The sequence below is a fragment of the Puma concolor genome, chromosome B3 (genome assembly GCF_028749965.1).
Source record: "Puma concolor isolate L17-30 chromosome B3, mPumCon1.1.hap2, whole genome shotgun sequence".
In the NCBI taxonomy this organism is placed as follows: Eukaryota; Metazoa; Chordata; class Mammalia; order Carnivora; family Felidae; genus Puma; species Puma concolor.
The window spans coordinates 79,403,516-80,311,787 of record NC_141672.1 but is presented as its reverse complement, the minus strand read 5'-3'; the positions used below and the strand labels follow the sequence as shown (position 1 = coordinate 80,311,787).

The 908,272-nt window shown below is 42.1% G+C and overlaps 5 protein-coding genes, 3 long non-coding RNA genes and 1 pseudogene across 8 annotated transcripts; 3 read left to right on the top strand and 6 right to left on the bottom strand.

The window, feature by feature from the left end:
* Window positions 1-30,909: 30,909 nt before the first annotated feature.
* On the bottom strand, window positions 30,910-39,778 carry LOC112856413 (transmembrane and coiled-coil domain-containing protein 5B-like). Its single transcript, XM_086708498.1, has 12 exons — window positions 39,596-39,778; window positions 38,740-38,784; window positions 37,627-37,776; window positions 37,199-37,316; window positions 36,823-36,873; window positions 36,226-36,294; window positions 34,861-34,917; window positions 34,313-34,372; window positions 33,422-33,486; window positions 32,704-32,779; window positions 32,373-32,416; window positions 30,910-31,302 (listed from the first exon to the last, which is right to left on the bottom strand). Exons 2-12 carry the CDS (start codon window positions 38,772-38,774, stop codon window positions 31,104-31,106), a joined length of 924 nt encoding a protein of 307 aa, XP_086564624.1. The 5' UTR covers window positions 38,775-38,784; window positions 39,596-39,778; the 3' UTR covers window positions 30,910-31,103.
* A 34,858-nt stretch (window positions 39,779-74,636) lies between these two features.
* Window positions 74,637-88,239, bottom strand: LOC147580154 (uncharacterized). The gene is made up of 3 exons (XR_015251889.1): window positions 87,539-88,239; window positions 85,360-85,529; window positions 74,637-75,136 (listed from the first exon to the last, which is right to left on the bottom strand). It is a non-coding gene; the product is annotated as an uncharacterized LOC147580154 (long non-coding RNA).
* An 8,710-nt stretch (window positions 88,240-96,949) lies between these two features.
* Window positions 96,950-627,682, top strand: RYR3 (ryanodine receptor 3). The gene is given in 105 exon segments (XM_086710284.1): window positions 96,950-97,228; window positions 264,494-264,613; window positions 296,539-296,646; window positions 326,147-326,221; window positions 328,503-328,581; window positions 332,381-332,493; window positions 333,368-333,467; window positions 337,325-337,418; window positions 342,268-342,342; window positions 344,940-345,096; window positions 356,070-356,243; window positions 360,240-360,361; window positions 371,682-371,850; window positions 373,256-373,391; window positions 376,586-376,681; window positions 378,690-378,808; window positions 385,949-386,082; window positions 388,566-388,807; window positions 398,340-398,532; window positions 409,630-409,846; window positions 414,825-414,929; window positions 416,764-416,867; window positions 417,134-417,217; window positions 418,886-419,045; window positions 420,412-420,559; window positions 421,433-421,602; window positions 421,604-421,638; window positions 422,222-422,259; window positions 422,262-422,396; window positions 430,197-430,405; window positions 432,313-432,488; window positions 433,854-433,890; window positions 435,617-435,780; window positions 439,089-439,254; window positions 444,690-444,776; window positions 445,109-445,335; window positions 447,026-447,821; window positions 449,934-450,134; window positions 455,509-455,611; window positions 457,187-457,324; window positions 475,604-475,877; window positions 478,920-479,034; window positions 480,699-480,828; window positions 481,943-482,046; window positions 485,404-485,539; window positions 495,904-496,084; window positions 497,501-497,609; window positions 500,130-500,250; window positions 507,362-507,531; window positions 509,919-510,139; window positions 512,564-512,654; window positions 514,279-514,419; window positions 515,645-515,808; window positions 517,886-517,964; window positions 521,890-521,979; window positions 522,987-523,133; window positions 523,343-523,405; window positions 524,823-524,898; window positions 525,018-525,141; window positions 527,895-528,010; window positions 528,555-528,622; window positions 529,559-529,680; window positions 534,634-534,683; window positions 535,276-535,336; window positions 538,046-538,284; window positions 539,914-539,995; window positions 549,051-549,181; window positions 555,729-556,049; window positions 558,365-558,605; window positions 565,838-565,925; window positions 566,034-566,126; window positions 573,096-573,266; window positions 574,245-574,304; window positions 575,832-575,963; window positions 576,957-577,069; window positions 579,864-579,960; window positions 581,552-581,658; window positions 582,080-582,131; window positions 583,116-583,172; window positions 584,354-584,453; window positions 584,605-584,684; window positions 586,723-586,799; window positions 589,889-589,962; window positions 590,211-590,228; window positions 590,665-590,745; window positions 591,222-591,310; window positions 592,966-593,094; window positions 596,120-596,224; window positions 597,968-598,049; window positions 598,701-600,028; window positions 602,293-602,351; window positions 603,260-603,431; window positions 604,718-604,804; window positions 606,239-606,439; window positions 609,524-609,654; window positions 614,504-614,546; window positions 615,305-615,432; window positions 615,846-615,906; window positions 616,187-616,333; window positions 619,907-620,041; window positions 621,328-621,484; window positions 622,568-622,632; window positions 623,248-623,348; window positions 625,380-625,431; window positions 626,734-627,682. Coding segments are annotated over 105 exon segments (14,592 nt in total). The 5' UTR covers window positions 96,950-97,177; the 3' UTR covers window positions 626,830-627,682.
* Window positions 321,537-322,829, bottom strand: LOC147580153 (uncharacterized). The gene is made up of 2 exons (XR_015252557.1): window positions 322,666-322,829; window positions 321,537-322,095 (listed from the first exon to the last, which is right to left on the bottom strand). It is a non-coding gene; the product is annotated as an uncharacterized LOC147580153 (long non-coding RNA).
* A 121-nt stretch (window positions 627,683-627,803) lies between the features above and the next one.
* On the bottom strand, window positions 627,804-839,258 carry AVEN (apoptosis and caspase activation inhibitor). Its single transcript, XM_086708546.1, has 7 exons — window positions 839,179-839,258; window positions 834,148-834,610; window positions 785,652-785,829; window positions 634,095-634,165; window positions 632,186-632,281; window positions 629,061-629,412; window positions 627,804-628,286 (listed from the first exon to the last, which is right to left on the bottom strand). Exons 1-7 carry the CDS (start codon window positions 839,256-839,258, stop codon window positions 628,171-628,173), a joined length of 1,356 nt encoding a protein of 451 aa, XP_086564672.1. The 3' UTR covers window positions 627,804-628,170.
* On the top strand, window positions 754,225-851,280 carry CHRM5 (cholinergic receptor muscarinic 5). The gene is made up of 2 exons (XM_025919584.2): window positions 754,225-755,144; window positions 849,424-851,280. Exon 2 carries the CDS (start codon window positions 849,505-849,507, stop codon window positions 851,101-851,103), a length of 1,599 nt encoding a protein of 532 aa, XP_025775369.1. The 5' UTR covers window positions 754,225-755,144; window positions 849,424-849,504; the 3' UTR covers window positions 851,104-851,280.
* LOC147580152 (lupus La protein homolog pseudogene) lies at window positions 778,122-779,286 on the top strand (annotated as a pseudogene).
* On the bottom strand, window positions 850,054-865,260 carry LOC147580151 (uncharacterized). Its single transcript, XR_015252556.1, has 3 exons — window positions 863,850-865,260; window positions 854,530-854,630; window positions 850,054-850,151 (listed from the first exon to the last, which is right to left on the bottom strand). It is a non-coding gene; the product is annotated as an uncharacterized LOC147580151 (long non-coding RNA).
* A 3,240-nt stretch (window positions 865,261-868,500) lies between these two features.
* On the bottom strand, window positions 868,501-885,234 carry EMC7 (ER membrane protein complex subunit 7). Its single transcript, XM_086710283.1, has 5 exons — window positions 884,947-885,234; window positions 879,187-879,306; window positions 874,340-874,478; window positions 872,989-873,069; window positions 868,501-868,964 (listed from the first exon to the last, which is right to left on the bottom strand). The coding sequence occupies exons 1-5, from the start codon at window positions 885,177-885,179 to the stop codon at window positions 868,812-868,814; spliced, it is 726 nt and encodes a 241-aa protein (XP_086566409.1). The 5' UTR covers window positions 885,180-885,234; the 3' UTR covers window positions 868,501-868,811.
* Window positions 885,235-908,272: the final 23,038 nt, after the last annotated feature.

The window sequence follows — 908,272 nt, the reverse complement described above, 5'->3', positions numbered from 1 at the left end:
CCAAATGGGTAGGCAAACAAGGGCATTGCCTTTAATCTGCTCCCTGATAGGTGCAAATTTTATGTTTCTCTTACTTTAGAAATCTACCCTGAACAGATTCTGGTTTCAAATAATAAATAAACATGGGGGGAAAATAGGAAGGTATTTTAAAGTGCTTTTTCCCCTCAATTTTTTCTGGAAATAATAAGCTTATGGAAACTGATTTATTCCTACTTATAATATTCCCCAAACACTGCTAGGCACTTTATATGTAGTTATCTTATTCAATCCGCACATCTACCTTATGTAAATTCCACCTTATTGATTAGAAAACTGGGGCTCAGATCAAGTAGTTGTCCCAGGGCTACACTATTAGGAGCAGGTCAATACTAGGTCAGTACTTTTGTTTAAAGCACATCACTGTCAATTAGAAGAACTAACGTAACTCATTTCTTTTAAGTTTTGTCTGTTTGTTTTGCTCCTGAAAAACTGTCCTAGAGGGACCTGGTTCCCACAATAGTGACTTCTTGAAACTGACTGCAGAAACACTTCTAAGAGTGAAGCATCGCCCCTGCAATGTGTTAGGAGCAATTGTTAAGTCAGTTTTGCTCATACAGACGAGCTGTGATTTGATATTGATGGGAAGTATCTAAGTTTTTCCAGGGCTTAAGTCTAACTAGATTTTAATTGGTGTAGGAATCTTTTAAAGTAAACCGACAAAATAATATCACGGCCATAAGAGTTTAGTCCTAGAGGGAAAAAAAGGGGATGATAATCCAAAGCAGCTCTCTGAAGAGATTCATAAATGCTGTCATGAGCTTGAATCAAACCTGGACGTATGCACTTACTGTAAGGTTGGGAGGGAGGAATATGTAGGTTTAGAGGGGAAGAAGAAGAAGAAAACTTTTCCCAAAGAGGCTATTTATAAAGACAAAATATAAATAAGCTAAAGGTTACAGATCAATACAAAGGTGCACACTAATTAACAGGTTAGTGGTGTAGGCATTTAGGGTTACAGGTGCTTCTCATGTAATAAATAGTTACTAAGGGCCTAATATATGTTGGATGCTGTACTAGACTCTGGGGATATTCATTTCAATAAAGCCCATTTTCTGACCTCAATGAAGCACAGCTAGTTGAGAACACAAATCTGGATCAGGCTTGAAGACATCACTTTATAAACATAATTGCTAGTCTTCACAGCTACCCAGTATGATCTGTATTATCCCCATTTCACAGATGAGAAAACTCAGATGAGAAAGAACAGTAAGTCACTTGAGTTTTCCCAGTTAAGGAAAAGTCTTAATCCCAAATCCTTCTGACCCAGAAGCCCCCGTTGAGGCAGACCACCATGCTGCCTTCCTACTGGAAGAAGCTGTCTCTGCTGTCTCTCATAATCCGAACAGAAATGCACCCCTCTCTAAAATATATGATGCAATGCCTATGAATTTTAAAATCCTGAATTCAGTCAGTTTGTTTATCAAAGTACCCTACTTTTTCACTGGAACCAAGAAAATATAAAAGATGGTTCCTGCCATCCACTGTGGTTTACCTTTTCACCCCTCTACTGCCTTGCATCTGTTAAGTGATCTGCTTTGTTTAATTGAATCTCTGTCCTTCCCTGAGGTGGGCGATTTCAGTGTGTGACCTAGAAAATCAAAAGATGTGTGTAAAACTGAAGCAGAGAACACACACACACACACACACACACACACACACACACACACATTTTGGTAGTTCCATTTGGAATAACTCTAATCCGGGTTGGAAAAGAGATAGGATGTGGCCCATGGCCCACCTTCCCATTGTGTGACCGTTCAGAAGCAAGGAGTTGCTTTTACCCAAGAGCTGATGCCAGGGAACAGGTTCTGTAGAACCTGTCAGGGAGAGACCAGCGTCAGTAAAAATAGGGACTAGACACTGAGTGAATTCTGGGAGTGTGAAGGGAAGACAGATAAGAAGAACACCCCGGTGAGCGTCCCAGGGGAATGGACTTTGCTCTCCCACAGAGAAGGACTAGGCTCTGACAGAATATGACAGCATAACACATAATTCTAGAAATGGCCCAACGTTTAATCACACTCATGAGTTACATCCCCAGCTCAAATCACCTTAACCAACCTGGACCTCAGTGTATCATCTACCACGGATGCAGGACGACAAAATTATCCCAGAACGCCTGCCACAGGACCACTACTGTTGATGTTCCTCTGTGTTCCTACTGAGCTAAATATATACATGCAAATCTCCAGGATAGATTTTTGTATTTATTTCAACCCTCAGAAAAACAGTCTGTGGGAGAGAAAGGCTGTTCACAGGAGACATTCAACATGAAACCAATGATCACATCCCTCTGAAATGTAGGACACTGGGAGCAAACCTAATCTCCAAGATATTTCCACCTCATTTGCCCTCAGCTGTGTAATCAGCTTTTCATCTCAACGTCAGATGAATGCAACTTGCCTGCTGCCACATTTGTCCTAATATAGAGCTATCCTATCAATCAGGAGCTACTCCTCACCCACGAATTTCCTGAAAATACTTAGTGGCAAAATCCCGATCTCTGCAGCATATCCAGGGATCCAAGACACAGAGAAACAAGGCTCTGTGCTGCAACTTTGTCATTTATGTGGGCTCACAGCCTGGGAAAAGATAAATCAGGCCATGGAAAAGTCAGCACTTAAATAACAATGGAAAATACTTACTCAAGTCACCAAAATGGTACTTCTTCAGATGGAGGGGGCTCAGTCTCTTCTGAGGTACCACCCTTATTTATTTATTCCCCAACCCATTCCGAAAAGGTTTTTAAATGACAAATTATCCTTGTGACATTACCACGTGTAGGTGAGCGTTGTGGAGGCTGGTAAAATGTTTGCAGACTGACAAGATTTTTTTTTTTAACTTGCCTACAGAAGTATTAAAAATATCTTAAATACCACCTGAAGCACCATATGGAGACATTACTCTCGCTTAGCTACAACCATAATTGCATTTGTGCTGTCAGTTTATAGGAAGAAAGCAAGTACTTGAGTGTCAGGATGAAACCATTAACTCACTCATTAATTCCCTGAGAACGCTTAGGTTTGACTCAACAGGAAAAGTCAGAATGACTATAGTTCTCTTGAATATAGGGGAGTGACTTGTGAGGGTTTCTTGCCAGGAGATCTTTCCTCCCACACAACAGCGGAACTCGAATTCAGGAAAATCCCACCGTCTTGTCATTAGCTGGCAAGGCAGGCTTGGTACGCAGCTTTGTCAAAGGGTCTTTTGCTGAGTCATGAAAGCCACCAGGCTATACCCCTTGGGGCAGGAGGGAGATAACAGCAGGAGTCAATCACCTGCTTTGTGGCGAATAACCCAAAGGTGATGGGCAGGGAAAAATTCTCCCATCTGGGGCAGAGTTTCAGACAATGCAGCCTAATCCTGTTCCATGGCAGAAACTAGCCTAGGAAGGTAGCAGTCAGAAGATTCAGTGCCAAAGACAGCAGGCTCTGCAGAGAACAGCTGCAGCCTCAAAGGAAGGAAAAAAACCATTTTTTTTTATGATTTTCTTTTTATTATAAGAGAATCACATGATCATTGTAGAGTGAAAAATACAAGAAAGGCACAGGAGAAAATAAAATTGACTGTAATCTCACCATTCATTTGTTTAATCAGCAAGTATTTCTTGTGCTTCTTTCAAATACCAGACCCATTTTTAGGCACTGGGAATGGAAAGGTGAACATACACTTGCTCTCTTTGAGCTTATAGCGCACAAAGGGAGACAGATGAATAGTACAATCACACAAAGGAGAATATCGTAATTTACTAGGCTAAGCGCTCCATGGAAAGGAATGCAGTCCCTAAAAGCAGAGTATAAGGGAACCTGTCCAGACTTAGGAAGTGGGGGCAGAGGAGTAGTGGTCTGAGAAGACTTCTTGAGGAGGTGACATTTAAACTGAGATCTGAGAGTTGAGCAGAAATAGATTATTCAGAAGAGGGATGAAGAGTCACTGGGAAAAAAAAGGAACAGAAAGAACAACATTGTGCAGGCTCCCTGGCAGAAGGGAACATGGACTGTGTTGAAGAACTGGGAGAAACCAGTGTGAATAGACTCAGAGCTAGAAGGAGAGGGTGGGACGGGAGACCAGGGAGGTAGGCAGGGCCAGCCTGCACAGGGCATTGTTGACCTTTATGCAAGTCCTTCATATATTTTATGTATATGTGTACATCATATGTGTGTATATATACAACGTGTGTATATAGAAGGTGTGTGTGTGTTCGCGTGTGTGCATGTGTACATGCATAGTTTAATCACTGCCATCAAACTGTCACATTTCCCTCCAGAAAGTATGCACCAGTTTGTACCCTTGCACTATATGGGGGTCAGGTACACTTCATCTTCAACAACATTCATTATCCTTTTTTAAACTTCAATGTTTGGCAAAAAGTATAGTATTTAAGTTTTCATTCAAGAGTGAACAAATATTTTTCACTTGCTTCATGGAGAGTATGACTGTCCTCTCAGTAAAATAAGTATGATATTTTTAATGTCAGTTAAAGGGAGCTGAAATAGCCCCTCCATTGGAGATACCTCTTTCAAAGATTCCACCTGGGTACCTACTGTTCCCTGCTCCTCATCCTTTTTAGCCATTAGTCTTAGTTTATATTAATGCATGAGATACATTTCCTATCTATGTGGCCAATCACATAGGACAGCCCCGAGGGAAAGAGAGAGTCAGCTAAGACTTGTTGAGAAGGGAGAAAAGGGTCGAGGTCTAGGGCTTGATGGAAAACAGGCCAGTCTGAGGTAAGGAATAGTGGGACCCAAATCAAGGACCTCACGAGGAGGCTCCATGCCAAGAAGAAAAGGATGACGAGTGGGAAAGTGGGACATCAAAGAGAAACGATTTGAACACAGGTTTGACAGCTTCACCATTTGGCCTTGGGAGGGCTGTGTTCACTAGCCTGCATCATCTGCACAGAATTTCTGGCCTCCCTTCTATCCTCACGTCTCTTCTGCACAAACAGATCTTGATCTCAGAAGATCAAGACCGTGATTGAGGGTGTGTGAGGGCTTCAGGCATATGTGGTGTCCCCTGGGACCGAAATCTGCATCTGTGTGGAGGTCTGAGGAGGTACACGAATGGGGCAGGGAGGTTGACCTATTTCCACCCACTGGTGCACCAGGATCTGGATAGCAAGGGTGAGGAGAGAGTGCAGAGAGCTCGCTGCAACAACACTGGAGTAGTTTAACTTGAGAACTTTAAGAAAGGATGAATCGAGAGATTGGAAGCACACTATGCCTTGAATTCTACATACATTTCACTATATAATCTATCTGCCCATAGATTTGCACCATACAAACATGCTAAAGTGGGTTTCCTAGATAAGTTTCCGGTTCTGGCTGACCAAAGGGGTTGGGGAACCCAAACACATTCTCTCTTCTGGTCAACACTGGATTCCTCTTGTTTTGTCTGGCTCATGTTCTGTAAATGAACTTCTGTGGGTCTCAGCTCCATATTTAATGGCATGTCCTAGTCTACATGGGGGTGGAACCTGTGCAGTCTCTTAGGGCCCTGAGGGTGGAAGATCCCCACACTTTTTTTGCTGCTCTCCTGTCACTGTCTTGAAGTTCTTAACTTTTCAACAAGAGACCCAGCATTTTCATTTTGCAGCAGGTCCCATAAATCTTGTAGTGATCCTAGCCATCTCCCATTCCCAAGAGTTGTTTCCAATATTGAAATGTTTGAGATTTCACAGTATAATATTTTGGTTAGGAGAATATATTTGGAGCAAGACAGACCAGGGTTCACAGCTTAGTTCTGCCACTTCCTAACAGTGTGATTTTCAAGATACAGAATTTCTCTGAACTTCAGTTTCCTCATCTGTGCCCACTTCCTAATTTCATTTTTCTGGTTTTTAAAAATTTCATTGTAGAGGCACCTGGGTGGCTCAGTTGGTTATGCATCCAACTTTAGCTCAGGTCACGATCTCGCAGTTTATGAGTTTGAGCCCCGCGTCAGGCTCTGTGCTGACAGCTTAGAGCCTGGAGCCTGCTTCGGATTCTGTGTCTCCCTCTCTCTCTGTCCCTAACCCACTCACATTCTGTCTCTGTCTCTCTCAAAAAAAAACATTAAAATTTTTTTTTAAATTTCATTGTAGCAAACACTTAGCACTCTATTGGCACAATGCATGACATACCACCAGTAGATGATTATGCTGTACCCATTTTACTTTTATTGTATGTATTTTGCTATTTAATGAAGACTTTGCTTCTTCTCTCCAATATAAGCAGCAAAATACTTGCCGCTAATTACATGGTAACAGCTAGTCTAATTGTGTGGTCCTTCAGATGGCCATCTGTCTCTGTCTCCATACTCTGCACACCTTTTCATCTGGTCAGTGGTTGTTGAATTTGTTCACGTTGCCTTCTTCTCCTATAGCATTTTGCAATCTGTTTGTGGCCATGGGATGATAGTTTTTATTCTGCCACTTTAGGCAGAAAGAATAACTCCCAGATTTGGATCTGGACAAAAAATGGCTTCTGAACTCCCAAATCACTCCTAATCTGCTTCATGCACACCCCATGACAGTTTCCATGTAACGCCATCAAGCATTTGTCTTACCCACAGCAATGTAGCAGTATTTTAATTACCACTTCATATCCCAGAATATATAAGCTCAGATGTAGAAGCTTCATTTAAAACACACACATGGGTGTGCATGCGCGCGTGCACACACACACAGCACAGGTAAATGAATAAAAATAGATCAAACTAGAAAGCAAAAAGGGCAGCCAGAATGTATTGGAGGTAGTATATTGATGTCTGAAACTCACACTACAATGCATTAAAATTAAGAGGGGCTCATGGATGGGTAGAGGGATAGATGGATAAATATGTGATAAAGCAAATAAGCCAAATGCTTCCTATAGAAACTAGCTGATGAGTATATAAGTATTCACTGTATAATTCTTTCTTCTTTTTTATACATTTAAATTTTTTTGAAAAAAATTTTAATGTTTATTTTTGAGAGAGAGACAGAGACAGAGTGTGAGCAGGGGAGGGGCAGAGAGAAAGGAAGACACAGAATCTGAAGTGAGCTCCAGGCTCTGAGCCATTAGCACAGAGCCTGATGAAGGGCTTGAACTCATGGACCATGAGATCACGACCTGAGCCGGAGTCAGACACTTAACCAAGTGAACCACCACCACACCCCTGTACATTTAAAAAAAATTTTTTTAAATGTTGTTCAGGAAAGTCTAGTCTTCTAAAAATCAGGAAATGTAATAAAATCCAGGTTTTTGTCTTCCTTTAGAAATCTAAATTCTGGCAATACTGAACCTACATTCCAACAAATGGTTGGGGCTAAGTAGCAGCTGCTTTTCCACAGGCATTAGACCACTAGGCTCCACATCCCTACCATCTCCTGTTCTATTGCCCTAGGTGCCTCCTGAGTCACTCATTTCAGTTTCCTACCCAACTCTCACAGGCATTTGCATTGCAACCTCTTTTTTAAAATATGCATGTGTCAGTGGATTGATTATGGAATGATTCACTCTGTAAAAGTATTCTTCGCAAATTCCTTATCCAGAGAATTTTTACATGAGGCTTTTAATGTTCTCCTTCAGCAGATCTATAAATCTCCTAAAATTAAATGTACATGAAAAAAAAAATTGTGCCTGTGTCCTTATGCTTATTTTTCTGGAAAGGTAGCCCATAGCCATCAAAATAATTAAGAACCAACCTAAGTTAAGGAGCTATAATATATAATATACTTTGTTGAGGAAAGGTTAGTCTGCTAAAAATCAGGAAATGTAATAAAATCCAGATTTTTGTCTTCCTTTAGAAATCTAAATTCTGGCAATACTGAACCTACATTCCAGCAAATGGTTGGGGCTAAGTAGCAGCTTCCTTTTCCACGGGTATGAGACCACTAGGCTCCACATCCCTACCATCTCCTGTTCTATTGCCCCAGGTGTCCCCTGAGTTGGTTTCCTACCCAACTCTCGATAAATTTTATATATATATATATGTGTGTACACACATATATATATAAATAATACATAAAATATGTTTTAAATTATTCAGATTAAAAATCTTTTAACATTTATTTATTTTTGAGAGACAGAGTATGAGCAGGAGAGGAGCAGAGAAAGAAGGAGACACAGAATCTGAAGCAGGCTCCACACTCCAACTTGTGAGCACAGAACCCAATGTGGGGCTCAAACTCACAAACCAAGAGATCCTGAGCTGAGCCGGAGTCAGATACTTAACTGACTGAGCCACCCAGGGCCCCCTAAACTATTCAGATTTTTAACAATTCCATATACACATAACCAGTCAGGTACACGGTTACTTTGGGACCCACATTATTCTGGAAAATAAGATACCTGTGTACCTCTTCTTGAACCAGAACCACTCAGGGATCTGAATGTGTAAGCACAAGTGAGCGAGTGAGTGCATGTGTGTCTAGAAGGTGAGATTCACTGAAGATGAGGGACCAGCACATATAGAGTTCCAAGATGCTGTCTGTGATCCCAGCATTAGAAGTTTAGTTCATGTGCATACACAAGGGCTGGTGGTCTCCAGGAAGCTCCACATCTTCTATGTACATGTCTCCAATAGAACAAAGTGACTTGGTGAATTATGTCTTGGACGCTAATGGTTTCAACACTGTCTCTCTCTCCACTTAAGCCCTGTCTCTAAAAACGGCCAATAGTATCTTGCTTCTCTCCAAAACCTGATCCCAGGATTTCCTGAATTTGTATAGATAGTGACAATTTATTATTCTGTCAGTGCTTGCTCACTTATCTTTCCCTCCCTTCAAGAATGTAAGAAGAGATAGTGGTTAAATTCAGTTAACTTTGCTTTTTTTATAGGCAATTATTCTTGTATCAGTTTGCCTGACTTTTCCATAATTCTGAGTGAACACAAACACAAGTTAGAAATGGATTTAATTCAACAAACATGTACTGTGAACCTACCATACTTTGTGCAATGTGCTAGTCTCTGGGGCTAAGCAAATATGACTCAGTCCCTACATTCAAAGAACATTTGCTGTGGACACTATTGACTTGATATTTGTGTAAGTTACCCAAAAAAGTCCTTAAGGTTATATAATTTTAGAAACCAATGGGGTGCCTGGCTGGCGGAGTCAAAATAGCATGCGACTCTTGATCTCGGGGTCATGAGTTTGAGCCCCATGTTGTGTGTAGAGATAAATAAGTAAAACTTTAAAAAAAAGAAAGAAACCAAAGTTTTTTTCTGGGAGTTCTTGTATGGATTAGGAAACCTTAATTTATTGGTCCTACGATTTTTGCCTTTCAGAAGTTTCCCTAATCTCTTTTCTCCAGAGTTAGCCACACTTAACTTGATCTCAGGAATATTCCTCCCAGCCAACAGGATGTTCAGGCAGCTGGGACCATAAGAGTTTCTCTGACTTGGTGAGTGTGGGAGGCAAGGCACAGAATGAGGGGCATGTCCAGGGGCAAAGCAAACATCAGAGTCAAGTAGAGGTCTCCTGGAGGCATCAGTCAAAGGTCCTGGGCAGGAAGTAGAAAGTGATGAGGAATCAAGAGCAAGATGTAAAGTAGAGGTACCTGGATGGAGGGCTAAGTGGAAATCTAGACAGATAGTTTTAGGTACTTCAGAAGCTGCTCATAAGGAAAAGAGAATTGTTAGGGTTTGTGGCACATTTATATGTAGATAGTTTTCTAGACCTTCAAGTACCCCCCCAATCAGTCATTAATATTTGTCATCTCTTCATTACCAGAACATGAGTGCTTTAAGATTAGTTATATCATTTGATCTTTATCACCTCCTTAAAACTCAGAGAGAAAATCTGAGATAAGGCCACAAAACTTATCTGAGATAAGGGTAGAGGTCTTTCATTTCAAGATCAGGGTTCAATCCACTATACTACAGCTATGCCCAAACAAGTATTAACGTGCTTTGGGGCCAAGGCTCCTGGGATTTTTCTCTTTGGTGCTAATCCTGGTTTTTTAGGGACCAGAATACTCATTAAAGTCCTTCCATGGGGCACCTGGGTGGCTCAGTCGGTTGAGCATCTGACTTCGGCTCAGGTCATGATCTCACGGTCCATGGGTTCGAGCCCTGCGTCGGGCTCTGTGCTGACAGCTCAGAGCCTGGAGCCTGTTTCAGATTCTGTGTCTCCCTCTCTCTCTGACCCACCCCCGTTCATGCTCTGTCTCTCTCTGTCTCAAAAATAAATAAAACATTTAAAAAAAAATTTAAAAAGTCCTTCCAGGTTGCCCTCTTCTTGTTTTTGCTTACTGCTTTAGTAACTCAACTTCACCTCAGATAACATCAGCAGATACCACTTGTACTCAGTGGATTTTTGGATGGATTTCGCAACAGTCCTTCCTTAAGACAAGCTGCTCAGTTAAGTTTTTCTCATTTAACACAGAAGCATCTACTGCCTGGATACCAGAGTCATGTGAGGTGTGAGGATGCTCCTAGCCAGAAAGAAGGCAATGCTACCTACTGAGCTGGACCTTATGATTCCCTGTGGAATAGGGAAAACAGGAACAAGAGCAAGGCACACCTAATGGGAACCTGATTCTAGACCTTCCCATCTATACTTGTTACTGGGCACTGCCGCCTTTAAGCCAGCAGGTGGCTTCGCTCTCTGTTGCAGTCAGAGTGTGTTCCTAAAATGTTGACGGGCCAGCTGTTTTACTAAATGTGATCATTAACAAAAATGCAATTATTTTGTGGCATCATCTCTTAAGTACTATACCTCAAAGGACTAAAACAAGCTCACACCTGGCATGGAGGTAGCACTAAGGTGACCAGATGTCTCTGCTAATCACTGGATTTATTCTCTTACTTGGTCTACTCACCTGGCACCTGTGCTGGCAGACAGGCTCATTGGCTCCTGGCCAGGGAGCACATGAACTGAACAACCCTATCTTAATTCTAGTATATGAGAGGGAGAGAAGAGATTAATACATAAGAAGACAGTCTTAACCCTTAGAATCTCCTTTCCTTTATTTTAGAGATTTGCATAACATTGGTTTAAGGTAGCTTTCTGCAATTTGTTTATCCTGATTATTTAAACTATAAAACAAGGATAGAGACTTAAGACTCGATTTTGATATAAAATATATTTAAATTCAAGAAAACAGGAGAGGTGGAGAGGAAGCTCCTTGTTTTGTTTCATTCTTTCAATAATTTCCCTCAATAAGCTAATTAATTGGCTTATCTTTGGCCAATTAAAGAGATTAAGCTAACGTAAAAGGGTTTTACAACCTGAGTTCTTGGAAGAAATGACTGGGGAGGCTTATGAGTTTTTAAAAAAACCCACATTAACAAATGACATTTACATAAAGTTAATAGCAGGCTGAAATTTCCTAAAAATAAACCTCTTTTGTATATGTATAGATATAAAGTCCCATCACTGAGCTTTTACCACTAGGCAAAAATTTTTATTTTAATTTTTTTATTATCTTTTTAAAGATTTTATTTTATTAAAAAAAATTTTAATGCTTATTTTTGAGAGAAAGAGAGACAGAGTGTGAGTGGGGAAGGGGGCAGAGAGAGAGGGAGACACAGAATCCTAAGCAGGCTCCAGACTCTGAGCTGTCAGCACAGAGCCTGACGCAGGGCTCGAACTCACAAACCGTGAGATCATGACCAGACACTTATCAGACTGAGCCACCCAGGCACCCCTAAAGATTTTATTGTTGAGTAATCTCTACACACAACATGGGGCTTGTACTCCCAACCCCAAGACCAAGGGTCATGTGCTCTACCGACTGAGCCAGCCAGACACCCCCAAGAGTTTTTATTCTGATGGTCAGGATCACTCCCTCTTCCTTTCCCTTTATCTTCATAATAATGTCTAAGAGGAGATGCTACATGTTTGAGCTCTCAGGAGCCTGGGATCTGCCTAGAGATAAGCCTGACAGATGTGCACGTTCAGTCCCAAGGCCTAGGGTTTAGACCACACCAACAATCCCTGATGGAGCTGATCTAGCAAATCCAGTTGAAATTTAAATCAGGTGGTCCAAATCCTTCACAAACCAGATTCTGGAGATGGCCCCAAATTGCTAATCTGAAATAAAGTCACTTGGGCCAGAATGATAAACTTCAGAGGACTCAAATTAGTGGAGCTATGTTCAATTCTGTGTTGTTTTTGTGCTTGGTTTCCTTTTTTGAAAAATGTTTTTTTAATTGTAGTAAAAAGAAAAACCCTGAGGGGTGCCTGGATGGCTGAGCCACTTCAGCATCTGACTCTTGATTTTGGCTCAGGTCATGATCTCATGGGTTTGTGAGATCTGAACCCTGAGTCTGGCTCCGAGCTGATACCACGGAGCATGCTTGTGATTCTCTCTCTCCCTGTCTTTCTCTGCCTTTCCCCTTCTCTCTCTCTCTCTCTCTCTCTCTCTCTCTCTTTCTCTCTCTCTCTCTCTCTCATTCTCTCTCTGTGTCAAAATAAATAAATAAATTTAAAAAAGAAAAAAAACCCTGAATAATTTTAGATCAGTAATTATGGATTGTACTAAGGCATAGACCCTGAACATTGGTTTAAAGTGGGAAGAGGTTTAGGGAGGGACAATCTTACCGTGTCAACAAAAGCATTTCCCAGTACCCTCCAGAACCAATGTTCTCATCCAGAGAGCCTGAGAAAATGGCCCCTCAATTAAGATTAATATCAGAGCACATAAAGGATCATGGTTTCATTGAGTATTCAATTATAAGGAAACTCTCTGGTTGAGAATGCCTTCTCAATCGTATAAAGATGTTGACATTCAAGAGTAAGGGGCAAGAAAAAGTATGGACTAGATCAATTTATAAGAGCAGAGTGGAAAGGATCCCTGTCATTTGTGTGGTTGGAAAGGAAATCCAAGAAAAAGGAGCTGGTGGTTGGGTTTGAAAGTACTGTGTGTATGTTTTTATATAACCTTCAGATTAGATCATAGATCACAAAAGATCTCATTTTAGTTGTCGGGGGAAGTCAGTCAAAACGACTGACAGCCCATTCCTTTGACTTTGACTTTGGAATCATGCTGGAAAATTTTTTTTTCCAGTTTTGTTTATCCACTTGTTTCCCTTTGAATTTTTAGGTAAGCGGCATGTGATGAAGATTTACCTTCTTAGCCACATTTGTAATTCTTTCTCTGTACCTCACTCTTACACATTGTGTTTTCAGAAATGTGACTACATTTTGGTTTACTTTAGCCATTTCATCAAGCCCTCTTGCTCAACTATAGACCCCCAAAATTAAAGCCAGAAATAGACAAGACTGCTTAACTCATGTTGTAGCTAAAACCCATTGTGCTCATTTCTTATTGTCCTTTCTTGAGGCATTGACAAAGATGTTCTGCAATGACTGAAACATTCCAACCAGCAGACCATAAAAGCCCTAATAGCAACAGAATGCCTAGACGACCACCTCCTACACTTCCCCTTCCCTGCCCATGATCGTGGGCTGAACACAAACCGACCCCATGCATGATCAGTGTTTTCTGCCCGCTCACTTGCACATACCCACCTGAACCTCTCCCGTAACCTCTGGGTGTCCATCTTGTTGGTGGAGAAGTCGATTGTCAAGGCTTGAGCCTGCCACCTCCCCCATCTGCTTGCACTGGAAATACATTTCTCCCTTTCTCTTTTCCAAACTCTCATCCATTGAGTTATTGTCTTCTCTTGTGACAAGATTATCCGAGTTTTTTCAACAACAGCGTTGGCACACCCAGCCAAGGGCTATGCTCCAGACTTGTCCCCCGCCTCAGGGTTCCTGGGTTTGAGTAGTTGGCTTCAGCAGCATCACAGCTTACCCATTCATTTCCTGACTTAGCAACTGTGATAGATCATTCAGTAAGACTACTTTCATATTTCATACTTAGGCGGTATTAAAAAGAATAATTTTCTATAACAAATTTATTCAAAGACTTCTAGTTCTTATTTTCTTTACATTTGATCTAGAAATAAATCAAACACTCCAGAGTTTTCATTTTCCTGGAGCTTAATATCAAGTCTCTTAGTGCTAATGAAAGATCTATACCCCTGACTATAAATCTTTGTCTCCTCCATTTACCTTCCCTGAATTTTAACTGGGATTCAATTTAATCATGAATAAGAACATGATCACTAATTATGGCTAATGTTTGTTGAAAACTACTATCTGCCAGACACTATAGTTACTGGAAGAGGTGATCTGCTCTGCGCATGCCTGTGTGTTCTTGCTAAGTGTGGCAAGAACTCAAGGCTCTGCCTTGGGGGATCTAGACAACCAAGGCAAATGAGCAGGAGGCTCTCGCTACTGCTTTTGCCCTGGGTCATAAACTTCTTTGTTTCTGGCCCAGGAGTCCATGTCTTTTGCTAGCATCCTGTGGCAGGCCAAACTGTTAGTTTGTAAGTAGAGTAAAATTACAGAGCCAGCCTGCAGAGTTCCTAACAGTGTTTTGTATGTTGACTATCACATTTAATCTTCACAGAGCCCCTATGAAATTCTTACCCCACACCTTTCTGGTTACCATACTATCCTTCATCACTAAGTCACTAAGTGACCCCACGGTCAGTTCTCTTGTCAGAACCTCTACTCCATGTGCTTTCCCTGCAACCACCAGCCAAAACCCACAAGCCAGACCAATCCCAGTTAACCCTCTCTGTGCCTGTGCTGTTGAGAGCAGTCTCTTCATCTGTAGTCACTGAGATTCACAACATACAGCCTCAGCTGAGCCACCTTCACTCTGTCCTGAAAGCACTTCATCTGACTCATTGACTTTGGTGTCCTACCTCACAGGAAGCATAGAAATTCCCGGGAAGTAACTCCATCAACTCCCCTACACACACACACCCTGAATGGTATGTTTATGAACATGGCCCCCTAACCTCTTTCCTTAAAAACCCAAACAATTCAAGTGAAATGCTTCCCCCCCAAACCATGCCTTTGATCTAGTCTCTGTCCATCTACCAGCAGTGCAGTTATGCTTGAATTCTCCTCAGTCATCCTCAGTCATAAACATTCTCAAGTCTCTTTCCTCAGGACTCCCCCAGGATGTTGTACATCTGAAACTAATGTAACATGGGTCATTTGTACTTCAGTCAAAACAAACAAACAAAAAGACTCCCCTAGGATCTCTTCCTCCATTTCTCTCCTTTCCACAGCCAACCTTGCTCCTCCCTACCTCTACTCCTCCTCCGGGCTTCTCATCCATTGCATCACAGAAGTGCTCTGGCAAAATTCAACTACGATCTCCTAACTGCCCAGTCCAGTGGATCACTTTCATCTCCACACATCAAAGTGAGAGACAAAAGTTTATCAGGACCAGGGAGGAGCAGGGCTGGGTTGTTTGATCCTGGTTGAGGGACAGCCAGGTACAAGTAACCTTTCAGGGAGCAGCCATGAGAATCAATACCCTGTTCTCACTTTCCTTGCTCTTTATGTCGTATAGGTGCTCATATTGGCTGGTCCTCACTTACTGGCCCAGCCAGCTCTACTGGTCCAGAGGAGCTCTACTGACACCATTCATACAAGCTAACTTCCAGAGCAGGTACAAGAGGGTGATAGCTGACTTGGAGGGCAGGTAGAGGACAAACAGTATAACCCAGTACTGCGTACTGTCTGAGACGATCTTAGTAAGCCATAAACCACTTAATTTTTCTCTTGGAGACAAGAAAAGAGAAGGCAGCATATATAGCAATCAAAATATGGCACATGGGGCACCTGGGTGGCTCAGTCAGTTATGTGTCTAACTCTTGGTTTCAGCTCAGGACATGATCTCAGAGCTTGTAAGTTCAAGCCCCACATCTGGCTGTGCGCTGATGGTATGGAGCCTCCTTGGGATTTCTTCTCTCCCTCTCTCTCTACCCCTCCCCCACTTGTTCTCTCTCTCTCTCTCTCTCTCTCTCTCTCTCTCTCTCTCTCTCTTTCTCTCTCTCTCAAAATAGACAAATAAACCTTAAAAAAAAAACTCATGGCACAGAACCTAAAATTACAGATGAAATAAGCAACTTTAGGTTTTCTCCGTGAACACAGGCAAAACACTTTTTTATTTTTATTTTTTTACAATTTTTTTTTAAATTTTTTTTTCAATGTTTATTTATTTTTGGGACAGAGAGAAACAGAGCATGAAGGGGGGAGGGGCAGAGAGAGAGGGAGACACAGAATCGGAAACAGGCTCCAGGCTCTGAGCCATCAGCCCAGAGCCTGACACGGGGCTCGAACTCCCGGACCGCGAGATCGTGACCTGGCTGAAGTTGGACGCTCAACTGACTGCGCCACCCAGGCGCCCCTTGTTGGATAATTTTCTGTGGAGGCAAGAGTACAGCAAATTGTTTTCAGTTTGAGTTTAACTTACTTGGGTAATTTTGAGATACTTCAGGATATTTTCATTGTGTGCTTGTGTATGCTGGGTAGTATATAGATAGCATTGAAATCACTGATGTTTAATTTTGTTAAAAACTTATATATTATATTAAAGTGTAAGGCTCAAATATTCCTTGGATCCATGACTTCCCTTGGCTGTACTCTGTATTTAATCATTTGGCAACCCCTTTCCCCACGTAGTCTGCCAAGGACAGACACCAAATGTAAGAGTGAAAGGTCCTTGAAGATTATTGAGTTTGACACCAAAATTTTACAGATAAGACTAAGATCCAAAGATGCCACAGGAATTACACAAGGCCAAGCAGCAGTTATTAGGAGAGACTAAACAAAAATTCAAGTTCCCATAACACTTAGTTTGCTGTCATTACTATGTCCCCAAATTTGCATGGGGCCACTCACAATGTGGACCAAAGTTTCCCTTGAATGCTTGCCCATTGCTCAGAGACCCATTCAGCTGGAAGCATCATAGACAGGTGCCCACAGCACAGTGCTGAGCATTCAGGCACCTGTGTCAGAACTGGTCTCAGACCCAACAGCATGTGAGCCCTTGGGCAAGCCCTTTTTTTCCATCTGGGCCTAAATTTCCCCTTCTGAAAAAAAAAGTGGTTGGGAGGGGAGGAGAAGAGGAAAGTTAGAACAAAAAATTCCTAAGGTCTCATTCATACCTAATTGTGGATAAGTGCTAAACAAAAACTTGGGTTACTCCTGTGGAAATTTGTTTTATGAAAATAATGATGTGGTTGTCTTATATCTGGAGGGCATTTTAAATCTCTGCAGATATTCGGGATGCCTGGGTGACTGAGTCAGTTAAGCATCCGACTCTAGTGTTGGCTCAGATGATGATCTCACAGTTTGTGGAATTGAGCCCCATGTCAGGCTCTGTGCTCACAGCATGGAGCCTGCTTGGGATTCTCGCTCTCCTCTCTCTCTCTCTCTCTCTCTGTCCCTCCTTTTCTTGCTCTCTATCAAAATAAATAAACTTAAAAAAATAAATCTTTGCAGATATTCAAGGAGATTCCTAAGAATTACAATTTATCATCTAAGTAGATTATGTTCTTGTTTCTAAAAGAGAAACACTTATTGGACTTTAATAACATCAGATTAGGATCACCAAAGATACATCCTGCTTTCAAAGTAAACACATTTCCACCCAGATTTTAGTGACCTCCAGGACTAAGAGAGAAGGAACTGGCTTTGAATTAATTATGTCTATTTTCCCATATGGAGAAAAATGATAGAAAGAATTATGTGCCCACGCCCTTCAAGAAGCAGATACTAAAATGTGATTAAACGTGCAAAAATGTTATTAGGTGACACGCATATGAGACAAAATGGGGAGGGAGCCAGAAAAAGTTGGGAGAACAATCAGACTATGACGTCAGTTTGACTACAACTAAAGGATGAGGGAAGGAAAGTTGGGTAAAAGCATCCTAGACTGCCAGGCAGTCCAAGAGAGGTTCTGCAAGGACATCAGGAGTGCTTGAACCAACCTTGGCCATCAGAACAGTCCTTTCTCCAGAAACAGACTTGCCTTAGTCTTATGTGTGCAGGACAAGAGGATAGAGTATGGAAATCCATTCAGAGCTTGCACCCTTGATTTATTAGGTTCTCTTTATTAAAGTCTTTGAGAAACATTCTCAAGGCCTCCATAAATTTCTATTCCTTTGACTTTTTAATATCTCAGGAAGTGTCAGCTCTAGGTCCCAGTTATTATTTTACTGGTCTTCTCTATAGGTGCACTGTAAAAAGAATATGAATTCTAATTCCATAATTCCCACTTAACCTTCTAGAATTAACTTTTTCCATATGTAATGTTGACTTTCTTCATTGGTCTATTTTTTTTTTATTACTCTAAAACATGACTGAAAGAACTTTGTAGAAAAATGCATAAGAATGGGTGAGGCTACAGAAATTGTCACAAATATATTCTCACTTATTTGGTGAGTTAGAAGGGAGTAAGTATTAAGACAATATTTTCCTTCATGTCTTGAGAGCTGGGCCTGGCCTGATATATCCCAAATTCTAGGAACCACCAAGGGTATAAGATAGAGAAGACTCGTGGGAATGGTTGGAAAGAACACTGTCCATACTTCTAGAACAGTTCACATGTCCACACTTGTGCCCGGCCCTCCCAAGTGTCAGTTTCAGTTCTCTTCATACTAGAAACATTGTCGAAAGGGTGTTAGAGCCTCTTGTCTAAACTTCTACTATTCTTGTGCCATACCCCTTCTGCTCTGGGATGGACTTTGCCTTATTTTGGAGAACTTCCTGCCAATTGCAGGAAATGTCCATGCTCTCATGCAGTTAGTTATGTTCAAATTTGAAATCTAGAATCCTCCTCTGTATTTAAAGAAAGTTGCTTCCTCCAGTTTTTCTCTGTTAAATGCCTGGTGCCAGTTTTTTGTCACTAGAGAAATGTGTTGCAAATGGATATAAGCCAATTTGGTCACGCAGACTCTCTTAGGTTCTTTTGTAGCAACAACAACAACAACAACAACAACAACAACAACAACAAATATAGTAGTTACTAAGAAGTTGGAAGTGGTCATGGATTAGCAATCCTCAGTGGCTGGAAACAGAACGAATTTGGAATCAAGCCTTAAGTTCCATACATATGGTATAGCCTGTATACCTCATTGGATTCCTATACTCTCTGTTCATGCATGAATAGGGAGTATATTAAAAATATTTTGGCCAGTCTGCCCAACTGCATACCCTTAATTTTACCAGTAAGAGCCAGTTTCCTAACATTCAGACATACTAACTAGCCATTAATTTTGTAGATACAACTCATTTTGAAATTCATTTCATCACCCAAGCTTCTAGTATCCATTGAGTGATAGATACGAGAAGTGCATGTAGTTGTTGCCTTTAGAGCATAGGCTTTCTTATTCGATGCTAGCTGACCCTCAAGGCCAGCTGCATTCATGTTTGGAGTACCAGCTGAAGCTGGACTACAGACACATGATATCATACCACCCATGCTGAAGTATCCCAAGGATATTCACAGACATTGTATTCAGATGATTTCTCTTTCTCTTTATGGGACCCTAGGGCTCTTCTTTGTGTCAGCACCTCTGCCTGCTGCAGGGGTGTGAGTTGGCCTTAATATACTCAAGCTGTTGACAAGGAATGCTTCCCCTCCCTGACCTCTCTGTCTCCCCCCACCTCATTCTCCTCCCAGCACCACTCTGAGCAAAGCCAGTTAATTTGGCTTTGAGGCCTTGGCCCTTGCTCTTCTCCTTGGGAGTGCTTTTCTCTTGGCTCCTTGCATACCTAGCTCCTTTAGTTCTCAACATGAATGCCACCTCAACAGATCAACCTTTCCAGTGTACCCCATCTAATTCAGCTGACCCTTCTCCTGTTATCTTTTATGACATCACCCGGAGTGTTTCCTATATATTGTCTTTCATATGTTTTAATTTTTTTGTTGTATATTGTCTTGTTACTAGTTTGTTGTTTTGTTCCATATCCATTGTCTTGTTTTGTTTTACGGGCCAAGAGGTCAGGCACTGCCTTGTTTACTACTGTTGCCTTGGTGACTAGAGTAGCACTTGCACATAGTAGATGTTCATTAAATGTTTGCTGAAGGAACATATATGGTGTCACCAACACTGGGCATGAGATATGGACTGTATGGTCTTTCTCAGGTAACAGTGTTAAACACTTGTCTTACTGGAGTCAGGGTTCTCCTATCCATTTCAGGTCCCAAAGGCATCTTTGGGGACTTCAAAAAAAAAATATTCCTTTACATATCACTAGACATTTCATCCTTCAGTCCTAACAAACTCCCTCCCTTCCTGCCTGCTAGAGTAGGATTGCACAGCCTATCATGCTGGATAGGTCTTGCTCTACCATTCATCTTAAGTTTTTGTGCCAGTTACAGACTACTGACGCTGAGCTTCAAATTCATCCTTTTTTTGCCTGCTCTGTGAAAATGGATCATGGCTCCACAAATACTTTTCCTTTATCCTTTGTCAGTTGGCCAAATGTTAAGCTTTGTTAATAGAGGACAGTGGAGAGACATTGCAGGGGGAAAGGCTTTTGCATCCTGGTTCCTGGTTTGCTATGCACAGATTCACTAGAGCCAAGTAATCTTGTAGAATGTCTACTTTCCAAAGGCTGTAGACAGGAGGCACTGGATAAATATTATAGTAGAATAGCCCTAAGTTCCTAAACTTAAATCCTATCACAAGAATTCAGGACCCAATAGAACTGTCATGTTAGGGAGACCTTACGACAAATCATTTGTTAACAAAGTTTCTTCTAACTTGTCAAAATATATTGACATTTTGGCAGAGAATGTGTGCTCCTGGTTTTTCTAAAAAATTGTTCAATTTGTAAATAGCTCAGTTCATTAAATTTTTTTTTCAACGTTTTTATTTATTTTTGGGACAGAGAGAGACAGAGCATGAACGGGGGAGGGGCAGAGAGAGAGGGAGACACAGAATCGGAAACAGGCTCCAGGCTCCGAGCCACCAGCCCAGAGCCCGACGCGGGGCTCGAACTCACGGACCGCGAGATCGTGACCTGGCTGAAGTCGGACGCTTAACCGGCTGCGCCACCCAGGCGCCCCTATAGCTTAGTTCATTAAAAGGTATCTGTTAAGAGCCCCTATGCCAGAAGTCTTCCATTGGGCAATTACAAAAGAAAATGAGATAAATCAGAGCTAAAGCCCTTCAACAAAAGTAGAACAATTATAAGTAACATAGTAAGTGCAAAGGGACACATTGCATCCAGGAACAGATGAATGGATAAACAAAATGTGGTATAAACATGATATGAAATATTTTTCATCCTTAAAATGCATTTTTAATTTTTTTTTTATTTTTGAGAGAGAGCACATGAGCAGGGGACAGAGAGAGAATCTTAAGCAGGATCCACACTCAGCGTGGAGCCTGACATGGGGCTTGATCCTACAACCCTAAGATCATGACCTGAGCTGAAATCAAGAGTTGGATGCTTAACCCTTTGAGCCACCCAGGTGCCCCTATTATTCATCCTTAAAAAGGAATGAATGAACTTGAGGACATTGTGCTAAGTGAAGTAAGCCAGACACAAAAGGATCTGTATGATTCCACTTATGTCAGGTATCTAGAGTAGTCAAATTCAGAGAGACAAATAGTAGAATGATGGTTGTCAGAGGCTGAGAGGAGGAAAGAGTGGGAAATTATTGTTAAATGGGTACAGAGTTCAGTTGGGAAAGATGAAAACATTCTGGAGATGAATAGGGTTGATGGTTGAAAAACACTGTGAATATATGTTTTAAATAATGTTTATTTATTTATTTTGAGAGAGAGAGAGAGAGAGGGAAGAGGAAAGAGAGAGACACAGAGAGAGAGCGAGCATGGGGGAGGGGCAGAGAGAGTGGGGGACAGAGGATCTGAAGCCAGCTGTGTGCTGACAGCAAAAACCCAATGCCAGGCTCCAACTCACAAACCGTGAGATCATGATCTGAGTCAAAGTCAGGTACTTAATCAACTGAGCCACCCAAGCGCCCCAACACTATGAATATACTTAATGCCACTGAATTAATACACTTAAAAATGATTAAAATAGTAAACTTTATGTTATATATGTTTTAATGCAATAAATAAATTAAAAAGTGACATATTCCAAAGTGAATACATAAATGAGCATCTTGCCCTGACCCCTTCCACTTCCAACAACCCACATACACCCCACCCTGCCTGAATCTTGTAGATCTTGTGCACATCATCCTTTCTGCTCTGAAACACACACACACACACACACACACACACACACACACACACACATACAACTCCATCATTCCAGAATTGTGTTATTTTACCAAATAGGCAGATTACCCACATGCTTTAAGGCAGTGTTGTCCGATAGCAATAGAACATGAGACACATTGTAGTTTTAAATCTTTAGAAGCCACATTAAAAAGGAAAAAGAAAAAAGTAAAATTAATCTAATGTAATCCTATTTAATCCAACAAATCCAAACAATTATCAGTTTAATGTGTAATCAATATAGAAAAATTTTCTATATTTAACTTTCTTTTATTGATCATACTAAGTCTAAGGCATTTGACACCTCCTTCCCATCTCCTTTTGGACTAGGCATATGTCACTAGTGGCTACCGTACTGGGCAGTGCGGCTTTAAGGACTCCAGAGAAGAATTTCTTTTAAGTAAAACATGTTTTAAAGAATTTAACACTTGGGGCGCCTGGGTGGCCCAGTCGGTTAAGCGTCCGACTTCTGTTCAGGTCATGCTCTCACAGTTCGTGGGTTTAAGCCCCATGTCAGGCTCTGGGCTGATAGGCCAGAGCCTGGAGCCTTCTTCAAAAATTCTGTGTCTCCCTCTCTCTCTGCCCCTCCCCTGCTCTCACTTTGTCACTGAGTCTCTCAAAAATAAATAAACATTAAAAAAATTTTAAAAAAAAGAATTTAACACTTGATTTTTCTACAAGGCAATGTAGGAGTTATCACATGGAAGATTGTGTCTCATTTTGTGATTTTTGACTTAGAATTAGAAATGGTGTGTGTTAAAAAAAAAAAAAAAAGAAATGGTGTGTGTTGATGACATGTTGTTTAATCAGCAGTGTCTTTTTTTCCACGTGGCACCTAATATAATGGCGCATGCTATAATTAGTGACATTCTGATTCTAAGAAATACCAATCTTACCCCTCAGAGATTCTGGTTCTTCCTCCATGAAAGGGGTAATAAAGGACCTATAGAACAAGGATGTTGGGAAGACTAAGTAAGATAATGTGTGTAAAATGTTTAGCAGCTTTTAGAGGCTGTGTGTGTTTCTTGTCTCACAGCCCCCTTCCATCTTCCATTTCTTTGACTTCTGCGTCTGGCTTCATATCTCCTCCAACTCTGACTCCTTCCATTCTCGTTCACTTGTAACAACCCTTGTGATTACATTGGGCCCACTCAGAAAATACAGGATAATCTCTCCATCTCAAGATCTTTAACTTTACCACATTTACAGGCTTTCCTATGAGGTATATATTTACAGGCTCCAGAGATTAGGATGTGGATACCTTGGCAGGGCCATTCTTCTTCCTCCCACATCTGGAAAGGGGCAAGTTGTTGCTTTACCTGATCTCTATACTCTTTCCATGGAATAGAAAGGACCCAATATGCTAAAGAGACTTATCTTATCAAGGCAAAGGAGGTAAGAACAAATGTAAACCCAAAGATTTGGAAATTTGCCAAAGCAGTTATAGATAACGAAGAAAGGACAAGCAGAATGGGAGCTTTCGTATTGAAGTGAAACTCTCTTCTTACGTAGAAATGTCCCTGCCTCTCCTCATTTATTTACCCAATTTGCAAATAAGCACCCCCCGCCCCCCGCTGTCTCATCTTTGCCCAAAGAGTCTGGAGGTTACTGTAAACACTTTTAGAGCTAGTTGTTCTCAGCCTTGGCTGTTTACTGGAATCATCTGTGGTGCGGAGTTGGGAGGAACCAGGGACATTTCAAAAACGTCAGTGCCCCTAAATGAAATCAATCTGGGATTAGGGCCCAGGCACCAAGATCTTCAAATATCCCCGGTGACTCTAATGTATTGCTAAGACTGACACTCTCTGGTGTAAAGGAAATAACTGGATTCCTCTTCCACAGGCCCTCAAAATGTTCTTTCTCTTTTCACTTCCTTTACTAAATAATGTGCCACTTTGGTCTGAGTATTTCTGGGAATCACCGGCCTTGAATTTTAAATTTAGGAAGTTTAACCTAGAAGGGTGCTGGAGGAGGTCATCAAGAGGACTCGACCACTAATGACACATGTGCTGCACTGGGCAGTGGGTGGCTCCTTGCTGCCCCGTCCTTGGAATGTGCTTTCCACCTGCTTTCCCTGCAGTAGAAGCTGCCTCAAGGACGTCACTTTGAAAGAGCCATGTGTTGTTGAGATCATCTGGATGTGGTATTTCACAGAACCTGCTTCAGGTCTCTATACAAACTTTTAAGATTCTGGCTAGCAGTCACCTATGGATCTGGAGTGACTTGACTCTTCAGTCTTTCCTTGCCCTCTGTGTATGAGGGTCAATTTGCAAACCAATAAAGGGCCCTCAGGATTATCTGGTACACTCTTCTTCTAATCCCCAGAAATCTAATCCATTGGAGGTACAAGTTTATTGAATCCATCTTGAACTTTCTTGCGTACCAAATGTAAGTGAATAATTAACAATGTCTCTTCAACAATCAGTAATCAAGGAAGCTGCTCTTAAGATTTTCTCTCCTGGGAGAATTTTCTTTCAATATTCAAAGGATTTGTGTAACTCTGTCCTCTCCCTGGGCAGTTTAGATTTTGTAAAAGCCTGGGGGAGTTTTGGGATTATCATTCCGCCCCTCCCTTCAGTTAGGAAGCTCTTCCTCCTGCATCTTCACGGATTGAAATGCCATCTCTCTGTTAGTGTTTATATCAAGTGACACCTCCCCCATTAGCTCCTTCCTGTCCTTGATGTAATCTTTTTTGAGCCTCCTTGGCACTCTGTATCCTCTTATTGGTAGTACCTTCATTCTTTACATTAGAGTTACTGAGCACTTTCTTTTTCCCTTGCTAATAGGTTATAAACTCTTTCAAAGTAGGAATTATATAATGAAATGCACAATTGTGTTGTGTTGTGCCTATTTTTCCTAGCACAGTAGCGCAGGCAGGAGGGACATTAAAATTTGGTGAATTGAATTTTTTTTCTTGTAAGGTTGGTCAACAGTAATCTTCCCAGTAAGGCAAGGAGAAGAGATAGGTTTCCCATTTCATAGGAAGTCACTGGTACATTAGGCTCCAGGCTCATGTAGACTCATCAGTTTCCTAGATCAGAGATACTAACACCATGCCTGAAGAGGTGGGTGGACGTTTCAACACCTACTCTCAGATTTACCTCTTATTTCCAGACTGCAACACTGAGTGTGACCTGTAGAAAGTTTAAACTGCCATGTGGTTTTGTTTAAAGTTGAGTGCCAATGTAATTCTAGGTTAAACTGGCCTGGAAGGTAAGGAATCTCTTAGCCACCTACATTTGCAGCAGGAAAATTCCAGCAAAAGGAAGGATCCATAGCCAGGAAATCCATTCCCTTTGCCATTAAACCCTCTTCGACTTTCCCCTTCTGCCATGCTGCCCTGTCCTTCACTGCCCGATTCAATCCATCCCATCTCATCACCCCCAAATTGTCATTCTCTTCATAACTGCCAAAACTCACTGTCTTTGCATTTTCATTCTTCCGTGACTTAGCTCAGTGGGGCTGAAAAATTCAGGATCTAAAAAGCTTCCAGTTAGACCCAGGTTTCACCAACCTGCCAACAAACCTCCCAGAAGATAAATCCTGGCCCCAAGCAGAGGGCAGTCTCCTACAGACTGCTGGCAAAGGGTAGACAGCCCCACGTTTGGGCAGCTTTGCCAGCTAAGAGCCATGAGGAGAGCAGAGAAGCCTTCTACTTGCTCAAGCAAATGGAGGGAGCAGTGCCTCTCCATCCATGGTCTTTGCCACAGAGCCAGCAGCTCTTGAGCTTGGGGACCGAAGCTTTCAGGATTCAAACCCCTCGATTCCCAGAGTGACCAACTGATGCCATTCTTCCAAGCTGGCACCCACACACAGGGGCTGATGACCATGATATCAAGGCAAGGATTTCAATATGTGGAATGTGGGGAAAAGACCCACTATGAACGTTTCAACTGAGCTTTACAGAAGAGCAACCTGCAGGGGACAGTGGCACCCCTGGGATGGGTTGGAGTCCCTCTAGGTCCAATTTTATAATGGTAACAGCTGTAACATGAGAGTGACATGGCTACATGTGAGAATTGAAGCTTTTATATAGGATTCTCAAGACCCCTTCAGGCAAAGCTGCTCTAATAATTACTTAAGTTTCCCTACTCCTCCCTCAATTCAACACCCTCACCTACCTGCAGGTGACTGTGGCCTTAATATTTCAGCAGCCCCCCAATAAAATCCAGTTCTCCCACCTTGTATTCATACGAAGGTATAAAGGACCCATAATGCCTTAAGGCATTATCCAAAGCATTTTTAATTTTAATTGGAATCATGAAACTAGAAATATAATTAAGCTCCAAAGTAAAATTTCACATGGTGAATGGAATGATACTTGATCTCTAGAGTAACTTTAGGAAAATACGTAGCTGATTACAATTAACTGATTCAATAGTTCAACTAATTAGGAAGACTAATATTGGATTGGGAGATGACTTTGAGGGTCTTTATTACATCTGAGACATGAAAGGCAACTGTCCTGGGGGAGTCAAGAGGTGGCCCCTGAGCCCTGGCTCTGCGATTTGCTAACTGGATAATCTCAGGCCATTCACCAAACTATGAAATGAAGACCATATCTAGCAATGTCTGCAATATAGTAGATGATCAATATATGTTGTGCTATTGATAGTTCTGAGCTCCAATTAAGTCAGCATTTATATTTCAGAGGAGCTTCAGAGTTACGTCTAACCTTGATGTTGAGTGCTAGAATCTGCCACAAAATCAAGAGTCTTTGAGAGCATGGTTCGTTGCTTATTTCTTGAACTATTCCTCCTTCACCTCTGCCTTCCAGTACATTTATTGTGCAGTGCCTGGCACATACTAGGAACTCAGTAAATGTTTGTTGATTGAAGCCTTTAAACCAAACTTCTTTACGCATTCTTAAGCAACCTCTTAAGAAACCATCTGAAGATGGTAAGAATTACAGGAGTATCACCCACTGAGACTCCTGACAAGAAAAAGTGATGAAAGCACTTCCAGTTTCCAGGTGGATCCCCTGGGAAAGAGGAAAGGCCAGGAAAGGGCTAAGATGGCTGTAAGGGCTGAAGCCTGACCAGCTTGGAGAAGGCTATTCGAGGGCTATTTCTCACTTATGCAAGGATGTGGGTGGAGTAGTCCATAGAATCAAAATATGTCAGCACAAATGATCTTAGAAAGCGTGCAGAAATCAACTGTCGGCCCAGAAAACGTATGTGGCTTGTATAAAATTAGATAAGTAACAGAAAGACCAGGACCAGGATCCAAGGCTTGACTCCATATTCAGTGCTTTTTTTCAAGACAACACTGGGGTTTGCAAAAAGATATTACAAAGTGCATTTTTTACAAAAGACATTTCCACTGCTGTGTTTGGAACAGGAGACATGAAAGAGATAGGCCCCTCCTTAGGGCATGGGGTATAATATTAATAGATAAGAGTACTGTTTCACATCAGCCCTCTCTATCAAGGAAATTGATCTTTCCCATGATAAAAAGGATAGCCTGAAACAGTTAACAGGTAATTAAGTTTTAAGATAGGTGAGAAGATATAAGGAGGGTACCTAATCCATTTAATTGAATTCAAGCCTCTAGACCCAAAGAAATTCCATTTCAGAATACTGAAAGAATTTGAAGCTGTAGTAACAGGCTCCTGGGCGAGAGAATGATTAGCTACCTTAAAGGAAGGGTTAACTAGCTGCCTGGGGTCAATAATTATTACAAGGCCAAAGGAGATTTCATACCCAAGCCTCTCTGCTTCAGCAGTTTCTACTCTACCAGGTGTCTCTGGCACCTAAAGGGGCTAATCAATTCCTTCATAGAATCAGGGTTTTGAATGAAGCAACCAAACCAAAAAAAAAAAAAAAAAAAGTAATTGAGCACATGGTAAATCCTGCATTTAGTATTATCTTTTAATCTGTGCAAATACAAAACAAAGGCGATGTAGAGTAAGAATAATTCATGTTCAAAAAGGTTAAGGATCTTGGTTGACTCCAAGTACATATCTTTGTCTGTTACAGCTGCCAAAATGGTTAGTGAACTCTCAGGAAGCAGTAACTGTTCAGAATAAATAGGGCCACTGTACTTTGTCAGTCAGACCTCATCTGTAGTATTCTGTTCAGCTCGGTAGGTAGGTGTCCAGGGGAGGGTATCTAAGATAATACAATTCTAGAAGCCATGTCATGTGACTGCTTAAAGGACCTGGGAATGTTCTTTTGGAAAACAGAAGGCTGTTCAATTTTGGTGACTAAAATATGACAGAAACCATTATTTTTACTGTGTAGCTTTATAAGAACTAAGATAAACTACTAGGTAAAGACAAACTTTTCTCATATAAGGAAAAGGAAACTCACATTAGTTAAATACCCACCATGCACCCCTTGTTATACTAGGTGCTTTGTATTATTTTGTTAAAATCTTTCAGAACTTGATGGCTATCTGGGAGGTGGTAAACTCCCAGTTGCTGGAAGTCAGACGTCCAGGCCACCACTGCTCACTTAAGGCAGCAGTAACCCCTTTTCTCCTTCCCAGACTTGGGAATGCCATCTAGGCCCTTCTGGAGCCAGTGTCCTGGTTGGAGGGAGGCTCTCTGGGTGGCAAAAAAGACCACTGGTGCTTCTGCAACATAGATTTCTAACACAACTTCAAGGTTCCAAATCCCCACTGGATCGCTGACTGTAAGTATGGGCCTACTATGTCCTTATTTTCCCAAGTTCAGATTTCCTAGCCAGTCTTGAATATTAGGATGCTCCCAGGTCTGTCTAGGATGTATCTGTGGGAAGGACTTGGTGCTTGAGGAGAGCCTAGGAGTTCCATGAACTTATGAGGGATTGCGTGACTGGAGACTGCTCAGGAAGTAATACTCTGGCTATGCATTTCTTGGCCAACTGCAGCTATTTTCTTTTCTTTTTTTTTTTTTTTAATTTTTTTTTCAACGTATTTATTTATTTTTGGGACAGAGAGAGACAGAGCATGAACGGGGGAGGGGCAGAGAGAGAGGGAGACACAGAATCGGAAACAGGCTCCAGGCTCCGAGCCATCAGCCCAGAGCCTGACGCGGGGCTCGAACTCACGGACCGCGAGATCGTGACCTGGCTGAAGTCGGACGCCTAACCGACTGCGCCACCCAGGCGCCCCTGCAGCTATTTTCTTCACGTACACCTATAGTCATAGAATCATCCAAATACTGAAACCCTCCAGCCTAAGGAATCCTTCTGGCCAATAAATGGTATCAGCCAAGGTACTGGCAGGAACCAGAATTCAACTGGAAGGATTCCAATAAAGAGTTTAATGGAGGGACCATTACAAAGATATGAGCATGGAATCAGCAGAGGAACTTCAAATGCACACTCCAACCTCAAGGCTGTGTACTTGGCTGTCTCCCTATCAGCCATGCGACACCACCACCCCTCCCCACTCTGGACATCCACACGGCTTCTTCATTTTGTTCAGGTCTTGGCCATTAATGGGACTTTCTCAAGTGAGCATTGCAGCTGCTGCTCCCCATAACTCCCTTCCTCCTCCCCCACCTAACTTTCTATAGCACCCAATATCTCATATTTCTATATTTTATATTCTATATATTCTGTATATAAATATATATTATATATATTTTAAAATATATAAAATTTTATATAAAATTATATAAATTTATATTTTATATAATTTATATATTATATAATTTTATATAAAATTATAAAATATATATTTTATGTATATTTATATATATTAAAATATATTCTATATTTTAATTATTTACTATTTACCTCTACTCACTAGAATGGGGGCAGAGATTTTTGTATTTTATTCATTGCTATAACCCCAGTGCCTAGAGCACTACTTTGTCCAAGGAAGAAGATCAATAAGTATTTGTTTAATTAGGGAATGCTAATTGGACCTACTAGACCTCATAAAGAGAATTGTCCCAAAGTGACAACTGATCCATTTTCTGCTTCAACTCGCTGATCATGCTCCTGCCCTTTTTGGAGACGCCCGCTGAAATGCAAAGAGCTTTTATATGGCCACAAGAGGGTGCTGTTGATCAGTTTTTCATTTTTTAGGAGCCAGTCTGAGACCATTCACCCTCTCCTCCCCAGACCTCAAAAAGAAAAGGTGGGACAGGGTCAGGTCTATAGTCAAAGCAAACATACAGAGTATCTCTTCCATCCCAACATTGCCCTGCAAATGAAGTTCAGTTAAAGCCTGTATCAAGAATGGTCTTGAAAGGACAAGCGGTCACCAAAAAGCAAGAGCCTGAGGACTGCATACAAGAAAGGAGATGCCAAAGGCACGAGAGGAACGTGAGGAAGAAGGTAGGTGTAGCTGTCTCAGGTCCGGAGGGATCGGAGGAGACATTATGGGTGAGACGGCATTTGAATGAGGATTTGAATGACAGGTAGGTGCAAAATCGTGTTTGGCTGATTTTATACACTACTTTCATAGGTCACTTGAACTTTAGGGTAATTTTCTTCTCAATTGAGAATGAGTAACTGTGTGTGTACATGAAAAAAAAAAAGAGGTCAGCTTTCCAGGACATCCCACTCCTATAATATATAGCATAATATAAAAATAAAAGAGCTTTAGGAAGGACAATGTGTTGTTAAACTATGGAATGAAAGCAAGCCTTATATTCACCTCCTGATTTCTTGTTGAAGGGCCTTTGTGCCCACCCCAGAGGGAGTGTAGAATGTCACAAATGAAGGCATGATTTTTTTCTCTGTTTTCTTTAATATGGAGCAGAGAATGGAAGTACTGGTGGAGGGGAGTTTCTTAACTCTGAGTGCAACTTTTCTCAAAACGCTGGTGGAAACTGAATGTCTTAAGGAGGCCCCCAGACTCACAGACCAAATTCACAGACCCAACACAGTGAACTCTTGTCAAACATATTCTTTATTTGAAAGAGAGCCACTCCAAAGGGAAAGTAAGGGAAGAGAATGAAATGAAGAGGTCAGATGTTCAAGTCAAGGTTCCCACTTCCTTCTTGTCCCATCCTTGCTTGACACGGGACCGCAGCCATGTCCCCCTCTCCACTGGGTGTGGTGTGGAGCCCCCCACATCACTTCCGACTAATGTGGTAGAACTTCTTCCACCTCTAGAGTGAGGAAGGGAAGTAAGACCTCCCTCAGCCTCTTCAGGGTGTCCCTGCTGATTACCATGGGTAGGGCATCCACAAGAAGGTCTGGGTTCGTGTACTGCAGGTGGAAAAGCACATAGCCCAGCAGCCTAATGAAGATCATGACCATGAAGACACCACACCTGAAATGTCTGCAAAGAGACATTCTTGGTTAGTGTGGGGGAAAGAGACAGCCCACGATCCAACTATAGGAGGTGAAGCTTACACTCATAAATAACTGGTGAATTGCTTTCTTTGGGAAAAACTGATGGGGAATGGAGACACAGAGGATGAGGGTAGGGGATAGGTGATGGCAGAAAAAGATTGATGTAGCAGTTAGGAATTTCATATGGCTCTCCTGATAAGTAAGCCCTCCAACAGAATAGATGTCCATATAGAAAAGCTGGAGATGCAAAAGGAGATTTTCCAGGTACTACATATGAGGCAGGCCTTTTGGGGTTGTCAGAAAATGTTCAGGACTGTCACACATGACCGGTGGCCTTCTTCAGGTCTACTATAGTAAGCCCATTCTAGAACTTGAAATGGGATTGGACATCTCTGATATTAACATCCAGGCAAAATCATTAGGACAGGTTTTTCTTTCAAGTGTCAAAAGAGACCAAGCTAAACAATACAAGTGTGCATGTGTGTGTGTTTTCTTGTGTGCTCCCAAGAAAATTTTGCACTGAAATCTAAGGACTTCAGTCTTCAACTACATTGAAATGTCATAAATTGAAGCTCTTCCTTAAAGTGTCACATGGAACATTTCAGAGTTAGTCTCCTTGTTTCAAAAATTAAAAAAGAAATGGCACAGAGGGTTCAGGTGACTTTTGTTTTCTAAAATTTTACAGTCTACAGCAAGAGAACTGAGAAAATTAATGCACCCTGAACTGTTGTTCCAGCAAAGAGTATAGGAGAGATTATTAGGTTCAGGACCTGGAAAATAGAAAGGGGTCATATCAAGGACCATAAGAACAGGAATTCAAAGTAAAATGCAACCTGCAGTGTTCATCTTGAAGAAATAGCTTCTTTTTCGACCCACCGAGTTCTGCATAACCTGGTATTGAGGAAGGAAGGAAGGGCTGGAAGAAATTTGGAACTGCCTGATGTTTTCTGGTTGGTGGGTGTATTTACCCTTGTTCCTTCTGTCCTGACCAAGTCACTCACTTCTACAGAGTGAATGGAGCCTAGACTAGCTAAAAATCAAGATTCTACCACTTACCTGTACCAAAAGATTCTCTTCTGTTTCTTAATGATGGTCTTCTCCTATGGGAAGCAATAAAAGCCACAGCTGTGCCTGTCCATGTAGTCACAGAGAGGCAGTGTAGTGGGGTGACTAAGAGCCACCCAGGAGTCAGGGGTCAGGCTACCTGGATCTGAATCCTGACTGCCACTTCCTAGCTGCCGTAAGTGTAGCACAAGGTACCAAGCTTCATTATGTCCTAACTCTAGGTTTGTTAAAAAGGGGAAGGGATGTGGGGAGCAGGGAGAGAGAAACCAGGGGAGGAAGGGATAAAAAAAAAAAACTCCAGTTTGGGACACGGAAGACATACCATGTTGCTTTGGATGGTCTCTACCAGAATTGACCCAGGTTTCAGTATTTGGGAGGAGTTGTTCTGGGCTTTGAATCTGGGTGAAAAAGATCAGATCCAGGAATGATATTATATAATCTGAGAGACTGGTGAAAGGTGCTTTTCTAAGTCATACAATATCTATGATTTATTTCCTAGATTCTTGATAACATTCACAGTGTTCAACATTCAAAACTCATTAACTGTTCAACATACAAAGAACCAGAGAAATGTCCATTTTCAAGAAAAAAGACAATCAATGAAAAATAACCCTGTCATAACTCTGATGTTGGGTTGAAACTGCAAAGTCTCACACATGTATGGTTACCTGACTTATAAAACAAGGCACCACTGAAAATGACGTTCTCTGAAATAAATGGTGCTGGGTCATTTGGCTATCCACACAGAAAAACGTGATCTTGATCTCTACCCCACACTATAGATAAAAAAACAAATTCCAGATGAATGCAAATCTAAGTGTAAAAGGTAAAATAGTAAAAAAAATTCTAGGGCAAAGCATAGAAAAATAGTTTTATGACCTAAAGAAAGCACTAAGCAAAGAATAAAAACAACAACAACAACAAAAAAAAAACCACACACACACACACACACACACAAACCCCAAAAACTGGCTTGAGAAACATTTTGCCCTTCAAAGACATCCTGGGGACTTATCAGGGACATCATTTTCTAAACTTACACTTCTTTTTCAAGAAGAAGCACCTCTTTTTCCTTTTCCATCTGTCTCAGAATTTCCTGGTATTTCTTCCCATGGAAATAAAAAAAATTGTAATGAAGAATTCCCCTATATTTCAGTGCAATGTCACTGACGATTCTCCTAAGACTAACTCCTAATATTCCAAATGGTGCATGCATGAGTGTACACACACAAGTAGGGAAATGTTCTAATAAAAGTTGGGAGATACTGTGATTAGATGGATATGGATATATGTATACATATATACATATATGTATATACACACACCATATACATATATATGTATATATATGTATATATGCACACACACACATATACACATGGACATACATACTGTAGCTAGATGGATATATATATATATATATATATATATATATACACACACACACACACACACACACAAACACACATACATACTGTGGTTAGATATCTAGAATATATATATATACACATATATATATATATATGTGTGTGTGTATATATATATGTGTGTGTGTATATATATATATATATATATATATATATATATACACACACACATTCTCTTTGGATTCTGCTTGTATTCAAATCCCATCTCTGATGGTTACTAGTTGTGTTTCCATAGCACATTACCTAACTCCTCTAAACCCGTGTCCTCTTGATCATAATAATATCATCCCCATAGTTTTACTGGACAAGTTACCGGAGAAAAATACCGTATGTGCCAGTGCCTGACACAAAGTAAATCCTTAACATACACCTGTTTTGTTAGGGTTTCTATTGTATAAAAGGCATTCTTCCCTGTGGCAGATTTTATCCTAATGAGAAATTAAGGAGTCCACGGCTTTGGAGAAATTCTGCTTCTACTCTGACTTGCCCTTGCAGGTAGTATACCTTTATGTAGAGGGCCTGGTCCTCACAGACCTGATGCAAAGATTGGTAGTCGCCCTCTATCTAGAAAGAAAAGAAAATTAACAAATCTCATCAGAACCAAGCCTAGGCTGCTCCCTGGGACCCTAACTGGTACACTGGACATTTGTTACCTAGCAACCTGTTCCTTTAAGGGAAAACAAGCACATCACAGAGCAGTGATCTCATCACTCATGAGCAGGAATGGTGTAATTTTGAGGGGAAAAAAATGGTTTTCCCAGGTTGTTGAATGCCTATCAGGTAAAACAGGAGAAGTCTCAGGACACTTAAGTTTGGAATTCGACAATAGTATTCTGAGTATTAGAGGTAAAAGGATGTTTAAGAAATGGTAAAAGCAGTACTTCTAATATAAGCTCTCTTTCCCTACACCTGCATGTGAATCAGAAATTCGTCTGCTGGATGTTCTTATTCCTCCCCATCCTCTGCCTCAAGCTGTCCTATTTCTAAGATCTTTGGGTTTCTCTCCCATTTATATCCTGGACAAAAACTCAGTGAGGAGACATTGCCTCTACCTTGAGCAGTTCCTTCTCTTGCTTTGCACAGGATTCTGTTGACTTTTGTAGCCTCACCTGGAACACAGCAGAAAGTTAATAGCATTCTTTTATGGAAGGCAAGTGGGTAATGGTCACCCTCTATCCAAACCAGCAGAAAATATGATAAAAATGACTATCATATATTGAGGGATTGAGGACATATTATAGCAAACTAGGATGGACACTATCGGCAGCCCTATTTGACACATGAGGAGACAAAATCAAGGAGAAATTAAGTGCTTAACTTTAATCATTTTAATTTTTTTAAGTTTTATTTTTTATTTATTGTGTGTGTGTGAGAGAGAGAGAGACAGAGACAGAGAGCAAATAGGGGAGGGGCAGAGAGAGACAGAATCCCAAGCAGGCTCTGTGCTATAAGGACAGAACCTGATGTGGGGCTCTAACTCATGAACCAATTGAGAGTCGAGTGCTTAACTGACTGAGCCACCCAGGAGCTCCAAGTGCTTAACTTTAAAAGTCACCCAGTGGCAGAGCTGACATTTAAGCATCGGTCATCTGACCACCCTGTCTCTGAGCCTTACCATCCTCCTTCCTCTAGCCCCGCTGACCAAAGCTCCCTGGCCTCTTTCTCCTCTTTCTCCATAGGGAGTACTCACATGCTGTCTGAATCACAGAGCAAAAGAGAAAAACTGGGCAGTAGGGCTCTGGTATGGTGGTCTCAGCTAAATTGCCATATTTGCCACATAAATCTGCAGAAAGCTTCCCAATAGGGTTTCTGTTCTCTATTGGGCATCCACTTCATGCATTCACTCAACAAATATTGTGCATCTAATATGTGACAGGCACTGTTCGAGGAACTGGAGAAACAGGAGTGAATGACATAGACAAAAACGTTTGCCTTCATTGGGTTTATCCTCTAATAGAAGAGAAACATAAAGTAAATTTTAAAAATAAAACCTTTTTGGCCTATGAGCCATGGGTTGGAAAATGAATTAGGATTATTGACAATCTCTATATAATTATGGAAATCAGCATTCTTATCCTACTTGAACATCTATATCTGTGTGTCATTTAGATCCTAAACTTCTTGGGAGTCCTGATGTGCATTCAGAACATGTGCTCTGTTGACTGATGGGTGACGAGCTCTCTGGAGCAACTTCCTCTGCTTGGATGACATTGCAGTGAACTCTGCAGTTACTTGACTAATTATGTTGTGAATGTCCCATAAGCCATGAAGTAAAGTAGAGGGGACAGAAGACATTGGCACCTCTGATAAGCACACAGACATACTTGGCCTGGGAGAGTCCTTGAAAGGAGTTCGTCCCCAAACCTAGAATTGACACACATCTCCCAGAAAATCCCTAGGTTTGTTTCTCTACTCACCTTCAGTTCTACCAACATCTGCTTTAGGGCTTCTTTATCAAGGCCAGTGTTCTTAGCTCTCCTTGAAATCTGAAATACCATTCCCAAAATTGTGGACTGAGTGACACAGACCTAAAAATCTGGGATAGTGGCAGACTTTGGGGTCTCAAGGCTAGGGAATGGCAGTTAATTAACTTAGATCTCAGAAGCTTGATAGAAGAGTGTCTCCTTCTTGCTATGGGAGCTGTCTGACTCCAGGCTACTTGGATATACCTTTCTGTTCCCATAAGCCATGAACATGGCTGCACAAGGAGGCAAGGAGGAAGAGAGGGAGGGGAAAGGGGGGGGGCAGAATCCTTTGGATATGGGGGAGGAGGGAAAAATCTTTTCTCCTTCCACAGTCCCTTAGCTCTCTCACCAGATCTGTAATCCCAGGGAACAAATGGGGCTGTGAATCAAAGAGACTCACTAAGAGATTCAGTATGTGGCAGAGGGGAGGGAACACACACATTTAGCTGGTTGCACCTTCTGGTCTTTCTGACTGAGGGGTTCAGGAGTTCAGATGATTCTGTCCGGATTCCTAAGAAATGAGCCTCTTTCAAGGGTGGCCCACCTTACCTTCTTCTGAAGCTCCACCACCTTCCTGCCTAGAACCTTGTTGCTTTTTTCCTGTGGAAAGGAAGAGGTAATGGGGATAAACCAACTCTACTCTGGTACTTTCCCCTTCCCCCTTCTCTAAAATAGAGCTTAAGGATAAGTGCATAGAGGGGGAAAATTGCACTCTGGCCCCACTCAGAGGATCTGGGAACAAAGCCTGGGCCTGGGGCCCCCATGCCAAGCACTTCATTCTCAGAGCAAGAGCACTCTCTTAAACAGCTGTGATTTCTCCAGACAGAAACAACCATAGATGATGATCCTCTGGGAAAGAGAGAGAGAGCAGTGGCAGACTGCAAGCGAAATGCATCACATGATCCTTTTCTAGACACCTCCTTACCAGCTTTGCTGTCTCTGATTTCAGGTTCCTCAGGGCTTCCTCCTTCTCAGATACAATATGGTTCAACTCCTCCCTCTCGTTGGCTTGTCCTAGTGACAGGGCAATCTCTCTTTCCAGACTGAAAAACAGTCACCCAAGTGTGGATCAGTCATAAGGAAGCTGCCAGCACCCTAGCCTAGGAGGCCACTGCCAAGGTCTCAGGGAACCAGAGAGATTGCCAAATGCACTGGCAATTCAACGTCAGCCTGATGTGGAAACATAATGCAAACATCTATACATAAAGGCTTCTGGGGGCGTCACAGTTCATGCTTCAGAATTTAACACACCAAGATTTACCGAGAAAAAAGGAAACCTTCCTCCCACCTTCTTTATTCCAAGGGCCATTCAGTTGAGGAGAAGCCCTTGCCTCACCAACTGCAGAGCCTGACCTTTGAATAGCTTCTTCTTTCTCTTGAATTTTTCTGAGAAGAACCTGATTTGCCTCATCCAGTCTCTGCAGGTCCTTTTCAAGGTCTAAGTTCAGGTAGCCAAGGTTTTGTTTTGTGACTTTTAATTTCGGTATTTCCATCATCTCCTGCCTATAGGAAAATTGTCTTAATTACTGAACTCAGGACAGGAAAACAGAGGGGCTCTGGGAAGATTTCCCTGGTAATCTCATTTATCCTCCCATCTTCTGGTGTTACTATGTCTAAGCAGCCCTGTGTTGTAATTTTCCATGATAAATTGATTTCTACAGTGTTTTGCATAAAATAAGTTCCTGGAGTCAAATCACAGTTTAATTTTAAATATTATAAATGGAACCCATTTAAACACAAAGCTTTTAAAAGGCAGAATATTTTTTTTTTCATACAGGTAACTATGCTCCAACTTATTTAAAAAAATCTTATTTAGAGTGTGCAGAATCTAAGATATACCTATAAAGCATATAAATATCTGTGAGGGAGAGGAATTTCTTCAGTTCCCTTTTGTTACAGGGAGTTTATTTTCTACCCCACTCAAGTAGGCACACGGACTGGGTGGGGAGCAGGGATGGGAGTGGATCCTTTCTCCAAATAAGACTGGTTTGCTTTTTGAGTCATTAACCATTTTTTTTTATTTTTTTTTTAACGTTTATTTATTTTTGAGACAGAGACAGAGCATGAACGGGGGATGGGCAGAGAGAGAGGGAGACACAGAATCGGAAGCAGGCTCCAGGCTCTGAGCCATTAGCCCAGAGCCCGACGCGGGGCTCGAACTCACGGACCATGAGATCGTGACCTGAGCTGAAGTCGGAGGCTTAACCAACTGAGCCACCCAGGCACCCCTCATTAACCATTTCTAAAAACCCCATCATAGTATGAGGAAGTCCAAAGATCTGAAACCAAAGCCTTTTCTCCCCAGGAAGCCCCCGCCCCATCTCCCTCCCTCCCATCCAGGTTTGAGGAGATAATGTCCTGCACAATGGAGGTTTTCTTCCTTACTGGATTGCTGCAGAGACCCTTCCATTGCAGATCCCCTACTGAACGTTTTAAATTATTATTATTATTATCCTCATTACTTACACGTCATCCAGTGGGTCCTGTCCAACTTCTTCCATTGTGGGTTTCCTAAAATGTTAACACAAACATTTATTACAGAAACATAGCCCCTAATGTTCAACATTGTAACATTGCCCCACACGGGCCCAGGAGGGAGCAGGCAAAAGTTTGACCAGGCAAGACAGAGCCAAGAAGAGACCCATGCCTTCTAGACCCCCCTGCTTTCCTGGATTACTAAATTCCAGTAATTCAGATTGTGTTTTAACTTAAAATTGCCTAAACAAATCCCCCAAGAGCACAGAAATTTTTCTGTTTTCACAATTTTTCACATTTTGGCTACCTTTCCCTTTCTTGGACTACATTTTTCCAGTCACAGTTAAAGCACTAAAAGTACTCAAGCATAGGTCTAATGGCAAATGCACTGAGAGTTTATTTCTAACCCAGAACTCCAGGAAAACTTGGAGGAAAAATTGATAGAGAAGAGCCAGAGGGTGCCATAAAGCTGGCTGCCTGAAATTTATGTCTATTGCCATCCTAGTTCTAACAAGCTCTATTGGTTCTCAGGGATGGTGTCTCCTAACGATTGCCCCAAAAACGAAAGTTCAGGACCGAAACCAATCTAAGAAAAGTAGAGTTCCAAATTCCCCTCTCCTTTCATGCTCCATCTTCTCTTCCCTTCCCTTCCCTTCCCTTTCCTTCCCTTCCCTTCCCTTCCCTTCCCTTCTCTTCTCTTCTCTCTAAAGCTTTTTGGCTTTAATTCTCTTTGTAATGCCTTCTCCTACCTCCTTCCCCTTTCATAGCCATCCTGCATTTTCATTTTTTTAACTACTGTCTTGACACACAAGGCATGCCAGCCTTTGATGATGTCCTCTAAACTCACCGTTCTCTTCCCAAACGAGGTTTCTTCAGTTCCCACTGAGATCTCCAACTGATTGTCAGAACTTTCAGAAAAGGTATGTCCTTGCTGATTGGGTTCTCCCCATATCACCAGACCCATCCTCTCCAGTAGGGTGGGGCAGCATGTCATAGTGGGTAGGGATAGGGGGTGGCCATAGCTCAACATCACCCCTGTAGGCAGCATGGGAGCAGAGTTCAGAACTTCAGGGCAGTTTCAATCTCTTCCTACACAGCAATAAGATCTAGGAACACATTTCTGGACACGGGGTAAATCCCTGTGAAATGGGAATCAGCTCTATGGAACACATTTTTTCCTTCCCCCAAACCCCTGGGCCTCGTGGAAGTTGAGATCACTCTCATTTCTTTTCCTTCATCAACTCCTTGTGATACATGTGAGGGCTGCTGCGCCCAAATCCAAATTATGCCTTTCTCTTTAATGCATCCAAGGGCTACAGGGTAGAAATGCTTGAGAGCAGGCCAGGAGGAATCAGAGATGGCTTACCTATGGGCCAGGAAAGCTCTCACTCCCACTGAATTGGATTCTTGGAGCTGCAAAACAAACTCCTTTATTTTCCCTCAAATGGCACTGCCAAGACATTGGGAACAAAAGGTCTGATGTTTCAAAGATGGAGTATAGGGAGGTACAGCAGGACGAAGGAAAGGGGAGTGTTGGGTCTGGAGACTTGAGTCCACTGCCTACTCCTTCAGAATTCCCTCCTCATTTTCTGTAAGTTACTGGAGCCCTGGATGGGATTTCCCACACCAGTGTCACTCTACTAAGCAATTCTGGATTCTCTGAGAGAGAAGAGGCAGTGTACAGAATTGGAGGTCAGTGAAGGTGTGTACTTGCACTTCAGATCTGTCCATTTCTGTCCCTTACACTCAATTGACTCCTCCATGATGTAAATGTAACCTTTTCCAGCTGCATCGTACTAATCTCCAGTCCCTGGAAAGGCCTTATAGAACAGAACATACCACCGTGTCTCCAAGAAATATCTCCCATGCAATATCTGTCATAATCTTATCCATCCTTCTCAGCTCGCTTCAAATGCTGCTTCTACACTTTCCCAGATACCAAGCCCCCAGTCCATCAGAATTAATCCCTCCAACCTCTGTTCTCCTCTTTTGGTATTTTATATTGTTTCTAGGAATGTGCATTACTGGTGTTTATCCCACAATTAGGCTGTAAACCCCTTGAGAGAGTGTATTTTAATCGGAGCCATTCTGATTTCCCTCCTCAGCTGAGCTCCAGGAGAACCATTTACACATAATTCAAAGGGAACGGTGCCCCTTGGAGTTGTTCAAGAAGAGGGCGGCTTAGAAAATGGAGAGTGGAAGGTAGGCTGAGTTAGGGACAGAAAGCACCTGAGTTTCATTCTGTCCTGGCACTTCACAGTTGTGTTACCTTAGGCAAGTTACTTGATCTCCCTGAGCCCAAGTCTTTTGACCTGTGAGATGGGCATTACTCCTACTTCACAAAGTTGTGGTGGAGATTAAATGAAATAATATACGTGAAGCTCTTAAACCAGTGTGGCACTCAGGAGCACTTAATTCTCATCTGTTCTCCAACACTGTGCATGCTCCATTTTTCTGTCTCATATTACCTTTGCACATGGAATGATGCCAAATGATTTTAGAATAAATGAATGAATGAAGGACTCATTGCACTCCCTTTATCTAGAACAGGTGTTATCCTCCCTTTTCTTACACCTGAGAGATTCTCAACTGTACATCCTGATTAGCACACTGTTATTAACAGCACAGTGCACCATAGCAGAATTCTCAACAGAGGGCCATGCCCCCCCCATGAGGCTGATCTACAATCATCAGGGATGTAACTCGAAAGCTCCTGCCAAACGTCCCAGGGCAGTAGTTGCCTTGGCTGGAGAACCACTGATGAAGAACATATTCTCTACACCAAACTGCCACTCCCTTTTCCGTAAAGACACTGCACAAATTCCCCCTCTCCATGATCTCTTCCAACATGAACGCTTCTTAGCTTATTGCTCTAAGTAGACCACATGCACTTTGGAAGTGACTGTGTTTGCCTTTTTGCTTTGACACTAAGAAGCGAAAACACATTTGAAGCCTCAAATTTTCGTGACTATACTAGTCATCGTGGCCTTAGTCCTATTCCCTTAGTCCTAGTCTCCTATTCATTTTTCAAGTAGTGCTGATATTAAGTTATTTTCCACTATTTTGTGTTAAATCTATAGTTCCAGATGATACAGATGTAAGTAAACATAAATATGGACTTAGGAATATAAATACTAGCAAATAGATAAAGATCTGAGAGGGCTAGTGTGTTTGGGTGGCATGGATAAGAACATTGGCTATGGAATCAGACCGAATTGACTTTGAATACCTGCTCCACCACTTCCCAGATGTGAGGTCTTCTTGGACAAGTTACTCAACCCCTTGGCCTTCAAGTTTCGAATTAAGAAAGTGTATTTGGATCATTCTGTGGCATATAAGATACTTTGAAAGTGTGGGTCTCCATAGATATAAACTTGTTTTTTTCTCCCACACCCCTAGATATAAACTTTTAAGAGTAGGCACCATGTTTCTTTTTCCTTGGTTAATCTCCATGCAGTGTATAATCCGTGTACGTGAAACACTCACTGTGAATATATACCGAAGTACTTTCTTCCTTGATATAGTTCCATTCACGTTTTCCTAGCAAATAGAAAGAAAATATCATGTGTCAGGATGACAAAGACTTTTTAACACCTCTTGTTTTTAAAATAAGTCTAAAAACAATCAGCTCTTTGGATTTCCTATGGCCCTCCCTTACACCTAGCAGTTACTCTGGTAATGGCTCACCAGGGAGCTCTAAGCTTCAGGCTTAAGTAAACAAAGATTTGATGGCTTCTATTTACTGTTTTGAGTTCCGACTTTCTATTCTCAACAGCTTAGTTTTATTGAGAACAGCTCCTTTTTTTCTTCCAGTACCTGAGGCTATAGAGGAGACCTATGCTAATTTACATGCCTGCAGAATTCAGTCTTAACCTTTTCATTAGAAATCCCACAAGTCAGAAGGGTTTGTGTTATTATGTTATTTTCGTTTTCTACAAATATCACATCATGGCAAGACAAATTGTTGCAGTGTCAGGAATTAACTCTGTTTTCTGATTAAGAAGAATTAGTTTTCAATCAGTGGGTTGTATATCTGGAAGAAGACAAAAATTTAGATTTAATATGTGTTTTAAAGACCTTACATTCTTTGCTTTCCATACAAATATGTAAAAAATTTAATCTTTTGAGACTTAAAAAAAATTTTTTTAATTTATTTTTGGGAGAGAGAGAGAGCACGCACAAGTGCATGCACGCAAGCGGGGGAGGGGCAGAGAGAGGGGGATAGAGGATCTGAAGGGGGTTCTGCTCTGACAGCAGTGAGCCCAACAAGAGGCTGGAACTCAGGAGCCATGAGATCATGACCTGAGCTGAAGTCGGGCTCAACTGACCAAATCACCCGGGCGCCCCTAATCTTTTGAGATTTAGTTGAGAGCCATTTATTTTGCATTTTGTATAACATTAAGACTAAGTTGTCAATCAAAACTAATAGATAAAATAAAAATTTCCTACATCATAAGAGAGAGTTGTTTAGAAAGTAACAGAACTGTACAATTGGTCATCAAAGGTTGTAATACTTGGGTGGAAATATAATGAGTGGCATCATCATCAAAAAAGAAAAATATCCCTTTCAACCCACCATGATAAAAAAAAAAAAAACTTTTCTCATGATATCCTTACTATCTGGGATAGGTATACCTACTAAGAATTCCTGGATTATTTGTAAGACACTGAGTCATTTAAGATAAAAATAATGACAACATAGGATTCTTGAAAACTCTAAAACCTGCTTTATACTCTGTAATGCAACCTATGATAGGGTGTGTTGAAAGTTTTGCTGGTGTACTGCTTTTTGTATTCATTGGATTCACTGAAAAAATGAACAATTCAGTTAGTTTTAGGTGTGGTCTAGTAATTTATGTTCAGCAACAAGACCTTTTTAACAACAAAATAATTCATATGTAAGCAATAATCATATACACTGTCGGCAGGATGCAAATTGGCACAATAACCATGGAAAACAATTTAGAGAAAACATCCACTTTGGCAAAACCACTTATGGAAAACTGTAAATGGCAGAACAGAACACGCACCCATCCTACTCGCCAGTAATCTCACTACACAGCATACTCTAAAAAGAAAACCTCTTGCACATATACCCCTGGAGAGAATGTACAATAATTTTTACACAGCAGTGTTAATAGCAAAACACTAGAAGCAATCCAAATGTCCAACAACAGTAGAATGGAGAAAGAAGTTGTGTTATACAGCAGAGGAAATAATTTACTATTATACTCAATAACATTGTTGAATCCCCTGAACATAATAGTATAGACTTTTTTTAGTTTATTTTATTTTGAGAGACAAAGAGAGTGAGTGAGCAGGGCAGGGACAGAGAGAGAGAGAGAAGGAAAGAGAATCCCAAGCAGGCTCCTCGGGGCTCGAACTCACCAACCGCGAGACAGTGACTTGGGCGGAAACCAAGAGTCCAACACTTAACGGACTCAGCCACCCAGGCACCCCTAAACACAATATTGACCAAAAGAGGCAGAATGTATGCATTCTAAATTGAGATATATAAAGTTCAAGGTAGATTAGATTAAACAATGTATCTTAGAATACATATATAGGTAATAAATCTGTTAAGAGAAGCAAGGCAATAATTTTCATAAAATTTTCAATAGTGGTTAATATTCTGGAGAAGAGAAGGGATGAGATCAGGATAGGGTACAGAAGGCTTTTTGAGTATATTTTGCTTTCTAGCCTGGGTACATGAGTGTTGACTAGTTATTAGTCCTTAAACCCTCCACATGTGTTTTTATATTATGCTTATGCTATACTTCACAAGAAAGCATACAGAGGAAAGACAGCTGGGTTTGGGGTCCTGATGGCCGAGGTCCCTATAGCCCCAGGGGATATTCACAGTTAACAGCTGAAGAAAGAGGGTTAGCCCTTCAGCAAAAGGCAGTCCCCTGACAGACTTTTCCCCTTAATCCAAATCTAGTGCTGATCTGTTGAAGCAATCACTCTGGATTTGCCAAAATGGGAAGATAATGGCAGGCATGGCTTTAAGCAGAAATAGGAAGGGGCACATTTCCAATGGGGGGATGAAAGCCACTTGGTTCTGAGGTTTAGAATTTGCAAATTGCCAGTGAGGGGTCTCATATCTGCCAGAGACATGTTAGGCTTGACCCACACTTGTTTATAATTTCTTTTAAGTTTTTATTTATTTTGAGAGAGAGAGAGAGAGTGAGCATGAGCAAGCAGGGAAGGGGCAGAGAGAGAGGGAGAGATTGAGAATTCCAAGCTCCTCTGAGAGTGGAGCTCCAACTCACAAACCAGTGAGATCACGACCTGAGCCAAAACCAAGACTCGGACACTTAACTGATGGTGAAAGGGCGGGCCTACGCCAGCCGACTCCATCTTGTTCTGTGTCCTTCACCTTGACCACACCTCCTCCCCTTGAGTAACCCCCCTCACCTGCCTAACAGGACTCGGACCCTTCCCCAGGACCCTTCCCCAGCCAATCGGCTGAGGCCATAGCCATTACCTCACCAACTGCCCCCAGGCCCCAATAAAACCTTTGTCCTTTTGAAACTTGCTCTTTCCCTGGTATCTTACCGCTGCATCGGTGCAGGTAGGGGATTGAGCTCGAGCTAGCTCGAATAAAGGCTCTTTGCTTTTGCATCGGACTCAGCTCCCTAGTGGTCTTTGGGGATCATGAATTCTGGGCATAACATTTGGGGGCTCGTCCGGGATCCCCAAGAACCCCAGGGACCCCCGACCCGGAGAGCCTGACTGGCCATGGTTAGTGTCTGTTTGTTCTGTCTTTTCTGTGTGAGCTCATTTCTGGAATTCTGGTAGTGCCCGACGCAGTCTAAGTGGACGCACTGGAGGACCACGGGCCGGGAGTTTCGGAAGACGTTCCGATTCTCCCTTCTGGAGGGACGTGGAATCCCCTCAAAGGTCTGAGACGAGGCGGGTCGCTCCTGCTGGTCGGCGTGAAGCCGTCGTCTTTGGAGGGACGTGGAATCCCCTCATCGGTTTTGGAGGGACGTGGAATCCCCTCATCGGTTTTGGAGGGACATGGAATCCCCTCAAAGGTCTAAGCTAGCTTGCAGTTTTGCTTCCATGGAGTTGGAAGACTTTCCAGGGGCCCTCTGTTTGTCTGTTTTTGTGTTTCTCTGTTTTGTTCTGTGGACTTACTGGACGGACGTTATGGGACAGACTCAGACTACTCCTCTAAGTATTATGATTGATCACTTTAAGGATGTGAGGGGAAGAGCTAACAACCTCAGTGTGGAAGTCCGAAAGGGTCGGTTGCAGTTTTTTTGTTCTAGCGAGTGGCCAACTTTCAATGTCGGATGGCCACCAGAGGGGACCTTCGACCTCCCTACCATCCACCGAGTCAGGAGTATCATCTCTCAGCCTAAGGCGGGCCATCTTGATCAGCTCCCTTACATTATCACTTGGCAGGACCTTGTAGAAGACCCACCCTCTTGGCTTAAGCCCTTCCTAACCCTGCTCCCTCCGGAGCCAAAACCCATTCTTGCTTTGCAGGAGACAGAGAAGAGGAAAAGTCTTACCCAGCCTTCAGCACCCCTCTACCCTGTCCTACAGGGGGGTACTGAAGAAGAATTAATTTTTCCTCCCCCGTATAACCCCTCTAGGATGCCGGAAGAACACCATCCTCCCCCTCCGGGGGAGGCAGACGCTGTTCCGAGAGCGGGAGGCGGAAACGCTCCAGGGGGAAGCCCGCCCTTTACCAGACAAAGGGCTCAGAGGGGGCAATCCGCCTCCGCCGCCGACTCCACTATTCTGCCCCTGCGAGCCACCGGACCCCCAGACGCGGAGGGGAATCAGCCCCATCACTATTGGCCTTTCGCCACTAGTGACCTCTACAATTGGAAAGCTCAGAATCCTAAGTTTTCCGAGAAACCGGCAGGGCTTATTGATTTATTAGACTCTGTTCTTTTTACCCATCAGCCCACGTGGGATGATTGCCAGCAGCTTTTGCAGGTCCTGTTCACGACTGAAGAAAGAGAAAGAATCCTCAGTGGGGCCCGGAAACTAGTTCCAGGCGCAGACGGAAATCCCACCACCAACCAGGCTCAGATAGATGCCTCCTTCCCCTTAACTCGGCCCCAGTGGGATTTCAACACGGCAGAAGGTAAGGAGAGGCTCCGGGTCTACTGCCAGACTCTAATGGGGGGTCTCCGAATGGCTGCTAGAAAGCCAACCAATTTGGCCAAGGTAGGAAATGTACAACAGGGAAAAGATGAATCTCCGGCTGCCTTTTTAGAACGGATCATGGAGGCATTCCGTACCTACACCCCCATGGATCCAGAGGCTCCAGAAAGCAAGGCAGCTGTTCTCATGGCCTTTGTAAACCAATCGGCCATAGACATTAGGAGAAAATTACAGAAAATAGATAGACTAGGAGAAAAAAGTCTGCAGGACTTACTGGTGGTAGCCGAAAAGGTATATAATAACCGGGAGCCTCCTGAGGACAAGCAGGCTCGCGCCATGGCAGCTGCCAGCAGTAAGCAGACTCGAGACCTGGCCAGAATACTACTAGCTACCACTGCTGACTTCCCCGAGGAACGAGACCGCCGTCTCCGGCAGCTGGCAGACGACACAAGAAAAGGTAAAAGCACCAAGGGGGGGAAGCAGAGGCTGCAGAAGGATCAGTGCGCATACTGCAAGGAGATAGGGCATTGGGCCCGAGATTGTCCAAAAAGAGCTGGCAGGAAGGGAAGCAAGACTGATCGAGTAAAAGTCCTAGAGCTGGACGAACTAAGTGATTAGGGGAGTCAGGGTTCGGACCCTCTCCCCGAACCCAGGGTAACTCTTAAAGTGGAGGGGACCCCTATTGACTTCCTTGTTGACACCGGAGCACAACATTCGGTCCTCCGCACCCCACAAGGAAAACTAGCCAGCAAGAAGTCCTGGGTACAAGGGGCAACTGGTATGAGCCAATATTCATGGACTACCCGAAGAACAGTAGATTTGGGAACGGGCCGGGTATCCCACTCCTTTATGGTAATACCAGAATGCCCCTACCCACTGTTAGGACGGGACTTACTGACCAAGATTGGAGCTCAGATAACTTTCAGACAAGGGGGGGCCTCAGGTCACCGATGGCAAGAGCCACCCCATCCAGGTCCTGACCATGAAACTGGAGGATGAATACCTCCTCCACCAGGAGGCGCTCCTGAGAGAGGATAATATAGACAGATGGCTACGAGAATTCCCCTCGGTTTGGGCAGAGACAGGGGGGATGGGACTAGCCGCTCACAGGACCCCAGTCCTGGTAGAGCTCAAGCCAGGAGAGAGTCCGGTAAGGATCAAATAATACCCCATGTCTCAGGAGGCCTGGAAGGGGATCCAGCCACACATCCGGAGACTATGAAGCCTAGGGGTACTAGTTCCTTGCCAGTCTGCCTGGAACACCCCCCTACTGCCGGTCAAAAAGCCTCACACAAATGACTACTGACCGGTACAAGACCTCCGGGAAGTAAATAAGAGGGTCATGGACATACACCCAACTGTTCCCAACCCATATACTCTCTTGAGCTCCTTGGCGCCCTCCAGGGTCTGGTATACTATACTAGATTTAAAGGACGCCTTCTTCAGTCTGCCGTTGGCACCCCAGAGCCAACCCTTGTTCGCCTTCGAGTGGCATGATCCGGAGGAGGGCTACAATGGGCAACTCACCTGGACACGGCTACCTCAGGGATTCAAAAATTCACCCACCATCTTCGACGAGGCACTACACGAGGACCTGGTATTTACAGACACCTTCTCTGGCTGGGTGGAGGCATACCCAACCAAGCATGAAACGGCTCAGACAGTGGCTAAGAAGCTACTAGAAGACATCTTACTCAGGTATGGTTTTCCTGCCATGGTAGGATCAGACAATGGACCAGCTTTTATCTCGCAGGTAACACAGGCAGTAGCCAAGGCGATGGGGGCAAACTGGAAATTACATTGTGCTTATAGGCCCCAGAGCTCAGGACAGGTAGAAAGAATGAATAGAACCCTAAAAGAGACCCTTACCAAATTAACCATGGAGACTGGCGGGGACTGGGTGACTCTCCTACCGTACGCCCTTTACCGGGTTAGAAACACTCCTTACACTCTGGGTTTTACTCCCTACGAGATCATGTTTGGCAGGCCACCCCCTGTTATTCCCAGCCTTCAAGCTGAACTTATTGCTGAGTTTAAAGATCAAGAACTTTTTCTTTCCTTGAGCGGGCTCCAGAGGGCGCACGAGGACATTTGGCCGCGCCTCCGTGCCATCTACGAGGCTGGCCCGATCCCGACACCTCATCAGTACAGGCCGGGATACTGGGTCTACGTCAAGAGGCACCACCGAGAGACTCTCGAGCCGCCCTGGAAGGGACCCTACATCGTGGTGTTGACAACCCCCACCGCTCTCAAGGTAGACGGCATTGCGACCTGGGTCCATCACACCCACGCTCAGCCAGCGGACCCCTCCTCGATCCGGAAGGACGTTGTCACGCGATGGGCCATCAGTCGGGACCAACACAACCCGCTCAAGCTCAAGCTACAGTGCATTTGACCTACCTAATATTGGTAACTCTGTTAACTGCTTGTCATTGCTCATGCTGCCGGGAGTCCCCACGCCCCCCAAAACATCACCTGGCAGATCATAGACACCAGCTTGGGGACAATACTTAATCAGACGTCCCAGAGCCACCCCAGGGACACTTGGTTCCCAGAACTTTGCATAAACCTCCAAACTCTGTTCCCCTTGTCACCATAAATGCAGCCGGTCCCATGATTGGGTCCCTAAGCTACATGACAAGGGGGGAATGAAAGGGTCGGCCTACGCCAGCTGACTCCATCTTGTTCTGTGTCCTTCACCTTGACCACACCTCCTCCCCTTGAGTAACCCCCCCTCACCTGCCTAACAGGACTCGGACCCTTCCCCAGGACCCTTCCCCAGCCAATCGGCTGAGGCCATAGCCATTACCTCACCAACTGCCCCCAGGCCCCAATAAAACCTTTGTCCTTTTGAAACTTGCTCTCTTTCCCTGGTATCTTACCGCTGCGTCGGTGCAGGTAGGGGATTGAGCTCGAGCTAGCTCAAATAAAGGCTCTTTGCTTTTGCATCGGACTCGGCTCCCTAGTGGTCTTTGGGGATCATGAATTCTGGGCATAACAATGGAACCACCCAGGCACCCCTATAATTTTTTTGTTAGTTGCCAACAACTTTAAAACAGGAGATTTTGTGTGAAAATCTTGAATTTCAGTTCCTCTCAAAAGCTCAAATATGATAGCATTGGCTCTATAGTTAGATAGAATGTTCACTCTCCAGTTCAGGACTGTCCCCATCAGTCCCTATTGGTTTATACTCAAGTTGCTCATTTACATTAATCCATCTCTGAAGGCTTGGGCAACACCTGACTTGTGGGTTCTGTGAGCGACATGAAAATGTGGTCCTTTTGCTTCTAGAGCTCCAGAAATAAGACTGGGCATGGCAAAGGCCAAGGGAATGCCTGTGGAGACTGGGCCCTAAGTTACAGGTCCCTGAAGCAGCAATGAGGGCCCCTAGGGCCAGCCTGCAAAGATCTGGTAGGGAGGGGCCGGGTCCAGTGGGTGTGGCCAGGGGAGCCCCATGGCTGTCTCTTGGGGCCTCACAGCAGCCTGTACCGGAAGAATGTTGTTAGGGTAAAGAACAACAGTTAACACTTCTCTCTGGCTTTTTCTGGATGATGGAAGCTCAGGATCCTAGTATAACACAAGAGGTGGATGGCAATGGGAGGAAGCCACAGAAATAAAGTGATACTGGGCATCTCATTGCTCTTGAAAAGGTGAGTTCAGAAAGAGATCTGACTTGATAAAGAAAAAGAAATATCTGTTTTGCATTTTGATTATAGTGAAAATGTTCATTCCTGCCTTTTATGTGGTGTTTTACGACTTCCTATTTTGATGGGAGTGAAAAAAGTTAACATATAAACATGTCCCGCCTCTTTCTCTCCTCCCATTCAAGACAGTGACTCTTAGGTTTGCTAATTCTCCTCGCTTTCCTCACCCTCCATTTCTTTTTAACAGCCCCTGTCCTTGCACATGTGTAGGAAATAAAGCAAACTGAGCTTATAACAAACAGCTGGGAGAGGGGAGGAGAGGAAAAGTGGCTGTGGCTAGGGTTGGTGGGGGAGACCAGGAGGCAGCAGGACTGGTGAATCAGTGGGTCCTATCCTTCCTGGAGGGAGCCAGGGGTGAGTACGAACTTTGTGGTAGTTCGTACAGAAAGGTAGCAGTGGGGGTTGCTTGTCGTGAAATAAGTAGGATGCCCTTAATATTTAAAATTTTTAGTATTTGGGGTTCCTGAGCGACTCAGTTGGTTAAGCGTCTGACTCTTGATCTCTACTCAGGTCATGATCTCATGGTTCGTGGGATTGAGCCTGCGTTAGGCCCTGTGCTGACAGTGAGGAGCCTGCTTGGGATTGTCTCTATCTCCCTCCCTCCCTCCCTCAAAAAGATAAATGTAAAAAATAAAATTAAAATTAAAGAATAATATTTTTAGTATTTATGACAGGGTAAGATTGGAATGGCTATTGGGTAGATTGGGAGAGGGGAGACTGAAATCTCAACCTGATGCTGGTACTGAGAGGAAAAAGGATGATGAGGATTTTGGACTCAGGGTTACTCTGTAGCCTGGATTCTCCAGAGTGAATGGGGGACTTAAGTTAGACGGGAGGGGCCTGTCCACCTTTAGAACTAGGCAGGTGAAGGAACGGATTGTAATGGAACTGACAAGATTTGGGCAAAGGCCTGAATCCAAAGGGGGTCAGCAAGGATGCTCATTTCTATACTGCCTACAGGGGTGGGAGGCTCTCCTGGTTGGGAAGAAAATCAGATGAAGGCAGGGAAACCCTGTACTTCATTGCTGCTGGGATCACTAAAAGGTCCTCACTATTTTAGGGAGGGTATTTCGTTAAACGTTTTCCATTCATTTGCCTAACGTGGCCATGCCTCACTGCTGAATGGTGGGGATGTATTTATAAAAACAAATGTTGATTTTTATGATTGCCATAATGTCCATCAAGCCACTCTAAGTATTGGAATTCAAATATATTCAAATTAAACTCATTTAAATTCAATGCATATTTGCATAATGCCTATTGTTTATATAGTATTTGAATCTTGCCAATGTGCCAACAGTGCTCTTTATAGCATTTTTCCTAACTCTAGGATCCATTCCAGGATCACACACGGCATTTAGTTGTCATGTCTCTTTAGTTCTCTTTTACATGAAACAATTCTGCCTTCTTTTGTCTTTAATGACATCAATGTTCTGAAAAGTATAAGTCAAGCGTTGCATGGAATGTTCTCCATAGTACCTAATATATACCCTACATATAATCTTCTTAAGACTAAGAAAGATACAGAGAGAAAGAGAGACAATCTTAGTGTTCAAGGGACCTGTGAAATTATTTCCACAATGCTTAATTCTAAAAAAAGTAAACTAATCTACAGGCTAACTTACAATTAATTTTTAAAAGAGCAATTCAGACATTACATTTTCATTAGGCAGTTGCTTCCTAAAGAATGGTTTGGAGGGGGGCTGAAGTATATGTATTCAGAAGGTTCCATGAAAGAATCAGAAGCCTGAAGGCTGGGAGAACTTGGATAGAGAGAACGCAGGGTGTCAAGTACCTTATGAACAGGGTGCCTCTCAGTGGCAAATTACATTTTCCGAAGATGACCATAATAATCGCTCTTTCTAGGACCCAGCCACACCTTTATCAAGTGAGAAGTCCCAGTCTCTTCTTCTTTGAATTTGGCTGAACTTGTGACTGTTTCCATAAATAGAATGCCATGGAAGTGACACTGAGTGACTTCCTAGGCTAGAAATGGCCATGCAGCTTCTGCCTGGTTCCCTTGGAATTTAGCCACCATGCTTTGAGGAAGCCCAAGCAGCCCATGGAAAGCAATCAAAACATCGGGCCTCTGGGCCTGGCTGAGCTCCTTGGCAGTAGCCAATACCAACTTTCCAGCTATGTGAGTAAGAAATCTTCAAGGTAAGTCCTCTGGCCCCCAGTTGTACAGCCCTAGTTAAACTATGGAGAACAGAGTTTCTACTCCCACTGGGCCCTGCCCAAGTTGTAGATTTGTGTGAAAAAATATATAGCTGTTTTAAGCATCTAAGTTTGGGATGTGGTTTGTTGTTACATAGCTATTGATAATCAGAATGTTGTCAGTCAGTGGTCACATGAGGATGAAGCAAGAAACCAGGAGTGAGGTGCTCAGAATTCTTTTATTTATTCGTTTACTTATGTATGTATGTATTTATTTACTTACATATTTATTTAATTATTTAATTTTTTAAGAAGTTTATTTATGTTGAAAGAGAGCGGAAGAGGGACAGAAAGAAAGGGAGAGAGAGAATCCCAAGCAGACTCCACACTGCCAGCGCAGAGCTCGAACCCACAAACAATGAGATCATGACCTGAGCCGAAGTCAAGAGTCAGACACTTAACCTACTGAGCCACCCAGGTGCCCCTGAGAATCCTTTTAGATACAAAACAAAAACAGTGTTCTAGTTCATGGATACCACAATAGAAGGGACCCAATCAGAAGAAGTTAAACAGAGGTCTCTTTACATATACTGACTGGATGGACCGCATAAACAAGAAAGAGCAGTCACACTTGAAAGGTTCCAGCTTAAAAACTGTCATAGTAGGCTCCAAGCAGGGCTCCAAAGAGTTTTGCTGGATCAGCCCTTCAACCTCCTGCACTCTATCCTAGTCCTTCACAGTAAAGACCATATCCCACCTTTGTTCTGCTTCTCTGCTTTATAGTAACAATCATCAGGCCACTCCCTGCCTTGCCCTGAGTACTCAACTCCCAAGTAATTGAAACTAAGGCTTTTGAAAAGTGAAATGCACAGCAAGAGCCTCTACAGTATAGACCCAGGGTCAGCAAGGACAGTCATAGCCATTGTGCTTAAGACCAGCCCAACTCCACAAGAGTCACTGAGCAAAGAACCCAATCGTGAGTCTATCTCATGAAAATAAGAGCTACTATATGATAAAGACTTCCCAAACGTGGGTTAGGATTTTCTCCCATAGGTGGCTAGTGGTCCCTTGACAGCCATAGAAAGAGCCTAAAATTTGTTAGCAACTCTTTTTCCTTTTCTCAAGTACATGTAGGGTGTAGTTGGAAGACTCAATTGCAGTTGATAAGCTGTAATTAGGGACTTATGATTTCCCTAGAGTTTAGGGCCAACAGCTACAGAATCTTATTAGAAAATTTAATTAATGTATTTCCATTAGATTTTCATTTACTAGGGAGGGGGGGAGGGGGGGACCAGAACAGTGATGAAAGGATTTTTATAGAAATGAAAAAAGTTAGGTAAATTACCATTTTTAAAGCCTCATTACAACAGAAAAACACACTTTTAATGCAATCTTGTTCAGTTGAATGAGTAAAAATGCTTCTCTGTACTTTTTCTAAAATTGCCTTTCCTCTTCCTAGGTTTTTTTTTTTAATTTTTTTTTTCAACGTTTATTTATTTTTGGGACAGAGAGAGACAGAGCATGAACGGGGGAGGGACAGAGAGAGAGGGAGACACAGAATCGGAAACAGGCTCCAGGCTCTGAGCCATCAGCCCAGAGCCCAACGCGGGGCTCGAACTCACGGAGCGCGAGATCGTGACCTGGCTGAAGTCGGACGCTTAACCGACTGCACCACCCAGGCGCCCCATCCTCTTCCTAGGTTTAAAACAAATTAAGACTCAAAAAGATATTCCAGCTTTAGTGAAATTAGTTCATCATGGATTGGGAAAGATACAATCTTGATTATAAAGGGCAAATGGAACAAAGAATACCATGGCTAAGAGACAACATTAATGTCTGATTACTCAAAGGATGAATAATATCTCACATAATTTTGTCCATTATAATAGACATGACTGTACTAAAATATATCCCCACCATTCTACCAAGATGACAAAAATTCTACAAATAAAGATTCATCAATTTTCAGTAACCCTTTTTTGCAACCTGTTAAAATATTATTATTTCTAGAGAGAGTACCATATCAGTTATGATCAGTTATTACAGTTTTATCTCAGACCTTTTGAAATAAAGAATTGCTGCCTTGGAAAGCTGTGGCAAATGTCCTGGGTGAAGGAGGATGCAGGACAGATACATTTTGATGTGAAAAGGAGTGTAATAGTTTTTCAGGAAAGCCGGTCTTTATGGGATGAAACAGAGGCATGAAAGTGGAAGTTGAAGAACAGTCTTAAATTACTTTCCAGGGTTAACCTTCATCTTTAACGATAGGAGGAGAATAAACTAGGTTATGATTTCTTAAAAATAATTACTGAGGGGCACCTGGGTGGCTCAGTCAGTTAAGCTTCTGACTTCAGCTCAGGTCATGATGTCATGGCTCATGAGTTCAGGCCCCATGTTGGGCACTGGGCTGACAGCTCAGAGCCTGGAACCTGCTTCCGATTCTGTCTCTGTCTCTCTGCCCCTCCCCCGCTCGTACTCTGTCTCTGTCTCTCTCTCTCTCTTTCTCTCAAAAGTAAATAAACATTAAAAAAGTAATAATTACTGAGTTGAACGTAATGAAAGTTCACCTCTTCCCTATCTCAAAGTCCTTCTGCACTTCTTTCCCTGACAGCAAACATCTAATCTTGTCTCAAGGTTTAGCTCCTCAGTGAAGCCTTCTTTGAACCTCCAACCCCTAGAGCAATTACCCCATCTTTAATCGCACAGTATTTTGTATATACTTCCTCACAAATGTATAACCCCTGGTAGTACATGAGCCCCTAGAGTTTTGACAGTCTCTGAACAGAAGGGTGTCTAAAGGTTAAGAGATGAAAGAAGAATTGTCGCACCTGTAATTTCTGTGCAATGGGAGAATTCTTTTCCAATTCAAAAGCAACCCATATGTTATTTTTTCCTACGGAGGCTTCAGGAACATTCAGAATAGAGACGGATAGAAAACATCAGCAGTATGCAAATCGAGGCCCTATTCCTAGTTAATGAGTATATATTGGCAAGCATTTTGCTAAACTCACTTAACAAAGCAAATCTCCTAAGAAGTACAATTGGTGGGGAACCTGTTACATAAAATCTGACCTATACATTTACAAATCAAAAATCAGAATCTCCGAAATTGGCAACAAGTACCCTGATACAAGGAAATAGACTTTAAGACCAGACCAGTATGGTCTGAGCATGGTCCCTGAGTAGGGAGAAGAAGAGTCCAGAGCGGAAGAGAAATAATTTACTAATTTGTAGTAAGGATATATTGAAATTTAATCCTTAAACACCATGATATAGCATTTTAACTTTGTCCCTTTACTGATCTACTATGAAGCCATACTCAACTGAACAGTAAACTATTGTTTTTGTTCATCAATGTGAGTTCAGGCAGTCTAGAGCCTTTAATTAATTTTACAAAAAGTAGAAATAATCTCTCAACTATTATCAGAAATAGCTATCGCAATCAATTCAACCTATTTAAAATTTCAAAGGTAATCAATATCCAGGTTATCAGAATGAGTCCACCAGGTAAGAATTTTTCCTTACAGAATTTCTTCTTAACAAGGCATATTTCTGTCTGAGTGAGCTCCCTAATTTTGTATTCTCAATTACTAACATGGTGACTGACATAATAGGCATTAAATAAGTATTTGTTGTAGGAATAAGTGGAAAGGGGTGGCCATAGCTCCCTTCAGGTAAATCCCAAAGGCAAAATAGTTGAATTTTTTCATGGTGCATACAAAATCTATCTTGCTCTTAATGAAAAATGTCATAAATAAAACTATTAGTATAAAAACGACTTATATTAAATAGAAGTGAGGGGTTCTTTGGGTTTTTTTTTTTTTTTTTGCTTTTTCTTTTGCTCACGTCCTCACATCAGTATGTGAACCAAACAATGTGAGTGCTATCTTTTTTTTTTTTTTATAGCGAACAGGGTTTCTGTAAGTAAAAAAAAAAAAAGAAAAAAAGTGTTCTTTAAGAGAGATGGATCTAAATGGTGTCAGCTAAATTGCTTCCAATTTAGCTTGAAATCCAGAAAATAGATGGTAATGAAGAGAAAGGATATGGATTTTTAGTTCATGCAAAAGAGCGCTCTTCTCCAAAGGTACATCAGGTCAAGTTGGCATGCCTTATTTATAAAAATTATGATCGTTGTATCTAGACCAAAGTGAGCCCAAAAAACCCACACCTTTTTCAAACCAAATTCAGATTTCTTTGGGTTGATGTCTCAAAACTGGAATCTGAATGTGGGTGGGGGGGGGCTCTTAGTGTCAGAACTGCTCTAAGCTATGGAGCACTACCTTTCCTCATGTATCCCTCCAGAACCAGAAAATAGATATTTCCTTTTCTGATAAAGACATACACCAAAGTCATAGTTACTGCTCAAAATTGGGAAGATGGTACAAACATTATTTTAATTAACGCTTGGCAGCTATGTGTGGTTACACATATTTTTGATTAAAGTATTTGGAACTACACTGAATGTCAACACAATCAGCAGCTGTCACCATTTATATTTACATCAAGGTAAAATTGTAAGTCTGGGACCACAGAAAAACAATGAATAGGGACAGAAAAGAAAATACTTTTTATTAATTGGTAAATTGAGTTGTACACAGAAATGTCTTCTCAAGTTAGAATCAGAGAAGTGGTTCGTGCAAACATGATCAGTTTAAAAGACCAAAATGCTAAATATCCCAATTTTCTTTAACTTGTTTAAAATAGCGTCTTTCATTTTTTTTTTTCTCTAAAAAAAGGTCCCAGTCTCTACCACCATATTTGTCATTCTTATGCAATGCTTTTGGACAGTGATGCCAAGTAATAAAATAGTTCTTGAGCTAGAACCAGAAGTATGCTAGCTTGGGGGAAGTCTAACTGGATTCAATCCAAGAGGCAGAAGGGCCCAGAAATGGCCTGTTAGTTGTAGATGGAACGTCTGCCTCCTGCCATACCATCTGACTGGTGGAGAGAGGGCTGGGTCAACTTTCAGACTTTAATTCTCTGATACTGAGTTAGGAGGACTAAGACGAATCATAAGGATACACAAAAATCAACCCTTGAAGGTCTTTGGGATCTAAGGTGAGTCTATTGGCCACATACTCCTTGCTTTTGCTCTCAGCTAGTGAGGCTTGCCTCTCATGATGTCTCGCTTTACTGGGCATATCTATTTAATTTCATCAGATTGTCCCCTTATTTATAAATGAGGAGGCGGGTTTTATTGCACAGGGCTCTTATAAGGATTAATGAGTTAATGCAAGCACTTAGAGCAAGGGTGCACTGCTTTCATCTATCAATTCTTCTTCTCTCCTCAATGTGATCCCCTTTCTGTAAACCTCCTACACTCCCTGCCATCCTCACTCTCAGCTGATGACTTGTTTCCTCCTTCACTGTGAACCCACAAGCAATCAGAGAACATCCATAATACGCTCCCACCACTGCCCCAACTCAGTCATCAGCGTCTGTGCCTCCCCTCCTGGCATCATGGACGTCTTTCTGTAAGCCCTCTCCTCTCTTCTGTACAGGGACACCACACCAGGATTGTTCCTCATTCTTCCCTGGTCCTTGTTTCTCTAGTGCATTGTGCCCATCGGCATACAAACTGTAATTTCTCCTATCATGAACAAATAAAAAGACTGTCTCTTGACTCCACATCCATCTGGTTACTACCCCATTTACCTCTTTCCCTTTAGAGCAAAGCCTCTTTCCCTTTAGAGCAAGAATGGTCTATTGCATTTTTTTTAAGTTTATTTATTTTTGAGAGAGAGAGAGAGACAGAGACAGAGAGAGAGAGAGAGAGAGAGCGCGCGCTTGAGCTGGGGAGGGGCAGAGAGAGAGATAGAGAAACAGAATCCAACCAAAGCAGACTCCAGGCTCTGAGCTGTCAGCACGGGCCTGATGCGGGGCTCAAACCCATGAACCAGGAGATCACGTCCTGAGCCAAAGTCAGACACTTCACCGAGTCACCCAGGTGCCCTGGTCTATTGCATTTTCAATTCTTCTCCTCTCTTCCTATCTTGAAACCATTCCCATCAAGCTCTCATTCCCCCAGCTCTCCACCAAAGCTGCTGTTAATAATTTTGCAGCACCAAACCCAGTGGTCTCCCATGGCCTGTGTGTGTCATCAGGCACGGTCGATCCCTCTGCTTCTCCTTCACCTTGGCATCCCAGCCTCGGTTTGCTCCGCCTCACTGGGCTCTCATGCTGAGTTTCTGATGTGAGCTTTCCTTCATCTCCCAGCTCTCTGACTGCCTTCCATCTTATATGCTGGCAGTTCTCGATGTATGGCAGCAGGACAGTTATCTCCACTTTTACATCCAATAGGCACCGCAGACTTAATATATCCAAACTGAGCCCCCAAGTTTCCTCCCACTGCCTGCTTCTCCCACAGTTTTCCTGTCACAGGAAATGGCAACTTTATTCTTCTTCTTGCTCTATTGACCTTGACTCCTCTCTTTCTCTGAACCCTACTTCCAACCTGTCAGTAAATCCCAATAGCTCTACTTTTAAAACGTATCCCAAACTTGCCAACCAGTTTTCGCAATTTCCGAGACTACTGCTTCAGTCTGAGTCACGATTGCCTTTAATCTGGAGTATGGCATTAGGTTCCCATCTGCCCAGGGCTCCAGTGGTCTGAGCCAGAGGCACCTTGTTGAAAGGAAATCAGAACGTGTCACTCTTTTACTTCCCACACCCAGAGGCTTCCCATTTCACTGTAGAGTAAAAACTAAAGTCATTACAGTGACCTATAAAAAAGGACCCAACACCAACTGGCCCTTCCTTCCACCCATTACCCTCCGCCTTCCTCCTATCCAGCCATTGTGGCTGCTCAGGGCCTTAGCACTTAATATTTCCTCTGCCCAGAATGCTCCCCCCAACCCAGATATCCATGTGGCTCACTCTCTAACCTTTCTGTGGTGTTTGTTCAAGTGTCACCTTTGTTCAGAAGCCTTCCTGGCTGTTGTGCTTAAAATCCTACTCTCCACTAGCCTAGCCCCCTTTCCTGCCTTGTTACTCTCCATATCATTGACCAGCATTTATATACTATTTATTTTACTTGTTTAAAAAAATTATTTGCTTCCACATAAGAATGGAAGTTTCATGAGAGCAGGTAGTTTGTTTGTTTATGTCTATGTCTCCAGTGTGTAGAAAAGTTCTTGGAACAACGTGGGCACTCAAATATTCAAACAGTGATTGATGACATGTAGATAAATGGTCCCTAAATACCAGCAGTAATTATCACCTTGCTCTAGACTGACCAGTTCTGCTTTCTTGAGCAGGAGACAGCTCATGAGGAATTTCCATTATAAGAGAACACAAGCTATGCAAACTCAAACTCACAGTTTTTGCCACGGTGGGACTTTTTTTCCTAATTTAAATTCAAGTTAGTTAGCATACAGTATGGTCTTGGCTTCAGGAGTAGAACCCAGTGATTCATCTCTTACATATGACACCCAGTGGTCATCCAGAAGAGTGCCCTCTTTAATGCCCATCACCCATTTAACCCATCCCCCCCACCAACCTCCCCTCCAGCAACCCTCAGTCTGTTTTTCTTGTGGAGCACACCTCAGGCTGCTCAGACTGCTGCTGTCCTATTTTGCACATCACAGTCTTCCCGAGAACGTGTTGAACTACGAGCTCTGCTTTCCCTCTCTGCCCTGTCCCCGGTTCCTCTCCCACAGCTGGGATCTACCCCAGGTTGAGGATGGGGGGACTAGGGCTGCTGTGCTCAGAAAAGATCAGAACAATTGACGAAAACAGAAGAGTCTGGAAGAATCACCACCAGTGTAGTAGTTGTCTCTAAGAGGGTATTTTTAATTTATGTCTTTTGCTTGTATGAGTTTTCTGAATTAAGCAAATAGAAGGAGGGGCACCTGGGTGGCTCAGTCAGTGAAGCATCCAACTCTTGATTGCAGCTCAGGTCATGATCTCATGGTTTGTGGGTTCAAACCCCACATCAGGCTCTGTGCAGAGCCTGCTTGGTATTCTCTCTCTCCCTCTCCCTCTGCTCCTCCCCTGCTCTCTCTCTCAAAATAAATAAATAAACTTTAAAAAATTTAATTAAAAAAACAGAAGGAGAAGGGTTGAAACTTTGTTTTATATAAATGAGAAAGAAAAGTTAGATTCAGAGATTATTTTTTTAAAATTTTTTCTCATGTTTATTTACTTTTGAGAGACAGAGAGAGACAGAACACGAGCAGGCGAGGGACAGAGAGAAAGGGAGACATAGAATCGGAAGCAGGCTCCAGGCTCTGAGCTGTCAGCACAGAGCCAGATGCAGGGCTTGAACCCACAAATCTTGAGATCATGACCTGAGCCGAAGACAGACACTTAACTGACTCAGCCACCCAGGCGCCCCAGATATAGAGATTCGTACATCAGCAGTGTGTCTTCAAAATGTGCAGCATAGAAAGTGCCCCCTGCCCCAAGAGTGGGCCCTACTGACCTGGGGGCAGCTGTGTCCCCAGAGAGGGGCTGAGATACATCCATCACCAGTGGGCATTAGGTTCACCCAGCTAGTTCCACTTGGTGTAATGCCATGATTACCACACAACATTTTGATAATAGTGCAGTATCCCAGGAAAATCGCCTGTAGGGAGAGGGTGCACTCACCAAACATGAGCATCCATCTTCCTGGTACTTAGATTTTCTTCGTTCAAAATTAATATGGTTCTGAAGATGATGATCTTTTTTTCAGATCTTGGCTGACCCTTAAAGTCATCCCATTCAAAAATCCACCTTCAGTCTGGCTAATGTGCTTGCGCTCACATGTCCTTGGGGGGATGCCCGCCCTGTGTCTCACCTGGTTGTGAGAAGCAGATCTGAATTTCATTAAACAACTGTAACCAATGACTGGGGTTCCTACAGAAAATCGAATATTTTGTTGAAAACTATGGTAGGCAATAGAAGGAAGACTCCACCAAAGGAAGCGAGCGTGCCTTGTATTGACAGTGTTGAAACCTCACTTTGGTGGATGGCTGCGTGTTAAACATTTATTCCGTGGCTCCAGCTGCAAATTTTAATCTTCTCCTTCTGGGAGAGTGAATGACACGATTTGTGCCTGGCAATGTCTCTGCAACTCTATTTGCCTAAAACCCTCCTGGGGAGCTTATTTAAATCGGAATCCCAGGCCCCAGTCTCAGACTCTGATTTTGAGCATCCTCAGAGAGGGGCCCTAAGCAGACCTCATTTGGTACTCTGTTCTGTACTTGCAAATCCAGGAAGGCTCAGCCCTTCCCCTTGTTCTGCTTTCCTAGTTCATTTCCGCTTTTTCCCCTCTGATCTCTGGCCTATTTGTCCTGCAGCCTCCCCTGCTCTTAGGGGCTGTGTCTGCCAGGTCTTCTGCACTAAGCTCAGGCTACCTTCTTTGGTCCAGCCTTCCTCCTCAGAGCCCATAGTTTGTGATCATCCTGTCCTAACCTGAGGCCCCCACCAGAATGAGAATAGTGGTTGGGAGCCACTGACATAGGCGACTATATTCGCTTTCAGAGTCCAGAAAAGAAATTTTTTTTTAAATCTGCGTTTTAAAATAAGAGCCCCAGGGGGCGCCTGGGTGGCGCAGTCGGTTAAGCGTCCGACTTCAGCCAGGTCACGATCTCGCGGTCCGGGAGTTCGAGCCCAGTGTCAGGCCGTGGGCTGATGGCTCGGAGCCTGTTTCCGATTCTGTGTCTCCCTCTCTCTCTGCCCCTCCCCCGTTCATGCTCTGTCTCTCTCTGTCCCAAAAAATAAATAAAAAACGTTGAAAAAAAATTCTTTAAAATAAGAGCCCCAGGATGTTATGATATACTGTTTGAGGAAAGAGAGTAGGAGCTCTTTGAGTCACACTTTGAGAAACCTTTTTAAGGGTAGTGTGTGCATTTTTCAAACTACAGTCCACTAGTGGATCATGGCATCAACTTAATGGGTTGCTACTAGCATTTAAAAAAATAAAAAAATTAAAAATTAAAAAAGAGAAAAAACATAATGGACTATGACAAAACAGAATAGATCAAAGTAAAGTACATCACAGGAAATTTAAATGTATTTCTTATTACGGGTTGCAGTTAAAAAAATTAAAAAGACCCTGGTTTAAAAGATAGACTCATTGGGGCACCTGGGTGGTTCAGTCAGTTGAGCATCTGACTTTGGCTCAGGTCATGATCTCACAGTTGATGAGTTTGAGCCCATATCAGGCTCTGTGCTAGCAGCTCAGAGCCTGGAGCCTGCTTTGGATTCTGTGTCTCCCTCTCTCTCTGCCCCTCCCCTGCTGATGCTCTGTCTCTGTCTCTCTCTCTCAAAAACAGAAACATTTAAAAATAAAAAATAAAAGATAGACTCAGAAATCAGCATGGACATTCATCATCAGATGTTGATTTTGCCTTCCATACTGAAAAAGTAGGGGCTTTTGTGTTATGACCTGTGTTATGACCATACACTCTGTTGGGCCAGTGGTATCTCAAGTTCAGTGCATGGTTTGCTGTTGCTGTGCTGATTTTGACAGTGGGTCTTTCCCATTGCAATTCCCCAACAAACATGGCCTTCTTATTTTCTAAGCTATGTGGAGACTTAATTAGATACGGCTATAGACCCCCCCTTCATTTAAATAATATTTATTCAAAGATTAACTTGTAGCATTTTCGATTTAATTCCTTAATGTAACAGCGGAGAGAAATAAAAATCTGCCTAACTTTAACTATTTGTCAAATCATTCAGAAAGGATTTATAGGTGATCAAAAGGCCCAGATAACCTGCATTTCTTATCTCGGCATTGGGGCTGCAAAGGAGGGATGAGAATGGGCAGTGTGTCTTACTAAGTAGCTAGTGTGATGGCCCCTTGCACCTGAGTGTCCCTGTTCATTCCCTACTATCAAGTGTCGTAATTAAATATATACATAAATTATGTATTATATGATAGTATATAGTAGATATATAATTACATAACTTTATCTAGACAAATTGATATAATCGATTTATTGTCACTTTTTTTTTTAAGTCTGATACTCTATGGCCTCCTGCCTTTAAGCAACCTTGAAGTTCATTGTACCACATGAGAAAAAGATTAAAACTGCATTTTAAAAACTGGGCCAGTTGAATTTCAAATGTGGGGTGATTTGCTTAAGCAATTTAGTAAATTCAAAAGTCTTAAAAGCAAAATTTTATGGAAATAGAGAAGGGATTTCTAAATTCCAGAGTGCTCTTCTTTAACAGATCAGTGGCTGCTGATCTTAGAGTCTTAGATGGGGAAGCCCTGTGAGACAAGATAGAGAAGTGATAAGCCTGAGTGTTTCAACATCTTCTTCAGGTTTGGGGAGGGATGAAAGGGAGTCAAGTCCAGAGGCATTTTCTTCTTTTCTGTAGCCCAAGCCTTGAGCAAGTGGAAGTGTGGGAACATTCAGGTAGGTACTGAGGCATCCACAATCCTGGGGTTTAGGGCTGCTTCCCAGGGAGAAGCCTAGAGGAGGCTGTTGGCTTCTTGGGGAGCCGTGCCTCACTGCTTGGCTCTACACCCAACATGGCAGCAGAGTGATGGAGCAGAGTGAGCTGACTGGTCAGGCAAGCATGGGGCCATGCTCGGGGCTCCCAGCTGGCCCCATCTTGCCTTCAGAGATGCCTACGTGCCCTGCTGAAGGGAGGGGAAGTGCTGAGGGAGCCGGGGCATCAGCAGGACGAAGAACTCCTATGCGAGGGGTCTTCATGAAGCATCTGGGACCACAGATTCCAGGGGATGGGTACCAGGACATGACTTGAAAAGGCCTGGGATGGGCCACACCACACAGTGATTCACAGTTAAGGGTGCAGATCAGACAAGCCACACTATAGCAGAAACCAGCAAGCCTCCAGAGGACATCCACTGCAGGAACCCAGTAGGCTGTCTCACACAACCCTTAGGAAGGAGAAGAGGTGTAGAGAATCTCTCTGGAAGGCTGAGAGTTTATCCAGGGGGACTGAGTCATTCAAAATCCATGATCTATGCCAGCCATGCTAAGAAACTGAACTTTGAATAATCTGATTGCTTAACTAAAAGGAGATTGTTTAAACCGCAAGAGACAGAAATTTTAATTAGCAAGTTAATTAGTAAGTGTTTCTGGTACCTAGTGAGGGTTTAGGCTTATAGAAAATTAACTACATGTTCTTTGTATGTAGAAGGATATAGTTTGTGTGATTTGTAACCCTGCTACATTAGCTGAATAAATACATCTGAAACCCCAAGGAAAGTTCTTTTCTTCAGTTATGCTTTGCTTACAAACTGCTTAGTCAGGGAGGCAAAAGGCTGGGTGGACCCAAACTACCCAAATCTCACTGCCTTCCCCATCCATAAGCTCAGGCATCACCATCACCCTTTAAGTTTATGCCATGTGGAGGTACCCCTCACCCCTTAGTGAGAATTTCTGGACCTCTTTCTCTTTCCTAACTCCTAAGGATGAAACAATAAGGACATGTACCATCTTCCATAACTAGAAGTCCAGAGGCTTCAAGCTTGTTGGTTTCAGTGGTTCAACCATGCTACTAGAGCCCTGGTTTTGTTCCATCTCTCTGATCTGTTATCATTAGTGTTCTCTTAATTTTCAGACTGGTAGAGATGACTGAGGCAACTCCAAGAGTGACATGCAGACATAACAATGTCTTGAAGAAGTGAGACAGTTTCTTCCTGTGTTTTCCCTAAAGCCTTCAGCCGACTCCTTCGATTCTCATCCACAGAATTTGGTCACTTAGGCTATTCCTAGCCAAATGCTGGCAAGGGTGACAGAATTACAAAGGTGAAGGTAGTTAAACTACCTTCAATAAAATTGGTATTGCGGGATGAGCAACAAATATCCACTACCCCTTCCTCATTCTACTGGCTCCAGCAATGGATGATTAATTTCTTCAATATCCCTTGTGGTCTTCGATATATTCTTGGGGGAGAGGTCCCCCAGCCTCTTCTAAAGCCTTCCAGCTGTTAGTATTACACCACTGGCCTCGTTGAAGCTTCTGGAGCTGAGAAGAGAGAGGGAGGAGCGTTAAGTTCCGAGGGTAGGGCAGGGAAGGAACGCCACTGAGGAGGTCAGACTCCAGGAAGCAGCTTGCAATGTTTGTTTGTTTGTTTTCAATATCATAGTCTTTTAAAAAGAAAGAAAAAGGCAGGGAGCCTGGGTGGCTCAGTCGGTTAAGTGTCCGACTTCGACTCAGGTCATGATCTCATGGTCCATGGGTTCGAGCCCTGTGTCGGGCTCTGTGCTGACAGCTCAGAGCCTGGAACCTGTTTCATATTCTGTGTCTCCCTTCTTCTCTGCCCCTCCCCTGTTCATGCTCTGTCTCTCTCTGTCTCAAAAATAAATAAACGTAAAAAAAGAAAGAAAGAAAAAGGCATCTCCCAATGTGGGTGCTATTCTTCCACTTTTGACGCTTCTCGTACCAAAAGAGTGTCTGCCTCCTGGTCTGGATTCACATCACAAAGCTGTCTCCTCTTAACTTCCATTGTCCTGGCCCAATTTAGTTTCAAGTTTTGATTTTTCCTCACCAGCTTGGCTGACGCTGGTTGCTGATAGGGTCAAACTGTTCCACTAACTGTTCGATATTTACCTGGGTAGAAGATGCAAAGGCTGAAGCAATGGGCAGGAAGGAAGTGGGAGCTGCTGGCAAGTGAGGACTGCAGATCTCAGCTCAGGAGGAAGGAGACTCAGCAGTCAGTGCAGTTCCTAAGTTCCAGGCTGGGTGGGGCTTGCCTGAGGTCTCACTGGTGTTTGAACTGCAGTAATTTGGAATAGAATGGATCAGGCCTTTCATTTTATTTTCACAGAGTACGGCTCACTTCATAGCGACAAAACTCCAATATAGTCAATTGGTCAACTATCATTTTAAAAGGTTTTTGTTCAATGTTTACTTATTTCTTTTGAGAGAGAGAGAGAGAGAGAGAGAGAGAGAGAGAGAATCCCAAGCACGCTTCTAACTCAGCACAGAACCCAATGTGGGGCTCGATCTCACAACCATAAGATCATGACCTGAGCCAAAATTAAGAGTCAGACACTTAACCAACTGAGCCACCACATACCCCATTTTGTACTTTTTTAAAAATGTTTTTTTATTTATTTTGAGAGAGAGAGAGAGAGAGAGCAAGAGAGCAAAAAGGGAAAGGGCAGAGAGAGAGCAACTATCATTTTAGTTCCAATGACATAGGTACAAAATATAAGCTCCACAGAAGGTACATACATTAATGTAATGATCAGAAGAAAATATTCACAAAAATTATTTTTTTCTAGTTAATAATGTAAAACCTGTACTGTACTGAAAAATTGTAAAATACAACAACACCCCAAGAATAAAATAGCAGTAACTCCAGGGCCACCAGTGCTAATAAACTGCTTTGTCTTAGTCTGGTAATTTTTCTGTATGTGTAAATTTTCCCTTAATACCTACCTGCACAGACACACACACACACACACACACACACACACACACACACACACATGTATGAGTATTCTATGGATTGGGAACACACTACATACCATTTTATAAATTGCTTTTTTCACTTAAAAGTATATCATGAACCCTTTCCCATTTCATTATTTTTCCAGACAAGTACTATTTTTTTTCTTAATAACTCTTAGTCATCATGATGAATACATTATACTGGGGAGAACTGCAGGGAAAGCTGGAGGGAACAACAGAGACCAAATCTTGCTCGCTTACCTTGCCTACAGATGAGGACATAATAACGTGATTTGTGTTAAGTACACACAGAAATTAGTGAAAAAGGGGCGCCTAGGTGGCTCAGTCTGATGTCAGCTCAGGTCATGATCTCACCATTAGTGGGTTTGAACCCCACATCGGGCTCTGTGCTAACAGCTCAGAGCCTGGAGCCTGCTTCAGATTCTGTGTCTCCCTCTCTCTCTGTTCCTCCCTCCCTCCCTCTCACTCTCTCTCTCTCTCTCTCTCAAAAATAAACATATATTTAAAAAAAAAAAAAAAGAAAGAAAAGAAATTAGTGGGAAAAGAAAAACAGACTAGAGCCTAGACCTGTAAGCTTCTAGTTTCCATTCTAACAAACTGTTAGGTCCGCCTACTCACATCTTCTCAAATTTTCTAAACTTTTATCCAAAATTAGAACCACTCACCTGCAATCAGCAATAGCTGTAGACCATTTTGTTTTCCCAGAGAAACGGCCTTCGATTGGGTGTCTGATAGAGGATCCTCTTCACAAGTTTTTCTTTGTGGGAGGCTCTTGGTCCAATTATGTCTCCTAGACCCCCTGGGGATCACTGTGAATCCTGGGTGCATACAGGCCCCTTTCTGCCAGGCTTCACACCCAGTGCCCAGCCCAACACGGGATTTGAACTCATGACCCTGAGATCAAGGCCTGAGCTGAGATCAAGAGTCAGATGCTCAATAGACTGAGCCACCCAGGTGCCCCTGAATCTGCACTGTCTTCATCCTTCTTTCTTCCCCAGGCCTTTGCTGCTATCCACTGCAATAGATGGGAAGAACCACCACACATACAAAGAGTCATCCTGTGACCAGGGAACACCAGTGAGAAAGACACATTTAGAGAACCCAAGATGAAGTCTGTGGCCATGCATGCGGAATTTGTCCAAAACCTTGACCTCAACTTTAAGAGCCACCAACCATCTGACTTAAGGTAGCTCAATGTTCTTCCTTTCAGAATAATATATGACAAGTATTTTTATTTCGTAATCGTGATTGTAATGCAGATTTCCCTGATATAGATATCTAGCTGGAGTTACTCATTTAACAAATACACATGCCAGGCGCAAAGGAGCCAGTGGTGCACCAGACAGACACGGCACCTGCCTTCATGGATTTGGAGCCAGTGAGTGAGGATTCTTCTTTCTAAACAGATGGGTACAAAGTAGCATCATAGAGGCCATGCATGACAGGAATGGGTAGAGGATGCTGTCATAGCACCAGAGAGGACACTAAAACCAAATTGGGGAGGAGGAGTTGGTGAGGGAAAGTCTCCCAGAGGATGGTTTCTAAGCTGAGACTAGAAGGACCGGAAGGAGTTGGCTAACAAAGAAAGCACAGGTTGGAGATATAGGGGAGATAGGACAGTGGGGAGAATGGCACATGCAAACTGATGAGAGTGGATGCTAAGCCAGTTTGCTGTGCTTAACGAGGCCATGGAGGACTGCTTTTGTGTTTACAAATGTTCACCGCAGCCCAGCCCTGCCCCCACCCTTTCTTTCTTTTTGCTTTCCTTCCCTTTCTTTCTTTCTTTCTTTCTTTCTTTCTTTCTTTCTTTCTTTCTATTTTTGAGAGAGAGAGAGAGAGAACCAGTAGGGGAGGGGCAGAGAGAAAAGGAGATGGAGGATCTGAAGCAGGTTCCACCCTGACAGCAGAGAACCTGATGTGGGGCTCGAATTCATGAACTGTGAGATCATGACCTGAGCCAAAGTTGGATGCTTAACCAACTGAGCCACCCAGGCGCCCCCACCCTTTTAAACCCTGATGTGAAACATGGAGGTCTTGTCACTTAGTAGACATTCAACTGAACAGAGTTTCAGTTTTGATATATTTTACCGGTAACATTCCTAATAAGTTTGGCTGTACGTTGACAATTAGATACCACTAACTTGAGAGCTTTTTTCAATCGAGGTATATTTGACAGATGCTGTTAGTTTCAGGTGTACAATATAATGATTCAGTATTTGTACATATTATGAAATGATCACCACAATGAGTCTACTTAACATCCATCACCACATACAGTTATATACCTTTTTTGCTTGTGATTAGAACTTTTACGATCTACTCTCTTAGCATCTTTCAAATGTACAATATATTATCAGCTATAGTCACCATGCTATACATTCTATCCCCATGACTTATTTATCTTATAATTGGAAGTTTCTACCTTTTACTCCCTTCATTCATTTCTCCTACCCCCACTGCCCCCCAATGGCAAGCACCAATCTGTTCTCTGTGTCTAGGAACTAGGGTGTTTATTTGTTTTTATTTCTTTTTAATTTCACATATAAGTGAGATCGTATGATTGTCTTTCTCTAACTTATTTCACTTAGCATTATGCTCTCAAGGTCCATCCATGTTGTTGCAAATGGCAAGATTTCCGTCTTTTTTATGGCTGAATAATATTTCATTGTATATATACCACCTCTTTATCCATTTATGCATCAGTGGACACTTAGACTAATGTTGACTATTGTAAATCATGTTGCAGTGAACGTGGGGGTGCATGTATCTTTTCAAGTTAGTGCTTTCATTTTGTTCAGATAAATATCCAAAAGTGGAATTGCTGGATCATATGGTAGTTCTATTTTTAATTTTTTGAGGAACCTCCATAGTGTTTTCCAGTGTGGCTGCACCAATTTATACTCCCACCAACAGAGCACAAGTGTTCCTTTTCACCACGTCCTCATAAACAATTTTTATCTCTGCTATTTTTGATAGTAGCCACTCTAACAGGAGTAGGGTGATATTTTGTGGTTTTGATTTGCATTTCCCGTATGATTAGTGATGTTGAGCACCTTTTCATATATCTGTGGAACTATTTTTTCATAAAACAATTCTATTCGGATAGCCAAATGCAGATTTAAAAGAAAATTCCAGCAATTACTTTGATCTCTATCTACTACACTACTAAGATGTCCTATGGTGTACGGGAATACTTGCTACCAGGCTTTTTGTTTTTTTCTTCTATATTCTTTTGTTTGTTTATTTATTTTGAGAGAGAGAGAGAGAGAGCGCGCGCGCACACAAGCAGGAGAAGAGCAGAGAAAGAGAGAATCCCAAGCAAGCTCTGTATTGTAAGTGCGGAGCCTGACATGGGGCTCGATCCTGTGAATCGTGAGATCGTGACCCGAGCTGAAATCAAGAGTCAGACGCTTAACCAACTGAACCACTCAGGTGCAGACTTTTGTCTCCTCTCTTCCCATCAATAGGTCAGCTGTTCCTTCTCACTACTCCTTTCCTCCTCCAATCAGGTGTATGGTTGAAAACCACATAACCATATTTGTTGCAAGTGTATGTAATATCAAAGCATGCAGTTTTTGAGTGAGGAACTGTCCTCCGCATAATACATTTCTACTCTTAGGCATCAATTGTGGGAAAATTTATGATCTTCACCATTTCCAATCATATTTCACTCCTTTTTAATTGTGTTGTAAAGAGGACAGCTTTCTAAATAACTGAATTTCACATAGATAAGAACCTTTGTGTTCTGAACACTGCCCACCTTGTGCCTATTTCCTAATCTGTGGGCCTGAAGACACCAGTGGGGATACAAGTACAAGGGGATAGCCACTATGGGTCAGACTTATAGGTAGGGTGACCAGAAACCATATGATCTATGGAGGAAAGGAGTATTGACAGTTCGGACAGTTCTTTTATTTCTAAATGCCTCACTGTACATTTTCCTAAAAGAAGAACATTCTCAAACATAACCATGATATATGGGGAGGCCAGAGACCAGAAAAGTCAGGGTTCAGTTCTGAAGAAGGCTCCAGAAGCATCAGACTCAACAGCAGAGTGAAAAGCTACAAACCAAACAGACAAGAGACAAATAATTATTCATCACTTTTTGTTGTGGTTATGATGCGTAACAAATGGCCCCCAAACTTATTTACAACAATAAACCTCTATTTCTCTATCATATGTTTGTTGGGCCAACTGTGGCTCTGCTTTGGTTTGGCTGGGCTTGATAGGGCTTGTGTAGACTGGGGCGTGGGGTTTGGGTCCACATGGAACAGGCTGAGAGAGCAGTCATTATCTAAGGCATGTGGTTCTGGCAGAGGTTGGAAGGACAAGAAGCAAAAGCAGACACAGGTGATGCCTCTGCTTAGAACTTGCACATGTCATTTCCTCCACATGGCCCAGCCCAGAGTCAATGAGTGGGGAAGTCCACTTGGTGAACAAAGGTGGGAAGGAGGAATTGTAAACAAATAATATCTTCTACCACAATAGTTGATAAGAGAAGAAACTTGTTGGGAAGAGCAAAAAGGATGGATGCTTAACATTTCAGGATGTGAAAGCACAGACAAGAGGGCAGCTCCCGGAAGCTCCAGGCACATGCGTGACCTGATAATGACACAGAGCTGAGCAGGATTCCAAGCTCAATGAGAGGACTGTGCGTCCCAGCAGGTAGGGCAGCCCAGCCCAGAGCCTGCAGTCTTCTGAAAGTGAATCTCACCACTACGGGGCTTGCTTTTTACCTTTCAGCATTCAGCACTTTTTCATCTTCATCAAGCACTAATGTGATTCTTTTCTGGCTGGTTGCACAAATAAAAATTTACCAGCTGGGCCACAATTAAATTTAATTAGATACTTCAACAACAACAAAAAATGTTCAACTTACCTATTACATGTTCAACCAGTCTATCTTAGTCCATGTTTTTCCATTCATGCTTCTTTCCTGAAATTATCGTTTTTATTTTGAAATCTTATCAGTAATTCTACACCATGATCATTAACCAAATGTTTCCAACTATGAAGGTGATGTCATTCACTCTGGCACTTTGACTTGAAAAATCCAAGTAGTCTGAGCTCCTGTATCATACCTACTGAGTTGCCAAATACAGGAACCTTTACCTGTTGAATGCCTCTTGCTTCCATCTTCCGTCTATTCCTGCCACCACTTGGTGCTTATCACCTCTCACCTTGGGAGCCTCATAAGCAGTTACTACACTCCATCACTACATTATGAGTTTTATTTTTTCTTTTAACTTTATCTTGACATAAATTTTGATCTGTAGAAAAGTTGTAAGAAAAATACAAAGAATTCCAGAATACCTTTCACCTGGGTTCCCCAAATATTAAAATTTAATCACATTTCTGTTTCATTCTCTCTCTCTAAATAGGTAGGTGGGAACACACACACACACACACACACACACACACACACACACACACTATACATGTGTGTAGCAGTATACACATTACACGTACATGTACATGTCTATATATCCTCATTTCTGAACCGTTTGACAGTTCAGATATATGTCCTTTTATTTCTAAATGCCTCAGTGTACCTTTTCCCAAAAGAAGAATATTCTCAAGCATAACCATGATATAATTATTGAAATCTGGAATTCCATTGACACAATACTATTTTCTAATGTATGGACCTTACTTAGATTTTTGCCAATTATCCCAACAATTCCCTTAGCGCTAAAAAAAAATCCCCAAATCACCTGTTGCATTCAGTTGTCATGTTTATTTAGTTTACTTTGGAATAATTTGTCTTTGTCATTCATGGCAGTAATAATTTAAAGTATACAGGCCAGTAATTTTATACAGTACTCCTCACTTGGAGTTTGATGCTTTCTCACTATTAATATAACTCTTTTTAAAGCTCCAAGCTGGCCAGGAAAATACCTTTAGTCACTGCCTGTTACATCCCCAGGAAAGTTCATATTCTCTGGCCTCAAGGATCTGACTGCTCCTCTCTCCAATCTGACTTTTTATACCACAGCCACACTGGACTACATAGTCTAATATCATCTCTGTCTTAAGATGTTCCTTCATACTGGATCGTTCTCTCCACTCCCATCTCCCCAGTTGATATATACCCTTCACTGTTTCCCCAGAGTGAATGCAAATATCACCTGAAACTGTCCATATTTTTTCCCCAGTCATAGAACCATTGTCTCCCTTTATGGGACTTCTTTTGGCTTTCTTTGAGTTTTATGTTATCCCCAGCAAAATTAGGATGGATTATGAAACACAAGTCTATGAACACTTAGAAAAAAAAAAGGAAGGAAGCAATCACCAGAAGCCAGCTTCTCGCAGTGACGGCAAGCTCTATCAGCATAATCTCATCCCCTTCTGTGATAAGGTCATAGGACTAAAGACTCACGGAAATAATAGAGGCATCCCCAACTGAGCAAGGTATGTGACCAAGACTTACACTGTGAACAAGGTGTAGAAATATAAGCAGCTTATTACTGTTGACATACAGATTCCTGGCCTCTGGAGCTCTCCTCCCCCTAAATGTTGAGCCACTGATCCCCCAACAATAGGTTCAGCCTTACTCGGAGGCTATCAGGGGATCTAGTCTGGGTCACACTTGTGGCCTGTCCAGCTCTGTATCTGCTGCCTTTTTAGTCTGCTTTCTTGCTTCTGAAACCAAGTCCCCACTAGGTATCCAAGTTCTGGTAACTAGACCCAGTTCTTACTGGCTTTCTATACTGTACTACTTATCTTTGTTGCATTCTTGATCTTTTATTAACTCTAACACCACGCATCGATTCTACTATATCTTCCCCTGGGAATTGGAGTCCTGCCCATGAACTTGACCAACACTTTTCACGAGATCATAGATTGTTTTCCTGGTGCTAAATGTTCCCCTGGATTTGCAAATATCTGCCCTACCGCTCTGCCCATTCACCTTTTAGATCAAGGCCATTACATTAGGTAGTTCTCATTTTTTGCCTTTCCCACTTGATTACTTGATTATTGTCTGTTAACATGATTTCCAGATACTGGCTGATACTTGACTGGGTTCTTTCTAGCATTGACGTGCAGATCTGCCTTCTGATGCCAGGCTTCCCCTTTGGCAGGTGTGCTTTTATATGTGGATCCTTTCCAAGTTATCCTAACCTGCCATTCCTGGCCATAAATAGCCATGCTAGCTCTCATTACTGCAGAGTGTTAGCTAATTAAACAACCATATGTGTGGGCTGTTGATTGCTGGATCAGTGTCAATTTGGCAGGACACCTCTAGAGAATACTGAAGGGCTCTGGATTTGGTGCTACACGTCAACCATTTATTTTAATTTTTTTCAATCAAGGACTAGGAGGAAGGTAGAAAAAATGTTCATCACATTTTGCAGTATCTGTAGCCTGGGGAAACACTGAATATAGACCTTTGATACTTTAAGAATATTCTAAGACTACTATAAAAGAAACACTGAATATAGACCTTTGATACTTTAAGAATATTCTAAGACTACTATAAAAGGGGAAAGCAAAGAATATAAATATTAAAACTGATCAATGTAAAGACCTTTACTTAGGTTCTAAACAAAATTTCTCAAGTACAGGAGAGGAAAAATCTGGCTTACAGTGATTTATAGTTGACAGGCCAGCAACACAGAACTACAAGTAGCTCCTTTTTACACGAGCTGCTTCTTATCCTCTGGGGCTTCACTTGACTTTTCTCTTCTGTCTTAGAAAGTCCTTCCCCATTCCTTCCATCTGCTCAACTCTTTTGTATCCTATGAGACTACTGCCTTCCCTAGGGGCTTTGGTCCTCTTCTGTGGCCCCTGTGTGTTCTCCGTCATTGTATTAACCACGTTATGTAAGAGGTAGATGGCCTATGTCCATCTCCCAAAGGAGCTGCGAGAACTCTGATATCTGGACATAGGTCTTCTTCATCTTTGATAGCTAGTGCTTGGCCCAGAGCATGGCACATAGTAAATGTTGATTAAGTAAAGATGCTGGAACAGGCTTTGTCCTCCTAATACTTTCCTCTTCTTCTTGGGGCTCACCCCTGGAAGACAAAAAATTGGTTCAAGTTACCTCTCTGGATTCCACCTCTGAAACTTTTTTTTATCCTCGCCTGTTCCTTATGGAAGCCATTTCAATATGGATCTAGATTTTTATCTCAATTTACTCCTTAGATATTAAGTTTCTAAATTTCTCTTGCTTTCTGGCCTGCACTCATCTAGGACTTCTATTTTGATTTTCTCCTTAGCCTGGGTTCCCAAACCCAGAACAGGAACCAGCCTGTTTACTCCTCTGCCCACATGCCCAGATTCTGTCTGGAGACCCATTAAGTGCAAGAGGCATTTCCTTAACTAGCGCTCCCTTGTCCCTGTCTCCCCACCATCACAGACCATGCTTCCCCTGGCCAGGATGATGGCTGGAACAGCAAGAACTAGGGCTTTAGTTGACTTTAAGTATAATATAGATGCTACAAAAGCACATACTTTTGTATAATTCATTAGTAGAAGTATAACAAATATCATGAGATAAAGTAGCCCCATTATACTCCAGATCCAATATGGGCATCATATATACAGATAATAAAAATATAATCTAAAGAAAGCAAACCAGAATGCAGAAAGATTTTCAGTGCCTCTCTGGGAGAACATACAACCTAGGGGAAGATTTATATATATATATATATATATATATATATATATATATATATATATATATATAAATGTGTATACACATCTCTATGACCTTAACACCCTTTATATAGTATTATATACTCTGTGTATATGTGTGTGTATAATATATATATATATATATATATATATATAATGCTATATATAGTTTAATATATATATGCTAAGTATTAAGAAAAGATCCTGGATGCCAAATAGTCTATTGAGCATTTATATACTAGGAGAGAAGCTGGACTACATAATTTCTAAGCTCTCTCTACTATCTGAAATTCCAATCCTATGAACTTCCAGAGTAGCCATTTCAGCCTGTTTTCTATATTTATACATGTAGTTTTCTGATTGGTCCTACTATACGACAAACTGCTTGCATACAGGGATATTACCTCCTAATCACCGTTGCTACTCTTATGAGGTTAAATACTTAATATACAGATTTGCTCCATAGATATCTGATGAATAAATGGATAGGTGGATGGATGGGTGCAACAAACAAAAGCATGTGGGTTCTTTAAGGAGGTTTTCTGTGATCTTAAGAAATCCTTTGACTTTTTTCCTCTAATTAATAAAATGGACATTAACTAACAGCCCTACTGGTTTGCAATGCCAGAGGAAATAGCTAATGTATGAATTTAAAGATACCGGAAATACAAAAATATTAGGCAAAACATCGTAAGAGTACTCCATCAATGAATCTTTGTTCCTGTTTCAAATCTCATTAAAATTTGACTTTCTGGGACGCCTGGGTGGCTCAGTCGGTTAAGTGTCTGACTTCAGCTCAGGTCACGATCTCGTGGCTCATGAGTTCGAGCCCTGCGTCGGGCTCTGTGTTGTCAGCTCAGAGCCTGGAGCCTGCTTCAGATTCTGTGTCTCCCTCTCTCTCTGCCCCTCCCCCACTTGCGCTCTGTCTCTGTCTCTCGAAAATAAGTAAAAACTTCAAAAAAAATTTTTTAAATGAATAACGGTTAAAAATTAAAAACAGGTTTTTTTTAATCCCCCCCCCCAAATATAGAGTTTTATAGCAGACATTTAAGGCTCAGATGCATTTTTATCTTAGATTAATTTTTTTAGACTATGCCACATTCCTTGTAAGAAATCTTTATGGGGCCATAAAACCTTTTTGTGGCATGCATTAGAACATATTAACTGAATAATATAACTTTAGTTATATTACCTAAATTCAATGAGATAAATGAAAAATGTGTACTTCATTAATTATCAGCAACAATAGCATAAACACATTCTTATTAAGAGTCAAAGCAAGGGGTGCCTGAGTGGCTCAGTCGGTTAAGTGTCCGACTTCAGCTCAGGTCATGATCTCACTGTTGGTGGGTTCAGGCCCCACTTCGGGCTCTGTGCTGACAGCTCAGAGCCTGGAGCCTGCTTCATATTCTATCTCCCTCTCTCTCTGCCCCTCCCCCACGTGCACTCTGTCTCTCTTTGTCTCTCAAAAATAAATGTTAAAAAATTAAAAAAAAAAGAGTCAAAAAGCAAGACGTAATTCAATTTTTTAAGAGTGATATGAGTTTGTGCTTGTCATGGACATCTTTTGAGTTATCTGCCCCCACCCCCATCCTATCCACCGTATTCACAGCTCCAGTTGTATAGACCTGTGTGAGTCCCTGACCAAAACTGGATTCATTTCATCACAGACTCTTTCTCCAAAATCTGAGCTTGAAATTAGCTGTGAGGCTCTTTCCTCATAGCAGTGCCCATAACATGTTAACCTCAATGCTTACTTTTGCCATATTTCCCACTGTCTTCCAAATAATCAGAGGAAAATTTCCCTATGCATTTGCTATTTTTATAATTATCTTTATATTGTGTATGTACATATTATTGAGTCTATGCTGATTACAGTCTCCTGGAGAGAATTAATATTGAGTTAATATTAATTTCATTAATATTTGGGTTACAAGTTATGTTGGAGGTGGTTTAAGAAAAATAACAGCAAATTTGTTTTAAGACTATTGGGGTATCTAGTGAAATCCAAAAACACACAGCCAGATAATGACAGTATCAAGATTAGAATAATGTTTATTGATTAATCTTGTTGCTTGGACAATTACTGAAACTCTATTACTAAATTTTTTTTCTTTTCTCTTGAACATAGTCGTTCAATTAATCTCAGTAATACAGAATCCCTATTAAAGACACCTCTTTTGATATAGTATTGCAGTAAATATTCCTTAAGTTCTTCAAGATCCCAAATTGCTTTTTGAACTCTTTGCAAGAAATTAAACAGGAACCATAATTAGATGCTTATGATTTCTTCGTTCTGCAAAGTTGTGAGTTTGTATTTGTTCTATGTGAAAGCGCTGTAGAACAGAATACTGAACTTCTATCGTAGAGGTAACAGAAGATACACTTTGTGAGAAGAAAGATTAGCTCCATGCCACCAGAGGGCGATCTAACCTAATTTTGTAGAGGTGTGAATCTCAGGAAGGGCGATTTAGAATCTGGAGTGAGCTCCAAATTGCTGAAAACATATACTTAGAACAAGAACATATACTTAGAAAATTAAAATAAGCATGCCCACAATCTCCCACTTTTTCCTGTTCGTACTTCATTGTTTCTAAAAATCCAGTTTCATTCATTAAGAACTTATTTACTGTTCACTACGCGCGTGACATTTTATTTCTCATCGTGATTATTTTTAATCCCCGCTATTGCCTCATTGCTGTCGGAGGTAATAACATAACAGAAGTGCTTCTTTAGGTAAAAAGATTATGTAGAAAATAACTCATGACAGTGTTTGAAACTCACTGCGTGGAATTGTAGGTGGCCCTGCACCGTTCCTAACATACAGGCCCCCAGGTGGGGAGCCTGTCCGTAGAGGCAGGCTTGATTTCAGGGTTGTGAGTTCAAGCCCCACATTGAGTGTAGAGCTTACTGGGGAAAAAAAATTCACTGAAGCACGTGTTCCATTAGCTTCCCTGTTTCCCTCCCCACTGTTGTTACAGCAAGAGTTCTGATAGTATTACCCAAATTCCTACCAGACAAGTAGAAAGCCATTTCCTCCTTCTTTGTCAGCTAGTAATGGAAACAGCCTATGAAACAAAACGTGTTGTTATACCCTTTCCTGGGCATTTTGCTCTTCTGGTGAAATAATCTGCATTCTTTTTAGCTTCTTTGCAGAAGAACTTTTCTAGCATTTTGGCACCATCTTCTAGAACAAGTGGATTGGTCCAAGACATTTTCAGCACACTCTTGTCCCAACCCCCTGCATTAGTCTGCCTCTTGTGGTGCCAAGTACATCACTGGTTAAGTGGCAGGTGTTTTCTTGTTTACTTTGGTTTTAATTCAAGCCTATCCCAGAGCCAACCATTCAATCAGAATTCATGCTGCTCTCTGTTCCTTCAGCGGCACGTGAAAGCAGTCCCCAAACCCTTCTCCAGACAAACATCCTATCACTCCCTGAAATCTGCCCTTTGATTCTCAAATGCAGCTACTGGGCAAGTCACAGTCCCCTCCCTGCTGAAAGATCTTTTTTGGGCCTATGGCTGGCACAGCCCAGCTTGCAGGGGCCTGAGAGGGGGGAGCCTTTGAAGTTAGGTGGCTACTGTCCTCGGCCGGTGCACATCGCACACAGCATTCATCCCTAATAATATCTCATGAAGACAATCTTTCCTGGGAAACAAATCAGGCAGCCGCTCCAGTCTATGTGATAGGCTTCCAAGCCATGTGTCACACTGCAAATATGTGCGCATCAAGGGGTATGTTTTCCTGGCTCCAGACCTGAAAACAAACTCTGTCCCAAGACTTAGTCAGCAGCCCAAGGACCCATAGCAAACAGACACAGTGCCCGGTCAAACCCATGCACTTTCTGCTCCAGCCAGAGAAGCACCTATTCAAGCACAAATTGGATCTTGCTGGAATGAAGGGGGATTTTGCAAATTCATACACAGCAGGTCAAAGTGGAAGCACGTTTTCTTTAGTAAATGAGTGGTCGACCTCTCCTTCCTCCTTTTCCTCCAACTTCAGGCTTTTTCTGAGAATGAAAAAGAAACAAAACAAGATCTGTTTTTTCCTTTCCCATTCTCAGCAAGGACTGCGGGAAACAATAGGTCTCTCTAGTGCTTAGCATATTAAATATTAACTACCAAATAAGAACAGAAAGTCCCTTTCCCAGCCCCGCTTTTCTGCCTAATACAAAGAAATATTAGCTATCTAATAGTAGTTAGCCATATTTTGTAGGTCTTTTGTTGTGCTGGGCACCCATGATAAGGACTTGCTATACATCACATCATTTAATTTTGACCACAACCATTTCAAGTCCTATTACTATTATTCCCATTATACAGATAGGGAAACTGAGGCTGACAGAGCAAATAGGAAATTTGCTCCAAATCTCACAGCCAGTAAGATGAGCTCTGACTCAGTGCTTGGAACCATACTCTAGTCTGGACTTAAAGGCTGTACTCAAATATAACATGTGTACAAGTAGTACCTTGAGTTCTATACTGTCAGTCACTTATCCATAGTTCCTCTAAGATCCCAGGCTATAAAGCTGCAATCCTATCCTGCCTGTTTCTCTAACCAAAGGAAAACATCAGAATCTCCTGGACTCAGTGACTCCATGGGCTAATAAGGAAAGGCTCCAGGCTCCAGGTCTCCCAAACTGTTTGGGTTCTAGCCCTTGAGATTGACAGTACGCTTCTTGAGCGATGTGGCAGATATCTCCTTATTCTAAATTAATACTTCTTGCAGAACTGAAGATTAATAAAAATCAGTCAGTAAACTTTACAGAGTGTGTTTTGTGTGCTCATGGTCCTGCTGGGCTCTGTAGAAGATCATAAGGAATATGAAAATGACCTCTGATGTGGGTTTGGCGACTAGCAAATGGGACAGACTTGAGGTTGCATGTCACTCTAAATTGTTCCAAATTCCTAGGGCAACCAGTCACCCCTAGAGGCACATTGTGCTTCATGGTCCAGAAGAAACATAATCAATGATCCTTAGCAACAGTTTCTTAAGCATTTTTAAGGTTTTAGGATTCCTTATACTCTTTTTTTTTTTTTTAACTTTTTTGGATACTTTATTTATTTTTGAGAGAGACAGAGAGAAAGTGAGAGCAGGGTGGGGGGGAGCAGAGAGAGAAGGAGACACAGAATCTGAAACCTCTCCAGGCTCTAAGCTGTCAGCACAGAGACTGATGCAGGGCTCAAACTCACAAACTGTGAGATCATGACATCGGCTAAAGACAGACCCTTAACTGACTGAGCCACCCAGGTGCCCCAGATTCTTCCTCACACTCTTAAAAATTGAAGACACAAAGAGCTTTTGTTTATGTAGATGATGTCTGATGATCATATTAGAAATTAAAACATAGAATTTTAAAGTTATTTATTAAATCTATAGTTATTTTGAAGTAACAATAATATCCTCATTGCGTGTAGCATATTTTATGAAAAATAACTACATATTTATGAAAAATAACTACAAATTAGTGAGAAAAATGGCATTGTTTTACATTTTTTCAAATCTCTCTAATGGATGGATGACTTAGAAGAGAACATGATTCTTGTGTCTGCTTCTTCGTTTGTAATCTGTTGTGATATGTTGTCTTGATTGAAGTATATGAAGAAAATACAGTCTTATACAGCTATGTAGCTGGAAAAGGAGGACCTAGCAGACCCCGTGAAAGTATTTTGGGACCCTCTAGGGGTCCTCAGACCACACTTTGAGATCAGTGATCTTTATGTAGAGTACGGGCACAGGTGGCTTGCACGGCTTAGCGTCTGTCTGAGACCACGTTTGGGTACAGGCACAGAAATGTAGTATAACTGTGTGTAGCCAATTAGGCAGATACCCAAGTTAAAGGATTTAAGAATCAAGTATAGATGCTCCTGCCTCAAAGTATTTCCCTTTCACTAACCCTTCCTAGGCCAAGGGATTCAATATACACCTGAAACTAATATAACACAGTACATCAACCATGCTGGAATTAAAATAAAATTTTAAAATATAAATAAAGCAAAAAAAAAAAAGACATTGAATGCTCCTGTTTACATGTAAATTCATCAATCAATCATCCTTAAAAATTTTTTTTTTAATGTTTATTTATTTTTGAGACAGAGAGAGACAGAGCATGAATGGGGGAGGGTCAGAGAGAGGGAGACACAGAATCTGAAATAGGCTCCAGGCTCTGAGCTATCAGCACAGAGCCCAACGTGGGGCTTGAACTCACGGACCGTGAGATCATGACCCGAGCTGAAGTCGGATGCTTAACTGACTGAGCCACCCAGGCACCCCTCATCAATCATCCTTTAAATAAACCTATATTAAGTGGCATAAATGTGCAAGTCTCAGAGCTAGGAACATAAATGTGAATCAAACAGAATAATAGAACACTTCTAGCAAATAGTTCCCTAAGAGAATGGAAAACATGACAAGTTAAGTTTTGATGGGACAGGAAGAATGGCTGGAAAAGTCTGAAGAGGATATTATTGAGGACTATTTCAGGCCATAGCGGTGGCCAGCATGGTATTACTTGAGGGACATCCATAATTTTCATCTAGAAAAAAAAAGTACCTCTGAAAATTCATTTCTTAAAGTTACTCGATTCTTCTTTTAACATGAAAATTCACTTCTCTGAGCTATTCAATTCTTTTATACTTCCCTCTCCCAACTGCTATAAAGATCGTTGTCAGAACTCTTGGACATTCCCACCTATGTCATTCAGGATCCTGCCAGACAAAAAGAATCAGTATGTTCTGTATTTCTTTACATATCTAGATTTAGATTTAAATTTATACACACATACATGCATATATGCACATACATATATATATGCATATATATTTATATTAATAAATATCATACGGGTGCCTGGGTCGCTCAGTTAGTTGAGTGTCCAACTCTTAATTTTGGCTCAGGTCATGATCCCAGGGTTGAGCCCCCAGTTGGGCTCCTTGCTGAGCATGAAGACTGCTTAAGATTCTCTCTCTCCTTCTCTCTCTCTCCCTCTGTCCTTCCCTTGCTTGTGCATGTGTGCATGCACTCAAATAAGTAAATATACACATATTTATATAAATGCATTTAAAGATTGATTTATGTACTTGTGGGAGCTAGGCAAGTCCTAAATCTGTAGGGCACACTGTCAGGACAAGAAAGCTGGAAACTCTCAGACAAGAGCTAGTGTTATAGACCACAGGCAAAATTTCTTCTTCTGCTAGGAAATCTTTTTCAACAGATTGCATCAGACCTTCTCAGATTATCCAGGATAATCTCCTTTACATACAGTCAACTGATTGTAGATCTCAGTCACATCTGCAAAATACCTTCACAACAACACCCTGGATTAGTGTTTGATTAAACAACTGGGTACTATCACCTAGGCAAGTTGACACAAAAAACTGACCATCATACCACCTTATTGTGAATTTGTTTGATGGACTCTTCCTTCCTAAAAACTTTTTTTTATAATTCTCTTATTAAAAATTTTTTTAATGTTTATTTTAGAGAGAGACAGAGCGCAAGCAGGGGAGGAGCAGAGAAAGTGGGAGACAGAGAATCCAAAGCAGGCTCCAGGCTCTGAGCTGTCAGGACTGAGCCCAACGTGGAGCTCGAACCCATGGACTGGGAGATCATGACTTGAGCTGAAGTTGGACGCTTAACTGACTGAGCTACCCAGGGCCGCCCCCCCCCATCCTAAAACCTTTTTTTTTTTTTTTTTAATTTTTTTTTTCAACGTTTATTTATTTTTGGGACAGAGAGAGAGCATGAACGGGCGAGGGGCAGAGAGAGAGGGAGACACAGAATCGGAAACAGGCTCCAGGCTCTGAGCCATCAGCCCAGAGCCTGACGCGGGGCTCGAACTCCCGGACCGCGAGATCGTGACCTGGCTGAAGTCGGACGCTTAACCGACTGCGCCACCCAGGAGCCCCCTAAAATCTTTTTATAAATTAAAATAGAAACACAACCTAGAGACTAAGAAGGATCAAGGATAGAGAGAAGTACAGAGCAATAAGAAGATAGGAAGAGAAAGCTGGTCCAGTGGGACAGGACTGGAGGAGAGACCAGTATGAAAGTGGAGACATACAAAACATACCACAGGGAGACATACAAAATCATAGAGGGAAAGACAAAGGACAAGAGGGGGAGGAGGGAAGAGTGACTTCCTGAGGTAAGCTGTTCTCATTGCTAACTTTAAAGTAGGAATTTAAAAAAATAATTATGATTCACAACTCTCATTTTCCTCACACTTACAGTTAATGCCATAGCTATGAGAGATTTCCAGGGAAGGAAATATAACTCTAGAGGCTCAAGTGATTTGAAACCAATTAACTCTAGATCCTGGCTAGAGCTGGCCTCTGGGCTAGAACTTCCCCAGCCCTACACTCTTATACTCTTTGTTGAGATAGATTGAGGTCTTCTGAATTTAACCATAGAGAAAATGTGTGAGCTCTCTCGTCTCTTGGTTAAGGTCATATCCGACTGTGTGGGAGGCATCCTTTAAGATGGCCCCCAGTGATCCTGCCCTCTGCATTCACGACTTTTGTATTATCTACTCCTGAGTATGAGTTGGACTTGGTGACTCACTTTTAATTGACTGAATATGGCAGTGATGGGATGTCACTTCTGTGATTAGGTTATAAGAAACTGTGACTTCCATCTTGGTAGCACTTTTGAATCTCTCTCTGAATCTTTTTGTTTACTTGTTCTAATGAGGCAAGCAATCATGTTGTAAGCTTCCCTATGGAGAAGCCCATGTGCAAGGAACTCAGGACAAGGAACTCCTCACAAAGGAGCTAAAGCATCAGTCTAACAACCCACCAAGAACTGAAACCTGTCAATAAATATATAAGAGATGTTGGGAGTGGAGCCTTCTCTCGTAAAGCCTCGGTACTAGCTGCCTTGCTTACATCCTGAATGCAGCCTGTGAGAGACCTTGAGTCAGAAGATCTTGCTAAGCCAAATTCAGATTCCTGCATCACAGAACTATGAGATAATAAGTATAGTTTTAAGTCACCAAGTTTTGGGATAATTTGTTACACTGTAACGGGTAACTAATATATACGGCCTGAGTTTAAATGCTACCATTTATTAGCTTTGTGACCTTGGGCAAGTAACTTGAACTCTATGTCTCAGCTAACTGGTTTGTAAAATGTAGACAATAAGAATAATACTGACTGCGTAGAACTACTCTCAGTCTAAATGATTTAATATATATAAACAGCCAAAGAGTGCCTAGCACACAATAAGTGTTAGCTGGCTACTGCTACTTTTTCTATCATCATCATCATCATCATCATCATCATAAGTTTAGGGAAGGATCACTGTGTATATTCCTCTAGAGAAACATGCATTGTCACCATCAGGCAATTGAGACTAATTGCTGTCCCTTAGGGAGCTGGCCTTAAATTTTCAATGTTAACTTCCCAAGCTCCTGCTAGCTTCATGCACTTCTAAATTTGGAATAGCACGTCCACATACACAGGTGGTCCCAGGGAGCCCAGTGCCTCACCGAGCCCAGAATATCCTACAAGATCTGAAGTATTTGGGAAATGTCTTCCACAGCCTTCTTTTCATATTTGATCCCTTTCATCATGATGCGATATTACCCCAGGATTTTAAACACCTGGTCATGGAGTTATCTGCTGAGACGTGGAGAACACCTCTGGTTTCAGGGATTGGTGAGCCATCACTTAAAAAAATCCTGAGCAAAGGCTGCATCTGCTGTGATCAATTCCAGAATCTTGAAGAGCCTTTTCTCTGAGGATGTTGACTGGGGTGGGTGGAGCGGGGTGTCTGCAAAAGGAAAGACCAAATTAAAGGGTCATTATTGATCATCTCCCTTTTCTTACATGTAGATGAAGGATAATATTTTACCCTCTCTACCTCTCTAAGCTGTCTTATTAGGAATGAATGAATGTATCTAACATACCTGTTATAGCAAAAGGAAGCTTCGAGTAATGAATACCTTTGATTTAAAAAAAACCTGCCAAATGGGGACAGATGGAATGTTGGGTACTAAATAAGGGTTGCAATTTTGCAGAAATGGGGCTGAACTCCGATCTCCAGGAATTCTTCCACTCCTAGAGATCCAAGAATGCCACAAATGCACCATCTGTTGGCCACGGTAAGAAAGCTGTCACTCAAATGGATTTCAATTTATTCCCTTTTGTCCCTTCCCAATTTGTTTTCCATAAGCTTGCAGCAGCTGCTGGGATAAATGTAGCGTTAGAAAGAGTTCTCATAGCTGTGTTGACACTAAGGGAGACTAGACAGCCTATAAATACAAGTGCTTGGGATCAGTGTGCAAGATCTGATTTGATGACCCCAAATTTAAAGCAATTAAGAGCTCTTTTTCTTTGCTTGAACCGTAGGCATCAAAGCATAGTGATTTGGTCTAGATTTGAAATCAGATACACTAGGGTGCCAATCCAAGTTTAGCCTCCTCACCTCTAAAATGGTGACAAAAACACCTACCTCACAAAGTTGTTGTAGCTATTATTATGATATTAGACACAGTGTTTAAAATGCACGGTCAGTGAAGCATTTGAGAGATTGAAAGCTGTATCTGCCTGGGAGTGGTAGTTTTAGGAGACGGGCATCACCACTAGCAAAATCACTTTGCAATTGCAGGATAACTGAGGGATTGTGTTAAGCAGGGGGCCTGGCCCCCAGGCCTTCACCATTGACAGCCAGCATCTAGATCAGGGAAACTCTTGGACTCAATCAGTTTATTGCTACCTCCGGGAAATTCTACCATGGCTGTGTTCTTTTAATTGAAAACTAATCATCCTATAAGGCTTAGTTTAATCCTATGTAATCCAATCAATGGAGCCTATTCTGATTGTCCCAGCCAATTGCAATCTCACTTCTCCAAACAACTTCCGCTCCAATTTACTGGATACTTAGTAAGTCCTAACCTCCTTTATCAATTTCGTTATAGTCCCAAGCTTATAGTTTGTGTCTAAAACTAAGTTGCAGTTCCTTGAGGATAGAAGTGGATTTTTACCTTCTTCCATTCATTCCCAGTAGTAGGCTATGAACTGTGATCAAAAACTACTCTGTGGATCTCTGAGATTCCGTAGGGGTGATTCAGGTACGTCACCTAGGATGAGAGAACTGGCTTCCCAGTGCCAAATCCTGGGCCCATAATCCCTTCTCCCTCCAGTCAGCTTCAGCCAGAAGAGCCTGGCTTTCATCTGTTTGGCCTTCTGACTTCAGTGATGATGATGATAGTATATTTATTGAGCACAGACAAGGTCCTCATGTATCTCCTTGGGCCCTACCACTGTGGGGTACTTGCCAGCCAGGTTTCCAAATGCCTGAGGGCTTTCTCTGGCAGCCAGAGCAGGTGGAAGGACCAGAGAAGTCACACCCCTGTGAACAGCCTTCAACCACTGACTAGAGATGGTATGAAAATACCCCAGCTTCCTTATCATTCTGGGAGTGACTCTGAGGTGGGTGTTCCTCACGGGCTCCCAGAGTTCGCTTATTAGATCAGGCTCCACTTTCTCTTAGTGGTAACTGGTTTGATAACTTACCTCTTGATGGCTTTCCCTTCCCTTCCCTGCCTCACTTCCCCATTATAAGTATTTCCAGGGATCATCTCCCAAATCCTTGTTTCAGGGTCTGCTTCTGGGGAAACCAGACATGAACTCAGCATCTGTTCATTACCGATCATGATTCTAAAAGCTTTACAGATATTGACTCCTTCAATCCTTCAGCCACCCTATTAACTTTTTTATTCATTTTATTTTCATTTTGCATATAAGGAACTGGAGGCAAGGCAACGTTAATTGTATTACCTGAGTTTACAAAGTTAATATGTGTTGGTGGCAGGACTCAAAGCACAGGTTTCCCTGATGAAGAGAGTGAAATTTGTTGATCCAGGTAGATATGCTGCCCATTGAGTAAGAATCACAGCTTCCTCCGGAAGGCCTTGGCAAAGCTCCTTTTCTTTCATTAACTCCTGAATCCTGTCTTTGCTTTTAAATGTTTTAAGTCTGGACAACTTAGAGGTGACTTTTTATTGGAGATGTTACTTGTTTCTTCCAATACCGAGCTCAGTTTGGAGGCCAGAGGAGGGGCAGTGCAACAGGGAGAAGCAGTGTGTCCTCGTATCTTGACCGAGTGGCACTCATCATTTCTGCTGGTTCCCTTGCCGGTGTCACTGTTCCCAGGAATTGCTCCTGAATGGTACCTATAACAGGGATGGGGGAGGGGGGAGGGAGAGATAGGGAGAGAGAGGGAGAGAGAGACAAGTCAGGAGAAGAAGTCAGGTGGTGTGGAGAAGGACGGTTAGTAGAGAAGGCCCTAACTTGTGTAATGAATTCTGTTCTAGTCATGTTGTATTTGAAGAAGTGGTGACACACAGTTGGAAATATTCAGCATGTAGTTAGGAAAGTGACTTTGGAACTTGGAAGAGTTGATAAAATGATGTGGGCTTAGAAGTGGTGGTGGGTGAGGTGGGAGTCATAGGAGAGGAGAAAAATTGAGCTGATGGAGAATGAAAGTCTAAGGATGGAATCTTAGGGAATGTCGATGTCTGATGTCGGAATGAGGAAGGGAAGTCGTCAAGGGAGGCAGAGACGTAGAAGGAGAGCCAGGATGGTACTCCCCAAGAATGGGCCCCAAGGATGTCAGTAGTCCCAAGCAATAGTTACTAATCAACAGGGCGAAATACCTCAAGGGTCAACTTGGAGAACAAGGACCAAAATGAAAATGTAGTGCTCAGGATGTGTCTCCTAACCTTTGAGGCCAGAGACTAGAATGTAGAGGTAGAAACTAAGAAGAAGAATGGTATGGAAAATGAGAAATGCAGTGTGTAAGTCATACAATTTAGTGAATCAATCTTTTACTTTTGTGAAGGGTATTCTAGAATCACCACAAAATATGGGCTCCACCAGTCCCCAAACTTCTGTTTAAATGTATAATAGATGTTTAATGAGGAATCTTTATGAGTGACCTCAATTTTAACTTTCTGGTTTCTTTTTTCTTTTTTTTATTTGTTTGTTGTTATTGGCTTTAAAGACTACTGAATAATCCCTTAGGGAACAAGTTCTTTAACTAGTCACTAGAGAATCTCCTCACATGTATTGTTGCTTTTTAAAAGAATTAGACCATAGCACTTAATATCACAACTTGATAGAAGATAGCATAATTATATTTGATGATTAAGAAGATACTCCGGGATCTTTCTGTACCTCTGGGCCATTACCCTGAATTCCATTACAAAGAAGTCAGAGAAAATAAATACTAGATGAGGAGCCAGGATATCTGGGCTTTAGTCCCAGCTTTCATTAATTTAGTTTACCTCAGAGAGCCTCAGTTTCCTCATCCTAAAATGAGATTGCCTTTATTGGTGATTCTCAAACCAGTACTGATCTCTGATGATGTTTTCATCTCCTTCAGAGCAAAGGAAGGAGGGAAGGAGAGAGAGAGAGAGAGACACACATTATGTAGTGAGTTATTAAAAAAGTCAAATTTGTTTATTTTTAATTCTAAGACTTGTCCTTTCTACTGGTATGTTAAAATGGCCTTATCTTTTATAAAACAATGGTCATGGGCATTAGCAGTTGGATTTTTTTACATGTTTATTTATTTATTTATTTATTTTTTGAGAGAGATAGAGCACCAGCAGGGGAGGGGCAGAGAGTAAGGGAGAGAGAGAGAATCCAAAGCAGGCTCTGCCCTTTCAGCGCAGAGCCCATCTCTGGGCTTGAACTCACAAACCATGAGATCATGACCAGAGCTGAAGTCAAGAGGCAGATACTTAACTGACTGAGCCACCCAGGCACCCCAGCAGTTGGATTTTTAATGTGCTCAAACAGCAACATAAAAAACCAGCAATCTCCTGGTACTGCAGAACATTTTCTCTCAATTTTTACTGGTCCATGGACTCACTGGTCTCAAATGCTATTTCCTCTTCAATTCTAGATTGAACGTAGCAGGTAGAGTTTGGGATGAACACCCGGTGTTGTATAGAAGCGATGATTCACGGGAATCTACCCCCCAAACCAAGAGCACACTGTATACACTGTATGTTAGCTAACTTGACAATAAATTATATTAAGAAAAAAAGTCTGACTTTTATTTGGATCTCAGGTGAGAGTAACAGGTTCCTCAGCAGCACTGCCTGTCTCCCCAGCTCTTATTAGAATCTGGGGGCGTCCTGCCGTACTTGTCAGCCGGAGTGACATATTGCACAGGGATTTCAAACATAGAGCTCACATTCCAGGACAGTGGAGTTCTGAATGCCAACAGGAAATTGTGCATCCTGGCAGTGTAGTGAGAAAGAAGCTGTGCTTTGTTAAATTCCTTAAATCATTTTAAAGGAAATTTTACCAGCTCAGAGATACTGGAAATGAGATCTGCTCAGAACAGCCTGTAGAGACAAACTGAACCCAGGGTTGGCCGTAGAAACATACTCGAGAACCAGAAGAAACATTTTTTACCTAAATTGTTACCTACGGAAATGTGGGTCTTACCCTGGCACCTGAAATAAATGACACCAATCTCCATTCATTTCCTTCCCACTATAAACCCGCCTATTTCAGCAGGACTATTAAAACTGTAGCGGGTCAGAGCAAATTGTTGCTAGCAGCAGCTTCAATAAATCTGTGCCTCTGAACTGCAGGAAAAATTAAAATGCAGAAATTAGAAATCAAAGGCATTGAGTTTAGTGTGAGAATTATCTGATTAACTATACTTTCATAATCCCCTAGATCTCAATCTCATAATGCCCTAGGGAAAACCTGAGGCAGGTGGGCACTGACAGTTCCACCTTCCAAAGGAAGGCATGAATTTCAATGTGCCATAGCAACAGAATACATTTCTCATTAAAGATGCAGACATAATACAGCTCAGAATAAAACTTCCTAGGAAACAAACACCAAAAAGCAGTATTGGTGTTCACAGTTAACTTGCAATGCATGAGACATGCCTAAAATGTTTTCTTATTGGGGCAGGAAATTGTTTCCTGAAATCAGGGTCATTGTGGCTTTTTGGGGGGAGTTAAGGCCTCAGGAAAAGTCAAATGAGAATGAAACTTTAAGAGAGGCAGGAGCATAGACAGACCCGAAGGGCAGGCATTGGAAACCAGTACAAAGGAGGAGGAGGAAGGGACGATCTTCAAGAGCTATCTCAGGATTTTGCACTGAGCACTTTTACACTAAGTCATTTAATCGCTATTTTATATCACTAAGTCATTTAATTCTTAAAATAACCTAGTGAAGCAGGTATTTTAACCCCCATTTTACAGAAGATGAAATAGGCTCTGAGAGTTGAAACCACTTGCTTGGGGTCAGGCAATCCTTGAATTGTAGAGTCTTATCCAGGACTCAAATCCTCATCTATCTCATGTTGACCTTTGCGCTATACAATAAGCTCGAGAGGTTAAACAGGCATTGACCTGGAGGTAATTGCAAATGAGCCACCCTACTGCTTGGTGGCTTAATCTATTGTTTCAACAAACTGGTCCCTGTGGAGACACCTAGGAGATGAATTATCTCCCTGTATGCACCTCATGGAGATCTGCCTCCCAGGCTTTTGCTAACACTCAGAAGCTGCCCCTCCTTCAGTGGTTTTGTTTCAGGAGCCTTTCACCAGGGTGTTGTATTAACTTTGACCTTATTATGTAATCTTCCTATCTTAAGGTGTCAGGAAAAAAAGAGACATTTCTATGTGTTTGGCTGCAGGAGGTATATCCTTAGCTGTGGATCCTTGCCTGTGTTAAGTGTTGCTATGTCTGTGACTTTTATGAGAGCTAAATGGATAACATCAAGAAAATAAAAATGTCTTCTTGTACCTGTCCCCTCCCTAATGAAGAAAGGAATTCAAGTCTTTTTTGGTATGGCTTCCATTTCACTGGACCAAAGAGATACATCGATTTAGTAGTTTTATTGCAAAGATCTTGGGAACTAATGATAATGATTTCTTAACATTAAAAAAAAAAAAGACTTCTGTAAGTGTGTATGCCATCCTTCCCTGTTGGTACCAAATCAAAAGCAGGTGTCCTTTTAAGAATTATTTCTGTTCATGAGCTTGGCTGGTGACAGTATTTTCTCACCCTATCACCAGTAACAGAGCTAACAATTTAAATGCTTGAATACCTGAAGAAAAGGAACAGAAAGGTGGTTTTTTTTTTTTTCTAATGGAAAAATAAATCTTCAGTCAATATATGGATAGTACTTATGGATATGGTAATGTGTCAAAAAAGATGGCGGCTAGCAGAGGTCAGCTCCTTCACCTCTACAGTTCTTCCATCATTGCCTTTTATTTTATTCATTTATTTATTTTTTTAACGTTTATTTGTTTTTGAGACAGAGAGAGACAGAGCATGAATGGGGGAGGGTCAGAGAGAGGGAGACTCAGAATCTGAAACAGGCTCCAGGCTCTGAGCTGTCAGCACAGAGCCCGATGCAGGGCTCCAACTCACGGACTGCAAGATCACGACCTGAGCCAAAGTCAGACGCTTAACCGACTGAGCCACCCAGGCACCCCAATCATTGCCTTTTATACTTCCCCTAAGTGGAGCCTAAGTCAAGGCAGACCAAAGTCATGAGCGCGATTAACCGAAGAAATGTGTTTTCAGCAAATAGATGACTGCTGTTATTAGGAGGTGAAGCTGAAAGGGATATTGAAGACAGATTCAGTGTTGTGTATAGTCCAACAAGATGGGTAAAGCTTATCTTGATCAGCTGTGGACTCTTAACTTATATGTCTCCAAGCATGGTAGATCTCAGTGAGTGACCAGGCTCAGGCTTGCCTTACAAATGGCTAAACCAGCAAAGGTTTGAAATTCTTGGCCAGAGTGAAGTGGCCAGGGTCTTTGGCCAGCAAATAGAGTGAAGCTAACTGGCCCTCCTGGAATTGAGTACACAACCCTAGCCTCATTAACACCGCTTGGGCAATTGACCACCATTAGAAAGCATAGCAAATGACATACTGAATTATGTGACCATGGCCTCTTTAGTATTTTTAAAACTGTATCAATCTTGCTGGTAAAAGACCTATAAGAAGCCCTGTTATGTGAGAAAATCCTCAGGACCAAATACTTCACTTGAGAATCTGCCAGAGGGGAAATAAACACGAGTTTTATTTCAGTAATAAGGCTTCTGATTTTTGTCAAGCCTTTAAGAATTATATATGGGAAAGGTATAGAAGTGCTGAAAAGATAAAAACGAAAAATTTCTAGTTTGGCCCCATAGGCATAAGGTTGTTATTATGTGCTTCCCAGCTGCTGTTGATATTGGCCGCACAGCACCCCAATGTTCAAACGCTGTTGGTTGGCAGGGCTGGCTTGGAACAACTCAAGCATCTCAAAAGTATTTTATTGCTCTGTGGGCACCTTACTAAAGGTGATGGCTGATGGCTAATGGCTGATGTCTTTCTCTATCAGAGAAAGTGTTTGAAACCTGGGAGGCTTGTTTTTTTCCCCGATTGGCCTATAGTAGCTGCTATATCCACTAAGACCTAATGTCCATCTATGAAGAATAACTCACTTTTGGAGAAACTCAATTTAAAATACAGGGTGTGGGGATGCTGGGTGGCTCAGTCAGTTAAGCTTCCAACTTTGGCTCAGGTCATGATCTCACAGTTTGTGGGCTCAAGCCCCGCATCGGGCTCTGTGCTGACAGCTCTGAGCCTGGAGCCTGCTTTGGATGCTGTGTCTCCCTCTCTCTCTGCCCCTCCCCTGCTCACACTCTCTGTCTCTCTGTCTCTCAAAAATAAATAAATGTTAAAAAAAAATGCAGGGTATGGAGGAGTAAACCTGATATGTGGGGGACATAGGGTGGTGGGGAGGGGGTGTATGAATCTGACTTTCCCCCCATACCGTCCTAGAAGCAAGGTGGTCCAGTGTAAAAAGTACCGAAAAGTATTAGGCTTGGACTCAGGCAATCCAAGTCTGGATGCCAGCTCTGTCACTTACCAGATGTGTAAGTTTAGGCAAGTAACTTAACCTTAGTTTATTCTGTCCTAGACTTGATGGGAGAACTAATAAAAAAACAAACATCAAAGTCTAGTGTCTGAAATCTATCTACCAACCTACCTACCTGTCTTCTCTCTCTTTCCTTTCTTCACACTCCTTCAGCATTTAGTTATCTATCCCTGAGGTCAAGGATTTTGGCTGTCATAATCAGTGTTTAATCTGCAGACCTGGATGAATTGAATCCTAAGGTGGTGAAATAATTTGATTACCCGACTACAGCATAATTATTGATGATTTTGGGGGGGAATCTTAGAGAATGGAAGAGGATTTCACATAGAGGTGAATGTCAACTTTCGCCACACTTTAAACTGAAACCGTAGGGTGAGAAACTATAGGCTGAGCCCCAGAATAAATCCTGGACTGGGTAATTAAGCAGCTCCCTTTTGAGCACACCAAAGAAGTGCAAGGATCACCAGGAATCCAAGTAGATGTATCATGGTGTTATATACTTCTGTTCCATTTCCTTTTTTGGTGGAGTTGTTTGACTGATAAAGCAAGTAGTATCCCATCTATGTATCTTGGTTTCAGTAGAGTATGTGAAAAAGGCTTTTGTAGTCTCCTCATGAACAAGAAGATATTTGAGCTGCAAAATAATATATTTAGAAAAGTTCTTTACCTCTTGAATAATCATAAACAAAAATATAAAATGACCGGAGATGGGATCTAGTGGTATGCCAAAAGTACACCACATCATAGTTTAGTGATAATTAGCACTCTGGATGGCATAATATAGATTCGAAAATATCTTTTTTTAGAAGTTTTTTATTTGGGGGCGCCTGGGTGGCTCAGTCGGTTAAGCGTCCAATTTCAGCTCAGGTCATGATCTCGCGGTCTGTGAGTTCGAGCCCCGCGTCAGGCTCTGGGCTGATGGCTCAAGAGCCTGGAGCCTGCTTCCGATTCTGTGTCTCCCTCTCTCTCTGCCCCTCCCCCATTCATGCTCTGTCTCTCTCTGTCCCAAAAATAAATAAACGTTAAAAAAAAAAAAAAAAAAAGTTTTTTATTTGTCTTGAGAGAGAACGAGAGAGAGAGTGAGCAGGGGAGGGAGGAAAAGAGGGAGAGAGAGGATCCCAAGCAGTCTCCGTACCATCAGCACAGAGCCTAACATGGGGCTCGAACTCATGAACCGTGAGTCTTGACCTCAGCTGAATTCAAGAGTCAGGCGCTTGACTGGCTGAGCCACCCAGGTGGCCCTAGATTCAAAAATATTTTAAAGGACCAGATAGGGACAGGAGTTACTAAAATAAATTAAGAAGAAATATTTTTTAAAGTTGATACTTAAGTACTCGGACATGGCCAAGACAGGAGAGGTTTGCGTTAGGGGTTCATGTGGGAGAGAAAACAAAACAAAACACAAAAGCTCTAGAAATTCTAGTTAAACATAATCCTAATAGGTACCATTGGTGCTGTTTCTTTTTTTTTTTTTTCAACGTTTATCCGTCTTTGGGACAGAGAGAGACAGAGCATAAACGGGCGAGGGGCAGAGAGAGAGGGAGACACAGAATCGGAAACAGGCTCCAGGCTCCGAGCCATCAGCCCAGAGCCTGACGCAGGGCTCGAACTCACAGACCGCGAGATCGTGACCTGGCCGAAGTCGGACGCTTAACCGACTGCGCCACCCAGGCGCCCCCCCGTTGGTGCTGTTTCAAAGCCAGTCGGCTATGAGGCAGCGTGTACAGATTGTCCAAAAACAAGAGGAGAGCACTGCAATCTAGGAAGAAGAAGACAAACTGGAATGCTCATGCATTAACGATAATTGGGCTCTGAAAACCATGCCACAGGTAATGGTGAGGGGGAAGAGGGTGCAGCCAGAAGAAGGGAAGTGGGTGGTAGGTTACAGAAGGGACCATGACATGTGCCCTCCCATAGGTGGAGGGCTACAGTGTGCCGAGGGTTTGAATGATTCTGGGCAGGCTTCAGGAGAGGTGTGAGGGCCAAGATGGAGCTCTAGAAGGAAGCAGTTTGGGTACAATTTAAGAAAAACATGATTTTTCTTAGCACTTCTTGTTTTTTTTTGAAGATGTTAAAGATATCTCTACACCCGACATGGGACTCAAACTCACAACCCCAACGTTAAGAGTCTCATGATCCACGGACTGAGCCAGTCAGGTGTCCCACCATTTCTGATGTCCAGTAGGAAATGTGGGACTGGAGCTCAGAAAAGGTCTTTTAGGCAGAACCAAAAGAGAGGTCATCCGCAAGGCAGCTATGAAATCCGTTAGGGTCTCTAGTGTCCTCTGCTACTGTCAGCCCAGAATTGTCACCCATACATCTTCTGGTTACTCTTCATCCTAGGTCTGGATCTCTTCCTAGAGCCCCTTCTCTTGAATACTTCCCTTACCCTGGAGCTTCCTGGCCAGCAGACAGAAGGTGGCACCCTGTACCCTCAGCTTTAGCCAGGATCAATCCTACAGCCCCCAACCCTGGAAAACCACCCAAGGCTGGGTGGCATGTCAGCAGCCCAAGGACCTGGAAGAGGCGTATATTCCTCTATCCCTTTTAGAGTCCACAAGACTGCACCCTAAAGTGTACATGAGGGCTTGGCAAAGAGGAAGGGTTCTGATGCCACCTGACCTCTGAATTTCGAATGGAATGGGGAGCCCCAGAAGCTTCCTGAGGTACAGGGAGCCCTTAATCTGTCGAGCAATAATAGGGGGGTAGTAAAATGTACTCATTAGATTTGAAGAGGAGAAGGGGCTCTCTCAAGGTGAGGAAAGGGCTGTCCAAGGAGTTGCAAACTTTGTTACGAATGGACAGCCACCCTCCATCCTCACTGCACCGTCTCTCTCCCTGCCTCTCTTTAGATTGTAGGCACACCTCTCTCTGCCGTCCTCGGTTGGGGGTCCGAACAACACACTGGGGTTGGAGCAACGCATTCGTGTCCCAAACACAGACACACACGCACACACGCGCACGCACACACACGCGAGGGCAAAGTGGGCATAGCGAGAGGGCTCTGACGCCCAGTCTCACTCAGCATGCTGGAGCTAAGCAACTGGCCTTTGTTTGTGAATCGGAGCAGGGTAGGGGGCACCCTCTCGTCGCTGCGGAGCGCGCGCCTTGGCTGGGCGCGCGGCGCGGTGCGGCGGTGTGCGGGGGAGGCCCCACCGCACCCCACCCCCCGGGTCCCGGCGCCGCCCCCGCCCGCTCCGCGCGCTGGGCGCTGCGCTCTCCGCCCGGCCCGCGGCCGCCGCGCACTTGGCTGGGGCGAGAGGCGAAGAGGGGTAGGCGGGCTGCTTGGTTGGCGTTGGCGCTCTGCAGTGCAGTGGAGTGTTAGCCCAGCTCCCTATATGGTCGGGGATTAGCTCGGCGCTGCTGAGGCTGAGCCAGGAGCGGGAGGAGGAGGAGGAAGAGGAGGAGGAGGAGAAAGAGCGCAGCAGCAGCCAGCGCACGCCGAGCGGCTGCTGGGGGAAGCAGAGGCGCCGGAGGCTGGGGCACCGCCGACGCCTCGGGAGCCATGGCCGAAGGGGGAGAAGGAGGCGAGGACGAGATCCAGTTCCTGAGGACTGTGAGTCTCCGCGGCGGGGGCGAGCTGGCGGGCAGGTGGGGAGGAGCGCGGAGCGGGGCGAGGAGGGGCTGCGCTGCGCCGGGTGCCCTATGCCGGGTGCAGGTGCCCGGCGCGTTCTCCGCACCCGCTGGCTGCAGAGGCGGACCAGCCACCCACCCGCGGGGCCGGCAGCGTTAGTGTGGGAAGGGGCACCTTCTCTTGCCTGCCCCTACTTCCCCTACCGCCACCCCCACCCCAGACCTCCACCTCCACCTCTACTGCTGTCCAGGCAACTTGCTACTTGATCCGAAACCTTTGATGCCCAAACTTCCAGCCAGGGTTTGCTCGTGTTTGCCCTAACCTGGAGAATCAGAAGTGGAAGATCTCGCCCCAGAGTCGGTCCGCTCTTCCCCCCACCCCCGCAACACTCCGCCCCAGCCCCCTGCCTCTTCCGAGGTGCCCCCACGCACCCGGGAACCGCCGGAAAGATTCAGCGGGGTAGGGGCGAGCGTGGGGAGCCGAGTGCGAGAAGCAGGCGCAGGCGCTCGGTCCCACTCCTGGTATCACTCGGAAGGGAATTCACCCAGCGCTACCCCTGGCACGTTAAGCCCCGAACCGGCAGCTGCTGCTGGAGCGTTACTTGACTGCCCAGAGTGTAGGAGCCGCGGCTTCTGCTGCCTGCTCTCCCGAGCCCCGCAGGACGGGGAAACCCCGGTCTGTGGCTCCGCGTCACTCAGGTCCCCTTCCTGGCACCGGAGGGCGCTGCTCCGCCCCAGATTTTAGGGGAAGTGGCTGGGGGGCGGGGATCTATTGTAGCCACATCAACCTTGCCCCTTAGGAGTTAACTGAAAGGCTTGCAAGGCGGACTACAGCTGGGAGGTGTGGGGGGCATTGAGGTGCGTCCCAGCTCCGATTTCAGCCAGGTGACCTTGAGCAAGTCGCATAATCCGCCCTTCCTTGCCTCAGTTTCCTCTTGTGTAAAATGGAGAAAATATAACCAGCGTTTCAGGGTGATAAGGATTAAATGAGATACCAAATGTCATAATGTTTTGCAAACTGTAAATTGCTCCGTAAGTGTTAGATCATTTTAAATGCGCTGTCTAGCTCTCAGGAATTACAATGAAATTCTTTCTTTCCCTCTCCCTCTCTCCTTCTCTTTAAGTGCCCCCCTTCTGACCTGGTGTCTGAAGATCACAGCTTAGGTCTTGTCCCTCTTTTGGACCATTCCCTCCCCTTTTCCAAAGCCCTTGACTTTCTCTTCCAAACATGGTTCCTCTATCAGGGCTGGGAGTCTCATTTGGGAGACTTAAAGGGACCCACCTCCCTACTAACGCTACCTTCTGATATTACAGAATGAGCCGTTTCTTCATCCTGGATCCAGACCCCCTCCTCATCTCTCACACTGCATTCAAGAGCTCAAGACGGCTTCACATTTGGCCGCTTCTCACAGCCCTTTTGTTGTAAAGCTGCCCGTTCCTTCCAAAACCCTGTGGAATCCCCAAGCTTTCCTTCTAACAGGTGTCCTTGATGTTAGCTGGGTGATACCTCCTGTACTCCGTGTATTGTGTCCTCCTCAATCAGTTGTTTCTTCTGCTTGCTATTAATGATCTTGTAGACGTTGCTGACTGAAGAAATCCCCTTCTGACAGATTGGGTCAGTGTGGAATAGAGGGCTGAGAGGGTCGAGGTGAAATCCTGGTGGTTTTCTTGAGATCTCCTCCCTCTGTGTTTCTCGTGGCTTCTGTGGTCACCTTCCCTGATATTTCTTCTCCATCAGGCGGTGTAAGTGGGATTTTTTTTTGGTATGCCTATGACCAAGACTTACTGTAGAGCAATGGTTCTTAAATTGTGTATGTCGTGGGTGTCCTGCCCCAGAGATGAGAGCAGTTGGGCTCTTTTTAATGCCTATTCGTGGCCTCCTGCAGGGTTCAAGGACCCAGGTTAAGAACCTCTATTGCAGATGCACTGCATGTCAGTTATGGCTTCCAGGGAGAGCTGGAAGTAACCATGGGAGTGAGTGACTTCACATGTGGCATTATTATTCCTCCTAGTAATCGCCTGGAGTGTTTTTTAGGCGTGTTCTTCAGTGACCCTGTGAACATCTTCATCTGTGGTTTATTGGGGGGGGGGGGAATAGGCGATGAAACTGAGATACAGGAAATCAGGTAACTTGGCCATGGTTGCCCAGAGAGTTACTAATGCTCGTCATTACATAACGTTCACTTAAATCCCCACCAGAGCCTGGTGTTGAGCACTACTCCAGAGGCTGTGGTCTTCAGAATGTACTGCCACTGGAACTCCTGCTTTCTGACCTGTGACACTCTTCTCTATATATCCATGAATTAGACACAGTTATTTCTGCAAAACTGATCACCGTCAGTTTTAATTCGCACAGAATTTTGACTGCCTTTAGGGGAGTCAGGAATCCCAGGGCTGAGCTAGAAGTGGGATTTTCTCACCTTTGAACATGCCTGGGTTTGAACTCCCCCACCTACCTTTACCTTAGAGTTTGCTGTGTTTCCCAAAACAATATCTTTTTTTTTTTTTTATTTTTTATTTTTTTTTTAAAAATTTTTTTTTCAACGTTTATTTATTTTTGGGACAGAGAGAGACAGAGCATGAATGGGGGAGGGGCAGAGAGAGAGGGAGACACAGAATCGGAAACAGGCTCCAGGCTCTGAGCCATCAGCCCAGAGCCCGACGCGGGGCTCGAACTCACAGACCGTGAGATCGTGACCTGGCTGAAGTCGGACGCTTAACCGACTGCGCCACCCAGGCGCCCCTAAAACAATATCTTTTAAAGCATTTTGGCCACTTGTCAGTCATGTAATACCTCCTAACCTTCATTTGTCCTGGACCAGAACGTGGTTGATATTTGATGATGGAGAAGAATCCTATGTTTGCAACCAAGAACTTGAGGATTGCCATTCCAGACAGCAGAGGCTTTTAAACCTACTTTAAAAAAATAGACCATGGGGCGCCTGGGTGGCTCAGTCAGTTAAGCGTCCGACTTCAGCTCAGGTCATGATCTCACAGTTCATTAGTTTGAGCCCCACCTCGGCTCTCTGCTGTCTGCAAAGAGCCCACTTTGGATCCTCTGTACCCTTCTCTCTGCTTCTCCCCCATTGGTTCTCTCTCTCTTTCTCTCTAAATAAATAAACTTAAAAAAAATAGACCAAAGAATAGCACTGTATTGAGGGTCTGTCAAGTTGTTGGTGGTTATGGTATCTTGTTTATTATGATAGTGACAAAAATAAAAGCAGCCGGAGCTATCAGTAACATGAAATGGGCCAGGATCACTGCAGTGATCACAATAGGTGTGTGTACTGGGGCTTTGGACACTTGCTAGGAGGTGGTGTTCACGTTCGCTGCATCCTCTGGTACATCTGAAGCCCATTCTCTCCGAGGTAGGGACAGTCCCTACACAAGGGGTTTGGAAGTGCAAGCACATCACGTAAACTAAATGCTCTTGCACCCCAAACCTTAACCTGGCTGTGTAAAACTACATATCCTCTTTGGCCTTCTAAAATCATTGGCAGTCATTCAAGTCAATGAGAGAGAGAGAGTCAGCCAGACCGATAGCCGAAGAATTTTCTTTAAGGCTAAAAATTTCCCTGCCGCTGCTGCTGGCAGTGGCATCATCCTGCCTTCCGATTGCTCTTGCTGACGTCGCCGGTGTCACTGACGTGGCTCCGAAGCTGCTCAGAAGGAGATAGACCTGCCAGCCACTCATCTGAAAGCAAGAAGTTACAGTTAGAGAGGAGTGACAATTGCCGTATCTCCAGACGGTTGGAGCGGCTGGCTCTATACCAGGCTCAGAGAGTGCCAGGGAGTAGCTGTTCTCTGCTCCCCCACCTCCCTTTGGCTACGGTTTCCATTGAAAAAGAAAGAAAGAAAGACCTCCGCACCTCAGCTTGTTGTTTTAAAAACCCCACAGCCTTCTCCTTGCTGGCCCCCTCGCCACCACAGAGTTAACTGAAACAGAACTCAAAGTGAGGGAGACCAGTGTTTCCATGAGTTTCAATTAAAGATTGGTCATAGATGCCTCATTTAGCCCTCCTTGTAGAAAGTTGTCCTCTGTCTAAATTTGCAGCTCTCGAGGGACAGGAGAAGGCATTTGTGCTGAAGATCAAGACAGCTCATGTGGTCTGGGCTCCTCCCTACGGGGTGACTAGGACAGATCCCTGAATTTGAGCTGTGGCACCAAGTGTGAGCCCAAGTCCCTCCACAGCACCTTGTCCCAGGTTGGGAGGACTGTGAACCTGCGCTTGGTGGTTTATAGCTTCTGGCTTGTTTCTCCCCTCGGTAGAGTCCATTCCCGGGGCCACTGCGTGATGCCACTGTCTTGCTTTCAGGAGCTTTCTCTCGAGGAGGGAGGTAGACATGCATGACTTCTTCCTTCCAGCACAGCGTCTCAGGGTGACAGTGAGTAGTAATGGAGGGAGCGTTAGAATGCAGACCCAGATACCCAGGCCTATGCTGTTGGTGAGCAGAGCTGGGCTCTCCTGCTGAGTTGGGTTTGATGTTTAAAATGACAGAATTCAGACTATCCTCACAGTCTGGGCCTTCTTGCGTCACTTCCCACATTCCCAGTCTCTTTCCCCTTGGCTCTGGAGAGCTGATCTTATTAAGGAGCTGTAGCGGAATGGCTGGACACCTAGTGTCACCTCCTTTCCAGGGAAATGCCCCAGGGCGGGGGGTGGTGTGTATGAAAAGGAAGCAAGGTCCTTCCCTCAAAGAAATGAACTTGCATCAGAAAGGCTGCATCCTCACCAAGGGGTGGCTCCCACCCACGAGGTACTGATTGCCCACAGCCAGGGGTTGTCCTGAGGGATCTGAAGCTGCTGAACTCCAGGGTCACGAGGTGATGGTGACTGTGAACTTGGAAATACTTGGAATGTGTTGCAGCCTGTGCAAGAGGAGTGAGACCAAGAACAGGTGTGCAGTTGAAGGTGTGACTAAAGGAAGAAAGGTGTTTCTGACGTCTGTGCGTATTTTGTCTTATGCTGATATGATTGGTAACAGGATAAAGACACTTCAGTGCAATACGTTTTTCAAACAATTCATTCCTTTCCCATTATTAGAGAAAAAACAAATATATTTGTCCCGTTCCTTAGGACTGATCTGAGGGGAAAAAAGTGTTGAAAAAAGGATGGGAGGAGTTTATCTGGAGATTAAAATACTATGATAATTATTTTCGAAGGGTTTGTATCAAAGTAGATCTTATTATGTCTGTCTGTATTTATTTGTCTCTTTTGCTTGTTTTGTGATCATTTGTTTCCACTCCTTCCTGGGAAGGATTTTTTAATGTCCTAATTCAGTTTTTCCTTTACCTTACTACTTAAAGAGTTTTGAGTTCAGAAGCCACATTTTCTAATGGCTTGGGATCCTTTTGAACGATTCTTACCAATATCATTGTATAGGCAGAAGAGGTCCTGTGTCTTCAGAAAGCAGTACTTTAGCTCATTTCCCACCCTTCCACAGCCTTGTAAAGCCTTCTCGATTATAGCTCGGTCTTTAAGCTACCCTTGATACAAGATTTATCCAGTAGGAGTGAAATGTAATAAAACATGAAAAAAACTGAGCATAGAAGCAGGAATTCTTAATTCCAGACAAAGCTCACTGTGACCTTGAGTGAGTCATTTAAGAAAACAGGTTTCATTTCCACCACTGTATGGAGATAGAATCTGGTTTCATGGCTTCACAGAAGTGGAATGAAAGGCGTTGGTAATCCTAGCAATACCCCAAATGAGAGACAAGGGTGTGTTTTGTAGGACATCATCATCGTGTGTCTCTTGCATAGGACATCAGCCCTACTTGTGACCAGATCTTGTTGAAAAAGCAACTCATTTTCTCTTTCTCTATGATGCCCCCTTGCCACAGGTCTCACCCTCTTCTCAGAGTTGTTACACTGTCTCCAGTGTTGGCTCAGCCCCAGTGAAAGCAAACACCAACTTACCTCAAGTTATTTGACTAAAAGGCTTGATTGAGAAGGCAAGTCATTTGGTGCAAGAGCCTTCAAAAGGCCAGGCAGGCCCCCAGGATTGCGGCCACCAGACAGAACACTCAGTTATTTTTTGCCCTCTCAGAAAATTACCAAAGCTACGACTTCCCACAGGACCACCTTTTATTATTGAATTCCATTTCTCTTCCTTTCAAAGCTACCTTCCTCCTTCTCCCCTCCCTTCTTCCTTTCCCCCAGAGCGTTGGGACCAGCTTTTCTATGAAGCCAGCCCTGCTTTTCCTCTGGATTTTGCTGCTTCAGTCACGTCTGTTTGGGGACTCAGGGCGGTTGGAAAGTTCCTTTTGGCCGCACCTGGATGAAGCAGATGCTTTTGTGGTGGGAGCCCAGCCAATGCTGAGGCTGCCGGGTACCACTTCTCCCCAGGGAGCCACGTCCAGTCTTCGTGGCTCTGGTGTCCTCTCAGCCATCTTCTTGTTCGGAAGCCGATGGGGTATTTTAGGGACAAAGACATTTCTAGCCACTGCAGTTTCCTTTGCTTCCGTGAGTTTTGCCATCATAGCACCTCTTCAGTTCAGAGACAGGGAGGAAAAAGTGCTGGCACCTTGGTCCTGACCCTGCTCCTGGGAGGAGCCCTGGGAGGTGCCAAGATGATTTTCCCCCCTCTTTATGTCATTTCTGATTCCCGATTGTTAGAAAACAAAGTTCAGATCGGCTCTGAGCCTGATGATGCAGTATTCAAAAATAAAAGCTGTGCCTCCTCTCCTCACATGCACCTCTCCCCCTCTCTAGCCCGGAGCACATTGCTGACGCTACAGGAATACACCGGGCTGTTGTCCTTTTCGGCGGGTCGCAGCCCTGCAGGTAGGAGGCACTGAGACACAAGGCTTCCCCCTTTTTTCTTTCACCTTCTACCTCGTTAGGCAGTGGGCTCCTTCTTGATCTCCGGTCTCCCAGCCCCCACAGGGGCTTGTCTACTTGAGGAGGTCTTCTTTTTGTTGGATTCCATGCCCAAGAAGAAGGAAAGCAAGCATTGTATCTTCAAGTCAGATTACAGAGAGATTCAGAAATTTCGCTCAACATGAGCCATCTCCTCTGGGGTGACAGCTGCTTGCTGCTGCTTACTTGAGGAGTGCAGAGGAGTCAGGAGAGAGCTCTGGAGACAGAGCGGCTGCTGCCTGTGCAGAGTCTCGCAGGCCATCAACAGTTTTTCTACGGAGTTCCGTTTATGTGTGGTTTTATGCTGCAGGAACCAACCAGCGTGATGAGCAAGGCAGCACAGTTTTAGAGGAAGCACGAGACTGAAAATCTGGGTTGGTGTCAGTGTGGACATGACCCACGTACAGAAGGCTTGCTTTCTTAGTCTGTCTTTGGAATGAGGCATTCACTCAAGAAATGCCCTCTATCAAAATACTGAAATGCAAAATTGTGAGCTCAGCGGGTACCATTAATGATTAGCATCATTAACAGCCAAGCAGAGCCAGTTCCTGAAGGAATGGGAATTGGATCAGTGAAAGATGAGAGCATCTGGGAACATTACTGAGAGGGACAAGCCTGAGTGAACATGCACTGGGTCTTGGGAAGCCCTGAGTAGGCGGAGGAAGCATTAGGGCACAGGAGTCTGGACTCTGGGGCTGCTGGCACAGAAATGCTCCTCTTTATCCACTTATGGCTTCTGATCAGAGGAGAGGAAGCTTTGAGTTACAGGAGACAAAGTGGCCAACCTTAGGCTAGGCATTGGAGAGAGCACTACTTGCAACCAGGACTGGTGTACGAAATACTTTGTTTTTCATAGTTCAGAATCAGAGGCAATGGTTAGAATAAGAAAGTCTCAGATTTTTATGAGGTGACTCTCCATCAAAGTGAGAGCTAAGGTGCCACCCTCCTGAAGTAGAAAAGCGTTCAAGGGACAAAAGTCCGTTATCCATGATCGTGTTTGTTGATAGGTTGCTCATCATTATCCCAAGCAAATGCCGCAGAGTTCCTGAAACCAGTTTAGACCAGTTCCTACTGCAAAAAAGGGAGGATGCCAAGGAGAGCTGCCTGTCTCCCAGTAAGAGCAAATAGAAAAGGCTCTTCCTGGAAGGTCCATGCTTCTCAACAGACCAGTGGCAGGGCCTGGCATTTCGTCTCTGATAATTTCACAGTTGAGTTCTCTAATGGGCTTGAGCAGAGAGAGCTAGTCAATGGGACTACGGGAAGAAATGGAAAGTTCTCCATCCCTGGCACATAAATGTGCACGCTGTAAGAAGTATCGATTGGGGGGGGCGCCTGGGTGGCGCAGTCGGTTAAGCGTCCGACTTCAGCCAGGTCACGATCTCGCGGTCCGTGAGTTCGAGCCCCACGTCAGGCTCTGGGCTGATGGCTCGGAGCCTGGAGCCTGTTTCCGATTCTGTGTCTCCCTCTCTCTCTGCCCCTCCCCCGTTCATGCTCTGTCTCTCTCTGTCCCCAAAATAAATAAACGTTGAAAAAAAAATTAAAAAAAAAAAAAAGAAGTATCGATTGGGACAGCTGTACTCTCTGCTGTGGACCAGATCCAGACTTTAAATAATGCTAGAACAATGCAGGGGATCCAGTGGGCCACAACTGCACATTGAACCAAGAGCTGAATCCCGAAGGTCAAGTCAAAATAGAGCAGCTACTCCTGGAGGAGTGTGAGCCCCTTGTGAGCCCTTGCATCTGTCTGTGAACATCATTGTCTGTCATTCAGGACACGTGGCTGTTGTTCTGAACTATAGCAGTGATCCACCCTCAAGTCGACCTCTCTTCTGTCTAGGCTGGCCAGAAAAGGGGAGTCCAAGAATAAACCATAGCAGTATCTTGAACGAATCTCATTTCTTTGCAAGAGGGATTTTAAGATGAAAAACATAACAGAGTACACCGCTGTCCAGTGGGTAAACTCAGAGCTAAAGCATTTGCTCTGTTTGGTGGCATTTCTGTCACCAGATGCTGTAGGATTGTCTGCCCTTCCCTGGGTTTTAGTTCATCCATTTATCAAGGCATGGTGATAATGATTATATCTCAGGGATGCCTTGAAACTAGGATTGAAGGGACTCTGGGTCTCCTCTAGGAAAATGAGGTATGTATATATGGAGGGAGTGGCTTGGAATGAAAGTTGCCTTGTTGCCCAATTACCTTAAAAGGTTTCTATCAACCTAAAGTGGGAGCCATAGACTATACACTCCAGGAATACAAGGGCTTTAAATTCAGTCTGTTCTGAATCCCCAGGTATCTTAACATCACAGGGCTCACAATCTTAAACACTTTGGGGGCCAGGCAGGTAACTAAATTTGTGAATCAGTCTTTATTTGCAAAGAGAGGTGGGCCTGATGTACACATTCAGGTAAAAAATTCTTGAACACTTCCAGCCAAGCAAAATACCCCTGCAGCAGGATTGTGAGCTGCTCGCCAGCTTGCAGGCGTGGATGAACCCTCACATTTTAAGTGAATAAGCTGCCCAGGATGCATGAATATTTTTATGAGTAGGATCAGGCTCACAATACACATCAAGGTCCTTGGATGAGAATGTCAACATAAAAGACAGTGTATCATTTATCACAGTGCATAAAAGACAGATGGGCAGGAAGATAAATTAATAGGCTTAATAAATGATAGACTTGATCATCAAAATGAATTCAGATTGTGCTAGCCTTTAAAAACCCTTTAAAATGATCACATGGATATAGATATCATGAAATTTGAAGTAAGCAGGGTATCCCCTCAACATTTATTGACCAGCTACTCACTGGCCCTGACCACGTTGCTGGCCTTTACATAGATGAATAAGAAAGATATCTTAACGTTTATTGTCTCCATTGCTGGAGGTCACGAGGGGGCTCAGTCTTGTTTTGAGGTAGCAAGGGTATCAGTCATTTCAGATGAATGTATAACAATTAATTTAAGTTTTCTGTAACTCCATGGTACTAAAGTAACTCTTACTAAAATGTGTGACCTTGGGGAGTTTCGTAACTTCTGTGCCTGTTTCCTCATGTGTTAAATGTGAGTGATAATAGTGTCTGTCCCAGACGGTTGTTGTGGGGATTAAATGTGTTAATCTGTGTTAGGTGCCTGGAAGAGTGCCCAGCATCTATTAAGCCCTCAACAAATATTAGCTACTAATACTGTCCCAACAAACAGCATCAGCATTGACATTAGGCACACTAGCTATTCCAAATGTCATTGCATGTTCATTTTATTAAAAAAATTTGTTTTAATGTTTATTCATTTTTGAGAGACAGAGACAGAGCGCAGGTGGGGGAGGGGCAGAGAGAGAGGGAGACACAGAATCCGAAGCAGGCTCCAGGCTCTGAGCTGTCAGCACAGAGCCCGATGTGGTGCTCGAACTCACAAACTGCGAGATCATGACCTGAGCCGAAGTCGGACGCTCAACCGACTGAGCCACTCAGGCTCCCATTGCACGTTCATCTTAGAGTTGAAAAGTACAAAAGGACAATGCCCTGTGATCATTCTGTGGTCTTGATTCCTGGCATCCTGCTTACCTATAATATGATCAGGCCTTGTGACTAGCAGTGAACCTGGAATGGACATGGCCTCAGGAGCACAGATGGATGGGTCATTTCTTAAGTGCCTACTTTGCAAAGCCTCTTGTTACAAGTGAATGGGCAACATGATTTTTGGAGACTCCTAAACACAGACAACTCGTCCTTGGTTTGGGGAGATTTTTTTCTTCAACATATGTTTTATTTATTTATTTTATTTTATTTTTTTAATTTTTTTTAATGTTTATTTATTTTTGAGACAGAGACAGAGCATGAACGGGGGAGGGTCAGAGAGAGAGGGAGACACAGAATCCGAAGCAGGCTCCAGGCTCTGAGCTGTCAGCACAGAGCCCGACGCGGGGCTCAAACTCACAGACCGTGAGATCATGACATGAGCCGAAGTCGGACGCTTAACCAACTGAGCCACCCAGGCGCCCCTACAACATATGTTTTAAATGTGGAAATATGCCTTTCTGAGAATTCACTGTATTTTCAGCAATACAAGGTCATCCCACTATAAGGATCTGGCTCTGCACCTTCTCGATCCCTTCTCATGACTAAGGATGCAAAGCATGAACCTAAAGTAAAGCTTGATTCTTGTTACATCCTTTGGTGTCCTCTTCTCTGCAGGGTCCTGTTATGGGGAGTGGTCCAATCCTCTGCGTCTCACCTTTCCTATCAAACATTATTCCCATCTTTTCTTTCTCTGCTTTCCATGGAATTAAATTGGATAATGTTGGCTATGTAATCCCTATTAACAGTTTTCCTTCCCTGGATGAGAGTATATGTTTACCTGGTTAAAATACTCTACTTCTTGTCAGTGACAGGTGTATAGGATGTCTACGCACATGGGCTGGCTAATGGCACCTTCGTTTTGACTAGATAATATCACCCTAGTTGGCTCTTTGTTTTCACTCAAAAAGAAGATCCCAATAACTGAAAACTTAACTGGGCGAAGTAGTTGGGAAATTTAATTAAAAGAATTAAAGCAACATTTCCCCAAATAATAGAGAATGGTTGGGCTTTTGAGTTCCTTAAAGTAAGGAAGCGATTGTTCTTGGTGTTTAATCATGGTGTTTGAACAGCAATATATTTCACTTTTTTAGTTGTGAATAAAAACTAAACTGTATGGATGATCTATTTCATATACTCCAGCCTCAGTTTTTTAATATATAGAATGGTAGAAATCATAACTAATTCTCAGGGAGGGGTCAGGATGAAATGACCAGACTCCAAGATTCTCCAGAGCAAGGCCATATTTTATTACTATTCACTGCCTCCTTCCCTGTAAAATCTGATAATGTCTGGCACTTGACGATGTCCTCAGAAATCATACTTTATAAAGTATAAAATGCTGTAAAGATGTTGCACGTGCATATTAAAAACTGGGCAACAGTGAAGTCTGATTATGTATATAGAGAGCTCACTATTATAATCAAATAAATTTAAGATCAAAGTTATTGTGAATTATTTAATTTTATACATAAATATTATTGTACTGGCTCATAATTAGGCATAATTGTACAATTCACATAAATGACTATAATTAGTATAAATTGTGCCTAGCCAGATCAATCTTTTAAAAAAAAAAAGATGTAAAAAAACTGAGTATCGTAGTTCTTTCTCTCCTTACTGACCCTAAACTTGATGGTTTCTCTGGTACCGCATACCATTTTTAGATCACCACCTGTAGTGTCTGTTAAGAGAGTGGTTAAGAGCTCAGAGTAAGATCATGATGTGAATTCTGTATTTGTCATTTATAAGCTATTAAACTGTCAGGACAGTTTCCTCATCTCTAAAATGGGGATATTACTAGCTTCTCACGGAGCTGTTGAGATAGTTAAATATGGTGATGTTTGTGGAACTGTCATGAGCACAGAACCTACTCATACTGTGCGTATTTTGTTTTCCGTGCTATACTCTGCGATTTGACATAGTGCGTATTTTAATGGTAGGTCCTACTGCCCAGTGGCTGGGACTCCTTTTGCCATGGCCCCGGCACCCGTGCTCAGCCACTGCTTCAACCAGCCACCTGGGATCCCGCAGCAGCTGCTGTTTCATGATAGGGGAACTGTTTAGGGGGTAGAAGATGTGCTTAAAACTGTTTGTTTACTACAATTTCTAACTCAATTAATTGGAAAAAATCGAAATAGCTCTTCCACCTGCTCTTCGGAAGACTTAGCCAAATGAAACCCTGTGGGTGTGCATGTGTTTGTGCTTGATTTTCTGAACACGTGAATGAAAAGGTTGCAGTCCCAAGTCTCGCTTTTAACGAAAAACAGGAACCTGCGCCTGACCCCCAGCTGTTCGGTAGATGATGGCAAATATGTTGACCGATCCCCAGGTTTTGCTCTGGTCTCAGGTTGTGCTAAGTGCATGGTATTCATGGTCATGTCCTGATGAGGCCTTCAGAATACACATAGGAAGGCAAATATCTCACAAAGCCAGGGAGGCTCCTAGGTCTAGTCTAAACTGCTAAAATCAAATGAAAATTAAAAAGCGGGTTCACTAGGGGCACCTGGGTGGCTCAGTCAGTTAAGTGTCTGACTCTTGGTTTTAGCTCAGGTCATGATCTCACAGTTCGTGGGTTCGAGCCTTGCGAAGGGCTCTGTGCTGACAGCACGGAGCCTGCTTGGGATTCTCTCTCTCCCTCTATCTCTGCCCCTCCCCTGTTCTTTCTCTCTCTCTCTCAAAATAAATATATAAATAGACTTAAAATTTTTTTAAAAAGCAGGTTTACTGGGGTTGTAGAGTCAAAGAAATTTAGGGTTAACCTCTCTCTAGCCCATAAGTTTGGTATAATATGTCATTGGGGAAAGTGTGATCCTTTTGCTCCAGACATCCTTCTCAACATATGACAAGGTACATGGAATCCCTGACATTCAAAATACTCCTGGAGATTAAGGCATTATCTCCAAGGCAAACATATTGTCTGGGGGTGGGGGAGTGGATTTAGATGTTGCTGTACGTGCTCCTGGATTATCAAATTGTCCAGGAATAACACCTTGATCTGGTAATGTGGCATTCAGGGTTGAAAGATAAGGAATGGTCGCTAGGGCACTGGCAGGTTCAGTGCCCCAGTAGGTTACTTTGGATTTCCTAGAGAAATAGAAAAAGAGAGGATACATTAAAAAAAAAAAAAAAAAGGCACCTAAAGGATAAATATAAGGAAAAAGAGGCTAAGCATCACTAATTTCATAAGTTTCACCCCTTGTTATTTTGTAGATGCCAGTATCTTAGATGGAACTCAGTGTGTTTCATTAAAGAGGAGTGATTCTACACTGATGTAGGCAAAATGTGTGTCATCACGAAAATAAACCCAATGTTACCATGGAATCATCCAGGCTGGGGGATACGGGGACTAATGTCTCAGTTTCTGACCTCAGTGGCTCATATGAAGTCAGCCCATGAACACTGAGAAATAAGAATGGCCCTGCCATCACACACATGTGTGCCTGACTCTCAGGACCAAACATACACATGGGACATATCTGGGTCCTTCTGGAAATAGAAAGTGGATATGGGACGATGCCATACATGTGAAACACATATGTGCTCTATATATCTTTGATGCCAGTTTGCTAATTATTGATATTTTTGTAGTTTTTGTGTTTCTAGATGTTTGCAAAATGATGCTTATTTGAGAAACAAGAGGTTATTTTGATGTTGTTCCGCCTTAGGAAAGATTTGTTATGTTTTAAAATCTCTAATCTGTACCAGGTACAGACCAGTAACCACTCCATATGCCCCTTTATTTCCGTGAGATTCTTGAGTGCTATCAACAGCACATACCAGCTTCCTCTACTGGCATGTGAACCTGCAGATTTAAAGCAAAACTTAGCCAGTGTTAACATCTGCAGATGTTTCTGCAAATGAAAGAAAGTCATTTTATTACTAGTTCAAATTACTGGATAACTCAAGATTGATTTTTGTTTGGCTTTGTACTTTATGACTTTCATGTCGCTCATCTTGTTTTTACTTTTATTATCCCTGTTTCTTCTTAGTGCTTGTCCTCCTTTAAAACCTCCTTCTGAACCTTCTTTGGAAATTTCCTTCTGTAGGTCCCAAATAGGACTGTGATGAGGTTCCTCTTTCTTTCTTTATATGAGTGTATTGAGGATTATTTGTTTTGTTTTGTTTTGTTTTTCAGTGTCTGAAATCTGAGCTAAATCAGAGCTAATCCCTTTCTAACAGAATCATGAGACATTTATAGCTAGGTAGGGACCTGTGACAATCATCTATTAATTTTTGTTTTAGGAAACTGAGATCCTGTGTGTTATCCATTCATTCCTTTACCCAACAGGCATTTGTTGAGTGCTTACTATGTGAAAGACACATGCTAGGGGCTGGAGAAGATTTAAGGTGAATTAAAGACACAGTCCTCTTCTCAAGGATCTTCAAGTGTAATAGGGCAGTTTGGACATCTAAAGAATTAACAGTAAGATAGGACAAAGGATGTGTTAAATAAAGGTAAAAGTTACAAACCCTGGAAGGGATAGTTAATTTTGACTAGGAGTCAAGGAAAATTTGAAAATAGGGAACACTTGAACTGGGTGGGTTCCATAAGGTGTTGGTAGATGGGAAATGGAGTTAAAAGGGCATTTCAGATACAAGGATCATCATAAAGCAAAACCCAGTGTGTGAGAGTCTGTGACGTGTTCAGGGAACTATAAAGGCTGGAACATAGGGGTTACATGGAAGGCTTTTGGGAGATGAGACTGGAAAACTTTCTTGGGAGCAAGTCAAGATGATCTGGCCTTTTTTCTTTAGGTGATGGAGAGCTAGCTAACGTACATATAATTTATCCTAAAGATTTCCAAAGATATGCTTATGTTAATTTAGTGCAGCAAGGTTTTGGTAAAGTAGAATATATAGGTTCTGTAAGGATGCTTTTGCATTGTTTTTTTCAGTTCACAGTTGCATGTCTGATGACTTGAGAATCTAGGTGGCCCTTTAAGGACAAACACAGCCCACTTGAGCAACTGCATGTATGCAGACTAGACCCCAGATGCGTGAGACCATTGGTGAGGCAGAACATCCACTGATGGGAAACTGGCCTGGCCCCAGAATGGAAATAAAGAAGGGTCTCATGTTGCACCTAAACCTGTCTTCATGGGATGAGGACTATTCCGCAGCTACAAAAGGTGATTTACTTTGGCTCAGGCCAGGTGGTTTGAGATGACATTAAAAGAAATAGGTACTTCAGGAACATCTAGAAAATAGAAACTGATTAGCCCTGAAGGGCACTTAAAGGCTTTATGGAGGACTGTGGCTGTTAAGTATCAGCGGTGTCCCTTATACCTCAGACTGTTAAACTTTGGCCCCTGCATTCCTGCCAAAGGCCATGGCTTGTCCGTGGAGCACACAAGCCCCTTAAAGGCACAGTGGTAATATGGTGCAACACTTTCTTGAATAGACGTCACAGACCTTACTACCCTGGTTCTTGCCCTTTTGTGACTTACCATTTGGTCACATCCAATACTGAGGAGAAACAGAAGATAGAATTCAAATCAGCACATTTAGATTATTTGTTTAAAATTTTGCTAAAAGTTTAGTGAGGAACATGACTGCAAAATAATTGATAATTGTTGTGGTCTGAACTAAATAATCTGGTACTTGATCATATTGTGCAAATTTTGTTTTGTGGTACATAAATCTCCCTTTCTCCACAAGACTGAATAGCTCTCAGGGGGCAAGGTCTTCTTTATATAGTTAGTTTGATTTCTCAGGATTCCAATCAGTGCTGCTTCACATACACAGTGGCACAGTGATTTCTTGAGTGATTGTATATACACACACATACACACACGACATCTTTTTTATCCATTCATCTAGACAGTGTGAACTTCTGATGGAACTGAGTCTTTTTCCATAAACTCAGGGATTTGGGGTTTTTATTATTATTTCTGGTGTATCTCTAATGGCCAACATAGCACAGCCTATGGCATGTTCTGAATAAACCTTTATAGAACAACCTAATAAAGCAGAATGGAGAAAACAGGAGGAAACCTAAGTTTATGTGAAATCTGATACCTTGTGTTTTAACTAAACTCCACCTCTGGTGTCCACCTGTGTGGTATTATCAATTTCCCTGTGTGGGGTGTGATCACAGCTCTGTCCATAACTGCACTTATCTTTCTAGGATGTTTCTTCTATCTCTTTTCAGACTTACCATTGTTCCCTTGTAGATCTGCTTAATGAAGAGGGCCATCCAGCATAGCATCTTTTTTGTTCCCAGTCCTCAGTTATCCCTTCTTACATTCCTTTCTTCAGGTCTCAGGTCCTATACTTCACCTTCAGGTGAGCCCTCTCTCTCACTACTCTACATGGGGTCCTTGAAGTGAATGCCCCAGATAATATTCTCTTTGCTTTCATCAAGAGCTTCATATAGTTTTGCATATATGTGGTTATGAGTAAACCTATTTCCCATGTTTCAGTTAAGATTAATCTGTAGCCTTCTTTTCCAGATGTTACAGAGGTGTAATTGTCATCTTGGACTTTGGTTTGTGGATCTAATGTTGCCATTCCGATGCCTGAATTGCTTTACAGCTTTTTGTAAACCAAGATCTGGCATCCATTCAGATACATCTAACCCCGTAAGACTGCTTTCTTTCCCTCCTCCTTCTCATGCTTACATATTCTCTCTCCCTTCATCCCTTGGTCGCTTATTTTACATTTTTTTCTCTCTCTCTCCCTTGTTTTCAGATGCTTCTCCCTTCCCTCATTTCTAGCTTTCTTTTTCCAATCTTTCTCTGGAAATATCTGTAAGTACAGGTAGAGTTTAGCCCTGGAATAACCATGTAGGCCAGCAGAGCTCCATGAAAGGACACACAAGGTCAGAGCAGTCCCAGTTGTTCCCTGAATTGGCTTTGTGTAGCTGCCTACCAGATCTGGTCTACAAGCTCAGAGGTGGTCTCCTGCCTCCTCATCTTTCCCATGCCCACTCCCTCCCCTTGAGATTTCTGGAAGATGTGTCAAGCTCATGGGCTGGTAATTTTTTTTTCTCTAGCGTTAAGAGCTGTTATGTAATTCTAGACTCGATTTCCATGAATGGGTCAGCATCAAATATTGAACTTCAGCCCCTAAGAAACTAACATTTTTATGTCCCCAGGGAAGTCACTCACTGAGGGACATGAGTGATGCTAATAAAAGTTCCAAACGATTTATATAAAAACTAGAAAGTCAGGCTTCAAATTTACCGGGAGAATGTACTTGGCTCAAACTATTATATATGCAGGGTTTTAAAATTCATTAAGCTGTTTGATGAGTGAAGAATTGATGATGACAAAAGGAAATTGATGTTTCTGAGAGGACATTTGCATCAGGCTCTTTCATTTTAGTGTAGAAGTATTCCACTTTGGTGCATTTTGATCGGAAGCAGAGCATGCATTGTATATTAGAAGCTGGAGCCACACTCATAAATGCTTGTTCTCCAGCTCTGAATATTCTCAGTATTCCTTAACATCAAAATATTTTGCCATCACAACAGTATCTGTTTCTTACAGTTTGACAAATGGTAGTCTTTTTTTTTTATTCTGATCTTCTGCCCTTTTTTAATCAGATTTTTTTTCTGTCGAGTTGTGTGGGTTCTGTATATATTTTAGATATTAGCCCCTTATCAGATATGTGATTTATAAATATTTTCTGTCATTCTGCACGGTACCTTTTCCTTTTGTTGATGATTTCCTTTGCTGTGTGGGAGCTTTTTAGTTTGATGTAGTCCCACTTGTTTATTTTTGCTTTTACTGCTTTTACTTTGTGTCAGATTCAGAAAATCATTGCCAAGACCTATGTCAAATAACTTACTGCCTGTGTTTTCTTCTAGGAGTTTTATGGCTTTAGGTATTAAGTTCAAGTCTTTAGTCCATTTTGAGTTAATTTTTTTGTGTATGGTGTGAGACAGTGGTCCAGTTTCATTCTTTTGCATTTATCGAACACCATTTATCAAAGAGACTGTCCTTTCCCCCTTATATAGTCTTGGCTCCTTTGTCATAAATTAATTGACTGTATATGTATGGGTTTTCTTCTGGGCCCTCCATTCTGTTCCATTGATCTGTGTGTCTGTTTTTTATGTTTTAATTACTATAGCTTTGTAATGTAGGTTGAAAACAGAAAGCATGTTGCCTCCAGTTTTGTTCTTCTTTCTCAAGATTGCTTTGGCTATTCAGGGTCTTTTATGGCATCTTTGTGCTTTAATATGCCTGTTTGGGTTTTGGCTTTATTTTGGGTAGAGGAGGGTACATTTGATTTAGTGCATTCAGATTCACCAGTCTTCTATAATGGCAGAGACCTCACCTCCGTTCCGGGCACCTGCCCTCCCGGAGCAGAGCACTTAAGTGACAGAGACTTTTGAAGTTTTATGAGAAGAGTTGAGAGAACCTATTTTAAAGGTTGGTGTTCAAGGTTTTCAGCCTCTTTATCCTACTGCATTTTTTTTAATACATTAGAGTTAATTTTTTTTTTTCTAGACATACACACTTTGGAACCTTTGGAAGAATAATCTTTTAAAATTGATTCACTCTCCTTCAAATATGTTTTATAATGTTCTTGAGACTGGTGTCACATTGGGTTGTCCCCTAACTCAAATAAATAAAATGCAATAAAATGTTTACTGAAAACGCACATACACACAGATATTCTTGATGCTTAGGACCTTAGTGTACCTTCACACAGTTAAGGCAAAGTAACCTGTCCTGAAATTCATCTCACCTCTTATCTTATAGCTGTTTTAATTTGCTGATGTTCTTATAAAGTAGATCATTAGCTAATTCCACATTTAGGAAGATGTACTGAAGCATAGTCTGGTTTAATTAAGTAATTTTTGGTAGCAAATTAGAAATAGACTCTTAACTAGAAAATAAAATAGACTCTTAATAGTTTAACTAGTTGGTAGCAAATTAGAAACAGACTCGTAGTTTCCTTGATTCACCTAGTGATGACAGTGCTTCTAGCTATTTTGCTGTGACAAAAAATACACACAGACAATATATATTTATACGTTAAATATAGTAATTATGTAATTTTGAATAGCTATATACCTAAATAATTCTGCTATGAAAAAACACGTATACAACATACATTTATATTTACATATTGAGTGCCAAAAATAAGATGTCCGGTGAAATGATCTTTCAAGAACAAAAACTAAATAAAAACCTTTATAGACAAAACAACTCTAAGAAAGTTTGCCACCAACAGGACTTAACTAAAGGATGTGTGGTATGAGAAATAAAAATGATTCCAGAAGGGGGGTCTGAGAAGAAAGAAGAAATGGTGAGAAAAACAAAATGAAAGTAAAACAAAGAAAAATGGTGAGCAAGTCTGTGTGAAACAATGACATTAAGTTTTCTGATTCCAACTTGATATGTATCCAAAATTTTGAGCAATAATAGCATATAAATCAGGAAGAAGGTGATTGATGATAAAGAAGTCATCCTTTTATTCTTGTAGGAGGGTAAAGGTATTAATTTTACATTTTCAGTTAAATATGCAAGTTAAAATTCCTAAATTTGCCTGCAAATAAAGGAAAGAAAACCTCTGTGAAAGAAGAAAAAAAATGTAGTGGGGAAAATGTCAGTTAATCTAAAAGAAGACAAATTAGAAATACAAAATCAGATGCTCAAAATAATCCAGATCTAGCAATAGTTACAATCAATCAAATGGCCTTACCATCCAGTTAAAGTCAGAGATTCTCAGAGAGATACATAAACAAAAACAAAAACTCAATTATATATAATTTTTGAGAGACATACTTAAGTCACAGAAACAGTTTAAACAAAAATATTATCAGAAATGAGGGGCGCCTGAGTAGCTCGTTGGGTAAGTGTCCAACTCTTGATCTCTGCTTAGATCATGATCTCAAGGTTTGTGATTTCAAGCCCTGTGTCAGGCTCTGCATTGACAGTGGGCGGGGGGGGGGTCTGCCTCAGATTCTGTCTCTCCTTCTCTCTACCCTTCCTCCCTCCCTCTCTCTCTCAAAATAAATAAACTTAAAAAAATATTATAAAAAATGAATAGTGACACTGCTTATCTTCATATGAAATCAGTTCACCTGGAAGTTGTAAAAGATTTAATTGGTGTATTAATAAAGCCAAAATGGTCTGACTACAGGGGAAACTGATAAATCTACTAGAAGACTTTAACACTTTTCTCAATAATTCATTGATTAAGCAATCAGTAAGAATCTAAAAGATTTGAAAGATACAAGTAATAAGACACTACATCCAACAACTACAGAATACATATTATTTTCAAGCTCACGTTAAAAAATTTCAAAGGTGATCATGTACTAGACCAGGAGTAAAAATTTCTAAAAAATTTAGAAAATCAGTATCATACAAAGCTACTCTCTCACCAGAGAACAATTTGGCTTAGAAATCAGTCACCAACAGATGACCTTGGAAAAAAACCCACATGTTTGGAAATTTAAGGAACACACTTTCTAAATGACCTGTGAATCAAAGAAATCATACTGGATCTGAGAAAACACTAAGTTCAGAAGAGTTATGAAAATACTAACAGCAAAATTCATGGGGTACAACTTAAGCAATACTTAGAGAAAAATCTATATCCTTCAAGCAGAGGCTAGCAAACTTTTTCTGTAAAGGAATAGTAAAATGTCACTATTTACCATCACAAACGTGGCACCAAAACTCAGCTTTGCTCCTGTAGCACAAAAGCAGCCGTGGACAATATGAAAACGAATGGCTGTGACCGTGCTCTAATAAAACTTTACTTACAAAAAATTCTTGGACCACTTTTGGTTTGCTGACCTCTGCCTTAATGACTGATAATAGAAGAAGAGCATGGTTGTGGTAAATGACTAATCATCTCACTTAAGAGCTTACAAAACAAAAAAGCAGAATAAACCTAGCAAAAGGAAGCGGAAGGAAATGATAAAGACAAGAGGAGAAATAAATAAAGAATCTGTAAAACAAAGCCAAAATCTGATTATTTTAAAAGACTGCTTTAGTCTGGGTGCTCTGGAAAGCAGAACCTTGGGTAAGGTCTGAGGTCTCTAGTACTTTTGTATTTGGGAGGTACAAGCCCAGGGCCAGGAGAGATTAAAAAAGAGTAGCAGAAGCTCAGTGAACTGTCCAAGGGTAGAGCATGTTGCCCATTAGCACATTCGCTCGGCCGTCATCTGGGTTTGACAGGGGAGGGGGTTGGTATCCAGCATAGGTGGGCTGTGTGTAAGAGCCAGAGAGAGAAACCTGGTCAAGAGAATCTAAGAATGCACATGAAGCTTGTGTTGCAATACTGATAATGAGGCTTCTCACCATCCGGAAAGACTGTTGTAACACAGAAGAGAAGGCATGAGTAAACAATATGAGAAATATCACTACTGAATCTCTGATACGGCAGGATTTAAAAGATAAGAAATTATGAACCACTTTGTGCCAAGAATTTTGAAAACTTAGGTGCTAGGTCAAATTCTTAACAGAGTGTAAATTGTCCAAACCGATTCAAGAAGAAAAAGAAAATTCGGTTGCTTCTGTAAAGTATTAAATGAAATGAATCAGTGTATTAAAAATTTTCTTCTAAAGACCCAGGGTTTAGGTAATTTTTGTAGGCAAATTCTACAACAACTACAAACAAATCAAACAACTAATTATTGTAATCTTGCAAAGTCTTTTATTTATTTATTTTTATTTTTATTTTTTTATTTTTTTATTTTTGGGACAGAGAGAGACAGAGCATGAATGGGGGAGGGGCAGAGAGAGAGGGAGACACAGAATCGGAAACAGGCTCCAGGCTCCGAGCCATCAGCCCAAAGCCTGACGCGGGGCTCGAACTCACGGACCGCGAGATCGTGACCTGGCTGAAGTCGGACGCTTAACCGACCGCGCCATCCTGGCGCCCCTGCAAAGTCTTTTAAAAGAGCATGAAGAGGGGCGCCTGGGTGGCGCAGTCAGTTAAGTGTCCGACTTCAGCTCAGGTCATGATTTCGTGGTTTGTGAGTTTGAGCCCTGCGTCAGCCTCCATGCTGACAGCTTGGAGCCTGGAGCCTACTTCAGATTCTGTGTCTCCCTGTCTCTCTGTTCCTCCCCTGCTCACACTCTGTCTCTCTGTCTCTGTCTCTCTCTCTCAATAAATAAATAAAATAAAATAAAAGAGCGTGAAGAGTAGAATGCTCCCCAATGGATATATGAGGCCAGTACAACCTTTCCACCAAAATCACTCAAAGATTATTTAAGAAAGGAAAACTACCAAGTTCACCTTTCAGTATAGATGCAAAATCCTAAGCAAAATATCTTCAGACTGAATTTACCGATCCATAAAAAAGTTAGCACATCATGACTTTCTGTTGGTATAGCTGCTTTGGAAAACAACCTAGCATTGCCTGTTAACATGGGACAGTTGAAAGTACACATACCCTGGGGCACAGCAGATCATCTAGGTACAGCCTCTGCACTCATGCGTGGACTCATGTGTTCAAGCATGTTCATAATACAAAGCAACTGCAAACAACCCACACACCCGTCAACAATAGAATGAAAAACGTGTGCTTACCATATGTATATTCATATACATTTGTAGAGAACAGTGAAATGAATTACCTACAGTTACCTGCAACAATGTGAGTAAATGTGAACATAATGGTGAGAAAAAAGGAAGTCTTTAAAACCTACAAACATTTGGTTTCTCTTAAAAACAAGCAAAACTAAACAATATATTATTTATGGGTGCATATGCAGGTAGCACAACAATAAAGGAAAGCAAGAGACTGGCTGGAACACCGGCAAAGTGAGTATGGCCACTACCTCTGGCAGATGGAGGAGGGGAGGTGGGGGGAAGAGGGCTTCCTGGGTGAAGGAGCAGGCCAAGGGCAGGACTGGAGAGGCATGCTGCCAGTCAGTCTGTAGAGCTGCTGGGGTGTGGCCGAGGGCCAGACTGGAAGGGCAGATAAGACCAGGAAGAGCCTTGTCTGAGATCTTTGAAGGGAAGATTTATGACCATATTTTGGAGAGGATTTTGCAAGAGTGAGGCCAGTGACCAGAGGACTGGTGATAAGCCTTCAGGTTTAGTCCAGGTAAGAGATGATACAAGTGTCATAGAAAATAGTGGCAGTCAGAGAAGAGACAGAGGACTTGAAAGGTACCTTAGAGACCGAATGAACAGGACGGGGTTCTATCTGATGGATATGGGAGATGAGGGAATAAGAGAAAGTCAAAGGTAGGTGGCTCAATCAGTTAAGCATCTGACTCTTGATTTTGGCTCAGGTCACGATCTCACAGTTTGTGAGATGGAGCCCCGCATCTGGCTCTGTGCTGACAGCCTGGAGCCTGCTTGGGATTCTCTGTCTCCCTCTCTCTCTGCTCCTCCCCCACTCTCTCTCTGTCTCTGTCAAAACTAAATAAGTAAACATTAACAAAAACTTAAATAATAAAAGTCAAAGGTGACCTCAGGGATTCCAGGCAGCATAATCAGAGGGATTATCTGAGCCACAGAGCACCAGAGGTGGACTGTTTTTGTGGCCCAATGGAGAAGAGGAAAGAAAGATGACAGGCTGGGCTTGAGGTATGTTTGAAGCCCTTTTATTCAGAGTGGGTCTGTCCAGAGAGCATTTGGCCACTGCTCTTCCTAGAGACCCATCCCAGGACTACTGGCTGTTCTTCTGGAAAGACAAACAATACTCTCCCTGTGTTACTCAGTCTTCCTTAGCTTCCTCCCATTTAGCGGCTCCTTTGAACCCTTATTATGGAGGCTCTCACATCACCATGGCAAAACCATTATACAGGCTGCAGCTTCAGGGAACTTACACTCTGAGCGGTGTCTGACCTGTGCACGTCGTCAGGGGCTTGAGCCGACGGGACAGCCAGCCCCTCCTGGAGGTTCACTTGTTTCTTTAGGTGTTGGAGGCTTGTTTCAGAATTCGAAACTCACTTAATTAAAATAAAATATTCCTGTCCAGAGAATCAGAAGATCTGATGTAATGGTCTGCCAGGGCTGTAAAATACCACAGCCTGGGTGGCTGAAATGGCAAAAATTTATTTCTCACAGTTGTGGAGGCTAGAAGTGCAAGATCAGGGTGTCGACAGGTTTGGCTTCTCTGAGGCGTCTCTCCCGGGCTTGCAGATGGCCATCTCCTTGCTGTGTCCTCACATGGCCTTTCCTTTGTATGCACACATTCCTGGTGTCTCTTCCTCTTCTTATAAGGACACTAGGCATGTTGGATTAGGATCCCACCCCTATGATCTTATTTAATCTTAATGACGTCTTTAATGCTCTGTCTCCAAATACAGTCACATTGGGGGTTTGGTCTTCAGCATATGAATTTGAAGGGAGGAAATAATTCAGTCCATGACATCTGAGTTCTGTATTTTTTTAAAAAAAAATTTTAACGTTTATTTGTTTTTAAGAGATAGAACACACATGTGAGTGGGGGAGGGACAGAGAGAGAGAGGGAGACACAGAATCTGAACCAGACTCCAGGCTCCCAGCTGTCAGCATGGAGCCTGATGCGGGGCTTGAACTCATGGACCCTAAGATCATGACCTGAGCCAAAGTCAGATGCCTAACTGACTGAGCCACCCAGGCACCCCCATGATGTCTGAGTTCTAATCAAGACACTAGAGGTCTGAGCTTGGGCAAGTGACTTTTCCTGCACTCCTGTAGTCCTCTACTAAAAATGAACGTGTAAGGGCTAGAACATCCATAAACAATAGGATGTATTAAAATCACTTGTGTGGCTTTTTGAACCAGATGCTGAGCCCCATCTCCAGAGTTTCTGATTCAGTGGATTGGGGTGAGTGAGACTTGGCATGCAAACAAGTTTCTAGGCGCTGCTGCTGCTCTGGGGACCACACTTTGAGAACCACTGGAAAAGCACGATCTAACTACAGCCCTTTTAGCTTTAACACTGTATGATGATCCTGTGGTAAAATCTTACAGCCTTTCTCAAATGGGGTTCCTCATCTGAACCATGCAACCTGGAAATTGATCTGAGTGGCTGTTTTCTCAATTCTAAAGGTGGTATATAACTAGTACCAATCTAGATGCATAGGAAGGGATACATTTTCACAGGGAAGGGATGTCTTAGATCACTAAAGCTCACTTCTCTGTGGAAACCCTGTTGAAAAGGCTGATACCGGAAGCCCAAGCATGCTGAAAGGAATCCAGTGATGAATTTCACTTCCTCGGTGTGATGTCCACAGTCTGTAGGAGGGCTGTAACCCTGTCACTGCTTTCTGTCCAAAAAGGATTTTAAAAAATCAAAAGATGTTAGAGCCCTTAACTATAGAGAACAAACTGATGGTTACCAGGCGGGAGGTAGTAGGGGGGATGGATTAAATATGTGATGGGGGGCACCTGGCTGGCTCAGTCAGAAGAGCACGTGACTCTTGATCTTGGGGTTCTGAGTTTGAGCCCCACGTTGGGTATAGAGATTACTTAGAAATCAAATCTTAAAAAACTACGTGATGGGGATTAAGGAGGGCACTTGTGATGAGCACCGGGTGTTGTATGAAGTGTTGAATCACTATATTGTACACCTGAAATTAAGTACTACACTGTATGTTAAAGTGGAATTTAAATAAAATCTTAAAAAAAAAAAGACGTTAGAGCTCAAAGAGATTGTAAGTCCTTTCTAGACCAGAGTCATAACTTTTTCGGAGGAGGAAACTGGGGTTTCAGGATGATCTGCCCAAAGCCACACAGCAATTTAGTGGCAGTGCTGGAACAAGAATTTAGGTCTAAGACTCACTCACCTGGCCAGTCCAGGGGCTCTGTACCTCCTTAGCATGATAAACAACTGATTCAGTGGGGGAGGTAAGAGAATCGACAAGGGACTGGATGGGCAGGATGTTTGCTTTTCAGTGGAGCAGCAGGGCTGACCCCCACAGCTGCCAGGGGTGGATTACTTCAGCATTTAGAAAGGGCGGCATATGTTACATAAGCGCTCCTGCCGGGAGCCTTCACTGACTTCTGGCCCCTGCCGGCTGTAAGTTTCTCTGGTCTGGGGTTTAGAAAAGGATTTGTTGCATGGACTCAAAACTCAGGTTTTATGAATTGGGGGGAAAAATACAAGACGATGCCCGCTGCACCCATAAAAGAAATTTGTTTGCCTATTGAAAGTTGAGACGTGTTCATTCTTCTCAGCTGAATGGGGATTTAGTGTTAATTTCTTATATAAGATCTCAGCCCTGGATGGCAGTTGACCTTTGCATATCTGCTTTGAACCAGTTGATATCCACGGAGCAAGGAGTGAAAAATGTATTCACAGGTGAAGTTTCCATAACCTGCAATAGTTTAATAAGTCATTTTCAAGGAAAGCAAGTCTGTAGTTGCATGCACACTAAACATGTGATAAACAAGTGATCTTGTTTATTGTGGTTAAAGCCAATTTGTATCATTTTCCTCTTTCAGAGTTTTCCTTCCCCAGGATTCAAAATCCAGAAACAAAGATGCTTCTCTTTAGAATTGCATGATATTTGTTTGTTTGTTTGTTTGTTTGTTTGTTTATAGTTTGCTCCAGCTACCTGAGTTTATTTCTCGGATTTCTGGGTCACATTGCTATTGTAAACGAACTGTGAATTTCACAGCCATGTTCTGAGACTTAACCTCAAAATCATTTCTGAAGGAAAAAGGCATTTCTTATTGATATCAAGCTCATAGCTCAGAAGTTTTGTTCAAACTCTGTCCCCTCGGTCCCTCCTTATAGATAATGTTGGCGGACAAATTGCCATCTGTGATGAGGTATCTAGGTACAGTCTCTCATCTCCTGACGTTCTAAAGGGGGAGAAGTAAATAAAAGGCCTTGAACAAAACAGAGTTGGTTGTTTTTAATGTTCTGTCTTGCTCCAGTTAATTAAGACAGAAATGAACATTCACAGCAGAGCTCTTTTTGATAATTGAAATGAGAAATTGGAATCAGGGAGCCTGATTTTCTTATCTTCTCACCACCAGAAAGCAGCCATGAGCCAATATATGGCCCTGTATTTATTAGGAGTACAGTATTTTGCAACATGGTCATGGGGTAAGTAAAGAGAATCTGTTTCCATAGGTCCTCTGAAAATTATGAGTTCCTTAAAAGCATAGAGGTGGCTCTTTGCTCCCCCCACAGGCTCCCAGTTTTCCTAATCTGCCCTCTGTTGTCAGATGCAAAATAAAAACCTTTATCTTTTATTCATTTTCTCTTTTACAGTCCTAAAAACACCCCCGTTTGTGTCTCTCTTTGTACTGTCTACTTTGTGGTACCTCCTGCTGAATCACACAAGAGAGTTTATTTCTTGCTTCCCCCAATCCCTCATTTGACTTTCCAGATGCTCACACTTGCCAGTCTTTTGAATTTTCCAGCCCTTTCCATCTCTAGAGTGATTTGTGATCACCGTTGCCTATTTTTCACTGTCTCAAAGAAAGAGATTGTTCCTATCAGTGGAAAAACATCTCTTTTCCTTCAGTATTATTTCCTATCTGCACATCTTGATATTTTCAGAATAGTTTGCCGTGCCTTATTATACTCAGTCCCCATTGTTTGGATTCCATTTTTCAGAACAAGTACGTTAAGGACTGAGTGAGAGGTGATCCATTCCAGGAATGGAAGCAGGTTTTTGCTTGGGTCGCTGATTATGTAGCCCAATTGCAGACAGCTTGACCACTTAGTGATTCAGAAAGATGTTTTGGGTGCTTGCAGTTTTCCTGTATAGTAGTAATTCTTGACCCTCCCTGGCTTTGGAGCGGTGATTAGTAGAATGGAGAAAGGTTAAGAATTCCAAAGATGGCAGCTTCTGGCAGTCTTATTTGAAGATTCAGAAACTTCCGCACTGGAGGAGAAGTCCTGAAATGCTGTTGCAAGCTTAAATTCAAAATCGTGCATTCACTTGCTGGAATTTTTGTTGTTGCTCTTTGCAAAGCAGCATTACTGCAGAGTAACGAGAAGTTACCGGTCTGTGTGACCCAAAGAATGCAAGCTCTTTGCTCTCAGCTCCAATTCATCCTATAAACCTGCATTGAAAAAGGAAACTTCCCTGTTGTCTTCATTGAACAGCTTTCACTTAGCACCAAAATCTGCCCGATGGTTGAACAAATGTGTTTTGGTAACACTGACTTGAGTAACGAAGGGTCATTTCTTACCACAAAGTATTTTCCAGTATTGACCAGTTGACGGTTTAAGTCCATATCGCCTTATCCACACAGGCAGGTGTTCCCTAATAAAGCTTTCAGTTCATTTGCTTGTTTTCTGTATTAATTCTTAGCAAAGGACTTTTTTTTTTTCCTGAAAGAAATTTTGGAAACAGCCAGTTCATATAGAAAAAAACTGTGTTTATTTTCTCAGGCAGAGTGTTTTTTCTAGGTGGTTCTTAAGGCTACTGCCTACAGAATGTTTCTCAAATATTTCCATTTGACTGTTAGAGACTGGTTCTGGGTGAAAAAACTCTTGATGAATATAACAATATAAACATTTTGAAGATGGTTTCTTTTAGACAAAAGGATCTATTTTCAGTTCATTCTACTTTCAGTTGCATTATTGAATCTCCAGCCACTACAGACCTGAAGTGGTTGGGACAGAGATGTGAGTCGATATATAAAATAAGAGACCAAAACATAAAAGTCACTTAATAAGTATAATTGAAAAGCCCTGGGCTTAGGCATGAGTACTCATATGGGATGGCAGAAGTCCTGCTGCTCTAGCTTGTTCTCAGAATTTTATTGCTGCAATCTACAATCCTTTATTGGTCGGAAAGAGGAGTTCAAAGATGTGAAATAATTTTCCCAAATTTGCACAGCTGATAAACAGCACAAGTGGAAACAGCACTCGTGTATCTTGGTTTTGAATCCATCGCTTTTTTACAAGTTCAGTATGAAGTTTATATGTGACACAGACTCAGGTAAAAGAGCAGGGCTGACTTCACCTACCTGCTCTCAGCAATCCATTTCAGCAATCGATGAATATTAATCGAGTAGCCACCCCACATGATAGGCATTGTGCTAGGCACAGCATTAAAACGGCTATTTGGGATATCGTTGAATGGCTATTCTGTACTTTTAAGGCAGCATTTAGAATTTCTTTTGGACATATCAAAAAACTCCTAAGAATATAATGGCTGTCACAAGGCAGTGCTGTCTCTGTGTCTAGGCCGGGCATAACCACCAGGGACTCAATGGAGCATTTCTACAATTAATGGAGGGCTAAGTGAGATGCCTTTAAGGTTCTTTGCAGCTCAGAAGTCCTGTGGTTCTTGGAAAAGTGAATGTTTTCATGACAGAGTGTTAGATACGGATTGAACACAGGAGAAAGTGGTGTGTAACTTAGGTCAATCATAGGGCTAAGGAGAGAGCCTCAGACTTCACTCTGTCCTGCATGGGCCCAGCCTGGGTCCTGGCAGAACTCGAAGGGGAAGGGAACACAACTCAGCCCTGAATTGCCAGCACCTTATTGCCTCAGGCCACATGATATTCAAGAGGAAATACACAATTTTTAGTATTGAAAAATTTTCTTTTTTCTTTTTAAAAAATTTTTTTAATGTTTATTTATTTTTGAGACAGAGGGAGACAGAGCATGAATGGGGGAGGGGCATAGACAGACGGAGACATAGAATCTGAAACAGGCTCCCGGCTCTGAGCTGTCAGCACAGAGCCCGACATGGGACTCGAACCCATGAACCGTGAGATCATGACTTGAGCCGAAGTCGGACACTTAACCGACTGAGCCACCCAGGCGTCCCGAAAATTTTTCTTTTTTAAAAAATATTTATTTATTTGTTTTTGAGGGAGAGAGAGCGCATGTGCATGCGTGCACGCAAGAGGCAGAGAAAGAGGGAGAGACAGAATCCCAAGCAAGCTCTGCATTGTCAGCACAGAGCCCGACGCAGGGCTTGAACTCATGAACCGTGAGATCATGACCTGAACTGAGATCAAGAGTCGGTTGCTTAACCAACTGAGCCACCCAGGCCCCCCTGAAAAAATTTCAAATTACGAAATTAATGTGCTCTGTTTACAAAAGTTTAAACATTACAAAAATCCGTATGTAAGAGTAAAAATCCTTTATCATACAACCCCTCCGTAGTTTGGATTTATATGGAAGTGCATTTTGGAGTACTTTTCTCCAGTTTCCTTTGAATATATTAACATATGACATTTCTTAATAAAAATCCAATTATATTACACTTAGTTTGTAACTTTTTAAAACTTCTCTTAGATATTTTTCATGTTAGTAGATTTATCTTAAAAAGACTATATAGCATTCTATTGAATGGGCTTATCATAATATTAAACTACTACATTTTTTCTATTTATTTTTTAAAAGTTGTATTTATTTTTGAGAGAGAGAGAGAGAGAGAGAGAGAGAGAGAGAGTAAAATCATGGGAAGGGCAGAGAGAGAGAGAGGGAGAGAGAGAAAATCCCAAGCAGGCTCCACACTGTTAACACAGAGCCCTATGTAGGGGTCGATCTCATGGAGGGTGAGATCATGATCTGAGCTGAAATCAAGAGTCAGACACTTAAGTGACTGAGCCACCCAGGCGCCCCTTTTTTCTATTTCTAAAACAGTATTATACCAACCTCTAAAGGATATTGACCTTTCTGTTTAAGATAAAAGTGACAGGTGATTCTTGGAATATAAGAAAGAAAACAAAAAAACCCTGTGTGTGTGTGTGTGTGTGTGTGTGTGTGTGTGTGTGTGTGTGTGTCGGGGTGAGGGAGACGTAGCTGATCATATGATCATATGATCATATTCTATTGTCCTTATATACTGACTTCAGTGGTTTCACAACAATGCCATTGAAATGAAGGGGGAATATTCTCTCCTAATTATTTGCCTGAATCTTTATATATTTGTTAAGTTTATTTATTTAGTTTGAAAGAGAGAGAACACGAGTGGGGTAGGGCAGAGAGAGAAGGTGAGAGAATTCCAAGCAGGCTCCACACTGTCAATGCAGAGCCCCACGTGGGGCTCAAAATCACAAGCTGTGAGATCATGACTTGAGCTGAGATCAACAGTCAGAGGCTTAACTGACTGAGCCACCCAGGCACCCCCATTTGCCTGAATCTTTAAATGGCACTTGCACCGAAAGTGTGGCAGTAACCCATGGACCTCAAGGCTGGGAACCCCAGAAGCATTTGTGAGAGTGAAGCATAGTGGCTTCACCCCTTAACTTGAATAGCTGTAGCCAGGGAAATATGTCACGTATTGATACCCACACATAAGAGTCTACTTGCTTTTAACTGCTTTAGAACTCCAAAGTTCTTCCAAGTGCCCTGTTTGCAGTGGTATCTGGCCGTAACGAGAAATCCTGTTGACATCAGAAAAACTGGTAAGCAAGGTTCTCCTGTGACCTTCTCTTCGTAGGACGCCAGAAAGAGCAAGTGGCAGCCAACATAATTGCGTTGCTTTCTTTGTGAAGGTGCTACAAAATAGCACATTAGAACACAAATCAGTGTTGTTGAGTTTTTGTTTGTATTGGTAAGCTTTATTTTTTGGAAGAGTTTTAGAATTACAAAACACATTGAGCAGGTGATAGTACAGTGTTCCCGTATGACTCCCTCCTCCTGGCCACGGTTTTCCCTCTTATTAACATCTTACGTTACTATGGTCCATTTATCAAAAGTCATGAACCGATATGGATACATTATTATTTAAGAAAAATTTTTTTAATCTTTATTCATTTTTGAGAGAGAGAGCATGAGTGGGGGAGGGGCAGAGAGAGAGAGGGAGACACAGAATCTGAAGCAGGCTCCAGGCTCCCAGCTGTCAGAGCTCGAACTCGTGAACCGTGAAATCGTGACCTGAGTCAAAGTTGGGTGCCCCACTGACTGGGCCACCCAGGTGCTCCTGGATACATTATTATTAACTAATGTCCACAGTTTGTTTATATCTTCTTGGTTTTAAACTAATGTCCTCTTTCTGTACCAGGGTTCCATCTAGGAGCCCACATTGAATTTGGTTATCATGTCTCCTTAGGCTCCTCTGGGCTGTGACAGTTTCTCAGACTTACTCTGTTTTTGATGACCTTGACAATTTTGAGGAGTACTCATCAGGTATGCTGTGGAATGTCCCTCTCCTGGAATTTGGCTGATGTTTCTTTCATGATTAGGCGGGGGTTCTGGGTCTGGGGGAGGAGAATCAAAGACGCAAAGTACCATTTTCATCACATTAGAACAAAGATACATGCTGTCAATGTAATTTATGACTCTTGGTGCCGACCTTGATCACCGGGCTTATGGAGCGTTTGTCAGGTTTTTCCACAGTAAACTATGCAGAGCCCACATTTAAGGAGTAGGGGGTTATGTTCTACCTCCTTGAGAGTAGAATAGCTACATACATTATTTGGAAGTGTTCTGCATGAGAGTTGTCTCTTTTCACCCTTTATTAATTTAGTCACTCATTTATGTAACACAGTGCGGAATCATGGATATGTACTTTATACTTTGCATTCCAATCTACTATGACTTTATTTTGTTGCTCATAGTGCTCCAGCTTTGGCCACTGGGGGCTCTTTCTTTTGGCTACTGTATCTCTTTGACATATCTCCCTCATTTTTTTTTTCTAGCACTTCCTTATCTCCTGGCACCAGCAGGTGCTCCAAACTCATCTTATATCTTCCCTGGCCTAGTCCAAGAATCAGCCATTTCTCCTTGATTAGAGCATGGTGTTACAAACCAAGTTCTAGGTGCTGGTTTGCCTGTTGCTACCGGCGTGGTGTTTATTTCAGGTCCTTTTTTACTGACAGAGCAAAAAAATATATATGTGTGTATACTAAGCTTTGGATGTACCTATATCTCTAACCTGTATGTAGTAATCTATATTTATATTAATTTCAACATGAGTGCTTATTGATGTCTCCAAATCCATCACCACTTGGATCTTTCCAGGCTCTCCCCTTGCTTATCTTTAAATTTCACTCCCACAGTGAGAAACCTGCCTCCCACCACCCACCATCCATTGACTTAATGGTTCAGCTTCAGGTTCTGTCTTCAGTCTTCAGTCCAGTCTAGGGCAGTATCACGGTTGTTAATCCATACCTTAAGCCACTTAATTAACTTGAACAATTTAATCAACTGGAGTACAGCGCGACGTGCAGTTCATTTTGCCTTTAGTCTTACAGACGTCATTCATTTCCAAGTTATGTAGTTTAGCATCTTTTTCTCACTCCTTTCAGCGAGGTTGTTTCATACATTTGTAATATGCTTAGATTCTCTTGTCATTGTCTTCAGTCCTCCCTGATGTTTTTTGGTCTCCTAAATGACTTTTTTAATGTGTGTGCATTAAAGTTCACTTTTTGTGCTGTGAATTTTAGTGGGTTTTGACAGCTGCATCATGCCATATATCTACTATTATAGTCCCATGCAGAACAGGTTCATCATCCTAAAATTGCCATGGGTGTCATCCCTCTTCTTCTCCCTCTGAACCCCTGGCAATCGGTGATCTCAGTGGGTCCACAGTTTTGCCTTTTCCAGAAGGTTTTATAGTTAGAATCTCACAGTACGTAGCCTTTTCATACTGGCTTCTCTCACTTAGCAATATGCATTTAAGAGTCTGCCATATCTTTTTGTGACTTGATAGCTTGTTTCTTTTTTCGGAGAATAACATGCCATGGGAGAATAACATGCCATGGGATGCGTGTATCCCAGTTTGTTTATCCATTCACCCACTGAAGGACATCTTGGTTGCTTCTAGTTCTGGCAATTATGACCAAAGCTGCCATAAATAATATTCACGTGCAAGTTTTTGTGTAGACATAAAGCTTCTACTTAATTGGGTAAATACCTGAGAGTGTAAATGCTGGATCATATGGTAAAACTATGTTTATTTTGTAAGAAGCTGCCAAATGGTCTTCCAAAGTGGCTTTACCATGTTTGCCTTCCCAGCAGCAGTGAAGGAGTGTTCCCATTGCTCCACATCTTTGTCAGCATTTGGTATCGCCAGGGTTCTGGATGTTGGCCGTTTTAAAGGTTTGTAGTGCTATCTCATTGTTGTTTTAATTTGCATTTCCTATGGCTTGGCACTCTTGCCAGCATTTGGGGTGTGTGTGTGTGTGTGTTTTCTGGATTTAGCTATTCTAATAGGTGCAGGATGACATCTCATTATTGTTTTAATTTGCAGTTCTTTTTTGTTTGAGAGAGAGATAGAAAGTGTGTGTGTGTGTGTGTGTGTGTGTGTGTGTGTGTGTGTGTGTGTAAGGGGCAGAGGGAGAGGAAGAAAGAGAAGCTTAAGCAGGTTCTATCTCCCTGTGCAGAGCCCAGACTTGGGACTCTATCTCAGAACTGTGAGATCATGACCTGAGTTGAAATCAAGAGTTGGATGCTTAAGGATGCTTAACTGAGTGAGCCACCCAGGCACCCCAGTTTGCAGTTCTTTTTTTTTAAGTTTATTTATTTTGAGAGACACGGGGGTGGGGGGTGGGGGGAGGGAGAGAGAGAGAATTCTACGCAGGCCCCTCACTGTCAACACAGAGCCTGATACTGGGTTCGATCCCATAACTCTGGGATCATGACCTGAGTCGAAATCAAGAGCTAGACGCTTAACCAACTGAGCCACTCAGGTACCCCCCAGTTTGTAATTCTTAACGACAAATGTTGTTGAGCATCTTTTCATATGCTTTTTGCCATCTGTATATCTTCTTTAGATGGCTATTCAGATTTTTCACCCATTTTTAATATGCTTTTTCTTATTATTGAGTTTTAAGAGTTCTAAAGTCTTATGTGTTTTGCAAAATTTTTCTACCATCCTGTGGCTTGTTTTTTCATCCTAACAGTGTCTTTCATGTGTTGTTAGTTTTATCACGATTTTCTTTACTCTCAGTGAGTAGCTTTAGGGTTGAAACCTTCTGGTGGTAGACAAGATCCGTTGTTCTGATACGGCCAGTGCTTTCTTCTTCCCTTCCTATTTTGATAACTGTTGGTCTAGATTCTCACTGCTGCACACCATACTTTGGAGCCTCTCTTTGTTGACTTAACTAGATTGAAGCTGTGGGGAGGTACTTGCATAAAACCTTTGGAGATTTGGGGCTTAGTTTTGGCTCTGTTTATTTTATTACCAACTATGTAGCTTTAAAAAGGTAGTGGTACTATATATCTCTGTGCCTTAGTTACTTTGGATCGTATACTCTTTAAGCTAATAGTGCATGAGATATTATTAAAGCAAAAGCTTTAATGTCAAAGTATTTGATTACTCTCAGTGAGTTCAAAGTTGGCTACTACAATTAGCTTTTAAAGCAGAAGCCTATTCCAGGGTGCTCAGTGGGTTAAGCGTCCGACTCTTGATCTCAGCTCACGTCATGATCTCACAGTTCGTGGGTTCCAGCCCCATATCGGGCTCTGTGCTTACTGTGCCGAGCTTGCTAGGGATTCTGTCTCTCCCTCTCTCTCTCTGCCCCTCCCCTGCTCATGTTCTCTCCCCCCACCTCTCTCTCTCTCTCTCTCACACACACACACACACACACAATCAATAAATAAACTTAAAACAAATTTTAAAGCAGAAGCCTATTCCCACTTCTGTTTATTCATGGTGGTGATTTAGAGAGTCAATGTTAAAGCTTTAACTGGATCATTTCTAGAAAATATGTAGAAGCAATTCCAGATGTCTCACTTATAATGTATCAGGAATTTGTGGGCCTGCTTGCTCTTCTCTTAGTAAATAACATATACTATATAGGCTTTGAAATCTTCCCTAGACCTAACATAAGCTCTTCTTTTGAAAGTGCTTCCCCCAAATGAAGAACCTACTGTACAAGGCCTTCTTTTGGTATTTGTTACATCAAGTAGAAAGATTTAGAGCAGCAAATCCAATGTTGTTTCATCTTTTTCACTCCCCTAAGGTATATGGGTGTATTTTTTATTTAGTCTGAATTTCGGTGAGAATAGCCTAAATTGGCTGGAGGGAAATAGGAGTGTAGAACCAAGTCCCCTTTTTGCCGGGGTAAGATATTTCTGTTACTCCATTTGCCAAGGGAAGCAACCGAAAGATTTTAAGGATGATATTGATGTGATTTGATTCATTTTTTGAAGAGATTATTCTTGACAGTGTGTCCAGGAGAAATTTTAGGGTGACAAGAGTGGAAACCAGGGAATGTTATTAGGGAGTTACTGACAGGAAAAGCTGGAAAATAGCTTGAACCAGGTGGTGGCAGTGGAGTTGGAGAGAAGGCATCAGAGCTAAAGCGTATTTGGGGGGCAGAGCTGAGTAGACTTGCTGATGGACTGAACCTGACTGGGGGGTAAGTCAGTGAACCACACTGGTTTGCCCAAGACTGTCCCTGTCTTAGGCTGGGTCAGTCTGGTCAGGGATGATCCGCTCTTTAAAGTCAGGGATTGGATTCACATAACATGAAGGTTCTCCGTAGTTCTAAAGTTCTTTGCTGCGGTGATTCTGTGTATAACTCCTGCACAGGAATTTTCTCCGCCATTAATAGAAGATCTAAGGCAAGCTTGGTGTTTTTTTTTTTTTTTCTGGCAGGACCAGGGTAGGCACCTCAGAAGAAGGCATCCCCTCTAGAATAACACATCCCATTCTTATAATGTCTATGTGGAAAAGAGTTCTTTCCTGGTAGGGGAGATTTAGCTTCTATAAAAGAAATAATTTTCTAACTTTATAGCCTTGGGAAATGGAAAGCGGTGACTCCTCCCTCTGAAAGGACTTTGAAAAGCAGGTTGGCTGTCCTTTAATCTGAAGGCTACCCAGAGTCAAAGGAAAGGTGGACATGACCTCCTGACTCCTGACGTCACCTTTATGACTCTGGCAAATGGTTTGATTTCTACAACAAAAGGAGCTGGCATATGTAAAATTTAATGAGTGTTTGCTGTCACTGCCCAAGATAAATATTTACCCTCCGGTTTTCTCAGATACAGGTGGCCTCACTGAGAATGCCTTAGAGATGCATTTGACCTTGCAGCTGTTAAATTCAGCCTCTCTGCAGCACCTGCCAAGCAACCGTGTGCAAAGGAACCGTGTAATAAGATGCCCATTTGTTAGTGTTCCTATCCACTCAGTTCTGATTCTCTCTTTGGAATTGGGCCTGCCCCTCCCCACTTCTGCTATAGCAGTTGCCTCCTATTTGCTTTGCGTTCTGCAAACTGTACACATTAGGTGCAAACATTTTGACTAATGTCACACATAAAGCCTTGAACCAACCCATGGAGAAATATCAAGAGTCTTTTCAAATCCTGTAAATGAGAGCATCTTTACAAAAAAGAAAAACCTGCTAAGTGTCAAGTATCAATTCGTAATGCAGTTCTTGACTTCTTTTTATTCAGGAATTGCCAGTCCTTTCATCTCCTTTGCAAACTGCTCTGGGATTGATGTAATCAGCTTTCTGAGCCTGGCGGGAGGTTGTGGCATAGGAGTAGGGGTAGGAAGTATAGCTTCCCTCTAGTTCTCTCACATACTCTCTATAAGAGAAGAAAATCTTTCTTTTAAGGAATTGTTTCTTAAAGCTTATCTGGAAGCATACCCTTTCCTGTGATCCCCAAGTTCCTTAGCAACTCGCAAATAAAGTAGTTGGACTTCATTGGCCAGTCTATGACGGAGCCACCTTTCAAAGCATTCATCGTGTACCCTGACAGCCAAGGTCATGTCATTAGCTGCTTTGGGCAGGCTTGTCATCCTTAGATCTTCCAAATGAAGCATGGCATTAGGGAAGATTGTGTTTTCAATATTTAATTACGAAGGTTTCTAACTTGCAATCATTCACTGGCAAGAAGAATAAGGCTTGTGATTTTAATAATAGCTGATATTTATTTAGCATCATATGCTACCTCATTTACAAGCTTCCTACCAGTCCTATCAGGCATATATTCTCATATCTACTGAATAGATGAGGAAACTGAGGTTCAGAAACTTTAAGGTATTTGTGCAGGCTCACATTGCTGATAAGCATTGCTCCTGCAGTGGGTACCATAGGGCAATCAAAGCCATGATGTTTATCTTCAGGCTTCTCTTCTGGCATATTTTCTAATGGAATCGTTTTTAATGTTTATTTATTTTTGAGAGAGAGAGAGGGAGAGAGAGAATGAATGGGGGAGGGGAAGACAGAGAGAGGGAGACAGAATAGGAAGCAGGCTCCAGGCTCCAAGCTGTCTGCAAAGAGCCAGGCGTGGGGCTCAACCTCATGACCTGGGCTGAAGTCGGGTGCTTAACTGACTGAAACACCCAGGTGCCCCTCCTCATGGAATCTTAAAGAACGAACCTTGAGTCCAGTTGGGGAACATCCAGGGTGTCTAGACCTCTCAGGCTGGTGTTGCTCCCACTGTGGCAGCCCTTTATCACTTGAGCTTCCAGGGGGAAATGGCTGCCTCCCACCCCTGGTCTCCTGGTCTGGGCTGCACTGACGCCAGTGACACTCATCTGCATGCAGAGGGGGAGAGCTTGGTGTCTCCCAGCCCCTACATTGTCCAACTCCCCGCTACATCACCTAGCGCAGTTATTGGACTTTCTCCCCTTCTTTCTTTAAGATCCTTCATTTATTCAAAACTGTTACTAAGAGTCTACTTTATGCAGGACCCTGTTGTAGATACCATGAGGAAAACAAAAGGATAAGACCTTCAGCTAGGACATTCAGATGGAGATGCTCGGCAGATAGAGAGCAGAGTTGTATTTGAATTTGGAAGATAGATAAGGACCATGAGTATAGATTTCTGAGTCATGCATTTAATGAGGCTCGAGGAAGCTAAGTAAAGCAGCATGGTTTCTCAGAAAGAGCCTGGAATTTGAAGGGAGAAGGTCTGTGTTAAGAGTCTCATTTCTGCCTCCTACAAGATGCTTGACCTCTGGCAATCTATATAACCTCAACAAAACCCAAGATCCTTTATCTCATAAAACAGAAGAGCTCTCCTCCCTACTTTACAGCATTGTCACAAGGATAGCGATGAAGTATTCTGACATACTTTGTGATGTGCTATCAAAATTTCAGTTGTTATGATTGTTACTGTTGTATAAACAAGGGAGGAAAACAAAAGTACGTGGGGGTGGATTCATGTTGAATTGACACCTGGTTTACTGGCCGCCACTTTGGAGGTAGGCTCAGAAGTCGGAATTTGAATCCGTCCTTTCCCTATAGACATAGGCAGTGGCACAGATGCAAGAAACAAATGATAGTTAAGAACATATCAAGATAAATAAAATTAGGTATAGAAAAGGGTTAAGTCATTTACTCTGAATCTTGGTTTCTTCCTCACTAAAATGGAAATTATTATATATACACATCATATTTTTATTTTGGGTATTAAATGAGATTTAGAAAATACACACAAAGCTCCTCACCATAGGTGCCAGCACAGTATAACCATGCAAGAAGTCAGCCCCGTGGCTACTGAGAAGCAGCCTAGTATTATGGACTCAAGTTATCTACCCTCTTCTCCCTCTTTTATGTGTAGGTGGTTTATTCTGACAGTGGCTGGCACACAGCATCCAATACATGGCAGGTATCATTGACAAGAAGTTTGTATAACGAGCTAGTAGTGGAGTTGAAACCCAGGGAAGCTAAATATTTAGCCGGATGAGACTGAGTGGGAATTTTCTATCTGTTTTCTTCCATTAGTCGGGACCAGTTATCTAGACTGGTGGGGTGTTAGGGCCTGCTTCTTACCATGCTGTTAGCCAGCAGAGCTGGAGACGAAGGACCTAGAGAAGACAGGTGAACCTGGAATTGCCATAGGTGAGCTATTTATAGGCAAAGGTGAGAAGGAGAAGCAAAAATCAGATAACTTTGCTGGACAACATTGTGTAGGGAAAAGGAGAGATCAGTTCATTTCACTCACAGGCATGCCTTGGAGATGCAATGGGTTCTAGACCACCACTGTAAAGCAAATATGGCAATGAAGTGAATATTGCAGTAAAGCAAGCCAATAAAGTTTTTGGTTTTCCAGTGCATATGAACGTTATGTTGACACTATATTATAGTCTGGTAAGTGTGCAATAGCATTATGTCTAAAAGAAATGCATATAATTTAAAATACTTTATTGCTAAAAAATGCTAACCTGAGCTTTTGTAAAAATATTTTTAAAAATTTGTTAAAAGTTTTATTTATTTATTTATTTATTTATTTATTTATTTATTTAGAGGGAGAGAGAGAGAGAGAGAGAGAGAGAGAAAGAGAATGAGCAGGGTTAGGGCAGAGAGAGAGAGAGAGAGGGAGAATCCCAAGCAGGACTCTCAGTGCACTCTTAGTGTGGAGCCTGATTTGGGGCTTGAACTCACAAACTGTGGGATCGTGACCTGAGTCGGAATCAAGAGTCAGATGCTTAACTTACTGAGCCACCCAGGTGCCCCCATCATGTGACCTTTTAGTGAGTCTTAATCTTTTTGCTGGTGGAGGGTCTTACTTCGATGTTGATGGCTATTGACTGATCAGGGCGATGGTTGCCGAAGGTTGAGGTGGCTGTGGCAATTTCTTAAAATAAGACAACCATAAAATATGCCACATCGACTGACTCTTCCTTTCATGAATAGTTTCTCTGTAGCACGTGATGCTGTTTGATAGAACTTTATCCACAGTACAACTTCTTCCAAAATTGGAGTCAATCCTCCCAAGCCCTCCTGCTTCTTTATCAACTAAGTTTATGGAATATTCTAAATTCTTTGCTGTCATTTCAACAGTCTTCAGAACATCTTTACCAGGAGTAGATAGATTCCATCTCAAAAAACCAAGGGGGCGCCTGGGTGGCTCAGTTGGTTAAATGTCTGACTTCGGTTCAGGTCCTGATCTCGCAGTCCGTGAGTTCGAGCCCCGCGTCGGGCTCTGTGCTGACAGCTCAAAGCCTGGAGCCTGTTTCAGATTCTGTGTCTCCCTCTCTCTCTCTGACCCTCCCCCACTCATACTCTATCTCTCTCTGTCTCAAAAATGAATAAACGTTAAAAAAAATTAAAAAAAGAAACCACTATCTTTGCTCATCTTTAAGAAGTAACTCCTCATCCATTAAAACTCGATCATGAGATTCCAGCAATTCAGTCCCATCTTCAGGCTCCACTTCTGATTATCTTGCTGTTTCCACCACATCTGCAGCTACTTTCTCCACTGATGTCTTGACCCCTCAAAGTCATCCATGAGAGTTGGAATCCACTTCTTCCAAACTTATGTTGACATTTTGAGCTCTTCCTATGGATCACAAATGTTCTTAATGGCATCTAGAATGGCGAATCGTTTCCAGAAGGTTTCAATTTACTTTGCCCAGATCCTCAGAGAAATCACTGTCTATGACATGTATAGCTTTATAAAATGTATTTGTTAACAAATAAGACTCGAAAGTTGAAATGGCTCTTTGATCCATGGGCTGCAGAATGGATGTGTGTTGGCAGGCATTATAACAACATTCATGTCGTTGTATATCTCCATCAGAGCTCTTGAGTGACCAGGTGCATTGTCAATGAGCAGTAACATTTTGAAAGAAATCTTTGTTTCTGAGCAGTAGGTCTCAACAGTGGGCTTAAAATATGCAGTAAATCATGCTGTAAACAGATGTGCCATCATCCAGGCTTTGTTGTTCCATTTATAGAATACAGGCAGAGTAGATTCAGCATAAATTTTCAGGGTCTTGGGATTACTCAGAATGGTAAAAGAACATTGGCTTCAACTGGAAGTCACTAGCTGCATTAGCTCCTAACAAGAAAGTCCACCTGTCCTTTGAGGCTTTGAAGCCAGACGTGGACTTCTCATCTCTAACTAGAAAAGTCGAGATGGCATCTTCTTCCAATATAAGGCTGCTTTTCTACATGGTCTGTTGCTTGGTGTAGCCACCTTCATTACTGATCTTAGCTAGCTCTTCTGGATGATGTGCTCTGGCTTCTGCATTAGCACTTGCTGCTTCACCTTGTACTTTTCTGTTATGGAGATGGCTTCTTTCCTTAAATCTCATGAACGAACCTCTACTAGCTTCAGAATTTTCTTCTGCAGGTTCCTCACCTCTCTCAGCCTTCATAGAATTGAAGACAGTTAAGACCTTGCTCTGAATTAGGCTTTGGCTTAAGGGAATGGCTTGATCTTCCATCCAGACCACTAAAACTCTCCTCATATTAGTGATGTTTTGCTTTCTTAACATTTGTGAGTTCATTTGAGGAGCACTTTTAATCTCCTCCAAGAACTTTTCCTTCGCAGTCACAACTTGGCTGACTGTTTGGCACAAGAAGCTTAGCTTTTGGCCTATCTTGGCCTTTGACATGTGTCCCTCACTAAGCTGAATCATTTCTAGCTTTTGATTTAATGTGAACGATGTGTGACTTTCCTTTTACTTGAACACTTAGAGGCCATTGTGGGGTTATGAATTGTCCAGATTTCAGTATTGTTGTGTCTCGCAGAATAGGGAGGCCCAAGGAGAGGGAGAGAGATGGGGGAACGGCCAGTCGGTGGAGCGGTCAGAACACACACACATTAAGTCTGCGGGCTTATATGGGCACAGTTTGTGGTGTCCAGAACAATGACAGTAGTACCATCAAAGATCACTGATCACAGATCACCATGATAAATATACTAGTAATGAAAAAGTTTGAAATATTGTAAGAATTCCCAAAGTGTAATGGCTGCGTGAAGTGAGCCAGTGCTGTTGGAAAAACGGTGCCCATAGACTTCCTCAAGACAGAGTTGTCATAGACCTTCAGTTTGAAAAAAGAAAACAAAAAACAAAAACAAACACACACAAAAACCCCCACAATATCTGCAAAGCTCAATAAAGCGAAGCACAAAGTAACGGGGTGTGCCTGTGCAATCAAAATAATAATAAATTCATGGGCTTATGGATTCATTAACTTCAGTAAACGTTATAGTTAGGTTGTCAAACAACCAAAGTTTTAACTCCAAAGCAATAATTAGAATGATGGATTGTTATAAGTCACAGTTGATCAAAAATAGTTTATAAAAGCTATTGTTACAAGTTTATGTAAGGAGTCTTTTGTGTTCATTATATAAGAAGTACTAGGATCTTTCTGGGGGGCTTACTATTAGCAAATCTGAGAATGTTTTTGTTAAAATCTGGTAACTGCTTATTTCTGAAATTTAAATGCATGCAATAGGCCACTGGACTTAAACTGAATAATAAATGGTAAACATATCAATAATCTATAAACCTAGTCTGTTTCATTTTATTTTTATTTGAGAGAAAGAGAGGGAGAGAGCACACGAGCAGGGGAGGGGCAGAGAGAGAGAGAGAGAGAGAGAGAGAGAGAGAATCTAAGCAGGTTCCATGCTCAGTGTGAAGGCTGAGATGGGGACTCGATCCTGCGACCCTGGGATCTTGACCTGAGCCAAAAATCAAGAGTCAGATTCTTAACTGACTGAGTCACCCAGGCGCCCCTTATTTTATTTCATAATGTCTGCCTAAAAAGAGCATTCATATTTATAAATAAATTTAGAAAATTCAGAATTCATTTATGAATATTTTAATAACCTCTCCTTTTACTAACTTTTAGTTGCCATTTTATTTTATTTTTATTATTATTTTCTTAATGTTCATTTATTTTTGAGACAGAGAGCATAAGCAGGGGAGAGGCAGAAGAGAGGGGGACAGAGGCTCCAAAGCAGGCTCTGTGCTAACAGCAGAGAGCCCAGTTACAGGGCTCGAACTCCTGAACTGATCATGACCTGAACCAAAGTGGGATCAGTTAACTGACTGAGCCACCCGCGCAGCCATTTTTTTTTTTTTTCAACGTTTATTTATTTTTTGGGACAGAGAGAGACAGAGCATGAATGGGTGAGGGGCAGAGAGAGAGGGAGACACAGAATCGGAAACCGGCTCCAGGCTCCGAGCCATCAGCCCAGAGCCCGACGCGGGGCTCGAACTCACGGACCGCGAGATCGTGACCTGGCTGAAGTCGGACGCTTAACCGACTGCGCCACCCAGGCGCCCCCCGCGCAGCCATTTTAATTACCGTTTAAGAACAAACATGCAGTGCTGTCCGCATCTCCACTCCTCCCTATCACCATTGAATCAGATCGTGTTTTGGGTCTTCAGATGAGAAGTATCTTACAAGAAACTTGTGTTGGACCAGATGGGAAACTTCACTGGAAAGAAGGCTGTGTCCAAGCTGTTTTTACACCAATGCAGCCGGTAAGCGATATTTGAAACTGCCAGGGGCAAAAGACTGCACAACATCAAGGGACACTTTGCTTCTGACTACTTTCCTTTTATGCCCGCAGTTAAAGTAATGGAAAGAGGATGCAGTCAGGCTGGGTCCAGATCCTGGCTGAGTGACCACTGACAGCTTAGAAATCTGCTCTGAGCCCTGCTTTCTTCCTTGGTAAAATGCAGATGATAATGCTGACTTCATGGATTAACTCCACGGTGGATCAAGCTACCAGGCCCCCAGAAAGTGCCACGTGGGGCGCAAGCATGGCCCTTGTGCTGGGCACGCCAGGGGTTGGGGCACTACTGTGATCTGCTACCTGTGGTCTCCGTCTCTAGCAGCAGAAGGAAAACATGCCCAGGGTTTCTTTACTGGCAAATTCTCTCCGCTTCTATTTGGCTTACTTAAAATTTGACAGTATCTCTAGCTGACCCATAAAGAGAAGGCTTTACAAGGTTGAAATGCATCAAATTCAGTCCTGTCTCCACAAATAAAACTCTTTGTTGTGCTAATGTGAAAAAAAAGGCAGCAGAAACGTGGTGACTTGCTTGATTCAGCCCAGGACTGAGATGGAGCTGGAGTCCTGAATTCCTGCCCCCAAGTAATATTCACAAGAATTTTTACCTAGTCTCCTTGTTAATGACTTTTGAAGCAAGGGCAATGGCATCGTAGGGAAACAGGAATTGTTTTAACTTAATTTTAACACTTTGGGAAATTTTGCTTCCCAGCCCCTTTGCAAGTAATTAAACTTGTGAAAATAGGACCCACTCACAGCCCTTTGGCCAAAAAGAATGAAATGCTTCCTTCTCCCAAGGGATGAGGGCTGTTCTTTTACCACACAGCAGGGATAGGAGGGATAGTCGTAGCTCGCTGGCTGAGTACTTAATTACGGGCCAGGTGCTATTCTCAGCACTTCTCAGGGGCTTAGAATATTCTAAGCGCATTTCTGTTTTCCATAGGATATTCTAAGTACTATTTATTCTAAGCGCTGTTTCAGGTGCTTTGAGTATCCTAAGTATTTTTCAGGTATTTTGAGTGTACGAGGCACTTTTCAGGTTTTTTTCTCAGAACTACCCTATGAAGTAGATACTCTCTGTTCCCCAAATTCACCCTGACCACCTTCGCCGTCACACCTCAGTCCAGGTCACTGTCCCCTCTTGTTTGGTTACCGCAGTCCTCATAATTGCTGTCTTTACTCACTCGTCTCTCTTCTACACAGAGTGAACAGCTTGATGCTTTTATTTTTATTTTTATCATTTATTTATTTATTTATTTTTAAAGTTCACTTATTTATTTTGAGAGAGAGATGCGATGTGAGTGGGGGAGAGACAGAGAGAATGAGAGAGAGAGACTCCCAAGCAGGTTCCGCACTGCCAGCACAGAGCCCGATGTGGGGCTCGAACCCACGGAACCAGGAGGTCATGACCCAAGCCAAAACCAAGAGTCAGAAGCTCAACCGACTGAGCCACCCAGGCCCCCAGCCTGATGCTTTTAAAACATAAATCAGATCATGTCACATCATTTACCCTCTCCGTAAAAGAAGACAAAATAACGACAGCGAACAAAAGCCACCACTCAGGAAATGAAATGAACATATTTCATTCCAAATTCCTCGCATAGTCCTCAAAGCCCCTGCAGGATCAAGTCTTCAGTCTTCCCCTCTCAGCCTTGCTCACTTGGCTTCAGCCACAGAACCTTCCCAGACACAGTGCCCAACCACCCAACACAGCTCTGTACTTGGGATGCTCGTCCCCAGATGTCCTCCCTCTCCCCCGCTTCTCCTTGTTCTCCTTCTCTCTCTTTATTTCCCTTCACTGAAGGCTCTGCTCAGATGTCTCTTCAGAGAGGCCTTCTCTGACTCGCTATCTCAAATAGTGTCTCTGTCCCTCTCTATGCCTTTACCCTGCTTTATTTTGCTTACGGTGTTCATCACAATGAAGTGAATCTATTTTTATGCATTGATTATTTGTCTCCTCTCTTTAGAAAGTAAGCTTAACTTAATAAAACAGATGAACACAGGGGAAGGGAAGGAAAAGTAAGATAAAAACACAGAGGGAGGCAAACCATAAGAGACTCTTAAATACAGAAAACAAACTGAGGCTTGCTGGAGGGGAGGTGTGTGGGAGGATGGATTAAATGGGTGATGGGCATTATAAGGAGGGCACTTGTTGGGATGAGCACTGGGTATTGTATGTAAGAGATGAATCACTGGGTTCTATTCCTGAAGCCAAGACTATATTGTAAACTAACTTGAATTTAAATTTTTTAAAAAAGGCAATAAACTTAATGAGAGCAAGGACTTGGTTATGTTCATTATTGTATCTCAGTGCCTAGAACAGTACTTAGCACATGGCAGTGCTGCATGTAAATAAACTTCACTGAGATGTTATTTAAATACACTAAAAGGTACCCATTTATTTTTTATTTTTATTTTCTTTGTTTCATGTTGTTTTACAGTTCTTTTTTTTAAAAAAATATAATTTATTATCAAATTGGCTAACATACAGTATGTAAAGTGTGCTCTTGGTTTTGGGGGTAGATTCCCATGGTTCATTGCTTACATACAACACCCAGTGCTCATCCCAACAAGTGCCCTCCTCAATGCCCATCACCCATTTTCCCCTCTTCCCCCCCACCAACCCCAACAACCGTCAATTTGTTCTGTATTTAAGAGTCTCTTACGGTTTGCCTCCTTTCTTCTCTAACTATTTTCCCTTCTTTCCTTCCCCCATGGTCTTCTGTTAAGTTTCTCAAGATTCACATATGAGTGAAAACATATGATATCTGTCTTTCTCTGACTGACTTATTTCACTCAGCATAATACCCTCAGTTCCATCCATGTGGCTGCAAATAGCATGATTTCATTCTTTCTGAAAATGTACCCACTTAAACGAATAGTTTGATGAGTTTTGACACATGTATAAACCTCTGTAACCACTACTACAATCATGAGATAAAACAGTTCTTCTTGCCCCTTTGCAGTAAATCCCTGCCCACTGCCCCACTCTAGCCCCAGTCGATCTCGATCTCTTTTCTATCATTATAGTTAAAGTTTGTTTGTCTTTTCTATAATTTCATATAAATAGAATCCTACAGTATGTACTCTTTTGTGTCTGGTTACTTTTCTCAGTGCAATGATACAAATGTAAACCACGGATTCACCTGTGTTATTGTGTGTCCCAGTAGTTTGTTTCTTTCTATTACTGACAAGTATTGCATTAAATGGATGTACCATACTTTGTCAGCTCACCTGATGATGGATATATGGGCCGTTTACTGTCCTTGGCGGTGATGAATAAAGCTGTTATGAACATTGATGTACAAGTCTTCTTGAGGATATATACTTTCAGTTCTCTTTTGTAAATATCTAAGAGTGGCTTCACATACTGCAAAACCTTGGTTTGTGAGCATAATTAGTTCCGGAAGGAAACATGCTTGTAATCCAAAGCACTTGTATATCAAAGTGAATTTCCCTGTAAGAAATAATGGAAACTCAGATGATTTGTTCCACAACCCAAAATATTCGTATTCAAAAATTATTATAATACTGTAGTATTATACAAAACAATAAAATACAAAATATAAAGAAAAATAACCGATTAACCTACACTTACCTTTGAAAATCTTTGTGGCTGGTGTGAGGGAGACAGGAGAGAGGAGGGTTACTGTGTAGGACGACTTTCACTGTCACTAACGGTATCACTGCTATCTGTTGGCTCAATGGAATTTTTTCCTCTATGGGGGCCACTGTATATGCTTGCATGGATGTTGGCTACAGTACAATATTCATAAACTCTTGTTATATACCGTATTTAATGTAACTGGCAATAAGGCAGCAGAGGAAAGGGTCTGTATCTGCAGGCAGATTGACCTAGAATGAAGCAAAGCATTCCTAAGCTTACTCTTATATGGAAAAGCAAAGGACTGTCCATAGGTACTGACCAAAAAATGGAATAGTGCCAGTTGGGGGCATCTTCCAACATTCTGAAAAATCACTGATTTCTGCCAAACATCTTGCCCTGAGACCGAGCATTGAACATGGGAGACCATCACCCACAATTCTGCAGCAAGAGAGAAAGTGAGAGAGAGAGAGAGAGAAGAACGATTGGCTCAGTTGTGATCATGTGATGTTCCGTGTCACATATTATTCGTATTGCAAGACATTCCTCATTTATCAAGTTAAAATTTATTAGAAATGCTTGCTCATCTTACAGAACACTCACAGAACAAGTTCCTCACAATCCAAGGTTTTACTGTATTTGAATGAGTTTTACAAATGCGAATTGGGACCTTAGAGAAGATAAATGACCTTCCCAAGAACACATACTCGGTGAGTAGTGGAGCTGGGGTTTGCACGTGGGTTGTTCAACTCCAAAGTGCCTAAGTTTTGAGTCTTTCCTTGAAGGTTTCTATAGCTCAAGGCAGCTAAAGAGTCTCATATATGCCTCAGAGTGGCCAGCTCTCTGCTCTTGGGGACAGAACAGTAGAATGGGGTTGGGCCAGGGTTGGACACCCACTTTCCTCCTTGATTCCCTTCTTTCTCGACTCCCCTTCCTGCTTCTTGCCCCAGATTCTCTGAGCATAGAGCACTAGTGGTTGTACTGAGGGAAAAGCTGCTGTAGAGCATCTGTTCTACTTGGAGGACATGGCATGCTCCCCACGAGCTGGAGGCTTCTTAGCCTGTGCACACTTGGGACCCACAGTGCTCACGGACTTGGTTGCAGGTTGTCAGCTGGGCTGGTGTAACTTTGCTACTGCACCTTGCATGTATGTGGTGAGAAATAGACACTAGATCCGGGTTCTCCTATTTGGTAAAGAAGCCATTTTCTTTCTCCCCTGGGACTCTCCCCTGGGTGCTTGCTAAACAAGTAACATGGAAGTATTATAGAGGATAGAATCCCTCAGCAAGCTACAGTCTAATTGGAAGGGGGATGAGCAAGTATACGCTAATGCAGTTTTTGTAAGAACATTACTGGAATAAAACCAGCCGCCCACGCATGGTTTTTCTCCATTCTAGTAGCGTGGGAATTACTTGGCGGAAGCAGCAGGCTAGAGTTCAGGGAAGAGGGTGAGGAAGAATGAATATTGGGCATGTTCACAGTTACACCTTTTGAGGAGTGGAGCCAGAATGGAGAAAGGTGAAAGAAACTTTCTTTCGGCCGGTGTATGAGCTGGTGGTACCCAGTTCCCAGTATGTGAGCAACAATCACGGGGTAGGTTAAAAACACAGATTTCCAAAACCTACCCTCAGTGATTTGGAGTGAATCAATCTGGGATGGGGCCCAGGAATCTGCATTGTAGCATTTCCCAGATGCTTTGAATGTTTGTTGTTAGGGAACCAGGCTTTAGAGAAGGAGCATCTTCCTTGTGAGCAGTGTTCCGTGGAAGCCATGAGGTATCTACCCAACAAAACCCAGCTGAGGCACGTTGGTTCCAGAGGTGGGGCCATCTGGCCACTGCTATCTCTTCACAGCCAGGCCTGACATTCTTTGGGCCACCTCCACAGTATTCCATGGGAGGGGAACCCGACAGGTTAATGTTGTGTTATTTAGAACCTGTTACTCCTGCCTCTTGCGGTGTGTCACCTTTTATTTTTTGTACCGAATGCTCTAGAACTCTGGTAAGTGAGAACTCTCTTTGGCATGTGTTATTGGATTTCTTGTTTGGTGTTTTTGTCTTCTGTTCTGTCTAGTCTCACTGTGTTCCAAAATGAACAGCCTGATGTTTCCCTTCTCCTCTACGTCGTAGAGTTGTTGGAGGGATGAAATGAGATGATGCTTGTGAAGCTTTGAGAACAGAGCCTGGCACACATAACTGCTCAATAAATGCTAGTTGTCATCGTCATCATCATCGTCAATCATTTCATGAGCATAAACCTGCACATTTGTATAAATATGTACATATGTCTAAACCCTGTGTTCAAATGCCTTTGTGGGCCCCAGCATGCTTGTTAATGGAGCCTAACGCTTAGCCTGGCAGCCAAGGCTGACCTCAGCCTTCCTGGCCAATGTTAGTTGTCTCTTTCACCCATACAGTGTTTTAATTGAGTGGAATTTCTCAATGTTCCCTCCGCTGCTTTTCCATGTGTCTTCTTCCACTAGACTTCGTGCCCTCCCTGGAACATCACACTCTGTGACCATCCTTCAGTGTCTAAGACCGGACATCAGAATCATCCCCTCCCCTCCAAATTTCCCCAACCAGTATTAATATTTTCTTCCTGTGAAATGTCAGGGTATTACCTGTAGAGTTTATCTCACTTCCCTTATGCCATTGATACTTTCTACCTTGTGAGAGAATCAGAGAATAAAGGCCATGGCTTTAGGACAGGGTGTGAACTGGATACTTCTTTGTGTCCTCGTCCTGTCCTAACTGCCCCTTCCCCAACACAATGATCCACATGTGATGGCATCTCCATGCACACTGGTTCAGTGAATAAATGGAAATATAGCGCACATTGTAAGGGTGCTGTGTTTATCAGTCAGCCTGAGGCAGCAGAGAGAAAGTGTGCAGCTTATGTAGTGACCGCCGTCTGTGTTCATCTCTTTCTCTGTTGCAGAGAGGCTTGCTTAGCCAGTGGGGTCTCTGGTCCCAGGTTTCTCTTTTATTCCCCCTCCTTCCTTCCAATTAAAACGTCTTGGTTCTGTGTCAGATTATTGGCTTGCTAACGTTTGATAACTAATTGTTACGAGTATGCTAAAGGTGAATAACAGCTCGGGGGCTCTCTCTTGCATTTTAACCGATACAGATTTCGAGTGCCCCATTTTAGGGTCCAGGAGATCTTTTGGCTGGCGGATTCTAGCTTGTGGCATGAGGGCCCCTGGGATATGGCAGCAGTTACTATGGTGAGTTTTCAAATCCACATGTGTACTAAGGTGTGTGTGCTGCTTATATAAGAACAAATACATTCTCTTGAGATATTGGTATTGGTATTTTTTCACATAGATGTAGGCATTACTGTGATGCATAAAAGGGCATTGTTTAAAAGAATTGCTGAATACATCACTTTTTGTCAGTTTGCATTTTCTAAATCATGAAATGTTAGCTTAAAAATTACTAGTACGTGTTGGGGCACCTGGGTGGCTCAGTCAGTTAAGCGCCGACTTAGGCTCAAGTCATGATCTCACAGTTATTGAGTTCGAGCCCCGCACTGGGCTCTGTGCTGGACAGCTCGAGGCCTGGAGCCTGTTTTGGATACTGTGTCTCCCTCTGTCTCTCTGCCCCTCCCCCGCTTGTGGTCTCTGTCTCTCTCTCACGAAAATAAAATAAACATTCAAAAAATTAAAAATAATTACTAGTCCATGTTGAACCTAAGTAATTCTTGTTAAAAGAGAGGTTATTACACTTAAAATCTCTACACTGTGTTGTCCAGTTTGGTAGCCACCAGCCACATATAGCTATTGGACACTTGGGAGTATGGCTGGTGCAATTAAGGAATGATATTCTAATTTTTATTTAAGTTTATTTATTTTTGAGAGGTGGGGGGAGAGAGGCAGAGAGAGAGGGAGAGAGAGAATCCCAAGCTGATTCTTCTCTTGGAGCCCGATGCCGGGCTCAATCCCAGGACCGTGAGATCATGACCTGAGCCGAAACCAAGAGGCAGGCGCCCCAGGAACGGAATTTTAAATTTTATTTAATTAATTTATTTTTTTAAATAGAACTTATTGTCAAGTTCGCTAACATACAGTGTATCCAGTGTGCTCTTGGTTGTGGGGGTAGATTCCCATGATTCATCGCTTCCATACAACACCCAGTGCTCAATCTGACAAGTGCCCTCCTCAATGCCCATCACCCATTTTCCCCTCTCTCCTGCCCCTCCACCATCAACCTTCAGTTTGTTCTCTGTATTTAAGATTCTCTTATAGTTTGCCTCCCTCTCTGTTTAAAACTATTTTTTCCCCTTCCCTTCCCCTCTGGTCTTCTGTTAAGTTTCTCCAATTCCACATATGAGTGAAAACATATGATATCTGTCTTTCTCTGACTGACTTATTTCATTTTGTATAATACCCTTCAGTTCCATCCAGGTTGTGCAAGTGGCAGGATTTCATTCTTTCTCATTGCTAGGTAGTATTCCATTGTGTAAATAAACCACATCTTTATCCATTTATCAGTTAATGGACAATTTGGGCTCTTTCCATAATTTGGCTGATTTTAAAACTAATACTGGATCTGGCCATTGGAAAAATTTTAAAGTATGTTTGGAAGAGCTTGGATATAAGAATCTACTTTTTCAACTGTAAATACAGATCACGTATTTCTGATGAAAATATAGCATCTGAATGAAAATATATGGTAAGTGGGAACTGTACACCAGATTTCAAAGAATTAGTATAAAAATGTGTAGTATCTCACAGTAACTTCTTACATTGATCACATGCTGAAATGATAATATTTTGGATATATTGGGTAAAAATAAAATGTTACTGAAGTTAATTTCACCTGTCTCTTTCTACTTTTCTTAATGTGGCTACTAGAAAATTTACATGTATGGTTGCTGTTATATTTTTGTGGACAGTGCATCACTACACCATGTCTCTCAGTGGTTAACTGATTCTTCTCAGCATAAACCTGTACCCTCTCCTTATTCTCTGTATTTCATATAGAGCAAAGGGGATCTATGATTACCTGAAAACAAGTGATTAAGCAAAATTACTTCCTTCTCTGCACAACTCATGAGCACATCGTTACAGGATCCCTGTGTTTCCCATCTGTATCTTTCCTCTAAATCTTCATTGTAACCAGATCATGATTTTTGTTAGCAGCTTGTGAAACCATGGGCGTAAGACTGGGAGAAATGCAAGATAGAATAGCATTGGGAGACTTCAAATATTTGGCCCTGTATAGGCAGACTCATTCATCTAGAGAACAGAGTGCCAGCAGACAACGCATTGATGTGCATTGCTGTAAAAGTCATTTCCTAAGATATAGAAGAAGTGATGAGGCGGACAGAATTCTGTCCAACAAGGAAGACCCAGAATGATGAGCTGGAGAAGAATGCATTACAGAAGAAAGTGAATCTATCCGTAGAGTTCATCAGAACAAAATTAAAGAAGACTAGGCAGAGGGACCCCTAGACTTGAGCACGGCAGACTTCAGAAACGTCAGAAAAAGCAGTAGATGTGACTCCATAGCATCCAACTCTAGCAGGAAAGAGGGTTCAGTAATGTTAGGGAGGTCTTAAAAAGTAACTCAAAAGGACAAAGCTGTAGGTATTCTGCTTTCTGATTTCAAATTATAATACTACCAAGAAAGTACACTATACTACAAACTACAGTCATCAAAATAGTATGGTACTGGCATAAAAACGGACACATAAATCAGTGGAAGAGAACAGAGAGCCCAGAAATAAACCCACACATATGGTCAATTAATTTATGACAAAGAAGACAAGAATATACAATAGGGGATGGACAGTCTCTTCAATAAATGGTGTTGGGAAGACTGGACATTCATGCAAAACAATGAAACTGGACCACTGTCTTACACCATGCCCCAAAATTAACTCAAAGTGGATTAAAGACTTGAATGTAAGACCCAAAACCATAAAACTCCTAGAAGAACATGTAAGTGGTAAGCTTCTTGACATTTGTCTTAGTTTTTTTTTTTTTTTTTTTTTTTTGTATCTGACCCCAAAGGCAAGGAAAATAAAGCAAAAATAAACACACGGGACTACATGAAACCAAAAAGTTTCTGTACAACCTAGAAAACCATCCACAAAATGAAAAAGCGACTTACTGAATGGGAGAAAATTTTTGCAAATCATGATCTCATAAAAGATTAATATGCAAACTATATAAAAAACTCATGCAATTCAATAACAAAAGATAATCTGATTAAAAAAGGGCAGAGGATCTGAATAAACACTTTTCCAAAGAAGATACACAAATGGCCAATAAGCACATGAAAAGATGTTCCACATCACCAATCATCAAGGAAATGCAAATCAAAATCACACTGAGATCACCTCACAGTACTCAGAATGGCTGTTACCAAAAAGTTAAGAAATAACGAGTGTTGGCATGGATATGAAGGGAAAGGAACCCTCATGCACTGTTGGTGGGAATATAAATTGGTGCAACCATTATGGAAAACAGTATGAAAAGGGAAAAGTTAAAAGTAGAAGTACCATATGATCCAGGAATTCCACTTATGTGTATCTATCTGAAGAACATAAAAACATTAATTTGAAAAGATATATGCACCCTCATGTTCATTAAAGCCTTATTTAGAGTAGCCCAGGTATGCAAACAACCTGTGTCTATTGACACATGAATAGATAAAGAAGATGTGGTATACATATACAATGGAATACTACTTAGCCATAACAAAGAATGAAATCTTGCCATCTGCAAAAATATGGATGGATCTTGAGGATATTATGTTAAGTAAAATAAGTCAGTTAGAGAAAGACAGATACTGAATCTAAAAAACAAAACAAACACACCAAATGAAACCCAGACTCATAGGTACATAGAGTAGTGCTCGCCAGAGGGGAGGGGATTGGGGGAGAGTGAAATGGGTGAAGGGGAGTCAAGAAGAACAAACATCCAGTTATAAAATAAATAAGTCATGGGGATGTAACGTACAGCATGGGGAAACAGTACTATTGTATTAACTTTGTATGGTGACAGATGGTAAGCAGACTTACTGTGGTGATGAGTTCCCAATGTATACAAATGTTGAATTGGGATGTTGTACACATGAAACAAATATAATATTGTATATCAATTACACCTCAGTTAAAAAAAGTAATTCAGTCACCTGCAAATGAACTCAACAAGGAAGAAAAGGAAAATTTTAAGAAAAATTAAGAAATATATCTTCTTTATTTCATTATTGAGATCATTTGTAATTGAACTATGAATGCTTAGGGAGCTTTCTCAAGAGCTAAGAGACAAAGAGAGCACGTACTAAAGATGGACAGAAGGACATGTATGACAGAGTAACAGCAATGCGTAAGAACGGTACCCAAAAGGCTGAGGGTTTAGGTCAGCTGATGCTGGTGAAAAATAATGGCAACCTTAGAAGCTATTTTAGTTAGGTTGGTGCAGAAGGAATAAGGAGGGACAGTCTGTATAGACCTCCTCCTTGGCGCCACGGTGCTTATCTTTGTCTTAAGACTGAGAGAATGAACATTAATAACAGAAATTGAGAGTTCATGGATTCTAACCTGGATGAATTATATCCTATGTGATCAAGAAACAGTTGGTGAGATCACTGAATTTTCTATAGAATCTTAATAGATTGGAAGGACAAGAAAGGCACCCAAGACTGGGGAAGAGAGATAAGAGTTTCCAGATGTACAAAAGAAGGAAGTAGACGATAAAGATTCTAGGTTAATGAGTTCTATATCAATTCCATGCAGTTCTTTAGTATAGATTATGAAAAGGTTGGTTTGTGAAAATTAGAAAAAGTTATCAGTGGTAAGTAGGAGCCAGTTTATGTTTACCCAAAATAAGTCATCTCAGAGAAGTTGATTTTCCTTAAATTTTAATATTTGGGTAGTATTTCACATATATATTTACAGTTTATAAAGCATTTACTAAGGTCTCTTATGAAAGTATTGTGAAGCAGACTGAGAAATGTAAAGTGAATGATATCAGAATTGTGTTTGTAGCTAATGCCCATAAATAAAGGACATGGATCCTGGGCTGCAAACAGTTTGATCAATGAATTAGGTAAAGTTTTAAAAAGCATGCTTTTCAATTTGTAGATGTCATGAAACTTTCAGGAATAACTAATATATTGGATGGCAAAATTAAAAAATAAAGATCTTGACAGTTGGGAATAATGGGCCTCATCTAAGAAGATAAATTTATATATGAATTAATGTGGGGCCCTGCACTTAGTTTCAAAAAACCTAAGAGAACCAGCAGCAGAAGTACATGTGAATAAGACTTAGTGGTTTTATTTTATTTTATTTTATTTTATTTTATTTTATTTTATTTTATTTTATTTTATTTTATTTTATTTTATTTTTATGTTTTTATTTTATTTTTAAGACAGAGAGAGAGCATGAGTGGGTATGGAGCAGAGAGAGAGACACAGAATCTGAAGCAGGCTCTAGGCTCTGAGCTGTCAGCACAGAGCCCGACACGGGGCTCAAACTCAGGAAATGTGAGATCATGACCTTTGCTGAAGTTGGATGCTCAACCGACTGAGCCACCCGGGCGCCCCAAGACTTAGCAGTTTTAAATGGACAGTAAATTCAGTGAGTCAACATTGTGGTGTGTCTGATGAAGAGCTGATGTGAACAATTAGATAGACACAAACTGGGGGAGGGGTTGCTAGGAAAATGACTGGATGTTGAACAGCCTGAACACTGAGAGCTACAGGAAACCATTAGATCCATGGGAGTCTGGAGCCTGGAGCTACATAGTAGATGGTGTTAATGACTTAAAATACGAGAGAGTTTTGCTCTATGAGAGATTTGCTATTCATGGTCCAAATGGGGCACAGTAGGGCTCATTGGTAGGAAATGAGGGAGATGGATTTGAACCCCCCCAAAAGGAAGCATTTTTATTTTTCTTTTCTTTTTAATTTTTTAAATATTTATTTTTGAGAGAGAGAGAGAGAGAGAGAGCGCAAACTGGGAAGGGGCAGAGAAAGGGAGACACAGAATCTGAAGCAGGCTCCAGGCTCTGAGCTGTCAGCACAGACACAGAGCCTGATGTAGCTTGAACCCATGAACCGTGAGATAATGACCTGAGCCGAAGTTGGACGCCCAACCAGCTGAGCCACCCAGGCACCCCAGGAAGCATTTTTCGAATAGCTAAGATGGAGTGGATTATCATAGGAGGAAACAAGCCCCCAAAATCTTCAGAGGGATGCAAGGGTATCTGGATGACGATGGGTCTTTCTGATACCAGAGAGGTCATTCTAGCACTGGGAGTGTAACATTTTATTCCTTCATTCATTTGAATGCTACTGGAGACATTGCAGATAACCTAAGATCTGTGAAAAATAAATAACACACATGATTGTTATTTTTGTAAGTAAATTAGTTTCAGCAGCCAGAGGCTATCATACCTCCTAGTGGTGATCCTCATCAAATCAGAAAACATGTAGTTTATTTACTACCATATGTTAAATTCTGTCACAATGCATTTCTGAAGAAAGTTCAGAAAGTATACAGAAAATAAATAGCCACGAAAGAACTGTGGAAACTTTATCTCCTTTGAATTCTCCCTTTTCCCATTCTCTCCCTTTTTACCTCTGTACTTCCCGGCCTCTGTCCTTTACCCCTGGATAATCTTTTTCTGACTCTGTTCACCTTCAGACCTTTTTGTCCAGTTGATTTTAGTTTATTTTAAAAATTATTGGGGTGACTGGGTGGCCCAGAATGTTAAGCACCGAACTCTTGATTTCAGTTCTCATGGTTGGTGGGACTGAGCCCTGCGTCGGGCTCTGTGCTGAACAGCGTGGAGCCTGCTTAGGAATCTCTCTCTCTCTGCCCCTCCCCCTGTCTCTCAAAATAAATAAACATTAAAAAAAAGAAAAAAGTTCTTTATTTTGAGCTCAAAAATTTAAAAAATGTTTTTTAAAGTTTAAGGTGTACAACATGATGATTTTGATACATGTGTATATTGCAAAATGATTACCATAATAAGGTTAATTAACACCTCCATTTCCTCACATAACAGCCATTTCTTTGTGGGTGCGTTGATAACACGAGCTACTCTGTTAACCGCTTTCAAGTATGTAGTACAGTATTGTTCACCATAGTTATAGGCTATACATTAGATCCCCAGAACTTATTCATCTTATAGCTGAAAGGTATAACCTTTGACCAACATCTCCCCATTATCCCCACCTCCTAGCCCCTGGTAACCACTATTCTACTATCTTTGTATAAGTTTGGCTTTTTTAGATTCCACATATAAGTGAATCTCATATATATATACACCACATTATGTTTTATCCATTTATCCATTGACTGACGCTGAGGTGATTACCATATCTTGGCTAGAGTGAATAATGCTGCAATAAACATGGGGGTGCAGATATCTCTTTGAGGCAGTGATTTCATCTTCTTTGGATATGTACTCAGAAGTGGGATTTCTGGATCATATGGTAGTTCTGGTTTTAATTTTCTGAGGAACCACCATACTGTTTTCCGTAGTGACTCAGTCAATTTACATTCCCGCCAACGATTCATAAAAGTTCCCTGTTTTCCACATCCTCGCCTACACTTGCTATCTTGTCTCTCTTTTTTAAGAATTCCAGTATAGTTAACACAGAGTGTTATATTAGTTTCAGATATACAATATAGTGTCTTAGCAATTCTATATATCACCTTGTGCTCATCACAAGTGCCCTCCTTAATCCCCATCATCTATCTAACCCATCTCCTCACCTTTCTCCCCTCTGGTAACCATCAGTTTGTTCTCTGTAGTGAAGATCTGCTTCTTACAGGACACCTGGGTGACTCAGTTGGTTAAACTTCTGACTTTGGCTGCAGTCATGATTTCAGGGTTTGTGATATCAAGCCCCACATCAGACTGTGCACCGACGGCACAGAGCCTGCCTGGAATTCTCTTTATTCCCCTCCCCTACTCACACACATACGTTTTCTTTCTCTCAAAATAAATAAACATTTTTTAAAAAGCATCTGTTTCTTGCTTTGCCTCTCTTTTTTTCCCCCCTATGTTCATTTGTTTGGTTTCTTAAATTCCACATATGAGTGAGATCCTATGTTATTTGTCTTTATCTGACTGACTTATTTTGCTTAACATTGTATCTTCCAACTCCATCCATGTTACTGCAAATGGCAAGGTTTCATTCTTTTTTATGGCCAAATAATATTCCATTATATATATATATATATATATATATATATATATATATATATATATATACACGCCACTCTTCTTCATCCGTTCATCTATTGATGGACACTTGGGCTGCTTCCATCATTTGGCTATTGTAACTAATACTTCCATAAACATAAGGGTGCGTGTATTTCTTTGAATTAGTGTTTTTGTATTTGGGGGTTCAATACCCCATAGTACAATTACTGAATTGTAGGGTAGTTCTATCTTTAACTTTTTGAGGAACCTCCACAGAGGCTGCATCAGTTTGCATTGCCACCAACAGTGCAACAGGGTTCCTTTTTCTCCACATCCTTGCCAACATTTGTTGTTTCTTGTCTTTTTGGTAATAGCCATTCTGACAGGTGTGAGGTAATATCTCATTGTGGTTTTGATTTGTATTTCCCTGATGATTAATGATGTTGAGCACCTTTTCATGTTCCTGTTGGTCATTTGTTTGTCTTTGGAAAAATGTCTATTCAGATCTTCTACTCGTTTTTAAACAGATTATTATTATTATTAATATTACTTTGCTATTGAATTGAATGCATTTCTTATACATTTTGGATATTAACTCCTTATCAAGTAGATGCTTTGCAAATATTTTCTCCAGTCCACAGGTTTCCTTTCCATTTTTTTGATTGTTTCTTTTGTGGCCCAGAAGCTTTTTAGTTTGATATAGTCCCACTTGTTGATTTTTGCTTTTATTGCTTATGTTTTTGGTGTCATATCCAAATATCATTGCCAAGACAAATAACAAGGAAACCTTTCCCTGTGTTTTCTTCTAGTAGTTTTATAGTTTGAGATTTTACATTTAAGTCTTTAATCCATTTCAGGTTAATTATTATTAGTGGTGTAAGGTAGGGCCCCAATCTCATTCTTTTGCATATGTATATCCAGTTTTCCTAGCACCTGTTTATTGAAGAGACTGTCCTTTCCCTCACTGAGTGTTGTATATCCCTTGACAAATGTTAGTTGATTGTGTATGCAAGATTTTTAACCTGGGATCTTGATTATGTTCCATTGGTCTTTATGTCTGTTCTTATGCCAGTACCATACTGTTTTGATTACTATAACTTTGTAATATAACTTGAAATCAGGAATTGTGATGCCTCCATATTTGTTCTTATTTCTCAGTATTGTTTTGGCTATTCAGATCTTTTGTGGGTCTATACGAATTTTGGGATTTTCTATTTCTGTGAAAAATGTCATTAAAATTTTGTTAGGGATTGCATTGAATCTATACATGGCTTTTGGATATGGGTATTTTACCAATATTCTTCTACCCATGCACACGGATATCTTTCCATTTATTTGTCTTCATGAATTTCTTTCATCATTGTCTTGTAATTTTCAGTGTATAGATCTTTCATCTCCTTGGTTAAATTTATTTCTAAGAACTTCATTATTTTTGATGCTAATGTAAATGGGGTTGTTTTCTTTCTTTATTTTTCAGGTATTTCATTGTTAGTGTATACTAATACCACTGAGTTTTGCATATTAATTTTGTATCCTACAGCTCTACTGAATTCATTGATTAGTTCTAACAGTTTTTTGGTAGGGTCTTTAGGATTTTCTTTATATAAGATCATATCTGCAGTGACAATTTTACTTCTTCCTTTCCAATTTGAATGGATTACATTTCTTTTTCTTGTCTAATTGCTCTGGATAGGACTTCTAGTAGTATGTTGAATAGAAATGGTGAGAATGGGCACTCTTGTCTTGTTCCTGTTCTTAGCAGGAAAGCTTCAAACTTTTCAGTGTTGAGTTTGATGTTAGCTATGGATTTGTGGTATACAGCCTTTATTATGTTGAGGTACATTCTTCTTATACCCAATTTGTTGAGAATTTTAATCATGAAAGGATGTTGAATTTTATCAAGTGCTTTTTCTTCATCTATTGAGATAATCATATTATTTTTATCTCTTATTTCATTAATGTGGTATATCACATTATTGATTTATGTATGTTCAATCTTCCTTGCACCCCAGGGATAAATACCACTTGATCATGGTGTTTGATTCTTTTAGTGTATTATTAAATTTGATTTGATAGTATTTTGTTGAAAATTTGTGTATCTATATTCATCCAGGATATTGGCCTATAGTTTTCTTGTTCTTATCTGGCTTTACTATCAGTGTAATGTTAGCCTTGTAAAATGAGTTTGGGACTATTCTTCCTCTTTAACTTTTTGTAAGAGTTTGTTGGAGTCCTTGGGTGGGCAGGTCTGGTGTCTCAGCCAGCAGGTAGGTAGACCTGATGCTTAGGTACATGGGGTCAGGCTTGGAGACTGTGATCACTGGAGTGTACTTGGCATTTGGGTTTCTAGTGATGGGCCCAGGTCTGCATGGGAAGACCTGAATCCTGGGTATCTAGAGGCTGGTCTGATACTAGGACAGACCAGGAGCCGGTTTCCCAGGACCCAGTCTGCAGGGCTAGTCTGGTGCTAGAGCAGACAGGGAGACTAGGTCCATGGAATCTAGTTGGAGTTCAGTTCTGTGGGGGCTAATCTGGCAGGAGCCTCGGGCCACAGTGGTAAGACCAGCACTTGGCCCATCTGGGAGCCTGTATTCACAGATGCCCACTTGGAGCCTAGGTTTGTAGGAGCTGATTGGGAACCTGAAGCCATAAGAGCTGCCTGTGAAATCGGGCCAGTGCTGGGATGTGTGGGGCCTGGATTCAAACGAACATACTGGGAGCCACTTAGGGTCTCAAGAGTTAACCTGGCGATAGGGTGGGCCAGTGCTGGTGTCTGCAGTGAAATCAGGCACCCACTTCATTTTCTTCTACAGAGAGGGCATCTTCTCTCAGTGCTGGGCTGCCCAGGCATGGGGGAGGGTGTAATGTGAATCTATCTTTCCTACCCTCCTCAATGTGTTTTTTTTTTCTTATTTCTGTGCTTTATCCAAGTGCTCACCTGGAATCCTTAGATCTTGTGAAGATATTTTTGTTCAAATTAACGTTTCAGGGATGGGAGAGGTGTTTTAAATGTCTATACCACCATTTTGCTGATATTGCTTAAGTTGAATTAATTTAAAGGGTGGGGAACTCTGATTGAATTACTAAAACGATCTGAGCAATATGACATGCTACAACAAATACAGCTCTTCCAGTCATGAGAACATGTATGCAGAATAACCCTGTGGTAAGAAGAAAGAGAAAACAAAGCTTTGGCTGCATGAGGACCATCTTTGATGAGCACAATTCCTGGTTTGGTACTAAGGTTGTCAGTAAAGGGGATTTGCTGTTAACAAGTTAAACAATGCCTGCGTATGCCATGATTTAAAAACAAAACAAAACTAAGCCCTTTTCTTATGTATAAGTACAATATTATCAAGTTCTGACTGCTTCCGTATCCCTGAAACCATGTACCCAGTAGTGATGTCGGTAGATCTGAGGAAAACACATTCCCTTAAGTTCCTAGACTCTGTATGTTGTAAGCAACCCCGGGGATTTCCCAGTCAGGCTCACCATTTTGGAGATGGGAAAATGAAGGCTGACTTGTATAAAGTTGTGTGGCTTCTCTGCGGGGAATGATCTTCCACATTGGAAGCTTTCCTTCACTTTGTTGATAGGACATATTTTCCATAATACATGTATTCAAGGATCGTTAGGAGTATAGGTGGGAAGGGGAAAGATACATTGCTCTGTGCCAGATACTACTTTACACGCATGACTTGTATGAAGTTATTTAATCTTTAAACTGAACTCCAGTTACATTCATATTTTGTTTTCTGCCAATAAATGACAAAAACCCTTTAACTTTGCTCAGGCTGCCTAATCATCCCCTTTGGAGATCCAGCCTCGCTACCATTTCACAAAGATAAATCACAAAAAGACATGAGGAACTCAGCATAAGGAACAAATTCCTACTGAGTTTGAATTACCTCAGCTCATCCAAATATATAAGTCGGTCTAGATTCTGGGTCATGTCCTGGTTTTGCAGCTTGAGAGTGAGAGTGTGGTCTCCCTTTTCCAATGTTCTTCCTCTCTCTCTCTTTCCCTGCCGGCTCTTTATCCTGAGGCCTGGCTGACCACTTTGCATCTCTCCCTTGAACGTCTGCAAGCCCTGTAGCTAAGAGGGGAGCCAGCCTCCACTTGCCATGGTCCCCATGTTTTCTGTGCAGCCCACATCTGCTGCCTGCTTGGTGTTTGAGGCATTCGTGAGGGCGTCTAGCTGTGACCACAGGAAGTGGTGAGATGGATAGATAAACTTCCTGGTCCCATGTTAGTGGTGTTCAGTTCAGAGATCTTGTTCATTATAAAATGGCTGCACTACCCCAGTGAGAGACATCACTCCCTGGAGAAACGCAGTGTGTTTCCTGTTCTACCGCGCGGAACACCGTCTCCACAGCATTCTGCCCTCAGCAGTGGCTCAGCTCCTTTGGCATGGAGAGCAGTGGCAGGAAGCCTCTATCTGGTAGTGGTGGGTCTAGTGCCTGGAGACCTGAGACACAGGCCTTAAGGCCCAAACTTGCAGCAAGGTCGAATAGAGAAGATTTAAATCTGAAGGAATGCAGGGTCCTGAAAGCTTTACCTTCCTCGATCCACCTCTGAATAAGGGGCCTTTTAGCCATCATCAGGAACATTTCCCAAGGTTTGCACGGGGGTGGGGCTGAGTGAGCTCTTGCTTCCCACTGGCACTGTTAGAAGGTCCCTCCCCACTGTTAGCAACCATTTTCTGCTGAGTCGTAATATGTATTGCTCTGTTTCGATACTACTTTGCACATTGGAATTGTGTAAAATTGTTTAATCCTTAAAATAACTCTATAATCCCAAGTTTGCATAAAAGGAAACCAAATCATTGAAAAGTTAAGTCATTTGCCAAAGGAAGTGGCCAAACCAGGCAGTCTGGCTCCAGAACTGAGTCCTAACCACTGTATTCTGCTGTCCCAGCATAGACCTTGTTCGTTTCCTCCTTCCAGTATACTCCTTCCCATGCTCCAAACCCAGCCACTCTCCGGTCCATTAAGTACCACTGGTATGCTTCCACCTCTGTGTCTGTGTTCACTTTCTTGTCCTGGATGCCCTTCATTCTCTCCCTGTTTGTTAAAATATGTTCATCATCCATGGCTGAGCTCAGATGCTGCCTTCATCCATGAAGCCTACCCTTCTCCCTCCGGCTGTAATACCTATCCTACCTTGGTGCTCGAGGAGGACTTTTAGCACAGAATCCTATTTGTTACCTTCATGGCAAGCATCACTTTGTAATCCCTTATCTATCAGCCTGTCTATCGATCTATCTATTGATCAATCTAACAATTGATCTATCGATCTATCATCTCCATCATCATTTATCTGTAATCTCTCATCTATTGCTCATGTGTCTTCCTACCCTAGTCTATAAAGGAAGGCATCCTGTTTATTTTTCTTATCACTGGATACTCAGAACTCCTTAAGAGAGCTTAGACTCAAATATTTTTTGGGTAAATAGGTAAAGAAATGAACAGACATTTGTACCTTTCCTTTAGTAGCTGTCACATTCTGCTTTATATATTAGCTCTCTTTGTGAAGTGTTTCTCTGCCAAACTTGACTATGAGCCCATTGGGCTCTAAGACAGTATCTTGTTCATCCCAGCATCCATCCCATACCTGATGGAATGTGCCTAGCACAGAGAAAGGGCTCATCCGAGTATGTTTTTCACTTGGGTTGAAGGGGCCTCATGGCACTTTCAGTCATCACACTGCCATTTATTTGAATATTTCCAACAGTGTTTGAAAATGCATCTTTTTTCCCCCCTTGTAGGAGCCTTGGTACCATGGCAACCAAATTGGTTTGACTTGGAAGTGTGTCTTAGGAGCTGAAGGCTTTTCCTTCTACCTGCTGCTCTAAAAACCATGCACGGAGACACTTTCCAAAAATGGCTGTTGTTTCCATCTGAGCAGATTTGAGTAGGTAGAACCCTTCACTCTGCACCCTCTGACATGGTTTCCAACTGGTCTCTCCACCTCCACCTCTCACCCTGTTACTGATGAGCTATTTTGAGGCCTGTAATCATGATGTCAGAAAACCAATAGCGATCATTCCCATGGTACCCTCTTTGGCTCAGAACTCCAAAGTCCAGAACCGTAATACCAGATGTGCTGAGAAAAGCAGCTGGCAAACTGTGCTGCTTGCCGACAGGACCCAGCTGGCCATAAAGAGTGCTCTCAGTTCTTGGCTGTGGTTCTCGTCTTTCACATAGGTAGTCACTAGTATGGTCCAGATGCAAAATAAACTTATTGGAGTTGTTACATGTGCCTGGTCTTCCATTTTCCAGTGGGGCATTTTATGGGAATTGTCGTGCCAGGCTGTTGGCAAGCGAGACTGTGAGCCAGGATGGAGATAGTCAAGTAAAGCAAGTCGAACAAAGCATCCAGAGGAACCAGAGGGGGATCTGGAGCCAAGGCCAAGTCTAGGTTCAAGGCAACTGTAGACAGGCAGGGAAGGTGGACGTCAGACGCTGGAGATGAAGATAACTCCTAACAAGAGTAGTAGCTTTTAGAGAGGGTGCTTTGCCGTACTGTCTACCATCTACATCCTAGGGAATTATGGGCCCTAGCATACAAGCACCGTGAGGCAGGGATTTTGTTTTGCTTTGTCTCCTGTTTGATCCCTAGCTCCAAGAACAGTTGCTGGCGCATGGAGGGTGCTCAGGAAATATTGGATCCGCGAATAAATGAATCTAGGAGAGATAGTTTTCTTTTATTTAATATTATTTTGCAATTTGTTTATCAAAAACAATCACACACATTGTCTCACGTGTGTGCAGCAGCTCTTTGGGGGAGTATATTGTCCTGTGTTATGAATGGGGGAACAGGCAGGGAGTTAAAAGGGCCGAGGCACAGAGGTTGCTCAGCTGGAAAGTGGCCTTGCGGGCCTTCAGTTTCAAGTCCAGAGCTCCTTCTGCTGCTTGGAGTCGGTTGCCTCTCAGCAGACAAGACACTGGGGACGTGGAGAGCAGAGACCTTGCTGCCATCAAGCAGGAGTACTCCCCCCCCCTCCCCCCCCCCCCCCCCCCCCCCCCCCCGCCCGGGAACCAGTGATTGATCCTCCAACTCGGGCAGCACAAAGCTGGAAATGCAGCAACTCCTGAAACCTCAAGGGCTGTGACTAGCTCCGTCCAGGTTCTAGATTCTGGCAATGAATGTGCCGCCTGCAGTGAGGTGAGGTGGGGAGCTTGCGGAGGGTCAGTGAGCTGAGCCAGCATGCTGGTTGGCTCTCTGCAGCCCTCCTGAGCATTGGCCAGATTGTTTGCTGGGCATTTCTGCCAAGAAGCTGAGGCCTGGAGGGCTTCGGTCGAGGCTTACTCACCATAGCCAACTAGGCACTGGCCTTCTCGAACCTTCTCTGCCAATGGCAGTCGACACTTGTTGATGTTCGTTCTGTGCCAGGCACTGTGTTCGCTGCTTCGCATGAGTTGTTATTCCCTTCCATCTTCACAGCAATGCCGCGAAGAGATACCATTGCCATTCCCAGTCTGAAGGTGTCACTGCCTCAAGAGCGGGGCTTTGTCCGCTCTGCCCTGTCACAGTTTAAACAGGGTGAAGGTCCTCCCCTCATCACGAAGAACCTGCCTTTCACGTCGTGTCTGCTGCTTTTCCCCAGACACTGACGGGCCCAGGCAGTACCTCACACGCACCCTTTCACTCTCTTCTTTTCCTCATCACTAGGCCTGTGCTAACCTCCCACCCATGAGGCTCTCTCCTTTTTGTCTCTTCTCATGATTTAAACCTCCGCTCAAGTTTCAACTCCTAATTGGCCTTCCCGACTACTCCGGTCTGTGTTAAATTGTGCCTTTTCCAAAATCATAAGAATTTTAACTTAACACATTAGATGCCCACGCCTTAGTCACCGTCCCTGTGTTTACATGGGCACCCCATCTGGATTATGCATCCTTTGCAGGACAGACGCTGGCTTGGTCTGCTCAGGCTGCCATAACAAAATGCCATAAACTGTGCGGATTTAAAAATGGACCTTTTTTCACAAAGCTCTGGAGGCTGGAAGTTCAAGATCAGGGTGCCAGAATGGTTGGTTTCCAGAGAGCCTTCTTCCTGGCTTGCAGACAGCCGTCTTATGGCCACGTCCTCACATGATGGGCAGGGGATGGGGGGACAAGGGAGAAAGAGGGAGAGAGAGAGAGAGAGAGAGAGAGGGAGAGAGAGAGCACAAGCTTTTGGTGTCTCTTCTCATAGGGGCGCAGATCTCATCAAAAGAGCCCCAGCCTCATGACTGCATCTAAACTTCCTTATGCCTCCAAAGCCTCCTAATACCATCACAATGGGGAGTGAGGGCTTCCACATGAATTTTGGGGGACATTGTTGTCAATAGCAGACCTGACCTCATACTTCTCATGAAGGTCATAGTATCTTTCTGCCATTGCTTTTATCAGCGAATTTACTGAGTGACCCATTCGCTTGCAGTTAGTTTCCCAGGGATCGTGGGTTTATGCCGATCATGTTGGTCTTCCCCTTCCTGGTCTCTTTTGAATTCACCAATCAGCGTCTGCAGGTGGCTGACTGAGAGAGTCCTGTTCCTCCCCTTCTGTCTTAGGAATACGTCTCCACGTAGTGTTCTTAGATCCCTACTTGTTTCTTTTTCTGCTATCTCTGTATAAATGCCGGAGAAGATCCAGACCATGTGCTGTATTCATTCCTAGTTCACCTACCAGAGGACAGACTTTCAACAAGTGCTTTAACCTCTTTGAACCTTATTTCTGGGTCTGTACAATGGACTTACTACCTATTTCATAAGGCTGCTGTGAAGTCCAACTGAAATAAAGCATGCAAAGAGCCTGGTACAGTAAATGATCTCCCTTTTTTATTTTTTAATTTTTTTTATTGTGGAAAAATAACAGCAGTGGTGATGTACCATACTGAGTGGAATCTCAATATGTGTTTCTAGGCATTTGTCAGATTCTGATGCAATAGTTGCTCTGTGTTTTGTTTTGTTTTTTCCAGGATAAGTTTCCAGGAGCTGACTTGCTTTTTATATTCTTATGTGTTTTAAATGACACAGAATCCAAGTAAAAAGTGTCACAGTGCTCAGTTCTGTGGCAGACCACAATTAAATCGCATGCCCTTGAATAGGTCCAGAATGATTAAACTGAGGGCCGTCAGTAGTGAACGTGGTGAGGAAAAGGCAGCGCGCAGCTCTCGTGGCTCCGTGAAGGCGTAGTTGGCCTTGGGATTGGCACAGAGACTGAGACAGGGAACGGTGTTTTTCCGGACGGGGCGCCCACCCCTGTGAGCTGTGGGGCGCTACCTTCGCAGCAGTGGCCTTCACTCTCAGAGCAGAGTACATCCTGAAGTGCCCTAACAGCTTAATTGATAAGCAGCTTAAATGGTTTGAGAGGCTGAAAACAACATTTCTTTTAAAAATAGCTGAAAGTTCTGACATTACAACCTTTAAAATACAATACGCATCTCAGGGGGATTGAGGAAACAGCAAGGGATTTGGTCCTACTTAGTATCTGTTTCTGACTCCCCAGTACGGAGGGATTAACTCGACGCATGCCTTTTCCCTAACAGCTGCCAGTATTTATGATATTTTGTAAAAGTACAAGACAGATAAAATAGAAGTTAAAACCATTTTTTAAATATGCCAAAGTAGGAAAAGACAGAGACCAGCAACTATCAAGAGTAATTGAAATGTATAGAAAATTACAGAAATCTTATTTTACTTGATGCTGTAAACCACCTTCCTCTTGTACAATGCCTTGAATCAGATTCTGTCTGAAAACAAAATTGGCTGGTTTAATTTATCTTTGTATTTTCTCTGTTAACTCTCCAGTGGAGAAGCTGATCAGTAGCGAAATGTTGAAAACATAACTAGAGGGAAGAAGATAAGTAACAACAACAACAAAAAAAAAAAAAAAAAAAAAGGAGAGAGAAACCAGTTAATTTCAGATCCTGAGCCCCCAGTATCTGAATAATTGACTCTCAACTATGCTAGGTGCCCAGCTGACTGACATGTAACTAGTTCTAAGCTCATCCCTCATTTAGCCAGTGGCTTCCATAGCACCTGCCCTTCTCTATGATTATATATAGTATATATACTATATTACACACACAGCTGCATCCCATCCTTTATGAGTCATGGTCAGTGCTGTCTGTCTTCTTTGCTTCAAGCAGCCCCTAATAAAGAGAAGTGGAAAATATCCGCACATAATGGCATCAAGAAAGATTTCTCACGCACCAGCTCAAACATGCCCCTTTGGGACTCTTTGAATTTGTATCTGCTGGCCTGAATTGAATCTCACTGGGGTTTAAAAAAAATCCACAGCAAAACTGTACCAAATGAAATGGTAGTGTTATAATTGAGAGCAAGTGAAGTATATTACACTAAACAGCCAGTGAAGAGAAATGTAATTGTGATAGCATGTGTTCAGAGCATTTTGGAAGTGTTCCGGAGCCCTTGAGAATATTCAGCAGCTGCTCTCTGTTGCTCTATGGCCATGACCTGAGGTGGGCTTTACCCAGCCTAAATCAAAGCTTGCAACTTGGGTGCCACTTGTTTCTAAACCAGACCAAAGCAAAACAACAACAAAAAACAACCCAAAAAACAAATGCTGCTGTTATTTTTAAAAAATATCTTGCATATTCATTATAATGATCGCATTCTTTAAATTTTTTTTTCAACGTTTTTAATTTATTTTTGGGACAGAGAGAGACAGCATGAACGGGGGAGGGGCAGAGAGAGAGGGAGACACAGAATCGGAAACAGGCTCCAGGCTCTGAGCCATCAGCCCAGAGCCCGACGCGGGGCTCGAACTCATGGACCGCGAGATCGTGACCTGGCTGAAGTCGGACGCTTAACCGACTGCGCCACCCAGGCGCCCCTATAATGATCACATTTTTAAAAGCACAGCTATTTTTTTTTAATTCAAGTAAGAAATATTTTATCAAATATGTGTCAGAAGCCAATAGTGTCTATGGAGAGGATCCAGCCTTTGGAATCGGAGTTGGGTTTGACTCCTCGGTTTTTCACTTGTTGGCTCTATGAATGTGGATAATTTACAGAATTTCTGTCTGTTTTCTCATCTGTAAAATGTGGGTAATAATACCTACTTTTAAGGGATTGTTATGTTTAAGTGACATAATGTATATGCTGTAGACTGGATATGTGTTCGCCCAGAATTCCTGTGTCCCCACCTAACTCCCAGTGTAGATGGCGTGGGGAGGTGGAGCCTTTGGGACCTGATTAGATGATGAGGGTGGGGTCATCGTGAATGGGATTGGTGCTCTTATAAAAGAGATCCCAGAGCGCTTCTTCCTTCCTTCCACGTGTGAGGTTAACAGCAAGAACGAGGTCGTCTGTGGACCAAGAAACGGGCTCTCACCAGCCACCAGGTCTGCCAGCCCCTTGATCTTAGATTTCCCAGCCTTGGAACTGTGAGAAATAGATTTCTGTTGTTTAGTAGCCACCCATTTGATGGTATTCTGTTATAGCATCCCAAACAAAGACTGCAAGCAAAGTATTTAGAACAGCGCTTGGCCTGTGGTCAGCACTGAAGAAAGGGCTATTGTTGTTACTGCTGTTATCACTGTGAAGTCTTCCCTGGTCTGGGGCTGGAAGAGAGGTTGATTCCTTAGTTGTAAAATAGTGAGATGGAGAGTACACGAGGAAGGAAGCTCTCGAAGAACCTTAAAGCTCCTAAGAGGAGGGAAATTCAGCCAGGTAAAGTGCAGGAAAGAATGAAAGGAGAGGGGCAGAGTTCCAGGGGAAGCCAAGGAGGGAGGTCTCAGGGCTTGAGACTTGAAGACAGGAGTTGTGTTAATAACCACTCTTTGAATCCCCTGCAGTGGATTGACCATCTCGAGAGCCCTGCACACATGTGGGGGTGAGGGAACAAGCTCAGATGCAAGACAAACATTATTTTTTATTGAGATATCTTCGTGAAGTGAAAAGCATAGAGCTTTGGCGTATGGTTTGATGAGTTTTGATCACTGCTTATACCTATGTAACCATTCTAATGAGGATATGAAACATTTCTCTCTACCCAGAAAACTCATTTTTGCCACTTTTTGGGCAACTTCCCCCTCCCTGCTGCAGAGACCACAACTTTCCCATCTCTAGTATCAGAGTTTTACCAGATCTGGTATTTCATAAAAATAGAATCTTGCCATATGCATTTTTACGTGTCTGGCTCCTTTGGCTCAACTTGATGGTTTTAAGATCAGCATCCACGGCATTGGTTGCCGTTGCTTTTAGTTGCCATTGGTTGGTTGCTTTTAGTTGCTGAGTAGTAGTCTTTGTATGATTATCTCACAGTGTGTTCATTCTCTGGTGGACGTTTGGGTTTCCATTGTGGGGCTGTCAAGAATTTGTCTACTACACGCACTTGTGACTAAATGTTTTTGTGAGCATATGTTTCATTTCTCATGGGATAACCCTTCATAGTTGTTCCAAACTGAGGCAGAGAGGGCGGGTCATTGTATCCCCAATCCATTGTTTCTCTGAGGGAAACATCTGAGGAAAGACTCAGCTGTGAGCCACAACTGTCAGCACCTGCAGCTGGGAGAATGAGGGTCTTGGTTTGATGTAGGGAACCCAGATGGTATACCACAGCATTTGCTCTCCTTATCTAAAAAATTCTCTTCTACTCCAATGTCCTGTTTTCTCCTAGAAGTTCTGTGGTTATTTTACATTTATGTCTATGATTCACCTCAGATTTATTTTTGTATATAGAGTGAGGAGTTGAAGTTCTTTTTTTTTTTCTTACATGTAAGCAGTTCTAGCAGCATTGGTTGAAAAGACTTTCCTTTCCCTATTGAATGTCTTGGTGCCTTTGTTGAAAATCAATTGACCACGTATGTGTGGGTCTATTTTTGGACGCTCTATTGTGTTTCATTGATCTATTTATCCTTACATGAGGTAGTGTTTTGAAAGAAATCTGGCAGAAACCACATTACCCTTTTAGATCAAGAAACTGATTTGGTAGTGTAGGGAGCCAAGGAAAGCGGTATGGAGCATGCAGGTTCATTTAGGCAGATGTAGACAATAAGGGGCCCTATAATTAAAACCTGAAGTAAATTACATGGTATGTGCTCAGAACTGGCTAGGCTCAGCCATAGTTAAAAGCCAATCTTGAAATCTTACTGACTTAACCCTATAGAAGTTTATTTCTTCCTCACATCACCATCTGGTGTGAGTTGAGTAGCACTTCTGAGCAGCTCTTCTGTAAGCAATGACTAGGACACCTGGGCTGCTTCTATCTTAAAACTAAGCTATCTGGAACTTACACCTTCTAAGGTTCCCTGGACAGGGAAGAGGAAGCTGGAAGGACTGCACGAGATACTTAAGTGTCCAGCCTAGACGTGCTCACGTCATTTCCACGCCTATCTAATGACCCCCACACAGTCACATGACCCAACCTAACTGCAGGGAAGGCTGGGACATGTAGTCTTTGGTTGATGAACATACTGTGTCTGCTGCAGGTGATCCTGGGCAGTGAGAAATTGGGACTGAGGGCAAGGTGGAGTTTGGTCATTGTGAGAGGCTTTATAGTAGAGCTATTAAATGTATGCTCTAGAGCTGGATTCCTCTAGGTTCAAACCCATCGCTGCCCCATTACTACATGAATGACCTTGAGCATGTCATATACATTACCTGACACCTCAGGTTCTTCATCTATAAAATGTGATGGACAATAATACTTAAAGGGTTGCCGTGAGAATTTGAAGAATTCATATACATAAAATATAGCATATACTTTTGCATACTGTTTGTCACAGAATAAGCATAAATTATGGTTATTATCATGTGCATTCATAGAGGACTGTAGGAATTACTTGGAAGGGTTTAGATCTAGGGGAGTGGTCTACCTCAGCTTCTCCCCGCTGCTACCTTTCAGTACTTTGCTCCGCAGATCCTGGGAACTCTTGGAGGAACCAGAACATCAAAACAGACAACTCTGTGCCCCCTCTGCTTTATACTTGTAAGTGTTATTTCCTGTGAGAAATGTCAAGTGGTCAGAAGCCATCCATAGCAGACTTTTTAAAGGCTTTCTAGTCCCGGGCACCTTGGGTTGTAGGTATTTTAAAGCTTTCTCTTCATCTGTGACAGAGGATAAGTGGTTGGTGATACAGCTGGTTTGCAGTGGCTTCTGATGAAACCCATTGTGTAAATGAGAAGCAGATGAGGAGGGAATACCTAGTGTTGCTTTATGGAATAAACTAGAAAGATGTTTTGTAACTAAGTAGTTGTTGGACTTGTCAGAAGCATTAGAACAGAAAGTGAAAGAAAATGTTTTACTATTACATTTAATCCAAGTGGAAGTTTTGTCCTGGTTATGGCAAAGGTTTCCTTCTCTTCTGACTGTGGGTAAACTACCCCTGTGGAGGTCCATCTCTCCACACCCGTAAGAGAGAGATGGTAAAAGACAGCAAATCCTGACAGTCTTGTGGTCAGGAAAAAGAACAAGCACTTCTAGTTACTGCTTGGTAATCAGATAAAACTGGAGAAATGCTTGCCTGTGTCCTTGTAAAACGCTATGGTTGTCAAGAATTTGAAAGATTGCATTATTCCAAAAATGGAAGTGACACGTGACTATTGATGACTAGTCTGTTCCTTATTAGAGTCTAAAAGGAATGGAATTGAAGGGCCATGCTGGGGGTATTGGATAGAAAAGACACTAAAATCTGTGGTCTGTTTATTAAAAACCTTGTCCTTATTTTAATTAAAAAATTTTTTTTAAGTTTATTTATTTTGAGAGAGAGCATGCAGGAGCTTGAGCGGGGGAGGTGCAGGGAGAGAGGGAGAATCCTAATCAGGCTCCACACTGTCAGCACAGAGCCGGATGTGGGGCTCAAAGGAACCATGAGATCATGACCTGAGCCGAAATCCAGAGTTGGAGGATTAATGGAATGTGCCACCCGGATGCCCCAAGTTTTGTCATTATTCTGTTAACGAAGTCCACTTGACTTGAACTGTCCTGCTGTTCTAGACTTCATTGCTCTTCAGTGTGTTACTCACCCAATGGAACTTCTAAGTCAAGAAGAGTGGTACTGAGCTGGAGTCCTGGAGTTTTCCGATTTGCACACTGGTGACTTCTCTCCCTGAAGACCTTCTATAATGGTAACCTAGCACCCCCAGGTTTGGCAGGGGGGACTGACCAGAGTGTATGCTTTCGGAGGCAAGAGGTAGAACTTGAGATGGAGGTACTTAAGTAAGTGCCTATCACTCGTTCCAGGGAAATCCTCACAGCATTCTATTTTAAGGCATTTTCTGGCAGGGAGCATTTATCTTTGACTTCTAAAATTCGTTTAGGCGCGGGAGGCTGCACTAGAGAAGGCTGAGCGATTAACTACTAGGGTGATAAGCACTATAGAATTTTCTAGGGAGAGGGCTCAAGATAGTATACGCCACATTGTATGGAGTATCAGAATGCTGGGGAGACCGCTCCTGTTCCTTGGGCTTCATTCATCTTGTGCCCTGGGCCACCCACTTTTACATGCATTGTCGAGCCATACCCTGTGCAGTGTCTGACAGTTGGTACAGGTTGTATGGTATTCCTCTGGAAAACAGGTATTTCTTTGAAGCCTGCGAAGCGGCACATGTACACTTAAGCTCAGTCTTACAGAGATCCAAGATTGTCTTGAGCCTGAAAGCTGTCTGTTGATCAGTTCTGCTCATCTTAGCATCATGCCAATGAAGACTTGATAGCCAGATGCTTAATAGAGCCAGTGTTTTAGGAAGAAGTGGCTTATTCATGGTTTATCAAATCTGTGCTATTCCCCATGATTTTGACCCTTAGGATTTATGTATGAGCCTTCCTCACCTTGTAAGGATCACATATCTCCTAAATTGTTTCCAGCTTCCAGTGTTCTTTCTTCAGCCTGCAGTTTATCAGACCAATCTTCCAAAACTTTGTGAACCTTGAAAGTGTTTGCTGTACACAGCTCAGCAGAGGTCCCTTACTGTCCAGATGGAGTCCACCTCCTTAGTTCACTAAGCTCACAATGCACCGACATGTCCAACCTCTTCCTATTAATCTTACAATACTAGAGAGACAAGTGATCAGAAAAATGTCCAAGGCCCATGTGGTACAGATCTAGGAGGCAGATGTATAGGAGTGATGTGATTTGCTCTGTGTTAGACTGGCAGTTGTCACTAGAACCCTGGGAATAGAAGCTCCAGGAGGTCAGAAATTTTTATTTTGCTTACTGCTTTGTCACCAGTGCCCAGAACAGCCAGAGATTCAATAAATATTGATTGAATTAATTTATGAAGGAGCCAGGCTTAGACCACCAGTCGCCAAAACCTTGGTCCAGCCCTCTTTCCACCTCCCTGCTCTCCTCTGCAGACCTCAGCTACCGTAGCTTGATTGACCTCCAGATGTTTGCTCATAGCACCTTTTCTACCCTGATGGTTCCTCTCGGTGTAATTTCTCCTTCAAGGCTCAGGGCAGTTCTGTCACTCCTCAATATCATTGAGAGCCCCAGACCTCAGCTTCTGTTTGTCAGTTGGCCTCCTGTGGTACCTGTAGAACTCATGGATCACTTAATCCAGGCTGCTGTGTGTTGATGTTTGTCTCCCATGAGCACACTCCTGCTTGCCCACCTCCGTACTCTCTGTCTCATAGGAGCTCTGTTCATTGGTGGTGAGTGTGGCACTGCCATGGAGGGTCCTACTCCATGACTTTCCTTCAGGCTCTTAGAGGCCTCATTCCATTTTCTTTCCAAGTCTCTATTATTTTGCTTTGTTATAGGTCTTCCTTCATCTGTCTCATGTCTTGAGTGCTGGGGCAGGTATCACGATGATTTCCAGACTGCATGGAACACAACGTAGCACAGGAATCAAATGAGTTCAGAAGGGGGAAGGAGGAGCATCAGAATTAGAATAAAATTTGAGTACCTTTAAAAGAGGAGTTGGAGTTGGCCAGACGAAGAAGGGCAGAGAGGACATGACCGGAAGATGTAACCTAGCAGGACCGTGTTTTTGGAAACTGCAAGTAGCTTGGTGTGGCCAGAAGGAAGGCTACATGTGGGGAAGTGGAGCAAATGAAACAAAATATGTAGGCAGCAGCCAGTTCCTAAAGAACTTGTCTCCCAAGTATTTCGACTTGATTTTGCATTCATGGCAATTTTGAGAGTAAAAGACAAAAATTCAACATAAATCTCCACAGAAAGGTGCTAATTAAATAAATCATAGTTGATATGCTCAGTGGAATACCATGCAAAGGAATATAGGTCTATATGTGTTTATAGGATATAATCTTCAACATAAGTAAAAACACTAAAATTATATGTGTGTATTATGTGTGCACACACATAGAAAAAATTTATGATGCATAAACTTTTAATAGTAGGAACTCAGGATCTAGAAAGAGTGAAAAACTGACTCCTTATTGTATATCCTTTGGTAATACTTAAACATTTAAACTTGCATCGGTATTACCTTGACTTAAAAAAAATTAGTTATAACGAGCAGATTTAAAAAAATTTTTTTTAAATGTTTATTTCTGAGATAGAGACAGAGCATGAGTGGGGGAGGGGCAGAGAGAGAGGGAGACACAGAATCAGAAGCAGGCTACTGGCTCTGAGCTGTCAGCACAGAGCCCGACGTGGGGCTCGAAGTCACAAACCGTGAGATCATGACCTGTGGTGAAGTTGGTTGCTCAACTGAGCCACCCAGGCGCCCCAAACATGAGTGGGTTTTTGAACCTAGAACCTAGAAGCACTTGCCACGTCCAAAAGATTTTCAGTAAGGAGGTGATGTGATCACATAATGAAAAGATGTCAGGACAATAGTGGGGAAAGGAGATGCAAGAAGTACCTGATGGAGGCAGGAGGACCAGCAGTGGTTGGAAGATCTTGCAGGAATCCCAGGGGATGGGGATGTAGCCGCGGGGTCAAGATCAGGTAGGATGGAAAAGGAGAATATATGAGCACGTCTGAAACTCTAGGACATGCACAGAAGAGAAGAGATGAGTGTAGAGTGGCCGCCAGGTTCATATTAAGGGAACTGGCTACCTGCTGTCGCTGGAGAGGGAACATAGGAAGATGAGCCCCCCTCCCCTGCCGCCAAATGGATGCAGTTTTGAGAGCTGTCACAGTTTTGGGATATGTCACATATCCTAACTAGTATTATTTGACTAAGAGGACTGATGGTCCCTGTTGGTGTTTTCCAAAGATTGCCCTCTAGATTTCACACCTGATACCATGGGTTAACAGGAAGCATTTTCATGGAATCTACTGTGTCTAAGTCTTGCCTTCCAAACTGTGCACATCTACCTAAGCCTCTAGTTGTGTGGCCCCAAATCAGAAAAACCAAAGCAACTTTTTCACTGTGCCCCTGTTGATGCAGAAGTAAGTTGTGTCTCCTATGTCTTAAATCATGGTCTTGCTTGACAGTCTTCCATTGTGCATGTGTGGGATACAGTTTTTAGACGCGGACTGAAGAACGATGGCTTGGCTGTTTGTACTTTTTTTTTTTTTTTAAACCTTCAGAGAGCCCACCAGTCTCAGTCATCTGCCTCTCTAGGCACTTGAAAAGGGTAGAGTGAGGGAAAGGCCCATTAGTGTACCAAATAATGCAGGCCATGGGCATCAGGATGAGTTTTGCCTGAATTATGTGAATAATTCTCTGAATCCTGTGATTGTGGACACAAATTAACTACTTTGCATTTGTTTTGACTAATGATTTTCTAAAGGTTGATTGGGATTGATTTCTAGTAAGCATTTATTTATTTATTTTTTTTTTAATTTTTTTTTTCAACATTTACTTATTTTTGGGACAGAGAGAGACAGAGCATGAATGGGGGAGGGGCAGAGAGAGAGGGAGACACAGAATCGGAAACAGGCTCCAGGCTTAGAGCCATCAGCCCAGAGCCTGACGCGGGGCTCGAACTCCCGGACCGCGAGATCGTGACCTGGCTGAAGTCGGACGCTCAACCGACTGCGCCACCCAGTTGCCCCTCTAGTAAGCATTTAAAGGTAAAGGGGAACTGTGGAAGGAATAGTAAACTATGACTATATACATTAGCCTTTTCCCCCCTCCCCACTTAGATGGTACCCACAGGCATAGAAAGAAGAAAGCTACATTGTTCTCTGGGAAATCTGATGTAAAACTAGTTGTTGAGCTATTTCCTTATTTCCCTTCCTTTTCCTCTGTGCTAAGGGTTGTTTATTTTCTGGATTTGTACAACACTTGCCATTTTACTCACAGAAGTGAGAGACTATGTGATTAGTTAATAAGTGTTTATTGATTACTTCTGGGCCTCTTGGCAGAATTGAGTTAGAGCCAGGTGCTCAATGGTAATTTTTTTTTTCCTTGTAGAAGATGAAGAAATCTGTTCTCTTTGCTAACAACAGTGGCAATGGAAATATTCTTTTTTTTATCCCTATAAATGCCAGGATACTTAAGCTTGGCTGATTATTTGTAGCTGAATGATGAGCTGTGTGATTCAAGTCCTCTTGTTGTGTAGCTGCCTCTACTGCTACTTTTACGTATTCAGAGAGGAGACCTTGAAAGTAAAAAGTGCCTCCCTGTCTTCCCATATCCCAAACCAAACCTCAGTGTGAGTTTAAAATCTGAATGGCAAAGCAGAAATACTTAGCTTCTATGGTAATACCGTTTGGGGGTAGGAATGACTTGCCTTTACGTCAACAATTTGCAAGAAATGTGGTGACACCAGTGCCCTCTTCTGTCTCTAAAAACGTCTGCTTTTGTAAAACAAAAAACCTATTTCTCCAGCAACAGAGAATTCATGGATTTAAAACAGAAATCCTTAGAAGAATCTTTGTACCTTCTATGTTAATTTTTCTAAGTCGGTGGCATTTCATTTTATTCACATAGCTTGAAATTCTGTCCCTTGCTACACCACCCCCCTTGCTTGCTTGATACCTTCCTAGAAGAAGATAGGAATAAAGAATCCTGATCAGTTTCTGCAACTCCTTGACCCTTCATTCCTTGCTGCCTCTGTTTTCTCGTGATTACAACCATTTCCAAATACAGAACCACTGGTAGGGTGTCAGGAAACCCATCCTCTTGGGGAGAAAGGTTTCTGTGAATGCACAATATTAATATTGACTCTTGTCATATCTCAAACTGATAAGTGTCATGAACCAGTACACTCAAGTCCAGTTGGAATCCTACTAGCCTGGGCTGAGATGCTAATTACTAAAAAGGTAATGGGCTGGATCCCAGTGCTTCTGCTCCAGCTCGCTGTCAGGTTTTTGTCTTGTTGTTTGTTTAAATCATCTTAACAATTTTAAAAGATACAGATCAGTATTAAGTATATTCCCAGAGTTGTGCAACCATATCCTGAAAGTTTGCATCATGTAGAACTAAAACGCTATACCCATTAAACAACAATCCTCATTTCTTCCTCCTCTCAGCCTCTAGCAACCAGTGTTCTACTTTGTTTCTGTGGATTTGACTCCCTACCTTATATAAGTGGAATCCTACAGGATGTCTTTGTAACTGGCTTATTTCATTTGTGTAATGCATCAGGATTCATTCATGTTGTAGCATGTGTCAGAATTTTCCTTTTTAAAGATTGAATAATATTCTGTGTGTATATATTCCACGTTTTGTGTATCCATTCATCCATAGATGGACACTTACATTGCTTCTACCTTTTGGCCATGGTGAATGCTATGAATATGAATTTACAGATAACTCTTCCAGACCCTGCTTTCAATTCTTCGGGTATATATCCAGAAATGGAATAGTTGGATCATAAGATAAGTTTAATTTTTGAGGAATCACATACTGTTTTTCTTTTGACCTTTTTTTAAATTTAAAAATTTGTGGGGCGCCTGGGTGGCGCAGTCGGTTGGGCGTCCGACTTCAGCCAGGTCACGATCTCGCGGTCCGTGAGTTCGAGCCCCGCGTCGGGCTCTGGGCTGATGGCTCGGAGCCTGGAGCCTGTTTCCGATTCTGTGTCTCCCTCTCTCTCTGCCCCTCCCCCGTTCATGCTCTGTCTCTCTCTGTCCCAAAGATAAATAAACGTTGAAAAAAAAAAATTTAAAAATTTGTTTAATGTTTATTTTGAGAGAGAGAAAGTAAGTGAGCCTGGGAGGGGCAGGGGGGCATGGAGAGAGAATCCCAAGCAGACTCTATGCTGTCAGCACAAAGCCCAGCATGGGACTCAATCCCACAAACTGAGATCATGACTTAAGCTGAAATCAAGAGTCAGAAGCTTAACTGACTAAGCCACCCAGGCGCTCCCGCATACTGTTTCCCATGGGAGCTGTGCCATTTTACATTCCCACCGATAGCGCACGAGCATCTCAATCTCTCCATAGTTTTGCCAATACTTGTTATTTTCTGTTTGTTGATAGTAGACATCCTGAAGATCTGAAGTGACTGTAAGCTTCTTACTGCTTAATTCTTACATGAGTAAGCAAGGATAACCAGATATTTGAAGAAAATCTGAGGGGGAAAAAAAGATGAATAGACAGGTAAAATGGCCTCATAGAAAACAGAAATAGGGGCGCCTGGGTGGCGCAGTCGGTTAAGCGCCGACTTCAGCCAGGTCCCGATCTCCCGGTCCGTGAGTTCGAGCCCCACGTCGGGCTCTGGGCTGATGGCTCAGAGCCTGGAGCCTGTTTCCGATTCTGTGTCTCCCTCTCTCTCTGCCCCTCCCCCGTTCATGCTCTCTCTCTGTCCCAAAAATAAACGTTGAAAAAAAATTAAAAAAGAAAACAGAAATAAAGAATGAGAGAGCAGGTATTTGTTTTTTTTTCCCCAGTGATTCTCAGGAAAGTGGCAATAGATAATGCATCCATAAAACAAGACGATCTAACAAAAGGAACAAACAACATTTAACGTGACTTGATCTAAAAAAAATACTGAAAGTGTTAAAAATAATGTTAAGGTGATTTCTTATAAAATAAAGAGATACATTGGTGGAAAATAGGAGATATAAAGATAAATGCTGGAGGATAAATCCAGCAGAATCAGGAAGAGCAGAGACAAGAGAGGGGAGAAAACTATCAAAATATTTTCAGAAAATTTGCTAAAATTGGGGAGCCAGAAGAAAAGGATTCACTGAATGTCCAGCACAAATGAATAAGACATGGTTTACAGAGAAAATACACTGTTTCTGAGAATTTTGAAAACCTGGAAGAGAAGTTTCTATGAGCCTCTTAAGGAAGAAAACAAAACATAAAAGCAGGCCACCCACAAAGGAACAAGAATCATAGCAACAAGGGATGTAATACTTTAATAGAATAAAATTTCAAGTGAAAAGTATTTTCCATTTAGATTTCTCTGTTAGCAAAACTATCACGCAAGTGTAAATGTACAATGCAGATACTTTGAGATAAGCTCTGAGAGGAAGAAAAAAAAAAGGTAGAATCTTGGAAATAATAATTTCAACCTAAGAATGTAATAAAGAGTCCCAGGATGACAGCTAGGTTGTACTGACTGGTAGCAATTAGTCATTATTGGAGCAGGAGAAAATAGTGCTTTAGGAAGAAGGTATCCAAGTAGGGATAGTTAGAGGAATGAGTTTCCACAGATACATTACTACTTTAGATTCCTTAGACAATATAAGAATGTGATACAATCGCAAGAGAGAAAACGAAAGACAACTAGAAATATAAAAAGCCTTACAGAAAGGAAATATAATCATGCTGTATCATTTAGCTCTAAGAGTGGACAGTATTTATGGAGTCATCATTATATAGATAACTATTGATTTCAGCTTTTAGAATTATAGACAAAGCATGGAAGACAGTCGTGGCTACAGAACCTCATGTGAAAGGTCTCAATCTTACACGTAGAAGCATACATATAAACAACAGCAGTTCAGAATCAGAAGCTGGGGAGAAGTGGAAGGGGAGGATAAAGGTACCAGAACTGTTCATTCTCAGGATAGCAAGTAAAGTATTACCTGTAGCAGGTGGACAATGAATGGAGAGACCAGGTGTCTCATGACACAGAAAAAATCTAAAATACTTAATAGATAATATCTAAAATGAGAAATAGTGTGCTTACTGAAATGCAGATAATCAGAAAAATTTAAAACAAGAACACTTACATAAAAATGGCTGCTACTGGGGAATAAAAACAGCTGCGATATGATAAGGTAGGGGCTGTAACATTTTATTATAAATCCCTCCTTTACTTTTAGTTTATTTTTAATGTTTGTTTTTTTGAGAGAGAAAAAGAGCGTGAGCAGGGGAGGGACAGAAAGAGAGGGAGACACAGAATCTGAAGTAGGCTTTAGGCTTCAAGCTGTCCTCAGAGCCCGATGTGGGGCTCGAACCAATGAGCTGTGAGATCCTGACCTAAGCTGAAGTTGCAGGCTTAACCGACTGAGCCACCCAGGTGCTCCTTGACTACTTGATTTTAACCAATGCATATAATTGTTTAAAATGAATAGTTTTTAACAGACATGTATGAAAACTATCCTACATATGTTTAAACATCTGAAAATAGATCTACAGTAGGATTATAATTTTCATAAAATATACATAGAGGCCTAAAGGTACTATGCAGACAAAATAGGTATTTTGTGTGAAATTGTGAATGATTCTCTTTGTAAAATTTTATTTAATGTTTATACATTGCTCTTTCAAGGATACAGTTTAGTATTTATGGGTTATTATCAGATGCAGCTGTTTTACCTTTCAGAAATATTTATGAAAATGTAGTGTGACAGTGAATTATATGAGAAAATAGGATCCTATAAATATACTGCCTTGGCATTAAGAAAGGTCACTTTGGCTATAAAAGAGTTACAATGAAGAGGGCCATTTATTTAGGGTTTGCTGATCAGCTTGCAATTTCTCTCATTTCAGATATGTAAGTTATCGCTGAAAACACAGTTTATGTTTGTGGTGAATGGATTTTATGTCACTAGATGAGTTGGCTTTATTGCTGGAAATCTGTACTTTTATTCCAAGCAAAGTCTCACTGTGAGAGCCCGAAGAGGTGATCTAATGTGCTTTTCAAAGGACAACAGTCACTAAGGATAGCTTATTTGTACTGTTTGAAACTTGCAAAATAAGTTTTTTGGTGAGCTTGTTCTTCTGGCTGGGCCACGACAGGCTTCAATGTCTGCACAATTGGGGGTGCCTTAATCTGAGCTACTTGTTTTTTAATGTTTATTTTTGAGAGAAAGAGAATGAATGTGAGCAGGGGAGGGGCAGAGAGAGAGGGAGACACAGAATCCAAAGCAGGCTCCAGGCTCTGAGCTGTCAGCACAGAGTCTGATGCGAGGCTCGAACTCACGAACCGTGAGATCATGACCTGAGCCAAAGTCAGATGCTTAACTGATTGAGCCACCCAGGTACCCCTATCCGAACTACATAACACTGACTTCTCCAAACCATTCAAGGGACCAAGTTTCTGTAGAAGAGAATTTATATAAAGCTTTCTACTAAGTTGCTTATCTTTATTTCTGGATCTTATGATAGTGAAAATAAATGAAAATTTAGTCCATTCATCTTCACAACTTCTCATTCCCCCGGGGTGGTAGGTGTTCAGAAAAGAATGAACACAGCAGACCTCTGGCCTTCTTTAGAAGGACCTACTTGCAAGCCTGGCCTGGGGCTGGCATTTGAATTTGGCATTTAACATTCTCTAAGGGGTAAGAGTAGTCTGAGGTGTCTAGACTGTTTGCACAAACAACGTGATTATACAGAACGCTTGTCTACTTCTGGGAATCTAGAATAGTACATGGCTAGGCAGAGGGTGCTGTGTGACCATACCCCACTAAACACCGTGGGTACTGAGTCTCTATTGGGATCCCTGGGAAGAAGTTACACATATTATTGCACTGTTAGTTGCCCGAGAAAGAATCACACTCATGTGTATCCCCTCAGAAGAGGGAGAGATACAAGGAAGCCTGGCATTGATTTCTCTGCCTCTGTCTTTTCCTTTTATGATCCAACTGTGTGTTTTTACTGTGTGGCTGTAATAAATCCTGGACTAGAGTACAAGTATATGCTGAATCCCATGAATCCTTCTAGTGAATTTCTCATTATGGGTGCGTGGTGATCTTTGGGACCAGAAGGAAAATAAGTTAATCATTCCCCTTGTCTCTCATCCCTCCTTAACCACCCATGTCTCTTTCCCACCACAGTATCAAAGATTTAAGAATAGTTCTCAAACAAAGAACTCTTCTAACAAAGCACTAGAAGTCCAACTGTTCTGACCTGGTATGCCTCCGCTGAGGGTACTTTTCATTAGCCAACTAATTTTACTTTTGAATAATGTTAACATTTCCTGTTTTTAAACTTTATTTTAGAGAGCAAGACAGCATGTTCTCAAGATTGGGGGAGAGGGGCAGAGGGGGAGAGAGGATGTGAGCAGGGGAGGGGGCAAGGGGGGGTGGGGAAAGAGAAACTTAAACAGGCTCCATGTTCAGTATGGAGCCCAATGTGAGGCTCGATCCCATGACTCTGGGATAATGATGTGAGCCAAAATCAAGAGTTGGGCACTCAACCAAGTGAGCCACGCAGGAGCCCTGAAATTTCCTGGTTCTAGATGCAATTTAAACTTTAAAAAGAGTTGGTTACTTTTACTTATTTTGAGAGAGACAGGGACTGCATGAGCAGGGGACAGGTTGGGGGGTGGGAGAGAATCCCAAGTAGGCTCCACGCTGCCATCCCAGAGCCCGATGTGGGGCTTGAACTCACAAACAGCAAGATCATGACCTGAGCTGAAAACAAAGAGATGCTTAACCGACTGAGCCACTCAGGTGTCCCTAAATGTAACTAAATTTTTGAGGGCTGGCCCAAACAGGTAGAATTGATTAGCCATTAAAGGAGTTAAGTAATAGTGTGTCAAGTTTTTCTTTTAACTCCCAGGTGAAATTACGTAGTCCTTTCAGTTTCTTAGGATCCTTGGAACAATTTGATGACTCATAAGGGATTGGAAGAGGGAGCCAAGCTTGTTGACATACTCCGGTCCCATTTGTTATCTCTGTGCAGCACTGTTTCTTTAAGCCTCAAGGCTTTTATAAATGCAGTTTCCTCTGCCTGGGACAGTATTTCGCGCACTCTTTACCTTGTGCACTCCTACCCACCCTTTAGCCTTTGGCTGAAAGCTGCTTCCCAAAGGGAACTCTTCTCACAGACGTAAATAGGTCTCCTTATACACTCTGGTTGTGTTCTGCACGTGGTCTTGATAGCATCCATCAATTAGATTCTAACTTGTTAGAGGACCATCTCCTTTGTTAGACTATAAATTTGATGAGAAAAAGATGGTGTCTGCCTTGTTAACAGTTGCAGCTCTAGAACCTAGGACAGAGCCAGGCTCAAAAAACAGAACAAAACTAAAACCCTCTCTGTTGAATAAAGGAATGAAGACCCTTCATCTCATTGCATTGGGGAACCTTTTTGGTCTCATTGCACGTGTCATTGTCTTAGGTTAGATTGACCCACGAGCATGTCTTGGCGAGGTTGGAGTACAAGTCGTTCCTTGGGAAGGTGATCGCAGGGAGTGTTGGCAGGGGGTGGGGAACTAGCAGACATGGCCAGGAAGACAACCCAGGGAGAATGAACAGCTGCCCTGTGGGCAGTTGGGACTCTGTCCTGCTTAGGGCCTCAGATACTGCATAGCACAGGACTCAGGTATTCTGAGAGGTGAGGAATTGGATATTTATTCACTAATTTCCCTTCTGTCTTGTTGGAAGGCTTCTCCCTGGATCATTAACTCCCTGATACTCCTAGTCTTTTCCACATGAGGCCTTAGCAGGCTCCTGTGGCGAGGTGAGTTTCTTAGGCAAAATCTCAGCCTCCACTGGGATGATGTTGAGGGGATAGGAGCCGGCTGCCGACAGCATCTGCTATAGTCAGAAACCCAACTGGATGAAAATGAAGCAAAGAGAATTTGTAATTGTGTCCTATGTTGAAAATAGAAGGAAAAAATAAAACCATATATATAGATGCAGTTGTTGCCCAAGTATGTTTCAGGACTGTGCAAGAGCAGTGAATTGCACAACATGTAGCGGTGGTGGTGGGAAAAATGTTGCCTACAGTCAGAAACTGAAAACAGGCTCTTTTAAGGACCCTGGGTGGGTGGCTGGTAACACCTGACCTCTACCACGGGGAGCCATCTCCATCAAGAGGGGGGATCCTGGCAGCTTTTGTCTCGGACTGTGTGGTTTTGCAGTTGCTTACGTGTTTTCAGGAAACGATTCTGCTAGGTGGGTATTAACAGGTAGAACCTAATAGCTGACCTGACTCAAGGGACTGAAACTCTCCAGGAACGAAAGAAAACGGGAATATTGTATCATAGTCGTTGCTTGTTTTCAGAAGTTTAGCATAAATATCAAGTGAACTTTCTCCATACCCACTAACCTTCCCGTTTTCTTCCTGTGGCAGCATTGTTCTAAAGATGACGGGAACCATGATGAGAACCTGCATAACACATGTGAAAATGCACCATTCTTTAAGCTGGTTCTGGGAAGAAGGAACCATAGAATAAAAACAGAAGGAGAAAAGAAGAAAAATTTGTTGTTCATAGGGAGGGAAGCAGTTACATATTTTGAGAATTTAATAATGAGCCCATTCAAACCAATTATGGTTGAGGTATGATATGAGACCTTTAACATGAGGTGATTGGTAGGACTCAGGATTAGGAATTCTCCATAACATATTTTAGGTGTGGCACTTTTCCAGTCTGGCTGTTCTCCGAGCCTCTGTTGGCCACTGGTACAGGATGATAAGCTTGAATTCCAAACCAGGCAAGCTCACTATCTTGGATCCTTAGAGCACACCATATGGCTTTTCCTTGATGGTTTCCTCATCTATCCCAGGGAAAGACACCACTACAGAGCAAGAGACATTGCTAAATGTGCTAGACGTGTGCTAGACACAATGTTAGTTCAGTGTAGTATCTCCTACTACACATAGCAACCCTAGCGATAGATGTTGCAATCCCCTTTTCAGATGAGGAAACTGAGACACACAGATCAGCTCCTAGTAACTGGCAGAGCCAGACTCTTACTAATTCCAAAATTTGTGCCTTTGTCTTACTTCCTGTGGTGCAGGTCACCTCTCCATTTTCCTGTGACTTTGGAAAATCAGTTGAAGTGTTATTAGCCTCCTTTGCCACATTGGGAATGTGGAAGGCCACACGTTGAACACTGCAAGGCAGTATCCCCTACCCAGAGCAAAACATCCCTTTATGTGAGCACGGTGGCGACCCTACAATGGGCTGAGACAGTGGACAATAAAGGCATTACAACACACACAGAGTTTTTACTGTTGTTCAACATTGTTTAAGATATTTTCTAGAGAGCTCAAAAGAGACATGGGCACGTCAGAGCATGTAGTAATCTGGGTCCAGTGGTCAGAGAGAGACACAATTGATACTTTATTTTCCAACTTCCCAGGCAGTTTAGGGGGCCCACATTACAGATTGTTTTTTTTTAAGCCTGGGGTGCAGGGTGGGGGTTGGGAGAAACCTTGGTTTTTTTCCATCCTCACTTTGGCTGCTGAGCTGATTTTCTTCTTAGTGTCTCTTTGGGGTGTCATCCTGTGAAGCGAACTGTGATTTCAGCGGACAAATTCTTGTCTTCATTGCATGAGATCCTTAGCTGAAGCTGCAAACTAATTTGATCCTGAAACGATGCTGTATAGAAAAGCTCATCTTTGAATCTCTGGGGCTTCCACCAACCAAAGATGGGCTGATTCTGTTTTTTTGCAAGTCAAGCTAATTTTCAAATAATGTAGCAACCAGGTAGGGCAATAACATGAGGGAGAGAAATTGATTTTGAAAGCCAATTTTGAGAGATTAATGGAAATAAATTTGGAATTTGAAAGGGAGGGAGAGGCAGACTGCTAGTAGCCCGCTAGTCATGAGAAATTGTAGAAAATACTGTTGTCTGGGTCTCAGAAGTCCTGGTTTAACTGCTATGGTGTGGGGGGTGCAGCTTTGGCATTGGGATTTTCCAAGCTCCCCAGAGTTTCAGCACCCCTGGGCTAGAAAACAGATGTTCTCCAAGGATTGTGTCATTGAGATAATTTTTGGAGGAAAAACAAGAAGTTTTGCTCAAATGCATAAAGCAGGGGGCTTTAAGTTCTGATGGTGAGAAACTACTGTTTACCCTCATAGCTGTGCACATATCAAGGTGTGACTTTTCATGTTGGTCACAAACATGAGGATCTAGCTCAAGCCGTTACCTCCAGCAGTGGATGGATAATGGGAAGGTACTTCTAATGCAGAGATGATATTTTTGTTTGCTTCTTTCTCAGATGTTGCTCCTGGAGCACTGCTGTGTTTGTGATAGTTTCTTTAAAAACGAAACTTCGAAATGGAACCCATCCAAGGCCCTTTTATCTCCAACAGCTGCTGCATAATGCAAAGCACAGAGGTAGTTCGACAGTGAGCATTTCTGAATGTCAGGCTGGGCTCTCTGCTGACTGACAGGCAAACCCAGAAAGACTGGCGGAGCATAAAATTTGAGCTGGTGATAGAATCCAGGCCGGGCTCAGTGACTGATGGGCTGCCAGTGACACAGGCAGGAGTTCTGCTAAGTCTTTCCTCTGTAGCTGGAGCCCCACGTTTGTCAGAGATCCTAGAAATCCTATCTGGCCGCTGTGTGTGGTGCCCAACACGGACGTGGTTCACTTGGAGGATCCCGCCTGTTGCATCTCCTCTGGTTAGCCGAGTGATTTATCTTGGGGACAGCTTGCCTTGCAAAGGAGTTCATATCTGTCCCACTGGGGCCTGTCCCCTGTGGATGTCTGGCCTGAATGAGGGAAAGCGAGACTCTGTCCACCTGTGTTGTCATTCAGGGACTCAGACACGGAGCACTGAAGACTTTTCCATGGACTCTGGAGGGATGCAGATGTGATCTGAAGTGTTCTTCTAGTCTGCTCTTGACCCGCTTGAGTAATTCTGAAAGCTGGACTTTGGTCCAGAGCAGTGCATGCACTTGAAATGCCCTGCACGGGCCTTTTGGGGACTGCACTCGTTCAGGTTAAAAGTCAGAAAGTAGCCAGGTGCATGGGGAGTGGCGCACCTTCTAACCCCTTCTGTGTTTTGTGGCTGGCACCTTTTGTGGCATGTTCTATCTCTCAGTGGGCACAGTCACGGTTTTCACCTCCAAGGTCTTCCTCTGGCTTCTGCCTCCCTGAGAGCCATTGCACTTGCTTGTTGGTAAAGCGGTGGGACTTTATCACAAGCTCTGCAACTCAACCCCTGAGCTCCTCTCCCTCCAGGGCAGAGGTCACATGGTCAGCTGGATGACACAGGAGTGAGACAGGCCAGTGTAAGAAACCCTAGGTGTGCAGTGGGGACCATAGGAAAATGGAAGACTGGTGACCCACCTACAGGGAACACTTGCCACTCTGCTCCAGATGGTTGTTGCTGAGAAGGCATTTGAGACCAGAGAGATTCAAGAGACACTGTAAATGCAGAATATGACATGAAATCTTCTGATTTCCTATTTGTTGACAACAAACTCAGGTTTTTAAAACTCTGAGACAGACAGAAACTTCGGTGCATCACATGGGGTCTGGGACTGCCATTTGTGATCTCTCTCAGAAGCAGCTGCTTTCTCTGCCTTTGGATATCTCTAGTCCCCAACCCCCACTCCTCAGTTCTCTCTCCACCCATCAGTTCTATACATGAACACGTATGAGGGATCTAGCCCCAGTGTTTGGGCTCACTGTTGTCAGTGAGATCACAGATGATCTGAGTCTAGAGTCCTAGGGAGATTTTTGCCTTTCACCAATAGATAACTCATCCCACAGGAAAGAACACTTAGGCACCTTCCCCCTTCAGTCCCTTTTATAGACTTGGAAACCCAGAAGAGTAATGCTTGCATGGCCAAAAACACAAACCAGTCTCTTTCTTTCCTTGGTGAAGAAACTAAGCCTGATACAGTGTATGAATACTATTGTAATAGGGGAAGGAATAGTATCTGCAGAAAAATTGGAGCTTATATATCAAGGGAAGGGAACATAATACGTTTGATTCTGTGATCTGTCAAGAGCCTGATATATCAAATATAATATCTGTATAATTATCTCGATTCATTCTCTAGTGTCCCATCAAGATAAAATCCTCAACTTGGGACTTTAAAAAGAATGATCCTTTAAAAGATTAAAGTAGCTTTGAGTAGCGATAAAATGGAATCGGTGATCAAACTCCCAACAAATACAAGTTCAGTACCAGATGGCTTGACAGCTGAATTCTACCAAACATTTAAAGAAGAGTTAATACCTATTACTCTCCAACTATTCAAAAAAAAAAACTGAAGAGGAAGGAAAGCTTCCAGATTCATTCCATGAGGCAGGCATTACCCTGATACCAAAACCAGATAAAGACACTACAAGAAAGAGAGAACTATAGGCTAATATCTCTGATGAGCATAGTTGTGAAAATCCTCAACAAAATATTAGCAAACTGGATCCAATAATACATTGAAAACAGTCATTCACCGCGATCACATGGATTTATTCCAGGGATGCAAGAGTGGTTCAGTATTGGCAAATCAATCGATGTTATACATCACATCAGTAAGAGAAAGGATAAGAACCATACGAACATCTCAATACATGCAGAAAAAGCATTTGACAAAAATGCAACATCCGTTCATGATAAAAACTTTCAACAAAGTAGGTTTAGAGGAAAAAAGTAGCCTTAATGAAAATGCGAGACAGTGTTTAGAAACTGTTGAAGTACCTTTTTTGAAAATACTTGTTTTTTCAGAGATGTATAGATAATTTAGGAGGGGTCAAAGCAAAGGTGACAGGTTTATGTAATTAGAAACTGTCATTCATCCACAGACTTGATGGCTGCCAAGGGTACTGTACCTTAGTGTAGCAGCAGTGAGAGGAACTTGTAATTGTAACTCTGATAGCTTTACTGTTGAGAACTTAAGTTGTCAACTCTGTGAATGGTGTTTGGCAATAGCACAGTCAGAAAATTGGGGCTTGGGGTCAAAGGGGTTAACAAGTAGGTCACTAAAGACTCGATAGTGCTATCCTGGCAGAAGGGCTTCAGGTGGTAGATTGATTTTTAGTAGTTTCACTTTGTGTTAAACAAGAGATTTCTCTGTGCATTGATTTCGGGGAGAGGGATTTTCTCCATGCGGTTCTCACGCAGGCAGCCGGGGCTTTGGTCGACTTGCGTGGGAGTGAGTGGGTAACAGCATTAGGAGCCCTGAAAAGCACTGAGACCACAGAGCACAGTGGGCCTGGACCACCCGCTCTGGAGTGAGAGCCCCAGGGACCACCCCCTGGAGGGGATCAGAGATGGTGCAGACTTGACCCATATGCCTATCTCCAAGGACTGTGAAGCCTGGCCCAGAGGGGCCTTGCTCACACAGGTGGGTATAGGCGTCTCTGGTGGCCAAGGTACCTGGGTTCTGTGGGGACTGTCACCTGCCCACAGCATACTAAGAATAGACCTTCTAGGTTGTGCTAACCTCTCTTGGTTTTCTAGGTTGAAGGTTTAGTTTCCCGAACTGTAGCATTATATGTAAATCCAGAATCACGAGGCTTCATGGTAAAGAGTATAGGCTTAGAACCCATCATTATACCTGGTGCCAAATCCTAGTGTCACCTTTGACCAGGGACCTCCTCTTTCTAGGTCTTTCTTTGCCTGAGAAATAGAGCCACACTGTGGTGAGACTTACGTGACACTGTTTGTATTTGCTCATTAGTTAATTTACAGACATTTACAGTGCTATTAAGATCTGCGTTGTTAAAATGTAATAAATCAGTTGATCTGGAACTAAGCTCACTCTCTGTGTGTTCAAAAGGATACCCTGAATTGATTCTGGGCCACAGCTGCTTTACCTGTCCCTTCCCAGCCCCACAGGCAAGGAGAAAAGTGACATAGCAGATCCTAAAGTAAACCTGAAAGAAAGCTGTATCTATGGCGATTGCTGGTTACAACTGTAGCTATAGAGATAGGTGTATATACACATATGTACACATTACATGTACAATCAAATCCGAAGGCTTTTAAATTTCTAAAATGAAGTAGGACAAACAGAAAAGTGCACATACCGTAACAGCTCAATGAATTACCAAAGTCTATACCCCACCCAGTTTGAGAAATTAATGATCAGAATTACCAGAATCCCTCGTGTTACCCTTTCTTTCCCCTCACCTTCTTATGCCATCCCCTAAGTAAAACTCTAACCTGCCTTGTTAACACCATGGAGAAGTTTTGTGTGTTTCTGAACTTCATTCAACTAGAATTGGGTATGTATTCTTTTGTGTCTGAATTCTTCCATACAGAGTTAAATTTGTGAGACTCAAACACATTAAGGCAGGTCTTAACACTAAGGTAACCATAGGTAGTTGTTGATAGTTCACCTTTTCACTCTTGAAAGTGTATTGATTTGAGCAATAAATTGAATGAGCAGCCCTACCTCCCACCAAGGCAAAGAGGTAAAACTTCCTCCCACACACCCTATGGGTTGCCCTTTTGCAACTTCTTTTCCTCTAAAGCCCACTCCCAGTGATGAAGGTAATTGATTGGCCCTCACAATGTTGTGTTCATCCACTGGGGGAAAGCAGGTGGGGCTCTGAGACATTTCCCTTTCTGGAGGTCTGTGACAGCTATGGAGGGCTGAGTTCTGTCACTAATCAGACCTTCCTTCATGGAGACTGTTGGCTTTCCTGGGGATCTGTGCAGAACAAGGTAAGGGAAAGGGGCAATTTTGTAAGATGCTGGAGTAAGGGTGCTTGATTTTCTTAACCTTAAAAAAAGGCTTCCATAGTAAGGCTCCTGAATTGGCCTCCAATGGGGAGTGGTATTGCTAAGTTACCGTTCAAAGGGTGTTCTTGGATTTTTAGTATCCTTTTCTTCCTTCTGATCTCTGAGCTACTCATTTCAGTCAGTCATAATCACCTAAAGCAAAGGCACCGTGGGAAGGTACCTTCTAAATAAATGATTTGCAAGGCCAGCAGCATGCCTTCAAAACTCACTGTCCTCTGGTTACCCTGAAATAACAGTTGGCTCTCCAAGAGATATTTTCTGATTATCAGGACATGTTAAAGGTATTAACAACCTCAGGCCAAATATGAACTAATGCTTTTCTTATCTACACCATGTGAAAGGTATGTCCCTAGAGAATCTCATTTAACAAGTTGGTTGCTCAGCTATTACGAGGTTTTAAAAATAGTTCTGCCTTGTTGGGACAACCATTCTCCATTGCCCCCACCCCCATCTCTGGCAAACACCAATCTGTTCTCTATTTTTTTAGATACTTTATATAAGAGAGCTCATACAGTATTTGTTTTTATGACTTTATCTAACCTAATGCCCTCAAAGATCCATCATGTTATTGCAAATGGCAAGATTTCATTCTTTTTTATGGTTGCATAATATTTCATTGTGTGTGTGTATATATGTGTATATATATATATATATATATATATATATATATATATATCAATTTGATCCATTCATCTATTGATGGACACCTAGGAAAGTGCTTCCTATATTACATTCATAGAGCAGTTTTAACTCCTAAGGATCATTCAGAAAATTAATTTTATCTTTGCAATAATGTCCTTGGTTAGGATGAATATAACTTTCTTGTCTCAGGTGTCTGATTTCACAAGTGCACTAAACATATTGTATACATTTAAGCCATCTGGTAAAAATCCTACAACAGGCCTTCAAAAGATTGTATTTAGCTCTTTCTACCCCCCGAGCTGAACATTATATGGCCATTTAAATGATGCTGTAGAAATCCTGGAAACTCTAGAATTTCTGACCTGTAGCATAGTTTTTTATATGGAAAAATGTTCATAACATTTAATTGAGAAAATGGGTTACAAAGAGTTATGTTCTGTGTGATGTTGCGTGGAAAATAAGATTGACCTGTTTCTTTAAGACAAATTATTTTCCATTGTTAAATCTTTTTGACAAAAAGATACATCTTATGTGTTCCACTCTGATAATTTATTATAAGGATAAATCATATTTGATAGCATCTTGTAATTAATTATGATCTCTCTTTTCCTCTTTCTCAAAGCTATGTCTCAATCACTTAAAGAATGTCTACCAAAATGTTAACAGTGATTATCTCTGGGTTGGGGACTGTAGTGATTTAATTTTATTTTTTTATCCTTTGTGTTTTCCAAATTTTCTAAGTGAACATTAATTTCAACAGTGCCTTTTTAAAAAGATGCAAGGCCCAAGTTTATCCTCATAGAGAAAGATGAAGTTCTTCCCCATGATTATTATAAAGTAGTAGATGGAGAAACAAAACATCTACAAAAATGGTCTGCAGAAATGGTTAAAGGTATTTAGGGAGAGTTTGGCTTCAGGGACAGGGAATAGAAATTAGTTTAAATGTTGTATTTCAAGCATGTTTTCTTGGTTGGAGATACTTACCTATAGAATATCAGGAAAGAGCTTATAAGACCCTACTAAATTCATACTTGACTCTGTGGTTGATGGATTCACAAGTGTTACCATAAGAGAACAAGGAGACCATAACAGTTTGCATTTTATAGATGAGTAACGGCAGTAAATAGCACCAATGAAGTGGTACGATGAGTAAATGAAAATGGAATTTAGTTCCTAATTTGATTTTCATTCCCCAAAGCTTGAAGGTATGTAGGAGGCCTTCATAAACCAGTCGCATCAAACCTGAGAGAAGTGCGACCAGTTGTATTGTGTTGGTCATACTTGCCGTGCATACTTGTAACTTCTTTTCTGTTTCTTTTCTGTACAGTCTGCCTTGGGTCAATATCTTTTATTCATCAGCTTCACCCAGACCTCTACTTTCGTGCCTGATTCATGTTGGAAATCTAGACAGACTGTTGTTTTTGTTAATACTAGGCTGAACTTGACATGTTAAACAGCTTTGCTAGACTTAGGCCACCAGCTGTGAGGATGATCCATTCGGTATAAATCCTGCACAGACTAAGAGCAGTCAGTTAGAACTGCCTTTAGGCGGGGGGGGGGGGGGGGGGGGGTGCCCTGGGGACAACTACTCAAGGACTCAGAAGACTCACTGCTGAGATATCAAGTTTGTGTTCTGTCTTGGTAGGACTTGGTGCTGTTGGTTGGTATGAAATCATATGCCTGATAGGGCCGAGACTAATTAGGTTGACCATGGTGTCAGCTGCAGAGATGAGGGCAGTTGGTGAGCTTACCACAGATAGATATGGGTGGGCAGTGCTGGCCTCGGCCGTGAGCTTGCCATAAGTGAACAAGTCCACCATGAATGACAAGACCCAGGATTATTGAATGGCATTTCACTTTGGTGTTTTATTTTAGATTGTGTGTTTATTGTGCAGCAGTCTAGAAATGAGTGAGTGGCCAGGATGGCTGATTTGGACATGAGGAATCTTAAAGACTTCGTTTCTGAACCAGGACTCTATAAAGAGGTTTGAAACCCAGTAACTGATGAAAGAGCTTTTTAGCATGTTTTAACTATTGATGTTGGTATATTCTTGATAACTGTGCATAGGTAGCCAATTAAACCAGTTTGTGATAGCGCGTTTTCTTTTTTTAAACTTGGAGCCAGTATCTTTAACAAAATATTTGGGTTTCTGAAAATAAGCAAATTTAAACTCTAAATAGGATATATGTTTAAAACCATGAAGCTAACTCAAGACTGCACTGAGAAATGCTGACTTTTGTTTTTTTTTTTTTTTTTTTTTACTGTTGGTGGATGTCAGATGTTTTTAGCAATCAGAGATGAATTGAAATACTTTATAAGTGTCAACAGTACCTTCTATCTAGTAATGTATATGCCTGATATATATTAAATATAAACATCCTTAGTCTATGAATATGTATACATGTATGCAAGAAATGAAGATGTGAGTCTTTGAGTGTGTGTAGGCTTGATGAAATCTCTGAAGATTCTTCTAGGTCAATTGTAAATTTCACCGTAGAATAAGAATTCTGTGACAACAGAACTCTCGGTAAACATGTATGCTACGTTGTTTTAAATTAGTGTACTTTGATAAAATATAAAATGAATCATTTTTCTTAGCAAAGTAAATAGTTATAATTTTGGATCCCATCAGCTTTGTAGCTACTAATTCAAGTATTGCTGTGTATCCATAACCTACCAACGCTGAAAATAAATGGTTAAGCAGAAACTACCTATAATCAAGTCCATTGTTTCTCTGATTTCTTCAAAATACCTTTACCTATCATTCCGTTTGGCCAAGTTCTCTAAATAAATTCTGGATGGTTTCCAAATTAAAACCAGAAGAGAGAGACTTAGCCAGCCAACATTTTAGAGGAGCTGTAAAAAAAATAAATGCAATTGCCAAAACACATATGGAATATCTTGTCAACTCAAGAGACAAGCAGTTATTTTGTATGGATATTCCTCCCTTGTAATAGCAGACCACATGTTCCTGTTTTTTCACAAGTGTTTGCCTTTCCCTTTCAGGGGTGATGTGGTAGTGAAATAACTGTTAGCTTGCATCTGGAGCGGTGCCTTTTATTAGTAGATATGATGACAGGATGTAAAATCAAAATATTGCTGGCGCTGTTGTTTGTCACATAGACTGTTGACTATAAATGATGAAACATATTGGTTATCTTTAAAGGGAAAGAACTCATTTGGGGTACCTGGGTGGCTGAGTCAGTTAAGCCTCCGTCTTTGGCTCAGGTTGTGATCTTGCTGTTTGTGGATTTGAGCCCTGCGTGGGGCTCTGTGCTGAGAGCTCAGAGCCTGGAGCCTGCCTTGGATTCTGTGTCTCCCTCTCTCTCTGCCCCTCCCCTGCTCATGCTCTCTCTCTGTCTCTGGCTCTCTCTTTCTCTCAAAAATAAACAGACATTAAAAAAAAGGGAAAGAACTCATTCACTGAACATTTACATGTTTGTGTGCTCGTTTAATTTTCATAGTAATTCTAAATGGTAAATATTTACCCATTCTTAATCAGTTAAAATAATGGGCCTCAGAGCTGCTAAGGAACTTGGCCAAGGTCACACAGATAGGGGTGGCTGTTATCTGAAACTATAAGTGTATCTGATCTCAAAGCTCAGGTTCCTTGGGCTAGACCATTCTCTTTAGCCATCTGGTTGTTCCTGGCACAATTACTGTTATTGAAATAGTTAATTCGCACAATTAACATACCAACAAAATGGAAACTTACTTATGGAAGGTGTTAGCTACTATAACAAAGTCTTAACACAAATGGAAAATAATTAAAAGTTCATAATAAATTCATAATGTATGAACAGGACTGAAACTGATTTTTGAAAACTGTAGGCTAATTTTTGTTCTTTCTTAGAGTGTATACTTTTCATCAGCACTTCTAATATTTATGTTGAAAATCTTTTTGTGTGTGTGTGTGTTTTTTTGGGGGGGTGGTTTTTTAAGCTTATTTTGAGAGAGACAGAGACAGTTTGAGTAGGGGAGGGGCAGAGAGAGAGGGAGACAGAGAATCCCAAGCAGGTTTTGCACGGTCAGTGTGGAGCCTGATGTGGGGCTCAAACCCATGAAAACGTGAGATCACGACCTGATGCAAAACCAAGAATTGTAACTGACTGAGCCACACAGGCACCCCTGTTTTTTGTGGGTTTTTTTTGTTTTTTGTTTTTTGACGTCTGGTACCCTAGGAGCTATCTCTTGGGAAAACTTGGAAGCAGAATGAGAGGAGTATGAATCCTTAAGTTAAATTACCTGAGTTTATATCCTGGGTCTGCCACTAGCTGTGTGATCTTTGCGCAAGTGGCAATGTTTCCACATGCCTCAGTTGTTTCATTTGGAAGGTAAGAGCAATGTTACTTCTAGCTTGTTCAGAAAGCCCCAGTGAGATGATGTTTATGGACATACTTAAATACATAGTGTTCTCTGAATCAACGGTGGTTTTTCTTGTACATGTTTGACAAAAAATTTGGTCATCTTGGGTGAGTATTTTTAGGTTGGGAGGTAGCTTAGCAGTCTGAGCAAGCAGCCATGGCTGGTTTTCATTCCTTAAGGCCATGGTCCTGGCATCGGGGACAGTGGCTCTAAACCAGTCTCCTGATACACTAAGTATGTGGCATGGTTTAACTGGGTGAGATGTGACCTTATAAACTGTCTTGTGTCCACTCTCTAGGGATGTTCCTTAGGCCTTTTCGCTGAGTTATTTGGCTATGATTATGGGCCAAAAATAAGATTCTGGGACTCTGGGAGGTTTATCTTGGTTTTCATTGTAGAAAGAAATAGGGCTGAGCAAATCTGGAGAGCCATGAGATCTCTTTGGTATGCAGATATATTCTTTTAACCTGTGTATATTATATGTCACGTACATTCTCTTGTAGACAGCATAGCGGTCAGCTCATTTGACAGACCAATGCTTCTCTGACACTGACAAATATGTAAGGCCTGTGGGTAGTAATGAGGTGTGTTAATGGTGTTCATTCAGTTTCAAATGCTAGAAACCCAACTCAAATAAGCTTATAAAAAGGGAAATTTATTTGCTCATGTAACCGAATAGTCCAGTTGACAGGGTTGGCTTCAGTCCGAGTTGATCTGAAGATTTAGATGATATCATCAGGACTTTGCTTCCCTTGGTTGACTCTACTGTCCTCTGTTACACATTTAGGCAGATTCTCACTTTGGGGGCAGGGAGGCCTACGAATGGCTCCAGGCCCATAGCATCCCTACCACTGTCCATCCTGGATAAAAGAATGTGTGTCTCTCTTCTCAAGTATTCATAGTCTGAAAAGCACCCTTGGTGGCCTCGTTTAGGTCATGTGTTCACCCTTGAACTAAGCAGTGTACCTAGAAGGATATGTTACTCTGGCAGTTTACCCTGAGTTACCTGCTCACTACTGTCGCTGGAAAGGGGATACAATGGTAGCAGGGGGTTGGGATAGAAAGAGCATCAGTGATTCATCAGAGCACATTCTGTGCTTTGTCATGGATATATGGAAAAAATCTCATTGGATACCAAAGAAATGCTTTCTTTCTTTTTTTTTTTTTTTTTAAGTGTTTATTTTTGAGAGAGTACAAGTGGGGGACGAGCAAAGAGAGGGAGAGAGAGGATCCCAAGCAGGCTTTGTGCTGACAGCAGCGAGCCTGATGTGGGGCTTGAACTCAGGAACAGCAAGTTGGTGACCTGAGCTGAAGTCAGATGCCCAACTGACTTTCTGCCCAGGTGCCCCCAAAGAAATGCTTCCTTATCACTACCTTCTCTGCTTGGATAGGTGATAGAGGAGGAAAGAGCTTCAAAGAGTGGATCAACTGGTGACAGACTACCTCCCTTTAGGCCAGACACTGGGACCTTCGGACGTTCCGGCTCCCTCTCAGGAATCCTCCAACTGTTTTTCCTCACCTCTGCCCTCATTCAGCTTCCATAAAAATCTCTGTGATCTGTTCATATCAGCCTGACACTGAAAGCGTTGAGAAAATGAGATTTAATTGCCTCCCAAGAACATGGACACTGGAGATTTTTTCAAAGAAAATCTTTTAAGAGTCAAGGAATAAAAAATTACCATGAAACGGTGGACAGAGGCTCTCTGTTTGGTGGTCAGGCAGCCCTGCCCTGCAAATCCTCAAATAATGCAGTCAGTGTAGCCACCTTGTCTGCTTCAGGCAATAGTCTCCAGCTCTGTGTTCTGACGAATCAATTTGGAAATAGCTGAAAGTTTGCTGTCAGGTGGAGGCACTCCGGGTGCAATGGTGAATAACCTTGGGCCAGTCCATTGATGCCCTCAACAAATGTTCACTGCATTCCAAATATATGTCAGGTTTGAGTCTAGGTTCTGAGGCTACATCAATGAACAAAGTAAAGTTCGTGCCCTATTATATATTCTAGGACAGGAGAGAGAATGATAATAAATAAGCCAGGAAATCTGTATGTCAGAAGAGGAATGGAACAAACTATTGAGGAGAGGCTGTGCATGAGGCCAAGAGGAAGCCTCCCAGGACAAAGAACTGATAGGAGAGAGAGAGAGGGTGCCTTAGAGATACCTGCAGAGAGAATTTGAGATAGAAAGAACAGGAAGTATGAGGTCCTGCGCTGGGTTGTGTTTGGTGTGACAGAGGAACAGCAGGTATGGTAGTGGGCCTCGGAGGCCACGGTGGGGACTTTGGCTGATACTCTGAGGGAGATGGGAAGGCACTGAAGAGGTGACCTGCCATTTCACCTGGTACCAATCCTGTGGTGGTTAACTGTGATTTTGTGTCATTAGATGAAGTTGGATAGCTTTAGAAACCTTGATCCAGGGAAGTGGAAGAGAGTAAGATACAATTGGTGGAGTCTGTAGAAAACGAGCTTAGAATCTGGAGAAAGGCATTTACTCCTCATGTGGCCATTGGATGTCAGATGAGTCATGCATTGTTACATGGGTACCATCTGAGTTGTTCCTGCAGAGTGTGTATTCTTTTTCGTCCCTTTCATTTTTTTTAATGTTTATTAATTTCAAGAGAGAGTGAGAGAGAGAGAGCAAGCACATGTGCACAAGTGGGGAAGGGGCAGAGAGAGAGAGAGAGAGAGAGGGAGAGGGAGAAAATCCCAAGCGGGCTCCATACTGCCAGCACAGAGCCCCGATGAAGGGCTCAAACTCATGAACCACAAGATCGTGACCTGAGCCAAAACCAAGAGTCAAACACTTAACCAACTGAACCACCCAGGCGCCCCTTCTTTTTCCCCTTTCTTTCACTCAAGAGAGTCAAACCTGGTAGTGTTATTCTATGTAGCATTGCTTTGAACTAGAATTGCCAGATTAAAAAAAAAAAAAAAAAAAGAAAGAAAAAAAAGAAACCCAGTTAAGCTTGGATTTCAAATAAACAACTTTTAAGTACATCCCAGATGCTGCCTCCCATCCTATATTTTATCCGGTGAGCCTACTGGGCAGAACATAAACTTTAATATTTCAGGTATAGACCTCAGTTGCTGCTTCTGTAGAATGAAAAATGGATTTTTAGGATTTTTAGTCATCTACTCAGTTATCTATGCCTGGAACAATGCTCCTTACAAATGTGACCAAAATCCACTCCTTGCATGGTTAAAAAAAAAAAAAAAAGGTAAACATCACTTTTTCATAATGCAACTGTGGTTCACTTTCTGATTACTTTGATTACTAACCAGTGGCCTTTCTGTCTGTAAACACTGAGACAGGCAGAGAATTTCCAGTTACCCAGTTGACTTGGCCAATGGACCAGGTAACTGTATTCTACTTAGAAATACGGGACAGGCCTTCCTGTTGAGAAAACCGTGCAGTGTCCCCTTTTTGGATCTCTGTCCTCTCTGGCACTCTGTCCTTTGAACACTGCCACTGTGGTCTCTCCAGATTGTCAGCTCTGTCTCCTTTACTCAGACTCCCCTGGACTCCCCTCCCCATGCTGTGGGCAGGAAGCTGGGCCAGCTGTATGGCTCTCTCTCCCTTCATTAACTGATGCCCTATGTCTTGAAAACCATTGTTTCATATACAGTATTTTGTCCTACTTTGCTGTTGCAGGCAGAAGGGAAAATCTGGTCCTTTAATTCCATCTTTATTTCCAAGTTAGGAGTTTCTCACTCCTGGAATTATAGTTACGACTAAAAAAAACAGATGAATGAAGACCCACCTCTGGGAGGAAATCAAGAATTTATCTTGTAGGTTGAAAAAGCTTGGAATGGAGAAGTATAACCTGAGAGACTGCTTAAAGAGCCAGGGCCCAGTGATCCTGGGATTCAAATCATGTCCCTGCTAGTTGAGACAGTCCAAAGAAGGTATAAACCCCCCAAATACAGAAATCAAGTTAAAACAGATGGTCTTTCCTTTTTTCTTTTCCGTTGTTTGACTTTGAACCTGGAAAAATTGTACATCTCACCGCATAAACACAATCTGGGGCTCTGTGTACAGTGATAAATGATACAAGAGGGACTGTCTCGTATAATGCAGTCACGTGGGGAATGCATGTCACAACACCGATTACGCAGATATTTGGGCCTGACCTGCTAGCTCATCAGACTCGGTGGCATTACAGCTCCTCATGTATTTTTAAATAACTGAACCACGATGCTTTGCTTCTTCAGAACATTTGACTGGAGGGACTCAACGCTCCCTAATTTGGAATCCTTGGAGATGAACTGAAATGAACAGGCAGCTACCCTCCATGGTAGAAATTAATTATTCACTATGTGTCAAAATGTTGAAAATGATTTGTTACCAGTTTAGACAAACTTTTGGTCACTGAAGTTCATCTTCGTTATTCAAACACAAGATCAGCTGTCTGTAATGGGTCTGAGAGGAAAAACTTACCAGGTGAAGAAAGCCCAGGACTCAGAAAGCAACAAGTAGTCTGTGTACTTGGCTGCCTTATTTTCGTCTAATTGTCAGGGAGAGTTGGAATTCAGTGTAGACCTCTCAGAGAAATGCTCCACTGTGAATTCTTTCAACTTGAGAGTGCTAGGAATGGCGTGGGCTCTGCACAGCATGGCCGTGGGTGGAGGGAGCAGTGGGATACCATTGCCACTCTCTGTCCCTGGCTTACAAGCTGGCTTCCTGTGGGTGCATCACTTCTCAGCCCCCTATGCCAGGGTTTTTCTTGCTCTGGCTGTTAGAAAATGTGCTTCCCTAGAGCTGAAGTTGTCTAGCGGAGCCCCTGAGAAAAGCTACAAGATAAGCAGACGAAACTTAAATAATAGATCGTCATGGTGTCTACACAAAGCTCAGCCATCACCTTGGCCTCTTTGCACTATTAAGGGATGCAGGCAAATATGTTGCCTGCCTTTAAGAGTTACGAAGGGAAGGGGTGCCTGGCTGGCTCAGTAGGTAGAGCACTCAACTCGTGATCTCGGGGTTGTAGGTTCGAGCCCCACGTTGCCTGTGGAGGTTACTTAAAAAGAATTAGGAAAGCAGGTGTTTGTAGCTGCAAGTATCCAAGCAAACAGATGTGTACATTGCATTCAGATGTACATAGTGAGAGAAGTTCATGTGACCACATGCAGCCATGAGAAGGAATGAGATAAAAGATTGGTTACACAGGATACATGCAGGGGGATGATGCAGCACCACCTGTTCTCTGGGCACGCTCTGTCATCAAAATGATCATTTTCTAGTTATTTACTAATTGGACAGAGCCGCCCAAATCTGAATCACATCAACTTCGCCTCTAGAGTGTATCTCCCTTACTGCTCACACACAAAAGACCTTGGGGGGTAGCAGTGGTTCCATGCTTTCTGAGAGGCTGAGTCTTCACTCGAAAACCATGGTTTTGTGCAGGTCTCTTCTCTTTGTACAGTGAGGATTTTTCCATCACCTTGGCAATAAGCATTGAGAAATAGGGAGAAAACTATCAGAGGCTTGGCAAATGTATGGCCTGTCCTGTCTTTTGCATGTTTTCTGTAGTAATCAGCTCCACGAAGACATTTGAGGGCCAAATTAACCCCCAGGAAAGAATTTGTCACAGTTGCCTGCCAAGAAATCTCATATTACTGTGAATGGAATATCAAATTTATGTTTCCTGTGTGTCAGCTACACCTGCTGTTGCCACTCACTGGGCTCCTTAGTGGATAGTTTCGGAGTTACTAGAATAGTCACTTAGGCAAATAGATTATGAATGTGATTGTTGACATGAAATGGATCCATTTCCTTTCAGACACAGTTATGGGCTGGTGGAGGACATGGTTTCTGGTGAAGGAATGCACCTTTTCCATTTAACAGCCCCTTTGGCCAAGGCTGGGAAGGCCACGGGTGGTTCTGGGCACTGACTTGCTGGTGACCTCTTCCAAATGCCAGAGGTATGTTCCCAAGCTGGATCTGGTCTTTGATGCCATTCCTCCAAGGGGACTGAGCTGACAGCAGAACCCCCAGCTCTCTTTAGGGCTTTGGAAGAGGCAGCAGGTGGTGGTATGTGGGTTTTCATCAAATTACTTGGTTATCACCAGTAGGATCACTTTGTAGCCACCCCAACCAACTATCCACGTTTGTTGGCAGAAGTCTCCTTGCCCTCCGGGGAAAGGAGAGGAAAGCCTTCAGGGCCTAGAGTCTGTCACCAGGGCTCAAGAGGATGGGACTCAAGGCTTTTCTTGTGCTACAGTGGATGCCTGGGTTTGGTAGTATCTCTGAAGCTGAGCAGTGTGGCTAAATCCAGCTCCTGCTCCACAGATGCATTTTCAGAACTGTCCTCCGGCTTGCCTGTTTCACACCCTCCCACTTTGGCAGCTTCCTGTTTGCAAACAGATTTGCTTGTTAAATGGAGAAAACCAAGTGTGTATGCATTTGTGTCAGGAAAAGGAGGAGGAAAGCCAGTCTTCCTGGAGGAAGGCAGCTGGGGTTGTCTTGATCAGGAGTATGGGATTCTGTTCAAGGAAGGAAGATTCCTTGGGGCGCCTGGGTGGCTCAGTGGGTTAAGTGTCTGATTCTTGGTTTCTGCTCAGCTCATGATGTCATGGTTTTGTGAATTCGAGCCCCACATCGGGCTCCAATCTGACAGTGTGGAGTCTGCTTGGGGTTCTCTGTGTCCCTCTCTGTCTGCCCCTCCTCCACTTGCTCTGTCTCTCTCAAAATAAATAAACTTTAAAAAATAGAAGATTGCATAGGCTGTTTCTCCATCTTTTATTTTTTTAATTTTATTATTTTTTTTAATTTAGAGAGCTGAGCAGGGGAGAGGGGCAGAGGGGGAGAGCAAGAATCCCAGGTAAGTTCCATGCTCAGCACGGAACCCAACGTGGGGCTCAATCCAATGATGAGGCAGTTATAACCTGAGCTGAAATTTAAGAGTCAGACACTCAACCAACTAAGCTACTCAGGCACCCTTGGTTTTTCCATCGTTTAATTGCTGTGCTCTTTTGAGGATAGGAATCATCTGCCCATCTCTGAATCTGAAAGACAAGCGTAACATCTTGATAATTAGGATTTTTCAATAGCAATGATTTTTTTTTGTATATAAAATGACTCTTTTGAAGAAAAAATGAGGCATTCTTTTACCTCTTGAATTCTGGCATTTTTGCTTTTGGGAGCGGTCTTAATAAACCCTTTAAGAAAAGTAAGGTGTAGCTTGCTTTTCCCAGGAAACTTGGTTAAAGCACATTTGTATTGTCCAAAATATCTTCTCACTGATGTAGAGGATTTGCAGAAGATTTATGTCTTGGGCGAGAGTTCATCGTATTTTAGCCATCTTCTCCAAGGATGAACATTAGATGCTATAGCAAGTGTGATTTCCAAATGCACATGAACTTTGAAACCAGAGTAGAGAACTGTTAATTCCTAGTGGAGGAGCCATGCTATTTGATAGATGAGATAGTCTTCTATTAAAAATAATCATCACAGTGCAGTATGTTAAGTGCTGTAATAGAGGAGTGTACACATGCTTTGGAAGCACAGAAGATAGCAGAGCGGGAATGACCACCTCAAGCCAGGGAGTGGGGAAGGCATTTGGACTAGACTTGAAAAGAAAAGTAAAAATATAACAGGTGGAGAAAATGGGAACCACATATTCCAGGTATTGAGAAAAGTGTGAAGGAAGACAGAAAGACATGAAAGAGCTGGGAAAAGAGGGTTCTAGCAGAGTTGAGTATGGCCAGAGGTGAAAACAAGCACAGAAAGATGATACTGGAAAGATAGTTGGAGAAACCGGACTTGACCCTATAGGATATGGCCTATAAGATAAGCTAGTCTAGAGAAGTACTTCATGGAAGGTTTTTGAACAGAAGTGATGTCAAATTTGTGTTTAAGTTTATTTTATTTTGAGGGAGAGAGAGCATGAGAGTGGGGAGGGGTGTGGAGAGAGAGGGAGAGAGAGAATCCCAAGCAGGTTCCATGTTGTCAGCACAGAGCCCAGTGGGGGGCTCAAATTCATGAACCGTGAGATCACAACCTGAGCTGAAATCCAAAGTCAGATGCTCAACCGACTAAACCACCCGGGTACCCCAGATTTGTGTTTTAAAAATTTTTTTTTTTCAACGTTTATTTATTTTTGGGACAGAGAGAGACACAGAGCATGAACAGGGGAGGGGCAGAGAGAGAGGGAGACACAGAATCGGAAACAGGCTCCAGGCTCTGAGCCATCAGCCCAGAGCCCGACGCGGGGCTCGAACTCACGGACCGCGAGATCGTGACCTGGCTGAAGTCGGACGCTTAACCGACTGCGCCACCCAGGCGCCCCCAGATTTGTGTTTTAAAACAACTAGCTCTAGGAGTGCCTGGGTGGCTCACTTGGTTAAGTGTCTGACTTCAGCTCAGGACGTGATCTTACCGTTCATGGGTTCAAGCCTCCTGTTGGGCTCTGTGCTGATAGCTCAGAGCCTGGAGCTTGCTTTGGATTCTGTGTCTCCCTCTCTGTCTCCCCCTCCCCCACTTATACTCTGTCTCTTTCTCAAAAATAAACCTTAAAAAAAAAACCTAGCTCTAAAAGCAGTATAACTTTCCAAGAAACACAAAGACAGAAGTTCTGCCCAGGAAAATCAGGCATAAGGTCATTGTCAAAAGACATGAGGGCCTTAACTTCAGACAATGGGAGTAGGGATCAGACAAGGGGACACATTCACCAAGTATCCAGATGGTACAAAAAATAAGGTCTGGAAACTGAGTTGCTTTTGGGGAATCTGGGGAATCTGCTGGCATAGCGAGGGCAGAAGCCAGAATGCAATGAGTGAATGGAAGTGTGTGAGTGAATGGAAATAAAGAAGAGGCAGCTGTCAGAATAGATGGCTGTTTATTTACAGCAGGTTGAAAATGCAGGGAGACAGAAGGACGAGTAGCCTTTGGTGGGAGCACATGGGGGTGGGACATAGTCACCCTGCTGCATGTGTTTCATAGCGAGGGAAACTCGGGCTTACGGTGGGCAGGAGGGAAGGATCAAGGAGAGAGGGAAGAGCAAGGGGATAATTAGTGGGGGAAGGTTCCTGAGGAGATATGAGCAGGGGCTGGAAATCTGCAGCTAAAGGAAAGAAGTCAAATCTGAAAAAGCCACCGTGGAGAAATTGAGGTTGCCGAAACCTTCTGTTCTACCTCTTTTGGTAACAGGGCACGGCCAACTTGAAATTCTTCATCTTGGAACAAGCATCTTAGAGGTTTAAGTCTTGTTTCTGCTGGCTGTCCACTTTGCTAGACTAGGTGGGGAATCCATTTGAAGTAGGAAAGTTGGTATCGGCCATTGGAGATGGGCTCTCCATCATGAAGCAAACGCCTGGATGTTGGAATCCACTGACTATAATTATAAACATGAAGCTCCTGTACTCCCCACCCCACTTTTTAAAAATCTGTGGGCTGTCCTTTAGACTTGTTGGAAAATCTGTAAGGAAATGAAATGTCTTGATGGAGAAGGGCTCTCTCAAACTTAATGGAAAGAGTAGCTTTACCTGACAGTATGACCATGTAAAAGACAACCTTGTGGCTTGATTTACTTGCTCTCTAAAACTTAGGCATTAGAACGGATTATTGCCAAGGCTCCTTTTAATTTTAAGATTCCGTGGGGGCATGGTTCTAAGTTGAATTGGTGCCCATTCAATCAACGAGACGTGAAACAAAGAAAAAGTGATACAGCATGTGCTCACTGGTGAAGAAGCTGGTGTCGATGGACTACATATGTATAAAGTCCCCATGTCACTACTAGGCATCTGCAGCACAAGGACATTTTGCCTGCATAAGCAGTGTTATGCTTCAACTCAGAATATATGCCAAGCACACTTGAGAACTTTCATATTTTGCAGCTGAAGTACAACACAGCTGGCCTCCTAAATGATTGAAAGTCCTTCACTCCACCAGAAAAATTAAAATTAAAAGACTGTTATGGTGCCTCTAAGAGAACGGAGAAGCAACCTATAATTATGAATTTATCAGACAATAGGTGACTTTCCACAGTGATCCTTAATGTAGTACCCTAATCGTGCTTTCTCCTTTGGAGAATCCATCCCTGTTCTCAAGAATTTGAGTAGCATGGAGGATGGAAAAGGAGAAACGGATGTGTTGCTCATCCATTAGGGCTGAAATAAGAAAATGTAATGGGTTTCCCTTACCTGCATCTGGGCAACCGATAGAAGAATCAGAGTGTCAGGGAGGTGGGTGTTCAGCAGGTGACCTGGGTGTCTCAAGCTCAGGGCCCTGTGTATATGTCTCCACAGGGCTTAATCCATTCCTGTGTGTGTAACATTACTTAATTGGTGTTGAGGTTGGGCTAATATTTTTATATTGACATAGAAGAACAAGGCAGATCTGTTGATTTCTTGTAGGGCATTCTTTTCAGAGTCATGGTACCTTCACATCTCTTCTTATTCTTGGAACATAATAAGGTGTGGTTTATCATCTTCATTTTATTTATAAGTGAAAACACAAGTCCATTTCAACAAAAATGATCAGGGCAGGTGGAGTGCTGGAATCAGGACTCTGAATGGACAGCATGTTTTTATCCTTCTCTTTAGAAAGAAAGAAAAATCAAAAAAATTAAACTGATGTTTGAGCTGTTTACATAGGTTTGTTTTTTTTTGTTTTTTGGTTTTTTTTTGTTTTTTTTTTTTTGGTACCTTGTAAGAAAGGAATCTGTTTGGTTTTGGTGAGGCCCCATGATGAAATATTCCCAGATAGAAGAAATTTAAAAAGCAAATATATTCTGGATTGATTCCTACCATTGGTAAAATGGAATCCTACACTGCCTATGGCCTGTATGTTGCAAAATGGTAAGCTGTCATGCTCGGGGCATTTTTAAGTACCTGTGTTGTGCCAGGAAGTTAGTGTGCTGGAGATTGAGGGTATCAGCTGAATAATATAATAAATGACCTATCCCCCTATCATGGTGAACAACAGATATAGCCCCTGTTGTCACAGCTTACAGTTGAGTGGGAGACAGAAGAAAGTGAACAGAAGATTCAAATTCTATGAAATAAGCTATGATTGCAGTAGTATGTCATGGGAACAAAGGAGGAGTCCCTAACCTCTTGGGAATAGTGCTTTGTTACGGAGAATTGCCTTGAAAAGGAGACTAGAAGACTAATGGTTTAGCCAGGGAAAACAACACAAATGGGTTGGGGAGGTCGAGAGGAGGCACTCAGGTGCTGTTCCCTCTGTGCAGAACATAGATCTGGCAGTTAGCAAGATCCAAGTGAGCTGGAGGAGAAACATAGTGAGAGCTGATGTTCCAGTGACCATGGCTCCTGGTGAGATGGGGGTGAGGCAGAGGCTAGGTAGGGCCATGCTGTGTCAGGCACGCAGAAGGGCCTACACATGGCAGTCTCTCTGAGCAGAGCTGCTCTGGGTCAGTCACTGTGGGTCTAATGATAGGTTGGAAGGAGATAAGACTAAAGGCTAAGGGACCAGCTTGGAGTTAGTTCACACTCCAGTTTAAAAATCAAGACATGGGGCGCCTGGGTGGCTCAGTCGGTTGAGCGTCCAACTTCGGCTCAGGTCATGATCTCACAGTCTGTGGGTTCGAGCCCCGCATCAGGCTCTGTGCTGACCACTTGCTCAGAGCCTGGAGCCTGCTTTAGATTCTGTGTGTCCTCTCTCTGCCCCTCCCCCGCTCACACTTTGTCTCACTCTGTTTCTCAAAAATAAATAAATGTAAAAATCAAGACATGGGGGTGCCTGGGTGGTTCAGTCAGTTAAGGGTCCAACTCTTGGTTTTGGCTCAGGTCATGATCTCGTGGTTTTGTGGGTTCGAGTCCCTCATCGGGCTCTGCGCTGCCAATGTGGAGACTGCTTGGGATTCTCTCTCCTTCTGCCCACCACCCCCACCCACATTCTCTGCCTCCCTCAAATAAAAAATAAATTAAAACAAAAACAAAAACAAAAAAAACTCAAGGCCTGACTAGGAGAAGGGTGTTGAGGTAGAAGTAATCTGGGTGGTTTGGGAAATACTTACCAGGGCTTGGTCACTGGATATGGAGGCAAAGGCCAAGGAGGGGAGCTTTGAGGATGAGGTCTGAGTTTCTGGTTCTGCAAGCCAAGTAAGTGTGAGAGAAGAACTCTGGAGGAGTAGCTTTGAGGGATGACAGAAGACTATGAGTTGCTTTTTGACACCTCTGAATTGTCGGTGAGAAGTTGACAGATACCAAGGAAGCTGTGGATGTAGGGACCAAAAGCCCAGTACAGAGATCTAGGTTTGAGATGAAGCTCTGAGCCTTCAGCTGAGGAATCCAAGCCTTTGGACTGAGGGGATGAAGTTCCCCAGACACAGAGTGGAGAGTGGATGGAGCAGAGGACGTAGGGGAGAACCCTAAGGCATGTACCAGACAAGGGAAGGGGAGAGGGAACAGGGCACCAGAGGAGATTGAAAAGGCGCTTCGAGGCCAGTCACAAAAGGACAAATCCTGTATGATTCCACTTACACGAAATGGTCACAGTAGGCGAATGCCCAGTGACAGCAGATAGGTTAGTGGTTGCTAACCACTGGGGCTGGGGAGAAGTGACTGCTAATAGGCATGGCGTTTCTTTTTGAGGTGATGAAACTCTTCTAAGAGTGGATGGTAGTGAGAGTTGCACAATTTCTGTGAACATATGGGAAACCGCTGAATTGTCCACTTGGAAAGGCTGACTGGTATGGCATGTGAATTATATCTCAATAAAGCTGACCTGTAAAAAAAGGAGCTTCCATAAATCCAACACCTTAATTACAGGAGAGCTAGGGCTGGAGGGGGGAATTATAAATAGGTGTCAGCTTTCTCTTCCTTATTTCTAAGGTCTTCAGTGATCAGGCTGAGCCCATCCACTTGACAGAATTGCTGGTGCCCAGAAGATTATGCTTACAATTCAATAAATTAAAAACAGAGCAACATGAGAAGGACATCTCATTTTGAAACCAGAAGGCTGTGAAAAGTCTTTTCCTTGGTACAATAAACACAATGCGGTGACTACGTAAAAGGACTTGGAGGCAAGCAAGGCTTTGAATTACCATCATTTTTCACATCCATCCTGAGAGAATAGTGTTATCTTTTTTATTTTGTATTTACAGAATAAACAGAACCTATTCTTGCAAAAATGGCAATTTAAAAACTTCTAAGCCAAGGAGGTTTTTTTGTTGTTGTTGTTTTTTCCATAATTGCTTCTATGGGCTTGGCCTCAGCCTTCAGTCTCTCTGGGACCCCACTGAGTTGCACTCTACTTGTTTGTTTTTTTTTTCCAATCTCCCAGAGCTCCCCAGGGAGCTAACATGGATCAATTAAATGGAATGGATGCAAGGAGAATCCAGTCCAGCCAATAGGGAGAGCAGATATATGGACAGCAGATTTGGGAGAGCCAAACTTGTGACTCAATCTTAGTAATTAGTAAAGTAGGAGTTCCTAGCCCTTACATTAGTAAGGATTGTTTTTTAGTAGTACTATTTTTTTTTTTTTGGCAAACTTTTCAAATATAAAAGATTTGTATGAATGCTATGAGAACTGGGAACACAGAGGCTCAGAGGAATGAATAACAGTCCCAGGTTCACACATGGGATTAAGTCAGGGAGCCAGAGTTGAAACGCAGGGCTGGAGCTCTCCTGGCCTCACCATCTTTTTTTTTCCCCCAAAGGGTCTGGCCTTTGGATGTGAGAGATGGGGAGCATCTGAGTGAAGACTTAGAAATTGGACTTGCTGAAGGGCATGTGTGAGCCTTAGGACTGGCCAAGCCACGTCCTTCTGAAATGAGCATGTTAAAAAGCCTCTTTGAGGTTGTGTTGAAATGTGACATGACCTTTAGGTAAAATTCTTAGCTAGGCCATTGGGGACTCAATCACAGCACAGTCCAGCTTTTTTCTTTTTGGAATGCCTCTGAAGACCAGCAAGGTTCCTGCTGCAGTGTCAAGTGGTACCTTGATGAGAGAAGACCCAGGACTCCAGTCATTTCCAAGTGCTGGGCAGGGGCCTGGGCTGTCATAATGAAGCAATGGTGTAGGTTTCCCCTTAGCTTGTTGATAAAAAGACATTCCAGAAAGGCAGAAGGACAGCATTTTGATATTCATCCCTAATTCTCTGTTCTACAGTGGATCCAGCATGCTGGTAATAATAGAGTCTTGATAGCAAGACAAGAGTAGCACAAGGGAGGTAGAAACTCAGTAAATATATCTTCAGTAGTGAGTCCTGTCTAATCAGGTCAGGGGTACTAAGCAGACTCCAACTTACAAGTGGTCAGAAGTTTACTTTAAAGCTGGCTGTTAGAGATACAGAATGAGTTTTCCAAAAGAAATAATGATATAAATGGAAGTTGTAGATAATAAAAATTGAATAGATCTGGAATTAGCTGAATGGCAAAAGGGGAAATCTGTGGAGTGCAGCAACCAGACAGTCTTGGAGGGGAGAAAGAAAGAGGTAGCTGTGAAGAGGTCTTCATATAACCACCATTCCAGCCATAAAGAAGTAAGCCTGGACAGTAGCATTCCTAATGTTGGAATTATCAGTCCCGAAGGACTAAATGCTCACTTTTAATTAAACTCATGAAGCCCTAATCATGCTGATCAAACTCATCAATCAGTATCAGTTGGCTAACCTTTTTTTAAGAAACCTATCTTTCTGGTGACAGGAAGATCCCATATTGATATCCATTACAGCAGTTAGGTAGAGCATTAGAATAACCCAGTTATCAGATGTATTCAGAAGCAGAACCAAAAATTTGGTAGATTTTAAAGGAGTTACATAGCCGCATAAAATGTGGAAGGTCTGTTTGAAAACAGGTATATTTAGTGACAAAAAGAATCAGAGTACCCACCACTTGAGGTTAGTAGTCGTGGGTGATGACCAACACTTTTATTCTTCGCCTTAAGATTTTGTTTCCCTTCACTGCAATGCATCTTCAGTGCATCTTTATGATGGGGCAATTCTGTTTCACTTGGAGCACATTTTCAATAAATTGATTTTCAGTTGCCTTCTCAGAAAACTTCCTCAGGTTCCAAATGGTGTGGACTTTGGACAGTCTCACGGGTGTGGGTGGTCCTTTCCAGGCTTTCTGATTTTGATTGTTTTATTTTTTACATAATATATGGTATTCATACTGAAATTTGGTGTCCATTGAAGGATATTAGAGAAGCACCGATGAGTGACTGACTGCTCCTTAGAATTTGGGGGATCAGAGTCTCTACTCCCTAGCTAAGTGCTGGACTCACTGTCTTTCCCATTTTTTAAAACACCACTTATGGAATACTAGTGTCTGCAGAGAGCAATAAAATGGCATATTTGTTGTCAACAGAATAATGGTAGAATATAGACATGCAGATAAGCAATTAGACTATTAAAATTTCTATTGCAGAAGGATAAATAAAGAGTTAATGGACCACGGGTGGAGGAGCCTCAGGAGTCTGGGGAAAGCTTCATGGAAATGAAATTTGAAGGGAGACTGATTAGGCTTTGGAGAGATGAAAGGTGAGTTGGGGGAGTGAGTCTTTTCGAAGCACATGGAACAGCATGGGAAAACAGGAATGGGAGAACTTGGAACGTTCTGGGGCTGAAGAATAAAGTTCTAGAGAGCAACAACAATGTGAGAGATGAGCTTGGGCTTGGACAGGTAAGTAGGAACCAGATCAGGAAAAAACCTTGTATTCTCTGTAAAATAGTTTAAATACTAGTCTGTACGCGGTAGGAAGCCACTGAATTATTTTGAATAGCACACTTGAAAAGCCTCTTGTTCTCCATTCATTTGTCTATGTTGTCATCCTTACCTAGGACAGGAATTAAGTTGGATATAGATCTTCTAGGTAAGAAAGGTTGCATTTATTCCCTCTGGCAATAGTAAAAGAAACTCTGAACATTAGTTTCCCCCCATCTTTGAGGGGAAATTGTTTATTGTGGGTGGGTGTGTGGGTGTGTATGCGCGTGTGTATCATAGAATTTATCGTTTTAACTATTCAAAAAATTTTTTAATGTTTATTTTTGAGAGAGACAGATAGAATGTGAGTGGGTTGGGGCAGAGAGAGAGGGAGGCACAGAATCTGAAGCAGGCTTCAGGCTCCGAGCTGTCAGCACAGAGCCTGACATGGGGCTCGAACTCACGAGCTGTGAGATCATGACTTGAGCTGAAGTCCGACGCTCAACCAACTGAGCCACCCAGGCGCCCCTATCATTTTAACTGTTTCTAAGTGTAAAAGTCTGTGGCATTAAGTGTTTTGACAATGTTGTATGACCATTCTCATTTTGTATTTTCAAAGCTTTTTTGTTACCCCAAGTAGACTTTCTGTAACCATTAAGCAAAAACTCTCCCCCCATCCCCATCCCCTGATAACCTATTTCCTGTATCTATGAATTCACTGCTTCTACATATTTCATACAAACGGAATCATACAATCTTTGTCCTTTCGTGTATGGCTGATTTTACTTAGAATTCTTCCAAGGTTCATCTGTGTTGGAACATGTATTCTTTTTTATAACTGAATAATACTCCATTGTATGCATGTACCACATTATGTCCATTCATCTGTTGAGAGATACCTGGGTTGTTTCTACCTTTTGGCTGTTGTGAATCATGCTAAAGTGAACATTGACCTACAAATATTTGTTTGAATTTTTGCTTTCATTTCTTTTGAGTATATACCTGAAAGGGGAATTGCTGGGTCATATAATAATCCTATGTTTAACATTTTGAGGAACGACCAAAAGGTTTTCCATAGTGGCTGCATTCTCACTAGTAATCTACAAGGGTTCTAATTTCTTCACGTTCTTGCTAACACTTGTTATTTTCCTTCTGTTGTTGCTGTTGTATTATTATAGCCATCCTAGTGGGTGGGAAGCAGAATCGCATTGTGGTTTCATGCACACTAGGTTTGGGATACACAAAAGTGTTTTTTAGTGCGTAATACCAAGCTTTGAAGACCCTTTTGTTCATGAGGCTTCTTAAAATAGGTATTTCTGGTTTTTCCATACAAAATGATGTTTGATCGTAGACTTAGGTTTCCAAGGTAAGGCTTATAGTTGCATTCTTTCAAGTTTTTAGAGTAAGCGAATCTTTGATTCTGCAATACTCTCTAATGAATGCAGGATCAATTTACTGAAACTGCAGTTCCCAGCTTTCTCAGTATGACTGGCTATGCAAGTTCCGCTTTCCTTGCCCTGGTTCAGACCTTCCTTGTCTCTGGGCTGGTGTAGGGCCATGGCTATGATCTCCCCTTCTCATTCTAAGAGTGCACACATCACAATCAGACCCTGTTTGGAGTCCCAGCTTGCCACTACTAGCCATGACATCTCAGATGAGTCCTTTAATCTCACTAAACCCTTTGTCCATGCCCGTAAAATAGTGCCTACTTGACTGGCCTATTGTAAGGACAACGCACGTCGAACCATTAATACATTAGTACCATGCGTGGTACACAGAGCATGCTCAGTAATTATTAACTTGGGCTCCTATTACTCAGCCTACGGACTTACCGCTCCGAAAACTGGACGATGGAACTCCTCTTCTTGAACTACTCTGGATTTTTACTTTACCAAAACAAAGTTCAGCTGTTTGGCAGTTAGTCCTTTGCAGTCCAAGTTACTAGCTTTATCTGCTGCCTTACCCCTTCCCCTTGCCTGCCTGAGCCACCAGCCAGTATAGACCAGACACATTCATGTGACCAACTTCATGCCTGCTCTTTCCCTCTGCCTGATTGAACCTCATATAAGGAACTTGTCCTTGACTTGAATGCCTATGGGAAAACCCCTTTCCTGTGAAGCCCTGCCTGGTATGCCAAGCTGAGTTGTGGCTCCCACATCACTGTTACAGCAATTGTCACAAGGATGACAATCTGCTGTCACAAAGATGTTTTTGCATTGGTCCCCTCTTATCTCGTTATCTATATCATACATACTGTGGGGGCTCAATCAAAATGTAAATAGGGAATTACTTAACCTACACACGTCACTTACAGAAACCAGCCCTGCTCCCTGTTGTGTAGCTTAACGTGGTTGGTTAGGATTGTGGGTAGAATTTCTGCATCTTAAAAGTTTCCTGTCTTTTCATGTGATCATACGGTAATTGGAAGAGACGCCTTAAGAGTGAACCATGGCTGAATCTTACTTGCTGCTGTTGGTCTCGACAGTGTATTATTTATTCAACAACTCTATTGAATACCCAGTTTCTGTAAGTCACTTAATAGTCCCCGTAAGGGAGATAGAGAATTGCTTGAGATGTTTCTGTTAATGAGGCTCTCAGGATGAATGTTCTTGCTTATCCTGTGGCTTTGAGGAATGTAAAATCTAGTAGGAGGAATTGTGGTCTCTGTTTTCTGGAAAGGCCTTAGGAAACTGTGACTCCTCATACCATCATTTTATTTCCAAAATAACTCCTCCTTCTTGGTTTGTATATGGGGCCACTTGTAGTCCTGAGTCAGCTCCTTGAATTTCTGGTGAAATTTGAAACTAGAGAGACCAGAGAAATTCTGCTGCTTGCAAAGAAGTCCAGAGGGGGGTCACAGCAGGAAGCAGTTCAGAAGGAAACATTCAACAAAATAACCCTGTGCTGGTGACAGTCTGCAGAGGGTTTTCTGACTCTCACTGTTTGGTCTCAAGTTGTGCTAGCTTGAGACGCACAATTTGGTCTTTTCTTTTCTTTTTCCTCTTTAAAGAAAATGTGTTGCTGTGTTCCCTCATTGTTTATAACCTGCCTCCCCATCTCTCTGAATGTATAATAAAAGCTACAAATTCAGTAGCATTCTTCTGGAAGGGGGAAGAAGTGTGAGTCAGGAGAAAAGTTAAAGCAAAAAGCTTAGACTAAGCATTCTTTTTAAAATTAGACATAAAACTTTGTTCTGAGCTTCTTGACAGTTAAGGCAAAAGAGAATAATAAAGTAACAGGAACTGAATTAACATTTTGGAATACTATGATTTCCAATCTTTGAAATTACTTAGTTGGAATTTTTTCTTTTATCTTATGAAAATGTGGCAATTGTAGGCATCCACTGTGGACCTTTATATGCTTTAGCCTTGCTTCGAGATTTGAGGTGATGTTGGATGTTGGAAGTAAGGATGGGCTTTTTGTTCCTGAGTTTGAATGATTGTAGGCTACAGGCACTGTTCCACATTTTTTAGTCATTAAAAATGTTGCCCCTGGAGGTGCCTGGTTGCGTCAGTTGGTTAAGCATCTGATTCTTGCTTTCAGCTCAGGTCATGATCTCACGGTTCATGGGTTTAGGGTGGAGCCTGCTTGGGATTCTCTCTCCTCCACTCTGTCTTCCCTCCTCCATTTGTTTATGAGCTCTTACTCTCATAAATAAATACAACTTAAGAAAAAACAAAAGTTGCCCCTGGAAGTGGCACCTTGCCTGCCTCTTACTGTTAACAGTGCACTTTTTGTACTAAAGGCAGCTTAGTAGGTACAAAAATGACACAAAGGTTGCATGCTTATTAAAGGCTTTTATATGTATCTAATTGTATTCAACCATCCCAATGACCCTCTACTGTCTCCTTATCATCCACAATTAACAAGGATAAAACTGAGACTCATAGGAGTTGAGTAAATTAGCAGCTGACTGGTGGCAGAACCAGGATTGGAAACCCAGTCCTGGGATCCTCAAGTCTCATTTTTTAAAAATGCATTTATTTAAATTCAAGTTAGTTAACATATATAGTGTAGTATTGGTTTCAGGAGTAGAATTTAGTGATTGATTTCTTACATGTTACACCCAGTGCTCATGCCAACAAGTGCCCTACCTACCCTCCAGCAACCCTCAGTTTATTCTCTGTATTTAAGAGTCTCTTATGGTTTGCCTCCTTCCCTTGATTTTATCTTATTTTTCCTTCTGTCCTCCTATGTTCATCTGTTTAGTTTCTTAAATTCCACGCATGAGTGAAATCCTAGGATTTTTGTCTTTGACTGGCTTATTTTGCTTAGCGTAATACCCTCTAGTTCCATACATGTTGTTGCAAATGGCAACATGTCATTCTTTTTTATTGCCGAGGAATATTCCATCATGTGTATCTATACCACACCTTCTTTATTCATTCATCAGTAGATGGACATTTGCTCCCTTTCCATAATTTGGCTATTGAGGGGCACATGTACCTCAGTGTTTATCGTAGAGCTATCATTTTTGAAAATTCAATCATGTTCAACAATTACTTGCTGGGTTCCATAGTTGCTGGCTAGATAGTGCCTCTGATGGATATAAGGGTCCAGAGGAGAATATCCAGCAAATTACTGAACTTGAGTGTTTTTTTTAATGTTTTTATTCTTTTTGAGACAGAGAGAGACAGAGCATGAGCAGGGGAAGGGCAGGGAGAGAGGGAGAGAGAGCAGGCTCCAGGCTCTGAGCTGTCAGCACAGAGCCTGATGCAGGGCTTGAACTCAAAGACCATGAGATCATGACCTGAGCTGAAGTCAGACGCTTAACCGACTGAGCCACCCAGGTGCCCCTAAACTTGAGTGTTTTAAGTGTATGGTTATGTGAGTCAGTAGGTGTCCATTATACAAGTGCAGTAGTATCAAAATTTAATATTATACTCTCTTGAATTTAGCCCTAATCTCATTTTACAGAGCAATATCATAAAATATTTCTGATTAAGGATTTTAAAACATTCAACTATGATGATGAGTAGTTAGCAACAGAGAATTCCTGCTCATAGCTACAATTTTGTGTGTTTGAGTATTGTCTTTATGACTAGTATTCTTTTTTCCTTGAAAAATACATTTTTGGGTAAGGACATAAAAAAAACCCTTATATTTTATTTTCTGAAACTGAATATTGAATGGTAGTGGGTCACTGAAAGTTTATTCATGGCTCTCTGAAATGAACGCTTAGCCGTCAGCTACACATCTCCAGATGGGACCAGCCAGCAATCAGCGGCATCACAATGAAAGACAGAGGTAGAAAGGAAACAGGTCCGGATTCACTACTCTAAAACATGAAACTGCAGCCTGACATTAAAGAAGTATCATGGCTGCATATCCGTCCCCTTTTCCTGATAGTCATTCTGGATAGGAGCTCTGATCCCAAGGAAGTAGCACAGGGCAAGTCTTGAGTAGACCAGAAATGCTCACGTAGGAAATGCTGTCTTGGTGAAACCTTTCTGAAATCCCCTCCCCTTCCAGTCAAAGAGGTCTCTTCCTCAGCACCTCTCCCTTGTCAACCTCAGCCATCAGCTGTAATATGCTGCCATATATTGTCCATTGTCTTTGTAGAGTTTGTTGCTTGAGGGACAGATTGATGTCTTTGTCTTGCAGTAGTAGAAGACCATCTTGATATTCTTGAATAACGTGAAATTTCTAGGTGAGCCTGTTGTTCATCAGGCAGTCGGAACTGTGGTACGTTTCCTTCTTCCCATACATCTCTTTCCATCTCTTGTGCTGCATTAGAGTAAATAAGCTGGTTGCATATGAAATGACACTTGACACGTGAGCACTTGGTAATTAATAATGTTGGACACTATATCAGGTTTAACCAGCTCTGCTCCAAGAAAGATCCTACTTCCCCTTAACTTTATGAAAATTGTCTTTTTGTGTGTAGAAATGGAGATGTATATTTTGAAGCTTTTAATCCGTACCCAAATATCTTGAATGAACAAAAACCTTCTTTATTGCTGAATAAACACCAAAAACAAAACATCTCAAATCTATATATCTAGTCTTCATACATCCATTTTAAGGCAAAATACAATGCCCACGTGGAAGCAAAGCCTTTAAGTTTATTCAGGGATATTTCTCCTTTCCTTGAGAGGAAGATGAACAGAAGAACTTCTCAGATACATTCCAGTTCTAAGACTATTTGATTTCTTATTGTTTTTTAGCATTCACCCAATCAGACTAAATTAAGTCATTTTTTTTCATGACTTGATTTTTAAACATGAATAATAATGAGTTGTAGATTAGAGGAAGTATTTTAATAAAAAAGTCAAGAGTTGTTAATATGATTCTGTAGCATACCATGTTAGGTTTTTAAGTTTTTTTTAATTGAGATATAATCAACATATATTACTTTCAAGTGTACCACGAGTCACTGTATGTATATATTATGAAGTGATCACCAGAATACGTCAGTTTAATTGCTACACATAGTTACAATGTTTTTCTTGGGTGATAACTGTTAAGAACTACCCTCCTAACAACTTTGATTTATACAATATAGTATCAACTATAACCACCATGTTGTATATTATCTCCTATGACTTATTTGATAACTGGAAGTTGGTACCTTTTGACCACCTTTACTCATTTTGCCCATACTTTTGCAACATCTATCAGTGCTTTTGTATTTATGAGTAGTTTTGTTTAAAATGCCACATAGCAGTGAGATCATCCAGTATTTGTTTTTCTCCCTCTGATTTCACTTAGCATAATGCTAAGGTCCATCCATGTTGTTGCAACTGGAAAGATTGCCTTCTTTGTTAGGGCTAAATTGTATTCCATGGTATATATGTCACCTATTCTTTATTTATCCATGATGCTTAGGTTGCTTCCTTGTCTTGGCTATTAAAAATAATACTGCAGTAAGCATGGGGGTACAGGAAACATTTCAAATTAGTGTATTTGTTTCCTTTGGGTAAATATCCAGAAGTAGAATAACTGGATCGTATGGTAGTTCTAATTTTAAGTTGTTGAGGATCCTCCCTACTGTTTTCCATAGTGGCTCCACCAATTTACATTCCCACAAACGGTGCACAAGGGTTCTGTTTTCTTGACATCCTTGCCAACACATGTGATCTTTTGTCTTGTTGATAATAGCACCTCACACCTGTTAAAATGTCTATCTCATTATGGTTTTGATTTACATTACCCTGAGGATTACTGATGTCGAGCACCTTTCCATGAACCTGTTGACTTTCTGTATGTCTCCTTTGGAAAAATGTCTCTACCCATGTTATTAATTGGATTATTTGGGGTTTTTTGCTGTTGAGTTGTCTGAGTTCTTTATATATTTCGGTTATTGAACCCCTTAAAAGATAGGATTTGCAAATATTTTCTCCCATTCTTGGGTTGTCTTTTCATTTTGTTAATGGTTTCTTTGCTGTGCAGAGTGTTTTAGTTTGGTACAGTTCCTCTTGAGTATTTTGTAAATTCTAGTGTCTTTGCTTTTGATGTTAGGTCCAAAAAATAATCACCAAGATGGATGTCAGGAAGCTTACCATTTATGTTTTCCAGGAGTTTGATTTCATGTCTTACATGAAAGATTTTAATCCATTTTAAGTTAGTTTTTGTGTGTGGTATAAGAGATCTAGTTTGATCCATTTAACTGTGACTGTTCAGTTTTCTCAGGACCATTTATTGAAGAGACTCTCCTTGCCCCCATAGTATAGTCTTGGCTTTTTAGTCATAGATTTAATTGATCATGTATGTGTGATTTTATTTCTGGATTCTCTATTCTTTTTCATTGGTCTGTTTTTATGCCAATACCCTACTTCTCTGATTACTATAGCTTTGTAATATAGTTTGAAGTCAGGAGACACGGTGCCTCCAGTTTTATTCTTTCTCAGGATTGTTTTAGCTATTCAAGGTGTTCTGTGGTTCTGTATAAATTCTAGGATTATTTTTTCTATTTCTGTGAAAAATGCCATTGGGGTTTTTTTTTTTTTTTTAATTTTCAACGTTTATTTATTTTTGGGACAGAGAGAGACAGAGCATGAACGGAGGAGGGGCAGAGAGAGAGGGAGACACAGAATCGGCAACAGGCTCCAGGCTCTGAGCCATCAGCCCAGAGCCTGACGCGGGGCTCGAACTCACGGACCGCGAGATCGTGACCTGGCTGAAGTCGGACGCTTAACCGACTGCGCCACCCAGGCGCCTGCCATTGGGGTTTTGATAGGGATTGCATTGAATCTGTATACTGTTTTGCTAGTATGGACATTTTAACAATATTCTTCCAATCGATTGAATACTGTATCTTTTAATTTATTTGTGTTGTCTTCAGTTCTTTGATCAGTGTCTTAGGGTTTTCAGTGTACAGATCTTCTGTGTTCTTGGTGAAATTTATTCACGTGTATTTTTTTCTGGAATTGTTTTCTTAATTTCTTTCTGATAGTTCATTATCAGCATATAGAAATTTAACTGATATTGTATATTAATTTTGTATCCTGCAACTTTATTAAATCTGTTTATTACTTCTGGTAGTGTTTTGGTGAAGTCTTGAGGGTTTTCTATATATAATATCATGTCATCTGCAAATATAACAGCTTCACTTCTGATCTGGATGCCTTTTATTTATTTTTCTTGCCTAATTCCTCTTGCTAGGACTTCCAGTACTGTGTTGAATAAAAGTGGCAAGAGTGGGCATCCTTTCCTTATTCCTGATCTTAAAGGAAAAGCTTTCAGCTTTTGACTGTTACATATGATGTTAGATATGGGTTTGTCATATATACATAGCCTTTATGATGTTGAGGTACCTTTCCTCTATACCTACGTTCTTGAGTTTTTTTTTAAAAAAACATAAATGGATGTTGAACCTTGGCAAATGCTTTTTCTGCATCTGCCGAGATGATTATACTTTTTATCCATTTTTTTTAATGCTATCACATTGATAATTTGCACATATTAAACCATCCTTCCATTCCTGGAATAAATCCCACTCACACGATCCTCTTTTTTTTTTTTTTTTTTTAATTTTTACAAATATTTATTTATTTTTTGAGAGAGTGAGAGAGAGGCAGCATGAGAGGGGCAGAGGTAGAGAGAGAAGGAGACACAGAATCCAAAGCAGGCTCCAGGCTGAGGCTGTCAGCACAGAGCCGGACGCGGGGCCCCAACTCCCGAACCATGAGATCTTGACCTGAGCTGAAGTTGGACGCTTACCCAACTGAGCCACCCAGGCGCCCCTCACACGATCCTCTTAATGTATTGTTGAATTCAGTTTGCTAATATTTTGAGAATTTTTACATCTGTATTCATCAGGAATATTGGCTTGTATTTTTTCTGTAGTGTCCTTGTCTGGTTTTGGCATTAGGGTAATGCTAGCCTTATAAAATAAGTTTGGAAATGTCTACCCTCTATTTTTTGGAAGAGTTTGGTAAGGATTGGCATTAATTTTTCTTTGAATATTTGTTAGAATTTATAGGTGAAGCCACCTAGTCCTGGGCTAAAGTCTTATAAATAACTGAGCTTATAGGGCCCCATACCTGACTGCAATTTGAATATCTGGTGACTTATATTCCTTTAAGCTGTTGAAATTCTTTTATTGTTGAAGCTTGAGAATTTCAAGAGCATCATCTCTATAAGAACCTTGTCTTTCAGTCATCAGAACGGTCAGTGGCTCCACCATCTTGAGAAATAAACAAATACTTTACGTTTGGGGATGGGACACTGCAGGAGTTTGTTTTTCCTTTTCCCCCACTCTGATCCTTCTTGTTTTCTACATTCCCATAGAATAATTGTTGAAACAGGTAATATAAGAGGCCTGGGAAGCTAATCTTTCAAAGTGACTAAGTGTTTCTAAGAGTTATACCACCAGGGACCCCAAAGAAGTTACAATTTTATTTATGCTCAGTTACTATGGATTAATGTGGAAGTTTGCAAGGAAGACAGAAAAAAGCAAAGCTTTTTTTTTCAGCCCAGTGAGTACACCATCTTAGTGAAGTATTGTAAGCACTAAGAGTTGTCATATAGCTCAAAAAGATTTAAATATTTTCTTGTAAACTACCTTCCTTGCAATAATAAATCGAGCCTCTTCTGAGAAAGGTTTAAAAATCAGAGATAATAAATTGCAGGATGTAGTGCTACGGGATTAGCCTTTCTTCCTCTTAGCTTCTGGGAGCCAACCCTGATGATCAGTTTTGAGCTTTTAATGTTGCTGTCTAATTTACTGGTTAAAATGTGCCATTGATGTCACTAATGGTTTCATTGTGCTTTAATGAAGCTGTTTGAAGAGAAGAAACACTCCTCAGAACTATGAACGCTTTCCCAACACTACATCCCCTCTCAAAACACTATTTTAAGGGACTTCCTCCTTTGTACATTTTCCTTAAATTGATTTATTGAGAACTTTTTGAGGATGTGTAGAAAAATCACAAAAATCCAATGAATAATTTAGAAAGCTATGTATTGACTGAGTACCTATGACAGTTGGCTTTGGAAGGACAGAAAGCTCCGTTAAATATTGTATGACATAAATAAGATTGCTTTTGAAAAGATGGTTCATTATTAGGGTTTCCTTCAGGAAATAGCATGAGACAAAGACATTTCTGTGGCTCTCTACAACACCCTCGGCCAGAAGTTGTATGAAGCACATAAGGCCTTCAGGCTGGATACACCTAGGGTTGGTCTAAGAGAGGGGCACATGGGCAAATGAATGAGTGAGGTTTCCCACCAGTGTCAGGAAAAACAAGGAAGGGGGAGGCATAGATGTGTTGAGAGCTGTGCCTGCTAGAAAGCTCATCAACTGCTGGCAGCCTGAGAAGACAGTATCAATTACTTTCTTACGTCTTCATTTTCTTAGACCCACCTTCCCTATTCCTGCCTAGAAAAATGGTTCAACTGAGAGGTCCAGAAAAGAGTAGGTCAAAGTGAGCTGCCTTAAATAAAACTGTTGGCGATGCCACAAGTAGGTGGGAATAGGGGTTCACTGGGCCTCTCATGCATGGCTGGTAGGACTGAATTGCTGCAGCCCTTTAGAAGGTGAGGTGCAAGTATCTATCCAACCATGCGTTTCTACTTCAGTGTACTTGGCAGGAGGTAAGCATAAGAGTGTCCATTACCAGAGCACCTAGATGGCTCAGTTGGTTGGACGTCTAGCTCTTGATTTCAGCTCAGGTCATGATCTTGGTGTTGTGAGATCAAGTCCCATGTCAAACTCAGTGCTGAATGTGGAGTCTGCTTGAGATTCATTCATTTATTCATTCATTCATTCATTTATTCATTCATTCTCTCTCTCTCCCCCCTACCCACCTCTCCCCTGCTCATGTGCATGCTCTCTTAAGAAAAAAAAAGGCTATTACCAAATAACAGAGGTACTTAGAGGTACTTTAATACCTTCAGAGGTTAACTATGAAGCAGTGAAAGGGAATGAGCTATATCTGTTGCAGCCCAGCACAGTAGAATCTCCAAGATGTGCTGAGTGTGTGTGGGGGGATGGTGGGAGTTGACAAATATGTCTTTTATGAGCTACCACATAGTTTCTGTATGTATACATATCATATATGATACATATAGGACACATATATACATATCATAGATATCATATATGTGACACATATATATATCACATATATGACATATATCATATATATCACATATATATGTATATGTAAGTTTCATTTACGTATAGTCACACATAGATGGGAGCATATGTATATGTGTGTATAGGTATGTCTGAGAGGAAGCAAACCCATTTCTTACTTTTGGGAAGAGAGCGATAGGAATGGAAAATGACAGCGTTTTCTGAAATGCCAAAAAGATTTAAGTATGTGTTCGTGTATCACTGATCTAATTTAAAGCTTAAAACAAAAAGCATTGCCCCTTCTGTGGTGGGACTGGGAAATGTGTGGGGCCAGGGAAGGTTTTTGCATTATCAGTGGTCAGTCAGCATATTTTAGATAACAAACAACTTGACTTACTGGACATAGGATTTCTTTGTACTGCTATGTACAAGTTACCCTCGCTCAGAATGCTTGTCCTTGCCTGCAGATCTGGCTCCTTGTAAAATGCTAATGTAACAGCTGGTTGTGGTTTACCTCATAGGTGCCTCACAAATATTAATTACGCAGTTTCAGATGAGCCTAAGTTCATGTTCTCTTCATGGCTGAATGAGTTTGTAGAGAAAGCCAAGATGAGTGTCACAAGTAGTCGCCTTGAGGATCATAAAAATCATACGGTGCTGATGTAAAAAGAGGACTAGAACAGCCAGAAGAAAGCCAAGTGTCTGCTTTTAGTTACGGAACAGCTTGATACCTTCGGAGCACAAAAGATATTATTGAACTACATAAATGTAGTTTTCAAAACAATACACCTACGTTTAACCTGCCAACCCTCTTCCTGTCCCCGCATCATCTGTTGGAGGAAAATTGCTGTTCCAAGGTTTTTCTTCCCTCTGGGCTATTAAAGCTTCCTGTCACTTAAGATCACCCCTCCTGAGCTTTGTAACAATGCTGCATTTAAGTCGGGTTTTCAGGTGACTGTGGAACTAGTCTTACGATAGTCAACCATCTCGCCTCAGTTTTTCATCATGTTGACCACTTATATTCTACTAGATGTGAAGCTCTTTATAGTTCTGATAATCCCACTTGGAACTGATTAGTTTTGCAATGTCTAGCTTATATCAAGTGAAGATAGAAAAATCCATAGAATTCCAACTCTTTGGCCTAAATTAATCTTGTCTTATAACCCTGGAAAAAATGCCTATCATGTTTGCTGCATCAGTTTATTGATCAACACTTTCACTTGGTTTGTCTATTGCCCCAAACCTGTATTGACCTTTGTCTTTATCAGTCTTGGACCCATGCAAACACTGGGGAGGAAGAAGATAGGAGACCTTCTAAGTCCTTGCTATCTGCTGTATAGATGAGGGTTTTATGTTGTGTATACTCAGGTGTGTGTTCTGTTAGTGTGTATAGAGCATAAAACTGCCACTTGGGACTGGACCCAGGAGCCTCCCCACCACAACCACCACCACTACCCCCTCCCTCACCCCACACACACTGCTCATCTCACTCTCTTCTATAGGACATCCATTGTTACAGAAGAGCATCCTTGTGTAAGTTTTTTTAAGACCCAAGTATCAGGTTCACCTGGGTGGCTCAGTTGATTAAGCATCTAACTCTTGATCTCAGCTTAGGTCTTGATCTCAGGCTTGTGAGTTCAAGCCCTGCATTGGGCTCTGTGTTGGGTTGTGAAGCCTACTTAAAAAAAAAAAAAAAAAAAAAAAAGACCTAAGTATCTAAGTCAGGCATGTCTTCCCCAAATCCTTCATTCCATTACTAAACCATGAGTGCACATTTGGAGTTACCTAAAGATATTTTCATCCCTTTTTTCACTTTACGTATTAAGTGCCAAAGCTTGTCTCAGATACTATGTGCTGGACATAAAAGATGAAAAGGAAGTAAAGGTACTCTCAAAGAGTTTAAAAAACAACAGGGAAGATTGATGTGTAGAGAAATAAATGCAGTGATGAGTAAGGGCAAGAAGAGGTAAGAAGTTACTTTTATGTATTCTGTAGCATCTTTTGGAGTAATGAGTTTCACATGATTACTCTATAAAAAAAATTCTTGTGGGGCGCCTGGGTGGCGCAGTCGGTTAAGCGTCCGACTTCAGCCAGGTCACGATCTCGTGGTCCGCGAGTTCGAGCCCCGCGTCGGGCTCTGGCCTGATGGCTCAGAGCCTGGAGCCTGTTTCCGATTCTGTGTCTCCCTCTCTCTCTACCCCTCCCCCGTTCATGCTCTGTCTCTCTCTGTCCCAAAAATAAATAAACGTTGAAAAAAAAAATTAAAAAAAAAAATTCTTGTATTTTAAAAATAAAATGAACATGGGTGAAGAGGCACCAAACTTAGTAGCTGAGTACATTGCAGGCTGTCCATCTATGTTGATTTCCCCCTCCTTCTCTCATGCTTTAAAATGTCTCATTCACACCTTTGGAGAAGTTGGTATATTTCAGTCATATTCCTCTTGAAATCTTAGTTTCCGGATGAGCAAACTCTTGTGTTTCATTATGAACACAACCACATCCCCTTGATCACTATACTTAATCTTCTTGAATCTTTTCCAGATGAATTCGTTTTCAAGTGCAACAATTTTAACTGCACACAGTGTACCATATGTTATCCAAGCACCCTTGTTATCCAGAATTACTAGATAATACTTTGTGCCTTTTCTGATGATAGTTGACATTTTGTTGGCTATTTTTCTAGGCAATACCGCACTGGGTCAATGTCTTTAGAAATAGTTTGTGTTGTCATCAAGTCCTCTTTTTTTTTTTTTTTTTAATTTTTTTTTCAACGTTTATTTATTTATTTTTGGGACAGAGAGAGACAGAGCATGAACGGGGGAGGGGCAGAGAGAGAGGGAGACACAGAATCGGAAACAGGCTCCAGGCTCTGAGCCATCGGCCCAGAGCCTGACGCGGGGCTCGAACTCACGGACCGCGAGATCGTGACCTGGCTGAAGTCGGCCGCTTAACCGACTGCGCCACCCAGGCGCCCCTCAAGTCCTCTTTTAAAAAAATGTTTTTTAAATGCTAATTTATTTTTGAGAGAGAGAGACAGAGTGTGAGCAGAGGAGGGCAGAGAGAGGGAGACACAGAATTCGAAGCAGGCTCCAGGCTCGGAGCTGTCAACAGAGCCTGATGCAGGGCTCAAACTCACAAACCGAGAGATCATGACCTGAGCTGAAGTCAGACACTTCACTGACAGAGCCACCCAGGCGCCCCATCAAGTCCTCTTTTCTAAGTTGTGCCAGAGAGAAAGCTCATCAGGCAGTTGGTCGAATATGGATTATTTTTTCAGTAAAAATACTGTCTTGTGCTCCCCCATGGTGAAATTCACTACTTGTTTGTTGATCGTTTGCCAGGCACAGCTTCAGAAGTTGGTTCTGCAAATCACCTCCGATGTATTGTAGGTGCGGTGCTTAGAGCTTATTTTAGCTGGGGGAGCTCTGTGTCATCTGCACATAGAGATCTCAGAGTATACCTCAGAAGGTGTTGGAATTCAGTTGAATCCGTTTATTCTTGATCATATTTCCATGTCCCTAAAGCCATCTCCTCTGATAACAGAAGAGCAGTGACCAATTTCATGGCAAGATTTTTGAAAGCAGGATTTGATGTAGAACCTTGGCAATTTTACAAAACACTGTATTCATATAAAAATAAATAGTACCTGTCTGTGAGGTACAAAAAATAAAAAGGAACACGTCTTTGCTATTCAGCTAAAGCAACAAGACATTATAAATAACTGAGTGTCTCTTCCCAATTGTATTCCTCTCCCTTCTCTTTGGTGATAACCTCTGACCAAATAACTCTATTTGTCATTTCTCTTTAGGGTTTGCTACATATATATTTCTCTAAACACATTACTGTTTATTAAAACATTATTTTTTTCCTTTTTAAAATTTTCATATAAATGGTATCACACTCCATACTCTACTGGAACTTTATTGAGCGTTTCATTTATGCTGAGATATATATATCATCGTTCCTATTAGTTATCAACTGTTCTGTGGTATTCCAATGCATACTTTTATCACAGTGATTTTATTCTGTCAGAGAGTTTGGGATTGTGTGTGTGTGTGTGTGTGTGTGTGTGTGTGTGTGTGTGCATGCACACTATTTCAAAACTGTGCTACTATACGCATGCTTGTATGTGGGAGAGAATTTCTACAGTGTTTATATTTAGAGGTGAGATTGATGGGTCAGATAAGCTGTGTGCATCTTTATCGGTATCATACAATGCCAAATTGTATTGCAGAGTGGGGCTTATACCAATTTACATTTGCACCATCAATGTCTAAATCCTCCTTATTCTATGTCCTTGCTATACTGGTTTTCTTAGAGTTTTTTTTTTTTTTTTTTTTTTTCAAATCTGATAGAATGAAATGGTGTCACATTGTGTCCTTAATTTTTATTAGCATTGAGGTTGGGCATCTTTTTCGTATATATATCAGACATCTGTGTTCCCTTCTTCTTTGGAATTGCTGCTCGTGGATTTTTCCTATTTTTGTACTGGGTTACTTTAGTTTCTAAATAGTTTGTAAGCGTTCTTACAGAGTACATTATGATTGTTATGCTGTTGGTTATATGTTACAATGATCTCCCAATTTTTGGCTTGTCTTGTTATTTTATCTGTCTTTTGATGAAGCTGTATTTTTTTTAATTTTTAAATAATTTTTTTTTAATTTTTTTTTTCAACGTTTATTTATTTTTGGGACAGAGAGAGACAGAGCATGAACGGGGGAGGGGCAGAGAGAGAGAAGGAGACACAGAATCGGAAACAGGCTCCAGGCTCTGAGCCATCAGCCCAGAGCCCGACGCGGGGCTCGAACTCCCGGACCGCGAGATCGTGACCTGGCTGAAGTCGGACGCTTAACCGACTGCGCCACCCAGGCGCCCCATTAATTTTAATGCAGTCTGATGTATTAGTCTTTAAAGATATGTGATCTTTCAATTTTTCCTTATGTAAGTGATCGTTACTTACATTGTGGTAGCTACATTATGGGCTTCCAGTTACATAATGAGTAAGTCACAGAAATAGAAGGCACGGCATAAGGAATAGCCAATAACATTTTAATAGCATTACGTGGTGACAAACAGTAGGTACACTTGGGGTGAGCATAGCATGACAGATAAACTTGTTGAATCACTGTGTTGTACACCTGAGACTAATGTAATGTGTGTCAACTAACTCGGTTTTTTTTAAGCTTAAAAAAATAATCCCTGGAATTGCTGTTGTTGAGTTCTGAAGTGAGGAATCCAGTCTGTTCAGGTGGCTAACCATTTGGCTTGGCATCACTGATTGTAATGATTGATACTTGGACCTCTGTCAATATCAAGATTGTGTGTATGTGTGAGTTAACGTTCTGTTTGATTATAAGGAATAGACTATATTCCCTGTTAAACAGGATGTGTTTGATCTAGTAAGTAGTCTGGGGAAAGTAGTTGAGGCTGGCAAGCCATTTAAAAGGATCGTCAAGGTCCTGAACTGCTTTTATGTGACAACTCTGCCATCCTTAACATTTTCCTTGTGGTTACAAGAGGGCTGCTGATGTCCAGGCATTGTATCTATGTTGAAGTCAGGAAGAAGAGCGGGAACTGTAAACCTGATCTTTTTAATTCATTCCCTTGTAATTTTTCAGGAAGAGAAAATTTCCCTGATGATTTATGCCTAAATCATACCATATAAAACTGTTAAATACGCCACCCTTAGCTAAAAGGAGGCTAGGGATTAGAGTGTTTGGGTAGCCTCCACTACGGACAAAAGCAAGAGGGATGGGGTTGAAATAAGTACTGAATGAACCAACTCACAGGATCTGCCAGTGGTCTATTCCATTGGTCTGTACTTTTCCATTGGTCTAGATGCTTATCTCAGCCCCAGCACCACATTCTCTTAGTAGAAGGTTTTGTTTTGTTTTTTTTTAGAGAGCGTGCTAATTGGGGAGAGGGACAGAGGGAGAGAAAGAATCCCAAGAAGGCTCCACACACAGCACAGAGCCCAACACAGGGCTTGATCCTGTGACCCTGAGATCATGACCTGAGCCAAAATCAAGAGCTGGACTCTCAACTGAGTAACCCAGGTGCCCCTACTAGAACTTCTTAAAAGAGTGTTTTTGTGTGGTAGGGCAAGTCTTCCTCCCTTATTCACTATTATTCTTCTTGTAAGTGTCTTAGCTATTACTCTTTTATCTTCCATACATATAATTTTTTGAATTAGCTTATCAGGTTAAACACACACTTGCTGCTTATTGTTGCACTGTAGTGCATTTATAGATCAATTTGAGGACATTGACATTTTTAACATTCTCTTTTTTATCTTTGATCATGGTCCATTTATTCAGGGCTTTTTTAATGTCTGTAAGGCTTATGATTTTCTCCTGAAATTGATAGATCTAAAAACATAACTAAAAGAATGGAATCGATAGCACATTACCCTTTATGTCAGATAAATATACACCCTTGCCCATAAAACAGTAAACTACACTCTCCAAGGACTTACACAAACAAAAGGATACAAATAAAACAAACTAGAAGGTCTTTTCTGTGGGTGCTCTGAAATTGAAGTAGGAATGCAAGTGATCGGATCACGTGTTGATTTACGGTCAAGAAGTGAAGCTCAACGTTCAAAATTAAAATACAGCTCCTTTAATCTTTCGGTATTATGTTCCCCCCTCCCCCTCTTATTATATCTTCTTGTTTTATTTATTTTTGATTTTTTGAATTTTTATTTTTGGAGAGAGAGAGAGCACACAAGCAGGGGAGGGGCAGAGAGAGAGGGAGACACAGAATCCAAAGCAGGTACCAGGCTCCTAGCTGTCGGCACAGAGCCCTACGCAGGGCTCGAACTCACAAACTGAAAGGTCATAACATGAGCCAAAGTCAGATGCTAAACCGACGGAGCCACCTAGGCACCCCTCTTCTTGTTTCATTTAAATCTTCTTGGTTTTGTAACCCTTTACAACTGGGATATAGGAATACTTTTTGCCTTCTTGGATGTTGATCTTAGAACTAGCTACCTTGTGAAATTCTCAATAGTTCTCTTTGGATTCATGTGGGATTTCTATGCAAGAAGTTATATACACTGCAAATAATGGATTTTGTAAAGTTTTTATTTAAATTCTGATTAATATACAGTATAATATTAGTTTCAGGTGTACAATATAGGGATTCAGCACTTCATACAACATCTGGTGCTCATCACAAGTGCGTTCATTAATCCCCATCACCTATTTGACCCATCTCTCCATCCACCTGGTAACCATCAGTTCTCTATAGTTGAGAGTCTGTTTCCTGGTTTCCCTCTTTTTCTTTATTCCCCTTGGCTCCTTGGTTTTCTTTCATAAATTCCACATATGAGTGAAATGGTGTGGTCATTGTTTTTCTCTGACTTAATTCACTTAGAGTAATACTCTGTAGCTCCTCCCAGGTCATTGCAAATGGAAAGATTTCATTTTTTTTTTTATGGCTGAGTAATATTCCATTGTGTGATATATTTACCGCTTCTTTATCCATTCATTAGTCAGTAGACACTTGGGCTGTTTCCATAATTTGGCCATTGTAGATAATGCTGGACAACTTTTTTATACACAAGAGTAAATTCAAAATGGATTAAAGACCTGGATATGAGATATGAAACTGTAAAAATCCTAGAGGAGAACAAAGTCCTTAACCTCTTAGAGGCAATGTCTCCTGAGGCAAGGGAAAACAAAAACAAAAATAAACTATTGGGACTTCATCAAAATAAAAAGCTTCTGCTCAACAAAGGAAACAATCAATGAAACTTAAGTCAGCCTATGGAATAGAGAAGATATTTGCAAATGAAATATCTCATAAAAGGTTAGTATCCAAAATATATAAAGAACTTAAAAATTCAACACCCAAAAACAAATAATCCAATTTAAAAATGGACAACAGACATGAAGAGACATTTTTCCGAAGAAGGCATCCAGATGGCTAACACACAATGAAAAGATGCTCAACATCATAGATTAGGAAAATATAAATCAAAACTACAATGAGGTATCACCTTACACGTGCCAGAATGGCTAAAATCACCACCACCAGACACAGCAGGTGTTAGTGAGGGTGTGCAGAAAGGAGAACTCTCTTGTACTATTGATGGGAATGCAAACTGGGGCAGTCAGTCTGGAAAACGTTTTTGTCTTTTGCTGTATTTTACTGCACAATGTTGAATAATGATAGTGGTTATACAGGACTAGTTTTAATTTTCTTAAAGAAATCCTTTCAGTGTTTTATCATTGAATATGACTTAAGCAAGTTCCCTTCACTTGCTAGTCTACTAGAGGTTTTGTTTGTTTTTTGTGAGTTGATATTCCAATGCTTTTTCTACATCGATAAAGATCATCATATGGTTTTTCTATTCCATTAATGTGATTGAGTACATAAATATACTTTCTGATGTTATACCCAACTTAAAATTGTTGGAATGTGCTCTATTATTATTATCATCATTTATCTTTTTCTCTACTGGATTCAGTTTGCAGTTATTCTTTTTTAATTGATGCTAATGAATGAGAGTAGTCTTTATCTTTTCCTATGTTCTTTTTTAAATATTTTTTTTTAACATTTTTTATTTTTATTTTTGGGACAGAGAGAGACAGAGCATGAACGGGGGAAGGGCAGAGAGGGAGGGAGACACAGAATCGGAAACACGCTCCAGGCTCCGAGCCATCAGCCCAGAGCCTGACGCGGGGCTCGAACTCACGGACCGCGAGATCGTGACCTGGCTGAAGTCGGACGCTTAACCGACTGTGCCACCCAGGCGCCCCTCTTTTCCTATGTTCTTATGTGGTTTTATTTATTTAGATTATTGAAGTATAATTGATAATGTTAGGTTCAGGTATACAATACAGTGATTTGGTAATTCTGTGCATTACTCAATGCTCACCACGATAAGTGGAGCCACTATTTGTTTCATGCAATGTTCCCTATGCTATACTTTGAATCTCTGTGGCTTATTTTATAACTGGAAGTTTGGGCCTCTTAATCCACTTGATTTCACCAATCCCCCCACGTGGCTGCCCTCTGGCAACTACCAGTTTTCCATATGTAAGGGTCTGTTTTTTAGTTGGTTCATTTGTTTTTTAGATTTCACGTGTAAGTGAAATGATATGGTTTTGTCTTTCGTTGTCTGACTTATTTCATTTAGCATAACACCCTCTAGGTCCATCCATATTGTTGCACATAGAAAGATCTCACTGTTTTTTATGGCCGAGTGATATTCCTGTGTGTGTGTGTGTGTGTGTCTGAGGTTGGACTAGCTCAGTGGTTCTCAATCAGGGGTGCTTTTACCCACCAGGGGACAGTTGGCAATGTCTGGAGATGGTTTTGGTTGTTGCAATGGGCATGTTAGTAGTGCTACTGGCATCTGCTGTAGAAGCAGGAGAAGGTGGTGAACATCCTACAACACACAGGACAGCCCTGATAACAAAGAATTATCTGATCCTAAATATCATTCATGAGGACTTTAAAACGTGTAGGTATCAGAGTGATTCTCCAACATAGCCTCTCCATGTATCTTTTGGGTTTCTTTTTAAATATTCTAAAATTCCAGGTTCCATCCCTATTAGATTCTGTTTCAACTTGGCAGAGCCCTAAAATCTGAATTTTTCAACATGCAGATGAATGTGATGTAGATGGTCCATGATATTCACCTTGAGAAGTACTGAATAGACCTAGTGAGAGCGTTTTATTTTTTTTGTTAGTGTTTATTTTTGAGAGAGAGGGAGAGAAAGAGAGAGACAGAGCATGAGTAGTGGGGGAGGGGCAGAGAGAGAGAGGGAGACACAGAATCCAAAGCAGGCTCCAGGCTCTGAGCTGTGCCCACAGAGCTTGACATGGGGCTCGAACCCATCAACCATGAGATCATAACCTGAGCTGAAGTCGGTTGCTTAACTGACAGAGCCACCCAGGCTCCCCCTAGTGAGAGCATTTTAATAAATGCACTTTACCAAGTACATAGAAGGCAAAAAAGGAAAGGAAGTTAGGAGAGCTGCAAACAAACAAGTGCCCAGAGCTCTGAATTCAGGGGCAGGCCGACTTGTCCCTGGCTTGTTCTGGTGGTGGTAACAAGGATTTCTCAAGTTACTTGCCCTTGTGTAGCAGTGGTTTCTTCCCCTTGTTACACGCATTGCACAGCTGAATGGTTTCTGTCATTATCAAGCACTTTGTGCTCAGCCAGCCACATCTTCAGGGTCACTTCAGTGGTGAGGGTCTGCCATCATTCTGGGCAGGCTGTGAACAAAGCTGAGTGCTATGGATTAAATTTATAGTACTCTTCACCGAATTGATTTATTGCAATCGTGCTACAGTTAGGGTTAAGAATACCTAGCAGAAATTGCACACCATTTTATTCTCTGTTTGCCACAGTGTTCATTCTGGCTTTCTGACTATCTGTTTCAGCAATGGCATTAACAAATGTCATTTGGACCGAAAATCCATTGGTAGGGATCATCTTTGTATAAAAGGTGTTTTGACTAGTACTTCTGTAGCACTTAAAAATTTCCAGGAACATAGCAAATGATTTAATTTGTACAAAAAACTGAAGAGTAGGTGCCATTACTATATTTTTTAGGTGAGGAAATAGAGGCAAAGCGAGAGAAGTAATTTTCCGATGGTCACACAAGCTCATACAAATGGAAACTCAAACCCACACATTTTGTTGGTTCCTGAGCCCATGCTCTCAGCCACTTGACCAAACCAGCTCTCTCATATCTTCTCAAAACTTTGTAATCATAGAATTAATTTTTTCAAAAATGCCTTGCTATAGAAGTTCATTGTTTAAAGACTTTTGCTTTTGGGGCACTTGGGTGGCTCAGTTGGTTGAGCATCTGACTCTTGGCTTTGGGTAAGGTCATGATCTCCTGGTTCATGGATTGTGAGCTCCATGTCAGGCTCTGTGCTGACAGGGCAGAGCCTGCTTGGGATTCTTTATCTTTTCTCTCTCTCTGTCTCTCCCCTGCTCACAGTCACTCTCTCTTTTTCTGTCAAAAATAAATAAACCTAAAAAACATAAAGACTTCCTCCACCTTTGACCGTGCTGCTTTATACATTAGTGCTTTCATTGCTTCTAAAACTTCTTTTTTTTAGTTTCAAAGGAGAATTAGATTTAAGGATTTCAGTGTGAGATGGTGTTCTGTGATGCTTCTGACTGAACTAAATAGGGCAGTGAGTTTACAAAGAAGTGACATTTGATAATAGTGATTCTGATAAGAAAGACAATTAGCACCAGAGCTTATAACCACCTGACTATATCAGCAGGTTGCACATGGCTTGGAAATGTCATATTTTACTTATTTCCTTTTTTTTTTTTTTTTTCAACGTTTATTTATTTTTGGGACAGAGAGAGACAGAGCATGAACGGGGGAGGGGCAGAGAGAGAGGGGGACACAGAATCAGAAACAGGCTCCAGGCTCTGAGCCATCAGCCCAGAGCCCGACGCGGGGCTCGAACTCACGGACCGCGAGATCGTGACCTGGCTGAAGTCGGACGCTTAACCGACTGCGCCACCCAGGCGCCCCAACTTATTTCCTTTTCTTAAGCCAAATAGGTTTTAGACGGAAGTTTCAACCATAGTAATAATGTATCTGGAGGTCACGTATCCACTATCTGTGGACATTTAAAATGTAATAATTGGTAATCTAATAATAAGCAAAAGCCTCTGAACAGGCAAAATAGATGTCACAAAGCCAAAACACTAAATTCACATATTTATTCACTGAAAAGGGCCATAATCAAAGTGTATTTGTCCTTAAGTCAAAATTGTTCTGATTGCTTTGGTAGTTAGGATTTCTAGACCACAGCACATTAGAAGGTGGGAGAAAGGAGGGGAATTACAAGCTGTATAAACAAAAGCAAAATATTTCTAGTTGACAGCTAGAAAATGAACCAAACTCTGTAAGTCAGAAAAATTCAAAGGGTGATGCCCTTGAGCTGTTGAAATAGGCCACCAGACACATTAAGGGCACAAAATAATAATTTAACTTGATTACAGTGAGCCTTTGTTATTAACAGTGGGCTAAATTATGTTCAGTATGGGCTGTTTAACAAAGCAAAAGTTTATAATTGACTTGAAAAGATATTAACCCATTTTTTTCCCCTGAGAAATTAGATAGAGACCAGCTCCTGATGATAATGAGACCATATCACATCAAAAGTGTTACTTACCTAAAGTGGGAAAGAAGGTTTTGACATTAAGAGGAGTAATTGTCAAGTCCTTTATTGTTTTTAGAAGACCTGGAGACCCCAGACTCTGGAATTGATGGAGCAGACACAAAAGAAACATGTCCAGCTTACTCATTCATTCAGGAATTCACTGCATATGCCTCAACCATCTGCACACAGTAGTGGGATACTCTTAATTATATTTTCCTTAGGATTCCTTTTTTTTTTCCTGCCTTCATTTAGCTCCTGTTATCATCTTTGGTGATTTCAGCATCTGTGTTGACAGTTCACCTGGGGTTCCACATAGGACAGCTTGAAAGATCTGTTCCATCCAACACACGACAGTTCCTGGAGGAGGCCCCCATCATATGCAATTGAGTTATGTTATACCCTGTGGGTTATATTGCAGTGATGATTGCAAGGTGCCCGGTGTGCCTGAAATGAATTTGAGGACTTTGTGGTTACCACTTCTTGAAATTAAATTTTTAGTCTAGAGAACCAACTGGGGATTCACAATAATAAAATTCTGGTGGGAGTTGTGTTCTATTTCATGAGCTACTAATGGGGTCTCTGCTCAAAGCTGAGTCCAGGAGGCAATCACAGACTCAGTATAGACAGCTAAGTGACACTAATTATTTGGCCATGTGAGCGGGAAGCTTGTTAGAACAGGAAGTTTTCTTAGCAGCCGCCCCTCAAATTAGCCCATCTGCATTTTAATTTGCTTTGTGAAAATCAGAAAAATTAAAAGTGATTCTTATTTTGCTAATTGCAATTTCAGAGCAGTAGGAGAATACCTCATTATGCCGGGTTCAGTGTGAAACAGCCATGGTCCCCACTCCGAGGTCACGTTTGTTTGGGGACTACTTACAGAGCGCTGGCCATGTGCAGAGTGTGGTAGGAGGTGGAGGGATGAAGAAGACACCTCCCTGCCCTCACGGAGCTCACTTTGCAATGGGGAAGAGCCAAACGAGAAGGCACGTGCATAGATGGACTGTGGCAGGTGCTCTGAAATTCTGTTGGTGGGGGAGAGAGGGTAAAGGGGAGGGAGTCTCAGCACTTCGGTTCCAGCCTCATATCCAAGTGGTGGGTGAGCCAGCCACATGCAGGAGCTAGCAGAAGAGCCTTATGGGCAGAGAGAAGGGTCAGTTCAGAAGCCCTGAAAGGAGGAAAGGCTTGTCACTTTCAAGGACATAAGGCCAGTGTGTGTGTGTCCCAGTGAATGACAGTTGAGGTAGAGATGAAAACAGTGGATGGCTCATGTTGGGCCTTGGAGAACAAGACAAGGGGTTTCCAGTTTTTCTCAGAATAAATCCAGAGTCTTGAAGTGTGGTTAGCAGAGAAGAGGGATGATCTTTTATGTCTTGAAAGGATTCCATTTGACTGCTGAGATGTCAACCAGGCTGGAGAGCAGAAGGGAGTAGGGAGGTGAATGAAGAAGCTGTTGACATGGTCAGAGCAGAGGTGGGAGAGCTTGGGCCTGAGTGGGCAGCGAGGGTGCCGTGACATGGGAAGACAGGGTGTGTTTGGAGGTGGCAGCGATAGGAGCTTCTGAGGGACTGATAGAGGGGTGAGGGGAAGGTGGAATCAAGAATGAACTTTGGAGGGATACCTGGGTGGCTCAGTCAGTTAAGCATCTGACTTGGGCTCAGGTCAGGATCTCACAGTTAGTGGGTTCGAGCCCTGCGTTGGGCTCTGTGCTGTCACCTCAGAGCCTGGAGCCTGCTTCAGATTCTGTTTCCCTCTCTGCCCCTCCCACACTCACGCTCACTCTCTCTCAACCTCTCTCTCTCTCAAAAATAAACATTAAAATTAAAAAAAAAATAAACCTTGCATAAAGAGGATTAAGAGTATACTTATGAAATGTGCTGAGTAACGTATAGAGTTATGGAATCACTATATTGTCACCTGAAACTAATATAGCACCGTTAATTATGCCCCAATTAAAAAAACTAGTATTAGGTTTGAGGTTTGAATAACTGGGTGAATGGTGTTATTTGCAGTATTGACAAAGACAGTAAGAAATGAAAAGGTTAGTCTTTGGCCTATTCACATTGAAATGCTTATTAGCCATCTGAGGAGAGAAATACATCTTATTTTTCCTGATTGAAGTCCCCTCTAGGGAAGGTAGCAGACACGTGGTGGGCCTAGGGTTTAGTAAACATCATTAAAGTACAGAGACCCTGCCTCTGTCTTTCGGTCTCAGATAATGTGAATTCCCGTCTTTGCTTATCTCGTTTTGCCACAAGAATAAATACACACACACACACACGTGCGCGTGCACACAGACAGGAAAGCCCTTTTGAGACTTAAGAAATTCAAGGGAAGAATTCAATGAGTATTGTCTTGATACGAGTTAAAAATCAACTTCATCCTTATTTGGTACTGGGATACTGGATTTATACATTTCACAGCCAAAGAAGAAATTTGGTGTATTTTTTGTGCTGTCATAAATAACATTATAAAGTGTTTTAAGTTATATAATGAAGATGAGCCTTGAGATTCTGAAGGTTCTAGGGCCCTGAGGCACCTTATTAAGGAGATGTTGTAGATGTGTTTCCCTTAAGCCCAGTACACGAACTCTGAGGAGTGGCTTCAGTGTTGTTGTCCAGAGTAGGGTTTTTAGTGGAGCTAGTTTCTCAATATTCTCACTCGTAATTATTTTCTGTGTGAGAGCTTTCTAGAATGTGAACTAATAATCTTTTTCTGGAACCTGGAGAAAAATGCCTTTAATTTCTATTGCCCTCACTAACTTCTATTTTCCTGACTTGTTCAAATTCGTGTTCTCATGAGGACTGGGTGAAAGAGATTGGAGTAAAAAAAAAAATTCTGTTTAAATTTAAGACCTAAGAAAACTCAAGCATTTCTCTGCCAGATATGGAAGCTTTATAATAAAGGCCAATGTCACTTTATATGGGTGGAAATTAGTGTAAAGGTAGACATACTATGTTTGTATTAGTTTGCTACGGCTGCTGTAACAAAGGACTACTGACCCAGGTAGCTCAAAGAAAGTACGTTACTTTCTCATGGTTGCAGGCTGGGGCTTTGAGATCAAAATGTCACCAGGGTTGGTTTCTAATGAGGTCTCTCTCCTTGGCTTATAGATGACTGTCTTCATCCAGTGCCTTCACATGACTTCTGCTCTGTGCTTGTCTGTGTCCTGATCTCCTCTTCTTATAAGGAGACCAGTCATATTAGATTGAGGGCCAACCTAATGACCCCATATTTAACCTCAGTAACCCCTTTAAAGGTTCTTTCTCGTAGTGACATTCTGAGGTACTGGGGGTCAAGACTTAAACATGAATTTGGGGGGAACACAATTAAGCTCATCAAAGTATTTCAATCATATTAACCCCCCCCCCCCCAAAACTCTAATGTGGAAGCTTCCAGCCTTTCTTTTAGTATCTTAATGTTTTTAACCACTGTTGACTCCCCTCCACCCCCTGTACTGGTGCATAGGTCTTGTGGTACATACCCATGCCTCCTGTCCTGCCCTCCCTCTGATCTCGCACACAGCATCAGAGAGATTGGATCCCCAATCTCAATGTTCCTTTAGTGGTGTCCCATTTTCTAGGAGATAAGATTTAAATTCTGTGGGATGGTCTTTTGTGTTCTAATCCCCACTGTTCTTTATTCCTCCCAGATTTGCTTCCTAAGCGCCAATCATGAAGTGTTGATGCTTTTTTTTTTTATTATTTTTTTAAATTTTTTTTTCAACGTTTATTTATTTTTGGGACAGAGAGAGACAGAGCATGAACGGGGGAGGGGCAGAGAGAGGGAGACACAGAATCGGAAACAGGCTCCAGGCTCTGAGCCATCAGCCCAGAGCCCGACGCGGGACTCGAACTCCCGGACCGCGAGATCGTGACCTGGCTGAAGTCGAATGCTTAACCGACTGCGCCGCCCAGGCGCCCCGTGTTGATGCTTTTCAAAGATGTCTGGTTCCACATTGACTTCTTTGCCAGGAGCGCCCTTCGCTGTCTAACTCACTTTGGAGATGGCAAGTTGTGCGGTGCCTTCGTGACTCTGCTTTGCTGCCTCCTGCTCTGAGAAAGCTTTTCTGCTCCGTCTCCAACAAATGGAGTTGATCACACTCTTTAATTCACCTTATTTTACTTCTCACCCTGTACCATGGTTCTTTACTTTCGTCTCTAACTTTGACTAGAATGAGAGGAACGAGGTCAAGAATGGTGTTTTTTAACTTTGTACTCTGGTGTTTAGCCTAGCATGTAGTGAGTGCTCAATAAATAAGGAGATGAAGGATACATAGATGTTAATATTAGCTTGCAAACAACTTACATATTTCACATAGCATCAGTATAGGTAATCTGTTCATTGCTTGGAACTTGATACTATTTTAAATTCCCATATTCTTATTAGCTTCACACAGAGAACCCCCTGAGTTCATCCAACCAGTAGCCACTGGGGTGACTAGGTGATGATAACAGGGTACAAATGATCAGTAGTCTTCAGAACTGGAACTGAATATCCTGTTAATTGTAGGTCAGATGCACTATCATTGCCTGCAAGGGCTTCCCTCTCCATCCCATGTCCATTTACAAGGGGCTTTCTTCAGAGCAATGTTGGGCTCTTGGACTCCTTAAGACGTCAAGGTTATATTTTGTGGGGCTTTCTGGTCAATGCAGACAGTCAAAAGTAAAGCTGCATTGTCCAATATGGTAGTTACTGGCCGTATGTAGGTATTTAAATTTAAATGAACTAAAATAAAATTAAGAAGTCAGTTCCTCAGGCTAACCACATTTCAAGTACTCAGTAGCCACACATGTCTCCTGGTTGCTGTATTGAACACAGATTATAGAACACTACCGTCATCACAGAAAGTTCTTTTGTTCAACATGGCTCTAAAGCTCAGATCACAACTTTCTGTTGTTATCTACTTCAGTAGGTAATAATCATAATAAGTACTGTTTAGTATGCACTCACCATGAGTTATACTCTCTATAAAATCTCACTTTGAGTATGTGGAAGCAAAGGCTCAGTGAATTAAGTTATTTGCTCAAGATCCCCAAATTAAAAAGTATCAAAGGTAGGGTAATTATGCAAATATGTTTTATTTCGTTTTGTTTTTTTAAAGAAATTACTAACTTAATTGATGAAAATTGTCCTGCATTATAGTTTCAACTTGGATATCTTTGACAGAGGAATTAAATAGGACAGAGCTAATCCTGTGAAGAGGTTGTATCTCCTCCTAAGCTGGTTTCAGGTTCCTGCCTCCCATCTTCTCTTGGTTCCCGTTGCCTGGAGGTGGCTGAATCTTCCACAGAGAGACTCTCTGCCTGTGGGCACCGCCTCTCAGGGAAGCAGAATTCTTCCCAGCTGCTAACCACAGGAGAAAGTGGAGCCAGTTTTCTATCCTGACATTTCTTTTAGAAGGAAAGGTTTGAATTTTAGCATTGCCTTTTGCCCCTCCTCCTCTTCCTTACCCAAGTCGTGTTTAATTGGGACTAAGAATAGATAAGACTCAACAGCAGACCCTTCCCTCTAGGCAACCCGGTGCACCATTGAAAAGATGCACCGGTTGAGCACAAAAAGAACCTTGAAAGACTTAAGGAGGCCAATCTTTTATTCATGTTTCTAGGTGAGTTATAAAACATCCTGACCAGGGGAGACTATTGTAGACTTTCTAGAGGAAGAGATGAATATTTTTGAAGAAGGGAACACAGAAGGAACATTGCAAGTGAGATTTGAAAGTGGCTGAACAGTGATGAAATAAGGAATTTACATAAAATTCTGGTCACGGATAAGTATTTCCACAATGATAAAGTAATGAGGGATCTTTTGCCGAGAGAGCAAAGGTGAGGTTTATCTAGAAATCAAAACACAATTTTTTGTGTGTGTTCTTACTGCCCCAGTGTAGTTAGACTTTTAAAGTAAAGCAAAGAAGAGAGTAAGGGAGCCAAGGTCTTGAAGAAGCTGATTCTGGGCCTCATTAGTTGACAGAGGTGATGACACTTTTGTGACAGACCAGAGCCTGAGGACAAAGGGCTTTATCTTGGTTGCCCATTCCAGTTGATTGCAGGTGGCTGCCTGGAGTGTGAGGAGAGAAACACAAGGATGGATGATCCACACCTCCCATGGGTCCAGAAAGGGAAGTGGTGGGGGCACCTGGGTGGCTCAGTCACATCACGTCCAACTCTTGATTTTGTCTCAGGTGATGATCTCATGGTTTTTGAGTTCGAGTCCCGCATTGGGCTCCATGCTGCCAGTGCAGAGCCTGCTTGGGATTCTCTCTCTTTCTCTCTCTCTCTCTGAAATAAACTTTTAAAAAAGGGGGGAGGAGGTAATAGTGGTACAAATGTCAGGTATTTGTGACTCTAGGGCCTGACATGAATATCCTGAGGCATTTCAGTGCTCAGAACTTGTAATTTAGAGTAATGAGTTACCTGTTGATGTGTAATAAAGTACCCCAAACTTAGTGGTTTCAAACATCGGTTATGATCTCCCAGTTTCTGTGGGTCAAGAATCTGGATGCAGCTTAGCGGAGTTTGCTGGTTCAGGGTCTCTCTCAAGCTGAATCGAGGTGTCATCAGGGGCTGTAGTCATTTCAGTGTTGGACTGAGGGAGGATCACTTCCAAGGTGACTGACCTGGCTGTTAGCAGTGACTGGCCTTTGTGAACTGTTGGCAACAGATAGCGGTTCCTGACCACATGAATCTCTCTATATGGGGCAGCTGGTGTCCACCAGAAAGAGCAAGGGAGGATGCATAACATGGAAGCTCCAGTCTCTTTGTGACCTAATCTTGGAAGTGACATCACACTGGGTTTTGCTGTATTCTTTTTGTCAGAATGAGGCCACTAGGTCTAGCCATGTTCAGGGGGCAGGCAGGGATTATACAGGGGTGTGAATCACTGGAGGCCATTGGAGAGGTTGTCTGTGGCATAACATACCGTGAGTGGGGGAAGGTTATTGAACACATGACAGAAATACATTTGTTTTCTTGGTAACCTATTTCAAATGTAGCCGTGCCATGTGTTGTAAAAATAACTCCCATGCCCTAATGAAACCTGGAAGAATCTCGACAGTTTCCTGAGGTTTAATCAGATTGCTTTTTGTGATAACACTGGAAGCATGGACGTTTTGACTGTGTGTGTAGGAGTAGATCCGTAACTCCAGAGCTCAAATCTTCGTTCCAAAGACTGACTGGCTGTTCCTGCTGGAGTGAAGGGAAGGTATTCAGCCAGAGGGAAGCATCAAGACAAATTCTGGGAGGAGAGTGACAAAAGGGAGTTGAGGAAATGGAACCGGTTCTGAATGAGGTGGGAGAACATCCAGAAGTATGTTTAAAACTATTTTGAATTTTTGCTTGGGGCAGTTCTACCGGTCCCTCCTAGGGAGCAAATTATCCACAAATTAGTCATTTCCTTCCTCTCAATCCATATTCCACTGCCCTTATTGTGACTGAAGCATGGATACCCAGAGAGAAGATAAGGCTGCAGCCCTGAGCTGGTTCTGTGGACATCTTAGCAGGAACACTCTTCAAAGGGAAGAATTCCGGGGGCATCACTGGCCGTGCCCCCACCCAAGCAGAGGCTAGTAAGTTCAGGTGTCTGATCACGAATCTGAGATTCTGAGATGCCCTTCTGCACAAAGAGCACGTCCTGGGAAATAATTAGTTCTTGAGTCCATTGGCTGTACTTGATTTGGGAAAACAAGAGCCTGATCGCGAGTTTATAATGCATAATTGATTCCTAAGGCTAGATCGGAGGCAGAGAGGGGAGGGACTGGATGCCACCAAGCCCCAAGTCACGTTTGCTGTGGCTGTGCAGGCAGCAAAAACACTCCATCTCCTGCCCTCGTCTCAGGCTGCCCCGTGTCAAATGTTTCTGCGGATCAGTTTACAGAGCCCAGGGTGCTGAGACAGAACCATGGGGAGCAGGGTGGCATTGTCTACTAGTGGACAGAGCTCTCGTCCTCCCTAGTCTTTGTTTGAATACAGCATCCACTTACGGACTACATGTGTAGTCTTTATTCAGACTGCTGAGCCTGCAGGATCCTTATCTCTACAGAAGCACTCAGTCCAGGCTCCCTGATTGTCCTGCCAAGCAGAAATTTGGGTCATGCCCAGTTCACATGCACGTGTAGATGGCAGGAAGGAAAAGGATTCCAGAACGCATGCTCTGAACCACAGGAAACAGAGTACTCAGCATCTCCTACTCCAGTCCTTCTTACTGCCCCAAGATAGAAGGCCTACTTAGTGACTCTCCAGCTTACAGCCTCCAGTACCTATTCCCATCCCCTCTGATGTTTGCAGTGGTCTCCAAAACAAGCAGAAATAAGATGCCCTGTGGCTCTTATTGGAGACACATGGAGGTGGCTGAAAGTAAGGGGGTGACTTTTCCCCTCCATCCATTCCAGCAGAACCTAATTCTGATTTCGTCACACTCCACCACTGTGTGACTTTGGATAAATGGCGTATGCTTTGAGCCTTCTTGGTTTCTCATCTGTAATATGCATATGAGTTTATTGTCAGTATTGAATGACTTAGTATTTATAAAGTGCCTGACATAGAACTGGTACATATTAGACACTCAGTAAATAGGGCTTCATTTTTTTTTTTGCCCCAGCAGATAGCAATGGCCATCAGTCATTACCTGTATTTAGTCTTGCACCCTCTACTCCTCTTGCTTACTCCCCACCCTCATATACCAGCCCATTTGCCTGGTAGAGGCTTTAATACATAAACTGAATGGAGAGAGTGCCCACTGGCCGCATAGCTCTGTTGGAAGTTGTCAAGATTGTCAGAAAAGAGGAGCCCACGTTAAAAAAAAAAAAAAAAAAAAAGAAAGAAAAAAAACACTAGAGAAAAATGCACTGCACGTCAGATTTGTTGAGGTGGACAAGCAGGTTATGTTAACTGCAGGATTATTAATGCATCTGCGGCATCTGTAGGGGCCTGCCAGCTTTTGGATGGAAGCATTGAGAAGATCTAGAAGCCAGAGGTCAAGTGTGGAGAGGAACTGGAGGTGACACAGCAAGCATGATAGGGCCGGGAAAACTGGGAGATTAAAAAACAAAGGCCAAGATTTGGGATCAGCAGTATTTGTTATGATTGTACTGTTTCACAGTTCATAGAATGCATGTACATGCACGATTGTGTTACTTCCAATAGCAGTCTCTGACTTGGACATTATTAACTTTGTTTTGTAAATAAGGCCCATAAAAGGAAGGATTTACCCAAAGCTGTGCAGCCAGTGAGGAATCTAATTAGTACTCACTGGGGACTTTGGAATTTGTTTTTAGTTCCTCTTCTGTTAAATAGCCACCACAGACTTAGGCTGTCCAGGGCGCTCAATGTCTGGTGGAAGGACAGGAAAGGACGTCTACTCCAGCAACCAACTAGAACTTGAGAGATGGGCAGAAGTTGGGGTCCTAGCTCACATTTATTTGCCTATTTCCCAGTACTAGAACTGGTTTCAAAGAATGGGAAAGATCCAGCCTTTAGGTGGAGTAAATAGGCAGGCTTGTTTGTGGGGTATGGGTCGGGGCAGAAGGTAAATGGAACAGTTTGTGCCTTTTCATTTGGGTCAGTCTTCGTGATCACCCAGCGTGTTGACCATTTATTAAAGGACAGAAACAAGACATTTTCCTTTAACTTAAACCTTCCAAAAGTAGGGATGATAGAATGGGTTTGGGTTAGTAATCTGTTGGAATTTTATATTGTTTAGGTTTAAAGGAGCATCTCATTTGTCACAAAAGCAACTAACATCACCCCCCTTCCCCCATTGAATCAGCTCAAGTTCTCTTTCTAAATCATAGCTGTAACTTTGGAGACATCAATGAAATATATGTGAAGATCAAACAATTCTATTGTTACAAGGAAACATAAGCAAGTGAATGCTGATTATTCTTAAAGGGCTTCTTAAATAATAGTATTTTGTTAATATTATAGTTATCTAGTGAATGTTATTTGCAACTATGGTTTCAGGGATTTTATATTTAGTAACTCATTTAACCTCAAACAATGCATAAAAAAATTACTGTTCCCATTTCACAAGCAAAAAAAAAAAAAAAAAAATTGAGGCAAGAAGTTAATAAAGCTTGTCAAAGACTACATAGCTAGATGCAGGGACAAGATTCCAACCCAGCCCATCTGATTTCAGAAACTGGTACTCTTCACCACTCTTCTGGAATGGATTTATATGAAAATTGAAATAGTGAAATCAATCAATGCACAAGACAGACTTAAAAAAAAATCTTAATGCTTTAGCCATAATTACATAAAAACCTCCAGCAATGGGTTAGTGCCAATAGAGGTTTTATCTTTCCAAATGTGTAACTTGTAAGATAAAATCTCCATTGTAGCAAAGCCAACAGCACTCTAACTCTATCTTCTTCCCCCCTCTTCGAAGACTCCAGTGAGGTTGGCTGCTATTGAACCAACATTCTTAGGGGCTGCAACTTGAATTGTGGGTTATAGCTTCAAAAGAGAATATACTGAAGCAACAAGTTGTATTTCTAAGCTCTACATAAACTAAAACCTTTATTAGAACATCCATTTGTCAACTCAGATTGAGGCCTAAGAAGGTTAAGTGTCCCCTTAAAGCAAGATTTACAGAAAAACAAATCTTAACTATGATTTAGATAGCTTTTAGGCATTCTTTATCCATTTATCGCTGATCCTTGCCCAGATGCAGCTGATTCCATAAGATTTTTCCAGCTTTGCTAGTGGTTACCTTTAGCTATTTGGGGACTTTTATATATTGCTCCTCTAGAGCAATCTCCCCATGAAAATTCTGGCATGGCATGTGGTAGAAAGAGACAACATCTGCTTCCATAATTGCCTGGGTGAGAAAGTTCTCCATAGCTATTGCTTGTCCATAAAACAAAAGTCTAAAGTGGGACACAGGACATCTCTGTAGGTTTTATGCAAAAAGGGCCAAGTGGTATAGTATAAAGAGTAGCAATTTAGCTTCCCTAAAAATAAATATCTTATGCAGATGTTGACTAAGCTGTCATACCACAAATGCCATTGTACTTGGAAAACGAGCAGGTGCTGTTGCATTGTCTTTGTGTTCTGCAATAGTGAACACACGGGTTTCAGTTCATGACCTTTTTAATCAGAAAAAAAGAAATGTTGTCTCTAAAGGAAGTATTAGCCTCAGAGGAGCAAACATAGGGTGAACCCAGACTACACAACAAATGGTTAACCCTTTGACTCAGTCGGAGAAGAACAGTGAGTCAGACACAGACTTCCCTTTTCACCGGGTCCTTTCTGAGGATCCACACTTAAATGACTGGCTCATTTTGAAATGGGAGTTGCTGGGTTCATGTCAGGCTGAGACTTGGCGGGGGGGGGGGGGCGGGGGGGGATGGTGCGGAGAGGAGAGTGGAATTAACCCTGAAAATTGGCAAATGCTCAAAATCTGAACAGGCCTAGTGAGAATTGGACTGGAGGCCAGAGAACATCCCCCCTTGGTCTATTCCCTCAGTTCTTTCTGAGGTTGAAAGTTCAGCTGGCAAAGAACTAAGAAGATACTGGAGTACTGGAAAACAGGGCTCCCAACATCAAGGAGCTTCCAGTCAAGAGAAGACTTGAAGGGTAAGAAACAGGAGTTACATGGTTGCTGAGAACTCTCAAATCAAATTATCCAGAGAAGGTTATTGAGGCACTTGCTGGTAAGACTTTGTTTAAGCCAGCCTGTTACTTCTTCACTTGTAAAGTTGGCCTTTTTTTCCCACCTGCTTTCCCATCCATTGTCCTGGCATAACAAATAAAGACTAGGAAGTGGTGACTATACTTGTATAACACACCGAGTTTAACTTAAAACCCTGGGCCAGCTAAGCTCAGCCATCCACTGAGAAGGCATTTCCTGGGTACCCCCTAGGTGCAAGGTTTTGCTCTAGGCACACAGATGGATCGGACATAGTCTCCATCTTCAGGAATCTTATAACCAGCAGAGGGAGGCAGACAAAACTACAGTTGGGGTACAGGCTAGTAAATGTAGTGCCAGAGGCATGCAAGGAGTACTATGGAAGCATAGTGGGATAAGGGAGAGCTTTCCAGAGGAGATGACATGTGTGATGTCTTAGAAAATGAGGAGTGTGATAGAGAAAGTCACTCTAGGCCAACTAAAGGCTCAGACGTCAGTGTAAAACATGGTCCATGAGCAGGTAGCTCCAGGGGGCTGAAGTTTAGTGTTTGGGTGAAGGTTGGTGAGGGAAGGTAGGAACCAAGACTATAGAGAAGAGGGCAGATGGGGGGGGGGGTGGGCCTTGAACGCCACAGAATCTGAAAGTTCTGGAGAGACCACTGGAGAGCTTTAAGGAACGGAGTGAACTGCTCAGAGCTCTTCTGGGGATGTCACTCTGAAAGCATGGAGGGTTAATGGAGAAGAGTGGCACAGAAGTCCAAGTGTGCTAAGTAAGCTACTATAGTAATCCTAGGGGTATGAACTGAGGCAAGAGCAGTGGAAATAGGGAAGAAAAGAAAATTCTGAGTGGATATAGAAGGGAGAGGAACTGTGGATGGCTTCAAGGCTTCTGCCAGCGGGTGTGTGGGTGAATAATGGCACCTGCCCCCCATGCAGGGAATGCAGAAGTAATAAGTCTGAGAAAGGAGAGATAGCAAGATGAGTTTTAGATAGATTGCAGTGTGTCAGGGACATCCAAACAGAGGTGATGACCAGCAGCCGTCATTTTAACATAGGGGACTGGTCTCAGGAAAGACTGAGGAGTCACCAGTGAAAGAAGTATGGGTTGAAACCGATGAGTTGGATACAGTCACTTGGTGAATACTCTGAGCAGAGCAGAGGCCTGAGGACAGAGTCTGAGGACTGCCAACTCACAAGTCTTATGGGGGGCTGAATGACAGGTGAGAAGATTGGACATCAGCTGGGAGTGTGATGCCTTAGAAGCCCAAAGAGAAGATTGTTACCAGAAAAATGAAGAGATTCGTGATATCCATTACCACACAAAGAGGTCAAGAAAGACAAGGTCGGAACATATTCCCTAGATATGACAAATTGGAGGTTGCTGGTGACCTAAAGTGAAAGCAGTTGGCTGCAGGAGCAGAGATAATATCATGCATCATTGATCAAATGGATGAACCCTTGTCACATTGTCACACGGACAGACCCCAAGAATCCTGGGTATTGGTTCTAGAGAAAAGTAATAGGCAAAGCTATTTACCTTGTTAAAGAGCAGCAGAAATACTTTACTGCCTGTTTATTTGCACATAATGCCATGCTAAACAGTAGAAGGAGAATTAAACACAGTTTATGCATTCATGGAGCTCAAGCTCTTTAGTGCACAAGTATCAAGACTCTTACATTGGGTAAATTGACCAAAAATAATCTTTTTTTAAATGGCTATTTCCATAGAGCATGTTCTTACAGAATTCTAATCACAAGATGCTTTCAACATCCCAGAGAAGATTGTTCTGTATTCTGTTTGTAAAGAAGCTATAATCCAATCTTGATAATTTATGGTGGTGGTTAACCCTTGGTTTTCTTAAGTTCTTTCTCATAGCTCATTTCAATTTCTGCTGCTATATTTTTAGGGCTAGCCTGTCTCATTCCGACTTCAGTGGATAACAGATGGTTGCCATCTTCCATATATCAGCCCTTCTCATATTTGCAGATGAATAATAAATTTCCTTTCTGCTCGGAACTCCCTAGGCTACTTAGCTCTGATAAGGCCTAAAGAATTGATCTTGCAGAATACAAGAGGATTTCCTCATTAGTGGACAGACTGTTGATAAGCAGAGCAGGCAAGCACATGACAGAGGAGGTTTTTAATGAGAAAGAGAAGTGTGGAAAATACTAGTACATCATTTAGTTGGCTTTTAGGGTATTTTTTGGTGCTTTACGTGTGAATTTCTGCCCTGATAAGGAGAGGGGTTTGAACTTCTGTCTTGATGTTTGCATGGATGAATTCCCAAGAGGTTTGGATTCAGTCAATCCCAAAGTGCTTTTCCCCCAAACTTTCTGTGATTCCATGTAGACCATTTTTCCTTCCCTTATCTTGGTTCAGAGGTGTATTTTGCACAGGAGAACCTGATAATGGCAAGGCAGGAAGAGTGAGGTCATGAACCCTTGCTTTGGATTTTGCTGGTAGAGATGGATACTGCTTTTGGTTATTGCTAGTGTGATCTGCTCTGTATGGTTTTAGTGAAGGCTGACTCAGAAATCATCAAAGCCACAATTAGGTGCAACTGTAGGATAAAATACAGGCCTTTCTGTATCATCGATCTGCTTTATACAAAAGGAACAGATACTGATGTTTAATTCTAAATTGACTCAGGTTACAACCTAAAGTTGTAAAAGGTAAGGCTCTTAATCCCTGAAGCCATAAACGTTACATAGTGACTCAAATTTTGCTTGTGTTCAACACATGGGTGACTACCTATAGATTAGCATGATTTCAAATTTTTATTTGGAATACGTTTACTTGTAAGTCACATGAGTTATTTAACATTGTGGGATACCAACCATACCCATTCCCCACATTTGGAAAGAAGACTACAGTTGTTTTCCCTGTTTCCAGCTAGAACATCTGTGCCAAGGATAAAGTCAGATTGAAACATAAGAACTTTGGGGCATTGTTTAGGGGTTCTGACTCCTCCCATTGAGAAGGAAATGTACTATTGTAGAGATGGAAAGACTTTGATTTCCCACCACGATCTGCCTCTCCACAGCTATGAAAAGGTCCCTTGTACATTTTGAGACCTCTTTGTCCTGGCTGTGAAGCACTTCATGGAACATGAAAAGTGTTTCTCATTCAAAATAGCTTTACATGCTGTTCTTTGAAGTTACCAGAAAGTCATTCAGCCTTGTCATGAAAAGGTTTGGGAGTGGGCTGGAGAAAGGAAAGGAAGGACCCACAAGTACTCTAACATAGATAGTGCTGGGTACATAGAGAACACTCAATAACTTACTAATTGGCTACTTTGGCGTTTTAAACTCAGATTCCCTAATTTTAGAGAAGTCTGTAAGATACTAGTTTTTCTTGGTGATTGATTTATAGCTGATAGATTGTCTTCTTAGTCCCTGTATTCAAATCCCACAAAGCAATATTATAAAGGCCTAGAGAAAAAAAAAAAAAAAAAAAGAATTGTGCCATGTTCTAGAGGAGCACACCTAGTGAGGGACCCACAGATAGTAGCCTTTGGTGATTGGAGGGTCTTGGATCAGCAGTGATTTAGTCTTTGGATCCTTGATTAAAAGAAAACGAGAACCACAACAATTGATTGTTCCCCACTTACTTACCCTCTGTTATATCTAAAACTCCATTCTTTTCTCTTGTGATTCCAGACCTGTATCAGAGTGTGTGTCAGCCTCCTCTGGCCCCCCAGCTATCCCCTCTGCCTGGAGTCTGTGGAGGTCTCCATCTTCACGGTGCATCAGTCACCCAGAGAGACCTTCCATACCTGCACCCAGCACCCTTCCCTAGAGATTCCCATCATTTGGACTAGAGTAGGACTCAGGAATCAGTATATTTTATAAGTACTTCATATGATTCTTGTGTCATATATGCTTGAGCCCCACTGCTTTACAGCGGAGTTAGATTTGGTTTTTTTTTCCTATAGACTCCTCAAAATAAGAGATACCCAGGAAAAAATGGTAACATAAAAATGAGTTGTTTCCTCCTTTCTTTCTCACCAAGCCCAGCAGAACTTTGTGCCTTGGGTTTCTGGGGCTTCCTTTTGCCCTGAAGTGATCTAACACTTATTTCCCAAAGTCTCTTGGAGGTGAAAATCTGGGTGGTCCTAGTTGGGGATGGGCCCTGAGGGTTGGACAGGATGAGGCTAAGAGACCAAACCTAGGGAAGTCTTATTTCAGAGGCAGCAGGGAAGGGCATTATAGGGGGCTTCATAGGTAGCCGAGATCTGCAACCCTGTTCATATACTCGTACACAGGAGATGGTAGGATGATGAACGTCAAGATGCTGGAGCTGAAACACCAAGATCTTGGGGACCACAGTCTCTGTGGCTAAGAAGGGTAAAAAGTAGAAGATACCTGCCATCAAATGGACCACACATGCTTGGATAATGAACATATTAATAGCCATCTTGATGGGCTTGAAGACCAGCTGCTTTACTCCAAACTTTATGGACTGTATAAATCTCCTTAGATTATTATACAGACCCGAGAAGGGGAAAACTTTCCTAGCTGTGACTGAGATTGAAATGATTGTATGTAGGGATTCAGAACCATTACTATATTTAGAAAAAAAGCCAATATGGAATTTTTTTCATCTAAGGGATATGGAATAAATTTTAGTCTCTGTAACAATAGGAATCAAGCAGTGAGGCTCAAATAGATTGACTGATCCCATCTCCTATGCTTTTAATTTTATTGGGTTTTCATTAGATTTTTTAATTTTTTTTAACGTTTATTTATTTTTGAGACAGAGAGAGACAGAGCATGAACAGGGGAAGGTCAGAGAGAGAGGGAGACACAGAATCTGAAGCAGGCTCCAGGCTCTGAGCTGTCAGCGCAGAGCCCAACGCGGGGCTCGAACTCATGTACCGTGAGATCATGACCTGAGCCGAAGTCGGACGCCCAACCGACTGAGCCACCCAGGCACCCCTGGATTTTGGTTTGGCAAAGAACTCCGAGGGATTTTGCTGCAGGAGGGCATTGCATTTTATAGGCCTGTTCATAGAATGAGGGCGTTCTAGGATTTTTATGACAGGGCTTAGGGGCAGCAGTGTGGTAGTGCACGGAGGTGGGGGTAGTTAGTACCTGGTGGACAGAGAGAGTGGTCCTGGGGCTTGAAGTTGTATTTTCACTTGACAGAAGATCAAGAAACAGATGGTATTTTATTTAAGAAAGAGGCAACTACCCTTCAATTAAAGCCTTCCAGCTGTAACACCTACCCCTTTCCAGCCCCAATAAGGTGAGAAATTGAAAAAGCAGCACCGGCAACAGGAGTGGTGTCAACTATGAAGGTACTGAAATGCTTTCTTCACAAAGGAGCCTTGATACAGTGGGGGAAAACTTGGGTTTTGGAGACATACAGAACTGGATTTAAATCCTCACTTCACTAGCTTTGATGCATTTTTGTATTCCCAGGACCTGGCAGTGCATGACATATAATAGACCATAACAATGAATACTTAATAAATGAATGAATAATGGATGCCCAAAAGAAATAACTGTCTGACTCTGGGCAGTTTCTTAACCTGTGTGCCTGCGCTTAAGTGTCATCACCTGTAGAATGGGTATACTGAGAGGTAGAGGAGATTTTTGAGGCTTGTATGAACTACAAAGTATATAAACCAGTGCCTGGTGGAGCTTCCTTATATTTAAGTTGTCTTCTAGCCATACACCTTCCCTAGTGCTATAGTTTCACAGATTTGCGATAGGAAGAGCGTTGCTGAATTGAAATCCTGAAGTGTGGGAAATTGTTGCACACAGTAGCCAAATTTCACCTCAGATTTGACTCTGAGAAATAAAGGCTGAACCCTGCCACCAGGGGATGTGTCAAGGAGAATTCCTGTTTCGAGAAACAGGCTTTGCTTGGCTTTCACAGGTCCTCTGTTTCTTCGTGAAGTGTGTCTTAGGATCCCAAACAGTGTCTGGTTTTTGTTTTTGTTTTTAATTGAAGTATAATTAACATGCAGTGTTATATTAGTTTCAGGTATACAACATGATTCAACACTTCTATTCATGACTCCATGCTTGCCATATTATAATATTATTGGCTATATTCTCTATGCTATACCTTTCATCTTCATGACTTAGGTGCTCTGGGGATTCGTACCTCTTAATCCCCTTTATTTCACTCATCCTCCCATCCACTTGCCCTCTGACAACCACCAATTTGTTCTCTGTATTTAAGTCTGGTTTTTGCTGGTTTCTTTGTTCGCTTGTGTTTTTTAGATTGTACATACATGTGAAATCGTATGGTATTTGTCTTCCGCTGACTTATTTCACTTATGACAATACCTTCTAGGTCCACCCATGTTCTTGTAAATGGCAAGATTTCATTATTTTTTATGGCTGCATAATATTCCATTGTGTAGATACACCACATCTTCTTTATTCATCTATTGATGGACATTTGGGCCTCTTCCATATCTTGGCTGTTGTAAATAATGCCGCAATAAATATAGGGGTGCATATATCTTTTTGAATCAGTGCTTTTGTTTTCTTTGGGTAAATACCCAGTAGTGGAATTCCTGGATCATAGGGTATTTCTGTTTTTAAATTTTTGAGGAGCCTCCATATTGTTTTCTAGTGATTCTACCAATTTACATTCCCATCAACAGTGCATGGGGGTTCCTTTTTTCTCCACATCCTCACCAACACTTACCTTTACTTGTTGATTCTAGCCATTCTGAGAGGTATGAGGTAATACCTCATTGTGGTTTCGATTTTCACTTCCCTGCGGATAAGTGATGTTGAGCATCTTTTCATGTGTCTGTTGGCCATCTGTATGTCTTTGGAAAACTGTCTATTCAGTTATCTATTCATTTTTAATTGGATTATTTGATTTTTGATGTTGAGTTGTAGAAGTTCTTTATATATTTTGGATATTAACGTCTTAACAGGTGTATCATTTGCAAATATCTTCTCCCAGTCGATAGACTGCCTTTTTGTTTTGTTGATGGTTTCTTTTACTGTGCAAAAGCTTTTAATTTTGATGTAGTCCCAATAGGAATTTTAGCTTTTGTTTCCCTTGCCTGAGGAGACCTATCTAGAAAAATGTTGCTAAGACTGATGTCAAACTATTGCCTATGTTTTCTGCTACCAGTTTTAAGTTTCAGATCTCACATTTAGGTCTTTAATCCACTTTAATCCACTTTGAGTTTATTTTTGTATATGACGTCAGAAAATGGTCCAGTTTCATTCTTTTGCATGTAGCTGCCCAGTTTTCCCAGCATTGTTTATAGAAAAGACTGTCTTTTCCCCATTGTGTATTCTTGCCTTCTTTTGACATAAATTAATTGACCATATAAGTGTAGGTATCTTTCTGACAGTGTCTGGTTTTGATTCCTGACTGTTGGGTACTCTTGGTCTACAGCTTTTTACTCAGATTTGACCCAATGTTTTGATCCACTATTTGTCCTAAACTTCATTATTTTAACTTGACGCATTTGTGACATGTTTGCCCCATATGGTAGGTATTAAGGATACAACACAAACAAGATGGAGATGAGAAGGATGTAATTCTTGGCTTCAAAACAGAAAATTTCTGTTAAGGGGATTTAGATCAGAAATCCAAGAGTTACAGTGCAGAGAAGTAGTTTCTGATAGTTTCTGATAGAAACATACACTAATCATGGGACAGAAAAAATATCAGGGAGGAAAGAGAAATAGCTCAAACATCCCTGAGTTCTTGTCTCTGTCTCACTCAGGTTCTTCTGGTCCTGGATTATATCATGTCTGCAAACCACTGCCACTGAAAACCCATTTGAGTCAATGTATATTACAGGATAGTCATCCACTTAGAATGGGAACTCCAGAAAGGTAGATGTGTGGCCTGTCTTGTTCATCACTGTACCCCAGTCCATGAAACAGAGGCTGACACACTAATAGGCACACAAATATTTCTTGAGTGAATTTATGACTTAATCCTGAATGGAGCTGGGAGAAATTGATGGGTTCATTTTCTCTCTCTCTCTCTATGTCTCTTTCCCTTCCTTCCTTCTTTCCTTCCTTCCTCCCTCCCTCCCTCCCTCTCTTCCTCTCTTCCTGTCTTACTGAAAGTAGTCCTGGATAGTTCATAGGGCTTTAGCACCATTAAATTATGAAAACACTTCTTTTGCTTTTAAGTGACCTATTTTCAAAGACTTGTCTATCTAAATGTCAGCCCATAAATTTCATTACAATCTACTAACTTTATCAAGCATCCTTTCTGAAAAAGGCACAGTGTTCCCTAGCTATTAGATTTTGTATGGAAATTGCTAGATGCTTTGTCGTTGCTTTTGGATTTTACAACATCTCCAGTAAATTGGATTGATTATGCACACAAGAGTGTTTGTGTCCTTCACGTTGGCTATTTTAGTGTCATTTACTTTTGCTAAAAATCTTAAAGGGGAAAATTCCAGAAAGTAGCATAAGAAAGCATTATGCTAGTAGAAACAATCTCCCTGTTTAGTTTATTTCCCTAAACCAAAAGCAGACAGTACTGTGGCCCTCACCCCTCATCCTAGATGCTATTAGAAGATCTAACAAGTGGTGGGCTACAAGTGGGTGGGCTGTCATGGGTGAGTTGCAAGACCCAGGGAAGGTGTTATACCTCAGTTCAGAAGCTGAAGATCCAAGAATCAATGATATAAAAAAAGGAAATTAAAGAATAGATCTAATAACATAAAAATGTGGCTTATATTGCATGGTTTGTCCAGGTCTCAGTAGTGCCATGGTAGAATCAGAATTGGATGCCCTTTGCATGGTTCTCAGGTTACAGTGCTCAGACTGCATGAGGATGGAGACACAGAGCAAACTCATCAGTGTCTATAATGTAAACATGGGAAGTTGAAGTGTCCTGGTTAGATCCCCTTTTTAATATTAGGTTCAGATCAGTGTTGGTTCCAGAGACCTATACTTTGCTACAGTAACTGTATTACCAACCCTTGCTACACCTCTTAGGTTAGACGCTGAACACCATGTTTGCTTTAGTATTCTAGCTTGTTCCCATTCATATTTTACCCTGGCTGATGTGCCTAAAGAAGAAAAGAAACCAAAGATGTAAGGGCATGCACCTGGGTATGGTCACCCACCCAGTGTGTTCTCACTGGGTGGGAGAGAAGTATTCAAAATACCAACATTGCACATAAAATTTTATAGAAAACCTCCCTGTGAAATTTCCTTGGTACCAACTAGATCATTATTTTTCTGTCCTATGAGAATAGGTAAGTGTTAATAATTGGCCATTATTTCTAGACAAACATGTCACAGGTCATTGCATTCTTCCATGTCTAATAGCAGCATGATCTGTCTGAGAGGGAATTAAATCCCTGTGTAAACCCTGGTGCCTGCTTGTCCCACTAATCAATGTAGAGAAAGGCTTCCGCCTTTGCCCTTTTCCTGTAAGTTCCAGAAAGACCAACCCTTGGGTGACACTGAATAGATTTTACAGTCAAGCTCCAAACTCTGCCTTCTCAGCAATGAGAAAAGTTATGAAGAGCAAGCAGAATACGCCTTCCAGTTGCTGGAGCAGAAGGGGCCCTGGAGGCTGCAGGTGACTCTTTGGCTTGTCAGTCCCCAACATAAGCAAACAATTCCAGCTGAGTCTGAGGACTGTTAGATCACTTCCTATAAAGCAACAGAAGGGTGCAATGAAGTCGTAAGTTCTTGTGTCTAATATGAAACAATATGACTAGGCTGTCATTTAGTGACCATTGGAGCGCCTACCATGTACTGGGCACTTTTCCAGGCACTGGAGATGCATTGAGGAGAAAAACTGTGTCTAAGAGATACGGTTCATTACATTCTAACGAAGGAGGAGACAACTAAGAAATATATATTCTTAGGTAGGCAGTGCTTGCTGGCCAAGAAGGCAGATGAAGCAAGATGGGAAGCGCAGAGTGGGATTGAGGTTGTAATTATATATTGGGTAATTAGGGAAGGCCCCTCTGATGAGAAGACACTGAACAGACACCTGAAGGAAGTGAGGGTGGGAGGTCTGCAAACCTCTGGGAGAAGAGCATTCTGGGCAAAGGAAAGAGCAAGCACAAAGCGTGTGAGGGAAGGTCATGCTTCAAGAGTTGGGGCTCTTCCAAGGAGGCTAGTGTGGCTGAAAGTGAGCAAGCAAAGGGTGATAGAGAGGTTGTTGGAAGGTGTTAGCCCCTCATAGGCCACAGTAAGAATTCTGCCTTTTTCCTGAATAAGACAGTAAATCGCCGGAGGGTTTTGAGGAATGGAGTGACATATCTCAGGTTTTAAAAACCTCTATCTGGGGGCAGAGAAGAGGTGTAGAGAAGAGATGGGAAACAGGAGTGGTGACTGCAATAATCATGACAAGAAATGATGGCCTGAGCCTGGTGGTCCAGTTGGATCCATCCTGAAGGTAGAATGGGTAGGATTAGTTGCTGATGTGGATGTGAGGTGAAAGAAGAAAAAAAAAGGAATCAATAGGACTCCAAGATTTTTTATATATTTTTTTGAGAAGGGGGAGGGGCAGAAAGAGGGGACAGATGATCTGAAGCAGGCTCTGTGCTGACGGTAGGGAGCCCAATGTGGGGTTTGAACTTACGAACCATGAGATCACGACTTGAGCTGGGACCAAGAGTCGGACACTCAACCTACTGAACCACCTGGGCACTCTGGACTCCGTTATTTTTATTTTATTTTTTACATATAGTATGTTAAAAAGGACTTTATTTTTATACTTCAAATGCTCTACATTAATAAAAGTAGTAATTATCCTGTTTTATTTTTTTTTCAATTTTCAAAATGCTGAGGAGAGCACCTCATGGTAGAAATACCCCTTTGTAGTAGTTAAGAACAGCTATCATCTAGAAAGTGCAGATATTTTTGTTGACTTTACCTACTGATTTATTTTCTTGCCTGAGACCCTAAAGAAGAAGTTGCCATGTCCCGAGACAGACAAGACTTTGGGAAGGACATTCTCAGGGGAGATGATTAGGAGTTGGATTTTGGAGATACTAGAGCAACTGGAGATACAAGCTAGAGTTCAGAGGAGAAATCTAAGCTGGTGGTGATATGAACTTGGGAGTCATTCATGTACTGATGGTTTTAAAAGCCATGTAATCAAATGGGATCACAAAGGAAGAGAGTGCCGGTAAAGAGGGAAACTCCAAGGAACACCCTGTGAGCCCTGCTGGTAGTGGCGGAGAGGGGAGGGCAGGATGCTAGCCCAGGAGACTGAGGAAGATCTGCTAGTGAATAGAGGGGAAAACCAAAAGAGAGTCTACCCTATGAACCAAATGAATAAAGTATTCAAAGAAGGAAGGAATGATAAACTATATCAACTTTCTCTCTTTGGATCCCAAGATTTCCATTTTACTGCATTTTGCAGCAATCAGTGAGTAGTAAGGAATGAGAGATGGGAACCATCCCTAATTTTTGAGAGATTGGAAAAACAATGGGGATTTTCAAAAGTGTAATCATACTACAACAAAAACAGACCACAGCAACAGAAAAACCCTAGAAGGGTTGTCTCTAGGGACACGATATAATGTCAGCTTCTGTGAGTTGGACATTGGACTTGTTAGCCTCCTCCCTCAGTCTATAACCTTTAGATGCATAATTTTTAAAATGGGATTAAAAATACGTGTATGTCTCATGGGGCCATTGTGGAAGCAGGATATCATAGTTCCTTCTATATGCTCCCCACTATTTCCTTGTTGGCATTCTAGACTATATACAAGTAAAGAAATGCAGAAGGATTTTTATGTGAATTTTTTATGCATCAGCAATTTTGTTAATGCTGTTGTTTTCAAACTATGTGATTTGTCCACTAAATTCACAAATAATTGTACTTTTCTACTCTGTGCCAGGCACTATGAAGGGCACTGAGGATTCATAGGGAGATGAGACATTCCTGCCTTCAAGGAGGTTAGAATCTAAGGAAGTAAATAGAGTGATTGATGTTTAGGACATACAGTAGACCACCAGTGCCATTAATCCTTGTGAAATAATTTAGGGATGGTCTCATCATTCCAAAAGCCTACTTACTTTTCACTGAAGAGATGCTGTAGGGGTAAAGCCTGAGAATGAGCTCTCTCACCCATGTCTGCATATATTTAGTAGGTGGTTTGTTTCCTAACATAGTGTCTGATATTCAAGATGAGTGGCTAGGACACATCTTCCTCTTTAAAGCAATGAATAAATGGTTATGGATTTTCCTCTGCAGTAATATCTGCACTTAAATGTGGACCATGAAATCTGCTGGACTGCGCTCCGTCCCATGCGCTCTTTGCTCACGAGCTTCTTGGTATCAGTGATGTGCCCATCTAACTATAGGGCTGTCATCAGCTGCCTAATGATCTACCGTAAATAGAGCTGTCAGCCATTTTGTTTTGTCCCAAAGAGTTCTCTGCAAATGACCCAGGGAGAAGAGGGAGAGCCAAGGTGCCCCCAGCCATCAACACAGACTCCAAACAAGGTTGTCATGACCCTTGGACCAGGAGCCAAGGGTATAAGAAAGAAGCAGTAGAGATAGAATAGGCAAGCTCCATTCATTTTCAAATTCAAGGTTCTTTAGCTAGAGGAGTATAGAAAGAAACTTACTTTGTCAGAAATGACCTGTGATAACATGAAATTTAAGCAAAGAGAGCCAAAGGCTGTATATCCTTGTTCAGGGACAATCACTCAACACCACCACAGACTGAATCTATGACAGGAATAGCTGGCGCTTATGAACTGCATAACTTGGAAGGATGCTGACATATGATATACCTTGGATTTTAATCATTCTTCCCCCTATGTTACAAGTTTGGGGATGACGTACATTCCTTCCAGTGTTAAGTCATGGAGCACAGAAAAATTTTGTTTTATTTGAATTTTAGGTCTCTGGCTATTCTCTATGGCATCGTGCTCTGTGATGTGGTTACTTGTCAACATTGTATGGCCATGTGAGAGGGCTGGTGGCTGGGAGTTACCTATTTTTATCAACAGGATCACCACGGGCCTTAGAGTCAGGGATAGGTGAATTCAGACCTGTTACTAAGGTCAGTCTCTTGGGAGACTGTTGGGCATTATGGTAAATAGGACAGCCTCCTGATTCAGATAATCCTAAGGTTCAAGGTCAAAATCTATTATTTACATGCTGTGTGGTATTAGGCAAATTAATTATCCTCTCTGTGCTTTAATATCTTTATCTACAAATGGAATATTAGTATCTTCTTTACAGGATGGTTGTAAGGACTTAACTGAGATGCTGTGACATGGTGGCACCTAATGACTGCTCCTTAAATATTCACTTCTTAAAATTGCCAGATTCCTCTGATCTTTGGTTTCCTCATTCTTAAAATGGTCATGTTGTTGTTAATAATCTAGGGGGAAATCTCAGCAGTGTGTCTGGTATGGAATGAATAGTTGATATTTTTATCAATAGAAAAGTGACCTTTTCTGGAATAATTATTGTTACATGGGTGAGAGTAGAGAAATCTTTTTTAAATCTGATTCCATATCTTGATCAGTCAACATGTTTTTACCAAACACATTATGTTCCCAGCCTATATGGGGAAACAGTTTTCTGTGCTTTTATAATTTAGATTACAAGGTAAAAAACACATACATTGAATAAATCATAACGGGATGTATATTGTGCATAAGGCACTATGCTAGCAAGTATCCTGGTAGATATAAATACGAACCAGACATGGACCTTGCCTTCAAAGGGGTTCAGAGCCAGCTGTGAGAGAGATGGGAGAGAAAGCATGGATGCATCCTGCCTGGATTGGGTACCAGACTCTACCCCTCACCACCATGAGACCATAGGCAAGTTACTTGACTACCCTGTGTAGGGCTCCTCATTTGTGACATGCCGGTGAAAACAGTACCTACACCATAGTGTTGGGGTGAAGTAAGCTTTATTACTCATAAAGCACAGTGTCAGTCATACAGTCCGATATCAGTAAATGTTAGCCATTTCAAAATATAGAGTCGGGGATAACCGTGCATGTAAACAAACATAAGGCAAGAGTATGGTGATATTGCTATGGAAATTTGGATGGAGGAGAGATTACTTAGACTTCATAAAAGAATGTGGCATTTAAGCTAAACTTGGGAGAATAGGCAATATATGAACGTGGAAAAATGGCAAATCAGGGCAGCTTTAGAGTTAGTGATTGTGTAAGAATATGAGGGTAGACAGGTGAAGGAACTCTACAGGGAAGAAGTTGGGGGAAAAAGGTCAGAAAGTGAAGGTCCTCATATGCTGGCTCAAGGAGTTTGTATTTGCTACATTGACAGTGGAGAGAGAGAGCCATTATAGATTTTCAACAGACAAATGGTAAGGTCAGAGCTATGCCTCTAGAAGTAGATCAGAGGAAGAATGCTCTGAGTTGTCTTCATCTCTAGACCTCCAGTCTGTCCTTTCTCTGGCCCATTTGCTGTAGGACAGGCAGGAGGGAAGACTCAGACAGGAGGTGGTGATATTTGGGCCTGGGTTGCCAAGAGGTTGTATGTGTCACTAACAAACATGGACAACATAAAAGGATGCGTAGGCTGGAAATGTACCTTTTGGTTCATTGGGACATGTCGGTTTGCAGTGTTGAGCATGAGTATTTGGATAAAGTCAGGGATAAGTGGAGGTTTGGAACCTTAGAGTGCCACCAGGTTGGAGATACAGATGGTTCAACTACTAATCAGAATAAAACTGGAAGCCTGAAGAATGGATGGGATTGCTAAGCAAAGATGATGAGGACCAGTCCTTAGGTGATCCCTATGTGAAGGAATACCAGGAGAAAGTGGACATAGGAAGGTTCCATCAGAAAGACAGGAGAACACAGTTGATTAAATGAACAGAAGAGTTTCAAGGAGGAGAACTTCAGGGATGCTGGACAAGACTTACTTGAGAGATGGGAAGGCAGTAGGAATGGAGGAGAGATGAGGGTGGAGACAGAGAAAAGAACTTACCTGCGAGGGAAGCGAGCAGAGACCTTTTGACATAGTGGAAAGCCAGAGATGCTTATGTGATCTTTGGTATTTCTTGGGGACTTAAGACAGGTCCACCCCTCATCCTTAAGTTGAGAGGCTAGGTCTAAAAAGTCTTTTCATTACTGATTATTATGCCCTCTGACCTAACCCTTCTTTCCTCTTTATTTTATCTCTTTGTCTTATAGATGGCGGGGGGGGGGGGGGGGGAGAGGTGATTTGATCGTGACTGAGTTGAATCTGTTGTGAGTTCTACAAAGAGGGGAGATGTTATGATCTTGTTCCAGTGAAAGCAGAGTTCAAACAAGCCAAAAATGTATTACTGGAAAAAGAATCCCATAAGTTGATAGTAGAACAAAACCCCAGAGTTGTGTTACTTTCTTATTCAAAAAATCCTTTCTCTTCCTGGTGAAGAGGAAGAGAAGGCAGGGCTCTCTAGGAATTGGGAATCGGAAGTTTTGGTGAGGGAAAGCAAGAACAATGAACATAAGAGAACGAGAAAGCAAGAAAGAGAGGCTTGGGTTCATAGAGCCAGATAGTCTGGTTCAGAGTAAGATAGTCTAGTTCTGGATTTTAGAATAGGAACTGTTGTAGGTTTTGACAAGGAGTGTTACGCATAGCGTGTTACTGAAACTGTGCAAGTAATTAGGTCAAGGTGTTCACTTGAAAGAGATTATCCGCGTGAACCTTGAAATTAGTTGATATGATGGCTCAGGTGGCAGGGAGAAAGGCCAGGAGCTGGCCTTTCAGACATCAGCTCCACTACTCCAGTATTAACCGATCTTGTCTTGTAAAACTAGGTATGCTCTGCAGTATCCTGGCAGAATGCTTTGTCATTGGATGGTAGTCAAAAATGTGTATTGAATTCATACAAAAATGATCAGACTTTGTGATGGTCGTTAAGAATCAGATAAAGGTGGGAGAATTAAGTAGGATATTGATAGATGACTTGAGAATGTGGAGATTGGCTGTCACATATCTCGAAATTGAAGAGTTTTGGACCTGAGTAGGAGAGCGATTATCTGAATTTGGCATTGAGGGATGGGAGGGGAGTTACAAGAAGATGGAAGAATTCGCAGCCTCCAGTGAGTGACAGGGAGTTCCTTGGAAACGGTACCTTCTGTAAATACCCAGATTTGATTTAAAGCAAAGGGACAAAGGGAGAGAGGTAATGGGAGAAGAGAATGTACATCGGTACAGGAAGGAGTCAACTAGGGAGGGCTGGTAACTGGAGGGGCTGTGCTCTGTGTTTAGGGCATAGAAGATGTGATGTGATGGGTTGAATTAACTTGTGGTTCTGAATGAAACTTGGGTGCAAAGATGACAGTGTCGGGTACTCGAAGGCTCAGGATGTTGGTCTGATGGAGGTTTGTGGAGAATGGTAGGTGCCGCCTGGAATGAAGGCAGGTACAAGCCAGGTCAGCACGGAGCGTCCGGTTCCAGACAGCATGTGGGAAAAAAGGAAAGCTTTGGGACAACAGTAAACTTGGCTTAGAGCCCCACACCCATCTGTGTGGCATGCAGAGTGCGGACCTAGGAAAATGTTTGTGCCAAGTGCTCCTCAGCAGACAGCTGTTGAGCCAGGGCAAGGTTTTTTTATTGCATTAGCTGACTGGCAGCCTAGCTTATGAGGATGTGAGTTATAGAACAGGGAAGTTTCAGAAGACAGAGAGGCAGCTAATGCCAAGTCAAGCTAAGGTGGTTTGGGCACGTTGGAGTGGAAAGGGCATGGGAAATAAGGTCATGCAGAGACGTACTTTCAACTCAGGTCGAAGAGAAAATTCTGTCGGCTTGTACCAGCTCATGAAAAGTCTAGTCCTTAACACACACCTGTGATTTCTAAATGACTATTGTTTGCTTGGCAAATGGTATGTAGGTGGGAGATATTTAAATATTTCTCAGTAGGGGGTCCTCTCGACATTTGGGACAGAAAAATTAGGTGTTTTGAGGACTGCTTCTTGAAGTACAGACCACGTTAAGTTTCATGACCCATTTTGGAATGCGCATAGTGTCCCTCAGTGATTTTGACAATTAAGAGTACTCCCTTGTTGCCTGTGCCAGTGGGGAGGATGTGATCACCTCCTCCCCCCGAGGATCTGTGGGAGACTCCAGCTGGGGGAAAACTTGTTTGTCTTCAGAGATTTCACCGAATCCACATTCTGAGAGTAGTGCCATCCTGGAGTTCTGTTCTGCTTCAATTCAAGTGAAGACCATGAATTCTGACTGCACTCTAAGCGGAGGCTTTTTATTAGTGACTCAATTTAATGACGAACAGTGACATTCCAGTGCCAGTAGAAGTGTGAAACTTTTTTTCCCCTCCATATTCTTTTCATATGTCTGTGATTTGTGGCTTCTTATAGTTTCCTATAGCTTCTGACCAATCTCTGGGCACCAGCAGTCCTCTTTTGTGGGATCTCTTACTATTCGATCTCTTTATCTTCCCATCAGGTAGAAGGATTTTATTTTTCCACATGACTATGCACATCGCAGACCCCTTTTCAGAAAAGCTGTTTCTGTTTAATCTGACTGTCCAATACTCTGGGACAAACACTAAAATCGGGGGACACGGGGGTGAGACCGGGCAACTGGAGAGCAGTTGCTAAGGAGGAAGCTTCAAGTGGCCTTCCTCTGGTTACTCCTTTAACATAACCACACCTGCAAATATTTTTGATGTTTGCAATCCAACATTGAGTGGTGGGAGAGAGTGGGGACATAGACTAACAGATTGGAGAAACTGTAAGGAAAATGATTTCCTCTCAGCCTCGGTCAGGACTGTGCGAGAGGTGAGCATGTTAGTGTAAATAGAGGTTGGCCTCATTTCTAGACCATCAACAAGAGGGATGCCATCCAAACAAGGCCTCTGAAATTTCAGCAGGGTTGCTTCTGAGAGTGATACATAGGAGGGAGGTCCCCTCCTTAAGGAATTCAGAGTGGCTCCTCTACTTGACCTTCAGCTCCTCCCTCCAATCTCAAGCTTCAAGGCTTCTCTTGAGCTTCCTTTCCCATATGTCTGAAACCCATTTCCTGTCACCCTCCATAGCTTCCTTCTGTCATCTCTGGCAAATGTGTTACCCACTACATGGGCCCCCCTCCCCCAACAACATGTCTCTTGCTTCCTCCAAGCCTCATACACAACGGACTTGCCCTGCATGAACCCCACCTCCGTCTGATCTCTGCTGTTGTCTCTGTTCCCCCTCAGTCTCATCTCAATTTTCTGTTCTTATTATGTATTTGGAGATGGCTTAGATTTACTTTCATGTCCGTTCACGTGTTGGAATTGGCTGCTCAGCCGGATTGTGTGCATTTCCTGCACCTCAGAAGCGAGGCTCGTGCTCTAGATGTGTGGGGTACACGCGTTCCACGTACATGTACCTGCACCCACTGACCCCACCCCAGAGTTCAGAGTACTCAGGGGAGGTGTTCAGTACTGCCATATGTTCTCCTTTTCTGTATCATGCTCAAAAGTATGTGCCTCTCGGTGTACATGATGACGATATAGCAGGGTGACTTGGGGACCTGGTTCCACATGGGAAGGCAGTCCCTCATTCACTAGCACGTGTGTCTCTGTTCTGCCGGCAGGAGGATGAAGTGGTTCTCCAGTGCATCGCAAACATTCACAAGGAGCAGAGGAAGTTCTGCCTAGCAGCCGAGGGCCTGGGAAACCGCCTGTGCTTCCTGGAACCCACTTCAGAAGCCAAGGTAGGATTGATTGCCTGCCCTGCACCTTCTCCCTTGACCTCCCAGGCAGTCATTTAGGGGAAGGAGCTGCAGGGAGAGGAGGTTGAGAGTGATGAGGAAGAAGGTAGAAAGAAAGGACGCATTTGTTTTTCAGATGGGAAGCAGATCGGAAGTAAAATGTGACTCTTCCCAGCCCAGGAACAATAGGAATCCAGAGCAGCGAAGAATTAGTGGTGCCTTGTCTGTCTGTGTTCCCCAGGACACCAGTGATGCTTTGAGGTCACTGTCACAGAAGAGGTTCTTTTCATATTCCCAGAACACCTTTTTGTATTGTTAATTCCTAAAGGTCCTCAGTGCGGGTTTTGTACTCTGAGCTGTCATTTATGGCTACCAGGACTCCCAGGTGCTTGGGCCTGAGCTTCACGGGAAGCCCACTGCTCTCAGTTCAGACTGCGCTGAGCTCCTGCGATCGTTACCCCTGCCTGCCCACTGTGACCTGGGGGCAGAGAGGAGTGTTTGCTCTAGTCCCTGCCTGCGTGGTGGCATGTAATATCATGTCTCTTCAGCCAAACCTTTTCTTCCTCCAGTTTCAGACTGTCTGTACTTTTCGTGATCTGTCAAGTATATCCATGTGCTCAGCAAGATCACCATACTTGGCGGTCCTGGCCAGACCTTTAGATCAGTCAGGGTTCTCCAGAGAAACAGAACCAGTGGGATCTCTCCCTTTCTCTCGATGGGTGGGTGGATGGAGAGATGATGGATTTAAGATATTGCCTCACGCAATTATTGGGTCTGGTAAGTCTAAAATCTATACATCAAGTCAGTAGGGTTGAAACTCAGGGAGAAGTTGATGCTGTCTTGCAGAATATCTCTTCTCCAGGAAACCTCGGTTTTTATTTTTAAAGCCTTTAAAAGATGGCGTGAGGCCCACCCACATGATCAAGGGTCATCACCTTAACTTGAAGTCAACTGATTATAGATGTTAATCACATCTATCAAATACCTTCACATCAATGCCTGGATTGGTGTTTGGTTAAATAACAGAGTACTATGGTCTAGCCAAGCTGACATACAGCTAACCATCTTACCCTCCTCACAGAGCCATTTTTTTAAAACAGAAAATGGTTACTATATTTTCCAGTAGGCCCACCGGATTAGCATGCTGTTTCTCCACATGAACATCTACAACACAGACATGCATGGTGTGGCTGAACACCAGATGTGCACTGTGAAGGCAGCATGTCCCAGAAGCCCCTGTGCTCTCCATCACTGTTTTGCCCTCCCAGGGAGGTCACCAATCCCTGAGTTCAAACATCGATCAGTGACATGTGTGACCAGTGCCAAAAGGACAGAGTCCCATTAAAATAAGTGGCAGAGAGAAAAGGAAGATGTTTTTATCTTTTTTAAAGGCATTAGACTGGATTTCCCTGAGGTCTTTTCTCATTTGCTTTTGTCCTTAGCTAGATATTTTTCTTTTCATTCCCAGCCGTCTGGGATAATAGGAAGATGACTAGATTAGAAGTCAAGAAGTTAATCCTCAACCACTAGCTAGTCATGTGACTACGGGCAAGTCACCCAACCTTGCTTTCCGTTTCCTCATCTGCCAGATGAGGTACGTCCTGGTGCAGTGGAACGAGCATTGGCCTAAACTGAAAACCAGTGGTCTCATTTTCTAGTCATCCACTGAGTGGGTCATGGGGCAGTGGTTTGGGGCACAGGTTCTGGAGCCAGACTGTCAGAGTTGGAGTCCTGTCTCTCACCACATACCAGCTAAGCCGGGATCTTGGCCAAGGTACTTGACCTTTCTGTGCTTAGTTTCTGCACCTGCTTAATGAGAATTTAATAGTAACTACCTAAAGAGGTTTTTCTTAGGATTAAATGAGTTAATACCTAAGAAGTGCATAGCACACTCTCTATAACTATTGACTCCTCATTGACTATTATGATTGAACCTTGTCTAAACCAGATGAAAAACTATATATCCTAACCCGGGAATATTTTGTATCGCCCAGGAATAAAAATAACCCATACCACGCATAAATGCATTTGAGGATGAGAAAATGTCCTTCCTAACACCCACTTGACTAAGTGTCCTTATTTTAATTTTTCGTTTTAAATTTAAAACAAGGTAATAAGACTGAAAAAGAGATGTAACAAATCATAATTTACTCATCTTGTCACAACTATTTTCATTTGTTTTTCATTCAGCCTCTGTTCACATGCCACCTGTATGTTTTCAGAGTTGTACTCAGAGTTGACGTGTAAGCATTCTGCTTTTTTTTTCCTTTAACATTTTAGCCAGTTCCATAAAGCTATGTGGTCTCCATGGTTTAAAAAAAAAAAAAAAAGTATGTGGTTTTGTTAGTTTTTTTGCTTTTTAGAGTAAATATCCAGGAGAAAAATTAATGGTGTTAGGAGGATGAGCAGTATTAAACTACTTTCCCCAAAGGGTATACCAGTTGTCACAGTTGACATGCCCACTATCATAGCATGAATATGTGTCTCTTGTATATACAGTATGAGGAAACTGCATCGTGAGTGCTTCTCAAAAAAACAGGGTCGAGTTCATGGAAAGGATAAAGTCTTTAGAACTTCATGTCCCCATTCCTGGGAGGTGCCTGCTGGCCGCCATTTTCTGTGGCTTCAGTCTTTCCCGCAGTCAGCTACAGCTGTGCACACTGCTTCTGACCTGTCCCCTCCCTTTTCACTAAATATTTCCTCTGATTCTCTACTATCCACTTTCACAACCACCTTTGCTATTCTTAGGTTCTCAGAAGCTAACATAGGTGGTGCAGTGAAATGAGAAGGTGTATTCCCAAGCCTGGCACTGAGCAGGAGGCACACACCTCAAACAGCACTCTTATCACCAGCTACAGAGCCACCAGTGACCTTGGCATTCCCAGTCAAGGGTATTTCAAGCTAGGTGAGCCACAGAGAGATAAAATTGAGATAAATTCTAAGGAGAAGATACACCTCTAAGAAAGAAGAGATGAGATAAGGTTCTCAAAAGGTATTCTTAATGTACAAGCCCTACGAAAAGGAGGTCACATTGAAACAGGGGTGAGAGAGTAGATGAATGGGAAGCAAAAGTACACCAACACTTGCTGTAGACATGGAGACTGTTGAACACTTGGGAGAGCGCTTGTAACTTTCTGTTTGCCGTGGCCCACTCTTCTTTGAAGGTCTCTTGAAACTGCAAATGTCAACAGATGGAAGCACTGTTAATCCACTTCCCTTCCAAAGATGCACAGCTCCAGGAATTAAAAGGTGTCCTCCCTGTTTTACAAGAAAGGTTTCAGAATTATAACCAGAAACCAGGAAACATGGAAAGGAAATGTTGCTTCTTTATTTGATCAGTAACAGCAAATGCTTATTGAGTGCTATTTTTAAGTGGAAAACGTATTCCCAGGAATTTACTACTTTTCCTCTCATCCATATTATCTATTTTGTATCTACAGCATTAGCTGGGGAAAGGGGATCTTACTTGGTTTAAGTTAACATCCAAACTCATAAAACTCACACACTGCTTGGCACCAGTATGTGCATTAGGGCAGGAACTACTGCTTGCCTTCTGGGAAGTGTCAGGCACACCTGTGGGAATCCTTGCTGCTGAATCCTCCACCCAAGATGAGGCCAAGTGCAAAGAGATGAGGTCCACTTCAGGCAGATATGAGAGTTACCATGGCTCACAAGCCTCATGGACCACAGGAGCCAGTGTTTCTTGTAACAACTCCACAGGCATGGCTTTTGGGAGCCCCACAAAGGACACCACCTCCCAGCTATAAGTCTTTACACTTGGGGAATTGCAAAGATATAGCTTCCTACATCGGGTAATGGTGTCTTCTCAGTACAGACTCAGGCTGCCAGTCAGGGATCATTTTCACTGTAAGCAATGTTCCCTAGTGGCATAATTCACGTATCAGTTTTACCAGGTTGTCCAAGAACAAAACTGGACAGTTAAGTGAAGGTCAAATTCTCATGCAAAAGGAAAAAAACAATTTAATAAGCTTTATCCCATAGTATTCTTCATTGATGGCAGTTACTTCATGACTGTGGCCTTGTCGGATGTGTCTGGAACCCCAACACCTTTCCAAATCCTCACTCCGACCTTCCTTAAATATATAGGTCATCAAAAAATAAGAAGAATGTGAGCACTTTTTGGTTAAGATCGATTTGAACACACCAAGCTTTGTTTCACTGATTTTAATGAGGATGAAACACAAATTGCTGAGGGGAAACTTACCCTAGTGCCTTTTTTTTTTTTTTTTTTTTTTACTTTTTTAGAGAGCGAGCAGGGGAGGGGAAGAGGGGGAGAGAGAATCTTAAGCAGGCTTCATGCCAGTGGGGCTCAAGCTCACAACCATTAGATCATGACCTGAGCCTAAATCAATAGTCCCATGCTTAACCAACTGAGCCACCCAGGTGCCCCACCCTAGTGCCCTTTCAAAGTCAGTGACCTAGCCAAAGTCTTCAGACACTCCGTGTCTCAGAATGAAGTTGTGCCTCTCTGTTGGGTAACAATGGCCTCTCTTACCATGGTTTATTCAAAATGAAAAATCCAATTTCAAATCCAATTTTCAAACTGAAAATTTCCAGGGGAAATTTTAAGCCTATTGTTTCCCACCCCCTCTTTTGAAAAGGAAGAATAGTCTGCTCTGGTTTCTGCAAAGTTGGATAGGCTCTAAAGACCCAGGATTAAACATCTGTGATTGTGCAAACATCATTATGTAGATGGCATAAATGAAGAGAGAATTCTAGGCTAAAAATAGTTTATTTTCTACTATTTTTATTATCTTGAGCTCAGAATAGATTTACTGTTTACTTCTAAACAACTAAGCCTGTGCAAATTTGCAGAGAGTGAGGCTCACCCTGAGGTTGTACACTTTTCTTTGAACTTCTGATTGATCTTTTAGAGGGTAGTATTCTCTATGGACTTAAGATCTTATGAAAAGCCAAACTATTACAAAACATGCTTTAAAAACTTTGTTATGTAATAGAGACTTATAGGTGAAAGATGTGATCTTTTTGTTTGACATTTATCAGGCATCGTGTGCTATATGCCATGTACTACAATGGGTGCTTACATGGTCTCATTTAATTTTTATATCTCTATGGAGCAAATATTGATTTCATTTATGGAGAGGAAAGATACAAGAATTTAGACAAAGTTACGTAAATTCCTGAAGATGATTCATTCTAAACTTGAATCACTACTTCTGTAGTACTCAGCAATAAAGAATATCACAGATCCAACTTAAGGATAAAGAAGCCATATTTCTCCATGTGGTTAGATTTTAAGACTACCTGGGCAGATCTCCATACCCCCTCCCACAACTTTCATGCATCTGTCCTCTGAATGCCTGACATTCCAAAGTTAGAAATACGTATTTTGTTTAAATCAAATAGGAACTATTAAAATGCAAATGTTCTGAGAGAGCACATGAAGCAATATTAGATTTCTAGAGGTAATTTTTTTTTAGTATAAATGGCATAATCAGATATTTTCTTGAAATTAAGTTGTTGGAGGAATAAAGCAGATGACTGAGTGCCTCTGTATTGGGATATAAGGCATAGAAACACTGTGAATGTGGGATCGAACATCTACAGCATTGAATTGCAATAGTTTACCTCCCCTCCACCAGGCTCTTAGCACTGAAGATTGTGGTTGAGACAGTGGTTAAGAAATATGACCTTGGGCCATGGAGAAAGATTGCCTGGGCTGGTAATTCAGGCTCCACCGCTTAACAGCTGTCTGACTATGGTTCAATGAGTTTACCTTAACCTGCCTCAGTTTCCTCTGCTTGAAAACGGTAATCATCTCATAGGATTGTTATGAGGATTCAGTTACATGGGTTCCCAATTGTAAGGTACTTATAACAGTGCCTGACATACCCCCAAGTGCTTTTTAGGCAATAGCTTTTATTATCCCAAGTATAGATTCAGACATAAATTAGGTCCCCAAGAAGTATTGTTTGACTGAATTAAGTTACCCACATATTGAATTACTTAAATATTTCTTTTATTTTTATTTTAATTCCAGTATAGTGAACATACAGTATTGTATTTGTTCTAGGTGTACAATATAGTGATTTCGACAAGTCTATAAATTACTCGGTGCCCATCATAAGTGTACTCTTAATCTCCTTTACCCTCCACCCCCCGTAACTATCGATTTGTTGTCTATAGTGAAGAGTCTGTTTTTGGTTTGTTTTTTTAACTTCTTAAACTCCACATGTGAGTGAAATCATATGTTATTTGTCTTTCTCTGACTTATTTAATTTAGCATTATACTCTTTAGCTCTATCCACATTGTTGCAAATGGCCAAGATTTCATTTTTTGTGTGTGTGGATAATAAACCTTTGTATATAAATACCACAGTGTCTTTATCCATTCATCTATTGATGAACACTTGGGCTGCTTCCATAACTGGCTATTGTAAATAAGGCTGCAGTAAACATAGGGGTGCACATAGCTTTTCGAATGAGTGTTATCATTTTCTTTGGGTAAACACCCAGTAGTGGAATTGCTGGATCATATGGTGATTCTATTTTTAATTTTTTGAGGAGTCTCCATACTGTTCTCCACAGTAACTGTACCAATTTACATTCCTGCCAACAGTGCATAAGTGTTCCTTTTTCTCCACATCCTCCTAACACTTGTTGTTTCTTCTTGTGTTTTTGATTTTAGCCATTCTGACAGGTGTGAGTTCTATATCATGGTTTTGATTTGCATTTCCCTGCTGATGAGTTATGTTGAACATTTTTTCATATGTCTGTTGGCCATCTGTATGCCTTCAGACTAATGTCTGTTCATGTCTTCTGCCCATTTTTACTGCATTTGGTGTTTTGGTATTGAGTTGTTGAAGTTCTTTATTTTTGGATAGTAACCCTTTACTGAATATGTCATTTGCAAACAACTTCTCCCATTCAGTAGGTTATCTTTTCATTTCATTGTTTGCTCTGCTGTGCAGAAGCTTTTTATTTTGATGTAGTTCCAATAGTTTATTTTTGCTTTGGTTTCCCTTGCCACAGGAGGCTTATCTAGAAAAATGTTGCCACAGCTGATGTCAGAAAAGTTACTGCCTGTGTTCTCTTCTAGGATTTTTATGGTTTCAGGTCTCACATTCAGGTTTTTAATCCATTTGAGTTTACTTTTGTGTATAGCATGAGAATAAATATTTCAAAGGCCTGGATTTGAGGATCAGCAGGACATTTATGACCATTAAAGTGAAATATTAATGAGAGTCAGAGTGAGTAAGTGAGATGAAAAGGATTAAGTAATGAGTGGTTAGTTTTTAAATTTTTTTTTTTTCAACGTTTATTTATTTTATTTTTGGGACAGAGAGAGACAGAGCATGAACGGGGGAGGGGCAGAGAGAGAGGGAGACACAGAATCAGAAACAGGCTCCAGGCTCCGAGCCATCAGCCCAGAGCCTGACGCGGGGCTCGAACTCCCGGACCGCGAGATCGTGACCTGGCTGAAGTCGGACGCTTAACCGACTGCGCCACCCAGGCGCCCCATGAGTGGTTAGTTTTTAAAAAAAATAAGGTGAATCAGTGAGATGTAGATTTTTATTGTTATTAACTTCTAATTTAATTCTGATATGATCAAAAAACATGTTCTGTAGATTTGAATTCTTGGAAATTTATTAGGACTGTTTTATGGCCTAGCATATGGTCTATCTTAATATTCTATGTGTTGTACTTTCAACAAGTGTGCTGGATAGTGTTTTATGAATGTTAAGATGGTTGACCATGGTGTTCAAATCTTCTGTATCCTTACTGAGTTGTATTTATAAGTTCTACCAATTACTGAGATAGAGGTGTTAAAAGCTATGAGAATTTGTCTATGTCTCCCTTTAGTTCTGTCAGTTTTGTTTCATATATTTTAAAGCTCTCTTAGGTGTGTGTGTGTGTGTGTGTATGATTTTTATTTTCTTGGTGAAATGATCATTTGTCATTATCAAATGTTCCTGTTTATCCTTTATGTAATTGTATACTTTGATATTAACATAGTCATAAACTTTCTTATACTTTTTGTATGATCTATCTTTTTGTTTTCAGTTCTTTTATGTCTTTATATCTTTATATTTGAGGCATGTCCCTTATAAATAGCATATAGTTAATATGATGCTCCTCCCCCTTTCTGCAATCTCTGCTGTTTTATTGGAGTGTTCAGTTCACTTACATTTATTGGAATAATTGATAGTGTTGGGATTTGGTCTACCATCTTACTATTTGTTTCCTTTTGTCTTTTGTGTTTTTTATTCTTTTCATCTTTTTATGCCTTATTTAGGATAAATCAAATATTTTTGTTATCCTATTTTGTCTCCTCTCGGCTTTTTAGCTCTTCTTCTATGTATTATTTTTTAGTCATTAAGGATTACAATTCAAGTCCTCAGCTTCTTGGAGTCTCTTTTGATTAATATTATTCCACTTAACTTTTATCCTTTGTGCTATTATTGTCATGCGTTTTATTTTTACAAGTTATATAATATGCACTACTTTATTTTTGTTTCAAAGAGTCAGTTGTCTCTTAAGGAAATTAAGGAAAGGAAAAAATAGTATTTTATATACTCCTATATTCACCATTTTCAGTGCTTTTTTTTTTTTTTCCAGTCTTCTAGATCCAAATTCCCTTCTGGTAGCATTTTCCTGAAGCCTGAGGAATGTCCTTTATCATTTCTTGTAGTACAGGTCTGCTGATGACAAACTCTCCAGCTTTTTTTCTCTGACAATGTCTTTATTTTGTCCCTATTTCTGAAGGATATTTTTCTCTGTGAAATCCTGGTTTGATTTTTTTTTTTCTTTTATCACTAGTAAAGATGGTGTTTTACTGTCTTCCAATCTCCTTTGATTTTTAAATGAAAAGTTAGCTATTCTTCTTAGGATTCCTCCATTTGTAGTAAGTTTTTTTTTTTTCTGGCAGGTTTTAGTAATTTTATCTTTGATTATAAGCATGTTGAATTCAAAAGCACTGTAAGACATCCAAGAAGAAATAGGCATCTGACTATATAAAACAGAAGTTCAGAAAAGAAGCTGGGATTAATCTTTACAAAAATTCAGAGCATCTTTGTTTTTCAGTTTGAATGGTTACGTATGAGGGTGGTTTTCTTTGCATTTGTCCTGCCTGGGTTTTGCTAACCTTGATAGATCTTTTGGTGGTGGTTGTATTTGTTTTTAATAATATTTGGAAATTTGGGGGGCATTCTTTGTTAAAATGTTTTTTCTGCCACATTTACTCTTTCTGGAATATTCCAATTACTTATAAATTAAACTGTTTCATGTTGTTCCATAGGTCACTAAAATGGCTGGTTTCCAACTATTTTCCTCCCTGTGCTTCACTTTGAATATTTCCTACTGGCTTGTCTTTATTTTAACTGATACTCTTATTAATAAAAATGTCCCATTGACTCCCTCCAGTGAATTTTTTTTCAGATAATGTATATTTTAATTATAAAATTTCTCTTCATTCATTTCTAAGTTTTAACATAGTAACCTAAAATTCTTTTTCCATTGTTTCTGGTTTTTCCCTATAAGTTAATGTATTTCTAATAGTTATTTTAAATACTAGACTACTAATGCGAATATCTGGGTTCTCTGTGGGTCTATTCCTACTAACTGAGCTTTCTCTTGATTAGGAGTCACATTTTCCTATTTATTTTGATGTCTAGTAATTTTATTCTAAAGATTGTAGATGCTATTTTGTAGTTGTTACCATTTGTATTCTTCCCCTGAAGAGTATTGCATTTTATTCTAGCAGACAGTTAAATTACTGGTGGAGTTCCTTGATATTGTAGAGGCTTAGTCTATTTTGGTTTTGCTTTTAGTTCTAGAATATAGCCTTTGGTCTTGAGATGTAGCCCTTCTGGGTTTTCATGAAAATCCTGGAGTGTTTCCTAACCCCTTCTAAGTAGCAAGACTTGAACACCAAATTCTGAACTTTAAAACTGGGTAGCTGCTGAAACCTTCACCCATTTTTAGCATTCCAGCTGTTGCCTTCCCTTGGATACTTGAAATGCTGCCCTGTACAGTTGAGTTGGCCAAAAATCTGTATGCTGATTTTGGGTTTTCATCTATAGCAGTTCTGTTCTTTCCAGCATTCTTCTTGTCAATTTCTTTATATTCTGAGAGCCCAAACTCGGGCCTCTGGCTCCATAGCAGCTTTTTTTCCTGAGATCTGTCCCCCATGAAACCTATGAACAGGGGAGTACTCGCAGGGGAAAATTTAATGAAATGTGGATATCACTTAATGGGCTTTCCATCTTTCAAGAGTCCTATTCCTTCCAGCTTTAGGTTGCTCTCCAGTGCCTTTAAGCAATTTTTTTAAAAAATTTTTGTTCAGAATTTATAATAGCTATTGTTAGGAGGGTTATTCTGCTGTAAGCTTCTCCACTCTTACCTGAACCAGAACCTCATCATTTAGTGTTCACTACTCTTTGAGCAGTTGAATGTTAAAAAGAAGAAGAGAAAATAGTGTTAAAGCAGAATCTAGGATCGAGGGATGTTTCCACACTGAGAAACACAAGCATGTTTCTAGTCAAAGAAGCAGGTGGCTCTAGAGAAAGAGACTGAGGTTGCAAAAGATGGCGAAGAGATGGCACTATTAGTGAGGGGATTAAATTGAGTGTAGCTTTGGTATATGCAAAAGAAAAGAGGAGGCAAGAGGATTTTGAAGTAGCAAGGACAGGAGATGAATGTGAAGGGGTCTCTTGTTAGACGAAAACATGAACTTATAAGGGCTGATAAAATTGAATTCAGGCTAACAGAATGTATAGGATGACTAAAGAATCAAGGTGGGAATAGTCAAGTGTCACTCCAGAGCTACTGGCTTTAGCTGCTTGTAGATGGCATGTTATTTAGTGAAAGGAATTTATGTGAAAAGGAATAAGTTAGGACAGAGGGTGGTGGTGGAGCTTATGAACTAAGGTTTGGACATGTTGAATTCAAAGGGCCAGTAAGAGACACAAAAAACTTTGATAGGCATCTGGACACATGGATCAGGACTTCAGAAGGGAGGTTGGGATGGAGATATTATTTAAGAGATACTGGCTTAAGGGGTGCCTGGGTGGCTCAGTCAGTTAAATGTCCAATTTCGGCTCAGGTCATGATCTTGTGGTTTGTGGGTTTGAGCCCCATATCTGCTGAAAGCTCAGACCCTGGAGTCAACTTCAGATTCTGTGTCTCCCTCTCTCTATGCCACTTCCTTGCTCTCTCTCTCTCTCTCTCTCTCTCTCTCAAAAATAAGCATTAAAAAAAAAGAGAGATACTGGCATACGGTTAGTAAACCAAGCTATAACAGTGAGTGGAAATTAGGTGGATTAAGAAGTGGGAAGGCCCAGAAAATGTCAATATTTAAAAGTGAGTAGAGAAAGAGTAACATCACATAGAATGAGAAGGAGCATCCTGTGAGCTCATTGGAAAAACAGGCATATGTGATGTCTGTGCCACAGAAAACACTTGCAGTGTCAAGAAAGGGGCATAGTCAATAGGGTAGAACGCCACCTGGAGGTCAAGTAATATAAGGATGGAATGTGTCCATGAGATGTGACCTGGAGGCCAGCAGCAGTCTCTGTGAGCGTTCTTTCAATGTAGTGATGAAGGCAGAAGCCAATTTAGAGGAAATGAAGAGTAAGATGGAAATTAGAAAACAAAGGCAGCTCATGCAGATTATCTCTAAAAGAGAGATAGTGATAGCTGGAGAGGATTGGAGGATGGAGGGAGTTGTGTAATGGGAAAGACATAAGCGTGTATGAACTTCAGTGGAGGAGGAGGAGGGGATACAGAGGAGGGAGGGGTTGGTCTGCTGTGAAAAATGCTCGTATAGTGGAAAAGGCTGGTGTTAAGGACAGAGGAGGAACTCACTTTGAAGTAAAGGAAGAACTTCTGTGCCATTAAATAGGAAGGAAGAAGGCAGGGATGAGAGTAGATTTGTAGATTTTATGCATTTGGAAAGTGAGCTGCCTGGAGATGAGCGTAGGATTGCTGAGCAGTGTGTGGGCCCAGCACTGGGGGGCCAGTTGAAGTTGGTGACCATGAATTTTTTTTGCCATCGATAATCGTTATATTATCCTCTTCCGCAGTCCTTAGCAGTCCCAGCACAGGCAAGAAAAAAGAGGAGAGTTAATTCAGCCAGGGTCAAAGTGTTGCAGGTAAGTGTGATAAATGACAAAGGGATAAGAGAGTCTGGGAGGCTAGCCAATGAAATCTTGGAATTTAAGCTGAATGGTAGTGAAAAGAAATAAGAAGAAATAAAGACCGTAATGAGAGCAGCTGAGTGAATAAGAAAGCACACTGGAAGATAAATGCTATGTTAGAGGTTTCAGAGCAGAGTGGTTTGGTTGAAAACATGATTCCTGTGTCTGACCATGAGAGACAGTGGCTGAATTAGAGTATAGAAGATCATTGGTAAGAAGGAAGCAAAATAACTGAGAGGCCATAATAGATGATAGATTATTCATATAATACATTAGTTTTCTATGGCTGCTGTAGCAAATTACCACACAATAGGTGGTGTGAAATAACATAATTTATTCTCTTTAGCTCTGGAGGCTCAAATCTGAAGTCAGGTTTTGGCAGAGCCATAAGCCCTCCAAAGCCTCTGTGGGAGCATCCCTCTTTGCCCATTCCAGTTTCTGGTAGCCCCATGTATTCTGTGGTTGATAACCGCATAACCCAAATTTCTACCTTCATCTTCACATGGTCCTTTTCTCTGTGTATCTGTCTTCACATGGTATTTTCCTCTTCCTTATAAAGACATCAGTCATACTGGATTGGGTCTCACCCTACTGACCTCATCTTATTTTGATTACATCTTCCAAGACCCTATTTCCAAATATAGTCATATTCACAGGTGCTGGGGGTTAGGTCTTCGTATATTTTGAGAGGACACAATTCAACAAATACAAATGTCAATGTTCAAATTACCAGTAGTAGGAATGAAAAGGGGCCAGAGATTTCAGTGAAGGGCAGGTCCAGGAAATACACAAACACCAGTGAGGGAGGGAGTGGAGGATGATGTTACCAGGAGTAGGAAGCTTAAAGAAGAGTAAGTTCTCTTCTTCTTAAGTTCTTTAAGAAGAGTAATGATCTAGAGACAGTCCTGGTGGGAAAGGACACAGAGCCTACCTCTTAATCTTCGGTCACCTGAGGTATGAGAGAATGAGCATCCTGTAATCGGGAAGTCTCCAAGGGAAGTGGTGTCTTTTGGGAGTAGCTGGGTTTCATGTATCCAGGCAGTATTCAGAGAGAAGGCAGAGGATGAATGATGGAATATGTTGGTTGTGGAGTACACTTTCTAGAAGAGAGAAAGGGCTGAGTGAGGCGATTGGAGGGGTGAGAGCATTAAGGAAATGATCATACAGAAGAAGAAAACTAACACAGAAGAGAATTTACACTGTGGCAGTTGTCCAAGAAAACAAAGGTGACAGCCTTTGTGGGCTTAGCCTACAGTCTTCTGGAGGATGGTGACCATTCAGTGGCCTGTAGGAAATGGAGGCTGGATACTCATTCTGTTAGATGAGACCTTCTTTTTCTCTTAGCTGTCAGAGGATCTGTTTTCATGGCCATGGCCAAGCCTTGCTGTCTAACATGTGCAGGTGAACAGAATCGGTAGGAGTATTCTGTACAGTCATGCCTATGTGGTGAGCTGGCCCTCGGGTGGAGTCCTGGTGGGGAGCAGGGTAGGCTCTCTGCATTGGGTGGCTACTCTACATCAGGTTATTGCTGACATTGGGCCAGGCACTATTATTGTTTTGTGCAGGGAGGAAAACAAATTTCATTTCACATTGGGCCATCCATGAATTCACCCAGTTGAAGGGTTAGGGTATAGGCCTAACTATGATCAGATTCTGAAAAACATGGCTCCAGTTCTTCTCAATTAGCAGCTGAACTATTTTCTTTGAGGAAGTTTTATTCTTATTTCTGTATCCACGTGGAGCCTCGTGCTCTGCTATTTCTAACTGTCAAGAGATGAGAAGGGAAACAGATATCCAAAGAAATAGCCTAAAAGTCCAATGTAACACAGGTCAGGTTTATTAATGCATTTGTCATTTGTTGCTCTGAGGACCTCGTTAAAAAGGAAAAAAAAAAAAAGTCCAATCTTTTAACCCCAAGATCTTTCCTCATCTATATTGTTCACCTTCCCACTTGAGTTATTAATACTGTTGTGATAACTGCTTGTGGAAAAACAAGTCCCCTCTTTTTATTTAAAGACAGTCTGTACCTTAGTGGTGGGAATCTTCACAAAAAAATTTATTCAGTGTGTAAAGTGGCACCATAGCTCTACTGTTCATTTGTCATTTACTTGTTCACAGTAGGCAAATGGCCCCAGGTGAATTAAGAGTAGGTATTAGTCATACCCAGGCACCTCTGCAGTACTTAGTACTTTGCTCTTCAGACCTAATAGCTGCTATTTTGATCTAGATTAGCAGTATTTTTCTTCCTGCATCAACTCCTGAACTTACTAATTATATCACAAAGACTCGCTTTTTTCCCACCTGTGATTATAGTATCTCTTTTTCATTCATTGCTTTTATATGGAAGAAACATGATGCATTGCATTTGTGTTAGAACTTGAATCTTAAGAACCCAAGCCATGTCTATGTATCATTTTTATTTCCCATGGGTGTTTTAAAACTTGAGGATAAAACTTAAGTCATGATTATGACCTTTTGTGTAATCTTTTGAAGTTATGGACATCTTTATAGTTCACAGATTGAACCATTTCTAAAGAACACTGGATGGCGATTTGAGAGAAGTGGTTTTGTTGTCCCTCCAGCGTGATGTAAGATGTTAAATAAGATAACCTCTCAGGTCTGATTTTTGACCATCCTATGAGGAGACGTTTGTAAAGGAAATGTTTAAATTTGTTTTAGAAGTTAAGATTTCCAGGCATTTAAGTTGACAACTTCTCCTTTTCAACAATTTGTGCAACAGTTTATTCTTTAAAGTTTCATTCTAAATTTTTAACAGTGACTGTTAACAAACGAGAGGAATGGAAAAAATTGTATGAATCCTTTGCAAACAACATTTTGTTGGTTATTTTCCTGACATGGAACAAATAGGTGACTTTAAATAATGAAAACACACTGGAGAGTGAGCGTATTTTTGTTCTTCCACGTTTTTTTCAGGGAAGGAGTACAAAGTGTCTCTAATTCAGCCATTCCAGGATTTAGCTGCTTTCTCTGTTAGGATGTTTTCAAATAATTTTCTTTCCTTTTCGCTTAAACTCAACTGAGCTTTATCCAAAACCTTTAGAAGATGCAAACAGCTGGTGTAATAAAGCTGTTTGTAAGCCTCTCTCAAACAGTTGGGTTTTTTGTTTGTTTGTTTGTTTGTTTGTTTTAGCTATGGAGTGGTTGACAAAAACTCTTTGACCTAATGATCCATTTCTTATTGAAGCACTTTCATCAAGGATTTTTGCCCCAAGCCCTACTTGAGCACTTCAGTCTATATCCTAAGATATTTCTACTTCACAACAGAAGAGATTGTCATCTCTTTGTGGTGGATCAGGTTTACTCCTGCCTCAGAGCGCAGACCGGGGAATAATCTCTAGCCCACCTCTGTCATCCCAGGAGCGGTCACTGGAGACTGAAATTTGGATGCAATCTGGGTCCAAACCATTTCACTCCTTTTACCTAAACATGGGGAGAGTTTTCAGAAATTAATGAAAGCTCTGAAACTGAGTAACAAAGAAGCCTTAGTGTTATCTATCATTCAAGAAAACTTCTAGTAAACAGCTAAAGATGAATTTTGGTGACAAATAAGCCAAGAAAGATGAGAACTTTTTGATGTGCATTAGAAGGTTTTCGCAGCCTCTTCTGATCACTGTGTAAGTTGAAAACTAAGCGCTGTGGTTTTGCTCACTACCTGGCTTCCCAAGTGAGTTATGTCAAGAATGTTTTATCTTCAAAGATGATAACCCTGGCCAGCATCCAGGGGGTTTGGCACAGACCTCACCCAGAAGGGCAATGCTTCTCAAACTTGAATGAGCATAGTCTTCCATCCCTATACTTATCTTGGGTAGGGCCAGAAATTCTGCTCTTAATTTTCTTAACTTCTGTATGATTCTTAGGCAAGTGGTCCTCAGACTACACTTTCAGAAATAGTGCCAGTCGCAGTCATCAACGTTTAACTAAGTGATGGTAAAGTAGCTAGCCAGCTTAGTGTGTAGATGTCATCACAAAATGAAGCAAATCCATGCCCTTGGTTTCATTGGCATCACATTCAAACTTCCCTACAGCCTGGTATGGAAAGTTCCCAATTGCTATAGTAATGAATGAACTTACTTCTTTCCCAAAGTGTACAAGTTTAATAGGACGCCAAACATGACTTTTATCTCCATCTTACTCATTGAGAACATAAGAACAAATGCCCCTGGAGAGCAAGTGGATAATTTGAAGCATTTATCTTTATAGGGTCTTGACAGGCCTTGCTTAGGTCACCGTGAGCGAAGACTTTGCTTTCTGAGGTGTGTCATTGCTCCGTCAGTTTCTATCAATGTGTTCATTGTCTCTAGTGGAGCCAAGTTAACTCAACCATTATGTAATGGAGGTAACTCCTGATTATCCAGTAGGGAAGGGGAAAGGAAAGGCCATAATCTTCCCTGGAACACCTATTCCCCATCCTCATCATTGATGATGAATCTTAGTAACCTGGGTTAGTTACTGGGCAGAGCTGAGAGGAAGGGAACTCAAGTGATGGCACAGTCACGTGACCTTGAATGGTTGAGCAGAGGCAGTTGTGGACATGGTATTTCCTGGCCAGCTTTACTAGGTGCTGAGTGATGGGTTGGGCTCAGGCAGAAAGAGACCAAGTCTCTTAATGGTTTCTTTGTGTTGATCAGAGCTGGTTCATGCCCTGAGTGAAAGGGATTAGTGACTTAAGTGAGGGAACCTTTGGAGAGAATGAGATCCAATAGATCTTCACAGATCAGTAGCATTTTGTGATTGTCCAACTCATGCTTCCTGGTAGGAAGGACATTATTAAAGAAGACCTAACCCAAGGAGGTAATAGGCCTCTCTACTACCTCTCTAGTGAAGTAGTGCTTAGTTTTATTTTTTTTTTTTTATCTCTGTGACTTATTCCATAACTGGAAGGCTGCATCTGCCATTTTGTCCATCTCTCAACACTGCCCCCCCCCCACCCCTTTGGCAACTATCCATTCTCTGTATTTACAGTCTGTCTTGTTTGTTTTTAGATTTGACATATAAGTGAAATCATATGGTTTTTGTCTTTCTTTGTCTTATTTCACAATAAGACATAATACCATGATACCCTCTAGGTCCATCCATATTGTCGCAAATGGCATGATCTCATTCCTTTTTATGGCTGAGTAATAGTCGTGTGTGTGTATGTGTGTCTGTGTCACATATTCTTTATCCATCATCTGTCATTGGACACTTAGGCTGCTTCTATATCTTGACTGTTGGAAATAATGCTACAATAACCATAGGGGTACACGTATCATTTTGGATTAGTTTTTCTTTGTTTGTTTGTCTGTTTGTTTGTTTTCTTTGGGTAAATACCCGGTAGTGGAATTGCTGGATCATATAGTAGTTCTGTTTTAAATTTTTTTGAGGAGCCCTCATACGATTTTCCACAGTAGCTGCACCAATTTACATTGCAACCAAGAGTGCACAAGGGTTCCTTGTTCTCCAAATCCTTGCCAACATTTACTTTTTATCTTTTTGATTCTAGCTATTCTGAGAGGTGTAAGGTGATCGCTCATTGTGCTTTTGGTTTGTATTTCCCTGATGATGAGTGTGGTTGAGCATCTTTTCATGTATCTTGCGATTTGTATGTCATCTTTGGAAAATTTTCTATTCACGTTTTCTGCCCATTTTTTAATCAGCTTATATTTTTTAGTGTTGAGTTGTATACTCTTCTTATATATTTTGTGTATTAGCCCCTTATTTGGATATACTATTTGAAAATATCTTCTCCCAATCAGTAGATGGCCTTTTAATTTTATTGTTTGTTTCCTTTGCTGTGCAAGAGCTTTTTATTTTGGTACAGTTCCAATAGTTTATTTTTTTGTTGTTTTTTTTTTTAAAGCAGTGCTTATTATTAAGTGAATGTGTTTTTTGTTTATTTATTTTGATAGAGAGCAGGGGAGGGACAGAGAGAGAGAGAATTCCAAGCAGGCTCTGTGTCAGCACAGAGCCTGAAGGGAGGCTCGATCTCATGAACCATAAGATCATGACTTGAGCCGAGAATGAGAGCTGGACGCTCAACTGACTGAGCCACTCAGTGCCCTGTGAATGTCTTTAACTTATGCAGCCACTAACAGTGCTGACTCCCTGCTGTATGTACATGTTTTAAAATACCTGTGATGGGGCACCTGGGTGGCTCAGTCAGTTAAGCATCTGACTTCAGCTCAGTTCATGATCTCATGGTTTGTGAGTTTGAGCCCCACATCCGGCTCTGTACTGACAGCTTGGAGCCTAGAGCCTGCTTTGGATTCTGTGTCTTTCACTTTCTCTGCCCCTGCCCTGCTCATGCTGTCTGTCTCAAAAATAAATAAACATTAAAAAGAGTTTTTAATAAAAAAATAAATAAAATACCTGAGTACTACCTGTCCCCTTGCAAGTGAGGGTATGTGGTACTAATCCTTGCATGTAGTGCTAATCTTTGTCAACGTGAGCATTTAGTAGTGGTACTTTAGCTCAGATGCTATGAGGCAGTTAGAATGGTTGGGGTCTTGGTCTCTATAAGGGGATAAAAGTACTTTTTCCATATTGGCAAAGAATATTTACGACTGTTACTTATCATCACAAACGCTTTTTATAACTGCAAATGTTACAAACATCTGTCCATATACCGCTGCCAAATTTTTTTTTAAATTCAGAACTTAGTTTATAGTGATATGCTTATTTCTACCAAAGCAAAAACTTCATGTCGTGGGTAAAACTAAAAGCTGCATTTCCACATTGGAATTTGGATTCAATTTGAGAGTGGGAAGGCGGCATTAGGAAAAAAAAGGCAAGCCATTTGAAAGCCAAGCTGTTGTCCTTGCCCCTCATCCATGAGCTCTGTGCCCACTTGAGATCCTGAGTCTATGAGCCTCATGGAGCTGATGCACCTTAGGGAACAGCACTTCGAGCACCCAGTGTCTCTGTTCTCTCTGTCAGCCTTCAGGTCCAGCTTGGCATTTTCTCTACTCCCGTGGGTTCCTCATAATGCTTTTTTCAACTGTCCCCTTCCTCTTATGCAATGAAAAGGCCAAGAGACACAATTCTGTTCTGCAGCTGTTGAATACCGCTGCTTTGGTAATAAAGAGCAGCCTCATCATGATTTCTAAACTCTTTAGCAACCATGTCATCGTGCAAAAGGGAGGAAGGAGCAAGTGAAATACAGAGGAATGCATGGTTGATACGGTGCTGGTCCATGTTCCTTCCACCAACACTAAAGTAAATCAAGCTTGAGACTAGGCTTTCCTACCAGCCCGCCCCTTCGGCTTTTTATACCTTATCCTTTGGTGTTTCTGCCCATCATATCTCATTCTTTTTTTTTTTTTTTTTTCAACGTTTATTTATTTTGGGGACAGAGAGAGACAGAGCATGAACGGGGGAGGGGCAGAGAGAGAGGGAGACACAGAATCGGAAACAGGCTCCAGGCTCTGAGCCATCAGCCCAGAGCCCGACGCGGGGCTCGAACTCACGGACCGCGAGATGGTGACCTGGCTGAAGTCGGACGCTTAACCGACTGCGCCACCCAGGTGCCCCTCTCATTCTAACTCCATCATCCTGTACCCTGTGCTCCTCTTCTAGCTGATGTGTGTGCCCCTAACTTCTTCATGGAACATGGGACGTGCACAGAGTTCATCTCCTTGCTGACAGGCTACCTGTCCTCTTTCCTGATCTCTACTATCTTTCTGATACACAAGCTCTTGAGAATAACAGTATGTTTCTCTTGGTAGGCTGCCGTTGAAAACTAGAGATTTTAGAGTCTCTTTATTTATCCACAGAACTTGTTGTATTACCTGTCCCACTCATTAAGGAAGAGTTTTATTTATGGCCGTCTTTTTTAAGGACCATATAAAGAGTTGTTTTTTTGGTTATCTCTGTCCATAAACAGTAGGTGTGTTTTGTGGTTCCTCTCCACAGCTTGTTTTTTCCCCCCAGATGCAAGTATTCCAAGTCTCCAGCTTTTGGCACCTTTCCTAACATGCTGACCATGCCGGCCAGGGGGAAAAACTTGGCTCAGTCAAGAACCAAACCAGCCATTCAGCCTGTCAGCTATGCTCTTTCCCAGCAGGCAGTTTTGTAAGCCAGCTGCCCAGCGTTTTGTCTCTGGTTCTTTGGCTGCCCCTTCTTCCTTATTTTAAAGAACACCAGCTTCACAGCACTAATTTTTGCCAAGCCCTTGGTAACATTCTTCCTAACTGTGCCAGAAACAACTGATTCTTGGCAGAAGATAGGTGTCCTGGACACCTAGATGTTACTTTTGGTTGGGGCCATATCAGGCAAGATTATAAAAACAGCAGTCATGTGGATTTCAAATTACCGGGTTATGCATTTGAAAGAAAATTTGATATTTTGATGAACTAAATTCTTTATGGAAGCATTTAGAATGAGAATCAGCTACTTTCTAGGGACCCGAATTTACTTCTTTGGCCCTGTTGCTCTCAAGTGTCTCTCAAACTGGGGTCAGAGACCTCCTGCTTCAAAGTCACCTGGAATATTCTTTTAAAGTACCCATCTGGAGAAGGGTCCCAGGAATCTGAAATGTTAGCACTCTTAACCGGGAGATTCTTGGGCCCACCATATTTCTGCATAAATTCTTCCAGAACAGGCTTATTTGTGTTAGCTCTTAAGAGAAATCTCTGAGTATTATCAAAAGGATAGTTGATGTTGCAGCTGTTGCTTTCACTAAACATTCTCCCTAAGAGAGGCTAGACTGTGTTGTGTCTGCCGGTCAGTGTCAGTTAAACAGCCAATATCTGGATACTTCACAGATGGGGCATAGAAACAGTGGTTGTGGGTGTTTTTAGTTCTTCCACAGTTGGGATTAGCATTCTCAGCGAGATTTTTGTCAAAGGATATTTGTCCTGCAATTTAGATGTCCTGCTTCTAGGTGGCAGTGGCATCTCCTTGGCATAGAAGTCATTTCAATACGTGTTCTTTTTTTTTTTTTAATGTTTATTTTTGAGAGAGAGACAGAGAGAGACAGAGTGTGAGTGAAGAAGGGGCGGAGAGAGAGGGAGACACAATCTGAAGCAGGCTCCAGGCTCTGAGCTGTCAGCACAGAGCCCGACATGGGGCTCGAACCCACGAACTGTGAGACCATGACCTGAGCCGAAGTCGAGCGCTTAACCGACCGAGCCACCCAGGCACCTCAACAAGTGGTCTTCTTAAGTAAATATTTAGATCGCCAGTAGAAGGTTTTTTTTTTTTTTTTTTTTTAAGTATCAACACCTTTTTATAACTTGATAAACTTCTCCCTTTTCCTTGCACATTATCAACTTATTCCATGCCTTTTCATGCTCTTGTCTTGGAGTAAACCTTAGGCCAGCACAGCATCAGACGCTGCCATTGCTCACCCATGGCTGTGGGTGTTTCTGCTTAGTAAGTCTCCTTCTGTTGCAGCAGTGATTTTCCATGGCTTTGAGTTCTTCCAGGGCAACTCCCTCATCTCTGCAATGAAGATGCACCTAGGGGCACCTGGGTGGCTCAGTCGATTTAGTGTCCAACTCTTGATTTTGGCTCAGGTCATGATCTTAAACTTGGGGAGTTGGAGCCCCATGTGGAGCTCTGCTCTGACAGTGCAGAGCCTGCTTGGGATTTTTTGTTTCCGTCTCTCTGCTCCTCCCGAACCTCTCTCAAAATAAATAAACATTAAAAAAAAGATGCATCTATAAACAGGTGGATTCTGAGTGTCACATTCTTATAGTTGACTCCTCAGGCATCAGTCAGAAGGGAGCTTCTTGACTTCTTTTCAAAGATAATGATCTCTTCCTCCTCTTCCTAAAAAGAATTTTTTCCAGTTGTATTATTCAATTTTTTCAGGGACACCTGGCTAGCTCAGTCACAAGAGGGTGTGATTCTTGATCTCGGGGTTGTGATTTCCAGCCCTGTGGTGGGTGTAGAGATTACTTAAAACTTTTAAAACGATGTGTGTACCTTACCACTTACATGTAATGGCTTTTGTTGGCAAAAATATAAGCAAAAATTGGAACTTATCTGATTTAAATAGTTTGTGTCTATATTCAGAAAGACCTTCTATTCTTTTATCATAGCAAAGTATTAAAATAGAAGAAATTAAGTTTTGGGGTGCCTGGGTAGCTCAGTCAGTTAAGCTTCCGACTTTAGCTCAGGTCATGATCTCATGGTTTGTGAGTTCAAGCCCCACATCGGGCTCTGTGCTGACAGCTTAGAGCCTGGAGCCTGCTTCAGAGTCTGTGTTTCCCTCTCTCTCTGCCCCTCCCCAACTCACACTTTGTCTCTCTCCCTCTCTTTCTCAAAAATAAACATAAATTTTTTTTTTGAGGAACCTCCACACTGTTTTCCAGAGTGGCTGCACCAATTTGCATTCCCACCAACATAGACCTACCCTATGACCTAGCAATTGCACTGCTAGGAATTTACCCAAGGGATACAGGAGTACTGATGCATAGGGGCACTTGCATCCCAATGTTTATAACAGCACTCTCAACAATAGCCAAATTATGGAAAGAGCCTAAATGTCCATCAACTTATGAATGGATAAAAAAATTGTGGTTTATATACACAATGGAGAACTACGTGGCAATGAGAAAGAATGAAATATGGCCCTTTGTAGCAACATGGATGGAACTGGAGAGTGTTATGCTACATGAAATAAGCCATACAGAGAAAGACAGATACCATATGGTTTCACTCTTATGTGGATCCTGAGAAACTTAACAGAAACCCATGGGGGTGGGGGAGGGGAAGGGAAAAAAAAAAAGAGGTTAGAGTGGAAGAGAGCCAAAGCATAAGAGACTGTTAAAAACTGAGAACAAACTGAGGGTTGATGGGGGGTGGGAGGGAGGGGGGGGAGGGTGATGGGTATTGAGGAGGGCACCTTTTGGGATGAGCACTGGGTGTTGTGTGGAAACCAATTTGACAATAAACTTCATATATTGAAAAAAATAAAAATAAATAAACATTAAAACAAAAGAAAAGAAAAAATTAAGTTTGTACACATTTTTAACCTTGTTTCATGAGAACAGTTCTTAACACAGACAGGCAAAGTCTGTTCCCTCAAAATATCTACAATCTGCATATGTACATGTTTTTAAAATCTTCACATACATATCTTTGGTGGAAACCGGCCCCCTCATGGCCAGAATTGAATTGCCTTTTGGAAGACAGCACTTACATGGTCAATCAGTCTTAGATTGTGGAACTATGTATGCTCTTTCCTGCCAGAAATCTCAGTTTTACAAAGCTCTTGAGCCCTGATTGTCTCCCTAACTGCAGTCATAGCCTTTGTATTCCCAGTGGCCGTTCTAAAATAGAGAATTCTTTCTGAGAGAGTCAAGAATCTAATATGAAGCCCTTAACTTCTTATTGAAGTATAAGAGTTGAGAGGAGGCAGCATAGGAAAATTCTGCAAGCTTGGCATAGGGATGGCATCTTCTCTTTACAGGGGAAGGGACAAAGGATTGGTCAGAAAGAGTTGAGTTTGAAATTCGTGATTGAAAAGCCATTTCCAGGGTGTGATTGTGAGGAAGTGTTTTAGTCTTTCTGAGTCTGTTTTCTTATCTGTAAATTGGCTATAATCTTTTCCCTAAGGGTTGAGGTGAGAGTTATACATATATATATATATATATATATATATATATATATATATATATATATATATATATATATAAAGAATTCACAAAATCTGGTAAAATTATATAGATGAGTAAGTAGATATAGTTAAAATATATATACGGGTTCTATTTTTGTTTCTCCACTTACCCGTGTAAGTTTTACCTAATTCCTTTGTATTGCAGTTGAGTTGCCTCTAAAATAATTGTAAAAACCATCTTCCATTTTCATAGAAATCCAGATACTAGGCAACATCTTCAGATTTAAACATTCACTGTATAACTTCTTTCATTATAATCTATCAAAAACTTAGCAGAGGTGGCAAAGATAGGTTTAAAAAGCACTTACCTGCGTAAATAAACCTGGTTGGGACAAGATGTGGTTGGTGGCTAGTTCTGTCTTTGAAGCATAAACACAATACAAATAATTATGTGTTATCAATAGTAGAGAGGAAGTCCACAAATGAGCTCATGTCTGCTGTAGGTGGATGAGATCATGTCTGTGTAGTGCTTACAACTCCTGAAATTCAAGCTACGCATGCCATCTCTGACTATCTTGATGCTATCCCATGGAGAATTGGTCTTATCCAATGCCACTCTGAACCCAACTGGAACATCTTCTAGAGGAGAGATTAATTTTCTTTTTTTTAAAGTTTTTTTTTTTCAACGTTTATTTATTTTTGGGACAGAGAGAGACAGAGCATGAACGGGAGAGGGGCAGAGAGAGAGGGAGACTCAGAATCGGAAACAGGCTCCAGGCTCTGAGCCATCAGCCCAGAGCCTGACGCGGGGCTCGAACTCACGGACCGCGAGATCGTGACCTGGCTGAAGTCGGACGCTTAACCGACTGCGCCACCCAGGCGCCCCGAGAGATTAATTTTCTATGCCAGGAGGCTAGGGATGCCTTCTCATTGATGGTCTTTGAGTTAGGACTATATCAAGCCATCATAGGGTGATGGTTATTAGTCTTTTTTTGAGGTGGTGTGGTGAAATGGAACAAACACGATAGAAACCAGGCCACCGGGGACTGGCTCTACCTCTGCCTATTTCTAGCAGACATAGTGCGCCTAAAGAAATAGACTTCCTTTGTATTCACACTTTTAAATCTACAGCCATGAGAATAACCACGAGCCATATTTATTCTTGGACTAGGCTACCTCAAGCAGCATGAGTAGAGCATGAAGGTAATAATTGAGATACCATCCTCATTAATACAATTCAGAAGTTTCAAGTTTTCTGAATAGAAATGTCCTATTGGTGAGAGCTGGCTTATCAAGGACCCTCTGCTTTGCCCCCAGCTTTGCATCTGTCTTGTGGTTCTCCTGTTTTATTGCCCCTATTACTGTCCCATTGACCATACTGAGGCACCTTGCTTTAATATTTTGGCTCACTTGTAGACCAAAATTCTTTGCTCAATTTATGTAATCAAGCCAAAACAGGCCAGAGCTTCAAAAAAATTGTTAAACACTAAGGAATAACAGAAGAAAAATTAAAATGGAAGGTCAAATACATTCCAACATTCTAGCTTAAAGTTTCAGATTCTTATGCAATTAATATACTCACTCTTTGGTCCCCATTTACATGGAATCCCAGAGGAAAGAATGAACTGCCTGGGTCCCTTACTTCCTACCTTCAGACCTATCGTTGGTTGGATGCTTCTGTACCATCTGCCCAAGAACTTCCCACTGGCTATGCTGATTTCTTCATAATGTGGATCAAAGAATGTGAGATGCACTTCGCTCAGCTACTTCAGCTCTGACTACTTAGTTTTGGTCTCTGTTTTTACAGTCACTACTTCTCCCCCAGATAACTGGAATTAGTAATGGCCTATCCATTGCAGTGGGGTGAGTCCGTATAAACTCATCAGCACATAAGTATAATACAGCCTCAAGCTCATGCATCTAACTTCTCAGTCCTGGGACTGGAGTGGGAGGTATATGTAGAAAAACTAGTAAACAGAAGTTATTCTTTCTCTTTTCTCTGTGCCCTCCCTGTACTGACTCATGATACTTGCAAGTGCTTGACCTTTTCCTTTAAGGAGGTGGGTGAAAAAAGCAAAGTAAAGACAGAGGTTCTATGAAGCTCCTAACTTAAAAATTCTGCTTTCATTAATGGAATTGTAAACAGAAGGGAGGAGGGCGCCTGGGTGGCTCAGTCAGTTAAGTATCCGACTTCAGCTCAGGTCATCTCACAGTTCGAGCCCCTTGTTGGGGGCTTTGTGCTGACAGCTCAGAGCCTAGAGCCTGCTTCAGATTCTGTGTCTCCCTCTCTCTCTGTTCTTACCCCGCTTGCACTCTGTCTCTCTCTCTCTCTCAAAAAAAAAAAAATAAAAAGATTTTTAAAAATTTAAAAAAACATAATGTTCTATAAACAGAAGAGAGGAATACACACAAGAAAATGGAAAAAATAACTCTCGCATCTTGTGCATTGTTAAACAAAAATTTGTGTTTCTTTTTATGTGCCAGGAACTTCTTGTGCACAAAAACTTTCTTGAGGCCAACCTCCAGTCTGGGCTGGGCTTTCCTAATCACAACATTGCTAAGAAGGCTGTGTGTGTTGCAGGAAGTATCACTCATACCCCTCAGTTTAGCATTGAATATTCTCTTTCGCATTGTTTTATAAAGTTTCGTGTACAGTAGATGTCTCTTCAAATAGGTTAAAAACTCCTTAAAGGACAGAAACTCTGCCTTTTGTCTTTTGTTCCCCACAGCAGCTAGTGCAGTACTGAATGTTGTTATGCTCTCCTAATACCAGCTGACGGCTTAAATGGACATGGGAAAGGAAAGTGAGGTTAATTGAGCTGACTGGTGGCTGGGTCTCAAGGAATTCTCCTATGAAGAATATATGTTATTTTCGCATATTCCCACTCTTTTTCCAGATGAGCCTTACTCTGCTGACATCTGTGGGCATACCCATACACAGCCACTCTCCCGTCATCATTCTGTTGGCCCAAAAGGGAGAGTCCAGTGGACAATTTGCCAAGTGTAACTACAGTCTCTGTGGTTCTTAGGATACTTGGTGTGGCTTATTCTTGCTCATTCCTACCCTTTTTACACTCTTTCTCATCCTAGAAACACCTGTCGTCTTCGCCTTTTTCATCTCCTATATCCAATTGATCATCAGGTCTTATCTCTCCTACGTTCTCAAGATTTTTCAAATTCATTCTCTTATTTCCATCTCCAGTGTGATTACTGTAACTTTGTGCTATTCTCACCTCATAACCAGTTTATGGCAACAACCTCGTAATTAGTTTCTCTGCCTTGGTCTAGCCTTCTTCAGACTAGACCCACAATGGTCTTTCAAAGCTGAAAGTTTGGTTAGATGACCTTCAGCATAACTTCCTTTAATGGTGTTCTATTGCTCTGAAGATAAAGTCCAAACTCCTTGACAAGAGAACTCAGGATCCTCTTGGTCTAATGCTTACTTCTTCCTCAGCCTTACTTCTCACCTCCCTTTGTTTCCTTCCCTCTCCTTCCCCTCCTCCCCCTTCCCCCACTCCTTCCCATCTTTCCACCCCAGTCACGTTAAATTCTGTATGCTTCCTCACTTGTTTTCTTACTCACCCTGGGCCTATCGAAACCTACTTTGGAAATTGTCCATTGGCTTCCCTGATACCCCCCTTGACCACACAACCTTGAAGGGTGAGGAATTTGCCTTATCCTTAAACAAAATAAGAACTTCAACTACACTAGATCTATAAATGAACATTTAAGTGAGTTATTGATGTTTTGATTTCACTGCTCTGTGATGGATAATATCTGACGTTATTTAAGTTTATTTTGAGCAAGTGCAAGAAAGACAGAAGGGGCTGGGCCAAGAGAGGGGAAGAGAATCCCAGACAGGCTTCATGGTGTCAGTGCAGAGCCTGACACGGGGCTTGAACCCACAAACTGTGAGATCATGACCTGAGCTGAGATCAAGAGTTGGACACTTCACTGACTGAGCCACCCAGGCACCCCTGACATTTATTATTTCTATGTAGCAGACCCTATTTTAAGTTCTTTAAACAAAAAGTGTCATTCTGAGAAGTGGTTACTATAATATCTCTATTTTACAGATAAGGAAACTGAGGCACAGAGAAACTAAGGTACCTGCTTATCCTCATTAAACCAATAAGCAGTTGAACAGTTACAGGACCTCAGGCATTCCTAGACTAGAGTATTCACTATTAACTAATAGGACCTATATTTTAATTCAGAGCTATTGATAACACTTCTAGGGGGGTATCATTAAGGCATGACCGTGCGAGAACTGGATAAACAGAGAAGTTGAACAAGAGCCAAGATAATGAAACAGTTGGCGAAAGGGTCCAGCCAGGCAGGTGAGTGCTCAGTAAAGTTTGTATGAACCCACAGCCACCATGAGCCACATACTCTCAGGTAGTCTTCTAGGACACACTCAATTCAAGAAGACTGAAGTTGAGTACTTGCTCTTTTTGTACTGGAGATACCAAAAATAGAAAAAGACACAGATTTTTCAAGATTCCCACAATCTAGTGAAATAGACTGTACTGCGTAAAGAATCCTGTAACTGGAACAGAGTGTGGTTAACAGTGTAGTAGAGGGGTGACAGCCCTCCTTGTAACTGACTCCCTTCTTCATATCCCCCAGAGCTTGGCTAGAACAAGCTAGCACCTTGCTGAGTGCATGTTGTGAGGTGCTAGGTAGAAAAATGCTATGTGAATTTAACAATGAGCTTATCAGATTGCCACCATCTTGGTTTTAGTGAGCCCCAGAAAAAACATGTTGAGTGAAGTGAGGAAGATGTTACATAGATTTATGGAAAATGGGAAGTCCGTAGGCCTTCCCTTCTTTGACTTTCCATAGCAGAGCTAAATTAATACCTAGTTCCTGGCTTTCTCCGCACCCTGGAATCTCAAGGTTTTCTGTAGGACATTTGAGAATGGAGTGCGTCTCCAGGCAAAGGACAGGGCTGGGAAGAGAGATGAAGAGCTATTTCAGAACAGATGTCAACAGAGCCCTTCTCTCCGTGCTGAGAATCTGTAAACACATGCCGCATGCCTGCCAGGCAGAGTGACTGAGGCACAGGCTCCAGAGCACAGAGACAATGAGCTGACCTCCTAGGGGACTCGCTCGCTGCAAACAAATTAGCTTTGATGGACGAGTGGCCTTTGCTCATTCTTAAAGAATGTGGAGGTGGGACCTGAGGCCTGTGTGGAGTTTAATTAAGGATGGCAGCTGAGGTAGCAGGTCAGATGGTTCTGTGCTCTGGACTCCGTTTATGTTACAAGTTACTACTTGCATTTTGTTTTCATCCAGATACTCCTGTTGCCCTGTCTTCTCCCTTGCCACTGCCCACGTGTTGCTCTGTGTGCTGTTAGACCAGTGTGAACTTAACCCCAAGTGTAGGCGCCAGGAAGGGGCCACACTTGAGTGGTAGAGACACTGAACTGTAAGGAAACTGTGTAAGCCAGTGCAGGTACAGTGCTCTCATTTGAGGTGCTTTCTCCCTGTGCCCTCTCTCTCTCGCATTTCAGTGTGCCCATCTGTACCAGCAGTTAAGTCATGACCACCTTAGGGCTTTTAGTATCTGGAAGGAAAAGAAAATCATAATTGGGGCATGTCTAGTCTCCGTATTATTGGTGGTCCTCCATCAGAGTAGATGATGGCAGTGCTGGGGGAGTGCTCCTGTGGACCAGACTCAGGAGAGAAAGAAGGGGGACTTCGAATCCCCTGGCCTCCTGTCAGGGCGGGATCTCTAGCTCTGAGGACTGTGAAAGTTTTTGTCAAAGGAGAGTGGGCTAGATATGGTGGTTGTAAAAGTGAGCGTGAATGTTGAATTAGCCAAAAAGTGCCCTTTAAAGTACCAACCGTAACTGCAGACCTTCCTAAATAGAAAATCTCCAAACCACATGCTTTAGTGAAGAGGAAGAAACACTCAAACTCTGGTCCTTTTGCTTCCTATTCTGGTGACCTGAGATCCGGGTAGACAAAGTGGTGGGAAAAAAAAAAAAAAAATCTCTGTAAAATTCTCTGCGATGGCACCATATTTGTGGAAACTGAGCTGAGCGATCTATGTTTATGGCGTAAAGCCTTTAGGGAAATGCTTTATCATATTGTATGCTGCTTAAAATGATGCTCTCTGTGCTCCAGAAACCCTTTGTGGACATGACGCTCTGCCCTGCATTAACAGTTGCTTGCTTGGTCAAGTCCCATACTGATGAGTTAATTACCTGCAGCAAGAACAGACTTTGAAAACAAAGCAAGGAATATATATATCAAAAAAAAAAAAAAAAAAAAAAAAAAAAAAGCTGTAGTGTCCTGGTAGTTTCTCCTATCATAACTTTCATAAAAAGAATTGGGCAATTTTGTGTAATACCATAATTCTAGGAAGACTAGGTTTTTAAGATTTCAGAATATGGGGACCCTGAGGAGAAACGTACTTAGTGGAAAAGTCCTCAAAATGGGATAGGGTTACACATTCTTGGCCTGGGGGTCTGGAAACTTTAATGAAGGGAGATAATAGGCCCAAGTAGAACATCATTTTATTTGAGGACATTGAGTTTGGGAAGAGGGCTGAAGAGTATACAAAATGCCTCCAATTAAAGGAAACTTAGAGATTACCATTTCATTATTTTAAAAAAGAAAATGTTGAAGTCAGAGAGGTTATCTGTGCTTTAGTAGCAGGCTGGCTTGATCTTTTAAATTGGAGCTCCATGGAAACAGCTCTACCTGTCTGAGTGTTAGACGTAAGCTGTTGGTGACTTCTGGCCCTCATTCCTCATTCCTGTTCTCCTCTCCTAGTGTCAGTGTTCTCCAGTATCCCGTAGGAAACAAAGGCTTGGCATGCAAAGTGATTATAAGCTATTTTCCTAAGGAAGATGGTATATCATGAAACTGGATTGAAAACTCCTACAGAGCATTGATTTTGGGTGTCTTTGTATCCTTCTCAATACCCTGTGCTGTGTTTTATATAAATGTAATACTTAAATATTTGCTGATTGAAAACATTCTAGTGGTGAAAAATGTCTTTAATATTTCCATCAGTGGCAAGAATCGTGTAGGGTTAAGTGTATAGACTTTGGGGACAGACTGCCTGGATTTGAATCCAACTTTGCCAAATAGAAGCCATGACCTTAGGCATGTGACCTAACTTCTCTGTTCCTTAGTTTCCTTGGCTGTAAACTGGAATGTGAATAATTCCTATCATACAGGGTGGTTGTAAGGATTAAATGAGCTAATATGTTCAAAGCACCTAAAACAGGGCCTGGCACAGAGAAAATAGTCAGTGAGCATTAGCTACTACTAGTCAGTATGCAGCAAAGGCTGTCTTTAACTATTGTTGAGAAATGTTCCAGAACAAGTACAAATATTAATATCACTGGAGCACATAATAAATTAGAATGATTGTTGTAGGGGCCATCAGTTCTTTTAGTGCTGGACATTGCTTGTTCAGAATTATATTTATATAGCTCTTAATCCCCTCTAATGCCCCTTTTTATAGTGCAGCATCCAGGTTTTCTTTTTTCTTTTTCTTTTATTTATGTTGAGAGAGAGAGAGCAGGGGAGGGGTGGAGAGAGAGAGAACCCCATGTAGGCTCTGCACTGCCAGCGCAGAGCCTGATGCAGGGCTAAAACCCACAAACTGTGGGACCATGACCCAAGATGAAACCAAGAGTCAGACACTCAACCAGCTGAGGCACCCAGGCACCCCAGTATCCAGGTTTTCTTAACAAGTAAATAGATTACCTATCGTGTCACTACTGTCTAGAGCCACACTGTGGTGTGTCCACTGTCCTCTTACGAATTATTGTGAATGATATCTCAGTGGCCCTCTTCCTTTGGTCCTACTCAGGCATCCGTGTAGATCAGTATATCTTTACTTTGCCTTCTTCAGCAAGGCTGTATATGTGTTCTTCTGTGTGTACTACCAGCCTCACTGAAGTTGCTCCTGACATCTTGGTCACTGTTTCCTTGAGCCTTAGACATTTTCTTCTCCTCATCCTTTAGAATTCAGCTTGAAACCCATCTTAACTTGAATAAGAGAAGGCAACCTTTTATATTCCTATTCATCCATCCACCCACCCACCCACCCACCCACCTACCTGTCGCTTTGATTCATAGGCTTTTTGCCCTTGAGATGTTATTGTGTGATTGGTCCCCTACTGATATGAGTAGGTATCCTCATTCTGGTTTTATTCCCACAGTATGTTCCTCCAGATCTCTGCGTCTGCAATTTTGTGCTGGAACAGTCCCTCTCTGTGAGAGCTCTGCAGGAAATGCTTGCCAATACAGGTGAAAATGGCGGCGAAGGGGTGAGTACCTGATTTACATCCTAAATGGGGATTGGGACACACCGTAGCCCAAAAGTACATACTTCATTTCATTCCTCCAGTTTTGAACTGGAAAACCTTAGGACCTTGAGCTGATCCACATAAATCTTTCTGTGTTTGATTTCTTTTATTGACCACCCCTAATCCTGCTTCCTTTGGATTAACCAACGTCCACCAGAAAAATGGAAGATATCACCATTTACGCTGCATACGCAGGCCATAGGACATTGAACCTACTCCTCTTTCCTAACCTATGATCCACCAGAAAATGTGAGAAGGGCGTTGAGATGGAGGGTGCTTGTTGGGCAGTTCTTTTTTTTGGGAAAGTCTCATCAGAGGTTTATGACTGCCCCAATGAAGTATCCTGTAGAATTCAGTCTTTGCCTTCCGGGACTCCACAGTTTCATTCATGATGAAAAAATATAGAGCTGTCTTGACTTTCTATTGTTATAAGAATGGTCCCTGACTATAAAACTGAGGGACTGTACTCCATAGCTCCCGTGTCAGAAGGTCTTTGACCACAGACTTCAGAATAATTTTGATTCTTTCCCAAATGACCCACATCCATTTGTATCTATTTATCATCGGGTATTTTAATTCTATGGCCTGAATATCTCAAATACAAATATCTCTTTCCATCCCCCTCAGATATTGCACTAGATGACTATCCTGTCTTCCAGATTACACCAACAGCTTACTAACTGCTTTGATTTCTTTTATACTTAACCACATATGCACCCCCGTGCTGCCATTTTATTTCATTGAGCTATCCTAATGTTCTTTCCAAAATGCAGATCTAATCATTTTACTTCCCTGTTTTAAAACTCTTTGTCTTCCCATTATCTTGAGAAGAAGTCTAAATTCCTTAACTAGACAAAAAGGCTTTCTGGATTTGTTCACCCTGCTCACCTTTCCTGCCCTGTCCCTCACCACTTCCCCCCAGGCACTCAGTGTTCCAGCCATATTGAATTCCTTTCACTTCCTCTAACATAGCAGCACTCTTTTTCCTCTGATCCTGTGTGTCTGCTACCCCCTCCTGTTAGAACAGCTTCCTCCTCCTGTTTCTCTGCCCCTGTAAAATCTCTACTTTGCCTTCAAGGAACCAGTTTGAATATTAGATCTATTGAGAAGCCTTTATGACCCCAGAAGTCTGGGATGGGTGCCCTTGCTTGAGCAACAGGGAGTAAATAGTTCTTATTCTGTACTGTAACTGCAAGTCCAATTTTCTGCATCCTGTACTGGGGAGTAAACTGCATGTAGATAGGAACAATTTGTAGTACCTAGCACAGTTTATTCTCACTTGACTCAAATGAACTCATACATAATAAGGAATGTGTCATTTATGGTAAAAGAGATAATGATCATAGACTCAACGGAATCAGTATTTACATGTGGGTCATCTTCCAGCATTTAGTGTGATCTTACACAAGTCTTATCATCTCTTGGAGCCATAGTGTTGTCACCTATAAAATTAGAATGTTTAATTTGTTTCTTAGGGTCCTTAACACCAGTGTTTGTGATTCTTCACTCTTGTGGTTTAAAATAAGATGCTTTTGTCAGCCACCCGAGAATAGCTTTGTTTTGTACTGTAGAGCATTAACACAGGTGAGTTTTTGTTCTTTGGATGTTCACTGAAGTCTGTGTTCACTTCCCCCTCTCATTGACCTTGGTACCCATGCTTTCCTCCATAGACATATGCCCTTCAGCTCAGTGGAACAAATCAATTTTTAATTCCTCATTCTTTTTCCAAAACTAACAACTCATCATTTATAGACCTCTTTGGTGAGGAGGAGCTGGTTGATTTGGAATAGTACCACTTTGAGTTTCAACCAAGATCAGCTAGACTCTGCCGACTTACGACTCAAGGATAGAAACTGGGAAGATAGATGCTATGTTAACTGGAGAATTATATCTCTTGGGCATTCTTTTATCCTGATTTGGTCAAAAAGTGTATTTGAAAGGACTCTTTCATTTAGCATGACAAAGTACATTCAGAAGTTCTGGTTGTAATCCTTCCTCTTTATTGCTGTGCAGTTACAGTCTTAACTTGGTCTGTCTTAAAGAAGCATACATAGCAATTCATTTTCCGAAGAGAATGTGAAGACTCTTGGTATCGGTGACTACTTAGTTTTGGAGCATACAAATAAGACCTACCTTAAAGACCAGCCGTGTTGTAGGAGAAGTTTACTCAATATAATTATATATTTCAGAGGCCATCTTTAATTGACCATATTCAAAAACCAGTACATTAAATCTTACTGGGTGATTCATTCTCTTCAAAAACTTGAGTCCAAAATAAATGATACACAGTATTTATTACTAAAGATTCATTGATCCCCATGTTGGGTCAGACTCTGAAATTTCCTGTGTGTCATGTCACCTTTTTGTGCTATTTTACCAAACAGAGAATATAATAGTTTTTTCTCATCTTGACACATTTATTATTATCCTCACCATCATCCTTGACTAGCAGTTTTAGAGCTGGAAGGAAGGGACTTGAAAGGGGAGCTGGAGTACAGATAGATGGGAGATGGTACTCTTGAAATTATTAAGACGTTATTTTTTGTTGGTGGTTCTTTTAATTAGTCACCTGGATAACAGCTTCAGCTCAGCTACTGTAACCCTCTTGGAATGTTGTCACAATTCCATCTGGGCTCTTGATCTTTACCATGAGAAAGAGTATTTTTATATAACCTCTTGAGTCTGATTGTTTTGCTTTCCTGAAGTGATTTCTGTGCACATTTACTATTAGTACTTAATTTGATTTTAGATGATGATATTCAGCAGGGGAAAAGAAAAAGAGAAAGAGGAGAGGGAAAAAAAAAAAAAGGAAGTGAGTTAACATGACAGACCATAATGATTCTCTGGGAAGCCTGGGGATGCTTGAGTGGGATGACGCTTCCTTTGTATGCCAGTCCATTCTGTTTGGAAATAGGCATTTACTGCTTTTAAATAGATATTACTTTCACTAATGATCATGACTGCCACCAAATGGGATGCTTTGAAGAGTGTAATTTTTCCTTCTAGCCATAAATTGGTCCTTGTGTGGTGTGTCTGTTCACTGGTGTGCAGCAACTGAACATGTTTAAAAATGACGTTGGTTGTTTGTTTATTCACATGATGAGCGTACAGAAGTCTTTTTGCAAGGATTTATAATTCTGCAGCCACTCCCCTTGCTAATAAAGAAAACAAAGGTGTCCAGCTTTGTTTAACAATAGAGTTTGTTATTGAAGTGTCTGTAGCTATAGCAAGTAGCATGTGGGACCCAGCTTTATGTTGAAAAGGAGAATAAATGATGAGGATTTGGAGGCAGAGAATGTTTGGTGCCCCCAGAGTCCACCCTAGCTAAATTCATCTATGGGTCAATTTGACTGTGATTAAATCCTATCTGATTTTATTCGGGAGAAAATTACCAAGAGACGCATGTTGGCCCTGTGGCCAATTAAATGACTGGAGTTTGAGATAGAATCCCTGCATACAAATATTAAAATGCTTTAACATTTTTGATTGATTGATTGGACCTACAGTATATGAAATACCCAGCCACTTTCAGCAGGACATGGCACTAAAAGAGATGTTACCATCTCCCTCTGAGCCCTCAATCCCACAATCCCTCAGAAATTTGCAGTGAGAACAAGTCAGTCTTTAGAATCAGGTAGATGTGTTTTCAGTCCAGGTGAGCTCCAGGGCAAATTACCTTACTTTCTGAATCTTCAGAATGCAACCTACCTCATAGTGTTGGGTGAAAAGTAAATGAGAGAAATCTCTACAAGGGCTGAAAATGTATATTGGTTTCTCTTCATCTCTGTTCCACTCCCTCCTTTCATATTTGGATGCCTCACAGGAAGGAGAGGGCTGTGCTACATAACCGGGTGCATAGAAGTTCCAGTTGGGTTTTGACACGAATGGGCATAATGCTTCTAAAAATGAAAGGCCTTGATTAATATAATTACCAGCTGCCCTCCTTCTGATAAGGGCTCTCGTTTTCTCTAAAACTTAATCATTGTTAGACTTCTACTTAAAAAAAAAAGACATGTAAAATGCATTAATGTTACGATTGCCATATTAATGTTACACTTTATATAAGACGGAACACATAATATCATGAGCACATAAGATCATGCTTGACTTTAGTTGCTAAAATGTCTAGGAGGCTAACATACAATCAGCTTTTAAAAAAACTTTATTATTTTTTTTTAATTTTTTTTTAACATTTATTTATTTTTGAGACAGAGACAGAGCATGAACGGGGGAGGGTCAGAGAGAGAGGGAGACACAGAATCTGAAACAGGCTCCAGGCTCTGAGCGGTCAGCACAGAGCCCGACGCGGGGCTTGAACTCACGGACCGCGAGATCATGACCTGAGCCGAAGTCGGCCGCTTAACCGACTGAGCCACCCAGGCGCCCCCCAAAAATTTTTAATGTTTATTTATTTTTGAGTGAGAGACAGAATGTGAGCAGGCAAGGGGCAGAGAGAGGAGACACAGAATCTGAAGCAGGCTCCAGGTTCTGAGCTGTCAGCACAGATCCCCATGTGGGGCTCAAACTCACAAACCTCGAGATCATGACCTAAGCTGAAGTAAGCTGCTTAAGAGACTGAGCCACCCAGGCACCCTTACACAATCATTCTTTTAACCTTGATTGGGAAATGTGACCTGGAAAAATATTGCTTCTGCAAGAGCTTTTCTCACAGATAGCGTCACTGAGAGGTAGTCCTTTAATTTCCCATATTACTTATGTGATAGTCCCACTAACTCTGAAAGGAGCCTCAGGCTTCTTTCATTTGCCCCTGCCTTTAGAGTGGGACTACTCCCCTCAACACAGCTGCTAGAGAAATGCACGTGTGGTGTGTGACACAGTTGTTGGGTCCGAGGAGGATGAGCCTCGGCTGTCTCAGAATCTAGGGATTGTCTCCTGGTACCATATGCCCTTATAACCAGCAGTGAGATTTAATCTTACATTATGCTATCTTCATGTAAAGGTCATTAAAGTACATGTCATGAGATACTTACCTTGTGGTCAAGTTCAGAACATGCATCCATTTTATAAAGTCACAGAAAAGTGACAACATCATTTTCTAAGAATCTGCGAAAGATACCCGGGGATTGTTAGATGATGAGCAAATAAATCAAAAAAGATGCTGATGAGAGGAGTTAGGAGCCCCTTGAGTAAAGTTTGAACTCGAGCTGTGCCCAGATTTAGAAATCTTGAACTCATCCAGAATGAAGAAGGCTAATAGGATCCTTATCCCTTTATTCCTGGGGCCACGAGTTCACACCATTTCTGTGTTATAGAAGGGAAGGGATACCCTGTCATCGAGATTTAGCCTGTCAGTCTGAGATTGTTGCCTTCCTTTCATACTTGTCAGAAAAGAGCCAGAATGAGAATGTATTTTGGTATATGTATGGAGAGGGAACAAGACGGAGGAACTATGTACCCAGTTCTAAATAAACCTCATCCCCATTGACCTTTCTTTAAAGACCACATTTTTTAAAAGAGAGAAATCATTTCACGAATCAAATCTAACAGGAGGCATTAATTGCACCTTTGCAATAGTGCGTAAGCTTTCCTTTGGACAAAAACTACAGTCACTTCTGCGTGTATTATCCGGTAAGTCGTAGGATCTGCCCTCATATGCCATAAAGTCAGGGTAGTGAGGATACACCAAAACAGCCCCATTAGGTATTCAAGTATGACCTTCCTTTGCACGATTTGGTAAAAGCCACTGCTTCAGGGTCCCCAGGGACCTCCTCGGTGCCCACCCTCGGGACTCTGGCCCCACCCCCACCCCAGTGCCAGTGCCTGTCTGTTTCATCTTGGGAATGTTACCCCTGTCTACTGCCTCATTACTGAGAACAGGATGCCATGGTATTACATTTTTACTTGGCTTGCCCCTGCTTTTTCTTTGGAAGTGAAGAAAAAAGAACGTTCTGATTTTGGATGCTTCCCTTTGTATTTTCCCTTACAGCTGGTTGTCCATACCTTCTACAAAAATAATATGTTTGTGTTTAAAAACATAACTACCTCTACTGGGCAGAATAATGCTTACATGCAAAAGCCCGGGGGAGGTTATATGTCAAAACTACTCTTTCAACTCTTAAAAACTGAGAACAAACTGAGGGTTGATGGGGGGTGGGAGGGAGGGGAGGGTGGGTGATGGGTATCGAGGAGGGCACCTTTTGGGATGAGCACTGGGTGTTGTATGGAAACCAATTTGACAATAAACCTCATATATTAAAAACAAAAACAAAAACTACTCTTTCAAATCTGTCCAGCATCAGAGTTCATTCAGATTTGCTCCCTAGAGGCAGCCTGTTTAGGGGAGGAACATGGGAGGCGGGAAGTTTAGGCATCATCCTGGCTCTGCTAACCAACTGGAAGTCTGACTATGGTAAATCTCCTACCTCCTCTGGGCTTTGGTTTCACCAGCTCCTACTGCTTGACACCACCTGGATGCAAGAGACCTGTCCCCTGCCTACGGAGGTTGCCCTGCACCAAGGAAAAGTGTTGCCACTCACTTCATCTGGAGTGTCCTAGTGACTATATATAGCCCATCACTGATGAGCTGTGGAAATATTCTCCTGTTTGTGTTAGCCACTGCTTTTGAGACCCGGCTCTCATAATTTTAGGTAGATTTGAATCCATGTGCTCATTCTCTTTCTACCTTCATGTGAACAAAGGATGTTTGAAACTCCGCCTAAGACAGCACCCCTAAAGCATAAAGTGATGACTCTATCATTTTAATCTTTTTTTTTTTGCATCTCCTATAAATTTTCTTTTGGACGGATATGGGATGTAGTCTGTAGTTTTGACACAATGTCTTTCTTCAAGGAGCCGGATGCTATTTTCAGAAATTAAATAATAATGAGAGGCCTTCAAACTAAGGTTTTGAATATGTTTTTTCACAGACCAAATTGTCATGAAACGTGTATCACCATTCTTGCTCCTTTTCTCCTCTTCTTACAATTCTCTCACATGTTACGCTATGATTTTATGCTAATATAATGGATTTTAATGCTTCTCTGATAAGCTGATGGTTATGAAAATGTATGCAGACAACTCATAATTCATTTTTGAACTGGCCTTTTGATAACATGGTATCCAGTTAAAATATGCCATCTACAAGACCTTAGTTGATGGCAAGAAAGTACCTCTTTGGTTTTAAAAGAAAGTCCAAATGCTTGTTTGCAGTATTTCAAAGAAAAAGAAGTTTGAAATTTGTCTGTTGTGGGTGCTGACCCTTTTGTTTGGGTGGATTTTTTCTTTTTTTCTTTTAACATTCATTTGTGAGAGATGGAGACGGAGCATGAGCAGGGGAGGGGCAGAGAGAGAGACGGAAACACAGACTCTGAAGCAGGCTCCAAGCTCTGAGCTGTCGGCACAGAGCCCAACACAGGGCTTGAACCCACAGACCATGAGATCATCACCTGAGCTGAAGTCGTATGCTTAACTGACTGAGCCACCCAGGTGCCCCTGGATTTTCTTATATAAATGTAATTATGAAAAAGTGCTGCCCACAAAGTTTGGCTGTAGCATGCTGCTTGCTAGTTTCTTGAAGACATCAGCACTGTACCAGGGGGAAGAAGTGAACACAAACTTCTACATCTGATGCCACTGCTTAACTTCTAGCTCAAATAACCACATACTCACTAGGTGGGAAATCCACTCCCTTTATTCTCACTGTTTGTTTTTTTTTTTCTTTTTCCTACAGTAAACATCTGTTGACTCCTCAAATTGCTTGAAAGCTTTTGCAAGAATTTCATACACTAAAATATCCATTTACTGTTTTGTTTTTGATTTTGCTAGCTCAGTGACCTATCGGAATGGGTATGTTATTCACTCCTTTAAATTTTTTTTTTTAATGTTTATTTATTTTTGAGACAGAGACAGAGCATGAACGGGGGAGGGGCAGAGAGAGAGGGAGACACAGAATCGGAAGCAGGCTCCAGGCTCTGAGCAGTCAGCACAGAGCCCGACGCAGGGCTCAAACTCACGGACCGTGAGATCGTGACCTGAGCTGAAGTCGGATGCTTAACCGACTGAGCCACCCAGGCGCCCCTTCACTCCTTTAATATACATGTACTTTGAATGGACAACCGACGCCAGCTTATTTGTAATGAACTGAGCTTCTCACGTGTGAGTGTTCAGAGCAATTTCCATTATTTGTGCCTCTGCAATGAAAACCAACCAACAAAAAAAAAACTACCCTGTGCACCACACACTTCAATCTTGTGGAATTAGACATGGCTGCATACTTAAAAATTAATTGTCAAGCAGCTTGTTAAACTGCCACTCTGCAATTAGGAGAATGGGTCGCCTGCAGAGTCATTTTCCTCCTTTAAGACGTTGAAAAGTTTTCCAAGTCTCCTTTTTTATTCTGCGTGTGGTCTGGATGGCCTGTGGCCATAGGCTTGAACTTGGTGAAGTGACAGAAGTGTGCAGCCTTACCTCAATGCCAGCTTCTCGGTGCTTCCACTCTCTTCTGGTGCCATGATGCGATTCCAGTTCTGCTTTTCCGTAGGGCTGGAATTCATCGTAAAAATGGAAAAAGCTAGTTGAATGGTCTCTCCCTTTTTCATCCAATCCCCAAAATGAACCAGCGGAAGAATGAAATGTTAATTTCAACAATTAGGAACAACCATTAAGGTTAACTAGCTTTTTACGTTTCTTCATATCCTGAATAGAAGCGTTTTCAAGTGAAAGAACCCATAGAATGAATTTTTAAAGTTCCAGAGGATCAAATCCTCCTCCTCTTTCCCGAATATAGTGCTTCAGCTTTAGTGGGATTGCCTTTTCTTGGGGGAAATGTTTTCACTCTGAGTCGGGTGCCTCATATTTAAAATCGATACGGCTGTGCAATCCTGGTGGCGTTTTGCAAATGTGATAACATTCAGCCTTGCTAATGTCACACAAACCCTGGAGTTCTTGCCATTCTTGCTGTTGACATTTGACGCTCTGTTAGTCTAGTCTTGTCGTAATGACCTCAGTCATCTTAGAAAGCTTGAGCTTTTTCTCCATGGCTGAACCAAAGGTCGTTTCTCGTGCCATGTTGTGTTTTCTTACATTTTAATTTGCAATAAAAAATTAAACATTTTTATTAAAGTTTCTTAGAGGAGTGAGGAGGGATTGGGGCAGCTAAGCTTTCTCTAGCCCATACTGTTAAGTGTATAGTTGCATTCTCGTGGGGGGTGTTGATGAAAGATTTTGTTGAAGGTTTTAAAAAATAACTGTTTAGTTGGGGGACAGGGGTAGAGATGGGTTGTAAAAATGGATTTCAGCTGCATTTTTAGAAACGTGTTTTAATTCTTTTTTTTTTTTTAATTTTTTTTTTTCAACGTTTTTTATTTATTTTTGGGACAGAGAGAAACAGAGCATGAACGGGGGAGGGGCAGAGAGAGAGGGAGACACAGCATCGAAACAGGCTCCAGGCTCCGAGCCATCAGCCCAGAGCCTGACGCGGGGCTCGAACTCCCGGACCGCGAGATCGTGACCTGGCTGAAGTCGGACGCTTAACTGACTGCGCCACCCAGGCGCCCCTAAACGTGTTTTAATTCTAAATGACATTTGAATTGGGGCGCCTGGGTGGCTCAGTCAGTTGAGCGTCCGACTTCGGCTCAGGTCATTATCTTGCCGTTCGTGAGTTCGAGCCCTGCGTCGGGCTCTTGCTGACATCTCAGAGCCTGGAGCCTGCTTCGGATTCTGTGTCCCCCTTTCTCTCTGCCCCACCCCTGCTTGTGCTGTCTTTCAAAATGAATAAACATAAAAAAAAATTTTTTTTTAATGATATTTGAATTTAGGGGAAATGTTTTGGGTTAAAACCCTTGCTTACCTCTTAAAAATGAAGCACATTTGAAATTCAAGAAATCCTGGGAGAATAGAAACCTCTCAGTTTATTTATTAGACTTTTCCTTTGATCGTGTAATTTACTTTTTAACAGCTACCAGCGTTTAAATTATATATTTGTAGGGGGAACCGAATGAACTAGAAGAGCCTCCAGCTTATTTCCCTTTCATGAAAGTTTAATGAAAGCACCTATGTAGATATTCTGGTGAAGAAAAATTGTCTTGGTTCCAGAGATCTCAACTGGCATTCCAGTCCTCAGTGGAGTAAAAAACCCTGTTGCTAGCACCCCCACCCTACCATTACAACGGTGTGGTTTTAGAATGGAAGAACCTGGCATTTTGATCAAGTGGAATCGATGGAAAGCAAGAATAAGAACTACAAGATGTAGGGGGCCCTTGGGATAAAAAGGCCCCTGCTCTGCAGAGGGCAGGAATGGCAGGATGCTTCTGGCTTTGCTGGTGTTTCCTGTGCCAATACCCAGGCTGGTGGGAGAGGGAAAAGTGCCCAGCTAGCACGGGCTGGGAGTTCTGGCCTGTGTACTGCCTCTCTCTGCTGGTGCTCTGTCCATCTGTCAGCAAAATGTGGCCTCGAAGCTACATGAGTGGCTCTTTAAAAAAAAAAAAAAAAAAAAGTTTATTAATTTATTTTGAGAGGGATGGGGAGAGGGAAGGGTGGAGAGAGATAATCCCAAGCAGGCTCTGCGCTGTCAGTGCTGAGCCCTACCCAGGGCTCGATTCGGGAGATCACAACCTGAGCCAAAATCAAGAGTAGACACTTTATTGACTGATTCACCCCAGGCACCAGCCCCTTCAGTAGTGGCTCTTAAACATCATAGGGCACTGTGCCGGGACCCATGCCTGCCTAAGAATAATGATTTGCGAGTCAGCAAGAAAACAATGTAGGGATTGTCTCATTAAGGTTACTTTATGAATGGAAAAGTCTACCTTTTTATTTTCTGTGATTATGTCTTTGTGATGATGGTTATCAAGTGGGTTTATTTATTGATTTGTTGCCTCATCGATTCATTCATTTGGTTGAAATTATAGTGATCATGTAGGTGATAGCTTTCTTCTTTAAAAAAAACAAAAAAAAATGCCCTTACTGGGCAAAATGTAAAACTGGCCACTATGTTTATTATCACTTTTGCTCCTGATGTTGAAATCATAGCAGCTTTTGAACTTTTTTAACCCATAAGACCTCTTCTTATGAACTCCAGTTTCTAAGTAGTTTTACTCAAACACCAGACACCTGTTTTGGCTTGAAAGCTCTTGGCTTTACAAAACTTCTCTTCTGATGAAACCCAGAGGGTTGGTGCCCTTGCTGGTTGTAGTTCTCTTTCTTGGTGGATAGATAACTCCAGGTCTCACTTCTGTTGCGAGGGGGTGGGGGAGGGATTTTCTGAGTTTCTAGACACTGGTTACATGCATCCTTTGTGTTTGTTATGGAGAGAAAGGTGGAAGAGGCGGGTTAATAGGAGTGAGCTGCTCCCTTGTCATTAATGATGTGCGGCTGGAGGCTGGGTTCTCTGCCCCCATTTTTCTGCTGCTTATCTACTTTGATGAGGTGGAGGGTGGCAGGCAGGAGAATGGAGACGTTGTTCTAAAGAACGAATTAAGGGCCGTTCCCATGTCCTGTGGCCAGCACCCAACAGTTTTTTGCTGAAGAACTGCCTTTGGGAGTTGGCATGAGAAGGTGCCTCCTCTGCCTTCTTCCCCTGAGTCCTGCTGTCGGGGTGGTCTGGGACCAATGATGGGAACTCATGGCAGGACTGTTCCTGAAAATACCTGTTTCCATGGCTCTTGGTGAGATTTTGGAAAACTAAGTTGAATGCAGTACTTAAAAAAACTTCTGTGTATATATTTAAATAGTTTATTTTTTTTTTAATTTATGATTTGGTATTAGGAATTTGTGATTTATTGCTGGGGTCCAGAAATCTTCAAATTTTATCTTACCAATGGGTACAGGTACTGGAGTGCAATTACTGATGCACCTTTAATCAAGCTGAGAACGCGGTGGCACTGACTCTCTCAAAGTGAATGTAGCACTCTCTACTTGCCATTCTTGCCCAGTGACAGAGGGGAGAGAAGCAGGTATTTTGCCCCAGTAGTCTATAAAACTGTCTTCCCATGATATGACCCTGGCAACTTTATGACCTGCCCTCATGGGGTTTTCCCATAGCAGCTTGGGAAAGGGACATTGTTGCAAACCCTTATCCAGTTTTAGGATTCGTACAAATTTGGGAAATGATGACCTGGCATGGTATACTATCTCATACTCCTATTCTTTCTCTCAGCCTTGCAATGGATCCAGTCGCATGTTTCTAGAGATTTCCAATAATAGTGAGAATGGAGGGTGAATACTTAGCAAGATGCATTTCAGAATCTCTTGCTCTCCTCCAAGTTGCAAATTTTGTGGTGGTGTTGATTGCCTGTTCTATGCCTACACCCCACCCAGGCAGGCCTGGCCCCCAGGGTGATGCACAGGGCCTGGGGGCAAGTCTCAGTAGGAGGAGCCACACTTCTCTGACCTCAGGCGATTGACCTGGGTCACCAGGAGGATGAACAACTGCGGTTTCCCTGTTTATTACTCCTTGCTGGCAGCCACTTGGATGTATGGAGGGTAAAGAGAGATCTACAAATCCATGATTTTTGTAGAAGTTGGTAGGAGAAACAGTAGGATGGCAGTATTTCCAAGCCCTCTTAAGAAGGCAGTCTCAGGTTGACCTGTTGATAATGAACTTCATTTCCTAGTCTTATAACCCCAATCTTTACCTATGGCCCAGATCCCTCATAAACTCCTTGCTATATCTCTCCCAAGTGGTGCTACCTAGGCCATGGTTGCCTCACCTCTAACATTATTTACTTCATTTGTAATTTTTTATTAGACTTTTTTAGATTGAGCTGTTCCTATGGCAACCAGGAATGGTAAGTTCACTCTGCTGAATCCTGGTTCTGAGAGGTCCAGTTCCAACTGATTACTCCTTTCACCTAATTTTTTGTGCTCACAGGAATGCAAAATACTCCTCAGCCCTGCTGGTCCCTGTCCCTCAGCACTCATGGACTTGTACACTTCTAGGAATATATATTAACTTAATTTTAATTCTGTTAATGAACCTTGGTATTTTTCTTTTTGCTGACATCACTCAGCATTTCCCCCACTTGCACTGGTCTTTCCAAACTTACCCTCTCTATGAGAAGAATCTATTTGTATCTGCCCTTCTTGATTTATTTTCCCCTGTAGTAATGTACTAGAATGTAATTCCAACAGAAGAAAAACAGACTTTATTTTCATTTCTTGTATTAAATTTTTCCAGTCTCTTCTTTTGAAGAGTGATATCGCAGTTGCAGTGTCCTGAGAAATGTGCCAAAGTAATCAAGACCTTTCCATCCTTGACATTTACCTATGTTTCATCCAATAAGAGCTACTTTTAATTTATCTTCCGGTTCTAGCACAAACACAGGTATATCCAGTCCCAAATAATCCAGTTTTTATCAAACGTGCATGTGTCTATCCCTCCAAGAGATTTAAGTGTTTATAAGATCTACTCTAAATGTAGTCACTTGATCTGGGAAAGGAGTCTTGGGCTGAATCCACCTTTTCCTCACACATCCCCTGCCCATTCAGAGCAGGGGCAGACTGAGATGACACCGTACCCCCAGTGTCCCCAACCTCCCTGATGCTAGGGCCACCCGGCTCCTGAAAGTCCAGTTTATAGTCCATGAGACCTTGCACAGCATTCTGTCCCAGATGGAGCCCCTACAGTTTTTCAGAATGGATTTTTTTTTAAAGGTAATCGCCATGGTAGTTCATCAGTAAGGGCCAGCGGGGGTCACCATGTTAACAAATCAGTGGCAAGGGCCAAACACGTTAACCAGAGTTCTCCTACCAACTAAACAGTCTTTCTAATTTGTGTCCTTGTTTTATAATCTAGTCATTGAAAAATAACATCAATATAGGACTATCATAATTTGAACTGAGAAGACTTGAAGACCGTTGGAAACTCAACTGTACATTACAGTGACCTTTCCTCACAATGTATCATGGCTGTCCTTGTTTTAGTATCATCTTATTTTCCACGTCTCTCTCCAAATACCCTCCATATTCCAAAATACAGTCGTCATTTTCTCTGTGATGCCCAGATCCCTTCTGCTTGGTCAGAGGGCGCACACGTTAGCCTTTTGAATATTACAGCTGATGTTTTTGAGAACATCCTTGCTCCCACATGGCAACAAGGCGGCCCAGACCCATCTTAATTCTTTTGTCACACACATGAATTTGGACAACTGTGGTTCCATTTCATGGGGAATAAGTCAGAGACCAAACTCTGGTGTTGGGGAGGCATACTTCATAGCCTCTGCCGTGGCTACTGGAGGAGATATTAGTGTGATGCCAAAAGAGAGATTACTTCAAGCATCTTAGTGGTACTTCCTGTTTTTGAAGACCATAAGGGTCACAATGGTATCTCCTATGTAATTGCAGCCTCTCAATTTTTCCTGCCTTACGTGAGCTCTTATTAAACTAGTTTTTTTCCACTTTAAGGTAACAGATTTCCTATCGCCTGTACCTATATTGACTGCACTGTGCTTTCTATATTTAAAAAACACTGACAGAGTACCTACTATATTCCTTTTCTGTCTTCTGGTTTCATGGCATTGTTGTCTAGGATATTAAGGAAGAACTTCCTTGATTCTTCAAGCTGCAGAAACAGTTATAGATGCATATTGATTAACAGGCAGGGAGAGGTCACCAGGAATTTTTATAGCTGCCTTGGATCAAGTCAGTCAATCTGTCTCTCAGACTGCCTCTCACTTTGGACTTGACTTTCTTAGATAACCTGTTTGCTTCTTCTGATTTCTGAGGAACATTAGCTACAGTCTCTCCCAGTCTGTAAGATGTAAGAGTAATAAGCAGAGATCAGCTGCAATATTCTTTTTTTTTTAAGTTTTATTGAGATAAAATGGGCATACAACACTGTATAAGTTTAAGGTATACAGCATAATGACTTGACATACATATATTGTAACATTATTACCATGGTAAATTTAGTTAATATCTACTGTCTCATATAAATTAAAAATTGTTGTTTCCTTGTGATGAAAACTTTTAGGATTTACTCTCACAGCAACTTTCAAATATGCCATATAGCAGGATTACCTATAGTCATGATATTACACATTACATCCTCAATACTGACTTATCTTCTAACTGAAGTTGGTCCCTTTTGACCACCTTTACCTAATTCCCCGTTCCCCAACCCCCACTCTGGTAACCATAAATCTCATCTCTTTTCTAGGAGTTTGCCTCTTGTTAGATTCCATTATATAGTTTTGTCTTTCTCTGTTTTATTTCACTTAGCATAATGCTCTCAGGGTCCATCTGTGTTGTCACAAATGGCAGGATTTTCCTTCATTTTGTGACTGAATAGTATTCCATTGTATATAGATACCACAACTTTTTTAACTGTCAGTGGACACTTAGGTTGTTTTTATGTCTTGACTGTTATAAATAACAATGCAGTGAACATGGCAGTGCAGGTAACTCTTCAACATAGTAATTTCATTTATTTTGGATAGATACCCTGATATGGCACTGATGGGTCATATGGTAGTTCTATTTTAAATTTTTGGGGGAACCTCCATACTGTTTTCCACTGTGATTGCACTAATTTGCATTCCTACCAACAGTACATGAAGGGTACTGATTTTCTCTGCCTCCTCACCAACACTTGATCTTTTTTGGGGGGTGCTCAGGGGGTACGGGGAGATGATAGACATTCCAACAGGTGTGAGATGACATCTTATTGCGGTTTTGATTTTCATGTCCTTGATGACGAATGATGTTGAACACCTTTCCATGTATCTCTTGGCCATTTTCATCTCTTCTTTGGAAAGATACCTGGGTCCCTTGCTTATTTTTAGTTGGATTATTTAGGGTTTTCTGCTACTGAGTTTGAGTTCCTTATTCATTTTGGACATTAACTCCTTATCAGATGCATGAGTTGGTAGTATGTTCTCCCATTCTGTAGGTTGCCTTTTCACTTTGTTGGTCATTTTGCTGTGCAGTTTTTTAACTTGATGTCGTCCTGCCTATTTTTTCATTTTGTTGCGTGTGTTTTAGGTGTCCTGTCAAAAAAAAAGTCATTGACAAGATCTATATCAAGGAGCTTTTCTCTGTTTTCTTCTAGGAGTTTTATGTTTCAGGTCTTACATTTAAGTCTTTAATCCATTTCAAGTTAATTTTTGTGAGTGGTTTAAGATAGGGGTCTAGTTCTGTTCTTTTACATTTAAATATCCAATTTTTCCAGCATCATTTATTGAACAGACTGTGTTTTCTCCATCAAGTATTCTTGGCTCCCTTGACAAATATTAGTTGACTGTATATGCGTAGGTTTGTTTTTGAGCTCTCCATTCTGTTCCATTGGTTTATGTATTTGTTTTTATGCCAGTACTATGCTGTTGTGATTACTTTATCTTTATAATAAAGCTTGAAATCATGAAGTGTGTTGCCTACTGCTTTGTTTTTCTCTCCCAGTATTGCTTTAGCTATTTGGGGTCTTTTCTGGGTCTATATAAATTTTAAGTTGTTTTTTCTACTTTTGTGAAAAATGTCATTGGAACCTCAGTAGAGATTTCATTCAATCTATAGATGACTTTGGGTAGTGTAGACATTTTAACATGGATTATTCCAACCCATGAATACAGGGTATCATCTTTACATCTGGTTTGTGTCTTTTTTGGTTTCTTTCATCAATGTCATATGCTTCTCAGTGTAAGTAACTTTCACCTCCTTGGTTAAACATAACCCTAAATATTTTATTGTTTTTGATGCTATTGAAAATGAGATCTTTTTATTTTTTTCTTTATTTTCTTTATTTTTTGTTGCTTGTCATGTTATTTTGAGTACCAAGTCAGCACGTTAGGGTAACTACCAAACCCACTGGGAAATGATTGATTGATGGATTTTTCTCCAGCCATCAAAGGAGGCAAAGGTCAGCACAACTGAAGTTGGAGTTTTATTTTTTGGTTATATTTTTCAAATTGTGAACCATATTCCATGTTTCTGAGCTGCTCCCCTCCTCCGACAAATGGCTGCTGCTAATTTTAATATCTCTTCTTTCCCTTGCCCATAGAGTTTCTCTTGCAGCTCAAGGGAAGTTGGGTTTTACTTGTCAGTCTTCGTAGGTTATCCTTCCAGTGTCAGTGTGATGAATTTACTCTCTGCACAATAGGGAGAAAAATAGATCCAGTGGTGCTTGTGCCATCCAATTCCTAGCTTTCATTCACAGATCAGCGGAGAAGACTTCTTTTTGTTCTCGTTGACAGAGAGCTACTTGGGGGCAGGAACACTTAGACCTCTGAAAAGCGGGCTTTTGAAAGCAGCCATGTGAATAGTACTGCTCAAGTGTTACATAAGTCAGAACACCTCGAAGAGACATTAACCTTGCAGACACAGAAAAGTGGCATGTTGTAAATAAGGATGTGGGATGCTGTGCACTCTTAAGGGCAGGGGACCAATGAAGCACAGAAGCCAGAGTAAAAACAGAGCAGAGATGACTGACTAGGGAGAGGAGTGACCCAGCGGTAACAGCAGAAAAGTAAAAGAACTTCCCCCTAACCTGTTCTGTTCTTTGCCATGAACTTGATCTTTTTCCAGGCCCAGTAGAGTCCAGGCTGGTGGGGAAGGAGGTCCAGAATGTGAGTGAGGCATATCAGGAAGAATCTAGCTGACCTGCAACATGGTGAAGATGGGTGGATCTGGGGGTGATGATAGTGGTACTCCCCAGAGAGATGTTATAGTAGAGATTTTTGTCTTTCCATCTGCCACATATATGGCAACAGAGCTAAGAGGCAGAGAGAGGCAATTTTTAGTTTGATTAAAGCTATCAAGGACAAGGGGTAACAACCATATTTGTTCTTTGCTTCGGTGGGGTTCTAGAGAAATGCTAACAGGAAAATCAGTCCCTCATCCAGAAAGACAATTCAGAGAACAGCGAAGTACTTGCTGACTGTAAATACCATATAGATGACTCAGGAGAAGTCTCCAGTGTGACTGAGAAACCCCAGAAGGGTGACTCTCCAAGCTGGCCATGCATCAGAGCCACCCTGAGAGCCCAGGCCATCACAGACCTACCGAATGAGAATCTTAGGGGATGGCCCAACCTTTTATGCTGTAGGGTTTTGGTTTGTTTGGCTTGCTTTGGTTTCATTTTTAATACTCTACCCGTGGTTCTGATTGATAGGTGGGACTGAGAACTACTTGTCTGGAATCAGTCTATAAGATGTTCAGAAGAATTGTGCTATGGTTCTCAGAGCAGAATATGGTCTGTGGGCAGATAGCAAGTATTAGGGGCACCTAGTTTCCTATCTTCACACAGGTCCACACATACATAGAACTCTTAGGAGTTGGCTTCTCCATCCAAGGCCACTTAATATACTTCAAGAACAGATCAGGCTGTGTGTTTGTTTTGCTTGGATATATGGCCCTGGGCTTGCTGTATGGATATAGAGAGCAGGATGGAGTTGATCTCTGTTCAGCAAGATCAGATATGAGACCAATATGAGGAATATGTGAAAGGGCATCCGAGAGAGGAAAAGAAATAGGTTGAGGAGTGCAGGAGAAAGGGAGGAGAATCAAAGAGCAAAATAGAATTGATTTCATCTTCTGTCTCATAGCCCTCATGGGTAGAAGTGTTTGCACACAGTAGGACTCAACAGTGGCTTTGTGAAAAAAAAACTTATTCCTATTTTTTCCCTAGAGAAATAGTAGATTAGAGACATATTCAATTTTTCATGCCAAGGTAATCTGACCTTTCAGATGTTAAACTCTTGGTAGAAAATACTCAGTATATGTTACCTTGGATGAAAGGCAATGATTGGACAGAGTGCTTAGTCTTGACCCTATGTGGCCGCTGGTCTGCCATTTCATCAGAGGCCTGATGAATGATGTGTAGGTGGTTGAAATAAAAAACCAGAGCAGTTACTGGAAAACAAATCCAACTGCTGGGGTTCTTTTGTGTAAAGAATGAACTTGGCAATGTCAGATTCTTAGAAGTGTGTTAGCCAGCTGTGGGATAGAGGGGGAAACATTAATTCGGAGAGAAAAATGATTGCTTCACCTCTTTCCAAAGTATACTTGCCATCAATCTAAATGTTGGTAATACCCTGACAGATACCTCCTGTCAATTTGCTCTCTTAAAAGACACCATAAAAATAAACACGTGTTAGAGCTGCCATTCTGGCTGTCTGGTTTCCCTGGACATCTATGTTCAAAGGAAAAGCACAGATGTATCTAGAATGACCCTGTGCTGAATTGGAGGCATCCCAACAACAGGCTCTTTCTCCTTCGTGGAGAATGGTTATCTTTCTGTTGCACAATCATTGTTTGTAAAATCCTAGCCCTGGTGGGAACCTCACAGAGTAATTTGGTTTGTTTCCCAAACTCCTCAGATTGGGAGGGAGTGAGGGAAATGGTTACACACATCTACATAGGTTCTCATGGATCAAAAACTTATTTTTAGAGACTTAACAGGAGATTTCTCAGGTCTTTTCAGCTGTGCGTTCAGGGATTACCTGTACACCATGCAGGGACTCTTCTTTCTTAGAAGTTTAAAAATTCTCGTAGGAACTCATGAACTCCAGGTCACTACGGAAGCCCCTCCACAGCCCCTAGGTCATGTGAGCCATCTCTCAGACTTCACTTACCAAAATATGTGCAAGGTTTGGGCCAGATCTGTGTCGGAGGGGCTTTTTGCTGAAACAGAATAGCTCCCTGCTGTACAGGTTATTGCTGGAGAGGGCGCTCCTGACCCAGAACGTTCTCAAATCAGGCTGTGGCCCTTCATCTTTATGTCCTGAAACACTTCCAATGTGGCTGGGAAATTAATGACCTGAACAAAAATGAGATTTCCAGAATCTTCTTATCCAAGAAAAATAATTCTGTGTGCTTCTAAGAGGAGGGCTTGGCTGAATTGAGTGAATTATAAACTGTGGGAATGGTAAATTTGGCATTCGTGGTACGTGGCTGGGGATGGATTGTGTTCTCCCTACTTGAAGAGTGAAGGAAAGGACAATAGCCTGGTTTTATACAAAGCTTTTGGGACATTGCACTCTTCAGTCCTGTCACACGTGGTGGTGGGAGGGGGAAGCAGTGAGGGTGTGGGAGGCGGAGCTCCCTGGAATCCTGTCCCCCTGCTTACCTTGCTGCAAGAGCATTAGCAGAAGGAGCAGTGACTCCCGTAGGCTTTCAGCCAACCGGAGTCAGACTTTTCTCTGGGGGTCCTGTTGTGCCTCACAGCCTCTGACATGTGGGCCTGTGTTTTGGGAAAGGCAACTGGGGAGACTGCCATGATCACTGAACATGGGGAAGTACGGCTGTCAGTTGCCACACCCTCCTCCTCTTTTCTATACCTCATTAAAATTGTTTCATTATTTCAGTTTTTAACGGTATCCCGAGAGGCCCACGAGCAATGCCAAGAATATGGCTTCTTTTCAAGTACATTTACCTTAAAGGCCTGTGCTGTCTTGGTTGAGTTGCCCCAGACTCACGTGAAGGATTTCTTATGGGGGAAACCCCTTAGGGTGATTCTTTCCTGGAGGTGTGGCCTTCTGTAGCTAGTGGTTCAGACTCCTCTGACTAGGAGTTTCGGGTCCATATGCACCATCCCATTACAAATAGAAAATCAAGTTGTCAAAATAAAAGAATGATCCCTTTGGGTGCCTGGGTGGCTTGGTCGGTTAAGCCTCCGACTCTTGACTCTTCATTTCAGCTCAGGTCATAATCTCACAGTTTGTGATAACCTATGTAGATGTGTGTGAGAAATAGAAAATCCCCTTTATATTTCTTTTGGTCAGCAAAAACAGGTACCAATGTTGGTTCTTCTTTTTTTAAAAAAAATTTTTTTTAATGTTTTTATCTATTTTTGAGACAGAGAGAGACAGAGCATGAACAGGGGAGGGGCAGAGAGAGAGGGAGACACAGAATCTGCAGCAGACTCCAGGCTGTGAGTTGTTAGCACAGAGCCCAATACAGGCCTCGAACTCATGAACTGTGTATCATGACCTGAGCTGAAGTCGGACACTTAACCAACTGAGCCACCCAGGTGCCCCCCTCCAACTCTGACTTTAAAGCATAAGTCAAACTAATCTGTGCATGTGGCCTCCCATCCCTGGGTGACACTTTTTAAATTTTAATGAACTACTTAACTATTGTTAGAGAACAAAAATTGTCCCTGTTACCAGGAGTTTACAATCTCAGACCTGTTTGGAAAATGCCCATCAGTTCCTTTGTTGTCCTTTAAGCTCTGGAAGTATTGCCCAGTCCTCTCTGCCCACCCCTTTTAGAAAAGTGAGGACTTGAGAGTTTGGTCAGAGGTGGGTAATGGGCTGGCCTATGACAATAGGGGAAGGTGGGCCTGGAATCTGATGCAGGGGGGGAGGCAGCCTTGGAAGCATGGAAGAGTGCAGGAAGCGAGTCTCCAGGAATCAGGATGGAATCCAAGGTAAAGGTTCCTCAAAGAGCAGTCAGAAGAACGAGTGTGTTTGGGATCCCAGCAGAAGTGACTTTCTGCGGTGAGAGATTTTTTCCTCTGGAGTCTGGATCTGGGCCTGAAGGAATGAGGAGGGAGTCAGAGGGGTCTTGGCTAAAGACTTCCTCCCTGGTGTTTCCACTTGACAACAGGGAAGAGCTAGTCTCTGGATTAGTGCCAAAAAGAAGGCCCCCTGCTGTGTGTTGCCATCAGCCCTTCAGGCAGGGAAAGTTCTGGCAAGCTAATGACATCCTTGAGCAACTTAAGTTGTCATGAGGAAACAAAACACTTTTGTAGCATTCCACGTCTTTAAACACATGCAACAGTTTTTGCCCCCAACACAAATGCGTTTTTTATTAAAATGTCAGGCTAGTAGGGTGAAAAATTTGGAAAAGTTCAAATGGTTCCGCAGCCAACCAAATGGCTAGTTCATTTTTTTTAGATTCTTTATCGTTCTTGCAGATGCATAATAGTCGAAGGCATTTTGCATTCTGCCTTTTTCACGGGCGGCATGTTGCACACATTTTTCTGTTTCTGGGAGCCTCTGTGATTGTCTTCTTTAATGGCTATGGATAGAACTTCCTAAAGAAGCCCATGACTTCGAGACACAATTTTTGTTTTGGATATTTAGGCTCTTTCCAGGTGTTTGGTTTGCCTCCATTATAATGCTCTTATCACAACAGGGTGCATACTTCTTTGCTTGTCTTGAATTACTCCCAGAAGTGGAATGACTACAGCAAAGGCTACAGACCTCTTTATGGCTCTTTTATGTATTACCACATTGCCATGCAAGAGTTGCGCTCCAGTGTCCCCTCGTACGGGATCACACCAGCTAAACTGCAGCTCAGACAGCATTGTGTTTTCCCCATTTTCACAAATTTAGTTGATATAAAATGATGTCTAAAAAGTGCTTTCTTTAATTGTCACTCCTTTCCTTACTGGAAGAGATAAAGTCCCTTCCATATATTTGAACTTTATTCCTGATATGAATCATTTATTCATCTCCTTTGCCTTTTTCTTTACTTGAGGCTTAGTTTTTTTCTTACATTTCAACAAGATGTTAACCCATTTGTCATAGTGATACAAAGTATTCTGAAATCTATTCAGTGTTTGCAGTGTTCTGAAGTCCAGTGATCTTTGTACAATCTTATCTGTTTTTTGTTGCCTTTGAGCGCATCTGTTACTTCAAACATACGTAAGTGTTAGCTCTGTTAAGGAATGGTGGACTATTCTATTATGTGCTAGTTCTAGAATTTAATTTTAAAATAAAATATTTAATTCTGTTATCCATCCAGAATCTTTTATATTTCCTGTGGATCTTACTGAATGCTTTTCTGATTTGCTGTTCACATATCACAGAGAAATTTGTTTAATAATCATGCCTCCCCCTGCCCATTGTACTAAAAATCTGTCTTATCACATGCTATCCTTGGTACTTGTTTATGGACTGCCTAGATTGTGCTACATTCTTCTTTTTGAACCATACCAGAATGAATTAATTTTACTTCACAACATTTGCTAAAACTTAGTTCGTTTTCAGAATAAAAATTTTTTTTAATATTCATTTTTGAGAGAGTGTGAGTGGGGGAGGGGCAGAGAGAGAGGGAGACACAGAATCTGAGACAGGCACCAGGCTCTGAGCTGTCAGCAAAGAGCCTGACTCAGGGCTCAAGCCCACAGACCATGAGAATATGACCCGGGCTGAAGTTGGCTGCTTAACTGACTGAGCCACCCAGGTGCCCGAGAATAAAAATTTCTTACTGCTTCTATTTCCTGGTGAATTTTTAGCAACTCTGCTGAATTCCAAAATATTCCATTAGAATTATTAAAACTGCATTAGATCCGTAAGTTAAGTTTAGAAGAACTGGCATTTACCAATATTGGTATTCTCATTGTACACCTTAATATTTCACCAAATCAAATTACATTTTATAGAATAAAGGTTTGTGGTTTCATTCTAAAGGTTTAATGCCTCTAAGTAAATTCCTGAAAAATTTATTACTTTTTTTTTGATCAGTTATGAATAGAATCTTTAATCGTTTTCTTACTGAAAGTACTGAGTTACCTGCTTTCGTTTGTACTGTTAGGGGTACTGTTAGGTTAATGGGGTGTTCGGTTGGTTTGTTTTTACTTATATGGCATCATTATTAGTTGTCAGTTGTATCTGAGGAAATGTAATCATCCTGGGCACTGTGGAGGGCCTCCAGCCTGTCCAGGAACTATTGCTCTGTGACCTTCTAGAAAGGCTTCTTTCTTTCTTTGATAGCCTAAAAGTAGAACAGAGTGGGATAGAGAAGAAAAGGAAAATGAAAGCGTGCACAGGCACATCCAACAGATGATCTCATGCCCTACAAACTTCCCAGGAAGGTGGCAACTGAAGCCTTCATGTGTTCTGTGACATTCACCAAGGAGCCTTCCCAGAGCCTGGGGTCCCTAAAGAGGAACTTGGGGTTCCAGATTGGAAAACAAGATCACTTAAAATATCTTGAAATACTTACGTGTGGCTAGAGAGAATCACTGTTCCCCCTCTGTGGCCATAACAGGTTTATCTTACTGGGAGGCGGTGTTTTCTGGTATCCACCAAAAGAAATGTCAGTAATGTCAGTAGTTAAGTTTAAAATTACAAGCAAGAGGGGCGCCTGGGTGGCTCAGTCGGTTAAGCGGCCGACTTCGGCTCAGGTCATGATCTCGGGGTCTGTGGGTTCGAGCCCCGCGTCAGGCTCTGTGCTGACGGCTCAGAGCCTGGAGCCTGTTTCAGATTCTGTGTCTCCCTCTTTCTCTGACCCTCCCCTGTTCATGCTCTCTCTCTCTGTCTCAAAAATAAATAAATGTTAAAAAAAAAAATTAAAAAAAATACATTTAAAATTACAAGCAAGAAGGGGCACCTGGGGGGTTCAGTTGCTTGAGCATTCAACTCTTAGTTTGGGCACAGTCATGATCTCACAGCTTCGTGGGTTCGAGCCCCGCATCCGGCTCTGCGCTGGTAGTGTGGAGCCTGGTCGGGATTCTCTCTCTCCCTCTCTCTCAGCCCCCTCCCCCTGCCCCTCGACTTGCACTGTGTCTGTCTCAGAATAAATAAACAAACTTAAAAGAAATAAAATACAAGCAAGACAATTGAATTAATGATCCAGTGGAATATTTTTCCTCTGGATGTGGCATCAGGGCCCTTTCCCAGGTTTACCCTGCCCCACCCCCGTGCTGTGAGGTGGTACCACATAATCTCCTCCTGCTGTTGGGGACAGCTAAGGCCACTCATGGAGGGACAGGACTGCCATCCGAATGCTGCCTCAGAGTCTTGCGGTCTGAATCCCCTGTGAGCAGGTTCATGCAGTCTTCTGTGTACCGTAATACATCCTTCCTGGAATGTTAGTCCAAAAGTAGAGTCAGACTGTGGAAAGAGTTAGTAGAGTTTGTAGTTCGATCCAAGTTCAAATCCCCACTCACCTCTTACAAGCCAATTATGGGAAAGTTTATCTTTTCCCATCCATAAAAGGGAGACAAAAGGACCACTTGATGTAATTCTTATTTATTTCTTCAGGAAATATGAACGAGTGCCTACTGTTTGCCCAGCACTGATAAAAGTGCTGTTGTGGCAGAGAATACAACAGACTCATGAAGCTTATATCCTGGGGAGTAGAGGAGGATAGATACATATCAGAAATAACATGAATTCATATCAGCTAATAATACATGCCTCAAGAAATGAGACAGCAAACTATGACAGAGTAAGGGTGATTTTTCCTTTAGGAAGGGTGATCAGAGAAGGCTTCTCCAAATGAGAAATGTGAGCGCAGAACTGAATGAAGCCTGGGAATGAGCCACAGGAATATTAGAGGGAGAGCATTCCAGGCAGAGGGGAACACATGTGCCAAGGCCCTGTGGTAGGAGGGAGCAGCATACTTGTCTGAAGAACAGAGCAGGGGCCTGTGTGGTTAGAGCAGAGGGAGTGATGGAGAGCACACTCGTGATGTCAGAGAGGTAGAAAGGATCCAGATCAAGGATGGCAGGGATCAGCAACCAAGGCCAGCAGCCATATCCAGGCTGTGGCTTGTTTATGGGTAGCCCTCTAGGTAAGAATGGTTTCGGTTTTGAAAAAGTTGGTTGAAATTAAAAAGGACTATATGACAGAGACCATATGTGTCCTGGAAAGCCTAAAATATTTACTGTCTTTTTTTTCTTTTAAAAAAATGTTTATTTTTGACACAGGGGGTTGGCAGGCAGAGGAGTGGGGGGTGGGGGTGGGACAGAAGATCCAAAGTGGGCTCTGAACTTAGTGCAGAGAACCCCATGAGGGATTGGAACCCACACACGGCAAGATTGTGACCTGAGCTGAAGATGGACGCTTAACTGACTGAGCCACCCAGGTGCCCCCTGTCTGGTCTTTTATGGGGAAGATTTGCCAAGTCCTGATGCAGGGTCTTGGAGACCATGGTGAGGACATTGCACTTGTAGGTGTGAAACGGAGCCACAGTGGATGGGAGGGAGTGCCTGTGGGAAAGTTGGGCGAGAAAGTAACACGATGTAACAGAGTTTTAAAAGGATGGCTCCGGCTGCCATGTTGGCTCAGACTATAAAAGGGGGTGGGGGTGGGGGTGTAGCTGCAGCAGGAAACATAGTTAGGGCACCATTATTACTGTCCTGGTGTGTACCAGGCAGCCTGGCAGGAGGTGGATACTGCATCCTTGGTGTTGGCAGCAGGGTATAGAACTTGGGTGTAGAATGTATTTCAGAGATGGCACCAGAGGTGGCTTGACTGTGGAGTATGAGAGGGAGAAGCGAGTAAAGGGTGACGCCAAGATGTTTGGTCCACACTCTACTGTTGTCATAGGAACTGAATGAATGATCTTTTCTGTCCCAGAGTTTGACGCCTCCAGCTCTTCCACCACTGTGCAATCAGGGTTGCCTTCCTAAGGTACACTTTTGACAGTGACCCTCTGCTTTTAAAAACCTACACCAGTTAAAAAAAAAAACAAAAACAAAAACGAAAAACTACACCAGCGTCCCATTAGCAGTAGAACAGTCATGGCTGCCCATAATCTGACTTCCCTGTACCTGTGCCCTCATTTTTTTTCCAGGTGTTCCCTTTCATTTCACCTGACCCCAAAACGAATCAGTGAATCATCTGTTGGTCCCCGTGTGCACTTCATACTTTCCACCAACAGGCCTCTGCTCGTGTGTGTCCTCATTCTTAGCCTCATTGGTTGTCAACACTCTGACCTGTTAGGGTCTACCTTTTCAATAATGCTATCCCTCAACACCCTTCTTACCCTTCGAGTCTATTCCAATGTGCCTTGTCTTCACCTCTTTAAACAGGCAGCTTGTTTCCTATTTGCAACATGGTTTTGTTTTTTGTGTTTTTTTTTTTTTTTTTACACGAGTCTTTTTAGACCAGACTACCAAGATGGAGACAACATGGCATATGGTGAAATCCCAACTCTGTATTTGGAACCTGTATGACTTGGAGCACGTTACTTCACCTTTTAAAGCCTCAGTTTGCATTGCTGAAAAAGGGAGATAATGACTACAGTTACTCCACACCACTAATTGCAAGTCTAAAATGAGATAGTTCATGTATAACACCTTGCATAGTTCTGTGCCTGCTGTATGCTCAGGGCTCCTTAAATCCCTGCTGTATCAATTCACCTTCCTTTAAGAGCTAAGGAAGTATCTTTCTCTCCTGCTTTCCTGGTTGCTTTTTACACTGGTTTTGTATACGGTAGGCAAATGAATATATTATAAAAACTAGAGCAAAATAGGCTCATGTTCTGGAATTGACCGTGAGGTCACTTCCCACCACTACCACCACCAGCCACATCCAGCCGTAGGATATATGGTCAAACTCCTCACATTGTCAGTGGGGGCAATCATTCCTCCCTGGAAAAATCCTGATGACAAGCCACGATGTTCTGGAAAGCACCTACCCATGGTGTGTACCCATAGGACCTCTCACCGGGATGATGATTGTCAAAGCCTCTGCTTCTACTCCGGCAGGCACTGAAGCTTGATCATTCCTTAAGCAGTGGCCCTCAAAATGTCATCCCCGGACCAGCAACATGAGGGTCCTGTCCCCTGGAGCTTGTTAGAAGCGCCAGTTCCCAGGTTCCACCCCAGGCCTGGTAGAGCGAGCACAGAGGAATAGTGTCCAGCAGCTTCTGCTGTAACCCATCGATGGTGCCCACCAGTGTAACGAGGCACTGCCGTGGCAGAGGGAGGCATCGGGATGCAAAGCCTCCTGTGTTCTTCATGGTGCTGCCCCATTCAGTCCCAGTGGGACACTTGTGCTTCATCTCTCTGCTTTTCTGTTGGTGCCATAGTAAAGGCTGTGAGGGCCAGGAGATGTTTGCAGCAGTGCCAGAGAAGAGGGGGAACACACGCTCTTGGGTGCAACTTTTTGTGGTCAGCGACGCTGGGCTCCTTTTAAGATGCTTCACTGAGTTGATGGGAACAAAGACAAAGGTGTGACCCACAGTTAACACCAGGACATGTCATTTCGTCAGGAGTTCGGTTTGAGACATCGGACTGGTTCAGGAGGGAAAATAGGGAAAATAGCAGACGGACAGGCTGTGGAAATGATTGGGTGTGACTCCTTTTAACGTAGCTGTTGACGCATTTGGAAATACAGCAACTAAAGTTAGTTCGAATGATTTTGAGCAATTCGGAAATAGTACAAAGAACATTTTGTTGCTCCACCGTATTAAGGTCTGGGGAGCCCTTAAATATCTCTGCAGCTGTGAGGAAAGTGCAGCCACCTTTTTATATACTTATCAGCTTTTTAAAAAACATGATACCCCGTCTATCATTTTTCTTTTCTTTAGGCTCCTGGTATGACATGAAAAGTTATCTCTTCAACAGAGCGATTCTTTTAATCCAAATAGAGTTGAAATAAAATTACTCCAGACCTTATTATTCAGACCTGTGCCTTCTCTCCATACCACCAGCTTTTGCCTTCTTTGCTCATTGCTCTGAGGGAGGGTAGGCACAGGAGAGGACCACACCGCACACTAGCCCCTGTGGTTGCTGGTGTGCAAGTCTAAATAATATTCGGTACCTAAGAGGTGCTCTTGGCATATAGAAGGAAAATGTTAGAATTTCTTGTTATGATTAACTTTCATCTCAGGCTTTGGATGTTTTTTGTGCATATTTAGGGATGGGGTCCTATGCTGAAACATCTTTTCCTAAGGGGTATGTGTGATCAAAATTATTTGACTGTGTCTCAGGGCAGGGTAATAGGATGGGGAAGGGATTTAGGCAAAAGGTCGAAAAAGCGGATACCAACAAATTCTAGGACTTCTTTGTGGGTTTCAATGTTGTCATGTTGCCAACTCAGGAATAACGACAATAAATAATAGTTTTGTCTCCTGTCATGTACTGTTGGGTTTAGACCATGGTGGGTGAATCAGACAGATGAAGGGAAAAAGAAGCAGACACAGCAGCTTTATGTTGAGTCGTCGCTTTGCTTGTGCCTCTCCTACTGGGTGGGTTGCCACTGAGTGAACAGCCAAAGTGGAGCTACCTGGGGTGGCAGAGAAGGTACCGAGATGGTCCTGGGGCTGATGGGTCCATTTCTGCACTGCTGGTTGCCCTTTGAAAGTCCTGCATTTCAGAGCTGTCTGCAATGGTGAGATCTGGGTAAATAGGACCCCTTTAAGTGATGGGGCAGAAGGCCACATGCCTTGAAGGGAAAAGACCAGAGGGCGCAGAATGTGACCATATGCCTGTCCCCCAAGCTGCCTTTCTGTCGCTAGGCTATAGTTACATTTGTTTCTCTCTCTCACTCTCGAATGCTTCTGAGAAGTTTCAAAGGAAGGTAAGCAGTACCTATCTCATTTACACGCTTCTCTGGTAGAACAGCTCGGGTTTCTGCTCATCCTGGGCAGGGGACTTTTCTAAGAACAGATTTGGCCCTACACACCCTCTCCCAAGGATGTTGCATGGCTGTGGTCACCAGTCTCCCCCTCGCCCATAGGCTGGCCACTCGCTTCTAGAATGAATTCTTGGGGAGCTTTGCAATGGGTCTTTCCTTTGTAGTCTGTCTTTCAGAATTCTTGTCCTGCTTTGCTCTAGAGGGGGCCACAAGCGGCCCGTGCTGACATTTTTCCTTGTCCTTCCCCACAGGCAGCACAAGGGGGTGGCCACAGGACCCTGCTATATGGCCACGCGATTCTCCTGCGGCACTCCTTCAGCGGAATGGTAAGCACATCTGGATGTCCGCTTTCACCATTCGAGGAGGAGGAAAAAGATGAAGAGGGGAGGAAGTATAGGAAACCAACAAGCATCTAGATTATGTTAACACACAAGTAATTTGGAATGTAAACATTATTGCTTTGCATTTTCTTCATATAACTTACTCATTTTGCAATTAGGGATTTGCCTAGTGTCTAACCACTCTCCTCCCCACTCTGGGAAGAAAAAGGACCTTGTCTTTTCTTTTTTTTAATTTAACTAAACCTAACCCTATCAAGGACAGTGCCTCATACTAGATGCTCAATAAATATTTGTTCAACTGATGAGGAAATAAACCATGAAATAATTCGTTAAGCATATAAGGATAACCAACAGAGAAGAAAAATCAAATGAGATTTTTATGAAATTTCTACTCTTCTGCTAGCTAACGGAAATGGGATGGTATCCATTGCTTTCAGTCCTGGAATAATTGGAAGGTATTATGTTAATCCAGAGGCTGTAGGAAGATAAGGAGCAAAGCCGTCACAGAAAGCTCATTGAGCTGTAACTAATTAGGGGTCTGGAACTGGAACTAACCAAAATGGTGCTAACTCAGTGTAACATGAGAAAAAGTGTTCAAGTTTTAAGTAAATATAATTAGAAAAATCTGGATACTGTAGAACTTTTGCAGGGCACGTTAGGGAGACTATGGTGATCTCAGTCGAATGTAACACGTGCCAGCTCTAATCCTGTTTGCTTCCATCCCTGTATTGCTCATCGTCACTTGTATCAGTGTAAGGGAGGCTCGTCTTCTTTCTCTGGCCCAAGTGGAAAATGTTACATTAATTCAAGACTTCGTTTTCACACATTTACACCTGCAGTATGCTCACAGTTCATCTCAAAGCTTGAACTGTCAGATTGGCAGCAGGAGCTGCAGCTGGCTCTTAAATAATTTATTTATGGCGGCTTTCTTTTTTTTCTTCCTGAGGACTGGTAAGAAGTTGACCTTTTCAGCCTGAACATTCTTCTGTTGTAGTCTTTCATGGCAGAGGACAGAGAACAAAAGTGACCAAATGGAAGGTTGTAGGAGCAGGAGATGGGGACATTTAGAGAGTGGGGAAACTTTGTATCCTGATGATGTCTAGAACTGAGATGGGATCATGTATCTTTCAGAACCTGGTGCTTATCCATAGGGTAAATAAAACCTTAATACCTCTCTTTTCCTACCTGAACAGACTAAACAAAACCTCAAACAGCACGCCTCTCATGGCTTTGACAACTTGGGCTAAAAGCATGGTAGAGATGTGAAGGATTATGTGATTTATTATTATATTTACTGTCCCCCAGGCCCAGAAAAAATTGGATTCACAGTTAACATAAACTCTCTACTCGCTAGTTCTTTTTAGGAGTAGCTCTGAGAATGAAGCCTGTGACATAGGATTTTGGATAATGCAATGATTCTCCATTTATCTGTTGCAGAGAAGTAGAAGTAGAACTCAGAAACCACATTTCAAGTGCATATCTGCCAACCAATTTGATTCTAAGATCAGCCACTGTGCCTGTCAGTAAAGGGGGCAAGGAACAGGCCATGGCTTTTTTCCATTATTATTTTAAATATCAATGTTAAGTTTTACATGCACATGCATTTTTATAATCAGTGGCGGGGGGGTTGGGGGGAGGGGATCCCGTACACATTGAGAAGTCCTGAAGCTCATAGAAAGTTGGAAAACCAAAATAAATACAAGTAGGGGAATCATCATGGTCCATCTCACTGTCCAAAGAGAACTTCAGATATCATTTTGGTGTAATTCCTTTTAGCCTAGTTGCCAGACATTTAAGGTTTGTGTACCTGTTAATTGTGCTGTTTTGCATATGTTCCATGCTATTACACACTCTGGATGAATACTCTTAATGGTAACATATTTCATAAAATGAAGGACCAAAGTTTATTAACTTTTGCATTATTGTTGGTTGTAGACGTTCCATTTATATTGTCTCCAATTTAAAAGTTTCTCAGTATCTTTGAACTAAAGCATATTAAATCTGTTTGAAATATTAATTTCAAACTTATATCTGTAGCATATAGTCCTAGAAGTTAAATCACTGGGTCACCAGAGAAGAACATCTTTGAGATTTTAAATATACTAGTAAAAGTAGATCTCAAATGTGTTATACCATTGAATACAGTAAACGAGCCCTTTATACAGTAGCTCAGTATTGAAATTGACAACTGGAAGCCAACTAGTGGTGAGATGCCAAGACCTGATAGAAGAGTATGACTTCACTAGCATCTGCTCTTGTTTCACAGTATCTAACATGTTTGACCACATCAAGATCCCAGACAGATAAACTTGCCTTTGATGTAGGTCTACGGGAACATGCCACAGGTAAGTCAACGTTCCCAGATCTCCTGTTCACTTGGGTCTTGGGCTAAGGGCTTTTGAGAAGGATATTGAATAATAAGTTCTTCATTGGGAATTCCAAACCAAGCAACCAGTGGGGTCAAGAAATAGGTCTGATAAAATTTAGGGGAATAAGAAAGAAACAACGTGTGATGGAGACATAGTAACTAAGAATGAAGGACAACATAATGCTTTCGCCACAGTCACATACTTTGGGAAACATTGGCTTGTGTTTTGTTTTGTTTTGAGGTCAGTCAAAAATGCTGACAGTCAGGAGGTGGATGCTAAGAAAGGTGGTGACCATGATGCAGATTCTCCCTGGAAACTAGAAAGGAAGAAGAGAGGACCAACATAACTATACATACTTAATAGTTACGGTGTCACAGAAGGGTCTGACTTGCTGTGGGTTATTCCATAGACCAGTGGAGCAATGGGATAGAAGTTGAAAGGAAACACATTTCACCCCAATGAAGAAAACTACTTTGCCATATCTGCAATTATCCAGCACCATAGCAGCTGGCCCTGGGATGTAGGGTGCTCGGTGTGGCTGGAGATATTCATAGGTAATATGACCATCCTTCGAGGACAATGTATATGGAATATCTGCTCCACTTACAGGTTGGGCTATGTATCAATCAGGATTCTTGGTTGCAAATGGCAGAAATTACTTCAGGTTAGCTCAAACTGAATGAGAATTTGCTGGAAGAAGGTTGGGTAGAACCTGCTCTAAAGCAGAAACCCCAGGCCTGGAAAAAGGATAGGAACAAAGGCCAGAGAAGAGAAAACATCCTAGGTCACACTGCAGGAAGAGTCTAATTTGAATACAATCTTTCATACCATGACAGGAAGTTCCATTGTTGGGACTTTGGGTAGCCAAAGGGCAAAATTACATGTTGTTCCAAAATTGTGTCAGTTCATAAGGGAATGATCCAGATTGTCTGATTTTACAGATGATCTAGGGGAAAAAAATGAAGTTTTAACGATGTGTGCCTGCCATCTCTGCATTGTGCTCAGGGATGTCTGAGAATTCCTGAGGAGAAGCCCTGCCTCTCCACTTTTTCTCATTTTTGTACAAAGCACAAGAGTGGGCTCCATGATGCTTTTTCTCTTAAAATGAGATTATACTTGCATTTGATTTGAGGTTGCTTTGTTTTCAGCTAAAGTGTTATTCTTAAAATATAATTTCCTCTAAGGTATTGTCAACCTTTGCTGATAATTACAAAATGAGTGAAATGCCGCACTCACTGATTGTAAGTTGGCCACTATATATAAACCAGCTGTCAGTCTTAGAGCATGTAATCGGAAAAGTCCTATACGTTCATTCTGCTGACATTGGTAGAATGACTGTAGGCTTTTTGAGAGAATCGTTTGCTTTATTTTCTGTGACCCAATCGCTCATTCATTTCAAACTGTTCTATAGAACTGAAACTTTCCCCTGATGGGATTCAATCATATTGGCTGTTCTATCAGTGTCCTCTTATAGAAACATCCACCGTCATCTAGGAGATGTCCTTGGCCTCTCTCCTAGATTCCATGTTTCCTGGATCTCCTGTTTTTCTCCCTCATGGGTTTACCACGTCATTTTGGTGGAGCCCATTATCCAGTAGCTTTTACAGAAAAGATCCATGGGAGGTAAATCATCATCTAAGAAGTTTAAATCATGCTTCACAAGTAATTCATAGTATTCTACCTTGGAAATAAATTTTTCCTCTGCATCTCGAAGGCTTTCTTCATTTTCTTCTAGCTTAAGGCCTGGCTACTGAGATACCTACATTCAGATTCCCAATCCTTTATGTATGACCTGTTTATATTTTCTGAGCGCTACTTAAATCTTCTGTTTTGCCCTTCTGTCTAAAATTCCACAGTGCTGTGTTTGGGCATGGATCCTTTTTGTTCCAAGTCTCACAAGAATGGACCCTTTTGTGGGTCTCTCTTCACTGTGGTAGGGACTCTGGGCTTTCTCAGTCTGAATGCTTGCCTTCCAGCTTTGGGGAATGTTTAATACTATTTCTTCATTAATTCCTCACTTTGTTTTCTCTGTTCCTGCTTTCTGAAAATCTGCTAGATTGGTTTTCTGATTATCTCTTTACTCCTATTTCTAATGTTTCTCTTCATTCTTTTTTTTTTTAAATGTTCAAACATTTATTATTGAGAGACAGAGACAGAGCATGCACAGGGGAGGGGTAGAGAGGGGGAGACACAGAATCTGAAGCAGGCCCCAGGCTCTGAGCAGTCAGCACAGAGCCCAACACGGGGCTCAAACTCGTGAACCACGAGATCATGACCTGAACCAAAGTCGGATGCTTAACTGACTGAGCCACCCAGGTGCCCCTCTCTTCATTATTTTTGGGAGAGTTTTTTCAACTTTATCCTATAAGTCTCTTGTTTCTTTCTCTCTCTTTCAGGATACAAGGGTTTTTCTCCAAAGGGATCATTCCTGGACACTTTCATTGCCATTTCATGAATGAAACTTTTTCTTATCTGAGATGATTAATTATATGAATTTTTAAAAGTTTTCTTTGGCTCTCCATAATCTTTGTTTTCTCCAAGTCCCTTTGCCCAGTGTTTGTTTTGTTCTTATCATTCATGTTAGTGACTTGGCTCAGATGTCAGGTGATCCTTGGTGTCCTTTCATGTTTAGATCAAGGCAGTAAAAGCTGACCGGAAGCCCTGAATGTGTGGCTGTGGCTTGCCATCTGTTAAGCCTTACTTTTGGGTAATCTGTCAAGGATTACGCATTTCACTGGAGATGCCCAGACAATAGTATTTTTTATCTTGGGTGGTTGGGCTTTCCTAAAGAGGAATCCTTGAATTTGAGGTGAGGAGAAGACTTAGGATCACAGCTGGTGTATGAGGAATAGAGGCCCAGGGAAAGGAGCTGGGGCTTTACTAATCAGGGCATAAAATGTTAACGATTCTCTATTTTTAGCAATAGTTTTTACTTTCTTGTTTGACAGTGCTTGATATTACAAAACCATAACTTTGATGGTTGGTCATTCCATGGATTTAACTCTTAATCTTCTGTAGGGTAGAGGAGGGGTCATCTGGCTGTGCTGGGTATAGAGAAGGATGCCAGGTGATAAAAGTTCCTTTATAGCTTTTAGCCAATTCTCCTGCTTTCAAGCCAATCTTCTGTTGCTACCTTCACCAGTAACTTATCTCCCATTCCAGAGACTTCCTGAGAAATTTGAAGCAGGAATGACCTTATTTCTTGAGATCAACTTCTCCCTTTTCTTACTTAAGGACTTGGGTGTTAGCTTGTCTATGCTGAAAGCATCTGTCTGCTTTCCTTTTGCCAAATTGTCTATTTCTCTTCTTTGCTATGAACTTCTCACCTGTTGTCTGAGTCTTTGTAGATTCAGGCCTTTTGAAAATCTCTGATGTTTTAAGTAGAATTACTCACGTTTCAGTAGAATTTCAGGGAGAGTATGGCAAAAAATGAAAGTGTGTAAGTAGTCAGTAGACCCATGAAGTCAGTTCTTAAAGATTTGTAAGGACCTATGATGGAAACATTTTTCTATATGTATTAAAAATACTCAAAAGCTTCTGTAGTTTCTGGATTCCAATACTCTCTCCCAAACTCTGTTTTCCTGTCACTGGAAAAAATGAAAATGATAAGACAGTCGAGCAGGTATGGGGCTAAATAGAAATTGAGGTCTGGAGTTTGTATGTGTGTGCACATGTGTGCTTGAGGGATTGTTCTCAGGAGAAAGGAGAATGAGGGACTGACTTAGGGACACTGGTTTCCATGAAGCAATGACTAACTCAAGGAGCATTTATGTAGGAGAAGCCTGTTGGTGGACCATACATCCTGCTTCCAAACAGAGATCCGAGGGAGAGAAAGTTCGAATTGGTGATGACCTCATCCTCGTCAGCGTGTCCTCTGAAAGATACCTTGTAAGTACTTCCTACCAGGCATCTTTTCATTTCTAGAATATTTTCCTTTAGGAACTAATGGCCAAGGCGAACTGAGCCACAATAGGATGGGTACGTTAAGAAACTTTTACGTGGTGTACTGGAGAGGTGGTTGGATTCTCTCCCTTGTCACATTCTCATGGGGCCTGGAATTTAACTGTTAGTTATCCTTTCAGAGTAAGATACTGGGCCCATCAAACTCTGCCAAAATGCCCTGGGCACTTTCTGAGAAAACCAACGTGAGCTACTATTACTCTGAATTTCTCACGTGGTTTAGTTCTTGTCCAGTGAACCAGCCAAAAAGAACAGGATCTAGGAAAATAAGCTTATGTTGGAGGAATGGAGAATTTAAAATGCTTTCGGCAAATGGGATGTCACAGTGGTTGAAAGATGCCGGTGAGATTTTGCACCTGGGGATGAGTGTTAGGCTCTCTCGGGTGTCTGAATATCAGAGAAGTGTCTAGAGATAAGTTTTTAAGCTTCTCAGCACCCATCTTGCCAGCAGATTTTACTTTGCCTAGAACAAATGCTGGAGTAATTGTTCCCATTTGTGACTTCTCTTCTCCCAGCAAGAATAGACATTTTATGACTTCCTGTTGAATCGGGGATCCAGCTGAGGGGATGAAGTCAATACTTGTCTGCCTCCTCTGTGGCAGAAAACTTCCTCTTCCCTGAAGGAAGTGTCCCCCTTTGAAGCATGCTTCTGGATTGGGTGTAGCAGTCTCCCACAGGCTATGCAGAAAGAGCCTGATGACAGTGAGATTCTTTAACTCAATCCTTGCGGTTTTGGGTGAGCTGCTTCTGCCAGGACCAGGCCAGTTATTTAAAGGATGTCTCATTTCTGTTTCTGCTGCAGCATCTCTCCGTATCAAATGGGAACATACAAGTGGATGCCTCTTTTATGCAAACACTCTGGAATGTACATCCCACGTGCTCAGGAAGTAGCATCGAAGAAGGTGTGCTTTTTTTAATATGCATTCAGCCCTCAGCCTTCCAGTCTTTCTTGAGCTGTATATATTGACATTTTCTGCTGCTTCCCAGCTCCTACCTAATGCCTTGCTACACAGCTAGCATTATTTTAGTCCACCTGAATGTCTTTCTCTGATGTGGTTGTGGATTATTTTCTGTCCTGATTTCTGATTACATGGACATTCCTGACAACATCTTTTAATCCTTTAGAGCCCACCATTGTTTTAGTACTTATGCATGCAGGATTTGGATATGTACTTTTCCTCTCCTGCTGACTTCTCATTTTCATTTATGGTTACTAGTTATCAGTGTATAGGCCCCAGCCACTTCAGTCTTGGAAGAGATTATTTGCCAAGAAGGTGATACTGTGACCATCTCTCCAGAGATCGTAGGAAGGACTTTCTCCATAATAAAAGTGTGTTTGGTCATTTGTTTCTACTTGTGTTTTTGCAGGGCCATTTCACAATAACAAAATGTTCTCAGTGTTTTATTCTTTCCTTGAAAGTAAGATCCTCAAAGTTTGTTCAACATATCTTATTTCTTGGAGCTGGCAAAGTCAATGCACCTTTCAAGTTACAGAATTAATATACTGGCCTTACCTTATTCATGGGTAGTATTGCAGCTGAGCAGAATAATCAAATGCCAGTGACCCTGTAGGTTATCATATTACATTTTGGCACCTTGCAGCAAGATCAGAATTTTAAAGAAATACTCCTACTGTGGCTTTAATCCGATTTTTAATCTTGAGCCCAGTAGTTTCAAACTAGGAATGCCCTTCTATGATGACATGTTTGAAAATAGAGGGAAACCTAAGGGTGTCAAGACAATGCTCCAGTTTTAGAAGGCATCGTGTTGTAGCCGAATAGTCAGGAAATGACAGATTTTTAACTCTGTCCGCAACTCATGGAAGGCTTTAAAAAGGCAGGCTATGCTTAGCCCTCTTCTTTTACACCGAAACTAACTCACCACCCTGAGTCTGTTGTTACTGCCTTTCTGTAAGAAATCAAGAAACTGGGGTTCAGTCTTCTTGAAGGAAGAGTCTTGGCTTACTCTTCTCCATATTTTTCGTTTTCACTGGAGGACTAAAATTATTTCCCAGTCCCAACAGACAACTTGTGGAGATTAATTAAGGAGTGTTTGCAAATCACATAATAAAGGTCCTTATCGAAGTTTTGAGTGCCCTTGTAATTTAGCCTGGAAAGCTCATCACCTGAGTCATCTGGCCCTGCAGAAAATGCCCTCTCAGCATCCCCTGGTGAGAAGCCCACTTCAGCCCTGAGAGCATAAGTGGTCCTCCTCATGACCCTTCTTTCCTGAATATTGCCCTCATAGATTTCAATTAGGAAGAGCCATAATGCACCAGCACTTGGCGATTTTCTGTGTGAATAGAATATTGATTGGAGAAGCCTGAGGACTGCAAAGGATAGATCCAAATGGGGCGTGGCCTCACCATCATGAGATGACCGAGAGGTTAATCAAGAGCATGATCATGGAAGATTTTAATTTTTCGAAATAAATTGGCTGTTAAGATTTCCCCTACAGTATATCATGAATCATTTTAATGCAAAAGAGGTTGTACAAGTGAAACTCTTAGTATAGTAAGGTAGAGGAAAATTGGGGAAGGATTTGTGAATATTCAAGGAAAGTTTAAGAAGAACTTGCCTCGCCTGGTTAAAAAAAAGTGAACAATGGAATATCACACTGTCCCTGTACAAAATACATTGATAAACAGCCCTTTCTCCTTTGGCGTGTTTCTCTTTCTTACTGTTAATTCAACACCCAGAATACTTCGGTAGTCCCTAGTATGATATAGCTGTGTGATTTTTTTTTTTTTTGTAAGTCCTGATGCAGACATTGAGCATATATTAAGTCCATATATCTCCTGAGATCAGACTGGCCTAGAGAATTTTTTTTACCTAAAGTGATAACAGATTTACAAATTTTGCTTTCTTCGTACAAGTAAACCTCAGACTAGAGTCCTGCTCCTAGTATGTTTTTTGAATTAAGGCTCAGAATTTATTTGAAGACTAATGGGTCATCATGCACTTGAAGCTCATTGTTTTCCATACATCTTGGAACTCTGTGGCTATTGAGATTCCTTATGCTGAAAGCTAAGTGCTTATCAGTAGTGGCTCACTCACTGTGGGATACTGGAATGTCATTTTGCCTCCCCTTGGTGCTGTGGGATGGGCATCCAGGTTTTATCTGTGTCTGTTAAATGCATTTGAAAGCCAGCTTCCCCTAAGACAGCTCTTTTTATATATATATATGTTTTTTTTAATATATGAAATTTATCGTCAAATTGGTTTCCATACAACACCCAGTGCTCATCCCAAACGATGCCCTCTTCAATACCCATCACCTACCCTCCCCTCCCTCCCACCCCCCCCCCCCATCAACCCTTAGTTTGTTCTCAGTTTTTAAGAGTCTCTTATGCTTTGGCTCTCTCCCACTCTAACCTTTTTTTTTTTCCTTCCCCGCCCGCATGGGTTTCTGTTAAGTTTCTCAGGATCCACATAAGAGTGAAACCATATGGTATCTGTCTTTCTCTGTATGGCTTATTTCACTTAGCATCACACTCTCAAGTTCCATCCACGTTGCTACAAAGGGCCATATTTCATTCTTTCTCATTGCCACATAGTACTCCATTGTGTATATAAACCACAATTTCTTTATCCATTCATCAGTTGATGGACATTTAGGCTCTTTCCACAATTTGGCTATTGTTGAGAGTGCTGCTATAAATATTGGGGTGCAAGTGCTCCTATGCATCAGTATTCCTGTATCCCTTGGGTAAATTCCTAGCAGTGCTATTGCTGGGTCATAGGGTAGGTCTATTTTTAATTTTTTGAGGAACCTCCACACTGTTTTCCAGAGCGGCTGCACCAGTTTGCATTTCCACCAACAGTGCAAGAGGGTTCCCGTTTCTCCACATCCTCTCCAGCATCTATAGTCTCCTGATTTGTTCATTTTGGCCACTCTGACTGGCGTGAGGTGATAGCTGAGTGTGGTTTTGATTTGTATCTCCCTGATGAGGAGCGATGTTGAGCATCTTTTCATGTGCCTGTTGGCCATCCGGATGTCTTCTTTAGAGAAGACGACAGCTCTTAGTAACAGTTTGCTGATCTCCTTCCCAGCTTCCTCTTTATTCCCCATGGCTGCAATTTGATTGGGATTTTGCCACAAAATGGACACATCAAGATTGTAAGAGCTTATCCAGGAATTTTGTGTTGGATGTATTTTCATCCTAAGCAACTAGAAAATCCTTCCCTTCCTAATACTAGCAACATAATTTTCCTTGTAATGATGTGAATCGACACTTTTCACCCTACATTTTGATGTTGGACTTGCTCATCTCTGAGATTCTTTTTAACTTTCGATGTTAGAATTGTTTTGACTTTCTTGGGGCGCCTGGGTGGCTCAGTTGGTTGAGCCTCCGACTCTCTTGATTTTGGCTTGGGTCATCATGCCAGGGTTGTGGGATTGAACCCCACATGGGGTTCTGTGCTGTGTGTGGAGCCTATCTGGGAGTCTGTCTGTCTCTCTCTCTCTCTCTCTCTCTCTCTCTCTCTCTCTCTCTGTGTGTGTGTGTGTGTGTGTGTGTGTGTCTGTCTGTCTGTGTCTCTCTCTCTGTCTCTCTCTGTCTCAAATAAAACAAAGAATTTTGACTTTGTTGTCTTTCCTTCCTGAGGCCAGAATTCATGGAATCTGCCATTTTCCAAATGCTTCTTTCTTGGTGTTTTCTATAACTGACTCAAGGCTGTGTGAATTTATCCTTTTTAAACCTGGTGTTCTCATTATTAAATTTCCCGTCAGCTCATAGTAGAATATAATTCTCTCACAGGTTACCTACTTGGTGGGCATGTAGTACGTCTCTTCCATGGTCATGATGAGTGTTTGACGATACCATCTACAGACCAGAATGACTCCCAGCACAGGTAAGCCGATAGCATCATCCTTTTCCTAGGTGTTTCAGTCTCGGGTGAGTCAGACTAATCCACAGATGAATTCTGTAAGCATTGGTCAGTGGACATCAACCGTACCCAGCCATGGTATTGTAAAACAGGAATGGCAGTGCCCTGGAGCTCAAGCACAGGAGTACCTGGCCATACCTGTTGCTTCTTAGGCAAGCAGTTCTGTAATGCTTCCCAGTGCCTTCATTTTCTTTAAGTGCTTCTCTGAGGAGTTTCTGGTAGCATTCATTGTAGATTGAAGCACCCACTAATCTTTCTAGTGAGTTTGTGCACTTAACTCATTCACCGGGCACTTCAAAGGCAGATCATCTCTCTTTTTCCCCTCTCAGGTGCTAAGTAATTGAGGTGGAGTTTGGTGATTTCATTTTGCTTATTACTAAATAGGATTGAGGAAACCAAATAACAGTATCCAACAGGAGCTAGATTTAGCAGGGATGGTGCCAAGGGACACATGTAGATGACACTTCTGAGGGTGATGCTTTCTGTGATCCTCTGCTTAACTCCTCAACGAATGCTTTTCAAAAATTCAAAACCAGGAGATAGGCGATACTAATCCAGGTCTTAAATTCATTCTGCAGTGTCCCTTGGTAGTCTGTTGATCACCAAAGGAACAGAGCCCAAAAAGCTTGACCCCTGTAACTATAGAAACATGGTAAATAATTAAAAAAATAAAATTGGATCCAAATTAGGTGGAATTTGTGACAGCAGTGGGTGATCTCCCAGTGGTAATACATTCTATGTTTTTGTGAATTGCCTGTGGGAACCTTGTTAACTGCATTTCTTTTACTTCATTTGACACATGGGATCAAGTCCTCACAACTAAGAGATCCTCTAGCTCAGGCTCCTGCCAAAGGTCACTTACCGGCTGCTTTCAGGTGGCAGCTTAGAAGCCAGGCTGCTGACACTCCCACCAGTGCTTGTTCCTGATCCGATGAGCTATAAAAGGACCTTCAGGAGCAGAGCAGTGTGCTCAAACATGTTAATGTATGTCTTAGAAACCATGCATTGGCAGTATGTATCCCTATTGTGCTGAATCTCTTCCTACTTGCTCTGTCCTCTGAATATCTCTCCATGGGAACCAGATGTGACGCAGAACACTGTCTAGATGCATAAAGTACAGACCTGTGGCAAGTGCCTAATTAATTCACTGACTTCCTCCCTGGCATTGGTCCAGTTAACTGACAGTTATCTCTGAGATACGGTGTTAGGCTGACCTAATTTCCTTAGAATTAAGGATTCCCTACCCTAAATAATGTCATGTGATTGTATGCAATGGTGATTTTCTTTTTCTTGATTTTAAATGGTAAAATGATGCAATAGCCCAGGTACTATCTTTTAAATATTCTGCACTAAAGGGAAGATTTGCAGGTGGGTAAAGACCTGAAATTTTAGGAATTTTGCAGTCAGCTACCTTTAAGATGGAATACATCTGAACTCGTTCTTTCTTCCTATTCCAGTTCTTCTTGAAAGGGCAGGAATTTGGAAAAAAAGAAATAACCTTGTGCATGACCCTTGACCCACCCTCCCCCCCCCCCCCCCCGCCCCGATCCCCAACACACACACATTAAATTTGAACCAAATTAGTAGCAGCCTGGGCAGAAACTCTGCTTGGAGAAGCCCACCTTTTGGTGGCCATTCCTGGCGAGTACTTTAACAAGAGCCTGATGAAAAAGTAAAGACTGTACAAATATATGAAAGGAGGTGCTGGGAAGAGTGAAACAGATGGAGAGGAATTTCCCAAATGGCATCCTGAAGCAGGCATGCATGCCATCATTGAAATAAGACAAAGGTGACCTTCCCTTGGTTGAGGATTCTACAGGATCTAATATGTATTTGGGGTGGGGGTGGGGGGGATTTTACAGGTAAAATAGCCTTATCCCTTTCCTTTATAAGGAAGCATGAAGGGGTGAGTAAGCAGCTATTCATTATACTACAACCTGAGATTCTGTGTCAGCGGGTCTCAATCAAAAGAGGATGCAACCTTGTCATTGTCTTGTGGTGTCAGGAAAATCCTCAGAACTGGCCAGGATGGCCAGGAATACTGAAATCTGGGAGACAACAAAGGAATAGGGAATCAAGAATGCACTAAAAGACACCAGCAGCCATGAAGGCGTGCAGGTGATTCCAGAGTAAGGGTGCTGACTTTCCAGAGGAAATCATTTCTATTCCTTCTAAAGCCTGAAAACACCAGGCCGGGTAGAGTAACAATCTAGCATTCTGAGATCTGGTCTTTGGCTGTGCCTCTGGCTTGTCAAGCACCCTGGGGTAAGTCACTTAACCTGTTAAAGCTGAGGCTAAGCTGTCAGCCAAGCTTTCAAAGTGCCTCAGCTCACCACCCACTCTACACTTCTCCTTGGGTAATTGTCTTATAGAACAAGAACAGGTTGTTTCAACCTCTGTAACCTTATAAGATTAAATGGAGCAGGCTGCCCTCAAGTTTCCCAGGTGGGAGGGACTAACCTTCCAGAATTCTTCAGATGTCAGAGGGAGAGAATTCTGTAACCCTGTGACCTGGGGTGAGCTGCTCCTACCCTCTTCACCTGAGAGACACTTCCAGTCCTGAGTGGGGAGACACATAAATGAAAACCTCAGCAAGTGTGGGTGAGTAGGAGGTCAGTGCAAATTCTAGGCTTGGCACAGAGACACCTGGGCAGTTAGAGCTCTCAAGTCACACAGGATTTCTTTCTTAATATTTACTGTGTGTTTCCTGATTCCATATACATTTGGACAAGGTTTAGAATGTGTTCTATAATCCCACCACCCAGAGTCAACCACTATTAACATAACATTTCAGTGTTTCTTTGCCATGTAATGTGTTATTCTATATTTGACATAAATATCTGTATTTTAAAAAAAATTTTTTTAAGTTTATTTGAAGAGAGAGTACACAAGTGAGGGAGGAATGGAGAGAGAGGGAAAAAGAGAATTCCAAGCAGGCTCTGCACTGAAAGTGCAGAGCCCGAGGTGGGGTTCGAACTCACGAATCGTGAGATCATGACCTGAACCAAAATCAAGACTTGGATGCTTAACCGACTGAGCCACCCAGGCACCCGTATAAACATCTGTATTTAAACAAAATTTGGATGGAGGCCCCCTGGGTGGCTCAGTCGGTTAAGTGTACAACTTCAGTTTAGGTCATGATCTCACGGTTCGTGAGTTCAAGCCCCATGTTGGGCTCTGTGCTGACAGCTCAGAGCCTGGAGCCTGCTTCAGATTCTCTGTCTCTGTCTCTCTCTCTCTCCCCCCCTCCCCCACTCATGCTCTATCGCTCTCTCAAAAATATTTTTTTTTTAATTTTGGGTAAATTCATCTATGAATATTTTTGTGCATGTCCTTTACTTTAAAAAACACATTACCTTTTCACAACCATTCTGTGACTAAAGTCCTAAATCAGGCTCATTTTATAGATAACAAAGCTCTGTACAGAGCTGTGAAGGGACTTAACAAGGTCACACACCTAAGAGAGTCAGACGGAGGTCTGCCCAACTCCCAAGCCGCTATTTTCAACCAACTCAAAATGATGTTACTTATTCAGATAAAAAATAATAATTGCCAATTTTCTCCTCATCTCTTCTGATTACCTGTTGTCTCAAAATCTAGATCAAGATCCTCGGGGAGCTTGAGTGATTCAGTTGTAGTATAGAGAAACCTTCTGTGGTGGAGGTGGGATTTTAAATTAGTGCAGTTAAATGCAATTAAACGACCAGTCTTGATCTAAGGTCACAAGATTCTCAAAAAGAGCCTGGATTCAGTATACCAGGTAATCTGGGACCACTATGCATGAGACATACTCTTCAACAAGGATAGTTAACTTACATGTGTAGGTTGGTCCCTATTGTATGGCTTGAAAAATAGAGTTTACTGATCATCAGATAAATATCAAGCAAACCCAAATCAAGGGACATTTTACAGAATACCTGACCACTGCTCCTCAAAATTGTCAAAGTCATGGAAAATAAGGAGAGACTAAGAACAGGCCAGAGGAAACAAGGGAGACAGGACAGCTAAATGCATTGTGGTATTCCTGGATTGGATCCTGGAACGGGAGAATAAATATTAATGGAAAAACTGCTGAAATCCAAGGCAAGCCTTGATTAGCTAGCGATGACATAGCAATGTTGGTTTGTTAGTTTTTACAAATGTAACATGTACATTTATGTGTAGTATAGATAACATTAGGAGACAGTGAGACTATATACCTCTTTCTACTATCTTTGCAACTTTTGTAAACCTAAAATTACTCCAAAATAAACAACTTTATTTAAAAATACATCAAAAGATTATCTTTAATAGAGAAAAGGAGACAACAGCACAGTGATAAAATTATGGACACTATAGCAATTGAGCATAAAGCTTTTTGTTCTGGACTTCCTAGAATAATGGAAGTGAATTCATACTGTACTGTATATATGTTTTAAAAGTACGAATACATTTTTTAAGAGATGGAAAACTACATCAAAGAGCTTAACCTAAAAGAATTGGAGCATTCGGTATCTGCTCTGATGGTTATGTGAGTGATTAGGCTATTTTGACTGTGCAAATGGAGACGGTCCTTTTCATCATACCCCTGACGGTCCATGAGTGTCCATTATCTGTTGTGGTGAGCAGTTCCCTCCCCCATAGCACCTTTTTTCCCTCCTAAGAGGTTGAGACTGGGAAATTGTTCTTCTCTTTGAGTCAGTTTTTAGTTTTGCTGACTCTACGAGGGCTTAGAAAAGCGGCAGGGTTTGAACAATCTCTGCCGGGAGCTGTCCCCTCCCCGGTGCTGATCAGTGTCAAGCTCAGAGGAGCTAATCTCCAACTCTGCTCACAGGAGGATATTCTATGAAGCTGGGGGAGCTGGGACACGAGCCAGATCTCTGTGGAGAGTGGAACCCCTTCGGATAAGGTAATGTGAAGGGCTTGGGTGGTGCTCTTTTCGTGATTATTTTCTTTTCCTATACTCTCCATTTTCTTAAATATTTCATTTGTTCCACATCACCTGGCAAACTCTCAAAAGTTCCTTGGCCCAGAGCTAAGTTTTGAAATTTTCCTGAGTTTGTTTTCAAACAACAGTAACACACACACACACACACACACACACACACACACACACACACACACACTGAAGCCAGAGGACTCTGCTGCCCTGAACCCAGCCCCCAGGTCTTATTGCCCTTGCAGTGACCGGGTTATAAAACGTGAGCTTGGATATGTCTGCTGAAAGTCATCAAAGTATTTTTCCCATTTGCTTTCTTGAACAGATTCTCTGAAACCCAGCTAGTGTTTCTCTTCTCAGTAGTATGGTTGGCTCCAGTGGAACATTAGCTTTAAATGACAGAACTAGTGGTTGTGATGGCAGGAGGTAGAGAAGACTAAAGCATCACTGCAAATGTAACTGTGAGGAAAACTGTATTTACCTGACTTGTCAGAAACAATTTTGTACCTGGGGTGGAACGAACAGGGGGCTGAGACTTGAGCTGTGTGCCTGAGTGAAAACATGTGGTCTCCAAACATTAAAGTACAAAGCAGCATCCAGTAATCTCTGGGCTGTTATTTTGCTGAGAGGGATTGCAAGTCAGGCTAGAGATGAACTGCTTAGGATAACAGAGGAGGGAAAGGTGGTTGGTTTTCCTTGTCAGCCTTTCCCACTGGCTCCCTGCTCAGTCTCTCCCTGAATATATGTTCATTGTGAAAGTCTCTCTTGTGAGGGTATATGCCTCCAAGGTGGTCTTCAAGCTAATCTGTAGAAATCAGAAGAAAATATCAGAACTTAGGCACACAGATACATTTAAATTTTTTACTGAGAACAACTCTTTGGAAGTTTCTGATTTAAAGAATACTGGTTCTAAGGATCACCCACTTGTTAGCTGGCTCAGGGCATTTGTATTCTCTCCCAGCCCTGTTAAAAAGCTTGCAATAACATACTCACATTCTCGGGATATTAAGCCTTGGTTCTTGCTTAATGGACTTCTTTAAAATGTCAAAATAGGTATGTATATATAGTTTCAGTTAAGGTTGTTTATTTCCCTAGAGGTCTAACCATGAGATTTTATTCTAACTTAAAAGATAATGAGCTCAGTTGTTCAGTAGATAAGTGCTCCCCAAATACTTACAGTGACTTTTGTTGAATGCCAACATTTTGATGTAGGTCCATCGAAAGGTTTCCACTCAAACATGAGGTCTCTCTTACCTTAATCATCTAACCTTGCTTTATTTTTTTCCACAAAATGTATCCCCTTCTAACACAAATACACACACACACACACACACACACACACACTTCTTTATTCTCTGCCTCTCCCTGGCAAGTGTAAACTGCACAAATATTTTTACTATTTCTCTTAAAGATGGGATTCTTTGTGGTAGTAGAATGTTTGAATTGAGGTAGCACATCAGAGATGACTTTGTTTTCCCAGAAATGAGCTTTCTTTATAAGGTATTCTTTTCATGTGTTTTTATATATCCAGAAATTTCAGAGGAGTGAAGGAAAAATTGGAAGCCTCAGACTTCCAGTTGCATTAAATTGTTGTCTTGTCCCAAGATCATCATCATTGTTGGTATTCTTTTTTTTTCTTCCTCTTTTTCCCTTATTTTTATTGAAGTATAATTACCATACAATGTTATATTAGCTTCAGATGTACAATATGATTCAACAATTTTATACGTTACTGGATGCTCATTAAGATAAGTGTATGCTTAATCCCCTTGATCTATTTTACCCATACCCACACCCACCTCCTCTCTAGGAACTACCAGTTTGTTCTGGATTTGAGAGTCTATTTTTGTCTCTTTGTTGTTGTTCATTTGTTTCTTCAATGTCACATATGAGTGAAATCATAAGGTATTTGTCTTTGACTTATTTCAGTTAGCGTTACACCCTCTGGATCCATCCATGTTGTTGCATATGGCAAGACCTCATTTTATATAGCTAAATAATACTCCATTTTGTGTGTGTGTGTGTGTGTGTGTGTGTGTGTGTGTGTGTGTGTGTGTGTTATTAAAAAGGTATGGTGTGTGTATATATGTATGATTATAAGTACACATACTTATTCATCTGTGGATAGATACTTGCATTGCTTTCATGTCTTGGCTGTTGTAAATAATGCTGTAATAAACATAGGGGTGCATGTATCTTTTTGAATTAGTATTTTTGTGTTCTTTGGGTAAGTACCCAGTAGTGTGATTACTGGATCATTGGGTGGTTCTACTTTTAATTTTCTGAGGAAACTCCATACTGTTTTCCACAGTGGTTGTACCAGTTTGCATTCCCACCAACAGTGCACAAGGATGCCGCCTCATTGGTGTTAAGAGAGGCCACAAGAGAAGTACCATGCTGAGTTGTCAGCAGACCTGAAATCCTAAAGCAAGCCAGGAGACAAGTGCTTTGTCCCTTAAGGAAGAGGGTTTAAAAGTCTGCTAGCATGTGGAAGAAAGCACAGGAGAAATATTGAAATAGACATAGTTTTGTGTAAATGCAGTTTCTTGTCTGTTTCATCTGCCCAGTTGGAGTGGCAGTAACATCAGATGGGGCCAGGCTTTCCGCCTCCGGCATCTCACCACAGGCCACTACCTGGCCTTGACAGAGGACCAAGGCCTTATACTGCAGGACCGGGCAAAGTCAGACACCAAGTCCACAGCCTTCTCTTTCCGGGCTTCCAAGGTAAGGTGTGATGAAGTCGACTTTGACCTCATTTAAGAGTGAAAGCTCTGAAACTTCCAGAAAGCACTATGGCTGAAAAGAAAGTGGGCTGGAACAAGAAATTCAGCCTTCTGATAAACACTTTCTTCTTCCATCTTTTGAATTGAGTGTATAGGGGAAGGATCACAGGGATGGGCACTATTGCTCACAGGCTAATGAAAAATGTTGTTTAATATATTCTAAGTTGTTTTTAATACTTGGAAACATATGCTTCAGTCCTATAAGGCAATAAGAACATGGAAGCATGAGTTTTAATGCTATATTTGTTTAAAGCAAGGCGGCAATCTCTTTCAGAAAGATGCAGAGAAGACATAATTCTGAACATGACCTCTTCTTGCAGTTATTTGTATTATACAAAGTCACCAGTACCTTCTTCATCTTTTTCCTAGGTTGTCTCTTCTCTCTGCTCTCACCCATCCATCCCCAACCTCCATTAAAAGCAGACCCTCTGGTAGTTAGGTTAACTGCAACATGTAGCTTTGCCTTCTGATGTGTATATAGGCATCTGTTTTTTAAAGACTTCTTTCTATCCTTAACGTCTAGCTAGGTTTTTAACTCTGCATAACTCAGAGCTGGATCTAGTTGGATGGTCAGAATTGCATGCTGAGCTAACTTCTGACAGAGAGTTGGATGCTCTGTCACTTTATGATTGTTCTGGAAAGATCACGCAAGCATCAGAAAGGCTGTGCACAGATGCATGCCTAGTTATCAGGGAGCCTACACCTCCTAATGAGACAGTTCGACATCTCTTTTGGGGGTTTCATCTCTAGTTTTGTTCTTTGCTCTTTTCCAGAAATAGATCTTGATTTGTGTTCCCAACACGATTCCAGGAAGGGGTGGTTGATGATTCTGTTCATGTAGGACTCGGTGTGAAGCTGACAGATGAATTTTCCATGGGCAGCTCAACTTCTCAATGAATCAAAGGAAGACAGTCTTCCACCATTGCTCTTCTTTGAAGCAGGGGGCTCAGACTCGTTTTTTCCTTCTTTTTTATGGTCCCAGAGTCTTTGTAGGCAGAGAATCTCTTTGGCATATAGGTTTTTCTCCCCAAATGGCCATATATCAGAGTTAGGCTATTTCCACACCTTTATTTCAAACATTAAAATATATAAACTTCTTACCCTAAATTTTTCTCAGATATCATCTTCTATCTGCTGCTTCTTAAATGTTGTGTTGGCTCCTTGACTTCATTCTGGTTTTCTGACCATATCTCCTTTATGTTACCTTTATTTAAGTTTTTTAGGGTTGCCAGCAAAAGAAAGATTTTATTTTATTTTATTTTTTTTTTTTTTTTAATTTTTTTTTCAACGTTTATTTATTTTTGGGACAGAGAGAGACAGAGCATGAACGGGGGAGGGGCAGAGAGAGAGGGAGACACAGAATCGGAAACAGGCTCCAGGCTCTGAGCCATCAGCCCAGAGCCCGACGCGGGGCTCGAACTCACGGACCGCGAGATCGTGACCTGGCTGAAGTCGGACGCTTAACCGACTGCGCCACCCAGGCGCCCCAAAAGAAAGATTTTAAATATAAACATATATCTATGTAGCAAAACATTTTGGGCTCCAGGAAGTTGTTTATGGCAGTGTAACTTGCTAAAAACTCAGTGAAACAAAGCAACAAAAAAGGTCCAAAGAACAGAGACAAGCAAAATCATATTCTTCCCTAAGACACAACTTGGACATGGGGTGTAGGGGGCAACAGCAGATGTGGGAAGTTAAAAAAAAAAAATCTGGGGGAAAAATGATTCATTATAGCAGATGACCAAGTAAATGCCTTTCTAAGAATGCCAGCTTGGCTTTTTCTCTCTTTGAGTGCTCTACCGTGATCCCCTCAGCCCATTCTAGATAGGCTGAGCTGGATGGATCCGTGACACTGAGGTCTTTACTGTTTCAGAAGGGGCTTTTCTTACTATAGCAGACATTCAGGTGGCCTTCCAGGCAGCTGGCAGAATCCTGTCCCAAGGGGATTCTTGCATTCCATTCCTTTCTTGGCTCAGCCTTGTGTAGGATGGCTTGGTGCTTGCCATGGTCTCTGGGGAGAGCCAGAAAAACTCAGAGCACCGTAGAGACTCCTCATAACACTCCTTCCACTTGGCACCCCTTCTGGCCTGTGAGCACATTTATCCTCAAAAGGCCCATTTCTTATCTCCCCAAGTCCCTCCATTTCTCTGCACATGGAGGCAAGCAGCTTATGGCTGAAAGTCATCGAGGTACCATGGGGACAGCCGGCCTAGCAGAGCTGGATGTAAAAGTCACCCGTGAGTCACATTGTCCTATGCACTTGGCAACGTTGTTACATTTCAGTGGAGTCACTATGTTAAAGGTTTTAAATAACTCCCAGTGCAGCAGTATTCGGCCCAGCTATGTTCATTTTAACGTGGAAGGAGCTGAAATTAAAATGACCTAGGCTCCATGGCAGGCCAAGATACAGCTGTGCTCCTCCAGGAGATCGGGGCTTCCTGAGGACACTGTGTGGGCAGAGCATCTGGCATCTTAGAATGTGAAGCTACACCATAAGCAGGAATGTATGGAGCACGCATGGCTCTGCCATACACAATGTAAAGAACTCTTGGGAGAAGAACACTAGAAATGCCTTGATTGCTCTGGAGGCTCAATTCCTCCCTAGTAAACGTGGTTTTACCTTGCTTGGTGCAGGCTCTTCTCCCTTAAATGCACGCTCCAGTGTGCTTGCCCTCACTGGGTAGTAGTGAGGCTCCCCGCAGAAAGAGACTTTTGGCTCTGTTTCTGAATGGTGTGAGAGCCATTGAGCCATCTTGCCAGCTCTTGCCTGCTATAGGTGCTATGTGATGGAGCAGATGGCAGACAGTAGTCTCAGATACCATTTCAGGATCTGGGTGGTGGCACAGGGGTTGGGGGAACTAAATGGGAAGGCTGAGAGGTGGAGATTCTGTGTCCTTTGTGCCTTTGTGAATAGGATTAAGAGGGTAATCATCTGATCCCCTCTGTATGTTGGAGAATCTAGGAAACAGAAAAAGAGATTCCCAGGAGGGACACTCTGGGCTCATGTGTTCAGGGAAGCACTGGGTTAGCTGAGCTGTGAGTCATTTGGCACTGATGGGCTTCCCACCCCGTGTTCCTGTCTGGCTTCATTAGCCTGTGACAGCTATGACTCCTAAATCGGGGACCATGGAACAGCTGCAGGTGCATGTTAAAATCCTTAGCAGGCTGCCCTTAGGAGGAAGTGGCAGGTACCCTGTGAATCTTGTACACATGGATAGGACAGGGGTGTAACTGAGCCTTCATGGAAGGTGCTCAAAACTAACACCTACTGCAGTCATTGGCTCAGATGAAATCAAACCGAGGCCTTCGAGCAAGCCCTTTGAAGCATGGAGAATAATGAGCAGCATGTGATCTTGGTCAGTTTCTCTCCCTCTCCTTCAGCAGCGTGATCCAAATCAACCTGGAGGTCGGGGATGTGTTGTTGCCCCTGAACTGCAGCCTCACAACTTACTTTTTTTTTTGTTTAATTTTTTTTTAACATTTATTTTTTTTAACATTTATTTATTTTTGAGACAGAGAGCATGAACAGGGGAGGGTCAGAGAAAGAGGGAGACACAGAATCTGAAACAGGCTCCAGGCTCTGAGCTGTCAGCACAGAGCCCGACATGGGGCTTGAACCCGCGGACCACGAGATCATGACCTGAGCCAAAGTCGGACGCTTAACCGACTGAGCACCCAGGTGCCCCAACAACTTACTTCTTTAATGTGGAAGTGGTGTAAGATGGAGAATGGCTTCCAGGTCACCGAGATCTGGCCTTGACTCCCGTCTGCTCTCTGTGTGGTCTTCGACACAGTCTTACTCTGGTTGCCCCTCATTTGAGGTCTGTCATAAAGGGTTAAGATCCAATCCCTGCCTGCCCTACCATCTTATCTACATCACTTGGCTCACAGTTGCCTTGAGCGCTGGCATACTAAATATTTACCAGTCCTTGAGCATGTTACTTTTTCTCACTGCTAAACCTGGACCTAGAATGCCTTCTACCCCTCCTACACACCCCCGCTCATGAACTCCTCACCCTTCCAGACCAGTGTCGGATGCCTTTTACAGAAGGAGGGCTCTTCCGTTGTCCTCCAGTAGGGCCCTGTTCATGCTTCTGTAACAGCCATCAATCCCTGGACCAGGAGCCCCTAGATGACAGGGACCACATATGCCCCCCTTTTTGCACCCCAGCACCTGGCACAGTGTGTAGCATGTGGTAAGTGTGGAGATGGCTTCCTGAAGGCATACATGAATGTGGTCACACCCTAAGATAGGCTAAAATCCATTTCATTTTAACCCTCCTCATCTTCATAGAATTATCCTGCCATCACTGTGTAATCATTTTGGATCAGAATACTCTCCCTATAAACATTCAAGCAGACAGATTCATTATTTGGAACATCTAAGTCCAATTTCTGTGAACTTGATTTCACATCATTTCCCCATTGTCTTGACATTGCAAAGCCATTCCCCAAGGATTGTCAGATAATGTGATTTAATATTTTCTCTGGCATAGCAATACTGTCTATTTAGCTGTCATGTCTGCACATCAGTTTACAACACTTTATTCCTCTTGGGGAAGAAGGAATTAGTAATGTTAAAGCAAGCCTTATCACATGTAGCCATTTATTTTAGAGTTATTTTTAATGATTGTACTGTAAGTCTTGAATGGTCGAGATAGAATCTCAGTTTGCCTATCTTATTGCATAAGGAAACAAAACTACAATTGTTCCCGATTGGAGGAAATTTTTCCTCAGTGTATTAAACACTAAATTCAATTTAGTCAGCAATGATCAAATATCTACTAAGCACTGTGTTCTTGGCCAAACTTCCCTGTCTTTTATTTTTCTTTTAATTTTTTAATGTTTGTTTATTTTTGAGAGAGAAAAACATAGCACAAGCAGGGGAGGGGCAGAGAGAGAGGGAAACACAGAATCCAAAGCAGGCTCCAGGCTCTGAGCTGTCAGCACAGAGCCCACGAACCGGGAGATTATGACCTGAGCCAAAGTCGGATGCTTAACTGACTGAGTCACCCAGGCTCTAAAAAATCCCTGTCTTTTAAAAACTGTACACTGTTCTCTCTGATGTGTATGGAAAGCATCTCTGTAGACTAGCCTCATGTGCCCTTTAACCTTGGCGGCCTGAATCAAGATGGCAGCTGGGCTCATGGCACATCCCTTAGGAAAACATTGACTCTGTTTATTCCAGCCCCTTTGCTTGCTCTGCTTCCTCACTGAGTTATCAGTAGGGGAAAGAGAGAAAAGGGCTAGGAGAAAACATCTACCTTAAGATTCACATATCTACAGACAACAGTTGTATTTCATTTCAAATAAACTACACATGTATTTTTAAAATTTAAACCAATGATTTCTCAAGTCTTTATTGTTCAAAGTGGACCAAGTAGAGAAGCAGTCAAGGAAGACAGTGGGTGTGAAAAACCTGAGTGTGAATCCTGGCTCTCCCGTTTGCTGTTCATCCTTAATGTCTTTTGTCTAGAAAATGGGGGTGAGGAAGTGTGGTTCAAACGGTTGTTGTGCGGATTCAGTGAGACAAGGAAAGTGGCGGTACTATTGCCTACCTCCTGGTGGTGGTGTAGGAATTAAAGGAGAAAGACAGAGGGAAGAGCCCCCAGGAGAAACGCACCTTCCCTAATGCAGCAGACAAGTCTGGTCCGCCCCCGTCCTCACCCCCACCCAGCACACTGTAAAGTGGGAGTGAAGTCCTCCCACCCAGCCAAGTTCCAAGCAGTGTCTGAAAGTGTGTGATTTCTTTAAAGCTATTCTAAGACCTCATATTTTAGATTAGAAATTGAGAAAAGGACTCTGTTTGTGGACAAGTGAACCCAAAGGCTGTTTCTCAAAGTTTCTCCAGAGACGCCTAGGAAGGAGCCAGGCTAGCCAGGACTTTTTTGATGATATACACCAGTATCCATGGATGGGTTTCCTCTTCCCACATTTGCTTTTCCTCTGAAACATTTTTGGGTGATTACAGTCTGTTGGAAAGGTACCTTCTTGTTGTCTCTGGACACAGGCAGTTTAATTATGTCAAATAACAAATTTCACTCTAATTAAAAAACATGAATTAGGACCTTCTCTGTTCCAGATATGCTAAATACTGATGTCATAGCTTAAAAATCACCTGTCTCTAGCCTTGTTTCTTTTCAATCTATAATTCACACTGCTGCTGGAACAGTTATTCTAAGATGCAACCCTGTGTTATCCCCCCACTTAAAATTCTCAGTGGCTTTCCATTGCCAACACTAGCTTTTCCCAACTAGTGTTCCCTTTGGCTCCTGCTGTAAGAATTAGAGCTTGTCCAAAGTCCTCTTTTCCTAGAGAAAGTCTGTTAATTTTGTGAGTTTGAGAAACATGTACCTATGATAACAACGTTCAGAGTCCTTGTTGTTCAAGTCCCTTCCTGAACTTCAGCCACACTCCTTGCCACACTATACCCATCTTATTAGAATTCAGTCCCTTATTTTCTTTCTCGCTTCTCACTCCTAGCCAAGCTCACCTCAAGTGTCATTCTTACATAAATTCAAACCTAACTCTCGGGCAGAATGGATTGTTCTCTCTCCAAAACTCCAGTTGCACCTTCACTATAGACCATATCCTCTTGCTATCATTATTGGTTTGTATGTATGACTTCTAAGTTGTATATGAGCCCAGAGCCACTTTTTCACAAAATAAATGCATATATTTTCAACCTTTCAACCTTTTCATTATAATTACCTTTAAACAACTGAAACAGTAATACAATTAATACTTAGCTGTGCTAATGGTAACCATTCAAAAACTTATGTGCAAATGAAAAATCGGCTTTGGAATTATACTTGATTTTAGATTCTTCTCTATTACTTACTAGCTATAGGACTTTGACCGAATTGCTCAAATTCTGTAAGCTTCAGTTTTATCATCTATAGAGTAGGAAAAAGGAAAACCAAAGGACTGCTGAAAGGTTTAGAGAAAATGTTTTTGAAGTGTCATGGATAATACGTATCACTGTGTAGATCCTTGGTAAATTCACATGATGGCATTGCCATTGTAGGGTACTTAGCAAAATACTCTGCTCTAAGTAGGTGCTAGACAAACCCTAGTTGCAATTCCCTTCCTTGTCCTTCTAGCAATCTTAAATCATTCTGGAGAGCAGCAACTTAATCATTTAAACCAGGTATTTATTCAACACTTGTGATGTGGTCATGACCATTTCATTAAGAAGTTCTCAGTGGAGACAGGAGAAGATGATGATCCATCAACACCTCTTAAGCCAAGTAACCTGTTCCTTCTTAGAATCAGCTCATCATCTAACACCGGGAAGGTTGATGGAGATCAGCAAATTGATGTCCACAGACCAATAAAACAAAAGGAAATTATTTGCAACCTATTTTAAGCACAGCATAGTATGGAATACAAAGACAAGCAAATCCAAGTCTTACCCTTGGAGAGTTTTCAGTCTGGTAGGGGACAGGAAGCATGCCAGCAAAGGATTCACAGAATATTGTAAAGAGCCTTGACAGGGGAGAAAAAGTGCCATGAGGTCAGAGAAAATGCAAAGGTGGATCTGGGAAAGGCTTGATGGATGAGATGTAAAGATGCAGAGATGAAACGGGGTTGCCAAGCAGAAAGTGTAATGTCCATAAAGACCCAGGGGAAGGGAATCTTAATGTATCAAAGGAACATAGTCCAATTTGATTAAAGTATATGGTATATTTGAACTTTAGAAATGAAAATTGTATCTTATAGGAATTAGGGAATTAATGCAAAGGAGGAATTGGATTAGCCCTGTCATCTAGGAAGAGTCCATTTGCAGCAGTAGATTAAGTGCATATGGGGCCATATTCCAGTGAAAACAGAGGGGGAGCATTTACGCATGCTCACATCAGACGATCACGAACCTGCTCTCAGCTGACTCAGGCGTCTCTATCATGGATCACTCTCCTTTCTTTATTATATCCTCGGTGGCATTTATGTTTGGCTTAGGTTGGCTTTTACATTTATTTATTTTTGAGAGACAGAGAGACAGAGCACAAGTGCAGAGGGGCAGAGAGAGAAGGAGACAGATTCAGAAGCAGGCTCCAGGCTCTGAGCTGTCAGCACAGAGCCCGACTCAGGGCTCGAACTCACAAACCATGAGATCATGACCTGAGCTGAAGTCGGACGCTCAACCAGCTGAGCCACCCAGGTGCCCCTAGGTTTTCTTTATTGTTGGCTTGTCTCCATGTCTTAGTTTTTCTTGTTGTTTCTCCTGTTTTTCTTCTAATTTAGCAGTGGTCACTACAGTGACCACCATAGAACCCTGGAAGTAGATGCTGTTTTGTAAAACCAAAGATGCAGAGAGATACCCTATTCTATAAATAGTAATGATCCATTGATTTCAGGCTCTAGAAAAAATAGATCCCAGTATTGCTCTTCTTTTGACAAAGTCATATTTAAATAAACCAAAAGTGAGAAAATGAATGAAGTGACCATAGTCATTGATAGTTTGGGAACATGCACTATTTTAACTGTGAGCTCTTGGCAGTCAGCATAATTACTCATATTTAACAGTTGTAGTGTATATTATTTTGTTTTGCTGAATTATCTATGCTTTAGGGAACAGACTAGAGAGAATAACTTTGCATCAGAATTAGGAATATTTCTGGAATGAAAATCAAGTATCCATTGTTTTGTAAAATAAATGAATTCTTGACCCCCTGCCCATAAAGAAGTCTTAATATATCAGATTCTGTTTTCCCATTGTCTTTTGTTATAAAATCAAAGATAAGTTCCTTTAGAAATATTCATTTTGAGAAATGTCATATTTAAAAATCCAACCAGAGTTTCAACGTACCTTTAAAATAAGAGTTTCCTTGTAAAGTATTAACATTGCTCAAGATGATCCTGTAAAGGTATACAAAATAATTAATTTTGCTGTTAGGAAGGTTTGAAGGAAGAGAAATCAGACCAAAATGAAAAAATATATTTGAACGAAAAATGACTTAGCAATATATATACGTATGTGTGTGTGTATGTGTGTGTGTATATATATGTATACATTTCTTTAACATATATTAATTAATTGATGGGTGCTGGATTCTCTGTATTGGGAATCCAAAAGTAATTAAAATCTGGCCATGCCCTTGATTGTTTTGTAGCCTGGCAAAAGTAAAGTGTCATATAAACAAGCATATTTACACTGTGATGGGCTTAAGTGCTCAGTAAAGGAATGAGACTGTGCTGGGGGAAATACAGCAGGAGAAACTACTTGACCCTCACAGAGAAGGTGGCATCTGAAAAGGGTATTGAAGGATGAGTAGGAGTTTAGAACAGTGGGGAAGAACGGAGCCTCTGGAACTGAACCTCGTGGGTTAAATCTTGGCTCTTTTCAGGATACCTGAGTGGCTCAGTTGGTTAAGCATCTGACTTTGGCTCAGGTCATGGTCTCGCAGTTCATTAGTTCAGGCTCCACGTCGGGCTCTGTGCTGAAGGCTCAGAGCCTGGAGCCTGTTTCGGATTCTGTGTCTCCCTCTCTCTCTGCTCTTCCACTGCTCATGCCCTGTCTCTCTCTGTCTCTCAAAAATAAGTAAAACATTAAAAAAAAATCTTGGCTCTTGGACTAATTCTTGAGTGACCTTGGGAAAATTATTCATCTCTCTGTATCTTCGTTTTTTCCTCTGAAAAACTGGGATAGTATTTGTAGCTCCATCCAAAGCTGTTGGCAAGAATTCATACATGTAAAGAACTTAGAACACTGCCTTGCACTTGGTAAGAGCTCTGTACTTGTGTGCTATTTGTCCCTTCGTTAAGAAAGAGTAAAATTGTCACAAGCAGAGGGAACGGCATGCTGCATTTTTTATTTTGTAAAAAAATTCAAAATGCTGTCTAGCTAATGGCTTTTACAAAGGAGCAATTTAACACAAGATGTAGAGGAGAAATAGAAGTCGGGTAGAACCATCAAGAGGCCTTGATTAATGAGGAGGGGACAGAGTTACCATGCACCCCAGGTCTGCTTCCTGACTCCGTCTTTGACAGGCACCTCAGCTTGTCACCAGACAGATAACTGATGTGCAGCAACTCCTTTTTCCATACTGGAGAAAAGGCTTTAGTGAAACAGAGGTAATTGAAGAATGAAACCCATTGATGGCAACACACTACTGAGGAGGCCATAAGAGATGGATAATACTGATGACAGCATTACAAGGACAGCATAGTAGCCGCTACCTACTCCACGAATCTGCTTTCTCTGCTGATCTTTAGAAAAGACTTTTATAGGGGCGCCTGGGTGGCTCAGTCGGTTAAGCGGCCGACTTCGGCTCAGGTCATGATCTCGTGGTCCGTGAGTTCGAGCCCCGCGTTGGGCTCTGTGCTGACAGCTCAGAGCCTGGAGCCTGTTTCAGATTCTGTGTCTCCCTCTCTCTCTGACCCTCCCCCGTTCATGCTCTGTCTCTCTCTGTCTCAAAAATAAATAAATGTTAGAAAAAAAATTTTTTTAAAAGAAAAGACTTTTATATGTTGTTAACAGATACATTTAAAGCCCTGACTTTGGGAATGTATATCAGGTGACTATTGAAACTACAGAGGATACAACTTGCTGAAAATAAGGTAATTGGCCTGTAAAGTGTTGATTACTATTAAGGTGTCTAAGTCAGGATAAGAAAAGTAGAAACTATAGTGGAGAATTTTATAAAATCAAAACCAAAGAGAGACCCTACCAGCTGCCTCCTTTCCCTGTGGATTTAAGTAATTACTAAAGTGGCTGAAACTTGGAATCCATTGACTTTACAGTTAACAGCAGCTAAGGGAAGCAAGCCTTTCCGAAATCCTGGCTTGGACAGGCACATCATGATGATCTTGGTAATGGGTTCCCTGGCTGACAAATTCTGCATAGGTGATGTGTTTCATATATTGCATTTCTATTTAATCAGACATGCCTTTGTTTCATTTTCTGTGAAATAGGAAATCAAGGAGAAATTGGATTCTAGTCACAAGCGGGATATAGAAGGCATGGGAGTTCCAGAAATCAAATATGGAGATTCCGTCTGCTTTGTCCAGCATATAGCCAGTGGTCTGTGGGTGACCTACAAAGCACAAGATGCCAAGACCTCCCGCCTTGGACCTCTGAAAAGAAAGGTGAGGCTCACGAAGGCTGTCCAGAATTATTTTCCATTGAACTGGAAGCAAGTAGGCAAGAGCAGCGATCAGGAGAATCAGGCGAACATGATGTTTGTTTACTTCACACTGTTTTTGCTATTCTGAAGAGTTATTCTGTGACAGATTGTACTTCCTAATTGGTTATTTTGACCCCATATTCAGTGCAAGGGGAAAAAAAAGTTAAATACATGGCAAATCTGTGATGAAGGGGGAGAGTTTGTTCAATGCTCTCTAAAAAACCTGAACTAAGTAACTCTTGGTGATATGCTGTTTGGGGATTACTCACACCATTGCTCTCTTCATTTAAGTGGATAATTGAGTTTCTGTGTGATTTTCATGATATAGAGACTAAATAGAATTGCTACAGAGAAAATGCAGATTGCATGGTAACAAGCCCACAGGAACCAACATGCAGAAAGAAGAGATCGTGTGCACTGATAGGGTATCCACAGAGAGCACTCAGATTGGAGTGGTCCATCGCAGCCGGCTGCATTGGGAAACTGGCTTGGATACGCACCACATCTTTGTCCCAAAAAGTTGTTGTAACAGTTTTGATAGGAACCAGAGAATAGATGCCAAGGGCATGAGTTTTCTTGGAAAAAACTCTTACCAGACACCTGTTTGGGTAGTCAAGGAACCCTAGAATGGGGTTCTAGGAGCCATTGTCCACTGTAGCTTAGGTTTATCAGCCAAAAGTGCAGGTAATGCAAAGCTTCCCAGAATGCAGGTTGTTTTAAGAGGGGAGGTTGGAAGCAAACCTTAAGGCAATAACTTACTTTGGTGTAAAGTAAAACATACCAAGAAGATATCCAGAAATGTGAAACTAAAATTATGAAGAAGAGAGAGAAAATTAAAAAAAAAAACCAGCCACACTGAGTAGGTTATACTGACTAGGTTGTATAACCCAACAACAACAACAAAACCATTTGAAGGCTTCAGCAACCAGGGCATCCGGGGCATGAGTGCTAAAGGTCCCAGATGGAATGTGGCTATGCCAAGTGAGCCACACCTTTGTCTCTACTTGCCCCTCAGCATATTTTCTGAGTTGTGGCACCAAGGAGGTGGGGGCTTGTGTTGGCCTCATTGGGCTGGAGAAGACAGATGAGAGAGGAGGTCAGCCAGGGTCTCTGGGACTTAAGAGGCCAATGTTCTAGAATGGAGGGAACTCTAGAAACATGAACCTGAAATTCTGTGTGCAGTTTCCACTAAAGCTGACCATGGATGGGCTGTGAAGCCAGGACAGTAATAGAAGTCTGCAGCTATGATGGACAAGATAACAGCAGAGATGTCAACAGAATGACAGGACTAGGGAGGCTAAGGTTGGGGTTCAGGATCCCTCAGATTGGACCAGGCCTTGAAAATACAGTAGGCTTTCAGTTAAACCCCAAAAGGGCTCCACCTCAGGAGTATGAAACTACCCTTGGAAGAAGGGCACCTTGAAGATAGATGCCAAAAACCTATCTATCCTACCAGCCTATCAGAAGAAAATTAAATCCTCTGTAGAGTACAATAATATTATCTAGAGTCTCCACAATTTTTCACTCCTACTAAGGAAATGATGGCATTTAAAGAGGGTGGAATTTGTGGATCTTGGCAATAGCTCTGGATGGGAGGAGATATACTCAAAGGACCCTGCCAACCAGGAGAGATCCCACCTTGAGTTGGTGACTTATCGTGCCTCTCCTTGCCTTTCTCTTCCAGGACCATAGTGTGTATATTTTTTGAACTGCTGCAGTGTGCATATGAATTTGGGAGGTCCCTTCAGAAACTCTCTAAAATGATGTCCTAATGTTCGGTCTCAGGCAGGGCTGCCCTGCTCTATTTTGTGAAGAGCAGGTTACATTTCTTTCTAAAAATACAAAGGATATTCAAATCTGTGTTAAGTATTTCATAAAACAAGTCGGGAACCTAGAAAAACCAGTGGGAAAACGAGACAGTAAAAAACAACAACAACAACAAAAAAAAAAAAAACCTAGAGAATGGCATTCACCTTAAAGGAAGCCACCTCCTTCCCATTCCCATCTTGGGCTTCTACTGTCTGTTCTTGGGTCATGGGATTCCTCTGGGAGAAACTGGGCTGTGGTGATCAAAAGGGCACATAGTAACAGTGTTCTAACAGCTGCATCCCCCCTATTTCTCATTACTTTCTTGTTTGGCTGGCCGGTTTGGATGTGGTATCTGAACAAGCAAAATCTAAGGATTTTGGTCTTTAGAGACCCGAATACTGGGACTGAGGCCAGAGTAAACCTAGTGGCAGTATATTGCCGAATCAAAATGCTTAAACAGTTGCTGGGAAGCTCTGACAGGGTAGTTCTGAAACAGTTGGTGAATCCAATACTAAGGGTATCCTTTGCTAACACTTAAGCTAGATGCGGTGCTAAGTCTTGTGTCAAAACTGAACATAAACTTTTGTAAGCCAGTATTCTACTTCCTGTGTGAATTCATTCTATTAGGTAGGACACAATTTCAGAAGAACAAGTAATAAGAGATTTTCACATGGAAAGGAAAAGAAGTTGCTTTGAACTAACAGTGAGAAAGACAGGGATGCCAGGGTGGCTCAGTTGGTTAAGTGTCCGACTCTTGATTTTGACTCACAGGTCATGATCTCATGGTTCGTGAATTTGAGCCCCATGTTGGACTCAGTGCTGACGGTGCAGAGCCTGCTTGGGATTCTCTTCTGTCCCTGTCTCTCTCTGCCCCTCCCCACTCCTGCTCGCTCGCTCTCTCTCTCTCTCTCTCTCAAAATAAATAAATAAACTTAAGAAAATAATAAAAATGAGACCAAAATGCTTTTACTAAAGATATTTTATAGAGCTACATGTTCTATTTAATTGACCCCACCCCACACCCCAGGACCTACAAATGGTCTCCCTTCACTTACATCAAGAGAAAACCATGTCAGGAAGTTGAATTAGGATTTAACTCTGCCCCACACCCTAAAACCTTATAAATGGTCTCTCTTCACTCACATCAAGAGGAAACCATGTCAGGAAGTTGAATTAGGATTTAACTCTGACTTGACTCAGACTCAAACCACCCCAGTTAATATCTGCATACACTTGATCCTTTCAAGGGAAAATGCCACTGACTTCCATCTTCAAAGCTGCTAGTCCTGCCCCAGAATTGTATCCTGATGTCACTGGTGGTCAATATGTATATTTAGCTTTTAGATAACTGATTTGAAATCAGTAATACACTGCCCTTTATAACAAGTATTCATTGAGTACCTCTTAGATTCTAGGAAACATGCTACGTGATTTGCATGTAAATCATTTAGTCCTCAAAACAACCCTATAAGTCCATTTGATGGTGAAGTTGAAGCAAAGAGAAGTTAAGTGACTTGCTTAAGGTCACACAGATGGGAAGTAGCAGAGTAGGACTGGAACTCACATCAACTAATACCAGAGCCTATGCTTTCAAACCCCCTCCTTAGCCTCCATGAGAAGCAAACTACGACCTTGAGCTGCATCCCCATTTGTACAGTCAACTGTAGCTATCCTTCAGGAGGGGAATCTGAGCCTGATCCCAGTAGAGGATCTGTTAACCCAGTAGAGTTTTCTGTCTAACTTGTTGTTCTTCCTCAATTTATCTCTGGACAAAAAGACTGAAGAAAGTGACTTTTCCCATTTCCAAGGGTAAGTTTTTGTGTTGATTTCAAGAGAAAAATCTATTATAAAATATGTTTTCACCTTTTCAAATTGGCCGTCCTAAGGAATTTACTGTAACTCATACCATAGTAGCACATAAAATTTTATTTTCCTCAAAGCACTGTGTCTCAGGAATGATTCATAGGTCAGTAATAGGGCGTATGGGCAAAATAACTTTGTTAATGTCCCATTTTCAAATGGACCCAGAGGAACCTGGTTGGGGGGAAGGAATACAAGGGATGAGGTAAATAAATACTGCAAGAAAAGTTGACTGTCCAGCTATGGAGTCATGTATAAACGGCCCTGGTTTCTTTTGCTCTGCGGGTAGGTCATACTCCATCAGGAAGGCCACATGGATGACGGGCTAACACTGCAGAGATGCCAGTGCGAGGAGTCCCAGGCTGCTCGGATCATCCGGAACACGACAGCCTTATTCAGCCAGTTTGTAAGGTACATAAGCTCCTTCCCTTTATCTGATAGTTTCTACTCTGTGGCCATCCAGTCCTACCTACCCCCACTCCCTTTTCAATACTTGAAGTTTTCAGGAAATTATTAAACACCAGCAAAGAGTTTTACCACAGAGAGCTTGGGACTGAATTTTATTTCCCAGCAAATGACCTCCTACCAGCTTCGCCCTCTGCCCAACAGATGCTTGAGTCCCATTGGTTACTGAGGTTGGTGTCATGAATACCCAAGGTCTCCTCCAGAAAATTAAGTGAAGACTGCCAAAGCACTTTAAATCCCTTTGGTATTAGTGTGTGAAGAGGGGAGAAACAGCTCCACACCCTCCTGTGCTATTGAGAAAAGCTTTCTACATCATTCAGAATTGTTGCTATGGTTTTTGATCCAAGTAGATTTGCATTGAAAGCCTTGTGTTACCCACCTATGGCTGAGACCTAAATGGGAAAAGTAACTGAACTGCCTGTTTGGATCATAATCCCCTGGATGCCGAAACAATGCTGCCAATGCAGAACGCTGTGGATTGTGTTCACCAATTACCATGAGAAATGGATTCTGTTATAAACAGTGCAGTGTTCCAAACCGTCCTTTTTTGTAGGAGAATATCTCTAAAGCCAGGGGGGCTTAAATTGTGTGTGTGAATTTGCATGAAATAAGAAAAAAATTTTATGCCTTTACTTTTCCTGTTGGAATAATGTGATCCAAGCAATGTGTGTCAGTTAGGATATAGGCTAAGCTGCCGTTGTAATTCAAGATATACACTTACTTCTCTTTTAAGTAATAGTATAGGTTAGGCAAGGTCTGGCTCCAGGGGCTCAGGTTCCTTCTATCTTGCTGCCCTGAGATTTACAGGTTCTTAAAGTGCGTCCCTGACCCAGCACAGCAGCATCACCTGGGACTTGTTAAAAATGCACATTCTCAGGTTCTACCCCAGACATATTGAATCAGACACCTGGGAAGCAGTACCCCCAGAAAATCATGTTTTCATAGGCTCTCCAGTTGATGCTGAAGCATAATAAAGTTTACAAACCACTGCCCTGGAATAGAGGTCTTACCCTTGGCCACATACTAGATTTCTCTGGAGAGCTTTTACCACCCTGATGCCAAGGTGGCATCTCATACCAATTGGATTAGAATCTCTGTGGTGGGATTCCACCTCTAGCTTTTGACTAAAGCTCCCCAGGTGATTCTAATATTCAACACCATTGAGACCAACTGTCCTGCTATATTTTCTTCATCTACATGATCAAAAAAAAAGCTTGCTGGCACCATTTCTCAGGTTGCATACTGCCAAAAAAACCCAAAAGAATGGAGGGTGTGGGGGAAGAAATTGGAAGCAGCGGAGGGCAAGAGATTTTTTTTTAATAGAGGACCCAGAAATAGATCACGTCTTCTTGAACTCTACTAGTTAAAACTAGTCATGTGACCACACCTTGCTGCAGGGAGGCTGAGAAATAGAACCTCTGGTTGGTTGGCCATGTTCCCAGTACCAATCAGGGGGTCCCGCCGTGACTAAAGCAGAGAAAGGAAGGCAGACAGTTAGGTACTCCTACCGCAGAAGGGAGCTGAGGCCTTCAAGTCAGCCATTCTGTCTGCTTGTGGCCCTGCCACTGGTCTCCTGTGATCCCTGAGCAAAGTGGTTCCTCCCTTCTGTGCCATTTTATGTGTCACCTGCTCCCCTTCTTCATAGAAAGGGTATAATATGAATGAATAGCTTGGTATAGTCAGGAAAACATAGCTGTCTGCAAACAAGAGTTTTTTGTGTAGTCTGGACTGTCACCAGAACCATGACCCTAGAGGTTGGATGGCTTTATTTGGTTCTTGGTTCTCTCAAACCCTGCCCCTGTGTCTGTCTTAAAAGTCCCTGGCCCCTGCCTCATAGATATGCAAAAATTAATTCAGAATGAATCAAAGACCTAACTGTAAGACCTAAAACCATAAATACCGGGAGAAGAAAACAAAGGCTTGAATTTTTATGACCTTAGATTAGGCAATGATTTCTTCAATAGGACACCAAAAACAAAAGCAACAAAATACGAAGCAACAATACATACAAAAAGTATGTAAACTTTTATCAAAATGAAAAACTTGTTTACTACAAAGGGCACCATCCAGAAAGTGGGGGAAAAAAGCCTATATAATGGGAAAGAATATTTCAAATCATACATCTGATAAAGGATTTGTATCTAGAATAAAGAACTCTTACAACTCAACCTTGAAAAACAATTGGGCCAATTTACAAATGGGCAAAGATCTGAATAGACATTTCTCCAAGGAAGATACACAAATGGCCAATAAGCATATGAAAAGATGGCCAGAGCCATTAGCCAGGAGGAAAATGCAAATCAAAACCACAGTGAGAGAACACTTTGCTCTCACAAGGATGACTATAATTAAAAAGACTTAATAAGAAGTGTGAGACAGGATGCAGAGAAATTGGAACCTTCATACACTGTTGGTGGGAATGTAAAATGTGAAAGCCATTTTGGAATGCTGTCTGGAAATTCCTTAAAAGGTTAAACAGAGTTACCATGTGACCCAACAGTTTCACTCCTGGTTATATACCTAAGATATATGAAGCACGTCTACTGAAAAACTTGGACACAGATGTTCAAAACAGCATTGTTCATTATAGCCAAAAAGGGGAAACAACCCAAACGATGAACTGATGAATGGATAAATAAAATGTGCCTTATGCATATCTATGCAATGGAATATTATTGGTCCGTAAAAAAGAATGAAGGGACTGATACATGCTATTTGTGGTATGAGTCCATTTATACGAAATGTCCAGAATAGGCAGTTCTGTGGAGACAAAGTAGATCAGTGGTTGCCTAGAGCTAAGTTGGTTGTAAGGGTCAAGGGGAGTGACTGCTGACGGGTGTGGAGTTTTGGTCGAAGCTGATGAAAAAGTTCTACAATTGATTGAGGCCATGGTTGCAAAACTCTATAAATACACTAAAAACCATTAAACCACTGAGTTATACCCTTTAAATAGATGATTGTATAATATGTGAATTATATTTTAATAAAGCTATTACTTTAAAAAGTCAGTGGGAGTTACATACCTGACAGTGGGAAAATTATTTTTAAGCAGCTTTATTGGGCTATAATTTACATATCATAAAATTCATCCTTTTAAGTATGCAACTCAGTGAATTTTAATAAGTTTACAGAGCTATGCAACCATCACCATAATTCACTTTTAAAACATTCCCGTCCCCCCAAAAGATTGCTTATGCCCATTGCAGTGTATATCAGTTCCCACCCCCAGCCTTAGGCAACCAGTCATCTGGTTTGGGTCTCAATTTAACACATTTATTTTTTTTTTTCAACGTTTATTTATTTTTGGGACAGAGAGAGACAGAGCATGAACGGGCGAGGGGCAGAGAGAGAGGGAGACACAGAATCGGAAACAGGCTCCAGGCTCTGAGCCATCAGCCCAGAGCCCGACGCGGGGCTCGAACTCACAGACCGTGAGATCGTGACCTGGCTGAAGGCGGACGCTTAACCGACTGCGCCACCCAGGCGCCCCTCAATTTAACACATTTATAAGTTAGTGTATACAATATGTGGTCCTTGGATCCAGATTTTCCCTTAGCATTACATTTTTGAAGTTCATCCCTATTGTAGTACATAAGGGTGTTCTGTTCCTTCTTATTGCTGGAGTGTTCCTGTGTATTTGTATCTCATAATACACATCCACATATAAATGTCTGCGTATGATTGTGTATATACATACACGTGTGTATAGAGAGATCTATCTATAGGGAGAGATGAACAGACAGGTACAGATGCACCTCACTTTCTGTTTGCCCTTTGAGGAACAGTGGATTTTTTTCTAGTTTTGCTTATGATCAGTAATGGTTCCATGGATGTTTGTGTAAAAGTCTTTTGATATATATTTTAATTTTTCTTAGGTAAATATCAGGAAATGGAATTGCAAAGTCATATGTAACTCATTTAAACATTTTTATATTTTTATGATAAAATATACAAAGCATAGAATTTACTTTTGTAACCATTTTTAAGTATACCATTTAGTGATGTTAACTAAATTCAAATAGTTGTGCAACAGTTACCACCATCCGTCTCCAGAACTTTTACATCATTTCAAACAGAAATTCCATATGCATTAAGTAATACCCCCCTGGGGCGCCTGCGTGGATCAGTTGGTTAAGCATCCAACTTCGGCTCAGATCGTGATCTCGCAGTTCATGAATTCGAGCCCCACATTAGGCTCAGTGCTGACAGTTCTGAGCCTGGAGCCTGCTTAGGATTCTGGGTCTCCCTCTCTTTCTGCCCTTCCCTAACCTGTGTGCATGATCTCCCTCCCTCTCTGTTTCTGTCTCTCTCAACAATGAATAAACATGAAAAAAACTCCCCATTTCCTCCCTTCCCCTCCCCCCTCTGCAGCCCCCCCCCCCCCCACTTCAGCTCCTGGTAACCATTATACAACCTTCCTGTGAATTTGACTGACTTAATTAGAATCCTACAATATTTATCTTTTTGTGCCTTGCTTATTTCACTTAACAAAGTCTTCAAGATTCACTCATATTGTAGCATGTTAGAATTTCTTTCCTTCTTAAGGTTGAATAATATTACGTTGTATGCAAATACTACATTTGGTTTATCCATTCATCCATCAGTGGACATGTAGGTATGTTCAATTTTTTAAGAAACTGAAAACCTGCCTTCCAAAGTAGACACACTGTTAGACACTCCACACAGAATATATAAAGTTCCAGTTTCTCCACATCCTTATTGTCTGACTTTTAATTGTATATATTCTACTGGATATGAAGTGGTATCCCATTATGGTTTTAATTTGCATTTCCAAAATGACTAATGATTTTTAACATCTTTTCATGTGCTTATTCGTATCTCTTCTTTAGTAAAATGTAATCAGGGCTTTTGCCTGTTTTTTTAGTTGGGTGGTTTGTCCTCACGCTGACATTTGACAGTTTTTTGTATCTTCCGGATGCATGTTTTTTATTGATTCATGATTTGCAACTGTTTTCTCTTAGTTTGTGGCTTTTCTTCTCATTTTCTTAATGATGTCTTTTGAAGCACAAAAGGTTTAATTTTGGTGAAGTCCTATATGACATAACTTTTTTTCTGGACTGTGCTTTTGGGTGTCCCCAGAGTCACCAAGACTTTCTCCTGTGTTTTCTTCTGAAAGTTATATAATTTTAGCTCTTATATTTAGGCTGAGGTTGCATGTTGGATCAATTTTTATACATGGTCTGAGGTAATACGAATTGAAATGTATTTAAGTGGATCCTGTAGATACCTTGTTGTCCCTGTACAATTTGCTGACAAGACCATCATTTCCCCATCACATTGCCTTGGCACCTTTGTCAAAAGTCAAGTGACCGTAAATATAAGGGTTTATTTTTGGACCCTCAGTTCTATTCCACTGGCTTTCATACCTGTGATTATGCCAAAATGACAAACATAACTTTGTAGTAAGTATTGAAATCAGATACATTGAATCCTCCAGTTTTGTACTTTTTTTGCAAAATTCTATTGGCTCTTCTGAATCCTTTGAATTCCCATGTAAATTTTAGGGTAAAGGTGTCAGTTTTTGCAAAACAGCCTGCCAGTATTTTTATAGAGAATGGTTTGAACCTTTAGACCAATTTTGGGAGAACTTTTATCTTAATTATCCTGAGGCTTTTGATTCATAAACATAGAATGTCTCTCCATTTATTTTTCTTGAATTCCTTTCAGCAAGGTATTACAGTTTTCAGTGTTTAAGTCTTGGGCTGCTTTTGTAAAATTTGTTCCTAAGTATTTTTTTTTATGTTTGTTTATTTTTTTTTATTTAAAAAAAATTTTTTTTAACGTTTATTTATTTTTGAGACAGAGAGAGACAGAGCATGAATGGGGGAGGGGCAGAGAGAGAGGGAGACACAGAATTGGAAGCAGGCTCCAGGCTCTGAGCCATCAGCCCAGAGCCCGACGCAGGGCTCGAACTCACAGACCGTGAGATCGTGACCTGAGCCGAAGTCGGACGCTTAACCGACTGAGCCACCCAGGCGCCCCTATGTTTGTTTATTTTTGAGACAGAGAGGCACAGAGTGCGAGTGGGGGAGGGACAGAGAGAGAGGGAGACAGAATCCAAAGCAGGTTTCTGACTCTGAACTGTCAGCACAGAGCCCCACGTGGGGCTTGAACTCCATAACTATGAGATCATGACCTGAGCTGTACTCAGACGCCTAACCAACTGAGCCACCCAGGTGCCCCCTAAGTATTTATTTCTGATGCTACTACAAATGGAATTATTTTCTTAATTTCTTTTCAGATTTTTCACTGCGTAAATAATACTGGCATATAGAAATTGAGTTTTTAAAATATCCATCATATATCCTGTGACTTAATTGAAAATTATTATTCTGGTGGATGTGTGTGTGTGTACACACGTGCTTTATCTACATAAAGGGTCATATTATCTGTGAATAAAGAAAGTTTTATTTTTTCCTTTCCAATATGGATGCCCTTTCTTCCCACCCACCACCACCACCACCTCATGACTGCACTGACTAGAACATCCACTATGATGTGAAATCAAAGTGGAAGGAACAGACATCCTTGTTTTGTTCCTGATCTTAGCAGGAGAACATTCAGTCTTTGATTATTAAATATGAAGTTAACTGTAGGGTTTTTATAAATTCCCTTTATTGGGATGAAGAAGTTCTCTTTTTATTCCTAGTTTGTTGAGAGGTTTCTTTCATCTTGAATGAGTTAGATTTTGACAGTCTTTTTTTCTTTGTCTATTGAGATGATTGTATGGTTTTTGCCCTTCATTAATACAGTTCCATTAGAAGATGTTACATTAACTGAGAATAGGGTGCTTAATTTCTCACTAGTAGGTTGACTTGTCTGTTTCTCCCTCAATTCTCTCAAGTTTTGCTTCATATATTGTGGTCTCTGTTGTTACATGGTTATATGTTTATAATAGGTATATCTTGCTGATAAATTGACTCTTTCATAGTTACAAAACATTTCCCTTTTTTCTTTGTGAACATCTTTTATCTTCAAGTCTGTTTTGTAGAGCCACACCAGATGCCTTATATGCAGATTATGGTTACTCTTTGCATGGTGTAAGTTCTTCAGTCCTCTTACTTGCAGCCTGTATCTTTGAATCTATAAAGTGGTCTTATAGAGAGCATACACTGAATTTTTATTTTTTTATTTTTTTTTATTTTTTTATTTAAAAAAAAAATTTTTTTTTTCAACGTTTATTTATTTTTGGGACAGAGAGAGACAGAGCATGAACGGGGGAGGGACGGAGAGAGAGGGAGACACAGAATCGGAAACAGGCTCCAGGCTCTGAGCCATCAGCCCAGAGCCTGACGCGGGGCTCGAACTCACGGACCGCGAGATCGTGACCTGGCTGAAGTCGGACGCTTAACCGACTGCGCCACCCAGGCACCCCTGAATTTTTATTTTTATGTACTCTGACAAGTGTCCTCCTTTTATTGGTGTGTGTAATCCATTTATAGATAATGTAGTTATTCAAATTGTTGGATTTATGCCTTCCATTTTGCTGATTTTTATAGATCTCATGTTCTTTTTTCCTCTCTTCGTCTTATTGCCTTCTTTTGTGTTAAATAGATATTTTCTAGTTTACCATTTTCATTTCTTTAAGGTTTTTTGGTTTGTTTGTTTTTATTTTGCTGCTTTTTTGAGTTATATTCCTAGTGGTTGCTCTAGGAAACTCACTCTGTTTTGGACTTCCAACACTCCACCTCGGATTAATACTAACTTACGTAAAATAAAGCAACTTTGCTCCAGTATTACTTTCCTCCTCCTTGTAATAATATTGTCATGTATATATATTACATCCCCATATGTTATAAGCCCAGTTTTATCATTATTTTCTTATCCATTTGTGTTTTTTAAAATATAAAAACAAAAGAGAAATGAATATGTTTATACCATATTTTATATTTACCTGCACAATTACCTTTACCAGTGCTCTTTATTCCTAGATGTGGATTCGGCTTACTGTCTGGTGTCATTTTATTTCAGCCTGAAGGGCTTCCCTTAGTCTTTCTTAGAAGGCAAGCCTGGTTGTCTTGTAAATATTTCTTACAAGTATTTGCTGATGGACCTGCTTGTGGGCTAGATGACACATTCAGAGTTCAGACAGTTTTAGGTCTGTCCTGGATTTTGCTTTCTGCTTGTACAAAACCTCATATTCAGCCAGAGATGAGTAGATAACTAGGTCCCTCTCCAGTACTTTCTGAGCATGTGTGGCCTTGCTCATTGTCTACCCCACCTTGTTAGAACTTCTTTGGTCTGAAGCTGGAAGAAAGCATGGAAACAGCCTCAGACTGAAACACCATAGACTCCTACTGTTCTTACTGAGGCTCGTTATTTAATAAATCAGTCAATCAGTCGATCAGTCTCAATTTATTGTATGGCTTTGGTCAATTTCCAGAGTCCTAAAACAATTGTTTTAGATGATTTATCCCAAGTTTATCATTATTTTGCGGGAGAGAGGATTTCCTGAGCTCCTCACTCAGCTGTTCTGGATGTTTCCCTTTCAATGGGGGACATTCTGGATTCTCCAAGCCATAAGATTTTTTTTTTTTTTTTTGGAAGAAAGGAGGACTACTGAAAAACAAACCCATGCAGCAGTGAAGGGGGCTGCAAAAGCCATAGCACTTGAAATTTTCAAGAGCTGGGAAATGAAGGATAAAAAATCATTTGTGAGTAAGATTCTCCTCTCCTGTCTCTTTTGAGAAACCAACAGAACATGCTGTGTACAGTGGAAGCCAGAAGGACAGGGGGTGGCCTTCTGGGAAGAAGCACATTAAAGTTAAATTAATAGGGAAGGAAGAAGAAAGAACAATGAGGAAGAAAGGTTGGCGTTGGCTTGTGCTGTCTCATCATCCTCTGGTCAGTTGCTGGGAGCTGTCCAATAGGACAGATGAACAATGTGAGGGGTGAGGGAGTCTCAGAAATCCTGCTGACGAGTAGATATTGCCCAGCTGTCCTGAGTTTAACCTTATGATCGAAACAATACATAAATAGTTGTGTTATGGTAATAGTATGGTATATATTCAGAATCCCTGGGATTGTACTTGAATTAAACAAAAGAAGTCCTTGGAAAGATCTGAGAAGGTAGTGGGGCAGTGGCTGAAGTAGGGAGTGAAAGACGGATGGGATAAAGTAGGTACCATTGTAGTTAGTTCTGAATTGAGACATCATCTTGTCCCTATCCTTCTTGGTACATCTGGGCCTCCTCCCTAAGGTTCTGGAGTAGAACATGAGCGCCCTGAAGCCATTCAGAGGTCGTGTCTGTTTCCCCACTGCTGGGCATGTGGTATGTGCTCTGTTTTGAGGGAAGGGGGGGATCTGCCTTAGTCCAGCGGAAGACTATTATATTGAGGTGTCTCGCAAGGACATGATAAAGCAATCGAACATTGAGAACCCACCGAAAAAATTAGACCCAGAAGGATCCTGGCAATAGTAGATAGTACCTTTCCTATTTTCCAGGGGGTAAGTGAAGCCCAAGAGGCTTAGAAGCAGGCACTCCAGATAGCACATGTTCATGGCATTGACTATAACTTGGGTTTCCCAAACCCCTGTAAGTTGCCCTTTCAAACTACAAAATGCCAGCAAACCTCTTGTATATTTTCATCTTTATTTTAATCACACACTTTTTACTGAACTGGTGTCATTGTTTCTAGTAGACTTAAAATGTTTTTATAAAGAGGGGCGAGTGGGGCTAGGGGACTCTGCAATTGGACCAAACATACTGGGGAGACTGTGTTCATTTTTCTCTGAATCGAGAACTGGAAAGTCATTCCCAATTAGGTTTTGTAGTCTCAAACCTTCACCTCATGTCCTCACAGCAGGTATACTATAATATCTCAGATAGTAATTAGCATTCCTTGAGCACCTCCACGGTCCAGAGCACACACTCATGAGAAGGATCTCCCTGCCTGTAATCCACTGGTGTTCTGTCCTTACTGCATGCACTTGTCATTTTTTTTTATGTTTGTTTGTTTTGAGACGGGGTGGCAGGCGGGGGGGCGGGGGGGGGGGGAGAGCTCCCAACCAAGCTCCATAATGTCAGTGTAGAGCCCGATGTGGGGCTTGAACCCATGAACCATGAGATCATGACCTGAGCTGAAGTCAGATGCTTAGCCCACTGAGACACCCAGGCGCTCCAACACTTGTCATTTTTATGTACAAAATTGAAATTGTCACTTCATAAGCTGAGGGTTCTTAGGGCTTATTAAGCCTTTGCTTCAGGCCTAGATAACAGTCTTTTCTTAGCATGTGTCCAGGTTAATATATAACTAAATTCACTGTAAATTCAAGGAGAAGGCCTTAGAAATTGACCCAAGGAAAAGCCATGACGTTATTTATACCAATTCCACCAATTCTCAGTCCCCTGGGGCCATGATGCATTTACACGGGGGCTGGCTCCATTTCCCCCTTCCTCTTTTTTAGCCTTTACCTTCCAGAAGGCTCACCAGTGTACCTGCCAAGGACATGGGAAATTGAGGGCTTATTTTGCCATCTGTGGAGGTTTGTGGTCTCTCTGCATTGACAGGATTTAATAACAAGACTTTTTGAAAAATTATGACAGAGTCAGAAACACAGATTCAGGATAGAAGGATCACAACAGAGAAAGAGCGATGGTGGGGAGGGTAACACTGAGGAGGGAGAGGGACATGAAGACAGAAGGAGAGAAGGATGTCACAAGATGGGGGCGGGGTTGTTGAGAATGAGGACGGAGGGCACACAGAGGAAGTCTGAAGGAGATAACACATGAGGAAGGGGGAGCTGGTGTGTGAGTGCACATGCATAAAACCTATAAGAGAAAAACACATGCAGAGACATGAAAAATGTGCAGAGAGATACACGGAGAGAGAAGACAAAAATACAGATGGAGGGAGAGACCCAGTGATAGAAGCCCTTCCGCCCCTATGTTTAACCTATTCCAAGAAGAATCTGTGATAGTTCCAAACAACCATGAGTGAATAAGTTTATGATTTTTAAATCTGTTTTTACTTTTAAAAATGAAAAAGTGTGGCAGGCGGCCACAGGTCATCTCCCTTTATTTATGAAATGGCCTGCAAATCGAAGGAGGCGTTTTCTTCTGTTGTCTGTTGGTTGGCAACCGCCAGTTTGTGGTCATTCCCTGAGTGACTGCTGCAGGAAGCCGTGCGCTGCGCCCCATGTGGGGCAGGTAAGAGCCAGGATCTGGCGGGTGCTTGTCAGGGACGCTGCCTGAAGGCCCGTGTCTGAGCCACATCCACGTCCGTGTCCGTCTTGTGTTCTTTAGTGGAAACAATCGTACGGCGGCCCCCATCACCCTGCCGATAGAAGAGGTCCTGCAGACCTTACAGGACCTGATCGCCTACTTCCAGCCCCCGGAGGAGGAGATGCAACACGAAGACAAACAGAACAAGCTCCGCTCACTTAAGAACAGACAGAATCTTTTCAAGGAAGAAGTAAGTCTAGAAAATTGAACATCGCGATTCTCTTTGCGTCCGCCGCTAAAACATCCCTGTGATTGCATTTGAGCCTTGTGTGCATGCATGCACATAGTTATGAAAGAACAAGAAAGGAAGGAAGCTGGGAAGAAAAGGATTAAATAGAAGCCAACCTTCCCTGTCCACCGCACCGGGTTACACTACCAATATACGTTGTAACCGTGCACATTGGCACACTCAAACCAAACTGTATTTGAGAGCTTTGTTGCCACAGTGCATGTGTGTATCCCAAATCTATTGTTACTAAACCTCAACTATTAGAGCATGCCATTGGCTGTGATTGCCAAGTTTTGGAAGATGTCAGAATTACCTAGAAAACCTGTTTGAAAAAATACACATGGCCAGGTTCTGCCACTTTGGAAATGACTGAGGAGCTGGTTTGAAAGGTAACAAGTAAAGATCCAGGTCTGACTTAGAACCTGAGCATCTGAGTCACCAGAGATGGGACCTGGATGCAAGGAAAAACAAACCTGGGATAATAAAAAACGTTGAAAAAAAAATTTAAAAAAAAAAAAAAAACAAACAAACCTGGGACTTGGCGGGGGCTCTGGCTCGGGTTCTGCCTCCGTCCTTGGTTAGGCAGGACCTTAGGTCACATGCCTTCTTTGAACACTGACGTGATGATTTGGCAGTAAGAGGCCATGGTCGCCCTCCTGCCGGGCCCCCATTCCTGGGGACAGGGCTTATCCCTTGGGCATTTCCAAAGTCATTGGCCTGGAATATAAGACTCACCCTGCTCAGTCTTCTGATCCAAGCAGACTGGCTTTGGGGACATTACGCCTGAAAGGCTACTGAAACTGTATGTCTTTAAGAACAACTAGGCACAGATGTTTTCACTGGGCGGCATAGTATTGTAATGTAGAAGAAAAGTAGTTAAAAATCCACTTTGATTTTATTGTCTCTTAATCCTACCCTTTTGCCAGGGGGAGAGGGAGAAAGCAAGCATGGTTTTCCTTGTGCATCTGAATGGAACTTCCTGAACTCACTTGACATTTGACAGGAAAATAAGAACTATATGTAGGGCTGTTTCTGGGTGAGTCAGAACCATTTCCCACCAGACACAGAGCAAGCTTTTGTGAGAGTCATTCACGCTCCCTCTTGTGATAGGTCCTTAGATTGAGATAATCACACGGGGGCAAACCCGCCACGAGGAAACCGCTAACTCATGCTCCAAATGGATGCCCCGTGTGTCTCAGAGGCATAAGAATGCGTACATTTTGTTTTTAGGGGGAAAAAAGATCGTGAAGGTCTGTTAGCACATTAGCATTATGAGCTTTAAAAGGTGAATGACGTGGGAGGGAAAAGAACAAAAGGCTCCTGCTTTCTCAGGGGCTTTCACTCTTTCCCCCACTCTCCTTCGCAGGGAATGTTGGCCCTTGTGTTAAACTGCATCGATCGCTTAAACATCTACAACAGCGTGGCGCACTTTGCAGGAATTGCAAGGGAGGAGAGTGGCATGGCTTGGAAAGAGATCCTGCACCTGCTATACAAACTGCTGGGTAAGCACACCCCCGGAGCCTCTCCCTGGGAGGATTTCCAAGGGTGTCTGTGCAAGATCGCCCATCCGGCCTCACTCCTTGGACACCTTTTGTTAACCGGTTGATTCCAGCCCAGCGCTGTTCGTTCTGTTCGCCAGCAACTTACAGTACTTTCCACACTTAGAGCAAGAAGGCAGCAGCGAGTGGAAGGGGATTGTGATCAGCCCAGCCAAAACTACCTGTACAACCTTTGACGGTCATTACTGTCTCCGAACCTCAGTCCCTCCTCTTTATTTTTTTTTAATAGTTTATTTATTTATTTAGAGAGCATGCATGCACGGGAGGGGCAGAGAGAGAGAGAGAGAGAGAGAACACACACGCTCACACAGGCACATGGGAGGGAGAGAGGGAGGGAGAAAATCCCAAGCAGGCTCCTTGCTGTCAGCGCAGAGCCTGACCTGGGGCTCAATCCTAGGAACTGTGAGATCATGACATGAGCCAGAAACCAAGAGACACTTAACCGACTGAGCCACCCGGGTGCCCCCAGTCCTTCCTCTTTAAAATGAGGGGGTGCATCTGTGTGGCTCAGTCGGTTAAGTGTCTGACTTCAGCTCAGGTCGTGATCCTGTGGTTTGTGAGTTCAGGCCCCGCGTCGGGCTCTGTGCTGACAGCTCAGAGCCTGGAGCCTGCTTCAGATTCTGTGTCTCCCTCTCTCTTTCTGCCTCTTCCCCACTCACACTCTGTCTCTCTCTCCTTCAAAAGTAAATAAACATTTAAAAAATTAAAAAAAAATTTTTTTTAACATTTTATTTATTTTTGAGACAGGGAGAGACAGAGCATGAACAGGGGAAGGTCAGAGAGAGGGAGACACAGAATCTGAAACAGGCTCCAGGCTCTGAGCTGTCAGCACAGAGCCCGACGCGGGGCTCGAACTCACGGACCGCGAGATCATGACCTGAGCCGAAGGCGGCCGCTTAACTGACTGACCCACCCAGGGGCCCCTAAAAAAATTTTTTTAAATAAAATGAGGGAACAAGACTAGAATATGTTTGCAGTGCGTTCCACTTTTAGACTCGGGCACTTGCACTTGAAGGACAGTCACTCTTTTCAGCTCCCTGACCTGTCCCTGACCTCTTGTTGGTTGGTTGTGATTCCTGCCACTTTGGCCTGTTCATTATTTCATTTGGGTGGGGGGGGAGGGGCGACAAAGGCGGGGAGTAAGGAGGTTCGGCGCCCAGCCTTTCTTCTCACAACACCAGTGGGGGTGATGTCCTGGGGCCTGCTCTAACCAGTGCCACCACAGGGCCCAGCCAGCAAGCTACAGGAGGAAGGCAGTGGAAGACAGTATCCGCCCGAATGGGAAGGTAGCCACCGGTAGGTGCTTGGAGATGGTGACAAGGCAGCATTTGGGGGTTTGCTCAGAAGTGTATGTCCTGTTAGAGAAAGTCCATAGAAAGTTGAGCGGGCCAGAGGGGAACCAGCAACATCAGGTTGGACCCATTCTCGATGTCGAGGGTCAGGCTGATTGGACTACCACCATTCTGTGTGACGTTGTGAAGTCCCTTCCAACACTAATACTTTCTACCGGTATGCTCAAACTCAACAGCAATTATACAAAAAAAAGCAGTTATTGAGCTTTTCTGCCAAGCAGTAGAATATCTTTTTGATCTGCCCAACAACACCTTCAGGTATAGGCACTGTTAACCGTTTAGTCATGAATCCGAAGAAACTGATGCTCACAAAGTCGTAACGTACCCAAGGTCATACATGTAGTATGGGAAGGAACTACGGTGTGAGGCCGCCTGACTCCAGCACCCTGTGCTTAACCCCTTTGCTGCTGCAGACCTGAAAGTGGTTTGGGGGGTCAAACTCAATCCAGCCCTCCTCTGACCGTGGAGGTACAAAGCAGAGGTCCTCAGGAAGACTTTTCCCTCATCCAGGTATCTTTGAAGCATCTGTGAAACCTGTCTTTGAAAACCAACAGCATGAAGAGCATGGGACCAGTGGTTTAGGTGGATTCATTGCAGAGGCCTGTGGAGGGAAGGTTGCTTGGTCTATTTTGGTGAAAATCTCCTGACAGCATATTCTCTCCCACCCTTAGCAATGTTCTCTACCAATGGTTCTCAACTTGGAGCAGGCATCAGAATCAGCTGGAGGGCTGGTTAAAACAGTCTCATCCCCAGAGTTTCTGAATCCTTAGATCTGGGATAAGGCCAGAGAATTTGCATTTCTAACAAGTTCTCAGGTGAAGCATTCTGGCCTCCACAGACCACACTTTGGGAACCCTCGTCATATGCTGATGTGTTTTAGGTATTTTAGAGTTTCCTGTTTTGCAGTTATTGCCCTGTTCGTTTGTTTTTAAAATATTTTTTTTTTAATTTTTTTTTTCAACGTTTATTTATTTTTGGGACAGAGAGAGACAGAGCATGAACGGAGGAGGGGCAGAGAGAGAGGGAGACACAGAATCGGAAACAGGCTCCAGGCTCTGAGCCATCAGCCCAGAGCCTGACGCGGGGCTCGAACCCACGGACCGCGAGATCGTGACCTGGCTGAAGTCGGACGCTTAACCGACTGCGCCACCCAGGCACCCCTTTTAAAATATTTTTTTAATGTTTATTTTTTGAGAGAGACAGAGAGTGAGCGGGGGAGGAGCAGAGAGAGAGGGAGACACAAAATCCGAAGCAGGCTCCAGGCTCTGAGCTGTCAGCACAGTGCCCGAGGCGGGGCTCAAACTCAGGAACGGTGAGATCATGGCCTGAGCTGAAGTCGGACACTCAACGGACTGAGCCACCCAGGCGCCCTTGCCTGTTAGTTTCACCTACCTTTCCAGCTGTTTCACTGGGATGCCTCCCTTTAGCATTGAAAAATAGCAACTCTGTAGCTGGGTTTAAGAAAACAGTGCAGAGAATGGAGTTCTTAAACCAGTAACCAGGCAGGTATCTGCTGCTGTGTTCCCGCTGCTGTGTTCCCACTGCTCTGTTCCCAGCAAGTAGGCAGGTGCTTGGTACATAGATTCTCTGGAATAGTTGAGTGAATGGTAGATTTTCACTTTGCTAAGTATAGGAACAATTGTATCAAAGGGCTTGGAAGGGGAAGATGGTTACACACAGTTCCTTTTTGTTGCTAAGCAGGTGCTGTGCTTAACAGTTTCCCAAATTCTTATGCCCATCCTCCTGCCCTTTAACCTACATGTTCCAATGTGTCCTTGTTTGCAGCTGCTCTCATTCGTGGAAACAGAAACAACTGTGCTCAATTCTCTAATAACCTTGATTGGCTAATCAGCAAATTGGATAGACTAGAATCTTCCTCAGGTAAGTGTTCACAGGAAACCACTGAAGAAGGTGGGGTTTTTTCTTTCTGGAAAAAAAAAAAAATAGAAGTTGTATCTTTGAATAATTCTATTTTCCCACTGAGGTGTAAGCAATCCTCAAGTGATTACTTCAACAAAGAGAAGGTCCTGAATCTTTCTGGTGCTGCTGTGACTTTATGTAACCACTCTAACCCAGACTTCAATGATTTCCTTTTCTGTTTCACTTTTCACTTTGTGTGTTTATCTCCATCCCCTGGATCCTTTCATTGCCCCCCACCCAGGCAGTGGTCTCCTACCTGCTGCTTGCAGTTCTTTTCCTTGGGCTTCTGAACCCTCTCTGAACATGCTTACCCTGTTGTGGTCAGAAGCAGACTGAAGGATGACATGGGATAGGAGGAAATGATGGTCCTCCCTCCCGCTAAGTCACCCTTGACATCTATCTATAATGCTTCTTGATGACTCGCAGAGAATTTGAGCCAAGAGAATGGTTGTTGTTGGTAAGTTAAGTAACTGGGCTGTGAAGCTCAACCATTGGCTTCCTCGGTGATGAGAGAACATGACAGCTGCAGACCCCTCTCTGGAAAGCTAAAAGGTTTTGATGCTTTTTTCATTGTCCAGAGGTGGCCTGAACTTGGACAGGCCAAAGGAAGGCTCCCCTAAGGTCTATCCACCTACACCTATGTATTCTCAAGCCCCTGTTTTTTCATCAGTGCCTCCTCCATGGGCCATATTACATTTCATAATAATTTATGAAAACCTTGAGAAAACCGGAACCAAGGGGAGTGTTTTCAATAAAACCAATAAAGATACTGGCCAACTACTTCCCTTATATTTTCATCACGGTGTGTTACCCTTGTAGGTGCCAGGTTGCAGGGGCACCAGTTAGTGTTTCTTAAGCCTTCCCTTCACAGAGAAAACCATCCAGTGTGCTGAGTAAAGAGGCAAAGGTAAACTTTATTTAGTGAGTTTATAGTTTGCTTGGTACACCAGTACATCTAAAATGAAAATACTTTCTGGGGTGGTTCCTAGAAAAACTCTTAGGCGAGGAACACTTACAATATTTTCTAAATTACTTGAAGGACCTCTAGAATTGACACTAAACTGGGAATCCGCCATTTTTTTTTTAATTTTTTTTTTTCAACGTTTTTATTTATTTATGGGACAGACAGAGACAGAGCATGAACGGGGGAGGGGCAGAGAGAGAGGGAGACACAGAATCGGAAACAGGCTCCAGGCTCCGAGCCATCAGCCCAGAGCCTGACGCGGGGCTCGAACTCACGGACCGTGAGATCGTGACCTGGCTGAAGTCGGACGCTTAACCGACTGCGCCACCCAGGCGCCCCGGGCATCCACCATTTTAATTAAGTATTGCTTGGTCTGACCAAGTGAAGAATTCCATTTTACCGCTGCTCCTCTACAATTTTTTCTTTTTTTAACTGAAGTGTGACCAACATACAGTATTCTGTTAGTTTCAGGTGTACAGTATAGTGATTCAGCAATTCTATAAATTACCCAGTGTTCATCATAAGTGTGCTCTTAATCCCCTTGACCTGATTTCACACATCCCCCACCCACCTCCCCTCTGGTAACCACCAGTTTGTTCTCTGTATTTGAGTCTGTTCTGTCTCTTGCTTTCTTTGTTTCGTTTCTTAAATTCCACACATGGGTGAAATCATATAGTATTTGTTGTTCTCTGACTTACTTAACTTGCTGTTTCTCTATATCTTGACATAGAAGGATCATGTCTTTGTCTAAGAAGGAGGAAGGTGAGGTTAGTGCCTAAGGAAATATCCTCTCTAAATCACAGACTTCTTAGGCCCCAGAGGCTCCTGAAGTCTACCAGAGATGGCTACAGTCTTTCTTCTGGCTGGAAATATTTAATACATTCAAGGAGCTGATAATATTCTGTCCCCTCAGGATGGTCCTTTCAGTTACAATTCAGGTTTCTGAAGTGCGGTCGGTTCTGCAGGTTTTTTAACATCCACACGATTTTTGTGGCATTTATACAGGTATCTTGGAAGTTTTGCACTGCATCTTGACTGAAAGCCCAGAAGCCTTAAATCTGATAGCAGAGGGCCACATCAAGTCTATCATCTCCCTGTTGGATAAGCATGGGCGGAATCACAAGGTGGGTATCAGAAAGAAGAACCCAAACAGGGATGGACTTATGCTGCTTAATCACCAGTGTGTGTACTGAGAGCATGTTGACTAGTCTGTTTCTTGGCTCTGATTTGAGGGTAGGGAAAAGAAAAACACTTTGGGAAACTGAGGTTCTGAAAGACACTTCCTGCCCTAGGAGCACACTCCAAGGCAGACGGTCACACTGGGTCTTGGAGGTCCTTTCTCTCTTTCCACCCGCTTCACAAGCCCAGCTCATCCATCACCTTCAGCCCTGAACATGGAGCCGACTGCATAAGGTGCTGGGCTGGGGTGAGTGCAAGACCTACCCTGGGGTCTAGGAACTTAGTAGTGGAACAGCTAATACCAACCTGTAGAAAGAAGATACACAAACATCAGATAAAAATAGCATAGAAAGTCTTGGCAACTGGCTTGTTATTAAATGAAATCAGATTTACCCTGAGCCACACCAAGCGAAGGAAGTGAATCTACTTTTTTGCTCATGAGCAAGCAAGAGCACAGATACAAAACTGCTGTGTGCTTTGGGGCCTCATTTATATCATCTGCGCAGCAGAGACAGTGCTACCTCATTTGCTAAGGTAGAAAGCTCCATCAGTTTTTTAGGGGTCTTAAAGTTCTGTCATCTCTGTTTTTATGGAATCATGTGTTGAAGACACCCGATTTGCAGGGAAAGTCTATTAAAATACGCTTTTTCCTGACTCTTCAACATCAGCCCTGTGGTTGGGGAGTTCCTGCCCTAATTAGTGAGCAGGCAGGTACCCCAAGGCCGAGAGGGTGTATTTCAAGAGCAGATGACATGAGCGGCCACGGCTTTGCTCCTGCAGTGACGAAAACTCAGCTTGGTCACTGGCCCTCTGTGTTCACCATCATTGGGGGGCGCTGCTTATTTGAGACACGTTTCAGGGGGTCCAGGAGAATAAGCCTCTGCAGCATTGCTTAGCTGTGCCTTCCTTAGGAAGCAGAAAAGCCATGGTCCTTAGCATCTGTGAAATTGCTTGGCAAAGAAGAGAAAGAAATATGTGGGGCTTGGAATTGCTTTCCCAAATGGGGTAAATCAAAAGCAGGCATGAGGCTCCAGCATCAGACCAGTGTCTGTATGCTCCGACATGTTCTCTCCTGTCAGCAAAGCATAATAAGAGTAATTGATAAGCACCCAGGAAACACATGGTCTGGGCCATGAGCTACATGCAGATGTCAGGAAGAGCCCTTTGGCTAGAGAAAAGCTTCTGTTGTTTCGTTGCTCCTGGGTCATCTTTATGGTCAGACCACATAACGCACTTCACGAATAACCAGCTTTGTTATGGCTTCTTTCAGCCAAGAGCTACAGAGCATTTAATGGATGTCGCTTGGTGGCGAGGTGATGACTATTCTGCCCATTCCACAGTTCAGAAATCTGAGGCCAGTAAGCTGAAGGACTTTGCTACAAATCACTACCTGCTCTGATAGGTTACCCGAGTGTAGTAGCAGGGCGGTCTTTAATCTTTGGGAGCCAAGGCACTGAGAAATTCCGGCAATGTTAGAAAAGTTCAGGCAGTATGTTCCCGGTACATAAAAGCCTCCTCAAGGATATCCCTTTTTTTGTCTCTTGATAGATTTTTGGATGAAGGTTGGTTTGCCATGAATTCAGGCCTTCCCTTAGAAATTATCTGGATAACTTTTATTTCCAAAGAGAAATCTGTCTCAAATCATCAATAAAGCTACCACAAATAGAGCTATTTGTGGTAGCTTTATAAAGAATGTGCAGAGTGAAGGCCAGACTTCTGCTGTGACGTTTTCTTTTTGCTTGGAAAATGTCAAGGTGATGTTTTGCTCTCCATGCTGCTCTTTTTTCTCCAGTCGTGGGTTTTCACATGTCTCTGATCTATTCACTTAGTTTTCCGTGAAGATAGTGGCTGAAAATACATAGAATTAAAAAAAAAATGTTTTAATGTTTATTTATTTTTGAGAGAGACCGTGTGAGCAGGGGAGGGGCAGAGAGAGAGGGAGACACAGAACCCAAAGCAGGGTCCAGGCTCTGAGCTGTCAGCACAGAGCCCGACGCGGGACCCAAACCCATGAACTGCGAGATCATGACCTGAGCCAAAGACGGACACTTAACTGACTGAGCCACCCAGGTACTGCAGAAAATACACAGAATTTTAGAAGCACAAAGCGCCTCACAGCTCTCCCAATAATAGCAACAGTAATTATGGTGACGACGATAGCTAACATTTGTTGTGCATTTGACAAATGCAAGGTTCTGTCCTCCACATTCCCATGCATTTTCTTTGTCCTCAGTATGACCCCATGATGTAGCATTGTTATTTCCACTTGTCGGTGGCAGAAACAAGGCTGAGACGTGGGCCCTGACATGTTAAGCCACGTGCCAGAGGCCACACAACTCGTTCACGACAGCCCAGGACCAGACTTTGAGTCTCCCCCTCAGCGTTTAATATTCTTTCCAGTGTTTCTCAAACTGCCGTCTGTGAACATGTTCTTTGGGGTCCACGTGTTCTGGGAGAATATTTTTAATTGCACGTTCTTATTTTTATAGTTCTCTAAAAACAAAACTGCACAGTGAAGAATTCATAATTAGAAGGCATTTTTAGACCAGTAAAGGTTTCTGAGACTGGAGTTTGCACTCCCCTGTGGGCCCATCTGTGGTCTTCAGGGTCGTGACATTTTTCTTTAAAAAAAAAAAAAAAAAGGTTTGTACATCTCATGGGTTTGATGAACCTCTTTTTGTACTGTTCCAGCTCTAATCACAGGTTTAGGACGGGAGTAGATACAGTGGTGGCAGTAATTAATGCCGCCTCTAAGATTTTTCACTTGTTAGCTCTCTCCCTGATGTGGAAAGCATTGCCACTCATCTAAAGCATGATCCAATGGAGGTCAGAAAGTTCGAGGGAAAGAACACAATCTCTGGAGTGAAAAGACCATTCTCCGAATGCTCTCTGCCCCTTGACCTCTCAGTGCCTTGACTCGTGCTGAAATCTCCACCTCTCCGCACTTCTTAGTTTTCCAGCACCCATGAAAAATTCTGTCTGCCCTTCAAAACTTACTCAAATGCCACTCCTCCTTGAAGTTTTCTTTTTTTTTAAATGTTTATCTTGAGAGAGAGCAAGTGAGAGAGTGTGAGCAGGGGAGGGGCAGAGAGACGAGGGGAGAGAGAGAGAGAAAGAGAGAGAGAATCCCAAGCAGACTCCACACTGTCAGTGCAGAGCCTGACGTGGCGCTTAAACCCACAAACCGTGAGATTGTGACCAGAGCCAGAATCGAGAGCCTGACATTCCACCATCTGAGCCACTCAGGTGCCCTGAGGAGACTTTCTCTGATACCAGTTGGATGTGATCTCCTCTCCTCCATCCTACCACTAGCCCTCCATTCCTTGGTGGTTCTGCTTCACCTATCACTGTAGTCATGTTTGCACATAGATTGCTCTCACAGAATCTACGTTCCTTCAGGGCAGGGACCAACTTTTCATTCCTCACAGTGCCAAGCTCATACATTACACATAGCAGGCATTTAATACATGTTTGTTGAGGGTGTCCTAAATGAATAAAAGCAATGAATGGAGCCAGAATACATTCCCATCTCACCTTGGATGGAAGCTCACCCATATGGACGGGCCTTGTCTCATCCAACAGATGGCTGGCTTATCAGAGCTAAGAAACACACTATGTTAGTAGCACTGGTTTTTCTTGTTTGGTGAAAAGAACAATTGGAACATTTTAAGTCGCCCTCTAATTTTCCCATGGACTAAGCATCTAATAATAAAAATAAAATCTGCCCTTTTTACTTGCCCCCAAGCCTATCTTACTCCAAACCTCCTCAGTAGTCACAAATATGTTTTATTTTTATGAGGATTTCGAGCCCCCAGTGAGAAAAATATATGGTAAAATGTAACAACTTTGGTCCCAAAAAAGTAGACACCAGAATTGGAGGTTTGGCCTGGATTGCGGGGAAGATAGAACACAGGGAAGCATACCATTAACTCCCACGTAGTTGCTATAGTAGCTCCATGAAATTATCTCTGAGCCCCCGGGCAGCCAAGGCAATAGAGAAGCCTTTCTAGAAACCCAGTTCGCCTCTGCAGCAAGAAAAAAAAAATCTGTTCCTCAGGGGCTTCAAAAATCTTCATTTTTCAAATACAGGACTCAATAAGAAGAATCACAGAATAAGTACCATTAGCATTTTTACAGCTTTTATACAGAATAATTACATTTTAGCATGGAGCTGTTTTTATAGATATAAGCTGAAGGGCAAAATGCAACAGCCAACTGATGTTTCCATGGTACGATAGGTGTTTATTTTTGAAGGAGAATTTCCACATAAGCCTCTGTTTGGGAGTAGAGACTAGTGGAAATAAAAAGCAGACGGAGAGGATCTTGAACGAAATGTGGGGTCTGAAAAGGAGGACAGCCAGAAGCCAATGACAGTCTCCAGTTGGGCCAGTGTATAGATTAGAGAAGCCTAACTCCTATGACAGCCCAGATTCTTACTAGGAAGATTTATCTTTGCTCCCATCACCACCCTAGGCCAGTCAGTGGGAGGGCTTCAGGCTGTGTGGCCACTCAGGGGAGACACGAGTTCCTTCCATCTCAAGGCTTCGCCGAAGGCAGTGTGCTTTACTCCTTGTGTTCAAATAAAGACTCTCAGCTGGTGAGTCTGGTGTGGGGAGGAGTGGAGGGGAACAGAGGAAGTGGTCCTAAACACCTGCATTTCTGGCAAGTTGCTAGGTGATGCCCTTGTCATCTTCCCCGGGACCCCTACTTCTGGCTGGGAGGAGAGTGTGAATGCGCAGAGGACTGTGTAGAAGATTTTTAGGGACCAGGCCTGAAAGCCATGTAGGTCATGTCCATCTGCGTTCCATTGCCCACAACTCCGTCACATGACCCCACACACTGCAGGGTAGGCTGGGAAGTGGGGCCTCTGTGGGCTGTGGAGTAGAAGGAATTGGAGCTTGGTGACTGCTCGTCCGTGCCTGCCACATCTAGCCACATTTCTCAGAGGCCACGAAAATACTCCCTCTCCCTAAGTACAGATGACCCCCAGGCACAATACTTGTGGGTCCCCTGTGGTGGGCTGGCCTTGTGTACGTTCCCGTCACCTTGACAGGAACCCACTTAAACCTTCTCATATAGGCAGTCTGGCCACATTGCCCTGTTTTACCGCAAGAAAGGCCTGCTCAAACAAAGCCTAAACAAGTCAGCCCCGTTGCTTTCTGGCATTGTTTATTTATAAGTGAGACATTATATTAGGTAAGTCCTTCTCACAGAGCCTTTTTTCTCCTTGCTCTTCCTGCTGGATGTGAATTAAGTTCTGCTGTCCCTCTAGCTATGACAGCAAGGCTCCCGCAGCCGTCACTCGAAGGCAAAACCGATGAAAATGTCTGATAGGCTGGATGATAAGTATTTAATTTCCTGGCCATCTATGGCTCTTTCCTTAGAATGAGAAATTATCCCCTGGATTTCCAGTTCCACAGTCGATATGTTTCACAGAGTGGGAATGGTAAGAGTTCTCCATTAAACTGCCTTTGGGATTCTTTTCTGCTTGTCCCATAAATGTGCTTTGTATTTATCTGGAACGAAATTGACATTCAGGGAGTCAGGTAGAAAATTGGTTTGTGAGAATTATGGATACTAATGACAACAACCTGAATTCATCCAACCCCACTAAGCATCGAGTCTTAGTGGCCACTTTGAAAGACTGAAATGTGGCTGCCACAATCTTGTCGGTTATTATTTATCAACTGCCGTTTGCACACACCTCCCTGTAGGGGAGACAGGGGAGAGCAGTGCCTGGTCCAGAACAGTTTCCTCTGTCGATCTAGGCACACAAAATCTGAATGAGAGAGGATGCGGCACAAGGAGACTGTGGCTAGGAAGCCGGGGGCTGGGTTCCCACTTCCCACGCAGCTGGAAAATGAAGAGGTGCAGAGGTGGCTTGGTGGCTGGTCTCATAGGTTCAGGGAACACTTGGGCTCTGGAAGGTTTGCTCTCACTCTAGGAGAGAATGAGAGTGGGTGAAAGGTTGTTGAATACCATTAGTAGGAATAGAAGTGTCTCTTAACGAACTTTGAGGATATCACAGCAGGAGACCCAGGAACTGGAATCTGCCCTACTGTGTTCTCTACTGACCTATGTGAGGTTCCCCAAGCCTGCTGCCTGTGAGGGACCTTGGTCAAATGGAAAGCTGAGTGCTGTTAGATAACAAAAATTCAAGGAGATTTTAAAGACCTGATTAGCTTTGTTAATCGATTCATGAATTGGGCAGCAACCCATCTAGCAGTAGAGGGGAGCTCCAAAGGGCTGCAGGAAAGGAAAGTCTTTGAAAGGAAGAGAGGAAGTGGGGGGAAAAGGAAATTACTAGCAAAGAATCCATTGTTTTAGGCAAGGTCACCCTCCTATTGGGAACAGAAGGGGTCTATCAGTCAATTTCCTATTGCTGACTGGGAAATCCCCATGCTGACTGGTTAAAGGTTACATTCCTAGGGGTTTGAAACTACAATTAGATTAGGTATTAAGTCTTGGCTTACTGACTTGGGGCCTTAACCCAAGTGATGCCATTTGGGGCCTATGGCTTTCTCTTTAACAGCACCTTTCATGAACAGCTGTGAGTCCCTACTGATCATAGTGCAGGGGGTTTCCAAGGCTGGGCAGGAGCGTAAACTTAGCCTCGATGCCAATGAAGGACCTTCCAGGTCCTTCTGGGTCCATGCCCCATTCATGCACGACTCCCAAGAGGGTGTCAGGCCTGGGTTTTGTGCTCATCTGACCCTAGTCCTGCCATGGCTGGGATATTAACCCAGACAGTCTGTCTTCACAGCCCATACTCCCACCTGTTTTCACAGAACAGTGATCACAGGTCACATGCATAGTTGAGAGGGAAGGGGCCTAAGGTGAGGGCAAAGGGGCTAGAAGGAACCCAGCTTCGTGTCCCCCAGGGGCAGCAGGCTCCAGCATTGCTCACTGATTTTCCTGGTGAGGAAGGTGTGGTGGCCTTGACTCTGAATAGGTCCCCCCACCTGCCACCAGCCTCCCCTCGCCACTTCACAAGGCCCACTTCCTTCCTATGTCTTGGCAATCAGGTCCTGCCCACTGTGCCCTCCAGGTGGTCCTAAGGCTTTGTGGGTTGTGTCCTGCTGCAGGTTCTGGATGTGCTGTGCTCCCTCTGTCTCTGCAATGGGGTCGCCGTGAGAGCCAACCAGAATCTGATTTGTGACAACTTGCTGCCCCGGAGAAACCTGCTCCTGCAGACGCGGCTGATTAACGACGTGACAAGGTGAGGCCACTATCATCATTCCACAGTGTCCATCTTGTTTCCAGACAAGAAAGGAAGAGGGCTGATCTGAACTCCAGGGCTGCGTCCCCATGGTTTCCATGGCGAAGTGGGTACGTAAGATGAGACTGGACAGATGTGTGCTTTTTCAGGGCCCTGTACACCAGCCCTTTTCACAGAGTTTTAAACGTTTCCCCTGAAGTAGCCGACAGTGGAGAGTATGTGTTCCACCTGAGGGCCAGAGCATTTAACCCAAAGTGGTCTACCATGTTTCATGTTACAGTTAAGTACAGATCTTGTAACTTCTTCGTAACATACTCCCTTTTTTGTTTTAATTTTTTTTTTAACGTTTATTTATTTTTGAGACAGAGACAGAGCATGAACAGGGGAAGAGCAGGGAGAGAGGGAGACACAGAATCTGAAACAGGCTCCAGGCCCTGAGCTGTCAGCACAGAGCCCGACGCGGGGCTCGAACTCACGGACCGTGAGATCATGACCTGAGCCGAAGTCGGACGCTTAACCGACCGAGCCACCCAGGCGCCCCCTCACTTTTATTTTAATATACCACCTTTTATTTTTTTTAATCTTTTTTTTTTTTTTTTTTTAACCTAGCTCAGCTCCTGGATACTTCCAGCACTATTGCGTTGGTCCTGCTTTTATTTTTTTTTTAATTTTCTTTCTTTTATTTAATTTTATGTTTATTTTTGGGAGAGTGCAAGCAGGGGAGGGGCAGAGAGAAGGGGGACAGAGGATCCGAAGCCAGCTCTGCCCTGACAGGCTGACAGCAGAGAGCCTGATGTGGGGCTCACAAACCACAAGATCAAACCTGAGCCCAAGTCAGATGCGCAACTGACTGAGTCACCCAGGTGCCCCTCAAAGTCTTGTAATAGAATGGATGCCCCATGTTGATACTATGGTTTCTTGCATCCTCTGGCACATGGCATTCGAGGTTATCTGTGAAGGCCACGATGAAGAGCATGGGCTCACACAGAATCCTAGCCTGCTGATCCACACGTGCAGCCACATGTGAGTCATGTGAACTCATGGGACTTACATTAGGCAGGCCTAAGTTACTGAGCTATCTTCTACCCAGGCCCACTCCCTAATCTACAAGGTGAGGAAAGAAGTGTGGAGTGTAGAGCAGAACTGAGCCATCCACACAGTTTCTTTTGGTACCAACCTGGTTTTTCCTGGCCCACCCAAAATGGGATGCAGCTCCAGCCCAGAACAGTAGATACTTAAGAATAGCACTCCAACCAGGAAAACTCTAAATGGTTTGTCCCAAGCTTTTAACCATCTTTCTGGATACATTAAGTCCTCCAGCCCTTATCAAAGTTGGCTAAGAGTGGCTTCTCTTCCCTTCTCCCTTTTTCTGCTGTCTTCAATTGAATTTTTTCAGCTTTATTCATTGAAGTATAATGGACAAACAGTTAAAGGATATTTAAAGTATGGAATATGATGATTTGATATACATTGTGAAAGGATTTGCCCCATCAGATTAACACATCTGTCACCTCACATATTTATCCTTTTTGTGTGTGAGAGAGCCCTTAAGTTCTTCTGTCTTGGCACATTTCAATTATGCAATACAGTGTTACCAACTGTAGCTACGATGTTACACGTTGTATCCTCCTACAATATGCATCTTATAAGTGACAGTTTGTACCTTTTTTCTAACCTCTGTTTTTGCCACCCCCTACCTCTGACCCTGGCAACTGCTTTTCTGCTCTCAGGAAGTTTGACTTTTTTTTTTTTTTTTTTTAGCTTCCACCTGTAAGTAGTTCCATGTCGTTTTCTTTGTCTTGCTTGCTTGTTTTAAAGAGGGAAAGAAAAGGAACACGAGTGGGGGAGGGGCAGAGAGAGAGAGGGAGAGTATCTTAAGTAGGCTCCTTGCTCAGCGCAGAGCCTGATGCGGGGCTTGATCCCACAAACCGTGAGATCATGACCTGAGCCAAAACCAGAGTCAGATGCTCAGCCAACTGTGCCACGCAGGTGCCCCTGGTCTGGCTTATTTCAAATAGAGGTTTCTTAATGCTTTCAAGAGGCCACTGTTACTGGTTATGCTTAGGTGACAAAGCTGCCACTGTGGGAATAGGGGGAGCTTGAACCAATTTCCCAGGAGATGGAACTTGCTTAAGTTCCTTCTTCCACTTACAGAAAGACACAAGGATTTATGGTTATGCATTTCTATGACGTTTTCAGCATCTTTTACCCATGGTCGGCACTCAGTAAATGCTGCTTGCCTTGAATGGAACAAGGAGACGTTCTTTATATTTTTAAATAGAATTAACATTGTCCTGACACCTCCCACTGAGAACTCGATCAAGTGTTAGAGGTCTAAGCGTTTCCTATTTTAGACTCCTATGAAAAACACAAAAGTGCTCTTGCCTTCAGTTGACAGTGCGTCCTGTGGCCCAGTTCAACCTACTTGCTGTTGTTTGTGCTTCCAAGTCTGTAGCTGCCACCTGTCCCGTGTTCAATTTCAGCATTCGGCCAAACATCTTCCTGGGAGTTGCTGAGGGCTCAGCACAGTACAAGAAGTGGTACTTCGAGCTGATCATAGACCAAGTGGACCCCTTCCTAACAGCTGAGCCCACACACCTACGGGTAGGCTGGGCCTCTTCCTCAGGCTATGCTCCGTACCCTGGAGGTGGAGAAGGATGGGGAGGCAACGGTGTTGGAGACGACCTGTATTCCTATGGCTTTGATGGCCTTCACCTTTGGTCAGGTGAGTACCTTGCCAGAGCTTTGGCCCCTTTTCCCTTGCTGGAGATGATCGAGGCTTGAATTGTTCAAGCTGCGGTGGTCACTTTCTGTCAAAGGGATGCAGACTCAAAAGTCTCAGCTAATTAGAGGGTTAAGTGGAAAGCACATCAGATCTGAAATGAGACTGTCCTGCTTTGCCACCATGACTCCGGCACTTACTTGCAGCTGCGTGATCTGGTGTGGCTCAGTTAACGGTTCCCAAGCTCAGTGACTGTACCTGTAGCATCACTATTGCCTAGGATGTTAAGGGTTATATAGTCAAACAGGTAAAGAGACTCAGCGTTTGTTTACTGGACAGTGAGCTTACATACCTTTTGTACATTTTTCCCCTCACTTTATTTATATAATGACCCCTTAATGTAGATAATATTGTTTTTAACGTGTACTTATTTTTGAGAGAGAGCGAGTGAGCAGGGAAGGGACAGAGAGAGGGAGACACAGAATCCAAAGCCGGCTCCAGGCTCTGAGCTGTCAGCACAGGGCCTGATGCGGGGCTCAAATTCACGAACCATGAGATCATGATCTGAGCTGAAGTTGGATGCTTAACCGACTGAGCCGCCCAGGTGCCCCAGTGTTCATAATATTGGCCTCATGTGATGCATGTGGAACCACCACAAAGATGTTTAAGTAGTTTATTTACAGTCATGCTGAGAGGGATCCAGATCTGACTACAAGTCCATCATTATGTCAGTGCAACATGTTGCTTCATGATACACTTTACAGAATGCCTGGATCAGTGCCGGGCACACCCTAAATGCCAATCGCTTAAAAAAAAAAAAAAAGTGCAACTTCTTTTTTAAAACTCCACTGATCCTTTCCCCAAGCATATCCGTGGCCTGTGCCCGCAGGAATGGGTTAGCTTCTGCCTAGACGAAAATGCAAGGCTAACTTTTAGGCTTTCCCCCAGAACTAGAGCTTTACCTCTTCTTTCTGTTGTCCACAGCACATCGTACCTGTATCTTTTGTGAGACTGTATTTGGAGTCACTGTGTCCCTTATAGAAATCCCTTATGTAAGCATGTCTCTTACGTAAGAAACGATGACACGCATTCTTCCCCAAATCCACTACTCCGGAAAAGCTTGTCTCTACAACACAAACCTATACATTTTCTTTTTGCAACTGGGAACTATGTAACCTATCACATTTTCCTTTTTCCCTCCACTTTCGGGCCAAAACCGTCACCTGGGGCTCTGATTCCATATCTTACAGTTGGTATGTATTTTCAGCGGGTCGGCATGGGTTGCTTTTTTCATTTTTTGTGCTGTTGTACGTTCAGTATAAACATTTAAAAACCTTTAGGAATGGTGTCCGCTTACTTATTGATAAATGTATCCTGGATCATTTGTGGGAAGGAAAAAAAAATCTCTGTTTTGTGTGTCCCAGGGGACAGTGTGGTGCAGACAAAGGCAGGTGAAAAATGGCCGAATGATGGGTGATAGTGACATGAAAGCCCTGTCCTGTCGTTCTCTTATCCTCCCAACTTCCCTTCGCCAGTGCCATCTTCATGGGGAGTGACCGTGCATCTTCCCTTCTTGGGTCACGGAGCCACTGTGTCCGTGGCTATACAGACTGTGGCTGTGATGTGGGTTAGCCTCACATGTCATGAAGTGCTCAGAAAGCTGTCTCTGAGGAAGTGAGCGAAAAAGAAAGTCTTATGCCTACCCACATCTACATCTCCTGAGTTTGGTAGGGTGGAATCTGTGAGGGAGCTTGAGCGGGATTGGCTTGACAACATCATTCCCCTACTGCCTGCTGATAGCTGCTCCTCTCCTGCCATCTCGTCACCATCACCCAAGCTACGCCTGCATCCCAGGTTACACCTGAAGGGAACTCTGCCTGGGGACTGGTTAAGGAAATCCGGAGGACACCTAGACTGTTGGATGAGGCAAACTGGACCCTTGTTCCAAAGAGAAACTAACCGTGCTCAAAGGAAAAGTGTTACTCAGTCCTTCCCAGATTTTGTAGCACTGTGTGGGGCACTTAGTGGATCCCTCCATAAAATTTGCGGAATGAATACATCGATGAGTCAAGAGACAGAGAGGCCAGGCCATCCGGGAAAGGTTGCCATTTGCATTTCAGAACTCGAACATCCATCTAATTGTGTACCATTCCCGGAGCATGCCACATGCTCGTCATCCCTCTTGTCCTTTCTCAGCAGAAGACTGGGAAGCCAGATGTGCCGAGCCCACACCAGTCATCACGAGCAGTGGCCCTTCTGATTGGTGATAGATGACAGGGGAAAGGGACTTGGGACTCTGCGTTTCAGGAGCTGATTGTGGCTCTCTGAACATGACCCACACTTAGTAATACAATGCCGTATAGGTACATTCAGAGAACCTCACCCCCTCAGTCCTCAGCATCTGATGAGATGTGGAGAGACCAGTGTCAGCAAGGTTGACACGTCTCGTGCTCATTAAAACACAAAGCTTCCTTGGGTCTGGCATCATTCTGAATTCCCCAGCCAGCACACAGGGAACATATATCCGGCAGAAGGCACTGCGGGTAAATATGCCAACATGTGTTCCAGTTGAAGAAATAAGGTTTCTGTTAATGACTCCCACCAGGACACCACTGTATCTCGGACTATCTGATGAAAGGATAATTGTTGGATGAAGAAATGAAATGGAAACAATACTCCAACTTACTGCAGGATGTAAGGGAGGGTGGCTAGGGAGACCTACTGGGAACTCCTCCTGACAAGTTTTCTCCTTTTCCTTGAGATATAAATGCCCAAGTCCATTAACTTTAAACTCATCTGTATGTATGAACTAAGCTACTGCCTCGAACTGATCTTTAATGTACTTATTAAAGCACAGTGGAGGGGTGCCTGGGTGGCTCAGTCGGTTAAGCGGCCGACTTCGGCTCAGGTCATGATCTCGCGGTCCGTGAGTTCGAGCCCCGTGTCGGGCTCTGTGCTGCCAGCTCAAAGCCTGGAGCCTGTTTTCAGATTCTGTGTCTCCCTCTCTCTCTGACCCTCCCCCGTTCATGCTCTGTCTCTGTCTCAAAAATAAATAAACGTTAAAAAAAAAATTTTTTTTTAATAAATAAAGCACAGTAGATACTGTTGTTATTGGTAGGAATTATAGTGCCCCTAACATGTAGTCGCTGGAAAGAGTCAAGAAGAAACAGCATGGCTTTGGAGTTGTGCCTGGGTTTGAATCCCAGCGCTTCTGTTTACTGATATTTTTTTGATTCTGGGCTCAGAGACTTGGTTTCCTCAGATAAAATGAAGATACATAGGCTCTTATGAAATTTCAATGAGGTAAGGAACATGAAGTTCATGACACATTAGCTACCCAGTAAATACGATTTCCCATCCCTCGTTGTCTGTGGGGTCCACTGTAATCATAAAGACCATGTCCAGAGTTGTGGGTACCTCATTGGAGACCAGGAGAGCAGCCCATCCTCAGGGGAACTACCTGAGTCCCATGCTGAATGGGAAAGGATGTTTCTTTTTTTTTTTTTTTAACGTCTATTTTTGAGAGAGTGCACATCGGGGACGGGGGGAGGGGGTGCAAAGAGAGAGTGAGGGAGACACGAAATCCAAAGCAGGCTCCAGGCTCCGAGCTGTCAGCGCAGAGCCTGATATGGGGCTTGAGCTCACAAACCGTGAGATCACGACCTGAGCCGAAGTCGGACGCTCAACCCAGGCACCACAGGAAGGGAAGTTTCAGGTGACCTCCTGGGATGATGAATGAGCTTTTTCTCTATGTAAGGAAAAAGCAGTCTTCATGGGTCTTTCTAGCCACCAAAGTCTGTGAAGCCACTTTCAAGCATCAGCTGTAGATCTGTCCCCCATCTTAACCCTCCTAACAGACTCCTGAGTCAGCTTAGCCACTGGGAGTTTCCTTTCCGAGGATGGGTTCTTTTCTGGTCCTGGCATTGCTTTCCCTCTCCTGACATAGCCTTCATGTAGCCTTTTGGGGCTGCCATTGGGATGAATTCGACTCAGAGCTTCCTGTAGTATGTTCCTGGCTGGGGGGACGGTTTCACAGAAAGAAATCTGTCTACGTTTCCCTTTTAATACCTTTTCCCCTTGTGCAGTTGGAATAAGCCGAGGAATCTACCTTCCCGAGTGATAAGTGATGCAGGAAATGAATGGGGTAAAATTGCATTTCCTGATTTATTATGATGTCTGGCTTTTTAAACTTTTAAATCATTTAGCTCAACAATCACATTTGTATGAGAGGGTCTTTACCTGTCTCCCTCCTGAGAGGAGTCCCAGCACTGAGCTGTGGAGGCACACCCCACTGTGACTCAGACCCTTCCAGCCCTGCTGCTGCTCTGTGAAGAGGACCCAAGGAGTGGCTAAAGAACACCAGCATTTCTACGTGTTTGGATCCTCTCTCCTTCCGAATGCCAGAGTGTTTGTGTTTGCGTGATAGTGCCAAATTCTGCAGTGCCTGGGGCAGTGGAAATGCTGATTAGTTGCCTACATTACTCATCAGAAGAGGCTAAATCCTGCAGGAATGTGTCCTTGGGTCAATTTGAAGATGTGCAGCCTATGATAAAGTGAGATTTTCCTTTATCTTACAATGCTGCTTTGGAATGGCCTTTCTGATCTTCCCGGGACCTTAAGGTAAGCCCAGGCCTCTGAGCCAGGGGCAGTTTATTCAGACAAAGAGAGGCTACAGGACTCCCCAGCCTGTTTGGGTGGGCTGTGGCTAGGATTATAGAGACTTAGACTTTGTAACTCCTTTGCTTTCCTTTCTATGGACTAGCCCTTCTGTTGGTTGTTCTAAAGGGTCACATACGTGAAACATACTTGAAAGTGACTATTTTTGAGCATTCTCTTCATAAAAGAGTCTTACTCATTTTTATTAATTCAGTGACTTTTCGAGTCTCTTTCTGGACTCCGCCCTCAATGCCATGATTCTCCATAGTGTTATTTTTTCATCATAATACCAAAGACATTCCTACAGCGTTCTGGCATTCTTCTCTACTGTTAGCCTAGTAATTAAAGTTTCTAGAGCTTCAGAAACAAAAGCAATAATAGTACTTACTGTGGGTTATGATGTGTCAGGCACGCTTCTAATCAATCCCTCTTTAGGGAATAATTCATCCAAAACTCAAACAACCTCATGACGCTATTTTCACTTGACAGATGAAGAAACTTGAGTTGACAAAGGTAAGTGATTTGCCCAAGGTCACACAGTAAGTGACAGAGCCAGGACTCTAGCCCAGAGAGTCTGGTTCTAGAAATGCCCAGTTATTGCTACATGCTAAACCTTTTGAGTGGCATACAGGACATCAGTCATTTGTTTCATTGAAGTCCCGGGAATAATTACGGTACCTTACAAACAACTCTTAACAACAATAGTGTGGGCAACACGGTACCCATTTTATAGAGGTGGAATCTGATTTTCTGGTAAAATTACATGCCCAGCTTCAGGTAACAGACAAAGACTTCGTATTGAACTCAGCCCTCTGTGATCCACTTCTGCTCCCTGCCACAATGCCACCTCACTACAGAGAAATTTAAAGGACAAGTATGTTGTTTAAATGTGGGGTACAGGACCCTTCTGAATCATTTGGAGCCTGGAAAGCCCTCACGGGGCTAGAGATTTCTTCTTGTAGATGAGAACAGATTTATAAAACAGTGTGTAAAAGCCATTGCACAATTCCCTTGTTTTCTAGTTTGAGAACCTTCACGCTGCTCCCATTTTAAAACTACATATACCTTATCAGATGATATTTTACAACATGAACATTACATGAAATGGGTTTTTTTTATTCCAATAGACTTCCCAAACCATTGCTCTAAGTAATCACTAAGTACATGCTTCCTATCCAGTAATTATCCACTGTCTCCCTTTAGTTTCTGGATAGTATCAGTCCCAACTCTGTATTCTGCATATGTTTTAAAAATAGGCTCAAGGGGCGCCTGGGTGGCGCAGTCGGTTAAGCGTCCGACTTCAGCCAGGTCACGATCTCGCGGTCCGTGAATTCGAGCCCCGCGTCGGGCTCTGGGCTGATGGCTCAGAGCCTGGAGCCTGTTTCCGATTCTGTGTCTCCCTCTCTCTCTGCCCCTCCCCCGTTCATGCTCTGTCTCTCTCTGTCCCAAAAATAAATAAACGTTGAAAAAAAAAAAAAAAATAGGCTCAAACCATGATTTCACTTGGCCTACTGATGATCTTCTACTCGGTGCCCATTCTTTTAGAATAAAGGAGTTTTGTAAAAGGCAGTGGTGTTTACCACAAGGGTATAATTGCTCATCCTGGTTGTTGTTTTCCACCAAGGGAGGGAACTAGACAGGAGAAATGCTCTCGGCTGCCATTCTTCGGGAAGGCACTTGGCAACTATGGCATCTTAAGGGCTAAATAAAGCTTGGAACTCAGCTTCCGATGGCATCAAAGCACTGCTGTAGATGAAGAGTATCCCTCATGAAAGCTGCTCTCTGTCTTTACTGGCCGAGGTTCTGGCCGGCAGGGAAGCCAACAGTGCACTTTGAGCAGCTAGGACGAGAGGACGCTGGCATCACAATTCAACACTGTCAGTTTGTCCTAGTTTATGTGAGTCTCAGAACAGTAAAGGACCTTCTCATTTGTATTTTTAGCCAGCAAGGATCTGAATACCTTGAAAGTTAGTTGACCGGGGCGCCTGGGTGGCTCAGTTGGTTGGGCGTCCGACTTTGGCTCAGGTCATGATCTCGTGGTTCATGTGTTCAAGCCCTGTGTCGGGCTCTGTGCGGTCAGCTCGGAGACTGCAGCCTGATTCAGATTCCATGTCTGTCTGTCTGTCTCTCTCTCTGTGCACCCTCCCCCACTCACGCTCTGTCTCTGTCTCTCTCAAAAATAAACATTGAAAAAAATAAAGCTAGTTGACCAACCGAGCGTTTCAGTGGCTTCTTGGTTTTCCCAAATTCACAGAAATCTCTTGGGATTTTTTTTTCAAATGACTACAGTGATATTATCCAGAAGTTAAACTAAAGGAGAAAGAAACAACTGAAGCAGAAAAGATTGGTTTTTAATGGGAAAATAAGAAATACTGAGAATGAGACCGTTGTAGCAAGATTGGCTGAGTTTTAATATCATAGATTCCTTTCATAACAGACTTGATTATGATAAGGGAGAAAAGATAATTGGGACCTGGGATACCTCAACTCCATAACAGGAACCAAGGGCCCTCGGTCTCCTCAGAGAAATTGGAAAGGTGTCAAACCTCTGCAGTCTTAGAATTTGGCTTAGATTGCTGTGTTTTAAAGGAACCTGTTCCTCATTCTCAGGAATGAAGCAAGGTTACAAAAACCAAGTCTGGCGCTGTCCCAGGCTTATGTGCCTTGCGTACGTTATTTTGTGTCATTGCACCTGGTGTAAACAGTCCAAGTTGTGTGTCCAGTCCGGCTGTGTTCTGCATCTACTCCCCAAGCTCCTATCCATCCCCACACCTGCCGCACACAGGTAGGTCTCCTCCATCCTTCTGTATAAACTATTCTTCTGTAAGAAGTAGTCTTTCTTATATAGTGGATCTTTGACTCTTGTCCCATGCTCCCAGGCTGATTTGGCACCTTCCTGTATCTTAGAAGCATCACCTTGTGTACACCTTCATTCCATTAACTAGACTGAATGGTAATTCTTTATTTGAATGTTTATTTCCCACCAGATTATGGATTTATTAGGAGCAGGAACTGGGTCTTCAGTCCTTGATCCCCAGCCCGGTGTCTGGTACCACGTAGAGCCTCGTTCACGTTTGTACAAGGGTGGGGGAAATACAATATGGTTTTGTCAGTTGCCCACAATAACCAGAAGGGGATACTTAATATATTTTTTTTAATTAAGGATAGTGTAGTAGTTTCACTATTTAAAAAAAATTTTTTTAATGTTTATTTTTAAGAGAGACAGTGACAGCTGGGGAGGTTGCAGAGAGAGAGAGAGAGAGAGAGAGAGAGAGAGACAGAATCCAAAACAGGCTCCAGGCTCTGAGCTGTCAGCACAGGGCCCGACGCGGGACTCAAACTCAAAAGCTCTGAGATCATGACCTGAACCAAAGTCGGCCGCTTAACCAACTGAGGCACCCAGGTGCCCCTTGCTATTTTAAAATCCACCACTTGGGGCACCTGGGTGGCGCAGTCAGTTGGGCGTCCGACTTCAGCCAGGTCACGATCTCGCGGTCCGTTAGTTCGAGCCACGTGTCAGGCTCTGGGTTGATGGCTCGGAGCCTGGAGCCTGTTTCCGATTCTGTGTCTCCCTTTCTCTCTGCCCCTCCCCCGTTCATGCTCTGTCTCTCTCTGTCCCAAAAATAAATAAAAAACGTTGAAAAAAAAATAAAATAAAATCCACCACTTAATTTAGAACCTACTAGAATAGCATTAACCACTGGAAACATTAAATAATTCATAGCTGAGATTAGAAAGATTATATAGCATAGATGTGCATACAAAATTTATAAACAACTCACGTACCCATCATAAGGGGGTTTTTAATTACCTTATGGCATATGATGAAGCCATTAAAATGCAGTTTCTAGTGAATATTCCATTATACAATCAAATATTTACAATACGATAGGTAGAGAAAAAGTCACAAAACCCACAGAATCCTAGTTTGGATGAAAAGTGTGTATGTGTGTGTGAAAGTGGAAGCATTTTTTATTTTTTATTGAGTTAAATTTTTTTCTTTGTTTATATTTTTGTATACAATGAACATTTATAATGAATATGTATTACTTCTGTCATCAAAAAATAAGATACATTTTTATAATTTTTGTTGCCTGAAAGTCCATTTTAATAGCTAAATTCTGCCTCTTCATTGCTCTCTTGCCAATAGAATTGTAACCGTGGTAGGGAGATGGGTGAGGGAGTTAGGATAATTTACTTTTAGAACTTCCAGAATGAGATGGTGTGACACAAAAATCCCGAGAGGTGATTTTCTCATGACTGTAAGTTAGGTCAGGCAATGATAAATCATCCTATTAAAGAGATATACAGTAATGACAAAAATCATCAACACAGTGTACAACTGACCCTCTGTTTCACTGCTTATATGAACTACTAGAATTCTTTAAAACAAGTAAACTATGCTGCATAGTTTAATGGCTGGATGACCTTGCTGTTACTCACTTTGATGGCTCCTGCGTCCAGTGCCAGAGTGGCCATATCTTTTACAGGAAATGGAAGAGGGTGAGATCTTTGGGCATCTGAGAGTAAACCCACGCACACACGCTCACTCACACTGCAGGACCCACAACCAGCAAAGCAATCTGTTCGTTAATTCAGACACCGGGCCAGAATCTGAACACACACTGAGGGGGTTGAATTTATGTTTGTTCTCATTCCTGGCAGTTTGAGTTTCTTCTGAGACTCCTCTCGTTTTGGGCTGCCCACTCACAAGCTCCGGAAATCATTTCTCACTGCTCCCCTCACACTGGGAAAGCCAAGTTGAATTGCAAATGCAGGAGCATATCCAGACCTCCTGTGTGCCATCATACCTCCCCACCTCCCACTGTGAGAGCCTTCTCTAGAGTCCCACAACGCCTTCTTGTTCTTTGCTCACCAGGCCGCATACCCAGAGCCGTGGCCTCCATCAACCAGCACCTCCTGAGATCAGATGACGTGGTAAGCTGTTGCCTCGACCTCGGGGTGCCCAGCATCTCTTTCCGCATCAACGGGCAGCCTGTGCAGGGGATGTTTGAGAACTTCAACACAGATGGGCTCTTCTTCCCTGTGGTGAGCTTCTCAGCAGGTGTCAAGTAAGTGATGGCTGTGATTTCATGGGGAGTGGCTGTTAGCCCACCTCCCCACCACTCGTGTGAGCCAGGGAGCAAGGGAGTGTCCCTCACGACTTCCACACCATAAACCAGACTGCCCCCCCCGCTCCCCCTCCCCCGCCAAAATGATGGTGAAAGCAGGAGAGCAATCCAGAATCACTGACCCCGTAGATAGTCATTGAATACCTACCTACAACCAAGGGTTTTGTAATGTCTTCAAATAAGAAGACGAATAACATCAATCTTATGTAGATCCTTGTTTTAATAATTGTTTTAAAAATTACATCCTCATTATTAAAAATTTATAAGATATAGTTCTAGATAAAACAACGTCACAATCCCAACGTGTAACTATAATCTCTGCTATTAGTTTCAAGTCTTTTATTCTACACATTTTGGGAGCTTTTTTTTTCTTTTTTTTTTTTTTTTTTTTTTGAGAGAGAACGTGAGCAGGAGAGAGGGGCAGAGAGAGAATCTTAAGCATGCTACACGCTCAGCACGGAGCCCAACGTGGGGCTTGATCCCACAACTTTGGGATTGTTACCTGAGCCAAAATCAAGAGCTGGAAGCTCAACTGACTGCGTCACCCAGGCACCCCATGAGGCTTTGTTAATTGACATCACACTCAATATGAAGTTTCAGGTCTTCATTATTTTCCATTCAGCCATACATAATGAGCCTTTTCCTGACTCCTTAAGTATCCTCCTCAAAAACAATTTTTATAGCCATATAATATCCTTTTATTTGGTTGTCCCATAATATAGCCATTACTTTATTGTTAGACTTTTGTTCTAATTCCATTTTTATCTTTATAAATAAAATTATGATGGACATCCTTGAGCATAACTCTTTTGTCTGCATATCTAGACATATCTTGTCTTCCTAGAAGTAGGTCAAAAGCTATGAAGTTTTTAAAGTCTAAATTTGTAGGGGTGCCTGGGTGGCTCAGTCAATTAAGCATCTAACTTCGGCTCAGGTCATGATCTCACGGCTCATGAGTTCAGGCCTGGCATCAGGCTCCCTGCTGTCAGCTCAGAACCTAGACCCTACTTTGGATTCTGTGTCTCCCTCTCTCTCTGCCCCTACCCCACTCATACTCTGTCTCTCTCAAAAATAAACATTAAAAAATAATAAATGTATAATCACATAGCCAAGTAGATTTTCAGGAAGATTGTATGGAACAGTTCAGAAATAATTATCAACAATTTTGGAATCTCAAAAGTTCTGAAACCCATCAATTTTTTCATAACTCATTTCACCACAGAGTCTGACCTAAACTCATTTTGTTGTCAAAACTGTCATCAACAGAAATGAGGTTGCTTTTAATCTTTCATTTATTCCTCTTCTTTTGAATATTTACAAGCTTAACTGCAGAAATATTAATGTGTTTGATTAAGGGGTACAGCCCCTCACCTGTCTAGAGGTTGTATTTAATACATAATATGTATACTTTGTTTAAAATCTAAAGAATTATGAAGTCTGAAACACAACTCCAGATTTCAGATAAAGGATTTGGGCCTTGTAGTATCATTTAAAGCAACGTATGGGAATGCCCAACCGATTGAGTCTTCATTAACTTTTACTGTTATGGGTGATTTTTAATCTTTGCTAATTTGAGAAAATTGTAACTTAGTTTTAATTTTCTATTTGATTACTTGTGTGGTTAAGCATTTTTAATGCTTACTGTTCTTAGATAGTATTTCAACCCAATATTTTTTATGTTCTTTGCCTATCTGGTATGAATTTCAATGTTTTGTATGTTAAGACTATTTAAAATACTGCCTTATTGGTTTCAAATCTTTTTTCCCAGTTTACGATTTACATTTTCACACTTAGCTTTATTGTCCTGTCATTTCATTGTTTTTCCCTTTTACAAAAATAATGTACATCAAGGAAATAACCAAGAACCCAAAATTGCACAACCTGGAGACAACCCTATTACCTTTTTATTCATACATCCGAATATTTTTACACTAAATTGGATTTATACTGTACAAGTTGTTTTCTACATACTATGGCTAACTAGTGTGTTTGTTGCTCTGCCCCTTTCCTTATACCAGTTGGATGCTGAATTAATTATTTTAGTCTGACAATATATTTTAATGTCAAGACAAGACAGACCCCATTAATTTAATGTCAAGACAAGACCCCACTGTGACTCTTCTTCCCCAAGATTTTCTTAATCATTCTTGATCCCTGCTTATTAAAGAGATTACAATAGAATGAGTGGAAAACTAGAATCAACACAGTTAGAATCAAACTGGTTTCCATTGAAGCCCTTGGAAAGGGCCATAAAAGGAGGGGCGTTGTAGAGAGCAGACACTTAGAGCTTGGACCACAAAGATGCCATCTCAGAGCTGCGGGCATCTGAGGGATGGATTTCCAAAGTGATAGCACTGTGATAGTCCTCAGCACCTCAGGTAGACTGATAAAGCAAGACATGTTGATATATTTTTCTAATGGATGAAATTTTAGTTCTGTTTCAGTTAAATAATTTAGAAATAAACAATTATCCTTTGGAAATGATATTGAACCTTGGGAATTTGACACAGATATGCAAATACACATAGTATATATACACATATACAGATATGCAATATGCACATAAGCTAATGTATGTTTGCACACATAGTGATACGTATACAGTACATATACATATTTATAAACATGTTGATGTCAATGGATATAATAAATTTAAATTAAACATTATCATTGTTTGAGATTCTTTTAACAAAAGGAGAACAATGATAGTAAAACCTTACTGGGGCTGCAAATCTACTCAGCACTGTTGCAAGCCAACGAATCTTCTGTCCACCCCAGGGACTGTATTCTAGAGTTGTGAGTTTTTTATCTGTGTTTCTGTCTGCTGAGGACATACCCATTAGAATTTCATTCCAGTTCTCCCGTTTTAAACGTGGCATAACATCCCATTCTTCGCTGATATCCATAAGAAGCATTTAGAAAACCAGGAGCATTGTTGCAAGACAGAGACACTGTAAGCCCAAAGAGAACTGATTGGAACAGAGACCCCTGGCAGTCGGGGGAGAACCAGCACATGTTCCACTGTGCATCCTCCCCACTTGATTGCCCAGGAAGAAAGAGAATGAGCAGAAATCTACATATGATGTAACAGCGTTTGGGTCATCCACCTGTTGACTCAGTATCTTCTTTGGAGAAACAAGATCACTCTGAGCAGTCGCTTCCCAGGACCACACTGGCCTAGGTAGCTAATGGCCTTGGTCACCCAGCATCACTGCCCTTCCCTTCTCTGTTGGTTTTGACCACATCCCACTCGCTGGGTTTTACTTATTTTCAAGGCAAGTATGCCTACTTCTCAAGCATCTCATCTGAGACAAGGGCTTAGCTAGAAGTCAGATCTCTGGAGAAAAGGACCTTTTTTAGTGTGCCGGCTTAATGGTATCTAAGTAGTTTGTGTTTAGAGATCAGTACATCCAATCTTGTATGTTGCCTAATGATTTTTAATTATGAACTCATCCATCCAGTCTCCTTCAGAGAAATGAGATAGGATTTTTAAGTGTGTGAATTTATTTATTTATTTATTTATTTTTTTGGTGACGACTTAAACTGAAATCTCTTGGCAAAGAACTGCAGCTGGCAGATAAAGAAATGGGCGACTCCACCGTATCCACATGTCGAAGATGCTTCTAGCATCTCCTGTCTGGGTCAGCAGGGCATGCAGCCTTCTGAGTGCCCAGGAAAAAGAGAAGCAAAGTTCCAGGATAGGAAAAATGAGTTGTCTAACCCATTTATAAGGCACAAAACTGGTAAGAGAATTTAAGAAACTGAAGGGTCCAGATGTGTTGATTTGAAAAGTTGTTACCTTAGCTATGAGAGCCTCTTGCTTAAAGCACCTGAATTAGTGGTAAGCTAATGAGTGGGACTTGATGTCTTTCAGGCCTCCTTTCTCTCAGGAAAATGTTCACCTCTGACATATTCCTGTCTTTGGTTCTCAGAACATAATATGATCTGAGGAGAGATGGAATTGCCTGCACATTTGGGAAATACATTTTACTGAAGTACATACAGCCCCTTATATGATGTCTTCAGTCGTTCCCAGTGCTGGTCTTGTGTTGAAGAGTAGCCAATGGACTGATTTTTATTTGTGAGCAAAGAGGATCAGTATACCAGTACTTACTCTTACATCAACTGGTAAACTATGATTTGGTGCTGAAACCCAGAAGTCTGTCTATACTGCTTTCACTCAGCTGTGCAGAAAGCAAGAGAGAAAGCAAGATGTTAATTCCAAGTTAATTAAATATGAGTTAATCTCACTGAAATATGTTGAATAACACAGTTGATCAGGCAACTGAGTCCTCTGGTCCTCGGTCCCGTGCCAAGTTCCATCGTGGGTGGTCAAGGTGAGGAAGGCAGAACAGAAATGCTGAGACCCTCTGAAAGCAGTGCTACATGTTGAAGGATCATACTACTCCCCACAGTGTAACTTCAAAAACTACGAGAACAAAACTTTATTTCTCCTATAAAATATATGTGTGTGTGTGTATTTATGACAATTGAAAAGAAATTACTATTTTCACTGATATAGTAAGTAGAATACTTGCTTGGTTGTATTGTGTCTCTTCCAGCAGGGTACAAGATTATGCCATTCTAGAAAGAGGTCCTTCTCCTGTCATAGAAGCATTCAGAATTGTCTCTCGTGTTTATTTTCAACTTTGGCGTGGCTTCTAAATTCGATTTCTCTTTTACAGCCCCATTTCCTCCTATTCACTGGTCTTTACTGAGGTCACAGTCATGAATTTGTGACCCCATAATTATTTGTATAGTTACAAACTATGTTGTTAATAACACCTGATTAAGATGTCCCTGTAAGCAGTCACTGAAGAGCAAAAAATCTTTTTCAATTAGATTTATCCACAGTGAAGTCAAAGGCAGCATGAGTAATTACTAACAAAATCCACAAATCAATATGTGCTCTCTCTTCTAACTATTATGAATGTGCCTCCTTAGGTTTCTTCTCCGTGGGGTTTGTGTGTGGATACTATCCATGCAGTAGGCCCTTAGTGTGACAACACAGTTTGTTATAGAACAGAATTTAGGATGAGGCATGTGTACCTTGGAGACCACCCAAAAGGTTGAGTTACTTAAATGCCAGCAAGCCCTCATTAAAAGGCAGTCTCACCCTGCAATATGGCATCATGGCGTGAAGCACATGGAGAACATGACACGGAAGCCATGACGTATAGTGAAACGTATAGTGATGTAGTGATTTGGGTGATACTTTTTGTTTCTCAGAAAATGGATGAGTTCATAGCTGTAGTAGAATATGTTTTATAGACATAGTTAAATTTCCCAGAGATCTATTTTAACGGCCTGACGTAGCTCTGTTACCGGCCCTTGCTAATTTATAACAGCAACAATATCCAAAGGTGGTTGGTATTTGTGGTTGCTGTTTGTTTTCTGTTGGTACCCACCAGCCTTGGCTAAAATTCAGGTAACCAACAGCTTAGCTATTTCCAGCTTGCTGTGGTCAATGCTGTGGAAATTATTACTGAGATAAATATACTTCTGTGGAGAACATGATGATTGCCCTGGGGTTTCATCAAACACTGGCCAGAAGGAAAGATGAATGTGGGAACATACATAACTCAGATTGTTTTCCCGTCTTAGCGAGAGGATGCGGTTATGAATCACGACTTACGAGTTGAATTCAGGTCAGCCAAAGCTCATTAATTCTTTGTCCTCTTAACCACAGCCTGTATCCTTTTCTTCTTTGGAACACCTTCCCCGCTGTCTGGGAGAGCTTCACTAGCAGATGAGAGTAATGAGATATTCAGGAAGAGAGACTCAAGTGACGTCACACGTTTGCTAGTAAGCCGTGGATAAGGAAACCTAGTCATCCTTCTGGAGCATAAGAAAGCCATGTCTTGATTTTTACTGTGTTGTTTTTATTTGTGGATCCGTCTTTCGAATCTGGGAACTTGTAATAGGTAGTCTGGTCCCTTCTACAAATGGGAAAGCCACAATGTCTAAATCTCAAAAGGCTGAATTGAAAATGCTAGCAGGGATTTTTCAATACAATTTTCTCTGTTTTCAAAATCAGTCAAGTAAATAAAAAATTCCCCCACATCTCCCAAAAATCTCAGTACTCCCTGGAGACTCTTATGGAAGCTTTTGCTCATCTCTGAGGCAGAAGAATCTAAGGACCCACTTACTCTAATCACTTTAGGAGGAAAACCGCCCTTAAGAGCTGATGGAATGTCCTGAGTTCTAGGAGGAATTCCAGAAGATAACAGGTGCTTTAGTGGAAGAGATTAAATTGATTAATTAAGTTGATTTGAAAATCCATTAATGTAGAGAAAAATCCAAGGATCAAGAAGAATGAATCTGAATGAACTCAATTCTCAAATTACCTTTTTATTTTTAAATTTAACATTTTCTGAGGCTGGGAGATGCAGTGGAACCCAAGAAGCAGGGAAGAATAACACCTAGAGAAGAGAGATTTACATCCTAATTGGAAAAAGGATTTAAATGATAAACCTTCAGCGCTAGATGCCAGATTTATGAAAAGAAATAGACTAGTTATTTGTCACTCTGTTGTTTTCTTGCTACCCTCTACATCCATGCTCTGGACTTCTGGCCCTGGATAAGCCCTTCTGCCCATTCTGTAACCTTTATTGCCCCTTTTAAGAATAAGAACAGTCTTCTCAGCCATATGAAAATCCCATCTATTTGGCTAGAAGGTAACTCAGATTTGTATGCAGTTGATGTTTGAGGCCTTTGTGGTCTCCTTGGAGCCTCAGTCTGGAGCATCTCTAAGCATCTCGCTGCAGTTCTTTTTACACAGGCTTCACCACCTGTGCTGGCTGCTTCCTTCTGGCTGACCCCAAGCCCTATTCTACATACGTTTCCCTCCCCACACACGGGGCCTCCCACCTCCCCTGCTTACCTCCTTTCTGATCTCTGATCAGTCATTTGCCTCTCGGGGCATACTTCCTTTTGAGATGGCTGACAGCTGACTCATTTGTGGAGTCTGTCTGGCCTTCCAGGAACACAGTCCTTGGCCCCGCCCTGAGCAGAAGGGAGCTCTTTCCCTTGAGATCAACTATTGCTCGCTCACTCTCCTGCTCGTGCTCTCTCTCACTCTCTGTCTCCCTCTCTGCCTGTCACCGGGCAAACATGTCCCTCACTAGATTCCAGGGGGACACTTGAAAGCTTCTGAATAGTTCTTAAAGCACTCTTCATTTGACTTCAGATAGGAGAGAACTCCCTGCCTTTTCTCCCTGACAGTTCTCTCCAAATGAATTCTTTACCTTTCTTATGAGGGTGCAGGCACCTGGTAGACTACAGCTGCATTTGTTTCATAACTTTTTGGATGGATCTTCGTAGTGGATCCAGCATCTCACTTCAGGATGTGAAAATACTGGCATCCTCTGATTTATCTGCCTTTGGGACCTCTGCTAAAACTCTAAGAGGGGGAATCCCATTTTAATATCTTCAGATAATTAAAGTGGGTTGCAGGTATTTCGTTTGATTATCCCCTTCAAGCCTGCATTTTATCTCTGGGTATTTCCTTTGACGTGGTCAGTCTGGATCTCGCGGAGAGAGGTATGAGGAGGACCACCACTGTTAGTGCTCGTTTGTTGGAGCCCTTCCCAGGCACTGCGGGTAGCGAAGGAAGGAGCCACAGACCGCGCGTGTACCTGGCACAGGTCTTGTCCAGTCCCTGCTGGAGAGCAGGGCTTCTGTCTTTGGAAGCAACCCAGGACCACTCTTCCACCCACTGATGACACTGGAAATGACGTTTGGAGACAAATGCTTCAGTGAGCAGTACACACTAATTTCTGGTTACGTACATTTTTCCTTTTACAGTTTTTGTGGCCATCAGAGGAGATGAGATGAAGATTTATAACCAAATTATTCTCTTTTTAATAACAGAATATAAAACCAGAAATGTTGGTTTTCCTTATGTTCTCTGTGCTTTCTTGATTTGCTCTCTATCCAGAAGATGATGGCAGATTTTAAAATGTAAGAGAAATTTTAACACTAAACAGAGCTGGCAAGACAGCTCATGAATAATTAAGTCCAGCCAGAAGACCTCATAGGAGATCATTTACTTGTTCTTGGAATCTGTTCACTAGTGAGTAACAAAGAATACTCATACCCTTGCTGTGTAAGCTCCTGGGCATTCAGCTTCTCACAGGAAGGATGCTCAAGGAGAAGAGGGAAGCAAAAAAAAAAAAAAAAAATGTCCTACACTCTCTTTTTTGCTCAAAAAGCTCTAGTTCTATCCCACAGTTTGAATATGTCAGTAGCACAATCTGCTGTGTTTCAGTTGAATCGGGAAGTTCTCAACCAATAATTTCAAGGCTTAGTCATTATTTCCTGAAGGTTCACTAAATTAGTAACATTTCAGGCTAATGACTCAATTTTGTCTTAATGTCATCGTTCATATTCTTAATACACATATAGCATGCCCCGTTACGTAACATTTAATGTAGGAACATCCACAAGGGACAATTGTGGTTCTAATTCTATATCATTGTTTAGTACTTGAAAATGGGAAAGTGGGAGATGTCCTATGATTTCTATAATTAATTTTAAAACAGCATTGTTTAAAATGCTATTTGGATAAAGAATTTGTATTGGGAAGGAAAAAAAAACTTTAATGTCTCCCACTTGGAAAGAGTTTTATTTTCCAGTTTCATAATTAGGCTATTTCCACAGTCATGATTACTCAGCCAACACTGAGACTCTCTTGTAAGGCTGCCCTACCAGAACATTCTAGTTAAAGAAAGCGAGGCCTGGTGGAGAGTCTTGCTGTGAGGGCTTTGCTAGGTCATAACCCTTCGCCACATATCTCAGCCCGCTGCAAACATGCCCTCACTCCCTCAGCAGTCCCTAACTGTCCTCATTCCAAAACAAAAATGGGATCTGGCTTTTGCTTTCCATTTTGTCCATCATCACATTGGCTCAACCGATTATCCTCACCTCCCACCATCACTAGTTGGGTGTCTGGTGCCTCCAAATACTCGCTAAATGGTCTGCTAACCTGTCCACATACAGCAGCTAGAAGAGTCTTGTATTTCTTCTTAAAGTCTTTCAGAAGCTTCCTGCCTGGAATACAATCTCATCTTCTTGCCATGACTCACAGACCCTACCTGATCTAGCACCGCACCCTCCCACCTCACCTCATGCCCCTTGGGCTCTGCACCCAAGGTCTTTCCTGCCTCAGGACCTTGGCACATGTCATGCCTCTGCCTAGAATGCTCTTCCAGATTTTAAACTCCTTAGCTCCTCTTTAGTCCACAGGGTTAACTCATGTTTCTTCCTCAGAGAGGCCTTCCTTGACTGCAGTCTAGGAGCCTCCCCTCTTTCCTGAGTTATTTCACAACGCCCTCTTTATTCCTTCCTCGATATCTCCCAATCAGTAATTAGGACTGTTTTTCTAGTTGGATGCCTGTTCTGTGACACCAGGGGCACTGTAGTCTTTGTTCGTTGCCGAGTCTCCAGTGCAAAGAACAGCAAGTCATATGGGTTCGATCACTCGTTGTTAAATGGAGGGAAGAGAGTGTGAGGGTTGCATGCAGAGGCTAGGTGTATATACTGATTTTTCCTGTGTGATATTAGTGTTGACCCTGCAGGGCTACATATCTTTTCATGTTTTTTTTTTTTTTTTTTTTTTTAACATTTATTTTTCAGACAGGGAGAGACAGAGCATGAACAGGGAAGGGTCAGAGAGAGGGCGACACAGAATCTGAAACAGGCTTCGGGCTCTGAGCTGTCAGCACAGAGCCCGACGCGAGGCTCGAACTCACGGACCACGAGATCATGACCTGAGCCGAAGTCGGCTGCTTAACCGACTGAGCCACCCAGGCGCCCCATCATGTTTTAATTACTTAAAACTGTGGTCATATTTTCTCATTAAGTTAAAGCTGATCTGCAAAAGCTCTCTTTCTTGTTACAAACCTAGGAGAATATAAAGTATCGTTTTGAAATAGTTCGCTTTCACCCTCTCCTCCTTGCAGGGAAAGCTTTGAGGTGTACCTACAACCCTAACCAAACCTATATGTATATAAGGCTAAAATGCAGCCAGATGCTGAATTAACATATTGAAAGACTTCAGTATACTGGAAATTTAGTGCCTGCATCACTGTGAGCCCCAAGTGTCTCTCCCCCTTCTGGGAGGTCTCTGTAGGCACTGCTGGAGTGGACTAAAGTGTCAGGCCTGGATGCCAGCAGGGTGGTGGTGCCCCTGAGAAAGGCACTGGTACCCTAGGGCGCAAACACTTCATACCTATTTGGCTGCCTATGGCTATGACCGCCTGCTGTTGCTTCTTCAGAGTCGCCCTCGTATGGCTATTTAGGGGAACTGCAGCCTCTGCAGGGTATCACTTGGCATATATACCATTTGTGCTTAATATTCTGGTATTCATCTTTTGCCTGCATCTTAAAAATTGATGTGTGAGTGATGTCCCTCAAGTAAAAAGATTTGAAGTCCTCATGCTGTAGTTTTAACATGATCTTGTCAGAGAATAATGTCCTTCTCCTCATCACTGCTACTCTTTTCAATAGTCTGGTAATATTTATAATGATGATTTGTCTACTAGGGTAAAGAAAAACATGATTATTTATTTTAGAGAGTACATGAGCAGGGGACAGGAGCAGAGAGAGAGCGAGAAAGAGATAGAATCTTCAGCAGACTCCATGCTCAGCTCAGTTTGGAGCCTTATGTAGGGCTCAGACCCATGACTGCAAGATCGTGACCTGAGCTGAAATCAAGAGTTGGATGCTTAACCAACTGAGCCACTCAGGCACCCCAGGAAAAACATTATTTTTAAAGTCTAATGATATTTATGTATGAATTAACTTTTTTAAGAATTTAGCTGACATGGGTCACCTGAGGATCATAGACTGAGAGTTTTCCCCCAATGCTTTATTGCATACTTCAGGATGTTCGTTGTACTGAATCGGAGTTCAGGCACTTTCCCACAAAATAATTGCTGGGGGCGGGGGACGGGTAGTTTATCTTGAATGTTCTCTTATCGAGGCTGGGATTTCTCTTTTTAACCTCTCTCTTCCTGGTCTTTCCAAATGGTACAGAGTACGTTTCCTGATGGGTGGACGTCATGGAGAATTTAAGTTCCTGCCTCCCTCTGGCTATGCCCCTTGCTACGAAGCCTTACTTCCAAAAGAAAAGATGAGATTGGAGTCTGTCAAAGAATATAAACGCGATGTTGAAGGAGTTAGAGATCTGTTGGGTACCACCCAGTTCCTCTCTCAAGCCTCTTTCATCCCATGCCCCATAGACACCAGTCAGGTAGGTTCGAGCAGGCAACCCAGGCAGATGAAATCCTAGGGCTAAATCCTTCTGTCTCTGTTGTCTCTGAACCATTCCTGTCATGCATTCAGTATTATTATCATGTGATGTGAACAACTGTTGTTTTTCATGTTTCCACCATATGCATACGTTGAGCTCTTTGAGGATTTCCCAGACAAGTTGATCACTTGCTACGTGCAAGGCCCTGTGAGGTACAGGTGCAAATATGCAGTATTCTCTGGGAATTCACAACCCACTTAAGGAGGTAAAAAGCAAATGTGCTATTTTTTAAGCCTGAATGTAATAAATGCAAAACGAACAGTATGCACAAATAAGTGCTAGAGACACCTGTTAGGCTACAATATTTCTAGAAGTCTAGTTAGTGAGGCTAGAATTCAACCAGGGCCTTTAATAAGCTTAAACGGGGAGGGATCCAGATGTGAAGTAACAGGAATGGGGTAAGGGTCTAGAAGTAGAAACACAAAGTAGGGACAGGTGGAGAGCTACCCTACCACCCAGCAATTGCACTACTAGATATTTACCTAGAGGATACCAAAATGCTAATTCAAAGGGGTACATGCACCCTGATGTTGATAGCAGCATTGTCTATAAGAGCCAAATTATGGGTCATTATTCAGCCATAAAAATAATGAAATCTTGCCATTTGGACGGCTGGATGGAGCTAGAGAGTATTATGCTAAGGTAAATAAGTCAGAGAAAGACAAATACCGTATGATCTTACTCATACATGGAAATGAAGAAAACAAATGAATGAAGGGGGAAAAAGAGAAAGGCAAACCAAGAACCAAATTCTTAACTACATAGAACAAACTGATGGTCACTAGAGGAGAGGTGGGTGCAGGCATGGGTTAAATAGGTAATGGGGATTAAGGCTTACACTTGGGGTGAGCACCAGGTGTTGTATGGAAGTGTTGAATCATTGTATTGCACACCTGAAACTAATATTATGCTGTTAACTGGAATTTAAACTTCCAAACAACAGAGGTGGTGATAAATATTCTCTTGTGGTTGGATACTTGGAGGAGGCGGAGTGTGTAGGAGAAGAGTTGGAAACAAAACTGAAAGAAACGAAGTGGTATATATGAGGGGAAGGTGCTGATAAATGGACATTTTCTTTGCCTTTCCAGGGCCTCTTTTGAGAGGGACACACTCACAAGCTTATGACATGGGGCATAAACAACAGCTTTGAATATTTCCTCCACACTGGTGCTATTCAAATCACTATTCTCATTGTTAGGGAAAAATAAATGCAATGGGGTCTTGTCTCTGAGGCACAAGGGGTTAGTAGTTTTGGGAAATATAGCTCTTTTGACCTGTAGAAGGTCTCCAGCATGTTATTTTCCCATAATATTCATGTGACCCTATTACATTCAGCTATGCGCACATGTTCGTGAATTTGCTTCTTCCCTCCTGCAGCAAATTCCCATGTGTGAATTCCCATAAAAATTATTGTAAAGCAGCATTTCTCTGCCTGCTTCACAGAGCCTGGTGTGGCACCTTGAAAGTAGTTGGCGTTGAGAAGGTTGATGGGAAACTGGGGAGGAGTTTGTGAGCCAGAGACGATCCTAGAAATCAGATCCTCTGGTTCCTAGGTAATCTAGATACGAAGACTGAGGGCCAAAGAATGAAACTAGCTTTTGCATGGATGCAAGGCCCCTAGGGCCCTAGTGAGGAAAGAACATGAACGTGGTACCTACTTGTCTGTGCCACCCCTCACTAAATAATCAGAAATGTGTGGTAGGAAGGGCTTCCTGGAAGAAGTGGGCCTCAAAAAAAGGGGGGGGGGTGTTTTGATGAGGTTGGGAAGGAGGGCTTGACCAAAGAGTGGAAGGAGTGTCTAAACGTGCAGAACTGAAGATTTGAAAATTAAAGATCGCAGACAAATCAACAGGCCAGAAAAACCTTTGATGTCAGGACCCAAAATTGAATTTGTATGGACCTTGGAACTAGGGACTTGTTCCCAGGAAATCAAATCATAGGGAAGTTCTCTTTGGAAAGGTACAATTTATTATCTTGAAGGAGACCTTATAATTTTTTAGAACCTACTATTCGGTGAAATTATTATCAAAGGAGAAGTTAAACATATATATGGAGAGTCAACTCCATTTTCCCTGGAGCATGGTAACCAGTTTGTAGACCAAATATTGCTGACTGGAGCCCTGTCCTTAGGCACTAACAGTACCCAGGGCTTGAAGCACCCCAGCCCCTGGCTGAACACAGGCAAAAAGGAGTCCAACTCCAGGCAGCCCAGCCCCAGACACCCTAAGGCAGTTAGCAAGCCAGTATTACTCTGCTCTAGGTAGTAACCAATTGAGGTCACTGAAACTATGATTTGGGGTTACTTGTGGAGGCCTTGTTCCATACTGTCTCCCACATTGGTTCCTCCCACATGGAAATCCCTTTGCAGTCCATGATCTCCTAAGGGAAACCTAGTTTAAACAGATTCTCTGGGTTTACCAACAAAGCCCAAATACAGTTATAATTTGCTGGCTAATAATTTTCCCCATTTTGTTCCTTATTGAAACATCATGCCACTTATTAAGTTTGCCCTTTTGATAATTGCATTAAGTTGATTTTTTAATGGCTTTAGTTGAAAGCCAAATAGTGATTATAACACATAGTTTAAATATGTTACTGCAATTTTCCTCCATGATCTCATATACATCACTTACTTGATACACGTGTTTTGTTTTGTTTTGTTTTTTTTACCAAAAGCAATTTTTATCCAGAAGCTACCGTGCCTCAAAAGAAAAACAAAATCAGGATTTTTGTAAATAGTGGAAATACTAATAACCATTGTCATAGAGGGGGCATTGCAAGGGCCAGGCAGGTGATACAGAAGTGAAGTATGTCAAGTGCACAAGCCCTCAGAAACTGCTTCTCAGCTCCAGCTGATGGTTACCAGGAAAAAGTGTGGGTCCAGTGTTTGTGATCTTCCAAGCAAACTAGATATCTGAATTTTTATATGAAATCTCCCATTGCTTAAAAGTTGTCCATGGATAAACGTGGGAATAAGACCTATTATTGTTATTGCTGCAGAAGCAGTAATAGTAAATTTTAAAACATAGGAGGAAGGAAAGGAGAAAAAACTTGGGCCCCCAGTTGTATGACCTTTGTGGAGAGATATGAGCAAAGTGCCAGGAAAACACAGAGAAACTCTCCGTGAAGGTAATTGGGGAAGACTTCCCAAAGGTGGGACGTTTGAGCTAAATTGAGAAGGATGGATACTGAGGGTGTTGGGATTAAAACCAGAGCTGGACAGCAGTTACAGCAGTAAAAACAGATTTTAGTTAGGAGCTACATAAATAGGGGAAGAGGATCTCCAGTGTAGATCTGGGCTCGGTTCTGAATACAACAAGAACAACCGGGGCTTTAGAGCCAAGGAGAGCAAGATGGGGAGGTGGTGAGAGCCAATGGAAGAGAAATTACTAAGAGAAGCATCAGCGGTTGGGATGGATTCTTATTAAACTGACCTCCCGGGATTCTGTCTGTAGGCAGGCCAGAGTGATCTGATGTCACCTGGAGGATGGTGAGGGAGAAGGAAATTCCATCAGACAAGGAAGTAGGTGGAGGGCTGTTCCATTATCAAGGGTGGTGGATTCTCACCAAACTGATTTAGCAGGATACTTTCTCCAACTGGGGTCTTGAGACCAAGGCCCAAGGATAGAACCTAGCTGGAAAAAGGGCTCAGAGACCCCCATCTGGAGCCTGGTCTAGGAGAATGTCTTTGTCATCTGCTCTGTGGTGTAGAGGGGTGTGTGTGTGTGTGTGTGTGTGTGCGCGCGCGCGCGCGCGTGCACATTTTATGTGTATCATTGGGGAAATTGATAAAGGTGAAGACTGCATATGCAAAGACACAACTGTGAAACAGTGTGATCTTTTGCAGTAATTTCAAAGGTTGGCAAGGATGTGTTTGTGAGGACATGGTGGAAAAACTGAAGGAGGACACTCAATACTTGGTTAACACATCTAGTCTGCGTCTTAGGAGTTCAAGGAACACTTGCAGACACCCAGGAAGTGTTTTGATGTGATTTTATTGTTGTAGACTCTTCACTCTGGTCACAATGCGGAGGGTAGATTGGTCAGGAGTTGGGGGGACCAACTGTGAGGGTTTTGCAATGGTCCAAAGAGAAAATAATGAGGTTGAGTGATTAGAGGTGGGAGCCTTTCAAAAAGATGCTTCAAAAATGAACATGATCAGAGGCATTTGTGTGGCTCAGTCAGCTAAGCGTCCTACTCTTGATTTCAGCTCAGGTCTTGATCTTCAGGGTCATGAGTTCACACCCTACATTGGGCTCCATGCTGGGTGTGAAAACTACATTAAAAAAAATGAACATGATAGATTTTGTGATTGATCTAATGGGGCTGGGGGTCCAAGTAATACCCCAGAGGGAAGACACTAGGATGACTTCTAGACTCGAAGCAATGGTGGACCACTGAACAACAAGAGAAAAACAGAAAGAGAAAAGGTTTTGAAGGAAAGAAATGATTTCAGTTTTGAATGGTATATTGGGTTTACTTAGTGGGAAAAACCTGCAGGCAGCTGGAACTGTAAGTCTGAACTTCAGGAGAGACCGTGGCTGGAGACATACGCACTTAAGAGTGATCATCTGTGGCTGGGTGTGATCTCCTAAGGAAAGAGCATAGAGAGAGGGAGGGTGAGGCCCAGGGAAGCATTCACACGTCAAGAACACACAACACAAATATCTCCAAAGAAGACTGAGAAGGGATGGACAAAGGAAGCCCAGAGAGGAAGGAATCTCTGGAAGCATCTGGGTCAAGCAGAGTGGTTTGGAATCATACAGCCTCTCTTGGGAAGGAGCCTCTGCAAGCAGCCTCTCCTGGGGGACGTGTAGGGAATTCAACTGCGGCACCTCATCCACATAGATTTTATGTTAGATTTCAGTACAGCCGGTTCGTATACTGCTGATTTCACACTTGTTCCTTTTCCTTTTAGGTGGTTTTGCCACCTCACCTAGAGAAGATCCGAGACAGACTGGCTGAAAACATCCACGAACTTTGGGGAATGAATAAAATAGAGCTTGGCTGGACTTTTGGCAAGGTATGCATTCCAGGAGCCAAGCTGGGGAGGAGGATTGGGTTGCCTTGTCACCTGGGGAGGGTTCTTGAAAGACTCGAATGAGGAAGGGAACCACATGAGCCCAACCTTGCTCCTTCTTACCGCCTTCTGTGTAGCTTTTGCTCTAAGCTTTACTCAGTTATCTAAGCGCAGTCAAGGGTGTGGGGGAGGCCAGCTCTGAGAAGACAGAACTGGGGGTTCACTTCCCTTCTTACTTGAAAATGGCTTCCTTCATTCGGGGAATATCAGGCACTGTCAGGTACCTCCTTCAGAACCCTCACATCCCCTTTTTCTCTTCAGAAAAAAAGCTGTCCTCTCTTCATGGGGGGGGGGGGCGAAAAGAGGCTGATTCGTTGTTTTGAATAAGAATTTGTTTAATACTGTTTTCAGACATATCACTAAGATTAATAGGCACTCAGGTTACAGAATCTCTTGTGCTAGGAAAGCATTTTTCAAAGAGGATGTAAACTGACTTTGTGTTGGGTGATTTGTGTAAGGTCATGTCTGAAGGCATAAGGATAGGTGAGTTCTGAAGCTGCCTATGACCCTGACACGCTCAAATTATGAACATTCCAGCTTAGTTACTGAAAGGGTCCCTGCACTCTAACACTTACTGGTATCGATATAGCTACCGTAAAATAGTCTCCTTCTAGATGACTACGTCTCTGCTGTGTGCTTTTATAACACCACAGACCTCTCCTTTAGAGAACTACTCACAGCTGCAATATTACATTTATTATTATGGTTATTTTATTACTATTCTCTACTCCATTAGACTGTATTCTTCATGGGCCTGGGGCTATCCTGGCTCACCACTGAACTCCTAATGTCTAGCTCAGTGCCTACCACATAGCAGACACTTGACAAATGTTTGTTGGATGACTTAATTAGTTAATGTCTGGATGTGTTCTATCCAATACTATAGTCGTGAGCCACAAATGCCTACTGAGCACTTGAAATGCGACTGGTCTGAATTGAAATGTGTTATAGTTATAAAATACACTGCATTTTGAAGACTTGCTGTGAGAAACTACTATAGACTGTCTCAGAAATGATTTCTTACACTGATGGCTTGCTAAAATGGTAATACTTTTTTATCATGGGTTAAATATATTATTTTTCTAAGTTTATTTATTTTGAGAGAGAGAAAGTGCACATTAGCAGGGGAGGGGAAGAGAGAGAGGGAGAGAGAGAATCCCAAGCAGGCTCTGCGCTGTCAGCAAGAGCCCAATGCAGGCTCGAACTCACAACCCCATGAGATGATGACCTGAGCCAAAATCAAGGGTCAGATATTTAACTGATTGAGCCACCTAGGTGCTCCTAAAATATATCATTAGGATTAATTTCACCTGTTTATTTTTGCTCTTTTCATGTGGCTGCTAGACAACTTGAAATTATAAATGTGGTTCACATTTGTGGCTGACTTTATATTTCTGTTGGGACAGTGGTGTCTCCTGGACAGATTGTGTAGTCCCTTATAAAGAATGCTGTCCTGCAGCAGCATTATGGTTCCATGAATTTGGGGTAGGCAGGAACATGGCTACCATGTGTAAAATTGTTTCTCTATGAGATTATGTTCTGAACGCAGACACTTGAGTAGAAACAATCCACAGAGCACAAGCCGCTGGCAACTTGGGGACGATGTGTGTCATTTGCTAGAGAGAGAGATGGTCTGTTTGCCTATCAGCAAATAACTGTGTTTGTCTTGCCCTATATGGATTGCCTGGGCCATGTTTCAAAGTGTGTCCTTTTCTGTTTTCCGGGGCAGTGCCTGTTGTCAAAACTTAAATTATGTTTTTCTTATGTTGTCACCTAGACACGGGATGACAATAAAAGACAACACCCCTGTCTTGTGGAGTTTTCAAAGCTGCCTGAAACTGAGAAGAATTATAACCTACAAATGTCAACGGAAACCTTAAAGTGAGTGCTGAACCGAATTGAATGTGGACTAAACAGTGAGTGGGTGATTTAATGCCTTATAACTACACTGTAAAGGTATGTCTCTTGCCTTGAAAACATGACGCATTCTGATAAATGAGTGGAGATGGTGATTCTTCATGCCACTGAAGGACTTAGCATAGTAAATAACACATACACCATGGTTGTTGATCAGCTCAGATGCAGGTTAGGGTTCTTGCTGTCTTTTAGCAAGTTGACCCTTCTCCTCTCCCTCTGCTACATCACAGAACCCTTCTGGCCCTGGGGTGCCACATTGCTCACGTTAATCCAGCTGCTGGGGAGGATCTCAAGAAAGTCAAGTTGCCCAAAAAGTAAGTGATTATTTTAATGATCGAAAACTTTCATGCTTCAGTCTCAATTTTTTAACTGGGAGGATGGGAGGCCCGTGGACAAAGGCAGGTGATGGCCCCAGATCCATGCCTGCACTGGCAGGGCACGGTTCTCCCAGTTACGTCGACTGTACTGTAAACCTAGACAGAAGTCTGCTGAAATATGAGTGTTTCCAAGCTTTCCCTCTTTTTGCTCCTTCACCTGGGACCTACGCTACTATTGTTACTTCTAAGCCGGGAGGTGCGACACTCAGAAGGTTACACAGCCTTCGGTCTGTAAGAATAGCAGTTGGCACAGGAGCTCAAAAATGGTTGGTAGCCACAGAAAAGACTCACTCCTCTGGTATTGGGCCAGCCTGATAATTCCTTTGTGGAAACGGTTGTCTCTGCCAAGATTTAATTCGGCCCCTAAATCTATGTCCTATGCTCTCTCTCACCCGTACATTCCTGGAGAGTCACATGTTCTCACACATTCAGATATGCGCTCATGGCACATTCTCACACTCAACTGCTTGCTCACCCTCACGTGCACGAGCCTTGGGTGCGTGTGCATTCACACACAGGTGTCCCAGTTACTTAGGAGCCAAGGCAATGCCAGCTTTAATCAAATGTTTCTCTTCCCCATCTTCCCTGTGAAACTCCTAAGCTGCCAAGCCTCACTCTCAGAGGTAACTCCAGGTGCAGAGCCTGCCGACCAGACTGCTGGGGTCAGTGCTCAACAGCCAGCACATGTTGACTCTGCCCAAGATCGGGCATCCCAAGAAGGTAGATGAGGGGCAGTATTTAATGCTTGTAGCAGACCGTGCCTCTCACACTGCTCAGCAGTTCCTGTGTAGAGGGAGTTCCTGGTCTATAAGTCATCACATTCAGGTTCTGGCTTTGATCTGGGCATTCGGTGTCCCTGGGGCCGTCAGCGCCTCCAGACTCCCGTTCCTACGTGGCTATGATCAGCTGTTCTCCTTGAGAGTCACTCCACCGTGTACCCTGGTCCTCTCCATTCATGCCACACATCTACCGGGCCTCATACTCCGCTTTTTCCCATCTTCACATTATCTACAAAATTACAGACCGTTGAGGCTGTGGCTCCTGGACCGAAGAGCAAACCATGAAGGTCACCTCAAGCTCTCACATTGTGTGATGTCCTGACTTTTTGTTTAATTCCCAAAGTAAAGGTTTAGCTTTCTAAGATGGAATGATCATTCTCTACTAATTTATAAGAAACCATTTGGCTCAAGGTCCTGTCCTTGCCAATCTAGTTGTAACCCTTTCTGTTTTGGAAGTGAGTTGAAGGAGCTGTCGGTAACACCACGGCACACTGAATGTGCCCCTCATTTGTCAGGCATTTGTAGCCCCTCATTTGTAGCTTTCTTAGAAATAAGGCTGGGTTTGCACTGACGATCCACTTTGCCCAGCAGTTTGTGTCATCTGCGATGTGCATTGGCAAAAAGGGTGGTGGATTAGGGGCTTCATCTAAGGACTTGCAATAGAGCTGGACAATTCACTCTACCAAAGGGTAGAACCTGAGACTGTAGCCTTATTTTCATGGCATTCTTACCATGTGTTGCTGGTCTAAAATCTGGTATGGGTCTAAGATCTGGAATATACACACATGGGTATATATATAGAAGTATATGTTTTGTTTACTTATAGCTATATGATGTCCAATGGCTACAAGCCAGCCCCTTTGGATTTGTCTGATGTGAAGCTATTACCTCCTCAAGAAATTTTGGTGGATAAGCTTGCAGAAAATGCACATAATGTTTGGGCCAAAGACAGAATAAAACAAGGATGGACCTATGGCATCCAACAGGTGAGAAGTACTAAGTAAGCCTGCTGGAAAAACTAGGAGATGTGATCATCCATCAAAATGCCATTTTGCGTTGGTGGGTATTAGATTGGAAGATGGAAGTTGCCCTTGCACTCTGTCCGTCATGCCTCAGTGCATTTGTTATTTATAGAATCATGGGACTGGATGGGATTTGTAATGGTCACACTGACATTAACTCCAGGCATAATTCCAATTTTGTAGAAATGAATAGGCTTACCTTTCCTTTGTTAATCTGGCTCACTTGCGATCATGTTCCCTGTGTGTGTGCCCACTGGCTGCATCTTGTCTCATTCCCTGTCTTTTTTGTTGGCATTGTGGAGAGCTGAGCTTTTATGCCACTCTCCAAGGCCAAGGTAAGCTTTCCACAATTCAGCATTACAGCTCAGAAGTGTTTCTGGGTCAGTCCCAGGCATCTACCACTGAAGGTGAAAAGGAGGGGAGTCCAGCTCAGGAGAGGGGCAAACCAGCCTGCCAAGAAGCCTGTGCCCCTTACCTTAGCCTCTGCCCACAATTCGTGGGCAGAGTCCTTGGCTTGCACAGGAGATAGCCCCAGAATCAGGGCCTGGCAAGGAATTAGATAGAGTTTAGAGACAAACCATCTCTCCTTTAGTGTTCTTTCATTTCCTTAAGTATCCAGGGTACCATCAGGGAAGGTCAGGGGTAGTTGTATGTACACGTGTTTATTTATGCCCGAGTCTCCAACTCTGCACATGTCTGGAAGCCAAGAAGACCACAACTATGGAAACCATGGCAGAATGGGGTAAGGGAGACTCAAAACAGCATGGTAGGCATATTTGTTGATGATGACTTATCACTGCAGTCATTGGCCGTTGTGTTCTTAGTACTCCCTAAGGAACTGAGGAGGTCTCCAATACAAATGTGTGCCTTCTATAATGACATGGACCCACTGTGGCACTGCCACCTTTTCTGATGCTTCTCTGTGAACATACGTGTTTATCTATCTTGTTTCTCTGTTAAGAGACTGTTGTGAGGAGACTCTAATGGTTTGAATCAAGGCATGATCTTCCACAGGGGAATAACTAGGTGAATCCCCACCTGCCTTGCCTTGGGAGTAGAGGTTTTTAACCAATTTCAGGATACTTCACTTTATTCACAGCCTGGCATTATTAAAATGTGTTTTTAATAGCAGAAACTTGCCATTTATATTCATTTAATCCTGAAGAGAAGTAGTAAATGAGTATATTGCTAAATATCAAGGTGCTGGGGGGAGGGCTGGTGGACGGATATGAGGAAGCCGGGATGGTGGCTCGGAACATGTAAGGTGGACAAGCTCTTGGTAAAGTCAAAATGTATTTTCTCAGAACCTCTTTTGTTTGGCTTCATGTAGGATTTGAAGAACAAAAGAAATCCCCGGCTGGTGCCATATGCATTACTGGATGAGCGTACGAAGAAGTCCAATAGGGACAGCCTTCGTGAAGCTGTTCGCACATTTGTTGGTTATGGCTATAACATTGAGCCGTCAGACCAAGAACTAGGTAACGAGTTGAGATTGTTCATTCTGGTCCCAGACGACGGAAATGTTACTTCTGCAAAAATGCTGACTTTGAACAAGTCTAACATGTACTCTTAGAAATGATATTGGTACCAAAGAGCACTAAACAGAATGGTGTATTTTAACAAGAGAGGGGAGGAGGAAGGAGAAAGAACCATGTTTAAACTGTGTGATGAGTTTGTATGGTGAGCGCTTCTGTGACCCAGTCCCAGAGGGAATAAGCGATCCTCCAGCATAGCTGAGCTTTTGGGGATATTTAGTCACAAAACCGAGAAATCTTTATTTCTCTTATTTACCAAACATGTGACTCTCAGCTTACTTTTGGGCCAGGTCATCTCATCTCTAAATTGACTTCTACAACTCATTAAAATCACCAGCCCTGATGAATGACTGATGAACATGTCATTGGGATCCCAAACCCAATGAGGGACTAGAGGCAAATTAGGTCACTATTATAAGTAATGAAGAGGATGGGTTTGGAGTAAGACAGACCTGGGTTCATATCCTTACTTTCCTCCATTTATTGGCTCTGTGACTTTGAACAAGTAAACCTTTCTAAGCCTCAGTTTTTCATCTGTGGAATGAAGAGCGTATTAACTGACCTCATAGAATTGTTGCTGGATATCGTTTCTAAAGGATCTACCAGAAAGTAGTCACTCAGTGAATGTACCTTGTATTCTGATTAGTATATGATGATCATGGTGATGATTGTATTATGAACAAAATGCCATGCTGGGTAGCAGGAGGTCTGTCAGTCTTTGTTGTGCAATTCCTGTAAGGAATGCTACCTAATTATTAAAGGCCTGTGTTCTCTCTTTACTTCCTGTTCCCTCTACTCCTTTCCTTCTCACAATAGCTGACCCAGCTGTGGAGAAAGTCAGCATAGATAAAATTCGATTTTTCCGGGTAGAGCGGTCTTACGCAGTGAGATCTGGAAAGTGGTATTTTGAGTTTGAGGTGGTGACCGGAGGAGACATGCGCGTTGGCTGGGCCAGGCCGGGCTGTCGGCCCGACATTGAGCTGGGAGCCGATGATCAAGCCTTTGTGTTTGAAGGCAGCAGGGTAAGTCTGGGTCGTGTCCACATGTCCCCAGAGTTTTTCTTCTCCAAACATTTCCTTAGCAATTGGAAGTTCTGAGTGTCTGAATCTCTGGCTTCAAAGTGAGTCACCACCGTCACTGGCTAATTTAGGTCATTGAGTGATCATTACCTAGTGATCGTCACTTTGCTTTTTGCTCTGGTATAGGGGAAGACTATACGCCCAAGTTCCTTTCTGTAACTTCCATACCTGCCCTTGAACTTGAGCCCATTGCCTCCCTTCTGAAGGAGGTTCCCAGAACACACCGCAGCTAGTATGTGAGGAAATCTTACCACTTTGTCCTCGAGAGAGTTCTGTTTGCTGTCATAGCTGATTGGGTGTTGGGAGACTCTGGCTACCTTTTCTGATGAGCCTATGTAACTCGGTTTCATTTATTTGTAAGACAGATCATTCCTCCCCGTGAGTTGTCCCTGGTAGAGAGGTGAGTACTTTGTAGAGACCAGGTACCACTACCAGTTAGGAGAAATTGCTCATGGAGGCATTTCTTTAGCTGCATGGGGGCTTTTAGGACCTCCAGTTCTCTAAGCTCTGGAGTCTTATTTCCTAGGGCCAGCGTTGGCATCAAGGCAGTGGGTATTTTGGACGTACGTGGCAGCCAGGAGATGTGGTTGGATGTATGATTAACCTTGATGATGCTTCAATGATCTTCACACTGAATGGGGAGCTGCTGATTACCAACAAAGGCTCTGAACTTGCCTTCGCTGATTATGAGATTGAGAATGGTAAGTCTACCATCTACCCCCCTCCCCGTTCCAGCTCCATGAGTTCAGGGACAATCCAGGGAGAGCTGGGTGAGCTCATCTGCCTCCTTATTTAGGGTGGGCCATCCTTTACATATTTAAAACCCTGGTGGTGAAGACTAACCCATTTACTGTCATTTTTGAAGAGTCAAGAGCATGGCAATAGTTGGTATAAATATCAGTTCTGAACTTCCACATAAATTAAGAAGCTCTCCTGTGATTCCCTCTCCTGCGGCATGGCATGTTAAAGTTTCCCAGCGTTACAAACGAAATGCTAATTGCGTGTGGACTCATGTCCCTGGCAGAATAGAAAACACAGTGAATTCAAGAATTGTCCTTTCATTCTCATTTGAAATGTCAGTCTGCATGTTTGTGTAATTGAACTTGATGCTTTGATGAGAACCATTGAAACACAAAAGTTGGGTGTAGCTGTTCCCTTGAATGAAATATAATTTATTTTGAAATTCAAACATGCTCTGAAACCCAAGCACAGTTGCACTTATTAAAGGCCCTGAATAGACGTCAGTCAGAACGGCGCTTCCAGCTACATAAAGGAACAATTGGCGCTTACTTCCTGTCTGTTTCACTACGTTATATGCAAACGTTGGCTGCATATAGGAGAAGGAGCACTGGACTCTGAGTCAGCTGACTCGCTCCTAACAAGCTGTGGCTCCCAGAGAGTCTCAGCTTGACGTCTCTGGGCTTCGCTGTCTTCATCTATACCAGACAAATAGACGATAAGAAGTTCCAACATCCTTCCTGGATATAAAATTCTACAGCAGTGACTTAGTGCCCGCTGTACGTACATCCCTATGCTTGACGCTGTGTCACTGCCATCTTCATGACAGATGGGGATGAGGCGGAGTAGTCGAGAAGGTGGGAGGCCACTCTCCTCCTGTCTCTGCTGCTCTCCACTTAGGACATCTGGGGTGGACTTAAACTTCATCTCCCTCTCTCTAAATGATGAGGGCTCCTGCTGGCTCTAAATTTCCAACACTATGCAAAAAGAAACCTTTTTCACCAAGAAAGCTAAAAAGAATAGAACTACATAGGTGAGAGCAGCAGAAATACGTGTCACTGTATATATATAATAAATAAATATTCTCTACTTGCAGAGTTTTTAACAATCTCTACTAAGAGTTTTTTTTTAAACAATTCTCTACTAACAGAGTTTCTATAAGTCACTTTCATGATTTTTTACGGACACCTCTTTTCTGTACATAACTGTACTCTAAGAGAACTTCAAAGATTTTTCTAAGAGCCACGTATTTAGGGAAACAGAAAGCTTGCAATTGAGTGTATTTTCCTAGAAAGACAGGATGACTAAAGCCAGGTGGGGTCACATTTTAATGCCTGCCAAAAAGGTTTAAAATCAAGGCCTTAAAGATTCGTGGTTTTGGAGACATTTGGGAAAGAGGTCACCAGCAGAAAGAAATGTTTCTGTGCTGGTTCAGAGGCAAAGCAGAGGAAATGGGGACGTGGACCTGAGGGCAGGGTAGAAGATCTGCCTTCTGACATGGTTCTTAGAAAACAGATACCTGCCTGGTACCCACTACATGCAGTGCTCTCTTCTTGAGGCCAGGAGGAAAAGGAAGAACTAGGAGATTGAGACTCATCCCCTAGGAAAGTAGCTCGCTAAGGTAGACAGAGTCCAAGGATGAGGAAACTTGTCCTGGCTCTACTGTGTATGAACTAGGGGAGTTTACTTACCTATGAGGCTTTGGCTCCACATAAGGAAGGGATAAGAATCTTGTGTGTTGTGCAGTTAGAGGTGAAGTTCAAAGCCTTGCCACTCAAAGTGTGGCCCACTTGTTAGATATGCAGGATCTCAAGCCCCATACCAGGCCTAGTGGACCAGAAACTGGTGGCAACAGACCCCAGTGGTTTGCATACAAATGAAAGCATGAAAAGCAGTTGTCCAAAATATATAAAAATGCAAGCCATAGCAGTGTTAAGGGGCTCATTTTCTAGTTGTAACAATAAATAACACATAACTCTGAAAAGATAATAATTGAAGGCAGTAGGTTAGAAATGGCAAATGATATCTAATACAGATGGCAATTCCATAAATGCATTAAAACTGGATGTTAAATAAAGAATATAACAGATGCCCACCTCAAAGGAGCCAGGGTGTTCCCCTCTGGGAATATAACTGCAGTAATAATAATAGTGTATGAGTAGTGTGAGTAATAGTGTGGGATCAGGAAACTTCAGGAAAGGGTGGGAAAGTTTGGAAGATTTGTGTATGGAATTTATAAAAGACGAAACTGGAAAGATAGAGAAGGTACAGAGGACAGTCTCAAATACCAAGACTTGGTATTTACATTCAAGAAATTTGTGCTGTCTAATCTGGGCCACGCACCCTTGGACTTCACTCTCTGGGGCATGGGAGCTGTTGGAGGCTTTCAGCAGAGGAATACTGTAAAGAAGAGGGATGTTTGAGGGTAACTTTGCTTTTAGAGATCATCTGTGTTGTATTGAAAAAAATGCCTCCTGGACCCTTTGTGTACAGGGACATGATCTGACCTTCAGAATAACAAAGTCTATTATTAGCGAGCTATTTTATAATAGAATTGTACATATTCACATATTATGCTGTAATATTGTATTGCACTTTAATAACACAGAGACAAGGTTAATTGGAAGGCTCTTTCACTTCTGTGATGGCTCAGGAGTCTGAAGAAGGACAGTTGAAAGGAAGTCGCCATGCCATTCTTTGATAATAATAGTCCAGAGGCCTAGAATAGTCCTTATAGCATCTCTCTGCTCTCTGCATAAGGGGGAAAGAGGCAGCGATTCTTGCCTGGAGCTGTTAGGAAAAGCATCTGTTGAAAACAAAGCATTTTGTACACGGTATCCCTCCATAAAGCAAAATCCCCTATATGCTTCTATTCTGGTCACCAGCATCCCAGCCTTGATTCAGGCCTTTCCCAAAGTGAGAGTTGTGCTGGTGGGAAGTTTTCAGTCCTTTGGCGAAAGAGTGGGGACAAGCATTCTAATTCATGGCTGTTTTCCTCTGGCTTATTTATAAATTGTTACCTCTGTCCTCTTCTGCATCCTAAGAGTTGACATACTCTTATCTGCCTCATTAGAATTGTCCTCATCATTGTTCCCTACTCTGATCCCTGCCTTGGACCATTACAGCTTTCAGCATTGTCACCTAATAGCATCTGAAAGCTCAGAAGCTTCCCTGGTGAAACCTTTGCGATCAGTCTTCTCTTTTATTCCATTTAGAGGAGAAGAAAATACAATTCTGAACGTCCTGTTAGACCTCAGAATGTGGCGTCTGAATGAGGCGTTACTGCCAGTCCCCTGTGCTGCCTCTCTGCCAGGCACTCCCCTGAGGGACAAACTGCTCCATTAGAGCTTCGGTGTCTGCAGGGACAGCCTCCCAGGCTGTTCCTGCCATTGGCCCATCAGGATTTAACAGATCCCCCAGCTCTGCTGGCAGCTCTTTCCGTAGGTGGCTGATGAAACCTACCTGCGGGAGGCGTCACTGCCATCCACATGCAAGCCACATTGGTGCCAAGGGGCCCCTGCCATTCTCTCTCCAGATGGGTGCTATGGTTGTGAAAGTGGTTGGAGCAGGGAACGTGCAGCATTTGCTGCAAGTCTCGTGACTACCTCCGAGCTGTCCTTGGACTCCATCTTCAGGAGGCTTAGCAAGAAATGAAAACGAATGGGTAAAACACAGGCTACTGTGGTGAGACTCTCAGAAACACCCAGGAGGGGCCTGGGCACTCATCTAACCAGCTCTTTCCACGATCTCGTTTTTCCTTTACTGTTAGTGAGCTGCTCTCGTGTCTTTCTACAGCTTTAAAATGGATTGACACCGGGGCCATGGTTTAGATTTTCTAGGGAACCAGTATCTTTCCAAGGTCCTGAATAATTGAAACATGCCCCCCTGGCTCTCCCTCTTTTTAATCACAGAACTAGTCAGGAGGCCTCGTGATACAAAACTTACTGGAACCTGGAGTCCTCGGCAGGATGTAAATGTCTGTGTTCTGGCATTCCTCTCCTGGAACAAGAACTCCATGCATATCCTGGTTCAAGATAAGGCCATGTGCAAGTCTTCTCCTCCGACCTTTTCAAAAACGTTACCACATTGCATCTATGATGCTGCATATGTGGAGGGGCATTTCTTTTCCCCTTTATTTTTCTGTCCACTTACTTCTCCAGTCTCATTTGAAGCTAGGGGTTAACCGAGTTGTGTGCAAAGCACAGACCCTTGTTTGTGAGAGTCATTGCTCACTCGAACGCCATGTGGCCTTACCAAATGGAACTTGTTATCCAGATTTACTCCGGGAAGCCATGTGGCCTCTTCAGAGGTAGCCCTTTTTGTGTAAGGATCCTACAGTGGTTGGTGGTTGTGGGTCTGCAGTTGCTTTATCTAGAGGCAAACTGCTCAACTACTTAACACTTAGGAAAAGTAAAGAAAAAGTCACAAAGCAAGTTACTATAGATAAGAATTAGAAAGCCAGGCATCCTGGCCTCAGTCCCAATTACTTGCTCTGGACCGCTTCTCTGGCAGCTTTTTTCACATGCTGGCTCTGCATGCTTACCAAGTGACAGACCTCGAGCAAGTTACCCAGTTTGCTAAGCCTCGGTTTCCTGTTCTGCAAAATGGGCATAACAGTGAGCCGAATCAGCAGAGCGCTAAGCCCAGTGCCCAACACCTAGAAAGTATTTGATAAACATTAGCTGTTGTGGTTTATCATCGTCCCCCCCTTATCTACCAGGCAGAATTAGAAAGTTATGTGACATTGTAATGCCTCATGAAAAGGACTTTTCAGGAATGGAAAGATCATCAACTAGAGCCTCTCAGCCAGGTGGAGGGAACTGATTCGCTGGGTTCAGTTATCAGCTGAATATATCAAGTATTCTTCCCCCGGAGAAAGTGCTGGCACCTTATGAGGATTTATCTTTGCTCTTGGTCCTTTCTCGGTTTTCTGTTTTCTGACCCAAACCTTGGACTTAGCTTCTTTTCTGCTGTTTTGCAGAGCTGTCATGGCTATGCCCACTTGGTCCCATGAAGGTGCCCAACAGTCTTTCCCCTACTGCTGTCACATCCATGACCACTGTGGCCATGCCTTCTCTCGTGCTCTGTTCAGCTGTCCCCTGTGTAGAGGGCTGTTGCCCTGGAGGGATGGGACTCTGCCCTGGGATATGGCTGCTATTTAAAGCTGGGGCACTCATCCCTTGGAACATCCCCCCCCCTTATCTTGCACACTGACTGGCAGCTGACCTATGAGTCAGAATGTGTTATATCTTGTCCCGTTTTGTCACTTGCCCTTCTCATGACCTTGGTCATGTCCATTAGCTCCTCAAGTCTCCAGTTCTGTCCTCAGTAAAGTGCTGTCTGCTTTGCTGGTAGCTTAGGAATGGGGAGAAGCCCAAGCCCCACAGAAAAAAAGGCCTCATGCACACATTACCTGTTTTCCTTCTGCATGTATCTCCCATTGCCAGTGGGTCTGTGACTAGGAAGTTACTCCTGTGGCTTGAGTTATTCCGAAGTACTCAGCACCGCTTCTTCCCACTCAGGCTTGTGTGACTACTGCTCGTACGTTCCACCACTCAAGTCAATAGAGAAGACAGGTTTTCTTGAGATGCCCTTTCTCTGCTTGCCTCAGGGCTGTGCTGCTTCATGATCATGGCTCCAAGACCGCTATAGTGATGGTTTTCTGGGTTACGTTACCCACTTTAGCAGAAACCAAAGTGCGGTCATGGGAGCAGCGGTGTTTTACAGCAGAACATTCACTGCTCTCTAGTCCAGTTTTGTCCTGTTTGTATACACACCTTGGGATCAGGATAGTTTCCTTCCTTTACATCTTCTCATAGTGCAAACCAGAGCCCTCTGTCTCAGTGGGGACCCAAGAAATGTTGCTAATAAGCAATGGTCATTCCACACTGGAATCAGATTTCCGAGGGTTCCTTAATTATAAACATCCCGTCTGCAGAAAGGAGATGGTTTCCTGTCGCAAAAATGCCAGAAGCATAGAACCTGTTCTGGAGGTTGCATGAGTGGGTGCTTATCTGACCTGCCCATCTACCTTCCTAGGGGCCAGGCCACTGGTGTATTCTCAGTCCTTCGTGTGTTGGAGCAGAGGCTCTCTGTATAAACATCACCCTTATTCTGCTAGCATTGTGTTAAAGCTCTTTTATTTGAAATGATATTAAATGGTATCAAATAGTGTCCTAAACGAGTTCGTAGTTTCTTAGCTTGTGCAGGATTCACTTTTCACGTATGTGGCTCATCTACATACACACTTTGTGACTTAGGTAATGATACATAAGCATGGACTCTAGGAGTGAATTTTGTCCTTGATGTCTATGGACAAAACCTCTTATTGTGGAATGTAAATTCTCCCAAAGTTGGCCTTTAAATTTCCCCTGAAATAAACACTCCTGTCTTAGGAGTGACATCAGTTTTCTTTCTGTGGGCTCCAGTCCCTGTGTTAGCCACCGGCCTCAGAGCCCTTCCTCCCTTGCCGAGTGCTCTAGGGATAATTAGTGCTTTCCCAGCCCTGCTGATTTGTTGGTCCACAATTATGATTTATAAATAGCCCACAAACAAGAACAGCAAACAGTTTGAACCTCTGCTTTGGAATATTCTGCATGGCAGTTTTTTAACATGATGGGATTCAGGAGTGAGCTTGGAAAGAGACCGTAGCCATAGGAGGGGAGGAAGGAACTTCCCATGGCTCCTGCTGGAAGTGTCACCTCCTGCTCGGGTGGGGGCCACAACAGCAGGCTGGGGGTATGGCAGTTTGTAAATAGTATTTTGTAAACCAACAGAGTCCTTGTTAGCATGTAAAACTTCTCAGACTCAAAACGGGAAGAACTGTTAGACTCCTCATTTCACTGGAAGGCACTGAGACGTTAGGCTATTTGCACCAAGTCCTTTAAAAAAAAAATTTTTTTAATGTTTTTATTTTTCTGAGAGAAAGAGAGAGACAACTTATGAGCAGGGAGGGGCAGAGAGAGAGGGAGACACAGCATCAGAAGCAGGCTCCAGGCTCTGAGCAGAGCCCAATGCAGGGCTCGAACCCATGAACTGCGAGCTTATGACCTGAGCCCAAGTCGGACGCTCAACCAACAGAGCCACCCAGGCACCCCTGGGTACTAAGTCCTTCTTGAGGCTTCTGGTGTTGTTTCGTTTGGGGCAGTGTTTAAAATTTCCCATGGCCTAATCTCACTTTTAACTAAAGCATAGGTAAAGACTTTTACTTATCCTCTTACTGGTTTTACTTTTCCAGCTGATATTTATTAACACCTTAAGAATAATCTAGGCCGGGGGAGCTGTGTGGCTCAGTCGGTTAAGCGGCCGACTTCAGCTCAGGTCATGATTTCGTGGTCTGTGGGTTCCACCCCTGTGTCTGGCTCTTTGCTAGAAGCTCAGAGCCTGGAGCCTGCTTCCAATTCTGTTTCCCTCTCTTTCTGCCCCTCCTCTGCTTGCTCTCTGACTCTGTCTCTCTTTCTCTCACATAATAAATATTAAAAAAAAGTTTAAAAAAAAAAAGAATAATTTAGGCTGAATGATGGTTCCCCCCACCCAAATAATTTTGAACCAAATTCAGGTATCTTCCCCATACACCAGCAGCAGCCACAGACTCCGTGTGACCTCCTGTTGTTGGAGTCTGTGTGCCAGGAAGAAAGACCAAGGATGGTGTCCCTTGTTTCCTCCTGGGACTCAGAGCTGTTGAAGAAGCCAGGGTCTGACTCCCTCACAGCTTCCGGGCTGGTCCCATGGGCTGAAGCAGGCTCTCCCCCACCATTCTGCAGGCTTCGTGCCCATCTGCTCTCTGGGACTGTCTCAGATCGGCCGCATGAATCTTGGGATGGATGCCAGTACCTTCAAGTTTTATACCATGTGCGGCCTCCAAGAGGGCTTTGAGCCTTTTGCTGTCAACATGAACCGAGACGTGGCGATGTGGTTCAGCAAGCGCCTCCCGACATTTGTCAACGTTCCAAAGGATCATCCACACATAGAGGTAATGTTACACATTGTGGCTGGCCCCGGCAGGGCAGGTGGGCCAAGGCCCTAAGCTCCTGCTAATGCTTGTGTCAACAGGCGGCTGCTTACCTAAGTCCATGCCCTGGCAGCCTCCCAGCCACCTCCTCGGCTGGCGCTCGGGGCTGTAATCGTGGCCACCTTCACCGGGGCAGCTCAGTGGCACCTTACAAATGGCGCCCACCTCGCACATCCATCCTTGCAGATCAGTCCCCAAGCCTTTGGGCTACTGTGTATCCTCCAGATGTTCCTGCATTGCTGTGGCAATACCCATACAGTATCCAAAGACCTTAACTGTTGTTTTCCTGAGAGCGTTTGTTACTGATACTCGAGATGATATGTCCTAGACAGAATTCTTGCTCCTAATGTAATGTCTTTTAGACCCGGATAGTTTCTGCAGAACTGCTTCCAGCATTTCAGACCGACATGTAGTAGTTGATTACGAATCCCCCATCTTGTAGGAGGGAGTAGGGAAGAGCCAGAGATTGTAAGGAGCCTGATGAAGGTGCTGGTTGAACATCTACGTGGCTCCGTTTGCCTGTGCCCACAGTGGTTTTTTCATGGGGGGTGAGGAGATGGGTGAGGGGGCTGATGCAAAGTCAGATAGATCAGCTCCATTGAGGCAAGATGCAGTGGCTTGCTTCCACCTGGCGGTAAGTTCTCCTAACTGACCTTCCAATGCAAACCCAACAGGCACCAACACTTAGTCCTCTACTTGTCCCCATAGTCTTAAATAGCAGAGACTTTGATTTCTCTGATTCTTACCTGATGATCAGCACCTTAGAAAGCTGGCTCATAAACTTTTGGAACTAATGAACCTGTTTGACAAACGGATGGAGTCTAGAGACTCTATTAGAACCATCTACAAACCACACGAAAATGTGTAAGCACACTCACCCCAGGATAGGAACTATTCTCTAGAATGCTTAGACCATAAGAAAAATATTATTATTATTTATTATTATTGTTGTTGTTGTTGTTATTGTTATTTTTATTATTTTTTAGTTTATTTCCTCTGCACCCTCCCCTAGCACACATTTTTAAAAACCCAGTTTTGATCATTCCTCCTCCAACCCCACCCCTTGAGATGCTGTGCCCCAGCGCTGGGAATTTCCCCAGTATTTTTTTTTATTATTATTGTCACTTAAAAAAATGTTTTTAACATTTATTTATTTTTGAGAGACAGAGCATGAGCAGGGAAAGAGCAGAGGGAGAGGGAGACACAGAATCTGAAGCAGGCTCCAGGCTCCAAGCTGTCAGCACAGAGCCCGACGTGGGGCTCAAACTCAGAAATTGCAAGATCATGACCTAGGCTGAAGTCAGACGCTTAACTGACTCAGCCATCCAGGCACCCTGGGAATTTCCCCAGTATTTACAGGCACTTCAACCCTTAGGCTGTGATTGGGGCAGGGCTGAGAAATGCACAGGGTGGGAGACAATCCCTCCAAGGGAGCTGTGATGTGTCTTGTCAAGCTTTGGGCTTTCTGCTTTTTCCTTAAATAGCCACTTGCCCACTGACAAAGGAAATCTTTGGAAGCATCTTCTTCTTGAGCTACTTACCCCCTGACCTGAAAGGTCATCCCCAGCAGATGCCATGCTGCATCATTCAGATACCACCACCTCTGTTATACCTGTTCGCCACCCTTGATCTTGCAGAAAACCCAATGAGCGTGTTTTTAAATCTTTAATTTCTCTAGCCAGAGGCAGATCTGTTATTTTGTATGGAGCAGGATCCGAGGAACAGTGAGAATAAGGTTTGGTTATCACTGGTGACAACTTTTATAGTTCACAGAAAGCCATGACATATGAAATATCAATGAAGGAAGGAGGGACAAGGTCACGGTCGGGCCATCAGGTGTGTCAGGTAAGGACCCATGGTGTTTCCAGGTTGTGAGGATAGATGGCACTATGGACAGCCCTCCATGCCTCAAGGTGACCCACAAGACATTCGGCACACAGAATAGCAATGCCAACATGATCTACCTACGCCTGAGCATGCCTGTCGAATGCCACTCCTCCTTCAGCCACAGCCCCTGCTTGGACAGTGACGCATTCCAGAAAAGGTGAGGGCGAGGCCTCCCACTCTCAGAGGTGCTCATCGTGTGTGCTGTAAAGTTGGCTTTCCATTTTTCTGTTTCTTCCCTTTCTTTTTTTTTTTTTTTTTTAATGTTTATTTTTGAAGGAGACAGAGACAGGGCATGAACAGGGGAGGGGCAGAGAGAGAGGGAGACACAGAATCCGAAGCAGGCTCCAGGCTCTGAGCTGTCAGCACAGAGCCCTATACGGGACTCAAACTCACGAACCATGAGATCACGACCTGAGCCAAAACTGGGTACTTAACCGACTGAGCCACCCAGGCGCCCTCTTTTTTTTTTTTTTTTTTAATGTTTACTTATTTATTTTTGCGAGAGAGTGAGAGAGAGAGCAGGGGCAGGAGAGAGCAAAGAGAGAGGGAGAAAGAATTCCAAGCAGGCTCCATGGTCAGTGTGGAGCCCAATGTGAGGCTCGATCTCACAGCCATGGAATCATAACCTGAGCTGAGATCAAGAGTTGGCCACTTAACCAGCTGAGCCTCTCAGGTGTCCCCCATCTCACCCGGGTACAAATGGAACTCGTGGGTAAGGTTCTCTCCACTTTCAGTCAGGTAAAGTCACAAGAATGTGTGTGTACACACGTGTGTATACATATGCATGTGTGTGTTTGTGCAGTGCATAATTAGAGGACCAGTCAAGCTAAACAGGGTCAGATCTAGGGGAAAAGTTTGCACTCTTGCTGAGCCCTCTGGGTCCTTAGCCTCCTTGCAGCCTACAAATCCTATGTTTTTGGAATAGAAGGTGCATAAGAGGGTGCAATTGTTGCCTTTGTGAAATTAAAAGCTTCTCAAGGCAAATACTACCATCTTTGTATAACTGTGGCCAGTGTCCAGCCCAGCAGCTATGTGACTTAGGAGTACTAAGACTTCTTCCCTCCTGATAAGGAATATATATGTTCCTTGCTGTATTTCTTTCCTTTAATGTCTGTTTCTAATCATCGATGTATGTCTGCCTGTCTAGAGCTGTCTTGTCTGGGTTGCCTCTAGGGTTTCTGTATCTACCCAGCTTTAAACAAGTACAGCTGCTTGAAAGAACAGGACAAGGTATTGAGAGGTATCCCTGCCTATGTTATTTCATTCTCTTCAACCGCTCCCTAGCTCTCACTTACCATCTGGGCTGAGAGACAAGAGTCACAAGTCACAGTCCTGGCTTGTGGTAGCAGATTACAAATGCACAAGTCCCAAGACCAGTTGGGATCACTCGTGTATAGGAAATAGTTTTCTAACCTTGCCTTCATCATTAAAGGTAGATTAATTGCCTGTCCGAATTGTGGAATTCTCTGTACAGCGGAATAACTAAAACATGGATTATCTCCTCCCCCTGCCCCCACCCCAGGAAACAGATGCAAGAAATACTCTCTCATACAACAACAGTAAGTAAATGTGCTCAATTATGGTTTTCATGATTCGATTCTTTGTTGTGCCTGGGAATATGCCCCTTACAGCAAAGATCTGTCTAGAGATCCTCCTTAATTGCCAATTACTGTGCCTTTTAATATCCATCTTGATGCTTCCAGAACACAACTCCAACATTTCTCAAATGGGGAAAAGAAAGACAGTTGTTTAGTACAAAGGAGAAGCTCCACCTGGAGCTCTAATTGGGCATCATGGTGTACTTGTGCCCAGTTGCCACCAGGGACCAGTACTGCCTTTCTGATTCAAATGAACATGGAGGGGGGGGGGTCCTTAATTTAATCCTCTTGTTTGCTCTTGTGTGTAAACTTCTGTGAATCAACTCTCCCATGTCTCTGAGCAGTGCCAGCAATAATGTTGAAAGCAATCAAGTGAGAAGTATGAGCAGGGAATGGTCCAGATGATGGAAACGGATGTTGGTCTCATTTCTATATAGCTAGACAGTAGTCAGAAAGCAACACTTGCTAATTTCTTTCTTTCTCTCATCCTTCTTTAGCACGTGACAAAAAACATTTCTTTGCAAGAAATGCATGTCACCTCTTCTAAAAAATTTTTTTAATGTTTGTTTATTTTGGGGGGAGAGAGAGAATGTGAGTGGGGGAGAGGCAGAGAGAGGGAGACACAGAACGTGAAGCAGGCTCCAAGCTCTGAGCTGTCAGCACAGATCCCAAAATGGGGCTCAAACTCACAAACTGTGAGATCATGACCTGAGCCAAAGTCGGATGCTTAGCCGACTAAGCCACCCAGGCACCCCCATGGCATCCCTTCTATAAACTTATCCTGCAACCACAAGCTTGTAGGTTAACTATCATCAGGAAGTTACAGGAAGTGCAGGGTACTACGCTGTGTGCATTGAATCACCTTCCCACTTAATTCCCACGGCATCCCCACAAGAGGGACCATATTATGCACTCTGAAACACATAGAGGACGAATGGCTTGCCCAAGGCACACAGTTAATAGCTGCTGGTGGTGAGATTCAAGCCCCCATTTGACCGGCTGGCCCTTTTGTCTCCTAATCAAAAAAAAAAAAAAAATACAACAGGCTCCAAATAAAAGTAACTTCATTAAGAATAAATGTGCTCAATTTCACAAGGCACGTGATGAAGCAGTCACTTACCTCGTGGTTTAGCTAGTGTCATAGCGTAGTGTTACAGATAGCGATGCCAGCCAGTAACTGCTGTAATTCTCAATACTGCCTGTCGTTGAGCCTGATGGCCACACAGGGTGCCTTGGGCCACCATGTGAGCTGCTGCTTTTACAGCATCTTTTTTAAGACGTTCAAAACAACCACAAAAAATACTTTGGACGTCCCTGTGGAAGTGGAAAGGGTAGCAGAAGTTGTCAACTATTCTCTCCTGAGGGCAAGGGCAGTGCCCAGGAGAGGGTGAGGGTTCTGTGCTGGCCATTCTGAGCGGCTGCCCCTGATTTCAGCAGCAGCAGCTTCTGGGCAGAAAGTGGTAGGTTAAATGCTCGATTGTCTCCATGCTAAAGCACACACAAAAGGGAAAAATAGTGAAGGCAGATTCTCCAGTCAGCCTGTCCTAAGTCTGGAGTGTAGGGCAGTCCACCTCTAGAGCGGTGCGTGCCTTTTAAGGAAAGAGGGCCACGTGGGCTCCTGCATTTGTTCTGTCATGTCTGGCCCCCCACCAGGGGCCACTCACTCCCCTCTGTGGTCTCTCCCCAGCAGTGCTACTATGCAATCCGCATCTTCGCTGGACAGGACCCCTCCTGCGTCTGGGTCGGATGGGTGACTCCGGACTATCACTTGTACAGCGAGAAGTTTGACCTGAGTAAAAACTGCACGGTGACTGTTACTCTAGGGGATGAAAGAGGCCGGGTCCACGAAAGGTAAGGGGGCTCCCAAGCGGGCCGGGTCAGCCACCAGGCTCCTCACTCTCTCCCTGCAGCTGTCTTCTTTTCCCTTCCACCCAACACCCCAAAAGAAAGAAACATCCCAGTATCTATGAAAAAGGAAAAGTGAAGCACAGGCTTAAAATCCTTCACTAAATAGGCAGTACTATGGCAGAAGTGTGTTAGTGAAAATGGAGGATAATTCCATCACGGTATCAAACATGACCCATGGAGGCACCTGCATGGCTCAGTCGGTTAAGCGTCCGACTCTTGATTCTGGCTCGGGTCACGATTTCATAGTTGGTGAGTTCAAGCCCCGTGTTGGGATCTGCGCTGGCAGTGCAAAGCCTGCTTGGGATTCTCTCCCTCCCCTCTCTCTCCTCTCTCTCTCTGCCCTTCCCTCACTCGCACATGCTCGCCTGCTTGCTTTCTCTCATTCCCTCAAAATAAATGAATAAACTTAAAAAAAAAAAATGACCCAGGGTAGGAGATACAAATGGACAGCTGGGAGTCTGTGCCCCCTGTCAAACACTTCTCTTCTGTGCGTTCTGGGCAAGCCCCAATTTCGGCAACATCAGAACAAGACAGAGAAAAACCCCTGGGTACTTGAAAGAAGTCAATTCAGAAGAAATACAAAGATGCACCACATCACATAGCAACTGACAGACTCGGAACTCCTCATCCTAAGAATGTGAAGTGTCTGAAAGCATAAAGAACATAAAAGAGATACAGCAAGTTCACAAACAATTACGTAGAGATCTTTTGGGAAAGCAGGTTTTAGGTACACTCAGGCCTTCCCCTGGTCCATTGATGGGGGAGAGGAGGGTTGAGGGTTGATTGCCACCAGAGAAAGAATCTCCAGCCAGTAGTGCCCCAGAGGTGACCCAGGAGACCATGCCTTACGTCCACCCAAGTGAGACTTAATAGAGTCTTTGCCAAACAGACATGTTTAGAGATATAATAGGTTGTTTTGCAAGCTGACCTTTTTCCTTACCAAGTCAGGAACATTTTGCAGGCAGTGTTCTTTAGATGCTACCAGGTCATCAAACACTGGTGACCAGAAAGTTCACTTACAATCACTGTATCGTGCAGGACCATTGTGGGTAGGTGGTTAAGAGCTAAGACTCTGGAAGCAAACTGCCTGGGTTTTAAACGGAGTTCCAGGACGTCCTGGACCATTTAGCCTTCCAGGGCCTCAACTTCCTCACCTATAAAATGAGGATAATAGTTTCAGTCTCATGGAGTGATAGGAGGATTAAATGAGGAAACACCTGGAAAAATGCCTAAAACAATGTCTTGACCCAGGGACTGAATAAACACATTACATTACTACTATTACCAAATGTCTTTTATACATTACAAGACCCAGAATAGACGCTACAAACAGCATCCAACATCTTGTTGGGTTGGTAAGGAAAGCATTTGAAAGCAGTTGACTGAAGTCAGAAGACTTTGCTCATGAGCCAGAAGAACAAAAAGCTGACGTGTCCATCCCAACTGGGTTTATTACTCGAGTTTGCTGATGGTGCCACACCAGACAGATGACTTCACTTATCTGAGCCTCAGTGACAACATTTATTTTGAAAAGTGACTCGTGGGGCGCCTGGGTGGCGCAGTCGGTTAAGCGTCCGACTTCAACCAGGTCACGATCTCATGGTCCGTGAGTTCAAGCCCCGCGTCGGGCTCTGGGCTGATGGCTCAGAGCCTGGAGCCTGTTTCCGATTCTGTGTCTCCCTCTCTCTCTGCCCCTCGCCCGTTCATGCTCTGTCTCTCTCTGTCCCAAAAAATAAATAAACGTTGAAAAAAAAAAATTTAAATTAAAAAAAAAAAAAAAAAAGAAAAGTGACTCGTTAGCATCTGGAACAAGACCCAGTAGATAGTTGGTGCTCAGTAAGTCTTAGTTTTTTGTCTTGCACAATAAGAAGTAAATACAGGAACAATGTCCGATGTTTTGAGGAATTTCAAATTTGGCCCCTTTAAAATATGACCGAAGCACGTCACTGCACATTCCCACCGCTTCAATACGTTAGCAATGGACTCCTGCAGTAGGCATCAATGTACTTGGGACTCTAATCACTGAACAGCAGTAATAGCATGGCTGAAGTTTAACCTGTATGGAAGTCTCACCGTGACTGTCACTCTTTGGAAGGGGCAGTTTGCACTGACTCTGCCTTAGGGTCATTCACACTGAGAAACTGGCCCCACTGGTCCCCCAAAGGAGAGGGAGTAGGAGAGGAGGTGAGCGTATGTTGACAAAGGGGATTTCTGGTCTCGGGGGAGGAAATTATATACTTCTAGAGCTGGAAAGAACCTTGGAGAATTCTAATCAAAGCTTTAACTTTCCAGGGTCAAATCAGGTTGACCTTAGGTGTTTAAAGGGACTGCATTAAAGCAACAGGTAGAGAGTCATGCTCTTGTTTAGCCTGAGAAAAAGCACTTTATGGTACTTCAAACAACTGATTCCTCAGGCAATGTACATCAGGGCTGGGCTTAGTAGAAGGAGACCAAATCATCTGTCTCTTGCCCACAGCCACGTTGACGGGCTCTGAGAATCACCTCTGCCACTAATTTCTCCAAAGCCTACCCAGGATTTGAAATCTCTTAATTAAGGAATCAGGCTTTGGAGCCTTAGTGCCTTTCTTTGGTTATTACTATTGGCTTTTGGATATAAATGCCTATGATGGAGTCTACACTGTAGGGGTAGGTAGACAGCCAGCTAAGAAAGGCACCCAAGCTGGTAGTTGGTGAAGAGTTCAGGGAGCAGAACTCCAGGGTAGGGCCAGGTTGTGTAGGTCAAGGACGTAGTTGGGCATCAGACCACTTGTGACCTAGTTTGCAAGCAAGCCTGGGTCTGCCATCCTAAGGAATGCGGGCCTGAGTTTTCAAGTGTGTTACAGCCTTTTTCACTGACACTGCAGAGTTTTGTTTGTGCCTCTTATACCAAATCCCTGTATAAATCTTTCCATGGTGGTCACCTTCCCTGTGCCCCCATCTCCCATCTCTGAGTTGGGAATACTACCATCCCCATGATCCATTTCAGAAAGATGAATTGACGTTGAGCCGGGAGACAGTTACCAAAACACCGTGCTCTCTGGACCAAAGTATTCTGATAGATTGCCACATCCTTAAATTGAGTGGTCATGTCTGAGAAAATTAGGATGAAGCTGGATGAATGTGTTTAAGAAAAAAAAAGTGCTGACTGGAAAGCTTCTTTGGAAGGTTTCTGGGGCATTTCGTTCCTGAGCCTTGATTGCACACTGCCCCAGTCCAGATTCTGTGCTTTTTCCTCTCTCTCTGGTTTCCAGCGTGAAACGCAGCAACTGCTACATGGTCTGGGGCGGGGATATTGTGGCCACTTCGCAAAGATCAAGCCGGAGCAACGTGGACCTGGAGATCGGCTGCCTCGTGGATCTGGCGATGGGCATGTTGTCTTTCTCAGCCAATGGGAGAGAGCTGGGTACCTGCTATCAGGTAAGGGTGGCTCTTTGGCCAAGACAGCAGCATCCCCAGCCTGCATGCTTGTGGCTCTGCTCCTCGTTCTTCTCCATCAGCATCCCGACCACAGCAGATGGGGTTGAGGAGCCCACGTGGTTCACAAGCCATCAAGGGAAAGAAACAAGAACAAAATGGCTTGGTTTTCTACAGAGGGGAAAATAGGGGAAAGTATTGTTCTTTATTGGTTGATCAGATATCCTGGTCATCTTTCTAGAAGCTAAGAAGGATTTTCTTTGGTGATGGTCTCTAAAAGGGTATTCATCTATTCCATGAACATTTCTTGTGCAACTTGTGCAACTTGTGCAACTTGTGTTACCTGTGCTCTGTAAGATGCAAAATCTGAAAGGTGAGCAGAGATACTCCTTGCTTTAGGAAACTTCTGTGCTCAAAATACAGACTCCTAAAAACAGACTCGTTTGCCAAGGTGTATTCCTTTTGCAAAAAGGCTATTCTCATTCCTTATGAATTCCTTACAGGATCTTTTAAAACTGCATTTATATGAGAAATGTGTTTCTCTGCTTCATTGACTGTAAGCTCTGATAGAACTATGGGGAAAACCCTCAGTTACACACAAGTAGATTTACCTGTCATTAACAAGAAGCCCTATCTCTCTTAAGCAGGATCTTCATCCTTGATGGCCAGGTAAGCTTGAGAAATGCCACATATCATATCCTGCTTCTGACATTGGCAATGAACATTTGTGCAGGACAACTTGAAAAAATACTTCAGAAAGAAACCTGTCTAACCAGGCATTTCTCATATTACATAACCAAAAACATTTTTGGCTTGTTTTGTTTTGTTTTACTTTAACATGCATAGTAGTTTTCTAGAAGTCTGGAGTTGTACAAAGCGTATCTGGAAAAGGCTAACTTCAGGCGTTAAATTTCTCTGTTAAACCTATTTGATACTCCAAGGTAGAATAGAGACGTGTGGACAGAGAGTGTCCTCTGAGTTCAGAGAAGAAAGAGCTTCCCTCCATTGAGAGTGGTCAGAGAAATATTCGTTTCAGAGAAACCTTGATTTAAAGAATGGCACAGGAGATATCCTTATGGAGATAGGGAAGCATAAGGTACACTTGAGGAACAGTGGCCACCATAGTATGGGCCTCTGTGGTTATTGGTGAGAAATTCATTTGGAAAAACCAGGAGGTATTGATAGGAATTGAGGAGCTTTTGAAGGTTTCTGACCAGAACAGTGACATGCACAGTGTTTAAGGACCCTTAGCTAACTACAGCAGATGAAAAGCATCCCACTACTGTGTAAATGGATAAAACCCCAGATTCCACAGTCAGCACCATGTTATAGCCTCCAGGCTGGAAAGCCTCTTGGCAGCCTTTTGTCTGCCTTGTGGTTGAAGAGATGGCATCTGGCGGGGAGAGACGGAGTAGCCCCAAGTCTGAATTGTTTGGTGACCAAGAACGGATGGACCAAACCCTTTCTGGGTTTGGTGGGATCAGCCACCTCCCCTTCTGCATCTCCTGCAATGCATGCCAGTCTGTGTGCCTCCCTGTCCTCCTGGGAAAAAGTAAGAACCACTGACATCTCTCGACAGCCTGGCTGGGCAGCCGGAGGGACCTGTCTTTCCAGCAAGAGGCCTTTGCAAAACCAGGCTTTGAGGCAGAAAGTAACGTATTATTCTTCTGGTACTTTCTCATGATTCCACTCCCCACCCCCCAGCCCCCTGAGAAAATGCTTATATACATTACTGCCGCCCTTCAGAATCCATTAGCTTTTTCCCATTAACTTTTGAAATGAGTTTGACTGAAGGGTCCTCCCTGAGCTGCAGAGAGCTCTAAAGCATCTAATAACTCTGAAGGCTAGCCGGGCTTCGGTGGTCCCTAAATAAATAAATAAACAACCCATGGCCTTCGCAGCAGCAGTGACTTGCCTGCCTCTGGGAAGAGCCCATAATGCAGGAGGAAATGTCACAACAGGACGCCGTGGCTGTTGGTATCCTGACTTGCCCAGTAGTTCCTGGGTCACGTTGGGCTGGTCCGTTGTCTTCTCCCAGCTGTGTGCTGGCACCGACCCACCTCCTGAGATGCCTTCCTCCACTCCGTGCGTACGAATCCTGATTTCCCTGCTCAGTGGCCCCAGTCCTGCGTCCCGCCCAAAGGCATGTTGTCGTGAATGGGATGGTGCCAGGGCTCAGCACAGGAGCCCTCAGGTGTCTCACACCCGGCCAACCCCTTTTTCATTCCAGGCGAGACACCAACGTGTCCAGCCATGCATCTGGTCTCCCGGCAGTGGGATAATTATTATTCTGCAGCTGTAGCCATTTTCATTTTTCAATTATCTCAAGAGGAACAGGGCAGCAATATTTATATACTGGCTTTCTATTCAGAAAGGACCAGTGACCAAAATAATGAGAGGAGGATTCTCTCAGACCATGTTTCTAGACCTCCCCGTTAAATACTGCTGTGCAGTTTGAAAATCTCTTTCCGCCGCACTTAATTTACGTAATCATGGGAGAAATGAGAAATAAAATGTATGTTCAAGAGATACTCGGTTATTGCCACCCCAGCCACACTGCTCTGAGAACAGAGTCAGCTACAAGACTCAGATTTACGAGAGGGGTGAGCTTTCAATTCAGGCCAGTTCCTATGCCCTGACCTTCACACGTGATCAGAAATAAAATGTCTATTATTGCAAGGATAAAAGAGATCAGCCAGAGATAAAAGGTACCTTAAATAGAAAAAAGGTCCATGGCACTCCACAGCAGCCTCAAATCTGGGTTCGCTGCTCCTAACATTAGAATGGAAGCTCCCCTTGGGGCGCCTGGGTGGCTCAGTCGGTTAAGCGTCCAACTTCGGCTCAGGTCATGATCTCACGGTCTGTGGGTTCGAGCCCCATGTCGGGCTCTGTGCTGACAGCTCAGAGCCTGGAGCCCGCTTCGGATTCTGTGTCTTCTCTCTCTGCCCCTCCCCTGCTCATGCTCTGTCTCTGTCTCAAAAATAAATTAAAAAAAAAAAATGGAAGCTCCCCATCCAGAATGTCACCTCCTAGAGGACAGAGGCCATCTGTCATGCCTGTTGCTGTCCCCGTGCTTGACATAGGACCTGGCACCTAGTAAGTGCTTGCTAAGTATTTGTTATCAAACCGACCAACTTGGCTGCGAAGCCACTGTTTCAGTTTTTTAATTGCTTCTTAACAAGTGACCACAGAATTAATAGCTTAAAACCACATACATTTAGTATTTCCCAGTTCTGTAAGTTTGGGTTCTCTGCTCAGGTTCTCACAAGGCCAAAGTCAAGGCATGAGCTGGGCTGAGCTGCCTCTGTCTGGAGGCTATGGGAGGAATCCACTCTAAGCTCATTGAGGTTGTCATCAGGATCCATTGTGGTTATAGGCCAAGGTTCTCAGGTCCGTTCTTCTTTGCTTTCTTTTCTCCTTCCCTCCCCTTCCTTCCCAGAGGTGTCCATATTCCTTTTCATGTGGCCTCTTCAATGCCGACAAGGCATGTCCTATCCTTGTTGGCAGAATTTAGGTGCTTGTGTTTGTAGGTTTCAGGGTCCCTTTCTTGATGGCTGCATCCAGGGGCACTCCCAGTCCCATGAACCCCCCTGAAATCTCCTGTCATGTAGACTTTCACAGGCTCTGTTACACCATGGTAGCTTCTTTCTCCAATGCCAGGTGGAGAACCTTCTCTCCAGTCTACCAAAACACAGTCTTACAAAACGTAACCAAATCAAGGGAGTAGCAATCTCTACACCCTTTTGCTATACTCTATTTGTTAGAAACAAGATATAGGTTCTGGGGAGGGGATTGTAGGAGAGAGTGGCTCCCTGGGGGCCACCTTAGAGTGTGTCCAGGATACTCAACATTCCCTAACTGCAAGAGAGTTGCAAGAATTTCCTAATGTCTGAATTTACTTAAAGGCAAAGGACTTTAGTTGATAGAATTAAAGTCACCTTTCTGTTTCCATGGTCTCCAAGTCTCATCAACAGTCCTACATCAGGGGTGTCTGGGTGGCTCAGTCGGTTGACCATCCTACTCTTGATTTCTACTCAGGTCATGATCTCACAGTCGTGAGATTGATCCATGCTGAGAGTAGAGCCTGCTTGGGATTCTCTGTTTCTCTCTCTCTCTCTCTCTCTCTGTCTCTCTCTCTCTCTCAACAAATAAACTTTTTTTAAAAAGCTCATTGGGGCACCTGGGTGGCTCAGTCGGTTAAGCGTCCGACTTCGGCTCAGGTCATGATCTCACGGTTCGTGAGTTCGAGCCCCGCGTCGGGCTCTGGGCTGATGGCTCAGAGCCTGGAGCCTGCTTCCGGTTCTGTGTCTCCCTCTCTCTCTGCCCCTCCCCTGTTCATGCTCTGTCTCTCTCTGTCTCAAAAATAAATAAACGTTAAAAAAAATTAAAAAAAAAAAAAAAAAAAGCTCATCAACATGGGCAGTTGATAAGTGGAGCCCCTACTGTCATAAATAAATCCACACACTTCATCTAAGTGGCAGCTGGAAGACAGTGAATCCTACACTATTTAAGGTGAGCTCTAGAGTCATAAAGAGTGAGAAGGGGGTTACAGAGAAGTCCAGAGGAACCAAGAAAAAGGAGAGGTTCTAAGAAAAGGAGATAGGTTCTGGAAGCAGCCTCTTTATGTTATCTCAGGGAAGCCCTCGCCTGTAAAACATCAGTTCTCATCTGGGCATGCTTTTCCCTCATGGGACACCTGGCAATCAACAGAGACTTTTTTAGTTGTCATGACTGTGCTGGGGGTGGAGAGTAGTACTGACATCTTCTGGGTGGAGGCCAGGCCCATCTTCTGGGTGGGATAGCAGGCCATGCTGCTATCTGTCCTACAGGACAGCCCTACAACAAAGTTACCCACCCAGCCGAAAGGGTCAGTAGTGCCAAGGTTGAAAAGCCCTGTCCTATGACGCCCTTTGGGCTTGCCTTCCCAAAGTCCTTTTTGCCTTCAGAAATAACACTGAAGTCCTTGCACCACCCTCAGTGATGACTTCCTGAGGGCAGGAGTGACGAATGATGGTGCCACCTGCATGCCAGGTGTCTCCCTGCTCTATGACGAGCCAGGAATCACATCATTCCATGAATAAAAGCAGGCATTACCCTTGGTGGTATGTTAATAGCTCCCCACGTGTGACTGTCCTGAGTACTGGAGGAAGATTTTGGCTACTGTTATCAGTGAGAGAAAATGAAAGACTGTGGGATTGTTCAGCCCCAAGTCGCGGGGGGTGGGGGGGGGCTGGTGGGGGCAGGAATAAGGTGGAGAGCAGTGACTGCACTCCCAGAAGCACCAGTTCTCAGAATTTCTGAGGAGTAGAGAATGACCCGCCAGGGAGTTGTCCTGTTTCAGCTAGGGTTAGAATGAGGGTGTTGATGAATGCACCCAATGACTTAGCCATCTGCGATTTTATAATTCTGAGCAAACCTCCATTTGTTTTGGTTTCCAGGTGGAGCCCAATACCAAAGTGTTTCCAGCAGTCTTCCTGCAGCCCACGAGCACTTCATTGTTTCAGTTTGAACTTGGGAAGCTGAAGGTATTGGTCAGCCTCCTCATCCAATGGCTATGATAAAAGAAGGCAGCATTGACCATTAGGGGAATATTTTCTAAGCCTCAGAAAACAAGGGAATCCCTTCTCACCCAGGCCCTGTACTGGGTGCTGAAAGAATTACTTAATGTTAATATAACCCATCATGCAAGGTTTTAATTAAGGCTGGCAAAGCCTTAAAGGTCTCCGGATTGATTTGTCTCTCTTTAGTTCATACTCACCATATTGGTTATCGTGGGCCATGTGGCATTATCCAGCAGCTGAGCATCTCTGTAGTGCACCTGTCTTTCCCTTTGAATGCCTTTTCTGCCTTGCCCCAGAATGCAATGCCCTTGTCGGCGGCCATATTTAAGAGTGAAGAGAAGAACCCAGTTCCGCAGTGTCCACCTCGGCTGGACGTCCAAACCATCCAACCCGTGCTCTGGAGCCGCATGCCCAGCAGCTTCCTGAAGGTGGAGACAGAGCGGGTGAGCGAGCGCCATGGCTGGGTGGTGCAGTGCCTGGAGCCCCTGCAGATGATGGCGCTCCACATCCCTGAGGAGAACAGGTAGTGGAGGGACCCACAGAGGAGGGGGCAGGCCTGGGAGGCAGGCAGGAGAAGGGGAGGAGCAGCATCCCCCCCTTGGCCAGGGGCCCTGCTCTCTTCCCAAAAACCTCAGTGTCTCTTTTCCTTCCTCACTTACATTATTCACTTAGAAACAGCAGAATATCCACTACGATATGCCTGCCACAGGGCCTTCTCTCTGAGTGTCCGAAGTCAGGAGTGTTTCTATCCCTTTAATTAAAAGGTGTAACATGACCCTGAAATATATGTCATTAATGACAAGAAGGGAGAAAATGAGGCATGCCTAGTTTGCCTAGGGAACCAAGAATGGGCTCCTGGGCTCCTCTTGGTAAGAAGTACTCCTGGATTATGGCCTGGGTTTAATCCCAGCACTATCACTTTCTGGCCTTGTGGCCTTGGGTAAATGACTCCTATAACTTACCTGTGTTTCCTCATGATACATAAAATACATGACCGCCCAGAGGACTGCAGGGAGAAATAAATGGAATTGTGTAGGTGAATCTACACTAGCATAGTTTCTATATATAGAAAGAAAGAAATTTTATTGCTAGCCTATTATCACCCCTTGATCTGTTGGACTAAAAACATACAGTAATGGGGGAGCCGGTGGCAGGATTTGATAGCTGCACAGCTCCCATTTAGGTATTCTGCTGGGTCATGGACAGCGGCGAGACAGGCTGGTATAGGGAAGGAGCAGGAAACAAATAGGAATCCAGCCAAGTACGCCAGTTGCAAAGGATCCTCAGATCCGTGGTGAGGATCAAGACAAAACAGAAAATCTAAGCAAGGATCAGAGGCTGTGCTCTGAGCCCCCCCAAAAAATGAGGGAGCAAGACAGCCTTGTAAATGGGCTTCTAAAGTCAGGAAGGAGAAAGTGAATTGATTATGCCAACTGAACTCAAATTGGAAAGTGTTTTCTCTCGGGGCAAGAGTGCAGGTGTGTTTGTTTTCAGGGGAGGGAAGGCCCTGTGGATGACGGTAGATTTGGAGATGATACAGATGATGTGGGTGGTGGATTGACAGAGGGCTTCGGCTACATTTTTTTTCTGATTTTTTTTCATGTTTATTCATTCTTGAAAGACAGAGACAGAGCACAAGCGGGTGTGGGACAGAGAGAGAGGGAGACACAGAATCCGAAGCAGGCTCCAGGCTCTGAACTGTCAGCACAGAGCCCAGCGAGGGGCTCAAACTTATGAACCGTGAGATCATGACCTGAGCCAAAGTCAGACGCTTAACTAACTGAGCCACCCAGGTGGCCCCTTCAGCTATGCCTGAGGCTCTTGTACTGGGGAGCAGAGGATCCCCTTCTACCCACAAATAAGAGGACCAAGTCACCTCTGTCACACACCTGAATGTTTTTCAGTTTTCCATTTGGGAGGATTTTCCTTAATAAGGAGCACTTTCATATTTGGGAATCCATGTCTTTAAGTCTTTCAGACTTTTGAGACTCGTTGAGTTAGGGAGGATTATCAGGAACTGGGATAAGGACCAGAACTGAGAGAGGAATGATAACCTGTACGAGGGCAGGGGGCAGAGGCTCCTCCATCCTTCTATGCCCTCTGCCCTCATTGAGTTGGGTGCAATCCCTGGGGATTCAAAGAGAAGAACTCTGCTGAGCGCTGGCGTATTCTTTTCCAACCGTGGAGTGGTTGATGGCTTGTCCTATCCGCAGGTGTGTGGATGTCCTGGAGCTCTGTGAGCAGGAGGACCTGATGCAGTTCCATTACCACACGCTGCGACTCTACAGTGCAGTGTGCGCCCTGGGAAACAGCCGCGTGGCCTACGCCCTATGCGGCCACGTGGATCTCTCCCAGCTGTTCTACGCCATTGACAACAAGTACCTCCCTGGCCTCCTTCGGTCTGGTTTCTATGACCTGCTCATCAGCATCCATCTGGCCAACGCTAAGGAGAGGAAGCTAATGATGAAGAATGAGTACATCATCCCCATCACCAGCACCACCAGAAAAATCCGCCTGTATCCAGATGAGTCCAAGAGGCACGGGCTGCCTGGGGTGGGCCTGAGAACATGCCTCAAGCCAGGGTTCAGGTTCTCCACCCCTTGCTTTGTCGTGACCAGTGAGGAGCACCAGAAGCAGAGCCCTGAGATCCCGTTGGAGATTCTCAAGACGAAGGCACTGAGCATGCTGACAGAGGCAGTGCAGCACAGTGGGGCTCACATCCGGGACCCTGTCGGTGGGTCTGTAGAGTTCCAGTTTGTGCCTGTGCTGAAACTCATCGGGACCCTGCTGGTCATGGGGGTGTTTGATGACGATGACGTCAGGCAGATCCTCCTCCTGATCGATCCCTCTGTGTTTGGGGAGCACAGTGGGGAGACGGAGAACAGAGCAGAGAAGGAGGAAGTGACCCAGGTGGAGGAGAAGGCAGTGGAGGCCGGAGAAAAGGCCGGCAAGGAGGCTCCAGTCAAAGGCTTGTTGCAGACCCGACTGCCAGAGTCCGTCAAGCTGCAGGTAACTCAGGGCAGCAAAGATCCTGCCTTTGCAAAGTGCGGGGGGAGGGTGACAGTGCAGCCTGGAGCTAAGGCTGGGACTGAGGGTGCTGGCCTAAACCTGGAGTATAGTGGAAATACACTGATAGAGAGCATTCACTGCTCATGATTTTCTCTGGCATGAAATGTACTCCCGAAGTCAAGAGAAAAGTGCTAACCCTTATCAATAAGGCACGTGCCTTAGAATTGTTTTTACGGAACTAGTGATGGATTGGCCCTCATCTTACCTCTTACCCTTTGGTACTAAATGGCTGCTCTGTGAGCCCCTGTCAGGAAAGGAGGAGGAAGAGCCTTTGGCTGTGGAAAAGACCACACTGGTTCATACGGCGGCCATGCTCATCCCTTGGGCTCATTTGTTGCCATGTACTGATCACCAAGCCTGTGTAGATGTGCTGTCCTGGCATGCAAACAAACTGCCATCTGAGCCGAGGAGAAGAGGCATGCTCGCTTCGAGCTGCCCCCTTGGCATCACCTAGGAAGCCGCAACGTTTCCTAAGACATAGTCTTACCAGAGGAAAGCTGGCAGCAGCGATACGCTGAAGATGATAACTCTTGTCTTCTGGGCACTGAGAAAAGAGAAATGAAAGTGGACAGAGCAGTACAGTCTGTTCCACAAAGTCAGCCTGGCTCGGGCATCCCTGGACCACGTAGCAGCTCTACAGGCTTGCCAAGTCAGTAGCCTCCCAAAGCCTTGGCTTCACAATATGTAAAATGTGGATGATAATTGAATAAAACATAATATTCACTTTTATCTTTAAAATACGGTATGAAATATATTTTATCATAAACCGTGTTAGAATAATCTCCAAATGAAGCTCTCTTACCTAATGTGGTGGGATTGGTAGGTGTCAGTTCATCAAAATGTTGTATGTAGAGGAGATACGTAACAAATTTTACACAGATACCTTAAACATTTTTATTAAAACATAAATGTGCTCTTCGGATGTGGAGCTGAGACTTTTTCTTCCATGTGAGTCCCTGCCTGGCATGTAGAGTCCTTTCTTTTGCATAAATGACACCTGTCACATACAGTGTGATGTGCCTGATGGCCAGTTTTGGGGGTATCTTGAAGATAGATTGTGGATTTAGAGGTTATTGGAAAGCAACCTGAGTGCAGAACACTTGTAGATTTTAATGATTTTCCCCCAATTTTTTGTAGTTGTCTAACTCACACCCAACTTTGAGTATTTTTTTTTAAAAAACAACTTGCCTTTTGCGGATGTTCCCTAGTCTTTCAATTTAGTTTTCCTATTTCATTGGCACATACAGCTTCTAATCAGATGTGTTAACTGTAATCACGAGTGTGAGGGGCACGTGCTCTGGGTCCTAGGTCACCTGCAGATATGCCAGAGACTAGCCTGCTAGGTAAGAGCACACCAGGGACATTATTGTCTCTGCCCAGACGGACTGGAGAGTGTCTGTTAGTCATGCAAGGGGTTATGTGGAGATGGGGTCATAGAACTTATGCCTGAATAAAAGTATCGGGAACACACTGAGGTTTGAAGGAGCAGGTCTGGCAAGTGCCTAACACAGAGTCAGGTGATTAGAGCTCAGTAAGTTCTGGCTGCTGTTTTTCTTATTAGTGAAAGTGCAAGTAGCGATAAGATCAGGACTAGTAACAGTCCGAAAGAACTGGTGGCAGACAAAGCAGTGCCAACAAACAAACAAGAAAGAGAGGGGAACAGAAGTCTCTGGTTCCCATCATCTGGAGCCAGAAGATGTCAGGAAGGAGCCAGAGCTCTCCCGTGCAGTTGAGTGCTGGTTTCCATGGGGAGCTTAGAGCCAGGGAAGAATTCTCTTAGGAATGCCGTTCTCACTCTCCACGGGCAGGTTCATTCTGTCTTTGGTGAGCTTGTTTTCCTGTTGTTCTCCTGTCCTTAGGATAAAGGGCTGGTGGCTGGGTTCAAACTGACTTGGATCCAAGTAACGGCTCTGTGGTCACTGTGTGACATTAGGCAAGTCACTTAGAGCGCCTAAGTCTTCGTGTTAGCCTCTGTAAAATGGGGATGCTAGCTGCTTCACCAATGTCTATGAAGTGTTGTTAAATGAGCATAAATACACGCTTTGGTTGCAGATGTGTGAGCTCCTCAGCTATCTCTGTGACTGTGAGCTGCAGCATCGAGTGGAGGCCATTGTGGCATTTGGCGACATTTATGTCTCTAAGCTCCAGGCAAATCAGAAGTTCCGCTACAACGAGCTCATGCAGGCCTTGAACATGTCTGCAGCCCTGACTGCCCGGAAAACCAGGGAGTTCCGCTCACCCCCCCAGGAGCAGGTGAGAAACTCTTCCTGAGCCTCCATGCCAGTGGGGTGAACTTGAACCTTACAGAGCAGGGCACATGAAACCTTTATGTGCCTGGGGCGCCCGTGAGAGGTGTGGGCCAGTCAGTGACCCAGCACAGTGCCAGGGGACAGGCCTGGTCTGATGCTAATGGTAGTGAGGAGTATCTGCCAATCATCTTAGATGGGAAAATAACCCATCCAGAAGTGCACACGGGGCGGGGCTTCCTCTCCTCCCTTGCTTGCTCCTACCGGTGCGCTGTCACTGAGTCAAAGACCAGATCCCTGTCATGACCCAGCTTCTACACCAGCAAGGATCCACCATTAGAAGAATGTCTGTCCATGGGGCGCCTGGGTGGCGCAGTCGGTTAAGCGTCCAACTTCAGCCAGGTCATGATCTCACGGTCTGTGAGTTCGAGCCCCGTGTCGGGCTCTGGGCTGATGGCTCAGAGCCTGGAGCCTGTTTCCGATTCTGTGTCTCCCTCTCTCTCTGCCCCTCCCCCGTTCATGCTCTGTCTCTCTCTGTCCCAAAAATAAATAAACGTTGAAAAAAAAAAAGAAGAATGTCTGTCCAGTCCTTGCAGAAGTCACTCCTTTGTATTAGAGATCAAGAGAGCCTGGTCGACGTTTCCTGACTTACAAGAGCAGGTGCACAGGCTTCCTCGGCTAAGTGCCCGAAGCCCCTTACCCTGTGACCAAGACCCTCACAAAGCCTCCCAGCCCCCAGAAGCGAGGAAAACAGGACTGGGCAAGTGAGGTCCCTTCTGTGAGGGATTGTCTTCATTTTTGTACAGTACCCCCGCCTTGCAGTCAGCCTTGCCCATATGGGGAGACTGCTTTGAAAAGACTCAAAATCCCGGTGAGTAACTGGCAGATAGGGGCGGGACACCTTGCAGAACATAGTTGGCATTTGTCCCCCTGTTCCCATGTACATCCTGCAGGCAGCTTGGCCACAGCTCCCTAAGTGTTCAAAACAGACGATCTTTCAGTGAAGAAATTTGCTTTCTGTCTCTGAAACCAGATCTTTGCATCTTCTGTATATTTAATAAGCAGTCTATCCATAAACTGTTGTCAGGTATAATTACCACCATTTGATATTAATGGTACAACTTGGTCCAATTACTTTCCTAACCTATTTGGTAGAACATAGATATTTATATTGACTTAAAAGTGAACCACATATCTTGGCTTTTAAAAGATTCACTTGAATGATGCTGGCCTTGTAAAGACTAGGCAAAGTTTATCATCGCTTTGCTGGAGGCACACTGAGAAGGCCCTTTGAATTGATGGGAGGAGGTAATTCATACCGTACTGAGGGAAGCGCGGTGAGCCTGGATTACTCTTAAAGGCTTTCCAAATGTTGTCAGGCTGCTTTTGGACTGGCAACCTGTGCAAACATTTCCCAATTCATTGGGCAGATGCTGACTCCTATTTGTGAATAATGGGCAGGAAGAACAATGTGATGCATGGCTCCTTTTCTGGCTCCCCCTTCTCTCGCTGTGTGGCCTTAGGCAATTGCCTTTCTGTGTCTCCCTTTCTTCAGCTGCAAAATGAGGATGTTTGTATGTCCCTCCCTCCCTTCTATGGAGGACCCAGGAGATCATTTTTTAGATTGCTTAGTGGGATACTGTCATATGGTAAACATTCTGTAAGTGGAATCATTAGTTTCAGTGTTGGAAGGTTCTTTTGCCTTCTGCCAGTGACCCACTGAGTAGAGTTTATGTTTTCTGACACATCTGCTTAACCCACTAGACCTGCACTGTCTATCTAACACTGTCCTCATGGACACAGCTACTGATCCTATCCTGGCTTCTGGAAGGGCCATGCTGGCTCCCACCTCACCTGCTACCTCCTTACCTTCTCTTCTGCTGTCCCCAGGGCCTGCTATCACTTCCTCCTTTAGCCCTCTCAGTACTCCCCTGGGCAATCATTTCAGACCGGTTTCAGATGGAACTTGAGAAATTCTTCCCTAATGTGTTAGACTAAATGATTCTTGAGCGGATATCAGAATCACCAGAAAGGCTTAATAAAACAGACTGGTGATCCGGGGCTTCTAATTCAGTAGCTGTAGTGTGAGGCCCAGTAATTTTTACTTTGAGCAAGTTTCCAGGTAATACTGATGATGTTGGTCTAGGAATGAAATGAAAGAAAAGACACTAATTCCTATCAAATTCAGCTGCCCCACCTACCACCTCTCACAGAATGTTCATTTCTAGAAGGAACCAACCAATAGAGCTCTCTAATTCCAAATTGAGTATGGACAAAGGAGGATTCAGTCAATTTCAGGGGATAGAAATACAAAATCATGTGGAAAATTGGGTGTATAAGAATTAGAATTTTAAAACAATGATACAATTATCTCATCCTTCTGTAACCTTTGAGGAGAAAGTAAAGGTTTTCAGCCTTGTATCTATATAGGATCAGAGAGATGAAAAAAACATATACTTGGGGGATGTAACCAAGTACAAAAGTAGGTAAAACTAAGATTAGTCCAGTGGTCATTGACATATTAGCCAGGCACAGTCAGTAAGCCTTTGACTTTAAAAAGGGCATCATTGGGGTACCTGGGTAGCTCAGTTGGTTAGGCTACCAACTCTTGATTTTTCCTCAGGTCATGGTCTCGTGGTTCCTGAGTTTGAGCCCCACATTGGGCTTTGCACTGACAGTATGGAACCTACTTGGGCTTGGGAGTCTCTGTGTGTCTCTCTCTGTCTCTCTCTCCCTCCCTCTCTCCCTCCCTCTCTCTCTCCCCTCCTCCCTCTCCCCTTCTGCCCCTCCTTGCCTCTCTCTCAAAATGAGTAAACTTAAAAGATAAACAGGCAAGTAGTAGGTAGGTAGAAAAGGCATCATTAAAGGGTATGCCCTGTGTAGCAGAAAGTTCAGCTCACTCCACTGTTTTCTTTTTTTTAATGTTTATTTATTTTTGAGAGAGAGAGTGCGAGCAGAGGAGGGGCAGAGAGAGAGGGAGATCCAAAATCTGAAGCAGGCTCCAGGGTCTGACCTGTATGCACAGAGCCCAATGTGGGGCTCGAACTCAGAACAGTGAGATCATGACCTGAGCCAAAGTCAGACACTAAACTGACTGAGCCACCTAGGTGCCCCACTCCTGTTTTGGTTTTCTGACCTGCTGGCTGGTGGGCCACTGCTTCCCAAGTATTCCACCTACGGCAAGATCTTTCAGCAAAGAATTCAATTTTCTGACTCTGAAACTAGATCGTCAGATCTTGTTTTCATTTCATAAACAACCTATCAATCTTTGTTGATGTAACTACCATAACTGAACATTGGGGAACAACCACAAAAATTACTTTCCTAACCTATTTTATGGATATTATTTTATTACAGGCAACACTTCCACCAACTTCCAAAAAAAACTGTTTGCAGTGGAAGCTTTAAATAAGCGTCTTCCTACCAACATTAAACACAATAAAAGAGATGGTGACGTTTTTTAATGTAGAAATTCTAAACAGAAGGAGAAAGTATCTTTGCCTGGTGTTCAGGTTACGCTGCCTGAGGCGAGCAAAGTGGAGAACATCACCCCTAGTTATTGTTTCAGTCCCTCCCAGTATTCACTGCCTTGGGGTCGTGGGTCTTTGGAAAGAATTGAGACATCCTAGAATCTGACCAGGAAATGAATGACCACATCCTTACCAACTTTTCATTAATCTCTGATAGCATTTCTTTGAATTGTTAATGCTGCCGAGCACATACTAATGCTGACTTTGCCAGCAACAACAGAAATGGCACATTTTCTCATACTGTGTCACAATGAGTATCATACCTTGAAATATCATTTACTTCATCACTACTTCAAGATCACAGTGGATATGAGACTGCCACTAGATCTTTTTGTCCAATAGGTTAATAAACAAGTACATGTTACTATATCACAGATTTCTTTTTTATGGTTTTTGATAACTAAATTTCAATAATGGTTTCTGTATGTAATTTTCTATATTTTATGTTACATATTCAAAATACTAATTTAAGCAATAATCAGGTGGGTTTTAACAGACTGTCAGAGTGGTCCATGGCATTAAAACAGTTAAGACTCCCTGAGACAAAACTAAAGGAAAAGATGAGTGTTTAACTACCTGTTAAAACCTGCATGTCAAAAAAAAAATTTTTTTTGTAGGTAAAGTTAAAAGCTCACTAAAACCTGGGAAATAAATTTAGAGAACATGTTACAAAGAGTTAATAGTCTAGGGATGTGCAAAATACTGATTAATTTTTTTAATGTTTATTCAGTTTTGAGGGACAGTGATAGAGTGTGAGCACGGGAGGGGCAGAGAGAGAGGGAGATACAGAATCTGAAGCAGGCTCCAGGATCTGAGCTGTCAGCACAGAGCCTGACGCTGGGCTCAAACTCACAAACCGTGAGATCATGATCTGAGCCAAAGTCAGCGGCTTACCGGACTAAGCCACCTAGGCGCCTCCTGATTAATTTTTAAAAAGAAAATTACCCAACAGAAAAAGGGAGAAAGAACATGAATGGGAAATTTATAAAATACTGAAATGAAAATGGTTCTTATGTGTGGAAAAACAAAATTCAACCTCACCAATTAAATGCAAATTAAAGCAACAGGGATGTGACATTTTTTACCCATTAAATTGGAAAATATTTGAAAATGTGTTAACTCTCATTACTGTAATGGAGATGGCAAAGTAATACACACTCTTGAATAAATTTGGTTAAAATGCAAATTGTTGTAAGCCTTCTGGAGGGTGATTTGGCAATTCCTATCAAAAGCCATTAAAATGTGCAAACCTTTTGATCCAGTCATGTTGCTTCTAGGAGTTTATCCTTAAAAAAAAAAAAAAAAAAAAAGATCAGAGATGTGAACAAAAATTAGTTATAAGGAAATTCCAACAAACTGTATTTATTTATTTATAAGAACAAAAAAATGGAAACAATTTAAATATTTCTTAACAGGTCATTAATTTTACACCAATTGCTATTCATCTTATGGTGAAATGCAGTGTACCTGTTAACAATCAATAAAAAAAGAAAATGCTGAAGATAAATTGTTAAGTGGGAAATCTGACCTCAAAAATGTTTATCTAGAGTATGCATGCTCTCAATCTATATACATAAAGCCTGGAAGTTATGAACTAAGTATCATTAAATATGGTTATCTTTGGGTAGTGGGATCACAGTAAGTTTTCTTTAGGTATTTCCAAATTTTGTGCAGTTAATAAATCACCATTATAATCAGAGAAAAGGTGAAAGCTACTTTTAAATATGGTCATCTTTACAAAAAAGTTTGAGGTAGATAAAATTTGCAAAGAATGTTAGGTGTCTAAGGCAGGATCTGAGTTCTTTGGCCAACACCGAGAACCACTTACCCATTCTTCTTTGTCCCTCAAAGATCAACATGCTTCTTAACTTTCAACTGGGAGAGAATTGCCCCTGCCCAGAAGAGATCCGAGAGGAGCTATATGACTTCCATGAGGACCTTCTCATTCACTGTGGTGAGCTTCTGAGATGAAAGCTTTATCAAAGACAAGTCTGTTCCCAATTCCTTCATTAGAAGCTAGTGGGGGTTGGGAAGACAGTTTTGTATTTAAAAGTGCGGTTGACCCTTTTTTAATATTATTTTTGCTTCCCTTCCCTTATGTTCATCTGTTTTGTATCTTAAATTCCACGTGAGTGAAGTCATATGATGTTTGTCTTCCTCTGACTAATTTTGCTTAGCATAATGCCCTCTAGTTCCATCCACGTTGTTGCAAATGGCAAGATTTCATTCTTTTTGATTGTTGAGTAATAGGGGTTTGAGCTACGTGAGTCCATTTGTTATGCGGGATTTTGTTTCCATAAATAGAGTACAGTACTCAAAGTGTATTTTCTCTTCCTTATGATTTTCTTAATATTTTCTTTCTCTGGTTTAATTTATTATAAGGATACAGTATATGATACATATCGCATTTAAAAATGCGTGTTAGTTGACTGTTTATGTTATCAGTAAGGCTTCCCATCAGGAGTATGCTATTCATAGTTAAGTTGTAGAGGGTCAGAGTTATATGTGGATTTTCTACTGTGTGGGTGAATGGTGCCCCTAACCCCTGCATTGTTCGAGGGTTAACTGTACAATTCTAACTGCTCAAGAAATGATTCTGCCTGGACTACTGGGGTCAGAGAAGATACAGAAACTAATTCTGGCATATATGCCATATCTATATATGGTGGAAACTCCTTCTACCAAGAAGAAATTTTGTTGAAATAGAAGAGAGTGAACAGGGTCTCTGAAGAAGGAAAATAACTGATAACTTGTGTAAACTTCACCCACTTTACTTAGATGGTTGGACTCTGCTCCCGGGTGAACCAAGATTCTGATCTCCTTTGCTCCTTATCTTTTGCAGTGATATAAATATGATAACGTATGCCTTTAACAATTCTAAACTACAGTCCCTACTTTAATACATAACTATTTTAAATAACAATTGTAAGCCTGCAGTCCCTCCTTTGATACGTAACTGCTGATTTTAAATTGTTCTCAGCATTTGTGCTTCTTGTACATAGATGGATTGACTAATATATGGAAAATAAGTGGTATTTTCATAGGAAATGACTCAATGTTAACTCTTTCTAGATGCTTTAGAACCCTTTTAGGGTACAGGTTAGAATAAGTTAAATTTAGGGGCACCTGGGTAGCTCAGTCAATTAAAGCATCCAGCTAACTCTTGGTTTTGACTCAGGTCATAAACTCATGGTTCATGGCATTAAGCCCTGCATCAGTCTCCATGCTGACAGCACAGAGCCAGCTTGTTCCCTCTCTCTCTCTCTCTCAAAATAAATAAACAAACTTCAAAAATAAAAAGAGTTGATTTTAGGGTTTGAAATTACTTGGTGTTTTTGTATGTAAGGAATTATCTTTTTAAAATACTTTCCAAAAAGATAGCCTGTAGGTAAATAATTATGGGAGGCTGCCTATAGCATCTTGAGAAAGTTCCAGAAGGGTAGGAAGCAGAGATTTATGTTCTTTCAATCTTACGGTGGTTATTTTTATGTACTGTTCAAGATTTTCACTCTGTTCTGTGACTTGCTAGGTGTTCCCCTGGAGGAGGAAGAAGAGGAGGAGGAAGACACATCCTGGGCTGGGAAACTCCGTGCCTTGGTGTATAAAATCAAAGGCCCTCCCAAGCCTGCGAAGGAACAGCCAACAGAGGAGGAAGAGAGATGCCCTAGTAAGTGACCATGCCTTTCAGTCCTCCTGACACAGTTCTCTTCTTTGACATAATGAAGAGAATTGGCTTTCTGACAAATGCTGTGTAAGAGGTGGACTGTCTAAGCTTCAAAGGAGGCATCTGGGCATTCTTTTATAATTGGTGGTGGTTACTGTGTATTTGGAGCTATGCTTTTCTAATTTAAAGACCTTACTTTCAGAGCCTTTTGAAACCTGAGGGATCTGTTACTTTGGCTCTGCTCTTGTCTGTCTGGTTAAAAATGCCTATAAACAGATTTCTGTTCTTCTTTCTTTTAGGTTTCCATGGTCTCCGTCCTTCAATCATTGTTGTTTCAAACATTTGCAATGTTTCCTTAGAATTGCAAATTGCCCCAGTGAGGAAAAATAATAATATGAGGGGAGTAAAGGAAATAGGATGTGGGCTTTGGGGGTCGTTTTTGGGGTTTTGGCAATGATTTTCATAATGTAGCATCCTAGAGGACTTTGACCTTCCATTTTTCAACAATCCCAAACCTTGTCCAAATTCATTTATCTAAGCCTTACAGTAGATGTGACTCCTACCACTGTGACTCATGTTGAAACAAGATTATAATTTGTCCTGTAGGGAAGTGTACTGTCCATAAACCATTAACGTTTTAAGAAGAAGACTGTGTATTATATAGAATCAATATGCTCTTCCGTCCAAAATTCTGCAAATATTTCATTTGTCTAAAGAAGAAGGAACTTCTGAGGTTTAACATAATTGCCTTTTATCTTGTTCCTATTCCTATCCATTTTAAGTTTATTTATTTATTTTGAAGGGGACAGAGAGCACAGGGGAGGGGCAGAGAGAGAATTCCAAGCAGGCTCTGTGCTGTCAGTGTAGAGCCCAATCCAGGGCTCAAACTCATGAACCATGAGATCATGACCTGAGCCAAAATCAAGAGTTGGATGCTTAACCGACTGAGCCACCCAGGCATCCCTATTCTTAACCATTTTAAAACATGCTTTCAAATCATAGACTAGAGCAATAGACTGTCAAGCTATGATTGGTTTGTCTGAGAACTCTACTTTGGGGTTCATACATCTTATTGCCCTTTCTATTGACCTTTCATCTTTGTCAGAATATCTCTGAAGGGAAAGAATCCTCACCATTTTTTCAGCACAAGTGTTAAAACCTCTGGAAAAGAGTATAGGATACTTGGAAGCAGTCATACTGCCAACCCTTAATCAGTGCTCTCCATCACCATATTTCTATGGGTGGAACTTTGATAAGGGCATGCCAGCAGGATGCTAAAAGCACAAAAGTGAGTTTAGATTCCCTTTGTGGTTACTGCCAAAGCAGAAGTAAAAATAGGCTGAGCTGACCCATATTACCTGCTGTGAGTCTATTTTGGAAGCGGATGCTTCTAATATAATGTGTCACCACTAGGGGTCCCACGAGGTGACCATTTCATGTGAGGTAAGTGGAGTCAGTCAGATGAAATCACTTGGCTGTGTGAAGTCTCCCTAACTCTAAGAATGGTGTCCAGGCTCCACAGATTGCTACCTCGGGACTCAGTCTGGAAGGCCATATTCTGCCTGTTCTGATAGAATGTGCAAACAAGGTCGCTCCAGTGTGAGAGTTCACGTCTTCTCCTCATGCTGCTTCCCTTCCAGAAGGAGAGTTGTGAGGGGCTCGCATATTGTGTCCTAAGTGTCCTATCCTGGATTTCGAGAAATAGATATGAAGGCGGTCAAGCGTGCCTAGTTGTCACCATGTGGGTCCTCTTCCAAATGTTCCAGAGACATAAAGCCTCTCACACAGGCCTGACATATGAGGAGAAAATCTTGGGAATGGTTTAACTGCCACACCACTGAAATTGGAGACAGTGTTTCTGAATACATAGCGTGATAAAAGGGTCAAAATACTTTCCGGTATTAGTAACTTTGTCCACGTTATTACGTCACTGTTCTTACCCTTACATTTGATAAAATCCTGAAATTACAGAGAATAACATGGGATAGGGAATTGACAATTCCTCAAGTACTTCACATGTTATTAGTTTATTACTGGTGGTTTTTTTTTTCACTCTTCTATTGTGTAGTTGATGAAAAAAGGACTCTGAAGAATGAAGGGATACTTGTTCATTCATTTAGTCTTGCCACCACTCCCTGGTTCCAGAAAACTTTCCAGGTGACTGAATGTCCCTGGCACAAGGTAACTGAGCTGAGTAAAGCCGTGGCTTGCTTCACGTTTTCTGGCTCTGGTTCTGTGCTCTTTCCATTGTCCCGTGAAGCCTCCGACATAGCTATGGCATACCCAATGGCTTTTTAAAGCCATCATCTTTTTATCTGGCTTACTGCACCTGTGAGGTAACTCATGCTTGTGACCCAACAGAAGTCAGAATTCTAACATGCCCAAGTTGACCAAGCCAAAGTTCTGCACTCGGAGGGTTCAGGGTAGGTGGTACACTTCCTCCTCAATGAGCAGTTGGTGTTGGCCAACTGACCTGCAGGAAAACCTCACTTTTTCTAGAAAAGAGGAATCAACAGGGTCCTGAGCTTCATGAGAATCCTGCTAGCTGGCTCAGAGTTCCAAGGATCTGCTTAAACTAACTCTAAGCCATATTGTTGATGAAAGCTGTTACAAGCTTTATTAAAAGATCATATGATAATGAAGAAGTAAAAAAGACCCAACAGTAGCAGCCTGCCATACTAAGTCACATTTCTCTGGCATATCCTAATCCAGCAAATTCCCGAGAAAATCTTTTGCCTGTTCTGAGCCAGGGCTTCTCACACATGACAGTTTAAGCAAGGTTTCTTGAATATAAATGTGTTGCCACTGAGTTACTCCTCCAGAAGAGACCAACCCGCTGTTTCCGCTAAATTCTGAAATTAACAAAATGAAGATCACCTGTCACTTTCCTGCTCCAAGTTGGTGCGTTCCTCTCTCTCTCATTCACTGAATGCCTTCCCGAAGCATGGAGGTTTTTCCAGTATCTTCTCTCTACAAAGAAAGCTGCTACTTGTGTCCACTCTTGCCCCATTACTGAACAGCCTAAGAACCCAAACCGAAATTCTCTCCTGCCTAAATGCTCCAGCTTACTGAGTGCTGAGGAAGGGAAAATCCTACTGTTCACTACAAAAATAAGTCCTGGAGCCCAGCACAAATACGCAAAGTGAGATAATTCAGTGATAGATGCATCTGTGGCACTCAGGCAATATTTGTAAGCCTGTTCAGATTCTGTCCCACAAGCCTCTCCCCATGATGTACATGCACAGACACCTCCTCTGTGAAGTCTTTCTTTCAACCTCATCCTCCGTCCTTCTGCCCCAGCCATTCCACAGAACTTCTCACGGGGCCTGTATGACCTTCTGCCTTACGTGGAATGTCTGTGTCCCTGTTTGCTTTCTTCACTGGGTCTTTGTGCCACATTTAATTCATTGTCACAAATCTTTCCTTTCCGACCTCCAGTATATGTTAGTCATAGGCTCGTAAAGATGATGAAAATGAGGACTTTCTGAACAAAGGAGGAAATGGGTGTGGGCAGGAAACTCAATGTAATCATGAGTGTGGCTATGGGAGAATAAAAGTGCAGATAAAATACAGGAGGTGGTCAGAGGAGGAATTGGGAAAATGTCCATAGAGAACATAGATCTGTAGATAAGATAAGGGACAGACATTTTTTAAAAGAATTTTTAAATGTTTGTTTTTGAGAGAGAGAGACAAGAGTGTGGACCAAGAAAGGGCAGAGAGAATGAGGGAGACACAGACTCCGAAGCAGGCTCCAGGCGCTAGCTGTCAGCACAGAGCCCGACACGGGGCTCGAACCCACGAACCGTGAGGTCATGACCTGAGCCGAAGTCTAGTGCTTAACTGACTGAGCCACCCAGGTGCCCCAAGAAGGGACAGACATTGTTGATGAAAAGATCAGCTTCAGTGAAGGTCCCCACAAGAAAAGTTCAGGTCATATTCCAGGAGCAGCAACCAGTTGAGGTTGGTTGAATTCTAAAAGGAAAAGAATGGGGTAGAGGGTAGTAGAGTGGTGTTAGGACAAAGTGGCTTGAAAATCCAATCATTCAACTACAGTTAGCCTTAGAGTGTGACCTATCACTTGTATCCAGTTGCAGGGAGGGAGGGGTTAACATTTACATGGTACCCGCTGTGTCCTGAGCCTTGGGAGAAGCAGTTCTCTGTTACCTCATGTAATTTTCACAATAGGCAGTAGCTGAAGTAGATGATTTTATTCCTATTTTCTAATTGAAGAAACTGAAGAGTGAAGTTTCTTAATCTTCTTAAAACTGAAGTTCCTTATAAGCAACTTTATAGGGTCACACAGTAGTGGCATAAAAGTTCAAACCATTGTCACCTGAGTCTAGTTGCCATCCATATTATTTATATAATAATATCCTGCGCCCCCCCCCCCCGACCCCCCACCATGCAGTGGCTATGAAAGGTCTTTGAGGACTAAATTATTCATTTACTCAACAGTAGTGAGGTAGTTAGGAGCATAGGGCTCTAGACTTAGGCCACCTGGTCTTAAATTCTTGCTCTGCCACACAATCTCGGTAAGACTGAGCATGTGATGGCCTCTCTGTGCCTCAGTTGTCTCATCTGTAAAACGGACATGGCACTAATACCTTACTTAGTTGACATGAAGATTAAATTAAAAATTCTAAGTATTTTTAAGTGTGACTGGCATAGAGTATGCACTTAATTTTAACTATATTTGGCATTAAAACGTTTGGGGATGCCTGGGTGACCGGTCAGTTAAGCGTCTGACTCTTGATTTCAGCTCGACTCATGATCTCACAGTTGGTGAGATCAAGCCCCATGTCGGGCTCTGTGCTTACAACACAGAGCCTGCTTGGGATTCTCTCTCTCTCCCTCTCTCTCTGCCCCTCCCCTGCTTCTGTGCTCACTAGCACACGCTCCCTCTCTCTCTCTCTCAAAAATAAATTTAAAAAATGGTAATCACTTACCATTTCTCAGGCACTGTATCACACACTAGTTAATTCTGCTTTAACAGGATAGGAATCTAAAGGATTGCAGTGCAGGGTCACTGGAGGCATGGAGCCCATGAGATGTCATTGCAGTGCTCTAGATGAGAAGCTCCAAGGACTTGAATTAAGGATGGTGTGGTGGGTAGGATAATGGCCCCAACAATGTCCCCGTCCTAATTCCTGGAACCTATGTATTAAATGGTAAAGGAAAATTTAGGGTGCAGACACAGTTAAGGCTGTTAATTAGCTGACCTTAAAATAAAGAAATCTCCTGGATTACTGGAGTAGACCTAAAATAATCACAAGGCATTGTGGTAGACACTTCACGTTAGCTCACCTGATTTACCCCTTGCAGCAAACAATTAGGCTCGGTGACAGCCAGGTTCCCATTTTGCATGTCAGGCAGTGGAGAGAGAAGCAAAATAATTTGGACAAGGTTTCTACACCAAGTTAGAACTGGCCCAGACTGGGATCATGTTCCATGCCCAGGGCCCACACTCTTTCAGAGCACCGTGTAGGGGTGCCTGGGATGGGGCCGTGGGGGTGGCAGGACAGGGGTGGGGAGCACAGACCTTGAGGACCTATGGTCTATAGCTCACCTCATCCTTGGTCTATTCTCCAGACTGAATACACACAGGAACTGAAATAAAAGTGATTCAATTTCTTTTCTAGAAGAGTCAAGACAGAGACCTCAGGGCCCCGAGCCCTTCGCTGTCCGGTTTCCGCCCCATCTTCCTGTCAGGGATTTCCTTCCCAAACACGTGAGCAGCTGCAGCTGTTCTCTGTGCTCTTCTCCCCAGCGTCGTCATTGGTCATTTAATCTCTGGAATGCTTTTGAGAAAGTGATTATGAGGCTGGTTGACTGATTCCAAAAACAACAGGCTAATTATCTCCATATGATGGATGAGACCCCAGGGGGCAGCAGAGATGGAGTGGCAGCAGCCAGCCGCGCCGCTCAAGCCCAGTGCGCTGGCGGCTGGCGGGGCGGCCTCGGGTGCCGATGGCGTGTCCGGTTGGCTGGGGAAACGGTCCTGGGGGTGCAGCACTTTGCTTCCACGCTTGTCTCCACCCTCCCCGATGGGAGGCTCTGGCCAAGGCAGAAAACCGCTAAGGAGGGAAATTTAGAAACGGGTTTAGCAGAAATATACATCAGCCATGTGGCCATCCACACACAGCCTTCCCTGAGAGCCACGTTCAAGGGCAGCCGGGCCAGCCTGACTGGGGGGATTGTGGGGTTCACACCAGTTGTGCATAGAGGCACGAGGCGCCATCTCCAGTGCTGCTCGTCCCGTGCAGCACGCCCAGCCATGGCTGCCTCGGCGGACCCCGTAGTTACAGGAGTCCTGTAACTAGTAGTTACAGGTTTGTTTCTTAAATTGAACTGCTTCTTTGCCTAAAGAAGGGATAGAGTGAGGATCAGGCTAACATGGCCCTCACTGTGGGGGAAACTCGGTCCCTGCCACATCTGTCTTCTCTTACACAGTGGTTGTAAGGAATAAATGACGGGGCGCCTGGGTGGCTCAGTTCGTTGAGTGTCTGGCTCTTGATTTCAGCTCGGGTCATGATTCCGGGGTGGTGGGATGGAGCCTGGTGTCAGGCTTGAGGTTCTCTCTCTCCCTCTGTCCCTCTCGCTCTCTGTCCTTCCCCTGCTCATGCATGCCAAATCAATCAATCAATCAAATGTCTACCTTAACCAAAAAGGAATAAATGATAACTCAGGTACAGCATTTAGCACAGGGTCTGATGCACAGGAAGCTCTTAGTGAACATTGGCTATAATTTCTGTGATAAGAACTAGAATGTTTTAGCAGGCAGCTTGAACTTGTACCCTATTCCCCTGCCAATAGAGGAGACAGGTGTACACATCCAAAAATTAAATACAGAGCTCGGATGAAGGGAGGCTGGGTGCCCTCACGGGTTGTCCAGGGCCGGCCTTGGACCATCGCACGCCGTTCGCTGGGTCTCTGGCAGCGGTGTCCTGATGAGTAAATGGAGACAGGAGCAGCTCCAAGAACAGTGCTCCAGACTGTCTTTACAGGCTTCTCCCTTTCAGGTTTCCAGAAAGCCTCGTCATCTTGTCCTCCACGATCCCGGTAATATTTTCGTTCCAGTGAAACTAAGCAAAAGTGGCACTGACTGTACCTCCTGGGCCAGGGGGGCCCCGGGAAGGCACAGAGAAATTAGCGTGATGAATTTTCCAAGTCTCCTCAGAGTCCATGGGTTTAACTTTCTCCCTGACCTTTGCTGCTAATAAATAGTAGGTGTTTGGCCACTTTGTGAAGCAGACCAGACTTTCAGCCCAGAGGGAAGCTCTGGGGCACAGAGCACAGAGGGCATGAGACCTTCATATTCAGTCTTACCCACTAAATCAAGAGGGTGTTACTGTGCTCTCGGACCCCTGACGGGGGAAAGGTCCTTTCTCTGTCAGCATTCAAGACAGCCGTCAAAAGAGCCATCAAGCTGCCACCGCTCAGCTGCCACCGCTCATCTCCCCCATGTGAGTGATTCATGGTATACGGTGATGCCTCAGCCCCTGGCCATTTGCTGTGGTCAGTGACCGCTGGATTTTAACATTTTGTTTTATTTCTTTGATCTCCAGTTTTGCTATTAATAAAAGCAAGCTGGGTGACATCCTGATATGACAGGTGGGCACTAGAAGGTGGGGGTAAAATTCTTGGTGCTCATTGCTTTAACCCAGTGAACCCGGTAAAATTTGCCATTTTAATAAATTAGTACAACCCTTTCCAATAGCTCAACAGGTCAGGTAAACATAGAGTTCTAGAGTATTAAGCCACCTGTGACTTGGTAGAAATACATAGGGACGCAGAGAGGTAAAGTGACTTGACCAAGGTAACACAGCCAGAGCCGGAACAAAGAAGCCAGCACTCTTGTCACCACATCAGCTGTCCATTCATTTCCTTCAGCATGAACTTTTTTTCGCTAACTTGATTTTATTGGTGAAGAGATCAAAGCTCTGGGAATGTGAATAATCTTCCTAGCTCAGCATCAGCTACAAAAAGACCCAAAGCTTTATGATTTTATTTATTTCTGAATCCACATCATTGTTTAAAAGAGCATCTAGGCAGTATAATATAAATTTAAAGCAGTAATAAGGATAGGTATTTTTCCGGATTTTGTGAAGCTATAGAAAGGAAGCAGCTCTCAGCCAGAAAAGTAGATGAGTTTAGATTCCAGCAGCGGAGGTTTGGATCCCAGCTCTGTCATTTACGAAGTGTGATGTTGGGCCAGTTTCTAAACCTCCATATGTTTCCATTTCCTTGTCTGCAAAATGAGAATAGTGATGTCCCTACCTCATGGGGGCAGGGAGATAAGGATTCTGTGAAATACTGCTCAGTGTAATGTTCCGGTACTTAGAGGTTGGTATGCCTCCCAGCTTCTGAAGCAGATATACAAAGTGTGAGTCCTAAGAACTTGGTCTCCACATTTATTATTTCAGATGTTTGCAGCAAAACAGAACAGAAAATCCAACTCCGGTAGAGTAGCCGGTAAAAGACTTCCTGGACTGGTGTACCTGGAAGGTAGATAAGGAGCCAGCCAGCGGGTTGAGTGAAACCCGAGGCTTTGCTCCTTCTTCCCACAGCTGCTCCTGTTCTAGCTCTGCCCTCAGGCTGGCAGCAGGGTGGGGGCTGCAACTCTCGGCCTCATATCCATGTGCCACAGTGTCCAAGGGAAAAGCAAGACCATTTCTCCTGCCCAGGTATTGGAAGCAAGGATTCTGAGATTACCTTTGATCGGAGAACTTGGTCGCGGGCCAGCTTACGAACCATTGAGCATGACCTAGAAAATAAAATGTGCTGGATGATGGATGTCAGCAGAGCCTACCTGTGGAGTGGGATTGGGTCAGTGTTCATGGGCCTTAAGAGGGAGAGGCAGATAGCTATGCAAAATCAAGTTCTGTTAAGAAGAAAGAAGGAGATGGGGCGCCCGGGTGGCTCAGTCGGTTAAGCATCCGACTTCGGCTCAAGTCATGATCTCACGATTCATGGGTTCCAGCCCCACATCGGGCTCTGTGCTGACAGCTGGGAGCCTAGAGCCTGCTTCAGATTCTGTGTCTCCCTCTCTCTCTCTGCCTGCCCCCCGCTCTCTCTCTCTCTCTCTCTCTCTCTCTCTGCCCCTCTCTCACGTGCTGTCTCTCTTTAAAAATAAACGTTAAAAAAAATGTTTTTTAAAGGAAGGAGCAAATGGATTCTTGATATGTGGTTAGGAATATTCATGATGCCATGATGGCTGTCATCTTCCATTACTCAGTGGTTAGTGCTGGAATGCAGGCGGTTCTAGCTCTTGACGTCCAGAGGGAGAGTAGAGGCCACAAAGCTGTGTTACAGGAACTAAGGAACGTGCCCTCTGCACTCTGTACATTATCTGATGGGCCATAGCGGTTGTGCAATTGGTGCTTTCTGCATTTAATGTTGTTCTGGTTTGACGCAAGCTCTGGGCAAGACCCAGGCAGACCTCAAGGTGTTGGTAGCCCTGTCACTCCGGTTCCCTCAGCAAAAACAGAACTGGATCTCTCTCAGGACCCAGCTTCTGTGAGCTCTTCTGTAGCAGCTTGGTCACTGAGCCTCTCCAGTCTGATCTGGAGAGCTTCAAGTAATCTCAACCAGGACTTTGTACCAGTGGGAGTATATTAGTTCTCTAATATACGGCAATGAATTACCGTGAACTTAATGGCTTCACACAATGCGAATTTATTATCACCCAGTTCCGGAGGTCACGAGTCTAAAATGGGTTAGTAGTATCGCATTCCTTCTGGATGCTCTAGGAGAAGATCCATTTCTTGAATTTGCCACATCGCAAAGGCTACCTGCATTGACTAGTGGCTCTTTCCAGCAATGGTACCAGTGCGATCTCTTCTGTCATCACAGCTCCTTCTAGGACTTTGACCCTCCTGCCTCCTTCTTAGAAGAACCCTTGTGATTATCCTGAGCCCACCTGAGTAATAATTCAGGATAATCTCCCCATCTCAAGGCCCTTAATTTAATCACAAACGCAAAGTGCCTTTTGCCATCTAAGGTAATATATTCACAGGTTCTGAGAGTTAGGAGATGAACATTTTGGGGAGGTCATTCTTCAGCCCACCACAGGGGAAGAAAGCAGAGGTCAAAATACACGCATTCTTTATGCTTGGAAATGATCTACCACCTGTTAATGCCTCCAGAGCATTTACAGCATATCACAAGCTGACTTTTTAATCACCTAGAATTTAAAAATAAGTGCACATAATTTAGATGCACATAATTATTTTTCTTTTCCCATTGTAAGCACGAGTATTATAAATTGCTTTCTAAGTTGAAACTAAGTACAGTGCAATTGTGTTTGCTCCCTCTTGTCAACATAATTGGAAGATGCTTTCTTCCAAACTGACCCAGATGGAAGAACACACTCACAGAAATGTAACGCCAGCTTAGGTTTGGGATCCGTAAGCTTCAGGGATTTGCTTTGCCAGTGGCCAACATCTGCTCTTTGATAATAAGCATGTATTTCAGGACACGATGGCCACTTGGACTGTGATCTAAATTTAGAGATGAAAAGGAAAGATTCTTTCCAGACCTCAGTAGCCTTTTAAAAACTTAAACCTGTACCATGAGAATAGATGATCTTTTTCTCATTGGAATTGCAATTGCGAAGCTGGTAATTTGATCATTTAGAGAAGCGTTTCGCCAAATATAGTGGGTAACTCTGGGGAACCTTCTTGTAAGTGTCACAGAACGTAGGCTTGGGGTTTGAGGATCAATAGTAGGTTACAGAATGACAAGTGGAGACCAGTAAACAACCTAACAATAAATCATAGCTGAGCCTCCGCACTGATGTACTAAGGCTAGCTCTAATTTAAGGGCACTTGTAATCCTTTTTTCTTGTAAGTAATGTCTGGCTAGTCCAGAAATCAAGTAGCAGAGTAGCTATTTTTCTTTGAAAGTGTCTTTCAGGCATCAAGTTTCCCCTAAACAATACAGTACCTTAGAAATATTTCATTTTTGAGTTAGCCTAAACAATTATTTAAAATGCAGTTTCTAGATCGTGTATCTGATATAATTGCCTAACTGTGACTATCCCTAATTACACTAATTACAAAAGTGGGGCAAGTTAGAATGTTAATAATTTCTTAAATGAAGCCATTTATAATTATCAAGGGAACTATATGTACATGACTAGCTTCATTAAGACATTCTGTTTTGTAGGCTTCACATCTCATCACAAAACAAATGTTTGGTTACACTTTTTTTTTTTCTTTTTGAAAAGAACACTGTAGCTGTTTAAAAACCTCATGAGCTTGGGGCGTCTCAGTGGCTCAGTTGGTTTAGTGTCTGACTCTTCGTTTTGGCTCAGATTATGACCCTGGAGTCATGGGATCATGCCCTATGTTAGGAGCCTGCTTAAGGTTCTCTTTCTCCTCTGTCTCTTCCTCCCTCCCTCTGCCCCTGTCTACCACTTGTTCTCTCTCATGCGCTTGTGCTCTCTCGCACTCTGTCTCTCTCTCTCTCTCTCTCTCTGAAATAAGAACAAAAAACCTCCTAAGCTAAACCATCTAGTGCATTTGACAAGGCCTTTTTGAAACAGGTAAGTCATGAATGAAAAATCCTAGAGTTGTAGCAAAGACTGTGGAAGCAACTTTATTACATCTGGTGGGGGTTCTTTTTTTTATTTTTTAAAGTAGGTTTCACACCCAGCACAGAGTCCAACACAGGGCTTGAACTCACAACCCTGACATCAAGACCTGAGCTGAGATGAAGAGTCAGACATTTAGGGGCGCCTGGGTGGCTCAGTCAGGTAAGTGTCTGACTTTGGCTCAGGTCATGATCTCATGGTTTGTGAGTTTGAGCCCCACATCGGGTTCTGGGCTGACAGCTGAGAGCCTGAAGCCTGCTTCGGATTCTGTGTTTCCCTCTCTGTCCCTCTCCTGTTCATGCTCTGTCTCTCTCTCTCTCTCAAAAATAAATGAACATTTAAAAAAAAAAAAAAAAGACGCTTAACTGACTGAGCCACCCAGGCACCCCTGTGGTAGGGGTTCTGAGTGGAGTTACGAGGCACATGTACTTGGGGGTGTGTGCATGTGTCAGGGAATAAAATGAGGCCGTACATAATAGCAAACAGTAGAGTTAACTCCCCCACTTCACCCTTACCTTTCTCCTGGAGTCTTTCCTCCTCAGGAGTCATGTTTCTTATGCATACTGAAATGTCTTTTTAGTTATTAAAGGCCAGCATTTCCAAAGATGAGCTTAGAAAAGCAGCAGAAATGAAATCAGTATTTAGTTGCAACTGCTGTTAATATATTTGTGGTTATGAAAGAGGTTTAAATATATCTCAAGCATTGACTCCCTTTGCTGTTTGAAGGTCCTACCAAATTTGTTGGCATTCCATCACTGATAGAAAAACATGCAAGTATTTACTACAGGGACTACTTGTATGGATCAGCACTTGAAAGACCGCATTCCAAAATAGCCATAGCCAAGGGTGGTGTCTTTGCCATCAGATCGCTTCATGCATCCCTGGGAGGGGCCGCCCCTCTTTATGTTAGAACTCTTTCTTCCCTGCTTCTTTAGTCGCTGTGTAATGTGACCTCTTCAAGAAGTGGGAAGAGCTTTAGATGAAGGACCCATTGGGGAAAAAAGTAAGAGAGGAAGATCTGATCATGTCTTTAATTTCTTTTGAGTTTTGTATTACTAGAGAAATTGTGGCTTTCTATGAATTGTCTAGTTTCCTAAATGTCTTGGACAATGCAGTTTTACCCATTATCTTGCTCGTTACTCCTCATTAAATGCCTCACACATGTATTTAGTTTCCCCAACTAAGAGGCTTCGGGTAATCCCTGGGTCTCAAAATAGTTTCATACAGACTACTTACCTCAGTGTTGGGCACTTAACAGAAAACACTACTCAATTAGTTAGCTCGTTAGGAGTTGATACAATTGGAGTTAACTCCACTGCTGAGATGAGGACAGCAAGAACTTGGAAATGAGCCATGTCCTGAGGCCCAGGTACACAGTGACTCCAGAGCAAAGCTTTTTTTTTTTTTTTTTTTCATTTTTTTTTTTTATTTTTTTTTTTTTTTTGAGAGAGAGAGTGAGTGAGTGAGCAGAGGAAGGGTAGAGAGAGGTGGGGGAGAAAGGATCTGAAGCAGACTCCATGCTAACAGCAGTTTTAAATTCTAACTCAGTAACATTGGTAGATATATTCCACATAAACTAAAGGGATTTGATAATTTTTAAAGAGTGTAAAAGGGGTCTTGAGACCAGAAAGTTAGAAAAGCATTGATTTGTACAGAAGGGTCTATGTTGAGGTGATGGCCATGATCAGAAAGCAAAGCTTTCTGTCCAGTTACGATGGAGCCCTGTTCCATTAGGCTGTGTGATTGTAATCAAATATCTCTGGTCTGAACTGGGAAAGCGACAGCTTAGGAAGCCGTCCATATTTCTGGATGGGAGGTAGATGAAATGTGGGAATAAGGTGAGTGAGACACCTCATACTGAGAAATAAATGAGGGTTAAGGAACCATTTGAATCTTGGCAGTTAGGAAGGATTCTGGCCATTGTTCCTCCATCACCGAGGGGCTCCTTGCCAGCCTGAAGGGCTCTAGCTGCTTCCCTCTTGATATCAATTTGGGTTCAAGATCCGTCATCTCCAGAGCAAGGAGCGGGGTGGGTGGCTTTCACATCGAGGCCACAGGGCCTTGGTTGGCCTGCTTGTAGCCAGGACAGTTGGACACACAGAGAAATGGGCTGTAGGATAGGGAGGCATTTAATTCTTAGCCCCACATTAGCTGACCCTTCAGCAATGACATTACTCTCACTAATACTGGAAATCCAGGCTGTTACCTACAGAAAGCTTTGCTCTACAGGCGCCTGGGTGGCTCAGTGGGTTAAGCAGCTGACTTCAGCTCAGGTCATGATGTCACTGTTTGTGAGTTCGAGCCCCACATTGGTCTATGCACTGATAGCGTGGAGCCTACTTGGGATTCTCTCTCTTTGCCCCTCCCCTATGCATGCGTGCGTGCTCTCTCTCTCTCAAAATAAACGTTTTTAAACAACCCATTACATGTTATGTAAATAATATATTTCTGTGAGAAATGATTTAATTTTTCAAAACAAGAATAAGGAGAAGAGTGACATTGTTTTGCATTTTTGTAAATCTCTAATGAAGATTAATAGTAGAAGATGAGCTGGGTTCTTATACCTGGTTAAAAAATAGGGAGAAAACTGGCCTCAAAGAGATATATAGCTGGAAAGGGGGAGAGTATTTTAATAACCTTCTCAGATAATTGCGCATAGTCTTCTTCGATACTACCTCAAAACTCAACAAGTAATAGGTTCTCAAAAGTTCACTGCCATGTAGAACCTGCAACCTCATTAAGGAAATGTTTGTACTTGGTTATATGAAAACTCATTGGTGTGTCTTTGATCTTGAAAGGATCTTTTACCCATGAATGTTTTCGTAACATCATGGTTTGGTCATCGGGAAATTATTGCCTCACCAAGTTACGCAGAACTTCCGAATGTTGACATACTTCATTATAAAATATTTTAGAAATCACATTTGTTAACATCAACGATATAATGAGAAGGCCTTTAAGTACTGGGAAGCTGTCACACTCACTGTGCAGATAAACGTTTTCTAAAATTCTGGTTTTTACTTGAAAGCTCAGATTATATTACTGGCAAAAGATACCATCCGTTGTTTTCCTTGAAGTGATGAGCTTACTTCCTGCATTTGTAAAGACATGTCTGTCATTCACCCAAGTCTGATTAACCAGCCCAGTTTGTCTGCCGTTCTTTTCATTAAAAATAGCATTCCACGAAATGAGCAGCCAGTTTAGCTCATAACTCAAGCCACCACACAAGTGCTTCTCCTCACGAAATCCTCTGACCTTTCATTTGGGGATGTGCTGTGCACATACTTCCCTTTTTGTCCCACAGGAGGTTGGAAAGATGTACATTGAAATTGTTATTAATAAAATATAAATTTTTTATATTTCCTAAAGGACACTCTTACGTGAAACTGAGCATCTTTCTGGGGATGTGTTGGTAAAGGTTGATATTTGGTGCTATTGCCTAGATTCCCGCTAAGGCACCACCCCTTTTTACCCACCATGCTTCTCCACCATCAGGGCAGCTGTCAACACAGTGAAAAAGGCAAAAAACATCTTAGAGTTATGATTAAAATCCATCTGGCCTTGCAAACCACCTAAAGGGCCTTGGGATCCGTAAGGGTCTGTGGCCCACACTTTTACAAAGGCTGATATCGATAGCAGAATAGTTAACCTTTATTAAGCTCACGTATGTGCCAGACATGGTTATATGCATTAGTTATTTTAATCTTCAGCTGTATATGGAGAGCCTACCACATGCTAGAAAGTGTATTATTTTTAACCTCTGGACCCCGGTACATTTATGCTACTCTGCAGCTAGTTCATGGGAGCTAATTAAAATCTGAGGAATTTTCAATAGCATCACTGCTGGGGGTGCCAACTCCATTTTCTCAGGCCCTGAAGTGTTCAGAGGACTAGAAAGTCCTCAATTCAGCCAAGATTGCTTGGTGGCTGCTGGGTCTCTAGCATATGTCAGGCCACCAAAGATGCTATGCTTCCAGGGCTCTTGTGGGGATATTTCCTCCCCCGCCACCTCTCCCAAGTTTTCTTTCTTCTTGTAGTTACTCTTTCTCTCCCTTCCTGGACCTCGGTCTCACAATTGGAAACCCCGTCCTACAAGAATGGCCTTCAATGTCATGCCTTCCACTAAATGACATCTGTCCATCCAAAACATGACCATGAGTCTTGCTTTTTCTTTCAGGGTCTTGGGGCCACGTTTTGTTTTGTTATTTGTTGTTGTTTTTTGTTGGCTCTTTTTGTTTTGTTTTGTTTTTGTATTTTAACCGAGCTTCTGCTTGGTCACACACACATAATGGCTTATCCCGTTCTCTCATACTTACTGGAAGGCTGACCTGGACAGAGAACCCATGGGGTGCTTCCTGCTCTACTCTTTGAAATAAAGGGCTGTCTCCTTTCTCATTTGCCCTCTAGAGAGGTGTTTGGCTGTGAATGTTCCATTCTGTATAAACGTTGATTTGGATTATTAAATCAGTGTGTGGCTAAGCACTCACCAGAATCCTGAATGAATCTGAAAGCCAGGTCAAGGGAAAGCTAATACTTACTTGGTTTCCTTATGACTCTGTAACCCTCCCTGTTGAAAAGAGGATGGTCCTTGAGCTGATTAACATTTCTGGTTGCTGCTTTTCGTGTGTGGCAGGGACTGTGATTATTATCCCAGCAGAGAATTTGGTTATTAGTGGAGAGGAAACCATGATCACAATGTAGGCTTAAGGAGGAATTAGACTTACGGGACTGGAAAAACTTGAAGTGTCTATGGTTTTGTCATGCTTTGATTTTTACTGTGACTATTAACTAGAAGAAACAGGACCTCTTACATTTGGCCAGCAAGGAAACAAGTTCCTGACACGAGCCCATCTTGGCCCATAAATAGCTTATTTTTCCCCAGAGGATAGAGATATTACCTAACCTAACAGGTATTAGTCAGCAATCCCTGCCTAGGGAGATCTCTTAGGAACATCTTTTAACTTTGCTTCTCTCTGCTCTGGGTATCCTTTTTTAAGTTTTTCAGCCTGTCTCTCGTCTGAACCTGAAACACCCACAGGGTTGATAGACCCAGCAGTAAGTTAAATTCATCCTTTACATCTCGATCTCTTGTGAAGCTTTGGTAACCAAGTTCTATTTTTATATCCTTATGATGAGCCAAGACTGTATGTAGAGCAGACATCTGCCATATATAATGACATGGAGGTAAGAACCTTGACTATTAGAGGTGGTGCAGGCTACCAAAGGCAGCCCTCTGAGCTTGTTCCCAATGCCTCCACTGATGGACCGAGTAACCTTTATGGTCCCCTGAGCTCTGCCTTTATCACCAGGTCCAAATGAAGGATCTTGATGCCATCTATACCTTTCTGGAATGTGATAGGCAGAGCCAGACTTGGAGGCGATTGTTATTTCAGAGCAGCATTTCTCACTCCTCTCATGGCATTTTCTGGAAGTGTGTATGTGTGTGAGACACAGGGAGGGGACAGCAGTGCCCTCCTAGCCATTCTGGCAGGCCCTCTTTCATCCTGTCCTCCACCTCAGATCTGCCTCTCCCTTCTTACCTTTTTTTAAGTTTATTTATTTTGAGAAAGAGGGAGGGAGAAGAGAGAATCCCAAACAGGATCCGTGATGTCATCACAGAGCCTGATGCAGGGCTCAAACTCACGAACCTTTAGATCGTGACCTGTGCTGAAATGACGAGTCAGACGCTTAACTGACGGAGCCACCCTGGTACCCCTACATGTCCCTGCTGACTGTGCTCCCTCACAGTGCCAGCCAGCACTTTTCAGGAGCCACTCACTTCAACCTCTGAAGGTCCCACAGTTGGTTCGAGTCCCACTTCAGTGACTTCTCCTTTACCTGTGAAGCCAGTGGTTTTTCTTTGTAACCAGTGTGAGCTTCTAAACTCAACGCCATACTGGCCTTTCTCCTGATGCTTCTGAAAGTAGTCACGATGCCTTGTTAGCTGACCCCCTGCCAAAGATCCAGGGCAACACAGTCACAACAAGGAGGTGATAGTCATATATCCAAGTGCAGTCTTCAGACGTAACAGAACGCTCTTCATCTGTTTCTTTGCATCTCCTAACGTAGCTCTATGTGTATGTCAGCCAAAATGTCTTCTCAAGGTCTAGAATCAACGGCATGGTTTATTCAGTTTGTGGTATGTGGTATATTTAAAGTGCTTGGGGAATAGTATCCATGGTAGAGAAAATCCAATGCTTAATATCACTTGACTCTAAAGACACAGTGACCAGTGTCATCTTCTCGTGCCTTTGCCCCCCACTCCTGCAGCTCTGTCCCATGGCACTTGCACATTGTAGTATTTCTTACATTGCATTATAAAATAAAGGTAAAAGTTGTTCTTCATAAAATCAAAATGAAAATGTAAAGAACTGATTGGTGAGCACTCTAAAAACAAGGACAGTGTCTTACTGAGTCTTTTATTTCCAATATCGATTCAAACTTCATTTAATTAAAATATTTAGCACCCTGAATTCAAAATGGAGATACCTTTTTCTTGTAGTATGGCTCACATATATGTTTTTTGATGATATATTTCATTTCTCTGCATGCCGTGTTCCACCCTTAGAAAAAGAATGTTTTAACCTTGACCCCTGATGTTGTCTTAGTGTTGAATGGAGTGGCTGAGCTACCCAGCTCTCCCGGAGCCATGACAGTCACAGTACCGGTCCTCTGTGTTGTCCCTCTAGCAACCTTGAAGGAGCTCATCTCACAGACCATGATCCGCTGGGCTCAGGAGGACCAGATCCAGGATGCGGAGTTGGTCAGGATGATGTTCAACCTCCTCCGGAGGCAGTACGACAGCATCGGGGAGCTGCTGCAGGCGCTGCGGAAGACCTACACCATCAGTCAGGCCTCCGTGAGCGACACCATCAACCTGCTGGCCGCCCTGGGCCAGATCCGCTGCCTCCTCAGTGTCAGGATGGGCAAGGAAGAGGAGCTGCTCATGATCAATGGGCTGGGGTAGGTCATTCATAGGTCAGTGTGAGTCTTTCCAAAGAACTTCAAGAGGAAAAGCTGGTTTACCTTGCTCTGCAGGTGTTCTGGAATCAAATCGCATAAAACCCCAGCCATCCTAATCTCACTTCTTGTGGAAAACCATTCTCCGTGTCTCCGTCCCCTTTGGTAACCTGAGAGATCTGACTGTGTGCCCCAGGTGAAGGGACATTGTCAGAAGCAGTGGGGAGGAGTCTTAGAGAAAGGCAGTTACTTCATTTGTGTCTGAAGAAAATCGCTCCAGGGTGGCGATGAAAAAAATTCAGCGGAAGGGAGAGCGTTCAAATCAACAAGAGAGAAAGGTTTTGAGCAGCTGGGCTTTTGACTGGAATTCTTCTGAGACTTCCCTCTGAGGTATTGCGGGTGGATCCCTCCCTTTGCTTGGGACTGACCCAGGAAGTCAGTTTTGTCAGTTGTACGAGACACCTTTCACCCTAACAGTAGCTCGTGGCTCTTAGAAGCTATGCTATCTAAAAGATAGCATTTTAGACATCAAAAAGATCTCCTTTAATTTAATTCAATGGCGTAGTTCCATTTTGGGGATGAGAAAACCAAAGCCCAAAAAAGTTACCTGACCAGCCCACGATGTTACTTGATTAAAATCAAGAACTCATTAGGGCACCTGGGTGGCTCAGTCGGTTGAGTGTCTGACTTCCGCCCAGGTCATGATAGCACTGTTGGTGAGTTCGAGCCCCAGGTCCGGCTCTGTGCTGACAGCTCAGAGCCTGGAGCCTGCTTCAGATGCTGGGTCTCCCTGTCTCTCTGCCCCTCCCCCCTTCAAAAATAAACATTAAAAAAATTTAAGGGGGCGCCTGGGTGGCTCAGTCAGTTAAGTGTCCGACTTCAGCTCAGGTCGTGATCTCGCGGTCCGTGAGTTCGAGCCCCGCGTCGGGCTCTGTGCTGACAGCTCAGAACCTGGAGCCTGCTTCTGATTCTGTGTCTCCCTCTCTCTCTGACCCTCCCCCCATTCATGCTCTGTCTCTCTCTGTCTCAAAAATAAATAAATGTTAACAAAAATTTAAAAAAAATCTTTTTGAAATCAAGAACCTGATATTCCATTCCACCACCCTGGAGCCAGCAAACTGAAGGAGCATCACTGGGGCCCAGAAGAGAGACTTTGAAGATCCCCGGGTTGGGGCATGGGTGGGATGCACGCATTCTTCAAATTCCTTTCCAAGGCTAAATCATGTAATAGAAACGAAGAGAATTTTATGGCAAAAGAAAACCATAGAATTAGCTTCTCCCCTGACTCTCGCAGTAGACATAGCAGCAAGTAAAACCTAGTGGTGTCTCCTCTCGACAGCTGCAACACTCAAGGGAAAGAGTACAGGCAGAGGGAAACCACCCCGTAAGGGATTACACAGCCACATCACAGGCTGCCTCTGTATTTTGATTTGCCTGCAGCATTATTATGTGAATTTATAGTGACCGATTTAAACATAAATTTTTTTATATTTCATTGTTAATTTCATTTTTTTTTTTTTGAAGACTGCGGTCCAGAAATGTCATGGGTACCTAACGTACAATTGCCTTTAAGAGAGGGGTACAACCCCTTATCATTAAGAAAACTGAAGTCCGGTGTCCCTTGGGTAAATTCCTAGCAGTGCTATTGCTGGGTCATAGGGTAGATGAATTTTTAATTTTTTGAGGAAACTCCACACTGTTTTTCAGAGCGGCTGCACCAGTTTGCATTCCCACCAACAGTGCAAGAGGATTCCCATTTCTCCACATCCTCTCCAGCATCTATAGTCTCCTGATTGTTCATTTTAGCCACTCTTACTGGCATGAGGTGATAGCTCACTGTGGTTTTGATTTGTATTTTCCTGATGAGGAGTGATGTTGAGCATCTTTTCATGTGCCTGTTGGCCATCTGGATGTCTTTAGGAAGTGTCTATTCATGTTTTCTGCCCATTTCTTCACTGGATTATTTGTTTTTCAGGTGTGGAGTTTGGTGAGCTCTTTATAGATTTTGGATACTAGCCCTTTGTCCGATATATCATTTGCAAATATCTTTTCTCATTCCATTGGTTGCATTTTAGTTTTGTTAGTTGTTTCCTTTGCAGTGCAGAAGCTTGTTATCTTCATGAGGTCCCAATAGTTCATTTTTGCTTTTAATTCTCTTGCCTTTGGGGATGGGCATAGGGGCACTTGTGCCCCAATGTTTATAGCAGCACTTTCAACAATACCCAAATTATGGAAAGAGCCCAAATGTCCATCAACTGATCAATGGATAAAGAAATTGTGGTTTATAGACACAATGGAGTACTACGTGGCAATGAGAAAGAATGAAATATGGCCTTTTGTAGCAACATGGATGGAACTGGAGAGTGTTATGCTAAGTGAAATAAGCCATACAGAGAAAGACAGATACCATATATTTTCACTCTTATGTGGATCCTGAGAAACTTACCAGAACACCATGGGGGAGGGGAAGGAAAAAAAAAAAAGGTTAGAGAGGGAGGGAGCCAAACCCTAAGCGACTCTTAAAAACTGAGAACAAACTGAGGGTTGATGGGGGGTGGAAGGGAGAGGAAGGTGGGTGATGGGTATTGAGGAGGGCATCAGTTGGGATGAGCACTGGGTGTTATATGGAAACCAATTTGACAATAAATTTCATATTTAAAAAAAAAAACTGAAGTCCATAGAGACATAGATAAAAGGACGAGAGGGGGGAAAAAAGACACTGAGCACATGGAGGAAGAGAAATCCAGTGATTCCGGCTCTCTGAAGCTATGACAAGCAAAAAGACAAAAGGATAACTGTGTAATGTCATTAGAAGGAAATGTTTCAAAATAAAGTACTTAATGGAAGTAAAAGAGTACAATATACTCCTATAAGCTAAAAAAAAAAAAAAAAGGGGAATTCTACTTCTATTCTGGTACCTTCTTACTACCTTTCAGCTTGCGTCACTCCATCCCCAGTGTGTTTGTGCATGTGTGTTTTCTCATGCCTGCATTTTCATACCACTGATAGAAGCAAGTACTGAAGACTGTCCAATCTTTACCCTAGAGACATTATGAACAACAAGGTGTTCTACCAGCATCCCAACCTCATGCGAGTCCTTGGCATGCACGAGACAGTGATGGAGGTGATGGTGAACGTGTTGGGGACAGAGAAGTCTCAGGTAATGCTACCAGGAGAACTTAGGCCAGAACTTGACTTGGGCAGGTGCATGTGGTGACTTGTTCACAGACAAATAGCTGGTGTCCATTGTCTCAGTTCCTCTTCCCAGGGAGAGGGAGGGATGTGCATAAAGCCAGGAAACAGCCAAGGGATGGGACAGAGCTGCTGAATGGAATCCAGCCAGTGTAGGCGCTCTGGCTCCTGAAGCTTAGAGCTTTCCCCACGCGTTCTACGAGGCTGTTCACCTGCTAAGTTTACTTCCCATACATACTCTGCAGCCCTGCTCCTTCCAACATGGAGTTCCTCTGGGTTCCACTTAGAAACCTGCTATGTTTTGTGCTGTGTCAGGAGAATGCTGTTCTAAAGGAGAACAAGATCTTAATAACGATCCTGGCAGTGTTCCCTCAGGGGTGCATGTGTTTCCTCTCTGTGCCAAGCTCCTGAGGATGTCGGCTCTCCTTCCCAGCCCCCCCATAACAAGCCTGCTGTCAGGGGGAGCCCCCTGGACATTTATTCTAGCTTATGTGGGGTCCTCAGAGTTAGATAGGGTCCTAAGGCAGTAGATGGGGGATGTTTTCAAATGTTGGAAATTCCAGAGGGCCAGGGTCCTAGGAATGAATGATTCCCAAAGCAGTTCCACCAGTATGGACAGTTGGGGGTATGAAGGAAGAACAAAAGCCAAGCTCACATTCCTTCTCACTCACTTCCTTCTGGTCCCTTGGAAAAGCAGACTCTCCAGAAGAGCCCTGAGAAAATGCCTGCATGCCTCAGCAAGCAGGTAGCATATAGGTTTTGGGCCCTTACTTGTAAGAGCACCCCACCCCCATGATTCTAAAAGGAGAAATGAAGGGCTTTCTAGGGTCCAGAGCTAAGTTAAACATAGACACCATTTATTGAGCATTATTGGGTCAAAACTAAGATGTGGCCAGGCTCTAGAGATGCTAATTACTTTGTTAAGGAGAGAAGCCAAGTACAATCAGCAGTAACATAAGATGGCATCTCAGTGCTAAATTGTATGAATCAGATTACAAGTGCTATGGGAGCCCGTAGGAGAGCAGTAGTCAAGGACAGAAGTAACTAGGGAAGAAAAAAGCAATTGGGGAGGGCTCACATTCGGAGAGGGCAATGCTTATCAGGCTCCCACAACTCTGGGGGGACCAGCCTTTACCCAGAGGACCCAGGTTTGATTTAATGCTGGGCATTATTTGTCAGGATCGCTCATCTCCCTTTCTGGACCTTCTCATCATGATCGCTCCTCTCCCTTTCTGGACCTGCTCATCACAGTTCTGTCTGCTCCCTTCCCGGATGGAAACAATAGTGTGATGTAGGGTCGTGCAATTTCATGTGACATCGGAGGGTGTCTGGGATTCTTGTTTGACCTCTTTTTCCTTTGAAAGGAAGATACTTCAGGAACTATAATTAGCTCTCAATATTTTTGGAAGCCTCCTCTCAGGTGTGTCCCCTCTCTGTCCCTCCTGTGAATAAGTCCTCGAAAAAACTAGAAGCAAGGACGAAATGCATTTTGCAAACTGTTCATAGCTTATACACCCGTATTGACAGGTGGGGGTCAGTGGATGGCCTACCCTAAGACTCTTTGAAGTCAGACTTCTCAGAAAGGACTCATGATAGATTCTTTTCCTGGACATTTCCTTTTTCTCCCTACAGATTGCCTTTCCAAAAATGGTTGCTAGCTGTTGCCGCTTCCTCTGCTACTTCTGTCGAATTAGCCGGCAAAATCAGAAGGCCATGTTTGAGCATCTGAGTTACCTGTTGGAGAACAGCAGTGTTGGCCTAGGTATGTCAAGTTATCACTTCCACATTTGGGCTTGGAGGTGACACTCCTCCTGGCCACTTAGGAGGTAAAGCGAAAGAAGTGACATACCTGCTAAGGTATTTTTAAATAGAAGAAGGAAGCTGCCTGATCTAAAAATAAATGAAATAATGATACCACGTCTCTGCTGTCCAACCTAAGTAGAGATGTTGCTGCCACCCAGAACTGGTGACAGATTTGTGTTGGCATAGTCACACAGTTTTTACCTTGTCTTCCTTGGGACCGGCGGCCCATGGCTCATGAAATGCTGCCTGAAATTATAGATATAGTCTGGGGACACCGCTCCCCCACCCCCAGCCCACTCCACTGACCAAGGAGGTGCTAATGAGACCAAGGTCAGAGACCCAACCCCTTCTTGGAGGGCTGGCTGCAGGCTGCATCCCTCTCTCCTAAGCTTTGAAGTGGACTGGCCAAGAGCAACTGTGGACCGTGTAAATCCATCACCACCACTAGAAAAGCAACACGGTGCATATGCCTTACTCACTGTCCTGGATGTAAACCAAATGAGTTTGTGAAAGACACAAAACCACTCATACATGCATGTGAAATATGAAAGCTGGAGTTTCCAAATTTATCAGATGCAACCTCGGACTCCCAACCTTTTATAAAAAAGTTTTTCTGAGTTCTAGCATAAGAACCAAAGGAAAATCAAAGACAACATTGGTGACCTGATGTAACTGTATGAGCTAATGCTGTTTGAGGCTATTCTCAAACTCTGGTTGGTGGCTCTAGAAATGACCGACTCATTTGAGATTAGTTGGTTAAGTGACATCACTACCTTTTGAGTGATCACCACAGCAGAGCTCCAAGAAGTATCATGTTAGACAAATACTTGAAAATACATGGTCCCTGCTAATTACGTGCACTGATTTCATGACTTAATCCATGGTCAAAATTAATAATGAGTATGGGGACTGGGATAACAAATTCTGTTCTTGGGCAGGCAGCCCCCTTAGAATGGTGATGGGAGTTTAATGTGCTTGCTGCCCTCTCCTGGCCATGAACATGCACTGCACCCTCAGCTCAGCGCTGGACGGCCTCTGTCCCTTTTCTCTCTCCTTCTCTCTTCCTTCCTCAGCCTCCCCTTCGATGAGGGGATCTACCCCGCTGGATGTGGCAGCTTCCTCCGTGATGGACAACAACGAGTTAGCCCTGGGCTTAGAGGAACCAGACCTTGAGAAGGTAATTGGCCCTGGGGAGGCAATGTGCTTGCCCTCTCCTGCCTTATAGCACAGCCAGGACAAGGAAATGCAGACCAAAGGCTGGGTCTCCATCAGAACCTCTCAATGCTCCATGAAAATGTGGTAGAAAGTGAGTAACCAGCGGCAGTGTGATAATTAGGAGCAGAGAATCTCCTATGGGCAGGGATAGTCAACTTCTTAGACATGGATATCTGGATATGTGTGCTGTCTGTATGTGGAGGCCCAGCCTCATTGGTCTACATGGAACACTACCAGAGACCTAGATCCTAATAAAGTTCTATGTCATCGAATTTTTAAGTTCACACACTAAAGAAAGAAACATGATAGAAAACTGTATAATCCATATATGGACAAGGAACACCCACATGTCCTATCCTTGTACAAATGAGGCAAAACTGAGCTGCCCCACATTGGGATTGTGAAGTGTGCTCCCACTGGTGGTGATAACTGGAGGCTGATTCACCTACCATCTTTTCCCCATTCCATCTCGGGGCTATTTCCTTGACTGAGTGGCTGCCAAGATTTACAGTATGAAGACTGGTCTGGTGAGGGGGGAGGGGAACAAGTTAAAGGTCATCCGTTGAGTAGTAGGTTTGGAAGTGCATGGAAGAAGAGTTCCTAATCCTGACCAGGGGATCAGGAAGGTCATTCAGGAAAGTGATGAGCTGAGGTGGGAGTAGGAAGCCAGCAGCCTCACCATCGGGAAAAGTGTGTCAAGAATGTGTGAGGTTCAGTGAGGAAAGCATGGTATGCTTGGGAATCGGGAAGGTGGGTGTGACGGATCATGGGGTGTGTGGAGGGAGTGGTGAACAGTGAGGGGAGACAGGAATTGGGCTTGATGCTACCATAATGGTTACCATAGAAGTTCATACTCCTATAGGATCACTGTGGGCCAGGTCCCGCTCTGAATTAACTCACATAACCCTTAGAACATGCCTTTTTGTTAGTGCCCCCAGTTATAGGAGAGGAAACTAAGGCCTAGAGGGGTTTAGTTGATGTGCTCAGTGTCATGGGGTTTGTAAGTGTCGGAGCCAGGAGCCACAGGGGTCTGGCTCCGGAGGCCATGCTCTCACCTGTCATATTACAGGACCTCTCTGTAGAGCCAAGAGCAACAGAAACCATCAGAGGGCTTTAAACAGAGGAATGACTTGTATTTTAGAAAGCACATCTTGGTTTTAGCAAGAAGAACTGATGAGAACAGAGACAAGACACACCCCCTCCCATACACACACGGACTTATGCTCTGCCACCCAGCGGTACGTTGCGTAATAGCTGTTCCACAAATGCCATGAATATTCCTAGTCTGCTTCTGGTGAGACAGACTTTAGTCAAACTCTGCTCTGCATACATTGCAACACCAGTCAAGAACTCCACGTTTCAGGTGGTGAGATGGTAACTGATCCCTGGATAAGAAAGTGGCTGATGGTTCTCTTAGACTAGGACAGTGCCATCTTACACTGATGGGGACTAAGTGCCCATCCTCAGCTGTAGCTCAGCTTTGGAAATGACAGCACTTGACAAAGACCCTAAGTCCCCCCTGGAAGGTGGAAGATGGGCTAAGGAGAGGCCAGGAGGCTGGGAAAGGGAAGAAATGGGGACCTAGGGACATCTGTGAGGGGGAGGCTTCTTCAGGTGGTCCCGGTGGCTCGGCACAGGGCCACAGACTTTGTTGGGACCAGTGCCAGGAAATCACCCAAGTGTGGTTCCTAGGAGAGAGGGGAAAGGACAGGTAAATGCCACAGTTCTTCCTTGCCATTGATCACAACAGAAATTAGGTCCCTTAAGATTGAGCAACAGCCCCCCCACCAACACACGTCGTGCATGCGCGCACACAGACACACAAGGGTGCTTATTTCAGCGGCCAGTGAAATGTCCTGCACCTGTAACCTTGAAAACACTGCCGAATTCTTGCCTTTATTGATGTTTTTCTCACATCTTAAAGGCCAAATCAAATCTAAGCTCCAAGCAGAATAGTATCCTTACTGGTTTAAGAAGGAAACGGTGTGATGATTGTTTCTTACTGAATTTTGACTTAGATCCATTGTTCTTACAAAACAACTTGGAGTATGTGACCTCAGCAAATACATCATTCATTTGAAAAACATTGATTGACCATCTGCTATGTGCTGAGCCCTGGGAATCATAAAATGAAAAAGATACAAATTCCTGACTGAGGAGTTTACAGCCCAGTGGATTCTCCCCTTCTCCTTGTACACATAAAATAATAAAGGCTAAGTTAGAATAGCAACTGCATTTCAAGCAAAGGTCTATTTGCTAGGCACTTTTTCTTGCCTGATATCTTCTAAAAAGTAGGTAGGTCATAAAACACTCTACAAGATCACAGGGCTGATATCCAGTGACCCAGGAAGTGAAGAGAACACTACCAATCCCAGGTCTTAACTGGCCACAGCCCCTCACTCACCACCCCAACCTTAACATTTGGCTTGTGACTTGAGACAACAGTTGTTAATGCAGAACTTGAGTAGGGAGCCCCAATTAGTCAAGGAAGGGCCCACTCAGAGTCAACCAGTGACTCAATATTTTGATCTTGAAATACCATGGCCAAATGAACATGGCCCACCTGGACCCATTATCTCCCCAGAGACCCCCTAGTTAGGCCTATGTTTAAATAGTAGTTCCCTCTTGGGGCACCTGGGTGGCTCAGTGTGTTGAGTGTCCAGCTCTTGATCTTGGCTCAGGTCATGATCTCCCAGTTTGTGGGTTCAAGCCCCACATCGGGTTCTGTGCCAGGAGCGTGGAGCCTGCTTGGGATTCTCTCTCTCCCTCTCTCTCTACCCCTCCCCCCCCTCTCAAAATACATAAAACTTTTTTTAAAATATGTCCATTCCCTCTTGCCAGAACTGGAAAATCCAGGGAACTGAGCTCATGGCATATTCCTACATAACAGTGACAATCTGTCTTGGCTATTTGGAAACAATGAACTAGAAGTTCTGATTTCAAACTTACTGAATTATTAAAAGTTTGGGGCTCTCTTTAGCTTCTAGGCAAACGAAAGCCCTTCTGTTCCCAGAATTCTGTAGGCCTCACAGCTGTCTCCTAAAAAACTGAGACACTGGGGCGCCTGGGTGGCTCAGTCGGTTGAGCGTCCGACTTCGGCTCAGGTCACGATCTCGCGGTCCGTGAGTTCGAGCCCCGCATCAGGCTCTGGGCTGATGGCTCAGAGCCTGGAGCCTGCTTCCGATTCTGTGTCTCCCTCTCTCTCTGCCCCTCCCCCGTTCATGCTCTGTCTCTCTCTGTCTCAAAAATAATAAATAAATGTTAAAAAAAAAATTTAAAAAAAAAACTGAGACACTTACTTTTGTACTGTTGTTGGCAGGTGGTGACCTACTTGGCAGGCTGTGGCCTGCAGAGCTGCCCCATGCTTCTAGCCAAAGGGTACCCTGACGTCGGCTGGAACCCCATTGAAGGGGAGCGCTACCTGTCCTTCCTGAGGTTTGCCGTCTTTGTGAACAGTGAGTCCCAAAATTTTCATGCCTTTCAGACCTAGGATAGCATAAACTTGGGTACATACAAGGAAAGAGAGATCCTCTGCATTTCTTCCTACCTATAAGTAGGATAGATTGTACAGGTGGTGGGGGACAGGACAATCTCAGGCCAGACAAGGACCAAGAGCAGCATCTGGTGGGCAGTGTGTTGAGCTCTCGCACCAGATCCAGGAAGAAAATAAAGGCGAAGGCTTAGAGCTTGTCACTGCTTTGTACCTCTTCTATCAGTAAAACAGGGGATTGTTAATAGCTTCATCTCACTTATTCACAAAGCTAACCTCAGGTGTGCCCTCAGATCCCCAGACTATTGGATGAATGGATGCATACATGCATAAAAATTAAAAATAACTGAGTAACTATAAAAGGTAGCTCAACTCCCAGGAGAAAAAATATTTCTGTGGCGACCCTAAATACTATTCTTCTCATACAAGTCACTTCCTACTTATAATGAATTCCAAACCTCTTTAGTTGCCCAAGTAAAATGTACTGAATCTTGTGTAAAATTTAAGTGGGCTACTTTCTTGAAAATGTGCCCTGTCTCCCAAGATTGTGTTCTAATACCAATTCACGTATATTCACATCAGAATTGTGATCCTTCTCCCTTCTCCAAGTTTGGAGTTCCAGGCTAACAAATCCAGCTTGGCTAGTTACACGATTGCAAAGAGGGATTACAGCTAATAAGCAATCACGCCAAGTGTTCTAGGTATAAGAGTTTATCTCGGAATATATTGACATAATGTGATCACTGATTTCCTGTGTGCTTTTCTTCTCTCCCTTCATCCCCGAACTACTACTTGTCTTCCTAGACTCCACTCTTAATATTTGAATGATTTCCATTGTCCTGGTTTCTCCCCCTGGGTCTCATCCAGTCAGATGCTTGATCACCTGTCTTCTGCCACTCTCTGAGTGCTCTTTAGTGTCCCTAACTGTTCCTCACCATCATTGCTGAATTCCATTTCCTCTGAGGCCAGTGTCAGCGTATCCTCTAGTAATCTCTTCCACTTTCTATCCAAATCTTTCTGATTCTGGACCACGTGTCCAGAATTAATTCAGAGGTACTATGGTAATAGGGACATTTTTTTAAGTGTATTTTAAGGATTCATACGTCTCCCTAAATTATCTCAGTAGACTATATGACACAAACCAAATCAAGGCAAGACTCATTTATTCATCTTGGCCACCTTTTCAAGATCAAGAGCTTTATGAGTCATTTAGAGGGATTGTCTACATAGGTTATGAAGGTAAAGGAATCCACCGGCTATGCACCTATCTAGATTGCCCACATTCCAACACTGATGTATGCTAGTTTCATATGACCAGATTGGGACTGAATAGACTTTCAGATCTGTAGTTGAAACGGTGGGCGTAGACTGTCACAGGGGAAAGCATGAAAAACAGAGAGATGGAACATATGAGAAAGAAAAAGAATCTTATTGAAGCCTTAAAGAAGGAGCAAGAGTGCTTTAAAAACAGCTGAGTGTTATGGAAGACTTTGGGCCCGAGAATGGAGTGTCTGAGGAGCAAATACAGTGCAAAACACTTACTGCTTTGCAAATTTAGGCACATTACTGAAACGTTCCTAGCCTCAGTTTTTTTATGTATGTTAAGTAGAGATAACAGTAGTATATACCTCACAGAGTTGTCGTAAGACTTAAATGAAATAATCTGTGGAAAACTTAGCACAGTGCCAGAAACATAGTAAGCCTGCAGTCATGTTAGTTGTCATTGTTGTTTATGATCCTTACAAGAGTATTAGGGCATTTGAAATGGAAAGACTCTAATAAATGGATTATTTGGGAGTCTCAAAGCCCTCTGTAAGTTTTTATGTCTAAAAGGTGATTAGAAAGGACTTCCCAGCCCTTTTGTGGCATCTGCACAGCAGTGAAAGATAAAGGTGTTAGAGGTGATCATGGTAGATGATAAGAGTGGTCATGATGGGTAATGGTGGGTGGTGACAGGTGGTGAAGTTGGATGATGGTGAGGGGTAATATTGATGGGGGATATGAGGGTTGAGTAGTGGTCATAGCAGGTTTTGGGGTGATTGAGGTGGGTGGTGGTTAGTGATGACAAGTGCGGTGATGGTTGTGGGGGGTGATGAGTGATGGTGGGTGGTCACAGTGGATGATGATGGGATGTGATGGTTGGGTGGTGGATTGCCATAGTGGGTGTAGGGGTTACTGTGGTGAGTGGTAGTGAGTGATGATAGAGTTAGTGAGGATGATGGTGGTGATGAGAGCAGCTGACACTTACTGAGCATTTACCATGTGCCAGGCACTGTTCAAAACACTTTGGGATTGGGGGCACCTAGGTAGCTCAGTTGGTTAAGCGTCTGACTTCAGCTTAGGTCATGATCTCATGGTTCTGGAGTTTGAGCCCCACATCGGGCTGTCTGCTGTCAGCACAGAGCCTGCTTCCGATTCTCTGTCCCCCTCTCTCTCTGCCCCCCCTTCCCCCATATTTGCATGCTTGCTCTCTGTTTCTCAAAATAAATAACTTTAAAAAATTGGGATGTGTTAACTTACATAATACAGAAATCCTAGGTATAAGTTATCTTCCTCATTTTATAGAGAAACACCCAGTTGCTTAGAAGGATTAAGTGCCTTGCCCAGAATCACGCAGCTAGTGGGATGTAAAGCAGGATTTGAAGTAGGATTTGAAATAGAACAATTTGGCCCAAGAGTCCAAACATTACTCAAACATTGTTTAGTATTGTCTTGGTAGCGTAGTCTAATGAATGAATAAGGAGAAACAGCATTTTCTCCTTTGAGATGTTCAAAAATTGTGGCATTATTTAATTACTGTTTGGCACTAATGTTTTTCTTTTTTAAATTAGGCCAAATCAAAAGCTCTTGCCATATCAAAATAATAGAATTGGAAAATTCTAACATTATTTTCCTAGTCTCTCTTAATGTTTGATTTAAATCTTGTTAAACAAGATTTGTCTTTAAAAGAACTTCTTGAGGCTATAATTTTCTCCGTTTTTTTATTAGGTTGCTCAGAAGCCTTGAGTTGTGTTTTACTATGGGAGTAATGAAGTTGAGAGGCTTATATTTACCCAGCAGTTGTAAACTTTATAACCAGTCTAGACACAGCTCTGTCTAGGTATCTGATTAATCCCTTCCTAATGTAGATTCCAAGAAGGAAGATGTCTTACCAATCCACAAGAAGAAGGGAAAGTTATTTTGTGCTTTTTTTGAGTCCTTGAAGTATTTTAGTGATATCTTCCCCAGGCTATAAACTTAGTTGTGAGGGACACACTATTCCTAGCTTTGCTGAATGTTTCCCTAGGCAGATTTGTCATCAGTGGACATAACTTGGGGATCCATTATGTGACACGTGAAGCGTATGTGAGGGGCTATGAGATGTAATAAGAGACATGACCTAAGAGCCCTGACGTCATAAAGCAGGAAACAGAGCAAACCTAAGTGGAATTATCGGAAATGTACATGGAATAATTACTAAAAACCTTGTGATCAACCATACCTGCCTATAGAGTGACACATGGGACTACTGACATGCCAAAAGTGACAGTGCATATTGGAATCTGGTAGAGTGAATCTACGAATACCTGGGGAAAAAGGCAAGTGTTGAACAACATCTTGGAGAAACAAATGGACATAGAATAACAGAGTAGTGTGGTGAGAGCATACTGATTGGCTTGAACTAGGAAACATTAATCTTTTATTATATATCAATTTTATCTCAATAAAGCTGGAAAAAAATTTTAAAGTCAAAAGCACCAAGTAGCATGGTACCTTTGAAGCGCACAGTAGATAAAGATGCTTTAAAACATCAGCCGGTTCATTTCCATCCATGTATTTATTAGAGTCAGAAAGGATGTAATAACCACTCTTAGGTGTGATTGGTACTAAAGACTAGGGATGATTAGGATTAAAATGTGTTAGACATTGTTCTTACGCTCACATTTATAATACAGTTGGAAAGATTCAGCAAACTTTTGAAAAATTGACCAAGAGTAAAAGATTTACATAACAGTTTAAGACAATTACAAACAACATCACAGTGTTCTACTCAGGAGACACTTCAGGCTGTTGTGGTGAGAGAAGATTCAATATGGGTTACAAATGAGATATGGCTACTGGGGGTTGGGTACTTAATGCCTGAGTTATAGCTTCTATCCAATTACAAGACATGTAGAATCTCTTCTACCCCATCTTCCTCATTCTCCCAATGGACCTTCTTGAATCTCTGTGCCTGAGAAGAAAGAAATTGGTCATTGGGGTCAGGACGGGCTCATAGTGACAAAGACAAGGAAATGTGGCTCCATTTGTAGAAACTCAAAGTGAAACTATAAACGCCCAGAGATAGATGGTCAAAACAGCACAAGTAATAGAAAATAAATTACTCACATAAAGAAGCCAATGGCAAACAAATGCCCAGAGCACCAAAATGAGGAAATCTGACTGGGGTGAAAAGCTGTTTGGCCTTGTTATTTTCATGCTAAGTAAATCATTCAGCATTTCTCCCCCACTGCTGCTTGTGGGATCCCAGCAGTGGTGCTGGCTGAGCATTTTGGCATGAGCCCAAATGTCCTGAATCCATAGGTATATGGATTCTTTATCAATCATTTTCTTAATAACGATGGTAAATGAAGTTTGATACCTACATAATGTAGATTTTAACTGAAATAGTAAAACCAGACTAAAGCTGCTTCATCAACATTATTCCCACAAAATGGCAGTATAATGATCCTACCCATCACAAATTGATTTTCATTAACTCAGTGAGAATGCCTGTATTTAAAAGGTGGACTCTACCCTATTAGAACACACCTCAATTCTGACTCTAGGTTTCAGTCTCAGGCAAATTTTATTTAACATATTTCATGAAAAAGCCATGTGGATCCAAACTCTAGATGCATGGGCAACATTTTAGCATGATTCTAGCATTAAATAGCAGTCTCTAAAATTTCTGGACTACTATACCAGTCCACCCTGCAAGGTTTTCATTCAGTCCTTTGGCTTTAAATTCCACATGTTTGCTCGTGATCCCCCCAATGTACATTCCCATCCTTTTTTCTCTTCCCTGAGCCCCGGACTTGTGTAACCTGCTGCCTACTTGATGTTTCTACTTGAAGGATGAATAGGCATTTCAAATTTTGAACATCTTAAGGATTAATTTGTATATCTACCCTAAACTTGTTCTCTTAGATTCCCCATCCCCCTAGCTAGCACTACTGACTTTGCAAAACTCTTAGCTGGCATCTTTAATTCAGACTTTTTCCTTATCCCCACATTCAATCCACTTAAAATTCTGTAGATTCAATGTCTAAAAGTTACCTGAAAGCCATCAACTGATTTTTCCCCATCTTCACTGGCCACATCCTACCTCAAGCTATCATTATCTTCCACCTGGACCACTTCAGCTGCATAGAAACTGATTTCCCGGTTTCTACTCTTAGAAAGGCATTAATTGGCCTCTGTTGCACTATCTGCAAGATATTTGAGAAGCTCTGCTGCAGGTATATAGACCAGGTAGAGTTCCTCTGTTCCACTTATCTCATTCCAGGGTCTAGGCTTGACCATCTTCTACAATACTTGTCCACTGGCCCTGGATCAGTGACTAGCAAGTAATGTGGGCTTACTGAATGGTTGAATTAATGACCAAATGGGCAAACAGTTCCTCATTTGCTCCCTGGCTGCCATAGTAGTTTATTGACCTATCCCTAGCTCCTCCCTCCACAGATTAGAAAGCCCTAAGGAGGAAATCGTATATCTTAAACACTTGCAATGACTTGGTTCATGCAAATTGCCGACAACCGTATTAAAGTTGGCACTTACAATTAAAAGGTATTGGGTCTTGCTCATCGCCCCTACCTTGTGATACTATAAGGTAAGACACTCTAGATGCATTCATGCTAGGCCTCCAGTGTTCGTTCTTCCTACAGTATGACTTGATGAAGGATATGTTCTTTTCCTTAAGACTAATTGAAATCTGAAGAAATGAACAACCCAGGTGCTTGTAAACAAAGGCTGACAGTTGATCTAGTAATACAGTAATGGATAGTGACCCTCAAACTTTCCATCCAGTCATTTCAAGTCTCTGCCTTGAGTCTCAATGGAGTCTATTTATTCAAAAATATTTTTGAATGCCTATTATGTGTCAGATGTTAACAAGATGCTTGAGCATACAGGGTTAGATAATGCAGACATAAGGCTCTGTTCTTATTACATAGACAATCTGGTGACAAAAACAGACACAAACTAATACAAACAATTCATTAATTATACTTGTGTTCAATGATTACAGGAAGAGGGCAGGGTGTTTGAGAAGACCAGGTCCTCTAGGGCTTCCAAGGATGAATGGGAGCTGCCTAGGTCAAGGGTTTATGTTAGGGTAATGAGAAGGAAGAAAGCATTCCAGGCAAAGGAATTTGAAACAAGGACTGTAGTTAGAATATTGAGAGTAAGAAAATCTATGGACTGTAGGTAAAATCATTACAATAATACTAATCATCCTTGTGGTGAGAATGACTGCTTCAGGGTCAGATAGGGGGAGAATCACAGCCATTGCCATCTGACTTCTCAGGAATGTTGAAAAGAAGGTAGCAATGTAAAGATAGTGTTGAGAGCCTTTGAAGAAAGGCACTGAGAACATTCACACAGTTATTAAGCTCATTATTCATTTTGGAACTCAAGTAAAAACATTGTTTAAGCCCCTGGGCAAAACTAGTTTACCTCAGATCTCTTGCTCCCTTAAAAAAATGCCCTCAAGGTCAGTATTCAGCTTCCCCACAGTGGATTTGTTTGGCAGTCTAGTTTGCTGAGCTACAGGTAATTAGGAATAGAATGTTCTCTCTCCTAATTATGCCGTCTCCTCTACCTTCTGAAGCCATTGGAAATTCTCTTCCTTGGTCCTCTCTCCAATTAGCAACAATGGTTGCTTACAGTTCCTTCCTCTTGCAGGTTGCTCTCTGCATCCCCCACAGACATCTACGATTTAGTAATCAAGAGATGGCTTCCTGGGTCAGTTGTAGCAGCTCACTTAATTAGCTTAGATTTGAAGCCCTGAGATTCAGATAAAATAAGGTTAATTTGGTGAATGAACTTCAATAGCAAGCTCAATGTAGAACCCACGGTCTTAGTTTTTCACATTTTCTTGCACATGGTGGTCCATGTTCCGTCTAACTCCATGATGCTGATCACTGTGGCAAGAAGAGCTAGGTTGATTTCAGCTTGCTGGTAAAGATCATGGCTGATCTGCAAGTGTTTCCACCCTGAGAACTGAAAGAATCAGATTATGATATTTAAATAAGTTTGAATAACAGGATTGGAGGTTTTGGGCCATTTTTGACACTTAAAATTTTACAATTTTAGCTTCGTTATTCTGAAAATGAAAAATGACAACTAGGAGTGTGGATATAAGTGACACCTGGTAAATTATAGAGGCCAACAACATTTGAAAGTAGTGAGCTGTGAGTTGTATCTATAACTAAGATTATTTGCTCTCTAATAGGTTGATTTTCCTGGTGCTTTTCTTTAAGTGCCCCTCCTGTATGCTGTATTAAACTGTATCAAATATAAATACTAGGTTTGACTCATTGTAAAACATGGCCTTAGGACTTGGCATCATTGTTGTATCTTCCACAGGTTGCTCAACATTGTTGAACATCTCCTTGGTTTCTCTCTTTCAATGATTCTTTCCACCATACCATTACTGTGATTATTGTGCCCTTTTGCCATCTCCTAAGAATTTTCTTCACATGGATTCTGTTTTAATAAGATCAAACTCTTTTTTATATATTAGATGGAACTTGGAGGAAAGCCTCTTTTTTTTAAATATAATTTATTGTTAGATTGGTTTCCATACAACACCCAGTGCTCATCACCCACTCCAGCCCCCCCCCCCAACTACCCTTAGTTTGTTCTCAGTCCTTAAGAGTCTCTTATGGTTTCCCTCCCTCCGTCTCTGTAACTTTTGTTTTTTCCCCTTCCCCTCTCCCATGGTCTTCAGTTAGGTTTCTCAAGATCCACATATGAGTGAAAACATATGATATCTGTCTTTCTCTGCCTGGCTTATTTCACTTAGCATAATACCCTCCAGTTCCATCCACATTGCTGCAAATGGTCAGATTTCATTTTTTCTCATTGCCAAGTAGTATTCCATTGTATATATAAACCACATCTTTATCCATTCGTCAGTTGATGGACATTTAGGCCCTTTCCATAATCTGGCTAGAGGAAAGCCTCTTTATAAGAATTTTAGTCTTGTGAAGGATTGAGCTATAAAACAGTAAATGCATGCCAGCGGACTATTTAAATTCAGTGTCATGAAAACTTTTCTGAATCCAGTTACACAGTTCTAAAACTTATATGGTGTGTATTTATAATCTTGAATTTTACTTGTACTTTAGATAGATGGATGAGAAGAGGATGTCAGCAGGCTGAGCTCTAGGCCAGGACCACCGCGGGGTTGTACTGTATCCTCTCCGGGGCCATGAGTCAAATCAAGTGTGTTCAGGTGTGAGTTCACGTGAGAGCTCAGTACAAGCTAATCTGAAGCCCTGGGACAGCAGGCTCAGCCCCTTTCATTCTCTGGACATGAAGGAGAAATTTCTGTATATGAGGTTAGACTAATAGATTGACTCCAAAAAACTAGAAGTTGCATGAGTATCTCAACAGGGACGTGAGACCCAAGGAGATTGTGCACCATGCATACTTGCACACTGATTTGCTAAAAAGCTGGAATGAAAGCCAGGGCTTCTGGGTTCCCATTCTAATGCTCTGCTTACAACACGCCTCTAAGTTGATTCTTAAAAGTTTTCATTAAACAGAACTCCTGTGACAGTTTTAAAATATGTCTCTAAATTCTTCAGTGCATCTCCCTCCGAAAGATGGATGCTTCTCCCTTTGAGTGAGAGCTGGACTCAGTGAGTCACTTCCAATGAATAGGATATGGCAGAAGTGACAGTATGTGACAAGGTTGTAAAAGGCATCGCGGCTTCTGCCTTACTCTCTCCAATCATTTCCTCTGTGGGAAGCCAGCTGGCATGTGGTGAGAACACTCAAGCAGCCCCACAGAGAGGTCACATGGTGAGGAGCTGAGGCCTCCTGCCAACAGCTGTCTGTGTGTGTGTGTGTGTGTGTGTGTGTGTGTGTGTGTGTGTGCGTGCACGGAAGCCAATACTCCGTGCCCAGTCAAGCCTTCACGGGACTGCAGTGCTGGCTGACATTTTGGTAGCATCCTCATGGGAGATCCCATGCCAGGACCACTTAGCTCAATCACTCCCAAACTCCTGATCTACAGAAACTTTGTGGTAGTAAATAGTCGTTGACTTAGCCTGCTAAGATTTGAAGTACTTTGATGCGAGAATAAATAATTAACACAGCAGTGTATCAAGAGGCAACCTCTGTTCTAGAACTCAGTCCTCCGAGAATATCTGATGATCTCATGGAAAAATTTTTTGTCAGCCTTTATCCAATACACAACATCAAAAAAGTCTTTTCTCAGAGTCTTAGCCCAAAGATAAATTCTCAACACAAATTAAGATTTCATCTGAGACCGAAAGTGTGTTTCATGAAGTTGTTGGAACAAGCTGCAAAAACCGCTTTTGGTACCAAGTATTCTCTCTGAGGGGCACTGGCTGGACCCCTCCCTTAAGTTTTCCAGTTCCCCTGCTTAATCACTGCCTCAGGAAATTAACCCTGTCTCAGTGGTCCATGTTCTTCCAAAGAGAAATGCCAGCAGAATACAGTTCTTCAACCTGCAGCTTCCCACAGAGGTACTTAGGAATAACCAAGACCGTTTTATCAAGTTGGATAAAGCTGGATAAATAATTTCAGAAAGGTCTGTCGTCCATCCACACAGACTTGGTTGTTCTGAAGTACGTGTTAATAGTCCGTGAGAATACAGTTCATGAGCTACCATGTTATTTCCCTGGATGTTAATTGAAGCATGTCAGCTTAAGTTAACATTTTACCTCTTCTCGAGGAAGGAAGGAGATAGGTTTTAGCAGCTTCTCATGGAGTTAGTAAACATGTCAGGTTCTTTGTCCTCTAAGTCAATTGTGACTGAATCAGTAATCTGTGGAAGACTTGCTTTCTGAGGATCAAAATAGTAGTGAAAGAATCACAGTGCAAAAGTCCCAAACTTAAAACTCAGATTCTGTTCTATGATGGTTAATCTTAATGCTTCAGAAAACAGATTTTGACCGAATTTATCAAAGCTCCCCTTTCTCTCCATCAGTATTACCTCCTAATTTTAAGAATAAGTGACACACTCAATCCAATACTGTTCTTCTCACCTCATCAATTAGAAATAATTGGGGGTGTCCCTTCCAATGAAAAGGAAATAATGCCCCTTTTCCTTAGGTGAAAGTGTGGAAGAAAATGCTAGCGTCGTGGTCAAGCTGCTCATCAGACGCCCAGAGTGCTTTGGCCCAGCCTTGCGAGGTGAAGGAGGAAACGGTCTATTGGCAGCCATGCAGGGTGCCATTAAGATCTCTGAGAACCCAGCTCTCGACCTCCCCTCTCACGGATATAAGAGAGAAGTGTAAGTGAATGGAATTGCCTTCTGGGCCTGATACAATTGGTGAGCTCCCAAATATTGTCAGTAAATGGATTATTAAGGAAGTGTCCATAGCTTCTCCCTAGTGGGGAAAGCACAGGTTCTTTACAGTTGTAGTTAAAACCTTTTAAATCACTTTGTCAAGCACACTGCCATCTTGACTCTCCCAAGTAAGGCTAGTGATCAGGATCACCTTCCCCCCACCCCTTGCATGTCTCCTCTTCCATTCTCTCTCTTACACCAACTGGCAGATCGAGCCATCTAAAAGCTCTTTCAGCCCCCACTGTGCCTCCCTTACGGCATCACTACAGGAGGAAGCTGCAGAGACGAAAGGCTGGACCAGCCAAGGTTACGGCCACTGTCTCCCTCCAGCCCATTCCCTTTAGTGCTTAAACCTCAGTGCCTCATCCCTTACCTCACTTTTGCAAAGAGGTAGTACTCTCCGCTTTCCTTCCCGAAAGTGTTTTGATTTGATTCCTCAGGTAAAAAAAGAGAGCTGTACGGGGCCCCGGCATGACTCAGTCAGTTAAGTGTCCGACTCTTGATGTCGACTCAGGTCATAATCTCACAGTTCATGAAATCGAGCCCCGCGTCAGGCTCTGTGCTGACAGCAGGAAACCTGTTTGGGATTCTCTCTTCCTCTTTCTCTGTCCCTCCCCCCACTTCACTCTCTCAAAATAAATACATAAATTTTAAAAAAAGAGAAAAAGAGAGCTGTAGAATGTGAAAAAATCGCAGCATCGATAATCCCGGTATTTAAGGGTTCAGGATGTGGTTGGTGGGTTGGTGAACTGTCTTGTCCTTGTGTATTGGGACCAGTTCCCTTTCTTTTATTATAGCCTCTATATTAGACCCCAGAATCTAGAGAGTGGGTATAACCCCATAGGGGTACCTGTCTAGGCAGTTGGGGTTCGTTTGTTTATTATTTGTTCTGGTAGGTGATCTGGTAGAATTAGAAAAAACCCAAAACATCAGCTGCTCCACCTTCCTCGTGTGGCATGAGAAGAAACAGAGGCCAGGGTCATACAGCTTGTTACCAACAGAGCCAGGGCATGGACTTACTCCAATATGCTTTCTACACACGTTCAGGGCAGAAAATGGAATGAAGAGTTAGTAGGAGCTTTGGGAAATCCTGCTCCACTCCACAGGTCTGCAGGATCAGCTCATGTCAGTACTTAGGCCTTGAAGTTCAGAGGACCTAGGAATTCCGTGGACAAACATTTGGGTCCTTTGAGCTTACTGAATAAAACCACGTTGTTGGGAGGGAGGGTGTCCAAGGGAAAGGATATGGGATCCTTAGGATGAGCAGAGGGTTTCATTGTCTTGCAGTTCATGTCCAATAACATGGCCACACCTGCCAGGCTTCCTCACACCTTCCCCATGTTGGTTCTCTTTCTGCAGCACGGAGGACGGTGAATATGAAGAAGAGATCGTGCACATGGGCAATGCAATTATGTCTTTCTATTCAGCCCTTATAGATCTCCTGGGCCGCTGTGCTCCTGAAATGCATGTGAGTTCCCACTGGGCAACTTTGAGGGGCTTGAGCGAAAGAGCACTGGAGATTTCCTGAACGTAATTTCTTCTTCAGTCTCTGGCATTTCTCTCAGTTCCTTTTAGCTACTAGAGTAGTTTCCACCTCTCATAGCTGATGCCGCAGGCTTCTAAGGAATGATTCCTGAGCAAGTCCCTGTGTTGTGTGATTTCTCTGTGGCGTTAGTTGGGCACATCCTCCACATATTCCGTCTTATAAGCCCCCCCAAATTATGTTTCCATTCCATCAATTTGTCCAGAATGTGACCAACTTGATTCTTGACTGTGGCCACTGGTGCACTCCACATGGAAAATCCTCTTTTCCCAATGCCCCATGGTGTTAGGCAACCAGGAAGGCAGTCTCTTTCCATGGCTCATGTGTGATTATTTCCCAGAGGTAAACTTTGCAGGCAAAAGGAAAAAAAAAATAGATGCTTCTATTTTTATGGGATGACTTCTCAGGCTTCCAGTTCTGTCCTAAAAAGTTATGTTCCTCCTCTTCCCTTTTCACCTCTGCTCAGGGATGAGCGAGAGTGACCTTATTTCACATAAGGCCTCACATGATTAGGAAAGGAGGAAATAATTCCATTTTATATCAAAATAGAAAAGTTTAAAAATTTTTTCATTAAAAAATGTCCTTGGTCATTTCTTAAAAGAACTGTTTGTTTGATTTGCTCATTCAAGCCTCTGGTGCCTGCCTGCCTCTTCCTGCACTGCTCACCGCATTTGGATTAAGCCAGGGTATCTCTCAAACGTGGTTTGCAATGCAGATTGGGTTAATATAAACAGTGGTATCTAGTGTTGATGAGACTGTGTATTTGGTCATTGACAGGTTAACAATAGATATGTTGTATTTTTTTTTAATTCTTACAAAAGACAGAACTCATTAAAATAGTGGCTTTCAAACTTTTTGACCAAAAAAAAATTGTTTTAGCCATAGTAAGAAATTTAATTTACCTTGCAACCCACCATATATATGTATATATGCATATATATGTGTATATATATATATATGTGTGTATGTGTATATATATGTATGTGTATATATATATATGTATATATATATATATATATATATATATATATATATATATATATATATATATTTTCCAGAAACTAAATTTACCATTCCTACAGACACTGCACGCTAACATTTTCTTTTCTATACTAATCTACTTCATGCTTTTTAATGCAGGTCACAACCCCCTAATGTGATTTCACAGCCCACTAATTGGTCACGACCTATAGGTTAGGACACTGCACTAAAGTATCCAGTCTTCTCTTTCTTCCAGTATGTCATGGGCCTGCCTGAAACACAGTCTAGCCCATTTGCAAATCCATCTACAAGTGGGTAGGGAAACTATCCCAATGTGGAAGAATCCAGGTTAAAAGTACTGTGCATGGAAGAAAGTCTAAATCTTGCTAAGGGAGCCTGATCAGCATTCTTAACTGAGGATTCTGGTTCCTACTGTGATAAATCAGCCTCATCCACATAAGCCCATCTTCCCATTTTTGTGCCTTTCAACAACTGAAGCTTTAAAGGGAGGAAGGGAAAAACTAGCATGTTCTACAGTCTTGGGACAGGATGAGACAGGTTGTCAGTTCCCTCATCACTGGCCATCACTTGAGAAAGCAAGTTACACATTTGGCTTATTCTCACGAAGACAGCATTGTGGGACAGGTAAGCCATCAGAGCTGTTCCATCTGGGAAGGAGTTCCTTCCTTCCTTACTGCCCCTCTGGCTTGACAGTTGACACATAACCCTTCTCAGCACCCTTCCCTCAGGCTCCTACTCTATAAGTGGTGGTTGGAGGGGAGGAGCCATCATCACCCGTGCAGATTCCATCCTGAGCTCGTAACAGTTCAGTTTGCAGCTGAGAGCCTGTTCTCAGAAGCTTACCCACTGTCCTCATGTTCCGGATATGCACCTGTACACACTGGTTGGCTCATTCATGATCGTATGGATCAGGTTATCCATCTTGGGATACCTCTGCTTAGACACTTACATTCTCTAGGACATTCTCTATCACTACCTCTTGCCCACCCCCAGCCCCAGCATTAATCAAACTTGTAGGAAGGTGAAATTCATAAGTAACTTCTATATTTAGCTGAATTCTAAAGTCTGGAATTGTGACCACAATGTCAACACTTCTGACATGGCCACTGAGAATTCCGTGTATTGCAGTCACACTGAAAATCCCCAGCAGCCTGCACATTTACTGCAGAGACTTGATCCCATAACTGCATAACCATTGTAATCACAGCAAAGGAATCGAGTGACCTCCTTGTTCAGAGTTATTCCCTCAGTAGCACCTCCTCGAGAAAATCAAAAGAGAAAGTTCCCTTCTTTCCCCATGGCCATAAGTGTCTATGGCAATTAGAGAAATATAGAAGTGTACCAACCCCTTACGGAGAACTATTTCACTGCCAGAGGTTTGGAGGTGGGGTGGTGAGGGGTGTGGGAACTTCCTTTATGTCATTCTCCAACCCTGCATTGCAGCTTATCCAGACAGGAAAGGGGGAAGCCATCCGGATCAGGTCAATCCTGCGCTCCCTGGTCCCCACTGAGGACCTGGTTGGGATCATCAGCATCCCCTTGAAGCTGCCTTCCCTGAACAAAGGTAAGAGAAGCAGCTGAAGGCTGAGTTCTGCCTGTCTCCCAGGGGCCACTCGCTCAGGGGCTGGACTGTGTACTGGTAGGTAGCCTGTCTTTCCAGGCTCCTACTCATGGGACAGGCAGCACTGGGAAAGGTTGCTCTTTTTCTGGCAATGAGGAGTTCTCTCCTCCTGGCTCCAGCTAGCTGCTGTCTCCTCTGGTCTGCTGTCGACGACTCCTGTACCCTTTTCCCCATGGGGAGGGCCAGTCTAGACCTCACAGTCCTCTGAGTGCTCTAACCCTCTGGAAGGAAGCTGATGGAATGGAACCAATGAAAGCTCTCACCTCAGCCTTCTTTCTCCTTTGCCTCAGTGTCCCCGGATTGTGCAGCCAGGTGGGCAGCAGACGGCTAGGGCCTGACTTGGGCTCCCTTCCACCACAGCCCCGTGAACCTCATGTCCATGGATATAAAGAGGTTTTCACCCAGTGCTACTTGCCAGATGACCTTTGGCATCGATCAATGTTAGCTTTGCAAAACCTATACTTTCCCAAAAGGATTCAATTTCTCCATGTCACTGCACTTGCTATCCAGGCAGTTTCCTCCTGGCAGTTGGAGGAATTGAAAAGATAACATGACTCTGACTATTACAGTGTTTCCTAAGCTGGTGTTACACAGAACATTTTTGTAGAAAACATTAATTGCTGTATGTGTTAAGAAGTTTGGAGTAATATAAGTTTGGGAAATGCCTTGGGATATATCACATTTTTTCCAGCATAATTGAGCTACAATATATAATATTATGTAAGTTTAAGGTATACAGTGTGATTTTGTGTGTGTGTGTGTGTGTGTGTGTGTGTATTTTGCAGGTGTTTACCACAATAAGTTTAGTTAACACATCCTTGACCTTACATAATTACCTTTTTTGTTGTTCTATTGAGAGTATTAAAGCTCTACTCTCACAGGAACTTTGAAGGAAATAATACAGTATTGTTAACTTAGTCACCATGCTATATATACCATTAGATCCCCGACTTACTCATCTTATAACTGAAAGTTTGTGCTCTTGGACCAGCATCTGCTCAGTTACCCTACCTCCCCCATGACCTGGTAATTATCATTCTACTCCATGTTTCTATAACTTGAGTGTTTTTAGATTATACATATAAGTGAGACCATACAATATTTGTCTTTCTCTGACTTATTTCACTTAACATGATGTCCTCAAGGTCCATTCATGTTACTGCCAATGGCAAGATTTCCTTCTTTCTTTTTTTTTTTTTTTTTTTTTTATTTTTTATTTTTTTTTTATATTTTTTTTTTAAATTTTTTTTTTTCAACATTTTTTATTTATTTTTGGGACAGAGAGAGACAGAGCATGAACGGGGGAGGGGCAGAGAGAGAGGGAGACACAGAATCGGAAACAGGCTCCAGGCTCTGAGCCATCAGCCCAGAGGCTCCAGGCTCTGAGCCATCAGCCCAGAGCCCGACGCGGGGCTCAAACTCACGGAGTGCGAGATCGTGACCTGGCTGAAGTCGGACGCTTAACCGACTGCGCCACCCAGGCGCCCCAAGATTTCCTTCTTTCTTATAGCTGACTAATATTCCTGTGTGTGTGTGCGTTTGCATTTTCTTTATCCATTCATCCATCAACAGACACTTAGACTGTTGACATGTCTTGGCTCTGGTGAATAATGCCACAATGAACATACGGATGCAGATATCTCTTTGAGATGATGATTTTGTTTCCTTGGGGAATATACCCAGAAGGGGGATTGCTGGGTCATATGATAGTTCGATTTTTCATTATTTTGAGGAATCTTCATACTGTTTGCCATGGCACCTGCACCAGTTTACATTCCTACCAACAGTGCACACAAGTTTCCTTTACTCCAAATCCTTGCCAGTATTTGCTATTCCCTGTCTTTTTGAAAATAGCAATTCTAATAGGTATGAGGTGATAGCTCATTGTGGTTTTGATTTGCATTTCCCTGATGATTAGTAATGTTGAGCAACTTCTTGTGTGCCTGTTGGTCATTTTCATGTCTTTAGAAAAATGTCTTTTCAAGCCCTTTGCCCATTTTTTTAAAGTGTGTTTGTTTAGAGAGAGACAGACAGGGCAAGAGGACAGGGGCAGAGAAAGAGGGAGAAAGAAACCCAAGCAGGCTCTGTGCTGCCAGAGCAGAGCCCAACATGGGGCTCAAACTCATGAAACTGAGATCATGACCTGAGCCAAAACCAAGAGTCTGATGCTCAACCAGCTGAACCACCCAGGCACCCCTCAAGTCCTTTGCCCGCTTTTAATTGGGTTTAGGGTCTTTTTCTTGTGAATTCTATGAGTTCCTTATGTCTTTTGGATTTTAACTCCCTGTCGGATGGTTTGCAAGTATTTTCTCCTATTGTGTAGGTTGCTATTTCACTTTGTTGTTGGTTTTTCTTTGTTGTGCAGGAGTTTTTTCTTTTAGGTAGTCCCACCTATTAATTCTTGGTTTTGTTGCCTGTGCTGCTGGTGTCATATCCAAAAAAAAATATTTCCAAGACTGAAGTCAAGGAGTTTACCTTTTATGTTTTCTTCTAGGAGTTTTACAGTTTCAGGTCTTCCATTTCCTTAGTCCATTTTGAGGTAATTTTTGTGAGTGGTGTAACTATGGGTCCAGTTTCATTCTTTTGAGTATGAATATGTAGTTTCCCCCAACACCATTTTTTGAAGAGACTGTCCTTTCCCCATTGAATATTTTTGGCTTCTTTGTCAAATATTAGTTGACCATATATGCATAGGTTTATTTCTGCCTCTCAACTGTATTCCATTGGTCTGTGTGTCTGGAATTTATCCATTTTTTCTGGGTTGTCCAATTTGTTGGTGCATAATTAAGCATAATAGTCTCTTGTGATTTTTTATATTTGTGTGGTATCCATTGTAACATCTCTTTTGTTTATAATTTTCTTTATTTCAGCCCTCTTTTTCTTGGTAATTCTAGCTAAATCTTTATCAACTTTATCTTTTCAAAAGTCAGTATTAGTTTTGTTGATCATTTTAGTGTCTTTTCCATTCCTTATTTATTTCTATTCTTTTTTTTTCCTTCCTTATGTATGGGAGTATTCTGGATCTAACTATATATTTATCCATATTACCAGTGTGTTTTATATTTTCATGTTATTGTTTAGTATCCTTTTATTTAAGCTTGAAGAACTCCTTTCAGGGGTACCTGGGTTGCTCAGTCAGTTAAGTGTCTGACTTTTAATTTTGGTTCAGGTCATGATCTCATGGTTTGTGGGATAAAGTCCCACATCAGGCTATGTGCTGACAGTATGGAGTCTGCTTGGGACTCTCTCTTTCTCCCTCTCTCTCTGCCCCTCCCCTTATTGTACTCCCTCTCCCTTTAAATAAGTAAATAAATAAATGGGGGGAAAAAAGAACTCCTTCCTGCATTTCTTTTTTTTTTTTTTTATTGTTTTTTAACACTTATTTATTTCTGAGAGATCGCAAGCAAGGGTGGGGCAGAAAGAGAAGGAGACAAAGAATCTGAAGCAGTCTCCAGGCTCTGAGCAAGCTGGCGGCACAGAGCCTGATGTGGGGCTCAGAACCATGAACTGTGAAATCATGACCTGAGCCAAAGTTGGATGCTCAACCGACTGAGCCACCCAGGCACCACTCTTTCAGCATTTCTTGTAAGGCAGGTCTAGTGGTGATGAATTTCCCCCAGCTTTTGTTTGTTTGGGAAGGTATTTCTCTCACCTCCACTTCTGAAAGACAACTTCACTAGGTAAAGTATTCTTGGTTGGCGTTTTTTTCATTTAGCGCTTCACATGTATCATCCCATCTCTCCTAGCTTGCTGCAGAGTTTTTCTGCTGAGAAATATACTGATAGCCTAATGGGGGTTCGCTGGTGTTGGTGAAATTTTTTGTTTTGCTGCTTTTACAATTCTTGTTGCCTTTGATTTAGACAATTTTAGTATAACGGGTCTTGGAAAAGATCATTTCAGATTGAAATTAAAGGGTGACTTATTAGCTTCATGAGCTTGGATGTCCACAGATCTCTCTGGGTTTGGGAAGATCTCAATGGTATTTAAATAAGCTTTCTCCTTCTTTGCCCTCTCTTCTCCTGTGGGACTTGAATGATGTGTGGATTGTTCCTCTTAATGGTGTCCCATAAATCCTATAGGCTTTCTTCATTTTCATTCTTTTTTCTTTTTGTTCCCCTTAATGGGAAATGTCAAATGATCCTTCTTTAATTTCATGGATTCTTCTGCTTGGGCCAGGGTGGTGTTGAAGTGCTCTACACAATGAATTCTTTCATTCAGTTACTGTATTCTTGAGCTGCGAAATTTGTGTTTGTTTCTTTATGTTTTTGACCTCTGAGCACCTTGAGAATAATTCTTTTGAATCCTTTGCCAAGTAATTCATGTGTCTCCATTGTCTTTGGGGTCAATTACTAGAAGTTTACTGTGTTCCTTTTGTGGTGTCCTGTTTCCCTTCTTTGTTGTGATACCTATAGCCTTGCATAGATACCTGCACCCTGGGAGAAGCAGTCGCCCCTTCACACTTCATGGACTGACTTTGGTAAGGAAAGACCCTCACCTGCAGGTGGGGGCGTGTTAGAGTGTGCTGTGACCCCAGATCTCGTGGGACAGGGCACCAAGCACAGGTGTGTGCTTTGGCTTTAGATCTGGGGCTTGGGGGGCATGATGTCTTGGCAGCTCAGGCCACTGCGGTCCACCACACTGATAATTATGCGGTCCTTGGCAAGTCCTGCTGGAGAGCCTTAGTAGCTGCAAGGGCTATTGGGATCCTCGGCAGTGAAGTCCATATCTAACAACTAGGAAGAAGGTAGGCAGTGGTGGTAGCTGGAGCCGGTGATGTGTACACTCTGCTGCAGGGACCAACTGCAGGTGCCTGTGTAGTGGCACAGGCCAGTTGCAGACACACGTGGAGTGGCAGGAGCCAGGGTGAGCAGCAAGTATCAGGGTGAACTGTATGGAGGCACTAGCACCTGCGGGGACCCTGGCTGTCAGCATGCATGCCTGCGGCTGCAGGGTCTCACCACAGGTGCACAGCAGTGGTACCCAGTGACAAGACTCAGGCCAGTGAGATGCAAGTTCACAGTTGAAGGTGCCAGCTGAGATGAGCCCAGCAGTGCAGGCCACTGACTGGAGGCAAGGCCAGAGCTGGGCCCACAAGCAGCTGTGGGGCCCTGGTTGTCTGCATGTACTCCCGTGGCTGCAGGATCTTACCACGGGTGTACGCATGGAAACAGAGGCCAGTGATGGAAGTCTTCCCAAGTGTGCCCACGATGGTGGGTATCAGCTGCAAGGGTCTGGGCTGGCGTCTTGAATCAGTACAGCTGCAGAGCCCAGGACTGGCTGCCAATGCAGATCAGGGTTCTGGCATTGAGAGAGATGGGAGTGAGAAGAGACCCAGGTGGCTGGGCATCTGCAAACACAAAACCTGGGAAACCTGCCAGGGTTTCACGGTGGCTAATGCTGGGTGTTGGTTTCTTCACTGGCAAGAGCTGCTGGGGTCCTCTGTAGAGCAGGTCACTGGTGACCACAGTGACTCCCACTGCCTGGTTGATACAAGTGGCCCTTGCCCTTCTTTCTTTTTCTGAGACCTCTCCCTTCACTGGGCCCTAGCTGGGGTGAGACAGAAGGTATCCTTCATGTAGCTCCCCAAAAGGTAAAGGAGATGATTGTTCACCCCATTCTCTTTACCCAGTGAAGGGAACTCTTTCTAGATGAGCAGCTCCTGCTTGGCCCTGAACAGTGCCAGCCTGGGATAATGCCGGCAAAATGTATCCTTACTTTCTTGTGCAGTGATTCTCAGGTTTTTTTGTTCTACTGTGTTACTGAAGTTTCTCACGTTGACTCCTGGCTTCTCCCAGTGCTGTTTTTGTTCATGGATAGCTAATTGTTGATCTTTGTGGGTCTCTTACTTCTCAGTCTTGGTGATATCAATCTCGAAAATGTTGTGCTTATCATGAAGAACAAAGATTATAGAGCCTTTGAAAAAACATATGATAAAAGAAATGTCAAACTCAGAATTACCCAAACTTTTTGAGCACAAAACACTTAGTAGTATCCTATAAAATGAATGTTCCTCAGAACATGAGTCTCAGAGATTAATTCATCCTCGCCATTCAGATCTGGCTCCCCCTGGTGTTCAGCAGAGGCAGGTGGCTTCTTGTTGGGAAGGTCCCCTTCTCTCCTTGCTTGGCCAGAGCCCTGCACTGATCCCTGCGCTGAATGAGGCTCTGGGCTGGATAGGACTAAACCTTTGTGGCTCTCAAGGTAATTTATGAAGTACGGTATGTAAATATGCTCTGATTTAGCTTGATCATTTTGGTGCTCTTTTTCCTATTTTTTGATGTTAACAAACTTTCAAACTCCTGTCTTTATTCTCTAAGTCAAGCAGTTTTTGTTTTCTTCATGGTATTCCTCACTTCACCTTTGAACTTTTGTATTAAAATAAGATTAGAATTATTGGAAGATCTGTCCTCAATTTCACCTAAATCAGATAATAGTTTCCAGATACTAAGAGAATATTTCCTCAGTTATGTGCTATTTATGATGTAATGGCTACAGACAAGACACACTCTTAAACTTAATCTCCCTTACATTTTCTCCCTTCATTTCTTCTGTCTTCAGTCAACAAAGCAAAAAAACCAAGCCCCGATTCCTGGCATTTGCCCATTTTGTGTGGTGTAAGTACTCTCACCATGGTCCATTTCAAGCTCTCAATGTGTGTCACTGAGCCACGGAGTTGGAAAGAGAATGCACATAGCACACCACTGTATTGTATTTCCAACATGCAAATAAAACAGATATAAATAACCTCAAAAATATAGTTGATAGCAAAGTCATTAGGAGATGATGCGTTTTGAGTATTTGTCACCTTTCTAAATATAATTTACTTAATTGTAAATTTTAGTTGTTGATAATGAGTATGTCTAACAACTGGCTCAAGAAAATTCCTGAAATGTAAGCAACCTGCTGTTCCAAGCGAGTATCCGCTGGCTGCAGCACAATACTGCATTCCTGTTGCTTGTTAGGAGAACAAGGCGTGTAGACAGACACACTCTGTGTGGCCTTTGAGTCTGTGGAGATAGAAAAGGGGCCATGACGTTCTCTGTGTGTCTTTCAGATGGGTCGGTCAGCGAGCCAGATATGGCAGCCAACTTCTGCCCTGACCACAAGGCACCCATGGTGCTGTTCTTGGATCGTGTTTATGGCATTAAGGATCAAACTTTTCTGCTCCACTTGCTAGAGGTTGGATTTTTACCTGACTTAAGAGCCTCTGCCTCTCTAGATACAGTAAGTGGCTAAAATAAGGAAAACTATCTTTTTCCCATCATTGTATGTTAGTAACATTGGATTTCAAAGTGATTATTTTCTATCTCCTCACTGATTACATGTTAGCAGTCAGCTTTAAAGGTAAGAAAATAGAAGTACCAAGAAATGGAAGGTCTTAATTTGTTGGGCCAGAGAATTAAATGTAGGTAAACTCGACCTCACATATTTAATCCAGATTCCTCTGTTGCAAGTTTCTCAACCTTGGCACTATCTGGTGTGGGGGTACATCCTGTGTATTATAGGATATTTAGCACCATCCCTTGACCTCTACCCACTAGATACCAGTAGCACACCCATAAAACCAATTCTGGATAGCATCAAATGTCCCCTAGGGGACAGAATCTCCCTTGGTTGAGAACCAGGGCTTGTTGCTTATGAAAAGGTCTGGCTGGCAGCATTATAGGCTGGAAATACTCTTCCCACTCTCCTTAAGTTTCATGCACTGACCATCAGGAAAGATAATCTCCAAGCCAAGCAGTTTTGGAGCTTTGGGCATGGCAAGGTCAAGACCAGAGGCCAAGTCAAACCCAAGTTTGAAAGTCAAGGGTGAAGTATAGTAATCCAACATCAACAGACATCAAGACAGAGGCCCCAGGAGTTATAAAGCATAGAAGCATGATTGTCCAAGTCAGAAACAGTACACCAGAAGTCCTGGGTCCAAGGAGAAAAGAACAATTCGATCAGCATAAGTCTAAAAACATCTTGCCAATGTAGGGTTACTTTTTTGGAGAGCCAGAAGATGCAGGTCTTCTTAATCAATCATAAAGTCTCTCAAAGGCTCCACCTAGTGTCCAATAGAGATAGAAGTCTGAGCTCTGTGATGGGTGGTCAGCTAGCCAGTACCTTAACTGGGATGGATTTCATTTGAATGGGTTACTCGCAAATGTATAGGATCACCCAGAAATGGGAAGCAATACAAGTCCCAATCTGAATGGAAGACCCATTCTTATTTTTGGCATGGTGTTAAGAAATGACATATTCCTGAAGGTGTTTGGGACATATGATCGTTTTGGATAATTAAAACATTGCTTCCACAGCTACTTTCGTTTTGAGTTTTTTCTATAAATTACTTGATTAAAAAAAATGGTAATTGTTTTCACTTTTGGGACATTCCCAAGATTCCTGATGAAAGCATTTGGGTTTTTTATAGGTCAAATAAACAGCAAATTCTGTTCTTCCATTTGGTATTCAAATCACATGCTTGTCTAGGCACAATCTGCAGCAAAATAAGCTAAACGTTCAGTTCCTTAACACATGCATTTTTATGCATTCTCTTTTGAAAACTTTTAAGCCACTGGAATCAAAGCTCTGTCCTTCCCCATTGTGACAACTCTATTTACCAAAATGATAAATGTGAAAGATTTGCTATTTCTTTCAGTAGGATTACTAAGTCTTATCAAAGACAAACTTTTGATAATTAATAGGAATACCCAGAAATGTGTACAGTTCAAGACAGTTTATCATGTCATAACTTACAGAAAATGTGTTACAGATACAATGGCTATGATAATCACAGGAAATAACGATAAGATTTTATCTTTGTGGATCTCAAGGTTTCTTTTGAAGTTGCCTAGTTTTCAAAGATGGTAGCTAAGAATGCTTTGACTAAATGTCAGTAACTGGGCCTGCCTTGTGTCTAGCCTAAGTGAATGAGAAAGAACACTGAGTGAGAATTAAAGGAGACTTTTTGAGTGAGTCCTAAGTTTATGTTCCTTGTACCCTTTTCCCATCAAAGGTAGGTTCTCTTTAGTGAATTCTACCCTCGTGCCATTTATCAGATAGTGAATTGCTCACAATGCTCATAAATTAAGTGATAAGGTCACAGCTCCACTTTCTCTCTGTAAACCTGTCACAAAACCAGTAGTTTGACGGCTCGCTTGGCCAGTAGCCACTTACTAATCTCAAAATCACCTCAGGACAAATTGTGAGGCTGCACAAGGTGAGAAAAAAGAGCTAAGACAGAATAATAACATAGTAGCTTGGCAGTTGGACTTTGCAAACATGAAGAATGTTGGGTTAGACTGGTCATTGGCTGATTTTAATAGGTTTTAGGATCCCTCTTTGAAGGGAACAGATGTTTGTGGATCATTTGGAATGAGTTAGGACCAGCCAGCCTTTGCTTTCCTTCTGTTTATTTTTTTCTTTTAACCTGGTTTTTTTTTTTTTTCCATTTAAAATGCAAAAGAGAAGTAGGTCTGCTGACAAGGTAGGGAGTTGTTCACTCTGTCACTGTGAAACACTGTTATGCGTAAGCTTTCCAACCTGCCAGACAGGATCTCCATATGCAGGGTAAGCTGTGCTCTGTCTTTCCCAAGGAGATTAACCAGTGTCCCAACTCCCTTTCCTAGGTTTCCCTAAGCACCACAGAGGCCGCGCTTGCACTAAATAGATATCTATGTTCTGCTGTGCTTCCACTCCTCACAAGATGCGCCCCTCTCTTTGCCGGAGCAGAACACTACACCTCTTTGATTGATTCTACACTACAGACAATATATAGGCTTTCCAAGGGACGTTCCCTCACCAAAGCTCAGAGGGACACCATAGAAGAATGTTTGCTTGCCATTTGCAAGTAAGTACCCTGGCCTGTGGTTTTCACCTCCATGTGTGCATCCGTGTCAACTGCATTTAATTGTATAATTGATAAGCTGGTGACTTCCAGCTTAGCCATACACCAGCGTCTCCCCAGACATCTCCTCTTAGGTTATGCGGGGACCCCCACTTACCTCAAGTTTGCTGATCACCTCTGCATGGAGTCTCATCTCTCACTATGGAGAAATGGGGGGCACAGCTCAGGCTCTTGCCCTGAGGGTTGGTGGAACAGAAGATGAAACTGTCTTTCAGGCCTTAAGTATTCAGATTAAGAACTAATGTTTTGGTTCCTAAAAGCCAGAAACCAAGTTTTTCCTTCTCTAAGTGAGTGGACCTTTACACAGAGACCAGATGTAAGAGTATGAATCAAAGCAGCCTACCTGTAAGCCTCAAAGAACCTGGAGCAAAGATAAGAAGGAATCTCCAGTCCCAGTGGGGAATGAAGGGCAGTAGTTTTCACTGGAGCAAAGATAAGAAGCTCCAGATAGTGAATTGCTCACAGAACCTGGAGCAAAGATAAGAAGGAATCTCCAGTCCCAGTGGGGAATGAAGGGCAGTAGTTTTCACCACTGCAGATAGGTATCAGAGCAACCAAGGAAAATGGTAAAGTCAACCCAAGAGACTTGGATCCTCAGAAAACTGTCAAGTCTGATAGGGTCAAAGGAAGAAGTCCCCTTCCAATAGCAGGTGTCAGCAATATGGTCCAGATGCTGATTTGCTGTGTTAAGCCAGTGTTTTCTGCCTTGGAATCATATAGGGAGCTACAAAATAAATATCCAGTGTCCATGCCATACCTCAACCCCCAAAATCAAACCTTTAGTAATGGGACCCAGGCTTATAATTTTTGAAGCTCCCCAGGTGCCTCCATAATACAGCCAAGATTAAGAACCACTGCTCTGGGATGTCCAGGAGATAGGCCCAGCAGGTGTCCCTGTAGTGGCCCGTTGGATATGGTCCTTATTCTTGTTGAATGAATGGTTTCCTAATCACACAAGAGATGACTATGTACTGGGGGGGGGGGGGGGGGGAATTAGGGCTACCTAGAAAAAAAAGCAATAATTAGTAATGAATTTTATATTATAATTCCAAGATTTAGAGACAAGGCCATTTACTTGCTGTATATTTCACTTTTTACTCCAGGACTTTTTATCACAAGGCCGGCTCTTGGAAAAGTTGTCAGCCAGATGAGTTCTCTTGTCCATCTCCATTTGCATCCATTCTCCTTGTAGGATTTCTCTCCTGACATTCCAACATTTAACATCAGTCATTAACTTGGCCTCCATGGCTCCTTGTGCATCTGTGGTTGGAAGTCAGTAGGTCTTGAACTGAACATACATGCTAAATTATGTATATGGGCACTTCTCTATGCAGAGAATTTGGACATTCCATTCAGTTTTTAAAAGCCTTGGTAATCTAAAAATAAAAGTGAATCAATGTTGTTTATCTCTCCTTTCTCTATTTCAGAATTGTACCAACTACCAACGCCATGAACTCTTCGATAATTTGATAAATTGTTTGCTAATTGATTATAGTATTTGCCTGTTTAAGGAGGGTTGTTTTGTTTTGTTTTGTTTTGTTGAGGACAGAGCCTTAACCTAAAGAAATGATTCCAATAATGAGGATTTCAGAGATTGGATAGTAACTCAGAAGGTCTTAAACTCCCTTGCAGTCACACCAGTAGGTGGCCTCAGATTCCACCTATGCACTGGTCAACTCCATCATCCTTTGCAGAATTCAAGGAGACAGTTGGCCCTTAGAGATGGCTGTAAAATCAACTGCACCTTCTTTCTATTATACTCTTTGTACATAATCCGTAACTATATTTTGATGATGCATAGAGTCTAGGACATCTTATCACCTGGTGATTAGACTTTACCTTAGGTATCTCACTTCGTTAGCCATACATTCCCCTTTTATATTTTAAATATACAGTTGACCTTTGAATGACACGGGTTTGAATTGTACAGGTCCACTTGTATGTGGATTTTTTCAATTAATACAATAGTATAAATATATTTCTCTTATAATTTTGTTAACATTTTCTCTAGCTGCCTTTATTGTAAGAGTACAGTATATAATACATATAACACAAAATACGTGTTAATCAATTGTTTGTGTTACTGGTAAGGCTTCCAGTCAATAGTAGGTTATTAGTAAGGTTTTGGAGGGGGTCAAAAGTTATATGCTGGAGGGGTCAGCACCCCTAGCTGCCATGTTGTGAAAGGATCACCTGTACTTACTTTTAAAGTGTGTTATCATTGACCGTGATTTACCCAAGATCTTGTTTTAGGAGCTAATTATTCTGAGGCTTAGCTCTGGTATATGGTTATCAATGAGTGTTTCTTCTTTCTTCCTTCTTTTATCATTTTCTTACCTTTCTATTCTTTCTTATTTCTTACTGCAGTCACTTGAGGCCTTCAATGTTACAGCAACTCTTGCGACGTCTTGTCTTTGATGTGCCGCAGCTCAACGAATACTGCAAAATGCCTCTTAAGGTAAACCTCTTTATTGCTGCAGAAATACAGTCCACGGCACAGAAACTTGCCTTGCAAAACATGAGGGCTTCACAATTGGGGGAGCAAAATATACATTCAATGAGTTTTACTTTTTTGAGGGCTAAAAAGATACAACCCACCCTATCACACCCCTTTCTGAATGTCCAGGTTGCAGAGAGTAGATCATTAACTGCTCCAATTTTCTTTAATTGCTTTCCACTGGCTACGTGTTATGTAGCAGAAGTTAATGAGGGGGACTTGGATTGTGCAGTTTCCTGCCTTAATTACGTTTTCAGAATGTATCCAATCTCAAAAAGCTTTGAAGGCCTTGTGATTATTCATTCAAGTACAGAAACTAAATTGTCCTTTTTCTATTCCATACTGTTTTGTGCCTTTTTTTTCCTGTTGAACAGACCCTCTTTTGTGTTTGTTTTTAACTCTTACCTGCTTTCCTTTATGAATGTAAAGTAGAAAGAACCATAGAGCTATTTGTTGTCTCATTCATGATTTTCTCATAAATTACAATAATTTTATCACTAGCACAGGGAACATCTGGGCCTGGGTGGGAGGGCACCACAATCAACTGCCCACCCAAGAGAAAAATGTTTTTTTTAACTTTCACCTATGAGGTACCTGCCGTATTTGCATATTCATTGTGTCGGCAGTGGCTAGCCACACCTGAAAATTCTGCCTGGTGACTTTAACAGAACTTTTCCTTTTTCTAAGAATTAGGCAAAGCCAAGGATTTCCAGAAGCATTTTACTGGGATAAACAGAATTCCCAGAAGCCTTCAGTTCAATCCTCTGTCTCCATGCCAGGCAGAAAGCAGCTTGTATATTGTCAGAGATTCCACTGCCCTCCAAGGGCTATTCTTCTAATCTTAATCCCAGTAAGCATTTTAGCTGAAAACTATGGTTTTCATAGTCCAACCTGGCATTGCTTCCTCAGCAGGCCTGTACTGCCAGCTGGATTCTGGTCCTTGAGGAAGCAGCATCAATAGCACTCAGTAAACTCGCTTTTACTTCTGAGACCAGCGGGATTTTTTCTTAGAGGGTGTGGATTCCACCTGTTGGGATAGGAACTTTGGCGCTGTGCTTCTGCCCTCTCCTGGCCACATGTGGAACTGTTGTAACACGGCTGGGCCATCAGAAGGCTCAAGAGAAAAGCAAGGAAGCCACAGGCAGTAATCAGTATAGAGAAAATCTTCAGAACCCACGGGGTGCTCCTCACCATCTCCATATCAGCATCACTCAGAGTCTTCTAGATTTATAAGCAAATGTCTGAGAAGAAATTATTCCCACCTTTGAGTGCCTGCAGTGTTAGATAGCAACTACTTCATTTGAAGTAGAAAGAGTTCCTCTCCATTTTCCAGCAACTGCTGGGGGCACATTAGGAGGCACAAGAGTTAATCAGGTGGATTCAGCTCCGGCTAGAGCTCATTAGGCAGGAAAGCAGACCATTCCCAGTGGTGTCTGAGGGCCTCTCTGTAGATAACCCAACTGTTTCAACTGTTGGTTTCACTCTCATGTCTGCCCCCTGCTGTTGTGTTCTCCCCTGCATGTTGCGGATGCCTGTGGATCTTCCGTACCCCACCCACTGGTGCAATCCTGTTCAAACCTCCCAGCTTCTGACAAATCACTATGAACAGTGCTGGAAGTATTACTGTCTGCCTTCAGGATGGGGGAGCTACGGGCTAGCTGTGGAGGAGGAATTGCACCTGACGGAGAAGCTCTTCTGGGGGATTTTCGACTCCCTCTCCCATAAGGTAATGGCAGTACTTCTGAACAAAGAGGGAGCACCTTGATAACCAATGAGTAATAAATGCCTGTGAATAGTAATAGCTAATGTTTTTAGCCTTTGCCACGTGCTAGGAACAGAGCCGGTTACTTCCCAAGTGTATATCACACCATCCTTACCCAAATCTGTGAAACAGGAGCTATGCTAATCATCATTTCACAGACGAGGAAAAGTCTCAGAGCAGTTGAATAACCTGTCAGACTCACAAAGCTAAAACACAGGAGAAGGACTTCCAGAGCAAATTACAAAAATATTTCCTAGTTTCAGTCTTGATGACTTACCCTCACTGTCATTCCTTTCCTCCTGACATTGTGTGGCCCCTGTTAGCCAGTCTTTACCAAGCTCAGTTGTAGAGGAGAATCCCCAACAGCTGCTCTGATGTTGAGATGTGGGATTTTCAAAAGACCACATACCATTCTGAGGAAGGTTCTTCACAGCCACTTGCTTGAAGAAAAGTGAGTAAGAGGCCTCTGTACAGTCTGACTGAAATACAGTTCAAAGTGTCAGACTTGCCTCCCCTCCCCTTAGCCCAGTTTATTTCGATTTTTGAGGTCGCCATCTTTAAAGGTGGAAAATGAGTAAGTCTGGCTTTCTTACCACAGTCTGAAGCTTGTGGATAGCTCCAGTTGGTGTTCACCTGCACTTAAATTTTATTTATTCCAGTGTTCCTTTGGTCTAGTAGGAGTAGATCAAAAACTGTTCCTAACCCCATATTATTTGACTGAAATTTCTTCCGGGCCCCATTCAAGAGAGAACAGATGTGATATTGAGCCATCTGCTGAGGATACCAACATAAGACCCATATCAGCTGCAGAGGGGACTGTCAGAGCTTCTCCTGTCCTCTCCAGTCACAGGTTGGGTCTATAACCATCTGTGGTAGGCAAGTTTATAGACCACTGTAATCCTTAGATATTCTTGCAATTAACTCTTTGGGAGATACTGATTTAAACTTTGATTAAAGGATTTTCACCTTAAAGCAAATGGTGACTTGAGGGCTTTACGGGTTGTCGTTTGATCTTCCAAGGATCCTTAAGTTTCTACCAGAAAGCATCAAAGGATATAGATGTTCCCCATTTTGGTGAATCTGGACAAATGCAAGCGTTTTATTTTTTTCAGCTAATTGATGAGTTGTTCCCTGTGGGCGGCACTAGTTCTCATCTCTGTGCTATCATGGTCTTTGTCTTCCCTCACAGAAGTATGACCCAGACCTTTTCCGAATGGCCCTTCCTTGTCTCAGTGCTATAGCTGGGGCGCTACCACCAGATTACTTAGATACCAGAATCTCAGCCACGTTGGAGAAACAGATCTCAGTGGATGCAGATGGCAACTTTGACCCCAAACCCATCAACACCATGAAGTGAGTCCAGAATCATCTCTAAGCCAGTCGACATTTTGGCCAGTGGCTGGTGTTTCTCTTTCAGAAGGTAGCGAGGATTATGAACTTTTCTTCCTTCTGTCCTGCTAACCCTGCGGATCATTTTCTTTGACACGCTATAAGTCACGTTAGGCACTGGGTTTTGTCAGCTTCTGAAGGTCTAATCCGTCCATATCTGATTATGTGCTGTATTATTATATTCTGGGCTTTCCTTTCGGGGGTTGGTTTATTTATTATAAGAGACTAATGCTTTCCACAAATAAATGTCACCCGAGGCATTGTTAAGAACCACGCTGACAAATGATGCAATTAATTTATTAATGAATTTTTTGACAAAAATCTTCATTCTTTGTGAATTAGGCCTCTATAGTTCTAATAGCATTGTACATCAAAACAACTCTATAAATAACACTCAGCTGAACTCCAGTAAGGCCTCAGGGTGTGAGTGACAGAACAGCATGGGGTCCTTATTTGAAAGACTGGACCCACTCTTTGCCATGCCAAGGGATGCTGGAATTTTAGAATCACCCTACAATAGTGTCTTTTACTTCCTCCCTCTGGTTCCCCAGCATTCCTCTCTAGTGATGATCAGGCCACGGATAAAATATTGGGCAACATATGCCCAATTTTGTCTTCTGGCAGTTCTTTCCTAGTTATGATTATGCGTTGTGGGTCATATAGTCTTCATGTCCGGGTGCATTTTAAATGAAGGGCTCTAAAAATGCTTTAGATTGAACAGGGAAATCAAGACATCCTGTAAGAGCCCCTTAGACTTGTGGTTTGCGGCAGTAGCTCCCATAGGAAAGGCATAGCTTGAGCCATTCCTAGGGGCCGTCAGCTTTGATAATGTATAAAATTCACCTTCGGGAAAATTATGTACACATCCTATCACATGGAGCCTTGAGCGAGTGGATGGCAGGAAATAGAATTGAACCTGCTGTAAAAAAGAGGTAAGGGGTGTGATAAAGTACCAAGCTAGAGCCCAAGAGACGCAGGTGTTGACTTCGGAGAACTTCACCTTGTGAAAACGTAAACATACTGAAGGGATGACAGATGGTGTAATCACTTGGATGCCTTTATAAACATTTTGAGATATACACTAGCAATTGTTTGCTAGCGATGAGTGTGGTTCCATGTTATCTTGAGAGTTCTGATTTCTTCACACATACCTCTGGCATCAGTATGGTTCTCCAAAAAATATAAGTAACAGGAGCTAGAAGTTAAGCAGAAAAGCACATGATTGCAAGGATACAGGGTTATAATTAAAACCTAGTGCAAAGCTGACCAACCAGGCCTCAGGAAGCACAGGAACCAAGGCAGGGTGACGACACGAACAACCTTCAAGTAGTATCCCCATTAGATGAATCAGCGCAAAGACTTTGCTGCCCTGGCCTCAAACAACTCAAGACTCAAATTCCAGGGAGAGTGAGTCTGATTGGCCTCCTCAGATGTCCATTCTTGGTGACCGTTCGCATAAGACTCCATGCAATTCAAGACGTGTTCCTCAAAGGAAAATGGGGGTGCTTTTTGTTTGTTTTGTTTTGTTTTTTGTTTTTGTTTTTTACCACTAGATGGGACAGAAGCTGCCAGGCCAACAGAAACAAGTGTCTGCTCTCCTAACCAAATTCTAATATTTAAACATGAGTCTCTGAATCCAAAAAAGTAGACAGTCTTTTGTAACATTTGGTTCTCTGTCTACCCATTTCTGGCATTCCCAGTTTGGAGTTGGTGAGGTTACAGGCAGTGTCTTTGGATAAGGGGATTTTCACTGTCTAACCCAGGTCAGATCTGGCACAGGAGCCAATGGAATCTTGAGCAGCTGGAAGGTCACCTGTGCAGCAGAGGCTCCTACAGTCATGTCCTCCAATAAGACCTGGTGTGTGTCTGTGACCCAGCATGGACAGGCCATGAAGTTCACAGCTGGGAATCCAGCTTCAGCCTTGGGTTAGCTGGTCCCTCCCGTCCAACTTCTGCCAGCTGATCATTGGTTCTGGCCATCTTTTCAGTACATCCAGCTGAAGTGCTTGGGGAGGTTGTAATTTTTTTTTTCTCATTTCAGTTTTTCCTTGCCTGAAAAATGGGAGTACATCGTCACCAAGTACGCGGAGCATTCACATGATAAATGGGCCTGTGACAAGGTAGGGATTATCATCCAACTGACAATTGTCAGGGGGAAGAAAAAACAGCCCAAGAACATTAAAGGGTCCAATCCTGGAAATCTGCCTGATTTGTCTAAGTGACAGACTGGCTATGCCAAGAGAATTCATTATTTCTGAGCAGCAATTTCCCAGGGATGGTGGAGGTCGGAGAAATAGGCAGCAGCAGTGGCTGGTGCTGCTTTTTGTATTTCTCAGGAAAATGATTGATTCTGGGCGTGTTAACTCTTTTCTAAACATTGCATTTTCTGGAGTTTGCACCGAGCACGTGATTTTGACATAAATGCATAGTATGGGGCAGGAGGCGTTCGTTAAATTCTTTCTTTGAATGTAGCATTGGAAAAAGGGAAGTGCAGTTGAAAGCCTTACCCTTGTATTTTGTCGGCAAGCTGCATTTCATTCTGTGGAGGACCCGCATCTTCCCATGGTGGGCAGCCGTAGAACTTGCAGACACTCCCTTATTAATACGCCTGTCCATCTGGTGTTTAAAATTCCTCACCACATGAGGTCAGGCTGCTTAATGAGTTTAATTGCTCTGTCAGCCCTTTAATGCTGGCAGGCAAAGTGGGAGGAATGTGCCAAAGACATCCAGGATTCCTGTGGGCCGCCAGTTGAGGACCGGGGCCATTGCTCAGCTGCGGCTTCGAGCATGTAGCAGTGAACCCGTCTCCCCTGCAGAGCCACAGAAAACCACCTCCGAGCAGTGTGCCCTAGAGAGGGGACACCTTTAGCCGCTCTCTCAGCCTCTGCATTGATCTGGGGTCAGTTTTTTTTCCTTTGATCAGTTTCTGTTTGGGGCTGGTGATAACAACAACCCTCGTAACCATAGAGTGGGCTAATACGTCATGATTTTAGAGCAAAGGTTGGCAAACCTTTTCTGTAAGGGGCCAGATAGAGGGACATCTGGGTGGCTCAGTCAGTTAAGCATCCAACTCTGGCTTAGGTCATGATCTCATGGTTCTGTGAGTTCAAGCCTCACATTAGGCTCTCTGCTGTCAGAATGAAGCCTGCTTTGGATCCTGTCTCCCTCTCTCTGCACTTTCCCTGCTGGCACCTGTGCGTTCTCTCTCTCTCTCTCTCTCTCTCTCTCTCTCAAAACTAAATAAACATTAAAAAACTTTTTAAAATAATAAAATAAAGGGCCAGATAGTCAACATTTTAGGTTTTACGGGCCAAGCAGTCTCTGTTACAACTGCTCATCACTTTTGTGGCAACACAAAAGTAGCCAGAGATAACACATAAATGAAAGAATGTGTTCCGATAAAACTGTATTTAGCAAGTGGGGTTGGGTGGATTGGCTAAAGGGCTCCAGTTTGCTGACCCTTGCTCTAGAAGGTCTTCACATATGCCCATTTGGCCAGCCTATGAATTAGGGGAAAGGGACACCTCCATGAATCCAAAGTAGTATCCAATCCATTACTAATCCATGTGGATTTTACCTCCTTAGTCTCTCTTGAATTTGTGTATGTCTGTCTATGCCATGGCTTTAGTCCAAGCTACAGTCATCTTTTGCCCAGATGATGGTGGTAACATCCTAACTAGTCTGCCCACGTGCATCTTCTCCACTCTGTCCTTTACGCTGCTGGCAAGTGCTAGTTTCAGTATGTAAATTTAGTCATATTCTACCGCTGTTTTCCAGTCCAGCCCTCCTCCTTGTTAAAATCCCTTAATAGCCTAACCATTTTTAATACAAAGGCCAAAATCCCAGATATCACCCAACAGCGGACACTATCTAATCTGGCTTCTGCTGCCATCTCCAGCCTCCTCTCTCCCTTTGCCCTCTGCTCTCCAACCTCATCCCCTCCTTTTAGTGTGTCTGTCTTCTCTCTCTCTCTCTCTCTCTCTCTCACACACACACACACACACACACACACACACACACACACACACACACTCTACATAAGCCTGAAACCCTTTTCATTCTGAGCCAGGTCCCCATCTGCACCCACACAAACAAACACCAGTCACCAATTCATCCTTCAAATATCCATCCGCATGTGAGTTCTTCTTAGGACACTTCTTTCCCAGATTTCTCAGATAAAGGCCCTCTTAGCATCTTGTTCTTTTCCTTCATGGTATTCTCATAGCAGCTTATATATTTATATTAATATTTATATTTATAACAATTAAACAGTTTCACCAGTTATTGACTACATGTTTACTGGTGTGGAATTTGATGAATCTCTCTCTCGGTCTCCCACTGGACTATAAGCACGTTTATAAGGAAACATGTTTGCTCACCATTGCCAAGTGGGCATTGATCATCTAACAAAGAAAAGAGCATTTTTCCCCTGCTTTCAAGAACTTCACACTCTTGTGGGATAAAGAAAATAGGCCAGCCATTATACAGGTTGTGGGAATGAGCATAGGGTTAGAGCACATAACCCATAAGGGGAGTCCCTAAGTCAACAGTGGGGGTCCAGGAATGCTTCCTTGAGCTGGTGACATCTCTGCTATATGATGAGGGACAGGTAGTTGTTCAGGCACAGGGTAACAAGTGCAATGCAGTCCATGGGAGCAGCAGATGAGAGCAGAGAAGCAAGAGAGAATCTGGTGGCTTTAAGGAACCATAGTTCAATATGGTGGGATCACAGAGTAGAGCAGATGAAGAAGGGTGAGACATGAGTCTAGAAGGGTCAACAGGATCTCGCTGTAGCTTTAGAGTCCACAAAGAGTTTGGGTTTTACCATGATGACAGATGGGAGTCAGAAAATCTTAAAGCAGTAGAGTGCCCTGATCTCGGTGATTTTATAAATATTGCCTGACAGTGGTGTAGCAAATGGAGTCCACAGAGAGGTGGCAAGACTGGAGGCAGGGAGACCACATGGAAGCTATTGCAATATTCCAGGTGAGAGCCAATGGTGGCCTGAACTAAAATACTGGCAGGGAAGCTAGGGAGAGGCAGACAAATGAATATGTCTGGGAAATTGAACATAATATGAGCTGGTACAGAGAAGAAGGGGGCATCGAGGAAGATTCTCACACTTCTGGATTGGAAAGTTAGTGTAGCTGGTGCCATTCACTGAGATCCAGGGAACCCAAGAGGAGAGGCCCCCTAGAGGAGTAAAATGCTGAATTCTGTTTCAGGCATGTGAGGAGGTACCTGTGGACATCCAAATAGAACTTAAATATGTTTGAAAATTAGGGGGGAAGAGATCTGGGCTGCAATCCCGATTTGAGATTAGGCCACCTATGGACCGTGGGCCTGGATTACATCTACCAGGGAGGGTGTACCTTTGAGAAGGGACAGAAACTTGAGAAACATACACATTAATGCATGGGCTGAGGCAGAGCCTGAGAAAGAACATCCAGGAGTCTTTGAACTGTGAGGTTATGACAATTCAGGGGCTCTTACTTTCCTCTGTATCCCCAGTGCCAGGGACAGAGTCTGGCACCTAATGTAGTAGGCATTCAGCTGATGTTTGTTGAATGGATTTTGAAATTCCTAAACTTCTATAATGCTAGAAGACCTGCCTTGCTACAGTTGTTCCCTAGGGTTGGCAGACAAGCAGTGCAAGTCAGGTCAGCCTCCTCCAAGCAGTGGGCAGTGGGACCAGTCCTCAGATGCCTTTAACCTTGACTTCTTTCCTTGCCTGTGAACATGACACACTGACCTGAGAAGCGTTGTTCTCAGGTCTTTTGAAATATCCTTCTGTCTGAAACACAAGCAAGTAAGCAGCGAGGACAGCTGCTGAAACAAGAAGAAATAAAGGGGCAGAGTTCAAAATCCACGGGGGCAGAGAGCTTAATGGCCTTAAAGGATCAATTAGACATTTTGGAGGGGAATTTTCAAGCTCTGTCACATCCCATTATTCCATTTGTTCAGTGAAAATAGAAGCTGGGATTTGGGTCATATAGGAGGGCTCTTTGGATGCCAAGGATATTTGAACTGAGAACATTTCTACAGAGTCAGAATGGATGGAAATATGGAATTTCCCTGGATGAAAATGTGAAGACCCATCCCCTGATAAGGCCTTTCAAGACATTAACAGAAAAGGTAGGAAACTCGCCTCTGGTAGCACTGAGTGGCCATGCTGATTGTCCTTACTTGAGAATTGTATCAGGTGGTCAGAGGAATTCAGGGCACATTCATTCTCAAGTTTACATAAACTCCTCAGAAACTCACCAGTGGGCAAGACCCTCAAGGACCGATTTCCAGGAGCCCATCCTCACATTCTGTTCTTTGGCCCTGAGCACCCACCGGATGGAGAAGCACTGTTCAGCCCTTGGAGGCTGAGCCAAAAGGCATTCGTAATTCACTTGCAACAGGACTAGGAAGGGCTTTTGTCAGACTGTTGACGTGGGGGATTTGGGGTTGGGGAAGCCTTGAATTGCTGGAGAAAACTAAGCTAGAAATAACTTCCAATTGTGACAGATGAAGGGAGTAGAGAGAAGGACCCCTAGGGAAGTATGGACAGGTATCTTTGAGATGATATTACTATTATTATTATTATTATTATTATTATTATTAAATCTGATTCAACTCAATTCCGAATTCCTATCTTGGTATCAATAAGAGTTCTTCGTAAGCTTTCAGCTTTATGTCACACATAAAGGATGGCATATGTATCTCTGTAGGTGTAGTGGCCATTTGTAAAATGGTGCAGAGCTCAAGAGAATTCTAAATCTAAGAAACTCTACTTCCCAAGCACAAAGGAGAGTTTTGTGCAGATGGATTCCCTCATGTCCCAACTGAAACAGTGACTAGAGCATGAGGAGTCACCCTCCTATTCTTGCTCCTCTTTATCCATAAACTGTGGATAATGTCTGGTACGTTTCCTCCAGAGGCAGGAGACTATAGGGTCTTGCACTTGGAAACGTTAGAAAGACTGACAATGACATGTTTCAGGTGAGATGCCACAGAGGGTGTTTGGACCTAGTGAGAGAGGAGGCTGGAGCCAGCTGCAACCACATCCACCGTGGGGGCCAACTTCCCAGGGAGTCAGGCCTGTCATAGTGCAGGGGCGTGCTCTGCAAAGCTCTTCTGCCCGGATTTTCTTCCAGGAGAAGGAAATTTACCGCTGGCCTGCTAGAGAGTCCCTGAAAACCATGCTGGCTGTGGGCTGGTCTGTGGAGAGGACCAAAGAGGGAGAGGCCCTGGTGCAACAGCGGGAAAATGAGAAGCTTCGGAGCGTGTCCCAGGCCAGCCAGGTATGACAGCATGCCCGGGGCCAATACTGGGCCAGTGAGGAACCCCCAGAGAATCTGGGAAATCTGTCCCTGGTGTGTCAGGGGCGAGGACTACCAACAATGAAATCTGGGGATCTCTCGGGGATACGTCTTTGGTAGCTGAAGTCAGGATACTGGTAAGAGTAAGGAAAATAATGGCAAACCCAGTGATTCTGCCTTTGCTTTCCCAGGGCAACAGCTACAGTCCTGCTCCCCTGGACCTCTCCAACGTTGTGCTCTCCAGAGAGCTCCAGGTCAGTGTTGGTGCTTCCAGAACAGTTTGCTTTCTAAAGCCCCCAAGTGCAGGACATATTACCCTCCAAAGAGTTTTGTTCAAAAGGAGTGAGGAGGCACCTGGGTGGCTCAGTCGGTTGAGCATCCAACTCTTGATTTCGGCTCAGGTCATGATCTCATGGTTTGTGAGACCGAGCCCCACATCAGGCTCTCTGCTGACGGCATGGAGCCTCCTTTGGATTCTCTCTCTCCTTCTGTCTCTGCTTCTCCCTTGCTTGTGCTCTCTGTCTCAAAATAAATAAATAAACTTAAAAAGAATCTTTAAAAAAAAATAATGACCCTAGGGAGAGAAGGGCTCTTTACAAAATTAAAATAAATGAAAAAGGAGTGAGGAGAGGGGAGAAAGCCAAGAACATGTCACCGCTGAAATATCAGAATTGAAAAGAACCAGACTGGGCAAGGGCCACAGGGCAAGTCTTGGCTAGAATAAACCGGTTATCTAAGGAGGCCAGGCTTTGTACTTCTTCCAGGGCCATCATCACAGGTAATGACTCACTAAAATGAGGAAGAAACTGCAAATTACTGTATCAACACACAGAACTAACAGCTAGGAGGAAAAAAAACTTGGAACAAAACTAGTAAGAGCTAGGAGAAAGCCTGTGGAGCAGCCGCCCCTGGGGTGAGGGTGACTTCTGGTCCCAGCAGGTGCCGCCAGCTGCAAGGGCACTTGCATATCTCATGTCCTGTGGAAGATTCACTTGGGTGCCCCATGTTGGTGCAGAATTCAGGGGCATACAACCAAGAGGATGAAATTAAAAGCCCCACGCTGCCTCCTCTCAGCCCTCCCCTCCCGCATACATTGGTGGCCAGGATTGGCCCCAACCCAGGGCAGATACTCCCCAGACAGTCCGTCAGATCAGCCCTTTGGACCCTGGAGAAAGTGTCTTTCCAACGTACACCCTTGATTCCAGGTCACTATTTTCTGAGCCTTAGAAAGATGAACTCTCTTTGAACAATTGTATTTGCAGCCATTTTCTCTAAGATGTGATTATTTTTAGCCTGCTAAGGTAAGGGATTTGGGGGGATTCTGACACCCACTGCCATCTCCCTGTTTCAGGTCAGGAGTAAAATGTCCAAGTCCTGCCAGAATGCAGTTTCAGATGGAAATGTGTGTGTCTCATAAATGCCTCAGACTGCCAGGATAATAAGTTATAAGGGAAGGACAGAATTAGAAGCTGTTTTCTGTATGGAGGGGAAGCTATAAAAACAAATGAGGTGCATAAACACAGACTAATTAATGATGGGAGACACTCCGCGATGTGCTGTTAGCATTTGGTGGTGCTCAGTTCCCGAGGCTGCCTGAAACAGCCCAGCAGATATGGACCCATTTTTCTTCTTTGCTTTTGCTCTGACTGCTGTCTCTTTGGTGGGACACAGGGAATGGTGGAGGTCGTGGCCGAGAACTATCACAACATCTGGGCCAAGAAGAAGAAGCTGGAACTGGAGAGCAAAGGTGAGCCAGGTTCCTGGTGCCCCCTGCAGGAGGGGAGCTGGGGGTGCGGCAGGTACATTTTCCCAGAAGTGCAAAGGAAGGGCCAAAGAGTTGGTCATCTCTCACTTTCTTGTCCCCAGGTGGCGGCAGTCACCCTCTGTTGGTACCATATGACACCTTGACAGCCAAGGAGAAGTTCAGGGACCGAGAAAAGGCACAGGACCTGTTTAAATTCCTCCAGGTGAACGGCATCGTGGTTTCTAGGTAAGTCATCTTCCAGGTGATGTTAGGGGGGCAGGGAGGACTTGTGGACGTGGTCTCTCCTTCCCCAGGTATTTAATCGCCTGTCTGCAAAACAGACGGGAGACAGGATAATGGTCAGTATTCTGAAATGAGAAAACTTTTATTGGGGAGCATGAAGCCATCTTTTCTGACCTAAACAGGACCAGTCAATATCAATTTTTAAAGCTCAGTTATAGCAAAGAATCATGACAAATTATACATGTACACCTTAAACATTTAATTTGAAATTGAAACATATAAACATGCATTCATTCACAAATCTTGTGCTATAGGCCCCCGAAGCTTCTCTTTGTATATTGTTTTATCGATTGGCCTTCTAAAGCATATCCATAGGGCATCGTCAGACCTTTGGGACTTGGGCTTCTTTGCAGAACGGCAAGAATTACGGCATATACAAAACCGTAGAAGTGCAGTATCTTCCAGATTTTTAAAAATGTCTATTTTGGGGAGAGAGAGCGTGTGCACACACAAGCTGGAGAGGGGCAGAGAGAGCAAGAGAGAGAGAGAGAGAGAGGGACAGAGACAAAGAATCCCAAGCAGGCTGTCAGCGCAGAGCCCAACGTGGGGTTCGAACTCCTGAACCGTGAGATCATGACCTGAGACAAAATCAAGGGTCAGACACTTACCCGACTGAGCCACCCAGGTGCCCCCTTATAGATTTTTTTTTCAATTTCCTCTCTTGTCTTCTACAGCTAGTTATCTCGCTCATACCTATTTCAGAAACATGTATTTGGAAACACAGTTTCATGTCTTTGCAAAATGTACGGCCTAGTTCTCACAGAATCAGCAGTTGTCTTCAAATTTCTATTTTGTTTTTGTTTTAGACAATATTTGATTAAATTACATAAGAGCAATAGTGAGCAAAATGGACATAAACAGTCTTTGAACACAGAGAACAGATTCTTTGAAGACACAGCACCACTGAGGAGTCTGAATGCATCAAGATTTCCTGAGTTTTTATCGCAAACTTGTGCTTGTCCGAATTATCTAGATGAGGATTATATATGAATAGGGTCTTAGCTGCTTGAACCTAGAACCTGTTTCCTCACTGGTCAGATGTCACTGGTGGGCTTTGCTCCTAAATCATGCTCGCTGAGTCCCTTGAAGAGAGACAAAACAAGCCAGGGTTCCTATCTGATATAGCCATTCCTTCTGAAAGAAACTTTTGCTGAGCCAACTGCTGTTTCTTGTTTTAGTGTCCTACAGAATTTTGCCACAGAGTGGCCAAAAAAAGGAATAATAATAAATAAAATAAAAAATAAAAACCCATACAAATATTTCTCTTGTAGTGCCTATGAAAAAATATCAAAACTTACTTGCCATATTGTGAAGCAGGAAAGGTCAGACAGCAGGAGACCACCTCTGGGGAAGCATTTGAGAAACACTCCCTTCGTCGTTTTAATCCTCTTCTTAACACCCAGAGGAACGTGCGCTGTGGTTTGCTGATAAATAACTTGCTTACAGAAATGAAAAATTCCTCTTTACCAGAACTAAAAAGGAAATCAAAGAAATAAGGGGGGAAAGGAAAAAGATGGTTGAACTCAGCAGACATAGCCTAGTAGCTGTTTACCATGCGCCAGCCCCTATGGAGGGCACTTGGGTGTGCAGGCAAGGAAGCCAGAGCCCCGTCAGTAAGGAGAACTCGTTTCCCGCTATCCGTATCTCTGACCTGCTCCATCCTCAGCTTCCCCATCACGCCACGGCAGCCCATTCTTCCTGGTGCTCAAGCCAAAAGCCTTGACTCCTCTTTTTCCCCCAACCCACATCCAGTCCTTCAGGACATCCTGATAGTTCTGCTTTAAACGATGTCCAGAATGTGACCATTCTCACCCCTTCCGTGCTGTTACCATCATTCCTGTCAGAGCCTCCTATCCGGGCACCTGCTTCAACCCTTGCCCCCCACCATCAGTTTTAAACCTAGCAATTAAAGTAATTTGTAATTTAAGTCATTCCTCTATCCAGAACTTTCAGTAGCTTCCCATCTCAGAGCTAAAGCAAAATTCTAAGGATGGCCCGTAGGGCCCTAATGATTTATTAACCACCTCCTGTTTCTCTGACTGCCTGCTCACATCCATTCCATCCACACTAGCATCTGCCATATTCCTTCAGCTCGGCGTGCATGTTCCTGCCTCAGGACCTTTGCACCACCAGTCCATATGCCTGGAAAACTCCTTCCCCAGATGTCCATATGGCTCACCTCCTCACCTCCTTCAAGCCTTTACCCCAGTGTCATCTCCCAATGAAACCAGCACTGATGGCCCCATGTAACACTACAGTCTGCTTGCTCCCCCCTCTTGGGCCTTTTCATACTGCTTTAATCTTTCTTTTTTCACAAAACTTACTAGCTTCTAGCATTCCACATAATTTATATTTTGTGCTATATATTATTTGTGTCCATTTACAGCTAGTCTGTACGTTCCATGGAGGCAGGGATCTTGTTTGCTTCTCCGATTTATCCCCAGCTCGATATTTGTTGAATGAATGATAAAGATATTTTGAAAAATCTTTTCAGGCGTTATCATAGTGCAAGTATTGGGTGCTCATAAACTCAGGTTCCAAGTGCAAGGGGAATCAGTCAAATGACAAAGCAGGTCACTAGGCCAGAATAACCATTAACGTTTGGAAAGTAAAGTCAACACAGATAGGATTGCTGATGCTCCGAAGTCACATAGTCATCTCTGTTACTTCCTGGGATTTACCCATTTCCAACCTAGAGGTATGAAGGATATGGAGCTGGATGCCTCCTCCATGGAAAAGAGGTTTGCCTATAAATTTTTGAAGAAGATCCTGAAATATGTTGATTCCGCCCAAGAGTTTATTGCCCATTTGGGTAAGTATCATTGTGAAATATCCCCCAAATGTGTGCTTCCCTTAATATTTCATAATCTCAAAAAGAATGTGGTATTCCTTTATCAAGGGATGATGCTTTCATACTGTAGCTGTTCGTAATTCATTGAGACATCATAGGTTTTGGGGGGGAAACGGTGGCTGAGATTTTTGTCCCCCTCTTTAAAAAAATCTGTTTCATCCTTGGTTTCAGGGTTTGAGCCACTTGTCATTTTTTTCATATAATTCATCCTATTTTAACTTTTCCATTATTTTGCTTTGTGACTGTGGGCATATGACTCAACCTCTCTGAAGCTGCTTTCTCATCAACAAAGTAGAGGAAAGGGTACTAAAACAGCTTAGAGAACTGACAGAAGAAACACCTAGCCAACACAGCTATAAAGTACTTTGTAAAATACGAGATATTTTGTAAAAATGAAATGGCCTTTCCATGACCCTGAGGAAAGTTGCTCTGTTTCTAAAATGCTGTGGTTGTTTTTGTGTTTGTTTTAACTATGGCCAACTTTGTGTTACTTTTGTCTTTGTAGAAGCCATTGTCAGCAGTGGGAAAACTGAAAAGTCTCCCCATGACCAGGAGATCAAATTCTTTGCCAAAGTAAGTGATTCCTTGCATTTAACCAAATTACTGTCTTCTTAGAATCTGTACAATGTAGGGTGTCCGGTAAGCTAATCTAACAAAGATAGGCAAAACTCCACTGGCTTTGATGAGCTGGACATGTATTTCTCTGTTGTGGAACAGTCCGGGGGCAGGTAGGTCGACTGAGATGGTAGGAAGCCTGGTCTTCTCCATGCCATCATCCAGGGACTCTGGTACTGTCCTCTCCTGGTGCTCCACCATTACCTCAAGTGTGATGTACGTCAATGGGATCCAGATGGGCTCACCTATGTCACATCGATGGGAAAGGGGAGGACAGGCCCCTTCTCTCTTAAAGATCTGTCCCATGGACTAGAACTCAGCTGTTCTAGCTTCACCCAGCCACCATGGAATCTGGGTGATGCATTCTGTAGCTGGGCGACCCCATGCCCACCTAAAACATGGGGGTTTCTATTGCTAAAAGAAGAGAAGGATGAATTTGGGTACCAGTGATGAGCAGTCTCTACCAAACAACCCTACTCAGAGGCCTGAATGCACATGAGGCCTTGGGATAACTGTGCCCGAGAAACAGAGACATAAAGGCTCAAGGCTGAAAGTGGTAGGCCCTTCCCCAAGTGTCCCTGTTGGATGCCATGCCCAAGAATTACCATGACCCACCAGACTATCCTGAAAATACTGGCTCAGGGCCATTTGCATATTTCTCTGGACCCTCAGTCAGTCAGTGACCTTCTCCACTCCCATATCCCCAAGGCCTCTGGTTTGAGGTGTACAAGAGGAAAATGGGTTGGAAACTGCAATTCACCGGGTAGAGATTCCTGGAAATTCCAGGACCTGTGTTTAGAGGCTTTTTGCTCCCTGAAAATGAACTTTTTCAAAGGAACTGAAGGAGGGGCTTTGATGAACTTTCTAGAAGTTCATTTATGGTGGATTTTCCAGGTTCTCCTCCCGCTGGTTGACCAGTACTTCACCAATCACCGCCTCTACTTCCTGTCATCCCCTCTAAAACCCCTCAGCAGCAGTGGCTATGCCTCCCATAAGGAGAAAGAAATGGTGGCCAGGTGAGTCTACAAATGACAAGGTCATGGTGCTGGCGTGACCTCTGTAAAACCCCAGATTCCTGGAGACTAAATGGCGAATCCTTCAGAGAAATGAACTGTGATCTGATGATTGGTAGCACAGAGGTTTTGGTTATCCTCCTGGTTTTGAAAGTAATTATATTCATACTTACCTGTGTATTATTTTGGCAACGAAGAGAAATGCACTGTTTGGATGTATCAGTAGGGCTTGGGAAAATTTTATATACTCAGATCAACTTTTATCCTGAAATAACATTTAGAAAAAGGCAAAGTCAATTCTGAAGCTTGGACAAGCAAACACACAACGTTGAGAAGAAACAAGGTTAATGCCGGCTTCCATCCCATTCTTACAGGCTTTTTAAGTTTAAATTTGTTTTAAAGAATCAGATCTTACAAGTCTTATTGTGGATGATCTGATATTGGAAATCTAGAGCAACATAATTCAATTTAAATTCCTAATAGGAAAAAAAAAAATGCATCTGGAACACCAGCCTTCGTCCCCATTCCGCTAGGTGTAACGTGTGGATACCTCAAGGGAGAGGAGAGCAAAGGGAGTGCTTTATGAGCAGGTTAAAAGATGAATTCCACCGTGCCTCCAGTTTTCTCCGTATGTGATTTAGGATGACAAGGAATGGGTTAGACTTCTAACCGGCAGAGTTAAGAACTGTAACGGAAGCAGTCAACTCTTCCCCTAGCAGCCATTGATGGTGAACAGCACACAACATACTTTAGAAAGGCCCAGCCATTAAATACCATCATCCTTGTGAGGATATTCAACCTTAGGATTTAGCTAACATTTATTAAACACAAGGCTAAGCAGTGAGATCATTTTTCATACTTACACAAATGGGCTATAACTCTTGCAAATATCATTGTGAAACCTCACAGTGTTCTAAGAACTGCCTGTATATGCTCTCCAATTTGCAGATAGGGACTCTGAGGTTTCGTCAGGTTCACGCTGGTGCCTGAAGTGACCCAGGTAGTAAGTGAGGGCAAGAATGAGAGTCGTCTCTATCCACGTTGAGTGCCATTTTTTCTGCACAGTCATTACTTAATTTCACTTAGTAAGAAAGGAGGAGCCCATGCTTTGAAAATGGGATACCCGTAGCGTCAGTTACCGACCAAAGACTTCCTAAATATTTTCAGGATTAGCTGGTGTATTTTGTAAGAAGGCAGAGAAACGAGAGGCAAAGTGAGATACTCTGACAATCCAACAGAGGGCAGGTGTGTCTGTCTTCTTCATCTATTTTTGTTAGATTATTAATTCATGGAAATGTAACATTTGTTCAGCCAGGCACCATTTGTCATGGCTGGAATACAACCTGGATCTGATCAGCCTTGCAAATAGCTTCCAAATCCATCGTGTCCTCGCTCCCCTCCCACAGAAGCGCTTGTGTCTGCACCAAATGCTTTCCACCTCCAGACCCCTCGTGTCCACATCCTTCACCTCTGCCTCACCTCTTCTGCATCTGGTGCCCTTCGCCAGTGCTACCACACTCTCTCCCTGTGGTCCCTCTAATTTATCACTTGCAAATTCTGAGATGGGCAAGCACCTGGGGACTCTGGCCCCTCATAACACTGGCCTAAGGACTTTACTTAAATTATGGGCCCCCTAGGGGACAAGAGGGGGCCTCTGAAAACTTAACTGGCCTTGGTATGCCTGGGCAAGTGCTTCTGACAGCAAGGGGAGCCAGGTTAGTATTAGGACCAAACGACCTAACCATCTGGTTTAGTTTGAAAAATGTTGTTTTGGGGCACCTGGGTGGCTCAGTCAGTTAAGCGGCCGACTCTTGATTTCAGCTCAGGTCATGATCTCACGGGTTCGTGAGTTCAAACCCTGTGCTGACAGCCTGCTTGGAATTCTGGCTCTCTGCCCCTCCCCAGTTCGTGCACATATGTGCACACGTGCGTGCGAGCTCACTCGCTCTCTCTCAAAATGCACTTTTTAAAAATAATGTTACTTCGTACTGAGCATGAGTCCACTTTGAAGCATTTCACCAGAAATATCTGAGTTTATCAGCCCCTAATTCTAATTCTAAAAAGTAAGAGGATCTTGTGATAACTGTCTACTTACAGGTGAGAAAAGTGATGCCCAGAGCAGCTAAGTGGCTTCACCAGGACAGCCCAGCTAGTCAGAGTAGAGCCACGGCACACATGTTCCTTCAGGCTATCCCCCTCCCCCAACTCCATGATTTTTTTTTTTTTTTTATCAAATACATATGTCTTTAAAAAATGGACACAATGAGGGGAGCCTGGGTGGCTCAGGTGCTTAAGCATCAGCCTTCGGCTCAGGTCATGATCTCACAGTTTGTGTGTGTGAGCCCCATGCTGGGCTCTGTGCTGCCAGCTCAGAGCCTGGAGCCTCCTTCAGATTCTGTGTCTGCCTGCCCCTCTCTCTCTCTCTCTCAAAAATAAATAAACATTAAAATTTTTTTTAAATGGGCACAATGAAGGGTGCCTGAGTGGCTCAGTCAGTTGAGTGTCTGGCACTTAATTTCAGCTCAGATCATGATCTGATGGTTCCTGAGTCTGAACCTCGGGTCAGGCTTTCTGCTGTCCACACAGAGTCTGCTTGGGATTCTCTGTCTCCCCCTCTCTCTGCCTCTCCCTCCCTTGCACACGTGTGCCCTCTCTCTCTCTCTCTCAAAAATAAACATTAAATTTATTTTTAAGTGGACACAGTGAGGGGCACTTGGGTGTCTCTGTCTGTTAAGCATCAGGCTCTTGATTTCAGCTCAGGTCATTATCTCATGGTTGGTGAGATCGAGCCCCACATCTGTACTGACAGCATGGAGCCTGCTTCGGAATCTCTGGCTCTCCCTCTCTCTCTTCTTCTCTCTCTCTCTCTCTCTCTCTCTCTCTCTCTCTCAAAAATAAACTTTTAAAAAGTACACATGATGAGAAACACAAAAAAGCAGTCCGTTATTTAATTTCATATTAGCAGTCTGTCAGATTTCTATTAACTTACTCTGAGTTCTCTGAAGCACTAGGCCAGGGTTTCCAACTTATTCCCACTGCAAAAACAGATGACTAACCACAGGGGAACTTTGGCTGCGATTTTCTAGTCGACAGCCCAGTAGACTCAGGGCATTAATTGAAAGCCACTTAAAAGTGAGCAAGTCTGTGTTATTATTTTTTTTTTAAGTTTTTATTTAAATTCCGATTAGTGAACCTACAGTGTCATGGTAGTTTCAGGTGTACAATATAGTGATTCAGCACTTCAGTACATAAAGGCGAGCAAGTTTTGATCTCCACCGACACTCAGGATGTGTTTCTTCTCTGAGATGTCCCCGAAAAGACTTCTGCCGCTGTTGTGGGTCAGAGAGCCCGTGACAAGCTATGAGTGAGAGGTTGGGAAGGACTTCAGCTCAATCTCACCTTGGAAGCCCTTGGCCTGTATCAGGTGTTTTTATTCTAACTTCCCTTTTCTGTTCCACCAGGAAGGACTGCTTTCTCAAGGGACTACAAAGTTCTTGTCTAGCTGTGCCACTGTCACATAGTGTCAGAGTTCTGAGTACTCTCTCCCCAGGAACTACTGGCAGTTCAGGCCAAATTACGGCTATAGTGGGCAAGGGTCCATCCATGGCATATTCACATATGTTTATGGAGCTTTTTTCTAACTGCACAGGGCTCTCTGCTAGATACCATGGAAAGTAAAATGATAAGATACAGCTGGACCTCCAAGGGGTTCTGGGGTAGAAAAGATGGGTGAAAGGGTGGAGTAGGGTCAGAAAGCACAAAAGCATAGCAGATGGGCTTTCCTAACTTCCCGGGGCACAGTGAGGACAGCTACTCGGTCAGGCCCACAGACTGATAGGAAATGACAGAGGAAAGCAATATCCTAAAATGTTTTTATTCAACATCATATCCCCCTGTGCCTGAACCATTAATTTTCTTCTGTTCCCACCTTCTTCCCCACCTCCCAACTAAAGCCTCACACCCCCAGAGAAGGCTGCAAAATGGTTTGCAATCCATTGCAACAGTGGGAAAAGCATGATCCCTTTCAGAACCCTCATTTACTCCTGGATGTCCTACAAATGGATGTTTCAGCACATGGGACTGTATAGCAAGAGGTTGTTGGCAGTAACCTTGTTACTGCAAAATACTCTAGTTGTTGCAGAAGGATTATTTTCTTTGGGGCGGGGGCTGCCTCCAAGGTGCCTTCATGACTGTCCCACAAGACAGTGGGAAGCATACATTTCTCTTTTTTTTTTTTTTTTTTATAATTTATTGTCAAATTGGTTTCCATACAGCACCCAGTGCTCATCCCAAACGATGCCCTCTTCAATACCCATCACCCACTTTCCCCTCTCCCCCACCCCCCATCAATCCTCAGTTTGTTCTCGGTATTTAAGAGTCTCTTGTGGTTTGCCTCCTTCCCTCCCTGTAAGTTTTTTTTCCCCCTTCCCCTCCCCCATGGTCTTCTGTTGAGTTTCTCAGGTCCCACATATGAGTGAAGATATATGGTATCTGTCTTTTTCTGCCTGACTTATTTCACTTAGCATGACACTCTACCCTGTGATCCAGCAATAGCACTGCTAGGAATTTACCCAAAGGATACAGAAGTGCTGATGCACAGGGGCACTTGTACCCCAATGTTTATAGCAGCACTTTCAACAATAGCCAAATTATGGAAAGACCTAAATGTCCATCAACTGACGAATGGATAAAGAAGATGTGGTTTATATATACAATGGAATACTATTTGGCAACGAGAAAGAATGAAATCTGGCCATTTGCAGCAACATGGATGGAACTGGAAAGCATATGTTTTTCTAGTGTGGTCCAGAGGATCCTTTGAGAGGAACACAGTGCATCTTGCTCAAGGGTCATTCTGTGCTCTTTGTTTTAAAGTGTGGGGGCCTGGGGTAGGGAGGGTACGAGTAAGACCTTGGATTTCTGTGCCTTTCCTACTCGCCTTCTTTTCTGCTTCAGCCTGTTCTGCAAACTCGCTGCTCTTGTTCGACACAGGATTTCCCTCTTTGGTAAGTGAAGAGGAGTATTGCTCAAAGCCTCACTCCTCCCTGTAATTATCCTTCACTTGCATTTTGCCTTTATTTCTGGTGCCTACAGACAACCTGAGCCTTAGGACTAAGGTGTCACCTAAATTTGCCATAGAAAATTGATATGAAGTATGATAAATGACCTCTCTACCCCTACAACAGCTCAAATTTTCCACACCGATGAATGTTTTAAGCTCTGCCTCTAACATCCATCAAACAGTGTATGTGTCAGGCCAAAGATAAATGCATTGTCCCAGCACATAGGTCTGGCACTCTTAGTGTTGATGGTTAATTATGCCGGGATGTGGTTTGTGCATATTGAGAAGATTGCATTTAAAAGATAGGCTGGGCGCACCTGTGTAGCTCAGTAGGTTGAGTGTCTGACTTTGGCTCAGGTCATGATCTCATGGTTCGTGAGTTCGAGCCGTGCATCGGGCTCACTGTTGTCAGCACAGAGCCCGCTTTGGATCCTCTGCCCCTCTCCTGCTTATGCTCTCCCCCAAAATAAATAAACATTTAAAAAAAGACAGGCTGAAGGGTTTGGGGAGTCACCAGTGATATTTTTTTGTTCTAGGAAGTGATTCTACTACAATGGTGAGCTGTCTTCACATCTTAGCTCAGACACTTGACACAAGGTAAGTCTGCCCAGTTTTTTCCAGTAGTTTCTCAAGACTCCCTCTGTGACCCTCATTTCTCACTTATTGTACAGAAGAGGAGATGTGCCACAGCTCTGCAGGAGCTGGGGAGAGGGAGGGGAGACAGGGAGGAGATGAATCTTCACCTGACATTAGCACTCTCCATCTTTCAGTTCACATGATGGAGGGCCACTGTCAGGGCGTGTACCGCACGCTAAAAGCTGAGCATTTGATCAATTCTTGTCTTCTCTTCCTGAGAAGTTCATCTTTCAGAAGATAAAGTATATAATATAGCAAAGTGCTGCTTTATACCTCATTATCCACAAAAAGGGAAGAGCTGCCTGATGGGTGGCGAGGCCACAAGCATCCTGGGAGAAGGGAACCATAACACTATGAATCCAAAGCAGCCAAGCAGGGGAATGCAGGGGATGTGTGATAAAAAGATCAGAGGCAAAGACAGGTTTAAACCCATGACCTGAGGGTCTTGCAGGAAAGATGGCTGAAAGGGAAAGGAAATTTTAACAAACGTACATGTAAGTTCTGGTAATATAAACATAAATGATCTAGCGGCGCCTGGGTGGCTCAGTCGGTTAAGCGTCTGACTTGGGCTCAGGTCATGATCTCAGTCTGTGAGTTCAAGCCCCATGTCGGGCTCTGTACTGACAGCATGGAGGCTGGAGCCTGCTTCCAAGTCTGTGTCTCCCTCTCTCTGCCCCTCCCCCGCTCATGCTCTGTCTCTCTCTCAAAAGTAAAACATTAAAAAAAATTTTTAAACATAAGTGATCTGATGAGATGAAAAGGAGAAGTAGTAGGAAAGACAGGGAGCTTTCTTGAACACACTCTTTGAGTAGAGCCCTTGTCAAAGTTGGGAGGATGACGCACTTCCCAAAACAATATGAGGAAGAGAGAAACCAACTAAGAGAGTGGCCACAAGATGAAAATCTACTACAAACTAAGACTGGTTATCAAAAAAACGTTAAGCTGGGGCGCCTGGGTGGCTCAGTCGGTTGGGCGTCCGACTTCGGCTCAGGTCATGATCTCGTAGTCCGTGAGTTCGAGCCCCGCATCGGGCTCTGGGCTGACAGCTCAGAGCCTAGAGCCTGTTTCAGATTCTGTGTCTCCCTCTCTCTCTGACCCTCCCCCGTTCATGCTCTGTCTCTCTCTGTCTCAAAAATAAATAAAACGTTAAAAAAAAAAAAAAAAAACGTTAAGGATAATTAAAAGCGATTTTAGGGATCTAAACCCTAGAAACAAACATGGAGGTATTATGACAGCGCAAGTTTGCAGATCAGACCAAGGCACCCCAGGGGACTCAAATTCTGTGCACCTGAGATGAGGAATCTTTATTTCCAGAAGCATGTGGACTGCCTTTGGGAGAGTACCCCCCCCCCTTTTTCTCAATGCAGGTCAGCGTGTTTGATAATCATTCCTGACAAAAACCCAAGACTAGAAAGTTAGAAAGATAGCTCATGAATCCTTACAGGTCAGGAGCAAGCCTCACTTACCTCATTTCTTTCTTCTTCTTTTTCTGGTTAGCGGTGGGGGAGTGGGGGGCTAGGACAGATGATGATCTTGAAAATGCTGGAGATAAAAAGCATCTGTCCTTGAAGCAAGCCTGTCATAATCTTGTGAATAAGATGCTGAAATACGGAGGGGCACCTGGGTGGCTCAGTCGGTTAAGCATCCAACTTCAGCTCAGGTTATGATCTCACAGTTGTAGGTTCAGGCCCCATGTCAGGCTCTGTGCTGACAGCTCAGAGCCTGGAGCTTGCTTCAGATTCTGTGTCTCCCTCTCTGTCTCTCTCTGCCTGTCCCCCACTCATGCTCTGTCTCTCTCCCTCTGAAAAATTGGGAAGCGTTTTGCTCACTGTCATGCCCAAGTATTAACAGGACAGGAGCAGGATAGTCGATGCCAAAGGAGATGGTGACACCCTTTTTACTGTAGTTGCTGTCATAACCTTGACGTCCTTAAGCTAACGGCCATTTGCGTCTGTGTCCCCAAACAGCTCCTGGTACAACCATTTTCTCCTGTTCGCTTCTGGGGTGACGTAGTGCAGGATTCTACAAATAAGGTGTCGCTGTCCAAGTGCACTGTACCGGCATAGAGAACACTGCTTTGTTTTCCACGGTTGTAGAGAAAACTAGGGGGAACTTTATTTTTCAATAAACTTTTGTTGTGTGGGAAACAAAAAATGTCCTTCTCCAAGCTAGGATATCCCTGCTAGCTAATAGAAATGTAAGCTTAAGCTGAGTTATTTCTTTGTTCTGAGAGGTCCTGCATCATGGGAGAGCTAATATTTCTTTCCTTAAAGAAGTTGCTCATCTCATAGTGAACTGTAAGAAAAACTCACCTCTCCTTCCTTACAATTAGAAATTTACAGAGGAATATAGCCTGCTGGGACATTCTATTAATAGCAAGGGACCAAAATCAGTTTCTTTCTAAACTCTCCTCCACATCTTCCTGAAGAGTCGAGTGCCAACTCCCTCCAACAGACAACACTGTCCAGTTGCTAGCCCCCTTTGGGATTTTGTGACCCAGCTTGCTTCCTGGATGCTAACTGCTCTCTCCTCTTCCCCTGACTCCGTGTTGGTCAGGTGACTGGGGTGTCAAATGTCTGCCCAGCTTAAACTACAAGTCACCCGTTTCAAGAAGGGGGTCGGCCAGAGGTTAGGATTGTGCTTTTGGTTTTGAACATCGTTTGCTTACAGGACTGTCATGAAGTCAGGCTCAGAGCTGGTGAAGGCTGGGTTACGAGCTTTCTTTGAAAATGCGGCGGAAGACTTAGAGAAGACTTCGGAAAATCTGAAGCTCGGGAAGTTTACGCATTCCAGAACACAGATTAAAGGCGTGTCTCAGAATATTAACTATACCACGGTGGCTCTGCTCCCCATCCTGACGTCCATCTTTGAGCATGTTGCTCAGCATCAGTTCGGGGTGGATTTACTCTGTAAGTCAGATTGCCTCTATTGTGGATTTGTATGCACATGGCTCCAGATAAACAGGGTGTGTGACTCATTTGCTTGAAATAACCTTAAAAGCGGAATCGAGGGGCACCAGGATGGCTCAGTAGGTTAAGCGTTCAGCTCTTGATTTCAGTGCATATCATGATCTCACAGTTTGTGGGTTTGAGCCCTGCATTGGACTCTGCTCTGCTTGGGTTTCTCTCCTCTCTCTCTGCCTCTCCCCACTTGTGCACATGCTCGTTCGCTCTCTTTCTGTATCTCTCAAAATAAATAATCTTCAAAAAAAAAAAAAAAAGAAAGAAAGTGCAATAGAGATAATTATTCCATACTTTCTTCTTCTTAGGTTTAAAAATGGAGTAATAGGTACTTACAGGGGCAGAAATCCCCCAATTTGAGTATATAATATTTCATCTTTTTTCACTGTTATTGAGGACCAGAATTTTCCACCCACTAGCTTAGCTGTCAGCCGTTGTGTTCCCACTTAATTTGAAAAGGTTATCTGAGTAATCCAGTAGGGGATATAGGTTTGCTCCCAGGGTTTTTCAGATACCAAATTTCCGGTTAAGAAGCCCTAATTTATTCATTGGATACTAGGAGCAAAGGAGAGTTGCTAACATTTCATTATCTCAGCCTTCAGAAGAGACCATAGTCGGCTGGTATTATTTCAGTTTGCATTTAGTACCACATATAGCCCCTTAGTGCAAATACTCTGCCACCGAGCTTCAGTTTCACACTTTAAATGTTGGCGCATGATTTAATTCAATTTAAACAGTTGTCCATAGCCAAGGCTATGACTTCTATATCCCTGAACAACTAAAAATCAGTTATTTCCATGGAGGTGGGCAAAGGAATAGGGGAACATCCAAACTCATTATTTCATGTCATGGAAACAATGCATTTACTTGTTGAAAATTTTAAATTAGTTCTCATTGTGTTCATTTAGTCCCTGCCTTATTATGAGTTCCAGGCGTTAAAGGAGCATGTAGCCTATAGATTAAATTCTGTGGATTCCTAAATGGAACATACCCTTCCCTCAGGAAACCTGGCAAAATCGTGATGTGATTGAACCGTTTTGTGAAAAATGTCCGTCAGAGAACTTACGCAGGTGGACATGAGAAACGTTGCGTTGTCTCTAAAGAGGTCAGGATGTTCTGCCTACCTTCCTAGGAAATTGCCAAAAGGCTCATTCAAACTTCAGACTTCTTGCATTCTTCCTTTCCAAGAAAGGAAATATTGTTATGTGTAAAATTTAACCTTAGTGTCTCCCTCTTTTGGGGAAAAAAAAAACCCTTGTGGATCTCCTTGGTCAAATGATTTCTTTCCCTGGAAGCAGTGTGATTCATATCAAAAGCCCCCAAAGGAAGTGGGATGGCTCATTGGAGGGTGTTCTCCCTGTCAGTGGTTCTTTCTCCGTAGCTACCATTTGGTAGAAAGGGCTCTATCGTGTGTTGGGGGAGTGGGGTGAGGGCTGGGGGCGGGGGGCACACGTGCATGTGCTTTAGCTCTTGGGTGATGCCAGCACATTCTTTTTGTCGGTGGACCCTTTCCATGTGCTGGAGGTGAAGAGCTGGGATTGAGGCCTGGAAGTGACTGCTCGTGTTTGTTCTTTTCAGTAGGTGATGTGCAGATTTCATGCTACCACATACTCTGCAGTCTCTACTCCCTTGGGACCGGAAAGAACATCTACGTTGAAAGGTAATTAGTGAACAGAAGAGGCTGACACATTTCAGGGCTTAGAAAAATGTTACTTACGGGCTTGAAACCCTTAATAGCATCTTTTTAATACAGCAAAGTCAAAATGCTCACTGAAACAGGATGGAGATTTTGAGCCCAGGCCATTCAGTGTTTATGGCTATATTAAGAAACATAGGAAGGCTTTTGAGATTTATGACCTCTGTGAAGATTTGTTAAAAAAGAGAACCACAGGCCAAAATTGGTATTAATTGGGCCAAGCCAAAGCACCAAAAAGGGCTTACTGCCTAACCTAATTGCAATTTTAATGTCCCACAGAAATAGAAATCTTAACTTGTAAGTCAGGAGTTTCTTTTTTTCTTTTTTTTTTTTCTTTTTTGTTTATTCAGTTTATTCATCTATAAATGAGAAAGATCCTTACAGTTTTGCTTTTAAATAACAGAATACATAGAGTGTCCTTAGACCGCCTATGGTCAGGTAGGGTCCGCCCTCTACTATGGAGGCCAGGAGGTAAGGTATGTGTCCCCAGCCTCTTGGCAATTTGTTATGACTGACAAGCCTCAATTCGTTCTACTTTGGTAGTTAGGGTTATCCACCCGAGTTCGAGATGCGTATGCTGTTTTCAGTCCTCTGGCTCTGAAATACTCCACCACAGCTCATTAGTAGCATGCATTGTTTATGCCTTTACTGTCTTCACCCCTGCGTACAGTTTTCTTAGGCAGCTCAGCATTCCAGGGTGTACCAAGAGAGGGGTTTAAACCTCTCTTGCCACCCTTTGGTAAGTCAGGAATTTCTGATAGGCGCCAATGAGGTAATCAGTCACAGGGGCCCTCTCCATACCCTAAAGGAAGATGAGGTAAACTGTGTGGTAAGACCCCTTCTCTTCCCCTTAAGGGAAAGTTTCTAGCCTGGAACAGTCTTTTTTTTTTTTTTTTGCTTCTAACTTTGTTGTCCCATCCTTCTTCCTTCCTATAAAAACTCTCCATTTTGTACCATCTCCTCCAAGCACCCCCCAGCACTTGCTAGCTAGGATGTTGCTAGCTAGGATGATTCACTTAAGCCAAGGAGATGTTCAGATTTACTCAGTTGAATTCTGTTTGTTTTTTGGTTTTGGGGTTTTTTTTGTTTTTTTTTTTTGTAACAGATAGCTAGTCAGGGTATGTGACTGGAGACACAATACTATATAGCCAAGCTAAATCATGTGCTAGTGACCAAAAAACATTGAAGAAATGTCTCTTTCTTCATAATCACAGCTTCCAAATAGCTTCCAGAGTTCCTGTGGTTAAAGCTTGCAGAAAAGCTCAAGGGACAGGAGGCTGTTACTTTCGTGTTGAATGAGTTTCTCTGTGATACAACCGTGGACCTTTACTGTTCACAGCTGCCAGATTAGCTATACTTTTAAACAAGGGCACATTTTGGTAGCAGAAATGCTATTCAGAAATCTTGAACAAGCTGATCTGCAGAGATGCTGGGGTTCCAGCTTTGCTTGCCCAAATATGCCCAGAGCAGTGGAGGCCTTTGGTGACCCCCTGGTTTTTAGCATTAAATGCTCCGTGTTGTGTTGTTCTGTTTCAATCCACGGGGATTAGAAGGATCAACACAGTATTAACCAAACTCTCGACTTAGTCTTATCCTTAGAAGACTTTTTTTCCTCTCAAACATGCTCTGTCACATCATGCACTAGTGACAAAAAAAAAAAATGTTGAAGAAATGTCTATCTTCATAATCACAGCTTTCTTTTTTTTTAATTTTTTTTAATGTTTATTCATTCTTGAGAGACAGAGCATGAGTAGGGGGAGGGGTGGAGCAGAGAGAGAGAGAGAGAGATAGAGAGAGAGAGAGACAGGAAGACACAGAATCTGAAGCAGGCTCGGAGGTTTCAGCACAGATCTCGACGTGGGGCTTAAACCCACAAACCGTGAGATCATGACCTGAGCCGTAGTTGGACGCTCAACCGACCAAGCCACCCAGGTGCCCCAAGAATCACAGCTTTCAAATAGAGTCCAGAGTTCAAGAAATTAATTGAAGAACTAACGACCACTTATTTTCATTATGATTTTCATCCCCAGTTACTTAGCTTTCCTTATGGATTTAGAGAAGTCATGCATAGTTTTGTTAGTTAGGAATAGGACCTGGGAAGACAAAAGTTTTAACTAGATTTTATATCTCATCAACAAGAGAATAAAAAAATACTTTCCACTTAATACTGAATTTCACCTTAAGGAAGGTATCCTTAATTCTTTCTTCTGTTGAGGATTTGTAAATATTTTCTCAATACTTTTTCTTACTCTCTCCAATGATATGTGTGTGCATACATACATCTGTCTGCATTCATGTTTCTTGGTGCACCTTTTTGAAAAGCTAATGCATTATTCTCTTGCAAAAAGTCAGCTCTGAAATGTCAGGCCAGAAAAAGGCTGCTTTTCATGATGTTTTATACTTGATCTGTTACAGTCTTACTGCATATCTGCTGCCTCCAGCATTGTGAATATCAGTGCCGGACTTTTATACTCCATGTTAGTAGAAGCCATTTCTAGAGGAAGACCCTAGATGAAAGCAGACCCCCTTCCTCTCGGTTAGCAGAGCAGCTGAGGAATTGAACATTTAAAATCCTAGCGTTGTGATGCCATCACTACGAATGACTGTTATTTACTTTCTTATATTGTGAAAGTAAGACATGCTTGTTAAAAAAAAAAAATCTAACAGTACTGAGTATATAAAGGTAAAAGTCTACTGTTTTTCTTACTCTAGACCACCTTCCCCAATACACACACACACACGTACATGCGCGTGCACACACACACACACACACACACACACGGATCCAATTCCCAGAGGAAAGCACTATTAACAGTTCGGTGTTTGTCATTCTAGATATTTTCTACACATGTACATTCTTACGTATGTGAGATCATGATATCCATACTTCCCAACTTTGTCCCATTGGATGAAACTAAAAACTGAATTCCCAACTCCTATTTTTAGATTTATCATTTAGATAAAATAATCATTAACTTTTTACCTTAAAAAGGTAGGCAAATTTAGTACACTCACATCCCTGCCTACCTTCCCATCCTTTCTGCCTATTTCGCTGTATAATTTCTCACATTTACATGCTATTCTAGGACAAATATTCCCTGAGTTGTTTACCTTAGTTTGTATTTAAATGATTCATTGAACAGCCAATCCTTTTGAACCATGACTTTCCCATTCCTAAATTTTTATTTTGGTTTTTGTCTCTTGGCCAGTCTGTAAGAGCTGTTAGATAGTCTTGAATCCTCGCATATTTTAGAATACTACCCTTTGACTTTGTGAACAGTTTTCATGGTATAAAATCCCTGAGTCATAATTTTTTTTCCCCTCAGAAGTAGGTAGACTTTGCTTCTTTGTGTTCTGACCATGTTCCCTGAACCGGGTGATTTATTGACTTACACATGATTGCAATGGGAGAGGAGAAGCTGACTGTTCACTGGATTCTTTCTGGAGCCTCGAAGCTCATTAAGTTCCTCTAATATGTTCCAGGATGTGTTTATTCTAGATCAGTCCCCTCTGCTTTTCCTCAGAACTTAATATGCCTCACAAGTGTGTCTTGCATTACTTACAAATTTTTCACTTTATTATGTAATCACAGGGAGGTTTTTCCTAGCTGTTATTCAGGAAGAGATCGTGTGTATTTATTGGCTTTTTCCTTCTCATTTACTCCCAAGTAACTTTGAGCTGGTTGCTCTTTGCTGTTTTGTGTTTGTAAGATAATTTCTCAAACTTTCTCCACATTCCTGACTCTGTTCATTTGCTTCGTCTCACATGAAGTCGAGGAGTGAATGGGGAAGAAACCTCATACAGCTTCAAATCTGACAAACAGGTTCAGGACTCTTTGTCACTCTACCCCCAGTGCCTTTAGCTCTAGAGTGCATCCACCCCTAGCCTTTGGTGTCTCCCTCCAACAAAAGTAAGTAAGAGGCCCAGGTAAGAGGTCACAGGTAAAATTTTTAGTGCATCCTGTAGACATAGGACTTTTAGGTAGTCATTTAATGTAGAACACCTACTATGTACAGTAGCAGACTTGGGTCAGCAGCTACAGAACAGGTTACTTCTCACTCTTCCACTCTACTTCCCCGCCAGTGGCTTTTCCAGGCTAGGAGCCCAGGTCACAGGAATGGCAAGTGGCATGTACACACTTCTTTCCTACTCTGCCCTGTATCACTCTGCAGTATGAACCTGGCCCAACACACCCAGCAGGTGTCCCAGGGCTTGCTCACCCCCTTAATCCTAATTGTTTCAAGCACAAGTTCATATTCTGGACTCCTCAGAATCCCCATATTTACTTCCAGAGACTTCTATACTCTGTTGTTAGTCCAGAAAGTATGTTTCAGTTTCAGAGTCCTCACCTGATTTGGTCCCTACTTTGTGACTTGACGTTAATCACACATTTTCTAATCTCAGCATGGATTCAGATTTCTTCCCATTTCTCTGCCACCTTTTGCTGAAGTTTCCTTGGCTAATGAACGTGGCAGGGTTGCAAGGGAACCATTAAATATTTGGTTTCCAGCTATAGCTTGAGTGTACATTGTGGATGGAAGATTCTAGGCACCTCAGTGATAGTTTGATTGTAAAGAGGAAAAAGGCATTGAAACACAATAGAGACCTTTCTTTTCGAATAGTTTCTAATTGAGACAATATGAGGTCACTGACAAGCCATCTTCAACAAATTTTCAGCAAAGGGCCAACGCTCTTCTGCTTTTAACTATGGAGAATATTTGCCTTCTTTGATGTGGAGATACTTTGACTAATCACAGAACATTGGAGGGGGGTTGGTCAAGAAAGGAAACTTGGAAATCAATTTAAGCATCGCATCTCCATTTTATTTCAAATGAAAACTGTGTTTTTTCCCTTCACACTTGAGAGAGATTTTTTCCTTCCTGCCCTTCCCCATTTGACCAATTGGTTCTGACCAAACACTGCACACCTTCCCTAAACCTCTGAGGAGACTAGTATTGCTGTTCTAGAACCGTGGCCTGCCTCCATGTTCTGTCCCTCTGCTACATATCATTTCCTCTCCTTAGCACCCTTGGGAACATACACGAAGGAACTTTCTAAACTGTAAAGCTCCAGATATGTGCAAGGCATAATTCTTATTACCGTGATAACTTTGGCTCTGCCTGGATCCCTAACAATAGACATTTGAGAGGCAAGATCTGGACCCATGGAAAATAAAATCAAGAGACTGACGAGGAGAGCCTGCAACTTAACAAATTAGAAAGTAACGAACATTGAAATACAAATTGCACTCTGTTTAATCTGACACCATTGACCAAGTTCTATATAAAAAATACTGTACTGGGCAGTAAGAACTGAAGGGGAAAGAGAAAGAAGGTTCCATATCCAGTGAACAAATTCTTCAAGTAGGCCCTTTGGTTGCTCTGTAGATGCTTCCATAGCTCTTGCTCTGCTTGGTCCATACCCACCCTTCCCCCTGGCGGGGGGGGGGGGGGCACTAATGACTAGAGAAGCATTATAACAGCGGGACTTTGCTCAGTCCCTCTAGGAGTCTGGGGGCCAAGGTCATTCACTCTGTTATTTCAAAGCCTGCAGCATTAATTGGCCAACTTCTGGGCTTTAAGTTTACAGAACTTTTAACAGCTGACCCAGGAGACCTGGTGTTTATCCTCCCTGTTAGCTGAATGGCTAATTAGCATCACTGTGTGCCCTAGACTAGAAAATGCCCTGTTGTGAGCCTTGTTGAGGCTCAGGCTTGTCAGTAATTAATATCAGAGAACACAGGGAATGCATGTCCCCGAGGCAGCACAACACTGGAAAACTGTCTTTTGCCCCAAGGGTTCCTTTGCCAACAGGCTAACTTTCTAGAAATCTACTTTTGTGAGATCAGGACTTTTTTGATGAGAGAAAGAGAAAAGAGAAGAATGATGGGTCAAGTTATCACCAGGGCAGCTGAAGACCAGCTGTTTTCTGAGGTTCATCTTGCTGGGCCAAGTAGACTTTGTGCTCAGATTCGACTTTACCCCTTGTCATCCTGATGCTCGCCCAGATTTTCTTTCATCACCGCTCTCCCTGTGGTGTTTCTTTCACCTTCATGGTTTGTCACCTTATTTCCTCCTCCTCCTCCTCGAAAGGCAAGACTGAGGAAACTGAGTATTTCTCCTCAGTGGCCGCTGTGGTTGGTAGAAACAGTGAGGCTTTTAATTGAAAAGAATGGCCACCACTTGCGTATCCTCATAGTTGATATACCCAGGCCCTCGCTCCCCTCAGTTATCACTCAGGGTGCTGGTCATTGAAGCCTGAAGGTAAAATGATGCCCTTCTTCTTGGGCCTGTCCACCATCTTGAGCTCAGCAAAGAAGAGAAATAATGGGGGAAGAAGTGGTAGTGAGAGGGAGTGCAGGCTGAGGGAAGAGGACTGGCCTGAGGCTTGCTCAGAAGTGAAGCGAAGCGCCCCACAGAGAAGCCCAGTTCTCACTCCCTCCCCTTCCAGCAGGGTTGTGGCCTCCCACTGGAGCCTGGAAGCTCCAGACACAGGACACAGAGGACCTGTTCTGTCTGAGGGCTGCTGTTCTGTCTGCAGAGCGGCCCTGGATGGGGGGCATTTCACAGTCGGACCTCCAGCAAAAGGATAAGGCTGTGCCATCACCTAAAGTGATTGCCTGACTGAGGACATTCTTGCTTGCGGGAGGCTGACTTTAAAGTTACCTGCTCAAACACTTCGGAGCTAATAAGCAAGCTGTCAGGTAATCCCCTAAAAGCTGAGCCTAAGAAGAAGGTAGAAGACAAGGATTAAAACCACATATATTGTCTTTTAAGTTAATCAAAGGATGACTTTTTTCCCCTAAGTTTGGTAACTTGATGGAAGTTGGAGGGTGGGTTCCAAGACTGCTTTCTCCCCTTCACTCACCCACCCTCCCCCTCCTCTCTCTCTCTTCCCTTCTCCCTCCAGTCCAACAGGTTCCCCATTGCATCTAGGCAATTCTTGGCCCCTCAGGCTTGCCCCTTGCAGACTCTGACTGTACCCCAGATAGCCATGACAAGTTATTTTTTTAAGAACAATTAAGATCACATTTTTAATCCAATAATCCAATTCAAGTGAGTCTCTTTCTCTGCTTTAATTAGTTGGTCCTAATTCTAATAATCAGACCATAAATATATGTTATTTTATCACATTGCTTTAGGTTCTAAGGAGAAGGACTTTCACTATCTGGAAGACAAAGGTTAAGGTTCAAACTATGTGGCTTACTCCTCAGTAAGCAATGGTTTCCCTAACCATCCCCCACCCCATAGTAAATGCTTGTTGTACTCATCCAGAGAGCCTACACTTTTGACATTATGGCTTCTTCGTGCTGTTGGAATTGTCGGCTGTTATCACAGTCAAGGGCAATTAACATGGCCTTCGATTCTGGTTTTGTTGGGGAGCTGAAGGGAACCCTGAGCTGAATGCCTTTCTGTTTCCACAGAACTGCAATAGTGCGGGGTTAGCATTTGCCCCTGACTCCAAGTGCACCCTCTCTAGCTGACAGTTTTCCCCATGATGGTTCTAGAACCTCTCCCAAGATACAGATGGATAACTTCAGCTCCCAGGGATTCTGCTAGTGGGCTTCATATACACAGCATCAGCGCTCACTTTGGTCAGATGCAAAGGAAGGCAAACAAGATACGTTGGAGCACTGTAAGCCCCATCCAATCCTTAATTATAGACCTATTGTCTGCATCTCCCACTAATTATCTGTGTCATGGTCTAACAAAGGACTCATAGTATTACGTTGTTTGAAGAAATATTTCAAATTTTTTTTAAATTTTTTTTTTCAACGTTTTTATTTATTTATGGGACAGACAGACACAGAGCATGAATGGGGGAGGGGCAGAGAGAGAGGGAGACACAGAATCGGAAACAGGCTCCAGGCTCCGAGCCATCAGCCCAGAGCCTGACGCGGGGCTCGAACTCCTGGACCACGAGATCGTGACCTGGTTGAAGTCGGACGCTTAACCGACTGCGCCACCCAGGCGCCCCTGAAGAAATATTTCAAATTTTCTCCTTATTTGGGAACTGACATCACATGTGTAACTCACGTAACAGGTTTGTAGTCTGACTGTCATCCAATGCCAGTAATTGACAGAAGATACTGACGACTAAAAAACAGATGGTTCTGGTCTCTCATTCATTAGAAAGCAACAGGTGTCTGTGCCCATACAGGACCCTTCAAGACAGCACTGTAACTGTATTGTCTCACTAGCAGGACCTGCAAGGCTAGCCAGGACAACTCCAAGGCTAAGCCCAGGCCTGGAAAAGGGAAGCACTCTCTCAGTACCAGCCCTGCTTTGACCAGCCAGTGGCTAGTTCTCATCACTTAGGCTTGCAGACTTGGTTAGCAGGCAGGCAAGGGCAAGTTCTTTCAGTTGGAGAACTAGAAATCAGAACAAGGAATCCTAAGCATTTTTTGTTTGGGTGCTTGTTTCACAGAAAGACTTGAGACCCAGAGCTTTATACATGGTGGACCCTCACATATTTGTATAGAGTATTTGTGAGAAGGAACAGGTATTAGAGGTCTCTCCTCTAAATCAAGCAATGAGCTTTAGGATCTGACATTTCTCTTGCAAGGCAGGTCTTTTCTTTTGTGTCTTATTGTTGCTTTTGGCCCATTATCTACTGTTCCTTCTGCTGGACACTGGCTCCATCCAAAGCAGGGAATAGACACAGAGAACTTACACAGATGATTTCAAAACATTCTGAGTACAAAGAGAGGATCAAATTCAGCTTGGATGCCTGCAAAACTTGGTCTCAGAAATGCTGGGAGAGAAGAACAAAGCTACATAGTGTGTTATTATATTGCCTCAGCCACTTAAGAACCAGTTTCCAGGTGGTGAGACCATGCCATTGATCAGTGTCCAGAGAAAGATGGGGGAAAGAAAAGTGTGTGTAATCTTGCTGACCCCAGGACCCAAGGATGTCCAGTAGAGTAATCTATGAGACATCTTGGGAAAGGGGCCTGGCCCACAATGCATGGGGCCAGCATATGGTGGTACCACTTCTAAATGGACTTCTTTGTTTCCAGGCAACGTCCTGCCCTTGGAGAATGTCTGGCCTCACTGGCAGCTGCCATACCAGTGGCATTCTTGGAGCCCACTCTTAACCGCTACAATCCACTCTCAGTCTTCAACACCAAAACCCCCAGAGAGAGGTCTAGTAAGTATCTTCCCTCAGGGGTCATGAATCCATATGTTGAGAGGAGAGCATCCAAGAAGGAAGGCCACCCAGGCAGGGAACAGCAGCCTTGTAGAACTTTGGGTTTATGTGGTCTGAGAGGAGAGGGGGGTCAAAGACATGTGGCATGTCTCCATCTTACTAGAAAAATGGGCTTGGGCAAGTACATATAACAAAGTACGCTGGACTTTGGCTTCCTCTTCCATACGATGTGGTTGGATTCTAAATCCCTTCCATCCTAAAACCTTAGGCTTTCTAGTCTACCCTGGGTCTCAAGTGCCCTTCTGCACCTGGGGATATGACCGCTTATTACGGTTCCTCTCCAGATCCTCATCAGAAGAAGCATATGTGCACTAGTAACCTAATTATACTTTCCAAGTCCAGGGAGAGGCTGTGTTTCTAAAGAGGATGACCCCATGCTATCTATCATCATAGAAAATCATAGAAAAACACCAGAGGGGATTGAGATTGTACAAGAAAGAGGAGTTAACGGGAATACTGACACACTAAGTTCTAGAACAGCAGTAGACAAACTATGGCTATGGGCCTAATCTGGCCCTGCTGCCTATTTTTGTAAATAGTGTTTTAATGGAACATGCTCACACCTACTCATTTACATACTGTCTATGGCCACTTTAGCACCATGTGGGGGAGAGGAAAATAATTTTTTCTCTACTCTTTTTTTTTTTAATGTTTATTTTTGAGAGAGACAGAACACGAGAGGGGGTGGGCAGAGTGAAAGGGAAACACAGGTTCTGAGCTGTCAGCACAAAGCCGCATGTGGTGGTCAAACTCATGAGCAGTGAGATCATGACCTGAGCCGAAGTGGCATGCTCAACCGACCCAGCCACCCAGGTGCCCCTCTATTCTTTATTAAAAAAAATTTTTTTAATGTTTATTTGTGAGCGAGACAGAGCATGAGTGGTGGAGGGGCAGAGAGAGAGGGACACACAGAATCTGAAGCAGGCTCCAGGCCCTGAGCTGTCAGCACAGAGCCTGACACAGGGCTTGAACCCACAAACTGTGAGATCACGACCTGAGCCCAAGTCGAATGCTCAAGCAACTAAACCACCCAGGCACCCCATTTTCTCTCTACTGTTAATTGTTCTTGGCTGAGACCTCCCCACCCATAAAACAGAGCTTAACAAGAGAAAAAAATTTAATTATATACATACGAGTACTTACAGGAGCCCCACAAAGATATGAGACTCCAAATGCAGCCAAACAATTGAGGCTTATAGATACACCATTCAGAGCTAAGGAAAGGGATAGGGCTCTGGGAGTTCAAAAGGAGGAAGGCAATTCATAGAAAGGGAAAAAGTAGAAACATTTGGTAAACGTGTGCCCTGCCCTGTAGTTGAGTCTCTCAGATGAAAAGGTGATCTCTGGTAAATAGCTCACTTCCTGGTACACGCCCCCATTCTAATGTAAATTTCCTTTATAAAATTTAGATTCCTCTTACACAAGGATAACTTCTCTATTTTCAGAGCTTCTTCCTGTGTTTGTAGATTCTTTAAAAAAATCAGCCCAAATAATCCTTATGCCAAAGAGGCATATTTTTGAGTGGCACATTCTGCTTCAGTTCAACCATAGGCGCAGAGTTAACTCATAGTGGAAAAAACTGTCTGGCTTGCAGATATTTACTATCCGGCCATTTACAGAAAAAGTTCCCCACCCCCCACCCCCCGTATTCTAAAACACCCTAAAACTGGAATCCAAGGCAGGTTATACACCTGCTGCTGGGGAGTTAGGAGCGAGAGTCCTCATATATGGATGAACTGTGATCCTACTAGAAGTCAGTGGAATAGAACAAAGGAACTTCAAACAAGGGAGCTTGAATGAAACTTGGACTCCAACTAGAAAGAACTATGATAATTTGATGTAACATGAAGCAAAAATTACCACACCTATGGTCCTAATCAATATTGCTGAAGAAAAAAATATAGCCATTTCAGACCAGAGCCTATCCTATTAAGAACCAATATTTTCTTAAAATATTGATTTACAGTATCAGTAGATGACTAGACTGTGTAGCAATTCATCATAGTCAAGCCCCCTTTTCAAACTGATATGAGATCCCGAGGAGGAGAGTTTGGAGAGTAAGCATTCATGTTACACTCCTTTGTCACTCTCTGCATGTAAGAATACAGAGTACTAAGCCACAGTGGCTTTATTCCCACTTGCTTCTTGATACTTCAGATAAAAGAAGCACATCGTCCCCAGAAATGACGACCAGGCCAGTTTAGACAAGGCCACTTAATAAAGTTCTGGTCCTGAGCTAGAATACAGGGGAGAGGAGTGTTCCCAGATTGAGTCAAGAGAAAACCTTGCCCAGATGCTTCAGCTTGCCAAAGTCTCATGTGAAATCTCTAATTTCCCAACCCTCTCAGCCTCACCTTACCCTTTTTCCCCTTGCTAAGACTAGCAAAAATAGATCTCTAACCTTGTTTTTCTCCACCCTCTGCTGATACCAAATGAGTCACATCTTGCAGCTAACATGGGAGCTGAACCACTAAGCAGGCTCTGGTAATGTTGAGAAAGAGCTGTGACCTCTGTAGGCAGGTGCCAGGTAAAGTGTTCCTCCCCGGCTCCAAAGGGATATGGGCCCACTCATGAGAGTGCTAGGTGTTTGATCTGCTCCAACTGTGATTCAGGAAATCCTGTGTCTCTGTTTGACCAGGGTGTAGAGCTATGCCTTGGGAAATAGGCGTACTCCGCTCTTCAGCTCATAGACGTACAGTAGGGGGTAAAATCAGAACTTGACAAAGATGGGGGAAACCCTGAATGGGCTCTGGTAAGCAAGGGAATGACTCTGTCCCGTTGTTCTTCTCAAGGGCAATTAGAAACCTGTTCCTTCTTATTTTATATACTTGACCTTTATTTAGTAAGACATATCCATAAATAAAAAATAAATATAAATCATTGCATACTCCACAGGGAGAAAAAGAGAAGGGTGTGATTAGAGATGACACAGTTTTTCATCCATCAGTGACACACTGTGGGATGTGTCCCAGTCCCCTGAGTCCATGTTTTCCATCATTCAGTTAATCAACAGAGGGAATGCTGACCAGTGCGGCTCTTGAAAAGTAGAGCATACATGAATATGTATTCTGGGATAATCAGGTTAGCCTGGAGCGAGAGAATGACTGATGGCTTAATGGACCCTAAGAAAGTAGACTTCATTCATTATACAAAGTGAGTGGCCCCAAGGGACCAAGGTGGGGGAGGAATGTATAGGGTGACAAACCATGTGAGCCTTTGGTTTAGAAATATGAGCTGATTTATCAAGGCTTCAGTCAATGGGACATCTCTATTAATGGACAGTTGGTGTTTTGCCAGCACTTCCTCATGTTAGTAACTCTTCTGTAAGACCCTGGAGCATTTTCTGATTCATCCAGAAATTAAGATAGGCCTAGAAAAGGTGAATACTAGTATCTTCTAGGTATTCAAAATTAGATAAACCTTTGGTTGTGGGCGGCAGTGGTCTGTTAATCAGATTATCAAACAAGATACCCTAGTCACCAGCCAGTTTACTTCCATGCCCTTATTGGAGCAGTCATCCAGAGAGAGCGGTGGCCCAGGTCCCATGTGAGCCGTCTGTTTACCCAAAGAGGTGGTGCTCTCCCATGCCGCCTTATGAAAGAGCTGCCTGGTGGAGAAAATCTGACTTGAGAAGCTAACTCAGAATGCTTAGTAAAACAAAGATTGCTGGATGCTACCCCTAAAGTTTCTAACTCAGGAGATCGGGACTGACAAGTTTCCAGATGCTGCTGGTGGGACAACCCCACTTTGAGAACCACTGATCTAGAGATGAAAGGGAAGTATGTTCTAATGATAACTCCAACAGTCTCGTGCCTGATTCTTTTTTTCTTAAGTTTATTTATTCATTTTGAGAGAGACAAAGACAGTGTGGGTTGGGGAGGGGCAGAGAGAGAGAAAGACCGAGAATCCCAAGCATGCTCCAGACTGTCGGCACGGAACCCATTGTGGGCTTGAACTCACAAACCGTGAGGTCATGACGTGAGCCAAAACCAAGAGTCAGTGGGACACTTGGCCAACAGAGCCACCCAGGCACCCCTTGTGTCTGATTCTAATAGGACCGAGCCGAGGCTGTTTTTCAGCAGCATTCATTCTTTGGGTTTGTTATGTGGCATTAGGAGTATAAAACACCATCTGAATCACAAATGTTTCTTTCACTCAAGGGCCAATTACATATAAATAACTTTTAAAGGTCATTATAATGATGCCAGTGCAGCACCCTCAAGCAACTCTTTTCTTAGGTAGGGGAAGAAAGTGTCCATGGTGATGTATTGTCTGTGTGACATTTAAACACAAACACCTGAGCTGCCTTAATTATAATGTTACGGGCAATAGTTGTAAACTTCACTTGCATCTGCGGCAGTTGGCACTGTTCGACGTGCAGAGTTTCAAGATAAAAAGCTTGACTTCCCGGTCTCTAACTTCTTGTATATGTAAAATTACTTTGTGAGACTCCTCCAGACCCCCATGTTGATGTCACCCCTGGTGGCTGTTCTGCTGCAGTGTCCACAGACTAGACTTCTCTGCACATGACCAACACTGGCAGTAAGCCATGTCTGACCCTTATAATTCCCTTCCCTTGCAAATCACAGGAGTGTCACATTCTCTGGCTCTCATGCTACTAATCCTTTTGAAGTGTCTGGATTTTTTTTTAATTCTTTTAATTATTTATTTATTTATTTATTTTGAGAGAGCGAGCAGGCAAGTGCAAGTGGGGGAGAGAGAGGCAGAGAGAGGATCCCAAGCCGGCTCTGCACTGTCAGCACACAGCCCGACCCCAGGCTCCATCCCAGGAACCATGGGATCATGACCTGAGCCGAAATCAAGAGTCAGAGGCTTAACCACTGAGCCACCCAGGGGCCCAGAATTATCTGGATTTTAAAGGACATTGGTCCACTTAGGACTTTCAAGGAAGAGAGATCTTTAGCCACAGTGATGGCAGCAAAAAGTCGTCACTAGGCAAAGAGTGTTAGGAACTCATGGGGCCTCTTCCATAGCAGGGAGGCTCCTGCGTATCATTTGCTTTGCAACAGTCCATGCCATCCAATAGACTCACTTGTCTCCGCTGCAGATTTAGTGTCTCCAGCGATGGCCAGCACTGTCCTATATCTCTGCTCCAGAAAGTGCAATCAAGGGAGAAATCAAAATGGTTCCTTTCAACTGACCAGTATTTCTAAAGGCCACAGAATTTGTCTGACCTCTCTTACTCATTAACCTTTCAGTTCCTATGTACCTAAATGATAGAGAAGGGAGACTTCCAGCCAGCGGTAACCGCAATGGCAAAGGGCCTGCAGGCATAACTCAATTCACAAAAGACTTTATTTGAAGTCTTCCACTTTGTCCTTTGAAATTCATGAGAACGTCGCATTTTTCTCCAAGCATCAAAAATAATTTCCTCGAGTCATCTAGTGGGACTGATGTTCCAGAAAATTGCTCCCCGTTGTGGCTTCTCAGATTCCCTCACCCCTGTGGTGCCTGATGCTTTGGCCGCAGTGTGAGAAGTTTGGCTTGTGGGTGGAGTCTGCATAGGATGTGTGTCCTGGGTCCAGGTGAAGTAGGCAGATGGGGGGCAGGGGAGGAGACAGAGCTGTGGGCTTGCACTGCTTTCAGAGTCCCTGCTAATCTTCTCACCCTTTAAGAACCTCAGGATGCTTCCAGTCTCTCCTCGTCTGCCCTGTAGAACAGGATGGATATCCCCTGGCTGCTTTTGTTTTTGATTCTTGTATCTGACAGCCTTCCTCAATTTCACATTGAACTCCATCTGTTGCCGCATCATCCTGTCTGTCCGCATTCAGTGAAGTGACCTCAGTCTTAAGTGTGAGGAAAAGGTGGGGCTTAATCACTCTTCCTCACATAGAAGCCTTCAGAAACAAAAAGGTTTAAGCATGACAGGAAGTCTTGGCACAGGTCATCAATAACTTCTGTTGGAAATGCAGAAATTAATTCAAATACAATCCCCCCCACCACCAAATTTCAACCTATGGAAGGTAATGTTGTCTCTGGTCCAGCTGAAGGAATATTTGATGAGAGGGGTTTCTTTTCCTTTTCTAACCAGTACAGAGATCCAGGTGACTGAACTCTACATGTTTTCAACTAAACACAGATTAGTTGCTTTTCTCCTTCTAGTATTGTCTTTTGTGCTATGCATGCAGTAGGGCAGAGAGGGAGAAGTCAAGAGACTGGCTTTATCTCAGAGAAGTCTTGGGAAATGTCCCTCAGCTGTCTCTGTGATGCTCCTTTGGCATTAAGTTGAAGTGTTCTATGCTGAGTATGGCATCTGGGAAGATAATCCAGCCTCTGGAAGCCGCCATCTTTACACAAACACCTGGAGGACAGAAACTCCCCCATATCCAATGCTCACTCATCTGGAGCTTGAGGGTGGAAACTTAATGTCTCAAGACCAAAGGAAGGGCGGGAAAGACAGGGAAGTTTACATTATTTGTGCTTTTGAATTACTGTCCCTGTATTCTTCCTGTACCCTCTTGGTCAGTTCTGGGGATGCCAGACACAGTGGAAGAGATGTGTCCTGACATCCCTCAGCTGGAAGGCCTGATGAAGGAAATCAGCGACCTGGCCGAGTCAGGGGCCCGGTACACGGAGATGCCCCACGTCATCGAGGTGATCTTGCCCATGCTGTGCAACTACCTGTCCTACTGGTGGGAGCGGGGGCCAGAGCACCTGCCCCCCAGCACAGGGCCCTGGTGCACGAAGGTCACCTCTGAACACCTCAGTGTCATCCTGGGAAACATTCTGAAAATCATCAACAACAACCTGGGCATCGACGAGGCATCCTGGATGAAGCGCATCGCAGGTACTACAAATGCCTCTTTTCCCCAGCACAAGGCCAGGGTGCCTGTGTTTTCTTTTCATTTTAGTCCATCTTTAAACTAGTCTCCCTCCCCGTCTTAGTTATTTAACAGTAAAAAGGTTTTCCCCTGGAGAGCTTCCTAGAGCAAATGCCTCTTGCCCACTCCTCACCTAAGCCAAGTCCCTCGAATCTCCAGGAAGCCCTTCTCGATACACTCTGCCTGACTCAGATGTTCATTGCTTTATTTGCTTTTGGTACTTAAGACTCCCGTTTGCTCTTACAGTAATAATTGTGGATATTTTCCTGGTAAGTGATCCTGTGTGTTTTGTACATGTAGAAAACTCACTCCCATCTGAGCTGTACTCAGATTGCTAGCATTTGTATTTCACGTTATGCTTTCTAAGACACTCTCTAATTTAGCTTCACAGCAGCATCACTTTGGGATTTTTGTTTATTATATCTGTGTCCCCCTAGAACTGCTTGCATGCAATAGGCTCTTAATGAATTTTGTTAGGTGTTCCTAAAGCAAGCTCAAAAAAAAAAAAAAAAAAAAAAGGAAAGGCTTGGAAAATGAATAACCATACTTCTCACAGTCAGGAAACCGTGAATATTTAGTGTCCTCTTGTCAAAGCAAAGTCTGAGGAAACAGAAGCCAAGGGGAAGCCATTGCCTTTCATCAACCTACAGTGTAGACAGCTCCATGGTGGCATTTTCACCCATGCCATCCCCTGGATCAGGAGACACAGTGACTGGGCCAAAGGGAGCTATTAACCCAACCTTAGATATTTATCTTCCCAGGCAAATGAGAAGGTATTCCTCTACGAGACCAAGGAAGAAAAGTTCTTACCCCCTTCCTGTCTCTGAAATGAACCGAGACTGGAATTATCAATATTCTAGGTGCCCATAGCTACTAGATGGTGCAGGGTTCTGTGAACAATATAAGTAAATAAAGTTGAGGTTCCTTTCTGACCCATTAGCCCAAGAACATTGCCAACCCCAAGGCAATTTGTTGAGAAGCTCTAATTTGTAATTCAAGAGGGATTCAGGGACAGAAGCAGGTGGAAGGACAGGCTCCTTCAGCTCCCTAGAGGTGCAGAGAGGAAAGATGTCACAGCACAAGGTGTGCTGGTGGCAGTTGAACTTGACTTGTTACTCCACAGGGGTATCCATATCTCAGGCCACTTAATTGCTGGCACCAAAAAAAAAGTGATTTTAAGTTGTAACCCCATCTCACCCACATCTGGAATAGCCATTCTGATTATGGGTCCAAAGCAGAAGTAACCCTCCGGGCAGGGCAAGGTATAGAATGTGAATGGCTCTCAAAGCGCTGAGTTTCGACTTCTTGGTTGATGCATCTCAGCAAAAGCTGCCTTTGTCTCCTTTTTCTGCAATGGTCATTTTTGTGAAAGTGAAAAATAAGGCAGATTTAAAAGAAAAAGTGCCAGAATGTAGGTTATTTCCGATTGAAATGCCCTAAGCTAAAGAAACCTTGAAATACACAAAACATACACCATGCACATGGGCATTGGTTCTTGACTCTTATTAATTTTATTTCACTTATTTCTTTTATAATTACTCTGACTCTGATCGTTATGATGAATTGGACCAAGAGGATATTCCATTTAAGGAAAAGGGTACAACACAGAAGTTTTATCTTGCTCTTTAAGAGGCCCAGAATCACAGTCCCAAGTTCCACTGATTACTGTATCTGCTCTTTGACTTCTGGTGGCCACCCCAGCCTCTCCCTCCATTCATTATACCAGATAATTAGTCGATCTAGCTTCCTCAGGACCCAGAGGAGCCCCCAGGCAGCGAGTTGGCAGTTTTCAAACATTGGAGAGTGAGAACTGTGGGTGGATTAATATATTTTTAATAGGAGTTTCTTCTATAAAATAACCAGAAAGCATAGCACTGAGTGCCTACTTTTGGCTCAGCACAGAGCTGGTTATTAGGGGGAAAAGGCTCCATTCAAGGAATTGGTAATATTGTTAGTAAGCCCAAACCAGCATGAACGTGCTAAGACTATGATAAGGAGCTAAGAGGTGTGGCAAACAGCAGGCATGCCTGAGAAGGTCAGGGGAGGCAGGGGCTCCCTGTGGCCTGGACAAGCAGAACAGGAATAGGGACCTTGTCCTATGGCTCCATTCCCCAGCTGTGGCTTCCTGAGAGCAAGCGGGCCACTAAGGAAGGGAACAAGAGGCAGGGGCTATCTTGAGTTGATGGATTGTCACAGCCTCACCTTTCAGGATCACCTCTTTCCTTTTATTAATTGTTGTAATGTGTGAAATGAGGGGGAGGCTTTTTGTTTGCAAACGCAGTGTACGCCCAGCCAATCATCAGCAAAGCCAGGCCGGACCTGCTGAAAAGCCACTTCATCCCAACTCTGGAGAAGCTGAAGAAAAAGGCTGTGAAGACTGTGCAGGAGGAGGAGCAGCTGAAGGCTGACACCAAAGGAGACACTCAGGAGGCGGAGCTCCTCATCCTGGATGAATTTGCAGTCCTCTGCAGAGACCTCTATGCCTTCTACCCCATGCTCATCCGCTACGTGGACAACAACAGGTATGTGGGAGACCTGGGGCAGCCTGTCCACAGAGTAGAAAGGTGGTGTGGGGTTGTGTTACAGGTGAGAGAGGGAGTCACGGCTCCTACCCCCACCCACCCCAGCCCGTCCAAGAGAAAATTCCGGGTGTAGGACCTCTGGATTGCGCTTTCCTTGGCCAGCGACTCCATATGGTCAATGACATGGCCACCCCTTCCATCCTCACATGCTACTGTAGCTAAGAAGGAATTGGTCAGATTGGGGCAGAAGAAACCCACTTCTTCCCCTCCGCTGTTCTGTTACATATTCATTCAACAGATATTACTGTGTGTCAGGGGCTGTTCTAGGCATTGGGAGACAAGAGTGAACAAAACAAAGATGTCTGGCCTAAGGGCTTTCATTGTGGTAGGAAAGTAAGGCACACAGACAATAAACAAAATAAGTACTTACATACTTAATGATATACTTTACTTAGATAAGTAAATTCTACAAAGCAAGGTTAAGGAGAATTAAGAGTGCCCCAGGTGGGTGGAGTCACAGTTTTAAATAGAATGTTACTGGGGCACTTGGGTAGCTCAGTCAGTTAAGCATCCACCTCTTGATTTCAGCTCAGGTCATGATCTCAGAGTTCCTGGGATCAAGCCCCACGTCAGGCTCTGCGCTGACAGCATGGAGCCTGCTTGGGATTCTCTCTCCCTCTCTGCTCCTCCCCCGCTCACTGATGTGTTCTCTCTTGCTCGTTCTCAAAATAAATAAACATTTTAAACAGATGATGGATGGATGGATGGATAGATAGGTATAATGTTACTGAGAAAGCAATACTTGAGCAAAGAGATGAAGTGGGAAACCCTGCAGGTCTGAGAAGGGTTATATTCCCAGGAAGAGGGAGCATGTGGAGTAAGCCCTGAGGAAGGAGTATGTTGGGGTGGAGGAGAGTGAGGAGTAGGGAGGAAAGGAAGAGATGTCAGAAAAGCAATATGGGGCCAAGAGTGCAGGCCCTTGGAGGCCATTGTGAAGACTCTGGCTTTTATTCTGAGAAGGGAAGTTGGTGGACGCTTTAAGCTACTCTGTGATGTGATCAGATTCACTTTTTGAGCACAGCATAGAGGCAAATAGGGGGATGAGGAGACCAGTTGGGAGGTTCACAGTGATCCAGTCAAGAGCTGATGGGGGATCCTTAGAGACAGAGCCAGCTACTGGTTGCCAGGTCCTGGGGGGAGGGGGGACCAGGAAGCACCTGCTTAATGGGATTGGGTTTCCTTTTGGAGTCCTGAAAATGTTCAGAAACTAGATAATGATAGTGGCTGCCCAACCTTATGAATGTACTAAATGTCACTAATGGCAAATTTTGTATTTTACCACAATAAAAAAAGTTTGATGGTTGGATCCAGGGTTGTAGCAATAAAGGTTGATAGAAGATGGCAGATTCTGGGTCTATTTTGAAGTTAGAGCCCTTAGGACTTCCAAATTGGGAATGAGAGAAGAAAGGAGGGTCAAAGATTATTCTTGCAAATGGAAGAATGGAACATCCAGCAGTTGAGTAGGGGAAGATTGTGGGTACAGACATTTTTTAAGGGGAATATCTGGAAATCACTTTTGGATATGTTAAACTTAGGTTGCCTATTCAATATAAAAATGAAAATGTTGAGTGGGAAGTTGAATATATGTGTCCAGAGTTCAGGAGAGAGTTCTGTTGAAGCCATTGGGATTTGGAAGTCATTAATATATTGGAGAACATGAGACTGGATGAGAGAAAGAATTGTGGTGGGGGAGAGAAGAGTTCCAAGGACTGAGCCCTTGTGCTCTCCAACATCAAGAGGTCAGGCAGAAGAGGAGGAACTGATGGCAGAGGCTGAGGATGAACAACCCATGAGACAGGAGGAAACCCAACAGAATGGTATGTCCTGGGTGCCAACTTCACAGACCGTCTCCAGGAGGGAAGAATGATGAGTGAAGGTCATTGGTGATCTTGACAAGAGCAGTTGGAATGGAGAGATGAAGTAAAGCCTCTTTGGAGTAAGTTGGAAGAAAATGGGAGAAAAAGACTTGGAGAGAGAAGTACAGACAGTTTGGTCAAAGAATTTTACTACAAAGAGGAGCAGGAAAACAGGATGCTAACTAGAGGTAGAAGTAAGGTCAAAAGAAGAGGGTTTTTTTTTTGTTTTTTTTTTTTTAATTTTTTTTTCAACGTTTATTTATTTTGGGGACAGAGAGAGACAGAGCATGAACGGGGGAGGGGCAGAGAGAGAGGGAGACACAGAATCGGAAACAGGCTCCAGGCTCCGAGCCATCAGCCCAGAGCCTGACGCGGGGCTCGAACTCACGGACCGCGAGATCGTGACCTGGCTGAAGTCGGACGCTTAACCGACTGCGCCACCCAGGCGCCCCAAAAGAAGAGTTTTTAAGACGGGAGACTTGTCAGCTTGTTTCTTCATTAGTGGGAATGATCTAGTAGAGAAGGGGAAATTTATCTTGTAAGAGTGAGAGAGATAATTTCTAAAGCAACATTCTCTGCACAGGCAAGGGTCAGCATTAGACGGTTTATCCACAACAACAAGCAGGGGGGCAGGGAGTGTAGGTGCTGATGCTGGCAGATACACACACACACACACACACTCACACACACACACACACACACACACACACACACACACACACTATGTCTGGGGTCTGTAGGAGTCCTTTCCTGATAGCTTCCATTTTCTCAGGGAAGTAGGAAGCAGGATCATCAGCTGATATTGAGGATGGGGAGAAGATGTTTGGAGGTTTGAGGAGTAAAGAGAAAGTGTGTGGTGATAGCCAGTGAGAGGGAGAGAGAGTAGATGGGTCAGAACAGTGTCATGTGATTGCCAGGCAGCATTAAGGGCCCCACCTGAGATCTGTGGTCATGAACTTAAAGGGAGACCCATCACTAGGTGGTCTTTTTCTCCAGCCAGTTCATCCCAGAGCGAGGCCCAGAGTAGGAAAAGAGTTGGATGTAACCAAGGTCGGGGTTTTGCAGTGTGAGTATGACAAAGAGAAATAGGTTAGGGTGTTGAGGGTGTATAGAAGAGAATATTCATAACGATTGACCATGGAATTTCAGCAGCATGTTGAGGACGGTGAGGACATGGTGGGGGCTAATGTCTGTGAGCAAGCAGAAGAACAAAGGATTATTAGTCCTAGTGTAGAGCAAGGACCAAATGGATTTTTATTATACTGCGCCCTCTTAAAATTTAAAGTCCTTAACACGTAAATTTGAAAAGGTTTAATTTTAAAATACTCTGTTGTAGATATTGAAAGGACTTAGGACTATTTGGGGGAGCATTGCTAACTTTTGGGTTGGAAGCCATTCTTGTCATGGGCAGGCAATAGGTCCGGATATACACATTTAGCATTTATTTTAGAAGGCAAATTGTTTAAACAAATTATTGTTTAAAATAATTAATTATATTTAGCCTTTCGAAATAAATGCTTTACATTTACTATATACATAATAAAATCCCTTAACTGTCTGTGGGAAACCTTACTCTCGCAAAACAAACTCTGGTTTGAGGATCATCGTTTTCGTCATTTCCGATAGTATAATGACATTAGCAGTTTAGAGAGGGAATTTGTCAGAGTGTGAGGTAAAAACAAAAATGAAAGCAGAGTAAGGTTGCTCCTGGAATAGCTCTTTAATTGCATTTGACTGTTGACAATCAAACTCAAGATAGAGTGTGTTCTCCTTACACAGTGTTTGACAGTTGCTAAAAATGGCAATGTCAGAGAGTCTTTGAGATCATCATTAATTCATTCATCCCCGCTTTTCAGCCCGTTCTTCACAGAGCACCAGAGAACGTTATGGCCACTGGAGCCTAGCTTAGAAATACTTGCTTCTTAGGTGTATGCCTTTACCTTCTTTGAGTACTTTCTTCACCAGTAGAATTGCTGGCTTGGAATTATGGGAGTGTGGAGTTGGCAGGAAGAAGAGGGGTCACTTCATCTTACCTGTAACCGGATGAATAAATACCCCCTTTCTTTTCTCACAAAACTGTTCCAGTCTCTCTCATGGCACCTCTTTAAATATTGAAGAGAGCCATCTTGTCCTGTCCTCCTCCCTGTTCTTCCTGGTCACATTAAACCTTTCTACTTCCTTCGGCCCAGTCATGGCCATGTTTCAAGTTTCTTTGCCATTTGGAACACTGTTCTGAACAGAAGCTTCTGTTTATTAATCTTCAGTCCAAAGCTGATGCAGAATAAGCAAGAACTCCGGGTATAGTGTGGTCGGAGCTGGGCAAAATAGCTGGGTATCTCCTTGTGCAGGACATATGTCAGCACAGGTTAAACAGATCTCTCCACCAGAGTCAATGGCTTCTCAGCCTCCTTTCTGGCAATCAGGAACACTCGGAACACAAAAAAATGAGCACCTTTAAACAGTGCAGCTTGGGGTGAAAAACCATCTCTCAGACTACAGAAGGGAATCTGAGTAAATGCTGTGCGGTGACTGCCTTGGGCTGTGTCCTCTGCAGGAGGCTTAGGAATAAGGTTGAGATGAGCCCTCAGCTCTAACTCCGACAACCTGACCATGGACATAGGAGCATGGCTTTACTTTCTTTGAAAGCTTGATAACTGGCTTTACTTTCTTCGAAAACCTGATAACTTGTCAGTTTGAAAGTGAAAATCTCACTCTCTTTACTCTTGAAGTCATCCAAGATTTTATTCTGTTCTTCTTGTTTTCTGTTAACATGCTCAGTAATTTCATCCATTGGGGTTGCTTCAGCTGTCACCCCCATCGCCTCTAAAACCAATCTTTCTCCCCACCTACATCCTAGAATGTTCCACCTGCCTTTTGGCAGCACACAGTGCAGATGATTTATAAAAAAAAAAAAAAAAAAAAAAAAAAGACCTATATATCAGTTCGGTACTTCCAAAAGGACAGGTGTCTGGATATTGAGAGAGATCTGGATACTGGGAGCAGGCAGGAGATGAGCCCGGTTGGCTCATCTGGGGGCAGAAAGGAGAAGGGCAAATAGGAGGAGTGAGGTCAGGATCTTCTATGCACCTGCCAATACCATTTTCATCTGATTTGAGAGAGGTAGAGAGTTCGTGTGCCTGGGGAAACATGTAATGAGGTATTCTTCATTCACACCTAGCACTCTAAACCTGAAAGAAGGACCTCGCTAGAAATAAAGAGTGAAGATTTGCCTCCTAGAAGAAGAAGGGTATTGAAAACAAAATTCATTCACTTGAAACTGCATTCCTATATGAAGGCAAAGGGATCAGAATCCTTTTCTGCCTCCTGTGAGGGAATATTGACCTCACCTGTTTGCAGAGCCCCTGCTGCCCATACACCCTTTGGCTGTCCTTTTCCTCGGCAGGATGGTATGTGACCCCTCACCTCTTCCCACTCAGGGCATAGTGCACACTTACAAAGCTCATTTCAAGCTAAACACTGAGGAATGAATGGCTGGCAGTTGTGACCAAAGTTGATGTTTGATCCAGAAAAAGCACTCCTGAAAAATCATATGAATGAAATCAGAAAGCATTACCAATCTCAAGCCTCAAGTTTGGATTGCATTTGGCTACTAATAATGGATACCTGATTACAGTGGCTTAGAGAAATGAGAAGTTAAATCTCTACACATAAAAGAAATCTAAAGGTTTCCAGGGCCAGTATGATTGCTCCTCATTAGAGAGCCTAACTCCTCTGTCTTTCCATCCTTAACATTGGCTTCCATCTTTGAAGTTACTTTATGATGCACTGTGCCAATTAGAGTTCAAGCCATCATATTTTCATTCCAGACAGGAAGCATGAAAGCAACAGGGGAAAGGCACAGGCATCCTCAGCTATCTGAGGCATTTTTAGAGAGCTTTTCCAGAAGGTCCATCCAGCAGTTTCCACTTCCATGTCTTTGATCAGAACTTAGTTACATAGTAGCTATCCCTCAAGGGAGGCTGGGTAATGTGGTCTTCAGCAGGGCACAATGCCACCCTGAATAAAATGGGCTTTTGCTCCTAAGAAGAGGAGGATGAGTATTGGGTAGGCAACCTATAATGTCTGCCATGTACGGGAAAGACAAGTGAAGTAGAACCCAAGAAAGATGAGACAAGAATGTCTATGAGGCTGAAACTCAGCCTCAGCAGTAAGGAATTGAGAGAGGGGTCCAAAGACAGTCTTGGCCTCATGAATCTTCACCTTTCTTCTTTATCCTGTTGCTCTCCATGAATGGGCAGAAGGTGTAGGCTGCCCACGGCAATTCAGAGCGATGTCCCAAGGCTTAGGGAACTGGCTTTTGATAGCTGTTACTCTGCATGCACTAATAAGGGACATTGGATTTTTCAGAGCATTCATGAGAACCAGTTTTCTTTAACCTAAGAAAGATGGTAGACAATTTAACTTGTACTGTGTTACTCTGCACCGATATTTGAAAACGGCACTATCTAGCCCTTTCAAAATATAATTAAACTCAAATATGTAAGATACTTAGGGATACACCAACTTGTAAGAAGTGACTGAATTCTTCTGCAATGTTGCCTTCTTGCCACCACTGTGAAATTCTTAACCTGGGCTGGTTTATAATTAAAAAAGAAAAAGAAAAAAATGAAATGACTATATATAAATTTCATATATATAAATATATATATTACATATTACAAATTTTATATTACATATTATATAAATAGGGAATTTCTAAACCATTTCAGAGGACATAGGAAATGTTTGGTTTCTGCCTATATACTTAAAATAGCAGTGGAAAATCTATTGCCTTACAAATTTCATTCATAAAATTGGCTTTGAGAAGAAAGGGTGTGAGGCCTTAACTGGTTTTAGAGTGCTCCATATTTCAGAGGCTTGACAATGTCAAGTGTCAATGACAAGATTAGGTGTTATAGTGACCAAGTCTAGTCTTGCTAGCCTTAGGGATTAAAGGAGGCCTGTCCCAAAACAGAGTGTAACCTTAATCATCTCATCTGTTTAAGAAAAGAAAAAAAAAAAACTACCCTTGACAAAATTGAAATGTTGTTCTCTGACATCTGTTTGCTAAGATAATCCTTGACTCCTTTGGTAAGATGGAAATGATTATTGTAGGTCCTTCAGCAGTATCTACAATTACCTGCCTACAAGCATGTAAGGAGTGTACTGATATTTAGTCTCTCTGAAGATTGCCTCTGGGTGGGAATGTAGTTTTATCTGGATAAGTGTACACACCCAAAGTTGATAGAATTTTTAGTGTGACTCTTTTAATCATTACTGAATTTCATATGCATATCAATTTACTTTTTACTTCAGATCGAACTGGCTCAAAAGTCCCGATGCTGATTCTGACCAGCTCTTCCGCATGGTGGCAGAGGTCTTCATCCTGTGGTGCAAATCTCACGTAAGGAACATGTGGGCCCTGGATTTAGAGATGGCTGTGAAAGGTACAGACCTCAGAAAACATTCTTGTAATGTTGGCTTTTTTATTTCTCCCCCGCCCCCCACTTAGAACTTCAAGAGGGAAGAGCAAAATTTTGTGATTCAGAATGAAATTAATAATTTGGCATTTTTAACTGGAGACAGCAAAAGCAAGATGTCGAAAGTAAGTCCATAGAAATCAATTCCAAAGACTCTTCAATCTTGACCTAAGCTATGTATCTTGGGTGTATGAAGCGATTAGTTCCGTACTGCATTTAGGTCAAACCACAAAAACCAACAGTCTCTACTGTTGTTTCTTTGAGAATGAGCCAGAAGGAACTGCTCCCAAATAAGCATGGTCATCACATTTTATGAATAAATAGCTGCTTGTGTGTCAAAAAGTTTAAGTTTCAAGACTTGCCTAAGGCATTCGAGAGGTCTCCAAAACCAAAGCTGCTGTTAGTTGTTTGAAAATAGAACTACTTCTTGTGTGGTGAAGCTGCCAAACTGCACATGCCTAGAGCCACCTTTTGATTAGCTACGAGGAAATTACCTTGCTTTGAAGATTTCCTTAGCACTTGTTCTCCCAGTAAGCTTGTTTTCCTCCTCTCTGGAACGTCCAGCGGCTGTTTGATTTCAGTTGTGCTGACCTCTTAATGCCTTCTGTTTATTTTCCATGTGGGTTGCATTCAGAAACCCAAACATTTGTCCATTCCCCGCAGGAAATGTTTAAAAGAGGGCATACCAGATATTTGAGAAAAAGTCACTTCTAGGGAGGTGTGTAGCAGGAATACAGGATGGGGACCTGCACTCCCAGTTCCTCTTGAGTCAGCTCTGCAAAGGGAGGCTTTGCTGTTGTGTTTGTAAAGAATTCTCAGACAGACTCCTTCAGGTGTAAATACATACATGCAATGTGATGTTTTGTTACCAGCTGTTATGGCTTACTCTTGACTCTGTTCCCTAGAGAAGTGTGCCTCAATGAGGGCTGATTGTATATGTCAAGTATGAGTGACATACCTGAGATTACGTCTCTCTCATTGCTGGTACAGTACTGCCTTTGAGGAACATGAAGGTGGAGTGTGCATGGGGACCCTCAGAAGTGAAAATCAGTTCTGGAAAGATGACAGTCTTGGGTTTGTAGCAAAGGCTTTGGAGCATCTTTCCAAATAACCATTTGGGATGAAGACCTGTGTATGTGAAACTGCAGACAAGGGGCCGGTATAACAACGAAAAATGACAACCTCACCCAAAACTTCACCATGTTTGCCTAGCTCTGGTTAGCTGAAGTCTCTCTGAACTTTCCAAACCTTCTATCTTTCAGCTACGCTGACACTCACACTTCTTCCAGCATCCAAAAATTGACCCTTAGAGTTTAGAATCTGGTATACACTGCTTAATAAAGTTTGACAAATAAAATTGTGCATATACAAAGTAGAGAGATCAGAAGTATATGTTCATATTCAAGAGGAATCTTTGCTGCGCAGGAACTTTATATAAGGTGGATCCTTTTGTGCTTTAGATGATTTTTATTTGATTTTCCAAAATTTATTTTGTATTCAACTTCTGACAAATGTATCTGCTGCTCATGTGAGATACACAAAGATAAGATTGTTCAGACTCCTGATCCTTGGACATTTATGTTAAATTCCCTCTGAAGAGCCTTCTTACAGCCATCACTGGCTCTCCTTTGGTTCCACCCACCTACAGAAAGTCAATAAACCCCAGATAGATTTTATGGTACCTTCACCCTGGGTTAGATCCACGGGCTCAGCACTGAACCAGCTAGCACCCATTGTTATTGTCAGCGGATGGCAGCAAAGCAATGGAAATGACTCTGGTATAAGGATTTGGATCCCAGATGAGCAGAAATGGCAAAGACATCTCAATGCTCCGGTGTTGAGTGGTTACTTAGAGTCCTTAGGTTTACACTTGGAAAGAGATGAGGTGACAGAGGATGACATTTCAAAACTAACCTACTAACAAACTAACTGGAAATTCTGTTCATTCATATTGCTGAATAAGGAAAAGGGCATGTTTGTCTTAACAGAGGATGGTCATATTCAGAATCTGTGCATCTTTGATAAGGTTCGTTTGTAGGAGCAAACACTTTCATTTAATTCCCCTTGACCTTGGATGCCAGTTTTTCCTGAGCTACGTGGAAAAGGGTCAACGTTACAGTGTGATGAATGTGAGGACAGGCCACAGGTGTTAAATAACATTTACCATGCTCCTTAGGGTGACAAATGTGCCTGTTGATCTTGTTGCCTCAGTTGAGACACAAAGTATAGTAGTAAGTAGGACTAGAGACTGAAAGGAAGCTAAGTCCTACCCTTGGCCCAGCTGTTGACTAAAGGTATTGGCCTTGCATCGTCCACGTAACTCTTCTGGACCCCGGTTTACCAATCTATAGAACGGGCTTGAGCTTACTATCTGCCTCCTCCAAGCTCTACCAGGATGCTATGTTTACAAGTCAGCTTTAAACTGCATCTCTAGGATAGAGATAAATGCAGCACGTTCATTCAGATGGAGAGATACCATGCCTCCAATAAATAGCAACTCATAGGCATTTCTGGTATTCTTTGGACATAGAACTACATATTGAGAGAATGAGGAGGAGGTATTCTTACTGTGAGTTCAATCTCCATTGCCTTTTCCTCCCTGAAATTAGATGTTCTCTCTGCTACCTAATCTGAATAGTCACCTGTGCTTGCTTTTATCTCCACTCTTAACTGAAATCTGGTGTTGTATAAATGAACTTGGCCTCGGTGCATATGGCGGTTGTTGGCAGAGATCTGTGTATTCGAATGCTGCATGCCTACACACACTGCACATGCCATTGCAAATGGAAAGGAGGCAGAAACAAAATATACGGTGGGCCACACTATTTATACTTGATTCATTGAAGATTGGTTCAAAGATGTGTTCCTTTTCTGGCAGCGAAAGCAGGTTGTTTTGGAGAGCTCATTGTATATTTTCTTTATATAACACCAGTTTGCAAATATGTGTTAAGCTAAATGTAACTAAGCTGAGCAAGTGTTTTTTGTTTTGTTTTGTTTTGTTTTGTTTTTAAACTTGTTTTGTTTTCTGTAAAAATGGCAGCAGCTTCCTTGGAGGGGAATGGTAAGTTAGAACATGTTTAGCCCAAGAAATGTGGGTCTCTTGCCCAAGATTATGAGTAAAAAAGGGTTGGAAGGCAGGAAATATTAGAGTGCCTCATTGTTTAAAGCCTCTCCACCCATGAGTGTGATTTTGGTGTGTTGAAAAAGGACAGAGAAGAGTTGTGAGCTCGTCTTTGAGGTTTTCAAGGGTATTCAGACTTCTCTTACTCCAGTCTCTCCTCCTTCCCTCCAGTGCCCACCTTTCTCACTTAGTCTCTGTTCCCCTTGCTCTTGTGCAGCTCCGTTTTCTCCCCTTCTCCCTACCTGTCCCCCTTTCTATCTCTCTCCAGCTCTCTGTCTCCCCCTGGGGGTGGGGGAGGGCTTCCCCTCCCTCTCTCACTCTTTTCTACCCTCCCCACCTCCCCCCTCCTCCATCCTCCTCCCTCCTCTCATTGCCTTCCCTCCTTCGCTTTCTCTCTCTTGATTTCTCATTCTCAGACTGGCTTGCAGAAATTCACCTTTCCCCCTAATACCTAATGTTGGGTTGACTTGCCTTCATTTAACCTTTTAGTGGGGATAAGAACTTCACATGGTGAAACGTTTTCTCTTTTTTTTAATGTTTGCTTCTTTTGAGAGAAAGAGTGCGTGTGTGCAAGCAGGAAAGGGGCAGAGAGCGAGGGGAGAGTGAATCCCAAGCAGGCTCTGACCTGAACTGAAACCAGGAGTCGGATGCTTAAGTAACTGAGCCACCCAGGTGCCCCTAGAGGACTTCTTGTTAGCAAACCTCCTTTTCATGGAAGCACACACATTGCCCCTTAGCCCAGTTCTTCCTTCTCTTTTCCCAACCACAGATCTGCTGAAGGTGATAATGTGGGTGGGTGGAAGGAAGAAAGAAAATGGGGTCTTTGGTTACATGACAGATTATCTACAGCCCACCCAGGTGAAAGGAGGGAGGAGGGGGAGGGGAAAGGCTCTAGATCTAAAAGGTTTGTGTGGGCGGCCAGACCAGAAGCCCAAGTGGGTCTGAGTGGCACATGCTCAGGGAGGTTAATCTTCAAGGTGAACTTGACTCGGGGTGTTTTGCTTGGTTTGGGTGTACGTCCTCTTGACCAAATTAACCTCCATACTAACCTCCCGCTCACTTTTCATGCCATGCTCAGCTGGCTTCCAGAACTGTTGAGTTTCTGTTGTGTTGGCTGACAAATGGGGGCTAAGAAGCTATGACTAACATGTGCTACCTTATGCCTTGGACCCCTGCTTTTTACTGACTGACTCTTCTCCTTGTTTCTTTTCTTTTGTCTTCCCACACAGGCCATGCAAGTAAAGGTACAGGTCAAATGCATGACGTGTCTTTTCTGTCGTAGTATTAGAGGTGCCAGGCTCTGGCCACCCTCTGCACTGTGATCACCATGGGGGTGGTACAGAATGGATCTTCCCACCTGGAGGTCCCCCAGGCCTGCTCCAGGGAAGACACCTGCCCGTCAAAGAGTGAATGTAGGCCTACCCACCCTTGGAATGGGGAAGCCGGGGAAGCCAGCCAAGCCTCACCCTAACCGAGGTCTCCTTGCTATCTCTGCTCCCTTCCCCAGCTGCCCACTCTGCAGCCAGCACACTGACAGAGATAGGGATGCCGACAGGGCGTAGAGCCCAGGAGGCTCACTCCTCTGCTGTGCCATGCAGGGTCAGAGTCCTCTGTGCTGTCAGTGGCCCCAGGTTTTTCACACTGTATACCTCTGCCTCTTATGCAAGGCTCCCTTGACCCAAAGAGTTTTCCAATGACTCACCTTCAAGATTTGAAATCAGATGACCGTGTGTTTTTGCACAAAGTGTGCATATGGTGGAATAAACCCTGGGACAACTTTCCAGCGACCCATACAGATGAGAACCTGGAAATATTTCTCTCTCTTCATTAATGTGTGTCTGCTGCCATTGTCACAAGCTCCCTGCCCTAGGCTGTGTGACAGAGAAAAGGAGACGTGCAAGAACTAGGTCACTAGCTCTTAGTTAGAGAAGGAAAATGGAGCCATGGCCAGGTCGACTTGGGTCTGGATGTTGACTCAGATGCTCACCTGCTATGTGACCTTGGAAAAATCCTTTACCTTCCCTGAGCATCATGTTCTCACTTATATATAACGGACTTGTTTGTGTATCAGTTATTGGGAAGATTAGAAAAGTTTTATTTAAGTAGCAGGCATATTGGAGTCACATCACATATGCAGCATTTATAACAAGAACACCATGAGATTGGCCAAATAAAATAGAGCGAGCAAGAAATTATTTGACTCGGGTATCAAATCCGCCTCGTTACATTTTGCATATTTACTTGATTGCATACTGCATGTTACTATTTACCTTTTACATTTATATGTACAGGGCACCTCGTAGTACAGGACACAAAACCGGGTTCTGTCCTTTATGGATGATGTTCAAGGGTAATGTAGACCGTAAAGGAGTTTTGCCTTAGGCAAGACCTTTAGAATTCTATGCCTGATGGTAGAACATGTGAGGAACCTAGCAAGCACTCAGTAAATGATAGAACTCTTCGTGGTCTTTGCAGGAGCCAGCTTTCACTTTCCACCATGTTCTGGAACACACGAAGCTGCCTTCTGTTAGGCTCCTTTCTTACCCACTGCTCATTATTTCTGACCACCCCCTCCCCCTGCTGTCCCTGGCCTGACCTGCTGTTTTGGAGCACCCAGCACAAGGTGCCCTGCAACCAGCAGAATTGTCTGGTGGTGTTTGGCCGGCCTCAGTTGTGCTGGCCAGGAGCTTCGCTGTGGTTGCTGTCATGTAACCACCTGAAGGTACAGTCACCACAGGCTGGGTGAAGGCCATCGCATCCATTTTCAGAGTGTCCATTAATAATGACGATCCTCTTTCATACTTTAAAGGTAATTTAAAGTAATTGAAGAGATCAGTCCCAAGGCAGTGTTAATTCTCACCCTCCTCTTCTCTCAGAAAACCTGTGCCTCCTAAGATGAATTCTGCTCCAGCTCAGGGTCCCAAGTCTCACACTGCCAGTTCCGGGAGAGGCCCCTGGCCTCCCGCTGCTCCCAGAGCCCCGTGTCTATATGTTGTCATAAACCGCAGTACTGCCCCCTGATTCCTGCAAACATTTCACAGGCACCTCATAAAGCCAAGCTTCACTGGGCTCCATGTGTCGTTGCCTCCACAGCCCTTGCTTCTGGCTCTCCGACATTCCCACACTTCCATTAAGCACCTGCCCAACTGACGCAAAGTCTAGCAAGTGAGGTAGCAGGTGGACAGTGTGCTCCTTCAGAGGCTGACCTCACAAAAATCCAGTCGCTGCAGGGCTTGTGTCCTTGAGTCTACCCATAAGGCCATGTGTCAGGGACACTGAGGGTTCTCAATTGAGAGCCTCCGTGCAGAGCCTTGAACTCTTCTGAAACCTACTACTCCGGTGGGTGGACTTCACTGGGTAGATTCAGTTTAAGCAAAAGAAGGGTGGACTCTCGCAGACTAGGGGAGTTCTATTCAGTGTTTCTCCGAGCTTTCCCCTGCCAGATCCCAAAGCAGCCCTACTTTGGGACTTGTGTTTTCCGGTGAGAATTTGCACTGCTGCGGGGTAGAGGTTGAGCGGGATGCGGTGCTCCAAAACACTGGCTTCAGCCCTGGCAACAGAGCAGTTCAACGTAGAACGTCTTCCGTGTGTTTACTGATGCCCCAGCATCAGGATTCTCAGTTCTTTCCTAGAGTCATCTCATCAGTTATCAAATCATTCTTTTGGAAAGACACCAGTTTATCTGTTCATTTGGGCCCGGAAATGAGTGAGCCAAGACTGCAGGTGTCTGTGGTTTGTGTCCACTTACATGGTTCTGTGAGCATGTGCACAGGGAGAGGGCACGGGACCAGTGCTGGTCCTTTATGGCCACCCGGTTGTGTTTCACACACTCCTCTCACTGTGCTTTGACATGTACTGAGCCCCCCGCACCCGCTGTACTGACAGGGCCACAAGGAGGCAGGCCGCCTCCAAGAGGAGGCCGTTCCTCTCAGAATCACTGAGCCCCTCTGTTTATTTCAACCTCATCTCCTAGTCTGGAGGACAGGACCAGGAACGGAAGAAGACCAAGCGGAGGGGAGACTTGTACTCCATCCAGACCTCTCTCATCGTGGCTGCGCTCAAGAAAATGCTGCCCATTGGTTTGAATATGTGCACGCCAGGCGATCAGGAGCTAATCTCCCTTGCAAAGTCACGATACAGCTATGTAAGTCCCCCGTCTGCTCTGGCTGAGCATGAAATACTGGTGGTGGCAGCTCCTCAGAGCCTGAAGGGCTAGTTCTCCTTCCCAGGGTGACAGATGAACAGAAACAAAGGTGCACACAGGCAATACACTGTCACCTTTACTGGTTTTGGGGGCGCCTGGGGGGCTCAGTGGGTTGCGCATCTGACTCTTGATTCCAGCTCTTGTCATGATCCCAGGGTTCTGGGATTGAGCCCCACCTCAGGCTCTGTGCTGAGCATGGAGCCTGTTTAAGATTCTTGTGCTCCCTCTCTCCCTCCCCTCCACTTGCTCTCTCTCTGTCCCTAAAAATGAAAACAAAATAAAATAATAAATTAAAAAAAAAAAAACTGGTTTAGGGCGCCTGGGTGGCTCAGTTGGTTAAGCGTCCGACTTCTGCTCAGGTCATGATCTTACAGTCCGTGAGTTCGAGCCCCGCATCGGGCTCTGTGCTGACAGCTCAGAGCCTGGAGCCTGCTTCAGATTCTGTGTCTCCCTCTCTCTCTGACCCTCCCCCATTCATGCTCTCTCTCTGTCTCAAAAATAAACATACATTAAAAAAAAAATTAAAAAAAAAAACTGGTTTGAGAGCACATGCCCTTAGGACAAGTCTATAATTTTTCTTCTTTTGTTCTTATAATAAACATTGCAGCTGGGCGCCTGGGTGGCTCAGTCAGTTAAGCATCCGACTGTTGGCTTCCGCTTGGGTTGTGATCACATAGTTCATGAATTTGAGTCCCTTGTCGGGCTCCAAGCTGACAGTGCAGAGCCTGCTTGGGATTCTCTCTCCCTCTCTCTCTGCTGCTTCCCCTGCTCACTCTTGTCTCTCTCTCAAAATAAATAAACTTAAAAAAAAAAAAAGATCACAGCAAAACTGCCCATATGCCACCCATACATCCCTGCACCTTACTTTACATTTCCATAGTGACCTCTAGGAATAAAGCTGAACGTCTCTTTCCACAGAGGGACACCGATGAAGAGGTGAAAGAACATGTGCGGAATAACTTGCATCTGCAGGAAAAGGTGATGTGGCAGGAAGACGGAACTCATGCAGGCTTCCCTCTGGCTGTAGGGGGCCCTCCTCCCATTTAGTTTACTCCTGTTCTCTCTAACGTGTTCTAAAAAAAAAGTCTCCCAGTACTGATGTTTAAGTGGTAGGACTAGCTCTCTGCCTTTAGTTTTTGTCGTTGTTGGGGGGAGGGGCGGGGGGGGTGTAGGGTTCGCCCTTCATTTTTGTTCTTTCCTTTGCTATTACAAAGAGGATGCAAAGAGGCATTTAATGAAGCATGCCTTCCCACCTGCCATGTATACACATCCAGCCATAGCAGGGGGATTAGATCAGGTCTCAAAATTGACTGACTGTGAGGCTTCTTCAACAGTGAAATGGACATTGGGGAGGTGGGAGGTGGGGGAGTTTTAGCACAGCCTGATCTAGAGATTTGGAGTTGGTACAAACCGGGGGAAACCATTTGGATTTTAAAGGCTGTCTGAGATTTTTTTTTTTTCCAGGCCTGTGAATCTGAACAACTCTTTCCTCAGGTAGAATACGCCCTAAGATGCGGGATTAGGCTGACACAAAGAGCCACTTCTTTCTACCCCAAACATATGGGTATAGTGGGGAAAATACAGTACACAAGAAGGCAGTAAAAAGATATCCCAAGTGTCAGGATAAACGAGACACTGTAAATCACAGGAATGAGGAGAGGTTGATGCAGCTGGGAAAATTAATAGAACTTTCTGAACCATATATGTATCTTAGACGCTGGGGTTGTTAATAACCTTCAACGAAGAAGAGTGTGGGACCTAATTACCCATGCTGTGCACAAATGCAGAGCAAGAAACTTACATAAAATTAGCCTTAAACCTTACCTATAAATCTCCTATAGAGACAACCCTAAAACCACTTGGAGACTCTCCACCTCTTAGAATACAGGCTAACATGCCAATAAATAAAACTCCACCTGAAGACAAGGTCATGTTTAAACAACAACAAAAAAAACATGAAAGAAAATCCACCATCATTAGAGAATCAGAAGATGTAACCAAGAGAAGAATTCAAGCTTAAGGAACTGTAGAAAGAAATTTAAAGATTAGTGTAGTTGATAAATATTTAAAGAGCTAAAGATAGCTATGGTAGCCATAAAGCAACACTTGCTCTTTCGTTTTTTTTTTAAGGAGAGTGGATATGGGATTGACAAAAGCCACATAGTGATTACAAAAGTTAAAAGCATTCATTGCAATTAAAAATCCAATTTATAGGTCAAAAAACAGGCTAGGCACAGCTGAAAAGAAAATTTATGAATTGGAAGGTTGATTTCAGGAAATTAGAATGCAGTACAGATAGAAAGGGATGGAAATAGGACGAGTTAAGAGATACAGGCTAGAATACGAAGTTTCTAAATAGCATCTACAATGTTCCAGTGAAGATGATAGAGAAAATGAGAAAGAAGCGATAACAGAAGAGTCTCAGGTGCTCTGAAACCATGTGAGGAGTCAAGACTATTTCAGTGCAAGAGGTGCTGCTCACCTCCTGTGTGCTTTAATTTGCAGTCAGATGACCCAGCAGTAAAGTGGCAGCTGAACCTCTACAAAGATGTTTTGAAGAGTGAAGAACCTTCCAATCCAGAAAAGACCGTAGAGCGCGTACAGAGAATTTCCGCAGCTGTCTTCCATCTGGAGCAGGTAAGGCACATCTGCCCTGAGGACTGAGGAAGCGAGACTGCCCTGGAGACTAGAAAGCTGTCCTCTACACTCAGCTGTTAGTTAAGGTTCTCGGGGCACCTGGATGGCTCAGTCTAAGGGTAAGCATCCGACTTCAGGCCAGGTCATGATCCCACGCTTCATGGGTTCGAGCCCCGTGTTGGGCTCTGTGCTGACAGCTCGGAGCCTGGAGCCTGCTTCAGATTCTGTATCTTTTCTTCTCTCTCCCTGCCCCTCTCCTGCTTGCACTCTGTCTCTCTGTCTCCCAAAAATAAGTAAATAGTAAAAAAAAAAAAAAAATTTTTTTTAATGTTCTCATAAGACCCAAAACCAGGAACAAGTATCATCCCAGCTCACCTCCAGATGTCATCTTGGTGCCTGGTGGTAGCAGATTCCTCAATGCTTTTCCCTCAGAGGTTTTCTTTCTTTATTTTCTTTCTTTCTTTCTTTCTTTCTTTTTTTTTTTTTTTTTACAAATTTTTGCCTTTAGATCAATGACCCCTTCAAATCCCCCTACCCATTTGTAAACCTTCTATTAGGCAATAAATATACAAAAACAGGTAGGAGAAGGCAGAAAACCTAAGACCTCCACAAACTGAATCATTTGCTCCTGAGGGGCGCCTGGGTGGCTCTGTTGGGTAAGCGTCCGACTTCAGCTCAGGTCTTGATCTCACGGTCCGTGAGTTCAAGCCCCATGTCAGGCTGTATGCTGACAGCTCAGAGCCTGGAGCCTACTTTGGGTTCTGTGTCTCCCTCTCTCTCTGCCCCTCCCTCACTCGCATTCTGTCTCTCTCTCTCTCTCTCTCTCTCAAAAATAAACAATAAAAAAATTGAATAATTTGCTGCTGGGTACCTTTGGCTGGCTGTGGTTGAGAAATCAGAACTCTTGCAGGGTTGCGAAGTCTTAGCTGCAGGTGACTCCCTCCTGCCACCCAGTTAGCCTGGTGTGCACCTACCCTTGTGATGTCTTCTCAGGTCGAACAGCCTTTGAGGTCCAAGAAGGCAGTCTGGCACAAACTGTTATCAAAGCAGCGGAAACGGGCAGTGGTGGCCTGTTTCAGGATGGCCCCTCTGTACAACTTGCCCAGGTAAGTATTCTGTCATTTTCTTCTGGCATGGGAGCCAGTGATGGGAATTAAGGTTTCCTCCCTCAGCTGTGCTCCCTTGTGGCACGAACACCCATGATCCAAGTTTTCCAATGGAGTTTTCCATAAATGGCGCCCTTACAGTCTGCATGTAGTATCATGGGCTATTGCAGTCAAGGTAAGCAGAAAAACTGAAAACACAGGTGATTCCCTAGTGCCCCATGCCTGCCTTAACTCCCCATTTTACACCTTAAAGTCAGCCCAGTTAGCATATGGAAGCTCTTAGTTTTACTGAGGTGGGATTCTTTGTGAGGATGTAAAGGAACCCTGGAAAAAGGAGGGTCTCTAAAATGCTTTACTCAGAATCCATCAACAGATCAAACACTGTATCTATACTGAGGTACTTGGATGGCCCCAAAATTACTTTGTTTCCTCATCAGCTACAGAAATGTAACTTGAGAATCCATGCGCACAGTGTCATCACCCTCAAGATGAAGAAAGGGCACTGGCTAAAGATGTCGTAAGAGGCCAGTTAGGGGCATATTGCCTTATCTGTGTGGTCAGTCTATACTCTGCAGTCAAAAATATGTGAAGGCTTTTCTGAAATGTACTCCATCAACACAGGGCAGAGTATCAGTACAGATTGGATAAACGTTGGCCACTAACACTTGACTCGGTGTCATTGGCGATGTGGCGGTTCTCCCATCCTCAGACTGATTGCAGAGTCAACAAGGTCAGGCCTGTGACCAGTAAACAAAGCTGGTGATAGAATATCAGCCTCTGCTTCATCAGCTTGCAAATCAGTATGAACCATCCTCACCTGGTCAGGAAAAATAAACTGACTTGGAAAGGCATTTTCTGAATGTAAATAAATGTTCCCTTGGACTATGAGCTAACAGACGATTCCTAGGCTTGACACTTGCTTTCAGCAGACTGTGTTTCTTGGCCATCATTCATTCTGTGACCCTGTGTTGAGCCAATTGGCCTCCTGAGCTTTCCCATTGGGGTCTTTGAAGATAGTGAAGAATGATGACCTCTGAGGCACACACCTGGTCCTCCAGGACTCTTGAGAAAACAGACTAGTGTCTTTGGAAGTAGAATTCATCAATGAGAAGCCAAAATTTTAAGTCAAATAGTCGTGGGTATGAAGGCCACTAAAGTCCTGGCAGAAAAGTGAAATTCATAGCCCAGTAGAGAAAGCAAAAATGCACAGGATTTTTGTCTGTTTCCTAGAAGTGGTGAAGTATCCAAAGGCATCGGCTTTCCTCTGTGGTAGAGGCCCATGCCTCATGTGCTAACAGGGTCTCCGGGAGGACTCTGTTCTCAGCACACGTCTCCAGGGCCAGCCAGGCAGAAATTAAATCTCACAAAACAAGCATTTTTTTTCCTAAATCCTTTGAAAATGTTAGTAGTGTCCCCTTATGTTTTGATTGCTCCTTCAGCAACCCTCTCTGCCCCTGTACATGGAACAGTTAAGTCCAGGAATTCACTGTGTCTTTGATGAAATGTGGCCAGGCCCGCCTGTAACCCAGCTTTTTAGAGAGTTTGCCTTGGATTTCTCCCCAGCATGGAGGATTGTAGGTATATTTTATAACAACAATAATAAAAACGGAGAAGCTGGTGGTGGAGACCACTTCTTTCTCCACCTTGTCATGATCTGAACTGCATGGAGTCTTCCAGATGGAAGGGCTAAAGGGATTTATTTTATTATGTGAAAACTGTTTCTCTGATGTTAGTTTTTAAAAGACAACCTGTGTGCTTTTCTCCAGACACAAAATTAACAATTTCTTCCTGAGCACCTTTCAACGGGTTTGGCTGGAAAAGGTTAATGAAAAAACTCAGTATGACAGGCTTATACCCATTTTAATGGTAATGTAACCTGTGGAGAGACCCACTCACTTTCTGCACACTCCTCCTTTCTTGATTCATGATTTAACATTACCATAAAAACACAAATTTGTACAATTTTTAAGAAGACCTCTGATTGGTCAGAATTCGAAGAAAGACGGCAAGGGTTGTGTTCTTCCAGAAACCAAGGTCAGGTCTTAGATGACTCTGATGTTGACCTGCATCTTACTTTTTTACTCCTTCCCTCTCACCACTATCCTCACCTCTGGGAATCCGTTAACCACGATTCAGTGCCATATTGCCAGGAGTCAGTCCTGGCTTTTAGAGAGTAGGTGGCTCTTGACAGTTTCTCAGTGTTCCAGGGCCACCACTGGAGTCCATGCGGCATACAGAAGTGGTACTCGAAGCATAGCACACCCAAGTCTTGCCTTCCTAATAAAAGCCGGAGCACCTTGGAGGTGTCGTTCCTTGGAGATACTGCAAAGGACCCACGCTTTGCTGCTTTCGATATATCTGCGGCTACACCACTCGCCGTCGGCATTACTTAAATGGGATTACCTGGACAGGTTATTGGCCAAAAGGGATAACCACATTGCCATAGTAAGCAGATACTTCAGGATTGTGTCTTGGCCCAATGAATCATTTCTCATTAGAGGAGAAATGTGATAAAGACCCCTCGGGACCAGAGTAGGAATTCAGTTACCACCAGCTCCCCCCACTAACCATGATTAGTTCATTCAGAAGGTGTTCCAGACATTCGGGAACTGGCATGTTAGAGGGTTCTGGTTTCTTTGAAATTAATGCTTCTGGTGTACTTCCGGCTGCCCTGACCAATCAGAAGGCAAGAATTGTACAAAAGTCTGTCCTGCTTACTAACCGTTAACCACCCAAACTAAAACAAGGTGTGCCATGGATCCCTCTTGACCTCACTCTCACCCCTTCCGCTCAGGCACCGCTCCATTAACCTCTTCCTCCATGGCTATCAGAGATTTTGGATAGAAACAGAGGAGTATTCCTTTGAAGAGAAACTAGTACAGGACTTGGCTGTAAGTACTGACTCAGCTGGAAGCAGATACGGGTGTGAATGAATTTGACTTTTGTATTCATGTGTGTGTGTTGTCACAGTTAAACATTCACAAAGAATCGGATGTATCCGTTGGGAAGGAACTAACTGTGTAAATTATCAGAGGAGGCCCTGCTAATGGTCGTAGGAGCCAGAGGATAAATTTCACTTGGAGGTGCTACTACTGTTACCATCCTCATCATCATTATTAACAACTAATATTTCTCGGGATGCACAGCCATGCGATGAAAAGTTCACGCTAAGTGAAGTTTTGAGCACCATTGGTTGCAGGAGGCCACCCCGTCCTAGCCGAGGCTCTGCATTTCTGGCCGGTAGCTCTGCTTTAGGGAAGGCACATCCAAATCCCCTTCCTGCATTTCACATTCCTGTATCTGGCCCTTCAGAAAACGTGTCATGCCCCGTCTCTAACAGACTTCATGCTCTAAAACTACTTAAAACGACATGCAAGGGGAAAAAAGCTGACTGCAGAAGCACCACAGAGCCTCGTCCTGGTTCAAACAAAAAATAAACCCTCCGTTCCATTGGCCAACCCATGGTTCTTTTTTTCTCTTTCCCCTTACTTCCCCCGTCTATTTTTTCTCTCATCCCTTAGTCTCTCTGTTAATCTTGTTCTGTTCTGTGTTTCTCATATCCAGTCTTTTGTTTCTCTTTCCCTGTCTCCCTTTGTTTCTTTTCCTTCCCCTCTCTTTTTTGCTTTTAATCCTTTCTCTCCCATTTTTCTCCCATTTGTCTTTATGCCCTTCATTCTTTGCCTCTACTCCCATCAGTAAGAATGACGGCTCTTAAGTTTTCCCAGCTTCTTGATGAGTGAACTTGACAGTGAGCCCTGCCCTTTTGGCCCTGCCCTTCGGAACCGTTCACGCAGCCTGCGTAGCTCTCACAATTTACTGAATGTGGTATGCCCTTCGGGCTCTGCCGCTGCTAGAAACTCCCACCTCTTGCATCAGCTGCTATTTCCTTTTCCATAAGAGGAGATTGAGAAGAGTTAAAGAGGAGAAACTGCCAGGCTTGGAGCTCCAGGATGACATCATTCAGGAAGAAGATTCTAGAATCAGCAGTGAAGTTAGGAGAGAAATGAATAGTTAGCAGACCCCAAATGGCCCCCGTGTTTTATAACTCCTGCCCCACCCCTATTTCCAGCCCACCTCTCCAGGAGAACTTTCAAGTGTTGACCGAGAGGTCCAGACTCTCGGGGAGCTGTCCAGAGCCTCCCTCCTGAACTTGGGTGCCCAGAGCTTGCATGAGACTTCTGCTCACTGGAGTCTGTAGCTCCTCCCCTGTGGTCAGGCTTTTGCTTTTCCTTTCATTTTGTTGGAATTGAGAATTGCAATGTTTCTTTGGCTGAAAAAAATATATATATATATATTTACGTCCCAAACCTTGCATCCTTAAGGGCTTCTCGTCCAGTGATAAACATACGACATAGTGGTTTCTCTCTGTGCTTTGATCTGACGCACTGTGTGCCTTGCGCTTTCCCTTCTCTTTGTTCGCATGTGGTTGTGTGGCTTGTGCTGAGGTCCATGCCTAACACCTGTCTGCATTGGTTTGTGTAGAAATGCCCCAAGGTGGAAGAGGAGGAGGAGGAGGAGACAGACAAGCACCCAGACCCACTTCATCAGATCATTCTCCATTTTAGCCGCAATGCTCTCACGGAGAGGAGGTCAGCACCAGCAGAGCATCCTGCTTCTCAGAAGCACCGGGAGTGGCTTGTACCAGCCCCACACTTTCATCCCACAGACGGCACTGCCTGGAAAGGGGGTGCCAGATTCAAACAGTTCTTCCTGGCTGCCCTATTGTTGGCCATCAGGAAACATCCGGGGAAACTACATAAGCCACAGTCCTCTCGTCATAACGTGAGACACTGAGGCTGAAGAGGAGCCTGCAACTGTAACCTTGATCGCTGAATTCCACCATCAGCCAATGCTGGTGCAGATTTTCAGAGCGGTTTCTAAGAATCCGGGTGGGGGAAGGGGTTTGTTCATTCACTCACTAGTACATAGAATTTAAGATTTCTGTGGCTCTTAGTCTTTTCTGCTGAGTCCAAAAAAGAGCCTGCTAAATATTTCCTCCATTCTTTCCAGCAAATTGGAAGACGACCCCTTGTACACCTCCTATTCCAGCATGATGGCCAAGGTACACCTGAGTTTTCTTCTCTCATCGTCTCAGTCTTTCTCTCTTCCCTTTTGCCTCTTCAGACACGCGAAAACTGTCATTTTGAACAGCAGGGCATAGGACTCGGTCATGACATGGACTCCAGGCACTGCACAATTCATGTGCCATAGGGGTGACATTAGCAAACCATTCCACCATCCCCCTCAGGAAACTCAGAAGCGTTGCGGAAACAGTGGGTGCCAATGGCTCAGTTCACCCAGCAGTTCCAAGCCAGCTATATGGAGTTTAGGTGTATAGACTGTCTTTGCATTTTCAGTCAATGTTCAGAACATATCCAAAAGCTCAAACACATCTGTAGGTGAAGGAAGTTCAGTACATTTGGAAACAGGCTTTAGACACTGGAATGAGAGCCTGTGCTCTGGCAGAGGCAGAGTGACATTGTTCCTATGTCACGTAGAATGACCGTGGCCTCCGGAATGCTGAGTGGTAAGGGAATTGCTCCTTCTCAAATGTGAAACCTTCACATCAGGCAGAAAGAGGGATCAGTTGGGGTACAGGAGCACCTGTTCCTTTAGCTGCTGCACCACAGGGTCATGATGAGAAGGAGCACTTTGGGATTCACATCCTAGGTGTCTCCAGTCTTCTTGCCAAGCCCCGAGCTCTTGTTTGGAAAGGGACAGCTCCCTGCACTCTTGCCTCCCTTTACAGCAGAACTTTATATGGTGGAAGAGATCAGGTCTGTGGTTAAACCAGGTAGGTCCCTGCTGGCTCTGTGAGCTTGGTGTTCCCATTTCTCATTTTTGAACCCCTTGGTAGCTGCAAAGATAACATTTCGAGTAGAAATGTTGCCCTGCAGTGGTCAAAATGTTCTTGGCTTACAAAGTGCTGAGGTCCTGAGGTGCGTGTGAATTACATCCTGTCCCTTGCCCTTGCACAGTAGAACAGTCTTGTTTATTAGGCTTATCTTTAACTTGTTTCCTCCTTTCCCTCTTCCACGGAATCCAGAGTTGTCAGAGTGGGGAGGACGAAGAAGAAGAGGAAGACAAGGAAAAGACATTTGAAGTAAGTTTTTACTAAGATTGAAGACAGGGCCACCCTCCAAAGCCAAAAGCAACAATCAGACCTTCAGAGGTGGGTGCTGACATTAACCATGTGGCACGCCCACCACGTGTATCTGGTGACAAGCACACAGGTCTGCGTGCATGGAGCACATGCATTAGCCATGGTTCTGTTGTCTCTCTTCCAGCCTAAGGAAAAGTAGCAGGCACCCAGTCAGTCCACAAACCCCCCCATGGGTTTGGTCTTCTGGGAAATTTTGTACTCCTACTCAAATATGGTAGCAACAGGAGCGAGAGAAGGACAAATTCAAACGTCTAAACATGAAAACTGAAACCAATGGAGACACTAGGGTGATTTTTGCACTACTATTCTATAAATGTAATTACTAGCAATTTTGATTTTGAGGCATGCAGGACTCAGAGTCTCCCAAGATAAAAACCTTATTAGTTTACTGGTACCCTTTTTATAGACACAGTAGACAACAGTGAAAGTAACTATAATTATAGTTCTGGAAGGCCTTGACATTCTAGTATTCCATATTTGGTAAAGTCTCTGTTAATGGCCTGAGCATTCTAAAAAAAAATTTTTTTTAATGTCTATTTTTGAGACAGAGAGCATGAATGGAGGAGGGTCAGAGAGAGAGGGAGACACAGAATCTGAAACAGGCTCTGGGCTCTGAGCTGTCAGCACAGAGCCCGACACAGGGCTCGAACTCACAGGCTGTGAGATCATGACCCAAGCTGAAGTCGAATGCTCAACCGACTGAGCCACCCAGGCGCCCCGGCCTGAGCATTCTAGATAAATGGGTGTTCTCTACATTCAGGCAGATTTGCTTCACCTGAGCCCTCAGCAGGTTTCACTGTATGTTGGAACATTGAAAACAAACACATTTTCACCAGGGGTCACTTCCTATAATTATAGTATTACAGGGGAATGGGCTATGTTTCCTACCAGTGCAGAAAGTGGGAAATTCATCATCACCATAGGAGTAAATTGTGGATGGGCAGTTTTGGAAAGCTGAATAGTGTCTGAAAACCAACCTCAGATGTCTCCTCTGTTCAAAATTACATGTGTTGCCTTCCTTAAGCAGATTCTCTCCCTCAGTGTACCTTACCATGGCAGATTGCCTGAGGATTAATAAATCTTCCCTTGCTTTGTTTTTTGTTGTTGCTTTTTCTTTCCAGGAGAAGGAAATGGAAAAGCAGAAAACCCTCTACCAACAAGCTCGACTGCATGAGCGTGGGGCTGCAGAGATGGTCCTCCAGATGATAAGTGCCAGCAAAGGTGATTCTGTGATTTGTGGATGGGCCCTGTAGCTACCACAGTGATAGCACACTGTGACACGAAGTCATTATTAAAGAGTCCCAACAAAGCCCAGTAGATGTGATTTACCCTCTGTTTCCGTGGTAATTCAATCAAATCTTCACGATGGCAGGTGAGATGAGCCCCATGGTGGTTGAGACTCTGAAGCTGGGGATCGCCATTCTGAATGGGGGCAACGCTGGTGTACAACAGGTACTGGGGACTCACAGTTGGTAGTGCACACTTCCCAGGGTATTCCCAGTTGGCAGCTGTCACACTCCGGGCAAGAGGTGTTGACTCTGCTACAGCGGGAGCCACCCAGAATCACCTGTGCTGGTGTTTTGCCCTTAGTGGCCAATTATATCAGAGTAGCTGGGAACACAGATAAAACCAGAGCTAGGAGGCTACAGATAAATGTATGCTTGATAAAGAGGGTTTACCCATGGTTCAAAGAGAAAAACATTTAATTTTTTCATCATCAGATGATTTGTTTCTTGTACAAACAGGCTCTGAAGGAAGTTCTCTAAGCCTTAGGTTTTTATTTTAATCATTTTACGTGTTAGCTGTCTTCCCACGAGCAAGGAGCCCAGTCGGTTAAGTGGAGTTCATAAACCCCACACACCTGTTTGTCCGTTCATTCGTTTATTCGTTCATTCACTAACCGTATTGTGATTGCTGACAACACTAAGGTCAGCCTCTGCTCTGGGATGAAGGGTACGGCAGTGAATGAAGCAACTACAAACTCTTGCCACCACGCATTAAATGAGAACACACGGAAGCCCAATGGGGAGCTCCTGGCACATGGAACTCATTCAACAATCTTAGTTGAAGCTGGTCGCAGGAGACAGGAAGATTCTGGTGTCTCCAGGGCCCTCCAGGCTCTGCCTTAAATCATCTGTGTGCCCAGGAATGTGACATTTCAAAGACTCTTGGCATTCGTGAGGGTTACATCACAGAGAGATGTAGCCTGTGAGAACTTCCAGATTTATAACTACCATTATTGTACATAATTTTTCCCAGCCTTTCATTCTTCCCAAACCAATTTGTCACGAAAGAACTTCCATTTTCTTTTTTTTTTTTTTTTAATTTTTTTTTTCAACATTTATTTATTTTTGGGACAGAGAGAGACAGAGCATGAACGGGGGACGGGCAGAGAGAGAGGGAGACACAGAACTGGAAACAGGCTCCAGGCTCTGAGCCATCAGCCCAGAGCCCGACGCGGGGCTCGAACCCACGGACCGCGAGATCGTGACCTGGCTGAAGTCGGACGCTTAACCAACCGCGCCACCCAGGCGCCCCTTTTTTTTTTTTTTTTTTTAATTTTTTTTTTTCAACATTTATTTATTTTTGGGACAGAGAGAGACAGAGCATGAACGGGGGAGGGGCAGAGAGAGAGGGAGACACAGAACTGGAAACAGGCTCCAGGCTCTGAGCCATCAGCCCAGAGCCCGTTTTTTTAATTTTTTTTTTTTTCAACATTTATTTATTTTTGGGACAGAGAGAGACAGAGCATGAACGGGGGAGGGGCAGAGAGAGAGGGAGTTCAAGAACTTCCATTTTCTAAGACACGCTTCACTTTCTCTTCTCTTCCGTCACCACCCCATCAGTTGATTTTCTTTTTTCTTTTCTTTTCTTTTCTTTTCTTTCTTTTCTTTTCTTTTTTCTTTCTTTCTTTCTTTCTTTCTTTCTTTCTTTCTTTCTTTCTTTCTTTCTTTCTTTCTTTCCTTTCTTTTTTTTTTACATTTTTATGATGTCAGACAAAGTTACTGCCTTCCCAGTAACCGAGAACAGAGGTAACAAAGTCTGATTGTGAAAGACAGTGAACTCTCAATTGGGTTCATTACTGGCTAAGCTCCTTGCTCCAGGGTACCATACTGAGCACATGAGTTTTTCATATTCTACCTTAGCAACATTTAACTAGATCACAGTCCTGGTGCTTGTTCCCAAATGGGAGAGACTTTAAACAATAAATCTGTGAATGCCCATGGTCTCCTATACTGCCCTAGCACAAATGCCAGTGGATCTTTATAAAACAAAATGTCCATCCAAAGGGATTCTGGTTCCATAACAAGAGGGTGGGGCTCAGGCACATGGAAAGGTTTATGTGGTTCTAATGCTTACCCAAGGTTACAAACCACCTGGATATGACTCTGTGTGACTGGGCTTGGCATTTCTCCATAACATTTGGGAGGGTCAGTATTTGTGGCATAACTTACATTGCTTTTCCTTTTAAAATGTGTCTCCCTTCTAGAAAATGCTAGATTACCTAAAGGAGAAAAAGGATGCTGGATTCTTTCAAAGCCTTTCCGGCCTTATGCAGTCTTGCAGGTAAATATGAGAAAACCACCTATAGCGTTTTTTTCTGTTCAGAAGAAAGAAGAATGGGGTGAGGAGGAGCACAAAATAGAATAGTTCGTCAAGGAATTGTTGAGGAAAGACCTACCTGCCTTAGAAAGCTAAAAGGATGGGGATTGTTCCTCCAGTCTGTAAGATTACGTTCAAAGGGCATACAGAAGGGAAAATGTAATCTCCATTACGCGCACACACACACCTCGTTTGGTTTTTTAATTACCTTTACCTCCTTTTTTTGGGGTATGTTGTTTTTCTCAGAGCTGAGTGTTTCGCCTAAACATAAATCCTCATAAAAGTAAATCCAGAAAAGAATGAAAAAGAGGAGGAATACCTCACTAGGACTCTAATGCTGTGTTTTCATTAGACCCATTGGGCACTTTGTTAATCTTCATCCTTAACAATTCTTGGAGCCTGAGTAAGTATCGGGTGGGTACATATTTTGACAGATCTGTTTCGACAGAGGGACATCCTAACCCAGGAATATTTTGCCATAGCCTAAAAACCAAAGCATTAAACTTCGCACTTTTATTACCATATATGTAAGTGTCACCTCATGGCTGACCCCCTGACAAATGAACAATGTGTAGCCAAAGGTCATAAGGTTACCATACTTGCTCATTTTGGAAACAAGCTAAGCAATCTTTCCAAGAAAAGTGTCAGTTTATCCTCTAAGATTCATATGTATTGTGAATAGTCTACAGCTTGTTCTGAAAGAAACCAAGGTTGGAACACCTGGGTGGCTCAGTTGATTAAGCGTCCAAGTCTTGGCTTAGGCTCAGGTCATGAACTTACAATTAGTGAGTTCAAGCCCCACATCAGGCTCTGCATTGATGGTGTGGAGCCTGCTTGAAATTCTCCCTCTCCCTCTCCACCTCCCTCTGTTTCTCTCTCTGCCTCCCTCTCTCTGCCTCCCTCTCTCTGCCTCCCTCTTTCTCTCTCCCTCCCTCCCTCCCTCCCTCCCTCCCTCCCTCCCTCTCTCCCTCTCTGACCCTCCCCAACTCATGCTCTCACGTGTTCTCAGAATAAATAGGTAAGCTTTAAAAAAAAGAAAGAAGGGTGCCTGGGTGGCTCATTGGTTAAGCCTCCGACTTCAGCTCAGGTCATGATCTCATGGTTTGTAGGTTTGAGCCCCCCCCCCACATCAGACTGTGCTGACAGCTCAGAGCCTGGAGCCTGCTTCGAATTCTGTGTCTCCCTCTCTCTCTGCCCCTCCCCTGTTAACTTTCTGTCTCTTTCTTTCTCTCTCCCTCTCTCAAAAATTAACAAACATTAACATTTCTAAATAAAAAAAAAAAGAAAGCAAAGTTATAATTATCTAGCTCATTTTCCTCTAATTAATATTCTTAAAAATGGAGCATCAGGCTTTGCACTTAAAAATTTGCGGGATGGACATTCTTTTGGTGGAGTTCATAATTCTGCTAATCTTCTTTGATGGAGTAAATATCGTACCCAGGGGTTGTAGGGAGCATATTTGAGCTGCGGTACAATCCCTTATACTGAGCTCCATTTTCCCCCCACCAATAACCAATCCATTTATTACCTCTCTCAGGAAAAGAAAATGTGATAGTGTCCGACCTGACCCACTCAGTGTAAAATAGTACATGTAGACTCAGAGATGGCAAAAATCAAGGCAGTCCAGTTCCATATTGCCCATGAAATTCTCAATTAAATTTCTGAGTGTTCTCTTAGTAGTCTGTAATACTTCCTATTACTAAACTCATTTATAATGATGGCTTGGAGAGACAAGTGACATACCTTTAGAAGCCAACTGAGTTCTCACAGAAGTTTTAGGATATTTTTATGCTTTTCTACTGATTATAAAAATAATACGTATTTGTAAAATATTGAAGCAGAGAAGTTAAAACATTTGAAATGGGTGGCTTGGAACACTGTAAGGGTCAGAAATGTCTCCAGATTGTCTGCTGAATCAGAACTGCTGCTTTAAAGCAGCTATGTCCAAAGGCCCTGTTTCCCTTGACAGCAAAACCCAAATAGAAGGATGGTTTTATGTTATTGAGAAGACCCTGTTTACAGCAGGATCTGAGAAAAACCAACAATATGGCAGTAGGAATTTCACTGTTTTCTCTTTAAAATGTATCTAAGTTGCAGAAGATCTGTGGCTCCCTAAAAGGGGGAAGAAATGCTGGATTTTTCCCTAACATCTTTCCAATCCAACCGTCATTTCCTTTGCCCAGTGGTAAAAGGAAGGCAAAGTTTTGTGGACTCTTAAAGGACTCAGCCACAAGCTACCCTAACAGCTAGATTTTTGTGAGACCTTATATGATGTTCTGTAAAGTCTTTCAGAGTTGGGAAGGAGTTAGAGCCTGTCAGAGAACTAGAATGAGTCCCAATTGGAAATAATATGATTATACATTGTCCTCTTTATCAAGTTCTGTGGTGGTGCTCGTGGCTCCTGGCTAAGTAGGATTTGGTGGTGGCTGTGACTGAGAAATTTGGAGAAAGTGTGGGAACAAGAAAAAAAAAAGGGGCCAGCTTGTTACAGGTTCAGGAATACTACGGACACCATTGCCCCCCGAAAGCTTCGTCCAGCTACTGTTGGCTTCTGAATGATGCAAGAATTCTAAAAGGGTGTGGCCCTTTGAAATCTGAAATTTGTAGCCCTTTCCATCAATGTTCATTCTGAGCACTAAAAACTACAGTTCCTTGTGACTCTCAGAATAGGTAAATGCAGGAGGTGAGCGTTAATTAGTGCAATTTGAAGTCAACTTTCTTTGGGGAACTCTTAGAAGCAGATTATTCCAACTCTACTTGAGAAACCTTTCTAAATCTTCATGCGTAAGAAAGGGCTCAAACTGGACAAACAAGGGCAGCTGTAACTCTTTCTGACCCTTCTCCGTGCATGTCTGTGAGCTGTGGGCGTCCTTGGACAACACCGCTTGGCGCAAACCCAGGGAACTGTCACACTTTCAACCACACTGTAATGTGTTAGGCCATTTATGGTAATATAATGACAAGATTCTTAGTCAATAGGTACAAGTGATGTTAGAAATCCATTTTCCCGGCGTGCATAGCCCTGAACCTTGTTTCCTCTTGTCTGTTACAAGTGTCCTTGATTTGAATGCATTTGAGAGGCAGAATAAAGCTGAAGGCCTGGGGATGGTTACTGAAGAAGGAACACGTAAGTAACGAATGAATGTGAAGGCCATTCTCTTCCTGATTTCCGTCTTCGTTAACTATTTCTGGTTAGAGCCCCTGCTCGGTGCATCTAAATGTGCAAGGGTGTGCTCACTTTCAGCACAATATTTCCATCGGTAGCTTTGATAAAGGCTGGATGTGTCCATAGAGCCAATCTTAACTAGACACAGTTTATCATGGTCTTTATGATTTTTCTTACTTTGCATTCTTCTGTTTTTCTCTTATCCCCAGTCATTGTCCGTGAGCGTGGTAAGTTTGAGTTTCTGGCCCAAGTTGTCTACCATGTATGCAAGTCCTCAGGGACCTTATTTAGTTGCTGCAGCGCGGACACATTTTAGGTTTGGTGGTTGCATGTGAAGCTTAACTCAGCAGTTCAATGCCTAATTAAGGAACTGTCTTCCATCTGTAAAGCATGGGTGTGGACTGTGCACCGTTACTGCCCTTAGCCTCGCTGTTTTCCTTACAAATGCATGGGGGGTGGAGGGGCTGAACATTTTAGCTTTGTTGGTCATTGCATTTTGCGGCCTCAGCTCCAGGTTAATCGGGTTTTCTCCCCCTGCAGTTAAAGTTCCCTTTCCGAACTGTTCTGACACAGGCCCTGTTATCATTTTTGCTGCTGTTTTGCATCGGGAAGTGTTCTGTGTTGAGAAGCCAAACAAATGCTCACCAGTATTCTGTTTTCAAGGTGAAAAAGTACTCCAGAATGACGAGTTTACACGAGATCTCTTTAGATTCCTGCAGTTACTTTGTGAAGGACATAACAGTGGTAAGTGGAACAGATTGATTTGTCAAAGGAAAACAACATTCAGGTGCCAAATTATGATTCAGCTCAGGATGCCACATTTAATACAACCAGCTGTTGGCTGAAGGACGACAGCTAATCCATTCCTTAAAAAAAAAAAAAAAAAAAAAACACCTTATATAAAAGGAACTTTAACGTCAGGGCTGATGTTATTTAGTGCCACCCAGGCTAAGTTGCTTCCAGAAGCTTCAGATGGTGAATCTAAACACCCTCCCCTTTCTGTCAAGTCCCTCGGGGCTCATTAAGTCCACTTTGTGGCATCACCAGGGTGGGAGGGCTCAGGGCAGAACTCTGTCCTACAGGACCTGCCAGGACCCAAACAGGATGGCCTTGTGTCAGGCTTTTCACGTAGCACGTCTCTTCTGAGTTCAGCCGAGGGGGCTTGCCCAGCTCCCTCGGCATGCTGGGAACAGGCTCTGACCCAGCCCTGGTGTTCTCAGACTTCCAGAACTTCCTGCGGACTCAGATGGGCAACACCACCACTGTAAATGTCATCATCAGTACCGTGGACTATCTCCTGCGTCTGCAGGTGAGTGGGTCTAGGATGGTGGCGTGGCTCACGTACGTCTCCAGAAGCTGAATACAGTTACCATGGGGTCAGGGAAGGCCCCGCGTACAGTCAAGCCCCAATAAGAAAGGGATTATAGGGGCGCCTGGGTGGTGCAGTCGGTTAAGCGTCCGACTTCAGCCAGGTCACGATCTCACGGTCCGTGAGTTCAAGCCCCACGTCAGGCTCTGGGCTGATGGCTCAGAGCCTGGACCCTGTTTCCGATTCTGTGTCTCCCTCTCTCTCTGACCCTCCCCCGTTCATGCTCTGTCTCTCTCTGTCCCAAAATAAATAAACGTTGAAAAAAAAAAAAGAAAGGGATTATAATTTATGTCCACACACTTAGGGGAAGTCAAACACCTAAATATGTGTGTTTGAAGACTGAAATAGGGAACTTGGTTAAATATCAAATCATCTGTTATAAAATGCTAATTTACTTCAGTTTTGCCGGTGAAAACCTCACCGCAGTGCCCTAGAGCCACAATGCATGAATGAAAACAGATTTTTTTACTAGGAAACAGAGGTACAGACGATGGTGGGAATGAGTCTTAAGAAGTCGCTTTGTGCTTAGGAAGTCACTCGTTTCAGCTGTTGGAAAGAATTCCAAATAATATCAGGAAAATCTACACAAACATAAAAAGATTCTCTTTTCTCTCTGCTGACTCTTCACCCTGGTTCTGCAGCTTACAGTTGTGACCTGGAGCCATCTGTTTAACCTCCATGTGTTCCAATTTTCTCATCTGTAAAATGGGTAGCACCCATCTCCAAGGATAGTAAAGATGGAAAGGTTAAACGTATGCAGCGGGTCAGAACAATACGTGGCACCTAACAGTGTCAGCTGATGTGTTGCCTCCATTGTGCCCATTTTTTGGATGATAATCAGTATTGCCTTTAATGTATGTTTTTCATTGTGAGTAAGTTGTCCTACATCATGGTCACCAACGTCCAGTGAACACTATCCTCTTTCCTATCTGTTCTTTTTTAAAGGGGGTATATGGGGGCGCCTGGGTGGCGCAGTCGGTTGAGCGTCCGACTTCAGCCAGGTCACGATCTCGCGGTCCGTGAGTTCGAGCCCCGCGTCGGGCTCTGGGCTGGTGGCTCGGAGCCTGGAGCCTGTTTCCGATTCTGTGTCTCCCTCTCTCTCTGCCCCTCCCCCGTTCATGCTCTGTCTCTCTCTGTCCCAAAAATAAATAAAAACGTTGAAAAAAAAAATGTAAAGGGGGTATATGTACATAAAAGATGCTAGGGATGAGATACGTCTGTGCTTTCTCAGAGTCCTGAGTCTCTCTTTTTCTTAATTTTTTTTAATGTGTATTTATTTTTGAGAGACACAAACAGAGCATGAGTCGGGGAGGGACAGAGAGAGAGGGAGACACAGACTTGGAAGCAGGCTCCCGGGTCTGAGCTGTCAGCACAGAGTCCAATACTGAGCTCAAGCTCATGAACCATGAGATCATGACCTGAGCAGAAGTCGGATGCTTAACTGACTGAGCCATCCAGGTGGCCTGAGTCCTGGGTTTCTATCCCTACAAAGAGGTCATAAAAATGTAGGATTCTCTTGTACTCTTCCTGAGCATTGGGTTTAGCATCACGGACTGCAATTTGAGAAATACTAAACTCTACTTGTTTATTCTTAGGAATCAATCAGTGATTTCTACTGGTATTATTCAGGGAAGGACATCATTGATGAATCTGGACAGCACAACTTTTCCAAAGCTCTGGCAGTCACGAAGCAGATTTTCAATTCTCTTACAGAATACATCCAGGTATGTGCTATAGAATGCATGCCTGAAAACAGAACATTTTTAACATTCCCATGTTCTGTATCCCATACAGAATATTTGGATGCATATATGGACTGTGCATCTGGCCCTAGCACTGACAATATTTATCGACAGATAGGAGCCAGTTGTACGGGAGTACTCCCAACAGCACTACCCTCTATGAGAAGCTATAGTTAATCTCCCTCTCTGTGACCTAGTCATAGCGTTGTCCTACTCTGCATTTATCTAGTTACGTTTTCCTTTCACTTCTGGACTGAAAACTCGCTGCAGGCATAAAATTTCTCATTCAACCTAAAATTCTTCATTTCTAGCACAAGCAGCACATCCTAGGTGTTCAGTAAGCATGGAGAATGGAGTGGAGTAATTGATAGAATGAAGGAATAAAGGTATAAATGGGGTTATCCTGAGTCTTTAGATCAAAAATAGAATTTATGACAGCCTACTAGTTTCTCAGAAATTCACTCTATGGAAAAGGTAACTTAGCAGCACATAAACTCTGTCCAGTGGCAGTCAAGTCTAGAAATGAATTTCAAGTTGAACATTTAGATCTTGCAGTGCTCTTTCGCTGTTTACAACAGCCTGTGGTCATTGCCTACAGTGGTCTAACAACTGTAAAAACAGGGTGTACTCAGGCATAATTTTCTATGATATCAGTAGCCATATCATAGTCCTCTAGGATGTAATACAAGATATATTTTATTTTATTTTATTTTATTTTATTTTATTTTATTTTATTTTATTTTTTAATTTTTTTTTAACGTTTATTTATTTTTGAGACAGAGAGAGGCAGAGCATGAACAGGGGAGGGTCAGAGAGAGAGGGAGACACAGAATCTGAAACAGGCTCTGGGCTCTGAGCAGTCAGCACAGAGCCTGACGCGGGGCTCGAACTCACGGACCACGAGATCATGACCTGAGCCGAAGTCGGCCGCTTAACTGACTGAGCCACCCAGGTGCCCCACAAGATATATTTTAAAAACCATCTCATGAGCCAACCAGCACACTCCAATTATATTTGCTTATTAAACTACATACAGAACTATCAACTTGGAATATTTTAAGGGAGAGATCAGGCCTTGTTTTACTCAAGGATTATAAGAACATGGCGAGAGAAAGGTAGAAGCAGGTGACTGATCTGAAGGGTGACAGAATGTGAAATACCTGTGAAGGGCATTGAACAGATTTGACAGGCATTTGATTTGCTCTCTGTGGAACCCATTCTAATCTTCAGAATTTCCGTTGGAGCACTTAACCCAAAAGGGAAAAAAAAAAAGCTTATTTTTGGTGAATGTAAGTTCCTTACAACAGCTGGTTTTGTTCCAAAAATAATCTAGGGGCTTCTACGGATCAGACACCAAATGCACATGAACGATGATTTTTTCAACAAGCTTAGATGACTTAGGAAGGCAGGCAATATCTCTTGTGCTGCCCTCTCCCCTGGACATTCTGCCAAGGCTTTTCTAGAACTTTAGATGCTACATGTGTTCTTTTTGGAAATTTATTATTGAAGAGTGATTTGGAGATGAGTTAAAGGATAAAAACAAAATAAACTATAAGGAAGAGTGAATAATGAGAAATGAAGGCAGAAAATTACAGAAGAATCTAAGTGTATAAAAAAATGTAAAAAATGATCTCCCTGAAGGGGTGGGGAATAAGATACTGACCTAAGAAACTTTGGAAATGAATACAGACTGTAAGACCAAAGGCAAAAGGAACTGTACATGAACACTTTAGTTGCTAAAGTTTTTCTTGTGTTAATAATTCTGTACCCATTCTACATATATAATGTAAGTGAGCAGTCATTAAATGGCAGAGGCAAGGTTTCCCCCTGGTGAATGGAAGGTTACAGATACACAAGGAGAAGCAGCTAGATGACCCCAGTGGAAATGCGTTAGAGTTGGCTACATCAGTATGCTAAGTTCATGCTCAACTTAATACTAATGCAGATAGAAACATTTCTATATATTTTGTATACACAAATACCTGCTGCTCTGTCAGCTGAGAGGGCCTTAAAGTAATGACATCGCAGTAGAAGCAAGCACAACTAGCTGGTTTCTAATGGCTTCTAATACCATTCTCCAGTGAGAGGGACCAGGCTTCTTGGAGAAAGGGCTGGTCCAAGTGCTGGGGCAAGAAATCCATTGGATGAGCCTGGAGAATCCTATAGTGCAAGGAAATGCAAAAAAAAAAAAAAAAGATGGGGTTATGTCCAAGGGACACAGTGGCCAAAACTGGAAAAATTTGAGTGACAAAATAAATAAAGATGTGAAGTCCATATTAATGTGAATAAATGACTAAATAGATAAGAAAGAATAGACAAATCTCCCATGTGGAAGAATTCCAAACAGTTTATTTTTTTAAGTGTTGATTCAATAATGTAAAAAGAGGAAAGGTTATTAACGGAAAATGCAAACTGGGAATGAAGTCATCCCTCTATGTTTGGCTTTCAGAAAAGGTAGAGATGATATTCCATCTAAAGTTTACGTTAATGATATGAAGACCCTAAAGGCAGTTGAACATTAGCGATATTATCCACATTTTTTTTACCTGATAGCTATGTGATCATGCATTTTATGTATAGCTTTGACTGAAAACAGTAGGGCTTGCTTTTCAAATTGTGGAAGCCTGAAGTTCCTCAGAATCCCTCTTAGGCCAAGGTGTAGGTGAGAGGTGGGCAGGACGGGTTTTCAGTCCTGTATCAACCAGAGCATTTAACTCTTAAATCATGTTCTTCGTTGTAGTATTGTATTTGAAGAACACATTCTGAAGCTAACACAAAAATATCTGGAAATCACTGCACTGTGAAATTCCTAGTGGTGTTTTGTAGGTCTAGGTTCCCACAATAGGGGGCAAAAAGGAATACCTTGGGAAAATACTGACCCACAAAATAGATGCCTTTTGGAAGGAGCTATCTGCTAATAGAAGCAGGTGTCATATGCGCTTACTAGGGCAAGTTGCAGAGTGGCTCATAATGTTTAAGTGAAATAAAGATGCCCTCCTTTCCATAGGGCCCTTGCATTGGGAACCAACAGAGCCTGGCTCACAGCAGGCTGTGGGATGCAGTGGTCGGCTTCCTGCACGTATTTGCTAACATGCAGATGAAACTCTCTCAGGTACTGTGGCCCTTCCCTGCTGTGTCATTGGTGTGAAATGTGAAATCAGTCCCCACCCCTTGGTACTCCCCCCCCCCCCCGTGTGGATGTGGCTGCTTGATCAAATGGCTAGAAAAGGCTTGCAGATTAGATCTCACTTTTAAAACTGAGGCTTCAATGGGAGACAGGAAGAAATGCCTGGGGAGTGGGGGGGGGGGGGGGGGGGGGGCCCAGACAGGTTTTGCATGGATGCAGCTTCCTTCCTTGTGTCCCACCAAACTGTCCTTTCATAATTGCCTCAACACTTGCTTTTTATGATGCTAATCCTTTATGCTTCCTCGTCACTGTTTTGTCAATTTATGACAATCTATCAGCCCTGTCTGGGTCTGTCAAATGTCTGCATGTCTCTGTAATTCATACATCCCTTCTTTCTTACCTTGGCTTCCCCTCCCCACCCCCCCACCATCTCTGCCTTTCCTTCTCACTCCCCATCTCTCTGGCAAGATGAATCAGAATCGCTCAGAGCATTTATTATGAACAAATAAATGTAGTGTATGTGGTTGTCGATCACCTCTCTCCATGGCAACCCATGAGGGAGAACTTCAGGATATGTTTCAGGCTGATTAGAGTAACATTTGCAGCATTAATTTAAGTAATGTGTATCTAAAATTTTCAAGGCTGTCACATCTGCCTCCTCTCTTCTGGAATGTGCTATATAACCCTTTCATTTTTCCCCTTTTGACTCTGGCCTTAATGGGAGGAGAGAGCTCTTGGGAGCGCTGCTAATTTGGCAGTAATAGGTCCACTCCTGTCAGCCCAGCCAGGGCAGTGCAGTGCAGAGGCTCTGGAGACAGGAGCCTGGCCCTGCAACCTCCTCACTGGTGACTTTCAGGAAGTCACTCCCCCTTCCTGGTGTTTGGTTCCATCATCTATGAAATGTTGGGAATTAGAACAGATGATGTGAGGTCTCTTCCAGCTCTTAATATTCCACACTTCTGTGATATTCTGTGTATGACTATGACCCACACCAAAGAGGGGGCAATCCTTCTGATTGAAAGACTAGACAAAGAACTGTGTATTTGTGAGAGAGAGAGTCTGTACAAGAAGTGTGGCCCAGAATGCATTTTTTAATCTCACCCTGAGACTGCCCACCTCCTATCTTCCAAGGATTATTTTCCTTCTGTGACATAGAGTTGAAAACAGAGGGGTAACTTGGCAATGCCCCGTCTGCAATGCTGAAGTGAAAACCAAACAGACTAGTATCAAAACCCTCCAGAGGAATAGCCTCAATTATATAACATTTTAAGGGACCAGTGGCAGCCAGATCACCACCAATTAGAATCAGGAGACCCTAAATTAATCCAGAAAGAAAGGAGAACCCACTTGGTGTTTATAACCTTGACACCTTAATTGGACTGCAATAGTATTCCCCAAAAGCTCACCTGATAATTCGCCAGTATAAAGAACAACATGCACTCGTAGAGATAACTGATGCCTCTTCAGTGGATTGGGTTGTTCCATAGTTTTGGACAACAAGTGGTGTCTCTGCCACGTTGTGCTGATAAAAGGGAAACTAGAAGAGCTCCATTGGATGAGTCCTGCAGCAGTGAGCCTCCCCATTGCTCCAAACAGTGGATGATACGACGTCCACATTCACAATGGACGCAACCTTCACCTAACCTTTCCAGAGCAGGCTCTTGCTCACTGCCCTATACTTTGCTGAGGGATCAGATAGCTCAGGGGTATCTCCTGTTTCTGTTCTAGGATTCCAATCAGATCGAGCTGCTGAAGGAACTCTTGGATCTCCTTCAGGACATGGTGGTGATGCTTCTGTCCCTCCTGGAAGGTTGGGCTGTTTGGTATAACTAGGCATTCACACAACTGTAATTGGTCTGAGCACTAACCATACTAATCACGCAGATTGTCCTTCTGGCAGGTCATTGATGCCATATGACGTTGGTTAGAAAGCCAAATTTTCAGAAACAAAAAAAATGAGTGAGGGCACATGGTCTGATGGACAGAGCCTGAAACCAACTCATTTTATATCAATAGGAAAGCCAGAATGAACTGGGGAAAACCTCCAAGCTTTGCTCTACCCTATCCTCTCCCTCTCCCCATTGCTTTTCAGTACATCTGGCTGCCAGTGTGTATGCCAGCCATCTAGTTGGGCACCCTCCTAGGTCTAAGGGGATAAGGGGGCACCACTTATCCCTATGTGTCCCCAATAATCTGATAGTGAAACCACTTCCCAGGCCCCAGGCCAGATAAAAGGCACTGGCGTGGCCATCTCCTCCTTCCCTTTGTTTCTTCTCCCTTGGCTCCTAGTGGTGTAGTCTTTATGGCTTGCTGCTCCGTCCTACCGATTTCTAAACCATCATGGTCAGAAAAGAGCCGACTCATTGGACATACAACTCTTCTAGAGGTAGCTACCTGACCAGTTACATGATGACTTGGGTTTATTTATATATTTGTATGTCTTTTTGAACCTGCCTCACAGGGAATGTGGTAAATGGAACTATTGGCAAGCAGATGGTTGACACGCTGGTAGAGTCATCTACCAATGTAGAAATGATCTTGAAATTCTTTGACATGTTCTTGAAACTTAAAGACCTAACCAGCTCAGACACCTTCAAAGAATATGACCCAGATGGTAAAGGGATTATCTCCAAAAAAGAATTCCAGAAGGCCATGGAAGGGCAAAAACAGTACACACAGTCAGAGATTGACTTTCTTCTTTCATGTGCAGAAGCTGATGAGAATGATATGTTTAATTACATTGATTTTGTAGACCGGTTTCATGAGCCGGCCAAGGACATAGGGTTTAATGTGGCAGTGTTATTGACAAATCTCTCCGAACACATGCCAAATGATTCTCGCCTTAAGTGCCTATTGGACCCAGCGGAAAGTGTACTAAATTACTTCGAACCCTACCTAGGACGTATTGAGATCATGGGTGGGGCCAAGAAAATTGAGCGCGTTTATTTTGAGATCAGTGAATCCAGTCGAACCCAGTGGGAGAAGCCCCAAGTGAAGGAATCTAAGCGGCAGTTCATCTTTGATGTGGTCAATGAAGGTGGAGAGCAAGAAAAGATGGAACTGTTTGTGAACTTCTGTGAGGATACCATCTTTGAGATGCAGTTAGCGTCTCAGATCTCTGAATCTGACTCAGCCGAAAGGCCAGAAGAGGAGGAGGAAGATGAAGATTCTTCTTACATGTTAGAAATTGAGGGGGAAGAGGAGGATGACAAGTCCTTTGAGTCTGCGTCTGCATTTGCCATGGCCTGTGCCTCAGTGAAGAAAAACGTTGCCAACTTCCTGAAGAAGGCAACCCTGAAGAACTTCAGGAAGCAGTACAGGAAGGTGAAGAAGATGACCGTGAAGGAGCTGGTGAAGGTGTTCTTCTCTTTCTTCTGGATGTTATTTGTGGGGCTATTCCAGTTGTTCTTCACCATATTGGGAGGAATCTTTCAGATCCTCTGGAACACAGTGTTTGGAGGGGGCCTAGTGGAAGGGGCAAAGAACATCAGAGTGACCAAGATCCTGGGTGACATGCCTGACCCAACCCAGTTTGGTATCCATGACGATGCCATGGAGGCTGAGCGGGCAGAGGTGACTGAGCCAGGTATTACACCAGAACTAGTCCACTTCGTCAAGGGTGAGAAAGGAGATGCAGATATCATGTCAGATTTCTTTGGATTCCGCTCAAAGAAAGAAGGTGGCTTAAAGCATGGGCCTGAAGTGGGTTTGGGTGATCTCTCTGAGATTATTGGCAAGGATGAACCCCCTACACTAGAGAGTACTGTACAGAAGAAAAGGAGAGCACAGGTAAGCATAAGTTGTTCTGTCCTCTTTACTTACGCCCAGAAATAGACTTGCAATCAGCTCTGATACCAATTCCCCAGGAAAACCGTGCAGATACCAGCTCTCCCATATCCTGATCTTGCAGTTTCCAGGTCTGGGGAGAGCAAGACTCAGATGGTTGTCTCAGGGTCTTGCTGCTGAGTGGTCTTCAGCTGACATTATAGAGTTCACAGCTGATGGCCTTCCACATCTTTGTTAGAAGGTTAGTTCTCATGGCATACAGGTTTCTTCAGTGAACCGAAAGCATAGAAAACCAGGTGTAGGTTTCCTTCACTATCCAAATCAGAGCGTTCCTGTAAAAACCTTTTGTAAGCAGAAATGGCATAAAGCAAAGAAAAGTTTATCATTTCATAAAAGCAAAAATCCTTTCTGGATTTCTTTCACTTAGCATCAACAGGTACTGATGGAGGTCTTTCATAAAAGTGAAGTATAAAGCAAACTTTCAGATAGTGGGAGAAACCTACAAAGCATAAGGAGAGACCTTTCTTTTGAGACAATACTTCTGCAGTGTCCCAAAAGGTCCAAATGATATCATATGATTTAGCATCATTTTTATTTTTGAGATGCACCCACTATCCAATTTGGACTTTGATCACTTGACTAGATTAAGGGAATAACAGTAATTCAGAGTTCCCTTGGTCATGGAAGGTTCTGGGTGTTCCCCTCCACTGCAGCATCCAACTCACAGCACCGTTCTGGCCCTAAAAACAATGTGGAGAGAAGTACAAAGACATCAGAGCCCAAAGACAACATTTATTCATTCTTTTCGTTAGTATTTATTAAATAGTTAGTATGTGCTTCTCACTGTTTTGGACTCTGAGGATACAATGGTGAATGAGAAGTGCATCATCCCTATGATTTAGTGGGGAAAAAAGGACATTGTGGAAGTCAGTACAAGCATGAAAAATGTTAGGAAGGAGGAGTGCCAGGTAAAGAAAATGTGCAGGGGAAAACTCGCACCTAATTTTGGAGAGTCAGGGATGGAAGCATCAGAGCCATAGGCCTTGGTGCAAAATTATTTACTGTGTTTTGGTCCCTGATGTAGCCCCAGGCCCCAGACAGAGTTTGATACATAATAGAATTCATTCTTGGCTTACTACATGCCAGGCTGTATTCTTAGTGTATGGGTATCCATTGGTTAACAAGAGAGACAAAATTTTTGCTTTAAAACATTTTTTAAATTTTTTTAACATTTATTTATTTTTGAGACAGAGAGAGTCAGAGCATGAACAGGGGAGGGTCAGAGAGAGAGGGAGACACAGAATCCGAAACAGGCTCCAGGCTCTGAGCTGTCAGCCCAGAGCCCACTGCGGGGCTTGAACTCACGGACTGCGAGATCATGACCTGAGCTGAAGTCGGACGTTTAACCAACTGAGCCACCCAGGCGCCCCCAAAATTTTTGCTTTAAAACAGCTTAACTTCTAGTGGAAGAAGACAACAAATCGATAAAATAATTATTGCTTGTGACACATGCTGAAAGATAGGAACAAAGTCATGTGTTACAAAGTGAATGTGGGCCCTGGTATGAATAGGATGGCCAAGGGACTTCTGAAAATACATCATCTGAACCAAGTCCTGAAGGGTGACAGGCACAGGAAAGACGAGGGTAGTCATACTTCAGGCAGACGATATGGCTTGTGTAAAGGCCTTGGTGCAGGGAAGGATTTGGAATGTACCAGGAAAGAAAAGGAGGTCCGGGTGCTTGGGTGTAGTAAACAAGTCAAGTGGGTACAAGACAAGGATGGAGAGAAAGGCCGTGATCACATAGACCTTGCAGGCCTCAGTGAGGAGCTGAAATTTTATTCTAAGTGCAATGGTCACCATTCAGAGGGATTGTGGTGGTTAAGAGGATTGAAGACAAGGCAGGAGCCTGGTGGAAGCAGGTTCTGGATTGGACCTGGTGTGATCTGTGTCCCATCTCACCCTGGCCACGTGGGGCAGTAGGACCAGGGCCATGGGGTCCTAACACAGGTTTTCTCTCTGAGTTGAATAATAAGGACGACTGAGTTGTTAAGTTTGAAATCTTTGTGTTGGCATTTCTCCAGAGTAGCTTGATGCGTAGCAGGACACTTATGTCCCGTGATCCTGAGAAGAGCAGAGACATTCTGAAGAGAGAAAGCCATGAGGACTTGTGACCAAGGAGATGAAAATGGCCAATGCCATATATGGCTCATTACCATGATCTCTTTAACTTGAGGAAAACTCACCTGACTGTTATTTTTGTCTAGGCAGCAGAAATGAAAGCATCACATGAAGCAGAAGGAAAAGTGGAGCCTGAGAAGACAGAGTAAGTTCTTGGTAGCTTCGTCTACTTGAGGTGCTACAGCACATAGCTCTTGATACAGCACCTACTGTTCTGTTGCAATGGTAGGTAGAAAACTTAATTTCCCTTAATGCAGGAAACACATACTGTACAAGTCCTGGACATACTTCTTTTTACCCCAGCTATACAAGAAACACATTCTGTTGGTCTTGTTAACTTTGTGATTGCACCAATAGACCAGGATTTCACCATCGCGCCAAACAAATTATTGAATACCCACACTTAGCAACTTTGTATAATGCTGATGGTGGTGCTAAGATACTGAATACATATTACATGCCAGGGTCTGTGCTAAGATCTCTTATACAGCATCTCACTTAATTCCTGCCACAAGCTTAGAAGAAAGGTACTATTACTAATTCCAGCAGTCTAAGAAAGTAAAGGACTCGGGGCACCTGGGTGGCTCAGTCGGTTAAGCGTCCGACATCAGCTCAGGTCATAATCTTGTGGTTCGTGAGTTCAAGCCCTGCATCAGGCTCTGTGCTGACAGTTCAGAGCCTGGAGCCTGCTTCAGATTCTGTGTCTCTCTCTTTCTCTCTGCTCCTCCTCTATGCATGCTCTGTCTCTCTCTCAAAAATAAACATTTAAAAAAATTTTAAAGACAGCTTTTCTGAAGGTTAAAAAAAAATGTTTAGCTGAATTTAAGAAGACTACAAACATATTTACAACTGACACATGCCCATGATTGTGACTCATCCAAGCGGGCACAGCTCGTTAAATGCAAAGTTGACATCCAGGCACTGTGGAATGATACCGACCTGAGGTTCCCACCCTCAAGGAGTAATTACAAGATTTCTTTTTAATGTAGTCTCCCTATCTGGGCCAGGCCCCCTGCTGCCCTTCTGTGCTGAGTGGGCTTCTTGTTCGTACAGCATGGAAGATGGGGAGAAGGAGGGTACGGCAAAGGAGGAAGAGCAAGCTGACGCCCTGTGGGCAGAAGTGACAAAGAAGAAGAAGCGGCGACGGGGCCAGAAAGTTGAGAAGCCTGAAGCCTTCATGGCTAATTTCTTCAAAGGGCTGGAAATCTATCAGACCAAGTTACTGGTAAGCACTCTAGCCTGGCCATGCTCCCGGTGCAGACCTCAGACGAGTGGTCACTGATTCTGTTTCACTGTTTGCTTCGTTATGCTTCCTTGTCTTTCTCATTCCTTTTCTTCTCTCATTCGTCTGTTGTTTCCTTTTGTGTTGGAGGAAAAGGAAAAGAGGCTAGCCTGGGGAAAGCCAAGTGCTCCAGCCCCTCTACCCAGCACTGGATGCCCTGTGCTCTCTACCAGTGAGCTCTCGTGTGTTATGTGCTCACTTAGCCTGTCATAGTCCAGAGCTCAGAAGCGGCCAGACCATTTGGGATGCAGAAAGAATATTCTTATGTTAGGTTCTCCTGTTACTCCTTGGAAGCTTTGTTGTTCCACCTGCAATCAGCCCTCAGCATAGCTTATAATGTCCTTTCTCTGACAAACTGCCCACTGAGGTGCAGCTGCTGATGGTCAGGACAACACCTTCCCCAACACCATTGGTGAGAGCCTCCTACACAGAGAGACTGAGAGCTTTTCCCAAACTGCTATCATTCCAGTCCTCAAGTACTGATTTTTCTTTTTTTGTTTTAATTTTTTTAAATTTTTATTTGTTTTTAAGGCAGAGACAGAGCATGAATGGGGGAGGGTCAGAGAGAGAGGGAGACACAGAATCTGAAGCAGGCAGGCTCCAGGCTCCGAGCTGTCAGCACAGAGCCCGACGCAGGGCTTGAACTCACAGACCGTGAGATCATGACCTGAGCCGAAGTCAGAAGCTCAACTGACTGAGCCACCCAGGTGCCCCCAAGTGCTGATTTTTCTAGGGAAGATGGCAATGGGAATGTTACCTTGAGGGGGAGAGGCAGAGGGAGAGGGAGAGGCGGTGACTTGCAAGGGGACAAAGACTTTAGGCCACAGACTGGCTACATCCAGGGTGGGAGCTGCAAGGCTCTTCTGTGGGCATAGAAAACTCATTTCTAAATAGACTTACCGTCTGCATAGAGTGCGCATGCACTCACGCACCCTAACAGCAGCATTTTGGTCCTCTGCTAGTGACCTGTTTAGGCTTTTGATTCCCTGAGGGGTAAACCAGGGCAGAGTTCCTTTTAGCATTATTCTGAGCCACTTTTCTAAATCAATGGCTCCTGTTTCTCCCCAAATAAGTCATAAGAAGTCCAGCACTGTCTTAGTACAATGGTTACCAAGGAGTAGGGCCAGTCCCGTGTAAATTTCTAACCAGAAAAGGTCTCCTGTTGGAGGGAAGGAAGGTCTCTTTCCCTTCCAGAACTCTTCTACTTCTGCCTGTCCTTTCCTTTTCAGCATTACCTGGCCAGGAATTTCTACAACCTGAGGTTCCTCGCTCTGTTTGTAGCCTTCGCTATCAACTTCATCCTGCTCTTTTACAAGGTGATACTGCATTTAGGGGTTATTTCCTCACTATACTATATACTTTTTAAAAATCAGAATAGAACTTATGCCCTTAATTAGAGCAGAAATTCTAATATCTAAGGAAATCTCTAAGTCACTGGCTTCCAAAAAGGATATGGTCTTTAACATTTGGAAGAATGGAGACACTGCTTGCAAGGAAGGCCAGTTAGGGCGTCATCTCCATAGTTTAGGCTTGTTCTAGTCATTAGTTAATAAATTCTCCAAATATTTGTTGGGTGCCTACTATATTCTAGACCCTGTATTAGGCACTATAATGCATTTCAAAATGAATAGTAAATACAAGTTTTTTTCCTTAAAGGATAAGGTAACAGAAAGCCATTATAATTGGTCCATATGTTAGAACTATTATGAAGGAAGAATTAACAGTAGTTGGTTTGGGGATATGGGAAAAGGGACTAATCAGGATAAATAAAGATTTTGAACATTGCTAAGTGGGTCTTATAGACCATAGGCACATAATAAATGTTAGTGGAATGAATAAATGAATGCTAGGTCCTGAATTCCTGACACAGCCTTTAACTGGCTATTCTAACTTTTGCCTCTCTCCCTCCTTATCTAAAACCATCAATCTGATTTGTATAAACCTTGCTTTAATCTACATCAACCTGCCACTAGATTGAACTAATAATGGCTTTCCTTTGCCTATAGTCCGGCACTTTGCCTGTGGAGGAAAAATGGAAGTCTGTAGAGGGGCGTGTAGCAAAGCTTGGCTTTAAACATACTGAGGTTGAAGTGACTGCAGACAGTCATCCAGGGGAAGGTAGCCAGCAGGCAATGGAAATGCAGGTGGAAAGCCTCACAGGTGTACATTTGGAAGCCATCTGTGTAAGAATGGCAGTTGAAGGCATGCATGTCAAAGGCATCTAAAAAAGGAATGAAAAAATGTCGACTATGTGCGAGCACACGCGCACGCAGTTGTGCATGTGCACGTTCGTGTCTTCGCCTCCTCCCAGGCCACGGCATTTCAGAAATTACCTCCTGTGGTATAGGGATCATAGCACATGTAGTAAAGCTCTCCTCTTCCTTTTTAAAGTAGGTTCCGCGCTGGGCACGGAGCCCAATGCGGGGCTTGAACTCACCACCCTGAGATCAAGACCTGAGCTGAGATCAAGAGTTGGGCATTTAACCGACTGAGGCACCCAGGCACCCCAGCTCTCGTAACTTTTTTTGTTTTTCAAGAGATAGTATTTGTCTCTCGGAAATTTTCTTTGTAGTTATGATAGACATTGGAGATTCCTAGGAATAAGTTACCTAAAACCTCATTCCCTCAGCAAATAATGCTGCATTACTACCATGTGTATAGCATATGCTAGCAGTCTGAAAAAATGGGGGGAGAGCCCACTGGCAGAGGTACTTTCTGATGTTTGTAAGAAAGTGTGTGTCTTGGGCCAGGTCACTGAAGAGCCTTTAGAAGAAGAGACAGAGGACGTTGCAAACCTGTGGAATTCCTTTAATGATGAGGAAGAGGAAGAAGCGATGGTGTTCTTTGTCCTACAGGAGAGCACTGGGTATATGGCACCAGCACTGCGGGCCTTGGCCATTATCCACACCATCATCTCTTTGGTCTGTGTGGTGGGCTATTACTGCCTGAAGGTGAGTTGCTGGCTACTCTGAATCTAATCTGACTCCTTGGGGAAGATGCATCATTTTGAACCCAGCGAGCCCTTTATTCTCCAGGACTTTGCTTGTAGCCTGAGGTTCAGAGAGTGGTGGCAGTGCCATCACCGGGGAGCTGGTTAGAATTGCAGAATCTTGCCCCACCCCTGGCCTTTTACCTCAGAAGCTACGACTCAACATGCCCTCCTGGGTGATCTGTATTCACACCCTACTGTAAGAAGCCTTACTCCGGGAGTCCCTTTTCAGATACTTCCTGTTGAATTTCATAGGATTAGAGTCATCATGCTAAGTCACACATGCAGCTAGTAATGAGAGCCGCTTCTGATCTTGGAACTTATGTTGGAATTTTATAAAAATGCTTTTCACCTTTCAAAATCTATTGGTTTTTAACTACTTCAGATGTCGGAAGTAAACTTACTGATGGATTACTGTCTCAGCTATGTAGGGCTGTGTAACAAATCCTCCCGAGACCTTAGTCATTTAAAATAACAATCACTTTTTAAGATTCTGTGACTTGGCTGGGCACATTTGAGCAATCCCTCTGCTCTGTGTGAAGGCAGCTGTGTCAGCAACTATCTGTCAGCTCAGCTGGTCTGGACTGTCCATGATGGCACACTCTCACACCTGGAGTGTTGTCAAGGGAACAGCTGGAAGGCTGGGCTCAGCTGGGGCAGCTGGACCTCTCTCTCCGTATAGACTCAGAGCATTCCCCCTTCCGTTTGGCCTCTCTGTATGCTCTTTCTGGCAAGGTAGCTGGACTTCTTGCATATGACGGCTTGGGGTTTTCCAAAAAGAGCACAGTAATGGAAGCTGCTAGCCTTTTTAAAGCTTAGGCCTAGAACTGTCACAGTGTCACTTTACTGCCTTCTGGTGCTTACAGAAAGTCACAGGGTCAGCCCAGATTCATGGTTGCACAGGAGATGAGGGGGAGCCACACAAGGGCGTGAATACAAGGAGACATAGTTCACGGGAGCCATCTTCAGACACTACTATAGTTATATGAATCTTTATATATTCATGTGAATCATAGTATTTTTGGCTTTCTAAGTCTGGTTCTGTTGCTACTATACCACATCTTTTTTCTCATTACATTTTGTTTCGTAAGTAGGAAGTCTCCTTGGCCATACACTAAGCCATCTTCTCCTGGGAAGAGTCCCAAACATATATTCCTATCTTTGTGGCCCTCTCTTCGTCCCCAGGAACTGTAGTATCATGTGGGAAGTCTAGCTACCCCAGTGGGGAGACCACTTGCTCTAATCCACGCTAAGGACTCTTTTGTAATGATGAGAGCACACATTCTGGAGGCTGCCTGGGTGGGACTTACAGTTCTGCCACTTAACCTCACCATTCCTATCTCCTCCTCTGTACATATGAGTGTTAATAATAATAGCACAACCCCTAAAAGTAGCTGGGAGTATTAAATGAACTAAAATGTATAGAGGGACCCAGAACACAAACATAGTAACCACTAGAGTGTTAGTGGTTTACCTTAGTTTACCATCCTAGGGCTCAGCTTGTTGGATTCAGTGCAGATATACCAGTGACCTAGAGAAAACACAAGGTAAACACTATCTAGGGAATAAAGATGTGGAAGTCCTACTTACAAGGATATACAAATCCTTAGAAGACTGAAGGGGGGAATGCTTCAAACTCCAGAGATGAGTACTGCTCTAAAACTTCATAGTATTATGATTATGATTATGATGATGATGACTATTCAGAGTCATTTCACAATATAGCAGGTATTAGTCAGAGTAGCTTTATCTTTGCTTTCCCTCCCACATCATCCATTAACTAGCAAGCGATCATCAGTTCCTCACAGGGTGCAATGCCTATTATTAGCCTTTGCCACCTTCCTGTCATTAGTCTTTTCTTTCCTTGGTGTTGTTTTGTCATGTTAAAGATAAAAAGGGCAAGAAGCAACTCTTTACAAATCACTATCTAAATTTTGTCTTTTTTTTCCCTTGGAAATAAAGGAATAGCATGGGTATTTATAGATAACGTGAGCTTTGAGAAAGAGTTATTGGAAGAACCCGTTTGGAGACCAAAGCCTGAGGGATGTTGCCAAGTAACCAGTGGCTTTCCAGCTGAATGAGAAGCCTTGGCTCTGTCTGCATTAAGTGTTCCTGGCTATAGGAGCCCTGGCTATTCTGAATTCTCATTTCCTAGGATTTCAGTAGCACCCTCTGACCTCACTAACTCTGTCCCTTATTTGAATTATTGTATGTCTGTTGATGGTTGAAGCAAGTTTCCCCTCCTTTTCTACTTTTTTCTGTGGTAGGCCACCATAGCCATGCCACCATCTCTAGGCTAAAATCAAAGTTCCAAATGTAAGAGAATGGGGAATGGTAATAGGAAACCAATAACTGTGTTCCTCTCAGGAAGAAAACTTCAATAACAGCCCAGTGAATCCTCTCATCCCTGCTAGCAAACCCCCATGTTTCATCAACCAAACGTCAGCGCCATGAAATCAATTTGACCCTAGCCATTGAAGGGGGCTGGAACATTCCATGGTATTCTGTGGCTGAGCAATCCATTCTAGAATAGTTCATTTTCTTTCTAAGTCATGTTTCAACTCCAGCCTAGGAGTCCTAGGGTACCTAACTCATTTGGCCCAGAGACTGGTCTAAATATGGCCTTCTCCCCAGGATGGGTCAAGGAGTCCAGTTTGTATTACTACAAGCTATTTAACCCAAACCTTAAAGGGTGGCCCAAGATGAGGGTGGCTCCAGATTTTTGGAGAAGGAAACATATTAGCCAAAGGAGTGAGAAGAGATTTGACTTTGGACCCACAACTAGGCACCCTGAGAATCCTACTACAAAGAGATTACTGCCCCCAGGCTGCCTGGCTGGCTCAGTTGGTAGAGCATGAGACTCTTGATCTCAGAGTTGTGAGTTTGAGCCCCAGGTTGGGTGTAGAGATTACTAAAAACAATAAACTTCAAAAATAAGAGATTACTGCCCCCTCAAATGGGAAAGGTTAATTTGCGAGAAATGCTTGGGAGAGGGTGCTTGAATTAGAAAGCCTGCATTGAGTAAGCAGTGTCTTCCCACTCGTAGGTCCCTTTGGTGGTGTTCAAAAGAGAAAAAGAAATTGCCAGGAAGCTGGAGTTCGATGGCCTGTATATCACTGAACAGCCATCTGAAGATGACATCAAGGGGCAGTGGGACCGCTTGGTAATCAACACACCGTAAGTGTCCCCTCACCTCCATCCCAAAAAGGGAAAGGCGTCTGTACTGTAAACAGAATGGCATGTTCTTAACCAGCCTTGGAGACTGATTAATAGAAGCCTTTTTTTTTTTTTTTTTTTTGGTTTCTAGGACGTGTTTTCTCTACCGCCTTCCTAGTAAATAGCCCATTGCCTGTCAAACGCTGGTGGTGTATCCCTATGCATTCAGTGGGGGACTGGAGGCTGTCGGGGAGTGACGAGCATATTTATTTTTTTTTTTTTTTTTTTTTTGTATAAAACTGTATTTTCTTTATTTTGCATACTTTAACTTCAGAACAAAATAAACAAAAAACCACAGTACACATCCAAACCCCTCGTCAAATATAGGAAGGGATAGGCCTGAGGCCCTTGTATCCTGCCTCAGACAAAGACAGGAGGGGAAAAAAAAACAAAACACTAGACATCAGCAGAAGGAACCAGGTGAACTGAGGCCACTCAGGGCTGCTGGGAAGCCATGGGGACACTATACAGAGGGCACAGGTCTGCAGGTAGAAACTAATCTACTTCTTCCATGCGGGACGCATCCTCATCACCCTCAAGGGGAGGGATCTCATCAGGAACAGCAGCACTGGGTTCCTCTGCAGTTACTTCGTCTTCGTCAATACCCAGGCCTAGCTTGATCATGCGGTAAATTCGGTTGGAGTGGGTCTGGGGATCCTCCAGCGAGAAGCCAGAAGAGAGCAGTGCAGTTTCAAACAGGAGCACCACCAGGTCCTTGACAGCCTTGTCATTCTTGTCTGCCTCGTGACGAGCATATTTAACTAAGAACAGATGGTCCAGTACAGTGTTAAGTAGTTTTCATGTTCGAGTCATACAGAATGCTTCCCTGACCCAGAGGTTCTGAGATCATCTGATCCATTTCCAGAGCACCCATGCTGCGCATCAGTCCTGCGTCGGCACCAACTCTGAAGTTGTCTCAAAGAAGTAGCCTGGATAGTATTAGAGCTCCTTCCAATGTCGATGGATAGGCAGTTCCTTGGGCAGTTAGAATAGGGCCATCAGGGGTCACCTGGGTGACTCAGTTGGTTAAGTGTCTGACTCTAGATTTCAGCTCAGGTCATGATCCCAGGGTCGTGGGATGGAGCCGTATGTCAGGCTTCACACTGAGCACGGAACCTGCCTAGGATTGTCTCTCTCCTTATGCGCCTCTCTCTCTCTCTGTCTCTCAAATAATTTAAAAAAGAGCCATCTGGCTGGGGGTGCTACTACCTGTGTCATTAAGCCTGTCTTGATGGGCATGTATGTGATTAGTACTGTGATGGGAAAGACCATTGATTCTACAGGCAGAGGCGGGTTACCAGGTCAGCTCTGTAACTTAGTTGCCTGTGAAAGGGGCAAGGTAATGAAGGCTTTTAGACCCTGATTTCCTCTTCATTAATGGAGCCAAGAGAATACCTACGACCTCCTGCAGTCGGGGAGGATCAATGAGTATATGTCACATGCTTGGTACAGTACACCTGGCACGTGGTAGGCATCAAGCTGTTGGTCATTGCCTCTCCCTACCTGTTCAGAAAATGACTGCCATCATTAGCGAAGGTAATGCCAGTGTGTTCCCAACTGGGAAAATGAGAGTTTGAAGATAAATTAATGTGTTGAAGGAAAAGAGATACGTAAACAGAGGGGACTGTTGAAACCCTTAGCTGTGCCAATTAAAATATGCATGTCTGCAAACAGCAACTCTGACCCTGGGAGAAGAAAATTGCTCCTTATCCAAAGAGGGTCAGGCACACTGAGGGAGGCAGCTCTGTAAAGGCCCAGCTGAGCTTTTTAAAATAGTCTCTAGAAAGGGGAAGAAAAGAAGTGAGCATGCAAATCAAAAGCCTGTCCCCTGCTCCATGTCTGTGCCAGTCAGCTCGAATAAAGAAAAAAAAGGAAAACACGAGGCCTAATTTCTGACCCTTTGTCATCACATCACAGAAATTTTGTATACTCTTAAATAATGTGATTCTGTGGTCAGCTTTCTGCAGTTATCAGTAATGCTTGTATATGTGACACAGGTGATTTGGCCTAAAAGTCTCAGTTAAAAGGCAGTTCAGCTTCTATGAATGGATCTAAGGAGATAATAAGACAATTACACTAAAACGTTCCAACAAGGGTATTTGTTGATTTTTTTTTTCATTTGAAGTGGCTTCAATGCCCATGAGTAGAGAAATGTGTAGATAGCATTTTTAAAAATTTTAGATGGATGAATCTTTGTTTCCACAGTAATGGCACCACAATACACGTAACCTACTTTTTACAGTTAACTATATGTCAAAGAGAGCTATCTTACTTTATTTTTATATTGTTAATGAACGACAAACTTTAAAAAACAGAGCACTGCTGATAGCTTCAAAGTCCGGGATGTTCTCTCTGACCGTATTCTCCCCAACCCCCACTTAACTACTCTCTTGGCTTCAGTGATATTCATTCTTGTGCTTTAGTATATAGTTTACCTCTTAGGTATGTGTCCCTGGAACCATTGTTTCATGTCAACTGATTTTGAACTTTATGTAAAGGGAATTATGCTACATGCATTATACTGTCATTGAAATCTTTCATTCAGGAGTGCATCTGGAGCTTGCCCAGGTTGATGTGTGTAGCCATAGTTTGGTCATTTTCAAAGCTGTAGCATTTTCCATTATATAAGTACTTGTCATGTGTGTATCGTGTATTTATACATTTTCCTGACAGTGGATACTTCAACTGTTTCTAGTCTCTGGCTCTTATAAACAGTGGGACAATGAATACTTTTATACCCGATGCTCAAGTAAAAGAGTTTCTCTAGAATAGAAATCAGGAAAGGAATTTCCTGAATAGTAAGGTATGCAAATGTTTGTCTTCATTAACATTCCAACCAGCACTGTATGAGAGTTCCTGCTTCTCTGCCTTTTTGCTACACTTGTTAAGATACTCAAATAACTTTGCTAATTCAGTAGGTGTGTAATAGCATCTCACTGTGCATTTTTTTGATTTCTAAAGAGGTTGAGCATCTTGTATTATTTTTTGACCATTCATATATAGAAGTAGCACTTACTTATGCATTTCCCTTCTGAAGGCCCTGTCATCTACCTCACATTTTTAAAAAATTTTTTATGTTTATTTGAGAGAGAGAGACAGTATGAGAAGGGGAGGGACAGAGAGAGAGGGAGACACAGAATCCGAAGCAGCCTCCAAGCTGTCAGCACAGAGCCTGACGTGGGGCTCAAACTCACGAACCAAACCACGAGATCATGACCTGAGCTGAAGTCAGATGCTTAACCAACTGAGCCACCCAGGCGCCCCCATCTACCTCAGATTTTAAGTAAAGGATATTATTTAAAAATACGTATATTATCAAGTAAAACTATGTTTTCTACCTTCAAGGAGCTTACATACCTAGTCAGGGGACAAGAATACCCAGACCAAGGTCTGTGAAATGTCTGTGAAATGGTCTTGCCTGGAACCTTCAGTCAGGATCTCTGTGGCATCACTTGTGGAATTTTACCCTTAGGACCAAATGTGACCAAGGCCAAGTTGTATGTTAAGACCATTTGGATAAAGGATTTAAGAGAAAGGAGATATTGGTGTGGACAGAGGAAGCCTGGATTGATTTTTATTTGCTTTGTTTATTTTAGGCTCTAAATGTAATACGTGAAAGAAATCAAGTAGAGAAATGTACAAAGAAGAAAATCAAAATCACTTGCATTCCTCCAGAGATAAAACCTATTACCAGTTTACTTTGTAACCCCAGCATCTGTTTTTGCTTTTAAGTGGCATTTGGATGTTTAAAACAAAGAAATTGCTGTTGCTTCCCCTTTCCCCCCTCCCTACAGAAAAAAATGTTTAAAGATTGTCAGCTTGTTTGTTGAGGGAGAAGTGGCATTTGCTCACAGTTGTTCTTCTGAGAGGCCCATGAAGAGAGGGATGTCCTCACTTCCTTATCACCAGCTTGGGTGGTCTTTATAAAATAAGAGACTGTTATGTTCCACAGGCAATAAGAATGACTCAGATTAAGGAAAACAGAAGTAAGAATGCCTGCACCAAGGGTCAGAGGTTCCTTGGCTGCAATCTAGACTCACAATGAACTCTCCCAGGAAAGATCGATTTCAGGATGGAAAGGAGAAAAGTATCTTAAATGGTTTTTGCCAACCTACCCAAAAGTGACAGTCCTTCCTTAATTTGAACAATGACAATTTGCAGTGGAGCTGGTATGAGTTCCTAGGCTCAGGGCAGAAATTGCCTCTGAGGGGTTAGGGATGGTATGGTAGAGGGGACCACGTCCAAAAGACAAGAGGGGTCTAATTCCCTGAGAAAAGCAGACCCCACAGGAGTTATATGGGAATGGAAAATAGAGTGGATGAGCGCTCTGGTTAAGAAAAACCCCACATACATGAACAAAAGATGATTCCCATACTGGAAACTTCATGAAGTTAGGGACCTCGTCTACACTTTCCACCACTATATCCCTATCAGCTACCCCAGGTACCAATATGAAGTTAGGCACTCAGTGAAGGAAGGTTGAATGCATGTGTTTTCCTATAGGCTTTTGTTTGCAGTTATACTGGGATCAGGAGACATGGATCTGCTTCTGTCTAGTCTGATGCCACAATTTCTGGCTCTTTACCATACTTTTGAAGTAGAAAATGCAGAGTGGCTCTCCAGTATTCCAGAAGTCAACACGAAGAAGCAAAACCATAAATCAGACCTGTGGGGACTCTTTCAATCAGTCTGAATTCTCGAATGAGCAGGACAAAACCCAAGGAGATCCTATATCCAGACACAGATTGCAAAGCTTCTTGATGTGCTTGCCTTGATCCTAAGAATCTCCCTTTTTTATTCTGTTTTTCAGATCTTTTCCTAATAACTACTGGGACAAGTTTGTAAAGAGAAAGGTAGGCCTTGTCAGTTGGGAGTGGGGGGTAGGGATGGGGAGAGTTCCATGACCACCAAAGAAATGTAGGGGGTTTTTTTGTTGTTGTTTTGTTTTTTTAAGTTCTTCATCTACAGGGGCGCCTGGGTGGCTCAGTCAGTTAAGCATCTGACTTCAGCTCAGGTCATGATCTCGCAGTTGATGATTTCGAGCCCGGCATCAGGCTCTGTGTTGACAGCTCGGAGCCTAGAGCCTACTTCAGATTCTCTCTCTCTGTCCCTCCCCTGCTTGCACTCTGTCTCTCTCTCTCTGTCAAAAATAAAGAAACATTAAAAAAATTTTTTTAAAAGTTCTTCATCTACAAACATGAATAAATTTGATGTTGTTTTTATGATGGTATCTCAAAAAGAGTAAGTCACAGAAGGGTTTTTTATGAGCATATGTAGGTTTTGGCTCCATTGCTATAATCAGCTGCCCTAAACAGCTTAATACAATCACTGTTTTCTGCATACTAGTTTCTCTGTTCCAGAAAGATACTAGCTTGAAAAAAAACGTTTTTCACTTATCTCTGTCACTTCTGTTTTCTCCGGGGGGGGGGGGGGGGGGGGGAGGTTATCTTATTTGATTTTTTAATTTTTTTCCTGTTGCATTTTGAATCATGTCTTTTATCAGTCACTTGAAAGAGCCCAGAGTGTAGCAAAGCTCTGAAGACCTCGGGGCCAGAGAAAACACTGATGGTGTTGAGTGGCCCAAACCCACCCTGCTGTCTTCTCTCTTTAGGTGATTAACAAGTATGGTGATCTCTACGGAGCAGAACGCATTGCTGAACTCCTAGGTTTGGACAAAAATGCCCTTGATTTCAGCCCAGTAGAAGAAAGCAAAGCAGAGGCGGCCTCTCTGGTGTCATGGTACAGAGCTTAGGAGTTTAAATCCAAAGTCTGGCCATAGTGGATCCTTTGATTTTCCAGCCCTCTTCTGCATGCCAGAGGAAGGAACTGCAGAATGTCTGTGTGCTCTCAGGCTCTGGTCTGGCTTAGGAGTTTCTTCTAGGTTCTAACATATTGGGAGAACACTGCCTTAAAAAATGGAAAGGCCTATCAGCTTTTATGCCTGAAAGAGCTGAAAGAGAAAGACTAATTAAAATTTCAGGATGTATGATTCAACCATTCTCGGTCTCATGGGGAACACATACAGCTTGCAAAACTCAGAGCTGTATTTAGATTATTAAACCTGAGAGGAAAAAAACTGAATTTTTCCCCTTATTAAACACTTAACTGCATTCTGACATTTATAAGTTTTAAAATTACTTGTCTCCCTTTAGGCTGAGTTCCATCGACATGAAGTACCATATCTGGAAGCTGGGAGTTGTTTTTACCGATAACGTGAGTATGGCATCTGGAAAAACGAGATTCTGTGCCACAGGGCCAGGGATGTCATTAGATGCCATCGGGTAACACGCTAGGGGGTGCCAAGAAAGATTCACTGATTGCTTATGAAAGATGGAGGGCCTTCACCATACCTGGGGAACAGTAGTGTAAGGCAGACAGGCTTTCACTTGCTCTGTTCCCAAAGGTGAGGAAAAAAAAGGGGGGGGGGGGTTTAATGGGCCCATCATGAGGCCGGAATGCCTGAAAAGTTACTAAATTGCCTCTGTTTCCACAGTCCTTTCTCTACCTTGCCTGGTATACAACCATGTCGATCCTGGGCCACTACAACAACTTCTTCTTTGCTGCCCATCTGCTAGACATTGCAATGGGCTTCAAGACGCTGAGGACTATTCTGTCATCTGTAACTCACAACGGCAAACAGGTATTGGGTTTATCCTGATGCAGAACAGGAGGGGCCTCGATACGGATTGGGGGGGGGGAGCCAACAACAGGTAGTATTGCTAGTGTACAACTGTGGGTCATAGAGTATAGTACACATTTCTTGGCCAAACACGTGAACTACTAGGTTGTTTTTGCAAACTTGTGGCCATCACTTAAGAGCCCTAAGACCTTGGTTTAGAAACCCTGAACATTTAATCAAATGTTCAGGAAAGGGGGGAGGAAAGCAAGTGATGGGCATCTCAGAATCACTTTGGAGACTCTTTTTAGGTTTACCCTTTCCTCCATGAATCTGATACATTCCCTGGGGATTGGTAAGTAGGCTATGTATTTAGAAAACTTCCCAGGCACTTCTGATACATGCTTCTGACTATGAAGCAATGACTTCTACATATATATATACACATATATGTCTATATCTATATCTGTCTATAGTCATGGCTATGTCCAGTCTCATCAGTGTCTAGTCTGTCTTCTACAGTGCTGTCAGGGTCATTCCCTTGATTAAAATCCTCTAATGGCTCTTTCTGTCAACAAATTCAAACTCTTTAGCATTTCATTCCTCATTAAGTGCAACTTCCTAAGTGAGGCAGGAGTTCCCTCACGTCTCTAAACCTTTGTGTAGGAGAGGGAGAAAAGAATGAACTTAAAATGTGCCCAGCTTTGTACAGCCATTGGGAAAACCATACGAAAATTCCTCAAAAAATGAGATGAAGGGCTACCCCATGATCCACCACCAATCCTACTTAGGGGTATATATCCAAAGGAAATGAGATCACTACCTCAAAGAGATATCTGCATTCCGTGTTCATTGAAGCATTATTCATAATAGTCAAGATATGGAAAAAACTGGAGTGTCCATCAATAGACGAAAGGATAAAGAAAATGTGGTATGTATATATAATGGCATATTAATCAGCCATAAAAAAAAAAAAGGAAACCATAGCACTCACAACAACATAGATGGACCTTGATGGCATTAACACTAAGTCAGATAAGCTAGACACAGAAATACAAATACTGTATGATCTCACTTATATGTGGAATCGAAAGAAATTGAACTCCTAGAACCAAAGAGTAGAATGATGGTTGCCAGGGGCTGGAGGAAATGGAAGTGTGGCTCAGAGAGTACAGACTTTCAGTTATAAGACAAATACATTTGGGGGATCTAATATAAAACATGGTGCTTATAGTTAAAAATACTGTCTCATATACTTGAACTTTGCTAAGACAGTAGATCAGAAGTGTTCTCACCACCCTCCTCGCCCTCCCACACACAGATAATGTAACTGTGTGAGGTGACAGATCTGTTAATTAACCTGATTGCTGTATCATTTTACAATGTGTACACCTATTAAATCATCTTGTATGCCTTAAAAAAAAAATAGGGATTCCAACCAGAAAAAACTAAAGTCAAATTGACCTTTAATTGTTCTACAGTGAAAGGTGATAGAAGCAGATCTACAAATACAGAGAACCAGTGGTTTGCCAGAGGGAAGGGAGTTGTGGGTCCAGGCTCCCAGTTATGGGATGAATGAGCCATGGTAATAAGAGGCTCAGGATAGGGAATGTAGTCAATGGTATTGTCATAGCATTACATGGCGACAGATGGTAGCTACATTTATGTTGAGCATAGCACAACAAATAGAGATGTCGAATCACTATGTTGTACACCTGCAACCAGTGTTTCATTGTCAATGATACTCAAAAAAGTTTCTGCAAGATAAAAGGTGCTAGACCATCAAATATTAGGGTGGTTTGTTTCTTCTAGGTTTCTGGCACTAGCAGCAGTCAGTGTTTCTCGTTTTAGTTGAAGATAAAAAGAACAGAGAAAAGCTAGAGATAGAAATTTGCCGCCGCATTCAAACCACTCAAGTTTGGGGAGGTAATGACGGACTGTGATGTAGGTATTTGCTTAGCGTGCTAAATGCTTCCCTGTAGGTTCCTGGGAGAAAGGCCATTGTGCATTTTTACGTGTGTGTCTTGGGAAGTTTGATCCTATAAAGGCAGTGTTTCCTAAAGTGTGATCTGTGGAATGTCAGTATTACAATATGCTCTTTTAGAATTCGTTTCTTCCCCTTTTCAGATATTGAAACTTCAGTTTTTGTTGGCTTAATGGCATTACGCAAAACTGTACCTTAAATGGAAAGGGGAAACAATGAATTTTTTATATGGGCTTGCTGAATAAACTCTGGCAAGATTGTAAAAAACAAACAAAACAACATGCCCAGCTTTGGGTGCCATCAGCCAAGTACTATGACAGGCTCACAACTACCTTGTAAGGTAGATGTTATGTTCACTTGACAGATGAGTGAACTAAAGTTTAGAGAGGCTGAGTGTCTCACCCAAGACCACACAGCTGCTAAGTGGCAGAACTAGCCCATTTCTTCCTTGGCGCAAAGCCCAGGTTCTTTGTCTCTTTCTAAAACTGCGTTCTGTGAGGTCTGCGGTCTGAGGTTTGGTAAGTTACTATTCACCATTCGAAGAAGCCTCTGAATATGTTTCTTCTATTCATAAAGACTGTGATCTTCCTAGCACCGGCTCAGCCCCCAGTCTGTCAAATGGGCCAGATGAGCAGGTCCTGCCTAGTCCTCATTTGTGGTACTTCCTGAAGCCTGGAAATAAGCATGCCCTGTGCCCTTGCAAAGGTTTTAGGCAGATTTGTTGATGATGAGAAATGTCACTTTGCTAAACCATCATAAATAATTCTTATACTAACTTCAAAGCTATCACAGTTTTCCACTCATGGTTATTTATGAAAACGTGTAATGTAGGGACACCCACCAGTCGAAAGAATGTTTAATTTATTAAAAAAAAATTTTTAAGGTTTATTCATTTTTTGAGAGACAGAGAGAGAGCCCCAACCTTTAATTTCCTTAGAAGCAGCGTTGGAGTGGAAGCCAGATCGTGAAGCCTCAGCTCCCTGCTCTCTCTGTAAAAAACCTAGGGAACCTCCTTCTAGCACAGTTTCTCTTCAGTCCTAACTGCCTTCGTAGATTATTTAGCCCAGTCCCATCCCCACGTATGTGTCTGCCAGGGCTGCTGTGACAGAACCAGACCGGTGGCCCAAGCAATGGATGGAAGGAAACTACGGACATTTATCTTTTCTCTGTTCTGGAGGCTGGGAGTCTAAGATCAAGGTGGGGGTAGACTCGGAGGCCTCTGTCCTCAGTTTACACCTGGCCGGCCTCTTACTTTGTCACTTGCTCTTCCCTCTGTGCCTGCAGCTCCTGCTGTCTGTGTCCTAACGTCCTCCTCTTGTAAGAACTCCAGTTAGATCAGAGTGGGGCTGATTCTAAATGCCTCGTTCTCATTTACCTCTTTAAGGGCCTGACCTCCAAATTCAGTCACATTCTGCGATGCTGGAGGTGGTGAATTTAGTCCACAAGCCCTCAGCGTTACTGTCTTCTCCCCATAGCCCGTTTTCTCCACCTGCAGTAGAGCAACCTTCGCTCCTACCCCCTTCTCTGTCCCCTTTCTTGTTTCCTTGGGGTCTCCAAGAACCTCAGGGTGGAGAAGACCCACCTCCTTTCTACTCTCTCTTTCCCGCTCACAGCTGGTTCTGACTGTGGGTCTCTTGGCCGTGGTGGTTTACCTCTACACCGTGGTGGCCTTCAACTTCTTCCGCAAGTTCTACAACAAAAGTGAAGATGACGATGAGCCTGATATGAAGTGTGACGACATGATGACGGTGAGACCCCCCCCCTGCAGGCCAGCTGGTTACTGTCCTCCCTGGGTAGGGAGGAACTGGAGGGTCACAGCGACAACAGAGACTAGAGAAGAATCCACATCTCTGAAAGGGAGAAGTGTCCAGGAAAGACAGAGGGATGGAAGGAAACAGGGTTTGGGAGCACTCACCTACACCTAGGTGGAAAGAGCACACTGCAGAGAGGGTCTCTGTCACCTACATTTGTGGTAAAGATGCGAATTACCTATATCTGAATGTGGACAGACACACATCTAAATTTGTTGGAAGTCAAGCTTTGGTTCTTTGTCTCGGAAATCTAGGGGTGTAGTCCCATGAATCTGGTGCCCAATTTATTTCCGGAAGCCCCAGGGGATTTTTTTTTTTTTTTCTAGAATAGCCGCGATAGTCTGACAAAATTCGAGTGGCAGGCTGGTGGGGCAGAAGGTTCCTGTCAGGCCAGCCACTAGTGGGCAAGAAGAACACAGCTCCTAGGGAGCTGGCAGAGCGACACTTCCATGTGTAGATGTTCCTAATGATGAGATTTCAGGCAAACACTGTGTGTCAGGGACAGGTGACATTGAACTACCCTAGCTTGCGATCATTTAAAACAGGTAGCATTCTGGCCAAAGACTCACCTTATGCTTTCTTGGGGCAGGTACCCCTATCAGACAGCAATGTAACAGTCACTAGAGCACCACTGTGACCAGCATGCATCTATCTCCATGCTTTTCCCTCTGAACCTCACCTCTCTAGGCAGGACTGATGGTGGGGGGGGGCGGGGGGCGCCCTGCTCTAGGATCCAGCACGCAGATCCCTGCCCTGGATGACCCATGCAGCACGGGAGCAGAAGTCATCTTCTCTCAGAAGCTGTAGGAATCCCTGCCCTCCTGCGTGCACAGAGGATGTGGAAGTAGGAGGAGGCCTTTTCCAGAGGCTGCAACTTTAAAGGAGGGAAAATGAGCATCTGGCAAAAGCATGCTCATCAGGGCCCAAAGTTGTTTTAAATTAGACGTGTCCTACATGAATTCTCTTACAGGTGTCAAATAGTTCAAAACTTATTATCTGCTCATTAAAAAAAAAATCTTTTAAAGGCTACACGTACCCACAGTCTTTCCACCTTTAGACACCCCACACTGACCAGGGGGTGCAGAGGACAGCAGCTGGCAGCAGAATATTGACATCACCAGAGAGGGCTGTGTCCTGCCTCCCGCAGGTGAAGGTTTGGACCATCTTGCTAAAGACAGAGCTCCGTGACTTCTTTCTGAATGGCCACTATTGTTCTTCTCTAGTGTTACCTATTCCACATGTATGTGGGAGTAAGAGCAGGAGGCGGCATTGGCGACGAAATTGAAGACCCTGCTGGTGATCCTTACGAAATGTACCGCATTGTCTTTGACATCACGTTCTTCTTCTTTGTCATTGTCATCTTGCTGGCCATCATTCAAGGTAGGGTTGCCAGTTAAATATGAACAGGGCTTATTAGATCTAGTTCTTTCTTGCTCTGTGTCTGTGACATTTTGTATAGAGGCTTGGACATTTATTTACTTGTTAACTCAGTAAATATTTATTGACTATCTCCTGTATGCAAGGATTCGGCTGTACATAGAGCCAAAGATACGGGCACTGACATAAGAAACTTGAGAATGCCGCGGGAGGACTCCCCCTCCCCCCTATTATCCCCCACTCTGGTCGTTTCCTTCTCCTTCTGCTTCATAGATCCCTCCTGTGGCTAGTCTTGTCCCACAGCCTCATGGTTCCAGCCCTTATTTTTCTTCCCAGGCATTAGGGTGGGGAAGGAGCAGAGAAAGGAGCTATGAGAGAGTGACATGTTTTTTTTTTTTTTTTTTTTTTTTTTATCTTTTGGGGGGAGGGGTATGGCTATTGTAGTCAACAACTTGTCAGGAATTAGAGGAAGATGATGAATTTAGTTGGAGTCACACCAAGTTGAGGTACCTATAAACATGCGGGTGTTGAGGGCTAATAAGCGGGTAACTGTAGTAAGTCTTTCAAGAGACCTGTCAGGAATGGAATAGGATAGAAATAATGAATAATAAGCACACAGAAAATAAACACGAATGCAACAGTACAAATGGGATACATCAGTGCTGGTGGTGGTGATCAAAGACGTGAGTGGAGAGGAGATTCTCCGGAAGCAGAAGCAAAGAACCTGAAGAGGAATCCTGATCTACATCACTGCCTAACGGGCTAGAGAAGAGGAAGAGCCCACAGGACTGGAAACGGAATGGCCAAGCAACATGGAACAGGGAAGGACTAGGGGAGAGCCAAGTGGGTCACGAAGTCCGTGGTTAGCATCCAACACTGCAGCAAGGTGGAGGAAGAGGAACAATGAGAAATGGTTACTTGGATGCAACACTTGAAAACACAACTATTTTTTCTGATTTTGCTTTAATCAGCCTTGATAATTCACTTTTTTTCAAAACACTGTGGCCTCAACAATTGAACCACTGCCCTGAGCCACTAAACAGAGTATTCTCAACACTTTATCTGTCTTTGTATTTAAAATACCAGGTCTTATTATTGATGCTTTCGGAGAGCTAAGAGACCAGCAGGAACAGGTGCGAGAAGATATGGAGGTAATGTTCGACTAGTTCCAACTCTATTTTTGTAGCTTATAGTAAAACATTAAAAAAAAAAAAAAAAAAAAAACCTTTATTTTTGAGAGAGCGCAAGATGGGGAGGGGCAGAAAGAGGGGACAGAGGATCCGAAGTGGGCTCTGAGCTGACAGCAGTGAGCCCAATGTGGGGCTTGAACTCACAAACCACACGATCATGACCTGAGTCGAAGCCGGACCCTCAACCGGGCCACCCAGGTGCCCCGTAAAGGGACTTTTTAAATAATAGGGTCTGCTATTACCAAGGGCCAGACAAATTTTAGGCAAATTACCAATGGCAGCTCTGGGCATTTCTTCTGTGCCACCCTCTCTGCTCTGCACCCTACCCTATCCATCCCCAGCCTGCCACCCTGGTGCCTTCACCACGTCCCCTGCTTGGGCAGGAGCAAGCATCCTCAGCTAGCAAGGAGCTAGGTATGGGACCCTGTGAAGTAGACAACTAATAGCCCGACACATTAAGGAGAGAAGTATCCTTCGTTGGTTATCAGTTCAGTCAGAGATCATCACCCCTTTCTTTCCACCCACCTGTAATGTCATGTTTGCTAATGCCTTCACTGCTTCTCTTATTCTTCTTAGACTAAATGTTTCATCTGCGGGATTGGCAATGATTACTTTGACACGACCCCTCATGGTTTTGAAACACACACCTTACAGGAGCACAACTTAGCCAACTATTTGTGAGTACCCTTGGTCAATGGAGGGGCCAGTGGCCGGGGGAAGGAGTGGCAGATTAAAATAAACAGTTGTGTCCTCAGTGTCACCTCTGTGGGTGCCATTTCTGCCTATTCCTCTAAAAAAGGAGAGGTGATTAGGAAAAAATTTCAAGGAGCCCCCAAGAGCCTGCACCTTTGTCCCTATTCTCTGCCTCTCCCAGGTGTTGACAGATGGGGGCTGTGGGCCGTTCCTACTGATAGCCACGGTCAGCCCCTCCACCCAGGATCAGACCCCGTACATCACTACAGCCATTTCTCTTTCTCTACCGGACTTTCCCTATCACCATACATGCGTTCTCTTTGAAAATCCTAAACAAAGCAAAAAGGCTACCACTCTACTTTTACTTCCAGCTATTATTGCCCTGCTTCTGTCTTTCCTTTTAAGCAAAACTTAAAATGTCTGTGTTTACCGCCTCCGTTTTTTCTCTTCCCATTCTCCGGTGATCCCATTCTGGTCAGGCCTTCCTCCCCAACACACCACAGGGGCCTCCATCAGGGCGGTTGGCGCCCTGTGTGTTGCCGGATTCCATGGTCAGTTTGCAGGCCTCACCCTGCCCGTCCTCTCCTTGAACATACAAGCTCTGCAAGCATGGGATAGTTGTGGGTGTGGGTGTCCCAGCACCTAGAGCTTGGCCCCCTGGAAGCTCCAGTAAGTATGTACTTGTTCTGAGGTAGAGCATTCACTCAAGAACAAGTTATTCAGAGCCTGTTGTGTGCCATGCACTGTCTACGAATCCCGTACCTTAGAGAATATAGAGTACCTGACAATACAGTTTCTCTCCGTGATCATGTTCAAGAAAAGAAAAAAAGCAGCTCCCTGGCTTAACTCTTCCCCCTGAGTCAACATTTTATTGTTGAGGAAAAACTAACCTCTCCTTAGGATGGAACAGCCCTAGCCTTTGGGAAAGGTGTTATTGTTAAAGAGAAGTAGCAAAGACCTATTTTTTTTTCCCCCTAGAATGTGAGTTCAAGACGAAAACACAAATTTAAAAAAATCCTAACGAGAACAAAAACTAAAAAAACTTTAGCATACCCTTCAAGTCGTGAGTATTCATGATTGTTAATTCTCAGTAAGAGAGTTTTCGTCTCAATGGAGGTGACTGGGATGGATGTCCTTCTATAAAAGGGGAGCATTTGTGAGGACTCGTGAATAGAGGAATGTCAAATGGTGCTATGTGGCCCACTTGTACGTCTTCCCAGAGCACTATGTATTGTAACAATGTCCCTTCTGGCTCTGTGCAGCTCTAGCAGCAAACTTGAGAGAACCCCCTTATTCATGTTTGAAACTCCCCCTAAAAACAGTGCTTTGTCAAATAAATGTGCGAGGAAAGGAGTAATGTCCTACATGCCTGGGTATCAGACCTCATAAAGCTACTGGCCATACCTTCTTCTTAGTCTGATCAAGGAAGAGGGAGGAAGGAACCAAATCTGTTCATAGCTTCTGAAGCTATAACCCTAAGGACACCCCAAAGGATGTGAAATCTGGGGCTCGGGTTCTCCCCACCTCCAGCCTCACAGTCCTATACTCAGAGGGCAAGAGACTGGCTTGTTTGGAAGTGGTCTCTGAGATCATGCAATGTGAGCTGAATGATCAGCCCCCGCCTCCATTGATACTTGTGTGTTCCAGAAAAACAGACCCAAACCTCAGACCCATCACAGTTAGAACAAGTGAGACTACGTGGACTTTTCTCTGGTATCCATAATACAAACAAAACTATTTCTGGAAGAGTCGCAGCAACTTAAGGAGGTTAAATACTTCCCACCTTTTCCATGACCTATCCTGGAGACACACACACGTAATTTCAGTTCTGTGTTCACCTATTAAGAGCGTTTTAGTCACCATTTGGTTGTTTAGGGCTTTTTAAAAAGATAGCCAAAATGCTTCCTCATAAGTTGTCTTAGCTCAAGGTTTAGGGACAAAAGAATTTCTCCTCACAAAAAGAGTAACCAAAGTAATGTCTTTTTCTCACTTACACCTTTTTTCTCTTGTTCCAGGTTCTTCCTGATGTATCTGATTAACAAAGATGAAACAGAACACACGGGTCAGGTGAGAAATAAAATATCTTAAGAATCATAGCCCTGCAGTCTAGAGTTTTCTGCACTTAGAATTAGATTGACTAAATATATTACATTGGATTAGAAAACATGTGACAAAACACCACTCTTCCCCCGCTACCTGAACTCATAGCCAGTGAGGAAAATGGTCTGAAAGTCTTGTCACAGAAGTGTTAGCAATGCTTGTCTCTCTGGCTGGTGGGTTATGAGTGTTGGTTTTTTTGTTTGGCTACGTTTTCTGACTTTCGGTCATGATTTAAATTGCTTTTGTAATAACAACAAAAAGAAAATGGCATGAGCTTAAAACAGAAGAAACAATAAAATAATTTTTTGATTTAAAAAAAAAAAATCATAGCCCTGCATTGAGTTTCCTTTTCAGAAGCCTTGAGACTCACCAGAGCATCCAATGTCTGAAGTAGACGGATGATTCCCTTAGTGTCTCACATGCGTTCTTCCTCTGTGTTATTCCGCCATCTCTTTGTGACCTGAGAAACCCCACATCCTAAGGCAACTCCCATCTATTCCTAAAGACTTTCTGGTTATCCTTCCCAGCTAACACTGACATTTTCTAAACCCTTATGGTTACTGCTTCAGAGTAGAATAGCTGGAGGTGGGGAGAACATTACAGAGAAAAAGACAAGGAGAAGCTGAGTGGGCGGCTTAACAAAGAGAGTAAAATGGTGTGAGAGACAGCCTGAGAAAGATAACCACCTCATGTGTGGGTGGCGCAGGGAATGTGGAGGTGTGGATAGTATGAGTGAAAGTATGTGTCAAAAGGGATTCTGTGACTAAGTAGGAGAAAGAAATGCAAAGATAGAGAACAAGGGAAGAGAAGGTAGGTTATCAAGTATCCCAACATCATCAGGGTTGTAGGAAAACTTCACAGCTCACACACTTGTGAGGCACTTGGTTCTGGATCTGCCTTCAGTGCCCCAGGTGTCTGCCCGAGCTAGCACTCACTGTCCCCTCATTGTGCATTATTCTGCCTACTACCAAGTACCAGTGGCATAGAATGAGCTTATTTCTAGATCTTTAAGCAATTTACTGGCAATCATTGCATGGTGTTCAGTGTTTTGAGTTTTGCGGGGAAAGGAAGGAGGAGTCAGGTAGGGAATGACTTTTTGCTCTCAAAATAGTCTAGGCTGGGTACAGAGCAAGGAAGAAGGTTCTAGTTGGGCCTCATATAAATGAAACCCCCTCACTATTTCCAAAGGGATACCTACAGAGTAAAAACAACGCAGGTTTTAGCTTACTGTGGTTTCAAAAGAAGTACCCTTTGTTCCCATTGTTTCAGGAATCTTATGTCTGGAAGATGTACCAAGAAAGGTGTTGGGATTTCTTCCCAGCTGGTGACTGCTTTCGGAAACAATATGAAGATCAGCTTGGATAAATCAGAAAGAAACTCCACAGTTCTGGACCACTTCCAGTGGAATAAATCCTTTTACAGTTCTGCAAAATAATTGAAATGTGACATATTCTAAATGCCTCCCTTATGAGAAAGTGTTTGTTAAAAATATGTGAGATCTTGGAATTGATTTGGCTTTTTGTGCCTAATGGACATAGCCCTGTGGGAGACAACCTCTCAAAATGTTAAAAGAGGGCAAAGAAGCAAGGAAACTATAATTGAATACCTTCAAGTTTTTCAGTTGTAATGGAACTAGTTTGTCACAATGGCAGTCATTGAGGAAAGGACTAGAAATATGAAGTCTTCAATGCACTGTACCTGAAATTTTACGCACTTGAATGTCACATGACAGTATCCACTAGTGACTCATGATCTGAACTACAAAAAACATCATTTTAACTGCAAATTTCTCCCATGGTACTTGCTAGTGAATGTATTCAGAATCAGCTTGAAAAGCTTTAAGCAGTTACAGAAATAGAAAAAAAAAACACACTTTGTCGACACTGAAATATCGATTAAGTGCCTTAAAAATCTCTTTAGATATAGCTATGCAAATTTTTTATGTTTATGTCCCAGATGGACATAGTTCCATTAATTAGTTGTGATCTTCTGTCTTTATGAAACTGCACTTGAAGGTTATTCATATAATTTTTTTTTCCAGTAACAGCTTGTCAACTGCTGTTATTAGAAGTACTGTACTGAAAATTCAGAAAAAGTTCAATCTTATGCCAAATTGAGTACTGCTTTCTGGTCCCCTTGTAAGTAGTGGAGCTGCTGTGTTTAGGTGAATCTCCTTAAATAAAAGGAAGTGCCCACTGCAATAAAGTAATACACCCCACTCTCTGGCGTTGGCGTCTTGCATTGCACCTCTTGCCACTGACTCCGCAGCCGCACTGTGACAGCTGGGAAAAGGGACACGACACAAATGGCCTAAAACCCCACCCAGGAAAGAAAGGAAGTCCATACACTAGCATTCATTTATTTGGGCCAAATGCATGCCTTGTTGCTTGTGTCTATCAGCAGCACCTGCTCTGCCGTAAACATTGAAAGGAAGGAGGCTGGAAACAAGAGCCCTAACATCCCCTGCCCTTAAGGGATCTACTAGATCACTAAGCCAGAGAACAAATGCAAGGAGCCTCTTAAAGGTATAGTCTCATGTTGTGGAACACAGAGGTAGGCTGTACCGCGGCAAGCGTTGACAGAACGCACTGGCGTGGGGCATGCTTGTAAACCAGCTGTTCTGGAAGGACAGCCTTGGGCCCGCCCTTGCTGACAAGGCCACCAAAATTTGCTTCAGGCACTTTTTTTCATTTTTCTTTCTATACGTTAGGAAATCATGCTGTCCAACCAGTCTTCGAGCTCTTCCTCGGTAACAGTTTTTGATGTACTTGCTTGCTCCGGTTCCACGTTCTTTTCTTCCACCACAGAGGGCTCTGCAGGAGCTGGGGAAATAAAAGCAGTGTTAACAACTACACGTTGGTCCCCAGAGTGAGGGTTGAGGCTGCCTTGGAGCTTGTTCCATGACAGAAGTCAGCCCTACCTGTTTGCTTATAACAAGGGGAAACGTTCTGTTATTCAATCAGTTACAGTAATATCCTCACAATAAATGGGGTAGAGATTTGCCCCTCTAGTTATTCTGAAGTTGCCTTTTACCGTTCACTAGTTTCTTAAAAAAGACCAACAGCTCAGTTTTGACTATTGTAGCACTCCTGGAAAGTCTTCAAAGGTTCTCCAAGGCAGTGTGTGAATGCAGCAGTCACCCTCGGCCTCTCCCTATCAGATGGGCCACTGTCTCGCAGAGCGCACACAAGGGAGGGAGTGCTCTTTTGTAAAAAATAAGATCGAAACAGCAAGCAAGAAGTCTGGAGAGTTGGTTAACTGGCCTGTTCAGATAGTCGATTAAAAGGCCTGCTGATGCACAGCTGAGGACCAGGAGAAGCTTAATGCCTTTTTATAGCTCGAGTTCAATCTGCAGCCCCGGGTTTAATATTGCAATCAGGCAGGTAGCACCTTTGGAAGCCGGGTGTATCGAGTGGGAGGAAGGGTGTCAGAAAGGTCAGCTCAGGGGGAAGTGGGGATGTGAGCACAGAAATAGATGTCCATGGACCACAGCAGATCGATGTCAGACGCTGATGGAGATGTGTATGGATGGGACACAGGTGGGGCTGTTTGCAGAAAAACAGGAAGAGGGATAGGGAATCAAATGGAAGCCATACCTTTTTCTTCTGGGGCCACCTCCCCATCTTTCTCAGATCCTCGGTCCTGAGATGTCTGGTCTGGTAAGATGTTCTCTCCCTCTTTTATAGGTGCATCTAAACTCAGCAGCAGATCTAACTCTTCCTCCAAGGGGCCTGCTGCTGACTGCAGTGGGCCAGTGGGTTCCCGGGAACCCTTTGTGGGACCTGGGCTATCTTTACCCAGGTACATGGGGCAGCCAGCAGCAACAGACTTCAGCTCAGCAGACCCCCTTCCTCCAGGCCCCAAGGGCCCTTTTAACTGCATCCCTCGTCCCTTGCCTTCATCATTTCTCTTTGGTTTCACCTGAGGAAGCTCTAAAGGAAGAGTGGTCTGAAAGAGAAGCATAAAGAGTTAAAAAAATCTTGAGTCCTGCCACATTTGCTTAAGCAAAAACAAAGGAAGCCAAACTTTGGGCAATGGCTAATTCTATCCAGACAGCAAGTCCACAAAGGGTCTCGAATTCAGGCCCTGCCCCAGCACCCTTCCTTACTGATGGGGGCTAAAACATGGGAGACCTCACTGAAACACAACAGGGCTGGGCCTCCCCCTCTGTCCCATCTCCACTGTGTGTGAACTCAGAGTTGAAATCAAAAGGGCCATGTCTTTCTATAACTGCCCTGAGAGCTGGCAGCACCACAGGTCTATATGAATGTATGTATACTTCCATCTGTGAGGACATAAACATCTGTAAAAGGCACCTAGAAGCAATCAGCCAATGTGTGAATAAGAAAGGTGAAGGGAGAAGCTCCCCAAGGTAAGAGGGACGCTTGCTAACATTTGAGTAAAAAATGCCAGACAGGAAAGAAAACATACTTGATTACATTCGTCAAAAGTACAAAAATGGGCAAAACTGATCTTTAGTATTAGGAATCAGGATAGTAGTTTTTAGGGCAGTAGTGACTCGAGGGAGGGGTGGCTTCTGGGGTGCTGGCAATATCCTGATTCTTGCTCTGGATGCAGACTCCACGGTTATATATACTTATGCGTGCACTTTTCTGTAATGACTTAACAAAAGTTAACTCTTCAGGGGACTGTAATGTGGAGTGAAGACTGAGAAGCTCTTTTCTGGTGGGGAGGCGGGGAGGCATGGGGTGACCAGCATGGCAGCAGGGTGGGTAGATGGAGAATGAGGTTCAACTACTGTTGGAAGACCTGTCCCTGCATTTAAGCATTCTGAGCAGATCCAGCTTGCTAATGACCCCTCAGGGCTTTCAGAGCAGTATGGCTTGACACATAAATATTCATCCATCATTCTCAGTGTGCAAGATAAAGCTGGGATGTGGTCTTTCATTATAATCCTGGAGTCATTGAATTTGTTCTGGACTGGGTGTCTGGTGTTGCTTTTTTAACTCCCCCAGTTATTCAAATGTGCAAACACAGTTTGCTCTACATCACTGGGTGGGGTGGGGGTGAGATTTAAAACTAGGACCCGGGTTTTCAAAGTTCCTGTGATTGTTTTATACCTTTCTTCTAAGGCCTGCCACTGATACGACATCCTCACTTTCAAATGCTCACAGCGCTTCCTGTTTCTCCCTAAGTCCTGAGGCACCATCACCTTCATCTCAGTGCTACCCTGATGTGTAGTGCTAACAACCATTTCTCATTCTGGGGGACCCAACGATGCATGGCGGGACTTGGAACATCTCTGGACACCCAGCAGAGACAGCAGTGGTTTCCCAATCCGTAAGAAAACCCCAAACACTTCTAAAGCTCTATGGCGATTCCCTCTTAGAGGCAAATGCCGTCCTCTCTACTTCTCTGCCCTGCCCTTAACTGTCCTCCAGCCCTGAATTCAACCCGCGTGGGTAACCAATTTGTGCATCTGCTCCAGCGTAGCATCACATTCAGGTGCAGAATGAAGCTGATCATTTTAGTTGCCGGGATTCTATTTACAATTAGGACTGCTCAGGGTTTCGCTTTTTAAATAATTCAGTGGAGCCACAATTAACATTTTCAAGTTCCTGTAGTCTCGTCCGTCCACTGGGCCTCCTCGTCTCAGTTCATTATTCAACTGCTGTCTTACGCTGGTGTCTCCTACATTTATGTTTTGAGCCCTTAATTCTGCACCATCAATTTCTCTATCCAACTACTGTTGGCACTTTGCTATCTCAGAGGCACAAACCCGTAATGTCCCAACCTTGCCTTTCCTGATGCTGCCCCACCGCCTAGGTGCACAAGATGGAAAGCCTAGAAAAATTCTTCACTTGCTCTCCATTTCTAGTACTTGACCAAGTCCTGCCAGTTTTACCCACAGGTGCTCAAAAGTAAAGTCAAGCTCTCTGTCACCTCCACCATCATCACCCTAGCCCCAGCAACACGATCACAGAGGGATCCCACGGGACCCGTGCAGCGGCCTCCTGTTTTGCTTCCCCTCCTCCACTCTCCTCCGCCACGTGCCTGCATGCACACATTTACCAGACACTTCTGCCTATTCCCCTAGTCTACTCTCCACTACCCTGCAGCCAGAATGGCCCTTGCTATTATCGTTATGAGCAGTATTGCCAAGGTAGATCCGGTTGGGTCACTCTTCTTTAAATTTCAACTCAGACGTTGTTCTACTTTGGATCTCAGCTAATCGGACACTCCTGCAGGAAAGGCATTCTTAAGCACACCAACGTAGATCGGGTTCGTTATTATGTATGCTCACAGCACACTAGGCTTCTCCTTCGTAGGACTTAACACAATTGGGTCACTTGATTGATACTCCAATTTCCCAACAGATTAAGCTCCAAAGAGCAGGAACCATGTCTGTCTGATCACCCCTTAGTGCTAACAAAGAGTCTGGCATATAAGTTTGTGAGTAAAATAGCAGCTAGACTTTATCTTTTTACATTTCATTCAGTTCCATTACCTTTGATCCTTCAAAATGTTTCAAATGTAAAATGTTAAAAAAAAAAAAAAAGAAAGAAAGAAAAGAAAAGAACTCTAAAAATTACTTCATTCTCCCTTAAAACTTTTCAAAATGCTACCTTAATGCAAAACCCTCAGATTTACGAAAGGAAAAGCTCACTGTGAGACATTCTGCAGAGGGATATTTTTCACTTGTTTTTTTCTTCTGCTGCCCTAACCCACACTGGCTGGAAGATGCTATCGGGGTTTTTACCTGGACCAATTCAGCAGCGACATTGAGTCGGAGCGAGAGAGGCAGTTCTTGAAGGGCGCGAACCAATGACTCACAGTCCACATAAAATGCCGAATTCTATCAACAAACAAAAAATTACATATATATCAGGTGATGATTACAAATGACCTTTTAGAAAAAGGCAGAAGATGATAGAAATAAACCAACATTATAACCCCAAGTTATATCCTATTATTAGTTCCATTTTACAGATGAGAACACAAGAGAAGGAAACAAGTCAGCCCAAGTCCTAGAACTAAGATACACCCACCTTCAGGCATGTCTCTCCAAGGTCTGTGCTCTTACCCACATGCTAAACATCCCCCCAGAAGAAAATGAAGATCAAACTGCTGGTACTAACTGGCCCAGGACAACCCCTGAAGCCCCCTCCTCTGGGAACACTGCACCCCAATGACATTCTGACTCTCAGCACAGCCGGTCTTTCAGCTCTCCTCCCTTGACAGGACCCCCCAGAATCACACTCCTCTGCCGAGACGCCGCAGCAAACGATCTCCTTCCCCGGGTGCTGCTCTCCATCCCTGCCAGCCCAAAGTGGTCCCCACAGTATTATCTTCATTCACTGATGACCCCACTTATTTTATGTCACGCTTTTTCATTCATTACAAAAATATTTGCTGATCATCTACTTTAGGTCAGCCACCGTGCTACGGGCAATGCACGAGCATGGTCTCTGGTTCATCTTTGAACAGGCTGCATCTAATAAAATATCTAGTAAAGAGCAAGTTCTCAGTGTTCTGATGAATGAAGAACTTTAGGATTATTTGAAACGCTCGGGATAACTGAAACCTTCTCTGAGAGTCAACACGGCCCAAAAGGAGTTGAAATGTGAGAGGTTATCTGTTTGCAATTTGTCCTAGAATGCTAAACTGCACCTCAGGCATCTGACCACACAGACTCAAGCAGACAATATTTTTAATTCCCTACTTTCTCCATGGGGTAATACATGCCCTATGTAAAGTGACAGGCAGTCACTTTGTAAGTAACACCCCCCGCCGCACAGTGTGGTAAATCAGTGCTCATCCCAAACAAGTAGACATCACACCAGTCCAGGGGTAAAATGAACCACTTACAGTGTGTGTGTGTGCGGAGCTAATAGCAGAATGGGGAGGAGGGTGCCCGACCCTTGGGCTTCAGGTCTGCTATTCAGCCACCTGCCTGAAGCTGTGGACAGATTGTCTAATCATTGTATCAGACAGTATGCCCTAGCCATGGAGTCAGGGAGCCCATGACAAGCCACCACTCATTCTCTGCGCTTTGTAAAAGGGTAAGAACACCTGTCATCTCTCATATGGAAACAATCAGTCAAATCCCACTTGGAAAAGAATCGAAACTCCTTGGGATGGAAGTATGGCACGAACACAAAGCGAATGAAGTGGTTGGCCTTTCTGGATTCACTGAAAGGCTTCTGTGATATTTGTCCTTATTTTTATAGCTTTATTCTTCTAATTACAGATAAAGAGTTATCTAAAGCTATAAACTTGAGGATTTTTTTTCACCTGATACCAAAAGCAGTATGAGGGGGAAAAAATTACTTTTCAACTCCAAGGGGAAGTTTCACAGAAAGGGAAAGAAGAGAGGCCCAACGGCAGAGCAATCCACACAAAAATCATGACTATAAACTCACTACCTTGCAGCCCAGTCTATGTGAGGAATTCACACAGATGGCCAGGTGTAAAGGTGAACTCTAGCTTCAAAGACCTGTATAATTTAAGCTTCCCAGACATTTTCTGAACGGTTTCTGTAACGGAGACTAAATTGTACATGAATGACTACTCTTTTCTACACGGAGACTCTATCTCAACAATAATGTAAGGATGTTAGTCTCCAGCCTTGAGCAGAGCCAACCCGCATTCGAGACAAACCATCTTACCTGTTTTGGACACGACGCTTCACCATCCCACTCCTTCTCCTCGACAAAGCGGAACTGAGAGAATGAGTCCCCTAGAGATAGAAGAAAAAAAACCCACAATTTTATGCAAAAGCCAAAGGAAAAGGCTCAGTTCTCTATATCTCCCCTCTGGCATAAAATTGCCACTTCTGAAGAGCTAACTGTCCTGAATTCGGCGACATCATTCAGTCGAAGTTCTTGGCTTCCACATCCTTACACAGCAATCTGTGCCCTTGAAAATATTGTGGGCGCCATCATTCACCGTTTCACCCAATTCTCAGTAAGCCACCATCTCCATGCTACTCGAGAGGCAACAAAATAGTTCAGGCCTGCAGACATGGCCATCTACTCGTATTTAGCACATTTTCATCTCATCTGCTTACTGTATGCAAGGAAACAGAGATTTATGATTTGGGGAGCAGGTGCAGCTGAAAAGGCAGAAGAAGCGAATTGAAGGAAAGAAGTTCTAGAATTACCCACGATATGACAGACTTTTACTATCTCTCTCAGGTGAGGTGACCGTCCTCAGCCATCACTCTAAAACTCACCTGGTTAGAATGTCAAATGCAAAGTAAAACTCAAAGAAGGTGCACAAAATTAGTTCATGTGAATCCTGGTGCGCTGCTCTGAGCTCGTGGAATAAAGGAAAATGAACACGTAAGATCAACATAAACAAGCGTGAAAGATGATCCTGGACAGCAAGCTTTGACACAGGGCTTATTTTGTAAATGCATACTTATTTGGTTATCTGCATTAAGAACATCTAATTTACACATGAAGAATTCTTTCTCTCCCTAGCTTTCAGGATTCTCCAAAATGTGATCCTCCCTCAATAACCCATGTTTGCTTCCTATTTCTTCAGACTTTCTGCTCGAGTTGACTTCTTTTCACGTTCCAAACATACTTCATATTCTATCCTAGGCTCTTTCTTTTTCAATCCTCCCCCCTTGTCTAGAAGACCCACACACTTCTACCCATTCATATCATATTTATACTCTTTTGTGATACCTCTCAGGTGACTTAACCATAGAATCCATTCTTCTAAATTAAAAGAGGAAAAAGGAAGTGAAGAATTCAAAATTAAAGAGACAAAGATAAAATCAGACCCTATACTACCCCCATCATTTCCAAAACACATGGGTCAGAAATACGAACATTTGGCAAGATCAAATTAAAAGCAAAAAGGACCAAGAACACCACTATTAGAAGGGGTAAAGTTGGGGCGCCTGGGTGGCGCAGTCGGTTAAGCGTCCGACTTCAGCCAGGTCACGATCTTGCGGTCCGTGAGTTCGAGCCCCGCGTCGGGCTCTGGGCTGATGGCTCAGAGCCTGGAGCCTGTTTCCCATTCTGTGTCTCCCTCTCTCTCTGCCCCTCCCCCGTTCATGCTCTGTCTCTCTCTGTCCCAAAAAAATAAATAAACGTTGAAAAAAAAAAAAATTTAGAAGGGGTAAAGTTAATACTCTTAGTCATCGGCAAATCAATTTGATCCCTCAAAAATTATGACAATAATGGATCTGAATGATATAATAAGGTTTTTTATGTATATATAGATATGAGTATGTGCACATATATATTATGATTGTATCTGTGTACTCTATAGTATCTGTGCGACATTAGTTTTTAAAAAGAGCTATAAGAAGGCCACCAAAAACCTCAATAAATCTGAAATGTAGCAGTATTTGCTAATGATAAACATTTATAGCACACATAAGCAAAGGGTTAATATCTCTTATATACAAAGAGCTTCTGCAAATCAACCAGAATAAACCACCTAGTAGAAAAAGAGGAAAAGGAGTGAAAATAAGAAATACCATTTGCTAATATATATAAATATATATATATTATATATATAATTATATATATACACATACATGAATAAATTAAAAATCTATCTGGTAGATTTTTAAAACTTGACCAAATATCTGAATGCCATATTCAGTGTTATTTTTGGCATTCCTGAACTTCTATATTATAAATAATGCTATATAATATATAATAATGCTATATAATAATGCTATTATAAATAATGCTATAATCATTATAAATGATGCTATGACTGCATAGAATAATATATAACCAGCGCAAGGTAACAGTAATACAAACAAGGCATGCTACACTGTCTAATATTTGAATATTCACTTTCAAATACAGGTAAGGTTCCAACAATGGCTAAATAGCTTGATGTAAACCAATCCTCTTACTGAGAACAGCTTAGGAACACTAGGCCAAAAAGAGCCACTTAGCACACAAGTGATAAAGGTCTCAGAAAGAAGAGAAGCTAAGGAGATAAGCCTGACATTTAGAACTGCTTTTCCCTTTGAGGCATTTATTCATTCCCACAGGTGGTCCTGAGAAACTGAAGAACTGAGCATAAAGTAACAACCAGAGAATGCAGAGAGCTTTTGCTAGTTTCAAGGTACAGGGCAGACAAAAATTGGAATTCAGGCTCCAAGGATGAAGAAGAATCTTGGAAAACCCAAGACATTCACATGGGAGCCCTGATGAGTACATCTTAGAAGTGGGAGTTGGGGGGCACCTGGGTGGCTCAGTTGGTTGAGTGTCCAGCTTTTTATTTTGACTCAGGTCACAGTTGTGAGATTGAACCCCATCAGGCTCTGTGCATGGAGCCTGCTTGGGATTCTCTCCCCTCCACCATTTGCATGCTTTCTCTCAAAAATAAATAAATAAACATTAAAAGGAAGAAGGAGGAGGGGGAGGAGGAGGGGGAGGAAGAGAAGGAGAAGGAGGAGAAGGAGAAGGAGGAGAAGGAGAAGGAGGAGAAGGAGGAAGGGGAGGGGGAGAGGGAGGGGGAGAGGGGGGGAGAGGGGGGGAGAGGGGGGGAGAGGGAGGGGGAGAGGGAGGGGGAGAGGGAGGGGGAGAGGGAGGGGGAGGGGGAGGGGGAGAAGGAGGAGGAGGAGGAGGAGAAGGAGAAGGAGGAGAAGGAGAAGGAGGAGGAGTAATGGTGGGGATGAAGTAGGAATAAGCCAGACCTCCCACAGTCTAAGGCAAAGCTATAAATCATCTCAGTCTCTGATTCTGCCCATAAGAAGCAAAAGTAAATCCTTTTTGGAGGAAAATGACATTATCAATAGCCTAAAATTATCTCTACTATTTTTCATAACCAGTGTCCAGAGTTCATTAAAAACCATCAAGCATATCAGGAGAGGAGACCAAGGTAACAAAAAACTAAGGTGACGGGGGGAGGGGGGGTAAAACCCTAAAAAGATCCACAGAGGTTAAGATATTTCACTTATCAGACATGGATTTTATAATTGAGCAATGTAAACATTTTTTTTTTAATTTTTTTTTCAACGTTTATTTATTTTTGGGACAGAGAGAGACAGAGCATGAACGGGGGAGGGGCAGAGAGAGAGGGAGACACAGAATCGGAAGCAGGCTCCAGGCTCTGGGCCATCAGCCCAGAGCCTGACACGGGGCTCGAACTCACGGACCGCGAGATCGTGACCTGAGCTGAAGTCGGACGCTTAACCGACTGCGCCACCCAGGCGCCCCAATGTAAACATTTTAAGAATAGGAACATCTACAAAATCACAATGACATCCACCAAATCATCATGATTCATATAAAATGTACACATAAAAAATGTACATTTTATATGAATCATGATGATTTGGTGGATGTCATTGCTGACCTTTTGCTAGCATGTATCATATTCATAACACATGTTTAAATTAGGGGCGCCTGGGTGGCGCAGTCGGTTAAGCGTCCGACTTCAGCTCAGGTCACGATCTCGCGGTCCGTGAGTTCGAGCCCCGCTGTCGGGCTCTGGGCTGATGGCCAGAGCCTGGAGCCTGTTTCCGATTCTGTGTCTCCCTCTCTCTCTGCCCCTCACCCATTCATGCTCTGTCTCTCTCTGTCCCAAAAAATAAATAAATGTTGAAAAAAAAATTAAAATTATAATAAATCACAGAGAGGCCACCATTAAAAAATAAGCTTGTTCAAATGCCTACGAAAGAATGCCAACCCCTCTGATCCTGTCACTGAAGGTGAAAGAGTATCCAGACTTGTGGAAATCATGAATCTTAGCATTTCAAGAGTGCTTCTGGAAAAGGTGTTACCGAAATTCTTCTTCCTCAATTATACTGCAACATGCACAAAAACAATGGTGATAGTACCAAATGTGCTACTCCTCTACCCTGTGCATCAGACATTTGGACATGTAGACCTACTTTAAATAAAACGGCAGTTGAGCGTCTGACTCTACGTTTCGGCTCAGGCCACGATCTCACGATTTGTGGGACCAAGCCCCATGTCCAGCTCTTCGCTAGGTATGGAGCCTGCTTCAGATTGATATTCTCTCTCTCTCTCTCTCTCTCTCTCTCTCTCTCTCTCTCCCTCCTCTACCTCCCCCCCCCCCAACCCTGGCCCCTCGGCCCCTCCCCTGCTCACACTCTCTCAAACAAACAGCACAGTTCCTTAACAATCTATTCAATCCTGCTCCTGCTTTACTCTCTTGTTGGAAGAGTTCCTGGTCTCTCACACTCACATGGTGAGTCCAGATGGAGAAGTATAGAGTAGAAACCAATGAACAGTGACAGCTAACTGTGGTTGACAATGAACAAACATGGGTGTCTTAAGAGCTGCAAGCGTTCAAAGTTTCGGTCACACTGTATGTTCAGATGGTAATTAAGGCACAGTGTAATGGACAGAACTAGAAAGCATAAAAGGAGTGCTGTACTTTCTTTCTTCTTCTTCTTCTTCTTCTTCTTCTTCTTCTTCTTCTTCTTCCTTCTCTTCTTCTTCTTCCTCTTCTTCCTCTTCTTCTTCTTCCTCTTCCTCCTCCTCCCTTTCCTCTTCTTGTTCTTCTTCTTGTTCTTCTTCTTGTTCTTCTTCTTCTTCTTCTTCTTCTTCTTCTTCTTCTTCTTCCTTCTTCTTCTTCCTTCTCTTCTTCTTCCTCTTCCTCTTCCTCTTCCTCTTCTTCCTCTTCTTCTTCTTCTTCTTCTTCTTCTTCTTCTTCTTCTTCCTCTTCTTCCTCTTCCTCCTCCTCCCCTTCCCCTTCTTCTTCTTCTTCTTCTTCTTCTTCTTCTTCTTCGTCTTCGTCTTCTTCCTTCTTCTTCTTCCTTCTCTTCTTCTTCTTCCTTCTCTTCTTCTTCTTCCTCTTCCTCTTCTTCCTCTTCTTCTTCTTCCTCTTCCTCCTCCTCCCCTTCCCCTTCTTCTTCTTCTTCTTCTTCTTCTTCTTCTTCTTCTTCTTCAGCCAAAGATGGAGGAAGAGCCGGTACCTGTTACACAGGCTGCTTGAGCAACAAAAACCCCCTAATATTCTACTTTGATAAGAATGCCAAAATCACAGGCCTGCTAAATCCAATGATAGCTTATTAAGAACATGATTTATTCACTAGAATTTGCTAAATAAGGCAGGGGGCATATTTAAACGAAACTGATATACTTTGAGAATTCACATTTTTCTAACATATAAGAAGTCTCGTATCATTCTATCACAGACATCATGGGGAAGCTGGTGTATATGTAAGGAAAGCCAAGATACAGATACACGTGATATTGAAACAATTCTGTTACATCTTGAAAGTCAACCACATTAATTTACTGCCACAATTTTAGAGCCAAAGTTAATGACAGATTTTTTTCAAATAACTAATTGTATGAGGCAACAAAAATATTAAAAAGTTGGATATATGTGTTGGCAGCAATCTTAAGTATGCTCCTAAAAACATCGAGAGAGTATGTTTCCGGCAGTGCACAATGCTTCAATTTCTGAGATTCCTTCCATTAAACTCATGATCATCACACAAATCTCCAAGGCCAGTGGTTAATGAGGTTGTAAGTCTTTACCTAGTCTATTGCCTAGTTATTATTGGAGAGGACAAGGTTAGTTGACGAGGGGCAACATTAATATCAGCGGTACTATACTCTGTGTAGTATATTATAGTGACCGCAGGAATAATCCAACGCCAGGTATTGGGGAAAAAGGAGAATATATATTGTCAAAATTAAATCTGACTACTATAAACTTTTATTAAAAAATTTCAAGTTCTGTTAAGTTTTCAGATTTTTTTTTTTTTTTGTATTCCAGACATCCATTCTATGACAGTGATATTTAGCTTTAGTTTCATCTAAATATGACGTACCACTTGACCATTTGGCCAAAATATGATTTTGGTGTGCCTCCAATATTCAGTTAGTGACACTGTACGAGGCATTTGAAAAATAAGGTAGCTTATGTAACGTACAGCATGATGACTATGGTTAATCCTACTGTATTGCATAATTGAAAGTTACTGAGAGTAGATCTTAAAAGTTCTCATCACAAGAAAAGAAAATTGTAACTATGTAACAGATGTTAAGTAGATTTGTGGGTATCATTTTACAATACATGCAAATGTTGAATCATTATGGTATACAACTTAAAGCTAACATAGTATTACATGTCAATCACACCTCAATTAAAAAAAGAAGGTAACTATATGTACTGACGTGCAAAGATATTATTTCAACTGCTACCTGAAAAAATCAAGTTTTAGTACAGCATAAATAAGATATATATGCATGCAATATGCATATGCACGCATGCTATATACACATGTGTATATATCACAAAAATACTAATATATGCATAGAAATAAGCCAAGATAATTATATACCTATTTTAAGAATGATTCTCTCTCAGAGGATGGGATTGAAGGAGACTTTCCTTTCTGCATAATACATTTTCCAGTTGAATTTTCCTTTGTAAACAACAAGCACATGTTACTTTTGGAACCTAGCCACTAGCCACAAAGAAGGAAATCTAAAAAAAAAAAAAAAAAAAAAAGCTAAAATTTCTTGAGGGCGAAGACCTTCTCAGAACGCATTTAAGACAAAATATGCATAGATCTCATAGGCTGGGACCACGGAACCATAGGTGTCATTCATTATAACCCTCCCTTTGTAGAAGAATAGAGAAACCTTAGGTCTAGACAGGCTCAGTGGTCTAACCAAAGCCAGATGGTCAGTTAATGGCTGAACACCAACACCTCTTGAGTCCTACCATTTGTTATTACACCTATAATTAATAAAATTATTTCCACTAGGCTTCTTGGCTGTCTGAGTTTCCTAGAACAAAAACAGGTAACACATATTTATGACATTTGATATACTAACATTAGACAAGCTGACATGTTGGAAGATATGAAAATTCAAACTCAAAAGTAAATAATTCTTCACTTTAGGAAAGGGATTACTTCAGGGGTTCCTTTAAATAACCACAATACGACTTTTAAAAATAAAAGAGTTTCACAGAACTCTGGTAATGGTAGTATTCTGCTAATGATAGCATTGGAGAAATAAAGGTGATGAGCAAGTCCGTCACTGTATTTACAATACCCAGGATTCTCACTCTGCCTTCCTTCCCAAATTGGTCTAACACAAGTGTTAGAATCAGTAACAAAGCGGACACTACACTTGTTAGAATTCCACAGTACCATATTAATATGCTTTCAAAAAGCTTACCATCTAGTCATAGATAACACAGTTTTGGATTATAAGCTTACCCTTTCAGCCCCATTTTCCTGGCTCTTATCGTGATCACATTTGCCATACAGCCCTGAGAATATGCCCTTGACCAGGACATAGGTCTCTGGGAACTCACAAATGAACTCCATAGGCTGACAAGTTCACAATCTTCATAGAAAGAGAGTAAGTCCAAATAGTCATCACGATGGCTGCTATAGGAAAATGAAATATACCCTTTTTCTCTCTCTGAATTTCTCTATTCTCATCTATGAGATATTTGGGAAGTCAAGGTGGATCCTAAATCCACAGGCTGACACAGATCACACCAGAGATGACCCACAGTTTAGCTTAAAGGACATAAAAAAATCTTTGCCACCCAGTGTCTAGCTTCCATGGATGAGCTTTTCTAGATGTAGATGTCAAACACTTTGATATTTACCCAAAACAAAGCAACAGCTAACTCTTTGTGAGAAATATTATACAAGCCACTACAGTGATTAATAAAAAAGTTAGGCTGAGCCAAAATAACAGGAGAGGTAAGAAAAATCTCTCCTCCTGCTCAACAGTGACCTATAATTAGGTTTCTCACCAGATGTGGGGCCCCAAAAGCCCCTGAGCATCAAATATCCACATTGAGCACTACATAGTAAGATGTGCCTATCTTTCCAATGCCCCTAAAATGTGGCTTTTCCATCTGCATGGATTATGTTGAAGGAAAAGCCAAATACACTCAAGTACACTAAGAGGGTTCTAGGCTTTATGAGAGAAGGATGATGCTGACATTCTGGAATTTAGAATCTAGCTGTTTTCCACAAAATAGTTGGTGAATATTCTGTATTAACCCTGTACCATTGTAGACAATCTCGTAAAATCTCTCAGATCAATTCTTTTTTTTTTAAGTTTGTTTGTTTGTTTGTTTGTTTAGAGAGTGTGGGAATGGGGACAGGCAGAGAGAGAGGGAGAGAATTCCAAGCAGGCTCCACACTGTCAGCACAGAGCCTGATGCAGGTCTAGAACCCACGAACCATGAGATCATGACCTGAGCTGAAATCAAGAGTTGGATGCTCAACTGACTGAGCCACCTAGGCACCTCAAGATCAATTATTTTCTGAAACAAGGCCAACATCAAACCCTGGCACAGAATTCCAAGACGGAAGCAAATGATTAGACAAGACAGAATAAATAAGAGAAATGAAGGACCAATCCTCAGCCAAACAATGGAATCTTAAGATGTTACAATGACCTGTAGTAAAATAGTGCGTCCCTTAGGATTAGGTCTGGCTGTGTATAATGAAGACCTACGAATTTATGGCTTAAACAAGGTAAGAAGTTATATCTCTATCAACCAAATGAAGTTAACACTTAGGCAGTCAAATGCTGGCATGGTGGCCCAGGTTCCTTCCAGTTCATTGCTCTGCCATTCCTATGAAGACTCTTCTCGCCATGATTTAAGATGATTACCAGGTCTCCGCTATCCCATTAAAATTCCAGACAGCAAGATCCAAGAAGACTTGAAGAAAAACGGGCAAAAGGCATGCACCATCTGTCAGTTATGTTTTCCCAGAAACCACCACAGAACATTTCCACTTATTTCTCTTTTGGCAGTAGCATATTGTTTTATTAAGCTACAAGGAATGTGGGATAATTGATTTCTTCCCAGGTGGCTGTTGGCCCAGATGAGAATCAGGGGTTTGAAGAGAAAGAGAATGAGATGGGATGGGGAAGCAAGCACAGTTGACTTTGAATAACACAGTTTTGAACTGCACATGTTCATTTATATGATTTTTTTCAATAAATACAATACTGTAAATATTTTCTCATGACTTTCTTGACATGTTCTTTTCTCTAGCTTACTGTACTGTAAGTATATATGATATATAATATATATAACATAGAATATGTATTAATCAGTGGTTTACATAATCAGTAAGGCTTCCAGTCAACAGTAGCCAGTAGTAGTTAAATTGGGGAGGGGAGTCAAATGTTATACACGGACCTTTAGCTGCACGGGGGGTTGGCACCCAAACCCTGTGATGGTCAAGGGTCAACTGTACCCTCTCTGACAAATTATCAGAAGGTCCTACTCAAGGGGTAGTTAGTAAGGGTCAATTTCTAGGGTAGTGATTGTGCTCACTGAAGTGTGAGTTGTCTCTATTTCAGTGAAATGCTTGTAACATCCAAACTTCTCAAATTGTAGTTAAAATTAACTTTAGAGAATACATGCCTTTCAGCTTTTTTCTCCAATTCTGGTCTGAGGTAAGTGTAGGATAAATTTCTAGTTTCCGGCATAATGTAAGAATTTTACCGAAATAGTTTACTACCTTTCTCAGGGGAAATGGGCATATGTGAAGTTAACAACTTTTGGAGTAACAATTCATTTATTTAGTAACTTCTTCAACTTCAAGAGTAACAATTCACTTACTTAGTAACTCTTTCATTCTTTCATACAATTTTCAGCACAACTATGTGCCAAACACTATTGGGTGTTAATAATATAAATATATAAGACACGCTCCCTGCTCTTCTGGCTCTCAGATCTGGAGTTGAACAAGTCAGGAAGGGGCTACACAAAACACACACACACACACACACACACACACACACAAAAGGAGGGTTAAATTCCTTCCCTAAACCTTTAGAAGGGTTTGCGCTGTCCCTTTCTTGTTTGATGCCTATATACACATAATAATATGCTTATGGTGTTGATTTACTTAACATATTCAGCCCAGGGATGCCTGAGTGGTTCAGTCGGTCAAGCATCCAACACTTGCTTTCGGCTCAAGCCATGATCTCAAAGTTCACGAGTTCAGGCCCCACGTCAGGCTCAGTGCTAACAGTGTAGAGCCTGGTTGGGATTCTCTCTCTTTCCCTTTTTCTGCCCCTCCTATGCTTTGTCAAAATAAATAAACTTAAGGGGAAAAAAGATTAAGTCCACTTATTTGTACTTTATTTATAGCCTTTCTGACACCCAAAAGTTAGCAAAAACCATCATACAAATAATCAAAGGTTCCATGATTAATACCTCAAGTAGACTGCCCACTAATGCCATCAGTAATCTTATAGTGACACACAATTCACTTCCGGAGAGAGATGAGAAAGAAGAACGAGGCCAACGCCAAACTGTCATTACCTGGAAAATAGCCTGACACCTGTAGAATGATGCTTAGGTACACATACACACACACACACACACACACACACACACACACACACTTCAGTGCAGTAATACAGAAAAAAGCACAATCCCACTAGTACTACAGTACTCTCCAAAGCTCACTTTGAAACTCAGCAATGTGGTCTCCTACCAGAGTCAATCCTTGCCTGAATTCCGTGGCCTATCATCCGTGGCTCCTTATTGTTTCATTTTCCTGTCTCTATACTGAGTACTTTTTTGAAAATCAATCTACCCTTATTATTACTTATGTCTCTCAAACATGGTTATTTTCTACCTTAATCTGCCCAAGTTTTCTTCTTGCAATGAAGAGTTCTCCATCAAGGTTAATGTCAAATAATCAAAAGCACCAAAGGCTGCAATCCGACGATGGAACAGATGGCTCAAAGCACACCCTCAGAGGACACCGTTTGGGGTTTGCTGGAGAAAATGTCTGAAAGCTCATTTCTATCAGGAATATGAGATTGCTTTCAATTTGTTGTTTACCTGCTAAATGTATGCCAGAGTCTCATAAGTGAAGAATTAAGAAGTCTTCCTATTGTCTTATCTTTGATTTGTCTGATTATTTTCTTACTGTACCTCAGTTCACTGAAACCATCTCTCTGGTACTAATTCACATCTTAGTATAAAATCCAAACTCACACCTTTTAACTGCTGACAGCTCTTCCTCCTGCTTCTATTCTCATTTGTAAGATTCTATAAAGCCTCTTTTGAAAATCACATAAGGATTTTCCTAGTCAAATTCATTTCTCAGAAACATAATATTCTCCATAAAATCTTCAGCTGAGCAGCTCTAGCAAGCACTAGTAATACCCAAGCTGAAGAGAAGAGACTATAAGCCAACTGCTTTTACTGAGGTCAACTCATGTAGGCGACACAGAACCTGTGAAAGGGAGTCTGAACTTCTTCCTCTTGGTTTTCTTTTTTAAACTTTCCCAATTCTGGTTTTTGAGGACACCTGGAATGAGTCTGGCAGGGCAACATGTCCCCAGAGAAACAACATGAGCAGAGGCCTCAAGATAGAAGGGAGTTTGGCCATTTGAGAAGCAGAAGAAAGGCCAGGATGGCCACCACCACTGAAGTGTGGTGAGGGGTGAAGAGGTAAGACATGACTGAAGAGAAGCTGGGTCATATTCTTCACGTGACTCAACACTTGCAACCAGTTACTAAGGTTTACTGCTCAGCGCTGTATTCCACAATAATAGCCAGGCTTAGCAAAACTCAATTCGTCCTACGTATTCGTTAAGCACATTTTACATGAATACCTAAACACATACTAACTCTCAAGTGATCATTATCCTTAAGCTGTTTACAGAGTGAATGAGACAACACCAAACCAAACCCAAACCCAAACAAACCCAAACAAAACAAAAACAAAAACAAAAACAGAATAACATAACATAACATAACATAACATAACATAACATAACATAACATAACATAACATAACATAAAATAGCAGGGCCAAATTGTCACCTTCGAAACATAGAGGGTAGAAGATACAAAAGTTCTCTTTGTCCACATAGGATAATAGCTCATTCTAATTAACATTACCGTGGCTATATGCCATCTCTCCAAGCCATTCTTGAGAACCTAGAACCCAAACATGAAGCTAAGGAATTGGAGGAGCTATCCTGACTGGTAATTAGCTCAGGGAAAAATGTTGTGGGACCTCTATGAAATGTTTGGGAACAGACAAATCTCCATGCCTACGAACATTCCATTTCCTCCTAATTAATATCCAGAGTCGCTAATCTGGAGAGCGGCAGACTTTTAAATAGTTAGTGACAGAAGGGAAAAGGAAACATAGTGGGACAGAACGAAACCGGGAAGAAGTATACACCTCACCTAATAACATGGTGAATCCCTGTCACCTGTTCAGATTAGCAGAGAGGGAGTTAGTGTTAAGTCTCTTGGGTCTCTGTTCTTACTCACTGGCCCACAGATTCTAACCCTGGTACCTGGCACTGAGTACTGAACCCTGTCTCCTAGACTTTAGCTATTTAAGACCACAGTTATTTTAAACAGCACCTTTCCAGAACCAATCCCTAATTATGAACCTTGGCCTAGGCCGGCACTCCCAGGCCTGCTGGGATCCATTTCATGGCTATTTTTTTTCCTCACATAGATGCCAGTATTTATTTTGATGATAAGAGTGTTCAACACTTAAGTGCAGCACTACGAAGCAGAAATGCAAACAACGTGTTCAGAAGCCTTGGTATTTGCTATTACTGAACATATTTTGATGGGCACTTTTTGGGTCCTGGAATTATTTATATAAATGATATACATTACTTTTATCAGAAAGTCACAAGTTGCCTTGGTAGATGTGTTTAAGGCTGTCAGTAGCAAGGATGTTGATTCTCATTATGTAAGTGCCTTACAGTGCACTTGGCTTTCTTTAACTTAAAGTTTACATTCCACATCTCGAAGACGGAGTCTTTTTAAAAATCTGATACCCCAAAAACACAAAACTATACGGCAGTAACTTGATAAACTGAGTAACTTGCGGATTATACCAAAGGATTCGTGAGCTCACATAAATACAGGTATCCTCCACTTTCCAGAATTTCACGCTATGCCACTCCACATTTATGACAGACCTACGATAGTATGGTAATGGCTTTTTTTTTAAAGGCAAAAATCCTCTTCCAATTTCTTTCAGTGAGAACAGGGACTAATGTAGGTCATTCATAAAAGTGAAATGGCGTAAAGCAAACTTTAAGAAAGTAGAAATGCTCATCACTTGACACCATTTTGGCTTCAAAGAGCTTTCATAGGAACACTCTGCTTTCAGATAGCAGAGGAAATCTGTACTGAGATCCCTTGACATCCTTAAAATGTGACTGACTTTCTAAAAGCTTTACTTAACACTTTTCAGAATACACTTATGGTTAAATTAAAGGAACATCAGTGGATTATCTATAAAAAAACACCTGTTGTTTGGATGCCAACTCCAGTGTTTTCAGTTTGATGATCATGTTTGTGTTTTATTGTATACCCAAAATAACCATTTTGCTTTTCACGGGTATTATCAAAAGTAGTAACATTTCTTCAAAGTTTCAAAGCTCAACGTAGAATTTATACAAGTGCACTATCAGAGGAATAGCTCTAAACCATTGGTGTATTTCTTATGTTTTAGGAGTAGAATGAGGGTAATAAATGTTGGGTTTACTGCTGCTTTTTTAAAGGAAGAATTATCTTCTCTTTTTACTATGACTATATGAGAAACTTTGGCTAGGCAAGGAACCAGTGGAATCTGTTTACCAAATTCCATTTGACAAGTTTTAGCAATCATTTTGACATAATTAACCAGCTTTTCTCCATTTCATGTTTACTGCATTTCCAAGAGATGCCACTGGGCAGAATTCAGCAAGTTAAGGGCCTAATTTATCTTAAGCATGTACGTATGCAAATTTAGCCCCATCTGGAGCCTGGTATCAACCAGATAATATGTCTTTTTTTTAATTTTGGCATCTACCCCTAAAGTATAAGGTGTCTTTTTAATAACAACAATAATATTACAATATGTAAAATGGCAGTGATTACATAATAAATTAATACTATAAAATATGCACATAATATTTAAATATCTCCATAAAATGCGTAGGTTTCTCTGGTGGGCTGGGGAGGGATGGTGAGGAGATTGTTTTTATTTTGTTTTTTTACATTTATTTATTTCTTTTGAGAGAGAGCGAGGGAGAGAGAGAATCCCAAGCGGGCTCTGCACCATCAGCACACAGCCCAGTGTGGGGCTCGAACCCACAAACCATGAGATCATGACCTGAGCCAAAATCAAGAGTCGGACACCCAACCAAATGAGCCACCCAGATGCCCCAGGAGATTGTTTTTTGTATCTGATGTACTGGTGTATTCAAACCATAATCCAAATAAATACCCACAAGACATTTAGTTGATGTGTCCCTTAAATATCTTTAGCATTCATAATTTATTTGTTGAAGAAACCAGACCATTTGACCTGTCAGTTTTTTCACTTCCTGGATTTTACTGATTTGTACTTTCATATTATCTAATCTGTTCTTTTATTCCTTATATTTCCTATAAACTGGGTGTTAGAATCAAAGACTTGATCAGATTAGAACTGAATTTTCTGGAAGGATGCTTTTAAAATCAGAAAATTAATTAAAATTTATAAGGACAGAATCCAATTTTAGATAAGGGTGTAATGTTGGCTTTTCGAGTTATCTGGACAGGAGGAAAGTATCCCAGATATTGGGATACTTTTTGCCTACTACTCTTTGCCTGAAATGTTTAGGAGATGAGCAGATCCTAAAATTGCTCATCAGTAACATCATTTAGTAGTGAAATTAACATAAGTAATAACACAGGAAAGTTTTTTTTAAAAAGTGATTAATACACAACCTGTTGTCATCAATAAAGACATCATATAACATCCAAAATGTTAATTGACAATAAGCTTTTCTTCAGATGAGAACAGATTAGTTCATGATCACCCACGGAAATGGTTGGATGTTTGTATCCCCTTTTGAACTTTTGTTTTCCAAGGCAAAGGGGAAGCAAGACAGTCACTTTCCATTCCGCTTTCCCATCTCTGTAATTTAGAGATGGGACACAAACAGAAGCAGATTTGTGTACAAAGTAAATTCAGAACTCCGTCCTAAGAAATTTCAAAAAGCGGTGCATAATTAGAGATTTCTAAAGAAAGAATTATAATGCTCTGGGCTGGCTGCTTTGTGGGGCTTACGGAATAACTCTTTTTACTTTTTTTAATCCTTATTTATTTTTGAGAGAGAGACAGCACAAGCACGAGCAGGGGAGGGGCAGAGAGAGAGGGAGACACAGAATCAGAAGCAGGCTCCAGGCTCCGAGCTGTCAGCACAGAGCCTGACGCAGGACTCGAACTCATGGACCGCGAGATCCTGACCTGAACCAAAGTCGGACGCTTAACCTACTGAGCCACCCAGGTGCCCCGGGATGACTCTTGCCCCAGCGAGTTTCACACATTGTAGAGAAGGAAAGGGTTCATGCATTCACCACACATGGGTCCCCCACTGCAGTACCTACAGCATCCCAATGTCTACAGGCTTGGTCCTTTCATTTCCTCTGCTGAATGTGGCAAATGGGCAGCCCTCTTTCTTCCCACTAATGCAGGGCTTCTAACTCTAAGGGACGGGAACCTAAACTCCTTTCTGCTGCTCCACATGCCTATGTCCAGTCAATTGTACTCGGGTTCTCAAGTTAAATTTTAGTGAGTGATCCATATTATGCTCATTTATTTATAACTACATTGTGAAAATGTATTATTGCTAAAATGGTCTTTATGTCAGAATTGTAATTGAATTGTAAAGTGGTATTTTGTTACAAAATATAATGTCAATTTTTATCACCCTTTTTTATAGGAGATGTTAAAAGATTTTCTCTTTTCTGGTGGTAAATGAGGGGAAAAAACAGCTATTTGAAATGTCAATGTTTCTAAACCCATTATATTTTTAAAGCTGTTCAAATGTAATAAATTCTGGCATTGCTTTCCTTTGGTTTCTTTCTGAAGAGGTCCATCCGGCTGCCAAATGGGAAGGAGACTTTTTTTCTTGAACAGTTATATGTGACATTTAAAAGCTGATAGTTCTATTTATAGATGTAGTCTTTCAAGGTAACTTAACTGTCTTTAGAGAAAGCTTCGATTATGTAGTTTACATATTTTTTTCAAACTTTAAAAGGTTTTGATAGCTTGTATAATACACAGTTAACTTTCCCCCTTTCTTGGTTTGGTTGCTGGGCCTATGATCACCTAATGGCATGAAGGCCATAGAAGACTGGCTTCACAATGCGACACTTAAGCAATGAATAACCATAAACCACATCAAAATATACACTATCCACCTATGTGAAGAAAAAAATCGCCATGAAATGGACACCAGAATAAAATGGCAGAGATCAGCCTTATGCAGAGGGTCATAAACATAAAGGGAGACATCTCACATGTAGTGAGATGACTTCCTAAAGTTCTCAAAGCAGCTCCACTTATCAAGGACTATGAACCACGATGTGTGTGTGGCATGAGAGGCCACATGACCTGAAACAAGTAAGATCCAAAATGACCTGATGACTCTGACTCAAGACAATCAACCCAGGCCCAGAGCTCTCTCTCAACTGCTCCTGCCACTGGTGCCCAGGCAGGACTCCACAGGGGTCAGGGTAAATGTTCAGCCTGGGACAGAGTTTTCACCAACACCATGAACAACAGGTAACCATTTACACGTAAAAACTGTATCTGACTCAAGAGTGTCAGATCCAGCAATCATAAAAGGCCACCCTTCGTGACAAGGGGTATATGTAACTAGACACCATGGGAATGGGGGTGGGCACAGAGAGAGAGGGAGACACAAAATCTGAAGCAGGCTTCAGGCTCTGAGCTGTCAGCACAGAGCCCGGCATGGGGCTTGAACCCATGAACCATGAAATCATGACCTGAGCAAAAGTTGGATACTGATCCACACAGGCGCCCCCAGAAGGGAATAGTTTTATTATCTTAGAATGGGGTAGTGCTTTTCAAAGCAAGACTTGATATTTGGAAAACCCATAAAGGAAAAGATGAACAGAGTTTACTACTCAAAACTGAAAACTTCTGTTAGGCAAAAGACTACAAACATTAGAAAAAGACTGACTTGAATATAAAAAAATAAAATTAGCAACATAAAAAAGACAAAATGCTGAAATCCTTAGTACACCAACAGCACCTACAAATCAACTCAGAAAAGACACTCAACAGAATTGAGAACAAAACATAAAAATAGACAGATTAAGCTCACACAGGAAAAGATGCTCAAAATTGCTAGTTGTTAGAAAATTCAAATTTAAACAACCATAGGAGGCCATTTCACTTTTTGACCATGAGACATAAAAATTTAAAAGAGTAACAGGGTTAGTAAGATACCATATGTTTTCACTCTTATGTGGATCCTGAGAAACTTAACAGAAGACCATGGGAAAGGGGAAGGGGGAAAAAAAACTTAGACAGGGAGACAGCCAAACCATAAGAGACTCTTAAAAACTGAGAGTAAACAGGGTTGATGGGGGGTAGGAGGGAGGGGAAAGTGGGTGATGGGCAATGAGGAGGGCACCTGTTGGGATGAGCAGTGGGTGTTTGTATGGAAACCAATTTGACAGTAAATTTCATATTAAAAAAAAAAGAATGTGGAGACATGGGGCATGTACATTGTTAGTGGAAATGTACATTGGAACAGCCTTTTAAAAAGATAATTGGGCACGGCACAAGAACAGACACTCAGATCAATGGAACAGAATAGAGAACCCAGAAAATGGACCCACAAATGTATGGCCAACTAATCTTTGACAAAGCAGGAAAGAATATCCAATGGCATAAAGACAGTCTCTTCAGCAAGTGGTGCTGGGAAAACTGGACAGTGACATGCAGAAGAATGAACCTGGACCACTTTCTTATACCATACACAAAAATAAACTCAAAATGGATGAAAGACCTCAGTGTTAGGCAGGAAGCCATCAAAATCCTCGATGTGAAAGCAGGCAAAAACCTCTTTGATCTTGGTTGCAGCAGCTTCTTACTCAACATGTCTCCAGAGGCAAGGGAAACAAAAGCAAAAATGAACCATTGGGACCTCATCAAAATAAAAATCTTCTGCACAGTGAAGGAAACAATCAGCAAAACTAAAAGGCAACCAACAAAATGGAAGAAGATATTTGCAAACGGCATATCAGATAAAGGGTTAGTATCCAGAATCTATAAAGAGCTCATCAAACTCAACACCCAAAATACAAATAATCCAGTGAAGAAATGGGCAAAAGACATGAATAGACACTTCTCCAAAGACATCCAGATGACCAGCCAACACATGAAAAAATGCTCAACATCACTCATCAGAGAAATACAAATCAAAGCCACAATGAGATACCACCTCACACCTGTCAGAATGGCTAACATTAACAACTCAGGCAACAACAGATGTTGGCAAGGATGTGGAGAAAGAGGATCTCTTTTGCACTGCTGGTGGGAATGCAAGCTGGTGTAGCCGCTCTGAAAAACAGTATGGAGGTTCCTCAAAAAATTAAAAATAGAGCTAGAACTATCCTACAGCCCAGTAATAGCACCAGTAGGTATTTATCCAAGGGATACAGGTAGGCTGTTTCAAAGGGGCACATGCACCCCAATGTTTATAGCAGCACTATCAACAATAGTCAAAGTATGGCAAGAGCCCAAATGTCCATCGATGGATGACATCAATGGATAAAGAAGATGTGGCATATATATACAATGGAGTATTACTTGGCAATCAAAAAGAATGAAATCTTGCCATTTGCAACAATGTGGATTAACTAGAGAATATTATGCTAAGCAAAATTAGTCAGGGAAAGACAAATATCATATGACTTCACTCACATGAGGACTTTAAGACACAGAACAGATGAACATAAGGGATGGGAAGCAAAAATAATATAAAAACATGGAGGGGGCAAAACACAAAAGTCTTAAATATGGAGAACAAACAGGGTTACTGGAGGGGTTGTAGGAGGGCGTATGGGCTAAATGGCTAAGAGGCATTAAGGAATCTACTCCCGAAATCATTGTTGCACTATATGCTCACTAATTTGGATGTAAATTAAAAAAAATAAAATTAAAAAATAAATAAATAAAAAGAAACAAGCAGATCTCACACACACGCAAAAAAAAAAAAAAAAAAAAAGATAATGGGGCAGGGGCTCCTGGGTGGCTCAGTTGGTTGAGCATCCAATTTTGGCTCAGGTCATGATCTCAGTTTGTGGGTTCGAGCCCCGTGTCGGGCTCTGTGCTGACAGCTCAGAGCCTGGAGTCTGCTCTGTCTCTCCCATTCTCTGCCCTCCCTCACTTGTACTCTGTTTCTTTCTCTCTCTCAAAAATAAAAATAAACATTCAAAAAAAATTAAAAAGATAATTGGGCAGTACCTATCAAAATGGACAAAAGTGTATCTACTTTTAGAACCCAGTGTATGTGTACAAGCACTATTTACAAAAATGAAAAACCAGAATCATTCTGAATATTCATTAACAGAACGGTTAAATAATTCACAGCATGTTCCTAATATAGCACACTACACAGCCATTAAAAAGATTGAGACAGGCTTGTATAACTAACACGGAAGGATGTCTGTAATGCACTGATGAGCCAAAAGAGCACGCTAAGCAACACCATTGTGTCAGGGGGCCCCGAGACAACCTCCAGACTCAATAATTTGTTAGAAGGACTTCATAGGATGCAACATATAGTTGTACTTGTGGCTACGATTTATTACAGCAAAAAAGCACAAAGCAAAATCAGGCCGTGGAAAAAGTGCATCGGGGAAAGTCCAGAGGCACAAGCAGCCAAGAGTCCTCTCCCAGTGGAGTCCCACTGGAAGTGCTTACCTCCTCCAGCAAGGAGATATGACAACACGTGTAACGTATTACCCACCAGGGAAGACTCATTAAAGACTTGGCACTGGGGTTCTTACTGGGAACTGAGCACATAAGCACTCTCTCCATACCCCTGCTCCAAAATTCCAGATATGCAAAAGGAAAGCAGGTGTCCAACATAAACTATATAGCCTGTATGAACAATCTAGGCATGGTGAGCCACTCTGATTGGTTCGGAGAATGGTAAGAATCCTCCCAAATTCCAAGTTCCCAGACACCAACCAACCTTGCAAGCAGGACTTTCTTTTGGATAAGCAGCCTCAAGCCTGCTGTGTTGTCTTTTTCTGTACAACCATGAAGAGTAAAGGCAAATCACATAATAGAAATAAGATATATTTAAAGTTGGGAGAGGTGCCTGGGTCGCTCAGTCAGTTAAGCATCCAACTCTTGATTTCAGCTCAGGTCACGGTATCACGGTTCCTAAGCTGGAGCCCGAATGAGGCTCTGCACTGAGAGCACAGAGCCTGCTTGGGTTCTCTCTTTCCTTCTCCCTCTGCCCCTCCCCCGACTCACGGGTGTGCACACTCTCATGCACACTCTCTCTCTCAAAAATAAACGTAAGGGGCACCTGGGTAGCTCAGTCAGTTAAGCATCCAACTTCGGCTCAGGTCATGATCTCACAGTTCCTGAGTTTGAGCCCCTCGTCGGGCTCTGTGCTAACAGCTCAGAGCCTGGAGCCTGCTTCAGATTCTATGTCTCCCTCTCTCGGCCCCTCCACCACTCGCACGCGCTCTCTCTCTCTCTCTCTCTCAAAAATAAACATTAAAAATAAAGAAAGAAACTTAAAAAAAATAAAAGTAATTAAAGTTGGGACGACTAGGTTCTAGTTTCATCTTAAATAACTCCATTTTCTCAGCTGTCAATTTCATTCATTCTTTCATACACTGGCTCAACATTTATTGACCACCTAACCTACAGTCCCAGATGTGGGTGATACAGTGGTGAATAAAACAAAGTCTGTGCCCTCTTGGAGCTTGTATCTTATCTGATGAAGTTTTGTGGTGATGGTGGGTTGGTCCAGAGCCAATGGTCAAGAAAGAATCCTTGAAGACATCTTTGATGCAAAAAGGTGATTAATAAATAAAATAAATAAAAACACAGGGATAGGACCTGTGGGCAGAAAGGGCTGCAGTCAGTAGGGCCTGCAACTCTTGATCTCAGGGTCATGACTTGGAGCCACCCACTGGGCATGGAATTCTTTTTTCCTATTCCGGTAGCTCAAGTAAGATGTACTCTTATACATATTTAAAAAAAAAAAATTCTTTTCATTTGTGCGTACTTGAAAATATATCTTTCAGAAAATATTTAGTGATCATATTTTATATTTCAAACATTTTGTAATTTTCTAAATTTCTAAATTTCTAATTTCTAATTTTCTAATTTTCTAAATTTCTAATTTAAAAAAATCTATTTTATTAACAAACTATAAAAATGGGCATCTTTTGTCTGTTGCAATACAAACACTTCACATGATAACTATATAAGATCTCACTATCCAAATAACGATGGCCTTTTAATCTAAATCAGTATAATGAAACCATTTCTAACCAATACCAAGATCATTACTGTTAGCATCCAGCAGATTTCTGGCTTTTATTGCCCTCTCCATTCTTGGCTTACGAAGTCTGTTTTATTTTATTTTGTTGTTTTTACACACATTATGATCTCAGCTGAAAACTCTAAAATAATATTAGGCTCATTAAGAACATCATGTTGTCCCTCAGAGTCTCCCTCTCACATTCCAATCAGTGTAAACCTCAAATGATCTGTTTCTCTGCCTCTCCTTCATCCTATTCAACCCAGTGAGTATGAAATGTGTTTCTGCATGGAAAACAAAACAAAACAAAAACATCAGCATCCATCACGCCTTCTTCTCCCATGACATTGTCTTTACTTTTTTATTTTTATTTTTGAAAAACACTCAAGTATCATTCTACTGAGCTACGATTTAAAGGGCCAAATGATAGGCAGAGTAATTCGAATTTTACAAGTTTTTTGCTTTGCCTTCCCAACACAAATTAAAGCGAATATGTGCAAACTGTGGTTTTAATCTTCTTTGGGTCATGACCTTTGAGGCCTACAGAGCAACTACGGCCCCTTTTCACCACCTATGTATATAGAGCATCTGGCATACAATATTACTGGGGGCAGGGGTGGGGGGTGGTCATAAAGCCTGGCTGTGAAAATGACGTACAAAAAAAAAGGGGCGGCTTTCTACTCGTAGCACAGTAGCGTGGCAAGGCGACTACCTACATACCCGGTGTTCTGCAAAACCAGACTTCACAGAATCCACCTTGCCACACGTATCCACCCAAGTGCCCTTCACGTTGGGCTACGCTGATCTTAAAATTTTCTTTTTTTTTTTTTGAACGTTTATTTATTTTTGAGACAGAGAGAGACACAGCATGAACGGGGGAGGGGCAGAGAGAGAGGGAGACACAGAATCGGAAACAGGCTCCAGGCTCTGAGCCATCAGCCCAGAGCCCGACGCGGGGCTCGAACTCACGGACAGCGAGATCGTGACCTGGCTGAAGTCGGATGCTTAACCGACTGCGCCACCCAGGCGCCCCGGGCTACGCTGATCTTAATCCGGTGGTGGTGCTGCCTCACTGATAGAGCCTAGGGTCCTGTTCCTCAATACTGCAAGTGTTTTCTACTTCCTTGAGGGGAACAAAAGGGGTCACAACAGAGTATGTGTTCAGTGGTTTGACTGAGGTACACAGCGATCTCATCTTCACGGAGGATCCACGCCACCTTGCTCCACACAAAGCCAAAATCACGTCTGCATTTCACAGACAGCTTCGCTAACGTGATTATCTCAAGTACTGTACCTGTCAGAGCCAGATCTCTTCACTGTCACATACTTCCGGGACTAGTGCAGTTTCTGGCACACAGTAAACAGCAAATGTGTCTTCACTGTATGAATAATGTGTACATCTATGCATTCGAGAAGGAATAAGCAGATGAGTGAACGTACAAAAAATAAATCAGCAAATAAATATAAGTGGTCTAGGTGTGCCTGGCTGGCTCAGTCGGGAGAGCACACAATGCTTGATCTCAGGGTCATGAGTTCAAGCCCTATGTTGGGTGTACAGATTACTTAAATAAGATGGAAAAAACTTTAATATACATATTATTTAATATATATAGGATATATAATGTATTTTATATTTATATATTACCTATATTTATTATAATATACAATATATATTTATGTAAATAATATATATTTATAGACCATATATAAATATGGTCTATAGAACATAAGACATATAGAAATATGGTCTATAGAACATAAAGGGGGTAGAGGATAAAGAAATAAGGAAAAGTATTAAACATGTTATTTTCATGAAGCTTGCCAAAAATGCAGGGCAGAAACATAAAATAGAGAATTACGTTTGCACTCAGAACTTATGGTAAATCACAGACATCGACTAAAAACAAGTGGGCAAGACAGGGCACCTGGGTGGCTCAGTCAGTTAAGCACCCAATGTCGGCTCAGGTCATGATCTCATGGTTTGTGAGTTCGAGCCCACGTCAGGCTCTGTGCTGACAGCTCAAAGCCTGGAGCCCACTTTGGATTCTGTGTCTCCCTCTCTCTCTGCCTCTCCTCCTCTCACACTCTGTCTCTCTCTCTCTCTCTCTCTCTCTCAAAAATAAACAAATACTAAAAAATTAAATAAATAAGTAAATAAATAAATAACAAGTGGGCAAGAGAAGACACAGAGACCATCAACTGGAATTTCTCTCACATTGCCCTCAAAACTGGAGAAAAATGAAAAGGAACTTTCTCAAACGGATCTCAAAATGAAACATTCTAATAATTACCACTAGCCAAGGAAAGTGGATGGTGCAAATTTATGAGCTGATGACTATGAACATGATTGCTGAAAAGGGAAAAACTTGTGTAGGCAACTAATTTTAGACAAGGGCACTAAGAACACACAATGGAAAAAAGGGCAGTCTCTTCAAAGAATGATATTGGGGAGGGGCGCCTGGGTGGCGCAGTCGGTTAAGCATCCGGCTTCAGCCAGGTCACGATCTCGCGGTCCGTGAGTTCGAGCCCCGCGTCGGGCTCTGGGCTGATGGCTCAGAGCCTGGAGCCTGTTTCCAATTCTGTGTCTCCCTCTCTCTCTGCCCCTCCCCCGTTCATGCTATGTCTCTCTCTGTCCCAAAAATAAATAAACGTTGAAAAAAAAAAAATTAAAAAAAAAAAAAAAAGAATGATATTGGGGAGACCGGATAGCCACATGCAAAAAAAGAAAAAGAAAAAAACAAAGAAACTGGACTCTATCTTACACCACTCACAAAAATTAACTTGAAAATGAATTAAAGATCTAAATGTAACACCAGCAACCATAAAACTAGAAGAGAAGAAAGGGGAAAGGCTCTCTGACATCAGTCTTGGCAAAGATGTTTTTGGGTAAGACCTTAAAAACACAAGCAACAAAAGCAGGTGGAACCACATCAAACTAACGAGTTTCTGCACAGAAAAGGAAACAATCAACAAACTGAAAAGGCAGCCTAGGGAATGTGAGAATGTATTTGCAAATCATGTATTTGATAAGGGGTTAAAATCTAAAACTTATTAAAGAACCCATACAACTCAACAGCTAAAAAGCAAATGATTCTGTTTAAAACGGGCAAAGGACCAGAATACACATCTTTCCAAAGAAGACAAACAAATGGCCATTGCGCACACAAAAGTGTTGAACATCACTCATCATCAGGGAAATGCGAATCAAAACCACCATGAGCTATCACCTCACACCTGTCAGAATGGCTAGTATCGAAAGACAAGAGATAACAAATGTTGGCGAGGATGTGGAGAAAAGGGAGCCCTTCTACATGGTTGGTGGGAGTATAAATTGGTGCAGCCACTATAGAAAACAGCATGGTGGTCCCTCAGAATATTAAAAATAGAACTACCATATGATCCAGGAATCCCGTTCCCGGATAAACAGCCAAAGGAAATGAAATTAGGATCTCAAAGACATATTGGTACACCCATGTTCAGTGCAGCTTTATTCACAATAGTCAAAATATAGGAACGATCCGAAAGTCCTTAACGGACGAATATATAAAGAAGATCACACACACACACACACACACACACACACACACACACACACACGGAATATTCAGCCATTAAAAAGCAGAAAATCCTGCTTTTTGCAACCATATGGATGAATCTGGAGGGCATTATGCTAAGTATAATAAGCCAGATAGAGAAGTACTAACACTTCATGATCTCACACGTGGAATCTAAATAAGAAACTCATAGAAGCAGAAAGTAGAATGTTGGTTCAGGGGTTGGGGGGAAGATGGAAATGAGACAAACTTCCAATATACAAAGAATAAATTCTGGGGATCTAACGTACAGCATGGTAGCTATAGTTAATAACACTGTATTGTATCTAGAAGTCAGGCATTATGTGAGGTGAAGGAAATTGGCACTGTCGTGTGGTCACTCACTGAAGAAACTGAAGTTCACCTCAGCTTACTGTTTTCTGACATGGGCACTCAGCTCCTCATTGTGCTTAGAACGATGCTGAGAACACAGTAAATAAATGCACATTACATAATACAAAGACATTCCCACAGACTACCAGTAAGATAAAACTTTGAGGCTTTAATAAAAAAAAAATTATAAGATTGGGGTGCCTGTGGCTCAGTCGGTTGAGCATCTGACTTCAGCTCAGGTCATGATTTCTTGGCTTGAGTGTTTGAGCCCCACGTTGGGCTCTGTGCTGACAGCTCAGAGCCCGGAGCCCGCTTCAGATTTTGTCTCCTGCTCTCTCTCTCTCTCTGCCCCTCCCCTGCTGGTGCACTGTCTCTCTCCCTCTCTCAAATATAAATAAACATTAAGAAAAATTATAAGGTAATTGGGAAAAGGTGAGCTTTGACTAAATATTTGATATGGTTTATTGTTACTATTTTTAGGTGTGATAATGGTACTGTGTTTATGTTAAAAAAAAAAAGTCTTTGTGTTCTGGACAGTGGCCCACTTCCCTGCTCCCCTCCCCTGCAACATCCATATATTGAAACCCGAACTTCCAAGAGACTATATTTGGAGAGAGGACCTTTAAGGAGGTAATTAAGATTAAATGAGGTCATAAGGGCAGGGTCCTAATAAGACTGGTGGGCCTGTAAGAGGAGGAAGAGAGGGGCACCTGGCTGGCTCTGTCAGTACAGCATGTGACCCTTGATCTCACCCTACCTTGGGGATAAAGGAAGAGGAAGAGGCACCAGGAGTGTAAGAAAGGAAAGGCTGCATGAGGACACAGTGAGAAGGTAGGCAACTATCTGCAAGTCAGAAAGGAAAGTCTCATCAGAAACTGGCATCCTGACCTTGGACTTTTAGCCTCCAGAACTATGAGGAAATAAATTTTTGTTGCGTACTTGTAAGTTGCAGAAAGCAGATCTTAAGTGTTCTCACAGCAAACAAATCATTCCACAATGCAACTGTGTCTCAAATCATTGTACTGTATACTTTAAATATATGTATTTGTCAATTCTCAACAAACTTGGAAAAAATAATACAAAATAAAAAGGGAAGAAGTCCTAAAATATATACTAGAAAACATCGCTTTAAAAGATTTCCTTTGTGGGGTGCCTGAGTGGCTCAGTCGGTTGAGCATCCGACTTCGGCTCAGGTCATGATCTCACGGTTTGTGGGTTCAAGCCTCACGTCAGGCTCTGTGCTGACAGCTCCGAGCCTGGAGCCTGCTTTGGATTCTGTGTCTCCCTCTCTCTCCGCCCCTCCCCCGCTCACACTGTGTCTCTGTCTCTCAAAAATGAATAAACGTTAAAAACAATAAATTTTAAAGATGTCCTTTGTTATGAGGAAGCAAGTTTTAGAAACTGATCCCCAGGGGAAATTTTATTTACTGGACGAGATGCATACAAAGCTGCCATGCTTGTATTAGAAAGCAGTATTTCTCTGAGAATTCTCTGCTTTTACGCCAGTTTTCCTAACACATAAAGACTTCATATAAATCCTTTGGAAACTTACTTTTGTTCTTTTTGTGCTTTATCTTTCCTGAATAAAAATTGTGGTCACTACTACTAGGAAAACAGAGATGGCCTGAGATGTCTTGGAACAGCAGGAAGAAGCCTGCACCCCACGGGAGCCTTTCTTTGCTTAAACAGCACCTCTGATCAGCAACTTCTGGCTCACACCAAATGTGCAATACATCAATGAAGCAGTTGGAAGAGGGTATGATCACAGTGTTCCATCAGTGATACCGAGTTCCTTCTCAAGGTTTCTCAAACAGAAAAGAGTGGGAAGAAGGAACAACCCTGAAGCCAAGAATTTTAAATAGCTCTTCTCAGAGCTCAGATCCCCAGAAGGAGCCTGCTCTGGAGAGTGTGGTTACGGAACATGAAGGCACCGACAGGCCTTTCTCAGGATCTTACTCCTCATTTTTGGTAAGGATGCCGCTTCGGGAAAGACTGCAGGCAAGCAACTGAACTGCTATCCTTCCACTGGCAGCAAATACCAAAAATCTAACTAAAAGTTGGGGTGCCTGGGTGGCTCAGTCGGTTGGGCGTCCGACTTCAGCTCAGGTCATGATCTCACAGTCCATGGGTTCGAGCCCCACGTCAGGCTCTGTGCTGAGAGCTCAGAGCCTGGAGCCTGCTTCAGATTCTGTGTCTCCCTCTCTCTCTGCCCCTCCCCTGCTCATACTCTGTCTCTGTCTCAAAAATAAATAAAAACATTAAAAAGAAATCTAACTAAAAGTGAAACAACACGCATAGTTGGAATAATGGGGTCTGTATCTCTTTAAAAAAATTTTTTTTAATCTGTCAAATGCATATTTCATCCCACAGCTAATTCTTCAAGGTTCATACTTCAACGTAATGCTAAGGTTTTTGGCATTTTTAATTCTTGACAGATATTTTTGGAAACTGCAATTATTGGGTCCAAAGATAAAATATACTTTGAAACTAGTTTTGTATGTTGCTCTCCTGGTCTACTGAATACAATCTGAATACACTTACAATGTATTCACCCACTTACACATGTATTCAAGTGCCTGCTATCATGCCAGACTAGAAGCTGGAGATACAAAGGTTAAACAGAGACCCTGCTCTGTTGGAATTTATATTCTACTACTTATATGTCTACTAAAAGGCAGAAGACATTTTAAATTAATTCGCTTCTTTCCCCAAAGCCTTATCAATAACTTCTGTACTTATGTTCACAATTATAATAAGTATAAGGTTTCTTATTTAGTATATTCATTAAGTATACGAAGTAAGGTTTCTTGTTTAACTTATATTTAATTGATTATTAAACTATCCATTTTTCCACATAACTTTTCCAGGCTAATTGTTATGTCCAATCTATGTGATTAAAAGTGGTATCTGGACACTAAACCAGGCCACATTTTGGATGCCCCAATTCTATAGCATCGCAAGATCTGAGAATGTTCCTTTCCTGGAAGCATTTTTTTCTTCAACTTTCCTCAAGGGCTTAACGTCACTGTTCCTTCATATCCATACTCAGGTTTCTGGATTTGACCTCTGGTGGGCATCCTCTCTGAATTCATACTTACTCTGCCTCTGCAGTATGCCATATCTTTTATTTTATTAATCAGACCCAACCGAGTTTTAATAGATTTGTTGTCGCTGAAACTTACCCTACTAATTTTCCATTGTTACGGTTCCTGTTTGGTTCACATTTTCTACCTCACAGAAACCTCTCCCATGTGTACATTGTTGTTAATCCATACTGACGATTCCCTAGTTTCAGTGACCGCTATCTCTTATTTTAATTTGTGTTAATATTTATTTATTTTTGAGAGAGAGACAGAGTGCACAAGCAGGGGAGGGGCAGAGAGACAGAGGGAGACACAGAATCTGAAGCAGGCTCCAGGCTCTGAGCTGTCAGCACAGAGCCCGACACGGGGCTCGAACTCACCAACCACAAGATCCTGACCTGAGCCAAAGTTGGACGCTTAACCAACTGCGCCACCCAGGCACCCCAGTCACCACTATCTCTTAACTGAATTATTGCGCTACCACTGTAGCTGGTTTACCTAACTCCAAAAATTTTTTTTCAGGTCCCCAGCAACCCCAACAGGTAAGCAAAACAATCTGTTTATTTTTTTTTTAATGTTTATTTATTTTTTGAGAGCTAGAGAGACACAGAGTAGGCGGGAGAGGGGCAGAGGCAGAGGGAGACACAGAATCCAAAGCAGACTCCAGGCTCCAAGCTGTCAACATGGAGCCCAAGGCGGAGCTCGAACTCATGGACCGCAAGATCATGACCTGAGCCGAAGTCAGATGCTTAACCGACTGAGCCACCCAGGCACCCTCAATCTATTTCTTTTTTTTTTTTTTAATTTTTTTTTAATGTTTATTTATTTTTGAGACAGAGAGAGACAGAGCATGAACGGGGGAGGGGCAGAGAGAGAGGGGGACACAGAATCGGAAGCAGGCTCCAGGCTCTGAGCCATCAGCCCAGAGCCCGACGCGAGGCTCGAACTCACGGACCGTAAGATCGTGACCTGAGCTGAAGTCGGACGCTTAACCAACTGAGCCACCCAGGCGCCCCTCAATCTATTTCTATATTACATTCAAACTGATGTTTTAAAAAAGCAAATCTGATCCCACCAGCCCCATGTAAACCTCTCTTTAATTGCCCTCCACTGATATTAGGTCCAGCCAATGATTTTATTGATTGATTGATTGAGCTACTATTTAGCTGTAATAAAATCAATGATTTTATTGATTTATTTAATATTGATTTTATTTCAGTTCTGCAGAAACACCAGGAACCCAACTTATCCTTCACCTGAAATAGCCTAAAAATCTAGGGGGGATTAGGCAGAGTCAGGCAGACTCCCTGAAATTAGAACATGGAAGTAAGAATCCAGGGAAATGAGGTAAATAGAGTCTTCAGGAGAGAATTGCAGCAGGGAGGATGCTTGAGAGAGAGAACTCTCGGGAGCTTGAGATGGTCCCCCTCAAATGTTGACCACAATGTGATCACTGCAAACGTGTGAGGAACTGTTCAAGGTCAAGAAAAAAATGACCCAGGATTTACAGGAACCAGTCAGTACCTACCTGATACTCAAACAGGGCCAAGGAATAGTGCTTGTTCCCACCAGTCAGACTAGAAAACTTAATAATTCATGGGCATCCAGTAGAGAATTCAAAGGGTCTTAGCTCCAACAGTAGGAAGAATTAACTCTCCACTAAACATGGCTCTGGTCCCAAGCAAAGAATCTTAAATAAATGACCGAAATGATCAAACTGTGTCCAAGTAAAACTTACCTGTGTCCCAGAACAAAACTACCCAAGATTTACAGGAATACAGAAGGTAAAACTCGCAGTTTCTGATGTACAATCAAAAACTGCCTGGCATGTAAAGCAGGAGAATAATTCTCCCCAGTGAGAATAATCAATCGATTGAAACCAAGCCAGAACTGACACAGATGTTAAAATAAGAAAATGACATCATGGCTTATTAATACGGCTTACCTCCCCCAATACGATCTGCCCCCACCTAATTCTCTAGCTGTCAGTTCTCCCCTCAACACTCTACACTTAAGCCCTACTGATTTTATTTCAGTTCTGCAGAAACACCATGCTCCTTCTTGCTTTCACAGTTAACAATCTCCCCTGACTATAATGCTTGTCCATCCAGTGTGATGCGCAAGAAGACTGTCTACAGAAGAAAACAACTTCCCAATTCGAGGTATTTAACAATATCAGTGGTATAAATACTCTCACCATGACCAATGTCAAGCTATCTGTGATTCAACAACCAGCTTGCAAAGCTCCTGAATTTTTAACCACCAACTCTCTTGAGCTGGTACAGGTCTGAATTCATCCCTCCCATCACCTGCTTGCAGCCCAATCACTCATCCTTAGGTCTCAAGTTCAGCAGCAGCTCCCCTGGGAAGCTTCCATGATCCTTCAAATGTGAGTTAAATATTCTTGCTCTGTGCTCCCATGATACACTGCACTTGCACCATTGCAGCACTAATGATACTCTTTCTTTTTGTACTTGTCTGATCCACAAACTCCGAGACGGTAGGGATAGTGCCCACCTTATTCATTACTGTATCGGCGGAGCATTCGCACAACAGCTAGTGCATAACAACACTCAATAAAAATTAGCTCGATGAGCAATAAAAAGGAGCATACTCATACCTGCAAGAGCACAGATGAGTCTCAAATGCATTATGCACTGGGAAAAAAGCCAGACACAAAAAGGCCACATGCTATAAGATTCCATTGATATGGCATTCTGAAAATGACAAAACCCACAAATCAGAGGTGGCCAGGGGCTGGGAGAACGGAGAGGGGATTGCAGTGGGTTACAAGGAACGTTTCTGGGTCGATGGAAAAGTACTGTATCTTGGTACTGTGGTGGTGGCCACAGACCACACATTTGTGAAAACTGACCAGAAAAGGGTAAATTTTACTGTGTACAAATTATATCTCAAAAATAGGAACTTGTTGGGGCGCCTGGGTGGCGCAGTCGGTTAAGCGTCCGACTTCAGCCAGGTCACGATCTCGCGGTCTGTGAGTTCGTGCCCCGCGTCAGGCTCTGGGCTGATGGCTCAGAGCCTGGAGCCTGTTTCCGATTCTGTGTCTCCCTCTCTCTCTGCCCCTCCCCCATTCATGCTCTGTCTCTCTCTGTCCCAAAAAATAAATAAACGTTGAAAAAAAAAAATAGGAACTTGTTTTAAAAACTTTTTTTTCTAATGTTTATTTACTTTTTGAGAGAGAGCATGCGCGGGGAAAGGGAAGAGAGAGGGAGACACAGAACCCAAGGCAGGCTCCAGGCTCTGAGCTCTCAGCACAGAAGTCGGACACCCAACCGACTGAGTCACCCAGGTGCCCCGAGAAACAGACACTTGTTTTTACAAAAACATAGCTGAGTGAATCTGTCAGTGCTGAGGAGACAGTAATGAGCAAATCACATCCCAAACTTTTAACCAATTTACAGCATAATGGGCAGGGGCGGCGGAGGCAGCATCAAGAGCGGTTAGATAAACTCACTGTATCAGTTTGAGAGGGCTGCCTTAACACACTCCCACACTCTGGGTGGCTAAAAACGGCAGACACTTGGGGCGCCTGGGGGGCTCAGTCGGTTAAGCATCCGATCCAACTTCAGCTCAGATCATGATCTCTCAGTGCGTGAGTTCAAGCCCCGCATGGGGCTCTGTGCTGACAGCTGGGAGCCTGGAGCCTATTCCACATTGTCTCTCTGTCTCTGTCTCTCTGCCCCTCCCCTACTCCCACTCTGTCTCTCTTTCAAAAATACACAAATGTTAAAAAAAACAAACAAACAGACACTCATTCTCTCACAGCTCCGGAGGCTAAAAGTTCAATATTGAAGTGTTGCAGGGCTATATTATCTCTGAAGGCTCCAGGAAGGGATCCTTCCTTGCCTCTCCCTAGCTTCTGCTGCTACTGGCAATTCTCCGTACTCCTTACCTGATAGCTGCATCGCTCCAATCTCTGCCTCTGGGTCACATGAACATCTTCCTCCCCTATCTCCCCTCTCTACTGTGTCTCTGTCCAAAGTTCCCTCTCTTTTAAAGGACATCACTCATTGGATTAGGGCCCACCCTAATCCAGTAGGATCTCATCTCAACTTGATTATATTTGCAAAGACCTTATTTAAAAATAAAGGCATATTCCTAAGTATTGGGGGTTATGACTTGAATCTATCTTTCAAGGGGATATAATTCAAACCGTAACACCCAAACAGCTATGAAATAAGGCAGAAACAGGACAGCACAAAAAGGAGTAGAAAGTGCCATAGTTCTGAAACTCTAGGGGGCTTAAGGGAGGCACTTCATGCGATTTAAGAAATAGTATTTGAGGGGTGTCTGGGTGGCTCAGTCAGTTAAGCGTCCGACTTCAGCTCAGGTCATGATCTCACGGTTCGTGGGTTCCAGCCCCGCATCGGGCTCTGTGCTGACAGCTCAATGTCTGGAGCCTGCTCCAGATTCTGTGTCTTTCTCTCTCTCTCTCTGCCCCTCCCCTGCTCATGCTCTCTCTCACTCTCAAAAATGAATAAATGTTAAAAAAAAAATGGTATTTGAAGTGGTCCTGGGTGCAACAGTATGATTGAGACCAAGAGACATGATGGAGAAGAAGGGAGGGCATCCTCAGCAAAGGGAAGAAATGTTGCAATGTTATAAGACAGAGGCAGGAATGGATGATCATCAAGAAAGAGTCCAACTGGATGAAAGCATTAGCTCTATGTGTGATAGATTGGAAAGGTAGGTGGGAACCAGGTAGCAGTGGTCGAATGCCAAAATAAGGAGGTTGTGCATCATTCAGTAGATGTTTTAGGGCCACTGAGAGGGTAACATTGGTAATAGCAGCCCTCTTTTCTCAGCCCTGCTTAGACACAGTGAAGAGGTTCACATAATATGACAGGGGACTTTTCTTTTTTTTTTCCCATTAGCAAATTTATTTATTTTTTTAATGAAATTTATTGTCAAATTGGTTTCCATACAACACCCAGTGCTCATCCCAACAGGTGCCCTCCTCAATGCCCATCACCTACTTTCCCCTCCCTCCCACCCTCCCTCCCATCAACCCTCAGTTTGTTCTCAGTTTTTAGGAGTCTCTTATGTTTTGGCTCCCTCCCTCTCTAACTTGGTTTTTTTCCTTCCCCTCCCCCACAGTCTTCTGTTAAGTTTCTCAGGATCCTGAGAAACTTGACAAGGGACTTTTCAAATGCAGTTCCTTGGACTGTTCGCATCACACAGGTAGCAATTACTGATCCGGAAAACATAGAATACCAAGACTAGAAACAGCTAGAGGGGCCCAAACATCTTGCTACTGATGTGTAATCTATTTCATTCATGTGCTAAAATATGGTTCCCTTTGGAAAATGCAACCTTAATTCAAACTGTTTATATTTATTCACTTCAGTAAAGGTCTTTTCTATTGTTAACTTGCAAGCTAGCATACAAAATTTTGTAAGATTTCTAATTTGTAGAGAAACTGTTCTCTTAATCTTGGTAATTCTTCTTCCCCAAAAAAAGTGTTCCCTGAGTACAAACCAACTCATTCTTTTAGGTGACAAAGCTGAAGATCCTTGAACCATACTTAGATTATTTTTCACATACAAGAAGAAAGTCATGTGCAAACAAGTACACAGAATAGAGAACGTAACTGACAGCAACTGTGCAGGAATTCACAGCGAGAATGCCAAGGTCACAATTACTGCATGTATTCTCATCCTAGCATCTGGGTCTGTATTTAAGAATCTTTCCTCCTTTTCTTCTAAAACCCTTTTCTAGGACTATGCAATTTTAATTGCTCTACAGAAATGAGTCCTTGAAACCCTTTGGGATCTAGAAGGTCACCTCTCCCACAAAGCTACATTGTGCCTACATGTTCTCAACTGTCTGACATTTCAGCAACTCTAGTGTGGAAAAGTGGATAGCGTTTCTGAAAAACAATTTCTTTTTTAATTTTAAATACAAAACATCTGAGTGCATAGCCAGATAAGTCAATTAAAATATCAGGTTGGTGTCATATTTCTTTCAATCACAGTATAATTTCTTTAAGGTCTAAAACTTGACACTCAGCTACAGTTAACAAGTTTAAATCAAATTCTAACTTCTAATTGTTCAGTTTCATAAATGGCAACACCAGCCAACTATTAATTACCAGTGACAAGCCTACTGTTTCCCCATCATCAGGAATCATGAGACACCTCTCCTTCCTTCCCCTCAGAGATTTCCCAGGGTTCGGGCTCGAACGAGTCTCAGTGTAGTCCCTCGAACTAGGTTTCAAAAAGTAAACAGAGATCATGGAAGGTAAGCCACGATTTGTATTTTCGGTGCCTTTCCTGCCCCTCAATTGACAGCCTTGTTTCCTAAAGTTTCCTGCTTCACTTTATTTCTTTAATGACAGCTTTGCTGAGATATAATTCACATCCATACAATTCACTCGCTTATACTAGACATTTCAATGGTCTTTAGTATATTCACACAGTTGTGCTGCCATTGCCACGATCAATTTGAGAACATTTCACCACCCTGAAAGGAAACCTGTACCCATATGTATTGGTACTTCATTTCTTTCTATTGCCTGATATCCCATTGTATGGATATATTTATAACATTTTATTTTTCCATTCATCAGTCAATATCATTTTCCTTTCTTTAAACCCAAATTGTGCTTGCTTTTTTTTACTTTAGGTAAAATAATTCCTGCCTAAATCGTATGTGTTTATCTTTAGCATTCTGTCTTATGGTTTGATGATCAATTTGCTGCCAACAACCTCCCAGAATTGCTAAAGCAACAAAGCAACTGTCACCTACAGGAGCCATTTGTCATTCTCTTGGCCACCAGATCTGAATCCCCTTTCTTATGAAGTAGAGTCCTCTTCCTACTACCAAAGAGAAAATGGCATATATTCCCTTTCCAATTTTCTTGCTCTAGGACATGGGTACACACACACACACACACACACACACACACACACAATGGCCATGTTGATCATGAATACTCATGTCTAGTTTCTGAGTCAAAAACCAATGACAAGAATAAGGGAGCATGCAAATTCCATTGTTAGTGTTGGGTGGGAGCAACTATAACCGACTTCTAAAAGGTCGGTAACGTTGGAGGGATTGGTACAAACCGCAGTGTCCTGGGCAGAGCACCAGCAGCAAGCCCTCACGGGGTCAGCTCTTCAACAGAACGGGAGGCCTGTTCCAAGCCCTCAAGCTTGAACCTGGTTCTCAGATGCTTCCAGAGAGACTGTGAGCAACCCAATGCATTTCTTTCAAAAAAAAATTTTATATATATATATATATATATATATATATATATATATATATGTATGTATATATTAGAGAAAGAGAGAAAGACAGAGACAGAGAATGAGCAGGGGAGGGGCAGAGAGAGGGAAACACAGAATCCAAAGCAGGCTCCAGGCTCTGAGCTGTCAGCACAGACCCCGACGTGGGGCTCAAACTCATGAACCATCAGATCATGACCCGGGCCGAAGTCGGACGCTTAACCGACTGAGCCACCCAAGCACCTAACCCAATGTATTTCTAATACATTCCCCTTCTGCTTAAATTAGCCGAAATCAGTTTCTTATAACTTATAACTTCTTATCAGTTGCTTATGACTAAGACCTTGATTGATACGGTATCTTGATCCACTTAACTTTGCCAAATTCTGGCATTAGATAACCTCATTAACTATAAATCTCCTCAAAGCACAGATGGGATCCAATGTAAAAAGACACATTTAGGAAAAATATATGTAATATTGAGACTATATATTTTCAGTGATTCTAAAAGAATGAAAAACAGCATGATATATATAAAAACCATGGGCCTGGAGGTGAGAGATCACTGCTTTTCATTGCTTATTTGCTGTGAAAACCTGAGGAGGTTACCCAAACTCTCTGGGCCTCAGTTTTCTCATTGGAAAATGGAAAAATGAAGATAGTAGCACTCTTTCCGTAGGGCTGTTTCCGGAATGAAATAATATGTAAAACACCTACCCCGTGTCTGACATGAATTCAGTGTTAAGTAAACGTCTGTAGTACCACCCACACAACTTACCCATCTCTCAGTGTCAAATCCAAACTCACCTCCTCCAGGAATTCTTTCTTTCAAAGTCAGGAAAAAGAGAATGAAATTTCACTCCTGGACCCGATCCAACTAAGCGCGCACTGACCCCAGTGAAACAACAACACCCTTCGTTATATTTGGCGTATTATTTAGCATGTTCTCTTTCCTCTATTTCTAGTACACTGTCTTTCTTGCGTGTATGTCTACATTCTCAGCACTTCTTATATGTGAATTACTCTCTATACATCCATGAAGACACACAGTAAGTTGTTACGTTTGATTTTATTAACCCAAGTGCCCAAACCAAAAGAAAATGACTAAGGGCAAAACGCAAAGCCACCCAGCTCCCTAAGGGTAGGTCCGAGTTTCCAGGGACCGCTCCGCCAGAAAGCATGGGTGTGCCCGCTCTCTTGTGTCTGCATGATGGGTGGGGCTGAGCAGGGGGAAACGGAACCTACACCACGGGACGCAGAAGCCCTCTGGGCCAGCGCACCACACGGACTGTTGGAGCTATCTGAGGGGCTGTACTCTATCTGATTCAACTGCCTCATTTTACACACACAAAAAGTGAGGCCTAAAGTGGTTAGCTGACTTTCCCGTGTCAAACAACTAGTGAGCGGTAGAGCGGGGATTAGGACCCAGTTCTTCCTGTCGATGTCCACACACTTTTCCAGCAAACCACGGGTGAAAAGAAAAATGATTACAGACTTGGGGTGTCCTCCCATTTCGGCATCTGGACGGCTTCCGATCCAGAATCAAAATTCCAGATGCCACCAGGACGTGTCCCTGCCCGTCCAGCTCCAGCTCTCGGCTGGCACCTGCGAGGCACTAAGTTCACCAGGCCTCTCCTCGGAGCGGAGACCTCAGATGATGGAAAATGAAGCCACCTGCTTTCCTCTCCACTCGGAAGGGCAGCCACCTGAGGCCGGCAACCGCGACATGCCTTGGGAATATTTCAGAGGAAAGCCTGGGGTACCAACGTCAGTTATTTTGCTTCCAAACTGGATTATGCTTTCTTTTTTTTTAATGTTTTATTTTTTATTTATTTTTGAGACACAGACAGCACGAGTGGGGGAAGAGACAGAGAGAGGGAGAGGGAGACACGGAATCTGAAGCTGGCTCCAGGCTCCCAGATGTCAGCACAGAGCCCAACGCGGGGCTCGATCTCACAAATCGCGAGATCATGACCTGAGCTGAAGTCGGACACTCAACCGACTGAGCCACCCAGGTGCCCCTGGATTATGCTTTTTAAATGAGATGTTGTCTCTTAAGGGACTTTGTTAACCTCTCTATTCCATATTTTTCACATAAAAAAAAATGCTAAGTCAGCTTGTCAAAAAGGAAGGAAATGTGACTTTGCTTTAGGCCAGCATGTTATAAAAGTCCTCATAATTCATCAAGTAGCACAGAGTTCATGTCTTTTGTTCCCCTCACCTCTCCATTCCAACAACCATACAAGTTAAAATTCAACAGTTCCTAAGCCTCAAGGAGCAAAAATTGCTTTTCTGAAGTCCTAATAAACCTTGAAAATAATAGAGCCTTGGTAATATCCCTGCCACGCTGTCCTAAACCACAAAATTCCTAACACCAAAATGAATTCTATATGGAGCAAAGACTTAAACATTAAAAAAAAAAAGTGTAAGTGCTAGAAGAAAACATAGGTAGATCTTGTTTTATTTTATACCCTTAGAAGAGAGGAAGACCTTTATAAACACACTACAAAATGCGTATGACTCCAAAAGTGTAAAGTGTCTGTAGAGTCAAAAACTTTGGCATCAAAAGACAAATGACAGTGTGGGAGAAATATTTGCAACACAGCAGATAAAAGACTTCTTCCCCTGCTACAATGTACACTTTACAAATCAATCTTAAAATTTTCTGTGGTAAAATACACCACAAAAATGACTTCTGTGGTAAAATATACCACAAAAAATATTTTTAATCTAAGTGTACCCTTCAGTGGCGTTAAGTATATTCACCTCGTTTGGCAACGATCAATGCCACCCATCTCCAGAACTTTCTACCTTCCCACGCCAAAACTGTGGACCCAGTAAACAGAAACCCCCATTCTATTTTCTGCCTCCGGTAACCGACTACTCTATGAACCTCATAGAAATGGAATTATACAGTATTTGTCCTCTTTTGTGACTGGCTCATTCCACTCAGCATAAGGTCTTCAGGGTTCATCTATCCCATAGCATGTGTCAGAATTTCCTTCCTTTTGAAGCTGAACAATATTCCTTTGTGTGTCTATACATGTTCATTCATTCATGGATGAATGGATTTTAGAATGTTTCCATCTTCTGTGCAAATCGTTGTTTTTTGTTTTTTTTTTTTTTTTTTTTTAATTTAAGACAAATAATCCAGTCAGTGGACCAACACGGGAGGTCTGCGTCTTGGTTCACACAGGGGGCTGCTGGAGGGGAGAAGAGAAGCCGGTCCAGACTGCAGCAGTCTGTGGGTCTGGGGTGACACCACCACAGATCTGAAGCATGACCAGCTTCCCTCACGTAATTCTTGTTCAACTCTGAAGCTGCTTCAGAGACCAAAGGGTTTCGTACATTTTTAATAGCCCCTGCGGCAGCCTTCTGCCACTCGGAGTACCTGCCCCTCAAATTATCTCCCTAAGTACTAGTTATTTTCTTGGTGCTTGAGTTTGTGAGTGATCTGGTTACAAAGTTGCATAGGCTCTGGGGGGCTGCTCCCACCCCTATTTCTCCTGTTATTTTAGTGTGCAATTTTGCAGGATCCCAGGGTCCTCCAAAAGGTATACAACAGAAACATCTTTACCTCCACATCCAAGAAGGAAGAAGGCATTTTGTGTTTACTACCTTAGACAGAGGAAGAAAGCTAGGTAATAGGCTGGCAATTCAGGGAGAAAGACAAAATTAAAATATGCAGAGGGAAAAAAAAACCCAAAACATAATACTGTCATGTGAAACCTGCCCATTTGTGATAATAAAGTGATTTTATACTATTTATGCTATTAAGGCATTAGTAGTAACATGAATAAATACTGATATATTACCAGTTCAGGGTCTGAATAAGAAAGCAGGAATCTTTTCTTCCCGTTAACAATAATGCTTGCTGTAAGATACAAAACTATTGTATATAAAGGTGAGAGCTCCTTAATTGTAGGTACTACGAGCACACTGTTCCTTAGAGTTAGCAACTTGGCTTTAGAAGGAAAAAGAGCTTCAGTTAGATGATAAAACTGTTGGCTGTTCCTACCCTCACCAAGGCACCAGTTAAAAAATCATCTAAATATTGGGGTGCCTGGGCGGCTCAGTCAGTTATGCATCGGGCTTCGGCTGAGGTCATGATCTCACAGAGTGTGTGAGTTTGAGCCCCACGTCGGGCTCTGTGCTGACAGTTCGGAGCCTGGAGCCTGCTTCAGATTCTGTGTCTCCCTCTCTCTCTGCCCTTCCCCCACTCACGCTCTGTCTCTCTCAAAAATAAACATTAAAAAGTTTTGTTTACAAAAATCATCCAAGTATTTCACCTTTCAACTGAAACAATTTTAGAATGACTAAAATTACTGTAATCCTATCAGGTATACAAAATTATAGACACCACATATATCTAGGGCTTTTTTTTTTTTCGTTTTAGCATTAAAAACATCTGCTGTTAGAATGAGTCTCTTTCAGGGGTCCCCTTGGCATCTGTGAAGGGCGCACATTCCTTTCCTTTCTCGGAGATCTGTCAGTGGGGAGCTAGAGGGAGTGTTAAAAACAGACGAGGTGAGAAGCTGTGAAGTGGCTGTGAACCTTGCTGGACAACAATTCAAGTGTCTACTCAGACATCACCAGCAGGAGAGAACAAAAGAGAAATCCAAATAATACGAAGCAAACACATTTACTATCTATCCGCAAGGCGTTGTCCCTGGTGCCATAAGCACACTGGCCACAGAGGCGAAAACTGTGCAGACGTAACTGGGGCCTGAAGCCAGTGTCACCACGCGTGTGTGTTCAATTACCCCACGGCTAACGAGGTGCTGAGCACGGGCTGCCTCTCTCACGAGGCACTGGCAGGAATCTCTGCTCTAGGGTACTACAAAGTGACACAGAGAGAATGTGCCTCCTAAAACGCCCAACTCACGCAAGGGAGCCTTATTCACCAGGCCAGGAGGAGATGTGCCTGACTGGACATACTGATGAGGCTGGAATCACAAGAACATTCTGCAGATGGGCCAGAGCCTTTACTCCTCGGGAGACAGATCTGGAAAGATGGAGTGCTCTGGGGTCTAGCCAAGAGGAACGGCCACCCTAACCAGGCGAGAGGAGACCCATCCCTTCTTCTGCCCCTACCCACTGGTCATCACTTCAGCTCTCCACTTGCCCACTTCAGGGCAGGTACCAGGAGCAGAAATTGCCTGTTAAAGTGTTTTGAGCTCTTTGGGAAGAGAAGCAGCTTTAAACCAATGAATCATCATGACTCAACACGGAGTCAGGGGAGAAGCCAAAACAGTGAGAACAGTTCCCAAAACTGAACTGCTCTGAATCTAACCCATGAACATTTCCCCTCAGAGATATTTCCAGATGTGAAATAAAGGTTCTTTACTCTTCCCGGGACAAAGCCTGGTCCCAGCATCGAAATCACCCCTGTGCCACTGCCGTGTTAGGTGTCAGGCAAAGCACATGGTTAAAACATCCTCTGCTGACCAGAGAGCTCCATAAGGGCAGCGGAAAAAAGCTGGAGCTGACGCCTCTTAAGGAACAAGGGAGAAGAGCCAGAACCCACACAAAAACCTAACAGCATCCCTAGCTATTTTCATCTAGGCTTGTGGTTTTCTTTTTGTTTGTTTATTTATTTTGAGTGAGAGAGAGAGAGAGAGCATGCGCATGAAAGGGGCGGGGGAACACAGACAGAAGCAGAGGATCCCAAGCAGGCTCCATGCTGTCAGGGTGGAGCCCAACTGGGGCTACGACTCACTGATCATGACCTGAGCCAAGATCAACAGTTGGATGCTTAACCAACTGAGCCACCCAGGAGTCCCCATTTTCTTTTTGATGAAATACATGTAACTGGTAAAATATTTTACAGAGCCTTTCACACAGCACTATGCCTGGGTGGCTCAGTGGGTTGAGCATCCAACTTCGGCCCAGGTCATGATCTCACAGCTCCTGAGTTCGAGCCCCACATTGAGTTCTGTGCTGACAGCTCAAAGCCTGGAGCCTGCTTCAGATTCTGTGTCTCCCTCTCTCTCTGCCCCTCCCCTGCTTGTGCTTGCTCTCTCTCTCTCAAAAATAAATAAAAATGTTTTAAATTTTTCTTTTAAAAAGAGAGAGAGACACATTTTAGTCAGTACACCAAGGCGACATGGGAGAGCATCTCTTTGTTAAAAGCATAAACTACATTTGAAATCTACGGCACCCTCCAGACAAGAGTTTTAAAATAAGAATTTCTGAGCCACAAATTGAGACTGTTAAAGAGCTCAACACAATGGTCAGTAATACAGAACTCTGAAAACAAAGGCATATATTATTTAAACATGGAAAAGTCACTGTATATTCATCTACCTGGCAATATGAAAAGATGGACACCTTGTCATTATAAATTACAGAAAACTGGAAGAGCAGTTAAGAATCATCTTAGCAAGCTTCCCATTACTTAAAGGCTGACAACTAGCCAGTGATGCACATAGTTCCTTTGCTCCTGTTCAGTTATATATCAAGAGAGGTACAGACAGAAAGACACAAGAGAAAGACAAGAGTTGAAATGTAAGTCATTTCACTATTCTTCTGCTGGATCTTCCAAGAACTGGATTTGATGAGGGGAAAGGGAAGGAACTCAAGGCTTCAGGAAAGATTTGTGCCACTTATAGGTTCCCAGCAATCCATAAACTGTGTGGGTCTTTGGAAGCAGCCTGAAGTGATAGAAATCAAAGAAACAGGTGTCTCAGACTTTGCCCCACAAGCCAGAGGCTCTGTGACCTTAAGTAAGTTAATTAATCCCTCTTAACTTCCTCATTTGTAAAACAAGATTTTACACTATCTACTTCATGGACCTACTGTTAAGTTTGCGTGAAGGAATACATGCCCGTCTTTTAGAAGAGAGACCGTATCAGTGTCCTCTACATCTGCTCCCTGTTTACCACTTACAAACTTAACTGACCATAGTTGGAAAGTGTCCTATGTAGTGTGGTGGTTCTTGCTTCCTATTAAAAAAATTCTCAGCTATGGAGCAGTAATCATTAGAATTAGGTTTATTTAAAAAACGACTCTTTAGGGGCGCCTGGGTGGCGCAGTCGGTTAAGCGTCCGACTTCAGCCAGGTCACGATCTCGCGGTCCGGGAGTTCGAGCCCCGCGTCGGGCTCTGGGCTGATGGCTCAGAGCCTGGAGCCTCTTTCCGATTCTGTGTCTCCCTCTCTCTCTGCCCCTCCCCCGTTCATGCTCTGTCTCTCTCTGTCCCAAAAATGAATAAACGTTGAAAAAAAAAAAATTAAAAAAAAAAAAAACGACTCTTTAAAAAAAAAAATTGGAGAAATGTAAAATATTCACAGAACAAGTTATTTAAATATGGGCATCTAAATGAGATCCTCACAAAATCATTATCTAAAATATTAAGGGCAATATTTGGTAAAAGGGCAAAAGTACAATATAAAACATTACCAAGCACGTATTGCCATACATGTAATCTAATCTCTAAGAGGGCACCTTAGTTGAAGTTCTGCCCATCTGAAATGCTTAGCTGTTCTTTTTTTTTTTTTTTCAACGTTTATTTATCTTTGGGACAGAGAGAGACAGAGCATGAACGGGAGAGGGGCAGAGAGAGAGGGAGACACAGAATCAGAAACAGGCTCCAGGCTCTGAGCCATCAGCCCAGAGCCCGACGCAGGGCTCGAACTCATGGACCGCGAGATCGTGACCTGGCTGAAGTCGGACGCTTAACCGACTGCGCCACCCAGGCGCCCCTTAGCTGTTCTAATCTTAGCTCTCTCATGTTCTCTTTCAAGGGATAAGCTTGTCTTCCACTCCTAATTGAACAAATCAATCAACGCAACCAGACCTGTGACACGCAACACCATGTGTACCACACTCCCACTGATTGCTAAAGGAAAAAATGGACTCCCTATAGGCCAGGGACTAAAGTCCATATTGGGCAGGAACTTTCTAAAATTCAGTAGTAAACATTAATTTAGCACCTATTTTCAGACTGACTGGATATACTGGTTGAGAGATTACCGTATAAATGACATAAGAGAAAAAAAAAAAAAAAAAAAAACGAGCAGCCATGCCTATTTTTAAAGGCTGAAACCAAATGTTAAACTTTTAAAATGGATTGGTTTTAAGGAGAGTAGAAATATTCATACTCATCCCAAGTAATACTAACTCTCAAGGAGTTAACACTACAATTTTCTATTAATGAAGAAGATAATAGAGCCAACCAAAACATCATTAATTTGGGACCGAACAGCACATTACAGAACATAAGGGGCTTTGGGCAGATTTACATTCCTAATTATGTTTTGCTTAATCTAATATTTAAATTACCTGCAGTATCTCCTACGCCTCATGGTGGGGTGACTTGCAATGTGCGAAGTGGCAAGCATGGTGATTCTGGGATGAGATCTAATTTGGTAACTCCCTCCTCTACCAATTACCTTAAGTCATCAAAGTTTGCACATTTCTTGTAAAGCTGAAAATCAGCCCATTGAGTCATAAGAAATGATCACAAATATAATCGGTCTCAGTTTTCTTGAGTGCTTTCCTCTTAAGATCAGAAACAAGGCAAGGATGTCCTCTCCCACCACTTCAAGAACATGAAAGCAGGCTTGAAATGAAAGCTAGCCCTTGCTCTTGGTAAGGACATGTCAAAATCATGCAGGGTACCAGATGGAAACTCAGATCCACAGAAATCAGTAAAGAGCACTGGAAATGGGGAGTATGTGAATGATGTAAAAGACCATTTTTCTTCTTCTCTCTTCTTTCCTGACCAGACAACTGATATTTAAGGCAAAAATAACAACACTGTAAGGCGGGGTGCATTAGCATCTGCAGAAGTAAACAGCAGCACAAAGAGTAGCAAGGAGGGGAAGGGAATTACACTTACAGACAAGTAGTGGGAAGGCAAAATCTCTGCTCTCCTGAAGTTATTGTACGTATTTAATGAAATCCCCCCAAGACAGGATTGGGCTCTTTTATAAGTGGTAGATTGATTCTTTACAAAGTTCGAATATAAAAATAAACACAAAAGAAGAGCTAAGAACACACTCTAAAGAGCCGTGAGAAGAATCAAAACACATTTAAAAGCCTCTGATTAAAACAGTGCATAGCACGTGCATACAGACATGCCAATGGAATACAAAGTCCAGAAATAGGCCCATGTGATAGAGAGATACCTCAAACCACTGAGGCAAAGACTGCCTTTTTATTTTATTTTTTTTTTTTTAAATTTTTTTTTTCAACGTTTATTTATTTTTGGGACAGAGAGAGACAGAGCATGAACGGGGGAGGGGCAGAGAGAGAGGAAGACACAGAATCGGAAACAGGCTCCAGGCTCTGAGCCATCAGCCCAGAGCCCGACGCGGGGCTCGAACCCACGGACCGCGAGATCGTGACCTGGCTGAAGTCGGACGCTTAACCGACTGCGCCACCCAGGCGCCCCAAAGACTGCCTTTTTAACAAACAGGATTGGTACCACTGGATAGTTATTTGGAAAAAGGTTAAATCCATCCCTCAAACTGTATACGAGAATAAACTTCAAAGCATCAGACATCTAAATATAAAATATGAAACAAGTTCTAGAAGAAAATGTAGGTAAATCCCTCTATAGCATGAGTACAGAGAAAGGCTTTCTAGCTATGATTTAAAGTCCACACGTGCCTGGGTGACTCAGTCAGTTGGGCATCCTGCTTTTGATCTCAACTCAGGTCTTCATCTCAGCGTTATGAGTTTAAACCCCACATTGGACCCCATGCTGGGTGTGGAGCTCACTTTAAAAAAAAAAAAAAAATCAGGGCACCTGGGTGGCTCAGTCAGTTAAGCATCTGACTTCAGCTCAGGTCATGATCTCACGGTTTGTGAGTTCAAGCCCCGCATCGGGTTCTGCGCTGACAGCTGCTGACAGCTCAGAGCCTAGAGCCTGCTTCAGATTCTGTTTCCCTCTCTGCTCCTCCCCACTCATGCTCTGTCTCTCTTGCATGCAAAAATAAATAAACATTAAAAAAAATCAAATCAAATCCAGATACAAAATATACATACATACATACATATATGTATGGCAACATAAAAGTAAAAGCTTTTTAGGTAAATATTTTTCTAGATATGTGTCCTAAGGCAAGGGAAACAACAGCAAAATTAACTCTTGGGACTACACCAAAATAAAAAGCTTTTACACAGTGAAGGAAACCATTGACAAAACAGAAAGGCAATGTACTGAATGGGAGAAGATATCTGCAAATGATATATCTACAAAGAGGTTAATATCCAAAATACATAAAGAATTTAAACAACTCAATACCAAAAAAAAAAAAAAAACAACAAAACAAATAATCTGATTTAAAAATGGACAGACAGCCTGAATAGACATTTTTCCAAAGAATACATACAAATGGCCAACAGACATGAAAAGATGCTCAACATCACTGATCATCAGGGAAATTCACATCAAAACTACAATGAGATATGACCTCACACCTATCAGAATGGCTAAAATCAAAAACACAAGAAATTACAAGTGTTGGTGAGGATATGGAGAAAAAGGAACCCTCATGCACTGTTGGTAGGAATGCAAAGTGGTACAGCTACTGTGGAAGATAGTATGGAGGTTCCTCAAAAAATTAAAAATAGAATTGCCATACGTTCCAGTAATTACACTACTGGGCATTTACCCAAAGAAAATGAAAACACTAATTCAAAAAGATACGTGCACCTGTATGTTTATTGCAGCATCATTTACAATAGCACACATACAGAAGAAGCCCAAGTGCTCATTGATAGATCAATAGACAAAGAAGATGTGGTATATATACACAATGGACTATTATACAGCCATAAAAAAGAATGAGATCTAGCCATTTCCAAAACATGGATGGACCTAGAGAGTATAATGCTAAGTAAAAAGTCAGAGAGAGGCAAATACTATACGATGTCACTCAGGTGTGGAATTTAAGAAACAAAACAAATGAACAAAGAAAAAGACAAACCAACAACAACAACAACAAAAACAGACTCTTACATACACAACAGCAACAACAACAAAAAACAGACTCTTAAATACAGAGAACAAACCGGTGGTTGCCAGAGAGGAGACGGGTGGGGTGGGGGATAGGTGAAATAAATAAAGGGGATTAAGAGGAACAGATAAAATTAAAACTTCTACATATGCAAAACAAACTAGGAGAAAATATTTGTAACATACAACAGAAATAAAGGGTTGATACCTCTAATATGCAAAGAGCTTTTTAAAATGGAGGAAGAACAAGAATAAAAATCCTACAGAAAAATGAAAAGACAATTCACAAAAAGATTATAAAGATGGCCCTTAAAATATGAAGAGATATTCAACTTGACTGATAAAAGAAATGCTAATTTGAATCACAAGGAGATACTAGCCATCATTTGGCAAATTTCCAGCCTTCCTATTGGCTAAAATCGAAAAGCTTGATAATGAAGGATGTTGCCAAGGCTATGGGAGGACACAATCATTCACTGCTGGTGGGAATGCGAAATGGAACAGGCTCAATAAAGAACTGGGTTTATGTTATAAGTTAGCTGTGACTGACCAAATGCAGTCATGCCTTTATTTTATTTTTTTTTTATTTATATATGAAATTTATTGTCAAATTGGTTTCCATACAACACCCAGTGCTCATCCCAAAAGGTGCCCTCCTCAATACCCATCACCCACCCTCTCCTCCCTCCCACCCCCATCAACCCTCAGTTTGCTCTCAGTTCTCAACAGTCTCTTATGCTTTGGCTCTCTCCCACTCTAACCTCTTTTTTTTTTTTTTTCCTTCCCCTCCCCCATGGGTTCCTGTTAAGTTTCTCAGGATCCACATAAGAGTGAAACCATATGGTATCTGTCTTTCTCTGTATGGCTTATTTCACTTAGCATCACACTTTCCAGTTCCATCCACGTTGCTACAAAAGGCCATATTTCATTTTTTCTCATTGCCACGTAGTACTCCATTGTGTATATAAACCACAATTTCTTTATCCATTCATCAGTTGATGGACATTTAGGCTCTTTCCATAATTTGGCTATTGTTGAGAGTGCTGCTATGAACATTGGGGTACAAGTGCCCCTATGCATCAGTACTCCTGTGTCCCTTGGATAAATTCCTAGCAGTGCTATTGCTGGGTCATAGGGTAGGTCTATTTTTAATTTTCTGAGGAACCTCCACACTGTTTTCCAGAGCGGCTGCACCAATTTGCATTCCCACCAACAGTGCAGGAGGGTTCCCGTTTCTCCACATCCTCTCCAGCATCTATAGTCTCCTGATTTGTTCATTTTGGCCACTCTGACTGGCGTGAGGTGATACCTGAGTGTGGTTTTGATTTGTATTTCCCTGATAAGGAGCGACGCTGAACATCTTTTCATGTGCCTGTTGGCCATCCGGATGTCTTCTTTAGAGAAGTGTCTATTCATGTTTTCTGCCCATTTCTTCACTGGGTTATTTGCTTTTCGGGTGTGGAGTTTGGTGAGCTCTTTATAGATTTTGGATACTAGCCCTTTGTCCGATATGTCATTTGCAAATATCTTTTCCCATTCCGTTGGTTGCCTTTTAGTTTTGTTGGTTGTTTCCTTTGCTGTGCAGAAGCTTTTTATCTTCATAAGGTCCCAGTAATTCACTTTTGCTTTTAATTCCCTTGCCTTTGGGGATGTGTCGAGTAAGAGATTGCTATGGCTGAGGTCAGAGAGGTCTTTTCCTGCTTTCTCCTCTAAGGTTTTGATGGTTTCCTGTCTCACATTCAGGTCCTTTATCCATTTTGAGTTTATTTTTGTGAATGGTGTGAGAAAGTGGTCTAGTTTCAACCTTCTGCATGTTGCTGTCCAGTTCTCCCAGCACCATTTGTTAAAGAGACTGTCTTGTTTCCATTGGATGTTCTTTCCTGCTTTGTCAAAGATGAGTTGGCCATACGTTTGTGGGTCTAGTTCTGGGGTTTCTATTCTATTCCATTGGTCTATGTGTCTGTTTTTGTGCCAATACCATGCTGTCTTGATGATGACAGCTTTGTAGTAGAGGCTAAAGTCTGGGATTGTGATGCCTCCTGCTTTGGTCTTCTTCTTCAAAATTACTTTGGCTATTCGGGGCCTTTTGTGGTTCCATATGAATTTTAGGATTGCTTGTTCTAGTTTCGAGAAGAATGCTGGTGCAATTTTGATTGGGATTACATTGAATGTGTAGATAGCTTTGGGTAGTATTGACATTTTGACAATATTTATTCTTCCAATCCATGAGCAGGGAATGTCTTTCCATTTCTTTAAATCTTCTTCAATTACCTTCATAAGCTTTCTATAGTTTTCAGCATACAGATCCTTTACATCTTTGGTTAGATTGATTCCTAGGTATTTTATGCTTCTTGGTGCAATTGTGAATGGGATCAATTTCTTTATTTGTCTTTCTGTTGCTTCATTGTTAGTGTATAAGAATGCAACTGATTTCTGTACATTGATTTTGTATCCTGCAACTTTGCTGAATTCATGTATCAGTTCTAGCAGACTTTTGGTGGAGTCTATCGGATTTTCCATGTATAATATCATGTCATCTGCAAAGAGCGAAAGCTTGACTTCATCTTTGCCAATTTTGACGCCTTTGATTTCCTTTTGTTGTCTGATTGCTGATGCTAGAACTTCCAGCACTATGTTAAACAACAGCGGTGAGAGTGGGCATCCCTGTCGTGTTCCTGATCTCAGGGAAAAAGCTCTCAGTTTTTCCCCATTGAGGATGATGTTAGCTGTGGGCTTTTCATAAATGGCTTTTATGATCTTTAAGTATGTTCCTTCTATCCCGACTTTCTCAAGGGTTTTTATTAAGAAAGGGTGTTGGATTTTGTCAAAGGCCTTTTCTGCATCGATTGACAGGATCATATGGTTCTTCTCTTTTTTTTTGTTAATGTGATGTATCACGTTGATTGATTTGCGAATGTTGAACCAGCCCTGCATCCCAGGAATGAATCCCACTTGATCATGGTGAATAATTCTTTTTATATGCCGTTGAATTCGATTTGCTAGTATCTTATTGAGAATTTTTGCATCCATATTCATCAGGGATATTGGCCTGTAGTTCTCTTTTTTTACTGGGTCTCTGTCTGGTTTAGGAATCAAAGTAATACTGGCTTCATAGAATGAGTCTGGAAGTTTTCCTTCCCTTTCTATTTCTTGGAATAGCTTGAGAAGGATAGGTATTATCTCTGCTTTAAACGTCTGGTAGAACTCCCCTGGGAAGCCATCTGGTCCTGGACTCTTATTTGTTGGGAGATTTTTGATAACCGATTCAATTTCTTCGCTGGTGATGGGTCTGTTCAAGCTTTCTATTTCCTCCTGATTGAGTTTTGGAAGAGTGTGGGTGTTCAGGAATTTGTCCATTTCTTCCAGGTTGTCCAATTTGTTGGCATATAATTTTTCATAGTATTCCCTGATAATTGTTTGTATCTCTGAGGGATTGGTTGTAATAATTCCATTTTCATTCATGATTTTATCTATTTGGGTCATCTCCCTTTTCTTTTTGAGAAGCCTGGCTAGAGGTTTGTCAATTTTGTTTATTTTTTCAAAAAACCAACTCTTGGTTTCGTTGATCTGCTCTACCGTTTTTTTAGATTCTATATTGTTTATTTCTGCTCTGATCTTTATTATTTCTCTTCTTCTGCTGGGTTTAGGCTGTCTTTGCCGTTCTGCTTCTATTTCCTTTAGGTGTGCTGTTAGATTTTGTATTTGGGATTTTTCTTGTTTCTTGAGATAGGCCTGGATTGCAATGTATTTTCCTCTCAGGACTGCCTTCGCTGCGTCCCAAAGGGTTTGGATTGTTGTATTTTCATTTTCGTTTGTTTCCATATATTTTTTAATTTCTTCTCTAATTGCCTGGTTGACCCACTCATTCGTTAGTAGGGTGTTCTTTAACCTCCATGCTTTTGGAGGTTTTCCAGACTTTTTTCTGTGGTTGATTTCAAGCTTCATAGCATTGTGGTCTGAAAGTATGCATGGTATGATTTCAATTCTTGTAAACTTATGAAGGGCTGTTTTGTGACCCAGTATGTGATCTATCTTGGAGAATGTTCCATGTGCACTCGAGAAGAAAGTATATTCTGTTGCTTTGGGATGCAGAGTTCTAAATATATCTGTCAAGTCCATCTGATCCAATGTCTCATTCAGGGCCCTTGGTTCTTTATTGACCGTGTGTCTAGATGATCTATCCATTTCTGTAAGTGGGGTGTTAAAGTCCCCTGCAATTACCACATTCTTATCAATAAGGTTGCTTATGTTTATGAGTAATTGTTTTATATATTTGGGCGCTCCGGTATTCGGCGCATAGACATTTATAATTGTTAGCTCTTCCTGATGGATAGACCCTGTCACTATTATATAATGTCCTTCTTTATCTCTTGTTACAGCCTTTAATTTAAAGTCTAGTTTGTCTGATATAAGTATGGCTACTCCAGCTTTCTTTTGGCTTCCAGTAGCATGATAAATAGATCTCCATCCCCTCACTCTCAATCTAAAGGTGTCCTCAGGTCTAAAATGAGTCTCTTGTAGACAGCAAATAGATGGGTCTTGTTTTTTTATCCATTCTGATACCCTCTGTCTTTTGGTTGGCGCATTTAATCCATTTACATTCAGTGTTATTATAGAAAGATATGGGTTTAGAGTCATTGTGATGTCTGTATGTTTTATGCTTGTAGTGATGTCTCTGGTACTTTGTCTCACAGGGTCCCCCTTAGGATCTCTTGGAGGGCTGGTTTAGTGGTGACAAATTCCTTCAGTTTTTGTTTGTTTGGGAAGACCTTTATCTCTCCTTCTATTCTAAATGACAGACTTGCTGGATAAAGGATTCTCGGCTGCATATTTTTTCTGTCTAGCACCCTGAAAATCTCGTGCCAATTCTTTCTGGCCTGCCAAGTTTCAAAAGAGAGATCAGTCAGAGTCTTATAGGTCTCCCTTTATATGTGAGGGCACGTTTATCCCTTGCTGCTTTCAGAATTTTCTCTTTATCCTTGTATTGCCAGTTTCACTATGATATGTCGTGCAGAAGATCGATTCAAGTTACGTCTGAAGGGAGTTCTCTGTGCCTCTTGGATTTCAATGCCTTTTTCCTTCCCCACTTCAGGGAAGTTCTCAGCTATTATTTCTTCAAGTACCCCTTCAGCACCTTTCCCTCTCTCTTCCTCCTCTGGGATACCTATTATGCGTATATTATTTCTTTTTAGTTTATCACTTAGTTCTCTAATTTTCCCCTCATACTCCTGGATTTTTTTATCTCTCTTTTTCTCAGCTTCCTCTTTTTCCATAACTTTATCTTCTAGTTCACCTATTCTCTCCTCTGCCTCTTCAATCCGAGCCGTGGTGGTTTCCATTTTGTTATGCATTTCGTTTAAAGCGTTTTTCAGCTCCTCGTGACTGTTCCTTAGTCCCTTGATCTCTGTAGCAAGAGATTCTCTGCTGTCAGCTATACTGTTTTCAAGCCCAGCGATTAGTTTTATGACTATTATTCTAAATTCACTTTCTGTTATATTATTTAAATCCTTTTTGATCAGCTCATTAGCTGTTGTTATTTCCCGGAGATTCTTCTGAGGGGAATTCTTCCGCTTGGTCATTTTGGATAGTCCCTGGCGTGGTGAGGACCTGCAGGGCACTTCCCCTGTGCTGTGGTGTATAACTGGAGTTGGTGGGCGGAGCCGCAGTCAGACCTGATGTCTGCCCCCAGCCCACCGCTGGGGCCACAGTCAGACTGGTGTGTGCCTTCTCTTCCCCTCTCCTAGGGGCGGGATTCACTGTGGGGTGGGGTGGCCTGTCTGGGCTACTTGCACACTGCCAGGCTTGTGATGCTGGGGATCTGGCGTCTTAGCTGGGGTGGGTAGGCAAGGTGCACAGGGGCAGGAGGGGCAGGCTTAGCTTGCTTCTCCTTAGGTGATCCACTTCAGGAGGGGCCCCTCTTCCGTGGGCCTCTCGTCTGCGCTTGGCTCCAGCGACTCCGTTCTGCTAATCCTCTGGCGGTTTTCTGGGTTATTTAGGCAGGTGTAGGTGGAATCTAAGTGATCAGCAGGACGAGCGGTGAGCCCAGCGTCCTCCTACGCCGCCATCTTCCCTCTCTCCCTCATTTGTTTTCTGAGTTCTCCAAGGCTATCCAAGGTCTATGAACGTATAGGCTGTGGGTTTGTTCTACTTCTCTGAAGCCTGGAAGGAATTGAATTATTTCCCAAAACTCTGGAATCTCTCTGGCATGTCAGCTCCATGCAAGCAGGAACAAGTTCAGTTTTGGCTTGCCATTTGGTCCATTATCTGCCACAATGGCCAGCACTTGAGAAGGTATGGTCCCTGTCGTCAAGAAAGGTGTGGTTTCAAATCCAGCCTCCAGAAAGTCAGCAGGTGACAGACGTCATGTTCACCTAGGTTGCAGGAGGAGCATTTCTCGCTGGCTGCCATTCCCTGGGCTCCAAGCTTTTTTCCTTCCCGGGAGGCAAAAGCATCTAGTCATGCCTTTAAAAGTAGTGAAAGGGGCGCCTGGGTGGCGCAGTCGGTTAGGCGTCCGACTTCAGCCAGGTCACGATCTCGCGGTCCGTGAGTTCGAGCCCCGCGTCAGGCTCTGGGCTGATGGCTCGGAGCCTGGAGCCTGCTTCCGATTCTGTGTCTCCCTCTCTCTCTGCCCCTCCCCCGTTCATGCTCTGTCTCTCTCTGTCCCATAAATAAATAAACGTTGAAAAAAAAAAAAAAAGTAGTGAAAACTAAGAATGTTGAGTGCCAGGGACATGGAGGGAGGGGGAAATGGGGGAGTTGCTGTTCAACAGGTATAAAGTCTCAGTCATGCAAGATGAGAGAGTTCTAGATCTGCTCTATGACAATACAATTGTATAGTTAACAATACTTAACTATACACTTGAAAAGTTAAGAGGGTAGATGTCACAGTATGTTTTCTTAACACAATAATCAAAAAGGGAGGGATGTCGGTGGAAAATTTAGTAAAATCCCAGTGAAATCTATAATGTAGTCAATAATATTGTATTAATGTTAATTTCTTAGTTTTGACAAAAGGATAATGGTTATCGAAGATGTTAACATTCAGGGAAACGGGCTGAAGGGTATATACACTAATTCTCTGTACTATCTTTGCAATGTTTCTGTAAGTCTAAAATTATTCCAAAGTAAAAAGTGTATTTTTTTTAAGTAATGAAAAAGAGAGAGAGAGAGAAATGGCATTATCTAGTAACCGCATGTGCATTTTCCCTTTGATCCTGTTTCTAGGGATGTACTCTGAAGTCTCCAATAGCATGAGCATATGTTTATTCACTGCAGTACTAGTTATCATTGAAGAAGACTTAAAGCCACGTAAATGTCCAAGAGCAGAAGAAGAGCTGAATAAACTATGTACACACAACAGAGTACTAAGCAGCTATTATTCAAAACAGTAAAGATCTCTATGAACTGATGTGAAGTGATTCCCAGGAGACACGGCTGAAGGTAAAATAAGCAAAATGCAAAAAGAGTACATAGAACATGCTACCTTTAAAAAAAGAACACAACATCTGGGGCACCTGGGTGGCTCAGTCAATTGGGTGTCAGACTTTTGCTCAGGTCACAATCTCATCGTTTATGAGTTCAGGCTCTGTGCTGACAGCTCGGAGCCTGAAGCCTGCTTCAGATTCTGTGACTCCTCCCTTTCTGCCCCTTCCCCCACTCATACTCTGTCTCTCTCTCTCTCAAAAATAAATAAACATTAAAAAAATGTTTTTAGGTATTAAAAACCACAACATCTTTACTGAGATATAATTCACATGATATACATACCCATTTAAACTTCACAATTCAATGGTGTTTAGTAACTTTAGAGCTGTGCAACCATTACCACGGTTTTAGAACAGTTTCATCATCCCAGAAAGAAACCCTGTACCTATCAGCAGACACTCCTCATTTGCCCCCAGTCTCCCAGCCCCAGGCAAACACATATGTACCTTCTGTCTCTATAGATTTTCCTGTTCTGGATATAGTATGTGAGAAGGAAGAGAAAATAAGAAAGCATATATATATGCCCATCATGACAACGTGAAATGTATGAAAGATAAGCTAGAAAACAGTTATGGAAGTTACCTACAAGGAAGCCGAGTGGAAGAGATATAGGAGGAAGGGACACTTCTCTGGGTACCTCTTACATAGTGTCAACTTTTGGAAGATGGCACTGTTACACATATAATTAAATCAGCAACGGTGGGTAGGAGAGGAAATACCTAAAACTGAAAAGAAACAAACATACTCCTTTGGATTTCAAGTGAATACCATAACCCTGCTAAAGGGGGAGGGAGGAAGAACTAATTCAAGACATTTATAAACGCCGTATGTGACTATATACTCTGAATTGTGGGTGAAAACAGCAAATAAATCCTCAGCTCTTTCTAGGAAGTTTGGGTTTTTTGCAGTGGTAAATGGGATAAGCAGACTGGAAACTCTATCAGATGAGTTATACTGCTGAGTTCCAGCATTCTCACTGTGAAAGAAGGAACATGCAAGTATGTATGGAAGAGGAGAAGGCAAGAAAGAAACCTGTGGGGATAGACTGGAATTCGAAGTACTGGTGTGAATGCATGACTACTGTATTTAAAAAAGTATGTAGAGATGTATACATGAACCTGTGTGCATGCTTCTATGTGTATGTATCAGTCTACGCATACACATGTACACACACACGCATGTGTCCCCTAGCTTTGACCACCTAGCAAAGGCACCCCAGGAGTAACGCACATACCCAGCACCCGTATCTTAGTTTGTTAAACCACTCCCTTTAAAAGGGACCCGGGCTCGTGAGAGAAATGGCCGATTTGGGGTTGGGACAGGGCAGGTACAAGAGGAGTTTGGAAAATCCTGAATGTTACAAAGTAAGGAAGTATCCAAAAAAAGGGGTAGCACAAGTTACAAGTACAGAGGAGCCAGCTAAAAGGGGCTTCCAACCGGCCAAATCCAGTATAATTTGAGATGTGCTGTAAGTGTAAAACACACACCAGATTTCAAACATTTAGTACCCCTCCCAGGAAAAAGAATGTAAAATATCTCAGCAATTTGGATATTGATTACATGTTGAAATTGTAACAGTTTGGATATATTTAGTTAAATAAAATATATTAATACTAACTGCACTTGTTTGTACTACTAGAAATTTTGAAATTGCATATGTGGCTCCCATTACTGAACAGTGTTGCCCTAGATTAAAAGATTTTACAAAGAGATCAATTGTTTTTAATTAGCTAACCTATAGTGTCTAGAGCTACATTTACATGATAAAACTATTTTTTAAAAACACAGGAAATAGGGTGGGAGGGAGAGGTGGGTGGGTGATGGGTATTGAGGAGGGCACCTTTTGGGATGAGCACTGGGTGTTGTATGGAAACCAATTCGACAATAAACTTCATATATTGAAAAAAATAAAAGTAAAAACACAGGAAATAATTACTACAAACTCAGTACAAAGAAGGACCCGAAGATATAACGTTTTATTTCTTGACACAGGTGGTAAATTACAACGGTATTTGCCTTCTTTAAACTATATATTTGTTTGGTATGGTTTTCTGTACGTGTATGTTATTTTACAATAAAATCACACAACAACAACAACAAAAAGAATATGTTTCATTTTAACCTTTCTGACATAAAAGCAAATTCGTACACATATCTAAGAAAATAAAAGCAAATGCTATTGGCAGTCCTGGAAAACATTAATCCATTTTTTAAAGCTTCTTGAAATTTCTTTTAAATGACCATAAAATTTAAGCTCATTTGGCTCGTACTCTGTACTTGTAAAATCCAAATGATGATATAAATCTAGCAACTTTTTTCTACATCTTGTTTCTTAAATAATTTAGACAATACAGGCCAAACATTGCTATAATTTGTGTCAAAGAAAAACAAAGCATTTCACAAAATTTAATGAAGCATGTTATGTCTTCACAGTCTTTTAAATTACAGCATCCTTTTCATAATTAAACTTTTCTTATAAATAACATGGTTTCAAATGACTAACAATTTCCTCAATGTGGAGGAAATTAATCTACATTTTTAAAGGGAGGTTAATGCTGTTGACTTCTCATCTAACACATGAAATAGCGCATACCTCTGCTTTGTTTGCATTTTTTAAGAAAAAAGGCCCATGTTAGTATCCTGCTGACATGCATTTTCATAGTAAAAGAAGAAAAAGAATTCCAGACTCTACTCCAAACTTCTCTGGGTACCTATGACATAGTTTTAACTAGTCTAGCAACTTTGGGTAATGGTTTACATAGCAAAGGCAAGTACAGCAAGGTCATTCTGACGTTAGAAAGACAAAATTGGTTATTTCCCAAGTAGTAGTTGTGCAAGACTGGGGTGTATCAGAATCACCCCAGGAGCTTGCTTAAAATAGAAATGCCCAACTCCTACCCAAAAGCCATTAATTAAGTCAGAAGCTACAGGATGCAGTCAACATCCGTAATATTTTCCCTAAATCTCAGTGGAATACCAATTCCCCTTAGACGGAAAACTAGAAGGGATGGGAATGGACCATATGAATTCTGAGCCTACTTGGCAAACACCTCAGCAATCTGGGGCTCAGAGTAAGACCACAGAAGGAAAAGATGGGCAGGCAAAAAGCATTTTTGATGTGTGGGATGCAACTTCCAAATATGTGAGACTCAATATACACACATTCTTCAACTAATAAAGAATTTTATTGAGCATATTTGGTCAATATTTAGTTGCATTCCCTCCACTATTACAAAGTACAAATACGAATAATTCCAGCCAGCCTCTAAAGAGTTTCCTTTCTAACAGGAGAATTGGATTTACAATGAATGTAACTAAGTCTCACTTCCACAGAATGTATTTCAACTTCTATTTCCTATTCTCTGATTACAAACTCGTCTCTGGTTGCAAACTCAGCATCTTCCCAACATACCTACTCTTCAAGGGCCCCTTCTAACCTCTTATTCCTTTCCTATCTATCCCCTATCCCAGAACTAACTGACCATGTAAATCACTCTTACCAGCACCCCCCACTACCTTTCTACAGTGGCCAGCAAAACCCTACCCCTGGATTCATGATGTATCTCTGCTTCTATATGCAGCAGTATTCCAGAGATAACCATAAAATGCAGGTTTGCCCTGCATTTAAAAAAAAAATTGTTTTTAACTTTATTTATTTATTTTGAGGGAGAGAAAGCACGAGCGGAAGAGGGGCAGAGAGAGAGGGGAACAGAGAGAACCTCAATGAGGGGGCTCAAACCCATGAACCCGTGAGATCATGACCTGAGCGGAAATTGGATGTTTAACCCACTGGGCCACCCAGGTATCCCTGTCACACATTTTTTTAAATTATGGTAAAATACGCATAACCTAATTTACCATCTTAACCATTTTTAAATGTACAGTCCAGAAGTGTTAAGTATATTCCTATTTTTGTGCAACCAAAACTCTTTCATCTTGCAAAACTGGAACTCCTTATGCATTAAACAGCTCCCCACTTCCCCCACCCCCAGCCTCGGCAAGCACCATTCTACTGCTGTCTGAGTTTGATTACTCTAAATATCTTACATGAGTAGAATCGAGCAGTATTGGTCCCTTTGTGATTGCCGCATTTCACTTATTTTTTGTCAATACTTTATGGTATTCCTTTTTATAGCAGTCTCATCCCTAAACCCGACTTATCTTAACCCCAGTACTCTCTTTTATCTTTCTCCTACTGTTCTTAAAGGACATGCTCCTTTTCTGATTATAAAAGTAATCCGTGTTCAAAGCAAAATACATCAAGAAAAAAAGGCATTGGTTCCTGAATTCCTACAACCTAAAAAGAATCACTATTAACATCAGTGATGTTAGAGTCTTAACAAGTCCTTACAGTCGTGATTTTCTATGTGCCTTTGTCTATACGAGGCAGAAAAAAAAATTCTTTTAACAAACTGGTATTAAAACATACTGGATTTTCCTTCCTACTTTTATCGATCCCACTATCGGTCTTCATCCTTCTTCCTGTCCTGTTCCTTTCATGTTTTAGGTCAACTCCTGCAACAGCCATTAACTGGTTCGTCTTCCTGCCTTTACATTCATACCCATAAGCCACATGCCTTACATTGTAGCCAAGTGTCTTCCTAATTTGCAAATTTCATTGTGACTCTGCTTTTTTTTTAAATCTGAAATTTATTGTCAAATTGGTTTCCATACAACACTCAGTGCTCATCCCAACAGGTGCCCTCCTCAATACCCATCACCCACCCTCCCCTCCCTCCCACCCATCAACCCTGTTTGTTCTCAGTTTTTAAGAGTCTCTTATGTTTTGGCTCCCTCCCTCTCTAACCTCTTTTTTTTTTTTTCCTTCCCCTCCCCCACGGATCTGTTAAGTTTCTCAGGATCCACATAAGAGTGAAAACACATGGTATCTGTCTTTCTCTGTACGACTTATTTCACTTAGCATAACACTCTCCAGTTCCATCCACGTTGCTACAGAAGGCCATATTTCATTCTTTCTCATTGCCACGTAGTACTCCATTGTGTATATAAACCACAGTTTCTTTATGCATTCATCCGTTGATGGACATTTAGGTTCTTTCCATAATTGGGCTATTGTTGAAAGTGCTGCTATAAACATTGGGGTACAAGTGCCCCTATGCATCAGCACTCCTGTATCCCTTGGGTAAATTCCTAGCAGTGCTATTGCTGGGACTCTCTGCTTTAAAGCCCGTGAATGGCCATTGAGTAAAAAGTAAAGTCTAAGATCCTTAGGATACCACTGAGGGCACTATTGACTGCTCCATACCTACATCATCAGCCTGACCCCTACTACTCTCTGCCTCTACACTCCAGTAACTGGCACTCCCTCACCCCTCTCTATGGGGATGGGTCTTTATGCCTTGGCTCTTGCTTTTCCTTTTCTCTGGAATAATCGTACCCTTTCTCCTTCATCTAGCTCACTCATACTGATTTAAAATTAACAACGAGGGGCGCCTGGGTGATTCAGTCAGTTAAGTAGCTGACTCTTGATTTTGGCTCAGATCATGAACTCACAGTTGTGGGATCAAGTCCAGATTCAGGCTCTGTGTTAGGTGTAGAGTCTACTTAAGGTTCTCTCTCTCTCTCTCTCTCTCTCTCTCTCTCTCTCTCTCTTTTCTGCCCCGCTCCCTCCCCTCCTCTCTCCTCATTCTCTCTCAAAAAAAAAAAAAAAAAAAAAAAAAAAACCCAAAACAAAACGAAAACAAAAAACACTTAACAATCATAGGGACAGCTGGCTGGCTCAGTCCATAGAACATGCGACTCTTGATCTCAAGTTTATGAGTTTTCAAGCCCCACAATGGGAGTAGAGTTTACTTTAAAAAAAGTTTTTTAATAATAAAATAAAATTAACAATCATCTCTTCATCATCCCCTTCCAGACAGAGTTCCTTTTGCTCATTCCAGCCTCAATCAACGTCCCTCTTCTGGTCACCGTAACAACCTGGACATTCCTCTGCTACTGGACTTACCATATGGTCTCCTAATGACTCCCACATGTGTATGTCTCTTAGCACTAGACTCTGAGCTTGAGGGCAAGGGCCATATCTGACTCATCTTTGGATCTCTAGCACAGTGCCAAGTATATAAAAGACATTCAATAAATGTTTGATGATTAATTCCTAAATACATGTCATTTTTCAATTTTCAACAGCTATATTCATGTTTGCCCTTGATAATTTTTTAATGCTTTTCTACAAAGTCTAACTTCCACCACTTATTGTGACCATAATTCCTCCCATTGAATTTTAGCTTTATTTTATTTTTTTCTTTCTCTTTCAAGTCTGCTTGATTAGCCCCATATTTAAAATAAAAGAGTATAACAGTCCCCAATCCACTGCACTTGAATCCTGCTCTTAAAAGACAAATACTTTTATCAATTTTAATGCTATTACTTATCCTTTTAGGCAGTTACTTTCATATTTCTGAACATTTTGTCCTTATTATTTCTTAATTGGTCAGTTTTAGGCATGCACTTCTGCCTACTCTTCCACCTCCCTTTCTCATTTCCCAATAAAGTTTTAATATTTTTATAGGAAATTATCAGTATTTATATCATAATGCCTGAAGAATCAAGTGATATGCCATTTTAAGTCCTTTGTTATGTGGCTTGTTTGTCCTAGAGATTCTACTGAATTATTTTTTTAATGTCTCATTTGCTATCAACATTGCATTTCTCTTTTCGAGGTATTCCAACATGTCTATTCTTTTCAGTCTCATCATTTCCTTTTTTTTCTTTTTTTAATTTACATCCAAGTTAGTTAGCATACAATAATGATTTCAGGAGTAGGATCAAATGACTCATCTCCTACACATAACACCCAGTGCTCATCCCAACAAGTGTCCTCATTAATGCCACTTGACCATTTAGCCCATCCTCCCACCCACAACCCCTCCAAGCAACCCTCAGTTTGTTCTCTGTATTTAAGGGTCTCTTATGTTTTGTCCCCCTCCCTGTTTTTATATTATTTTTGCTTCCCCTCCCATATGTTCATCTGTTTTGTATCTTAAATTCCTCATACGAGTAAAGTCATATGATATTTGTCTTTCTCTGAATGACTTATTTCGCTTAGCATAATACACTCTAGTTCCATCCACGTTGTTGCAAATGGCAAGATTTCATTCTTTTTGATTGCTGAGTAATAGTTCATCATGTATGTGTATATTTATATATATATATTTATATATATATATATATATATATATATATATATATATATATATACACACACACCATTTCTTTATCCATTCATCAGTCAATGGACATTTGGTTCTTTCCATACTTTAGCTATTGCCGATAGTGCTGCTAAATAAACATTGGGGTGCATGTGCCCCTTCAAAACAGCACTCCTGTATCCTTTGGATAAATACCTAGTAGTGCAATTGCTGGATTATAGGGTAGTTCTATTTTTTGAGGAACCTCCATATTGTTTTCCAGAGTGGCTGCACCAGTTTGCATTCCCACCAGCTGTGCAAAAGGGTTCCTCTTTCTCTGCATCCTCACCAACATCTGTCATTGCCTGAGCTGTTAAGTTTAGCTATTCTGACAGGTGTGAGGTGGTATCTCCTTGTGGTTTTGATTTGTATTTCCCTGGTGATGAGTGATGTTGAGCATTTTTTTCATGTGTCTATTAGCCATCAGGATGTCTTCTTTGAAAAAGTGTCTATTCATGTCTCTTGCCCATTTCTTCACTGGGTTATTTGGGTTTTGGGTGTTGACTTTGATAAATTCTTTATAGATTTTGGATACTAACTTTTTGTCTGATATGTCCTTCACAAATATCTTCTCCCATTCTGTCAGTTGCCTTTTAGTTTTGCTGATTGTTTCCTCCACTGTGCAGAAGCTTTTTATCTTGATGAGGTCAATAGTTCATTTTTGCTTTTATTTCCCTTGCCTCCAGAGACATGTAGAGTAAGAAGCTGTTGTGGCAGAGGTCAAAGAGGTTTTTGCCTGCTTTCTCCTCGAGAATTTTGATGGTTTCCTATCTTACGTTTAGGTCTTTCATGCATTTTGAGTTCATTTTTGTGTATGGTATAAGAAACTGGTCCAGGTTCATTCTTCTGCATTCACTGTCCAGTTTTCCCAGCACCATTTGCTGAAGACTGTCTTTATGCCATTGGATATTCTTTCCTGCTTTGTCAAAGATGAGTTGGCCATACGTTTGTGGGTCCATTTCTGTGTTCTCTATTCTGTTCCATTTGTAATACATCTTGAAATCCAGAATTGTGATGCCTCCAGCTTTGGTTTTCTTTTTCAGGATTGCTTTGGCTATTCAGGGTCTTTTACGGTTCCATACAAATTTTAGGATGGTTTGTTCTAGCTCTGTGAAGAATGCTGGTGTTATTTTGACAGGGATTGCATTGAATATGTAGATTGCTTTGGGTAGTATCAATATTTTAACACTATTTGTTCTTCCAATCCACAAACATGGAATATTTTTCCATTGTGTGTGTGTGTGTGTTCTTCAATTTCTTTCATAAGCTTTCTATAGTTTTCAGTATATAGATTTTTCACCTCTTCAGTTAGTTTTATTCCTAGGTATTTTATGGTTTTTTGGTGCAATTGTAAATGGGACTGGTTCCTTGATTTCTCTTTCTGCTGTTTCATTATTGGTATATAGAAATGCAACCGATTTCTATGCACTGATTATATATCCTGCGACTTTGCTGAATTCATGGATCAGTTCTAGAAGTTTTTTGATGGAATCTTTTGGGTTTTCCATATAGAGTATCATATCATCTGCAAAGAGTGAAAGTTTGACTTCCTCCTTGCCAATTTGGATGCCTTTATTTCTTTGTGTTGTCTGATTGCTGAGGCCACGACTTTCAATACTATGCTGTATTGGAATGTATGGGAAGAGGGAACATCCTTGTCATGTTCCTCACCTTAGGGGGAAAGCTCTCAGTTTTTCCCTATTAAGGATGATATTAGCCATGAGTCTTTCATATATGGCTTTCATGAGCGTGAGGTATGATCCTTCTATCCCTACTTTCTTGAAGGTTTTTATCAAGAAAGGATGCTGTATTTTGTCAAATGCTTTCTCTGCATCTATTGAGAGGATCATATGGTTCTTGTCCTTTCTTTTATTGATGTGATGTATCACATTGATTGATTTGCAGATATTGAACCAAACGTGCATCCCAGGTATAAATCCCACTTGATCATGGTGAATAATTCTTTTAGTGTATTGTGAGATCTGGTTGACTAGTATCTTGTTGAGAGTTTTTGCATCCATGTTCATCACAGAAATTGCTCTGTAGTTCTCCTTTATAGTGGGGTCTTTGTCTGGTTTTGGAATCAAGGTAATGCTGGCCTCATAGAATGTGTTTGGAAGTTCCTTCCACTTCTATTTTTGGGAATAGCTTCAAAAGAATAGGTGCTAACTCTTCCTTAAATGTTTGGTAGAATCCCCTGGAAAGCCATTCAGCCCTGGACTCTTGTTTCTTGGGAGACTTTTGATTACTGATTCAATTTCTTTACTGGTTATGGGTCTGTTCAAATTTTCTATTTCTTTGTGTTTCAGTTTTGGTAGTTTTTATGTTTCTAGGAATTTTTCCATTTCTTCTAGATTGCCCAATTTATTGGCATATAATTGTTAACAATAATTTATTATTGTTTGTATTTCTGCAGTATTGGTTGTGATCTCTTCCCTTTCATTCTTGATTTTACTTATTTCGGTTCTTTCCTTTTTTTCTGATCAATCCGACTAGGTGTCTATCAATTTTGTTAATTCTTTCAAAGAACCAGCTCCTGGTTTCATTGATCTGTTTTTTATTTTAATATCAATGATAAAAAGATATAAATATATAATGATATAAAGATTAGAAATCTTTATTATTTCCTGTCTTCTGCTGGTTTGGGCTTTATTTGCTGTTCATTTTCCAGCTCTTTAAGGTGTAAAGTTAGGTTGTGTATCTGAGACCTTTCTCCCTTCTTTAGGAAGGCCTGGATTGCTATAAACTTTTCTCTTATGACTGCCTTAGCTACATCCCAGAGGTTTTGGGGTGTTGTGTTATCATTTTCATTGGCTTCCATGTACTTTTTAATTTCCTCTTTAATTTCTTGGTTAACCCATTTATTCTTTAGTAGGATGTTCTTTAATCTGCAAGTATTTGTGGTCTTTCCAAATTTTTCTCATGACTGATTTTGAGTTTCATAGCATTGTGGTCTGAAAATATGCATGGTATGATCTTGATCTTTTTGTACTTGTTGAGGGCTGATTTGTGTCCCAGTATGTGATCTATTCTGGGAGAATGTTCCGTGTTTACCCAAGAAGAATGTGTATTCTGCTGCTTTAGGATGACATGTTCTGAATGCGTCTGTGAAGTCCATCTGGCCAGTGTGTCATTCAAAGCCATTGCTTCCTTGTTGATTTTCTGCTTAGATGATCTGTCCATTGCTGTAAGTGGAGAGTTGAAGTCCCCCACTATTATGGTATTATTAATAATGAGTTTCTTGATTTATATATTTGGGTACGTTCACATTGGGGGCATAAATGTTTACAACTGCTAGATCTTCTTGGTGGATAGAACCCTCAATTATGATATAATGTCCTTCTTCATCTCTTGTTACAGTCTTTATTTTAAAATCTAGCTTACCTGATATAAGTATGGCTACTCCAGCTTTCTTTTGGTGACCATTAGCATAAAAATGGTTCTCCATCCCCTTACTTTCAATCTGAAGGTGTCTTTAGGTCTAAAGTGGGTCTCTTGTAAACAGCATATAAATGAATGTTGTTTTCTTATCCAGTCTATTACCCTATGGCTTTTGATTGGAGTGTTTAGTCCATTGACATTTAGAGCAAGTACTGAAAGATATGAATTTATTGCCATTATGTTGCTGGTAGAGTTGGAGTTTCTGGTGGTCCTTTCTAGTCTTTGCTGCTTTTGGTCTGTTTTGTTTTGTTTTGTCTTTTCTCCCCTCAGAGAGTCCCCCTTAAAATTACTCGCAGGGCTGGTTTAGTGGTCATCAACTCCTTTAGTTTTTGTCTGAGAAACTCTGTCTCTCCTTCTATTTTGAATGACAGCCTCACTGGATAAAGAATTCTTGGCTGCATATTTTTCTGATTCAGCACATTGAGTATATCCTGCCACTCCTTTCTGGCCTTTTGAATTTTGTCCTGACTAGATTTTACTTCTTTATCTCTGCAGAAAGGGATTCTATGATTTTCTCAACTCCAGCTAGTATTCATATCATCACGATTCTAAATTCTAGTTCAGAAAACTTGCTTATATCTGTGTTAATTAAGCCCCTGGCTGTCATTTTTTCCTATTCTTTCTTTTGGGGTGAATTCCTTCATTTTGTCATTTTGGAGGAAGAGAAACAATTAATAAAATTAAATTAAAATTTAAAAATTAAAAACACAAAAAAATCAAATAAAGGAAACTAGATCCTAGGCATGTTTTGGTCTGGTTGTTGAAAGAAGCTTGACAGAATAGAGAAAAAAGGGAAAGAAAAAAAAAAGTAAGAAAAAGTTAAAAATTTTTAAAAACATACTCCAAATAAAATGAAGAAAGAATACAAAAATTTACAAAAAAAAAATAAAAACAGAGTGAGAAGAATTTAAAAAAAAACTTTTTAAAGGAAAATAAAAATAAAATTTTCTTTTTCTGTATCCAAGAAAAAGAAAAGAAGAAAAAACAATTTAAACAAAAGCAAAGAAAAAGAAAAAGAAAGAAAACGAATAGATGAACCAGCAAACAGGATGAAACCCGAATGAAGTTACATCCCATGTCTCCTAGAACTCAAACTGTGAAGCACTCTCTGTTCCGTACACTAAGCAGGTAGAGAGACTTGTGGTGGTCTAGGACATGTTCTTGGAAGGCGCAGTTGGGTGGGGCTTGGTGTAAAGTCTCTGTTCTCCACTAGGCTGTGCTGCTTAGCTTACCGGGGTGGATTGGTCTGGCGTGCATTGCGTGCATACATGCGTTCGCAGAAGAGGTGATAATGGTGTCACCCAGCTTCCTAGTTTCTGGCACAGGAACTCTGTACTCTTAACCACTCATAATCAAGCATCCCTCCTCTGTCTCAGGCTTCTGTCCATTCCCGGCTTTTACATTGTCCATGTCCAAGTTGCCAGCCTGCCAGGCAGTACCTCCCTCCCGAATTTTATCTCAGATGGGGCTGTGTTTCCAAACCCCTCATTTCTGAGGACCGTGCTGCTTGGACCCACTCTGACCCTCGGGGGAAGGGTCTCACTGACCAATGGTCAGGTGCCCCAGAAAAAGTTTGTGCCAATGCACAACGGCAAAGGTTCAGAGATTAGGAAAAATCACGACACACAGCTGGTGCCAGGGTTCAACACACTCTGGCATCTTTGTCCCAATACCAGCAAACGTGGCTGTTCTCCAGGGTCTGCTGGGACCTTTGGCGTGGGGAGGCCATATGGCTTCTACCAAATGCCCTCCAAGCAGGGGAACAGCTTCTCCCTGTGTGCCCCATGAACCCCTGAGACCTCGCTGCCGGCTCCTGGGGATTCACCCTGGGGATTCACCCTTCCTCCCCACCAGAGCACTGCCAGGTATTGAGCTCCAGAATTTCCGACTCTGTGCTCTCCTATAGAGTCCTAATGGTATTGAAACCCTCTCCTTTAGGGGCACCTGGGTGGCGCAGTCGGTTAAGTGTCCGACTTCAGCCAGGTCACGATCTCGCCGTCCGTGAGTTCGAGCCCTGCGTCAGGCTCTGGGCTGATGGCTCAGAGCCTGGAGCCTGTTTCCGATTCTGCGTCTCCCTCTCTCTCTGTCCCTCCCCCGTTCATGCTCTGTCTCTCTCTGTCCCAAAAATAAATAAACGTTGAAAAAAAATTTTTTTAAAAAGAACCCCTCTCCTTTCTCTCCATCAATGGTGTTGGGGAGCACATTTCTTGTTCAGTCCCTTGTGAGTGTTTCCACTCTTTCTCTTTCTCTCCAGTTACTTTCAGGGGGAGTGCTTTTCCTGTACTCTCCTCATGGGCCACACTCTCCCCCCTTTCTCTGTCCTCTCTCCACAAAATCAGTTCCCTACCCTCTGCAGCTTCTCTCTCCACCAGTTCACCTCCCTGCACCACTTATCTATCGAGTTCTGTGCCTCAAGTTAGGCAGATTATTGTGTTAATCCTCAGATCAATTTCCTAGGTGTGCAAAAAGGTTTGGTGCTGATCGAGCTGTGATCAGCTGAAGCTGAGAACTTCCATGCTGCTCTGCCGTCTTAGTCCCCTCTGAATGTTAGCTTAAAAAAATAAAAGGACACAGGGCAGGGTGACTCAATCCGTTAAGCGTCTGACTCTTTGTTCTGCCTACAGTCATGATCTCACAGTTCATGAGATCGAGATCCCTGCACGAGGCTCAGTGCTGATAACGCCGAGCTTGCTTAGGATTCTCTCTCTCTGTCCCTCTCCTGTCCATGTGAGTGCCCATGTTCATTCTCTCTCTCTCTCTCTCTCTCTCTCAAATAAATAAATAAACATTAAAAAAAATAAAGTGACACTCTTGGGGCTCCTGGGTGGCTCAGTCAGTCCAGCATCTGACTCTTGATTTCGACTCAGGTCATGATCTCAGGGTCGTGGGATTGAGCCCCACATCAGGCTCCACACTAAGTATGGAGGCTGCTTAGGATCTCTAAAAATAAAAATTTTTTTTAAAAAGTGACGCTCTCTATTACGATTCTTATTTTTTTTTGGTTGCTGACAGAGAAAGGCAAAATCATTAGGTCCAACCTTCCTAGAGATGAATTCTAAATCAAGGGACATTTATAGAACACCTGTCTCATGGCAGGCTAGACTTAGTGCTGGCATTGCCTTTGTTAGATTACACTGACATTGGGCCATTAGAGAGCCCTAAAATGGGGGGGCTCAGGTGACATGAGAAAATAGCTGTTCATTATCTAATAACGTTTCTTTCTATTTATAGAAGTAACACATTTTTAGGGCACCTGTGGTTCAGTCGGTTAAACATCCAACTTCGCCTGAGGTTATGATCTCATGATTTGTGGGTTTGAGCCCCACGTGGGGCTCTGTGCTGATGGCTCAGAGCCTGGAGCCTGCTTCGGATTCTGTGTGTGTGTCTCCCTCTGCCTGTCCCCTGTTCACTCACTCACTCACTCTCTCTCTCTCTCAAAAATAAACATTAAAAATTTTTTAAGTATAAAGAAAAAGTAATACAGTTTTTTTAAAAAATTCAATAATGTATATATAGCAATCTAAAATTATGCATTATTCAACCAGATTGAGATAACCCCTCATTGTATTTTCACCCAGTCATGGCCTGTGCTTATAATTTTGTATGAATTATATACACATTCTAAGTATACCATTTAAAAATAAATATTAAATCACCAATGTGTCCAAACTTACTATATATTCTTCTCCAATCCAAACTCAGTAGCTGTATAATATTCCCTTTTATGGTTACCACACAACTTAATAATTCTAATATTGGTGGAAATTTTGATGGTTTCCATTTTTTCATAACAAATGATGATTCAATTAACTTTCTTATGTATAATTATTTATCTGATCTTCTATTTCTTTTAATTTTATTTTTATTTTAATTCCAGTATAATTAACATACAGTGTTATTTTTCAGGTGTACAATATAGTGATTCAACAATCCTGTGTATTACTCAGTGCTCATCAAGAGAATCATACTCTCGGGGCACCTGGGTGGCTCAGTCGGTTAAGTGTCCGACTTCAGCTCAGGTCATGATTTCACACTCTGTGAGTCTGAGCCCCACGTCAGGCTCTGAGCTAACAGCTCAGAGCCTGGAGCCTGCTTCGGATTCTATGTCTCCCTCTCTCTCTGCCCCTCCCCTGCTCATGCTCTGTCTCTCTCTGTCTCAAAAATAAATAAAAACATTTTAAAAATTTAAAAAAAGAGAGAGAAGCACACTCTCAATCCCCTTCACCTATTTCCCCCATCCCCCCTTCATCTCCCCTCTGATAACCCTCTCTTTGTTCTCTATAGTTCAGAGTCTATTTCTTCGGTTGTTTTGTCCCTTTTCTTGTTTGTTTTGTTTCTTAAATTCCACATACAAGTGAGATCATATGGTATTTGTCTTTCTCTGACTTGTTTCACTTACCATTATATTCTCTAGCTCTATCCATGTTGCAAATGGCAAGATTTCATTTTTTTTATGGCTGAGTGCACACACACACACACACACACACACACACACACACACACACCTTCTTTATCCATTCATCTGTTGATGAACACTTGTGCTGCTTCCATATCTTGGTTATTGTAAATAATGCTGCAATAAACAAACGGATGCATGTATGCTTTCAAATTAGTGCTTTTGTATTCTTTGGGTAAATATCGAGTAGTGTGATTGCTGGGTCATAGGGTAGTTCTATTTTTTAATTTTCTGAGGAACCTCCACACTATTTTGCACGGGGGCTGCACCCATTTGCATTCCCACCAACGGTGTACAAGTGTTCCTTTTTCTCCACATCCTCACCAATACCTGCTTCTTGTGGTTTTGATTTTAGCCATTCTGACAAGTGTGATGATCCTCTATTTCTCTGGTAGATTCAAAATAGTAAATTCATTAGAAGGGAGAGCAAGGGTTTTTTTTGTTTTGTTTTGTTTTTCTTTTACATCTAAAAACACATTGCTATCATGCTTTAACTAAAGGTTTTATCAATTCATTTTGCCATTAACCACATAATCAGAGTGCCTCTCACACTGCATAGTGAACATTATCTTCTCATCTGGATTTGCTGATTTGATAGGAAAACCGGATCTTACTTTTAACCACTTTTGTCTGTGTTCCTTTCACAACTACACGAAAGTAACATTCCATCTCACCAGTTAATACGCATTTCTATTCCTAAGAGTCACAGTTTCAAAATATGGCTCTTAAAAGACTAATCAGAAAAGTCTCGTTGAATTAATTGACCTGGTAGCACCTATCCTCCTTACCACATTCTGCATTTATAAAGTGACTGTTACTGAATTCCTAGAAGTTTACAGAATGATAAATACACTTTATAAGCTCTCAGACACTCCCCTCCCTTACCAATTCTCCTTACCTAAAGTGAATATAGATCCATTCATTACCCACATGCCTCTTTCCTTCCCCTATTTATTACTCTCTACACTAGGTCTTTTTACCAGTTAAAAAAAAAAAAAAGAAAGAAAGAAAAAAGCCAAGAGCCTCTTACTTTGTACTTATCCTTCTTCTTTTGAAGTTGCTCATTACTATTTCAAGAGCCAAGCTAGCATCAGCAATTTCCCTCATTACCACCTCTGGGCTCTGATAGCTTAATGGAGGGAAAACTTGTCCTAGTCAGACAAGATCTCGGTGATAGAAAACGTGGCTGATCTGGAAATAAGTGCGCCCTGAGATTTCCTACATTTAGGTAGCACAAATTTCCTGGCATCAGAATTCATCCTCAAATAGTCAACATCTCTTGAGGACATAGCTAGCTTCCCCAAAAAACTTAACAACCTGTCTTTCAGATGGACTTTCACTTTCGGACATTTAAAGGAAAACTGTTGGCTTTTCGTTTTCCTACTTCAACAATGAGAGTAACAGCAAAAAGCAGCAGCAGTTCTGCTATGCGCCAGGCTCTGTTCTATGTACTGCACACATTACTCAGTTAATTTTCACAACAACCACATGCAGTAAATACAATTATTACCCCCACTTTACAGAAGAGGAAATTGAGGAATTGATTATGTAACTTGCTGAGGGTCAGATATGTGTGATCCTGGTGCCCCCTCGTGTCTGTACCGGCTACAGAGTCCTCACCCTAACCCACTGTGCTGCTGAGTGCTAGCCTCACACAGGATTGATAGGTATGATTTTAAAAACAAAACCACATACTGAAAACAAGTATCTCACCAACTTGAAAAAGATGACCCTGCCCATATTTGTATTATTATTATTGTTAGAGTAGTCTCTTGACACATGGATCAGCTCCTAGTAGATGCAGACTCATTTTGGCAGTACTGTACCTAAGCACCTTCTGTACCTGAGACAGCACCCATCCTTCAGAGCTCACAATCTAATTAGGGAGAAAGACAAGCAAGTTTCAGGTGACAAACACAAACAGTAACTACTTGTATTTCAGAAAAGAGCCTACTAGGTATCCACTTATGGAATAAATAAGTCACCGGGATGAAAGGTACAGCATAAGGAATGTAGCCAATGATTTTGCAACAACCTCGTATGGTGACAGGTGGTAGCTATAGTTGTGGTGAGCACAGCATAATGGATAGAGTTGTTGAATCACTATGTTGTACATCTGAAACTAACATAACATTATGTGTTAATTATACTCAAACATTTTTTCAAAAGTAAAAGAAAAGAGCCTGCTATAAACTGATAGCCAAAAACAGTTTGGCAAAACAGGTGAGATTTGATTTGGAGTGGAGAGAGGAGTTACATTCGGATAGACTGGGTGATAAGAGCAAGCAAGAGAGAAGTCACCCAAAGGTATAGGAAGGATAGATGTCTTGAAGGTAAGGGTGGTTCCACCTTGTTGTCAAGGAGGATTCTTTAGTAAAATTAAAACCAAGAGAGTTGTAAAGAATAAGTTGGCACCAGATTGTGCATTGCCTTGAAAGGGTGGGTTAAGATATTTAAACTACACCCCATGGAATGGCACCAGGAATACTGACAAAGCAATGACATAATGAGGATTGAAATTCACAAAGATTTACTTGGACACTTCTGTTCCTTTTCTGAAATATAAGTACAAGAATAACACTCAATTTAGGCACATCCACAAATCTCAATAAACATTAGGAAAAAAGAACAAAAGAAAAACTCAGGACACAGGCTAACTGACATGGCTGTATTGTCTGCCTCCCTCTCCACCTTCCACAGCATGAGAGTCTCTATGGGGGAGAGGGGGGAAGAGGGGTGTGGTAGTGGGGAAGTGGGGAAGTGGGGAAGTGGGGAAGTGGGGAAGGAGAGAGAGACTAGGAAGAAATGGTTGGCAGTAAGCCTACAATTCATTTTCTCTCTTTGCAAAGCAGGAAGGACTGGGGTGTGAAAATGTTCCTAGGCAAGAAAGATGTCAGTTAGCCTGGTCAATGCTCCTTATAAAAAACTAGTGTCAGATTGCTTGACAAAAAAAAATCTAACGGTGTTTATTAGCAGAAGAGTCCTTACCTATGGAATCATTTTAGCAGAATACCTAATATGTCTAGAATTAGTTATGGTTAATACATCTGGAATCTTTGGGGCACCTGGTGGCTCAGTCAGTTAAGCATCCAACTTCAGCTCAGGTCATGGTCTCACAGTTCATGAGTTCAAACCCCACAGTGGGTTCTGTGTTGCCAGCTCAGAGCCTGGAGCCTGCTTCAGATTCTGTATCCCTCTCACTCTGCCCCCGCCCCCCCACTCACGCTCTGTCTCTCTCTGTCCCTCATAAATAAATAAATGTAAAAAAAAATTAACAATAATAAATAAATAAATATTGAATCCTTGACTTTAGGGAGTACAGCCCCTTGGGAAATAAGTGACATAAATTGTTTATGCTACCAGAATACAAATGGAAATGCTTCCTAAGAGAAGCCGCATCCTAATGTACCACAGGCATTCCTTAGAGACTTTGTACCTTAACCTGGACCACAGCATCCTAATGCAGCCAGAGAGGACCTGGGGAGTGGGACCACAGTCCTGTCCGCACCATGTTTTGTGACGTCTCAGGACCATTTGTTGGTCATTATGGTCAAGGCTGATGAGGAGTAAGACTGGATTCTTGTGAATCTGATTTCAGAGTCTTACCCTCCGTGTTTTCAGAGACTTCTTCTGAACTGCTTATTTCACGAAATGTGATTCTGCTTTACTCCTGATACTTTAATTTTTTGTAACTGGTCTGTGGCCAAATCCTTAAGATACAATTCTCTGTACAAAGCTCAATCAAAGTTTTGTTAGGAATGAATGTTGGGGCACCTGGGCGGCTCAGCCAATTAAGCGTCCAACTCTTGATTTCAGCTCAGATCTCATGGTTTGTGAGATTGAGCTCCGTGTCGGGCTTGGTGCTGACAGCATGGAGCCTGCTTGAGATTCTCTCTCTCCCTCTCTCTCTCTGCCCCTCCCCCACTCACGCTCTGTCTCTCTCTGTATCAAAAATAAATAAAACATTTAAAAAAAATTTTTTTAGGTAAAACAAAATACTTAAAAAAGAATGAATGAATGTTGAATTTGAATTTATAGGTATTTTAATCAGTATCATATATGTTTAATAAATATTAATTTAAATAAATCTGATGCTTTGAGTTAACCTAAGAACACATATTTTAAGGATGCAAATTTTATACTATGATTAGAATGTTTTACAAGATCAAGGCAAATACACTAAAAAGAGATAAGCTAAAAAGAAGGGAATATAAGGTTGGTAATTACCATGCTTTGTTCCATCTCAATGAAACAACCTTATTAGGCAGAAAAAAGAATTAGTAATGTAAGATTTAGTCAAACATTGTTTTACCAATTGAAGGAATGAGCACTTGGAAATTTATTCCATCCCTGAAACATGTGTTTAACTTCCATAATGTTAATGATAATTATATGTAACCTTATAATAATACTCAAGCAGATGCACTAATGAAGAGTAATCACAGTTACTTCACTTAGGCATATTAATTGATTTTTTCTGTGACTTCCAAGTTCTAAGACATGCGGTTGTAAAAGCCTGAAGTGTTGCAAATGTAGAGCAGAGAAAGGAAAATCTTTTCTGGTGGAGGGCTGAACAGTAAATATTTTAGGCTTTGCCAGTCACCTTCTGGTCTCTGCTATAACTTCTCAGTATCACAATGCAAAAGCAATCAGCAAGTAACTGGGTGTGGCTGCGTTTCAATAAAACTTTATTTACAAAAGTAGGGAATGGGCCAGATTTGGCCTTCCTTCAGGTGGCTATTTGTCCACCTGTGATGCGGACCATCTTCATGTCCACTAAGCGTTTATTGAATGCAAAAGCGTATTCAGAGAACCAGGGATCGGTCTGGTCCCTGTTTTCAAAAAGTTAACAAAAAGCTGCTCAATAATATAAAGCAGCATATATGGAGCGTAAGTAAGTTGAAATGAGGTATGATTTAGACAGGTGGCAAGAGGGCTCACAGTGGGGTGCTTTCAGAGAGGGGAAGACAGTGGAGTGAAAATGCAGACAAGTTTTAAAGTGATTATGAAAGTCTGACACCAAGTTTGGAAGAAATGCAGGACTGATGTGGGAATTCAGGTTGGATGCCAGCTCTACATAAAGGAGGGGACAGAGTCATTTTCAAACCTTAGAGACCCATATGTGATTATTAAGTAGTCAACAGAGGCTGTTAGATCTAACGTAACTCCTAAGAGCAGTGTTGTCCCGCAGAACTTTCTGCAGATAAAAACATGTTACATGTTACATGTCACTGTCCAGGACTAAGTCTGCAGCCTTTAGTGGATTCCTTGAGAATCTTCCAATTAAAAAAAAAAAAAGTGTATAGTCCCATTTACATCCAAGCGTATCTCAAATTATGCCTTTTATGGCATGTCATTAGAAGAAATGGGTAAAAGAATGAGACTGCTCCACAGTCATTAATTTGTCTGGTGTTCCAGCCCTTGCAGTGACAGGGCTGTGCTAGTTCTGGGGCCGTCAGATTAGAAGGCAGTGCATTCAACATGGCCGTGGAGGTTAATGGTGTTAACTACGTAAGATACTTAAGAGTAAGGCCTGTGCAAACGCGCCGGGTGAGAGCTGAATAATATAAACTAGTAAGACGGCAGTGCATGAGGGACATAATTAAGGCGATTTTTGTCTACAAGGTACTATAGCAAAGTTCATTCTATTCTGAGTCTTTCTTAAGTGAAAGGAAGAATTCCAAACCATGGCGAGAATTCAACTCCCAGTGTATTTAAAACGAAAAGCTCTTAGTCATATTTTATACAGCTTCAGAGACTGAAATTCTATACCTCCTTTTGGTGCACTGTTCTAATATTATCATTAAGAAAGCACTCCTGGGGTCTCAAGCTCTCCTGTATTATTTAACCCATTTTCTCTAAATTATTCCTTTTTTAGCAAATGAAGATAGTGAACAATAGTCGTTCTGTAGCAAGACTTTATGTGCAAGACACCGTTTTCATTTGTATCATCTGTTCTTTTTTTAAGTTTATTTATTTTGAGAGAGAGAGAGAGGGAGGGAGCATGCACAAGCAAAGGAGGGGCAGAGAGAGAGGGAAAGAGAGAATCCCAAGCAGGCTCCTCACTGTCAGTGCAGAGCCCCATGTGAGGCTCAAACCCAAGAACCATGAGATCATAACCTGAACTGAGATCAAGAGCTGAACACTTAACCAACTGAGCCACCCAGGTGCCTGTGTATTACTAGTTTTAAAATAACTTTTCAGTGGAACCTGCTTAAGATTCTCTCCCTCTTTCTCTCTCTCTCTCTCTCTGCTTCTCTGACCCATTCATGTTCTCTCTAAAATTAAAAAAATAAAATAAAGCATATAAACTAAATTAAAATAAAATAATTTTTCAGAGGGGAGGAAGAGGGAAACACTACAACCTTGCCTACTATATACATCTGTGAAGTGTACATTGACCAAAAACATTTAAAGTGTGAAAAGAAGTGCTTCTTGGAATCTAGAAAACCCAGTAAAATTAAGTACTTCTGAATACCTGTCCTCTGTCTGGCTAAACAGTCTGAACTCTCGTGTTTTCTTAGGAACCCTACTTATCACCCCCTTTCATTTTAGCTTCCCTTCTATGAATCTTTTTCTTTTCCACAGCTTTCCTACAATAGGAAAAACAGAAGACATCCATACTGAGCCTACTGGAAAGGTTCCTTCCATGCATTACTTGTAACTGCACTCAGATAGGACCCAGAGATCTTTTTCTACCATGGAAGGTAAGACATCACCTGAGACACTTTACGAAGCAAATGAAACTTATGCTCAGGTCTCCTCTCTTGCACAAGCTCCTTCCAAGGTCCTGGGAGGTCTAGCAATGTGTTCACATGGTCATAGGGTTTTCTAGAACTTGCAAAAGATATTTTAACTGCCATCTGTTAAGACCAGTCTTCCCACTTGGACTTCACACTTTCCCTTCAATGGGGTAGCTCTGGTGGGCCTTTGGGAGATCTAGATAAAGGGAATTTGTGCTGGGGACATGGTTGATTTGGGTTTAGCGGGACATATGTATGCAGTCATTTCTGTCATGCTAGCCATCAAGGCATATGACCTTTTGGGAATACTCCTACTGCACCCACTCACTCAGCATCAGGACACAAATACACAGGGCTGGAGCTCTATGTGTCCTGCTAGACCTGGTGATGATGTTTGTGGGAAGTGGAGAAGAGACAAGGTTCAAAATGTATCAAGGCAGAAGCGAATCCATACAAAACTCTTCAGACGATCACAAGTAAAACAGTAGGCTCAAGCTTCAATTCTCTGCAACACTTAGTCAAAATGGAAGTTCTCTCTGTTCAATAATGTAGCAGAACCATTATTAAAGACTATGCCAGGGGCGTCTGGGTGGCTTAGTCGGTTGAGTGTTCGACTTCGGCTCAGGTCATGATCTCACAGTTCATGAGTTCCAGCCCCGCGTTGGGCTCTGTGCTGACAGCTCAGAGCCTGGAGCCTGTTTCAGATTCTGTGTCTCCCTCTCTCTCTGCCCCTCCCCCGCTCAAGCGCGCGTGTGCGCGCGCGCTCTCTCTCTCTCTCTCTCTCTCTCTCCCTCTCAAAAATAAACATTAAAAAAAATTTTTTTTTTTAAAAAGACTATCCCAGGGCGCCTGGGTGGCGCAGTTGGTTAAGCATCCGACTTCAGCCAGGTCATGATCTTGCGGTCCGTGAGTTCGAGCCCTGCGTCAGGCTCCGGGCTGATGGCTCGGAGCCTGGAGCCTGTTTCCGATTCTGAGTCTCCCTCTCTCTCTGCCCCTCCCCCGTTCATGCTCTGTCTCTCTCTGTCCCAAAAATAAATAAAAACGTTGAAGAAAAAAAAATTATAAAAAAATAAAAAGACTATCCCATAAAACTCACGGTAAGCCACTGCCACTAAAACGAGAACTGGTCCCCAAGTGTTATCGATTCCAAGATGAGCCTCTACACAAGAAAATTTGAAAGCCTGAAATCCTACAACTCTTATTATGAAAGAAACTGGAGAGATGTCCCTAAGTTTGACAACAGACACAAAGACACAAGGGTAAAGTGGGACATCAGACTGAGGCAGGAGGAGTGTCGAACTGGCAGGGAAGGTGGCCCGGAGAGAATCCTAGGCCCGGACTATGGTGGCCAGCAGATCTGGGCTGAAGGGAACATACACTAAACAGCCCAAGAGTTCGAAGCTGAATGATGGGGAACGGTAAACCTGGTCAGAACGCTCCAAGAAGCAACTGATTGGGGAAGAGAGAAGCCTTGCTCTTGGTGGGGCTTTAGAAGCACAGAGGGGCAGAATGGGATGCCTGACCCAGAATCATCACTCATGTTCAGCATATAAATGTGCATGTTCTATCAGCTTAGCACCAGTCTTACCTGTCCTTTGATGCAGTCTGCTTCCCACACACATTCTGTTCCCTCCCAGGACTTCGTGTTGACTGTTAGTCACTGAGGCACAGAAACGTCAATCTTGGTCTCAAGTCACACTGCCAATGCCCTGACTTTGTATCGTAAGTGCTGATTTCAACTGAGTGGCCCAAACCTCAGAGCTGTAGACAGTCCTTCTACTGACAGGGTTGAGCCCAACCTCTGGGTCAAACGAAGAATAGAAAAACACTGTGTAGGACTGGAGCTGGTGCCAGCCCTGGGAGCTACCAACGAAAAGGCGGCTAGTTTTCACGGCTGCTAAATTTACAAATGCTTCAAGGATTCGTCAGATTTTTTTTTTAATTCTTGATGTTTATTTATTTTTAAGAGAGAGAGAGAGAGACCGACCATGAGCGGGGGAGGGGCAGAGAGAAAGAGGGAGACACAGAATCCCAAGCAGGCTCCAGGCTCTGTGCTGTCAGCACAGAGCCCGACCCGGGGCTCGAACTCACGAACCCATGAGATCAGGATTCATCAGACTTTCAAGTGTTTAAACAAACCATGAAACTAAAGAAAGAATTTTCTACCACCATTACAACATTAGAATCTGTTTCAGCAACCTAAATTTGCACACAAAATGAAAAAAAAAAAAAGCCATTACTGTGACTAATTACTCTTTACTACCCTTTTCAAAGATAGATCAAAACACCCTTTAACAAATGTCAATCCAATTTTACTGCTAAAGATTAGCAGCAGGTGATAAATGGGAAACACAGTGTCCCTAAATACACAGTGAAGCAGATCAGTTTAATCTTTACATATCTGAGAAGGGAAATTTATTCAGAACAAATAGGAACATAAGGCATGAAACTACTGGGGAGGTGAATAAGAAGTATATGATAACAGACTGATGAGTACAAATATGCTCCGTTATCACTCGCGGAACTGCTGCTAAAAAACCACCACCCCATCCAGTCCGTTCTTCCCAAGTGCTCAAATCAGTTGTCTGCCTGAGACCAAAGGAGTTCTGTAAATGCACCAGCAGCTTGAGGATCAGATTAGAAAAGTGTCCTAATGTAACACAGTAAGTCCACAGGGGAAAAAAAAAAAAAAAACCTAACCGATACCTTCCATCATTTTACAAATAAGCTTCTACTATCTTTCTCTGTTCCTCTGTCTGTGGCTTCCTGATCTTTTCAGCATGAGCAACACCATGTTCCAAAGTTGAGAAGGTCAGACATCTTGACACAGAGCCACTCAAGACGAGAAAGCACAGCATGACACCAGTACTATTTTGGGTCCATCCAACAAAGAACCTACTTTAGTAATTCGTCAAGACAGCTTATTCACTAAAAACTAATTTTAAGCCCAGTTTAATTAAGCCAAGTAAAAGTCATGTCCTGGACATAGAGAGACTTTCCTGCAAGAGAATGTTAGCATGAATAAAATATGCATAAATTACAATCCATAAATCTTTGCTCAAAGACTGAGCCAAATATTTCCTTTTGCATGAAGCAGCCTACAAATACTTTCTTGCTAACTGTAAAGTGCTGTAGGAATAGTCACTATGGACAGACCCCAAAGCAAGATTATCACATTAAATATAAAATTCTCAGAAAAAAGTAATCTGTTACCATTTAAGAAGTGCCGAGGGCTGATTGCATGATAATCGTGATAACCGTGGTTTCATGATTTTTAAACATCCCTTGTCTTCTCAAGGCAAATCCTGTAGTTTAGGGGCATACGCCACCCACCTACTCCTTAAGAATAAAAAGAAGTTACAACTTCCCATGCTTTTCTTTCAGAATGACTACCAACGACAGGTAGGTATAAATAATGAGTGCATTATCTATAGCCTGAATCATAAACCATTATCCCTCTTCACTTACAGAGAAGCAGCTCTCCAAAACCTTCCAAAGTTGAAATATTTAATTCCATATATAGGACCATCTGTATGGGTTTATTTTTGCAGCTATTTCAATCAGCACATAACCATCAAATTAAGAAACCTTTTAAAAGGTCCCCTTCACTTTCATATTTAGTGAAAATATTCAGCACGTTTATTTTTGCAAATAAAATAAACAGTATTACAGCAAAACCAAGTATTCCATTTCAAATATTTTCAATTTCATCTTCCTTTCCTTAATAAAGAGCTCGAACATTAGAATTCACGTAGTAAGCAGAATACAAAATCCAATTGGTTCAAAGATCTCTTTCTCACCGCTAGAAGTAGAGCTAATTTGCAACAGAGAAAACAATGCTTCATAGTCGAAATAATTCCGCTAACCAAAGAGAGACACAGAGATCACAGAAAGAATAAAATGTCCAGAATCTTCGCACTCACTTGCATAGGACCGATTCTGAGATGGCAATGATCTCCAGGGAAATAGATCACAAAGAGAAGTATTACCCAGCATCCTGTCAAGTTAGCTTAAACGCACCCCCGGCGTGTACAAATTAGAAAATTGTCCAGTTGGTTAAGTACATTTTACCAGGTCAAGATGCACACCATTAAGAGTAGCATTAGATGTTACAAATAAGCTACATCTACTGATCCCAATGAGCAGAAATCTGAAGAAAAACAACACATTTTCAGAACTTCAGGCCCTTCTGGAAATATACACTACTTAATAAAATATACCCAATTTGGCAAGGTTTTAACTGTATTTCCAAATCAACAAAATACTTTGGAGTCTGCGTTTCTACCAGTGGATACACATGCTGAAAAGTCATACAGTAACCTCGTCAGTTACGTGTGTGTGCACAGTTCCCAGGACAACTTGATACACAATGAGATTACACTGTACACATTTTTAGAAGATTACTTCTATAAGAAAGTTAAACCGTAAAAGGAATAATAGGCAACTATGAAGAAAAATGATAGTCTCCTTAATCCAGAACTATTTTTCAATTGCAACTCTCCACACATTAGTGGTTTGTTAAATCAATTTAATGGGCATCAGTGTTTTCCAATGAAATAAATAATAAAATATATATATCCAAGCCACTGCATATAGTGAATGAAAGGTTTATTTCACGAATCTTTTATTTCTGGAGAGGGTAGCAAAATGAACTATTTTTTACTTGGATCTTGTATGAAAAGTTTGAAAGCCACCGCCTCAAACGTTGCCTTTACAAGACAGAACATGAGTAATCAGTGCTTGAGATGAAGGAAAATGTAGAATAATCATGTTCCTTCTCATAACCTGGCAGCTCCAGAATCACAAAGGTTCCTCTAACCAAGTCCCAACCTATTATTCTGACACCCAATCAATGTAGAGGTTTTTTGCAAAGCACCAACCAATTTTCTGACACCAGCTTGGTGTCCTGAAGTCAGCTCACCTCTGACACTATCTACCCAGAGACAACATTAGATTCCACAGGTTAAGGGCTCAGTCCCACAAGACTGTCCTCCACATCAGATGCCGATCACAAGTCCAGGTTATCTATCACCTGTCCTTCTGACGGACTGGCTATAAATCTGAGTTCCCAGGTTGCCCCCCACCCCGGGCTAGATTAATTCACTAGAACAGCTTACTGAACTCAGCAAAGTTTTTCTCTCTAGATCACCAGTCTATTACAAAGCACATCACACAGGAAGAGCAAGATGAAAGAAATGCACAGGGCAAGGTATGAAAAGGGCACAGAACTTCGGTGCTCTCTCAACATGCCTGTCTCCCCAAATCTCCACATGTCACCTGCCAGGAAGCTCTCCAAACCCGGTCCTTCTGGGTTTTTATGGAGGTTTCCGTATATAGACAAGACTGATGAAATGACTGGCCACTGGCAATCAATTCAACCTCTAGGCTTTCTCCTCTCCCCAGAGGTAGGTCCCAGCCCTCAAATCACACAGTTGATTCTCCAGGCAACCAGCCCCTATCCTTAGGTGTGGTCCAAAATCACCTTATTAACATAATAAAAGACACTTTTACAGTTCTTAGCACTTAGGAAATTCCAAGGCTTTTAGGAGCTCTATACCAGAAATGGGGACAAAGATCAAATGCATGTATCTCTTTTTATGAATCACAACATCACACAACCACTGTGTCTCTGAAGAGGAGTGGAACACATTCACAGCCCTTGTCTATGCTCTACACACTGCTGGAGTAGAATGATCTTTCAGAAGCAGCCACAGCTTGTGAAGTTCAGAAAGAACTGAGAGACAGTGGTTAGGTCTGAGTGATCTGCCCAGCTTCCTGTGGAGCTGCAGAGAAATCTTTCAGCCATCACAGGACAACTAAACAGTGGCCACCAACAAAGCCTTCGGTATTTCAATCATCATTACAAGATGGAGAGCTCCAACGAGGAAGCCAGTTATCACTAGGGCACAAAGGAACATCCTATCCAGATCTCCAGCAAATGGCTGTAAACCTGGCAAGTCTGAAACACAGAATAAAAAAAAAAAAAAAATCCATCTTTTTTCTCAACTGTAAGATTCAGTCTGTTAAAATGACTATTTCCTCCCCCCAGATTCACCCCATTCTCCAGTTATCTTTATACTGATGAGATGTTACCTACAATTTAGTCACTTTTTAGCATGACTACGTTGTACATTAACACTGGCTGCGATGAAGGTCTCCTTGAGAAACCGTCCTTTTTTAAAAGCTAAAAGAAATCAAAAAAGAGTTCACTACAACTAAATTACGTAAAGACACTACCTATTTTAGGGTTCAGGCATCTATAAAAGGAAATCTTTACTCTTATGAATCACATGGCTCCATCTCCAAAATAACCTCAAAGATCCAAACTTGCTGAGGTATTTATGAGATGATTTCTCTTTTCTTAAAATAAAAATAATAATAACAACAACAATCATAAGACAGAACAAACACAGTAATAAGTACCTAATACTATTAAATGTATATAGCCAATACACTCTCATGGCCACACATAACTTTTAACTTTAAATCCCCCCACGATGCCAGAAAAGATTCAAAAAGTATTAGAGGGGCACCTGGGTGGCTCAGTCGGTTAAGCGTCTAACTTTGGCTCAGGTCATGATCTCATGGTTCATGAGTTCAAGCCTGCATTGAGCCCTGTGCTGACAGTGCAGAGTCTGCTTGGGATTCATTCATTCCCCACCCCCACCCCGTCTCTGTCTCTGTCTCTGTCTCTGTCTCTGTCTCTCTCTCTGTCTCTCTCTCTCTCTCTCTATCCCTCCCCCACTCGTGCTTTCTCTCTCTCAAAATAAACTTTTTTTAAAAAAAAGTATTTGAAAGAAAAGGCAGTGAAGCCTCCTTCAAAATGCTATTTGATAAAAAAAAAAAAAAAAAAAAAAAAAAAAAAACACCAAGTCAGCTAATAAGGGATTTCCACTTTCAACAGAGACTTGGATCACAAGTTATTAAGACAGACCTACCAGCTTAGATCCCAGTTATCAAACATGTTAAAAATTAAAAATCAGCATAAGCAAAAAGAGAGGACAAACACATAATGCTAAAAGATTGGCATAAGAACGGGGATTTTCATTACTAAAGAAATCCCTCTTTTCTCATGGTTGAGACTCTATTACTTACCCAAAGTACCTAGTGAAATTCAAACAACAGGATTAAAAAAATCTTCAGGAGCTCTATGTCAAACAATTCTTTTAGAAACCCAAAGAAATAGAAAAGAACTTGTGGGAGGGAAGCCACTATCTCCAGGTTAGTTTGGTTTTGTTTTTTAAATGGATCTATCTCAAAATAACCTTGGACAGCCACAGAGGGGCAACAAGTATCAGCTGGTTCCCTTCACTGCAACCTCTTTGTTAAGTAGACTCTCAGCAGCATATTAACATCCACACTAAGAAGGAAGACTAACTGGTAAATTACGGATGTATTTAACTCTGCATTGTGAAATCAATACACCACAGAAACAATCTGAATATGATGCATTTACCTAACATCTTGGTTATGCGGTAGCTCAGAAAGGAAGTAACTGGGTGGAAATAACACAGGCTCTAGTATCAGAAAGGTGAGGTTCCAAACTCCAGCTCTACCACTTTGTGATTATGTAACTCGGAAGTTACTCACCTAAACCCTAAACCTCAGTTTCCTCAGGCTGCAAAGGGTAAAGGAAAAAACCTGCTTAACAGGGTTAGGTAAGAATTAGGTAAAATCACACACATAGGGGCGCCTGGGTGGCACAGTCGGTTAAGCGTCCGACTTCAGCCAGGTCACGATCTCGCGGTCCGTGAGTTCGAGCCCTGCGTCGGGCTCTGGGCTGATGGCTCAGAGCCTGGAGCCTGTTTCCGATTCTGTGTCTCCCTCTCTCTCTGCCCCTCCCCCGTTCATGCTCTGTCTCTCTGTCCCACAAATAAATAAACGTTGAAAAAAAAAATTTTTTTTTAAAAAATCACACACATAAAGCAGATTGTACACTGCCTGGCACATTATAGGTTTCAAATTTTACTTTGACAATAATCATGCCCATCTCAAACCCCAGAAAGTACTTTTGATTTTCAACTTACTCACCTATAAAGAAAGGGAACTGAAGCAGAGGTCACAAAGGCCCCTTTCAGAAGTGAGGGGACCTACTAAAATGCTATGATTTCATGGTAATATTTACAGACATGGTTATTGTATTTTGATGGCTACATTTTCTCCTATTTTGAACCAGAGATTTACAAACTGAAAGTTCTGAAACACTTAAAGTGAAAAAAAGCACTCTGTCATAATTTCCAAGACATGGGAAGTCTAAGGCATAGCAATTCTTTTCTGGGAATTTATCACACAAAAAAGCTCACACAAGTAAGTGAGGATGTATATACACAAGGTCACAGTCGATTACTGTCATAGGAAAGAACCTCCTTCATAGGAGAATGTTTGAATTATGGTATATTCATCTAAGGGCACTCTAAGAAGCCTTATTATAAGATCTGGGAAGATTCTGATTAAATATTGTTGCATTGGAAAAGCTGCAAAATATATTGGGGCACCTGGGTAGCTCAGCTGGTTGAGCCTCTGACTCTTGATTTCAGCTCAGGTCATGATCTCACGATTCAGGAGATCAAGCCCTACATGGGGCGCTATGCTAACAGTGCAGAGCCTGCCTGGGATTCTTCTCTTTCCCTCTCTCTCCGCCCCTCCCCCTCCTTCTCTCTCTTTCTCTCCTCTCTCAAAATAAATAAATGAACTTTTAAAAAGCTACTCTCACTGAATCACATGTGTTCACACATTTAGTTTTGTAATACTACAGGCCAGAAATGTGTTAAAGAGTAAGTACTTAATTTCCTGAAAACAGAATCATAAAATGAAGCACCTTCACAATTAAAAAAAAGTAAGAGTAGAACTTTCTTAAACGAGTAAGTTATCAAAAATCTTCGGCAAACATTATGCATCATGGAGAAACTTTATAATTATTCCCACTAAAGTAAAAAACAAAAAAGGATCCCCTCCATCCCTGCCTCTTTTTAATATCATGCAAAAGCCAGTGTGATCAGAAAAAGCAGTCAATGGGGCAGGAAGTAGATAGCAAGAAACAAGACTGGCCTTGTGCACAGACGGCATGGAGAATGCAAAAGTATTAAGAATTGATGAGAATTCACCAAGGCTCCTGAATCAAATGTGTTCCACTGATAACGAGCAAATATAATTGACAAAAAAATCCTATGTACCATATAAACAAAACTGTAAGTCAACTAAGAATAAATATATTAAAGTATGTCAAAGGCTATTGTGGAAAAGAATTATAACATCTCATTCAGGGATATATAAGTACTGAATAAATGGAGTAATGTGCCATCATCATGGATAAGAAAACTTAGTATCATAAAGAAGTCAGTTCTCAGGGCGCCTGGGTGGCTCAGTGGGTTAAGTGTCCAACTTTTGCTCAGGTCATGATCTTGCAGTTGGTGAGTTTGAGCCCCACGTGGGGCTTGGTGCTGACAGCTCAGAGCCTGGAGCCTGCTTCTTATTCTGTGTCTCCTTCTCTCTGCCCCTCCCCTGTTCACATTCTTTCTTTCTCTGTCTCTGTCTCTCTCTCTCAAAAATAAAGACATTAAAAAAAAAATTTTTTAAAGAAGTCAGTTCTCCCCATATCACCTGTAAATACAATGTAAATCCAAACAAAATCCGTAAGTCTAGGGTTATTTTTTAGTGTGCGTGTATTATTTAACAAACTATTCCTGAAATTCACATGGTAGAATAGTCAAAAAGAACCAAGACAGTTTTTTTTTTTTTCAACGTTTTTATTTTTTATTTTTGGGACAGAGAGAGACAGAGGATGAACGGGGGAGGGGCAGAGAGAGAGGGAGACACAGAATCGGAAACAGGCTCCAGGCTCTGAGCCATCAGCCCAGAGCCCGACGCGGGGCTCTAACTCACAGACCGTGAGATCGTGACCTGGCTGAAGTCGGACGCTTAACCGACTGCGCCACCCAGGTGCCCCGAGCCAAGACAGTTTTAAAGAATAACCAATTGGGAGGCTTGCTTTCTCACATATTAAGTCTTCTATTATAAGGTGGACTGTGTGGTTCAGTTGGTTGAGTGTCCAACTTTGGCTCAGGTCATGATCTCGTGGTTCCTGAGTTTGAGCCTCGTGTCAGGCCCTATGCTGACAGCTCAGAGCCTGGAGCCTGCTTCAGATTCTGTGTTTCCCTCTCTCTCTACCCCTCCCCTGCTCACGCTCTATGTCTCTCTCTCTCTCTCTCTCTCAAAAACTAAATAAACATTTAAAAAAAGGCCTCTATTGTGTAACTATAATAACTAAGAGTGTGGTATTAGTGCAATTAAAGATAAGGCAAGGATTTAAAAAAATGAATACTCTGGAAATAGACCCTATGTCATTATTAAATCCGTGGGAAAAGGAGAGCTAATTCAGTAAGTGATGCTGTGGTAACTGGTTAGCCATATAGAAAAAAAAAATGTAAAATAAAATCCTGCTATGGACTGAATTGTATTCTTCTAAAATTCTTATGTTGAAGCCCTAACCCTCAATGTGATAGTGTGTGGAGATGAAGGCTTTCGGAGGTAACTAGACTTAGATGAGGTCATAGCGCCCCCATGATGGGATTAGTACCCTCATAAGAAGAGATACCAGACAGCCTGCACATGTTTTCTTCCCCATTCCCTGTCATGTGAGGACACAGAGAGGGGACTTCCTACAATCCAAGGAAAGAGTTCTCACCAGAAACCTATGATCCCGGCTGGCACGTTGATCTGGGATTTGTAATCTTAGAACTGTGAGAAAGTAAGTTTGTTGTATCAACTACCCAATCTACGGTATTCTGTTATGGTATCCTGAACTAATATATATGTCTACTTTACCCCCCCCCCAAAAAAAAAAATCAAGTGAATTAAATAACTAAATATGAAAATCAAGAAATCTAGGGGCCCCTGGATGGCTCAGTCGGTTAAGCGTCTGACTTCAGCTCAGGTCATGATCTCGCGGTCTGTGAGTTCAAGCCCCACATCAGGCTCTGTGCTGACAGCTCAGAGCCTGGAGCCTGTTTCGGATTCTGTGTCTCCCTCTCTCTCTGACCCTCCCCCATTCATATTCTGTCTCTCTCTGTCTCAAAAATAAATAAATGTTAAAAAAAAAAAAAAGAAAATCAAGAAATTTAAAGAAAAGAAAGTAAACATATTTATAAGATCTTAGGAGAAATTAAGAACTTCTTAAAACAATCTACTTGAAACAATAAAGGAAATGCTGGTAAATTTGGTTACTATAAAATTTACATGTTGTGTTCAACAAAAGACACATGTCCCAAGTAAAACACAGGCCATTCTCTTTCTGCCATGGGAGGATACAATGAGAAGTCAGCGGCCCGCAGCCTGGGAGAGAACTCTCACCAGAACTGACCGTGCTGGAACACCGATCTTAGATTTGCCAACTTCCAGAAATGCAAGAAAGAAAGTCCTCTTGTTAAAAGCCACCCAGTCTGTGGTGCTTTGCCATAGCAGCCTGATCAGACTAAGACAGATGAGGACCGATTTATTACTATTTTTTCTTTTATTGTTTGTTCATGTTGAGTCCTATCCTTAAAACACTTAACCCAACTCAGCATCTTTGAGATCCATTTTGCTTTATTTTATTAAATTGCACATGGTAAAAACAAAACAAAACAAACACGTCTTTTTAAATAGGCTATTTCAAGGGAAAAAATATTCTCACGGCACCTGGCTGGCTCAGTCGGTAAAGCGTACAACTCTCGATCTTGAGGCTGTGAGTTCAAGCCCCACATTGGGCATACAGCTTACATTAAAGAACAAAATTTAAAAAAAGGTAAAAAAATTAAAATTAACCTCTAGTTCTAGAATATACAAAGAACTCACACAAATCAAAAGTGCTTGCAAGCTCTTTATACAGAACCTCTTAACAGCACTTTATTATTTATAATTGAGAATGTATAAGTTACATATTCAGAATAAATGACGAGTTATAATTTAAAACAGGCTTTGATGTCTAACTAAAAACATCATGTTTCCTGTCAAACCCATATATGCACCATATATGGCTGCTTCTTAAAATGGTACCATCACTGTCCCAGGCACTGGCCTCCTGGCAGTCTTGGGCCTCCTGGCAGTCTTCCACTGTTCCGTTTTCTTCACTTAAGTGTCACAGAATTTACAATGTGGTCATCAGAATTTGGTCAAATTTTAATAATCAATTATCATTCATATGTTGCCAGAGTTTGAAATGGCATCATTTTAGGGAGTGTGATCACAGACTAGAAATCACTATCAGTTGTCATCTATGGAGTAACGTACAAGTGAATAAACTAGATAAATAAAATAAAGACAGAGTCCCCTACAGAGGTAAACTCTAAAACCAGAGAGAGACAGACAGAGATCACTACCACACTGGAAAGGTACAGAATGCATAGCAAAGAATTTCAAACTAGAAATCAGGGACTCTGTATTCCAATATAAACCCTGCCATCAACTGTTAATTAAAAAGCATCCCTAATCTTCAGCGTTCTCATCCTTAAAAAGAAGATGAAAGGATTTTTTTTTAAGTTCTGGAAGCTCTTAAGTTCAATGTATAAACCCTTTTCTACAGATGGGGAAAATGTGGTACAGTGAACAAAAAATGATTTGGACTTAACAGGTAATATAAATCTGCATCTCAATTTCCTTTCAGCAAGTTCAAAAAACCATTAAGGCACTTATGACCTCTTCAAAATCAAGTTAATACCAAGTACTTCAACAAAACAACCTCCTCTTATTTTTCCTCCTATCAATCAACCTTCCAGTTCCTCCCTACGTTCTGACGTGCAAATACAATGCTCCAAGTTACTGATTGCTAGGACAACTCAGTGCTCAGTGTCCGCAAAGTAAACTTCAGTCCAGGAGAGATGCACCTGGACCGGTGAGGGAGGAAGGGGACACCATCCTAGCCAGCCTAATCATCCAGTCAACCCTGGCAATCACTGGGGTGACAGAAGTCACATCCAGATGGCCCTCACATCCTTCCGACAATTTGTTCTACAGAATATTAGCCCTGCAAGATGCTCTAAGAAAAAAGAATACCACAAATGTTTCAGAAATGCTGCCTGCTGTACCTCATTCTTGAGCAATTCACAAGGAACGTGCACATATTAAAGGCTCTGAGAAGCTCTAAAAAAATCTGATTTGGGGTACCTGGGTGCTTAAGTGTCTGACTCTTGATTTCGGCTCAGGTCATGATCCCCCTACTCATATTCTCTCCCTCTCTCTCTCTCTCTTTCTCTATCCTCCCTCCTTCCCTCCCTCTCAAAACAAATAAAATGTAAAGAAAATTCTATTCTGATTTGTATTATCTAATCTAGGGTTTCTCAACCCAAGTAACTACAAAACCCTTTCTTCATAGATTATTCACTAACACTCTATAAACCTCATGCTCCAAAGAAGCCACTTTGGAATGTGCTTACACAAGCTTACACGTAATATTTAATTCACCCACTGCTAAAAATTGAAACTGTTGGCACAAAAACAGACACATAGACCAATGGAATAGAATAGAAACCCCAGAACTAGACCCACAAACGTATGGCCAACTCATCTTTGACAAAGCAGGAAAGAACATCCAATGGAAAAAAGACAGTCTCTTTAACAAATGGTGCTGGGAGAACTGGACAGCAACATGCAGAAGGTTGAAACTAGACCACTTTCTCACACCATTCACAAAAATAAACTCAAAATGGATAAAGGACCTGAATGTGAGACAGGAAACCATCAAAACCTTAGAGGAGAAAGCAGGAAAAGACCTCTCTGACCTCAGCCGTAGCAATCTCTTACTCAACACATCCCCAAAGGCAAGGGAATTAAAAGCAAAAGTGAATTGCTGGGACCTTATGAAGATAAAAAGCTTCTGCACAGCAAAGGAAACAACCAACAAAACTAAAAGGCAACCAACGGAATGGGAAAAGATATTTGCCAATGACATATCGGACAAAGGGCTAGTATCCAAAATCTATAAAGAGCTCACCAAACTCCACACCCGAAAAGCAAATAACCCAGTGAAGAAATGGGCAGAAAACATGAATAGACACTTCTCTAAAGAAGACATCCGGATGGCCAACAGGCACATGAAAAGATGTTCAGCGTCGCTCCTTATCAGGGAAATACAAATCAAAACCACACTCAGGTATCACCTCACGCCAGTCAGAGTGGCCAAAATGAACAAATCAGGAGACTAGAGATGCTGGAGAGGATGTGGAGAAACGGGAACCCTCTTGCACTGTTGGTGGGAATGCAAATTGGTGCAGCCGCTCTGGAAAGCAGTGTGGAGGTTCCTCAGAAAATTAAAAATAGACCTACCCTATGACCCAGCAATAGCACTGCTAGGAATTTATCCAAGGGACACAGGAGTACTGATGCATAGGGGCACTTGTACCCCAATGTTCATAGCAGCACTCTCAACAATAGCCAAATTATGGAAAGAGCCTAAATGTCCATCAACTGATGAATGGATAAAGAAATTGTGGTTTATATACACAATGGAGTACTACGTGGCAATGAGAAAAAATGAAATATGGCCTTTTGTAGCAACGTGGATGGAACTGGAGAGTGTGATGCTAAGTGAAATAAGCCATACAGAGAAAGACAGATACCATATGGTTTCACTCTTATGTGGATCCTGAGAAACTTAAGAGAAACCCATGGGGGAGGGGAACAAAAAAATAAAAAGAGGTTAGAGTGGGAGAGAGCCAAAGCATAAGAGACTGTTGAGAACTGAGAACAAACTGAGGGTTGATGGGGGGTGGGAGGGAGGAGAGGGTGGGTGATGGGTACTGAGGAGGGCACCTTTTGGGATGAGCACTGGGTGTTGTATGGAAACCAATTTGACAATAAATTTCATATATAAATAAAAAATAAAATAAAAAAAAATAAAAAATAAAAAAAAAATAAAAACTGAAACTGATTTGATTGTTGTTTGCTTCATTATGTTTTGTTGTTTGCTTCTGATATTCTATATCACTTGGGCAATCATTTACTAGGTTAAACACTAAATTAATCTTCCAACACTCAACTGTTCAAAATTAAACAAACTGTAAAGCTTTCCCTCTGACATGGGCACCTGAAACGTACCACCCAAAGAATATGGTCGAGTGGTATAGAAACTATCCCAAGCTCTCTGGTCCAAATTCACACATCACTAATTACCCGTCAGTCCATAACTTGCATCCATTCTTGTCTGGTTGTTTTAGTTTTAGTTTTGGTCATGGTACAGTTTACATTAAAAAAAACCACACACACTGCTTCAGATTCTGTGTCTCCCTCTCTCTCTCTGACCCTCCCCCGTTCATGCTCTGTCTCTGTCTCAAAAATAAATAAACATTAAAAAAAATTAAAAAAAAAAGGGGGGGGGGGCACCTGAGTGGCTCAGCTGGTTAAGCTTCCGACTTCAGCTCAGGTCATGATCTCACGGTCTGTGAGTTCGAGCCCCGCATCGGGCTCTGTGCTGACGGCTCGGAGCCTGGAGCCTGCTTCAGATTCTGTGTCTCCCCCTCTCTCTGACCTTCCCCCGTTCAAGCTCTGTCTCTCTCTGTCTCAAAAAAAATAAACATTAAAAAAATTAAAAAAAAAACACAAAACTTTAAAGCAAAAAGGTAATTCAAATACAGCCAAAGTGATAATAATTTAAATTACCAGAAGGGAGATTTAAAAACTGACAATGGACAAGTCTGAAGATACTCCTTACAAAAGAAGAAAACCCATTATAAAAAAAATAAATAAATAAAAATTTACTTGACATTTTTATTGAAAATATAAATCATCATTTGAATTAAGATTGATTTAGGGGTGCCTGCGTGGCTCAGTCGGTTAAGCATCCGACTTCAGTTCAGGTCATGATCTCAGTTCATGAATTCAAGCCCCCCATCTGGCTCTGTGCTGACAGCTCAGAGCCTGGAGCCTGCTTTAGATTCTGTCTCACTCTCCCTTTGCCCCTCCCTCACTCGCTAGCTCTCTCTCTCTCTCTCAAAAATAAACATTTTTTTAAAAAGATTGACTTAGATTCACACAATATGGGGTGATACTTGCAAAATGTTTCAGACTTTGTTACCATCTATACACTTCAGTTTTTCAATATTTGTTTTCTTGACAGTAAGTGTTCTTTCTTCTAGCCACGAGAAAGAAGGAGGGAGGGAGGGAGGGAGGGAGGAGGAGGAGGAGGAGGAGGAGAAACAGCTTACCCTAAATCACCATCATCAAAAAACACTTGGTCCTAGGAGACTAGCTAACAAAACGGTGTTTTCATCAAGTAGTCTTCCAAATCCATTCTAGGAATTTTGTGACACATATCATTACGGCATTTGAAGACTTACGGTCAGATCTCGAGAAAAATCACAATAAAAACACTGAAACTGTCCTCATTAAATAAGCTCACAGTTACTACATCCACTTACAGCTATTACTAAATATGGGAGGGGGGGCGGGGTGGGGAAAGCACTCTGTATGAGCTCCCAAAATCAAACTCCATGATTATTTAATTATGAGATCACATTTTCCTTTACATTAATGCATTTTTTATTGTTATAAGTACGTATTTTATTACTATAAGTGTATCGTATAACAGTATATTTTATTTATTTTTTAATTAAATTTTTTTCAATGTTTATTTATTTTTGAGAGAAAGAGAGTATGAGTGGGAAAGGGGCAGAGAGAGGGAGACACAGAATCCAAAGCAGGCTCCAGGCTGAGCTGTCAGCACAGAGCCCAATGCGGGGCTCAAACTCACAAGCCATGAGATCATGACCTGAGCTGAAATCAAATGCTCAACTGACTGAGCCACACAGGAGCTCCTATTTTTTTAATTTAAATCCAAGTTAATTAACATGTAGTGTAAAAATAATTTCAGGAATAGAATTTAGTGACTCATCACTTATATATAACACCCAGTGCTCATCCCAACAAGTGTCCTCCTAATGCCCATCACCCATTTAGTCCATCCCTCCACCCATAACCCCTCCAGCAACCCTCTGTTCTCTGTATTTAAGAGTCTCTTATGGTTTGTCTCCCTCTTTTTGTATTATTTTTGCTTCCCTTCCCTTACATTCATATGTTTTGTTTCTTAAATTCCACATATGAGAGAAATCATATATTTGTCTTTCTCTGACTTATTTTGCTTAGCATAATACACTCTAGTTCCATCCACGTTGTTGCAAATAGCAAGATTTCATTCTTTTTTGATCACTGAATAAGATTCCATTGTGTGTGTGTGTGTGTGTGTGTGTGTGTGTGTATCACATACACTTCATCCATTCTTTATCCATTCATCAGTCAAAGGACATTTGGGCTCTTTCCATACTTTGACTATTGTCGATAGCACTGCTATAAACATTGGGGTGAATGTGACCCTTCGAAACAGGACTTTTGTATCCTTTGGATAAATACCTAGTAGTGCAATTGCTGGGTTGTAGGGTAGGTCTAATTTTAATTTTTTGAGGAACCTCTACACTGTTTTCCAGAGTGGCTGTACCAGTTTGCATTCCCACCAGCAGCGCAGAACGGTTTCTCTTTCTCCGTATCCTCACCAACATCTGTTGTTGCCTGAGTTGTTAATGTTAGCCATTCTGACAGGTGTGAGGTGGTATCTCATTGTGGTTTTGATTTGTATTTCCCTGATGATGAGTGATGTTGAGCATCTTTTCATGTGTATGTTAGCCATTTGGATATCTTCTTTGGAAAAGTGTCTATTCATGTCTTTTGCCCATTTCTTCACCAGATTATTTAGTTTTTGGGTGTTGAGTTTGATAAGTTCTTGATAGATTTTGGATGTTAACCCTTTATCTGATATGTCATTTGCAAATATTTTCTCCCATTCTGTCGGTTGCCTTTTAGTTTTGCTGATTTTTTCCTTCACTTTTTACTTTGATGAGGTCCCAATTTTTTGCTTTTGTTTCCATTTTTGCTTTTGTTTCCTTTGCCTCCAGAGACTTATCACGTAAGAAGCTGCTGCAGGTGAGATCAAAGAGATTGCTGTCTGTTTCCTCCTCTAGGATTTTGATGTCTTCCTGTCTTACATTTAGGTCTTTCATCCATTTTGAGTTTATTTTTGTGTATGGTGTAAGAAAGTGGTCCAGGTTCATTCTTCTGCATGTCGCTGTCCAGTTTCCCCAGCACCATTGTTGAAAAGAGTGTCTTTTTTTTCCTTTGGATATTCTTTCCTGCTTTGTTAAAGATTAGTTGGCCATACGTTTGTGGGTCCATTTCTGGGTTGTCTATTCTGTTCCACTGATCTACGTTTTTTTGCCAGTACAACACTGTCTTGATGAATACAGCTTTGTCATAAATGTGAAGTCTGGAATTTACATTAACGCTCATTCCTCTTGCTGTCAATTCACATTTCCCATCCTCCTTCAAGTTCCCATTCCAAATGTATCACTTTCAGGAAGATTTTGCTCCCCTACTAAATAAATGCCTGAGGTTTTAAGTGTTTAAAGATCAAGCTGTACTTTGTAACTGCTGCTCTGGGAAGATGTTCTTCATCTTCATGGATGTGCATGAATTGTTCTCAGCCGCACCATCCCGACGGCTCCTGTTAGAATTCACGGCTTCTCAAATGCTTTCACCAAAAGTACTCCTTTTGTTAAAGGATCTACCAGAACATCAAAATTTACTTGAGGGCTTCTGTTTTCCATTTAAAATTCATTCAAAATGTAAGACCCAACACCATTATACATTTGTTTTAACATAAAAATGTTTTTGTGTTGGCGAGGATGTGGAGAAATTGGAACTCCTGTGTGCTGTTGCTGGGACTGTAAAATGTTGTGGCTGCTATGGGAAATGGTATGGAGGCTCCTCAAAAAACTAAAAATAGAACAACTATATGATCCAGCAATCCCACTCCTGGGTGTTTATCCAAAAGAACTGAAAGCAGAAACTGGAAGAAATATTTGCATGCCCATGTTCATGAGAGATGAGTGGATATATAAATGTGATGTAGACATAAAGTGGAATATTTTTCAGCCTTAAGAAAGAAGGAAATCTGTCCCATGCTGTATAGATGAACCTTGAGGGCAGTAAGTGAAATAAGTCAGTCACCAATAGACAAATACTGTATGAGTCTTTTTTAATTTTTTAATGTTTATTTATTTTTGACAGAAAGAGAGAGACAGAGCATGAGCAGTGGAGGGGCAGAGAGGGAGACACAGAATCCGAAGCAGGCTCCAGGTTCCCAGCTGTCAGCACAGAGCCCGATGCGGAGCTCAAACTCACAAACCGCGAGATCATGACCTGAGCCAAAGTTGGACACTCAACCCACTGAACCACCCAGGCGCCCCTGTATGAGTCTTCTTATATGCAGTATCTAAAGTAATCAAATTCATAGAAATAGAAGGTAGAATTGTGATTACCAGGGGCTGGAGACAAGGGAGGAGAAGGGAGTGTTTTTATGTAACAATAAAGTTTCAGATTTGCAAGATGAAAAAGTTCTGGAGAGCTGTTTCACTCATGATGTAAATATACTTACAACTACTCAATCATACACTTAAAATGACTAAGATGGCAAATTTTATGTTATGTGCTTTTGCCACAATTGTTAAAAATGTTTTTAATCACTCTATTTGTTCTACAGCTGACACAGACAGGCGCATCCTGAATGCAGTTGCCTCAAAGTCCCATGCAGCTCTGAATGCGGTTCCCAGAACAAAACCTCCCACTTCTGTCATATCCTCTGCTCAGTTCAACAGTTACCAAGCAACTAAACTGCGGTAAGTGCAAGGGAATATCAGGATTAACGAAGCCGTGATCCCTGCCCCTGAGCAGATCAGAGAAACCCCCTGCACTTACTTAGTTAGCTCAGTGCTGGGAACCTATTATCTATGCAGTGAATTGACCAGTTCCATAGTTGCCGTCAATTACCTGCTAAATTATAGGAGAAAAGAGAGGCTTTCTCTAGACCACAGTTCCTCTGGACAAAGTTCCCATAATCATAGCCACAAAGGACAATACCCACACGAGGGACGGAAGTCAATGTAAATTTGCAAACATTCAATTAGCCAAAAGTCCTAGTGTTAAAAGAGAAAACACTTGAATTGAAAACGACAGAAATGCCCTTCCACTAAAGCAGATATATGGACAATGTTTAAGGCGCTTATTAGCCTAGGGTAGCAGGGATGGACTCTCCATAGCAACAAGAAGGAGCAAAAGCTGAAGAATGAAATAAAAATATGCAAGCCGGTAAGATAGAAAATCCATGGCTGAGGTAACCAGAAAGAAATTTTTGAGTACAAATTCTAATGCTGTATCCACCAGACCAGAGGAGTTCAGTTCTGGGCAATGTCCCGTAATCAGTTGCCTGTCTCAACAGCAATCATTCGTGTTACTTTCTGGTAGGTCTTTCTGTATCCTGCAGTGTCAATTTTGTCATAAATGCTAGTACTTCGCCTCTGGGAACAGCCACGAGAGACACATAGTCTATAAGAACAAGCTTACTTCCTTTAATAATGGCGTATTGGTGGCTTATGTTACCACAGAAACAGCTCTGCCTCCAAAGGAAACTGATAAAGTGGGCATTATGGGAAAAGCTGCTTCTCTGAACCCTCAGTGTCTCCTCTTAGGCCTCCGTCACTTCTGGCTTACCGCAAAGCCTCCCTCCCTCCAATCTTGCATGCCTCACACCCATCCACCCTAGCTGGCAGTCAGCATTAATCAAAGTTCCAAAACTTACTGCGACACTCCCCTGCTCAAACTTACAGGAATGTTACAAGCACGGTAAAAAGAACCCCTTACCCTTTTCATGCAAATCTACCACTTCCTAATAACCATAGGACACAACCTCAGTGAGAGCAGGAACTGTATATGTTATTCATATATGCCTGGCACACAGGTGGTAGTCAGTAAATTCATGGAAGAAATTAATCTGTAAGTGAATAAGGCAGGAATTAATGAAGGGCCCAACTTCTGGTGAAACAGAGTGGGCTGAATGCAAATGTTACCTCTGCTCCCTCCTGCACTCTCACAAAAATAACTGTTAAAGACATTTTCTTCAGCACAAATCCATACACAGAAAAGAGATGACAGCAGCCAAATCAGGGGTGGGGGGCAGAAGGGGAAACTGATCGGGCAGCCGTCGGAATGTGAGCCTTAGAAGGGCAGCCCAGAAGAAAGGCATAGGAATGAGGCACGGGTAGCTCTGAATAGCGGGCTGCAGGGAGGGCCGCAAGGAGAAAAGATGCTGAACAGATCTTAGAGCAGTTAGACTCCCCAGATCTGCTGCCCAACACGGTGCCCTCACATAACGGACCCTCCCACCAACACCAGCAAGTAACTTACCTAGGGAAATTAATTGACTGGTAGCAAGCAGCTATTCTGTGCCAGGTGCAGTCCTTACAGTCAGAGGAATCTTGAGGAAACAAAACTAAGGCTGGTCCCCATGGGGCCTCCCTTCTAGTGGGGGAGAACCAGCAAGTACCTCACTGACAGATCAGACGCTGCTATGGATCAAGGGCAGAGGACAGGAAGGGGGTGTGGTTCTTGCTAAAGAGGAGAAATCAGAGAAAGAGAGAAGTGAGCTATGCAGACATCCAGAGAAAGAGTATTCCAGACAGATGGGGGTGGGTGCACCAGCCTCAAGGTGGAAGCGAACTCCAAGCGTGAACAGTGTGGCAGCTGACGTGATGAGGCAGGTGAAGGTGAAAGGGGGTAGGGGGCCCGAGATATACTGAAGGGCCAGGTTATATAGAAGGAACCGTCAAAGCAACAATGTCCCTACCTACCCGGCCGCACATTGTAATTATCTGGAGAGCATTAAAAAAAAACTTACGAGTCCCACCAGAGTTTCTGATCTGAATTTTCACGGATATGGGGTGTGGCTGGTTGTGAATCTGGTTCAAAATCTCTGAAGGTGGTCCTGATATGCAGATGAGGTTAGAACCACAGAACTGGAAGCATCCTGGCCTCAGGCATCTAGCTGTAGCTAGGGAAGGGGGTGGAGGGGCTCCACTGAAAACAGGAAGATTAAGTAAAAGGCGATAAACTCAAGATCCAAGCTCTCAACCCCTCCAGCCTAATTTTCCCATCTAATCCAAGAAACCATGGACAGAAAATACAGGCAGTCAGACACATGTGCACCAGATGAGGCTGGCCTGGGCAACAGCAAACAAATGCTCCCAGTGTGAGGCAGGGCAAAGCCTAACAGCCAGGGCGCTCCAAGCGCTTTAGTTTCTAGAAAACTGAGAGGTATACCCCAACTAAGGGACAGAAGAAGTAAAAAACTATCATGAGAGGTTGAGAGAAAAAGATAAAGAAAATAGAAATACCTGGCATGGGGACTGCAAAATTAAATAATTTAACCATCAAGTGTAATTGCTTAGACTACCTTGGAAACAATCATTTGGAACAAAAATGATAGCTAAGTTCTATCTGTGATGGATGGCAAATATTGCAATAATGAGTTTCTGCTAGGTGGAAAATCCATGAACAATTCCACCCATTTTAAAAAGGTTTTTCATTTTCGAGAATGACAAAAAAATCTTTTGCAACTATACATGTAAACATACTCAAGCATATATACAATTGGATATTAACATAAGAGACCACATGCTATTTCTAAACATATCCCATATGCTTATGAGAATATCCAATAATGTCTCTTAATTGCCTATATCAGCTGTCTCAGTTGCTATGCAAACTGATATAAAGAATCAAGAACTAAACTAATAATTTGCTTTACAAATTATCATAAAGAAAGTAATCATGCTTCTAAGTAACACTTTCCCAGCTCTTGATAAATACCTAAAGAATCTGACAATGTAAGGGGAAAAAAAAAACCCATCACTAAACTCATGGATACAATGGAAGGAGTTTGAGCCCCCAAGAATGTGTCTAAAATGAAGTACAGTTTTGGGGCAACTGGGTGGCTCAGTTGGTTAAGTGTCCAACTTCAACTCAGGTCATGATCTCATGGTTCATGGATACCAGCCCTGTGTTGAGCTCTGTGCTGACAGCTCAGAGCCTGGAGCCTGCTTCAGATTCTGTGTCTCCCTTTCTCTCTGCCCGTCCTCTGCTTGCTCTCTGTGTCTCTCCCTTTCTCAAAAATAAATAAACATTGGGGCGCCTGGGTGGCGCAGTCGGTTAAGCGTCCGACTTCAGCCAGGTCACGATCTCGAGGTCCGTGAGTTCGAGCCCGGCGTCGGGCTCTGGGCTGATGGCTTGGAGCCTGGAGCCTGTTTCCGATTCTGTGTCTCCCTCTCTCTCTGCCCCTCCCCCGTTCATGCTCTGTCTTTCTCTGTCCCAAAAATAAATAAATTTAAAAAAAAAAACGTTGGAAAAAAAAATAAATAAACATTAAAAAATAAAATAAAATTAAGTACAGTTTTTGAAGATTATTTAAATATGACAATTCAACTCAATTCATTTCAACAAACATTTATTGATGCTGGGTGCTGAATAAACATTAAAAAATAAAATAAAATAAAATTAAGTACAGTTTTTGAAGATTATTTAAATATGACAATTCAACTCAATTCATTTCAACAAACATTTATTGATGCTGGGTGCTGAATAAACATTAAAAAATAAAATAAAATAAAATTAAGTACAGTTTTTAAAGATTATTTAAATACGACAATTCAACTCAATTCATTTCAACAAACATTTATTGATGCTGGGTGCTGAACCTCAAAGACAAAAGGCACTGCCTCTGCCCTCAAATAGCTCAAAGGTTGTAAGGGAGACAGACACCCAAACAAGTCATTACAGCCATTGTGAAAACATGGGTCCAAGGTAGAGAGACAACACAAAGGACTGACCAACCACACTAGAGCATCGGGGGAAGTTTCAGAAAGGGAATGAGGATTAGTGAGTTTTTAAGGCAAAGGGAAAAGTTGATTAGGGGTATAATCAGATAAGACAACTGGTAAAAGGGTAGAGCGCATGGTATGTTCTGGAAACTACAAGTAGGCTTGCTATTATTAAATACAGGATGAACTTGGGACAGAGGAGGCAAGACTGTGGCCGAGGCCACATCTGGACAAATCTTGTGTGGCATTCCTGCCTTGAGTCCCAAACCTTTCTCAAGGCCTCCAGGCTGGAGGGAAACAAATACATTCAGCCTCCCAGGTTCCAGTCGCTTCACAGCATTCCGAAAACAATGCAATAATTAATACTTTGACCATGTCAATCTAATACTTTACAGCCATTAGTCTCTGAACCAAAAGTTAAATAAACACTAAGCAAGCCTTCAAGTCCCTTCATTAGTTCCCTTTTTCCTCTTCACAGGGTCTCTCTCTCATCTCACTATTCTCGAGCCCGCCCTCCCAGCACACCTGCCTCCTGGAAGGCCGTAAGCATTTTGCCCAAATGACTCCACACACACAGGAAACAAATTTCCTTCCTAATCTACCTGAATAAACACAAATTCTGAAATAGCCCTGCATTCATCTACTGCCCTGTGTTTTCTCTACATAACCTCAATAATTCCATAGGTTCTAGGCACAGTTTCCAACTCACTCTCTCTCAGAACTCACCTGCTCATACTGAACGTAACAGCAGACACTTGTTGAGAATGACAGCTACTGATTTTATGTCTACTGTGTCTCCAGTTTGTGGTGAGCATAACATTGTTCTCTACGGTTCCAGAAGAACAAAGAGTGGAGATACAAACAAAACAAAATGACCTATAGGATTATTAATATTCTCTTTCCTCTCCTGCTTCCTCTCAGACTCAGACCTACAAACTATTAACCCTTTTTTTCTTTTATTTCAATCTCATCTTTTATAATTCCTTCTCAACTCACCAACAAGCTCAAGTCTCCTCGACTTTAAGGAGTTTTAAATATCCTACAAGCCACGCACACCTTTCCCATGGTCTTGCCCCTCCCTCAAACTCTGCCTCTTCCCCAACGAACTTCCTAAAGCAAGCTGCCCTTAGGCTCCCTCCATTTTCTTCTTGCTCATTCATCAACCCCGTCCTCCCTGCCCTGCTCTGGATTCTACCCTCTCCACTCCACTGGATCTGCCCTCCCCACAGTGACTCCTATGCCAAAATTACTGGCACTTTATTATTATTTTTTAATGTTTATTTATTTATTTTTGAGACAGAGAGCACAAGCAGGGGAGGGGCAGAGAGAGAGAGGGAGAACACAGCATCTGAAGCAGGCTCCAGGCTCTGAGCAAGCCCGATGCAGGGCTCGAACCCACGGACTATGAGATCATGACCTGAGCCAAGGTCCAACGCCCAACTGACTGAGCCACCCAGGCGCCCCACAACTGGCACTTTAAAACCTCTTTTTACTCATTGATCACTCCTTCCTTTAAATATTTGCCTTCGCCTTTCCCAGTCTTTCCTTACTCTTTCCTAGTCTCCACCCTTCCCTCTCCCCAACAAGGCCTCTGCACATCACTTAAATACCAGTACTCCTAGTACAGATTTCCCCCAGCAGACTACTCACTCTTCTTGTGTTCTCCGCTTTCTAGGTACTTCCATCAGGTGTTGGTCACATAAATGCAGATCCACCCACTCCCCTAGCCGGAAAGCTCAAGGGAGGAACCAAGACTTTTCTTCTCTGCACCTTCACCAACGCCCCCCTCACTCCTAGCACAGTGCCCCAACACACAGTGCTGCCCGGCAGATGTTTCTAGAATGAATAAATCAGTAACCAAACGCTACTACAAATTATCTGTATCACAAATATACACACATGTAATATTAAGATAATTCTGTGTGGGGTGCCTAGGTGGCTCAGTCAGTTAAGCATCCGACTTCAGCTCAGGTCATGATCTCATGGTCTGTGAGTTTGAGCCCCGCGTCAGGCTCTGTGATGACAGTTCAGGACCTGGAGCCTGCTTGGGATTCTGTGTCTTCCTCTCTCTCTCTGCCCTCCCCTGCTAGCACTCTGTATCTCTCTCTCCCAAAAATAAACATTAAAAAAAATTTTTTAAAGATAATTCTGTGTGTATTTCCTCCAAATGAAATTTTACATATTTAGCCACATAATAAAACTTACAGTTTTTATAGTTGATTATTGTTACCATTACAGCATCGAGTTCACCCAGGCTCAAAAGCTATAAAAAGTTCTAAGGTGCTCCTTCAGCTAAAGGAGCCATGGTGACCTCAAAAATTAAATCCACTGAATGGATAAAGAAGATGTGGTATATACATAACCATGGAGTATTACTCGGCAATCAAAAAGAATGAAATCTTGCCATTAGCAGCTATGTGCATGGGACTAGAGGATATTATACTAAATGAAATTAGTCAAAGACAAATATCATATGACTTCACTCACATGAGGACTCTAAGATACAGAACAGATGAACACAAGGGAAGGGAAGCAAACATAATATAAAAACAGGGCGGGGGACAAAACATAAGAGACTCTTAAATATGGAGAACAAACAGAGCGTCACTGGAGGGATTGTGGGAGGGGAAATGGGCTAAATGGGTAAGGGGCATTAAGGAATCTACTCCTCAAATCATTGTTGCACCATGTGCTAACTAACTTGGATGTAAATTAAAAAGATTAAATTAAAAAAAAATTAAATCCACTCCATGCTATATGACAAACGTCTCCATAATAGGAATAAAGAAAATTTTATTACTTAGCTACTCCCAGATAAGAGGGAAAAGGTACCTACCTACCCAGTTAGGGTCACCCCAGAAAAAGCCAACCAAACAAATAAGGTGTAAGAAAAATGAAGATGAGGGTTACTTCCTGAGTCCTAGGACCATGTCTGTTAGTAATGTATCACACATACAATTAATATAAAATCATTATGAGAAGAAATTGTTTAAGAAAGACCATGATAGCACAGGAGGATACATTGATAGTTAGACTTCAAAGTAAAAAAAAAAAAAAAAGCGTCTTCACTGAGAAGGATGCTTCTATCCTTCAGGGAAATCACTCTCAATTCCATCTATAAAGCTGGATAAGACAAATGCCAAATAGTAATTTCCTAAATACCTGCCACACACAATTCACTGTTCTTCATCCAAATAAGCACAGCTCTGTAGCTCAAAACCCCATTCAATTTCAACTGCAAGATCTCTAGATCACCCGGGGTTTATGCAGCTCTAGCAACAAAAGATGTATGTTAGAAACAAATTCACTCCATCTGGCCCAGCTTTTGAAGAGTCTGTATCAAGGTGGCTATAGAGATAACAGCAGCTCACGAATGAGGGGGCAGAAATATTAATATTGCCTTCATTGAGAAAAATAAGTCAGTTGTTTTCCACATCAAAAAAAAAAGCAAAAAACAGGGGCAGCCAGCTGGCTCAGTCAGTAAAGCACGCAACTCTTTTAATCTCAGGGTCCCGAGTTCAAGCCCCACATTGGGAGTGGCGCCTTTAAATTTTTAATTTAAAAATTAAAAAAGAAAAAAAAAAGAAAAAGTTCACTCTAGGTTTCTGGGGGTACAGGTGGAGGGAGCTGAAACACGGCAAAGCACCAAGAAAACACACTACACCTTGCAACCCACTCCAGGACCTATTAGAAGAGGACTCCTACATGTATCCTACGTCCCCATCTGTAGATGCTTCTCTATAATTGATAGCACCTGTAGCATCTGCTGATGAGAGAGAGATTAGAAATTAAGTCTCATTCGTTACAATTTCAGCCTTCTCTGAGTCAGACATCAATGCATTCCATGGCAAAAAAATGATAATGAATGTCTGCAAAGATACAAAATTGCATAAATGATGAAATAGTATTCACTCTTTAAAAAAAAAAAAAAAAAAAGAAATGGCTCCCAGAACAGCGTCAATGGAAAAACAGAGATTAAACAAGCATTAGGTTTTTGTGCAACAATTCAACCTCATCTTATTTTCGGAGATGGTTGAACTAGATGTGGAAATGACACTGTCCCACTGAGGAAAATGATGCAGGCCAAAGTCTGTCAATCAACCAGTAACTGTATTTGAGTGGCTAACATAGTACCTTAGGAAGAAAGCTACCCACACGGACACTGAGTTTGACAGGACCCTTGTTCACATGGAGCTAAAAAAGAAACGACTCAGGGGTGCCTGGGTGGCTCAGTCACAGTTGAGCTTCCAACTTCTGCTCAGGTCATCATCTCCCGGTTCTTGGATTCAGGGCCCACATTGGGCTCTCTGCTGTCAGCGAGCAGTCTGCCTGGGATTCTCTTCTCTCTCCCTATCTTTCTGCCCCTCCCTGACTCACACCTTCTCTCTCTTTCAAAATAAATAAATAAACTTAAATAAAAATTTTAATTATTAAAAAAAAGAATTATTTTGTTTTGCTTTGTTTCCAAGGACATATAGATTCCCAGTATTAGTAAAACAGACTTCTCCATCTACTTCTAGTCTCACACACTCAACTGTTGAGAGGAATGATACCTGAATTATCAGTATCTATATTTCTCAGTCATTAGGTTTTCTTTTTTTCTTTTTTAGGCTTCATTTTTTTAAATACTTATTTATTTATTTTTGAGAGACAGCATGCACGTGCATGTGAGGGAGGGGCAGAGAGAGAGAGATGATTCCAAGCAGGCTCCACTCTGCTAGAACAGAGTCTGACATGGGGCCCAATCCCATGGGACCGAGAGATCATGACCTGAGCTGAAACCAAGAGTCAATGCTCAACTGACTGAGCCACCCAGGCTCCCCAGTCATTACATTTTCTAATGGACAATGACTACCTGTCCAAGAATCCAATACAAAATGATACCCTTAATTTTCAGACAACATAGAAGATACTTATTTATCACAGTTTTTTTTTTTTTTTTTTTTTTTTTTTTTTTTTAACAACACCTGCAGTCTTGCCTATCAGAAAATCCTGTAGGATCTATACTGATCAGCATTAGAAGTACTCTCTTAGTTTATCTTTCTGCTTCAGCTTTTGCCTTAGTGACTGAGAAGGACTACTGAAATATACTTGGGCACAGGATTAGTTGGTTTGGTGTTTTGTTTGTTTTTTTTTTAACTCTAGATAGCAATCAAATTGTGAGAAGGAAAATGTAAATGAAGGTAACTTTTTGGTTTGAGCATATAATTGTATTCTTTGTTAGGAATGTAAGCAGACAGGAAACTCATTAAATATTTGGTGCCCTATTTGCCCCTAATACTTATCAAATCTGAAGGCATAATCCACAGTGTACAATGCTTAAAACCATGGAGTGCTGCAGAGAATGATAACATCCCAGACCAGAAGGTATCGCAAATAGTTATCTGGGCTAACCTTTTGCCTCCGATGCTGAAGTAGTCATGAAAAGTGATACAGCATCATGAATTCTAGTTTTCTGAGAGTCAAACGGGCAATGAAGCAGGAGTGATAAAAGAAGGATAAGAAATATGAGGAGGGGGGAAAAGGAAATAGGACGGGAGGGAAGGGAAAGGGAATTAAAAATAAAAAGCACCGGGGTGCCTAGGTGGCTCAGTCGGTTGAGTGTCTGACTTCAGCTCAGGTCATGATCTGGCCATCTGTGAGTTCGGCCCGGCATCGGGCTCTGTGCTGACAGCTCAGAGCCTGGAGCTTGCTTCAGACTTTGTGTTTCCCTCTCTCTCTCTGCCCCTCTTCCACTCACGCTCTGTCTCTCTGTCTCTGAAAAATGAATAAACCTTAAAAAAAATTTTAATAAAAAGTTTTAAAAAATAATAAAAAAATAAAAAGCACCATTCTGTTCATTTAATGCCTATTACTTGCTTTTCCAAAATCAAGCAGTGGTAGTTCATCTGTCTCCCAGTCAGTAACTATGTTAGCTGTTCCCTGGCAAGCAAAGAGAGACGACGGGGTCTCTCACTGGCCACTATCATCCTAAACATCCAGTGATGTAGCATAACTCACCGTAGGAGAATCTGACAATGGCGATAAGCAACTAAAATAGTAAGAGACGTACTTCATTTATTCAGCATCTTCAAATACAAAGTATTCTCCAAAACTTAAATTTGAGGTAACTGGGAAAGAAATCTCTTTAAATGATCATTTATTGGGTGTGTGACATCTGTTTCATTTAAAATTCCATTTTACTGTTTGGGCATAATGTAACCTCTTGTGGTGACCCTGGGTCAGTCATTTCAAGTGCCACTCTGGGGAGCTGGTCCCTGCAGGGCTGCTTGCTTCCACACAGATGAGCACTTCCAGTCCTCGCCTGGACGTGTCTGGTTTCCCTGTCTTCTCCCCTGACATCGGTTTCCTGCTGTCGCTCCGTGCTACTGGCAACAGGCTTGCCTCTACATTCCCAGCCCTCTTTGAACTTGCAGACCCTACTTTTGAGCCCCCACCTCCTGCTCCTGTTATTCCTTCGACCCGAACACTTGTCTCCAACACCACGCATCCTCACCTTTGCCAACGCGGTATCTCACCAAACTTTCTGATCTGTCAGTCTGAGAGCTGAAAATATGTCTTCTGGTTTAATGTAATTTGCATTTTCTTATCATGAGTGGGTTGAGCATCTTCTCACATGTTTAAGAGCCATTTGAATTTCATGTGCTGTGAACAGTCTGCTCATAGCCTTGGCCCATGTTCAATAAGGTTGTTAAAACTCATTATACATACATTGGCAATTGGTTCTCCATCACAGGAGCTACAATCCTCTCTCCAACCCCCATCCCATGTACGTAGTCATTTGTCTTTCAGCATGGCTTTGCCAGGCAAAAATTCTTAATTTTTATGTAATCAAATTTAATGGTCTTTTCTTTTATGGTTTCTGGGTTTTGTGAAATATTCAGAAAGACTCTCCCCATTCTGACATTACAAAACAATTTGGCAGTGATTCGTTCTAAGACTTTTATGGCTTTTTTATTTTACACTAAAATTCTGACCCTCGTGGACTCGATCCTGCGACATGGTATGAGTTTTGAATCCCACTCTTTTTCCAGTTGGTGACTCCACCTGTGCTAACATCACTGATTAACAAACCCATCTTTTCCCCAGTGATTTGAAATGCTTTGGAGCTTTTTGCTTATGTCATGATCCCCTGGTGCTTAGGATTTCTGGTGTAACGGTATTGAGATAAACTAGAATTAAGAGCAGTTGAGAGCTAAGGCATTGCCTTACACCTTCTGAAAGGACAGAAATTTCCTTTATCTGTGAGCTCTTTGGGGCAGGTATTGGGGACCCAAGTACCCTTATGTGACTAGCAAACAATAAACGCTTAATAAATGTTCTTTGAATGAATACTAATCCCCATTTTTTAAGACCAACCACAGATTTAAGTTGTGTTCGGGTTTGAGAGAAGAGTTGCATCACTGTTGATTAACTATGTGTACGCCCCAAAGGTTAAGTCTGTCAAACTTCCCTGTCCAACCTAGCCCTTTCTTCTTTTTTTAAAAATTTTTTAAATGTTTATTTATTTTTGAGAGAGAGAGATACAGAGACAGAGCACAAGCAGGGGAGGGCCAGGGAGAGAGGGAGACACAGAATCCAAAGCAGGCTCCAGGCCCTGAGCTGTCAGCACAGAGCCTGACATGGGGCTCAAACCCACAGACCATGATATCATGACCTGAACCGAAGTCAGATGCCCAACTGACTGAGCCACCCAGGCGCCCCATAGCCTTTTCTAGGCCTTCAGTCTAGTCAATATCTAGCAACCTCACAAGAGTCAATGAACATTTAATCACAACTCAACTAGTTACATCACAACCAGTATGGGAAATTATTTGGCAGTTTCTTAGAAACCTCAACAGAAATCTACCCTATGACCCAGCATGTCCACTCCTAAAGAAATGAAAGCATACAGCCACCAAAAGACTTGTACATAGTGTTCATAGAAGTTGTCTTCATAATAGCCCAAAATTGGAACTAGGGAAATATCTGTGGACAGGAGAACTGATGAACAAATTGTGCTATATTCATATGATCAATACTAGTCTGCAATAAAAAGGAATAAACTACATGCAACAATATGAGTGAACCCCAAAACCATTACATTGTGTGGAAAAAACCAGACATAAAAGAATACATACTGCCTAATCCTATTTGCTTGCCTTTAAAGACCAGTCAAATTAATCATGGTGACAGAAAGCAAGCCAGGTTCCCTGGGGAGTGGAGGGTGACAGGGAGTGGAGGACAGGTGGGGCAGGGGGGGCAGAAAAGGCCTTTCTGGAGTGATGATGGTAATGTTTCATAGCAGCCATTTTCAAGGTGCTGTCCCTGAACTAGCAGCATCTGGAAATTGTTAGAAATGTAAATTCTCAAGTTCCTGCCCCAGACCTACTGAATCTGAAACTCTGGGGGTGGGGGGGGAGGGGTGGCAGGGAGGGACACAGCAACCAGTGCCTGACAAGCCACCCTCCTGTATGTGACGCATACTCAAGGTCAAACACCACTATTGTATTTGTTTGCGGTGGTGACTACACAGGTGTATACAATTGTCAACACGTCAAAACGTTGGCTTAGGATCTGAGCATTTTATAAGTAAATTACACATCATTTTGTTAATTTAGATACAATTCTTTAAATACTATCTTTAACCCCCCAAAAAATAAGTAATAAAATAATAAATATCATCTTTAACCCAAATGGGTCTCCTCTTCCTATTTTCCTAACCTTGATAAATGGCAAAATAATCCACCAGGAGCTTGAATGGGAAAGCTCCCTTTCCACTCCCTCCCTGCCTTTGCTCCATGCTGGCAATTCCCACCTTGTCCGACTCAGTCTGTACACTGCCAGAGCTATTTCTCTACGTCAGCTCAATGTCTTCTTGCTGCTTTAAAAAAACAAAAACAAAAACAAAAACAAACATGGCTCCCTTCTATCTATGTGGAGCATAAAGTCTCTAGTCCTTAGCAGGGCATCAAAACTTCTGGCAACCTGGTCTCGGCACAGTCAGGGTACTGCTAACATACCAAGCGTGTTCTTGCCTCCAATCCTTTGTTTGAACAAAGGCTGCTTCTCATCTCTCAAATGCCATCTCCCCCACGTCCCCGCCTGGTGTAATCCTGGCTACCCACTAAAATCCAGCTGCAATATCACCTCTTTTGTACAAGTTCACTGTCATCACACCCCAGGCAGCAATAATTGCTCTCTCCTCTGTGCTTACATTTTCCTACTTCAGAGAATGTATATCTACCTGTGCCTCTCTTTTTTTCCATGCATAGTTCAGTCTCCAAGACTCTTCATTTTTAGGTAATCTCTTCATATCAATCCCTTACTTAAGACCTTTTAATAGGTCCCTATTACCTACCAGATGAAGTTCAAATTCCTTAGTAGGAAGTCCAGTCCAAGCCTACCTTTAGTAGCCTGGACAGCTCTAACGTCTCTCCCACCTCTCCCTGTACTTTATTCAAAGCCCACAGCCCTCCAAGCACCAAGCTCTCTGGTGTTTCCAGATGGTTCCATGTGCTTCTCCCTCCACCTAGAACACCCCCCCTCCGTCCCCCTCACTACATCCTCTGTCCTCATCTCCTATGCTCCCCTGTGGACGTGAGTCCTAGAGTCAGACTACAACAGCCAGTAACAGGTCATTAGGTCAAAGGAGTAGGAACAGACAACAAAGATCAGAAGCCAGGTGAACTGGAGTCAGAGCAAGAAAGAAGAAGAGGAGGAGCTGATCCTTCCCAGCAAATTCTGGAGAAATCATGGTAAGTACAGTGCAGCGTCCGACCCTGAGAAGCTCAGCTTGGTGGAGATTGGACAGACATACAAACAAGTTTACACGCCTCAGTGTGTAACACAAAAGGATGTTACTAGACAAGACAGGACACACATCAAATACACAGAGACACATATTTACATGAGTTGCGAGATTTAACCAAAGCTCAGAGAGCTCACTAAGAACAAGATGCTGCTGAACTCCAATACCATCAGAGCTGTAGTGGATCAACTACTAAATTCCTGGTGAATTGTGTTCCCATAGGGAAGTCATTTAACCCTTCAGAGCCTCAATTTCCAAATTACAAACTAAGATAACTTGATCAGATACGGAGGTTTCCTTTAACAATAAAATATTCACAACCAAAAGCAGAATCCTAGACACTGAACAAACAAATGGACTTTTTCGACATGACCAGAGAGGAGAATGACTTTTGATATTCAATTATAAGGGTAAACAAAGCCAATCAGCAGATGGAATTTTATATGTCATGTCAGTGAATAGGATGTTGAATTTTCAAATCCTGAAAACTGCAGTTTACAATGGAACCTGCTGACACAATGTCCACCACAGTAGCAAATGCACTACACAATCAGGTTGTTATGGCAACTAGGATACCTGGGTTAAAGAGAGGAAGAGAGAGTCGGTGTGTGTGTGGCCAATTTTCTTGCCACTTCCATTAGAAATATTTTTAATGCTTTACAGATAATAATCCCAAACTTATATTCTTCACTTAGCATACAACAAGGCTCTTATTAATGTTTTGGGGTCAACAAGAAACATAAAATGAGCTTCATAAAATTAGCTCCCGGGGCAGGGGGGTCAGGGTAGTTCAAAGAGTACATAGCCAATGTCTACCCCCAACTCAGCTTAACACAACTCCTCCAAGGAAGCCACCCTGATCTCTCCCAGTGAAATTAGCTATTTCCCCGCTGTGTGGAAGCCCCATGTTCCCTCTTATTTTATAAATGCTCTAATAACTATCACACTAAGGGCAATGTTTTTCATTTGTATGTTTGTCTCTCTCACTCCATCAGCTGCTTGGGAACAGTTTATCCTTAGTTACCTTTATACATCCAGTGCCTAGAACAATGCAGATACTTTTAGGTGTTAAACTGCTCGACTAAGGACTCAAGAATCAACCCCATATCAAATTGTAAACGTAAAATCTCTCTACAGGGACAATATAATTTTTCACCTTACCAAATGTATTTCTTATAAAACATACTTCATTTTTTGTATTATTCACAAGAATTTCTCCTATGAGAGAAATTGAGAATTCAAGAGCATGTGTCATGGAAAGAATTATAGGCTGGGATTCTGATTCCTGGAGCTCTACTATTCAACATACCTCCTGTTAACCAGCCACAAGATCTGCATTCTTAAGTAAATGCCAACCTCTCAGATGCTTAGTATTCTCACCTAGAAAATGGAGGTGCCCAGACCATCTGAGAGCCCCTCCTACCTGTGAACCAGTGTGACCAATACATTTTTTTAAAGCATTTAAAGAAATGTGAACACGTCAAAAGCCATTCACGGAAGATTTTAAGGAAATGATTCTCAAGCAGGTTTGGGGAAGAGGTGGAAGAGTACATGATACTCATTCCTACAGTGCTTTTTCCAATCACACCACATGCAGGGAAACTGATTTATCAGTTCTTTTCCTACCTCCCTGAAATACCTGCAGGGAGAGCAGTTATGATGAGTATGTGTTACATGTAAATAGTGGAGACAAAAAAAAAAAAAAAGGCGAGGTTAAAAACCATTATGTGAAACACAGAAAAAGATCTCTTCACAAAAGTAACACTTAAGAGTATATTGATGCTCATATATAAAGATTGTATTCTTTCACGTGCCTCAAGTTTTTGAGAAGATAAGAATTATCAGATCCATAAAGACCTAAATGTGAGACAGGAAACCATCAGAATCCTAGAGGAGAACATAAGCAGCAACCTCTTTGACCTCAGCCAAACCAACTTCTTACTAGACACGTTGCCAGAGGCAAAGGAAACAAAAGCCAAAATGAACTACTGGGACTTCATCACCATAAAAGGCTTTGGCACAGTGAAAGAAACAATCAACAAATCTAAAAGGCAGCCTACAGAATGGGGGAAGATATTTGCAAATGACCTATCTTATAAAGGGATAGTATCCAAAAGTCAATAAGGAATTGATCAAACTCAACACCCAAAAAACAAACAATTCAGAGAAGAAATGGGCAAAAGACATGAATAGACACCTTTCCCAAAGACATCCAGGTGGCTAACAGACACATAAAAAGATTCCCAACATCACTTATTATCAGGGAAATACAAATCAAAGCCATGATGAGATACCACCTTATACCTGTCAGAATTGCTAAAATTAACAACACAAGAAACAACAGGTGTAGGGTGTCTGGGTCACTCAGTGGGTTAAGCATCCAACTCGATGTCAGCTCAGGATCTCAGAGTAATGAGTTCAAGCCCTACACTGGGGTTCATGCTGAGCGTGTAGCCTATTTAAAAAGGAAGAGAAGAGGAAGGAAAAGGGGAAGGGGAAGGGGAAGAAAAGAAAAGGAAAAGAAAAGAAAAAAGACAAGACAAGACAAGACAAGAAAACTGCAGGAGGAATGCAAACTGGAGAAGCCACTCTGGAAAACAGTGTGGAGGTCTCTCAAAAAGTTAAAAATAGAACTACCCTATGACCCAGCAATTGCACTACTAGGTATTTATCCAAAGGGTACAAAAATACAGATTAAGAAAGGTACATGCACCCTAATGTTTATAGCAGCATTATCAACAATAACCCAACTATGGAGAGAGCCCAAATGTCCATCAATTGATGAATAATGGATAAGGAAGATGTGGTATATATAAACAACAGAAAATTACTCAGCCATCAAAAAGAATAAAATCTTGCCATTTGCAACAATGTGGATGGAGCTAGAGTGTATCATGCTAAGTGAAATAAGTCAGAGAATGACAAATACCATGATTTCACTCATATGTAGAATTTAAGAAACAAAACAATAATAAATAAACAAACATATGGGGGGGGGGAGACAGAGAGGGAAACAAACCATAAGAGACTCTTAAGGGTTGATGGAGGGAGGTGAGGGATGGGCTAGATGGGTGATGGGTATTAATGATGAGCAGTGGGTGTTATATGGAAGTGATGAATCACTGAATTCTACTCCTGAAACTAGTAATGCACTGTATGTTAACTAACTAGAATTTAAATAAAAATTTTAAAAGAAAAAAAAATTATCAGATCCACAGCTCATCCTATTCAATATTCTCTCTCTCTCAATCTTCCCTTTCCCAAAGCTGCTCCTCATCTGGCTTCCTCCATTTCAGCAAATGGCATATCCACCCACTTACTTCATCCTCTTACTGAAGCAGACTTTTGAGAGTCATTCTCAACCCTTCATTCTCCATCAAACCCAGACACCGAATTCATCAGCAAGTTCTACCTTTTACACCTCCAAAATTTTCCTCTATTCTGTCCACTCTGTTACTTTTCCATTGTTACTACCTTAGTCTAGGTCACAGACTGTTTGTGCACCACCAAAATTCTTATGTTGAGTCCCTAACCCCACAGTGTGATAAGCGTAGGAGGTAGAGCCTGGGGAAGGGGTAGCTCATGACACTGGAGACCCCAGAAGAAACCTGAACATCCTTCTCTCTGCTATGTGAGGACACAGCAAGAAGGCAGACATCGGCAAGCCAGGAAGAGAGTCCTCACCAGAACCTGACCATGCCGGCACCCTGATCTTGGACTTCCCAGCCTCCAGGACTATGATTAACAAATGCCTGTTGATTAAACCACCAGTTTATGGTATTTTGGTATAGCAGCCCAAGCTAAGATAGGAACCATCATATTTTGCCTAGACCATTACAATAAGCTCCTTACTACTCTACCAATTTCTTAATTTCTTACCATGGTACACAGGACTCAAGAGAGATCTTTTAAAAACATAGCAAATCAGGGGCACCTGGGTGGCTCAGTTGGTTAAGCATTCACCTTCAGCTCAGGTCATGATCTTGCAGTTTGAGTTCAAGCCCTGCATCCAGCTCTGTGCTAACAGTTCAGAGCCTGGAGCCTGCTTCAAATTCCGTGTCTTCCTCTCTCTCTCTGCCCCTCCCCTGCTCATTCTCTCTCTCTCTTTCTCTCTCTCTCTCTCTCTGTCTCTCTCTCTCTCAAAAATAAATAAACATATAAAAAAATTTTAAACAAAGCAAATCATGGCATGCCCTTGCTTAAAACCTTTAATTTCCCCCTTATCTTTCTGCATAACATCACATAGTCATGATCGAGATTATTTTCACTTATTCATGCCTACATTAAAATGCATCTACCACTTCTAACTCATAGAGCTCTAAACTAGAATTTATCCCAGGCAGTTTTATATATTATTAACCCAGTCCCGGGACCCATCTTTTACCTCTGTCTTTCAAATAATTAAAAAACAAACAAACAAACAAACAAACATTGCATGAAAATGGTCTCAACTTGTAGAGAATGCCCAAAGTTCCTCCATTCCAAGAAATGATATCTATTCCTATAGTTTTGTTATTGGCTCAGACAAATGACCTATTCACATAAAGGTCCCCAAGATTACTTATATAGTTAGTGTTTATTCAGGTTTTTAAAATAGAATTTAAGGTGTGAACTTTGTCCAAATATATTTTTAAATCTAATAAAATATAACCCACTTGTTTCTAGTCATCCATATAGTTATTTATGTCTAAAATCAAGCTACCTTCTCTTCTATAATTGTTCACCTAAGTATTCAAGTATTCTACACTTTAAAAAAAAATAGATCTGCCATCCAGAAGGTCACTAATCTATAATGTTCACAACTCCCTCTGGAACATTGTTACAGAAGAAAGGCTAACAAATTGCCAGGATTTTATTTTGTTTAATGCTTCTCCAATTTCACCCTTAACTTCTTTTAAAATTCACAATTGCTATTTATTTCAAAATACCCACGTAAAAATCATTATGAACTAGTATAGCCATTAAGCTGATAACGACTGAACCAAAATTTGGGTCTTCCTAATATAAAACAGATAGCACTACATAAGAGAAAACCACTCCAAACAGCTCCACTGTTTTGTATGAAAAAGAAAATAGCACTAAAAGTTACTGTGTAAAATGGGTGGTTGGACTACATTATCTTCAAAGTCCCCTCCAGCACTAAAATTAAATTAAGTTCCATAATAATAATAACGACAACTGCCAACATTTATTTAACACTTGCCAGCGATGTCCCAGGCACTTTGCTAGGAGTTTTTCATGGATCATTCACAATATGTCTATAAGCATATTACTAGTAAGCATGTTACTATGAGACACTTCTCTATTTAAATATCCCTAACATACCAGGGATGAAAATGGGACACAGACCCTTTCTAAAAAATTTCTCTAGTAAAGGAAAATGGATACAGAAGGCTCTAAGTTATGGGGCTTGCTTTGTTCCCTGGGATTGGGAGAAGGGGACTCTTGTATGAAATTTTTCCCTAAAGATCAGATGCATAGAGCTGCTGAGAAGGGCATCAGAAAACAAAAACCAGAGCCTACCCAAATAATCCTACTGTCCCAGAGAATGGCTCCCTGCCATATTGATGAAGACACATCAGCGGGCTTGATCAAGAAAGCAGAAGTGATCTCAGTATAGATGAAGAGCTACAGGAAAGCTCAAGAGCGTTAGTGGCACTTTGATAAACCTAGAAATCTGAAGGATTCTGGTAATAGGGATCTAAAAGTATGTGATGTGGCCATGCCTAACATGCAGTTTTGTGGCCGTTATGCTCACACTTCAGTGTCTCCAGTAGACTGCAGGGTTCTCTAGGGGGGAGACCTTACCATTTTCTTAATCTACCCTCAGAACATAGCATAACCTAGAACCTAGAACATAGAAGCACTTAATTAGTATTTAAGGGGAAATACCAGTAACTAATCTCCCAGGGAACATATTTATTCCACTTACTGGGTTGTGCCTATAAAATCAGAGGTTTCTTTCTTTCTTTCTTTCTTTCTTTCTTTCTTTTTTTTTTTTTTTTTACTTTTGGGGAGTTTTATTTTTTATTTTTATTTATTTTTGAAACATTTTAATGTATTTATTGTTTAATTTACAAAATCAGAGCTTTCTAAAGTGAGGTCTGGAGACCTCTAGTGGTGGTCTACAGTTCATTAGGAGAAGTTAAAATCTGAAGGGCGGACTGGAAAGGGCCAAACTAGGACACAGGTGAAGGCCTTAGCTGAGTGAAACAGGGGAATGCTCTGGTAAAGCAATGAACTAAAGAAGTGTAAAAAGGAGACATTTTTAAAACTCCAAATAAGAAGATAAAAATGGAGGGGCGCCTGGGTGGCTCAGTTGGTTAAGCATCCGACTTCAGCTCAAGTCATGATCTCTCAGTTCCTGAGTTCGAGCTCCGCATCGTGCTGTTGTCAGCGTGCAGCCTGCTTCGGATCCTCTGTCCCTCCTCTCTCTTTGCCCCTCCTTTTCTCAAAGGTAAATAAACATTTTTTTTAAATAAAATAAAAGAAGATAAAAATGGAATCCATTTATCTGGATGAGATACATCTGAAGAAAGCAATGGTTTCCTAATAATTTTATAGTAGAGTACCAACAAGTCTGGTTCACATCCTCTCCTAACATCACATGTACTTAACATTTTTTTTTAATTTAAACTTAAATGACTAGTGTTCTAAAGCATATCTACTTGAGAGACTATGAAAGAACAGAATCAAAGAAAAAACCACCCCTTTATAAACTCTTAGCATGGAAGAAAAGAAGGAAACATTCATTCTATATTAAACTCAGTATCTTTTTCTCAAAGATAGTCAATTTGTAGGATCATCTGCCAGTCATCAGGTACCCCTGAATCTGCAGATCTCATTGTGGTAGAAGGTTGGTGATGCCAGAGCCACCACTCTTTCAAAATTCTGCTAGGAGTCTCACACTCGAAGGGAAGAGCTCCATCATCTTTTTTTCTCAGTTTGGAATCTCTCTGGATTCTGGGCTCTGGAACTACCTTGCCTGGATTCATATCACAGTTCAATATCTTACTAGCTAAGTCAACTTAAGTTACTTAAGCTCTCCACATCTCAGTTTCCTCCTTTATAAAACAAACAACAGTCTGCATCAAAGCTGTGAAAGTAGGTGCACTGAACATTCTAAGGACCTAGAGCACTGTCATGTATCCAGTAACGAGCTAGGAAGTAGTTGTTAGTTTTTACAGGCTAGAATGATCTAGAATGACCCAGGTAAGCCAACAAAGACTTGATGTCTTTCACTAAAGCAACAAGAAAATATATGTATTCTAGAAAGAGCTTGCATGATTCTACAATACTCCCTTAAAGCACAACTTTTTTTCTTGGTTTATTAACTGAAAAATAATCACACTCAGTTGAGATTATGAATATTTAAACTGCCCTAAAAATAGGTAGTTGCTACAGAAGAAATCTTTAACCACAAATCCCACTCGCTTAAGAACTGGAGAACATAAAGAGGGGACTGTTTTTTCTTTTTCCTTATAAAAGCTGTTATAGTTTTGCGAAGGCTCAAGATCACCTATGACCACACTTCTAGGTGTGGACCAAATGTTCATGCAAGGAAGAATTTTGAGGAGGAAAATAAGCATTAATCTTATTATACATAAAGTGTTTTAAAAATCTATAAAGCCTATGAAACTTCTAAGTTGTCTGGTCAACTTCATAACAGAAATGGGAGTTTAGATCAAATATGAGAATAAGGCAGTTGCAAAATGGGAGATGGGAACTGAGACATCTGAACAACAACAAAACCTGTGCTTTATTATATGCATCAGAAAGAACGTCAAGTTCATTTTTCTGAGACTTTCCCTCCTTCCCCTCATATGGGGGTGGGGGACAATGAGAGACAAGCCACCTGCCCAACTAGCTACTTGACAAATTAGATCTCTGAATAATACTATTCACAGGAACAACTCCATGCTTTTGGAAAAAAGGATTCACACAATGGCTGAGGTGCACCTATTTCTTTGGTTCGGAACTCTACAGGGTCACTGCCTGAGTCACTGTTTTCCTATTAATTCAGTTTATAGTTAGTGCACTGGGAAATAATGATTGGAAATAGAGTGAGGACTTATACCCAAAATATACTCCTAATCTATTAGTCTAGTTCCCTCTATAGCCACTCTGTCACCAATTATACAGCGTTCTATAGTAAAAACTGCATATTTGTAAAATGCCACCTAATATTGGTATTGCATTATAAATGATCAAGGGGGAAAATTACAGAAATGGCTTAGGAAAAAGAAGCCTTTTTCCTTTAGTTTATTTGTATATAATGGTCATAGTAACTCTTTCACAAACTTTCAATAAAGCACATAGGTAGGTAATAAAACACGTATACTGCTTGTTCAGCAACATTTAAGTAAGGACAAGGCTTCCAAAGGGATTGTTTGAGAATATAAGAAAGTGTTACACAAAGCTGCCAAACAATCATGTCATAACATGATATGCAGCAGGAGACAGAGCCTTTGGAGAGCAGTATTATTCTATAGGCTTCCACAGAACTGGAAGCATGGTCCTCGATAGTGACTTTGAGCCTAGGTAGAAGTTCCATCCACGCCCATTCAATGGCTCCCCATATTTCACCTTCCCCATTCTCATTCATCTAGCCAATTTAAAAGATGGAGACAGAGGAAGAATGGGTGGGATCAGAGAGAAACAGAGAATCCGAATGAGAACCAATTTCAGTGGGGTACAGTGCCCCACACATTATTTCAGGAACTTATGTTACTACATTCCAGGAAAACGCAAGTAGACCGCCAAATGCTCTGCATTTTCAAAAAGGAGCTGGGAGTTCCAGTCTTACAGGAAAATAAAAATTCATACTAAAGGAAAAACCTGATATTATGAGAAAAATTATAAAACAATTTATATAATTATATATAATTATATAATATTAGAGTCACTGGTTCTCATCAACACAATGGCCCATTTGATTTTTACTTCTCTATTTTTAGATCTTCACAGAACTCTAAGTCACATTCAAATGTTGAAACTTGGTTTAATAATCAGGGGTTTGAAACTTGGGAGTATTTATTACAACAATGTTCTACTGTGTTTGATAAGGTAAATAAGCAAGATGGTCTTTTTCAGCAATTAAGTAGAACTGACCCTGGAATTTGATTGAATTTGCCCAGCCTAAAAGATAGACTCAATAGCTTGGAGCAGAATTTTAGACCTCATACTCCAGAACAAATCATGAAAAACCTGCAGAGTAATGAACCTAACCAACAGCTAGTCATAACCACAGAAAATTACATTCCTTTTCAGCTATCATTACCGTGCATAATGTTAAGTGGGCAAGAGTTCAAGAAAATATTCTGGAGATATGTTCTCTTATCTAGATATTCCTATTATAAATGTGCATAGAAGACTGCTATAAAACTAAATTTTATTTCTTCGTTACATGTGATCTAAATTAGTGTTTAAAATTCTAATGCCTAACAACTAAATATAATATATGGACCCTGCCTAGATTCTAATTCAAAAAAAAAAAAAAAAAACCTGGTCAAGACACCATCTCTGAGACAGGAGAAATCTGAAACAGGCCGGATATCATATGACCCCGAAGAATTATTAACAATTAACCTCATTATTAACTACCGTTCATTATAATTACTATTAGGTGTGATAACGGAACAGTGGTTATGTGAGGTGTCCATACATGCTAATGTATGTAAGGATGGAATGAGATTTGCTTTAAAATGTTTCAACTAAGAAAAAAAAGTTAAATGAAGCTAACATGGCAAGAACTCGGTAATTGTTGAATCCAGGTAATGGGTTGATGGAAGTTCATACATTATTTTTTCACACTTTTGTGTAAGGTGAAGTTTTTAATAATTTTAAAAAACATTTAAAAAGCATTTATTGTCCCGAAACACCCCTGAAAGGACTCTATGAAAAGGTAGGAAAAGGAAAAAAATCCTGTTTTATTTAAAAAATGAAGTACAAAAATTATAAAACTGACACTCTTTAGATCTATTCTTTTATACAGCTCCTCAGAATTCCATATAATATTTTTAAATAAACACCCTGCTAAAATTTTATACTAAGTGATGACTCATAATGTTCTATTCCAAAGCAACAAAATGCATGTGCCCAAAAGACATGTAAAAACAGGTGTGCCTTTTCACAAAAAAGCAGCCTTTTCCCTGCTACAAATTTTTAAAACTCACAATATATTTTTCTATCCCATGGGATTTTTTAAAATTATGTTCCTTCTTTAGAGAAAACTAGATTATGAGAAAACAGCTCAGCGGAATTTCTGCAAATAATGCAAAGGTAAAATAGAGTACTTTCTTCCAGCCAAAAGGATGAACAGGAGGAAAACAATGAACATTTTCACCAGCATTTTGGAACATTATTCCAGCTCCCTCTTTGCTCAGCTCTTTTTTTCCTCCCCAAATTCGTCACTTAACTGCCTGTCAAAACAACTCTTGCCCATTCTACCTGATCACATTCCAGAGCTGCAGCTCTTCCTGGATTCTCTTCACAATGACAGGCTGCTCAGAGAGCACCTATCAAACTGAATATGATCATCGGCTCCTTCCTCTTTTCCTTTCAGGGCATACTGCTGTCCATCAGGAGAAGTAATTAATGGGTTTATTATGTATGAAAGCGTCATCCCATCAGTTTGCTGTCTGGTTTGAATAGCTCCTATCAGCTCTTCATTCATGCCAAGTATGCTCACTGTCCAGAGGGATGATAAAGCCATACCTTCTTCGGATTTTCCCCTCGCTATTCACAAAACAGTGTCCCAGAACTATGTGTTGCAGAGGCACAAGGAAGACAGAAGAGACCCCCTTATCCTCTACAAAAAGGAAGCCAGTGGACTGAAAAGTTGGTAAAGGGGAACACAAGGAAAGCAAGACAATGCAAGAGAAGATCCGAGAGAGATCCAGTCCAAGTGATTTTTTTAAAGCAACTTGATCCGGGGGCACGTGTAATGCTGAAATATGGACAGCAGAACTTTTCCAGAAGGTAAAAACATCTGTACAAGGACCCTGGATTTCTCACTGCTGAAACATTCAATGAATTTTTAATAAGTTCTGAACGCTCAAGTTGTCTGTGGTCAGATCAACTGCCGTTACCGGATAAAGAAAGGCAAAACTCGCCCCCTTTCTCTATAATCCTATTCAAGTGGAATCTTCATCTATTTCGTGCTGCCCTAATGCTACAGGATTACCAGGAATACAGACAGACAGACACTGCATGAAATAAAACACAGTGGTGAACGAAAACACGCAAGCCAAGTAGAGAAGGCATTTCAGGTACCGAAGCTTACTATTTCCAGCCAGAATTAGATTATTGGGCTTCACACACACCACTGCCAGGTAAGATCTAATTTTATAACATTACTTTCTATCCTGACTACTGAAACTGAACCTGCTGAATGCTGTGCAAGAGCCACTAGATTTGAATTTCATGCGACCTTCCCTTAAGCTTTATGCAGATTTAAGCCTTGTGAGGTAAACACTTGCTTTTACTTATGCTGCATAAACTACTCATTCGTAACTAGATAAAAACATCCCCAAAATCTCATTCATTTTTCATTGGACATGTCCCATCTTTGTCTTCATTTTTAAAATCCCAGTTTTGTTTTATTTAATAGCTTGAAAAACATGCATGAAGAGAACCCTGAATGGGGCACGAGAGCCATTCACAGATGCTATATACCAAACATATTCAAATGAAATTTGATTCCCAGGGCACTTGGTAAAACAAAAATTAACGCATTTTTAATATTTCTATTAATGCAAAAGAAGAAAGCTCAAGAACTGATTTTTATCATTACAGAAAAAAAAAAAGGTGTGATGTCACTCTCATTCACACTCGAGAAAAACAATCTCTAGCAAACTAAAAGGCAGCACCACAGTACAATGATATTCATACCCTAACAGTAACAGTACTGGGCATATCTGTGTTAACAGACTAAATAAGGACATTTTTCTGATTTAACAACAGAACAAAAAGATGTCTGGTGTCTTAGTACCACAAAAGCTTTACCTCAGATCAATGGTCCAAACAGCAAAATGTAAAGAACTATTGGAGCCAAAGAATTTTAAAAGGTCCAAGTGCCTTTTCGAAATTCCCTAGAAATCACTCCATAATGAGACTTCTAGAGAGACTATCTTATATATATATATATATTTTTTAAACACACACACACACACACACACACACACACACACACACACAAAACAGGACAGTCAGAATTTTAATTCCCTACATAGATTTTTAGGCAAAATTCAACTATATTGGTTTGCATATAAATTCAATAGTAAAAGTTCAAAGCTTAATCTTTTCATAAAGAAACCCTAAAATAAATAATACAGTTCTATTATCTTCGAAGACAAGAGATAAGGGAAACAATAAAAGCAAATCACACCTAACAATAGAAATGATCTGATGATACAAGGAAAGTTATCAGAGGTAATTATGCAGTACCTGCCAAAAAAATTTTTTTGAAGTCAAATTTGAATTTCTCTTCCATTTCACTAAATTCTTTCCTTTTTTCAGAGCTTTAATTAGTAGAGTGAATTACATGATACTTTCACTCTTTTCAAAACAGTCTTTAAAGAACCTTAAGTATCATCATTTGCATCTGAAGTCATTACAGAAATTTACTTATCATTTTCTAGTACCAAAGGAAAGCAGAAACTTATGTACAAGCAGTCGTGGTATAATGCACCAATTTATCTCACAGAAAAATCTTTATTTTAGAAATTTCAAATGACTTCCTTGGTATACCAGCCCTAACTAAAAATATTGTTTTTTACCTACATCCAGACTTACCTGAATCCTTAAGGATTCTTTGCATCTTTTTTCTCCTTATTATAATATCCTATTTTGCAAACTGACATGCTTTGAAAATATGCCTACCTTTTGTAAATGAAAAATATCATTAGTTCAACTCATAAATAAGGTTTTGGGGGTTTTTTAATTAACTTGGGCAAAACATAAGATAAACACTATTATGCTCAAACAATTTGCTTCCAATAAACAGAACTGAATGGGGCATAAAATTATTCTTGTGAAGTTTCCTAGATTTTATTTACTCATTATTGATCTACACTAGTTCAGGGACTTTTTGCTTCCATGACTTTGATGATGGTGATGGGTAAACAGACATGACCCTCGTCTTCTGTAGCCCTTGTAAGCATCTGTCCCAATTTCTCTTCATTTTCTTTCCCATCTAAATCAAGGGGTTTTTTTTCTCCATAATGATTCATTCTGAATAATAATTACTGAGATTTAAATAACAGCTTTCAAAAAAAAATCTACAGCAATTTGGGATAATCTACATTTTCATCTTCATTTTAGTGAAAAAGTGAATAAAAAACATTAACTACCTTTTAACACATCATTTGTAACACTGAAAATTGCTTCCACTTCAGTATCTCATGAGTACAGATGGAAAAGGAATTTTATGTTAGTACCTGAAGATTTGGTTTATTTATGGGAGTTTTTCCCTTGTGTTGATACATTTAAGACTTAAAGAGATTTTGAACATTCTTGGGAAGTATTCAGTGGTTGCCTACTTGCGTCTGTGTAATTCAGAATGTATTTTATGTCCACGTATTATATAAAAGTATCATAAAAGTAATATGATTATGTAATATTGGATTCTTTCATAGAAATGAAGCAAATATTCTGGCTACCATATCCTTACAATGATATCTACCACTATACCCATAGATTCTGCTCATTTCAAATCATCCAAAAGTTATAAACTTTTTGCTTAAACCATGAGAAAATAAAAGTAGGCACATAGGTCAAAATAAAGTATATCCATTTAGTGCCTTGGTTGACTTTTTTTAGACTGGTATGTCATTTTTGCCTGAAACAATAAGCAATATAATTTTGCATCTGAAATTAGAAACATACTTAAAATTCATTTTCACGTGTCAACCTCTAACTCAAAGGGTCTGGCACTACATAACATTTTTTAAACTCCATAAAAAGGTATTTACAGATACCTGCATTATTATAACTCCCAAATTTTTACTTAGAATTTTTGAAAGAATTTCTCTCATTCCAGTATAATGGTAAAGTTTTTCAAGCTTAAGGCAAAAGGATAATTCAACTAGCCAGTATATTTGCTCCTCATTGTGGTTAATTTTATGAAATGACCAAATTTGAATAAGGATGATGGTTCATCATGGAGATTCATCTCCTCTCCAGCTTCTTCCTGCTGAGAGAGAATAATCTTTGGTTTGTGACATCACAGTCTGTAGCTGGAGAAGTGGCTGTGATATCAAACAGAAGATTATATCCTTTCAGTGTGAACTAGCTGCAAAAGAGACACGAGCAGTGTCATTTCAAGTCATGTCACAGAGACACTAAAGAGACGCACGACAGGAACTGAATGAGAGAAGGATGCTTTCATTGCATTTGTCACTTGTACAGCATCAACTATTAAAGATAAAAGCGCCATTTCACAGTTTACTTCATTAATCATTTAAAAGAGGGAGTAAACACCGTGTTAATAAAACTCACAGATGACAAAACGGAAGGGAGGAAAGTACCAGTCAACAGTCAGACAATAATGGAAAAAGAACATAGAGGAATTGGTGCAAAATTTCACGCTGGTCCCAAGAGAAATACTGATGCTACTCAGGAAATTGAGAACATTATCAATACTCCCAAAATAGGAATGAATTTCTCCAAATGAGAAAGGGACTCCTAAATTATAGTGATCCCATGACTTAAATTAATGAGTGTATAGCATATGAACTAACATGATAACATGGGGGTTCCTTAAGAACACTAATTAAGAAAATATTAACTCGGGGCGCCTGGGTGGCTCAGTCGGTTGAGCATCCGACTTCAGCTCAGGTCACGATCTCACACTCCGTGAGTTCAAACCCCACGTCGGGCTCTGTGCTGACAGCTCAGAGCCTGGAGCCCGCTTCGGATTCTGTGTCTCCCTCTCTCTCTGCCCCTCCCCTGCTCATGCTCTCTCTCTGTCTCAAAAATAAATAAAAATATATAAAAAAATTTTTTTAAGAAAATATTAACTCATAAAATAAAAGGAATATCTCTTTAATAAGGAGAATGACTGTGTTCTATCAAAGTCGTCACCAAAAATTTGCAAAAATGAGTTGGGAGTTAGGGTTCAACAAAGAAGAAACATGAGAGCTCCTCTTACAAACACACACACATATACAGACCATCTCTCCTGTATCTCTTAGGCAGCTCTAGCTGCAAAGGACAAAGCACAACTCACTGAACACATGTAGTTTATCCTTTGATGAGTTGCAATAGCCCTGGTGCAAAATATCAGTCACGGGTGTCTTAGATTCCTAGATTCAGAGCCTATATAAAGATTCTATGTTAAAAATAATAAGAACTCCATAAATAATTACAAGCCAAACTGACATTTGTTACCTACGGTTACAGTTTGCTTGAAACAATGGTATATTCGAGAATTATTAAAGCATTTATCCAGTCCTATATACTGGCTAATTACTACCAGTTTATTATCAACAGTTGTTTGACGATCCTGCCATCCTCCATGTTTCACATGGCACTGGAGGCATTAGCAAAATAACTCAAGAATCCAGATCAATCAGAAAACATTACTTTTATAAACCTCATAGTTTGAGGTTACACTGTTGTCATCAGAATACACCAGGCCTTCCAGTTTATTGTTTATCACTATATACAGGTTGCATTAAATAATGTGCTTTGACTAGTAAAAGTCAGCTTCCAGTTCAATTATTCCAATAAAGACGTTTAGCTGTCTACAGAATTTTCTTGGTGCAACAGCCCAAATATGCTGGTTGGTGCAAAATCTCCATCTATCAGGCTTAGAACATAACATGGTTCTAGTCCAAGCCTTCATCCACTACAGGTCTTCCTTCATCTGTGCCATAAGGACACAGTCCTCTGCATGCACTAATTGTGGGTAACCTGTGGTAATACCTACAGAAGAGCTGTCCAGGAACTTCCACAGCACTTCCGGTAACACCTCTTTTATAATACCGTTACATTGCATTGAAAATCTATATAGGGGTGCGTGGGTGGCTCAGTTGGTTAAGTGTCTGACTTCAGCTCAGGTCATGATCTCACAGTGTGCGAATTCGAGCCCTGCGTCAGGCTCTGTGCTGACAGCTCAGAGCCTGGAGCCTGCTTCAGATTCTGTGTCTCGCTCTCGCCCTGCCCCTCCCTCACTCATGCTCTCTCTCTCTCTCTCTCTCTCTCTCTCTCTCTCTCTCAAAAATAAAGAAACATTTTTTAAAAATCTATGTATATATTTATCTTGTCTGCTAATTCTGCACCCTCCTGGGTGACGACCTCAAGGATGAGGACCACATCTCATACGTTTCATTATTCCCAAGGAAAGCACAGAACTAGTTACTCAATAGCTTTGTTAAATGAATGTGAAAATGTACCTTAATACATCCTCAAGTATAATTTCATCAAAAAGGGGGATGAATGATGATTCTAAAATATATCCCAGCTTCACTGGTAATGAGAAAATAGGACAAATACAGAAAAGTCTCCATGTTGGGAACATTTTGGAGCAGTGATTCTGAAATAATAGCTACAAACAGATCTGGTCTGTTAAGTATACTACATGAGACCATGAGGGCTACAAATACAGGATTGTGAATTTATCCCCTATACTTTTTCTGGGAAATTAAATTTGCCATACCATGCTATGATCTAGAACTTCATCAATTGTTCAAAAGGATCTAAATTGGCCTTGCTAGCAAAAAGTGATTACAGAAGAATCTGGATAAGCACTTTACAAGAGAAATTGAAGAGATACAGTCAGTTTTCTGATTCATTCAAAGATGAGAATGGAGGAAGTGACATACTTAAATATCTTTCGTCTATTTTGCATTCTCTGGGCATGAGGAATAAATCTATACAAGTATCTAAGTCAAATTTCCTTCAAGTTTGAGAGCCATGGTATCATCATGATTGATCTGTTAAATCTATGTCAACAATGGTGATCTCTTCCAAAGTATGCTGCACATTATCCTCTATGACAGAAATCAAAGTAAGAAGGCATTCAGGTAGGCCAGCATTGTTCTAGAATTCATCACCATGTGTGTTGGGGTGGAATCAGTTACAGTCTCTAGAAATGCTCAGGGCATGTGGACGAACGCCTTTATTACATCCAGTTTGATGTTGGGTACACAACTCAAGATATTTTTGAGCTTTGACATCCCATCATTTTCTTTAGCAGTGTTACATTGTTTCAAACAAGATCTTAGATAAAACATCAAGACATAAAGCACATAAAAAGCAAGACCTAGAGCATGTAAAAACCTCATCGGGTCCAGATAGAAAGCACAGAGCCCTGCTAGCTGAAAGACCCCTTCTCATCCCATGTCTCCTAAACTCTCCCCTCCCCACACTTCTTAGAGCAGCTCCTGAGGTATGTTTGTTGTAATTGTTCTGCCATCTAGAGGATCTTCAAAGGTATTCTCCAATTTAACACATGTATTTGATTCCATACAGACACTGCCCAATACTCTAAAACTCCTCATTTGAGTTATGTCAAGCAATAGCTTTTTCTAGCCCAAGTGGGCACAGGTTGCAAAACACTGCTGGTTAGACATGCAGAATGCTACTCAATCATTCTGTTGTCTCAACAATGATCAAGCAACCAAGACCTAGGATTCAAATAAATTACAAGTAGATAAACAAGGATTAAACATCATCTATAATTTAGGGCACCTGGCTGTCTCAGCCGGCATAGTATGTGACTCTTGATCTCGGGGTCGTGAGTTTCACAACCCCCGCCCCCTGCAATGGGCATAAAGTTTATTTAAAAAATTAATTAAATAAATGAAAAACAAAAAATGCATTCTCCCGTTCTTTGTAAAATAAACAAACATCTATAATTTGGGTTAAGATATCCCAGAAACAACTAAAATTAACAAAATCTCAGAAAATTATATCATTTGCAGTCAAGAAGGCAGGCATGGAAATGAAACAATGAGAATTTGTCATAATAGGAATCACAATTCAGTGTGAGAAATCAACAGACTTTAATTGTTGGAAATACCAAGAGGCCCCATTCATAATATTCTTTCACCTATAACATTGTGCTAAACATCTTAGTTTCCTTTAGTTAAATTCCAGGTTTGTGGGCTCTTGTAATTTACTTGACTTTGAGAGTAAGACAGAGCTCAAGTATTTAAACTAGAAACCATGGATAACTAAATGTTATGTCTAACAGAGTATATTGGATAAAGCAACCTTTCCTTTTCGAGAAGCAATATTTTCTATCCCCCAAAAAACATGCAATTATGGTGACCCACTGGTTATGTTATTAGTTTCTATTCATTGATCATCTCCAAAACTATTTCTTATTTACTAAGGAATTCTATAACTATTATTCCAAAATCTCAAATGATTCTTATTCTGAAACCAACCTCCCAAGTGAGCAATGTCTCTTTTCCCCCTAAAATGCTTTAAAATATTTTGAAATATATTCTTGAGATTCTATTTATTTTAAAATATTTCATTATGAATTATTTCAAACAGTTGACCAATAACCATGTACTTACCACCTAGTTTTAACAATTATCAGTTTTTGCCATTTTTGCATCAGATTATTTTTATGGCTCCTCTATAAAAAAAGAAGAAAAGCTCCAGTAGAAAATACAACCTTACAACTTTATGCTTTGAGATAACTATGTCAGGAGCCAGTTATCATTTATACATCTTTATTAAGATTTTTAAGTCAAGAGACGGGACTTTTGTAGCCATAATTATACAACCATCTTCCTGATAAAAATTTTACATTCGTGTAAATACCAAGACAGAGACAAAGACATTTTTTTGAAATATGTACCCTTCCCACCTCAGATACCCAGTCAAACTTTTGAAGCAAATGTCCTAGAGGATAGACCCATAGACTGATTTCTTTTTCCATATCCTCCCCAACCCCTCTCTGTGCCAGGTTCCTGTGGTGTAGTGACATCCTGGATAGAAGTAAAATTATCAATATTACATGGTTCCTTGAGAAGGAAACCAGTTCTCACCAGTGATTTCTTGTGTTGCAAAGACCTACCTAAACTCACAAAGACACAAACTGTTTACAGCGAGGTTAACATCTTGTAAAAAGTAAACAAATAAATAAAAATGTATTTTTGGCTCAAGTTGGTACCAAAGAGCTAAGAAGGTTGAAAATGTGCATCTCCTCACTCTAAGGACAGCCAGAAAAATTCACCCGCTCTCCTTTTTAGAAACAAAAAACAAGAAAAAACACAATAATAACTCCATACAAAGGGAACCCAGAGGCTGGACTCCTTACAGTGAAGACAGGGAAGCAGTGCCTTCAGGATAAGCATTGAGAACGAGCTCCAACAGGCTCACTTTCCAAGAGCCTGTTGCTCACATACTGCTACCACAGAAAGATGATCTGAGTGACATTTCAACAAATGCCAAAGATACAACAGATTCCAATAAACCCTCCCCTCCTCATCACCTCTTCCTACTCTCCCCTTATCTTTGTTTATAAGCAAATAAACCACTGCATATCACAATAAATTCCAACTTCACGTTCTTTCATTCAGGACGATGTAACTGAAGACTGACAGGCTGCTGTAGCCCAACCCAGTGGCCTCGCGGAGCACAATTCCCGTGTGCTCTCCCTCCTCAAGGATGCTCTGAGAGAAACAAGGGTCCAGGCATATTTTCCTTCTCGTTACCTCTCTAGATCTATGTCTGTGAAATTCTCACCACTGAAACTCTTCAACTATTTCTACAAATGGAGAATCACAGGTTCTCTATTATACTCTAAGTTTCCAATAATACGATCTTGGGGTAACCTAGTCCTCCCTGTTAAAGTAGCCAGGCTTAAATTAGAAAGATAATTTCAAAAGTCACCACTCCTATAAATGAACTGATCCAGAAAAACCTAGGGATCAGAGTTATGATGAGAGAAGGAAATTTTTTTGGAGGCAGAGACCCAATGCAGACTGGCCACGCCAAATAAAGTGGTGTATATGTATCAATAGTATTTCCTAAACACCCCCTGAACAAGTTGTGGTACTAGACTATGGCAGATCCTTTGTAGACAGAGGAGGTATCTAGAGGCATTTAAAAGAAAAGGAAAACATGGGGCACCTGGGTGGCTCAGTCGGGTGGGCGTCCGACTTCAGCTCAGGTCATCATCAGCAGTTCGTGAGTTGGAGCCCCCCGTCAGGCTCTGTGGTGACCGCTCAGAGCTGGGAGCCTGCTTCAGATTCTGTGTCTCCCTCTCTCTCTGCTTGTCCCCCATTCATGCTCTGTCTCTCTCAAAAATAAACGTTAAAAAAACTTTTAAAAGAAAAATCTATTTTAAAATTGGAAACAAAAATACTGAAGTGAAAATTAAATTATACTGATTGGTTCCTACAGTGTCTGAGAAAAACAGCAGTCAGCCTGTTTTTTTTTCCCTTCCCATGGGTCCTACACTCAAGAAACATTAGAAGGATTTAAATCACAAACAGAGGGGCGCCTGGGTGGCGCAGTCGGTTAAGCGTCTGACTTCAGCCAGGTCACGATCTCGCGGTCCGTGAGTTCGAGCCCCGCGTCGGGCTCTGGGCTGATGGCTCAGAGCCTGGAGCCTGTTTCTGATTCTGTGTCTCCCTCTCTCTCTGCCCCTCCCCCATTCATGCTCTGTCTCTCTCTGTCCCAAAAATAAATAAACGTTGAAAAAATAAATAAATAAATCACAAACAGAAAACCCAGGGGAGTAATATTCACTTTTACCCTGAAGTCCCAAATCCCAACTCTATCAAGAGCAAATGAAGAGGAAGAGGAAGAAAGAAGAGGAAGAAAGGAGAAGGAGGAGGAGGAGGAGAAAGAAATGTCCATGTCAGGCCACAGTAGGGAGTAAGGGTAGCAGAACAAGATGGGCCAAAAAGCAGATGATAGGTGGGAACTTTTGGCTTATACAACCCTCCACGTTTTTCATCCTACATGAACCTGTTTAGGAAGGTCTACATACTCGAGAATATCCACAATTTTAAACTCTGAAAAAGTCACTTCCACTTCCACTCTACATACCACTCTGATTAAAGTTTGCCCCAAAGGACACAACACCGAGGGAATCAACTCTTCAATTCCCTTCGGAAATAAAAACTGAATTCAGTGGATGACCCAAGCACTACACTATCTGTGAACAGATGGAAAAGATACCTATCTGAGCAATTCATCTCCAAGTACCTACAGCCTTAGGTTAAAACCCAATCTATACAAGCCTCAGCTTTCCCATCGGAAAAGTGAAAAATTTGGACCAAATACTATGTAAGATTGTTTTCACAGTGTGCATTATACACTGTGTTCTGAAGAATGAGGGGAAAAGACACCAACTTCACTCAACTAACAGTAATTTGGCACTCTAGGGAATCTTGCCTGACACCATAGTAAACTATGATGGCTCATAGCAACCAGGCACAGTAGAGAGAAGGCACAAGCTTATCAAACATGTAGATATGTGATTTAAAGTGACATCAGGAGCAGCACATTCTTATTTAGAAATGATACTGTATAGCTGACAGACAGGCACACTCCTACACAGAAGGGATTTAATAATACCTTTTTGTTAGCAACCTACCCTTCAAGTACCAGTGCACTGGGAATGCTGACAAGACCTTACCAAGCAGCCCGTTCTAAAATGATCTCACTTTACCTGTTGCTTTACATATACAAAGGTGTCCTGGTACAGTCCCACGCACCAACACTCCAATGGACTCCTCCCAAGCAACATTCCCTCCCATTTCTCCAGCTGTGGCCTGAAGGCCATATATACCGTGATTACCAGGTACAAACACTAAATATGCATGTACGGGTTTCCTGGGAGCTGTACCAGGAGAACAGGCAAAGCATAAATGAGTACATAAAAGCCTTGGGCATTGTAATAGTCAAGTACCTAAGTGGAAAAAAGAAAAGAAAAGGAAAAAAAAGACGCAGAGGTCTCAAGATAAACTTGCTCCGCAACCTGGCCCATTTCTCATTATCTCTGTACACAGAGAGAGCCCAAAACTACTTCCTCCTCTCAGTCAAGATATGGGCAATTTCCTCAGCTAGTTCCCAAATCCCACTTACAGCATATGCCAATGAAATCAGCAAGGAGAGTATGAAAATTACTAACTTGCAATACATCTCATACAGTTAAATCTACCCAACCCTGGACACCTGGGTGAATTAATTGTTAAGCATCTGACTTCTTCTCAGGTCATGACTTCACAGTTCATGAGTTCGAATCCCACATCAAGTGAGCTCAAGCCCTGCTTTAGGTGAACACGAGCCCCACTTCTGGTAAAAACACGAGCCCTGGGTGAGCCCTACTTCTCTCTCTCATTCTCTCTTTCTCTCTCTTTCTCTCTCTCTCTTTCTCTCTCTCTCTTTCTCTCTCTCTCTCTCTTTCTCTCTCTCTCTTTCTCTCTCTCTCTCTCTCTCTCTCTGTCCCTAACTCACTTGCACCCTCTCTCTTTAAAAAAAAAAAAAAAAAAAAGAAATCTAGTCAACCCCAAAAATGACCACTAGAGCCTCCAATCAAAGCTCAAAAAAGACCAACCGGGGATTCAGAAACACTTTGCAAATAAGTACTCTCTATGTTAAAATCAGAATCATCAAGTTGCAAAAATGCTCAAAAGCGTTCTTAGGTTAAACTGGGTGCATGGATGATCATATGATCACAACTTATTCCAGGGCTCCTCCAAGCCCTGGCAGCAATCCCTCATGGTTTTCTCTCAGAATTATGGAGAGAAGCTATCTAAATAAGAAATCCAACAGGTAATATGAAAAATATTGACGATAGTGATGCCTTGTCACGTTTCCTAATATAAAGCAGATGAGTTTCATTTATGCGTACACAGCATATACAGCTTAACACAAATTATCTTTTTTTGCTTGAGCTAATAATTACCAGCTGTCAAGGAAAATTAATTTCCATATTAGAGTTCCTGAGTACCTCTGTCATAATACATGTCAGATAGGTGAAATGAATCCATATTTGTTTTCCAGATTTTTCAGGTTAAATGACACAAGGAGCTAGTAATAAGAGTAATGTTCCCCCTGTCATGACCGTATCAAAGGGTGCCCAACTATCCAAGATAATTTTTTTTAAGTAGCCAAAAGGGTGTGTGTGTGTGTGTGTGTGTGTGTGTGTCTATCTGTGTGTGTGTGGTTCTTCATTTGTTTGCTTTACTGCAAAGTGGCGGCAGGGGGAAATAACTCTTCCCAAACTACGAAACAACTCATTTTCCACATAATCTACCAATCGAGCCTGCTGCTGCACAGCCAGCTGTGTGCACACAGCAGACTGAACAGCAACAGTTCAGTACAAAGAGTAATAATGGGTTTGGGGATCAGACTGATAGAAATTCATATTACAGTTCTGTCATATACTAATTATGTGGCATTAGGCAAGATATCTAAGTTCCTTGAACATAATTTGCCTCACCTGCAAAATTGTTTAATACCGACCTTGCAAGATTACCTTGAAATTAAAATGTTGTACATAAAGTACCAAATACCCAGCCAGGGGCTCTATAAATAAGAACAACTGTAACACATTTGTTTATGCCTACACCTCATCTACCCCTATGCCCCAAATTAAGACAGTGACTGTTGCTCAACCTAATATAAAAGTTGGCCCCCAATACATTTCACAACAACGTTGCCTTCTCCATTGCAAATCACTGCAAGATCTCTCCCTCTCCCTTCAACCCATCCCCTCCACACCCAAACCTTACTCTGATAACCCCAAGAATTAGACATGTTGTGCTCTGCAAAAAACAAAACAAAACAAAACAAAACAAAACAAAACCAAAAAAAAAAAAAAACGAAGAAAAAAAAAGAAAAAAGGAAGAAGAAAGAAAGAAAGAAAGAAAGAAAGAAAGAAAGAAAACAAAAACAATGGAGGAAATCAATGAAAATATTTCTGAGAATAGCTCATTACTAAAATCTGTTCTGGAGCAAAGCAATGACATAGTTAAAATAAATAGCCAAATCTCAGTCCCAATGGTCCAATGCAATTTGACTACTAAACCACTAGCAAATCTTGATCATATATGTTTTTTAAGATTTTACAAATTTTTTCCAGCGCTACATATCCTTAGCCATATCTAGTGCTGCACTAACTACTACTCTAGACTTTGTATTACCAAACTCAAATATCTAAACAAAGAAACATTTAGATTACAGAGCTGCTGAGATCAGCAGTAAGAAATAAATGATTATGTCACCCATCAAAATCTCATGATGCTTCTCCCCTTATGAATCATAAAAACACATCTCTCTGGACCAGCACCTGTTTGGACAACACTCCTGCCCTAATGGCTGCCCTAGAATTATCCCAACTTCCAAGAGAGATAAAATAAATGTTGCTATGTACCAAGGATGCAGGCTCACTAAAACATACCTCCCTCTCCTCTATCAACCCCTACGGGGGTACCTTTTGGATGGCTGCAACACCTGATTGCATGGGACACTGTGACACTGCATAAAAACACAACTTTAAATGAGGCTGTTTTGATCAGTGGATTTTAGACATGTGCATAGAAGTCACTTGGAGGGGTGCCTGGGTGGCGCAGTCGGTTAAGCGTCCGACTTCAGCCAGGTCACGATCTCGCGGTCCTTGAGTTCGAGCCCCGCGTCGGGCTCTGGGCTGATGGCTCAGAGCCTGGAGCTTGTTTCCGATTCTGTGTCTCCCTCTCTCTCTGCCCCTCCCCCGTTCATGCTCTGTCTCTCTCTGTCCCAAAAATAAATAAACGTTGAAAAAAAAAAATTAAAAAAAAAAAAAAGAAGTCACTTGGAATGTAGCTAAGCATACACACACACACACACACACACACACACACACACACGTCTTCTTACTTGGTAGCCAACAAATGCTATGAGATAAAGTAAGCATGTTGTAACCGATTTATGAGGCAGAAATTGAAGTCAATTACTGATGTTTTACCTTGTTTCACAAATGTACTACCTTCATTAACCTTATTGAATATAAATGCATCTACTCTTCAAAGAAACGGACAAAAGGGTCAATGACACAGATACAGCAAAACTTATACATTTGCACATACATTTATAGCTCTGCCATAAAACATAAATAAAAAGGGTCAACTATTTGGTCATTACAGCTTTACCTCTTGTCTCACGCAATTCTTGGCCTCATTCTTAGAGAACAGGTTCCCCTGAAGCTTTAAGTAAAAATAAGATATTTTCATAGCCCCAAAGTATCTCCCCTAAGTATTTATTATTTACTGCCATTGTTTTCCCTTTATATCCAAAATCTCTTGATACTCCTCCCTCTTGTAGGTGAAGCTTAATTCCTACCCCCTTGAGTATGAGTAGGACCTACTCACTCACTTCTAGTGAAGACAATGGGAAGGAACTTTACACTGGAGAAACCTGGAGGGTATCATCTTAATCAGGTGATCAAACTTAATATTGTCAGTAATAAGTCATGTCGATGTCATGTGTCCACTGATGTGATCCAACAAGAAGGGCACATCATCCCTAAAATCTGTAACTTCCATCTAACCATAAGAAAACATCAGAAAAACCCAAATTGAGGGATGTTCTACCAAATACGTAACCACTATTCTTAAAATTATCAGGTCCAGAAAAGACTGAGAGACTGTTACAAATTAGTGGAAACTAAGCAGGTAAATAAATGCAGTGTGGTATCCTAAGTTGAAACAGAAAAAGAACACCAGGAAGGAAAAAAAACTGGGGTAAGTCAAATAAAGTCTGTAGTATAACAATGTTACTTTCTTATTTTTGATAAATGTGCCATGGTTAGGTAAGATGTTAACATTAAGGGAAGCTAGGTGAAGGGTATATGGTAACTCTGTGCTATCTTTGTCACTTCTGAAAAACCTAAAACGTTTTAGAAAATAAAAAGTTCAAAAAATAAATAATTGGTCCTTAAGGTCACATAGTAGTAAATAAATCCACACACAAGATATTCTGTAACTGACCACTTTCCTCATTTGTTGAAATAGATTCATGTCAGGGGGGCACCTGGGTGACTAAGTCAGTTGAGCATCTGACTTCAGCTTGGGTCATGATTTCATGGTTCATGAGTTCGAGCCCCACATCGGGCTCTGCACTGACAGCGTGGAACCTGCTTTGGATCCTGTCACTCACTCTCTCTCTCTCTCTCTCTCTCTCTCTCTCTGACCCTCCCCTGTGGTCTCTCTCTCTCTCTTAAAAATAAACATTAAAAATAAATAAATAGATTCATGTCAGGCTACAAAGTGAGGTGCTGTTCATTGAGGACTATCTTCCCAGGACTTTAGGTCTTAAAAAGGAGACAACTCTAATAGCAAACAAACGGACCTCCGATGCACTACATCACACCCCAAAACCACAAAGAATAGCTTATCCATCCATTCTGCAAGCTTTATTAGTTGTGAACCATATGCTATGCCCTGTGCCACCCTCTAAGGATAAAAAGATCTACCTTCAACAGACATACAATCAAGTACGATCGATTTAAGAGCAAGGTGCTCAGAAAAGCCTCCCTGACCTTTCCAAGCTGAACTGGGTGCTCTCCCTTGATTGTTCCAGCACTCTGTGCCTCCTATGTTGAACTGTAATTGTTCATTTCTCCATCTATATCACCTCACAAGTGGTATTTGCCAAGAACTATGCAGAGGCTGAGATTTTATCCTGTCTGAAAGATAAGTTAGCCTATTACTGTTGCATGGATGCTGGCAGAAGACTGGAGACTACTGGATCACCGACCAAGGCCTTGATAACTCTTGGCAAAAGTAGTAGCCAAAGCCCCATGTTTGTTTGCACTGGTTCCTCTTGCCCTCTCCAGCTCAGAGGATGATGTCAAAAAACCCCTCGTGGAAGCACTGTAATACATGCTATGGATTATGTTACAAGAAAGGAACACCAAGCTTGGAGATTCACTGCTCTTAAAGTAACTGGGAGCGAGCCTGATCTTTGCCAGGGGTGGGAGGGACATTATCCCAGCTCACATGACTGCTTCCTGCCCCAGGTAGGCAGTGATCAGGGTCCTACATTCCTGGCACGTCCATCAGGCAGGAATGCTCAGGACCTGTGACAGGTTGCCTCTTCCAATAATATTGTTAATGGCAGGGAGTATGTTTTAGGCACTTCTGTACTCTGAGCACCTGGCATGATATACGACACACCAGAGGGTCTGCTAAATGCAAGCCTGCTAAAATAAGCTGAGTTTGAAGCCAAAGACAACTGCACCATACTGTGACCATATACACAGACAATCTCTTTTCAGTTTCATTCTCTTAACTTCTAGGACAATACTAGAAACTCAAGAAATGTTCGGTGAATGAATTATCCCCTAGGATTATTCTATCTCTAAAACTGAAAGTTTCTACAACTCTCTAAAGAGCAGAATGCAAGAAAGCTCAGGTGCATGATTGTCTCTGACAGATGGGACTCGTGTAATACTCCCTCCGTGGAGGTAGAAATTCATGGTAACAAACTCAGAATTCTATTAATTTTGGTTATTCAAAGTTATTCATGACTGGGGTGTCTGAGTGGCTCAGTTGGTTAAGTGTCCAACTCCTGATCACCGTTCATGAGTTCAAGCCCTGCATGTGGCTGTGCACTGAACGTGAGGAGCCTGCTTGGGATTCTTTCTCGCTCTCTCTCTCTCTCTCTCTCTCTCTCTCTCTCTGCCCCTCCCCTGCTCATGCTCTCTCTCAAAATAAATAAAACTTTAAAAAAATCATTTTTAAGTTATTCATGATCACCTCAAATTTCACTATAAATTTGTATCAAGATTAAACTCTCAGGGCACCCAGGTGGCTCAGTCGGTTAAGCATCTGACTCTTGGTTTTGGCTTAGGTCATGACCTCATGGTTTCATGGGTTTAAGCCCTGTGTCCAGCTCTGTGCTGAGAGCACAGAGCCTGCTTGGCATTCTCTCTCTCCCTCTCTTTCTCTGCCCCTCTCACACTCTGCTATCTCTGTCTCAAACTTAAAAAAATGTTTAAAACAGAGATTAAACTCTATAAACAGAAGGCAGAAAACTATCACCACAGAACTCTAAAAGTAAATTCAAAAACCACATAAATGATCTACTTAGCTAGCAACTCATAGATGAAGAGATGAAGAAAATAATGAAACTTTCTAACACTTTATGATTTTTAAATATGAAATTTATTGTCAAATTGATTTCCATACAATGCCCAGTGCTCATTCCAACAGGTGCCCTCCTCAATGCCCATCACCTACCCTCCCCACCTTCCCACCCCCCCATCAACCCTCAGTTTGTTCTCAGTTTTTAAGAGTCTCTTATGTTCTGGGTCCCTCCCTCTCTAACCTTTTTTTCTCCTCCCCCATGGTCTTCTGTTAAGTTTCTCAGGATCCACATAAGAGTGAAAACATATGGTATCTGTCTTTCTCTGTATGGCTTATTTCACTTAGCATCACACTCTCCAGTTCCATCCACGTTGCTACAAAGGGCCATATTTCATTCTTTATCATTGCCACGTAGTACTCCATTGTGTATATAAACCACAGTTTCTTTATGCATTCATCAGTTGATGGACATTTAGGCTCTTTCCATAATTTGGATATTGTTGAAAGTGCTGCTATAAACATTAGGGTACAAGTGCCCCTATGTATCAGCATTCCTGTATCCCTTGGGTAAATTCCTAGCAGTACTATTGCTGGGTAATAGGGTAGATCTATTTTTAATTTTTTGAGGAACCTCCACACTGTTTTCCAGAGCGGCTGCACCAGTTTGCATTCCCACCAACAGTGCAAGAGGGTTCCCGTTTCTCCACATCCTCGCCAGCATCTAGTCTCCTGATTTGTTCATTTTAGTCACTCTGACAGGCGTGAGGTGGTATCTGAGTGTGGGTTTGATTTGTATTTCCCTGATGAGGAGCAACATTGAGCATCTTTTCATGTGCACATAGACCAATGGAATAGAATAGAAACCCCAGAGTTACACCCACAAAAGTATGGCCAACTAATCTTTGACAAAGCAGGAAATAATATCCAATGGAAAAAAAGACAGTCTCTTTAACAAATGGTGTGGGAGAACTGGACAGCAACATGCAGAAGGATCAAACTAGACCACTTTCTGACACCATTCACAATAATAAACTCAAAATGGATAAAGGACCTGAATGAGACAGGAAACCATTAAAATCCTAGAGGAAAAAGCAGGAAAAAAACCTCTCTGACCTCAGCCGCAGCAATTTCTTACTTGACACATCCCCAAAGGCAAGGGAATTAAAAGCAAAAATGAACTATTGGGACCTCATCAAGATAAAAAGCTTCTGCACTGCAAAGGAAACAATCAACAAAACTAAAAGGCAACCAACGGAATGGGAAAAGATATTTGCAAACGACATATCAGACAAAGGGCTAGTATCCAAAACTATAAAGACCTCACCAAACTCCACACCAGAAAAACAAATTATCCAGTGAAGAAATGGGCAGAAGACATGAATAGACATTTCTCTAAAGAAGACATCCAGATGACCAACAGGCACATGAAAAGATGTAAAACTTTATGATTTTAAAAGACCAGCAGCGTTATTATTAAATATGGAATGTTTCCCTTCGTGTACAATACACAGGGATGCAACACTGAAGGGATAATAATGACTGAGAGGCTCTCCATCAAGTTCCTTTTGCAAGTGCCAAGTACACATTTAAGAGGCAGATTTAATTTCCAGGAAGAATGCTCACCACAAATTATGAAAAGCAACATGTTGACATCATCAGCTACTCTTTTGGAAATGTATACCACATTCAGTCACTAAATTAGTAGTACATAATGGTATTTCATGAACATCATTCCATTCTTAGCTGAAAATGCTGAAACTACTATAGTATTCTCATAACAAATCATATGAAGGCATCCTTTCCTTTCCATTTCAGGTATGACAGTACGCTAGAAATACATGATGAAGGATCCTACAGGCGTATTAATCTTTTGAGTATACCACATTTCCATTAGAAAAGGTACATTTAAAGGCTTTTTTCCATCTAAAATATCTCAAATTAGTTTATCATATTGGCTTTTCTCTTGCTTCAGCAATGTTGGGTGGAATAGACCTGAGGATTTCCCCCACTCCAGCCTCTGATCACCCTCCAATTTCCTCTCTAGCTGTAGCTTCCAGGACCCATCTTTTGGCCCATCCCTTGCTTCTCAGACCAGTTAATACCATCTTTTTGTGGTTAGCTCTTTGTCTCCAATCAACTATGAGCCCCCAGAGTCACCAAAATTATTCTACCAAGGTAAGGGCCGCCATTACTTGCCCAGTCTACCAGCACCTATGAGTTTCCTATACCTCTCTCTCTTTGGGCTTCTATCACAACTGCAAGAATGTGGCCTGGGAAGGCAGGGTCCACTTCTTCCACAAGTTGGCAGGGAGATCCAAGGGCACCAACCATGTCTAGACTACACAAAACCAGAACTGCGGCTGAGTCCTCTTCTAGGACATGCAGAAGCTGACACAAGATGAGTGGGGTCACACCCTGGGTGCCAAGGAAGCAGCCCTGGAGGAAACCCTGAACCAGTTCCTGCCCTCACAGATTCCCATCTCTGTGACTTCCTGGACAGATACTTTCCGGAGGAAGAGGAAACTTATCCAGCAGGACAAATCACCAACCTCCTGAGCCCAGTCCCAACAGGGCTGGGTGAGGCCTCATTGGAAGGCTTACCTTCAACAGGACTAGGAACCCCAAAGGGCAGTACCCTCAAGGCCCAGATGCAGCTCCCAAGCCTCCAGACTTCTGCTTGGGTCTCTGCTTCCAACCCAAAGGCAGTTTCTTAACCAACCGCAAACTTTCTCCCAAGCTACAGACCACATATAAATAAAGCTTCCTTTTGCAGAAAAAAAAAAATATAGAAGAAAAGTATGTCTTAGATAATAATATATTTGTAGATTTAAAAAAAATTTTTTTTTCAACGTTTATTTTATTTTTGGGACAGAGAGAGACAGAGCATGAACGGGGGAGGGGCAGAGAGAGAGGGAGACACAGAATCAGAAACAGGCTCCAGGCTCTGAGCCATCAGCCCAGAGCCTGACGCGGGGCTCGAACTCACAGACCGCGAGATCGTGACCTGGCTGAAGTCGGACGCTTAACCGACTGCGCCACCCAGGCGCCCCTATATTTGTAGATTTTAATGGATAGTATCAAGTGGGACAAATATCAACTTTGAAGCCAGGTATACTTACATTGATTCCTTATTCTGTTTATTAGATATGCACATATGTGAATTTTGTACAAATTATTTACCATTGGTTTTAAGACTTTGTTTCAACATGTATCAAGATAATGAAATCTACCCTGTGGTTACAGTCACAAGTCAATGACATAGAAAAAAGGACACGTGGGGCGCCTGGGTGGCGCAGTCGGTTAAGTGTCCGACTTCAGCCAGGTCACGATCTCGCGGTCCGTGAGTTCGAGCCCCGCATCAGGCTCTGGGCTGATGGCTCGGAGCCTGGAGCCTGTTTCTGATTCTGTGTCTCCCTCTCTCTCTGCCCCTCCCCCGTTCATGCTCTGTCTCTCTCTGTCCCAAAAATAAATAAACACGTTGAAAAAAAAAAATTAAAAAAAAAAAAAAAAAAAAAGAAAAAAGAAAAAAGGACACGTGACACACCTTATACAGAGCCTACATGTGGTAGGTATTCAGGCAGTGGTAGCTCTTACTGCCGTCAGCTTGTCAGCTTCAGGCCCATCTGCTGTCACAGGGTCACTAACGGCCACAAGACTCCATTCACACACACATCACTTGCCCATTTATTTTAAGCCTAACCCTTCTGAGAACACTAGATGTGCTAACAACACACTGGGGTAAAATGCTATAGAACTACTGAGAAATTACAAGAAGCCCAGAGAACAGAATTATAGGGTTGAAAAAGCCTTGAGAAATCACCTTGCCCATCCCTATGCAGCAGTAAGGAATATTGCTGAACTCATTCTAGTTAAAGGAGACCAAATCTCTTTTGAAAGATTTCCAATCAAGATGATCCCCAACTCTCCCTTAGATGCCCAGTTAACATCTCATGTACTAAATGCACAGCAATATCTTATCAAAATCTTCTGCATTTTAGTTAAGCACATTTGTTTTCTTCCATTGACTTGGGTTTGGAACACATATGACATAATTATTAAATCATTTCTCAGACTTCTTTTCCTTAGTATCATGAACCTTTCATCACAGATCCTGCTTTTCCCATTTTTAATCATCTTTCAACTTCCCTGTGTAACCTCTATAGTTGCAGAGACTGAAATAGGTCAACACATATTACAAAGAAACTAAGAAAAAATGAGCTAATTATCATTGTGTGCTATATTCTAGTTATATATATCAATACGATGTTTGGATATTTTAATGACAGCCCCAGTTAAAGGCCTGATTTCAGGGGCACCTGGGTGGCTCAGTCAGCTAAATGTCCTACTTTTGATTTTGGCTCAGGTCATGATCTCATGGTTTGTGGGTTTGAGCCCCATGTCAGGCTCTGCACTGACAATGTGCAGCCTGCTGGGGATTCTCTCTCTCCCTCCCTCTCTCTCTCTCTCTCTCTCTCTCTCTCTGCCCCTCCCCCTCTCGCACTCTCTCTCCATCACACTTACCTAGCATATTCTACCCCAACAGTTTGCTTTCCTTGCCTATACAATAATGATTGACTTTTGTGTAGCACTCTAATTTTTCCAGTAATTCTCCATAATCCTCACAAGCACCCTGTACTAAAGCAAGGCAGGTATTATTTCTAGTTCGCAGCTTTAAAAAAGAGCTTCCGGGAGTTTCACTCCTCCAAGAGCACGTACTTAGTCATGACAACCAGAACCAAGACTGGGATCAGCTGACATCCGTCAGTCAAGGGTGGTTTCCACTCTACTGCCTGAATAAAGTCACTACACTTCACTTACACGTACCGGAACAGATGACTTTACCATCACAATCTTAAGGATTATTAATCTTAATTCTAAATTCATAGCCTCTGAATTCATGTGTTTCATGCTTTTTAGATTACAAGGAGTTCTCCACGGACCTTCATTCAAGGCTTTGCCAAAATAACTTTTATTCTCTTTTTTTATTAGTATTATAGGGGCCTTTATTATAAGGCTTGGACTTTCCCCATTCTGCCTTTCAGTATTCTTTACACAAAGAATTGCATTAATAATCAGGCTTAATCTTATTGACATGACAAAACCTTACGTATCAGCTTTATGTCAAATTTCACCATTAATTAATATAAATATATTAATTATTACTATAGTATCAATTATAGTTAGGAAAATGAGGAGGGTATTCTCTCTAGACCCAGTAAAGAGAACTTACCAATTTCCACTTAAATAGGACATTGATCATGAGCATTTATTTGCTCTGCTTCCCAAAACCTCCCTTTCAATGATGATATTTCATGGGGCGCCAGGGTGACTCAGTCAATGGAGCATCTGACTCTTGATTTCAGCTTGGGTCATGATCACAGGGTCATGGGATCAAGCCCTACATCAGGTTCCACGCTGAGCATGGAGCCTACTTGAGATATTCTCTCTCTCTCCCCCCGCCCCAAACTGTCCCTCTCCCATGCCCTCTAAAAGAAAAAAGAAAAAGAAAAAATAAAAATAAATGATATTTCTCTTTTTAAAGTAAGTATGACTCCATGAGAATAAACAGAGAGGAGACAGCAGCAGTTGAGAGGAATATAGTAGATGCTATCAGAACGTGGCATGCAAATTTGATGATGCAGCTAGTTAGACACTGAACAACAAGAACTGTATCTGGAATACAAGTCAAATTCAAAAAAATTCACTAATATTCTTTCATTAAGATATTTCTAGTAAGGGGGTGCCTGGGCAGCTCAGTCGGTTAAGCGTGGGACTCTTGGTTTCAGTTCAGGTCATGATCTCACGGCTTCATGGGTTTGAGCCCCACATCAGGCTCTGCGCTGATGGGACAGGGCCTGCTTGGGACTCTCTCTCTCTTTGCCCCTCCCCCACTTGCGCTATCTCCATCTCTCTCAAAATAAATAAACTTCAAAAAAAGATATTTCCAGGGGCGCCTGGGTGGCTCAGTTGGTTGAGTGACCGACTTTGGCTCAGGTCATGATCTCACAGTTTGTGAGTTCAAGCCCCGCGTCGGGCTCCATGCTGACAACTTGGAGTCTGGAGCCTGCTTCAAATTCTGTGTCTCTCCCTCTCTCTGCCCCTTCCCTGCTCATGCTCTGTGTGTCTCTCTCTCAATAATAAGTAAACGTAAAAAAAAAATTTTTTAATAAATAAAAAAAGATATTTCCAGTAAAAATAATCTAAATTATCTAATATGCTAAACATTCAGTTCTTAAAAATGAACTGGAGACCCTATCATCACTGCTGGTGACCCTATGGCCCAGCTTAGTGGGACAAGGACCAGAAAGACAGCTGCAAGTGCCAAAAATGGTGATTGTGACAAAATGGCTACTCTGGGACCAAAATCTGTCATCAAATCAAGTACTATTGTAGTGACTTTAATTTGCCATGAGACAAGTTTTTGAAGGGGACAGATCACACTGGATGAAAGGCAGATTCCCCTGGAGATACTAAAATCCAGTAGGTAGAAGAGCCTAACAACAGATTTTAATATAATGGAAGCCCTGAGCAAACCCAACACAAAACTTGAGGAAATAAAGATAAAGCTAACATCAGAAGCTCCCCACACAAACCCCTCTCTGATGAGTACAAAACATCTCTCCAATGACCAATGAGTATTAAAAATGATGTAAAAACAGATCCATGTATATGAAAGCCTTTCCAGCTGATGCAATCCTTAGTGACATAAAGGATTAGAAGATAAAGGTCAAGCACAAAATATTCAGATGAAAACAACATTACACAAAGCATGAAACGATCAATATTTGCAGGGTCTGATTGTATTGAATTTGCCCAAGTTTATAGAGACACTGGTTAAAAGCATAAAGACCTTCTAATACTTTTCAAGGAGTATTATTTTACAAACAAGAAAAAAACAAAGATTAAAATGAGGTATAAGCTAAATTCAGATACCAAACAAGAACAAGAAGAAAACCAGAAGTGCTCCAGGTGCTGACATGAATCCTCTGCAAAAACTGAATGCTGAAACTTTGGGATGACTTAGATGATCAGACCCATTGGAAAGATCCACATTTCTTTTTCTCAAATCGTGGGGAAATGAAATGGATAGACTTCATAATGCTATTTAAAGAAAAGGCTAAGCAGCACTAGATAAAGCCAAAGAAGCCTTAATTTACAATTAAGGAACAGAGAAGAGAGGTGGGAGGTACTAGGAGAGGCAGGGGGGAAAAACAGCACTGAAAAAAATCATGGAGGATCAACAAGAATCCCTAAACAAATGAACTTGAAAAGGTCACAGATTTAAAGGAAGGGGGAGAGTAATTAAAGCTGTCCAGGAAAAGTACAGTTTCACGGCTAGAAAGTGAACATGGATGGTGATGAGGAACATGATCAAATGGATGCAGCTGGACCAGTAAAAGCAGACAAAGGAGAATCGGCATGGAAACAATGACAGCAAAAACACAAAATGGTGCAGAGAGCAGGAATTTAGCCAGCAAACTTCTAGGTATTCAAGCTGCTTTTATCTCTGGAGGCTTGAAAAAAAGAAAATCAAATTAAGCCCATTTCCTTGTCTGGCTACGAGAAAGGAAAGATTTATTTATTTTGTGTGTGTGTGTGGTTTAACCTCTTTTTGTTGTTGTTACTCAAATGAAGGGTTTTTTTTTTAATGCATACATAGTTCTGTTTCTGTTATTTCAAATGATTCAAATACTAAAGGGAAGGTTCTTCCACTACACTGTTTTGTAACAAGAATAGATTAGTAAAAACTGACAAATGCACACCCGTGGGAAAAGAAAAAAAAAAAAAAATGAACTGAGTCAATGGGGACAAATGCAGCTGTCCGGCTGCTTCGTGGGCTGCTAGAGCGATAGGCTTTCTTTTCCCGTTCAGTCTACTTGCTGGCAAAAGGATACCAAGGGTGGGGAGGAAAATCAAACATCATTATAATTAAAATCTCCCCCCCAATCAATTTCTCATAAAATGTCATTGAAGAAAGATCTACAATAGCTTTAAATGAAAATATGCATGGGCAACTATACTGACCCAACTGTAGTCTAATCGTTTCTTTTTTTTTCTATTTGCTCCACTGAAAATAAACAGAGCTTATAGACTTGCACAGAAACATGTGGGAAAAAAAAAAAAAAAAAAAACCTTTTCTCTTCAATATTGCCCCAGTGCACTCTTGCTCACACTGTAAACATTTTTCTAACTAGTTATCTGTGACTTCTTGAAAGGAGTAGATAAAGCATATGGCATGAATTCAATGACTCACCACTTGGGAAAAAAAAATAAAGGTAGGGGGCGGAAAACTTCCTTAAAGATCTAACATTCTTATGCCTGAATATAAGTGAGAGTATGGTACCATTCTCCAAGCTTGTGAAACATAACTTAGAACTGCAAGAACATTGTTCAAAAAGAAAAGCTGTAGGCGCGATCGTCTGTTTCAGAGGCTTACAGAAAGACTCCTAAAAAGATGTCTGAAGACTCCCAATCCTACCAGAAAGAGTGTGACCTCAAACAAACTAGTGGCCTCTCCCCATTTCCTCAGCAAAACAAGATGCCATGACCTTCAGCCACAGACTGAAACAAAGCAGGCGGCACCTGTGTGTTGAAGACCTAGGGATGCCAAAAAGGAATGCCTCTCCCAAAATGTTCCCCATGGTCAGTGGTGGTAACTGAAATCTTCTCATTAGAAATCCATTTTTAGACTTTTTTTTTCCTTGTGTAGAGAGACACATAAAAGAATGGGTAAGATTTAAAGAATAATTATTCAGGGTGCCTGGGTGGCTCAGTCAGGTGAGCATCTGACTTTTGATTTTGGCTCAGGTCATGATTTCAGGGTTTGTGAGACTGAGCCCTGTGTGGGGCTCTGTGCTGGCAGCGCAGAGACTGCTTGGGATTCTCTTTCCCCCTCTAAAAATGAATAAATTAATGGAGAACGAAGAGGAGGAGGAGGAGAAGGATGATGATGATGATTATTATTATTATTATTATCCAATGAATATAAGTAAACATTATTCAGGTCAAAAAATAGATCAGCATCAACATCACGAAGTCCCCCCAACACCGACACCTGCTGCATGCCCCTACCCAATCATTACCCCTCACCCCTCTACTAGAGGGGAACACGATCCTGATTTGTACCATAACCGTTTCCTTGGTTTCCATTTTACCATTCAAATACGCATCCCTAAATAACAGCTTGCTTTTTTCTTGCATGTGAACTTTATGTAAGTAGAATCGTACGGAGGTATTTTGTGGCTATGTAGTGTTCCTTTTACTTCACAGTATGTTTGAGCAGCTCATCCACTGACTTATGTATTCATTCCACCATTAGTAGACAGTTGAGTTGCTTTCACGTGGCTCTTCTGACCAGCACTGCTATGAATGCACACACACGTCTCCCGGTGTGTGCATTGGCGCCATAGCTTCTTGAGAGTGCCTTCCCAGGGTACAAGTGCCAGATCTTCAACTTTACAGAAAAATGACAAACCACCTTCCTAAATGAATATACCAACATGCACACACACCAACTGTGTGTGCAGTAGAAATTCACTCTTGGGATTTAATTACTGGTCCTCAAAGATTCACTGTTGAGACGTAAATCCTACTGGGTGAGTAACAACACATTAAGCTAGAGGTACTCTTAGCAAAAGGTCCGTCTCAAAATGGCATTTGAGAATTGGACCAGAGGTGTATGCACCACACAGCTGATTCTAGAATAAAAAGAATGCATAAAGAACAGTTCAAAGTTCAGAGAAATGAAGTCTGTCATCTGTCGCAGGGACAACAAGGGCCATCCTTCAGGGCATGTGGCAGACACAGATATGCAGGAGAAAAACAAATGAGCAACTATAGGTGGCAAACTGGAGGAAAAGGGGGGAAATTTTATTTTAGGACTTAACCTGAAACCTAAAATCACCAACTTTTAAATGCTCAGAGGCTAAGACCACCACCATTGGTTATTCAACAAGTAGACTCAATAATCAGCTCTATCACACCCAAAACCTTTTAATTTCTCAGAAAAAGGATCTTCAAATTCTATTGGCAACCACTGCCATTATGCCTAACATTCAAGGAAAACAAGAAATTAGACTTTGACTTTACTGAAGATAGTTAATTAAGCTTCTGTGGACAAAAAATTCTGATACATACTAATTCTAGGCACACGGTTACTCATTGAGCAGAACTAAAACCAGCAGCCAATTTGGGATAAGATGTTGACAGCATCAAATTAGGCACTGTTCCATCTAACTATTCTTGCACTGGATACTAAGAGAAATAGTATTCCTAATGTTCAACAGAACCATGATAGTCTAGGATTCAAATCCACATCTGTTCAACTTAGGGCTCTGTGCTCCTTATATTAAACAACACTGACAAAGGAAAGACTGTAACATCATCGACTGAACTTAAATGTCCAATATTAAGATAATCAAATTTTCAAAGTTGATAAGTTATTTCTAATTTGAGTTACTTTGGTAGTTAGTAAAGAAATTATATACTAAATATATATATATATATGTATATATATATGTATTTAGTATATATATGTATTTAGTATATATATGTATTTAGTATATATATGTATTTAGTATATATATGTATTTAGTATATATATGTATTTAGTATATATATATTTAGTATATATATGTATTTAGTATATATATGTATTTAGTATATATATATTTAGTATATATATGTATTTAGTATATATATATTTAGTATATATATATTTAGTATATATATTTATATTTTTTATATATACTAAATATGTATATAAATATATATTATATATTTATAACATATATTATATTTATATATATAATATATATTATATATGTTATATATATATTATATATAACATATATAATATATATTATATATAACATATATAATATATATTATATATATAATATTATATATAATATTATAAATAATTATATTATAATATATTATAATATATATGTTATAAATATATATATATATTATGATCACAGAATGTACTCCATCTCTCAAAAGTAAACTAATATAGCCCTACTCCTACAATGAAGAAAGCATGGCAGCTCTTCTCAGGCATATGACATGGTGAAAAGAAAATGATACATCAGCAGCACAATGGGGAAAAGCTAGAAGCACATGTCAGAAGATGGGACAATTGTGATCTCCCGAGAAACCAATCACACATAAACAAGCTACTTGAAAAGAAATCAGTAAGCAAAGACAGACTACAAGAAAAATACATAGGAGAGCCAAATCATGCCAGGCTTTAAGTTCTAAATAAAATGCTAACATCAACAGTCAAAATCATAAGCCCCTGGGCATAGCTGCCGGGTTAGACTAGAACTGTGAATCGCCTTCCGACATTCAGGCAGTATCTTTCACTTGCCAGATACTGTCCTAGTAACCGAGTACACTTTTAATTCAATTAAAACCAGGTAGTCCACACTGCACTGCTTCCATTTCCCCTCCCCCACCGCCCCACCCCACCCCCCCCACCCCCGTCCTTTAGCAGAACAGCTAACACAAATTAAAACTAAGCAGCCCACCTTCTACCTTTCTCTCACCTTGAAGAAAGGTGCTTATAAACCTGCAAGCGGCCAAAATGCAGGTGACAAGAGGGCAGTACTCATCTGACTGGCAAAAAGAAGAGTCACTGGCCCCTAAACGGTCAATGAGTTGGATGCCGTCAGCAAACCTCTCCTGAGAGGGTGACACTGTGGGGAGCGTACAACAGAAGGACACCAGTCTGAACCTTGCTCTGCTGACCCACACTCACCCTACTCTCTCCACGTGTAATTTTTTTCTACTCAAGAGGTTTATTCTATTAAGCTCAAAGAGAATTCATCACTTTATGATTCTTAGTCTGGTATGGGCATTCAAAAATATAGGCAAGATGAGAAAAAAGAAAGGTGGAACTCAACAGCAACGTAAAAGTTGGAGGCAAGAGGGAATTCAAAGCAAATTGTCTGAAAATATTATTTTCATTTTATTTCTCTGCTTCTCAATTCTTTATATTTTTTTAACCTGGCAATATTATGCTGTTTGTTGTTGTCGAGGTCATTGTAGACTCACATACAAATTTAAGAAATAATACAGAGAGGGGCGCCTGGGTGGCTCAGTCAGTTGAGCGTCCGACTTCAGCTCGGGTCATGATCTTGCAACTTATGAGTTCGAGCCCCACGTTGGGCTCTGTGCTGCCAGCTCGGAGCCTGGAGCCTGCTTCAGATTCTGTGTCTCCCTCTCTCTCTGCCCCTTTCCCACTCATGCTCTGTCTCTCTCTGTCTCTCAAAAATGAATAAATTTAAAAAAAAATTTTTTTTAAAGAAACACACAGAGATCTCCCATGTACTTGGCCCAGTTTCCCCCAATGGTAACAGTTTGCGAAACTGTATTATAATATCACAACCGGAAATACGGACATACTGACATAGATATAAGCACCAATCCTCCTCAGGTTTCCTCAGTTTTATTTGTAGTCACTCATGTGCATGTGTATTAAGTTCTAGACAATGTTATCATTTGTGTAGGTTTGTCTACCTACTACCACAAGACAAAAGATCGTACCAGCACTATCAAGAACCTTCACGTTGCGGGGCGCCTGGGTGGCACAGTCGGTTAAGCGTCCGACTTCAGCCAGGTCACGATCTCGCGGTCCGCAAGTTCAAGCCCCGCGTCAGGCTCTGGGCTGATGGCTCGGAGCCTGGAGCCTGTTTCCGATTCTGTGTCTCCCTCTCTCTCTGCCCCTCCCCTGTTCATGCTCTGTCTCTCTCTGTCCCAAAAATAAATAAAAAACGTTGAAAAAAAAAATTAAAAAAAAAAAAAAAGAACCTTCACGTTGCCATTTTATAACCACATCCACTTCCCACCCTCCCATCCCAAACCCCTGAAAACCGATACTCCATCCTCCTTTCGTCCTTCCGATTCTTACGCCACACTCTAGGAGAGAGCAGCCATCTCCCCAGCCAGCTCTGTTCCATCACTCTCTGTAACTACTCTCCTACTCCACCTTCACACTGCTGCACATCGTTCAGGGTAGAGTCAATCTTAAAACAACAGCTGGGCATAGAAGGAATGAGCATTTCACCTTATTGATAGAGAAGACTGTCCAAAAACAAAACAGAAAAGTTTTCGTGTTCAGGTACACAGGACTCTAATATGTGCATATCCACGAATATGCATATTCCTGGCTATAAAAGGGAAAAGAACACATACTCTAGAAGCTTGCTAAAGCTTTGTATAAACGTAATCATTGATTCCTCTGATATCAAAGAAAACACTTCTGTTTTCAGACTAGCCAACTTAGAGGGGCACGGTTCAGCATTTTCATTTCTGTAAAGCCTTTTATCCATTTCAACCAGGCCTTAAGTCCTTCCTCATCAGTACATGGAATCCCTGGCTTCCCCTTAATGAAACATCTTTTTCCCTTGCAAACCATTAGACACACTGTCCTTTACTTGAATTTAAAACCCAAAGGACAAAAGGATGAATTGCTAGTTACTAAAATGCAGCTTTATGGGGCGCCTGGGCAGCTCAGTCAGTTGAGCATCCAACTTCTGCTCAGGTCATGATCTCACAGTTCGTGAGTTCGAGCCCCGCGTCGGGCTCTGTGCTGACAGCTCAGAGCCTGGAGCCTGCTTCAGATTCTGTGTCTCCCTCTCTCTCTGCCCCTGACCCATTCGCGTTCTGTCTCTGTCTCTCTCAAAAATAAACATTAAAAAAAAAATTTTTTAATGCAGCTTTAAAGGGAACATAAATAAGAGGTCTATGCAACTTTCAGAGCACTAAACCATAGGCAAGCAACAGAATTCATACCTGCAGAGCTGAGGAGGACACTGAAGTCCGTCCCCCGTTGTGATTCTCCACTTTCATTATTGACCTCTTTTTCAATATCTTGATATCGATCCCAGTTAGAGACTATCTTTCTTTTAGAATAATTTCCCTGTTCCTCATTCTCTTCTCCAAAGGTCTCTGCATCACTGTCATCTTCAACCTGCAATCATTACAAACAAATCAATACACAGGCAGTGGAAATTTCAACCATAGCAGCCTTAGCAGTAAAGTAAAACAAAACAAAAAATAGTATACCAGTATCATGACAAAGAGCATTTTATAGATCAAGCTGAGGATACAAAATTATATTTCAAAAGGACCCCAATGTACCATGGTCCTGAATTCATTTTCAGGGTAAATTTTTCATTTCACTTTGCAAAGGAAATCTGGCAAGTTCCTGTCTAAAAATTTGTGTAACTGATAAGGCTAATGCCTGCTACCCCAGTGTATCCTTTCCCATTAGTTGTTTCATCTTATTGAAACAATCAAGGCTATACAGGTCTTTTTTTTTTTTTTTTAGGCTTATTTTTACTTATTTTGAGAGGGGTATTTATTTTAGGAGGGCAGAGAGAGAGGGGGAGAGTCCCAAGCAGGTTCCACAATGTCAGCACAGAGCCCAATGAGTGGCTCGAACTCACAAACCATGAAATGACCTGAACTGAAATCAAGAGCCAGATGCTCAACGGACTGAGCCACCCAGGCACCCCAAGGCTATATGAGTCTTAAACTTAGAGGACTTTAGGATAGAAATCAACCATTTCCACTTACAGATTTTACAAACACAATAAATAAGTTTTGTAAGTTTTAAATGGGAACTCTGCTCAGGTGCATTCAAGAGTACAACTTCCAGTCTTGAATATTTAAAAAAAAGAGCATGCAGAAAAATGCAGAAGGTGAGGAATTATAAAAGATGAAGGGCCTAGTTTCTTCAACAAATAATTTGCAAGGGAAAAAATGCTGGGGGAGGAGGGAGATATCTACAGATTGAAAGAGCTTAATAGACACATAACCATTTGTAATGTCAGAAACTTATTTTTTTTAAGGAGACGAATCTCTTACTATTCTTTAAGTGAATTTACTTATTTTGAGAGACAGAGAGACAGAGAATCCCAAGCAGGCTCCACACTGTCAGTGCAGAGTCTGATGCAGGGTTCGAACCCACAAACTGTGAGATCATGACCTGAGCTGAAATCCAGAGTCAGATACTTAACCAATTGAGCTAGGCAGGCTCCCAGGAGCTCATTTGAAGTCAGATTCTAACAATATAACTACAGATAAATATCACTTATGAGACAGAGAAATGTGAATGACTGGATATTTGATTATATTGAAGGAATACGATTATTTCATGTATTTATTGTTTGCGGTGATACCAGACCATGTTTTTTTTTAATGTTCTTATTTTTTAGGAAAAAATATTGACTATTTATAGATGAAAAGACAAGAATGTGGGATTTCCTTCAAAATAATGGGTGGAGGGGCGCCTGGGTGGCTCAGTCGGTTGAGCATCCGACTTTGGCTCAGGTCATGATCTCATGGTTTGTGAGTTTGAGCCTCACGTCGGGCTCTGTGCTGATGGCTTGGAGCCTGGACACTGCTTCAATTCTTTGTCTCCCTCTCTCTCTGCCCCTTCCCTGCTCATGATCTGTCTCTCTCTGTCTCTCAAAAATGGATAAACGTTTTAAAAATAATAACAATAATAATAATAATAATGGGTGGAGAGGAATGGTGGGTACAGAGGAAATAAACTGGGCACAATTGATAATTATATAATCCTATCTACTTTTTGAAATTGTCCTATTATAATAAAAAATTAACTTTAAACAAGAAAGATGCATGTAGAATCTAAAGTCATGGTTCAAAGAAGCATCCCAAAGATTATAAAATCCTCATCAAGAAAAACCTTGTGAAATATATTATAACAAACTATCTGTAGATAGGTTGTAGATAGCTTTTGTTAACACAAAAATGAGGCATGTGCACTGCAGAAAAGTAAGAACAGAGACAAGCAAAGAGATAAATAAAAACCCCACATTCCTATCACTGGAGAGTAGGAGTTCCACTATTAACACCTTAGAAAGACATCTAGAAATATATGCACTATTTATATATACATTTTTTTGTAACAAGAATTTTTTCATCAAAATTCTGCATCCCTCCATCTCAGTAAATATCATTTCATATAACATCCAGACTATTTCCAAATTTGTCTGACTCCAAAAATTTGCTTTAGAGCTGGTTTTGTCCAAGCTGGTATCCTCGTCGAGATCATGCCCTGTATCTCACTGTCCCTTAAATCCCTTTGATTCTAGTTCCATCTCTATCTTTAAGACATTGATTTATTGAAGAGACCAGTACACGTAGGGTGCAGAAGGACCCATCCTTTGTTTGGCTGCTTCCTTGCGGTATGGTTTATGGAAATAATGGATTAAAAAAAAAAAAAAAGCCCTAAAAATCTGAATGCCCAATGCGGTCAAGTTAAATATTTTTTAGTTAAAATACAGCATAGATGGTGCTCTGAACCTTATGTTACACCACATGAAAGGACAGGTGATAAATGTCTGACCCAACATAAGTAATGCTAAGATTACCCAACGAGTTTGGACGAAGTCTGATCCACCCGCTGTACACGTAGGTTTCCCCCCTTGCATCTAGGAACTCGACTGCGTGGTATTATTTTGTCTGCTACAAATTTCTAATTCCCCAAACAGGTTTAACGCTAGTCAGTAATTCTCACCTGGATCAAATTTAGTAAGCTTTCATGAAAGGATAGAGTATTGACCTTTCAAGATTACTCACAGCCCTCAAATATCATCAGAAGCCTCCTTGATGGCACAAAGAGATGGCAAACTACATCATAATCTAGGGATTGCAAAGATGCCCTGAAACCTCCAGGTTTCCTGCCATTCCTGAGAGATTCTCAGAATTAAAAGATGGTAGCAGATTCAAGGTATGTGCTTGAGTAAGATCTCCTGTTTAGATAATAAATACCAGGAAGGTTCTAAAGAAAACAGCTTCATAACTGATGAGAACTGGGGAGGACTGAACTAGAGCTGAAAATACTAGCAGGGTTTAATCTGGGAAAATCCAATTTTCCTTTGTTGGTCCACTGGGTACACAGAGTTCAGAAAGACTTATCCAGTTAGCACAAAACTTGTGAACATCGCCCTAACACATGGCAAAAATGTAAGCCTGGGCAGAGTAATTAGCTTGATGCTAAAGAGGATGATGATCTGAAACACCTGAGGAACTACTAACAGTGACATAAGCCCTGAAACGGGAGGCAGGGGACCTAGGAAAAATGAACGGCCCTGCCCTCACCATCATTTAGTATTTACGACGTGTGTATAATAGGCTGGGGCCTCCAACAGCTAAATGACTCACCAATCCCCAACTTACAAGAATCACTGAATAATGATCTCATTACCCCCGACCCAAGTGCAGAGATGAGAAGAGGTGTCATTAGCCTCCATCACAAGAGGGTAGTAAAGAGTAATAAAGCTTAGAAGACATCTGATGTAACTTAGAGAAAGGTGTATCTTCAAAACTCCCATAGATTTTATGTTTGGTTCATTTTGCAACAATCTGGGCCAAAATATGCAAAATTGCAAGACAGAAGAAACAGAACAAACAGGAAAATACTGATGAAAGCGATGTGAAAACTATAAAGCCATCATTATTATGTTAACAACATCATTACAAAATGAGTAAGCTAATTTTGTATACTGAAATATAAGATCCTGATGAAAAAGATTAAAGAAGACACAAATGGAAAGATACGCTATATCACAGATTAAAAGACTATTGTTAAAAATATCCATACTACCAAAAGCAATCTACAGATTCAATGCAATCCCTATCAAAACTCCAATGACATTTTCCACAGAAATAAAACAAACAATCTGAAAATTTGTATGGAACCACAAAGGACCTTGAATAGCCAAAGCAATCTTAAGAAAGAACAACAAAGCTGGAGGCATCATGCTTCCTGGTATCAAACTGTATTACAAAGCTATAGTAATCAAAACAGTATGGTAATGGCATAAAAACAGACACATAGATCAATGAAACAGAATAGAGAGACCTGAAATAAACCCATACATATATGGTCATTTATGACAAACAGTACACCATGGGGAAAGGACAGTCTCTTCAATAAATGGTGCTGGGAAAACTGGACAGCTGCATGCAAAAGAATGAAACTAGACCACTTTCTTATCCTTACACAAAAGTCAACTCAAAATGGATTCAATACTTGAGGGGGCATTCACTTTCAAGTGTCCCCTCTCTGTAAAGAGAGCTTTCCTACTATTCTTCCTTTCTAATTCTAATAAATTCTAATAAACTTTGGCCTGCTGCTGTTCAAAAAAAAAAAAAACAGTGGATTAAATACTTGAGTGTAAGACCTGAAACCATAAAACTTCTAGAAGAAAAATATAGGTGGTAAGCTCCTTGACATCAGTCTAGGCAATTTTTTGGATTAGACACCAAAGCAAAGGCAACAGAACAAAAGTAAACCAGTGAGAATACATCAAACTAAAAAGCCTCTGTACAGCAAAGGAGACCATCAACAGAATGAAAAGGCATCAACATCATTTATCAACAGGGAAATGCAAATCAAAACTACAACGAGATATCACCTCACACCTGTCAGAATGGCTAGAATCAACAATACAAGAAACAACAAGTGTTGGTGCGGATGTGGAGAAAAAGGAGCCCTCATGCACTATTGGTGGAAATGCAAACTGGTGCAGCAACTCTAGAAAACATGGCAAAAAAATTTAAAATAGAACTACCCTACAATCCAACAATCACACTTCTGGATATTTACCCAAAAAATACACAAATATTAATTCAAAGGGATACATGCACCTCTATGTTTATTGCAGCATTATTTACAATAGCCAAATTATGGAAGCAGCCCAAGTGTCCATCAATAGAGAAATACATAAATATGTGGTGTATGTGTATGTGTGTATACCTATATCTAAATATAAATATAAGTAAATTAGATATAGCTGTAGATACAGATAGATATAGACACAGATGATGGAATATTACTCAGCCATAAAAAGGAATGAAATCTTGCCATTTGCAATGACGTGGATGGAGCTAGAAAGTATTATGCTAAGTGAAATAAGCCAGTCAGAGAAAAACAAATACCATACAATTTCACTCATATGTGGAATTTAGGAAACAAAAAAATGAGCAGAGGAAAAACGTAAGATAGAGAGACAAACCAATAAACACACGCCTAGCCATAGAGAACAAACTGATGGTTACCAGAGGTGACATGGATGAGGGATGGGGGAAATAGGTGATGGGGATTAAAGAGTACACGTCTCATGATGAGCACTGAGCGATGTATAAAATTATTGAATCATCGTATTGTACACCTGAAACTAATATAACACTGTATGTTAACTATACTGGAATTAAAATTAAAAGCTTAACTGAAAAATGAGAAGGGAACTTACGGAATAGGAGAAAATATTTACAAATCGTATCTAATACAGCCTCTCCTCCCATAACTGACTTTAAAAGCAATTTAAAACAATATGTGCTTAATTATGTTTCCATATGTTATGGGCCCAACAAAATATTTGCCAATAATAGCACAAAGGAGGTGGGTGGGAGCAAAACTGTATTGCAGGAAGGACAGGACTTTGTACAGGAACTCGAATATCAGAAACAAATGTACAAAACTAGCAATAGGAAATAAGAAGCTAATATAACAAAAGTTATCAATACATGCTTATGCTTCTTCTTTCTTCTCTCATTCTTTAAAAGGTAAAATTATAGGGGCATCTGGGTGGCTCAGTCAGGTGAGCGTCTGACTTCGGCTCAAGTCATGATCTCACAGTTCATGGGTTCATGCCCTGTATCAGGCTCTCTGCTCACCATACATGCAGCAAACACTGACTGAATTAACGAGGGGAATTGTTCAACAATAATAGGTAGAGGCATCAATACCCCACTTTCGATGATGGATAGAAGAACGAGATAAAAGGTACCATATGCACAACGGAGTCAATAAAAGCTTTACTCACCGCAGCTATACTGCTATTTAATTTACAACTATAATTTACATTAAATTACAATCTGCTTAATTTAACTGGACTGAACAGTATGTTTGGGCAACGCTGTTTTTTAAATATCCTCTTACCTTTTCTTTCAAAAGGGCGACCATTGGCCAAGAGAGTATTTAAAGATTATCTTTATCATGAAGAGCCCTCGGATAAGCCAATAAAACTTGGGAAGTTACTAGTAACACTTAACAACTAAACAAGAGCCTATGGAAAGCCTTTTATACTTAAGATTCTTTTTGTAAAAAATAATAATAATAATAATGTTTATTTATCTTTGAGAGACAGAGAGAGACAGACCATGAGTGGGGAGGGAGCAAAGAGAGGGAGACACAGAATCCGAAGCAGGATCCAGGCTCTGAGCTGTCAGTACAGAGCCTGATGTGGGGCTTGAACTCACGAACTGCAAGATCATGACCTGAGCCGAAGTCGGCACTTAAGCAACTGGGCCACCCAGGCGCCCCAGAAATCTAACTTTTGAAGGTCCTTATTTTACTTTCTGCTGGAGTAAGGGATGTGGAAATGGCTTCCCTAATAAGGAGGCTGAACACAGTCAATCACACATTTTTCAACTACTTCCTATGTTTCTCACAAAATGTAATTATATCCTAAAAAGCAACAGGATAGAAAGATATACAAGAGAAAATTTAAGGAAACTCTTGAACAGAAAGTCACTGGGAACTGATTTCAATAATTAGGTAATAATGTCAAATATATTCAACCAAAAATGTTACAATGTATAAAATTGGAAAATTATATTAATTCACCTTAACTTTAAAATTTTTAAATGTTACCAAGCTTTAAAATAGATCATTACTTAATAGTCTAATTGCCAACTTTTATATTTATGACCCTATTAAGGTCATTTTTTTTATCTTCTATACTCATTTTGTGAAACAGCTGATGCTTCACCACTTTAAATATTCTTAACAACAGAAAAATGTATAAATCATAATTGAAGAGTTCACTGACAGTTTTTGGTATTAGAGAAGTGTGCTAGCAAAAATAATTTTTATGTAGGGGGCGCCTGGGTGGCTCAGTCGGTTAAGCGTCCAACTTTGGCTCAGGTCACAATCTTACAGTCCGTGAGTTTGAGCCCCACGTCAGGCTCTGTGCTGACAGCTCACAGCCTGGAACCTGCTTCAGATTCTGTGTCTCCCTCTCTCTCTGCTCCTCCCCTGCTCATGCTCTGTCTCTCTCTCAAAAACAAAATAAAAACATTAAATTTTTTCAATAATAATAATTTTATGTAGTATTTCAAGAAGCCAAATTTCAGCTATAAATTAAATTAAAAAAACATATATATATATATTTATATATATATATATACTATATAACTAGTATACAAGTAAACTAATAAGTTTGTCGTTGTGTATTACATAAAAATATGCATTAGAGTGTGATCATACTTGAAAAATAAAACAATAAATGCAATATATGGCACGTATATCTACATTACCTATTGAGCCCAGAACAATGTTCACAGTATTTGAGCTCCACAATTCTCTCTAGCCAGTATGAATGGGGAAAAAGTGATTTAGACCATAATCAAATTCAGATGTTTCTCTAACAAGAGAATTATCTACAGCTTCTTTTCTTGTCCTTCCTTGTGATCAGTTTATGGGAAGAGGAGACAGAGGAATCTGCGAACAGAAAAAGTGGTACCCCCATCCTCAAAACAGCTACTCAGTGACACTTCTGCCAGGCCTCTTCACTCATCCCCAGCCCTTATCTTTCTTTCTCCAAGTCCTTGTATCTTATCTTTCTCACCTGTATTATTTTGTTTCGGAGAGTTGGCTAAAAAGAGGAGACACAGAAAGGAAATTACCATTTGCCAGCAGTCCACAGAAGGGCTAGACTATGGGATAGCTCATCGCAAAGACCCTAAGAGTTTATGCTGCTGTAATTTAAGGGTAGTTTGGAAATTAGACTGCAGTAACTTTCATTGGACTAAATGGCAATTTTAAACTATACTTAGTGAAGGTCCCTTTACGAGGTCCTTGTGGAAAGGTGAGGGAAGTGGCAATAGAATCAGTTTCATTTTATCTGCTTTACAACTTGAACTTCATGTAAGAATTCAGACTAAAAAAGGTTTTAAAAACGACCAAATTACTCAACCTTGCAAGTCCCAACCTCCAGGTAAAATTCTGTGAGTTAGGTCAATGTCAACAATGTTTCTAGTAAAGAAGGTAAAGAATGGAACTATAAAGACCGTCTGCTTCTCGGTGTGGTTCTAAGAAAAAAGTCAGCATTTTGCTCTGCCAATCTATTGACACGCACAATAGAGAGACGTACGATAACCAGAGATACAACTAAGAGTCCTTTGAGCAAAAACTTCTCTTTGTTAAATCATTTAATTAAAAGATTTTGTATACACGAAATTATCTGCGGCGCCTGGGTGGCTCAGTTAAGCATCTGAGTCTTGATTTCAGCTCAGGTCATGCTCCCAGGGTTGTGGGATCAAGCCCCGTATCTCAAAGCCTGTTTAGGATTCTCTCTCTCTCTCTCTGCCCATCTCCCATGCGCATGCCCGCGCGCGCGCACACACACACACACACACACACACACACACACACATCAATGTTGATAGGAGGGCTGCATGTAGACTCTGAGCATTCTTGGGCAAGCTTAGTGTACAAACCACGCTCACCTTGACCACAGCCCCTGACAGTTCCCTTTCTCTTAAGGGGGCAATTGATACATCAGGGACATGTGCCTCTGCCCCATCTTCCCTGGGATTTCACTGCCTGGGCTTAATGCTGGAAATGGCCAGATTTTCTTTTGACGGCCTCAGTTAAATTTCCGCTCCTCTCGTCCACCAGCACGGAACTGGTTTCCTTGGTTACTGAGGTTTTAACACCATCACCTTCCACTTTCCAGAAAACTCACAGACCATTAAATGGCTGTTGGTTATCTGGCCGACTTTAAGACACTCCCCAAACTCACAAGTCACCAGAGGGAGAGAACTTCATTAACAGGGAAACAATTATTGAACAGGAAGGAACCTGAGTAGCCCAGGTCCACCCTCTGCCCTCAAGTGAGATGTGGAAATCACACTGGGCCAGTCTACCCTATGCCAGAGACTGCGATGATGTCTTCTACCCAAATTAACCATATTGCATCCTTCATGAGCACAAACGTCCAATTCCTTAAACATTATTGCTTCCTCTACATTTCTTAAATGCCAGTAACCTTTTTTAGTTATACTCAAAATGAACTTGCTGAGAGGGACTAAGCCTGTGCCACCTCCTCCACACCACAAATTTTGAAAATAAAATTAAAAATTAAAAAGCACTTTTATTTTTAGTTCCTTCTCTGGACACATTTCTTTCTATAAATATAACTTTTTTGTTTATTTATTTATTTTGAGAGAGAGAGAGCATGCACGCAAAGGAGGGAGAGAGACGGAGAGACAGAGAGACAGAATTCCAAGCAGACTGCACGCTCACCCCATAGCCCAACGCAGGGCTCGATCTCATACTGTGAGATCATGACCTGAGCAGAGATGAAGAGTTGGATGCTAAACCAACAGGCCACCCAGGCTTCCCTCCTTAAATGGCACTGATCTTTCATCTGTCTGTCCTACAATATATCTGAAGGGGGCAGGACTGCTTTTGTTCCCTGCTAACATTCCTACACTGTTGCCAAGATTTCTTCAGCAACTAATTCTTGAGTAGCTACAGAGTGTCAGTCACCAGTTCAGGTACTGGGGAGTACAAAAACAAACAAGACAAGGCCCCTCACCTTATGAAGCCAGAGTCCTAAGAACAAACAGAGAAGCAAACATATACTTTAAAAAGTGTGATGTGTGTGTATGTGCATTCATAAGATGTCACAGGAGCACAGGAAAAACACCAGCAATGGAGGAGAGAGAGAGGGAGGGTATCTGTGAGCCAGAGATAAGGAGGACAACATTTTGAGTTGAGGGAATATATCATTCAGCTCTAGCCATGGGCATGGGACCTGAGATCAGCCTAGCGAATCACCAGCTGCCATCTCCTGCTGGAAGGCAGCTCCCAGGCTCCCAAGAGAATGAGCAAAGGACATGCTTATAACCAGGGGATGGCAGCTGTTCAAAACAAAACCCAGGGAGGTCACCGGGAAGATGGTACCCATAGTGGCATGGTTTTTTAGTTTTCCCAAATTTCCCCATAGAAAACACACACAGAGCAATTTAGGACGGCATGATCAAAACTCCAGGGAACACACCCACAAAAACCTAGGGGGTGAGCTATCTCCACAAAGCCCCCAACATGGGCAAGAATAGCAAGAATTAGGATAGGATGGGAACACAGCAAGAATCGCAAGTCCTGAATGGTACCAGCACCTAGGAGAGGAAGCAGAGGGAGTTAGCAGGGCACCTGACAGACCTGAGCATCCCAAAACAAAGAGCAGGTGCTCATGAAGTGGGCAAGGCCCACTGAGAGCAGCTGCCAGAAATGTTGGGTCTTAGGCACACCGACAGCTATCAGGTACAGGAAGTTCACAGAAAAGCTTGAAGGGGCAAGTACGTCTGGACCCCAGAAACTCTCAGAAGTAACTGGGCAAAGCTCCTCACAGGACACAACTCCACTCTGAAGAGAAATTGCCAGAGGCAGAATCCAAACCATGCAGAACAGAGACAGTGAAGAGAGGGGGGATAAAAAGGTGAGATTAGGTGAGGGGTGTAGAGTGAGGAGGCAGGGACTTACTGCAAGTGAAAAGGTCCATATTTTGGCACTTTAAAATAACAGAAGAGGGTGCCCCAGAGCCATGAACCTTGAAAATTATCCTTAAGAGTGTCCCTCTTTTACAAGCTTGGGATAACGGATTCCACATGAAAATCACAAACAACAAAGGACCGTGGTCAAATCCCATAAAAAGTTGTCATTATAAGGACAAAGATACTAAGGACAGGAGCATTTATATAATAAATAAGTATATAAAAACAAACCACCCAAAACTCCTTATTGTAATACAATTTCACTGTTTTAAGTATGTAACTAGAAATCCCACCATAGGTTTTGAGAGGTGAAGGGATTTTTTTTTTCTTAAGTTTATTTATTTTGAGAGAGAGCAAGGAGCAGGGAAGGGGCAGAGACAGAGAGGGAGAGAGAGAATCCCAAGTAAGTTCTGAGGTGTCAGCACAGAGCCCGACTCAGGGCTCGATCCCATGAGCCATGAGATGATGACCTGAGCCAAAGTCAGATGTTTAACCGACTGAGCCACCCAGGCACCCCTAGGAGTGAAGGAGAAATAAAGGAAGGAAGGAAGGAAGGAAGGAAGGAAGGAAGGAAGGAAGGAAGGAAGGAAGGAAGGAAGGAAGGAAGAAAGGAAGAAAGGAAGAAAGGAAGAAAGGAAGAAAGAAAGAAAGAAAGAAAGAAAGAAAGAAAGAAAGAGATTTCCAGTCTCAGTCTTGATCAGACAGACTTTGACACATGAAGAAGAAAAAAAAAAAGGAAGGTTGAAGAGAATCTGAGAACAGAGGAAAAACAGAAACCAACCCACAAAGCAGTTGTTAGTAACAACCCACAGAATCCTTCACTCCATCCTTTCCCTTCTCCAGGTTCTTATCTTGTCCTCATCGGTGTTATTTTGTCTCAGAGGCATGAAAAAGGCATTCCCATTTGTCACCAGAATCGAGAATCTTGGTCAGAACGACTCTTCTCTCCATGCCCAGCTCCTCAGATGCCCTTAACTCCCCTTCAAACAATACACCTTCACATCTCAACAGTAACCTTTACATGGACACAAAACTGGGGAAATTTTTCTGTTTCCTAGCTTTTTGTCAGATTGAAGTTCACGGTGCTGTCAGATCAACACGACAGACTTTTTTTTTTTTAACTTCTGTAACAAACTCAACATAATAAAAACAGGCACGGAGTTCAACTCTGATGGGCATTTGCATATCCATCTCATACGGTCACTTCTCTCCTCAGTAACCTGCTTGTGGCAGTTCATTTGCTCTCACAGGTTTCCCCTCTTTTCCTTCATAGGATACTTGGGTCAAAAGTATCTCAGCCAGATTTCTCTCCTGAGCTGTGAAATGTAACCAAATCTTTTATAAGATTTTTTTTAAGTTTATTTATTTTGAGAGACAGAGACACAGAGCGTGAGCAGGGGAGGGGTAGAGAGAGAGAGGGAAAGAAAGAATCCCACATGGGCTCCATGCCACCGGCACAGAGCACCATGAGGGCTCAAACACACGAACTGGGAGATCATAACCTGAGCCGAATTCAAGAGTCAGACGCTTAACGGACTGAGCCACCCAGGTGCCCCTAAAATATTTCTAACAGGAGTTTTTGATCCAGCCAAGACACTTTTCTCCATCAAACCTGCAAATCCACTATCATCTAAAGCTGAGTGTCTCTACGTGCTGGAATGCTATAGAGCCTGTAAGAATGAACGATGGAAATACTTAAAGAATTCCCTCCTCTTGTGAGCTGCTTCATTTCTTTAAAAAATGGATATTTTGACAGACAAAACACTTGTTTCTTCTTTATACTGAGTTCTAAACCACCAACTTCTAAATAATCTCCCAAATTCACCTCCTTGGTCCATTTGTTAACATCAAAAAGCAGAGAACGTATGCTCAGCTTGCCCTATAAACGAGACAAAGTTACCACCACCACATGCCACTTGCTTTTGTTTTTAATGTTTTTGATGTTTATTTATTTTTGAGAGACAGAGACAGAGCGTGAGCAGAGGAGGGGCAGAGAGAGAGGGAGACACAGAATCCGAAGCAGGCTCCAGGCTCCGAGCTGTCAGCACAGAACCCGACGCAGGGCTCAAACTCACCAACTGTGAGATCATGACCTGAGCTGAAGTCGGACGCTTAACCGACTGAGCCACCCAGGGGCCCCGGCCACATGCCACTTTCAACACCATGGAGATACATACCGTCTTTCTGTCTATAAAGTTAAGCAGCTTCCTCAAAGAAGTCCCTTCTCACCAGCTATTTTGGGACATTTATCACTGAAGTTTTTTCATGCAATGTTCCTGTTACCATGTAGCTACCAATTGTAATATGTCAATCATCAAGGTAAGTGACCTCAGTAAGCCTCATTCAGAAGTTCTAAAAGGACTGGAAGTTCTGCTACCTGACCACTATTTACTCTAGCAACACTTACAAAGATTGTGTTGTCATATACAATTCTTTTGCTTGCTATTTACTTCATCTAATACACACAACAGAGTCGATAGATACTTGTTTTTTTTTCTTTAAGAAATTCGGTCTTTCTGGGGCGCCTGGGTGGCTCAGTCGGTTAAGCGTCCAACTTCAGCTCAGGTCACGATCTCACGGTCCGTGAGTTTGAGCCCTGCGTCGGGCTCTGTGCTAACCGCTTGGAGCCTGGAGCCTGCTTTGGATTCTGTGTCTCCCTCTCTCTCTGACCCTCACCCATTCATGCTCTGTCTCTCTCTGCCTCAAAAATAAATAAACGTTAAAAAAAAAGAAAGAAATTCGGTCTTTTAAGTTTTACTTAGTTTCTGTAGTAATCTCTCTACCCAACACAGGACTCCAACTCATGACACCAAGATCAAGAGTCACACGTTCTTCCAACTGAGTCAGTCCAGTGCCTCTCAGGTCAACAGATTCTTGATTTTTTTAAAAAAATGAAATCATCTGGGGTGCCTGCGTGGCTCATTCTGTTGAGCATCTGACTCTTGATTTGGGCTCAGGTTCATGATCTCGCAGTTCATGAAATCAAGCCCCTCAAGAAGCCTGCTTGGGATTCCCTCCCTTACTCTCTGTCTCTACTACCCCCCCCCCAAATAAATAAATAAACTTAAAAAAAAAAAAAAAGAAATCGTCTAGTCTTTTTCTATGCCTCCAAATAGACGTTTTACTACTAGACAATGTCTTTTTTACCTTTAAAATAGAACTTCTTTCTAATACCTTTGCATGCTTGCTCTATGATGTCAATCTATGGAGGCAAATGGAAAATTTGGTTGAAACAATACTATCTCTCTCAAAGTATTGTGTAGATCATCAGGTTTAAGCCCAGAGACTTTAAGAGAGGAAAAAAGGTTCAGAAAAGGACTTGTCCAAGGTCTCAACAGCAAAAGCAGAATCACAATCTGCCTAGAATGCAACCCAGTGCTTTTGCAAACATGTCTCTGACTGAGCAAAATCTTAGTAAAATAAATGATTCTCTATAATGTTTTAAGTTTCTTCATTTCTAAAGCCTTTGTGAAGGTTCTATTCAAAACTCCTGACTACCATTAGAAAAAAACAATGACACTGTTTAAATGGCAAAAGAAATACAGCAAGCCAGCGATCAATGATTCCAGAATCATCCTCTGATGTGTGAAGCTACCTCCCTTACATCAATAACACTCTCTTGATCTCTCAAAACTTCATTCTCATTCAGTTATCTTAATTTCAAGGAAGTCCTGGAAGATAGGCTACGACCTTATACGTAATTATATATACACAGATGAAATACAGTTGAAACAGGTCATGTACCCACTCCAAAAATTTAGCATCCATACGAGAAAGCAAATCTCTGACACAAAAGCTTATTCAACTGCAACCAATTCATACGCGTCATTTAAAACAGCAAGGTTCACAGAATGAGGAAATGGCTTGATAGTAAGAAGTCACTTACAGTGAAAAGCAATAAATATGGCCAGAGATTGGGAGGAGAGGGACACACATAGTCGTTAACAATTAAAAAAAGACACAGAATTTGAAAAGAGTTGATGAGCATTTGCAAAAATTATCGCAAGTACCTTAGAGCAAAACGAAAACAGAAGAGGATGTCAACTCGTGATAAATTGGTAAAATGTGAAAAAAGGAAACTGTACAAAACAGGTGCGATCTAAACCTTAATCTATGCTTAATTAAAAGATTAATGCCACCATCTGGCAGAAAACCCTTCCCCCAGCACCTCACAACTCAGTCAAATGGACTGCCAATCTCACTACGCCTTCATTAGTGACGGATCTAAGTTACAGATGTGCAGCTAGAAATTTGTGTGCCTACACGAAAGTTTCACACATTACAGCATTCAGCTCCCTTGACCAAATTACAATCTTCTCCCTCCTTGTGACAAAAAAAGCTCGGAGTTTAACTGACTAGGTCAAATTTCAGAAGAAACGAGACCTCATCTCCACGTAACTTTCGTCATCCTGTCTTGAGACAGGGGCCAAACTCAAGGCCTAACCAGTAAAAGCTGTTGGATTTGCCAATTCACACTAGAGAACAATGGGTCTACCAGAATTCCCTCCTTTTTTAAGCATGTGGTTCACATGAGACCGACCACATACACAGGCTGACCAAAGGATGAGGAAGGACGCCACTAGACCAACCACGTGTCAAGCCTTGTTTCGTGCGTGTGGTTGACCTGACACCCCTGAAACGATGCGTGTGCTTCCCCTTCTGTAGCCTTCTACCATTTGAAGCTCCTCCTTTGAATTTCTCCTCCTTTTCACTTCTTCCCTCAAGAACTGGGCAAAATGCCCAACACTTCTTTCCCGTGGACTGGTTCGATTTTTCTGTGTGTTGAGCTCTTTTCTTTATTTTCAAGAGCACTTGCACACAACCACATGAACACGAAGAGAAAAGTCAGAAGGCACTCACAGCACTCCTGTGAGCAGGCTCCCTGGAAAGAGAAGCCAACAGAAGTCAAACAACAGCTACTGCAAAAATTGTATTTAGAGATTTCAAGTGCAAACGTTTTGCAGGTGGAATAAGATGGCATTGTTTGCAAAGAAGATGAGTGCACATATTAATCGTGAAACGTCCTTTTGCCACACAGTGCATGACATTTGAAAGGCGCTCGGCTGGCACACTCTTTTCTGGCTACACCGCGTGGTCTTGTGCCTCCGCCATCAAGGGAATGACATCATGGCTACACACGAGCAAAAACTCCTTCCGGTCCACGCTACTTTAGAGAAATTGAGAAACAAGAGAAAGAAAATGCGCTTTTCACAGGCAGACAGACTCGACAGACCATTTCTCCCGTGTCAGGACAGAATTCTGCAATCTGCATTTCCCTTCTGCAGCTCTTCTCAAGTGTGACCTTTAAGAGGCTCTTCCGACATTGGGGAGGCAAAAACTTTAATTAAAAGAAAGGGCAGCAAAGAGGCCTAAGGAAGGAAGAAGGCTTTTTTACCTTGCATTAGACAAAGGTGGATTTTCTCAAAGCTCCCAACTGCCAGGACAAAATGCAAATCCCAGGATCAGGATTATATCGAGCACACAAGCTAAGGGCCTTGAAGCAGGGACACGGCACAGTGGGCCTAACTGACCACACGCTGGTGAAATTCCCTCGGAGCTGGTGACACTAACATCACATGTGCCCTATCTTTTGTACAAGTGTGACACTATTTGCCTCCCTTCTAGACGTTTAAAGCGACCCCTCATTGCACCTTCTTGAGATCCCCCACCACATCATCCAATACTCTTTTGTGGAGGAAGCACAAATTAAATCCTAGTATTGCTTTCTTCTAACAAGGAGGCCTGCGGATTTAAAACCGTAATCGAAACCCTCAAGAGGAATAAACTTGAAAAAGCTAAAGCTTATTAGGATCCGGGCTCTAGTTGTGGCAGAATGAAAACGCTGTGCGTCCCTGTATAGCATTCACACAATTTGCGGTGCTTCACACAAAAAGGTTCATCTGCCTCCAAACAGCAGCCCCACTGGGATTTCTGTGGAGGCAACACTGAGTAGATTGAAGTCATGTGAAATTCAGAGCCCTTGCCTCCAAGTGATGCACCATCATTATCACAACTTTGACAAGGGGAGAAAAAAAGAAAACGTCTAGAGTGTGATATATCATTAAGATAGTTCTGAACGGGCTACGTCTCAGAGACAGCCCTAGAGAATAAAAAGGGACACGATGAGGGCCCTGAGAAACAGAGGGTCTGTCCCAAGGAAAATGTCACAATCACCAGCAAGATAAACCTTGCTTCCTTCAATACAACCCCAAGACCAGTCTTCAGGCTTTATCCACAGCAATTCGGTGTATTAAGGGAAAAAAGAATAAGGGAAACTCTTTTTATTCTTCTAAGGGTCCTGAAGCCCCTCACAGAGCAGCAAGAGTGAGATTCTACAAGAACGGGGTCCTGATCCAGAAACGTAGATTCCATTAGCTCAAAGCACACAACTCGCTTGAAAAAAGAAATCCTATATTTACAACTCTGCCGAGCAGACAGGCTCTCTCTTTCAGCTCTGTGGAGGGCTGAAGACCTACTTCCTCACTGACAAAAGATTTCACATGAAAAATAATAGTCCTCTTGGTCTGGAGTACTTATCTTTTTAAGATTTGACAAAAATTTTAAGTAGGTGGCTCTTCAGCAATTATTTCCTTTTTTCCATTTCCACAGGGTAAAATGCAAAGTTCTATGAATTTAGATAAATGTAGTCACGTAGGGGCACCTGGGTGACTCAGTCCGTTAAGCTGACTCTTGATTTTGGCTCAGATCATAACCTCATTGTTTGTGGGATTGAGTCTCGTACTGGGCTCCGTGCTGTCAGTGCAGAGCCTGCTTGGGATTCTCTCTCTTCCTGTCTCTCCACCCCTCCACCTGAGTGAGCACACACATTCTGTCTTGCTCTCTCCCAAAATAAATAAGCTTTTAAAAAAATGTAGTCATGTAACCACCACCACAATCAAGACATAGAACAGTCCCATCACCCCCAAAATTTTCCATCAGGCCAACTCTCCAAGACTTCCTTCACTGAAAGTACATTCATAGTAGACCCATCCTTGTGGATGACACTGGTTCATGCCGTTTTATTGCTAAGTTGACACATACCTTATAATGTACCACAGTTTGAATATCCATCCGTTCACCAGTTCCAGAATTTGGGTGGTCATTTCTAGCCCTTGGCAATGATAAAAAAGCCACCGCAAGCATTCACAAACCTGAATTTTCATTTCTTTTCAGTAAATAATACCTAAGAGTGGAACTGCCACATCATATAAGGGCATGTCTAACTTGATAAGAAGCTGCTGGGATTTGGTACCGCCATTTTTCTAAGCCATGCTAATAGTCATACAGCAATTTCTCGTTGTGGTTTTAGTTTGCGTTTCCCTAAAGACAAATGTTGTTGAACACCCTGGTGCCAGTTCCCGTTGATATATCTTCTTTAGCGAGCTGTCTAAATCTTTTCCCCATTTTTTTTTTAATGGATTATTTCTTATTGGGTTTTGAGAATGCTATATATTTTCTGGATACAAGTCCTTTGTTGGATATGTGACTTGAACATATTTGTCCCAGTCTGTGGTGTTTTTGTTTTTGTTTTTTTTTTATTGAGAATTTATTTCTTAGGTAGTTTGAGGCTCACAGCAAAACTGAGTGCAAAGTCCAGAGATCACCCACATACCCTCTCTGTGGTTTATCTTTTCATGAAAAGTCCAAATTTATCAATTTTTTTTATTTTGCAGATCATGTTTTTGGTGCTATATCTAATAATGTTTTGCCTAACCCAAGGTCACATTTTCTATTTGTCTCCTAGAAGAATAGCTATCCTTCATTTCAAGACAGTTGAACTCATGGGACATGTGTTAACTGCTTCAAAGTCTCTGTCTCGTAATCCCAGGATCTGGATCATCCTGGGGTTAGCGTTTGTGGACTGTCTTTTGTCTCAAGAAATGGTCACATTTTTCTGGATTATTGTGAAATTTTAAACGCAGAATAACATCCTGAATATGAAGTTGTGCAGATGCTGAGTCCTGTTGCAAATCCTCTGGAGAGCATTAGGATTTTGTTTGTTCCTTTTTATCAGACAACCAATCTGCTTAGGTTCAGATGGGCCATGGTTCCAAGGTCACCCCAGTGCTCAAGGCTTTTGCTCCCCCATGTGCAGCTCAGGATGAGTCCTAGCTTCAGGCCAGTCCGGACACAGAGAAGACCCTCCCCCCCTTCCAGATCTTTCCTCTTAGGAGTCTCCCAATCTGCTGGCCCAGAGGTGGGATTTCTCTTGGGGTCCTAGCTGCCCACATTGCTCCTCTAAGGGCAAAGCAGAGAGAGAAAAAAAGGGAAATAAAAACAGGCATTCTCTTACACGTTTTGGACCACAGGGGCCCCTTATCCTGGTTCCCCTGACCAGAACAAAAGGATTTCCAAAGGCATTTTAGGTGCCAGCACCACCAGCCATGTGAGTTCCCCCAAGGGGTCTGCTCCAGGATTCAAAAGGAGGGAGAGACACCTATACACTTTCCAGCCTACATTTCCCTACTCTTCTGGCAGGAAAGATTGGATTTTTTCTTGGATTTTAGCACCCTCTGCACATCTGCTGCAGCTCTGAGAGCCTCTGGCTCATGGCCAAAGAGAAAAGAAAAATGAGAAATTCACCCCACTGGTCCCAAGCATAGGTGGTTTCTCCCCCGCTTTCACTCCCTTCCCAATTTGTCACTTTTTCTTTACTTTCCCAAGTCCTCAGGTAATCAATCTGTCTATAGTTTTCCGTCGCAATGCACAGGAGGAACAAGACCTAGTGAGCTGACTTCACCTCGGTCCTGTCCTCCAGTAACTTCCATCTCCCGTTACCTGCTAAGGCAGCACCTCTCTTCCCATTTCGCGTTCCAGCAGCTTCCATGCCTTAGCTGAGGCACTAGCTCGCCTCTCACCTTCTGCTTGAGGGTATCGTCAGCATGGAGAAAATCCGATCCCTGATTCTCATAAAACCAGGACGTACAGTGCACATGTTTTATCCTGGTCTTAGCTGTCACTCTTTATTTCATATCCTTACAAAAGACATGGGGAGGGCACCTGGGTGGCTCAGTTGGTTAAGCATCTGATTCTTGACTTCGGCTCAGGTCATGATTTCACGGTTCACGGGTTTGAGCCCCGAGTAGGGTTCTGTGCTGACAGTGCAGAGCCTGCTTGGGATTCTCTCTCTCCCTCTCTCTGCTCCTCCCGCTTGCAGGCGTTCATTCTCCCACTCTCTCTCTCTCTCTCTCTCTCTCTCTCAAAAAAAACAGACTTAAAAAAAAAGACAGAGGGAAAGAAAAAACCTACCTGACCTCTGGCACACTGTCCTCTCCTAGTTCCTGCTCTCTGGAAGCCTCAGTCTCTTGCCTTCCTTCCCAACCACACCAGGCTTAAGAAGCCAGGTGGGAGGTTCACTATTCATTGTAAACAGCTGCTCATCAGGTATGCCGATAGGGACCAAGAAAAACTAACCTACACAGGTTCAGGCTGTTAAGGGCGTCAAAGAAAAAGTGTGTGTTAGAGGCTTCTTTCTTTGGCAGACATTTAAACTCATTCTGGCTCTTTTCACTGGTGGCTAACTAGAGGACTATATCCAGAGAGGAACCCAGTGACTGGGTTTAGTTTCAGATACACAGCTAAACCTAGCTCCCCTGCACTGCTTTGAGCTGTAATAGGAAAATCAAAGCTGCTAACAGAAAATGAATGTGGATGTTTCCAGAATGTTGGAAGTAATGCCATGCTTAAACACAAAATCCACTCCTCAGTCACATAACAAATATCTCTGAAAAACCTACACTACACCAGGCACTGTTTCATGTACATAGAATACTGAGGTAAACAAGACAAATTCCCTGCCCTCATGGAGTCATCACACAACAACAAAATGAATATAGAATGTTATACAAATATAAAACACAGTTGTTTCAGGTAGTAACAAATACTATACAGATAAAGTACGATAAGGGGTTGGAGAACAATGAGAGCACTATCTGATATAGGAGAGTCAGGAAAATCTCTTCAGAGATAACATTTAAGCAGAGAACCTGAACGGATAAGGGAGTAAACCATGTCAGGATGTGGGGATAGAAAGGAAGAATGTTCCAGGCAGCAGGTGCACAAGCCCCCAGGAGAGAACAATTCTGCCCCACTCAAGGATCAGAAATAAAGCCAATGTCATTATACTGGCTATGCTGGATTGAACTTGGAGGAAAGAGTGTAGTAATGAGGCCTAAGAAGTAAGCAGTCATCAGATCATGAAGGGCCTTACATGGCATGGTAAAGAATTTGGATTTTATCCTAAATGTGATGGGAAAGCAGACCTATAGAGATGCGAACAATGCAAGGTTTAATCTAACCATATTTCTCACCCTCAATCCCAACCAAAAAAATTACTTTCAGACTCAGAGCTAAACCGAATGTTCCAATCCACTTCACAATCAGTCTTTTTTTTTTTTTTTAATCCTAGTTAACATATAGTGTAATAATGGTTTCAGGAGAATTTAGTAATTCATCGCTTACATATAATACAGAGTGCTCATCCCAATAAGGGCCTTCCTTAATGCCTATCCCTCATTTAGCCCATACCCCAACCCAACACACTTAATAGTCTTAATAGATCACAAAGTTAATACAAAATCACATCACAACCTTAAAGATGAATGAAGCACATTTAATCCATCCCCAAAACAATACTCATATATCATAAATATCCTCAAATGCCAAATTACTTCTTTTCTACTAAAGAAAAGAAACTGAAAGACTACATTAAGCTTTTGAACTTGTGTTTTTATTATAAAACTCTTCAAACACAGTACACTAAATCCCCAAGTACCCATAACCCAGCTTCAACAATTGCACATAATTTGCCAGTCTTGATTTTATCTATCACCCCCTGCTTCCTCAAATACACACATGCATACACACACATTTTTAGTGTATTTTTTTCTGGATTTAAAAAAATTTTTTTAATGTTTATTTATCTTAGAGAGAGAGAGACAGACAGAACACGAGCAGGGGAGGGGTAGAGAGAGAGGGAGACACAGAATCCGAAGCAGGCTCCAGGCTCTGAGCTGTCAGCCCAGAGCCCGACACGGGGCTCAAACTCACAAACTGTGAGATCATGACCTAAGCCGAAGTGAGATGCTCAACCGACTGAGCCACCCAGGCGCCCCTTGAATATTTTTAAATAGAGCTAACACATCTGTCATTTCACCCATATTATTTCATTATGTCTCTTTTATTAAAAACTTTAAATATAAACACAGTGCTTTTGTCATAGCTAACAAGATAAACAATAATCCCTTAACATTACCTGGTCCATGTTCAAATATCCTCCAACTACCTCAAGTCTTTCCTTTTATATTTGGTTTTAAGAATGAAGATCCAAACGAGACCAACACAGTGCCCATGTTTAGTATGCCTCTGTAAGTTTCCTGTAATCTATATTGATCCCACAGAATTTCCCACATTTTGGATTTGACTGTTGCTTCTTTATATTGTCCTTTAACTTGTTCTTCTATCCCACTTATCTCCATAAACTAGTAATGGGATCTAGTGGCCTGATTACAGTCCAGTTTAGCATCCATTAGTGATTACTGTTTAGATTTACTAGTTCAGTAGGAGCTGGAAAATGGCAATTTTCTAATTCTAGCATTTCTTCTGCATTAGATGCAATGTATATTTTGGGGGGGAGAAACAACTTTCATCATCAACTATTTGGTTATCCTAAAGTATATAGTTCATTCAGGAAAGAATAATTGCTAAATCTCTTCCCTTATTTTATCAATGTTCAGAATTGTGCAGTCACCTACCAGCCTCCAAAGACAGAAGGCTGGGGCAGGGGGTGGAGGGCTGGGGGGTGGTGAGTATCATTAAAAACTCACATTTGCTCTCTCTCCATCCACTGCATTTATTATTTCTTATTGATGCTCAAATAGCCCCAACCAGTGGAAGTTCCTGGGAACCTTTGATAACATTCCTGCTTTCTGCCCCATACCTGGAATCAGCCTTTTCTCAAATATGTCTTTTTTTTTTTTTTAAGTGGGGAATGCTATTTAGAAACTATAATCCAAGTGCTAAGAATGTTCACTGTAACAGGATTGTTTTTGTTTCTACCTTTTTCAGTGGAAAACACATACTTAAAAAAATAAAAGTAGGAGAACGTGGGTGGCTCAGTGGACCAGCTCTTGATTTCAGCTCAGGTCATGATCTCATGATCAAGAGATCAAGGCTCACACTGGGCTCTGTGTTCAGTGTGGAGCCTGCTTGGGATTCTCTCTCTCTCTCTCTCTCTCTCTCTCTGTCTTTCTCTCTCTCTCTGTCTTTCTCTCTCTCTCTCTCTCTGGCCTTCCCCTGCCTCTCTCTCCCTCTCAAACTAAATAAACAAATGTATAAAAATAAATAAATAAAAGTAAACCTAAGTTCATACAGATATTTCAAGTTTAAGATTACAGGGTTTTTACTTAATTGCTGTGATTTTTATATTAGTTTCTCTTTTCTCTTTGAAAAATCTTAGTTACTAACAACATTAATATAATTATTTGTTTCCTTTACCTTGTAATATATCTTTAATATTTTCAACATAATGATACTAACAGCACTACTAAGAATACTGAATGTAGTTTAAGAGTTCTCTTAGGTACCTTTGTTCTTAGGACTTATCCAACTGGGGATATATAGCCAAAATATGATTTTAGAGTCACTTGAAATAATTCTTTGACTAAGCCATACTCAATAGATTCATGAGAGAGCTTTCAGTTATTTTGTTTTGTTTTCAGTTATTTGACATTCAGCTTTAAAATGAGGATTTACATACCTGCTCACACTCTCGTTCGTGCTCGCTCACTCTCGCTCTCTCTCTCTCTCTCACCACACATTACTACATATAAGCAGTAGGTTGATGCTATTTTCAATGTCTATAATAGTAGATACAATGAACTGGTCAAACTGTTTACAGGACTGATCATCAAAGACACCGGATCCAGTATAAAATGTAGCCCTGTATTCTTAGAAAAATGGCAGATTCCAGGACTGGGCAGAAAATATACATGATAAACCTAAAGCATCTAGTATGTAGTAGTACCAGAAGGTAGAGGGTGACACACACACACACACACACACCCCTGATGAGGGTGGGGTAAAGAAGCACAGAAGTCAACCGAGAGACCTCTTAATGGTCAAAGCTGAACAATCTGAAGAACCAAATAAATTAAGTAGTATGGGATTATTGGATTCTAGCCCACAGTATAAAATAAACATCCTGGAGTCCACACCAGCATAAATAAATGATGGAGTAGATCAGTGGGGTAGATCAATCTCCCACACAGAAGAATTTCAAGTAATTTACATAGATTCTGCATCTCCAAGGGCTACAGAGAGTGACTTCCTTCCAGAAAACAGTGTAGAAGACAGACGGGCATAACTTTAAAGAAACCTGACAATTACCAACTCAGCTAGATGACCAAGGTCAGCATCAACAATCATGATAGTATGTGCACTTGATATGTTAGGGTGACGGTACTTAACCTCCCAAAACCCATAACCTCAGTCTAATCATGAAAGAAACATCAGACAAATTCCAATAAAGGAACATTCCTCTACTGGCATGGAGAGTTAATAGCGTATCAACAGTGGTTCATTAATTGTAACACATGTGCTATAATAATGAGATGTTAATCACAGGGGAAACTAAGCATGGGATATATGGAAACTGTCTCTACCACTCTTCAGTTTCTCTGTAAATCTAAAGCTCTTCTAAAAAGCCTATCAAGTCTATTTTTTAAACCATATAGAGAGATAGACCTATAGAGATAGACAGAAAGAAAGGTAGATAGAAAGATACAGATCGATCTCCCTGTGTATAAACCTGCAGGATACATGCCCGGAGACCACATATCAACAAAAAGCAATCACCTTGTCCTATTGCTTTGAGTTTTTTCAGTTGATAGAATGAGACTGAAAATTAACTTCTAATCAACTAAGCAGTTGAGATTGTAGGTCTTTTACTTTTTCTGAACAAGCACTATCCACACGCTACCTAGTGCTTAAGTATGTGGACATGTTTACAAAATATTTGCTAGGCCTCTTTAAATAAGTTCACAACAGCAAGATCGAATAATTACTATTATGGGGGAAATGGAGTTGGTGATAAGAATAAAGCAAACACGACACAGATTTTAAATCTGAACGGAAGTGTGAACACTATATCCCAGAGCCTATCCCAGTGGCCCAGACATAGGGTAAGTATAGGTGTGACAAACTATTGTTAGCTCTCACGATGGGGGGGGGGGGGGGGGGGAGTTTGGGTATGTGAATATCTTAGGTGGAGAAAAACCTAATGTTTGTATTGACCATCGACTACACGAGATTTTTTGTTTTTCAAAAGAGGGCGTGGGTTTAAACAATTGAGAAACACTCACAGAGCATGGCTACTCCAGAAAAAGATAAGCTGACGGACATGAACTCCCAAAATTTTCAAAACCAAGTTTTCTTGTGCTGTCTTAAGTAGATCCCTTTCTGCCTGTGATAGGCAGAATAAAGGCCTTCCCCCAGATCTATCCATGTCCTAATGTTCTGAACCTGTGACTCTTCTGGGACCACAGAGAAGGGAAATTAAGGTTGTAGATGGGAATTAAAGTGGCTAATCAGCTGACCTGAAAATAAGGAAATTACCCCGGATTATCCAGGTGGGCCCAATGTAATCACAGGTGTCCTTAAAAGTGGAAGAGGGAGGTGGAAAAAGAGAGCAAGGGAAAGAGTTGTGACTACGGAAGTCAGAGGGATGATAGGCTGCTGACTTTAAATTTAAAGGACCCCAGTCATAAGGAGTGTGGCAGCCTCTAGAAGCTGGAAAGGCAAGGAAACACATTCTCTGTAGAGCCTCCAGGAAAAAACACAGCCCTGTCAACACCTTGATTTTAGCCCAGGGAGACAGACCCACATACTCCCAAACTATAAGATAGTTCCAAAAGTATAAAACAGACTCCAGAACTATAATAAGTGTCTATTGCTTTAAGCCTCTAAGTATGTGGCACTACAATACATACAGCAATGGCAGGGAGGAATACAATGCCTGCAGAAAGAATTCTCCTGCTTTGAGCGGGAGAGCCCTTTTAACCCAGTATCAGGTGGTGTTTCTACCACGTGCTAATTAAAGGAAAAGGGGGCAAAAATGTTATTCATATGTGTGGAGTAAACAATCATGAATAAGAAGAGAATCAAAAGATCAGGAACCAAAGAATTGAAAGATACAAGCTACAGCCAAAGGCAGGCTGGGCTATTCATTTCAGTAATACATGGCCTTAGCATTAAAATTCCTGTTGGTTTTCTTATTTTACTTCATCTGAAATCTTCATATTAACCATTGTTAAAAAAAAAAAAAAAAAAAAACTGGGGCGCCTGGGTGGCGCAGTCGGTTAAGCGTCCGACTTCAGCCAGGTCACGATCTCACAGTCCGTGAGTTCGAGCCCCGCGTCAGGCTCTGGGCTGATGACTCGGAGCCTGGAGCCTGTTTCCGATTCTGTGTCTCCCTCTCTCTCTGCCCCTCCCCCGTTCATGCTCTGTCTCTGTCTGTCCCATAAATAAATAAAAACGTTGAAAAAAAATTAAAAAAAAAAAAACTATTTATTTATGGCTAGAGAATTAGCGAATATGTATTAGTCACGACAAAATGCCACAGACGGGGGGTGGGGGGGGGCACTTAAACAACAGAAATTTATTGCTCACAATTCCGGAGGCTGGAAGGTTCAAGATCAAGGTGCCAGCAGATTTGGTGCTTCCTGGCTTACAGACAGCCGCCTTCCTGCTATATCTCCTTCACACGTCAAAGAGAGAGCGAGACGGCACTGTGGTCTCTCTTCCTCTTCTTAAAAGGGCACCAACGTATCAGATTAGGGCCCCACCCATATAACCTCATTTAAACTTTATTACCTCCACACAAGCCCAAATACAGTCACCTGGGGGTTAGGGCTTCAACATGTGAATTTGGGGATGGGGGAGGTCACAAACATTCAGTCCATAACACCATGAGTAATTATTATTTATGTCAAAAAACAATAAAAGAAAGCTATTTTGCCTAGTGAATATTCATTAAAGGAAACCATTAAGTCATATAAAGTACCATAAAGAAAAAGGAAAATCTGGGAATATAAGGAGCTTCCAAGTAGGATATTAATATACAACTTACATGTTCATTAATATATTAATATATGTGCAGACATAGAGGGACACGAGCCAACTGTCTATGTTTATACAATGTATACAGTCAGCTCCTACACTAAAAAAAAAAAGATGGCTCTTCAATTTGTTCTTTTAAAATAAATGTGTACTTAAAGACATACTAGTTTTGAAAGCAGGGAGATACAGATGGCTATGGTACCAACAGGCCTCTACATACATAAATTGCAACTGTAAATTGCAATATGCAATAAACTGTATACAATCCAGAATATTAAGAACGTAGTGCAAACAAAAGTCAGTATATCGAAAGGGGCCAGTAACTCAAAAGAAAAGAACAACTTCCACAGTTTGCTATTCATTCCCCAAAATTGATTCTGTATATATAGTTCTCCCTGGACTCTAAGCCATTAATGTCAGTAACAAATGAAATTGTATTGAGATTTCACAAATACGATAATACATAACCAGATCTGGAGTTTATACGAGGCAGTTTCAGGGGCGCCTGAGTGTCTCAGTCAGTTAAGCATCCAACTTTGGCTCAGGTCATGATCCCACAGTTTGTGGGTTCAAGTCTCGCATCGGGCTCTGTGCTAACAGCTCAGAGCCTGGAGACTGCTTCAGATTCTGTCTCCCTCTGTCTCTGCCCTTCCTCCTCCCCCCACTGGCACTCTGTCTCTGTCTCTCTCTCAAAAAAAAAAAAAAAAAAAAAAAAAAACTTTATACAAATCAGTTTTAGTCAACAGTTTCATCTAGAAATTCCTGGGTCGAGGATAAAATATGTAACACCATATTAAACTCATACATTTGCTGGGGCGGTGAGTGGCTTAGTCAGGCAATCACTACGAAGATTTTGCTACTGTTGTAGTTTTAGTCTGCTCAGCTAAGGGCTGAACATACTGAGCTATGCATGCATTCCATGGTCCTCTGATTAAATGGCTAGAGCAGGAAATTAATGTTGTTACCCCCACTGGAAAAATGTTAGACTGCTTACCCCCCCTGCTGTTCACTAGTAAAACTGCTTGGTTGCTGGTTTCATTTCGGCTGCAAGCAGACACAGGCTCTGCGCTGCAAGTGATGCCTCGGAGGGGCCTGAAATTTTGTCATGGTTTTGGAGCTGGACAAGGGCCTAGGAGTGAATACATCTAGTTCAAACTTCATTTGACATTGGTTGTCCTCTATTTGATTAGGCCAAAAAGCACTTACACATTTGCTTTTAAAAATTCATTTCTTGGGACACCTGGGTGGCTCAGTTGGTTAAGCGTCTGACTCTCAATTTCAGCTCAGGTCATGATCTCGTGGTTTCAGGGGTTCAAGCCCCATGTCAGGCTCTGTGCTGACAGTGGTGAGCCTGCTTGAGATTCTCTCTCCCTCTCTGTCTCTCTGCCCCTCCCCCACTCACACTGTCTCTGTGTCTCTCAAAATAAATGAAACCTAAAAAATGTTTTTTTTAAATTTGTTAATTTTTTTTTCAACGTTTTTTATTTATTTTTGGGACAGAGAGAGACAGAGCATGAACGGGGGAGGGGCAGAGAGAGAGGGAGACACAGAATTGGAAACAGGCTCCAAGCCATCAGCCCAGAGCCTGATGCGGGGCTCGAACTCACGGACCGTGAGATCGTGACCTGGCTGAAGTCGGACGCTTAACCGACTGCGCCACCCAGGCGCCCCTAAATTTGCTTATTTTAAAAAATCCTTTAATCACAACTTCTAAGCAATTTGCACTTCCAGAAGATGTATACTTAACACAGCACTGTGAACACTTATTTTTTTTTTCCTCCATAGGATGATTTAATTGATTATACATTATAATGATGGCATTCTAATACCAAGTGCTCTCTTGCAGGCTTTTCAAATTTAAATGTTTTATAAGTGAAAGAGAGTGGGAATGAGAATGAATTAATACTGTTTGCTACAGATGTCCCAAATTTAGAGAAAAAAATAAATTGAGAAGGCAGATGGATGCAAAAAGTGCAGTACAGGCAGAGAGAGAAGGAGACACAGAATCCGAAGCAGGCTCCACGCTCCGAGCTGTCAGTACAGAGCCCGGTGTGGGGCTCGAACTCATGAACTGCAAGATCACGACCTGAGCCGAAGTGGGCACTTAACCGACTGAGCCCCCCAGGCACCTCTCCCAGTCTTTTTAATATCACACATCACAGCAGCCCACTAGGAACCTCTTCTGTTTAAAGAACTATAATTTGGGGCTGGAAGTATGGTTTTCACAGCTTGGGGAGAAGAGCGTGGGAGAGACACACACCTAGACTTCAGGATACCAGGCAGAAACCTCAGTTTCTTCTTTTTTCTTAGTTGAAGTATAGTTGAGACCCAGTGTCACATTAGTTTCAGGTGTGCAACATAGTGACTGGACAAGTCTATATGTGATACTGTGCTCACCACAAGTGTGGCTGCCCTCTGTCACCATACAATGCTATTACAGTACCATTGACTCTACTCCCTATGCTGTGCCTTTTATTTCTATGGCTTATTTATTCCACGACCAGAAGCCTGTACTTCCCACTCCCCTTCACCCATTTTGTTCATTCCCCTACTCCTCTCCCCTCGGGCATCCACCAGTTTGCTCTCTGTGAGAAATCTCAATTTCTAAGCCATTTGGTGGAAAACCTTAAACTTCCATCTTCATATCCTACTACTCCACCTTTTGCTATCTCAAAGAGTAAGGAGATACATATTGAGTAAACCAGAAAGCTTTAGGTCTATAGATCAAAGGGATGAGCTACAATTAAATACATTCTAACCATTTGCTATATTAAAAAGAAAGACAGTAATGCCTGATGGGAAAACATGAAAAGTACTTAATTGCTCTGGGAGGGAAAAGAAAACAGCTCATTGTGTCAATTGTTTTGATCACTCAGAACACAATATTAAATCTCCTCCTAGAAATCAGAAACCTCAAGTTCAAGTATCAATCCCACCACTCGGCTGTATTCTTAAAAAGGCCTAACTCAACCCAATGACTATTTCTTCACCTGGAAAACTACATTTACCACCGCCTACCTCTTTCCCAGGGAGATTCTGATAATCCTTTAAATGTCAGGATTTCTCTGGGGCGCCTGGGTGGCTCAGTCTGTTAAATGTACAACTCTTGGTTTCGGCTCAGGTCGTGATCTCACAGTTCATGGGATCGAGCCCCGAGTCAGGCTCCATGCTGACTCCTCGATGGCTCCGTGCTGACAGCGTGGAACCTGCTTGGGATTCTCTCTCTACCTCTCTTTCTGCCCCTCCCCTGCTTGTGCTCACACACACACTCTCTTTTTCTCTCAAAAAGGAAGGAAGGAAGGAAGGAAGGAAGGAAGGAAGGAAGGAAGGAAGGAAGGAAGGAAGGAAGGAAGGAAGGAAGAGAAAGAAAGAAAGAAAGAAAGAAAGAAAGAAAGAAAGAAAGAAAGAAAAGAAAGAAAGAAAGAAAGAAATGTAAGGATTTCTTTTAGAGGCTACTCTGAAGAAACAATGTTTTCATTTAAATTTTATTGGTTTTTTATTTCCTTGTTCATATGAGTGATGCACGCTCATGGTAGCAAAATCAAAATTAAAATAGTACAGAAAGACATAATCCTCATTAATCCTCAATTCTCATCCTCCTTAATCTCCTAGTCTCATTCCCCAAAGGTAACTACTACATGTTTCCCATCTAGCCTTCCAGAAATATCTTCTGCATATAGATACCTATCTTCTTTTTACACAACGGAAAGATACTATACTGACTTTCTTTAAGTAACTGTTCTCCTCGATGTGGGACTTTTTTTTTTTAAATGTTTATTTTACTTTTGATACAGAGACAAAGCATGAACGGGGGAGGGTCAGAGAGAGAGGGAGACACAGAATCGGAAGCAGGCTCCAGGCTCCGAGCCATCAGCCCAGAGCCCGACACGGGGCTCGAACTCATGGACGGTGAGATCCTGACCTGGGCTGAAGTCGGATGCTTAACCGACTGAGCCACCTACACACCCCGATGCAGGACATTTTACATATTTACCCCATTCTTCAACAGCTACATGGCATTCCTCCATAGACATACCATAACGTATGAACCAATCCTTCTTAATAGAGACTTGGAAGTTGTTTCCAGCTCTTCCTTAATTTAAACACTGTTGCAACGAATAATTGCTCCCATACATTTGCTAAGGTGTTCAGACATATCTGCAAAATAAATTGCCAACTACAGAACTGCAGGGCCACCAGCTAAATTTCGATGTCTAAGTGCTTCATTTATGGGTTCTATCAACTTCTACCAAGAGAAGAGTATCAGCCAATACGGAATGTGCTCAACTCTGTTTTTTTAAAAACATAGTCTTAAAGGGCTATTTCTACACCTAGTTGCATTAGGAAGTTTATCTCCAAGGAAATTAGCATGGATTTTTGAACACTTGTAAGCAATCTATGTTTCCACCTTCTCTTTGAAGCAAATTTGTAAAGAACCCACAATTTGCATTTTTTGGAAAAAACAAAATTAATTATAACTTAAAACTTGAGGCACAAGACAGTCCAAAAAAGAGAGCATTGGCTGAGACACATTGAATACACTTAGCCATCATCAATATGAAAGGCCTTTGTATTGTTACTGTTATTACACTGCAGTTTTACCATCATCCTAAAAATGTAAATGTCTCTAAATACTGGATACTTGTCTATGTTCCCCATGTTGTTTTTTTTTTTTTAAGTTTATTTACTTATTTTGAGAGAGACATAGAGAGAGAGAGAGAGAGAAAGTACACAAGCAGAGGCAGAGAGAAAGAGAAAGAGAAAGAATCCCAAGCAGACTCCACACTGTCAGCAGGGAGCGGATGCCAGGCTCAAACCCACAAACCACAAGATCATGACCTGAGCCAAAATTAAGAGTCAGATGCTTAAACGACTGAGCCACCCAGGTGCCCCTTCCCCATGGTTTTAAAAACGTTGCTATGATGCTAGTATCTTTTACCTAGAATGATGTGTGTAACAATTTAAAAATCATTCATGAGAAAACCAAAATTGAGACACAAGAATGCTCAGGCCTGGGTTAGGTCCTGACCTAACTCAGCATAAAGGAATGTTAAAAAAAAAAGTGGGGGGGGGGGGGGGGAGGGGAAGCACCTGGGTGGCTAAGTTGGTTGAGCATCCGACTTCAGCTCAGGGCATGATCTCATGGTTTGTGAGTTCGAGCCCCGCATCAGGTTCTGTGCTGACAGCTCAGAGATTGGAGCCTGCTTCGGATTCTGTGTCCCCCACTCTTCCCTGCTCACACTCTATCTCTCTCACTCTCTCAAAAATAAATGAACATTAAAAAAATAAAATAAAATAAAATAGTAACGGGAATGTTAATAAAATGCTGGTGTGCTTTAATTCCTCCCTGCTAAGTCAAAAAAAGATCTCTCTTATCCCATTATTCTATACATAAAATAAACAGCACACTCTTACAAATAAATTTTAGTTTAAATTTAACAAATATGTACTCTTGTCAATTCATCACTAATAGTGTAAGAAATAGTTAAGGAAAAAACACAAAAATAAGCACAAAATTTCTTACGAAATCCGACATTTCAAGTATCAGAATAAAAATACAGAAATATATAATTAGTTTTTTAAAAAATCCTTTCTAGTTAATAATTGACCTCGAAAATGGCAAAGGTAAAAGTGGCAAGGAATCCAAAGTACACACAAAGAATAAAACTTGAAAAATATATGTAACAAATTGAGTTTACAAAGATAAAAAGGAACTGAAGAGTGAAAAGGGGTTCTCTAGATAAAAGATCTCTGGGGGAGCCTGGTTGGCTAAGTTGGTAGAGCGTGCAACTCTCGAATTCAGGGTCATGAGTTTGAGTCCCATGCTGGGTGTAGACTACTTAAAAAAAAAAAAAAAATCTCTGGATACTATAATTCCTGTTTCAGTCTCACAGTTAAAACATCTACTGTTTGCATTGAATTGTAAAGTTTAATAGACCTAGAACTAGGAGAATATAAAATCCAATGTGAATTCATGTTTGTGTATAAATCTGGCCCTGGGGAGAGCAATCTCTTTTTAGCTACTGACCTTTCAACTACCCAAAGAAGCTACTTCAAATAGTGTAACAAACAAATGAAACATAAAGGTTCTCCTGACCTGACCTCCCAAAATGACTCTACCTAAAAACACACTCTCTCTAGGGGCATCTGGGTGGCTTAGTTGGTTGAGCTCATGTCATGATGTCACAGTGGAGCCCCACATCGGGCTCACTGCTGTCAGCACAGAGCCCTCTTCAGATCCTCTGTCCCCCTCTCTCTCTGCCCCTCCCCTGCTCACACTTTCTCTCTCAAAAATAAAAATAAACATTAAAAAAAAAAAGACACACTCTCTCTAGCTTGCACCATTTACCTTCTAAACTACCTTCTCAACGCTATTTGTCCAAACATTCATGGAACTCTTCCTGAAAATCACAGTGCTGCGTCATGTACAGGCCTTCATGTAGCTTGTAATTAATGAAGCAAACATATGACAAGTAAATAATTAACTGTAATCAAATGAGGATTGAAAATAAGTACGATGTTTACAAAGTACAACATTACTAACTGAGGAAAACCAGAAGCTTCACAGAGAAAAGTGACATTTGAACGGAACATGTAAGGGGGAGTAAGACTTTGAAAAATGTAAAGTGCGAAAAATATAGAACGGTAGAATTTGGGTTGCAAACTACAGAATTCTGGCTAATTTAGGCAAAAGAGGAATTTCCTGAAAGAATTTCCTAATTTTAATTTTTTTAATTTTTTAATTTTTTTTTATTTTATTTATTTATTTTAACATTTATTCATTTTTGAGAGACAGAGAGACAGAGTGTGAACAGGGGAGGGGCAGACAGAGGGAGACACAGAATCAGAAGCAGGCTGCAGGCTCTGAGCTGTCAGCACAGAGCCCAACGTGGGGCTCGAACCCACAAACCATGATGAGATCATGACCCAACCCAAAGCCGGACAGACTTTGCCACCCAGGCACCCCAATGTTTATTTTATTTTTAAGAGAGAGAGAGAGCGTGAGTGGGAAAGGGGCAGAGAGAGAGGGAGACACAGAATCGAGAGCAGGCTCCAGGCTCTAAGATGTCAGCACAGAGCCCGACTCGGGGCCCAAACCAACATATTGAGAGATCATGACCTAAGCTGAAGTCGGAGGCTCAACTGATTGAGCCACCCTGGCACCCCATGGAATTTCCTCATTTTAAAGTAGCTCCTAAAATTCATGAGAAATCTAGAGGCTGGAAAAAAAAAAAAAAAAAAAAGCAGGAAACAGGCTGTTGAGAACTAAGACACAGTAACATAACAGAAACAGACTAGACAGGATGCCATGGTAACTGCCATAGGAAATAATCTCTAATTGTCCTACATCTGTATGTCATTGCTTTAAGATTCAAAACCTGTGAAGGACAGTAATGAGTCAACTGGCAAAATCTCAATAAGGTTAGATAACAGTATTCTACCAATGTTAATTTCCTGATTTCAATCATTGTTCTATGGTTGTATGAAATTTCCTTGCCTTTAGGAAATATACACTGAAGTGTTTAAGGGGTAAAACGGCATCATGTCTACCATTTACTCTTTTTTTTTTTTTTTTAAGCTTGTTTTGTTTTTAATGTTCATTTATATGTTTTGAAAGAGAGTGTGTATGCACAAGTTGGGGAGGGGCAGTGAAAGAGAGAGAGAGAGAATCCCAAGCAAGCTCCGAGCTGTCTGCACAGAGTCCGACATGGGGCTCAATCCCACAAACCGTGAGATCATGACCTGAGCCAAGATCAAGACTCAGACGCTTAACCAACTGAACCAACCAGGTGCCCCACTACCATTTACTCTTAAAGATTAAAAAAATCTTTAAGAAAAAAAAATAGTGTGTGTGTTTGTGGACAGAGAGAAATGGACAGGTATCAAGCCTGTCCAAACTAAAGTAATCATCTTTCCCCAGAAAACCTGTTTGTACTGACCACACTGCATGATACCACATGGTCCCATCACCTAGAGATAATCCCTGTTATTTTTATATGCATCATCTTCCTGCCTGTCTCACCTTATTTTATAATCAATGTATATCCATAGAATCCTCTTTCCAATGGGGAACATATTTATTTTTCTACAACATAAACAAACATTTAAATTTTTGAATTAAAAAAGAAGATTAGGATCCACATAAGAGTGAAAACATATGGTATCTTTCTCTCTAGGACTTATTTCACTTAGCATCACACTCCATCCACGTTGCTACAAAAGGCCACATGTCATTCTTTCTCATTGCCACGTAGTATTCCATTGTGTGTATAAACCATAATTTCTTTATCCATTCATCAGTTGATGGAAATTTAAGCTCTTTCCATAACTTGGCTATTGTTGAAAGTGCTGCTCTTATGTGGATCCTGAGAAACTTAACAGAAGACCAAGGGGGAGGGGAAGGGGAAAAAAAAAAAAGGTTAGAGAAGGAGGGAGCCAAAACATAAGAGACTCTTAAAAACTGAGAACAAACTGAGGGTTTATAGGGGGTGGGAAGGAGGGGTGGGTGGGTGATGGGTATCAAGGAGGGCACCTGTTGGGATGAGCAGGGGGTGTTGTATGGAAACCAATTTGACAATAAGTTTCATATTAAAAAAAAAAAAAAAGATTAAAAAGTTCCACATAATCCCTGTATTTTTCCCACTCCAAACACAGTTAATAGTTTGATACATATTTATATCCTTTTAGGATCCTAATGCATGCATAGATCTTATAATTTTTACATAAGTACAATATTGTCTTTTTTCCCTTTAAAGTCTTATCATGACCCGTTTCCAGTTTTATATGGAAAACAAATGTACGTCATAATGTTAACAGTGGTTATTTATAGGTGGTAATATTATAGGTAATTTTTATTTTCTTCTTGGTATTTTTCTATCATTTAACAGGAGATTAGGTAAAACTTTTTGTTTGTTTGTTTTTGAGACAGAGACAGAGCATGAGTGGGGGAGGGGCAGAGAGAGAGAGGGAGACACAGAATCCTAAGCAGGCTCCAGGCTCTGAGCTGTCAGCACAGAGTTCGACACAGGCCTTAGACCCACAAGCTGTGACATCATGACCTGAGCCAAAGTTGGATGCTTAACCAGCTGAGCCACCCAGGCGCCCCAGAATAGGTAAAACTTTTATAGATTTAGGAGATACGTGTATCACTGATACAAAAGGGGAGGAATGGAAACAAAGATTAACTTTCATAACAAAGCAAGGCATGTTGAGAGAGGTCATACTTTAGATAAGTTTGAAATTGAAGAAATCACATAGTGAAAATCATGATGTGGTACGTATCAATCATATATAAGTAGATGTCACCCAGAAAGTAATAAAGAATGTAAACTATAAATTAGGTGCCAAAATCTTCAGAGAAATGATGAAAAGAGTCTTACAAAATGATGGAATATCAAATTTGTCTAAATAATTAAATCATTAGTTTTTGCCTTCTTTTTTTTTTTTTAATTTTTTTTTTCAACATTTATTTATTTTTGCGACAGAGAGAGACAGAGCATGAACGGGGGAGGGGCAGAGAGAGAGGGAGACACAGAATCGGAAACAGGCTCCAGGCTCTGAGCCATCAGCCCAGAGCCCGACGCGGGGCTCGAACTCCCGGACCGCGAGATCGTGACCTGGCTGAAGTCGGACACTTAACCGACTGCGCCACCCAGGCGCCCCAGTTTTTGCCTTCTTAATATACTCTTACTATATGTGATCAATTCCAAGTTGACAGTTTCAGAAAACAAAAAAAAAATCTCTCATATTAAACACTGAAACCACCCCCCATGACCTTTTCAGGCTTAAGAGAATTCTGTGTTTTGGCTCAATCAAAAATTCTGTTGTTCCAGAGAACAAAACTCTGGCTGGCCTACACATAAAAGAGTGAAGGGGAGATACGATTTGTCTCAAACAAAGGGAGAAGTTTCTAACAATTAGAAACAGCAGCAATGGCTGCATCAAAATAAAGCAGAACAGGGGCACCTGGGTGGCTCAGTCGGTTGAGTGTCGGACTTCGGCTCAGGTCACGATCTCATGGTTTGTGAGTTCGAGCCCCACATCGGGCTCTGTGCTGACAGCTCAGAGCCTGGAGCCTGCTTCGGATTCTGTGTCTCCCTCTCTCTCTGCCTGCTTGCTTGCTCGCTCTTTCTCTATCTCTCTCTATCAAAAATAAAACATTAAAAAAGATTTCTAAAATAAATAAAATAAAGGAGAACAGAAATACTCCCAGAATGGCAGAGTAAGGACCCCTGAAAATCCACTGTACTGCAAAAGCAACAAGAACACTGACAAAAACTGCCAAAACCAAGAACTCTGGAAATTAACCAAAGACCTACAACAATCCAAGGAGAGTTTGTGGAAGAAAAACAGCTAAATCTCTAAGAACTGCAACTTGTCCCATTCTCATCTCTGCAGTAACAAACTTTGCATTTGCTTTGAAAACCGACAGGCTCACAACTATGGTGACGTGAAAAACAGCAGCCTTATAACCACCGAAGAGGGAAGAAAAGCTTGCTGAAAGTCCCCTCCACAGGGACCTGTCACTATTTGACCTCTCTGGCAGCTCTGTGAAAAATTCCATTCTTGGGTCTTGTCTTCATTCAACCAGGTTCAGAGCTCACTCCACGCGAACAGTCCTATCATCAGGGAATTCGTGAGAAACAATTAGCAGCAAAAGTTTAAAACCACAACTGCCTGAGGCAGTGATAACAGGTGGGCCTCAAAAGAGACTGAAAAAATAAATAAACAAACACCTTATAAGCTAAAACTGGGGAAAGAGATGTCCAAGAGGTCTTTGTAAAACTGTGGCATATCCCTGGGACTCTAGAAGGCCATGCAATTTGTGCATCACTGTGGGCATGCCCAGAAAAGATCTGAGAAGTCCCTAATGACCTCTTACCTCTGGCTAACCTTGAGTCTCTACACAAGCAGGAAGGAAAGGTTAAGGCAGAGTTACAAGTTTCCTGCCAGAGCATGAACACATGCCCCAACACACACACAGCAGCCCCTCAGTAAAGACTGGGAGACTTCATGCTTCAAGGCTTTTAAGGAAATTTTAAATGAATAAACGATATTCATAAGTAATATAAATTCTAAATATTCTATATATGTGTGTGCGTGTGTTCATGTGTTACATGTGAATGAGTGTATAGTTTTGCATTTGACCTTCGCACTCTGAGAAGACCCCAAATGAGGGAGGGCGCCAGAGTGGCATGATAAGTATAAAAACTGCCTTTTATTGTGTTCACCTAATTCACTCTTTACAACAACTGTGTGAGGTGAACACTCTTAATCATCTTTACAGGTGATGAAACTGAGGTTTCAGGAAGCTTAAGCAACTTTTCAGATATAACTAGTAACTGGGGGGTTGGAGAGTAGGATTCTAACCAGTTTCTGTTAGACTCCGAAACATACATTACTGGCCGCCATGTGATTTCTCTCCATAACAACACAGGGCACCTGGTGGGCTCAGTTATTAGAACACGCGACCCTTGATCTCTGAGTGTGAAGCTTACTAAACAAACAAACAAACAAATGCAACACTAGTGGGGGGAAAAGATAAAGAGAAGAGAGAAAGGAAAAGAGAGCCAAAAAGAAAAAAAAAAAAAAAGAAGGCCGAATACTGAGTAGGTTTTGAGGAGGTATACCCTACTCATTCATGCGTCTGTAAACTTAAACTAGTATCTTGAAAGAATAATCACTCTCTGTCTGTAATTCTTCAATTCTAACACTTAAGCTTTCAGAGATCCCATTCTGTATGAAATCACTGTGGTGCCATCCACCAGGGCAAACATTCATCCTCAAGCTTCAACAGCCCTTTCCCACCCCTCCCCGACTGCCAGAAGCCAACCGGAATACAGATGAGGCACAAACCTGAGACCCCATCCCTGCCAACTCTGTCTAAAAACCATCCCTTTGAAGTCTACTTCCATATTATAAAATGAAAAATCAACTTGTCTACTTAATTTCTCCTTCCAGTGAATATAAAATACATGCTCTTTTTTTTTAATGTTTATTCATTTATTTTGAGAGAAAGAGAGAAAGAGAGCATGAGCAAGCAGAGAAGGGACAGAGAGAGAGGGAGAGAGAATCCCAAGCAGGCTCCATGCTGTCAGCGTAGAGCCCAATGCTGGCTTGATCCCATAAACCGTGAGATCATGACCAGAGCCAAAACCAAGAGTCTGACACTCAACTGACTGAGCCACACAGACACGCCAAAATACATGCTCTTAAATAACATTTTCTGGTCACCTCTTAATTTAATGATTCTCTTGGCTGTAAAGAGGAGAAAAATACTTTTTTTACAAAAAAAAATGTGTATTTATTTATTAGAAAGAGAGCTGGGGAGGGGGAGAGAGAGAGTGAGAGAATCCCAAACAGGCACTGCACTCTCAGTGCAAAGCCAGACGTGGGGCTCAGTCTCACGAACCTTGAGATCATGACCTGAGCCAAAATCAACAGTCGGTCACTTAACTGACTGAGCCACCCAGCTGCTCCAAGAAAAATGTTTTTTAAAACTTAACAGGAATTGTTCTGCAAATTCATACTTGCATAATAAAGAAGCAGCCAACCAAAACACAACTTGAAAATGAAGTGAAGATTAGTTAAGGGAAAATAGGAAGCCGAGCTTTGTCTTCAGAAAAATATTCATTTGTCATCAAGCTTTGCTCCCAGAAAACTCATAACCTCTTTGGAAGGATTTGAGATTTATATACCTGTGACAGGGATTAAGCCCTTTTCAGTAAGACCAAGCTTTAATGAGCCCAAATATTACACAAAGACATGTTATTTTATTATCAGCCTTGTAGAAAAATGAAAAGGTGGGGATGAAATATCCTAGTACTCAATATCATGAAGCCAGCTACTGGGATGTGACCTTTAGATGAACAACAGAGCCACAGACTCCAAATCTACCACTTAAATGACATCTGCACTGCATTACACTGTGATAGTGAATACTAGCTATTTTAAATTTTCCCAAAATGTAACTGTTAATGATCCTTTCAAGCCAGAGATTATAGAAACCTAAATATGGTGACTAATTATTTCACAGAATATACACACATGAATAACATGTGTCAACATTAGTAACTTCCCACAGCTAAATAAATGGAGGAATCATGGCACTGATAATCCAAGAATATATGTGAATTTTTGGTAACAGTCCTGTCATCTCAATGATGCCTTGCTTAAATTAATATTAAAATGTGCTTGCTATCTTTCAACACAAGTTTGACTGGGTACTAAAGAAGATGGGTCAGCGGCACCTGGGTGGGCTCAGTCGCCTGAGCGTCCGACTCTTGATTTCGGCTTGGGTCACGATCTCAGTCATGGGATCGAGCCCTGTGTTGGGCTCTGTGCTAGGAATGGAGCCTGTTTGAGATTCTCTCCCTCTCTCTCTCTCCCTCTCTCTGTCTCCTCCCCCGCCCCCACTCACGCACACATGCATGTGCACTCACTCCCCCTATCTCTCACACAACAAAAGTATAGATCAGACACACTTGTATCAGTCCTTCACAGAAAGAGGACCCAAAGAGAGGATTAAATATGTACAACAGGGAATTCATTCTATCAATCTCCCACATGTTTTTTTAATTTTCCTACTGTTTGCATATACCAATGACATGATATGGATTGTAGGAAACAGTATTCCTGGGAGTGCTGTTTTTACAGAAATTGTCTTTTAAGCAAATTTAAGGCTCATGGACATCAGGTTGGTCAAATTCTAAAACAGCCTCCTAGCAACATCAGGATAAAATTAAACGCTTCGATTTGTATTTCTTGTCAACATCCTTCGACACCCACTCAAAAGTGAAAGATTATCTATATCAATTTTCCACGCACTGCCCCATGACACCTTTATAAAAAATTCTGAGACCAACAAAATTGTTGACATTATTTACATCCCAAAAGAAAAAATATTAACAGCATTAAAGCATTTGTTCTTGGTACTTCAACACACACACACACACACACACACACACACACACACACACACAAATGGCTTCTAACAAAAGAAAATAAAATTTCAAAAAGAATGAATCTAATGTCTATAAAATACAAATAAGTATCTATAGTGTCTATAAAATAGAAATAAGTATGTGTCAGTATGGTCCTTATTTCTCCTTTTGATATTTCAAAGCACATCAGGAAACAGTGACATCTGAGTAGAAAATCTATTTTCAAACACTTAATTTCTTTTTTAAAAAAGTGTTGGTGGGGGGGCGCCTGACTGGCTCAGTTGGTAGAGCCTGCAACTCTGTCTTGGGGTCATGAGTTTGAGCCACATGTCTGGGGTACAGTTTACTGTAAAAAGTAAAAAAAAAAAAAAAAAAAAAAAACCAAGTCTAGAAAGTCATGCTGTGGTGTGGGGTGTGGGTAGGACCAAATGACCTAACCAGGCCTCTGGAAACCTCACTTTCCCAGAATCGTGGAAAATAATCACTACTTTTCTGGAGAAAACAGTGAAAGCCCAATGGCTTAGTACCTAATTCCCCAGAAAACAGATCCTGGTAGTCTAGAATTATGAGCTTGACATTTTCCATCTGAGCATCAGTTAAAACAAAGACAGAAACACCATTAAGAATGACAACAATTGGAAACCATACTCCACAAGTGGTGCATCGTCCCCCACCGAATAAATAAATAAATAAATAAATAAATAAATAAATCCCTCTGGGTAAATACATGTAAATAACTATCATCCTTAAAATAATAATAGTAATAATAATAATAATAATATAATATAATAATAATAAAAGAGTAAGTAATGTGCTCTTAGTCAACAATCCCAAAATGGAGTATCTATACACCTGGGGGTTCATGAAGATTTCTCAAAAGGTATATGAGCAAGGAGTTCTTAGGGAATTAAGTTTCAGATCTTCAGTGTCCATACTCTCAACTGAAAACAGTCTTAGAAAGCGCTTGAGGATGGGCGACCCCTGCTCAGCCATTCTCACTCTGGCTGTCGTGCGTTCCCTGAGGCCCCAAGCAAAGGGATAATTTTCAACAGAGGTATAGATGTTGAGAGAGTATAACTCTAAAGACTGAGTAACAAGTCCCGCAAACCAGGAAGGTTTCAATTCCTTGCTTTAGACAAAACTGAAGGAGAACCTAATCCAGTTGTCAAATGACAAATCATTAAAAAAATTTTTTTATAATAATGATTTTGATATAGAATTAGAAAGGTATTCAAAGAATTGAGTGACACATATGATGAAGCTCCAACCATTACCTCATGCTTACATCTATAAAAATCTAATTGGGAAGAGAATTGACACTGAATCCTATTTCGTTCAGGCAATAAGCCACATTTATCCATGGATACCTAATTAAACTCATTAGGGAAAATGAGATGCATTTACAGTAAAATTTTACCTTTATGTGTAACAACTGCTAATCAAAATAAGTTGTATATTAATCAGTATAATCGCAATTTAACCTAAAAGAAAAAAATTTTACATCCAAGCCCTTAAGGTTATGAGACTTTTTTTAAAAAAATCAAAATTTGTTACAGGGAAGCAGAAGAAGTGATTGCTAAAAGCTTTTCAAGTTTGAAGATATATTAGATGAAGTTCTAGGAAGATGTGGATTCAAAACATAAAATAAGGTGCACCTGGGTGGCTCAGTAGGTTGAGGGTCCGACTCTTGGTTTCAGCTCAGGTCACAATCTCAGGGCTTTGTGGGTTCGAGCCCCTTATTGGGCTCTGCACTGTCAGTGCAGAGCCTGCTTAGGATTCTCTCTGTCTTGCCCCTCTCCTACTTGTGCTGCCTCTGTCCCTCTCAAAATAAATAAATAAACTTTAAAATAAAATAAAACACAAAATAAAAAGAATAAGAAATAATGTAAATCTTCTCACTGCTGAAAAGTTTATTAATGTGAGATTCTTAAATGGATGATGGTGAATATCAAACCATTATAGTATTTGGACTCCATCCAGGTAAAAGAATGATGTGACAGTTCTATTTAAAATGTCAAATATACAATTAATTAAAATGTCAAATCAACAATATGCTGGAAACTTTACATTCTGAAACCATATGAACCAATGATCAAAAGTATTAACTGTAAATGTTAAAGCACAATGTCATAGATAATTTATCAAAAAAACTTTAAGCAGAATATCAGCAGAAAGTGTCAATAATGTAACTATGTAAGTGATACAATGATCAGTGAGAAAAACAGATCTCAAAACAGTATACGTTATTAGCAAAGTAGTTACCGTGTTTGAGGAGTGGTCTACAGCAGAGGAAAGGGCCAATTTCATGGATTACCAAGAACTAATCTTTTTTTTCTTCTTTTAAAGACTTTATTTTTAGCTAATCTCAAACTTACAACCCCGAGATCAAGAGATGTATGCTCCACCATCTGAGCCAGCCAGGCACCCCTTACCAAGAGCTAATCTGAAAGCAATTTTCTTTTAGGACACTTGAGCATGTTCAGTGTCTAAGTGAATTTACGTCAGGCTTTGTGAAAAGGGAAGAAATACAGCCTAGAGGCTATCAAGTGTGAGCTTTAACGGACTCTCCATCTCTGTCTGGCTGGCACAATGAGGGGCACTCCTTTCAGCAACGATGAAGGAGCAAATGCTATAGAAACCTGCCAGCAACTTGGATTTGACATCTTTTCTTCCTCCAGGCTCACGGTAAACTTGAATATCAAAGTCAGAGATATCCCTTTTACCGAAATAGTAGCAATAAAAATGTCAAGGGCATCTAGGATTAATTACTATTCAGGAAAAGCATTTATATTTTTGTTTGCAAAGCAAAAGTTTGGTCAGAAAAAAAAAATTACCTCCAAGTTCTTACTCTCCTTAATGTGGCTATAAACAGCTGCCTTATCTTTTATTGGACATAAATAATTTAAAAATGATTAAAAGCAGCTGCCATCTGAACGTGGAGCAAGAAAGCAAAGATCTGCCGACATCCACAATAACCAAATACGGCATCAGTGTTCCCTTCAATCCTGATCACCATTTTGGAACATCAGGAAAACAAAAGTGTGTGAAAGAATCATACAACAGTCCGCCACACTTGACCTTTCAAATCTCAAATCACTCTAGAGACAGTTTAGGGACACAATGGAAAAAACATTTCTGGAACCAAAATGCTTGGGTTGAATCTAGGCCCTGTAATTTTCTGGTTGCATGATAATGGATAACTTAGTTAACCTCTCCTAACTGTGAGTTATCCAAGGACTACCGATAGGCCTTGAGTTCCTCTCTGCTAGTAGCTCATCAGAAAGATAAGTATATGGGACACCTGGGTGGCCCAGTTGGTTAAGCACCAACTTCCGCTCAGGTCATGATCTCACAGTTCGTGAGTTCCAGCCCAGCGTTGGACTCTGTGCTAACAGCTCAGAGCCTGGAGCCTGCTTCAGATTCTGTGTCTCCCTCTCTCTCTGCCCCTCCCCTGCTCACACTCTGTCTCTCTTAAAACTAAAATAAAACAGGGGCGCCTGGGTGGCTCAGTCGGTTAAGCATCCGACTTCGGCTCAGGTCATGATCTCGCTGTCCGTGAGTCTGAGCCCCGCGTCAGGCTCTGTGCTGACAGCTCAGAGCCCGGAGCCTGTTTCAGATTCTGTGTCTCCCTCTCTCTCTGACCCTCCCCCATTCATGCTGTCTCTCCCTGTCTCAAAAATAAATAAACGTTAAAAAAAAAAATTTTTTTTTAAACTAAAATAAAACATTAAAAAAAAACTAATAAAAAAAAGGTAAGTATAATACTAACAAATCCTAGTATGCTTTAAGTTAATGACTACATCCAGTGCAATGTCATGCTTCAAGTGGATGGATATTCAATGGAGATAATTAGCCTTATGATATGCTTACCCAAACTCCGTAAACTTAGGGTTCATATGATCTACACAGGGAATGATTTAAGTGCAAGAGACTAGCAGACCCAATGTGTTCAGTAAAGTTCCCTTCGAGAATTACTTGTCTGGTACTTGTTTAGTCTTATTTTGTCCTGATTTTCATTAACAAGCCATGTGTATGTAGTGGTCTAAAATAGAAAACAGGGGTGCCTGGGTGGCTCAATCGGTTAAACTTAGGACTCTTGACTTTGCCTCATGTCCTGATCTCACAATTTGTGAGTTTGGGCCCTGCAAGGGGCTCTGAGCTAACAGCCCAGAATCTGCTTGTGATTCTCCATCTCCTCTCTCTCTCTGCCCCTTCCCCAGTCGTGTTCGCGCACATGTGCACTCTCTCTCTCTCTCTCTCTCTCAAAAATAAACTTAAAAAAATAAAGTAGAAAGCGAAAGGTGTAAACAACATTAAGTTCTGGAATTAGGTAACTAACTGATCCTTACACAGCTAAACCTCTATCATGAATTTCTTTCTTTCTGATCATTTCAATTACTCTCCATTTGGGGCACAAATCAACATGCAATAGGAGAGCAAGGAGGCCTCAGGCAGGGCAATCAATCTTGTCCCCCTTAATCTTTACGCACCAAGAACGGTATTCCTAGCAAGCCTAAAGATGAATAGTACTTCAGAATCTAAGAAGTGCAAGGACTTAGAGATCACAAACCAAACCAAAAGGAAGAAATCCTTCCAACATCTCTTTATCCAGGTTTGACTGAAAATAGGATAGTGGGAACAGTGGCAGAAGTGGTGATGGCTGCAGGGATCAGTGATGTCCCAAGCTCTGTGCCACACATTTACATATGCTGACACACTGAATCATTAAACTATGCAGGAAAAAAAAAATCCCAAAAGAATATATAAGATGGGATTTTTTTTTTATTTTTTTAACGTTTATTTATTTTTGAGACAGAGAGAGACAGAGCATGAACGGGGGAGGGTCAGAGAGAGAGAGGGAGACACAGGATCTGAAAAAGGCTCCAGGCTCTGAGCTGTCAGCACACAGCCTGACGCGGGGCTCGAACTCACGGACTGCGAGATCGTGACCTGAGCTGAAGTCGGATGCTTAACCGACTGCGCCACCCAGGCGCCCCTAAGATGGGATTTTTAAGACGATCCCAAAAAGGGATCAAAGCCTAAAATTTTAATAGGTTACAATATTAGCATAAATCAAAAAATATATTATTCATTCTCAAAACAATATACCATCATTTTACTCAATTTAGTTCCATAGAGATTTGTAAGACAGAAGCACCTTCATTCACTCAATTCATCAGGTTAAAGACACTTGTTATGTAACGCCTATGTGTCAGACACTGTAGTAAGTACCAAAGGTACCATTACTACAATTACTATTAAAACATGATCCCTGCAGCCAAAGGAGCATCTATCTACCTTGCTCTCAGTTAAGAGGTGACTGGTTCACAAAAATGTAAGAGATAAGACAGAGTTGAGTCAAGAGCAGCTTAGTATAAATTCCAGCTCTGCCACTAGCTATAAAAGCTTGGGCAAGTCAATTAAAAACGAAGATTTTTAATTGGTAATAATGAAGATTTTATATATACAATAGATATAAAATGAAGTTGTTATAAAGTTAAACAACTTGAAGTTGTTTAAAAAATAAAGTTGTGGGGTGCCAAGGTAGCTCAGTCGGTTGAACATCCAACTTTTGATTTCGGCTCAGGTCATCATCCCACGGTTGTGGGATGGAGCCCCACGTTGGGCTCTGTGCTGAGGGTGGAGCCTCTCTCTCTCCTTCTGTCCCTCCTCCCCACTCGTGTGCACTCTGTCTCTCTCTCTCTCTCTAAAAAATAAAAAATAAAAATTTAAGAAAAATAAAGTTGTAATAAATACAAAAGTCATGGGGCGCCTGGCTGGCTCGGTCTGTTGAGCGTCCGACTTCAGCTCAGGTCATGATCTCACTGTCAGTGGATTCAAGCCCCGCATCAGACTCTGTGCTGACAGCTGGGAGCCTGGACCCTGCTTCAGATTCTGTCTCTCCCTCTCTCTCTGCCCCTCCCCCACTCACGCTCTTTCTCAAAAATGAATGTTAAAAAAAATGTTTTTAATTAAAAAAATAAGTTGTAACAAAGTTATACTACATATATATGCAACATATATACAGTTGATTCTTATACATATCCTAGGATAGGGGTGCTGTGGAAAATTCCACATATAATTTTTGATTCCCCCAAAACTTAATCACTAATAGCCTACTGTTGACTGGAATCCTTACCAATAACGTAAACAGTCAACACATAACTTAGATGTTATATGTATTAGATACTGTATTCTTACAATAAAATAAGCTAGAGAAAAGAAAATGTTAAGAAAATAATTAAAAGAATACATTAACAGTACTATACTGGTTTATAAAAGAAAAAGAATCCCCATGTTAAGTGGACCCACAAGCCTGTGTTGTTCAAGAGTCCACTGTATACAGTTGTTATGAGGACAAAATGTGTTGCCAGTGTGCACTAGATTGATCATTTCCTGCCAACTGAACCTAAGGATTTCTTCATACCTCAAATTTTACTTATTTCCTACTTTAATCCTAACCAGGTTAAGTATGTTACACTTAATTTTAAGTTTTCTAATTTTTTTTTAAGCTCTTTATTTCGGTATACAATTACTACCTTTAGGGACATCTTAACCTTCTATGCCCTTAAAATACTCCAAACATTTCAGTAACAAGAAATTTTGCCTCAACCAAATTTTTTTTTTAATCTATGCACAAAATAATTAAAAATACACAGTTTTGGGCTCAAAATATGATAGTGGTAACAGTGGCAGAAGTGGTGGTGGCTGCAAGGATCAGTGATGCCCCAAGCACTGTGCCGCACAGGTACGTTTTGCAGTACAAATGTTAAAATAACAGCTCCTAAAAAGACCGTACTCAAACCCCTTTAGCTGGGAGATAAGTGAAGTTTGCCCCCTATCATGCCCTGCTCCGAGCTGTTAAGTGTCCTTCTATGAACGTGTGAATAAGGTCGATCACACTGCTATTAAAATTCAGACCTGACTGCAGAAACATTTCCTGATTAAAAAATTTTAAATACGAAGGCCAGTGACCCCTGATTCCGACACTTGTGTAATAAAAGAACTGTGCTATTAAAAGAAGAGAGAGAACTATGCATCCGATCCTGTCCCCAAATACTATAGAGTCCATTCCGTGGTGGGCATTCTTTCAGGAAACCTTTATTATCCTACCGTGTGCTAGACCTTGCACAGTGAACACAACAGATCAAAAAAAATCCCTGCCCTCCTAGTAACAGGAACATCTGCCCATACTCTAAGGCTGCCCAAGTCTCAGTTCCTCCAGACCAAGCGCTGGCCGCACCCCCACACCACAAGGGTCAATCCAGGCGACACTCCACCCGAAAACCAACAAGCCCGCTAGCCTTGCAACCCTGACACACAGCCTCGGCCCCGGCGTTCTTAGCCATTCCGGCCCGGACCACTTGGGCAGGCTGGGGAAGCCCTCCGAGCGGCTACTCCCGCGCCACCCCGGCGGGGAGACAACCGGCGGCTCAGCCCCAGACGCGCCACGTGCGCACCCTGCGCGCGCCCCCGCCGCCCTCCGCCCGTCCCGCGCAGGCGCAGGTGCCGCCGCCGCCCTGCTCGCGGGCGGCCAGCAAGCCGCTCGCAGCTCCTGACTCGCGGCGGGGCCTCATCAGACCCAGTCCCACGAAATCGCGGCCCGGACCCCACAAGCCGCCGCCTCTTACCGGCGCTCTGGCCCAGGCGCCCCGGCCTCCTGGCTCCCGGCGGCCGCCTCGCGGGGCGCCTCCTCCTCGCCCTCCGCGGCCGCCGCGGAAGCCCCGACCGCGACCCCGGCGGCCGCCTCCGTCCCCGCCGCCTCTCGCCACCGCCGCTGCGGCTCCCGCCCGCTCGCGGTCGCGGTCCCCGCCCGGCCGGTCGCGGCCCGGCCGGCGTCCGCGGCCGCCCCGAGCTCCTCGCTCCGCCTGCATCTGGCCGCCGCCGGCGATGCTGAGCGCGCCGGAGCTGGGCCGCGGCGGAGACGCCCTTGCCCCACCGGAAACAGGTCGCTCGCAGGAGCCGCGAGCGACAGGCCCCCGGTGGCGGCGAGCGCGGGGTGCGGGGCCGGGGATGGAAGCCGGCCGCGGCGGGGGCGGGGCGGCCCGGGGCCTGGCAGGTGGGGCCGGAACCGGGGCCCCGGGAAGGCTGGGGCTTCAGAGGAAAGGCCCACCCGTGGGAGCGGGAAGTGGGGGACTCGGGAAGTGGGTCTGGGGAAGGGACTGTGGCTCAAGGACGGGTTATAAAGTAAAGGTAAATGGATGGATTAAACTGTATAATTGGAACTCGTTTTTGTTAAAAAAAAAAAAATTATAAATATGAGTGTATTTGCATTAAAAAAAAAATCTAAAAAGCATATACCAGAATGTAAGTAGAGGTTAATTAACGGTAAGTTGGGACTCCCAGTGAGTTAATTTTTCCTTTTTTCCCCCGTTTAATCTCTTAATTATCAAGCATGAATGTGTATAATTATTAAAATTATTCTGAACTCAGGGTTCAGGAGGAGGTATGGAGGAGAAGGTGGGGGGGTCTCGGGTGAGAGGTGTGGACTGCAGCAGGCAGCTGGGATAGCACAGTGCAAAACTGGTGATGAGTGGAAGGGCTCTGAAGTCCTTGCGAGAACTTCTGTAATAATGACTACTTTAGCCCACACCTATTGAGCACCTGAGTGTTTAATTCTCCTGGCAGCGTCACTCTCTTATTTTGCAGATGAGAAGCAACCCTAGAGGTTAAACAACTTGTCTAATGTGGTACAACTGGCATTTTAACTCAGGTGGACTCACTACATTCTATTCAGTGTGTGTGTGTGTGTCATCACTTCTTTCGTAGAAACTTGTGCGACTTACCCATGATTGAATAATTATATTCCTTTGTATTGCTAAGTGGTAGTCCATTTTATTTATCCAGTCTACTTTTTTAACCAGAAGAAGGGCAATTGGTCATATGGATACATGGGAGCCATTTTTAACTTTGTATTACAGAAACCACATAGAATAAACAAGGGCTAACTAAAACTCCCATCATCCAATCAGCATAGCAAAACAATTGGGTTTTTTTTCCCCTCTTCTCAGTCCTTTCTTATATCCGTATGTACTTAACACTGTTCATTGCTTCTGATCGTCTTCCCTATGCCAGCCACACTGCTTTTGTCCTGGAAATTTACAAAAAAAAAACAACCAAAAAAAACAATCCCTGCCCTCAAGAAGCTGTTTTATTTTATGTTTATTTAATTTTGAGAGAGGGAGACAGAGTGCAAGCAAGGGAGGGGCGGAGAGAGAAGGAGACAGAATCTGAAGCAGGCTCCAGGATTTGAGCTGTCAGCACAGAGCCAGATGAGAGGCTCAAACTCATGAACCATGAGATCATGACCTGAGCCAAAGTCAAGACACTTACCTGAGCCACCCAGGCTCCCTGAGTAGCTTGCTTTCTGTAAGGATAACCCTCTAAACAGATGATTGCTCTGGAGTGCTGAGTGCAGTGGGAGGTTCAAGGTGAAGGCCCAAAGGAAGAAAGAAACTAGCCCTAAATGAATAGCCCAAGGCCTCATGAGAAATACGACCTTGAACAAAGGCCTGATGGCCTAAGCAGGAGTTTGCCTCATTGATAAGTGGGATCTGGGAGCTTTCTAAACAGAAGGAACCACTGAAGGATTGTAAACTGGAAAGAAAAAATCTTAAATATAGTGATGCAGAGCATAGTTCAGAGTACAGTTCTGAGTACATCCTACATAGCACCTGATGTAAACCTCACAGCAGCATTAGGAGGTTGTACTAGTGTTGGCCCAGTTTTACAGATGAAGAATCTAAGTAACATCCAAGACTACACAGCTAGTACGTAATTGAAGGATTGGAACCTAGGGCAGTCTGAGCCTATGTTGTTAACCACTACACTCAAAATCATTCTGTAGAGAAGCATTCAGACTCTAGGCAGAGCCATTAGGAAGCTACTAGAATAGTCCCAGCCACAAATGATTAGGGCCTAAATTAAGTTGAGAGCTGAGGAGGCAGATAATGAGAAAATTGATAGGACCCCTTGTCCAATTGTAATTGGGCTGGGGGGTGAGAAGTTGGAGGTGATGCCCAGGTTTCTTTCTTGGTAGTTAATGATGCCTTTAGTCAAGAGAGAATACAGTGTGGAGGGAGATGTGTCACGGAAGGTTGTCAGCATAACTATTTTTTAACATCATATTCTATATTTTTCTGTGTTAATTTGTTGTCTTCATAGTTAACATTTTTTGTTAGTGGACACTATTATGTCTTACACAGTACATCAACTTTTCCTTGTCCACTGATCTCCAGCCTTTCCCCCTTTTTTTTTTATTCCCCCATACCCTATTTTCCTCATTTTTTTCCATGTCTCTATTTGTGAAATTAGGACTGTCAGCACCCAGGATTAAGTTATTCATCCCCATGCTAAACTCTCAAATTCAAAGTCCCACCTCTGAACACTAAACAGGAAGATGAGAATAGTAACAACAAATGTATCCTTTTCCCTGTGCACCAAAGAGGAGCTAACAGGAGATACAGATAAGAAAGCTTGTTTTAAGACTCCATTGGTCAGCCTGGAACCCCATCTTCTGTGTAGCCAAGAATTACAATGTTTTGGTACATTATCTCATCCTAATTCTACATTCAGTGACAAAGTTGGTAGCTTGAAATGGGTCACAGTAGGGATTTTTACACCACAGAAATTGGCAAAGTTTTGCACATAATTTGCTCAAACTTATACGTGACAGAACTGGGGTTCATACCCATTCAGTCTGGTTGCAGAATCTGTGTTCTTAAGTCTATGCTGCGGATGCCACCAGAGGTCCAGAGCCTGTATTACTCCCCTTCCCCTCCTGTCCTTTTGAGTTTGTTTTGTTTTGTTTTTAATTTAGCCAGGAGTATTTAGATATGGAGAATTCTTGTATTTTAATGTTTATTTATTTTGGGGGAGAGAGAGAAAGGCAGGGAGGGTCAAGTGGGAGGGAGAGGGAGAGAGAAATCCCAAGAATGCTCCACGACACTATCAGCGCAGAGCCCGACGCTGGGCTGGAACTCACAAACCAAATGGAGATCGTGACCTGAGCAGAAACCAAGAGTCATATGTTTCACCAACTGAGCCACCCAGGTGCCCCTAGATGTGGAGAATTCTGAGATCTCCCTGCTAACACCTCCTAACTGGAAGGACACCTCTAGCTGAAGTTCTTCTAAGATGTTGACTATGCTTTCCTCATTTGATTCTGATCCACATGGTAAAGAGATTATCAAGGATAAAAAAAAAAAAAAAAATTCTTGCATTGCAAGAACCCAGAGACCTTTTGATTTTATAAATAACAAAAGGAAGGAAGGTTTTTCCTGCTATTGCTTTCACTTGATAGTCCTGATTTTAAACGTATGCCATTGCATGAATAAAAAATTCAGTTTTCCCTTAGGTAGTATTCATGAGATATCAAAAAGAAAATGCTGAATTACATAGGTAGCTCTTTAAGAAAATAAACTGCACTATTTGCATATTTTTTAATATATATGACTTGATTTATTACAAAAAAAAAAAAAAAGGCAGTTAATTGCTTAAGGCAATAGTTTTCAAAACGTGGACCAGCAGCATAGCATTACCTGGGAACTTTTTAGACATGCAAATCTGCAGGCCTCACCCCAGAATCAGAAACTGGAGATGAGGCCCAGCAATCAGTGGTTTAACAACCATCCCCATCAGGGGTTCAGATGCATGGTCAAATTTGAGAACCACTGAATCAAGGTAGTATTTCACCCTTCAAATATCACCCGGAAACCTAATTCCTAGCCCGAGCTTATACATTCTCGCTGTTTGATAAAAGTGGATGTTATGATAGGACTTAAAACTCTTTTTTAATAATAAATTAAAGGGGCGCCTGGGTGGCTCAGTCAGTTGAGTGACTTCGACTCAGGTCATGATCTCGCAGCCTGTGAGTTCAAGCCCCGCGTTGGGCTCTGTGCTGACAGCTCAGAGCCTGGAGCCTGCTTCGGATTCTGTGTCTCCCTCTCTTTCTGCCCCTCCCTCGCTCATGCTCTGTCTCTCTCTCTGTCAAAAATAAATAAAAACATTAAATAATAATAATAATAAATTAAAAAACACTGTCCCTTTGCAAATAAATGTTCAAGGGATATGCATCTTCCTGATTCTTCTCTTCATAGGCAGATTTTCTAGTTTTGTTGATTTCTGATGCTTAGTATATAAACAGTATAAACTGGAGAACATTGATAAGGTCTCTCCAAAAGCGGTCTCTGTATCTAGTAGATGTTTTTGAACAGCCACAGCCACTGTGGAAAGTGCTCCAGGACTGCAGGGGGAGGAATCTGGCCAGGAACTCTCCTTTCAGCCCAGAATCCTCAGCCTGGAACGTGGAAAAAGATAAGAGCAAGTGAACTGCCTGTAAGGTCACAACAGTGCCCAGGCCTCTAAAGCTAGAGTCACGGAACAACCGAAAATGAACGGGGCAAACTCCCAACATACAGGATTCACAACTTGCTCCCTCCTTCTCTCTCCCTCCATCCCCACTCTCAGCTGCTGACCTTGCTTTCTACTTCACAGAGAAATGAAAGCAATCAGGAAAGAATTTCCACTGCCATTACTCACAGACTACCTACATCAGTGCCTGTCTGCCCTGCCGTGTCCTCTCCAGGTTACTACAAAGAGGTCTCTGCTCCCGTGTGAAGCCCGGGGCCTCTATTACTGCACTAAGTCCAATCCCTGCTCACCTCCTCGAGGACACCTCTCCAGCAACTGGCCCCACTCTGTCCTGCTCGGCAGTTTTTACCTTCCAATGGATCATGCACATTAGCGTGCAAATATGCTATCCTTCTGCCTCTCTAAAACAAAACAAAAACAAGAAAACTCTTGGCCCCATATCCTATTCCATTTTCATAATGGATTTCTATAGCAAAGCTCCTCAGAAGAGTCCTCTGCGGCACTGTCTCCAGCGTCCTCCGTTAACTCTCTAATCCGCTCCACAAGGCCTTCACCATTACCACCTCACCAGATGACCTCCCAGGGTTGTCCAGGATCCCCATGTAAGTAAGTCCAATCGTCAGTCCCCGGTCCTAGGCTCTTGTTCCATGCACAGTTCATAACTGATCATGTTACAGTTCATCTGATACAGTTCATAACTCCCTCCTCCACGGACTGTCTGGCTGCTGCTTCCGGAACAACACACTACCCTCAGAACGCAAAAATTAATATATTCACCATGCCTTTAAGTCTGTCGGGGGGAAGACTTGGGCAATATCGTCCAGAGCTCCCGGACTTCCAGATTCTCACATAAACCCGTCTGGGCAGCACCTCCCAGCCCGTTTCATGGCATGGCACACACAGGAAATGATATTATCCAGCACACTGGGATAACAACAAGACAAGGCTGGTCTCAGCAGGAGGAGTCCCCGCCCTGCAGAGGCAACCCCAAGGCGTGGTGGGGCACAGGCATGCACCGAATGGCTCCAGCTGATGCTGTCTTGTAAAGCAGTCCCACCCGTCTTCCTGTCTTACTCTGAAAATACAGTCATTTGATGTGCTCCATAAGACTTCTGTCACGTTGTCGTGGTATAAAGGCACGACTTCACTTTTCTATCCTCTTTTTCTTAGAACTGTAGACGTCCAACTCCTTTACTGCAAGGACTACTGTATATCTCTTTTATATGCCCCCCCTGGAATCTAGCACAGTGGTGAACACAGAATATGTTTTTAAAAACTTATTACAGGGTTGGGGGGAAGGTGCCTGGCTAACTCAGTCGGAAGAGCATCTGACTCTTGATCTCAGGGTCATGAGTTCAAGCCCTACATTAGGTATAGAGATTACTAAAATAATAAGTAAAACTTAAAAACAAAAAATAAAAATAAAAAGTTAGAACTTACTGTGTTATTAATAATATTGTAATAACTTTGTATGGTGACAGATGGTAACTATGCTCATCATGGTGAGCATTTCAGAAAATATAGAACTTTTAGATCACTATGTTGAATACCTGAAATTAATATAATATTGTATGTCACCTATACTTCAAGTAAAAATAAATACATGGGGCACCTGGGTAGCTCAGTCTGTTGAGGATCCGACTTCTGATTTCAGCTCAGGTCATGATCTCATGGATCGTGGGATCGAGCCCAGCATCAGTCTCTGTGCGGACATCACGGAATCTGCTTGGGATTCTTTCTCTCCCTCTCTCTCCCGCCACCCCCCCCCCCCCCCGATTGTATACACACATTCTCTCTCCACTCTCTCTCTCAAAAATATTCTTAAATATTACTTTTTTTCATATTTAAAAAATGTTTATTTATTTACAGAGCGCCTAGGTGGCTCAGTTGGTTAAGAATCCAACTTCGGCTGAGGTCAGGATCTACAGTTCGTGAGATAGAGCCCCGCATGGGGCTTAGCATGGAAGGCAGAGGCTACTAGGCATTCTCTCTCTCTCTCTCTCTCTCTCTCTCTCTCTCTCTCTCTCCCCCGCCCCTGCTCATTTTCTCTCCCTCTCCTTCTGCTCCTCCCCTATTCATTTTCTCTCTCTCTCTCTCAAAATAAGTAAACTGGAAAAAAAATTTTTTTAAGTGTGTTTATTTTGAGAGAGAAAGATCAGGGGAGGGGCAGAGAGAAAAAGAGAGAGAGAATCCCAGGCAGGCTCTGCACTGTCAGCTCAGAGCCCGACCTCATGAACTGTGGTACCATGACCTGAGCCAAAATCAAGAGACAGACACTTAACCAACTGATTCACCGAGGCACCCTAAGAAAATAAATTTTAAAAGAGTATGCATTGCATTAAAATTCAGGCCCAGATATTGCTTCAACAACATTAAGAAGTCATTTCTTAATCACCAGAAATCTTTGGACAGCATTCTATTAATTGAAAGAGGTTAGATACACCTACTTTAAAATACAAACAAAAAAGGTAAGTTTAGAACCTCTTTTACTCCTACATTCCATCACTGGAAATTCTTCCTGACATCTAACCCAATGTTATCATCTGTATTTAAGCTTACTTTCTCTCGATTTATCTTTGAAAAGGAAGGGGTTGGGAGAAGATCAGCTCATGAATACTCTGCATAACAACCTGAGCTGGTTATGATGATGTCCTGATATCACTAGATTGTAGATGCTGTTGACATTTTCCACTGCAGTTGCTATAGAAACAGTAAAGCATAGTTCAGACATAAAGCTTCTCAGAGAAAAGGTATTTCAGAAAAGCAAGGTCTAAGCATATCTCATGCAAAACCTCAGAAGTCATCAAGGCCACCAGCAAGGAAAAGAATTAATTTGACACATTGTGTTGCCTCTTTTGGTGTTTATGTTGGTTTCCTTCCTTTGTAACTTATTGAAGCAAAGTGCCAGAGTTCGGAACAAAGAGACTTTCATTGTTCTGGGTTTGTCTTCTACTTGGGGGTGGCAAATAAACCAGGGGTGACTGCTCTCTGCCTATGCTAGCACCCTAGAAATAAACATACTCTCCATAAAGTTGTGGAAAATGGGAACTTTTAAAATTTGAGTAACCAAAAAAGAGCTCAGAAGAATTCTCACCCCCTTCCCCAGTAACCACCACAACCCCCCAAAACAAGACTTACTCCTCCATAAACATAATTGTTTATTCAAAAACCTTTTAAAGGTTCAAATGTTTATTTTGGAAGACTGTTATGCTTGAAACTCAGTTTTCACACTCAACTATCACCCACACTAAAAACTCAGTCCTTCAAGTCATGGAACCTACCTCATGTCCCTATCTCATACGCCTTTGACTGTGACAAGATCTGTCCATTCCCACCAGCTTAGGAATCAGGAAAGATCACCCTTTCAAACATGAGGCGGAGGGGGGATGGAAAGAACAGAGAGAAGCAAACCTGGTAAGGAAGTATGTATTAATTTCAAACAGGAGAAATAAAAATAACTCAAATGTCCTTGGAAGGCAGAGTGGGATCCAAATGTTATTGCACATTTCAGTCGGAAAATTCCAATTTTAATAGCACCTGTGTAAAGCTATGGTTGCCCTTTTCTAGGAAGATCAGCAATTATCCTCTGTCTGGCTATTCATAGTACCGTTCAGGAACGCCTGGGTGGCTCAATCAGTTAAGCCTCTGACTTCGGCTCAGGTCATGATCTTGCTGTTCATGAGTTCGAGCCCGGCATCAGGCTCTGTGCTGACGGCTCAGAGCCTGGAGCCTGCTATGGATTCTGTGTCTCCCCTCTCTCTCTGCCCTTTCCCTGCTCATGCTCTGTCTCTCTCTTGCTCTCTCAAAAATAAATGGACATTAATAATAATAATAATAATAAATAAATTAAGTACATCTCATGGGTCAGCAGCATAGACAGAATGCTCAGGAGCTGTTGATATGGGGATGATGAAATGTAGGATTTTAAACTTCGCTCTCCTGCAGATTAACTAGATCCTCCAGGTAATGCACAAGCATGTTACATTTTGAGAAGCACTGATTCTAGTCCTGGGGACTTTTTCATTTCCAATGTGCTCCAGGGTGGTGCCTGGCCATCAATCGACTGCACCTTGAGTAGCAAGGATCTAGAGAGGCCACTAGTGTTCCACCCCGGCTTCAGGGGAGAATCACCTCAGGAATTTCAAAACAACATCATGTCCAAGTCTCTCCCACATAGACACCTGTTAACGGAGCTGGGGTGGGGTCTAGACATTAGTATTTTCCAAAAGCTCCCAGGTGGCTCTAATGAACTGCCGGTGGATGAGTTCCACTTACCTAGACTAACCCTTCATTTTATAATAATTACAACCCCAAACCGACATCAGAATAGGACGTGGTGGTTTCCCTACATTACCTCATTTGGGAGTCCTCAAAACATCTGTAAGAGAGAACAGATACTGTTACCCTAGCTTAACAGATGAGAAGCCTGAGGACTCCAAATCCGCTGAGAGCTGCTTACACTGCACTAACTTCCAGACGGCGGCTGACTGCTGTTTCTCTGGCTGACAGTAGAGGGAAGCGGAGGTCTAAAATTCCTATACTGTCCACTATTTCCCACAGCGAGTCTATAGGGAGAGCTTGCAACCATTTTAGATGGCAAATCATTCATTCCAATCTCTTAAGTTTATATGTAGGGAAACTGAGGCCCAGAGATTTGTGTCAAATCACAAGATTTTAGCTGAAATGTGAACTCAGATCTCCATACTCTTGGTTCAGCGTGTTTCCCACTAACCTGCATTTCCCAGCTGTGCTCCACGGATGCCACAGGATGCTAACAGTTGTTCCTCTGAAAAAAACTTACACTCGAAGCCACCTCTGTGTTAAACCAAATTCAATACTGTCTTTGACTTCAGGACCTCCCAGCCTTCTCTGGGCTCATGTGTCTTCTGAATCTCTGTGAGCTTTATATACTATAGGGTATTTTCTCAGCTTCTTTGACTATGCAATCATATCTTTTTTTAAATCAAGTATCTTGAGGTAGCCCTATTCTAATGAGCAGACTTTAAAGAAGACTGTTAACTTGGCTCTCTTCAAGATTATTCTGCTTTAGTGGATGGGAACAATTCGTTCTGTCCCTAAAGGTGGAGCACAACTACCAAAACTAAAGGGGAAAGTATCATTAGCACCATGAAGCATCTAAAACAGCCACTTCAAGGTTGTGAGAGTATTGTCTTGTCATTTTATACCACTTTGTCCCTTAGTAGACCATGCCTCAGACCCTCTCCCACAAAAGGAAAAGTCATTTTGATGTCCTTCTGCGGGATGGCTACTTTGTAATGAACATTCCCCTGTGTCAGGCTCTATGTGAAACACTTATTGAGGATTACCTCGTTTAATCCTTAAACAACCCAATGAGGTAATAAGGACTCTTAGTATCCCCACTTCTAAGTTTAAAAATATGAGGGGCGCCTGGGTGGCGCAGTCGGTTAAGCATCCGACTTCAGCCAGGTCACGATCTCGCAGTCCGTGAGTTCGAGCCCCGCGTCGGGCTCTGGGCTGATGGCTCAGAGCCTGGAGCCTGTTTCAGATTCTGTGTCTCCCTCTCTCTCTGCCCCTCCCCCATTCATGCTCTGTCTCTCTCTGTCCCAAAAATAAATAAACGTTGAAAAAAAAATTAAAAAAAAAAAAATATGAGACCTAAAGAGGTTAAGTAACATGTCCAAAGCCATACAGTGAAGAGTGGAACTAGGGGTTTTTTTGTTTTAAAGATTTTATTTTTTAAGTAATCTCTACACCCAACATGGGGTTCAAACTCACAACTCCAAGATTAAGAGTTGCATGTTCTCCCAACTGAGCCAGTCAGGCACCCCTGGAGGTAGGTTTTGAACCTGACACTGCCCACTGCCAGATTCAGTTGTATGATTAAGAGACCACGTTGCCACTATAAATGATCTTTACCCCATTTATCAAAGTGTTTATTTCTTTTATGAGAGAGAGAGAGAGAGGGAGAGACTTTTTTTAATTTTTAAGGATTGTGGGGTTTAGCAAGTCTAAAATGTGCAGTGCAGGTTAAAAGACTAGAAATTCCAGCAGGAGTCAGTGTTATAGTCTTGCATCCAAAGGTAATCTGGAGACAGAAGGAACTCGGCCATTAGCTGATTAGATGAGCCCCACCCACACTATGGAGGATAATCTGCTTTACTCAAAGTCTACTGACTTAAATGTTAGTCACATCTAAAAAATACCTTCACAGCAACAGCTAGTATCAGGTGTTTGACCAAACAACTGGGAACTGTAGCACAGCCAAGATGGCACATAAAATTAACCATCACACTGTATAACATACAAAATCATGAAAATGTATCTTGCATCCCATTAGTCAAACTTCCTGATTTTTACAAATGAGGAAACACATGGGAGAGCATGAGCCCCTAGTTATACACATGCGTTCACAGGAGAACATGCACTCCCAAATTCCCAGAACTCTTCATAAATTGCTCACTACCTTCCAATAAAATTAGGTGGAAAAATTAAATCCTTCCAAAACACCATTTATTTCTATTTTGAAGACTTGACTAGAAAAAAATCATCAGTCAGTTCATTTTATTACTTCTCTCCAGACTATCTCCCTCAACACCCTGGATGTTGGGACTACTTACAGAGCAGATGGGGAGTCTGGAAATAGAAACAGCTGACACAGCTCTCCCAGAAGGTGGACTTCTTTGATCTGAAGTCCACTCCTGTCCCTCCTACCCCACCCCCTCAACCTCTCTAGTCTTGCCTCTCATGTCTCTGGCTTCCTCCAGCTTGATGCCTCCTCTCTTTTTAAGTTTTTACTTAAATTCCAGTTAGTTAACATACAGTGTAATATTAATTTCCAGTGTACAATATAGCGATTAAACACTTCCATCCAACACCCGGTGCTCATGACAAGTGCACTCCTCAATCCCCATCACATATTTAACCCATTCCCCTGCTCAGCTCCGTTAACCATCAGTTCTCTATAGTTAAGAGTCTGTTTCTTAGTTTGCCTCTCTCTTTTCTTCCCTTTGTTCATTTGTCTTGTTTTTTAAATTCCCCATATGAATGAAATCATATGGTATTTGTCTTTCTCTGACTGACTTATTAGCATAATGCACTCTAGCTCCAACCATGTCATTGCAAATGGCAAGATTTCATTCTTTTTTATGGCTGAGTAATATTCCATTGTGTGTGTGTGTGTGTGTATGTGTACATTTACATATATATATATATATATATATCACCTCTTCTTTATCCATATATATATATATATATATATATATATATATATATCACCTCTTCTTTATCCATTCATCAGCCAATGTACATTTGGGCTCCTTCCATAATTTGGCTACTGTTGGTAATGCTGCTATAAACATCGGGGTGCATCAGAATTTTTGCATCTTTGGGTAAATACCTATTAGTGCAATTGCTGGATCATAGGATAGTTCTATTTTTAAACTTTTTTTTAAGTTTATTTATTTATTTTGAGAGAGAGAGACAGAGAGAGCTAGCATACGTGGGGGACTGAGAACCAGAGCCCAACACAGGGCTCAAATCCATGAATCGTGAGATCATGAGCTGAGCTGAAATCAGGAGTCCGAGGTTCAACTGACTGAGCCACCCGGGCATCGCAATTCTATTTTTAACTTTTTGAGGAACCTCCATACTGTTTTCCAGAGTGGCTGTACCAGTTTGCATTGCTACCAGCAGTGCAAGAGGGTTCCCCTTTCTCCACATCCTTGCCAACACCTGTTTTTGTGTGTGTGTTGTTTTTAGCCATGCTGACAGGCATGAGATGGTATCTCATTGTAGTTTTGATTTGCATTTCCCTGACGACCAGTGATACTGAGCTTGGTATCTCCTTTTGCCTCTGGGCTTACTACAAATAAGTTCATCCCCTCCGAGACTGAAACACTTTTTCCCCTGCCCACCCCTACATATCCCCCTTGCCTAGCCAAAGCCCATTCATGCTTCAAGTCTCAGCTTAGACATATTTTCCTCAAGAAGTGTTTCCCCCAACCCTCACGGGATTGGGTTACATGTCCTTCCATGTACCCTATGGCATGCAGTGCCGCCCCCTTACATTTATTACCTGTTTCTTTATCTACAACCCCACCAGTGTCTTGTTCCACGGTACCCCCACCATTGGAGTCTGTCACAGAAAAGACATTCAATGCATATTTATTGGGGGAAGGAAAAAAAGATAGAATGAAGGAGACCGGAAGGAATTTCTGTGGGTCCTTTCTTGCACTGTGAGACTTAGATCTGCCAACTAGAGACAGCCTGGGATGGAATTTGCTCAGAAAATTGTACGGTGTAGAGCAACTTACAGGTTGTGCCTTCCAGGTGTTAGGGAGTCAGTCTAGTGACCTGCCATCTGACATGCTTTGCCCTCTTTGGAATGTGGATAACAGCAAGGGGTTATCAGTAGAAGGTAACACAAGGCTAAGCCTGGGTGATAGAAGCAGGAACGTAAAGGGACCCATATGAGGGATATTTCATGGGTAAATTGTACTGCATCCGTTGGAATGTGAAGGAAAAGGGTACACGATCAAAAAGTCAGAAGAATCTAGTTTCTGGCACAAGACAATGTCATCAATTCAATTCCATATGGAATTTGAGGCATTAGAAAAACATCCAAACATGCAGTTGAAAATATAAAACAAAGCCAAGAAAATCCAGAACCGTTCACAAATTTGTCATCTTTATAAAAATAGAAGTGTCAGGACTGGTCAGCAGGCAGAGCAGTGATCGCCCACATGGCATGCTTTGAAAGGGTCATCAAGAAGATTCTCCCTTCATCATATCACGCTGCCTGGAATTCTGCAATTAAAATAGTATTTTTCAGGGGCACCTGGCTGGCTCAGTTGGTGGATCATGCGACTCTTGATCTCAGGGTCTTGATCTCAGGGGCTCTCTTATTGAGCCCCACACTGGGAGTAGAGATTACTTAATAAAAAAAATTAATGGTATTTTTCCTATATCATCAAATATATATTGCACATATTATATCTCTGGAAGGAATGGTAAGAAATGTTGGTAACAGTGGTTACCTCCACAAAAGGAGGATTAGAAGCTTGGAGGTCAGAGATGGGAAAAAGACCTATCTTTTAGCATTTACATTTTTATACCCACTGAAGCTTTTTATCATGTACATAGATGTTCAATCTGGAAAAGAAAATTTTCCTTTTATTTTTAAAAGTTGGAATTTGTCAGTGAGTGTTGATTAAATTATATTACATCCATTAAGTGGGATAATGTGCGGTCATTAAAATGAAAAAAGCGCTTTGATCCAACAGACATACTGATACAAGAGATCTCCATTTGGGTACCTGGCTAGCTTGGTCAGAGGGACATGCATGCAACTCTTGATCTTGGGGTCGTGAGTTCAAGCCCCATTTCAGGTGGAGAGATTACTTAAAAAACAATGAATCTTAAAAAAAAAAATGTCCATGATGAATTGTTAGGTAAAAAACAAAATTCAGAGTGTAAACATTAAGAAGTCACCCATTTAGGGGCCCGGTTGGTTAATCCTCCAACTTTTGATTTCACCTCAGGTCATGATCTCTTGGTTTGTGAGACGGAGCCCCGAGTTGGGCTCTGTGCTGACGGCACGGAGCCTGCTTGAGATTTTTTCTTTCTCGCTCTCTCTCTCTGCCCCTCCCCCACGCTCACGCACTCTCTTTCTCTCTCTCCCAAAAATAAATAAACTTTTTAAAAAGTCACCCACTTAAAAATAATTGTATTTAACTGCTCGTTAATATGTGCAAAGGAGAAAGCATTGGTTACCTTTGCAAGATGGAGTCAGAGGAAGCTTGTTTCCAAGCTATACATTTTGACATTTCTTGAAATTTTACAAGAAAATATTACTTTGTAATCAGAAAATAATATAATTTAAACCATTTCTATTACATCACTAATAGCTCAAGAATAGATGGGGGGGAGTCAACATCAGTAGGTGGGTCCAATTTCAAACCCTCTAAATGAAAACCAGGTGCATGCAAGGAGAGTTTGTACATTAAGTCAGGGAGGAGTGTCATAATACAGTCTCGGCTCACAGCAGTACCTCAATAATGTTTAATAATTGAATTTGTAATTAAACTCAATAATGTTTAGTAATCAGACTATAGAGTAGATAATACCTGTCTCTTTCCCCAGCGCATGACAGAATAGGTACTTATCACTGGGAATCTAAAAATGAGTTTCTGGCCTCGAAGCCGTTGCAATATAAAGTAACTTCACATCACCTGATTTCTTCTCTTTATTGCTCCCAAATTACCCAATTTCCTTTCCCTTCCCCCTTGTCTTCCCAGCCCTCTTCTTTAAATTGCCTATTGCAACCACAAGAGGGCAACAGCCTCAAGCACAAAAAAGGCTCTCAGGCACTGGTACTTGTAACAAGCAAAGGGATGATGTGGTTACAAAAATGTTATAAAAACTTTAGGGATTTCAGCATCTTGCTCTGGATATGTGTGTGACAACATTTAATATTCCATTTCAAATGATAAACAATGAGTGGGGAGAAAAATCTGTGCTGGTGAATGGAGCTAATATACTTCCCTCTCTTCCAGATGCTGGCCAAGAAGAGGTGAGATAGAAAAGAGACGGTCTAGAACCCAAGACTTAATCCTAATGTAAATTCTTGCACCAGGATGGAAGGAGAATCTCACCATAATACAACCATTGTCAATGACACCCCAGTAAATCACCAGCCTTTGGAACGCCATGGGTTGTGGGAAGTCATCACCATCGCAGCTGTGACTGCTGTGGTAAGCCTGATCACCATTGTGGGCAACGTCTTAGTCATGATCTCCTTCAAAGTCAATAGTCAACTGAAGACAGTGAACAACTATTACCTGCTCAGCTTAGCCTGTGCAGATCTCATCATTGGGATCTTCTCCATGAACCTCTACACTACCTACATCCTCATGGGACGCTGGGTGCTTGGGAGTCTGGCTTGTGACCTCTGGCTTGCACTGGACTATGTGGCTAGCAATGCTTCTGTCATGAACCTTCTGGTGATCAGTTTTGACCGTTACTTTTCTATCACAAGACCTCTGACATATCGGGCCAAGCGTACCCCAAAAAGGGCTGGCATCATGATTGGCCTGGCCTGGCTAATCTCCTTCATCCTTTGGGCCCCAGCAATCCTCTGCTGGCAATACCTGGTTGGGGAGCGGACAGTGCCACCAGATGAGTGCCAGATCCAGTTCCTCTCTGAGCCCACCATCACTTTCGGCACTGCCATCGCTGCCTTCTACATCCCTGTTTCGGTCATGACGATCCTTTACTGCCGAATCTACCGGGAAACAGAGAAGCGAACCAAGGACCTGGCTGACCTCCAGGGCTCTGACTCCATGGCTGAAGCTGAGCCAAGAAAGCCAGCTCATAAGGCTCTGCTGAGGTCCTGCTTTAGCTGCCCTCGACCCACACTGGCCCAGAGGGAAAGGAACCAAGCCTCCTGGTCATCCTCCCGCAGGAGCACTTCCACCACTGGGAAGCCATCCCAAGTCACCGGCCCAAGCACCGAGTGGGCCAAAGTCGAGCAGCTCACTACCTGTAGTAGCTACCCTTCCTCAGAGGATGAGGACAAGCCCACCACTGACCCTGTCTTCCAAGTAGTCTACAAGAGTCAGGCCAAGGAAAGCCCAAGGGAGGAATTCAGTGCTGAAGAGCCCAAGGAAACTTTTGTGAAAGCTCACACTGAGAAAAAGGACTATGACACCCAAAAATACTTCTTGTCCCCAGGTGCTGCTCATAGACCCAGGAGTCAGAAATGTGTGGCCTATAAGTTCCGATTGGTGGTAAAAGCTGATGGGACCCAGGAGACCAACAACGGCTGTCACAAGTTGAAAATCATGCCCTGCTCCTTCCCAGTGTCCAAGGACCCTTCAGCGAAAGGCCTGGATCCCAACCTCAGCCACCAAATGACCAAACGAAAGAGAATGGTCCTTGTCAAGGAGAGGAAAGCAGCCCAGACCTTGAGTGCCATCCTACTGGCCTTCATCATCACCTGGACCCCTTATAACATCATGGTCCTGGTTTCCACCTTCTGTGACAAGTGTGTCCCAGTCACCCTGTGGCACCTGGGCTACTGGCTGTGCTATGTCAACAGCACTGTCAACCCCATTTGCTACGCCCTCTGCAACAGAACCTTCAGGAAGACCTTTAAGATGCTGCTTCTCTGCCGATGGAAAAAGAAAAAAGTAGAAGAGAAGCCGTACTGGCAGGGGAATAGCAAGCTCTCCTGAAAAGTAACAACTCCTCTCAAAAGAGTGACCATGGTCAATTTCTTCTGAGGACGGGTGGGCTGATTCTGGCTTATTTGTTTTCAAAAAAGACATATATCATTTTGAGCGCCTGAGGACTTTGTAAAGGCTTCAGATCTGTCACCAAAAGGGAGGAGTCACAGCTGCCACAAGTGCTGCCATATTGAATGATTCTTGTCTATGACCAAGGTCTCCTGATGCCACTGGAGTTCGCTGTTGAAGTGAGGAGACAGACTTGTGTCCCTCCACAGGGGGAGGAACACTGGATCACAATGAACAGTGACTTACGGAACTTCGGTCCCCTAACCTCTGCAGAGCAGCAGGGACTGGGTGGAAACCTTCCCTGTGGAAACCTGTATTCAGGTTTTGTGCAATATGTGTGTGTCTGTGGGGTTGGCTCCTGTCAGTGAGAATCGGGAGACTATAAGTCAGTGTTACCTGTTAAGAAGAGTGATATTCAACTGGCGTCTAAGACTCCATTTCTTTATAAACTGATCAGTATCATGCCGATGTTATGTGTTCTGTACTGTAGTATGTTCTTCTGTCCCTACATCTGAGTGAAGCTTTCACAACCGATGCCAATTCCTGGTACCCACTGAAACCCTGCTGGTCTCCATGGAACCATCCTTTCCCCCAGAATCCTGGGTCTGGACTGAAACCTGATCCCACCCAGTCAGATAGAGGGGCCTCTACTCTGCTAATAAAGAAGATCAAGCCTCTGCAGCTGTTTTAGTTTCTACCAATGGGATTTTTTTTCCTTTCGTCTAAACAGATATTGTGTATTCTATTTTGTGACTATTTGGGCCTATTTATTCATGCTCTGTTCATGCATAAAGGTCTTCTCTGGGCTATTTCATCACAATTCTTTTAATTGTTTTCAGAGGCCTTGCTTTCTAATCTCTTCACAAGGCAAACCTGAGGCAAACTGTAGAAAACAAATTTGGTTTCACTCCATGCTTTTGAGCTTCTTCCAAAACTCTTTTGCCAGCCCCCAATTTCCCTCATCCAGAGGCAATTCACAGCCAGGCTCAAGCAGGTCACTGTGCAGCCTCCAGCCAGAAGTGCTATTTGGAGGACAGCAGGGGAAAGACTTTTTTTCTTTCTTTTTTATTTTTATAGGTCTTTCAAATCATGGCTCAGAAATGACTTATTCATTCATCTCAAAATTCACCATCAAAGATGAGAAGCTCAGAAAAGTACAGTTAAGGTCCAGCGAAGCTGGCGACAGTCATTAAAAATGAAAGCCTCTTGGGGCACCTGGGTGGCTCAGTTGGTTAAGCGTCTGACTTCAGGTCATGATCTAACACTCCGTGAGTTCGAGCCCCACATCGGGCTCTGTCCTGACAGCTCAGAGCCTGGAGCCTGCTTCGGATTCTGTGTCTCCCTCTCTGCCCCTCCCCTGCTCATGCTCTGTCTCTCTCTGTCTCAAAAATAAATAAAAACATTAAAAAAAATTTTTTTTAATGAAAGCCTCATCTTTAAGAACAAAATGTATATCATAGTAATAAATAAAAATAGAAGTTATCAACATAACATACATTAGAGTATCAAAATGATCAAAAGCAAATTTGATTGGAATTTCTCTTCTATGTGTATAAACAGTGTATATAAACAATTTTTTTTGAAAATTCTGAGAATAAACCAATGTGCAAGAAATGGAAACTATAAAACTGCATACAATTAATAAAGTGGCAGTGTAGTAACACAGGGTTTTAGAGATGAAGTTCTCCCGTCAGACAGAACCCCATTATCTAACCTGTTGACAACATCTGCAGTTGTGTTTTAACACCTCCAGACTTCACTTAACGTAGGCCAGTCATGATTCAATCTCATTTGCTAAGGGGATGTATAAATAGCTGCTTTAGTTGTCCTGGGAACTGCATATGTACTTGAGTATAAAAGAACTTCCCCCTACCACAGAAGAAGGAATCAGTCTGTTAAACCAGATCCCAAGAAGGCTTCAGGGCGGGACACACAGGTGCACCCAGGTCTCTCCCCCACCCTTATGGGGACTTGATGTTGAGATGAAACATTTTAGAAGCAATGTAGCTGCTGAGACTTTGTGAAGGGCAGGTTGACACCCGCCAAGAATTTCATAAAGAATATTAATTAATTGGCTCAGTTCTCCAGGAGAGAGGCTCCCAGGCCTGCGTGATGCTAACAGGGTGTGACTTCATAAGCAAACCTGTTCTACCAGCTCTAGATAGACAGTAGATTCTTTTAGTTTAAGACTTTCATTCCTGACAAAATCGCAAATCCCTCCAAGAGCACTTTGAGCCAACACTGGGCATTTACTGTTCACAGCAGAGAGAGACACAAGCTAATTCAAACAAAAGAATGCAGAGGTGGGGGAGGGGACGAACACTGGGGCACATTTTTCATATGTCACAATTGCCTAGGACTTAGCCTTTTGGGTTTATCTTTTGTGAAACTGAGAGGGCTATGCTTTCCTTTTTTTGTCATTGGATTTGGGAGGCAGCCCATTTTACAGACTACCGACACCCCTTGACATAGGAAAAAAAAAAAAAAAAACAATCTAGGAGAAACTATTCTTTAGAATAGGGCCTATGGTAGGGCCCTTGGAATGAACAGATCCAATTGTAAACTACAGGGACCTGGCGGGTGGGTGGCTTGGTGAGCTGCGGGCTGACTTCGGATCTTAGGCTTTTTACGCCCCCAGTCTCCCAAGCTCTGTCTATGGTAAACTGTGTACAGCTTTGACTCGTCACCTATTGAATGCTGCTATGTTGCTAACATTGTGGCTTGTTTCTCCTTGACTGTGAATTTGATAGCTTGTCGAGGAATCTGTTTTCACTCTGCTGTGCTCCTTTAGGGAAATGTCCTTTGACAGCAATGCTGATGTTTGCCTCTTTGTAACTGTGAAATCTGTACCTAATCTCTGGATGGGAATATCCACTTGTCTACTGTAAATACTGGAATTACAACTAACGATGTGGGGACTAGGCTGCTTTTTCTGTATCGTGCTAGTATTACTCTGGATATTAAAGAAATTTAACCGTACACTAGTCTAATGGAAAGTGTTTAAATAAGAAAACGTGGGGCAACTGCCTAGCTCAGTCGGAAGAGCATGTGACTCATGGGGTCTGGGTGGCCCAGTTGGTTAAGTGTCCAACTTTGGTTCAGGTCATGATCTCACTGTTCCTGAGTTCCAGCCACGAGTCAGGCTCTATGCTGACAGCTCAGAACCTGGAGCCTGTTTCAGATTCTGTGTCCCTCTCTCTTCCCCTCCCCCTTTTGTGCTCTCTCTCTCTCTCTCTCTCACACACACACAAAAATAAATAAACATTAAGAAAAAAAAAAAGGAAGAGCATGCAACTCTTGATCTCAGAGTCATGAGTTCCAGCCCATGATGGGTGTAGAGATTACTAAAAAAATAAATATACATACATAGGAAAACGGTCTTCGTGCCTGGCTGGCTCAGTCAGTAGGGCATGTAAGTCTTGATCTCAGGGTCTTGAGTCTGAGTTCCACACTGGGTGTAGAGATTACTAAAAATAAATAGATAAAAATGAAAAGTGTTTTTTAAAAAAAGAAAGAGGGGCGCCTGGGTGGCGCAGTCGGTTAAGCGTCCGACTTCAGCCAGGTCACGATCTCGCGGTCCGGGAGTTCGAGCCCCGCGTCAGGCTCTGGGCTGATGGCTCAGAGCCTGGAGCCTGTTTCCGATTCTGTGTCTCCCTCTCTCTCTGCCCCTCCCCCATTCATGCTCTGTCTCTCTCTTTCCCAAAAATAAACGTTGAAAGAAAAAAAAAAATTAAAAAAAAAAAGATTCTAAAAAAAAGAAAGAGGGGCGCCTGGGTGGCGCAGTCGGTTGCTGTCCGACTTCAGCCAGGTCACGATCTCGCGGTCCGTGAGTTCGAGCCCCGCGTCGGGCTCTGGGCTGATGGCTCAGAGCCTGGAGCCTGTTTCCGATTCTGTGTCTCTCTCTCTCTCTGCCCCTCCCCCGTTCATGCTCTGTCTCTGTCTGTCCCAAAAATAAATAAACGTTGAAAAAAAAAAAATTAAAAAAAAAAAAAAAAGAAAATGGTCTCAAATTAGCTTGATAGATCCATCTATATGAGAGATCCTACACACATTTGCACATTCTGGTCTTTTAAGAAGGGAGGGTCTAGAGACTTTTTTTTTTTTTTCCTTAAATTTTATTTATTTTTATTAAATTTTTTTTTTTTAATTTGTATCCAAGTTAGCATGTAGTGCAATAATGATTTCAGGAGTAGATTCCAGTGATTCATTGTATAACACCCAGTGCTCATCCCAACAAGTGTCTTCCTTAATGCCCCTTACCCATTTAGCCCATCCTCCCACCCACAACCCCTCCAGCGACCCTCAGTTTGTTCTCTGTATTTAAGAGTCTCTTACGTTTTGTCCCCCTTCCATTTTCATATTATTTTTGCTTCCCTTCCCTTATGTTCATCTATTTTGTGTCTTAAATTCCACATATGAGTGAAATATGATGTTTGATATTTGTCTTTCTCTAATTTTGCTTAGCATTATCCCCTCTAGTTCCATCCACGTTGTTGCAAATCTTTTTTTTAATTTTAAATGTTTATTTTTGAGAGGGAAAGAGAGCACGAGCACAAGTGGGGTGGGGCAGAGAGAGGAGGACAGAGGATCTGAAGCAGTAGAGAGCTCAACTGACTGAGCCACCCAGATGCCCCTGGTGACAGGTTAGAGACTCTTAAAGACAGAGAACTGAGGGTTGATGGAGGGAGGTGGGTGGCGGATGGGCTAGATGGATGATGGGTACCAAGGAGGGCACTTGTGATAAACACTGGGTGTTGTATGTAAGTAATGAATCACTGAATTCTACTCCTGAAACTAATATCGCACTGTATGTTAACTAAAATTTAAATAAAAACTTGAAAAGAAAAAAAAAAAGCAGGCGGGGTTGATAGACAGTATAGATACAGGTCCTTCTTGCTACCCTTATGATTTCCCCCTTTCCTCTCAGCTACCAATGACTAAATGAAGATGAAATAATGATGACAAGATTCCTGTGACTAAAAGTCTTCCCTTTCCCTCCAGGACACGGGAGGTAGGGCAGACCCTGCAACAGAACAGAACAGCAGCATTTCCTCTGCAGCTACTCAGAGCTGGTGCCCCAGTCATTCATTTCCATTATAAATGGTTCTAATTTCCATCTCCCCCACACCATTTCACCAGGAAAGTTTGAGAATATGTGCACTCTTGCCCAATAAGGAATCCAGATTGTGAGTGGGAGGAGAAAGGGAAAATTTTTTTTAAGTACCAGGGAAGGAGCCAGAAGGAACTTTAAAAGAAAAACAAAAATTTTTTTCAAAATAATTTTAAACTTAAAGAAAAGCTGCAAGAATAGTACAAAAAACTCCTTAAACTCCTTTTTTTTACCCACATTCCCCAATTGTTAACACTTTGTTACATTTGTGCTCTATGTGTGTGTGTGTGTGTGTGTGTGTGTGTGTGTGTGTGTCTACATACATGTATTTTTTCCTCAACCATTTGGAGGAAGTTGCAGACATCATGTCCGTTGACTTCTAAATACTTCACTGGCGGGTGGGGCGTGGGCGGCAGGTAGCTGCTTGGGTGGGTCAGTTGGTTGAGCTTCCAACTTCAGCTCAGGTCCTGATCTCAGTTCATGGATTCGAGCCCCTCCATCAGGCTCTGTGCTGACAGCTCAGAGCCTGGAGCCTGCTTCAGATTCTGTCTCCCTCTCTCTCTGCCCCTCTCCTGCTCGTGCTCTGTCTCTCTCTCTCAAAAATAAATAAATGTTAAACAACAAACAAACAAATAAATACTTCAGTGGCTATTTCTTAAGAAGATTATCTTATATAACCACAACACAAATATTGAAAAATCAGGAAATTTAACATTGCTACAATATTTTTATGTAATACATAATTACATAACTGTGTAATACATTGCATACTCAAATTTTGGCTGTTGTCCAAAATAATGTTCTTTATAAGAATTTCTTTTCCAGTTCAATATTACACACTGCATTTTGTTCTCATGTCTCTTTAAACTCTTCTAATCTGGAAATGGTCCTCAGCTTTCCATTGTCATTCATGACATGGTCATTTATGAGTGCATTCAATCCAATAAAAAAAAAATCATCATTTCCATCGATTTGGGGTTGTCTGGTATCTCCATATTAGATTCGTTTTAATTTGTCTGCTACTTTTGATTTGGGCAAGAATATCACAAATGGATATTGTGTCCTCAGTGTATCACATCAGGAGGACATGATCTTTTATCCCATCGTTGGTGATGTTAACATTGGTTACTTGGTTAAAGTGCTCCCCACTGCCTACCCACCCCAGTTTTCTCTACTATAAATGTACTATTTTTCCCTCTGCAATTAAAAATTTTTAAGGAAGAGACTGATTCTATGTAAATTTCTTATGGGTTTTCACCCAATAATGGCAGCATCTACTTATTATTCTCACCCAAATAAGTTATTTCTATAATAGCCAAATGGATGGCATTCTACTATAAGGAAGACTTTTTCCATTTATTTATTTATTTGCTTACTTACTTACTAATACTATGGACTCCTGAATTCATTTTAGTAATTGGTTAAAATCCATTACTATCATTATTTCAGTGCTCAAATTGTCATAAATGTAAGCACTGAGAGCCCCTTCCAGATGACTCCTGTGACCCTTTGACATACCCATACTTATTTTCCAGAGAGAGACAGGGAGAGAGAGCCCCAAGCAGGCTCCGTGCCATCAGCACAGAGCCCGTGTGAGGCTCCATGTCACTAACCATCAAGGGCATCTGGTGGTATGAGGTTTATTCAAGTATAAGAAGATGAGGACTTTTTGGAGAAATAGACTGCCATAAGGCACACTAATGTAGACAAGTCTGGATGATGGTCAAGCCCAGTAAGCAGAGCTAGACCTTGGCTTTCTTTGCCTCATCACAAATAAACTTAAGGTTGTAGCACCTCCCCCGCACCCACATTAATTCATCAAAGGAGATGGGGACAAGACAGTTCACTGGAAGGGTAATTTACCTTGCTGGATGTGTCCTCTTTGACTTTAATGTGAATATTTAAGTGTCAGTCTTTTGCCTGTTATTACTTAATGTCTCTAGACATTAATGCCCTTATGTTCCTGCTAAGGGCAGTTCTCCAAAGTTTCACTCCCAGGCGTTGGCAATGATTTTCTACGGAGAGCTATCTTGCATAAGTGTATCTGCAATGGTGTCCTCATTAAAGGAATGGGGACTCTTATCTTCAGCAAAGAGCATCTCATACTCAACCCACTTATTGCCAATATCAGTAGCTGGGAGCTTGTGCTTATTTTTTAGTAGTCCCACATATACCCAAGGATAAGTTTACAGTGCAGCCACTTTCCATTACAATCCATGAAGCTATTGACCATGATATGCTAACTATAGCCAAGTCTTCCTACTATATGGTACAGTAGGCTGCAGAAGAAAAAGCCACCAGCCAGAAGACGGCAAAGAAGAAACAGTACAGATTACACCTGGGATGTGGAGAACCATTCTTCTCCCTAAAAAACTAGATCACCATGGTTGAACACCTTTTGACAGGTCCTTTATACCCAGAAGTAGGGCCTATGCAGGAGAGTCTGAAACAAAAAAAAGATACTAGGTTGTTGGGTTTGTTTTTTAGGCTTATTTATTTATACTGAGAGAGAGAGAGAGAGAGAGAACAAGCAGGGGAGGGGCAGAGAGAGAAACCCAAGCAGTCTCTGTGCTGTCAGCAGAGCCCCAGTGGGGGCAGAGAGATCATGATCTGAGCCAAAATCCAGGCTGACGCTTAACCGACTGAGCTACCCAGGTGCCCTCTAGGTTTTGTTTTATCATTATTATATTTAATAATATAGTGACTAATAAAATAATACATATTTTCACGGAAAACTTGGAAAATAAATAAGGAAATAACAAAAAACTACCATCAATTCTATAACCTCTGCTAGGTATCTCAGTGTCTGTCCTTATAGTCTTTTCTTCCAAGTATAGACATACACTTTTTAAAACTCACAGAACTGCTATGTATGGTCCAGCAATTTTCACGATCAGATCTTGCAGAAAATATCTGGCGACTCAAGCTTTTCCTAAGCAGAAAATCTCAAAGTTTCAATTAACATGGGGAGCTCCCATCCATAACTAGATTAGAAAGAGGTTACTTCTGTTCTTTTTCATCTTTGATAGATGCACACAATACAGCTTAGTCCTCTACAGTTTGAACTTTGAGATGAACCAATCATTATCCAGAGATATTTTTCTCTAACTTATACAGTCTAATTTTTTATTATTATTTTTTTTTTAGAAATATTTTTATTTTCTTTTTTTATTTTTTTTTCAACGTTTTTTATTTATTTTTGGGACAGAGAGAGACAGAGCATGAACGGGGGAGGGGCAGAGAGAGAGGGAGACTCAGAATCGGAAACAGGCTCCAGGCTCCGAGCCATCAGCCCAGAGCCCGACGCGGGGCTCGAACTCACGGACCGCGAGATCGTGACCTGGCTGAAGTCGGACGCCTAACCGACTGCGCCACCCAGGCGCCCCTACAGTCTAATTTTTTAAATAATTATATTTGTTTCCTAGGACTGCAGTTCGACAAAGTAGCATAAAACAATGGAAGTGTGTTATCTCAGTTCTGGAGGCCAGAGATCCAATCGATACCCAGGTGTCAGCAGGGCCATGCTGCTAGGGAAGGCCCCAGGGAAAGATCTGTTCTGGGCCTGGTAACTTCTGGCCTTCCCTGGCTTGTAGGTAGCCATTTTTCTCCCGGTGTCTCTTCAATGTCATCTTCCCTCTGTGTCTAGCTGTCTCTGTGTCCAAATTTCCCCTTTTATAGGTACACCAGCCACACTAGGGCACACTAAAGATCTCACTTTAACTTGATTACCTCTAGAAAGATCCCATTTCCAAATAAGGTTACATTCTGAGGTACTGGGGGTTAGGGCTCCAATATTCTGGGGGGGACACAATTCAACCCACACAATAACCAAGAGAGAAAAACACTTTCCTATTTTATAGATGGACAAACTATAGACCAATGCTGGGTAGTATCAAATGGGAAGGATTTCAGGGTCACTACTGAGAAGATACGTGGCGTCCTCAACTGCCTCAAAGAGGCCTGGCAGGACAAAGTGGTCTTGACTGGCATAGGATAGTTACCAGTATCTATCTATCTATCTATCTATTTTCCCAGACACATTTTTTCGTATTTATTTATTTATTTATTTATTTATTTATTTATTTATTTTTATGTTTGTTTATTTTTGAGAGAGACAGAGACAGAATGTGAGTGGGTTAGGGGCAGAGAGAGAGGGAAACACAGAAGCAGAAGCAGGCTCCAGACTCTGAGCTGTCAGCACAGAGCCCGACGCGGGGCTTGAACTCACGAGCTGTGAGATCATGACCTGAGCCGAAGTCGGACGCTCAACCGACCGAGCCACCCAGGCGCCCCTATTTTTCTTCTTTTTAAAATTATTTATTTAGGGCAGCCTGGATGGCTCCATCGGTTAAGCGTCCGATTTCGGCTCAGGTCACGATCTCACAGTTTGTGAGTTCAAACTTGGGATACATGGGAACCCTGCTCCCCAAGAACATGGACTAACAGAATGGGTTACAGAACAACTACAGTACAGAGAATCAGCCCAGTGATGGCTGAAGGCCCTTCTCCTTCTCAAGCACCAAAGTTTCCCTTCTCCAGGCTTCTTCATCCCTACTGTTTGGCACAAAAGGGGAAGCTTGCACCTGAATTGCACAGGGTAAACCTTTATATGATTGAAGAGAGATGATAAGTGAAGAATGATAAGATGAATGTGGATTATATCCAGTATTCTACTTAGAAGCTCTCAGGAGCACAATCCTCTGGTCTCTTTTTCCAATGTGGTTCCCAGTTCCTGGGCTACATGCCGAGATTATATGCCTTCTAGAAAGGAGCCTTGCCCTGTCTGGATATAGCCCAATCCTCCTCTTCCATAATCCAACCTCTTCTCAAGGGCAGAGGTCAGGTAAGAATGCACAAATTAGAGTGGTCAGTAGGATCCTGCAAAACCAAATACGTACAATCACACATCTATTTACACACATACAACTTGAAGTAGGGAGGACAGAAAAGAGCCTGAAATTCAAGGTGGGGGCAGCTAGTTCAGAGTGGGAGGGCTAAAAGCCTACCAGGAACTAAGAGCCCTCTGAGATCTTGAAGAGCAGCAACCTCCTTCCCAACCAATCCCCATCAGCTCCAAAAAGGATGAAGGGGAAAGAGAAGTCATCTTCATGCCAGCCTCTGCTGGACTACATCATTTAAAGATTAGAGGTAGGGCCAAATGTGGGCAGGGAGCAAGGCAGGAGGGAAGACCAGGCTTCTTTTCTTCCAATTAACATACTATCTCAATATTTGGGGGACCCTGACATTTCAACTAAAGAGTTTGGGGCGATGATTTTCATGTTCCTCAGTTTGCTCAGACTGATTATCAGTAATAAGTCATAGCCAGGTGACTGTGGAACGCCGCACATGGGCCTCTCCCTCATGATCTGTCCCGAGAGGAGCAAGCATGTCCAAGGGAAGAGAAGGCAAATTCAGTCCTGTGACACCTCCAGGCGGCCTCAGCCTACCCAGGTGTCCAGGTGCTCTCTCTTCCTCTGGAAGTGCTTTATCTACATTGTTCTTTCAGTTCCTTCTGGAGCCTACCTCCCTTCTACTTCAGCTCAGGCTGGGAAGCTCCTCACCTTATCCCCCTTCTTCTCAGCCTCAGCCTACTTAATTCCCACGCAGTCTTTCATCTTACATCACAGGTCACTGCATTTCCCTTCTACCCTCCCATCCAGGTGCCCATGTTATAAGCTTTTCTGGCAGCTTGGATTTTCCTTGGAGTACCTATCAAGGTTTTCATTACACATCAGTATGTGTTTTGATTAGTGTCAATTTCTCCCACTAAACTCTTAAGCTCTGAAACCAGAGATCATGCTATTTTGTCCATTACTGTGTTCTCTCACCCAGTAACCCTTGGCACATTCAATAGTATAGATGCTTCACATATATTCTTGACTAAATAAGTATGTGCAGACCTTAACATAGGAAATAGTTGCAAGACAAGGTTTCTGGGTTTTGGAGGGGGGCGGGTTCTGGCATGACTAGCATCTTTGTGGTTCCCTGAGAAGAAGCTTAATTCACCATGAGTCTGTGATCTCTATCTTTGCCTAATGATTTGAGTTGTGATCCCAACAATGCAAGTTGAAGCTAGGTTCAGTTGCAAATGGCAGCCACCGCAGAATTATTTTAGAAGAGAAGTTAAGATTCCTTCTACCTTTCCTTGAGGACAGGACTATTACTAATGCCTTACAGTCCAAGCAGCTTAGGGTCCAGAGAGGGAACACAGAGAAGTAAAAAGACAATCCAATAAATTGAGGTGCTCTAATGGCTTAAGCACAGGCAGGAAGGGTGGGGGGGAACAGAAAAGAGACTCTTATCTAAGCTTTGGGGGCATCTGGAAGATTTCTGTCAAACGTAATTTCTACACTAAGTCCCGAAGAAGATGTAAGAGGTAGACAAGAGAATGGGATAGGGGTGGGGCATCGAGTTGAGATGAAGAAATACTTGAAAAGGCCCAGATCAGAGGTGAAAGGGAGTATAAAGCATCCAGTAAACTGTGGGAAAACTTGAGATATATGCAGGAAGGAAGTGCAAGAGGTGAGTCTGGAGAAAATGTGACTGGGGGTGGGGGGTTACCTAAAATCCATAGAGAGTCTACAAAGGATTTTAATAGGGGGGTGACCCTTAAGATTTGCCTTTTAGAAAGATCTTTAGGCTCATGGTGTTGGAAGCTCTAGGCACCAGAGACTAGGACTAGAACCACTTTCTCTTGGAAGTCAATTTCTCTTAACTACACCACGCTTCTCTCTGAGAAGTGTTTGGAAGGAGAAAGGCAAGTCCCTAGATGATGCCAATAAACGCAGGCAGAGGGTGGCAAGTTGGAATAGATGTATATCTACGTGTTGGTTATGGGTATAGAAATATTTAGTTTTTTAGTTTAGCTTGTGAGAAGCCCTAGAGGAAATAGCAGGATTCACACCAGGGGACCAGTTGGTGAGCCTGGGAAATTTTTAACTTCTGTTTCCTCATCTGAAATATGAAAATACTAATAATTACAAACTTTTACTGAGGACTTATGCATAGGGTTGGTGTGGATATTAAATAATACCTGCGAAGTTTTCTGAAAAGTTCTACTCATGAAGCAGTTATTTCCTCCATTTTACAGTTGAAGCTTTTGACCTATTTTACACATGATAAAACTGAGGTTCAGAAAGGTTAAGTAACTCTCCCAAGGTCCGAAAATTAGCAATAGGACCCATTCATTCAAGACGGACGTGGAGGCAACACGGTCAATTTGGCACTGACTGAGGGAAAAGGAGGGGCTTTCAGCAGGCTGGAGATCATTTTGGACAGTTCTGGAAAAGTGTGTAAATGAGGACACTTGGATTCAAGTGACAGAAACCTACTGTACAACTTCTGAAACATAAAACACAGAAACACTACATTATAAGATCCAGCAGAGCTCCGTGGAATCCGGGGACAAGAACGCAGGCATCTCAGGAAAGAGTTGGAACAAAGGTTCGGTTCTCAAAATTCATCTTGCGTTTCAGCTCCTCTCTGTGCATCTGTTCCTTTCTATTTTTTTCTCTTTGGAACTGTTTTCCCTTTCTGTGTGTGTGGTTTGCATGATAGAATACATAGCCATGAATACCTTGCAAGTTTATACGTTGCCATTTCTTCTCTAGTCTCTCGGTTTTAATTTCAAATTCTCAAGGAACAGCCGTCGGCCTAATCTGGGTGAGATGCTCTTCCTAGAAAAATCAGCAATACCCATAAAAGCAGGGCCACCTGCCACAAACGCAGCTGCTGAGAGAATACTCCTGTGGGCTGCACCCAGTGCTCAGGGGAGAGCCAGTTACAAGGGGCAAAGTGGATGACAACCCTACAGATAGATGTACATTAAAGAAAAGAAATTGCTTATTTTCAGTTTTTCCTCTCCCTTCTCCACAGCCCAATTTTGCTGGTATGTCTCATTTCCTTCTCCATTAAAATATCGATCTTACCGTGCTTCACATTCTGGGGAAAAAGAATTCACTTTTTGGGATAGGGAACTGTCAGGTGGGTATATATATGCCATCCTCAGAGGTGACTGCCCAGTGTGTTAACTCCAAGAAAAGCAAATCTCATAGTCACTAGCATTTCACAATTTCATTTACCGTGCCAAGAAATTCTTCACAACAAATTCCTTCTGCTGCGATTTAAGTCCATTTCCTTTCTCAGACCGCTGATTAAAATTGGCTGATTAAACAGCTGATTAGAATTGGCTTTAAAGGGATTAATAGGCACTTGAGAACCCCTCAGCATTCTCTTTACCAAACTGCAAAAATTACAGACCCTTCAATACTTCCCAAATTAGATCTAATCCATATAGTCATGAGGTTAGTAGAACCAATATAGGAGTATCACTCACTGGCACGTTTTCTCTCAGTCTTCCTTGAGTATCCTATTACAGAGGATAAAACTGCACGCAGGACTCACCTGGTCAGGATAGTTGATAAGTAAGGGGTTAGGGCAGAGGCAGTGAGGGAAGGGATTCAAGAGGACTTCACAGAATCCACTGCAAGAAGACCAAGTGTGCCTCCATGCACCTGAAAGGTTATCCAGCAGCTACTCTCTCCATCCCTCCCTGGGGGTCACCATGGTCTCCTACCTGGGCATTTGCTATCCTCTTTGTGGGTCGGATTCCTTACTTTGGTAGATTCCACTGCTGATTCTGCTTACCTGTGGCTCAGGGTCAACGTACTACTTTCTCTGATCCAGTACCACCCAACTGATTGGCCAAGTCCCACCCTCAGTCCAACCAGCTGTGGGTGGGAAGACAGGTCCATCCAGTCCTGTGGAGAGATGAGCGCAAAATGGTATTTCTCTTTCTTTCTTATGTGTAATGCACAAGACTCCATGATAGCAGTTTTTTGCAAGGAAGCTTTCCTTATATATCTTCTCACGGTCCTTTATGGATCATCTCATAACACTTCTGAATGATTCCATTTCTCACTCTGCATGCTGAATTTTCATGATCATTTAATTCTAAATATTTTCTAGTTTTTTTTAGAAAAAAATTAGTTATTTAGAAGTGTTTTTAAAATACTCAAATATATGTAGTAGGAGCTCATTAAAAGTGAGTACATTATACATTCATATATATGGAAAACTTGATTTCAAAATTACCTGAGGAGGTACACTTATGAATCTTCAAAGTTACTAGTTTACTAAATTTTAGTGGAATTACATGCCCTATCAAACGCTCTCTGTTGGAAATGCTGTGCACAGCTAGTTTTTATGCCTTTACTCATTCCTCTTATTTACTACTTGACCTTCTTAATTTACTCCTCCCTGTTCTCAGGCATGCTAGCCTGGCTGGCTCAATCCTACTGGACTGTAGCCATCATGAATGGCTTCAGTTCCCCTACACTCCCATAATAAAGTTGTGTTACAAAGAAAAAAGAGATAAGCTAATATTTGAGGCTATTTGAGGAGGGATTTTTTTTTTTTTAAATTTTTAACCTTTATTTACTTTTGAGAGACAGAGTGTGAATGGGAGAGGAGCAGAGAGAGAGGGAGACACAGAATCCGAAGCAGTGTCCAGGCTCTGAGCTGTCAGCACAGAGCCCAATGCGGGGCTTGAACCTACAAACCATGAGATCATGACCTGAGCTAAAGTTGAACACTTAACCAACTGAGCCACCCAGGGGCCCCTAGGAGGATTTTTTTTTCTAAAATAGTTCTTTTATTCTCACATACCTTACAAACTAAAAAAAATCTGATGCTAAATGATGACAACAATCATATATACAATGCTAAAATAAGAGCACAGTACAACTAGGTCCTGTTTCAACATACTCCTTAAATTGAGATAAAGGATTTAGCCACTAGTTTCTATTGTATTCCCTTGAGATTAGTACTTAGAATTTTTGTTGGGTTTAAATACAAAATGGCACATAAATAATTGTAAACATGCAAAAGCAGGTCTATATGTAACCTGGAAGGCAATAAACAAAAAATAAAAATAGTTGGATTAATTTTCTAAGATATTCAATAAAAATATTTTCAATAGATTTTTTGAGCACTTCCTGAAAGTTTGAGTGACCACTTAAATGACATTAATGACATTCCTCATCAGGACCTTGAAAGCTTTCCAATTACTGAAAAGTATGGTGAATGGTTGCTTCTTCTCTCCCATTAGAGGAAACATAAGAGAGAAATAAGATATTTTGCTACTCTGGGAAAGCTAGGTAAAATCCTGAATCTTTTCAAAATGTTAACCAGATTCAAGGTGAGTCCTGAGGTTTTGACTCCTAAAACACTGCTTGAAAACTTAGGAGGTATGGATCCTCCCTGGAAGTTATTCTGGGCACTCAGGACTTCCTGGCAAGAAACAACAAAGATCTGTTTTGCATAAAGTCACTACTCAGGTTTAACTTAGTAGATGTGAAAAATTTTAAAACACAAAGCTTATATTTAGGAGATATATGTAAACTGAATCTAAGAAAGGCCCTAAAGAAGAGCAAAATATTACTTTGCCTCCAAATGATGAATAACAGCAAAAAGAATCAAAGGAAGTGGGGAAAAAAGAAAAATTTGGCACTGATATATGGTTTTTGTGGATAGGAAATAATAGGATCAGGTTAGAACTATAGTGGATTTTTAGATCTTGAAAAGGAATTTACAGGTTTAATCCAAATCCTTCAATTTACAGATGAGGAAACTTAAGGCCCATTATTTTATTCATTCAACAAACATTTATTGTGTGCCTATATATACGCTCAATGCTGGAAATACAACAATGAACAAGATAAAATATGGTTCAAAGAGGGAAGTGACTTGCCCAAAGTCACAAAATGCAAGTTAGCAGCTAAACAGTCTCTTTGCACTGAACCCAATATTGTCCAATAAAATACAATAATTTCTTCACCTGTAAGCACAATAAGCATTTGACGAAGGTTCCATGCAAAGATAAGATGTTCATATACAACTGATATAATAATATTCCATAATATAAGGGATGTATATATATTATATTCAGATGGTTTTAGAATCTATGTAAAATAACCACAAACTTTCTTAATTAAGATATGAAATAATCTCCTTGAAAGTTCTTTTTAATTTTTTGGTCATTAGATATTCTATGTGCAAATTTTGACACCCCAAATTTTCAAATTTTTCAAGATGATTTCCAGTCATATAACTACGACTCTCACTATATCCTGTCTCCTTTAAATTGCAACTTTCATTCAACTAGCATTCTAGTATTTAAGTTATTTTCAATAAATGACTCCATTTCCAAAGACCTACCTAGTTCTACCATTGCCCAGTTTCCCCCCTTAATCATTCATAGCTTAACCAGTTTGGTAACTTTAGCATATAATAATACAAACACTATATGAGTTAATAAAATGTCCTGTATCAAAGCTTATGTCTTTAAAAGAAAACCTATGAACCTCATTTCAAAATGAACAATTGTACCTACTACAAAAGGGTAAATACGAGTTTGGAATATTTTTTTGTCATTCTGGCAGACTTAATAACCTTAAGAAAGCAATAGGGGAGTTCTTTATCATAGAAGAGAATAGGAGACCTTTACTACAGTAATACTATAAATAGTCTGAGTTCCTTTTTAATTAAAAACAAAAGGTATGAAATTTTTATAACTTATTGACATAAAGTTTTTGAGATAATCCTGATTGGAAAGTAATATTTACATTCCAACAACTCTGAAAATCAATGATGAGAGAGACGAGAGGATTTAAAAGGTACCTGTGCTACACTACCAACGTTACAACATGGAGCTCTAAGGTTGATTTTCCATCCTCAGTCTCCAGAAGGCTCTCCTACTGCTGCACTTCCTTCCCCTGGCTACGCATTCCCTGTTATTATTTGGGCTTCCTCTTTCCATAATAATCTCTGTTGAGGACAGCCACTGACATTCTCCATCTCTGAATCCCTCCTTGAAGTACAGCACATAGCTGATACTCAATGAATCCCAATGATGGTAACAAAAACTTAAAAACTGGTAACATCTACTCTAATTCATATATTCACACTCTGAAACTAACTGTAATAACACAAATTAAGACATCAGAATTTGGTTCTACCTCAAACATCAGGAAATGTTAAATGCAGGGCAAGGCTGATAATTTTCAAGGTCTGGCCATTAAAAAACCCAATGGTTCATGCTGCTCTAAAAATAGCAACCACTTCTTTTTAGATAGGAAAGATCAATTTCAAGCTTCATATAATGAAAACAAAGCTGTCTGGAATAAAAGAAATATCAGGTAAAGAAGAAATGACAAGATAATTCTATCTCTGGATTAAGACATTTTAATATACATAATGTATAGAACTTCATATAATTTATTAATGTCATTTTCTATAGGACACTGTAATTAATTCAGTGACATCAATATTGACCTTATACAGACAAAAGATGAAAGCTGGGTTTTCTTGTGTACCAAGTACAAAACACGTGCTAAAGAATTACCACACACAACAGTTATAAGAGATCAACTTTAAGGATGACTCAAGTTTACAGTAGTTGCTTCATGGTTTTCCCTCAAGGCTTGGATGTCACCCAGTGTTGCCAGGTCTGTGCAAATGCTATCTCTGGACTGTCCAACTACCTCCTTTTGCCAGCCCCACTTTTGCCTGTTTTACTGCTGCCGCTGCTCGACTTGCCAGATGATTTTGAAGAGAAGAGTCTTGTCATGAACTCAGAAACATCAGGCAATTCATGGTTGGAATTCAGCATATTCATTGACTGTTCCATCTCCTGCAAGAAGACAAAGAACAATAATACAAAAGGCACTGGGATCCTTCAAGTCATTTAACAACTAACATTTCCATCAAGGAAGAAGAGGAATAGAACAAGTAGAAGCCACTGGTTCTCAGCAATGTTATACCCAATAGGACTTCAGAAACCACGTTTCTTTCTTTTCTTCTTTCTTTTTCTTTCTTCCTTTTCTCTTTCTTTCTTTCATTCACCTAATTTATTGTCAAGTTAATTAACATACAGTGTACATAGTGTGCTCTTGGCTTTGGGAGTAGATTCCCATGATTCTTCGTTTACATACAACACCCAGTGCTCATCCCAACAAATGGCTTCCTCAATGCCCATCACTCATCTTCCCCACCTCCCCAAGCCCTGCCCGCCCCCGCTCCCCACATCAACCCTCGGTTTGTTCTCTGTATTTAAGAGTCTCTTATGGTTGGCCACCCTCTCTGTTTGAAACTATTTTTCCCCTTTCCCTTCCCCCATGGTCTTCTGTTAAGTTTCTCAGGATCCACATATGAGTGAAAACATACATCTGTCTTTCTCTGACTGACTTATTTTACTTAGCATAATACCCTCTAGTTCAATCCACGTTGTTGCAAATGGCATGATTTCATTCTTTCTCATTGCTGAGTGGCATTCCACTGTGTATATAAATCACATCTTTTTGATTCATTCATTCACCAGTTGATGGACATTTGGGCTCTTTCGGTAATTTGGGTATTGTTGATAGCACTGATATAAATATAAGCATTGGGGTACATGTGCCCCTATGAATCAGCACTCCTGTATCCTTTTAGAAACCATGTTTCATACCTCCTTTATACTACTAAGCATTGTGATCCTTTAATAAATGTCCAATAAATCTTGCCTAGGGTTTGATTTGGCTTATGTTTTCATAAACAGTACTTTCTATTATTATATGTGACCATATTCCTGTCATCTCATTTTATGCTTTTCTTTTTTTAATTTTAGAAAGAGAAAGACAGAGAGAGAGAGAGAGAGAGACCATGAAGTGGGGAGAGGGGCAAAGGAAGAGAGAATCCTAAGCAGGCCCCATAAGTTCCATGCTCAGTGCTGAGCCTGAAATGGGGCTCAATCACATGACCCTAGGATTACGACCTGAACCAAAACTGAGAGGTGGACACTCAACCAAGCCACCCAGGTGCCCGTTATTTTATGTTTTCTGATTAAAATGCTTTCTGGGGCGCCTGGGTGGCTCAGTTGGTTAAGCAGCCGACTTTGGCTCAGGTCATGATTTCGCAGTCCATGAGTTCAAGCCCCATGTTGGGCTCTGTGCTGACAGCTCAGAGCCTGGACCCTGCTTTGGATTCTGTGTCTCCCTCTCTCTCTGCCCCTCCTCTGCTCACTCGCTCTCTCTCTTTCAAAAATAAATATTAAATAATAATAATAATAAATAAATTAATAAATAAATAATGCTTTCTTACTGTTTTAATGGGTGTTTTCTTTCCTTTTTAAATTTTTTTTTTTACCTTTTGAGAGAGAGAGAGAGAGAGAGTGAGCACAACCAGGGGAGAGGCAAAGGGAGAGACTCTTAAGGGGGCTCGATCTCATGACCGTGAAATCATGACCTGAGCCGAAATCATGACCTGAGCCGAAATCAAGAGTTGGACGCTTAACCTACTGGGCCACCCAGGCGCCCCTAAATGAGTGTTTTCTTAAACTCATGCTTTCTTTAAATGCATATAAATAAGAATATCAGAGGTGCCTGGGTGGTTTGGTCAATTAAATGATCAACTGTTGATTTTAGCTCAGATCATGATCTCATGGTTTGTGAGTTTGAGCCCTGTGTGGGGCTCTGTGCTAATAGCATGAAAGCCTGCTTGGGATTTTCTCTCTGTCCCTCCCCTGCTCGCACTCTCTTTCTCTCTCTCTCAAATAAATAAAAAATCATTTAAAAAAAGAATATCAATCTTTAATTATATATCAAGGCTATTAGAAAAGTTCGGAAAATAACTACAGTATTTCCAACACTTAATTCCTAAGGCCGTTAGTAGTAAATCTATGAACACTACTATGGACCTTAACAGCATCTAAAGCCAGCAATAAAAATGTTACAAAGAAGTCACTGGCAGGACCTCATAAGGATCTGGCACTTTTATTTTGAGGTTTTGTCCTCTCTCTATTTAGCCAACAATCAATAAAGTATTGTTCTTTTTTTAAAAAAAAAATTTTTTTTTCAACATTTTTTATTTATTTTTGGGACAGAGAGAGACAGAGCATGAATGGGGTAGGGGCAGAGAGAGAGGGAGACACAGAATCGGAAACAGGCTCCAGGCTCCGAGCCATCAGCCCAGAGCCCGACACGGGGCTCGAACTCACGGACCGTGAGATCGTGACCTGGCTGAAGTCGGACGCTTAACCGACTGCGCCACCCAGGCGCCCCAATAAAGTATTGTTCTACCTTCAACAATATTGATGTAATATATGCTACATATGAATTTTATGTAACATTCCAAAAATGAACTTAAAATAGTATTAGTTCACACATGGAAAAAATAGCAAATATTATATTATCTCTCATGTAAAGTTGAACACCACTAGGATATTAGCTTAGGCTTTCTCTCCAAAGGTAGAATTTATACATGGGTTCTCAAGGAGAATGTGCTTTTACAGATATGGACAGGAAAAGAAACATTATAAGCATAAATCAAAAATGCTAACATGCTCCCCCCGAAAAAAAAGTTAACATGCCCTCATAATCAAATATATATCGTAACAAGTCTTGAGACCCTGCAAAAAAATATCATCAAATCTATGTTTTAATCTGTTCAATTCTGAAGCTCTTGAATAAAGAACTTTTTATACTGCTTACTATGTGCAAAGCACTTTGCAAGGAATGAACTTTTAATCCAATGTGACCTCTAATGTTTCCTTCTATTGATGCCACAGAGAGTTACCTGGCTTAACAGATACCAGGATTACATAGGATGTATACTTTCTGACCAACACTGAAGCAAAGATGTCAAATTTGGCAATGAGACATCATGAAATGTCTTAAAACTTTCTTTAATCATGAAGCTTTTTCTGCTGTTCCAGCTTGGAATAAAATGCCTTGCCTTCTACAGAACTTAATCACCTACTACCTCAGCAAGTATTTTTATTTATTTTATGCATATCTTATTTTCCCATTAAAACACAAATACACTCCCTCACCCATACACCCACAATCCTCTGACGGCAAGAGAAAGTATTTTATAAAGCCATGCTATTTCCTACTCTTGACTCTGAACTCATTGGCAACAGGGATGATATACAATTCATTTTTGTATCCCCAGTACCCATAACCTAAACACTGATTAATAAATGTTCATTCAGCAAAATAAGGTGTCAACACATCAATATATTACATACAGTGGAAAAACTCAGAACTCAGGAGGTATTTGTTAATCATTTCCAGGTGGAAGAAAAACAATGGTTTAAAAAAAATTCTGAGGATTTTATGGAAGCCAATATTTCAGAGAGACAAAGCAGTGGCACTAAATTTGAAGCATCTTATTTGGCAATCCTCTGCCCATTGCCAAACCAGTATAATTTGGGGGTAAAGAGTCTGGAAGTCGCTATTCTATTTTCTTCCCTTGGTTATCCAAATTTGTGTGCGTGTGTGTCTGAACACATAAACTAAATGTGTACTCTGAAGAGTTTTGTAAAGTAAAGGTAAATTGTAAGAAGCTATCATTTTGCAAACTATTTGGATTGGACTACCAGGATTATTATGCATTTCAACTATTTAACAAGTGAGGCACAAAGAGAGCAGTACTAAGCAGTGTTTTAGCTGTATGAAGAGACCCAGGCTTTTATCAGGCAGAACCAACTGAATTTATCTGGTCCAATGGAAACAACTAACTGATACCAGGAACATAATATTGTATTAATACAACCTCTGATTGAATTTGGCTTGGGAATTAGGATAAAGCTAAAAAACCCAAGCCATTCAGCCACAATGAATGATTCAGGCATTGGAATATGGTTCAAAAATTCACAGTGGGGGCTATCACCTTACCCGTCTCATGTCAGGATCACTTGTGTTGACCACTTTGGGTAGAAGCACAAATATCAATAATGGAAGAACCATCATCATAACCTATGGAAGAAAAAAAGAAATCCAGAAAATGTTTTTCCCCTTTAACGGCAGAATAAAATCTGCATTTCACAACCTATGATGGAATTAAAGATTCATATGTTATATACAGAATAAACCTAGCAGCACCACCTCAAATCTACTCACTCAGCCTGTGTGATACACGCGCTAATCAATGTCTGACTACTGTAGAGAAGAGCCTTATCTATGTGGATTCGGAATTTATAGACACCTCGCTTTATATTTGTGCTTACAGTTTTAACACAAACCGTTTGCAAACGTAACTATCTATTCACTTTCTTCAATCTGCAGTCTGGTATTGGGAATAGCGACCCTGATGGCCAGCTGGTCTCTTTCCAGATGACTTTATGGTTCTTGAAGAAAATATTATATTGCCCCTTTAATGTACATTCTCTCGAGACTGCAATATAGTACTAGGTGACTAGTTTTGAAAAATGAGCTAGAAGCTTTAGCACTGTATATGTTTCCATGAATTTCAGAAATGAGAACATGGAATCTATTTCTCAATAAACTTTGGAACCTCATTGCTGGTTTCTCCTATCCACTCTACCTTCCTGCTTCTTTACTCCTGATAGCAGATTCTAGGTACTATTTATTCCTCTCAAAAAATGTACAGTCCCCAAATATTCCTGTTTGTGATCTAAATAGCCATCAGCAAGGACTATGATCACCACTTAGACAATTACAAGATAATAATTCAACTTCCAGAAGCAGGAAAAAAAAGTCAATTTGTTTCTAAAGAATGTATTCTATTAGTGATTTATTATTAATGGATACCATAACATCATTTTCATACCAGGGATTTAAATTACCACAGAAAAAATTCTCTGTTTACCACACATGTGAAAAAAAGGAGAAAGACCCTCACTCAAGCCATCAATAGTAGCTGATTAATAAATGATGGCACATTCATCAGTGGACTTATATGCAGGTAGTATGAAGGATGAGACTGCTAACTCCATGGGACTTACCACATACTCTTATTCCATTTAAATTTTAAAACATTTCATCATAAATATTTATCCCATTTCTGTTGCACATTTCAATATCAAACCTATTGTGCAATTCTCACCATATTCTTTTCATTAGTATTCCTAAAGCTACTATTTTTATGAAATCAATAAACTTCACAATTATCCTTTCATCTAACAATCTGACCTCTGCTTTCTTTCTCAGAGGGGCTAGAAATTTTCAAATTCCTAGATTCAAATTAGAGATTTGTAAAGATGTTTAACTGTAGCCTGATACATACCATTGGGTTCATTAGAAAGTCTGTCCAGCCCCATGATTCCCTTTTAATAAAGTAAGAAGGTGGGCCTGAAGATTTCATTTGGAGAGGATAGGGAAGTCTGACCACTTCTGATGTTTTGATGTAATTCACATATCTTGCTCTGATGAAGCAACATGAAAAAAGCATCAGTAATTTTATCAAAAACATTACTAGTTAAAAGAACTGCTTATATTAACAATGCCTTATAATTACCTTTAAAATTACCATTTTTCTAAAAGCTTTGGCATCTAAACTTTTGATCTTAAAAATTGGATTAAAGTAGCTTTATCTGTATTTCTAAAATATTTAGCAAAATGTAGAGAGAGAGAGACTTAGTTTCTAGCTGTAACTCTTGTTATTACCTAGTCCTGTGGGGCTAGACAAGTTCTTCTCTGGATATATCAAAAGCTCTTTTAGAATTCTTCTAACTCTAAAGCGCTTTGATTATATTTAATAATAAATTAATTTTGTTATAAATATACAAAAAGGTTGTATTTTATTTCTTTGGCTGTCTGAGATATGCATTAATGAGCACACCCAATTTTTAAGTCTAAAATTTTGCAGAAAAAAATTATGATTTAAGAAAGTCCTGCAGGGGCGCCTGGGTGGTGCAGTCGGTTAAGCGTCCGACTTCAGCCAGGTCACGATCTCGCGGTCCGTGAGTTCGAGCCCCGCGTCAGGCTCTGGGCTGATGGCTCAGAGCCTGGAGCCTGTTTCCGATTCTGTATCTCCCTCTCTCTCTGCCCCTCCCCCGTTCATGCTCTGTCTCTCTCTGTCCCAAAAATAAATAAACATTGAAAAAAAAAAAAAATTAAAAAAAAAAAAAAAAAAAAGTCCTGCAACAGTACCATAGGTAACACTACATTTTCACCAGAGATGTCACTAATTTTAATCGAAACTCTCAACATGTTCATACATGTTCCAGTCTACTTTTTGAAAACTACCTCCTCTTTTCTCTCTCATTTCCTCCCTGAACTTCTATTTGACACCAGTTAGAACTTTTTCTTTCTTTTTTTAAATTTTTGGCAGAGCACAAGCAGGGGAGGGGAGGGGGGAGACCAGATCCAAAGCCAGCTCTGAGCTGACAGGTTGACAGCCTGACAGCAGCAAGCCCAATGTGGAGCTCAAACTCACGAACCATGGGTTCATGACCTGAGCCAAAGTCGGACACTCAACTGAGCCACCTAGGTGCCTCTAGACCTTTTCATTTTTGACTCTGCATCTTGTTAAATTCTTTCACAGTGCCCATTCCTTTATGTGTACTGTATTCTGGGTAAGTTTTTTCCTATCTGTCTTCCAGTTCACCAAGCCTCTGTCCAGTTGTTTAACATATGCATTGAATTTTGTATTCCAAAGCCTGTATTTATTGTAGAAGTTCTATTTTATTCTTTTTCAAATATCAATGGTCTGTTTTTGTAGTATCTTACTCTTACAACAATAGATCTTTTATTTGTTTAGGCATTTTAAATATACTTTAAACTATTTCATAGTCCATATCCAATAATCCTATTATATAAGGTTCTTATATATCTAATTCATCTGCTGACTCAATGCACATTGTTTTCTTGGGTATTTGATAACTTTATTTATGTGTGGGCCTGAATAGAGAATATCTCCCTGCAGAGAGTTTATGCATTTGTCTTCACCAGGAGTTCAGGATTATGACCAGGGATGATCTTGTTAATTGCACAGCTTGAAAGTTTCTGGATCATGCAGGAAGTAATAAGTTCACACCCCAAATTTCAGTGAGGGAGGACTGTGACTATCAAATTTCAGGAGAGATTTTCCCCTTCAAAAGGCCAGGGCTAGATTGGCAGACTAGCCAAGAGTCAAAGGGGGAATCGAGTCTTAGATCTAATTCTCACCCAAAGCAAGCCTAAGGTTTACCTCTTACCTACATACTGCTAATAAAATCTAAGCATTTTGGTTAGAATATCAAAACCCCCAGGTAGGAAAGTGGTTTATGGTTTGTCCCTCAGGGATTTCCCTTGCTCTTCTGGGAGCTATATATTTAAAAGGAAATGTCTGTCATGTTACCATGCATGCTTACAAAATATTGGTCAAGAATATGAGGATTTTATATGAATCCCACTCTGCTCTCTATTTTGTTCCACCCCCAATTATTAAAATGATAAGAGCCTCGTTTTTTTTTACCTATGCTTCAGGCATCCAATCATCAGGAATGGAACTGAGAATATGAATCCCACTGCAGCAACCAGTCCTTAAATGCTAAAGCAGGAAGTACTCTTTACCCAAAGCAAAAAGCAAAAAACTTTATATACAGAAAAATATTTCTATTTGCTTAAACTACTATGCAAAATTCAGAGCAAAAGTAAATAAAAATTATAGGTGTTAACAGACAAATATCCCCTTTTAACAACCCTCATTTCCTCTAGTACTGTTTTCAATATTAAAAAAAAAAACTTAAATGTGTATATAAGTATAGTGCAATCAACACACCCACCCATCTCCAAGCTTCCAATTCTAAAATATATAAAAAGTCATAAGTCCTTTAAAGTTTAAATTTAACATTAGAATTTTACCTATATATTTCCTTAAAAATCTTATGCCTTTAAGACATGAGAAATTTGATACCTAATAAGGTTCATCTACTCTGAAACAATTCATTTATTCTATCAAAAAATATTTATAAACATATTTATAAAACATTACCTTCAATTCAAGCTTCACCCTTGCTCTAAATAGCCAACAGCAAGAAATACGATTAGAATTTGGACAAACTAGACTATTTTAAGACAACAATTTAACTTCAAATGGGGGGGGAAGTAATTTGTTTTTAAAGAATGTATTCTTGGGGCGCCTGGGTGGCGCAGTCGGTTAAGCGTCCGACTTCAGCCAGGTCACGATCTCGCGGTCCGTGAGTTCGAGCCCCGCGTCAGGCTCTGGGCTGATGGCTCAGAGCCTGGAGCCTGTTTCCGATTCTGTGTCTCCCTCTCTCTCTGCCCCTCCCCCGTTCATGCTCTGTCTCTGTCTGTCCCATAAATAAATAAAAACGTTGAAAAAAAAAAAAAAGTAAAAAAAAAAAAAAGAATGTATTCTTAGTGGCATCATAACATTAGTTTCATGATAATGTCAAGAATTTAAATTACTACCAAATAATTATCTCTGTTCAGCACACATGTTAAAAGAGGAGAAAGAAAACCCTACCTGTCCATTAATGGGCATCAGCATCAATGGACTAATATTCAGCTGATATAAAGGATGAGACAGTTCTACGTGTGGCTCACTCTATGTGAACTATACCATATTTACATATTATACTTTTCAAACTTTCAATGTCCAAAAAAAACCAAAAAAGGCAAAGAAAGAAGAAAACATTTTAGGCATAAACATTAATGCCAATGTAAATATTATGGTACTAACTGAACATATCTCTATTAGATCAGCTCAACTTGGAGTCTCTACAAATCAACCTAAATATTTTTGGAACATATACCAAAAAGGTCAGTCATAAAACAGAGTTCCTCGAACCCCAAAATTATTTTTGCCTTTGCGAGATCTGTGCTTTATTACTGCAACAAAGAGTTATTTTGTGATAATTTAGAGAAGAGACATAACCACTCAAAATTCTTTCATATTTGCCATCATACCTCAATAAAGCTAGAAAAAAAAAAGCAAATAAAATTGTTTCATATATTTCCTGGTCATTAGGCCAAAGAGACAACTACTGGCATGGGACAATAAAAAAAATAATAAACCAATAAATTGGAGTTACAACAGAAGGAATCTGAACACTGTGGACATCTATACAACGGATTCCAACTGCAAATGGATTTGTGGTATTCCACACACGGCCTGAATTTGTCCAGCATTCTTTTCTCCTCAACTTCAAAGCATGTGTTCATCTACTTAGAAATTCTGAAATTTTTTCCTAGTCTGCCAGCCTCTGATACTGCCCTTTCTTCTCTTCTTATCATGATCCTCACGTAGATATAAACTTACAATATAATCAGTTTTCTCAAATAAAACCAAATTTCCACTGCATACTAAATATTTCAGAAAGAAAGAACTGTAGAAATTTCTAGATCAATACAACTATTACATAGGTATTAAGGGTATTATGAAAATATCCCAATGAGAAACAGGGGATGATTAATATTTCTAATTTAGAAAAGTTAAATTATTTCCACTTGAGGAATCCCATTTCAATTACAACTTCTATAGGGCTTTTGCTCTCATAGTAGGTAATCTTGCCTCTTCTCTATATACTCATATAAAGGAGCTTTAAAATAAATTTTAAAGCAGAGAAGGAGGCAGTTCAACTTTATAATATGATCAATGCACAGATTAAAACAATATAAGGAGGGCACCTGGGTGGCTCAGTCATTAAGTATCTGACTTCATTCAGCTCAGGTCACGATCTGATAGTTTGTGAGTTTGAGTCCCAATCAGGTGAGCCTGCTTCAGGTGAACACCAGCCCCGCTTTGGGTAAAAGCCGCTTTACTCTCTCTCCCCCACACCCCTCTCTCTGCCCCTCATGGGATTCTCTCTCTCTGCCTCTTGCTCACGTGCATCCTCTCTCTCTGCCTCTTGCTCACGTGCATCCTCTCTCTCAAAACACACACACACACACACACACACACACACACACACACACACACACACACATCAATATAAGGATATTTTAGGGGGAACAGAGTGAGAAAAATTTTTAAATTAAAAACAATATAAGGATATTTTAATTGTTTTAAGGAATACCTGTAGTTTAAATGAGAAAACTTTTCAATCCTAACTATAAAATCCAAAAGGAATATAGGAGGTATTCAGTAGTCTATCCTTTAGTAAAAACTACATCAGGTACCCTTACCTCATTTTTCCTTTTGAAGTGATATCCACTCGGACAGGATCAAACCTGTAAGCTGGAGATATAACTTCTACTACATAAGATCCAGAAGGTATATCATGAACCACAAAACTCCCATCTGTCCTAGAAAAATGAAAATCTTATTTAGACACTTTGGATCAATAGCTTGTATTCTTCTTTTAAATCATGCTAACTCCTAGGGGCGCCTGGGTGGCGCAGTCGGTTAAGCGTCCGACTTCAGCCAGGTCACGATCTCGCGGTCCGTGAGTTCGAGCCCCGCGTCAGGCTCTGGGCTGATGGCTCAGAGCCTGGAGCCTGTTTCCGATTCTGTGTCTCCCTTTCTCTCTGCCCCTCCCCCGTTCATGCTCTGTCTCTCTCTGTCCCAAAAATAAATAAACGTTTGAAAAAAAAAATTAAAAAAATAATAAATAAAAAAATAAATAAATCATGCTAACTCCTAAATCAACTCCCCCCAAAATGACGTTCAGAGCAATTAGCAAAAGAAAAAACAAACAAAACCCCACAAAAAACTGGCAAGAATTGTCCCTACACTTCAGCTTCCATAATCACACTGCCAGGCTTCTGAAAATAGCCCAGAGCACTCCACAGGAGCAGAGAATCCTGACATAGAAAATACTTCTAATTCCTTCTATGAGACAGTGATATAACAGGAACACAGTTCCAATTCTGAAGCCATATCTTCATTCAAGGGAAATTACCACTTTACATTATTACTACAGTATTAGGGTTCCCATTTTGCAATACCCTGCAACAACTTCTTAATTTAAAAAAAAAAATGGCTGGCACAAAAACAGATACTCAGATCAAAGGAACAGAATAGAAAACCCAGAAATGGACCCACAAACTAATCTTTGACAAACCAGGAAACAATAGCCAATGGAATAAAGACAGTTTCTTCCAGCAACTGGTGTTGGGAAAACTGGACACAGACATGCAGAAAATGAACGTGGACCACTTTCTTACAGCACACACAAAAATAAACTCAAAATGGATGAAAGACCTAAATGTAACACAGGAAGCCATCAAAATCCTCGAGGAGAAAGCAGGCAAAAATCTCTTTGACCTCAGCCGCAGCAACTTTACTCAACACATCTCCAGAGGCAAGGGAAACAAAAGCAAAAATGAACTACTGGGACCTCATCAAAATAAAAACCTTCTGCACAACGAAGGAAACTATCTGCAAAACTAAAAGGCAACTGACGGAATAGGAGAAGATATTTTCAAATGACACATCAGATGAAGGGTTAGTATCCAAAATCTATAAAGAACTTATCAAACTCAACACCCAAAACCCAAATAATCCAGTGAAGAAATGGGCAAAAGACATGTATAGACACTTCTCCAAAGAAGACATCCAGATGGCCAACCGACACACGAAAAAATGTTCAACATCACTCATCATCAGGGAAATAGAAATCAAAACCACAATGAGATACCACCTCACACCTGTCAGAATGGCTAACATTAACAACTCAGGCAACAACAGATGTTGGTGAGGATGCAGAGAAAGAGGATCTCTTTTGCATTGCTGGTGGGAATGCAAGCTGGTGCAGCCACTGTGGAAAACAGTATGGAGGTTCCTCAAAAAATTAAAATAGAACTACCCTACGACCCAGCAATTGCACTACTAGGTATTTACCCAAGGGATACATGTGTGCTGTTTTGAAGAGGCACATGCACCCCAATGTTTACAGCAGCACTATCAACAATAATCAAAGTATGGAAAGAGCCCAAATGTCCATTGATAGATGAATGGACAAAGAAGATGTGGTATATATATATATATATATATATATATATATATATATATACATACATATACAATGGAGTATTACTCAACAATCAAAAAGAATGAAAACTTGCTATCTGCAACTACGTGGATGGAACTAGAGGGTATTATGCGAAGCGAAATTAGCCAGTCAGAGAAAGATAAATATCATAGGACTTCATTCATATGAGAAATTTAAGATATAAAACAGATGAACATAAGGGAAAGAAGAAAAACAATACAAAAACAGGAAGGGGGACAAAACATAAAAGACTCTTAAATATGGAGAACAGAGAGTTACTGGAGGGGTTGTGGGAGGTGGGGTGGGCTAAATGGGTAAGGGGCATTAAGGAATCTACTCCTGAAATCACTGTTGCACTATATGCTAACTTGGACGTATATTAAACAATAAATTGATTTTTAAAAATAAATGGCTTTTTTTCTAGTTTTTGTTTGCATTTTGTTGTCTTTCTTTCTAAAAAATGGGGTATTAAGTACCATTTGTTCCACTTGTTACAAATAGCTCCCATCTACTTTGGTTACTTTAGTTTGGATATATAAAAGTCTAAGGTGTTTATGTAGTTAAAATCACCTGCCTTTTCCTTAATGATTTCTTCTAAGTCTTCTAGACTTAGAAAACCATCCCATCAAGAGCTGATAATTTCAGGTTCATAGATCAAAATTAATTTGTTTTGATAATGAAAACTGACATTCTGAGGAAAAAGAAGTTTCTGTTTTAGGAAACAAATGATCCTAAAAGGATTGGCTTTACCAGATAATTCTCAGCATAATATATTAAATAATCCTTCTTAAATCATTAGACTCTCTCAAAGCTAAAGCAGTAATTGATTCTGCAACATGCACAATATTTACTAAAATGTAAGAGGAAAACATATTCCTTGCTACTTCAAAATACAAACTAAACTAAAACAGAATCGAAATAAAGACACCAGCATGCCTGGGTATCTCAGTCGGTTAAGCGTCCAACTCTTGATTTCAGTTCATGTCATGATCTCACAGTTTGTGGGATCAAGCCCCTCGTCGGGCTCTGTGCTGACATTGTGGAGCCTGCCTGGGATTCTCTCTCTTTCTCTCTGCCTCTCCCCCACTCTCTCTCAAATAAATAAACATTAAAAGAAAAAACGTAAAACATCAAGTTCACTTATTACTAGGCTGGATGTCTTTCATTTGCCCTTCGGACCCACTCTCCACCCTTCTCTTTGCAGACTGGAGGAAGGAAAGAAAGAATATGAGCTTAGCGTATTTTTCCCCAGCTTTCTCCCTGAGAAGCCACCTGTGACTTGTTTTGTCAAGTGACACTGCTCCTCTCAAGGCAGTCCTTTCTTCTACGTCCCAGTAAACTTTACTTCCCCTACATCCTTCAAGCTCAGAGGTGATAATAGCCTTGAGGCTGTAAACTCTAGAGTACTGTACAATCTGGTTTCCCTACACCACGACTATACTGTTTAATCCTTTCATTCGACTTTCCTGGAATTATTCTAATTTGAGTGTATCTTCTGCTTCTTCACAGGACCCTCAGTGAACAAAATTTCAAAGCATTTTTCTAGGTCCAGACAAAATTAATTAAAGCAATGACTGTGCAATGCAAATAACAGAACTAACTGCCCAAAGGAAAAAGCAAATCTATTTTTCAACCTACAGTAAATATTTTACTTTAGAAAGATAATATACAAATTTTATAATGAAATTTTAAAACTTGGTTTTACAAATGGACTCTGCAATATGTAAGCCTTGTAGGATCCTGATTTAAAGAATACATAAAAGCATTTTTCAGATAAATGAACGAGGTATTAGATGAAGTTATAGCATTATTATTTACTTTATTAAATCAATAATAGTATTGTGGGGGTTTTTTCAAGCCCTTATCTTTTAGAGACACATAATTATGTTTTTTCACGTGAAATTATATGATGTTTAGGATCATATTTAAACATTCCAGGGAAAAAAATTAAGTACAGAGGAGACACTAAAAAAAAAATGGTAGACTGGGATGGGTACCTAAGTATTCACTAAACTACTGTTTATTTTAGCGTATGTCTGCAATTTTCCATAGTAAAAAGTTCCAAAAAAGTATCGTGCAGAATTTTACTATGTCAAAAAACTGAAAACTACCTAAATGACCCCAAAAAGAAGATGTCTAAATAGATTATGATTTATGTACACAGTGATGAGAGCAAGAAGTGGCACGAAGCATCCTCAGTCAAAACTCCCCTCATCTCCATTAGCCAAGACCAATGCCACCTCCAACAAACATAAAACTGCATGCTAGTTATGCATAACATGTACAAGAAAAATTACCTATCCCTCTTTGGACAAGTTCCCACCATAAGCTCCTCACATTAATTGTAAGTTTTCTACATACAAATGGAAGAACATGAAATGGTATCAGAAGCTGCTCACAAAATATTAACTGAAAAAAAAAAAAAAACAGGTTACAAAGTACTATATATTTTACTATTAAAAACAGGTCATATGATTACAAAAAGACTGCAAAATATACAACAAAATGTTAAGGCTTGCTACTCCTAACTTGTTATGTTTTCTTCAATAAACAGAATATTTATACATATTTTAATTTTTTTTTAAGTAGGTTTCAAGCCCAGTGTGAAGCCCAATGCCAGGTTTGAACTAAGAAACATGAGATCAAGACCTGAGCTGAGATCAAAGTCCAAGGCTTAACCAACTGAGCCACCCAGGTGCCACAGCATACACATTATTTTAAAATTAAAAAAAAAATTATTGTTTTTAAAGTAATTATATACTGCAGAAAAGAGAAGCCAAATGGTCAATTTAGGCTAGTTTTCCAAGGCTTAAGAGAGTTTTTTCATTAAAACATCATTACTTAGGGCAAACTCCAAAGAATACCAGATTTGCAAAGACAAATAGCATCAAAATACTGATTGTAACCTTGTTGTCATTATCTATTAATCTGGGATTCAAATTTTCATTCAACAGCACCTGGATGATCTGAATATGTGCAAATCAGATTTAGAAGTGTCCACATTTAAGTTGTCTGGGTTTCAAATATCATTCGCTGGTGGACAAACGAAACATTTCCTTTCCTAAATATTTTCTTTCAGTTTGTAGTTTCACCTCCCAAGAAGCGAATGAAAGATACAAAACATCACATCTGTACCTAAACATATGAAAAGCAGGCTGCTGCAAAACTGGAGTGCTAATAAATTCACCAGGTCCTTTAATATAGGCTGAAATCCTATTCTGCTAATAGCTAGAAAAGACAAGCATATAAGCAAATGTAGAGAAACCCCAGTCTCACATAAATACCAGCAAGTGTAATATTGCAAATCCCTCGATGAATTCAACTGTAAAAAAAAGAACAACAATCCCACCTCCAGGCAAAAAAAACGGTGCTTTGATTAGGGACTTCAGGGCCCATTAATTTGAGAAGCGACAACGTTAGCCTCCCAGTCTATGCCATCATAGAAGTCCCTTTGGGCTCTGAGAATTCCCATTTGTTTTTAGCATCTTTCTACACAAATCAAGCTGCCAAAAGACTGAAACGAATGCAAAAAAAAAAAAAAAAAAAAAAGGCCAGATTCCATGGAAGCTAGATGAGATGCAAAGAATTCAGCATGAGACAAATAAGGGGCCCACCTGTCCCCAGTGCCCAAGAGTGGTCGACCCCGTATGTGGCAAAAATGGAATTGAAGAAAACTGACCCCACTGAGCTGGCCCGGGGGCAAGCACCTGCCATCCTCATTTCCGAGGTCCAGGGAGTGGAGTGAGGGGGAAACGGGGGGGGGGGGGGGGGGGCGGTGAGCGTCGGGCTGCCCCCCCCCCCCCCCAAGGTCTCCCGGCACACACCGCTAACGGCGCCCGCCCCTTCACCCTCCGACAGCGACGTCGTCAGCTCCTGACACCTGGCTCTCCTAGAGGGAATTCCCTTCCGGCTTCCACGCCAACCTCTTTCCCGCTGCCCACAGGATGCTCACTTAAGGAACCCGACGTGCTCTTCTCCGTCTACCAGCACTCGGGCTGCCGAGATCCAATCCTGGGGCTTCACCCCTGGAACAACCGCACGTCCCTCAATCTTGAAGCGATCTCCTATGCCGACCCCAATCCCTCCTGACCCATCGGCCGTAGCCCCAGGCAGCTCCGAGCTCTGGGCATCCCCTGATAGCAAAAGCAGAAGGACGAAAAAGAAGCCCCACAGAATGGCCGCCATGACAGCGGCTCTCAGCGGCCAGACCGGCCCCGGAAGCCTTCCCAGTCTCCCAGTCGTCGCCGCCGCGGCCCGATGTCGTCATCACTGCGCGCCGGGTCTTGGCGCGAGCTGTAGGCTCAAACCCAAGAGAAGGACTCTTGGGCCAATCGCTTTGCGAGGCGGAAATGAGGCAAGGTACTACCGCGAACTCCCCGCGCTCGAGTTTGGAATGCGGTCTGAGGAAAGTGTCAAGTGCCTCGGAAAGGCCCCCCCCCCCAAAGTGAAAGTGGTGAAGTGTGTTGCTGTGGCAGCCGGCGTCGCGCTGGAGTAAAAGACGTTAAGACTGAAAGCGACGAGGATCTGAAGTAGTGTCTGCAAATGAGGCCCTGGCTCTGGAGAAACAGGCCCAGAAGAGAGCGTTTAAAAAAGTTATAAAAAGGGGCGCCTGGGTGGCTCAGTCAGTTAAGCATCCAACTTCGGCTCAGGTCTTGATCTCGCAGTTCCTGAGTTTGAGCCCTGCCTCCGACTCTATGTTGTCAGCTCAGAGGCTGAACATGACTGGACTTCTGTGTCTCCCTCTCTCTCCGCCCCTCCACTGCTTGCGCTCTCTCTCCCTCAAAACTAAATAAACATTTAAAATACATACATATTAAAAAATATTTTTAAAAAAAGTTCTAAAAAAAAGAAGAAATTCTAGAGATTCCCTAAGACGTGTGAGATGAAGTCTCCCATTTGTATGTTTAAAGGAGATAATGTTTCGGCAGAGAAAATAGCTAGAAAGAGACGTGAACTATTTGCTAAGGGTTGCCTCTGGTGAAAAGGCAAGAGTTGAGGGACCTTTATCAGGTACTACACCCTTCATTCTGATTTGAATGCTTTACCGTAAACATAATAGCGTTGGGGGTGAGGGACTGCCAATGTTCATCACGGGGGCTAAGCCGAGATTTCAGAGATCATCCGCTCCAATCTTTTACATTTTCTTGATGGTACAAAGGGAAGGAACTTGCCCACGGTTTCTCTTGGCCATAAACGTTGCCTTCTCTTACAAATCTCTGTTGAAGATTATCGAAGGGAGTGCATGTTTTTGCCCTGTGAACTCTTTAGACTTAGCCTCCCAAAGAAAAATAACAAAAATTGGGGAAAGGGATACAAGAGATGAGTACTCGGAGCCCCTGGCAAGGGGTAGAGACGCAGCAGCTGGGGCCAACCATACTCTGTAGTGTCCTGAGCATCAGCAACCGCCAATTGGAGGTACTTTCCTTCTGAATGTAGCCATTTCTTCACATTTGACCGTTGGAAGAAGCAGGGCTACTGTAAAAAGGTTATCCTGTGCTACAACGCTATCCACTACCACGACGCCTCAAAAATACACTAAACTATGAAATAAAATTTCACTTTTCTAAAATGACACAAAAATTACAAATATGCTGAAATAAAAATAGCTTCATCCCCAAATTTTCTGATAATTCACATATTTTTGGTGACCCTGCTTTGTTGGTGTCTTAGACACATGTTCAATTTGATTAATAGGTAATCCGTGTTGGTCTTCATAAATCAAGTAGGAACCGGGGAGTTTCCTTTTTACAGGGAGCAAAGAGTGGAAGAGGACCAGCCGCAAACAGCAACTAAGCTCTCTGCATGCCTTTTCTCTTTTCCCCTACCTTATTGTCACTCTAATACCAAACAATCCAGTGATTTGAACCCCTCAAATGCAAGGCTGATATTTTTACAGCATAGATGAAGTAGCGAAGCCTAAACAATGCTTTCTGGCAGTGTGAAATTCTATGACTTCTGGTGTTTTCCAGGTAGACCACAGGAACTACATAGGTATTCAACTGTATACAAGAGTTATTCCATAATGTATCTCTTGGACTGATGCCTAATAAAAGAAACTATACTTATAATGAAATATTTCAAAAAGATTTTGCACTGGACTTGCTCTGTTTGCCCAGCCAGATCCACTTTCTAGCCTCTACTCTGCTTTGTGCCTTGGAAGGCTGGATCTTGAAGGATTGCAAAAACTTGGTTCCTTTGACCTCTGGGAGCTTCCAGTTGGGTCCGGCCAATAGGAGGTATATGGAGGACACCTTATTATTCAGTTTCCCTTACTTCTGCCCATACTTGCAAGAAACTTTAATGAAGGGATCATTTACAATAACCCCTTCAAGCCTTGCATCTATTTCCTGCCAATATCTTGGCCAATATAGATTTCAGGCAGACCTACTTATCTCAATTATGGAAAATACTGTTAAAGTGAGGTCATCAGTTTATTATCCAGGCCCTTTGCTTTTCTCTCTTCCTTTTTTGTTGCCCGGCTCTTGGCTTCTTCATAGCGTGGCCACAAGGGGGTGAACAAGGATAAGGACAGAGACAAAACTCAAAAACTACACAAAGCGTTTTTATAAATAGGGGATTGTACCAGCAGAGGTTAAGTCTGGGTTTTACAGGTGGTATGTATTTTCTTTTTTTAAAAAGTGTTATGTTTCTGATTTTTGGCAATATTTTTGTAATATAAGTGTTTCATCAGTATAAATATAAATTACAAAAATATAAACCTATTTTTAAAAATAAAGGGAGAAGCTAGCTAACATTAGTATAAGTATATAATAGAATTTTCTTTGAATTCTTAATGAATAAGCCAAAAAAAACCTGTTGCCATCCTTATCTAGAGTTTTCATAATCACTTAAAGTGGCGTCTTTGATGGTGGTTTTGATCTCTTCCTCCCTCTCAGTAATCTGCTTGTCAGCATATTTCAGTGTCAAGGTGCTTTTCAAACAATTCTTTATACATTGATTGTTATAGAAGAGGTAATAGGTTATAAGTTGTGACTACAAAGTAATGAGGATCATACCCTTTGCTGCTTCTCTCATATTTAAGCCAATGGGTATTTATTTATTTATTTATTTATTTTCAACAGGTTTATTTTTAAAACATAGAGTAATAGTAGCCGAATGCTTGGAAAACATCAGCTGTGCTGATCCCCAAACACCCTGCTATTTTACTTTAAGTGATTTTTGTCCTTTGAGTTCTCAAACTTCATTTACCTCAAGTAGATCAGCTAACGTTTTTCACTCAAGTAAACTGGAGCCAATTTCCTTAATATTTAAAAATGCCTGTCATCCACTGGGACTCCAGGTTTGGCTTTCTGAAGTTGCCTGTAGAGTCGTCTGAAATGGGATGCGTCATCCACCATTCTCAGAGGGAGTCCCAGAAGCATCTAACTTGCCTTCATGTCCTGCAAAAATAAATCACAACAGAGAGATTTCACTTTCCATTTTACTCTAGATTCTCATCCCTTCCACCAAATTCTGTAAAAAACCATAAGTAAAATAAATTGGAGCAGTGTGAAGATAACACTAAACAACTTATAAGCATGAGGAGGAAACAATTATCTTTAATATTAAGAAAAAAAGGCAAAATTCTCAACATCCCAAGAACTTCTAGGGAAACTACTTTGTTGTGTTTTTTTTTAACTTTTTTTTTTAACATTTATTTATTATTGAGAAACAGAGAGAGACAGAGCATGAGCATGGGAGGGGCAGAGAGAAGGGGAGACACAGAATCCGAAGCAGGCTCCAGGCTCTGAGCTCTCAGCACAGAGCCTGATGCAGGGGTTCGAACTCACAAACCGTGAGATCATGACCTGAGCAGAAGTCAGACACTTAACCAACTGAGCCACCCAGGCGCCCCTAGAGAAACTGCTTTGTAAACACGAAAACATAAATATTGTTAGTTGTTGTGTTTGAACACCAGTGAATAAGAAGCTAAAGTGTTAGAATGAAGGAGTTATGTAACACTACCCTCTGTGCATTTGGGCTCTCTAGGCCTGAGGGACCCAGCTTCTCACTGGCCTGTGGCTGCAGGATAGCAATGTTCAATGCACCACAGGGACCTAGGCTAAAGGACTGGTTCCAAAACCAGTCACAGAACTTGAGAAGTACAGTAGTTGAACTCCAGTTTCACACAAGGTATCTCTAAGCAACATCCCTGTTCTGTCTGACATACGCACCAGCGTTTATAAAAGCAATAGCCCTCTAAGTACATCTGTGCATAATAATTGTAAAAACTGGATCTTCTTGATTTGAATCTTACCATCTTTTAAAAAAAGTTGTGGTAGGGCCACTTGGGTGGCTCAGTCAGTTAAGCATCTGACTTCAGCGCAGGTCATAATCTCACCGTTGGTGAGTTCAAGCCCACGTTGGGCTCTGCGCTGACAGCTTGGAGCCTAGATCCTGCTTTGGATTCTTTCTGTGTCTTTCTCTCTGCCACACCCTCCTCCCCCACTCATGCTCTGCCTGTCTCTCTCTCTCTCTCTCTCTCAAAAATAAATAAACATTTTTTAAAATGTGGTAAAATACACAGAACACGAAATATACCATCTTAACCATTTTCAAGTGCACAGTTAAGTAATGTTAAGTAAGTTCACATTATTGTACAACCAATCTCCAGAACTTTGTCATCATGCAAAATTGAATTCTATACTCATTAAACAAATTCCCATTTCCCTCTGCCCCCAGCCCCTGGGAACCACCATTCTACCTTCAGTTTCTATTAATTTGACTACTCTAGCTAGCTCACAAAAGTGGAATCATACAGTATACATCTTGTTGTAGCTGGGTTATTTTACTTACTATACTGTCCTCAAGGTTCCCCCCAGTTGTAACATATGTCACAATGTCACAATCTTCTTTTTTAAGACTGAATAATACTCCATTGCATATTTATACTATTGTTTTTGTGCATTCGTCCACTGATGGACATTTGGGTTGCTTCCACCTTTTAGTTCTTGTGAATAGCACTGCTAATACTGCATGGGTGTATAAACATCTGTTCGAATCCCTGCTTTCCCTTCTTTTGAGTATGTACCCAGAAGTGGGATTGCTGGATCATATGATATTTCTATGTTTAATTTTTGAGCAATCTCCACACTGTTTTCCACAGCAGCTGCATTTTACTTACATTCCTACCAGCAATGGACGAGCGTTCTAGTTTCTCTATATCCATGAAACACTTGTTAATTTTTTTTAATAATAGCCTTCCTAATAGATGGGAAGCAGTATTTTATTGTGGTTTTGATTTGTATATCCCTAATAACCAGTGCTATGATCTGAATGCTTGTGTCCCCTCAAGATTCATAGGTTGAAATCCTAACTCTTCGATGGTACTAAGAGGTGAGGACTTTGGGAGGTGGTTAGGTCATGAGGGTAGAGCCATCATGAACGGGATTTGTGTACTTATAAAAGAGACTCCATAGAGATCTCTAGCCCTTTCCACCACACGAGGACACAAGACAATGGCCATCTATGAACCAGGAAGTAGGCCCACACCAGAATGAGACCATGCTGGTGGCTTGATCTTGAACTTCCTAGTCTCCAGAGGTGTAAGAAATCAATTTCTGTTGAATATAGACTATCCAGTCTGTGGTATTTTGGTAATAGCAGCCCAAATGGACTATGACTACTACTGATGTTGAGCATCTTTTCATATGCTTATTATCCATTTGCATATTGTCTTTGGAGAAATGTCTATTCAAATCCTTTGCCCATTTTTTTTTTTAATTTTTTTTTTCAACGTTTATTTTTGGGACAGAGAGAGACAGAGCATGAACGGGGGAGGGGCAGAGAGAGAGGGAGACACGGAATCGGAAACAGGCTCCAGGCTCTGAGCCATCAGCCCAGAGCCCGACGCGGGGCTCGAACTCCCGGACCGCGAGATCGTGACCTGGCTGAAGTCGGACGCTTAACCGACTGCGCCACCCAGGCGCCCCCCTTTGCCCATTTTTTAAGATAGTTGTTATTGTTGAGTTATAGGACTTTTTATATATTCTGAATATTAACGCTTTATTGAATATATGATTTACGAATATTTTCTCCCATTGTGTGGGTTGCCTTTTTCACTCTGTTGATATGTCCTTTGTTGTACAAAAGGGTTTTTTTTTTTTCGATTTTTATCTAGTACATTCATAAACACCAATGCAATAAAATTGAGAGTACAGAAATAAGCCCTCACATTTACATTCACATTATTTTTGACAAGGGTACCAAGACAAATCAATGGGGAAAGAATAGTCTTTTAAAGAAATGGTGCTTGGGCAACTAGATATCCACATACAAAAGAATGAATTTGGACCCTTACCACACACCATATACAAAAATTAACTCAAAATGGATCAAATACTTAAATATAAGAGTTAAAACTATAAAAATCTTAGAAGAAAATATAAAAATCTTCAAGACCTTGGGGCAGGCAATGTCTTCTTAGATATGACACCAAAAGGACAAATAGCCAAACAAAAAAATAGGTAACTTGAATATCATCAAAATTAAAAACTACTCTGCTTCAAAGGGCACCAACAAGAAAGTATAAAGATAATTCAAATAATGGGAGAAACATTTTGCCAACTATATATCTGATAAGGGACTTGTATCTAGAATATATAAAGTAGTCATACAATTAGCGATGAAAACACAAATAATCCAATTTAAAAATGGGCAAAGGATTTAAATAGACATTTCTCCAAAGAAGAAATACATCTAATCAATAAGCACATGAAAAGATTCTCAGCATCAGTAATCACCAGGGAAAATGCAAATCAAAACCACAATGTTATGCTACTTCACAAATACTAGGCTATAATCAGCGTCAGATAATAACAAGCATTGGTTAAAAATGTAAAGAAGTTGAAACCTTTATATATTGCTGATAGGAATATAAAGTGGTGTGGCCTCTTTGAAAATAGTCTGCCAGTTCCTTGAAATGTTAAACCTAGAGTTGCCATAAGACTCAGCAATCCTACCCCTGAGTATATACCCAAAAGGCATGAAAACATATGTCCAAATAAAAACTTGTACACAAGCGTTCATAGCACCATAATTTTTAATCGTCAAAAAGTGGACACAACTCAAAGTGCATCTACTGATGAATGGATAAGCAAATGTGGCATAGCCATACAATGAAATATTATTTGGCGATAAAAAGGAATGAACTACTGACACATGCTCTAATATGAATGGACTTTGGAAACATTATGCTAAGAGAAAGAAATTAGTCAAAAAGGACCACCAATTATATGATTTCACTTATATAAAATATCCACAGTAGGGGGCGCCTGGGTGGCTCAGTCGGTTAACCGTCGGATTTCAACACAGGTCATGATCTCACAGCTTGTGAGTACGGGCCCTGGGCCCCTCATCCGGCTCTGTGCTGACAGCTCAGAGCCTGGAGCCTGTTTCAGATTCTGTGTCTCCCTCTCTCTCTGCCCCTCCCCTGCTCATGCGCTCTCTCTCTCTCTCTCTCTCTCTCTCTCTCTCAAAAATGAATAAACATTTAAAAAAAATTTATTTTAATATCCACAGTAGGTAAATCCACAGACAGAAAGATTAATGTCAGGATCTGGGGGGAAGTGAGGAAAGTGATTATTGACAGATAGGAAGTTTCATTTTGGGGTGGCCAAAATGTTTTAAAATCATAGTGATGGTCGCACAGCTCTGTGAATACACCAAAAGCTTTAAGTGGATTAATTGTATGGTATGTGGCATATCTCAGGAAAGCTGTTAAAAATTTTCATGTAGTACAATTTGTCTATTTTTACTTTTGTTGCCTGTGCTGTGGTGACATCTCCAAAAAATCAGTCCCTAATCCAATGTTATGAAGCTTTTCCCCTGCATTTTCTTCTAAGAGTTTTATAGTTTTCTTACTGTCTTTTTATGACTCCTCCTCCTCATTTGTTGGAAGATTCCTCTGCTTCTTGTGGGATCCGAACTACTTATTTTTTGATGGGTTAGAGGTGTTAAGGATTTCTCTCTCTCTCTCTCTCTTTTTTCACTCAATCATGTCACTTTTGGAGAGTTCCTCCCTACGAGAGTGCTGAATAATTCGTAGGTATAGATTCTTCTAAAATGTATAGTGCCTCTCGATTTTCCCAAGCATACTTATCACTTGAGGATTTTGTAAAAAAAATGTGCATTCTGATTATGAATGCAGAATCTGGGTAGGGCCTAAGGTTCTGCATTTCTAACAAACTCCTTCATGCTCCTTTATGCTATGGGCTACATTTTGAGTAGGGAGGTTGTGGGGGAGAGCTGTAATCATTAAACATGTCCCTCCATTCATGGGTGGACTTATAAGTATCCTCCAGTCCAGAGGCTAAAATACAAGTCCTTTCTTTAGTTCTTACGATCACATGGCAAGCAGTTCCATAGGGTTTCGTGTAACACCGAATGCTATATTTTGTAAGTTACTAAGAGCCATTAAAGTTTGGTATCCATGGGCTACATTAGCAGAGTATTTGAGTTTACCACAGGGCCTTATGATCTGGGGACGTCCTAGGCACTTTTGCCTTTGTTGACTCCTTCTTCCATAAAAAAATTGTAAATTTTATTTTATAACTGCACTGGTATAAAGACAAATACAATTTAGGGAGATTCATCGTTGTCTTATTTATTTTCTTCTTATTTTAAAAGAAATTAAGAGTTGGTTAAGCATCCGATTTCAACTCAGGTCATGATCTCACAGCTTGTGAGTACGGGCCCCACATCGGGCTCTGTGCTGACAGTTCAGAGCCTGGAGCCTGCTTCGGATTCTGTGTCTCCTCCTCTCTCTCTGCCCTTCTCCTGCTCATGCTCTGTCTCTCTCTATCTCTCAAGAATAAATAAACTTAAAAAAAATTTTTTTTAAAGAAATTAAGGGGTGGGGGTAAAAAAAATAAAAGAAATTAAGATATTTTTGTGGGCTCCTAAAAGTATCCTGGGCCCTAGGCATTGTGCCTACCGTGCTTAATACATAAGTTGGCGTTTGGTTTGCCAAAGACTCTAAATCAGAATTCCATGAGGACTCCTGGCAGTCATACAATACTTGGCAGGCGGCTGAGCTCCCACAGTTAATGAGCAGTCAGATAGTTAGAATTCCTACAATTTCCAGACAGGATGCTGTCTGAAACAGTGCATCAGCAGTGCTGTGAGTTGGTCATAATTTTCAACTGCTGCTCTTCTTTTTAATTATAAATCACTGCCAGTGTAGTTTATCTGTTAATTTGTGTGAGACTTAACCCTAGGAAGTTCAGTGGTACAAATCCGTGTATGTTTTCCAAAAACCAGACTTTAAGACACGCATTATTGTAGTTCCAAACGTCATTCAGTCCCTTTTGCTGAAACAGATATGTAATTTCCCACAGTGTAACTTTCAGTTGTCAGGGAATGTCTACACATTCATATTGTTCTCTTATAAAATAAAGACAAATGACCCAGAAGTGGGTTTCTGTTATTGTTGTTCTTTGTTTTACATCTGCAGAATCAACTTGCATGTTGAAGAGGTCATCGATGATGATAGGAGTGTGGGTACAACCAGATGCTAAAGAGGGGGTGGCAAAATATCTCGGCTGGCTAAGAGCCACAAAAAGAGATCACAGTGATTTCAGGAAAGGAGATCTATGCTAGAAGGTCAAAAGTCTGGAAGTATCAGGAGAGACAGGAGAACGGTGGCCTCTCATTCTGGCCCCAGGAAAAGGATACTGGAAAAATGACTGTCTCAAGTTCTGGTTTGTAGAAAGGATGAGGAAAAGGAAACATACACCTCAAAGGAATGTTAGAGGCAGAAGTTCTTGGGTACTACACACACATAAATGTTCTTTTCCTTTCAAGCTTCAAAGGAGCAAAGCAATCACAGGAAGCTGGAGTACATTATATTTCTCATTTAGAGGAGACCTATTAACACCCACCAGCTTTTTAGAAGATCCTGAACATCTCACAGAGAAAGTAAACAACATCTTAAGCTTCAATTCTGGTGGCTACATCTAACATATCATACTAGAGATATTAATATAAAATGAAACACTTAGAATGCTTTGAGAAAATGTAAGATCACATTCCTTTTTCTGTCCTTTGGACCTCTATATTTAAATAACCCCCATAAATTTCTCTATATAGAATTACAAAAATTTATTTGTTTGTTTGTTTATATTTGCAGAGGAAAAAATTGGCTTTTTTTTTTTTTTAATTCTCAAGTTAGTTAACATACAGTGTAGTTTTGGCTTTAGGAATAGAACCCAGTGATTTATCTTTTACATACGACACCCAGTGCTCATCCTGAAGAGTGCCTTCTAAAATTTATTATTTTTTAAATAATATGAATCATTAATGTAGTCTAAGTCCTATAATTCTAAGTGCCTCTATCAGAAAATAGCCTGACAGAGAAACTGGCCATGGAACAACAACTTATGTCAAACAGTAAAGGCATCCTGTGAACTTCTAGAAAACAGCAATCAGCAACCTTTGCTTTCTTGAGCAAAGGTTTTGGCTGATTTGAGTGAAACATTCTGATAGACAGGTTAGAACTAGGACAAAGTATGAAAGCTCTCGTGAAATATATTTCACCCAATTAAAGGGAAGAATTTCTAAGTCAGAAGGAAGAGACTGTTCCCAGGAAGTCCCAGCTCTGTAGCGGGAATAGACCACTTAGCCACTTGGTAGAGATGCCGTAAAGGAGAATTCAAGTAACATATGGCTGCACATGCTGACTTTAATCTTGGGGTTTTGTGATTCTTTATTTAGAGTCTGCACAGTTGTTGTGTTAAACTGCTTGAGATTTTATTCATAGTGGTTACCCAAACACACACAAAACAGAGTGTTAGCTATTATTACCAAACAATTTTTCAACAGGGAAAAGAAAAATGAGGTGACAATCAGTTCCATTGTGATGGGTCATATCATAGAGGTTGCCAATTGACAATTATTCTATAAACTTAGACAGGATGTTGGTTTGAAACTTATGTATTATAATTTAGCCATTCCCAAGCTTCCTGTGAAGCCCTCAGTAACACTATGAACCTGGGAATGATCCTTCCTGAAGAAAGCCCTCCTACCATTCACAGACCTCAGTGATTCTCAATCTTCTATGTGTCAGAAATCAGCTGGGAAGCTTATTAAACGTCAGATGCCTGGTTTCCGCCCATGGGGATTCTGACTCAGTAGGTCTGGGATGGGGCCCTGGGTATCTCCAGGTTTATAAGCTCCCCAGGTGATTCTGATGCACCCCAAGTTTGACCTAGCTCAGGAGAAAGCATTTGCATTAAATAAGTAGTCTAGTAAAGCTTTCAGAAAACCAAGTATAATGTAAATGCCAAGCTCTATTTTTAAGCAGAACGCTTCCTGTGTGGCTGTTAGCAAATACCCAGAAGCCGAATTATTATGTCCATATATCAGGTTAGTAACAAATTTCTCTTTAGCTCCAACTCAACCCTTAAAAGTATAGGGGTGCTGGGGAGCCTGTGTGGCGCAGTCGGTTAAGCGTCCGACTTCAGCCAGGTCACGATCTCGCGGTCCGTGAGTTCGAGCCCCGCATCGGGCTCTGGGCTGATGGCTCAGAGCCTGGAGCCTGTTTCCGATTCTGTGTCTCCCTCTCTCTGCCCCTCCCCCGTTCGTGCTCTGTCTCTCTCTGTCCCAAAAATAAATAAACGTTGAAAAAAAAAAAGTATAGGGGTGCAGAATACACAAACAGGCTTTGGAGTGAAACCATGGTTTGAATCTTGGTGGCGTCAATTACTAACAGTGAGACCTTGGCCAAGTGGTTTCACTTTGCCAAGCTTCAATTTCCTCAGGTGGAAAAAAAAAATGGAATTAGAGTACTTATTTCACAGGGTTGTTGTGAGGATTAAATGAGCTAATATGGGTAGTGCCTGGGTGGCTCAGTCGGTTGAGCTTCCAACTTCGGCTCAGGTCACGATCTCAGGGTCTGTGAGTTTGAGCCCTGCGTCGGGCTCTGTGCTGACAGCTCAGAGCCTGGAGCCTGCTTCGGATTCCTGTGTCTCCCTCTCTCTCTGCCCTTTCCCCAGCTTACACTCTGTCTCCCTCTCTCCCTCAAAAATAAATAAACATTAAAAAAATTAAAATAAATAGAATAAATGAGCTAATATGAGTGAGCATGTAGCACAGCTACAGGTATGTGGAAAGCACCCAATAAATGGAAGCACTATTATTATGACTAATCAGTAGATGATTTTAGTGTGACCCTACTGTGATTAATGCAGGATTAGAAATAGGATCGATTTAATGAGCTTTCTGTGACCATAGATTAGTTCCATGGGAGGATGAAACATACATGTTTCCATTATATACACATTACAATCAATGTTTTATCTATTTTAAAGTCGGTCATTTTATCTAGTCCTTTTCATTCTTCATTTGTTTATATCATTTCGAAGTTAACTCCCCTATTATCACAGGGATATGATTTTAAAGAAAGAAATTAATGCCCTATACGGGCTGCCTGTGTCATATTCCAGACCACACAGCAGACACAAGCTATGGAAATCCAAGATTTGGATGACTGTTTTCATACTCCACACCATAGCTTTCCCTCAAAACGGGATGCTTTTCTAAAACAAAAAATAAATTAGTTTTTTTAGTAGTGAGAAGCGTATGTCCTAACACCAGGCAGAAAAGCGGTAACATAATCAGCAAACAACAGTAACCATTGTTCTTTTTGCTGGAGTTCTCTGACCCATTAAATTACAATGAATATGAATCGTTTTCAGATAAATAATCTTCAACAACTCTATTTCCAATAGAGCAGTTCAGTCTCCCTATCCCAAACTTACCCAACTCTTATTCTCAAATATCCCTAACCTTTTTCCTTTTAATTTTTTTAATATGTACTTATTTTTGAAGGAGAAAGAGACACAGCGTGAGCGGGGGAGGGGCAGAGGGAGAGGGAGACAGAATCTGAAGCAGGCTGCAGGCTCTAGGCTGTCAGCACAGAACCCATGAGCTGTGAGATTATGACCTGAGCCGAAGTCAGATGCTTAACCGACAGAGCCACCCAGGCGCCCCTCCCTAATCTTTTTCTATAGGAATAACTTTTCATTTCCCGATACTATGATTTTCTATGGGTAGGGGTAGGGGTGAGGAAACGGCAGAAGAAGGCTCAGAAGCTGACGGTGAGGTCCCTGAACAGAGGCAGACAGTGCTGGCAGCAACATCGCTAACCTCTGTACTCACATTCCTCTCTGGGAACCAGTCAGAGGAGCAACCAGCGTGGTGAGGGAATAACTTTCACACCAGATCCTGATCAGCTGCTGCCAGCCCCCCTGGGTTTTATCGTAATGATCAGCACATATCTATCAAACAATGAAACTGTAAAAGGCACTGTGTTGGGTACCTTATTGAGCAACCACCTGCCATTAAATCTACAACAAAATAGGCAGTCTCACAATCAATGATCCATGTGTGAGGCAGAAAATCCCAGGCAGTAACAGAGGGTTTGCAGATGTGCTCATTGACAGCACAGCTAGGTCCTGTTACAGGCGCTCGGTTGCTGAGTGAATTGTCTCTTGATAGAAAAACAGGTGTTACCTGGTGGCTACAGCCAAGAATGAATGCCTGATAAACACAGGCACCTGGGTCTTATCTGAATATTCTAGTTTAATAAAAACACCCAGTAGCCCTTTGTTCCTCTGTTTACTCATTTACTCGACAAATGTGTTATTGACCATTTCTTCTCTCTCTTTTTTTAAGATTTTATTTTTAAGTAATCTCTACACCCAACGTGGGGCTTGAAGTCACAGCACCGAGATCAAGAGTTGCACGCTCTTCTGGCTCAGCCAGCCAGATGCCCTTGTATCATACGTTTCTTATTTAGGACATACAAAACTGGGAGGTGGGGATAAATGTTACACTGATCCTGCCTGAGAAGCTGCTGACAGGTAAATAGGTAAAAATGCAGTACACTCAATTATTCTATGTCCCACGACAGGGGAAATACGGAGTACCCTGACGTAAACCAAACTGGAGGACTCAAAGATTCGAGGGAGAATTATTTTAAGAGAAGCTGGGGAGGGTGACTGGACAGAAAAGGCAGAGAGGGAGGGAGGCGAGTTCTTCGCAGAGGGAACAGAATGTTTGAAAGCTTGGAATTGAAAATGCAAGTGGTTCGGACATACTGGCTGAAGAGTGCACTGGCTCCCAGGGGTGGAGTGTGCATGTGTAAGTATGTGTGTGTGATGGCAAGATGAGATGAGGCTGGAGAGGAAAGCAAAGCCAAGAACACAAGAGGTCAAGCAAGTCAAGGCACTTTATCCTGAGACGATAGACAACTACTGAAGAATTTTACATCAGGAAATGAATGGTGGCATGTTGGAAAGATCCCTCTAGCTTTTGGTTACAAGGGATAAGGGAGAAGATTTAGTCATTCTCTTAAACCCCGCCTCAAAGACAACCTGGCAAGTAGGTTCATAAAGTTCTGCCATCCACAAAGAAGTCAAACTTTCAGTCTTTGCAGATGACATGATACTCTACGTGGAAAACCTGGAAGACTCCACCCAAAACTGCTAGAGCTGATCCATGAATTCAGCAAAGTCGCAGGATATAAAATCAATGCACAGAAATGATCGCACTTCTGTACACCAATAATGAAACAACAGACATCAAGGAATCGATCGCATCCACAATCACACCAAGAACCACAAAATACTTAGGAATAAACCTAACCAAACAGGCAAAAGTTCCGTACGCTGAAAACTATAGAAAGCTTATGAAGGAAATTGAAGAAGACACACACAAAAATGGAAAACTATTCCATGCTCATGGTTTGGAAGAACAAGTATTGTTAAAATGTCGATAATACCCAAAGGAATCTACACATTCAATGCAATTTCAATCAAAATAGCACCAGCATTCTTCCAGAGCTAGGACAAACAATCCTAAAATTTGTATGGAACCACAAAAAAACCCAAATAGCCAAAGGAATGTTGAAAAAGAAAACCAAAGCTGAAGGCATCACAATCCTGGGCTTTAGCTTGTACTACAAAGCTGTAATCATCAATACAGTATGGTACTGGCACAAGAACAGACACATAGACCAATGGAATAGAATAGAGAACCCAGAATTGGACCCACAAACGTATGGCCAACTAATCTTCGACAAAGCAGGAAAGAGTATCCAATGGAAAAAAGTCTCTTTAGCAAATGGTGCTAGGAGAACTGGACAGCAACATGCAGAAGCCTGAAATGGATCACTTTTTAACACCGCACACAAAAATAAATTCAAAATGGATGAAAGACCTAAATGTGAGACAGGAAACCATCAAAACGCTAGAGGAGAAAACAGGCAGCAACCTCTTCGACCTGGGCCACAGCAACTTCTTACTTGACATGTGTCCGAAGGCAATGGAAACAAAAGCAAAAATGAACTATTGGGACCTCATCAAGATAAAAAGCTCCTGGGGCGCCTGGGTGGCTCAGTCAGTTGAGCGTCCGACTTCGGCTCAGGTCACGATCTTGCGGTCAGTGAGTTCGAGCCCTGCATCGGGCTCTGGGCTGACAGCTCAGAGCCTGGAGCCTGTTTTGGATTCTGTGTCTCCCTCTCTCTCTGACCCTCCCCTGCTCATGCTCTGTCTCTCTCTTTCTCAAAAATAAATAAAACGTTAAAAAAAAAAAAGATAAAAAGCTTCTGCACAGTAAAGGAAACAATCAACAAAACTAAAAGGCAACCAACAGAATGGGAGAAGATATTTGACGAGACCAGTGCTCTAACCCCTGAGGTACGGAGCCTGGGAGAAGATATTTGAAAATGACATATCAGATAAAGGGTTAGTATCCAAAATCTATAAAGAACTTACCAAACTCAACACCCCCAAAACAAACAATCCAGTGAAGAAATGGGCAGAAGGCATAAATAGACAACTTTTCCAGAGAAGACATCCAGCTGGCCAACAGACACATGAAAATATGCTCAACATCACTCCTCATCAGGGAAATACGAATCGAAATCCCATTGAGATACCACCTGACACCTGTCAGAGTGGCTAAAATTAACCCAGGAAACAATAGATGTTGGTGAAGATAGAGAAAGGGGAACCCTCTTGCACTGTTGGTGGGAATGCAACCTGGTGCAGCTACTCTGGAAAACAGTGTGGAGGTTCCTCAAAAAATTAAAAATAAAACTACCCAATGACCCAGCAATAGCACTACTAGGAATTTATCCAAAGGATACAGGAGTGCTGATTGATAGGGACACATGGACCCCAATGTTTATAGCAGCACTATCAACAATAGCCAAATTAGGGAAAGAGCCCAAATGTCCGTCAACTGACAAATGGATAAAGATGTGGTGTACACATGCAATGGAATACTACTCGGCAATGAAAAAGAATGAAATCTTGCCATTTGCAACAACATGGATGGAACTGAAGAGTAATATGCTAAGTGAAATAAGTCAGAGAAAGTCAGAAAAACATATGATGTCTATCATATGTTTTCACTCATATGTGGAAGTTGAGAAACTTAACAGAAGACCATGGGGGAAAGGAAAGGAATAAAAAATAGTTTTAAACAGAGAGGAAGGCAAACCATAAGAGACTCTTAACAATTTTTTTTTTACATTTATTTATTTTTGAGAGACAGAGCACAAGTGGGGGAGGGTCAGAGAGAGAAGGAGACAGAGAATCCAAAGCAGGCTCCAGGCTCTGAGCTGTCAGCACGGAGCCCGATGCAGGGCCTGGATTCACGAGCTGTGAGCTCATGACCTGAGTTGAAGTCGGATGCTCAACTGACTGAGCCACCCAGGCGCCCCAAGAGACTCGTAAATACAGAAAAAAACTCAGGGTTGATGGTGGGGGGGGCAAGAGAGAGGGAAAAATGGGTGATGGGCATTGAGGAGGGCACTTATGACGAGCACTGGGTGTTGTATATAAGTGATGAGTCATGAGAATCTACCCCTGAAGCCAAGAGCACACGGTATACGCTGTATGTTAGCTAACTTGACAATAAATTATATATATATATATATATATATATACAAATAAAAATTAAAAAGTATAAAAGTTTTACCATCCCAAATAGTAGCCGGTGGTATTTTCTAAATTTGCTAAAACCACACTGAGGTTGCAAAGTCCAATTGGGTCACTAGCAGCAGTGGGGTGAACTGATTAAGTCTGAGCAGATTCTGAGTCAAATTAAAGAGGATTAGGCTTTTTCTGTTTGTACTGCAGGTGTTGGTGCTTTCACTCCATGTCTTTCTAAAGCCTATCTAATCCCAATTAACTGTAAAATTGAAGAACACATTACTTTGGTTTATGTCAGTAATAAAACTATTCCAATTAGAAGACAAAGGTGAAGACATTCTATCCACAATAAGCTTACAAAGTATTTGAACAAATTTGGCATTTGATATATACTGCCTGAAATTGCTAATTTGACCGCAGACTGAGATTCCCAGATTCCCTCAGGCTAAAGTAACCAATGTCTATCCAACCACATCCACCAAAAAGAAAAATATAAACAAAAACAGTAACACACACAACCACGCCCCTCCCTCCATATGCTTTATGCTACTTATTTAGATTTTTCTCCTGTGTGCTTCCTTCTAGAGTCCACAAAACCTTGTACACAGCAGGTACATACAACAGGGTGTTTTTCAATGAAGATATGTTTTTACACCTGTGCATTTATGTGTATAACAATCTGTTGGTCACAACACACCTGAAAACATAATTCAGAGTTCATACTCTCCCAAACTTTGGTGTTGAATTGGACAGGAAAAGTAAAGCAGTAGGAACTTCTAAACAGATCAACCCAAAAGATTTCATTCCCAACATGAACAAGAGTGTGGCCAAAGGGACCCAGCTGTGCTGATTTCATATGCCCCTCCCATTGGAAAAACTGTACATTTAAAATATTTGAAATTATAATTGCTGTCCTTGAAGGGTAAATGTCAGATTCCTGTGCTTTTCATGGTGCTCTGTGGTACTATAGACCTTTACTTTTCTGAAATAGAGGGTTGATGCAGGCTGGCTGGGTCCGAGGACCCAGAGGGGTCCTGCTGGACCAGCCAAAAGGGTTCTTGACTTCTCACAGGATAGAAATCAAATGCAAGTAGAGAGAAAGAGCAGAGTTCACTGAAGACACAGAGAGAGTACCAAATAGAGACAGCATTTGGAAGAGGTGGAAAGAAAAGGAGAGTGAGTCTCATCTTTGCTTTGGGGCTGGGGTTTTAATGAGGACTGTGGTCTGGTGTACATGTCTTCTCAGGTATCCAGGGACTGGTTAAAACAAAGACAGGTACTTAGCTGTCCTCCATAAGTCACTGATGCCCTGGAACCAGGGGGGCTTATGAGGCAGTGGTCTGGAAAACGTACACGATGACCTTGCCAGGTCTCTCCTTAGATGGTACCTATTGTGCTGGACTCCAGAGAAATCATTGATTCCTTGACCTATACAAGGAGGACGTACCTTATCTTAAATATAAGGCGTGTATAAGGTGGAGGTGGAGGTCCTAGCAAGAATAGAGGCAGCAAAAAAAGCAGTCTTCCATGGAGTCCTTTCAGTTTCCCTGTCTCAGGGTCACATGGCAATGTCACATGGAAAACCCATGATGCAGGCTGGTAGAGGGCTGCCTTACTGCTCTATGAGAATGTGCTAGTCTTAATTTTCATTCTGCCCTTTTAGGGAGAGACACAGGTTAACAGCTTATCCCTTAGGTTAAAACCTCAGTTAAAACCGGACAAACAACAAAGCATGAAACAACTGGTGGCTTCTTTTAGAAAGGCTTCTGTTGCCGTTTTGTTTCATTTTTCTTTGTTACCTTGCTCTAATACCAGAATCAAGAAATGTTGATTTACAGCATTTTCCAGGGTCTGTGGTGTAAATGTTTCCACCAGGACCGATAAAAATTATCATGTCATGCCACGGAAGGCAGACTTGGGATGTGCACAGCTGTTTTTCCAAGAAGTTGGTGCAGGCTGGTTTCAGCACATCAGTGCCTATGACCACAGTTGAGCCATACTGGACAACGCTAGCCAGTCAGGTCATTCCAGCTTAGGATCCAGTCATAGCGGAGTAGATATGAGCTGTTCCTGCTATGCTTTGCCCAAATTCCTGACTCCCAAAATTGTGAGCAGCATAATAAAAGTTGGGTTTTTTTTAATGCCACCAAGTTGTTTTTTTTTTAAAAAAACAGTTTTATTGAGATATAATTCACATACCATGTAATTCACCCATTTAAAGTGTATAGTTCAGTGGCTTTTAGTATATTTGTATGGTCGTGTGTCCATCACCATAGTCAATTTCAGAACATTTTCATTACCACCACCCTTCAAATATTAACTCCTTTAGCTGTCACTTCCCAATCCTCCCACTCAACCTTCCACCCCTAGGCAACCAATAATCTGTTTTATGTCTCCAGATTTGCCTGTTCTAGACATTTCATATAAATGGGATCATACAACGTGGTCTTCTGTGACTGGCCTCATTCACCTGGCATACTGCGTCCAAGGTTCATCCGTGTTGTGGCATACATCAATACTTCATTCCTTTTTTTTTTTTTATCAAGTAATATTCCACTATATGGATATACCACATTTTATTTATCCATTTATCATTTGATGGGATTTGGATTGTTTACTCTTTGTCTTAGTCAATGCAGGCTGCTATGACAAAAATACCATAGACTGGGTTGTTTAAACAACAAACGTGTATGTCTCACAGTTTGGGAGGCTGGGAAAGTCCAAGATCAATGCCATAACAGATTTGATGTCTGGTGAGAGCCTGCTTCCTGATTCATAGATAGCTGTCTTTTCACTGTGTCCTCACGTTGTGGGAAGGGGTAAGAGAGCTCTCCAGGGTCTCTTTTACAAGCCCACTAATCCCATTTATGATGGCTCCCACCTCTGGCCCCAATCACCTCCTAAAGGCCCCACCTCCTAATACCATCATCTTTGGGTCTTAGGATTTCAACATATGAATTTGTGGGAGGATAACATTCAGTCCACAACACACTTTTTTGTTATCATGAAAAATGTTGCTATGAACTTTTATGTACAGGTATTTTTGTTGACATATGTTTTCATTTCTTTTGCATATAACTAGGAGCAGAAATGCTACATCCTATAGTATCTCTGGTTAATTGTTTGAAAAACTACCACACTGTTCCAAAGTGGCCCCACTGTTTTGCATTCCCACCAGCAGTGTACAAAGGGCTTTAATTTCTCTATATCCTCACCAACATTTGCTATTACCTTTTTTTTTTTTAAATTTACATCCAAATTAGTTAGCATATAGTGCAACAATGACCTCAGGAGTAGATTCCTCAGTGCCCCTCACCCATCCAGCTCATCCGTCCTCCTCCACCGCTCCCCCAGTAACCCCCTGTCCGTTCTCCACATTCACGAGTCTCCCATGTTTTGTCCCCCTCCCCGCTTCCACATTACTTTTGTTTCCCTTCCCCTATGTTCATCCGCCCTGTCTCTCAAAGTCCTCATGAGTGAAGTCATACGATACCTGTCCTCCTCTGACTGACCAATCTCACCCAGCACAACACCCTCCAGTTCTGTCCACGTAGCTGCAAATGGCAAGATTTCATTCCCTTTGATTGCCAAGCAACACTCCACTGTATATACACACCACGTCTTCCCCATCCATTCATCCATAGATGGACATCTGGTCTCCCTCCATACTTTGGCCACTGTTGATAGTGCTGCTATAAACATTGGGGTGCATGTGTCCCCCCAAAACAGCACACCCGTATCCCCTGGATAAATGCCTAGTAGTGCAATTGCTGGGTCGTAGGGCAGTTCCATTTCTAGTATTTTGAGGAACCTCCATACTGTTCTCCAGAGTGGCTGCATCAGCCTGCATTCCCATATCTGTGTTTTTGATTACAGCTGTCCTGGTGAGTATAAAGTGATACCTCATTGTGAATTCAATTTGCATTCCCCTGGTAGCTAATGATTTGAGCAACTTTTCTTGTGCTTGTTCACCATGTATATCTTCTTTGGAGAACAGTCTATTCAGATCATTTGCCCATATTCTAATTGGGTAGTCTTTTATTATTGAGTTGTAATAGTTCTTTATATAGTCTAGATACAAGTTCCTTATCAGATACCTGATTTGCAAAAGTTTTTTTTTTTTTTTCCATTTGGTGGGTTACTTTTCACTCTTTTGCTAGTGTTCCTTGAAGCACAAGTTTTGATTTTGATAAAGTTCAATTTATCCGATTTTTTTTTCTTTTGTTGCTTATGCTTTTGGTGTCATAGCTAAGAAACTACTTACTAATCTAAGACCAATGATTTATACCTATGTTTTCTTCCAGGAGTTTTATAGCTTTGCTCTTATATTTTATAGTTTTTGTTCTTATATTTTTAGACTTTGATTCATTTTATTTATTTACTTACTTGTTTTTAAAGGTTTATTTAAGAGAGAGAGAGGGACGGAGAGAGAATGTGAGTGTGGAAGGGGCAGAGAGGAATAAAGAGAGAATCCCAAGTGGGCTCTGTGCACCATCAGCGCAGAGCCCGATGTAGGGCTTGAGTTCATGAACTGTGAGATCATGACCTGAACTGAAATCAAGAGTCAGACGCCTAACCAACTGAATTACCCAGGTGCCCTTCTTTGATCCATTAAGTTAATTTTTGTAGGTGATATGAAGTGTTCAAATTCATTTTTTTTTTTGCATGTAGATACCTGATTGTCCCAGCAACATCTATTGAAGAGACTATTCTTTCCCCATTTGTTTTGGTACCCTTGTGGAAGACCAACTGATCATAAATGTGAGGGCTTTTTTTCCTGGAGGCTCAATTCCATTTCATTGATCTCTATGTCTATTCTTATGCCAGCACCACCTGTCTTTTTATTTTTATTTTTTAAATTAAATTTTTTTTATTTTAAAAAATGTACACCCAAATTAGTTAGCATATAGTGCAACAATGATTTCAGGAGGAGATTCCTTAGTGCCCTTTACCCATTTAGCCCATCCCCCCTCCCACAACACCTCCAGTAACCCTGTTTGTTCTCCATATTTATGAGTCTCTTCTGTTTTGTCCCTCTCCCTGTTTTTATTTTTATTTCCCTTCCTTTATGTTCATCTGTTTTGTCTCTTAAAGTCCTCATGTGAGTGAAGTCATATGATTTTTGTCTTTCTCTAATTTCACTTAGCATAATACCCTCCAGTTCCATCCACGTAGTTACAAATGGCAAGATTCCATTCTTTTTGGTTGCCGAGTAACATTCCATTGTATATATATACCACATCTTCTTTATCCATTCATCCATCGATGGGCATTTGGGCTCTTTCCATACTTTGGCTATTGTTGATAGTGCTGCTATAAACATGGGGGTGCATGTGTCCCTTTGAAACAGCACACCTGTATCCCTTGGATAAATGCGTAGTAGTGAAATTGCTGGGTTGTAGCGTAGTTCTATTTTTAGTTTTTTGAGGAACCTCCATACTGTTTTCCAGAGTGGCTGCACCAGCTTGCATTCCCAACCACCTGTCTTTCTTTTTTTAATTTTAAGTTTTATTTAAGTAATCTCTACACTGAACATGGGGCTTGAACTCACAACTCTGAGATCAAGAGTCATGTGCTTCTCTGATTGAGCCAGCCAGGTGCCCCAAAACCTGTCTTGATTACTGTAGTTTTGTGGTAAGTTTTGAAATTACAAAGTGTGAGTCCTCCAATTTTATTTTATTTTTCTCAAGATTGTTTTGGCTCTTGCCAAATTCCATATGAATGGAATTCTCTTGCAATTCCATATGAATTTTAGGATCAGCTTATCAATTTCTGCAAACTTAGCTGGGATTCTGAGAGTGATTGCATTGAATCTGTAGATCAACTTCAGGAGAATGGCTATCTTAACAATATGTATTCCAAACCATTAACATGGGACATCTTTCCATTTTTCTAGGTCTTCTTTAATTTCTTTCAACAATGTTTTGTAGTTTTCAGAGTATATTTGTTAGGTTACATTTATTTTTTCTTTTTTTAGTTTATTTATTTCTGAGAGAGACAGAGACTGGGTGAGCAGGAGAGGAGCAAAGAGAGAGAGAGAGAGGGAGAGAGAAAATCCCAAGCAGGCTCTGCACTGTCAGCACAGAGCCCCATGTGGGATTTGAACTCATGAAACCATGAGATCATGACCTGAGCTGAAACCAGGAGTCAGACACTTAACCCACTGAGCCACCCAGGAGCCCCAGGTTTCATTTCTTTCTAAGTGTTTTATTCTTTTTGTGTTTTGTAAATGGAGTTTTCATAATTTCATTTTCAATTTTTTTCATTGCTGCTGTATATTGATCTTGTATTCTGCAACCTTGTTGATAATGCCAATGTTTCAGGGCAATGGATAACTGG

Excerpts from the sequence above, each read along its gene's own strand:
- LOC112856413 (XM_086708498.1), bottom strand. The coding sequence starts at position 38,774 with ATGGAAGAAGTTGGACAGGACCCACTGGATGACGT. Across the intron at positions 37,317-37,626 it reads AAAGAAGAAGCTATTCAAAG|TCTGGAAAGAGAGATTGCCC; the intron begins GTCAGGCTCTGC and ends ACTGTTTTTCAG. Across the intron at positions 33,487-34,312 it reads ACCAGGCCCTCTACATAAAG|AAATACCAGGAAATTCTGAG; the intron begins GTATACTACCTG and ends TTCCATGGGAAG.
- AVEN (XM_086708546.1), bottom strand. The coding sequence starts at position 839,258 with ATGTGCATGATCCATTGGAAGGTAAAAACTGCCGAGCAGGACAGAGTG. Across the intron at positions 632,282-634,094 it reads AAGCGTCGTGTCCAAAACAG|AATTCGGCATTTTATGTGGA; the intron begins GTAAGATGGTTT and ends GTTTGTTGATAG. Across the intron at positions 628,287-629,060 it reads GGTGGCCCCAGAAGAAAAAG|CTCCTGCAGAGCCCTCTGTG; the intron begins GTATGGCTTCCA and ends TTATTTCCCCAG.
- CHRM5 (XM_025919584.2), top strand. The coding sequence starts at position 849,505 with ATGGAAGGAGAATCTCACCATAATACAACCATTGTCAATGACACCCCA.
- EMC7 (XM_086710283.1), bottom strand. The coding sequence starts at position 885,179 with ATGGCGGCCATTCTGTGGGGCTTCTTTTTCGTCCTTCTGCTTTTGCTA. Across the intron at positions 879,307-884,946 it reads GAGCACGTCGGGTTCCTTAA|GACAGATGGGAGTTTTGTGG; the intron begins GTGAGCATCCTG and ends TCATTTTTCTAG. Across the intron at positions 874,479-879,186 it reads ACTTCAAAAGGAAAAATGAG|AGCAAGATATGTGAATTACA; the intron begins GTAAGGGTACCT and ends TTGCTTCATCAG.